Source organism: Ambystoma mexicanum, chromosome 10 (genome assembly GCF_040938575.1).
Source record: "Ambystoma mexicanum isolate Mex_15411 chromosome 10, UKY_AmexF1_1, whole genome shotgun sequence".
Lineage (NCBI taxonomy): Eukaryota > Metazoa > Chordata > Amphibia > Caudata > Ambystomatidae > Ambystoma > Ambystoma mexicanum.
The window spans coordinates 749,906,031-751,059,463 of NC_090932.1; the positions used below are offsets into that span (position 1 = coordinate 749,906,031).

The window sequence follows — 1,153,433 nt, forward strand, 5'->3', positions numbered from 1 at the left end:
TGAACTAGTTGCGTAGGAAAAGTGGGAGTGGCTTGCCTGCATAACAGGATTTTAAATGTTTCCACCAAGCAGAATTTATTTTACATGCAGATGATTGTTGTTCAGCAAAAGAGAATACATATATATGTATGTATGATTTATATATAACAACCAGGGTCATACATATATAGAGCTCCAGATATCTTTGTGGAATGAGTATTCATAGGTTCAAATCCTAGCAGAGTCTCTTCTCTAATTCACTCTATCTTGGCCGCAACCTCAGCTGCAGTGATTTCAAATTCTCCACCCACCCAACTCTTTCTACAACCCACTCACCCACCTCACTCTCAACCCCCTCTGATCCTTCATCTGACACTTGCTTTAGTTCTTACCCTTGCACTCTCAACCTCTCTTACTCACATTTTCTCTTGCTCATCATCGATGACACCCTCTCTTAATCATTTGCTCCCTTTCTCTATTCTCCTTCCTTCTCTTTTTCTCCCCCGCCTGCACCCCATATTGCATCATCCTTTGAAACTTTGCACTCTCCTCCTTGCAGCCTGGTTCCTATAAATTCAAAATGCAAATAACTGCAGTAAAAGCCAATACTATTGGCATTGCCAATGCTTGTTTAAAGCAGCCATTGGTAGTTCTTATTTTTCAAGCCTCTTTTGGTGCCACTTGAATGTAAGCTCTCTTTCCCTCATTAGTGTAAGTGATATTAATAATTTGAATGGTTGCACAGAGCAATGCCAGTGGCTATGAAATATTTGAACCCTTAACTGAGTTGGAAGGTTGAGGCCGGAAGGGGGTTCCGACATTGTTGTGTCTAGACTCCGAAACTACGCCTCACAAATGACACCTAATTAGGCTGAAAAATGTCAATGTTTCTTCATGGTCTTGTGCAGAGGGGATTTCTCCTAGCAGTTCAGGCTTAACTGCAGCTTTAGGTGCGCGGTAAAGCCTGATTTGCTACTTTTGTAATGGCTACAAAGGCTGAAGAATTAGCATTTCGAGGGTTGCTCATAGCTACACCAATGGTAATAATTAATTAAAACATGTCATACAACCGTGTTTGTTCTCGGTAGAGGGGCTCCCAGACCTTTTGTATAATAGTTTAGGGGCTTGGGGTTTCACCCTAAACTACCCAGGGTAATCCAGACATGGAGGCCTTGCTCACTGTGCTTAGAGAGATACAGCTTCACCTCACTGATGAGGCCCGACTAGGCCGAAACACGTGTCTGGGGTTGCTATTGGTACACTTGTTCAGAGGAGAATTACCATAGCATTCTGGTTCTGGACTGCCCAAGTGGGTGGGATCAGACTGTTATGCAAATGGTTAGTTCTCCTCTGTGTAAGGTACAGTGAACTAAAACGTGGTTGTAGACCCTCCCGAGAGGGATCCTTCCCAAAGAACAGGTTATTTGGCCGTGTTTGTTGTTGGTAGAGGGGCTCCCAGAACTTATTAATGCCCACCAACCCACCCTACCTAGGCTCTGTCTATCGAAACCCACTCTCAACCTTTCTCACTTCTATTTTCTCTTGCTCATCGTCAATGGCATCCCCTCTCAATTGTTTCCCCCCTTGCTCTATTCTACTTGCTTCTTATTGTCTTGAATACCCATACCCCTTATTACATCCTCCTTTGAAACTTTGCACTGTCCTCCTGCACCCTGATGCCTATAAATGCAAAATGCAGTGAACAGCAGTAAACACCAAAACTATTGGCGTTTCCAATACTTGTTATTCTTCATTTCCTGTAGGAAATATGGGTACATGCATTTCATCTGTAATGCTATGTGTGGCGCCAAGTCTACCTACGGGTCTCAAGAATTGTGACTTTTCAGAAAAAAAGTCTGTGAAAAGGAAATGGAAGTTGCGGGTTATGTCTTGGGCAGGACATATATGAAGAGGAAGTAGGAAAGAGCTTGGTTTACAAAGGTGCAGTGTCCGGATCATGCAAACACACAAAATAAACAATAATTTTACAAAAAACTCATCTTTACTTTTACTTTACTTTATTACATTCCTACCGCACACAATTGACCCAGAGGCATGATGGCGCATACAAACAAACAACACAAAAGTATAAAAAATAAAAGATAAAGGGGCAGCGCAATCGATATGTAAGAGGAAGCACAATCGCCCAAAACCAGGCAGGTCAGATAGAAAAACTGGTCAGTTCAAAACAATATTTAGCTTAGAGTGCGGTATAAAATGCTTCAGGTTGGTGATTCTGTTCAGGAACTAGGGTAAGCTGCTAGAGCCACATCCCACCACAATACAGTCGGTCTTATCAGAGCTGCACCAGTTATCAATCTGAGTTCTACGGAGAACCCTCAGGTCCTAAGTTCTGACACAGTTTGGACCCATTTTTAGGTTGAGCCAGGCTAAAATGTCGTTCTTAAGTGCCTCCTTTGATTCAAACTGTCTTGGTTTCTTAACGTTGGTGATGATTAAGTTTTTGGCCCACAACCTAGTTTTCTATCTTTGACTCTAATTGAACTCAAAACATCTGGCTTGATCTTAATTAGCAAAGTATCTGCTCACAGTGTTATTTTAATTTTATTTTCGTTGATAATTTCTGAAAGTAAAAAAAAATGCGATTATTCCAAAACACGAAACTAGTATTCTTTGGAGAGCTGTGAAAAAGATCACGTGGGTCCTCTTGTATACTTCAGTGGAAACTCTCTTGCAATAAAGCACTCATTACCTTTTTTTCATATCTTGCAGGTGTTTTACATGATTTCAACACTCAACCATTAAATGTACGGATTGTATTCTCACAGGCGGCTGCAAAGAAGGGCGACGTTACTGTTCTTTAAAGACTTCGTTTTAAACCTGTCATGCAAACTGATGTTTTCTAGAAATAATTAATGACTTTTGAGATCTGAGGCTAATGCTTCTTTGGAAAGCTTCATGCAATTCGTGCAGTACTTCAAGCTGCGGGCTCTTGATGCTGAAAGCTCCATTTCGGTTTTCTTTAAGAATTAATGTTGTAAACTAATTCAAAACAAGCACTAATGCCCACGGTGAATGAATAAAGTGTGTTCTTATATTAGTAAATAGCAAAAAGAATCACTGTCAACAGCACTTGGGAACTTAACATGTATTTGCCTGCTCTCCAAGATTTAAAATAGAACACAACAAAGGCAGTCTTTTGAGCATCATATACAGAATAATATTTGCACTGCGTTTTGTTGATATTTAAAACAGATGACGCACTCTCGGCTGTAAAAATCATGAGGCAATAACCTGGATGCTTAATAGAAGCACGTGACTGCACACAGTTTTACAGCATGCGGGCTCCTGAGAAACTGGGTATTTATACTCCCTCTTTCCTGTGTTCCTTGTCTTACTACAGGCATAAGACGAGCGTGAAGGTGCAGAAGGTTGACTTTGTGAACCTTTAATGTGACTTGTGGGGTACGAATATAATAAATGTGTTCTTGGGTCCTGAAGAAAGTGGACGAAAAGGAATCAACAACCCACTGAAACCGGTCGACCATAGATGAATAGAATGTCTAACCACTAATCAGACCTCATGGTGAAATTATTCTATTTTATTATTATATTAGTTGCACAGAGGTGCAAATAGGTAGGGAGAAGAAAATGTGGTTTGACTGCCTTCTGTGCCCTCTGTTCCGGCCGTTCCAGATTTTAGTGCATTTTGGTGTTCATTACCAGCACAGTCTGTGTACTTCTCTGAGACATTGGTCTGTAGTTATTTAGGGTCAGCCTCTTTGCCTATCGCCTAACCCTAGATAAGCGGCGCACCAGACATGACTAGGGCTAGCTTCCCCCACGAGGGACATCTAGTGTTGGTTGGAGGGCAATATTAGCTATTCGTACACCTCAGTAAAGTAATTGAAGCAAGGTGTAGACACCTGGACTTCTTTGGGTGTTCACTTACAGGGCCGTTTGTCCAGGTCACGCGGTCCGTGTGGTCCCATATTGGATTTTGGAAAACTATGTGCTAGATCATCAAAACATTCTTTGGTGCATTGCCTCCTTTGGGACAAAAAAAGATAGTTGTGTTCATATTCGATGTGCCAATTCAGATACACTTTTTTCACTACCTTTGTGCATTTGCACAAATATGGAGAGGTTTCGGCACATTTCGATGCTCAAATATATTCCCCTGCTTGGGTTAGGTGCAGGGGAAGGCGCAGAACATGAGCGATTTATTTCTGAATCTTTCAAGCATTTCCTTTGACGTGGTAGAGGAGTGGTCTGAAACACTGCTTTCCCACTTGCATTTATATCCAACAGTCACTTTCATGTTGCACCTCGAAACACATAGGGCCCGATTCATGTAAAAGGGCGCATTGATCCCGCAAATGCAGCGCACCGAAAACGACTATGTGTGGCCGGGCACACAGAAGAAAATCTGCATGCTCTGCTTATTCATGGAAATATCCACGCAGAACCACCCAATGCGCAGGCTGGCAAAGGAACACCCACGACAAGCCCACACGCAACACCATACCAGCCATGGAGAGGGACCTTTGCACACAATTCCAATGCTAAATCAATACACCCCGACAAGGCTGCCTGCAAACCCCCACAACCAAGCCAGCACCCGGGAGGGGGGGGGGCATGGGGTCCCCCAGAACCAAGAATAGACCCCATCAACATTCGGATCACTAAACGTAAAAATCAACATTTGCCAGTAAATATGCATGTGGACCCTCGCAAAACGCTCCTGCACCGTGACACAATGCTTACTCGCGCCCCTAAGTACGATTGGCACCCCAATATCCGACTGGCAATCTTACCTTCACGTGGTGAATCCCATGCACAAGTGCCTGTACGCCTACCTTTGTGTGGCGGATAGTATGATGGATTTGCATGGCCTTTTCCATGACGAGAGGTTGCGTGGTTGGGTCCACAAATAGGTGTCTTTCTGCGTAAATATGAGCATGCAATACACTGCCTACAGGCCATCCCTTGCAACGCCCACCTTTTCGCAAGTTCCTCCCCATTTCCTGAGTTCCGCCCCCGTCCCCAGCCCTCTGCGCAAGTCACGCCCACGGCCCTGCATGGTGTCTCGCACAAGGCACTCTGCAGCTCGCAGAGTCATGCCGGGCCGAAATCCACGCAAGTCCAGGGTAAGTCCTGTGCAGTCGATTCCATGAATCAAGAATGTGGATTTGCGCGCAGAATGGCACGCAAACCCTGATTTTCTGCAAAATAATTCCATAAATCAGGGCCATTGGGTATAGGCGTATTATAAATACTCAATAAATAAATAATGGCCTGTCTCTATGAAATGCATTTCCTGCACTCACGAGGGTGTTTGTGATCCTAATGCATACAAGGGGGCTCGCCAGTACATCTTTTGTGCTGCTGTATAGCTCTTGTGAAATGTGTAAGTCTCCTTTGAGATGACCTGCCCATTTCTAAATGGAATGGAAATGAAAAAAAAGTATTGTATTCTGACCTTTTTTTAAAATTTTAGTTCATTTTTGAGAATCTTGTGCTATATATTTTTACCATAGGCTGTAAGGGGGGCGGTGCTTATCTAAATGGGATGGACTTGACAGTGAAAAAGGGCCTGCCACTTTAAGAACATGACACTGTGAAAGGTGCTCCCAGCACTCGTGGGTGCTTGGCGCATGTAACATATTAATTTCGGGAGCAGGCTTTCGACACAAATGTATGCAGGGAGGTTGACCAGCATATCTTTTGCACTGCTTCCAAGCCTCCCTGAATAGTGCGGGCCCTGTTTTGAGAATAAGGTGACATATGCATTTCTGATTTGAACGCAAATGAAAAAAAGTGCATACTCTTTGCTTATTAATTTGCTTTGATTTTTGAGAATGTGTGCCCCTACATGTTTTTACACTACGCAATATAAAAAAGGCGGGCTTTGTAAATAGAATGGGCTAGACAGTGAGAAAAACACAATAACCACCCTGGTGCCTCAGTAGCTTCACAACTTGTGTTCCTTGGTCCATGTATTGGTAGTTGTCATCGAGCAGTCAAATCTTAGGGAAAAAAAGAATACAGAGTAACACAGTCTTATTTTTGAATAAATGAATGGCCACAAATTAGTATTATGAAAATGTACTTTATTTTTAAGGTTAAATAAAAATATTGGCGCTGGTCACAGGTATGTAATTCAGCCTCAGAATGTCTTGATGGGCATTAGATAGACATTATTCAAAATGCATTGGAGCTGGCATAGGCAATGAGACAGGGTCAGCACCATGACCCTGTTGAGGGAGAGGGACACTTCTTGGGAAGGAAAGGCCATAGTTAGGAAATATGGGAAATGTTCACTGCAACAGGTAATTGCTTCTTATAAGCAAAAAGTGTCCCCAGCCCTTTTATATGGAGGAGAATCCTGCCTAGGAATAAAACCCAAACTGTGGAACTTCCTAAAAGGTAATGTTTGGAAACATATTTTATGATTACTAACATCTATCCCAATGGCCATAATCCGACAAGAATTAGGACTGATATCGCATCATGTGCAAGCCATCTGGAATAAGCTAATGCTATACAGAAAGGCAACTTTAAAGGGCTGCCCTCCACAATTCGAAAGTCCCAGGACTGCATAAACCTGGAAACAAAGAACGGGTCCTAGATGAATGGAAAATAGAAAGTGATATTGTCCTGAATACTCTGGGAAACTCCACAGACATTTTGGCCAAAAATCCAATGTTAATAAAGAAAAATCTCTGGCCCAACGATTGGGGAAAAACGGAAGAAGCGCGATTAAAGTCCCGAACACATACTCTTCTGAAAATTGACTGGGAAGTGATGAATGTGATTCCAATGTATTTGAAGATTAAATGTATTGCAAAATAAAAACGCATTGCAACGATATGGGAAACATCAGAAAGACACAGATTGCCACCTCTGTAAATCTGAAAGTGAAACATAAAGACATTTGACTCTTTTCTGCCGAAATTGAAAGAATTGAGGAGTCTGATATGATATGATATGATATGGCATTTATAACGCGCCTATACAGAAGTGTTTCAAGGCGCGACGAGGCAAGGGAGGGGGAACAGAGGGAAGACAGACAACGATCCTACTAGGCCAGGTGTCCTTCAGATCGCGCAAGTGCATAGGGAGTTGAAGGAAGAGAGTGCAGGGGGAAAGGGAAGATGACAGTGCAGTACATGGGATAAGAAAATACATAACAATAAGTAAAAGTACAGCCAGCAGGTGGTGAATGCAAAGGTAAGTGCAGACATCAGGTGTCAAGTGCTGGCAGTGGGACTGTAGGGATACAGAAAACAGTCCCCAAGTGCAGGGGTTGCCAGGAAGGCAGTGCAGGAGTGCACCTGGTGGGCGAGGGGACCTGGGCCCAAGATCAGGGGGTGGCCAGGTAACCAGTGAGGTTTTAGTGTCAGCCAGGAAGTCTACATGACCAAATTAAAGAGATGGGAGAAATGTGGGTGGTTTGAATGCAATGATACTTCCATTACTCTGAAGCAGAGATTACCAGCAAATATTGCAAATGCCTACTTAATATTCCTGAAACCAAAATTCACTCACTGACCTACAAAAGTAGCATAGCCTACTCCCAATAGCCACCAACAAGTATGTAATGGTAAACGAAAAATGAGCTTCTGCCCTGTAAAACTGTAACAATTTAGAATACACCAACTGTACATCAGTTGTGCTGCTATACAGTTTTTTCCCCAATGACCCAATGATTATAGGCACAGAAACAACAACTGTGGAAAACACACATTAAGATTGTTTGACCCATAGTACTTAAACAGAGAGGTACTGAGTATGAGGTTCTACAAACTGTCCTGACTAACCTGTAAAACTGCCAACTGTTAGAATGAGCCAACGGCTGTCTAACTGTGCCCATACCACTGCAATGCATATGCAACTGCATCTAACTGTACCCATAATACTACAATGGCACTTGGCAATAGTGGAAAATGGAAATCCGCCAACAAGAATGAAGGTGCTTGAAAACATACCCTGCAAAACTGTGAAATTGTAAACAGTTAGAATACGCCAACTGGTATCTAACTGCAACCATAATACAGCAATAAAACTTCCAATTATTGCACAATTTAAAATCCACCAGCAAAAATGAAAGTTCTTCTGAGGAAGCCCTTCGAGACATATTAAGTATCAACAGCCATAATACGCCAACTGGATCCTCAGTAGACCCACAGTACTACAATGTTACTTCCAGCGGTCAAACTGCTAAAATACACCTTGACCAATCAAACTGCTACAAAACATACTCTCGAGAACTGTCAAACTAGCAACAGTTGAATATGCCAACACGTATCTAACTGTCCCCACAATACTGCAATATTATTTGTCAATAATACAGTACTTAGAAAACACCAACAGCAATCAAACTGCATAAAGGGCTACTGTTAAAAAGAGGAAACAGATAAACAATACGCCAACTGGTATCTAACTGCAAGCATAGCACCACCACTTCCGAAAAGCAAAACACATATACAATTTCTATTCCTCCTACTGCAACAGTGCTTATAACAGCAACACCACATAGATGTGCACCTTAAACATTCCTGTAAGTACTGCACACTTCAATGAAACATAGTGTGCCATGTAACATCAAATAAATGTACTAGTTTTTTTTTTAATCCTGCATGGATTTCTTTTTCCCACAGACCTAATGATTATACAACCAAACACAGGAACTGAACACATTGTACTATACACTTATTTAATGCACTAATTATGAGGGTCCACAAAGTACATGAATGCCTGCAATTGTGTACAATACTACATTATGAAGTACATTGCCTAACATGTTATGTTTCTTTTATCATAGACAATGAAACAAAGATTTCTTCTGCATTTCCATATGCAACAAAGAAAATGTGTGCCCACAGTGCCACAATATTCAAATGTGCTATTTCCACTTCAATGGTATTCTGTCACTGTGTTCCAAAAAGTTATGCAGCGCCTCAACAATATGTACAGTGAGTATTCGCTCATTGGTGTCATGCTTCTGTATAATGGGAACATTGCATTTCTATACACGTTTGTACAATGCTTATGCCAGTATGCACATTCTTGGGTGCATGGCCATATTATGCTGTGGTGTTTGTGCCCAGTCCCTAGACTCTTGGGTGCATGGCCAATGGCCTTCGGCCTCCGGCCCTGCACCCAAGAGTCTAGGGTCTGGCCGCAACCAGCACAGTAAAATACGGCCCGGCACCCAAGAATTTGGCCAGTGACCACAACCCACACACATAATCCAGAAACCTAAGACCCTATCCACTTCTATACACATACTATTACTCTTCTTACAACCCGTGGGCAGACTGTAACGCTCACCTGATTCCCGCAGAGGCGCCGGTCTTGACTGGGTGAATGCCGTATCTTCAAAGGTGATGTGTAACACACGGTTGGCTCTTTGGGCTGGACCTCTGTGCACTGTATGTCTGACTCGAAGAGTAAGATGTCTTAGGTAAGTGAACGCCGAGCTCTCCATCTGCCTCGGGGCAGGGTGCCGTAACCAGTTTCTTCACTGGATAAGGGTGCAGGCCTCTTGACCTCAGAGGACTGCTGTCCGTCGTTAACTGCACGAACGGTAAGTTCTGGGCACTTCAAATGTCTTAAAAGTCTTTTGTAATGATATCTCTTGTTTTGCAGGGTTCCGGCGATGGCGGATGGCGGGCTGATGAGAGTTGAGGATCGAACCCGGGTGAGGAATAGAAGCGCCTGGAAGCACGTAAGGAAGCGCTTGTAGCCTGCTTCACGATGCGCACTAACTGTCCCTTTTATCTTGCAGGTACAAGTTCGGAGCTTTAGAGAAGCTGAAGGGTCCTGGAATACCCACTGGATTCGGCGTGGGAAGGAGTAATGGCACGTGAGTAATAAAGTTGCCCAATGTCTTTAAACGCACCTTCTTTTGTCTTTCAGATGCGGGATGCAGCGCCGAAGGCCTCCGGAGCGTGCGAAGAGCTGGTAAGCTTTTGTCTTTCAGATGCCGGAATGCAGTGCGAAGATCTCCGGAGCATGCGAAGAGTAGGTAAGCCTTTGTCTTTCAGATGCCGGAATGCAGCGCGAGGCGTTGGTGACAGCCGATGGACCAGGTAAGAGATGCGCTGCCACTGAAGACCGTAGTGCTAACCTGTTCTTTCTTTGTCTTTACAGGTGCTGCTGAAGACTGGATTCCAGGATGGTAAGGCTTTGTTCCCTTAGGCCCAGGATCAGAAGCAGAAGACACAATGAGCGTTCTGCTGCAGAGAATGCAGAATAACGCAAAGCAAGATTCATCCATCGGGTGTGGTTTAAATAGCCTCCTGTAGTGCTTAGGTGTCTCCTTCCACAGCCACGCCTAGGTAAGAAAAGAGTTCCTGCTTTCCAGAAGAGTTCCAGTGTTCTGAACCTAGGGAGTGGCTCCTGCCCCACCCAACAGGAAAAGTAGTCCCAAACAGAAGAGGATCAGGGGTTCAACTGGCAGGTAAGTAAGCAGCATGGTCTGCTGCAGGTAAGTCCACCCAAGCATTATGAGCCCGGCGCTGGGACTGGGCATCTTTATGAGCCTGGTGCCACTGGCGCCAGGACAGGGTCCAAAAGGTCCCAATTGGGACTGGCTGGCACTCGGAACCGGGGTTATGGGTCTGCTTCCAAGGGAGTCGGGCAAGTCCTGATCTTTTGGAAGCAGAGATCATGACAGCACCCCCCCTCAAGGCCCCTCCCAAACCGGGCTTCTCCGGGGGTTTGGACTTGTTAGGAAATGTTCGATGAAATCTTTTGATTAGACGAGGCGCGTGGACATATTCTGCAGGTTCCCAGGATCTTTCTTGGGGACCGTAGCCTTTCCAGTCAATCAGGTAAAATAGTTTAGATTTGGAGATCTTGGAATCCAGGATGCTTTTGACTTCAAACTCGAGTTCTCCATCAACTAGAATAGGTTTTGGAGATGTAGTTAGTCGGGTTTGAGGTTGCACGGGTTTTAATAGAGAGACGTGGAAGACCGGATGTATCTTCATGTGAGGGGGCAAGTCCAACTTGACCGCTACTGGATTTACTATTGTAGTGATGGAATAGGGACCAAGGTATCTTGGGTTGAATGTGCGTGGTCCTTTTAGAGGTAGATATTTGGTGGATAACCAGACTTGATCTCCTACTTGATATTGGGGGGCTTCCTTCCGATGTTGGTCTGCTCCTTTCTTGTATTGTTCTTTAGCCCTTTGAAGGTGAGAAACGGCTTCCTTAAAGGCTTGGGTGATTGTAGAATGCAGGTGGTCTACTGCTGGTGTTCCAAGATCTTGAAGTGGATCCAACTCCGAGGTTCGAGGGTGACTACCGTATAAAAGAAAAAACAGGGTCTTCCCAGTTCCCGAGTGGACAGAGTTATTGTAGGCATATTCGGCTATCCAAAGGATATCTTTCCAAGTTTTTTCAGTTTGTTGTAGCATGCAGCGCAAATACTGTTCCAGAGTTTGATTGGTCCTCTCGGTTTGTCCGTCGGTTTGAGGGTGGTGGCTGGTCGAAAGTCTCACATCAATTTGAGCCGACCGACAGCAACTTCGCCAAAAATGAGAAATAAATTGACTACCTCGATCCGAAATTAGAACTGAAGGAAAACCGTGCAGTCGGACAATGTTTTCGAGAAATTCTCGGGCCAGAGTTGCTGCTGTTGGTAAGCCTTTGAGTGGAATGAAATGCGCCATCTTGGAGAATAGGTCCACGATTACTAGGATCGTATTGTATCCGGAGCATGGAGGTAGATCGGTGATGAAGTCCATAGAAAGCGTATGCCAAGGGCGAGGCGGGATGTCAATAGGGCGTAAGAGGCCGGCTGGTTTTTCCTTTTGACTCTTGTTTTGGGCGCATACTCCACAGGACATTATAAAGTCTCTGATATCTTTTTTCCAAGACGGCCACCAGAAGTAGCGCTTGATCTTTTCCGAGGTCTTGGTCATACCGGGATGTCCTTCCATTAAAGAATAGTGATAACAAGAGATTACCTTTTTCTGTAAATCTGTGCTGGGCAGGTATAACCGTTCTTGGAAATATAATAGGTTGTCCTTCACCGTAAAGTCATTTCCCTGCAGATGCCAATTCTGTATGTCTGCTGGAGTTACCAGTAACCTGGCTTTATCCTTAACTTCCTCTATGGATTGTGTGGCGATTACACCTAGAATTCTTTGTTCGGGAATGATAGGTACAGGTTTAGGATTGATCAAATGTTCTTCCACTCCCATCCGAGAAAGAGCATCAGCTTTACTGTTTTTTGTACCAGGTCGATAGGTAATTATGAAGTCAAACTCGGCAAAGAATAGTGCCCAACGGAGTTGCCTAGAGGATTGAGCTTTTGCGGTTTTCAAATATTGCAGGTTTCGGTGATCTGTAATCACAGTAACGGTGTGTCGGGCCCCCAGAAGATAATGCCGCCAAGCCTTAAAGGCGGACTTGATAGCTAGAAGTTCCTTTTCAGTAATAGTGTAATTGATTTCAGGAGGCGAGAATTTGCGGGACCAAAATGCCACGGGATGCAACTGATTGGTTACTGGGTCCTTTTGTGATAGAACTGCCCCCATGGCAAGGCTCGAAGCATCAGTTTCAACGATGTAGGGGAGTTCTGGGCGAGGATGTTTTAAGATCGGTGCAGAGATAAATCTAGTCTTCAAATTCTGGAAAGCTTGTTCCGCCTCGGTAGACCATTCAAAACGTTTGTTTTTCTTTAACAAGGCGGTGATGGGCTGGACTATTCGAGAGAATTCGGGGATAAACCTGCGGTAAAAGTTAGCGAAGCCTAACATGCTTTGAACACCTTTTACGGAGGATGGCGATGGCCATTTGAGAATTGCATCGACCTTCTTTGAATCCATACGCACTCCGCTAGGTGATAATATGAATCCCAAGAATTCAACTTCAGTCACGTTGAAAACACATTTTTCCAACTTAGCGAAAAGTTTGTGTTGACGCAATCTCTCGAGGACCATTTTCACGTGTTTCCGATGTTCAGTTTCCGATGAAGAATAAACGAGGATGTCGTCAATGTAAACAACAACACACACATCTATGAGCTCTCTGAGGACATTGTTCATAAAATATTGAAAGGCGGCCGGGGCATTGCAAAGTCTGAAGGGCATGACCTGATATTCAAATAGCCCATACTTGGTGCGGAAGGCCGTCTTCCATTCATCACCCTCTTTTACTCGTACCAAGTGGTAGGCTCCTCTAAGATCCAGCTTTGTATATATGCATGCTTTTCTGACTTGGTCCAGGAGTTCAGGGATCAAAGGTAACGGATATCTATTCTTAACGGTGATCTGGTTCAGGGCGCGATAATCTATACAAGTTCTAAGGTCCCCTTCTTTTTTTGGAACGAAGAACAAAGCTGAGGAAGCAGGGGACTTGGAAGGACGAATAAACCCATTCGCTAGGTATTGATCCAGGTATTGTCGGAGGTGAAGATTCTCAGGCTCGGTGAGGGCATAAATTCTACTACAAGGAGGAGTAGATCCAGGTATCAGGTCTATCTGGCAGTCATAAGACCTATGAGGAGGTAGAGAGTTAGCCTGATCCTTCCGGAAAACATCTTGGAATTCTAGGTATTCAGGAGGTAACTGGGGAGCCTCCGAGGAAATTGCTGCCAGTGCAACACCAGGTCGAGGGTGACAAGTAGAGACACATTCTGGAAACTGAACCGTTCTTGCTCGCCAATCGATCTGAGGATTGTGCTTCTCTAACCAAGGAATTCCTAGAATAATCTGGAACTGAGGGGCCTTGATCACATCGAACACGATCTTCTCATGGTGTCCATCTTGACTTACTAGCGTCACTTCTTGGGTGGTATGCGTTATTGGTCCGGAGGCTATCTCCGTACCATCCACCATAGTAATGACGTCCTTTACAGCCTTTGGACAAAGAGTCAGATTCATCCTCAAAACCATTTCATGATCCACATAATTGCCGATGGCACCGCTGTCGACGTAAGCTTCAATCGCATGTAATCGATCCGGATGTTCAGGGCTAATGAGGACCATAGGTATCACGAAATGCGAGGTCACGGAACTGGTTTTAACGCTCGGCAAGAGGACCTCTATTCTTGTCGGGCGAGGTCGTTTCCCTGCTCAGAGTTTGTGACCCTGGTAACTGCAGCTCCTACTGCCTTCTTGGCTGGTTTCACCGGACAGTCTCGAAGAAAGTGCCCTGAGTTTCCGCAATAGAGGCATAATTGCAGCTGTTTTCTCCTTTCCCGCTCCTTTTGTGTTAGTGGTCCTTTCAGGCCCCCTATTTGCATGGGTTCCCCGGAGTCTACTCCTTTGGTAGGAGTTGGTGGTTTGGAAAATACTCGAGCATCAAACTTGGAACGATCGGCCTTCCTGTTCTGCAGTCTGTGGTCAATTTGAACGACTAAGTCAATATAGTCCGAACAGTCTTGCGGGGGATTCACTACTTGGGCTAACACATCTTTGAGCTCTCCACGTAGACCTCTATAAAACAGCGTAATCCTTTTGTCCTCAGGCCATCGAGTTTCCACTATCAGTCTGTTGAAAGACGCAATATAAGCCAAAAGGTCTTGATTACCCTGTCGCAATGAAAGGAGCTCATTGTCCAAGGCCTGCCCCTGTGAATGTCTTGCAAACAGTTTTTCCATACTGAGCTGAAAAGCTTGAAAATCATGGCGAACCGGATCATCTTGATTAACTAGAGGGATCGACCAGTCTGCTGCATTGCCACTAAGGTACGAAAGCACGAAAGCTACCTTAGCTTGATCAGTTGGAAAGGCTCCTGGCCGGCATAAGAAGTGCAACCGGCACTGATTAATAAATACTGCAAACCTCTTTGGGTCACCAGAAAATCGTTCGGGCGGAGCCAGAGGTACATTCCCAGGTAGGTTGATCTGCACTGGGTTCGTAGAGGATGTTGAAGGAAGATTTGCCCCTGATGCGGGTAACGGAGTTTGTCCGGCTTGTGACTGTAGCAATTGTCTAGCGAGATTGTCTGTTCGCTCCTTGTAAATAATCAGTTCCCTTCTTAGAGCATTCGTTTCCTGACGGGCTGCATGCACTTCTGCTCTTAGTTCCCCAAGTAACTGGGCTAGCTGGTCGGTATCCGAGGTTTCCATAGCGCCTGGGTGGGAGTTTTGCGATAGGCTTTGCGTTCTGTAACGCTCACCTGATTCCCGCAGAGGCGCCGGTCTTGACTGGGTGAATGCCGTATCTTCAAAGGTGATGTGTAACACACGGTTGGCTCTTTGGGCTGGACCTCTGTGCACTGTATGTCTGACTCGAAGAGTAAGATGTCTTAGGTAAGTGAACGCCGAGCTCTCCATCTGCCTCGGGGCAGGTTGCCGTAACCAGTTTCTTCACTGGATAAGGGTGCAGGCCTCTTGACCTCAGAGGACTGCTGTCCGTCGTTAACTGCACGAACGGTAAGTTCTGGGCACTTCAAATGTCTTAAAAGTCTTTTATAATGATATCTCTTGTTTTGCAGGGTTCCGGCGATGGCGGATGGCGGGCTGATGAGAGTTGAGGATCGAACCCGCGTGAGGAATAGAAGCGCCTGGAAGCACGTAAGTAAGCGCTTGTAGCCTGCTTCACGATGCGCACTAACTGTCCCTTTTATCTTGCAGGTACAAGTTCGGAGCTTTAGAGAAGCTGAAGGGTGCTGGAATACCCACTGGATTCGGCGTGGGAAGGAGTAATGGCACGTGAGTAATAAAGTTGCCCAATGTCTTTAAACGCACCTTCTTTTGTCTTTCAGATGCGGGATGCAGCGCCGAAGGCCTCCGGAGCGTGCGAAGAGCTGGTAAGCTTTTGTCTTTCAGATGCCGGAATGCAGTGCGAAGATCTCCGGAGCATGCGAAGAGTAGGTAAGCCTTTGTCTTTCAGATGCCGGAATGCAGCGCGAGGCGTTGGTGACAGCCGATGGACCAGGTAAGAGATGCGCTGCCACTGAAGACCGTAGTGCTAACCTGTTCTTTCTTTGTCTTTACAGGTGCTGCTGAAGACTGGATTCCAGGATGGTAAGCCTTTGTTCCCTTAGGCCCAGGATCAGAAGCAGAAGACACGATGAGCGTTCTGCTGCAGAGAATGCAGAATAACGCAAAGCAAGATTCATCCATCGGGTGTGGTTTAAATAGCCTCCTGTAGTGCTTAGGTGTCTCCTTCCACAGCCACGCCTAGGTAAGAAAAGAGTTCCTGCTTTCCAGAAGAGTTCCAGTGTTCTGAACCTAGGGAGTGGCTCCTGCCCCACCCAACAGGAAAAGTAGTCCCAAACAGAAGAGGATCAGGGGTTCAACTGGCAGGTAAGTAAGCAGCATGGTCTGCTGCAGGTAAGTCCACCCAAGCATTATCAGCCCGGCGCTTCCAGCGCTGGGACTGGGCATCTTTATGAGCCTGGTGCCACTGGCGCCAGGACAGGGTCCAAAAGGTCCCAATTGGGACTGGCTGGCACTCGGAACCAGGGTTATGGGTCTGCTTCCAAGGGAGTCGGGCAAGTCCTGATCTTTTGGAAGCAGAGATCATGACACAGACTCTCATGCACCCAAAGGTCTATAAACAGCTCACAAGCATCACAGCATAATACAACCATGCACCTAAGATTCTAGTCAGTGCCCATAACCACACACATACGCCAGCCACCAGAGGTCCTGTCCAATTCTGTACACATACTATTACTCTCCTTACAACCAGCGGGCAGCCTCTCATGCACCCAAAAGTCTAGGAGCAGACCACAAGCATCACAGCATAATACAGCCATGCACCTAAGATTCTAGCCAGTGCCCACAACCAACACACATAAGCCAGCCTCCAGAGGCCCTGTCCACTTCTGTACACATACTATTAAAGTTCTTGCAACTAGTGGGAAGACACTCATGCACCCAAAAGCCTAGTAACAGGCCACAACCATCACAGCATGATACAGCCATGCACCCAACAATCTGGCCAGTGGCCACAACCCACACCCATAAGCCAGCCACCAGAGGCTGTGTCCACTTCAGTTCACATACTATTTCAGTACTTGCAACCAGTGAGCAGACTCTTGGGTGCATGCGATGCACCCAAGAGTCTAGTGGCTGGCCACAAACACCACAGCATAATACGGCCATGCACCCAAGAATCTGGCTACTGGCCAGAACCCACGCACATTAGCCAGCTGCTCAAGGGACTGTCCACTTCTGTACACATACTATTACAGTACTTGCAGCCAGTGGGCAGACTCTTATTCACCCAACAGCCTAGGAGCAAGTCACAACCATCACAGCATAATACATCAATGAACCCAAGAACCTGCCCAGTGCCCACACCCCACACACAAAAGGCAGCCACCAGAGGACCTGTCCACTTCTGTACACATACTCTTACAGTGCTTATACCCAGTCGGCAGACTCTCATGGACCCAACAGTCTAAGGGCAAGCCACAACCATCACATCATAATACAGCCATGCATCCAAGAACCTAGCCAGTGCCCACATTCCACACACATAAGCCAGCCGCCCGACGGCCTGTCTACATATGTCTGCATACTATTACAGTACTTGCAGCCAGTGGGCAGACGCACATGCACCCAAGAATCTAGTGGCTGACCACAAACACCACAGTATAATACAGCCATACACCCAAGAATCTGGCCAGTGACCACAACCCACACAAATAATCCAGGAACCTGAGGCCCTGTCCACTTCTGTACACATATTATTACAGTGCTTGCACCCAGTGGGCAGACTCTCATACACCCAACAGTCTAGGGGCAAGCCACAACCATCACATCATAATATTGCCATGCACCCGAGAACCTGGCAGTGCCCACACCCCACACACATAAGGCAGCCACCTGAGGCCCTGTCCGCTTCTGTACACATACTATTGCAGTACTTGCAACCAGTGGGCAGACTCTTGAACTCTAGGGGCAGGCCACAACCATCGCATGCACCCACGAATCTGGCCAGTGCCCACAACCGATACACATAATCCAGCCACCCGAGGGCATGTCCACTTCTGTACACATACTATTACAGTGCTTGCACCCAATGGGCAGACTCTAATGCACCCAAGAGTCTAGGACAGGCCACAACCGCCACAGCATAATGCAGCCATGCACCCATGAATCTGGCCAGTGGACCCAATTCACATACATAAGCCAGGCACCCGAGGCCCTGTCCACTTCTGTACATATACTATTACAATTCTTGCACCCAGTGGGCAGACTCTCCTACACCCCACCCAAGAATCTCGGGGAAGTCCAATAAGGCAGCTGCCAGAGGCCCTATCCAACAACCACAGCATACTATAGCCATGCACCCAAGATTTTGGCCAGTGGCCACAACCCACACACATAAACCAGCCACCCGAGGCCTTGTGCGCTTGTGTACACTTACTATTACAGTACTTGCAGCCAGTGGGAAGACTCTTGGGTGCATGGTCTCCAGCCATGCACCCAAGAGTCTAGAGGCTGGCCACAACCACCACAGCATAAAACAGCCATGCACCCAAGAATCTGGCCAGTGGCCATGACCCACACACAGGCCCTGTCCACTTCTGTACACATACTATTAATGTACTTGCAACCAGTGGCCAGACTCCAAGGGTCTAGGGGTTTGCCACCACCACCACAGCATAATACAGCCTATACAAAATTCATCATACCATCTACATTCCACTCCCCTACCCTAATGAAGCCTGCCTGCAGTCACCAGATAAGGTGCTCGCCTGAGGACCTACCCTCGAACTGCTGTGGGGTCCAGGAACTGCCCCGGACACAACACAATCTTCTTCCACCTAAACAAATACATCATATGAACCATCTTTCACTCCCCCACCCTTCCCAGCCCCTCTTCCCAACACCAAATGTCCCAAAACATGTTTCCCAGCCCTGTTCGCCGCTGCGCTATCCGCAGATATCTGAGGATACAACATTGCGGGCGTTTTGGAAAAATGTGACGCACATCAGCTTCCGTCCAGCCAATCAGCGAGCGTGTCATACGTCCACGGAAATCACGCAGCCCTCCGGACCAGAGTCCTGTTCGTGGATCAAACAGGGAAATGGGTCAGCGAAGCGGACCCAGCTATCACAATTTTTTGGGACCTAAACTTTTCCTGTTTTAAAAAAAACTACTGGACGGATTTACACCAATTTTATAAAAGCACACTTTCGGGACCAAGCCGCAGCTCCTGCTGCAAATTTGGTGAAAATCTGTCCAGCGGTTTCGGCTGTAGGCATGAGCAACATTTCTTTCCATTGCGTCCATGGAAAAGTTTTTATATTTGGGACCCCCCTATAACTTGCCCTCTCCCCCACCCCCTCCTGTTGATGAAACTTCACCAAACTAACCAAAAAAGTTTGGTAAGGATTCCTCGAGGGGAAGCGAAGTTATAAGCCATCCAAAAAGTGCTCTTTCTATGAGTTGAGCAACTTAACCATAACTACATGGCCGCTACCGCAGGCCGTGTAAATAGTCCAACATCTAAAGTCAGACTAGACACTGTAGAGAAACTATGATCTGGTACCGCTGGATGGGCAGGCTAATCAACAAAAGACATTCACACTGGTGGACAATGACTTCAATCTGCAGTTGGAACCCCTGGATTATGAGAGGATGAGGAAAGTGCCTGGGTGTTTCCACCTTTAGATGACCCGAAACCAAAGAGGGAACATATTCAAGCCACAGACATGCTTTGCACCCTGTATGATTTGGGTCTAAGGTCCTGTAATGGCCGCTTCAAGAAACATTAACCAGCCAAACTGACGTTTGTTGGTAACACTGGAAGCTCTACAATAGATTATATTTTTGTGTCAGAAAAGGACTGGAAAAGGGAACATCATTTCAAGGTCTTAAATAAAGCAGATAGTGATCACAAGCTGCTATGGGTATATTTTAGCCCAGATCCACACCTTACACAGTGCACCCCGATGAAGGTAAGGGTGGTACCCATAGTGGTAAACGGGCACGCCTGCAAATCAGTGAAGTGGGCTAGGATTCTGGATCAAGAAATGAAATGCCCAATGTACAATTCTAATCTGGGTAATATCATACAAATCTGCAGAGAAGAAGTCAGAGGAAAAGGACATAATGGAATATGGTTTCCTTATTGACAATCTTCTCCCCCATGCAACTAGCAAGCCCCACTAAGCCAAGAAACACACTTCAAATAAATCCAGATGGTATGATAAAGAGTGTTGACAAGCTAAAGGCCAGATAATGGCTACTTTATCAGTGGGAACCAGGGTGGAGAGGACACTTCTACGATCTCACAGATCACACTTCAAAAAGATAAAAAGGCGGCTTATGTCACTGCGAGATGGAAGTTGCTCAGTAAGGTGCACAACTAGGGTGGCCAAGCAGCTTTTTGGAAGCTGATTTTAGGGGAAGATGTCAATGGGGGAAGCCCTCTCCAATGCTGTATTCTGGCAGCCGCCTGCGAAAACCATGTGTACAATCTATATTGTATTCCCGAGGATGAGTACACCAATAGAAGTACCTTAACCACCATTAATTTGCATGGACTGAAGTGAAGAATGTACTTCCCATTAGTCTTGCAGAAGTTCTAAAAGCTATTTCAATGCAAACGTGTGGTAAGGCCTCAGGCCCGGACTGTGTCCCATCAGATTTGTATAATGATGAGGCTGCTATCTGGGGGCCTGCGTTGCCCAAACCTTTTAACGCAGTCATTAAGCTCAACATGCTACCTCCCTCCTGGCAGCAAGCAGTCATCATACCAGTTTACAAAGGGGGCAGAGACTTGCCAGCAAACTATAGACCTATCTCGCTCCTGGATTCTGCTCGGAAGATGTTTGCTCAGGTTATCTTGTACCATCTCCAATCATGGGCTGACGATAACAACATAATGAGCAACCTTCAGGCCGGCTTTCAGAAGCATAGAAGCGCAGTCGACCAAAGGAATTAACCTTTACGCAATTTTTGTAGACCAGAAGAGCGCTTTTGACGCAGTCTCTAGATACAAAATGTGGCAGGTCCTTCATAAAAGACAAGCTGTGCACATCTTAATAATAATAATTTTGCATTTATATAGCGCCCTCAGGTATCTGAGGGCTGCTTATTATTACCCACTGGTGTGTGGTGCTCATTCATCATCCTCGGAAGGATGAAAGGCTGAGTTTGGCCCTGCCGGGATTAGAACTTGCATTAGCAAGCTCTGCAAGATGTCGAAGCGAGCCCTCTCCTCGCTGTGCCACTTGACCGGCTGTATTTTATCACCGTAATCCAGGAGCTGCATAGTAACAACAAAGTGGTAGTAAGATATGGTGCCACAGGCAAGACCACAGCCTCCTTTCCCATTTAGAAAGGTGTGAGACAGGGCTGTGTCCTTGCACCTCTATTGTTCTGTACATACATGGAGGAAATTATAGCAGCACTGCAGGAGGACAGCGTGGGTTTCCCAAAGATGGGAAAGGATAGCTATTCCACTCTCTTCTATGGAGATTGTCCACCATACCACAAGGGTTGCAAAGCTGTCTTGCAGTCTTTCCGAAGAAATGTGGGGACTTTAATTCAAGTTTAAATTTTGATAAAACAAATGTGCTGGTGTTTAAGCCCTTCATTTGCTAAGCAGTAAAGATTAAATATTGAAGTGGAAGGCCATCATTTGAAGCAGGTCAAATTTTATGACTATTTGGGAACCTGCTTTAATGAAAATGGGTAATGGACTTCCCAGCTAGAGAAATCATGTACCACGCTGAGGAAATATGGTGGAACAACATTATCCTTTTTCAATAGACATGGGAGAGGTGCAATTCACCTGGCTACAGAGCTGTCTGGCAGACAGGCCATTCCTGCCACCCTCTATAGCTCAGAGTTATTGGGTAATTGAACCTCACTTAGCCTAGCCAGCGTAGAAAACAAACTTATGAAGCAACTGCTACAGCTCCCCAGCCCGACCTGCAATGTTCTCATACATCTGGAGTGCGATGGGTGCCCAATCAGTGACTTTCCTTCCCTCTCTCCGATGCTGTACTGGGTGAGGCTCTGGAGCTCAAAAGAATTGAGGATGTATTTAGATGCCTTGAAACATCTTTTGGGCCATGAGGGTGGCAAAATCCTTCCTTGGGTGGCACACTTGAAAAAAGTCTGCTTGAACTCAACAAGGCCAAACTGTGGGAGGAGCCGCAAAAGACAGACAATGTGGTCAATAGAAGAACCAAGAAGGCAGCCATTGTCATCTCAAGGAAAAGAATAATTGATAATGCACGCAGACTGCAATGTGGCTTGGGGTAACTCAGCTCCAAACCAAAATTTGGTCTACAAGGTTATCTTGATTATTAGTGCCCCCATATGCGAAATCAGTTTTATATAAGACTGCGGTTTGGGACCCTGCTGATTGCCGCTCTAACCAACTCTTGGACTTTTGTTGGCTCAAAGGTCTGCCCTGTTTGTGGTGTGGGGGACAAGACAGTGAATCACTTTCTCTTTTTGTGTGCGGTCACAAAACATTGAGGGTGAGATATCTACATCCCCTACTCAGGGAAGTTAGCATTAGTTCCACCATTGAAGTGTCAGAACTATGCAAAGGAGCCACAAATCCATATATTGTAAGCTATGTTGCCCAATATGTCCATAGAGCTTGGCTCTTAAGACAAAAATGGATGGGACTAGTGACAGAGGAGAAGTGTCTTTGAAATCATTTGTACACGAAAGATGGTTACTATCTCTATATGTGATGACTGGGTGTAGATGCCATTTATTGTTATTATCAAGTGCCAGTTGTGCTGCGATCATAATCTCTGCACTGTAAGAGAATTAGGGCCAGCTTGTGGCAAGTACAAAGGGTAAGTGCAGACAACAGGTGTCAAGTGCAGGTGGGGGACTGTAGGGATACAGAAAAACAGTCCCCAAGTGCGGGTGATGCCAGGGAGGCAGTGCAGGTGTGTAACTGGCAGGGGAGGGGACCTGGACCCGGGGTCAGAGGGTGGCCAGTACAGTTTCAGCCAGGAGTTCACAAGGGGAGAGGAGTAGAGAAAGCAGAAGCAAAGAGGGAAGTTTTTAGGTGTTTCCGGAACCGGAGATGGTTCTCCTCAAGTTTCAGGGAGGCAGGGAGGCTGTTACAGAGGGAGACCCCAGCTGAAGAAAGAGATCTGCCACCAACTTGTTGCTTGGAGAAGCGACTGGCCCTGAGGGAGTTGGAGACGGAAGAGCTCGAGAAGGAAGATATTTAGGAAGAGAGAGTTGAAGGTATTGAGGCCCCAGGCCCCAGAAGGCCTTGTGGTCAATGCAGAGGGTTTTGAACTTAATCCTCACAGCCACTGTGAGCCAGTGCAGAGATTTCAGTCCTGGAGAGATACGATCCCTGGGCTTGAGTCCAAGGACAAGTCTTGCAGTCCTGTTCTGAATGAGTTGCAGAGGACGGAGAGTAGAGGCAGGCAGATTTAGAAAGAAGCTGTTGCAGTAGTCCAGCCTATAGAGAACCAGAGCTCTGGAGACAGTGAGCTTCTGGGGGAAGGAGAGGAAAGGAAAAATACCTCTGAGGAGGTGCAGCTGGTATTGTGACTTCTTAGAGATGTCAGAGATGTGAGGAAAGAAGGAGAGTGTGGAGTCGAAGATGACCCCAAGGTTTTTTGTCTCGCAGGTGGGAGCAGGAAGAGGGCCAAGAGAGGGCAGCCAGAGAGTGAAAGGAAAGGAGGGAGCAGGTGTGCCGATGAGGAGAATCTCAGTCTTACTGGCATTAAGGCAGAGATCATTGGCGGCACACCACTCCTGGATAGCAGACAGACAGTCAGAGATGAGAGATGGAGAAGAGGTGGCCGAAGGTAGCCTGAAAATGAGCTGAGTGTCATCCGCATAGCACTGGAAGTTGGGGCACAGAGTGGCAATGTGGTGGGCAAGAAGTGCCAGGTATTGGTTGAAAAGCCAGGGAGAGAGGTTAGACCCCTGGGGGACACCACAGGTAGAGATAGAGATCGAGGAGAGGAAGGACCCAAGTTGGACCTGGGAAGGTCGATCAGAGAGGAAAGAGGTCAGCCATGCCAGGGCCTGACCGGTGATACCCAGGTTATCACAAAGACGGTTGAGCAGGATGGCATGGTTGACCGTGTCAAAGGAAGAAGAGAGGTCAAGTAAGATGAGGACACAGGGGGCGTTGGAATCATGGTTTGAGAGCAGGTCTTCACGGATGTTCAGGAGAGCAGTTTCCGTGCTTCTGGCAGCTCTGAAGCCAGATTGATGGTCATGAAGACAACCAACAGATTCAGTGTGAAGATTAAGCTGGGAGATGGCCAGCTTTTCCAGGAGTTTGCCCAGGAAGGGAGTGATGGAGATTAGGCGATAGTTAGCCGGGCAGGACGGGTCGGCAGAGGGTTTCTTAAGAAGAGGGTGCACAAGGGAGTACTTCCGGGGGGAAGGGAAGACTCCAGCGGCAAAGGAGTGGATGCAGAAGTCGGCCAGAGCAGGAGCCAGGGTGTCAATGTGGTCCTTGATGGCTTTGGAGGAACAGGGATGAAACTGTTTTGATGAGACTTTCATAGATCGGACTTGTCTAGAAACCTCACCTGGGGAGAACAGGGGTAGGGCAGAGAAGAGGGGAGGAGAGGTGGCCAAAGAAGGGACAGAGGAAGAGCAGGGAGTAGAGGAGTGAGGGGACGGGAAGAGAGGGAGGACAGGCTGTCCTGAGTTTTAGAGATGAAATGAGAAGCCAGAGCTGTGCAGAGGGCCTGGGAGGGGACAGGAGAAGTAGAGACTGCAGACGGATTGGCCAGTTCCTTGCAGATTTTAAAGAGTTCGGCGTGTTGTTAGATTCCGTAGATACGCGGGCTTGGATGTCAGCTCTCTTCTTGGTGCGGACAGAGAGCCGGTATTGCCTTCGGAGCAGGTGGCAGGCCAGTTTGTCAGAGCATGTACTAGAAGCACGCCATTTCCTCTCAGCCACTCTGCACTTGAGGGTGACGAGGTCAGAGTCGTACCAGGAATTGCATTTGGTTTTGGGCTTCAAGCAGATCCTCATTACAGGGCAAGAATATTGAGACTTTCAGATATAGCAGAGTGGAGCATGGAAAGGGCTGTGTCAGTGTGTGAGTCAGCCAAAGGGAGAGGGGGGGTGAGAAATTGGTGGTGAATACGCCTCAACTGACTCACGCTTCATGGGTCGGATAACCCAGAAGGTGGGTGGCAGTGCTGGAATTGGCTTCACCTGGGGGGGAAGAGAGTGTGAGCTGGGAGAAAAGGAGAAATTGATCACTCCAGGAGAGAGGAGTGGTGAGAGGGATAGAAAGGGGAAGGTCTGAGGAGATCAGAACATCCAGAGTGTGACCTGCAGAGTGAGTTGGGCTAGAGGGGAGAATAGAGAGTGAGAGAGAGTTGCAGAGGTAGCGAAAGAGTCCAGAGGAAGGACACGAAGCATCCAGGTGGATGTTAAAGTCTCCAAGAAGGAGGAGTTGAGTGGTCGAGACCAGAAGGAAAGAGGAAAGGTCCACCCATTCAGAGAGGAAGGAGGAGTTCTGACCAGGTGGCCGAATGATAGTAGCCACAGTAATGGGAATGGCTAGGAGAGAGAGAGAGCCTGCAGACGAGACATTCGAAAGAGGAGTAGGCCTTCGTAGGAATGACAGAGACAGGAATCCACTTGGGGAAAATCAGGGCTAGACCCCCTCCGGAGCAGTTGGACCTGGGCACGGAGAGGATCTTGTAGCCGTCAGGGAGAAGAGTGTCAAAGCTTGTGACAGAGCTGGCCGTGAACCATGTCTCAGTGAGACCGAAGACATTGAGGTCAAGTTCCTCCAGGAGGTGGCAGATGTCAGTTTGACAGCTGAGCGGGAGTTAAGAGTGGCAATATGGAGAAGGTTGCTGTCCTTGAAAGACTTCCGGGTAGGGGTAAAAATCAGAGGTACACCCTACGGAGGTGTAGAAGAGGAAGGAGGAGAGGGCAAGGCAGCCAAGTAGGAGACAGCAGGGGAAGGCGAGGAAGCCGTGGAGGGAAGAGAGGGGACAGCAGGTGAAGGAAAGAAATTGATGAGGCGCTGGAAACTTCTATCTAAGAGGATAAGATGTGTCTGAGGGCCTTGGACCAAGATGGTACCATTCAAGTAGGCATTAATGATGACCTTCGAGGAGTGGAAGGATGCCAGGAGGGCCTCCCACCAGCTGCCACCATTTATTGGGAGAAGAAGAGAAAGGAGAAAGCATAGAGACCATATGAAGAGTCCATAGGTCTGGCGGGGGAACGACAAAGAGGATGTCGGTGAAGGTTTGCCTAGATGCAGCACTGGTATAGGTGTCAGCGATAGGGAGGCCTGGGTTGGATACCAGGATATCCTTTTTAAAATTCTTTCTACCAGATTTAGTGAGGAGAGCAGGATAGTCAATGGAGTAGCAGTTAGAAAAGATAGGAGAGAGACAGAGAGCACCATAGAGTAGGTAGGGAGAGGATGAGAGAGGAAGGGAGAGGGAGGGGTAGGGGAGAACACTGGGGAAGGACACAGGGCAGGGTGCAAGCAGGCGAGAGAGAGACAAGACTAGTTGACAATTGGACAAGATGACAGGCACTCAGACAATGGTAGACATTTGCAAGATGAGTGCCTAGCTAAGAAGTCGACCACAGAATTGCACTACTATCACAGTGATATTTAGAGACTGGAGAAACACAACTAAGTCTGAGAGTCCTGTAAGGGGGGGAGGCCTAGGTGTCACAATGCAATTTTAAATACTTTCCCAATGCAATTTTGTTTGAACACACCTAGAAAACACACCTAAGTCTGAGAGTCCTGTAAGGGGGGGGGGGGGAAGGCCTAGGTTTCACAATGCAATTTTAAATAATTTCACAATGCATGTCTCAGAATCTGCTATGGGGCAGGGGTCAGAGTAAGGTGCAGGCTCTAACTCACCGGGCCGATCGTGCCTTGTGAAGTCGCTGCTGGTTGATGGCTGGCAACTGGCTTCCCCCGCTGACACCCTCAGAGACCAGCTGGAACCGCCCTAGTGGGAGCCATCCTTCGCTCTCGAACCGCAAATGTTTATTGTGAGTCACGCGCTGTTCCTTTTGGGTACACAGGGTGTCCGTTTTGGGTAAAAGAAGCACTTTGGTCGCACGGTGAATTGCAAGGCATCTGCATCAACTTGACACTTGACCACCGTACTTATTAGCACAGACGTGACACAATGTGAACAGAGAGAACACAACGTGGAAAGTACTCCACTATTTGCTTCCGAGGATGGTGCAATGGAGCATGTTCAGCTCTAAACGTAATGCGTCAGCTGAGGCAACAATTCAAGATGCACAATGTAATGATTTATTAGCGTTGAACCTGGGGGAAATGAGTGGTGGTCTACATGCGTGTCGATGCTGGACTGCCCATGTGCCCGGTAGAAAGACCAGCACACAAAGGTTGTACTTGCGTTTCATTGCAATATGCCACACAGAACGAACGAGTACAATGTAACCCAGCAATTACGGTCAGCTGTTGATATTTGGACTAGTTCTGGTATAAAATCGTCTACATTATATTCAGCATTTCCATTCTCTTGGCGTAATGCAGACCGTAACGCAGACTCTGTTTGTGTCAACGATTTTTCATAAACTGAACTTACATGTAACTAAGTCCAGTTTTGGAATGGACAACCTTTTCATATCTCACGTTATTACGCCCCTCCTTCAATTCAATCCCTTTCGGAATGGTCCCTGTCTCTCAAGGTAAAAAACAATAGAACCTTATAATGTGTGTGCGACCCGTGGGCTTCCTCAGCTCGCAAGCAAAAATTCAAAGCTGGTGACCTTCACTCACAATGAACATACATTCTTAGTTTGCAACATCTCGTGTCAACCCATCCATGAGAACTGGAATTGTGAAGCACGGGCCCTGGAGGAAACATTTGGGGGCTGTCACTGCTCGCTGTTCGTGGTGCTGCTGATGGGCAGGGGAAACTTGCCAATGACAGAATGCGCCCTACTCCAAAATTGTAGTCGAGGAAACACAAAAACGGAGTCAAAGTGTGTCTAGCAATAGCCCCACCTCTGCTTATCTGACGGCCTCCTATCCCATCGCATGTTTTCACAGTCAGTACTTCTTGTGTGCCTTATGTAGCCTAGGTCTCATCCCTTTTGTGTGACGAGCATTTATTCAGCGGCTTGGGGAACTGTATGGTAAGGCAACTGCCGAAACCCAAAGATTCTTGCACACTGTTATCCATCTGCCCCTACCACGATAAATGAAGGTCCCACAGTAGCTCGACGAAACTGTGGAATGTGAAAGCACAGTGTTACATTGTATGGCAATCATAAAAATTTAACTATTTTTAAAAAAAAGGACAAAGAGGATAGATTTCAAAAGAGAAATTTCATACTTTATTTGAACACTTCATAAAAACATTTTTGGCAAAAATAAAAACAGATGGTAATCATTTGTACCAGGATTTGAACTGTTCAACGAGCTCTGCTTTGGGTGGACGTGGCACTTTGGCAATGTTTTGTGGCAATGCATGTGTGCTCTGAACAAAATCGCGCGCAATTCCATGAGTATACATCTCTACGACATTAATAATAAGATATTTAACAAAATCGAATTCCATTTCCTCATATACTGGCTTGACCACCCATTTTTTGCTTCTTTTCATAAAGGCCATAGTATAGCAAAGCATCCCTAAATTTCCTGCAGTCCTAAATTGTTCACGGCCTACATTATCGTTATGCGCTAATACGGCTAGTAATGTCCTATATTTCATCCGTCCGATGCCGAAATGCAATCTCTTTGGACTGTACTTTAGGCACATATTGTGGAACACCTCCAAATATCCTGTGTGACAGAATTCTGTGAATCCCTTCAGATCTCTTGTAATCAACCACTTCTTCTTCCGTGCCTGCTCTGGGGACAAAGGGCCATGTTAACATTGGTGGAAATGTTGGTTTTCTGTCCAGTGGTGAACGTTGGAACAGTGGTGCATTAGTGACCGCCATTTTTCCAGTAGAATTTCCACAGACCCATCACATGTTTTGGAGCCCCACCAAAGATGGTTGCTGAAAGACTAGGACCACTGTGAAATACTTTACAAACTTTTTTTTTCCCTGCAGCCGAGATTTTTTTATTGATTGATTTGGCAACATGCCATACATCAAACTGATGTTTAATATTTGGAAACTGCTCTCTCATTGTCTTGGCTATTGAAACGTTTCTGTCCGTGGCATTCCCCTCGATTGTAGATATTCCAGTGATTTTATAAAATCAAGTTTCTCCATGGCCACTGAGGATTTACATTCGGACACCTGCACGACCACCGAACTCACAATTTTTTTTTATTTCCTATGTCCTGAAAGTGGTATGTGCAGTACTTAGCAGAAAATCCGGGGCTGTCACACTGTCCATCGCCGGCTAGCCTGAACTGTTTGTCGGAGAATGTACTTTGAATAGACAATTGTTCAATTTTCCAAGCTTCACTAATGGCAGGGAATAGATAATCACGTTGATATTTGTAGTACTGCGTTTTAGAAATGAAATGGAGTCCTACAAACTGACAGAAACTGGATAACTTCCTGAAACTAGAGCCACTGAAAAGTAAAGCTGCTGCACACAGTAGATTGCCAGCTGGCAGTTTCCGCAGCATCGTTTGAGGGACCATGAAAATGTTTTATGTAACATTTCAAAGGTGTCATTTATTTTGAGGTTACTGCCTTGTGTTAGACGAGTCACATTCACCAATGGCTTCCCACATACTTGCCCTCTCACTGAATGCACACATTTCAGCATATTTATAATGTCCATCAAGCAGCTGTCAAATACTTTGTATTTGGCCTTGTTTATTAGACTTTCATCCTGCATTAATGTTGTTTCAGACTGAACTGTTGTGGACAAATCAGCCAAACTGGACATACTATAGTTGAGATCTTTGTCTAGTTTGTCGGTCAATTGTGTTGATGCTTCAGTCTCTGTCATTTCAACATCTGTTACTTGACCGTGAATAGGAGAAAACATCAATGTCGACTGCATTTTGGGTGGCACTTTTTTGGTGGGTGTCGATTGTGTCAAGTTCTCTGCGACTAATTCAAAAGTATCTTTAATACATTCAGCTTCATCTTCATCTGGTGGAGCAGTCGGATTGTAGCAATGGTTCAAAAACACTTTGCTGGATTTGTCGGTCACATTAAATTCATTTTCTGGCCATTGGACAAAGGCATCTCGAGTCTTGAACACGCCGCGCCTCAATTAAAAGTTCCTCCATGGTGAAAACAGTTTGGCAAGCAGCATCTCTCATTTGTGTCGCTGTCTGTGTCTGCATAGTCCGTACACCATCGGGCAACTACAGGACAGATTGGAAAAAGGATGTTCAATGTAAATCCAACATACAGTATCAGACAATTTACATTAAAAAAAGCATATTATGAAGGCCTCAGCACAAAACAATTGCTAAAAATAGAAACTGTTTACAAATAACCTTATCTTTCTTTTTGTTGAAACCTTCTTTACTCTAACATCACCAACAGCAAGCTGGTGCACTGAGTTGGATCCACATGCCTCCCGTTCAATATACAGATCTTGTATACAGCCCTAGAAAAGAGTATCCATTTAAAATAAGTCATTTGTATTACAAATAAAATTAGACCGACTTTCTTTCATTCGAGGGCACTGTCAGTATGCATACCTCTGGCTCCGGATCGACTACAAGGGATGATGTAATTGTAGAGGACGCGCCAGCAAGTCCCTGAAACACAGTACTTGCATTAGTATGGATGAAAATATTGGAAATTGAACACACACTTTGGGACGACGACAAAGGTACAAATAAATAGCAAACCACAAATGAAACATTGTGTAAAAAAATTACATGATATGTAAATATGATCAGATTATCTCATTCGATGGAACTGTCAGTACGCATGCCTCTGGCTCCGGATCAACTACAAGGGATGTTGTAAGTGTAGAGGACGCTCCAGCATCTCCCTGAAACACAGTACTTGCATTAATAAGGATGAAAATATTGGAAATTGAACACACACATTGGGACGCGGACAAAGGTACATATAAATAGCAAACCACAAATGAAACATTGTGTAAAAGAATTACACGATATGTAAATATGATCAGATTATCTCATTCGATGGAACTGTCAGTACGCATACCTCTGGTTCCGGATCAACTACAAGGGATGATGTAATTGTAGTGGACGCTTCAGCATCTCCCTGAAACACAGTACTTTCATTAATAAGGATGAAAATATTGGAAATTGAACACACGCATTTGGACGCAGACAAAGGTACATATCAATAGCAAACCACAAATGAAACATTGTGTAAAGTAATGACACGATACGTAAATATGATCACATTATCTCAAATTCCGTGCATAAAACAAGTCGGGAACAGAATAGCTAAGTAAGTTTACCTGAAACGCGCTCGAAGTGGTTGATGACTCCAGGCAAGACATGGGTGTTGAATCTTGTTGCTTCACATTCGGTGCATAGTCATGGAGTTGTAAAGGGAAAGTATTATTTGATTTAGAAATGCTAATATTAAAAATTGGCATGTAAGGAGACTGAATACGAGAAAATTATGCTTATTTAAATGCATAATATAGCATAGTTGTCTGTGCCCATAAATCAATTTTCTATGAGGGTTCTAAAACCAATGACTAATGTTTAGCAAAATGGTCATTATTTAAAAAAGCTATACAATCATATAAATATCGAAAGTATTATAAGTGACATTTACACCTAAAATACCAATCAATCCATTTGGTTACCTGCACACTACCACAAGGCCTAAAGCTAAATCCGGAAGCGTGACTCACCTATGGCAGCATATGAACGAATAGAGTCGGAATAGCGTTTGGGAGCAATTTTCAAATCGTTCTCAGTTGATTCTTCTTTGTGTGCAAGGATGTGTCGTACATATTCGGGGTAAAGTACAGGCTGCAGGTGCGGTATCGATCACCCCTCTTGTCCTCCAAGACTTTTTTGACACTACTTTCAAGCTCTGCTGGTGCATATCCGCAATATCTGACCCATTCTCTATTTCGATCTACAGTCTTTGGGAATACATCCATTGTAGTGCCTTCAGATTTGTCATGGGTCTTAGAAGGGCAACCGAAAATCGAACATGCAGGCATTGTTGTAAATTCTGCCAAAAAAAGGTCAACATTATTCGAAAATTACTTTGCATAAAAATGTGAGAAAGAAGGAATTATACCATACATTCTTCAATGCAAGCTTTGTTTTGGTCACCACAGCAAAACCAGTGCAGCGTGGGCGGTTGTATTATAGGATAACTTTCATAAACAATTCATTGATGTGACGAAAATCAGAACTTGTTACTCGTCCCTTGAATGTACTATCATGCATCAAAAGGAAACATGCTTATATTATAATCACGGTCCGCGAAGGATGCAGTTCAATGCCAATTGACACTGATGAAAATAGATATATCGATAACATAACAAATGAAACTCAAGTCAATGGCAATGAGGTGAATGAACATAACACTACTGAGTATGTTATTTCAAAATAGATAGAAATTTACAGATGAAGGAGATATGATTAGGATACATGCCCTTACCTTGACCAACAGTTAGATTCAGCAAGCAGAGTAGTTAGTGGCAGGAGAACAGGGAGATGTTCACAGGTAGCACAGTGACAAGTTGACTCGCAGCGGTCACAGAAGTTCACAGATAGCACCACGGCGAGCAGATTAGCATCGGTCACCGGGGTTCTGAGGTAGCAGTTGACTTGCAGTGCTCAAAGATGTTCTCATGATTAATTTCAAGCGGTTTATAAAGAATTACAAAAAGGGGTGTGTATGCAAATGAATGACGTGTATATGTCGTGGTATTATGTGGATTGCAGGGGCATGGCCTGCTTCAAGGGGAGCCTCCCTGGAGACGCAGGGTCTGAGGCGAGCATGTGAACAATGACCCCTGCGCGTAAGATACCTTTGAAGTGTACATGGTGTTTGGCACCTTGGCCGTTCGTGCCCCTGACAGCACCCCTTGGCAGCGCACATCCACTGGTGTCAACTGCCTTTGATAATGGAGGGGGGATGGATGGGCCTGAGGTGTGCAGACAAGGCACTGGAACACTGCTGAATGGAGACACACTTATGTGGATTGCAGGGGCGCGGCCTGCTTCAAGGGGAGCCGGCCTGGAGACACAGGGTCTAAGAAGGGCATGTGAACAATGACCCCTGTGCGTAAGATACCTTTGAAGTGTACATGGTGTTTGGCACCTTGGCCGTTCGCGCCCCTAGCAGCACCCCTTGGCAGCGCACATCCACTGGTGCCAACTGTCTTTGATAATGGAGGGGGGATGGATGGGCCTGGGGCGTGCAGACAAGGCACTAGAACACTGCTGAATGGAGACAAACTTGATTCACTGCAAAACTGAAACAACCATTGATAAAAAATATGTTGTGTTTTATTTTGTTTCTTGTTTCGATGGCACAAAACTACTACACATTGTAAAGGTCTGGTTAGAGCACAGTTAGGGAAAATCCCCTGTACTGACCGCTGTCACTGGGGAAAGTTTCTCTAATGTCACCAACGACACAGGCGGATATTACTCGTTGAACGCGGTGTCCAAGCCTTCCATGAAGCCACCATGTGAAAGAACGATAGGCCACCAGCCTGTACCACCTGTGAAAGAGAAAGATACAAACTGTTTTTAAATGACCAAGGTAAGTGAATTAAACCTTAGTTGTCAATGACAATTCTTGTATCCAATGGCATTTTTGCCAGGACAAATGCTACCTAGACACTGCACAATATTGAACAACTTTTATACATACGACTATTACTAGAGAATTGCAAGACTAAATTGGTGTGACAATGATATATTGAACTTACGACAATATAGGAGACAACCATGAAATAGTAGTGGCCTAACTGACATCACAACCAGAGTATACTTACTCGTTACTTGGATTACGAGGGCGAACTGTTGCGTGAAGTTCGTGCATAAGCACCATCAAAATCCTCAACACGGACCATGTGAGGCAGGCTGCCCTGAAGTCTGGCACCTCGGTAACGCATTGCGGCCGTGGCTCGCCTTGCGATATGGGTGACAAGCATCCAGAGTTTTCTCTACAGCAGCAGTTCTCCACCTCGGTTGGCCTTAGCGTGCACTGATTGCAGGTACACCGGGTGGAGACTCCGTCCATGCGACTAGGCTCAGGCTCTTGATCTGTTGAATCGTCGTCCCAACTGTCGTCCGAAGCCCCATCATTTCTGCATCTTTCTCTTTCCAGTAAATCCACCTCAGAATACTCAGGCTCGTACTGGTAGGGCATTATTGTTGCCATTGTGTGGTAAACAAACAAAAATAATGTATAGCGATGGTACTGGTATCTGTTCGCACGGGCTACAAGCAACAAAGGTAGCTGACCAGAGCACAGAAACGAGTCACAGAATACTCAAGAAATACAGTGAAGGGAATGGAATAGAAAATCTGATGTTGTGTTTTGTGAAACGGTCTGTTTATACTTATTGAGAAAGAGGCGTCCTGCCGTTTCCATGGCGACACGTCATTAGCTGAAGTGCAGTGAATGTTGACACGAGACGTGCTTTGGCGTTTTGAAATGGGCTGTACGCGTCTAGTGATGTGAGGCTCAGGGTTGGGGGATATGATTTAGTGCCGCAAAAGCAGTCCACCCTGGGTGATGCGTCAACTGATAAGATTATCACAAGATGGCCGCACCCTGCGGCCTGATTTCGCTTGTATACAAAAAACGAAAACTTTGGTAAGGTGCATAGGAAATGTTTGTACGATCGATCAACGTATGGTTAAAAACACATGGCCGAACCATAGGGACAATAATATTTCTGACCGCGCCATTCCTTTAAGAGGCTCAATGGGCCAATGGGTGCTGGGCGGGAGGGAGGCAGGTGGAAGAGGGAAGCAGAGAGGCGAATGGAGGACAAAGAGGGAATGAAACACAAAGGAAAACAATACGGAAGCGGGTTGGGGGAGGGAGAAAGCTACGACACGGTAGTTAGGTGCCTGGGTGGACAAGGCACCAAGGAACAATCAGGCAGGAACCTTACCTGCACTACAAGTGCCGGGCCGTAGTGAGGTGCAGCAGCAATGAGGGACGCTGCACCTTGCTGAAGTATAATACAACACACGGGCCAATGGGAAGGTGCTGGGCGCGAGGGAGGCAGGTGGAGGAGGAAAGCGGTGTAGGGGGGACATACTCTTCACTGGGTTCAATCCCACCAGCTCCCTGTCCTCAACTTGATCGTAGACCCCTCTGTATGGTCTGACCATCATCTGCTGTCGGTTTTTGTCAGCACCCCTGCACCCCCTCCTAGATGGGAGGTTAACCCGAGACCAATCAAAACAACCAGAAATCTGAAAAACATCACTCCTCCCAAGCTGTCAGCGGTGATCTGACTGAAGCTTGGCCGCCTCAATGACTTTGGAAACACCCTGACTTAGCTCAACATCTTACAGGTACACTTGAAGGGGCATCAACTCCTTAGCCCCCCTTTTAAGCAGGTGCATGAAGACAAGAATTGGTTTAACAACACCATTCTATTCCTTAGGCACCAGAAGAGGACTGCTGAGCGAGAATGACATAATCACCCTTTGCCTGCCACGCTAGCCTCCTACAAACGCCTTATTAAAGAATTCAAGGCTGCCATCATACAGGCAAAATCTTCTGCCTACAGCACCAGGATTGCGGAGGCTAAATCTAGCTCCAAGGAGCTGTTCTCCATCTTGAAGGAATTTAGAGGGAAGGCCAGCTCTCTGGAAGCCCCCAGAAAAGACTCCAATTGGTGCCAAGAAATCCACAACTCCTTTGTCACCAAAGTGGCCGCTCATCAACAGGCCATTGATGACATCAGAAAATCCTCCAACTCTGCAGAGGACATAATTGCGAGGCCACCACAGCCCATCCCGTCACCATCATGGGGAAGATCCGTCTTCCAATTCACCCAAATCACTGAGACGGAAATCTCCCAAATTATCACCAGTCTGAAACCCACCTCATGCCTGGGTGATGTCTGCCCATCAAGATTGTTGATAGGCTGCCTAGACATCTTGAGTCCTTGGGTAACAAAGCTGGTTAACCTCTCTTTCTCTGAAGGGTCTGTCCCGTCCTTCCTCATGGAGGCATGGATCACCCACTTGCTGAAGAAGGATAATCTCAACCCCACGTATATTAAAAAATATTGCCCCATCACCAACGTGCCATTTATTCTCAAAATCCATGGCCGGGTGGCCCATCTCCAATTCCAGAAATGTATCGAGGACAACAACATTCTCCAAACACGTCCATCCGGCTTCATAGCTAGACATGGCACTGATACCGCCATGCTTGATCTTAAATCCAGCCTGTCCAATATTGTCGACCAAGGCCAGCCGGCCCTTCAGATATTACTCGACCTGTCTGCCGCATTCAATCTGGTTGATCATGCCTTACTGGTGGACAGGTTAGAATTCCTGGTGGGCTGCTCTAGGCTAGCCGCACAATGGGTGGCCTCCTTTCTTGGCCCGAAATAGAATTGTGGCCACTGATAATGAAAGTTCCACACCGGCACTCATCACTTGTGGTGTACTGCAGGGATCTTGCATCTCACCATCCTCGTTCAATATTTACATCCTCCCACTCTTGAGGCTTCTTGCCGACCTTACAAATTATTCTGATGACACCCAGGTGGTCATTAAGCTTTCAGGTACTCACTCACGGGATTGCATGGCCATCAACAATATCTATTCCACCATTCAGGCCTGGATGGTAGCCAACTCCTTGGCACTCAACACTGATAAGACCGAGCTGGTGATTGTTGCCTTGGGCCCCAGGCTAAAAAACATGTTCCTGAGTATAATAGCTTTACCATCGCCAACAGCATCCTCACAGTGGCTAAGAAGGTGAAGACGCTCAGCATCATGTCGCCCAGGTTCAGGCTGCTTGTGGTTTCATCAATAAACTGTTACACCATATTCGCACGTTTCTGTCCCATGAGAATGCCTCCCTCCTGGCCTCTGCTCTTGTAAACTCTCGCCAGGACTATTGTAACAGTCTCCTGAGTGGCTCCTCCCATACCAATAACTCTGCACTACAAGTTATCCAAAATGGAGCAGTACAAGCCACTCATGGCTCAGCCAGGCAAGCCAACATCACGTACGCAAGGAGAGAACTGTACTGGCTGCTTGTACAGCATTGTATCACTCATAAAATCCTCACATTGACTCATAAGTGTCTAAGTCTCAAGGCACCAAAATACCTAAGCGACCACCTGAAGGCATGTGCGCCAACACCTAATCTCAGATTTAAGGATCAATCCAGACTGGGGTAGACCAGATACAGGCTTGCCAAATTTGGAGGAACCTGCTTTGATGTTCTAGTACCCACACCTGGAATGCCCTCCCCCTTGATCTAAAAAGAACTGGCACGACAACAGAGTTAAAAAAAGGTTGAATACCTTTCTTTTCAACTCCCCTGTGAAGTAAGCTCCCTGGTTCCAACCCCCTGATTACCATCTTGTTGTCTGTCTTGTCCGTTCTCTGAGCTCTCTGGGGCCCGCGGGCATGCACCGCTATACAAAAATGTAAATAAATAAGGAAGGTGATTTAGGTGGGATGAGGAATGAGCAATGAAAGGGAGCACAGAAGATTTGAAGAGAAGACGAGAGCCAGTCAGAAAGGAAAGGCCTCAACCCAGGTGCTGACAGTTGAGAGGACTCTCCTGTTTAGTTCTATCACCCACTGGATGTCCAGAATCCCAACAGACCTATGATATCAAAGCTGAAGTTATAGGCCGGCTTGCTCCAAATATAGTTCTCCATCCTAGAGAAAATGCAGTGTACACTACCAGTCATGGACCAACCTGATTGGAGATGTTAACAGGATGCAGGCAGTTCTTAAGCCTGGGACCAAACTTTTATTTGTGTCTTACTTTTGGGCTTTAATTTGGTGCACCATTTGAACTAGGTACATGGGCCCATGGAAAACCTGCCAAGTTTCAGAGACTGGATTAACAGAATGCCTTAATGAGTCTACCCCAGAAGAATGTAACCTGGATGGTCAAATCCCAGGGCATAGGCTTTATTAAGATCTCATTCAACGCCTTTATTTATTTTGGCAAAGCCTGTGTTGATATCCCCGAATAAAACTGCACTTAAGTTGACAACCTGGTCTTAAAGGGGGCTTAAATTGTCGGTGCTATGTGTGAGAGGTTTCTGACCTTCAGATGTGATTTCATGTCCAAAGAATTTCATTTGGGTTCTGCACAGTTGGGTTTTCTGAAATGGTTATTTAGAACCTGTTCTCTGAAATTGTGTTAGGACATAGCACACCTTTTAAATGTGTTCTTCCACTGTCTTACCCTGTATCAACAGATCATACACATTTTCCACATTCCCTCTTGCTATTTGTTTAAATATTGTTTTATGAAGATAACAAATTGGTTCCGGCTGTTGAAATGCAAAAAGGCACACCTGTCCGTACATTCTATTGCCACCAATGGTAAACTCAACTTTTTACTGATGGGTATGAATCTCTGCCACGTCCCAAGAACTATTTGTTAAACTAAAATGTGATTAGGCTTTACAACCCTGTAATTGGATAAAACCCTTTTTAATATAAGACACAAAACACCTGGCATATTGACCCTTTTATTCAGTTCTCTTTTACTCTAAATGAAATCATATGATACAAAGGATACAATAAAGCTATAATGAAAGACAAATATGAAGATATAGAATATTTCAAAAACAGTCAAGAGTGCTGAACTAAATGATTTCATTAACAAAGAACAATTTATATCAAGATCCAGGATCACAGCTTTCAATAAAGTTTCCCTAAAATTAAAACACAAATGATATGGAAGTACTTTGCTATACACAAATCTATAAACCTTAACAAGCTTCCCCATTCTGATAAGCAGTACATGTATTCTGTAACTGCAAGCAGGAAGTGTGTTTTATGGATGGAACAGTAATTGCTTGGTTCTTCCCTTTACTGTATAGTCTTTTTTGGACAAAGTGTGCAGGGGGTGCAGCTTTAACTGAATTGCACTGTACCTTTCTGTTTGTAAACGTTGGGCAACTGAGAACAGGGGTTTTAGTCTACCCTTAGCATATATATCCCACCTGCCCTCAATATTGACAATACTGACTGGAGTTGCGGATGCTCTATGTACAACCTTTTGCCTCCCAAATACTCTAGACAACGTCCACCAACAAAGTCACTGTTAAGCCTTGAGGAACTTCCCTGAAAATGATCCACCGGCCCCTGGACCCTTTTTGGCAAGTTCAGCCTATAACGCGAGTAAAGGACAGGTTTTGACTTGTTCAAATTGAAGGTCAAACTTGTGACAGGAGGTTGAATCTCACGTTTATTCATCAGGTTTAGCCGGCCAATCAGAGCCGTCCTGGTCAGATTTGTTGAGCATGTTCAGCCAATAGGAACCCTCACATTTTGTAAAGGAAGTTTTACCCACTATAAACAGCCCAGCTCACTTAATGTTCCTTTCTTGGTGTTTCTAGTCTATAAGGCAGGGTGTACACAGGGCAGACGACACCTGGAGGATGTGTCAAGGTTTTCTTCCTAATTTGAGCTGCCTTGTAGTTCTTGTAGTGCTGTTTTTATCTCGAGTTTTTGGAGTATGGTGTGTTCATTGTCAATTTGGGTACCCTTTTGTTTTAGTGTCATTTGTATGGTCTTATTTACCCCATATAAAAACATACTTTTCTCTTTTACATTTTGTTTACCTTAGTAAAATAAACAAAATAAAAAAGGTTCCTTTCCCTATTCCATTCCAAAAAAGCACAACAAACAAAACATTTTTGCACTTTCCCACTTTCCCCTTTGTGTTTGTTATTGCTGCTGTGTTTTCTACCCATGTGCTGTTCTGTTGCTTTTGATGGTTTGTCATGTAGAGTTGTTTACCTGAGAGTTAGAGCAGCAGGAATTCTTGACTTGTTCTCAGGGTTGCTCTTCTTAGTTCTTGGGGCAGTTTCACACTCTTTGGATTTTGAGGTGTGTTTGTTTTCTCATGATTCTCTTGTTTGTGATTCCCTCATAGTGTGCCTGTGATTATTGGATGAGAATGCGAAAGAATATAGAAAGAGAGGAGGAGGCTCTACATTTATCCTCACAGAAGGAGGATTCGATCATGATAGATGAGGAGGGGCAACCTTTTTCTGTTCGGTGGTAACAGTTCATGAGTCCCATCCACACTGTAGTTTTAATCCAGTGATTCTGCAGGGACGCCTGAGGCATTGGTGGATGCCTTGAAGAAAGGGATGTGAGGGAGACAGGGGCATCAATGTAGTTCACATCTCAGTTTTGAGAAAAATGGGGAGGTCCATCAGGAAGTTCCTCAGGGGGAGGACTACCCAGTGGAGGTATAAAAGCAGTTGCTCGACCTACCTGAGGAAGAGAGGGAGGCAGAGGACGGAGAAGATGAGGAGATGGTAGAAGATGAGGTAGAGTGGGCAAATCATGTGCAGGTGCAGTGGGTGGGGTAGCAATGTAAAGATCAACACAGTCAAACATGATCCTTTGTGTGGGACTATTCTGCCCTGCCACTGGAGAAGGCCGACAGAGGGAGTCTGAGGTCTTCTTCACAATGGAGGTCTTTGGGAAGAGACTAAGTGGGGGCAGAAAGGAAAGGTCAATGACCAGATGAACACGAGATCAGACATTCAACAGTGGAGTACAAAATGTACACATGGACATGTCACTTGACACCACTGTGCTCACCAAAGACCCAGGTGCCAACAGCGCCACTCCCTATGTCAATTGTGAAAAGGGAGTGGGTCCTAGTATTTCCCAAGACCAGAGTGCAGCACACTAGTGACATCGGGCATGCTCTGCAAAAGCTCCCACACCCAGCTATCTGGCCCAATTACAGCTGATGACACTTGAAACTGTTTCCTTTGGCTCCTCCCCCCAGTGTGGGTGATGTGCCGCCGGGCACCCCTATCTTTGGGCAAGAACTCCTTGACTACGAAATGAGGCATGCTAGGATATATGACCTTTATTGAAGGCATTCTGGAAGCTGTTGAAGTTGGACCATACAGTGGTGGTGGCCACCATGAAGAAGTATATAGAGCTCCACCATACTTCCCTCTTGCAGATTGCTGTGCAGAGAGGAAGGTATGGGCAGACATTGGCGAGGGTCTGGCCACATAGGGATACTCCACACCCATGAGGGTGGTAGTAGTCTGTGGGAAAGCTGCAGAACGTGTGTGAAATGCTATGAAGTAGAGCTCGAGGACTTTATTGAGTGGTTGTGCTCTATGAGAGAGACCAAGAAATTTAGTATGTAGCTGCACCCCGTACAAAAACCCAAGAATGTGTGCAGGTGAGTTGGGCACTGTGACAGAACTCAAGAACTTTAGTGGATGGCTGCAACCAGTGAGAGAACACAAGAACATCAGTAGTTGTCAACACATTGTGAGAGAATCTGAGAACTTTAATGAGAGACTGTACCCCATGAGAGAACCTGCAAACTTTGGCAGGTGGCTCTATCCTCTGAGAGAACCTGTGAAATGTATTGGGCAGCTGCATCCTGTAAGAGAGTCAGACAATGTTATTGGTTCACTGAGCGCAATGGGAAAACATGATAAATGTAGTGGGAGCTATGCCCTGCAAGAGGGCCTAATCAATTTAGTGGGTGTTTACATCCTGTGATCGTGCGCACGATCTTTAGTGCTTACTGCACCTTTGGAAGAAGCTGTGAACCGGAATGGGTGCTACACTATATGGTAATGAAAGAAAACTTTGGAGGGAATCCCTGTGAGAGAGCCTGCAAACTTTAGTGGGTGGCCACACCCAGTAAGAGAATCCAAGAAATGTAGTGGGGTGATGAGCCCCTTTGGATAGCCAAAGAACATCATGTTACAGTCAATATTACAGCTATCTGTTTCTACTACACACCATGAAACAAATTCCCGGTGCCTGGCTTGTACTCGGTATGAAATCATTGCCATCATCCAAGCTCATGTGTTGGTTATGGGTACATGTCCTTCCATATTCAGTGACAGTGTTTTTTAATGTCAATTGTTCAACATACAGCCATGCAAGTCTTCTGCTGGGGTTAGAAACTCTAGACCTGGCAACACAGATACTCTCCCTGACTGCACACATTTGTACGGGCAACTCAGCAATTCAACAGCAACTTTCCCAATAGCTGCAGCCAAGGAAGACTGCTTGTTGTATCAATACTGTGTTGAGGCAGTATACATTATCATGGTTGAAGAGTCCAGTACTGTAGATAGCCACCAAGCATTAGTGAAGCTTTTGGTCTGCGGTCTGTTCCTGTGGATGACCTGTATTCAGTATGCCTGTGTCACTAAAGAGGGTGTCCCACAGGATCTTAACCATGTAGCCTGACCCTATACTGCTCAGAAAGCTTTCAGCAGGTGTCAGTGGTGTGCTTGCCATTGATACTGTCAGTCTTGAGCTTGACTTCCTTGTCAAGTTGGGAACTAAATGCTGTTTATTGTTCTTCCTGATGCCTGTGTCCTTTCTCAAATTGATGCTCTAAAAACTGCAGTAAAGCAACCTTGAAAATTTGCAAAAATTGAGATTGAGACGAAATGAGGGCTAGAAGTCATGTTTGAAGAGCAGTGAGATAGAGTTGGTGATCAGAGGAGTGCCTTGACCACTGTCAAGTGCGCAGTAGTTTCGCATTATTGTTTTCAGGGTGCAGATGAGAGATGTAATCCAGGGCCATGAAGGGGAGTATTTAGGAGTGAGTGTATGTTATGTTATGTTGTGTTGTGTTGTGTTGTGTTGTGCTATGTTATGTTAACGGATATTTATACCAAGCACTGTCACCACTGGAGTGGTCCCCTGGCACTCTGGCGGATCTGAAAAGCAAGAGGGTAGGGTAAGTTAGTAGGACTGAGCGGGAAAAAGCACATGAGAACTGTGATGTGCCGTTGGCAGCTTCAGTTCCGTTTACACCATTCACTGAGCGTAGGTGTTATTTTTCGGTCGGGAGTTTTCATGTACTATGGGGTGAGGCTATGTGTGGTTTGTTTCATTTTGCTGTGTAGTGAAGTGTGTGCGGTTTGTTGTGCAATATAGGTATGGCTGTGTTTTGTTTAGAGTTTGAGAGTTGTAAGCAGAGGGATGAGTTTTTTAGTGGGTTAATTAGTGGTGGCCTGCCATCATACCTCCTCTGCTTTAGCCACCTGTGGCACGCATCCCAGCCAGAGTCACATATTGTGATGAGCTGGGGTGTCTCCCTTCTATATGCTGTGCAGGGTTGTGGGTTGTCTGCTGCCCCCCTGGTGTTCAGACTAATGGATGTTTACACCTCTTTGTCCCCTAGTATATCCTGTTGTGCAGCTGCCATCACCTCCCTGGACCCCTAGAGGGGGGCCCCTTCCTGTACCTTTGAGCTACCTGGGCCCGGTGGTTTATCTGTTCGGTCACCACACTTTTCCCTTCAACTCTAATGCCCTGTCGGTGGTTCAACCTAGGACACTTCCATCTCTCTCATTGGCCTTTGGTAGGACCCTCCATGGCAATGATTGCACCCGTATCTCCCTCGCAGTCTGAGGTCTCTCCATCTCCCTGCACTTGTCGTGGTACGGACTAGTCCTCCACCTTCGGGGGCTATGCATAATCTTCCCATTTCACTTTAAGTGTGACGCATGGTTAATATTCACATTTCACTCTAAGTGTGACGCATGGCTAAACTTCACAATTCTATCTAAGTGTGGCGTATGGTTTAACTTCACAATTCTATCTAAGTGTGACGCATGGTTAATATTCACATTTCACTCTAAGTGTGATGCATGGTTAATCTTCACAATTCTATCTAAGTGTGATGTACGCATAATCTTCACATTTCACTCTAAGTGTGGCGTATGGTTAAACTTCACAATTCTATCTAAGTGGGACGCATGGTTAAACTTCATGATTGGTGAGGAAGGATAGCTCAGGGGCAACGCGCTTGTCTTGGAAGCAAGACAACGCAGCGCAACACAGGTTTGAATCCCGATCCTGTGCTTTAAAACCACACATTGGTATTAAGCGCGTTATAAAAGAACAATTATAACTCTATGTAAGGGTGACACATGGCTAATCTTCACAATTTTATCCAAGTGTGACACATGATTAATCTTCACAATTCTATATAACTGTGACGCATGGCTAAACTTCACAATTCTATCTAAGTGTGTTTGCATAATCTTCCAATTTCAGTCTAAGTGTGATGCATGGCTAAACTTCACAATTCTATATAAGTGGGATGGATGGTTAATCTTCAGAGTTTTTTCTGGTTGGGACGAGTGACTAAAAATCACAATTCACTCAAAATGTGACACATGGTTGAACTTCAACATATAATAGAAAACAGAGTAAGTGAAACGGGTGCTAGAGTCTAAACCTCTAAAAAGGAGAGGGAAGGACCAGACACTTCTAAAAAATTAGCATAATTTTTAATAATAAATCATAACAGTTAAAAAACATGATTAAATTCACAGGTCCACATGATTAAATTCACAGGTCCACAGTACAAAACTTAACAACAAATATCAAAACATAGGATTACGTAATAGGCAAAAAATGCTAGCTAAAACAAATTCAAGAAAAAACAGGGTACATCTAGGACCACCTGCTGTGTACCAAACTCCATTTGGATTAGTATATCTTATTTTCATGTCTCTGTTTTTGATCCAGAGAGCTGTCTCGACATGTTTCTGTTCTTAAACAGAAATAGCGAACATTCATCAGGAGAGAGTAATTACAACGAAAAACCTAGTTCAAATAGAATCACAGACTTGATCTGGGTCAGTCTCATAGCACCTGTAGAGTTAAAACATATAAAAACAAAGGATCAGCTGGTGAATAGCTTAAATACTTCAAAAAAGTTCTAAATTACTGAACTGGAGGACCAAAAAGGGTTCAATTACCTTATCTGGTGTTCGTGGGGGCTCTCAACTTCAAAGGATAAGTTGGAGTAGGAGGATGAATCAGTCCTACAAGGTATATAATACAAGAAAAGCTTCTAATATGGGCTTTTACACATAGCAATATCAGTGCTCACAACACACACACTAAATCAGTAGACAACCCCTGTGGGGCCAATTTACAAGTAGAAAAAATACTACAAGTAAAGCTGAGGGTGTAACGCTCACCTGCCTATATAGGTAGGGGGCAGGCAACCATGCCGTCACAAAACCGGTACGTGAAAATCTTCACTACACGATGCTGTAGTTCGTTACCACAGGACAAAGCAGAACCCCAAGCGGGGTCATCAAGAAACATTGGAGAATTTTCTATACGGCTACTAAACTGCTACCAATGCCGATTTTCGCCTATAAAAGAAGCACCTGTCACGCTCACCTGATTCCCACGGAGGCGCAGGTCTGGCTTCGAGTGCTGATGCTTCTTCAATGGTGAAGCGCAGGACTCTGAAGATGGACAGGTAGGGCCCCTCTACTCTGGCTTCTCTGGCTCGTAGGAATATTCCCCTGTGCGTGAAAAGGGAGTATTACCTACTGACGGAATAATGCTCAAGCCTCCCACTTCCTTCCAACCCTCCACGATACCCTTCCACGATTCACCTTAGGGTCTGGAAGGATGAGTTCTCCATCCTGCTTCTGATGCAGGGGCGCGTTGAAACCCAGTTACTTCACTGGATTGAGGTTTGATGGAAGTTCAAATAAGCTTGACTATTCAGGTAAGGCGCTGTAAGAGTTCTGTTGCAAGTTCAAAAGTTCAAGCTTAATAATAATGTTCATTGTCTTATTGCAGCAAGCGCTAACGCTTATGTCTTTTTCCCCTTAGGGGCCGGGGTTCGGAATGCCGGAGATATGGCGCTGACCCGAAGTGAAACGTGCAGTTCCAATAAATGACAGGTAAGTTCTGGATGAGCATTCGGGTAATGTCTTTGCATTCGCTCATTCAATGTCTTTGTCTTTTTTCCCCATAGGGGCCGGGGTCCGGAATGCCAGGAAGCGGCAGGACCCGCATGAAATGGGAATGACCCAACTGGTAAGTCTTAGAAGGAAACTGAGCTTTTCCTATTCCCTTCCTTCTCTCACCTTGTGTTCTTGTCTTTTTCTCTCTAGGCACTGGGAAGTGGCTGCGGATCCAGATGATCGCTGCTGAAGATGGAGGTGCCCAGGAAAGGTGAGTGAAATGCAGCGCTGCAGCGATCGAAACGAAATGCTTTTAAAAATGATGTCTTCCCTTTCAGGATCGTCGGTGTGATGTCTCTGTGATACTGCTTTAGCAGGTAAGGTCTTCTTTCTCTCCAATTCTCTCTTATCTCCCTTTGCAGGTGACCCAGGATGCTGACAGGCGTGGCTGAAGTCCAGATGCAGGAGCTGACACGGTGAGCGTCCAGCTGCGAGGATCAGAACAACATGAAGCAAGAGTTGCTGATCGGGCGTGGTTTAAATAGCTTTGAAAGAAGTTCCAGGTATGTATCCTTCCACCGATCATGTATGTATCCTTCCCCGACCACACCCAGGTGGAAAGTAGTCCCACAGGTAAAGTAGTTCCATTCAGGCCTCAAGAGGGCCTGGATGTAGCAGCATGGTCTGCATCAGGTAAGTGCACATTGAAACACTTGAACACATGTCTAGCTTTATGAGCCTGGCGCCTAAGGCGCCAGGACAGGGGTCCAACATGAGCCTTGCGCCTAAGGCGCCAGGACTGTGTCCAAAGGGCCCCAGCTTGGGCCCGCTGGCACTTCCCTGGGGGGAATGATGCTTGCCTCTGGGGTTGCCGGGTCGGACTCGGCTCCTTGGAGGTAGGCATCATGACAGTACCCCCCCTCAAGGCCCCTCCCAAGGTTGTTCCCTCCGGGGGTCTTGGCTTGTTCGGAAATCTCCGGCGGAACCTTTGTATTAATCGAGGTGCGTGAACATGGTTACTAGGCTCCCACGATCTCTCCTGAGGTCCATATCCCTTCCAGTCAACAAGATAGAAGAGTTTTGACTTTAACACCTTGGAGTCTAAAATATCTTTAACTTCGAATTCTAATTCCCCTCCAATTTGAACTGCGTCTGGAGGCTTGGACAGTTGGGTCCCTGGTTGTACTGGCTTCAAAAGTGATGCATGAAAAACTGGATGAATACGCATGTTGGACGGTAAATCCAGTTTAAAGGCCACGGGATTGATTATAGCCTTGATGGGATAAGGTCCTATGAATCTGGGATTGAAGGTTTGCGGGCCCTTGAGGGGTAAATGTTTCGTTGCTAGCCATACCTGGTCTCCTACTTGGTAAGGAGGAGTTTTACTTCAGTGCAAATCAGCGTTTTCTTTATACTTTATCTTGGCTTGTTGTAAATGAGTTGCAGCTTCTTTGAAGGCTCGGGTTATTGTGGAATGCAAATGATTTACTGCGGGCATTTCCAGGGTCAGAGGTGGATCTAGGTCAGAGGTCCGAGGATGGTGACCATACACAGTATAAAAAGGAGTTTGTCCGGTTCCAGAATGCACTGAATTGTTGTATGCATATTCTGCGATCCAAAGGATGTCTTTCCAATTTAACTCAGATTGGTGTAACATGCACCGAAGATATTGCTCGAGAGTCTGATTGGTTCTCTCGCTTTGTCCGTCGGTCTGGGGGTGGTGGCTGGTGGATAACCGCACATCTATTTGTGCTAGTTGGCAACACTTCTTCCAAAAATGGGAGATAAATTGACTTCCACGATCCGAGACTAATATGGAAGGGAAACCATGTATGCGAACTATATTCTCCAGAAATTCCTTGGCCAAGGTGGAAGCTGAAGGCAAATCTTTTAAAGGGATAAAGTGGGCCATTTTGGAGAATAGATCCACAATTACAAGAATAGTGTTGTAACCAGCACAAGGAGGCAGGTCAGTTATAAAGTCCATTGACAAGGTGTGCCATGGTGCTGGTGGAATATCCAAGGGTTGAAGTAGGCCGGCTGGCCTTTTCTTTTGACCCTTGTTTTGGGCGCAAATTCCGCAAGACAATACAAAAGACTTTATGTCTTTTCTCCAAGAAGGCCACCAGAAGTGGCGTTTGATTTTTTCCTCCGTTTTAGCGATACCAGGGTGTCCTTCCATTAATGATTCATAATGATGGGCAATAACAAGTTCTTGCAATTCTTTACTTGGCAGAAACAACCGCTCCTGGAAGTAGGGTAAATCATCCTTAACGGTGTAATGAGGACCCTTTTGACTCCATTCCAGTAAGGCTGAAGAGTCTAGAAGTTGTTTTACTTGCGTTTGGATGTCCTCAATAGTTTGCAATGAAGTTAGGCCTAAGATTCTTTGTTCAGGTATGATTGGCACAGGTTCTAAACTCGAATTGGGTTTTTCCATGCCAATCCGGGATAAGGCGTCCGCTTTACCATTCTTGCAGCCAGGGCGATAGGTAATTACAAAATCAAATTCCGCAAAGAATAGAGCCCATCGGAGTTGTCGTGAAGATTGAGCTTTGGCCGTCTTTAAATACTGTAAATTTCTGTGGTCCGTAATTACGGTGATGGTGTGTCTTGCCCCAAGAAGGTAGTGACGCCAAGCCTTGAAAGCAGATTTAATAGCCAGTAACTCTTTGTCGGTAATTGCGTAGTTGATTTCAGGAGGAGAAAATTTCCTGGACCAAAAGGCCACTGGGTGTAGTTGGTTAGTTTCTGGGTCTCTTTGCGACAGGACAGCTCCCATGGCCGAACTGGATGCCTCGGTTTCCACAATATAAGGGAGATCTGGGTGTGGGTGCTTTAATACAGGTGCAGAGGTGAATTTGGTTTTCAGGTCCTGAAAGGCTTGTTCGGCCTCAAGAGTCCATTCAAAGCGTTTGTTTTTCTTTAGGAGAGCTGTGATGGGTTGGACTGTTCGGGAAAATTCCGGGATGAATCTTCGATAGAAATTGGCGAAGCCGAGCATGCTCTGAACTCCCTTCACCGAGCTAGGAGATGGCCATTTGAGGATGGCGTCCACCTTTCGCGAGTCCATTCGGACTCCTTGTGGTGTCAGGATGAATCCGAGAAACTCAACTTCTGTGGTATGAAAAATACATTTTTCGAGCTTTGCAAATAGTCTGTGCTGGCGCAATTTCTCAAGAACTGCCCTAACATGTTTTCTGTGATCGGATTCTGAAGAAGAGTACACCAGGATGTCGTCAATATAAACAATGACACAGACATCGATAAGTTCCTGAAGAACATCATTCATAAAGTACTGAAAGGCGGCAGGTGCATTGCACAAACCGAAGGGCATCACCTGATATTCGAAGAGCCCAAATTTGGTGCGTAATGCAGTCTTCCATTCGTCGCCTTCTTTTATACGTACCAGATGATAAGCTCCTCCAAGATCTAACTTGGTGTACACACAAGCGTCTTTCACCTGGTCGATAAGCTCAGGGATCAGGGGCAGAGGATAACGATTCTTAATCGTTATTTGATTTAGGGCGCAATAGTCTATACATGTTCTAAGGTCGCCCTCTTTTTTCGGCACGAAGAACAAAGCTGAGGAGACAGGAGACTTGGACGGGCGAATAAAACCATTGGCTAGGTATTGATCTAAATACTGACGCAAATGCAGGTTCTCAGGTTCCGTAAGAGCATAAATCCTACTACAAGGTAGTTGAGCATTGGGTACCAGATCGATTTGGCAATCATAAGACCGATGGGGAGGTAACGTGTTAGCCTGTTCCTTCTGAAAAACGTCTGGGAATTCTTGGTATTCTGACGGTAGCTGTACAGGGGTGGAAGTTGCTGAGGCTAGACCCATAACTGGATTTCTTGGATAACAAGTTGGTTCACAATCAGGAAAACTTATCTTCTTTGCTCGCCAGTCAATTCTGGGATTATGTGTTTCTAACCAAGGAATTCCAAGAATTACTTGAAATTGTGGGGCCTTGATCACATCAAACACGATTGTTTCCCTATGTCCATCCTGACCCACCAGTGTCATTTCAACAGTGGAATGCGTTACAGGCCCTGAGGCTATTTCGGTTCCATCTACTGTAGTAATGACATCTTGGGTTACTTTCGGGCGGAGAGGGAGCTTAATCCTGGAAGCCAATTCACGGTCTATGTAATTTCCAATAGCTCCACTGTCGATGTATGCTTTTATAGCATGCAACTGCTGAGGCTGTTTTGGGTCCACGAGCACCATTGGCATGACAAAATGCGAGGTCAAAGAATCTGTTTTCAAGCTCGGCAAGTGGACCCCTACGCTTGTCGGGCTAGGTCGTTTCCCGAATCAGGTGTCAATAAATCGTTATCAGTGGCTCCAACCACCTTCTTAGGTGGTTTAACCAGACAATTTAGAAGAAAGTGACCGGAAGTCCCGCAATACAGACAAAGTTGCATTTGCTGTCTTCTCTCTCGTTCCTTCTGCGTTAATGGTCCTTTAACACCGCCGATTTGCATAGGTTCCGATACGTCGATACTCTTGAAGTTGGCGTGGGTTTTGATCGGTACTCGGGTTTCGTACTTGAACCGATCTGCTTTTCTATTTTGAAGTCTGTGATCAAGTTGAACCACCAAGTCTATGTAGTCTGCGCAGACCTGGGGTGGATCTAATATCTGAGCTAGAACATCCTTAAGCTCTCCGTGAAGGCCTCGATAAAACAATGTGATCCTTTTGTTTTCTGGCCATCCAGTTTCCACAACCAGTCTATTAAAGGTGGCAACGTAGGACAGGAGATCCTGATTACCTTGTCGTAAGGATAGCAGTTCGTTATCAAGGGCCTGTCCTTGAGAGTGTCGAGCAAACAATCTTTCCATGCTGGCCTGGAAACCCTGAAAATTCTGGAGAATGGGATCATCCTGATTTGCCAATGGAATAGACCAATCGGCAGCACTGCCACTGAGGTAAGATAGTATAAAGGCTACCTTGGTCTGGTCGTTAGGGAAGGCCCCAGGTCTGCATAGAAAGTGTAAACGACATTGGTTCATAAAGACGGCATATTTCTTGGGATCCCCCGCAAAACGTTCAGGCGGGGCCAAAGGCATGTGTCCAGGTAGATTGATTTGTACCAGGTTATTCAAACCCATTGATGTGGAAGTACCTCCGGAATTAGGTAAAGGAGTGTGCCCTGCCTGGGCCTGCAAAAACCTTTTGGCCAGGTCATCTGTTCTTTCCTTGGATAGGATCAGTTCTCTTTTGAGAGCGTTAGTCTCCTGGCGGGCTGAGTGCACTTCTGCCCGTAATTCTCCCAAAAGCTGGGCCAGCTGATCTGTCTCGGAAGTCTCCATAGCGCCCGGGTGGGAAATTGTGGGTAGGCTTCGCGTTCTGTCACGCTCACCTGATTCCCACAGAGGCGCAGGTCTGGCTTCGAGTGCTGATGCTTCTTCAATGGTGAAGCGCAGGACTCTGAAGATGGACAGGTAGGGCCCCTCTACTCTGGCTTCTCTGGCTCGTAGGAATATTCCCCTGTGCGTGAAAAGGGAGCATTACCTACTGACGGAATAATGCTCAAGCCTCCCACTTCCTTCCAACCCTCCACGATACCATTCCACGATTCACCTTAGGGTCTGGAAGGATGAGTTCTCCATCCTGCTTCTGATGCAGGGGCGCGTTGAAACCCAGTTACTTCACTGGATTGAGGTTTGATGGAAGTTCAAATAAGCTTGACTATTCAGGTAAGGCGCTGTAAGAGTTCTGTTGCAAGTTCAAAAGTTCAAGCTTAATAATAATGTTCATTGTCTTATTTTACAGCAAGCGCTAACGCTTATGTCTTTTTCCCCTTAGGGGCCGGGGTTCGGAATGCCGGAGATATGACGCCGACCCGAAGTGAAACGTGCAGTTCCTATAAATGACAGGTAAGTTCTGGATGAGCGTTCGGGTAATGTCTTTGCATTCGCTCATTCAATGTCTTTGTCTTTTTTCCCCATAGGGGCCGGGGTCCGGAATGCCAGGAAGCGGCAGGACCCGAAATGAAATGGGAATGACCCAACTGGTAAGTCTTAGAATGAAACTGAGCTTTTCGTATTCCCTTCCTTCTCTCACCTTGTGTTGTTGTCTTTTTCTCTCTAGGCACTGGGAAGTGGCTGCGGATCCGGATGATCGCTGCTGAAGATGGAGGTGCCCAGGAAAGGTGAGTGAAATGCAGCGCTGCAGCGATCGAAACGAAATGCTTTTAAAAATGATGTCTTCCCTTTCAGGATCGTCGGTGTGATGTCTCCGTGATACAGCTTTAGCAGGTAAGGTCTTCTTTCTCTCCAATTCTCTCTTATCTCCCTTTGCAGGTGACCCAGGATGCTGACAGGCGTGGCTGAAGTCCAGATGCAGGAGCTGACACGGTGAGCGTCCAGCTGCGAGGAGCAGAACAACGCGAAGCAAGAGTTGCTGATCGGGCGTGGTTTAAATAGCTTTGGAAGAAGTTCCAGGTATGTATCTTTCCACCGATCAGGTATGTATCCTTCCCCGACCACACCCAGGTGGAAAGTAGTCCCACAGGTAAAGTAGTTCCATTCAGGCCTCAAGAGGGCCTGGATGTAGCAGCATGGTCTGCATCAGGTAAGTGCACATTGAAACACTTGAACACATGCCTAGCTTTATGAGCCTGGCGCCTAAGGTGCCAGGACAGGGGTCCAACATGAGCCTGGCGCCTAAGGCGCCAGGACTGTGTCCAAAGGGCCCCAGCTTGGGCCCGCTGGCATTTCCCTGGGGGGAATGATGCCGGCCTCTGGGGTTGCCGGGTCGGACTCGGCTCCTTGGAGGTAGGCATCATGACAGCACCACTGTAGGTAACAGAGTGAGTAATAGCAAATTAAAAAGTTTAACCACACCGGCTCCCAAACTGACCACTCTATGGGGCCTGCCTGACGCCACTGGACACTACCCTCTGGATCCAAAAAAGCCTCACTAATTGTAATACTGAGTTTGTTGTCTATCTAATTACATGTAAATGTGGTTTATTATACGTGGGAAAGACTATTCGAAAAGTGAAGACCTGAATAATGGAGCACCGAAGTTGCATAAAAAACAAAACTGAGAATGCACCTCTAGTCAAGCACTTCAACCGCCAAAAGCATGATCATGATGACTTTACATGGACTGTTTTGATGTCTGTGAAAGGGGGTAATTATCAAGAACTTGAAAAAAAGCTGTTTAAAATTGAACAGAAAATGATTTACATGCTGCATAGTGATGTCACAGGCTTGAACAAGTCCGTTGAATGGCACAAGATTTAGTCCTACTATGATGTGAGTTTTTTTAACCACTCCTCTCGAGAGTTCACTCACTATGCTAGACACTGGTTATGTGCCTTTGTATACTGCTCTCGTGATAACTCTGATGCCTCTGGTCGGGTGCACCTTGTGATCTATGTCGGGCCTCACTGCTACACCTAACTCACATGGCACTTGCTCGCACTATCAGCCTATTTGTGCCCTATCCAGTTTATTTCCTTAATTTTCCTGCAACTTATGATGAGGCAAGTTTAGATAGATTTTTCTGCCCCTTGATTCTGCCCTGTGCCATCTGGTGCCATGTATGGGCGACACCTTGTCTACCCCTCTTGATGGGGTATCGTAGGGTTTAGATTGATTCTACTATTTTGGTACACTCCGTCTCCCCCTTGACCACTACATGGACGTTTGTGGCATCTGCCGTCGTCAGGTCGATGGCACTATCTTGGCTCTGGCAACATTTGCCAGGCCTCTGGATTCTAATTCTGTCTCCTGAGCATCAATCTTATTGGCCCGCCAGCTGCACAGTAGTACTGTGTGCTGATTACGCTGTACACATAGTCGGGTCTTTGAGTTGGTTTTCGATGTATCCCGAGTGATCCTTACAATCCTACGACTCTACACCTTAGTATCCCATACACGGGACCCATGTACGTTCTCCGTTGCACCTACCCCTTGGGAGGCTGTCTCACATGGAGCATTGCTTTTTAACTGTTCTAAGATGGCCGCGCTCTTATTGCGCATCTTCATTTTCCACTCTATAGGCATAGACATAGCTATAGGACTCAGGTCGTCTCCATGAAAACACCTATACTTTTATCCACTTCGTGCGGCCAGCCTCTCCCCAGAGCTATTAGCAGCGTGACGAGGCACATTCTGACGCGGACTACGACATTCAGGTATGCACCTTTTGTTGGTAGTCTGATCGCTGACTCACCTTGAGATCAGTACTACAGTCTGACTTGAGTTTCCTGTCTGTTTACAGTGTCGTATACGGGTTACATCCCGCTTTCTATGAACATGGGAGCAAGATCACATTGAAGTGTTTGGATTTTTTTGGCGATACATGCGTCCCACGTACTTCGGCTATTTCTAGCGGCAGGTATGTAACCTTGGAATCCTGCGCGTTCACTTCGCCTCATCTACCAGCGGGCGGATCTTTTTGGATACTGATTGCCACTTTTGTTAAAGGTGTTTCCTTCCTGACCTTTCTCACTACGCTTTACTAGCGCCTTTTTCCCTACCTCTCCTGTCCCCGCACCTATGGCTACTTTTCCATCCGACCTCGGGGCATCTACACCTCTCTGTGGCATTTGCCACGCTGGCCTGGTCTTATTTCACTTCATGCTAGCCCAGTATTGAGGTTTTGGGACTCTCTCTCCATCTTTCTTTCTTACTGGCTATTTACCAGGTCTCTTTAACTATCTTCTATGGTCCTCCCGCACATTGAGATTAGCTTCACTAATACTGATCTCCACTTTTTTGTGATCTTTTTCTTTGGCATTTGCCACTCGCTTCTGTTTTACAGGTTCCCGCTTGGGGTTCTGCTTTGTCCTGTGGTAACGAACTACAGCATAGTGTACCGGTTTTGTGACGGCATGGTTGCCTGCCCCCTACCTATATAGGCAGGTGAGCGTTACACCCTCAGCTTTACTTGTAGTATTTGTTCTACTTGTAAATTGGCCCCATAGGGGTTGTCTACTGATTTAGTGTGTGTGTTGTGAGCACTGAAATTGCTATATGTAAAAGCCCATATTAGAAGCTTTTCTTGTATTATATACCTTGTAGTACTGATTCATCCTCCTACTCCAACTTATCCTTTGAAGTTGAGAGCCCCCACGAGCACCAGATAAGGTAATTGAACCCTTTTTGGTCCTCCAGTTCAGTAATTTAGAACTTTTTTGAAGTATTTAAGCTATTCACCAGCTGATCCTTTGTTTTTATATGTTTTAACTCTACAGGTGCTATGAGACTGACCCAGATCAAGTCTGTGATTCTATGTGAACTAGGTTTTTCGTTGTAATTACTCTCTCCTGATGAATGTTCGCTATTTGTGTTTAAGAACAGAAACATGTCGAGACAGCTCTCTGGATTAAAAACAGAGACATGAAAATAAGATATACTAATCCAAATGGAGTTTGGTACACAGCAGGTGGTCCTAGATGTACCCTGTTTTTTCTTAAATTTGTTTTAGCTAGCATTTTTGCCTATTACGTAATCCTATGTTTTGATATTTGTTGTTAAGTTTTGTACTGTGGACCTGTGAATGTAATCATGTGTATTAACCATTATGATTTATTATTAAAAATGATGCTAATTTTGTAGAAGTTTCTGGTCCTTCCCTCTCCTTTTTAGAGGTTTAGACTCTAGCACCCGTTTCACTAGCTCTGTATTCTATTATATGTTGATATTGATCCACCCGGATATAGACAGAGTAGACACTGCCAACTAGTTTGAACAGTTGTCTACCGGGTTTCCTCTTTTGATAATAAGGCACAAGGTTAAACCTCACCTGGCCAGAGGGTCAACTCCTAAATTGGAGGCACAACAGTAAATGCAAAACACCTAGATTTGAGATATCTGCATATAGGGAGAACGTCCAAGTATGGGACACAACAGCAAAATAAAACTCCCTAATGGTTGGTACACAGCAGTGATAGAAATACTATTTACTAGCTGGCTAATGTTGGTATGCTATGTTGTGTAGGTAAGAAGAGTGGCATGGCTTTTTGGAATACAGTGATTGCTGTACTCCCCACCCAGATGACACTTACCTTGTCAGTCGCTGCTGGTTGACGGCTGGCTACTGGTGTCCCAGGCAAACACAGACTGGAGGTGCTTCTTCAGGAGATGCCCTTTGCCTTGGGGCCCTTAGCCTTAAAGCTGCCTAATCACAGGTGTGGCATGGACCAATAAGAATCAAATGGGCAAAAAGCCACCCGACTGTTTCAGACAATCGTAAGGGGTAGAGTGGGGAAATTAAACAAAAACCATGAACAAAGGACTACACCATGAACCTGCAGACCAGCTCAGAACACAAGGTGCGAGTCAACAAAAAACACTAAATAAACCCCACAGAAAACACACACTAGTCAGAAAACGGTTGCAAAATATAAAATATACACTAATCCCTTCATAAAGGCACCTAAAACAGGCCAAAACCAGATTGAAATCAATGTAAAACTACTCACTGAGCATAAACCAGCCAGTAAGACTGATTTTCAAGTGGTCGCCCTGCAGGATGCATCTGGATTACAGTCAGGATGGCAAGGGAAAATGGCTGCCAGTTACAGAGGCACAGAGATACCTGACTGTTTCAGCCAATTGCAAGGGGTAGGTTGGAGAAAGTAAAAAAAGCCATAACCAAATGACTACACCATGAGCCTGCATACTCTAGATGCAGACAGGCTCAGAAAATGGGGTGGGAGTCACAAAAAACACAAAATAAACCCCACAGAAAACCATACACTCGACAGGAAATGATTATAAAATACACACTAATGCCTCCACAAAGGCACCTAAAACAAAAAACGGATTGAAAACAATGAGCATCAACCAGCCCCTAAGACTGATTTGCAAGGTCTCCCTGCAGGATGCATCTGGATTAAAGTCAGGAAGGCAAGGGGAAATGGCTTTCAGGAACAGAGGCACTGAGACACATGTTTCAGCCCATTGCAAGCGGTAGGGTGGGGAAAGTAAAATAAAGCCAGAATCAAAGGTCTACACCACAAGCCTGCATACTCTAGATATAGACCAGCTATTGAAATCTATGTAAAACTACGCACTGAGAATCAACCAGCACCAAAGACTGCTTTTCAAGTGGTCTCCCTGCAGGATGCATCTGGATTACAGTCAGAAAGGCAATGGGAAATGGCTGCCAGCAACAGAGGCACAGAGACACCTGACTGTTTCAGCCAATTGAAAGGGGTAGGGTGAGGAAAGTACAAATAGCTAGACACAAATGAAGGACTATGCCATGGGCCTGCATACCTTAGATCCAGACCAGCTGAGAAAAGGGAATGGGAGTCAACAGAAAACACTAAATAAACCCCACAGAATACCCCACACTAGGCAGAAAATGATTGCAAAATACACTTTATTCCATCCACAAAGGCACCTTAAACAGGCCATAAACGGATTGAAATCAATGTAAAACTTTTCACTGAGAATCACCCACCCCAAGACTGCTTTTCAAGTTGTCTCCCAGAAGGATGCATCTGGATTAATGTCAGGAGGGCAAGGGGTAGGGTGGGGAACCTAAATAAAACGTCAGAAACAAAGGACTACACCATGAGCCTGCAAACCCTAGATAAAGACCAGCTGAAAGCACAGGGTGGGAGTCGACAAAAAACACTAAATAAACCCCAAAGAAAACCACACACTAGCAGAAAACGATTGCAAAATACACACTAATCCCTCCAAGAAGGCACCTAAAACAGGCCAAACCGGATTGAAATCATTGTTAAACTACTCACAGCAAATCAACCCCTGCTTTTCAAGTGGTCTTCCTGCAGGATGCATCTGGATTACAGTCAGGAAGGCCAGGGGAAATGGCTGTCAGTAAGAGAAGCACAGAGACCTGACTGTTACAGCCAATGGCAAAGGGTAGGTTGGGGAAAGTAAAGCAATCCAGAAACCAACAAAGGACTGCACCATGAGATCCAGAAAACGGGGTGGGAATCAACAAAAAACACTTAATAAACCCTGCAGAATACCCCACACTAGGTAGAAAACGATTGCAAATACACACTAATCCCTCCACAAAGGCACCTAAAACAGGCCAAAAAAGGATTGGAATCAATGAAAAACTACTCAATGAGCATCAACCAGCCCCCAACCTGCTTTTCAAGTGGTCTCCCTGCAGGATTCATCTGAATTACAGTCAGAAAGGCAAGGGGAAATGGCTGCCAGGAACAGAGGCACAGAGACACCTGACTGTTTCAGCCAATTGCAAGGGGTAGGGTGAGGAAAATAAAAACAGAAATAGAGAAAATAAGGAAAACACCATGAGCCTGCATACCCTAGATGCAGACCAGCTCAGAAAACGCGACTGGAGTCAACAAAAAAGACTGTGCATTCCAAAGCACAATAGAAAGAGAGTGAGATGTAGAAGCATAGCAATGCTGATTCGGAAAAATAGAGAGGTGCTAAGGGTAGATGTTAGAAGAGAAAGTGTAATGGCAGTTAGGGTTGAAGTAGGTTTTGGGAATAGAGAGAGTAGTGACGCTAGAAGAGAGGTGACAACTAGGAGAAGAAATTATAGGGATGGAAAGAGAGTTGAGAGGTTCAGAGTGGAGGAGAGTGAAGAGAGAAGTAGCAGGGAAAGGAAGAGATAGCATGAGAAGTGCATGGCAAGGCTGAAGCAGAGAAGAACGTAACAAAGCAAAGGCTCATAGGCAAAGAGGCAAAGAAGCTGGTCAATGGCTGTTTTTCAACCTACACCCTGGCTTTGACGCCCATAGGGAGTTCAGAAGGCATGATACACACTCTTGTCACCTGATGGCCTAGCCCATCATTGGTTTGTCTCTCTGATTTTGTCCCTGATCTTGCTGGGGTGAGGCAATTTCTTCCTCATTTGTGTTCCCAGAGGAGTCTCTTGTGGCCTTCAACTGGAGACTGGACTGATCCAAAATAGCCATAGGAAGTGATGTCACTGAACCAAAATGGCAGCAGGAAGTGATGTCACCAATCCAAGTTGGCCACTTGAAGTGATGTCACTAATCCAAGATGGCTGCTGGAAGTGTTGTTCCAAACAGAAAGTAAAGCCAAAAACCAGAAGGGTCGACATATGCTATCATCACCTGATCACCTTGTCCATCATTGGTTGGTCTCTCTGATTTTATCCCTGGTGTTGCTTGCATGAGGCAAATTTCTTCCTCATTAGTATTCCCAGAAGAGTCTCTTGTGGCATTCGGATGCTGTCATCACTCAAGAAAAATGATGTGCATTCCAACCTTTTGTTATTTTTTTATTTGTTTGGAGTATTATAGTGTTCTACTTGCATACAAATATCTTTCAAAGTGCCAGAGTGAAGTAGATGAGTGGGGGGCAGAGTGAGATGGGGGAACATATTAAAAATGGATAGGTGGAAATATTTTATAGCAAATCCGTGATGTTGCAATTCTTAACCCTAGTAATATTAACAGTAGCAAAATGGTTGTGCAAAGGTTGTGCACCTACTGAAGGTTTTTTAGAACAATCGCATTTTCAAAGTCTTTCTGAATTTCTGATGGTCCAATTCAAGTCTGAGTGCTTGGAGACATTTGCTCCATACTTCTGGGCCTCTTATGGGTAACATGTTACCCCTCCCCACCAAATTTCCCCTGGAACTCAATTGGACTAGTCTGTTACATTTATATACTTATTTATTATATTTGTTGACAGCACCCAAACCCGTGACTATCATGGCGCTGATACATAAGTAAGCAAACAAAAACACAATAAAAGGTACATAAGCATGGCAGTAAATACTGTGGTATAGTCAGGTTTTGGGGATATGCCAAATAAGGGAGATTGGCATGTTAGTAAATGCTGCAGAATAGTCAGGTAGTGAGGATATCCCAATTTCAGATTAGTCATATCTGTCAAACAGCCAAGTTTTTAGCAGTTTTCTGAAGATGAGGTAGGATGGCTGCTCTTGGATGTGAAGAGGTAGGGCATTCCACAGTGTGGCGGGCAATGACCGTGAAGCAGGAGACCCCAGCTCATATTTCTTGAAAATCTGGGAATGGCTAGTGATGGAGTGGATGAGGGCCGTAGGCAGGGGATGTTGGTTCTTTTGGAGATGCGTTGGATGAGGAAGGAGGATGCCGTATTGTGGATGCATCTGTGTGTTATAGAGCGGATCTTGAAATCAACCTGTGCTTTGATTGGCAACTAGTGGGCATCACGTCTGGCATGAGATATGTGGTCCGAGCGCTTGATGCCCCAGACAGCCCAGAAGGCAGTGTTTTGAATCAGTTGAAGTTTGACCAGATTTTTTGAGGAGGTGGCTGCAAGGATGGCCTTACAATAGTCAGCTGCGATTACAACTGCCAATGCTCATTCCCTTTGGGAAATAATAAACAAAGGAGATGACCTACAACCTGCATTAACCAACAACCAAGTATCTAAAGAAAACTGGGTAAATCACTACACTGCACTCTTTAAGGAGGAGATGATTATAACATCACCTAGCAAGAAGCCTAACTCGAAACCCTGCGCCATTTATATAGACAAAACTTATATATAATTAAGACTTGGCCCAGATGGAATATTGAATATGATGTTAAAAGAAAATAAGGAGGAGTGGGCGGATTTCATACTGATCCTTTTTCAACAGATCTTGCGAGAGAGAGTAATACCTGCATCTTGGAAAGAAGCACTGATAGTTACAATTTTCAAAAAGGGGGACCGTACTAACCCCAGGAACTACAGACCAATATCTCTGCTGGACTCTATTGGCAAAATCTTTTCATCTATCCTGTTAAGAGATCTAAATAAGTGGGCATTGAGTACTGGCATTTTGGATAAACGCCAGACGGCCTTCATGAAGGGGGTGGGCACCTCCCTTAATCTGTTCCTATTAAATCTACTGAAAGCCCGGGCCTTGGAATCAAAGGGGAACGTTTACCTAGACTTTATAGACCTCAAGCAAGCATTCAACGCAGTGAGCAGAGAGCGGTTGTGGACCAAATTAAAAAAAATGAATTGCCCGGAAGACCTAATAGAAGCAATCCAAGAGTTGTACACGAATACAACAATTCAGATAATTGTATCGAAAGGGGGAGACACCATAGAAAAGATTGCGACAACAAAGGGCATTAAACAGGGCTGTGCCTTAGCCCCCTTTTTATTTGTCCTATATAAGGCGGACATGCAAACCTCACGGAAAATATAAGAGCTTTTTCACCGAAATTAGAAGGAGCAGACCTTCCATTGGTCTTGTATGAGGATGATATCGTCTTTATCGATCAGACGGCAATAGGGCTTCAGAGGAGAATCAAAGAATTTAAAAACTACCTGGACAAAAAATAAAATGAAAATCAACATTGAAAAATCCATGATTCTTATAATGCAAAAAACAATAGGTAGAAGGAAGAAAATCCTTTTTACCTGGTCAATTGAAAATCAGGCCCTAAAAATTGTGGATACCACGATCTATCTGGGAGTAAAGTTAAACAAAAACAGCAACGAACAAGCTCAACTGAATTTCCTTAAGGAAAGACTTGTTAAACTAACAAATATGGGGAGAGCACTGCACCGGAGATATGGTGTATACTCTATGATACAGTTTATAACATTCTGGAAACAAAAAGTTACACCTATCCTTACACGCGGAGCTGAGACCCTCTTAAATTTACCATGGGAAGCATGGGGAAAATGCAAAGGGTATTTCTGGAGAAAAATCTTAAGACTACCGAACTGTCTGAAAATGGCAACAATCAGGCACGATTTGAGGTTGCAATCCATGGCCTCAATAGTACTCTGGAAAACAATCTCCCTATTCCGGAAATGCATCCTGGAAAAACCATCAATCCCATTTGAAATACTGGTAGCTTACCCGAACACCAACGAGGACAAGCTCCGCGGAGCATGGAATCAAACATTTCTTGACCAACTCCAGCATAATAACATCAACTTAAAAATGCTTAAAACAAATCCTGAAAAGGCAAAGAGATGCCTAAAAGACAGAGACTGGCTAGAAACAGACACACTAAAAGCAGATAATGGATACTGTCTCAACATTGTATGGGAAAGGAAAGCTCTGAATCATCTCCCTTCATATATTATAACATTTCCATCCCCCCACTACAGAGATCTGTTGATGCGATGTCGACTGAACCTATTACCATCAAAGGAAGTGAAATTTCTAAGGAAACAGATAAGTGAACAAGAGACTCTCTGCCGCTTTTGTAAAAATGGGGAAAGGATGGAATCAACAAGGCACTTGGTGTTATCATGTCCGAAACTACAAAATTTAAGAAGAAAATATTTGAAGATGGTACCCACACGAACGGAGCACAGTACAGAAGAGGAGTGGTGGGAACGCTTAATGACGGTCGATAAAATCGGCCAGACTCCAGATGTACTGATGCTAGTAGAACGGATATACACAGAAATAAGAAAAGATGACAAAGATGATGACCTGACCTCTAAAGTGGAGGAAGAAGGAGGAACTTGAAGGTCACTGAGAAAGGCTTTCTCCTGTACTGTACTGTACTGTTCTACGCCTTGGAGATGGAAAGGATTATTACATGTAACATTTGTTAAAGGTTGACAATTTGATTAACCAATAAAACAATTAAAAGAAAATAATAATAATAGTCCAGTTTGCAGCCTATAATTGCTGTGGTGAGTGTGAGGCAATTGTCAGTGGATAGGAATTTTCTTCTGAGCTTGATGAGTCTAGTGGTGTAGGCTGCTGAGGAGGCGAGGGCCTTGACGTGTTTGTGCATAGATAGTTCTGCATCCAGGTGAACACCCAGTGTTTTTACATGGCTTGAGATGCTGGTGGAGTTTCTGTCAATTCAGAAGGATGCAAAGGAGGCGTATAGCCATTTGAGACAGTACAGGGATACTACGATGAGGAGTTCGGTTTGTCATCATTCAGGCAGAGATGGTGTTCCGCCATCCATGTCTGAATGATGCTGTAGACTTGATTGATTTTGGCGGAGTCGTGGCATGGATACCAGTGAGAGTTAGCAAAATTTGGGTGTCATCTGCGAAGTTTGTTTAGAGGATCCCGATGTTGTTGAGGTGGTCAAAGAGGTGCTTAGTGTACATATTGTACAGGGTGGGTGAAATGCAGGAACCCTGAGTGACACCATAGGGTACAGGTAGTGGGTCGGCAGCTTCCAAGCCGGCAAAGACCCTTGAGGTTTGCTGGCAGAGAAAAGCTTTGATCCAGTTGGTAGCTTCTCTAGAGAAGTTACATTTGGTGTTGAGGTGTTGACAGAGAATGTCATGCTCGACAAGATCGAAGGCTGCAGAGAGGTCAAGGAGGAGGAGGATGGTTAGTTGGCCAACTTTGCAGATGCCGTCAAGATGGATTTTAAGGTTGAGGAGGGCAGCCTTTGTGCAGTGTCTGAAGCTGAATTGGCAGGTGCCAAATAGGTGGTTGGACTCAAGGTATGCCTGAAGTTGGATGTATGCAGAGCAGTCTAGGATTTTGAGTAGGTAGGGAACAGTGGTAATGGGACAGTAGTTGTTAAGGAGGGTGGGGTTGAGGGTGTTTTTTTTATGAGGGGGGTGACCCATTCTTCCTTGATAGAGACTGGGACGGAGCATGTTTGGAAGGAGGCATTGATGAAGTTAGAGATGATAGGTGCCAGCACACATTTTGATGATATGGGCGGGGCAGAGGTCACCCTTGATGTTAGAGGGTTTAAGGTGTTGGATGATGTGGAGGATATCGGAGAGCGAGACAGGGGAGAACTGGAATGGGGGTGAGCGGGGGTGGGGGTTCTTGTAGGAGGGGATGACTTTAGCAGTAAGAATTGTTTTCTTAAGGATGGTTTTGTTTCATAATTTGGTTGTTTTGTCAGATAGGGCTGTTTGGACGGTGGTGTACCAGGCTTTCTCCTTGGTAAAGTTGGTGATGGGGGCGGCAGGGTTTTCGACTTCTTTGAACATTTTGAAGAGCTCTTTAGTGTTTGAGATGGCCTCGCTAATTCTGGAATTATAAATTGATGATTTGGCAGAGATGATGACAGCTTTGTATGTTTTGGCTGTGGTGTGAAAGGCTACTTTGTTGTCGGTACAGGGGCTTTTTCTCCACAGGTGTTCTAGGGATTGTTTGTGTTTAAGTAGGGAGAGAAGTTTGTCAGAGAACCAATTGTGGGTGTGAGGTTTCTTTTGGATAGTAGTTTTGAAAGCTGCGTGAGAGTCAAGTGTTTGGAGTATCAGGGTGTTGTACGCAGTTAGGATGGATATGGTGATTTGGGCAGGTAAGGTGGTGAGGAATGATGAGATGGTAGGTTGAAGCAACTCAGCGGTGAGTTTGCATGTGTGTCGGGAGGTAATGGGGAGGCGCTTGGGGTTGTTGCAGGCATTGAAGTGCTCCAGAGGTAGGAGGAAGAGGATCAGGGAGTGGTCGGTCCAAGGCACAGGGTCAATGGCTGTGAGTGAGATGGGCAGGTTAAGGTTTAGTTTATTTTTAGTTTAGTTTATTTGTTTGTAAAGCGCCCCTAACCCTGGGGTAACTGGGCGCATTAACTTGATTCATGGTTACAAAGCAATCAGAAATTACATACAGGAAGAATACAATGGTAAACCAACTTGAACTTACAGGATAGGCAAAGTACAGATTAATACAGGTAAGTGCTGGAATTGCCAGTGGTTACAGTTAGTTGCCAATGCAGGAGTGGGAGGGGAGAGGCAGTTAATAAGTCTTGTCTGTAAGACAGTTCTTTACTTTGGCTTTGAAAGGCCAGAAAGTTTGCTCGGTTCTGATCGAGAGAGGGAGAGAGTTCCAGCATTTAGCGGCCAGAACAGGGAAGCTGGCTCCTCCAGCGGTTCTTAGGCTAAACCTTGGGATGCTGAGGCAATGTGAATAGAAGGATCTGGTGCGTCTGGCTGGTTGATTTCTAGTGAATTTGTCTGAGAAGTATTTCAGTGTAGTGTTGGAAAGACATTAGTGCGTGATAGCAAGCATGCTGAGCAGGATTCTGTCATGACTCGGGAGCCAGTGGGTGTCCTATCTGGGGCTTGATATATGGTGGGACCGAGGTATGTTCAGCACTGCCCTCAAGGCATTATTCTGAAGGACCTGTAGTCTATTAAAGTTTCGTTCTGAGAAGCCTAAGAATAGAGAGTTACAGTAATCTAACTTAGATAAGACCAGTGCTCTGGCTAGCGTGATTCAGCCGTTAGGTGACTGTTAAGATTTGAATGCATTGATAAGCCTATTAGTGTAGGCAGTTGTGGATGCAGTAGCGCTCACTTGTTTTGTGAGTGAGAGAGTGGAGTCTAGATAGACTCAGAGGGTCTTGACCTCCTTAGCGACCTTAATAGTATTACCTTCAATGTTGAAAGACGTGTAACGGGGGTCAAGTTTGTTTAGGCGAGCTTGTGTCCCAATTGTCGTCATTGAGACACAAACTGTGGGCAGCCACCCAAGCTTTTATTTCCTGGTAAATTTCACTTATCAGGTTCGAATCATTATCCTAGCAACCTGTGAGAGTAATGAGAACTTGGGTGTCATCGGCAAAGTTTGTGTAGGTGACACCCATGTTGTCAAGACAGTGAAAGAGAAGCTAAAGTGAATATGTTATAGAGTGTCGGGGAGACGCAAGAGCCCTGGGGAACTCCGCAGGTGATAGGGACTGGCTCAGCTGAAGCAGAGGGAGCGAAGACTCTAGTAGTTTGGTTTGATAGGAAAGATTGAATCCAATTTGACGCTATTGGGGACAAGGCAGCAGTTGTAGTTAGGTGTTCTGTAAGGATCTGATGATCGACAAAATCAAATGCTGCAGAGAGGTCTAGCAACAGGAGTATGGCCAGCTTGCCTTTATCTCTGGACTCATCCATTTGGATTTTTAAATCCAAGAGGGCCATTTCTCTGCCGTGTCTCGGTCTGAATACAGATTGGCAGAGACCGAGTAAATTGTTATCCTCCAAGTGTTTTTGGATTTTTATATGGGTCACTCTGTCCAGTATTTTTAGGAGGAATGGTACAGTCGTAATAGGCCTATAATTGGTTGGAATGTTGGGATCTAGGTTAGGTTTTTTGAGGAGGGGCATAACCCAAGCCTCTTTGAGGCTGTTTATGTCATGAACAGCCGATTACGTCCGTTCTGGACATCATGGTCCCTGACCCACAGAGGACTGAATTCAGTGATCCTTCCAACATGGCCGTTGGATATGAAACATAATTTACCAGCCTTTACGCGTTACGTTCAACTTCCTACAAAACAGTCACGCTTCCGTGGCTCTGCACGTCTCAACGCTACCGCTTAGTGTGTTCAGACGTGTTGTAACGCTCACCTGGCTCCCGCGGAGGCGCTGGTCTGGTCTGGGTTGCTGTGGCCTCTTCAAGCATGATGCGCAGAATTCGGACCACCGATTGAACAGGACCCCCAAATCTTGCTTGTTGGGCCCGTAGGATTATCCTTCTGCAGATGAGAAAGGGGATTAACTGTCTGCCGAATAGTGTGCTTCCTCCCTCATTCCCCCCTTCGTTCTTCTCTGATTCCTCCAAAACCCCCGGTTTAAGCTCACCTTATGGTTTGGAAGGATGAACTCTCCATCCTGCTTCTGGTGCAGGGGCGCGCATTCGTCCAGTTACTTCACTGGTTTTCAGAATGGCGCTGGCACATCCACTTGACTTTTCTGAGCGATACGCCGTAAGTATGAAGATGTAAAAGTTCAAGTCTGAGCCTCCTTTTATGTTGTCTTTTCTGTCCTTTATTTCAGGTGCAGAACAAAGGCGATGCGTTGAGGGGTTAAATTGCTGGTGGTAAAATCAGGTGAGTTAGTGATGAGGGCGACCCCTCTAAATGTCTTTATAATTCCCCAGTAATGTCTTTTGTCCTTTCCCCATAGGGGCCGGGGTGCGGTACCTGCCAAAGATGCGGCGCCGACCCGAGATGTGGAATGGTTCACCAAGAAAAGCCGGTAAGTAATATGGCTGAAAATTCGGCTTTCCTCTTGTGTTCCCTTGCTCACCTTTTGTCTCTTCTTCTCTCCCCTCGGTGCAGAGATGTGGCGACCGGTGCTGAGAGCCGCGATGGAGCCGGGCGACGTCTCGGGAACAGGTGAGTGAAGCGCGGCGCTGCAGCGAACAACACAGTGCTTTTAAATGGAAGTCTTCCTTCAGGAATGCTGGCGTGAAGATTCCGGATGCAGGTAAGAAGGTTGAATAAATTCTTGGTTTTCACCTTTCTCTTCTCTTATTCCCTTACAGGTGTTCCAGGTTCGAGGCGGGTGTGGCTGGAGTCCAGGTGCAGGAGCAGACACAGTGAGCGTTCAGCTGCTGGGATGCAGAACAACGCTAAGCACGTGTGGCTGTCCGGGTGTGGCTTAAATAGCTTTGGAAGAAGTTCCAGGTGAGTATTCTTCCACAGCCCCACCCAAGTAACAAAATAGTTCCTTCAGAAAAATAGTCCCTCCTAAACCTCATTTGGCTTGGTTCTTCATGCAGCATGGTCTGCATCTAGTGAGTGTGCAGCATGGTCTGCTTCAGGTAAGTGCACCAAACACTTCCCCTTATGAGCCTGGCGCCTATGGCGCCAGGACTGATTTCCAACATGAGCCTGGCGCCAACGGCCCCAGGACAGAGTCCAAAGAGCCCCTATAAAGGGCCGCTGGGCTTTTACCCGGGGGCGTGATGCCTGCTCCCGGGGGTGCTGGGCCTGGCCTGGTGCTCCGGGGGTAGGCATCATGATACGTGTGTTGTAGGAGTTCGCTCAGGTCTCCTTCTGAGTCCTGTTGTCCCATATCCTTGATTACCTCCTTTTCCCATTCCATCCCCTTTGCAACCCTCACGCTGGAATCTGAAGACCTGCACACAGGCTTGTACAAATCCCGTCCCGTGCGAAAGAACACGTCCAAGAAGGTTGCAAGCAAAGAGAAACAGGTGAGAAGGGGAGAGACTTGTGACAGATTGAGACGCCTTAAAACCGATACAAATACAGAGATGGAAGCCGCGGTGCAAGACCTCATGCGAGGTATGCAGGAACCAACCACTGAGGTCCAGGACCTTAACGCAGAGAACGCCGCATTGAAGCAGCTAGTCTTATCTCGTGACTCTGCAGCCAAAGAAAGTGTCTTATTGGGAGGAGTAGTGGACAAATATGATGGCTCTTCAAAAACCCTCCGTGCCTTCCTTGATTCATGTTTGGTACATTTACATTCAAGCCATACTACTTTTCTACCCCAAGAGCAAAGGTGGGATTCATGATATCACATCTCACGAGCAATGCCCTGACCTGGGCAACCCCCCTAGTCAATACAGGTGACGCCCTCCTGGATGATTACAATGGGTTTGTGAAAGCCTTAAAGGCCATGTTTGATCGCCCAGAACTAGTTTACAGTGCTCAAGAAAGACTGCTTGAATTTCACCAAGGGTCCCAGGATATGCTCACATATGTAACCCGCTTTAAACAATTGGTGAAAGAGGCCGATTGGTCCCAGGAAGCCAGCTTCACCCGCTTTTGAAGAGGCCTAAATGATGAGATAAAGGAGAGTTAGCCAGGGTAGCCCGCCCAAGCTCTTTCCAAGCTCTCATGGATCTCTCTCTACAAATCGATTACCGGATCCAGGCAAGAAAGGCAGAAAAAAGGAAGACTAAATCAACATCCCCAAAGGCTGCTATTGATCTTTCATACAAACAAGAAACCGCTGCATCTTCAGCCCCGGACCCAGAACCCATGCATCTAGGAGCCTTCCGAAGACCCATTACCCCACAAGAGAGATTGCGTCGGACTAACACCGGACTGTGCATGTATTGTGCCTTTGATAAACACCTTGTAAGAGAGTGCCCTATTGCATCACCTCGGCGTTCGGGAAACGCCAGCTCCCGATCCTAAGTGGAGCACAGTTTCGGGAGAAAGATGTCTGCTCCTCACCAATTCCTTCCTTGAACTCCCTAGGGCAGAACAATCTTGTGATTTTACAGGCATACCTGTCACCTTCCAAGAAAGAGTCATACCCCATCCTGGCTTTAGTGGATTGTGGCGCCATGGGCATATTCATAGACCATGATTGGGTCATCAGTCATCACATTCCCCGTGAAGCAAAAGAGACAAAGCAACCTGTTGAAGCCATCAATGGGAGACCCCTCTCTTCAGGACCCATAACCCACCAAACCAAAGTGATTCTTCTTTCGATAAACAACCACCAAGAGAGGATCAGATTCGACATCATAAGATCTGCCCACTATCCCATGGTTCTAGGTATGCCCTGCCTGCAAAAACACAATCCCTTCATCAATTGGGCAGCAGGTTCCTTATTTCTTGGTTCAGTACATTGTATGTCCCATTGTTTGTCTTCTACCACCTTACCAAGTCCCTTAGAAGACTTCCAAGAAACTCAACAACTTCCAGTAACTGTCTCCAACATTATCCGGATTCCGCAAGCTTACCAGTCATACTCAGATGTGTTCTCAACAGCCATTGTTCAGTCTCTTCCACCCCACAGACCAGAGGACTGTGCCATTGACACCAAGTCTTCAGCAGTGATTCCCTTCAGAAGAATGTTCATCCTATCCGAACCTGAAAAAAGAGCCCTCCGGGAGTATCTGGACACCAACTTGACAAATGGAACGATTCGACCATCCAAGTCCCCAGCGGGAGCTTCCCTCTTCTTCCTTCCTAAAAAAGACTCCAAGGAGCTTAGGCCATGTTTGGACTACCGTGGCCTTAACCAATGCACCCTCAAGGATTGTTACCCATTACCTCTTATTTAGGACATACTGGAAGCTGTGAGGGGTGCAGTCATCTTCACAAAACTTGATCTCAGGGGTGCCTACCATCTCATTCGTATAAAGGAAGGTGATGAATGGAAAACAGCCTTTAGAACACCCTTTGGTCACTTTGAGTATCTGTTTATGCCTTTTGGACTTGCTAATGCCCCCGCAATTTTCCAACGTTTCATGGATCGGGTCTTTTCTGACATGTTGTTCCTTTACGTCATTGTATACCTAGATGACATACTGATTTACTCCAAGGAACCTCAGAAACATGAAGAACATGTTAAGGCAGTTTTACAGCATCTACGAGAACATAAACTCCTGTCCAAACCTGAAAAATGCCTTTCCATGCACAAACTGTTCACTATCTTGGATTTGTTCTTTGCCCAAGGGGTATTGGAATGGATTCTTCCAAAGTTGATTCCATTTTATCTTGGCCTGTTCCTACAACTGTGAAACAAATCCAATCGTTCCTGGGGCTTGCTAACTTTTACAGGAAATTCATACCTGCATTTTCTGATATTGTGCATCCCATTGTCACGCTATTAAAGAAAGAAACCCCCTTCCAGTGGTCCTCGGCTCAAGACTCGGCATTTCAATTGTTAAAGACGGAGTTCACACAAGCCCCCATCCTGGCTCAACCTGACATACACCGTCCCTTCCTTGTTGAGACTGATGCATCCAACTACGCCATCGGAGCAGTTTTGAAACAAGAAATTGATGACAAGATAGAACACCCCATTGCCTATCTCTCCCGCACCTTGACTCCCAGTGAAACTCATTATTCCGTCCTGGAGAAGGAGTTGCTAGCCATTCAGCAAGCCTTCACTGACTGGCGACATCTCCTTCTGGGAGCCAAACACCCGGTAAAAGTCCATACGGACCATCGGAATCTTCAAGTCCTGCAATCCCTAGAGTGCAGAAACAGCCATCAGGCCCGCTGGGCCTTCTTTTTTGCCCAATATCAATTCCAAATCCATCACTTTCCTGGAGCACATAACATCATAGCCGACACCCTGTCCAGACGTCCTGATTATGAATCGCTTTAGGATCAGACCTTTCCCAAGATGTTTCCCAACACAATATTCGTAGCTCAAGGCATTACTCTCCTGTAGGATATTCGAGCCAAAACTCAGTCCTCCGAACTCTCGAAGGAGTTTAAAGGAAACAATCGATAGAACCTCAAGTTAAAAGACGGATATCTATTCAAGGACACACGGCTAGCCATTCCCACTCCAGGGCTGAGACATAAGATCACAAACCTATGCCATGATACCCTTCATTCTGAACACCGTGGAATCTCCAACACCCTTCGTCTTGTACAGAGACAATTCTGGTGGCCAAGGATGAAAGATGACATAAGAACCTATGTTCAAACCTGTGCAGTTTGTAATCAGAATAAGCACGATAACAGAAAACCAGCAGGTCTCCTACATCAACCAGCATTGCCAACTAAACCCTGGGAAATCATTGCCACAGATTTTATCGTGGAATTGCCTTCTTCCAGAGGATACACGACCATAATGGTTACCATTGATTTGTTCACGCATTTGGCTCTTTTCGCCGCCTTATACAAATTACCATCCTCATCTGAACTAGCTGGGATTTTTTTAGAACACATATTCCGGCTTCATGGTCTACCCTCCAAGATCATTTCCGACAGAGGACCCCAATACATATCCCAGTTTTGGAAGCAACTATGTCGGATATTGGGGATCCAACGTGCCCTGTCTTCGGGCTATCATCCACAAACCAATGGAGCTACAGAACGAGCAAACCAAACCCTGGAACAGTATCTTCACTGCTTTGCCACCAAAGTCCAGGATGATTGGTCACTTTTGATACCTGTGGCCGAATTCGCTTACAACAATTCGGATCATTCAGCCATCAACACCAGCCCTTTCTTCTGTAGCCAAGGATTTTACCCTTCAGTTCTACCATCCATTCTCCCTCATCCTACCCCAGTTCCTGCGGTCGATTGCTGGATTGAAACACTAATCAATGTACACAAAAAAGCAAAGGAACACCTAGAAAAGGCCCGGAAAGGTGTTAAACAATATGCAGACAACAAAAGAAGGCCTAGTCCTTCTTATTCAATAGGAGATAAAGTCTGGCTATCTTCGAAACTCCTTTCTCGTCACCTACGACTAAATAAATTGGCTCCCAGGTACTACAGACCTTTTTCCATAAAGGAAATTGTTAATCCAGTGGCCTTTCGACTCCAACTACCAGAGTCGTGAAAAAAGATTCATCCAGTCTTCCACACTTCTCTGTTAAAACCATATGTACAGTCTACTCGAACTGCCCCAAGATCTACTCCAGTGATTGTTGATAACCAACTTGAATACGAGGTCTCTAGGATTTGTGACTCCAGGTACCGATGAGGTCAACTTCAGTATTTGGTCGAATGGAAGGGCTATCCTCCCAGTGAGCACATCTGGGAACCCGTCTCTAACATGAATGCCCCCCGCTGATACGAAGATATCATCTTATCCACCCAGGCAAACCCAGAGGTGCAGGGCTTCAGAGGAGGCATACTGTCATGAACCGCCGATTACGTCCATTCTGGACATCATGGTCCGTGAACCATAGAGGACTGAATTCAGTGATCCTTCCAACATGGCCGTTGGATATGAAACGTAACTTACCAGCCTTTACGCGTTACGTTCAACTTCCTACAAAACAGTCACGCCCCCGCAGCTCTGCACGCTCAATGCTACCGCTTAGTGTGTTCAGACGTGTGTTGTAGGAGTTCGGTCAGGTCTCCTTCTGAGTCCCATTGCCCCATATCCTTGATTACCTCCTTTTCCCATTCCATCCCCTGAACTACCCCTTCCGTGCCTTTCTTCCTGGAGTCCTCCGGTGCTCGGGTCACGGCACTCTGTGCCTCCGACTGTGATACTGTTTCCTTCCTGGTTCCCGGTCCTGGATACTTGAACGCTACTTGACGTAGGAATTGCAACCCTCACGCTGGAATCCAAAGACCTGCAGGCTTGTACAAATCTCAGACCATGCAAAAGAACACGTCCAAGAAGGTTGCAAACAAAGAGAAACAGGTGAGAAGGGGAGAGACTTGTGACAGTTTAGGACTAAGCCAGTTTTGAAGGAAGCGTTGATCACAGAGGCAATGAACGGGACCAAATCTTTTATGCCATCCTTGATAACTGGGGAAGGGCAGATGTCACCCTGACACCTTGATTGTTTTAGGCTGCAGATAATGTCTTCCACTTCCTTTGGAGTGACTGGGGAAAAGAACAATGGAGGGCAGGTGGGGGTATGAGGATCCAGCGGGTGTTTATGTTAGAGCTGTTGGGCAGACTGTTTTATTTTTCTATTTTGGCTTTAAGCATCAAGATCTTATCAGAAAGGGCCTTCTGTATATTAGTGCACCACGCTGCGTCCTTGACACAAGCTTCTGTTGGTGGAGCTGGAGACTCTAGTTCCCTCAGGATGGAGAAGAGTTCCTTGGTGCTCGATTTAGCATTTAGGATTCTGCTGTTAAAGGTCTCCTTTTTGGTATTGAGGATGGTGAGTTTGTAAGCGGCGGCAGCCGAGGTGAAGCTAACCTTGTTACCAATGGTAGATGAGTTTCACCGGCTCTCTTGGCGTTGCAGAGGGTTTTTAGTTCAGCAGTGAACAATTTGTTGAGATGAGCTACTGGTTTAGCTTTTTGTAGTTTGATAGGAGTGACATCATTTATAGCAGATTTTAAGGTGACATTGTAAAGGTCGACCAGATTGTCCGGTCCTTGTAGTGGGGTGGATCAAGGATGGCGTGGAGTAACAGATGTAAGTTTTGTAGAGTAATGTTGCAGTTATTTCTGGCTAGTATTTTCTGGCTAGTATTGAGGGGCAATAGTGAGGCTGGTGTTGGTAGCCACAGACTGTTGAATGGAAAAGGAGATACAGTGATGGTCTGACCAAGCAGTAGGTTTGTTCTGGAAGATGGTGGTTGAGCAGTTAAGATCTGCCAGCCAGTCCAGCATTCTGCCTTTGTTGTGCGTAGGCCCCATGATACAGTGTTTAAAGCCCATTTGGGAGATGGCATTTTCCGGTAAGGTAGCGTTGGAGTAGTTGGGGTGTTCTGTCCTAAATTGAAATCACCAAGCAAGATGATTTGGGAAACCTGGCTTAGTATTATGTGTAAGCAGATCTGTGATATCTTCCTCTAAGGAAGAGATGGGGCCAGGAGGATGGTAGATTAGGTGGAATAGGAGCGTTTGGGCTGCAAAGATGGCGATTTTTATGACAGTAGTTCTGCCAATTGGAAGGGGACAGGGGACACAGCTCTGAAGCCAAGGTGTGCTTTGGCTATAAAAGCTACTCGTCCTCCTTTGCCTGTGTCTCTGTCTGACCTGATGATGGTGAATCCCTCTGGGAGACAAGGTCAGGGCCGGGCCGGCTGCCTGATGCAGCCAGGTTTCAGTGATGGCGCGTAAGTCAAGGCAGTTAGTTTAGATTAAGTCAGAAATGTCAAGTGATTGCGTGACCAGCGAGCATGCGTTGATGAGTGCTCCTTTGAGGGTAGGAGGTGGTGAGTTGTTGTTTTAATTAGGCTTTGTGGTCTCAGCCATGATGGGGTAGGTCCAATGAGAGTGGTCTTGGTTGTGGGGGTCTGTTTTAGGGGCTTAGTAATGGTATTGCGCTTTGGGAAGCGCAATCCTAGTCTCTCATTTCTGGAATTCAGTGGGCATGGTGTCAGCGGGGTAGGTGGCAGAGCGAAGCGACTGATTTATTCTGCTGAGTTAGTAATGGTATTGCGGTTTGAGAAGCGCGATCCTAGTCTCTCATTTCAGAAGCAGAAGCTGGGAGGTCAGCACACAGTGCCAGAGGGTTGCATAATCCCTAGGGGAGAGAAGTGCGTGGTGGATATCAGGTTATGTAGCGCTCAATGAACAGTTGGTGCGGATTTGTCGGGTCACAGTTTCGGACACAACGTGGAAGGGAGGTGGGTGGTGTGAGGCCAGATGCCAAGAGCAAGTTGAGAAGAGAAGGGCCGGCTTAAAGTGGCACTCACCTGTGCATGGGGCTTGAATGCTCATTGTGGCGAACAGGGGCAAACAGGGCCTTTTTCCTGGCTTTCGTGAGACCCAGCCCAGGGTCCGACCCTTTATATGGGTGTGAGAGCTAATTGCTTGATTAAGGTTCATCTCTTGTAGAGAGGTGGCGAGAGTAATGACTTTGGTGTCAGTTGGATCATGGAGGCTATGGTGGAAGTCTGCAAAGAGTAATAATTTGGTTTTGGGTTTGATAAGTGGAGTGAGGAGGAGGGGATGTCCGTGTCCAGGAAGGTAGTATGGTCAGGTTGACGATAGAGGAAGAGGAGGTTGATGGTAGTTTGTGGATGAGGTTCTAGTTTGGCAAGGAGGAGTTTGTAGCCTGAGAGGCTTTCAATGGGGGAGGATCTTATAGAAATGGAGGATTTGGCAACGATAGCGACTCCACTGCCAGGTTGGGTTGTTCTGTTGGATCTCATCAAAGTGAACATAGGGGGGATGGCTAGGGAGATGGAGGGCCATGCGGCTTTGTGAAGAAATGTTTCAGTGATGGCGAGTAAGTCAAGGTCATGTTCCAGTAGAAGATCAAAGATGTTTTGCACATATGCATAGAGTGAGCGTGCATTGATGAGGGCACAGGATAGGGTGTGTGTTTGAGGGAGTGCTGGGGAGGGCTTAGTGTGTAGTGGGTCATGTGGGGGGAGGGGGTTAGGGGGTGAGTGCTGTGTAAGGGTTGATGGTGGGGGACTTCTGCAAGGGCCTAGGCGTGCACATCTGTTAAGGCCAAAGCATGGTGGGTCGATGCTGGTGGGGATCCATGAGCGTAGACGCTCATGTCTTACAGGGCCTATGCAGGCTATGGTTGTGAGGGTGCCAGGAGGGCGTGAGCGATGTAGCTTGGCCGATGTGGAGGAGGTGAGGAAGGAGTAACATGGAGAGGGGTACATCTCTCACTATGTACGTGAACACTGGCAACTCCTTGGCTGCCCACACAGGTACCATGGAAGGAGAAGCAAGTTCCCCAAAAGCTGACTGTTTAGAAAGTAATGGCCCAAGTAATACACTACAGGGGGAAAATAAACCTATATATGGAAATCTTGTTCTCCTTCACAACCCTGGGCAAGTGCCCTGCATGGTGTCACACTGTGAATACTGAATTAAATAATTGCATCTCAGTAGGATACAGACAAAACATACCTAGCCTCACCTCTGACATTTACAAACCCTTCTTTGGTTAGGGAAGGTGCCACTCTGAGTGTTATGTAGGGTTAAGGGGACACCCTTTAATTTGGATACCCTGGGGAAATCAGGCGAGAGAATATGTGAGAAAACAAATATTCCATTGCTTGCATGAAAGACAGCCTCGTTATTGCCATCATAGAGAGTCTGATGGGATCTTGCCAGGGTGCAAACATGCTCTTGTGGACATCCCTTGAGGAAAGAAATGCAAAAAGTTATTTCTTCAATGCCGGGAATTAGTAAGTAGCATTTGCACGGCTAAGCACAAGCAGTACTATGTAAAGCTTGAGGAGCCTCACACTTTTACCTAACTTTGCACAGTTACCAAAGGTATCAATACCTAATGCAGGCAAATGTGTCGGGAGCCACCAGGTACATGAGGATGTCCAGGCTTGATAGGTCGCATTCAGGGACACAGTCCAATGTGGACACAGGGGGGACATGTTAGTATTTCAATTTGAACATTAATCACAGCACTCACTCACAGATCACAATTAGCTGAAGTTCCTTATGGCCTTGAGCAGTCCCTGAGAATTTAAAATGTAGTTGAGAGAAATAATAAGGGTGGGAGTGAGGAGTTCAGGTGAGGGGAGAAGACAGGTGTGCAATTTAGCAGCAATGTAGACATTCTAGAGGAGTTAGCGAAGCTGGAGGAGGACTGGAGCATTTTGGAGGAGATGTTAAGCTCACAATTAGAGAGATGAAAAGAGTCAGTGATAGAAATGAAGAGGAGATGTATTCTTGAGGAGGAGGCATGAACATAATTAAGGAGAATATGAAACGGGGTAAAGAGGTTGAAAATAATGTCTGAGTAGGGGAAATACCATCAGTGGAGATGGAGGAAAGGAGGTGGAAAAGCTGATGGGTGTAGATTGGAGAAGGAGGGCAGACCACCAGTAAACAGAGGAATGGAGGAAGGGGAGCAAAAGACCATAGAAACATTGAGAGTTAAGGAGGAGGAAAAGAGCATACCTTTCGGCAAAGTTAAAGAGGAAAGCATTACGGAAAGAGACTCAAATGAGGAGTTGGTGAAGGTCACTGAGGAGAATAGAGGGAACCACATGGAAGTGGACATGACCAGAGAGGATACCTAAGAGAGAGATGACAGGCTAATACCCACATTTTTGGGATGGCTACCAGATGAATGTGGGGTGAATGTCCAGGAATATCTCTGCCAGCCTGTTAAGTGGTCAAGCCTAACAACATCAAGTTGCACCCCAATCCTGAAAAGTATTATAAAGAATCTAACACCTGGCCCCAGTCCAGATGACCTAAGACTTCAGGGGTGGTGGTGTTGGGATGCGGTGGTGACGAGTTGCATCCTGACATCTATGAACACCAAGTCATGAGCTGCTGCTTCAAAGAACGAAGTGTGCGGCACTTAAACCCCAAATAATGTGAGTGTATTTTTATTTACAGCCATGAAGACAGAGCCTAAGGGAGAGAGGGAAGGACTAGGACCACATACCGCACAAATATAGAGAAGCCTTCCTTATTCATTTGTGTTGAAATCTCCTTTAATGGCCTCAGTAATAAAATGTGAACTCCTTTGTTTTCTGTTGCTATAATAAAAAGCTTTGAACCTTACAACATGGCTTCGTATCCTGCGTTGAGCCATAGTCGTGGCAAGAGGAAATCAATGTAAGATTTGTAAGCCCTAAAAGTTGTGATTCTATTAGTCCATGCACAGGATACGATAGGCAACTCTGGGATGTATCATAGTTCCAGAATGTCTTTTGTTCAGAGAACCCAGTATATGCTGTTACAGTAGTTCTTATGGCACAGATCTTCTTCTTTACAATTAGAAGTTTTACTTTGCAATTCCTATTCAGAGCATTCATGTGGTGGCCAAGTGAAAGCTGGAAGCAAACTGTGAGGGTTACCTCAAATTAAAATCTCTGTTTCTGATCTGTTTGGGCACATACAGCTGTCAATTATCCAACCATGTATATGATCAGGACAGTTCATAATCTTTGATTTGTAAAGGCGATCTTTCCTCCTGTGATTCATCAATTGTGCCTCCTCAGCATACAGCTGTAAAGGGACGTTGTAGCTCCCAATTAAAGTGGCTAAAGAACCCATATGTACATGTAAAAGTATATTTGAAAGTGAAGTGCTGTGCGGGAAACCACAACAATCAGTTAGGCGTGCCACCTTGAAGTTTACAACCTTTACCTTATTCATATGGTCGTTCAGGAAGGAAGATATCTAGGGGAGGGCAAGACTTTGAATGCTGTGATCCATTTGCAGCTAGAAAAGCATCAGGGCATGGTCAACATTTCAAATATGAGCGCGAAATCAAGTGATGTCACAATCATGGGCTTCTGGCCTTCCAGTGAAGCAACCATGCTTGCCTGTACAAAAGATTGGATTCAATGTGTCTAGAAGTTCTGATGCCAAATTATCTGGCACGATTAAGGTTGTGCAATTCAGTGTATCACTAAAGTTGCTGCCAAGCATTTCTTCTGTTAGCTTAGATTCACAGAGGAGATTAGGTCTGTACTTGTAGTTAGACAGTTCTATATTGTCTATGTTTGCTTTCATTGAAGTGGCATGATAGTTTCTGCTTTTAGAAAGGTTGGAAGACTTCCTCTTGCCAAGGAGGGACTGCATAGTGTGGTGAGGGTGGACACGAGTGTCAGAGTCACAGCCGTCATGAGGATGGCCGACCAATGGAAAGCGGGGCCTTCATTTGAGAACATTTTATATAATTAATCACTTTGGAGAGTTCCTCAGCAAACACTGGGATTAACTATGAGAACGCAGGTGAGACAATAGGTACCATTACTAGTTAAATGGGGTAAATAATTCATGGAATAATTTAGCTTTTGATGTTTATAACCGTGTCTCTAATAAATCACAGATCATTAGCAAATGTATGTAGTGAAATAAGGATGAAAGACGCTTTGTGAAGTATTGTTATTTCTTTGTAGATTTGGAAAATGTGAGCTGACCTGGTCCTTGCCTCAAGCAGGCTGTTGTGATATGCCATATTGCTAGTGCAAAGAGTATGTGGTGGGTGAGTGAGTCATGCCCCTCATCTATGGCACAAACAGATGCGCCATAATATCATTCTGGCTTGTTTCCACCAGTTGGTCTGAAACCATGCTGACCATTGTGGATTAGGCTGTGGTGCGCCAGATGTTCCTCTAATTGTCTATTTTTTCTCTTTCTGACTGTTCTTTGATGTGGGTTCAGAAGTATAAAAGGAAGATGGTCTGACTTGGCTTCTTCAGACGTGTACATGCCTCAAGCAGTTAGGGGCTGTGTCCTGTAGAAAGGCTATATATAATAGGCAGCGATTGCAGGCATTATGGTTGAAAGATATTCCATGAAGCTTGGCACTCTTCTCGGGGTATCTTGGGGCATTGATCTCGCTCCCTGGCTTCGCATCTTCATGCACATCTAATTGAAAAGCAGTGCATGACGCCTTTACAAGGTCGCATGAGGAAGCGTGGTGTGATGGTTCTCGGCTGGTCTCATAAATGTTCACTATTTCAGAGTAAACGACATATCTAGCAGTGTTTTTGTGTGGCACAAGGAGAGATTTGTACGTCCTCTGTCTTACTTCGTCAAACACTTACTGCCTCACACTGACTGATTCCCACATTAGCTTGACTGCTGGATAATCTTCTTTTCTCCCAGACAGCTTTGTAAATAGCCCCATGAAGTCTGCACTGACTCTTGCCTTTTTGGAATAAAAGCAACAACACTGCCATTTGTATTCACCGCCTGTCTTTTTAGTTTTGGCTACTAGGTGGTGCTCGTGCGACCTACACGCCAAAACTATTGCATTAGACTACAGATACAGAGAAATGGCATATGAGAAGGGACACACAGCTTGTAGGTGTTGTTTGGTTATTTGCTCGCCCATTGACTGCCCCCGGCCATGCTAATCCCTATGGCCATTCCCACCCAGCTCCTTCACCTCCCAGACAAAAAAAACCTCCTCATGGGAACGGTTTGATCTCGCTTTAACCAAGCCTTATCATCAAGGTCTGCTTTCAAGTGCCTTCCAGTGTTTTTTAACAGACTTCATCTGAGAGTTAATGACGTTATTGGAGCTGTAAATTTACTACTAGTGTACAAAAATGTCTTAACCAGGTCTGCCTTCAGCCACTCGATTTATAAGCACTATGGGCCTCATTAGGACCCAGGTGGTAAGGGGTTTACGGCGACGTAAACAGCGCCGACCCTTACCGCCTGATTCCGAGGTCCCTTAGCGCCATGGAGGTTTTGACACCTGTTTTTAGCAGGTGTTAAAATCCATGGCGCTAAGGGACCTTGTTGTTAATTACGCCACCGTAATTTATGGTGGCGTAATTAACGCCTTCCCCACTCCCATTATGCCCTATGGGGCAAAAATGGGAATGGGGAAGGGTAAATGGGTTAATGGGGATTTACCGCCCCACTCACCTCGGAATGGGGCGGTAAGCCCGCCAACCACCATGGCGTAAACATAGTTTACGCCATGGTGGTAAAGGTACGACCCAGGCGGTAACTTACCGCCTGGGTCGTAATGATGTGTCCTTCACTGAAGTCCTGTTAAAAACAAGCATAGGCAGAGGCAAAGGTTTTGGCTTGTGTATAAGTATTAGGCATTTGCCAGGCACTGCTATTAGATGCCCAGGCACTCACACCATTGTGCACTTGCTACCATCGATAGACAGTTAATACCACTGTGGCAGTGCCTGGCAAGTGCCTTTCCCATGCCTACACAAAAAACCAAACTGTTGGCATTTCGAATGCTTGTTTTCGATATGTTCGCAAAAGTTGTTATTTGTCTTACCCCTAAATACATATACATAATTCTTTCGATCTAGTTTAAGGCTGTATATTTGTATCTTGATCTGCAGAGCGAACCCTTGTAGCTTTTGCAGTTGTCAAATGCGATAAATACGTTTGCTGAAAAATGAAATGACATGGCTTAATTTGACAACATATGGCAACTGTACTTGCCTTATCAGCCTGTACTTGAATGCTCTACTGATTAACCTCTATACTGCTATACTGTCTGAGACCATAGGTCATCTTTTAACTGTCATAGACAAAAACCTAGCTTTTCTGTAATAGCTCTTCCTATGCAGATGTTGCATGCCGCTAAACCGGTACTGGTGGGTATGATACTATGTCAATGCCTGTTTGCATTCAACAAAATATTCTAGAATCGTACTCCCAGGTTGATGCATTTATTTTACAGAAAGAAGTGGTGCCGATTTCAAGGTTGCTCACTTCCTTTTTATACTTCCTGGCAACAATACGGCGACGTGTTGCTGAAATGTTTAGTTCCTTCTTTATACTTAAGGGATTTTGACAGAAAGCTATCCTATTTCTCAAACTCTGTTAAGCAAAGTTCACCTAATTTCTTCACTGCACTCTCATAGAAGTGTATTAGGTATTATTGCGAATGAATCCTTCCACCGTTCTCCAATGGCAACATAATTGTTAAAGGTCACACACGAATCTTGAGAGCCATTTTTATAGACGTTTCTTAAAACCAAGCCAATGGTGATATTTTGATGGTTGTATCTCCCTACCTGATGCGCTGCTGGCGCTGCTCCTTATTGGTTACCTGCTATTTATACAGCCAGTCAGTAAAGATGAGTTTATTTCAGAATAAAGATTCCATAAAAGCACAGTAAGAGCATTACAAAAAATAAAAGCCACAAATGTTTCTAAAAATACGCAATGAAAGGGACACAAAACAGTCAGTAATATTTCTTAAATCCCATTGTTAAACATTGCCAAGAAAACTAGCTTCTGCATTATAATCAGTGCTCTTCATAGGCAAATAACTTTTCCTGATACACATGGCATGTCTGATGAATGATAATAAGGCCCATCCAACCCGTAATGTTCCTGCTCTAAGTAAATAGCATAGGCCCGGACAACATTGTCTAAAACAACATGCAAAGGAAACAACATGCATAAAGCACGCAATGCACACCATTCCAACGTCGGTCAGCCACAATGAATGCTGTAATATTGGGAGCCATCGTAGTTGTACACAGAAGGAGGAGGAGGGTGCAGAGACCCTAGATTTTCCCAAGATGCACAACGCTGTTTGGGATGCCACACGACCAGATGTATGCAAGGTACCTGTTCCCACCTCATGGCATACTAGAACTAGTCAGGGAGTGTGAAGAAGACCTTGCATCCCCCACCATCTGTTTCCATGCTCTCACCCCCCTGGAAAAGGTGCTGACAGCACTCCATTTCATAGCCACAGGCTCCTTCCTGAAAACCACAGCTATTGTTGGTGGCATATCTCAAGCCACACAATCCTGCTGTCCCACCAGGTGTTGGACTGTATAATATCACATGCGAGCGTGCGTAGGAACATACACATGCTCCACACAGCAGGATAGGCAGACAATAATCCAGGAGTTCTATGCGGTAGCACACTACACACATGTACTTGGAGCCATTGATTGTACACATGTTGCGCTACACCCCCTCACCAACGATTGAGGGAGCACATTTACCGCAACCGGAAGCATTGGCATTCCATCAATGTGCAGGTTATCTGTGATGCAAAAGGAGTCATCATGCAAGTCAACGCCAATTCTCTTGGAAGCACACATGACAGTTGCATCTACCGACAGTCACCACTCTAGCGGGCCCTGGCATCGGGAAAGTTTGGCAACAGCTGGCTCCTAGGTGAGTATCAACTATCATGCACATGCATGCACTTGTATGACACAGTGAACAACTGACTATGACAATAAATGGCAATAACAACCATCAACACATTTGCAGGGGACAGTGTCTACCCGCTATCAAGATTCCTGCTCACGCCATTCAGGAATCAGGCAACACCAGCTGAGGTAGGATACAATGCAGCACATTTAGCCACTAGGAGCATAGGGAAGAGCACATTTGGGGTGCTCATATCATGTTTCCGCTCCCTTGACCACTCTGGTGGGGTATTGATATATGCCCCACCAGTAGTATGTAAAATCATCCTGGCAGCATGTGTCCTGCACAATGTTGCCACATGGTCTGCCATACCAGTCGATATGCAGGAGGGTCATTGCCCTGAGCCACTGGCACCACCCTTGCCCTTGGTTGGACAAAGGGCACAGGAAGAGGCTGCACATAATCAGCTTGTGCAAACATACTTCTCATGACAATCAGCCCCTTTTGGATCACATACAGTGAAGCCACATCCCTGATGCCATTCAATGATGACTTCAGGACAATCCTACATGCCCATAACAAAGTCAAAAGAATGTGTGGCTGGAAGAGGCAAACTGTGCGTGGCCATAGCCATAAAATCAATTGCAACAAAGACTGACATAGTCATAGCAACTGTAAACAACAGTGACCATGTTGCACACACCAAAACACACAACACAAGCAACAAAATCCCTGACCACAGTCACATGATCAACACCAACAATAGTGCACACAGACCCACAACAACACACAAGAGAACACAAGTAGGAAGGCACAGCACAAAATGAAGTCCACAACTAACACTTGTGTGGACCGCCCTAACCACCCTATGCATGACTCACAACAATATACAGCTTGAGTGGCCACCCAATTCCCTAACAACAATGATGGCCACAATACACAGCTACATCGAAATAGTCACACAGAATGCGAAAATAACAGGTTCACTACAAGAAAGATGCACATCTCACCTCACACCTTTCCCCTTGTGATCCTTCTGCAGCTTCACCCTGGAATGAATCCTTCCACTACTCGGTAGACTCACATACCAGCCTACTCTGCTGACATGTTACGTGCAGTCATCCGTCAGCACTGTACTCCACAATAGCAGCAAACATCTTCCTACACAGAATGCCTCAGTATACCAAAACAGCACAAGGTTGGAGCACATCTTTACACTACTAGGTACTACATTGACACAACATCGGAGACCAAATTGTCACGTGCAGAAGAGAACCAAGAAGAACACGACAACAGGCACCAGTATTTTTAGTGCTGCCCCTAGCCATGACGGGACCCAATCAAAGGCAAGCAATAGCCAATCCGTGTTCTGAACTCCACCTTCTTTCTTCATTTAAACAACTAGATTGTGCACTGCCTCGATGATGCGGGATAGTGATCTATTTTCAGCATCCTCCAGGGAAACAAAAGTACAGCAGCTGCTTCCCAACTTTTTACACACTCCTTCTTCTATGGCTGTTAACAGATGCAGCATATAGCAGTTCTGCTTCATGAGTGGCAGCGCACAGAGCTCTACATTGATGGCGTTGAACCCATTCTCTGTATCATTGGCGACCTAGACTAGCTCCGATCGGACTATTGGAACCCACTTGGCCTTAGCAACTGCTTGTACCCCAGGAGCCAAAAAAAATGAAAAGAAAGTCTCTCCTGAGCTAAAAAGTTGATACTAGTCAGGTATTACTCTAAGCAGTGAGGAAGAGTATTTTCAGATATAGTTTGATCTCTTCTTTCTTTTCAGCTGTTGAAATCGTTCTTTTTCTGGCAGCATACGGCAGGTGTTCTTCCGGGATTACTAGAAGTACTGAGTGCAGGGTGGCCAGTGAACACTTGCACCTTTTTATGCTCACCTGGTATACACAGGGACGCCACCCAGCAGGGTTACTTGCTGGTATGCTTCTCAGCTTTGCCCTGATGTGGTCTGCGGGGAAGGTTCTGCCTGAAAATACAGGAGGACTGTGTTCAAGACTGACCGGCTGGGGTAAGTATCCTCCCTCCACCCCCATATTCGTTCAGTCCCTCTGGTGCCCTCTCCTCACCTTGTTGTAGAATTAGGCGTGCTCTCCATCCTGCCTTCTCGCAGGGGCGTGTTGTCTTTCATGAGCGAGTGTGGTCCAGTTACTTCACTGACACTGGCCCTTTTGATATTGTTCAGGTAGGTCTTATTGCTGTTCTTTAGTTTTGTTGCTATCCTGCATGCCTTTCCTTGTTTAAAATGTCTCTTTTTCCTCCCTTAGGTATGCAGAGCTTCAGCGCGGCGAACTGGCTTGGTTGAGCCCCGCTGGTAAATGATGGCGCAGTAAGAGTGCTATGATGCGGTAAGTAAGCACTATGCGCAGCGCTGCGAAGTCTAGCCTTTGCTAACCTGTGTTTTCCTTACTTGTAGGTCGCAGTGTTCTTCAGCGTAAATGGAATGTCCGGAGTGGTGCCAGCCGAGTGGCGACCAGCCAGGTAAGCCTTTTGAGCAGTTCGTAATTTGTAAATGTATCTTACCTCTATCTTCCTCTTTCAGGTCGTTCTGTCCGGGAGGCGTGCAGATTCGAGGAAGCTGTTCTCAGTAGCTGCGAGTGTTTAAAGATGAAGACTGGAGGTAAGATGCTGCTGCTAATGATGTTCCTTTTGTCTGCTTGCAGGTTCTGCTTCTCTGAGGTTCGAGGGAGTAGCTGGACACGGTGAGTGTCACGTTGCAAGCTGCAAAGTAACACAAAACATGTTCTGCAGTCAGGGTGTGGTTTACATAGCCCAGGTAAAGTGGTACCAGGGAAAGTAGTTCCAGGCCTGCCACACCCAAAACACTAGACCTCATAGCTTGGTTCTTAGAAACCAAGCTATGTGGAAGCCTCCATGTTGGCTGACAATACAATAAAGTAGTTCCCAAGCACATTGTTGTTCATGGTGTATGAGCCTGGCGCCATAGGCGCCAGGACTGGCCCCATGAGGGCTTTTGAAGAGGATGCCAGGCTCTAGAGGCCCGAGTCCTGACTACACCTGGCCAATGGGTTTGCCAGAGGGAGTTTTGGGCGAAGGTCGTGACAGCACTCCCCCCTAAGGCCCCTCCCATGGTGTTCCTTCTGTCTGGCCCAGGTTTGGTTGGGAAGTTCCGATGGAATTTCCTGATTAGACGTGGTACGTGGATATTCTCACTGGGCTCCCAGGACCTATCTTGTGGTCCAAATCCTTTCCAATTGACAAGATAATATAGCTTCGTCCTAGAGTATTTAGAGTCTAAGATATCTTTGACTTCGAATTCTGGTTCTCCGTCAACAAGTATGGGCTTAGGTGGTGTCCCAATCCATGTGCCGGGTTGCATTGGTTTCAAGAGGGACACATGGAATACCGGGTGGATGTGTAGATTAGGTGGTAAATCCATTTTCACGGCTGCTGGGTTGATAATTGCCTTAATGGTAAAGTGTCCTAAGAATCTGGGATGAAAGGTCTGGGTGCCCTTGATGGGTACAAATTTAGTGGCTAACCAAACTTTGTCTCCTACTTGATAATCAGGGGCCTTTTTCCGGTGTTGGTCGGCGAATCTCTTTTGTTTTTCTTTGGCATGAATAAGGTGTTCCTTTGCCCTTTTGAAAGCCTGAGTAATGGTTGTGTAGAGGCTTTACCGCTGGCATTTCCAAGCTTGCTGGAAGGTCTAGTTCACAGGTACATGGATGTCTGCCATGAAGGGTATAGAAGGGCGTTTGTCCCGTGCTTGAATGCAAAGAATTGTTATATGCATATTCGGCTATCTATAGTAGGTCTTTCGAATTCCTGGCATGCACAGTAAACATTGCTCGAGTGTCTGATTTGTTCTCTCGGTTTGGCCGTCCGTTTGGAGATGGTGACTGGTAGATAGCCGAACGTCGATCTGCGCCATTGCACAGAATTTTTTCCAGAAGTTTGAAACAAACTGGCTGCCTCGATCAGAGACCAGAACCGAAGGGAAGCCATGTAGCTTAACCACGCCCTCCAGGAACACTTTTGCTAAAGTGGCTGCGTCTGGGAGGCCTTTGAGAGGAATAAAATGGGCCATCTTCGAGAATAAGTCCACAACTACAAGGATGGTGTTGAACCGTTGGCTTGGAGGTAGATCAGTGATGAGGTCAAGGGAAAGAGTGTGCCATGGAACTGGAGGAATGTCCAATGGTTGTAGGAGACCCGATGGTTTTTGTTTCTGTGATTTATTTTGTGCGCAGACACCGCAGGACTGAATATACTGAATGAAGTCCTTACGCCAGGTAGGCCACCAAAAGTTCTCTTTCACCTTAGCTAGGGTTTTGGCGATCCCAGGATGCCCTTCGATCAGTGAATCGTGATAGTTTGAAATAATATGCTGTTGTAATTCCTTCTTGGGTACATATAGGCGATCCCTAAAAAAGGGAAGGTGGTCCTTGATGGTATATTGTTCTCCTTGAGTTTGCCATGCGAGGTAGGCATCAGGATTCATTGTCTGTTGGATTTCTTTTCGTAGTTCTTCTTGTGTTAAGGCTGTTGTGATACCCAAGTGTTTGTCTTCAGGTATAATAGGTACTGGGTCTGGAGTTATATATACTATTTCATCTATGCCCAATGCGAGATAAGGCATCCGCCTTTCCGTTTCTGACTCCTGGTCGAAATGTGATTACATAATCATATTTGGCGAAGAAAAGGGCCCACCATAATTGGCCCGAGGACTGGGCATTGGCTGTTTTGAGATATTACAGGTTTCGGTGGTCTGTGATGACTGTAATGGTGTGTCTGGCCCCAGAAGGTAGTGCCTCCAGGCTTTAAATGCTGATTTGATAGCCAGGAGTTCCTTGTCCGTGATGGCATAATTAATCTCTGGAGGTGAGAACTTTTTCGACCAGAAGGCCACAGGATGTAGCTGCCCGGTTTCCGGGTCTCTCTGTGAAAGGACAGCCCCCATTGCGAGACTGAACGCATCCGTTTCAACGACATAAGGGAGGTCTGGACGAGGATGTTGCAGGATTGGAGCGGCGGTAAACCTTCGTTTCAGTTCCTGAAAGGCTCCTTCTGCTTCTTAGGTCCAAGCAAACTTTTTGTTGTTTTTTCGTAATAGTACTGTGATTGGGTGCACAACCTGAGAGAAGTCTGGGATGAACCGGCGGTAGAAGTTTGCAAAGCCCAGCATGCTTTGTACCCCTTTCAGAGACGTCGGTGAAGGCCATTTCAGAATGGCATCTACCTTGTGCACGTCCATTCTGATGCCTCCTGGAGTAAGGATAAAACCAAGAAATTCTACTTCGGTGATGTGAAAAAAGCATTTTTAAAGCTTTGCAAACAAGCGATGTTGACGGAGCTTGGTGAAGACTGAACGAACGTGCCTGACATGATCTTGTTCCGAGGCTGAGTATAATGAGATGGTGTCTATGTACAATAAGGCTCACACATCAATTAACTCCCTTAAGACGTCATTCATGAAATATTGGAATGCCGCAGGAGCATTGCATAACCCGAAGGGCATGACTTGATATTCAAACCAGCCATACTTAGTACGGAAGGCGGTTTTCCATTCATCTCCTTTTCTGACTCGGACTAGGTGGTAGGCTCCTCGAAGGTCCAATTTGGTAAAAATCTCAGCATCTTCAACTTGGTCTAGCATCTCAGGGATAAGTGGCAAGGGGTAGCGGTTCTTCACGATGATCTGGTTCAATGCGCAGTAGTCAATACAGGTTCTCAAGTCTCCTTCCTTTTTCGGTACGAAGACCAAAGGACTGGCTGCGGGGGACTTCGAAGGACGGATAAATCCGTTTGCAAGGTACTGGTCTAAATAGGATTTCAAATGAAGGTTTTCTGGTTCTGTGAGAGCGTAGATCCTGCCGCAAGGGATTTGTGCACCAGGAACAAGGCCGATCTGACAGTCATAGGGCCTGTGCGGCGGCAATGTATTGGCTTGGTCCTTTCGGAAAACATCCTGGAAATCATGGTATTCACTTGGCAAGGTATTAGTTGCTCCCACGGTTGATACTGTCGCTCCGGGAGTCATGGGGATACAGACGTCGGGTTTCTCCTCTTGGTAATAGCAGGCAGGGGAGCAGTCACCGGGGAAGGATAATTTTCGTGCCCGCCAGTCTATCAAAGGGTTGTGAGCAACCAACCATGGCATCCCTAGTATTAGCCTGAACTGAGGTGCCTTGATGAGATCGAATGAAATAGACTCCCGATGTCCATCCTGACACAGCAAGGTTACCCTGGCTGTGCACTGGGTTACTGATCCGGAAGCGATTTCTATCCCATCCACGGTGGTTACCTTGTCCATAGTTGGCTTAGAACAAAAAGGAAGCCCCATCTCTGCTGCCAGTTCTTGATCAATATAATTTCCAACTGCTCCGCTATAGATGTATGCTTCAACGGCATGCATTCTTGATGACTGTTGGCGGTTAATTAAGATCACTGGTATTGCAAAGTGCGAGGTCAGCAACTCTTTCTTCTCACTCGACAAACTGACCTCTATGTTTGTGGAGCTTGGTAGTTTCCCGATTCCTTAGCTTCATCATTCTCTGTGGCCCCGACTGTTCTTCTTGGGGATTTTACTGGACAGTCCTTCAGGAAATGTCCTGGTTTCCTACAATACAAAGAAAGCTTTCGTTGTCTTCTTTTGTCCCGCTCTTGTTTTGTTAATGGAGGCTGTATCCCTCCAATCTGCATGGGTTCTACAGCATTTTCAGGTACACGGGTGTGTTTTCCCTTGGTCAAACATACACGGTCCGAGGGTCCGTCTTAGACCGGTCTGCCTTTCGGTCCTGCAACCAGTGGTCTAGCTGCACGACCAGATTAATGAATTCTGTACAGTCTCTGGGTGGATCAACCACCTGGACTAAGACGTCCTTTAATTCGCCTTGTAAGCCTCGATGGAATAACGTGGTTCTTTTGTTTTCTGGCCACCTAGCTTCGGCAACCAGTCTGTTGAAGGTAGCAATGTACGTTAACAAGTCCTGATTCCCCTGTCGGAGGGACAAGAGTTAATTGTCTACTGCTTGTTCCTGGGTATGGCCAGCAAAAAGTTTTTCCATTTCTCTCTGGAACCCCCCAAAGTCATGTAATAGAGGATCGTCATGGGTTACCAACGGCACCGACCAATCTGCTGCACTACCACTCAGGTATGATAAGACAAAAGCTACAAAATGCTCCAGGCCTACAAAGAAAATGAAGGCGGCACTGATTGATGAATGCCGCATACTTCCGTGGGTCACCTGAGAACCTTTCTGGTGGTGCCAGGGGCACTGTTCCAGGTAACGTGATCTGTACCGGAGTGGGTGGTATGGCGGGGTTTTGCATTGTTGCATTGCTTCCAGGTAGGGGTGTCTGTCCTGCCTGTGATTGCAAGTATTGCTTGCTAATCTCTTCAGTGTGTTCTTTGGTCACTATTAGGTCTCTCCGGAGGGCATTAGTCTCTTGTCGGGCAGAATGAACCTCAGCACGAAGCTCTCCTAGTAATTGGGCCAATTGGTCCATTTCTGATGTCTCCATGGCGCCCAGGTGGATTTGTTATGGTAGGCTTCGTGTTCTGTTACGCTCACCTGGTATCCACAGGGACGCCACCCAGCTGGGTTACTCGCTGGTATGCTTCTCAGCTTTGCCCTGATGTGGTCTGCGGGGAAGGTTCTGCCTGAAAATACAGGAGGACTGTGTTCAAGACTGACCGGCTGGGGTAAGTATCCTCCCTCCACCCCCGTATGCTTTCAGTCCCTCTGGCGCCCACTCCTCACCTTGTGGTAGAATTAGGCGTGCTCTCCGCCCTGCCTTCTTCGCAGGGGCGCGTTGTCTTTCATGGGCGAGTGCGGTCCAGTTACTTCACTGACACTGGCCCTTTTGATATTGTTCAGGTAGGTCTTATTGCTGTTCTTTAGTTTTGTTGCTATCCTGCATGCCTTTCTTTGTTTAAAATGTCTCTTTTTCCTCCCTTAGGTATGCGGAGCTTCAGCGCGGCGAACTGGCTTGGTTGAGCCCTGCTGGTAAATGATGGCGCAGTAAGAGCGCTATGATGCGGTAAGTAAGCGCTACGTGCAGCGCTGCAAAGTCTTGCCTTTGCTAACCTGTGTTTTCCTTCCTTGTAGGTCGCAGTGTTCTTCAGCGCAAGTGAAATGTCCGGAGTGGTGCCAGCCGAGAGGCGACCAGCCAGGTAAGCCTTTTGAGCAGTTCGTAATTTGTAAATGTCTCTTGCCTCTATCTTCCTCTTTCAGATAGTTGTGTCCGGGAGGCGTGCAGATTCGAGGAAGCTGTTCTCAGTAGATGCGTGTTTAAAGAGGAAGACTGCAGGTAAGATGCTGCTGCTAATGATGTTCCTTTTGTCTCCTTGCAGGTTCTGCTTCTCCGAGGTTCGAGGGAATAGCTGGACACGGTGAGCGTCACGTTGCAAGCTGCAAAGTAACACGAAGCATGTTCTGCAGTCATGGTGTGGTTTATATAGCCCAGGTAAAGTAGTACCAGGGAAAGTAGTTCCAGGCCTGCCACACCCAAAACACTAGACCGCATAGCTTGGTTCTTAGGAACCAAGCTATGTGGATGCCACCATGTTGGCTGACAATAAAATAAAGTAGTTCCCAAGCACATTGTTGTTCATGGTGTATGAGGACTGGCCCCATGAGGGCTTTTGAAGAGGATGCCAGGCTCTAGAGGCCCGAGTCCTGACTCCACCTGGCCAATGGTTTTGCCAGAGGTGGTTTTGGGCGAGGGTCGTGACAACCTCCAGGGTGATGTGAGGTGCGTGTAGGCTTGTCGGCCACAAACCCAGTAGTAATCCATCACCGTTGCCGTACCTTTCGTCATGTCAGGGATCACAAGAGTGTGTTTGCACTGTGTGTTTGCGCCAATAGGAACTGTTCCTTCATTGCTAAAACAAAGTTCATAGTCCATATCTCTATGTATTCGCATTGGCTTCTCCATTGTTGCAATCCATGTCAGCTTTGTGATTTATTGGGACTATATTTGCGCACACATAGTCTCTACTTGGGCTATTATTTATTTGCTGTATTCGATCAGCCCATCTGCCGGGCACGTTACTGTGGTACCCTGCCATTTGTTGTTGACATGTGAGTGACCTCCCAAGGAAAAATATGGTGCTTGCTGTATTTTGTACTGCCATTGCATAGCGCTGGGTCTAGATCGATGCTCCTCAACTGCACGCTGTGTGCCTGGAATGTGTCTTTTATCCTACATAGTGCAAGATGTACCAGGCATTGTGCCTCTATAATTGGGACTGGTCGTGGAACTAAAACCTTAGGAGCCCCTGGTGCATGCAGGCTGAGTGCACACACGTAACATCTTTCTTTCATCACATTCCTTCCCACCGTACACATATCGGAATACAAACTATTAGATGACTCTGGATGCTGAATGTCAGAAATGGCGTCAACGCCCAACCCCTTATATAAATCGTATGTCATTCGTACTTCCCATTTTATTTGCCTAAGAAAATCAGTGGGGGTGGCCAGCAAAAAGTGAGACATTGTTTTATTCTTATTTATCATAGACATATTCATACTAGCATTATTTTCCTTTATATTTAACTGTCCACCCCCCCCTTTAAATGACCACTCCATATAACAGGAATACCTTCATACACTCCCACAACAACAACCAAGGTCACACAAACAATTTAATTATCGGTCTATCAAGCAAGCATAATGCAGTATTCCTAGAACAAATTACATTCAGTTTATCATTATCCCTACATAACGGAGAGGTTTGAACACGTCGGTCCGGCTTATCCCTGGAGAGGAGAAAAAAGGTTACCAAGAAAGAGAGAAAGAGGAAGAGAGAAAGAGAATATGAGATAGAGAGGGGAAAAGAGAGAGAGAGAGAGAGAGAGATAGAGAGAGAGAGAGAGAGAGAGAGAGAGAGAGAGAGAGAGAGAGAGAGAGGGAGAGAGAGGAAGAGAGAGAAGGAGGGAGAGAGAGAGAGAGAGACCCTTTTCCCACCATAGCCGACAAGGTTCCAGACCTTTAAAAATTGAAAAAAGATAAAAAAGAAAAGAACAAGAACAAATGAAAAAAGAAAAGAAAAAAGGAAAATCAGCGGTGTGTATGGATCCCTTACTAAACGTCTTTTTCATCAGTTATATCCTTGATCCGTCAACTGGCCTTTACAGGCTCTCAGTGCCTCAATGAGAGCGACAGGTTACGCTGCCTGACCTGAATAGTGCATAGGTAATCTTTTCATGATCAGAACTTCATGCTCCCCACCTTCACTGCACACCACTGCCACCCCTGTGTGCCTCTGTCCCATCTCTTGGTCAATTAATGATGATCCATCAACATATAATATATCTCCTTCTGTCAATGCCCTGTCTATAGCTTTAGATTTACCCTCCTCTTCACCTCGTATGTAGTACAGTCATGTGTTTTCAGGTCATTATCAGTGGATGCCTCTGTCAAAAATGTGGCGGGATTCACCGTCCTACACCTTACTATATGAATATGAGGTTTGGATATTATAATCTCAAATGCAGAGGATCTCTGAGTCGTCAAGGTCAATTTAGACCTTTCCAAAATGGCGAATAGTGAATTTTCCACAAACAAGGTAACAGAGCACCCCATGACAATCCTGGAACCTTTTCTCTATTGCAAATGCAGCCTCTGTGGCCCATTGTGCTCTTTTGAGTCAATACTGCAGTCATGAGCTGTCCATCAGACTGGAAAATTAAATAAAACTCCTGTGTTTAATCCAGAGTTGCTAAAACAGGGGCCGTGCAAATTGAGCTGTCCATCAGACTGGAAATTTAAATAAAACTCCTGTGTTTAATCCAGAGTTGCTAAAACAGGGGCCGTACAAATAGTTTCTTTCAAGTCCTCAAATTGTCTATTCATTTCTTCAGTCCATTAGAATGTACAGTTTTTTGTCTTCTGTCCTTCTCTGAGACTTTGTAACAGTAGCCTTGTGTAGGCTGCATAGTCTAGGATCCATGCCCTACAATAATTACATAAACCAAAAAACTGCTGCCGCCCTATCTGGTAGTATTTTTTCCCGTTTGCAGAGATAAGTTGCCCCAAATATAGTACCTCCTGTTGGCAGTGTTGCAGCTTGTTTTTATCTGCCTTGTACCCTTTGTGAGCCAGCAATTGCAATAATGCAAGAGAATCCCTACTGCACTGCTTTTCATTTTCACTACATACCAGCAGATCATCTACATACTGGATGATCGTGCTGGGCACTCGAATAATTCCAAAGTCGGCATGCAGCACTCTATTGAAAATACTTTAACTTTCACAGTACCCTTGAGGGAATCTTGTGTGCTCGAAGCGCCATTGTCCATGCGGAAACGCAGTGAGATACAAAAAACAGAAAAATAAACGTTTTGAAACCATGAATCAGGGTGGACTAGGATTGAGAAAAACGCATTCTTCAGATCCACCACTGTGAAGTACGTCGCTGTTTTAGGAATGCTACATAGGATCGTCGCAGGATTCGTAACTACCGGAAGCTCCTTCTGCACCACGTCATTAAGAGGATTTAGATCCTGGATAATCCTCCAAATACCCCCTGTTGCTTTCATGACTGGATATATGGATGTATTACATGGGACTTGGATGGCACAACAATCCCTTGCTATAATAGAGCCTGAATAGTGCCTTTTATCCCTTCCTCCGCTTCCCTTGACAAGAGGTACTGCCGCACCCTCGGGAGTACTGCTCCTGAGTTCAATGTAATCTGTACTGGGGTCACATCTCTCAATAACCCAACTTCATGCAGATTAACAGTCCATAATTGTGCTGGCACATGTCGCATGTCCTCCTAAAAAAATAAAGACGGGTCACCACTGCCATCAGGGGGCACTGTACCTTCCTATACTGCACCACGATATCACAGGGGATGCATATTTCCAAAATGATCTCCCCATTTTGCTCACTGGCCTCATCAGTCATTTCCTTCAATTGTACTGTCAGGTCTACATATAGTACTGTGCACCACTCGCCCTCGTCCTGATCTGTTCCAATCAGGACTACTCTTTTGTCTGACACTACTTGTCCTTGCAAATCTAATGACAATATTGTCCCTGCCACCACCTCGGTTGGGACGATGGGTCGAAAAGTAAATTCTGTGGGCACTCACCAACATTTTGTCACAATTTGAGGCATTTCTTTTGCTAGTACCTTAATGCCATAGACACATATGTCCAAGACCACAGGAATTCCACTGACCACTGACTCCCTTGCCATTGCATTGATTATTACCATTGCTCGAGTTACACACATCCCTGGAGTGGAACACACTACCCCTTGATCTGTGAATGATATAGTTACATTTAGTTTACTGAGCAGATCCCTACCCAACACGTTAACAGGGGAACTCTCTGAATATAACAAGGAGGATCGTACGACCTTCCCTCCCACTTGTATATCCAGCTCCTCAGTGTATGGAACCATAGATACAGGCCCAGAGAATCCCTGCGTGTCAAGAACTTTACCTGATAATGGAAAGTTTCCCCCCATAATGCATGATTTAGTTGCACCTGAATCTACTATGAATATAAATTGCTTGTTTCCTATTTCCGTCTCGACCAAGGGCTCCTCTTCAGGGTGTGTGGTTGTCAATAGGATTTGACATGCAAGTCCTCCCTGTGGGCTGTCCTAATCAGAATATGTATTTGTCCGAGGGAATAAAAAAGGGCCACCCCCTGCCATTGTAACTCCTTGGAACGGGGTGCCTGTTCCCCCTGCCATCCTGTTAAACTGTGTTCCCTCACCCTGCTGCGGTTGTTGCCATGTTGCCCTTGCCTGTCAGCCCCATAAGGGAACTGATTTTGACCCCATCGCCCAAATTGCTGGTGTCCCATTCCTTGAGGCCCTTAAAAACCCTGCCCTAGAGGTGATGCTCCATAATTAAATCCCATTGCAGGCCTGTTCCTGCATTCCCTTGCAAAATGCCCCCATCTCCAACAATACCAGCACTATGATGTTCCTAATCCTCTTCCCCGGGGCACTATCCCCCCAAAGCCTCCTGCGCTTGCTCCTCGAAATCCCCCTGCTCCCCTTTGTGCCCCGCCATACTGCCACTGTGGGTTGGGGTACTGTTCCACCCACCCCATTGTCCCTGTCCTTCTTCAGCCCATAGTGCCACAATTGTGGCATACACAATCTGTTGATTATCTCCTGTCCTTTCCCCCTGAGCCAGTGCTGTCACCGGGGCTTGGACGACAACCTTTTTTAGTTTCTTTTCCACTAGTTTTGCCTCGTCCGTTTGCCTCTTCTGGTCGGTCTCCCTGTCCTGCTCCTTGATTCTCTTACAATGGTGGACTATTATACTTTGTATCTCTGCTCACCCTTTGGCTTCAACTCCCACAATTTTAGCTAGTGCCTTTTGGACCTCTTTTGGTAATCCCCTCTTTACAATAAAGTAGAAAGATGGTACCGAATGGTCCTATTGCCCTCCTGTCTCAACTCTCCACATTTCCTGTAAATTAAGAATAAACCTAGCTGGGTCCTCATCATCATCCATTGTGCACTGCATTAAAGAATGTAAGTCAGGGGTATCTGGGTACATCTTTCGTAGGGGAATCCCATACCCTTGACCTTACTTCATTAAAGGCTGCTCCATCATGTTTGTTATTTGCAAGAATTATCCCAAGGTACCCATCCATTGCCCATGTGTCCCCAGCCTGGTCTCCAACTATGTCGACCAGTAAACTCTTAAGATCTACTAGTGCTCCGGCTACCGCTGCTGTTTGTTTCTCAAATTCAGAGATCCATTTACTGGCTCTGGCTGTAAACTGGGGGAAAGCACCAGAACCATCCAGACCTTTTCCCCATCATCTTTTTTGACACAAACATTTCTTATTAACCCAGGGTTGAATCTAACCAAAAAGTCTCCTGACTTCCAATCCCCTATTTTCTGCACCACTACCCTTATTTGTGGTGGTACTTCTCCAGGTTCTTTTAACTTGACCAACCTTTCCCGCAATGCTCTTAACTTGTTGCTCATATCTGCTTGTGAACCCCCTGGGTACACTGATGCTACGGGCATGTCAGCGCTTGTGGATGGATTATATGGAGGTGGAGACGCAGATGCTCTTGAGTTCCCCCTAGTTGCTGATCCTGATGATAGTGTTGTCGACAATTTCTCTACCACTGGAGGCTTATAGACTGGATTAGTATACCCTCCTGCAGGTTTAGGTGTTATGGGGTATATCCCCTTGCCTTGGATATCTTTTTTATCCTCCTGATCTTCCAGATCCTTGAATAACAGCCCGAGATTTAAAATCTCTTTTCTTTATTGTAACTTCTTTGCCTTATATTTTGCTGCTAAAAGGATGGACATTTTTTCTAGCGTGTTTCTGTTATGGGAGCCCTGCTCTCACCAGAAGCAGGACATCCCCCCTTCCTTTGTTTCCAACACCCATAGTCTATGATATTTTTCTATCCTGTCAATGTATAGTGACATGGCCCTATGCATGTGTCTTAGTGGGGTTTCTTCCCCCATACTAATATTGCGCATCCCTTATGCTTTACTTAGACCTTAGTGCTAAGCTGCGCACGCTGCAGCTTGTTACACAAAAATACAGAACAACCCACTTTTTTCCCACTTTGTTTTCACACACACACACACCGTGACTCATCCACCTTCCTTCTTTTTTTCCACAAAAGACAGCAAGAGCAAATATACTAACATAATTGACTAGAATCCAGACCCATTCCTTATACCGAGCCACTACTTATTTTTGCCTTATATCCTCATAGTATCACCTTCTCAGTTTTTTTACATGCTGAGGATCCCATTGCCTTTATCATCATCAAAGAATTCTGTGTGGCACTACCTTCTCAACCTATTATGTCTGAGGATCCCTTTCCTCCCAGTCTGTACACGCTGAGGCTCCCTTTTTCCATTATAAAAAGTAGAAAAACCGAAATACGTCACAATTCAATACATATCCAACTCCTATCAAATTTCTTCTGTCACACATCACCTGAAATCCTATCCAATCTATACCATAACACATCACCAAAGGTCCTATTCAATCTATAACTTAACACATCACCAAAAATCCTATCCGCTCCATGTCATTGACCTCATACTCCATCCATTCATACCTCACATACTGTCATACACATATGTCCGCTTCTTGTTATCTCTTACAACAGTTTACTTACATGTGCGTGATCACCTGAGTTTTCTCCGTTACGGAGACCAATACCGGCCTGTCCCTCTCTCTGGAGCCACGCACCACTTCAGAGAGCAGAGAGGATTTCTATTAAAATGGCTCCTTCTAAAACCACTAAGGAAAAACATGTTTTTTTATTTGGGGGCCTGTTCTCTGTAGGTGGGTGTGGCTCTTGTTCCTGGAGAAGTGTCCTGGAGCCTGTCACAAAGTACGGGGAAAACTGGGATCACGTCAGGATAGTCACCACTTGTAAGTGTTTCTCTAATTACACTCACACCAGAATCAATACACCCCTCTAGGGAAAGAAGGCAAAAAGGTGATCTTGTAAGGATAACAAGTTTAATTTACAAATGAGGATAGTAGCAAAGGACTCTGCTGCCTGAATGGTCTTCTCCTGTCCCTCTTCTGTTCCTTCCCTGCCAGAGTGGGCTCCGTCTGCAAGAAATCCAGTGTGGTTTCCTATTGTTCAAAGTATTATAAGTTCATAATGTTGTTGACTACATAAATATAAAAGATTAACCCTCTGACTCCTTGCGTCTTCCTGCTGCAGAGTTTTAAGTTTTCTGCGCATTTGGAAAGCACAAATAATTTTGTCCTCATAAAGCATACTTTCTATGCTTCTTCGTTTCTGACAAGCGAAGTGCAAAATTTTATCATTTAACATTTTTTATTAGGCAGGAATGTATTCTGTTCATGAATATAAAAATGTACTCTCTATCTGCCAGAATCTGGCTATTGCATAGATTCAAAGTGACTGAGATTTCTGATTTTTGCTTTCATTATCTCGCCTACTATTTCATTTTTCATGTTTTAAACAACGCACACATGTGCACTTTTATCCATAGCTCATATTTTCATCCCATTTTATCCCATTTATTGAACATTTAATTTCTGCCTCATTGCCAATTTCTGGTAAACGCCATAAAATACATTCTCTTAATTCCATAATATAAACAAATGTACCATACATAACATAGTTTGACAAACATTACAGAATGGCCGGCCACAAATATCTCACAGTCTTCTCTTTAAGACCTGTCTTGCCTTCTAAAAATATCCCGACATGGGATGTAAATCCACCTCTTCAAACTTGTCTTTAACCGAGTTCGTCCCCTACGTCACCCGTCCATAGGACTCTAGGTGCGATTTCTTTTGTTATGTTCTTTAAAACGCAGGTATGTAGGATGTACTCTTTATCGTGGCCTCTGCTCATGATACCTTTTAATTGCTTGACCTCTCCTCAAGTCAATTACTCAATAACTCAATTGCTTGGCCTCTCCTAAAGTCAATTTACTTAATATTTCACGCTCATCGATCTCAGTTATTTTACCCCACCTAGCCGTTACATCTAAGCTACTTATATTACACTCTAAAAACATTGATTTACCCAAAATAACTTTTCTGAGAGGGGTCTCCCAAAAGTGGTTAAAGTTTTTTTCCGAAAGATCGTCAAAGAAAGAACCCAAAATCATTTTTCTAAGAGGGATCTTACAAAAGTTGTTAAATAATTAATTAAATAGTTGGAAGATTTCCAAAAATAACTTTGAAATATTTTTTCTTGGACGACTGCCAAAAAATAGCCCCCCTCAAACCCGAGGTACCAAGGCACCCTCCCATGCTATCAGGTATGTGAGTCCCTTCTCTTCAGTGATGTGCGGGCAACTGAAGTTTGCCCCCATCACTCTCTCTCTCTGTGTCTTTCTCTCCCCCTCTCTCACACCTAATAGAATGTACCTGTTTTTTCCAGATTCATTGGTCCTGAAGAAATATCACCTTAAGACTCCTGGCTGCTGGCTCGCCATGTGAATAGAGGGTCCATCACCCTCTCACCGGGCTTTGGCACCTCGGGGTCAGGAAGGCACACTGAAGCACATCAGAACACTGAGACTGGACTTCAAATGACATCAGGCTTATTCTTCTAAGCAGGGCAAAACACAGCATACAGCACACCAAAGGCATCTCTGCAAACTTCCAACTTCCCTGGCCTATTAGACCCTTTTATACAATCTAAAAAGATAATGTAATGCAATAATCATCATAAGACATCCTTATTGGCTTTGGTAATTGAAGACAACCCCCTTTTCGAATCCCTGGGTGGTTGCCTTAGCTGTCACTCAGAACTAATCTAAACAGGTTTTACTTAGCTCATTCTACACCAGTGGACTTCCATGGAAAAAGTTATCCATTGATGTCATCATGATTTAGCAAAAATCCACAATCTTAGAAATCGCCTGACCATGCCTGGCTTATCACAACATGGTGGATCAATCTATTCCTGATCCGAATTTGATACCTGCTCCGATTTGAATCTAGTTTTTTTTGTAACTTATGATAAGCATGTACTATTTAGCATAGTTTCTATCGCACAAGACATTCTGAAACCATAAAATAGATCGCTCTTCAAAGCACTTTTCTGAAAGGCACTACATTTCACATTTTCACAACATTTAGAGTCACTGATCAACCTGACAAGTTATCAACATTCAGTTTGAGCGGGGGGGTCTAACTCCAATACATTCAGTTTGAGGGGGGTAGGACCACCTCCTGTACGGGGGGTGGCAGTTCTGATTGTTATGGCGCTCAGGAGATCAGCCTCGATCAGGGTGAGCAGGTCTGTAATTGTGGGACAGTCCAAACAATAGAGTGTTACTAATTGGTTGTCTGTCAGTCTCCAAGACGATGGGCAGACACGTGATATTTGTGCCCTCCACAGCACACATCTCCAGCATCTTTGTGGTGCCTGTCTCCTTCCCTGCTGGGTCTTGCACGTTGCTGTAGTCGGATGTATAGTAGCAGGTTCTGGATCCGTTAATCAACATCTGCTTGTGGCTGCATGATGATTGGATGTGTACTTGGGGATGTTGTGGGCCTAATGTACTCCTCCTCAGTGGAGTGGGTGCACCTGTTTTTGTCTGAGAATGGTGTGAGCCTTATATACTCCTCCTGAGTGGATTGGGTGCACCTATTTTTGTCTGAATTACCGGTCAATTTCAGTGGTGGAAATATAATTTGTGGTTCTGGCGGTAATTCCACCTGTAGAGATTCTGCCAGTGGAATAGTGACACATCCTTAATTCAGCATTGTGGTAAAAGTGGCAGTAATTCCGTTATCGAAACTTTTACCACTTATTTCCAAACCTTTAATGAGCACCAATCTATTTTCAGAGGAGTAGTTAACACTGGGCTGTGATAAGAAGACATTCAAAGCAGAGCCTAATTAAGATTTTTCTAGGTAATGTGTGTTCTGTGAAGGCCATACCTATTTAATAGAGAATGGAAAATGAGAACACATTGAATTATATCATTGTCTATAGAAGCAATCATGGCCCATTCAAGCCAAAACTCGAGTTGGCATTCTTTTCTTTAATCACTGTTTTCACAGTTACAGTCTAGGGAGCCCTCCTGGCTCCCTTTCAGCATATTTGTGTAATATCTCAGCATTTGTTGTGAAGAGCCAACACACAAGTGTTCTCAAGGTGTTAAACCCTACAGGTTTTCTGGTGAATAACTTTACACACTTGTTCTGTACAAGGACTTTCCATTTCCACTACATATGATCGTACGTGGGAGCATTTACTAGCTCTGCATTTACTTTGTGACGGGCACTGTGTCTTTTTGGTGTCTTTGTTGTTCTTCAAAGACTATGTTAGTTCTCATTATTGTATTTTCATATGTATTCTTTATTGAAATGTTTTTGCATTATGCCTTTGATACTTGTTTTTGTCTTTACTCAAGATGAAACATGATTATATGTTTCTTCACATTTTTTATATTTAGTGTTGCTCTTGGTAAATGAATTTTCCTTTAGGTGCAGCACATTTTTTTATATGTTATCCCCACTCGTTGTGTTGCGCTAACCTTTACCTGCAAAACACATATGCAATGCATAATAGCTTACATTGCAACAGTTCTCTGATTCCATAAACTGTTGGTGTTATTGGGGAAAATTTAGTTCCAGGTATCAATTGCGAATGTAACTGTATGTGTAATTTGGAGACATTTAGAAATAAAGAGTTTTGATACAGTGACTGACAAGCATTAGAAGTGCAGCTAGAATGCCTAGTATTATTCAGAAGTTACGATATATAAAGAGATTTAATTATGTAAAAGGATGCATGTGCATGATAAATGACAAGAGTTAAACAGGCAGGTTATTTTCATTTTTGTAGACAAGCTGCCTGTGATTGTGTTATATTGTGGCGGCTTCCCCTACATAAAGCTTGGGGACCACCTTGGATTCAATTGTTTAAATACATTTGAATTTTGTTCAAACCACCTGTTTCTTGCACAGAATTTTGGGCTGGGACTATATACTAGGTGGCATTAGATCGAGGTGTCCACTTGAAGTAGAAGCCATATATTAATCAAAATATATCATACATGAAAGAGCAAATACAGGCAGCCTTCTATTAGACAGATGGGTATTACAATCATTCCCCAGTAAACATCGTGAGGATTATTACCAGCTCAACTCCTCACGAGCCCCCGATCCAGATGGCATTTGCAGTGATGTAGTCAAAAAAGATACTAACAGTTGGGCCTCTGCACTAGACTGTTTATTCCGGTGGATTGGTGAATCCCAACTTATTACCTCCTCATGGAGAGACAGCATCATTGTACCCATCTGGAAAAGGGGCGATCGCTCAGTTCCTGGTAAGTTTCGCCTCCTCGCAATGCTCGATGTCTCCTCTAAAATATTTTCTTGCATGCTTCTTGATGATCTACAGACGCAGGCTACTGAGACTAAATGTATTCCACTCAACCAGACCAGTTTCCAACTTGGTCTGAGTATGACAACTAATTGCCTTTCACTCCAGACTGTCATTCAGCGCGCTTGGCTCATTCGCCAGTGTCCTGTATATCCAGCATTTATAGACTACAACCCAGCATTCAATACTGTCAACCATAATAAGCTTTAGCGGAAATTATCTGCTTGGAATGTCACTGCTGGACTTGTCTATGATTATCCTTTTACACTCTGAGACCGGGGTCACTGTCAGATTGGATTAATCTGGATCAACCTCTGCTTGGATCCTGACGGTATGGGGCCTAAAACAGGGTTGCGTTCTTGCTTTCCTTCTGTTTATTTTATATCTTGCAGATTTGGATCGCGCCCTGGCTAACCCTACCTTGGTTCCACCTAATCTGGGTGACTTCCCCAATCAATGGCTGGGATATTCGGATCATATCATCCTGCTTGGTCTCACTCCCGTGGGCTTACAAACATCCCTTGACTCCCTGAAAAGATTCTCTGACTCTTTGGATCTTGTGGTCAACATCCAGAAAACTAAGGTTATGGTATTTCATCCACCCAGCCGCCGCAGGATTACGGTGTCTTGGCATTTGAAGGGGGTTCATCATCACAAATTCCTAAACTAATAGTGATTAGAAACTGATACATCACCAGCTTTATGTTGAATGTATTTTGCACTTTATGTTAACCGACCATTCGATTGTAATTGACAAAATCCTTGTTTTTTATGTGATGATCTAAACAGATCTTTTTGTAATTTAGTTTAGGAATTTGTGATGATTGTTATTAATTGAGTGAGTCATTGATTCTTAATGTGTATTTAATTAAAGTTTATATACAGTTTTTTTGGAACCCATTTGGTTGTGCAACCTGTTTTTTTAGCTCTGTCTCTTATATATTTTGGTGAATAAGGATGAACAGACATCTTCTCGATCCTGACATGTGGGAATAGTGGTGATTCCGGCATCCAGTGCGATACAAAATGTGCCTGTGCGGCCAAAAAATAAAGTTCCATATCGGGCGCACAGATCCCACCTTGGGCATAAGGTCGAGTCATTGTTTCCCACTTAATCTTCGATGTTTCGGGTGCCAAGTGAGACCCACCGGTAGGGAACGCAGTTGTCTAAAGAAGTTGGCCCAGGTCAAAGGGAATATTCTGAAAAAAGTAAAGTAGCTTAGGGGCCACTACCGTTTTGGCTATGGCAATTCGACCATATGTGGAACTGGGGAGTGCTGTCCATCAAGCTAATTTCCTTTGCAGAAGTGTTAGATATGATTGTCCTTTAAGATGTATATATGATCCCTTCTGATAGTGATACCCAGATACTTCACTGATGACTGTTCCCACATATACAAGCCAACATCACATGGTTTTGGGGTCACATTGGTTAAAGAGAAAATCATTGATTTGGGCTAATTAATCTGTAACCCAGAGAAGCGTCCAAACATTTGTATTTCCAAGGTGGGGGGGTAGGAGGTTACATTTGGTGATCTTTAATATACAGGATAATGTCGTCAACATAGAGAGACATTAGTTTGCAAAGGTAGCGGGCGCCCCTCTCTCGACAGAACAAGGCCTGATAACCTGTTCAGTGGTTATTAACCACTTGAGAGTTCGCAGCCACTGCTTTTACTCACTGTGCCTTTCACAGATGGGAAATATCCATTTGCATATCAGTCTTTGTCCTGCCCAGGGGCAGTCCAGCACCGAAATGCAATGGCAATTCCAACCTGAATGAGAGTACCACCAGCAACCCCATACACGTGTTTCACCCTTGTTGGGGATCATCAGTGAGGTGAAGCTGATGCCTCTCTAAGCACAGTGAGAGGGAGACCACGTCTGGTTGCCCCCAGGAGACCTAGGGTTACCAATCCCAGGTTCCTTGAAATTTAGTTTGCAAAGGTAGCGGGCGCCCCTCTCTCGACAGAACAAGGCCTGATAACCTGTTCAGTGGTTATTAACCACTTGAGAGTTCGCAGCCACTGCTTTTACTCACTGTGCCTTTCACAGATGGGAAATATCCATTTGCATATCAGTCTTTGTCCTGCCCAGGGGCAGTCCAGCACCGAAATGCAATGGCAATTCCAACCTGAACGAGAGTACCACCAGCAACCCCATACACGTGTTTCACCCTTGTTGGGGATCATCAGTGAGGTGAAGCTGATGCCTCTCTAAGCACAGTGAGAGGGAGACCACGTCTGGTTGCCCCCAGGAGACCTAGGGTTACCAATCCCAGGTTCCTTGAAATTTAGTTTGCAAAGGTAGCGGGCGCCCCTCTCTCGACAGAACAAGGCCTGATAACCTGTTCAGTGGTTATTAACCACTTGAGAGTTCGCAGCCACTGCTTTTACTCACTGTGCCTTTCACAGATGGGAAATATCCATTTGCATATCAGTCTTTGTCCTGCCCAGGGGCAGTCCAGCACCGAAATGCAATGGCAATTCCTACCTGAACGAGAGTACCACCAGCAACCCCATACACGTGTTTCACCCTTGTTGGGGATCATCAGTGAGGTGAAGCTGATGCCTCTCTAAGCACAGTGAGAGGGAGACCACGTCTGGTTGCCCCCAGGAGACCTAGGGTTACCAATCCCAGGTTCCTTGAAATTTAGTTTGCAAAGGTAGCGGGCGCCCCTCTCTCGACAGAACAAGGCCTGATAACCTGTTCAGTGGTTATTAACCACTTGAGAGTTCGCAGCCACTGCTTTTACTCACTGTGCCTTTCACAGATGGGAAATATCCATTTGCATATCAGTCTTTGTCCTGCCCAGGGGCAGTCCAGCACCGAAATGCAATGGCAATTCCAACCTGAACGAGAGTACCACCAGCAACCCCATACACGTGTTTCACCCTTGTTGGGGATCATCAGTGAGAGACATTAGCTCACTCCCTCCTGCACCTGCCCATGCCCTCGGTGCAGAAAACACAGTTGCATGGCCAATGGTTTAATCGTTATAGCAAACAGTAAGAGTGACAATGGGAATGCCAACTGCGTCCCACGACCAAATCGAAAAGGGGAAGATTGCGTCCCCAGTAGAAGCTATCCTAGTGCTTAGTACACCAGGAAATGACTCCAGGACTCAGCGCCTAGTGCTTAACCCTGAGTATAGAAGCTTCACGCACTGCAAAAAATAACCTGAGATCACAGAATCAAATGCTTTTTTCGGCATCTAACAGAGCACCTGCTGCATGGACGCTCTGGTTAATTTGGGCTAGCATAGCGAATAAACACCTCATATTCAATGCTGTGGACTTCCCAGGTAGGAAGCCTGACTGAGGGACACTACCATCCCCTGCACACTATCCAAAGTTGGCAAACCGACAGAATATTCAAGGGAGCTTAACCAGTTCAATACCTTTAGATTAAGATGGTAATAAGATTGTAAGAAAAAAATTTAGAACAACAGAAATTGTAGAAAATTCCTTACAGTAACCATGTTTTAATATCAGACAAAAATCCTCATTTAGAGCTCAATGTGTTTCGGGAATTCATCCTTTCAGTTCTATGTAATTTCATCGACACCCGTTTTTACGATGGGTGTTTTGCCGCAAAGGTTTTACCGAAAAACGTTTCTTTTTTTTACAATTATTATTGGCGGGTTCCCTCACCCAACCACGCCGTCGTTTACCTATTTCCCAACCCCCCTACCCTTTATATGCCCTTGCCCACCCCAAGAATAATTTAGAAACATTTCTTGCAGCAAAAATGCTGCAGCAAAACACCTGTCGTAAAAACGGGTGTCGATGAAAGGATGCTATACCATCCCTTCATCAGGAGAATATTCATCAAATGTAACTTTGTATGTTCATAATTCTAAACCTACTTACATCAGACTATTCCTCAACACCCCTGTCATCATTATGCAGCAATGGCCTATGCAAATTCAGGCCTGCTGGACACATAGCAAGTCTCTAGTACTCATGCCATTTCCTGATCACCCCTCAGCACCCACCGACATGCCTGATCTTAGTGGGTTGTTTCTATCGGCGCCTGGCCAGCACTGCTAAGCCTTTTTGTGGCCAAATGTGCACACGCATGCTAATTCCTACTCTGTGATCTCCAACAATCTGGAATGTGGTCCACCAAGGGCGTTCCCACTGCCAGCACTTTGAGACTATAATAATGGTAAAAGGCACTATATGAATGACAAGTACAATACAATGCAAGTACAAGAATAATTCAATATACAATTAGAAAAATAAATAAGTAAATAGTTGCATTCAACAACAACAAAATGTGCCAACACATTTCTATTTCAGGTAAAAATTCCCTATATGTTTATCTTAATAAATTTACCTGAGTGTGCGAAAAATTGTATCACAAATCAAGAACAAAAGGAACTTAATAGAATCGTAAAGTGGAAAATATCCCAACTCCAACAACAGCTATGCGAAATTCCAGAAGCTTACCTCACAATTTAGGGTGTTATATAATGGTATATCCAAATAGCAGACTATATGTCAAGAATCTGAAATAGGTCAAAACAACAACAAAAATAGATGGGTATCACTGAAGAACTTTCCAAAATTCGTCAATTACTACCAAAATAAATCTCACCTGCCAAAATGGCGTTATCTCAATGTCCTTGGTAAGAGGGAAAACTTTCTGCAAGTAATCTACATAAAATCTTAGAGGATACCAACAGTAAACATAATTCTTGCCATTGTGATATTGAGCAGCGTAAGATCAAGAAAAGGAGGCGAGACACGTTAGACTTCTCACGGGACATTGTTTATTCCTGGCAGGAATGTTGTCAACAGAACATATCTAAACACCCAGGAACACCTCCAAATAGTGATGCTAGGAATACTGAACTTTCAGTGAATCATCTAGTAGCATGGGTGATTTATGTCCACCAAGGGATTCCACTACACAGGTAGAACCCATTCCCTCTGGTATCATTGAGAGAATGACAGAACCCATAATCCAGTCTACCACAGCGTCTAATCTTCCTTTTTTAGATAAAAGAAGACTAGAAGAGGAACAAAGAAATGTAAGGCAAAAGCAAGAACTAGTAGTCAACATTAAAATTTCTAGTGGACGTTTCACCGACCAACAACTTGATCTCCTTAATTTAGGTCTCTCGTTTGTTCCTATAAATAACATTACACTATTTGAATAACATATCAATCTATCTAAATTAGTGCGTAAGATGAAGCTCAAAATTTTCTTTGATTCACAGCCACTGACCAAGGAAAGATCAGTTACTTTTGACTCACTTGAGATTAAACCGAATAGTACCTTTACTCAATGAATCAATAATAATTAAGCCTGCCAACAAAGGCAGGGTCAAAGTGATCATAGATACTGATTTATATGTACGTAGTTGATACTGACACATGTGCCAACTAGATCAAGACCCAACCAAAATCTGTTAGATCTATCATACATACCATACTGGACAAATGTTTTGAGAATGGATGGATCATTAACAAAACGAAAACTTTCTTGACCAAATATTTCCCTATAATGCCAGTATGTTACGCACGGCCAAACATTCATAAGAACCATACCTACCCTCCCTTTAGACCTATTGTAGAGGGGACTGAGAGTATTTTCAACCCACTGGAAAAGTACCTTGACAAACTACTTCAACCAGTGGTGCAGAGCACTTGGACTAATTTAAGAGATACTTCAGATGTTCTGCATTAAGGTTCTATATGATATTGTGGGGAAAATCCTGTGGCCGAAAAGACTATTTTTAAAAACCTTTGCAATGCAATTATATGCAGGGGAGACCCCCCACAGCTCCTCAATACTCCCCTTACACTAAACAATTACCCCAACCCACCCCCCACATATAATTGCATTCAAAAGTGCCAATGAAATTTGTATTTTCGGGCACAGGACTCTTTCCCGCGACGATATCACTGTACACCCCTTTTAACAGTTTACATAACCTAAGCACTCATTATATCCTTTTCTCACTTGATGTTCAAATTCTATACACTTCCATCCCACATAGTGAGGGACTTAATGCCTTAGAATAGATACTACTCCAACAGGACACTTTTCGTTCCAACTAAGATTTTACCTTGGAGTTGATAAAAATGATCCTATATTTCGCTTTGACAAGACTTTCTGTCTTCAGATCTCAGGTACCTCCATGGGCTCAGCTATGGCCCCAGTCTATCTGAATCTATTCATGTACTATTTTGATACCTGTAATATCCTTACATACTCACTTTGGCCCCACATCTTGATGTATTGAGCACAATATATCAATGATATATTTGGAATCTGGAATGATAATCATACAGAATTGTTGGAATTTGTCAGCTTCCTAAACTCATGTCATCTGAGGATTAAGTTTACTCTGAAAGTGGAGCACCATTGCGCCACATTTTGGATGTTGAGATATCAATAAAAGACCAAGAACTTGTTACAACCATCTTCCGTAAAACTACAGATGTTAACAATATACTACACTACTCCAGTATCCAACCCCAACATCTAAAAAACAGTTTGCCCTTCAGTCAGTTTATAAGATTCAAAATAATTGTTTCTACTGAAGACATATATCTGAGTGAATCTTCCAAATTGTCTGAATGTTTCTCTATGAAAGTATATCCAGAACATATCCACACAAGAGCTTTTGAGAAAACCAATAGATATGCCAAAAATCAAGTGTTAATACCTAAACATGATGACTTTCCTTTTATCCACCTTATGAGATACTCCTTCCAGAGTTTTCAGATCTCATATATCTTCAAAAAAAAATGGGAACCTTTTATAGCTTGATCCACACTTATTGTGATTGTTCACAAGACCACCAATGCTAGCATTCAAACAAGGCAGGCATTTCAGGTACCACTTGATTAAAGCTGAAAGAAGAAGTACTACCAAACAAAAATTAATTCAAAGACCTAACTATGGTACATTCCCCTGCTTGACTTGCAGTCATTGAAAAAAATGTACTAAAGGAAGCCCCATTAGACATCCCAACACTGGACGTAAGATTAGATTCCAACATTATGCCACGTGTGACTTGATAAATGGCATTTATGGTCTGATTTGCCCTTGTGTCAAATTTTACATAGGTCAAACTATCAGATAAGTTAAGGACTTACTGAACACACATCCAGCATTCATAATAGGAATCAAAGGTCACCTGTTTTTCATCACTTTGATAAACATGCGCATTCGATTGCCCAATTGAGATATGGGGGTTCTAGAACTTATTCATACACCATCAAGAGCCAATCTTGCTCAAACAATGTCACAGAGAGAAATGGTTTGGATCCATACCCTGAATTCCCTTAATCCATCAGGAATTAATCAAAAATGTTGGCTTTTACTCTTTCTGTTAAAAGATTTGTTACAGTGGGTTTCCCTCTGTTCACATTGACTCTGCAACTTTTATAAAGATATATTTACTGATTAGGATGCATGCGTCCTTTTCAAAGTAGCTACAGGTAAAACGTCACATACTCTATTGAAATGTGCTTACTGCTGTCCTTACTGAACTTGCTCATTGCCTTGATGTCACAATCTATTAGCCCTAAACATTTTAAGGCAGGACCATACTGGTCCCCCATGTAATTGTATTTGACTGGAGTATTACTTAACCACTTTCATTGTTTCTGAAGTAGGATTCATTTGGTATTCCTTAACATTAGAGATTGATATATTTTAAGAGTATCCATCTGGATTTTAATTCATTTGAAGAATGTATTCCTTTAGATCCATGATTCATGTTGACCCCTAATGTTAGTATGCATCTTTACCTTTCAACAAACTATTACGAGACTAATATATACTAAGGGTATCCGTTATTCAGAAGCTAACATCCCAATTCGTCTGATGAACCTTTTTTGTAAGCAAGTTCCACTACTTTTCAAACAAATAACTTTGATATTGATTTACTGTAAGGAATATTTCTACTGTTTAAAAGGGACCTTAGACTGTAAATATGATTTATCTAAATCAAATTATAGCACTAAATTCTTTATTTGTTGAATAATATTACTTAAACTTGTGAAACTGAGATACCTACCATGAGCTGCTTTATTTACATTCACTTGAATATATACGCACTTAGTGTTGAAGTTTGGATTATCCTAATGTCCATCATATAAACCTAATTGATAAGTAACTTGAAAGACCCTCCTGTATATAAATGCACCACACTTAAAGTTCGATGATTCCAGAACTGCGGTTTATTGCCACACACAATTCTAGAGTATTTCTGACAGATTGCCCTTTATGGTAACACATGTTTCGGCAACTAAACAAGGCCTTTCTCAAAACAGGACTGTACATAGCAAAAACAAATTTGGATCAAATGGATATTAGCAACGTATGCAAAAACAAAAAACATTATCAAATACAGCAAGATAATATGTTACATTGAAACATAACTGTGACATGTGTTGGTGTGAGACAGAGGAAAGAGGGATGGGTAAAGGGGAAGGATGATAATGTAAAAGAAAATGGTCATGGCATAGCCAATGAAAGAAAAGAACAAAAATTTAATTAAATTAAGTATACATACCACCTAAATTGGTAAAGCGTCATTGTCTAAATGGAATATTGTTAACTTAAAGTGCCATGTAACATTTCAATTTACTCACCACTGTGATTATGGTAATTTAAAAATTGGTAATAAACTGATACTGATTTTGTCAAAATATATACATACATTTGATCTATTTCGTTACATTGGGCTCCAACATGCGCCTGCATTTCCTCCATTGAAAACATTCAGTTAGTATTGAACAACAAAGAATTAAATTGTTAATTTACCTGTATTGAGTGACAACCGTGTTTGTGTTATGTGGTCTGTAGAAGTAGTAATAACTAGGTTAAATCCCTAAATGAATCATAACTTTGATTAACTGATACCACTCTTTACTGTTGCGCTAAATGCACTATTGCATATATGCTGACTTATATGCATTCATAGGGTACATTAATGTTATATGTCCACTTGTTCTAACCTATGTTGATAAAATCGTAGGAAATGATAAAAACTTAATGCGTCCTGCGGTCATGGTTATGACAAATAAAACATGTCCGTACTATAGCGCTTTCAGATTGCTAACAAAAAGACTCATCAACTTTGTACATGCGCGGTTATGCACTTAAATCCAGTACATATATAGTATTGAATCAGGTATCCCGTACCTGTGTTAATGTTGCTTCTGCCCGAGCATTACTCGGGATAGCTAGGAAGACAGCATTCCCATAATGCGAGAGCTCGCAAGTAAGCTTCTCGCTTGTAACAAACATTTCAATGTATCCACTGTGAGACCCTTACCGTCTTGGCACTACTCTTCTGCCGCGACTGCTAGGCTGCTTCGTGAGCCGAATGCAGCCATTACATAAATGAGGTTGTATTGTCAGGTGGCGCCATGGCAACCGATTAGTCCTTCATTGGTTGCCATGAACCTGTCGGCCATATTTTGAAACAGAACTAATGTTATTGAGGCCAAAGACATAACAATGCCCTGACCGCATAGATTTGTGCTGTAGTATCTGTACTATGTAAATTATAAAAGCCACAATCCGATTGGAATATCTCAGTGCCCATCACAGATTGTGCCTTGCCCAAGTTAGATGGGAAAAAACAAGCCAAAATATGAGCGCACTGGTGCTAGACACTTCGTCTAGTGTTTAAATGACATTTTATCAACTGGAACTTGTGAACTACGAAAAAATGAAAAGATGTAACAAAGTGAATTACGTGATCTCGAAACCAGGGATCACACATTATGAATGAGTTTGATTATGTCTCGACTCAAACTATATATCATATGTAAAAATGTGCAGAACTGCAGTTTTTACCTATGCGTAAATGCATCTAATGGTGTAATAAATATTATGTGAAAGATTGACAAATGCAAATTGAAGGTCTTGTAATACTGTATGTGGCTCCTTACCAAGTGTATCGTTTTTGAGTTTTGCCTCAACCATATGTGTGCAAATTCATATTGCCCCAATGTATCAATATCATGATTTAATTGACATATTCATAAGAACCAATGCATTTCACTGTCTGTGTTAAGACCCTACTTGAGGGTTCTAAATTGGCAGATTAACCAAGCTTCTGACTGCCGTAATGAAACTTCAAGATTGGCGCCTCTTCGGCCAAGACTCACAATGAATCTGATGTCTTTTTTATCACCAAATTGGTGCTCCTGCTGCCAATGTGTAGCTAATGGCAAGGTAAGATTTGGGCTGCCAATCCCGGACAAGTGTTCACGGATACGTGTCCGGAGCTGGCGAATGGTACTTCCAATATACATTTTCTGACAAATACAGATTATGGCATACACCACATGTTTAGTTCTGCAATTAATATTCTGTCTGATCATTGTTGGATTTCCATAATTGTCTCGAAAGTTGGTTGATTTTGCGTATGCATACTGACACATGGAGCAAGTGCCACACTTCCTGAATCCAAAATGGTCCTGAATCAGCCAATTAGAAGGTTGCTTCTCGATAACATGTGGGAGAAGCGAAGGACTTAGATGGTTCCTTAATGTTGGTGCTCTTGTAAGAACGATTTGAGGTCCATGCTGTGTCAATTTAGTTAGATGTGGATCAAGCTGTAAAAGATGCCTATTTTGTTTTAAAATTCTTCTGATCTTAGAGTGATCATGGGAATATGTTGTGATGAATCGCACTTTTTCTGATTACTGATCAACTTTAGCTTGCTTTTGTACCAGAGTTTCTAATTGTGACATGGATGATGCATTCTCAGCTGTCTTTCAGATGTATTTGGTTTGATAGCCTCTCTGTTTGAATCTGGATGAAAGTAGCTCACGTTCTATTGAATACTGAATTGCTCTTTGCATTTTTGTCTTGCACGTATGAATTCTCCTGTCAGTGAGTACTTTGTCCGATAGGTTAATGAACAAATTGTTTACTTTCGATTCCTTGCAGCATCTCTCCGAGTGGTCCACCTATGATAGGAGCAGGGCCATCTTAAGCACTTTGGGGGCCCGGGGCACGGACACCTCTGGGAACCCCCTCCAACAGACCAAAGGAATTAAGGGATATATAATATCAAGTGCGCCGCACCGCGTGTCACGATAACAACCCATACCTTGATATGCTGCCTCGCAGAGATCAAAATAAGCATGGTAAACTTCCTTTCAGATACCTTACACTCTTCATTAATGTCTCAGAGTGATAAACAAGTAGCATTTCAAGAGCAACATTAGCATTCTACGCGAGGGTACTTGTGTAAAAGGATAGCCGCCACGTGGAAGCTATAATGGACATAGCATAACTGCAGGACACAGATTTTATGACACAGGTACACATAATCCAGAATAGTCTGAGATTAGCTGCCTCCGAGACAGCAAAGGTGCTCAAGCATGGATACAGACGACCAATGGGAAGCAAGGATAAAACTACACATACAATAGCATAGAAAGTAGATGTATCCAGACAGACTGAGATTAGAATCGGGACTTGGTTTTCAAGCAGTCTTGCCATTCTAGAGCAAAGAAAAAGGTGGCTGTGGTGTGTAATATATCAATGCTCACTATCATTATAGAGGAAGCAACACTATATATAGCCAGGGAAACCATGAGTGAGTCTTTCTTAAAGGTCATACCCTGAGAACGAAATCACTCCGAAAGGGTGACAATTTTGAAAGGTTTAGGGGCTTGCAATTTTGACAGGTGAAGAAATACAAGATTAAATGAGATACCCATGATCACACGTTGATTAAGAGGTGAAGCTGGGATTCGTACCCACAATTTCTGCTCTTTACCAATTTATTTTCTAGTTTTTACCTTGAACTAAAATAATCCCATTTTACAGAACTGACTTGGAATATAAGAAAATTACATAACCCAATATAAACATTTTAAAAAACAAAACGTTATAGAAACATATTATTAAAAATGGGAATGATTCTAGCTTCATTGGGCCTCATTTTTACACTGGCGGTAGCCGTGCCGCTAAATACCGGCACGGCTGCCACCGGAGTCATGATTTTACCAGCACCCGGGGGCATTCCAGCCCAGGCGGACCCAGTAATTGCCCATTGCCGGTGATTATTAGTCCCCATTCCCATTGAGCCCTTTAGGGGCTCAATGGAAATGGGGACTAATAATTATAAGCCTATTATATAAGCCTATAAATATGGAGACTAATAATTATAATCATAATTCCCATTGAGCCCTATAGGTCTCAATGGGAATGGGGAGGACGGTAGCACCGGCACCAATCAGAATGGTGCTGGTGCTACCGTCAGTGTATGCGAGCGGGTGACGGTCATCATCAAGGAAAGTATATAAATACCAGCATACTAAGGGATGTGATCTTAAAAGATTTCAGATAGGTTTCTCTTTTGTAAAGCTTTAAATACATCCCAAACACAGGCTTGTGCAATGGTATTTAAAAACATGCAAAAAAACCTTTGAATCGTACAAAAAAGCTAACCATTTTGTTGTCACATAAGCAGACCTTAACATATGCTGGTAAGAAGCCTGCAATATCTGGTCTGCTATCTTCTTTCTAGAACTCCTTACACTCAAATAGCCAACATGATAGGAAAGATCAGGTAATTGGCCAAACAGTGCCACCAGCATGTGAGAAGCAAACCTTTTCATAGACGGCAGTACAGTACTGTCAGTGATATAAGATTTGTCCAGGATCACTGTATCGTCTGCTGGCAAAGCCAGGATCCAAGCATGAACGCTTTGGATCCACAGTCTGGAATTTGGATACATAAACACCTATAACACTTTAATGTCATCATTGGAGGTGTCTGCCTAGGTTTTACAACTCCCCATCTAAACACACCAATTTCTAGACCATCATCATACTGACGCTATGTTACTTTCTATAGCAACCACTATCTAGTACAGGTACATTGGTGATAATGCCTGGAGTGCTATAGAGCAAAGTACATATGCATGCAGGCTTAACAACTTCATACATTGGAAATGCTGAGTCGGCCTAGCTGTAATTTCGTATTGTAATCTTGCACGTCAACGCATATCTCTGCAATGAGTGCTTAAAACATTGAGCTATCCTCTGCACCATGGAGACACTCAAATGTATCAATATGTATTTCAACTTTGGTTATTATTTCACATGATCAATATAATCTCCACAGAAAGGTGAGAATGCTACAGGTGTTGTGCCACGTGCACTATGTATACCACAGTGAACATAGCATTACAGGATGAAAAGATCAGAAAAAATGTACTTATCAAAAACAGACAGAAATTAGGATTAGCCTTAGCAGCACACCATGCAAAATCCTGATGCGTGATGTTTAATTTTGTTGATTTAGGGAAACTGACTTTTTTTAATAAGGCTCCTTCTTGGGGCCCCCTTCAAGGTGGGGGCCCGGGGAAAGTGCCCCTTTTGCCCTCACATAAAGACGTCTTTGGCATAGGAGAAGAGGAAGGAGGGAGCAGGTGAGACACAAGAAATCCCGCAACTCAAGACTCTTGGCTTAAACCAGCCCCCATTTTTCGACTAATTGATAAGTAGTACATTCTTTACCCTCACTACCCTGTGATTGAAACAAAATTGCTGTAAAATAAGTCTGTTATTTTGGGATGAGTCCTAACAAATTCATGTTGTGTTTAGACTTTTTCACATCATAACGACTAATGCAATGATATCACATGCATCTTGTGACATCACACATTGTGACGCACATGAACACTACTACATAAATGACAGCCATTTTGAAGCCTCTTGGCTTCTCCTACTTAAGTTGTTGTTATGAACTTCTGGTCGACAGACTGCCGAGTTAGCTCTTAGTGTCACTCTAACCTCTTCACTTGTTTTGCACCCTTTTTTGGACTGGATAAGTTTTCCTTGTCCTCTTGTAAATTGCTTGCAGGGCGTTTTCCCTCTTAACCCCTTAAGTGCTAAGGACGAGGTATCTCATCATCAGCACTACCTTTGGAGGGCAGAGGACAAGATACCTCATCCTTTTAAGAACTTCAGCTGCAGAGATCACACAAACTGTAAATTCTTCTATCTGAAGAGGAGATTCCTCCTTAGGGCCCGGGGTTGGATTTCATTCCATTTCATGTTAGCATGCATAATGCGCACTAACGTGACACACTGAATGGAATTTCATACACCACAGCCATTTTCGGCTGTGGCGCGGAAGAAGAAGGTACATTTCTCCTTAGATCCAGGGGCGCCCCCAAGGGGTGGCCAAGTGGGGCCATGGCCACCCTTATAAAAATGCTGGCCCCCCCACCGGCCACCCTGTGAAATTTGAAAAAAAAAACTGTTTTTTCTTTTTTCTTCGCACTGAACTGTGCATTGAAAATAGCATGCCCAGCAGTTCAGTGCGAACAAAAAAAGTATTTTATTTTTTTGCTTTTTCTTTTTTGCTGCGGTTTGCCGAAGCCCGCCGCCCACAGTGGACGAACATGGAAATAAATACAGCCTGAGCCTGGAGGCGCGCATTTCTGCTTTGGCAATTGGCTCGTGCTTCCCAGGCTGTATTTATTTCCAGGTTTCCAAAGTTCTGGTTGCATGTAGGTTGTTGTGCCGTCTGCGCAGCACATACTGTGTTGTTTCACACCATGACCAGGTTGGCAACCCGAAGCTGCATCTGGAAACTCACAGGGACTGTAACTAGCCAGGTGCTTTTCGATGCATAGACACATTGCTGTAATTCTCGAGGTCAAGCATAATGCAAACAGCCCTATTTTGGACAGCTGGAAGCTCGCCTTCTTGGAGATGTTTAGGAACATAGCAGAGCAGTATAAAACACAAGATAAAGGGACCGCCTGTAACTAGAACGTTCCATGCTGCCTACTTAAGATCTGACATGGTGTACAGACAGACAGTGGGAGGATTTCACCAATCTCTGTACCTATGGTTGCAATGGCAGAAGCGTATCAAGAAGTAACCCTCCATGGCTAACCTACTATACTGACTTGGGTGCGGTCACCAATGGAAGCAGAAAGAGAACTACTTAGCTGGCACCCTGATCTCTGTTCATAATAACAGTGCATCCAGGGCATTGCCGCCTCAATAATCCCCATCGCCCAGTCCAGGAGACTACTGTAAGTATGCCACTGTGTCAAATGCTAATTATGTTGCGGATGACGTCTACCCCTAAAACATACTCATGTCCTATGCACATCCATAATGACAGCTTCAGAACCATTACCTCTGAGACAATAACTGCAGCTGTGAAATGAAACATTGATATAAGCTTATAGTTTATGGGCCCTCAGGATGGATCTAAATTGTGTTTCTTTAATGATGGTAGGACTAGGCTTTCTTTCACAAGTTGTTGATAACTAAGCATTATTGCTCACAGCTACACAGGCTATTATGAGCCCAGAAGCCATGCAGGTCCATGGCAGTAAAGCTATTAGCAACTGGCCGCAGTGCCAGGTGCTAATCTGAAGTGCCAGTTTGGGGGCAAAGTTAACATGCTGCCAATATTTTTGGATTGGTGGCACTGCAAAAGGAGTTGGAGACCTGTGCTGCCCTGCGGCGCCGAGAGATTTATTTCCACCACACTTCACAGAGCTGAGGTAAGCAGAGTGTGTCTGTGTGGCACCCTGACCTTTTGTTACTTTATTGGATGATATATGTCCAACTGAGCCAGACTGCCGAGCCTTTTTTTCCCACAATAGAATCATAACTTAGTCAGTTGGGAATCTTTCCATTTATGGTTGTCAGCAGCCCTGTTTCTTGGCCCGGGCGCACAACAGACCATATGGCAACTCAATGTCACTTGGCACCTTGATTAGGAAAGTGGAGTTCATTGTGTGTCACCATGCAGACAGTAGTCCATGCCAAATCAATGCAGTGATGTGTGCAGCAATAATTTGTGTGCTGCACAAGTCACCACCCTGACCCTGTTGGTTAATGGTGTCAATGTGATGCTCCCTTATGCAACAGTACATATACCTGTTTTTGTCTGATGTGCCTAATGTCCATATAGGAGCACACCGGACTGTTTTGTGTATGTGACTCTGACAAGCATGCCATACTGTCCCCACACTTAAACAAGAAGCAAAAGAGCCCTTGTATGGTGTACCCCATTTGAGTGGCTGATGTTGCAGCCATTTTATACTCGCATCCAAACATGTAAGCTGTCCAAATGAGCATGTATGGTTCAAGGTACAAACATTTTAATGTTAGGGTGAGTATTGTGAACCCTGATGTGAGCAACAAGACATTCATCAGTTATGCATTTAGAGATTCACACATACAATCCTTTTATCACAGAGTTGTTTATCAAATGTAGAGATCTCTGATCACTGTTATAGTCCTGAAAGGCTCTGTGATTTAATGCAAAGTATACAGGAATCCTCATTGGTGCTATTTGTCCCCTTTCCCACTCTCAGAGAGGTATTTTGAAAGAGCACAATAAGAGTGTACCAGACTGTCCATCTTGGAGTTATAACCTTCTATCAGAAAATAATTCATATGGTTAGTCTAGTATTGCCTCTTGCGAAAAATACAAGTGAGGTGATACGAACACAACACCTGCAACACAGGGCCAGGTCATTGGGCCCTCAGACCCCTATAGGCTGTTCACACCGCAGTGTTCCAGTACGGACAGTTTAAAACTGCATTCAGGCAAGGCCTTCCCTAAGAGCAGGTGACAGAAAAACCATTTACTTGGGCAGCAACAGCTGTGTTTTCACATTAGAATTCTTCTGTAAAGTACTTGAATTACAATGTAATGAGACCAGCTTCATTTATATAGCATTATTTATTCATATTGAGGAGGGGTTTTGTCGCACAGCAGAGGTGTAGTTTGGGAGTGACATGTGCCAGTCAGTGGGGTGGGGGCGCATTCTGAGGTTTCACCTTGGGCACCAAGTTTGCTAGAAACTACCCTGGCTGTCAGGCGAGGTGTCTCTTGAATGTGCATATGAAACGTGGCTCCCATATAAATGACTAGGGTATTTTCTATAATTTTTGCAGCTAGGCTGTAGCAGTTCTGTTTTTTTTTTTCAAAATTACTTTTATTGATTGTTTTCAAAGCGTATGTAACTGCACCTCTCTTGAACAGTGCTCAAAAATTAATCTCGGCAAAAGTATCAGTTTGGGTAACATTTAAAATTTAACTTGATTTTAACTCCCACCTCCCTCCCTTATTCCCCCCTTGCCCCGCAATGGAGACGAGACAGGCCGTGAGTTTTGGTCCTTGGGTCACGGGCAAGTTGTTCAATGAGTGTACTTGGGGCTGGTGCTATTCATTCATTCCTTTGTAGGCTTCGAGGAAGGGAGCCCATTCCCTGTCCCTGCTAGGGGATATATTGTGCATGGCCCCCGTAATGTTTTCCATTGCGTAGAGTTCTCTGGCTTTTCTGGCCCATGTTTTCTCTGTCGGAAGGTCCTTCTCTTTCCAGCCTATGGTGATACAGACCCAGGCGGCCAGCAGGAGTCTGTATCACCAGTGAGTCATATGCAGAACTTTACCCTGCGCCCTTCTTGTTCCTCAAGTCTGAATAACACCAGCTTTGGGTCCCTGACCCTGGTAATCCCTTCTATGTTCCTTATCCAGGCCAGAACTTCACTCCAATATGTTTGGGATTTGAGACAAGCCCACCACATATGCCAGTAATCGGCAGGGCTTCCACACTCCCTCCAGCACAAGGGGCTAGCATGACTGAACATCTTTGAGAGTCTGAGGGGGTCGTACTGCCACCAGTGCCTTCAGACCATGCAGTTTATATTGCGTTGAGATAGATCTTTGTTGCACCATTTCACACATCTTTGACCACAGTTGGTCTGATAGTGGGGGACCTAGATCTTTTTCCCATCTCTTTTTTAGATTCTCCAGGTTGTTTTCCTGTTCCACTATCATGGATCTGAATAGACGGGAGGTGAGGCCTTTACTCGAGTGGGTGTCGCTAAGTATCCGTTCAAAATTGGTGAGGTCTCTTTGAAGCTCATCTTTCCACTCACTCTGATTTCGTGAGCATACCTTTCAGTTGCAGGTATTTGAACACATCAAAGGATCTCATATGCAGTCCTGCCTCCAGGTCCTGGATTGACATGCATCCATCTCGCTTTAGGATTTGCCCCACTCTTTCTTAGCCCGCTTCATACGATTCCTGATACCGGTACTGTTCATGAATTCTGTCTCTGATGGGTGGAGCCCAGATACAGCTCAATGGGACTAGGCCAGGTTGTAAGACGTTCGATCTCTTTTTTGTTCCACCATAGTTTCAAAAGGGGTCCCATCAGAAAGTGCTGCAATATACTATTAGGGAAAGACTTCTTAGGGGCCCATAGCCACTCACCCAGAGAAACCTGTCTAAGTGGGTAGTTCTCGATGGCCAGCCACTGCTTAGCAGTTCTGTTTTTAATATTAAGGACCCGTACTTGAGAGACCTGATGGGGTAGAAAGTATCATACTGTTACTCTTTTCTAACAGATTTGCAATTCTTAGTTTTTGACACATGGTGAAACTGTGACCAAAAAAAAAGGCCATGGAACCTGAAAAAAAGTGGACCACATTTGTCAATGACAGTTTGGGCCTTTTTTGCATCTATCTTAGATGCGTAATAGAGTACAGATGCTAGCGGTCAATGGTCGAAGTGTACCCAAAGAAGCCCCCACTGCCCACAAACATCATTACCACGCCCCCTCCTATGTGCAGTCATGTGTTTGTAGTTGTATTTTTTGATTTATAAAGCGCCTTACACCAAGGCACTGTACAGTGGAACAACTTAATACATAAAAACATAAACAATATAACGGTGGAAGCAAAATTACAATATGAATCATTCAACAAAACAGTGAAAAGAACAATTAACTGAAGGGGAAAGGGGGAATGGGGGAGTGGGACTGGGTTGAGGGGGAGGGGTGATGATGAGTTGGAGGAGGGAAAGGGAAGGGAGAGAGAGGGGAGGTGGGAGAGGGGAGAGAGATAGTCAAGGGGAAAGAATAAGGAGGGAGGGGATGCAGAGGGGGGAGGGGGTTTCAAGGAGGGGAATAGAGGAGGAGAGATTTAAGGAAAGTGCGGAATGAGGAGAAGGTCGAGGTGGAGCGGATTGCGAGAGGAAGGGAGTTCCAGTGCAGAGGCGCTAGGAGTTGGAAGGAGCGGAAACTGGAGGAGGCACAGGGGGATGGAGGTACAGTGAGAAGGAAAAGGTCAGCGGATCGAAGGGAACGGGAGGGGGTAGAAAGAGAGAAGGGAGGAGAGATAAGGAGAGATTTGTGTGCCACCCCAAGATTTCCTATGGCCTCACCAGGCCACCCCTATAAAAATATTCTGGGGGCGCCACTGCTTAGATCTCTGGCATTATTATGCCATTTTGATTCAGGGAGGTGTCGTTGGAAAGGGGAGACTCTCTCCTTTCCAACAACGCTTGCCTTGAAGCATTGCTAGGTGCGGATCATTCTATCGACACCCAGCAACACCACTAGTGCACCAAGGATGCTATATTTAAAGGAGGTGGGGGCTGCTAAGTTTATAAGCAGACTTCACCGTCCCCCGGCCCCAAAGGGATGGGGCAATGCATATTGCCCTTCTAGGGGCAGATGGGCAGTGTAATTTACTTTGGCAATTGAATGGATTTTACTGGGGGAAAATAGACCACCAGGGAAGTGTGTTCTGAAAGGGGGGAGTGGTCTTCTCCCCCTCCCACCCCAAATGGATGGGGCATACAATTTTGACCTCCCTGGAGGGAGATTGGCAGTGTAATCTGCCAATCTTCCCCTAGGAAGGGGGAACACATTTTTTTTTTATTTCTTTGCACCATAAAGTGTTTGGATTGGGGAGGATGCCACTAGAGCACCGGGGTGTGTTTTGGAAGGGGGGAATGACCTTCTTCCCCCTCAGCCCCCAAATGTGTTTTTTGGTAGTGGGTTATTTGCCGGTGCTTTCACTGGGGGTAGAGGGTGTTTTTTGGATTTTTTTTTTTCGTTATGGAACGAGTATGTGGGCAGCCAAAAAGGAATACTGGCTGAATGTGCATAAAAACAAAGCACATTTGCTGGCTACTAGACCATCAGGGATGACTTTTTTGAGGTGGGGGAGCGGACCGCTTAGTATAATAAGCATCCTTCACTCCCTCCAGACCCGAAAGGGATGGTGCAACAGATGTTGCCCTCACTGGATACAGATTGGCAGTATAATCTGCCTATCTGCTCCTAGGAAGGTGGACATCTTTTTTGTTTGTGTGTATGTACTTTGCAGGGTTTTTACTGGGGGTGGGGAGTGGGGTGATTTCTTTTTATTATACATGAGTGTAGGACTGTGTGTAAGGATGCTGGCTACTTTGCATAAAAAGAAAGTGCATTGCTGGCACAGATCGCTCAATCTGCGTGCAGTAATGCCATTTAATAAGCAGGGATGCCTTTTTTAGGGGGGGGGGGCGGCTAGGGCCCACTTAGTATAATAGGTAGCCCTCCCCCCCTCCGTTCTTGCTGGGCTGTCCAAAGATGATCAGGCCTTTTTGTTTGTTTCATTTATAGTTTTGGCAGTGTGGTTGCAGCTGAAGCTTTCACTGTCTTATGTAAGTAGTACAAAATGTGCTCCTTTCCTTATTATACATTATAAAGGGGGGCAAAATTGTCAGTAGGGTGGCCGGGACTGGGGCTGGAGTGTCAGTGGTGTGGGCGGGAATGGGTGGTGCAGAGGTAATTGTAGAATGATGTGCGTGCCCTGAAGGATGCTGACTGTTTAGCATAAAAACAAACTGCATTTTGGGAATATAATAACAACCACCACTTTGTAAAACATGTCTGTACTAGTAATCCAGATTTTTTTTTTTGCTGAACATGCAATGCACACTTTCCTTTTATCAGAATGGTGACCATTTGGGTCGACCAGCCCCAACCTCAGCGGTTGTCCCAGGGAACCCCAACAGGGTCCTAATCCCTCCCTGTAGGGACAAGCTGATGCGATGCATGGCCAGAGCTCCAGCACAGCCGTGGGTGCTGTTCTTAGGCTTGGGCGCCTGTCTCCCATATGGGTCGATCATCACCAAGCCCAGCAGCAGTCTCAGGGAGACCCAGCAAGGTCCCGATCCCTCCCCAGAGGGAACAGCTGTTACGAAGCCCAGCCAGAGCCCTAGGCTAGATGGGAGTGATGTCTTTGGAGGTGGGCACCTGTCTCCCATGTGGGTCAAACATTCTCAAGTCCAGTGGAGGTAGCAAGAAGCCCCCACAGGGTCCCCATCCCTACCTGGAGAGAAAAGCTGCAAGGCAGCCCAGCCAGAGCCCCAGGACATGGTCCCAGTCCCTCCCAGAGGGATAAGCTGTAACACAGCCGGCCAGAGCTCCAGGACGGTCGGGGGTGCTCAACCCGGCCTTGGGGGCACCTGTCTCTCATGTGGGTTGTCCATCCCCAAATACAGCAGCAGTCCCAGGGAGCCTGCGGTAGGGTCTCCATCCCTCCCTGGATGGAAAGCTATAACACAGCATGGCCAGTTGTCAGAATGGTCAAGGGTGATGTCCATGGCTTTGGGCACCTGTCTCCCTTGTGAGTTGACCATCCCCAACTCCAGCAGCGGTCCCAGGAACCTTGAAGTGTCCCCATCCCTCCCTAGAAGCAAAAGCTGTAATCAACGGTCTGGGGTGATGTCCCCAGATTGGGCGCCTGTCTCCTGTGTGGGTCGACCATCCCCAAGTCCATTGGTGGTTCCAGGGAGCACCGGCAGGGTCCCCATTCCTCCCCAGAGAGAAAAGCTGTAACGCAGCCCAGCCAAAGCTCTACGACAGCTGAGGGTGATTTCCTTGGTGATGGGTACCTATCTCCCATATGGGTCGACCATCCCCAAGTCCAGTGGTGGTCCAAGAGAGCCCCAGCAGGGTCCCCATCCCTCCCTGGAAGGAACAAGCTGTAGTGTGGCACGGTCAGAGCTCTAGGATGGCCGGGGGTGCTGCCCCCGGCCTTGGGCGCCTGTCTCCATCTGGGTCTACAGTCCCCAAGCTCAGCAGTGGTCCTAGTGAACCCCGGCAGGGTCCCAATCATTAATGGAGGGAAAAGCTGTAACGCAGCCCGGTCAGAGCTCTAGAACGGCTGGGTTGATGTCCCTGGAAATGAGCACCTGTCTCCTATGTGGGTCGACTGTCCCCAAGTGCAGAGGCGGTCCAAGGGAGACCCGGCAGGGTCCCCATTCCTACCCGGAAGGAAAAAGCTGTAGTGCTACACAGTCAGAGCTCCAGGATGGCTGAGGGGTGCTGCCCCCAGGGTTGGGTCTCTCATGTGGGTCGACCGTCCCCAAGTACAGCAGCGGTCCCAGGGAGCCCCAGCAGGATCCCTATCCCTCCATGGAGGAAAAAGCTGTAACCCAATCCAGCCAAAACTCCAGGACAGTCAAGGGTGATGTCCACAACCTTGGGCACCTGTCTCCCATGTGGGTCAACCATCCCCAAGTCCAGTGGCGGTCCCAGGGAACCCTGGCAGGATCCCCATCCCTCCCTGGAGAGAAAGGATGCAATGCAGCCCAGTCAGAGCTCCAGGATAGTCAGAGTGATGTCCCTAGCCTTGGGCATCTGTCTCCCATGTGACTTTGGCTTTTTCAGCAGTTTCCAGTCCCAATTAGTGCATCAGCATTTTGCACAACGTTATCAGTCAGGGTAGAGAGTTCTGGTTCTGTGAAGTGTGCCTGGCGGAGCCAGGACCTCTGGCAGCCTGGATGTGCTCCTCCCTGGCATATCTGCAGTATTGTATGGGGTGGATGGCAGCAGGAAATGGCTGATTTTAAATGGATTGTGTTTTTCAAAATGGCCACCAAAAAGATTCCTGTTCCAGCGATGATGCTGTTTCCGGCGGCAGTGATTCCGGATTCGGAATTACTGGTAACCGTAATTTTGGCAGTCTGGGTGCCACTATCAGTGTTTCTGGCAGAATGTTGCCAGAATCACTGGCATTTTGAGGTATTTGTCAGTAGTTCCGGTCATGACAGTAGTACTGTTTCTGGCAAGAATAGGCCAATAATGTTGGCGGTCAGGTTGCCAGAAACAGTACTACCTGTGCAACGGATTTACCAGCATTCAACCACATGACTCGTAATGAGGGCCTTCATCGTTATTCATATTTCTGTGCACTGATTGATACAGCTACCTGTTTTATTCCAGAAATGCCAACATTTACTTAACGTAGGCTTAAAATATAGAAACTGGGTGCCTAAATGGTTGTGTAATCATCTCATTGAGTCCCATGTTCCTACTGATAGTTCATAATGGGAGATAGAGAGTGGTATTGGATCAGTCACCCCCATAGGACTTTAGTAATATGAAATGTACTTCAATTGGAATGGTCTATTGCATACTGCTAAATTATATATTATGAATTATAAGTATCAAAAACATGTCTGTAAGAAAGAAAATAAATGGTCCTAATTATTGAAAGTTAATTGTCTGGCTTACCTTTCAAAAATTCCCATATCAACATTTGGAGGAGCACCTGATCCGATAGCACTCTCTAACATTATGAACCATGGGTAGGAATATTAGATTATTACACAGCCATGTACACACTTGGTTTCTATATAAGCTCACTTTTAGTAAAATGTTAGGTGTTCCTAGAAAAATACATGCAGCTGCATAAATCAGTGCACACATTAGGGACCACTGCTCTAACAATCAATTTAATAGACCACATAATTGACCATGTTCATGAAACATATTCGTTCTCATTTTCAGAAATATGAACAAAAAATGTCAAGGACTAATATATAGAAACGACAATCCAGGACATTATCAAGCTTCCATACAGTTAATTGCTAAATATACAGGTAAGCGTGCCATTTATTTTCAGGTAATGCTTACCAATTACTAATTATTAAGTAATACGATCCAGCACCTCCAAATCTCCATATAATATGAATATGGGTCTTTACAACAGTTGAGACACAAGAACGCTTGGCCAAATCGATCCAATAATAATTGATAAAAATTAAGAGCTAATTGCACATTAGCATAGAATCGGTCAGATATAAGATGTGAACATATTAGCACATTATATTTCCAGCATTTAGAAACGGAATAAGGAATCCTTTTAATTTCTTCTCTTTCTTCTCTCCCCTTGCCTGCGGCATAGCTTTATTTATATAACTGACGCTAAACATATGCCTTCATATTTTGAATGTCTAACTCATGATATTTTGGCAATTTTATGGGGGGATTCGGGTTCTGTTTCATTGAACATTATGCACTTAATATATTTTAAACACAACCACATGTGCCATATGTTTTTGGAATGTTTTTTAGTAAACTATGCATCATTTCTTTTTATTGTACCATACTTATACTGCAAATTATGATTTCACCATGTTATTCGATCTAACAAATTGTACGAAAGCCTTGATGTAGGCTGAGTAGGTTGACACAGTGTAAATATACAAGTCCAATGTCCTAAAGGGGTGCTCAAGTACAAGACAAGAACACTCTTTTAGCAAGGTATCAGACCCCTGGTAGTGACATAGGTGTCACAGGCTTTCTGTGGTGTGTCATTATATTTAGAGTAGATGGCGTTTTGCCACACTTCAGGGATATTTGAGGTTGCATAGTAAAACACACGTGTAGCAAACCACTTCTTTTATTCTTCTCACCACACCTGTATTATTAGATAAGGTTATGTATCTTGGATTTATGTTGTTTATGTAGATGGAACTCTAGTAAGAATAGTTGCTAGTTGATGTATTCAGCAAGAGGTCTGCGATGTTAAAAATAGCCATTGCTAAAGGCTGTAGATTTTGCCATTCTATTGTGCAAGGCCGTATTTCTGAGCTATAATCCTTTAATTGAAGGTTTATTTCTGCTGTTGGACAGAAAGCTCCAAGCAGCTACGGTCAGGATGCAAAGAGATGCAGAATGGTGTTCAGCTAATTGTTGCAAGGTAGAAAGTTCTAAGAGGCCTGAAATGAGACTTGAGACTGCAGTTGCCTTCCCAGACGATAGATGAATGAATACATAATTATTGTGAAGGACACAGTGACCTACGCAAGAAAGCCCAGACAGTAGCATTGCCAAATTGAAGAATGAGGATGTAAGCAAAGCACCCCAACGATAACAGGGCATTTGGTTTGGAGGTAAAAGTGCCTTGGTGAAACAAATAAGTAGAAGGAATTAATTTCCAGGAGCAGGGCCGCACACACGTTTTTCATACAGCTATTCATTGTAACAAGATAACTTGATGGGCAGATCTAGAGTTGGCAACATGTATCGCGATGGGAGTTGCAGAGTGAGCAGGTGAAAGGGGTGGAAAGCCAAAGGGTCAATTATGGGGAAGGGATCACAGTGTTCCATGGGATGCCACAAAGTTTTGACCTCACTGATTTGCACTCACTATATGATTGTTCTGTTTCGTTGGCATGCTGTAGCTCGTGCTGCCTCAGGAGTCACTGTCTAATTAGTATAGAGTTTTTTTTATCGATTGCACTACGAAGAGTGCCAACCAATGGCAATGTGGCATTTTGTGCTGACTGAAATGATGTCATGTTTGAGCGGTGGTATTTTTAATGGTTACGAGAATGGAAACTCCCAATCATATTGCATAATATATTGTGTTCTTTAGGGATTTGATGACGAGAAGCCAATTGGAATGTTCGAATTAGAACAAATGTTATATTAGGAGAGAGTGGAAATACTGTGGTTTTCCGCCTTAAATATTGTAGCCGGAATAGGCGTGCTGTGATGTTTTTTGGTTCAGTTCCACACAACTGTCTGCTTCTCCTAGCCGTGTTTGCAAATAAAAAGCATTTTTTCTGCAGGTTGTGCACTCCATTTTTGATTACTTTCGTGTTCTTTTTTGAATTACCTTCAGGGACTGCGCTTTTACATTTGGAGGCCTCCGTGAGATCCCCAGTACCCCGAAGAGTTGAGGGCTCCCCGCTGCACACCGTGGGGACACAGCGCAGGCCAAAGTGTAGGATGGGAGGCACAACTGTGTCAAAATATATATTTAGGTCATTAGGCTAGGGTATGGTCACAAGTCTCCACATGATTCATATAAGATTTCAGGTTCAGCAGGGAGAATCTCGAGGCCACTCGGAATTCTTAAAATAGAAGCACCAGACACACACCAGCCGTTACCAGCTGATAGCCATATGCTGCACTCCTTATGGGACACAGTCCCCGTTGTTATTTTTGGAACCTCGTAAGTCCAATCCCGCTCCCAACAGGAGAGGGTTTGGGTCACGAGAGTCAACTATGTGAGTATATCACGATACAATCAGCATTCACTGAGTTCACAATCTATTCACATAATCAACAACGTGTATTAAGACTGTGTCCATCTGTTTGTCTACAGACAGGCACCACAAGACTGAGACAAAACAGAGTTTAGGCAGATAAAATATTTTTATGTTTTACCAAAAAACGCTCAAGTTTACAACCACGCTATTACCTAATAGTGTGGGAAATCATTAACAACAAAAATAGTGTGGGAAATCATTAACAATAAAAATAGTGTATTCGCAGTTTCTGAGACAATGACAGTAATATAGTTGAGCTGAACAACAGTCCTCACAAACACTGAAATGTACTCAGAAGTTTATACACAATATAACATATTGAATTAAACAGGAATTCATTTGTGGCTGAACACAAAAACCACTTTAACTTGATTGTCCTTCTGGGCAGTATACTTCTTTCTGCTCAGAACTTCCTAAACACACTCATATCAAACCATGTGTGCCGACGCGTTTTGGATTAAACAAAAATCCATCTTCAGGGCAGGGTGTGTTACTGTTTCAAATGTGTTCATTAATAATTCCTAAAGAAGCGAAGGATAAACTAATTAGACCTCTATGGTAACAGAGAGATTTCTCAAGTAGCTCTCAAGTGAAGCGTAGCACTGACCTTAATTCCTGTACATGTAGAAAATACCAGAATCAACGTGTGTGGTAAATGTACAAGAGTGCATAGTAAGGGTTCATTTTAAAGCACGAGTCAACTTCTCGAATGATACAAATGAAAATCTAGTGTACTCACCCGGAAGGAAGACAAGTACCTCTCCCTGGGTGAAGTAATGGTGATAGGCTATGATTTCCAGTGACCAATGGCTAAAGGCAAGAAGAGATAAAGTGTGTGCCATTAGTGTGTTGTAAATATGTGTCCCTGCAGTTGTTACAACATTGGACTTAATGGAGTTAAGGAATAACTAAAATACTTCCATTGGGAATTCATGTCCTGATGTCGCGAGTCAAGTGTGCTACCTGCTTTGCACACATACATGAATAGTCTACTGCAGAACGACTCATAGGGCATACACCGTGATGCAGACCATGACACGCTCTAAATACTGCGCTCATACCGAGTTGCTAGGCCAAATTAATGTCCGTGACTAAAGCGGGATACGACACTCTTGCGAATTAAGAATTACATATTGATGTAAAAATAGCCCAGGCTCTCGTGTGTTGGAGCGCTGACTTGCTCTCTAATAATAAAGTTACACACTATGTTCAGTACCCATCTCAATGTGCACAAAGCTGTGGGTGCTTAGGGTATCTCCACAAAGACACTCACCATTAGAAACCACGCAACTCCAAGGAAGACCGAGCTGCACGTCGCCACGACGCGCTGCTCGATTGTGTCCTGTTTACATGGTCATCATGGAGGCGGTACACATCCGCGTCTCGGCTCCTGACTTCCATCTTAGTGTGGGACTGGGCGCCTGCAGCCTGAAGCTTGCAAAATGCCCTTCCAACAAATATCTGCTCATCACTATGCTTAAGTAATGCCCGGGCCTAAGCTCCAAGTAAATTAAATGTGGGAAATAAATCTAAATAACGTGATGTCGGAATCGATCTGACTGTTGCGCGTATGCGCGTTATAACTTATCTTTGGCAATTCATTGTGCGCGTGTCCATAAGTAAAAAAGGAAATAAGTATTGGATTGAGTTGTTCTAAAGGTAATACTGAAAGGTATTGTCATGGAGAGTGTACATTGAGAAGGTAGCGGTGTCACTGTAGCACAGGTAAATCTAGGTGAGGGTGTTCACACAGGAGCGGTGTCACTGTACTCACAGGTAAATCAAGATGAGGGATCTCACACAGGAAGATTAAGGGCAGGAGGGGCGACATCTAAGCAGTGAAAAACTGCGTAGTGCCCCCACCTACTGCTGTTGCTTCAGGTGCAGTAACCGAGGGTAAGATAATAAAGGGCGGGAGGAAGGGCGCCTGGCAGTAGAATCCCAGTCACCCCTAAACACCAAAGGTCCACCACATTAGTGGTGTGATGTAATAATCAATCATGACAAGATGTCTTATTCACTGACCTCAGTGAGGCCACTAGAAGTAAACCACCATTACATGCACATTATGTCAGTCCTGCGGTGTGGAAACCGCTCACATTCTAATCAGTCAGAAAGCTAGCTGCCTGTTACAAGACTCACATGATATTGACTCTACTGAGAACTCCCGGTGCCTACGCCGTTCACAATCTGGAGAATCACAGTGAACATCAGTGTTGAGTATATCGGTTTCCTTTCAAAACCCAAAATCACAGGTAACAAATAAACTCAATTTATAACCGGGACTCATGCTTCAGATCTGGCCTCAAGCAAGCTGCGCTAGGTGCTTAGAGGCACATTGTTTAAAAGCACTACCTTAACATTCTTTAATGACAGTCTACATGCAACATAACACAAATAACTAAAAGCACTAAAGAAAACACATAAGGTCGAATTCACAATTCATTCCTCTTGGGCTCAGACAATCCAAAAGATCAATCCAAGCAATCTCCCTCTGTAGTAGTTTCTTATGGACATCACCCCCTCTTGATCCCACCCTCACTTCTTCCAAGATCATACACTTCAGTTGGGCAATGCTATGTTTTGCTTCTAAGAAGTGCATTGACACTCGGGATCTGAGACTTTTTGTCCGAATATATCGCAGTTTTGCCTTTCTCATGGTAATCCCAACATAATAGAAACCACAGGGGCATTTAAGCGCATAAACCACATTCGAGGAATCATAGGTGCATGAATGTTTTAGTGTAATGGGCTTCCCTGTGTATGGGTGTGAAATTGTGTTGCCTGGAAGGATATTACTGCAATGCTGGCAGTTATGACAAGGTTGGGTCCCTTTGTGTTTAATCTGAGGCTCTTGAGGCAATGATAAATCTGCTCTGACCAAACTGTTTCTTAGGGCACTGCTGTTCCTGTAAGCAAAAATTGGCAACTGATGAAAGAGTGGTTGTGTTGAAGGGTCCATTTGCAGATTGGCCAATTTCTTTGAATGATGCTCCTGATTTTTTTGCTCTGAGATGAATATGTGGTAACATAGACCATTGAGTCATCTTTGTTCCGCTCTTTGGGTTTCAGTAGGGTGTCTCTCTCAATGGTTGCCACTTTCTCCTCGATCTGGGCTAAGGTAGTGGGGTTGTAGGCTCTTTCCAAAAACTTGTGACGTAGAGATGCCGATTGTCTCACAAACTCAGTATCTTCTGAGATGTTTCTACGATACTGTAAAAATTGGCTTAGGGGGACACTGTCGATTGTCCTACGAAGATGGAAACTTGTTGCCAGTAAAAGACAGTTTTTATCTTTGGCTTTAGTGAAGATCCGTGTCTCCAGGTTAACCCCCTTCACATATACTTCTACGTCCAAGTAATTGATCATGTTTTTGCTTGTGTCGGTTGTAAATGTAATCCTCGGGTGCATTTCATTAATCGTACCGAAGAATTCCTGAAACTCTTCATCCGGTCCTGACCAAATGCCGAACACATCATCAATGTATCTTACATCGTATCTTACAAAGAAGGTTAGATGACGTAGCCATCTTGCTGAGGTCAAGACGTGTTCTGTTTCCAAGTGATACATGTAGGTGTTCGCATAGGCTGGGGCCATGCAGGCCCCCATGCTGGTTCCTGAGACTTGTAGAAAGAATGTGTCTTGAAATCTGAAGAAATTGTTCATTAAAACCAATATGAGCAATGTTAACACAAATAGCTTGTCCCCCTGACAGTTGTTAGAATTTAGTAATAACCATTTTACGGCCTCAAGACCGGCCTCATGTGCGATATTGGTGTAAAGAGATGTTGCATCCATGGTAAACAGGGTATCTCTTCCTTTGATGAACACAATCTCTTGGAGTTTTTTCAGGAAGTGAGTGGTATCCTTGATGTATGTCAGGGTTTCCTGTATGAGGGGTTGTAAGATCTTATCCAGATATTTGGCCAATGGTTCCAAGATGCTGTCGGTTGCTGCTATAATGGGTCTCCCAGGAGGGTCTATGAGTCTCTTGTGAATTTTAGGGAGGCCGTATTTTGTGCTCACCACCGAGGAGGCGAGCAGATGCTGTGTTGCCTGAAGGTCTGCTTGATCCCTTAGACGGTCACTGACCAAAGTGGTACAGGCAGATGAGGGGGGGACTCAGCATCGAGGGGACTCAGAGTTCCTATATCATGTGAGTGTACTCTTGCATAAAAACGCATTATTGTTGATTTTTTTATGGGTTTTTTTGTTGGTTTCATTTGTTATTTAATTGATTTGTAGATTAAGTTGGAAGGGAACTCCTCCATTGTGGGGAAAGACAGAGCTGTGTAGTATTGCATGCCGTTTTTAATGAGATATTGAAGGGGACCTCCTCTATTGAGGGGAAAGATGACAATAGAAGAAGAGTAGAGTGTCTAGATCTCAGCTTCCAGAAAGGCTCCCTTGGAAGCAGATCCATAACCCAGGTTCCGAGTGCCAACCAGTCCCAATTGGGACCTTTTGGACCCAGTCCTGGCGCCAGTGGCACCAGGCTCATAAATATGCCCAGTCCCAGCGCTGGAAGCGCCGGGCTCATAATGCTTGGGTGGACTTACCTGCAGCAGACCATGCTGCTTACTTGCCTGCCAGTTGAGCCTCTGATCCTCTTCTGTTTGGAACTACTTTTCCTGTTGGGTGGGGCAGGAGCCACTCCCTAGGTTCAGAACACTGGAACTCTTCTGGAAAGCAGGAACTCTTTTCTTACCTAGGCGTGGCTGTGGAAGGAGACACCTAAGCACTACAGGAGGCTATTTAAACCACACCCGATGGATGAATCTTGCTTTGCATTATTCTGCATCCTCTGCAGCAGAACGCTCATCGTGTCTTCTGCATCTGATCCTGGGCCTAAGGAAAAAGGCTTACCATCCTGAATCCAGTCTTCAGCAACACCTATAAAGACAAGAAAGAACAGGTTAGCATTACGGTCTTCAGTGACAGCGCTTCACTTACCTGGTCCATCGGCTGTCACCAACGCCTCGCGCTGCATTCCGGCATCTGAAAGACAAAGGCTTACCTACTCTTCGTGCGCTCCGGAGGACTTCGCACTGCATTCCGGCATCTGAAAGACAAAAGCTTAACAGCTCTTTGCACGCTCCGGAGGCCTTCGGCGCTGCATCCCGCATCTGAAAGACAAAACAAGGTGCATTTAAAGACATTGGAGAACTTTAATACTCACGTGCCATTACTCCTTTCCACATCTAACCCAGTGGGTATTCCGGCACCGTGCAGCCGCTCCGAACTTGTACCTGCAAAATAAAAAGACAGTTAGAGCGCATCGTGAAGCAGGCAACAAGCGCTTACTTACGTGCTTCCAGGCGCTTCCATTCATCACACGGGCTCCATCTTCAACTCACTTCAGCCCGTCATCCGCCATCGCCGGAACCCTGCAAAAACAAGAGACATCATTACTAAAGACTTTTAAAGACATTAGAATTACTCAAAACTTACCGTTCGTGCAGTAAACGACGGACAGCAGTCCTCTGAAGTCAAGAGGCCTGCTCCCCTTAGCCAGTGAAGAAACTGGTTACAGCACCCTGCCCCGAGGCAGATGGAGAGCACGGCGTTCACTTACCTAAGGTGAGAGCGTTAACCTTTGGGGTTCTACAGGAGAAGAGAAAGGGAAGAAGAGAGAGACATTCAATAACCCAGTTCATTAATCCCATATTTACTATCTGCAGACATCTTACCCTTCGAGTCAGACATACAGTGCACAGAGGTCCAGCCCAAAGAGCCAGCCGTGTGTTACACATCACCTTTGAAGATACGGTATACGCCCAGTCAAGACCGGCGCCTCTACGGGAATCAGGTGAGCGTTACAGAATGCAAAGCCTACCGCAAAACTCCCGTCCAGGCGCTATGGAAACCTCGGATACCGACCAGCTAGCCCAGTTACTTGGGGAACTAAGGGCAGAAGTGCATGCAACCCGTCAGGAAACGAACGCTCTAAGAAGGGAACTGATTATTTCCAAGGAGCGAACAGATGATCTCGCTAGACAAGTGCTACAGTCACAAGCCGGACAGACCCCGTTACCCGCATCTGGGGGAAATCTTCCTTCTACATCCTCTATGAATCCAGTGCAGATCAACCTACCTGGGAATGTACCTCTGGCTCCGCCCGAACGATTTTCTGGTGACCCAAAGAGGTTTGCAGTATTTATCAATCAGTGCCGGTTGCATTTCTTATGCCGGCCAGCAGCCTTTCCAACTGATCAAGCTAAAGTAGCTTTCGTGCTTTCGTACCTTAGTGGCAATGCGGCAGACTGGTCGATCCCTCTAGTAAATCAAGATGATCCGGTCCTCCATGATTTTCAAGCTTTTCAGCTCAGTATGGAAAAACTGTTTGCAAGACATTCACAGGGGCAGGCCTTGGACAATGAGCTTCTTTCGTTGCGACAAGGTAATCAAGACCTTTTGGCTTATATCGCGTCTTTCAACAGACTGATAGTGGAAACTCAATGGCCTGAGGACAAAAGGATTACGCTGTTTTATAGAGGTCTACGTGGAGAGCTCAAAGATGTGTTAGCCCAAGTAGTGAATCCCCCACAAGATTGTTCGGACTATATAGACTTAGTTGTTCAAATAGATCACAGACTGCAGAACAGGAAGGCCGATTGTTCCAAGTTTGATGCTCGAGTATTTTCCAAACCGCCAACTCCTTCCAAAGGAGTAGACTGCGGGGAACCCATGCAAATAGGGGGCCTGAAAGGTCCTCTAACACAAAAGGAGCGGGAAAGGAGAAAACAGTTGCAATTATGCCTCTATTGCGGAAACTCAGGGCACTTTCTTCGAGACTGTCCGGTGAAACCTGCCAAGAAGGCCGTAGGAGCTGCAGTTACCAAAGTTACAAACTCTGAGCAGGGAAACGACCTCGCCCGACAAGAATAGAGGTCCTCTTACCGAGCGTGAAAACCAGTTCCGTGACCTCGCATTTCGTGATACCTATGGTCCTCATTAGCCCTGATAATCCGGATTGATTACATGCAATTGAAGCTTACGTCGACAGCGGTGCCATCGGCAATTATGTGGATCATGAAATGGTTTTGAGGATGAATCTAACTCTTTGTCCCAAGGCTGTAAAGGACGTCATTACTACGGTGGATGGAACGGAGATAGCCTCCGGGCCAGTAACGCATACCACTCAAGAAGTGACGCTAGTAAGTCAAGATGGACACCATGAGAAGATCGTGTTCGATGTGATCAAGGCTCCTCAGTTTCGGATTATTCTAGGAATACCTTGGTTAGAGAAACACAATCCTCTGATCGATTGGCGAGCAAGAACGGTCCAGTTTCCAGAATGTGTCTCTACTTGTCACCCTCCACCTGGTGTTGCACTGGCAGCAATTTCTTCAGAGACTCCCCAGTTACCTCCCGAATAACTAGAATACCAAGATGTTTTCCGGAAGGACCAGGCTAACTCTCTACCTCCTCATAGGTCTTATGACTGCCAGATAGACCTGATACCTGAATCTACTCCTCCTTGTAGTAGAATTTATGCCCTCACCGAGCCTGAGAACCTTCACCTTCGACAATACCTGGAGCAATACCTGGCAAATGGGTTTATTCGTCCTTCCAGGTCCCCTGCTTCTTCAGCTTTGTTCTTCGTTCCAAAAAAGGAAGGAGACCTTAGAACTTGTATAGATTATCGCTCCCTGAACCAGATCACCGTCAAGAATAGATATCCGTTACCTTTGATCCCTGAACTCCTGGACCAAGTCAGAAAAGCATGCATATATACAAAGCTGGATCTTAGAGGAGCCTACCACTTGGTACGAGTAAAAGAGGGCGATGAATGGAAGACGGCCTTCCGCACCAAATATGGGCTATTTGAATATCAGGTCATGCCCTTCGGACTTTGCAATGCCCCGGCCGCCTTTCAATATTTTATGAACGATGTCGTCAGAGAGCTCATAGATGTGTGTGTTGTGGTTTACATTGACGACATCCTCGTTTATTCTTCATCGGAATCTGAACATCGGAAACACGTGAAAATGGTCCTCGAAAGATTGCGTCAACACAAACTTTTCGCTAAGTTGGAAAAATGTGTTTTCAACGTGACTGAAGTTGAATTCTTGGGATTCATATTATCACCTGGCGGAGTGCGTATGGATTCAAAGAAGGTCGATGCAGTTCTCAAATGGCCATCACCATCCTCCGTAAAAGGTGTGCAAAGCATGTTAGGCTTCGCTAACTTTTACCGCAGGTTTATCCCCGAATTTTCTCGAATAGTCCAGCCCATCACTGCCTTGTTAAAGAAAAACAAACGTTTTGAATGGTCTACCGAGGCGGAACAAGCTTTCCAGTATTTGAAGACTAAATTTATCTCTGCACCAATCTTAAAACACCCTCGCCCCAAACTCCCCTACATCGTGGAAACTGATGCTTCAAGCCTTGCCATGGGGGCAGTTCTATCACAAAAGGACCCGGTAACCAATCAGTTGCATCCCGTGGCATTTTGGTCCCGCAAATTCTCGCCTCCTGAAATCAATTACACGATTACTGACAAGGAACTTCTGGCTATCAAGTCTGCCTTTAAGGCTTGGCGGCATTATCTGCTGGGGGCCCGACACACCGTTACTGTGATTACGGATCACCGAAACCTGCAATATTTGAAAACCGCAAAAGCCCAATCCTCTAGACAACTCCGTTGGGCATTATTCTTTGCCGAGTTTGACTTCATAATTACCTATCGACCTGGTACAAAAAACGGTAAAGCTGATGCCCTTTCTCGGATGGGAGTGGAAGAACACTTGATCAACCCTAAACCTGTACCAATCATTCCCGAACAAAGAATTCTGGGTGTAATCGCCACACAATCCATAGAGGAAGTTAAGGATAAAGCCAGGCAACTTGTAACTCCAGCAGACATACAGAATTGGCATCTGCAGGGAAAGGACTTTGCAGTAAAGGACAACTTATTGTATTTCCAAGAACGATTATACCTGCCCAGCACAGATTTACAGAAAAAAGTAATCTCTTGTTATCACGATTCTTTAATGGAAGGACATCCCGGTATGGCCAAGACCTCAGAAAAGATCAAGCGCTACTTCTGGTGGCCGTCTTGGAAAAAAGATATCAGAGACTTTATAATCTCCTGTGGAGTATGCGCCCAAAACAAGAGTCAAAAAGAAAGACCAGCAGGCCTCTTACGCCCTATTGACATCCCACCTCGCCCTTGGCATACGCTTTCTATGGACTTCATCACCGATCTACCTCCATGCTCCGGATATAATACGATTCTAGTAATCGTGGACTTATTCTCCAAGATGGCGCATTTTATTCCGCTCAAAGGCTTGCCAACAGCAGCAACTCTGGCCCGAGAATTTCTTGAAAACATCGTCCGACTGCACGGTTTTCCTTCGGTTCTAATTTCGGATCGAGGTAGTCAATTTATTTCTCATTTTTGGCGAAGTTGCTGTCGGTCGGCTCAAATTGATGTGAGACTATCGACCAGTCACCACCCTCAGACCGACGGACAAACCGAGAGGACCAATCAAACTCTGGAACAGTATTTACGCTGCATGCTGCAACAAACTGAAAAAACTTGGAAAGACATCCTTTGGATAGCCGAATATGCCTACAATAACTCTGTCCATTCGGGAACTGGGAAAACCCCATTTTTTCTTTTATACGGCAGTCACCCTCGAACCTCGGAGTTGGATCCCCTCCAAGATCTTGAAACACCAGCAGTAGACTACCTGCATTCTACAATCACCCAAGCCTTTAAGGAAGCTGTTTCTCACCTTCAAAGGGCTAAAGAACAATACAAGATAGGAGCAGATCAACATCGGAAGGAAGCCCCTCAATATCAAGTAGGGGATCAAGTCTGGTTATCCACCAAATATCTACCTCTAAAAGGGCCACGCACATTCAACCCAAGATACCTTGGTCCCTATTCCATCACTACCATAGTAAACCCAGTAGCGGTCAAGTTGGACTTGCCCCCGCACATGAAGATACATCCGGTCTTCCACGTCTCTCTATTAAAACCCGTGCAACCTCAAACCCGACTAACTAAATCTCCAAAACCCATCCTAGTTGATGGAGAACTCGAGTTTGAAGTCAAAAGCATTCTGGACTCCAAGATCTCCAAATCTAAACTATTTTACCTAATTGACTGGAAAGGCTACGGCCCCCAAGAGAGATCCTGGGAACCTGCTGAATATGTCCACGCTCCTCGCCTAATCAAAAGATTTCACCGAACATTTCCTGACAAGCCAAAACCCCCGGAGAAGCCCGGTTTGGGAGGGGCCTTGAGGGGGGGTACTGTCATGATCTCTGCTTCCAAAAGGTCAGGGTTTTCCCAACTCCCTTGGAAGCAGATCCATAACCCAGGTTCCGAGTGCCAACCAGTCCCAATTGGGACCTTTTGGACCCAGTCCTGGCGCCAGTGGCACCAGGCTCATAAATATGCCCAGTCCCAGCGCTGGAAGCGCCGGGCTCATAATGCTTGGGTGGACTTACCTGCAGCAGACCATGCTGCTTACTTGCCTGCCAGTTGAGCCTCTGATCCTCTTCTGTTTGGAACTACTTTTCCTGTTGGGTGGGGCAGGAGCCACTCCCTAGGTTCAGAACACTGGAACTCTTCTGGAAAGCAGGAACTCTTTTCTTACCTAGGCGTGGCTGTGGAAGGAGACACCTAAGCACTACAGGAGGCTATTTAAACCACACCCGATGGATGAATCTTGCTTTGCATTATTCTGCATCCTCTGCAGCAGAACGCTCATCGTGTCTTCTGCATCTGATCCTGGGCCTAAGGAAAAAGGCTTACCATCCTGAATCCAGTCTTCAGCAACACCTATAAAGACAAGAAAGAACAGGTTAGCATTACGGTCTTCAGTGACAGCGCTTCACTTACCTGGTCCATCGGCTGTCACCAACGCCTCGCGCTGCATTCCGGCATCTGAAAGACAAAGGCTTACCTACTCTTCGTGCGCTCCGGAGGTCTTCGCACTGCATTCCGGCATCTGAAAGACAAAAGCTTACCAGCTCTTTGCACGCTCCGGAGGCCTTCGGCGCTGCATCCCGCATCTGAAAGACAAAACAAGGTGCGTTTAAAGACATTGGAGAACTTTAATACTCACGTGCCATTACTCCTTTCCACATCTAACCCAGTGGGTATTCCGGCACCCTGCAGCCGCTCCGAACTTGTACCTGCAAAATAAAAAGACAGTTAGAGCGCATCGTGAAGCAGGCAACAAGCGCTTACTTACGTGCTTCCAGGCGCTTCCATTCATCACACGGGCTCCATCTTCAACTCACTTTAGCCCGTCATCCACCATCGCCGGAACCCTGCAAAAACAAGAGACATCATTACTAAAGACTTTTAAAGACATTAGAATTACTCAAAACTTACAGTTCGTGTAGTAAACGACGGACAGCAGTCCTCTGAAGTCAAGAGGCCTGCTCCCCTTATCCATTGAAGAAACTGGTTACAGCACCCTGCCCCGAGGCAGATGGAGAGCACGGCGTTCACTTACCTAAGGTGAGAGCGTTAATCTTTGGGGTTCTACAGGAGAAGAGAAAGGGAAGAAGAGAGAGACATTCAATAACCCAGTTCATTAATCCCATATTTTCTATCTGCAGACATCTTACCCTTCGAGTCAGACATACATTGCACAGAGGTCCAGCCCAAAGAGCCAGCCGTATGTTACACATCACCTTTGAAGATACGGTATACGCCCAGTCAAGACCGGCGCCTCTACGGGAATCAGGTGAGCGTTACATAGAGTTGCAAATTGATGTGGCATCTCCTCTTACAAGGGGAAAGACAGTGCTGTGTAGAAGTAGAAAGGGATCCCTCTGGCCCTCTATGGGAGGGGAGAGAGGAAGATATGGCTGTAAAATATTATTGGTTTTATTTTGTTGGAGTGGTATATTTAGAGGTTTTTGCATTGATATGTGGATGATTTAGTTGATATGAGGAATGTTCAGAACGAAAAACAAAACCGGTTTATAATTGTAATTTTTGCTAATTGGTTTATTGTTGGAAAAAACTATTGTTGGGAGAGGTTGGACATTTTGCAAATTGGGTTATTGTCGGGAAGCAAAGGTTTTTTAATATACAATGCTGCTGGAACAGTGTCTGCAAATACACTAGGAGGAATGGGACTTATTTGCATTATTTATTATAATTATCTATTGTTTGATTCAGTTTACAAAGTACAACTTTTGCGCACATATTACATAAGAAGGTTCAGCGCAATAAAACACAATAAAATACAATTTGCAACATACAAAATTCATTCAAAAACATAAATATAGTCATAAAAGAAAGAAACTATCTTAAATCAAGGAAATTTCATATATAGACAAAAGCAAATTTAGTAAATTCATCACATTGATTAACAGACAATCATTGGGATTAATTGATAGATTCCACTAAAGTAATTCCCAAGTTAGCAAAGGACGAGCAATAAAATAAGAATTAAAAACATCCTCACGTACATCCGTTGAGGCCCGACACTCTACAATTAGATGCTTCAATGTTCCGCTAGTGACTCCGCAACTGCGACATAAGCGATCGCTGGGTTGCGCCGAGGATAAGCTACCTAGAACATCATTAGTTGGCAGTAAATTTAATTCTATACGCAGCCAGAATTTTCTAAGGAATCTTGAGGCATGTTTTAGCACACATTTCTGGGGAGAATGGAAAGCTTTAATGTCCAGAGATAAGAGAATGGAAAGCGTCAATGTCCAGAGAAAAGTGATCACACAGCTTATAAGAGATCAGCAAATTTCCATTTTCCATCCAGTCATTTTCAAATAGTATCTTTTTAACCTTGTCTGTATTACGCTGTAAATCTGATCCCTCTTTCAGCATGATCAAGACAAAATTCATGCATGCCTTAAGTGGCAGACAATTACTGTGGTTATAAAGTGCAGTCAACTGTATGTATGGAGTCGACGGTGGAGGATCCAAAATAGATCTTAAAATCTAAATTCTTCTCCACAGAACCTTTGTATCTAAGGATGTGTGACACAAAATATGTTTGACCGCAGGAAATGGAGTGCCCCCCTCCCCAGAAAAGAAACAAATTATTTCCCGATAAATGACTCCATCCTGGCCCAATTTAAGCCAACCTCACGGACCTCTGCAACATAGATTACTTTTGGTACAAGCACCTGATTATACAATTTAAGTGCAGGCAATAGCAAGAAGCGACCATACTTTCTATGTACAGCCGCTTAGATGGCATCAAGCTTCAAGGCCTGGTTGGCAAGGAGATTGATTGATTGGTTTTGATCACAACACCAAGATATCTAAAGTCAGTGACCACCTCCAGCTTCTTTCCAGCAAAGTACCAGCCAAAGTTCACCCTACCCGACAAGATCTTTCTGTCATTAATAACCAAGATTTTAGACTTGGACACACTGATGTCCAACCCCAGGTCCCTAAAGAATTCCTGTGAATGCACTAGGAATTTATGTAGACCTATTGCAGTTTAGTCGAGTAAGACAAGATCATCAGCATAAAAAAGATATTGGATTTTCACATGTCCTAGCCTCGGGGGTTAACCCCAATACCTTCCAAAGCTGCCCTGATTCCAAAGATATATATATTGAACAGGAAAGGGGCTAGTTCACACCCCTGATGCAGGCCATGGTCCACAGGAATCCAACCCGAGGACATGCCCTTTTTGTCCAGTCTAACCGTGGGAAGCAATGAAACCAGTAATCAGGGACACCATAATCAGCACAACAACAGAATACCACCGATGCTCAAAGATCCAAGCAACAAGGATGGAGTCCAAAGTATCAGAGATAGAAAAACAACTCAAAATCCGACACACCAGAAAACTAGAAAGAGAGCTGAAGCAAGCCAGAATCGTGCTGGAAATGCACTGGGCAGACAGGTCAGCCAAAGCCCTCGCATACACCAAACAGTTTTATTACAGTAAAAGCAATAAAGCTAATCGTATCCTGGCCCACAAACTGCAAAGGATCCATAAAAAGAATAATATAATATGCATCTTGGAGGAAGACGGGTCCATCCATTACTCAGACAAAGGGAAAATGGACGCCCTCACAGCCCACCGCAAACGATAATGACGGGCCCGCCCACTAACCCCGAAACACCAAAACGATGCAAGCAATACCTGCAGCCATTTTTAATAACCCATGACAAACAACAACTCGAAGCCCTCGTATACCCGATAACATCTGAAGAAGTCGGAGAAGCCATCAAAACTGTGAAACACACCGCCCCCGGTCCCGATGGGCTAACAACGAAATTCTACAAATCATTCTCGCATATCCTCGCACCACAACTTTCCCAAGTGTTCAACTCATTCCTAGGCACACAGACCATCACCAACACCATGGGACAATCTCTCACAATCCTGATACACAAGCCGGGGACAGACCCAAAACAAGCAACAGCATACAGACCGATAACTCTCATGAACTTAGATGGAAAGATATATTCCAAAGTCCTAGCCGCCAGACTGGTACGCGTGCTCCCAAACTTAATAGACAGGGACCAAACTGGATTCATCTACGGGAGAAGCACGTTCGACAATATCAGGCGAACAATAGACCTAATAGAGAGTGCCAACCGGTGGCGAGAAGAACTAATGGTGATTTCCCTAGACGCCCACAAAGCTTTCGATCTAGTGGAATGGACATACATCAAACACACCCTCGAACACATGGGATTCGGACCCAAATTTACAACCTGGATAATGGCAAATTATCAACCACCAACAACCCAACTGAGAGTAAACGGCCACAGGTCCAGCAACATACACATCAACCGAGGTACCCGACAAGGATGCCCGCTCTCCCCCATGGTGTTCGCACTATCCGTGGAAGCCTTCGCTGGAAGAATCAAACAGAACCCAAACATACATGGCATTACTGTAGGCGGTAGGGAATACAAGGCAGCACTATACGTTGATGACGTCCTACTAACAATCACCCGCCCAACCACCTCTATCGATCCCATACGAGAAGAGATTAAAGCATTGGGCAAGGCATCAGGATTCAAGGTGAACTACGATAAATCAGCCGCACCAACAATCAATATTACAAAGATCCTAAATAAAGACCTATCTCCCAAAGTCCCCATCCCATGGGCCAAGGACACAATCCAGTACCTGGGAATAAGCATCCCTAAACACCCCACCCAGATATATCAAACCAACTTTCCACAGCTATTCAAGGAACTGAAAAAAGACCTAACACACTGGACTAAACAAGAAATATCATGGCTGGGGAGAGTAGCTGCCACAAAAATGAACCTAGTCCCGCGACTACTCTACCACTGTATGGCACTGCCAACCCATATCCCAGAAAAACAACTCAAAGAATTACAACAAGCGATAATGAAATTCATATGGGGGGGGGGAGAGCCCAGATAGCGAGACGCATAATGACTAGAGGTTACAAAATAGGAGGACTGGGAGTCCCAGAGGTCACCAGATACAAACAAGCGGCGCAATTAGCCCCGGCATTCACATGGTCACAAACTGCAGACCTCCCATACTGGACACAAATAGAAGAAGCGTGGTGCAAAGTCCCTCTGCACGACCTCGCGCACGTCCGGGCACCAAGAGGCCAAACAAACCTCCGACCCCTGCACGAAACATCAAACACAATAGTGAATTGGAAAGCCGCATCACGCAAATGGGGACACACAGGCATCATAGGCCCATTATCACCAATCTGGGGCAACCGAGACTTCTCCCCGGGCCTACATCCCCAGGCCTTTGCCAGATGGAAATCCGGGGGCCTTCGGACAATATCAGACTTCCTGGTGGAGGGCAGCCCTCTATCGTTCGAGGAATGCAAAGCCAAATTCAAGGTCCCAGAAGTGGAAAAATTAAGATACACTCAAATAAGACTTTGGCTATCGCAAAGGCTCCAGAGACCTAACACCGTAAGAACTCACAATGACAACCGATCCACCCAAAGGGAAGGTCGCCACGCTATACCGGCTGGTGGATAAACACGACATCGCAACCAAAGAAAAGTACATGACCGAATGGGAAAGAGACCTGGGGTGACCCATAGAAGAGGACATATGGACCAAGATCTGGACCAGGAATCAGAAAATTTCCCAATGCACCACCAACAAAGAATGCAATTACAAGATCTGCTACAGATATTACATCACACCCACCCGACTGCACAAAATCGACCCGAATATCCAGCCGGGCTGTTGGAGGGGATGCAAATCCGAAGGAACTCTGTTCCACTTGCTATGGACATGTCCACAAGCAGAAGCCTACTGGCGAGAAATTCTGAACCACATAAGAGCAATTACAGGTCTCACCATCCCCTGGGACACAGGGATAGTACTGATGGGCGACACGGGTGACGGCGATCTTCCCCTCACCGGACACTTGGCCCGCCTATGTACACATCTCCTAACAGCAGCGAAAATCGCGCTTGCACGCCTTTTGAAGAATCCAACAGGCCCATCAATCCCGTTATGGTGGGCCAAGTGTTGGGACACAGTAGTGGCAGAGAAGATCACGGCCCTACGTGCAGGGAACCTGAACAACTTCCAGAACACCTGGGCCCCGTTTATGGACTTCGCGGAACAATTCCCAACTCTATCCCGTAGACCTAATCTTACCTGCTGGCTAGGCTAAAGAAGGACTAAGAAGTGTCACAGCAAACGAACCTCTCCACCCCACCACATATCACCAGAAACTGAATTGAAGCAGAACCCAGCACCCAAACCCCGCCTACACTGGCGGAGGACTGACTAAACTAAGAACATAACGTGCGTTGAATTGCAGAAAAATCTTATGAAATGTCTGATGTACCTCTGTAATGTTAAATCTCAAATAAAATGTTATATTGAAAAAAAAAGAATACAACATAGCATCTGGACAAGGGCCTCAGGATATCATCCCCATAACCTGAGCATCCCTCACAGCCTAGCTCGATTCACACAGTCAAATGCCTTAGAGACATCAAGAAAGGAAAAGTACATAGTGTGTTTATATTGAAATGCCTGATTCTTCAAAAGTTGTAGTATAAAGCAATTCAGAGCTGTACTGGTTCCCTTGCGGAAAGCTGACTCATTAGTGTCCAACATGTTGCCACTGATAGCCCATGAACATGGGTGCTTTAGGGTGCCATTTCGAGCTTTTCTGATGTCCCCTCTCAACGGCTTCTTCCTGGCGCAAACCTCTGCACTGAACTTATGAGATAAGTCCATACGATTGCTGTTGGAAGACGGAACCAAAGCTACAAGAATATCCTGTAAGTGAGGCAAAAAAGAGAGGGGACACATATCAACAAAGAGACCCCCCAATAGATCATGATCTTTGTATTAAACCTAGAGGCATACTTGGGTCGCCAAATTACAGCATGGTTTTGAGGATTAATATCAACGGAATCCGAGATCTGATCCGGGAGATCCACTATAACAATACCTCCAAAGCATGCCCCAAGAAGCGTGTGATTGCTACCCCACTTGCAATCTACTCTAAATCATTTAATAATAGGAAAAATATGAGTCAAAATAAATATAAAGTCCAAGGTAGATTTGCTAGAGCCATCTGACCAAGTATAATTGGGCGGGACATCATCTAAAAGGTTCCCATTTAAGGGTACACGATTCAAGCTGTCAAGACACACTCGAAAAAGTATTCCTCATGTTCTTGCAGATTGTAAAAAGTGTCTGATTGGCCCGGGTCGATACCACTGGGCATCTAAGCATTCCGAATTGAAGGCACCCATCACCAAAAAACACACATTAGGTAACAAAGAATATAAATCAAATACATTGATTACAGATGTTAAAAAGTCTGTCAAGGAAGTCGATTCAGGATTAAAATAGATGTTTAAAACAATCAGCACCCTTAAAGGCATGGTCTAGTAAAAATGTTTATTGTCCCTACGGGTCGGCCATGTTTTTTTAAGCCTAAGTGGCTCGATTTTAGAAAACTTTCCTATGGACCTTACCCGAGTTTTCGTCCATTGAACGCACGCGAAAACAAGCACCAGGGAGCCACCATTTTCTGATAATCCTATCTTTTCCCCGATAGCCCTGGCTGACCTGCTTTTGCGGCACTAAATCAATTCCCCCGCCCCTGAGCCTGACATTATCAAAACATTCATATTCCCCGCCTCTCCCCGTGATGTTACTGTGCTGCGTAGGCAAACGCGCCCAGTCGTCTTCTGCGCGACTCCACACAGAACCCGGAAACCAACACAGATCAACTCACAACACAGCGCGCCACAATTCGGAATATGAAACTGTACTTTAAAATGAAACAGCAACACGGTACTTTTGGTAAAGTACATTTATTTGACATTAAATGTTTAGAGAACATTCAGCAATTGACATATGAACTCCGGAAGCCATTTATTTTCTTTTATCTGTATCCGCAATAACTGTTCCGTTTCATCTTGAGTCACGCGCTGTTCCTTTATGGTACACAGGGTGTTCATTTTCGTAAAAAGAATCACTTTGGAAGCACGGTGAACCGCAAGGCTGTTCCATCAAGTAGGCACTAGGCCAGCGTAAAGGTTGATATGTTGCTTCTAGCCACTAATACAGCGTAAGGGCATGTGGGCCCTTGGCGATCGTCCCATAATATGGTGATCGTGCTCCAGTTGATGACACGAAGCTGCAGGTGTCTGCTGAAGAATCCATCTGCCGGTGTCTCAAACAGGTGGCAGTGGCAGAAAGGGATCAAATACCTGTTATGAAAACAAAAAAATGATAATTAATCTCGCTAGCCGAACTTCATTAATATTACTCATTTTATTTATTACGGCCGATCAGAAACTATTTGCTTGCAAGGATAGTTCAATGGAGTATATTTGTCTCTAAAATCAATGCGAAATGTAACGAGATAAATCGAGGCCAACACACAATGATAAACGACAGTCTACATGCGTGAGGAATGATATGATATATGATATGGCATTTGTAATTCGCCTATACTCAAGTGTTTCTAGGCGTGACGAGGCAGGTGGGGAACAAGGGCAGACAGACAACGATCCTACTAGGCCAGGTGTCTTTCTGATCGCGCATGGGGAAGGGCTGTACATGGTTAGTTGAATACAAATTAAATAATAGGGCCAGCTGGTGGCAAGTGCAAGGTAAATGCCGGGAGAAGTGGCTGAAGGATACAGAGACAGTCCTGTAGTGCAGGGAAAAGTGGCTGGGCCAAGGACCGAGATCGGTGAGACCAGTGGACCTGGATGCCCATGTGCCCACTACGAACAGTTTTACTTGCTTTTCCTAGCTCTTCATTCATTCATTTATTCATGCATCCATTCATTAAATCTTCATTCCGGTATAAAAGCGTGTAAGATTTACTTACATTATATTTGAAATTTCCATTGTGTCTCTTCGTAATGCAGTCTGTAAAACGGACCGTGCTCTTGACAATGATTTTTCGTATACTGACCAAAAACTGAAACTCGGTCTAGTTTCTGAATTTTCTGCCTTATCGTCTCTTACGTTATTGCGCACTCCCTTCAAATGTAGTTCTTTCGGCATGGTCCCTGTCTCAAGGTCAAAAAACAATAGACCCTTATACTTCCAGTGCGACTTGTGGGCCTCATCTGGGCGCTGTCCTTCGCATTCTTTATTTGCAACATCACGTAGTATAGGCATCTGTGAGAACTTGAAGTTTAGAATCCGTCTATGTAGTGCGCCTCAATGTGCAAATGCGAACTGGCTTCTCTCCCAAATGCCACGGGCCGCTTGGCTGGCGCGTTCTAAGTGCCCCAATTTTGTCCCCGTTGTCTGCGAGCTTTGCAGCCCAAATTGAGACATTTAATTTTTGGCGGAAGGTCAGGGAAAGTATAAAGTACCACAGGAGTTGAGTTAAAAGTGAGATTGATTGTTTGTTTGTTTTATTATTTGCAATACGCAAGCCTCCACTCCGTTAACAGTGCGCAGCATTTACATTTACATGAGATGAGACATGAGAAAAATATATACATACACAAATATGAGGTGAATAGAGAGAATTCAAAGATGACACCCAGCTTGTTTGCCACCCATGATGGTGAAGGTAGGGGTTAGGGTTACAGGTACACTGTACAATAACATTTATTTACAAAAAGACAATCGTATTGCAATTATTTAAACCGGGATTTGTACTTCACAATCAGCTGTGCTTCGGGTGGGCATGGCACAGTCGCAATGTTCGGTGGCAATGGATCACTGCTCTGCACAGAAAGGTCCAAAATTCCATATCTGTGCTTCTCTAACACAGCAACAATAAGGCCTTTCACAAAGTCGAACTGCATTTCATCATAGACTGGTTTGATCACCCATTGCTTACTTTGTTTTGAAAACACCTTAGTGTAGCAAGGCATCCTTACTTTACCCCTAGTCCTACATTGTTCACGTCCGACATTGCTGTTATGGGCCAAGACCGCTAGTAGAGTGCGATGTTTCATGCCCCGAAAGCTAAAATGCAAGCGCTTTGGCCTGTACTTTAGGCACATATTGTGGAACACCTCCAAATCTCCTGTGTGGCAGAATTCTGTCAGTCCTTTCAAATCTCTTGATAGAGTTTTGTCGAAAACAATCTTCTCAATGGCTTTGTGTGTCGGTGAAGAAGGAATCAACAACTTCTTCTTCCGTGCCTCCTCTGGGGACAAAGGGCCATGTTCACATTGGTGGAAATGTTCATTTGCTGTCCAGCGGTGAACGTTGGTACTGTGGGATGTATTTACCCATGCATCCGAGCCCTACCTCAAAACTGTGCAGTACTGACATGGAAAACATCATGATGGCCAGAGCTTCCCAGAAAATGCACAGGGAAATGCATGAAGAATAGGCTGCCACTCATTTTTGCCGATGTTATGGGCACAGAAGGACACTGCCTAAAACCACCATTGGACTACCCATACAGTAGTCTGAAACCATTGGGAATGGCAATGCTGATTGCCAAAAGCAAACCCATAACTGTTGGGAATTCATTTTCTTAAATCCCAAAAAGGGGTGCATTACCAGTACTCACCACTATCCAAAAGCCGGCGTTTTAAAACCACCAGATTTTACTTTTTTGTAGAAAACTGAATAAATGAGCCCAAGGCAAGCCAAAGAAAGACTTACTGAGAGGTGGATCCAATGTAAAGTTATATTCTGAAGTGACTTGAAGGTTTATAACAAGACTGGCTGAGCTGTGGATTTCAGCAGTTTAAGTAAATGTGGACTGAAAGACACTAAAAAATCTAAGTGTTTAAATTGACTGAGTGACCTATTTCTGAGTGTCACATAGGTTGCAATTGTTTAAATGTCATAGTTTTGAACTTAGAATCAGCATTCCAGCTGCATATGTAAAACATTGTCTTGACTTAAACTGGGTAACAAAAAGTGACATTTTATCTGAAACCTGGCTTAAGGAACTGAATTCTGCCTAGCAACTACCCCCATCAGGAGGTAAACATGAGTCACAGCTGTGTTCCCAGGCCTATCTGCCTTTTGCTGGCCACACTAAGGATATGCCATCTCTCTGATAATTGAATTAAGGGGAGCCCCCACAGAATACAGGAGCTCTGAACAAAGCCCTGTCCTGACCCAGGCAGATGGTTTATTGCAGATGTCGTAAATGTAGCTTCCTCCTGGAAGGACAAAGGGGAGGGGCACTGCCTGTGAGAGCAAGCTGGCTTGGCAGAACTGGAAAAACCAGAAATTCAACCTTGTGCTGGAGGAAAACCACACCCCTTTGGGGCCAGAACATAACTCTAAAAAGATGAATAACTCATAGAGCGGACATGTGAAAATTTTATAAATGATACCATAATTCTTGTGATTTTTCTGCCCACATTTTAAGAGGTTTTTAGAACCGGTGGTAAGTTCAGGGGAGTTTTAGAGGAAAAGAGGATATTACTCAAAATGTGTGCATGTGAAAAATCTGACACTTCACCAACTAATGTCCATACTCCTTGCGCACATGTGTGTAAATTTGGGGTAATGTCCGGTATTGCAAACCAGTTAAAAAGTGCAAAATATTGCCATTTCTGAATGCAAGCCCCCAGGAAGAGCAGAGTTGGAACAGGGTATACCTCCTGTGATATGTGATGGGTGCGTGTAATTTTAAAACAATATGTACCTCTGCAAATATGTATTTGGTTCAAATCTAGATTTGTGTGCAAGTTGACAGGAGGAGTGGACTTTCTGCAGGCTGTAAAATGACATCACTCTGACACAACCTAGCTCCCCCAATCAGGGGAGAAATGAAAGCTTGGCCAATGATAAGTGGAAAGGGGTAGGGTCTAGTGATGCTGCATACACACCCATTTTAAAAACACATAAAAGCAGAGAGACAGGACAGATAGGGACCTTCAAATCCATTTGCTGCGGGACGCTCTGCTGGAAAATCCATACTTTACCCCCATCAATCTCTAGAGAAAGCTGTGCAGAAAGATCCAGACTTTAAATCCCTCAATCTTCAGAATCCAGAGAGAGAGCAGACCCAGATCACTGTGAAGTGCAGAGACCAGAGTCCAGTTTAAAACCTGACCAGATCCGTGGCGAGGTCCATTCCACTCAAGAATATAGTGTGAGTACCTAGAAAACTGTGCAGAACCAATCTCATAGTTAAAATAATATAATTCAATCTATTTTAATCTAAGTAGAACTGTCTCCTAACTGTCACCTGTCATTTGTAAAGCTGTCACCTGTGATTTGCTAGTTGCAAGCTGCACTTGTCTTTGTGAACTTTAAAATTTCAATCTGAAAAACGACCTTTATTCAATCGCTCATATCTCCGCGACCGTTTGTGCTAGAGACCTGCAGTAACTTTTATCTGGAAGCTGAGATCCTAGGCTTTCATAGGACCCAAAACGATATTGATAGCCCTTGTAGTTCCTCTGTAATCGCGCCAGACGCATTTGCGAATTTGCCGCGATTTGCAAATTTCTTCACGTGTAAAAATCTGCTGCTGCTTGCCTTCCATTTGCCAGAAATTCGTTTAACCTGCTAATTATCCCTGAATCATTGCTAGTGTGAGCCTGGACTAATATTAACTAGATACCACTCACCCTGAACCTCTAGAGGGAATTAAAAGCAATTTAGCATATTTTTCACTTAATTGCCAGCACATATAAAAGCATTTTGCCTGTGTTTCCAACTTCTGTAGTCTAAGTTGCTGGGTGAACTGAATTACATTTGAATTGCATTTCTGAGAATTGTGTGCCTTCCTTCCATTTCCTTGCATTGCATAAAAGGGGGGGGTGAATTGTCCAAGAAAGTGATTACATTGTCTTTTGCTGAAATCCTATCAAGTTATTTTCTTTACTGCATTTCATTCCACATTGCATCCATTTGAAACCATAAAAGTATTGTTGCTATCTTATCCATTTCATGTCAACTCCTTAGTGATTATCAAGAAGTGTGCTAGTGCCAGATTCTCCGTTGTTAATCTTTATCATCTCAGATTAAGTGTGATATTCAACTATTAATTTATTATAAAGTGTGATAGATATATATTGCTTTACTTCTCAAATAAACCTTTTAACTTGCAAAACAGAACTACTTCTTGGCTCAGTGGGGTCAGGGGGATTCTGAGAGAGGGGTGTTATATAGGGGTAGTCATCCAGAACGCATGAACTGGACATAAAGATATATCAATAAGGGTTTTCATTCAGTATTATAGACTAGGCGTTGACTTAGCTGTAGTGTTGAATTGAATCCTCTTACAATACAGTGGTGCATCAATGACCGCCATTTTTCAAGTAGTATTTCCACTGACCCCTCACAAGTTTTGAGCTCCACCAAAGACGGTTGGTGATAGAATGTGACCACTGCAAAATACTTTCAAAACTTTTTTTTTTCCCTGCAGCCGAGATTTTCTTATTGATTGATTTAGCAAGATGCCATACGTCAAATTGATGTTTAATATGTGGGAACTGCTCTCCCATTGTATTGGCAATTGAAATGTGTCTATCCGTGGCTATGAGGTCGATGTGCATTCCCCTCGATTGTAGATATTCCACTGATTTTATAAAACCTAGTTTCTCCATGGCCACTGAGGATGTACATTGTGTTACCTGCACGACCACCAAACTCACAATTTTCTTACTATCCATGTCCTGAAAGTGGTAGGTGCAGTACTTGGCAGAAAATCCAGGGCTGTCGCACTGTCCATCGCCGGCTAGCCTGAATCGTTGGCCTTCGAATGTACTTGCTAGAGACAATTGTTCAATTTTCCAAGCATCACTAATGGCCGGAAACAGATAATCACGTTGGTATGTGTAGTACAGCGCTTTAGAAATGAAATGGAGTCCCACAAACTGAAAGAAAGCCTCTAACTTTCTAAAACTAGAGCCACTAAAAAGTGATGCAGCTGCACACAGTAGATTGCCTGCTGGCAGTTTCCCCAGCATCAGTTGTGCAGACCATGAGAACCTATGATTTAATCTACAGGTGGCATTTATTTTGACGTTACTGCCTTTTATTTGATGAGTCACATTAATCAATGGCTTCCCACATACTTTCACCCTAATGGAATGCACACATTTCAGCATACTTATAATTTCCATCAAACAACTGTCGAATACAATGTATTTGCTCTCTTTCATTAGACTGTCATCCTGCGTCAACGTTGTTTCGGCCTTTGACGTTGTGGAGATTTCAACACATTGGTAAGTAATATCGCTGATATCAAGTTCTGATGCGTCTATGGATGCTGCGGCTGGTTCATTCTCTGTCATTTCAACATCTATTACTTCGACATTGATGGGAGAACACAACAATGTCGACAGGTTTTTTGGTGGCAAATTTTTGGCGGGTGTAGATTGTGTAAATTGATCTGCAACTACTTCAGAGCTAACTTCAATACATTCAATAACATCTTCTTGTGGTGGTGCGGTCGCACTGTAGCTATGGTTCAATGCAACTTTGCTGTAGTCTCCAAACACAATTAATTCATGTTCTGGCCATTGGACATGAGCATCTCGAGCCTGAACACGCCTCGCCTCAATTAATAGTTCCTCCATAGTGTACACGGTCTGGCAAGCCACATCTCTCATTCGCTTCACTGTCTGTGTGTGTATAGTTCTGACACCCACGGGTAACTGGAGGAGAGATTGGAAAAGGGATGTTCAGTTTAAACACAAGATGGAGTGTAGTAGAATTGACTGGAAAAAAACATAAAATAATCCCCAGCACAAACATTTTTTTTAAGTTATGAACTGTTTGTAACTAACCTTTTTTTGTTTTTTTTTCTTTGCAACTTTTTTGACTGGACCTTCAACATCTGCACGCTGTAGCTCCGATTCGTTTCCGCATGTCCTCCCTTCCTCTTGCGCTGCAACGACTATATTTTCTGTATCCGCATAGACAGCACGGAATGAGGCTCCATCGTCTCCCTGAAACATAGTACTTTCATTACTATGTATCAAAATATTGTTAGCATAAAACACACGTGAGGACGAACACACAGGTACATCTCAATAGCCAAATACGATTTAAACATTGTGTGCAACAATCAAACGACAAGTATTCGACCAGTGATGATCTATTTCGATGGAACTGTCAGTATCCATACCTCTGGCTCTGCATGGACTGCCATGAATGGTTGTATTGGAGAGGAGGCATCCGCATCTCCCTGAAACACAGTACATGCATTAGTATGCTTTTCAATATTGGAAACACAACACACACTTGGGGTCGACGGCACAGGTACATATAAATAAAGATATAACCGCAAATGATGCATTGTCCAAAAGAATCAAGGAAAATCCAAATATGATCACATTTCATCGACTTATTTCAATGATTCCTTTACATCTGCATCATCTAAATGAGATGTTGTGATTGTGGTGGAAGCTCTGTCGTCTCCCTGAAACACAGTACTTGGATTAGTATGGTTTTCAATATTGGAAACATAACACACACTTGGGGTCGAACGCACAGGTACATATAAAGAGATAACCGCGAAAGATGCATTGTCCAAAAGAATCAAGGAAAATCCAAATATGATCACATTTCATCGACTTATTTCAACGATTCCTTTACATCTGCATCATCTACTTGAGATGTTGTGATTGTGGTGGAAGTTTCGTCGTCTCCCTGAAACACAGCACTTGCGTTAATAGGGAAGAAAGTATAGCAAATGGAATCACGTTATATGATCACGCATGATGGAGCTGTCATTATCCATACCTCGTGCTGCTGAAGAATATCTATGGATGTTGCAAATGTAGTGCGCACTTCCGAAAGCTGTTGCGCCGATTCGTATACTTGAATGTCAGGCTCTGCATCAAGTGCAGGGGTTGACGCTCCATCAACTGCCTGAAACATAGTACTTGCATTAGTGAGGATTACAATTGTGAAAACATAACACACACCTGGGGTCGACAGCACAGGTACATATCAACGGCTAACCACGAATGAAACATTGTGTAGAACAATCAAACGACAAGAATTCCAGCTCTGATGATGACGCTCGATGGAGCTGTCAGTATCCATACCTCCTGATGTTGAAAAACATCTAGAAATGTTGTAGATGTGGCGGACGCTTCAGCATCTCCCTGAAAGACAGTACTTGCATTAGTATGGATAACACTAATTATAACTGAAACAAAACACCAGTGGACGATAACTAAGGTGTATATCAATTGGAAAGCAGTAACCAAACATTCGTAAAATAATTACACGATAGAATAAAACTATTACTTGACATGCATAAAACAAGTATGTAGCGGATTAGCCTAGTAAGATTACCTGATACGCGCTAGAAGTGGTTGAAAACTGCGACCACGTCAAGGATGTAGAATGTTCTTGCTTCAGATTCAAGGGATAGTCAAGAAGTTGTAAAGGTCAATTAATGATTGATAATGAAATGCCAATATTAAAAATAGCCATGTAAGCCGACGGAATACTTGAAAAATGCTCAATACAGCACAGTTCCCTGTCCCCATATATATATACATTGCGTTTGTGGGTTATGAAATCGAAAAAGAATATATTGATAAATGTAATTATTCAAAAAACTATACACTCATATCAATATCGAAATTATTACAAGGGATAGAACACCTACAATATCTATTAATCCATTCGGCTACACACTACCGCAAGGCCGAAAGCTAAATCCGGACACTTGACTCACCGGTGGCGGAATGTGGACGAATAGAGTGGGAATAGCGTTTTCGCGCAATATCCGTGTCGTTCGCCGTTTATTTTTCTTTGTTACCCAAGAAGTTGTGTACATGTCCAAGGAAAAGTGCCGGCTGCAGATGCGGTATCGATCACCCCTCTTGTCCTCTAAGACTTGTTGGACTCTACTTTCCAGCTCATCCAGTGGATATCCGCAATGTCTGACCCATTCTCTTATTCGATCAACAGTTTTCGGGAATACATGCATTGTAGTTCCTTCAGATTTCGCATGGGTCTTCGAAGGGCAACCGCTAATCGAACAGGCAGGCATTGTTGATAAATCTGAAAAGTAAATATCAACATTATTATACAATCTTCAAGAGTAAAGATATGATACAAAAGTAAATGAATCATACAATGATCAATGCAAGGTTTGTTTTGGTTGCAGGAGCTATACCAGTTCATTATGTGCTGCTTAGTATTTGCATAAGTTGCAGAAATGTATAATTGATGTGACTGAAATCTGAACATGTGACTCGTCCCTTGGATGTTCTGTCTTGCACGAGAAGGAAACATGCTAACATTATTGACTGGACCCCCAAAGGATGCAATTCAATCACAATAGTCACAGATGAAAATAAATAGATCTATTGATAGCATAGCAATGGAAACTCAAGTCAATACCAATGAGACCAATGAACATAGCACTATTGTGTACTCTACTTGAAAATAGATAGAAATTTAAAAATCTGCGAAATATAACCAGGATACATGGCCTTACCTTGACCAACAAACAGTTGGATTCAGCAAGCAGAGCAGTATGTTGCGGGAGAATAGGTGGATGGCCACAGGTAGCGCACTGATGTGTATGCTCGAAGCGGTCACAGAAGTTCACGGATATCATGACGACAAGCAGATTAGCATAGATCTCAGTGGTTCCCAGGTAGCACGTTCAAGAGTTGACTTGCAAAGCACAAAGATGTTCTCATGAGACATATCGAGTGGTTTTTAAAGTAATAGAAACTGGGGTGTGTTTGTGAATGAATGACGTATATATGTCGTGGTATTAGGGGGGCGGCCTGCTTGAAGGGGAGGCCTGCCTGGAGACACGGGGTCTGAGGAGGCCATGTGACCGATGGCCCCTTGGCGTGGGACACCTTTTGAAGTGTACATGTAGTTTTGCACCTTGGCCGTTCGCGCCCGTCACAGCCCCCCATGCCAGCGCGCATCAGTATATCGTTGCTTATCATTAACAAATGCCACATACCGGAGATTCTTGTGAGCACAGACCCACACTTCAACCGGTGTATTATAGTGGTCAAGACTGTATAATCCAATGGTAAATGTTAGTATAGATATATGTGTGACTTTTATAGAGACATAACCTACTGAAAGACTTTGAACAAGTGTGTTTTAGTGCATGCATTATCGAGAATATGTTATGTTAGCTTCGATAGATAGTGACCACCATGCTTCACAGCAACCAGACCTTCACCCATTTGGAGCACAGATGTCTGACGTCCATCCTTGAATGGAGACACACTTGATTCATTTAAAAAATCGAGACAACCGTTGTTAAAATATATGTGGTGTGTTATTTTGTATTATTTTCATGACACAAAAATACAAGACTTTATAGATTATACAGGTCAGGTTGCAGCACAGCGAGAGAAAATCCCCTGTACTGACCGCTGTCACTCGGGAACGTTTCTCTAATGGCACGAATGGCACAGGCGGGTATCACTCTTCGAACGCGGTGTCCAAGCCTCCCGTGAAGCCACCATTTAAAGGAACGATAGGCCACCAGCCTGTACCACCTGTGAAAAGGAATGAAACAAACTGTTTTTAAATTACCAAGATAAGCTTAATAAATGTTTGTTGTCAATGACAATTCTTGTAACTAATGGCATTTTACACGGACAAATGCTATCTAGACAATGCACACTATTCAACGACTGATATGTAGATGTAATTTTGGATATAGTAGAAGAACATGAAATAGGAGTAGCATGACAAGCAGAGTATACTTACTTGTTACTCGGATTACGAGGACGAACAGTTGCTCGAAGTTCGTGCATAAGAAGCATCATTATTCTCAACACGGCCCGTGTGAGGCAGGCTGCCCTGAAGTCTGGCAGCTCGGTGATGCATTGCGGTCGTGGCTCGACTTCCGAAATGTAGGCCAGGCATCTCGAGTTTTCTCGGCAGCAGCAGTTCTCGTCCTCGGTTGGCATTAGCTCGCACCGATTGCATGTGCACCAGGTGGAGACGCCGTCCATTCGACTAGGCCCAGGCTCTTCATCTGTTGATTTGTCCTGCCAACTGCCGTCCGAATCCCCATCGTTTTCGCGTGCTTCCCTTTCCAGTAGTTCCTCCTCGGTATACACGGGCTCGTACATGTAGGGCATTATTGTAGCCATTGTGTGTTAAACAAACTAAAATAATTTATAGCGGTGGTACTGGTATCTGTTCACACGGGCTACAAGCGGCGAAGGTAGCTGACCAGAGCACTGAAACGAGTCACAGAATACTCAAAGTAACACAGAGAGAGGAATGGAATCGAAAATCGGCTGCTGTGTGTTGTGAAACTGTCTCTTTATACTTATTGAGGAGAGAGGCGTCCTGCCATTTCCATGGCGACACGTCATTAGCTGACGCGCAGCGAATGTTGACACGAGACGTGCTTTGGCGTTGGGAAATGGGCGGTACGAGTCTGCTGATGACAGGCTCAGGGGCGGGGGAATTGATTTAGTGCCGCAAAAGCAGGTCAGCCAGGGCGATCGGGGAAAAGATAGGATTATCAGAAAATGGCGGCTCCTTGGTGCTTGTTTTCGCGTGCGTTCAATGAACGAAAACTCGGGTAAGGTCCATAGGAAAGTTTTCTAAAATCGAGCCACTTAGGCTTAAAAACACATGGCCGACCCGTAGGGACAATAAAAATGTTTACTAGACCATGCCTTTAAAGTTTCTTTAGTTGGATCAAACCATAATATTTTACAACGTAGGATGTCAGGATGGCCAATGCACAAACGTTCAATGTTAGAGCCAGGTGACACTCGCCACACATTTATTAAGCCACCAAAGGGAACCACCCTTTAACCCTTTTCTGGCAGGCTTATGCAGAACAGTAAAGCCCTCCATGAAAGGAGTATCACACATGAAAGATTCTTGTATTCAAATCAAGTCAGCCTCATTCCATAATTCCCTGTTAGAGCGAAGATGGCAGAACCCATGCATATTCCAGGAGACAATCTTAATTGGAGTAATTCAGCTTGTGCCCCTTTTCAATGGCTTCTGCAGTATAGGGATACAATATTGAAGTACCATGCAGAGTGGGTACAGGGGACAGCAGGAAAACTGTTTAAATAGTGGTCCGCAGAGGGCACGCAATAAAAAGCTGTTTTAGAACACATGACCACGAAGAGGCTGAAGAGGAGACAAAGCATATTATAATTGTGGAAAATGTTTGAGGAAGAAGAAGAGGCCCCTAATGATGAGATAATTGAAAGTACTGAGAAAGTTACAGTGCATTCCGCCGTGCCCCCATTTGGGTTCTTTTCTCTACAGGCGGCTGCAGCATATACCAATCCCTGTTATGCACCTGTAATGATGATAGAAAAGGGCTGACAAGGAAACCAGCAGGAGCTATTAGAAAATCATCAACAGACACTGTTAGGACTACAACATCAAACACTGTACTTTCCGAAATAGGGAAACACGCACAAAGGCAGACAGATTTTGTATTAAAAGGAGCAGAGGAGATGCTCATAAGAGCAGCGCAGGAGGAGGAACAGTACGCAGTAGCAGCAACAGATAAGTTGCAACAGGGCTGATTATGTTTAAACTTGACTGTAAACCTGTCACAGACCTCCCTACCGTAGAAGAAGTGGATAGTGACTCAACATGTGGTGACGCACAGGCAGAAAGTGATGATGGTGGGGGTTCAATGGAAGAGGCAGGGGACAGGGTCTTTTAGGAGGACAGAATTAGTATATCATGGCCCAGGGATGACAGAGATCAGATACCATCATGGTCCAGGCGGCTTAGGAGAAGGCCCACCAAAATAGCTGATAGTAAGCACCAAGAAGGAAAAGGAGACATCACAGCCCCATATGCAGGGGACACAGCTCCCCTTAATACAGAAAGGTTGAGGGGAACTCAGTGCGTACATTGGCCAAATATGGATGTCATCAATAACATTTGTGATGTCATCTTTGATGTCCTGGGTTTTAGTCTTAGCAGTGCACCGTGGTGGCACGAGTTATGGTTGCTTAGCTTACCATAACTGGCGAATTTCAGGGGGTTTTCGGTTTGACTTGGAACCATAACGTCCCTTTAACAAAGTTTTTTTACTGAATTTCATAGGTTTTTAGTAGCGCAACTTAACCATAACATCCCTTTAACAAAGTTTTTTACTGAATATTTAAATATATATATATATATATATATATATATATATATATATATATATATATATATATATATATATATATATATTACACAGCCACGATAGTGGCTGTGTAATATGTTTAAGTTGTGGTTTCCATATGATGAGCACTTTTTGGGCAGCCTATAAATCCGCTCACCCTGGACGAATCCTCCCAAATTTATCCGAGAAGTTGGGGACAGTTTTAAGATGACGAAGGATTTGATGATTAACTAAATCGAATGCTGCAGAGAGATCTAGTAAAAGTAAGAGGGCCATCTTTCCCTTGTCTTTGAGGTCTTCAATTTGGATTTTGAGGTCTAAAAGAGCGGTTTCTGTGCCATAGCGGGGGTGAAAGCCAGATTGCCTGAGACCTAGAAGGTTATTGGTTTCAAGATAATCTTGGATCTGCAAATATGCAGCTCGATCAAGAATTTTTAAAAGAAAAGGGACTGTGGTGATTGGTCTGTAATTAGTGGGTGTGTTAGCATCCAAGGTAGGTTTTTTCAGGAGAGGGATGACCCAGACGTCCTTGAGATTGTCAGGGACAATCCCCGAGCGGAAGGGTGAGTTTATGAGTGTAGTAATAAATGGCACCAAATTATGAGAGGCCTCTTTGATAATAGTAGCGGGGCAAGAGTCTCCCTGGCAGTTTGAGGGCTTAAGGTTGTTAATAATGTGTTCAACTTCCGTTGTGGAGAGGGGTAAAAACAGAATGGTTGTACAGACTTAGTCTTAGGTTTGTGGTTAGCCTGAGGGGCAAGCTGAGATATGAAGGAGTGTAGGCTATTTTTTTAATTCATTTTAGTTTGGAGTAGGGTGATTTTTCCCAAGAGTGCCTTTTGGATATTTGAACACCAAGTGCTGTATTTGGGGCACGTGTCTGGTGGAGGGGCAGGGGATTCCAGTTCCTTTAAGATTTTGAAAAGCTCCTTGGTATTGGATTGGGCCTGTTCAATGCGTTTATTGTAAGTTTCTTTTTTAGCAGAGAGTATGGCTTCCTTGTAGTTTAAGGTAGCTAGGACCATGTTAGCTTTGTTTATTTCAGTGGGGTGGCTTCTCCAGCGTGTTTCAAGGGTTCTTTTTTTCTTCCGTAAGGAACTTCAAGTACTTCAAATTCTGCTGTTTCTTTTCAGGAGAGTGGTCTTCACTGCAATTGTAAAGGAAAGACATTTGTAATTTTGTTTGTATATAGCACTGATTTTAATTTAGACATTGATTTTTATGTTTTTGTATAAGTATTGTTGTTTGATATTTGAGTTAGTGTGTGCATGCTATTTTGTTTGAGTATGTTAACTCTTTATATTGTACTTTAAATGTACTTTAAATATGTTAGTTCAATGATGTGTGTGTAAAAAGAAATTAAATAGCAGATAGGTTTGGAAGTGACAGTTGATTATAGGAGATGGGAAAAATGACAGTAAGTTTATTTTATAGGTTATACAAGCTAAAAGTCAGTTCATTTGTTTATATGAATCTATAAGAATTGTACATGTACTATACAGAAAATATGCATACCTGTAGTTTGTGTTCATGCATATGGATGTGCATGCAGCTGCAAGTAGACATCTTGGAGACTTGTACAGTATTTCTTGTAGAAGGTGCTTTCCAATGATATGACACTTGTACTCAGAGAGATTAACAGTACATTTGAAGTGCTGATCTGTGATGATGCAGTTAGATGTATAGGTCTTGGATGTGATTGGTGGATGGTCGGGTGACTGCTTAGCTATATCCAATGAGGGAATGGCACAGAAAGTGAAATGGAAATTGTAGAAGGACTGTCCATGTTATAATATGTCCGCGGACATGGCGGTAGTCCACGGACATGGCGTGTTACATCCCGGGATTTTGGGGTGGGGAGGCATGCAAATGAGAATGAGCAGAGCAAGGGATTGGTCAGTAAAGTTTAGTGGGTGTGTTCTGCCAGGACAGAGTTTCTCAGATACTGTTTTTGCTGAGAGAAGAACAGATAGCTATGGCTGTGTGTTTCAGAAAACAGATTGTTTGGATTTTGGGAGACTCGTGGGTACATTGGTTGAAGGTGTATGCAGAAAGCTGTGGAGTAGCTGTAGATCTTGGATTCCCATATGTGGAAGTGCACTGGCATGGAGTACGTGGAATGAAGTGGTTGGACTTGTTACCTCTCTGTGCTACTTTGGAAACAGAGCAACATCCAGACATAATTGTAATTCATTGTGGAGGGAACAGTTTAGGACATGTGTCTGGAATTTCTTTGCAATTTTCAATGAAAGAAGGACTTGGGAAGGTCATGGACATATTTCCAAATTCTCAAGTAATTTTTTCATGGATTGCGCAGAGACAAATGTGGCTTCGTTCTTCTTCATTTGGTCCACAAGTGGAGAAAGCAAGGCGCAATGTCAATAAGGCTGTTTGTGGTTTTCTAAGAGATGTTGGGATGTCCTCTTTTCACAATGAAAATATTATGTTTCGTAGCACATACATTTTTCAGAGAGATGGAGTCCATCTTACTTATGCTGGCAATCAGATTTTTCTGAGAAATGTACAAAATGCATTGCAACCTTTTTTGGAATTACAGCATCCATTTTGTAGTAGGTGTTGAGCATTTCACATTTTTCAAACACAAACAAACACCACCAAAAGGTTCTTTTCAGAGCCACCACTTCCTCCCAGACAAAACTGCAATGGTTATGATAGGGCAGCACCCCAAAATGTTAGATGTTCACGGACTGTGCGCGGACTTCTAAAAAATACAGAAGGCCCTGCTTCATTTATTTTCACTTGTATTTTTAAACTGTGAAAGGCGGCTCTGAAAAGAGCCTTATTTTTTTTTGATTTTTGTTGTTTTATATTCTTTTTGGTTTTTTATACACAACACACTTGGAGAGGAGGAAAAAGGAGGTTAAGGGGGACACCAACCACGGGGATAAGAAAGGGCGGGTGAAGAGAGGAAGATGTTTAGTGGACCTTACCAAGGTAGTGAGCAGGTCTTCTCATGCTCTGAGACCAGAGTCTCAAAAGCACTTTGAAGTCTCTCCCTCCTGCAGAGTACTGCGTCACAATACATACACACAACTGTGACCCTCAAAAGGTAAGGATCATCAGCATTGTGAATGGCCTGTGAGGCATCTTGAAGAATACGCTGTCCCACAGGAGTGTTTCTTGTGGTGACAGGATCGGAAACAGATGATGTAGTAGAGGAAGTCAACCTACTACGCTCTTCGCAATGTACTACCTTGCGAATGGCCCCAGAGTGGAACGACCTTAGGTGTCGCTTCATAGTAATCGTACCAAAGCTGTACAAACCAGGCCTCCCGCTACTGAGCACCATTTTGCACTCTTTGCAGGTGACTTGTTTCGCACGCGCCTTAGGTCCGTTACCATGAATGGTAAATAACCGCCACACCCAAGACTCATGGCGAGTGCTGGTAGTAGGGACTTCCACTACCTCATTCTCGTAATCCTCTTCATCCTCCTCTGCATTCTCACTCATGTTCCCGTCTTCAGGCCCTTGGGGAGGTGGTGGTGGTGGAGGGGGTGGGGGTGGTGCTGAGGCAAATGTAGCACCAGATGGCAGTACTGCAACCATGGATGCCATCAGGTTTCAGATGAAAATCTGGAAAGTTAGCAGCAAAATACACTGTGTTCTGTAAGATAGCCAGAAACACAATGAGAATGAGCTCTAGGGTGTGGCCTTTTATAGGGGTGCTTGTGCGCGGTTCGCGGAAACACGCGCTGTCCACGGACAGATCGAACACCAAAAAAAGGTTCAAAAAGTCCCAAAAAGTATGTAGAACTCAGGATTACTGTCTGGGACTTGTGCTAAGGTGATTTATTATTGAAAAATATTGTGGATTGCCTGAAAAGGTAGTTTTAAATTGTTTGGGGACACGAACATTGTCCGCAGTCAGAACACACGCTCAGCGTGGGCGCGGTCACATGATAGCTTTGTGAATATGTCCGCGAAGGGAACCGGTGTCCGCAGGACACTAAATGCACGGGAACTGTTTTGTGCTTGTGCGTTGGTGTTCTACGGACATTGTTCGGGTCCTGAAACAAATTAAAAGTGTGACACAAGCGAAACGAACAGTTATGAACAGGCGTTTGTTCTTAGAACAGTTTCAATCTGCTTGCGAGCAATACGGACAGGCATAGCGTCCTCGGGACAACCCCATTTTGTTTATTTATGAACATCTCAGGACACCGCATGTGTTCTTAGAATAGTTTCAACTCGCTTGCGAACAATACGGAGAGCGTCCTCAGGACACCCCCATTTTGATTATTTACGAAAATTTCAGGATATTGCTTGTGTTCTTAGAACAGTTTCAACTCGCCTGAGAACAATACGGACAGCGTCTTCAGGACACCCCCATTTTGTTTATTTACGAACATTTCAGGATATTGCCTATGTTCTTAGAACAGTTTCAACTCGCCTGCGAACAATACGGACAGCGTCCTCAGGACACCCCCATTTTGTTTATTTACAAACATTATGGAACACTTGATGTGTTCTTAGAACAGTTTCAATCTGCCTACGAACAGCACAGACAGGTCTAGCGTCCTCAGGACACCCCCATTTTGTTTATTTATGAACTTTTCAGGACACTGCATGTGTCACTTTGATTACGGACATCTCGGACACCAAATGTGTTCAAAGAACAGATTGGACTTGTTTGCAAACATTACAGACAGGCATAATGTTCTTACAACATCTCCATTTTGGTTAATTGCGGATATCCCGGACATCTCGTGTGTTCTTAGAACAGTTTCAACTTGCTAGCGAACAGTATGGACAGGTATAGTGTTCTTAGGACACCTCCAGTTTCGTTTCTTCACGGACATTCCGGACATCCGCGCTGTCCGCGGACATCTGAACATTTTTTTTTAAAAAAAACAACAAGAAATGAATTAGGACACAATATAATAATTTAACTTTATTATATATGGATGTTAAATTTATGACAGAGAAGGTGAAGCAGAAACTGAGACAAACACAGGAGAATTGGGGGTTTCAATAGGATTCATGTGAGGTGAAGAAGGTATGGAAGTCTCATCAAAATGTTTTGGTTCATGGAGAGGGTTTGGGGATAATTGATTGGGATATGGTGAGGCGGGACAGGTACATGTGGGACAATGTTATCTAGTTTTTTGGTTCAAGTGATCCTCCACAAGGTTTTTTAAATTGTTGAAATTTGCCATGAGTAGGTCCCTTTTTGCTTCCATGTGCTGGAGAGTCTTATCCAATATTTCTTTTTGTTTACTATTTTCAATGTTTGTATGGTCTGTACAAAAAAAAATGTATATGTTAAATGTATATAAAATAATATTTATTAATTGGTTTATATAGTAAAGTGTCTACCATTAGGTTCACTATCTTCAGACATTTCCTCACGTGGGAAAAGCTCATCTATCCACTCCAGAGTACTAGACATTTCTGTGAGAAAAAAAAATCACTTTTTTTGTATCTAATACAGAAAGTTTAGAAATATATGAGTAACATGCAGTACACTTACTAGCTTCTGGTAAGGTGTGTTCTTACTGGTCTGTAGATATGCTGGTGCTCTTAGTTGTGGAGTTTCTGTGAAGTAATCATGTTGGAAGCTTATCTTTCTTTTTTGGGATATTCCATTTTAGAACATATTGTATTTAAATGAATGGTTAATGTGTTATATATATGGGTTACACTTCTTATTTATTACTACATATACTGTGTATGTGTGCTGGTTTGTGAATTTGTACAATGTTCATATGTTATGATATAACAATTAAACATACCCCCCAGACTTTTTGGGTAGTTTTGCTGTTGTCCACATATTTCCGCGGACATTAGAAGAGTTCGCAGACATCAAATTCAGTAGAGGGGTTTCAGTATGTTCCATGTTACATGTACATAAAGTCAGAGGTATTATTGTTAAGTTGCGCTACTAAACTCTATGAAATTCAGTGAAAAAACTTTGTTAAAGGGAGGTTATGGTTAAGTTGCGCTACTAAAAACCTATGAAATTCAGTAAAAAAACTTTGTTAAAGGGATGTTATGGTTAAGTTGCGCTACTAAAAACCTATGAAATTCAGTAAAAAAACTTTGTTAAAGGGACGTTATGGTTCCAAGTAAAACCGAAAAACCCCTGAAATTCGCCATTTATGGTAAACTAAAATTAAGCAACCATAACTCGCGCCACCACGGTGCACTGCTAAGACTAACACCCAGGACATCAAAGATGACATCACAAATGTTATTGGTGACATCACTGTTGACATCACATGTGCATTTACATTTCATGAAAAGTCTATACATGGGATTCTTATTGCAATGTTAAAAGTAGTGTCATGGATCATTGGAATAAATATCATGAGGTACGTAGTGCATTAAGCAATGAATTAATCCAAATAGAATTGTATTATGATTTTGTTTACAATATACTAAGGTACACATGACGTAATATAGGCATAGTTTGCAGGAGATATGATGGAGATGCAATATTAATAATCTTGCGATGTTAAATACTAAAATTATAAATGCCTTCTTATTAGAGTTTTGCATACTGTGAAATATGTAAGTACCTAATAAAAATCACTAAGTACATTATTGCATTACTGCAAACAAAACACAAACAGACAACTACACATACAAATATGAGCATATATAGGTAAAGTGAAGTAACTTAACTGATTATCTTCATGTACAGAAATGATTGCTCTGCTTAAAACTTACTATTTCCCTATGTATAACTGTCACATATTGTGACTAGGCCCTAAGGAAAGTAGTGTACGTGCAATGTGTACAAATATAGCCATATCCAGGGAAAGTACAATAATAAAAAAAAAACAGAACTGTAAGACACTGTTGATAACCTTACTAATCATCTTCACACATAGAAAGTATTGCTTTCTTCCAAGTTTGTGTTTTCCCCTTTGTATATGTTTCATATGCTTTGAGTGGACCCTGAGTGAATTACTGTAAGAACATATTTGAAGTATAAGTGTACAAATATAGGACTTTTTGAATTTTTACTTCCTAAGTGTTACTGGGCTAGATATATCAGTAAAGGAAAAAAGAGTGAGCCAGACATGTGATGTCATCAGTGATGTCATCAATATCATTTGTGATGTCATCTTTGATGTCCTGGGTGTTGGATCGCTGTCACTCTACATTAACTCAGCGTAGGAAGATACGATTTGGGTACTTATCTAAACCCAGAAAATCTCCACACCACGGGACTTTCCCAGCGGTCTAGTGGTTGCATTATCCAACTAATGAAGTGGCACTGCACGTTAAGATATGACAGTAACACGAAATGCAGCATATTTTCGGATCCAGAGCCACACATTGGGCACAGCTCTGAATGGGACCCCTGCCACCTCCTAGTTAGACAAGCCACTCGAAGGGATCCAAGCCTTATAAAGAGAATAAAGCAGATATAAAGAGATTTCTCGACGGGCACAAGAGTGGAGGCAAGGGATTATTATTACTGACTCTGCCCCAAGGAAGGCGATTCTTTAACAGCAGTGGCCCTACAGGTGGCTCGCCGAAACGTAAATGTGGGATTTTTTCAGCTTGAACATCAACCCAGTTCAAAGCATTATTTCTCTGAATCCCTTTCTTTTCAAACATTGCGAAAAGTTTACGTTGGCAGACCTGTACAAGTGAATTTACACTTTTGTATAAACAAATGAAATTGAATGTTTTTTATTCTTTATACATATTTTTTGTCTTTATTTGAGGCAGACCTGTATAAGTGAATTTACACGTTTGTATAAACAAATTGAATTGAATATTTTTTACTCTTCATACATATTTTTGTCTTTATTTGAATGTTAAACCATGGCAAATTTGTTTATGTACACCCAGATTTATTTGTTTGGAATGTTTATTTCTTACTGTAAATTTCATGTCACTTCCAAGATCACAATTTCTCTTTTCCAATTTTTGTAAAATAAAAAAAACATGTTTTCGATAGAAAATGTTCATTTGATTATCTCAGTTTGCTACAAGGTAAAATAATTAGGATATCCCTGTTTGGATACCATGCAAATTAGGACTACGGTCTATTAATTTATTTTTTACAGCTTTTGAATTTCTTTGTGTGACTGGGTGTTAGTCTTAGCAGTGCACCGTGGTGGCGTGAGTTATGGTTGCTTAGCTTACCATAACTGGCGAATTTCAGGGGTTTTACAGTTTTACTTGGAACCATAACGTCCCTTTAAGAACGTTTTTTTACTCAATTTAATAGGTTTTTAGTAGTGCAACTTAACCATAACATCCCTTTAACAAAGTTTTTTTACTGAACATATATATATATAAAATTCAATGAAAAAACTTTGTTAAAGGGACGTTATGGTTAAGTTGCGCTACTAAAAACCTATGAAATTCAGTGAAAAAACCTTGTCAAAGGGACGTTATGGTTCCAAGTAAAACCGAAAAATCCTTGAAATTCGCCAGTTATGGTAAGCTAAGCAACCATAACTCGCGCCACCACCGTGCACTGCTAAGACTAACACCCAGGACATCAAAGATGACATCACAAATGTCATTGATGACATCACTGATGACATCACATGTCTGGCTCACTCTTTTTTCTTTTGCTGACATATCTAGGCCACATGGTTTTCTTCAGTAACAGTCAGAAACTAAAAATTTTATTTTATTTGTAGACGTATCCTTCAAGTAGGTTCTTACAGTAATTCCCTTAGAGTCCAGTCACATCATATGAAACCGCTGGACGGATTTTCACCAAATTTGTGGCAGGGGCAGGTGCTTGGTCCTGAAAGCGTGCTTTTGTAAATGTGGTGATAATCCGTCCAGTAGTTTCCTATAAAACGACCAAAACGTAGGTCTAAAAAAATGTGTGACATCTATGTCCGCTCTGCGGTCACACTTCCCTGTTCGCTCCGCGGACAAGATACCGATTGGCCAAGGGGCTGGCGTCATGACTGCAGACACGCGACGTCCCCGCCGATTGGCTGCAGTGAGCCGTGTTCTGCATCAGATTGTTTGGATGCGCCCAACATCTTGGATCCGCCGACAGCACGGCGGCGACCAGAGGCGAAATGCTATTTCAGAAAGTGTTTTGGTGTGTCAGAGAGCTTGAGGAGGTTCAGAGAGTAAGAGATGGGTGAAATACTGTATTTGTTTAGGCGGTAGGTGGTAATGATGTATTCCCTATGCCCGCCTTGTCCGGAATGTTTGTAAGTACTGAAAATGAGGGGTCTCATAAGGATAGTACTTCAGTCCGTGCTGCGCGATGGCAACTTGAAACTGTTCTAAACACACGCGTGGTGTTAGCGAACATTGAAATTGAGTACATGCCGTAGTTACATTTTTTGTTTCTATGGGTGTACTATTGATTTATACGCCGCCATGGGTGTGATATGCTGCGGTGGTTGTGGCCAGGGCCTAGAGTCTTGGGTGCATGGCCATAGGCCATGCACCCAAGATCAAATGTATACGTAGAGAAATTATACCTCTCTATGGGTACGATATGCTGTGGCAGTTGTGGCCAGTACGTAGAGTCTTGGGTGCATGGCCACAGGCCATGCACCCAAGAACAAAGTTATAAGCACTGGAGTTATAAGCCACTGCACACACATATATTCAAATATCTATGGCCTTACACCCAAGACTCTAGCCTCGTGCCACAACCACTGGAGCATATCACAGCTATAGGTATACCCGTAGTATCAAACATCAATCAGGTAGTTGTGGGGAGGGCCGAAACCAAATTTATACGTAGTGAAGTTCCACGCCACAATTGGTGCAATATGGTGTGGTGGTTCTGGGCAGGAGCTAGAGTCTTGGGTGCATGGCCAAAGGCCATGCACCCAAGAACAAAGTTACAAGCACTGACGTTATAAGCCAACATGGGTTTTATATAGTGCAGCAGTTGTGAGCAGGATGTAGACTTTTGGGTGCATGGCTGCAGGCCGTAGGCCATACACCCAAGAGTGTAGACCCTGCCCACAACCACTGCAGCATATCACATTCATACATCACACTCATACAATCGATTATGTATCTGGTAGGTGTGGGCAGGGGCTAGAATCCTGGGTGCAAATTGAGTACATGCTACAGTTAAAATGTGTCATTGTATAGGCGTGCTAATGATTTATAAGCGACCATGGGTGTAATATGCTGCGGTGGTTGTGGCCAGGGCCTAGAGTCTTGGCGGCATGGCCGTAGGCCGTTGGCCGTAGGCCATACTTCCAAGACTCTAGGCCCTGGCCACAACCACCGCAGCATATCACAGCAATGGATACACCTGTAGTATTGCTTATCGATCAGATGGTTGTGGGGAGCGTGTACAGTCTTGAATGCATGGCCGAAGGCCATGCACCCAAGAACAAAGTTATAAGCACTGGAGTTATAAGCCACTGCACACCCATACATTCAAATATCTATGGACATACACCTAAGACTCTAGGCCCTGGCCACAACAACTGCAGCATATCACAGCTATAGATACACACGTAGTATCGAACATCACTCAGGTGGTTGTGGGGAGGGCCTGCAGTCTTGGGTGGGACCAAATCTATACGTAGTGAAGTTAGAAGTCACAATGGGTGTGATATGCTGTGGTGGTTCTGGCCAGGACCGAGAGTCTTGGATGTATGGCCACGAACCATGCACCCAAGACTGAAGTCATAAGCAGTGAGGTTATAATTCAGCATGGGTGTGCTGTGGTGCGGTGGTTGTGTGCACGACCTAGAGTCTTAGGTGCATGGCCGCAGACCATGCATCCAAGAGTAAACTTATAAGTAGTGAAATTATAAGCACCATGGTTTTGATATGGTGCAATGGTTGTGGGTAGGACCTATAGACTTGGTTGCTTGACCGCAGGGTGTAGGTGGTAGGTTATACATCCAAGACGCTAGGCTCTGCCTACAGCCACTGCACCATATTACTGCCATAGATTAGACATATAGATTTGAATATGTATGACATGTGTGAAATTAAACTTACTGTTTACTTTGTTCCGATTCCATATATTACTTACATGACTTTAGTACTTGGCAGAAATATCCTTTTTTAATTTCTGTGATGAAAGAAAAGAGCATGTTAGTGTTTATATTTTATAAAGACTTACTACATTGTATAATAGACATTTTACCTTTTTTTTATCCTCATATTTAGTTTACAAACCAGTGTACTGTGCATTTTGCTCAGTTTCTGTGTTTGTTTTTCAAATCCCTGGGTCTGGAGGAAACAAATCCTTGTTGGATTTTTTTTAAAAAAAACCTCTCTTTACTATGCTACAAACTACTTCTTTGTTTCGTTTGATTGTTTACTTGTTGTTTCTGATTATTGTTATGTCTTTTGGCATGTTGCAGATTTTTTAAAACAGTTAGATACCTGTTGGCGTATTTTATCTGTGCATTTTATGTTACGGATCTGTGATATTCATTTATCTGTGTGGTTGTTATACACTCTTGGGCAGTTAGATACCTGTTGGCGTACTCTAAATGTTTATAGTCTTTTACTTGAATTTTTGTTAATGTTGAAGTACACATTAGTTATTAAATGTTGGCTTTAAGAAGATTAAATATGCATTTGTAAGATTAGCTGGCAAACTCTGCTTTAGAGTAATGGTGCTATCATTGCATTCAAACCTTCCACATTTCTTTTTAATGTATGCAGTGTAGTGACCTGCATTGGTTGTAGCGCCTGCATAGTAGATTATACCTATTGTTGTAGAGGTTTTCTTCCCAAGTGACACTTGACCGTGTGTGAATCCAGCCAGCTTGCAGTTGTTTTTGGTACCATCTGCATTGTACCGTAGAAGCATAAGTATTATGTACTTACTATGTGTTTGTGTCAGTAAGGTGGAGCGATTATCTGAATTGCACATAGTACATAATCAGCTACGGTTTGCATTCTGTAGAAGTTGTTGAAATGGAATGGATTCACAATTAGGAATGGATACATACACAAATCTCTCATTTGGGATTTGTTCCTGTATCACATTGTTACAGAGAGTGCATGTATGTTTCCACATGTATGAAATCTGGAAGATTTCGTTTATAAGTATGTTTTTGTTTTCCAGTAAGTACATTACAAATTCTTGTGGATCTTCTTCTGAGTTTATAGTGAATCGACCATTGCAGCACAGTAGTCCAATTCTTGTCTTATTCCGTGAACACTGTATGCGTTGTCAGGATTGTTTGTTGTGTTTCTATGAAGGACTAACTTTTGCAAGCACAATTGGTCTGTACTGTGTAAGTAAATATTGTTAACAATTGGTGGGAATTGAAATAGAATATTCATTGCTACATTTGCATAGCAACTTACACCAGTTACATTTGAAAATTTGAATGGACCAGCTAGTTCTGTCTCTGAGTGCTTTTTTCTGAGTTTCTGTTCCTTCTTTGAAGAAGTACCTGATTTACTTTCCCTAATAGGTTCTTCTTTGCTTGTGGTAATTGATGAAGTTTTAGCTTCTTTTGTTTTCTTTGAAGGATTTGCCGTCAGATTCTGTTGCATTTGTGTTTGAATTAGTTTTCTTTTACCACGTTTTACTTTTTCTGGAACAGGATATGATTTCAGATGGGGGGTGTACAGTGAACGCAGTCTATTGTATTGTAAAATGCAAGGAATATCAGCGTTCAGTTTACTTGCATCCAAGTTGATTAGAAATAGACCGTCAAGTGTACGTAAGCGTGATAGTGCTACGTAGCTCATGCCTTCTTTAAAGACTGTGTTTCCTCTATCTATCAATGCTTTGTCTAGGGTAAGACATTGGGATTTATGAATGGTGACTGCATATGCAAGAGTTAGAGAAAATTGTTCTCTATGTACATACATGTCTTTGAAGAGAAGGAATCGAGCAGTTGAGCGCCCTATCCTTTTCACTTCTGAAAGTTTGTCAAAGCGAATATTGACAAACTGAATGTTGTTGTCACGTGGGTATGTTTGAAAGCCAACAACTGTACCCAGTGCCACATTAACTAGCCCTTGCTCGACGTCAAGGTTACGTTTAAGCATTACTCTACAATTCAATGATAATTTTAATATTTTTTTCCAACCCAGCTGTGTTGGATATTTAATTTTCTAAGGTATTTAGTCTTGTTGTGGCTTGCTCACACATGGGTAGTGTCATACCATGTACGTCTAATTTGTCTGTGGCGCAAATTTCCATTATTGGTTGCATTTCTTTTTTTAACATTGTTTAATTGAATTTGAAACAGCTTGCAAGAGTTGGCATTAAGGCCATACAATTGACATTTGGGTGCGCTAATTGTTCCATAGCATCAGTAGCACATGTGTAATCACCATAAAGTGCATGAATGTGCCAGTTTTTCAATATTGCTTGTGCTTCTTGAGATAGTACACCAACTCTAATACATTTTAAAATGTTGGCGTAAGTGAGATCTGCAGATTGATGCATGTTTTCTATTAATTCTCTGTATTGGAAATGTTGCCAAAGGTTGACATTTCCTATGCTGCCAACAGTTTTACGGCAGAGTTTGTGTCCTAAGATTTCAAAAATATTCACCTTTCACTAGTGTTCATTGTAGATCTCCGAAAACGATAATGTGTTTCCCTGCAAAGAGTTCTTTGTAGTTTGTTTTAAGTACTTCTTGCAATCTGAGGTGAATCAAAGACAAAGGTTGGAGACCATGCTCACTTCATCTATTAGCAGCATTTTCATTTGTTTTAATACTCTGCGTAGTTCCATTGCAGCTTCTGCAGAAAGTTTGTAATAGTCTAATTTGTTTTGGTGTTCTACTGGAAGGAGTAGTAATCGGTGTAAAATGACACCGCCTATGTTGTAGGCAGCTAAACCTGTGGGGGCAGTTACAACAGCTGACAGTTTGTTGTTTGTCAATTGTTGAAGGAACTTGCTGATGATTTTGATTAAGAATGTTTTTCCTGACCCAGCTTCACCACTGACGTACAGCAGTATAGGTTTTGTCATTTTGGCAGGTACAGTCTTTATTTTCGTGTATTACACCATGTGCAATTTGTTTTGTTACTTCTTCAAAAATGGTGCGCGGATCTCTGTTAAGTTTTGCTTGTAGTACAGTTAATTCTTCTATATCTTCTTCATAGTAACACATGGTGTTTTCCACTTCTGTCATAGCTAATTCTGCCTCATTTGCTATTAGTGGCTGTCCTAGTAGTTCTTGGCTTCCTGTTACAGAAGGTTGACTACTGTCGGAAGTGTCCTTATCTAGTTGGGCCTGAAGTTCTTCTTCGTGTTGCTGTTCATTGTGCAACATTGTTTTGTACTGCGTAAAGTTCACATCAGTGATAGTGCTTTCATTTGCTTTGAGAGCATCTTCATCTAGTATCTCTTCCTCTTTTCTCCATGGTTTAAAAAGTTGTAGCAGAGACATGTAATATAGTTCTTTTTGTTGAGGAGTTTTTAATGACAATTTGACATGATTAATTAAGCTTCATTTGGTATGTTTCACTAAGCTGCCTTCACAATCTGTCACTCTATATCTACCTTTGCTTTCATCGGGTTTTATATTTTTTTGTATGCAAAGTTTTGAGCTATGTGGTATAGACACATGGTTTCCAAAGTGGTACTCCTATTCGGATAGTATGTGTCCAGTAAATAGTTTTTTTAAATGTCTTGGCTGTTGGGATCATTTCTGGCAATTGTTTCTATGTCCTCATATGATTTCAGAACTCTTTTCTAGATTTAGTAGGACCAAGACTTAGCCATACTATGTTGTCCGATTTTCCATACAAAGCAGTACCGATTAAATGATCTGCTGCTTCATAGGCTCCACATTCTCTATGAGAGAGCATTTTTATGCCTAGGCTGTACAATTTCTGAGATATTGTTTTGTCTGATGATAGGTCATTCCAGAGGTCTTGAAGCTCTGTTTTTTTCTGCTTTTGTTAAGTAGGCTGTAACATATTGTGCAACTGCAGTGGAATTGCTCACAATGTAATGCACATCTATGTTTGCATTCCATAAGAGGGCAATGATTGCATTGTAATCATTGATATGTTTTGATTCTTCTGTTCTTTTTATTTAATAAGTGTTCTTAGGTGATTTACCTCTAACACTATGTCGAACTGCAGACATGAAGTTGTTCACTTAACCTGTTTCTGTAACTGGTCTAGGGAAACCAAAGCGGCATTTGGTGTAGTATTTCCCTTTGCTTTTGAATTTGCGACAACAATATTTGCCACATTTGTGTCTTTGAAATTGTAAAATCGGTCATGCAGGTCACTATGTGTCCGTTGTGAAGGGATTTCACAAGTGACATATTTTTGAATGAACTGCAAAACAGTGGCATCACTGTCGTGACCAAATTTAGGTGCACCTTAGATCCATAAAAGCATGTGAATATGTGTTGCTCCTCTAGCTTGGTATTCTTTTCTCCAAAAGAAGTATTGCACTTCTCCGAGGGGAGGAACAGTTTTATTACAAATAAAGTGTAGCACAGCAATGAAACGATGATGGAAATATATTGACACATTAACTGGATCTAGAGAGCAAAGTTCTCCAGGTGTTAGTATATCTATGTTGGTTTTATTGTTGTTTGATATGCGTAGGAACTCATGTAAATCTCCCCATGCATACTCTGCACAAGTTAGTGTAACAAACCAAGTCGGTGGTCCAAGGTTTCTGATCATACAACGTACGTATCCATGCCATCGGAACCAGTATTCTTTTGTACCACGCATGTTAGCAAACAGATTTGTTATACTTGATTGTAAAACCTCATCTTTTTCCTGTACTTTTTGTATTAATTGCGTAGCTGACATATTTTGAAAGTGGGTTCCAGATTTCAAAATGTGTGCAACTCCGTAACATAGGGTTGCTAGTTTACTTTCAAAGAGTAGGTGGAATATGTATTCTACATTTTGTCTAAATCTGGGATCTTGAGAATACATTCGTAATGAGCGGTATTCTGATGCCGTAATCTGAGTGGGTCTATCATCGTATCTTCTGCCTTTGCCAGTAGGAAATATCAGTGGAAAAGCACGTGCTTCTATACTTTTTTCCCATATGCTCATTGGTGACCCTTTGGTTTGTTGCATTTGGTAAGTTTCTAGTGCATCATCTATGCTTTCATTGGAATGCAATGGATGAATTGTGTAATGGTCCAAAAGAATGGATACTGCAGCAGGATCCAGAAGTTCAAATTGACCAGTTTCTGATGACTCTTGAATTATTTCGGTTGTTTCCCTTAAGCTTTCTTCAATATTTATTTCTTTGTAGTATTCGTTATTGTCTTTCAGATATTGCAAGTCTTGTCTAACTTTAAGTAAGTCCACCAGTTGTTGCCAAATTTTTTTGTCTTTTGTTGGCACACCATTTACTAAGACAATTAAAGAATGCTCTATTGGACGTTGCACTCCTACAGTGTGTACATTTTCTGTCAGGTCTAATGGCAAAAAAACTACTTTGCCACGAATGCCTTTTACCATTTCAGAGGGAGGTAATTTTGCTTTTTTTGGTTGACGGAGTATTATTGCTTGAAATGGGTGAACTGTTTGAATTATGATGCTCTCATACAAATTGAGTTGTTGCAGGGGTTTTGGTAGTGGGAATAATTTCAAATTATTTGTGATAGCACGTGAAGGAGTTTGGTTGTTGTCCAGTTTTGTATTGCAGTAACTGCAACATATTAGGGGTTTGCTTCTTTGGTATTTGTTTTCTGCTAAAAGGTACAGAGCTCATTCAAACCATTCAGAATCTTCATTGTCTTCTATTTTGTATGTTACGTCTATAGTTTTTGTGTTCCTTTTGTAAAACGTTCTGCGGCAACATACACACACACATGGTTTGGTACTTCAGCCGATGCACTTTTAAATGTTAGTATTTATTTTTTGTATGTGTGTAATAGAAGGTTGCTATGTGCAGAATTGTTGCTAGTCTGTTCTAAAACTATTGCATTTTGTAAGTGGCTTTCACTTCCAAAATATTTTCTCTGGATACGGTTGATTTCTTCTTGTAGATATTTGGGTGTACCATGTAGAAGAGTGTTATTTAAATTCTCTAATTCTAAAGCTGGACTTTTAGCATAGTACAGTTTATACACTAGATTTCTTACATTTGAATGATGTATTGATATCCTTTTGATATCATGGAAGGTGCTTTTGCAAAAAGGTCCTGAAATGCAGGCTAATGAATGTCCTTGTAGTCCTGTGCATTTGCGCACTAGACAGATATCCATATTTTGCAGCAATTTCATTTTGATTTTGTCTTTACTATTCACATACTGATTGAGGAACTGACGTAAAGATTTGAAAGATTTGTTAGGAATGTCACACATTGATGTGCACGGCCATTTGTATGATGACATCACATGTGTAGCCCCTTTGTTTTTGTTCACTGCAATATCTAGGCCAGGTGGTTTTATTTACTGACAGTCAGAAACTTAACTTTCAAAAGGTATTACATTTATCGATATTGCTATTCTCACATGTTCTTACAAAACTTTCCATAGAATTTAATTGCATCTTATGATGTACATATGTAGGGGAAGAAGCAGGCCTGAAATACAGGAATCATTTTTGTGCGTGAATACAATCATGTAGATTATACACAGTTGCTAGTGATACTGCCTCTTGCATGCTTACTTTACTCTCCATATATAAGCCCCATCTTTGTATGCATTGTAGTCTATTTATGTTTTGTGTGTATTACTAGAAATATGTAGTAAGTGATGCATTATTAGCAACTTAGTACATGTTTCACAGACCCGAAAAGTGTGATACAGAAGCATTCACCTTTTTTCTTCTTCTTCTTCTTCTCAATTATCGGAGGCATTTTTATTATAGAACTTTGGAAAGTACAAACATAGCACCTTTGTGGAGTATGCTGCAGCCAATACCTACATTTCTGTATGAGTAGGTTCCTGTACTAGAAAGAACACTGCAATGGAATTTTCTTTAGAACACTACATTGCGTGATGAAGTATGTACTTTATTACACATGTCCCGATAATCCCTGATACTTTTTTGCTAAAATTACATTCACAACCCCTCGTTTAAAAAGTAAATGCACATGTGATGTCATCAGTGATGTCATCAATGACATTTGTGATGTCATCTTTGATGTCCTGGGTGTTAGTGTTAGCAGTGCACAGTGGTGCGGCCAGTTATGGTTGCTTAGCCTACCATAACTGGCGAATTTCAGGAGGGTTTCGGTTTTACTTTCAACCATAATGTCACGTTTATAAAGGTTTTTTTTGTGAATTTCACAGGTTTTTAGTAGTGCAACTTAACCATAACGTCCCCTTAACAAGATTTTTTTAGTGAATATATATATAAATAGATTGAAGTAATTACAATAATGAATAATTTTCCTGTCTTCCCTTTCTTCTCTTCCCTTGCCTGAGGCATATCATTATTTATATGACTGACGCTAACCATATGCATTCATATTTTGAATGTCGAACTTGTTGTCATTTTTTGTCTTGGACCTGAGCTCTGTTTCTTGAACATTATGCACCTGATATATTTTTACAACACCCATTTGTGCCAAATATGTTTCCGTTTAGTGTATCATACTTATAATTCATATGATGTTTTCATCACGTTATTCACAATTGTACCAAAGCCTTGATAAAGACAGAATAGGTTGAAACATGGTGTGTCATTTTTTAGGGGTTTCAGCAAAGAAATAAACCCACCAGCGTGGTACACATCTATTTAAGGAAACTGTTCTACGGTATTATTGTTGTTGTTGTAAGACCTTTATTCGACAACAAAAAGCCAAAAGGTCAGCAAATAAAAACACATCACAAGTCATCAATGAAGCTAGAAATACATGGCATAATACAAGATATCATCATGTTGAAATCCCAAACAGTCGCATATCTATACAATTCATTTGCAACAAGTAGCAAATAATCACAATCAATGTTTAAAGTAGTTAAAACATCATCACAAAGTGCAAGTACAGATGTGTTGTAAGTAAAATCAATGTATTACTCTAGGTTTGTCAATAGAGTGTTCCTCTTCAGCCATGACCGATGTACATACTTGGAAACGTAGTATACCACTTCCATATTTGTTGATAATTCGCAAAAATGTATGGCCTCTTGTGTAGTAGAAATACCATGCAACATGAACATTGGTTATAAACACCTAATTCTTAGGTATTTAAGTCTCTCCCAAATGAGCATGAAATGAAGAAGACTTTCTATCTCAGCCCCCACATAAAAGGCAGCTGGCTCCCGTGGGTCTGTACCAGCAGCAAGTAAAAGACTAAAATTGTAAACAACATATGCAAAGTTTAATCTATAGGGCTCGCACATAGGCCCGTGTAATTAAATCAAGATATTTCTCACATCCTGGTGTATTTTTGAATCTCAAATCTTCATGACCGTGGACCAATATAGAGCACACAAACTCCATCTTGCTCCTCTTGTAGATGGAGTAAATTGAATTTGCTCTTGATTTTGACTCAGTCACGCCTTGAAACACTTATGTATAGGCGTGTTATAAATGCCGTATCATATCATAGAGGATGGCTCTTCTCAATCTGTTTGCAACCCCAGTTCTATCAGACATTTTTAACATGTATAAATCAGGGGATTTTTGGGCCACCACCAATCGACAGCACATATGCCAGGGCTTCTTGGTATTTTATCAAGTATGGGCTGCCCCATATCCGTAGCCATAGATACACATGTCTCATGCTTGCGTCATCATCAACGGGACTTATATTGCATTCCATACGTATTGCTGCACTTGATGTACTCTGGGGCAGTAAACATTTTCTCTTTAGGAACTTATTTTCCACTACAAACAGAGAGCGCGCATTGGCATAGCCTCAAATGTCTGATCCATACTGGGCGGATGTCTTTGCCTGTATCTGATACATTTCTAAAACCGGCTTAATGGCACCCCCTCCGTGTTTGAAGTAAAATAAATTCCAGAGCTCCACTATTCTTTTCCAATGTGATCTTGGCCCTAAGTAGCTGGTGGGTCCAATCAAGGTTGCTTGCAAAGCGTATGACCAATTAGAATTTCTGGTGCTAAAAACCAAGGACGTGGTCTTGTTGACATTCATTTCCAGACTCAAGTCATCACATTTCTTAGCAAAGCATGACAGTGCTACACGCAGCCCTGCAGGGTTCGTGGACAACAATGCCTTGTCGACCGCGAAAAAGAGGCCGTTATTTTATCGTACTGCAGCTGCAGGAGCCCGGAAGCAGTCCTAAGTAGGTGTTTGATGATGGAATCAATATAATTGCAAAACAGAAGATGAGCCAGGACACAACCTTGCCTGACTCCCCTTGTTACTTCCAGCAGGCTGCGTGACATCCCGCCCCCAGGCTCCAACGAACAACTGCCCACACCTTGGTCTTTGTTAATATTGTGTGCTTCTGTATGATCAGTTGCAGCCGGAAACCCTGATCAAGGGTACTCATTCCAGTTTGGAAACCTGCTTGCAGATGGTTCAGTGGGCTCTCAGTGTCTACCCACTTCTGAAGATATTTCAACACTGCCTCTGCAAATCTCTTCCCTACAGCACCTAAATGTGAGATGGGATGCTAGTTGGATGGTATTCCCCACTCAAGGCCAAGATAGCAATAAAAAAAGTATTCAAATTGGTGACCATATTGTGGAATCTCTCTTAAACAAAACAATTGGCACTTTAACAGACTCTGCTGCTTTACATTCCCCTGATACCTAATGGCTTCCTCCACCTCCCCCAAAGTAAGTACAAGACTCCGACTCCTCACCCTTTCATTCCCATATGTCACTGGGGCAACTGGCCGCTCTATCCTCTCATTCTCGTGTTTTTTTTTTTTTACAAGGTCCTAAAATGTTCGAACCACATGTCAGGGATGATGCAGGCTTGGACAGTCATGTCACCCTTTAATTCCCTGTCGGTGACACAGTTTCATAACAGTGCCAAGTCTGCCTTTCTAGCGGCCACTAGCATGAATCAGGAACTCTCCCTTCTTTATCTTTACTTCTTAGCTCTCGCAGATGGTCTCTATCCAGTGCTGAGGTAGTCTTCAAATACTGTGTCAATGCCCTTTTGGCGTCTCTGCAATCTTTATCATACCCAGTCTCATTTCTCCTTGCACCTCTACGTAAAAGGGACCCTGGAGCAGTAACCATAGGCTGTATATGGTCCATCATTTTCCAAATTCTAAAAACACTTCCACATCCGAGCATTCCCAAGAGCATGCGAGTTCGATATGTTCGATAATGGAAGAGTAAATACTAGGGATCAAATCCTTCTGTACTAGTGATGCCCATTTAATGGAGCAACAGGCATGTCCAGTGACTATTAGATCAGTGATATTGGTGTCAGGATGGGGTTGGGGCATTACATTTCCTTTAAATGAGAGCGATATAGGCTTATGATCACTTTCAGAGCAATCAATAATATTAAAGCCATCCACTTTATCCAATTCTCCTGTGAAAACTAGGGCATCATCTATGCTGGAGCTATTGGGAGTTCCCAGATAGGTATCCCTGGCATCTTGGTCAGCGGGAAATCGTCCATTGCAGGCTCGGAATTCGAGATTATAAAGAATCCAGGTAGTTTCTACTGCAGTACCGTGGGTTCTCACAGGGCGACTAGCCGAAGGGTCTCAGTCACGCCCACTCATGTACTAAGGCGACAAATGTGCTCTTCAGATGGTAAATACATCAACGCCCCTTTACTTCCATTACCTGTAATTTATTTAGGTGCATTAGCATAAATATCCGCCAGGCAGTCGGACATGGGTATTTATATATATATACTTCTGAGTCTTGTGATATGGAAAGTATAGACTGGTGTAAGTACCTAATGAGGGTTATCTATCAATATGATCATGGCAACAGGCTCAGTCCCATTTCAATGCTTTAGTTTTAAATGTTCTTAACAGGGAACCCAATCCCTCAGACCAATCTGGGTACCAAGCCAGTTTGGAAAAAGGTCCTTGTTCCTGGCTCGAAACTCAGATAAAGATCTGCTAGAACCAATGATCAGTTCTAGCCTTGACAGACCTAATATAGACCAAGATTTATCACACATTATTTTTAGATATAAATTCCCACGATTTACGTTAATAATAGTGCTTAGACTAGAGATGCCCAACTCTATTCTTATAGCCTGAATGGGAGTTCCCTTTGGCGAGCCTAGAATATGGCAACAAATGCATCCCTCAAGATAACTAGCGCACATGTCATGATTCAAATAAGAGGTTTCCAGCGCATACGAAATACTCGTATTTAACGTTTGGCGATATAATGATACAATTCCAATCAAACTAAATCCTGCGCCTGGAAATTACACATTTCTTTATCGAAAGCATTATTGCAATTGCCATACTTTGGCGATTCCATAAAGCCATACGGTTATTTGGGTGCATTTCAACCCCATAATCTAGATATGTTATGTTATGTTATAGTGCATTTGTATAGCGCCTTATGTACCATTGGTATGATCTCAAAGCTCTATGGGTTGAACGCCCTTGGGCACTGTGGGCCATATCGGTTGAGAGAGTAGTGTAGCATATAGTGCTTGGGTGCACTTGGTATGTGAGGTGGCAGAGTGGTTGGCGCGACTTGACTGCATTCTAAAGCTATGTGTGCTGCAGTGGATGCGAGAGATCAGTGTTATGTGCGCAGCAGGGAAGGTGGTCTCTAAGTCTGCATTCTGGCTGCCGTGGGGTATGTGCAAAAGATGTGTGCCGCTAGGCAGATTTTTTTGTGGGGTATAGCTGCGTTGTACTAGGCTGTTGACGTGTTTTATGAGCGATGTAGGTAGGTGTGCAGCTAGGCCAAATTGATCGAGGGGAGAAGCTGCGTTCTATTGTTTGTTGATGTAAAGTTGAGAGTGAGCGTATTGGTAGGAATGAGTGTCTGTGGTTATCGGTTGGTGGCCCCCTTACTTGGGATGCCTTCGGAGCTCAGTGCGCCAGCCCTGTTTGCCCTGGGGGTTCGTGGTATTGGATTTCAGAGAGAGGTAAACTCTTTGCATGCGGCTTGCTGGTGTATAGGCCGGAAGTCCTTGGTCCATAGGCCGACCTCCGTGCCCTGACTATTCCTGCTTTTCCGGGGTGAGGTAATTAATTAATTGGTCAGTCGTCGTCCATGGCTCTCCTGTTGTGTTTCAGGTTAGTGCTGATTCTCACAGGACTTTCGTTGTTGAGGATGGATTTATGGCCTTGGGTGGACCCTTACACGAATTTGGGAAGAGCCATGTTTTTACCGCTTTATGGAAGGCCATGTAATCCCGGTTGTGTCGAATACGGGGAGGTAGCAAATTCCATACAGTTGGTGCCAAAGTCGAAAAGGCTGACTCTCCAAGTCTGGCTGAATTGGAGGCTGAGATCATTAGTAGGAGGGCCTTGATGGACCTTAGGTTGCGTGTTGGGAGGTAGCGCATAGTCTTATCTTGGAGGTAGGTTGGGCTGGCCTTGTGCACTGCTCGGTGGGTGGTGCACAGGATTTTGAAAGTGGCTCTTTGTCCAATGGGTAGCCAGTGGAGGGTGCAGAGAGCAGGCGAGATGTGGTCTCTTCGTCCCAGAGCAAGGAGGATTTTAGCAGCTGCGTTTTGGATTCTTTGGAGTTTGTTAAGTTGGTATGCCGGAGCAACCAGGTACATGGGGTTTGCATAGTCCAGTCTGGACATGACAATTGACATGATCTGTTGGGGAAGGGAGATCAGGGAAGATGCATCTCAGCAGCCTGAGCTGGTATTGACATGATTTGGATACATTATTGATGTGGTGGGACAAGGTTAGGCCAGAGTCCAAGGTTTTTAACTGTGTTAAAGATGGGAGGGGCGGGGGGAGTGCGAGGGAGGGAGGCCATGGGAGTGGTTGCAGGAGTAGAGCTGTGTTGCCATATAACATGATCTCTGTTTTCCCTGGGTTGAGAAGGAGGTGGTTTCCAGTCATCCATTGGTCTATATCACTGAGGCAAGCTGCTAGGACGGGGGATGATCAGAGCTCGTTTTGGGTATTCTCAGGATAATTTGGGTGTCATCAGCATAATTGTAGCAGGTGAGGTTGTGCGAGCGGATGATCCCTGGCAGCGGGGTCAGGTAGAGGATGAAAAGGAGCAAGGAGAGGCAAGCACGCTGGGGCACTCCGGTGTTCACTGGGCAGGCATAGGAGGTAAAAGTGGGAAGGATAGTGATTTGTTTCCTGTTGTTAAGGACCGAGGCAATCCAGTTAACTGCTAGGTCCCGGATTCCAAGGGAGTGGAGCTGGTCGAGGAGGATTGAGTGGTTAATGGTGTCAAAGGCCGCTGAGAGATCAAGGATAACCAGAGCGGCACATCCTTCAGAGTCTTCTGTGACTTTGAGGTTGTCCCAGATCGAGATCAGTGTGGTTTCAGTTCCATGGCAAGGTCGGAAACCAGACTGAGCAGGGTCTACTAGGTTGTTGGAGTCGGCAGAAAGGTTGAGTAGACAGTAGGCAGAGCAGTCGATGATTTTCACCAGGAATCTGGTTTTGAAGATGGGCCTGTAATTGTATGGCTGGAGGGGGTCGAGGCCTGCATTTTTCAGGAGGGGTTTGCGTGCGCTACTTTGAAGGGGTAAGGGGTCTGGGAAGGAGCCGGAGGTGAACGAGTCATTGAGTATGGACCTAGCCTGTTCTCCTGCAAAGGTGGAAAAGATTTCTTTGAGGAGGGGGGGTGGGGCAAGGGTCCAGGGGGGACCCAGAGAGTCTGCTGCTGGACAGTAGTTTGAGGAATTCCTCACTCGAGATCGGGTTGAAGAAGTTAAAAATCAGCGCTGCGGGGGGGGACTATATACACAAGTCAGGGCTGATGATAATTATACACAATATAGGGTACCACCTGATGTCCCAATACTTTCTGTCATTCCTAACCTCACCATAACACATACATTTAGATTTATCCAAATTAACGACAAGCTTATTCATTTTGGCATAGTCAATCACTGTGTTCACACTTCTGCGTAGTCTCATATAGGTGGAATGAAAGATCGCCAGGTCGTTAGCATATGCCAGATATTACATTCTTAAATTGCCCAATTTTGGTGGAAATCTATGTTTATTACAGATGTCTAGTGTCAATAACATAAGAACATATTTGGAATTTGAGATTTCTAATTTGAGGGTGAATTCTGTAAGTAAAGAGCTTGATTTTGGCTCATGGCTCGGTACATCATTTCCTAGATGCTGACTATGTTTAGACTGGCATTTGCTCCAGAGGGGCCTGGGCCCCTCCACATCCTCCCACCTTGGTGGAAAGTGAAACCAAGTTAGCTTTCCACCATTGTAGGCGAACCCTAAGGGAGATACCATCCCCTGTACAGGCACTGGAAATTTATCAAGAGAAGGCTCTACCTCAAACCCACACAAACACTCTAACACAACAATATGCTAACTCTTCCCTCTGCTCCAACAAACCCTAGAATGCAGCTATACCCCTCAATTAATTCAGCCTAGCTGCCATCATAATCCCTTTCATAATCTCCACCGCTGCTAGAATGCAGCTGCTCAAGTCGCACTGGCCTTGCTGCGCACATTCTACTGGTCTCACACAACCACTGCATCACGACTAGCACTAGAATGCAGCCACACACCACTTAATCTGTCATAGCTGTACACATAACGAGTGCACCCAAGCACTATACTACACTACTCTCTCCAGTGACCTGGACTAAGGCCCATGTGGGGGTTCAACCCATAGCACATTGGAATCATACCAATGGTAAAAGGCGCTATACAAATGCCCAATAACATAACATACCCCATACCTCATTCTGGTCCTCCCAAAAGCCTTCCAGTAATCTTAACTGCTCAAGCTGGAAGTTTAAGTTGCCCAAAGTGACAATCCCATAGTTCTTCCTGTTTTCCTGTTCCCACTTATGTACACAATCCTGGAGTACAACAATAGTACTAGGGGCTTTCTTGTCATTGGGTCTATTGTAAAAATGAAATAGTACAAAAATATTATCATCGAGCATCTGGATCTGGGGCAGGTCATGTGAGCCAGTATTGCTCTGCTCAACGGACCAATTTAGACAAGCATCGATCCACGTGAAAAGCCCCCACCAGGGTCCCCCACTTGGGCCTCTCGTGGCTCTAATGGCAAATGACAAATACACCAGGATGTACACCTCTTCCATAGCCTACATTTCCCACAGGCAAATAATGTTGAAATCCTCCAGAAGCTTCTTCCACTCGCTATCGGCAAGGTTCGTGTTTACCTCGGCTGTGTTCCTGGATAACAATTTGTAGGATGCGCTTGGGGTAACACAGGATCCCTCAGCAGCCAGTGGGAGTCAATTCACTCCTTCTAAGCCTTCACAGACGAATGATTTTCTATGTTCTTTTGGTGTGGACTGTTTAAAGGTCTAATCTGGGGTAAGCCCACAACCCCTTTCGTAGGCTCACCCAATACTGGACACAAAGCCACTGACCCAGCATCAGGCATGTTTGATCTAAGTGTAATATTGGAACCAGTGGGTGGTTAAGATCTATATTCAATCGCCAGCAATCCCTGGACTAACAAATCATCCCTTAGTAAGACTTGAATCAAATCGTTTTGACAATTAGGCAGGCTATATCTTTTACTGCTGACAAAGGCATCTCATATCAGCATGGCACAGCCCCTCCTGTGCCAAATCCAATGAATCGTTTTATTAATGAGTGCCTCTTGAGTCTCGTAGCCCCTGTTGGCTACTTTTGGAACATTATGCATAAGTACAAAATGCTCCTTCAATCCCTTGTTCCTTGCCCCCTTGGGGAGCCGAGGATGACACTCCCCTTCGCCCAGTCACGGTAAGAAGCATAAGTCTGACCTCCATTACGGACTGCCTGCATTATAGATTGTGATCCATTCATTCGGCATGGAGGACTGTTTAGACCCCTGGGTGCGTTTACTGCTTGCTTCCTAATCACATTTGTGATTGGTCTAACCCAGTTAAGAAGATCACTAGTTTGCCTAGTCCCTGGAATGTGGCCTTTAGCAGAACTGGATCCAGGGGTCTCCTTATTAGAACTTCTCTGTGGTACCCCCTGAGCCTTTAATGACTGTATAGATTTGCGGCTCCTTTCTCCCACCCCCAGTCCCATCTGATCAGAACCCCAAGATTGGTTGGAGTATAATGTGTCTACCATTGCTGTTAAAGAGCCTGACTGCTTCCTTGAGACTCTTGAGCTCTGCCACCAGATGGGTTGTGTTGCCCTCGTCATCCAAGTTGTTGGTGCTCTGGGCCTAGAGACCCAAGCTACTCCTCACTGATGAGCCCCAACAAGGGCGAAACATGTTTGGGGATGCTTGTGGTCTCGTGCAGAAGGGATGTGGCCTAGCAGTTCGGGCTGGACTGCCCCTTTTGGGGTGGGGCCAAGCCTGATTTGCATATGGTCTTTCCCTTCTGTAATGGCTTGGCAGGCGAAGAACGGTGGTCTGGAGGGTTGCCCAGAGCATTGCCAGTGGTTAAGATTAAGTCTAAACCTTCCAGCCATCACCTCTTTGTTTTTGCTATGTCACCCCGAGTGGGACGGGTATGCCCAGACGTGGGTCCCGTGCCTGCTGGGCCTAGAGACCCAAGCTACTCCTCACTGATGAGCCCCAACAAGGGCGAAACATGTTTGGCGATGCTTGTGGTCTGGTGCAGAAGGGATGTGGCCTAGCAGTTCGGGCTGGACTGCCCCTTTTGGGGTGGGGCCAAGCCTGATTTGCATATGGTCTTTCCCTTCTGTAATGGCTTGGCAGGCGAAGAACGGTGGTCTGGAGGGTTGCCCAGAGCATTGCCAGTGGTTAAGATTAAGTCTAAACCTTCCAGCCATCACCTCTTTGTTTTTGCTCTGAGTCTCTGGGCACTTAGGGTTGGTCTCCCTCTTCGTAACCAGAGGCTGTTTCCTTACTTTTTTGGATGCAACGCTCTCAGGGGCTATTTTGTCCCGGCCCCTATACCATTTACTTTTTTGCCTCCTTTACTCCCTACTCCTTTTACCTTCCTGCTTGACCCCCACTCTGCCGAATCTAAAGTATTATTGAAGCAGAACAATATCTCTATATCATGCTAAGGGACTTTGCACATGTGAACACAATTATTCATCAGTGATAACAGAAAAGAAATGATTCTTGTTAAAGTGTACTCCTGATGCCAAGTAAACTTTATTTGCTGAGTCCTTTTCAAGACCGCATCTGTGATCACATGGTTGCGTGACGCTTTAATACATCAAGAGATATTTCTCTATAAAATAAAATCTTCTACGCTAAACCTAAGCCTGTAGACAAAGTAGACCAATTAACCCAACCAAACATTCTTGTATCTATATCCAAGCTAGAAACAAATAGGGTCCAACATTCTAAAGTAATACCAATATATGTGCATTTTTTTTCTAATACCAACATTTGTCATTGTTTGAGAGAAATCAAAGTGAATTCTATTGTGTAAAGCGTATTCTTAAAATAGTTTTGTTTATTTAAGTGATATTCACTGGTAATTTGGAAGTTTATATTGGAGAGGGTTTTATTCTTTTTTTCTAGAGTAGTTATTCAGATTTTCTCTTATATGAATGGCGCTCTGTATGCAAAGTTTTTGTAAACATTAGTAAGGTAGTAGCAGGCTGAATGTGTTTGTTTTCTGTAGCAAGCTGCCTGCATTTATGGGGAATATGCTGGGTGACTTCCCCTGCAATCAAAGTTAGTGGAATACCTTTAATTTGTTGCTTCATTATTTTAAATAAAAATAATATTCAGATTAAAAACAGCCTGTTTCTTGTCCCAGTTTTTAGGGTGGGTTTGTTGTAGTGAGGCGTGTTAAGTTAGAGACACTCCTCAGTAAATGACTCTTATGTTTGAAAATCAGATATTTTCCATAGATTGAAGTAATTACAGACACTGTCCATTATAAATGAGATTTGGGGATAATAACAGTAAAAAAACAAAAAAAGGGAGATGGAACCATACATTGGCCATTAAAGAAGAAGTTAGCATGTTACCATTTGATACCGTCATAGTAAAACACCTGACAACTCAAGTGATATATTTCTCACCAAATGGTAGACCGGTATAGGCCTCCATTGGATCATTGTTGGAAGGTATCTTGAAATACATGGATCAGCAATTATTCCAGTGGCAATCCTTTTGAGGAATACGACAGATCTGTTGCTAATACTTGATAACCTCCCATGGCACAGAATTTCTATAGACATGTTGTCCCTCTATTTCAATATACAGCATATCGATGCAATAAGAGGCATTGAAAACTTCCTAAAGAACAAACCAATGAACATGCTTGACACTCTCCAATGCTGATCAAGATGTGGACTCTCTCTTTCAACAACAATAGCACCCTCTTTGGCATTGATATGTCCATGGACATCCACTGAACCACATAGGGAGCAAATTCACCCCTACCTATTGTGTCAGGGTCAGTAGCCTGAACCTGTCAAGAAGGGATGGGGACACCTCTCTACTTGGGTTGGGAGGCCTACAGCCTAGAAACGAGAACCAGTCCTACATCATAAAGGGAAGGTGGCAGTTTTGAGAGTCCAATTCCTTGTCCATTCCTTGTGTGCTTGATAATTGACGGTACAACCACTCCAAATCACCCCATACCTCTCTATAAAAATGCTGGCCCAAATATTTCTATATTCTGTTCAGAGAATTGCATGTACTAGCATTTATAGCTCATCAATAACAACAGAGCATCCCACCAGAGTCTCAATGTCAATGCCTCTCACCAGTGCTTGGAGGCGATTTCTAAAACAAAGTGAGGTATTGACTGGTTAGAGAAAGGGCTACTGTGTTGTGAATGTGTGTGCAAGTGAAATGAGTGAACAGGGTAGTCTGAAGGTAGGGAGTGAGTGAATCTGTGATTGAGGGAGCAAAAGGAGGGTGGCTGAGTAGTAGCATGTGGGAGGAGTGGTAGTAGTGTGAGGGAGAAGTCATAGTTGTATAGACGGAAGAATGGTTGCAGAGGACGCCGAAATTTTGCAGAGGGCATCATTGCAGTGGCAGCTGAGGGTGTACCAGGTTTCGGACAGAAACTCGGAATGGCAACAAAGATAACCCAGTAGCCCAAAAACAAAGCCTGTCAGCCACAGGACGATTCCCAGGCGCTTCTGAAGGCGGTTATTGTGCTGGGCACCGAGTAGGCTTCGGGAATGGATGATTCCTCTACTCCTAGTATCGTAGCACCTTCGCAGGCCTACTGGAGATCACGAGACAGACAGGGCTGCACCAGAACTGCAGCAGAAGTTGGTTGCCAGGCCCCCTTCAGACAGGTTACAGGTTTCTTTGTGGGCCTTCTCAGCTGGACGGATTCTCAGCTCCTTCAGGTTCTTCCAGGATCTCTGAGAAATGCATGCAGGGGCCCTCTTTTATCCTAAAAGCCAGGTAGGAGTCGAAACTCCCACTAGCCAATGGCATAACTAGCCCACACACACACCCCACAGTGGTCCAATCAGGACCGCTGGCGGGAACACTCATGCATACCACTCAGACACACAGAAACCAGGATGTGTATTAGGGTCAGACTGACCCAGCCCGCACCCTGCCGCGCAAACACACAAAGCCCTGCAGTAGCCTGCCAAAAGCTGCTGCTTTCCCGGGCACTGGAAGTCCTTATAAGGATCTTTCTGGCATCTGAGGCCAGGAAGAAGGCTAAACAACAAGATGCAAAAAGAATGGGCGAAAAACCTTGTGGCACGGCCATGTTTGACCAGTAGCCACTGTAAGTAGCCAACGCGGTAAACACGGTTAAGCTAAAACGAAATTCCCCAAAAGTCACTGCTGCCACCAGCCCATCTTTTAAGCACCTCTAGAGTAACCAAAAAATCCTTTCAGTGTTAGTCTAGGGCAAAACAAAAATTAACCCCATTGCACTGCAGTGTAAGCTGCTGTCAGCAATGATAAAAAATTACCACATGTGATACAAAAGTAACTACAAGTAGCAACATCGTCACAAGACTAGGGGAAGCACTGTTTCCCAGTACTGATAGCCTTTAAGGACATATCAGTTTCCCCATAACATATGAGCAAAGGCCAGTACAGTGAAGCTTAAGGCAAAGTACAGGTCAGATTGAAAAATAAAAGCAAAAAGTTTGGGGGTTCCATAAAGATGGAAGGAAAGGTGCAGTAAAGAGAATCTTTCCTAACATTTACCTCTCCCAAGAGATAGGCCTGGTGTCCCACTAATCCGTCCACTTTGTGAAGGATTTTTTTAACTTTTATTTTTGTCAGCAGAGGTTTACAACGAACAAACATGTCGAAGCTGGCAAAACATAATACAGCATCCGCAAGAGCAGATAGAACAGCCGGGACAGTAGCAAATCACAATGTATCCCAACGTTTAAGTACGTGGCTGAGAGACCCGGGACAAGCCACTCTCACATGCGCTCTCCGCCTGGCTATTAAGGTAACTATTAAAAGCTGACCACACGTTCTTTGGCGAGAATGAGGAGGGAGCATAGTAAGATACTCTTCTTCACAGTTTTGGGACCATGTAAGTACGTGTAGCCACTTCTTAAATTGTTGGTGGGTGTGACTCTTCCAACTGTGAAGAACAAAATTCTTGGCTACAATGCAGCTTATATTTAAAAATCTAGCCATGCATTTAGTGTCGCTGGTCTTCCACACCCCAAACAAGTCTCCAAGTGGGTCAGGTTCGATTACAGTTCCAGTGATCTCGGCGAGTGACACCAGGATTCTCTCCCAGAATTCCGCCAGTTTATGGCATGCCCAAAACATGTGCAGATGGTCCGCATTCTCCGCCTTGCGGCGGGGGCAGGAGTGTGTGGTGGTGTGGGCAAATTTAGAGATCCTGAGAGGAGTGTAGTACAGCCTGTTCAGTAATTTATACTGTATTCCTCGATGGTGGAAATTGAGAGATACTCTGTTAGTGTGTGAGCACATCTTTTCCCATAACTGGTCAGAGATCTCGAGGCCCAGCTCCGCTGCCCAATCATTGCGTGCCCTGGAGGGCTGGGCTGGGACGATCACCAACAACATCTTATATAATGAGGAGACCACGCCACGAGCACCGCCCGAATTGGCGATGTATGCAATCCCTGGAGTGTCCTGGGGCTCATTGGGAAAGGCAGACCACGCGGTCCGGAATGCAGCGCGTAGCCTGTAATATTGTAGGTTCTCCATCGTGGACCCAGAATGGCCCGGCTTCCATGTCTGTGGATCTATAAATCTACCATCTGGATAGAAGTCTGTTAGTGCCTGGTAACCTAGAGCCCCCCAGTACCGATCCAGTGCTGTGTCATGTGTGGGTTCCAGCCTGGGGAAACCCCATGCGGGGAGCCATTTATAGTAAGGGCAGGGTTCAGATGTTGCATTTAATAGTCGATCCCAGGCATGTAAAGTAGTTCCGACCGGGTCAATGGGCGAATCGGGTACATACTGCTGATGTAGTATGAGGGTCATTATGTTAACTCTGGATGCCGCAAGGGTTTCCAGCTTAACATGTGGACGGGTCGGGGAGCCAGAGTACCAGTGGGTGGCATGTTGGGCCTGTGCCACTATCCAGTATAGCGTTAGGAAATGGGCAGTGAATCCCCCCTTTCATACAGGAGTGTCATATCTGTCCATCTCTTGCGCATGGTGCCGAGTGCCACAGGAACCGCGCACAGGAGTTGTGTAGCCTCGAGAAATACTTCCTTCCGGGCCAGATGGGTATATTACTAAACATATATAGCAACTTGGGAAGCAAGACCATCTTGATGAGGAAAAGCCTCCCAGCGAATGACAGTTAGAGAGGACGCCACCGTGCCATTTTTCGACTCGGCCAGTTGTGCAACAGCCAGATAGTTGTCTGCTAGCAGGGTAGTCTTGGTTAAGGACACCCAAACTGCCATGTATCTGATCCCTCCAGGGGACCAGCGGTGTGGGTACTCAGTGGCTGGTTGTTGGGTGGAGTTAGTGAGCGGAAAGATCTCAGATTTTGAGTAATTAATTGTGAATCCCGAGAAGTGCCTATGCGTGTGATATCTCATAGTACGGGATCAAGATGAGTGGTGGGGTTCCTAATGTATAATAAGACATCATCTGCGTAAAGGGATGTAATCTCGCAAGTGTCTTTCAAGCGTATTCCCCTATGGAAGTGGCGTGCTCTGATGTAGTCTGCCATTGGCTCTATCACCAGTGCAAAAAGGATCAGGGAGAATGGGCAGCCCTGTCGGGTGCCTCTGAGAAGTAGGAACAGAGTTGACGTCAAGGAATTAACCCGAACCCTAGCCACTGAAGAGGTGTATAGTAGTTTAATATATCCAATCATATATCCAGTGTGACCGCAATAGCGTTCAAGTCCTGGTCAATTCGGGACATCACATTGAACAATCACCTGATATTATGGGAAGTGGACCTCCCTGGCACAAAGCCTGCTTGATCTTCATGGACCAGATGCGTCATAATCGGGAGGAAACGATTCGCTATCACTTTAGCGAAGATTTTGGTATCCAAGTTCATAAGGGAGAGGGGCCTATACGAACCACATTTGTCGCCAGGGTATAGGGCTTGAGCAGTACCATTATAATGGTTTCGTGCAATGAGGGGGGAAGGACGGACACACGGAGCGACTCCTCGCAGACCTCCAGTAGTTTAGGGGCTAATATGGCTATATGCTCCTGATAGAATTCGGTTGTGAGCCCATCGGGGCCTGGTGCTTTACCTTTAGGGAGATTTGAGATGGCACCCACTATCTCATCAAGCAGGATCGGAGAGTCTAGCTGGTCCCTGGTCGTAGAGGAAATACATGTTGTGGGTATCTGATCGAGGAGATCCCTCATATGCTGTTCAGTATGTTCAAGGGGTAAGGAGTATAGATTAGTGTAGAATTCGGTAAAGATAGCCAATATCAAGGACGTCATTTAGGGGTCACCAGAGGGGCAACTGCGACCTCTGAGGTCTCCCTTGCAACCTCTGTGGTCTCCCTTGCGACCTCTAAAAAAGAAAAAAACAAAAAACAAAAAAAATGGTGGGGGGGGTTTGTATTGCAAGCTCATGGGCTGGGGCCAGCACCATGTGGCTCTTTACTTCTGGAGTGGCTGGCTTTCTTGTTCAGGCCCCTTAAAAAAAGAAGAAAAATAAGAACAGGAGTGCCACAAGTCTAACACTTTCAGCACTGACCCTAAATAAGAAAGAATAGGAATACCAAATATTGTGTCTTTCTGGAATGCTATACAATAATTGCTAGACTCATTAAAGGTTTATTTCAGGCACACTTCAAGGGCTGAGTCACTGATTTAGTCTGTTCTTAAACGCCTCAACTCAGCCTTTCATCATTCTGAGGTTGATAAATGAGTACCAACACAGGTTGGGTGATATTGGGTGTATATTTGTTCTACATAAAGCGCTTAAGCGTAAGTGCTATATAATAACACATCATTATCATTTGGTCATGGACGTCTGCTTGCATTCACAGTAATTTGGTAATATGGGCCTATACACACTGATCTTAACGATACATATGGCGACCCATTCTTGTATGAAATGTACATCACATTATAGTGATATCGTGACCATATTTTTCGTAGTGTACAATGCTATGTGATGCCACTTCCTGTTTTGTCAATGGGTGAAAGGTTGTGTTCCATCGCTTCCCGCGATATCACTTCGGAGTGGGGTAAAATGACATCACTTCCTGTGATGTCATCAGGGGGGACAAGGGTCGTGTGATGTCACTTCCGCTACCCTTGGCATTTTGGTGTAATGACATCCCTGGCCAATATCTGCTGGTCTGACCATTGCGGGACACCCTGACTGTCTTTGATAGAGGTGATCTGAGCCTGACCCCATTACCCCCTTGTTAGTGTTGCTAGTGTTTTCCCAGGTCTATCACTCTCCCCATACCTTCGAGCAGCCTGTGGGGGGCTAAAATATTGAACTTCTCTGGTGGCATGCAAGTTCCTCGCTAACTAGAGCGAGTATGGCGGGGTCAGCCGCCGTCGTGCAGTCCTGTTCCAATTCACGCAGTCGAGATTCAGAGCAGCTGAGGTCTGCCCTTATTGCTTTCAGCACCCCCGCTTCTCTAGATATGGACATACCTCTAATATATGCTTTGAAGGCATCCCACCTGACCCCGATAGAAGTGGCTTGAGGGGTATTGCACTCGAAAAAGGACTCAATATCCGCCAATATGTCTGCCTTTAACACAATGTCTCTGAGGGCCGCGGACTTGAAGCGCCATGTGTTGAAAGTTACCATGGGTGTCCCCAGTTCTACCAACAGGGTTATTGGGGTGTGTTATTTAGCTCTTGTGCAGTATGAATCTTATGGATTTGTGGATCAGTGTCAGCACTCCTCTTACCTGTGAGGAATAGGAACTGTAGTATCTATTAGGTCCCCATGATGGTGCCATGTTCATTGCCAATCGACCCGTAGAGTGCTTTTCCTGCAGTAGCAATATCTTACTGCCGTGTCTATGGGCATAGGCAATAATTTTACAGGCCTTGGTGTGGTTGCTGAGTCCCCGGACATTCCAGGACATTATGGTGATGGGCATTCTACCTGTCTAAGGTACATCCCAGCTCACTTGTCGTGGCCTGTGTTCTGACGCTCTGACATAACGTGGTAGGTTGGTTCGCCTCTGCTATTTTCAATATAACCTCCCAGAACAATACCTTCCCCCTCCCTCGCCATCCCGCCGTGGCCGGCTGCACTCTTACCCTCCCCTCCCCACAGTCTACAGACCTTCCCCAACTCGGTCCTGCTGCTCCATGGGCCCAACAGGGGCCAACAATCAATAACCCTTCTGAATTAGCTATTGCAACTGCAGTGGGGTGCGCTGTTCCCGTGCAGCCAACAGATTAGAGGCAATAAAGTTACCAAAGTGATACATAATTCAGCAGTATACATAGCAGTCCAACACTTACATTTGCAAATGTGTGCAACAAGAAAAACGGTAAGTAGAGCATGTTTCATTTGGTCAGTTAGATCCGACCCAGTATAAGAGCGAGAGGCCAAGTCATAGGTACATACATAGATTTGTATCACATGAGACTCAATGGGTAATGATCAAAAGTGACAGAGAAGGAGTTGTCAGCAATTGCACCACAACCTGTAATATCCAAACAATTTGTCATATGAGAGCCAGTGCGGCAACAATACCATCATCTTGTCCGTGAACGAGTATCATAGAACCAATGTGGATAGTACGGTGACTGAACAATCCTATGCTCAGGGCTCAGTCGTTGTCCATGAGGTCTACAGCGGGATTATTGAGTGGAAGCTGTGCTTCTATGAACTTCACCGCCGCCTAGAAAATGTATACTTCTCCAGATAATTGAATAAACTATTAAGCCAATTTGTCGCATTGAGTTGCATTGAAATCAGCACATGCTTTCAAATAATGGGCCTTATTACGACCCGGGCGGTAAGGGATTACCGGTACCGGTAAGGGCACCGGTACTGGTAATCTCTTACCACCCTATTACGAGTTCCCTTTGCGGGTCCTCCCTTAACGCCTGGTTTTACCAGGCATTAAGGACGGGACCCGCAAAGGGACTTTGGTGCTAATAACGGTACTGCAATTTGCGGTACCGTTATTAGCGCCTTCCCCATTCCCATTGAGCCCTTTGGGGGCTCAAATGGGAATGGGGAAGGGCCCTGGTGAATGGGGAATTACTGCCCCCGCCATCCTTGGAATGGGGCGCTAATAGCTCCATTCACCTGGGCGGAGTCGGTGAGGTTTTGGAGGCAGCTAATAGAACCATGGTTACCTCGTAATGACCCTCAATGTTATGTTATGTTGCACCATCTTATAAGAACACCAATTAAGTGATTAAAGAAATAATATTTCAACAGAGATAAACACTTGCACTTAAGGGTTGAAGGTGACATTACAATTAGGTGCATGAACTTTAAGGATGTGCATTAGTAACATAATGCCAATCAAAAGGCCCATCAACAAGAACATTGCTGCATCAGATTGCACTTAGGTGGGAAGTGTAAGAGGAATACAAAGTCCAATCCAAATTGGCAAGGAAGAGATTATTTTATTCTTGCAAGTTGATAGCAAATATGATTATGCTCTGTTATTGATTAGTCATAGTGAGTGTTGGCAGTGTTGGGAACTCTGCTTTGCTGCCTGTCTACCTCGTTGTGAAAGGAAGTCGTTTTTACCTTCAAAGACCCAGCACAGGTCGCGGAGCGACGCGGAGTGACGCTGAGTGTTGGCAGTGTTGGGAACTCTGCTTTGCTGCCTGTCTACCTCGTTGTGAAAGGAAGTCGTTTTTACCTTCAAAGACCCAGCACAGGTCGCGGAGCGACGCGGAGTGACGCTGAGTGTTGGCAGTGTTGGGAACTCTGCTTTGCTGCCTGTCTACCTCGTTGTGAAAGGAAGTCGTTTTTACCTTCAAAGACCCAGCACAGGTCGCGGAGCGACGCAGAGTGACGCTGAGTGTTGGCAGTGTTGGGAACTCTGCTTTGCTGCCTGTCTACCTCGTTGTGAAAGGAAGTCGTTTTTACCTTCAAAGACTCAGCACAGGTCGCGGAGCGACGCGGAGTGACGCTGAGTGTTGGCAGTGTTGGGAACTCTGCTTTGCTGCCTGTCTACCTCGTTGTGAAAGGAAGTCGTTTTTACCTTCAAAGACCCAGCACAGGTCGCGGAGCGACGCGGAGTGACGCTGAGTGTTGGCAGTGTTGGGAACTCTGCTTTGCTGCCTGTCTACCTCGTTGTGAAAGGAAGTCGTTTTTACCTTCAAAGACCCAGCACAGGTCGCAGAGCGACGCGGAGTGACGCTGAGTGTTGGCAGTGTTGGGAACTCTGCTTTGCTGCCTGTCAACCTCAATTTGAAAGGAAGTCGTTTTTACCTTCAAAGACCCAGCACAGGTCGCGGAGCGACGCGGAGTGACGCTGAGTGTTGGCAGTGTTGCCTGGGGTGCCTGGAGCGCCTGGGGAGCTGGGAGCTGCCACGGCCCCCGCCCACGCCTCTGTGCCGAACTCCGCTCGCTTTTTCTTCCTTGCAGCTCCAACCGGGTTTTGCGCCTGAACGCGTTTCTCAGGGCATTTATTTCCCCTCTTTTTACTTTTCAACTTCTACGTGATCCCTACGACTTCTGTGATGAACACTTTAGACCCTGGTCCCTCGGGGATCAATTTGGACAATGTAGTGGTGTATCAAGGAGAGGAAGATGCCACTCATCCGCTCACACGGCGGCAACGCCGCTTCCTGGCTGCAGGCGGCTGCGATCCCACTGACCCGCGCTTGGAACTAATGGTAAGTCACTGCAAGTTCCGTAAAAAGAACTGTGCATCCTCTACCTCCATAGACTCTGAGAACTTTTTTGATTGTCAGGACAGCACCTTAGCTTCGTGTAGTACTGACCTACATCCACTAGCAACGCCAACTTCACCGTCTCTGACTACACTAAAAACATTACAAACAGAGCCCAATATAACCTACGCGGTGAAGGAGGGAGAGCCCGCTGTGGCTGATGATGCTCATGATGCTCATAGGGCTTCTTTAGACTCTGTAACAGCTAACTGTGCATCTACAAACACACGATTGGATAACACAATGGTTAACGCAGAGAAAGGTAATGAACTGCTGTTTACTAAATCTCTCTCAAGCATGGCCGGAACGGTAATTGATTTCGACAAAGACGTACAGCAGATGAATATCACCGTCGGTGATATCACCAGCGGAGGCATGACGAACTGTATAGACCCTACAGGTAGTGCTAGTGGCATGACTAGCGATGACTGTGAACTTAACGACAAACGACCTGCCGGATCTTTACACAACCCCAATAAAATCCTCCAGATGGTGGACAGAAAATCTGGCGAGATTGCGCTCCAGAAAAACACCACTGATGGATGCTGCTCCTGGGGAAATAGTTCTGATAACACGGTCTAGTCCTGGTTCTGCTTCGGACTATCTGCCATACGGCAAGAGGAACTGCGACCGATGTAGCTTGAGGGTCCTAGCAGACAGGAGCCGTTTAGACTGCAGAACGGAAATGTCATCGGCTGGATTCCGCAACCCCTTGGAACAAGCGAAACCATTGGAGGAATTCTCAACCTGTGAGGAGCATGTCTGCAGTCTCCCACCTGGCTCACTAAACCCTAATGAACTTCCTAAACCTTGGTTAAAACCAGTGACGAAAAGGAAACATACAGAATCCATCAATGACGATTTTAGTGACCTTATTATAACATCACAAAAAAGGCTCACCGATGAAAGAGAGCTAGCTGGCTCTCTTTTCACTGGATTGGAAATTTACGGTCCACCGTCTGTAATAGATATGCAGCCTGATACTCGATCTAAGAAAAAATCCAACTCACGTAAGAAAAAATCTAGATTCTCTCGAATAAGATCTCAGAAAAGTAACAAACAGAATAGCCAAATATTAAACATGGCAGAACTGATGGCTAAAGAAATTACGAGAGATCTAAATTCACTCATAATGGCTGCTCATACGATTTCGATGTCGCCATATATCAAACTGTACGAACAATTGAATGAGAATATTAAAGATCAAACCACTCTCATAGCCTTATTGAACTCGAAAATTATCAATGTGGATCAAGATCTAAATTGGATGAAACAAACTTGGACTGATGACCATCTAAGAGCTGATGCATATATTAAGACCATTGTGGATCAAACCAAAAATAGTGCGATGGATAAACGACTGTTCGCCGAAGTAGCTCGAGAAGCCATAACACTACTGCAACAACATAAATCAAATCCTGCTCTTAAATCAATGATACCTAAAGAGATTACAGACCAGAATGACGATAAAACACAGGATCCTACTGCGAACAATACAATAGACTATGAGACCCAAATTATGATCCTAGATACTAGCTTAAATGCAGAGATAATCACGCATGAGACGAGGTGTGAAAAAAGAGATGCTAATGCTCCTCCGAGGAAATGTACACAAAAATCAAAACGACCATGTGAAGCTGTCTTCTGCACAAATGAGAGAAAAAGAATCTGTAGCACCGAAAAAATGACTACGCTCACCAGACAACTAAAAGATGTTCCACAAAAGTGTGAAGTAAACAACAAATCATACCTATCCCAAATGCAGGACATTCCCTCTGACAGAGATGAGGATTTAATGTCAGCAAATCCTATAGACAAGTGTATAACGGACGTGGCTGTCTCAACTTCTCAATCAGAACAAGGCGTCAATGAACCCGAGACACAAGATCTCATGAACTCTATACTTGGGGTTGAAGGTTATGATGCGACAGTCTCTCCTGCAAAGCCAGATTCAATACAAAAAGAGATGTACCCAATATTTGAATTAAAAAAATCAGATGCAACACTAAATAATAAAGTCAGAGACAAGATGACTGAGAAAAAACCCATAAAGAAAAAACAAAGAAAAAACCAATGTAGATCGAGTGTACGATCATTCTTAAGGAACATCAAAGGGCTCTGCTCTACAATAAACACCAAACAACTAGATGAAAACGCCGCGAAGGCCAAGCCTTGTACAGTGAAAAATGCCATACCAGCTGAGCCACCAAATTTAAAAGACGCATCAAACGACCAACATGTTGGAATTGTGAGCATTTCTGAAGAACTTTTAGATCTTTCAACATATGAGCAAGATGATTGGATTGAAATTCCTGATTCAGGCATACCTGAAGATCGGCCCCCCTCAGACGCCTCAATCAACATCGACCTCAGTATAAGGGAAATAAACCAAGTTTTCCCTAAAACGAAGATTCTTACAAAGCAGCCGGCTAGTAGAACTACTCCTCCTTCCAAACCTGGCTGCCCAGATCACGAGATACATGCATTTCAACAAAAAGATACTAACAGTGATTCTCTCAAACCCTCTGGCACAATCATGTCCACTGTAGCGGTAATCTCCTCTGAATGTATGACAATTGAGGCTAAAAGAGCGCTAACTTTGGCCACCAAGAAACTCTTACAATCTGAGATAAAGCATAGCTCGAGTAACTTGGACCTGTGGAAATATGAGCAAAACCTTGAGATCTTGGAGGCTAAAATGGCGCTAATGGATAAAGGATTAACTGAACCCATTCTGATAAGAGAAGCTGATCTTAAAGAAGGATCTCACCATAATTTTAAACCTTCTTCGGAACATTCTTCAAAAGCTCCATCATCGCTACAAAAGAGCCATTGGATTCCGCTAAAACCGACATATCTGGAAGTACAGCATAACGTACGAGCAACCAACGCCGATGGCCCTGATTATAGCCTACAAGCTCGAAGATCTAGGAAAATGGGAAAACACCTGCTGCGCTTAGAACGTATAATGAGAGAAAAAGATGACCTCCTCTTGAATAGGAATAATGTGATGAAGTTATTTCATCATATTCCACAACTAAGAACTGTGGCTTCTGATGACATCCTAATAGTAGAATTCGAGGATGAGAAAAATAATGACTGCGTGATCCTGCATATAGCTTCTAAAATCATCTGTGACTCACTTTTAAATGCTGGAACCATTTTGAACTCTATGGGGTTCGATATACATGAAATTCAGAATCCACAGAAGGCAGATCAACCGACGAACAAAGGACTGGTACGAATCTATAATCTTGAAACTGAGAATAAAAGAGTGCAACGTGTTGAAGAACTATACTCAAAAAACAAAAATGTTCCTTCTAAATGTCACATCATTAATAAAACACAAACTGCAGAAACAGGGTTAGTTGAAGTATCGACTGAGCAGAGATACTCCAAAATTAAGAAAGCAATCAACTCACAAAGGGAAGACATGGACTGGTCATGGGTTGCTAAAATTATAAATAACACAAAACATAGCTAATGCTCAAAGATCAAGGAGACTGGTAATATATGTATCGCTTCATGGAACACACGAGGACATTCACATCTTTTTGAAAATACATCCAATGAACTGATGGACATAGACTTGCTCTGTTTACAAGAGACTTGGCTACTGGAATCTCCAGTAGCAGACGGCTTTGAGATAGCATTCAACAGAGCAATTAAAGGGGAAAAAGGACGACCCATGTCAGGAATGTTAACACTCGTCAAAGTAAAAAGCGGTATACGTATCCTATCTCACACTATTGTGTCACCATATATACAAGTGTGTAAAGTGAAACTACCGGAGAGATACGTGAACAAAAATAATGCACTAATACTGATTAATATATATTGGCAACACGCAACAACACCATTAGACAATTTCATGGAAACTATCTCAGAATTAATTTGTAATATCAAAAGGAACGAAAAAGATACAAACATCTTAGTATGTGGAGACCTAAACATAAATTGTCTGTCTATTATAAACGATTCCCTTCAAGAAAAAATAACTAAAGGTAAACAGGCAGCCAGGCGATGGATGCAGGAGATGGAAGTTTGGAACTTACACTTGCTGAACGGCAATACGCCAGGGGACATTCCCGCCCATCCGACCTGGAGAAGACTTTCACAAAGCTCGACAATTGACTACATGTTCGTAGACGGAATTCTAAGAAGCGAGGTCTTGTCCCTCAAAATCATCGAAATGAAGGTTAGCGACCATTGCCTAGTAAAGCTGTATTTGAAATCAAACGAATCTAGAAGACCAGTTGTCAAGGAAGTATTGACACTCGAAACAGGTCCTGGTCGTAATAGGCTAAGATTGAGTGAGAATAATGTCATCTCACTAAGGAAATCACTTGAAAATACAACAAAAATGGAACAAATCGAGTCTACAACTCTATAACAGATATACCGGGAGAAAAAACACACTAAGGCACGACCGGACTTCACACAGCTCCATGTATGGGATGCAGAAGTTAACGAAAAGAAAAAAAATCTGAAAAAAGCATTGAGAATGTTCAAAAACAAGTCCAATACAAATAACCAAAGCATGATAAGACATCTGAAACAAACCTATAAGAACTGGATAATCAGCCACAAACACATCATGTTACAGAGAGATGCCGAAAGTATGATGGAAGTACTTGCTAAAAGAAAGACTAGAGATTTTTGGGCCTTGCTGAATAATATATCAACACCCCAGGGAGCCATCATGAAATCTATGATCTCTGAAGCTCAATGGATCAGACACTACGCAGAAACATTCAATAACAATCAATCCAATATAAAAATCTTGCCATCCTCAGAGCATGAGTGGTCAATTGAAATAAAAAAAGAGGAAATCTACAGAAACATTCTAAAATTAAGCACATCGAGAGCACCAGGACCAGATGGTCTAACAAATCAACACTTAAAACAACACCAAGAACTATGGGCAGACATCTGCTACTTATTATTCCGAACCATCCTCCAGATGAAACAAATACCTTCTTCCTGGCGGTGTGCCATTGTAGTACCAATCTTTAAAAAAGGTGATCGAACCGACCCCAAAAATTACCGGCCGATAGCTCTGCTCGATGCGGTTGGAAACATTTTTGCCTCCCAACTCCAAAACCAACTATTACGTTGGATCCAGGATACCAAAAGATACGATCTTTGGCAAACTGGATTCGTGAAAGGAGTTGGTTGCGGGCTGAATCTAACAATACTGAACTTTCTGAAAATGGAAGCAATTCGACAAAATAGAAAGATCTACGTAGCATTCGTCGATTTATCTAGTGCTTTTGATACCATTGACCGAGGGATGCTCTGGGAAAAGATGAAGAAATGGAAGTGCCCAGATAATCTACTACAACCTATAAAAGAACTCCACACGGACACAGTCATTAAAATCCGACTTGATTCAAGTGGAATGTTAAGCAAACCAATCGAAATGAACCAAGGTGTGAAACAAGGCTGCCCGCTTGCAGCAACGCTGTTTGGTCTATTTATATCCGATATTGGCGATAGTCTAGCAGCTGTAAAATCCTTTCCACCAAAAATAAATGGGCAGGCAATAAGTTGGATGCTATATGCAGATGACATTGCATTATTGGACCTAACACCAATTGGACTAACTCGAAAACTAGCAGCTCTAGAGAAATATGTAGAACAAAATAAATTAAAAATCAATCCAACAAAATCTGAAATAATAATCCTGCAAGATTTAACACGAAACAATAAACGGAGTACAAAAAGTATCCCAAAATGGAGACTGAGAAATGAAATTTTAAGATGTGTTAAAAAGTCAAAGTATCTAGGTGTTTGGATTAATAGTAACATAAATGATGCTCCCTGGGCTGAGAATGCTAAACAAAAATGCAGACAATTAGCAAGTCAAGGAGTAGTAATAAATAAAAAGTTTGGGAAATTCTCGCTGTGATGCTGGAAATGCATCGGAGGGACAGGGCCTCCGTATCCTTGTCCTTTTTCTGTTCTTATCGTGTGTTCTGTCGTGTTTTCCGCGCAGAAGTCCATGCGGGACTCCTGGCGGTGCAGCTCTCTCTTTTGGTTTGGTGAACAGACCCATGGGATACCCTTATGGCACCCATGGGTAGGGGTGCAACCCTGTGCCCCTAGTGTATGTTTTTGGGCACCCGTGGGTGGCCCACAGAGCTGGGTATGGGCTGGTGGCAGCTACATGCTGAATGTGACAGGTGCGCTGGGTATCCGCCATTTTAGGGTACCCCGGCCCTGCCATTGGAATCAGTTGATTCCTGATAGGAAACAAGATGGCCCCGGTGGCCTCTTGCTTTCTATCGCCTGATACCTTGTTTTCCCAAAGTCCTGGGAAGCCCTGACTCTGTCCCTTCCCCCTGACTGGCTGTTGGGTGGAAGTTCCGTATATGGTGTTGTTGTGAAGGCCCAGCTAGACTTACTGGAGCCTTCCCGCTGACTGTATGTTGTGGGTACCGCCTGTGGGTGGGACCTGGGTGAATGGGGAGTGTGACCAATATGCACTCCGTGTTGTGGCTGTCTGGTTTCTGCCATGAGAGACAAAGACTGAGACAGCCCTGCCCGAAACTGGACTGAATGCAGTATGTAGAGTTGAATGGCTGAGTACTTGTCTCAATCCACATTCCTTGTTGTGAGTGTCTGAGCGGGAGAAGAGTGGCCTGAATGCCCTGCGTGCCTGATTGGCTGACCGACTGCATGAATGCCCTTCTGTACGATTGGCTGCTGAGTGTGTGCCAGCAGTGTGGATGAGAGACCAAATAGTATATCTGGGGACCTCTCACCACTGGAAATTGTTCAGAAGCTGAAGTCCACTACGACGAGTAACTGGAGTAACTGACGCTTGACCTTGAGGCCCTGCTGGAGGAGAAGGATTGCCGTGGCTCTCCTTCACGATCTAAAGGCTGCTGTGTCTCCAAGGACTGACCCAGAGAGGACCTGGTAAGGCGCCCTCTTCCCGAGCTACGAGGGACCATCGTGCACAGCTGACCTTTGCCAACGCTCCCTGGTAGACAGACCTACGACAGGCTGCCGACCCGATACGGGGACCGCTGAGGAATCCCAAAGCGAAGCGCCCGGACTGTTGTCCGCCACTGTCGACGACCGCCGTCGCCGACCGGAGCCGCCGTGCTCCCGTTTGCCTAAGAACTTTAACTTGATCAACGGACGCTCTCGTCTGCATCGCCGTGCCGTCTCCTGTGGGAGAAGGCCTGACCGTCGACGCGCCGAGGAGTATCCACCGGTGGGTTTCCCGCCACCCAAAGACCGCAGAGACGCCGACGACTCGACGCCCTTGCTGGGCCACAGTTCTTCTTCATCTCTTTGCGGTCCAGAACTATCGTCACCGAGGTGCCCCGCACGCCTCTTCCTTGCAGGACGCCAACGCTCTGTCGTCGACGAGCACCGCTCGGATCAAAGCCTGCTGCCTCATCGACGTCGTTCTACCCGGTTCACGGTCGGACGTTCGGCGCCCCGTGTCTCCCGCTTGAAAGGGGCGACATTCAAGAAGGGCCGCCGATTCCCCGACACCGAACCCCGAGTCCGCGACGCCTCTCGACGATCCGTGGCTCCTCCCTTAAAGGGAGTCACTCCAGAAGGATCGGTCGACGCCTCGCCGACGAACTCTACTCCACCAGGTACATTGGGGGGGTAAAACATTGTGGGAGAGAACGAGACTCTTGAACAATATATGGACTGGGCTTGTTTTATATATCGTTATTTTACAGGTTGCCCAGGTGGGGGGATCTCCACTCAGAGCTGTGTCCAGTAGCGAGGACCAGTCGTCTGCCTATTGTTTCATCCGTCTGCTTTCTCTCTTCTCTCTATTGCTGGTTTCATTGCTATTGATCCGTGTGGCATTTTCACAGCCTTGTTGAATGCACTCTAATCGAATATTAGTGGTACCACTGTAGAATTGTAGATATTTACCATTGTTGATTTTCCGGAGCACAAAGTGCGTTATTGTGATAAGTGTACATAACCTTTGAATATTAATTATATAAAGACTGTGTTTTCAGTAATACAGTGTGTGGACATTCGTTTGTGGGGGCTTGGGGATACACTGTACTTAAGAACCAGCCCGCATCACCTCCTGAGAAGCTAGGCCTTGATTGCTCGACCAGCGTTACCATACCAGAGAATCTCGGCTGGGGTCCTCTGTGCCTTTCCTCTGCCATATAGAGAGCGGAAGTACAGACCCCCCCCACCTCGTCCTGACAAGCTTGGTGGCAGCGGTGGGATGCTTATGGTTTTAAGAATCAGTGTATAACCGTGCCACTTACAAAATATCTGCACTTTATTGAATTAAGGTTTAGGTGTGTTCCAAATAACTGCATTACAAGCAATGGAGACCATTGCGAATGATAAATTGACTCGGATGAGCTTAGAGGCTCTCCAGAGTGCTTGTGAAGCCAGGGAGTTAGACTTTGTGGATAAGTCTAGGGCTGAGCTGATAGCTGCCCTGGTGGACTACCAGACTGATGGTGAAACTCTTGATGAAGGGGGGGATGCAACCAGTGAGGACTCTGCCCCTGGGGTTGTCGCTGAATCTGTTTCTGGGAATGCCGCCATTCCTGCTGCCTCTGTTCCGAACCCCAGCAATTCCATGGAACTTGAGTTATTAAGGATGAAGTTAGCCTTTGAATATCGCAAGTTGGAAATCGATGCTGAACTTAAGAAAGAGGAGCTGGCACAGCAAGTGGAACTCAAGAATAGGGATCTTGCGCTCAAAGATAAGGACACTGAATGTCAGAGAATCCAGTTAGAGAAAGCTCGAGTGGAGACTTCAGCTAGACCAATTGAGAGTGGCAGGTCCCCAGCCACCAAGTTTATGAAAGATTTGGTTGGTGTGTTTTTGGAGGGTTCAGATATCCTCCAATGGATTGAAGCGTTTGAAATGGCTTGTGCGATTCATGATGTTGATAAAAGAGATTGGGCTAAGTGTTTGTTAAGTAGAGTACCTCAAACTGGATATGACTGTATTCTGAAGCTGAGTGTGGAAGAAAGGGGTCAGTATGAGTGTATGAAGTCTGCTTTAATTGCCAAGTTTGGCAAGACACCTACCCAATATCTTAAAAGGTTCAGGGATTTTAAGAAGCGAGAGAATGTGTCTTGGGTTGACTGGGTGAGTGCTGCGCACATGAACATGATGGGGTGGATTGATGGGTACAAGGTGAAAACTTTTGCTGAATTATCCCACCTGTTGTTTTTTGAGCATTTTTCTGAAGCCTGTTCGCCAGAGCTGCGTCAGTATGTTGCTGACCAGAACATTTTGGATCCCTTTAAGCTGGCTAGGTTGGCTGACAAGTGGGTCTCCCACCGGGTGTCCCCTAAGGACTCCAGTGGGAAGGACAAGGATAAAGAGAAGGGGGCCTCTCAGAAAGCTGAGGAGTCCCCCAAGCAGTCACAGTCGAATAAAACAAAACCTTCCTCTCCTAAGAACCAAAAATCTAGTGGGGATAAGTCCTCTGTGGGTGGGAATAAGAGTAGTGGTCCACCTGCTGCAAATCAGGCTCCCAGTGGTTCCAGTACCGTACCTCGCACTCCTAGCACTTGTTGGGACTGTGGGGCTCTGGATCACCGAAGGGGTGACTCCAAGTGTAAAGGTAAGGCACTTGGAGTACAGGCTGTCAGCCTGACCTACCCTTACCCCGTGTCTGAGGTGGAGGCCACCGTCCTCCCCTCCTCTACCGGAATCACATTTGGTGCTCCAGTAGAGATTTCCTTAGTGTCCCTTGGGGCCTGGGACCAGTACGCAGAAGTACTGGCGACTATCCCGCAGAACACCCGTAGGTTTTTGAGAAGTGTCCTCTTGAATGGCCAGCCTTCTACTGGTTTGAGAGACACTGGGGCAAGCATGACAGTGGTGGACAGGACCCTGCTCAAGCCAGAGGACTATGTAAGTGCTCCTCTGAAAACCACCAGGTTAGCTGGTGGGCCTCCCAAATTATCGCCTGTAGCCTTAGTCACACTCATGATTGGAGACAAGACAGCAAAGCTTCCTGTCCTGGTTCAGGACAATGTCCCTGCTAACATTCTGTTAGGTAATGATCTAGTAGAGTTGGGGTTGATCTCGGATGGTCTTCCCATGACTGCTGCTGCGGTCACTAGGTCACAGGTGACACCGGGTCTGGCTGTGAGTCAGGTACCCGAGCCAAAGGCGAGGCCTAAGGCAAGAAGGCGGAAGACCAAGAAGGCCACCTCTGTGGAGGGAGCACCTTCTCTTCCTGCTGCACCCATTGGGATCCATGCTCCGGACGGGCTGGGTCCAGTGGAAAACCCAAACTCAACTCCTTTGGGAGAAGAGGCAGAAGACTCTCCTGTGGGAGAGGTTCTCAACCCGGAGGATCATCCTGACCTTCAATGCTTGTTAGCTGAAGGGGGACCCTCCCGGGCAGACTTCTGTAAGGGACAGAGAGAGTGCCACTCTCTCGAGGGTCTGAGGAAACAGGCCCTGTCCCAGGCACAAGGTGAAGTGCCTAGGACCTTCAAGATTTATTGGGAGGGTGAGCTCCTTGTTAGCGAGCCCACTAAGCCTGAACCTGGTGCCCGCAAGAGGTTGGTGGTACCCCAGGTTTACAGGCCCTTCCTTCTGCAGTTGGCGCATGAGGTGCCCTTGGCTGGTCATCTTGGGACCAAGAAGACTAAGCAGAGGCTCTCTGCCCATTTCTACTGGCCACGGATGGGAGTAGAGGTGGAGTCCCACTGCAGGACCTGCCCCACTTGTCAGTTGTCTGGCAAGACTGGAGGCAGGGTCATTGCCCCACTGCAGCCATTGCCAGTGGTTGGCACACCATTTGAGAGGGTGGGCATCGACATCGTCGGTCCCCTTGACCCTCCCACTTCAGGTGGACATCGGTTCATCCTGGTCTTGGTTGATCATGCCACCAGGTACCCTGAGGCTATACCCCTTCGGACTATTACTGCCAAGGTGGTTGCCCGGGCTCTCCTGGGCATTTTCACCCGTGTTGGATTCCCCAAGGAAGTTGTCTCCGACCGAGGATCCAACTTCATGTCGAGTTACATGAAGACCATGTGGAAAGAGTGCGGGGTAACCTACAAGTTCTCCACCTCTTACCACCCCCAGACCAATGGTCTGGTTGAGAGGTTTAACAAAACTCTCAAGGGCATGCTAGGTGCTTTGGAAGAGCCCCTACGGAGGAAATGGGATCTCCTCCTGCCATGCCTGCTGTTTGCTTACAGAGAGGTACCTCAAGAGGGTGTTGGTTTCAGCCCCTTTGAGTTACTCTTTGGACATCCCGTGAGGGGGCCCCTCGCCTTGATCCGAGAAGGCTTGGAAGCCACACCTCCAGGTCCCGCCAAGCAAGTGGGGGACTATGTGTTAGGCCTCAGACGGAGGATGACACAGATGATGGGTCAGGCAACAGCAAATCTCAAGGCCAGCCAGGAATTGAATAAGTATTGGCATGACCTTAAAGCTTCGCAGGTCGATTGGACTCCGGGACAGGAAGTCCTCGTGATGGAGCCTACCAAGCCTAGGGCTTTGGCAGACAAGTGGACTGGACCCTTCAGGATAATCTCCAAGATGGGCGAAGTCAATTATCTGGTTGACCTGGGTGCCTCCGGGGTAGCCCCTCAGGTATTCCATGTCAACAGGCTCAAGCCTTTCCACCGGCGAGCAGAAGTCTCATGTCTCTTGCTAGCTTCAGGGCAAGAAGAGGATGAGAGTGAGCCCCTTCCTGATTTGCTGCATAGCAACCCTCAGGACGGCTCAGTGGAGGGAGTACAGCTCTCTCCCAATTTGACAACAGAGCAGCAGAGGGCCTGCAGGGCTTTGCTCCAGCAGTATGCCTCTCTGTTTTCACTGACACCGGGCCTTACACCGTGGTGTAAGCACGAAATTGACACTGGTGACAGTGTACCTGTCAAAAGCAGGTGCTACCGTATGTCAGATACCGTTAAGAACCACATCCAGGCTGAGGTCACCAAGATGTTGGATCTGGGTGTAATTGAACCCTCAACCAGTCCATGGTCCAGTCCAGTGGTCCTTGTCCCCAAGGCAAGTTCCCAGGCGGGTACCAAAGATTGGAGGTTCTGTGTGGACTACCGAGGAGTCAATGCCGTCACCAAAACTGACGCGCACCCATTACCCAGGGCTGATGAGCTCGTGGACACCATAGGTGCTGCCAAGTTTGTGAGCACCTTTGACCTCACCTCAGGCTATTGGCAAATAGCTCTGACGGACCATGCCAAGGAAAAGACGGCATTCTCCACACCAGAGAGACTCTACCAGTTTAGGGTCATGCCTTTTGGATTGAAGAATGCCCCTGCCACTTTCCAGAGGTTGGTCAATCATGCGCTCAGTGGGCTGGAGGCCTTTTGTGTGGCCTATCTAGACGACATTGCCGTCTACAGTTCCACCTGGGAAGCGCATTTGACACACCTGGATAAAGTGTTGCAGGCCTTGAAAAGGGCTAACCTCACTATCAAGGCTACCAAGTGCCAGATAGCTCAGGGGAAAGTTACCTATCTTGGTCATGAGGTAGGAGGGGGTCAAATCCAGCCTCTTTCCAGTAAGGTACAGGACGTACAGAGCTGGGAGACTCCCACTACTCAAACCCAGGTGAGAGCCTTTTTGGGCCTCACTGGGTATTATCGCAATTTCATGGCGGACTATGGGACCATAGCCGCACCACTGACAGCTCTGACTTCACCCAAACAGCCTAGGAAGGTTAATTGGACCGAAGACTGTCAGAGGGCCTTTGATGGCTTGAAAGAAAGTCTGTGCAGGGCACCCGTGTTGTGTGCACCTGATTACAGCCGACCCTTTATCGTCCAGACGGATGCCTGCGACACCGGAATTGGAGCTGTCTTGTCCCAGTTAGATGACAAAGGGAGAGAACATCCTATCATATTCATCAGTAGACAACTCAAGGGTAGAGAACTTAGGTGGGCTACTGTTGAAAAGGAATGTTTTAGTATAGTTTGGAGCCTTAGGCGTTTTAGGCCCTACCTTATGGGGTCCACCTTCAAGGTCCAAACAGATCATAAGCCCCTGAAATGGCTTATGCAGATGAAGGGTGAAAATCCGAAACTGCTCAGGTGGTCCATTAGCCTGCAAGGGCTAGACTTCACCATAGAGCACAGACCAGGGAAGAGTCACGATAATGCAGATGGCCTTTCCAGAAGGTATGTTGACCGTCTGGATGAGGGTGTCTATCCCGTGGGAGATCAGGCACCCTAACCTCAGTCTGGGGGGGGCGACTGTGATGCTGGAAATGCATCGGAGGGACAGGGCCTCCGTATCCTTGTCCTTTTTCTGTTCTTATCGTGTGTTCTGTCGTGTTTTCCGCGCAGAAGTCCATGCGGGACTCCTGGCGGTGCAGCTCTCTCTTTTGGTTTGGTGAACAGACCCATGGGATACCCTTATGGCACCCATGGGTAGGGGTGCAACCCTGTGCCCCTAGTGTATGTTTTTGGGCACCCGTGGGTGGCCCACAGAGCTGGGTATGGGCTGGTGGCAGCTACATGCTGAATGTGACAGGTGCGCTGGGTATCCGCCATTTTAGGGTACCCCGGCCCTGCCATTGGAATCAGTTGATTCCTGATAGGAAACAAGATGGCCCCGGTGGCCTCTTGCTTTCTATCGCCTGATACCTTGTTTTCCCAAAGTCCTGGGAAGCCCTGACTCTGTCCCTTCCCCCTGACTGGCTGTTGGGTGGAAGTTCCGTATATGGTGTTGTTGTGAAGGCCCAGCTAGACTTACTGGAGCCTTCCCGCTGACTGTATGTTGTGGGTACCGCCTGTGGGTGGGACCTGGGTGAATGGGGAGGGTGACCAATATGCACTCCGTGTTGTGGCTGTCTGGTTTCTGCCATGAGAGACAAAGACTGAGACAGCCCTGCCCGAAACTGGACTGAATGCAGTATGTAGAGTTGAATGGCTGAGTACTTGTCTCAATCCACATTCCTTGTTGTGAGTGTCTGAGCGGGAGAAGAGTGGCCTGAATGCCCTGCGTGCCTGATTGGCTGACCGACTGCATGAATGCCCTTCTGTACGATTGGCTGCTGAGTGTGTGCCAGCAGTGTGGATGAGAGACCAAATAGTATATCTGGGGACCTCTCACCACTGGAAATTGTTCAGAAGCTGAAGTCCACTACGACGAGTAACTGGAGTAACTGACGCTTGACCTTGAGGCCCTGCTGGAGGAGAAGGATTGCCGTGGCTCTCCTTCACGATCTAAAGGCTGCTGTGTCTCCAAGGACTGACCCAGGGAGGACCTGGTAAGGCGCCCTCTTCCCGAGCTACGAGGGACCATCGTGCACAGCTGACCTTTGCCAACGCTCCCTGGTAGACAGACCTACGACAGGCTGCCGACCCGATACGGGGACCGCTGAGGAATCCCAAAGCGAAGCGCCCGGACTGTTGTCCGCCACTGTCGACGACCGCCGTCGCCGACCGGAGCCGCCGTGCTCCCGTTTGCCTAAGAACTTTAACTTGATCAACGGACGCTCTCGTCTGCATCGCCGTGCCGTCTCCTGTGGGAGAAGGCCTGACCGTCGACGCGCCGAGGAGTATCCACCGGTGGGTTTCCCGCCACCCAAAGACCGCAGAGACGCCGACGACTCGACGCCCTTGCTGGGCCACAGTTCTTCTTCATCTCTTTGCGGTCCAGAACTATCGTCACCGAGGTGCCCCGCACGCCTCTTCCTTGCAGGACGCCAACGCTCTGTCGTCGACGAGCACCGCTCGGATCAAAGCCTGCTGCCTCATCGACGTCGTTCTACCCGGTTCACGGTCGGACGTTCGGCGACCCCGTGTCTCCCGCTTGAAAGGGGCGACATTCAAGAAGGGCCGCCGATTCCCCGACACCGAACCCCGAGTCCGCGACGCCTCTCGACGATCCGTGGCTCCTGCCTTAAAGGGAGTCACTCCAGAAGGATCGGTCGACGCCTCGCCGACGAACTCTACTCCACCAGGTACATTGGGGGGGTAAAACATTGTGGGAGAGAACGAGACTCTTGAACAATATATGGACTGGGCTTGTTTTATATATCGTTATTTTACAGGTTGCCCAGGTGGGGGGATCTCCACTCAGAGCTGTGTCCAGTAGCGAGGACCAGTCGTCTGCCTATTGTTTCATCCGTCTGCTTTCTCTCTTCTCTCTATTGCTGGTTTCATTGCTATTGATCCGTGTGGCATTTTCACAGCCTTGTTGAATGCACTCTAATCGAATATTAGTGGTACCACTGTAGAATTGTAGATATTTACCATTGTTGATTTTCCGGAGCACAAAGTGCGTTATTGTGATAAGTGTACATAACCTTTGAATATTAATTATATAAAGACTGTGTTTTCAGTAATACAGTGTGTGGACATTCCTTTGTGGGGGCTTGGGGATACACTGTACTTAAGAACCAGCCCGCATCACCTCCTGAGAAGCTAGGCCTTGATTGCTCGACCAGCGTTACCATATCAGAGAATCTCGGCTGGGGTCCTCTGTGCCTTTCCTCTGCCATATAGAGAGCGGAAGTACAGACCCCCCCACCTCGTCCTGACACTCGCTACAACCAGTAATAGCCCACTACAACCAAAAAGTGATTCCATCACTGATTTATGGAGCAGAAAGCGCCCTAGGAGTGTCCGCCACTCTATGGCCAGAACTAGAAAATCAATACTGGAGGAGGTTTCTGCATTTACAGAAAGGAATCTCGAGTGCATGTGTGAGATATGAACTTAATCTAACATCCATGCATGCCCGAGTGTTATGGAACATGCTATCCATATATCGGAAAATCATCACAGTAGAATGTCTGCCTCAATTCAAGATCTTACAAAATGCTATGAAAGGCAACAAAGAAACTCTGCTATGTAAATGGGCAGCCGGGTGTAAAAAGCAATTAGAACTATTAGGAACTGATCAAGACACCCTGAGAAATAACCCGAATCATGTGAACAAAAAGCTATGGGAACAGGATTGGTGCTCGACAGTTGATGATCGCAATCGTCACAAAGTTATGGAAGATGCAGCTATAGAAGCCAAAGATCGAAAACAACTGCCTCAATACTTGATGAGATCAGCTAATGCAAGACATCGAATAAACTATATGAAATTTCGTATGAACCTAATAAACACCAGAGTAAGCCGAGCAATAAGAACGAGGAATCTGAAAGCATTACTCAGGTGTCGTTTCTGTAATAAACATCAAGAAACCCTTAAACACCTAACACTGTACTGTGAGGCCCTGAAAAATCAGAGATCTATACACCTAGGACATATAGTGCAAAAATATGCCACCTTAAGTGGAGAGGATCTATGGCGAAAATTTCACAACCCATGCGAAAAAGACACTTTCGGGTTGACATACTTCGTGGAAATACTTGAAAACCTCCCAAAAGAGAACTAAATTAGAGAAAGAATCTAAAAAGTAATGGGTGCTTCAGAAGTTTTGAGATGAGAAGAAGAGGCGAAGCAAAGCCAGATAAAGGATTGGTAATGGAATAACAAATCATTGTAGCGAATAGAGTAATGAAAAAAGAGAATAACCAGGTCGGGGAGAAGCAATAAGTTATGGAACGCTACACTCTGCTATGAAAAATGCATCGTAAAGACCCATCTCAGAAGCACCCTAGAGATAGATAGGGGAGGAACATTGTGTATAATTTTGCTTTTTCAAAAAGTTTGTATAAACTAAATGAAAAAATAAAAAAAAAAATATGATTTGACCAATGGAATTAATGCCAAATTTGCAGACAGGGATCTCAGGGACATCATTCCAGAGCAGAGGAGGATTCACCCACAAAGTCAGAAGGGGGGACAACTTTGGATACATAGTGATATGGATCCAAGCACTGACAAAGATAATCTGTTTACTGGTTGTCCAGATTAAGGTCACTCTAAATAGGACAGAAGAAGAACAGCACCAACCATAGAGTCGAGAGAGATTTATCTGTAAAACTCACTAGTATCCAAAGGTTTCTACTCAGCAATTGAGAATGTACGTTAACCAGTTAACCTTTTTGTGTTTAGATGCTTTAGAAATGAAAGATTAGGAAGTGAGGGTTATTTTTCTCTCCTTATAAAATATATATTTCAACATCTATGGCCCCTGATGCATAAAGAGTTACATATTTGACAATGGAATTGAATGTTGATGTGCCTGTAGCAACTTTAGTGAATGAATGTTCTAAATCAAGTCTATTTTTCTAGCATTTAGAACGTTGGTTGGAAGGCTTTGTTTGGGAAATAAGATGTTCTTTTACTGATCCTTGTTTAAATAAAGACATAATTTGGTGGATATTCTTTTAAGTTTGGTAGAATATTCACAGCTATGGTTTTGCAAGAATTTCTGCTAAATTATGCAATATGAACCTGAAAACTGAAAATGTTCCAATTCTGATTAACTTTTTTTTCAATGGAAAGTATTGGTGTGATTATGTTTCACTTATCAAGACCAAATATATGCAGGTTGGATTATGTGTATTATGATGCCATAATGTATTTGATGAAAAGCTGGATTTTATTTGTAGTAAATTGGTGAATTCCCGTTTCAAAATGGATCTGTCTTGCATTTAAATGCATTTCATTTTTTAAAATTTAAAACAAAAGATTTGAATCCAAAGCCGTCTGTTTCTTGTGCCAGATTGGAGAGTGAGATTGTCCCACTGGCATGTTTTTGTTGTTTTATGTTTATATGCTTATAGCGCACTGAAAGCCCACTGGCATCAGGGTGCTTGAACACAAAACACCCTAAGGACAAACAACACATAATTACTGCAGGTGCTAACAGAAGAATTGCTGGGCTAGGGTCAACTCATTTAAAGCGGTGAGTTTTCAGGAGTTTCCTAATGGTCGGGTAATTTTTTTCCAGCCGAATGGTAGTGGGCAATTTGTTCCAATGTTGCACTGCCTGCACAGGGAAGGCTTTACCCATGCCAGTTGCTCGACTAAAGCACAGCACATTCAGGCAGCCCTGATCTTCTGATCTTAAAGACCACGATGGAATGTATCTAGAAAATTGTTTCTTGAAATACATAGGGGCCGCACCATGTAAACACCTATGAGCTATAGTCATAGATTTGAATATATTTTTGTCCTCTATTCTCAACCAGTGCAATGATTTCCTTTCTTCCGTTATGGGCTCTCTGTTCTTGATCCCTTTAACGATACGAACAGTGTTATTCTCCATAACTTGACATTTCTCAATCTCTTTCTTTGTTGCCCCTAGCAGCAACGCGTTGCCATAGTCCAATCGCGATAGGATAATGGCCTTGGCAATAGTCGCCGTATTTTCCTCATTTAGGAAGGGTCGATTGGCTCTCAGTAGGCGCAGGTAGTAAGCATTCTTCTTCTGGAGGAACTTAACCTGTACCTCAGACCCCACCGATGCTTCCACCATCATCCCAAGCGTTTTGACCTGAGTCATTACTGGCATGTTTGCATCCTTAATGACAAAGGCTTTATATTCTGCGCCTAACTTTGCTCTGGCCTGGCGAGTACTGAAAATCATCAACTCGGTTTTGGTGTTGTTTAAACACATCCAATTGTATTTCATCCAATTGTCTATTATGTTATAAACTTCTGTTATTTTGGCACTGTCTCTAAAATGGTCACCCTCTAATTCAAAGACCAGCTGGGTGTCGTCGGCATAGTTCGTGAAAAACGTGCTGACGCTTTCCAAAAGATCACCGAGACATCTCATATATAAATTAAACAGCAGAGTAGATAAACTCGCTCACTGTGGGACTCGAATTTAATATGAGTAGCCTCAGAGAATTTGTCCCCCACATTGCACTCTTGCTTTCCTTTCTGCTAGGAATTATGTCAGCCATGCTAGGGCGGCCAGAGAACATCCTGCTATTTTATCCAATGCCTTTTGCAGCAGGGGAGTTGCTAGGTCTGGAAAAGACCTGGGGCTTAGCTGATGTCAGACCTGTTGGGACTGGGGGCTAGCTAGTCTTTTGGCTGTAGCTCCTGAGATTCTATCCGGGGCTACAACCAAAAGATCAGGGGCTATAGCCCCCTTAGCCCCCTAGCAACGCCCCTGTTTTGCAGTAATTGGTGATCCACCAAATCAAATGCGGCACTAAGATCTAGGAGCATCAGGATCCCCGCCTTGCCCTTATCCAGAAATTCAAGCATATGTGGTTGCAGATCTATCATAGCAGAACGGAACCCTGATTGTTGTTCATTAAGAATTCCCTGGGCTTCTATGTGTTTTTGAAATTGGTTGGTTGCTATCTTATCCAGGATTTTTAAAATGAAATTAGAGTTAGTATAGGGGCGTAGGTTGGCTGGATCTTTGGGATGCAGGCCAGCCTTTTTAACTAATGGCGTGATGGTCACCTCTTTAATACACCCGGGTACAATGCCCTCTTGGAAAGATGCATTTACTATTCTAGTAAGTACTGGCGAGAACAGATCCTGGTTATCTAAGATGACTTTGGTTGGCAAGATGTTTTCTGCGCATGACGTGGGTTTCATCTTTGCCAATACTGATGACAACTCTTTCTCAGAGACTGGGAGGAAACTGAAACTGTCCCCTTCACACGGTCTAGATTCAATGACATGTTGCAATATTGCAGCACTTGGGTCCTCTCTAGCTATAATAATATTATCTCTAGCCTTCTGTATCTTGGCAGAGAAAGCCCTATGTACTACCTCACAGTCCTCCTCAGTTGGAGCGAAAGGAGGAGTGAGAGCTTTGGGTTTATCTATGCTGCTGCTATCACTTTATTATAGTAATTTGTCTTGGCTTCTCTAATGCCTTTTCTGTATTTAGAATGTATGCATTTCCATTGAACATTGTTGGCTGGTGTAGGGTTTTGTAACCATTTCCTTTCCAAGCTTCACTTTTCAAGCTTTAATTTGTGAAGCTCACCATGAAACCATTTGTGTTTATTGTCAATCTTCCTGACTTGTTTAAATTTCAGGGATGCAAACTTCCACCATTTCTCGGATGTGTGTGGTGTATTGTTGTAATATGTTTTCACATGAATCTTTAACCTAGAAATTATCTAGGATCCTTTTTAAGCAAGTACGTATGAGCAAAAACCCAGAGAGGAGACTGCGCCCATTGTAGCAAGGTGATTTATTAAGTATAAAAAATAATTAAAAAGTGCCCTTTCAGATGACACGTGTTTCGGCCTTCCTTGAGGCCTTTCTCAAATCAGGGCTGTTTAGTTAGACTAACAAATGCATTGGATGTTACAAGACATATTCCAACATCAACAGCAAAGTGCCAACACAAACTGATATTCCCATTGTGCAAAAACATAATGAACATAAACATTAGTATGTACAGAATTACATAGTGGAACATTTAGAAAATGAAATCAAAAGCCAGATAAAAATGGGGTTGGGCGGTGGGAAAGATGCAAGGGAACAAGAGATAGACAAGAATAGTGTTTAGTTGGTTGTTTTGGTGCATCATAAATATCCGTATAAGAATTCCAAAAAATGGTTAAGTGGTTCCATGTTGCCTTATTTTCTTATTTGCCACTATTAGGTTAGAAAGTGTCTCTGTTCATCATTAATCGGGTTAGATCCCTTGAGAAAATAAATAATCAATCATCACTTTATATCTCGGAAATAATCTGGACATTTATGGTGAGTCAGGCATTGTTCCCTTGCATCCTTCCTACTGCCCAACCCCATTTTTATCTGGCTTTTGATTTCATTTTCTAACTAAACAGCCCTGATTTGAGAAAGGCCTCAAGGAAGGCCGAAACACGTGTCATCTGAAAGGGCACTTTTTCATTATTTTTTATACTTAATAAATCACCTTGCTACACTGGGCGCAGTCTCCTCTGGGTTTTTTTCTCATACGTACCAGTCTATGTGGTCTTCGTTTGGCTAAACCACAGACCCAGTGAGACGCAACCTTTTTTCACAAACGGATCTATCTAAAGGATACAGATAACATTGGAATGAACATGTCGCCATGTTAGACCAGACCTCGATAGCCAACTCCTTTTTAAGCAGGGTTTCAATTGTTCAGGACCTATTTTTTTAAAATTACGGCTACGCACCTTTACGTGGGGATCACTTATATGTTTAGATGGATTGTTAAAAAGGACGTCGAGAGTAACCAAAAGATTTTCTGAACAGATACAAGGTTCCGTAATAACATTCAGCGCATTCAGATTTTGGGTGATAAACCAGTCTAACTGGTTACCTTTTGGTATGGTAGGTTCATTATTTATCACTATATAGTCTAGATTATCCATAGTTTTTTTCCAGTAGAATAGAATAACTTCTTTGTCTAATTTGTTCCCTCTTCATCTATTAAAATCACCCACCAATAAAGTGGCTGTATTTGTGGATTTTTCGATTATTTAACTGGAGAGTTACCTCATTACAGAAGTCAGACACAAGTGATGGTGGTCTATATAAAACTATAAAGTTAATACAATTATTAGGGGTGTGTGTGAGTTTGAGGTGTAAAGTTTCACATCCACTAATCTAATGTCAAATTAGCTTTAACTAGCTTAATTGAATCTATTACTATGAGTGCCACTCCTCCACCTGCCCCACAATCTCTGTTTTTATTCTATAATATATATCCCTCTGTCACTGCTATATTGCATACTGGGCCAACCGGATCCTTTGCCATGTTTCAGTAATGCACATAAGAATCACTTTTTTCTACTGGATCAAATCGTCTATACTAAAGGCGTGCTTACTCAGAGAACGAGTGTTCAGCAGGCAAACTTTCAAAATTTTCGACGTTGAAGTAGGGATATTATACCCTTCTCCTACTGGATCCATTGCAGTTGGGGTACTGAGGTGTTCCGTCTATTTTCCCTGTTATGCTGGATCTCATCGAAACATCATTAAAGTGGTGGGGGTTTTTTGGTCCATGAAAGGACCTGGATTTAATAGTGATATGAACTAGATCTTGTGGTGGGTTGTCAAATTGTTTGCTGGATAATTAATATATTATCACCAATTATTTATTGTGATTTCTGATCAAATATCCAATCTAAAAATGTCTAAAGCAATGGCAATCAATACCAAGACAGCACAGGATCATGCATTGCCTTCCCATTGGAGCCCTCATTGATCACCTGGCATCTGTGGTAAATTCCTCAGGGGCTAGGTTCTTATTTTGATGACCATGTGTTAGGGAGAATTCTCATAAATGTGTTAATTCCCTTCTGCTTAGAGACCCCCCGCAACTTTGCTGGATTTTTGAGGACTTGATTTTCTTAGGTGGAAAGAGTGTGAGTCTTTTTTCCCTACTCTTTCATGTATTTTGATGTGTGTTGTACATTTGTGTTCTTTGATTATGGAGTTTTAGATAACTCCATAGGCATCATCTTTTCATGTGTGTCACACTGCAACCTCAGTGCAGTGACACAGGGGTGTCTTTTAGACTTCCCACAGGTTTAAATACCTTCTCTGGGATAAACTACTGTTTCCCAGAGAATGTAAGGTGCAATTGACTTTACTAGTCTTTCCAAATTCCTAGAACCAGCACACCCCATCTTACAATGAAGTGCTGGAGGGGTTACATAGTATCCCCTGTGCCTAAATACTCATGTAGCAGTCAAATGCTATCCTTTCCTATTGAAAGGACTCATGGCAGTGGTTTTACAACGAACTACCATGATTTTTCCCGACCGCGAACACTGGTAGCTAAAAATCACGCGAGCCATGTTTTTCAAGATGGCACCTTAAGCCCCTTTGTTTAAACAGGTCCCAGTCTTCTTTTTTTGCTGTTTCTTTTTGGAAAGGTCCTTCTAGTGTTTGTCTCTGCGCGCCAAACCAGGCTTGGTCCCTTTGTTCGTGTGCCTTTGGCGGGCTTCAGTACTAAAGACTGCCTCTGGCGTCCGAGTGTCTGGGGTGGGCAGGAAGTGAGGGAGGAGCCCAAAACTCCCTGTGCTTAGTCTCCTAGGAGACCCAAATGCACTCTGACATGATTGGCTGGCTGACTGTCCGGCACGGACAGCCACCCTGCTGGGTGAGTGACAGCTAGGCTGGAATGAAAGGGAGAAAACTGGTTAAAAGGTGTGTCTCTAGCACTGGAAATCCGAGTCGACCACTGGAACGAAAGAACCGAAGACGAGCAGGAAGAGGACGGCTGCTGCAACTCCTGGACTGTTGGTTTGCCTGGTGAAGCCCTGCTGCAGGCCCGAATTGCCAAACTCCATTCGACAGAGAAGCTCCTTCAAGGACGGCTTCTTCCTTTGAGTTGGTGGGACCAATCAACTCATAAGACCCCTGGATACCATTCTCAAGGCTGGTTAGGATTAACCAGGTAGAGGGACACCAGTTTGTGTTCTTGAATCTACCGCTACTGGAACTGAAGTGACACCATCTTGTTTGCTTTCTTCAACAATCCTGTGCAGTGCAGGAGTCCCCCGGCGTTCTCCCTCTTGTCCCCAAAGCTGAGGGTCAGGAACAGCGAGATCTGCAGGACCTGCCAGGAACCACGACTTCAGCAGCATTTATTTCTTCATACAAAGGTACTGTGCCAATCCAATTGAGAGAACGCCACTCTCGCGGTGACAGTTTGTAAAACTTTCCCAACTTGCAGGCCTAATCAGCGTGTGACCTGACACATGATTCTTTTTCACCTAAACTACTTCTAAGAACTTTCGCAAAGACTTTACCGTTTGATACCAGAACTGCTCTTTCCTATCCAGAACACTAGCCCATTGACTTTGGCCTGGCCTATTGACTTGAATTGCACTCTTCTGGTGAACTGAAACTATTTGCACTGCCTAAAAAGTATATATGATCTATTTCACTTACCTTGTGCCTTTTGCTCCTTTCTAAGTAACTGAACTGACATTTGGCTCCTATTTCAGGGGAGCTCAAACTGTCTCAAAACCTTAGAATTTGGTATTGAAGTGTATTAGTTCATAAAATTAAGTTGCCTTTTTCTAGTAAAATGTTTTCTAAATGATTGTGTAATACATTTCTAAGTGTTTTTACCAAGAAACCTTGAGTATAAGTGTCTACTTGAACCACTGTGATTGAAAGTCCTCTGTGTAACTACTTGTACAGCTCACATTCGCTCTTGAGATAAGCCTGGCTGCTCAGTTTGCTACCAAAAACTGTGTGGTACAGATTTATACCAAAGGTTGGTTTGGCTAACACCTGTAGTCCTAATTGTGTGTAGTGGTCCCAGAGGGTACTGCCTGAAATTCTGCCTAACACTGGTGTACAGCGGGGAGGATAAAGTATAGTTGTTACATTGGGAGTGCTGCTCTTATTTTTGTTCAAATAACCTTCACAAGGCTAAGCATCACTAGAAAAGCAATTGTTTTATAATGCCAGATATGGATAACTTCAAACAGGAAGCCCTGATCATTCTAACAGTACATAAACTGAAATATATGTGTAAAGTCAGGTGTCTCTCTGTTAAGGGCAAGACAAATGAATTGACTGAGAAATTGTTGAATCATCAAAGACTGGGAGGTAGAGCTATAACCCCTATCCCCCCAGCAAATGTGGATAATGCTGATGAGGATGATAATGTTTCAGAGTCAGACTCAGATGTTAGTGATGAGTTAGGAGAGTCAGTGAAGTCCTAGGATGTCAGCTCCACTGCACCTCTACTTGCTGTAGGTCCTCAAGCTATAACCACAGGGCCCCTACCAGGACCAGTACTGAGTCCAGAATTTGTCTCTCTTGAAAGGATGAGACATGAGTTTGAATTTAAAAGGCTCCAAATACAAACTGAAAGCAAACATCAAGAACTCAGGCTCAGAGAAATGGAATTGAATCATGAACGTGAAATGAAGAAATTGTCTCTTGAAAATGGTTCTCTCCCAGAGTCTTCTAGATCCTAAGAGGCCTTGCATGCTAAAGAAGCTGTTGTGTATGTATGAGGTGAGACTTGATTTTTTGAGATTGGTTGGCTGCTTTTGAATATAATTATAGGATTCAGGGTTTCGCAGGGAACCAGTTGATTCCTTGGCTTTTATCTAGGCTTTCCGAGGTTGCAACTGATGCTGTAATGGAGGTGGGGGAACTTGAAAGATTGGAGTATGAAAATGTAAAGCTAGCTTTGATACCTAGATTTGGGAAAACTCCTTCCCAGTACCTTAAGAGGTTTAGGGCCCTCTAAAAGCATGATGGTACCCCTGGGGCTACCTGGGTGTGTGAATGTTTGAAAAACTTAGATGGTTGGGTAAAGGGTTACAGAGTTAACACTTTTGAAGGAATGAGAAGTCTATTTTTGTTGGAGTCTATTTTTGATGCCTGCTCTCCTGAGCTGAGACAGCACTTGGCTGACACTAAGTAAATTGATCCAAAGAAGTTAGCAAAGGCTGCTGACTTGTGTGTTGCCAACAGGACCACTCACAAGGATTCTGGGGCAATTCAGAAGAAGGATGATGGGAAGCAGCAAAAGAGAGATGGCAAAGAGAATTCCAATACCTCCAATCCAAAGGAGGGCCCCAAACATAAGAAGGGTAAGCCACCAGGGAAACTGAATCAGGCGAGTGAATCCTATGGTGCCAAACCAGAGGGAGGTCAACAGAGACCCCCATTTGTCAAAACATTTGAAAAATGTTATGCTTGTGGGTCTACTGACCATGTGAAAGGGGATCCCAGATGCAAGGGTAAACCGTCAGGGGTCCACACTGTCTCCTTAGCCTTCTCCCCAGAGGAAGAAGTACATGTGACAAGTGGTTAACTTTCAAGTACTGGCTGAAGACCCCATTGGAGTGTCTGCAAGTGTTTCTTTTGTGTCCCTGGGTGTGTGGGAACAGCATAATTTAGATGTCTATAATTCGATTCCACATAATCCAAAAGAATATTACAAGGACGGTGTACTTGTAAATGGTCAGGAGACCCCTGTCATTAGAGACATTGGGGCCACCATTACTGTAGTGGATGAATCTTTTTTCAAGGCTGAGCATGTTGCTAAGGCACCCAAAAGCCTCACTAAGCTTGCTGGAGGCCCTGTCCAAATGCTTCCTATACTACCAGCTCTCATCCAGTGCAACAACATGACTGTCAAGATACCTGTTAGTGTACAGACTGAGGTGCCTGGGAGAGTCCTGTTGGGGAATGACTTAAAAACTCTTAGAGTTGTATCAAGCACCTCCAGGCCTCCCAGCAAAAGGAAACAGGAGCAGATAAGGAGGGCCAGGGAGAGTCCCTTAAATGGCTCTCCAGAGGATGTTACAGAAGAATCTATAACACCTAGCCCACAGGAGCTACTAAATGCTATTTCAAGGAAGAATGAGAAAAAAGGGAAACCCAAGCTCTCAAGGAAGAAGTCAGTAAGCACTCCTGTGCTACCAAGAAGGACATCCCCGAGAGCACTGTCCACCCACAGTCACACCTGTGGCTGCTCCACCAGCTGAGGCTGAGTGTGAGGAACAACCAGGAAAGGTTAAATGAGCTGCTGAAGATTCAGAGCTGGAAGAAGACCTGACCCCTGTTGGAAGATCTGGATCCTAAAGACCATCCTGAGCTGCAGTCTTTACTGGCAGAAGGTGGCCCCTGTAGGGCATATTTCAGCAGAGGCCAGAGAGAGTGTCCTACGCTTGAGGGTCTTCGCCAACAGGCAGCTTCCCAGATGGATGGGCAAGAGCCAGGGAAGCATAGGTTGTACTGGGAAGATGGCCTCTTCTACAGTGAACCAACTGAGTCTATCACGGGGGACTACAAAAGACTTATAGTGCCTCTAGAGACAAGACACAAGTTCCTACAGTTATCCCACAAGATTCCTTTGGCTGGTCACTTGAGCTTCAAGAGGACCAAGGAAAGGCTTTCTCTGTATTTCTACTGGCCTAATTTGGGGTCTGATTTAGATTCTGTAGGAGCTGTCACACTTGTCAGATCTCTGGCAAGAGTGGAGCCAAGAATGTGGCACCTTTGGTGCCCCTCCCAGTAGTGGGAGTTCCTTTTGAGAGGGTAGGAATCGACATTGTTGGTCCATTAGACCCTCCAACCTCATCAGGCAATCGATTTATATTGGTAGTATTAGACCATGCTACTAGGTATCCTGAAGCCATACCTATGAGGACTGTTACAGATAAGGCTGTTGCTAAGGACCTACTTGGTATTTTTACCAGGGTATGTTTTCCTAAGGAAGTCATCTCTGACAGGGGATCAAACTTTATATCCCACTACATGCAGGCCATGTGGAAAAACTGTGGAGTGACTTACAAGTTCTCAACTGCCTACCATCCACAGACAAATGGATTGGTGGAGAGGTGTAACCGTACTATGAAGAGCATTATTGGTGCTTTAGAGGAACCCCTTAGAAGAAAGTGGGACCTTCTACTGCCATGACTCCTATTTGCTTATAGAGAAGTCCCTCAGGATGGAGTTGGATTTAGTCCCTTTGAGCTTCTCTTTGGTCATCCAGTTAGAGGTCCATTGGCCCTAATAAAGGAGGGGTTGGAGAGTGCTCATTCTCCCAAGACAGTGAAAGTCACTGACTATGTGTTAGGTCTCCGGAGGAGAATGAGACACATAATGACAGAACCATCTGATAACTTAAAAGCAGGTCAGGCTCTGGTGAAACATTGGCCAACATGGTTGAGTTTACTCAAGACCAGTAAGTATTAGTTATGGTTTCCACAAGGCAGAGGGTCTTACAGGACAAATGGATAGGACCCTTCAAGGTTGTGGGAAAACTTGGAGAGGTCAACTATCTGGTGGATTTAGGAAATCCTAAGGAGGCCCCCAGAGTCTTTCACAACAACCGTCTAAAAGCTTATGTCACCAGACCAGAAGTGAGAGCTTTGCTTCTAGCTTCAGCTCAAGAGGAGGAAGAGAGTGAACCTCTACATGATCCCCTCAGGGGAAAACCTTTAGATGAGGAAATAGAGTTAATCTCTCTTCCAATCTGACACTGGAACAACAGGAGGAGTGCAAGTTTCTGTTAAATTAGTTTGCCTCCCTGTTTTCACTATCACCAGGCTTGAACCCTTGGGGCCAGCATGATATTCTCACTGGTGACTGTTTACCTTTTAAAAGCAGAGGTTACAGGATGTCAGATAATGTCAGAACCCACATAAAGGAAGAGGTCAACAAGATGCTTGATCTCGGGGTAATAGAACCCTCTACTAGCCCATGTTCTAGTCCAGTTGAACTAGTGCCAAAGGCAGGATCCAAGGAGTTGAGATTCTGTGTGGTCTATAGAGCTCTAAATGCCGTCACTAAGACTGATGCCCATCCTTTACCTAGAGCAGATGATCTGGTGGACAAACTTGGTTCAGCCAAGTACCTCAGTACATTTGACCTAACGTCAGGGTATTGGCAAATAGCCCTGATCGACCATGCCAAGGAGAAAACTGCATTTTCAACCCCAGCAGGCCTCTACCAGTTTAAGGTTAATGCCTTTTGGACTAAGGAATGCACCTGCAACATTCCAAAGGATGGTTAATCAAGTTCTGAATGGGATTGAGGACTTCTGCATGGCATAGTTGGATGACATTGCAGTGTTCAGACCTACTTGGAAATAACATGTTGACCACCTAGGATATGTTTTGCAGGCTCTTGAGAAGGCCCATCTGACCATAAAGGCATGTAAATGTCAAATTGGTCAGAGCAAAGTGGTCTACCTTGGACATGAGGTAGGAGGAGGTGAAATAAGGCCATTGCCTAGCAAAGTACAAGCTGTACAAGAATGGGCCACCCTTACTACTCATACCCAAGTGAGGGCCTTCTTAGGTCTCACTGGTTATTATAGGAACTTCATTGAGAACTATGGGTCCATAGGTTCTCCCTTAAATGTGGTCTCCTCACCCAAATTTCCTAAAAGGTCAGATGGAATGAGGAGTGCAACAAGGCATTTGAAGGAATTAAGAAAGCCCTTTATCAAGTTCCAGTCTTAAGAGCTCCTGACTACAGCCAAACCATCATTGTGCAAACAGATGCTTCCAATACAGGTATAGGTGCAGTTCTGAGTCAGCTGGATGAGATAGGTAGGGAGCACCCCATCTGCTTCATCAGCAGAAAGCTGTAGGAACCAGAAACAAGGTGGGCAACCATTGAACGAGAATGTTTTGCTATTGTGTGGTCACTGAAGAAGTTTAGACCATAGTTGTATGGATCTTCTCGTGTGATTCAGACTGACCACCAACCTTTGAGATGGTTAATGCAGCTGAAGGGGGAAAATCCTAAATTGGTAAAATGGTCAATCAGCCTACAGGGGTTTGATTTTAGCATTGAACACAGGTCAGGGTGTAATCACCAAAATGATGATGGTCTCTCCAGAATATTTGACCGACTGGAGTGAGGAGATTCATCCAGGGGTGGATTAAATCCTCCTGTCCATTAGTCTGGGGGGACAAGTATTAGGGAGAATTCTCATAAATGTGCTAATTCCCTTCACCTTAGAGACCCTCGGCAACTTTGCTGGATTTTTCAGGATTTGATTTTCCTACCTGGAAAGAGTGTGAACCTTTTTTTCCCACTCTTTCATTTATTTTGATGTGTGTTTTACATTTGTGTTCTTTGATTATGGAGTTTTACATAACTCCATAGGCATCATCTTTCCATGTGTGTCACACAGCACCATCAGTGCAGTGACACAAGGATGTCTTTTAGACTTCCCACAGGTTTAAATACATTCTCTGGGATAAACTACTGTTTCCCAGAGAATGTAAGGTGAAATTGACTTCACTAGTCTTTCCAAATTCCTAGACCCAGCACACCCCATCTTACAATGGAATGCTGGAGGGGTTACATATTATCCCCTGTGCGTAAATACTCATGTAGCAGTCGAATGCTATCCTTTCCTATTGAAAGGGCTCATGGCAGTGCTTTTACAATGAACTACCATGATTTTTCAAGATAGCACCTTAAGCCCCTTTGTTTAAACAGGTCCCGGTCTTCTTTTTTCGCTGTTTCTTTTTGGAAAGGTCCTTCTAGTGTTTCTCTCTGCATGCCAAACCAGGTTTGGTCCCTTCGTTCGAGTGCCTTTGGCGGGCTTCAGTACTGAAGACTGCCTCCGGAGTCCGAGTGTCTGGGGTGGGCAGGAAGTGAGGGAGGAGCCCGCAACTCCCTGTGCTTAGTCTCCTAGGAGACCCAAATGCAATCTGGCGTGTGTGGCTGGCTGACTGTCCAGCAAGGACAGCCACCCTGCTGGGTGAGTGACAGCTAGGCTGGAATGAAAGGGAGAAAACTGTTTAAAAGGTGAGTCTCTAGCACTGGAAAGCAGAGTCAACCACTGGAACGAAAGAACCGAAGACGATCGGGAAGAGGATAGCTGCTGCAACTCCTGGGCCGTTGGTTTGCCCGGTGAAGCCCTGCTGCAGGTCCGAATTGGCAAACTCCATTCAACAGATAAGCTCCTTCAAGGATGGCTACTCCCTTTGAGTTGGTGGGACCAATCAACTCATAAGACACCTGGATACCATTCTCAAGGCTGGTTGGGATGAACCAGGGAGAGGGACACCAGTTTGTGTTCTTGAATCCACATCTACTGGAACTGAAGTGACTCCATCTTGTTTGCTTTCTTCAACAATCCCGTGCAGTGCAGGAGTCCCCCAACATCCTCCCTCTTGTCCCCACGAATGAGGCTCAGGAACAGCGAGATCTGCAGGACCTGCCAGGAGCCACGTCTTCAGCAGCATTTGTTTCTTCATACAAAGGTACTGTGCCAACCCGATTGAGAGAACGACACTCTCGCAGTGAAAGTTCGTGAAACTTTCCCAACTTGCAGGCCTAATCAACTTGTGACCCGACATATGATTCTTTTTCGTCTAAACTACTTCTAAGAACTTTCGCAAAGACTTTACCATTTGATACCAGAACTGCTCTTTCCTATCCAGAACACTAGCCTATTGACTTTGGCCTGGCCTATTGACTTTAATTGAACTCTTCTGGTGAACTGAAACTATTTGCACTGTCTAAAAAGTATATATTATCTATTTTACTTACCTTGTGCCTTTGCTCCTTTCTAAGTAACTGAACTGCCATTTGGCTCCTATTTCAGGGGAGCTCAAACTGTCTCAAAACCTTAAAATTTGGTATTGAATTGTATTGATTTATAATATTAAGTTGCCTTCTTCTAGTGAAATGTTTTCTGAATGATTGTGCAATAAATTGCTGAGTGTTTTTACTAAGAAACCTTGAGTATGTGTCTACTTGAACCACTGTGATTGAAAGTCCTCTGTGTAACTACTTGTACTGCTCACATTCACTCTTGAGATAAGCCTTGCTGCTCAGCTCGTTACCAAAAACTGTGTGGTACAGACTTATACAAAAGGTTGGTTTGGCTAACAGCTGTAGTACTAATTGTGTGTAGTGGTCCCAGAGGGTACTGCCTGCAATTATGCCTAACACCTTGCACATCCGACAGACAACAGCATCACCTCCAGTTGCTGCTCCGAGAATCACACTGCAGGATCTTTAAGGGCAAAGCTGCAACATCCTTTCTTCAGCTGATGTTATCTTTCACTTTGTGGTCCATGGACATCCCTTGAGGTCCTGCTTCTGCTACATAATCTATGGAGTGTTTGTCTGCATTCCTGCCAATTCGGCAGACAACAGTGACATTTTTGGCTGCTCCATCCGGAATCACCATGCAAGCTTTTAGTATGCAGTACTATTAGCATTGTTCTACTGCTAGATCTGTTCTCTAGGATCCTATCTATTAGCAGGTGAGTCCTGTGTCTTCTTGCATGCCCTCACAGACCTCCCATCCATGTAAGTACTGAACAACAAAAGGTAACATTCAGCACAAAACACAAGCAAGAATGGTAGGTAGGAGTAATGACCAGAGACCTCTCCAGGTAGCTGCAAAGAATTAAACACTTGGTTAGATTAGAGTAGGGCAAAAGGTATCAATACTATAGATCAATAAAATACCCTAACATATCTGCCCAGATAGGCAATGAAACTGTAGAAGCTAACCAGCCGTGAAGGAAGACTAGAATGGCAATCAAATATCCAAATGACGTAGACTGGAGCAGCTGTACAAACGTACCAACAATTCTCTGAAAGGTAGCAGCGGAGAATGTTCCCAATCCAACTGCAGGAGGGTAAGGAAGTAGTAAAGTCACAGGTAATTCCAGGAAGGAATACACCAGTCACCTCCTGAGCATCCCCCAAATCCTAGGAGAGGACTAGGTCCATAGAGTTCCAGGAAGAGTGGGAATGTTTGAATGAGGCATCAATTCAAATAAGGGGCGACCAAAGGATTATCTGATGCAACACAAATGTTCCTTGCAACGAGAGGAACAGTGCAACATGAAGATCAATGGGACTGATTAGGATAATAGGAAGAGGGTCGGGACAGGATAGAAACAGAACAACTGGTGAGGCAAAGCAGGAGCAAAATCTGTGAAGTGTAGCAGCACTGACAAAAAAAGAAAGAGCTTAGTTGGGACCTGCCAGTGTTTCCTTGCTTCTTGGTAAAACAGAGCACTTAATGTTCACAGCATAAGGAGTACTCAGGAAAAAATTGTCCTCTTAGTGCCATGTACCCACACCTAATGGCTCAAACAGGATTACCACCAGCCTGAAAGAAAAGGATGCTCCCCATAGTGGCCGAGTCATGTTTCCATGTGCATTCTGGCTCTCCTGACAGTATCCTACCTACAGACCAGAGCAATGCACAGGAAATACAGATGGCAAGCATGAAGAAATATTACGAGGAAGAGTGCATGCACATTCATAGACGATTCCAATGACCTTTTGTGATGCTGGAAATGCATCGGAGGGACAGGGCCTCCGTGTCCTTGTCCTTTATTGCTTTTTATCGTGTGTTCTGTCGTGTTTTCCGCGCAGGAGTTCATGTGGGACTCCTGGTGGTGCAGCTCTCTCTTTTGGTTTGGTGTACAGACCCATGGGATACCCTTATGGCACCCATGGGTGGGGGTACAACCCTGTGCCCCTAGTGTATGTTTTTGGACACCTGTGTGTAGCCCACAGAGCAGGGTATGGGCTGGTGGCAGCTCCATGCTGAATTTGACAGGTGCTCTGAGAATCCTCCATTTTGGGATACCCAGGCCCTGCCATTGGAATCAGTTGATTCCTGATAGGAAACAAGATGGCCCCTGTGGCATCTTGCTTTCTATTGCCTGTTACTTTGTTTTCCCAAAGTCCTGGGAAGCCCTGACTCTGTCCCTTCCCCTTGACCGGCTGTTGGGTGGAAGTTCCATATATGGTGTTGTTTTGAAGTCCAGGCCAGACTGGCTGGAGCCTTTCCAGTGACTGTATGTTGTGGGTACACCCTGTGGGTGGCACCTGGGTGAATGGAGTGTGTGACGAATACACATTCTGTGTTGTGGTTGTCTAGTATCTGGTGTTTGACACAATGACTGACCGTTGGAACCCTTGTGCTAGGGATTATGGGTGAACAATAGAATCAAGAACAAACAGTTCGTGATACGCGATCTGTGATTATCCAAACTACATTAATATTCAGCCTCTCCACCTAAGAGTTTGGTTTCCATCCTTCGATATCTAGAATAGGAGGACATTCAAAAACATGTCCGTATTTACCATTCAGTGACATTATTGGTTGTGGATCATTACATGAAAGACAGGAGCACTTACATGTTGCTGACAACATTGCAGTGACAACTCATTTGGGGATTTTTTAGTTACCCCATTTAAGCTCCATCTCCCTTGGGGTCCTGACGAAGGCAGTGTAATTGATATTCTGCCGAAACGTCCCCTGCATAGCCCTGTGTTTTCCAGTTATGCTGTACGGTTTAACAACGTTACCAAGGACGTAGACCTGGGATGTGCTTTTGGTCATGAATAATGATTTTTAGAATGTAAAATAGGTGACATTGCGAATTGAGGATGTCTGTGATTTATTAGACAGACAGGGCCAGCAAGATAGTTTTTCTGCCAGTGTTTTCCTCAGAATTGATTACCATACTGTGTCTCCTAAGTTTTAATTGATTAATTCACAAAATGTTGACGTATACATGGATGCATTTTCTATATTGACATATGTATTTATGTTTTGATTTTTCTACATAATAATAAATAGACCCAATTGGTCTTTTTTAAGCTTGTAACCGTAGGACCAATGGCCTACGTAATAAATTATGAAACTTTTAGTATAACAAAAATACTACCCACTGTGTGTACTGTTCTTTGAGGTGATTTAATAACCCATGGAATAGGGCCCAGTTGTAGCAAAAACTGGGTCATTGAACTATTTGATAAATGGTTCATCTGGGGGACCCCCCTATGTGTGCTAGTGACACAATGACTGAGACAGCCCTGCCCGAAACTGGTCTGAATGCAGTGTGGAGTGTTGAGTCCCAATACACATAACTTGTTGTGAGTGCCCGGAGAGAAGTGAATGGCCTGAATGCTCTATGCACCTGATTGGATGCCTGCCTGCATGAATGCCCTTCTGACCGATTGGTTGCCTGAGTGTGACCCAGCAGAATGAATGGGAGATCAACTAGTATATCTGGGGGCCTCTCACTGCTAGAATTTGTGTTCAGAAGCTGAAGTCCACTACGAAGAGTAACTAGAGTAAAACCGAAGCTTAACCTTGAAGCCCTGCTGGATGAGAAGAATTGCTGTTGCTCTCCTTCACAATCTGAAAGCTGCTGTTGCTCCAAGGACTGACCCAGAGAGGACCTGGCAAGGTGCCCTCTTCCCGAGCTACAAGGGACCATCGTGCACCAGCTGATCTTTGCCAAAGCTCCCTGGTAGACAGAACTACGACAGGCTGCCGACCGGAGACGGGGACTGCCGCGGTATCCCAAGGAAAAGCGCCCGGACTGTTGTCCGCCACTGTTGGCGACCGCCATCTCTGACTGGAGCCGCCGTGTTCCTGTTTGCCTAAGAACTTCATTTGATCCAGGGATGCTCTCGTCTTCATCGCCGCCCGCTTTATCCCGCTGGAGAAGGCATGACCGTCGACGCGCCGAGCAGAATCCTGCGGTGGGTTTCCCACCACCTAAAGACCACAGAGACGCCGACGACTCGACGCCCTTGCTGGGCCACAATTCTACCTCATCTCTTTGCAGTCCAGAACTATCGTCACTGAGGTGTCCCGCACGCCTCTTCCTTGCAGGAGGCCAACGCTCCGTCATCAACGCGCACCGCTAGGAATGAAGCTGCCACTTCACCGCCATAGTTCACCCTGTTCTCCGTCGGACGTTCGACGACTCGTGACTCCTGCCTTAAAGGGAGGGCACTCAAGAAGGGCCGTCGATTTCACGTTGATGAACGCTACAATTCCAGGTACATTGGGGCTGTAGTACTATTGTAGAAGGAAATAAGACTCATAGAACAATATATGGACTGGGCTTGTGCTATATCTTTATCTTACAGGTTGCCCAGGTGGGGGGATCTCCACACAGAACTGTGTCTAGTGGTACGGGGCCAGCATTATTCCAATTGTTCAACCATCTTGCTTTCCTTCCTCTCTCTACTGCTGGTTTCCTCTTTATTGATCTGTGTGACATTTTGACAGTATAGTTGATGCACTTTAATGAGATCTGATAATATTTGTGGTACCACTGTAGAACTGTATATATTTACCATTGTTGATTTTCTGAGCACAAAGTCAGTTATTGTGATAGTGTACATAACCTTGAATATTAATTTGATAAAGACTGTGTTTTAACCAATACAGTGAGTGGACATTCCTTTGTGGGGGATTGGGGACTACACTGTACTTAAGAACCAGCCTACATCACCTCCTGAGAAGCTAGGCCTTGATTGCTCGACCATAATACCAATAATAGAGAATCTTGGCTGGGGTCCTCTGTGCCTCTCCTCTACCATATAGAGAGCAGAAGTACAGACACCCCCCTCCAGTCTTTACACTGGTGGCAGCGGTGGGATGCTTATGGTTTTAAGAATCAGTGTATTACCGTGCCACTTACAAAATATCTGCACTTTATTAAATTAAGGTTTATTTGTGTACAAAATAACTGCATTACAAGCAACGGAGTCTATTGCAAATGGTAAATTGACTAGGATGAGCTTAGAGGCTCTCCAGAGTGCTTGTGAAGCCAGGGAATTAGACTTTGTGGATAAGTCTAGGGCTGAGCTGATAGCTGCCCTGGTGGACTACCAGACTGATTGTGAAACTCTTGAAGGGGGAGATGCATTCAATGAGGACTCTGCCCCTGGGGCTTTTGCTGAATCTGTTTCTGGGAATGCCACCATTCCTGCTGCCTCTGTTCCAAACCCCAGCAATTCCTTGGAGCTTGAGTTATTAAGGATGAAATTGGCCTTTGAACCCTGCAAGTTGGAAATAGATGCTGAGCTTAAGAAAGAGGAGCTGACACAGCAAGTGGAACTCAAGAATAGGGATCTTGAACTGAAAGACAAGGACACTGAATGTCAGAGAATCCAACTTGAGGAAGCTAGAGTGGAGACTTCAGCTAAACACAGTGAGAGTGTCAGGTCCCCAGCCACCAAGTTTATGAAAGATTTGGTTGGTGTGTTTGTGGAGGGTTCCGATATCCTCTAATGGATTGAAGCCTTTGAAATGGCTTGCGCAATTCATGATGTTGATAAGAAAGATTGGGCTAAGTGTTAGTTAAGCAGAGTGCCTCAATGACTGTATTCTGAAACTGAGTGTGGAAGAAAGGGGTCAGTTTGAGTGCATGAAGTCTGCTTTGATTGCCAAGTTTGGCAAGACACCTACCCAATACCTTAAACGGTTCAGGGATTTTAAGAAAAGAGAGAATGTGTCTTGGGTTGACTGGGAGAGTGCTGCACACATGAACATGATGGGGTGGATTGATGGTTACAAAGTGAAAACGTTTGTTCAATTGTCTCACCTTTTGTTTTTTGAGCATTTTTCTGAAGCCTGTTCACCAGAGATGCGTCAGTATGTTGCTGACCAGAACATTTTGGACCCCTTTAAACTGGCTGGGTTGGCTAACAAGTGGGTCTCCCACCGGGTGTCCCCTAAGGACTCCAGTGGGAAGGACAAGGACAAAGAAAAGGGGACCTCTTAGAAAGCTGAGGAGTCCCAGAAGCAATCACAGTCAGGTAAACCAAAACCTTCCTCTCCTAAGACCCAAAAACCTAGTGGGGATACGTCTGTTGTGGGTGGGAGTAAGAGTAGTGGTCCGCCTGCTGCCAAGCAGGGTCCCAGTGGTTCCAGTACCGTACCGCGCACTCCCGGCACATGTTGGGATTGTGGGGCTCTGGATCACTGAAGGGGTGACCCCAAGTGTAAGGGTAAGGCACTTGGAGTCCAGGCTGTCAGCCTGACCAACCCCTACTCCGTACCTGAGGTGGAGGCCACTCTCCTCCACTTCTCTACTGGGATCACCTTTGATGCTCCTGTAGAGATTTCCTTAGTGTCCCTTGGGGCCTGGGACCAGTACGCAGAAGTACTGGCGACTATCCCACAGAACACTCGTAGGTTTTTGAGAAGTGTCCTCTTGAATGGCCAGCCTTCTACTGGTTTGAGAGACAATGGGGCAAGCATGACAGTGGTGGAGAGGACCCTGCTCAAGCCAGAGGACTATGTAGGTGCTCCTCTGAGAACCACCAGGTTAGCTGGTGGGTCCCCCAAATTATCGCCTGTAGCCTTAGTCAACATTAAGATTGGAGACAAGACAGCAAAGCTTCCGGTCCTGGTTCAGGACAACGTGTCTGCAAACATTTTGTTAGGTAACGATTTGGTCGAGCTACGGGTGGTCTACCCATGGGTGCTGTGGCGGTCACCCGATCGCTGACCACACAGGGTTCGGTTGTGAGCCCGGAACCCTCGCCAATGGGGAAACCCAAGGCACGAAGGAAACAGAAGAGTAAAAAGTCCACCTTTGTGGAGGGAGCCCCTGCTCTTCATGTTGTTCCGACAGCCCGTCAGCACCCATTGGGATCCATGCTCCGGACGGGCTGGGTCCAATGATACACCCTGTCTCAACTCCTGTGGGAGAAGAGCCAGATGATTTTCCTGTGGGAGATGTACTAAACCCGGAGGACCATCCCGACCTTCAATGCTTGTTAGCTGAAGGGGGACCCTCCTGGGCGGACTTCTGTAAGGGTCAGAGAGAGTGCCACTCTCTCGAGGGTCTGAGGAAACAGGCCCTGTCCCAGGCACAAGGAGAAGTGCCTCAGACGTTTTCGGATTTATTGGGAGGGTGAGCTCCTTGTTAGTGAGCCCACTAAGCCTGAACCCGGTGCCCTCAAGAGGTTGGTGGTACCCCAGGTTTACAAGCCCTTCCTGCTGCAGTTGGCGCAAGAGGTGCCCTTAGGTACCTTGGTACCAAGAAGACTAAGCAGAGGCTCTCTGCCCACTTCTACTGGCCCCGGATGGGAGTAGAAGTGGAATGCCACTGCAGGACCTGCCCAACTTGTCAGTTGTCTGGCAAGACTGGAGGCAGTGTCATTGCCCCACTGCAGCCATTGCCAGTGGTTGGCACCCCTTTTGAGAGGGTGGGCATCGACATCGTCGGTCCCTTTGACCCTCCCACGTCAGGTGGACATCGGTTCATCCTGGTCTTGGTAAATCATGCCACCAGGTACCCTGAGGCTATACCCCTTCGGACTGTAACTGCCAAGGTGGTTGCCATGGCTCTCCTGTGCATTTTCACCCGAGTTGGATTCCCCAAGGAGGTTGTCTCTGACAGAGGATCCAACTTTATGTCTAGTTACATGAATACCATGTGGAAAGAGTGCAGGTTAACCTACAAGTTCTCCACCTCTTACCATACCCAGACAAATAGTCTGGTTGAGAGATTTACCAAAATTCTCAAGGGCATGCTAGGCGCTTTGGAAGAGCCCCTAAGGAAGAAGTGGGATCTTCTCCTGCCATGCCTGCTGTTTGTTTACCGAGAGGTACCTGAAGAGGGTGTTGGTTTCAGCCCCTTTGAGTTACTCTTTGGACATACAGTGGGGGGGCTCCTTGCCTTAATCAGAGAATGTTTGGAGGCCACCCCTCCAGGTCCCACCAAGCAACTGGGGTACTTTGTGTTAGGCCTCAGACGGAGGATGACACAGATGATGGGTCAGGCAACGGCCAATCTCAAGGCCAGCCAGGAATTAAATAAGTACTGGCATGACCTTAAAGCCTCTCAAGTGGATTGGACTCCGAGACAGGAAATCCTAGTGATGGAGCCTACCAAGCCTAGAACTCTGGCAGACAAGTGGACTGGACATTTCAGGATAATCTCCAAGATGGGCAAAGTCAATTATCTGGTTGAAATGGAATCAAAGGGGTAGCCCCTCAGGTGTTCCATGTTACCAGGCTCAAGCCTTTCCAACGGCGAGCAGAAGTCTCATGTCTCTTGCTAGCTTCAGAGCAAGAAGAGGATGAGAGTGAGCCCCTTCCTGATTTGCTGCATAGCAACCCTCAGGATGGCTCAGTGGAGGGAGTACATCTCTCTCCCGATGTGACGACAGAGCAGCAGAAGGCCTGCAGGGCTTTGCTCTGGCAATATGCCTCTCTGTTTTCACTGACGCCAGGCCTTACACCGTGGTGTAGGCACAAGATTGACACTGGTGACAGTGTGCCTGTCAAAAGCAGGTGCTACCGTATGTCAGATACAGTTAAGAACCACATCCAGGCTGAGGTCGCCAAGAATTTGGATCTGGGTGTTATTGAACCCTCAACCAGTCCCTGGTCCAGTCCAGTGGTCCTTATCCCCAAGGCAAGTTCCCAGGCAGGTACCAAGGATTGGAGGTTCTGTGTGGACTACCGAGGAGTCAATGCCGTCACAAAAACTGACGCGCACCCATTGCCCAGGGCTGATGAGCTCGTGGACACCATAGGTGCTGCTAAATTTGTGAGCACCTTTGACCTTACCTCAGGCTTTTGGCAAATAGCTCTGATGGACCATGCCAAGGAAAAGACGACGTTCTCAACACCTGAGGTACTCTACCAGTTTAGGGTCATGCCTTTTGGGTTGAAGAATGCCCCTGCCACCTTCCAGAGATTGGTCAATCATGCCCTCAGTGGGCTGGAGGCCTTTTGTGTGGCCTACTTAGACGACATTGCCGTCTACAGTTCCACCTGGGAAGAGCATTTGACACATCTGGATAAGGCGTTGCAGGCCTTGAAAAGGGCTAACCTCATTATCAAGGGCACCAAGTGCCAGATAGCTCAGGGGAAAGTCACATATCTTGGTCATGAGGTAGGAGGGGGTCAAATCCAACCTCTCCCCAGTAAGTTACAGGATGTACATGACTGGGAGACTCCCACTACTCAAACCCAGGTGAGAGCCTTTTTGGGCCTCACTGGTTACTATCGCAATTTCATGGCAGACTATGGAACCATAGCTGCACCCCTAACAGCTCTGACTTCACCCAAACAACCTAGGAAGGTTCATTGGACTGAAGACTGTCAGAGGGCCTTTGATGGCTTGAAAGAAAGTCTGTTTAGGGCACCTGTGTTGTATGCGCCTGACTACAGCCGACCCTTTACCGTCCAGACGGATGCCTGCGACACCGGAATTGGAGCTGTCTTGTCCCAGTTAGATGACAAAGGGAGGGAACATCCTATCATATTCATCAGTAGACAACTCAAAGGTAGAGAACTTAGGTGGGCTACTGTTGAAAAGGAATGTTTTAGCATAGTTTGGAGCCTTAGGTGTTTTAGCCCTGCCTTACAGGGTCTACCTTCAAGGTCCAAACAGATCATAAGCCCCTGAAGTGGCTTATGCAGATGAAGGGTGAAACCCCGAAACTGCTCAGGTCGTCCATTAGCCTACAAGGGCTAGATTTCACCATAGAGCACAGACCAGGGAAGAGTCACGATAATGCAGATGGCCTTTCCAGAAGGTATGTTGACCGTCTGGATGAGGGCGTCTATCTCGTGGGAGATTAGGCACCCTAACCTCAGTCTGGGGGGGCGACTGTGATGCTGGAAATGCATCGGAGGGACAGAGCCTCCGTATCCGTGTCCTTTACTGCTTTTTATCATGTGTTCTGTCATGTTTTCCGCGCAGGAGTTCATGTGGGACTCCTGGTGGTGCAGCTCTGTCTTTTGGTTTGGTGTACAGACCCATGGGATACCCTTATGGCACCCACGGGTGGGTGTGCAACCCTGTGCCCCTAGTGTATGTTTTTGGGCACCTGTGTGTGGCCCACAGAACAGGGTATAGGCTGTTGGCAGCTCCACGCTGAATTTGACAGGTGCTCTGAGTATCCTCCATTTTGGGATACCCAGGCCTTGCCAATGGAATCAGTTGATTCCTGATAGGAAACAAGATGGCCCCTGTGGCCTCTTGCATTCTATTGCATGTTGCCTTGTTTTCCCAAAGTCCTGAGAAGCCCTGACTCTGTCCCTTCCCCCTTACTGGCTGTTGGATGGAAGTTCCATATATGGTGTTGTTGTGAAGCCCAGGCCAGACTGGCTGGAGCCTTCCTAGTGACTGTATGTTGTGGGTACACCCTGTGGGTAGGAGGTGGGTAAATGGAGTGTGTGACCAATATGCACTTCTTGTTGTGGATGTCTGGTTTCTGGTGTATGACACAATGACTGAGACAGCCCTGCCTAACACTGGTATGAATGCAGTGTGTAGTGTTGAATGGCTGGGTACTTGTCCCAATACACATTCCTTGTTGTGAGTGTCTGAGAGGGAGGAGTATGGTCTGAATGCACTGTATGCCTGATTGGCTGACTGACTGCATGAATGCCCTTCTGTATGATTGGCTGCTGAGTGTGACCCAGCAGTGTGGATGAGAGACAGAATAGTATATCTGGGGACCTCTCACCACTGGAAATTGTTCAGAAGCTGAATTGCCACTTGAAGAGTAACTGGAACTGCTTATCCTCGACGCCCAGCTGGAAGAAGAAGAACTGCTGCTGCATTTGCTTCAACCAGATCTGAAAGCTGTCGAGTTCGTCAAGGACTGATCCGAGAGAGGACCTGGTTAGGCGCCCTCTTCCTGTGCCCCGAGGGACCATCGAGCACCGCTAACCTTTGCCGAAGCTCCCTGGAAGTCAGACCTTCGAAAGGTTGCTGACCGGAGACGGGGACCGCCGAGAGAACGAAGTGAAGCACCTGGACATCGACGCCGTCGAAGTCCATTGCCATCGACCAGGGTTAGGAGTATCGTAGTAACTGCTGGAGGCCTGTCGAAGCCGTGTTGCCCAGAAGAGAGGGCCGCTTGACGCGTGCCACTGATGACCAGAGCCGCCCGCTCCTTTGCCTAAGACGGTTGAATTGAAGGACTCTCTTGTCCGCACCGTCGACCGCTTTATCCCGCCGGAGAAAGTCGAGGACGCCAACGCGCCGAGGAGAATCCGCCAGTGGGTTTCACTCCACCCAAAGACCAGAAAGACTTCAACGACTCAGCGCCCTTGTCGGGCCACAGTTCTTCAGAAACTCTTTGCGTTCCTGAACTATCAATCAACGAGGTGCCCCGCACACCTCATCCTCGCAGGATGTTGCTGACGAGCACCGCCTGGATCCACGTTGTGGTCTTGGCACCCTCAAACATTTCATCGACGCTGTCGACACCAGGTTCACCTTCTTCGACGCCTCTCAACAATCCGTGGCTCCTGCTTTAAAGGGAGTCACTCAAGAAGGATCCATCGATGCCTCTTCAAAGAACTCTGCTTCACCAGGTACATTGGGGGGGGGGGGTAGAAACATTGTAGAAAGAAATAAGACTTATAGAACACTATATGGACTGGGCTTGTATTATATCTTTATTTTACAGGTTGCCCAGGTGGGGGGATCTCCACACAGAACTGTGTCTAGTGGGTAGGGGCCAGTATTCTGCCAATTGTTCTAACCAACTGCTTTCCTCCATTGTCTATCATTGGTTGCCTTTATTAAGTGATCTGTGTGACATTTGACCACTTTAATGAGATCTGATAATAATTGTGGTACCACTTTAGAACTGTATATATTTGCAATTGTAGATTTTCTGAGCACAAAGTGAATTATTGTGATAGTGTACATAACCTTGAATATTAATTATATAAAGACTGTGTTTTAACTAATACAGTGTGTGGACATTCCTATGGGGGCTCAAATGGGAATGGGGAATGGCATTTGGAATGGGGACTTACCGGACCCACCTAGGGCGGAATGTCCCGGTAAGTCCCCACTCTACCAGACTGGACACGATTTTGGAGGCAGGCATGGCGCTAATAGCGCCATGGCTACCTCCAAAGTCGTAATGAGGCCCTTTATTGTGATATCAGCATTCACGATTTAGTGGCAGATTCACAGAGCGTTTACCTTTGGGATTGCACCATTATAAATCACTTCTATGAATCAGGCCCTAATTATTTAATCCATTGTTTGTATTGAATTAATTGATAGTGACGCCCTTTATGCTTGTATGCTGTCCAAGCTGTATTTGGATGTTAATAAAGCTGGGTTTTCACTTTGTCTATTTCCTTTCTTGAGTCTGGTTTATCTAGCTTCTGATCCTCTGTGTAATTTTGGGGCTTTCCAAGGCCGTGTTAACAAAGATATTTTCATGCTGGCGCAAATTCTGTGGATTGCTATTGAATCCATTTTAAATGCTGTATGCCATCAGTAAGAGGCAGCTAGAATTTACTCAATTTGCACCGTGGATTGCAAAATGGGGTTGCAAAGTGTGGTATCCCCTTTAAGTGGCGGTTCGAGGCGGAGTGATGTAACTCTGTCGTGTCCGGCTGCCAAATAAAAGGGGCAGATCATGTGGACTTAAGGAGAGCACGCATGGAGCCCGGACGAGATACAATGCCTACTGTGTATTTGTATGCCGGGGGTCTCACGCCATATAGGAAGTTACGACCCTGGGACTCACATATGACATAGGTGATTAGGTGGTTTAATAGCCTGAGACGGTCCCGCAGGGCCATGCGGTGGTGAGAGGGAGGTGACAATTTGCACACCGACACTATCTCTGGCCACCGAGCCAGCGCGTACGACGGTTTTCGGCCACCATTGTGCCACATGCGATGCAGGAGTTTGCAGCTCTGAAAAGAGTGCTTGTGCACCTCGCGCGCACAATTTTTGGATACCCCACAACCGCGTGGGACTGGATCATTACTGGGGGGGGTCAGAAGCCACCGGCCATAGAAAACAAAAAAGAAATGTTCGGATGGTGGAGCTAAAAAAAGAACAACACAATGCTGGTGTTCCCTCTGCCATGCTCCAGCATTTACTGACTTATTTCCCCTGTAACTGCCTCATCTGGGCTGGCGAAGTAGTGGTGTTAAGTGACTTTATATGCATCACTGGGTGCAGCTGTCGAGGACCTGCTCTCCTGGCTGTTTTCAATATATGATAGTCTTTCTGTTGTGTGGAAGGGCGGATGTGCAGAAGGAGATGAGGAAGAAAGGCACTAGTGGTTCTGGATTGTCCACTATTTCTGGTGTTGGTGTATCTGCCGCCGGCCACTACATTCCAAGGTGGGTTGCGGCCCTGATTACAGAGGGGTGCTCGTGCACCCATCAACATGGGGGATGAAGAAAAGGCAGATGGCGGGCCTGCGACAGGTCTGCCAGCCGTGCCAGGGGGCGCTTGAGTCCCGCGCCAACAGAGTGCGCTGGCACCCACGCCTGGGTTTGACATCTCAGGGGCACCATCGAGCCTGGGTCCTCGCTGGAAGTCTTGGATTAATCAGATGGACATCCGCTTCAGGGCCACAGGAGAGACTGATGAAGACAGTAAGGTAGCAACACTGCTATACTCGGCTGGTCCGGCGGTGCTCCAGCTATTTCAGTGGCCGGAGCCTGTGGATGCTTTGTAAGCTGCAGCGAAGGATGCACTGCGTGAACATTTTATATCCCTAGCAAATGCGGACTATGAGAGATTTGTGATGTGCAGTGCCAGGCAAAAGTAAGATGAATCTCTGGATGGGTTCTATGGATGCCTCCGGTGGATGGCGATTGCATGTGTGTGGGACATTGAGCAGGCCATGATCCGGAACCAACTCATCCAGGGTTGTGTGATGGGGAAAATCTGACATCAAGTCCTTCGAGAGCTAGGCCTCACATTGCCCCGCATTCTGGAGCTAGGGCGGTCACATGAGGTGGCGGAGATGCAGACGTCATGAATGGATGAAGAAATTCACCCTGTCAGGTGGGAAGAGGTGTGTGCAATTGGCTGTGGCCAAGGAGCGAGAGGGACTTGTCGACCGGCTATGCAGCAGAGAGACAGGATCACCCGGGGGCCCAAATGATGCTTGAAGTGCAGATATGATCTGCCGCATCAGCAGAATGCCTCACTAAGGGCAAGGTATGTGGGTGATGTGGCCCGATGGACCATTATGCCCGAATGTGCAGAGCCCCGCTGCCTGTGGTCGTTCAGAGGGGGCCGATCAGCAACGTCTGCCGAACATAGCACTGGTAGATCAGGAAGAGAATGGAAGCGTCCAGGACATGGTGGAGGAGGGGGACAATGAAAACATCTTCTTTATCTCTTTTTTTTCTTTTTTTGTAGAGAAGTCCTAGTTACCTTGCAATTGGAGTATACCAATATGACCCTTCCTTTTATAAAAGGATCTCACGCGTTTTGCTGTGGTTTTGACAAGTGTATTTTTATTGGAACATAGTCTAGACACATTGTCCGGAGGAGGTGGTCAGCCGACACGTGTTTCAACCCCGGAGGGTCTTTATTAAGGCAGGATGGTAAGGTTCATGGGATCAAAATCCTGTTGGTTCTCAAAGGCCATTGGCAGAAGTGTCTTCCAAGAAAAATAAGGTAATTAGGCTGTTGCCTGCACTTATTACCTGGCCGTCTGGTCCTACTTTATCTCAAGTGTGAGTGTCCAGATGGCGAGGGCCAGGAGGCAGCCAAATTGGATGGTTCAGGTGGATGGATCGTCAATCCCGGTGATGGTAGACACAGGTGCTCCGGTCAATGTCATGTTCAGGGTACACTACAAGTTACTGGGAGAACCCCCACCCTGCAGCATCGGAAGGCAAGAATATTCACATTTGGAGGCGAGAGGCCCATCCCGCTGGTAGGGGCTTTTGTGTCAAAGGCAAAGGTCGAGCATGGCAACATGTCTATCAAGGTACAGTTTTCTGTGATGGACATAAGCACTAATACCCTTCTGAGCTGTGCAGCGCCCGAAGCACTCGTCATTATCAGTTTTGGGGAGGTCTTCACGGGAATTGGACAGATGTTGGGCAAGCCTGTGAGGCTACACATCCATGAGTCCATTGAGCCAATAACCCTCAAGCACTGAAGGGTCCCATTTCAACTACAGGATCTGGTTGATAAGGAATTGGACAACCTCATGAACCTCAATATCATCGAGAAAGTTGAAGGCTTAACGCCATGGGTGTCGCCCATTGTGATCGCCCGCAAGCCCAAACAACCGGACTCCATCAGGATTTGGATCGACATGCGCCTCCCAAACAAGGCCATCAATAGGGAGAGGCACCTCACCCCTACCATTGATGACATCATTGAGGAGCTGCAGGGTCCGAGATTCTTCTCGAAGCTGGATCTACAGGTCGTGCTGCATCCAGAGTCTCGTTACATCACAACGTTTATGACACACCGGGGGATCTATAGACACAAGCGCCTCAGCTTCGGTGTGTCGTTAGCTGCTGAGGTTTTTCAGACTTGGAGAAGAGAGTGGAGGAGCCTATGTATGGTGCCAGGTGGAGTCCCCGACAGAGATGGACCTCCCAATTGAGTCAATGCCACGAGGAACACAGCCTTGGGAGGCAGTACATGCAGACTTTGGATGCACGGGTCAGGATGTCCACCTCGTGTTGGTGGTGGACCAGTGGTCTAGGTACCCAGAAGTGGAGTTCGTGGAGTCAGTGGCGTTTGAACGTGGCGATGGCATTTGACAAAATCTTCATGACCCATGGACTCCTGCTGAACTTTTGCTCATAAAATGGACTGCCCTTCCAAGCTGAGAGTTTCCTGAACGAGTATGGGGTTCACCACAGGAAAGTCACCCCGGTCTGGCTCTGTGCTAATGGCGAGGCAGAGCGATTTATGAGAACGCTCAACAAGGTGTTCCGAATCGGCGACGAGCAGGGTCAATGCCTTTGCAGAGCCCTATACCCGTTCCTTCCGGAGTAACAAGCGACTCCACACTGCTTGACTGGGGTGGCCCCCGCTGAGGCCATGTTTAGGAGATGCCTGGGGGGACTGCTGCCAAATGCAAATGAAAGGGAGCCCACTGTCATTGACGATGCTTAGGTTGAAGAAGAAAGGAGATGCCGGAATGAGAGCGAGAGTTTGAGACAGGGGCTTCAGCAATACCAGTTGGCACCAGGAGATAAGGTCATTGTAAAGAATCGAGGCTCCAGGGTAAACTGTAACTAACATATGAATCAAGCCCTATGGACGTGGTCGCTGTGAAGGGGTCAATGGTGACGGCCTCTGATGGAACAGCTACAGTGACCGAAACACCAGTTGTTTTTAGCGAGTAGGAGAAGGCACGCGACTAGCAGTGTCGCCAGGCTAAGACTGCACTGAAGAGCCGGATGAAGGTGGTGGGGCAGCCACCCCCCAGGTTCCCCAGAGTCGGTGGGACGCAAGTGTAATGCGTGTGTGAAAATGAGCTAAAACATGCTGCCTGTGTGTGTGGCCATTTTTGGACATTCACTTCCAAACCGCAATGAAAGTCTACGTTTCTGTGAGCTAAGTTAGAAGGCAGACATGAATTCTGCAACGGTTACAATATTATATTATGAAGCAGATGAGCTTACTATGAAGGATAGTTGTTGTATTGTTCACTCAAGGACGAACCGAGAGGGGAGTCACAGATGTGCAGGTGCATTGATAAGGGGTTCTGGGAGCGAGCGGCCAAGAGACGTGCTGGGTTTTTCCACTACTGTCTGGATTATTCTGCTCTTTCCCTCCCATGCTTGCTGTCTGTCCTTCGGCCGGGGACAGTTACCAACTTATGAGGGGTGGGGATTTGTCCCCCTTAAGAAGAGAGTTATCCCGATGAGGGGACAGAGAATTGGAACCCCTGGTGATGAAGTCTCGCTGAGAGGAAGGATGCTCCGCTCCAGAACACGTTAGTACGTGTGATCTCTCTGCCTACCTGCCTCAGGACTGGGTAGTGCTATCGTGGCTGAGATTAAGTTGTCTCCTGCAAACTGCACTTACAGTGAGGTATATTCTTTGAAGCTATTGTTGTTTGTGTGCTTATGTATAACCAATAGCATTTATCCCATAGTTATCTGTGTGCTTATGGATTATGACTAAAGAGGCCTGTAACAAGCCCATTGAGTGTGTTTTATTGCCTTCCTGAGTCCAATAACTTTTGGTCTGTGTAATAGGATGAGTACTTCTGAGGTTATTACACATGTCCGACAAGCAAAACATAGTGGCACTGTGAGCAGGGTTTTAGTGCTGCAATTGATGCCAGAGACCAAACGGATCTGAAGCTTGGACACAGAAAGGCAATTTCTTTACGTTTCTGAACTGCACGATTATGTTTGAGGTATTTTTGGGAGGTGACGTGAAACATCCATCGATACGATTAATTCCTTATTTCGGAAAAAGGGAAGCTCCGCAGGCGGAGATTGTCTCGAAGTGATGATCCCAGGGTGAACAAAGAGTCTGTATGACAATCTTGCACAGACTTGGGCATGTGGTGCAGGTTTGAATGAGACCTGGGACACAAGTATAGGAGAGGTGAGTCTGACCGAGGTAGCAGCTTGCTTGCAACAGGTGCTTGTGGAAAAGGGGAAGGAGTGCTCACCTTTGGGCAGACAAGTTTGGATTTAGTTGCATGTGTTCAGAAAGGTGCATCAGCAGAATGTAGAATTGCAGGCGAGTGTCTTGAAATTGGAAAAGGAGCTGGCTGCTGAGAAACAGATTGCGTTAATGCAGCAGCTTCAGATTAGATTGCTTTGTCATAAGGCCAATAATTATCAAGCAGTAGCCGAACGAGCTGCTGTGAGAGTTACCCAATACAAATATCGAAAGTGAGGTGGGAGAGTGAATACCAGCAAGGTGGCAACAGTGATTGCCTCCGCAGGGGTTGATTGGGACCCCGACCAATGGGACGCGGATGTATTCGACAGTACCAATTCAGACAGTGGTTCAGGCAGGGAAATACCATCCAAACCAGAGCCTGACAGGAAGGGGATGACCGCTAAACCAGTTATGCGTAGACGAGCTGGGCCACATCCGAATAAACATGGGGGTGGTTTAGTGGATTTAACAAATTTAATCAATTAAAACAGAGGATTGGTGAGCCTCTGTTAACATGGATGGTCAGATTATTTGACGGATGTGCGGCGGGTCTTTTGGTAGATTCAACCGATTCTCTGAGGTTCCTGCCATTGTCCCATGAAACCCATATTCAAGAAGTATTACGTGAGGGCCCCCTCCAGATGGTCAAAGGAGAGATCCACAAGTGTCTTTGTTACAGTTAGCCGCTCAAGGATGTAATTGCAAGTATCCAATTACATCGGACTGGCCTAGTGAGGAGAAAAGGCGATATACAATGATAGAGGTCATCCAAAGGCTCAGGGAGCATGCTATGAAAGAAGCCATCCATATCGATGATCCAGAACATATGGGAGATGTGGCATTGTCGGTCTCAGCATGAAATGCAATCATTCGAACTGCTCCACCAGCCTATAAAAATGTAATTATGACTTTACTTCTGGGGATGACAGGTAAATTAACAGATGAGGTAGTGGATTCTATTCGACAGTAAGCAGATTTAGGGGAATGGGACAAAGCGGAGGAAAGGCCCAGAGAAAGAGAGAGAGAGAGAGAGAGACAGAGAGAGAGAGAGAGAGAGAGAGAGAGAGAGAGAGAGAGAGAAAGAGAGAAAGAGAGAGAGAGAAAGAGGGGGGCAAAGTGATAAAAAGACCTTGGAAAGAGGCTTGATTGTAAACATTCATGTGTATCAAGAAAATACATGTTTTTGGCACTGCGAAAAGTTGGAGTGCTGTGTGGAGATACTGATGGAATTGAAACTCACAAAATGTATCAGCTGGAAAAGCGAGAAGTTGAAGGGAAAGAGCGGTATAAACAAGTGAAAAGGCAGGATGTGAACAAGAAACGTGGGGATAAGTCCCCTTCCGTGCCGCCTTAGGAGATGGATGAAGGCTCCATGGGATGCCTTCACCATATCATCCGACCTATGCTGATTTACGAAATATTGAGAGTGTGATGTTGGAGACAAAGTGCAAATACACACATTCAAAATACAAATAGGATTGTGGTCAAACTACTGTAGCGTCTGCCTGGATTAAGGTAGACAGACTTTCTCATGTGAATGTGAAATTATTCTGGCAATCAGGAAATAAGCAAGAGGTTCAAGCTTTGATTGATACCGTGGCAGAGGCCTCATTAATTCATGGGAATCCTTCAAGATTTAATGGCAGATATTTTACTATTACGGGACTGGGAGGGAAAGAGACCCCTGCAGTCCAAACGAGAGTTGACTTGAAAATCGGTAATTTAAAATGGAATAAATACCAAGTGTTGATTGTTCCCATCCCTGAATATATTATTGGCTTTGATATTCTGGAGGGATTTACTTTAGGATTAGGAGGTAAGACGTATCAGTTCGGGGTGAGTGCATTGATGTGCACCTGTGTCATTGTGGGAAAATTGGAGATGCCCCCCGTGCAGGTTCCTTTGGCCGCAAAACAAGTATCTATGAAACAGTATCGTATTCCTGGGGGCAGAAGGAGATCTCAGATAACATCAAGGGATATGTAGAAGTAGGTGTGCTACGTCCTGTAACTACGGCGTAGAACAATCCGATCTGGCCTGTTAAGAAACCAGACAGTTGTTATAGGATGACTGTGGATAACCGTGAGTTAAACAAGTACACTCCTCAGTTGATAACTGCAGTCCCAGATGCTGTTACCCTGATTGAGAATGTGCAAAAGTTTGAGGGAACTTGGTATGCAGTGATAGATTTGGCAAATGCATTCTTCAATATGCCAATTGCAGAAGAGTGTCAGGGGCAGTTTGCATTTTCCTGGAATGGGAGGCAGTATACGTTTCAACGCTTGCCCATGGAGTATGTGCATAGTCCGACCATTTCTCACCGGCTGGTGGTGGAACATTTGGATAAGATCCCGTGCAAACCTGATGTACAGATATCGCACTACATTGATGACATTCTGATACAGGGAAAAGATCATCAGAGTGTGCAAATGCACCTAGACACCATTATTGAGGGTTTGAGAAAAGAAGGATGGGAAAGTAATTAGACAAAGATCCAAGGTCCAGTGTAGACCATTAATTTTCTGGGAATTCAATAGCATAATGGGCATCGTGAAATGGTGCCAAAGGCCAAACAAAAGATTCTTGAATTCACTACACCCGTGAATAAGAAACAAGCCCACCAGTTTATAGGGTTATTTGGTTTCTGGAGACAGCATATACCACATTTGGGACAGATTTTAGCACCTGTTTACAAAGTGACACGAAAGAAATCTGCCTTTGAATGGGGCAGTAAGCAAGAGAAAGCATTTCAGCTAGCGAAAGATACCATCCAAAGAGTACTTGATTTAAGGCCATTAAGGGCAGGTGTGGTGGAATTAAATGTGTCTGTACTTGAAAATTATGCCAATTGGAGTTTTTGGCATAAACAGGACAGCAAGCGTGTTCCTCTGGGTTTTTTGGAGTTGTAAATTACCCGAAGCGGATGACAGATACACTCCCTTTGAGAAGCAGTTGTTGGCATGCTATTGGGCTTCGTGGATACAGAGCAAACGACTGGGGGTCATGATATATTAATCCACCAGAAATTCTGATCATGCAATGGTTACTGAGCTCTCCCAAACCACATTGAATAGGACATGCTCAGGAAGCTAGCATCATTAAGTGGAAATGGTACATTTTGTGCCAAAACAGGGAAGGGTGGAATTGCGAAATTACATGAACAAGTAGCTGGTGTTCCGCTGGTTGATTTAGAACCGTCGGAGGGGACTGAAATGTGCGAGTCTCCGGTAAAATGGGGAGTTCCTTATGGGGAGATAGCTAGTGAACAAACTGAACATTCCTGGTTTGCCGATGGTTCTGCTAAATATGTGGGGACTGAACGACACTGGAAGGCAGTGTCATATAATTCAAAAATTAAGAAAATCTTGACAACGTACGGTAAAGGGTAGAGTAGTCAGATTTCAGAGTTGCATAAAGTATATCAGGCTTTGAAGCAAGAAGCACCTGGTTGTTGTTATATATACACCGACTCTTGGTCTGTGGCGAATGAATTAGCTGTTTGGATGCTGACATGGCAGAAAAATAGATGGAGAACTCATGCAAAAGAATTATGGGGAAAATAATTGTGGCAAAATATTGCCAAAATGTTGATACATAGTGAGGTGACCGTATATCATGTGGATGCACATTGTGCTACAGACTCATTAGAACGATGTTTCAATTCTGTTGCAGATGAACATGCCAAGATTTTGGCTATGGACACGAGGTCTGTGGAAGATGATTTGTAAGGGATTGCTAAGCGGGCACACAAAAAAAGTGGGCATTGTGGAGAAAAGGCTACTATCAGGTGGGCATAAGATCTAGGAATTAGCTTTCCTTTAGGGATTGTGAAAACTGTGATTTTACAATGTCCGGTGTGCCAACATCAAAAACAGAGATCTATTCCACATGTAATTCAAGGCACCTTACAGTGAGGTAAATTACCTGGGCAAATTTGGCAAATTGATTACATCGGTCAAATGCTAGTCAGCAGAGGATGTCAATATGCGTGTACAATTGTGGACACGTATTCAGGATACTTGATGGTGTTACCATGCAGAAGAGCTCCGCAATTGAAAACAATTAAACTGTTGAATCAAGTGGCCGCATATTATGGGGTACCTCTACAAATTCAAAAGGACATTGGGGCTCATTTTAAAGGAAAACTGATTCAAGACTATTGTTAGGAGAAGGGTGTTGAATGGATTTTCCACGTTCCTTATCACCCAGAGGCTTTGGAATTGATTAGGAGAATGAATGGTTTGTTGAAAGAACATTTGCGAAAGACTGGTGATGGTAACCTGAAAGGGTGGCGTGAACGCATCCTAGATGCGGTGCAAGTGTTGAATTACCGGTGAATTGCTAACGGTGAAACCCCATTGATACGCATGTTAACGCCAGCTTCACAAATTAAATTGAATAGGGCATTTGAAACATTGATGTATTGGGAAATATTACCTGGAGCTTTAGCTCCTTCTTGAGAAAGACTGGAGTCTGCAAATCACTTTCATAAAATGATTTAGAAAAAATGTCAAGCCCTCATTTTCTTTGTTTTTCAATTTACATTTTTTATTTTTTTTATTTTTCTAGCCAAATTCATTTGATTTAGAACTACTCAATTGGAACTTAGCCCACTTCTGGCCATCCACAAATGATAAAATCATTTGATAAGATCATTTCTCCTGCGATTATCATGGACCCCACTTTCTTAATAGTTGACAGTCACAATGAGAGTTCCCCCAAAGGATGATCCCACTCATGAATTCTCAGAAACACACCGAACCCAGTCCTGGTGATCGGCCACTCAGATTAGTCTATTCCACTCTACGGCAATATTCATGCCGGTCTTCACAGAATCTAGGGCATAAATCCACTGTTGTTCCAATTTATGCAGCATCATGCTTACATCTCCTCCACGCGATGGAGCCCTAAGGGTCTGTAACACAAACCACCTCATGTCATTTTCCGTATGTTTGGCTCTCACAAAATGTTCCACCAATGGCTTATCCTTGACCTTGTTTTTCACATAGGATCTGTGTTCTGAGATTCTCATGCGCATTTGTCTCATAGTCTTACCTACGTAGATTTGGGAACATGGCCATAGGATAATGTATACTGCATTCTTAGTGAGGCAGTTCATATGGCCCCTTAGGGTCCATTTGATGTTCCCATGTTCGAATATATGTCTTATCTCAGTGTAAGGACAAGCTGCACAGTGGCAGCATTTATAATCTCCTGTCACATTTTTATCATTTGTGCATGGCCAGAAGTGGGCTAAGTTCCAATTGAGTAGTTCTAAATCAAATGATTTTGGCAAGAAAAATTAAAAAATCAAAAATCAAAAATTAAAAACAAAGAAAACGAGGCCTTGAAGTTTTTTCATAATCATTTTTGGAAGTATGAAAGAAAAAACGTGTGCAGTAATGTTATTGTAAAATACTGCAAACAGAGTGAGGAGAAGGGGTTGTAAACATACAACATCATGTAAAAATATATACTAGATCCCGTGTAGTTTCCAATATGTGGTCCTCTGCTGAAATACACAGTTTGATGAATGATACATTGTCATCCTGGTACTGCTTAGTCCCCTTTCCATGACGTTGATCAATGTTTGTAATCTCTGTGGAACATTGTCGGTTTTCTATTACGCGGACCAGAAACAGCCACGTCATAGAAGTAGCAGTGAGATTTCGAGCTGTTTGATTCTTGCCGGGCTGTATGCACGGCTCGGATTTCACACGGAGCAGACTCCCTGTAATTAATAGGTAAGTGTAGCCCGTGGTCCATCAAGGGAATGGGCACATAACAGCGGCCCGCGGATGGCATGCTGGGCCAGTGACCATACAGGGGAAAGGCAGCCGCCAGAGTTAAGTGCTGACAAAAAGTGGAGATCTAATAGCCATTATTATGCCGCGTGTGAAGTTTAAACTTGCGCGAGTGGCAGTTCTGAATGTAGCAGACATTAGGATTCTATTCTCCTATGAGTACCGAGGGACGACGCATGGTGAACCAGGTGTGGGACCATGTTGGAAATGTAGCATGCATTATATGTAGCTATGGTAATACGGTTTCACTACAATGCGTTCATTTTACTGATGCAGATGAAGGGAGGAGCCGGAATTACTGAAGTGTCTGTAGTGACAGCATTGTTTTCCGTGTGGAGCTCTACCAACCAATATTGGTGAGTGCTTTGATTTGGGTTAGGTGTGTTGAGTTGGAGGTTGTAATCAAAACCCATGGTAGAGGGCATCCAGACTGACGGGTTACATATTCCCTTTCAGATGGATTCTATCCTGTCTAAATCCACATGTTGGCACAGTTGAACAGTGATACACAAGTGATTGGGCAAGATATCTGCAGAGGATGAAGTAAGTCATTGTGTCCCATATAGAGTTATGGTTGGACAGGCTATCTATTGATATGGCAATAGAGGTTGATCCTGGGCTTTTGCTTTATAGGTTTCGACTTGACTGATCCTAATTACAAGGATTCAGTTTGTTTGAGCTGTGTGACCTGGTCCTCTCAAACACTTGGGATATGGTTCCCGACGCTTACACTACCCCCTTCACTGAGAAATTGGAGGTCAGTGTGAGTTTTTCAAAACAATGTATTTTTTGGTTGTGTTGCATAATTTGAGTATGCCTTGATAACAAAAATAAGCTGGATTAAAATATGTGTATATATGTTTGTTTTTAGATGATTTGGAACTGTAAACCAGTTGAAGACATCTTCAACCAAGATTGTGGGGGGAGCATAAATTGAACCGCTCTTTTGTGTGTTGTCCAGAAGAAGGTCGAAAGAATTGTGGGCAATAATGGGTTGCCCTCAACTGACTGAAACATATGTAGACAGAGTCCACAAAAAAACTGCACTGGCCTAGAAAGGCATACTTTGAAAAGAAAAATGGTGCCAAATGTCTAATAGAGAATAGGTTTAGAGGTGGCAAGAGAGACTGTATTGAAAATTGTTATTTTTTTTGCTTAGCCAGAAAATGTGATGAAAAGGTTGAATGTGAAGATATGTGTGTGTATGAAAGGTGGGGAAAATGAGGTGTTGTTGATAAAATTGACTTGTTATATAGTATCCATGTTGTTTTTGTGGAATTTGGTAAAAATACCTTTGGAATACATTTTGTGTGAATAACTGATATTAAAGTGTTTAATCCAACCTCACGGCCCCAGATCCATGTTTCTACATATAACTATATTGTTCACCTGAAGGATCGCTGGGAGTACAGGTACCCTTTTGTTTTTGTTTACATTAGGAACAAAGGGGCCGGTAACAGCCCATTATATTTCAACACTTGGTATGAGTGTGTTTTATTGCCTTCCTGAGTCCAGGAACTTTTGGTCCGTGTAATAGGGTGAGTACTTCTGAGGTTATTACATGTGTCCGAAAAGCAAAACAGCAGGTGAGGAGAGTCCGAGCTGGGAATGGGGCAGGCAGCATCCTCAACGAACTGGGAGGGTGAGGCCTGCCCACCTCAATGGCTATGTGCTGGACCCAATTCATGCACGTGGAGACTATGATACATGCCCTAGATGATGGGGTGTTTGAAGTTGTTTGCCAGATGTTTGAGTAGGTGGTGGTTACTTGTTAAACTATTATTTGTTTGTCATGAAAAAGGAGGAGTGTGGTGTCACCTTTAAGTTGCTCAAGCGGTGGTGTGTTGTAACTCTGTTGCGTGCGGCTGCCAAATAAAAGTGGCAGATCACGTGGGCTCAAGGAGAGCACGCGTGGAGTCGGGACGAGATACACTACCTACTGTGACTTTGTATCCTGGGGGCTCACGCCATATGGGAGGTTCCGACCCAGGGACACCCATGTCACACAAAGGCGATTTTGTCTGTAGTTTACACCGCCATTTTGCACTCTGTATAACAAATTACGAAAATATCATGGAGGGGACTTGTTTGCACATAAGTGCAAACGTAGGCGGTCCTCTCCACGCAAATTACCAGCACTTAAACGTGTTTCTAAAACATTTCCAAATGATTTGTAATCAGTGTGAAAGAATCGTAACCATAACTTTTGTGCTGTAGCTACTGTGGACGTTATTATTGTAACTATTCCATTGCATGTGGTTGGTTTAAATTAACATCTTAACATTTTTCTCATTTCATAGTGTGCCTTCTTGTAATGAAATGCAAGTTTTAATTATGTATCAGCGCGGATGTCTCTCGGAATGAGAACTCTGGCCGCAGTTCAGACTTCATACCCTTGCGGTTTAAGAGTAGACTAAAAAGCAGACGACTGAAAAAGTGTCAGACTACCGACATGGTCTATGCAAAAAATAAATTAAAAAATTGTGATAAATATGTCATTATGGTGGCAATAACAGCCCGAGTGCATGTAAAATCCATCCATTGCTGTGCGCGTTACGTATTTTACAAATCTCCATGAAGAGCAGAGCGCTGTCGTTAACTTCTTTGGCAAAATAATGTGTGTTTTGCCTGTGCATACAGTACAGAGCATATGAATGCCTCCCATTTGTTCTACAGCACAGCTCAGAGGTTATAATGTTGTGCATTGAAGCTGGGAGAAACCAACCACAGCTTTCAGGGGGTATTTTTTTTTTATAAAGCTGCCTTGAACACAGTAGCATTTTCTTGTGTTGGTAAAATGTAGGTTCTATACAGTGTTTAAATTAGCTCAATCCAGGCGCAGCCATCCTGACATAGAATAAACAACCCGGCGGCCACACTGAAACATTTTGTTTCTCCCCGTGCATTCTTGAGGCTCGACAAGTACGCCCAGTACTTCCTGGTAGGGTTTGCTGACTAGGGGGAGGGGCAGTGCAGGCATCAATGCGAACCAGACATCCGCGATAAGACAGCAGAGTGTATCCAACAGCTCTGCCACTGCAGCTGAGTGTTTGTGTCAGTCATAATGCTTCTGGGGCAGGGAAACTGACAATTTCATCTTGACATCTGTCTTGTATCGCTTCCAAGTGATTCAAAAATGCCTTGGGAAATGTGTCTACAACCTGGTTGCTTCTGAAAATCGTAAGGTAAGATTATTTTGACTGTTTTTTTAGAACGCTGTTGGCATTTGAAAATACGGAGGACTGTTTGGGGAAGTTACGGTTTAGCTGCCTGCATCTGAATGTTCTCGAAATGCCGGAAGTGGGGGTCACCACAGTGTACGGTTTCATATCACGCACCATCTTTAGCTGAAAGGAAAAGCAGAAGGCTGCAGCTGCAGTTCTGTTTTAAGCATCCTCTTCCTGTCTGTGCAGTCATAGCACACAGGCGTGTGTACCGTAGTGCCCAAAAAGATAAACAGGTGCACAGTTTGAGCCACTGCAGAACTTAACCATCGTGGGTGAGATAGTCTGTCAACAGAGCATACACGTCAAGAGCGCGGATCTGTCGGGATCACGTTGTTATCTCAGCTACTGATTTCCACGTGGCCCTCAAAATGTGCACTAATAGGTTAATTTTCTGAATGCTGCATACAAAATGACTTGCGACATGTTTAGCCTCGCAGCCTTATATGGAGAGTGCTGTATTTCAGCAAAGCCAGGCTCTTGCCAACTTTCAGAGCGGTAGACGCCCCTCGGTATTTTTTTGGTTCGTTATTTTATAGTGCGCCTCTCAAGAGTCCTTACAAAAGTAAGTAAACGGGGTTGTTTGGAAACTTAAACGAAGCGAAGTTATAGATCTCCCACGCCATTCAAATTCAAAGACAAACATTATTAGGCATAGTCCAAAAACGACATGTTTGTACTTTTGAAATCGGAAGACTTGAAAATGGAAGTTAAGTATGAATATCAGTCGCTTCATTCCAAGTGGCATTTTCTTTATTGGCGGGCATTGACGTGTTGGTCTAATGCTGTACCTATTAACGGGTAGGTGCCCTCGGGAGGGTCTTTTTAGAGCAAAGGAAGGAAAAGTCAGAGATGTAAAAAGATGAGAACTTTTGGTAAAAGGAAGTTGAACGTGTCTGCTACATAACGGGAGCAGACACGGTATGTCAACTCTGACCGTTACCCTTGAAAGGCCATAGATCACAGGTAGTCAACCTTTTTCATACCGAACCATCCCTTTAGTGAAAATGCTGTTTCTGCCCCCCTGCCTAGGGGTTGGCCCCTAAGGGGCCTAAAGGATGTCCAGGGGTGGCCCAGGTTCTTGAAAATATAAGCAGATTTACAACTGGTTATATTTTCTATTAAAAGCAGTCACCTTAATCCTTTTTTATGCAAAAAACAGTGATCTTAACCCCTTTTTAAAGAGTCGGCCTACCCCCATGCCCTTCCTGTTATCATCCGCCCCCCCCCCCCTAGTGGGGCCAGCCCCCCAGTTTGTAGACCACTACCTTAGACTGACAGGTCACAGCAGAACATTGTTGGCTAACATTGAGCGTGCCGGTCAGACATCACATGCTGTTCCACTGGGAGGCGAGCTGTAATGGACGGGTGACGTGTCCTGCCGTCTTATAAGTGTGCTTCTTCGGTCAGTAGAATCAAATAACAGCCTGCCTTCGTGTTGCCAGCCCTATTAAGAAGTAAAGACTCTTTCTATTAATCAAACCGTCAGAGGTCTCAGCCTTCAAGTTATATTGATGATGTTCTGGCACTAATGTACCGATCCAAATGGAGACATCCTCCAGAAGCTCTGGACCGCATTCATAGCTGAAAGGGGTATAGCAGGGGCGAGTACATTGCCCTACTGCAATCAAGGGCCCCGTGACTGTAGGTTCCACTAACACGAATTAAGCTATTCGCACCCAACTTGATGTGAAGCGGTATTACACGGGCGGTTACTGCGCACTTGAAACATGCATTTCAAACTACGCTGATGCCATTTGTTCAGAAATGCCATGTTTTTATTTTTTTTAAATAGCGATTAGGGGCGATTTATACAGATTATTTGCAATAATTGGCACTTTTATTTAGCATTGCTTGAAAAACAACTAGTGCTGCAAAGTAGTTATAACAGATCGCAAGCAGGGCGCTTAGTTGCAGCTACACATACAGTGGGGTGGGGGCATTGGACAACGGCTCATACAACAAGTCGGAAGAATGCATGCATTGGGGGCCCGATTCTCAAAGTGGTCAAGTTGGTGCGCACATGTGTTCTCCGCGTATGTTGCGCCCCATGCAACCTCTATATGAAGCGGCCGTGCCCTTGGTGTCGAAAGTGTATCACCGAGTGTCTCCCTAATTAATACATGTGTTCAAGGACGCGCTCCCTCCACAGCACAGTTCTCTTTCATCTAGTCGGTTCTGCCACACAGGAATTTTCTAACTAGACATCTATGACCATCGAACTGTCTGAACTAGAAACTTGTATGTGCAACATTGGTGTTTCTGTTCCCTTCCTGCAATTCATCCTATGAAATCGCGGCAGCGAGGGAAAAACTGCAATGCTTCTGTCAGGGCCTCCTACTTGCGTTGGTATCCCGCACCCAAAAGGGTTAAGGATGGGTATCCGCTTGGGAGCAGGGATCCAATTCATATCCAGGTGTTGGGCGCGCATCTGACGTTTGAATATGAACAGGGAGGGGCGGTAAGAACTGCAGCTCGCTGATTGGCCTTCATGTGCAGGTACGTAACGTCCTCAATCAAATGCGGGACTTAAGCGCAGACTCTCGTGGTCATCGGATGCAACAAGCACTTTGCTCTCTGCATCCGGAATGGTGCTTATTTGTCTTAACTGTGAAGTTTTGGCGCAATAGATTAATATGATATTTGCATGTATATTATACCTCTTGTCTGATTATAACATCTCTATTTTGGTAGCAATACGCCTGTTTTCCTCTGCATTTGAATAGAAGATGTCCACAATGTAGCTGTCAATATTCTTTCGGGAGCAATGCACTTCTATTGTGTGTGGTTTTGCTTGAACAAATACGCCTAATGTGGATGGGTTTAAGCTAAAATTAGTAAAACTATCATCCATTTCACATTGTATTTAAGCCAGTTTGCCATATACGTACACTTTGTGTAATTATTAAGGTATTATTCTAGTGCCGTGCATGTAACATGATATATATATTTGGAAGAATTTACAAGAGGCATAAGATCAGCAACATGTGAGATTTGACCTGGATTTCCCCCTCAAATGCACCTATTATTTGTTAGTTCGTAACTAAATGTGCAGATCAGAGGAAGTTAACAGGTGCACTTTTTTGCAAGTATATTCTTTACAGTGGCAGGCTCTGGCTGGCCTGTAGTTCAATGCGGCAGCGCCTATGACCCATCCCACCAGATCAGTGTTAGCAGGTATTTTGGCATATGGAGGCTAGTTTGATTGCTTACTTTACTGTGGAAATAGTAGTTTTGAAGAATGCCCCTGACACAGTTTATTTAAAAAATACAATTGTACACATTCATTTCCATAATCACGGACCCCAGCACTAGTAAAATAGTGATGTAAAGTCACAAATTGTGATTCACAAACATGAGACATTTTTATTTTGAAATCCAGTCTTACTTTTTTTGCCCCTCTCTGGCAGTAAACACCAGGACAGACTTAGCCTTTTTTCTGATATGATTTTGATGTCACGGGTGCATGAGAAAGGGTTGCAATCCCTTTCAAGTGCCACTTTTGAACAGTCAAGGACTTTCTGAGTGATGTCCCTGTGGCTTCCGGGTCTCAGATCACACACACACATTTCACGTTTTGTTGCATTTATCACTTATGTGTGGCAGAGGAAGTCGTTCATATAGTGATGGTCACTTGTAATGCTGGCATGTTGAAGGAGCTTCTTACTTTTTGCAAGGAAGCAGGGGCCGACATTGAGACTGGATAAGCAGGAGCTAAAACCAGCTCCTGGTTATCCAGCTTTAACCAGTGACCAGGAGCTACTACTGGAGAACCAGGAGCTAGTCTATAGAGTAGCTTTCCGCAAATCTAACTACCGCAGAAGATGAAACCGTATCATTTAGTCCCTTATTTATGACCCATCATGCTTTAAATGTTGTATACATGTGTCCTACTGTTTATAGCTTGTTCCAAATAAACAGACTTAAATTCATATGGGCGTGTTTGTTCCGCATTAGTTGGCCTGGGAAGTCAACAGCGACTCCTGGTAGGTGTCGGTGTGAAGCTAAGCAGCCTCTTCTAAGCTACATGCAGGAGCTAAGTAGTTCCCAGGTCCCCTCAATTTTCGAACCCTGAGGAAGTAACAGCACATAGGGTTCTGCACTATCTTCATGTTTGAAAGTATTGCACTGATAGAGTTTTCATTCAACCAGTACATTATTTTGACATCTCTGACATTCCTATGCAGAATTTTTGATGACTGAATTTTAGACAATCATGCATGAATTAACTTTATCCAAACAACCAATACTGGAAATTATGCCAGGTTCTACCAGAATGTATTTTCAAAGTATTATATAGTATACTATTGTGAAAAACCAGTGTCAAAAGCAAAATAGGCACTTTCAATGTGTGTTTGTGTCTTTAGTGTGCAGTTTAGACTTAAAATGTACTGAGCGGGGAGCAAAGACCAAAAAGACGTATATAATTTGGTGGGATGTGGTTAAGCACCTGTTAATTGACTAAACAGACTTTGATTACTACTTTTTTTGTTTGGTTTCTGAAGAGCATAGCCATTATTTTCCAGGGAGACATTAAGGCAAGGTGGCAATTCGTTTCAGAAATACTTCAGTTTATTATCTTTTAAAATGTGCTACAGGCTTTCATGAGATCTGCTACATGTATGCTTACCCCTTTTGCACAGTAGTGTTGTCTTTCCACAGTGAATGTCTTGGCTGCAACTGAAGGTATAATTTTTATATGAATTCTATGGCAAAGATCCATACTCCACATTACCACATTGTGTGATCTTGGCACAACAGAACTTTAAGGAATAGTTTCACTCTTGCTGTGTGGAGGCAGTCATAAGTGTAAATATTGGACCCACACCTCCACCTCTACATAGTAAATATCTGTAATAATGTTTTCCTATATAGAGGTGTTTGTGAGGAATCCAACCATCTGCATGGTGGGTGTGTGCTCAGCTGTGCTTTTTTACATTTTAAATGAAATTGAATGATGGTAGATCAACCTCTGGAAAATGTGTCACCGTACGCCAAATGCATAGACCTGTGCACTCTTGGTGGACACAGCCTACAGGCGCAGTGAACCCTGTCATATTTAGTTGGCATATGACAGCCAGGAGTACACCATGTCATCTCAGTAAGGGGGAGGGCCAACCTTCCCCCTGCAATGGCCAACCTAATTAACTAACAAAGGCTCCATGGATTCACAATGTCCTTTTGTTGTGCCCTGTAGCTGGTGGCAGCATTCACATACTAATCCGTTTAATTCAAACAGGCCCACATAGGGCCTGGCTGCAGAGGCTAACAAAGGAGACAGGAAACCCCAACAGCCTTTCATATGACCTGTGTCAACCTGCAGCCAGCTCCCACCCTCAGTATCGATTGACAGTGAAATGTTATGTCTTGGAATGCTGTACAGTAGTCATCCCCGCAGGGGACCCCATTCAGAAGGTATGAGAATGTGGTTTGGGGAAGCCAGAGAGTTTGGTCTCCCTGAAACTTCAAGGGAGACCTGCCGCTTTAATCAGGCACCACAGAGAGCTCCATTAACCAGAGAGACCCTTTGATCCAAAACAGACCGGAAGATGGGTGGGACTTAGTAGTACATGTTTTCACCACCCTTTACCTTTTCTGTTGCAAATCACTGTGGTTATGACCTCACGCATCCAGGAGATTAAAAGAGGGCGGAGCCCCTCTTTTGGAAAATCAGCTGAAGGCTTCACCAGAAGCAGAAGGAAGAACTCATCATAAGACACTGGCTGAAGGTGCAGTCTGCCTTACATCTTCCGCCAATGAAGGAAGGCCAGGACATCCAAGAGTGAAGCAAGATCCCTTCTCTAAACATCTCCCAGGAAACAGAGGGAGAAGCCAAATTCAGAGGACCCTCCAGCAGCTCCAACACCGGTATTCAGCCAGCACACAGCATGCCCTGCTAGGCTCTGCAGCAAGTTTCCTAGGTGGGAAGTGCCAGAGAGTCTCTGACCCAAACCAAGGACAAGGTAGCTGCCTACAACACTCCTCAGTTTTGGTCCGTCTGCCTTTAAGGACGACACAAGTCCAGTGAAGAAGCTAGGAGGAGTGCATCCACAAGCATCTACCGACATCTGCCTCAAAATACATTTTTGAGCCAGCCAAGCTCCTTGAGCTGCAACCGACTGCACCAATGACTGTTGTTATGCCAGCCGATAAAGCTGTCCGAGGTGTCTCGACCAGTGCTTCAGAACTGCCGACCGGCACTGAGACAACGATTCCTGACCCTGAGCCGCTGTGTAGACCAACCTGCAGCCATCCGTCCAGCTTGCCTCACCGAACTGCCTGCCGCCTGATACCCGCGGCTGTCTCCCGTCTTGAACTCTGTCGCAGAAGCTGTGAAGAGCCTTGAAACCATCTCAACCCTATTGAGCACCAAGAACTCCCACAGCATAAGCTACATTGTGGTTCTGTCCCCGTGGTCCTTCTCCGAAGGCCCCTAATAACATTTTATGACCCATTGCTCCCTTTGTGTTGAAACCAAGTATCTTTGAACTATTGCGATAATTTACTATACTGACTACCCTCCTGTCAGTATCCAGAGTGCATCCCTTTTCCTTCTTTGAAACTGTCTGTCCTCTGCATTCCTCCTCAGGGTGGGTTGTACTTTGTAGTGTACTAGAACTGTCTGTTGTGATAATAACAAAGTAGCATTTGTATACAACATTGACTGGAAAGTCCCTTTTATCATTGGGTAGTAGTTGTATTTTCGCTGTGTTGCAACTAGCCAATGATTCACAACTTTTTGTAGATAAGCCTGCCGTCCAGTCCACGTTACCAAAATTGGACAGGAGGTTTATCATTTGCTTGTGTTTCCAATCTGTTCGGATCCCTTCTGGCGTACTAGACGTGTGGGGCTGATGGTTTCAAAACCAATATTAATCCCTGGACCACCGGTGCCCCGGAAGTTGATTTGTCACAGTGTTATACAGTCATTCTACAACGCATGGCAGCTTGCAATATTGTAAAAAAGCCTGGAAATCATTTTCTTATTACAAGCTAGTTGTGACATCAAAACGGACCTGTAATATGAAAATCACATCACACCTGCTCTCCAATCAGTTAATACGCTTCAGTCGTGATATCACAGTGACTGCTGCTTGAGCTGTCAAAGGTCAGAATTCCAGCTGCCCCTTGCTAGTTAATTATTTTGTGACACTTTGCAGCGATTAATTACCTAGAATCTGTTTATGATGGAATGTTTAAAATGTGCACTACTGGAGATTAACATGTGAGCAAGAAGCTGTATGTTATTGATTATGAGTACACAATTAAACCGTTTTTTACAATGCATTTTGTGAAAACGTTTAAACTATTTTTGTGCAATCCATTCAAAGCTGCATATTCGTTTTTCTCAAAAATCCAAACAGATTCTACATTGATTGTATGAATCAGCCAGTGGAAGATCTCTTACATTAGATTAAGCAAGAGGCCAGGTATTAAAGGGGATGACAGTGTGTGGCCATGTATTATAAGTAATAAAGTATCCCATACTGTATGTTAAAATTATATTGCCATCACCTCGGAGTTCAGTCGCCTTATAAAGGAACTCCTCAGTGACTTGCAGTATCCTTACAGCGCACAGTAGGGGGTACCTTCCCATACCCACTCTATAAACAATCATCCCATAATATAGAATACAGTCGAACCCATGACATGGCTGGCGCAATCTGCGCTACGTGCAAACATTTTGCCCATACTACATGTCTCTTCCACGCAATTATGGCATATGTAATTTCAGTCATTCAGTTATTTAGCTACACTAATGGACCTTTTAGAAAGGTAACAGAACCTCCATCTGCAGAAACCCCGGTGGCACATTAAATCAGTATCCATATTTAATTTGATTTTATCTGTCTGGCTTAAAATTGTCCTTAGTCGCTTTTGCTGTTCAGTAGCGGTTTCGATGTTGTGTGGTATCTCAAGGCTACATGTAACATTTCCAGCCGTGTCCAGCTGTGAGTAGCAGCTGTAAAATGCATTAAATCCAGGGCACAACTTTCCAAACAGAGCCAATGGGCTCGATTTCCAAAAGCGTTTTTCAATGGTGCAATCCCATTGGAAGTTGCTTTGTAAATCAGGCCCCATAACTTCATTAAATTACATATTAACAAAGCTCTCACTCGTTCTAAAAATATGTGCTACTTTCTGTGTGCTCAGCCTTGTTCTAGTAGTTGGCCCAGAGTTGCCTGAACTCCCTCGAAAGGCCATCGAACAGTTAAATGTGAATTAAGACTTGCCCCCAGGTGCCACATTCTGCACCTAAACTCTTGTCAGCGTGCCAGGCATCGTCTCAAATGATGTGCTGCCTGGGGTGCTGGTAACACAACCTCACACTTTATAAATATAATAATAATGATAATAACTTAAATGAAGCAATTCTTGCCAAACAACAAAATAACATATGGTATGTGACTTCATAATTTAGTGAAAAAGAGAACATTTAGGATGAAAAAAAAGAATCTGGGGAGATATTTTTGGGAAACAACCTCTCAGAGTGTTTTCAAAGAAGCTATGTTCTCATTCTACGCTTAAGCTTTTTTAGCACAGTTTTCGAGTTACAACGATTTAGATGCTCTCTTTATACTAAACAAGCATTTACAGGGTTAAGAGCCATTCTGATTTGTACTTCTGTGAAATTCTCATGTTTTTCTGATATTTTTTAGGCAGTGTCATCAAAAACCAAAGTGCACTCAGCATTGCTATTTATTAACACCGGACATCCAGGTACCTGCAGCAATGACAGATATTGCAATAAAGTATAATTTCACTTAACGTAGTAGTCATTTATGCTGGGCCTGTTACCATGGCAGTGGTCCTCTGGGACTGTGGCGTTTCCAAATGGTTTGTGTGTGTTGTGCTCACAGCTGGGTCTTCAGATCTCATTCTACAACCTCAGTTACGCATAACATTTCTAGGTATTGCCATCAAAAGTACACATACTCATTTCATTGAAACCTACTGCACCTGAACGGAGGAGGGAACAGCTATGCTGCACTCATCCCTTATGTACCGCTATTGAACGATCCAACCAGGGTAGAGGTTTTCTGATTGGCCTCATCAACATGTCTGTCTGGGGAAGTGGAGCTAGATGGGCAGGCAGGGGCAGGATCATGAAACATGCGATCCTTGCGCTTCCACTGACTCACCCAACCTCTGTGCACTGATGTCAAAGAGGCTGTTAAAGGGTGTGGGGGCAGGGGGTAGTTTGAGTCCTAGTAGATAGCAGCGGCAGAGCAGGTACTCTGTAATTCCCTGCAGCTCTGCAGGGGAAGGCTCAGCAACCTTGCCCTTTGCATGCCTTTATGCCTGGTTGTACAAATGGATTCTCAGAGAATTTCTTCTACTAAGCAAAAGCCCTGTAATCGTGCACAATTCCCGCTTTCCCAATTTACTCAATCGGTGCTGATGCATCTCGTGAGTTGTAGTCCAAAACATTTGGAGAGCCGAAGCTTGCAGACCGCTGATTTACAGCAATAACTTGTCACTTCACTTTTGCAAAAACCAGCAAGGAGCCACACATGAAAAGTGCAGCATTTTTCAATGGCAGTCCCTTACTCGCCTCACATCTAGCTCATGTCTTCTCTGCAGAGAAAGTGTGGATGCTGCAGGTTGCGTTCTATCTGTAATGGTGCATGACAAATATCTACAGGCAGGTGCCACTTTCGCCATCCCCTATTCCCTGGGGGTCCAGATCCCTACCAATATCTTCATGGTTACACTCTTGCAACATCAATAGAAATAATTGTAAAAACGTGGGTTAGGTTAAGTGTAAATCAGAACTTGTAATACACATTCTTTGGTAAAATTGTAATTAAAATCCATGCACTATAACCATTTAATCTAAGTGAATGAAACAATGTGGATTAAACTTAAAGTACAATGAAAGCATAGAAAATATGCAATTTCAATGGCATTTCAGTGGATGTGAGTTCTTTCTAAAAGGAGGCCAGTGTCTGATGACTTCTCACACCAGATTTGATCAAATTAGTTGAAGTCATAGGAGTGTCATTGTCCGATGGCCTGCTGCGAGAAAGAGAGTTTACAGATCATAGTCAAGCTTGGACTGTCTCAGAGGTCACGAGTGCGTTGCTGAAGGGCTGACGTGACAGGACAGTATGGGACTGATTGTGGCCACAGCAGGCTAGTTTGAAAACCTGCACTGTGCGACTCGTTTTAAGCACTATAACTAAACTAGGGTACTTTAAAATAAATGCACCAAAAGCTTCTAAAAAATGTGAACCCAGGTACTTCTCAAAACAGGTTTTGTTGGTGACTGGGCTCAATTATTGTCCCAGTCCGCCTCTGCGTAGTTTGCCCAAATTAATGTCTATTTCAATGCATTTTGAAATGTGAAATTATTTGAAGTAATATTGGAACCTTTGTGACAGTCTGTGCATCCAGGGTGTACGATGACATTATGGAACACCAACTTCATGGATTAGTGCATGAGTGTGCCCTGTTAGTAAATTGAGAATACAATGTATTTGGGATGGTGGCTGTGATGGAAAGCGTACAGTAGAAGTAGGGAATTTTGCATCAGAGTATAGCCTTGGGAGAAGCATTTCCAGGTTTCTGAGGCCATGTAAAGCTTGTGTTTCAATTTCAAGGAAGGTAGGCCACGCCTTATTGTCTTTGGAAAAATAAATAAATACATAAAAACTACATGAGAAATGATCTCTTACATGGGCAGGTGTTGAACGTTTGTATTCACAGACAGGGCGCAATCTCTTCGAGGTGGAGAAAAATAGCATTTGTTCCTCTCCGATTAGCATGTCCTATTGGCCTCCTGACATTTTCCCCCTCTGAAACAGTTTTTTTTTTTAGCAGCATGGACATAAATTATAGTTGTACTGACCTTGTCCTACACACTTTTGATTGGAATCATTTCCGCACAGTGCATTCAATCCCCTCACACGCCTCTGCAGCCGTGTTGATATCAGGATACCTCAAAAACAGCATGGATGTACCTTTTCCAAGCGGGGGGCCCAAAATTACACCCAGCATATGCTGTTGGTAAGGGAAACACATCAGGTTTACAACTCATCCCTTCAATCAATGTTACATGTCCTCCTGAATGAATTGGCAGAAATGTGGATGAAAGTTAATACAATAAACACCAGGATGAACGAAACACATGAATATCTAAACCGTACCAGTGAAGATCTGAAGTTGCAGGCATGCCCGCATTTTGGCAATTGCCAAGTAGAAGACGGGCTTGAAGGAATATGTGAACAACAGTTCAAAGCAGCCAAACTGGCAGAAAGTCGACAGATGTTGGCGATCGAAGCAGTCGTGACAATGTTTGCTCCTTTGGGGGTCCATGATGGATATGAAGGTGACAAACCTGTTGAATGTACGGAATGTTTATTTGCGAAGCTCATTTACCAACGCATACATTTGTTTTCAACAATTGAGTAGCAAAGTTTTCTAATTACATTTTTCTTGCCCTGTCCTTAGATGTTGAAAATGGCATCGACTGGGTAGGGGGACATTTTTCAAAATCCTACAGACATTTGGGCCTGGTACATTTATGTTATTACAAAATACACTCATAAACAGTCCCCAATGTATTTTTAGTAGACTTATCTCTGAGTACATCTCGATCCGTAGGCACACTAGGTAGGTTTGTCTGTTTTCTACACTATTGATCCTACTGGCATTTATGTCTCTCTAATACCATTAGGTACAAAGAACACATCAAATGCATAGGAACAGTAGCATGTACAGCCAAAACAATCCTATAACTGGATGGCATCTTTTTAACTCTGGAAAAAGCAAAAAAACACCATAAGAGTACTGATGTAGACTGTAAAAAGTCTGTCCAAATTCTCCACCTGCATGATTAACTGCATCAAAAGTGAGGCTCTATGATGCAGCACTGTGATCACCACACCAGTACAGACAAATTAGACATTCCATGGCAATGGGTGCTGAAAGGGACTTGTATATCTTGGGGTACGAATCTCTGGGGGACTAGTAGTCATAGTTTTTGATAACTCAGGTACATTAGGGAAAACTGTTATACTTTAATTAGATAGATGACATGACATAACTATATCTGTCCCACAGGACCAGGGTCAAGTAGTTCAAATACCAATCATACCCCAGCTGAAATACACATTGGAATGCTGATCCAAAAGCCCACCATACCACATCTTAAAGACATAGACAAAACATGGAAGGTTTTTTGGTGGAGACACTAGCCTCAGACTTAGTCCTAAGAAGTTGTATGTCAGATCCCACTTTGGTGTCCTGAAACTCACCAGTGTAGGACTGTATTATCTAGTCTTTCAAGCCACCACATTGGTAAATAATATTCCCCTTTTCTGATTTCTTGCTGAAGGGGCAGAGGAAACAGAAGGACATAATACTCGGCTCCAACTTCACTGAGATAGAATATTGAGACAAGACCCAGACATCCAAACACTAAGTAGCCATTGCTCATGTCTTCTGCTATATACAGCAGTGCCGACGTGGTTGAGGGTTTACCATTATCTCTAGCTAGAGACCCCTTTCTGGGCTAATTGTAGATTGAAGATGTGTGGTAGCCCCTTCAGGTGTAGGGTCTGTGATGTCAGGGGAATATAATCAATAGGAGATGGATGGTTCTAGAATAGAGTGGTGTCCTTCAGAAAATTGTTGCAGCTGGTCCATCTATGTTCTTCTCATAAGTGGAGATACCTGCAACATAAACTGTGCCTGAAAAAGACCATGAGAAGAACACAGATTGACGGTTTGACTAGACTTATAGGGAGTGTGAGGAAGGCATGGTATCAATAGTAGACACAGACACAATATATACAAATTTCGAAAACCTTTATTTACACTTTTGATTGGCACGGTAGAATTCCTAACGGGCCCTAACTCTAATATGAGAGTAATCTCGACCATTAAACAATAAAAAATATGTCCAAGTCAATCTGGTCAAAATAAAAAGGCCTATACTAAGAAAACCTAACCTTGCCCTCCTTCTTAGAATAACAAATGTGTTAAGGGAATACAAAATGAAAATAGTGTCTCAAAAGGAAATGTCAGAATGGCTTCAGCACCAACTCCCTTCCCAGGTTTAACACCATAGGGTCTAGAGAGTCTCTTAAAAAACAAAGGATGGGTGGATGGCACTGTTCTGTCAGTCTTGCACACTTTGGCTTACTGGTACAATTCAACGGTTCAATTTTAGGCTTTCAACTTCTGGTAGTTCAATCACTTCTTTAGGCTTCGCCCGCCTTGCCTTCAATATTCAGTTCATTTATTCTCAATTTCTCACAGTTTCACTCAGGCTTCCCTCTGCCGGGCTCGAGCCTGTCTTGTTTCACTGTATCACACAATTCCTCACCGTTCTGCACAGGCTTCCCTCTGTTGGGCTCAATCCTATCTCTCCTTCATGGTGGTTGCCTTCCCCATGTTTTGTTTCGTATATCTTTTCTCTGTCGAAGACTTTCGAGACTGCAGATCATTTACATAGATCTCTGCATGACCACTTCGACCTCTCTTTCAACATTCCTTCAATTCACAATGTTCTCTTACGGTTCCAACGTCTCTTGGTACTTGTAGTTATAATTCTGTTTCACTTACCTTCTTGGCCTTTTCCCAAAGTTCTTATATTGTACTTTTGCCCTCTTGGCATATTTCACATTTCACAAATGTTCCAAAGTTTATAGGGGTAATCTGTATGCCTCTTGGTTGTCTCTTCTTCATCTCAGTACACGGGTGAAAGGCGGAGGAAATGTCAGGTAGGGGGTTGTTGGAAAAAGGGGAATTAAGTATAGGGAAATAGAACTTAAAAGGACAGGTCAGTGAATAAGTATTTTAACAATCAATAGTTTAATAATACAAAAACATTCATAAAACAAGTATTAAATCAAATGTAATCAGAATAGAATTTTCTGACACATAGCCATTCACAGGCTAGACCTCAATTTGGAGCATAGAAAAAAGGCAGGAGATGATAAATCATATTTCACAATCATTAATAGCTTGACAATTGATGTCCCTATTATCACTCTGTTATTTTACAGAGATAACTAGTCTCTAAGGGGAAGGGGAATACCATGTCTCGCCTTTCGGGCTCCTCCCCAATCCCTGAGAACTCTCCACCCAGGTGATCCTCCCTCGCTTGTCCACCCCCAGGTTCTGGATCCAACAGCGATGGCTGTCCCCTGGCCACCTGAGAAGAGGATACCCAGGGAGTCGATAGGGAAAAGCCTTTAGGTTTTTCACAGGAGTCAAGGTTAAAGGTTATTCAATGTAAGATACTAACTGGATAGGACTGGTTACTATATAAGCTTCACATGGCATGCTTGAGAGAAACCACTGACTGTCAGCATTGCACTCCCCCTGAAGCCAAGATCATACACCTATTATTTGGCATTTCCCCAACAGACTAATCTGGACTCAAACTCTCAATAACATAGACAATTAACGGGTGCCCATTTTTAGCCGAAGCCAAAATGAACTTGCTACTAACATTAATCTCATATGAAATTATAAAAATGCAGTGCCACACACGGATCCTAAGGGAACCTACTACTGCTAAATTATGTTTACTCACCCATTGGCACATGACACTCTGCCCACTTATTCTTCACTGGATGAGAAGATGGCCCACACAGCACTATACTAACATGTCACATACAGAGTGAGGATGAGTTATTTTACTTTCAAGACTGCAGAACAGAAGGAAAGCAGGCAGTTCACCACAGACCACACGTTAGATGCTCCCAGCTTCAAAATGCCTCTTCAGGATAAGTTCTACATATCCCCACATTAAAGGGGGAAGGGAGTAATTGCTTTACCATGCTGAGAAAAACTGTTGATTTAAATAGGTGCGCTTCTAGATTAAATTGTTATATTTTGTTGCAGTTTCAACTGCAGCATTATTAAGCAAAAGTGGGCATTTCTGAAAGTGATAATATGTGCATGCAATTGACATTCACATTGCACATCTGTTTCTACTAGAAGGTTAGGATACAGTGACATGTCTGTACGATTGTTCATATCTTTAGGTCGTGAAGTGATAACTCCAAATAACTATAATATTGAGACAGCACAATTCACGTACCATATCTCTATAATTGTTTCTGCCCTTTGTTACCAAAAAATTCAAAACGGTTAATGTTTTAAAAAAATGCGATGCAGATCAACTGTTTTCTTTTCTTTTTTAAATTTGATTTTCAAAGGTAAAATTACAGATGCAATTTTTGATCACAGGGTTACTCACTTAATTCAATTGAGATACCGCGCGACCCACATTGGTGTTAAAGGGGACAAACCGGAGAACTACTATTATTAATACTGCTTCTAATACAACTTCTACCAGAGGTAGTACCACTACTAACAGTAGCATTAATATTACGGATACTACCTGAAGTTGCACTTTTAGTAATAATACTATTACAATAAAAAATTACTATTACTATTATCAGTAGAACTACTACTACTAGCAACCGCATTCTCACCACTAGTAACAGCGACAGCATTAGAAGTATTGCTATCAGCAGTAGTTATAGTTCTACTACTGTAGGGTAGCAAAAATACTACTACAACTAACAGCACTAACACTACTAACAGCACTAATAAGTGTAATCAAAGTACTACTCGGACCAATATCACGAGAAGCAGTACTAGTATTTGTAATTATTGTAACTGTACTATGACTACTACCTGAAATAGCAGTCATAGCAACAGTACTAAAAGTATTACCAGTACTGGCACTATGATGATATGGATGATGATGATACATCTAGTAGTAGTAATAGTAATAGTACTGGTAGTAACTTTAGTACTACTGATACTATTGCAACATGCAGTATGACAACTAATGCTGACAGTGCTACGAGTACTAATACTAGTACTACTACATCGAACTGTTGTAGTGGAGGTAGTGGTAGCCATACAACTGTTACTACATTTATAATACTGGTAGTAGCAGTGATATTACCCCAACTGTTAGTAGTGCATCTACTGTTATTTGTAGTGGTAGTACTGATGATTGTTTGATTACTACTAATAGTCACACTACTAATACTAGTAGCACTACTACTTTAAGTAGTACTACTACTGTTTGTTGTGTGGGCTTAGTATGTAAGTGAACATCTCGGTGTAAAGTATGAGAACATGAAAGCCTTTTGCTGCTACAGTGGAGCTACAGACTGCACTTCTAGGACCTGATCCATGGAAAAGTGTGCGCGGTCCTAAATGTAAATATGTTATTGTTTGCCCACTTTCCATTAAAAAAACAATGTTCTCATTTATCTTATTTTGAATATTTGTACAAACATTTTTCTTGCTATTGCTGTCCTCAATTCTGTGAGGTGTTGACAGGAACGTAAGGGAGAGGTACGATCAGAGGAAGACTAGGGGGCTCTGTCATGGAATTTGTAGCCGGTGCAAAATCACTTTGCACTGGTGCAAAGTCACTTTGTACTGCCAACAAACACCCTGATTTACAGAGTGGTGCAAAGTGTACTTTTGCAGTGCAAAGTGACTACAGCTCATTTCTGTGCTCAAACAAGGTAGAAGACCGGCAACAAGTGCAGTTAAGCTCTCTGCCATGATTTCCTCCTCTGTCATGTGTGAACACTAACTTTTCCACTGGCATGAGATTTTCATGCAGGCATGTATCTAATGGATTAGCGTGAAATACAGTTAACACCTGCTAGAGGGCAGGGCGATTTGTTAGTAATACATTAATAAGAGCTGTAAAAAGCATAATTTGAAGGCAGTGGTTGCCTTTTTGCAAGACAGCATAAAACTGAACAGTAAAGTTGACTTTGCATTTTTCTACTCTTCAGATTTGCATTCTGCTTTGCACATTTTGAAAATGACATGCAAGGGATCCAAAAGTACCTCAGTGCAAACGTTGATGTTGAATTGAATGCAATTTTCATTTATTTTAAAATCAACCCCTAATTTTGTAAGATAAATAATGAAAATCTTTCAATGCTGACTTTTTGTTCAATTATTTTTTATGTGTTGTAAAGCGCTCACGTCCCTGAATTACATTTTGAGGATAATGTTTAGAGTAAGACAGTGCTGACTAGTTAGTGGAGAAGGCTGGGAAAACTGCTGTGGGAGGATGAATTACTGCAATCTATTTGCTCGGGGAACATTGACACATCTGATCCGAGAGAATGACCGATTGTACATCCTCTGACAATAAGAACGAGAGAAAATAACTACTGCCATTTCCTCTGATGTGTAGGCTCTCGTGTCTGGCTTCCCATTCTTCATGAAAATATCAAATTCATGAAATACCAGCTAGACTTTTATCAAGACGGTAATGGCGCATCTACTCAGTGTTGATGGAGGATGTGCTGGTACGCATCTCGGGCATTCACATCATACAACAAAGTCGAACTTTTAGGCAAGATGTGAGATGAACACAGAATATATTCTAGCACTCGCAAGCCTAGTAAAATACCAAGGCAAGTTAAGGTCACAGTTTTGCTCTCTGTGTTCAAACTACAGGAAAAGCCTGTCTCCTTTGGTCATCATTAAACTACGTGCCACTGAATTTGACAACAAACTACCTTTTTCAATGGTGGCGGGAGTCTGGCTTGAAAATATGATATTTTGCTTGTAATTGTTATAATAAGTGGCAGTTGTAGTATTATTTAATTATTCTTTTGTAAACATCTTTTGGAATGCAATACTAACGAGTTGACCTTTGGCAGGTGCTCAATTCGGAATATTGAACATATATCTATATACTAGTTGTTCCCGGCGTAACACGCGCCGTTCTAGCATATCTTAAAGGTCAATATTGGTCGGTAATTCATAGGGTCAATTCTGTCCCGCTTCTTAAATATCAGAATTAGCACTGATAGCTTCCAGGAAAGGAATGATAGGTCCCTGTGACTTATTAAAGGTAATTGACACAGAAACCGCAACTGGGGGTTAAAAGAATTAACTGCTAATCGTTTCATACATATAGATATTTTAATTGTGACTCAAATTGCCCTGAAAAAACGTTTCAATGGCCAACTGATGAAGGTTGACGTTATCTTTCTTAAAGAATTCCAAAATTAATCAAGACAGTCAAGAAAGGTGAATGTTAAGATAAAATGTGCAGATGTGACCTTTAATTAAGAGTTGCTGTGTATTGTCTCGTGTACTTTATTGGGATGTTTGGGGTAGAAGCTGGTAGCAAAACATAATGAAATATGTTTTGTTCTATTTCAGAAGTACCAATAGTTGTAAAAAGAAAACATTCAATGTCGGGTTTGATTTGTAAGCTTGACTTCCAGCCACACGAAAGCATTTGACTACAGTATAACATTTAATATTTAATTAATGAGTGAACGACATGTTACAATACATTTACAAATGAATGTCTCTATTTTCACACAAATTATTTTTAGGAAAGAGTTACAATTGCATGGGACATGCTACTTTAGTTAAAGTGAAGACATTTTGAAACGGAAGTAGGTAACCACATCCTGTTCAGTGTGTTTTCAAAATGAGCAATGACTATCAAGATTTCTTTAATGCACTGGAAAAAGTATTTTTACTAAATTGTGTATTTGCTGTTTAAGACTGTCAAGAAAATGAACTGTATGCAAGGGTTGATGAATCTTCCCTTTAATAACAATGATGCATGAGACAAAGTACCTTTTATTCCATATATAAAAAAAACTGGTCATCTGTAGGCTGCAGTTTCAAAACGTTCTTTGCCAAACCATATCCATGCATTCTTTCAACACTCTTAACCATAGAGATGCTGCAAGACAGTAACCAGATCCTGTGCAAAAACCCACACTAAATGTTGAGATGCTGCCATAGGGCTGCTTCAGCTTTAGTTTATTTCATGACCTTACTTTACAATTTACCTTAAAAAGATATATATAAATGCAAAAATGAAAGGCTGCATTGCATCATAGAAACACGCATCCCATAAAACCAAATAAACTAGAATGATACAGGATTTATAAAGAGTCTCCTTTAACATTCATCAAAATCTAAAAAACAAATCCTAGATACTGCTGCACTACAATCTTGTCCCATTAATTTTAGAATAAAACGTAGAAACCATTAGGAATAGAAAGCTGACTTTGCCGTAAACAATAGTTCCCGGTCAAAAATAGGATTGATAATGGCTTTCTCCTTGGCTATAAAACAATGAGAAGCCAACAGCACAATGCCATGTGAACAATGAATGACCTACAAAGAACGAAGCTGGCAACAATGTTTAAGTATATATATTTCCTAATTTCTTTCTGAGTAACTGACCTTCTATGTCCATCTTTATATAATGACATGGATCTGCTTTAACCTGTCTTGAAATTCAAACATCCCATGGAGAATAAATCAGAATACAGGCATTCCCAATCTCTGTTTGTTGGCTGGGGATTGGACTGCCTCTTCAGCTAAGGCTTACAACCTTCATAATGACCTTAAAAGAAATGTGACAAGCCACCTCTTCAGACTGTTACATTTTAAATATCTGCAAGTCTCCTATTCAGTGTTGTAAGAGTTGGTAATGTTACCAGATGGGCCATGCAACTATTACATGTATGTGTGATAGTGTGGATCGTTGCAGAAATAGTTATCAAGTAAGCGTTTGTGATTGGGGATGTGGTCCCGGAGAACACTGGACAAAGACATACAAAATTTAAGATGATAAACTAACATTTTTAATATATTGATGCAAAAGGGAAAGCAGCAATAGGGTCCTATAACACATGCCTTGTACCACCTTAGACTAAATTACCATCTTTACTCTTATCTACTCTCACCCCATCACCCCCACAAGCCTGGCAGAGGAGCTTTCCTTGTTTTGTGTTTATGAGTATGCGTAGTGCATTAACATATATTCGAATGATTGAACTGTAGAAGTTTGGAGAACCTCTATGTTGGTCAACCAAGAACTTCATTGTGATAAAGTACAAATTCTGCCCCAGATTTTAGTATGTATCTACTTGAGTTTGGCATTGTACATTTCATTTTTTGTACCATCAGAAAATGTCATTGTTTCAATAGTTGCTGCTGGAAAGAGCCATGATGCATCATCCACTGGTGAATAAGAGTTATCCTGTGGATGGTTTTCTGTATTTTTTATGACTATGGTAATAATCTGTTAATGTGTTCAACATTGTAATGCATTTGCAATGCTGAATATCTGGCTCCAGCTGTACAGGATGCCCAAATGGGCATCCATCAACAGCAAGTTGTTTAGAAATGTGCCACCTTAATCACCATTATTAGTCTCTTCTTGTGGTACGCTGTGTTTGGGCGCAGTACTTTCGGCGCTAGATGTTTTGGTATGGCAGCGTGGGTGCAGGTCCCTTTTAGGCACACCCTATTGGTCACGTCCTGCATGGTGAAGTGACCTGCGCACCATGATAGTGCTGTTTGTTTAAATATGTTGTCACCCGAAGCATCGGAAAAATTCAGCGCTTCGGATGACATATTTAAGCAAACGCCAGCAGCTCTTTACATTGAGTTGTACTTTAACTGCACGCTCCGTGTACAAATAGGTCACTGTGTCCCTGCAACCTATTTGTGCATGGAGCAGTACAGCTCCATATACTAAGCTGCTAGTGTTTGCTTAAATATAATGTCAGCAAAAGCACAAAATGTTTTGGTGCTTTGCATGTCAATATATCTAAGCAAACAGCACTATCCAGATGGGCAGGTCCCTAGACCCTACTGACCACAGCCAACATGGTGAGTCTAAAAGGAACCTGAGCCCAGGTGGCGCACCAAACAGCCAGCACCGAAAGCGCTGAAAAAGAATGGCCATGTTAGTCTTCTTGTGTCACCGACTGCAGGTTATCCAACATCATTAGAGGAACAGAACCCTGCCCCTTCCCCCGAGGGAAAGGGGAATTGGGTAAAATAACACATTCCAGATCTAGTTCCTCTAATGATGTCAGGACACCTGTAGAGGTAGACACAAGAACCGACTGGGTTAGTTTCCCACTATCTTCCTAACTCCCCACCTCTTCCAGAATGCACTCCCATAGTGAATTCTCAATAACTGGGTACCCCACTCCATCCCACAACAGTATGATGGTTGGTGAAACTATTCAGAAGGTATCTTACCAGAAACCTGTGGCTTCAAATACTCAGTTGTCCTGAGTGCCTGTAGGCTGTAGCTGTCTTTACTGCATTGAGTTCATCGTGTACTTTGGGAATACATCTGTTTGACACTAGCAGATTTGATTATTTTCCTACACCTCAGCTGTTTTAAAACTATTTCTTAATCTAACTGGTCACATCACTGTATCTCTTTGTTCTGCATTGTCCTTATCTGGCCAACACAGGAGTGCTTAGACATAGATAGAACACCAGTGTAATTTAATTTGCCACATTTAATTAAAGATTGTGGAGTGGAGGAAAAGGGTAGTCATTGCTGGCTCTAGAACCCGAAGAGCTAGTTTCCAATCTTTGCTCCCCATCTAAACAAAACTGTTTGAACTTGAGCAACGCACTGACCACCAGTATAAAGTGCAACATTACACCAAAATGAATGCTGAGGAGAAGTGTGGTCATAGACTTTGGAAACAGAGTTCTGGTTCATAATCAGTCAGTCAAACAACTTTATTCGACCAAAAATGCTATCAAAGTGCACCCTAACAAACAATACTAATACATAGTTATATTAAACATGGCAAAGAAAAGAAAAACAGCAAAGTCCCGAAGAATGCTGCACCATCCGAAAATACCCCCAAGCAAACATATAGTGCAAAGATCATGTACCACCGACCCCTTGCCTCCGGAAAGCCCTGTAGCACCTTGGTCCCAAGGCAGTCAAGTTTGCCCCAGAAAGGGGATTATTGCTGGGGAGATCTCCTATGGGACACACAAGGGCAGGGATAGGGAGTAAACTGGCCATAATATCACTTTTCCTTGTCCACCCGGGGCCATTACATTTTTCCGCAACAGCCCTTGCCGTAAGGGGGTCACCAAAGACCACTTTGACAACATCCGTAATGACTGAAAGTTTGGACAGTCTGGTACAATCAAGCAAAGAACCCCCGGACACAAACCACCATTCCCCAACAGACCGTAGCCAATGAAGGCTTTTGTTCCGGAGGGTATCCCTTGGTTCTCTAGAGGAAGTAGATAGTTTTGGGACTCTATGAAGAAACACAGTTGAGCGGCCACAGCCAACCGGGGAGTGACACGCCCCAACAAGAGCCTCCCCTGACCCAAGATTGGAGCAATTTCCCCCCTTCCCACTGAACACATATTTCCCTGGGCCCTCCCGATGGTGAGCCATGATGGTGAGAGAATGGCCCCCGGAGCTAGGGTCCCTTGGATCTCTCTTCGTGAATGTGGCACTGGGGGAAGAGACACCTCTGGTTGACTCCTCAAGGAAGGAGGGGCTGGACAAGAATGTGAGGGATGTGGCCCTTTGTCCGAGTCAGAATTCGGCTCACCTGGCCCAACCACTGCTGAGCTCCTTCCACCCCTCCCCACATCTCCCTTCCCCCTGACCTCCAGCAACCCATTAATCAAAACAAGTAGAAGGTTTTTTAGCTCGGCCATCTCAGAACAGAGGTAATGACAGGAGCAGCTTGGTGGGATGGCTGATATTGTGGATAATGGGGCTCCCAAGGGAGCATCAGACGTGGGCTCACTTCCAATACTAGATGGGAGACTGGACTTCACTCCTGTACCCAAACCCACTGGACCCGCACCCCCAGAGACCAAAGGCATAGGCACATGAGAAAGGGGGGAGCGATCCTCAGAGAGAACCAGTGACATCTGCGAGACTGATAAATCAGAATTTAGGTCAAAAGGGGAATGGAAAGGGGCTAACACCAGTAGAGAGTCAAAAGGTGGTGCCAACGGGACATGCGCTCCAGTCAGTTTTGAGATGTCCTTGGAGATCTTCTCGCAACCATTGGCCAGGGTGTCCAGAAGGACGGCTGTGGCTACTTAGTCAAGACCCCCTACTGGGGTTAACAAATTTACAGGAATCCTCGATTCGTCAAAAAAGGGGCTTGCCAGATCCGAGATACAGTGAGCAAAGGGAGCAATGCCACAGGTAGTCCCGGAGAGCCGTGTTGAGGCCCCCACCTGTAGTCCAGTCTTGTAGGGTAACTTGGGTGACTTGGGTGTGGGTGCCCCGGGATTTCCCTCTCTGACGCATGCCGCGGCCGGAGGCAGTTGGACAGGTGCTCCATCCGCGCATAGGCATGCAGTGCCTTCTACTTGCATAGCCACCGGAGCTTTGCTCAACAAGCCCCTCCTCCGTCTTCTGCCCATGATTGGCTTCCGGATCCCCGATGGGGCCGAGGGTCCCTGTAAGGTTGATAGAAGTGAGGATTGGAAAGGTAGAGGGGGGAAAAGGGAGATGAAATATCTCCTCCCTCCATGACTCTTGAGTCAATGCCTCGGGGAGGGCCAACCATTGGGCAAGCCGGATCAGGAGACGCCTTCCAGATTGGGTTATAGACAAAAGAAGACACAATTCGCCACCCTGCATGAGGATCTTGTTGTGGGACTGGGCTGCTGCAAAGGACCTCATGCGCTCAGGAGAATGGTTGGACCCCCCCCTTCCCAGGAATGGCAGGAATGGCAGAGGCTGGCTTTTGCTCACCTTAGAGACTCCAAGTACAGTTCAGGTCATTGTAGGCCAGTCTGGCTGCCCCCCCCCCACAGATCCGCTAACACCCCTAGCAGACCGCCAACACCCCACGCCCTTGACCCGCGGGCTTCACCCTGCCGGGCTTGGGTCTGGGGAGGAAGTAGGCAGGGGGGCGTGGCCACGGGTATGGTGTCCCTCCAGGGACAAACAGCAATTCAGTAAGGAGCGGGCCGCCACCACACCGCACCCTTGACCCGCCTTGACCCGCGGGCTTCACCCTGCCGGGTGTGGGTCTGGGGAGGAAGTAGGCAGGGGGGCGTGACCACAGGTATGGTGTCCCTCCAGGGACAAACAGCAATTCAGTAAGGAGCAGGCGGCCAACACCACACACCCTTGATCCGCGGACTTCACCCTGCCGGGCTTGGGTCTGGGGAGGAAGTAGGCAGGGGGGCATGGCCACGGGTATGGTGTCCCTCCAGGGAATAAACAGCAATTCAGTAAGGTGCCGGCTGCAAACACCCCGCGTGCTTGACCCGCGGGCTTCACCTTGCCGGGTTTGGGTCTGGGGAGGAAGTAGGCAGGGGGGCGTGGCCACGGGTATGGTGTCCCTCCAGGGACAAACAGCAATTCAGTAAGGAGCGGGCCGCCAACACACCGCACCCTTGACCCACGGGCTTCACCCTGCCGGGCTTGGGTCTGGGCAGGAAGTAGGCAGGGGGCGTGGCCACGGGTATGGTGTCCCTCCAGGGACAAACAGCAATTCAGTAAGGAGCGGGCTGCCAACACACCGCACCCTTGACCCGCGGGCTTCACCCTGCCGGGCTTCCGTCTGGGGAGGAAGTAGGCAGGGGGGCATGACCACAGGTATGGTGTCCCTCCATGGACAAACAGCAATTCAGTAAGGAGCAGGCCGCCAACACCACGCACCCTTGACCCGCGGGCTTCACCATCATAATCATTGGCACTATTTCAGGGTAGCAATGGATACTATTTTCTGCTTTCAATTTATGTGGACTGCTTTGCAGGCCCTTAATTTAACCAACCTCTTAGTTATCTGTTGATTGACCCTACGATATTGCGCTGGATCCCAATCAAACACAGAATATAATTAAAATCTCTCTATCACCCATAGTTCGTTCTATGTCACAGGGCTTAGAATCAATAAATAAGAAATTCATCCACTCCCAAAAAGAAGCTGCATAGAATGCATCAAGACTTCCATCCATGTAATCTAAGGGTAGATAAGCAAGAAATATTTCCCACACTTTTAGACATTTCCCCAAAACCTGTTCACTTGTTAAGGCACTTTTTGCACACCTGCTTATCAGTAAGCCCTGAGCAAAGAGACCTGGCTGAACAGTCGAGAACTCCTAAAGATGACAAAAAAATGGGCCTTTGAAGATTGAGAGATTTCTTTAGCAGTGTGACTGCTTTAGGTTTCACCTGTAGGCCGATAATAAGCCACCCCAAATTGGATTGCCATGGAGAAATATGTCTGTGTCTCTGTTTGGCTGGCGTGTGATTTTAAACCAGCTGCATTTTATCCAGCAGTTGTTAGTGATGACTATTACAATTAGAAATCCGTGACTGAGCCAATCCTTGTACACTCAAGGCCCTATGGACTGGGCTGAGAAGGAGACAAAGTTTGCTGATGAACCTAAGGTGGAAAAAAGCACTTTGCACGCAGCAGTGATTTGGGGCCCAAAAGACGGAGCATGATCAAAGTGGGTGAGCATGTTATGAATTTGCTTGGTGGAGACTGGTGCGAAGGCCAGGGAAAATACCTGATTGATGGAGTATACTCAAAGCCTGAACACAGGACCTTTGCCCTGCCTGCATTAAGGAAGAGCCAAGTATTCAGCATCTCGTTCTGAAGCTTGGCCATGCACCCTATCACCATAGTTGTGTCCACACAGCTGTATCAAGATTACCAGGAGTAATATCTGCATACCCTTGAAATTCCAGGCCACAAACCCCCTGATTACACCTGCTGAGGTCTCATGTAGGCACTGGAGAGGAATAAAGAGAGGGTCAGAGACTGTCAAACCCTGCAGGTCACTACAGTCATCTTTGACCCATACTCTCCAAGCCTAACCTGCTGTACTCTATCCATCAGAAAATGTGATACAAAATAAAACCAGACCTATCAGCCAAAGCCAGCTAGCAAGGATATGATATGATAAGTCATTTATAACGCGCATGTACACAAGACAGAGGGACAGAGGGAGGACAAGACAAACTATCTTACTAGCTAGGCCTTGTGTCATTCAGATGTTGCAAGTGCGAGAACAAGAAGTGCAAGGGGAAAGGGAGGGGGAAGTGCAAGGGAGAGGGGATGGGAAAACAGGGCAGAAATGCCCTGAGTAAGTGCAGCCGGGGCAGCACAGTTCTGGGTAGTGCAGGGAGAACAAGGGATTGTAGGGTTACAGTTACATCCCATAAGTTCCTGGTAGGCCAGGAGGCAGTGCAAGGGTGACTGATCAAGAAAGAGCCTGGAACCCAGTGAGACTCTGAGTGTAGCCAAGCAACCAGTCGGTACAGCAGACAGGTAGGTCAACAGGGTAGGGAGAGAAAGAAAGCAGAGGAGAAGAGGAACGTTTTAAGCTGCTTCCGGAACTTCAGGTGTTCAGGCTCAAGTTTGAGAGTGGCAGAGAGGCCATTTCAGAAAGAGGCACCTGCAGAGGAGAGATATCTACCCTCCACTCTCTGCCTGTAGAAGCGTCTAACCCATAGAGAGTTGGATGTTGCTGAGTGAAGGGCTTGAGAAGGAAGGTATTTTGGAAGAGAGCATTGCATGTAGTGCTGGCCCCAGCCCCAGAAAGCCGTGTGGACAATGCAAAGGGTCTTGATACTTGCAGCCACTGAGTGCCAGTGGAGAGATTTCAGGGCTGGAGAGATAGGGATCTTGGGCTTGAAACCAAGGATAAGTCTTGCAGTCCTGTTCTGGATTAGTTGCAGAGAGTGGAGAGTTTAGGAAGGCAGATTGAGTAATAGGCTTTTGCAGTAGTCCAGCCTAGAGAGGGTATCCGTACATATTATCCCCCCCAAAAATATCACCGTACATATGGTTGTTTGTCTCGCCATAGGTGGTATTTTTGGAGGAGATAATTTGTGGGAGCGGGGGTTGCGGGGGTGTTCACCGCAGGGTCCATGCTCAATATCTCCACAATAATATGGCGATATTTTGTATCGCGATATTTTGGCAGGGTTATTAACACATGGAACCCAAGAGAGATCCAGGATGCCTATGGTGTCAAAAGCAGAGAACAGATCAAGCAAGATCAGCAGTGTCTGCTTCTCTCAGGCACCCTGTTTAAGAAGTTCTTCTCTGATGTCCAGCATGGCAGTCTCACCTGCCTTTGCCTAACTCCTGATTGTAAAGCATGGAAAAGGCAGTGGCCTTCAAAATAATCTTGGAATCGTCATGCTACAATCTTTGCCTGGATAGGATCCACTGCAGGAAGCTGAGAGATGGGTCACTAGTTAGCTAGTTGAGTTGGGCTGACAGAAGCTTTTTTCAGTAGTGCCATTTTCACACCTTGTTTGAAGGAGATGGGGTGAATACCTGTATCTAGGGTTTTGTTGATGATAGATAGTAAGTCAGGCAGTACAGAAGGCAGTATTGCCTGAATATCTTTGTAGGGCATGGATTTAATATTGATGAAGAGTTCCTCAAGCCTGGGCGAACCTTATACAGAAAGGCAATTTAAAAGTTGAAAATTGGAAAAACGAACGTACGAGTAAAGGGTGCTGTCTGAGCTTCTGGTTTATACACTGGAGCATCGATTGGGCTAAGAGTGTGATGAAGGTTCTCACTAATCTTGTTCCTAATGGATATTTTAAAAATAAATAGGAGATCTGCGATCAAAACGCCTTGGGATCGACGTATGAGTAAGCTGTGATCATAGGTCTGGCAAATTTCTTACATATTTTGATATGTCACCAAGCGTGCCAGTCCACAGTCTCTATAACATTAGCACAATAGGGCTTTTTTAGCATTAAATATGGCCTCTTATAGATTTTTGTTATAAGCCAAACATGCTACCTTGGACAGATATGAGAGGGAAGAGCAACAGTGGTGCTCCAGGCACCTCCCTTTTTCTTTCAAATATGTAAGTCAATGGTGTGTGCACTTCAACACAAATTTCTACTTACACAGTACCATGTCACAAATTACATCAGGGGTTTTGGTGATGACAGAAAATAAACACGTTAAATTACTGTCAACATCCAATTTTGGATGATTTGCCACTTTAATGTTGATATCAGTATAGTCGTGGGTTTAAAATGTCTTAAATCGGAGTTCTAAATAGGGGGCTCATTACGAGGATGCTGGTAAGCCGCCGGTAGTACCAGTGGCTTACCTGCAACCTCGGCTTCCCGTTTCTGCCTCCCAATATACCGGTATTACTGGGATATTATGGACAGCGGAGTAACAATAATAACTACTGAAGTACCAGTGTTAAAACGGATTTATGAACTCTGTCCTGGCGGTGCAGAAGTTCAGAAGGCCAACCTAATTACTTGGAACAGGGTAACCTCTGGACAAGCCAGACCAATCAGGGTAGCGATTGCGGCGGTCAAGACTAGGTCTCAAGAGGGGTGAGGGTGACTGAAAGCCCGCAATGAGCACACAAAGCAAGGACACTTACAAACAACTCCAAACAGGTGTTATATTAAAAATATATACACATTTATTCCAAGGCCTTTAAAACAATGACCGTAGTGAGAAATCACAATACAACTCTAGTAAACCAACACATACCATACCAATACAATATATATACAAATACAAACAAATCTATAGCGTTAGATGCACGAAATGTGTAGTCCACCTAAAAGGGAAGGAAAACAGGCAGTGCGAAATAATGCTTAGACCCAGTCCGCCTTCAGAGGCACCTAACTAAACGGAAGTCCGAGCCCTACAAAGAGTGGAGCCTTGTGCTCAAAAGTACCTGCACACGCTGGTGCCAACGGGCAAAAAGGGGAGTCTCTTCGAGGGAATCAGGCAGTTCAGTTTAGTGCACAAATGAAGAAGAACAGAGTTCCGCGACTCAAGCGCAGCCTCCACTGTGGGCAGAAGCAGAGCGTGAGTACAGAAAGGCGTGCTGTTTTGACACAGCGGGGAAAAGCTATGGGCTCCTGCAGGAGGGCGACCAGTTCTTAGCTATGCTACTCACCGGTCCCCGATGCAAGCAGACCCAGGCTTCTCCGTGTCAGTTTCAGTCGCTGGTAGGTTCAGGAGAGCAGGGGACGCCTCGTCGTCGTGTTGAGTCTGCAGCAGCAGAGTTGAGTAAAAGACGTCCCAAACGAAGTGAACCCGCACAGTTTGTTACCACAGCAGGGCAATGGAGCGGCCGTGCGTATCTGAGCCAAATGTACACTACTCACTTCAGACCTGGGAACGCCAAGTGTACGAATCGTGTGAGAGTGACAAGGACTCGAAATACTACACAACCTGGCGGCGGTTACAGAGCAAGACTCCTGTGTAGGCTGGTCAGTCTGCTGGATGGCCCAGAGACGCTTTCGAAGGCTTACTAGCAGGAGATGGTGAAGATGCCGAGAATAGCTGTTCCCGCTATTCCAAGGGTCGAAGTACCAGTACAGGCCTTCTGGGTCGATCAAAGGTAAAAAGGGTTTCACAAGGCGACAGCAGTGCAGAGGAGCAGTCCTTCAGTGGGTCACCAGCGATTCCTCGGTTCAGCCTCTTGGTTGCAGGATACTTGGCTCCTGTATTCCTTCGTTCGTGAGAACTCAGGAGATCGACATGGTAGTGGTGTTTCCAGCCCCCTCTTATCCACGGTTCCCTTCGTGCCAAAACGGAGGGGAACCAATGGGAGATCCGCTCATCAACACTCACACCATACGTGGACCTATCACGGACCACGGTGGCCCCAGGCATTCACACCACCCTAGACTCTCTGGCACCCAGGATGTGTATTGGGACCAGACATCCCAGCCCACATCCTGGAGGCACACACAAGGCCTGTAGAAGCCCGCGAAAGCATCCGTGTTTCGCGGGAAAGTATATGCCCAAATAAGGAAGGCCCCGGGTCGGCTCGACCTGGGGAAGGTGAAGGGAGCAAGACGGTCAGCGGACAGGACAAAGGAGCCTCGTGGTCTGGCCATTTTGGGAGCCAGGCCACCATTTTGGGCTAAGCGCGAGAAACGCGCTAAAAACGCCAAAAGGAGCTCAAAACACAAGAAACGATCGCTGCCACCATTCCTGTCCGTGAATCACTTGCACCGATCAGTTACAATCCTAAACGAGTATCTAGGGCCTGTAGAAGGCTAGAGACCCAAGAGAGCAGTAACTTAGCTTAAAGTGCCCTCTTGTGTCATGTTGTACGAAAGCCGCAACATGATAAAAGAAACTACGGAAAACAGCGTTTCCCGGCATGTCAGTTTCCCCGTAAGAATGGAGCGAAAGCCCAGAGGAGTGCGGCAGAAGGCTGCACTTCTCTGGCAAAGTCGAGAACAAGGTGAAAAACAACAGCAAAAAGTTTAGGGGTTGCCACATGGAAGGAAAATTACCTACAATTACGAAATCTTTCCTAACAACCAGCACTGGTGCTTCAGTTAATTATCTGCCGGTAGGGGCCTGAACTACCGGCAGGCTAGGCCTGCCAATAGTTCACTGCCCCTACCGGCAGACTCAGAGTATGCCGGTTTGGAAAAGGTGCCGGTAATGAGGCCGAATGTGTCTGTCCATGACCAAACACAGTTTATCATTTCTGAAAAAGGAGGTCTAAATAGAAGATGGAGATCAACCTTTTTACTATCCTGCTACAAAGTCAGGGAGAATGAACCAAAGTATGATCCGTCCAGGCCAAGGGGGTAATTAATGCCCATGACAATGGCCTTCATTATGGGGTTGCTGGTAAAACCCGCCGGTAGGTGGCTGGTTAACGGCAACCTTGTAATACTGTTACCGCCGCCTAACATTCCTGTTCTATGCCAATAGGACTCGATGGGAATGGGAAATCCTAAGCACTGGCACTGTTAGTAATGATGCCGGTGCTTCAGTGAAAAGCCTGCCGGTAGTGGACCTGAACTCCTGGCAGGTCAGGCCTGCTGGGAGTACCATGCCCCAACCAGCAGACTCGTAGTTTGGGGTTCCAGAAAGGGTGCTGTAAGAGGATTCAATTCAACACTACAGCTAAGTCAAGGCCTAGTCTGGGATACTGAATGGAAACCCTTATTGATATATCTTTACGTCCAGTTCATGCGTTCTGGATGACTACCCCTATATAACACCCCTCTCTTGGAATCCCCCTGACCCCACTGAGCCACGAAGTTGTTCTGTTTTGCAAGTTTAAACGGTTTATTTGATAATTTAAACAATATATATATATATATCACACTTTATAATAAATTAATAATTGAATATCACACTTAATCTGAGCAGTAATCAATAATGGATAGTCCGGCACTAGCACACTTCTTTATAATCAATGATGAGTGGTTATAGGATGGATATGATAGCAACAATACTTTTATGGTTTCAAATGGATGCAATGTGGAATGAAATGCAGTACAGAAATTAACTTGATAGGATTTCAGCAAAAGACAATGTAATCACTTTCTTGGACAATTCACCCCCCCCCCCTCCCTTTTATGCACTGTAAGGAGATGAAGATGACACAGTTCTTAGGAATGCAATCAAATAGAATTCAGTTCGATTCCCCCCCAGCAGCTAATACAACAGATAGGAGTTTTGAAACACAGGCAAAATGCTTTGAATATGGTGACAATGCAGTGAGAAATATGCTGAAAATGGTTTTAATTCCCTTTAGGAGGTTCAGGGTGAGTGAAATATACTTGGGATGAGTTCAGGCTCACTTTAGCAAGGATCTAGGAGTAACTAGCAGGTTAAACAAATTTTTGGCAAAGGAAAGCAATGAAGCTGCTGTTTTCACACGTGGCTGGATTTTTAACCAAATCGCAAATCGCGGTAAAATTCGCGAGTGCGAGAATCGTGATTACGGCTAAAGTATACGGAGTAGCAAGTCGGTTCTAAGCTTGTTGAAAAGCTGAGATTCTAAGCTTTCAGAGGAAAACGTTCCTAGCCCAAACGGTTCCAGAGATACGGACGATTAAATAAAGGAAGTTTTTCGGATTTGACATTTTAAAAGTTCAAAGCGACAGGTTACAGCTTGCAGCTAGAAAATGACAAGTGACAGCTTTGCAAATCCCAGGTGACAACTTCTAGGAGGCAGTTCTGGTTAGATTAAAATAGATTGAATTATATTATTTTAACAAAGATATTGGTTCTGCACAGTTCTGCTAGGTACTCACAATATATTTAGAAATAGGCCTCGCCACGGATCTGGTCAGGTTTTCGGACTGGACTCCGGTTCTGGTCTCGGCACTTCACAGTGATCTGAGTCAGCTCTCTGGTTCTGCTAACAGCGGTCTGGGTCACTCTGGATCTCTGGCCTCTGGTTCTGGATACTGCTATGCTTTCTCTGGGTACAGCACTGCTTCTGGATCTTTCTGCACAGCTTTCTCTGGATACAACACTGCTTTCTGGCAAATGGCAAGAGTTCTTGCAAAGAATTCAAACAGCTCGCCTGGTTGTGAATAGTTTACAATGATTTGAGGCCTGCAAAAGAGGGATTTAGCTTGTAGTGACCTCTCTGCTACCAATTCTGAAGTAAAGTCTTGGTCTCTGAAGGTGGATAGATTGGAGTCTCTGTGCTGGCTCTCTGGAGGTTGATGGAGGTAAAGTATGGATTTTCCCGGCAGAGCGTCCCGCAGCAGGTGGAATAGAATGTCCCTATCTGTCCTGACTGTCTGCTTTTATGTGTTTTGAAAGTGGGTGGAGAGGCTAGCTTTCTAGGCCCTACCCCTCTCCACTTGTCATTGGCCACTTCCTCCTCTTCCCCTTGATTGGGGAAATGAAATGAAGTGTCATCATGATGAGGTCTGTTTATGATACAGAGAACCCACCCCTGTCAACTTTACACACAATCTATATTTGACCTAAAGACATATTTCATAGATACACAGTGGTTTGAAATTACATGCACCCATCACATATCACATGAGGTAGCCCCTGTTCCAATTCTGCTCTTCCTGGGGGCTTGCATTCAGAAATGGCAACCTTTGGTGCTTTTTAGTGGATTTTGCAACATTGGATTTTTCTCCAGATTTATACACATGTACACAGCCTGTCCATACATACTCCAGTAAATTACCATGTCTCTAGCTTAAACACAGAGTCTGTAGTATACATAAATAGCAGGGTTTTGCCCCAGAACATCACACAAATTGGAGTTTGGGCTTGAATCGAAGGTACATTTTTTAAATGAAGGCTCTCAAAGTTATACATTCCTGTCATTTGATTACAAAGAGTTATCAGTGTTTCTGTAAAATATATATTTTGCTTTCAATTCAGTTCTCAGAGTGTTGGAGTCCGCCTCCAAGACTTGGGTGGGTCAGTGATCACATGTGTCTTCTGGCAGGCAGGCCTTTGTTGACAGGAAACAGTCAAAATCAACATATTCTATTCAAGTGCAATAGCCTATTGTGTGGTCTCCAGGAGGTTGAGGTCAGCAGACCAGGGGGTCACTTTGCATTTGGTTATTATGACCATGTGATATCCTGGGCTGTGGTGTGAATCTCTTGAGGTGAGAGGGTTTCCCAGGCTTCTGGCCTCTGGGAACAGCCGGTGACTAATTTTTAATTAAAATGCAGCCTTTGAAGTCAGCTGAGTCAAATCCCTTTGTCAGCAACTGCACTTAGTTCTCCTGTCAGAGTTTAGATCGCTAGCGCCGCCTTGAGGATTTTGTTGGTACTGCATCCATTTTTGGGATCTTTCTTGGATTAATGCATTCCAAACAGGAATGGTTCTTACATGGTAGTAAATAATCCTTGCTTAACATTGTTTTGATGGGGCTCCTTACAGTAAAATGGTTATGTGGAACCCCACAAAAGGGTTGAATCTTTAAAGTGGTCCGGTGAGCCACGATTTCAGCAACTTTTTGACATCAGTAACAGTGGATTTTGTTAACAAAGATCTTTCTTTACACTGGTGGGTGGCAAGTGAGGTAACCATTTTGGTGCGCGCACAAACTGCGTGGTTCTCCTGGATTCTGGCGCACTTGTGGGCTTTTTGGCCATCTTGGATTTTCTAAGCCCACAGCACCAAATGTTGCAGCATGATAGCTCAAACGTGGTACAGGACACCCAACAGTGCCGCTATGTTGCTACCGGCACCTTCGTTTACGGACTGCCAAAAATGCAATGAGGGCCAATGTCTCTGTCCATGACCCAACACTCCTCAACAGGATTTCATTCCTGCAGAATGAAATCCAGTTGAGGAGAAAATCCTAATAGGTTTAGAGTAAAGAGAACACATTAGGTTGCCAAGTTGGTTTCATGATAACATGAACATTAAAGTTGCCTAAAAGTAAGAGTTCCGTGCGACTGAAGATCTTCGCAAAGAAGCTGTAATTCGCTGACAAAACTGGAATAGCTTTGAAGTGGACGGCACATGTATATTACCTCTGAAAAATAATCAGAGTTGCTTTGAGTTTTCAAAAAAATATGTTAAAAAAAGTTAAAATCAAGGGAAGGGCATTTATTAACTAGAAACTTTCCATTATAAAGAATGAGAAAACCCCCTACTCGTCCAACTCTGCAAGGCATACTAAGTATTGAGAAGTTGTCTGGAAGCCCTTTGTAACATGTCATCGCTGAAGATTCTGTCTTTTAAGCCTCTAAGACTGCCAGAATGTCTAGGGATCCTTTCAATATCAAATTGCAAACTTCCTAATCATGTTTGACTAAGGGGCACCTGTAATACAGGCACAGTTGGGGGATAGAACATGTAACACAACCATACCAGTGACTGCGTCACCATTTCAACCACAAGAGAATTATTTTTAAATGTTATCTCATAAAAATAAACAGAGGATGATCCTACTACGTGCCATTTCAGAGCAGGCTACTGTGTCAGCTGATCCTAGGTATAGACTATGTTTTTGGCAAGGAGTTTAGGACAGGGGAATCTGGTTGTCAAATTTCCCTTCCTGGAATGGAATTACCTGCATCCTTTTCTGAACTAATACAAATAAAAAAGCCAGGGTTTCTGCACCCTTGCCGGATGGGTTTTCCTCACACATCTGCATTTGAGGGTCTGTTGAAAGGCTTATGGTCGGGTTCATAGAAGGGTGTAGGAATAAAGATGGCGAAACAGCTTTTTTAAAATATTGCTGTAATTGATTCCCTCAAGCTATATTTGGTTCCCTAAAACACATGGCTTTGATAGCATGGAAAGTATATTCTGCCAATGTTAATTTTGTCACTGGAGGTAATTACTGCCAGCTGTATTTGCAGCTGGCAGTAATGCTATACCGTCACCTGAAATACACAGTTACATTACCTCTGAGATCGCTAGTAGGTGAAGTTGTATTTTCAGACGTGTTAATTTACCACCAACTGTGCTTCTTCCATAATGAGGCTGCTATTTACCCATATTCCATCTCCATTTGCTTATTTCTTCTCTCCCTGAATTGATCTTCCCTGCAATACTGCTATAGCAGGTATCCCCTTTGAATTTATCTAGAAACATGTGTCTGCATGCACCTCGTTTGCATTCAATTCTCCAGACATTTACTTTGTCATTCATTTACTTTGTCTTGGTTTTACTTCACCTGCATCTTCACTCTGTCAGGATGACAATGGATATGGTTAAGGTTAGCTTAAAGTTAAGTTTTGCGTCAAAGGACAGGCACGGGGAAGGATCTGGGGTAGAAAATAAGGGGGGGTATGTGAGATCTCCCCCTCTAATGATGAAGTGAATGATTGGAGAAGCGATAGATCGGAGAAGAAAAGATATGGAGAATTAAATGTGTCAAAGTGAACTGCCTTTTGCACGTGCAGATGCTGATCGCTCACACTCATTTTTTTATAATACCATTCCCATGTATCTAAATGCCTTGCTCCAAATATTTTTTACAATTAATTTCACTGGGCCTCATTACGACCCTGGCGGTAAGGGGTTTACGCTAGCGTTAGCTGCGCCGACCCCTTACCGCCAATTCCGAGTTCCCAGAGTGCCATGGTCATTTTTCCGCCCGCTTTTTGCGGGCGTAAAAATCCATGGCGCTATGGGACCTTGGTGTTAATTACGCCACCGTAATTTACGGTGGCGTAATTAACTCCTTCCCCACTCCCATTATACCCTATGGGGCCGAAATGGGAATGGGGAAGGGTAAATGGGTCAATGGAGACTTACCGCCCCGCCGACCTCGGAATGGGGCGGTAAGTCCACCATCCGCCATGGCGTAAACGGACTTTACGCCATGGCGGAAAAGTCCGCGGATGGCGGAAAAAATCCGCCAGGGTCGTAATGAGGCCCACTGTGTTTTCTGCCCTTCCCTTATCACCTCCAATTCTGTTTTCTTGTCAGTTTATTTTAAATATGTCAGTTGTCTTGCTCTCACATGTCTTGTCCTGGGAGGATAGCTCAGCGGCAATGTGCTTGCCTTGGAAACAAGACAACACAAAGCAACACAGGTACGATCCCCAGGTCCGCGCTTAGAAACCTCTGGGTTTAAGCGTGTTATAAATACGCAACTACGAGACATATTCCTGTAAGAGCACCTTAATACCGAGTGCTTTAAAAATGCAAAATAAAAAATTCCTTGTAAGAGGATTTTTCAATTTTGCTTCAGAATCTCAACTGGTAACACTCCTTTGGCTCTCAAAGATTGACTTGCTATTTTTAGCATTACAAAACTATATTTCCTTGTTCTTTTGCTCCATTGCTTGTATTTCACACCAATCTTAAGGCCAGCATTCTTCCTAATGTCTGTTCTGACCACCTAACATTACAACTGTTATCTGACCTTTTGTACAGTTGGATACTTAGGGCCTCATTACATTGGAAGTGTGGTAAAAAAGTGGCAGTACCACCGCTTTTTTGTCATTGAGGGAGTTACTGCCACTTCACCTGCACCTCTGAATTCTGGGTATGACCTTGATGAGAAAGATTTACCTTCGGCATGATGGATGGAGATTAGACCTCCACTTTAAAATCAGAACTTTGTGGATTTAATTTGCTTGCCATAAATCCCCATGGAGTCTCGTGGACTCCAAATATAGGGATTATCATTGCTCTACCACTGCTTGCAATGCAACTGGACTGAGTGACAGTACATGATTTTGGAGGTAAATCAGCAGATCTACTGGCAAACTCGTAATGAGGCCCTTAATCTAAATATAAATGCAAATAAATGCTATTATTTAAATCATTTGTATTAGATTCTTTCTGATGGACACATTTCAGATAATGCAATCCGGTAACATTGTATTCAAACTAAAAGTAGATTATTTTGGCTTCTTCAAGTATCATCTATTGGTTTGAACTTGTACTTTCAGCTAATGCCGAAATCAATCACCAAATATAACATTACAGTGTACCGATAACACTGAGGGAGATAATGAGAATGAATATGCTTTTATTCCGATATTTAAACGAGTACACATACAAGCAATGCTAATATTCACAAAAACCCAATTTCATCCAGAATGAAAATTATGGAACCAACAGGATAAAAGGTTTGTATCAACAATGAACAAATCAGTTAGATAAAAAACTCAATAGTTACAAAAGGCCGTAATCAAGGGCTATATGGCCTGTCTGTTGCGTAGCCTCTGGTGTCTTTGTCTAATATGTAGGGCCTTCCTGAACATTGTTGAAAGAGCCCAGAATACATCTGAATTCATTGACAATAATAATTATGCTGGGCAGACTTTTCGGTATTAGGTCAAAAGACTGTTTTTTTTAAAAACGAAAAAAAAACGATTTAGAAAAACCGCTCTGTGACTGCTAAATTGAACTATCAGCCCCAGTGACGCACACGAGTGCAAGCAGGGGCTGACAGGCATGGCAGGACGCAGAAGCAGCCAAGAGGGAGAACGGGTATGTTTATGTGTTTGTGGGTGTGTGTTAGGTTTACGTGTTTGCATGTGTGCTTGTGTGCGTTTTGGTCAGGGAGTGTTGGAAGGGGAGGGAGGTGGTGAGGGCTGATTGAGGAGTGTTTGGGGGGGGGTAAAACTCCCCGATTTGAAGTAGAACTGGGAACAGAGGGTGGGTGGGAGAGAGGGGCGAAGAAATGTAATTATTTTCCTTTTTGTAGGCCGCCTAAAATGGCCCAAAAATGTGGCCTTTTGGTTAAGCGAGCTACAAAAATCAAAATAATGACATAGAACCCTATTTTCTAGGGTTACGTTTCCTATAAATCGGATACCATAAAGCTTGTCTCAAAGAATTGTATTCTTGCCCAAAGAACAAAAGGTGAAATTAACTATGCAGTATAATGGGACAAAAGGAACCCAACCTCACCTGGGTCTAGTAGTAGCGCTAAGTAGCTTACTGAATCTTGAGTCTAAGTCCAGATAAATAAACGTTGGCCTTGTCACAGAAGCTCTATCTCTGAGGAAATTCAGCTATTCACATTGGTAAGATTCCCAGAGTCAATTCCTTACTGTAAAACCTGTCTTGGTGCAGCCACAGACAAATAATTGGTGATAAATGATGTACTATACCTGTCTTTGTTATACAAAGATAGGCATACCAGCAATTAAAAACTGGGAAATTAAAAACCACCAGGACACCAAATCAAATCCCTTTATTTAATTCTCTTTCAATTGCTCTTACTGAGCAAATGCATAGTCAAAAACAACATGCACGTATGCATGTATTTCAAGTACCCTACAGAAATACATTCACCATCTAAATAGAATATGACCCACAGTGTGACCTTGCAATCTTAGAAATAGGCTATAGAATTATTTAACAAATTGGCCATCCCAAGAGATGTCTGTAACCCACAGAAGGTTTATTAACAGAGCCCTCTAACTGGTCAGAAGAACAATGAATTAAGCAATATGCCCCTCGCGGCCGGGGGCCTTAACGAAGGCCCGGGGCATTACCACAGTCGGTAATGCCCCCGCCGTGAGGGGCATATAGCTATTAGTACCCCGACCCGCAAAAACTGCGTGATCGGGGCACTAAAATCTTTATTTTTTCCCGAAACGCTGCAGCGTTTTGGGGAGAAAAAAAAGACATCAAAGAAAATGGCCGCCATGGAAGGGGAAAACGGAGTCCGTTTTCCCTTTCCATGGCGGCCATCGGGAGCGGACGGGCTGGAAACAGAAGCATTTCCAGCACGTCCATTCCCGAAAAAAAAGAAGGGAAGTGGGGTTGGGAGGGCGGAGGGGACGGGAAAGGGAAAGGAAAAAAAAATGGAAAAAAACGAAAAAAAATAAACGTACCTGGGTCCCCAGCAGGGTACGATGGAAGTCTCCAGCCGTGTGGAGGCTCGGAGTGGGGAGGGCTCTGCTCCGAGTCTTCACACTGCTGGAGGCTTTCATCGTCCCCCGCTGGGGACCAAGGCATAGAAGGTAAGTGGGGTGGGGTGGGGAGGGCAGGGAGGATCGGAGCGGGATGGCCCTGATCATTCATGCTCTTAAACCTAGTTGTTAGTAATGCGCATTTCAAATAAGCCTATGTTAGACACCGTCCTTCCAGCACATTTTCGTCCCATTTCCCTTCTTATGTTTCTTATGAAAGTCCTGGAAGCTATAGTCACTCCTCAGTTACAGAATTTCGTAGAGGATGCTTCCATTTTGGATCCTTTCCAATCAGGCTTCCGCCTATCGATGGGCACTGAATCGAAGGCTAGTCTTAGTTATTGATGCCCTCGCCGTGATGTTCGACCAGGGTGGGGTGTTGTTTTTGATCCTGCTGTATTTATCCTCAGCTTTTGATAGCATCGACCACTCTATCCTGTGCCACCGTCTTGGAGAGGTTGGTGTTTCCAGCACAGTATTTCATTGGTTCAAGTCTTTTCTGTCGAAGCGATCTCAGATGCTCTCACTTCCCCATTTTAGGTCTGCCCCATCTGTTCTCACTTGTGGTGTCCCTCAAGTGTCTGCGATCTCTCCTTTACTTTTCAATACATCCATTGTCTAGTCTCAGTCATTCTCACGGGTGCCATTTAAATTATTATGCATACGACACCCAGTTGATTCTGCGAGTAGATCAGAACCAGAATGGAGCGGCTACTCATCTGAGGGGCTGTTTGGCATATATTGGGGAATGGATGAATAACAACTGGCTGAAACTGAATGGCGGCAAGACGGCACTTCTGGTGATTGGACGACCGACAGCCCAGTCACTCTGGTCCCGGCGTTTTGGTCACCATCTCTGGGCACTCTCCCGACCGTGTTGGATTCCGTAAAAAATCAGGGAATTAGAATCACTGCTATCTCTCCCCTGGGCCTCAAATTAGTGCTATATGTAGTGCGGGCCATTTTAACCTTAAAATATGTGAAAAGGTTATACCTTATATTCCCAATGCTCTTCGTGGTACAGTAGTCATTTGTTCTGTTCTGGGGATTATTGACCACTATAATGCGACTTTGATGGCTCAGTCAAAGTTCCATCTCAATAGGCTACAAGTTGAGCAAAATTCAGCTACCCGGCTGGGGGCTGGGCTACCTAAGTATGCCTATGTCTCACCTGTACTGGATAGACTACACTGGCTCCCAGCTGAGAGGCAGATTAAGTCTAAAGCTCTCTGCCTAATGCATTGACACTTTCGCCAACAGGGTGCTTCTTATCTTCGTGATAAGATTACCCTGTCCAGGCCTACCAGAAATCTTTGTTCCTCTAATCTTCACTCGCTTTGTATTTCTCTGCATCGGAAGGTGATTGTAGGTGTCAGTGCCTTCTCGGTGGCGACTCCTACTCTTTGGGCTACCCTTTCGTTATCTGTGGGGCCGATTGAAAACCATTCTAAGTTCCAGAAAGCATTAAAGACTTTCCTTTATCGTGAATAACTGACATTGGTTGGTTTTTGCCTTAAAATCGGCCCTTTTTTTCTGTTGGGATAAAAAAATAAATGAGCACCAGGATACCTACGGGTCGCAGTGCACTTTATAAGTACGAAATAAAATAACATAGCATGTCTCTGAAATTGGTGTATGTGGGCATGCTAGTCCTTTGTTCAAATGCATTGGCCCATTGATAAAATAATCCACAACTCAAAGAAGACGAAAGGTAGAGCAGAATATATCTTTACTGTTGCCACCCAGGAATGGGAGGTCATTGCCACACAGCGATATTCAAACGTTTTCATCCAGGTCTCTCTCGATTCTGCCCTCCTCTTCTCTTTGCTGCAGGTCCTGCTGAGAAATTGAAGCACCCTCCACCCCTCACACAACTCCTCTCAAATCTGTCAACTGCTGCAAAAGTCAGCTTTGCAATGTCTTGCAACAATGGCACTTATCAAGGACTGTGGTTAGTGGTAAAAGAGGTGATCTTCAGAATAGCAAACTTTACAAACAAAATGAGAAGAAGAAAACATTGTCTGCTTGGTAGCTGGGTAAATGCCCCATACACTGTAAGCAGTGATCATTTTCTGCATAGAGGTAAACCTACAAAAGGGAAAATGAGTAGCAGATTTGTTTTGAAATTATGTTATTGTATTGTGAGGGTGTAATAGTAAGAGTCGGAGAAAAGGGTGGCATTTTGATTGGCAAAGACTTCTTTTAATAACAAAAACTGGGGGGTGGGGGTTGGAAGAAATACGAACTAACCCTACCTCTAAGAGCAGTTAGCCTGCCTCAACAAAACTAGCTAATGAAGCAGTCTGTGTCAGAATGTCCAAAGTAAAGTTCATCATCCTGTGTCCAAATCCTAACCTATCCATCACAAGCTAAATTCAACATAGGTTGAACAAGGGAAATGTCTCTTTGACTGCCAACCTGCAGCCCCGCTTTGTAGTTAAAAACATAACTTCCAAAAAAGTGCAGAAAAAGCTAGCAAATGTGCCACAAGTCTCAAGGGCGTGATTCCCTTTCTTCTGAGTCTTTTACTTTATCCAATAATGTCTATGTATTTTTAATGGTGAAGACAAGACTTTATCTTTAGCTAGCAGGCATAGCTCCATGGCACTGCAACGAGAATATAATGGCCTGGACACCTTTTCCAAGCTATCTTGAGGCTCCCAGACCCTTGGTGGGCAGACTCGACTCCCAGGTACTGCAACGATAAAGAATAGACTGGTTCTTTCTCCCCAAGCTGTGCCCTGATTTTCCACTCGATTGCTACGGGTCCCAGACCCTACTCTCAGTACCCCTCTCAGGTATTAAGACAAGGAAGAATAGCCTTGTTCTCTCTCCCAAGCTGTGCTGAGGGTCCCCAACCCTTTCTCAGCACCCCTCCTCTTGGCCCTCTCTCCTGCCAAGTAGGGTACTCAACGTTCTTGGATTCACAGTTCTCACTCTCTGTTTTCACTTCCACCCACAGCCTTGGTTTAATCTCTTGTACTGGTTTCTGAGTGTCACTTGTCCATGCACGCTTCGTATTCTTCTCAATTACTGTTCTGGGTGTATGGCGCTACCATGGGTCCCAGACCCCCTTCACTTGGTTACTCTCATAGTTCTCTCTCCCAGTTCTCTCTTAAGTCCACAGACTTGGTTTACTCTCCTGCCAAGGTGTGTGAGTACCACTTGCAAAGTTTGTATTTCTCTTTATTACTGCTTGTGGTGTGTTTCCCCAGCGTGGGTCCTAGACCCCCTTCAATTGGTTATTCTCCCAGTTCTCATCTTCTGATCTTTCTTTAGGCTACAGCCTTAGTTTACTCCCCTGCCAAGGTCTGTGAATATCATCTGTATATGTAAAGACCAAATTCCCCTTTGTTATTGGTTGGGGTATGCCTTCCTGATGTGGTTCCCAGACCCCCTTCACTAGGTCACTCTGCCCCAGTGAATATTTCTTCTTTTCTCCGTTTTAGGCCTTCAGTACTCTCTGGGTCTCCCCAACCATGGGACCAGCCACCCTTGTATCTGTAGGGCCTTGGCTGTCACCATCCAGTTGTTTGCGGTCTCCCAGGAGCTTCGGTGGACTCTCTGGCTCACCAAGACATTCCCCGGTCTTTCGTGCGAATCCTCTGCAATTCGCCAATGGTTTCCTTGCACTCCAGCAGCCACGATCTCTGGCAGGTACGTTTCCTCTTCTCCTGTCTGCTTTCTGCATCAAACACTTTATGCTAGTGTGTCTCTCCCTCGGACACCGTCCGTCTCTCTGCTTTGCAGTTCTGCGTGTACCTCTGCACTTTCTCTTCCCTTACTGCCTTTGAATTACAGCTGATGAATAGGACTGTTCCAAATGCTAGAACAGGTGCATTTGTTCTTGTCTGTGATCTTCATTACTCATGGCCTCTTCCTCGTCCCAGTTATTGCCAGAGTTGTATTGCAAAACACATTAGGTAGTGTGGAATTGGAGGGGTTTTGGGGGAGGATGGGAGGTTCAAAGGGGTACTGCATTTTCCCAGAATCATCACTACTCTCAATGGGGTCCTCCCTCTCCATGAGATACTCCCACAGGGTACCACCCCCAGGGGGACTCTCTGGTAGCAGACTTACCTTCCTGGCCTCACGGAAAGGGGCTCCCCATCAAAATCAGTGACAATACTCCGAGTTTCGTCACACTATTCATTCAAAACTGTAATACGAGGTCACAAAATGTGGTGAACATTCTTTGATAATTAGCTGGCTGTTGTTGATGTGGCTTTGTCCATGTTTTCTGCAGATGGACCACGTGGAAGCCAATAATAGACTATATCTCTTTGCTGCTCTTAACTAATTCCATATGGTCCATATGGAGTGTTCAGCAGATACAATGATCCTATCAGTCGTTGATTTCCTATGTGCATTAAACAAAGAAAACGTGCATAATTCTATTAAATAGAAATGTTTGTGCACCCCCAATTTTACAGTGTGCACAATGTTTGTTTGACAGGTCAGAGTGCAGCCACTTTCAAAAAAGGCAGTAATTCTAATATTAAAAAAAAGCGTATGTCTTTGGTTTTATTTATAGATAACGCAAATAAAAATGTTTTAGTCAGCGCTCGATGTATGTGTGGATAGCTGCAGTTAACTCACGCACATACAGTGTTGCATCTTGTTTAAGTAGGGCTAAGCAACCCATTCATCTCCCCCAGTCCTGGAGCCAGGACCCTTTCAGAAATACACAATATAAGTATTCATTGAACTAACAATACGTAACAAATATAACATAGACTAGTATGGCCGTGTTGAGCCATTAGGTATCAGGAATCAGATAGACCAAAACATACCCTGCATTCTCGAATAATGACTGTCTGCTATGCCACTAGAATGTGAAAGGCAAAATAATTCTCGTGAACCCCGCTGAGAATGACTACATATGCTTCAAGAAACAATAGCAGGATTCATTTTAAAATCACATTTTTGTAGCGTTCCTACTTCTTTGACATGTGCCTTGCAAGGCAGGCCTCAAAATGTGCTCTCACCACTAGCAATTGGAAAGTGATAATTAACTCTTGGTCAGTAAGAAATGGTGTACTGGGTGCATGTGAATAACCTAGCTAGTAGCTTGAAACAGGAAATGTGTACCCCTCTTGTAAGGTTTAAATAATATAATTGCAACATAGGGTAATGGCTGGGTAATGGCTGAGACAATAGCAGCAGAAACTCACTAAATAAAACAAGAGCATTGATTTTCAACAGCTTTTTGCACAATAGCAACGCGGAGCAAATGGAAGTATTCAGAGAAAAGACATAAAGGCGATTTAGCAGCATTCCATGTACACTGACCTCAACAGTAGCCCATCCACAGTAACACAATATATTGTTAGTGCTGCAGAAGGTGGAGCACTTGGGTCTCAGTCGACTTGTAGTTGTCTTTATGGTACTGCTGCACTTACAGAATGCTCAACAAGAGATGGCTGCATAGTGTACAGTACCTGAAATAGTGATGTCAAACATCATCAACGACATACCTAGTAGACGTTTTACTGTGGCTCAGTAACCCACAAAACCTACAAGTGCTAGTTTATAATGATCCCTTATTGAAACCTCAGGTAAACACAGCCGTAAATAATGGATTCCACCATCTAGAGTTGCTCAGAGAGGGAGTACTCAATCTACCGACACATATTTTACATATACTCACAGTGATATTATGTCACCTATATTACTGCAATGATTTGTAAGCATAACTTCTAAAAAAAGTTATTATTGAAATGCCAGAAAGTACATCATATGCACATTCAACCTGAAGCACCATAGCCTCATTGTGCCAGCACTGAAGTCCTTACATCGTCCAGAAAATAAACAGAGACCAGTCGCTAAGAAAAATCCAGTGGGCAGAAGAAACACGTAAGGGGGGCAAAGGTTAGAGGAGCGACTAAAAATTCAATAATCACTCTGTACAGAATAGAGTCATTTTTCAAATATTTAATCTTGTGAGTTTATGCTCAAAGTCATATCAAAAATATTATATTTTACTAAATAAATTTGAAAAAACTAAGATACAAATAATAAACAAATATATCTGTATACTGTCGCACAGAACACGCCAATGAACATATACCAAATAATAAAATAAATAAAAATCATCATATTCAAAATTAATCAGTGGAGCATGAAACACCTTACATCATCCCAGAAGTAAAGAAAGATCTCACTTCAAGAGTCTGTAGCAGGCCCACAGTGTCTCCATTTCAAAGATGTTTAACCCTTCGAACCACCCAGAATTATTTGGTCAACCAAACTGAATGCACTCTTCATCACCCTTAAAAGATACAAATGATTTTGAGGCAGTACCCTTCAGATGCAGGGATCCATCCCCAGGAAGGTACCACTGCATCGACAAGAGGGGATACTGTCCTCCCTGTGTTCCAGAGAGGTCTGAGGACAGACGTGACCCTCTGACATAAACCTCTGCATCCAACATCTTTGTGGCTTTCCCATGCCATAGCATTCATGCACATTACCCTCCTTTAAGATGGGATGCAGAGCTTGCACAAGTGCTCCTATTGTCACCAAAGCCTAACTTTCACAGTTTTCTCCCAGAATTTGGGGCATAAGGGGCCCCAGCGGGAAGATGCGATGAACAGACTGAGCATTGCAGTGTGCAACCAGGCCACTCAAAATTTAGTTTATTTGCTTCTCACTGGGATACATGCGATATTGCAGTTCTGAGCTGTGGGACCGGCTTCTGTGCAACTTGGCTCTGTCATAAGCATTGAGTGTGCCTCTGACGGTGAGATATGTTTTTGCTCTTACCGGTCATTTGTATAGTGGAGTGAGGGCAGATATCTTTAATCACACACATCTCTACCAACTATTGTGGAGGCTGGGAGTTCATACAGGGGATATGCAGTTCCACCCCTATCATACAAATGTAAAATGCAAATCTATAGAGAAATGCTCAAAGTGACCATGCAATAAGGGGCCTGCTAAAGCAAATGTCTGACTTCCCTGTTCTGCACCAGGTCAAATTTTGCTTCCACTGTGAATGGTCAGATCAGGCGGAGGGGAAGCCTGCTATAGGAAAGGAGTGCATGCCGATATTAATTTTGGATTTTGGTTAGAGAAGCTCTGGTCATCAACCCTGCCCAGTTCACATATGTTTTGGTGTAATTTCCATCTCATGCATAATGCAGATTGGAATTATTTGCACCCACAAGCCCATATGCATGCATGAGAGATGCAATTTTGTGACTCTTTCCACCTTATGGCTGATAAAACAAACAGCATATACAATACAGAACAGTTCAAGCGACACATATTTTAATTTCCAGAAAAAGAATATGTACAAAATAACTTAAGATAGACAATTAGGGTGACTAGTCTATAAGGCTATAAGGTTCTGTTAAAAGGGCATTGACCTAAAGAATATAAGGATCCAGTGATGTTATTTTGTTGAGTGTACTCTGTGCATGTGAATAACCTAGGTTTAAAAAATCAGTGAGCTATAGATCACTCAAGAAGAGAATACCATTTGCATATCAGTCCTATATGGCCAGAGTATGTGACTCTGAGTATCTTCTCTCGTGTATTACAATGTATCCATCCAACTGTTACATTAATATGGTGGTGCACCCTTTTTGTTCCAATACAGCCTAGTGATACTCCAAATTGATAATCAGAATCAGCTTGATGGAGCATTGCTAGCATATTTTCAATGTGAAGAATCCCAAAAACAATAATTTTACTAAAAGGTTCATGAGAACGCTTTAACTACATTTTCAGCATCATAACTGTCTTTACTGAAAATATTTTGTGCATCAGGAGAAACCTTGGTGTCAGCAAGAAATTGCCTATTGAAAAAATAACGTTTGGTTCTAAACCCTCTTCTAGGTTAAGTATCTAAATGTGAACAATCTGATGCATTATTGATATGGATGTAATAGTTAAATGTTATCTATACTCAATTCCCTATGCATTGCAGTTGGGAAGCTGGAAACTGTAGTTTGACTAGCTTCCAAATAGAAAGAGCACAGTTACCTTTAAGTCATATTTATATGTGTAGCAGATATTAATCCTGAGTCATTCCTTACCACGTGTGCATTTCAGGAGTCTCATAATTTCTGCTGTTATTTACGAATTATGGACAACTTTAACACTATTGTAACTGCAGTATTCGTAGTTGTTAAACATTATGGTATGTATGTATAAATGGATGGATTGGTAGAAAGGTGGATACATGGATACATACTGTTACATTGGACTCAAATTTGACCATGCTAACATACATGCTGCAGATTGGCACAGTGGTATGTTGTCGTGGCAGCAATATTGCAAAACATTCATACACATAGTGACTTATCATCTGTCTGTAAATTAAAATATCTCTTCATTGCAGGGGAAAATAATGAGGTAAATCTGTATAGGGAGCAACCTGCCTAAAATATGTTTATTTAATGTTCATTTACAGCATAAGAAGATAAACATAACAATGACACAAACCCAAACAATATCATCTAAACAGATTGGTACAATTAAATACATAAGTAAATGCTCATCAGTTAACATTAAGGCCACCTCTGTTATTCCACATTTTCAAAACCACACAATGCTTAACGGTGCTTGAAGAACTTATCAATACAATTCAGTAGGTCTTGAGGGCTTAATGGGTTCCAAAGATTGATTTGTTTTTGTGTTCCCCTTACTTGTTTCCCCCCCTACACCCCCAGCACTATCTGAAATGTCATCAGGCCTAGTATGATAGTCGCTTGTTTTGTTCCTCCCCTCCTTTTCTGTACCACTCTCCCTCACCTTTTGTTTTCTCTGGCTCTACCGGAAATGCCTTCAGGCCTAGTACGGCAGTCGCCTGTCTGTTTCCATTTCCTTCCCACTCTCCCCCTCCCTTCCTTATCTAGGTCTAAGCTCTTGCACTATCTGAAATGTCATCAGGCCGAGTACGATAGTTAATTTCACTTCCTTACTGTTCATGGCCTGTAAGAATGTCATTGTATTTTCCCGTGTTCCCTCCCTTGCCTTGAAGCGCTTTGAAACACATTGTGTATAGGCGCTATATAAATAAATTATCATACCATATCCTATCATTGTGTGCTCCTTATGTGAAACATGCATGCATCTAATTCCCTTTAGATAACATATTTGCAAAAAGTGCTTTGAGTGCCACTGAACTGAAACACAGTTGTACTGGTAATTTGGAGGCTACCTGTCCTGTTTCTGTTTCAGGCAGCTTTTTTCTTTCATCCATTCATGTTATTTCACGGAGGGCCCTTGCCCAGCTGAACCCCGCTTGCTAAAAGAGGTTCACTTGTTGTCATACACCAGTCCTGCCTTGAGTTAACTGAGAGTAGAGAATTTCTGAACAAGTTTAATCCTCCATTTTAATTAAATAGGTGCCTACCGTAAACACTTAAAACGAAGGCCACTCTGACTATAAAATGTTTGAACTTATTAAAAAATATTTTGCTCCTTTTCCTCCCTTTAGGCATTAATAGCATGTAGTGTAGTAGCTATATTGTAAATATGTGTATATCAGATTGTGCCAGAGCTTTACGTTCTCCAACCTTTCCCCATTTGGCATTGTGCCAGTGCATTTCCTGTATTTATCATTGCTTCGGAATGGGTTATGTCTTGGGCCTATTAAAGCTAAGAAAAGAGACACATGTTCCACGAAGGAAGCTTATTTCACGTCTCTGCAAGTAACATGTTTGGAAAAGAACATTGCAGGTGCTCAGGTAGAGCATGTTAAGCCAATGATTTCTCTTTTCTTTCAGTGTCTTTTAACAACCTAATTGTTTAAATTGAATTCAGACAAATGCAGCAGATATGTGTGCAATCATTCTGAGCCTCCACGTGGTGGTTGGTGGTCATAAGAATTGTGTATGGTTTTAAGCATTATTTGGCCAGGAAGTGTAAACCGGTCATTGGTGTCAAGCCGGTCTGCAGGCCCTATCATCCCCAGATATGACTCAACCCTCTGTGTCTCGCGACTCACTGTAAGTCTGAATTGCAGGAGGCTGAACAATGGAGTTATAAATCATATTGATAGAACACATTCTTAGTCCTCTTACTATTTATGTCTGCCTTTTACATTAAGATTGGGGCCTCCCAAATCATTTACACATACAGTTACTAGGAAATCTTGCAAAGTATAATCAACCCTGCCATCCCACTACATTCCAAAAATGTCACACAATGCTTTTCTATAAAGCATAGATTTCGGATTGACCCCTGGATGTGTCCATATTGTTGGACATCTGACCCACCGATCACCAAATGGGACAATACACATATGTGCCCTTATGAGAAAGGACACAGTGCTCTGCTGGAATCAAAATAAGGATTTGATGGGCTTGAGCTAAAAGCAGCTCCTGGATACCTAGCATCTACCAGTAAGCAGGAGCTGTTTCTTGGGAACGAGGACCTACTATATAGCGTGCTGCAAATTTAACTCCCACACGAGAAGCAAGCTGTAACCATTTGTACATTAATCATGACCTCTTATCCCGAAAATGTATTTTAGATGCATTTCCCAACACACAGAGCTAATGTCACATATGTATGTTTGTATGGTGCTAGATGGAATGGGGAATCAGAAGTATCTGCTGGTAACTGTTGATTTCAAGCCAATTGGACTCTACTAGGCTATATCAAGGAGCTAATTAGCTCTAAGCCAGCAGCAATTTCAGACTCTTTCATGTGTTAGAGCTGTGAGGTTTAAGAAGTATTTTTTCAAATATGCACCTTACATTGATCTTTCATGGCTTGCTCTGGTAGCTCCCATGCCTCTCTTAATTATTGGACCACCAATGCCACTTGTTGCATGAAAAATAATTCTCCCTGAGGACTGGTGTAAAACCACCATAAAACTGCACCACCCTTATTTGAACAGCAAACGATGAACATTAGACCAGAGGTAGAGCTGTATTAAAAAAAGTAGTGGAACTGCGAGCCCTGCTGGGGTTAGAGTAGACAGGAAGGGAGCAAAGTGCAACACATGTGGCAGCCATGCTGGTTGACAGCCAATTGAGTTGAAACAGATTTCAGTTTAGACTAAGGTTGGCAGAGAAGGACAGCGAGGTTCAGCGCAAGGACCAATGACACTTGGAGTGGTGTTACAAGCGCTGCAGGTGAATGCAGGGGTGGAGACTGGCCGAGTATTCCACCAGGTAAGTAAAGCAAGAAAAGGTTGTTGTGCAAACACACTGCGCACAGAAACGAAAATGAAATACAGTTGATTTGGTATTTAATCAGAACTGGAGTAGCCTGACATGTGTTTCGAGCGACTTGCTCTTCTACTGAGGCTACACATTTTTGTACATTGAAAATAAAAAGGTACACGAGAAATAATAAAACATAGTACATATGACAGACCCAAACACCAAGGCAAAACAAATGAGTGGTCAAAACAGAAAATCAAGAAATGTCATTCAAGGCAATAATTGTAGACAAAATAAGTGTGTTGTGCCAAAGAAGAACAATATTCAAAAAACAAACAGATTAACCAACCAATATGGTAGGGATAAATCCAATTTAGTCATTGCCAGACGGAGATATAAAGAGAGAAATGGGGTAGGGGAGAACAAAAATTGAAAAATTTGAGCAATGTTAGCCATACAATTGGTTGATGTCATTCTACTGACATGAAGGAGTACCTGAAGTGAAAATGTCCTTGGTTTGAGCACTAGAAGGAAGAAATTGGGAGGACAAAGCTAATTAAAAATATATAGTCTTGCGATTCATGATTGTTTGTAGAGAAAGAGGGAGAGTATATTATCTGGCTTGCACTTACCCACAAGCATGGTAAGCGAATGTGGAAATGAAATTGTGGGCTCCACTGTAATTAAAGAGTGCTGTGTATTAAAGGTAAGGCAAGCAAAAATGTATTTAATTACGCAGCTCGATAAGCTGAAATAAAATTAGTGTTATTCAGCATGGAAGCTACCCACATACCTTTGATATGCAGTTGCACGGACAAATTGATAATGCGTATTAGCGTAGGTCACTGTGCTCGAGGATGAAGAAAGTACATACAACCAGTCAGGCGAGCCCGGCAGGGGAAAGAAAAGAGGAGACAGACATCCTAATTAGTCAATCTGCTGCGCGTCTAATTGTACAATTAAGAGATGCGTAGACCCTCAGATGCTCTAGGGATCCGCGCGCAAGTCGCGTGCTTACCAGCGTCTCTGCTGCATCTGTGGATTCAGAGCAAGCCGTACGCGGATCCTGCTGCCGAGGATAAACACGGGGTCGCGCGGCGGCTTGCACGCGAACACGCGTATGGCGAAAAATAGCCGCCATCTTGGGTGTGTGTACCCGAGATACCAGGTAAAATGCTACGGAGCTAAGAAGTGGGGGAAGAGTACAGTTAGGAGCGAGATAACAGAAAAGAAAATTAAATAGTAATCAATCTACTTTGGGCACGAATAAACTTGCATGCTATTAATACATTCGAGCGAGATGAGTTTGAAAATTGTAAGAATCTACCTCAAAGCTGAATTGAAACCCGGCACAATTACTGGCTGGTATAAAGAATTAGGCCTGCGGAATACAATGAGTAAAAATTGTGCACAGTGGCAAGAAAAGGAAAAATGTATATTTGTTAGGAGCAATTCAAGGCTAAGGGGAGCACCAAGGTGGTTTCACATTTGTAAACCAAAAGTGGGAGGTGTAAGCAATTAGCCAATTGGAGTCTGCCTCACGATTTTCAACCCATGTGGGCAAGCAATGCGAGTGATTATAATCAATTGGAGACCAAGTGTATGGCCAACATTTGGTCAAATTCAACATATAAGATACGTATACAATAAGTTGTGCTTGCTCATAGGAATACAGATAGTTCATGGTCCGTATTTAGGCCTTGTGTGACAGTGCGGTATTGGCAGATTAGGCCAGCTTCTAATTGCCTCAATTTTAGAACCAAATTCCCCCCACGTTGTGGCAGAGTCACTTTGGCCATCCCAGCAAATTGGATTTGTGCTTTATTGTCCATTTGGTGGACTTGTTGCCAATGTACAGACAGAGGATATTTTGAATCTACCTGGGAAATGGATGCCAAATGCTCCCTAATTCTGATTTTCAACGGTCGGATTGTACTGCCAATGTAGCGCTGTCCACATACACATAAAATACAATATACACAAAATGTAGTATTGCAATTAATGAAAGAATTAATTCTATGTGTGTCAAGTTGCCCGATTTCATTTTAGCTGTAACTGCTATTGGGTTGAACAGTGGAGCACTGTGCTTAGAACAGTTTCAGAATGGTGGAAATGGTTGCAAAAATTAGTGGAACTTTTAACAGATTGTTCCCGCTAACTTTGACCACTGCATTAGACCCACATTATGTGAAGAAACACTCCTCTGCAGCAGCGAAGCATCTGAGACAGGCCTAAGAGCCAATCATTTTTTAGCTCACCACCTTGAGTCATGCCACCAACTTATATCTTGTTGCATTAATACACAGGAGTTTTTCATCACAATAATCTACAGAATATGGACCGATTTAGCTTTGATGACAGCATCAGCAGCAGGTGGCCAAGCAGGAAAGCCTGTACCATTTAATTAGACGACACAAATGGTTCACTGAATACATGTTTTATGTCAAATGCCATCTATAACATTTATAGGGATATTAATGAGCACACATAGCACCCACTTGCTCCCACTGGTAAACCATCATACTCCAGCTGCTTTCAATCTGCTCACAACAGCTGGTTGTCATTGTTATCAGTTGCCAGAAATATTGTCCCTCCTCTAGAGCGACATACTTGTCTGAGATCACAACCAAAGAAGCAATGTTTCTGGTTTTCTATAACTCTCCCTGAAGAATGTTGTATACCCAAACTCATATAAATAGACCCTACCCAGGTAATGTTTGCCCACTATTCTACCATTAGCACGGCAACTCATTTGAAAGGTGATGGAGATACAAAAAAACAAACAGTGCAGGAAATGTAAAATTTGTGAAAAGTAAAAATACTTGCCTATGTAAATGGCAGCTTTGAAAATCCTCTATATACACAAAGCAACTGGAGCCGTTGTCATGGCATGGCATGTGTATCGCCAAGTAGATCTCATCATTTTTGACACAGCAAACACAACAAGAACAACAAAGCAATTAGGCCATAGGTTGTGTTGTGCCTCTGATAAAACCATTTCCATTGTGCTCCCCAAGAGTTCTACACCTATAAAGAATGTCACGGGTCAGGGTGGTGTGCCAGTCATTGGCATAATGGATGTTGGTTTAGTCGAGACACAACAGCAGAGTGCCTCGGTGAATGCAGACGTGAAAAGTGGAGACCCCCAAATAGTCAGTGTGACTGTGCGTGGACGGTATCTTTTTGTGCCTCAGAAAGTCGGCTTCAGCTGCAACGGATAATCTGAGTATCTTCCATTCAGTTGAGTTTAACAGCACTAATGTATTTACAGTACACTTCCCGCAGTGAAGTATTCTAGTAATAGACCAGTTAGTGTACTTTTTAATTCAAGCAGTTGCCACATGGAACATGGAGTTGGTGGATAGCCCGTGTTACGATCCCGGGAGGATAGCTCAGTGGCAACGTGCTCGCCCTGGAAGCAAGACGACACACAGCAAACAGGTTCTATCCCCGGGTCCGCGCTTAGAAACCTTTGCGTATTTAAGCACGTTATACATATGCAACTAAGACAACAAAAAAAAAATCTGAAACAGCGCCTGGATGCCCCAGGTTTGTGTGAACGCTTTAAAAATGCAAATAAAAAAAGTAAAAAAGAAGATGGCACTGAATAGCTTAAACGAGATTATAAACCAATCTAATACAGTCTTTTTCGTCCTACAATGAAACTTGGAGTCACAATACAATTTCGATAAGGTTGTACTAGAGATCCATTCGTTTGGAAATTATACATCGGTTTAACAATTCGTTGGATACAAAATATTGCACCATGATCACTATTTTTTTTTTTATTACATGGGGTTTTAATGTTCTCGATGAAAGATCTTGTGTTAGTAGTATAATCAAAAATAAACAATATTTCAAAACCTTCTGTGTTAAGGAACGAGCACAAATAGGTTTTGAGAAAAATGCATGCGAGCTCCTTTAAAATGCCTTGTCACTGCAGAGCAGTGGCACTTGTAACACAGAGGGCCCAAGACTAAGATAACTGCAACGTGTGCTCTTACTGGTCTCGCCTGATCTGCTATCTAAGGGAAGCAGCAGGCACTTCTTGGCTACTTTCCATCCGGCTAAATACTGCTCACTCTCAACCACCAGATGGGTGACTATGCTGCAGTGGCTCACACTGCGGCACACTCCACACATTTACCATTCTCCTTAATATCTCCTGAAATATAGAGAGAGTTCTTTCTGGTCTGAGCTACAAGATGCAAACACATGCCACACCAAAACACAGAGCTCTTATTTGGCCAATAATTGCATGCAAGTCATTTCGGCTAGTTATTCTAACACAAGTAGCATTGCTGAAAACCCCTAGCACAACTAGAAGAAATAATGAACTGGGGAAGCTGTAAGACTGGGGAATATTTTGTTAATTTAATGTAAATGGATGCAAACATTCATTAAGTATGGTACAGTAGGTGAATGCGCACTTGGGTCAAGTCTAATAATAGCTTCCTACCAATGAGACCAGCACATGGCTTGTAGGTGTGATTCAGTATGTTCCATATAAAAATAGTGCAAAAAGCAGTAAATCTTGGGGTGCACCATGCAAGGAAAGGTGCTCATTGCATAGGAGAGTGGGACATGCTATCTTCGTATACTGTGAACTGTTCACCAGCAAATCTGAAAGTGAACTACTAAGAGGAGTGAAACATTAGCTTTTCTGAGTTTGCCTCTTTCCTTTGGAGACAGAGCAAAAGTGCCGCAAATATTTGAATTTCGCTTCCTTTTCAGCTGACATAAGTACACAACCCTACAAATTTCAGGAAATACATTAAATAACGTACATTAGCTGTTTTTGTGCATGCCGTTGCACACCACACATACTGTCTCATTATGAGTCATGTGGGCTTTAACGCAAAAACATGTATTCTAAATAAAAAAAATGTTTTTATTACAATCTAATTTTAAGTTGCAATACCATCGGATTTTTATCATATACTAAATGGAAAACACTGGATATAATCCATATTTACTCCATGCAGTACATGATTATAGATCTTTTGTTTGAAAACTTGAAATATGAAAATGATTTTTTTTTAGAAAATATAATATACAATTTTCTTTAAACTTTGCATGCCATACCTTAAATGTTATAGTTAATTTTGAACATATGTCCATCTCATTTCTCTATGCTGTGTGCATGGTGGTTTTCCTTCTTTTTCCCTCCTGATAGGCCCCATACTATCATCCATCCTACACTGTAATGCATGTTATCCACCATGGAGTCATGCATTTTATTTTAACATCATAATGCAGAGATGCCCCACCCCTATTTTCCCTATGTTCCCCTCCTTCATCCTGCACCATAAATAACTTTGTACATGTCTGCCCTTTTTATGAAAGATTTATAGTTGAAGCTAGTTTGTATGCCATTGTTTCACTTGAGCTACTGCATGATCTCTACCTTCCAGTTAGTGCTAATTACTGTCATTGCTTCATTTTTTCCCACATTTTCTTTCTTCGGTTTTCATACAATTGTCTTCCAATAGTTGTTCAAAGTTAAATATTTAAAATCTTTGATTTTGAATTTAACACCAGATTCCTAGTAATATTAACGGAACCCCATACTGTAAACATCTCATGTGAAACATCTCCCCTTCTGCTTCCTTTTCTCACTTCCCCCCAAAAGCTCACTGTCTCCAGAGCTCTGGTCCTCTCTAGGATAGACTATTGCAACAGCCTCTTTCTAAATCTACCTGCCTCTACTCTTCGACCTTTACAACCTATCCCGAACAGATTGCAAGACTTGTCCTTGGCCGCAAGCCCAGAGATCTTATCTCTCCAGCTCTGAAATCTCTTTACTGGCTCCCTGTGGCTGCAAGGATCAAGATCAAGACCCTCTGCATCGTCCACAAGGCTTTCTGGGGCCTGAAGCCGCTCTAACTCCAACTTTCTCTTACAAAACATATTTTTCCCGAGCTCTCCACTCATCCACCTCCAACTCTCTGAGGGTCAGACACTTCTCTAAGCAGATAGTTGGGGGCACATCTATCTCCTCTGCTGGGGCCTTCCTCTGTAACAGCCTCCCTGCCTCTCTCAATATTGAACAGAACCACCTGCGGTTCCGGACGCAACCCAAGACCTTCCTTTTCGCTTCGGCTTTCTCTATTCCTCTCTCCTGCTGATGCATCTGACTGCTCCGCGCACTCGTCACCTGGTCACCCTCTGAACTCGGACCCTGGCTCCTGCATGTCCAGTTGCCCTTGCACTGCCTCTGGGCACCCCAGCACTTAAATAAGGATCTGTATCTGCAACCCTACAGCCCTTTGCACTTGTGAGTTAACTGCACTTCCCCTTCAACTCCCCCTGGCACTTCTCTCCTTTCCTCCTCCCCGCACTTGCACAATCTGAATGGCACAAGGCCTAGTAGGATCGTTATTTTGGCCTTCCTTTGTTCCCCCCTCTTTGTCTTGTCACGCCTAGAAACAGTTGTGTACAAGCGCGTTATAAATGCCCCATCATATCATATAATTCCCAGCTCATAATTATGCGGTATTATTGCTCTTCATCATTAACATTTATTCAAACATTTTCCAAAACCTAATACAATGCAGTTCATAGATAAAAGCATAACAAATATAACTGAAATAATGTCATTCATTTATATATCTTTAATCTTATAAAATATTGATAGGTCACAATAAAATATGAAGAAACATATATATTGTCATTTATCCAGAGCAACTTTCTAAATAAGCAGATTAGTGATTTGCCCTTCTAGTAAGCTCTAAGAAAAAGGAATAATCGATTAAACTAAATCGTATTGCTTTGCATTGTTATGATGCTAAAGTGTGTAGCTATTGCTACATGGCTGGAGAATTGCATCCTAAGATGCTGTGGTCAAGATGAGTGACTGCAGCCTAAAATGAAAATTAGTTAATAATTGAAGAAATAAAATACTTTAATATGTTCAAATGACCAACAAACAAACACGTAGGGCCATATTATACATAAAGACCAGGGTACTCGATAAGTGGTAACACATAGGAAACCTTTCCTTTATCATCAGTAATATAAGCATTTGAACACTGTGATGCTGTCTGTGATTTACATATGATGCATATGAGGTTCCACAGACATGTTGTAATGGATGTAGACTGGTAACCTGCCCAATATCTATAGAAACGCAGATTCTCAGTCATGCACATGTTATGTTATGTTATGTTGACATATCATGGACCACTACCACCCAGGGGCGGTCTCCAAGCGCTCAAGTGACTCTGCAAAAAAAAGAGTGCGTAGTGTGTTAGTGAAGGATAGGATAGGTTCAGAACCAGGAGGAACTGGCATCTGTTTGTGTTGTCTTGCATGCAAGTTGGTTGTGCGACCTGGCTTGCTGTAACTATTAGAGTAAGACTTGGTCATTTACTAGTGTTTATGTTGGGTGTGTGAGCCATGTGTGGTTAGGATAGTAGTGTAATCATGCACACTGGTTTGTTGTATCCATAAGGGGGGGGGTCCAGTGTTGTGGTTGTTTGTTGTATGCATGAGAATGTTATGTTGGTGTGTGTTTTCGTGCATTTTGTGTGTGGTTTAGCGGGTGTTGTTTTTATGGTTGTATGCACTGGTATGTTCCATATGTAGAGTAGGTCCAGTGTCTGGGATGTTCGTTTAGTGCAAATGTTAGTTAAGTTTTGGTGTGTGCATGTGTGGTTTGGCTAGCCCATAGGCATGCATGGTGGTTGTGAGGTATGTTGGAGGAGCAGGAGTAGGGTGGATTAGTTAGAACTTTGGTTACTCTCAGCAATTCCTCCAAGTATGTCCTAAGACTTCGTCCAGTTGCAACTCAGTGGTACCATCCAAATCTTCCGGCTGAGGTCCGCTGGCCACTTCTGTCACCTCTCCAAGCTCAGAATGCTACCTTCTACCACAGGGGTTCCTCTCAGTGCAAGACATTGACTGCTCCCAATTGGTCCCTATAAACTCAGCAAGAATGATTCAGTACAATTGTGCTTCAGCGGTTTGTAGGATTAGCAGCTAAAGTGGCGCATGGATGATCTTCACAAACCTTCACAAAGTGGTGCATGGCTGATCTACCCTGACATCTGGGGTGATGCATGGTTAGTCTACATAGTTCGATTTAATGCTGTGCATGACTGACCTTCCCAAGATTTGTCTAGATGTTGTGCGTGGGGTGTCTTCACAGATCTGTCTAATGTGATGCATGGCTACTATTCGTTAATCTCTCAAGGTGTGACGCGTGACTGGGAGATGGCTGGTGCAGAGGGTTATGGCATTTCTTTCGGTCTTCATTGGTTTAGCTGCCATTGTTCCTTTTCACTGCTTTTGTCCCTTTGTGCGTTTCCTTCGTTCCTCATAGGTTTTGCTTGTATTGTCCTATTGTGCTGGTCATTGGCAGTTCAATAGCCATGTCTTTAGAAATTTCCTGAAGTAGAGGTGGTATTCTGTGGTTCTAATTTCCTTTGGCATTGTGTTCCATAGGTTAGCAATTAGGTGTGAGAATGCAGTTCCTCCAAATTTCCTTTTTTCGTATTGTTTTGTACCTATTTGGAGGTTGTTGCTTGATCTTGGGTCTCTTCTTGATCGATAGCGGCTGAACTTGGCCTGGAGAAATTCCGCTCCTTGTCTGCGTAGGCATTTGTGGGTAATGCAGAGCATCTTGATTTCAGTGCGTTTTTTACTAGGAACCAACATAGGCTTCTCAGATCTGGGGTGGTGCGTTCTCTTCTCTTCACTCTCAGGAGTATACTTGCTGCAGTGTTCTGGACGCGTTGACATTTTTTGGTGAGCCTTTCAGGCATCCCGAGTTAGAGGCTGTTTGTATAGGCGATTCTTGATCATTTTACGGATATGATTGTAAGGGTTCTATGTGGAAAAGAGAGGTAGGGGACCATCAACCTGAGGACTCGCAGGAGCTAGGAGCACTTCTTTGGGATAGCGTTCACTTGTTGTTCCAGGGATAGTCTGTTGACCATGAGCATTCCAAAAATGATTATCACACCTGAAGCATCCCATGTTGGTTGCGTTGCTTTCGGGGGGTGAGTCTATTATTACTGTTTTGTCTGGATTCATTTTCAGGTTGTTCGTTGTCATTCATCTGTATATGTCTGTGAGACAATTATTAAAGGTATTGTTTGGTTATTGGGTTGTGGCGATCTTCACGATTGGTTGTGTGTCATCTGCGTAGATGTAGGTGGTCAGTCTGTGGGCTAGAATGATTTTCATCAAGGGGGACATGTAGATGTTGAAGAGGAGGGGGGATAGGCTGGATCCTTGTGGCACTCCACAGGAGATATTTTTGGCGTTTGAAGTGAAAGGCGGCATGTCATTTCTTTCAATTCAATTTGTGAGGAAGGAGAATGTCCATTTTAGGGCAGAGTCTTTTCCGCATTTCATCAGTATTTTTATTAGTGTTGTGTGGCTGATTGTGTTGAATGCCGCTAAGAGGTCCATTAGTATGAGGGCAGATTGAGTGCTGTTGTCTGCATTTATTTTTAGGTCGTCCCATATGGATAGGAGTGCCGATTCCTTTCCGAGTGATCGAGTATTTCATTAGTTTCTGCGTAGTTATATATATATATATTTTATATATGGTTCTCCACTATCTTTGTCTGGTATCAGTGGTTTGATGTATGGCGATTTGAAGGAGTTTGGTACTATTCTTATGTTTAAGGATAGCTCCTTAAGTGCCAGAAGTGTGGCGCTGTGGTGCTGTGTTTGAGGATTTCTTAGTAGATGTCCGGACGGCAAGGGCCGCATGGGGATCCTGCGAGGTTAGTGTCCTTTAAAAGTGTAGAGAAAGTTTCTTCATTTATTGGTTTCTGATGGCAGATACTTTTTACAGTTCACCCTGGCACATGATCTGCGTAGCACACATTACTGTGCAGGACTCGGTCAGATCTCTGAGCATATTACGGTATGGCAATGTTTTTCAGATCTGCCCTTATTATTTACCCACCATCTTTAAACACAAGGTTTGTTGATGGCACTCATGGTTTACATTCATTACCTATATTTTGTACATACTCTTTACAGGTTACTGCGACCTGTGCTTGGCACAAGGACAACCAGCACCTTGAATACCATTAGCGATGCATGTAGAACCGCTCTCAGGCTATCACGTAAACGGCTACTAATAACGTCACCAGTAATGCGCAAATCATAGATTATGAGTGTCATAGATAGAGCAACTCAGTACACCTGTTTTCGATTTATCAATGTGGCACAGAATATTAAATTAACCCAGCTCCATCTTCAGAGATACAGCGCGACACGAGCACTTCACCTCACTCTAATAGAAATTGCACATGATCACGGGGGTCAGTAGTATAGACTCAGACCAGGGCCTACTGCCTCCAAGTCTATCAGTTATTGTACTGTTAAGTACTATGGAATCAGATTAGATAGATACACTGATATGCCAGATATTCTACAATTGAATGTCATTTTGAATTGTTTCTTTTCTTTTCTCTTTATGTTGTTTATTTTTTTGTCTTGTGTTGTTTTGTGTTGTGGCTCAACATACATGATGATTTTTATATGATGTACTGTTCAATATGTTTTTGAATCACCCTGACTTGTTTGAATATGATTTTTTGGTATAATTTGTGCGATTTATAATCACTCACGTGATCTACTTCCTTGGATTGAATTTGTGTGACTAATAATGTTTTTTGAATTTCCCGAATGGGGAACCATGTTGTGATACAACTGTGGTCAATGAATTGGGTTTTTACATAATCATGGCTGAATTGATTGGCTACTGTGGTAATGATCAGATGATTGAATCATACCCTGATGAGGCACTGTATGTAGTCAGAAATGCATTGGCAATTTCTGCATCCACACTAATCATCTAATTAATAAATCAATAAGAATTATTTGGGAACAGCACAGCATTGAGAATTTTTTCGAAAGAAACTAAACACTTAAATATTACGAGATACTGTATGAAAGCATTCAATAAAACCACATGGATTTTAGGGAGTGCAGCCCACAGCGAAGGCTAGTTCATCTTGTTGCTTTCTCTCCATTATCAAGGATTTAGTGACATTGCTGATTTATCAATCTAACCTTGATAAGTTTTGGCTTCATAATTCCATGGGTCTATTCCGGGCTTTTATTAACCCTTGTTCCTTGGGATTTTGTCATTTGAGCAAAAGTAATGCTAATGACGCCTCAAAATACAATAATTCAACTAAATGTCCAGTAAAAACATATACCATAATGGCACTTTAGGACCTTTGGTTTGTTATTTAAAAATAGTGTTTGTGGAGGTTGAGGCTTGGATTGATTAGATTGATAGAGTGATGCTGTGACATGTAATATGCGTAATATCCTCTTCATCAAGACAGATGATGCTACAGAAGTCTTTGAATGGATTGTAATCTTTGAGGATAGTTTGGTGCACCCCTGTGTCTGATACTGTGTGCCAAACCACCAAGGGTTTAAACCCACGACTCAGTAATTTGACCAATTTACTAGCCTCATCAACAACAATGGAAATTATGACTTAAAGAAAACCACAGAAATGTATTTTTGCCAAATCTTTGTAATCTTGTCGATCATGTCTAAAGCAAAGAATTGGCAACATTGAATGTCTACATGTGTACTCCTGCCAAAGGTTTCTCATAATGGTATTGAGGAGCTAGTTGACCGGGCTGGAAGGACCAGAACGTCTAGTAATATGCTAGTCGTCAATATTGGAATGTGTGTAGAGACTAATCATTTAAAAGGTACTGTGGAATTTTGGTAAGGGTGACTTGTGTTCCTAGAAAACAGCTGAGACCACAGTCAAGTTATTATAATAAATCAAACATAAGTAAAAAAAGGCCTCTTTAATGCAGGGAATGCAACTTCAAGTATGTTGAATATATTTGTCAAGGAGAATGAGAGTATAAAGAAACCTGTTTTTGCTGTAAATAATAGGCATAGGAAGAATGTAACCCAACAGTCACACTCCATGTTGTTTTTTTAACACAGAATGAACAAAAACAAGTATGAAACTACTGACACCCTAAATAACAGAGCTATGCACTGGATAAATGCCAACATTGTGGGCCCACTGGTAACTCCTCAAAGCATAAAGATGACAAAAGAACACAATGGTTGATCGTTAATGTATAGTTCCTGAAGCGTGATTGTATCATTCTTTCCTTTACAAATGAGGGCAGTTTGTTTTGTCCGTTCTTAGCAATGGAAAATGACCAGGTCCGGATATATGTAGTCCCTCTTACGTTTTTTGTAAACATGCACTTTCTATTTTTGATGAAAGTGGAAAGAAGTTTGAGAACCAGAAGATTCATGCTATTTTTCTAACAACAAAGGTCCTGTGACCAGGTACTTGGAATTGCAAAATCATTTTGAGCCCCTATCAAATTGAGAAGATATTGTTTGACTGGGAACTCATTTGGAAGGTATGGACAACAACGTATTTAGGCTGGAATGTAACACTAGTAAACAAATAGAGCTCTAGATAATACAACCCCTAGTCAGTCTCTTTTACAATTATTGAAATATAGCTGGGTGGAAATACAGTTAGAGGACAAGAATGTGTGTGACATTATTAGTAAGCATAATGTTTATATATGCAAGAAACATGGTCCATAGTACACTTGCACATGGATGGTCATATGTCCTTTTGCAATGCAGCAACTCCAAATATAAGAGGGAGAAGAAAACTCTTGTGATTTTAGCACTTGGACCCCTCTGTCTAAGTTTAGTTACTGCACCTGTCTTGCAAGTACCCCTTAATTTCTGTTAGTGGATCTTCAAATGTCTAATAACTGTTGGCATATTAAAGCTAATTGCTATTTGGGTTCTTGGACCAAGAAAATTGACATTTTCTTCCGAAACTTAAAACTCAGAATTCAATATTCTTTATGAAATGTAACTATTTGGTAGAATTTACATGATTTTATATGGTGACTTTTAAATGTAAATATTGGAGTTGTGTTAATTCTGATCTTTTGGACCCTCAACAAGATCTAGACTATAGTGTACCTCTGTCCTTTCAAAAGGAAAATAGATATGATGTAGATGATCATACACTACTTACGTTTGCTTATCAATGGAATTTGAAGACCATTAACAGACTAATGCCTGAAAATTCATGAAATGTTATATTACTAAGCGCACATGGCTCATCTATCATTGACTATTGTTTTATTACTTTGGAGGAAAACAATCGATTTAACAGTGGCAGAGGAAACTGATGGTAACCATGCAGAAATAACCTTCACAGTGGAAATACCATCTAAGGACATTATGCAAAATGAGAACATATGGATCCTGCAAGCAGGCCTGTCATCTTGTAGACATACGCTCAAGTGGAAATATGATATGGAATGCGATCTAGTGAAACTATTTTGCCTAACAATGAATTGTTTATTGAATGTTGCATTAATAGTTTTGATTTTTAGAATCAGGCCCTAACTGTTTTTGAGGGGTGTGATCACCAATCCAGCCAGCTGACAACTGTATATGCACTGGTCTCACTTAGGTAAGCATTGGGTGCTGATAATGGGGCTTTCTATTAATAGCCTGCGTTTAAATGGACATATGGTAAAATGGCAGGGCTTTCGTACTCTGGCCTTTGGACATCATACATTGAATCCAGACATTGAATCCAATATGGAATCTTTTCTTCTGTTCACAATGCAACAAGCCTAGAAGGTCAACTTTGGTTCCTAGTCTTAAATAACTCAAATGTACCCAATGTCAGCCAGCTTTTTTTATTTTTGCTACTTGCCTCAGCCCCCAGTAATCCATAGACACATTTACAATATGTACGATATGTTCTTGAAATTCAAAATCAATTGAAATACAAACATGATTTGTGCTAATCTTCTATTGAAGATATGTATTTTGTACACATCTAGATATCTAAAGGAAATGTTTTATATTATTTTAAACTCTGTGCATGATTTAGCTTACTTTATTCTGTCAATGCTTTACTGGCTGTATTCAAAGCATAAAAATAAAGTTTGCTTGATTGATTGGCCGCTTCTTTTTATCCAGTTGTTCACCATACAAAAATATCCATGAAGCCTAGACCCATAGAATGTTTTAGCATGTGAAACCATTTACGCCTGCAATATACTGCAGTAGGCATTTTACTTGGCTATGGCATGTGGAAGGAAATGCAGTATAATTCCATGTTAGGCGGCTTGCTTGAGTTGGCTCAACATAAGGTTTGCATACAGCTTGCCTGTGTGGACCCTGGGCTTTGTTTGCCCAGTGATGGATGTTTGCCTTACTTTATTTATTTAGGACAGTCAAAATAATGCAAGGTTTCAGGGGACATATTTATGTAGAAGGAAGAATATAATAAACAGTTGTGCTGCATCCGCCTTGGAGGGTTTGTGAACATTATTTATGAGCTCCATCTATTTCCAGTGGGGTCAGAAGTTTGAAAAAAAACAGGGATCCATGTTTCCCAGAAAGCCAATCGTTATTTCCCTCTGGCTAATAATGCATCAAAAACAGGCAGTGGTCCCGTTTATTGTGAATATTGTCTGTTCAAGGAGAAGATATGGTTCTGTTGCTGCAAACCAAGGGGGGTGAAGGTCAAGGTTTGAGTGTGTAAGCTCTTACCAGATTTGGTGTATTTTTGTTTGTTCAGTTGAGAAGAGAAGTTGATCGAGGGAGTGTGATACGCAAAACGTGGCCTTCATATGTATTTTGTCCCATATTCTCATAGATGTCCAGTGTTCTGGAACTTCGTAATATGACAGCTGAGTACATGATTGAATCTTCTTTCAGTGCCATGTGTTGGCAATGCTTGGTATTCAATCACATCAGTTCTAAGCTCTTTACTGCCACACAGTGCTCGTCCACCAGCAGCCCTCCTCTTCTCTTACTCTTTCCCTCCCGCTCACTGTCATGAGTTGTACTACAAAACATAAAATAAGCAGTGCCGCTTAGCGAATTTGCTATGCAATTCATAGGTTTGCTAATAAAATTGGCACTTATGTAGCAAACTTAGCTATTTAAGTTACCCTGTTCAATGAAAGCACAGATCGCACATCAGCATTCATCTCTTGCCTTCAGGGCTCCCACAACCCCCCTTTTCTCTGTACACTGCAATTTCAAAAAGGCTAATGGAGAGAGAAGGCAGCAGTCTCCTCCACCCTTATATGCCAAAGGTCTGAATATGCAAGCAAGATTTTATTTTTATTTTTGCAAACCAGAAGTAATTGTGATAATACTTTTATTAAGCTAACCGTATCCTGTCTGCCAAAGACACGTATGTGTTAACTTAATTTTTTTTAAATGTAGTCATTATAATTCCATTTCTAAAAATGTAATTTGTTACATAATGCATAATTACAGTGTTGTCACTGTAAAACATTGCTTTGTCTCCATGCTTTACAGTAAAGTGTAGGTTAGTGTATCTAAACATCACAGTGTCAACTATAATTAATTTGTTTGGGAAGATGCATCGTATTGACAAGTGCACACTTTTCAAAATGTACATGATCAAATGCTTTTGATGGCAAACCTAGTTCTGTAACCTCTTGGTTACATGCAGCTTGCACTCAACTGAAGAGCTGATTCTGTACTCCTTGTCATTCTGCCTTACCACCCAGTTACTGTATACCAACTACCCAGAAAGGGAGATTTATTTATTTATAATTTTATATAGCGCAGAAACCACTGACCCTAAGGCTTAAGGGTGCTAACAAGCATGGAGCATACATATACATCAGGTGTACAAGAACATTTGCGAGGCCATCATGTGTTTAGTTAAACAAGTGTGTCTTCAGTCCTTTTCTGAAAACTCGATTAGAATTCACCTCTCTCAATTTCAAGGGAAGATTGTTCCAAGCCACGGGGGCTGCAGAAAAAAAGGCACAGGCCTTAGTCTGCGATAATCTACATGCCAGGACAATTAGCTGAGAGTGGTTGTTAGATCTGAGATTGTGTTTGCTCATTTTAGGCCTTAATTCCTCATTAAGATAGGTAGGGCCAGAGTTTTTCAAACAATTAAAGGAGATAGACAGGAGCTGAAAAAGAATGTGTTCCTTAATAGGGAGCCACTGAAGTTCCCTAATAGCCTATGATCTGACCTCTTCTTGTCCAGAACAACCCTAACAGAGTTGTTCTGCACCACCTGCAATATATTCAGTTCCCAGTTTGGAAGGCCAATCAGAAGGTTACTACAATAGTCTATCCTGGAGCTTACCAGTGCTCTTGCTAGCGTTTCCCTACTAGTTTGTGACAGAAAGAGGCGGGCATGCAAAAACAGTTTAATATTGTAGGAGGACGAAGCCACCAAACTACCAACCTGCACTTTCATGTTAAGATTACTGTCAAGATAAATACCCAGTCTTTACTTTTTTCTTGATCTTTATAACGCACTCATTAATTACCAATTTGGAGTATTGGTCTTCAAGTTTTAGAATCGTAGGATCAGTAATGATAATGATGTGTTATTTATATAGCGCCTTAATCCAAAGTGCTTTACAGAGCACATATTTACATACAATATCACCCAACCGAAATTGGAACTCATTTATCGACCTCGGAAGGATGAAAAACTGAGTTGCCTTGCTGGGATTCGAACCTGCGACCTGCAGATCACACTCAGATCGCAGCTCAACCCACTGAGCTATCTTACGGCTTATCAATACCCACACACATAAGTTCTGTCTTGCTTGTGTTAAGAGCCAGTCCATTACAACAAATCCAGCTTTGGATGAGCAGGTAAATCCTGTTGATGTTGATTTCATCATCCAAAAAGACACCAGTGATGGCTTTAATTCACTGGGTATCATCTGCATAGTTTGTAAACTCTGTTATTACTATCCAGGAAGTCCACAAAAGGCACCATAAAGATGTTATAAAGGATGGGAGAGAGACAGGCTCCCTGAGGGATGCCTTCAGTCAGCTCCTTGATGTTAGCATCTGCCAGATTCCTGCTCACTCTCCATTGGAGGTCTTTCAAAAAAGAGGTTACCCAATCAGCTACCGACGCGGAGAAACCCGCCACCTCCCTCAGTCTGGAAACCAGTACAGTATGGTCTACCAGGTCAAAGGTGGCAGATAGGTCCAACAGCATCAGCATGCTGGGTCGCCTTGATCCATATGTCGGGGGAGGCTACATCTCAAATCCAGCAAAGCGGACTCTGTGCCATGCTTTTCCCGAAAGCCAGACTGTCTCATATTCAAGATGTTACCATTTCTCAAATGAGCCAATAGTTGAATATATGCAACTGTGTCAAGAATCTTGTGGAGAAATGGGAATTAGAGATAGAGTTAAGTGGATCATCAGGGGGCAGATCTGTTTTTTTTAAATAATGGGGTCACCCAAGAGTGTTTGATACAAGTGGGCACTGCACAGTCCCTGAAAGAGGCATTGACAAACTTACAGAGAGTAGGGATGAGCGAGGTGGCACATGCTTTAATCGTTAGGGCAGGACAGACAGCTCCTTTACAATTAGATGGTTTAAGATTTTGAATTAGTACTGTAAGGTCCGCCTCAGTAATGGGTTTGAAAGAGAAAAGTTCATCTTCCTTCCAACATTTCGAGGGAATGATAGTGTCCTTGTGACCCTTACACGATAAAGATGCTCTAGCTTCTGCGATACCTTTATTGATTTTATTAAGCTTGGCATCCATAGCCTCCTGTACTTCGTTACACCACCTTGTATCTTTCGTAATGTGTCCTGCATAGTGTTCTTTTTTGTTTCCAATTCTTTGAACACTTTAAAGAGTTCCTTGGGAATGGACTGGGCTTTGCCAATACGATCATCAAGATACGCTCTTTTTGCAGCAATCACTGCTTTTTTCTAGACCCTGACAAGGCTATTATACATATCTTTGTCAGCTTCTGACTGAGTTTTTTTCCATTTATAGAGTGTCTTGGTTTTAGCACTTTTTAGTTCTTGAAGATCATGAGTGAACCATAGATTTGGTTCCCTGATTACATTTTTTTTGTTAGAGATAGGAGCTAGGGTATTGACTGCGTATGGAGGCTAACTACAATATTCCACCTAGTTTGCCCATTTCTCTTTCCTGCTACATCATCCACTCTGCTTAGTTTCTTACTTTCTTTCCCCTTACATAATGAATAGACAAATCTTACTAGATGTATACACGTAGCAGTGATCAATAGTTCCATCGGTATCAGGTAATATTATCCCCATATATATGGTCGCCGTAAATAATATAGCCGGGAAAAAGTTGTGGCGATATTATTTGGGTGACCATATAAATGGGGACAGGGGCAGTGGGAGTTGCGGGGGTGTCCCCCGCTCCCCATGAAGAAAAAACAAAGGTTTGGGAGTTGCGGGGGTGTCCCCCGCATGTTCCATGTAATAATGTCCCCACATAAAACTGCCATTTTTCTGCAATGTATTTGCATGGCAATATTTTTGCAGGGACATTATTACATGGAACCGTTCCATCCAGTCTGTACATCTATAGATGTACTGCACTATCATCACAAGTTAGCCTCCTGAGCTTGCTTTGCTCTAGGATTATAATTACATGATATATTAGCACCTGCAGAAGAGAGAGCTCGCCAAACTGTTTTCAGAGCCTTTTTATCATATCTATTTGTGTCTATTCATGCAGTTTACCTTTTGCAGACACGCGTCCAGGGATCGCAAAGTATTTTCGCCCACTCACAGATTTTAAGAAGGGCCAGTACCATTTGCAGGGGATATTTAAACTTTACTTTGTTTGCAGTAAATGTCAAATAAAAGTTTCACTGTTCAGGGTTCACCTCTGGGTGGCAGCAGTGTGGATTGTGGTGACGTGCACCATTTTGTAGAAAGCACATTTAAATTTGTTGTCATCCCTTGGCATGGGTCGAATGCATTTCTCTTCGGTCAAGTGGATAAACTAAGTTACTCGACCTGCAGGTCTAGTAGAATTTTAAAGAACTTGTAAGGTCTGACTTATCTCACTAATGTCAGCGGTACACAAAACTGCTGCATTGTTGTTCATTTTTGTTTGTATGGTATGAGTAACTTCTGGTGGCATTACAAATATTATTACAACATTGCTAATCAAATGGGTTTGTTTGGTAATCAAGAAAACTTTAATTAGCAAACTCTGCTAATCTATTTAGGAAAACGAATGTATGCCTTGTACTGTAGTCACCCTCAGTGTGCTCTGCCCCATGCACGAAGTTCTCCTCTGCCACAGGTTGAATCACAAAAGGGATGGTAACCTCTGGCCCCGATTTAGAAAACCCTCTTCAGTAGGAGCCGGGAAGGCAACATAGGGATGCATTGAAACGGAAGCGAGTGTGCTTGGCCTCAGTCATGAGCATCCATCAACTTCAGTGTCAGTTGGGCCTGGCTCTGGTTCATTCCTCATAAACATTACACATGTTTTCATAGGAATGTGGGTGAGGGTCGTGGCTTGAGACACTACATTAGTTCGCACAACTGTTTCATTACATTTGATCCGGAAAACATGGTCTGTTTCCCAGAGATGAGCACTTGAGCTTTCAGGTTATGTGGACATCCTGCAGGACTGCTAACATTGACCCACATTAAGTGGGTTTTATTTGAAAAACAACTGACGTTTACCAAATGTATTTGCCATTGTGCCCATTATCCCTATACTCATAATGAGCCCCGGAATCTTGAAAACATATAGGGCCTGATTCATGGAAGTGCACAATCTCATAGGAAAACGTTCCATGAATCAGGCCCATGGTTTTTCTTTTTGTTCTTTCTAATCTCAACGTGTCCTATTATCATGTCCCCTTGATTTCTTGAAGGATTCCCAAGATTGAAATGATTTACCCTTCTCAGGAAAGTAGCCTAAACACTCACTGTCATGTCGTTTCTCATCATTAAAGACTGATATCACCTGTTTATGTTTAGATGCTTAAGGCATATTAACAAATTAAATTAACATGTCTTTGTATATTGTACATAATGGGCGGTCACCAAATGATAATGAACACAATATCTAAATGTGCCTGGTATGCATTTAAAATGTGTTTGAACACGTTTTAAAATAATGAACATTTTTAATTTTGCGATATATAAAAATGTTACTCGATGCTCTAATATACTTGAATCATTTATACATTGTTTTGGATGATAATTCACAAAGCAAGACAAACGTATGATATATTGTGCAAATGTTATGTTACATGGACATATGTACAACACTCAAACCTCGAGTGTGTCATCGCCACGCTGGGTTTGGTCTTGTGAGCTGTTTTATTTTTGTGTCCGGGGTATGATAGACTTTGTAAAACTCGACGAGAAGTTAGTGGAGCGAGTAGCCAGATAGCAATGGTTTGCAGGACACCTCAGACAACACGTTGCAAATAATGGGCTCTGCCTTTCCCTGCTTAAGTAATTTAATGTAGATCATGTCAAGAAAGTTGTTAAAGCCCTACCTTGTTTAGGTCTGCAATATACAGTGCCATTGAGGTGCATTTTGGAGAGGAGCCGGAATGTGTATTTAAGAAGGTTGTTTTCCCGGGGATGCTAATTTTCCAAAATGAAAAATATAGGAGAATGGGAGAGCAAACTCATAACTCGCACTTTGTGGTTTTTGTGTGAAGTTAAAACTTGTATCCAGAAACAGACTTTTCAAAACAGTGTGTAAGATTATAAACATATTGTTGGCTTTCTTTATTAATATGTTGCTTTGATCTGGGAATTCAATATCCACCCTACACAATCAAACCTTTTGTGTCAACAGCGAGGCCTGCAGTTTTCACAAGCAGGATCTTGGAATTTTCTTGATGCGTTATATCTAACGGGATTGTCCAGCAAATGTTGTGGTTGTCCACTAAAGCCTACAATTGTAAGCATCCTGGGTGGCTGCTTCTTGTCAGAAGTCTGGTGGAGAGCTTTACAAGGAACAGTAAGATGTTGTGTCTGTTGTTCAAGTACAATGTAGAAAATTACCACTAAGGTGAAAGTCTTTTCTTAATAATAGATCTCTACATCGTTGAGGGTCAGCAGAGTTTACCCACCAGTCTTTAATTGAATACAGAGATATGTCATACAAGTTTGCTTAAAGAAATTGATATAGCAGCATATATATTAATCTGACACTTTGTTTATACGGATTATTCACAGGTTTGGCTTGGTTCTGTCTGTGTCTTTGTTTTGTTTAATTTTAATATTTCAGTTGTCAGTTTGCTTTTTTTTCCTTTTAAGGACTGGAAATCTTCCATTCCTGGTGTGTGACTGGATGCCTTATTTTCTAAGCTTTTAATTTAACTGCCCATTTTTTATTATTTTAATAGTGACTTTTGTTACTTTTTGTTTGAATTATTACATTACTTTCTTCGTAAGCTGACTTGTTGACAGAGGGTGCCTAGCCTCATCCACACGCCGGCAAGAACACCTGCGGCATCACTGTTCTCCCTGCCTGGCTCGCCTGACTCCCACGCTTGGATGTGGAGTCTTTCTTCTTTCTTTAGCCTTAGCTGAATACTGATTGGCTCAATGCGATACAATGTGTCCATACCTCCACTCAATGCCCAGGAAGCATAGCAGATAGGCGCAGGAGCAGCATGCCTCTCACACCAAAGTCACGCTTAAGTCTTGCCCAGCCGGGACGAACTGCATCATGGACCGATGCATTCGTTTTAACGCATGCTTTTAAGAAATATGATTGCAATACCCTGTTGGAGTATGCTCCTCTCAACTTGAAACTTCCAGCTGGTTTTTCCCGGTCCCGGCTATCGCCCCCAACTGTATGCAGCATACCTGCTAATAACCATGTTAATTGTTTTCTTTTCAATGCCCGTTCTCTTTTGGTTCACTCCTGCGTTGGCATGATCTTGTGAGTGACCACTCCCCAGATTTTTGTTGTGTCACGGAATCTTGGCTACAGGAGTCATCTGATTCGGCTCTGGTTCACGTGCATCCTCACTCCTACATTATTATCCATGCTGATTGTATCTCGGTGCACCCTGGAGGTGGGCTGTTCTCTTTGTTCGCTCCCTCATGATCACTAGATGGAGTCCATGCTTGTCAGGGTCTCCTTATCTGCATCCTTGACCTACTATGTTTTTATTGGTTATTGCCCACCTCCCCCAGATTGGTCTTACTTTTCCACATTTCTTCAGCTTACTGCCGATCAGAAGGTATGGTTCTCTAATTTGATCATTGCTGGTCATTTTAATTTGCATTCTTTTCACTTGTCTACTACCCTTGTCACTTCTTTCCATTTGGCTATGTCAGATCTTGAACTTTCGCAACTTATGCCTGAGTCTACAAACATACTTGGCAACACACTTCACCTCCTCTTTGCTCCTGACGTCTTGGTTATATTTTATCCATCCATTTGGGATCAACCATTTCATTTTTTCCCTTTTTCCATAGTTCGCCCTACCCCTGCTTTCACCATACCCCAACCTCGCCAGATGGGTTGACAGTGGGGGAATATTGTATGGTCAGAAGTCTTGACCTCTATTGAGACTGCCTGCGGTTACCTTCCCTCCAACTCTAATGTTGACTTTGAATTTCTGTCCTCAGAGTTTTTGAATGCTGCTAATCTTTCTGAACCCTTGAAGATACTTAAACCCTGTGCACATCCCTCTCAATCCTGGTTCACTCCCCAACTGGCTGACCTTCATCTTCTCTGCCATCAGGAGGAGAGGAAATGGCACCTGAACTATTGTCTGCTTGCCAAATCCTTGTATCAGACCACCACTTTTAAAGCCTTTCTGACTACTAAATTTGATTACTTTACCAATCGTATATTTGTGGCACTCAATAAATCTAAAGAGCTGTTCAAAGTGGTGCAATCTCTTTAATATTGCCCACCACCCTCCAGTTCCACCCCTCCCTTGCAAGCGTTATGCAACTCTCTGTCCTCCTTTTGTATTGAGAAAATCTCATTGATCCACGGCAGCATTGCTGGCCACCAGTCCGGCCTCCAATGCATCCAGGAATGTGCACAACCTCTCTCAGTATGGTCTATTTTTCCTGTCTTCAGCACTGCATGGTAGTCTTCTGTTAATCGCCTCACGTCTGCTTCACTGCTTGACCATATTCCTATCTCAGTCCTTAAATCCATATCCACTGGTCTGGCTTCGCTTCTGATATCAGCAGTCAATCAATCACGCTCCTCTGGTCTGACTTTTGATCATTTAAACACACTTTGGTGATTCCTCTGCTTAAAAAGCCCTCTCCTGATTCCTCCTCTCCTGCCAACTATCGACCGATTTTGTGCTTCCGTTTTCGATGCAAGTACTTGAGGGTCTTATCACACCTAACATTTCCTCCTTAATTGAACGTGTTTCTTTCTTTGACCCTATTAAATATGGTTTTCTCCTTGGTCATGCTACTGAGTCAGTGCTTGCCTCAGTGGTTGATGACCTGGCCAGGCTGGCCGACAGCGTAGGTGTGGGCACTCTGATTCTTTTAAATCTCTCAGCAGCATTTGATACCATCGGCCACGCCATCCTGCTCAGTGTCTGGCTGGGGTGGGCATCATCGGATGGGTCCTGTCTTGGATTCACTCTTTTCTTTCTAATCGCTTTCAGTCCCTTTCCCATCCTCATTTTCAGTCACCCCTTGTCTCAGTTACTTGTGGTTAACCCCAAGGTTTGGATCTTTCCCCCATTTTATTTAACATCTAAGTGCAGCCTCTTGGTTAATTGACTCACTCTCATGGTTTTCGGTGTAATACGTATGCAGACGACACACATATTGTGGTCCGTCTTGATCTCAAACAAGCAGAGGCTGCTACCATACTTCGTGTCTGCCTGAGTGGACAGCTGGATGTGCCTTATCTGGCTCAAGCTTAACGGTGAGAAAAATCAGATATTGGTGGTTGGGTCTTCTACTGTTTCCTCTCTTTGGACCACAGACCTCTGACCTCCCTCACTTGGTCCGTTTCCCTCCCTGTGACCACTGTGAAAGACATTAAAATCACAGCCTCTATGTCTTTGGAGGCTCACATTAGCTCAGTCTGTCACACAGGTCACTTCCAACTCAAGGTACTTCGTAAAGTCCTTCCTTTTCCGCCCACCCATCTACACACGCCTGTTGCAGCATCTGCAGTATTTGGTCATCTTGATTACTGCAACTCTCTTTATCTCACACAGCCATCACACTGGCTCCACTGGCTTCAAGTTCTCCAGAATTCTGCCGCTAGAGCAGTCTGTGGTGCATCATATCGTGCACATATTTCTCCCATTCTATGGGGCCTATACTGGCTCCCTGTGGCTTGTAGAATTTAATGTAAAATCCTCTGCATTGTCCACCATGCTTTTTATGGGCACTGTGCAGAATTTCTTTGTGATAAATTTCGACTTTGTGTCCCCGCTAGACTTCCCTGCTCGGCAAAGGCCCTATGCATTCAGTGCCTCGGTTCCATCGCACTAGAGTGGGGGAACACACGCTTTCCGTTGCAGCTTCCATCCTTTGGAATACTCTCCCAGTTTCTATTTGCGCCATTGAAGATCATCTTGTGTTTCGTCGTCGAGTCAAAAATTTTTGTTTTAGATCCCTTCTCTGACCGTCACCTGCCTTCTGTGTTTTTTATCCTTTCATCAGCGCCATGATGCCTTCGGGCGACCGATGCTCTGTATAAAAGTTGATAACACAACATAGTACTAGAAAGTGAAAAGGACAAATGTGGCTTGATTTTCGCAGACCTAATTAAAAAGAAGAAATACTCTAATATACAACATCACCACAAATCATACAAATACTTAATTATAAAACATCACCACAAAACTACACTTCAGTATCAAGCAGATGCAAGTTTGATACTACCTCTGCTGCTTTAGTAAGAATCTCCCAGGCAATGAGCAAAAGCATCCCTTTTATTAGAATTCACAAGTATAATAGGAAGCAGTTGTCTTGGAAACTCATGGCAGATGCAACAATAGATGCAAGGCCTCCGACTTGTTCAAAGCTAATAATAAAACATACAACACCTAAATCAATTGCAGAAATATCAGCAATCTGGCATACACCTTTGATTAGATTCATAGGTAAGATTGTGAGTTTCTTTTTCTAACTAAAATTGGAAGTTGAGGCTAAAAGAAATTTGAAGAGAGTACACAAGTAATTCTTATTTTTTAAAGGATATTTCTAGGCAAGTTAGCATTTGATTTAATTTTCAAAATACAGGTTTCCTTGCAGTTACTCATACTTTATTTGAACGTATCATAACTGAAAAGATGGTCTTTTAAGTGTGGTTAAATAGAGCTCTAGCTCTCTGGTAAAGCTCTTGCATCAGCATATTGTGCAGTAGCACCTGGGGCATTCCAAGTGCCAGATGGGATTACCACAATTTGATCTCAGGCCCAAATAACTGGACAGACTTAAAGAACATGGCAAAATACTACCTTATTATCAGCTAAATAATGTAGGGAAACAGGTGAACAAACAGATTGCATCTCACACACTCTCGAAACATTTCAATTACACAAAAGGCTTTACACCTCAATGTACATCAGCTATGACGCCATCCTACATGGCAAACAGTAAAGCCCTTTTGGGCGGAGGGTTGGTTAAGGGAACATAGAGCATTTAGATGTTAGTAACATCATTGGCTGCCCCTTATCTGATAGGCACACCTTAAACTACCTCTTAACTACGTATAATACAGATAATAGCAGAATAACAGCATCGGATTGGCTTCTGCAACAGTGTATAGTCCACCATTTCACAGGCCCTCATGATTGATTGGCACTCTTCTCCAACCTTGGACATTCCGCTCGTTAGCAGCACATACGCAAAACAAAACCCAACCCGGGTGCGGGGCCAACGTCAGACAACTGCCCACTTGGCCAACTAGCCTACTATCTCTCATCAGCTAGACCCTAAGCCGAGGCTTCCTCTTTGTAGTTGACCTTGCTGACTGTTCTCTTTTTCAGAACTTTAAAAGAAGTGAAGGTACATTGCTATCTTCCTCTAGAGCTTTATGAATAGGCCTTGTTTTCTAGTCTGGTACCACGTGTGAGAAGACCATGATTTTCTTCATCCTAATTATATCAGGTGCTATTACTCTGCTCGGTCTCTGGAGACTTGGTTGCTCTGTCTTACATGTGCTTTTCATGAATTTAATTGTATAATACTAGGCATTTAGAGCCGTTCACTCCTTTGCTTAATCTAAGAGCAATGTGTCCAGCGTACATGGCTTATACTCATTGACTCATTTCAAGCCTTGCAGTTTCCTCTTGCTGCGGCATTCTTGATTCCGAACCAAACAAATATTCTTTGTTCTTGCACTTATCTGTATTCCAGTGCCTGTCAGCTCTGCAGTCTTGGATTTTTTCCTTCAGGCTTCTCGCTTACTGGTATACGAAGCCGATGTCCATTTTCTCATCATGGCTGCTTTACCCATGTTCTATTTTCTTCGTTTAAGCAAGCTTCTATATATTTCATCTACCTTGCGTTTCTGCGTATATACATTTACTGCATCTCTTTCACTTATCTTCTCAGTGTATATAATTTCTTTGTATTCACATGCATGTTCACTTTGTCACTTTAGTCAAATCTTTATTCTTTAAGTGTTTCTATATCGTTTCAGTGCACCCTCTTGCCTTCTCTTCAGACTTCACTTACAGCTCTTCTATGTTCAGTGGTGTCTGCATGCTTCCTTCTACCACGTCAGTTTGAGGGTACATTCGATACGGTTGTCTGAGTGCATAGCGTCTCTCATACCTTCGATGTGGTTTTGGGATGATACCATACCTTCAATGTGGTTTTGGGATGATACCAGGTGTCATGCACAGTGTCTTCTTGATGTTCTCTTCAATATGACGCAGGTGAGGGAGCAGGCTCTATAGATGAGGTGTCCATTTGCCTCTCTACATTATGCAAGGGGCCGGTGTACATTAGCTGCTCTGCGGTGCAGTAACTTGAATCATGTTGGAAGCTCTGCTATTCTGGCAGTCATTTTTAAGAAGTGAATTAAACCTAATTAGGAAGAGAGTTTTTAATTTCTGCTTGTAAGAGTGTTTCCATGCTGAGACAAACGTTCATGCATTTTCCGCTTTCTTGTTGCAATGCATTGTTTTTGCTGTTATGGTTATTTATGTTGCATGGTAAACTAATTTTTTTGTTAATTTCTGTTACTGGTGCGTCTTCATTATTTGTCTATAGCTTCCATGGATAGTGTAGTTAAAGAACATAATAACAATGTTGTCACTAAATAGCAAACTGTGCTCGATGATGCATAGAGTGATCTTCATTGGGCCAGTGTATCTTAACTGAAACAGGGTATCCAAAGGTGCCATCATTGAAGACACAAATGGCAAAAAAACGTTTTTCGAACGTGGGGAGGCAACAGTTAGCTTCTCTTTTTTCCTCCTCGAATTAGAAAAACCCAATTCCCCTTTCTACCACCCCAACCTACCTGTGGGACCGGAGCCTTGCGGGACCGGAGCACTGCGCTCCAATCCCTGATGCGCCTCCCGTCCGGCCGCTGCCATTGAAAAAGAAAAGGGGCTTGGTCCCTTTTCAGATGATGGTGGCCATTTTTTAACATGTTTTCCATGGCCACCATCATCCGAAAAGAGACCTAGTCCCTTTTCCATTTCATTGGTGGAAGAATTTTTTTTTACATTTCATTACTCTGACGGGAGGTGGGCTTGTGCCAAGCTCATCTCCCATCGGAAAGGGAAAAAAAAACTATTTGCACCCCAGGAAATCCCAGGGTGTAAATAGCTTTGACGCCCCGGCTGGGGGTCGGACATGAGGTTTAATGGCCCGCAGCCCGAGATGAGGCACTCGCTTTGCTCGGGCCTACAAAAGTGTGGGCTAGCGGGCCGTTAAACCCCATGTCTGACCCCCAGCCGTGGCGTGAATGCCATAATATTATAGGGTGGTCACCTCCTATATTTAAGGTGAGTGGACTCCTATAGGAAACCTGAAAAAATGAATTGCTAATAACGTATGGCGCATGCACTGGATCTGGTCATAATTCTGAAGATAACTTGGTATGCCCGGGCCCCACCAGATTGCAAATATTGGCAATGATTCATTAAAAAATATAAAAGTTATTAAGAAAACCAAAAAAGGTCAATTTGTGCAGGACTTCACAGCCCAAACCGCTGGACATATTTGGACCAGGTGCAAAACAACATGGGCACAAAGCGGTTGCGGGGGCCTTTTTGTGGTTTGGGGTTATTACATCCAGTAGTTTTTATAATATTTGATGGAAAAGGGAGTGCCCCCTTCTTTGAAATAGATAGCTATATTTTGGGGAAATTGCCAAGAAAGGGGTGTTTATAAATGAAACAGCCAACATCTTTTTTTTCTCAATGCAAGGGATAGCCGCGGCTATAACTGAGGGTATCAGAAAATGGAACACAGAAAAAAAGGTGGGGGGTGAGGTAAGAGTACACCAAGTGAAATTTGGGAGTTGTGGGGGGGTCTTGGGAATGAGTTTGCAGCACAAAGCTTTTCTGTAACCTCAGCTATCAGACATAAAAGCCGCAAATAGCCAGCATTTCATAGCAAACTGTGTCACAGAAACAGAAAGATTTGGAATGGGAGAGGGCCGGGAAGGTCAGGAGGCCATTATGGGTGTGTGGGGAGCAGGCACACAGGAGGCGGCACTTGGTGAGGGCCTGTGGGGGCAAGAAGCATTTTTCATTTTTGCAGTTTTACCCGATAACCGCGGGTATAAGGACTACAAGATAATAGCCGAGAGTATACCCAAGGGCAGGGTTCGAAATTGAGGAAAGCTCTAAGCTATTTAGCTACTGGTTGTAGCCTAGAAGAGCCTGGTTAGCTTGACTCCAACAGCTACCAGAGGCTACTTTTCGCTCCCAAGGCCAACTGATGCTGAACAAACACAACTAAGTGAATTTAACTGTGCATTTGGGACAATCTATAAATAAACATTATGACACCCATATGTCATTTAAATCATAATGGGTAATACATAATTGACAAAAGTATAAGTTTGCATCTTATGTGGAAGTTAGATTTTTAGTACACTATGTACTAGCTCCTAGTTCCTCAGTGGTAGCACCTGGTTACTGTTTAATATTGGCTAGCCTGGAGCTGCTTTTAGCTCCTGCATATCCAATCTTAATTTCGATCCTTGAAGGGTATTTGTAGTTCATAGCCACAGATATTTTTACAGTGATGTTGGGGATGATAAATCACTCAAGCCATGTTGCCTAATAAATGAACACAAGTTACAAGACCACTTAGAGCAACATGGCCTAAGGGGACCAGCCCCTTCCTCGCTTTGAAGCTGAGCAGGGTAGGTCCCTATTACAGCATGGATGGGAGAACCAGATGCTTATCTTTATTTATTGAGCATTTGTTAGGTGCCTATACAGCAGGATGGTGTTTCATGGTGTGACAAGGCAATGTGGGAAGGGTACAAGTGGAGCAAACAGTAAGTATACAATCGTGGTCCTACTAGGCGTTGTGACATTCGGACATGCAAGTGCAGTGAGGAGAAGTGCAGGAGATAGGGTAGGGAAGGGGGGACAAGATATGGACAAGTGCTGGTGGGAGAACGAGTGGGAAGTGCCAAGGGGCACCATGGGAGGAGGAACCAGGCCAAGGGTGGGATGCACAGCCACCATGCAGGAGGCCCATGGGGGCAGTGCTGACGGGTTGGGAAGGGTGCTGGTGTCGACTGGGTAGAGAGCCTGATAAGAGAGATTCATGAGGGGCAAGGACACCAGTTTCAGCGGCATTGGGGTGATTAGCAAGGGAGGGAAAGAGGTAGAGAAAAGCAGAGTTTTGAGAAGTTTCCGAACCTTAATGACTTCTTGCTCAAGGCTCAGAGGGCAGGGAGGCTGTTCCAAAGGGAGGCACCAGCCAAAGAGAGAGACCTGCCCCCACTCTCTGCTTGGAGAAGCGTTTGACAAGCAGAGATTTGGAGTTAGAGGAGCGGAGGGCTCTGGCAGCACAATATTTAGGGAGGGAAAGTTGGAGAAAGTGTGGTCCCAGGCTACGTGTGGTATATTACCAAAATGGAGAACAAGAAAATAATTTCAAGGATCTCATTTCACCACAATTATTTGTGGGGTGGACGGGTTAGGGTAATAATATATATAAGGAGTATGGGGGGGTCATGAGCGGAAAAGAAAATCAACATTTTTGTATTCTCCATGTTCTTTTCTCAGTAATCACATAGATCCCTATGTTGTCATGGTCTTTGGCTTTTCACCCTGGTGTCACTGTAGCTTTCCAGGGACTATTTCACTACAGATTGCTGGGCTTAAAAGGTGAGCAAATGTTTTACTTTGGCAGCATATTTATTAGAACAGTTCCTCTCTAAGCTTATTTTGCTGGTGTTCTTTACTTTTTTTTTAAAGTTCAGTGCTATTTTGTCTTGCACACTTTACCTAAGGGGAAGGTAAATTGAACTACATTTGTATATTTCACTTAAAGATATATGTTCCCTTACTATGCATATATTCATGGGAGCCAGCTTTTGATTTTCACTATGTCAGAAAATGTACATGGTCATATGTTATTCTTGCAGCGGGTCATTTTTTCCCCTTTTCTGTGCTGCCTAAATGCAGTTAGTTGGGGGTCGTGCTATGTATCACAACAGCCAAAAGACTAGAAGACAAGGGGTTTGTACCACGCTGCTTAACCAAAGTGTGTGATCCTTGGCAAATAATGTAATCTCACTGCCCATTGCCTAAAGAAATTGTGAGTTCACAAAGCCTTCCATTTTTAATACATAACAATACCACTGCCAAAACAGGTCAAAATCAGTCTGTGTTTGATGAACGTCTTTGAGCGATGGGTTGCAAGTGCTTTAAAATATAGAGTGGGCACAGTCTTTGGCCGAAGCCATCCCCGGCTAGAGGTAGTCTATTAAAATGTACAGTGGCCATGCCCACTGCCCATGGACAAAGGCCATGGCTAGTGGTCCAGTAGAGTTCTACAATATACACTGGCCATGGCCAGTGTTGCAGAAAATAATCTATGGAATAACATAGCCCTTGAAATTCAAGGAAAAATCTTTTGTTGCAGGGACATTTAGGTGAGAACGTAATTCAACAAACCCCCTGAAATTCAGCTAAAGCCACCTCATGCCTCCTGTTGTGCAGCCTATGATCACAATGATGACATCACTAATTACATCATCTATTACATCACGCATGACATATCTGATGGAATCATGGGTTGCATCACTGTTTACATCGTATTTTACACCATTGATTACATCTGTGATGGCATCAGCCATAATTTAATTTATGACTTAGCTAATAAAAGCTTTGATTAACTAAATCATTTAGGCCGTGGCCTTTATCATGGCCAAGACTGTGCTCACTGTGCATGGCCGAAGGCCACGGCTAATGGCTGGTCAGTGTTGTACAATATACAGCTGGCACGGCCAAATGTGGTAGCCACTGGCCATGGCCAAAGGGGTTCCCTTCATGCGCTGCAATATACAGTGGGCACGGTCCAAATCTGGGACCACTGCCTATGGCCAAAGGCCATGTCTAGTGGCTGGTAAGTGGTGGCCGTGGGGGTTGTTAGTGTTTGAAAATATACAGTGAGCCAGGCTAAAGGCAGTGGACACTAGCCATGGCTGAAGGGTATGGCCCCTTAATGTGTTAGAATATATAGGGAGGAGGGAGGAAGGGATTGGCCACTGGACATGGCTGAAACCCATGGCTAGTGGCTGGATAGTTTAGTGAAATACACAGTGGGCACAGCCCAAAGGCTGATTCACCGCCTCCGAATATGGCAGCAAGGGCAGTACTGTATCCCCCGTTTGGCTCGCACGTGTCACCTTTTCTCTGTCAATTGCACTGGCTCCCCATTGAGAAACACATTCTACTCAAATCTCAATGCATCATTCACAAAGCTTTCTACAAAATTGATGCTGAATATCTTGAGGCTAAATTCCGCCCCTATGCTTCCCTCTAGAGTACTCTGTTCTCAAACATCCCTAGCCATAAAGGTATCGGCTGTTAAGCAGTCCCGGGTTGGGGGGCAGGCTTTCTCAGTGGTTGGCGCTAAAGCTTGGAACTCTCTTCCGCACACGTTATGAGCCATTTTCAACCACCTTTCATTCCGTCTGCTGCTGAAGACCTACCTGTTCTGATCCCCTCTTTCGGCCTTTGGTCCTTATCTGTTGTTTCCTTCGACTCCAAGATGCCTTTGGGTGGATGCTGCGCTTTACAAATTTGCCTAACATAAAATAACATAACATGAATGAAGGCCATGGGTAGTGGCCCCTTAATATGGTAACATATACAGTGGGCATGGTTGAAGGCTTTGGCTAGTGTTCCGGTTATTGCTGTAAAATATACAGTAGGCACAGCTGAAAGCTGTGGCCACTGGCTATGGCTGAAGGCCATGGCTAGTGGCCCCTTAATGTCTTAAATTATACAGTGGGCATGGCCAAAGGCCCTAGGCACTGGCCATAGCGGTTAGTGTTGTAATGTAATCAGAGATTCCATCCGTGATGTCATAGATGCTATAATTAGTGATGTCACCAGTGATGTTGTCATTAGTGATGCTATCAGGGATGGCATCTGTGATGTCATCATTGTGGTCTTGTGCTGCACAACAGGTGTGAGTTTAAGGTGGCTTTAGCTGAATATATATATATATATATATGTATATATATATATATATATAAATATATATATATATATACACACACACACACACACACACAGTACTTATTTGCTAATTTCACTTTACAGATTCCATATACTTTGCTATTTTAAGAAAATCTGACCTATTATGGCAAAATAAGTCCGATGTTTGGAATATTTATTAAATGAGAGAGAAAGAAATGTAATGTAGTAACTAGTTTAAACATATATACAGATTTTGCGGGGTAATCCCCCAGCAATTAATTGAAAAGTCTTCAGGTCTTGAGTACTGCACTTATTTTGTTGATGCAAAAATATTTGTGAATGAAATACTGTAACACAAATAGGGTTTTTCATGGATAGATCCAAAAATCAAAGTAGATGATGGCATTCCACAAGCAAAACAAGTACTGGATAATTTTTGTTCTCTTTTGAAAACAATAGTACCAATAGAGGCCTACATGATGCTTGCCCTTGGGGTACATCAGTTATAATCATCTGATGCCATTGCGGTATATCAATGTCTTTATATTCAATTTTTATTAGAAAATGCCACCTATAATGGTAGGTTTAAAAAAGCATGAAAAAACTTATATCTGAAATGTAAGAGTAGAAGACACACACACAGACATGCGTGCGCGAGAGCCGAATAGGCCAAAACAAACCACCCATGTCACAGCACCATTCAGTAGCCATCCCTAGAAGTTCACATGCAGTACAGAGCCATGCAACAATACCTCTATTGCATACATGCAAATTAGCTCAAATTCACAATGTTTGCTCCTGAAGCCTTTGTTTTACAGGCTGAACAATTTTTTACACAGTTTTAGCAATTGAAGACAGACAGCATTCAAGCAAGCAGATACACATATACACATGTTGCCCTCTTAAAGGATCAGCAGCGTAGTATAGTCTTAACAACCCTGTGATAGGAATATTGCATAAGTTTAGCAAACACCATGATTATTATGGTGGGTTTTCATTTTTAAAAAACATGGCCATTTTGTCGGAAAAGCCACATATGTCAAAGCAACCCCCTGTTAGCCATCCCCAGAAGTTTGTCTCCAGTCGAAAACACTGAGCAATGCTTTTTGGGAATGCATTTCTATATATATAAAAGTGAAAATATGTGGGTTTCTTGCTTCGCATATGTTCCCTATACAATTCCACACTGTTTCACTAATCTGCACCAAATTTTGCACAGTCACCTGTTATGACTCTCCGGACATTACTGGCTGCATGACATCTGGCCACCCCACCCCTTAACCCGGATTTCAGCAAAAGTGACAATTTGGGTGTGGCTTTGCATATGTTCTCATACAATTACACACTGTTTCACCAATATACACCACATTTTGCACAGTCACCTGTTAGGACCCACCGGATATTACTGACTACATGATATTTAGACACCCCACCCCTTTCCCTGGATTTCAGCAAAAGTGAAAATGTGTGGGTGAGTTTGTGGCTTTGCGTATGTATGTTCCCTAGACAATTCCACACCATTTCCCCTGTCTGCACCAAATTGTGCACAGTCACCTGTTAGGACCCTCCGGACATTACTGGCTACATGACATTTGGACACCCCACCCATTTCCCCGGATTTCCGCAAAAGTCACATTTTGTTTGTGCGTTTATGGCTTGGCAAAGTGTTATTCCTTATATAATTCCACACTGTTTCACCAATCTGCACCACATTGTGCAGAGTCACCTGTACTTATGAGGACATGCAAGCCGGGGAAATGCCGGGTATATCAGCTAGTTATTTATTCAAAGAGATTAATGGGGAGTAAAGGGTTGCAGTAACATGTATTCATCATTCTAAAAGAAAATATTTTTGAGGAATGAATTCTGGCTATAAAAATGAGTTATTGGAAAACAATTTTGGCCAACAAATTATAACAATACATGGACTCCTCAAACTTAAAGAAAATAATTTTCAGGCTTTTGCACATGCTGTGTTTTGCTCCTAGAAAGCCTTAAACATTAAACACATCAAGTAAGATTTAAACTCACTTAGTGCAAATAGAATGCTTCTATCTACACATATCAGTATTTGTTCTGCAATTCCTTATTTTACTTTCAGGATTAAGTGTGCAGTTAAAAATGAATAGAGAAACATGCTGCTGTTTCATTTCATGACAACAAATGTAGACTTCACATGTACAAATAATGCATTTTTTTAATTTCCAAACAAACATGGGAGTAAGGTCTCTTTCTGATGCAAAACAAAAACCAGTAGGGTTGCTGGTGTATGAAAACAACTGCAATGGTCTAGGAATTAGCATAATCACAGTGAATGGAGATTTGCAATACACTAAAATATGACTGAATATATCTCATAATTTTCAAGCAAACAGCTCCAGGTTAAAGTACAATGACTGGGAAAAAATGGTCCTCAAGGAAAACAACATTTTTTAATAATTGTTTGCATTGTTTTCTGGGCCCTAACAACACTAGTTTCATGTAAACCGCAGGTCCTTGTAGGCGTGCAAATGAGAACGGGCCAGTTTTTTGAGCAATCGTGATAGATTCTGTTCAGCGAAATTAAAACAAGAGCAAAGTGTGTGAGGCAAATGATGAGTTTGCAATCTGACAGAAATTATAAAGTGAAAGCAATAGGAATTATCCTTATTTTTTTTTTATTTGTTTAGTTGAATTAACGACCTTTCAAATATTTTGAATTCTCATTCACATGTTACAATCACATTTATACAAAACGTTATATAAATGCATAAATTCTAAAAACACAGATAAAAAGAAAACTAAAGGGACAACAACAAATGCAGAAGACCATCACACAACGAGAAAGACCAACCCACAATATTTAACATTCTTTACAAGAAGGTAGAATCATTTGTAAGTATTGCACTATGGCTATTTGGACAGCTGATTGTGGATTTGAAAATACAAATTGCCATATTTGGTCACTTCCCATGTAGCTATGCAAGGCAATCACCCTGTTAAAGCACTTCACTCGAGGCATTATTAATGCATTACACTCCACTACTAAATGCTGTAGAGTTTCACTTTGCTTTACATATAGACAATATCTGCAGTAATTTTGTTCAGGTAAAAACATTTCTCTTCTACATAGAACATCTTGCGTATCCCATAGGTTGAATCGAAACCTTAGATATTCATCACGTATGTTAGGAGAAGGACATTTCACCAGATAATTGGCCATAACGCCATATCTCTTGGTGCCAAAGAGGGAAGTGCTGAAATCTTTATATTGTGTGCAATTGGTTACATTATTAGCCCCGTCCAGTTGATGGATCTTCGTATTTGCTCAATATGGATTTGTCATCAATAACTCAATTGTTACATCTGCATCAGCTAGACTATTCAATACGTGATTATGCCAGGTGACTGGGAACTTGTTTTTGGACTTAGGTAAATTGTGGGCCATTACCTCTAGGATGTTGGCACTTTCTAATTCTAACAAACATTTACGAAGTAACGGACACTGTTTCCATGTCACTTGCGAGTAAATAGATAGAAGTCCAAATTCATGGCGTATCAACGCTATCGGAATGCTACTGGGTAGATGTAATGTTTGTTTCCAATAATTAGATTCAAGCAAATCTCAAAATGCCTGCTTCTTTGGTAAAGTTCCCTCTACACCATAGAGCATAATGGGCATAACCTTCATATTGTAAAACACAACAATTTGCTTCAACAAAAATTTCCCAAACTTACGAATTAACACTTTCGTTTCAGACGTTAAATTCTGGAGTCTGTTCCTAAAGTCCAAGGTTTCTTGCTACAAGGATTTTACATTTTGAATTGATACCCCCCAGATATATATATTGAGGAACTGTGAGTAGTTTGGAATCTTGCAAGTATGCATTTTCTGGTGCTACGATCATTACTACAGATGACAATTTGTGTTTCGTTGTATTGATGTCTAATTTATTCAACTGCACATAAGAGACCAGTCGGTTCAACATTCGTTGAAGCCCCTGCGGAGTTAGTGAAAAGAGTACCAAATCATCCGCATATAAAAGATAAGGCTATTTTTGGTTTTCTAATGTAGGTGGATCACCATTGCAGTTGGTAAACTCAGCACCCACGTCTAAAATGAAAAAGTTAAAGAGAAATGAGGCTAATGCACAGCCCTGTTTCAGGCTTCTTTGTGTAACAATTATAGGGGATAGTTTACCGTCCAACGTGATACGGACTTGCATAGTTGTACTCATGTGGAATAACTATCAGAGAGATTAGTGAGTGAGGGCATTCGTAATGATTTAACTTGTTGTATAACAGGACCCTGTCGACAGAATCGAATGCCGCTCTGAAGTCTATAAAGCCCAGATATAACGGATGACTCCTATCAGCGAAATGTGATTGAATCATCATCAAGGACAAAATGCTAGGAATGGTTCCCAAGCCTCTCACGAAACCTGATTGTAACGGATCAGTTCGTTTTTTTATCAGAGGCTCATGTTTGTAACTCCCTCAGGGTTAACTGGCAGAAAATCTTGCCCATCACATCTAAAAGGGATATGGGCCTGTAACTAGCTGGAGATTGCCTATCTCCTTTTTTGTAAATAGGTACCGTGATGGCTTGGGTCCATGTCCTAGGTAGAGTCTGTGTCAGATTTATTGCTGAGAAAATCTAATACAGTATGGAAGACCAAATTCCAGGAAGTGTTTTCAAGGCATGATTAGATAAACCGTCAGGTCCAACTGCTTTCGAGTTACTAGATGTCCTAATGAGATATAATACGTTGGATTGTTCAAATGCTAGATGGAAGTCTATTGGTATATTTAATTGCTCAAGGGTCTTACTGTCCTTAGGCGGTGCATATAACTGTGTGAAGTCTGTTACCCATGCATGCGTATTCACTGTGGTCGACTGCAATACTATTTGGGGTGCTGCTATTGAGTGATTTATTACAGCCCACATTTTCAAAATGTTTTTATTCGCTAAGATGTTAAGCATGTTCGCATTATCCTTAATGGAAAGTGTATAAATAGCATGACTTGGCAAAGCAATTGGTCTAGCTTTGCACATGTAGCGAATAAGACTTTTTTGTCCTCTGGGACGTGAAAATAATGTTTGCCCTCTACATTTACAAATCCTGGTCGGTTGGTATTGTCAATGCTTGTTTTATTTATATATTTGATATTTATAAGGCCCTTATACAACAACACAGTGTTTAAAAGCACCACAAGGCACAAGGGAAGGGAACAAGGGAGCAAATAAACAATGAAAAAGACAATGAATAAATTAAACGAACAGCGGTCTTACTATGCCTTGTGACATTTGGATTGTGCAAGTGCAGTGAAAAGAAAAAAGAGGGTGTGGGGTGTGGGAAAGTGCAATTAGGGTCCCCCAGTGGAAGAAGTGCCAGAGGTGCCCGTTAAGGAGGGCAGCAGGTTAGTGCATGGGTGGAGACGTCCCAGTCGAAGAGGGAGGTCTACCACCCAACAGGTAAGTGCAGAGCAGAGACAAAACCACCTGACAGGCGGTGTCAGCCCAGAGGGCAGTGCATGGGGGTCATTGGGGGTCATTGGGCAGAAGGCCAAGACCCTATTAGGCTCTTGAGGGACCAAACTACCAATCTCAGTGACAGAGGGGATGGTTAGCACGGGAGGGGGAGAGCGAAGGAGGAGGAGACGAGAAAGTTCTTGATTTGTTTGCGGAACTTGAGGTGGTCCGGTTCAAGAGCGAAAGACTGCAGGAGACTGTCCCAAATGAGGGAGCCGGCTGAGTGGATATGGAAGGAGAGTATTTAATACGAAAGAGTTGCAGGTAGCGTGGTCCCAGGCTCCAGACAGCCTTGTGAATGATGCAAAGGGTTTTGAATTTGATCATTACAGCAAACGGGGGGCAGTGTAGAGATTTTAGAGCTGGAGAGATACAGTGCCAGGGCTTCAGGCCAAGGATAAGTCTTGCAGCCCTATTCTGGATTAGTTGAAGAGGACAGAGCGAAGAAAGAAGCAGGTTGATGAAGAGACTGTTACAGTAATCTAGCCTGGAGAGGACCAGAGCCTTAGAGACATTGAGCTTCTGGGAAAAGGTGAGGAAATGGAGAATGCCTCTAAGGAGGTGAAGTTGAAAGTGTGCCTTTTTTGGCAAGGTCCAAGATGTGTGGAGTAAATGAGAGAGAGGAGTTGAAGATGAACCCAAGGTTTCTGACCTCAGTGGAAGGAGAGGGAGGTGAGCGCATAGAGGGCGGCCAGAATGCAGGAGGGAAATGGGAAGCAGGTGTCCGGATCTCGGTCGTACTGACATTAAGACAGAGATCATTGGAGGTGCACCAAGACTGAATAGCAGACAGGCAGTGAGGGATCATAGATGAGGAAAGGAGGAGAAAGAGGGGAGCTTGAGGAAGAGTTGTTTGTCATATATGTAACACTGGAAATGAGAAGAGAGGGCAGAGATCGGGTGAGCAAGAGGTGCCAGGCAGGTGTTGAAAAGCCAAGGCGAGAGGATAGAGCCCTGGGGAACACCACATGTAGAAAGAGTGATGGAGCAGGAGAAGGAGCACAGGCACATCTGTGAAGGGCGGTCAGTAAGAAAGGAGGTCAACCTTTCCAGTGCCCAGTCTGAGATACCAAGAGTATCTCAGAGCCTTTTTTTTGAGGATATGATAGAATGGTTGACCGTGTCAAAGGAAGAAGAGAGGTCAAGGAGAGAGAGAATAGCAGGAGAATTAGAGTCAAGATTTGCTAGCAGTTCTGCACGGTTATTCAGGAGAGCAGTTTCCGTGCCTCTGGATGCTCGGAATCCGGATCTGCGTGAAATTACCAAGTTGAAAAGTCCGACCACCAAAAGTCTTTTTTTCCCCTCCATTTCTTTGCATATATATATATGCGGGAGGAGACCCCCACAACCCCCCCACCTTACACCTTTGCATTTTATTAACTTTACCCCCCACATATACATATCCAAATAAATGGGGGTCGGACTTTTGATGGTGGGACTTTTCTACTTAAATAATTTCGTCCTAACCCCTGAATCCAGATTGATGGTCATGTAAACATCCAGCGAACTCAGTGTGTTGGGTCATTTGGGGGAAGACCAACTTCTCCAGGAGTTTCCCAAGGAAGGGTGTAGTAGGGATAGGGCAGTAGTTGGCTGGACATGAGGGGTCGGCAGAAAGCATTTTTAGGGGGGTGCACAAGGGTGTGCTTGAGAGAAGGAAAGAGCCAGATGCTAAGGGGTGGTTGCAGAAATCAGCAAGAGTCAGATCAAGGGAGGAGATGTTGTCATTAATGATTCTGGAAGAACAGGGAGATACCTGTTTGGAGGAGACCTTTATAGAGCGGACTACTCTGGAGATATCATCCATTGTAATAGGTGAGAAGGAGGAGAGAGTGGGTTGGGGTAGAGGAGAGGCTAAGGGAGGCAGGGGGGCAGGCAGAGGGAAGGAGGAAGGGGAGGAAGAGTGAGAAGTCAAAATGTCCTGGGTTTTAGAGGTGAAATGGGTGGCAAGTGCGGTACAGTGAGCCTGAGAAGGAAGAGTCTGCAGATGGATTGGCTAGTTCCTTGCAGATTTTGAAGAGTTCTGCCGTGTTGTTAGAGGCTCCAGAGATAGGGGCCTGGATGTGGGCCCTCTTCTTGGAGAGGATAGAGGGAGGCATTGCCTTCGGAGTAGGCGACAGGCCAGTTTGTCAGAGGATGCACCCGAGGTCTACCACTTCCATTCAGCAAATCTCTGCACTTGCGTTTCAGAGTGGCTAGATCAGAGCTGTACCAGCTGTTACACTTGGAGGCGGGTTTTAGGTGAATCCTCATGACAGGGACAAGAACGTCAAGAGTATTAGTGATAGCAAGATGAAGATTGGCAAGGACAGAATCTGTGGGAGAGTCAAGAGGAGGGGAATGGGAAGGGATGAAGGTGAAGGCAAACGCAGCAGCTGACACTCGTTTCATCTGTTGGATGATCGTGAAGGAAGCTGGCAGTGCTGGTGGAGGCTCAGTCAGGGGGCCGAGAGGGCCCAGATGAGAAGAGAGGAGAGAGTGGTCAGACCAGGACAGTGGGGTAGTGAGAGGGTTGGAGAGAGGGAAATCAGCGGGAGAGTGGGTAGGGCTGTAGAGGAGAATAGTGAGGGTGAGAGAGGTGCAGAGATTGCAGAAGAGTGAAGAGGCAGGAACAGTGGAGTCAAGGTGGATGTTGAAGTCTCCAAGGGGGAGGAGCTTAGAGGTAGAGGTCAGAAGAGAGGTGGTGAAGTCAGGCCTTTTGATAAGGAAGACAGACACAGGGCCAGGGGGCCTGTAGATAGTGGCATGGGTGAGAAAGAGAATCCGAGAGACACCAAGCTTGCAGACAAGGCTTTCAAAAGAGGGGTAGGGCTGGGTGGGTATGAGAGAGGTAGGGACTAACTCAGGGAAGGTCAGGGCTACTCCACCACCAGGCCGGTTGGGCCGAGGCTTGCAGAGGATCTTGTAGCTGTCAGGGAGAAAGGGGTCAAAAGCAGTGATTGAGCTGGTATTTACCCATGTCTTGGTGAGAGCGAGGTTGTCCAGATCAAATGAATGAGGTGAATGAGGTGAATGAGGTGCAGAGACAGAGGAAGGAGGAGTAGCAAGAGCGGGTATAAAGTTGATGAGGGCCGGAAGGTACCGGTCAAAGAGAAAAAGATTGGGTTGAGGACCCTGGGCCATGACAATGCCATTGTGATAGACATTAATGATGCACCCTGATGATGAGAAGTGCGCCAAGAGTACTTCCTATCTACTGCCACCATTAATGGGTGAAGAGGAGAAAGGGTAGAGGGTAGACATCAGATGTAAGGTCCATAGGTCTGGAGAGGGTATGGAGAAGAGGATATCAATGATAGACTTTTCTGGGAGTAGCACTGACATAGGTGTCAGCAATAGGTAGGCCAGGATTAGAGGCCAAGAGATCTTTTTTTTTAAACTTTTATTTATTCAGCTTGGTAACACAGGTACAGGTGAGTAACAATAAGGCATATGAAATCAAAACAGTTCAATCGGTACAAATACACATAGTTCGTATAAACGAAGCACATAAAGGAAAAAAGAATCAACATATGCACATGGGGGGACACATGGGAAGTCGGAACATAAACAGATGGAAAAAGAAATTCAAGGACCGCCTAGGGATGAACTAGGTGAGGGGGCTGGCGATACAGGATCCGAGTCGGAGTCAGTGGGAGACATAAATGAGCGAAACTTCAGCCAGATATCTCTGGGTCTGGAGTGGGCGGGCTGCTGTATCGCCCAGGACTCTTCTGTGTCGGAGGCCCACGTAACTGCCCTGAGCCACTGTGCATGAGTAGGGGTGGTAGGCCTAAGCCAGCAAAGCAGAATTGTGCGCGCAGCAAGTAACGTACAGAGGCCAGCAAGTTTTCTGGAGTCACGGTGGAGCTCGGGGAAATCATGAAACAGGCATTTCATTGGGGATAGGGGAATGGGGGATTCAAGGATAGACGACATAGTAGAGCATACTGAGGTCCAGAATTGAGCAAGTCGGGGACAAGACCATATCATGTGGATATAATCAGCATCATCATATCCACACCTAGGGCACCTAGGGGAGGAGTCGCCCGAGATGAGATGTAGCCTGGTCGGGGTGTAGTGGTACCTGTGAAGCACCTTAAATTGAATTAATTTGAATCGGGAGTTGAAGGAGACACCCTGGATACATGAACACATATGGGCCCAGCGCTCATCGGTCACCTCGAGGCCGAGATCAGTCTCCCAGGAGCGCCGTAGTTTGGAGAATGTAGGGGGCGATCTGGTTGAAGCAGAGTGTATAGTCTCGAGATTTTGCCCCTCAAGGGGACAGGTGAGGTTAGTTCGGCGATTGCAGGTTCATCGGGAGGCAGTGCTGGAAAGCACGTGTACTTGTGCTTGAGTACTCTACGGAGGGACGAATATTGGAGCCAAATGGAGGGTCTCCGTCTGAGGGAAGCCGGGAGGTCAGGCCACTCAATGAAGTTACCCTGAAGCAATTCATAACCCGCCTCGGCCCAAGAACGAACTACAAAGGGTGGGACTCGTGGGACTTCCGGGAGGAAATTCCAAATTGGGAGGTTACCGTGGAAGGGATGGGTGGTGCCCAGTATTTGCCAAGATTTGGATAAGGCCGGGGATGTGCATGCCGCTGGGTCCAGTGAGTCTGATATCACTGGCATAGGTGTGATCACAAGAGATCGAATGTCACGGTCACTGACTGATAGTCTTTCTAGTCTGACGTGGGGAGGGGGGTCCAAAGTATTGAACCAGTGTGCAGTATGTTGGAGTTGTGCCGCCAGCCAGTACCTAAGGAAGTCTGGTGCCCCAAAGTCGCCAGCTTCCATGGGGGCGGAGAGGGTCTTGAGTTTAAGGCGGACTGCGCCCGAGTGCCAGAGGAAGGTGTTTAGGGTGCGTGTCAGTGCCTGAAAAAAGTCAGCTCCCGGCCATTGCGGAATATTGGCAAATCTATACAGTAGTTGGGGAAGTACCACCATCTTCAGTACCCCTATCCTGCCCGCCAGTGAGATCGGAAGTTTGTTCCAGCCCTGTATTTTTATTGTAAGGTTTGCAAGGTATGACTGATAGTTTTCCTCCAGGACCCGTTCGGTGTGCCTGGACACCACTACGCCTAAATAAGTAAATTTAGATTGGGCCCATGCGAATCCCATGGTATCGGGAGGTGGGAGTGTACTGGGAGTGAGCGGAAAGAGGGTTGATTTAGAACAGTTCACCGTGAGACCAGAGATACGTCCAAATAGAGCAATATCTTCCAGTATTGGGGCCAGGTTAACTTCAGGGGAACGAATATAGAGGAGAGCATAGTCAGCATATAGAGAGACTATATCTGAGGAACCAGCTGTACGCAGACCCCTATGCGAATGGTTTTGGCGAAGCATGTCAGCAAACGGCTCCATTGCCACCGCGAAGATTAGGGGTGAGAAGGGGCAACCGTGTCTAGTGCCCCTGGCAATGTGAAAAAGGGGGGAACAACGGCCCTCGGTACGGACTCTGGCCACGGGGTTGGAGTACAGTAGCCTGACCCAGGAGACAAAGGTGGGGCCAAATTTGCATTTGTCAAGTACCCACCAGAGATAGCTCCACGAGACCGAATCAAAGGCCTTTTGCATATCAAGAGTCGCGGCCACCGCGTGTACACCTGGGCTTACTCTACTTATAATGTTGAAGAGGCGTCTCAAATTCAAGGAGGTGGAGCGGCTCGGGATGAATCCCGACTGGTCCGGATGAATGATATGTGGCATGAAGGGGATAAGACGTAGAGCGAGTGATTTGGCATAAATCTTGACATCACAGTTGATCAATGAAAGCGGACGGTAAGAGCCGCATTGAGTGGAGGATTTATTAGATTTTAGCAGGACTGTAATGGTGGCTTCGCGGAGTGAGGGGGGGAACTGACCTGCCTCCACCGACTCCTCCCAGAGTGCTGCCAGACGAGGGAGTAGGAGTGATTTAAAGTGCTTATAAAACTCGATTGGTATACCATCCGAGCCTGGGGATTTGCCCGAAGATAGGGAGTCTATGGCCTCCGAGAACTCCTCAAGGGTGAGTGGGTTCTCAAGGGACCCGATGGTATCGGGAGAGAGGGACGAGAGGGGGAGTTTATCAAGGTAAGCATCAATTTCCGCCGTAGTGGCGTTGTCTGAGTGTGCATATAGGGATTGATAGAAGGAAAGGAATTCGGTATTGACATCTCCAGGGGAGGTGGCCAGGGACCCGTCAGGTCTCTCAATTCCGGGAATAGGTGGGGCACCGAACTCACGGTGGAGAAGTCTAGCTAGGAGACGGCTAGGACGTTCACCCTCACCATATCTCCTTGCCCGACCGGGGTTATAAAAAAACCTCAGCTTGCGGTCTGCGAGTGAGCAAAAGGTGTCCAGTTCCGTGCCAATTAACGCAAGGATTTCCGGGGTTGGGTCTAGAGCGTACTGGGCCTCCAGCGCAGATAATGTGGCCTCGCTTCCGGCGATTTCCCTACGGATAGTTTTGAGGATACCATTTTCCTTGGAAAGGGCAATGCCTCTGATATAGACCTTAAAGGACTCCCATAGGGTGGCCTGTAAAGACACGGTGTTGGTGTTGATCTCGAAGAACTCCTCGATCGCCGACCCCATCTCCGAGCTAAAGACCGGATCAAGGAGAGAAAGTGGTTTCATTCTCCAGTGTCTGGTTTGGTCCCGGTCTAGACCCCAACATAGGGTGACAGTCACTGGGGAGTGATCCGATAGAGTCCTAGGAAGGATTGCCATACCAGACACGGTCTTCATCAGATCGTCGCATAACAACCATCTATCAATCCAGGAAAAGGAATCGTGAACCGAGGAATAAAAGGAATAAGAGCGGGAGTTGGGGTAGAGGAACCTCCAAGCGTCAAACAGGGCTAAGCGAGGAAGGGAGGAAAGTGTGGTGTATGCAGCTCTGGAGAGTTGACGGGGTCTGGAGCCAGATCTATCAAGATCCACGTCGAATATCGTATTGAAATCGCCTCCCCAGAGAATCGGTATCAGAGGGAAGCCATCCAGGAGAGTTATAAGATGTGTGTAAAAGTCGGGGTCGTCAATATTGGGACCATATACATTTAGCAGGATAACTTCCCTATTTTGTAGGGTACCATGGAGAAGCATGTACCTGCCCAGGGGATCAATTATCGTAGCAGTGGGGACAAATCTAAGGCTCCTGTGGATAAGGGTCATGACCCCGCGGCTCTGGGTAGAGTAGGTGGTGAAGTACCTTTGTGGGCCCCATGTTTTAGCGAATTTGTCACAATACTCTGTGCATGCATGCGTCTCCTGAAGGAACAGGATTTTAGTCCCGTGACGCTCGGCCTGAAGTTGTAATAGCCTCATTTTCTTGTAATTACCCAGCCTCCGTACGTTCCAGCTCATAAATGTCAAAGTTTCCTCACTCAACCCTCCAGGGGTAGCCATCGAGGAATACGGGTGGATGGAAATGTGCCCCCCATGGTCGGCGCCCAGTGCGGACAGATCTGTATCGCCGACGGGACCGTAGTGCTTCGGACTCAACCTTCTCTGCGAATACCAAGCTTTTTTTAACATATAACCCCATTCCCCCCTCCCCCTACCACATCCCTCCCCCAAACAGAGGGATGATCACCCTATAGCCCAACAACCAAAACCAGAACAGTGGCATCAACGCCTGGGGGGCCTGCGAGGTGGCCTGGCGGCGATGCTCCGAACCATGAGGCAATATTAGGATAACCATAATGCCCGACACTAATATCAATTCCCGTCCAAGGGAGGTCCCGTGGGGGAAGGGGCAGGCATGGTAAACATATAATGAACCAATTTAACGGGGTTAGCCCGGTCGCGTAGCGTTAGGACAATGAGCAGGGAGCAATAACAGTAGTGAAAAACATCAAAGATAACAATATTATTTGTTACAGGTGCGGACAGGTGGTCTCATGGGAACCACATTAGGTAATGTCAGAATGCCAGAAGAACAGGTAAGTACTGAGGCAGGATATAAGGGCATCCGTTGAACAAATGTCTTAAGCTGTGGTGAGCCAGTAGTGGCGTCTGCTGCAAGAACATTTCAGCCGGGAAAGCGTTCATCTTTGAACCTGGAGGCCTCCTCGGGCAGCGTGAAGAAGTAAACGCGGTTTGCATGTTTGATGCGCAGTTTAGCGGGGTATAACATGGAATATTTCACCTGGAGGTCGCGTAGTCTCCTCTTCACCGCCAGGAAGGCCTTGCGTTCCCGCTTAACAGCCACCGAAAAGTCCGGATATAGATGGATCCTGGCTGCGCCTAAGAGAAGGTCCCCCTTGGCCCTCGCCGCCCTGAGGAGGGCATCACGGTCGCGAAAGTTTAAGACCCTGGCTATGATCGGGCGTGGAGGTGCACCAGGTTTGGGTTTTGCCGTGAGTGAACGGTGGGCTCTCTCGATCGCAAACTGCGGGGAGAGTTTTGGGGAGTCAAGGAGCTGGAGCAACATACCCTCCACATAGTCTTCCATGGGTTCCTGTATACCGTCTTCTGGCACCCCGACAATGCGAAGGTTGTTGCGCCTCGAGCGAGATTCAAGGTCCTCGTTCTTCTTCTCCACCTCGGTGAAACGGGTGGATAGTATGGAGACCTCCGCACGGAGGGAACCTAGGCCGTCTTCGGCGGTGCTCACACGCTCCTCAATCTCGGTCACCCGACCATCAGTTCTCTCCATATGCGCTTTAATAGAGGATATCGTGCCATTCATATCATCCCGCTTGCTATGAATTGTGGTGAACCCCTCACGGATAAACTCCATCATCTTCTGGGAATCGGATGGTTCCGGCGCGGGTGAGGGGGAAGAGTCCTGTGTAGATGCCTCCGCCCCGGGGCCCACCGAGGGTTTAGTGAAAATATTGATGGAGGATTGCTTCTTGCCGGTTCGTGTCGACATGTCGCCGGAGGGGGGATAAACTTAAGTCCCGGAGACCAAACAGGAGAGTGGATATGGTGGGCAGAGCAGGTTCCAGGATCAAGCAGGCAGCGTATGAGCGGAGGCCGAGCCGAGCGCCAGGACGGAAGAAATATGGCGTCTCCGACGGAGGCACGCCGGGATAGTCAAACCATGCAGGAGCAAGTTCACCGGAGGAGGGCCCAGGAAGTTTTCAAGAAATTCCGCAGGGGGTCCGGACCCAAGAAACAATGAGCAGCCGGAGAGATACAAGGAGCCGGTGTCGTAGGTGTTGAAGTAGTGTAGGGGAGCAACCCTGTATGAGGCAGTAGAACGGGTGGCGCTCGGTGCAGGTCGTTGGAAGAAAGTGGAGGGAGCCGGGGCCCTGGACCAGTCGCAGTAGTAGGCCCAACAGCCGGGTGGATCTGTTGTCTCCATGACCGTAACGAAGGTGGTCAGACCGACTGCCAACCCCAGATGGCTGAAGGAAGGAAGGTGAAGCAAGCTTCCAAAATCCGGGAGGAAGAGGGCAGGGTCCGCTGCTGTGTAGTGGGCGCGGAGGATATTGGGCCAGGGCCACTCACCATCCGGGGTAGGATCGATGCACACTCGGGTCTCGGACAGCACACCGCCCAGGACGGGGCAGCGGAGCGGGTCGCTCTGGAATCCAGTGTGGTGAGGAGGAAGAGGCCGCTGTGCGGTACGGGCCACGCCGGAGCGAGCCACGCAATGCGAGTGGGGCGCCCCTCCCCCACACAGTAGGCCGCAGGCCGCGGAGCTCGGGCGGGAACTCCTGGAGCCAAGCACGGAGGCCGGAGGGCAACCGCCTCCGCACTTCCCACGGCGGGCTGTAACTCCGCAGCAGAGGCGGCTCGGCGGGCGAAACTCGCGTAGCAGACTCCCAGTCCGGTCAGTGACCCACGCCGGGGGTCGGCTATACGCTGTATCGGGGCAAACAGGAGATTTTACAGATAGAGAGTGCCACACGGGTCTGAGCAGTGAATCAGGCGGCCATCTTCGTCGAGCGCAACAGCGCCCCCCCCCAAGAGATCTTTTTAAAACCTTTTTTGTCCAGGCTTCATGAGAGAACAGAATAGATGGGGGAGATGGAGAGAGCCATAGAGGTGGAAGACGAGAAACAGAGGGAGAGGCTGCACGATGCACAAAACTCACCAGGTGGCTTAGCAGCCGAGGGAGGCAGGTGGAGGATCAGCAAGGTCTTAGGCCGGTGGTAGGCTGTCCCTTAAAATCACAGAAAGTTGCAACTTTTGTGAAGTCACACAGAGATTTAAAAGCACACCCAAATTCGAGAGTCAAGCAGGCACTAACATGCAGCAGAAATGGTGGATGCAAAGATTTTAAAAGCTCACCCAAATTTAAGATTCATGCAGGCACTACAATGCAGCAGAAATGATGGAAGCAACGATTTTAAAAGCACACGCAAATTCGAGGTTCAAGCAGGCACTGAAATTCAGCAGAAAAGATGAATGGAAAGATTTTAAAAGGATACCCATATTCGAGATTCAGGCAGGCTCCAAAATGCAGCAGAAAGGCACAAATACAATATTGATTTCAAGGCAGAGCATACATCAGATCATCAAGGCAGTACATGATTAGGAGCATGTAGATGTCAAAGCAAACACATCATGAAGCCTTTCTTCTGATCCAATACTATAAACGTATTGTTAGCATGTGGTGACTTAACACATCGACACAGCTGGGCAAGTTGCAACAAGTGACAGACACCCAACTCTCTGTTACTACCTTGATGTTTTCGCAAGTATTGCCTAATTTTAGGAAGTTAAGCAAATATTTATCGGGTGGTGGGAGTGCTCTATATACCTCTTTTAATGGAGAATTGTATTCAATGGCTGCTTTTGTCAGACTCTGCTTCAAATGTATTCTAAGGAACCTTCACTGAATATGAAAATATAAAAGCTTCACTTAAGAATAGTTTACCTTAGAAACACGTACTACCAAAAGCTCACAGTTACTGTCAAATATGAAATGCCTTTGGGGCTCTCTGCAAAGTTTGCCAAATGACAGTCTAAAATCCAAAAATATATTGACTAAATGTGGATGACTATTACCACCATAAATCACTCAGCTCTACCAATAATGTGTCTGCATATAGAATGAAAAATAAGCTTGGGTTTCAAAGTCCAAACAATATTCATTGTAGCACCTATAAGAGTGCTGAGATTATATGCAATGGCCCACAATAAAGACTTATGAACACTCATCAATCAAAAAGTCATCCAACTGAGTGAGCAGCTTTTCCTGTCTGAAAGACTCCATCAAAACTAAAACCAACAGTTCCTGCTGTACTCCACTAAAAAAATAATTTGCACACCCATATTGTTTTTGCTCCAGTTTAGTTCTAGCAGTTCCCTACCATCCTACAAACTGTACAAGTAATATGGGTTTGACATTGAGTGGACGCATTTATGTTCTGTTATGTTATATTGGTTATGTAAAACACAGCTCTTCCATTTACACAGTGTTATGTAGCTATTAACCCTCGTGTGGGATGATGACGTCCTGAACATTGATTGGGAGTGTGTAACAATATCGCAGTGGTCCACTGAAGAACACAATGCAGTTTGCCGGTACATAATAATGCAGCTATATTTTTCACTCTGCGAGGTAAAATTATTGACAGGTAACATGTATGTATTAAGACGCCTGGGAACATGCACACTAGCACACCCATTCCTCTGCAAGCCAGGTTGTAGCTGGCAAATCCAGAACATTCACTCTGGTTCCATACTCACCACCTTCTTCATGACATCACACTTTTTTGTCGCACAATACAACAAGACTACCAATGTCATTGTTCCTCTAAACTATCACTGTTTAATCTACATGCAAGACAAGTGGAGCATCGAAGAAGACAGATACTCCCCACTCATATCAGCTCTCAATATCATCCTAGCTCCTTTATAGGAGTGACACTGCATGATCCCTCCAGAAATGAATACCCATACAGCCTCCCCCATTTTCTTCCTGCACTTACCAGACCTACCCTGTCTGCTGCCTTAAACCTAGCACTTGCACATTTGTGGCTGCACTACCACTGTTTGTTGCCTTTATTATATATTTATTGTTATTTATCTGTTTCTCCTCTGCTTCGCACTTTCCCCTTCTCCCCCTTTGCATGCACTTTTCCCCTCCCCCTCTCCCATTCACTTGCACATTCTCAATGTCACTGGGCCTAGTAAGATTGCTGTTTTGTTCTCCCCTGTTCCCCTCCTTGCCTTGTCGCGCTCTGAAAAACTTGTGTAAGAGGGCGATAGAAATAAAATATCAATATCAGTATCAATAACACCCCAACCATTAGAAGGTCATGACAAAAGAATCCTTGCAAAACACAAGTTTGCAATTGATACACAAAGTGAGCGAGACGGCGAGTGTGAAGAAAGCAGTCTGCAGCTTTGTTTATTCTGGATCCCTGGTGTTGAAGCAGTGTTTCCCAGAGGACAGCTTTTGGAAGAGCACACCCTGCCTTGAAAAACATTTTCTAGTGTGGAGCGCTGCATGGAGTCAGGAGGCAAGTGTGAAGAAAGCAGTCTGTGGCTTTGTTTATTCTGGATCCCTGGTGTTGAAGCAGTGTTTCCCAGAGGACAGCTTTTGGAAGAGCACACCCTGCCTTGAAAAACATTTTCTAGTGTGGAGCGCTGCATGGAGTCAGGAGGCAAGTGTGAAGAAAGCAGTCTGTGGCTTTGTTTATTGTGGATCCCTGTTGTTGGAGCAGTGTTTCTCAGAGGACAGCATTGCAATGTGCACACCCTGCCTTGAAAAACACTTTCTAGCATGGAGCGCTACGTGGAGTGATGCAGCAAGTGTAAAGAAAGCAGTCTGTGGCAGTCCACAAAAGTATGTGAGAGCTACAGTATCCTCCCTTACGCGTTCAACTAACTTTGAGTCTTTGGAAGTGCATTGTCAGAGCAAGGCTTTGGTTTCTTGAAGTGCAGAAAAAAGTGCTAGTTGGCAGTTTTTGTTTAATCTGACTAATGTTTGGTAGCTTGCCAGTTAGTGGGCAGTGCGCTTTAGCTATGGACGATACAAACATTCTAGTAAAGTGTCTGCAGTCCCCCTTCGATTAACAGCATAAAAGGGATTAATCTGTCCTCTTCTCTGTGTCAGAAGGTCCGTATGACATTTTCACTCTATGTAGAGAGGACGTTATAACGGATGAGGACAGTGTTACACCTCTGGGTGTGAGGACGAAGAAAGTGGAAATGCTGGGGATGTCAGAGGAGGCACTGGTATTCGAATTGTGCACAAAATAGGAAGTTCTTCAGAATCTTGATACACAATTTCAGGGGTGTTCCGTACATTGTTCTGCAGCTGCAGGGTGGCCGACAGAGGACCATATCAACCCTACTTGTATTAGAACTCCATCTGCTCCTTTTACACCTATTGCTTGTGAAAGAATCACAGACTTTTTCCCCTGATCAGGGACAAGTAAGGAAGTACATACAACTAGGCCCACTCGGGTACTGACTGTTGGTGGGTTATCCCACATTAACGATCAGAGACTGGTCGAGCTAGCTGAAACTATGTCAGAGAGTTTGTATCTGAATGATGTTGAAGAGGGTAGGGGGGCTTTGACAACATAATGGACACCCCTGTTTTGCCCATTCAGAGTGGATCGGGCCCTGGGTCACTGACCGCATTAACTGAGCTATTGTCTATATCATCGAAGGAAGGGGTTGAAAGGAGAGAAAAGGTTACCCTACATCATACACTAAGAGAGGTGGATGAGAGCATTTGACTTACATCACTGACTATCTCGGCTCTAAATACAGCTTTGAGTTCATTTGTCGATTAGTATGATAATATTCGGGACGAAGTAAGGGCTCATACCCTCATACTCAGTGTTATGAATATAAATGTGGAAGCAGAGGCCAATGTGTTATCAGAGAAGGGTCTTATGAATACCTTTGACCACAGATATAAATCGTACTTGACCAAAGCAACCCAATATGTGAATACAGGGGTTGGAGATGAAATAACGCTGGGGGATTATGCTGTTCAGGTAAATAAGCCCAGCCGGTTAAAAGAGCTAGCCCCTGACTCTGTTATTGTTATCTCTGACGATGAACAAGGAAAGACAAATACGAAATAGGCCACTGATGCAAGTAAAACATTTAAACATTTACTTAGTGAGGACCCTATCGAAGGGCCTTTGGGGTGGGATTTCTCCTGAGTTGCCATGGTCCAGGTGTTAGGGCAGCGATCTCTGAGGAGAAACCAAGAGAACTTAAGGACATGGGAGATAATAATGGGAATACCTCAAGTAAAAAATGTATTAGAACACAAACGACCAGGCAGGGTGCTAGGGGGAAACAAACTATGAAAACCAAACAATGTAAACAGAAAAGGGGGGGGGAGAATTCTTCCAGAAAATGTTTGTGCAACCAGACCATTCAAGAGGCATTGCAGAAGCATGCCAATGGTTGGCAAGTGCAGACAAAGGGTGGTAATTACCCTTTATTGAGCCCTTGTGATGGGGCTAATGAACACATCTGTCTTTTGGGGTGGGAGATGTTGCCCCTATATTAGAAGTACCCCAACAGGTAAGAGAGTCTCCCTAAGGTCTCAGTTTGTGTTCAAACAGATGTACTGCTGTCCTTGGTTGGTGTGGGTACGGATGGCAGTACTGCAACAGTGACAGCAACACATTTTTTAAACTCAAAGATTGATCAGCATGTTGGATTTAAACAGTAGTCTGGTGGTAGTAACACAGAGAGGGCAGGTGACACAGTTTTTTAAGCACCTTGCTTGGGGATAAAACTGTTTGTGGCCAGATGGGAAAGCATTTGAAAATGTCGTGAGAGAGGTGAATAACTCATCAGAAGTTGGGCTGGAAGAACGAAATGGGGGTGTAAAGGGGAATTCAGGAATTGGGAGGCCCTGTGATGATGACACGAACCTGGCTATGAAAGGGGCTTTATAAGAAAAACTAATGAAAAACCAAAACACAACATTGAAAAATCAGCAAGTGAGCAGGTTTTTAAAATTAAATGGCCTGGTGGTCGGTAACCATGATATGAGGGAGAGAACGGTTACATTGCTGATAGTAGATCTGAGGCTTGGGTCGTAAATGGGACCAATGAGGGCTCAAGATCAACATATGATAAGACGAATGAATGGGATAAGGCCCCTTGGAAGTCTATACATTTAGAAGCAACATTACTAGAAAATCAGAGGAAATCATCCATAGTACATGACGGCAATAGGAATAGTGGTGCAAATAGACTTGTGATGTCTAGCCTATATTAGACTGATTAGAGGTTGTTTAAAAAAGAGTAATGTACTAGACTAGCAATCTTTGTAGAAATCTGAAGCCTAAGGCAGCTGTCATCGAAAGATATTCATCATGTAGAATTTGTAGATTATAGAATGACGGATAACTTTATTCTGCAGATTGGCTCAAACTTAGTGTATGATGAGATTGTTAATGAAATATTACCCCAGAGGCAGCTCGGCTTTGAAATCTTGGACTATGAAGAGCTTCATTGTGTGATGGGTATGAAGGATAAGATCTTTGTGGTGGGATTAAAGGAAAAACGCCTGTTTGCAATTGGTAAAAATGTGGGGGATTTAAAGGATTTGCTGGAACAAGTACAAACCACTAAGACTGGCGTGACACAGTAGCTAAAGTCCACAGTTATTCGTCATTAAAGCATCTGATTTTGTACCACAAAAAATAATAGGCACACTTGCATCTTATTTGCAGAGAAATCTGTTAGATGCGCAAGATCATTTCTGTAGATTTTGCAAGGATAAATCTGGACCTGAAACCCTTAAACATCTGATAATTTATTGCAATGAACCTTCTGTGAAACGATAAAAATACTTGGGAAAATTATGAATAGCTATCCCGTTTTTATACAGGCTAGAAATTGTTGCTGGCGTTTTTCTAATCATGCTGTTAAATTAGTTGAATGCATCCAGGGTTTGTTTTAGGGAGGCGGCCTTCACTCTTTATTCATTCATTGTACTGTTTTAAAAAGATTCTTGGTTAAGCTATGTAACAATGATTTTAATGATTTTAATGATGTTGATTTGATTTGTATACATTATATTGTATGTGTATTTATGCATGACATGACATTTTGTAAAGGTGTTCAAGTGAAAACCATAAACAAATACTATTTTTTTTTAAATACACAAATAAGGATACCTTGATGAGATAGGGTGACATAACATATTAAATATAGCCCTTGCAGTATCTGTGCAATAGACAGAAATATAGCTAGTGTGACCTGACATAAGAGTTCCTAAAAGATGACAAGGCCATAAGTGACATCCAACCCTATCCACTACATTACACATAAGAGCTAGCAGGAAATCTATGCAGGTGTAGAGCCATGGAATGATGCATACTGGCAGTGCTACAGATAATAAATTGAGGTAGGAGTATTTGACTATATATTTTTAAGCTTTGAGAATACATGTGATTTCAAGGGGTAAACATTCGTTTTTTCCATTACAAGAGAGTAAAATGTATCTGACATGCAGCCAACATGTGCAAAGAGTTGGAATCATTATCATATGGCAGCTTTATACATCGTGACATAAAAGCAAGTTTAACACACAATTAACAGATAAAGCACTTGGTGCAGTGGCACAAACACCCTTTCACAAATGGAACAGATGAGCACTGACACTCTGAGTTCCCCTTGCTTGTAAAGAAAGGGTATAAGAGCAGTATAAGATTTTTAATGCTTTGCTTACACAGAGCAGGTCAGCTTGAGTAGGAACTGTGCATGCTTCCCCCACACAAAACAGAAAAGGCGAATCAAGGCAACTTCAATGCAAGCTTTAATCATGTAGAACAGATGGAGCGGATCAGTGCAAGGTGTAAATCAAGGGTAGAAGCTTCCCACATAGAGAACAGATCAGGAATGTGTTTCCGCAGTAGAAGCTCCTCTCATCTAAACCATGTGTGCATAGCCTTCAGTAGTGCACACTCCACTCCTAATATAGAAAATATCTTTTTGAAATATGTGCTATAGTTTGACCTCCTCTTTTCATTTCTTACTTTTCTAAAAGTACTTTTGGGTTTCCTGCTAAAAGCTATACGCAGCTGGGAAGGGGGTGGGCGGTTTTAGCAGCTCAGACATGATATGTTGGGTGAATGAGGGAAGGGCAGGTTAAGCTTGAGCTAAACCATACTATTAAAAAAAGGGGTGGAACAGGTGTCCCTCGAGAAGGGTATTGCAGATTGTTTCTTTTTGTTTTGTATGCTTTAGATACCAACGCAGTATGCCCCACAGATTCGATATGTTCTGTAACAATAGGAGCGGATAGATAATAAAAAGAAATAATACATAAGTAAGTCTCTGCACATTCACCGGGTTCGAGTGAAAGAAGAATGAAGTTAGCAACACTAAAGCAATCCTTCAAAATCCTTGCTTCTCCAAGACATCTTTGGGGTATATGCCCAGAGTGCCTACAGTGACCTGATTCCAGTCATCTAAAACAGGCTTGTGGACACTGCCCGATAATTATTTGAAACCTTGAACCATACAATGTATGGTTGCCCCATCACGTTTAAGAATCACAAAATCATTCATAAGCAACAAATAATCACACCCATGGCATATGTTTGCTAGTCCAAATTATGTGTTTATAAAACGTGGTTTTGGCAATTCATGATTTATACCTGTAGTACATTTGTATGACAAAACTACACCTGTGAAAGGTGTACTGTGGCTACATTCATTCCATACAGCAGAGCTTTCCTTTTCAATTTACCAACAAAATGGCTTCTTCTGCCAAATTCCAATTGCCACGTGTCCTGTTTTCACATTGGCCTTTGGGCCTAGAGACAGAAACAGATTTTACAGTATCTGAATAAAAAAGGGCATTCCAGCATCAGTAGGCCAGCAGTAGGTGAGGCCAGCAACAAAGAGAGAGAGGAAGAGAGGGAGAGAGAGAGATAAAGAGAGAGGTAGTGCTGTTATTGTTACTGTCCGTTGGAGGAAAAAATAGCACAACCAGCAAAAAGCTTTGCATTCCAATAATGTAAAACAAAAGGGTGATTCTGATAAACATTGTGTATTTTTTATACACTAATCGTATACACCGTGCGCAGTTAACTATTAATACTGCAAAGGCAAACAATAAATTCACTATATTCAATATAGGCAGTTTGGTTGATGCTCCCAATTGAAACCGAAGTAAATTCTTCCATAATAACAAAATCTCTCCCATTCCTTGGACCTCCTAACCGGGCCCCTTTTTACACTGCTAGATGTCCCTAGAAGTACAAAGAATGGTTTCAAAACAACAGCGAACAGATCCACACTGGGGCCATGCCATCCATGCTGCGGCTACTGTACAAGCCCAGCCGTGTCATCATAACAAGTGATTGATGAGGGATGGTACCCCCTCACCTATGCCCTATTCAAAAACAAATACTTTCTAAAAGTAGTGTTTCACTTTTTCTGGTGTTGATAGTTGCTATTTTTAATCATTTGGTTCAGAAATTAGCCCTAGATAGTGTCAGAGGAACACACAGCTTGGTGGAGAAGATCATTGCCCAAGACCCTACCTCATTAGGGCATAACAACAATGTTCAAATGAAAAATGAAAAAAGTAAAACATATATTTTTTAAATGAACAGTTCTCCCAAATTAACTCAATAATGTTTCTCATATAGTTTTAAATACCCAAAGTATTTTTTGTCAGGGCACAGGGAGGAATTTTGATTAGAGAATAATACATGTTATGTTCACTAAATATTCCCAACCAGAAATGAGGTAGCAAAATTGTCATGTGTCATAAGACAGATTTACTCGTGTTTACATAGGGCTGCTCAAAAGGTTTAGCCCAATACATTCGAATGGCTGATCTGCTTAAAGAAAGGGTTCACCTATGTGTTAAATTCGACCAATCATAATGACATTGGTATCACATGGTTTGCAGATGTATTAACATTTTTATTTTCTAGGAGCATCACTTACATTTCTAAAAATGTATATTGACCGCCATATGCCATGTTGTGACAATGGAATTGGCTGTGCGATCGACCTATGGACGAGTGCGCTGGCGGAAATAAATCATAGCACACGCCCGACATCAGCTGCATACACTATGAGATGCCGTTTGTCATAGCGTTAGTGCACGATGGAGCTAAACATATTGTCTACGCATTCATGTGATCATATTTCTGAATGTAAAATGTGGAAGACACTCACTCAAGCAAAGCATACCCACTTTTTTTGTTCAGTCACTTCTCACAAATAAACACTTTTCCAATTGCATTATATTGTATGCACAATCAATCAAAGGAGTCGATGTGTTACCATTTATGGTTTGTATTAAAATGCACATTGTGAAATACATCGATGGGAGGCATACTAACAGTGGATAGTCATCACTATACAAAACACATAGCATCTCTGCAACAAGGTTTCTTTTTAGAGCCAAAAACCATCAAAGCTCCAAGAATGTATGTTTCAACTTCATGTTAATATCTTTCACGGATGATGATTGGCTCCGAAGGCGATACAGATTTTCCATTTATTATGCCAATCCAAGTTCCTAATTTAGCTATTTTACTTTATTAGGACATGAAGCTTTTAAAATATTTGATTGCAAATGCAATGCTCGATAAGATTGATGGCCAAATCCATATGTTGCAAAAGTGTGTGCTCACAGGGCAGGTGAAGGGTGGTTCGTGTAAAGTGCATGGTGTGTAAGTAATATGATTACATGACTGGTAAAACCCGTCCGCAGTGAGTTGAGATGTATGAAAAATCTTATTACATCAGGCTTTGGTTCAGCGTAATGCTTTTGATTTGGGGACAGCGAACAAGCAAACCTGGCATCCTTTGTCCTCCTAAATAATCGTAATGCTGTGACCATTAAGTATTACTACAATAACATGTTGGCTGTAAATTCTGTCCACTGGAACATATGTTCCATAGCAAAGACAGGTTATGTACCTGTTGGGCGATAAAGAAAACTTTAATATTCTGCCCTTATGAATAAATGTTACATCAGTATCTTTTTATATGTGTATACTAATGTGTTTTTAAATCCCTTTTTATTAGATACATTATATTCTATTTTGTAATTGTAATTAAGAACAAATTATGCACTCACACCACGCTAACTTGTTCCATGGTCATTGTGCTCGGCTGCCTGTCCTCAAATGAGTGTGGCATTTCATTTCTACTTTGTGGAGTATAGTCTTTTTAAAACACCAACACTTAATTGAAATAGATAGCTTGCAAAATTGTACACAGTGAATAGCATGCTCCCTTACATTTTCATGGCTACGTCTTGTAGAGATTTGTTTTGAAAAGAAAGATGAATGTCTGCACTGTATGTTCATTAATTGCAAAACATTTTCCTACAAACTCATGTTTTATAAGCAGGCATTCACAAGTACTTTCTTTGGTTGATACGTTTCCTTAGCTTTTATTTACCTTGTGTAAATTATTGTCATTGTTCTCGTAAGAGGCCTTACCAGGACCATATGAATACCATCTCCTATCCTAACAACCGACAATGTAATAAATCTACAGAATGAAAATAATTATTGCAAATATCAGATACGAGTAGGTTCTTATAAAAAAAAATAAACCCATCGTTTGGATGCAATGTTGATCATTACTGCTACATCCCTCTTCTTCGTCCGAGTACTTATTTTAGACATTACAAAATCACTTCCAAGAATCAATTGTGATCAATCATTGATCATATTTTTCAAAATATTATCCCCTTCATTATGTTTAATCTTTATATTTTTGTTACATTTTTTATTAAGTTTATTGCAGTTTACAAAAATCTTTTGCACAAAATCAACATAAAATCACAACAAAATATATATGTGCAAAATACAACAAAATATACACTAATACCATAGCACCACATCTTCATTCACAGCCAGCTTATCCAAAACAGGTGCCTCAAGGTTGAAATCTGTTATAGTACATTCTCCCGTAACAGAACTTTTCAATTAGTCCCAGACCTCCCTCCATGCAGCTTTCCCCTGTGACGTTCAGTTTTTTTAACTCCTGGAAGATTTCCTCTTAAAGCATTGTTAGGGCAATTGTCAATGCTTGATTAGAGGTGAGCATCAACCTGTCCCATAGACATTTAGTCAGTATCAAGGCTGTCGCATGCATGAACCCCCTTAAGAATAGAGTTCTATGATCCAGAAAAAAAGGGCACTCTTAGACCAGCTGGGCCAGAGATTCTAGTGGTGCCAACCCACACGTTCGTGATTCACACAATTCCCTTGGAATAATTCCCATGCTGTATCAACAAAATGTCTCCTGGACCCAACCAGTATGTTCATTTACTCAAACAAGCTTCTGCAAACACCTATTACTGTAAATGTAGCAGTAAAATGACTTAATCAATATGTCTGGACGGTACACAAGCTAAGACACCACCGAGCTAGAACACAGTGTACAACAACATATAAATCAGTTTAATAGGAATTATACAACATAAAAACACACAATGATTATATGAAATTGTAAAATAGATCCTATACATTCATAGATAAAATTCATACAAACATTTGTGCTTGTGATATGACGAACAACAATTAAAAACTTAAAAACCTCTATTTGTCAAATAATTGCATATACATGTCATAAAAACACACAATGGTAAATGATGCAATATTGATCAAGTTCACCACCGACCCATAGTCCACATCCATAGTATGGTAGACACCACTGTCTCTCAAATAAGATGTGCCCTAAACTATTGTCAGTGGTTGCAACTAAGCAGAAAATAATGAGACTAATTAGATGGCTAATACGTGCACAACTGTACAACTATTAGTACTGGCCTATTATTATAGTAGATACATGAGGCCACTAGGGCCAACACTAGTTCTAGTTTCGACTATTCAAAATAATCTTCCTCAGGGCCAAGGAAACTAGAGGCCGGAGTCTTCACTCTGCGACCAAGTCACCCTCCAACCTTGTGTTCTGTTCTATGCATGTACGCCCACTGTAAAAAAAACAAACACTAATCAGGCCACTAGGCCCAATAAGAAGTCACCAGCCCAGTGGCCATCACCACACTACAGTGAAACCAATCACCACCACTAAACTGTGTGTAATCGTTTTAGTGCACCTTCCACCAAAACATGCTTTTGTAATCATTTCCTTAAGCATCGCATATTCACTATGTTATGTGGACCATCACCAGTCCATGCCACTCAATCGCTACCTGCTAAAAGTAGACGCTGCGTCCTTCTCATGTGGTTGGAGAGTTAATCATGTCCAACCTTAGAGACAGCAAACGTGACCTATAATAGGAATAGATCAACCATGCACAAGGTTACTCCTATTTCAAAACAAAGAGATGTCTACACTTAAAACAATGTGCACAGAAAACCCTAGACAACGCAGAAATCTGCCATCTAATAGTAGTTTCAGTTATGCCACAGTACTCACGTGTGCTCAAGCAGATGTCAGCACCACAAATATATGTTACTGTACATGCGTATCGGCACACGTGCCATGATACAAAACAGGAAACCCATCAGCTTCTCACCAACTGCAAAGATAAAAATACACGGAGGTGCAGGACGTCACTACCCGAAGTTATCTAAACTCGTATTAGCCCACACATATATTAAAGTGTGCCACAGCTTCCCCTAGCAATACGCTGCGTACACCATTTACCCAGTGATTAATTTTGTTGGACTGGTGACCACGCCGAGGAATTTCCATACACCATAGAAAATAAATATATATTTTACTGTAATTTAACGGTTCCATTTTAAATTAGACTGCTTAATCTAGGTTTATAATCCCACTTTAGGACAGTATTGCATGATCTACATGAAACTCCATGCCATACTACAGTCTTGTAACACATGTTCATGCTTAGCTATCTATGAGTAAGTTATAACTCGTCTTCTGCAAAGATTTGTGTAGAGGGTGCTTTGACCCACTGTGGACACTTCAAATCCCAGGGATTGTACATAGATTGAAATTTCTATTTTATTTGCTGTCATATTTAATTGGAAAGTGTTATACCTTTTCCGGATCATGATGGTCTTAGTGGCAACTTTTCACAATGTAACCTGAATGGAGAAATTGAGGGGAGGGACAGGAGTCAAGCATCACATGTTCCCACCATATACTTTTGCTGCATCTGTTCCACCGGTATAATCATGGAGATGGGTATACTACAGGGCAGAGTAAGTGGAGTGCTGCTGTAAAAGTTCTCTTTCTTTTTAGAGATTTTATATTAACATTAGATTCACTAAGTGATTTGCACTTTTTACAAATATCATTTCCAAAGTTTTTGGTTAAAAAAAAACATCATATTCTCTCCCCTCTCCTGAAAGGAGTGAATGAGTACATCCAGTAGCACTCAGGTAGATTCTAGTTAATGTTAATTTAGCTTTGGAAAAATAACACCTTGATCCCAACAGAACAGGACATTACACAACATGTTTCTGCAGCCGAAAACATGACATGGTGTAGCATAACGTAACACAATGTAGCATGCAAAACTAACTGAGTGTAGCACTTCAAAACAGGACAGGGCATAGATACTATAGCTCAGTGCAGGCACATAGCAAAACATGCCATCGCTAGGCATTCCAAACAAATAGTGATTCAACCCCAGCACTGCAAAGGTAGCGTGTCACAGAAACACACTGCTCCAGACTTGCCGTTTCTAGGTTTCTAGGTTTGAAGTCACCTACTGCTTTGATTGACTTCAAGATTTAAATGTTCTATTGTAGACCAAAGCTTCGGGTCTTCAATGTCAAGGGCCTCCGGCCCTCACACCCTTCCTTCACTATGTCCTGGGGCAAATTGTTTGTTATGTGGGTCCTTTTTGGTGGGAGACTGATGGCTCATCATTTGAAACTACTGACAGATCTCATAAATGGAGTTTCTTTTCAGTTTTTGTATGTATTTATTTTACTTTACCAATCCCTAGGCTTGTGCTTCTGTGCAGAGTGCTTAGGGACACACGCATGTCATTGGCTCTGCATTGGCTAGACATTTGAGTCTTCAGTAGTGTCATGGTGAGTCTGAGCATGCTATATCCGTACCAAGCAGCCCCAGGCGACAAGGCCCTTCTACATACTTCCCTAGGGGCCTCAACAACAATTGGGAGAAGTAGTAGCTCTCTCAAATTCAAATTCTATCTTTTTCTTCTTTTTTGAAGGCCTACCCATAACACAATTTGTCTGCAGCACCGTAGTTTCTAGCCTGTTGCCTTCTAATGTTCTCGATAAGAGCAAGCACTGCGAGGCATGTATGGACCGCCATAACATCTATGCTGGAGTGCAACCGTTTGGGCCTGTATTTCAGACACATTTTGTGGCAAAACTCCAAATGCCAAGTGTGGCAAATTTCTGTGAGACCCTTCATATCTCTGGTGAGTCCTTTGAAGAAACACTATCATTACAAGGGCTGCATGGGGAGACAGCCCTGGCTTCAGCCCCCTTTTTCTCCACTCCACTTCCTGCCACTACTCTTCCTCACTGAGAGGTGAATGCTTGCACATGCATGATGATTTGGATTCTGCTGCGAAGGAGTACAAGGATGAGTAGGGGTAAAATGGCCCGCTCAGCCCTCACACTTCTACAAACTAAAACATTCCTCTTACGAGCCTTTTTCTCATTTTGGTCATTCGCTATTCTATTCTTATAACAACTGATCCATTTATCTGTGTCTATTGGCAACCAGCTCTATGATGCGTAGATTGAATAAATTATTCAGTTTTGTGTCCTTTCCAAACTCAGCTTCATGGGTATATTTTCGATCTTAATGAAATTCTTATATTCATTGGATCTATGGGTAATGTAAACATATTTTGTATAAGATACCATGTGGTTTCAATGCATGTTACCTTTTTTTATAAAAAGAAAATGCCCACATAAACAAATCCTGCTACCCCATACTTTATCATTAATTTCACAGTGTATGGTTATTCTTGATACTTCTACTCCCTTTTAATGCCATGGTGTGATTAGTTATATCTATCAGTGTGTTATGTGAGACCTGTCAGAGAATACACAGAGCACCCAGGTAGGTTTCGGGTGGCTATGTTGATATAAAGGGAAAGGCAAGCACATACAGCAAGGCATAAATTAAGCAGTGTCGCATAGCAGTTTCCTATGCAATTCTGTAGGTTTGCTAATTAAGTTGACACTTGTGTAGCAGCGTTAGCTGTTTAAATTTCCCTGTTTAGTGAAAGCACAGCACACCCTGTGTTCTTCTCTTGCCCCGGGGCTCTCTCTCCACTGTATTTTCTCTGTTGACTGAAAGTACAAAGGGGCTAATGGAGAAAGAGTGCAGTAATAATCCTTTCCTCCACTCTTCAAAGTGCTGAAGGTTTGTGTGTAAGGCAAGAAAATATTTTCTTTTTCAAATAATTGCAAACCAGATGTAATCGGATGATACTTTTATTAAGCTGACTATATCCTGTTTGGCAAAGACCCGTATGTATAACTTTATTTTTTGAAAGACAGTACTGCAATTCCATTACTAAAAATGTAAGTTGCTAGATAATGCATATTTACAGAATTGGTACTTTAAAACACTGTATTGTCTATGATTTTCAGTAAATGGTAGGTTAATGTATCTATAAATCATACTGTGAACTATATTTCATTTTGTTGGAAAGGTGCATCACATTGATGAGTGAACACTTTTGAAAATGTACAAGTTCACAGGGTTAAATGCCTTTAATGGCAAACCTAGTTCTGTCCTGCTGGTGACAAACATCTGTGCAACAGGTGCTCAACCCATGAGTTGATCCCAAAACTCTTTGACATTCTATCGTATCACCCTGTTGCTTTTTACCAGCTACGCTGAAAGTGAGAGGGAACAAGGGAAAATACAATGACATTCTTACAGGCCTTGAACAGTAAAGATGTGAAATTAACTACCGTACTAGGCCTGACGACATTTCTGGTAGAGCCAGAGGAAACAAAATGTGATGGAGAGGGGTGCATAAAGGCAGGGGAGGAACAAAACAAGCGACTATCGTACTAGGCCTGACAACATTTCAGATAGTACTGGGGTGGGGGAATTAAGGAGAGGGGGAGGAGACAGACGAGGTTGCTATCATACTAGTTCGAGGGAAAATTCTGATAGAGTAAGTGCATAGAAGAAAGTAAGGGGAGGAAGGGAGGAGATAGGAAAGGGGAGAAAAATGGAGAGGAGTAGAGAACAGAGTAAGCAGTCAAAAATACTGGAGAAGCAAGAGGGGAGAGCGAATACAATTACAGAAGTCAGTAGTAACACATAATGTTGCAAGCCTGGATACAAGATGAAGATGGGAACAGCATGATTCAGGGCCACCATGAGAAAGGTTGACGCACCGTGAATCAATGAAGTCCATAAAAGTCAAATCCAGCATTGGCCACAAGATGGTGATGGTGAAACCAGAATGTATCAGGACAGACTCCTGCAGAAGTAGGGTGGAGGGGGGTGAGGGGGAGCAGGGTAGGAGAATCAAGCAAAACAGGCAACACCTGTGTGCGAGAAGGGGGGGCACAAGGGAACATCACGGGAGGGGTGGGGATGGCCTAATGAATATATAAATATAAATAGATGTTTATGCAAAGTAGTGATCAATATTTCCATCCAGTCTGTACATCTGTAGATTTACTGCAATACCATGCACTGTAGTTGGCCACCAGAACTCGCTTTGCTACACAATTACTGCATTTTATATTGTCAGCTATGCTATCGGCAAGAAGCCGCCCCACATTTCATGCCAGGCCTCTGCCCAGTCTTCACCCTGTCCTTGGTGGTGGTGCCCCAGTGCCACACCTAGAACCTTCTACTCCCGCTACCCCCTTCTCTTCCCACTCACCTGTTCACCTCCTGGCTATCATCAAGGAACCAGAAACGTTTTTTTTTCGATTGCATACATATGTGTAATTTATTTTTAAGGGAAATATGAACTGCGCAAAAGCCAGGTTCCCTCAAAAATAAATGACAAATGTATCAGCACCTCAGATGGGGCTTGGAGTGTTAATAGTGATACATACCCCTTTCATAGGTGCACCAGGCTGTAATGCTGCGCGTGGGCCTACCTGGCTTGGGCATGATTACCTATAGAGGCCCTGCCCTCCCCCGAAAGTGATATTTAATGCTACATTGAAAACAGTTGATTTCAATTATGACAGACAAGGGCCATCTTTTCCACCTGCTGCAACACCATACTACATACTTATTTACAAAGCAGTGTGGGAGCCCCTCAACCTAGAACGAACATGGGTCAAATAACCTCTTCTATGCAATTTCTTCCACTCAGGAGGGTCTACAACCACGTTTTAGCTTACTGTACCCTTCACATAGGCGACATACCCATTTGTATATCAGTCTTTGTCCCATCCACAAGGGCCGCCCAGCACCGAAATGTTAGGCAATTCTCCTTTGAACAAGAGTACTATCAGCAACCCCAGAAACGTGTTTCAGCCTTTTTGGGCCTCCTCAGTGAGGTGAAGCTGAGCCTCTCTATGGCACAGTCAGCAAGGGGTCCGCATATGGATTATCCTGGTTTACTTAGGCTGAAACCCTAAGTTTTACAAATTTGCATACTTAGTCTTAGACTTTTGAACTTCTCCTTACACAGCGAATGATGGGTAAATCATGCAATATACAGAACAACAACTGCACCCAGCTGCACAGAGCCCTGCACTGAAAACTCTTTTCATAGCCTTTTTATCATATCTACGTATGTGTGTCCATTCATGCAGTTAACCATAATGTTTTGCAGAAATTCATCTCACCAATACCTAAAGTGGTAGATAAACACGCTGAGTTTTTGCTCATTTTATGTCTTGGCTACAAACCTCTGGTGACATAAAAAAATATCAGTACAAAATTACTAATCAAATAAGTTTGTTTGCTAACCAAGAACATGTTAATTAGAAAACCCTGCTGATCAATTTTGGAAAACGAATGTATGCCTTGTACAGCAGTAGGGTAAACAAAAAGGAAGAACAGAGAAGGTAAATCAGAACGACGGAACTGAAAGAAAGGGCAGAACTTGATAGTGAACAAGAAGGGAAGGAAACCATGTACCTGGACAAATGACGAGGAATCGCAAACGGGGTGTACACATAGGTTAGACTTGAGACTACCCACAGAAGTAAGGGAAGCTCAATGCCTCTGTGCAAGTTACTCTTACAGGTGCCACACCATGCAATCCCATGCAAGGGGCAAGAAAGTGTGGCTTCTGTTTCTGTACCCTAAGGCACAAACAAGGAGTGTACTTACACGAGACAAGCCAGCTGGAATAAACCGTGAATGCCTTCTGTGGGAACAGAACGCAACACATCGTTACATGAAATACACTATAGACTATGGGTAAAATGAGACAAGGGAAGGGGCAGAGATTGCTTCCTAGGATATAGGAACCAATCTCAATAGAAAGGACTACACAGAGGCACGGGTGCACACACCCTAAAGACTTACCAGGGATGAAGAGCCCCAAAAGGAAACAAGAGTTTGTTCAAAACAGGAAAGCAGGAACTAGGAATGCAAAGAATTGTAGTACGGAACAGGTACAATGTAAAACAGGAAAAGTACTGGCATAAGGTATCAGAGACAAGGAGTTGGTACAAGGTAACAGAAGCAAGGAACATTTACATAGTAAAAGAGAAAAGGTACAGGTACAAGGTAACAGACCCGGGTACTGATACATGGGAAAAAAAGATGGTACTGGTACAAGGTAATTGAATATAGGTAACAAAAGCAGGCTGGAAAACGGAACTGGAAACACAAAAATAATACAAGGTAAAACAGTGGAAAACAGGACTACAACAAAGGGGAAAGGTACAAACAGAAGTGAGATGAACAGAGAATGACTAAGGGGGTAAAGTTTGGAAGTAAATAGACCTGAAAGCAAGGGAAGGGCCAAGCCAGGAACCGAGGATACTGAATCTAAACAGCACAAGTAATAGAGGCTCAAAGCAGCAGGGACACAGTACAGGTGCGGGTGCTGGGGCTGGGCACTGCAGGGAATCAGGACAAGAAACAAGTTAATATCTGCAGGGCCACAGCACATAGAGAAGAAGAAAACACACTGGCAGGAGGCAGAGGGTGTAGGACAGAGCCTGCAAGGCAAGGCTTTAAGGTTTGGAGCAAGGCAGCAGAGGCGCAGGGAAGAGTCACAGGCAAAGAACAGGGCAAAATAGTCAGCAAGGCAGAGAGATTCCAAATGGGTCACAGCTGCACAGGGTTCAGAATATAATGCAAGAACAAGGAAGCTTGAGGGTCTGGCAGCTTATAAGCAGTGCAATCAGTGTGAAAAGGTGGTTGGAACTGCATGATTGGGCTGCACACAAGCAGTCACAGGTGTGGTTAATTGAAATCTCTGGCATGGACTTTGTTATAGGATCCAGTGGTGACAAACACCAGGAGATTTTGTATGGAAACAATAGCACACTAATTGCTGTGCCATTTTGAATGTTGCAGTCCATTGAAATTAGTCTGTTTGCTTGCAGTAACAATGAAACCAGTGTGCATGCAACTCCGATTCTAAAAGATTTTTCCGGATTTTGATGGTGGGATTTCCAGGTATCTTTAAGGTGCATTATGGGAATTGAAGTTCATGTTTTCGGAAATACAGATTTGATAAAGCAAATATTAAAGAATGATTCAGGGCTTCTCCGGTGATGACAATGCCCCACAGGTCTGTTGATAGCACCACCCAGAGGCAAAGATGCAGAGACGTGCGAAGAACTCTCCTTCTCTTCTCCATCACAGTCATCTCACTACCATTTCATCCTGGAACCTGCAGGTGGATTATTCCATTCTTGTTGCACTCAGATTCCAGGAATGTCAGATTAAGGGACCCTGAATAGGAGAAAGAATCACTATGATCCTGGAGCCCGTTGAACCCACTATCTATTGTGAAATGTATATCCCCTTGAAGATCCTGTCTATATGCCAGTGTGTCAAATGGAGTTACTACAGTGCATGTATGTAGCCTGCATTATAACTGGTAATGAGTAGGACAGGTCCTCAGACTATTCATTTGCACTGAACTGGCATACCACATCTAGAGACCCTGCCACACTCCACAAAATGAAAGTAGGTTGTGCACGGGTGACGAAAGGTTACATGTTGGGAGAGCTGTCTTATTTATTTTATTACTTGTATAGCACCAAGACAAAACACGCATGGGGGAATCCGATTGCTCACGAAGACAAACAGCAAATATACAATCATACAGTCACCTTGGATGTGTGCAACTGTCCCTGGGCCTGTATGCTGTGTTCTAAATCTAGTCGCGGAGGCGCAACATAACCAATCAGCGGGAGAGCTAGATGTCTCAGATTGTCCCTGAACTCCCACTCCCCCCCTCCCAGAAAAGTAGCATGAAGTGATCAAGAACACATACCCGTCAGGGAGTGTACACAACCAACATGACTCTCTTACCACACATCTTGGTTCATGTTTGTTTGTTTATTCATTTGTTATGCACGCCAGACCCGTAAGTAAAAGGGCGCAGCAGTATGAAGATGCAAAGCTTGCATAGTTACAAAATATACAACAGGTACAGAACTTACATAAATACAGAATATACAGAATGTGCAAATATATACAGAGATAAGATGGCCTATATAGTTACAGAAATAAGCCATGAACAGTGTGCAGAAATACAAATTGCAGAGTCATACCCTCCGTATACAACTAGGGCTTGCAAGTAAGCTAGTTTAACTGACATATCCTAAAGGGTAGGAGGCTAAGGGTCTGTAGCGATAATGTGTTTTATAAAAAATGTTCTGAAATGTAGGTAAGGTTGGTCAGCTCTCAGGTCTTGTAACAGAGAGTTCCAACATTTAGCAGCCTTTACAGGGAGCAGTGTAGAGTGCATGACAAGCACTGTTCACCCCCGAGAACCATTATCAATGTATCTCAGGACAAACACATGAGCTAGTGTGATAAGGATTATCTGGAAGTGGATTACCACGTCCTGAGGCCCTTGTTCGAAGCTTGCATCCCCTTTGAATCAAGGATTAGTCTAAGTCCCAGCAATGAGATAGAGGGAGGACCAAACCGCAGAAACATCCAAGCAGGAAAAAAGAGGATGGAGACTTAGGAAAGATGTACTGTCTGTGGCCTGTCACCAGGACTACCATAGTGTACTGTGTGCATAACAAACCTGGAACTGGTTTGCATTCTTGCTTTATATTGCATTGCTATCATATTACTTTGGTTGCTTTAATCAATTATTTTAGTATATCTGTTGTCTATATCCTACAATATCACTAAAGAACACATACTATGCCAGTGTCCATGCCCCATACTGTCATGTTTACAAACACACAGTCCACAGTAGAATGGTGTACTTGGAAGGAGGTTTTTCAAGATTATTTTTTAGCCATCCAGGTGCAAATATAGGAGAGCCCTCTTGATGTCCATGTTATTCTTTGAAGGTTGCAGGATAATAAAAAGCTACACCAGGAATGGTGGACAAATTTAGAAACTGAAGAAGAGGCACAAGGGGAAGTATTGAGCACTTATAATGACAAAAATAGATGTACCCTTGAGAAGATTGACTACACCATGGACCTCATTGCGAGTGTGGCGGTCCGGAAATAAGGGTGTCGGTCTCACCCTACCGGCATCCTTTCCGGACCACCACACTCAAACTCTGCCTCCCGAGGCCGTTGCACCTGGCCTGTCTGACCTGAAAAAGGGACTGTGATTAGGACGTTATCAATTACAAATTTCATTAATATCTTTTTTTTATTCATACAGTTAGTAAGGTCAAGATATAAAGGTTTAAAGATACCAATCCAAAAGAAAAGATAGCTTTCAGTTCTCTTTCATTCTCTTTACATCTTTTCCTTTCCTGAACAAACTTCAAATTGCCATTTTCTGTATGAACTTGTATATATGGATTGCTGTTTTCTTTATGGACTTCCATATATGTTTATATATATATATATATATATATATATATATATATATATATATGATCGATAATCACAACATAGGAATCTTGATCCTTGTGTGTCACTTATGCCACTTGGAATGTGAATCAAGATATTATATAAAATGGTTTGTTTTTTCCCTTATTGTATCATTCTCTGACAATATCTGTCTAACTCACACCTCCCATTCATCCAACATATATGTTCCCTTCAACTCAACAAACTTAAAGTTGCTGTTGAGCCGTATACTTGGATTAAGTAAAGATTGAGATTCCGATCACAAGCATCTCAATCTTCTGGTGGCCTGGTCCCAGAATAGTAAAAAGAATTAAGACCATTGATAGAATAGTGCATATGTCTCTCCCTCCTTACTCTTATCAGTTTCTAAAGTGACTTGGCTAATATCTCTCTTCATGCTACCTTGAGCCAATGCATTTTAAATTGTTGTATTATATGCATACAGCTGGGACAAAGTAACTGCTGCTCAGCAGGAGTACAGAGAGGGGTAGTGTGGTCAAACCACCTACGAAGCCCAACACTACTACTAAACTAGCAGTGATCCCAATCATAGAGGTGAAACAGGCACAGCCCAACAGGTATACTTCCTTTGCCCGTTTTGATAGTGTAGGCTGAAGGCAGGCTATATCTTCTGGAGGGGTGTGAGCTGACACAGTTGAAATGCAAACACCAGTGATACAGTGGTGATACAGTGGTGCCAAAGTCAGGTGCTTCCACAGTGGTGAGCCGGTGGTCGAGTCATATAGGCAATATGCTTTACTGGGTTGAGTCAACATTGAGAAGCAGGTAAGTGGTTCAAATTCATGAGTTAGGTGTGATCAAGCTGATTTGGAGATGTCTTACAGCGATAAACTGCGGTACAATCTGCTTCCTGACTTATGGGTTGCAAGGAGGCCCAATCCTGGTTCTCCAAAGGCAAGGTGTCGGACTTCAATTTACAGAAATATTGACTGCCATTTACAGAGGTCCGTCATCTGCAGTTCATAGGATTCTGTTCTGATTGGACATGCAGTTTTGGTCCACAGCTGTCTAACCCCAAATATTCCTTGGTGCTGGTTAGGGAAAAGAGCTTTGCTCTGCTTCGGAGCTCTCTGACTTCACATATTATGCAGAGGACTTTGGAATAAAATGTATCCCAAAAGAGATTTGATGAATCCTTCATGTCTTGAGGTTCAAAGACGAATCAAGGAAGTACAACAGTTCTGTCCTTATAGAGGTGAACAGCTAGCTTGCTGTCAGAGGACCAGTCAAGAATGCTATAACAAGTGTAATATGCCTTCGGAAGTCATGCACAGAGTGCTTCGTCTACATGAAGTAGAGAGGGCAGGAAGTTGCAGAGAGCCCTACCAAAAACCAAGATAGTGGAAACCCTCTCTCAGCCTACACCTCTCCTCAGGCGACTCTAACTCCACCACCTTACCATGTCAGCCTACTTCAAAAGGACTCCAGTGATCAGCACCCTGGTGCGAAAGTTGGTTTGTTATCTCAGGACTGACTTTGAAGCACCAGTGCCAGTCTACTCTGTGTCCTTCCCACCTATGTGTTTTCACCTCTCCACAAAGTCCTCAACTTTGCTGTCTGTACACTCTTCAACCATACACACATCACTGCCACCTCCCCAGCCCGTCGTGAGTTAGGCTGGTTTTCTATGAGACAGATGGCAAAGTATAAACTAATTCTCATCTTCTTCAAAACTATACACAGACTTGCCCCACCATACCTATTGGCCCATTTCACTCTCTCCCTACAATCATCCTCGGCTCACGTCCTTGTCACTTCTCATGCGCATTGTGCTCCCTCTCGTTTCTGCTTTCTTCCTTGCTTCCTTACTCTGGAATGCTGTTATTTTCCATCTCTGCACTACTCCCACTCAATCTCTATTGAAATCCAACCTTCCAGCTCTCCTTCTTTCTGAAGGACCACACATCATTTATCCCTCTCCCAATCCTAAACTCATCACTTCCTCCACTATACTGTTCCTATATTATGCCCTACTATCCTCGTCCCTGGTTCATGTTTGTACCTACCCTGCATCATTTGGTCTTATATCCACATTCTCTGGCCCATTGTTAAGGACACTGGTCCTCGGCTCTGTAAAACAATGTTAACATTTTTGTAAGCATTTTTATGCCAAACATGCATTGCTTTCTATGTAATTTCCATGAATAAATACTTATAAATGTGTTTTTTTCTGTATGTTGGTTTAAAACACCTTAAAATATACTGTACACAGAGCTTTTGGTATAGTGAGTTTTTGGAGATACACCAAAAAATAGGTGAAGAAGCTTGTTATATTAGACCCCATTGGGTTTCATTGTATGGTCAAGCTTCTTTCACAAAAGTGTGCCCAACATTTTCACAGTAAATATCATTTTTTATCAATTTCTTGTGACAGTAAATGTAATGCATTTCTTGGAACTAGAAGCTCCCACCATAATCAAGGTGGAAAGAGGACTAAAATCATATGCTTTGGAGGGTCTTTGATTTGTAATTGGAACTGGTTTAATTTGGATATCAGAGCAAATTATAAGGCATGAGGGCAAGATGAAAGGAGAGACTGTGTTATGGGTGGATTGGAAAGTGTGGCTAGACAGGCAGTTCCAGTATTTGTGGCAAGCAGGGATTCTGAAACATGAGCACTAAGGTTGTGCTCCATGAAGTACAGATAATCTTTTGAGATGTTAAATGGGACTCATGTGTACCATTATCTCAATATAACTCAGCAAGTCAAGTGCTTTATCCCGATTTCTGTGTTCAGCTTGCACGACACAGAATTGCATCCCGGAAAGACTGACTCGAGTGAGTCTCCCATCTGAGGTCATTAAACTGAATGCCATCAAATTAAGTCACAATAAAATCCTATTATAGCAGCAGGGAGAATTTGACAAGAAGCAATTTGAAGCAGAGGAAACGAAAGCTTGTGTTAGGAAAAAAAAGGTCCTATTAGAAGGGACGGTGATAATGTGTTAGGAGCTCGATACGTGTGCAGAAATGATCATGCAGATTGACATGCTAGGTTCGGCGAGAGGGGGGGCTGGGGGTGGGGTAACATCCATATAATTCCAAGTCACTAGAAATGGTAGCATGGGAGCAGATGGAAAAAGACAAGTGCGGATCGTTTTCACCAAGCCATTAAAAGCAGAAATGGGAATTTGATTCAATAACAAGATGGCTGTTCATACAAGCAATTCAACCATCTAATACTTTGCAGATCAATTAAAACCTTGCTTTTCACCTAGCCACCTTTGTCCAATCAATACTGAATTCGCCAGTCTGACTATTTTTATGTTTTTATGTATTTATTTATTTATTTTTATTTATATAGCGCGCAAGCAGCCCAGGGGCATTGAGGCGCTGTTACTTGCAATAACTTGGTTACAGGGTACAGGCATGATCGCGGTTGTTGACACATTATGAATACTACAAAACTTCATACTGTTGTTACCGATATAGCATTTGGTCATATATTACAACTAATATGATAGGTATTCGTGCTGGTGTGTCTGGCTTTATGTGAAGAGGATAGTATTCAGAGTTTTGCGGAAGGTGGTGAGGGATGCCTCACCTCTGATAGTGGCAGGTAAGGTGTTCCAGTGAGTGGGTGTGAGATAAGGGAAGCTGGATCCGCCTGCTCGGACTATTTTTACTAGTGGCACAGAGAGCATGTTGGTGTATGGTGATATGGTTGGCCTGGTAGTGGAGACGGGGTGGATCCTTTGAGAGAGGTATGCTGGAGCAGTGAGGAGAATGCACTTGTGGGTCAGTGTCAGGGCTTTGAATACGATCCTTTCCTTTATTGGGAGCCAGTGGGCTAGTTTTCTGGCCTCAGAAATGTGTTCTCTTTTAGCAATGCCTTGGGCTGCCCGGAGAGTGTTGTTCTGTATTACTTGTACCTCTCACTGGAACTGTATCATGCTCACTGTAACCAAGAGGCAAGTATCCCCATGTAACTAAAACAATTTTGTGTAACTAAGAAAATCTCATGCAACAGTGCCTCCATGCCCTTGGGCTGCCAGTGCGCTTTACAAATACAAATAAATAAATAAATAATGTAAGCTCACATTAACCAATTATTTGGGAGTTCTTCTCAGTTTCATACCTGCCAAGCGCTGCTTATATGCATTGTGTTCTTAATGCTTTACTTATGCTTAATTCAAATTCATTGTTTTGCTTGATGAATTTAGACCAGATATGTTTCAATTGTTTTTCTATTAAATGCATGCAAACTAGCTTCATAAAATCATGACTACTATGTGCATGTTGTATTCTTGTATCCTCTAAGCTCTTGTTGGATTATCGGTGATATGTCTTTTGCATTTCTCCAGATTAATGTTCTGTTAACCAAGCAGTGAAATTATTTATCTGAATTAGTGCTATTAGTCCGAAGGCAGGGTATTTTGTATGCATAAGATGCCGATTCTGCGCAGAAAGCTGTGAAGCAAATCACGGAGGGCTAAGCTGGCAGCGGGTTGGCATCAGCTGATGCCACCAGTTTTCCCAGATGAGTGACAAGCCGAAGTGCCCTGTGCTGCTCAAATAGAATTGCCTCCTTAATATTTAATGGCACTGTGTGACTCTTCCCCGAGGTTACCCTGCGTTGCGTAAGATAAGCAAACAACACTAATTCTTACAAGCCTGAGCGTAACCTGAGCTTCTCACTGAAAAAAGGGGCTGAACACAGGCAGCTTTTGTTTCAACGTAGCCAGTTTATGATATATTCCAAGTGTCTGCTGCCACGATTAAACAGCACTGCTGTATACACGATGGCTGCTTTCTGCAGAGAAGCTGAATTACTCACAGTTTAGTAGGAAGTGAATTGGGATAGGTCAGGAGAATGTACCATTTGTGAACACCCCTTCCTTTTACGTTCATGTGAGAGGAACAGCAGCAGAGACTGGTGGAAGTCGGCGCCAAAGGCAGGGCAGGCTGTGCATGAGTCAAGGCAGCTCGCAAAGCCGTCGCTTGCCTTTTCCTCCGCGATTCTGCCAAGCGTTTGCTCCTCCTGGGGGCTGTTACGAAAACTAACATGGTTTAATCCTCTAACTGCATGTTGGGTAATTTCAAAACCCACATGCCCGTCCCTTTTGTCAGTGAAATAAGTTACATCTGATGGACGTTTTCTGTGCTTTTATAGCTTAGCAATGAACGTCTGACAGGCGCGACCTTTCATAAAACAGCCCATACCACTGGCGTTCTGCCTAGAATGTTGCTGCGACACTATTTGTGATTGGTTATCTTTCTATCATGCATTGCTTCACAAGGCGAAACTGACTTTTTTTTTATAAATCTTCGATGGCTGGCTTCAATATTCTGCACTGTAAGTATTAATGTGCGAACGGGACGGGCAAGCTGTGATTCTGCGCTGTAGAATGGGACGCCCCTCTGCCAGTTGTTAATGTTGTAGAACATGACTGCTATGCTGCCTGGTAAAACTGTGCGTGTCTGTTTTCTCTACAGGTTGGTAATGAGAAGTGCCTTTTGCTGACATCTCAGCTGCTTGGACCCGCTGCTAGAGCCGCCTCTGCTTTTGCCTTGCTTGCTGCCAGCTGCACTGAGAAGACAGCGTACCCACCCCTGCACACGCACCTGGCATTCCCCTTTGCTGCTTTACCATACAAAGGAACCCTCTTAACAAGCTCAGAAATCTACTGCAAAGAGTTGCCCGGGGAGGAGAGAAAACGCCTGCTATCGAGCATTGCGCTGTTTCTGCCTTTGCCAAACTAATCAATACCGATTGCATCACCAAACCCAATTGCCAATCCTGCTGCACAGTGATTACCTTGTCGGGACAGTTTACATAGCGCAGTTTGGAAATTGTGTGTCAGCTAAGTGTCTGCCACGTTTTCATGGTTGCATTCTGGGCTCCGAGCTGGCACTGGGTTATTGAGTGCGAACTGCTACTTCGAGACCGTACTCATTATCTTGCATTTTAAAATCACACCTGCTCGATTTTACACTTTCTCGTCAAGCTAGCGCCTAGTTCCATGGAGTTCTACCCGGGCGGGCGCGCAAAGACACCGATGCCATAATTAATCAGCACTTTACAGATAGGAGAGAAGGAACGCAAGTGTTTTCGAGGTGGCGTGTTCATCGCTCACCCGTGCCAGCGCTTCACTGTACTTGACGTTTCACTGAACGTTTAGCTCCCTTTACACATTAAACATGGCTGTCAGCGTCGCACAGATGCGGGACACAAAGTGGCTAACACTGGAAGTGTGCAGGGAGTTCCAGAGGGGGACCTGCTCACGACCGGACTCGGAATGTAAATTTGCACATCCAGCCAAAAGCTGCCAGGTTGAAAATGGACGAGTGATCGCCTGCTTCGATTCGCTGAAAGTAAGTAACCTTTACTATCATTACGGAAAACGCTTTATACGAAAGAAACGCCGACTCGTGCAGGCATGATGGATTCCTAAACGTATGATGTGTTTCCCTTGCTTTAATGTTGGGGGAAGGATGTTGACAGATCATTTTTTTGGGGGTGGAGATGGAGTGACGGACTGTGTGGGAGGAGGGAATGACACGGCAAATAATTGCAAATGAAGTGAAGTGTGTGGCAAGGGCTCCCCAATTTTAAAACCCAAACACACGGGGATGAATTTTTGAGGAATAAAAATCGGTTAGCTTTTCAATCTAAGAGTCAAGTGTATGCACGATGTTTAAAATGAACTTCTTACAGTAGATGACACGAAGTTATAGTACTTAATTGCTTCTGGGCGCGGGTTACAAAGAGTTTACAGAACGCACGCCTTTTCTTTGCATTTGCTGTTGTCTGTAGTGCCATTTTTAATGTTCTATTTCGAGAATTGAATACATTGGTTTTCTCTGTGGGTTGTCAATGGAAATATATTATGGCTACTAAGAATGTTTAATATGTATGTGAGAGAAGTGCAAACAGAACCAAATCTCGGTTCGCATTAATGCTGTAGAATTCACTGCTTTTGCGAGTGTTAAAATGTAGGCAGCCACTTAAAGGGGCATTTTCGCACAATGTATTTACACCGTTGATTGTATTATGAAATAACCCGAATCTACCAAGTGAACCGATTAAAGGCACATTGAAGGATTCAGTCGTGTGTTGTGTGTGCCAAGTGACAGATGACAAATAAGTGTTATGCCTTCTTGCAAACATGCGCAGTCACACACAAAGAGGGCGTTGCCTTCTAGTTGCCTTTTGGTGTGGACCGCATAGAAATGATGACCCATTATAATAATAATTATTATAATTATTGTTACTTATTGCACCTGTCAAATTCTATGTCTATGTTATTATGTTATAATTGTTATTATTAATACCCATAGCACCTGTCAAATTCTATGGTTCTATAGTTTGAAAGGTTGTAGTCCAATAACCTCTATGTCATATTGAAACATGTACGTATTCAACTATTTATTTATTCAAGGTGTTATTTCGTTGTTTTTGCTGTCATATTCAGTAGTATTTTGGCTTTGCTGCTATTTCAAGACACTTCGGGCCTGATTTCTAAAAGCGTTTTACAATGGCGCAATCCCATTGAAAAATGCTTTATAAACCATGCCCTTTGTTGCACCTGTGTCTCACATTTGTGTGGTGGGTTAGTTCATTTGTGTAGATTTTGAATTTACCCTGGGTGGCACACCAGGAGGGGGGTGAGTCTGTATTTGATGGGGCTGCACTAGTTCTGGTACTTGGAGAGTACGGGCGAGGGAGGGTAAGCAGGTAATTCAGTGCCCTCCCTGTTTATATTCAATCAAGTTACAGTCTAGGCAGATATGCGAGGGGTCTACTCTATAGGTGTGGTTTGAAAAAAATAAATACATCTGTTTCTAATATTGCACCTCATGCCGGACTCCAGCCTCTAAGCTCAGTACTAGGACTGGGTACCAAACCCGTGTTGCTCAGTGCAGTTTTGTTTACAAGACCAGAGCCGTGCCCCACTCAGAGCAGTTTTGTTTACAAGACCAGAGCCGTGCACCTGAGTTATCATTCCCATCATTAAAGTCTTCTTTCAACAACTTCTTTTTCCAAAGTTTTGAGAAGGTTTGCTCGGTTCAGAGATAGCTTGAGTGTAAATCCAGTGTTGTGGGGCCTTTCCTCCAAGGCTCATGCCTTTATGTTTCTGACACTTGCACTTTTGTTCATGGTTTAAATTGCTGCAGTAGATCCCTGGATGGTACATCCAGAAGGACATCATTCTACATATACCATGGGTGTTTGCTCCAGTGGGACCAGTCTATGCTACAAAATTAGTTACATTTGATTTTATGCTCTGTTGGTAGTCAATAGAGGCCTCTTAATGCAAAAGCAATCAATTAATGTTCCCTTAGGGGCAATTTTGGCTAAATTATTTTGCCCCCTTTGGAGCCTGCAGGGAGTCCCTTTGAAAAGCCTCTCTGAATACTATTTCAGTAGTCCAAATAAGACATGACCGTCATTAACTTACAGTTCTTGGTAGCGGCTTCATAAGATTGATGAAATTGTTTGGATCATAGATAACTGAAAACGGTGGTCATTGCAACCTCTTTTATTTGTGGTAGGAGAGTGAGGCCTTCATCAAAGATTGATCCCCAGGATATTGACTTGTTACATCAGTACCAACGGGGTCACATAAACAGGATAGCTTTTTCATTGGTGAATCTCATCGTCACTTTTATCTCCGTATTGGTGCTCTTTGGACAGAAGTAGTTTGTTCTCCTTCATACTGTCCTGTAAAGACCAGACAGTCTGGATGGTCATCTTTGTTTGCCATTTTGTTTACCTGTAAAGATGGATCTGGAATTTCTAGATGTATTGTTTGAATACACAACCTTTTGGCACAAGTGGGTGTTAAAAAGCAACGGCAAGAATGACTATTCTCAAGAAACACACCATGCAAGGCATTTCTGAATGATTGAACTGCCCCAATTAATATTTCTTTGTAATTATTTTATGGGGCCAAGCAGATTCAATTTAAGGTGGTACAAGCTTGCTCCAGGAGTATTACTGCATCAAGGTAGTCTTTGGCCATGCATTTGGACAGTTGCTCTCTTCTGTCTACCACTGTAGATTGTATGCCTTTCAAAGAACACACCCACACACACACACACCTGTACTTTCAGTATCATTTTACATCTGTTTCAGGAGTTTCTGATATGCCAGTGAAAGGCTTATATCTTGGGTAGCATCTTTGTTAGTGAAATACATCTTCACTGTAATATGTGCACACTTATTGTTTTTACCTCATAGAAGATGATGGACGTTTATACCATTGTAGCGCTACTGTAAATTTGGCTTAAACGTTTTCCCACTAATATGGAGGTTTCAATGTGTGAAATAATTGAAGCGAATACATTTCTTTAGAACATACCGGGACACAGACACCTCGTCATTGCATAGATTTGAAAAAATAAGACATGTGCACATTCATGATTTGTCGTGCTGTGCCTCACGTCCAGTTGGTGGCACACAGATGTCAACCCGTCTGCAGAAGGACATTATTAGGATGGTCTTGAATTCAACAATTCTAAGGATTTCGAAACACAACCAGGTATTTATTTTGAGAACATTTTCGGGGGGACAAACCTGTCTTCAACAACTCGCGCCTTGAAACACTTATCTATAGGCGCTTGATATAAATGCAGTATCATATCATATCATATCATATACTAAGGGGGTCATATATGCCTCTACTTATTTGTCCCAATAACCATGAAACAATTGGGATTTTCCATAATGGGATACAAGATGTGAGGTTGTATATTAGTTTATCTTTAAATTGTGAAGAGAACAATTCCATCATTGCTCAAGACCACACATAGATCCACCACTTTGAAGTGTTCATTTCTGATATTGTACGAACAACGTGAAAAGGTTCACACAGGTTTTATGTCGGTTATATAGAGAGTTGGATATGTTCAGGGTGCAGGGGATAAAAGCAACCCCGGCTCAAGGTTACACATGCACCAGACAGACAGATAAGTGTCCCATAAGTAACGACACTCGCGTCCCCTGCACGCCTTATATACTGTATAACAGTCAGTTATTAGGAACGAGTTAAGAGTTTTTAAGTCTAACAGTTAATGAGAGGTATTCTGAAAGCAATTCAATTTTAGTGCAGTAAAGTATTTTTTAATCCAAATACAGAAGCAAAAAAATTAGAAAAAAAGTCATCACCTCAACACGTTTCTGGAATTCTCCCTTCCTCAGGAGCAATCAGCATACATGTCTCCTTATGTAATTCAACGTGGTAATCTACAGAACAAGTAGAACATTATTTGTTTTAGTTGCACATATTTTAATTAATTACAAAGTTTCTATGTGCAATATTGCGCATCATCTGTCATAACATATTCAGTAGTCATTCACCATTCACCTGGAGGGGGTCAGGGCCCGTGACCAAATAGTCCATAACATTCTCACTTAAGGTCAAATTCAAGAATGAACTTTTCCACAAATTGAAGATTTCCATCCTAGTAGGTAAAAAAGATGAAAGGAACGGTGTCAGTCTCTTCAATAAGACTCTATGGTTGGAAAGCCTCTGATGATTTTGCATAAGTAAGGGAATATATAGCCTTATCCTAGGTAAGGGCTAATGATGGGTCACAGTGTTAGGGTAAGATCTAGCACATTCAATACGTGCAGTGGCATTTAAAAAAAGCATCTGCACAGTTTAAATCTCAGGGGATTTATGTCCTAAAACGGACCAGTGGGAGATAGAGTAGAGTAGAAGTACTTGTTTAGGGGTCAAAGTTTTATCCCTACCTGTGAAACGTGCGAGATCCATTATAGAGAGGCAACATGGTGTGCCTACTTACCTACACAAGCTGCTGTTATGTCATTTAGAAAACCACATGGGGAATTGCCGTAATGTGATTCCAAAATGGGCACCTACTTAAATGTGTGGCAAGCCGCGCGTCATGACGTCACGACGTCACATCTATTGTATAGTAAACAATCGCTGCACGTTCATAATCATATGAAATGGTTATGATGTTCAGAAAACGGGTTATTTACCACTCGTGGTTGTATATAATGTGATAGTAACACAGAGGATGTCCGGGAGAAATAGCATATCTCAGATGGTATGTCTAACAATACCAATCAATACATTCGAATTAAATTATTTTTTAATAATTAGCCAATACTATAATGGGTACTAGAGGGTATGTGGGATTGTGGGATTGTTTCTCAAAAGCAGACATACATGACTTGAGTAGCCAATCCAAAAGAGCTAATTTCATGACTACCCGAGATTCTTGTTAAATTAAGGGGAGGCTCAGAGTTATTAGGAGGAGGCATCAGGGTATAAATAAGAGGTCAAGTCTAATGGGCGTCTCTATTGTGTAAATGGAAAAAACTGCTAGTCTCTGCTGGATAAGCCGGTTGAGGATACAAACCTCTTCGGATGAATGACCCAAATTTGCCATATTCACACTCTAATATCAGTTGTGTACCTTACCTTATTGTTGACAGGATTATAAATTGGACAACTTCTGAGCTTTCACATGTCATTTCCCTGTCACATATGTTCATGTTGTCAGACTAGTAAGACCCCCAGGTACAACTCCTCATTCATCCTATTTAGGGATAAGCAAGTCTAGTTTTTCAGTCCAGTAGAGTTCCCACTGGTCCAATTTCTTCCCATGGTTACTGCCTCTCTGGGATTTCGGAACTACTTCCAAAACAAGGTATCTTAACTGAGCAATAGTGTGCCTGTGTTCAGTGAAGTGCCTCGTGAATGGTGACTTGATATTTGTCGTACATATATTGCTCTTGTTTTCATTCCACCTTTCTTTGAATTTTCTTGATTTGAAAAGACTGGGGCTAAAATTAAGCTGAGTATCTTTGCCACAAGCGACACCAGTTTTGTAATTTATGTGCTTAGTTGCCGTGCAGGATTTTTTACGTGGGTCAAACGTCAAGAAAAGTCCAAGAAAGGTGACATTTCCAGCCTTCTGCTCTCAAAGGAAGGTGGGGTCAAAAGCACAATGGGTTAATGCACCTTCTGCAAATATCTGAGGCGGATTTACTAAACTCAAAAAATAGGACAAGACTAAAATAACTAAGCTAAAAGAACTAGCATGAGCACATTTTAAGCCAAGCCATTTTTGGCATAAGTTTTACTTACACTGTTTTTTTAGCTTAATAAATCAGTGCATAATATATATATGTATATATGCATGTATTTGACTTATTTACTAAGCTAAACAAATAGCGTAAGTAAAACTAAAATTACTAAGCTAAAAAAGTAGCATAAGTAAACCTTAAGCAATTAAGTTTTGCGTGAGTTTTACTAGTTAATCCATCTATGTGTGACCTGTCAGCAGCACATCCTATCACTGGTGCTCTGCTGATAGAGGTTTGCCTGCTGTGCTGGGGCATGCAGTCTCCTCACACCACCTCAGGAATTTGTCCTATTTGATTCTCAGTATAAGAAACGTATCAACACTGACCCCTCTGGTTCAATATTTTTCCAGAATTCTTCTCAGAACAGTTGTGAGCATATCGACAGCCAATGAATGCCATGGGTTACAAAGGCAAAAAAGCACAAAGCAAAGGCACAACTGATAGTTGTCATGCAGGCGCTTTAAGGGACATTCGATATTGTGTCACTGATTGTCCCACCAACGACCTGCTTTTTATAACTGTCTTTCAGCCCCCCAAATATTGAGGTTGTCTCCACCCCTGATGGTTTTTTAGCAGATAAACTTCCCTTTCAAATATACACTCTTGACATGCTCTCCCTCCTTACAGACACAGAACAAGTACATACATCAACTTAAAAAAAAATCTCTTCTTGCACACAAATCTAGTACTGTCGAGCAACAACAATATGCGCTTCTATCAGATGGAAACTAGTGCATCTGTGTAAGTCTCCCTAATGCATAGAGCACATTTGCATCATTGGGGCAGCGAGGGATCTGATTTTATTTCCTTCTCAAGTAATGCAGACGCCGTGCAAATAGCAGCAATGGAAGCACACACTGAAACATCACAGCCAACGCATTTCACACAGCAAAGTTGGGAGTGCAGACGTGGGAACATATTCGGAATGGGCAACAGCCACTGCGCAAGTTTCCCCCTTGTGCACAACAGGTACAAATCAAAACCAAAAGCAGCCATACACAATTCCCTCACACAGCAAAGTTTTCCCTCTCAGCCAGAGTACTCATCTTTCCGTCTAAGAAGGGAAGCATTAGTTCCAATGGCCACTAGAAAAGCATCTGGGCGCGGCAGCAGCAAGACATGCTCTTCACAAGCACAATAGCAACGGTAGCAGTTGTATACATGTCATTCCCAGCTGAGGCACTTAGAGAAGAGATATCGCATGTATCCAGGTTGAATAGAAGCTTTGCAACAAACACGCGCGCGCGTGCTCGCATGCAGGCCCTCTCTTTCACGCTCTCTCCCTCCCCTTGCACATAGAGCAGTTTTTTTAAATATGTATTGTCTCCTGTTCATCGTTAATGTAATTGACTTTTCAGTTACCCTTCAGTTTCCAAACCTTAAGTTAAAAACACAAGCAAAGGCACATTGGTTTTGTCAATGCATGTTTTAAAACCACAACTTGATGAAGCGACTTCCATACCAACTGAAATGTTATTTCCGGTTTAAATCTGTTTAGGGCCCACTAGTGCTTCCGGACTTCAAACTGGGTCTCTCTTCCCCCCTCCCCTTTGGTCGCTCGCTCTCTCGCCTGTTCTATTTCTTTCTCCACCTCTGCTAGTGCTGTACATTTGCCTAGCAGTAGAGCATGTAAAATATCCATTACAGGGTAGAGCCCTTACAGCCAGGGCCTGCAACCTTTGACTCCCCAGATGTTTCCGACTACAATTCCCATGATAGTTGGCTATTGGTTAGGGATGATGGGAGTTGTAGTCCAAAACATCTGGAGAAGCAAAGGCTGCAGACCCCTGCCTTACAGTGTACACTTGTGGTTTGTATTCGTGATTTTTCCTAAATCCATGTGCCACGTTCATGACGTCCCTGAAATTAGGTGCTCAGCTCTACGTTCTAAAAAGGTAGGCCGGCTTAGATAGCATCTCATATTTTGTGGGTAATAGCTCTGGAATTTCCCTATTTGTGAGTCTAATGTGCAAATACAGTTTGCAGTACTGAAAACATTATATTCCAGAAGGTGTTTCAGTCACCATCAAATGGTTGTATTCTCACTGCTTCCCTGATTCATAGCTTAAGTCAAAGTGCCTTGAGCTGCAAATGGTTCACAGGAGAGGTGCAGACACACAATGCCTATCGGTGAATAGGGGCATCGATCCCTCACAGAGAGAAAATGTCAGTCATCAGTAAATTGGCCTGTCACAGTGGAAGTGATTGACACGATTGCTTGAATGCTCTTTATAAAGTAACAGCTGCAGAAACAAAGCAGAACAGCCTCTCACGTGAAGTATCTTCTGATCTTGGATTTAAAGCACTGATGCACAATAATTTACCCGGATCATTGAATTCAGTATTTCTGGCATCCGGAGAAGCAGCGGGCGTCCAGGGGGGCATGATACAGAGGGTCGCCCAGGAAGCAGTTGCCCATGTTAGGTGTCACTCCATAAAGCATACTTGAAATTACAGTAAAACCACAGTGTCAATCTTGTGGCGGAAAGAGTACCGTGTTAAATGACCAACTCCTTCTAAAATATCGAAGACTGCTCAATGAATCTGGTTCCAGCCTTTTACTTAGGTTCTTAGAAATCAGTGACATTACTTCTAGCCCAGACATAACTTCTGTCACATTCTGAATAGCCTTATCTTAGATTTAAAATATACTACAGTCACTGTGAATACAGTGATAGGTACAATCCAGACAAATTGGGTTGCTCATAATGAGAAGGTTGTGTTCTAAAAATTGTGCTGCCCATTGTTGAACTGTGCTTTCAAGAAATAAGCCCTCTGATGTGCCAGTTCTCTACTGCACATATGGGAAGCAGGCGTCATGATGCAGCAGCACAGGCTTCCTGGCACCGTGTGTGAAAGAATGCACAGTGTGAGATCTGTGCCACCACAAGGCCAAAGAAGTCGAGACAAGCATCTCCCGCTATTGTTTTGAAGCAGGCCAAGGCGTTGGATAGCCTTGATATATGACTTATGGTTTTTCCTTCCGGAAATTATTTTTCCACTGGCCGATCATAGTGTAACCAGTGTCGGGAAACGGAAAAAAACAAAAATATTGAAATGCAGTATTATTTGTCTTATGTGTACTTTTAAGGATGTTCACTATACCAAATAAAAATGAAGCATTTGATATAATCCAAACTACAATGCAAATATAATATGTAATGTCTAAACATTTCTAACCATATGTATCTCGCCATGAAGATACAAATTTAGTTAAAGCGTTGTATGGCTACAGCAATACAATTGAATTAACATGGCATAAACAAGTAACTAGCAATCTGTAGTGCAGGCACTTTTAACTAACAAGCAATCTGAGGACATTGGCAAACAGCTCTAGGGATGTTAGATTGGGTGCACAGGGTTATTTTAACTCCAGTAGGAGATTGATACAGTCTGCGTGGTTTGCTAAATTTAGAACCGCCAAATGCAAACTAAATCGTTTAACAGGAGACCCCTTGAAATGGCAGCAGGACTCAGCTGTGCTGCTTCAGGCTTTGGACTGGTCCCAAGTGACACACGAAAAACAAAAACAGTTCCTGACTGCCGGAGATGAAAATGCAGTTCACTTGGATACATCACAGGGCGAAAATACAGCCATCGTTTCATAAAAACCTAGGGTATTTTTGGAATGAATGTCGATGTTCACGAGTTGGAGGGACGGTTGCATTTTGAATTCGGTATGAAAAATAAATATCTTGAAATGACAACCTTGAACAGAGCCGTAACCAAAAGTGTGGCCTATGGCATGGTAAGTGAATCGGGGTTACTGCCTGCTCGGTGCAGTGGTTCAGCTTGCAGTATTAAGCCATGCTTACACCTCTTATGTGTAGGCTTACTAATACAGAGCAGGATGTGTAATTAGAGCTTTACAAATTCTGGATGTGCATGACATGGCTTCCAAACTCTGAACGGGCTTCAAGGACTTGATCGCCGATGTCACGAAACATAATAAAACATTTAACAAATAATTAGGCCATCCTTACTCCCTTGATAGACCACACAGCTTTTGTGACACTACCACCTCGAACACCACACACCCCTTTTTTGTCTGAATGAACCTCTATGAGGGCACAGGTGTAGAGCAGTTGAGTCAGTGTTGGCAAAGAAGAATAGTGGTCCCACTTTCATATTTTCTCAGAATTTTAAATCCGCAAGATGTCCCTTCTATAGCTATCTACAAATTAGGGATTTTGTCATTCAAGGGGTTGCTCTCTGAGGAACTTCCCCCGCACAGTGTGGGATAACTGAGCATCTCATACTTTTATAGAAAGGTCAACAGAGCAAGTCTAGGAAATGACCCCGATTAATAAAGTGGAATGCACATAAAAGCAACGAGAATGTTATGGAGAGATTGTAAATCTCTCTGCAGATGGCCCAAACTCCGCAGATGGCCCAATGAACATGATTGCTGACCAAAGATAAGTTGAACCAAACTAAAGTCATCATTTTGTAGGATTGCTCGCCGCAAAACTAAACTACCAAACTAAATCCCCAAAACAGTGGAGTTTTGCGTGGAAGGAAGGATTTTTAGTCAGCAAGGACTGTTAAGACTATTGCCATTTGAGAATACATCATAAAGTTGGGAGGAGCACTGTTTCAGTTTTTTAAGAGTAAGATATAAATATCTAGCAATATGGCCCATCAATAATTTGTACTTACTACATGAGGTTAATTACCCCCTATTACCAGGAGAGATATGTATGGACTTGGGAAGGCCTGTCCTGAATGGGCCATTTCACACCACTGAACATGAATGTTTTGCCCAGATTATTCTTTCTGGTTATGATGCTGCTGGTCCGGCTCCCATCATAATTACTTATGTTAACTAGGGCCAATTCTTTTGTCATTTGTTTGGAGAAAAGAAATGCTAAGGATTCTCTATTGCCTAGTGTGCCCAAAGGGAAAATGGAGGGTGGGATTCCCAGATGTGTAGGGATACTACTTAGTAGCACAGTGGATGGTTATTTATGCGCATGTTTAGAACGTGCAGGACAGGCAATGGGTTGCGTTAGCGAATTGGCCTCTAAGGCCAGTAATATTGGGTGAATGGCTGAGGCGCCTTGGAAAAGCACAGCTAGATCAGTTTTGGCTCATCCTGCACCAGTCACCATATATGATTTGTTGAGAGATAGGTTCAGGGTGAGACAAGAAATAGGCTGGACACCCAAAAAAATAGTTGCCCACCCCTCGCCTCAAAAAAGGTGCCACCCCTCGCCTCACAACCCTTGACCTCTGATGATATCCCCAGAAATAATGTCATTTGAAACCACCCCAAAGTGACATCCCGGGAATCGATGAAACACAACCTTTCACCCCTTGACAAAACAGGAAGTGACATCAAATAGCATTGGTCCTAAGTACACTAAGAAAAAAATATGGTTATGATTTCACTAGTGTGACATACATTTCATACAAGAATGCATCACCATATGTATCATTAATATCTGTGTGTATAGATCCATATTGTCAAATGACTGTGAATGCAAGCAGATGTCCAAGGCCAAATGATAATATATTATTGTATAGCACTTACGCGTAAGCTCTTTTTTATAGAACAAATATGCATACAATATCACCCAACCTGTGTTGGTACTCATTTATCGACCTAAGAAGGATGAAATGCTGAGATGGCCTTGCTGGGATTCGAACCTGCAGATCACACACACATCGCAGCAGCATGTGCTCAACTTACTGAGCTATCAAATCTGCTATAGTAAAATGAGCTATTATTTTGTAGTGGATATGATTAAACTGGTAACTGAGATTTGACAGCAGACCATTTAAGTTAATCTGCAGGTCTGGTGCAAAGTTGGCCGCATGTCAAGCCTGCATGCATCTACTTTCAGGCTTCAGAGGTTGGCAAAATAGGGAAAGCAGCACACTCAGAGGACATCCCATACTGTGAGCACTCGTTACTTCATACATGCAAACAAACATCATGAACAGCATCCCATGGAGATGGGAAAGATAGACCCATTACAACAAAGCATTAATTATTGCACAATGAAGTCAATGGCCACTTGATGTGCTATGGTCAAATATTTCTACACTGTACAGAAGCTTTTAGGCACACAGATTTTGTGAAGTGACCGAGGACACGGAGATGGAATGTCTTGTGATGATCATAACAGAGACAACGGCAGAAAAAAAAACATGCTATTACTGCAGCTTGTGAAAGGCAAAATACATAGTCCGAAATGAATGCTTATTCTACTCTAAAATTGGTTGTTTATCACTAATATCACTAATATCACTAATACACATTATTGATCACTAATACAACAGCACAGCCACTCCAGGTTGCACCATGCCCCCTGGAGCAGCGGCACAGTGTCAGCCGCTGGCAAGCGGCGGCCCGGCCCCTCATCTTTGCATGCTGCAGCAGCATGTGAATGATGCATGCATCATAATTTATGCATCATGCATACAAATCAATCATCAATACAAGGTAACATGTGTTACCTTGCTTTGATGAATTATGCCATTGCAGGTGTTTTTTTTGTCTTCAAAAAATATATATATATTTTTTCAAAATGTTTGTTTTTCTTCCCCAAAACTCAGAAACCGGCCCTCACTTCCCAGAGATGATTTCGGCTCGGCCATGGGCCGAGAGGCCGAGGGGCCAATCCGACCCTGGATAGGTTCATTTTGGGAACAATCTCTACTTGCTCTTCACCTTTCATTTCTCTCTGGGCCCCCTCTTTCTTACAGGATATAAGTGAGGTATTTAGAATTCAATCTTGGTTTGAGTCAGAACCACAGGGGGCGGGTCAGTTCTGGAGAGAGGGAACATGTATTGATATCACGGTTCTGTAAGCAGAATTGCGGATAGAGAGATTGTTTGCTCTCCATTTTCAACTAAAAAGTTCACAACGACATTGAAATGTGCCTCGAGAGAGTTTGAAATGGAAAGCAGAGATATGAAGGTGTCTGACTCCATTTGAAAGATTCTAGATTTGTATTCAGTTGAGTTTCCACCAATTATAAAGCCATCACAGAGGTTAAGGCTAAGAATTGCAAATGTGAGAAAAACCATGGTTTTAAAATCTTGTAAGGTCTTTGGAATTTGTTACGTGAGAAATCCCACAGGACCTGTGTTAAATAACCAACACAAGCTTAATGATATTAAACTGCTTCAGAGGCTGCAGCTCCTACCTGTTAGATTGGCATATAAATGCCATGGGGTGGGAGACCGATGCTGGAGGGGCTGCAGTGAGTGAGGGAGGTCCTGGCATATATACAGTGGAGCTGTAATGCTGTACAAAGGTATTGGCAGGAGGCCCTCTCCTGGATTAAAGAGGCAGAGCGTGCTGATACATATTTAAATCATATGATGATCCTGTTTGGATTGCCCAATAGGGAAAGGGATGAAAGAAAACTTCCCCATATGATACATCACATGTTATTGCCATCTAGAGCATGTCTCACTAAAATGTGTATTACGAAAGTGCGGAAACTGTACATGCCGGGAGGATAGCTTAGGGGCAACGCATTTGTCTTGGAAGCAGGACAACGCCTAGCAACACAGGTTCAAATCCGTGGCTTGCACTTAGAAACTGGTCCCAGGTATTATGCCTGTGATAAAAGAACTATACTCAATGGAGGTGTTGGCTCAATGGCTCCATGGGAATCCTAATGACATTGCTAAGGAATACAGCATTGTTTGGGTATGCGTGCAGTTGCGTAATAGGTAGCAGACCAATCCCTGTTCTGTGAGAAGACACCGATCATAGAAGGCAGGACAGTCAGGGTCATTTAGTCCTCAGAAGGCTGTGACCATCAACTCAAACTTGCATGATCATGTATAGAATGATAGCAGGTTTTTGGCTCCGCATAATTATTGCTTTTGAAGTGATATGATATGGCATTTATAACATGCCTGTACACAAGTGTTTCTAGGCGCAAAGATTTAAGTCCAAGATCAGGGAACGAGGGAGGATTCAAGGGAAGAGGTTGCTTTAATTTTGTGAGCTGGGTAAAGGGTGGTTATTGGGTGCTTACAAATCAACAGATGTGTATCTGTATGAGATGGAAATTGGGTTGTCTTTAAATGAAAAAATATAAATTTCAATTAAAAAAATGTATACATCCTGAAATTTAGTATACGCTTTATTATTGCACTTTTGTTACTTTTTTTTCCTTTGGGCAATTAATATATTATTACATTTATAAACACGTGGACACATTGAACTGCTAGTAACTATTTATGTTACTGTTTATTTGTTCACAATTTTGCTATTGTTGTTTTTAATATGGAGCTTTTTTTTACAAATCAAGAAGAATGATGAAACTTAATGAATTGGATTGCTTGAATGACGTTTATCATATATTTTGCACTGAATATGTAACACAAAAGTGCTGGCAAGCATGAAGAAATATAGCAGTTTTCAGCTGTGTGCCACCTCTCCTACTCAACCCTATTACTTGCTTGCTAGGACCCCAACCTTAGTACCAAGACTCTTCAGAACCACCTCCATCATTAATGCTGCGTCCCCTATCAGTGGTAGCTTATAAGAGTAAATATGTCACACTTTATACAAAGGTTACACATGTCATTTTGTCATCATTGGTTTGATTGAAAAAGTAAAACCTGGCAAAAACTGAACACATACACATACCTCATACTGCCGGCATGGACCAGTCTCGTTCTTGCCGGATAGCAGATGGGAGCAAACAGCAATAAACACAGAAGGCGCCGATATTTAATTCAGCAAATCCACACAACTTTTCTGTGAACTGCTTTACAAGACATTCTAAGAGCTGAGTTACGGTTAATGATAGCTGGTACTATTTAACAATTGCTTTTCTACCTTAGCTATCAAGGCTTTTCAAACATGCTTTTTATTTGACTCATCTGAAAGCGACAACCAATAAATATGTGTTAAGGAAAGTTAAAACCTCTAATCTCTAATTAGGTACACATTTTTATTTTGCTCTCAATTCACTTTGTGTACACACATGAAATCAAGTTGTGAAGGCATCAAGAAACAGAGATATTGCAATCTTAGTTTCTCCAGCATTGGATCTTTCATAGAGTCACATGCTGTTGAGTACTACTCTTCGTCAGGCTGGGAATCCTCTGCAAAAATTAGCAGTTTCAATTAAATACAAGAAACAGCACTCATTTTAGTGTCCCATTAGTCTTCTTTTGGGTCATTTACCCGTTAGCAAATAAGGATTGCCTCCCTTTGCTCCACCCCTGGAGGCCTTCTTCAGATTCTTTACCGCCCATTTAGAGTTGGGAGTCCTCTCCAAAGTCCTCACTTTATTTGATGTTTTCTCTAAGAATCTTAATTTCTCAGCTTTAACTTTGACACTGTTTGAAAGCTATAGATAAGTAGTTTACAATTATGGGGTTTCAGAGTTCTTACTCTTATTCACTGCTTCCCATACGTTTGCTCTGTGCTCCTGCAGGGTTGAGCCCGGTGAAGTGTTCCTTCCTCTCCTCACCATGGCTGATACCAAAGCCAAGAAGAGCCTTTTCAAGATCGGCTATGCTGGAAATCATTTATGTAGAACAGGGATCGAAAAAAAAGGATTTGTTTACCTGGAGCTAGAAGCAGCTCCTGGGTGTCCGGCATAGCCTGGTAAGCAGTAACTACCTTTGCAGGAGTAGAACCTAATAGCCAACACGTTGCAAATATAACTTCCACATGAGAGGCAAACTAAATCCTTTTGCCCATTATATATGACCCATTATTGCTTAATTGTTTGATAGATGTGTCCTAATGCTACTTTAGACAGATTCCCCAAAACAAAGTTAAAGTCACATAGATATGCTTGTAAGCCATCAGTTGTCCTGGGGAATCAAAAATATATCATGGTTGTTGTTAGTGACAAGTTAAACAGGCTCTTGGAGGCTACACGCAGGAGCTAAGTAGCTTTCAGCACCTTTAAATTAGGAACCCTTTAGAAGATAGGCATCAGGAGTGCCTTTACTGCCTCTACCTAGATCACAGTCTTGCGTCCTCCTCAGGGCCCTCTTAAGCAATTTTGGGGCCCTGGACACGGACATCCATGGAGCCCCCCTCCACCAAACCAATGGAATTAAGTGATCAATAATATCTGCTCCGTCCCCCTGCTGCAATCACAACCCATAGGTTGATATGCTGCCTCACAGCTTAAAAATAAGCATGTTTACTCCCTTGAAGTTCCCTTACACTCTGTATTCGTGTTCTAATCAGAATGATAAACAAGTACCATTTGAAGGCCAACATTATCAGTCTACGAAGAGGTTACTTCTGTTGTAGCATAGATACAGGAGACTTTTAATCAATAGCATCCAGAAAGGTATGCAACCTGTAGTATTAATGCAGGACTGTATGTAAAAGGTACATGTAACCCAGAATAGACAGAGAACCCACATTTGCTGCCTTACATAACAATGTGCTGAAGCATGGGTAGAGGAGACCAATTGGGAGGAAGGAGAAAGCTACACATACCATAGCATGGATAGTGGATGCAGATTAGAAGCTACCAGGAAGGTGCCTGTATCCAGACAGACTGAGATTATAAGTGGCACATGGTTTTCAAATAGCGTTGCCATTAGAGATCAAAGGAATAAGTGCCTGTGCTGTGCAATATATCAATGCTCACTATTATAGTTAATGGAACACTATAGCCAGTGAAACCATGAGTGAGGCTGTTTTAAAGCTCATACCCTGATAGGAAATCACTCTGAAGGGCTGACAATTTAGAAAGGTTTAGGGACTTGCAATTTTGAGAGGCTAGGCAACACAAGATTAAATTAGATGCCCAGCATTACACACACTGGTTAAGGGGTGTCAACTCTGTTAGTTCTGCATTTGAACACTTTCATTACTAGTTCTTACCATGAATTAACATAATCTCATTTTATAAAACTGACTTGGAAAGTACACCAATCACATTACCAAACATGACACATTTCTAAAACAAAATAGTATAGAAGGGTATAAAACAGAATGATTCTAGCTTCATTCTCTCCATCATCAAGAGAAGTATATAAGTGCCAGCATACCAATCAATGCGATTTAACAGATTTAGTCTGGGTTTGTCTTTTGTATTTTAAAGCTTTACATACTTCCAAAACAATGGCTTGTAAAATCGTCAAACATGCAGAAAAACCTTTGACTTTTACAAAAATGCAAAGTTTTTTTTGTATCAAATGAGCAGACTTTAAAATATGCTTGCCCGAGTCCTGCACCATCTGGTCCACTCCCTTCTGTTTACCACCCATTCCATTCAAATGGCCTGCATAAGAAGAAATATCAAGTAATGGGCTAAACGATGCCACCAGCATGCGAGAAGGCAAATTTCACAGAAGACAGTAATGTATGAGATATTAGATGATTTGACCAGGATAACTGCATTGTCTGCGGGCAAATCAGAATACAAGGATGAATGCTTTGGTTCCAAATTTAGATGCTTATTCATCTCTAGGACTAACAGTTTATGCCCTTTGTTGGAGGTGATTGCATAGGTTTTACAACACCCCATCTGAACAAACCAATTTCTAGACCTTCACCATAAGGATGACATGTTCGTTTTTATTACAACCCCTATATGGTACAGTTAATAGCACCTGTTGTGCTGCAAGACTAAGTACATATGCAGGCAGGTTTATAAACTATAGACATAGGAAAGTCTCAGCCAGCCTTATAGGAATGTGCTATTCTAATTGTGCATAGGAACACATATCTCTGCAGTGTGTGCTTAACACAGTGAGCTAACTTCTGAAACATTGTGGCACTAAATTTACCAATATGCATTTCAAATTTGGCTATTGCACATGATCAACATAATTCCCAAAGGAAGGAAAGAATGCTACAGGAGTTGTGCCGCAAAGAACACACACACTATACATACCACAGCGAACACAAAAAGCATTGCATGATGAATTGATCGAGGCAGAATGTACTTGACAAAACAGACAGGCAATAGGTTTAGAGCCTCAGCACCATGCCATAAAATATCATGATGTGTGCTATTTAAGTCTTTTGAGCAAAGGAGTCTTACTTCTTTAGATCAGGTAGCCTTGTGGGGCCCCCTCCAAGGTGGGGGTCCTGGGCAAGTGCCCCTTTTGCCCTTCCATAAAAAAGTCTCTGGTCCTCCTCTATTTGCCAGTCTTTTTTTAACCAAGACATTCAACGATAGGGACAAAAGACAGGTGACCTGGCATGATGAAGGCACTGTGGCCTCACACCCAACCTCAGTGAGGAGCTGTGCTTCACTGTGGCCTACCAGGCTGTTACAGAGAGTTACCTCTTCTAAATGGATAGGTTTCCATTCCACCCACGCTCAGAAAGATCCTGATAGACCTGCCATGACTGAAAAGCCTCCTTCTGCTACATCCTTCTGCTTTCATCCTTCTGCTTTCATCGCAAAAACTGTCCACCTCATCACCGAAATCGTCAACGAGGATACTGTCTACGAAATCCTTCACAACAGTCCTATCCTTGAGCCACACCACTAATCATGCATCAATAAACATCATCCACGACCAAAATACCGTCTTCCATGAAGCACAAATTAATGACAACTCCATAAACCACTTCATTAATGATTAAATCTGTGAAAACTTCCAATTTTCCACTGTCGATTACATTGCCAGTGACCCTTTCGAATATCACCACATCCAAATCTTTGTTGACAACAAATTGGTGACCTTGCTACGATCATCATTCGACAATTGCTTCATCGATGGCCTTGTCAACACACTTTTCATTCACACACAGTTCTTTCTCTGCTTAGGTCACCTAAAAGACCTAAACAGCCATGATCCATGCTTTTGCTATGCCAACTCTGTTTGAGCCTTCCAATGATCCACCAGAGTACATCTTGAATGACACCATTGATACTTACTTTGAAGGTACAGAAGATGTGTTTTCTGAAGACGAGGAGGAGATATCTGGGTTGCCTCTGGTGCAACCCTTCCCTCCTCAAGTTCTCTCAAATTCTGTGCTTCATCCAGGGGGATCAACCAGACCCCAACAACCTGTGCCATGTCCCTATGCACACTGATATGTTGAACACCTTACAGACTCTGGTGTCTGAGCTCCAGACAAGGTTTTGACTATTCCTCCAAGGTTGGACCCAGCACCTGCAATGCCACCATAGCATTTGGCTCCACCCCACCACCATCTGCAACAACCTTCACCAGAGGAACAACCACTTCACCAACCCACAGATGTCTCTTCAGACTTTGATTCCCAGAATGATATGCAGCCGGGTACAACATCCACTCACTCCTGTGTGGCTGACAAATTCACTCATATGGTGCCTGCTGATGGTGAGCCGGAGGAGCTTCTGTCAAGAGATGTGCCCCTAGATGAGATCAGCGCTTTCCATACTACCATAACTAAAGTAGAATTTATTTTCAACCACCTCTCCACTGAACAGAAGAAAGAAGGTTTCCTTTACCAACAGAGGAAGAATTGACAAAGGACGGTGCTGTCCATTCCAATCTTGGATGACAGCTGGGAAGATGGGTCTAGTAGCCATGATAAATCCTTTCACTGTACTGCCAAAAAAGGGCTGATCTGATCAAAAATACAGGACATGGGATGAGGACCTGAAATGCCTGCACACACAACCTAGATTTGCCTCGATTGTATCTGCGGTGGCTAGAAAGATGTCTGCAAAGTCTTAAATTCCTGTGCAGTTACTCCAGACAAAGCAGGCAGGCCGCTTGATGCTTTCGGCAAGCAAGTTATCTCCACGGCGGCGACCACTATCAAAGCCGCCAACTCATTGAGCATCCAGGCGAGATATGATGGAGAAATCTGGATTAGAAGCGTTCCCATCCTGGAGTTTCTCCTTGATGACAACGGAACAGGTGGAACTTTTACTACTTCGAGAAGGTGACTCCACCTCTGGCCATGCCATCTTGGTGGTTGTTGATACTTGCAACATAGATTCCTTCAAATGAGAAACAGTGCAGTCCTGCACTTCCAAGGTTGGCTGAAAGCCACACATGTTAGACTAGATATGCAGGTGAAGATAGAGACATGCCATTTGATGGTAAAGACCTTTTTTGAAAGAAGTTCAATGATACTCTGCCATTAAAATGCATGACTCATCCAGGTCTCCTGGCACGCTCCAACAAAGGCTTCCCTTTCATGCTTTTCGTTCCAAGCAATACTGCTCCCAGTCATACAGAGGTGCCTCATACACTTCGGGTGAGCAGTACAACACCCGATCAGAGCCCTTCCAAGTTGCCCAGAGATGTTGAGTATCTTCTGAGCTCAAGGTCCAGTCCAATTATCATGCTTGACTGCTGTCCAGTGTCGCACTCCCATTTCAGCAACCCAGTGGGCGGGCACCTGTCTGCTTTCCTTCACCGATTGCAGCAGACAAATGGATCTTTTCAATGGTGTCTCAAGGCCATGCCCTTGAATTTGTCATAGGCCACCAAATCCTTCTTCTGGAAATCCAGAGAAACATCTTCATGCGCTTCAACAGGAGGTGGTCCCATTCCTGTCCAAAGATGCTGTAGAACGACTCCTAATTTTCAAATAAATCAGGGTCTCAACTCAAGCTATTTCCTGGTATGAAAGAAGTCGGGTGGGTGGAGACCCATCCATGATCTCAGATACCCCATCCACTTCTTCCACACACAACCATTCCAAATGGGAATGCTACAATAGATTCTCAGACAGCTTGCTAGGGCAGATTTTCTATCCTCCTTAGACATGGAGGATGCCTACTTCCCTGTCCCTGTTCACCACCATCCAAGCGTGTTCCGACGTTTTGTGATAGCTGGCCACAACGTTCAATTTAAGGTCTTCGCCTTCGGCCTCAAGTCTGCCCCATGGGTTTTTACAAATGCCTTGGGCAAGCCACAGCATATCTCAGGAAGTAAGAATCCTATCTCAGGAAGTAGTAATCCACATCTTTTGGATGACTTGCGGATCCGAGCACCATCCCTCCTAAATAGATTGCAAAACGAAACGACCATGGAAGTCTGTCTGATATCGTTGGGCTCCTCGCTCAAGTATGTGAAGTCTTCTATGCTTCTGTCTCAGTGCATGGTATTTCTAGGTTCACACCTAGACACCACAACCTTTACTACTAACCTATTCACTGTCATGCTCTGCAAAATACTTCCTAGGTTTGTTGATAAAACCGGTTTCCTCAGTATGAGGGCTCATTATCCCTTTTGGACATGGTGTCCTCCTTCATTCCGCTCATCAGCAATTGCAGGCTCTACATGCGTCCCCTGCAAGAATTCCTAGATGCCCATTGGAATTACGTCTCCAGACATTGGGATGACAAGCTTTATCTGACCAGTTTGTTTGTCGATGTCCTACATTGGTGGACAGACTGCGCCTACCTTTCCAGCAGGCACCTTTCACTATCCCATGTCATCCATGCCAGTGACAACAGATGCCTCCCTGGAGTGCTGGGGAGCCCACACTGCTATTCTTCATTCTACAGGCCTCTGGTCAACAAGGGAGAAGTGTGCATATTATCCAAGGGCCATAGGGGCCATATTTTGGGCTCTTATATCTTTGCTGCCCCTGGTACAGGGAAAAGTAGTGTGTGTGTTCATGGACAAATTGACCACCATGTTTACATCTGAAAACAAGGGGTACAAGATCTCACATCCTGTCATCCAAGGCTCAGTCCCTTTGGAAGAGAGTGGTGGTCCAGGGAAGGTTTCCTTCGCTCTTTCACCTTCTGGGCATAGACAACTCTGGCTGAATCCCTCAACAGGGAACTCTGCTCTTGACAAGAATGGAAGCTTCTGCAGAGCCAAGTGGGAGTCACCTTCCAAACATAGGGGAAACCAAAAGTGAACCTTTTTGCCACAAGGGACAACTCCCAGTGCAACTAGTTCAACAGCAGGTCACCTCAGGCAGCCAATCTATGAGACGCTTCCACATTTCCTTAGAACGGGAGGTTCCCATATGCACATTTGAAGAGTCCTTCACACAGCCAAACAGCAGCCGTGCAAACTGATCCTTGTTGGACCAGCATGGCCGAGGAAGTTATGGTTCTCAGAGCCCCTAACTCTCTCTTCAACCCCAGCCATCAGGCTCCCACCGGTGCACAATCCGCTTTCCATGAACAAAGGCTGGGTTGTTCCCTATGTCCCAGCCTCTCTCAACCTCACAGCTCAGCACCTGCGTACCTAGAATTTTACAACACCAACATGCCCCAGGAATGCAAAGGTGTTCTGTCAAGGCCTCAGGCCCCTTCCAGCATCCCCTGTTGTAGCACGAAGTGGAAAAGCTTCACCATCTAATGCTCTGGTCACAGGATGGATGCCCTTGATTTCCATCAACATCAAATCCTACCATACTTGCTCTCCTTGGATAACAGTGACTTTGCCTTTTCTTCCACCAATGTACATGTGGCAGCTGTTTCTCTGTATGCAGAAACAACAGTGACGCCTTTGCTGTGGTCACCCAGACCTGTGAAGGAATTAATTAAATGTATTTTTCATGCTTTTCCTTCTGTATGCAAGCTTGCCCCTTCTGGAGAACTGAACAGTGTTCTCCCTAGTCCAGACTAATAGGGCCGCAAGTCAACCTATGCATAAGGCCAGCATTACGTTCACCCCCTGGAAGACTGTATTTTTGGTTGCTATCACCTCAGCCAGACAAGTGGGTGAGATTCAGGTGCTCTCCTCGCAACCGCCTTTCCTCACTTTTGGCAAAGATAAGGCACTCCTGTGGACCAATACAAAACATATGCCACCCTCATTTCACCTGCATAAACCCTTTGTCATACCAGTTTTCTTCACCTCTCCAACAACACCAGCTGAATGCTCTCTCACTCTCTAGATGTCATGATGTGCCTGAAATTCTACATTGATCGTACCAAGGCTTTTTGGAAATCATTGCAACTGTTACTTGCATTTAGGGGTTACTGCTAATGGCAAGGTCTTTCCAAGACCTCGATCCCAGATGTCTCATAGCTTGCATCATTTTCTGCCATCAACATGCTAACTGGCCACTACCTGGTTGGCAACATACACATTCTATGAGAGCAGTCTAGTCTGCCAGTGCCTTGCACTGTGGCTACATGGCGGTCTCTGCATACCTTCACCAGGTTCTACTACATTGATAAGAACTCTGCCGAGGCATCCAGGGCTTGGCGGGCAGTGCTTTGCAGCCTGATTGCATAAATGAGCACATTTTCCCTCTTTTCTATATGTAAATGAAAGATCCAATGCTGGAAAAGGAATGAGTTACTTACCTGTAAATTGGTAAATTTCATAGATTCACATGCAACCCTTCTGCCTACCCCACATGAGGCTCACATTTGTACTATAATATAATGTGCACTCTACAAATCTAAAGATGGCCCCAGAGGTGGAGCTATGGGAGGCACTGCCTCTTGGGTAAAGGGTAAAAGACTTAAACAAGACTAATAGAACACTAAAGTGAGTGCAGTTTATTGTATTTATTGGAAACTGCTTATTGTTACAGAGGATTCCCTCTTGACAACGACGAATATTCAACATCATATGAATCTATGAAAGATACCTATGTTGGTATACAGGAGTTACAGTTAAGTAACAAATTCCTTCCAGAGTGAACGCAGGATTAATATATTTATTTGTTTATTTCTAGAGCGCTGGTAGCCCGCAAGCATCGGGGCACTAACACACACACACACACACACACCCACACACACACAAGGCAGATGAACATGAAAGACAGGACAGCAGGAAGGAACCCAGAGAGAAAGGGAAATACTTGAACAGGAAGGTTTTCAGAGATTTCCTGAAAGTCCTTAACTCAGGTTTGCCTCTCATGTCAGTAGGCAGGGAATTCCAAAACCTAGCAGTTTTTACTGGGAAGGATCTTTCAGGCTACCTGCACGTGTGTAGCCAGAGCAGAGGATATGTGTTTTGTTTGTTGATCTTGGATTTCTGGTTGGATGGTAACACAATATTGAAGCTTTAATGTAGGCTGGGGCAGAGCCTTAGATGCATCTGTGGGCCACTGTTCCGATTTTGAAGTTGATACGCTCCTTGATCGGGAGCCAATATATGTCCTTCTGTGGGTGGAGATGTTTTCCATTTTGTAGTTTTTTTGACAATGCACACTATGTTGTTTTGCAGCACTTGTAATTTTTTTATATTGCAAACTGAGGCTCCAATCAGGAGTGAGTTGCAATAGCCAAGTCTCGAGAAGATGGTGGCTCAAGTGATAATGGCACAGTTGTTGTCTGAAATGTAAGGGTGAATGTTCTTTATAAGACACAGATAGTAGGTGCAGCTTTTACTCGGTTGTTAAAATTGGCGTCAGAATTTAAAGAGGCCTCCAACTGAATCCCCAGGGTCTTAACTTTGTCCTGAACCGGGATGACGTTGGTTCCGATTCTAAATTTCGAAAAGCCCTGACTCAGTTTGGCTCGGGCAAGTTTAGGCCTAAAGATGAGAAGCTCTGTTTTACAATCATTAAGGCAGAGCCAATTGGTCAACATCCAGGATTCAATTTGATTATAGATGTTAGAAAGGGTTATGAAATCTGCAGCATGGTCCCCGTTATTGGTATGACCAGCTGTGTGTCATCAGCATAGTTTGTAAAGAAAATGCCTAGGGCCTCCAAAAGAGAGCATAGGGGACGAATGTAGGGATTGAATAGGATGGGTGATAGGCTTGCCCCTTGCAGGACTCCACAGTGAATCAGTGCAGTAGGTAAGCATGCTGACCCCCACTCAATCCTAGATTTGTGGTCAGAGAAAAAAAGAGTAGAACCAGTTAACCACCTTCTCAGAACAGTGCCCCATCTGATGTAGACCTTGGTGGAGGAGGTCGCGGTCCACCAGATCGAAGGCCGCTGACAAGTTGAGTAAGGCCAGAATTCCCACGTGTCCCTCAATGGCTTTAAGCATACGATATTGCAAATCCCCCAGTGCTGTCTTTGTACTACGAGCGGGCCGAAAGCCAATTTGTTGGCTGTGAAGGATGTTGTTTGCTTCGACAAAGGATTGAAATTGCAGATATGCGGTTTTGTAAAGGAATTTGAGGAGGTAATTGCAATTGGTGATGGGTCTATGATTATTAGGATCCCTTGGGGTCTGAATTTGGTGTTTAGGCAGTGGTGAGACCGATAGTATCTTAATGGATTTAGGAATCTTTCCTTCACTAAAGGATGCGTTCACTCATATGGTGAGGAATGAAGTGAGCAGTTATTTATGTTCTAGTATGAGTTTCGGAGGGATAATGTTTTCTGAACATGCAGTTGGCCGCATGAATGTGAGAATGTTCTCCATTTCCACTATAGTTAAAGCTGTGAACGAGAAAGAGAGATCATGTTTGGCTTTGCAGCTGATGTGCTGGAGGGAATCTATACTGGGTGTCTTTTTCAGGGCATCTTTTGGCTTCATATTCCATCTGTACTGCTTCGGCATATTGATTGGTGGGTAGAAAAGAGACTTGAAGGGCTTTGGGTTTTTCAAGGAGCCTATGGTTCTCAAAGAGCTTTCTGGTGCTGTTAGATGCATGGTTTATTTCTTAGTTATAGTAATACTTTTTGGTTTCCACAATTTTCTTTTTAAATGTCATGTCCGCCTCCTTCCACGATTTTCTGCTTTCATCTGTCCGGTATTTAAGGCAGCAAGACTCTAATCTGTGCTTTTCCTTTTTTAATATACTAAGGTCAGGGGTGAACCACTTTTGGTGATCAGGGTTATCTCTGACTATTCTTGTTCGAATAGGAGCTATTTTGTACAGCATCAATGTTATGTTATCTTTGAAGCTGGAAGCTAGCAGTTCTGCCAAGTCTAGTTCTGTGCTCTCTGTTATGATTGTATTGATGCATGATTCTATTTCCATAGAGTCAACCATTTTGAAGTTACGACTTGTGACTGCTTTGAATATATATTCAATATTGTTATTTACAGATTCTGTCAAAGGTTTTATAAATAGGGTAGGAAGGAATGAAACATGTTATTTTCAGGTAAAAGAAACGTATGATCTTAATATCTGAACCAATTAATCCAACCTTTACACTAAAGCACTCTGTATACATTACTAGCTGTTGCCTGTGGCTTCACTCCTGTGGATTTTGGGATTTGGTACAATAGTGGTTCTCCTTTTAGGTGCTTGGATTACCAGAGAGTTAGGTGAGCTCATTCTGGAACAGGCCATGTAAAATTGCCCATGCAAGAAGCAGTCCTCTCTTAGGTCCATCTCTGCTACCTTTAAAGTCTCCCCCTGAAATTTGTTGATGGTCAATAGCGAAACAAAACCTTTTAGGGGAAAGGAAGTCTTTTGAATTCAAACAGATATTCTGAAGGTATAAGAGGTATTAGTGTAATGAACACAGACTCCCCCTGCCCAGAACCTTTTAGCACCCTAGCCTCAATCACATTTCTCGCAATCTGGTGCCATTACAGTGTTTTGTGGGTTGAGGTTCTGAAATAATATCACAGGTGCTCCCACTTTGACAAGAATTTAAAGATTTCAAGATTCAATGTTGTATCCTGTGTCAGGGTTGTATACAATGTTGAAGCTGCTGTTAGGGTGAGCATAGTTGTTTAATTGTCTGGTTGTTAAAAACAATGGGAATGATTGTAGAAACCCTGATATCTGTCTCTTTGGAGGTTAAGAAAGCAACTTTGGAACATAGTTTGGAACTTTGTTTGGGACTTTGGAACTTTTTATGGAACTTCCAAAAATAATTTGGACATTTGGAACAACTTTGGAACTTTGCCGTGTTCTTTGCAGCAGTTTTGTAAAATAACGTTTATGTCGTTATTTTACAAAAGTGCTGCTGAGATTGTCGGCATTGCGCCCATTGTGGCCAAAAACAGGCGCAATGACATTGGTCCGCTGTCATGCACTACCAGGATGCCGAGGCCCACTTCAGAATAGTAGTGGAGCCTGGGTGTCCTGATTTGGTGCAGTGATTCGTGCTCTTTAGCACGCTCACTGCGCCAACTTGAGAATCGGACCTTGTATCAGATAAACATGTCTTATTTGTCATAGATATGGATATCTTTGTATCCTTGCATGACACCCACAGAATGACATAAGGGACACTGGTCCTACTAATTACATACATTCTTAAAAAATGCAATGTTTATTCTCTCTACAAATCATCAACCCATTTGTTGATCAGAAAGCCCCCTCGCTTATAGCTTCATAGAACATCCTGTATGCAGACGTGCTCAAGCCAGCTTTCACCAAGACAGATCTCAAAATAGCAGATCCTCTTGCCTTATCAATTTAAAATGAGAAAAGCCGTGCAAAGCCATGAGAAGTCCTTAAGAGTGAGATGCAATCTCTGCCTTGACTAGATTTATGCATTCCCTTATTTGCTGTTAATAAATATTTCAAGACAGTACTTGTAGGAAACTCAATAGGAGTCACATTTTTTTCTGCTAAGATTCCTGAATTCCTGACTCATGTTGGAACTATTTTGAAGAAACCTGATCTACATTGGATTAGTTAATAGATGTATTAATCAGTGAGCCTAAATTGAGGGAATGGAATAATGATACAGAGATATTCTGTGGTGATTCTAATACACCACAACTTTGTGCCTTAATGAGAGAAGGGTAATGGTGATGATTGCACTAGTCCAAGATTGCCTCGTGTGCTAATAGCAATATAGATATCCCTATATCTAGACATTTCCCCAATAGATTGGTAAGAGTGAAAGTGGAGTCTGAGGCACTCCTGGTTGGAAGCCATTGCAACATTTCGGTATAGTTTTCTATTTTTTACATAAACAAGTGTCTAATCCTAACCCCTTGCTGGGTATCTGTGTGTTTTTTATAGGAAGTAGAGGATTTAAGCACATTATTTTCCTTGCCTCCTTACTGAGAAAATGTGTTCCTGTGATGCTGTGTCATATGAGCCCACAAATACTAAAATACACTAACTGCATCACTACAGCAAATTTTGTGGTTGCTAGAACAATCAGGAACTGAGTAATTTCATGCTGCCTTTGAAGGGCAAACATGCATGAAAAGTTAGAGGTCCCAGAGATATGAGCTTTCTTCGTTAGAGAAGCACTGACAAAGCCAGTAGGCCTGTCTTTTTAAAGGTGTTATTGTTCAATAACAATTTATTTATTGCATTTGTTACACACCCAAACCCAAGGGTATCACAGTGTAATACCCTTGGGTATAGATGGAAGGTCTGATTCATAGGTTTGATTGTGATGAAAGGTCTGATTCATAGGTTTGATTATGCAGAGGGAGGATAATTGGATGGGTAAATGAGAATGCTTGTTTTGATAGATAATTGATGTCAATTTCTGAATGGATCTGTTTGGGTGATTGCATAGGGGTATTGAGCTGTACAAGACAGTGCCATCAGCCTTTACTCAGCGTTAGATAGGCCACACAGGGATGGGGCATGGAGAGAGGATAGGTGGTACTGGGACAAACCACAGAGTTCTTGAGTGGGGTATGGACTGTCCAACGTGGGTTGATGTGAGGAGGCTAGAGGAAAAGTAACACATGGTTTGCATGCATGAGGTGCAGTGGATATTGCCAAAGGAGGTTGGTGTTTTTGGGAACCAGCACCATCCTTTATCTTTATGAACAATAGTCATTTCAGCCCACAAATGTGGGAGCAATCCCACAGGACGCACACTACATAGACATGTGTCATCTTTCATAGTAATAATACTGTTTTCATTCCCAAAGGATCCAGCCGCTTGTCTCCCTTTTTCTATACCTAAATAATAAATAATCGCCCCCATCCTGGAACATATGAATACCTCAGGCCACACATGTTTTAACTACATGGCCCATAATCAAACGCTCTTCACTTTTACATAATATTATACACAAATTAGTCCAGTCATTAGCAAATGGCTTGCTCATATTGACTTATGGATGATGGCAAGTAGGCTGAATATGTACCCAACCAAAACCGAACTGATTTGCAGCACCATATCGTGCCCCAGACAAATCACTTTGCATCGAGAAATGGAAACTCACCAGATGCCTACAGAAACAGTCAAATCCACTGCCTACCGAAGAACAGCAACCTCACACATAAACCAAATAATAAATAGTTGAAGCTGCATCGTCGTTTAAAAAAAATAAAAAATTGTTATTCATAATTTCATAAACAATGTAACACATTGAAGTATAAATAAATTGTTCATTCAAAGGATTTCATATAACAAAGTATATTCGTGTGAGGGATCATGGGTACAGTGGACGTCACACTAGGGATAGTATTACTGGCACGCCCTGTGTTGACGCCCATTTTCGAGTTTCGAAAAACAAACTTTAATACTCCGCAGCTTCCACTAGATGTCGGCCTATGCACAGCATGTGAATCTAAGCAGATACAAGCATCAGAAATGCGATTACGGTGAGTAATGTATCCCATATTTGCTGAGCGGACATCATTAACAATAGGTGCAACTTCAAGCAAATGAATATATTCTAAATTGAAGCTATCCAAATTGACTAAATTAGATACATACATTAAGACTAACAGGTGAGAAGACAAACAAGACAAACTAGAAGACACAAGAGGGAAGAAGAGGAAGAGGAGAAAAGCAGCATTTGCACTGAAGTTAATACTATAGAATAAGAAGATGGTAAAAATATTCCATTTGTTGTTAGAATAAGAAGGTGGTAAAAATATTCCATTTGTTGTTAAATTTAGGTACATTTCTACAAAAGAAAGCGTAAAAAATGTCGATTCTATGAAATGAGCAATAGAAGTTACACCATAGAATGTACAACAGTTTTTGTGCGTATTTCCAGTTTGTAGCAATAAGATGGAAAGCAACGTAGATAAAAAAACAGAAGAAATCTGGAGTTTCTAAATGGGAGATGAAAGGGTTAACTAAAAGACTGATTATCCAATTGCATAAAGTTAGTGGTTCCTGAAGTGAAAACATACTTTGCAAACATTTCCAAATGTTTTCCCAAAAAGATTAGGCAAACTTACATTTAAATATGGAATGAGTAAAGTCTACAGAAGGGGATTGACAAGACCAGCATAAATTAGAAATAGTGTTGGACATTTTTGAAATTCTAAGTGGTGTTCGGCAGGCTCTGTGTAGTGTAAAATAGTGGCATTGTGTTAGATTAGCAGCATCAGAAGTGGAAAAACAATGGGCCTCATTACACGGACGGCGGTAAGGGTTAACGGTCACCGTTAATGGTACCGTGACCGTTCACCCTTACCGCCTTACTACGAGGTTCCTTTGCGGGTTGGAGACTTTAACGCCTGCTTTTTGCAGGCATTAAAAACCAACCCGCAAAGGGACCAGGGAGCTAATTACGGTACCGCAATTTGCGGTGCCGTAATTAGCACCTTCCCCATTCCCATTATGCCCTATGGGGCAAAAATGGGAATGGGGAAGGGCAATTGGGGAAGGGGGAATTACCGCCCCACCAACCTTGGAATAGGGCGGTAATTCCCCTTTCCTCCAAGGCGGTGCTAATAGCACCTTGGTCCACCGCCGTCCGTGTAATGAGTCCCAGTGTTCCCAAATTTTAACCCAGGTATGTGACGAGAGTTGTAAATTCCAATCCAATTTCCATTGTTTAGTCATTTTGGGATTTAGACATTCATTTTGTTTAAGCTGGCTGAGAATGAAATATAATTTATATGCTTTAGCAGACGGAGAGTGCATTAACAATCTATATAATTACAAGGTATATTTTGGTAGCAGATAGCAAGGGCTTTAGTAACAGAGTTCACAAGGGTAATATATCCCTTTTAGTCAGCATTATTAAGATTAAATTGAGTACAGAGTAGGGGAAAGGGAATAGCTATATTATTCAGGAATGCATGTTTAAGCAGAAACATTCCAGCGGAGTACCATCTATGCAGCATATCATGTTTGTGTCTAAGCAGAAAGAATGTATTGAACCATGAAAAGGTGTTGATTGGATCGTGAGCAACACAAGAGAAATGTAATAAGCTAGTCCAAGCACTTTTTAAAGAGTCCAGAAGAGGGAGTTTCGTAATGCCAGCCCAATATGAAATCTGGATTAAAATGGGTTATAGAGACTTTTTTTTTCTTGGGGGTTTTAACTCCAATTTATTGTATTTGTGCTCTCTTGAGTTGTATTGTTATTCCATACATTCATTGTAATTAAATCATCCATTCAGTAGTTTGATTGTCTCTCAACATGTGTTTCCCCACAGTGTTATCTGTGGGTCATCAGGCGAGACAATATATTAAATCTCGAAGATCTTATTAACCTACAGACTATGGGGTTCACATGGAGTCTGTAGGTTAGACAGCTTCTGCCTGACTTTACAATAGAGGCACACCATTTCCAGTCTTTGAACGCTTCCATTAACTAATCTACTATGGATCAACACTGTTTAGTCTATAAATAGCTCATAAATTGGATCTGCGAACCAAAGATGCTCACTTTTTAAAATTCTCAAAATAGATTATATTTAAGAGCTGTGTGCTGCAGGTCAAGAGTGCAACGAAACTCTAGTTTGTTGATTTGGCACATACATACACACAGACACACACATAGACACACATACACACCCGCAGACACACAGCGACTACCAACAATTCAATCAGAATATATTTATGCACATAAAATAAGCTAAGTATACCAGTAAGCACGTATGCACCAACAATATGCTTGTTCTGTAAACAGGCATTGAAAACTCTTTAAAAGACTGCTGTTCTGAAGGTTCAGAAACATTTTTATCTACTCTATCAAAGAGAAAATGCACTCTACCTATGAACTAAATGTGATATATTCCTTTTATTGAAAATAACTTGGTGGCACATCAAGAAATATGTTCCAGGGCTATGTTCCCAGATGTGCCCATCAGAAAGAATGTGGTCCTAGCAGATGAGGTGTTTGGTGATCTGGCTTGGACTGAGTGGGTCAACACACTGAATGTTGACAAATATGGGCCCTAAACACTGCCTCACATCACAGCACGGGCAAGTTTGGATCTTGCACAGATCCCTATTCCTGTGTCACAGCCAACATTTTCTGCATCTACAAACAATTCCAAGTGTGCCAACATTAATGGAATGTGCACACCATTTCAAATGTGCTTAAGAATCACTATAGGGTATTTTTTTTCAGAGATGCTATTATTCAAGGTCTCTGGCGCACCTCCTTTGATTGCTTGCAGATTACCTTTCTGCAAATGTACTATAGACCCAATTTGATACAAATGGAAAAGGCTGAAATAAATGTGCCTGCAAAATTCAGACACTAGATATTGCCAAATTAAGTTCAAATCATTTAATCCCTGCTCTATAAAATATGCAAGGTGCTGCCAATACAATTGTTTCTATGAAGAGTTCTGGTCGTAGAATTTCATAAAATATTTGCTGCAATGTTGGAAACGCCCAGCATATCATTCTGATATTAAACATGCTTTAAAATAAGTGTGACAGAAGAGTCCCACATGCAAGATCAGTGCCTCCTCAATCACACATACTCTACCTTGTGTTCGCTCCTGCTTATCCTCATGAGCAGGCTTCTTCCTATAAGTTAAATCACTTCTTTGCAGACGCTCTTACCTTGTCCTAAGTGTCTGGCTAAAGGGCAGAACCTGGAGGATTCTCAGGAATCTGGTATCCATGGGACCAATTTTGGTATGATTACTGCAAGTTTAACAATGGTGTTCTTTAGCGGGGACTAGTCTTCATTATGTATGAATGATCTGTTGCTCTGATGACAAGTCTAAATACCTTCTTCTCACCAGGACACTACTTTTCATGTCTTATTTAATAATACAGTGCTTGCTGGAAAATACAGGTTTGGTTCAATTTACTTTAAGTATTTGGAGTAACACACTTGATAATTCTTTGTTAAAAGGAAGTTCCGACCTAGAAAATTGTCTCTGGTTTCAAGGGGATCGTCTAGCCACCATCATTACAAGGGAAACCTCCCGCAGCATGCCATTTGAAGCAGTGCTTTTACAAAAACATGTCGAGTGTGGTGCAACCAGAGTTCTCATGATTTCCCATGGATTGCATGTGAATTGCATTTAGTCCTATTGTTTCTTAGTATTTTTGGATGTGTAGTCTTCATTATCCGATTTGAACAAAATGCAATGCATTATCAAAAACAGCACTCAGTGAGCTAATCAGGACATGGCTAGAAACAACATGTAAGCGCAGCGTAGCCAGCACTATAAGACATGCTGCTGAAAGGGTTCTGTGAAGTCTTATTCTATGGTGGAGCAGGGACTGCAAGGATATTCTGCTTCACGCTTCCGTATGGTGCTGTGCATCAAGAACTGCAGGGACATGCTGCTTCCATCAGCCATGTTATGCTTTGCAGGAAGGGGCATAGGAGTTGCGCTGCTGAAAGGTTTTTAAGCTACATACAAACTACACATGTATAGTAGTGCCCTGCCCTAATCAAACATCAAAGTGCATACAAAAGTAATGAAGACTGTCCAGTGACAACCTTGCTGTCAGTACTGTTACACCACCTGCCCCTGCTCTTCACAACCCAATCCCTGCTATCCTGCCAGTTTGCCCTAACTCCATTTTCTGAAGCTGACAGTTGTTTAATTACACATTCCTCCCCAAATGGCAAGAGCTCACAAAGGGGCCAGCAAATATTCACCAAGAAGCTTAGTAAGATATTTGTTAGCTATTCAGTGCCCCTCAATGTTGATCCCTGACATAGCTAACAACCAAACAACAAGGGGCTCCCACCCTTAATGCTGAGTACAATGACAATGGCACCCATAATGGGTAATTGCCAATGCTAGTGGTTGAGTGCACTTTGAGATGTCTGCTAAAGCAAAATGGACAGTATGCTGGGAAGACTATGATTGTGTATAGATAGCTCCACACACATCCCACAAAAACACCCAAAAAAATAGACACACACACATATTATCAATGCAATCATACAGTACACTTGGAATCTAAGTAAACACCAACAATATGCTTGGTATGTGCATCAATACAACAGATATGCTTGGAATGTCTCTGCATGCACACCTTTACAATCCCAATTATAGTTTGGATGGTATTAGTATGTGCAGGGAGGGGTAGACTAGCTGGTGTCATCTGCAGTGCGTGAGTGGCTAGTGGGTGTATTAGAAGTTGGAAAATAGAATGGTGTGCAGGTTACCGAGGCTGGAAAGTCATAAATGGCATATCAAAGCATTACACGCCACATCAAGGCATTAACAAAAGGAATAAGGCAAAACAAAACAATATAATTTCCGACCCACACTCATACCATTTCAAATTCTTCCCAATGGGACCTGCAGGTAATAAAGTGATTAGGGATGTACTGAACGACTGTTTATTTTCTTGAAATGCACAACTCTTACAGAATTCACACAGATGTCTTTCAGTATTTATAACTTGATATTTTCAGAAGTACAGATTAGTGAAGCTGGGAGATAAGGCTTTACTTGAATACCCTTTGCAAGACATACTAGGTATGATATAGTCCCACAATTGAGAATGATTCATGTCACCTAAAATTTAAAATGAGAATTAGCAAATTGCAGACACCATGCAATAATGGTCATTGACGATGAAGAACCAGATGTCCCAAAATAATTTAGGATTATACCACAGAGAGTGCCTTGTCGTAATTGGCTTGTCGCACTTACATTAGACTAGATTTCACCCACCTTGATACCCTACTAAAATCCCTTGGATTTAGGCAAGGCTTCAACCTGCAGCTCAATCTCCATACTTTCGGACTAAGAAACTAGTTGCATGAGCACAGTTCTGCCTACATGCTAAATAGAATGCACACGTTTGTAACAATAAATGCTTTCCACACAGTCATGCAGTCACTGCGTTTGTTTACACTGGACAATATAGATGAGAAGTTCATAGAAATGCAAGGCAACTTCAAGTAGTTGGACTACTGACTACTTTTTTACTTTCTCTGCTCTACCTTTTCATCTCCATCATCATTGTTGACATTCCAATATGGATTGCTACTTCAGATACTATTTTCTAAATAGCATGCATACGTCTATATGTTCAAATTTCTAAAACATGAGTTTTGCATGTGTTTAGCATACTTAACATTCTCTTCTGAGCTTAATGTGGACCCACAAATAACATATGTTATTGCATGCCCTTATCTCATGTGTTACAAAAAGGGAAAAATAAAACAAGTACATATCTTTTGTAGTATAATATTTATGTTATTCACTGGCCTTTAAAACCTCTTTTAAAAAGCGTACCTAAAGCAATTTGAATGAAAAGTCCTCACCCCTGGCTGTAAATTTCCAAACAAAATCAGAGATTAGTGTATATTTAATGTAGACACTTTTTGCAGTTTCTTTTAACTGCATCAGAGGTGGTAGCATTCAACAAATTATCTTTTTAGGGAAAGTCCAACATAACCATTAAAACAGATTGACTATCATTATACATATTGACACATTCCAGTTGGAACCATGAAAGTCTGCAATCCAGACAAAACCATGCAAAGCAGAATGTGATAATCATTTGCTAAATGACTTGTAATTGGGCTGCCACTTTATGACCCTCAATTTACAGGTCTACCAAAGGCAATTGACAAACCTTTATCCTCTCCTTTGGGAACCTGGGTATCAGAACAAATTGCTCCTGTGCAAAGCCACATGCATTCCTAGACAACTCATCACCAAAATGTCAATTGGAGTATTTGACAACAACGCTAAAACCATAGTGCCACAAACCTTACATTAGAACAAGTCCACTGATGCTCCATCCCTATTGGGAGAAAGAAAAAGATCTGTGGTATGGAATTAATAATAGATCTAGACAAAAGCACGAGAGCTAGACAGTAGTTAAGCAACAGTCATAGTAATACTCTATTTTCCTAATGGTGAACTCTGACTCCCCTGCTCTGGCATTTGAAATCATCAGCCTAGACAACTATGGCACAATGGCAAGACACTGAGTCAGGGCATAGGCGAGTGACACATTCACTGAATTTCCTAAAATGCTACAGTGGCTCCTGCAGCTTAATGTCTAACTTTTGTAGGATTAAAACAAGCTCATTTTCTGATGCCGCAAGGAGAGCAGTTGGAATTTGTGTGCACGCCGCGTCCACAAACACAATGCCAGATGACCTGATAAGTTACACCAACATATTTTGAGTGGCATTCCTGCAGACTTGAAAACACTGCATATTGCTTTCTGCCAATTTATTTTCAATGTTTTAAGTGATTGTTGGACTTCTTATTTGTGTTTTTGCAACGTTCAGCCTTGATTTATAGATATATATTTGAGGTTGGTTTATCATGTGCATGATAAGGCAGTGCATTTACTATTAACCACTTTCCCATGCAAAAAAACAATCTGGGTTTTCAGACGTATTTGCACTTGTTTTCAATCAGTTGTTCGAGACAAAATTGGAGCGTGCAGCATAATCACTTCGTACCTGCTCTCAGCAAAGTTACAGACATGTGTAACTTTAAAAACCTGTACAGAAAATGTGCTACTCATCACTCAGATTATGCATCCAAAATGCGAATTTATAGACATATGAATCAGGCCATGCTCTCTAGAGATTCTTTCTGAAAACATGATTGAAATACTAGGAGAGCATAAAGCAAAAGCAAGAATCAATACCTCAAGATCCACTGCATGACTTGCTTTGTCGTTATTAAAATGTCCGTCTTCATAAGACATTGCTGCCATTGTCACAATTCTAATAGGAATGAGTGTAAGACAATCTGAATAAATGTACATATCCCTGGAGTGTGCAACACACACTACACAGAACATGTATAATAATCATAAACATAAGGAATATACAAGTCTTTTTCTTCTTATTTTGGCAATATACTAGTGATTGAAGTATGATATTTAAGCTTAGTGCTAGGGTACATCGAATGCCATGTGAGGTTCTAAATGTAAGTATAATTAACATTATTGTAACATTTTAACAGTTTGTAACCACTCCTGCCTGAAAGATGTCCAGTATACGTTCATGGCTGAGCTGTTCCACCATATTATTTGCTCAACTCAACCTAATTAAACCAAAACCATCTTTATGGACTTTATTTTTCATCCTGTATTTTTAACAGGGATAAAATGTTAATGATACAGGTGATAATCTGTAATCTAGAAGTTATATTCAGTCACAATAATCACATTAATTTTGTATGTGGAGGAGTGGTCCTATTGCTATGTTGCTGATTCTTAGACCTGTAGGCCTGGTTGCTAACCTGGTCTTTGGAACATCATCAACACAACGTGTGATGCTGTGGAAGGAACTTCACTTACCTCTGCATACACTATAAATAAGCATTATTTATCCAGCATGGGGTCTGGCATGGATTCACATGCTCATGAAAATTCCCCGTTGTCAGACTGGGAATCCTCAGTAAAAGAAAAAACTGTTTCACTTAAAAACTGTATTTCTCCTTTAAACCAATCACTGTCCTCTGGGTCATACTGTCCCCCATCCAATGACAGTCCTCTCCCTAAGCCCCTCCTCTGGCAGCCATATTCAGATTTGGTAAGCACTAAAAGTGGCAGTATGACCAAGAAGAGCCGCAGAGCGGTCGCAGGGAGGGTTTGCATGTGAATCCATGCCAGACCCATGCTGGAGAACAATACTTACAGGTAAGTTACTTGTTCCTTCTCCATCATGGGGGTCTGGCCTGGATGTGCAGCCTCATGAATAACGAATACATAGCACTACAACATTACACAGCCATGGGAGGTGGCAAGGCTCAACAGAAGCAATCATCTCTGACCTCCGGAACAGACTCGCCTCAAGCTAACAAGTTGCGTAGCACTGCTTGGCCGATTCTGGACTCCTCCCGGGAATCCTTGTCGACACATTACACCTTTTTGAAGGTATGTGTGTACCTCCTTGTAGCAGCCCTGCAGATGTCCAGCAAGGAGACACAAGACAGGAACGCAGTCGTCGCAGCAATCACTCTGGTGGAGTGGGCTCTCGGACGGCTGGGCAGTGGTCGGTTCGCCAACCGATGACAGTCCGTGATGCAGCCGAGAGCCACCTTGAAATGGAAGCCTTTGACAAGGCCTTCCCATGCTTCACAGGACCAAAGTTCACAAACATTTGCAGTAGAGGCCATATTAATTCTTCCCCATACTCCCTGAGTCGACACCTAGATCATCATTTTCCGACAGTCTTAACAGTTTCTGCGGATGGGCCAAGGTGTTTTACTTTCAACCTGTTTTAGCCAATGAGACTAAGGCTATCCTTCCAATTGGCAGAGTGACCCTTGTTCAGACCAGGTCATTTACTAATGCACACGGATCAGTAAAATCATTACGTCCTCTTATAATTATGATGAAAGAAGCGTTAGTTATGCATTTTATTGAAAAAGACTTCTGCAGAGCCAAATAATTGTGTCAGGTAATGTCCCATCCCAAATGCTCTATTTATACTGAGAATCGGGGTCCAAGCTTCCTCTTTAAAACCGCAGCCCATCTTGAGTCGAACCAATTCCTGAGCGACCGCCAATCTGTCTTCTGGCCAGGCAGAGGTACTGAATGGTACTATTATATTTCAAGGATTTTCTCCTCTAAATTATGGATCAAGGATATGTAGGTCTACTGTTGCTTATTCTTTCTGTGGCGCTCGATATCGTGCAGCACACTCTGCTTTGTAAGTGCTTCAAGAAGTAGCCATGGCATCTTAGGACACTGTAAAATGGTATTCTCTATCCTGAGTAATCTTACCTCACCAGTAAAAGTAAGCAAACATGATTCTAACACTGAACTCATTACATTTGAAGAACAGCAAGCTTCCTGCATTTCTCCTATTCTTTTTAAAATATTTGTGAAAATACTGCATGACCTTTAAGAGGATATATGTGCAGTGTTCCAAAATCACGCCGATGACACTTAGGGCCTCATTACGTGTTTGGAGGCATGATAAGGGCATGGCTGCCTCCCAACTCGGGTCCGGGTTCCCTGAATGGGGAAATACCAGGCCATTCTGACTTTGGAGGGCCCGGTATTTCCCCATTCAGGGAACCCGGACCATCCCCATTGAGCCCCCATAGGGCTCAATGGGAATGGGGAGCATGCTAACAATGGCCCCGTTAATGACGGGCCCGTTGTTAGCATGCTGGCCCCCTCGTGGGACCCGCTAAGGACGTCTGGTAAAACCAGACGTCCAGAGCGTGACCCTCAAGGGGACCTCGTAATAGGGCGGTATGGGGTTAACGGCTCTGGCGCCTTCAACGGTGCCGTTAACCCGTTACCTCCCACCTTGTAATGAGGCCCTTAGTTTTGTTTTTGTCGTGATGGAGATTAGCATTCTAATGTTAGTCAAATACTTTTAATCATTACATGTGTAAAACAATGGATGGCCCAATATTGATTGGGGCTGAAAAAGTCAACTGGGTTTTTGCTTGTAGGTGTCCCGTCGTTACTTCCTGTATCCATGAAAACATACAGATAGAACACGCCATTAAAATTCAGACAAAGGCCAAAACAGTCAGTATAATCTTTGATTCCTCTCGCTCTATGTCTCCTCATTTAAATCAAGTGTAAAAAAACACTAATTATTATCTAATGCTATCTAATTGTTTTGCCATAATTGCTAGAGCCATCGCAGGGCCATGATTGAACTATTGTAACTTCTTCTTTACTGGAGTTTCAGAATTTTCCCTATTCTGTTTCTTGCCATTCTTCTTAAGCCTCCATCAACCTTTCAAGCTTCATAACAGTGACAAAATAGGTTAACTGACTAATTGTATTCTCAATCTAGACAGAAACATGTGCTTGGTAGACGAAGACAGAAACGGATATGATAGTCAAAATGTTATTTTTCAGACTCCTGGGAAGTTCATTGTGTGGAAAAGATTATAGCTTCTCCGTGCATCGTGGAAGACACATCATCAGGCAAGCCCTTGCTGGCTGACCCTGCTCAAGCATCTATGGAGCCTTTGCTCCATTGTAACATGGCCGACACGGCCTTCCCTATCTTTGCATGGACAAAGGTAATCCCGCCTCTGCAGTCTGCGGATTGGCCGGCGATTCCTTTATCTACCTTTGCCCAGCGTAGCCGGCAGGCGACACCGGCCCCCTCAAAGGGCAACCTTTAAGGGTGCTATTACTCCCCTCTCTGGGCCCCAGCATGACTACCAGAACAGGCTTATCGATTGTGCCCAGAAGACCTCTGTGCAACGTGGAAGACACACCATCAGGCAAGCCCTTGCTGGGCCTGCTCAAGCATCTGCACAGCCTTTGTTCCATTGTAACATGGCCGCCATGGCCTTCCCTATCTCTGCATGGACATGGACAAAGGGAATCCCACCCCTGCAGTCTGCGGATTGGCCGGGGATTCCTTTATCTACCTTTGCCCAGTGGAGCAGGCAGGCGAAGCCGGCCCCCTCAAAGGGCAACCTTTAAGGGCACTTTTACTCCTGTGTCTAGGCCCTAGCATGAGTACCAGCACAGGCACATTGATTGTGCTCAGAAGACCGCCTGCTCAAGCATCATACAGAGCTTTTGCTCCATTGTAACATGTTCGCCATGGCCTTCCCTATCTTTGCATGGACATGGACAAAGGAAATCCTGCCTCCACAGTTGACGGATTGGCCGGGGATTACTTCATCTACATTTGCCCAGCCGGCCCCCTCAAAGTGCAACCTTTAAGGGCACTAATACTCCTCTACATGTGCCTGTCAGGGACGGAAAGGCATCCTGCTGGTCCGCCCATCGAGTAATTGCCTCATGATATTCCCCAGGAACTCCGATCCATGCCTCATTATCGCAGTATTGTAACTCCACAATGCACGCCAAAGTTACTTGACTCTAAATGAACTAATACTGGTGATGTAGCCCCCAGTCGGCTTTGCCGACTGATGCCCCATATTACTATTCCTTTTTTTCACCCACTGTGTCACCACTTGTCAACCGTGCCGGAAACAGAAGGAAAGGGCTAGTCATGTCATAATATTGTTGACTTTACCTGATTTCATGACTCTTTATTTTATCCTTGTTTGGCTAAGGTGTAACTCGTAACCTAGTTTAGTCGAGCGTCTTGATGCCTGACCTTACAACACCACAGCTCCTTACATGTGCCTGTGGTGGCCCCAGTCGCCCACCTCACTTTCTCCTAGTCCAGCAGGCAAGCAATGTGTTATCCTATTTCCTATTAACGTAATCTGCATTGTCAATCACCCAAGCGTAGCATCGACTTTACTTTTGGTTCTAGGGACGAGTCATCTTATTTGTGTCTTGCAACATTGTTACTTCCTCTTAATCCTTTTCCCTATAACTAACTGTGGTGTCCCTTCCTGCCTTCCTTGCTCAATCTCATCCCAATAGGCAACGAATGTAAATGCCCTCACTTACGAACTGCTTATTCATATCTAAATTCTGCTTTTCTGAAAGTATCCTATTAAAGGCCTATCTGATTTGTTTTTTGTCTTACCTATTCTGCAACCTGCATGTCCTGCCACACACTATAGCGTGGTTTACATATGCCAATATGCTTACATCCTACCTTATCTGACCCGTAGTCTAACTGGACCGAAACTTACATGATTTGTCTCTGCATATTTTTATACCTGATGTAGCCCCTGTATCATGAGGCGTAGCTTTGCCAGTTTATGCACCCACCTGATTTCTCTCTGTATAGATCTATACCTGATGTAGCCCCCGCACCATGGGGTGCAGCTCTGCCAGCTTATGCACCTACATGATCTGTCTCTGTGTAGGTGTATACCTGATGTAGCCCCCGTACCATGGGGTGCAGCTGTGCTAGCTTATGCACCTACATGATCTGTCTCTGTATAGCTGTATTCCTGATGTAGCCCCCTGTACCATGTGGTGCGGCTTCGCCAGCAAATGCACCTACCTGATTTGTCTCTGTATAGCTGTACACCTGATGTACCTCTTGTACCATGAGGCGTGGCTTCACAAGCTTATGCTTTCCATGAACCACCTTATGATGTAACCTGTATGCGTGGTCCAGCACTTTGAAGATTGTCACTTCGCACTTACTGTAACTGGCACCCTGATGCCTGAGGGTTTGGTGCGCTGCTATAGATGTAAAAATAAATAAATATCCAGCCGAGGTTTACAACGTGAACATTGTGAAAGAATGCTTGCAGTTGCATGGCCAACTCTTGTCATTCACTCATCCCCTCCTTTTGGAGCATCCATGGTTGAATTATCTTCATGCTGGCAATTGTGGACTTCTTCCCTCTAGATTTCTTATGTTAGTATATAGTTATTTGACAGGCACTGCTTGTGTGGAGATTTACATTTCAAGTCTATTTCAACACACAATTTGCCCACTGTCATTTGGCTTTTCAACAAAAGGCACACACATAGTACATCTGTGCTCCAAGTAATATATGCAAGGAACAGGAGTGTAGGCACACAAATGGTAATATCTCAGGGGCAGTTCATCTCTTGCAGAGATACATCAATATGTTTTAGAGATAACATTTGGATGAAAAAAGTTAAGAATGTCTTTCCCTCAGAGCTGTGAGGGCTGAAGTGGGAAAGGAGGTATATAATGCTGCACAGGTCAATGTAAATTAAAGCCAAACAGAGGTATAGTAGAAAAATAAAAATAAAAACTATAGACTAAAACTTAAGGTGTAGTGGAATTTACCAGGTTTGTGGGGCATAAAAGACAAGGAAGAGTAAGCGTTGGGAATGTCAATAGTTTGGGCTTTTGTTTAGGCTTGGGAAAGGCATTTGCCAGGCACAGCCATAGTGGTATTAACTGGCCACTGGTGGTAGCAAGTGCAATATGGTATGAGTACCTGGGCATTTTATAGCAGTGCCTGGCAAATGCCTAATACTTATACGCAAGCCAAAGCGATGGCTTTGCCCATGCTGTTTGTAACAAGACTTCATTAAAGAGCAGGAATAGGGCTTTTAAATCGAGTAGCTGAGGTCAGATCAGAAAAAGTTACCAAGTTATGCACAGTATCTATTAAACAGACATTTTGAGTCATTAAGATGTGTACGGAATGGCCATAATCCAGTTTGTGAAGTTCTGGTTTCCCACAGTAGTCAAGACATGTCAGGGCTGTTTATCTTTAATTGGGTCTAACCAGCCGTCATATCTGCTGAGCACATATCTAAGATACTAGAGAGGCGGCTTTCTTCTCTTGTAAAAATTGAATATAATTTCCTGTGATATAGACTTTGATGTAGGACAAAACAACGATCTTACTAGGCCCAATGACATTGAGAACGTGCAAGTGCAGGGGAAAGGGAAGGGGAAACGTGCAAGGGGCAGGGGATACATGTTATCAATCGTTTAGTATCAATTATGTTTAATTTAATAATTTTTGTATTTATAGATTGGAGCTTTGAAAGTCATGCTTTGATGATGTTAAAGACATAAACTTCATATTTATTTGATTGAATTAGGGCTTCAATTTTATTAGAGGGAGGGAATAATATGTCAAGGCATGTGCCAAAATTGTGATTGAAAATTGGGCAGTAGATCAAATTGGAGTTCCTGCCAAAGGCTGGCGATATTAGAGAATTTATTTAGGCTGATCTAGCATTGCTTATTATAATCATGTTAGGTTTTTCACATCATGGGTTATTTTTTTGTCTTGGAGGTGAGTATTTTAGGACCGATGATTTGATTTTTTATGGTTATTTATTCTGAGGCAGTGGTCTTTCTTTGTCAGGTGAGTGTTTGATGGTTTATTGTAATATTATTTGCCTCTTGCTTAGAAGGCCCCTCTTGTGTCTGGGGAGTGGCTGCTTGAGTGCTCTCAAGTGATCATCGGATTTGCCCTGTTGTTATTGCTGTTGATGCAATTCATAGATAACATTGTGGGGAAAGTAGAGATTATTTCTTCTAATGTCATAGATTCTATTATAACAAGATCTTTGGTACTTCAGTCAAATTCTAGCCAACAATAGGAGGCTAGCATGCTTTCCTTTAACAGTAGATGTGTATGGTTCATCCTTTATCATTTGGTCTGGGCCCTGAGGACATCATCTTTGACCCCTGTTTATATTGGGCCTCGTTCATTCGTAGAAAACCTATGCTTTAAAAAGAGATGTTCTATTGTTTGGATAATATGCAATCATTAATATATGTCACTCATTCCTGTTGTGTTCTTTGGCCATTTTCATGAGATGTCAAAAACGTTTTTATGGTTGGAGTTTTTGCTTCCCAGCAGCTTGTTCTTTTGAATGTTTCTGTCAGATTTCCTGTTCCACTGACTAGGTTTTGCAATCTTTCAGCAGTTCCCATGCTGTGATATGTACTCTTCTAATGCTTTTCAGATCCTGCCACAGGACATGTCCTGGCCCTGTCTTTTCTTTCCTCCAGGCTAAGAGTGTATGGTTCATTTCCTCCTAGGGCTTGTGTATATTGTGATTACAATATTTACTATGGGCCTCATTACGACCCTTGCGGAAATCGAAAAACGATGGCAGAAATGCAATACCGCCATCGAATAGCGCTCGGTGCGACTATGACCCGTCATCGCAAAGTACGATGCCATTAGCGACACCGTAGTGAACGCCAACGCTAACTGCACCAAGTACACGCGCGCGCGCTATGCCAAACCGTAAATACCACCATGGCGCAAGGGTACGCGAATTCCGACCCTAGCGGACATGTACCTAACGCCATCAAGCATGGCGGAAAGTACCATTCCGCCATGGTGAGAAGTACGGCATCGCGAATCAACCGTAAACGGCCCCACTGAGTGCCTGTACACCGCTCCCTGCCCACAAAGTACAACTCCCCGTAGGTGCAATGAAGTCACAATGCAACCAGTGAAATGTACAAGTCACTCATGCATGCCAACGAACAAAAGATCCACAAGAGGGGCCAATGGGAGCTGCAGGGCACAGATGGCACGAATACAGAAGCCATTCCAATGGACATGACCACAGTCCCCCCCCCCCGAAACGCACGCAAACACAGGCACCTGTGACCAGCAATATTCCGAAAATCACATCATTCCACCAGTCCACCTGGCTGACCGGCATCTGTTACACAAAACCCAATCCCCCGCCCCTGAGCATGACAACATTCAAACTGTCATATTGGCAGCCCCCATCCCTGACCTCACTGGGCTTCGAAGGCAAACGCGCCCAGCACAGTACCACGCAACTAAACTCCGAAGCTCGAACCCAATGCAGATCTCCTCACAATACATCGCTCCCCAAATAGGAATATGCCACATCACTCGCAAAGAAGAACGCTACACGGCCCATATCAGAATAGGAATTTAATGCACAACAAAATCACCAAGCCCATACAGCCATTAGGCCATGAACTCCAAAACACATTTCACCATTGTGGGCTGCATCCGCAAGAAATGACCAGCTACTACTTGTGTGACGCCCTGTTCCATCATGGTACACAGAGCCACATTCACGTACGAAAAGGCAACATGGAAGCGCACAGAACCGCAGGGCCGTCCCAATGGGGAGGTACTAGTCCAGCTGAAAGGCCGAAATGTTGCTCCGAGCCACCAGTACTGCGTAAGGGCATGTGGCCCATTGGCGATCGTCCCATAAGATCGTAATGCTGCTCCACTGATTAACACGAAGCAGCAGGTGTCGGGAGTAAAAGCCATCTGCAGGAGTGGCATACAGATGGCAGTGGCAAAAGGGGAGGAGATACCTGTCAACCAAAAGAAAAGAAAAAGAACAGAATGGCCATCAGAACTACATCCGAACAACTCACTTCAATGATCACACTGAATCCACAGCCATATGCATGCTAGCCCACTCCAAAGGATCATCACCACCCCAAAACCACTTGCGACTCATAACCATCTATATCGAGGTGTAAACACCATCACAAACGAGTGTACCTGTGCATGCGTCTGTGAAAACAGAATCCATCTGATGGGATTGTTAACGTGCATGGACACAAGTGTCTGAAGGCGCGTCGAGAAAGGGAGGGCTCAACAAGGCCAGATAGACGATGGTCCCACTATGGCAGCCCTGCATCACATAGCGCAGGGGAGGCGGATAGATTCCAAGAAGCCCTGTACATGGCAAACTCTGTATCAAATCATCTGCCCATGCATCCATTCATCATTCCCTCATCCCGGTATAAAAACGCCTGAACATTTACTCACATAACATTAGAAATATCCATTGAGTCTGTGCGTTATGCAGCCTGCAAAATCCACAGTGCCCCAGCCCGTAATTCCAGTGTTGTGAAGTAACATGTATTTGGGAACGTCCGGCCTCATCGCCCACGTCGCTATTGCGCATCCCAAACTATTCATATCAATCATTGCTTCCTCGCCATGTCCCCTGTCTCAAGGACATTGAACAATAGAACGTTATATTTGCAGTCAGACCTGTGGGCATCTCCTCGCCGCGAGCTGAAAACCGAAAGCGCCGCCCTTCGAATTCCTCATTTGCAACATCACGTCGAAAAGGCATCTGTGGCCGTTTGAAATCACAAATTAATCCATCTAGTGCGGCTGTGTGTGAAAATGGCAACTGCCTTCACCCACAAATGGGACGCCCCGCCCGTCGGTGCAACTCGGTACAGTGATGCATGAGGGCCCACCGTTACTCGAGTACTACGTTCCACTGACCCTTCACAAGTCTGTTCGCGACGGCAAAGATTGTATGTTAAACAATGGGACCATAGCCGAATGTACATATCAACAAATGTTACACGGCCATCGGGTACAAATACATGATTGCAATAGCAAGATGCCATTACCGAATTGCAGCGTTGTGTGCGGGACGTGCTCGGCCAAAGGGGAGAGCAGCTTGCACAGGTGGAATGAATCACCACAGGTGGAGGCCATACAGCCTGAAAACACATAAATTGCACACCCAGTCTCCTCCCACAACCACACCCACTCCGAAATGCTACCGGCAGGACTCGCGATGTTGGCCCTGGGGGACCTGATAGCATCGCAAGTACTCCAACTCCAAGAAGAAGACGAACACCAACTACAACCGGCCGCACGGAGGAGACGCAGGAGGAGGAGGAGGCCAAGGCAGGGCCAGCAAGGGCCGCCAGCACAGCCACTACCACCACGCAGGCAGCCCGCAATCCCACGCCTCCGAGCACATCCGTTCAACCTCACTGATGAGCAGATCCACACCCTCTACCGTTTGGACCGGGACACCATAGCCGCCATTGTTGACATGACACAGGCTGACCTTGTCAGCATGATAGATAGCCCAACCGCCATCCCACCCCTACTGAAGGTGGTGTCTGTACTCCACTTCCTGGCCACAGGCACCTACCAGCACACAGTCGGACAGTTGCATGGCATTTCTCAGCCACTGTTCTCACGGACACTATTGCAAGTGCTCGATGCCCTCCTGCAGCACGCAGACGACTACATCTCCCTACCACGCTCGGAGCAGGAAATTACAAACACGAAAGTGGGATTCCATGCACTTGCCGGCATACCGGGTTGCATTGGTGCCATCGACTGCACCCATGTTGAATTGGTCGTCCCACATGCCATGGAGGCCCAGTACCGCAACCGAAAACAATTTCATTCCCTGAATGTACAAATGGTGTGTGACTCCAACAGGATCATTACACATTGTTGTGCCCGATTCCCTGGATCAACCCATGATTCTATGGTCTTGAGGAACTCTACAATACCACGCTACATGGAGCGACACGCAGGGAACAGATCCTGGCTACTCGGTGAGTCTCATTACATGCATGATAATGTGGGGTATGTGATTCGGCAATGACCTGGCAGGAAGGGGGGGGGGTGTGCGTACGTAGCAATGGCATTCCACATAATCCGTTTATCGTCCACATACAGGTGATGCTGGATATCCACTGAAGAGATGGCTCCTCACACCAGTCCGGAACCCACGGGACCAGAATGAGGAGGACTACAACCATGCCCACTCACGTACCCGTGTAGTCATTGAACAGGCATTCGGCCTACTGAAGACTCGTTTCCGCCGGTTGCAAAGATGGTGATGGCATGTGTCATGCTCCACAACATGTGCGTACGTAGAAATGTGCCCATGCCCCCTGACGCAGAACTGCAAGCACCTGATGATGGTCATGATGAGGGTGGGGATGTGGCAGCACCTCAAGGAGTCTGCGAGGCACCGGAGGGCCGTGACATTCGTCAGCAGCTCATTGATGCATGCTTCTAGCACTCACGCCTGGTGGCTGATACATGGACACGGTACTCGTGGCACTGTGTGTGTCTGGTACATGCACAATATGGACTGTACGCCTATGATGGCCTAGTACACAATGATCATTGTCCACACATCTCATTGGTTGATCGTGCACTGTTTATGGCATATGTGATATCATATTGAACACCCTATCGACCCGCCACCCAAGTGAGCCCAACACACCCCCTCCACCCTCCTACCTCCCCCCCGAACACCAGTGTCCAAAGATGCTCATTGTCAGTGGGCTGTCGCTATTGCAAGCCCCCTCTGCGGGTATCAGGGGCACCCCTGCCTGTGGAGCGCAGGTTCCTCCCAGATCTACGTTGGGGGCTGCCCTGGACGGAACTTGCAACGGATGATGTCTCTGCCTGCTCACGTCCATGCATGTCCCTAAGTGTTTGTGAGAGCTCAGTGAGCACACGGCGCACTGCGGCAAGTTCGGCACATACGTCTGTGGACGTTGCATGCAGTTCCCCCCTCAGGCTCTCGGTGCTTCTCTCCATTTGGACTCTCAGGCTCTCGGTGCCACTCTCCATTTGGACTCTCAGGCTCTCGGTGCTAGTCTCCATTTGGGCTCTCAGGCTCTCGGTGCTACTCTCCATTTGTGCCCTTAGTGTCTCTGTACTTCTCTCCATTTCTGCCCTAAGTGTCTCAGTTGCTGTTTCTATGTCTGCCTTAGTGCCCCCACATTCATCGGCATGGTCCTTGAGGAGCGTGGCCAGTTGCTGCTGTTGCACGATTAACTGGTCGAGGGACTGTTGCCTCTGCTGGGCCATGGCCATTTGCGGGGGTGTCACAGAGGGGCTGTTGACCTCATGTTGCCTTGCCACAGGGCTTGTGGGGCATGGCCAGTCGTCGTCTTGTGGGTGCCCCTGCATGGTATCCTCATGTTGTACGGGATGGGACAGACAGGGGGATTGGGACAGGTCATGGATGGATCTGACTTCGACATCCCCGTCTTCTGTGTCGGAGCATGCTGCCATCAATGGGGTGTCACCTATGGTGCTGCTGCCACCAGAGGCAGTGCCTTCTGTGGCATCCGTTGGGGGGACCTGTGGTGGTGGTGTTGTGGGCATGCTGGCTGCTGGGGTGCCTGTTGATGTTCCCTCCTCTGTGCTGCCACCTGATTTGTGCTGCTGCCGTGTCTTGATGCGTGCAGCTGAGGTGGAGGGTCTTTGGCCGTTGGTCTTGGCCCTCTTTGCAGGTGTGCTGGTAGGGGTGTCCTGATGCTCGTCGTTTGGATCGGACCCTGTGGTGGAGTAAAGGAAAGCGAGGGTTATTAATGGGTATGTGGGTATTGGAATGGCATTGTATCACATGCATTGGGGTGGTACCTGAGGGTGATTTGGGTCGGGGCCTTGGAGGTGCTTTCATTTGTGTGTGGAGTGAGGGTGCAGTTGTTTGGCAGCCTGCAGTTAGGGTGTGCCTGCTGCACGTGTAGTGGGTGTTTTAGGGGTTTTTAATTATTTATGTATTTATTGTGAGTTTTAAAGTGCGCTATCAGGCCGATGTGTGTGGACGTTCTCCTGGACATGTGTTTCGGTTGCACTATGTGGACACATGGTACTTCACATGATTGGACATTGTGGATTTAGCATTGTTTTATTTGGCCCACCTACCTGAATCTTCGGATGTCTGCACTCCTTTCTCCATCCCTCCGACTCCCTCTATGCTCTCCATTCCGATGGTGGAGGCACAGATTTCTTCCCAGGGGGTCAACTTGATGGGTGATTCAGGACCTCCCCCGGTGGCTGTGGCAATGTTGCGGTTGGCAGATAGTATGCTGCGGACGCGTATCCGCAGGTCGTCCCATCGCTTTCTGCATTGCTGTGGGTTGCGGGGTGCGGTCCCCACCGCACTTACACGCTGTGCCACCAGAGCCCATATGGCCTTCTTGTTCGCAAGTGCCGTCCTGGTCATTTGCGTGGAGAAGACGACGGCAGCATTCTCCTGGAGGGTCTCTGTTAGCACGGTGAGTTCCTCACGGGAGAAGTGGACCTGCCGCTTGCGGTCGCACGCTTTCTTCGCTGCTTTTCCCATTTTTCTTGGTTTCGCTAGGGTGGATGACGGGTTGGGGTGTGTCTCAGGGTAGTGTTTTTAGTGGTTGTGTGGATTTTGTGGTTTTATAGGTGTACGGCGGGATGTTTCCCGTTCCGGGCCCATGTTTTTACTTCCGTTTCCGTATATTTACGGTCACCGTACTTTCCGGTTGGCGCTCACTGCGGTGTCCGCTGTGATGGGTGGCGGTATTGCACCTAGGGCGCCGTACGGCGGCGGTGTGGGCCGTTTTGGGGTCATTTCCGCCATCGCGGACTTTGCACTTCCTCCATGGCGTGGTGCTCGTGCCCGATGGGTCGGAATGGGCCGCACTTTGCTCCATCGTGCAATGGCGGAAACACTATTTACGCTGTGGCGGTCCGGTCAGTCACTTTCCGCGAGGGTCGTAATGAGGGCCTATGTATTCGATCGTGGTCTGCATCTTCTTGACCTTCACCACCACCATGACATGTTGGATGTCATCATATTTGCTTTCCTTCTGGAATATGTACACCAGTGCATTCTGCATACTATATGATGGAACTTGTATTGGTCGGACTATTTGGGCTATTTAGGCTTAGTTCTGTGACAATGTCATTGTTAGTTAATGGAATAGTTTATGTTAGCAGGTGCTTTATGCCATTTTCTTGGTTGTCATTTAGAGTTGATGCTGGGTTTGCTGTGTCATTCTTTTAGTTTTTTCGTGTTCATGATTTGGACAGCTCCGTTTTGAGGATCAGTGTGGAACAGGCTAGGGTTTTGCACATTTGGCACCTGAGGTAAGTATGAAAATATGATCGGATTTTGGCACTTTCCCAGCAGTTGCTTTCTTTTTCTATATGGTCATGTAGGGTGACCTCTTCCGACATAAGGTCTCTGGGGAAATGCTTTGAGGAACTGCGTCTAGGACAAGAGGTTGAAGGCACTCGTAAAATAACTGCTAACCCCAGTAGTTCTGCTTCTACAGCCCCGCTAATGACATGCACATGACCACCCTGCCCAGTCAGCTTGCTCCACACTAGCTTGGCTTCTGGGTGTCCTTATCGGTTCAGCAGTCTCGGACATTCTCCCATTTATCCATGAATCCCACCATTGGTCACACACTGTGCAATGGCCCACCACTCTGCCACCTGCCATCACCTGCCACCTCAGTATCTTCCCTTCCAGCACGTTCTGCTTCTTTCCTACGATCGACATTGTTACAAATATGCCAACACAGCATAGGAAGAGGCTTAGCACCAAAGGTGAGTTGCAGAAGCGAGGTGGGTATGTAAGTGGAGGCATAGATGTGAGATGCACCACCTTCAGTCTAAAAGGTGAAATAAGTGGTACCTGTTGGTTTACAAACCCTCCACCAGTCGAAAAAACACCATAACACATTTTGTACTCCATGGGAACCAATTTTGGGTACAAGGTATAGTCTGGATAACATGACTACCGTGAATTCTGTGGTAAAAGCTGTTTAAAGACGGATACCGCAAACTCAGCTCAACATTATTAATGAAAACCTTATTCTGTAATCAGCTTCTCCTATAAACATGCTACATAACACTTGCATAGCACAAAAAGGGCATAAACAGTCATCATCTAAGAACATTATGGGGCTACATAATGGCAATTGGAGGATCTCCAAAACCTTCTCTTAACTATGTTATGGTCATTCTTTTTTTTTAAAGGTTTCCAGGATTCAGCTGAATATATTGATTTCTACAGCATGATGATTGGCAGGTTCATGTTCTCCTAAAGACATGTTTTAAGACTCTTGCCAGATCATCAGCTGCTGAAAATCATTTCATGGTCCATTAGCACCTGGCAGGTGTGTAACTGTTATGAGGTAATTTCCTACATTTTCGCTTTCTCCTGTTCTGTGTCCCACAACTTCTTTCTCCTTGTTCCGCTGTTCTGTCAGGAGTTTAGAACAAGGCAGGATTCCAGATGTGTTACGCATTGGTTGTTGGAATGTTTTACTGGCAGTAATTGTAGAGACTTTGAGAGAGGTGGCTGCAGCCATTCCATACACTACTTACCTTCAATAAACATACATTGTGGTGAAGATCTAACCCGTGTGGTGCCAATCATTTCAGTAAAAAACCATCAGGTTGCTCGGAACGTGCTCTGAAACAGCCAATTTACGCCCATGTTCCGAGCTGCCTGATGGCTGCTTCCCCCGCACTGCCATCTTCCCCCTAATGTCCCTTCCCTTATTTTTCAATCCCCCCTATAATCCCCATTTACCTGATTGCGGTGGCGGCTTCGGATCTGCCACTGCTGCTTCAGCTCCTGCTCTGTTGTGGCCACCATGGAAAAGGAAGAGGGGTTCTGTATGGAGCCCCGTTTTCTATCTCTTTGGTGGCTTCCTTGGTACAGTATTTTCATTGAATGAATGGTACGCCGCGCGGCATCCAGTTCATTCAATCAAGACACAATGCTCTCAGCACCCTGGGTTACCAGATTGGTAACCCGCGGTGCTAATAACATTACCACCCTAGCCGGCCCGCCGGAACGGCTATCGGCCTGGGGACCACTGTTAACAGCCATCACTTTGCTCAGGCCTGTAACTCGGGCCCCGGGCCGATAACAACCGCTCCGTCCCACCAGATTGGGTGTTAATGCTTAATTATTGGTCACCCAGCTGGGACAAACAATGATAATGACAACCGAAGAAGCTGTTTTTCTTGTTTGTTAGAACTCATCCCTCAAAACGTTATTCCACATGTTCAGATGTTCAGTCACAGTAACAGTTGAAATTTAGTTCACCAATCAGACACCCATGACGATCGAGTGAGAATTGTCATATACATCAACTCTAGCAAAGCGGATGTAACATGTTCGTGGTGTATTGCATTTTCAAATTCCAACAAGCAAAACATACAGTCGGAAATCATTGTGTGTATTGTTTTTGTTTTAGAGAAAAGGAACATAAACAGGTTAAATGTCAAATATTACAAATACAACCTTAAAAGAGGGGACACATAGAAAATATATGCCCTATTAGCAAGTAGAGATCTTTATTGACCTCTTGTTAGCCAATCAGAATGCTTAGAGTGCAGTCGATAACTACTGGTATTGATTGTGTTCTGAGCGTTCTGTCTTTAAAGACTGACAGGGAAACAACAATGCAATTTCCAGGCAAGATTACTTCCAACAAGGCACATCCTCTCTTAGAGGACTTTTTTTGCTGCAGCCTCCTACTTTACACACGAATGAGAAAGCTAAAACATGGGACATGCTTCCTCTTTGTTATAGAGAAACTGTTTGCTTTTTACATGACACTAAACGCTTACTCGTGTTAAACCTGCTTCAGTTCAACCAAGCTTACAATTAAAATGCTCAATTTATGAGGAGAAACACGTTATTTCAATACTACAAAATAAAACCACATTTAATTTACTAATTCAGTTGCCTATTTACTTTGCAGAGTATTAAAGTAACATTTTTTTATCTCACCACCAAAACTCCAAAACATGTATTGCTGATGTGCTAATATAATAGCCTCATAGACTTCAGGAGGGGTCATTTTTTGCTTGGGATAATGACCCTTCTCAATGTTTGTCCCTCTGCAATTTGGTGGCGGGTCATTATCCCGCCGTAATGACCGCACCCTAGATCTATAAGTCTATGTTAGTAACTGACTATAGCAGCAATGATCGGAAAGGCAGCAATGGCCACCTGTGTCCCAACGAAGATGCTTTCTCATTTGAGAAAGTCAATCTGGAGCCCGAGTCCCCTCTGGTCATGCTGTAGTTGTTAAGAGCACCTGCTTACATTTGAAAAGAGTGCATACAGAAATGTATGGTGTACGTACTATGTGGAGAATATTTTAAGATTTGTACAGGTTGTACTTCTGACTATTCTGTGGGACAATGAGCAGAGTCATTTTCATTTTAAATTATTATTTGCTTGTACTATTTCCATTCATGTAAGTATGTTCGAGTGTTGTGTGATGGAGATATAATACAGTCTCCAATGGAGGCAGATGGCATAGCTATAAAAAGCCAGGGGGACACAGTTTTAATCCTACGAAAATGGCATAACCTTTCATGCTTATGAGACAGATACACTGAGCAGCAATTGAAGTAGGTAGCAAGAAATCTGCGACTTGTTTATGAAGCACCTGACATCTTAAGTGCATGCACAGGTGCAATCGAAGGGCGTAATTCAATACCCCTCTCCCCCCCTGTTAGAACCCCTCTTGTAAACAGAGCCTAATTGGTTCGTTCTTCTTCATCTCCACTCCTTTTCCACTATTATTTCACGCAGCACTTTACTTTCGTCGCTTACGCTTGAGTTCTGCAATCTTGTTTCAAACACGTCTTTCTTTTCTCCCAGAAATGACTAATCTTCCTGTTATTCCTCTCTCGGCCTCACCCGTAATGCATTTTTTTTTCTTGTTAAGCTGTATTCATCTGCCAACAGCTTCCTTTGGAGTTTTCCAACAACACGCCTTGCTTGGAGCTTTCGCTACTGTTTCTGTTTCTCTAGAAATGTGTCATGATCCCACAGCTTTGCAGTCACTTTGTAATTAGATCCCCGCGATTTTCATACACAAAACACTCTCATTCTTTATCAGAATACCCAGCGTGGACAAGCTATCGCATAGCCGGGTTAGTTTCAGTCTTAAAGCAGCACACAGTCCATGACAGCCTACAGTGAAGAAACGTAGAAAGCAGAACTAACATGAGATGGGGGGACTTTCAGCAGAAGAACTAGGTCCCGATTCTCAACACAGTGTTAAGCACCGAAAATGGCGTAGAAAGCTTTTCCGACCAACCTAGCAACCTGGACTTACATAGTCGGCGAATTACCATGCCGATTCTCGTGGTACTCCTCCACTTTAGCGAATGCCAAAAAGTAGCGGCCATTTACTGGACTGGACCACTTATGTGGCGCTCGGTTTGCTGTTGTGGAGGAGTGCCACATATAGCAATGGTATATACTGGTATATCAGAATACTGTGACATGTGCATCTTGTACTTTCATTGAAAAAAGATACATTTGCAAAAATCAAAAAGGTTTCTTAAACTTGCAGTCACTAGTTTTCTTTGACATTTTTTTTTTGTCAGAGTAACAACAAAACCCTGTATTGTTTGTGCACCTAATATAAGTGATTGTGGTTCATTTTGAGTCTGAAGAGTCAGACTCACGTCTGGCATGATGTATTAAGAGGATACAATGTTCATTGTGCCGAAAGTTCAATGAGTCGTATTAGAACAAACAGGATAGGTGTAGGTTGAGTGGCATGGGCTGCAATGTGACTTGGGCAGAATATGAGGAAAACTGTGGTTGAATAATCCAAAAACGTGTGCAATTGTGAGATCACATGGGGCAGCAAGCGCTAGCAAACAATAGGTGCAAAGTTTTGGGACCCCAGATGTGCAGAATTTGCACATTTGCTCATAGGGTAGCAATTGTAAGCAAACATTAGATGCAAAGTGGTTTTGGGACCCCAGATGTGCAGATTCTGTTGGGTGTTTTCTAGCATGAAAATAATTAGGTTTGCCACTGGTGTTGGGCACTGTCCTTAGCCCAGTTTAGATTAGTTATTTTATGTTGACTTATACTGTGCACCACTACTAGCCAAGGGCAGTCTCCATTGGGAAGTGCAAACCATGCAGTAACGCGAGGCTTAAGGGGGAGACCTGATGGAGTCCAAGACTCCGAAATTATGCTCATTGAGGGGTAGAGAATAAGTCAAAACAGAGTCCCAACTAACAGGAATGAGCTAGGAAACGTGTTTTAAAACACTAGCATAAAGTGAGATTTTGCTTTCAAAGAGGCTGCAAGAAAGACTGCTGGGGGAGCACATCAGTGCTTTTGGGTTCTTCTATACTTGTACTGATAGGTCTTCAGGAGGATGCAATGTCCTACTGAAAACTGTATAGCAAAGTAATCGGGGGAGAGTTTTTGGACCCAATTTTGGAAGAGTCTCGTACAAGAAGGACTATCACTATCAAGTAGACTAGGTTGAATTTACCAAGAGTTAAACCTATTGCAGTTAAATAGGACTACCATCTATTGGACTGATTGTTTACCCTGAAAAATATCTATTGCATGAGGAATGTGCTATCTATTCCGAAATGTCCACCAAGCACCATTAATGCTATGTTTGAGAAGGTCTCTGGATGTCCTTTAACACTCCGATTGCTCCCGTTCCATGGTATTTATGTTGCTTCTCGGAGGAGAGTGCAGCTTTTTATTCTGGGGATCAGTTATCAGACCCAACAATGCCCACCATGTTCCTTAAATATTAGTTTAGGACAGTTTCCTGATTATATTCCCCTCATAGCAAATACCAGTAATCTCTTTCATCATGGCAAGTTTTTAGGCAATGGCAACTCAAAGTTTTCTGTTAGTCATGATCTGTTTACTGGTTATGTCTACAATGGTAAAATTATGGTATGGCACTCAATTCATATTTTTTGGTTTATACCTGTTGGAGTCATCCACTCAGACATGTACTGAAATAAACTGCATTTTGCATTAGGGGTGATTTGCAGAGTCAAAATTTCCCCAATACAAAATCTGTGTTGCAGATGTGTGCTTGTATGTTTTGGGAATAGAATATTACTGTACATAGGGACAGTGAAGACATCAACATTTATCAACCATGTAATGATGAAGTGCTGCATATAACTACATTTGATTTTTTGAATTTTTGATCACATTGGTGTGAGAAATGCAAATTTGAGCACCAATTAACAATTTACAGATTTCTAACATGATTGTTTTAGGAAAGCTCAAAATGGTAGCCTCGATTAAGAGACAGGTGTTCATATTCTACAGTAGAATAAATCAGCAATCATGTAAATGGTAGGCACATTTCCCACTTAAAGAACATGTTTTAGGAGTACAGCAAGTATCCCATATAGTCTGAAAGCGCATGTATCAAATGGAAACACATCTTTAGAGTGCATATATTTTATTGGTTTGTGTCTCAAAGCCAGGATGTTACACCAGTATGAGAACTTGAACAACTTCATTGCAAAGGTCAGCATGCCACGCAGCAATTAATGAAATGCACCCAATTGAATGATGACAAGGTATACATCCAACCCATACATTTATTATAATCATAGACCACATTATTGATAGTAGCTGACACATAATGTATATTCACGCTGCACAGTAGTACTTACATGCAGTTTCTCTACTGTTGTAATTTAAGAATCTTTGTTATTTAAGAAGGTGATCTCACTGAGAATATGTATTTATACTGTAATTTTAAGCCACCGTCTTAACAGCTGTGTTTAGCCTTCTGTAAAGGAACATGTTATTTTATTCAAGAGACCTAATGGTTTGTAATCAAATGAGCGGTTGTGTGTCAATAGAAAGAATATTTAATATATCTGGATTTTCAGTACAATGATACTGGAATAAAGTATTTTTTGCTGATGTCTATTTTGCTAGGTATAATCAACAACTGCTCAACATTTCTATTCTTGTGCTGCCAGTATCCCATGCTACTGTGCTAAAAACATAACAGAAAAAAACATAATTCAGCATCTTATTAATATCTACACGGAGATATGTTTGTAATTGCACCCAGATCCATTGTTCACCGTTTACTAAAAAGAAATCCCATTGAGCAATCAGTCTGTCTACTACTCTATCACTCTGTCTGTCTATCTACCTATCTATCTTTTTATCTATCTATCTATAGACCTACTATAAAGAATTTAATTTAAAATATGGCATGGTTACAATTTGAATTTAAAGTAGCTGAACAAATATAATAATATTATATTAATGATGGCATAGTTACAAAGAAAAGCCTTAAAATCGTTCTAATTTGAAGTTAAAGTAGCTGAACAGATATAATTCCGGAGGGCTTACAAAATCTACTAGCCCACTCGCATTGGCGAGGACATTTTATGAAGGACAAATACCAGTTGCTTAATACTCGACCTTGATGGTGGGTATGGGAATGTTCAAAACATTTATTTGACATTTACTGCAAACAAACTGTAGTAAACAGCAAATAAAAGTTTAAATGTCCAGTGGCATTGGGTGGCAACACTGCACCAAATATGCACCAAATATGATATGGTGCCAATCACCATTTTACCGAAAGCACTGGTAAATAGTTGTCACCATGGGTGTCATGATCTCTGCTTCCAAAAGGTCAGGGTTTTCCCAACTCCCTTGGAAGCAGATCCATAACCCAGGTTCCGAGTGCCAACCAGTGCCAATTGGGACCTTTTGGACCCAGTCCTGGCGCCAGTGGCACCAGGCTCATAAATATGCCCAGTCCCAGCGCTGGAAGCGCCGGGCTCATAATGCTTGGGTGGACTTACCTGCAGCAGACCATGCTGCTTACTTGCCTGCCAGTTGAGCCTCTGATCCTCTTCTGTTTGGAACTACTTTTCCTGTTGGGTGGGGCAGAAGCCACTCCCTAGATTCAGAACACTGGAACTCTTCTGGAAAGCAGGAACTCTTTTCTTACCTAGGCGTGGCTGTGGAAGGAGACGCCTAAGCACTACAGGAGGCTATTTAAACCACACCCGATGGATGAATCTTGCTTTGCGTTATTCTGCATCCTCTGCAGCAGAACGCTCATCGTGTCTTCTGCATCTGATCCTGGGCCTAAGGAAAAAGGCTTACCATCCTGAATCCAGTCTTCAGCAACACCTATAAAGACAAGAAAGAACAGGTTAGCATTACGGTCTTCAGTGACAGCTCTTCACTTACCTGGTCCATCGGCTGTCACCAACGCCTCGCGCTGCACTCCGGCATCTGAAAGACAAAGGCTTACCTACTCTTCGTGCGCTCCGGAGGTCTTCACACTGCATTCCGGCATCTGAAAGACAAAAGCTTACCAACTCTTCGCACGCTCCGGAGGCCTTCGGCGCTGCATCCCGCATCTGAAAGACAAAACAAGGTGCGTTTAAAGACATTGGGGAACTTTAATACTCACGTGCCATTACTCCTTTCCACATCTAACCCAGTGGGTATTCCGGCACCCTGCAGCCGCTCCGAACTTGTACCTGCAAAATAAAAAGACAGTTAGAGCGCATTGTGAAGCAGGCAACAAGCGCTTACTTACGTGCTTCCAGGCGCTTCTATTCATCACACGGGCTCCATCTTCAACTCACTTCAGCCCGGCATCCGCCATCGCCGGAACCCTGCAAAACAAGAAACATCATTACTAAAGACTTTAAAGACATTAGAATTACTCGAAACTTACCGTTCGTGCAGTAAACGACGGACAGCAGTCCTCTGAAGTCAAGAGGCCTGCTCCCCTTATCCAGTGAAGAAACTGGTTACAGCACCCTGCCCCGAGGCAGATGGAGAGCACGGCGTTCACTTACCTAAGGTGAGAGCGTTAACCTTTGGGGTTCTACAGGAGAAGAGAAAGGGAAGAAGAGAGAGACATTCAATAACCCAGTTCCTTAATCCCATATTTTCTATCTGCAGACATCTTACCCTTCAAGTCAGACATACAGTGCACAGAGGTCCAGCCCAAAGAGCCAGCCGTGTGTTACACATCACCTTTGCAGATACGGTATACGCCCAGTCAAGACCGGCGCCTCTACCGGAATCAGGTGAGCGTTACAGAACGCAAAGCCTACCACAAAACTCCCGTCCAGGCGCTATGGAAACCTCGGATACCGACCAGCTAGCCCAGTTACTTGGGGAACTAAGGGCAGAAGTGCATGCAGCCCGTCAGGAAACGAACGCTCTAAGAAGTGAACTGATTATTTCCAAGGAGCGAACAGATGATCTCGCTAGACAATTGCTACAGTCACAAGCCGGACAGACCCCGTTACCCGCATCTGGGGGAAATCTTCCTTCTACATCCTCTATGAATCCAGTGCAGATCAACCTACCTGGGAATGTACCTCTGGCTCCGCCCGAACGATTTTCTGGTGACCCAAAGAGGTTTGCAGTATTTATCAATCAGTGCCGGTTGCATTTCTTATGCCGGCCAGCAGCCTTTCCAACTGATCAAGCTAAAGTAGCTTTCGTGCTTTCGTACCTTAGTGGCAATGCGGCAGACTGGTCGATCCCTCTAGTAAATCAAGATGATCCGGTCCTCCATGATTTTCAAGCTTTTCAGCTCAGTATGGAAAAACTGTTCGCAAGACATTCACAGGGGCAGGCCTTGGACAATGAGCTTCTTTCGTTGCGACAAGATAATCAAGACCTTTTGGCTTATATTGCGTCTTTCAACAGACTGATAGTGGAAACTCAATGGCCTGAGGACAAAAGGATTACGCTGTTTTATAGAGGTCTACGTGGAGAGCTCAAAGATGTGTTAGCCCAAGTAGTGAATCCCCCACAAGATTGTTCGGACTATATAGACTTAGTCGTTCGAATAGATCACAGACTGCAGAACAGGAAGGCCGATCGTTCCAAGTTTGATGCTCGAGTATTTTCCAAACCGCCAACTCCTTCCAAAGGAGTAGACTCCGGGGAACCCATGCAAATAGGGGGTCTGAAAGGTCCTCTAACACAAAAGGAGCGGGAAAGGAGAAAACAGTTGCAATTATGCCTCTATTGCGGAAACTCAGGGCACTTTCTTCGAGACTGTCCGGTGAAACCTGCCAAGAAGGCAGTAGGAGCTGCAGTTACCAAAGTTACAAACTCTGAGCAGGGAAACGACCTCGCCCGACAAGAATAGAGGTCCTCCTGCCGAGCGTGAAAACCAGTTCCGTGACCTCGCATTTCGTGATACCTATGGTCCTCATTAGCCCTGATAATCCGGATCGATTACATGCAATTGAAGCTTACGTCGACAGCGGTGCCATCGGCAATTATGTGGATCATGAAATGGTTTTGAGGATGAATCTAACTCTTTGTCCCAAGGCTGTAAAGGACGTCATTACCACGGTGGATGGTACGGAGATAGCCTCCGTGCCAGTAACGCATACCACTCAAGAGTTGACGCTAGTAAGTCAAGATGGACACCATGAGAAGATCGTGTTCGATGTGATCAAGGCCCCTCAGTTTCAGATTATTCTAGGAATACCTTGGTTAGAGAAACACAATCCTCTGATCGATTGGCGAGCAAGAACGGTCCAGTTTTCAGAATATGTCTCTACTTGTCACCCTCCACCTGGTGTTGCACTGGCAGCAATTTCTTCAGAGACTCCCCAGTTACCTCCCGAATACCTAGAATACCAAGATGTTTTCCGGAAGGATCAGGCTAACTCTCTACCTCCTCATTGGTCTTATGACTGCCAGATAGACCTGATACCTGGATCTACTCCTCCTTGTAGTAGAATTTATGCCCTCACCGAGCCTGAGAACATTCACCTTCAACAATACCTGGATCAATACCTGGCAAATGGGTTTATTCGTCCTTCCAAGTCCCCTGCTTCTTCAGCTTTGTTCTTCGTTCCAAAAAAGCAAGGAGACCTTAGAACTTGTATAGATTATGGCTCCCTGAACCAGATCACCGTTAAGAATAGATATCCGTTACCTTTGATCCCTGAACTCCTGGACCAAGTCAGAAAAGCATGCATATATACAAAGCTGGATCTTAGAGGAGCTTACCACTTGGTACGAGTAAAAGAGGGCGATGAATGGAAGACGGCCTTCCGCACCAAGTATGGGCTATTTGAATATCAGGTCATGCCCTTCGGACTTTGCAATGCCCCGGCCGCCTTTCAATATTTTATGAACGATGTCCTCAGAGAGCTCATAGATGTGTGTGTTGTTGTTTACATTGACGACATCCTCGTTTATTCTTCATCGGAATCTGAACATCGGAAACACGTGAAAATGGTCCTCGAAAGATTGCGTCAACACAAACTTTTCGCTAAATTGGAAAAATGTGTTTTCAACGTGACTGAAGTTGAATTCTTGGGATTCATATTATCACCTGGCGGAGTGCGTATGGATTCAAAGAAGGTCGATGCAGTTCTCAAATGGCCATCACCATCCTCCGTAAAAGGTGTGCAAAGCATGTTAGGCTTCGCTAACTTTTACCGCAGGTTTATCCCCGAATTCTCTCGAATAGTCCAGCCCATCACTGCCTTGTTAAAGAAAAACAAACGTTTTGAATGGTCTACCGAGGCGGAACAAGCTTTCCAGGATTTGAAGACTAAATTTATCTCTGCACCAATCTTAAAACACCCTCGCCCCGAACTCCCCTACATTGTGGAAACTGATGCTTCAAGCCTTGCCATGGGGGCAGTTCTATCACAAAAGGACCCGGTAACCAATCAGTTGCATCCCGTGGCATTTTGGTCCCGCAAATTCTCGCCTCCTGAAATCAATTACACGATTACTGACAAGGAACTTCTGGCTATCAAGTCTGCCTTTAAGGCTTGGCGGCATTATCTGCTGGGGGCCCGACACACCGTTACTGTGATTACGGATCACCGAAACCTGCAATATTTGAAAACCGCAAAAGCCCAATCCTCTAGACAACTCCGTTGGGCATTATTCTTTGCCGAGTTTGACTTCATAATTACCTATCGACCTGGTACAAAGAACGGTAAAGCTGATGCCCTTTCTCGGATGGGAGTGGAAGAACACTTGATCAACCCTAAATCTGTACCAATCATTCCCGAACAAAGAATTCTGGGTGTAATCGCCACAGAATCCATAGAGGAAGTTAAGGATAAGGCCAGGCAACTTGTAACTCCAGCAGACATACAGAATTGGCATCTGCAGGGAAAGGACTTTTCAGTAAAAGACAACTTATTGTATTTCCAAGAACGATTATACCTACCCAGCACGAATTTCCAGAAAAAAGTAATCTCTTGTTATCACGATTCTTTAATGGAAGGACATCCCGGTATGGCCAAGACCTCAGAAAAGATCAAGCGCTACTTCTGGTGGCCGTCTTGGAAAAAAGATATCAGAGACTTTATAATGTCCTGTGGAGTATGCGCCCAAAACAAGAGTCAAAAGGAAAGACCAGCAGGCCTCTTACGCCCTATTGACATCCCACCTCGCCCTTGGCATACGCTTTCTATGGACTTCATCACCGATCTACCTCCATGCTCCGGATACAATACGATTCTAGTAATCGTGGACTTATTCTCCAAGATGGCGCATTTCATTCCGCTCAAAGGCTTGCCAACAGCAGCAACTCTGGCCCGAGAATTTCTCGAAAACATCGTCCGACTGCACGGTTTTCCTTCGGTTCTAATTTCGGATCGAGGTAGTCAATTTATTTCTCATTTTTGGCGAAGTTGCTGTCGGTCGGCTCAAATTGATGTGAGACTATCGACCAGTCACCACCCTCAGACCGACGGACAAACCGAGAGGACCAATCAAACTCTGGAACAGTATTTACGCTGCATGCTGCAACAAACTGAAAAAACTTGGAAAGACATCCTTTGGATAGCCGAATATGCCTACAATAACTCTGTCCATTCGGGATCTCGGAAAACCCCGTTTTTTCTTTTGTACGGCAGTCACCCTCGAACCTCGGAGTTGGATCCCCTCCAAGATCTTGAAACACCAGCAGTAGACTACCTGCATTCTACAATCACCCAAGCCTTTAAGGAAGCTGTTTCTCACCTTCAAAGGGCTAAAGAACAATACAAGAAAGGAGCAGATCAACATCGGAAGGAAGCCCCTCAATATCAAGTAGGGGATCAAGTCTGGTTATCCACCAAATATCTACCTCTAAAAGGGCCACGCACATTCAACCCAAGATACCTTGGTCCCTATTCCATCACTACCATAGTAAACCCAGTAGCGGTCAAGTTGGACTTGCCCCCGCACATGAAGATACATCCGGTCTTCCACGTCTCTCTATTAAAACCCGTGCAACCTCAAATCCGACTAACTAAATCTCCAAAACCTATCCTAGTTGATGGAGAACTCGAGTTTGAAGTCAAAAGCATTCTGGACTCCAAGATCTCCAAATCTAAACTATTTTACCTAGTTGACTGGAAAGGCTACGGCCCCCAAGAGAGATCCTGGGAACCTGCTGAATATGTCCACGCTCCTCGCCTAATCAAAAGATTTCACCGAACATTTCCTGACAAGCCAAAACCCCCGGAGAAGCCCGGTTTGGGAGGGGCCTTGAGGGGGGGTACTGTCATGATCTCTGCTTCCAAAAGGTCAGGGTTTTCCCAACTCCCTTGGAAGCAGATCCATAACCCAGGTTCCGAGTGCCAACCAGTCCCAATTGGGACCTTTTGGACCCAGTCCTGGCGCCAGTGGCACCAGGCTCATAAATATGCCCAGTCCCAGCGCTGGAAGCGCCGGGCTCATAATGCTTGGGTGGACTTACCTGCAGCAGACCATGCTGCTTACTTGCCTGCCAGTTGAGCCTCTGATCCTCTTCTGTTTGGAACTACTTTTCCTGTTGGGTGGGGCAGAAGCCACTCCCTAGATTCAGAACACTGGAACTCTTCTGGAAAGCAGGAACTCTTTTCTTACCTAGGCGTGGCTGTGGAAGGAGACACCTAAGCACTACAGGAGGCTATTTAAACCACACCCGATGGATGAATCTTGCTTTGCGTTATTCTGCATCCTCTGCAGCAGAACGCTCATCGTGTCTTCTGCATCTGATCCTGGGCCTAAGGAAAAAGGCTTACCATCCTGAATCCAGTCTTCAGCAACACCTATAAAGACAAGAAAGAACAGGTTAGCATTACGGTCTTCAGTGACAGCTCTTCACTTACCTGGTCCATCGGCTGTCACCAACGCCTCGCGCTGCACTCCGGCATCTGAAAGACAAAGGCTTACCTACTCTTCGTGCGCTCCGGAGGTCTTCACACTGCATTCCGGCATCTGAAAGACAAAAGCTTACCAACTCTTCGCACACTCCGGAGGCCTTCGGCGCTGCATCCCGCATCTGAAAGACAAAACAAGGTGCGTTTAAAGACATTGGGGAACTTTAATACTCACGTGCCATTACTCCTTTCCACATCTAACCCAGTGGGTATTCCGGCACCCTGCAGCCGCTCCGAACTTGTACCTGCAAAATAAAAAGACAGTTAGAGCGCATTGTGAAGCAGGCAACAAGCGCTTACTTACGTGCTTCCAGGTGCTTCTATTCATCACACGGGCTCCATCTTCAACTCACTTCAGCCCGGCATCCGCCATCGCCGGAACCCTGCAAAACAAGAAACATCATTACTAAAGACTTTAAAGACATTAGAATTACTCGAAACTTACCGTTCGTGCAGTAAACGACGGACAGCAGTCCTCTGAAGTCAAGAGGCCTGCTCCCCTTATCCAGTGAAGAAACTGGTTACAGCACCCTGCCCCGAGGCAGATGGAGAGCACGGCGTTCACTTACCTAAGGTGAGAGCGTTAACCTTTGGGGTTCTACAGGAGAAGAGAAAGGGAAGAAGAGAGAGACATTCAATAACCCAGTTCCTTAATCCCATATTTTCTATCTGCAGACATTTTACCCTTCAAGTCAGACATACAGTGCACAGAGGTCCAGCCCAAAGAGCCAGCCGTGTGTTACACATCACCTTTGCAGATACGGTATACGCCCAGTCAAGACCGGCGCCTCTACGGGAATCAGGTGAGCGTTACAATGGGGCAAGTGTATTTCTCTTAGGTCGAGTATGTAAACTTAACATTTCTTGCAGGTCTAGTGGGATTGCTAAGAAATTGCAAAGTCTGAACACATAAAGACCAGGCTAGAGGCAAAGTTCAACAAAAATGAAACAGCAAGAGATCTGGAGATATATAATAAGATTATAGGGTCAACATCTACCTGTCCCAATGATATGTCATATTCTAGTCCAAAAGCCATTAAATAAGATGGATGAAACATTAGGTAATTTTAAAGCAAGGAAATATGACTAGCATTATTGGCATTAATCAGCAATATTATTTGCCTGGAACAGAGCAATTTGTTTAGGCGTCCCCACATTGATAAGTAGAGATGAAAGTGGCTGTGTTACCGCTGGTACTTGAATCTCAGGAAATGGCAGATGGCAATAGCAAGATTAAGAGAAACAACACACTGCACACGAAGCCCCTGAGTTCTGGAGGGAACACAGCAAATTCTCCCCACCCTCTTCCAGTATATACTGAAGACAAAGGCGACTCTGTATTCCCAATCTTCACTAGATAGTGAAAGTAGAGCGAGCTAGTACAGATTCAATGATCATGAGTTAAAAGCAGCTCCTCGGTATTAGACATCACGAAGAAGCAAGGAGCTGGTTCATAGCATGCCACACATCTAACTTCAACATGAGATGCAAACTACTAATTTGTGTCTGTCATATATGACCCTCTGTGGTACAAACAGGAACAAACATTTCTCTCAGCAATTTGGAATCTTTATGAGTCAAGAGCACCAAACGTATTGTGACAGGTTGACAACAAATAAAACTACAAAAAAGAACCTCATCAATGCCCATAATCCTTGCATGGTTTCCTTCAGAACCTCCACAGGCTTTGGATAAAAGTGCTATTTAGGCATTAAATGCATAAATAAATAAAGAAGTGAAACAAAAAGGGCCATGGTGCACCTTGTTTTAGGATGGTAACATGAGGGAAAACTAGACCTATAGCCGGTACATAACATAATAGATACACAAAGATCCTAGGCACCATCAGGCTGTGTTAAGAGGAATAAGGTGTGGAAGGAGAGGGATAAGATATAGCTGATCTTCATGATGCAAAAGCTACAGCCCATGCAAACTAAATAGTAAAGAATTATCAGTCCATGGAATCCAAGATGGGAGAATTACAAAAACTGCTAGGGATCAGCTAAATACATTAATTGAAATGTAACTCATTCACTAAATTCGCTTTGAGAATCATGTCATGACAACAGAACAACATAAATAATATTTTTACTTCAACAGAAATGTATTTTAATTATTTATTTATTTATTTGCAATTTGTGTATAGCGCTACTCGTACATGGGCTTCAAAGCGCAAATTCAATAATGCAACGACATATTGCGTATTGTGAGCAGGAATCAGAACAAACTAGATACCTCTAAGGAAGGAATCACGTGTGGATCCTATGAGGTTAACGGCTCATGATTGAAACACCTTATGTCATGCAAGCAAACAGGTGATGGCTAAAGTAGCATGGGTCTGCACATGGAGTTTCAAAGTTCCCACCAAGATCAGGAATATGGGGCATACTATGGAAATAAACCAGTGAAGAGAATCTGGCCCTTTTTCAGGCATTAAAGAATTCCCAGAAATAACTGAAAAAATACAACAGATGGATGGGATTTCAGTAAGAAAGCTGGTATTGGAAAATGGTTATACATTGATGTTTCAGGAAGAAGACATTGGAAGTTGATTGTAGCAACATGTTACATTGAATGTTATGCACACATCCGGCACCATAATAGTTTTTGATCTCTGAATTCCAGAGATACTATGAAAATAGTACAATGTCAGAACAAAGAGGAACAACAGTAGGTCTGCAGATAAATAAATCATCAAACACATTGAACAACAAATCATGCAGAAAAACGAATAACTGATGTATAGGCAGGATGGGAGCACTGTGATGTGTTAAGGGAGGCGAGGAGAGTGAGCAAGAATAAGTATACAAGGATAGAGATGAGTATACATTTTGAAAGACTTAGCTGTTGGCACATACTGTTTAATATATCAGTGATATATATATATATAACAGTGAGACCAGAGTCTCATTGAACATGGGATGACTCTTAGCCATCACTGAAGCCAGCACATTTGTGTAGAAGCCACTTCCAAAGGTGTAGGGCACCACAGAGGTGAGTCTATATGGATAAAAGAGGTAGCAACAGGGAAGGGGGAAAAGAAGACAAGGCCCTCAGTATGTGTGAAAGAAGCAAAGCGAAAATAAAATCAGTTTCATGCAACATTAGTCCAAGTGCTATGGTGAGGGATAGGTTCTCACCACCCATGAGACGAGACCAGAACAGTTCCCTAGAGCAATCCATATTCAAACTTCTCGTATTCCCTATGGAAACAGATTGCTCTGATCAAACTCAGGGAATGACAGTCCAAAATCCAGCGCCCCAACGTTTCATTAGTGGTGGTTCTTTCACAAAAGCAACAAACTACTTGGTGGACCCTTTCTGTAGAAATAGTGGATCAATGCTTAGTTCCTTCCCTAGTGTGGAATTGGTTCAGCCTGCATCTTAAGAAAGCTTTACGAGCCTTGGGACAAGAAAAACATTTTAGATAAACAGCGTCTGGATTTCTCATTAAATCCGACTCTGTAGAACCAATACACTCAAGTAATTTAAGCATTTTATCGCTGAAGGAGGAGACTGAATGTACAGAGCATTGAACCATAATTTGATTCAAGTCAATATACAGAGATTTGGGCAGAGGGCTAAAGAAATTGAAATGAAATTGAAATTAGAGTAACTGCCTCCAATGTAACCTGGCCTGAAGGAAAGTTAAGTTCAGCTCATGGCAAATGACCATTTTCGGGACTGTTGGAGCAAGCCCCAACACCTTTTTCCATAGTGAACCTTGCATGGAATCCAAAAAAAGGACCACGATTTAAAGAGGCCATGTCGAATCCGTAGAGCAGAACAGGCTCAATCTTCCCCAAAAAATGTTTAAAAACTGGAAGAATTGAAATTCTGGATTGTTTCTTCATAATCCGCTTCACATGGGACAACAGTTGAGACATCTTAGCTATTAACGTTGTTGTCCACATAACAATCAACGCAGTGTTGGATAAATTATAGCCCAGCTATTGTATAGCAGACCCACTCAACCAATTCGGCCCCCATAAACCACTGCATCGCCTTTGTTTTTTTAACTTTGGAAAATATGACCTCCTTAGATTTAGCTGCTTTGGCCACCAAATTATTCTAACCGGTGTAATCATATAAAAAATGTTAAGTTTATGTTGGAGGCCTCGCAGAGTCCTGTCAAATAAAATGAGATCATCCGCAAAGGCCAACCAATGGATTTTTAGGTGGCCCAGTTTGACAGGTATCACATTTTGGGTACCCCACATGTCTTCGATGTCACTAAGATACAGGTTGAAAAGCGTGAGTGCCAATGTACACCCCTGTCGTAGCCCCAAGTGAACCTTAATAGATTGAGAGGGAGTCCCTTCGTTGTTTAAATACATTCTCAGTGTATAATGCTGGTGTATTGCAGCAATTATCTGCACCATCTTACGAGGCACCTCAAGCTTGAGAAGTTTGTCTCAAAGTCGTTGACACCCCACACAATCAAAAGCTGAGGTCAAATCCAGAGAGGCCATATAAATATAGCCACCCTCCAAGGCCTCATCACTAAGCAGCAAATCTTTAGCTATGGTAGCATTACATTAAGAGGCGTACCCATCTGGGGGCGGAATCCCTCCTGAAAGTGGGATAGCATATTGGCTTTGGCTAGGTAGATGTTCAGAACTCTAAGCAACAAGATAGAAAAAACCTTAGAGGATGAATCAAGCAGGGCAAATGGCCGATAGTTGGCCGGATCGTTTGGGTCGCCCTTCTTGTATATGGGGATAATAATGGACACATGGTTGGGACTATATGTGTTGAATATATGACATCAAAATGAGATTTGAGGAAATGGGCCCGAGGAAGACCGCCAGGACCCGGAGCCCAGGAAGGTTTCAATCTATTTATAGCCCAGATAATGTCCTCAATAGCCCATGGGCAAGGTCCATCTTCTAGGGGAATTCCCTGTCTATTGGTGGAGATTTTAGGCGAGAAAAGATGTTACATTTTTCCCCAAAAAATTGTCTATTGCCACTGTGAGGAAAAATAATAAACGTCTGAAATTAAGTAAATCAGAGGGCAAAAGCTTTGAAATTGTAAAGACAATTAGATTGGTCCGGTTGCCCTCAATAATATTGAAAAGGTGTCAGGGAAGGATTTAGAGTCTTCAATAGAGTCAGGTGGTAGTACATGTGGGGGAGCACATGTGGGAGGTGATGTGTATGGGGTTTAAGGGCATGTTTCTGTATTCAATTCTGGCATTAACTGTTCACACATTACTATTTCCTTCTAAACCATAAGACATTTAACTACACATATTGGGTCAGTACTCTAATAAGGGTGCCCTGTTTCCATGTAACTGCGAAAATGTCCTTACTAGGTAAACTATGGGTAACATGTTGAAATACAATCTCTGATCTACTAGCCAAGGTTTTTTTCTCAGCCTTATTTATTCCAAGATATTATTCACAGCCATTTGTTGGTTTGGTTAGAGGTCTACCGAGATTATATGTTTTTGCCTTGATTAAGAGGCTAAGCATTCAGAAACCTGTATTAAAGAGACTTGGCATATTCACTTAGTTGATTTCAGAATACCTTTTTTTATCTAAACCACTGTTAAATTGGTAAATTGACCTATCATCAAAATGCAGGAAACCAAGTTTGCTGTCCATGCTTTGTTGCACAAGCACATTTTGCAATACATTTTTAAGTATTCTGATCGTGTCTGATAACATGCAAATTCGAACCATTAAGTTAATACTTGATTTAACATCATGCCTCTGGTGCTATTTCATAGTTTTACACATTACAACTATGCATTTTGCTACCTTTTCTGATTGTATTCCTTATAATGTATTGAAAAACGCGTGTAGCAAATACAAGGGCGTCATTTCAGCAAAATGCCTTGGGTAGCGTAGGTGACATCACATGACCCTTGACCTCTGATAACATCACAGGAAGTGATGTCATTTGACCCCCAGCCAAAGTGACATCATAGGAAGCGATGGAACACAACCTTTCACCGTGTGACAAAACAGGAAGTGGCATCACATAGCAATTGTTCCTAAGTACACTACGAAAAGTATGGTTATGATATCACTACTGTTATATACATTTCATACAAGAAAGGATCACCATATGTATTGTTAATATTAGTGTGTATAGGCCCATATTGCCAAATTACTCTGAATGCAAGCAGATGTCCAGGGCCAAATGATAATGATGGATTATTATATATCACATACCCTTAAGTGCTTTATATAGATCAAATATACATACAATATCACCCAACCTGTGTTGGTACTCATTTATCAACCTCAGAAGGATGAAAGGCTGAGTTGGCATTGCCAGGATTTGAACCTGCAAACTGCAGATCACACACACAGATTGCAGCAGTGAGCACTCAACACACTGAGCTACCTTAGCGGCCATAGCTATCTTACCGGCTATAGTAAAATGAACAATTACATGTCTGAATGTTTTCAAAGTAAGAAAGCAATTTACCGGTAACTGAGATTTAACAGCAGGCTAGATCATCCGCAGGTCTGGTGCAAGGTTGGCCACATGTCAAGCCTTCGTGGATCTACTTTTTAGGGGTCAGAGGTTGGCAAAATACATCCATTCGTAGGGTTCATAACTTTATTACAGAATTTAGAGCAGCACAGGGAAAGCAGCGCACTCACATGGCATCCTGTACTCTGGGCACTCGTTAACTCATACATGCAAACAAACATCCTGAACAGCATGCCGGGGAGATAGGAAAGATAGACACATTACAACAAAGCATTAATTGTGGCACAATTAAATCAAGTGGCACTTTATGTGCTGTGGTCAAACATTTCAACACTACACAAGCTTTTAGGCACAAGGATTTTGTCAAGTGACCGAAGGACACCGATATGGAATGTCTTGTGATGATCGTAACAGAGACAAAGGCAGAAAAAAACATGCTATAACTGCAACTTACGAAAAGCAAAATACATAGTCCGATATGGATGCTTATTCTAATCTAAATGTTTTTTGGAAGTTTGTGTCTGCATTGTGAATTTGAGGTTTTTAAGAACAGACTAAAACAGTGACTCACCCCCTGAACTGTTACTGAAATAAACCTTTAATGAGTCTAGCAATTAGTGTATAGAATTCCAGAAAGACACATTTGTTAATCCTATTCTTTCTTATTTAGGGTCACTGCTTAAAGTGTTATACTTGTGGAACCCCCTGGTTTTTTTAAGAAGCCTGAACAAGAAAGCAGGGCACTACAAAGAGCCACATGGCACTGGCCACCACCCAAGAGCTTCAAGTTAAACCTTTCTTTTTTAGGGGTACCAAGGGAGACCACAGGGATAGCAACGAAGACCTCGGGGGTGTGCAGGTGTGACCCTTGGTGACTCCCAAATGACATCCCTGGGCAAATACACTTCTAAAGCAGATTCAAATTAGCCATGGCATTAACTCCTAATGTGTTTGAAAAGGATACATGCTGCAAGCAGAAACAAGGAGATAGTTAATCAACTGTAATTCCACACTGCAAAAACATGTTATAATAAGGTTCTACTATATGCCTCACAAAACCACTATAGACTACGTTTATCATGCCATATTTATAACCTTTTTCATAGAAACTATATATGTAGTTGTACACAGTCTTCTAGTAATCTTCAAACACTGAGTATACAAATTAACAAACGCCTCTGTAATTTTTAAGATAGCTCAAAAAGTTAAGTGTATGCTTCTGAGATCTGTTAGCAACGAGCAGCAGCCAATGTATGCCGTGTTTTTGATGCAGCTTGTTTTCACGTTTACACTTTCAATGTGCAGTTCTTGCCACAGCCATTTTCGTCGACTTAAAAAAATAATACACATGTGTTGTGTATTTGGGGTAGGTGGGTACCAGGGTGAGGTGTTGGGGTAGATGGGTGTTTCGGGGGGGCACCCCATGTTTTTGAAAACAAAAGTCGCCAAAAATGACCGCGGCAAAATCTGCGCGTTTAAGGTGCAAAAGTGTAAATTAACCTCAGCAAAAACACGTGATGCAGCAAAGCCACATGTTTAAAACCTTGGCTGTATCTTTTAGTCTTTTATTGTATTGTATTGTTTACTATTTATATTGCGCACCCCACCCTGAGGTATCTGGGCGCATTACAAGAATATGCATGTTCATGGTTACATAGTAGATAATATATACATTGGATAAAGATAGGGGCATGGTATCAGCAGAACACAGAGATTATATACAAGTGTATGGTATCATGCTCATGATGTTGATACGTTGGGTGCCGTTGTGTTATTATAGCACTTCCAAATAAGAATTATACTTCATGAAGTGCTAAGGGATAGCAGGATACTATTATGTTTATCTGAAAGTGTAAACGTTTCCACTGCTGGTTTAAAATGAATTCTTCATTGTATTCGACACTTTCACTCACCCGCTGCATTTGAGGACATCTCCATCACCAGTTTGACCTAACTGCTTCTGAACCTCTTATTCAGGTTTAAGCCTCAGGAATCTGTTCTGTTCAGGGTTTGTGCCGGTAGTGCAGTCACTTTTCAGCAGTGCAAAGTCACTTTGAACCGTGCAAATAATTACATGAATCAGGTCCTACATTTTCCACTATTAAGTGACAAAGAAATTATTTGGTTAAACACTGTTAATAAAGCCCTTCCACATGTTTAAAGTTTTACCCATTTAAAAGACTTCCTGTACTCTTCCTGTTCAAAAGGTTTTTTTCTTTCCTTTGCCGAGAATCCACATGCATGATGTGCAAACAAAGCCGGTTGCCTAGAAACACATCACCTTAGAAGAAGAGATAAGGAATATTTCTCATGTTGCAATATATGAACCACATTGTATCGGGCTCTTTGCTATAAAAGAGGCAAGCATGCGGATACGAAATCACTGATCATATTTCACAATGTGCATGGTGCCAGATTATCCTTGAGATTCTGTGTAAAGGAGATGTCCATGCGCCTGCTTGATTTCTGCTCAAGTAGACAGGCAGACGGCACAGCCACATGTTTATTCATGGCTCATTAGCTTGCAGATTGGCTGCTGAAAACAATGTGCTTAATGGCATACACGGGATAATGCGGGAAAGCATTTTCATGAATAATGAAACGTGCAAAAAAGCAATAGATTAGCAAAATGTTCCACTGCGTGGATTTCACTTTCTGAAAAGTATATTATTGCATTCAGCATGTCTCTTGTCCAACAAGTGAATGGTTTAAGCTACACAGTGGAGGTATAATTAGCAAGCCTGCTCTATAATGTTCACTTGCGTTCTGTTTCTTTGTAAATAGGGCAGATATGATCTGTCAGATGTAGTTGACATGAAGGAATAGGGAGGTCACAGGCAGAACACAAAGGTTAGCACAATACATATGGAACCTATATTTTTCTTGTGTATAAAAAGAACCAGTGGTAAAATATGTTGCCCTTCTAGGCGCTACTCCGACAGTAATGATTAATGGATCCTGCAGCATGCCTACAGTGTCATGCGTATTCATGGAATTGTTCGCGCAAAGTGACCGTATTCGCAAGTCATGGCTGGAACGCCCCCAACACACCCACACGCAAAGCAAAAATCTGCCAGATCAGCTACCTTTGCATGCTCCCCTGGGCACGAGTACAGGCACCCTTCAAACAGTGCGTGGGGCCCCCCGTAAGCAGGCCTGTGACTTGGGGACCCTCCGTGGAGTTCCCTGTAACTGTATCCGGGACCCCGGCAACATGCGTATACAAAATCGTAACTTGGCAGTGATTTAGTAAATCTGTGTGCGAACCCACGTAAAACGTACCTGCACCCTGCTACACTGCTTACGTGCACCCCTGTGTTACATCGGAACCCCCGATTGAGTACACGCACCCCAAAATCCTACATGTGACCCCACCTGCATGCTGAAAATCCTATGCGTAAGTGTACTTATGGCTGCCTTCAAATGGCAGATCGTATGAAGGACTTACGTGGCCATTTCCATGCCGAGACGTTACACAATCATCCACAAATATGTCTCGTGCCGCGCAGTTGTGAGCGTTGAGGTACTGCCTGCAGGCTGTCCCTCGGTATGCCCATTTTGTCGCAAGTTCTTCCCCATTTTTGGTGTTCCGTCCCCTTCCCAGCCCTCTGCACAAGCCACGCCCATGCTCAGATTGCAGTCTCGCGCAAGGCCCTTGACGGCTCGCACAGACGTGCCGAGCCAGCACAAACTCCACACAAGTGCAAGAATCGGCCCCACAGCATCTATTTTGGAAGGGCAAACTCCTGTCTTCTGGCAAAAGTTGCCCGAAATGTGGCAGATCTTTAGGGGGGGAGAACGGGATATGTTACATGAACCCAACATACTTAGGAAAAATATGCCCAGGAAATATACTGCAGATTTAATTGAGTATATAACATCCTGAAATTTCTTAAAATGGCATATTTCTATTATTCTTGAAAGTGGGAGCAAGGTAACAGTGTTTCCTGTTTAACAAGGACTGCTTCTCTATGCCATACCGGGCTATACTACCTGTAGCTCAGAAGAACCAACACACCACCACATTAATAAAGGCAATGCAGTTTTGGAAGATTCTAAAGGAAACCACTGATATGAAAGAGTACAAGAATGCAACTGCCCCTCATCAGGGATAGAGGAGGCTGATACGGTATCCCTACATATTATCCCCACCAAAAATATCACTGTATATATGATCGTCTGGAACGCCATAGGCAATATTTTTTGGGGGGGATCATTTGTGGGAGCGGGGATTGTGGGGGTGTCCCCCGCACATTTAAAAATAATAAAGGGGTTGCGGAGGTGTCCACCGCAGGGTCCATGCCTCAATATCGCTGCATAAATATGGTGACATTTTTGTATCCTAATATTTTTGCAGGAATATTAACACATGGAACCGCTGATACCAGTCCTGTGTATGCATGCTTGAATGTATAGGTTTTGTTATGTGCTACTCTCTGAATTGCAGGATAGATAGGACCAATCTGATGTGCATCAGTAACCTTTCCACTCAAAGAGGAACAATGAAATGATAAACCTGGAGACCAAATTGTGGACATTGTGTAAAGAATAGGCATTGTGCTCGCTCCATTTCATCTGTTTAGCATAGTTTCAAATCCAAAATGATGTTTCCAGAACCCTTCTGAGACAAGGCTTTCATACTACACCGGGTCTATTAATACCTTGACAATTAGCCGGTTCAAGTTCAACTGGCAAACACTGTAGCTGGGCTCATGGTGCAGGACACCAACGCTGCCCCATTTTGATGAATGAGCATAAAAGTGCCACCTACTTTGTATGAAATGCATAAAACAGCCCGTTCAGGCAATCCATTGACTTTGAAGCAGACCAAGGCAGACCACAAAGACCTACTGTCCAACTACCCCACCTGACAAAACCTATTAAAAACGTGTCTGTACGAATAATTGATCTGTTTGAATTGCATAACTGCCTCTGCGTGTCCACATTGGCACAATGCAGATTGTAGTTACCCTAAAATCACGTTTAGTGCTTTATACATAAAGTAGAAAATGTGTCCAATAGCCCTGAATCGGCAGGAAATCATATGGCTCGAGGCAGGAGTGCATCTGTCCAATAAACGCATGAACATTTCTGCCCAGAAAAGTTACATCAGGCACACTTTCTCATCACAGCATAAACCGGGTTTAATTATGCCTGAGATAATGCCAGGGAACACCTGCACTCTGTTAGTGCAATATGATCTAAGATAGGCAGAGGGCTGCAGCCTTTGGCTCTTCAGCCTCAGTTCACTTAGTCAATGGTGAGGTGTCATGGGTGCTGCAGTCCAAAGTATCTGGAGAGCCAAATATTGCCAAACCCCTGATACCGGGCAAGCTACGTGGGTAATGTGAATATCAGATGGGTTGATTTTAGTTTGAAGCAGAATGTTGGTGTTCGGCCACTGCATTGAAATTGGTGGAATCGGAATCAATACATCTGATGGGTCCTCCTTCTTGCAATATTTCCTCTGGCTTTTCTGGGTGCGTTGCTCCCACACCTTGGTGGATGCACAGCAGAAGTGTTGCTAGATCTGGAAAAGATCTGGGGCTTTGCTAATGTCACGACTCGGGGCTAGCTAGCCTTTTGGTTGTAGAACCTGAGCTTCTATCAGGGGCTACAACCAAAAGACCTGGGCTATGGCCCCCCCATCCCCCTCCCCCAGCAACGCCTCTGATGCACAGGATCTAAAAGAAATGTGTCTGATTGTGGAAACCTCCCGGTGTTGTCCTGCTTGATACTAGGGCCCTCCTGTCCATGGTACAGCCCCTTCCTGAGAGCCTCATAGCGGCAGTTAGCTTTTCCAGTCCCCCAAAGAGTGTGCTCCTTCATTCAGAAGAGTATGCTTTATATAATAACATTCGTCAACCTGAAAAAAGTATGATGGGAGCTCAAGGGCGTATTCTCTGATTTCATGGTAATGGCATCGTAATTCTATAAAATGCTGCAATAAGTGTCACTGGAAAATTACTGAGTTTCGATTGTTTTAATACGGTGATATCAATTGACACTTTCCGCCCGGGCATGAACATCGCTGCTCTTAAAATAAGGTGTTTAACGGAAGTAAACCGTTAGCAAATTGCCAGTTAATGGGTATGAGTCATTGGAGGGGAAATGTCGGGCAAAAAACAGAATTGTTGATAAAAAGGCTTCCACGGTACCTGCAGCTGGCTGGGCCTTGCACACTGCGTCTTTGTTTCACTTGTCTAGCTAGACTGCAGTGTGCACGTTCTCATCAGACACGTTCTGCGCATGCGCTTCCACTTAAACCACTAGCCGACGGTTACTTGTGACTTATTATGCGTTTAGGACAGGGATCTTTTTCTCGGAAAGTGATTCTTGTTAATGGCTGACAACATTATTTATTTGGCACTTGTTTATTTTCCTATTGGAGATTGTAAATGCGCTGTAAGGCAATTTCTTTGACATCAAAATGTTAGGCTTTGTCAACGCGGATGATGTCCAAACCGTCCATTAGTCGTTTACAAGCCTAGTGCGGTAGCAAAACCCCTTTGCATTCACTTTGAAGAACATAAGTGTGACAGGCAGGAGGAAAGCATATCCATATTTTTAAAGAAAATGTAAAGGATGTCTGTAGTGCAAGGAGTTACTCAGGTTGCACCAGATTCAAAAGAAAGTTTAAGTATTAAGAAATGATTTCATCCCTGAATCCCGAGTCTGGTCAACACGCTATGGCATGGCTTGTTTTAAAATTAATCAACTCACCAAGTCACTGTAGGGGAAAACAAAGTAATGGGCCACCCCCCAGAAAGCACACATTTATAACAACGTGACCTCTTCATTTCACTCCACAACGTGCAATGGCTTGCAGTGATATATATATATATATTTTTTTATTCGCCCCATAGTTTTCCCAAACAAATTTAAAAAATCCAGTGTAAATACAAAAATGAAATAACCAATACTATAATACACCACTTTCTATTGCACTACTGCTACAAATACTTGTAATGTGCCAGTGCGAGAATATTACGTGTAGGGAACTGCATGGGTGCTAATGGTGATGTGCCCCTTGTTGGTGGGCCAACATTGTAGTTAAAACTTCAGGAAGGATAGATTACAGGAATGAGACAGTTTGGAACAGTAGAGAGAGAGAGAGAGAGCGCAATTGGAGAACTTTACTAGTGAAATATTGAGCAAGATAAGAAGAGGAGAGAGAAGATGAAAGAGCAGGGTCAGGAGTAGGAGGAGAGAGCAGACTGTTTACTAGTTGTAAAAGTCGATGGCATGGGGTGGTAGAGTAAGATTGAATTAGATCAGAAAAGTAGAGTTGGCTAGTAGCTGCAAGAGCTGACGCACAGGAAGAGTGAATAGAAAAAATGAAGAATTATGCAAAGGGGAATGAGTTTCTCTCCACAGCTGTTTTGCTTGGTGGAGAGAGGGGCGCAAAGCACTAATCTGTGGAGTGAGCCAGTGCTGTGGTATTTTGCAGGTCTAAGTAAATGATCGAAGAATATAGGATGAGTCAAGAGTTGAAGTAAGAGAAGCATTTAAAAAGCAAGAGCATCATCATGAGATAAAAGTGAAAACTTAGGGAGAAAGGGTAGGCACGTAGTTAGAGTACAGCAAAGGAAGAAGAGTTATTGTTTAAGGTTACGGCAGGTTTGGGAGGCAAGGAGTGAGGAGAGGAGGGGATTAGAAGACAGAGTAACAGGAGAAAATTAGAAAGTTAGAGGGAAATGATCGAAGGAGTAGAAAGAGAAGGCAATACTAGGAAATGGCGATGAAATAGAAGAAAAACTTAAATATATCTAAAAGCCAGCGATGTGGAAGGGAAGAGAAGGAACAAATGTAAGATCATATGATTGGATAAGGGGAAAAAAAAGGGCAGGATTAATGCATTGTAGAAAGATGAAGGTGAAAGTCTCCAAGACAAAAGAATGGCACTGAAGATAGGAGAATAATTGAAACAAGAAGATTGAGATCATCACAGAAAGAGGACAGGTACCCAGGAAGTCGATAGATAAATAGAAAAGCAATGGGGTCAGGTCTAAAATGTATGTAATGATACTCAGCTGAAAAGAATGAAGCAAGCTGAGATGAAGGGGGGGAGAAATAGCCTGTTCTAGTGGTCAGTGGGGGTGAGTGAGAAAATAGTAAAGGGAGTGAAAGAAGAAGCTGGCATAACATTGTCAGTCAAAGAAAGCCAAGTTTCCATAATGCAAAACTGAACATTAAAACGAAAGAAAATACAGAAGTGAGAATGATTATTATTGTATTCTGATCTGGCATTGTTAAGACCAACAGGTACAGGCATAGAAGAGTTCGTTTTAGATCCACCGTCCAAGCACTGGTCCTATCCCACCTGGATGAGGACAATGTACTTCTCAGAGACCTTCCGTCATCTCTCCTTGTGCCCCTGAGAAGTCTCCTATACATGGCTGCACGCCTCATCAAGAGTCTACGAAGATATGACCACTTCACCCCAGCCTTCATTAACCTTCACTGGCTCGCACTGCATACACAAATCACCTTCAAGTCTCACTGCATCATCTAGAAGGCAGTCACCTTCAAGTCACCAATCTACCTTGCAGAGAAACTCAACATCTCTGGTGACCAGCGCACCCACCAGAAGCCAGGACACGTGCAGACTTGAAATCAACCGGTGCAAAAAGGAAGGGACCAGAAAACAAGCCTTCTTTGCCTATGCCCCAAGACTATGGAACCTCCTCCCCATCAGAATCAGACTCACCCCCATGCTCTCACAATTCTGAAAATAACTCAAAATCCACCTCTTCAAGGAGTTTGTCCTCCTCAACATCGCCCCTCGTGCCATCGGACTAGCTAGACACCATCTGCCCCTTTCCTCCTGCCAACAGGGACATCTGTACCCCTTCTCTGTGCCCCTCTGTGTCCTACCCCTGCTGTATATCTGTTCTGTTGTTACCTCTGAAAAGCGGTCCGTTATGTATCTGTATTTTATATGTATACATCTGTAAAGTGCTTTGTTGCTTCTCGAAGCTAGGTTAGCTTTCAATAAATACAATAATAATAATAATAATAATAATAATAATAATAATAATAATAATAATAATAAAGTAGGAAAAATTAAAATATGATTATATGAGGAGTAGCAGGGGAGGTGAGAACAGGGATAGAACAAGTCAGAGATAAGTGAGAAAAGACGGTAACAATGGTAAATATATTTGCATTTTTAGATCGAATGCTGCTGCTCCTTTACAAACAGATGAATTTGCTACTGTCATGAATATATGTCATGCTGCTGGCGTTTGGTTACTCCTGTGGCTGTGTGGATGACCATAGATGTATGTTTACCTAGACTTAAGATTCACTTTTACTATCAATACACAATAGATTTAGCAAAATGTTGTCACTCCTCTATGCTTGTAGCATTAGCCAGCGTTAGAGTTCATTAAAAAGTTTCACGTTTGCTATTTAAAAAATGAAATAAAAAACATGACTCTGTTTCAAGCTATTATTATTATTTGTATTCTTATAGTTCTTTTATAATGCACTTAGTACCAGCGATAGGTTTCTAAGCGGGGGATCAGGATTCAAATCTTTTGTTGAGCTGCGTTGTCTTGCTTCCAAGACAAACGCGTTGCACATGCCCTCCTTTTTCCATGTCCTGCATGTTATGGTAACTCTCTCCATAATCTAGTTCCTGCCATTTGATGCAATATTAAGTGTAGCACAAACAATCTGCACCCACTTTTGCAGCCTCTAAGTTGCTCGAAATATGTTAGAAAAGCCACAATACGCCACCACCTTCCTTACAGTCAGCTAAAAACCGCAATGGCTAATGGGTGAAATACAATCTTCCATATGCAGGAAGGACTGCAATAACAGTGCAATAAGGAGACAGAAAACTGGAGGGTGCCTCCCTACCATCTACACAGTGGCAGATTTTGGGTAAAGTTTATTGTTTACTGCAACTCTTTGAAAATACCACAAATCAGGCTAGCTTGTATGCTACGTTACTCAGTAAGATGCTGCAATTAGTGTAGCTCCTACAGTTATATATATATATATATATATCCAATTTAATAAGGCAACATAACATGCTTAGCAATGGAGGGCAACTGGCTATGAAACTGCCCTCAACCTGCTGACAAGATCCACACATTTGTTGCAGTGATTGCACATTTGTGACTTCTTCAGTCTTGTTAATACCAAAATTGGATTTTGGTCCTTCTATAATTTATTTGGCTCTGCTGACCAGTAAACCTACTCTCTGTGCCCTAATACCATCATTGCAACCTCTTTTACATAATGTTGCATTATATTTTTTCTTCAGTCCAGTTAATACCAACATTGGATTCAATGGCTATTTTCCTCTACCAACCAGCAGAGCCACTTTCTGAATCCTATTCCTACACTCAGAAACGGAAGGTGCTTCTTCAATTTACTTGTTTCTGCTGACCAGTCAAGTCACTTTCTATAACATAGTGCCAGTCTCACAGCATCTGCTTCATATTGCTACATGCTAAAAGCTGCAAATTGGAGTACGGCTGTGAGCCCCTCCTAAAGGTTCCCCCACCTGGAAAAACCAAGAAAGAGACAGTTTCACAGAATTATATAGTCACATAAATACATTTATTTAGCATCAATCAAAGCACTCGAGTGGAGCGAGGGCGACAACATATGTTTCGCTAATACTCTCTCACTTGCTTATAATCATTTGCTCTTTAAATACTGTTTTTTTCAGCAGCACTAGCATGTCATGTAAATAATACAGGTCCTTGGAATATAAATCACTGGCACGGTGAACCGAAAGCTCAGTGAGTAATCGCAATGAAGAACAAATAAAGACATGCAAGGTGAGTGTCAACCTCTGTTCCTTTCTATCCTTAGATTGAGGGGAGGGGGGCGGGTCACCACCATCTGGTATGTGTGCATGCTATTTTGACCACAAGCTATTTCCTAGCTGCCAGCCTTTGAAAGGGAAAGAGCAGGGCCTGCAGTTTGGCACACAAATATCTTTTGGGGCTTCACTGTTTGTGGACACGGTCAAAACTGTCATGTAACATTTTTAACAGAAAGAAAAGAACTTCTTTTGATTCAATGTTGTATATTCCCACATTCACATATGTCTTCATTCGAGTTAATTGCATTCAGTCGTACTTCTGCCTCAGCAATTTTGGCGCTATGAACCAGAAGAGCCACTCTCTAAATCTTAGTATCATGCTCACAAGCCAAAATCAATTTATTTGGCTCTCCGTACCGGCAGAGCTACTGTTGAACCCTCAATACTATGCTCAAACTGGATGCTCTGCCTCAAAACATTTGGCTCTAATGTCCAGAACAGGCACTGTCTACCACCCAGTACTGCACTCACAACACATAGGACCTCATTATAAGTGACCCAGTCCAGAAAAAAAGGGGCTGGGTTACCAGCATCTTTTCCGGACTTGGTCACTGTGAGGCTTCCAGTAGGGGCACTGAACTACAGGCAGGCCTGACCTGCTGGAGTTCAGGCCCCGACCGGCAGACTTTTCACTGAAGCACTGGCACTGATTACTCAGGTATGTTCTCCCACACACAGCTAAGCAGAGCTTTGAAAATCACACTTATTACTAACAACTGTAATGTATGTTGAAAGTATATCTACGTCAAAAAGTCCCAAGTAAGAAGCAAAATATGAAATGAACACACTACTCTGTTTTTGGTAGACCACTGTAGGGGGAAGGTAAAACCAGAGTGGTAGATATGCAATGATTTGATTGCCCCCGCTTTCCACCCCACTGTTTTTGGATTAGTCTCTCAGATAACATTGTACAATATTAGCATGTAGATTCACAATATATGAATTGTCCTTCTTACTCTACTCATTGGACTCATTGGAGTAGGGCAGCAGAGGTGAAGGGTTTCAGCGATTAATGTTTCCATTCTCAATGAACCGTACCCATAATTAAGTCCATTTGAAACTGCTTTTTGGATGAGATTTCTGCAGTACAGTATATGGATAGGACAGTAACATGTCACTATAGCTTATAATCTAAGTAATAATATATGAAACAATATTATCGGACAAGTAAGTCACTGGAAATGTTTTGCAATCCAGCTAAAGTCTATAAGGCTCTATGAAAAGAATCTAATTTTATAATGTCAGGATTTAGCAATTCAGACAGTGCAACACTGTTCATATTTTCCATGCGCATGAAAGCAAATGGAATTAATCTCGACATGTGAAAGAGGCTAATTTATTCTTGGTGTTTCTACACACACATACACTGTCTATTAATGGAAACCGGGGCAACGTGGCAGTTTTCGCATGCACGAAAGCTAAAGGTTTCGGAAGCTGTATGCCAACTGCTGTCGTGTGGATTTTACTATGCCAATTATCACCGTATATATTTCATAGTACATAGGCTTGTCCCAGGAGTGGCATATTGTGACCCCGTCTGGTGAACCCAGACCATAGTCTGCTGGGGTAAGGGAATAAGCAGCGACAGATTAGAGGATGGCAAAGCTGGAAAGAATGTTTTGTAGTAGCAAGGATACATGTCAATGATGGGCCATAATTATCGAGAGAGAGGGAGAGAGAGAGAAAGAGACAGAGAGAGAGAGAGAGAGAGAGAGGTAGAGAGAGAGAGAGAGAGAGAGAGGGGGAGAGAGAGAGAGAGAGAGAGAGATGGGGAGAGAGAGAGAGAGAGAGGGAGAGAGAGAGAGAGAGAGAGAGAGACAGAGCCAGCTGTGGACCCTTAGTTTAAAAGGCAAAGGGCACATTTAGAGAAAATGTATACTGTGTGAAGAAGGGCGCAGATGTCACATCCTGTTCCTCCTTTCTGGGTATGGATTTTGAATGGCCAGTAGTTTGAAAGCCACCATTATTTGCTATTGATCTGTAATTTGTGTATGTTAATTGGTAGCTGCCCAACTGGTAGTGCCGACTCATCGTGGCTGTTTTGCCACATTTTCTGTTGGCATTTCTTCAGTGCGTGCGGGTCGGGTATATATGTATTTTAATTTCTACGGGTAGTTGAGGCTTGGGGAGGTTGTGGAGACATAGAAGGTGGTATGGGGGCTTTCCCCCCATGAAAATGCAGTGGAAAATGAAATGCAGGGATACAACCAGCGATGATGAACCAGCCAAAATAATTGTAGGCAAAATGATGGGGTTGTGATAGCACACCCCCTCACTTTTGCCCACAAATAAATGCTTTCTGATTCATCCTCATATTCTCAGTTAAGCAGCTGCAGTCGACTGGGAAGTAAGAACCAGCCCCAAGATTGCTTATGTTATGCTAGAAAATGAGATTCAGATCCACCGGGCGTGGGCTTTTGAATTTTTGTATAATTATTTGAACAATTTAATCAAACTCTTCTGAAATGACCATTAAGTAAATATGGACATTTCACAGATCATCTCTTACTCATTATTGTTGCTTTATAGGCAACCGCATCCGCACGATACTAGGGTTCTCCTGTAACTTAATGGGATGCCACTTGCTCTTTCATGCCAGCTCATCTGAGCATTTTCTGATATCAGTGATATGAACCTCTCTGTCGATGAGTTTAAGGATCTACTTGCTACAGGTAGGTTGAACATTATAGAAACATTAGGCTTTTAATATATTAAAAGAGGTCCTTCGCATAACAGAGGCTTTGCACTGGATAGCCTTTTGGGAAAGTAAATGCCTACTTAAGAACTATAATTAAACACAATGGACTAGACAGATACCAGGCCGTTCATTGTATAATTTACTTAATTGTGAGAATCACGTTTCGATCCCCATGTCAATGAAACAGGGCACAGTGTGTAGCATTCTCAAAACATCCGTGATCAACCCCTTAATAAAACCGTTTTCTCTGTACACAAATTCTATGCCAGTTTCATGTTGGAGCACATTTTATTTTAAGTCTGTGTAATTCACATGGAGGGTCCTGTTACATTTACAATTTGGTGTAAGCAGGTCCTCTACATTTACTTTTCAACATGTTCATGTTGGAGTGCAATAGGGGAGTGTAAAATGATGGCGTACACCCCTTTATATCACCCTTCTGGAGTTCTGCTGTGCAAACTGAGGAAACGCCAGCTACCGTTTACCCCTGGATTCCTGTGGAATATGCCTGCTTCTTACTGGTGTAAAAAGCAGACAGGTTCCAATAAAATCCATTGCATTTACGCCAGCATGAACATTTCATGCTGGTGTACACGCTGGAGAATTTGTATGGCGGAGAGGTAGGGGTGTCTGAATTGTAAGTTATGGTCCACTCCTCCTCTACGCCATACTCATGATTGAAAATGTGGTGTAGTGTAAATTCAATGGGGGAAAATCTTTCCTATTACTTTTATGCATTATCTGTATGTTACCCTTCTTAAAAATAAACTCAGTTGAAACAAATGAACCCCTGAGATATTGACAATCGGGGTTCTAACCAGTACACAGTACCCAGACTTCTTGGGTTCATGTGCGAGAAATATTTTTTCAATACATAGATAATCAACAAAATACATTCCGGATCATGCTAGATCTTTAACAGATGTGGAATGTACATGCCATTTTTATACAGATGATGTCCTGTTATAGTTAAAACTGTCAGATGAATCCTATTTCTGATAATGCAAAGCTCTCATCCATACTTACTTCCATGATGCATGGGGGCGGGCGGGGGCCTTTAATTGTGCTGTGCCTGCGCTCTGAGGGATTTGCAATGGCAGAATTTGCTCCTGCCATCATAGCCTTCAGCGTGCAGAAGTGGGTATAATGCATAATGGCTTGTTTGTGCCTTTTTTCAGTGCCCATAATCCCTTTCAATCCCTTGGTGATGCGCGCGTTTTCTTTCTTTTTAAATATGCAGGACTGCGTTTGAACCTGTCCTGTTATGCAAGCAAAGAACGTAGTGCAGTGTGACATGAGATTTCACATGGGATGCTACATTTGTTTCCATTTGCTTCTCAGCGGAACTATATAGTGCAACACGCTACGTTTAAGCATGTACACTAACAGGACGGGTCAAAGTCCTAGACCGGATACGGTTTTTTAAATATATATTTAAGAAATCCAGATTGCGTTGTATGTACGGGACCCACCGAGATCCCCCCAAAAAACACCTTTTTGCACATTGATTTTGTGCTGCATCTTATAAAAACTCAAGAGCTGTGCAAAAAGAACGGCAAATGGTTGTCAAGGCTCGTTGGTAGGGAGATTTGATGGTGCAAAGCATATTTCTTTGTCTTACACTACTTTTAAAGACACTTGATCACTATCGCCAAAGTGTCTTTAAACTGGATAACATGATAGAGTGTAAAGTCTCTGAAAATCTGACCGTCAATATCAATAGTTCGAAAACAGATCTGGCTGTCATTCGCCCCTCGGCCAAAAACTGAAATCTTCTTTTGCAACCACTGTCATTCCAGGTCCAGTCACCGAACATTCCTAGTCTAGACTATGGGCTTCATCACGAGTTGGGCAGTAACGCCGGCGCTATTAGCGCCGGCGTTAATAGCCCTATCGCCAACCCCCGGCGCTAATAGTGTGGGATCACGGGTTTGGCGGACTGGTAATTGCCCATTTCCCATTGGGCTCAATGGGGAATTTTCGCGCTCTCACCGCCGGCGGATATCCCGCAGGCGGTAATAGCGTGAATTTTCGGCGGATTTCCGCCCAGCTCAGAGCTGGGGAGAAATCCGCCAAAGCCCTGATTTGGCGGGCCCTTAAATCCTGCGGTAATAGCACTACTGCCGGATTTAAGGGTTACCACCAAACTCGTGATGAGGCCCTATATGTGTTATTAACAACAACTTTAAAAAGACAATAATTATTATTGCGCTTTTATAAAGTGCCTCTATTCATCACATGCTCTCCTCACATACACCTTTCTTTGTTCTTTCAGTTACCAAATCCATCTTTATAAGCAACTACATCCTTTTCTCCTGCAAACAAAATTATCTAACCAACATAGCCAAATCTACATATGGTCATGTATTACATTAGATATGGATCCCCCCAACAAAAAGCACTCTCACCTACAAGTACTCCTAAATAACATGGCAGTTTGTGCAGAGGTACCCCTGTTTGAAAAGGTGGACTGGCTCCTTGGACCTTTTGGAATAGCCTCCAGCATGGCTACCTTGGCACATGTAGACCTAGAGGACAGAGCTAAACTGAAACCACAATGGAGTTCTTATCTTGAGCCCACAATACTTCTATTTCAGTATGTATGCTGCTAGTTCATACATTTAATCTCAAATCTCTGGGACGACAAACTCAATCAGTTTGGGAATAGTCTCCCTTTTAGTTCGTGACAGGAGCCCAAACTGACAAAACCTAGAAAATTGTGGACATTTCTTTTTCAATAGAATTGCACTATTGTAAAATGCGTTTGTAAGTCAGGCCCAATGTCTTTCTGTTTTCCGTAATGGTATGTTGGATTCTTTGTTCAATAGCCCTCTAATACCTCATTGTCGTTTGTACTGCATAAAATAATACATTACATTATTAGTGAATGTTAAGAAATGCGAGGCACTGTGGACAGACAGGCTCACGTGTTTTCTCTTCTCCAATGATATTATACTATGCAGCTTGACTGCGGCTCAAAATGAGTGTGTGCACGTGAATCAACAGTATGCAGCAACATTTAAAGGGAAGTAGGATAATGTCTGTTTATGTTTGTTGAGGTGATATATAATTCTTTCCCATTACGGTAAGATTTGATGGCTAATAACTGAGACCGTCCCGCCGCTCTTCGTAAACCTCATAAATGCAGCTCAGCCTAACTTAATACGGTTTGTGATCCACAACTTGACAAGACTTAATCTGGACTTAATCTGGATCTGTTTTCCAACTGACTGATTCTATAGCTTTCTTCTCCCGTAGGAAAATGGATGCCAATGTAGGCGCGAGAGAGGAGCCTGACAAAAAGAGCAGGTTCAGTTTATAGTTAAGAGTCAAATATTGTAGGGGCAACTACCAGATGGGGGAGGGGTTGGATATGTATGTTCACTTCTAATACTTGCATAACGGTGAATCAAGCAAACAAGTCCCACTGGCTCTTCTTATTGGCCTTATGTATTCACTCTTGAGTCAGCTTATAAGAAATGCTTTCAATTAGCATGTGTTTTATGGGTCCATGTTCTGCGTTTAAAAATGTGCCACGAATGTGTTAGTTCATTTTTTCTTCTCCTTTAAGAAAAAGGCGCCCATGAAGAATGTTTCAGTAGTTTCCACATGTCTTCTAAATAACATCTCACTCAAACACACAGGGGCTAAAACTTTGAAACTCTATGCCTGCAGATGTTTCCTTGCTTTTCCTCGATTTATGAAGTGAACCTGCTGGATGAAGGTGGGGGTAGATGTGTGCAAGGTACCTGCGCCCAGCTCCTCATTGCATATTCAAGCCGTGGTCATGAATTGAAATGTGATGCCTGCATTTGACCACATGAGAAGGGAGCTGGGGCCGTTGTACTACCCAATGCGCAGATTTGCAGCGTTGAGCCATAAACAATTGACCATCATCGAAGAGATAATTGTAAATGTGTACCTCCTATTTGAAAGGTGTAAGTGTAAAATAAATTAATAATATAAACACTTACTATAAAGCATGACTAATTCTATTTTGGGCACACTACTGCTGTCGGAGGTCTGCAAAGACCACTGGGTGCCTCTGATCAGCAGCAGAGGAAGTGAGGGACATCAGAATGAGTGCAGAATTTGACATTGTTACACGTGCACCCATATGTGAATAAGAGACACCTTTGAAACACACAAGTCCCTCTCCTACATGCCTCAATCCTAAAGTTTGTGTGCATACTGCATCACAGCAGTGAAACTACAGGGTTCGAACTTGACACCAGCTGGGAGCTATTCGCGCTTCCTTGTAGCCTAGAAGAGCATGGGTAGCATGAAACCAACAGCTACCTGGAGCTATGTTTGACTCCACATGTCAAACTGTGCCTTAGAAACATAACTATGTGACATTAACTATGGGTGTTTAGGAATGTGTCAAAGGAGCATTGGTTTACATCTATCAGACATCATTTAAACCATAATGGGCCATATATAAAGGACATGCGTTTATAGTTTGTCTCTCATGTGAAAGTTAACATTGCATCTCGCTACGTAGGAGCTGCTCGTTTCCCAGAGGTAGCTCCTGCTTGCGGGGGATGTTGGATACCTAGCAGCTGCTTTTACCTCCTGGTCAATAAAACCTTATTTTGATCTTTGATTTATATGTGCTTGCCAATATGTGCAAATCCAGTTGTGAGCCCAAAGAATGCAGTGGATTTCTCCAACAGGTCCACAACGTATCCTAAGAAATCAAGCACAGTCAGCACAGGCAGATGGTATTGACGCAGGTATGTTTCAATGTTGCTTCTCTGGCAGAAATTCGGTAATTGCCAAGAACATCCCTAAAAAGGAAAAGTTGAAAACAAGATGGTAATTTGCCAACACTTCAGCATTCGTCACCGGCTTCGTGAGCAGATGCTTTGCAAAAACTGTGTTCAGGTTTACTGGGCAGTGTCCACTTTCAGAAAGAATGTGTTTATGGCAATGAAACATATTAGACGTCTTTTACAGACATTTGTGTTAACACGAGGGCCCAATGCTGAGTTTATGATGTGGATTTAAGGCCTGTTCTTGCACGCACAGTAAACACGTAAAGATGTCACCACATTTTCATAATAAACACAGGAGGGGAAAAATAGTCCAAATGACAAAATAGCTATTTTTCAAACCCGGGGACGTGTTTTCTGATCCAGGCTTTGGAGGCAAATAGGTAAAGTTATTCAGTATGCTGTGTTGTCTGTTATTGTTAACACAGGCGCACACAGACATGCATATTGTTCTCTTTGCAATACATTAAGTTCCTGATGATCCCTTTTCAATACATGTTCTGTGTGTGATTGCTCTTCTGCACCTTACAGACAGGTCCATACTGTATGAAATACCTTTAAAAAACAATGAGCCTCATTATGAGTCCGGCGGTAACTGAGCCGAAAAAAACTGCAGGTTACCGCTGGACTCGTATTACCATTCCGCCTCCGAGATTCCCGGAATCACCGGGGCATTACAACCCTTGGTGACCCAGTAATTCCAGAGGCAGAATTCGGTAAATCCCCATCCCCAGGGAGTCCTACAGGACTCCCTGGGAATGGGGAAGTGGAAACACTGGCACCATGCTGTAATGGTGCCGGTGTTTCCACGTCCGCCTGCAGACGGGTGGTGTTAAACCTGCCAGGTCAGACCTGGCGGGAGTGACACCTCCCGCCTGCAGTACTCGAGATCAGCCGGTCCGGAAACAACGGTGGCGGCGGGTTTACCGCCACTGTTATTTCCGGACCGGCTGACTCATAATGAGGCCCAATGATGCCATATTCCATGGCCTCGTTATGCAGATAAAGGATCTAGATGTAACCATGAAATACGCAAACATCCGAACAAAGTTGATGCAATATAATCATGAGCTAGAGTAAAGTCTATCCTTAGCAGACTGACATAGACATGATTATTGCTTTTTCTTCTTCATAGAAAAGAAAGATTCACTCAGTGCAAACAAAACAGATGTTGTACAAGCAAGATCCTATGAAGACCGATATTTAGGGAAGTTGTGTATTGAATTCTGATACAATTGTAGCCAAAACACAGTACATTTCACCATACTAACTTGCATTGGTACATTTCTTTTTTCTCCACCAAAATATGGAAGGTATGACCTCATGAAATAGGTGGTTATGACAATATACTGTCATTCCAATTCCATTAACCATCCCACCCAGTCACATTACATTTTGTGAGAGGTTTTTTCTGCGGTTATGGTTACAGAGAGGAGAAAAAGAATAAAGTTAGAGTTATTGTTTCAATATAAAGTAACATGAAAATCAGGTGGTTTTTTGGAGTGAATGAAAATGAGAATCCACAAACTAAGTTTGCCAACTGTGGCAGGATTTATTTTTATTTTGATGTATTTATAGATCATTTGTTAGGCGCATATACAACAGAATTGTGTTTCAAGGCTCCACAGGGCTAAGAGGGTAGGGGACAAGGGGAATTAATAACAATGGCAAAACAGCAAATATACATTTGTGGTTCTACTAGGCATTGTGCCATTCGGATGTGCAAGTGCAGTGAAGAGAAGTGAAAGAGTTAGGGATGGGTGAGGGAAAGGACAAGTGCTGGTTGGTGCCTGGGAGGCAAGTGCCAAGGGGAGCCAAGGAGGAGGCAAGGCTCATGCTAAGTGCTAGGGCAGTTTAATCCCAAGGGTGGGGTGTACATCTGCCAAGCAGGGGACCGCAGGGGCAGTGCAGTGAGGGGGAGTTGGGCTGGTGTCCACAGGGTAGAGAGCTTGGTATCCTGTGAGATTCACGAGGACTAGGCCACTGGTCTCAGCAGCAGTGAGGTAGTTAGCAAGGAAGGGAAAGAGGCAAAGAGGTATAGAAGAGCAGAGTTTTGAGACGTTTCTGCAACTTAAGGAGCTCCGGCTCAAGTCTGAGAGGGACAAGGAGGCTGTTCCAAAGGGAGCTCCAGCCGAAGAGGGAGACCTGCCCCCCACTCTCTGCTTGGAGAAACGTTTGAAAATCAAACAGTTGGAATTAGAGGAGCAGAGGTCTGGCGCTAGCAGAGGAGTATTTAGGGAGGGAAAGTTGGAGATGGTGTGGTCCCAGGCCCGGGAAATCCTTGTGGGTGATGCAGATGGTCTTGAATTTGAACTTTGCGGCCAAAGGTAGCCAGTGGAGAGATTCTAGGGCTGCAGAGATACATACAATCCCTGGGCTTGAGGGCAAGGATAAGCCTTGTAGCCCTATTCTGGATTAGCTGAATGGGGTGTAGGGAGGCGATGGGGAGATTGAGGAAGAGGCTGTTGCAGTAATCCAACCTAGAGTGGACCAGCGCTCTGGAGACATTGAGCTTCTGGGCGAAGGTGAGTAAAGGGAGAATGCCTCTGTGGAGATGAAGCTGGAAGTGGGCCTTCTTGGCAAGGTCCAAGTTGTGAGGGGTGAAGGAGAGGACGGGGTCGAAGATGACCCCATGGTTTTTGGCTTTACAGAATGGTGAGGGTAGAGGGTTCAAGAAGGGCGGCCAGAAGGTAGAAGGAAAACAGGGCGTAGGTGTCCTGATGAGAAGGATCTCCGTCTTACTGGCATTAAGACAGATATCGTTAGCTGCACACCATGCCTGGATGGCGGTTAGACAGTCAGGGAGGATAGAGGAAGCAGAAGAGGTAGTAGAGCGAGGTTTGAAGGAGAGCTGTGTGTAATCAGCATAGCACTGGAAATGAGGAGAGAAGGAGGAGATCAGGTATGCAAGAGGGCAATATAGATATTAAAGAGCCACGGTGATAGGATAGAACCTTGGGGGATGCCATAGATCAAGAGTGAGTTGGTTGAGGAAAAAGAGACCAGTTGCAACTGGGAAGGGTGATTGGTGAGTAAAGAGGTCATCCATTCCAGTGCAGATTTGCGAGCATGTCTTCATGGGTGTTCAGGAGAGCAGTTTCTGTGCCTCTGGATGCCTGAAATCCAGATTGATGGTCATGAGGCAACCAACAAGTTCAGTGTGGAGGGTCAGTTGGTGGAGGACCAGCTTCTCCAAGAGTACCAAGGAAGGGGATAGTGGAGATCGGGCGATAGCTAGTCGGGCAAGAGAGGTCAGCAGACAGCTTTTTTAGGAGAGGGCGTGCAAGCAAGTGCTTGAGGGATAGAGGGAAAGAGCCAGTGGCAAAGAAGTGATTACAGAAGTCAGTAAGAGCCAGGGCGAGGCAGGAGATATTGTCCTTAATAGAGCAGGGGGCACCTGTTTGGAGGAGACCTTCATAGAGCGGACACCTTTAGAGAGCTCATCCGGTGCTATGGGCAGGAGGGAGGAGAGTGCGAGGTGGAAGGAGGGGAGCCAAGGGAGGCAGGGGAGCAGGAGTGGGAGTAGAGATGGGGGTGGAGGATGGGAAATGGGAGGCCAATACAGTGCAGAGAGCCTGGGGGGGAAGGACTGCACTTGGATTGGTGAGTTCCTGCAGATATTGAAAAGTTCAGCCGTGTTTTTAGTGGCTCCAGAAATATAGGCTTGCATGTGGGCCCTCATCTTGGGGCGGATAGAAAAACGATATTACCTTTGTAGCAGGCTGTAGGCCATTTTGTCAGAGGATAAGCCCAAGGTCTGCCACTTCCGTTTAGTAATTCTTCACTTGCGTTTCAGAGGTACTACATCAGAGTCATACCAGCCGTCACTCTTGGAGGTAGGGTTTAGTCGGTTCCTCATGACAGGGTCAAGAGAATGACAAACACATGAAAAAAGAAGTATAATTGTAATCTTACTTCATTCACAAATAGGAGGTTTTGGGGCACATACTTTTAAGAATTAGGGATTTCCATACCATGGGCGTGGATCAACAGACTGGACCAGATCGAGGTGGAGGTTTCTGGGTCTTTTTTTTCTACATTTCTCTAGTTCTGTCACTTCTCAAATCTCAATGGATTCAAACAAAGTGGATTTCGGTGGAACCCCATTGTAGGCCTGCCACCCCCATTTTCCCGTCCTGTTCTCTGTTGACTGGAAGGGAATTACCTGGTCAACGAAAACCTTTCTCAGACAGTCTGTAAGGAGACCCTCTTGCTTCACTAGTTCAGCAAAAAAGGACCTTTTCTGAAAGTGAATTGCCTGATCAAATCAGATGTTTCCCAAACTGTAAGTTGATGTACCATCTTGGTTGCCCAGTTTGCACAAGAAAGTTTAAATCAAATGTAGTTCAATCAAAGTATCTTCACAGTTAGATAATCTTAGCAAAAAGAAGTATCTTTAAATGTTAAACAGGCTTTGTTAAAATGTTGCTGCCCTGCCACTCACTGTCACCTTAGTGTTTGTTTCCCAACCAATTCTCCTGGTCGTCTCTCCTTCTAACTTAAGGAGGGCACTACCTCCAGGACCTAAAAATGTCACTGCACTTTGGCCATGAGGTGGAGCATTAGCTTGATGTACACGGGCACGGATGGACCCTGGCCTTCTGATCCAGCATCCTCAGATGGCTGTTGATGGTTGTATCACTTAGGTTGCCTAGGGTTCTAATGTCCACACTCTGCCCTGTTTCTCTGTTCCTGCTTTGTCCCGGTCATCATTGTCTCCCTGACAATTACTTATCCATCCTCCCACCATAAGCTCCTCACCAATATGTCTATGGCTTCAACCTTAAACCTAGTCTTGTGCAATGCATCCTGTCTTGTACTTTATCCTCTGACTATTTTTGTCCTCACTAGTCTTCACCTCCTCCTCTCTGGTTCAAACTGCTTCTGGCTGATTCCTTCTGGCCACTAACTGTGGTTCTCTTTCTTTCAATCTTTGCTGTTATGTTTTCACAACTTGCTGTCACCCACTATCCACCTTCTTCTGTTCTCCCCTTTCACCACCTGTTTTCTCTCCTTCCATCATATGCTGTTCTCCTTTCACCACCTGATGTTGCTCGCCATTGAACCTCTGCTGTTCTCTTCCTTTTACCAACTGGTTTTTCTGCTTTCCGATCTCTGCTGTTCTCCTTTCACTTTGTATTATCTCCCTCCTTCCAACTTCTTTTGTTCTCCTTGTTTCACCACCTGCTGTCCTCCTTCCACCAGTTGGTGTTTTCCTATTTTCATACTCTCTTGTTCTCCGCCTCTTGCTTCTGTTGTTCTCTTCCTTTGTCCTGCTTGTGTGTTTCCCCTTTTACCCCCTGTTGTTCTGTCCATTCAACCGTCTGTTTTTTCTTCTCTCCTCTCATCTTCAATCTCCACAACTCTTTCCTGTTTTTCACCACCATCCCACTTGCAGCCTTCTCTCCCAACACAAACTCTCGGGAAACGCTGCTCCCCTCATGCTCCATCTAACCACATTGGTTGCCCCCTATTCACCACCTTGATTCCAGGTTCATTCCTCCCCTAGGGTTGAGCTTGTGCCAAGGGTGTTCAGGTGTGCAATGTTATTTAAGTGTGTATGTCTTTGATTTGGTTGGAAGCCCTTGTTGGTCAGCTGTTTTGCAACCCAGTTTGGCAATAATGAGCAGAGACCGGACCACAACTATAAAAACCCTGAATGACATCTTGGGATGGACTAGCCCATCTCTCCGCGCATGCACAAGCTATCACTGCTGCAAGAGTGGAACTGTATTTGATTCCTTATTTGTGTAGTGGGGAATTGCTAATTATGTTTTCCTTCCTGTTAAATAAGATTTGGTGGTGGTGTGTGTGGGGTGACTGTACAACTCTAGGACTGATGAAGTATAATGGTGTTAAGGTTTTCCAAACTAGAACATGTTAGGGATCTTACTGTATTCTGAATTTTAACCATTCCAGGTTCTCGAATGCCCCCAAGGTCTCAAAAGTATGTCACCCTTTCTGTCCCTTACACTCATAGGGATATAGTGCCCCTCCAAATCTTTTCTCAGGTTAGGCATAGGGCCATCAATTCCAGTCACTAATTTTCCACACTTTCTCAACACAGAGATATAGAGCCCAGCTTGCTATTTGTACACCTCCTCGGAGGATACTTTCTGGCCCATCTCTTCCTGATCCAGGTTTTTAGTGCCCCAGGTCAGTCTAAAGGCATTGTTCTTCCAACTAACAATTAATTGTGTACCCTTCTTTTCTTGTGGGAAAGGGTGCCCTTCTCACTAATAGGGGTGTCATGCCTTTCTAACACTTAAGGCATATCCTGTCTATCTCACCTTTAATAGGCATAATGCCCTTCCCACTAACAAGGGGCATTATGTCATTCTTCTCTTAAGGTATTTCAAACCCGTTGTCAACTGCGAGTAGTTCTATTCCCTTCTAGATTTGGGTCCCGCCCCTGGGGCATTTCCTCAGCCCCAGCATTTGGCTAAGTTGGCCCAGGACATCCAAGACCTCTCCTCTTCTGGGTGCCAGGCCTTCCATCAGTCTGCACTTTAGAGCATATGATGTCTGGCCCGTCAAACCTTCTGCTCCTGGTTCCTAAAAGTCTGCCTCCCCTACTCTTGCTTCTGCCAATCAAGGCTCACTGCTCTTTCTGCATTGTCTCTTTCTCATTCTTTGCCCCTTATAGCTCCATTCCTTGGCCTTTTATAGGCACTCCTTTTTTTGTAGCCTTTCTATTCTCTTCGCAGATTTGTTTTGTTATGTTTCTGTTTTGTGTTTTCCATCAGTCTGTTCCTCAAATTATCTTCAATGCCTAACCATCTTCTTGTTTGTGCCTTCTGGAACTTTCACACACAAAAAGTGATATCCATAAATCCTCCTTTTATTATAATAAACAACGAACAATCATATTTTAGAATGTTTGGTTGGTCCAGAGTATTACAAGTAATTCACTGAAAAAAAAGTATTAGAGGGCTTGCAAGATCTACTGGCCGACTCGCATTGGTAAGGAGATTTTATGAAGGGCGTGGACCATTTCCATGGTACTCGACGTTGCTGGTGAATATGGATATGTTAGAAACTTGTACTTGATTTACTGCAAACAAACTTTGTTTGCAGTAAATGGCAAATAAAATTCCACTGCGCATGGCTGGCCTTTAGGTGGCAGCATTGCACCAAATATGAAGTGTGCTTATCATGCACATTCACCATTTTACATAAAGCACCAGTAAATATTTGCTATGCCTATTATTGACAGAGGTGTTCCGTTAACATTGATCCTGTACTACAGGTACAGTCTACCCATAATGCTTTTCGAAGTTGATGACTCTATCTTGTCAGCCATCAGTTCAGTAACGGAATGGAGGTGCGGAAGAAGGAACTGCACTGATTGTTATTTTGGGACTTCTGCATGGACGACTTGTGCACTCTTAGAGCCATTGTAGGTGACGGGTGTATGAGAATGCTTCATAATATATTTATCGACAAATGAACTCAAATCCCCAGTGTTTATAGGACTCTTGGAAAACCACCCATAAGCTTGACACTGATGCATTTAGTGTTTACGGAACACAAAAAACATGCTATAGAGGTTCTTTCATGAAAGATCTCAAAGATGCCACAGGATGGCAAATAATATAACACTGAAATACGACACCAATGCAGAAGGCACTGAAAAGCATGACACTGACCAACATGCTGCTGAGAGGCATGGCACAACAAACATCCCAATCAATACTCGAGGCTCTCCCACCCTTGTTCAGGTCCACCAATATTATGTATACACTTTCATAATATTTAATCATTATTTATGCATTTATATAACAACAGTTTAATAAAAAAAAGATATGAGTCACTGTAGGTTCCATAATACATGTTGCATCACAATAAATTCACATATCTACTAGGAGAAATCATTGACTCAGTGTGAAGCATTCTGGATACTCTTTCTGGATACCCTAATCCCCAAGGGCCTGAATGATCATAATGAGTTTCTTCAACATTTTTTGTAAGACCAGTTTCCTTTTTTGTTTTGAGAGTTATTTGGACTTGAGGATTATCAGGGTAAGAGTCATTTATTGAAAATGTGGATTCTAAAACATTTGGATAGTTAATTTTCTGTAATACAAACCATTACAGTGCACAGGAAAAGCTTTAGTTGAAGGGAAGTTGTGGCAATCCTTCTCATATTAAAACCGACATTCATGGAAAACATAAGTTCAAATGAAGTTATGTTTGCAATACACAACCTAAGAACCACTGATATGTGCCACTAATGGCTAGCAAAGCAACCATATCGAGTCCCCCAACATGCTTTGCTCATGATCAGACACATATGAAAAGTAACAAGCACATACCTTCAGTTCCCTGATTGGGTTTTAAAAATAAAACAGTTAAGGAAAAACTTTTATACCCCAAAGGAATTTTTTCCAGATTTTGTGTTGAGGGTCATTTGAAAACAATGCCTAAATTGACCAAACACATTATTTTCAAGGGTGATGATCAGTGCGCGGCGGGGGTCGTTTATGGTTGCTTTGCTAAACATAACTGCTGAAAAACAACCATGAACTGGACATTTTTGATAATCTACATTAATCACGCATATTTTCTTTTCAGGTGGCCCCTCAGTAGTGACTGGAGTACAATTTGAATTCCTCCTATAACTGTGACATAATGTTAATAACCCAATCTCACTGTGTAATTCTGTCTGAGCTAAACACTAACATCTTCATTAGTGTGATAACGGATTGTTCAAAGGTATCAGTGTTTCAATTAATTATAAAGAACGAAAGCTTTAAGGTTGCATATGAAATGATGCCGTCAGTTAAATGCCCGTGTCCCCTTTTTCAGTTAGCACCTACGTCGCACAGAAACGAATGTGAGGATACGGTCGAAAGTGTTTTAATGAAAATTGGAAATTGAAAGGCTAATTGTATTCATTAGAAAATTATAGTTATTCATCACGATTGTACGTTCTTAAAAAAATTGGCTCCCAGTTTCACAGTATCTGTTTTTGCTGTCAGGAATAATACAATTTTGTGTCAGATAAGTCAGCAGCTGCGCTCGTGGAGGCCATTTTAGGACAAACATTGAGCTTTGGAAAGGAAATAAAAAGTCCTTCCCTTATTAAAGTGGCTTCGCTTTTACATCCGCCTCTTCTTTCTATGCCTTATGAAACCCATATTCAAAGTACACATACCATCAATTCACATTATACATGTATGTTTTAGCAGATGTGTTAATAATGTTAATTAACATGTAAACTCAGTCGAGTTAATAGGCACCAACACATAAAAGGGTAGCTATTTTCAGTAATACACGTGGTTCTGCATCCAATTGTTCATCGTCACTTAGTCCTGTTAAGATTGCGATTGTTCTTCGTAGACGATAAATAAGCTCAGAAATTAAAACAGAGGCCTGCCTTGCCGCGCGACGTGCTGCTGATCACTCAATCATGACACTGCAGCATTGCATGCTGGATTTCCTTGCTGTGTGGCACTTTATCAGGTGGCAACACAGCAGACTCTTCAGCGCCCACGCTGATAGGTGCGTATTGGCAGCTCTGTCACACGCCGAGCACCAGTCAGCAAATAGTGCCAGTGAGTGGTCAAAGGAGGCTGCAAGCGGCCAAGTCACGGTTGTCAGGGGATTGCAATTGATCTGCCATTCACTCGGCGATTCCTATACAATTTGCTAAGCGAGGACTCAGCGTTTCATCTTTATGTGAACGTGGTGTTATAATTGCGCAGGGAGGCGAGGTCTTGAGAGGGCTGCATGTACTGCTTACTAGAGGGCGAGACGCTAATTGGCACTCCATCATCACTCACAGAGGCTGCTCGCGCGGGTCGTGCATCTTTTAACATGTCAAAAGGAATAGCTGTGCTGCATATCGGAGATAGTCAACTGGCTTCCATCGCCTTCAGTTGTCCAGCGTCAATTCCCTTTAAACATTAACCACTAAAGAGGAAGACAGACATTGAGAAGAGTAATGACAAGTTTCAAAGTTACAGCAATACACATTCAAGGTGTGTCTTTGTGTCTGGGTAGGGACAGGTCAGTGCATATTTCTATACGGAGATATATATATATATATATATATATATATATATATATATATTTTACATGGACGCGGTAGCGTCCATGCAGTTATGGTTAAGTTGGTGTTTCCATAGGAAGAGCATTTTTTGGGTGGCTTATAACTTCGCTCCCTCTGGACGAATCCTCACCAAACTTTGCAAAAAAAGTATATGGCCCACTCTGAATTCATTTGCAAAGTTTGGTGAGGATTCGTCCAGGGGGGGAAAAGTTATAGGGGGGGTCCCAAAACTTGTGTTTTTTCCTATAGACATAATGGGAAAAAACTTTGCGCACGGCCACAGGCCAAAACGCTGGACGGATTTACACCAAATTTGCGGCAGGAGCGGGGGCTTGGTCCCGAAAGCGTGCTTTTGCAAATTTGGTGTAAATCCGTCCAGTAGTTTTTTATAAAATGACCAAAACGTAAGGCAAAAAAATTAGTGATATCTGTGTTCGCTTCGCGGGCGGACTTCCCTGTTCGCTCCGCGGACAGCACCCCGATTGGCCCATGGCCTTGCGTCATGTCCGCAGACATGCAACGTGTTCGCTGATTGGACGGCGAGGGGCGTGGAGCGTGTCCGATTTTCTGTGGCACCCGCCATCTTGTATTCGCCGTCGACCGCGTACAACGCTGTGAAACGTGGATAAAAAATTGTATTTAGTGCCGTGTGTTGGTGTGTAAGAGTGTTTGGGGAGGGTGGGGGAGTATGAGATATCTTCAATGTTTTGTTTTTTTATATGCTAGACGTTTTTGTTGTGTTCGATTTGTCCGCGGAGAACACGGTTGTTCTGACATTTTGTAAATAAACTAAATGGTGGGGTGTTTAGAGGACGGAGTATGTGTCATTTTTGTTTGCAAGGAAGGTAAAAATGAGCTATCAACACTCGCGGTGTACTTAATTGTTCGTAAATACACAAACTGGAGGTGTCCTCAGGACGCTGTCCGTATTGTAATCTGTCTAGTTGAATGTGTTCTAAGAACACTCGCGGTGTCCCGAAATGGTTGCAATTACACAAAATGGGGGTGTTCTGAGAACGTTGTTTGTATTGTTCGTTGTCAGGGTGAAAGTGTTTTAAGACCACTCCTTTTGTCCGCTAATAGTACAATTTCCTATGGGCGTCAACCGACTTTTTGTCCACTAAAGAAACGATAAATCCGGCTGGTGTGCGCCGACATTATGTGATAATCCTATGACTGGCGCTATTGACCTGGCTGACTTGCTTTTGCGACACTAAATCATATCTCCCGCCCCTAAGCCTGATATTATCAAAGCATTCATATTCCCCGCCTCTATCCGTGACGTTACAGTGTGCGTTATCAAACGCGCCCAGTCCTCTCCAGTCCTAAGTGACTTTACACAGAACCCGGAAGACAACACATATTATGTCACAACACAGCGCGCCACAATTCGGAATATGAAACAGTGATTTAAAAGCAAACAGCAAGATTGTACATTTTGTAAAGTACATTTATTTGACATCAAATGTTTAGAGAATATTCAGCAATTTGCATTTGTCTTTGTTGTCGATCCGCAAAAGTTCATGTTGAGGCACGCGATGTTCCTTTGCGGTACAGAGGGTGTTAGATCAGCTTACAACTCAGTGCGCCACAATTCGGAATATGAAACTGTGGTTTAAAAGTAAAGAGCAGGATTGTACATTTGGTAAAGTACATTTATTTCACATGAAATGTTTAGTGAATATTCAGCGATTTGCTATTGTCTCTGCTGTCGATCAGCAAAAGTTTATTTTGAGCCACGCGTTGTTCCTTTGCGGTAGATAGGCTGTTGGTTTATGATAAAAGCAGTAAATGGTCGCTCTGATAATCGTAAGGTTGCTCCAACAACGAGCCATTAGACCACCCTATTGGTTGGTATGTTGTTTGTAGCCGCTAGTACTGCGTAAGGGCATATTGGTCCTTGGCGATTGTCCCATAAAATGGTGAGGGTCATGAAGTTGCATATTTAGACCTGCACCTGGCAGTTGAAGACCCCATCCGCTGGAGTCTGTAAATCGTGACATAGGCAAAATGGGGCGACATACCTGTTTTAAAAAACATAAATTAGTCTCACCAGCCGATCTTCATTAAAAATCATCATTTTATTTATTAGGGCGTGAAACTATTTGCTATCGAAGATAGTGCAACGGAGTATGTTAATAATAAAATAATAATATTTTCCCATTCATATAGCGCTAAGAACCGTGAGGTATCTTATTACCCACGGTGTGTGGTGCTCATTTATCGACCACGGAAGGATGAAAGGCTGAGTTTGGCCTTGCCGGGATTCAAACTTGCGTTAGCAAGCTGTGCACGGATGTCAAAGCGAGCGTTGTACTCGCTGTGCCACTTGACAGGCTAGAGTGAAGTGGCACAGCGAGTAGAGCGCTTGACTGCCTATAGACCGGTTAAATTATTTCTATTAACCCACCCTGTGTCGTCTGCCTTTTTCAGAGCCCTCTAAACGACAGGGGATCAATTTGGCGGTGATAGTGCGCGGTAGAAAACATTATGCCACTTTGAACGAACAAGTTCAACTTGAGCGGTCTTTAATGCTACGCTATTGTAATTATATTTGGTATAAAATAATCTAAAGGGTTACTTACAGTACAATTGCAATTTCCATTGTCTACGAGTAGTGCAGTCCCAAAATACGACTCTGCGTGTGCGAACGATCTTTCGCATAGTGATATAATATATAAAAGTGGTTTCGTTTCAGAAATGTCATCCTTATCTTCTCTAACGTTTTAGCAACACTCCTTCAAGAGAAGTCTTTCATCACAATCTCTGTCTGTCAAGGTCAAAACACAATACAACCTTATAGTCCGTTTCGTGAGCTTCTCCGGGGCCCGAGAAAAAAATGGAAGCAGCTGACCTTCACTGTGAACGAGCATAAATTCTTACTTTGCAACATTCTGTGTAAAGCCATCTGTGAGAAGTTGGTTTTTGCACGCCATGTTTGTATATTGTTTGCGTGATATTAAAAAAAGTTTGTTTAAGGGACGTTATGGTTCTAAGTACAGCCGAAAGACCCCTGAAAATCGCAAGTTATGGTAAGCTATGAAAAATAACTTGCGCCACCACCGTGCACTGCTAAGACTAACACCCAGGATATCAAAGATGACATCGCAAATGTCATTGATGAAATCACTGATGACATCACATGTGTATGTACTTTTCATGGAATTTGTGTACTAGGGATTTTTATTATAATGTTGCGAAAAAAGTGTCAAGGATATTGCAATACATATCATACTGTTATTAGTGCTTTGAACGATGCATTGATATAAATAGCATTGTATTATGGGATTCTATCTAGTATACTGAGCTACTAATGGAGAAACATAGCACTGTGTGCAGAGTACAAGATGAAAGTGTAATATTTGTAATGTTAATATGTTGAATAATGAAATGGTAATTGTCCTGAAATGTTCGAAAATTCACAAAATGGGGGTTTTCTGAGGACGTTATTCGTATTGTGTGATTGCTTAGCTGTATGCAATGAGGGAATGGCACAGAGAGTAAAGTGGACGCCGTCCGCGGACACCGCGGTTGTTCGTGGACAGGGCGTGCTACATCCGGGTTTTTCCAGGAAATCCAACATGGAAAGAAGACTGTACGGATCAGCCAATCAGATGTCGAGGTTGTGGATTTGTGTTGAAAGAGACTGTGTGTGGTGAAGATGGCAGAAGTAGAGAAAGTCAGGGAGTTGGTGCTTGGAGATATGTTTGTGCATGGTTTACAACAGTACGCTCAATGCAGGCATGTTGCAAAGAACTTTGATGTGAAAGGAGTGGAGGTGGTGTGGAGCACTGTGCCTGATTGCAATGTACAGGGAATTGTACAAGTTAGTGAGGATATGGCCACGATGAACAGTCCGCATGTGGTAGTTTTGCACTATGGTGCTTTCCATTTGGGCAACGTCAGTGCCCCTACTTTGTTGACTGATTTGGAACGCTTGGTTCAAGCCGTAATGAAGATCCTTCCAAATGCGAAAGTAATTTTTTCTGGATTACTACCTAGGGCAATATGGGACAATAGTTCAGTTTTTTGTCCTCAGCAAAACATTGCTAGGTGTGTCATCAACCGAGGCATGTGTGCCTTCATGCTTAGAGCTGGTATGTTCTTCTGTAATAATGAGAATATTGATGCCAGTAATGCTGTTAATTTTAAAGAAGATGGCATCTCTTTATCTTTTACGGGAAATGCCTTTCTATTTTGGAATGTAAGGGTTGCTTTGGAGAAGGTTATGTGAAGATTTTAGGAGTAAAGTAAGAAAAAAAAACAAGAAAAAAAATACAAAATAACAGGTGTCTGTCAAGCATCTGTAAAAAAAACAAAAAAAACAGCTCTTTTGAGAGCCAACTTCAAAGGGGAAATGGGGCATACTATTTAAATTTACATTCACCACGCTCAGATTTTCGATATGTCCACGGACATGGCGGTAGTCCGCGGACATGAAAATCATTACAAGGGGGTTAGTATCTTCTATGTTACATGTATATGAAGTCAGGGATATTATGGTTAAGTTGTGCTACTAAAAACCTATGAAATTCAGTGAAAACACTTTGTTAAAGGGACGTTATGGTTAAGTTGCGCTACTAAAAACCTATGAAATTCAGTGAAAAAACCTAGTTAAAGGGACATTATGGTTCAAAGTATAACCGGAAAACCCCTGAAATTCGGCAGTTATGGTAAGATAAGCAACCACAACTCGCGCCACCGTGCACTGTTAACACTAACACCCAGGACATCAAAGATGACATCACAAACAAGAGAGACACATGGGCATGAGCGAGGGGTGGGGGGAACAGGGGAGATACGTGGGCATGAGCGGGGGTAAGGGGGAACAGGGCACACACGGGCATGAGCAGGGGGTGGGCGGAACAGGGGAGACAAGGGGCCATGAGCGGAGGGTGGGGGGGAAAAGGAGGGAGACACAGGGCATGAGCAGGGGGTGGGGGGAACAAGAGAGAGACACGGGCCATGAGCGGGGGGTGAGGGGAACAGTAGGGAGAAACAGGGCATGAGCGGGGGTGGAGGGGAACAGGGGAGACACATGGGCATGAACGGGGGTGGGGCGGAACAGGGGAGACACGTGGGCATGAGCAGGGGGTGGGGGGAACAGGGGAGACACATGGGCATGAGCGGGGGTTGGAGGGGAAAAGGAGGGAGACACGGGGCATGAGCGGGGGTGGTGGGAACAGGGGAGACACGTGAGCATGAGCGGGGGGTGGGGGGGAACAGGGCACACATGGGGCATGAGCAGGGGGTGGGGGGAACAGGGGAGACAAGAGGGATGAGCGGGGGGTGGGGGGGAAAAGGAGGGAGACACAGGGCATGAGCAGGGGGTTGTTCAGAACAAGAGAGAGACACGGGCCATGAGCAGGCGGTGGGGGGAACAGTAGGGAGACACAGGGAATGAGCGGGGGGTGGAGAGGAACAGGGGAGACACGTGGGCATGAGCGGGGGTGGGGGGAACAGGGGAGACACGTGGGCATGAGCGGGGGTTGAGGGGAAAAGGAGGGAGACACGGGGCATGAGCGGGGGGTGGGGGAAACAGGGGAGACACATGAGCGGGGGGTTGGGGGAACGGAGGTAGACACGGGGCATGAGCAGGGGGTGGGGGGAAAAGGAAGGAAACACAGGGCATGAACGGGGGGGTGGGACAACAGGGGAGACACGGGGCATGAGCGGGGGGTGGGGGAACAGGGAAAACAGGGCACAGACGGGGCATGAGCAGGGGTGGGGGAGAATGGGAGGGAGACACGGGGCATGAGCGGGGGGTGGGGCAAAAGGAGGGAGACACGGGGCATGAGCAGGGGGTGGGGTGGAACAGGGGAGACACAGGGCATGAGCGGGGGGTGGGGGGAACAGGGAAAACACGGGGCATGAGCGGGGGAGTGGGGGGGAACAGGAGGGAGACACGGGGCATGAGCGGGGGGTGGGGGGAAAAGGAGGGAGACACGGGGCATGAGCAGGGGGTGGGGGGAACAGGGGTGACGCATGAGCGGGGGGGAACGGAGGTAGACACGGGGCATGAGCGGGGGCGGCAGGAAAAAGAAGGAAACACGGAGCATGAACGGGGGTGGGGGCAACAGGGGAGACACGGGGCATGAGCAGGGGGTGGGGGAACAGGGAAAACACAGGGCGCAGACGGGGCATGAGCGGGGGATGGGGGAACGGGAGTGAGACATGGGGCATGAACGGGGGGCGGGGGGAAAAGGAGGGAGGCAGGGGGCATCAGCAGGGGGTGGGGTGGAACAGGGGAGACACGGGGCATGAGCGGGGGGTGGGGAGAACAGGGAAAACACAGGGCATGAGCGGGGGGTGGGAGGGAATGGGAGGGAGACACGGGGCATGAGCGGGGGGTGGGGGGGGAAAGGGGAGACACATGGGCATGAGCAGGAGTTGGAGGGGAAAAGGAGGGAGACACGGGGCATGAGCCGGGGTGGGGGGGAACAGGGGAGACACATGGGCATGAGCGGGGGGGGAACAGGGCACACATAGGGAATGAGCAGGGGGTGGGGGGAACAGGGGAGACAAGGGGCATGAGCGGGGGGTGGAGGGGGAAAAGGAGGGAGACACAGGGCATGAGCAGGGGGTTGGGGGAACAGGGGAGGCACATGGGCATGAGCGGGGGTTGGAGGGGAAAAGGAGGGAGACACGGGGCATGAGCAGGGGGTGGGGGGAACAGGGGAGACAAGTGGCATGAGCGGGGGGTGGGGGGGAAAAGGAGGGAGACACAGGGCATGAGCAGGGGGTTGGGCGGAACTTTTTCCTAAAAAGTAATAGAATTACGGCATGTTGTCAATTGCAATGTTCGCAAACACCACGCGTGTCCGTGGTTGTGGGGAGTGTGTACCGTCTTGGGTGCAAAGTTATAAGCACTGGACGTCCAAGCACTGCACACCCGTCACGTGTAATATCTATGGACATACAGCAAGGAGTGCAGTCTCTGGCCAGAAGAGCGGCAACCAGTGGAAGCATGCTATATTTATAAAACTCTTTTGCTTTCTAATAGAGCATTGGGAAAGGTTCAGACAGTAAGACTTGGTTGATGAATACATTTGTTCTGGCGGTCAGTCTTCATGAAGTATTTTCTATGGCCACCTTGTACGCACAGAAAATGAGGGGTGTAATAGCGGTAGTATTTCAGTCTATGCAGTGCACAGGGAACTTGTAACTGTTGTACGGACACGCGTGGTGTTAGCGAACATTGAAATTGACAACATTCCGAAATTGCATTATGTTTTCCTACGGATATTGCATTCATTAGTACGCCATGATGTATTTTCTATGGCCACCATGTACGCACAGAATATGAGGGGTCTAATAACGGTAGTATTTCAGTCCATGCAGTGCACAGGGAACTTGTAACTGTTGTACGGACACGCGTGGTGTTTGTGAACATTGAAATTGACAACATGCCGTAATTGCATTACTTTTTTCTACGGATATTGAATTCATTAGTACGCCGCCATGGGTGTGACATGCTACGGTGGTTGTGGCCAGGGCCTAGAGTCTTGGATGCATGGCCGTCGGCCTAAGGCCAAAGGCCTTACTTCCAAGACTGTAGGCCCTGGCCACAACCACCGCAGCATGTCACACCCATGGATATACCCGTAGTATTGCGTATCGATTGGCTGGTTGTGGGGAGTGTGTACCGTCTTGGGTTCATGGCTGAAGGCCATGCACCCAAGAACAAAGTTATAAGCACTGGACGTCCAAGCCACTGCACACCCATCCCATGTAATATCTATAGACATACAGCTAGGAGTGCAACCTATGGCCAGAAGCACTGACGGATACCACACCTATAGAAAAACCCCAACTACCACACATCACAGAGGTGGTTGTGGGGAGACCCTGCACTCTTGGGTGCATGGCCAAAGGCCATGCACCCAACAACAAATTTATAACCTCTTCCTGATGTATTTTCTATGGCCACCTTGTACGCGCAGAAAATGAGGGGTGGCATAAGGTGTCATAAGGGTAGCATTTCAGTCCGTGCAGTGCACAGGGAACTTGTAAGTGTTGTAAGGAGAAATTGACAACATGCCATAATTGCATTACTTTTTCCTACGGGTATTGTATTCATTAGTATGCCGCCATGGGTGTGACATGCTACGGTGGTTGTGGCCAGGGCCTAGAGTGTTGGATGCATGGCTGTCGGCCGAAGGCCGAAGGCCTTACTTCCAAGACTGTAGGCCCTGGCCACAGCCACCGCAGCATGTCACACCCCTGGATACACCCGTAGTAATGTGTATCAAATGCCTGGTTGTGGGGAGTGTGTGCAGTCTTATGTGCATGGTCGAAGGCCATGCCCCCAAAAGCACATTTGTACGTAGTGTAGTTATATGCCCCAATGAATGTCATATGGTGTGGTAGTAGTGGTCAGGATGTAGAGTATTTGAACAAAACAATAAGCACTGCAGTTGTAAGCTACTATGGATTTTATATACTGTATAACCATACATTGGTAAATCTGTGGCCTCACACTCAGGCCTGTAGCCTGTGGCTACAAACTACTGCAGCATACTACAGCTATAGGTACACTTGTACTATGCAACATCATTAAGATGGTTGTGGGAGTTTTTATGTAGTGAAATTACAAGGCAGAATGGTTCCGATATGCTGTGGTGTTTCTGCCCAGGACCCAGAGTCTTGCCTGCATGCCCAAAGGCCATGCACCCAATACTGAAGTCATAAGCAGTGGGGTTATAAGTGAATATGGGTGTGGTGTAATGTGGTAGTTGTGTGCATGTCCTAGCGTCTTGGCTGCATGGCTGGGGACAATGGTCCCAAAAGTTAACTTATAAGTAGTTAATTTACAAGGACCATGGTTTTGATATGCAGCGATGGTTGTGGGTAGGAACTATACTGTTTGTACCTTGGTCGTAAGGCGTAGGTGGTAGGGTACACAACCAAGATGCAAGGGCCAGCATACAGCCACTGCAGCATATTAGTACCATAGATTAGACATGTAGGTTCACACATGTACAAAATGACGGCCAAAATACTTACTCCTTACTTTGTTCAGAATCCATATATGTGTTAAATTACTTTAGTACTTGGCGGAAGTATCATTTTTGTAATTTCTGTGATAAAAGAAAAAAAAGTATGTTAGTCTTTGCATTTTATGAAAACTTACTACATTGCATAATAGACAGTTTACCTTTTTTTTACCCTCATATTTAGTTTACAAACCAGTGTACTGTGCATTCTGCTCAGTTTCTGTGTTTGCTTTTCTAATCCTTGGGTCTGGGGAAAAGAAATCCATGTCGGATTAAAAAAAACCTTCATTTGCTATGATACTAACTACTTCCTTGTTTCCTTTGAGTGTTTCCTTCATCTTTCTGAATAATGTTATGTTTGTTGCCTTGCTGGCGATTTGTAACAACAGTTAGATACCTGTAGGTGTATTCTAACTAGCATTTGTTCTTACAGTTCTATGATATTTATTTGTGTCGTCGTTGTTATATACTCTTGGGCGGTTAGATACATGTTGGCGTATTCTGTTTGTAGTCTTTTCCATAATTCTTTGGTAGTCTTGAAGTATACATTATTTATTACATTTTGGCTTTAAGAAGATAAAATGCGCATTTGTAAGATTAGCTGGCAATCTCTGCTTTAGACTAAAGTGCTATCATTACATTCGAACCATCCACATTTCTTTTTAATGTATGCAGTGTAGTGACCTGCATTGGTTGTAGCTCCTGCATGGTAGATTATACCTACTGTTGTAAAGGTTTTCTTTCCAAGTAACACTTGACCGTTTGTGAATCCAGTCAGTTTGCAGTTGTTTTTGGTACCATCTGCATTATAACGTGGAAGCATAAGTATTATGTAGGCACTGTGCAATTGTATCAGTAAGGTGGAGCGATTGTCTGAATTGCAAATAGTACATAATCTGCCATGGTTTGCATTCTGTATACGTTGCTGAAATGGAATGGATTCACAATTAGGTATGGAAACATACACAAATCGCTCATTTGGGATTTGTTCCTGCATCACATTGTTACAGAGAGTGCATGTATGTTTCCACATGAACGCTATCTGGAAGATTTCATTTACAGATATGCTTTTGTTTTCCATTACTAGTAGTAAGTACATTAGAAATTCTTGTGGATCTTCTTGTGAGCTCATAGTGAATCTCAGCATTCCTTCACAGTAGTCCAATTCTTGCCTTATTCCATGAACACTGTATGTGTTGTCAGGATTGTTTGTTGCATTTCTATGAAGCACTAACATTTGCATACACAATTGGTCTGTACTGTGTAAGTAAATATTGTTAACAATTGGGGGCAATTGAAATAGAATATTCATTGCTACATTTGCATAGCAACTTACCCCAGTTTCATTTGCAAATTTGAATGGACCAGCTAGTTCTGTATCTGAGTGCATTTTTCGGAGTTTCTGTTACTTGTTTGAAGACGTACCTGGCTTACATTCCCTAATAGGTTCTTCTTTGTTTGTGGTAATTGATGTAGCTTTAGCTTCTTTTGTTTTCTTTGAGGGATTTGCTGTTGGAATCTGTTGCATTTCTGTTTGATTTAGTTTTCTTTTACTACGTTTCACTTTTGGAACAGGATATTGTTTCAGATGGGGGGTGTACAATGACCGCAGTATATTGTACTCTAGAATGCAAGGAATATCAGCTTTGACTTTACTTGCATCAAAGTTCATTAGCAATAGACCATCAAGTGTACGTAAGCGTGATAATGCTACATAGTTCCTGCCTTCTTTAAAGACTGTGTTTCCTATATCTATCAATGCTTTGTCTAGGGTAAGACCTTGGGATTTATCAATCTTAACTGCATTTGCAAGAGTTATAGAAAATTGCTCTCTATGTACATACATGTCTTTGAAGAGAAGGAATCGAACAATTGAGCATCCTATCCTTTTCACTTCTGAAAGTTTATCAAAGCTAATATTGACAAACTGAATGTTGCTGTCACGTGGGTATGATTGAAAGCCGACAACTGTATCCAGTGCTCCATTAACTAGTCCTTGCTCGACGTCAAGGTTACGTTTAAGCATTACTCTACAATTTAAGTATATTTTTTCCAATCCAGCTGTGTTGGAGATTGAATTTTCTAAAGTATTTAGTCTTGTTGTGGCTTGCTCACACATGGGTACTGTCATACCATGTACATCTAGTTTGTCTTTGGCGCTAATTTCAATCATTGGTTGCATTTCTTTATTTAACATTGTTTCATTAAATTTGAAACAGTTTGCAAGAGTTGGCATTAAGGCCATAAAATTGACATTTTTATGCACAATTTGTTCCATAACATCAGTTGCACATGCATTATCGCCACAAAGTTCATGAATGTGCTGGTTTTTCAATACTGCTTGTGCTTCTTCCGATAGTACACCAACTCTAATACTTTTTTAAGATGTTGGCATAAGTGAGATCTGCAGATTGCCGCATGTTCTCTGATAATTCTCTGTATTGGAAATGTTGCCAAAGGTTGACATTTCCTATGCTGCCAACAGTTTTAGAGCACAGTTTGTGGCCTAAGGTTTTAAAAATAGGTTCACCTTTCACTGGTGTTAATCGTAGAAGATCTCTGAAAACGATAATGTGTTTCCCTGCAAAGAGTTCTTCGTTGTTACTTTTAAGTACTTCTTGCAATCTGAGGTGAATCAAAGCCAATATTAGGTTGGAGACCATGCTCACTTCATCTATTAGTAGCATTTTCATTTGTTTTAATACTCTGCGTACTTCTATTGCAGCTTTTGCAGAAAGTTTGTAATAGTCTAATTTATTTTGATGCTCTACTGGAAGCAGTAGTAATCAGTGTAAAGTGACACCCCTTATGTTGTAGGCAGCTAAACCTTTGGGGGCCGTTACAACAGCTGACAGTTTATTGTTTGTCAATTGTTGAAGGAACTTGCTGATGATTTTGATTAAGAATGTTTTTCCTGATCCAGCTTCACCACTCACGTACAGCAGTATAGGTTTGTAATTTTTGCAGGTAGGTTCTTTATTCTCATGTTGAACACCATGTACAATTTCTTTTGTTACGTCTACAAAAATGGTGCGCTGATCTTTGTTAAGTTTTGCTTGTTGTACAGTTAAGTCTTCTGTATCTTCTTGATACTGATACATGGTGTTTTCTACTTCTGCCATTGCTACTTCTGCCTCATTTGCTATTAGTGGTTGTCCTAGTGGTTCTTGACTTCCTGTTACAGAAGGTTGACTACTGTCGGAAGAGTCCTTATTATTAGTTGGGCCTAAAGTTCCTCTTCCTGTTGCTGCTCATTGTGTAACATTCTTTTGTACTGCGTAAAGTTCACATCGGTGATAGCGCTTTCATTTGCTTTAAACGCATCTTCATAGCAGTCATAGTTATCTAGTATGTCTTCCTCTTTTCTCCATGGTTTAAAAAGTTGTAACAGAGAGATGTAATATAGTTCTTTCTGTTGAGGAGTTTTTAATGATAATTTTACATGATTAATTAAGCTTTGTTTGGTAAGTTTCACTAAGCTCCCTTCACAATCGGTCCATCTATATCTACCTTTGCTTTCATCGGGTTTTATATTATTTTTGTATGCAAAGTTTTGAGCTATGTGGTATAGGCACATGCTTTCCAAAGTGCTACTCCTGTTCGGATAGTATGTGTCCAGTAAATTGATTTTTAGAATGTCTTGGCTGTTGGGATCATTTCTGGCAATTATTTCTATGTCCTCATATGATTTCAGAACTCTTTTTCTAGATTTAGCAGGACCAAGACTTAGCCATACTATGTTGTCTGATTTTCCATACAAAGCAGTACCGGTTAAACAATCTGCTGCTTCATAGGCGCCACATTCTCTATGAGAGAGCATTTTTATGCCTAGGCTGTACAATTTCTGTGATAGTGTTTTGCCTGACATGTAGGTCATCCCAGAGATCTTGAAGCTGTTTTTTCTGCTTTTGTTAAGTAGGCTGTAACATATCATGCAACAGCAGTAGAATTGTCTGCAATGTACTCCACATCTATGTTTACATTCCATAAGAGGGCAATGATTGCATTGTAATCGTTGATATATTTTGATTCGTCTGTTATTTTTATGTAATATGTGTTCTTCGGTGATTTACCTTTAAAACTATGTCGAACTGAAGACATGAAGTTGTTTACTTCACCTGTTTCTGTAACTGGTCTAGGGAACGCAAAGTGACATTTGGTGTAGTATTTACCTTTGTTTTTGTATTTGCGGCAACAATATTTGCCAATTTATGTCTTTGAAAATGTAAAATCTGCCCATGCAGCTCACTATGTGTCTGTTGTGAAGGGATTTCACAAGTGACATATTTTTTGGATAAACTGTAAAAAACAGTGCTATCACTGTCGTGACCAAATTTAGGTGCACCTTTGATCCCTAACAGCATGTGAATATATGGTGCTCCTCTCCCTTGATATTCTTTTCTCCAAAAGAAGTGTTGCACTTCTCCAAGGGGAGGAACAGTTTTATTGCAAATAAAGTGTAGCATGGCAATGAAACGATGATGGAAATATCTTGACACATTAGCAAAGTTCTCCAGGTGTTAATATATCTATGTTGCTTTTGTTGCTGTTTGCTATGCGTAGGAACTTATGTAAATCTTCCCATGCATATTCTGCACAACTTAGTGTAACAAACCAAGTCAGTGGTCCAAGGTTTCTGATCATACAATGCACGTCTCCGTGCCGTCGGAACCAGTATTCCTTTGCACCACGCATGTTTGCAAACAAATTTGTTATACTTGATTGTAAAACCTCATCTTTTTCCTGTACTATTTGTATTAACTGCCTAGCTGACATATTTTGAAAGTGGGTTCCAGATTTCAAAATGTGTGCAACTCCATAACACAGTGTTGCTAATTCACTTTCATAGAGTAGGTGGAATATGTATTCCACATTTTGCCTAAATCTGGGATCTTGTGAATACATTCGTAATGAGCGGTATTCTGATGCCCCAATCTGAGTGGGTCTATCATCGTATCTTCCACCTTTGCCAGTAGGAAATAGCAGTGGAAAAGTACGTGCTCCTATACTTTTTTCCCATATAATCATTGGTGAACCTTTGGTTTGCCGCATATGGTACGTTTCTAGTGCATCATCTATGCTTTCATTGGAATGCAATGGATGAATTGTGTACTGGTCTAAAAGAGTGGATACTGTAGCAAGATCCAGAAGTTCGAATTGTTCAGTTTCTGATGCCTCTTGAATTATATCCGTTGTTTCCCTTAAACTTTTCTTCAATATTTATTTATTGTAGTACTCGTTATTGTCTTTTTGATATTGCAATGCTTGTCTAACTTTATGTAAGTCCACCAGTTGTTGCCACATTTTTTTGTCTTTTGTTGGTGCACCATTTACCAAGACTATTAAAGAATGCTCTATTGAACGTTGCACTCCTAGAGTGTGTACATTTTCAGTTAGATCGAATGGCAAATAAACTACTTTGCCACGAATGCCTTTCACCAATTCAGAGGGAGGTAATTTTGCTGTTTTTGGATGAAGGCGTATAATTGCTTGAAATGGGTGAACTGTTTGAATTATGATGCTCTCATACAAATTGAGTTGTTGCAGGATTTTTGGTAGTGGGAACTATTCCAAATTATTGGTAATAGCACGTGAAGGAGTGTGGTTGTTGTCTAATTTAGTAGTACAGTAACTGCAACATATTAGGCGTTCAGTTAGTTCATATTTGTTTTCTGCTAAAAGGTAGAGAGCTAATTCAAACCATTTGGAATCTTCATTGTCTTCTATTTTGTATGCTATGTCCACATTTTTTGTGTTCCCTTTGTAAAACGTTCTGCGGCAACGCACACACACATGGTTTGGTACTTCAGCTGTCATGATGCCTGCCCCCAGAAGACCAGACCAGGCCCAGCAGCCCCGGAAGCAGGCATCATGCCACTTGGAGCATGCCCAAAAGCCCCAGTTAGGGGCTGTTTGGGTACAGTCCTGGCACCAGGCTCATAAAGATAAAGTCAGTCCTGGCGCCATGGGCGCCAGGCTCATTATTGATAACTTACCTGAAGCAGACCATGCTGCATACTCACCTGAGGCAGACCATGCTGCTTGAAGACTCAAGCCAAATGAGGCTTAGGAGGGACTATTTTACTGAAGGGACTATTTTGTTACTTGGGTGGGGCTGTGGAAGAATACTTACCTGGATCTTCTTCCAAGGCTATTTAAACCACGCCCGGACAGCCACACGTGCTTCGCGTTATTCTGCTTGCTGCAGCGTAACGTTCACCGTGTTTTCAGCAGCTCCAGTCTTCAGCCACGCCCGCTTCAGTCCTGGGACTCCTGAAACAAGAAGACAAAAAGGATAAAGGTTAGAGCAGGATTTTTAACTTTAATCCTTACCTAGATCCTGATCCATTTCGCCACGGAACTGAAAGACAGAAGTCTTTAAAGCATTGCTTCGCATTCCTACGGCGCCGCGCTGAACTCACCTTCTTGGCGGTACTTCAGCATTCCATCACGCTCTCTCCATCTCGCAGCCGCCCTCCGACACCTAAGGAGACAAAGACAGCAAGATGAGCAAGGGGACTCTCTAAGGCCATACAAGCTACCCCCAAGGACTTACCTGATTTACCACGGGAGGTACTCACCTCATTTCGGGTCGGCGCAGTCAACTCTGCTTCATCGCCGTACCCCGGCCCCTAATGGGAGAAAGCAAGCACAATACCAGTTACCCCCCACAAAACTTACCTGATTTACCACGGGGGTCTCACCTAATCTCGGGTCGGCACAGTCAACTCTGCTTCATCGCCGTACCCCGGCCCCAAAGGGGAAAAACACAATAGACTTACCTGAATCTTACCGAGTGCCATTTGGGAATCTTCGAGTGGATTAATCGGCAACTTGCAAGGAATCGGACAGAGTGAAGAGCAGTCATTTGAACTCTTATGAACAATTGGACTTTAGAGTCAATACTGGAACTCACCAATTCCTCTACGCCAGTGAAGTAACTGGTCATCAACGCGCCCCTGCGGTCGACGCAGGATGGAGAGCTCATCCTTCCAAACCATCAGGTGTCACTAAGGAGGGGACATCAAGAGTGATCAGTGGGAAGACAACGGGAGTGGGGAAGGTGGGTTGACACTCAATTCCACGGGTGGTTAATTCCTCTTCTCCTTTGCAGAAGAATATTCTTGCGAGCCAGACAAACTAGGCTGAGCGGGCCAGTCCAGTCAGTCATCTCGGCGCTACACGTTACACTGGTGGAAGTAACAGCGGCCCAGTTCCAGTCGACGCCCCCGTGGGAACCAGGTGAGCGTAACACAGCTAATGCCCTTTTAAATTTTAGTATTTCTTTGCTGTATGTGTGTAATAGAAGGTTGCTATGTGCAGATTTGTTGCTACTATGCTGTAAAACTATTGCATTTTGTAAGTGGCTTTCACTTCCAAAATACTTTCTCTGAATACGGTCAATTTCTTCTTGTAAGTATTTGGGTGTACCATGCAGAAGAGTGTTATATAAATTGCCTAATTCTGAAGCTGGACTTTTTGCATAGTATATTTTATACACTAGATTTCCAACATTTGAATGATGTACTGATAGCCTTTTGATATCATGGAAGGTGCTTTTGCAAATAGGCCCAGAAATGCAGGCTAATGAATGTCCTTGTAGTCCTGTGTATTTGCGCACTGGACAAATATCCATATTTTGCAGCACTTTCATTTTACTTTTGTCTTTCCCTTTTACATACAGTTTGAGGAACTGACGTAAGGATTTGAAAGCTTTGTTTGGAATGGCAAACTTTGATGTGCACAGCCATTTGTATACTGGACGGTGTGGTTCTGTCGAATCGAGATGTAATTCTAAGTTTTCAGGGGATACTTTTGTAAGCAGTGTTTCTTGTTCCATGATGGTACTATTGATTTTCTCATACCCTCATCCACTGCTATGGATGGCAATGGTGCTTGTTTGATTTTGTTTGTATGCTTCCTCATTAAAATATGGTTCTGTGGTTGTTGTGTGACTCCATTCACCTCCACAAACATTTAAAAAATTATTTTTGTTCACATTCCGTTTATTGCTGAGTTTCTTTTGTAGTTTGGTACTTAGTTTTGTTAGTGCTTTCATCCTACTTAACACTAATATAAACAACTTCCTTTTGAGAAGGATTGCACTGTCCACGAGAGCTTGTAGGATTAACTTTCTGGGTGTTAGTGTTAGCAATGCACGTAGGTGGTGTGAGTTATGGTTGCTTAGCTTACCATAATTAGGGAATGTGCAGTGTTTTTTGGTTTCACTGTAATGTGTAACATCCCTTTAACAAAGTTGTTTTACTAAATGTACATATATGTAAATGGCAGTGAACGTAAACAAAGGGCCTAAACATGTGATTTCGTCAGTGATATCAGCAGTGACATTTGAGATGCCATCTTTCCTGTTGTGGGTGTTAGTGTTAGCAGTGCATAGTGGTGATGGCAGGTATGGCGGCTTACTCTACCATAACTGGTGAATTTCAGGGGTTTTTCAGTTTTACCTTGAAGCATAATGGGGAGGTTGAAAAGATTTTTGTAGTGAAGTGCACAGGTATTTGGTAGGGCAACTTAACCATAACGTCCACTTAACAAAGTTTTTTTTGTAGTGAATATATATATATCCAAACTCTCTATGCAAAAAACACTGTATATTGAGCAGCACTCACGTAACGGATCCAAGGATTAAAAGCCAAAAATCCGAAAAAGTTAAAATATATTTTAAACTTTATTGAAAAAATTAATGTTTTCATTAAAAAAATCATCCTCCCATTTAGGTGTGTGCCAGCAGATACAAGGCAGTTGACGCGTTTCGTCACGACCCTGTGGCTTGATCTTATCAAATATATATATATATATCAATGTTAATGATAGTGTGTAATCCTATATCGCTTTTGAAAATATATCAATATATCTCCAAAACTTGACATATCACCCAGCCCCACTCCACAGAGAGGGTGTTAAGACATCAGTCCCACTCAGGATCCCTCTCAGGACCAGAGAGCACATGAATGCACATTCCATGTGGCACATGAATTCCCCTTTTGCTTGATGCACCTTGTGTTTTCTGTGTTATTACTTAATTGACTTTCTTTCCTACAATCTGCAGCATACTGCAGTGCCTCAGAACACCAGGAAGCAAATGTAATGTAGGTTGTTAGCACTGTATAAAATACAAAACAAGTAAATAATTCCATATTATGGAACCCACAGTTTCTTTAAAATTATCGGTCATCTCTAAGTTGCCGCAAAGGCCCAAAATATGTGTTCCTGTGTGCAGCACCGCTTAGCGAAAGGAAAGAGCAATTTGCCTTAGGGTGGAATGAAGGAAAGGCCTGAAGGATGGCACACTCTTGCCTTTCATTTCAGGGCCTTGTCCACCACTACAGGTTGGAATTCCCATTTTGTAAGTGAACATCCAGAGGAGCAGACCTCAAATCTAAAAATGGTGGATTTGGAGCTTTGTGTCTGTGTGTTCCCCACTATAATAATTCATATGGGACATGCTAACTTTACTGTGCTGTTATGATGGGTTTGAAAAGATGTTGCTATGTTGCTGGGCTGTTACCCTCCGCTCCCTCCGCTATGCTCAGCACTGCTTTTAAAATGATACAGTCACTTAAGGTTCGGTTTATGTCCAAAACAGCAATGCTTTACATTTTAAAAGATATCTAACTATTGTTCAACCTTTGTTCGTAAGAGTTCTCCTTTCCATATTTCATCTTTCTACATTACCTTTAGTTGACTTTAATATTCATTAGCACCCGGGGTGGGGGAGCCAACCAATCAGGTTGCTCGGGTTGCAGGCTGAATCCCACGATCTCAGCTTGCATTCCGAGCAGGCTGCTTACCTGCCCTGCCATCTTCCTCTCACCCTCCCTTCCCCTCGGGTCCCTTCCCACCCACCTGCCCCACTTACCTGATTAATTTGGCCGTGGGGGCACAGCTGCTGCTGCCGCTCCGTGTCCCTGTCGGCCACCATGGAAATGGAAGAGGGGATCCGCATGGAGCCCCTCCTTCCAGCTTCACGGCAGCCATCTTAAGCAAGTATTTTGTTCAAATGAATGGGACACCTCACATCGAACCGTTTATTCAAACAAAATACATTTCTATTAGCACCCTGGGTTTCCAGATTTAAAACCTGGGGTGCTAATCGCAATAACACCCGATCCGTTGGGCCGAATTGGATAAGGCCCTCACCCTATAATTTGGGTCTTCGGCCATTACCATACGATCTGAACCTCTGGATCAGATATTATTGCTATGTTATATAGTCAATTCATTGTGTAAATTGTTTTTCCCATTCTAATGATTCTAGAGAAGTTGAGTTTTATTTGTTTGTCATTTGAGAAGATAAAGTGTATTTTACTGATCTTAAGATCTATGGAAGTAAGAACATGTAAAGAAGCCTTGGGTGTGATTTGCCAGCTATCATGTGATTTTATGTACTCTGTCTTAGTGTTTTTAAAACAGCATGGCCTTTACAAGAGAAATGTATGAAATTAAAACCTTGTCGCATGACAGTTTTATCCGAGGTGACGGTTGGTCTACTTGAGCATTAGTCACTTTATATATTATGGTTGCCAAGGGAAATACAATATGATTGTATTCTGGCACATTTATCTAAAGATTACCAGTATATCAGTCTTAAATTCGATAAAGGGCATGCTATATTTTTTATATTTGTATATATATGTAAAATACTTGTTTTGAGTTTGATGGAAAATGTTCAGAGTAACATTTATTGATTTATGAATTACTTAAAATAACTTGAAATTGTGCTCTTAAGGCACACCATATTTTTGCTTTTAGGTGGGTGTCCCACCACAAACCCCTGATTGACATCCTTTTCATCCATCAGTTCGACTAACCTCAACACTGCCCCACCTGGCTGTTTTTCCTTTTTTCATTCTCCTTTCCCATTTGCAGTTTTGTGAGCAAATATCATTGTTTTTGTTTTTAAGGGATTTTTACATATTGTTGTAATTTATGTTTTTATGTATCTCATTTATCTATTTACCCCTTCATTTTATTTGTTCGGACACAATGCTGGGTTTGTTTTAGAAGAATGTTAGGGCATATTATGCCAGGTTATATTATGTCGTGTGCTATTATGTTTTTCCACATAAAAAGCACATTTCAAGCACTTTGAGCAGCAATAAGGTGGCTGCTAGCACTCCTCAAAAGACCAAAATGAATAACTAATGCATGGAAGCTGCACACAATTCATTCATCAAAAGGGCCATAACCCCAAAGTAGACCTGCACATGTAAGCCTCTATGCAGACTCTACACCCCAGTCGTACCTAAGAGACACATGCTGATCTCTATTAACAAGAAAAGATAACTGCAGCCTAGGTTGTGAAATGTACACAAATCTTGATTATGCTGATAAAACCCCAGAAGAGCCCAACCTCAGCCCAAGACACTCCTGCCTTCCACACAATTATAACCATCTCATGATGTTCCTAATTAACTTGGAAAAGTCCTAGGATGCTCAGTCCAGGGCTTTGCCCCCAGATAAGACACAGTTAAAACCCCACTGTCATTTAAAAGTGCCATGGTTCCTCCTAGCGTTCATGCTATGGAATCTAGTGACCTGGTCCTAGCTGGGAAGTTGAATGGCATGTATGTTCGTGTCCCCTTCTGCATGACTTTAACACACCCTGGCTAGCCTGACTGCCCCTGATCCAAAAAATATTCTCAGATTGTTAGAACATTTATCACAAACGATTTCCTGAATGTCACTGCATACAGAGGCACAGACATCTGGCGCTTCTGTTGTTAACTACCCTGTTTTCCGTACAACCACATCCTTCCTTTCACACAGTTTAATGAACATATCTTGCAAAGGGTGCTTGTTTTTTGTCTCACTGTGGATGTGGATGATTACTATACATTGCTAGCCTATTACAATGTAAGGCACCACGTTGTCTTTTCTTGACTAGTCCACTCTTGCCTCAGGCCTGGCAGTTTCACAATTAACATTGTGGAGTTTGACCCTTGGTACAACATACTGAGATGCCTGGGCAAATACATCAGCACAATTCCAGGTATGCATGTGTATGCTCTTCCATCCTACATCACATTGTGTACTGGCTTACAATTCTGCAAATCTAGCTTGGAAACACACTGATGTATCACAACACTGAAGTAAATACACCCCAGTCTTTTTTGTTAAACTATGGTTCACTTGATATGACTCCTATAGTCCAAAGCTATCACAAAATATGTTCCCCCACTTCGTTCATTCCTTCTGTTGTTTGTAGCATTTATTTCCACATTCCCATCTTCTTATTTTCCTTTTGCTCATTTTCATTCCTACAGCAGACCAACGCATGTGTACCCCTGGTGTGGCAGCAGAGACCGCTCTATGGACTTGCCTAGGTGCTCTGAAACTACAATAATGGTGATTCGGAAGTGGATGTCAGTATATTAACATAACATAACATAACTTGTAGTTATGCATTAGCCTATGTTGACTATACAGGTCAAATCATGGCACTATGTTGACTTTTAAGGCTGCACTTGACATTTGGCAGCCAGAAAACGCATTGACTTTTCTAAATGCTTCTTTTGTTACATTTCGTTTAGAACAGCAAACATGTAGCCATTCCCTTCTTATTCAGTTTTCAGACCTTAAACATATCACTTCATATTAGTTAAACAATTACCTGCACAATTCTCATTACAAAATTAGACAGATGGACAACACTCTTAATACTTCTGCCATACTACAACTCCTATCCTAAATATCAGTTCCGGATTGTCCAGTGGTACATTTTCTAGTTCAACATTTACACTTCGGATGCACACACAAAGGGAAGAGGGTTGCAGGAAACAGGATTTTGCTTATTTTCATATAGTGTCATACATATAGTTCATAGCCAATGTGTTTTTAAACAAATGCTAAAACATAGGCACAACAAACACTGCGAGCTAAATACATGTGGCGAAGAGTATTTTGTGTAGATTGTGAATTTGCCAAATGTGATAATGGATGGCCCTGCTTGTTTATGAGGGGATGAATAGCCCAACAGTACATTTTGCTGTGGTAAAGATTTGATGGATTTGAGTGTGACTTTGCACTGTGGGTTATGCTAGGGAAAAAAGGGTGAGGTATTTAATGGAGCAAACATGTCCAATTATAGCTGGGTAGCTATCAACTACAGGGATATATTCCACTGAGGGTTTCTGAGTGACAGTTGTCAAATAACAAGAGGGAAGCTAACAGACAAAAAGACGGAAACTAGAGTTGTTTGTTTTTTATATCACTTGGAACTCTGAGATGGAGTTGAAAGGTACCACCTCTATGTTTAAGGTGTGTATGAAGCCACTGCGTCCCTTGACACCCCTTGCATTGCACCCTTGGATCAGCATTGCAGGGAGTGGATGAGGGTGGCATGATGGACCCATACAAAACATAAAAAGGCAAAGTTTCTGCTCACCTAAATAAATGGGCTCCTCCCTAACATCATTGATTATGGTTATATAAGCTTCTGCCATAATGTCACAGCAGGATATATCAATCAGAAAGGAAAATAGTTCCCTGGAAGCCATACACCGCAGTGTGCTAAGGCTCATTCGTTTGTATCGTATCGTTCACATTTTGGGGATTGTCCGGGTTACATTTGTTGCAGTAGTGCAGGAGATCTACAGAGCTTTACCCAATAGTTTATTTGTATGAAAGGCAGGATGTTTTCGTCATCGACATCATTATACATTTTTACATTGACCTATATGTACGATTGAGAGGGAGAGTGTTGAGTTTGACTAAAAGATCATGCCCAATGCCTTTGAGGCTGTCCCCACCTGTGTAGCTCAGCTAAACATTACTAACTTTTCTTTATCGCCCACACATCACCAGTTCCTCTGTCTTTGCATCTTTGAGACAGAGGTACTGTAGTTTCCCCTCATATTCTATTCTACTGTAATTGTAAGGTTTGGATTGAACCATAGAGGGTGGCTGGTTGTTCCAAACATGCTTGTAAACCCGTCCAGCAATATGTCTCAATCAACAGTGTCATAGGCTAAGTATTAGTCCTGAAAGGTATTTGTGGAATAGGTTTTTTTGATGTTGCACATATTCCGGTTATCTCACTTCGCAGGAATTTGCTGCACTACTTAAAATATGAAATAGGCTGAAATCTCTACTAGGCATCTTCAATAGAGTGGTTATAAATTTATATTTTTCAAGGATGGAGAATTCATACTTTAAAGGGGATATTTTCACATGTTCCATTCTATGATTTGAGGTGCAGGAAGGACTGTGCGATATGGACCAAAAGTAATGTCTTCATATTTCTGGGATGAATGGCGATATAGAATATATATATTGATATTGTTTGTGTGGTTTAAATGCTCAGTTATAAGCCTCCAACTACATTTGAGATGTCACAAACGCCTTTACTTATACGACATTGATCAAAATAAAGTGCAAACACAGGGTTCCTCTTCCTGTTTGAGAATACAAACAGCTGTGTAAATATCAAAAGGTAAATCAAAAATTGTTGGATGTGTAATAATCTACTGTGAGAAACCTCAGGGTAACCTCACTTCTACTCCCCCTAGATCCTCTGCTCAGGTGGCCAGGGACAGGCCATCGCTTTTGGATCCTGACCCTGGGGGTGGAGAAGCGAGGGAGAAGCGCATGGGTTGAGGGTTCTTGGGGATTGGGAATGGGTTGCCCAAAGGCGAGACATGGTATGCCCCTTTCCCCATTGAAGACCAACCTAACCCTCTACCAGCCTTTCTAGGCTATTGTAAAACTTCCCCACTTAATCCCCCACATTTTACCTCTGACAGTACTGGGACGAGGAAGAGGCGACTAGGAGTTATGAACACTAAAACTTAATTTCGCCACTCTAGTACTGGGACGGAGAAGATGTCTGTACATTGCTTTACAGGTCAGACATGTCCCTTTAATTATAGTCAGGCAAGCCCAATTGACAGTCCTCACCTGGAGCCTGTCAAGTGGTTGCAGGTATATAAAGAGAAACCAAGGAGATCAACAGGGCGGCCTGTGTGAGTGAGACTAACAGGGGACCCTTCTCATGAGGAGGCAGCCAATGCATGGCCTGAAAGGAAGCCAGGATGCCGGCCTCAGTCTCCGAGGACCTGTTGAGCCCAGGGCGAGCTGGGCCGTTAAGCTGCTGCCGGTGAGGGAACCTCTGTGTTGGAGAGGGAGCAGCTGGAGCTGCTAGTGAGCAAGAAAGAAGAAAGGATGCTGTTGTGCTAAGGAAGCGGAGCCCCGGTGTGTGGAGGACGGCATCTGGAGTGTGAGTGGGGCTCGCAGAGACTAGTCTGCTGACCTGAGAGGCAGAAAGGAAGAAGCAAAGCCACCGGAGTGGAACACCAAGGACCAATGAGCGTCGGGGAATGTCACTTAACACCTGGTTGCTCCTACAGGGCTAACCACAGGCAATTAAGTGCTGTATGAGCTATATTGAATACCGAACTGAATGAAACTTTGAAACAAAGCTGAATTACGCATATTGAATCCCGAACTGAATAAAAACTTGAAACCAAAACCAAGCTAAAATAAGCGTATTGAATACAGAACTGAATACAAGTTTATGGGCAAAGCTAATAGCGGATGAAAGCCAAAAGGGAACGTGCCCATTTTGAAAGCAACATACGGAAAAGAGCGCAAGTGTGAAAGAATGCAACAGAAAGGTGGAGCATGGAAAAGACCACCACAAAGTGAACTTTATGAATGTATACAGTGATGCAAGGCCAAAGACTGGCAAGAAGTGTGTGACACGTTATGGCAAAGCCAAGAAGCTAACCAAGAGAAGCCAGGCGAGTGTGAAACTGCACAAAGAGCCAGGAGGCCGACAACGAGAAGCTAAGTGAATGTGAATCTGTGCACAGGGACAAGTACAGAAGAACCTGTGGATGTTGGAGATTCTAGGGTTCCTGGTTGTGCTACCTGTGATGAATGGACAATGTGGTCTGATAACTGCGCTTAGACCAGTGAGCCCTAAATTGTGAAAGTCACAAACATTGTGAAATACACCAAGAAACACTGCGGGAACTGGTAAGGCGAACCAGAAGGATGGTCAAGTAGACCTAGATTTGTGCTGAACCTTGAAAGACTGAATCAAAGCAGTTGTGACGTTGAAATATTGCGGAAGGGAACCCTGAGATTTGATGAACTGCAAATACTATCTTGAGGACGGAGCTTCAAGACCCTTTTTCCTTTGAACTGTGTTGCCTGGAACTTCGGGAAGGGAACCATGAGGATTGTGTGGAACTGTATTGCCTTGAACTTGGGGAAGGGAACCTCAAGGATTTGTGGAACTGTTTTGAACTTGGGTAAAGTTATCCCATTACTTTTGCTGAATTTTCTTGAACTTGTGGAAGGGGAGCTGAAAAGGAAGCTAAGAGCTGGAAAAAGCTCAAAACTGTTTGTTGATCACCATTTATTTTATTATTGACATCCCTACACATTGTTCAGCCTTAGTTCTGAGGGCAGGATAGGTTTTGGACACAGACACACTTTTTTTTTTTAAAACTTTATTTTAAGGTTTTAACATAAGCATACAACAATAAAAAATAATAAAAAAACCCTGTGTCAACAGGTTTACTTATCACAAAAAAGGGGAAAGAAAAGCCAAACGTTACGTTCATAGCACACACAATACACATCGGATAATTTCGGATCACATGTTCATCGGGCTATTTGTTCTGTCGGAAAGTCCATTCTACAGGTACTCGTGTGAATAGTGGGACCAGGACCTTTATCTGGGTTGTGATTGTTGGGTTTGAGTTTGGGAATGTGCAACATCGGTGGTAGTGAGTTAGTATCGAATATAAGGACCCCAAATGTCAGGTGGTCGTGCATGTAGGGGAAGGGTCTGTGTGAACTCAGTGTCCATGTCTTGACAGTAAAGGATATCTTTCTTCCATGCGGTGAGCAAGGGAAGGGGGCCACGTCCCCAGGCCAGGGCTATCCTTCTACGGGCGAGCACTAGGAGCAGAGAAGCCAGCTTCCGCACCGGGGTGTGCAGGTGTCTTGTCATACCCAAGAGCGCGACTGTTGGGTCAGGGGCCAGCACTTCCCCCAATATGTCGCTCGCGTGTTGTAGAACTGAGGACCAGAATCGGGCTATACCTGGACAGTGCCATGCGAGGTGGACAAAGTCGGCAGAGGGGGTGCCACATCTTTCGCAGTGGTCTGAGGCCTCGGGGTGGTGATGTCGTTTCTTTTGGGGAGTGTAGTATGTTTGGTGCACGAAGTTAAAATGGGTCTGCTTGTAGCGGGTATTTAGCGCTACTTTTTGGGTCTGCCGGAGAATGTAAGTCCAGTCGTCCTCGGGTATCGTGGTATGAAGGGCTTCGCCTTAGCGGCGGTTACAGTTGAGTCAGCGAGCAAATATCTGTAAATTATGGACACCAATCTTCCCTCTCCCTTGGCCTGGATCACATTGTGCAGCAGGGTCCACGTTGGTGGTTGTTTAGGGAATGTTGGGAAGTGGGCCTGCAGGGTATGACGCAATCTGAAGTAAAGGAAAATGTCGAGTGAAGTTGTGCCGCCCTTCTCCCTGATCAATTGTGGGGTAATGAACACGCCGTCTGGGAACAGGTCCCCCATAGAGTTTATGCTGGTTTTATTTAGCCAGATCAGAAAAACATTTTCGTTGGTAAGGGGAATGCCGGGAATAAACTTGACAGGTAGTAGCGGGGAGTATCTTATCTGTATTCCGTAATTACGGGCGATTTTTTTCCAGATGGTGTATGAGGATAGGACTGTATTTAGCGTGCCATATGGGACCGGGAGATTGCTGAAGATAACAGCTGTTAAGAAGTATGGGGAGGCCAGGGCACGCTCAACCTGCACATGTGGACGGACATGCTCAGAGGCATACCAGTGGCTAAGAAATTGAGCCTGAGCGGCCCAGTAATACTTTTCAATGTCTGGAAGTGCAAGGCCACCGTGTGACACCGGTAACGTCAGTGTTGTGTAGGCGACTCTCGCTGGTTTGCCCGCCCAGATTAGTTCCAAAATGAGGCTTCTCATTTTCTGCAGGAATGAGCGTGGGAGTATTAGGGGTATATTCGTGAACAGATAGAGAAGTTTGGGGAGAATCATCATTTTAGTCAGTGAAACCCTCCCCCATAGTGTTAGGGGAAGCGACTTCCATCTCTGGACACGCTCACGGAGGGATTGGAGTACTAGGCCATAGTTATCTTTAAATATCTCGTCATGATTAAGTGACATGAGAATGCCGAGATAGCGAACCCCGGTACTTTCCCACTTAAATCCGTGGTCGTCTCGGAACTGAGGGGTAGCTGTTGTTAGTGGGAATATTACTGATTTGGAATGATTTATTTTGAGACCATAGATGCTGCTAAATCGGATCACCTCGCGCATGATCGGATTGAGATTTGTTTGGGGATCTTTGATGAACAGCATCACATCATCCGCGTAGAGAGAGACGATCAGTCTGTGTGGGCCCAGGGTGAGGCCTCTCTCTATTCGGTGCGTTCTTAGCCTGGAGGCGAGTGGTTCCATAATTAAGGCAAATATAAGGGCTGACAGGGGGCATCCCTGCCTAGTTTCCCGTTCCAATTTAACTCCGGAAGATCTGGTAGAGCCGAGGGTGATGTAGGAGCTGGGATTATTGTATAGTAATGAGACCATCCTGATAAAGGTTTTCCCCAGACCCATTTGTGTGAGTGTTGCGTAGAGATATGGCCATTCGACGGAGTCGAATGCCTTTTCGGCATCTAATAATACTGCGATGGCCTGCTGTGATGGGTCGAGTGCAGCGATGACTCCAAACAGTCGGCGAATGCCGTATGTCGTACTGCGTCCGGGAATAAAGGCGGCTTGGTCACCCAGGACCAGTGCGGGCATGAGGGGAAGGAGACGGTTTGCTAGGATCTTGGCTAGAATCTTGTTGTCGAGGTTGATCAATGAGATCGGCCTATAAGAGGCACAGTCGTCTCGGGGTTTGCCTGGTTTGTGAATGAGAGTAACATTGGCTTCGCGAAGGGTGGGCGGAAGAATCCCTCGCTCTAAGGCCTCTTCGTATACTTTAAGGAGTAGTGGGGCTAGCGTGAGTGCGTGAGCCTTATAGAATTCGCCGGTGAGACCATCGGGGCCAGGTGCTTTAGTATTTGGGAGAGATTTTATTGCCTCTGTGATTTCCCCCTGTGTGATGGGCGCGTTCAAAGGTTCACGAAGGTCATGGATAACCCAGTATAATTCAGTATCATTAAGGTAGTTCCGGAGCTCCTCCGGGTTACTAGTGATTTGAGAGCTGTACAGGTTTTGGTAAAATTTATGAAATGTGTTCACAATGTCTTCTTCACTGTATGTTAGGTTCCCGTTCGTGTCTCGGGTGCATTCCACCTGAGGGGGTGTCTGATCAAGTCTCAAAAGGCGGGCCAGGAGCGCCCCGGGTTTCTGCCCCTCGCCGTACTGTCTGATCTTATGTCTGCGGCCCAAGAATTTCATTTCGCGTTCGGCTGCTGCTTGGAATTTTACTAGTTCCATCTTTAGGTCGGCCCGGGTCCGCGCGTCTGGGGATGTTGTTTGCTTATTCTCTAAGTCTTTCAGACGTTGTTGACTTTCTGTTAACTCTCGCCTGATCAGCTTCAGGATGCCATTTTCTTTAGCCATGCATACGCCCCTCACGTAGCATTTTAATGTTTCCCATAGCGTGCCGGGTGTGTCGACTGAGCCTTGGTTTGTCTCGAGAAAGGTGGTGATGTCCTGCCGGAGTTCATCTGCGAAGATAGGGTCTAAAAGCGCACCCGATTTCAATCTCCAGTTCACGGGGGTTTTCGGGATCTCGGATACCGTAAATTCGAGTGTGACCATGGAGTGGTCGGATAGGGATCGTGATAGAATTTGGCAAGGGCCCCAGCTGAACGGACTATGGGATGATACCAGTAGATAGTCAATGCGGGAGCTGGTGTTATGGACTGCTGAGTGAAAGGTGTAGTCCTGGGAGTTTGGATGGGAGTGTCTCCAAATGTCGGCTAACTCAAAGGCCTGGCAGATCTCTGTAACTTGGCGACTGGCCTTGGAGATTCTGTTGCTCGGACCATGGGATTTGTCGATTTGGGGGTTTAGGGGGGGTATTGAGATCTGCTCCCCAAATGATAGTTGCTGAAGTATATGTTCCCAGGTTTGACATGATCCAATTGAAGTTATTCGGTCCGTCAACGTTGGGGGCGTAGGTGTTCACCAGAACTATTTCTTTCCCCACAAGTAGACCCCTTACCAGCAGGAACCTGCCCTCTTCATCCTTCCTAAAACCGATCACACTGAAGCTGGCCTTCTTGTCGATCAGTATTGCAACGCCTCTCGCGTACGAGGAATACAAAGACAAGTATCTATGGCAAGCCCATGAGCAGGCCCAGTGCTGCTCTGCCGATGGTGTAAGATGGGTCTCCTGCAGCATAGCGATAGTGATCTTGTGTCTCCGTAGGTATTGAAGAACTTTCCTGAGTTTGGAGGATTGGTTGCCACCTCTGATGTTCCAGGTAGCGGTTTTAATTAGACCCATCTTGCGACGACAAAAGGGAGGGGGCTGATGCCACCTCTGTCATGCGTATCCGATAGTACTTGAAGGTGCGGAGGGGCCTGTCACTCATTGCAGGTTCCGGGCTGATGATCTGTGGTTGTTGTTAGCTTGAACGCAATTGGTTGGACGAGAACAACTTGGTAACTTTTGGATCCCCCCCTTGTGCGGGCAACCCCCAACAGGCCAGCGGTATACCCACCCTCCCGTGCACGGGCAACTCCCAACTGGCCCATGGTGAACAGTCCCCGGTAAACCAAACAGTTAGCATTGCTGTGCTAGGGGTGCTAGTGGCCCTCCAAGAGGAGGCTGGCTCCCAGTCGCATTGTGAGTTTGTTCCATGGTGGTGATGTTGTTGCCTTTATGATAACAAGGTGTCTCCTATCTGTGACAGCTGCGAGGTGGGTCTTTATGGCGGCTCTCTTCTAGGTCTGTTTCCTCTTTGGGGGTTTGCATCGTTCGGAGCGGATCTGCACCCATTGCGGTCTAGGTATTCATTAATCTCCTCAGGCGTGTTGAAGAACTGAGTTTTGCCTCCGCATTGTATATGGAGTTTCGCAGGAAAGAGCATGGAATACTGGATTTGGTTCTCTTGCAATCTACGTTTCACTGCTGTGAATGAACGCCTTTGCGCCTGAACTGCTTGGGAGAAATCCAGGAAGAATTGGATCTTGTCTCCGTCGTGTTGGAGCACTCCCTTGTCCCTGGCGGCTCTCAGAATAGCGTCACGATCCCTGTAATTGAGCAGTTTTGCTATGATGGGTTGAGGATTTGCTCCTTGGACGGGTCTTGTATTGGGAACTCTATGGGCCCGCTCGACCACGAAGAGCTTCGATAGGATCTCTGTCCCGAACAAGTCCGTGCAGATCTTCTCTATGTATTCTTCCATTCTTTGGGTGGGCTGATGTTCCCTAATGCCGACAATCCTTAGGTTATTTCGCCGGGAGCGTCCTTCTAGATCTTCGTTCTTGGCACTCACCGCCTTCACCTGCGCCTCCAGTAAAGATACTCTGGTAGTTAAGGTCGATGTACCGCCATCAAGGTCGGAGACCCTCTGTTCAACGGTACCTAGTCTGTCGGCGTGCTTGTCTAGTCTATGCTGGAGTTGGTCGACTTTGGAAGAAAGGGAGTCTAGTTTGCTCCCTAGGCCTCCTATTCCAGCCTTGAGGTCCAGCAGGATTTCTCTAATATCAAGTTCTTGTGGCTCTCCGACTTCATGGGGCTGTTCTTGATCGGGTGATTGTGGTCTGCTGGTTGAGGCGGTTGTTTTGGCGGAGGCGCAGCTTTCAAAGTTTAGTTTCCTCTGTGACCTATCATTTTTCCCCATCTTTGAGGGGAATGTGAATGGCGGGATGCCAGGAGGGTGACGTGCGATGCGCCTGAAGGGTTCAGCTGTATGCACGCCGAGTGTTCTGGTCACTAGATGGCAGGGGGGGGGGCCTCTGGCCTGCGGCGCGGTTCACGGGTCACAGATTCGTTTTTGCACTGTTGTCTCAAGCTGGGGTGGAGGGGTAGTGAACGCCCGTAATTTCGGAGTTCATCTGTCGATTAGTTTACGCTTAGTCCGTCCTTAGATAGCGCCCTATTCTGGGCTAGGCCGCAGTTCGGTGTTGGGGGTGCGGCTGTACCAAATGTCTGATTTGGCCTTCCGATATTAGGCGCGAGATCTTAGATGTCTTGGGCCTGGTGAGATGACTACTTGCAGGTCCCTCGCTTTATAGATGTAACATCACCGGGTCTCTGCCGCGCTCCCCCAGTCTCCCCTCAGCCCCAGGGCCCGTAGGGCCTCGGAAGTCACCAGCCGGTGGTCACGGGGGCTCCGGATGCCAGACAGGCCTGTCGCGGGCTCTCGCAGCTGCGGTGGGGTCGCAGGGCGCTCGTACTTGGCTTTCTGCTGCACTTCCTCTGCGCTCTCCGCTGCGTCGACCACGCCGCCAGCGAGGCCCGCCGGCTTCCTCGACACTCGTCGGTCGCGGCTGCTCTCCCGCCGGCTCCCTCCGATTTACTGGGAGCTCCGGTGGCGTGTGATGGGTGGTTTGGCTGTCCTCGACGAGCGCCGCAGAGACACGATCATCCGCTCGAACCCGTGTTGCGGGGGTTCCGACGAGGCACGGGCAGCGGCTCGCGTGGGCGGATCAGCTTCTCCGTGCGTATCAGTACGCTGCGGCCCCAGTGAGCAGCCGAAGGGCGGAGGTGGGTGGAGGGCCTTACAGTCTGTCGCCCACGGGCGAAACCCCGGCGGTCAGAAGAAATAAAAGCAGGAGCTTAAGTAGAAACGCCACAGCTGTCGATAACTGAGGATTGAAAACTGTGTAGATGCCACGGAACACACGATTCTTCAGGATCTCTTAGGGCGTTCCACGGAGCTCACAGGGAGGCCGCCATCTTGGACGGCTCTCTAGCGCCCTCTCACAGACACACTTTTAAGTTGAACTCTTTATCTTAGACTTTCCTTATTTACGTTCAAGGCGGGAAATCCCACCTTAACATAGGGCAAGTTAGGCCTTCTACCATCCTGACACTTGATTTAATAAACCATTTTGTTTTGAACTTTTAATGATATTGTCTCATCCTCTATCAATTTTGAAAATATATCGATATATCTCCAAAACTCAATATTTCGCCCAGCCCTAGGTGCAATCATAGAAAATAAAATGCTTGATGCATGATTCTGTAGGCAACTCTGACTGCATGCTGCTAGCCTTCCAACCTTGTCTAAACACTTGAGCATATAGATTGATAAAGCTGACTGTAGCTGTTAGCCATGTGTATCATAAAATGTTAAATTATACCATCAGTGTATAACTATATAACAATTTACATTGCATTGTCTCTTCGGATTACGAAAGATGTGCAGTGCAATACAAAAGCAGCGGTTTGGAGGGTTGCCTAGAGCAAAGCATATGTTGGTGATTTATTCCATACTTTCCATTCATTACTCTTCAGTGTTGCATTTGTCACTGTATGCCCAGACGAGGGTCCAGAGACTGCTATACCTAGAGACCCAAGCTGATGATGTTCAGTGAGGGTGAAATATGTCTGGGGTTTCTTGTAGAAGGGTGGTGAACTAGCAGTTCTGGTTGGATGATTCCTTTTGTGGAGGGACCAAGCCTGATTATAGTCTTTTATTTTCTATAATGGCATGCCAGGTTAAAAAAGGTATGTTTTCCGAGGGTTCGCAACAGGAATTAGTCACACATATGAGTGTCCATTTAATGAGGAAAAACATGACTTAAATAGCCTATACTACCAGAAGGTGCCCACTCATCAGGGTCTCTATCCATATCACTATTTAGCCCAAGGAGCATTTCTAGAGAAGAAATACCAATTTGCATGCCAGTTTGACCCCACCCACCAGGACAGCCCAGAACCTAAATGCTCAGCAATTCTCCTCAGAATAACAATAACAAATGCAGCCCCAGGCACATGTTTCTGCCTTGTTGGTCATTATCACTGTGTCTCTTTAGGCACAGAGAGCAAGGGACACACATCTGGATTACCCTTCATAACCCCAAATCTTTGGAAATTAGCCATATATGTGAGAGACCCTTTACTCAGGACGAACACAATTCAAATAGGTATCCACTCAAGAGTGTCTACAGCAGGGGTTTGCAACCTTTGTCTCTCCAGATGTTGTGGACTACACCTTCCCTCCCCTACCATCAGCATAGTACATGGTGAAAGATAATGGAAGTTGTAGTCCAAAATATCGGAAGAACCATACGTTGCTGACCCCGGGTCTACAATCACCTTTTAAGGGTATACCAGACGTAGAGCCCCCTGATCTCTGCACCGAGAGAGTGGTTAGGGGTCACAGTTTTTATAAATGGAAACTGTATGTAGGTTGTCCTTATTGCAGGGTTCGAAATTGAGGGGAGATGGGAGCTATTTAGCTCCTGGTTCTAGCATAGTAGAGCCTGGTTAGCTTGAGACCAACAGCTACCACAGGCTGCTTTTGGCTCCTTGGGCCAACTGTTGGCTTCCAAACATGTAAATGTGACATTAACTTAAAGTATTTGAGAATGTTAATAAAGAAGAATTATAACACATCAAATACACATTTAAACACAAATAGTTCATAAAATGTTAAAGGAGCACCTCTGGTAGCTCCTGGTTCTTCTGCGGTAGCACCTGCCTACAGGGTGATGCCGGACACCTAGCAGCTAGTTTTAGCTACTGATCACAGAATCTCAATTTCAAACCCTGTTATTGACACACTTAAAACAACACACAAGGATCAAAATATATGCATATGATCTGAGCGCACAGATGATGAGTGACTCATTTAGGGTCATCATAAAATCTGTGAAGACAATATATTAGAACCTGTTTTATTTTGATTTACAGAGTAATCTTGTTCTTGAAATGCATATTTCATTTATATTTGATATTGCTTACAAAGGGCACTCTGACGTCAAAGGCCACCAGAGCATTGATCTGCTGTGAAGAGAGAAAAACGAGTCAAAAGCAGAGCATCAATGCAGGGCTAGTGTATTTGTCATGGACTCTAGGTTTGGAATCAAATGCATTTTAGTTGTTCTGTCTTCGAATAGTCAGTGGCAGGGGGTTCCACAAAGTTACTGCTTGAGAAGGACCTTTAGAACATTTTAATCTTGATACCTTTGACCACTGGTAGCCAATTCAATTGTTGCAGTGCATCTGAGATACCAGATTCCAGTTTTTAGCAAGACCTAGAGAATTACAGTTATCTATTCTGGTAGAGACAAAGGCATTTACAGTAATTTCTGTATTGAAAAGTACAAATAGTGGAGAATACTCCCCTGAATTTTCAGCTGGAAGAAGCAAGATTGAGATATTTTGGTGTTTTAAGGGGTGAAATCTACTTTGGTCTCTATTCAAATATGAATATTTGCTGAAGATATAGGTGGAGACCTATTGGTCTGCAGTTAATAATAAAAGCATGGGCCACGAGGACTAAAATGTATGACCTCAGTATTGGACCTATTGAGTTTCAGCTTGTTAATGTCCTTGCAGTGTCGTTGTGCTGTCCAGCATTGTGTGAAATGGTCATGCACGGGTAGGGTTAATGTCTACCAGAATTTGAGAGCCATATACATAGGCTTCCAAATGCTCGTTGTGCCTAAGCAGAAGCTTAGTCAACGGTTGGAGGTGCTGTTCAAAAGCAGTGGTGACAAGGCAGAGTCCTAGGATAGCCCACACGTTAAAGTGCTTGAGTGAGCTGTATCTATAGAAATGGATTGGGTTTTTCCACATCAGAAACTATCCAGTCCAGGGGAAAGCAACAACCGAGATTTCAAAATGCAGCAGAAGGTCGAGGAATATGTAATGTGTGAAAATTCCAAGGTCATGGGTAGATTGAGAACATCCTCACCCCTGTAGCAGCAGCAGGTGAATCCATTTATCTGTGGAAGTAGTCTGCCATGGCTAAAGTGACAGTGCTCGTAAAGGCCAGAACCAATGTTGGCTTTTGTGGTGTAGCATGTTATATTGCTCCACATGAGCCTACAGGTGCTTGTAGTTTTCTCAGAGAATTCAAGCATGATATAGGTCTGAACCTGCATGGCTCCAATTAGTCTGTTACTTTTTTGATTACGGGTAGAACCATAGCAACTTTCGGCTCCGGAGATCAATTTCTTGATTTGAACGATTTGTGGGATGTTCTGACCCACTAGTCTCTGCCCTGCGACATCACTCTGTGCTGGTGGCACCATAACCAATAGAATGGCCGCAAAAAGCCTGGTGCATGCTAAAACCTCAGAGAAGTGCGCAGTGAAACCGGAAAAATTGGATGCCAATCTACTTTGCCTGTGTCAGTGGTAGAACAGGAGACCACACTGCCAAAACCTGTCATTGGGCTGCCCACAGAGGGAAATGGAACTACCTGAAAAGGCAGTGCTTCATTGCAAGGAAACCCAGAAGTGCTCTAAAATCTGTTTTCCTTGGTTGTTGAAATTGCAAAATAATGGTTCCCAAACATCAGCAAAGATCCAACATCCTTGATGGGTGTTAACCATCAACTTATTTAAGGAATCCACATAAGCGCACTATGTCAGGAAAAGCAGAATCTATCAGAGAATATCGACATTAAAAAGTGTGCTTGCTTGTCAGAATATGGGCGCAGGAACGCTGGCCGCCTGTGTCAAGGCTGTCATTTAATTACACTGGCAGTTTAAAACTTGTGCATTAAAATCAAACTGTTGAAAAGAGTGACTTGTCTGAAAAGCAATATAGGTTGCCAGTATTTAATCTCTATGTTTTAAAAAGACTGGAATTAGAGATCTCTTTGTCTATTTTGAAATGTAAGTTTATTTTATCAAAGTCAAATTTAAACAAGTTGGGTCTTAAAGTGAACTGATACCAACCAGGGGACTTCAAAGCACATTCCACAGTTTGCTCCACCAAAGGCAGCTCTCCTGCTTCTCAGCAAAGCCAGGAACTCTCAGTATGATATTAATGGAGGGCGGAGGAGATTTTGCTCTGCTTCTCTGGGGAGAGACAATAGACTTCCTGGACTTAAAGGGTATGTAAATTCAAGTGTCAACAGAAACCCCTGCCAGCAGGAAGAGAGGCCTGGATTGCTCTTGGCCCAGCAAAACTTTGGGGGCGGACCAGACAGATTTGTGTATCTGTAAACCACAAGAAAATATCTTTTTGAAAAAGACTCACAGAGAACTGTGCAAAATTTGTAAAAATCTGTAAAATATAGGTTGTTCACATGAACATTCTGCTCACAGTTTGAAACTACTCTGAACTCTGTGCTATGTTCAGAGACAGGATTACCGAAATTGTGATTTTGTAGCAATTGTGATGATGCTAGAAATATGAAACTTCACAGGATTATGCCCAGATGTCATGCGCAGATATGTAGAAAAACATGGACAAATCTGACTTTGGGTACCCTACCAAAAGCACGAAAAACTGTGAAATCTGAACTAAAGCTCTCACTGAGATGGGACTCGGATGGATACTTGCTCTACTAAATCTGTGATGTAAATATGTATTGTTAGCAATTTGGTTATATTTTAAATATGCTTTATGTGAAAAATAGATTTACTGTACAGAAACAAAGGGGAGGTACTCCCTGTATTGTAAAATACCACATCAGAATGACACCATGTGTTCTTCTCAAATCAGAGGAGAGGACAGACCCTAACCAATAGGATTCCTAGAGGGTGTGCCTAGTATAATTCAGCCTACCCACCCCTTTGGGAAATACATAAATAGAGACAGCTTAGGACCTAGAGACACACCGATTCACCCATCAACTGATTTACTGGCGAAGCACTTTGCAGGAGAAACCCATATCCAAGACTCTAGAATTTTGAAAGCAGAGAGGCCCAATTCCAAAGCTGAACCCTTCTCAGCTGGCCTTTTAAAATCTTGAAACCTGATTTTACCCCCAGACTTCCAAGGGGAACCCCAAAAAGAACAGCCTGGCTGTGCTGTTTCTGCTTTCTCGCTAAGAACTCTTGCTACAATCCAGAAATCCAAACCAGTAGAGCAGAGCTGTACCCTGATAGCTGCAACCCAGAACCAACCCGTCAGATCCATTCGATAGTGCCGTGCAGTGTCCAGAGTGCTGTGCTGAATGCAGAACCGAGCGCCCTGAATCCTGTCCGGTGGGCTAGCAGACTTCCAGTCCAGAAATCTGACCATATCTATGACGGGCCTATTCCAAACAATAGTTGTGAGTATCTATAGCATAGAATTGTCCCTAGCCAATATCTTATCCTTAAGTAATCCTGCCCAACCCATTCTATCATATCCAGAACTGCATTTTAGAAAATCTCTTTGGTAATATAATTGCGGCAAAAATGTTGCGGGTAAAAATTATCGCGGCAAAAATGCTGCCGTTGGACCCGGTGTCCCCCGCTCCCCTTAAATGTTATAATGGGTCCAGGGTTTACATGGACTGCGGCGCAAAAACAGTGGAATTTTTGCCACAATATTTTGTTACGATGGCAATTTTTGCCGCGATTATATCACATGGAACCTATAGTCCTTTCATAATAGTAGTGATAATATCATCTTTGCGCTAATATAGTTGCTGAAGAAAGACAAGCGTCTCGGCAGGTACAACCATCCAGAGTCGTCGCTGGTTTGGTGGCTGTGCTGTCGTGTAGCTTGTGGCTTCATAGACTCCTTAGTGTAAAGAAAATCATGTTTGTAATTCAAAAGCACATCTTTCATTTGAAAATCTTGACTCTTTCTGAGAAAAACCGACCTCTACTAAAACCATCATAACTTCCGTACCGTGCAGGCTAGGAACGAAATGTAAGTGTCAAATTGAAGCTAACACCCTCAGCTTTCCGACTCCTTATAATTTTCCTGCCATTGCATTTCTCGCAAGCAGAAAAGAGTGGCGCATATTTTTCGTTTGGCTCAATTTCATCACGTGTAAAACAGCTATTCTTTGCATCCGTCCTCAGAATTCAGTTTTCGACCTGCTAGTTATTCAATCAATATTGCTAGTGTTTACCTCAAACTATACAAAGCAGCCCCCACTAGTTTTGAATCCAATTTACTGAATTAAATCCATTTTTCAGTATTTAAACATTCATTCAAAGCCACATTCAAAAGCATTTCACCTGTTTGCAATCATTCCTGTTTCTCTCTCTATGCTTTCTGGGGGGAATTGGGATCGAACGGTATTTGTTGAGTGTGCATTCCTGGAACCTGGGCTCTCGCCTTCCATCTCTTTATCTTGCATAGTGGGGGGGATTGAGTAGTGTGCAGGGGGAAAGAGTGACATTGCATTTGACTGAACCCGCACAAAGTTTGATTCTATGCTGCATTATTTTCCTATCAGTACTCCTTCTGATTAAAGAGATTGGTGATTGTGACATCACCCCAATGGTGATCCTTGTATAAATATTAAATAGTGTGATATATATATTGTAAAATCCAAAAATAAATCTTGTAACTTTGCAAAAAGCCTGCTTCCTGGTTCAGTGAGACCAGGGGGGATTCAAAGAGAGGGGCGTGATATAAGGGTACATTATTCAGAAATAAAAGAACTTATAGACACAAATATATAATTAAGGGTTCCAGCTGTGCATCACACGCTATGCATTTACTTAGGTGGAGTGCCGGGTTGAAATCACTTACAGATTGATTGATCAGATGCCTAATTGGGCCCTTGAGAAGGGGACATATGCTTTCCCTATCTTATCTGGGCAAGGATCAGTATTCTAGAGACCTGTAATTGTTCTCTTTGAGTGCTTTCACAACCATACCTTCTCTTCCACCCAAGACATTGTTCCCTGTGATTTGCATAGCTTTTCAGATCTTCCTCCCTCCCCTGTATAATATCTACTTACCTCCCCTGCGCTCTCACATTCAAAGTTAAAGCATCTCTTTCAAATTGTACATTGGGTTGTATTTAGAAGCATTTAACAAGGCATCCCAACAATCTCCCAGTGTGGATGGAATCGAGTTAGCTGTAGATAAACAGTGTAAAGCTAAAGTCCTCTCTCTTCTTCTAGTGTCTTCCTTAGTTTGTTAAAGGACCCTATACAACATAATCAGAATCAAAGTCTTTACAAGAACCCCAAATGTTCTCTCTGCCAAACTTACATTAATTAATGCCACATCAGATCAAACTTACATCCTACCGTCTTACACCAAACGTAGTGAAAAAAACATATTTTATAGTGTATGCCATTCCATTTATTGTCAGCAAGAGACAGCTGTTGTTTGGAGTATCCTAGAAAAAATCTGTATGACTGCTTATGCCCACCGAAAGAGGAACTATTTCTCATCCGCACACTGTTCCTCCCAATCTCTTTTATATTCATTCATGAGTAATTCTAGTTGCTCACCAATATAAAAAAAATTCAGCAAGTTACAATCTCTAAAAGTATCCAACACCATTTGACAAGGACTGTGGCAGTGCCTTCTCAGTAGTTATTGAGCCCACAACACGTTTGTTGTACCATAGACGGTGTGCTCTCAGAGATTTGGTGCCACACATGACGAATTGAATGAATTGAATGTGTCAATCCTAGAAAAAGGCTAACCCAATTGCTCAAATTCCTAAAAACCCACCTTTTCATCACTGAACCTACTCAGCCAAATTTAGACTGCAAATAACAAAGGTGGTTCATTCGGTTGCACGTGCTGAGTGACACACGCCATCTTCCACCCATTAATCGGCCCACTGGGAACACACACAATGCAAAACGCTGATGGCATTTAAAAAATATAATAAACACGAAAGCTTAGCTGAAATGTATTGGCAGGCAACGTCATATTGCAGCACATCTAAGGTGTGAGGTCTTTATCCTGAATCTTTAATTAAACAAATAAAAGGTAAATTTAATGGGGGTATTATAAAGTAATCCTTTTCTTTTTGTGCCCCTGACTGGGCATTCCTTCTATTGAGTATTAATCATGATGAATCTCAAAAACGTCTATATGTCTCGCGGGACTCAGCAATAACATTAGCCTATGATAAACACACATGACATTTAAACCTATCTCTTTAAGCAATCCATTTGCCCTCATCCAGCAGCCACACAGTGACCCTGTCTGATGCTTTTGCTCTGCTCATAAGTGCATAACGCGTGACCTTTTTGGCGAAATATGATGACGTGATTGCTGAGGCCAAAATATCTCAAACTGATTTTTTGTTAATAACCAAGTTTATAACCAAGCTCTCTTTTTGTCTAGGAATGACCCATTGTGATAACTTGGTGTTCCTGGCAAAAGGAAGGAACATCATGTTTAGGGAAAGAGGCTCTCAAACTGGGCTTATTTTAATGTTTCTTAAGCGTATGTATGTAATTGGATTTCATCTCATTTATTCGAAAGGACAGATTTTATTTGTTGTGCTAAATTTCTGGGCGACCACCCCACAACTGAGTATGGCCCCACCATGATCGACACAGTTTTCCTCAAATGAGGTCCCGCCGTGGATCATACAGACACCTCCTGAGGTGCATGCAATGTCTTCTAGGAATAACCACGATCATTTATATCGCAAACAAAGTAGAAATCCCACCTCGTTGTCACTAGGCTCTCTAAATCAGTTCCATTATATCTACAACAAAATAGCATTTGGTTTTCCCAAACCTCAGATGTCTGAAAGGGGCAGACATCCCTACTGGAATTGAAACCCGTGGCTTAAATGTCTTTTAGCGGGCATAGTGTCTATCGCGCTTTCTTAAGGGCAAGATGCGGTGTGTGATCTTCTGCACCAAATCATGTTTTTTGAAGGGGACGACCAGCTTTTGTCTCATTTACTGCAACAGGGATGCTTGGAGAAACATTACAGTCGCACACACGTTTTCCCTAGCACATGCAAAGATTGAAACAGTTTGAATATTGAATGTACTGTTAGGTTGGAAACAGAATTTTTGCATTCTCCGGCACATAAAACGGAAGTGATTGGTTTGATAAAAATGCCTTCAGGCCTTTATTCCAGAAAGGGTGTCAGCCGTACTGCAGCCTGTAGATCATCAATGCAGGCAATATGCATGTGCTTGCCTTTGCTGAAACCTAAGAGCTCATGTCACTTAAAATATTGAGGAACAGACTTTCCTGCTGTAGGTGAGACTTCCAAAGGGTTGTCGTTCTATATCACCAATTATACAAGAATGGTGGTGTCAGGCACACACATCCCGAGGGGAGAAATCTCCTCCTGATATCATCGGCAGAAAGTAATCAGGCAAGAACAGCTTACTACGGTGGGGTGTCTTTAGCCCTTTCACGCTAGTCTCTTCCAAGTCTGAATGCCCACAGGGTATTATTACCTAGCTGGTCTAAATTAAGGCTGTTTTTGAAGATTGCCTGTGTTGGTTTCTCTCTCTCTCTCCAAGTCTCGGCCATATAGGGGATGAGAGGAAGACATTTCCAACACGTACAGAGGGGTGCAAATTTGCCTATTCCAATATGAGATACGACACATTCTCTGTCCACCAGCCAGGGGCAATTCAGCCTAATTGGCCGATGTGCTGCTGGGTGGAAAAGGCCAGAAAGGACAGTGCGCTGGCTGCTTGGCTAATTTTCCCACTTGCCTTTGCAATGTAGGGTTGTTTTGTTTTAATAATCCCTTTCTTCTAAGTCTTTTTCACTCCTCGGAAATGTTGCTGTCTTCCTTGGTGGATGCTGAATATCGTGCAGTACGGGTAGATCAGCTGAAGCATACCAAATAATCTGCTGGTGGACAGTGGTAGGTAGTAACACCTTAAAATAAGGTCAGTACATTGCTGGCCTTAAACCTAGTCTTAAATACACACAGGAAGAACCTCCTGCATTTCATCTTGGGTGGCACAGCGAGCACCAAATACAGTGGACATACAAAACAATGGGCCTCATTACAACCTGCCAGTCCGGGACCGTGCAAAATCCGTGATGGCGGTAAAAACGTTTTCGTGTCCGCAAGGGTGCGGAAAAACCGTCCGATTACACGGTCGCGCGCACCACACGGACTCGGAAACGTTGTTACCGCCGTCACGGAATACCCCACGGAAATGGAAATAACGAAGCCACAAGTGGCGCAAAACCCGTTTCCGCCTCCGCCGCCACGGACACGGAACTGGAAATACCATGATCGCCAAAACAGGAAACAGAGAGGCGGCCATCATATAAAAGTACAATCCATTGCCATCCAGAGCCAGCACAAGCACAATCCTGACTCTGAGAAGCCAAAAGGGACCACCAGCATGTCTGCCAGGATTCCTGCTCAGAGGCAGCGCAAACAGCGCTTCAGCGAGGCGGAGCTAACCGTCTTGGTGGAGCACATTGTGGACAATGCTGAGATGCTGTTCAGCGCCGACCAACGGCGTGCCACACAGCAGCGGAGGAAGGAGGTGTGGGCCGAAGCTGCACGCAAGTGCACCGCCGTGGGCGTGGCAGTGAGGAGCGTGAAGGACTGCCACAAGCGTTGGGACGACCTGAGGCTGAGGGTACGCAACCTCATTTCCACGCACCGCCAACGCAGCAGTGGGACAGGCGGAGGACCCCCTTCCCCACTGAGGCTGCAAGCATGGGAGGAGCGTTGCAGCAGCGTCCTCCACCTAGAGGGAATCCATGGGATTGGGCAGGCTGAGGCAGGAGTGAGCCCACCTGCAGATGCCGGTAAGTGCCCAAACATGAATGCCACATGTAAATATGCAGTTGTGAGTACTGGGCCAAAGGACCCATTAACAATCCCCCCCCCCCCCAGGCAGTGCATGTGTGGGCCAAAGGACCCATTAACAATCCCCCCCCCCCAGGCAGTGTATGTGTGGGCCAAAGGACCCATTAACAATCCCCCCCCAGGCAGTGCATGTGTGGGCCAAAGGACCCATTAACAATCCCCCCCCCAGGCAGTGCATGTGTGGGCCAAAGTACCCATTAACAATCCCCCCCCCCCAGGCAGTGCATGTGTGGGCCAAAGGACCCATTAACAATCCCCCCCCCCCAGGCAGTGCATGTGTGGGCCAAAGGACCCATCAACAATCCCCCCCCCCAGGCAGTGCATGTGTGGGCCAAAGGACCCATTAACAACCCCCCCCCCCCAGGCAGTGCATGTGTGGGCCAAAGGACCCATTATGATCCGTATGGCAACCAATATCACTGAATGCAGACACCAGCAATCAGATGCATGTGACTAACAATATTCAATGTACAATCTTAATGACGCATGTGATGCACCCATCTGCCACCACAACAACACTAATTGCATGCCCTTTGTGTCCCCACAGCCGTTTCAAGTGACAGTGATACTGCACAACAGGCCAGCCAATCAGTATCGGCAAGTACACTAGCCACCGCCACCACACAGGAGGATGCTGCCGGCAGTTCTGCACCTCTGGCCACATTACCAGCCACTACAGATGTGCGGCACACCACCACCACCACCAACATCCCCACCGTCTCCACACTGGCTGAGTCCAGACAGGTGCCACGGGAACCTATCATGGCCACCCAACACAACACCGAAGGCAGCAGCACTGCAGGGGGGGCGGCCTGCAGTGATAACAGTGCCCCGCAAGAGCACTCCGAAACGGGGCCACAGGGGGAGATGCCCACATTGGAAGACCTGGGCTCCTTCCATGAGCTGGGGTTCAGCCCCACTTCACTGGGGAGTCCCATGAGGTCGCCCACCCCATCCATGGCCGAACTGAATGCCCGCATGCAGCGGATGGAGGACCAGCAGGCTACCCTCACCCAGCTGGTGGAGAGGCAGCTAGAGGAATCCAGGCTGCAGAGGGAGAGCTACAGCGCCTCAGTGCGTCGCATGTCGAGGTCCATTGGACGCTTTGTGAGCACCATAGTGACCCTTGCACGCCATGTGCGGGAGTGCAATGACCACACCTCCAGGCTTGTGGAGGCCATGTTGGTTGGCCAACAGGCAAATCTGGCACGGATGCCCTCAATCCCTGATTCTGGCCAATCAAACACTACCACCCCATCCAGCTCCACTACTGCCAGTCCGAGGAGGCGCTCGAGTAGGCTAACGGGTCCCTTGGGCAAGGTTGCACAGAAGCGCACACGGAAGTGATGGCATGTGTGTGGGGCAGTGCAGGACACATGTGGACTACAAGGGTGTGAGAGGGGTGGGCACGTTTGGGTGGTGGGGTAGGTAGTTTTGGGGGTTTGGACAATGGGCTCTGGGTGGGGGTGGGCACGTTTGGGTGGTGGGCCATCATGTGCACCCCCAGGGGGAGGCGGTGCCATCCCATCCCCATCTCCATCCCCATCCCCATCTCCATCCCCATCCCCATCCCCATCTCCATCCCCATCCCCATCCCCATCTTCCTCATCTGCGTCTGGTGGCATTGGGATGTTCCTGCGCAGGCATATATTGTGCAGCATGGCACATGCCAGCGTGGTTTTGCCCGTCTTCACTGGGCTGTACAGCAGTGATCCGCCAGATCTGCTCAGACAGCGGAAACGGGCCTTCAGCAGTCCAAATGTCCTCTCAATCATTCCACGTGTGCGGATATGTGCCCTATTGTATGCCTCTTCATGCCTGTTCCTTGGTCTCCGTACAGGTGTCATCATCCATGGCGTGAGTGCATATCCCGCATCACCTACATGGGATGTAGATGGGGGAACATGTCAGTGTTTGTGGCATCATGTCCTCATCTGCTGCTGTGCATTCTTGTATCATCATTCATTCATGCATATGTACCATGCAGTGTCTGGAGGTATGTTTTGGCCATCACGAGGAATGTCGCTGACTGCATATGGGCCTACACATTAACTTGCATGTTTGCTGTGCCCTGCGGGTGACATTTGATTGTGTGCATGTCATGGTGCAGTGCTGTCCACACATGGCAGAGTGACTCCACTGTACGGAAGTAGTAAATACACGTCGTATCATTTACACGCCTCTCGTGCTTTTTGGGGCAGTGTTTCAATTGAGGGTGGGTGTCTGCAGTGGCACAGGGTTCATGGGACAGTGACGGGATTGGCTGTGGCAGCGTGTGCACGGGCACATTGTGGTGCCCTGTCATGTCTTCCTTCATGATGTTTGGCATCCGCTGTGTATTTGGTAGATGGAAGGGGGGTGATGCATGTGCGGTCACAGCGGCACACTCACAATGCTCATTGGCCTGGACACACACACACCACTCCGACAGGGTTGTAGCATCGTCAGCTGTACTCACCCAATAGCCATGTGCTTTGTCCGGCATAGCGTTCCATGTACCGTGGCAACGTGGAATTCCGCAGTACCATTGAGTCATGTGATGAGCCTGGGAAACGTGCACAGCAGTGTGTAATCAGTTGCATGGCATCACAAACCATCTGGACATTCAAAGAGTGATACTGTTTCCTATTGCGGAACACCGCCTCAATTGCATGTGGTACTGTCAGCTCGACGTGGGTGCAGTCAACTGCGCCTATGCAATTTGGCATGCCTGCTATGGCATGGAAGGCCAACTTGGTGGCAATGACCTCGGGGAGGGTGCGGGGTAGGGCTATGTGTTCCGACACATGGCGCAACAGGGCATCCAGTACCTGTACCAGGATTTTTGAGAAACACGGTTGTGATATGCCGTGCAGCTCACCAACCGTGTGTTGATAGGTGCCAGTGCCAAGGAAATGCAGAACTGAGACAACCATCAAGAGGGGGGATGGCGGTGGGGGTGTCAATTAGGCTGCTGATGTTGTCCTCAATCATGGTGGTGATGTGCAGGATTGTTGCACGGTCCAGCCGGTATAGGGTGTGGATCTGTCCTGGGGTGAGGTTCCAGGGTGAGGCCCTGATGCGTGGTATTGGTGGCTGGCGGCGGGGTCGGGCTGGCTGGGCAATGGGGTTTGCCATAGCTGCAGGGTTGGCTGGTTGCCGCCTGCGCCTCCTCCGCCTACGCCTCCTCCTCTGCGCCATTACTGCCACCATGTGCAGTACTGCCTGTTGGTTGAGTAGGCCCAGTCCCAGTGCTACTAGCCCTGCTGCCTGCATGGTTCTGTGTTGTGTTGGGCTGGGTGTGGCCCTTTTGTAGGCTCCCAGTGGCCTGCTAGGTCCAGCTGGGCTGATTTGGTGCACCTGTGCCCTGATTCAGTTCAGCTGGCAGTGTATAACGCCATGTTCGCGGTGGCGGCGGTTCCGCCACCGTGATCACGGTATTTCCGCCATTTTTTTCCCGGTATTTCCGTGTCCGCGCTAGTTGTGATGCTCACGGTGTTTCGTGTTGCCGGTAATGGAGGGGTTTCCGTGCAGGCGGAATTAAGGGGAACCCTATTTCCGCGGTGGCGGTTTAGGGTGGTGGCGGAATTAAGGGGAACCCTATTTCCGCGGTGGCGGTTTAGGGTGGTGCTATTACCGGGGCCGCGGGTCATGATTGCGCGGACATGGAAACGGTGCCGGTATGGTTTTACCGGCAGTGTTAATTCCGGACCGGAGTACTTGTAATGAGGCCCAATGTGTCTATGTGCATGCATGTGACAGTGAAACCTAAGGTTTGTGTGTTTATGGTCAAATTGGACCTGTAGACTCGCTAAATAGCAAAATCCAATACGATTTTCAGAATATTTCATGAATACGTATGGGAAGCATATTTATATAATGTATTTCAGTTGAGATTTTATGCATACTTACTCATTTTTTGATACCCTCTGGTTCACTTTTCAGTGTATTGAAAAGTAATCTCTACTATTTTGCTGGTACTATGTGAGTGCATGTGGGAACTGCCATGACCTATCAATTATATTCAATGCAATACGATTGTCTAGAACATCAGACAAATATTCTATTTTTTACTTAGAGGCCTTTTTTTATTTTTCCTCAATGCTTCCTTGCTGTGGATGATAGTGTCATTTTATGGACCCCGTCCCAGCTAGCGGAACGGGTGCTAATCGCCTTAAGCACCCGTTCCAAGGGCTGGAACGGGTGTCATTCTGCTCTTAGAATCTGCAAAAAATATGTTTGTGTGCCTCTGCAAAACATTGCACTTTCTAGTTCCATGAATGGTGTGTTGATGTGACAACGCCCCTGAAGCGAAGCGTTTGTATTATTTCATTGCCTGTGTTTATTATTAACACTGCGCATAATGGTCTCCTTCTCTACATGTTATAAAGGTTTGAGGAGGCTACCATGACTTGTGAGGGGTGCTCACCAACTTAAGAAATGTTTGTGTTTGTTGCATCAATATTCCTGGTGATAATAAAACTGAGCATAGGCAAGTAGCTCTGGTGGACATAGATTGCTTCTGTGTTATCAGTGCTACTGCAGAAGGCAGGGTGTTGTTAGTCTGGACTGCCTATGAGCTGCACTCTTGATTGTGTGCCCACTGGGTACTCATGTACCGCTGAACTCCTTCTCGCCCTGGCCTGTTGTCCCAATCACAATTTCTTGTAAGCATCTGCCAAATGTAGAAAGTGCCGACTGGATCAACGCATCTTAAGAAACTTTGATGGTGCCAATCAGTACATTTCTACTTGCGGTACTTCCAAAGCCTCAAAGAAATGTGTGGTATTTAAGGTACTGCTGCTTGTTTCATAAAATAATCATTCACATGGTCTCACTTTGGAAGGCATACGATTTGTCACACTCATTGGGCCTCATTACGAGTTTGGCAGTGCAGCCAAAAATGGTGGCAATGCAGTGGTAACAAAGTTACCACTGCATTCCCGCACCGCCAAACTACGGGTTTGGAGTTAAGGCATGGAAAAAGCAGCCAAATCGGCAGAATTAACGCTGGTGGTAATTCTGCCAAAATCCCCATGGAGTCCTATGGATGCCAACAAATGGGCACTAGCGCTGCTTACCACCACCTTTAATCAGACCAAGTAGCAGGAACAGTAAATCCTCTGTGATATTTTGGTAAATTTACTGCTGAAATACCACCAAACTTGTACTGAAGCCGTTTGTTCATTGTCTTATGGGAGCAATCTGTTCTGGCCTGAATGTTTCCGTTTGTCGTTTTTATATTGGGGCACAACAGAAATGCCTGTGCCTTTCCAGAATGTCTGCTCCCTGTTTTTTCAGCCTGCATAAATGTGGTCCTTGCATCTTTTTAGGGCATTCTACTCTTACAATCTGCACTCTTGATTGTGAGTCTCCTGGGAACTCGTATACATCTGCACAACTTATCTCATAGACCTGTTGTTCCACGCACAATTGTCTGTAAGCACCTGCCAAATGTAAAAAAGTAACAGCTGGCATAACACATTTTAAGACACTGTGAAGGTGGCAGGCAGTCGTTTTCACATCTGTTGTTTCTGAATTAGATTCAACTTCAGTCCTAACATACTATGTCATATTTAAGTACTGCTAAAGGTATAATAAAATACTGATTCTGTCGGCCTCCTAACCATCATGGCAAAGCGTCAAAAGCCAGGAGAGTAATATAAATGTATCGGCGGTAAAATGTGTGAAACGTGGCCAATCGGTCTTTTCTCTAATGATTGAAGTTAAATATAAATGTCTTCACCAACAGTGTATGAATTGGGTTAGTAGGTGCACATGGAAGTTATGTTATTCCCAAAATGGTTCTAGAAAGATAAAAACCTATGAAATTCATTGAAAAAGAATGTGTTAAAGGTAAGTCATGGTTGCAAGGTAAAATCGAAAAACCAATGAAATTTGCCAGGTATGGTAAGCTATGCAACTATAACTCGGGCCACTGCGATGTACTGCTAAGACAAACACCCAGGACATCAAAGCTGAAATTACAAATGGCATCATTGATGACATCACGGATGACATCACATATTTGTGGCAGCTGTTTTTGTTCAGTGGCAGTAAGAATCTTAAGCAGAGGACTTGATTTGGTCATACTGCATTGAAAATATGATACACATACTCGAAAGGTATATATGTAGATCTTAACCTTGTGCTTTATTCTTAAGGTACTTTCTTTAGAGTTTGGCCTGAGCTCATTGTGCACATATATGGAACAATAAGCTGGCCCCAGACAGACAATACCATTTTTTGCATGATGATAAACTCTAATCTTAGTGTAATTTTTTGGTCATTTGTTTCCTCCTTACTAGAGTTTCCCTGTATGTACCTCAGATGTGTAGGCATGGACGCTCACCATATATATATATTTTGTACTAACCTATGCGTGTAGTAATTATTTTATTGTTAGCTGTTCATTCTAAATTGAATATTAGTCAAGATTCTGATAGACTTGGACTTATGATTCTACTGGCCAAATATACCAGATTAAAAATACTCTACTTTGATGGAGCATGCAGCTGCCATTGCCTATGTATTTTTATTATTAGATGGCTGTAACAACAACAAAACTTCAGTAGGACGTTTCAATAGGTACATTTTGTTTTTGTGATACATGGAGTAGTTCATTAGAGGGTCTCCCGATAACCATTGATATGTTGCTAGCAACACTCTAAACAGAACCCCTTGTAGGATCTTTCCATCAAAATTGATGTTATGTGTTGTCATCAGTGATGCTTTTTAAAAAACATATGTATATACAGCAGGAACAATACTCTTTTGATCACATAAAAATGTACAATAGATGAGAAATCAGATTTGAGGGGAGGCAGTGAGCTTCTTACAATGGGGTATGTTTGAGGGACATTCTGACCAGATTGTGGAGAAGAGTAAATGGAACAAAGAATTGGCGAGGCTCAAGGTCGGATTCAATCCAGGTCAGGGCTCGATTGCGAATCCCAAGAAGAAAAGAGAGTATTAAGGAGATCAGAGTGATCAACAGTGTCAAAGGCAGCAGACAGGTCAAGAAGTGGAGTGCTTAGCAGAGGCGATGAAATTGGACACATTCATGAGAACAGTTTACGTGGAGTGACAGCAGCGGAAACCTGCTTGAAGAGGGGTCTCGAAAGGTTGTGGATGTCTAAGAATTTGGTAAGACAGTTGAACACAACCCTTTTGAGCCCTGTAGATTAGTGCAGAAGGAGAGACACAGGGCTAAAGTTAGCTGGTAGGTTTGTGTCAGCTCCTTGCTTTTTCAGGAGAGAGATGACCGTGGCTGTTTTGAAAACAGAGGGAATGCAAGCAGAGTCGAAGAACAGGTTGAAGAGTTCAGCTGGGTGAGAGGCCACTAAAGGGACAAAAGGCTTGACTAGCTGAGGAGCAAGAGTGTTTGATGGGGCACAAGAGGGGTAAGCCTTCATTATTAGAGATAGCACTGTGTCAGTATTAATGTGACTAACGTAGGCGATAGAGACAGAGGATGATGCTAGAGTAGGGGGGTGTAGAATGTAGGAGGAGGAAGTGTGAGGAAGGTCAGGAGAGAGTCTCTAATTTTAGAAATGTTTGCAGTGATCTATTCAGGTGGGATATCTGTGAGAGTGGAGTTGATAGACATAGATTTAGGCGGAACGAGGAGTGAGTTTAGGGTGGCTGTAGCCAGCATGGATGGTTGGAATGAGTCATTGAGGGTTATGCAGAATTCCCTGTTTGCTCTATCAAGAGTGCACTTAAGAGAGTTCAGGGCAGAGAGGTAGAGTTGCAGGTCTTCATGCGAGTGGGTATGCCCATTTGTGCAGCAGTCGACACATATCTGGGTGGAGAGAGCGTATGAATAGGGTGACCCATGGTAGAGGATGCTGAGAGTTAGGGGGTGAAAGTAAGCCATGGGAAGTGAGAGGAGAATGAGTCCTACACTAACGATTGGAAGCTGGATAAGGCAGTGTGTGTTGGTGGAAGAGGCATCAGGGGTGAAGGAGGAGAGTGAGAACTGTAGGTTGGAGAGAAAGGGGGGAATGGCAGAAGGTTTACATTGCCATTTAGTAATAGGTGAAGCAAGTGCTGAGGAAAGGTCTGAGGATGGAAATGAGATGGTGGTGGAAAAAATGGAGTGATCAGATATGGATTGTGTGACAGTAGTAGTAGTTGGGAGAGAATTGGAGATGAATGAGCAATCTAAAGAGTTACCCCCTGTGTGGGTAGGTTATGGATAGAGTGGAGAGCGTGGTCACAAAAAAGTTCAGATTTCTGAGAAGTAGTTGGAGAGGGAAGGTTAACGTCCCCTAAGAGAATGCAGTGATGTTTAGTGGAAAGAGAAACACAGAGTTGCCTAAGATCATCATAGAATTGTCCAGTGGGACCAGTAGGGCGATAGATGGAGATGATGTGAACCGAGTGAGGCAGATCAATAGTAGAGATGGTGAATTCAAAAGAGGTAGGAGAAGACATGGCATTGGTGATTTGTGAGGCATTGAAGCGGGAAGAGAGTAGGTGTCCACCTCCTCTGCCAGTCAGTCGAGGAGAGTGAATGAAGGATAGGTATCTGAAAACTATGGAGAGTAACAGGTATTGGTGCGCTGATTTGTTGTGTCTTAATGGGTGCTCAGCTGCTGCAGAACAATATGGGCCCCACTAAAACTCCTCAAAAGGGTTCAAGTTATATGTTGTTAGTCTGCGCAAAGACCCCTTGTATAATTAGCAACTCCTAATAGTTGTACAACAAGTCCGTATATATCCAATCACAATGTCAATTTCATGAGATTTGATTTATTGGTAATGTCCATCCAATCTATAGCCGACACGTGTTTCTTCACACGGTCATCTTCAAGACGGCATCAAATAAAGTCTGAAATCCAATTCCCTCAAAAGGTGTGTGCTATTCAAAATAGAAAGTTGTGAGGGTTCAATGTAGTAACACGTAAACCACTATGTCCATAGACCCAATCCTTTACGCTTCTGTGGTGTCCCACTTCATGTGACATACAATGTAGAGTAATTCAAATTCAGTCCAGGCCTCACAATAGGCACACTGTTTCAGATCAATCAGTTTAAATACACCTGAGTAAATAGACTGCATGCAGGAAGACACAAGTGCTATGTCAACAACCCTGTACCACATAGTAAAGGTTTGATTATAGCCAATATGATCATACATATACATCCAGACCAATATGGTGCATAATACACCCAATTGTCTGCTCTGCTGTACAACAGTATGATCATTCAAAACTGTTAAAACTAGCCTACTTCATATACCCCACTGTATATAAGAATAGGTGCATATATCTATTTGATTAACACAGCAGAGCAGATGTAACGTTACTCATTACAATACAATTCATACATACAGCTCTCTGCAATTATGACCGTCTCATAAAAGATGAAGCTCATGTGAAAGCCATGATAAGCCGGTCAGGTGGCACAGCAAGTAGAGTGCTTGCTTTGACATCTGTGCAGAGCCTGTTAACGCAGGTTCGAATCCCGGCAGGGCCAAATTCAGCCTTTCATCCTTCCGAGGTCGATAAATGAGCACTAAATGAGCACCACACACCGTGGGTAATAATAATAAGCAGCGCTCAGATACCTGAGGGTTCGTAGCGCTATATAAATGCTAAATAATTATTATTAGACTCCCACAAAAGTGTACAAAACTTCATCAATTGTATGTCCATTTGGTGCTTTGTTGTTAATATATTTAGTTCTGCTGCTGAGAAATAAATAGCTAGTAAAATAATGTGTCTCTCAGATTGGCAAAGTTTTCATTTCCAATAACCTCCAAGTGGATGAGGAGACACATGTGCTATCCCAAAAAACGACATTTTGTTCCCATTACTAGCATGACATTCAAGGAAATGCTTGGCCAAAGGATAAGGGTGATCAACAGTCCCTATTGCACATATATGTTGAAGTATCCAGACCTTCAATTTACAGGTAGTACTCCCAACGTACCATTTCTTACATGGCCAACTCAAAGCATAAACCACATGATTAGTTTTACAAGTAGTAAAATGTGGTATGGTACGCACAGTGCCCAATACTGGATGGATATCATTCGCAGAAGTAACAGCATTGGTACATACTTTACATTTCATACATTTATGAAAGCTTTTCACCTGAGTGGATAACCATGAACTTGTGGTCAAATGCATATTAGTAGAAGATATAAAATGGATACCAATGTATTTTATGGAGGGGGAGACTTGGATGGAAGAAAGGTCCATTCTCAAAACATGACAGTGCCTCTGAATTATACCTCTGATTGTCTGAGAATTCCCAAAAGTCAAAATGAGGCGATCTTCCTCAGTAGACGTGCACCTATAAATATATGTAGAAAAATCAATTTTAGCCAAGTCACACATGCCACAACGTCGTCTAGTAACCATTGATGGAAGCTCACCTCTAGCTCAGAGCAGCATCAGCAAGGCATTATGGGTAGGCAAATTAGCTCAAATGCAAGCCTTTTGCTCCAGAAAGTTGCCTTTGTATTACAGAGCAGTGCTAATTTATACATGGCTGAATCAACCCAAGACTTAGATTTCTAAAGTTGGCAGACAACTACATACCTCATTTCAACCTTATTAGGAATCGTATAGTCTGACAGCCTTGTGGTTGGGGCAATGGGGCATGTTTAGCAAATACCAGCAAAGTTATGGTGAGGTTAAAAGGGCTTGAAAAAAATCATTGCACCTGAAATGTGAAAGTAGAATAATCAATTTGAGCCAAGTGACATATGGCATTGTGGCGTGTGTGACATTTCAAGTGAAAGGGTTTTTTCCAAGCCTTTTTTATCCCAACATAACGTTATGTGTATATACAAAATGAATCGGGACCAGGCAACATCTTAAAATAAAAAAAATTAAGCTAAAACGCACCCTCCCCGCACTGTATGTTGTAAATCAAGATCGTAACCTTTTCATTGAAGAGAAAATGTTTGTCTTCCATTAACAGGGAGTTTCCCTTGGACCATTGCCTAGGCTTGAATTCACAAGCATAATGGATGACTAACAATGAACGGGATGCATTCATCTAAGCCACGCCAAAATAATTAAAACTGATTCAGTTTTCCCTATTTTTTAAACTGCTCACTTTTGTTCCTAAAGTTTGCAAATGAATGGGAACATGTTTGGAGTCTGAATATGCCTTCAAGAATCGTAGGAGTATTATATGGTGCAAGGGAATTTATTATGTTATGTAGTACCCAGCACCACCGCCATTTCCATGTTCTGCGTGAAATGGCCATGCATCTATTCTATCAAAACACAAACTCTGGTAGTGCTCTGAGCCTAAACATCTGTGCAAAGAAGAGTGGGTGCTTTACCTTCTTAAGTTGAATGCTACTATTCTAAGGTGTTTATTATCCATTCTGTGTGTCACATGAATTAAGGGCTGTGCTAGTTAGAGGTACAGAGACTGCATGGAACAGTCATTCTTTTGTTTTAGTTTGAAAAGAAAATGCATTTACCTCTACAGGCGCACGCAATACTCTCAAGTGACCTCTTGTCAACATTAAGGTTAGCAGATCTGTCAAATTTCATTGATTTTTTTCTGATTTACTAAATGTGCAATATGTTCAGGTTACACCAAACGAGCTAGAAATAAAAGAAACAGCGGGGGAATATTTCGGGACTGTAATTAGGCATGTCAAATAGCGCATTGACTAAAGCCCTAGACATGGCTTGAAATATCAACACAATCCACCATTGATTGCTTCAGCATGGCGTGGCTGAGGTTAACTATTGTGCAGTTTGGAAAGAAAAATATTATCTAATTAAAGTGCTAAAGATGTTAAATCACTTGATGAAAACTCTATGTAGAAATATCAAGTCTTTAAAACGCAAGATAATCGTACTCAATCTCTAAGCATTGCACTCTCCTACCTTTGGATATGACAAAGTCTAACCCTGCAGTCGAACACATGCTAATAGGTTTATATGTATTTATGCATGGCATTTATAATGCAAAATCCTAAAGATATGCTGCAGAGAGACTCCCACCGTAAATGTTCTAGAACCATAGCGCCTCTCACAGAATGTGCGCCAAAAATTGAGGTATCGATACCCGCCAGTGTCAATATTTCTCAAACTCATCTGGCTATGGCAGCCACAACGACTACTTGAAAAGGCTTACTGCGCGCAATCAGCATCTGTGATATGCCGTGCGGCCTAACTGGCGCTGAATCTCGCTCATACTCTATAGTACACAGCGCCACACACAGCGTGGCATTATGCAGGAAGTACGGGTAGGATATGATTTCTGAATTTCCTTTGCTCGAATTGGTGATGTTAAAAACCACGCATCCGGATAGCAGACTTTCCTGTCAATCTCCAGTGCCCTGACATCGGACACTCGTCTTCACGATAATAGGGATAACAACATTGCAAGTTTCCCAGACAACTGTTTGCCTGACAAATGCTCGTTGCTTGCCCACCACGTGAACAAGTCCAGAACCTTGTTAACGTCCCATAATGAGGCGTATTTCGTAGAAAGTGGCTTAACCATTTTAACCCCTTTAAGTAGCCGTACTACCGCTGGGTTGATCGCCAACGAACACAATCCACAGGCTCGTGGCTGGCAGAGATGTCCGATCTATAAACGTCTATCGCCCGAAATGCTTTCCTGCTCTGTGATAAAGACGCTACAAAATGTAACACCTGCACTACAGGGGCCGAAATGGGATGAGCACTCTGCTGCCGGCACCACTTCTCCCACTGCTGTCATGCGGCACTGTAGCTCCTGAGTGTACAATGTGCCCAGGATTCTTTGATGAATAAGGCAGCTTGTTTCAAAATCCCTGGCATGTTCCATTGTTGCCGGAAACTCTACACGGCAGCAGCCGGAGGCCCTGTACTTGAATCAGAGGATGCGGACGCCCTTCTGGATCGGACAGCAGTTCCTCCTGTAATGCGATCCTTCTCGGGAAATCCAAGGAAAGCTCCATCAAAACGGGAAGCCACGCTTGCGTTTTCCACTGAGGTGCTATGACTACTACCTCCCCTCTACCCTGGTGAATCTTCGCCAGGGTCCTGGCTATCATGATAAATGGGAGAAAGGCATAGTGAGTATGCCCGGACCAGTTCTGGAGAAAAGTGCCTGTGGCTTCCGCTCCCGGGACTAGTCTCCAGTTGAAGTACCTGAGCAACTGCGCATTCAGACGGCATGCAAAGAGGTCCAGATGTAGAGGACACCAATGACCTGTTTTTCCTCATTAGTGCTTTGTTTCTAGTCTGTCAATGTCATAGCTTCGAGTAGTCATCTGGGATTTCGGAGATGGTCAGATTCTCAGCCAGGTAGAGTAGTGTTTTGGCTGTGGCTGTTTTGTAGGTGATAAAAATTGTCTTGCTCATGATGAGTACTTGAGGGGTTAGCTAGTTGCATACCTTGAGGATGGGGTTATGTGGTTGAATTTCCTTAATCCTTTGATGAGACATGCTGCTGTGGTATGGACCACTTTCAGGTGGCCCCTGGGATTCTGCAAAGTAGGGTTTTGCTGCTGTTAGGTAGGAGATTACCAAGTAATGGAAACTGTTATGAGACCCCGGGCCGAGATAAAGGGCTGTCTTTATGGAGGAGTTCAAGCTTGTCTGATGCTGCTAAGGTCTTCTTGACAATGTGTGTTTTAAATGATAGGTCAGTAATAAAGTTGAGGGTTTTTGCACTGGGGTAAGTTGAAGCAGTATTTCTTCGAGGTTCATCATGTCAGTCAGCCAATTCTGGCTTGGGCATGCTGGTTGGGGTTCCCTAGGAGAATGGATTCATTATTTCTCCTGTTGAAAGTTAGGTAGGCGCTTGAGTTTGGAGGAGGGACAGTGCACATACAGTGCTTGAGTCAATTGATATCATTGATGCAGTTGCTATTGAGGTAAAGCTATGTGTCATCTGCCTATTCGTACATCTTGATGTCAGTATTTGTGAGGGTTTCCCCTAGAAGTTCTATGCAAATGTTGAAGATAACAGGGGACAGGATGGAGCCTCCTAGAACTCTGCAAGTTAGTAGATAGTGGTAGTATACCATCTGGGTGATTTGGTCTCATTTGGAATGGTAGGAGGCGAACCACTGCAGTACTGTTCTAGTGAAGGACATGTCCATGGTGAGGATTTTGAGGAAGGCTTCATGCTCTATGTTATCAAAGGTGGCATAGAGGTCAATTTGGATGGATATGCAGGAATCACATTTTTGCAGGATGTATACATTGTCATAATAACATGGACGATACAGTCTTTGTGCTGCAACATGGTCAGATACCGGATTAGTAGGGCTTCAGGCGATTGTGATGAATGATCCTTTCCTGCAACTGGATGGCAACTGTCTTCTCAATAACTTTGCTGAGGAAGGGTACATGCTTGATTTGACAATAGTTGGCCAGCTCATCCCGGTTAATTGTGGATTTCTTCAGTAGGGAAAATTCCTATCCCCTTTTCAGTGCATCTGGGAAGATTCCCTGTGTGAGGGATATGTTGATGACATTGAGAAGTTGTGTGAGTGTTTTACTTTTTGTGACCTTCACCAGGATGCAAAATGTGCACTCAAAACTAGCTAGTAGCTTGCAACTTGCGAATGTGCACCCTACTTTCACAGTGGAGTGGGAAAGATGCCATATTTTTAGGCAGCTGGTGTCAGGGCTGCAAGAGTGTGGGTCAGGTAATCTGCGGTAACTGGCCTGAATTTGTGCAGACCTACTATGTTATGGGCTGCAATGGGTTGCTCATGTGAGGTGTATTTGTATCAGTCCATTTGTTGCCTTATCTTGTCTATTTCGACTGTGAAGAATACATGTTATTAAGTTTACAGGTCTTGGAATAAAGATAGGAACATCAGAGGTTAAAAGCGGCTCCTCAATATAAACCATCACACAGTAAACAGGTTCTGCTGCTGAGAAATAAATAGCTAGTAAATAGTGAACCGATAATCTTAACTTCCACATATAAGGCATACCTTAGATTTCTAAAATTGATTAGCAGAGAGTGCTAATTAAAATCTTCTTGATTAGCCAACAAGCTTATTTGATTACCAGCTTTGTACTAATATTTTTATTGGAACCAGAAGTTATCTGTACCCAGAAATGGGCAACAATATAGCATTTGTGTGTATTTCTGAAATAAGACATTATTGAAATGAAGGGCTGTAAAGGTTTACCTACATGAAAGGAACCTCCCCCCCAAAACAAATATGATTAAAAAAGGCTCTGAAAACAATCCGTTTTCAGTGCAATACTCTGTGCAGTTGGATGCAGTTTGTTTTGTACAGTACAGTGTCCCCGTATATTTGATGTTTGCCTCATTGTTTGCTATGTAAGGAGGAGTTCAGAAATTGTAATAAATGCAAATGTTAATAATGTTAGTGGGAGGTCAGAGCTAAGATCAAGTACAGAGTATGTTATTGTGGCATGCAGGTTAATTGGCAACCTTTTTGGGTTGGTCAGGAAGGGTCTCCATCTTTACGAGGTGTTCATGTTGCGCATGCCATATTGATGACTGGGGGTGTGGCGAACTGAGCGCGAGTGCTACTTTTCTTTCAGAACTGATACATATTAGCTTGCATTGGTACAGAAAGATAAAGTATTAAATCCACCAAATGTAAAAATATGCATGCACATTAATATAAATACATGTGGAATTGATGAATCTCAATATAGGTGGCCTTTTCACAATGAATCAGAACACAGTAGTTAGAGCTCTCTTGCAAAATGCACTTTAACTTCTTCACAGAGTTTCAGATGACAGAAAGCAGGTGAATGAATGAATTCGGCCTTTGCGGTCAGCAGCTGCAGAAAAAGCCTTCAAATTGTATGGTCTGATAAGTCTAATAGATAGTAGATATAATCCCTGCTGTTTGAGAGCGTGACCAAGGGAGTTTCGTTATTTATTTTGGTCAGTAGTAAAACATGGGGTAAGCTGCTGCTAAAGCTATTTAGGATTTTCAATTGTGAGATAAAGTGGGAGCTTTGTAGATTGGAAAGCGTCAATGGGACAGTGACCTGGGAAATGAGATAGCATCACGAACTAAGAGAAATCATTCACCCAGCCTCCTCATATTGTGGGAAATGTCCATACGAGCCATGTGCAAATCAAGAGTTAAGGTTTAAATGGCTCAGGCCAGTAATTACTAGTAATGAATTATGTTTTCAATACCAATGTTTAACCATTTGTTGTTGTCATGACCTACTATGGATTAATCATAAGAAGAGGTGTGTTATGAATATAATCTGAAGGTATTTATTGATGTAAACCTGGCCAAAGAAAACATAGGAATTGCGAAAAGATGGATTTCTTTGAAGAGGGTTATGTCCAATCATGATTGGGGGTGAATTGCAATAAAGTATTTTGGGAGTGTTTTACCTGTTGCAAAAATGTATTAAAAATGTGAACTGATGTGGTATTGTTGAGACTTCGGTTAGTTTGGTCCTGCAACACGGTATGACTGCTCCCCGTAACATTGTACAATAAACTTGCTTTTTTGTACAACCGTGTACTCATTTCTTAAGTGGTGGGCCTGTTTGGGTTAATGTGATTGAAGGCCCATCCACACAACCTCACATGGCCAGATGAACAAGATGCAACTGATTTCAATTTAGTGATAAATACACTTTCAGGGGCAGGCAAGGCCGCTAACGACCATCCAGCCTGATCTAGGTAGGCGTTGGCACAGCATTTCACCCCAGCTCCTCGTGAAAGTGGTATTTATCAGTATTATTACCCCAGGTGCTTATAAGTCATTTTGTTTTTAATGGCAGGCTTTGCACAATTCACATATGCCTGCTTGCCTTACATTTGGAAATAACTTCTTCCAGGGCCTTGTGGAGTTCCAACAGGTGCGTAGTTGAGGGGGGGGGGGGCTGGAGGATTTCGGTTGGTGGTCCAGGCATGGGAGGCCAGTAGTGGGTCAACCTGGGCCACTTGAATGAAGATGATGGCAATGGGAGAGACACAGAGGTCTGCAATAGAATGCAGGTTGTTAATTGCGGATTCAGGTGCTCATTTATAATACAGCCATAATCAAAGTGCAAAAGGGCTCTGGAATCTAAGTATAGTGCATGGTATTGTAGTAGGTCTGTGATGTACAGACTGAATGGAACTATTTATAGTTGATTTGCATACACATCTGGTTAGCTTTTTGTAGTCATTCTTTAAGAGGAAACGCAATGTTAGAGCCTAAGCAGAGGGTTGGTGTTGTAGTAAGCAGAGAACTGGACAAAAGAGGTGGAAAAGTTTAGTTTGCAGACATCCGTCACTTTCAGCATGGAATGTCAAGGAATTTGGGATAGGCTCATGGGTTGAGCACCAGCTGCACCAATCTATTTAAAACAGCACGTCACAGAACAAGGTGTTCCATTTGGCTTTTTGATCATATACATTTTCAAAAGTATTACCTTGTGTCTGTCAAATTTGATGCACCTTTCACCACACAATTAAATATAGTTCACATTGTGAGATTTAGAAACGTTAACCTAAACTGAATTTTACTAATAAATATGGAGACAATGCAGTGGTTTGGTAATAATTATGCGTAAAGTAACAATTTGTGTTTTTAGGAATGGAATTACAGGATTGTCCTTAACAAAAGAAAATAACTACATACTGATGCTCGCAAAACAGAATATAGCTTAATAAAAGTACCATCCTGATTACTGCTGGTTTGCAATTATTTGAAAACAAACAATTTTGCCTGGCTAACACTAGGGCCTTGTCACTTTTAAGAGAGGAGGAGATAATTATAGCTGCGCTTTCTTTTAGCCTCATTGAATTTTCGGTTAACAAATGTAAGGAGGGTGGGGTGAGCTGAAAGTCCAAGAAATGTGCAAATCTACAGAAAAACATGATATTCTGTCACCTTTTGTCCGTTATGTATGACACATTCTTTTTTAAATGTCTTCTAGATGTATCCTTATGCTCCCCTTTTATGCATCCCCAAACACTTATAGCCTGATTCATGGAATTATTTGCGTGAAAAATGCAGATTTGCGCGCCTTTCTGCCTGAAATCCCCATACTTCAAACAGGGATTTTCGGGCAGAAAGGTGCGCAAATCTGCGTTTTTCACGCAAATAATTCCATGAATCAGGGTGTTAGGGGTAATGTCAAATAGGTATTTTAATATTGCACAATTTGGCCTGGGGAGTTAAAAGTAGTTCCTGGGCTGTTGATGTCAAACAAAAATATTTTTATAATGTGCAGTTGTGCACATTGTAGCACTCAGTTGCTTCTCAATGCAATAATACCTTTTTTGAAATACTTCTTTTTTTAAAGTCTTCACTTTGTAGTTTTTGTCAAATGCGACCCATTACATATACATGTATGTGGTGGTAGGGAAGTAGAGGGGTTGAGGTCGGGGGTAGGGCGGATTCTGAGAGGGCCTCCATTAAAGAAAAACAAACTTGTTGATTTCACGTTTACCAAAACTGCACAAAGGGGAGACTTTAAAGAAGAAGGTTCTGAAAACACATAGTACCCAGGATGCGTGCAAGTAATCGACGACGAAACATTGCTGCAGAGGCTATAAGCATACTGTATGGTTTTATATAATTTCAAGATTAACAGTCCATGAGGTAATTTTAATTGTTTATTTGCAAAGCGCTTATACACAAGTGAAGTGCTGCAAAGCGGGAAGGGAACAAGGGAATGCAGAGTCTTTCTTAGGCCTTGAAGTTTCCAAATGATCTAGCAAAAAGACTAGCAAACTAAGCCTCACGGCATTACTACTAGTGCAAGTGCATGACAAGAAGGGAGGCAAGAAAGGGGAGGATAGGGAGAGGGGCATACAATCCTTAAACAGCCGTGCTAGGACAATGACGTTTCAGATAGTGCAAGTGTATGACAGAGAGTGAGGTGATAAGGGTGGGAGGAGAAGAACATACAGGTGATAAGGGGGGAAGGAGAAGACATACAGAAACAAAACCAAAAAACCCTAGCGTACTAGACCTGGCGAACTAGGCCTTATGCATTCTAAAGTAATGCAAGTGCGCAGACAGGAAGTGGGAGGGAGGGAGAGGGAACAAGTGTGCCCAGTCCAGAAGGGGCCTGGGATAAGTGCAGAGAGGTTACCCATCCCATGGAATGAGTTCAGAAGTGCAGTAGTGGTGAGCAGAGTACAGAGGCCTGGGGGCAAGTGCAAGGACTGGCGGGGAGCCTGAGACCTATGTGGCTCTGGAGGTGCATCAGGTGACCAGTCAGCAAACAAAGGGGTGGGAGTTAGGTAAGAACAGAGAGGAGGTTAACAGGGTAGAGGGAGAGAGCAAGAGGAAGGTCTTGAGGAGTTTCCGGAACTTTAGGAGATCATTCTCAAGACGGAGAGAGGCAGGGAGGTTGTTCCAGAGGGAAGCACCTGAAGAGGATAAAGATCTACCCCCAAATCTCTGTTTTGAAAATCGGCTCACCCGCAGAGAGTTGGAAGAGGACGAGCGGAGGGCTCTAGAAGGAGAGTATTTAGGGAGAGAGAGTTGTAGATAGTGCAAGCCCCCGGCCCCAGAAAGTCTTGTGGACTATGCAGAGGGTCTTGAACTTGATCCTTGCAGCCATGGGCAGCCAGTGGAGGGATTTCAGCGCCGGAGCGATGCGGTCCCTGTGCTTGAGGATAAGGCTTGTGGTTGGGGTCTTGATGAGTCGGAGAGAAAAAGGAAGATTGAGAAGAGACTGTTGCAGCAGTCCAATCTAGAAAGAACCATGGCTCTGGAGAAGGTGAGCCTGTGGGGGAAAGTGAGAAAAGGTCACATGGTTATTTGTTTATATATATCCAGACAAGGGGGGAATCTGGGTGAACGAAGCATGAGTCTCAGATAAGGTGGATTGCACTTATTTTTAGTTCAGATAAAAACTAATAATCTGCCTTCACTAAGCAACATCTCCTATTTGTTTTTGTATGAACTGAATAATAATACTTATTATAATATCAGCAACAAAAATAATAATAGTAATGAATGAAAGGCTGCAAACTCCCTGGCAACACCTGGTGTTTATGTTCTTATTACCAGAGTTGTGATGCAACATTGTACTAGTCATAGGAAAATAGCAGTTTGCAAAGCCAATGGTTTTGTCTTTTGTATAGACATCTTATTCAGATTGGTGAGTGTATGCACAGTCTGCAGTGTGCACAGTGTGAGGGCAATGTGCAGTGTGATCATGTATGTTTGTTATGGTGCCTGTACCTAATGATCCATTTGCTTCCGTTTGATAGGGTTAGGGGGTTGACCCTGTCACAGGGGACTATGGAAACCTCCTGACCTAAGGTAGGTGACCTATCAGGGTGTATGCCAGAGCGGACCCTGCCACATAGGTGGGTTGAGGGAGCTGGGGGTGTCCGAGTCCCTGACCTTCCTGAGTGTGCCTTGTTTGCTACTGTTCGTACCACTGTCAATAAGTAAATACATTCCAGCCCGTTTTCTGCTCAGATCCCGAACAAGGAGCTCTAGCCCACATCAACTTCCAGCTTACCAACACTAAGTGTAGCCTCCCAAGAAGGATGTAAGGTGAGACGCCCAGCAAACACAAACGGCTTGGATCGCCAAGACTGCACGAACACCCGCAAATAAAAAGGGGGCAGGCCCAAGGTTTCATTTTTTAAACTTAAACTGTAATGTGATAGTATAGCCCCTCGTAAATGAATAGGACTAGCAAGTCCTGAATGGTCAGGTAAGCTAAGGAACAAATGGAAAGTTGGGGAGGAGACAGAGAACTACGTAGTCACTAGTATAGAAGGCCCCAATTAACAAGAGAGAGTGAAAGGTGTTGGGGCGAGGCCTGCAGTTGTAGTGGTAAACAGAGAGCCATGTGTTCATTTAAGGAAGATATGTCAATTACTTTATTGAATGTGGCAGACACCAATCAAAGGACCTGTTATTCCACAATTCAGTGTGAGATGTTTAAATTTTAAAGTGATCCAAATTGCAGGAGATAAGCCTTAATATATTGATGCTACCTAGGGCTATAATTTTCTGAATTGAAAAGCACATATGCTTTGTACTATATTCCTACTAATGTATTCTTGGGACATTTATCTAAATACCCTGCAATTGTTATACTGACTTTTAAAGGCCAAGGGTGGGTAGGGACATCAGTCTGCATCAGGCAGCACCACCTGGTGCGCTGTCCACCTACTTCTAACATCTCTCTCAGGTAATGAGATTCTGTTTTGAGAAGGCCTCTGTATTCAGACTTATGTGTAAAAGACCTTCTTAAGGGGATTTTCTGTCAGCTACTTGCGGTTGGAGTCCCAGTCAACCGTTCTCCTGTTGGACTGGCACTCTTTCTTTTCTGCTTTCTGAAAACTCCTTCCTATGGGCACAAGATTGAATACACAGCAAACTCCACTGCTACAGCATTATTTGATGTGGCATTTTTGATCGGAGATAGTCTGTGATTGGTTGCCTTCAATGCCTCACACCCAATAGGGTCCTCATTCTTGCTTTCAATGTCCCAATGTACCATAAGGCAATGTATGAGCAGTTAGCTAGCCCTCCCCTCCATAATGAATTATCAAAATTGAGTTCGAATTTTACATTTTCTTATAGTTTTTGGTATGAACATGTGATATTGGCAAGGATTATATATTCAGGTTCACAAGAATATTCTGTACTCAGAGACATCTTTTATGTTCTTGTCACTGCACGCTTAACAGTTATCAATATATGCACATTTATGCATAATTCAAACCTTTTCATTCATCCTTTTTGTGTTTATGTCATTTGTGTTTTTCATTGAAAACAAATGAGTGTACCCTTGCTAGTGAACAATATCCAAGGCAATTGTTTAGTTGGACCGATACAGATGTTTACGCCGGTCCACAAATTTTAGTAAAAGTGGAGGTCTGCTGAGTGGCAGATCCACACAAGGGGTCAAAAATGTACAAACCGCTCACTGTGTTCAAGAATACAAAAATACGAAAGCAATAATTTATTTGCTAATACAAACAGATAAGTGTATACAATTTAAGACAATACTGAAGAATGCAACATACATATGCAAAAACAATAACAATTCACAATGACATTAAATAACAAAAGAAGAGTGTAGTATACATAACAAAGTGAACATAGAATACTATATGGTTGGTATACAGATGGATTTCAATAGTTTCATTATTATATGACAATATACATACTCATGTAAATGGGTGGGTATTTTGTGAATGAATCCAAAAGGAAAAAATAGAAACGGGAGGGGCTATAAAATCCCCCCAATTTCAAAAAGTGTCCTAATTCATAGGAAATTTCCTGTTTATTTTTCGTATTCCTTCTAATTGTGACAATAAATGTTCCAGGGTCATAGAGAAAACAAGATATCTTTTAGGCCAACATGGCAGAGACTGAATGTACAGAATCTGGTACAATTGGGAACCATACAAAACAGGTGTTCCCAGTTTGTATCACGTTTCGGCGGATTTGCATCAAATTGCGTCCGCCTTCATCAGGGCTCCATAGGGGCGACCCTGCAATGTATATAGAAAACTCCAGTGAGTATATTTATGGAATGCCAGTACTCATAGGTTAATAAAACACAAGTTCTCAAAACACCGTGCTGGCAGCTTACCTGCCGGTGCAATAAATCCAAGTTCTCGGTTCCGATTCACTAAGAGGCAAGGGGCTGAGCATGGGACTTCCTCAGGTTTGGTTCTGCTGAGAGTTGTGGATCCATACCGTAGTGGGTGTACTCTACACCAAGATGCTGTGTAGAGGACAAAAATAAAGTGGAGTGCTGCATGAGGCGCTGTTAACTGGACCGCACTGCTGGCGGTGACAAACCACTGGAGCAGTGCACAATCATGGTAAAAATTCACAGTGGTAGGTAAAGGAATTGTTAAAAAATGAGAGGGGTACCTGCTAAACGGGTAATAATTCAGTGCACGGAGGGTGGGTTGAGAATGCAATGTTATTTCTTCTGGTCAACCGGCTTTAAATGATTCCGGGATAGGTCAGGTTCACTGGGGGGAGAAAAAGAGAGAAACCAAGTGTGAACTGGACAACCAATGGTAGCCTTCAGTGTTGAAACTGCAGGACAGTATTACGAGTGATTTCAGGTAATGCAAAATGCAAGGAAATGCAAGAGGAAACATTGTTTGAATCTTGCGGGGGGTGCTGTTGTGAGCTGATGCGGACTTGTAAAAAGGCAAAAGTAGCGTTAGTATTTTGCACGAGATATAGAATAGTCGGCCATACCTAGTGCACTAGCCATGTGTATGCAAGCATTTTGTGCGTTACAAAATGCGTATTCACTTGTATAGAGGCCGGCACCCGATGTGTGTTAGTTTTCATCTGTGAATTCGGAAGAAAGAGGGGTACATTACCTATGCTAACGGCACAACCTTGTCCGTCTTAAAACCAGGGAACGCGCTGGCTGGCTGGCGTAGAACTCTGCTGAGCGTTCTCAGGAGTTGCGCGAATGCTGGAGACCGATACCTAAGTAAAAGCGTCCCTAGCGACCGCGTGTGCGTGGAGCAGGAAGCTTCATAACACGGGCCAATCCTGTTGAACCCGGAAGTGTAGTCGTGTGAGAGTGCGGCGCGCGCTCTCACAGACTTGTTGACTTATTAATTGCCATGACGACCCGTGACAGGCACGGGTCTGCAGCAGATGAAACGCTGCTCAAGGAAAGCCCAGTGCTCGTCCCTCATGTCAGGTAAGTGTCTGACAGAGTAAACCCGCACATGATGGTTTCAGGTCTGTGTGTGACCCGAATGGTGGGATGCATACGGAATTCTCTTTTGAAAAATAATTGGTGTGTAGGGCAACGATGGGTGCTGTAAGGTGATGACAGATTATATGACTTGTAGCAGCGGTGTATATAGTGCCGCGGTGCCTGTGTGTAGAGCTCATATCTCACAGCTACATAGAGGCTGTAGAGGCAATCAAAGATAAAGGGCACAAATAATGGTTTGATCTGTCAGGGTGCTTGGGAATAATGCCGTTAGGAGGGGTGCATCACTTGTGGTGGTCCGGGCAGCTTGTACCTCATAGTATGAAAAAGTTTAAATAAGAGGCTGAAAAATCTCATTCAGACCATGGTGGTATGTGTCTAGGCGGTGGATCCACTAGATTCTTTTTTCAAAAGGCTGTGTTGAGTATCAGGGCCGCCTTTAATTTTTGTGTTTTCAGATCTATCTTTTCTTTTCCAATTGGACAAACAATTCTGATGCTATCACCAAAAATGGATTTCCCACTGCCCATTTAAACCTTTCTCTTTTTTTGCTAACTTTAAAGCTGACATTGGGTCATCCTATTTGAATTGGTTCGTTTTTGTGTGTGGGCTCAAACAAATAATAAAGATCGAGGATGTAAGGGGTTCGCCAAAGGCTACCGGTGCGCTAGGAAAGCTGAGTAGAAGGGGCAGCCTGCTGCGTATGTACTTCCACTGGGCTCCCCCAAACAAAGCCCAGATCGAATAGAAGTGAATAGGATTGGTTTGGAAGTGACTTGAAATGCGCCGTGCCAAAGAAGATTAATTGGTGCAAAACAATCCTATGAACAGGTCATGTTATGGTCACAAATACACTAGTATAGTTTGCAAAAGAAGATTTAATCAGGTAATGGACAGCCAACACGTGTTTCGACCTGAACAGGTCGTTCTCAAGGGCATGTCAAATTAAGGAATAAATACCAAATAATGGTGTCGCCAGGAAAATGACTTTGAATAGCCTCTGTAAATAATTAGTTGAAGAAAGAGTTGGTCACATAAAGACCTGTCAGGATTTCCATTTTCTTTACAGCGGTCCCGCACAAGGCAAGCAGGATGCCACCATTTCCTTTGCTCATCAGATACTTTTTTGCATTTCGGACATGTACTCCTCTCAGAATCAGTTGTGTTAGCATTTCAGAGGCGTGTTCCCTGGAATTCCATTAGGGGCCTCCATGTGGTTATGTGGGTATCGACATCTGCATTTTATAAACATAATTACTCCTATGTCCCGTCCCCTTTACTCCATACTTATGGGACATCTCTCCGTCCTGTGGGACGGGACCGGAGCACTTTGTAAAAAGCATCCAAAATGTTTCCAAACATTTGTCCTTCCTATCTTTCTTGCGCAGGGCCCGGCACACGGCCATAACCCCGCCCACCTGGTCTCTGCCCCGCACATCGCCCATCAGCCCTTTTCCCTGCTCAATTGGGGCCGGACGCACTTGCATCCTCGGAAGATTTTCTTCCCTTTTTTCCTCTCTGGCTCTCTCTAGCGTTCGTTTACTAGTCTGTCTAAGTCTTTCAAATTAGACTTTCCAGATTGTTCATCGTGTCACCGTCGCTTCACGAGGGCGGATCCCCATCCTCTTTTGTTTAGAGTGTTTGGGTCCGGAACACCGTTCGGACTCCTGTTTTTACTGTGACTCCCTTTCAGTCCGGGCACTTCAACGTCGGTTGGAGCGGTGGGAGGAGGTGTTCTGACGAACTCCTCCTTCGCATTTTCAGGCGTTCATCGATGAGCAGAAAAAACGCCCGGTAAGTTCTTTACTTTTCAGAGCACCCCGACCGGGGGATACCTTCCCGGGTTCCTCTCAGTCTGGGAGGGGCGTTGATCGCTCTGTTACCAGGGTTCGCCCTGAGGTGTCCGGTGGGCCTAATAATTCTACCAGAGTTTTCTCCGAGGGTCTCCGTAAGGGGCCTGTGAACACCGGAGTACGCTCCAAGGCCCCTCCTGTGGGGTCTGTTTGTAGACCCAGTTCTACTGAGTCGTGGGGTACCAGAGTTCGCTCTGAGGCCTCTCTGTCGGCTTCCCTCAAAAACAAAACCGGGGTGCGCCCGAGGCCTTGGTTGGGCTTGTAGTTACCGAACGGATGTTCGAGGCCCGCGCAGAAAAGGCTGTTACCGGGCCCGGGTCCGAGGTCCCTCGTACAGAGGCTAAAGCTACCAACAGTTCTGAGAGGCTGGTCAAGGCTTTGTCAGTGAAAGCACACCGTTCCCGCTCTTGTGGTGACACCAGATCTGTTGAGGGGGCAAAGAAGCAAAGTTCTTCTTTTACCGGCAGTGCCGAGGTCCTTCCTTCGAAGGCTCAATTGGCAGTTGGTATGTCACAAAAACATTCCAGGCCTCATAGTACCGGCTCGACCAATGTTCCTTACGTTAAGGCTATGATTAAGACCCCTGATCCATCGACGGGGACCCCTGCCTCACTTCCTCACGTGCCGCAGTTCCCCTCAGATGAGGACAAAATGACGCCCGTTCCTGACACGACCACGGCAGCCATTTTAGGTGCTACCCCTACAACTACGCCATCGGCTTCTGGTGTAGGGCTCGGTCTCTTGGGTGAACCTAAGGTCCCTTGTGCGCATCCTTACCGGTCGGTTTATGATTGGAACGCCCGGATGCCTCTTCCGCACAATGTTTCGTTGCCCGCAGGGGGCGGCTTGTTTGATTTATGTGGATACGTCGGTGGAGGGGCCAGTGTGGCACCCTTCCCCGTTACGTCCCTGGATTTGTCCACCTCATGAGAGGCCTCCTCAGGTCCCGAAACAATCTGCTGAGGATGCCTTTTTCGGTAAATTTCAAGTGCTTATGTGCACCGACCCCATGAGGGAATATTTCAAAGGGCTTTTCAAGGAGATATGTCCACCGGCGCCTCCGGCTCCACCTGTTCCTCTGGTGGTTCCGCCGGTGCCTCCCTTGCCCGTGGTGCCCCCTCCTGCTCTCCCGCCTTTGCCTCCATTGTCCCCAATGGACAAGGCAGTGCCTGACACGGCTCAGCAGGATCCTGACCTGTCAGATGACCCCCAAGGCGATCAGGATAACGAGGACTTTCCCCGCTCTAGCAGAGCCTTTCATGAGTGGGTACTGGACGTGATGAGTTTCTTAGATGTTCCAGTGCCCGAGGCACCCGCTCCGCAGGAAGGTGTGCTCTCTGGGGCGTTCACCCTGTCTCCCTTGGAGCGTACCGGCCTGTTCCTGCAGAAGGACGTTCTGGCCGAGGTTCGAAGAGTATGGGAAAAGCCACACTCAGGACTTTTTGTCAATAAAAAGATTGAAGCGAGGTACACGCTGCATTCTTCGGAAGAGGTGGCCCTGTCGTCTTGTCCGCCTCCCTCCTCCACAGTGGTGGCTGCGGCCACTTTGCAGTCCAGGCCTGCAGCATCCTCTTCCACGACGGCTACTCAGGTTCTGGGAAAGGAGGAAAAGCTCCTCGACTCCCTCGGGAGGAAAATCTTTGCCAACTCAGCCTTGCAGCTCAGGCAGGCCAACGCCGAATGGATATTGGCGGGAGCTAACATGTGGATGTGTAAAGGTCTGTTGGAGTTTGAGGAGCACATCCCAATCGAGAAGCTGGAAGATTTCATTGGAGGCCTTTCCGATGCCAGGGTCTTGGCCCAGTATCTCCTGGAGGCTGCGGCTCATCACGTAGACACCTCGGCTCGGGGCCTGATGCTTGGTGTTGATACCTCAAAGCAGGTGTGGCTGCATGCCACTAAATTTTCTAAGGAAGTGCAAGACAAGGTGTTGGACCTTCCATTTGATGGTAGGGAGCTTTTTCATTCTTCTACTGATGTAGAGCTCACCAAAATCAAGGATAGCACTCACACTGCTAAATCATTGTCTGTTCTCGTTAAAGCTCCTTTCAAATCCCAGAGACCGTTGTCGCAAAGTCGACCTTCCTCTGGGTTTAGGGGCTTCCTCGGCTGCAAATCTCGCAGAGTGGATACTCCTGCGGGGAATAACCGCTGTAGACAACAGCGTACGTGGTTTTTCTCCCACTCCTCAGCCTCCTCATCAGGTTCAGGTGGCACCACCACCGATAAGCCTGCCAAATGAGGGTTTTCTACGCTTGCACAAGACCCCGGTGGGAGGACGCAGATGGGTCTTGTCAGTCGCTCGAGCAGGCTTCCGCTTACCTTTACCCCCTGCCCCACCCCTCAACCCTCCTGTAAGAGGATTCAATTCAACACTACAGCTAAGTCAATGCCTAGTCTGGGATACTGAATGGAAACCCTTATTGATATATCTTTATGTCCAGTTCATGCGTTCTGGATGACTACCCCTATATAACACCCCGCTCTTGGAATCCCCCTGACCCCACTGAGCCAAGAAGTAGTTCTGTTTTGCAAGTTAAAAGGTTTATTTGAGAATTTAAACAATATAGATATATATCACACTTTATAATAAATTAATAATTGGATATCACACTTAATCTGATATGATAAAGATTAACAACGGAGAATCTGGCACTAGCACACTTGTGAATAGGAACCGAAGAAGAAGGTGGTAGAGAATACTTTATATAAGTTCAGATGGATGTAATGTTGAATGAAAAATGCAATACAGAAAATACTCAATATGATTTCAACAAAGCAATGTAATCACTTTTCTCTGGCAATCCCCTCCCCCCTTTATGCAATGCAAGGAAATGGAAGGAAAGCACACAGTTCTCAGAAATGCAATCAACTGTAATTCAGTTCACCCCAGCAAGCTTACACTACAGAAGTTGGAAACACAGGCCCAAAATGCTTTTATATGTGCTGGCAATGAAGTGAAAAATATGCTAAAATGCTTTTAATTCCCTCTAGAGGTTTAGGGTGAGTGGTATATGCTTTGAATAAGTTCAGGATCACTTTAGCAATGCTCTATAATGGTTGTCAGGTTGCAAACGAATTTTTGCAATGGAAGGCAAGCAGCAGCAGATTTTTACACGTGGAGAAATTGGCAAATCGCGGTAAAATTCACGAGTGCGTTTTTCACGATTGCGGCAAAACTATAGGGACTAGCACTATCGTTTTGGGGTCCTAGGACAGCCTAGGATCTCAGCTTCCAGATGAAAGTTACTGCAAGTCTCAAATGGTCACAGAGATATGAGCGATTAAATAAAGGTCGTTTTTCAGATTTGAAATTTTAAAGTTCAAAAAGACAAGTGCAGCTTGCAACTAGAAAATGACAGGTGACAGCTTTACAAATGACAGGTGACAGTTAGGAGGCAGTTCTACTTAGATTAAAATAGATTGAATTATATTATTTTAACTAAGAGATTGGTTCTGCACAGTTTGCTAGGTACTCACACTATATTCTTGAATTAAATGGGCCTCGCCACGGATCTGGTCAGGTTTTCTTCACTCGCCCCGGACGGTCTCTGCGCACAGCGTCTGGGTCAGCTCTACTCTGCTGGTCTGGTCTGGGTCTCTGGTTCTGCTAACAGTGATTTGGGTCAGCTCTGCTCTCTCTCTGGTTCTGGAAATTTGATAGATTTGAAGTCTCTATGTCTGCTCTCTGAAGGTTGAGGGAGGTAAAGTATGGATTTTCCCGGCAGAGCTTCCAGCTGCAAATGGATTTGAAGCTCCCTATCTGTCCTGTCTGTCTGCTTTTATCTGTTTTTAAAATGGGTGTGTGTGCAGCATCACTAGCCCCTACCCCTCTCCACTTATCATTGGCCAAGCTTTCATTTCTCCCCTGATTGGGGGAGCTAAGTTGTGTCAGAGTGATGTCATTTTACAGCCTTGCAGAGAGGACACTCCCCTGTCAAATTGCACCCAATCTATATTTGATAAAAAAAAACATATTTGCACAGGTACACATTTGTTTAAAATTACATGCACCCCTCACATATCACAGGAGGTATACCCTTGTCCAAATCTGCTCTTCCTGGGAGCTTGCATTCAGAAATGGCACATATTTCACTTTTTAACTGATTTTGCAATTTCGGACATTAACCCAAATTTACACACATGTGCGCAAGGAGTATGGACATTAGTTGATGAAGTGTCAGATTTTTCACATGCACACATTTTGAGTAATATCCTCTTTTCCGCTAAAACCCCCCTGAACATACCACCGGGTCCTAACACGTCTTAAAATGTGGGCAGAAAAATCACAAGAATTATGGTATCATTTAAATAATTTTCACAAGTCCGCTCTATGAATGATCCATATTTTTAGAGTTAGGTTCTGGCCCCAAAGGGGTGTGGTTTCCCCCCAGCACAAGGTTGAATTTCTGGTTTTTCCAGTTCTGCCAAGCCAGCTTGCTCTCACAGGCAGTGCTCCTCCCCTGTTCTTCCAGGAGGAAGCTCCATTTACGACTCCCGCCAATAAAACATTTGCCTGAGTCAGGACAGGGCTTTGTTCAGAGCTCCTGTATTCTGTGGGGCTCCCCTTAATTCAATTATCAGAGAGATGGCATATCCTTAGTGTGGCCAGCAAAAGGCAGATAGGCCTGGGAACACAGCTGTGACTCAAGTTTCACTCCTGATGGGGGGTAGTTGCCAGGCAAAATTGGAATCTCTTTAAGCCAGTTTTTAGCTACATGTCATTTCTGTTCCCCAGTTTAAGTCAAGACATTTTTTTACATATGCAGCTAGGATGCTGATTCTAAGTTTAAAACTATGACATTTAAACAATTGCAACCTATGTGACACTCAAAAGTAGGTCACTCATTTCTTTTAAACATTTAGATTTTTAGTGTCTTTCAGTCCAAATTTACTTAAACTGCTGAAATCCACAGCTCAGCCAGTCTTGTTATAAACCTTCAAGTCACTTCAGAATATAACTTTACATTGTATCCACCTCTCAGTAAGTCTTTCTTTGGCATGTTTTGGGTTCATTTATTCAGTTTTCTACAAAAAAGTAAAATCTGGTGTTGTTTTAAAACGCCGGCTTTCTGATAGTGGTGAGTACTGGTACTGCACACCTTTTTGGGATTTAAGAAAATGAATTCCCAACAGTTATGGGTTTGCTTTTGGCAATCAGCATTGCCATTCCCAATGGTTTCAGACTACTGTGTGGGTAGTCCACTGGTGGTTTTAGGCAGTGTCCTTCTGTGCCCATAACATCGGCAAAATGGGTGGCAGCCTATTCTTCATGCACTTCCCTGTGCATTTTCTGGGAAGCTCTGGCCATCATGATGTTTTCCATGTCAGTACTGCACAGTTTTTGAGGTAGGGCTCGGATGCATGGGTAAAAACATCCCACACTCCTTTTCAGCTGTTGGGCTCACCCTCCCTCAAGGCCGAGGTTCAGAAACTTCTGGACCTCAGAGCTGTGGAACCCGTTCCCCTTGGGGAGCGCGGGGAGGGCTTCTACTCCCGGCTGTTTACGGTGCCCAAACTCAACCAGGCTGGCCTGCGCACCATCCTAGACCTTCCTATCTTCTTCTCGAGGGTATCCATGTGTTTCCTTATTTGGACGACTGGCTCTTACGCAGCCCTTGTCCGTTGGCAGCAGCGGGCAATCTCCAGTCTCTCCTTCAGCTCCTGTTCCATCTTGGGCTGTCAGTGAACTGGCGGAAATCCTCCATGACGTTCTCACAGGACCTGATCTTCCTGGGTTTTCGTTGGAACACGATTGACTGCAGAGTGTATCTGACTGGGGACAGAATGGCGGATCTGTTGGCCACGTGTCAGATGTTTGCACAGTCGGAGTGCATGTCGGCCTGGTGGTTCCAGAGGCTTCTGGGCCTCATGGCCTCGTGTGTACTGGCTCTTCCTCTTGCTCGTCTCAAAATGAGACGGACCCAGATGGCTCTTCAGAATTCATGGCGTCAGGCAGTGGATCCGGATTCCATGCGGATAATGATTCTGGATTCCATGAGAGTGGACCTGGATTGGTGGTCATCTCTCAGCAATCTGTCTGGGGGCGCGGGGTTTCAGGACCCGGTCCCCATAGTGACGATCTCAACGGACTCCTCCCCCCTCGGGTGGGGTGCGACGTTAGATCTTCTTCAGGTCTCGGACCTCTGGTCGCCTCAGGACAAGCTCCTGCACATAAATCATTTGGAGCTTCTGGCGATCTTCCTAGCGCTCAGGGTGTTCAGACCGCTCATTGTCAACACGGTGGTCCGCATAAGAACGGACGTGGTATCAATGTATTACATAAACAAGCAAGGGGGAACAAAGTCTCCCCCCCTCGTGGACCTGTCCGTCCAGATTTGGGAGTGGGACGTGCTTCATGGTGTCTGGCTGCTTGCAGTGCACATCCCGGGCCAGCTGAATGTCACAGCGGATGCCCTCAGCCGGCGGACAGTGGTCAGCTACGAGTGGGAGTTGAAGGCGGAGGTCCTCTCATGGGTTTTCTCGCGTTGGGGCACACCGGAGGTGGACCTCTTCGCTACGGCGGTAAACAAGAAGCTTCCTCAGTATGCCTCCAGAGGGGGGCTGCGAGCCTCCTCTCTGGGGGATGCTCTCGAGATTCCATGGCACAACATGAGAGCTTACGCCTTCCCGCCTCTGCCTCTAGTTCATCGAGCAATTTGGAAGTTGAAGAACTCTGTGAACTGTTCCCTTCTACTGATGGTGGCCGGCCAGGTTTTGGTTCTCAGAACTTCAACACCTGTCGGTGTATCAGCCGATCAGGTTACCAGTAACTCCCGATCTTCTTCACCAAGGGGAACAACAGAAGTGGCACCCCTCCCCACAATCGCTCAGCTTGGCGGCATGGTGCCTGAGTTCAAGTCTTTAGAGCATCTGAGTTTGTCTGCGGATAACATGCGCATTATCCAAGCAGCCAGGAAACCCTCGACCAGATCTCAATACAGGAGTAAATGGCTCAGGTTCTGTCATTGGTGTTTGGAGAAGAAGTTGGATCCGAGGGTGGCCACGATTGACACGGTGCTGTCCTTCGTGTCCTCCCTAGCAGAGTCAGGGGTTCATGTTCTGTCATGCAGGACTTATCTCTCAGCGGTTTCCGCTTACCTTTCTACAGACCTGTGTTCTTATTCTCTAACTAACCCAGTGGTGAAGAGGCATTTTGCTGGCTTGACACACCTCTACCCTCCGGTTCGTAATCCGCACCCGCCATGGGACCTAAATGTAGTCCTGACGGCGATGTGCCATAAACCCTTTGAACCAATGGCTATGGTAGACCTCAAGTACTTGTCTTGGAAAGTGTCCTTTCTGGTCGCCGTTACGTCAGCGAGGAGAGTGAGTGAGCTCCAGGCATTGTCGGTGGAGCATCCTTTCTTGGTCTTTCATAAGGACAAGGTAGACCTTCGGACAAACCCGGCTTTTCTACCGAAGGTAGTGACCGAATTCCATCTGAATCAGTCGATCTCCCTTCCGGTCTTTTTTCCGAACCCTGCCTCAGAGGCTGAAAGAGTTCTGCACTGTCTTGATGTCCGAAGAGCTCTTAAGCTCTACCTGGACAGGACTTCCGAGTTTAGGAGTTCGTCTCAACTTTTTGTGACCTTCGGTAACCCTCCGGGCAAGCCGGCGTCCAAGGCAATTATTTCCAGGTGGATTGCCGCCTGCATCACGGAGTCTTTCACCATCCAAGGGCTGTAACCTCCTAAGGTTATTCATGCACACCTGGTGCGGGGCCAAGCAGCCGCGGTTGCTTTTCAGAAATATGTTCCCTGGTAGTCCATCGCTAGGGTAGCTACTTGGGCTTCCCCATCTGCTTTCTGTAAGCATTATTGTCTCAACATGAGCTCAAGAGCTGACGCTCAGTTTGGTCAGGCTGTACTGAAAAACCTGTTTCAGTAAGGGGTATTTCCATCCACCCATAGTTCCTGTGGGGAGTGCTTGGGAATCTCCCATAAGTATGGAAGAAAGGGGACGGGACGTAGGAGTATTACCAGGTTACTCACCGTAGTGACCACCTTACTCCTAGTCCATAGTCCCCTTTCCTCCATACGCCCGCCTGACGTCCCCTCTAATAAGGTTCCTCTGTTATTGCTAATGGGTCTTTGACCTGGCGATAGAAAAGGACTGATGGGTGATGCGTGGGGCGGAGCCAAGGTGGGCGGGGTTACGGCCGCGTGCCGGGCCCCGCACAAGAAAGAGAGGAGGGACAAATTTTGGGAAAAATTTTGGATGCTTTTTACAAAGTGCTCCGGTTCCGTCCCACAGGACGGAGAGATGTCCCATAAGTATGGAGGAAAGGGGACTATGGACTAGGAGTAAGGTGGTCACTACGGTGAGTAACCTGGTAATTTATGGATGCCATCTGTCCGATTAAGTCCCAATTTGGCCAAGCAGTATTGTGAAAGCTTTTTGGATAGATCCATGGAGGTTCAACGATGTATAACCTTTTCAAGTTCAAGTTGCAATCTACTAGCCAGGCATAACATTATGCTTGCCCCTTCAGTTTTCCACATGCACAGAGCTGACAGCAAACCGTGTCTTACTTGTCAAGAGTCAATTGTCACTTACCAATGGCCAGTGGTGAGTGCAGATTGTGTGCTCTGGGTCCAATCACTCTCTTGGATATCTTGTTAATTTACCATGTTCTTAGTGGAAAGTGGTGTGGATGTAGAAATCGATTTACCCACTGTCGTGACTTCTGTACTCTTACCCAGAGACACCTTTACTCTCTATGCCCTCCTACCTTCTCCACTAAAACAGTGACATCAGTCAGGTGCAAACTAAGCAGGTGTAGAGGAACTGGCTGGGAAAGTTCAAGGGTGGTGCTCGGGGAGCATGGCCCCATGTATGCACGTGCACAGCTGCCTATTGTAACCAAATAAGAGAACATCTTGCTTGCTGAACAAAAATGTTTCTGGTCCTGTCCCCCCCTGGAAGCAACTCCCAAGAGTATGAAGGAAAGAGGTCTAGTTATAAGAATACAGAGGTCACTAATTTTACAAAACACTTTGTTACCTAATGTTTATAAGTAGAAACACATGTTTGCTTTTTTATTAAGGTGCAAACACATTATGTTCCTATCTCTTATTTCCCTTAATAGATTGACAGTCATGTTGTAGAAAATCGCTACAGTACCAGTTAAGAGTTCCCAATTAGACTATAATAAAGAAACAATATATCTTCCTGTGGCTGCTCATGTTGGTAGGCTGGCATCTGGTATTAATATATTGAGACATTGGACATCTCTAAATATCTAGAAATATTGACTTTAACATCATCGTTTGTTATAGCATTTTAAACATTACATGTAAGGCCATTTCTGACTCAGAAGCACATTAGGGTATCCCATAGATTTGGTAAAACATGCATCTCAATTCTAACAAGCATTGGCAATGCCAACAGTTTGGGTTTTTGTGTAGGAATGGGAAAGGCAATTGACAGGCACTGCCATAGTGGTTTTAACTGGCCATTGATGGTAGCAAGTGCAAAATGGGGCGAGTACCTGGGCATCTAATAGCAGTGCCTGGCAAATGCCTAATAGGTATACCCAAGCCAAAACTGTTGGCTTTGACAATGCTTGTTTTTAACAGCAGTTCAGTGAAGCACATGCAGAGTGCTTATAAATCGAGGGCCTAGGGGCAGACCTGGTATGAAGTTTTTATTACACCAGTAGCTGGTTTACAGCTCCAATTAAGTCATTAACCCTTAGAAGACTGCTTTGAATCAACACTGGAGGCACTTCGTGTCCAGGGCTTGTTGGTAAGGCTTGATTAATGTGAGCAAAGCGTTACCATGAGGGGGTGTTTTGGGCGTGGAGGGGCGGGAACTGGGTGGGAATGGCCATAGGGATTAGCATGGCCGTGGGCAGTTAATGGGTGGGCAAATAACCAAACAACACCCACAGGCTGTTGTCCGTCCTCATATGCCATTGCTCCCTGTTTGTTCTCTCATGCAATAGTTTCAGTTTAAAGGTCAGACAAAAAATGGCTGGTTTCCCAAATACCGTCCTTGCTGATTTCTCAACTTTATAATAACTGGGACACCATGGGCCTGAGAATTTCGACCAGAATTTGCAGCCCTCATGTTGTGCCTACGGCCACCTATATGTTGCAGCAATGTCGGAATTCACCAGGAAGCACAGAAGGACCTTCAATTATGTGTTAGCACATTTAGGGCCTAATTCATGGAACGTTTAGAGTGGAGCAAAGTGACTTTGCACTGCCAATAAACACGTTCCACAAAAAATCTCTCTGCACCGCTCTGCGATTTAGGCCCAGTGGAAGGGCAGTGCAAAGTCACTTCGCTCCTCTCTAAACGTTCCATGAATTAGGCCCTTTGTTCTCTAGACATCAGTCCAAAACTAAGAGCAAACAAGTGGAAAACAATGAATACTAATACTTGTCCTTGAAAGCAGTGTCATACCTCTGGGAAATTAACCAGTTTCAGAAAGAAATAAAACATGAACTTTGCTTTTAATGGTGTGCTCCATTCTAAATCCGACTTATGTCGGATTGGAATAGGGGCTACTTGCCACAGAAGCAAGTTATGTCTTTTTTAGTTTTGTGAATCTGTTTTGCCAAATCCCTAGCTTTGCCACCCCTAAACACACCGACTCTTCTAATGCAAATTGGGTGCATCTAGAGGGACAAACCAGGGCTATGGGTTTAGTTGCAGGCCATTTTTTTTATTTGACAGCCAGAAATGCCAATTTACATTTCTCTGTATCAGACGGAATTAATATGTTTTTTTTTCACGCTGCAAGGGCATTTGCAACTGCAAGAATACTTTGTGAATTGCGAACTTTACGTTGTGTCGAAGAAAAGTCAAAACATCTGACAGGGCTTTTGCCAACCAATACAGGGCATACAGTTTCACTTGCAAAGCCAGGTTTTGAGACCTGTCTTTTGTATGCTGCTGCATAGCATAGCTTAGGTTTGAAAGCATTAAACATGCTTTATTTAGTGTTGCACCCTTGTAACTCCAACTGTGTTCTTTTAAGAGCCTTCATGTGTTCAGAGTTGCATTGGTTGTAAAGAGGCAAACATATGCTTCATTCTTACCAATATTTTCGACTGTTTCAAAATGGTTGGAACAATGAGAGCTCCCAAAAACCAAAACCTTCTCATTACTCAGTCACACGGCTTGAAAGGGGGAAAGACGAGCCCAACCATGTTGTATTTTCGTTCATATAGATTTTTGATTTTTTTTAAAACCCTTGCAATTTATGAAATCCTACACCGAGTGTGTATGAAGGCAGGGCAGCAAACATGTGAAACTTCCCTGGGGCATAAAGAACGTGCGTAATATGAAAACGAACCCCCATCGTTGTGAATTCATGAAGCCAGTGGGGGCTTGTGTATCAGTGTAGGAGTATGTATTACTTTTTGCACAAAGAATATTGACACATCACCTTCTGGAAGTATACGAATATAATATTAATGCAAATGTATTTCTAGCCAATTAAATCATTAGAGGTCAGATGCACTGATAGAAGGGGAATGAGGGCAGGAGAGCACAGACAAGAAACAAGAAAAGATACACGAGGCAACAAAAAATAAGCACTGGCAAAAAGCAACACACCATGGGCACCAAGGCTGAACCCTCCGGAGAGCAGGCATCTTCTCCCAGCGGGGTGAAGCTCACCTCATATATGGGACTGCAATCCTTGAACCTACATGACGCAGAAGGGAGGGCAGGAAACGCCTAGCAGCAGCAACTGATTCTAGCCTGTCCCATTAGGCCTGTCCCAGAGAGAGAATCCCAGGGCCCACGAAGAGCAGTAGAGACGGAAGCTGTGCCAGCCTGAGCAGCCCCTGTCCAGCTTCATGCAAGCAGGCCTCTGTCTAGGCTACTTGTAAGAGCTGCATTTAAAAGTTTCACTGCACCACTGTTCAAAGCAGCTTTGTACAATTGCACTGCTGATATGCTCTGCTTCTAAAAGCCGAACTATATCCATTAATTTAAGCAAACATTGATATACTCATGACACGTATCTGCGTTTGCCATCGTAACTGATCCCCTTAATCAAATCAAATATATGCAAACGTCACACATGCACACTACACACTTAATCGAATCAAGCATCTACACAAATGAGTTCCACAAAGAATCTGCATTTAAAAACATAGCCTACCCATTCCATGAGGACACATCCACGGCAGAGGTGCCAGCACACCCCTTAAATCAGAGCAACTCGTTAATCCCCCAAACGTCTGGAAGTGAATGTTATGGCTTAGCTTTTTTTCCCCCTCAAACTCAATTGACATCGACAGGTAGGTGACGCCATTTTGTATTGGAAGATTCCACGAGCGATTTTATTTAAAGAACGACATTCAATAATTAATAATGAATAGCCCTTTCAAACTCTTCCAATAGGTATCGCGGTTAGTGATACATATCTGTGTTTACTATGCTTACTTGGAAAACACAAATGCACTGACATGTTTTATTAGAAAAGTTAAAAGGACTATTTTACTTTCCATCGCCGCTTTTGTTTACGTTATTGGTGACCCACAACAGCAATTCCTTTTTGTCCAAGAGACACCAACACAACATAGGATAATTTCTTGAAAGTCACTTGTTTGTCCACATTTAAAAAAAATAAAAAAATTCAAACACTGTGCTATTTTTCTGAATGAAAGGAATCTGTTTTCAAATGCCATGCACGTGTTAAACCGGCGATGTAATGCGAGTTGTACCTGTGAAAAATAAGAAAACAATTTAGATGCCTTTCTGAATGCTATAACAATGCAATTCAGTCAGGGCGTTGGGCCGTCATCTGCTCTCTCATGAACACTGCTCCCTTCCTTGGGGGCGGGGGGGTGTTCTGCTCACATAGAGACGCGAAGGCAAGCCTTTGCCCACGTTCATTTGTGATATGCACTGACAAGGCTTTTGCTCCAGTAGTGTGGGGTGTGTGGTAACATGTCAAGAGCACTGAAGCGCAGATGTTTATCAGTCTGCAAATTACAGTCTCCTCTGTCCTCACTGCAAGCCCTAGGCTTGCCTCAACAGGTGGTCCTCCACCGAAAGACTACTCAGCTGTAAATAGCTGACCCACATGTCTTGTGATATGGCAGTATCATCTGGCAGTTCCACCAACCATCATCACGCGTCTCGCGCTGATTTATGGTCAGAGGTCATGCTCTATGCTGAGAGTTTTCTGCGAATGTTTTTGCTGTTGACGGCACTGCAGGCCTTCAGCACTCTCTGTAGAAATGCAGCAGAGAGAAACAATGAGGAAGTAGAAAGAAAGCAAAACTGAAAATGATGGGAAGAGACAGGAATGAGGGGAAAAGGGAGTAGACTGCAACGGAAAAGACATTTTAACAGAATAAAGATTACTACAGAAAAAGTCAAAACTATGGCTCAATCACTAATTGGAGAAAAGTATGTGCAAAAATAAATGAATAGAGCTTCACTCGGGCCTATATCTTGGGTTGCCGGGCCGTTACCACCTCCAGTCCCGCGTTCCAGCCCTTGGAACGGGGTGCTAACGATGTAGTATTATTCACTGTTCACTGACTAACAGACTCACTGAATCAATGGCTTCTTCATACACTCTTAAGTTCACTCTTCACTTCACTCCCCACATAATCCTGGTACGAACACATCGCTATTTTTCACACTTTCAGCCAGATTCATGGAATATTTGCATGGTTCTAAGTGAATTTTCACTGTTGACAAAGTCACTTTGCACCGCGCACAATCAACACCGGAGTGGTCCCCTGGTGCTCTGGTAGATCTGAAAAGGAAGGGGTGGCGGAGGGGGTGGGTTAGTGGGAACAAGTGGGATAAGTGCAAGAGAGCAGTGATGTGCTGTTGGCAGCTTCAGTTCGGTTAACGCCGTTCGCTGAGGTTGGGGGTGCTTTCCGGTCGGTAGCCGTTGTATGCTGTTCTGCGAAACTATGTGTGGTTTGTTTAGTTGTTGTGTTGTATTGATGGTATGCAAAGAGTAATTCCCATGAACCGACCCTCGAAGCCCGTGCACTTGCCACACTGTCTTGAGGAGGAGGTGCTTCCTTGTTGTCTCGTTACCTGCAAATTGCCTGATGCTATTTGCCACATCTATAAACATAATACATTGTTCAGTTGCAATGCCAGCATGTTAATGGCTGCCAATGTTTTGTATCTTGCCTTTTGGTGTTTGTTACCACGGTAACCATATTTAATTGGGAAAGATATATAGCCATTGGAGCCGGTCACATTTACTTAGTTGCTAGTTAAATTCTGAGTCACAGCTCATGCAAGATGCATCTCTATTCAAGCATTAAATATATTTTTTTAAATACACCCAAAGAAGTATATCTACATACAATTTATGATTCTTTGCAATACAATTTTGGTACTCTTTGAAGACGTGCAGCCGAATAGCATTTTAAACAGCAGCTTAAATGGCTGCATAAGCTGCACAAGCAGATACTGTTTCAAAAAGCTCTGCATACTGCTTTCTTCTGCAATGTATCAGCTTTCAATCAGAGTCTCGTTGTTTTCTCTGCGGCTCATGGAAACTGAAATATGTTCCTTGACCTGGGATACTTTATCCTAGTCTCCGTGTAGCCCCGAGTTTCAAAATTCTCTCTCCCTTGAGTGTCAACGTGCTACCAAACACACAAGTCTTTACTAGTGTATTGAAACCTGGTTATTTTTCTTGAATGAGTAATTGAAATCTGCAAATTCTTCCAAGTCATTGCCGCACACGATCTAATGTTCACCTTCATTCAGTCAAAAAGTCAAATGCTTTGACCACTTTGGGATGTAATTTAATTGCACAGTTATTTTTTTTTACCAGCAAACCAACTTATGTCAACATATAGCCCATCTCTGTTGAGGCCTGGAAAATCTTGGAATTGAAGTGTAGACTTTTAAAAATAGCAAACTAAAAATAAATATAATCAGTTACAGTGAGTTTTTTATGTGAGAATATTTTCTAAGCAGTAAATGTTTCTGAATAATCTATGAATGTTGTGGTTGAGGCAGGAACAAGTAGCAGTAGGGGAATTTAGAAAGACGTTTTGGTATTTTGCAGTGTTTTTAATCATGTTTAGTACACTAGAAATCAGTTTGAAAACTGAAGCTCTTCCAACATTTTTATGATTGGAAATATCCAGAATGTTCAGGAATCGCTGCTTGCATAAAGAGTGGCAATTTATTCCAGGTCTACATGTTTTGTGATGTATCAAAATACAAGCATTGATGGCTGGAGGTTTGGTTAGGAATTAATCCTAACCTCTGGCATTGCTCTGGACAACCCTCCAGACCATCGTTCTTCGCCTGCCAAGCCACTACAAAATGGGAAAGAGCATATGAAAATCAGACTTGGGCCTACTCCAAAAGGGTCAGTCCAGCCGAACTGATTGGTCACATCCCTTCTGCACGAGACCACAAGCATTCCAAAACATGTTTCCAGGGGATTGGGTCCTCCAATGTATTCCATATCAATGACAGTAATCACCAGAGCTGTGCTGCTTCCGAAAATCTTTCGGCGTCTGCGTCCTGCGTCGATGATGTTGATACGCTGTCTTCGAGGGCCTCCATCGAACCGACATTACCGGATGTTATAAGTAGGACGCACGACGCCCGTAGCCTCAGTTCCATTTTTTCCGCAAACGTATTCGCTTCGAAGATCTCAGCGCGCCTCGATTCTACTGAATCCTGTTCTTCAGTTCTTCGAACCTGTTACTTCCTTGCAAATATTGTATGATGTCTTCGGCTTCTTCCACCCCGCGGTCCAGTTTTAAGAAGTGTCGGGTGTGTGGGTCCAAGATGTCGCTGACGGACATGCACAACGCTTGCCTCTGGTGCCTCGGGGAGGGCCACGACATGGATGACTGTGTCAATCGCTCACATCGAAGGCCTTGAGGGAGCGTAAGAAGAAGCTGTCGGTCGGTAAGGTGGCCAAGCCCCAGAAGTCGCGTTCCACTGGTCTTTCGACGGATGATTCGCGGGGCGATTCTCCGCATCACCATCGTGAGTCCGGGGGTTCTCGGTCTGGGAGTCAGTCCCGCCATTCTTCTGCCTCTTCAAGGCACTCCAGGAAGCGCCGTCACAGGTCGCCTTCCCCGTCCTCGTCTGAGGACTCCGCCCGTCAGCTGGTTGCTTGTTCCAACAAGCATTCCACTCCTGAGGAGTGGGATTCCTTTCGAAAAGGAGATTTTGGCAATTTTCCAATCGCAGGGCTCTGGTCCGTCCGCGCCGTCGAAAGACGGCGGCCGTAACCATTCTGGAGACGCTGCTTGTACGCCTTCGCGCTTAAGTGGTCGTCATGACCACCGGGTGCCATCGAGGTCCCGGTCGGACAAGGATGGTCACTCTAGACATGCCAGTTCCAGGTCCCGGTCCTCGACGCCCTCGAGACCGCGAGAACCTGTAAAGTCTTCAAAGAAGACATCGACGCCTGCGGCGCCAAGGTCATCGATGGACTCTCTTGAGGCTCTGCCTCTGAGGAAGTCGTCGACGCCATCGGCGCCCAGGCTGTTGAGAGACACGCTTGGGGTTCTGCCCTCGAGGCCTGTGTCGACACCGTCAAAGCTGTCGGTGCCGCGCTCGACGTCGACGCCTATTCCATCGACGCAGATTCCATCGACGCCCTCGACGCCTTTAGAGGCGGATTTGTCAGAGGTTCCCTGTGGCACTGTGGAACCTCCTCAGAAAGGCTCTGGCCAAGGCTAAACATGTCTTTGTTCCTTTTTCTGTACCTTCTTCCGGCCTCTGGATTATATTTCTGAGGTGGATGAGGGGTCTGGGGAAGGTGAGGTTCCTACAGAGGTTCCTGGTCATAGTCAACTTGAGGACCTGGGTCAGTCATTGCACAACGCCAGTGGTCTAGACACCTCTCTGGAGGTGGAGTTTGGTAGGCCTAAGCCTGGCACGCATGCTGAGTCCTCATACCGGTGCCTGATGTAGAGGGTCACGGATTACCTGGGGTGGTCTGCCCCCCCTGTGGATTTTCAGCAGGATGACCTGACTGATATCCTCGACCAAGGTCCACCACTGACCCGGTGCTGCCATTACATATGGCCTTGCAGAGAAGGGTGGCTGCGGCTTGGACTTCTCCGAAGAGTCTCCCAGCAGTGAGCAAGTCCTTGCCAAAGAAATATCGCCCAGTCAGTGGCGACCCCTGTTACTTGACCACGCACCCTACTCTGGAGAGTTTGCTGGTGCAGGCAGCTAAGGCCCCCGCAAAGCAGGCGTCTTACCCCACCATCCCTCCTGATAGGGACGACAAACATTTTGACGGCTAGGCGAAGAAGGTGTTTTCTTCTGTGGGTATGACGCTTCAGGCTGCCAACTCAGTTTGTGCCTTGTCTCGTTTCACGCACACTCTGTGGAACTGTATCTCCTTAGCGGCTGATCATATTCCCGAAGGGGAGGAACGGGATGGTTTTCTTGCTATCGTGCAGGATGGCAAGGATGCCATGTGTGAATCGTTCAGTAGGGTCTGGACATGGTTGATTGTGTCAGCCGGTACATGGCGGCGAGCACCGTAATACGCAGGTTTGCATGGTTGCGGAAGTCGGGGTTTGCTCCTGATGTGCAAGCCCGGCTCCTCAACATGCCCTTTGAAGGTGAACATCTTTTTGGTAGCAAGTTTGACGAGAGCCTTGAGAGGTTGCAGACCTCCAAAGCTGCAGCAAAGTCGCTGAACGCTGCAGTTCCCCAACCTCTGCCTTTTCGTCCTAGGGGACAGCAATGGAGGGGAGGTTCCTTTTGATATTAGTCATCCTTTTGTAAATCGAGAGGACCTGCAAGTTAAAGGGGCCACCGTAGGAGTGCCAGAGGTGGAAAACAGGGTACTCGAGATGCCAAGGCCGCTCGTGCAGTTGCCTCTTTGCCCTCAGGCACTGCCGCAGCTGCTTCAGTTCAGTCATGAGGCCAAGTCCCATGGTTCGCCGGTTGGGGGAAGGCTGGCGCAGCATCTTGTAGAGTGGCGTGCCATTACTTCAGATGTGTGGGTTCTGGAGATCATAGCCCACGGCTGCTGTCTTCCTTTCCGGCAGAGGCCTCGTGACAATCCACTAGGGAATCTCTCTTTGAAGAGTCCGGATCCGCTCCTTCCGCAGGAAAATCAATCCCTGCTGGAGAAAGGCGCCATAAAACTGGTGCCTCTAGCGGAAAGGAACAAGGGATGGTATTCCCCTTATTTTTTGATTTCGAAGGAAGACGGGGATTGAGACCCATCATGGACTTGCGCGGTTTGAACAAACTCCTCAGGAAGGACAAGTTCAAGATGGTTACTCTTTCTCAAGTCCACCAGGCCCTTCAGCTTCAGGACTGGTTGGTGTCTCTCGACCTCAAGGATGCCTATTTTCATGTGCCGATCCATCCAAAGCAGAAGAAGTACCTGAGGTTTGCGGTTGGCGACTCGCACTTTCAGTTTCGGGTCCTGCCGTTCGGATTGACCTTCGCCAAGCTCATGGTGGTGGTGGCAGCGTATCTCGGGAAAGGGGGGATTCACGTCTACCCCTACCTGGACGATTGGTTGATCATGGCGCGCTCTCCCGAGCAAGTCCTGGATCATCTGTCTGTCACCTGCCACTCCCTTCACAAGCTGGGCTTCTCCCTCAACTTAAAGAAGTCCCACTTGACGCCAACACAGCGGCTCCAGTACATCGGAGAAGTGCTCGACACATCCCTGGGGAAGTGTTTTCCTCCCTGGGTGAGGGCTCATCACATTCAGCAGATGGTGCACAAGTTTCAACACGCCCAGACTCTCCTGGCGTTCGAGTTCTTGAGGTTGCTCGGCCTCATGGCATCCTGCATTCTTTTGGTGCCGGAGGCCAGGTTGCGGATGAGATCTCTGCAGTGGGCCCTCAAGATGCAGTGGTCGCAACTCTCCGGCAAGATGTCGGACCCCTTTCAGGTGATGCCCTCGGTCGCCCAGGACCTTCTGTGGTGGGCCGTCGAAGGCAATCTGATGAAGGGGGGGCCATTTTGGCTACCCTGGCCGGAGGTGACGATCGTGACGGACGCATCCCTCACGGGATGGGGAGCTCATGCCAACAAGTTGACAGTCAGCGGTCGTTGGTCTCCATCAGAGTCCAGACTCCATATCAATCTGTTGGAGCTGAGGGCCGTCAGGCTTGCCCTGAAGGCTTTTATGCCGGCTGTGCGAGGGAAGAGTCTCCTGATTCTGACGGACAACACAGTGGCCGTGCACTACCTCAACAAAAGGGGGGGGCAGGATCACTTCCTCTGTGCAGGGAGGCGATGCAGCTCTGGTTCTGGCCCATCCAGCGGGAAATTTCGATCTCGGCAGTTCATCTGGCCGGAGACGAAAACGAGAAGGCGGACGCTCTGAGCAGGCAGAGCGCGATCTCTCACGAGTGGGAGCTAGCTCAGGAGATTCTCCTGGAGATCTTCGACCTCTGGGGGACCCTCAGGTGGACCTCTTCACCTCCAGTGTCAACCGGAAATACGAAAGGTTCTGCTTGCGGGAATTTCCTCCAAGAAGAGCCTTAGGAGACGCGTTCGTGGTGGAGTGGTGCTTCCCACTGCTGTACGCGTTTTCTCTAGTCCCTGTCATCCCGCAAGTCCTGCGGAGGTTACGGAGGTTCGGTTCCCGGATGATCCTCATTCTCCAGCATGGGGTCTGGCATGGATTCACATGCTCATGAATATTCCCCGTCGTCAGACTGGGAATCCTCGGTAAAGAAAAAATCAGTATCAGTTTCTGATCTGTCTTTCGTAGTAGTAACCAATCACTGATCTCTGCGTCATACTGACCACAGCCAATGACTGCCCTCTACCTAAGCCCCGCCTCTGGCAGCCATCTTCAGATTTTTACCGCACGTTCAAGTGTTGGGATCCTCGTGCTATTGCTCTTGAGCGTTAGTGCTATTTTTCACGTTTTTTCTCAGAAAAATGTCTCTTTTTTCGGTCAAAAGAGCCTCAAGCTCCACCGTTTCTTCATCCGATCAACGGGGACCCGTGTCGGATTCGTCTACGCCCCTCAAGGGTGAAGATTTCGTCGAGCCACGCTTTTGGAGGACTCCAGAAGTTTCTCAGGCCCATCTCGAACATGGCCCAGGAGAAGGGAAGCTTGACGCCCGGAAAGCTGTTCAGGGTCTGCCCTGAATGCCAGCTTCAGAATTCTTTAAGGAGGACGAACACTCCCTTTGCCTTTACTGACTACATGAGGACAAGACGCAGGTGGAGAAGGACTGTGGAATTTGCTGCAATATGTCGGAGCGGACCATGAAGGACCGCCATCAACGTCTCGCCAACTGGCTGGAAGGAAAGAGCCCGTCAGGCGAGAAGAAGAAGAAGAAGTCCGAGCGGTCTTCTAAGACCTTTGAGGACGCCCCGGCGACGGGGGTCCAACAGAAGGCCAAGCACCGCGAGTCCGCTGGCACCGGGAGCGCCGAACGGTCGGGCTCTACGGGCGCCAGGCAGGGCGCATGCTCCCCGGTGCCATCAACCACGAGCCAACGCTCTGGCTCGGGTAAGAGGAAGGCCGAGCACCCGGCGAAAATCCTGGAGAGACCCCGGTCGTGCCCTATGGCCCCATCGCAGGGCCCTCCCAAGGCGGTGAGCGCACCTAAGGTGGTGAAAGCCTTGATCCATCCGGCTAAGGCCTCTATCGAGACAGTCGCGGCGGCCCTGGCTCAGCCTGTGGAGGCTACACCAGTGGTGGGGACCCCGGGGACCAGAATCTCCCTGCCACTGCGGAGGGAGTCCTCTTTCGTGCCCATCGACAGGACCCCCGTGAAACCTCCGACGGAGAAGAAAAAGGGGGGGCAGGACGTCGTCGTGGACTCGGCCTCAGCCTCTGAGAAGGAGCTGATCGAAGTCTTAGGCCACGGCTCTGGCGTGGAAGAAGGCCATCCTGTCGGGAGGGACCCTGACGTGGAAGACGACAAGGGCGTCGAGGATGCCGACGGGGCTCCTGATCGCCCGTCGGATCTCCCTCAACCAGTGCCGCAAGACAACTCGGCGGCCATTTTGTTGGCTGTACAGTCCTTATGCTCGGAGATAAGGACGGGACTGCCGTTACCACCAACGGAGGAACCGCTCCCGACGGGGGACCCGGAGCCAGGCCCTTCTGGGAGCCCGCCCCCTAAGAGAAGAAGGATTCACCCTCCACCTCCTTTTCAGCCATCGCGCCCTGTTCAGCCCTCCTCCCCGTCCACGACACGTGGGGATGATACGGGGACTGACACGGCCGCGACGGGTACAGACGACGAGGTTTACGACGAGGATCTCCCGTCGTCACCTCCCACCCGGGCTTCCCCGCCCGACGAGATTGGATCGTTTTACTCCATGATCGCCAGGGCATCCGAGCTTTTCCAGCTCTGCCCGGAAGAGAAGAAGAAGGAAGGTTTCCTTTATCAACGGCGCAAGACCAAGAGGAAGACGGTCCTCGCTGTACCTCTACTAGACGATATTTGGGATGAGGGCCTCGCCCTCCTCAAGAACCCATCCACGACGCCGGCTAGAAGGGATCGGTACGAGAAGAAGTACCGGGTCTTGGATGCTGCCCCCTTGTGCCTTCGGGCACATCCGACCCCGGACTCGGTCGTCTCCGCGGCGGCCAGGAAGAAAGCGGGGGGGCGCGGCCTCTACATCAACCTCCCCGCCGGACGGGGAGGGAAAGAAATTAGACATGATGGGACGTAGAGTCATCTCGTCGGCAGCGACGACGATTAAGGCGGCCAACGCCTTGGCTAACGTAGCCCGCTACGACAGGGAGTTGTGGTACAAACTGGCCCCCTGCTGGACTTCCTTCCAGACTACAAGAGGGCGGAAGCCCTAGAGATCTTGCAGGAAGGAGAGGTGGCGTCGGACCATGCCATTACGATTGCGACGGACATCGCTGACACTGGATTTCGCCAGTTGGGCAACGGCGTGTGCCTTAGGCGGCGTGGATGGCTCAAGGCTACTGACTTCCGTCAGGACATGCAGACCAGAGTCTTGGACATGCCGTTCGACGGAAACAACCTGTTTGGGAAAACAATGGACGATTCCCATCAAGCCATTAAGACGGACACGGAGACGGCCCGGGCTCTTGGGGTTCTCCAGCAACGGCGGCCGCCCTTTCAGAGTGGCAGAGGCAAACAGGGTGCCTCCAACGGTTCCAGCGGCAGATTTTCCACCTACCGTCAAGCGGCCCGTTCGTCGTCACAGGAAGCTTACAGGGGACGAGGCAAGTCAGGCAGACCCCGCCGTCGTCGCCAAGGAGGACAAGGCGGCAACGCCTCATCGAAGAAGGACTGAACCGGCCGTGGGGTCGGGCCCCCACCGAAGCACCCCGGTGGGAGGCCGGCTGGCGAGCTTCGTCAGTGTGTGGGAGTCCATCTCCACCGACCGTTGGGTGCTGGACGCCCTAGCCCAGGGTCACGCGCTCGAGTTTCTACAGAGGTGACCGCGCGTCCCCCCTGTGGCCAGGAAAGAACATCACGTCCCTCAACTTCTCTTGGAGGTAAAGGCGATGCTCAAGAAGGGCGCCATCGAGCTCGTCCCAAAGAGGCTTCGGGCTCCGGAGTTTACTCAAGATACTTCCTCGTGAAGAAGAAGACGGGAGGATGGCGTCCCATCCTGGACCTACGACGACTGAACAAATTCATCAAGGCACAGAAGTTCCGGATGGTCACCCTCCAACACGTCCTGGGTCAACTGGAGGAGGGCGATTTCCTGTCGTCGTTGGATTTGGAGGATGCCTACTTCCATATTCCCTTCCTAAAGGGACAACGAAAGTTTCTCAGGTTCGTGGTCCAAGGGCGTCACTACCAGTTCAGAGCCCTTCCCTTCGGATTGAGGTCGGCACCCAGGGTGTTCACCAAGTCCCTCGCACCGGTGGCGGCGCAGCTGCGCCGAGAGGGGATCCACGTCTACCCCTACCTGGACGACTGGCTCATCCGAGCAAAGACGAAGGAGCTCGCCATGGAGCACACGGCAAGGACCGTCCAATTACTCACGGACCTGGGATTCTCCATAAACTACGCCAAGTCCCACCTGGTGCCCGCGCAAGACGCTCTGTTTCTGGGAGCGAAGCTCGACACAGTGTCGCTTCTGGCCTCTCCGTCGGAGGAAAGGACGAGGGCCATCTTGGGCAAGTTGCAGCGGATGCTGGTTGCGGACGCGGCCAGGTTGAGGTCCATCAAGTCCCTCCTCGGAATGATGTCTTCTTGCATTTATCTCATCCGCCTGTGCAGGCTCCGGATGCGCCCGTTGCAGGAATTCCTGGACGCACGCTGGATCCAGACGACGGGCAGCTTCGAGGAGAGGATCACACTCGACGAGAGTTTCCGACGAGCGATCCAGTGGTGGGGCACCCGCGCGCATCTGACGGCGGGCATGGACTTCCAAACCCCCAGCCACCAGGAGACAGTGACCACGGATGCCTCCCTGGAAGGGTGGGGAGCGCACACCGAAAATCTGCACGCGAGAGGCCTTTGGCTTCCGACGGAGAAGTCGCTCCATATCAACGTCCTGGAGCTCCGTGCAGTGTTTTGGGCCCTCAGGTCCTTTCTTCCGTCCCTCAAGGGCAAGGTGGTGAGGATCTTCACCGACAACAACACCACCATGTTCTACATCAGGAAGCAAGGCAGTACCAGATCCCCAGCCCTGTCCAAGGAGGCGCAGGATCTGTGGCATTGGGCCGTCGCCCAAGGGATGTTTCTGGTGCCGTTTCATCTGGCAGGGATAAAAAACACCATCGCCGACTCGCTCACCAGAGAGCTGCGCTCGTGCCACGAGTGGGAACTACGACAGGATCTAGTGGACCGCCTCTTCCGACGGTGGGGCACTCCCCAGATTGATCTGTTCGCGACGGCGACGAACTCCAAGTGCCGGAGGTTCGCCAGCAGGTTTCCCCAGCCGAGGAGAATGGGCGATGCTTTCTCGTTCCCCTGGGAGGGCCTGTTTCTATACGCGTTCCCTCCATTGCCATTGCTGATCCGGCTCATCACCCAGCTCAAGAGGTCACGGTGCAGGATGATCCTCGTCGCACCTGCGTGGCCGAGGCAGATATGGTTCCCGGACCTTCTGGACTTGTCAGCGTCCCCGTCAATCAAGCTGCCAGCGGACGTGGATCTTCTCTCCAGGGAAGGAGGCGCCATCCTCCATCATGACCCGAAGTCGCTGAACTTGCAGGCCTGGCTCCTGCAGCGTTAGAGTTTGGAGGATAGGACATACCGGCCGACTGCAGAGAGGTTCTTGCAAAGGCCAGGGCGTCCTCAACTCTTAAATGCTATGGACACAAATGGAAGAGGTTCTCTGTCTGGTGCCACGCACAGAAGATTAACCCTCTACGGATTACGGCTCCCCAGGTACTGCCGTACCTTCTGACGCTGGCCAAGGCTGGGCTGGCGCACGCGTCCATCAAGATTCATCTTGCTGCGATCTCCCGATACACCAGAACCACGGGGCGGACATCTTTGTGGTCTCATCGTCTGGTGAAAGAATTCATGAAGGGACTGTTCAGATCGTTCCCGCCGGTGAAGGCTCCGGCCCCGGCGTGGGAGCTCAACGTGGTGCTGACCAAGCTCATGGGACCTCCGTTCGAGCGTCTGCATTCGGCTCCGTTGAAGTTCTTGTCGTGGAAAACAGCGTTTCTTGTGGCCATCACCTCCGCACGAAGAGTGGGAGAGATCCAGGCCCTTTCCTGCAGGCCCCCGTACTTGACTTTTCACGACACGAGGGTAGTGCTCAGGAGGCACCCCTCCTTCATGCCCAAGGTGCCGTCGGACTTCCACCTCAACGAACCCTTCGTGTTGCCTGTTTTCTTCCCGTCGCCTTTGTCGCCGGCCGAAAGGACTTTGCACTCGCTGGATGTGGCTAGAGTTCTGAAGTTTTACGTGGACCGCACAAAGTGTTTTCGGAAGACGTCACAACTTTTTGTGAACTTTGGACCTGTCAATCAGGGGAAGGCTCTCTCAAAGGCCTCCATTTCCAGATGGCTCTCCGGCTGTATCATGTACTGTCATCGGTTGGCAAACCGACTGCTGCCTGGCCGTCCGAGAGCCCATTCCACCAGAGCGATCGCAGCTACCACGGCGTTCCTATCTGGTGTGCCCTTGCTGGACATCTGCAGTGCTGCTACGTGGAGGTCGACACACACCTTCACGAAATTCTACTGCGTCGATCGGGATTCCAGGGAGGAGTCCGGGGTCGGCCAAGCAGTGCTGCGCAATCTGTTCGCCTAAGGTGAGCCTGGTGAGGAGATAAGAATTGCTTAATGTTGAGTTTGATGTAATGCTTAATGTTGAGCCTTTGCCACCTCCCGTGGTTGTGCATGTGTGTACTGCTATGTATTCTTTATTCATGAGCATGTGAATCCATGCCAGACCACATGCTGGAGAAGGAACAAGTTACTTACCTGTAACTGTTGTTCTCCAGCATGGGTCTGGCATGGATTCACATGCGAACCCTCCCGCCTACCCCTCTGCGGCTCTTCACTTGGTCATACTGCCACTTCACGTGCTACCAAATCTGAAGATGGCTGCCAGAGGCGGGGCTTAGGTAGAGGGCAGTCATTGGCTGTGGTTAGTATGACGCAGAGATCAGTGATTGGTTACTACTACGAAAGACAGATCAGAAACGAAACTGATACTGATTTTTTCTTTACCGAGGATTCCCAGCCTGACGACGGGGAATATTCATGAGCATGCAAATCCATGCCAGACCCATGCTGGAGAACAACAGTTACAGGTAAGTAACTTGTTCCTTGCTCCGGTATGGGCCTGGAGGACATGGTACCCAGACATTCTCAACTTGTCCATCTGCCCTCCATGTTGTCTTCCCTACCATGACGATCTGCTCTCACGGGAGGGGGGTCAGGTTCTCCATCCAGAGGTCAGATCCCTCAACCTTCACGCTTGGCTTCTGAAAGGTTGTGGTATAAGGATTGGGAACTTTCTGAAGACGTGATGGAGGTGTTGCTTTCAGCCAGACAGCCGGCAACAAAGTCCCTGTACCATTGCCGTTGGAGAAAGTTCTGCGACTGGTGCAGGGTTAAGAATGTGGATCCTTTTTCATGTGACATTCCTGTGGTTCTGTCTTTTTTGCTTTTGTTGGCCCACAAGGGCCTGCAAGTGGGTACCATTAAAGGTTACCTGGCGGCGCTGTCTATATTTAAGAGCTCGTCTGAGGAGTGTTCTTATTTCAAAATTCCGTTAATTTCTCAGTTTCTCAAAGGACTTACTAATGTGTTTGCACCGTCACCTTTCCAGGTGCCTGGTTGGGATTTGAACCTTGTTCTGAAATTCCTTATGGGTGCTTCGTTTGAGCCTTTACATTCTTGTCCTTTGAGGCTGTTAACCCTTAAAACTGTGTTTTTAGTTGCGGCCACTTCCGCTCGGAGAGTAAGTGAGTTGCAGGCACTTTCAGTTAAGCCACCCTTCACTGTGTTTCATAAGGACAGGGTTGTCCTTAGAGTTCGTCCTTCCTTTCTTCCGAAGGTGGTGTCGGAATTTAATTTAAGCCAAAAGGTTGTTCTTCTGGTGTTTTATCCTCCTCCGCATCCTGGTAAGGAAGAGGAGAGGCTCCATAGGTTGGATCCTAGGAGAGCTTTAGGTTTCTACATTTCTTGCATGTCCTGGGTCAGAGTGGACGATCAGCTCTTTATTGGTTACGCTGGAAGGCGTTTGGGACAAGCTTTTACTAAGCAGACTTTGTCTAGATGGATTATCTTGGCAGTTTCTGAATGTTACCGTTTGACGGGTAATGACCCTCCGGTTGGCTTACGGTCCCATTCTACTAGGGGTATGGCTGCTTCTACTGCCCTGCAGAGGGGTGTTTCTATTCGTAACATCTGTGAAGCAGCCACTTGGGCTTCGGTCCATACTTTTGTACGACACTACTCCCTAGATTCTATCCATGAGCAGGATCCGGCCTTTGGCAAGGCGGTCCTTTACTCTGCAATTTGATTGGGCATTCTAAATTTCTATATTCTAAATTCTTTTTCCCTCCTCCATATGTTGGTACTGCTTTGGTAGTCTGTCATTGATATGGAATACGTCAGAGGACCCAATCCCCTCGAAGAACAAGTTACTCTCTTACCTCGTAACATTCTTTCGATGGGATGGTACGACGACGTATTCCATATCGCTCCCTCCCTACCTGCCCCGCTACAGAATTTCTTATGCGATTGCAGCTTACATTTCCGCAAGGCTTTCTGTGGTCATACTGGCAGAGATTGGTGCCACATGTTCTGGGGAAAAAACTACAACCTAGGCTACGGGCGTCATGCGTCCTACTTATAACATCCGTGATGTCGGCTCGACGGAGGCCCTCGAGGACAGCGTATCAATGTCATTGACGCAGGACGCAGACGCCGAAAGATTTTCCGAAGCAGCACAGCTGTGGTGATTACTGTCATTGATATGGAATACGTCGTCAGACCATCCCATCGAAAGAACGTTACCAGGTAAGAGAGTAACTTGTTCTTTGGCCTCGTTGGGCCTCGAGAAGTAGCTTGGGTCTCTAGGCCCAGCAGGCACAGGACCCATGTCTGGGCATACCCATTCCACTCGGGGTGACTATATGAAAACACAAGAGGTGATGGCTGGAAGGTTTAGAATTAATCTTAACCTCGGCATTGCTCTAGGCAACCCTCCAGACCATTGCTCTTCATTTGTCAAGCCATTAGTGAAGGGGAAAGACCATATGCAGATCAGCAAAACACAAGAGGTGATGGCTGGAAGATATTTGGGAATGCTTGTGGTCTCATGCAGAAGGGATGTGACCTAGCAAGCCTCACTTGGGACCATATGTTGACAAGCAGATGAATACAACATTCATACGTCATTCATAGCTACTGCCCTTCCCCCATCCCAATATTGCATAAGTCAGAAACGTTACTCACTAAGGCGACCATACCAGCCTTATACCAGGCAGGTACAGTAGGAAATGGACCTAATGTAACTAAAGATGGAGAGAGTAAGCAAACTCACTGCAAACTGACACACCTGCATGTGATAGACACAAAGCAAATATGCACTCACTGTGCCTTTACACACAAAGAATATCGATTGCATCCATTAGATATTAAGAATGCTAACATAAACAATGTATAAGCTGAGTGCAACACGAACAACATGCTAGTATAGCTCACTACATAGAAACGTGATTGTAATGGACAGCCATCTTTTCCAAAAAAGTTGCAGCATGCATTTAAGTGAATGAAAGGCCTTGAGACTACATGATTATTCAAACTGCTGAATTCACTGAAAAACAGACCCGTGCAGGGCATAGACAGCAGCTATGCAAACCAAGAGAAAGTTAATGAGCAATTAAGGAGGGGCTGGACAGCTTAGAGAGAACACAAGATAATAATTACCAAAGCATTAAGCCATATTTTTTAAGATTAGAGAACAAACAGTCTTTGTAAACCAGGTGCAGAATAATTATAAGTTAAAACCTTCATAGGGAATGGACCAAGCAAGTGCAAAGTGGTCGAGGAAGCAATAACACTTGCACTGATAGTAGCTGAATTTCCAATTAATGCAGGATGAAATCATTCAAAACACGGTCCTCTCACACGTGACCCATAATTCAAGAACACTGTCTATTCATTAGCCCCAGAAATAGATAGGACACCTGGCTCGACTGATTATATGTGATTTTACCAAAGGTTAAATCTGAGCGATACATTTCAACGAAGCCAAAATTCTGAAAAAATACAGAATTTATTTAGTTTATTTAATTTACTTTGGCCCTCCCCACAGGCCCCCTGTTTTCCTATTCGTTTAACTGCATCCCCACCCATTTAAACCCCTACTCCACTAACATATATATTTTTAATTAATATTTTCAGTATTTATTTCAGTAGTATGGTGCTTGTTACAACTTACCTCTCTGTTTTGTTTTCGGTAAAATGGCTGGATACCCCTTGACTCCTCACATATTCTCAGAAATGAGGTGCCTTACAAGGTTAAGTAAAAGGAAGTCACTCTGGCTCATGGCCTGGGAATAAAGAATAGTGTCCTTTGTAATGGAAAGGAAAACAGTTCCTGGGCCTCTCTTCCCTACTCCTGTCTGGCTCATGCGTTGACGACCTGTCAATTGGCCAAGGTTGATCAGGAAGATTCCAACCAATGAAAACCCCCAATCCTATGCCTTCCAGTACATGTTGCATTAACCAATCATATATTGTAGAGATGACATGTATTTACTATTGTCAGTTTGGATGTGATCCCAGGAGGAGCCAGTAGATGATTGTTACATAATTAGGTGGTTAACGCCTATAGAAATTAATATGTAGTTATCCTCTAACCAATCGCTTCACCCCATAGGTTTTTGTAACCTGGATTGTAGTTTGACATCAGTAATGACTAAAGTCAGACTTATAATCAGTTGTTTTGTATGAGATCCTTTAAGAGTTACGAGATTTTCAATGGTTGTATGCTGTCCCTGTTTTATGTTGGATTGTTAATAAAGCAGGTTTTGCCTTTCACTTTGACTATTTCCATTATCAAGAGCAGGATTTCCAGGCCTCTCATTTCTGCTTACACTGGGGTTTTCCAGACCATCTTAGCACAAGCCTGATTTGCATATGGTCTTTCCCCTTTTGGAATGGATTGGTAGGTGAAGAACGGTCTGGAGGGTTGCCTAGAGCAATGCCAGAGGTTAAGATTAATTCTAAACCTTCACCTCTTTCGATTTGGTTTGATGTATCAATCCACAAACACATATTTTGATCCATGTGTTTTATATGCAACCGGAATACAGTAAGATTTCAATATTTTCCGCAATAAAATTAGTAGTAAAAACACATATTTTCAATAATTACCATTCTGTTCATAGAAACTACAGAATAAATCAATGATCCTGCATACCATGAGTGCTCAGTCTATTTTTCGATGTGGTGCAATCATAATTCAGCAGCGTTAGTGCCGCCTTTCCCTTACTGACAGCATGGTTGCACTGTCATGCTCTACATCATGGACACTGTGCTGGTAATTCCACTCCCTCACACACACATACTGTGCCTAACTGATCACACAAACAGTGCAATCTATTTTTTTATGAGGATATATACATAAATATGATTAGCACCAAGAGCAGAACATTGAATACCTGTTCTGTTTAATTAATGTATGTGGAAAAAGTCCTTAAGTACACGTTAAATAAATATTCTTTTCTTTACAATTCTATCATCTCTTGCGAGGGATCCTGGATATTATAATGCATCCCAAGGTTATTGTTAACACTGATTAATTAAACATTACCACACATTTAAAAAGAACATTACAAGTAAGCATGAAACTTGTTATTATTTCATCCAATTTGTATTTCAATTGATATGAAGGTACAAATGAGCAATCTGCAAATAGCCTTTTGCAGATTTCTCATGTTAATATATCTATAAAACAATTTGTTGTTAATTTGCCAGTAAAAGAAAAACACCCTAGAATTTACTACAACCAGCTCACAATGCCATATTGGCAGCACTAAAACTAAGCTGGTGTTCATTTGCAGAGGACTCTTGAGGCAATTATAATGCTTTGTAGACTTGGCGCCCGAGTTAAAAAATTGCGTGGAAATACTGGATTTGCATGAGAAAATGCGTCTAGAATCCCGTCCGTTGATCCATGGAATCAACTGCGCAGGATTACGTGGATTACCAGCATGCTCTGCATGTCTCTGCGAGCAGCCGAGTGCCTTGCGCGAGAGACCACGAAGGTCATGGGAGAAGCCTACGCAGAGGCCGGATTTGTGGGTGGAAAATGGGGAACAGCGTGGCCAAAAGTGGGCGTTACGAGTGATGGCACACAGGCAGTCCATGGCACGCGACAAGTGCGCATGACAAAGCATATTCATGAATGTGACTATGCAACCTCTCCCATGCGAAATGCTGACGCAAAGCCCTCAATCTCACCCAGAAGCAGGCATACAGACTTGCGCAGAGGATTCGCAAATTTGGAGGTGATTTTGCATGTCAGTTTTAGGGTTTTGCGCACACAAATGGGGTTCTGATCATAGTTAGGGCTGCGCGTATGCAGCGTAGCGGGGTGCAGGAACGGTTTGCACGCAAATGTTCCCGAGTTATAACCTAGTTACAATAAATCTTAGGCATGTTGTCGGGGTGTCAGTTGCGAGGGGCCTTGTGCAGGGTCCCCGGCGTGCATATGTGCTTACTGGGGACCTCACGCACTGTTTACAGGGTGCATGTATGCGTGTCTGGGGCAAATGCAAATGTTCCTGGCTGTTTTTGCTTTGTGTGCGTGTTGTGGGCGTTCAAGCCGCGATGTGCGAATATGGTTTATTTGCACAAGGGATTCCATTAAATACGTTCTCGGCGCGCATTCTGGTGATAATGCATGGTAGTTCATGTGCCAATGGCTGTACAGAAAGAAATATGTATATAAATATATAATTTGATTTAAAAGCTTGACATAGAGTGAAAATTTGATGAATCCAAAACATGTAATACTTGAACGAGTTTACAGTTACAGTAATTCATGAGTTTCGTGTGAACAACATAACTTCAAAGTAAATAATAATTAGTGTTTTATCTTTTTCTTTCCCCCTTTGACCTTTGTTAGTTTTGAAATAGAATATTGATAGATATGAGGATAATAACTGACTTCTAATTCTTCCTGAAGAAACGCATGTTGGGGCAGATTTGTGACGAGTAAGCAAAGAAAACAATTGTTTTCCTGGGAAAGGAAACTATATGTAATTTGATAAGGTGTCCAGCTTTTGAAAATACTATCTGAATACTGTTTTAAGAAACTGTTTTTGTAACTTGGTGAAGTGCACACATTTGGAACAAATTCGAAATATATGTTTCTGATTGCTGATTTTATTAAACAGTTTGACTAAGGAACAGATTGACGTAAAAGTTTGTTTTTGATGTTGAAGGTGAGGTGTTGCACCTGTTTCCTTGCAGCGCAACCATCAAACATGTTCAACCAATAGTGATTAAAATAATTTCAGCATACTTTTCACCTGTTAATTGACGTCGCAATATTCGCCCGCAATGCCTGTACTGACAGTTCTTTTCGAATGCATTAACCAAAATATGTGTCAGATGCGTTGCCATATTTTGCTGCATTATGTGGTAGTACAATGCGTGTAAAATTGATTATATATTTCGTACCTCGGTGTGGTTTTAGTTAATTACAGGCATAATAAAATATTCATTTTTTTTGCTGACTCTCATCATATGTTTCATAATCTGACAGAATATAAACTTGTAAAGCAGACGAAACTACACCACTACCATCTCATGACATTCATCTCTCTCTTCATATACGTTTACATATAACCTGGCTTGGCGTCTTACACTCCCTAAAGGAACACTTTTGGGCGATTTCGCACGTGCTTTTTATTGCCCACATTTGAACATTGAAAAATAGCTGTATGCGTCCAATTAAGGCAGTTACTCTTCTTTCTCACTCCTCCTTTCTCCTACTGATGGCGGATCTCAGGAGTGAAGGGGAGGACACCTACGAAGGGGAGAGAAGGACGAGCAGCACCAGATCAATTGAACCCGGAGACAGCTAACCAGGCACAGTGGCGTCTCCAGGAATCAAATTTAGTAGGGGCACATAGGGGGCCACAGACAAAAGTAGGGTGGGCTATAAAAGGGCAATGTGTGACGTCAGAAGCTCTATTGCAGAGAATCTTTTGTGCACACCATCTACCACACCCCTTTTGTGCACCTCCCCTCCTATCAGAATGTAGGCACTAAACCATTAAGTCACTAATGACCCATCATTAGCTGTTTCGTGCGCTACATTCTGATTGGAGGGGCTGCTCTTGACTGCAGGGTGACTTAACAGCTCTTCAATGTTGTGCGGCAGCATTGATTGCGGCCCTGTGTGTGTGCCACTGCATTGCAGACAGTGCAGAAAAAGTAGCCCAGCTGAGGTAGGGGTGGCACGGGGAGGGGCAGGATTTCAGAGGAGGGGCCCGGTCCCTCCTACCCCTCTCTAGCGACACCACTGACCTGATAGGCGGTGCACACATCCATGCTGATGCCTGTTGTCATTGTTTCAGTTTTGTTTCATCCTCATCCTTCTCTGCAGGGATCTGAATTCCCTACCAATCGCACCCTTGACCAAGTTTCCCCCCATACAGCTGAAAGAGCAGTTCACTACAAGGGGAAGGAGTAGGCAGGGTGAAAGTGGAGCAACCATCCTTCCTGTAGGGGGGGACATTCTCCCCTGCACCTGGCACTATGACTTCTGAGCAGAACCCATCCTTTCCGGTTTTGCCCAACTGCAGCAAGGCATGATTTCTGGTGAGATGCTTTGTGCCCAGGACAGTGCACGACGTGCACTATTGCTTTTGGCAAGATGTCATGGCATTTTTAAGGAATCATGATTTATCACATAAGCCTTGGGAGTGGTTGTTAGCACTTTTGCTAATTTCCCTTCTACGGTTTCTGGACCTCATTTTCACTTTGGGACAGGCAATGATCCCCCGAAAATGGACCCTATTTACAGGAGCGTTTAACAATGGCGCAATCCAATTGAAAAACGTTTTGTGAATCGGCCCCAATGACCCTTTTTACTGTTAATTTGCAGTAATTCCCATAGTTTAAAGACCTTATCAAGTATGTCATGTTGCCTCTCTGAATCTGAAGTTGACTCATTATTTTATTTCTGAGATAGATTGGCCTTTTATTAAAAAAGAGACCATTTTTATGTTGGGATTTTAGATATTAGTTTAGTTCAGTTTAGTTTATTTGCATGTATAACGCACCGAACCAGGAGGTATTTGGGCGCTTACAAGTTAGCTTAAAAGTTGATTACAAGTTAGCTGGAAATAATTTTGCATTATGTATTTGCAGGTGTGTTTCTCATTATCTCTTTAGCATCTTACCTCTCTATATGGCCTTATGGTTTATAAAGAAGCAAAGAAATCAACAATTATATGCAGAGGTCCTCTCCTGAATGTAACTACGGTACATTGCCAATACTAGCTGCACACCATACTCTGCCTTGAGCATGTACCATGTCTCAACTGGCTTGCAATACATTACAATAAAATCAAAACGTCTACAGGGTGTGGTTAATGTTCACACAGTTTCTCAACCTCCTCTAGCAGTCCACCGAAAGCTGTTTGGCAAATTGGGCCTGCTATGAGGCTTGCGAAAGATGACCTTATTCCAATTTCAGTTCAGTGCTGAGCAGGCAGTTTTCAGGGAGCTGGTTGGTAATTAGATCAGGCACTTCCATACTTATGAGATCAGCATGTTCTGGTCTGGATCTTCAGGATATCGTTGTTTGCGGCTGATAGGCATCTCCTTTTGCTGATTAAGCCTCACTATGCACATACAGAGGATGTTAAGTGTCTCCTGTATTTTATTTATTAAAGAGTGCTTTTAGAGAAGAATGCTCTGACTCGCAGAGCGTTTAGTGATGTTAGAGATTTGGATCCAAAATGGGAGCACATGATATAGACACCTAGCAGCTGTGGCATTCCAAACTAGGTCCTGCTACCTCCCTACTGATGGAATGGGCAGAGTGGGCATCTGTATCTTGCCTGTTATCTCACTTTGTGAGATGGGCAGGTACTGTTAATGGACAGGGTCTTCTCCCATTCAGAGATGAGGTGGTTGTCAAGTTTTGATGTGCTACCAACCAAACCGTTGTCTAAAAATCATGTATTAAGGAATGTTCTACATCATTACTGGTTAATCTGTTCTCCCATATACAGGATGGGAGTGTTTAAAATTACTGACCCCTTTTTTCCTTGAGTACTTTGCTCTATGTGTGTTGCATAGTTGGACAATGTGTGCACATATGCAAAAATTTCAGGTGATTAAATAACAAGTGGACAGTCTTTGTAAGTAATTGCTGGCTGCTGGCCTCATTCACAGGGTCCTTTCACCTCACCCATTTAAATGAAATCCATTTGAATGCAACCCATCACAATGCAAATCCATTTATGTACAAGGCCATTTCATCAGAAATGCATCTATTTAGGCATAACTGAAGAAAAGTAAATATTGTAAAAAGAAATGCAAACTAGAAACATCTTAAACCTAGAAAGGATTTTTTCAAATAAGCTTGTTGACATATAAGTAAAGCTCAGAATATATTTGGTTTCATACGGTGGGCTGCCATCTGTCCCTGTCTCTGTTTACATCCATGCAGTCATCACATGGTGGTACTAGACATTATAATGATCTTCTAATGTATGTATTAAATCTTGCAATTCTCATTATGATGAAGATTCGAGATTGTGCCAATTGTATTCTCTGGAGCATCACTGGAACTGTTGTCACCTGAATTATGTATGGTATCCTATTTCATATTGTCCGGGATGCCTGAAAATATACACATTTGAAATGAAGCCTTAAGTCTTGATTATGTTTCTCCCAACCCGCAGGTGCTGTGGGGAGGCAGCATAGAACAAGTTCTGGTGTCCACTGCTTTCTGTTCTGAATTTACAAACTGAGCCTCACACCTCTGATAAGGTGCCATTTAGACTTGCAGATCCCATTTGATTTTCAAGTCTTAAAGAGGCCTAAGGCCTGATTTATGAAAATGTTTTAACATGGGAAAGTCCCATTGAACATTTCTTTGTAAATCAGGCCCTTAGCCTCCTAGACCACATCTGTGCATCTGTACAGGGCCCAGGAGTTGGCAAAGTAGCCTTTGTGTCTGAGAGTTATATCTGAGAGTGGCTACTTTTCTCTATGGTCCCACTTGTTTATAGCTTCATGAGGTAGACAGGAAATCTGTTGATTGTAGCAGAACAACAGAAGAGACAAGAATAAAAACTACCAGGACCACGCCGGCACAATCCACACACATCTCTTCCTGTATTTTTTCACACTTCCCTTGTTCAGAAATAAGAGAATGGCACATAGGCTTGAGGCGTGCTTAACACAAATGTGAGAATGTGGTGGGGTGGATAGTCTTTGTTAATCTTGGTTGACATTACACATTCTTTATTTTACTGGGAAAGAGGAGTAAGCGAGAAGGTTCAGGGCACATGTAAATAAGGCAGACAGCATCAATTTATTTGGGGTACATTTTAGTTAAGGTATCTCTCCTTGGAGTCTTTCTGGATCTGCAATCAACAACTATATGGCACGTTTGGCCTTAACATTGCATTTCAACTCACAAGAGAAAATCTAATATGAACCCTTTTGACAATTTTTAAGCCGGTTTACAGAGAATCCTCTATTTTCCAGCTGATTTCCACATGTAATAAATGAGTTTTGTACTCTGATTGCCACATCTACCAGAAATTAATGATATCACATCAGGTACCGGTAAAATGATTTCCTTGCCTCATTCATTCATTTTGTCATTTGTATCGCGCCTCTCACTATAATTATGGTCCCAACGGGCTGTTGGTTGAATGCCCTCGCAGGGAGCCGAGTTCCAATTTGGGACAAGTTGGAAGGTGCTATTATGCACGTGTGTGCATTTCAGCCATTCAAATTATGTGAGGGTGGCCAAGACCCTGCTAGTCACCCATGCCTGAGTGGCATGTGGATGGGCACAGCGGAGGGGGTTGTGTTTAAGGAGCTAGAGAAAGAAGACAATGCCTGTTTAGGACAACAAGCAACACATTTCTTTGAAACATTTTTCTCGGGTGGCAATCTCCTAAGAAGGCTCCCTGTAAGGCAGCCTGTGAAGAACATACTTCACAAAAGAGATGGGATTACTGTAACCCAGGTGGACTTCTCGCATTCATGCACTCTAAATGTCCTCCTGATTCACCTACTCAAGTGGGCAACCCAGGAGTACGCACCTCGGGCCAAGGACTATAGGCTTATTGAGTTGAAGACCACGCATCATTGACACCTTGTGAAGTTATTTCCATGTAATTTGGTATTAAAGCATTAGTATTAACAGGGGCTCTTCAGAATATATTCCACACTTCAAGAAGGAAATATAAACAAATTGCAGCAATTGCTGCCCACTGTCTTCTCTGTCTATCCCGTTTCAACACAAAGCACACATGGGGCCCGATTTCAAAAAAACGTGTTTTACAATGGCACAATCCCGTTGAAAAATGCTTTGAAAGTTAGGCCCCTGATGTAATGGCAATATTCACAAAATTACTGGTGGGGCTCAAAAGAGTCAGTTTACAAACACATTCATATGGATAAGGGAGACATGGATGGGAGAGGACACGACATTTAATACCTCTATATATGAATTAATAATGTATCTAAAAGGGCAGGTAACGCATTCATATTCATATTCAATGCAAAAGCTCAACATAATTAGTGGTTGCCCATGGGTACAAGATTTCACTGAAATGCATTCCCCCCACCCCCCATTGTGTATTGCTTTCTTCACAATGAGATATACATAAAGCAACGTCTGACATATTTGAGTGTGCTTTTCTGGACAGGAGCAAATAAGCGTCTCAGAGTAAGCAATGCTTTAAAGCGTGTCATTCCGAATCACATACCTTAATTTCTGTTATTTTCATGTTTCTAATACCAGTTTTCACTGAGAGCAGGAGTTCACCCCTTCTTTTAGGGCACAAAGGGAGGCTCTGTGGTCTGAAGGCTAGGCCATTGAGCTTGGAACCTAAATACCTGGCATCTAATATTGGCTCCAACACTCCCAGAAAATCTGTAATTCTGGACATAACACTTAACCTGTGTATGCCATAAGGTAAACATATTGCACCAGCTGTACATTATTATACTGGATGTGTTCCAGTTACATTTTATAAGCTCATGCTCCCCATCACATAATGTTTTAAGGCTCTCTCAACTTAGTTCCACACACCACATTTAACTAATTGCATACTTTAAATCATGATTGGGATGCACCTGTTGCATTATTATTGTCTGTGAACCCCTATTCAGCTTCCAGTGGCAAGGCCTGCATGCCATGAAATACCTTTGAAAACATGATATATATAGATTTCTTTAAAACAAAAACCTTGCCTGAATAATCCAGGAAGATGAAAAAGGATTAGAACTGTATATTTGTTTGTCCTTGCAGTGGAATGCATGCTATTTGTATCAAGAGACAAACTGAATCTCTTAAACATTTCTAAATGGCCTTTCCTATAGTCATGAAATTGGCACCATCACAAGTTATAAAACTGATTAAAGTACCTAATATAAAACAGACACACACTTCAAACACAAAAGTAGTAAAACACAAACACTGCCTATCAAGCATAGACATCTTTGACTCTTTACAATAAATGGATACAAGGGACAGCCAATTGCATTTAGGGTCCATTAAGTCATCCCTGCCTTGAGGAACGTGATGAGTAATGGGGTCTGTGTCAAGAAAGATGGCACTTGCACAAACATACAGTTTTGGTTGAACTGAAAATAACATCTTAATTTCACAGTATGTAAAAACTGCATGAGATTTATTTTGTCCCATGTAACAGAAAAGTGTTACATATATATTTTTTACTCAAAATAACAATGTGACAGTATGGATTGCTCCATTGATTTGTTTTAACATGCTGCATATCATTTCCTTATAGAATACTAAAGTTCATGCTGCACAGTTTATTATATTCCCCTTTCACATGGCAACAAACTTACAACCATATGTTGAAATTCACTTTCTTTTTCACAATACACGTACCACATAGCATATTCTTCTGAATATTCTATTTTGGATTTCAATATAATGGCATTCTGGGTTAGAATTATTTAATGGAGAGCCTTACATTTAATCAAATAATGCATACCGACATGATATTCAACATGTCTCTTTAAACAGATTGTCTAATGCTAATTGTAATGTTTGACTACTTTGTTGGGTACATTGATATACTGGATATCATCCAGAGAATAAAAGCTTGTGTAAAAATGATGTGTACATGTTTTTCGGGCCCCTTCACTCTGAACCTGTCATAACCATAGTTCAAAACCATGGCAACACAGGAGACCTCTTTCCAAAAGACACATTTTCCTCACACTTGAGACTCAGTCGAAGAGGAATTTGGGATGTAAGTGTGAAAAGAAAGACCAGTCCACTTCAATTGTATGCCGATGGAGAAAGACCCACTACAATGTCAGCCCCCTTTTTGGTAGATGGACTTTCTTTGGGGAGGTTACGTGTGCATTGTGACAATTTGGGATGGAGTGTGGATCGAGAGGGGGTATTTAGGTGTGGGGAGAATGGAGGTGGGTATGGAGAATGAGATAATGTGGTGGTCTAACAAAGGCCAAGAAGTGTTGGATTCAAGTTGAATATTTCAGTTAAAGTCAACAAGCCAATCTAGGGCACCGCATAGGATGTGGGTGGGTGTCGAGAAGAGTTGTGTGCCGCAGATGTGATGAAAATGTTAGCCAGGGAAGTGGCATTGGAGCCGTTTGGGTCATTGAAGCCAAGGTTAATGTCCCCAAGTAGTAGAAGTTAGGTGGTGGGCTTGAGACTGATAGTGATGAGATGAAGTTCAGCGGAGTGTCTGGTGGTGGAGGGATAGTATCTTTGTGGATGATTGCTGCTCCACTGCCTTTACCAGTTGGTCTATTGTTCTGCTGTATGGTGTATCCGATGGATAAGGCTTTGGATAAGGCTGGTCCAGTGGTGGCATGGAGCCAGGTTTCAGTAATGACTAAAATATCAAGGTCTTGGTGGACACCATGTAACAGATGTCAAGGGCATGTGCCGGGAATGATTGGGCGTTGATGTGCATTTGAGGGCCAAGCTAGTGTTAGGAGCTGCTGTATGCGTTGGGGCCATGGAGGAGCCCTCTGACAGTGTGTGCGTGGAGGGGTGAGAGTCATTGTTCCTGTGTGTGGTGTGTTCTGTGCGGGCACATAGCTGAGAGTTTTTGACTTGAGGTGGAGGGTGAGGAGAAAGGGGTATCTGGTGCGTGGGTACGGGAGGCTAGGTGACCGAGTGTTGACAGGGCTGTTGGTATTTGGTGGTGCCTTGGATGTGACGGAATGAGCATGTATACCTAGAGGGGGCAGGGTAGAGGTGTTGGTAGAGAGTGGGGAGACAAATTGCCTTAGAAGAGGGAGGAAGCTAGTGGGAGGAGGGGTATGAGTGCCATGCAGGTGGGAGTGAAGAGGGTTATGCGGCTGTGGAGAGTTGGCTTACCTGGGAGAGATAATGCAGAGTGCAGCAAGGAAGCATACATTGCTGGTAAGGATGAGATGGGGAGATCTTGAGCAAGGGGCAGGGCTGGTATAGCCCCTCCAAGCCCAGACAGGCCAAGAAAGGAGCTGGCATTTGCTGTGGGCCTTCAATGTTAATTGAATTTTTTGTAGGCAATTTAGATATTCTATGAACTGGAACGCTGTGGTAGTCATTTGATGAACGAAGATATAACCCCATATTGACTCTGTTAGATGTTCTTGTTCACCTCACAGGTCAGCTGATTTTTAAATAACGCATTCAGAAACAGGGTGATGGATAAAGGGAAAGAGATCACAGGAATGTGAGAGAGCCAATTTAAGCTAAACTAAATGTCGCCTTGCAGGAAACCTTGTAGCATTTTCTCCTTCTGTATATGCAGAATACAACATTCTAGTACAGATTTGACAGCGATTGATGAGACAGCCTGGGCTTCTATGGTAGTATTGTATTGAATTAGTCATTCTCCAGGCAACTATGAGGCAGTCAGGTTAAATATTAAGAGCCATGCAAGAACAAGCGAGTCTTTGACAACATTCTGAATTTCAGATCACTGTGTTTTTTTAGTTCATTAGAGAGTGCATTCCACAATTTCAAGGCCACTCTGTACAGTATCTGAACAGTGACTCATTGCTTTATGAATATGTCACATCTGATCAGACCCTTCACTATGGAGTGGAGAAGTCTGGCAGGTGTTTGGGTAGGTGCAATGGCCATATCATAGTTATGGCTGACATTGCAGAAGCCTCTTTAGCATGTGAAGTTGATATTTCACCTTCATAGTCACCATGTTGACCTGCAGCATAACACCCCGGCTTTTGTGGGTTTCAGTAGGAGTCTGGGGGCCCAGTGAAGGTGACATTGTGAAAGGAAGGATAATCTCTGTTTTTCCCATTGGGGCAACAGCTGCTGGCCGCCAGCCAATCCTAAATCATGTCTATATACAGAGAAATTAATTTGGCTGGTTGTTTTCGGTCTTGAGTCAGATTGTGATTTGGATATAATAATCTACATACATTTGGAATGTTTTGGCAAAGAATTACAGGAGGGCAGCCAAATACATTTATGCGTAAATTGAAAATCAAGGGAGTGCTCTTGGAAAGACCAACAGTTGTATATGAATTGACTTGAAACGTGTACGTTAGTAAGTTCTGTTAGAAAGAATTGATAAAAAAGCATTCGAGACATGCTCTACAAATCACATGATGAAGACACTTATTTTATTTGTTTTATTTCATTAGAATTTTTGTTCATCACTGGCCCTATCTAGTGACAGAGCACCTTACACAGTTCAACAGCAAAAGGTGAGAGGTGAAAGAGAAGTTACAAAAATGTTTTTAGGATAGTAAGATAAGGATAGGAAAGCAATGACAGGGAAGGTGGAATGGCTGGGTTAGGTGTGAGGAAATAAGCTTCTTCAAAAAGTGAAGATGCAGGGTGCAGTGTGGCTCTGATGTGGTAGGGTGTTCCATGCTCTAAGTGTCCACTGGGTCAATATTTCTTTTTCTGTGCAGGTAAGTTTATAGAATGGCATCTATAGAGTATGCTGGCTAGTGTGTCTGTTGTTTGTGTGCGGGATGGTTCACAGTTTGTTATGACGGAGAGATGGGGTTTTGTGGTGGATGACTTTGAATAGAATGCAGAGTCCTTAAAGACAATTCTGTTGGTTAAGGGGAGCCAGCAAACTGGGCAAAAGCTTGGGTGATGTGTGAGTATTTGGGAACGTGGTGGATGAGACTCATTGCAGTGTTTTATGTGGTGCAAACGGGAGCAAGGGTGCTGTTGGGGAGTCCTGAAGAGAGCATTACCATACTCCAGCTTTGAGAGAACCAGTGCATGTACTGAATTGCAGAAGTCATCAGAGGGTAGGATGTGACTTATTGTGCAGTGGAGGTGTAGTAGTAGTTTTAATGTTTTGGGGATGGCAGCTATGAAGTGTGTGAAGGAAAGGTGGGGGATCGGGATACTTAGCTTTGGCAGGTATAGATACGTATGTGTTCGGGTTGTCTGTCGTGAGTTCTTTGATACAAGCAGTGAAGTTGGGAAGCATATGAGTAGGCTTCCAATTTTTGAAGGGTGGAATTTGAGCAAGTGGTTGGCCATCCAGGTTGTGGTTGTGGAGATTGGAGAGTTGTGAGGGGGGTGAGATTTGGTAGTATATTTGTGTGTCGTCTGCATATTGGTGGAAGTTGACATTGTGATGATTAGGGGTCTGTCTGAGGGCTTGTAAACATAGATTGAAGAGGTCTGGAGACAGGGAGGATCTTTGTGAGACTCTATACTTGCCTGGGGTGGGGTTGGATTGATAGGGGGTAGGATTGAGGGAATGTTTATTTTGTTAGTGACGAAGGAGGCGAGCCAATCGAAGACAGTGCGTGTGAGTTTCAGCCTGTGTGATAGGTTTTTGAGGAGAATGGTGTGGTCGAAGTTAGAGAATGCTCAGAGCAGTCGATGGATACAAGTTCGGTTGTGTGTCCTTTGTCAGTGATGTTCTGGGGAGTCAATAAGGATGTGCACTGCAGCGGTCTTGGGGACCTGGTTGAAAGCCAGATTGTAAGGGGTTGAGGAGGTTATTTGTAGTGATGTGTTATTGAAGATGGGTTGTGATGAAGCATTCCATGAATCTTCCGAGATATGGTAGGATAGTGATGGGGCAGTTGTTTTTGGGGAGTGTGGGTTCAAGAGACCTGCTTTATTTGAAGAGGGAGGAGATTTGTCCAGTTTTGAGTGTGAAGGCCATAGTACAGTGTGAGAGACAGGGGTTGAAGAATTTGAGCCGGTCTGCAGCCAGGTTGGTGATGCAATTGGATGCAGCTTGAGGTGAGCATTGTCAAAATTCGAGATCTTTTGCACACATGCTTTCTTCTGCCCCTGCTATGCCTTGCTTGGAGGGTAACTGGAATGCATATTATGCTGAGTTGAAACAGACTTGTAAGGTTCAGCAGGATTGAGAATGTCCTAGAAACGTAGGCATGCTCCACAGCCGTGACCTATATTTCCTAAGGCAAAAATAGTGGGGTCGTTTTTTGAGTTGTTGATCTTGTTTTTGTATCAATGCACAGCTCTAGATATCTCTAGATCCCTAGATATCAAATAGTTGGAGATTTCAAAATGACTATGTTCATGAGTCACAAAACCGATTTTTATTCTTGTTCGATGATTTCATGAGTTCATGAAAAAAAGCCAAATAAACAGTCAATTTCAACCAGGTTGCATGGTTTCAGGTTAATTTATTTGGCAATTGTTACATTAAAATACATTTTTAAAAGTAATAGGTATTGATGTATTAATAGAGGGAGTTTAACTTAGAGTCATGAAATAGAATTTTGTACATATCTTTTGCAGAAAGGACTCCGGTGGTCAGTTCTCTCTTGTCCTCTAATTTGGACTGTGCAAACAGCATTTTTTGATGATTCATCAGCTGCGAGACCTTCTGAGACTACCAAGTACACATGCATGTCAATTCAACCATGTCCCTCTCTACCAGAGCCTGGCCAGCCCTGCTTTGCCTTATTTGGCCAAAAGCACACATACATTCTAATCTTACTCCATGACCTCCAACACTCTGGACTTCGGTCCGGAGGGCGTTCCCACCACCAGCGCATTGAGACTCTAATAATGGTAAAAGGCACTATGGAAATGACAGCTACAATACAATATCCTGGGTGAACTGTGATCTCCACACGGACTACCAGGTTCTTTGCAATTTAAATTCAAGTGCTCCATGTCAAAGACCACAGTCACATGGACCACACATTTCCAACCCCACATCCCCTCAAATGAAAAAAACGCAAAGCTGGAGACAGAGCCTTTTTGGCGTCAGTGGCAAGAATGTGGAATGATCTGGACCAAACTAGCTTCAAGACGGGCTTAAAAAGTGGCTTCTTTTCAAGCTGAAAGAACAATTCATAACCCTCTGAAACAAACCTTTATAAAAACTACAAAGGCAATCCAAATACAACACAATGCATGAATTGTATGGCTTAAAGGCATTTAATCTGTATGAAGCCCAAGCCCTGGTATAGTGTATACTTGTCATTTTTACTGATAACATGCCAATTTAAAAGCACAACAAGTGATCCATGTTCATGATCACAGTGCGCTTCCATTCTGCTGGTATCTTGCTGTACCTGCAGAATACACAAATAGCTAATGAAGTGTGAGCAAAGTAAATGACAGGCTTTGTTGGCACTGTATAATAATAGGGCTTCGAGATACTGGACAAGCTGTCTCTGCTTCTGGCGAGGCATATACTTTGCAGTCCTAATGTTAGAATACAGACATTTTCTCACCTTATCTAAACAGTAATGCTATTATTGTAAACGGCTCTTTGCTGCAGCAGTCCTTATAAATGACCACAATGTGGCAAAGGTAATTACTCACTGAAGATGTGTCATTAGTGTGAACATCTATTTTTGGTCCCGTAGCAGACATTCTGACTACAGCCTTCAGTTGGTTCCTTGGCTGGCTCTTGTTTTTCTTCGTTCACTTGTCTAATCCCCTTTAATGATGGCATCATTCCTAGCTGCTCAGCGGACAGCATGGTATTGCTTAGCAGCAACATACAGTTGTATACGCAAGAATCCATTTTGGTTTAATCTGTCTGTATCATTTGCTGTCTGACCTCTCCATAAAGATCAGTAAAGGTGCTTCCGTATTTAGCAACAAATCCACAATGGAATGTGCATTATAATGCTCAGGTGATTTAAAGAAGACATACTGATTGATTTTCCTGTGCAACGTACAGGTAAAACATGCACAGAGCGAAAACGTGTTTTCACTGCTTTTAACATTTGCATTAGCACTTGGTAAAGTGCTTTGGAACTTTTATGCAGTCTATATATATAAAACAGAACATCTGTTTGTGTGTCTGCTCCTCATACAATTCCACACTGTTCCACCAATCAGCACCGAATTTGACCTGTTAGGACCCTGCATATGTCACTGGCTACATTACAAGTGGACACCCCAGCCGATTCCCCAGATTTCAGCCCGTGCACACATGAGCTTGTTGCCTGGAAGTGGCCAAACATGAAGGTTGTTGTAGAACGACTGGCGAGGGCTAATTTCAAGCATCTGGAGGCGAGGAATAGAACTAGAAGGCCTCAAAAAACTAATTTCAAGGCCCTAGGACGCACTGTTTCCAGGATATCTGCACTGCAAAATACTGCACCGTGCCAGGGTGAGGCGGGGAGAGCGCACAGAAGGTGTCATCATGCTGCAGCATGCCAATTCGCACCTCTCCTCGACGTCAGCTCTGTGAGCATCAACAATTAATGAGTGTTATCATGTCTGTCTACAGAACCCGTACAATGTAGGGGCACTTTCTGGGAGTGGATTAATATTAAAGGCTAAATTGTTGGTTTTCTTAAATCCTTCGATTTCAGAATTCCATGTACTATGTATCAATGATCATTTTTAACTTCTTTAAGAAACTTAATATTTGAAGCGCATGCATTCTAATGAATTCTAAGAGTAGACCTACCAGTATATGCCCCTCTTTGATACAATATACTTACTCATCTAGGCAACACTTCTAAGTAATGTAGAATTCATTAATGAGCCGATACCTGATTCACAGCAATTTAACGACCCGGCCCAAATGTAACACTCAGAATTATTCATTTAAGGGTTTTTTACAAATCAGGTCCAATGGTTTTAACAATGACAGTCCCACACTCTGGTATAAGAAACTTGCTGGTTTGCAATAACAATTGATTTATTTAAAATATAGCATGATGACATTTACTGGTGATCCACACTCACATTGCAAGAGACTTACACCTGAAAAACTGTTGGCAATCCAAGCTCACCACCATGCACAAATCAATAATACAATCTGCAAGGTTTATCTTACCAATCAATAAATGCTATAACTGAAAGTATGTATTTTTTTTCCAAACAAGCACCAACATCCACAGGTGAATGAATGTTTAGAACAATACATTCAATTTGTCAAAAGGAAATAATCATAATCATAATGATGAGCAAGATGTATTGAGATTTACAAACTCAAATCGAATTAAAATATAAAAGAATAACGGGAATCACTAAAACCTGTGCCTGTGGAATATCATAAGATCGTACAATATGCTGATCACCAACTATTAGGTTGGGTTGTTGACCTAATGGCCACACCTTTATTTCTGGAATTTTTCAAAATACAAAACAGTCTGAGCACAGAGCTTTAAATGACAACTGTGTGTTTGCATTGCCTGACTGAGTGCTGCTTCTATATATTCACCATAAATGTTTAGCTGGTCAAATAAATTAATCATATTCTCAAAATCTATTCTAGTGATATCTGGGGACAGTGGACCTTATTCACGCTTTCTTCTCAGGGACTCAGTCGCTTTTTAACAGCAACAATACCCAGTTGGATTGTTTTGGCAGGGAAATAGGATTCAATTACCTTATTGGCTATGACATTCATTGCACATCAGATCTTTTTCAATGGACTCATCCCCATTCAGTACGACAGGGAGAAAGCATGGCTTTAGCATCCCAAATGATTGCATTCTGTAGCAGTTCAGCAGTCCGCAGGGTGCTCATTGATGTAATCACTCCTTTCGTGTTTCAGTGCCTTGCTGGAGTCAGAAGGCTAAAGATGGGCAGGTCCAAAAGGGACATTATAAAGTACAGGTAGATTGACCCAGTCTCCCTAACAGTGGTTGCATACATGCACACTCTACGTTTTGGGCTAGTCTTGAATACTTGGGCCCTTCCCAACAAGCAACACCTACGAATGTGTAAAAATGCAAACTTGGCCATTATTGAACAGTTTATTTTCTGATAATGTATTCCTTTCATGGTGCACACAAACATCTTCCATAGAAAACAAAGACTTAAAATGCAATAAAAAATGGATATACACATTTTAAAGTGTTTTTTAATTTACAAAGTGTTTTCATCAAAAAGGTAACAATTTGGCTACGTATTCGGCTGTGGCCGAATATTTGTCCAACTACTCGGTATTCAGCCGAATACTTAAATCTGCTATTCGGTACACCCCGAATTATTACATTCTCAAAGTTGGAGGATAAGAGGAAGTAGTTATACCCCTTAAAATAGCCTCCACACCATAAGGGTAGAGACAGAGGAGAACTTAATCTAAGGTTTGGCTCAGCTCCATTACGAGCATAATGAAATCCTTCATGGATTTTGACTGAATCTCTGCCAAGGAAGGAAAATAGACTTTACAGAGGAAACTAAACATTAAACAATTTAAAGGGATATCTACAGCAGTAATTTCTAGAGGACGAGGACGTAGAACAGGAGGGTAACTATACTGAGGAGGAGGTTATATTAGATCATAGGTATAAAACCTTTGGCTCTCCATATTTTTTGGACTACAAATTCCATCAGCCCTATCCAACATAGTCAATTGAGAGGCATCATGGAAGTTGTAGTCCAAAACATCTGGAGAGCCCCAGGTTGCAGACCCCTGTATTAGATGAATGCGATGAAATCGACTAAGATGTGTACACATACCTTCCCCAGATATTGTAGAACCACCAATAATGTCATCATCCACTGAAAATCAATGCCTTTACTCTGACCTTTAAAAGATAACCCTATTGAGGACTTCTGCTTATTTAGCAAATCAGTGGATGAGGCTCTTTAAAACGCAAAAATAGTAGCATGAAACGATCAAAAGCCTAGACCAAATAACAGGAACCACTTTTTGGCCAAGAGGGGCAAAAAAAATTCAGGTTGTCCACCATATATGGGGTCAGGAATAGTTAAAAGGGGGTGGGTGAAGGGGGGTTAAGGGGTGGACCCCCCTAAAAATTAAAAAGAATTTGATGAACGTTATCATTGTTCTTTCCACTTTGAAACAGCAGACGTTAGAAAGCCTGACGATGAAAGAACATGGAACCTTCATCACATTATTAAGAAGGGAGATCATATAGCAATATTGCAAATGGGAGGTGCATACCTTTGCATCAAAATAGATCAAAGAAATGTTCAGTTCAAAGGGCTACATTTTGGAATTGCATCAGCAACATGTGTATTTACCAAGGTGCTTGCAGTTGCTGCATAACATATGCAATGCAAGGCCAATCCAATTCATCCAAACAGTTTTTAGGAGCAGTTCTAGAAACTTAAAAGGCAATGGCATATCCATATCTCGAAAGAGTGCAAGCGTTGCAAGCACAAATACCATAATACTCAATGGGTCGTCAGCTCCCAGGGGAACACAATTCACTTGCAGACAGTTTGAGCAGGGTTCTAGTACACTTGTACATTCAAACATGTTTTTGCAACATGGGACCTCACACAAGTGGACCTGTTTGCAACAGTAGAAAACAAAAAAATGCCCACGCTTTGCATCCAGGTACCAAGAACAGAGGTCCCTAGGCAATGAACTATGGATGAACTGGTGAGTGGTATTTGCTTATGCTTTTCACCTGACAACACTGCTCCGAGAAATAGACCACAAACCACACCAAGGGGACCTAACAATGATATTAACTGCTCTAATGTCTGTGATACAGCCATGGTTCTCCCACTGACTAAACATGTTTCTATACCCACAAATCAAACTTCATATTTCCCCCAATATGCTCATCCAACAACCCTAGCAGATAAACCATCTGAACCCCAAAACCACCAACATAGCAGCCTTGCTCTTAGTCATAGAAAGTAGCCATGTACAGTAACCCAGATGTTGCATAGATATTTTGCATGAAACAAAAAATAAAACACCAAACATTGTTATTTCAATAAATCAAAATGGTTTGTAATCTGGTGACATTGGAATCAAATGACCCCATTAATTGTTCACCAGCAGATGGTGCTACCTACCTGCTTCATCTACTTGGCAAAGGTCTGGTATACAACTCTCTGAAACATTATTTGGTGGTGTTGGCAGCATGCACAACATCACAACATAAAATCATCCCAGGGAAACTCCCAGTAGTCAAAACATGAATAGAGGGAGTCAAGCTCGTATATCCACAGGTGGCACATCCTCTGGCAGGCTTGGAATCTAAATAACACACTATGTAAGTTGATGGGGCTACCTTGTGAGTCTATGCATAAAGCAAATAAAGTTACTTTTCTCATTGCTGTCATCTCATTTAGAAGGGTAATTGAACTACATGCATCTTCAGTTTGAGAACCTTTTGCCTTAATACAAAAAGTAGCATTAAAAAACGCATCAAAGCGTTTCACCAAAATACATATCTAAACTCCATGCCAATCAATCCATTGAATTGCCAGCTTTCTTCCAAAATCGACACTGCAGAGAAGGAAGGGGATTAGACATACTCGATGTTCATCAAGCAGTCATATAATACCTAAATACAAGCAATGAATTAAGGAAAACAGATGCATTCTTTGTGTCAATGGCTACAGCGAGAGAAGGAGATCTAGTTAAAAAAGCAGTGATTGCAAACTGGATCATTAGGTCATACAACTTAGTTACATTCTATCAAACAAGAGGCAACATTTTACCCCTAGAGCACATTAGACATACGGTACAGGAGCAACAACAGCTTGCATCGCTAATTTACAACATTTGTTACGTGGCAACTTGGACTTCTGTTCACAATTTCACACTGCACTATTGTGTAGACCGCCAAGAACAGATCCTCAGGGGGAAAAAGCAGTTTTAAAGCATTTATTCACAACATTGCCTTTGGCTTCAGCTCATGGCAGGATTTTTAAATAACATGCACCTCATAGTTTTAGTGTGTGGCCAAGCATTCTGAGATACATGGCCTGGCATAAGATGCTTACCAGTTGGCTGTCTTATAGCTGTGCATAAGAGCACCATTTGAGAGGTGTGTTCCCACCTCTTACTATTTGATGGAGTCCTTCTGGCCCCATTCCTAGGACTTTAGGAGTTGTTCCTGAATGTCACAGTACAAATGTTTGCAATGGGGAGTGAGACTGTATACTCGCTAAATATGTGCTACAGCTTTGCAGTATTTATGAACTGGAGGCCATTCATGTGTTTTGTTTTTGTTAGCATGGCCGTAAATGGTAATATGCATATCAAAAGAAAGTACATTTATTGTAATGAAATGTTAGCATAGTTTGGCTCATCAAACGATGGTTTAAAGAAAATGCCTAATTTATTTATTGCCTTTTTTGTAATTCATAAAAATACCGTAATGTGGCCACTTCCAAGACTATTTTATATTGTTCTGTGTGAGGAAATAATGTATGAGTCCTATTCTCACATGTCCTCTCATAAATGTCCCTATAATATAACAAGTCCAAACAAGAATGTGAAGATATCATTCCCACAAAGAAGAAATTGATAGAAAGGCAATCTGTATTAATATCTGCTGTTACTTTTGTATGACTGTTTAAACGATAGGCATTAGGAGTGAGAATACAGCTAGATTGCACAGAGGGAAATCAATATTTTAGTTGTCCAGCAGCCCTTATAGTGATCCTATAAGCCACTCATCCAATGTATTAGCCTCCTCCTAGCTGTCGAAAGTCTTTTGTAGTACAGTAGGTAATTTAAGCTCAATACCTCCTTCTAACAAAGGAATTCACTGTATATTCTGAAGTGTGAGGAAACATTATGTCCTGCAGTAGGATACCTGTCTAATAAATGTAAATATATGTCACTGCAAGAATTAGTTGCAGATCACTTTAGTGGTTGCTGGCCCAAGGAAGTCATGAACCACAACATGCATAAATATTTGCCACTTCCCATGTCTTTCACACATGTTGCGAACCTCAGCATGACAACGTTGAACTTAAATCTCATAAAAGTATACATTTTACTAATCGCCATCTCATTTTTCATGAATCTAGGGTCGGTCTGAACTGAATGTTGCAGTGAGAAATGCTGTATGTTCTTGAGATGTACTTGTTTTGACAGAGAGGAATCTGCCATTACATTCTTTGTCAGGTTAAACCACATTTTGACGAGTAAAGGCCTTAATTTTGAGTATAGTGGCAACAGGAATACCAATTATTTTCAGTTGGGTTTGGCATGCTTGGTGTATGTTGAATGTATTGCAAGGGACCCATAACCCATATTATCCCATACCATCCAAAAAGAAGACATGTTTTTACCATTGCCACAGTGCTCATATTGAGGCTGAGGTATCTTGTAAAAGGTAAGTTGATTTTAACCTCTCAAAAGTGACACACAAATATTTGTGGGTCACCACGTTCAGTGTTCTGTGGCCTGCAAATATTCATAAATCACTTTTGGAAAGACAAACCTAGCCAAACCCCCCTACAAAGCACCCACACAAAGGCACATGCGCGATGACAGAAGCCATTCCGCCCTTGTAAACTCTCATGGATCAAACATTTGTGAATCTCAAATCTTTTGAGATGGATTTCCAGAAATGTGGGAAGTTCACGGGACCTTAAACAAGCCAAAATGCATGCTGTTCGATGACCTAGACACTCACGGGTCTTTTCCTGAACCAGATATTGCAATTTAACTGGACGACTATAAGACCTTTCCAACTCCACCAGAGTAATACTAAAGGATGCTAAGTATCACTTTCAGACCAACAAGCATTGTCATATGTGTATATTGTCATTTTGTAATATCTTTTTCCAAGTAAAATAAACACAAATGCATCTAAAGTAAAAACACAATTTGACAATATATATCTACAATATCTCAATAGGCGTGTATTCAAGATGCTATGATGCCTTGGTGATAAATGGAAAGATCAAAGTTAGTACTGCCCTCTGTACCCAAGAGAGTAGACAATATTAGTATCAGGGATAGGTCATAGTATTGTATTATTGTCATTATCATCTTGCTATTTAATCCTAGTGGGAATGCAATTTATGAAGACAGCATGGCACATATCTGCTGCTTCGGGTAGCCCTCAAGAGTTTGGCTATGAGTTAATGAGCAAGTGTCTTTTTTGATTTTGCTCACAACAGGATTCCACAATTATATATTTTTCCATTGTTTACTGTGCAATGAAGAAATAAAGTGCTCATCCTTTTCGATATTTTTATAGAAAAACAAGGCATCATTGTTGTCAAGAAAATGCAAATACAATGTTTAAGTATATGTACCATGGTGAAGTGCCTACACATCCCTGAAAATCCTACAGCACCTGCATCTCACTTCTTTGGTCATTGGTAGATAAACCAGTGAGAAGTCTTTGGCTGGTGGTGTCATTATCATTCCAGAGTCCTGTTATCTATCCGAGCATTCAGAGAGTAGAACTGGCAGTGGAGAGGTGAATATGTGCAATGCTTGGCCCTGACCAATAGAGAGGCACTTAGCCTGGACATTAATGAGATGTGGAGTCATGTGGTACACTGCTGAAGGAGAGGCAGACGCAAGAGGTGTGCCACTGTGACTAGAATGCCGAGTGTACACTTTGGAGAGAGATGACTTCAGTCAGAGAAGTGGGGAAATGAGCTTGTGACAATAATGGCACACCTAATAGTGTGAATACAAAGACAATCCGTAGGGAGAAAATGAACTGGTGTGAGGCTTGGGAAACAAGGACATTATTTGGGACCACTGCAATGGATGAAATATAGCAGTAAGAAGAAAAGAGATGAGAGCGAATTAAACTGAGTCCACATGTTGAGAAATGGTGATTCCAGGAGTCAGATCGAGGGACAATTTCAGCACCTGAAAGTTTGAGTTGAGAAATGTCCCACTAAGTGACTAGAAGTCTAAATTCACAGATTCATATGAGAAACAGGTTGTGTGGAGAATCACTTAGTGGAGAAACATTGCACAATGGGGATGGTAGCCTGAATTCCTGAATCCCTTGGATTAAGAGAATATGTTGGATCATTGAGTGGAGAAAGACTTACTTATGGGAATTGAAGTGCACATTAGATAGAAACCTCCAAGGACGAGGCTGTTTTGAGAAACTATGAATTATGTTTCATACTAGGAGCCTAAGGATGAGTTCCCAGAAATCCCCCAGATATCTGAGATCTCAGCATCTCATGGTATGCATACTCAGTGGAATGGCATTCTATATTAGTAATGGAAGTCCCAGTTCCCTGAATCCTTCTTTAAAGGATATCCCATATTGGGAATGAGTGGAACAATATTACATCATGGACCTTAATGTCTTAGTCCCAAGAATTGACAGAGAAAGAGTTTGAGCATATTACCAATTGGACATTTAAATCAAAATTCCCAGAAATCTCTATCAAGAATACTGAGTGTAACAACAAAGCAAACTTGAAATTAAAGTCCAAATTCCCCAAAAATCTCAGAGTGACATAGTGGCTGGAAGTACAAGTCCCCAGAATAAGCCAAGAAACGTACTGCATGGAGAAACATTGCATATTCGGGTTTGAAGTCCCAAGTTCCCAGAATATGCTGGGGATGATAAAGAGTGGAGCAACTTTGCATATTGAGAACTGAAGTTTCAGTTCCTTCTATCCTCTGATAGAGAGGTCTGAGTTCCCAGAATCCTCTGAGAAAGAGACTGAATTAGAAAACAATGAGGATTGAAGCTCAAGTTCCCAGAATCCTCTGAGAAAGAAACTGAGCGGAAGACCGTTGCACACGGCAAGCACACAGAATCATATGAAAATGAGACTGAGTTGGAAAACCTGCTGGGAATTGAAATCGGAGTTCGAAATATCCTCTGGGACAGGACTGTGTGGGAGTGTATTGCACATTGTGAAACATTCAAGTTCCCGTAGCCTTCCTAGAAAGAAATCAATAAAAAGTATGCTTAATAAATGAGGACAGGTGTCCAAGCTTCTAGATAAAGGAGAGAAAGAGACTTTTAGAAATGTGCTCAAAGACAAGACAAAGCTTTATGTTCCAGATGACCAGACAAAGCTTCTTTCAATACCATTTTTAAAATATATGTCTGGTCTACTAACAATGTCATTTGTGAAATTGTCACATTTATATAATTACAGTTGCATGCCATTTCCACTAAATCAATAATTTTGTGGAATTTACTTAGATTTTTTTAATGGGATTTCCCCCTCAACTCCCTTCCCCCTTCCCTACCAATCTGACCCCAAGCCCCACTCTGCTCCCCTTTTACTCCTTAACCAATATATATATATATACATATTTCTGAAGCTTATGGATAGATCACATACTATGCATAGGCCGACATCTAATGGAAGCTGCAGAGTATTGCAGTTGTTGTTTTTGAAACTCAAAAAGGGACGTCGACAGGGCGTGCCAGTAATACTATCCCTAGTGTGACGTCCACTGTACCCATGGTCCTTCACACCTCGAGATCCCACAGATAGTTTTTTCCGCCATTGTGAGCGGACACTTATTGCAGAGTTCAATTTCGGCATAACACCATTTGCTTATGACAGGTTTAAAAATAGTTTACTCTTTCTGTCCTTTGCTTCATGACACTGCTCACTAATCTATGCATAGCATGGGATCTAAACAAATTCCACAAGCCTCAGGAGGGATACATTACTGACCGTAATCGTATTTCTGATGCTTGTATCTGCTTAGATTCACATGCGCCGACCCTTCAGCCCCTGAGAGAAGGTGCATAGATTTTTATGAGCTTTTCTGATATTTATCTGCCTTGATACACCTGTACTCACGATACACTTCATGCTACCTCATGTCAGAAACAAAACAATCTGAGGGACTTCGACGCATGAAGGACCATGGGTACAGTGGACGTTACACTAGGTATAGTATTTCTGGCACACCCTGTCGACATTGCTTTTTGAGTTTCGAAAACAACAACTGTAATACTCTGCAGCTTCCACTAGATGTTGGCCTATGCATAGCATGTGATATAAGCAGATACAAGCATCAGAAATACCATTACAGTGAGTAATGTATCATATATATATATGTGTGTTTGTGTGTGTGTAAACATATGTATATATATTTTTTCAAAGTAATTTTGAAGTAATTTCCACTAAGTAAATTACCATGTAGTAATTTACTTTGTGGAAACAATGAGAGACCATAATTACTACACAATAGCTTGTATAAGGTGTTTGTTTTTATACTGGCCATATTTGTTTGATGGTAAGGTTCAGTTAGTTCCAGTTAAAGTCAATTCTTTTTGCAGAAACATTCTTGACACTCTAAGGTGAGTCTTCATCTTCAACAAAAATGTCAGTCACTTCGTCTCCTCTTTCAAAAGTGAAAATTCGAGTAGACAGAGGAGACTAGATTTAAACAACAACCGCTGTTGTGTGGGATCTCCCCATGTTACAACTGCCATTGAACATGTTTCGGCCAGGGGACATTTTACAAAATTTTACCACAGTAGGTTTATAGTGGAACAGGGTTGTGACAGAATGCTAGCATATGACAGGCTGGACCCCATTAAAAACTGCAGTAAAATGCAGTGAAATGTGCTGAGTGGAGAGATGACGTAGATCCGAGCGTTTGTCATTTTGGTATCACTTTAAACCTGCCGTGGAAAGGAAGGGTAGGGGTGGACAGAAAATCAGGCGCAAGAAAGTACAGCCCTGATGAAGGGCTTGCAGCAAGGACACAAAGTGCATCAAGAGTCATGGAGTGAATCTCACCATGATCCAGAAAAGCAGTCTTCTATACTGAGGACAGTGATCTCAATGGAAATCTTTTAGCTGACGCGGCTCACAAGCTACGTCCAAACGGGATCTAACCCGGTTATTACTTCCAGTACAGACCACAGTATATTAATACATTTGTTCAAGGAATACAGCCCTGGTTTGAGAAAGGCATTTCATATTTGCCGAAACACGTGTTACCATAAAGGGCAACAAGATAAGGCTAATTCAGAACTACATGTGAGAATTAAACTATGGTTCTTGAATCACCAAACTTCCAATGTGGCGCATTTGTGTGTGGGAGAGTGTGTACTGTTTTATAATGATTTTCAGAGGTTGGGTTCTGTACCTCTATCTCTCCAGCTAAGCGCGACACAATCATCACAGCCAAGATTCATTTCTAGGTCGCAGAGTGTTACATGTTGGCAAAAAGCAACCCTATTTTTCATTATTTGTGATCTTAATGGACTGTGCATCCTGAGCAAGTGGCCCAAGTTTCACTGATTCTGTTTTCAGAACCAGCTCAGTCAGCATCAGTCCAATGGAGCGAAGAGGCGACAGTCTCCAATTTAAGTGTGGGCCTATGGAGCCGAGCAACACAGCAGTGTTTCATGCTTGGCTGATATTACTTCCTATCATCCCATCGCTGTTTGTTTTGTGCTGCATACATTATTTGCACATCTGCATCTCAAAGCCAACACTTGCAACACTTCCTGCAACTGGCTGCTTCAAATTTGCCTGCATTCAAGAAAATAGAGATACAATAAAATAACTAAGCTGTTCTCATCTTTTTATTCCATTTCCAAGATGAATGCTTGTTTGACATGCAAAACAAGTATTTGTTTGTGGATTTACTCTCATCCAAGCATAATAGCAAGCTGGATAACTATGCCAAAGAATGACTTTAAGCAGCGACTCTCATTTTGGTTTCTTTGGGGTATGTCTTTAAATAATTGAATTAGGCCTGAAGTAAGGGTGAAGGATTAAGGAGTTATGTTCGGTAGTAAAAGTAGCCAGTAGTTAGCCACCATTACCATTTTATCCTCAAGAGTTACTTTCGATGCTGATAGCTTATATGAGATAGAAATGTGCTACTGCCAAGCAAGTGAATATATATCATGGGGCTGGTAGTCCCCTGTGTACTAAATGAGACTGGCCCTACTTTGTGTGGTCATTTTTCACTTCCTGTAATGTTGTGCTTTCTGAACCTTCATTATTGTTCCGACTTATCTTTTAAGCGTGCTCTGAGCCTAAAGGATGTCCCAGCAGAAGATGCGTATAACCTGGGAAGATGCAGCTTATTTGACGTGCTGCTTGCGGCAACCAGATGGCCTTGTTTTGGGTGGGGAAGTCCTGGTTTTTAAAACAATATCCCTTTTGCCCACCAAGCTTCTGCAAATACAAGTTTTAGGATAGTCTTTGAAGCAGTAGTCTAATAAATAAAAAATGCCCGAGAAAGGGCCAATGCAGATCAGTTTCCATCTTCAATGATGATCCTGGAGCGATGGAGAGTCTTTGTATGTGTTACGGGAAGGGGTGGGATAGAATAAAAGGTAAGTACTGTTTACAGAAGAGACAAGGGGAAAGAAGTGGAGTGCAAGGAAATAAGTCTTCAAAGAAGAACAAGGTATGGATGAGACAGAAAATGAGTGTACACCTTTGACCTGATGCTGTACCAAACGTGGCACGTTTAGACTGTATCATCATTAGTGCACTGAATAACTGCAGGAAAATACTGGAAACCTCACCAAAATCAGTAGTGGTGCAGACCAAACACACACACGCACACACACACTAGATGCAATATAAAAAGGTCTGTGAGTTTGGCCATTCTAAACTCTGGTCTCAGTGGAGCCTCTGCCGGGGAAACAGCAGTTGTCGACAAAGGACAGCAATGCAGGTACGCTTAAATCACAAATAGTGGTAACCCCTTACGGTCACAGAGTGACCACAGCAGCACCATTGCCTTTTGTAGCTTGACCCAAAATGAAAATACGGTATCCAGGTTTCCATACAGCTATTGGTGACTAAATTGATCTTGACGTTCTTCGGGCTGTTTCCTTTTTCATAACTTGAGGCATTATTTACCAGAACAAAATAATGAAGGTTGAGCTATTGTTTTGTTCAGAACATGTTGCTTTGGTCACCATCTACTTTTCCCAAATCGTAAATGCAGATGAGAAAAATGAGAGAACATCCATAGCACGTGTTCCTTGCAGAACACTCGTCCTGGGGGGTTATGAAATGCCTCTGACCAGCGATCCTATGTTAATACCTACTCGTTGCTGGTGATGGAAACTGAATGTCATGAAAGCCACTTGAAAGCTAACCAGATGCTTCACATTCATGCCACTGATACGTTGGCCCAGTAGCTCCACGCTCCTTCACCACAACTAGAAAACAACTCGGCCGATACAGTTTAAGTTCTCAGTCCGCCAAAGGAAATAGCAGTTCAGACCGGCCTTTGCGTACGTATATCAAGACTAGACTGTTTAAAAATTTGAAAAAAAGCATAACTCTGCCCTATTTTAAGGACACTCGGGCGGGTGGCGGAGCAAAGTCTGGGCTTTCAGCCTAAATGTTTCTAATGTGATTGCAGAAGGGAAACATCATATGATAGCCGTCTGCTCCCCCCCTCTCACTTTCACGTTCCTGCTTATTAAGGCACAGCTTTACCACGGCGGCCATTTTCATGACACATGCTATGTGGGTGTGTAATTCCCAGCTCCCTTCATTACATACCCATTTGGTTCGACAGCCCAGCAAATAATGTATGCTCAGAGGAAAAAGCATTTTCAAATGGAAATCAAAGCAGGGTTTTTTGTTTATATTTTTTAAAAAGGCCATTTACTAATTCTGTGTTCATACCTTGGACTAAATGAGGAAGAGGGTCTATCATTTTGTAAAGGTGAACATTCAGATAAAGGGTAAACAATTTCGAAGATATTGAAAGAAGGCACTGTTTATAACTGGACATTGTGAATGCTGCTGTTAATATTTTTAGGAATCTTTGATCCGACATCCATTGTCGAGCCAGTTCAAATTCATTTGTTGGCCCTTTCATGCACTTGAATATCCACTAATAACAAGTTTATATTTACCGAGTCATTGGAAACATGCTGCGTTAAATGGATTTAACAATGCCATGTAAATAAAACCATTTAACAAATGTACCGGCAGTCATGATAAATCTCACCTGCCAGTGTCAGATACCTGTGCCTCAGTGCCACAGCTAAAAGTTCCTAGAGTCAAGGGAAGCAGATGCGATGTCGCACACTTCTCTAATCATGCATCAATGCTCTGGAACTTACTTCCGCTCAGAATGAATATAGCGTTAAGCTGCACATTCTGGTGTAGGCTTGCGTGGTAATGGACGGATATTCCGAGCAAAGGTAGGCCAGAGTGAAGCAAGTGCCTCAGTGAGCACTTAGGGGCTCATTCAGTGGTGATCTGCTGAAATACCACCAAACGGAATTACCGTTACCACCACTTGGCCCCACAGATTTACCACCGGATTCGAGTGGCGGTAGGTGGTGTAAGTCCCCACAGGACTCCATGGGGATTTTGGCAGAGTTACCACTGGCTTTAATTCTGCCAATTTGGGCAGTTAGGTGGAGGATTACCTCAAGCATTTTGCCACAGGTCCTCTGACCACCAAAGTTGTAGTATGGTGGTGTGGTAATGCAGCATTAATGCAGTGGTAATGGAGTTATCACTGCATTACCACTGTTTTTTCCTGCATCACTGTACTCATAAGGAGCCCCTTAGTCTGTTAAGGCCCACACCTGCCCCATAACTCAGGGCTTATTGCTATTCACACACATTTTATTTTTCTGGGTGGCTAAAGTTTTTGTGGAGCAAAAAAAAGATCATCCTCTTCATGGATGAGTGTGCTGTGGTGCCAGACCAAGGTAATATTGCTGTCATGGAGACACAACAGGAGCTCGAGAGAGAGAAAACTTTATCACTACCCTTGGCAGCCTCTTGGGGAAAGGGAAAGAAGTGTAGCTACTGGCCAGCATGTAAGGAAGTGTAGGAAGGGGGGGTGAAGGAGTGTGTCGGCACACAGTGAGCAGCAATCACATGTCCTGGAATATAGGCTTCTACCAGGTGATTTAGCCTAGCATTCTGAGATGCTCATTGGCTGGCACCCCTGATGAAACTATTCCTACCTATATATTTACCATTTTGCATTATGAACCATGATTCTATTGGGCAAACATAAATTTAATCAATTCCCAAAAATATGTCATACGATTATTTACATAATCTTAAACAGGTATTGAAGGTTTTGGGATGCAAGTGCAATATTCCAGGTATGCAAAGAGATTTTGGCTGCGCAAAGCATATTAGCAGGTGGTCTAGTGCTGGCAGTTTTCTTTGGGCGCGGCAGAATGCGCTTGTATCCAGTTGTAGTTTGCTTTGACACATATTAGAAGGGCCATATAGCAATACAGAAAGAACAACAATGTATTCATTTTGCGGTGGCATAGGTTAAAGACGGGGCGATACAATGTTATGGTTCAAGAAATGTGCTAGCAGGTAGCTGACGGAGATAGGTAGGTGTGATAGATTGCCGTAAAGGCGAGGTCTATTTAGCAATAGTTCCACCATGTTGGATTTTAGGGCATGTTACAGGATGCAATTGTGAAAGTACGAGAAACAGGCCTAACGTGGAGCTGCGGCTTTGTCCAGTTGATCCAGAGATGAGACCCCCTTGCATCCCCCAGAGAGAAGTTATGCTGCCAAGACCAAAGGCAGACACGCTGTGCCGATAATAGTTGAGTGCAGCTGCAGAGCTCGGAGGAGCTGGGAAAGGAATGTTAGGTCCAGGGAGGAAGGGTGGGGATGCCCCTTTTGAAGGTTGAATTCATGTGAGCAGGGCATGGGGTTCTATTTTTACAAGCTCTTTTCTCCAGTTCACGGATGGTGACTTGTGTTTGAGGCCTTAAACACAGAATCCACTTACCCTCGGTCCCAGAAATGGTCACCTATTTGCACAACCTTTAAAGGGTACCTTTCGTGCGTTTAACAAAGTGGAAGGGCTGAACAGTATGACTCATTGTATAACTAACCTCTGCTTACTGCAGTCAGTCTTTACATAGCAGATAGTTAAGAAAATGGAACCATATTGGAATAGCCTTTCTTACTTCACGGAATGGGAGGACCTGTCCTTAATGTTATTTAACCTATTTTTGTTGGTGAAGCCAGGCGCTAAAACATGCCCTCTGCATGATCCAGTTTTTTTTTTAATGACTGACAGAGGAAGCCATGAACACATATCCGTTTTGTTTTTACTCGATGACTGACAAATGCGACCCAATTTTGAATATTACTAAAATAACAGGATTTGGAATGCAAAAAGGAATTAGCTTTGGGCTAAGAAAGATGCATATTATTATTATTTTCTAACAGAAGAGCATTCATCCTATTTGAACTACAGGCGCTGCACTCTAGGGATCAATAAATACGTGAAATTTAACCATAAGAGTGGTCCCCGGATAACATAATTTATGGGCACCGTTCCAAGAGAGATAAAGGGAAGATGTACTTGGACACTACCATGATTTGGGACATGAGGAGCAGAGGTGATTCCAATACCTTTATCCACAAGGGCAGGGAGCTGTCTGTGCATGCCACTGTGTCTGGTATAATGAGGACGCCCATTGTATTATCCAAGCAGAGTTGACCTTGCTGTTCACATTTTGATCATGCTCCAAGGGACGTTTGCACATCACGTGATGGTTCGGAATATTTACTCGGTAAAGAAATGTATTATGCCAACAATGTACCTGGTTGTCAATCAACTCCTGAGTTTTGTAGTGATGATGTAGTAGGTCATGCATGTAGGTGAATGTGTTTTAGATAATGTGTGTCCAATAGGGTAATGGACAATAGGGGCAATTAGATTTGTATATAGGCATTAGCCAATGGGGAGTGTGGGATCATGTTGCAATCTTTATTATGCATAGTTTTGTTAATGTGTGGTTTTCCACTTTCAAAGATGGAACTCCTTTGGGTGGTGCGAGCTCTGTCTTAGTTTGGTTCTACGGGACGTCTGATACTATTTGTAATTGTTTTTTTTTTTTTCGTTCAGGTTTTGGGTCATTCACCTACAAAGGTATTGCTAAACTCAGCCAGATTCCTCTCTGGCCCCAGCTGACCACTTTTGAAAATGAACACGAACATATCTACTGCCCATTTTATCCCTTTAGGGTCGCTTCTTTCCTCCAATTACATAGGGTAATATAGCCATGCATTGACATCCTTGCAGCATGAAAATACTCTGTACTGCCCATGCTGCATACTTCAAGAGGTGCTCTTAAAAACGGTATCCTTCAAAGTAGGGGTGCAAAGATATGCCAAGTGTAGGTTTTGTAGTGTGTTGAAATGGCAAATACAAACACTCTCCACTCACGGAAATGATGAAATCAGGCTTTTTTATATGGTGCTTCATGCCTTCTTCTTCACGCTTTTAAGCATTGAAATAATAGCGGTTCCTAATACAGACCTTGTTGAACACAGACGGATAAAAGGTGTATTAGCCAAACCTCAGACTGGATCTTACAAACTGTAGGCTGGTTCCAGCTTAGTGACCAAAGCTTAACCCTATGTCCACTGCAGAGCTAACTTTTTTTTTATTTGTGTGTTTTTATTCTCGGAAGCCATACTTTAAAATAGTATACATTGCAGTGTTATGTATGCATTGGAGTGCACTTTTCATTACCATTGACTAAAATAATGATGTACACATGAGGATTGTCAAAGAAAATGGAAGGATATGTATCACCTGCATTTTGCGCCTTAGATTATTCATACTTTTATCAACTGATCAATAGCGCTCGCCACAAAAGTGCATGTGTGATTTGCAAGCATTGATTTGAACAAAATGAGTTCAAATAAACCCAATTTTGAGAGTTTATCAGTTATTCACGTCATCCTTCTTTCTCATGAGATATTTTTATTTCATTTGTTTAAAATATCTTCCAATTCTGCTTTTATAAATGAGCAAACGATACCACTTATCACACAGACCCATTCCAACAAAGAGTACCAATGACATCAGTGAACATATTTTTCAATCTCATCCTAAACTCGATATACACAAAATGTGCTTTGCATGTTATTTTCCTTGGGGCCCAATTTGGGATGTCATTATTTTATTTATTTATGTATTGTGCACTTGTAAGGCACTTATACATCTAGTAAATAGTGTGTTTTCATTTAAGCTGATCTAAATGTTTAGCACAAAGACCTAGAGGATTGCCCTGTAGTCTGCATTAGGATTAACTTGATACATTTTATAAAACGCCTCCAAGGAACCCTTACCCCATATTCTCCACCAGGTGAATTTAGTGAGGACAGCAGCCTTCTCAAGTCTTACTAGACAGTGGAGGTCATTACGACCCAGGCGGTAAGTACACCAACTTTACCACCATGGTGTAAACTACGTTTACACCATGGTGGATGGTGGATTTACCGCCCCATTCCAAGGTGAGTGGGGCGGTAAATCCCCATTTCCCATTTACCCTTCCCCATTCCCATTTTTGCCCCATAGGGCATAATGGGAGTGGGGAAGTCGCTAATTACAGCACCGTAAATTACGGTGCCGTAATTAGCACCAAGGCGGTTTAGCGCCATGGATTTTAACACCTGCTAAAAGCAGCCGTTAAAATTGGAATCAGGCGTTAAGGGTTAACGACGGCGTTAACCCTTAACGCCTGGGTCGTAATGACCTCCAGTGTCTTGCCTCAGTACAAGGGTGCCCGTGTTGCCAGTCAGCTTCCCACAGAAGCAGAAGCAGTGCATAAAGGTAAAAACTGTTCTGTAGTGTAACTGTTAGTATATATATATGGAAAACAGGCTACCCCTCCCTTTCACACATGCAGGTATGCTGAACAACACTTCAACAGATTGCTAAATTATTCTGTATTTCTCATGTAGCAGATCACCACTTTTATTTAGGTAGTTTTCGGAATGATTTGACAAGGAGTTTGGACGCCGTGTACTGCTTCCCGAGTCCCGCAAATGCACACTGTGATACATAGAGATTTGCACAATAACCATCCTGTTTGTTGCTGGTTACCAGTCACTTGTACACAGCAGACACTCCTGTGGTGTACACTATAGCTGGTTATTAGTGTCCAAATAAGCTTTCCGCTTAGCTCCCACCAGCTAGCCGTCCATATTTCTGGGGCTTTCCCACTAGCTCCCACCAGCTAGCCGTCCATATGTTTGGGGCATAACTCATAACTTGTTCTCAGGTATTAATCTTCCCTGCTAAGGTCAATGCCAGCGCTGCACTACTGGAAATGCTTCTTTTGACACAGTATCAATGTATTGATCTGCTGATAAGACAGATATCTCTAGATATCCCATTTGAGGTGTGTATATCCCGTTCAGTACTGCAGGTTTCCTTTGCATTCTGACACGTGCACCTTTGATTTTCCAATTATATATGCAGGACTACAAGTCCCAGAATGCAAAGATAAAACTAAGGAATCGACAGCAAACACTTTCCTCTCACGGGACAGATTGAGATCTCTGCTTTATTAGCACTGTGATCTTAATATTGCAAAATTATAGAACTCAGCCTGCATTTAACCATTGTACAAAGGGAGACAACACTTTTCCTAAAAGTATATGATTTGTTCCAATGTAATCATTGCCATCAACGTGCCTTGTGTAATGTGGGAGAGGCTCCTCTAATTCTGTATTTCTGTGGAATGTGTGACTTGCAGTTCTATGTTAATATAAAAAAAAGTAACACAATAAGTGCCTGAGTACAAGTTAAAACCAAGCTGCATACAACTATCACAAATGGCACTGCACATGTTGGCTTGTGTTTGCCAAAAGCAGCCCCTGTCCCAACCACCCCTGAGTTGTTTAGCTAATAAAGAAGCAACATTGGCAAAGTCTGGCTATGCAAATTTAGGGGAAAATAATATCTTTTTATAACAAACACTAGACCATGCAACTCGCATCATGTACCTGGAGTGGGCTGTTCCCTGGCACAGTCAGTAAAGGATCATAGAGTATTAGTTGATTCAGACCTCTCCTTCACCTCATCAATTTATGGCATTTTCATAAGTACACACTTCTAAACTTCCTAAAAGTCTTAAAAATAACCTGATTTCCAGGAATTAACCAGGTTGGTGTTAAAATAAGTGGGTTTCTGTTTCTACATGAGCTAGTTTAAAAAAAAAAATGTCTGCATGTCTTATTTTCATTTTTTTGCAATATTTTCCACCATCATACTGTGAATGTGGACAGGAACAGATCAAAATACTTCGCTACTATTTTTAACGATGCACGAAAAGGGCATATTCAACCCTTTCCTGCATTACATTGTAAAAGGGCTGAGAAGGTGGGCAAAAGACATGCCCACTTTTTAACACTGCTTCGGCCTCTACATTGTGGCAACAATACTACTGCTCTGTCGGAAGGGCAGGGATGAATAGCGACTAAAGTGCCTAATCAGCCCCACACTTCTACTACACAACAGTGATCTCAATCATAAATATGAAACAAGGCGTAACATGAATAGTATACCTCCATCGCCTCTTAGGATAGCACCGTGTTCTGTAAGAGTCCAATACTTACTGATGTAACAAGAGTCCTTCTCCTTGGGATATCATCCCCACAGTGCTTTGTCTGCAGGGATTGAGGAGGGGCACAGACAGGAAGTTTGGAAGCCCCAGCTGTGGGTAAACCCATGTAGATTGATTTGGATGTAGCTCTGTTCAATGCAGTGAATACACAGGGGCCCTCACCAGGAAGATCGCAAGTAACCAAGCTGATAATACAATTACATCAGTTGCTTGTGGCTGCATAATTTTATAATCCCAGCAGTCATAACCAGACATGGTTTAACTTAAGATATTAACCTGACGTATGGGCTCATACAATTATATACATGTAAAACTGCTTGCTCACTTTCAACGTTATTCTCATTTGTATTACTCTGAAGCAACTGCAGGAATCTCAATAACTTGACTTCTAGACATGACAGCTAGAACTTCTTTGGTGAGCATCATGGACTTGAATGTTCCTTTCAATTTGTAGACTTCTACCACTTTGACACTTTCTAAAAGTGAAGCCCCATTTCAGCGAGACATGCTGCTGGCATGCACATTACTCACTCACAGTAGTAGATATAAAGGCGGTGTCTAGTATATGGTTGTTGGTAAGTTCAATAATGCACCTGATGGTTGGCAGGCACATCTTGGCACAGCCCCAATAAGGGCAGCTTGTCTGAAAGTCCGACTGGTTAGAAGATCTGACTTTCATGGCAGAATCCATTACTGGAGCTCCCAAAATGTTGTAAATCTGTCACAACCATGCATACATTTTCTTCCCTGCCTCGTGTTTAAGATCCTGTAAAGAGGGTTTACAATTTTTCCATCAATACATTCAGGGGGAAGAACTGGAGAATTTATTTGGAGGAATTCAACCTTATAAGGAGACGGACATTATGATATGTGGTAATCCTCAGGCATGCCATACGGCATGAATCTAAACGCCTCTAAATGCATAGTTGGGTGGACAGTGAAAACAGCCTAGTTCTATTGTTATACATACAATAACTAGAAAAGGTAGCTGTAATTGGAGATCAAGTGCGCTAAGGTCATATATGCAGCTCCTATACTGAAACATTTTACATAGGCTGCAAAACACTGTCCAAACAAAAAACATAACCAACATATTCTTAGTCACAAATTCACATTCTGAAAAATGGAATTCCAGAGACAGAGGAACATGCGCCTGTTACTTTAATAGTCAAAAGACTTCAAAAAAAATAATCAATGAACAATAATTCAACTCAGTCACTACCTCCCCGAAGATAAAATGTATCCAAGCGTTGCATGCCTATGGTAATATAACTAATGCAGAGGTCAAAACAATATCTCAAGAACCTAACTTTGTTAGCAAATGTTGTTACATTAACAGGTTATACCTTAACAAAGCATAATCTCCCAGTTTGTAAACTTAAACAGTACATCACCATTCATTATTTCACAATCAATTACTGGCTTGGAAAAATCTCCTATTCCGATTTGTAAACTCAACAAAAACTAACCAGCCTACACGTGTTTCACACCACTGCTAATCTGTAGTGAAGATTATAGGTGTGAGCTTCATGTGGGCTTAACTTTTTATACACAACATTTTACGTATTTAGTCTCCTTCTATATTGTATGATGGACAGCTATTCAAAACCGCTTTTATGTTGTACTTCCTCCACTTAGTATCTTATACACTAAATATGAGTGTATACATAGTAAATATGAATACATGTTTTTTGATTCTCACATATCTTTAAATGACATTATCCACTGAGAATTACACATTGTTTTCAAAAACGTTCCCTTCCCTTTTCTCTTATTTAAGCTCAAAATCTCCTTATTGCAAATCAATACACCATTTGTTGAAATGTTTAAACCATTGCTGCATGTTGCATTTTGCAATTATCCCATCGTAATCTTTCACTGTGAGCCACAGTAGTGGTGCACAGCTCTATATGTTATACTGTTATTGATTGGGTACTCCTAATAAAAGGAAACTAAATTCATACTGCTCTTAATTGCATTGCATTATATTTTCCTGAATTCCTACATATGGCCAATATTCATGTTGCCCTAACCTATTCTTATCATAATACTACATGTTTGTACATTAAATGTATGTAAAGGATGAAATCCCTGAAATTGCTTTAATGCAATACAATAGAAATGTGTGCCTTTACAATATGAGATGATGAGATGGCTTTATAAAAGTCCTTGAAAATGAGATACAATCCAAATGAGATGGTACTAGTGTGAATTGTGCAGGTTTAACTGTTAATAAAAAATGGTAACCACCTTGAGTGTCCACTTTTCTGGCAGTCCGGAAAGCCGGACCAACAACTAAGATTTGTGTGAGTATCACTGCAACTTGGAGGACCCACGTCCCCCACCACCCTCCGCCCCCGCAACCCCATGTCATCATGCAAGGTAAATGCATCCACCTCAACCTCTGTCAAAGGGAGCCCATGTATATATGACAATAGTAAAACGAAAACTCTAGTATTAGAACACACTGTGAAATTCAATCTGATTGGTTCTCAAATAATCAAGCCGTTTTTGTGCTTTTGTCTCAAATTTGCTTATATTCATACTTTTGCTCTGTTTAGGTTTTGCCTTTCAGATAGCTGAATTTGTTTCACTGCTATCAACAACATTTTATTTTGCTAATAAAAAAATAAAAATAATGTTCATTGTCAACCTGATGAGGTGGGACAGCTCAGGGGCAACACGTTTGTCTTGGAAGCAAGACAATGCAGCTCAGCACAGGTTTGAATACTGATTCTGTGCTTAGAAGCCGATCTCTGGTATTAAGCGCGTTATAGTATAATCTGTGTCAAGTCATAAAGAGTGTTTGCAATGAGATTATTTTAACATTGCCTATTATCATTCATTCAGGGTCGCTGCTCAAGGGAAAACTGCAAATATCTTCATCCACCGCCACACTTAAAAACGCAGCTGGAGATAAATGGACGGAATAACTTGATTCAGCAGAAGAACATGGCCATGCTGGCACAACAAATGCAGTTAGCAAATGCTATAATGCCTGGTACACAACTACAGCCTATGGTAAGCATGATACATTCACTTTTCTACAATAAGGTTGTGCAATACTGGTAGAAAACCTCCATTGAATAGATCACTGTCAAGCTGACTTCAAAAATCACTTAAACGTGATCACAAAAGCATAAAACACTATGTTATGGATGTTTCAATAGCTGTGTCTTCCAGTATAACTAAAATAATGCCTCCGTGCAAAACCAAATTGTAAAGAGGTTTTCTTTAAAAAGGTTTGAACTTGTAAACACATGATTTATAGTGTTCAAAATAATCAGCCTAAGTGTTTTTTATTTGTTTAAAACTGCATTTTTTTTGCTTCAGTTTTCACTTGTCTTATATTAAAATTACTTGATGACTGTTTGCTGAGAGCACTAAAAAACCCGTCCAAACTTCTGGCTGACTCTAAAGGTTCCTTGCCACTCCCCACTACGTTTTAAGAATCAGATTATCAAAACTGTTATTTTCAGGGAAAATGGCAATATTGTAATGGATCTATGTGTTTTTATTCAAAGGTATGTTTGCCATACCAGTTCTCATTGACATTAACGTGTCTAATTGTACACAAACCCTGTCTCATTGAAATTGTTGGTGTGTGTGGGAGGGGGGTTGTGTCAAGCATACACTATGAGAACATTCTCCCCAATCTTCACATAATCGTGTGTGCACACTGAATATTTTAATATTAAGGGAGTTTTGCTCCATTTTGGATCCTGTTTATTATTGGTGTATGTATATAAATCACATTTTTGACACCTTGCCGTACTGTGTAGTTTTGACCTCGGTGTCCGGACATTTCGTCGACGGAATTTGGTCGAAAACCAAATGGTCGAATTTTTTTTTTATTTATATACATATTTTTTTAGGGTTTACTTTAGGGAAAATAACAACAAAAAAAAAATGTGCCCATTTGTCTTTCGACCAAATGGTTTCGACGAAATGTCCTGTCGACCATTTTATTTCGACGAAATGTCCGGTAACCTTGACCTCCACTTAATATGCCGCTCCAAGTCTGACATAGCAGACTGTTGTGATCTGTGGACTTATTTGCAAGGGTATTGTATCGGTCAAAGGGGGACCATTTTCCTCTTCTAGTAATTCTTTAATTGGCTATTATCAAAAATGGGATAAGTATAAACATATTGCAAGTAAATGGATTAAAATATGTCATTGCCTTCACTCTATATATATATATTCTAAAATACAGTTACCATTTGTCATTTGCATGGAAATGTAACACTCTAGAATATTGACGATAACAGTACCTTAAAATGTAATGATTGTTGAAAGGATTGTAACACACCTACCTTTGAACTGCTCGGTCAAATAAAAATAACCAGAATAAGATTAAATAGGACATGTGCAACTATTTGATAACATTCCAACACTTCCGCTATGTTTCTTTTGCCCACCTGCAGAGTATGACTCCTCCACATCTGACCATTGCCACTTTTGTTGTATCATTCATCTCCATAAAAATGTATCTAAAATCCATGACCTTTGAATATTATTGTGTTAGATAACTTATATTGCTTTTCCTCACCTAGTCTCTTTTTTTAAACTGATAAATTAACACAAACGTTATCATCTTTCTTTCATCCTGGTTTTCTTTTCCTCTCCAATGTTCCTCAGATCTACATAACACCACTCTATTCATCTTACCATCTCCAACCAACCTGGACACACTCATTGGTTTGTCCTCCTGCTCCCTTTTCACTAAATTGGTTCCAAGACTGCATCACAGCAGATTTTGACGCATTCAATTGCAAAAATAGAACACATTTTCTCAATCATCCCTTTTCTCCATATTTTACTGTTCACATTAGATCACCTGAAACACCATTATGTTGTGAAGATTATTCTGTTACACCAAGGATGACTTATAGATTACTTTTTCTGACTTACTCTTTTGTTATTCAGAAAGGTCTCTGTTTTACAGACAGTGCTCCAGATTAGATTTGGAAGTGGGAGTATTTTACCCCTAATTTTTCAAGGTTGGGAGTAAAATGATTCTTTAGGAAGTTAAAATGTAGGTCCAATTCCCAATGAGAGTAAACATGTTTTAACTGAAAAACATTAATGTATTTCTTTGCACTTAGTTATTCATGCACATTAAAAGATATATGTTTACTTCTTCCAATCAGGCAGTTATAATAGTAGTTTATTCCTGTGGCACTACATGCACTGCCGGTTTAAACATATGCATGGAACTGTGAGGGTGAAAACAGGGGTGCACGATTCGACATGTCTTTTCCCTATTTTTTGTTGGGAGTATTTCTACTCCCTATATTTATTTTTTGGGAGTATATGACAATTTCTATGGAGTAAAAGTGGTCGATACACTCCTTATCTGTAGGGCTGCTTACAGAAATTGTGTTGCATGCTGTTAACTGGTAGTAACTTGCTGCCAAAACGTTCTGAAAAATGAATTAAGCCTGTTAGGATCAGCACAGATTTACCACACTACTCACTATCACATACTGAACATAATATACCAAAATACACTTACTTCCAAGAGATCTTTGTCAAGTCCAAAGGTTGCATTGTGTGAGTATGCACCTTGAGGAATGCATGGATTGCTGAACATTGTTTGCCACTGTTTCACCATCACTTCAACCTCCAGTTATATGCCTGGTGAACAGAAATGGAAACATACACTTTCCTTACGTTTTTGCATGCACTCATTACAGAAATGTAAAATAATGTCCCTTACACATAACAAAAGTTTGTTTTTCCCCACTTGTGCAAGGTATTCTCCTCAAATGCCAGTTATTTTTTAAACTTTGAACAAAGGTCTTATCTCACTCTTCATGGCACCTCCACCAGTCAGGTAAAAACATATTAACAGCTTATTTTGAAACACTATCCTGTCCTGCTGCTTGATTCCATTTTACTACCTACACCATTACTAATTTCTTATATATGCTTTTTATCCTCTTCTTCAACATCTTGTTCGTCATCAGTCGGCTTTCTTGCCAAAATATCAGCCACAACATTACGTTTACTCAGTATATATTGTACTCCATAGTCAGGTTCTTGCATGCTGGTGACCGATTGCATGATAAATAATGACACCCTATTTATTAATTCCTTCTTTTAAACATTAGAGGCCTTTGGCCTTCTATGATGACAAATATACCCCTACAGGAATATCTGAAATGCTTTAAATGCTCAAACAAACCTGTTGCTTCCTTTACAATAACATAGTTCCATCTCCATTGCAACCCCTGAAGTCTGGAAGGCTTGTAAGGATCCTTTGTCATTCAAATGGCATACAGAGTAGCAATATGTTTTTTCTTTCCTCCTTAAAGTTTGGCCCACAAGCATTGACTTCCACTTTGTCCCTCTTCCTCGTCCCAGTTATGAGGCATTCTGCATCACTAAATGCACCTCAATAAAAAAGGAAAATAAACTAGATGGCCTTTAGGCCTCTCCTCTCTGGGAAGACGTATAAGGGTAGGCCAACCCACCAATACCTGGAAAAATATTTTTCCTGTCCTGATTCAAGGTGGGTACCCTGTTGGTAAGTATTCTAGCAGTTTCTTTTTTCTTTCCCCTCTCTGTCGGTCCATACCTGTTTGCATAGTTGCTTGCATTGGCTAAACCTGTTCTCTGACATTCAGATTGTGCAGAAGCTCTGTGATTAAACTTGACCTAGCCCTGCTCAGAAAATGGTGGGCTGCAGGAACCATGTGGCCTGCTTTCTGATGGTTCTGCTAAGGGAGCCCAGTGACCTATTTTGTGTTAGTCTATCCCCACACCTCTGCTGAATACAGGCTGTTTCACTTCCCATGGACACTTACATTTGTGGAGCACCTGCTGGCTCCACCTATCAAGAGGGGATCTACTGCTTCCCTCTGGAACAGCCTTCCTGCCTCCCTGAAACTTGAGGAGAACCATCTCCGGTTCCGGAAGCAGCTCAAAACCTTCCTCTTCGCTTCTGCCTTCTCTCTCCCTCTCCCCTGCTAAACCTGCTTAACTCCCCACTGAAATTCTGCACTAAACCTGCATCTTGGCCACTCTCAGCGACCTCGGTCCAGGGCCCAGCCACTCTCCACTTGCACTGCCTCCCTGGCTCCCCCTGCACTTTGGGACTGTCACTGTATCCCTACAGCCCCCTTCCTAGCACTTGCTCTGCACTTACCTCGCACTTGCCACCAGCTGGCCCTTTTATTTATTATTTATTATTTTATTACGCTACTTACCGTGTACTGCACTTTCCCCCCCACCTCCCCCCCTGCACTTTCTCCTTTTCCCCTTACCTCTGCACTTGCCCGATCTGAATGACACCTGGCCTAGTAGGATCGTTTGTCTGTCTTCCCCTTGGTTCCCTCCCTCCCTGCCTCGTCGCGCCTTGAAACACTTGTGTATAGGCGCGTTACAAATACCATATCATATCATATATCATATCATAACAAAGATAATGATTGGTTTTCAATGGTGGTGGCTCCAGCACATGAAGTGGTTGACTGCTTATCTCTCGTTCCTGGCCTGAATTATAAGCTCTTTTCAGGGTAATGAATAGGTAGAAGCTGGCATTCCAGTTTCTGCTCCAGAAGAGGGCACAAGAGTAGGGATTGTAGGAGAACAAGGAGAAGGGCCCGCCAGATGAAGAGTCCAATTCCTCCTTTCAGTGCCCATGGAGTTCCCTATTTCCTCAGTGTCTCCAATGCCCTCTTCTTCCCTACTGCACACGCTTCAGTCTCTATTGACCTATCTACCAGGTAGTTAAAGGCACATATTTCCACGATAGTAAATCCAGATTTTAATGCCAGACATGCTCTTCTTTAACCACTCCCACTGCTGCTGCCCCTTTTCCCACAGATGTAAAGCCACAAGTGCTCTTGGGGCCCCCAAGTGGGATATGATGAGCGTGTTTCTTAAAATGGAGATTGTGGACAAAGTCACTTCTCATCTAATGATGTTGCTACCCTGCGATTAGGGGAGGTAGAGCAGGAAGCCTTCAGTCATTACTTCACCACTCCCCATACAGGTTGGCTCTTCTTGCAGAGCATGGGGAACATCATTAACAGGGCGTTTAAGAAGCCTGAAGAGGAAGGCATCTTTTGGGCTATTCCCGGTACAGGGTTTTGGTGCCAAATTTTCCAATACTTTCAAAATGTGTTCCCTGACTCTGTGTTTTGTAGGACATATTTCTGTGGCCACTAAGGGTGCTGCTCACTCGTGTGAACAAGAGAATCATTGGTCCCGTCAAAGTAGGCTACTGTGCTGACAGTTTTGCTCGTAGATCAACCACATAATTGGGGTTCACAACCCAATCCCTCTTGGTGGAGGGAGGGATCAGACTCGGAAGGATCAGACTCTGCTGGCATTTTGGATATCTGGCAAGATCTCTTCTGGCTCATCAATCTCAAGAATGTTTCAGAGGTCACTGCAAGATGATACTTCAGGTTGAAAGTTTGGAAGAGTCCCAAGATTTGGGAAGTGGTTAAAGAGGCGAAGGATGGGAACAAGCTGTCCACTGCCATCAGACATAAGCCCTCACCCCCTGTAGAGGTGTCGACAGCTACTAGTCCATATGTTCAATGCAACCATCCAGAAGCCTCAATGCCAGGGGAGAAATGCCTTCAAGTGGCTGGTAGCCAGGAAGAAAACCACCTCGGCACTTATGCTTTTCTTAATTCTGGAAGCACCTGCTTCTTCCACATGCAAATATCTGGAAATTGAGGTTTGGGGCGGGGCATGTACAAGACTTCTACACCCATCTGGAACAAGGCGGTATCTGACGCCTACATCTGGGATATAGCATTGGCTGTTTAATTCATACAGGTTTCCTCCGCAACCACAGTTTAATGCTGGGTTGTTAACCCTTAGATTAGAGATCCAAAGAAGTGAACAGCCGTGCAGGAAGGAACCCAGGAGTGGAATTCCAAGGGAGCTGTAGTCCCAGTTCCCCAGCAGCAACAGGAGATGGGTATTATTCTATTCTCTTACTGGTAAGGAAGCCATCAGGAGCATGGAGACCCATAATAGATGTAAAGAGAGTGAATGTGTTTGTGAAGATTCTCAGGCCCATCATCCTGATGGTTTGTTTAATTTAATTTAGATTATTTTGAATGCACATACACACATTCATAAAAAACTTACAATTAGCAATCACATAAAAAAATACAATGGATCTATTATTTCACTACTAAATAGAGGAAAATAAGATGAAAGGAGACAATCAAGCAATGATTAAAATGTACAAAGAGATGGTTTATTCTTATCATTAGTATCTTTGCTATGAAATATCTTCATGATCATCGTTCTCAGCACATTTTAATAATGTATTTCTTATATGCAAGGCCATTCTTAAATATGCTTTGAGTGCCCATGATATTGTATTTCCTTTAATAGGAGGTGCATAAAAGCTGGTAAACAATTTACTATATTCCTTTCTTTTAAACTAGGTATGTATAGTGTAGTAAGCTGGGAAGAAAATTAATATATGCATTTGTTTCTCTATTTCATGAGAGCGTAGTGGATAAATAACATTCTCTGGTCCCAGCTTTGCAATATCCCTCCTACAGAATGTATATGTAAAATATGAAATCATTGGGCCTCATTATAACTGTGGTGGTAAGGCAACAACGACGCCGGTAGTGCTACCGGCGCCATTGTTACCTTGCCGCCACATTACGAGTTCTGCTCGCGTTTGCCGCTCTGCACGCCTGGTCAAACAAGGCGTGCAGAGCGGCACCCGCGAGCAGAACAGGATGGTAGCAACGGTACCGTTATGAACGGTAGCACTGCTACCACCCTTCCTCATTTCCATTGAGCCCTATGGGGGCTCAAATGGGAAAGGGGACATACCAGCACCGGGTCCGCGCAAGGGAAATTACCGGGCCCGCAAAGGTTGGAATGGCCCAGTTATTCCCCTTTCGCGGGACCCGGTATCGGACCCGAGTTTGGCAGTAGCCATGCCCATTTTAAGGACATGGCTACCTCCAAATTCGTAATGACGCCCATTGTCTAGTTAACTGATATCACTCATTAAAAGATAAACACCAGGATAGATAAGCTGTGGGAGTATCAGGAAGGGTATCTTTGAGTGTGTCAGTATTGCCTGTTTCAGGGATGCCTTTGTATTTACCCATGTGTCAAACTGCTGGTGTTCAAATAATTCTATCTTCTAGATGTGGCATACCGAATTTCCTATGAGCTGGAAAATGTGGGGCACTACCTATTAAAACAAGAACGTGATGACATTTCTTGACATTTATTTTGTAGGGAATTTACACAGTATGGGAGCCTCTCTACTGAGGATGAACGTGGTTTACAGAATCTGTTCTATGTGGTGTACCCCATTCAGGATGGTTTACAACCACTTTTTAACTTACTGCACAGGGTGAGACTGTTGACTGCACATAGCTCCTTTTCCATTGAGCACACCAGAGTTACTTAAAATTGGGCGTGTAATACCCCAAGCCTGATCTTCATGGTCATCAATCCATTAGTCCAAGAGGTCTCCATATAGTTTCACTGGTCAGTTTGGATATTAGAAATGTATGAAATACAACAGATTCTGGGTAGCTGTGAGAGTACACATGGATAGACTATTTTAGGAATCTAGATTGAACAATTCCCAGTCAATATTAAGGGATGTAGAAATATATGTTTCTACTCTTCCAGAATGTCTTCCCCTTTTGTTGTAGTGGCTTTAATTTAATATCATGTCGTATATAAAGCACCCTTCAAGAGAGGGAGCCTGTAATGCCCATGTCTCCTGAAACAACAATAGGTCAAACTCAAAGATAAAGTCTACAATCTTTATTGTTATTTTTGGTTTTAATCCCACCACATTCAATGAAAGACATTTCAATTAATTGGGATTTTGAGATGTTTCTTCCTCCTAAATATAATCTAAATTGGTTTTATTAAAATCTTGGGTATTTTCCTTAGGCATACGCTGCCTCAAAATTTGATTTTCAGTGACCTGTTCTCATATTCTGTGTGGGAGTTTAACCTCCAATCTCTGTAGTTGTGAGCCGTTACCACATGCATCATTCTTCCCCGTCTTCAATAGATATTACATTTTTACCTGCACCCATCTCTATGTTTAATGTTTGTAAGGGAGGCATGGTATCACAAGAATGATACTGACACAAGAGTTACAAGTCTCAAAACCTTTATTAAATTCTTGGGGTTTGGAAAATCTCCTACTTTGCCCTAGAGCTATGATGGGAGTAGTCTCTACCATCAGGAAATAACCAAAACGCAGTCCTAGTCAGTCTTTGTCAAATCAAAATGGCCTATACTAACAAAACCTAATGCCTGCCCTATCTCCTATACAGAATGTGTGAAAAGGAGAATGTGTATGCAAAGGAAAGTCAGTGTTACAACATAATGGATCATGGTAACTGAGTGTCATGGGGCCAGTCCTTCATCATTTCCAGGGTCCCATTGGACCCAGTCCTGGTGCCTCTGGCGCCAGGCTCATGTTAAAGTGTGCTCTGCACACTCTAGGCCTAGGGCGTGTGCAACTGGGCCGGGCGTGGCCCAAGGAACAGAACTGGAAGGCATGTGCTACAGGCCCAAAGAAGGACAAGGTGGAGTTTGCAAGGCGGAGCTATGGGAGGGGCCTGAACCATCCTATTTAAGGCTAGCTCATCCACGTGCCCTCACTTCGCGTTATTCTGTTTCCAAGCAGCGTAACGCTCTCTGCTGTGCCTACCTGTGCCTCGCTGGATTACAGCCTCATCTTCGAGATTTCCTGGGAACGCTTCTTACCAGCAGTCTTACGCCACATCTCAGCAAGCGGCTTCTCTCCGGCTACTCCATCGCTGCGGACACATCTTACCTGCTGCCATTTGTCCCATCGCTACCAGCCTCTACATCACTGAGCACGCATCTTATCTGCTACCAGCCTCCACATCGCTCAGCACGCCTCTTACCTGTAGCCAGCCGCTACATCGCTGAGCACGCATCTTACCAGTCGCCAGCTGCTGCATCGCTGAGCACGCATCTTACCTGTCGTCAGCCGCTACATCGCTGAGCACGCATCTTACCTGTCGTCAGCCGCCACATCGCTAGCGCTTCAGCTGCTGCTTCGCTGAAAGTGCCTCTTACCTGCAACTCGTTCATGTCTGTGCTGAACTCTTCTTCTTACCTCCATTCCATTACAGCCTGAGTCGAGTCTTCTTCTGAGTCAACATTCCACCACGATCGGAGCCGGAGACGCCCTCTTGCCATCACAAATCTTCATTGAAGGCCCAGACACTATTCTTCATCGTCAGCCTGCACCTACGAGGGAAAAGAACAAACACGTTAGAACTTATACGCCCTTACACGGCCGTATATATACATGAGACATTGCAAGAATTACCGCTAGACGGAATACAGTCATTCCGACCGAACTATTATCATACTAAAGACTTACCTTTAGTCGCAGCCGGTCTGGATCAACCTTCCCACGGGCCAGTGAAGTTAACTCGGTCCGTTCTACGCGCCCCTGCTAGGAAAGGCAGGACGGCTAGCTCAACATTACAAAACTACAGGTGACCGTCTACAGGAAAGTGCTTGCCCACCATATTCTGGCACGAAAGGGCTGGGGGAAGTCACAGGGTCCCCACTCCGTTCTCATTGCCTCTCCTCTTCACACAGGGGCAACATCCAACTCCTGAGCCACAGGTCCAACCACTCTTGGTGGGGGAAGGTGATTTTGAGGAGCCAGACCAAAGGAGGGCTCCACCGTGCCCCAATGCCCCCGCGGAAACCAGATGAGTGTTACACTGAGTCAGCTCTCCTCCCCATGCTAGACAGCATGCAGTAAGGCGGCCCCCGTAAAAAGGATGACACACATTGTCTAAAAAATAAAGGCAGTTCAAAACATTGGTCGAGCCCTGCTTGGCCTTCCATGTAAAAATCACTTATTCAAGCTTTTCAAAGGCTCTTTCACAGTTCAACAAAAGTTCAAGCAGGTCTCCATTGGTCGGGCTCGGACCTCTCAAGGCATCAATAGTTCCCGTAGGTCTCTCTCAGCCGGGCTCAGACCTTTCAACCAAAAAGTACCTGATTCAACATAGATCTCCCTCAGCAGGGCTCGCACCTTGCAGTCACAGCCCTTCCAGTGGGTTCCTTTCCCCAAGCTTTATTCACATTTGTTAGAGGTTCCCTTCCCCTAACTTATTTCATATTCCAGGTCTCCCTCAGTCGGGCTTAGACCTTTCTCTGATGTCAAAGACTTTTGAATGTGCAAGGCTTTTACTATAGACATCAACAGGACCACTTCGACTTGGTCTTGGTAGTTCCATACCACAAGCACAAAAGTTCACTTCCCCTTTCGCCGGGGTTAATCTTGACCATTGCGCATTTCAGAGTTTGTTCACTTTGCAGCTTTATAACAAGACATTAAACATTTTGCAGAGATATTCAAGTGGCTACTTCCTTTCGACGGACCACTCTGTATCACTGCTTTCACAGTTATCGGCAACTTAAAAGTTCATCACTGATTTGCTTTCTTTCACGTCTCATCAGCATGTGAGCAACCTTCAATTGTGAGATACATTGTTGCAGCTTAAATCTTTCCTTGACAAAAACCAGCCTTTCATTTCCTTCACTAACTACCGGTTATGTGCGTTCCATTCTTGACTCTGCAGCTTTGATTCACGAGTCAACGTTGATACCACAGGGTTGGACTCGCCTCCCCGACTCTGTTGTTCACCCGGGAGGGTCGCTGGCATCCTTGAAACACAATGCAGTCTTTTTCTTGTCTGCGATTTGGCTTTCGCCACTTCTCCTTCATAGCTTCTCGGAGGCAACAACCTCTTGCACGGAACTTCAAGGTTTCTCTACCCTTTGTTCTAGGCCCTCGATTGGTCGTCCTGCTACAGTGGGTTCGCCTTCGCCCAGGAATATCTGCTCCTTCTCGTCTTTCACCTTGCTCAAAGTGTGTCTCTATGTTCCACCTTTTATCCGTGTGTGGGGAGCTAATGGTTATCAGATGTATGTGATTAAAGTCAAGTGCCTGAATTTGCCTGACCTGATTAGCGGGACATGTCCAATGAGATATGTAAGTGTTAGCCTTTTTACCATCAGTCGCCCTATTCCTCGGCCCAGTGTTTGTATAGAAAGGTGGTAGAAGTTGGGACATTAGAGAATCCTAAAAAATAGGATGGGGTATGGGCACAGGAAAAGGGGGAATACTGTGTCTCACCATCAGTTGCCTCACCCCACTCCCTGAAGCCCCCCCCCCCACCCAGGTGATCCTCCCACACTGGTCCACTACCAGGGCCTGGATGCAAAGGCAACGGGTTGTTCCATGGCCTCCTCAGAGAGAGATCCCTGTGGTCTGGTAAGTTAGACACCCTTTGGTTTCTCACAGGTTATAGAATCTTAGTTTGATGTTGAATTGGTGTTACTGTCTATGTTACTGCCGTACATCTAATCAATTGATTTCTTCAACATGTAAAGTAGTTCACACCAATTAGAGGCTATGAGTGAAGACTTCCAAATGCATTTCTCTTTTTGGCCTAGCCTTTGCTTGGCTCTTTCCATGGTTCCCTTGATCCATTTGTAGAGTAATCATGGGGATTTCCCATGCCTTGTTGGACATGCATTTTGATATGATGATTGAGGATAGTTTCCTGAGTAGGGTGATAAAAAAAGAAGAGGCTGAAAAGTTATTCCATTGGCTTTATCCCAGATGAGGTTTGAAATTAAAAGTCGGATAAACAACCCTCACTATACAAATGTCAATTTGACACAACCGTTGCTGATGCTTATGTTTAACACAGCACACCCAACAGGCCTTCAAAACCAGGATTTATCAGAGACCTTATTAATCTTGTTGATATAAAAGTTCCATTTATTTATTAATTTTAAAGTACTTTCCATATCCCTTAATTTTATTGGCAGAACTGCTGTGAGGACTAAAATTAGGGGTAATATCTGGTTGGGGCAGGGGGCAAATGTAGTACATGAGATGCCTGATTCAGGTTTTGTTCAGGTGAAATCTCCTGTTGGTCCAGTTCAGTTAACAGAACTCTGTGATATAGATTGTTATCAGTTTGGAGACCTATGTTATTCCCTTTCATTTCCCCTTTGGGATTGCCTTTGCTTCTCCATTAATTCCTGATTGTCTGGATCAGATTTTTCTGATGGCTATGATCTCTGTAGGATAACCCTCCCTGCCACCTGTCCGATATTTGTCCTAGGCAGCTTTCTCACATTAGTCAAATTGGAGGATGCGTATTTCTGTGTCCCTGATGATTCAGTTCACTGACAAATTCTCTGTTTTACAGTGGAATGAATCCAGTTCTTGTTTCAGGTGCTCTAGTTTGTGCTGAATTTGGCTCCCAGGGTCTTCTTCAAGGTCTTGCCCTCTCTTATGGGAATTTGCCAAAAGAAAGGAATAGGTTTATAACTTCACCTGGATGATTGGCTTGTTCCATCCAAACATCAGTCCACACCGGACTCTGCTTTGGTCTCTTCCACTCTTCCATAATTTGGCTGGATCCTGAACATCCATACACCTTCCTTTATTCCAAGCCAGATACTGTAGTTTGTGGGAGGTCTTTTCAACACAGACAAGGGTACAGTGTAATTCTCGCCTGCCAAAACATGCAATCTGAGAATGACACTCTCCTTACTCCGGTGCACCAAAGGAGCTCCTGAAATCCATTGACTGACTGTTCAGAAGGATCTGGGTGCTGATTTTTCTGTTGTTCTCTGGCTGAGGTCCCACTTCAAGCTCTTGATATGCCATATCCTATCTCAGTTTGAAGCCTTCTCCCACAACTTCACCCAATGGGCTCCCATGAGAGTGAACCTCTGCATAAGGATGGAATGGTGGATGCTAACTTCAGTCTTATTTCAGACTTCCTTCTGGCTCCTCTGATCAACTCATCCTCATGATCGTCACCAGCCCAGATGGTTGGGAGCCAGAGCCACCCTGGATCACTACTCAATACCAGCTTCAGCCATCACCAGTCAACTGAAGAGTGCTATTGGTGAGTTTGGTCGGCTGTCCATGCTCTTTCCCCTTACCAACAGGGGAGTCCGGTACTTGTTTGCACAAACAATAAGGTTGCCAAGCATCCACTAGCAAGGACGGATGTGCTCCTCCTCCTTTATGGAGGGGGTTTCACTCATGATGCAGTGGACAGAAGATCATTTTATTTTCAGTGCATATTGAGGGGATCCTGAAAACCAGGGTTGATGCTCTCTGCTGCCACTTCCCTTCGTTGGTGGAGTACTCCCTGCACTTCTAACTTGTCTGCACTCATGTAGGCTCCCCTTTGGAGGACATCATCACCTCTCAGATGGACATTCTCCTTCCTCAGTTTTTCTCAATTTCCCCTGCAGCTCTGTGAATGGAGGTCTTCTTTTCAGCCTGACCCCTTTGCCTATCTCTATGTCTTCTCTCTCTTTCCCTTCATTTAAAAACTTCTTCTCTAAGTCAGGTGGGAGAAGCCATTGATCATTATCATTGCCCCCTGTGCCCCTCCGGTTGCAGAGGAAGGCCCTCTGGTGGTCAGTGCTCCCTCTGCCAACACCAAGGTGTCTGCATCTGAGAGCCTGCCACTTGAGAGGCTAGGACGGGAAAATAATGATGTCTCTCTGCAGCCGCCATTCAGGGCTCCAATAGGCCCTCCTCAGTTGCCTTTTACGGCCACAACTGGAGGTTCTTCTTTATAAGGTGCAGGTGGCCATCTTGTAATCATATTCAGGATGTGAGTTTTTGTTTCAGGGTGTTTCCCTCAACCCCACTGTTTCTTCCCTAAGAGCACAGTTGGAAACCATTTGCTTCATCCCCTCTTTTTGACATTATTCCTCCTTAAGGGGTTTGAAATTTCCTGGCAGCATATCAGATCCACCTTCCCATCTGGGACCTCCCCCTCGCTCTTATACCCTTGACCTCTGAGCCCTTCCAGATTCTAGAATCCATTCCCATTGCCATCCACACATACAATTGGCTCTTCCTGGTGGCTATAGCATTGTCCACAAAGTTTGACCAACTGGGAGCTGCTATTTGTAATTCTCCCAACTTGAGGTTCAACCATGAGGGGTAAATGCTCCAGCCCTTCACCACTGTTCAACTCTAGTAGTGTCTGGCTTCTTCCTACACTAGGATCTGGTATAATCGCTGGTATAAACATCAAAGGTGACACAATACTATTTCTAAAGGCACGAAACACCCTTCCAAACTTACTTTATGATGGGTACAATTATATGAACAAACTCCAGTCCTAGAATATTTGGAGAAAGCGTTGGATAGTGCCTTTAAAAACATATAGAGGCACACTCAATGTTTTTTTCCAGTGATTATATCACTGGATACTATCTCGACCAGCCTGGGGGCAGACTCCAATTTGTACACTCTCTTTGCAAACCCTTGGATGTCGGTAGTGTTTCGGGTCTTTTGATACTCCACTGAACCTATGTGCAGAGAGATTATTTTTTGTTTGTTTGTTGGTCTGGTATGGAAACCCCCCCACCATGACCTTAAGCTAGTGGATAAGGACCACAATTGGCATACCATACTAGTGGCTGAGGGTTCCCCTTCAGTTATGGCCCTAGGTCGTTCCACTTGTAGGATAGCGACATGTACATCACTGGCTACAAACTGTATTTTGGTCCAACTCATCCATTCTTTTGGTTTGCAGTCATAGCTTGTATTAATGATTAAGTACTTTACTGCCATAAAGGTGTAAATTGTGCACCAAAATGTTGCCGCTCTTTTCTTGGAAATATCCGGTTACGCTTCCGATCTCTCATAATGTTAGGACGGGGACAAAGAAGACGGACAACAGAGGTAATGCCTAGATTATTTACCGGTGATCCCATTGCATCAGTCCAACTCTTCCTTGTCCCATTCCTTGAACCCTCCCTCCTTGTGCAGGGTAGATATTGCTATGTATTACTGCTTGGAATGGCAGGTAGTGTTAGTGTGTTGGCCTAGTCTTATACTCCTGACATGAGGGGAGGGGCCTGAAGGTGAATTAGTTTCTTTTAGTTTTGCAATTTTTATCAAAAGGATTCTATCCTTTAGACAGGTTGCCTCATAAAGTTAGCTCTGGGATGAGGAACAGTACGTAATAGGATTAAAAGTAAGCAATCAAGTCATTGCATAATGCAAAAGCTCCACGTAAGTATGATCATACCTAGATTAGGAAGAAACAATGCCAGTGCAGGGCCATTCTGAATGTTTAAAAACAAAAACATATGATAAAAATTAATCTAAGCCCAACTATGCCTCACACCCATTTACATGACTAAATTATACACAGCATTAGCCGGAAAGAAAATTTAAAAATATTCTTACTTATCTCTAGTGCCTGATGCAGCACAAAAAACCTGTATAAGACACAAACATAAAGAGGGAAACAAAATGTAGCTTATACCTCTAAGAGATCAAAGACTTTCGGTTAAGCACACATCACCATAGCACATCATGTTCTGAGCAGACCATTGTGTTAAAGCTCCTTGTGATTGCTGTTTTCTCCAGTGTATGCTGCCGCCAGCTCTCACACAGCCTTCCTGAAGGCAATGGAATGTACTGTATTTATGTTCTGGCTACAGCAGCAAAATTGCAGGAGAACAAGGGTAACATGCTTGTAAAAGCTATCAGGTTGCCCATCGCCCATCACCCTTTGACATGATCATTTCAGCCTTTTTTAGTGATTGCATCTCTGTGGGGCGTCTGCTGTGCCTGCTACAGAAACACAGAATTTGCCACACTTGCCATGAAATGTATCTATGCCATTTACTTTTATTTAAGGAGGGAACACACTGGTTCACCAGGAAACTAATACATGAGTGCAAATAGTAGCCAGGACAGTCGGTCGATCAGATGTCTTTAAAAGGAAGTTGTGAAACCGAGAATGCAACATGTTGATGTGGGTGAGTTAGAACATAAATATATGATATTTCAGCCAGACAAGGGGCAAGACAGGGCAAATATACAGGAATTGCCAGTTCAGTTACAATAATGGCAAGGGAGATGGGTTGACTGGTGAATGTGCTGGTATACAGTGGTAGTGCTTTTAGCATGAAGGAGACCCGGCTTGAGTTCAAATTTACTGCATTGATATTGGCTAGTTAGTTAGGAGTTTCAGTGATTGAGGTGAGAAGGTGTCAAAATAAGTGGACATTTAGTGAGGCCAGGGGACAATAAGATTAAAGTGTGGGGAGTGGCAGACAGTAGATATAGTCATGTAGGAGGTGGATATAGACCCTGAATAGATTTGATGACTAGAAGTAGACATTTGTGCAGTGACTGGTTGTTGGTAGAGAACCAGCCAGAATGGAAGCGGTAGGTAAAGGTGGGTGAAGATTGAGGAGTTTGTAGCAGAGGAGAGTAGAGAATTTGACAATTGTGCAGGGGTGTACAAGAGTAGATGGCAATGCTTTGTAGGAGACAAAAGCAATTGATATGGCAATATTTGCTTTTTTTGTAGATGGTAGTTCTTCTTACAGCAGTAGCAGTAGAGGTGATGCATTGTTAGTGAGGAGGGCCACAACATTATCAGACTTATTCGAGGGGTTGAGGAGGACAGGGAGTGAAAGATATTGGTTGTGAGGTATTCTGAGCAGGGAGGTACATGATTTAATTCGTATCAGAGTTCAGCATCAGACATTAAATTGCCATCCATGGTGATGGATTGCAGAGGGACAGTAAGAGCTCTTTCGGCAGAATTTAGAGGTGAATGCAGGGACATAAAAGAAGATCTATATACTGCCTTTAAATGTTTGGTGGGAAAACCCAATCGGAAGTTGACTTTACCAAGAAAGGAAGGCCAGGAGAAATGGTTCAATGACTGTACATTTGACAATCTCACCAGGAGGGGTGGTGAGAATTGAGCTTTCAATATTGCAGAAGATTAGGAAAATGTGTCAAAAGAGGCAGGAAGCAATCTAGACGAGTGCAGTGCTATTGATGCCAAAATTAGAGAGGGTTAGTAAGAGAAAGGAGTGATCCAGAGGGTTTTAGGTTACAAAGAGGTCACAGAGAGCTTAAGTTGATTGATAGTGGTAAAGAAAATGGAGACATGGGTCAGGCCATTTCAGTATCATGCCAGCTGAAAACGCCAGAGGGCCATGCGGGGTCTGTTTGAGTTATCTGGTAATTTCATTGAAAAACACATATTTCAGGATTTTACAGTAGAAAGGGACACAGACAAGTAGTTTGCTGGATTGTTGGCATCTGAATTCAAATCAGAAAACCTTACCAGTTATGCAGGACATTTCAGTTGCCATTGACACATTGGTTCACCACACTATTTTTTATAGACTGAGCTCGGTGGTTGCTATGTTGGACATCACCCTACCTTGCTTTTAATCATGGCTATCTGTGCACAGAACTATGTGCAGTACCACAAGGCTCAGTGTTGTATTGTTCTGCTTACTTTTGAACATAGATACCAAACCCATTCACTGGTTAAATCTCTTCTTTAAACTTGAAACTAATCAGACCACTGACAATATATGGCTTTCTGACATTCTAGATCATAGTTATCAACGGATGGATGACAAGTGGCTTACCTGAAATGGTACTAAAACTGGACAAAGTAATGTTAGTACCGCAACCAAACATCACAAACTCCATGTTCATCAGCACCTCTTCTAATGGTGCTATGTGATAATTCCCTCGTTTGAAGTCCAAACACAAAAAAGACCAATTGATTTCATGCAGCCTTCAAAATGCCAAATTATCACATTTGTTTTCTCACTGTGCAGATCGGTCTTGTACTAGGATGAGGAGTGGGTGCAGGCTCAATGTAGAATTGGGGGGCACAGATGTGTAATATCTCTTGCCCTTCCTTGCCGCCTCCTTTCCCCATCCAAAGCATTCCCCCTCAATCCCTTCACGGCATGCACTCACAGACACTCATAGAGACACGCAAACAAACTCACATGTACCAGCTCTCCTGCCCCTCCCTTCCCCACTACAAACAGTCCCTTTCCTTGCACATAAAGACACAGAATAAGACAGTTAGACACACACAAACAAACTAACACACTTACCTGAGCCGGCCGGGACTGCCCTCTTTTTATTTTGTTTAAATTAAAATTGAACATTCAATCCACACTCTTCTAATTTATGCCACAGAGTATTCCCATTTTACCTAAGCTGAAAACAGTGGGTGTATTCGTTGACTCATATCTTAGAAGAGCACTCGCACTAAGTATATTAAGGTCGGTAGTATACACGACATTTCAGCAAATACAGCCAATCCTACAAAGAAATAATTTGACTACTGTTGATAGAACCATTACTGTTTGTAAACTAGATGATTGCAATTCTCTCTATGTGGGTACCCCAAGACCATTATGTCATAGCTGCAAACACTCCATAGTAGCAAAGCACACACTGCAGGTAATGTTACCACCATTCAAGGGCAATTCCTATTTTGGCAAAGATGTATTTGCTCCATTCTATTATTATTATTAGTAGTATTATTATTTTTGTATTTATTGAGTGCGGACCTACCTTTGAGAATTAACGGAACACTTTACAGAGGTATACAATAATACAGATGCATAACGGATCGCTTTTCAGAGGTAACAACAGAACAGATATACAGTGGGGGGTAGGATACAAAGAGGGGCACGGAGGAGGGGTAGAGCTGTAGCAAGTGGCTGGGAGAAGAGGAGCGGGGCGCGTTTAGCAAGCCATGGCCTAGGTGTTGAGGAGGAGAGACTTATTGAAGCACTAGGTCTTGAGTTCTTTTCTGATTTGTAGGAGCGTGGGGGGCAAATCTGATGTTGACGGGGAGGAGGTTCAATAGTCGTGGGGCATAAGCAGAGAAGGCTCGTTTTCTGGTCCTTTCCTTTTTGCAGTGGCAGAGTTCAAGACTGCAGCAATGACTGTCTTTAAAGTGACCAAAAGTCTCTATAGCACGTGCCTTGCTTACATGAAGTCACTGTCTAATATCTGAACGTTTCATATTTTATAGACATTTCATTCCTCTGCTATGTCTTAGCTGTGGTCGAAGTCTGCCATAACAATAGCAATAGGGGTATTTTTAGGCAGGGAGTCAAGAAGGAGGTCAAGGGTGGAGGAGGCAATGGGCTTGAAGATCAGGAGAATAGTGAGGAGGTCTGGTGAAGAGAGTTGGGTGACAGTATATCCAAAAGAGCATGGGAGAACGTTTGATGATACATTGGGAGCTAAGGTGTTAACCCACCCTGTCTCCCGTTTTGGCGATTTAGAGAGAGTGGCAGAAGGTATTGGAGTCAATGTGAAGGTTGTTATGTATGGATGTTGCATTGTAGGTAAGCAGAGTTATTTTAAGATACGCGTGTTTGCAAAGTTGAAGGTTGTGGTAGTCAAAGTGTTCAGAGAGAAATTAAGTGTTATTTACATGGGACTGAATGTTTCTTAGGCTCTGCATAAAGGTGGTTTGGGAAAAGGAAGAAGGGCTGAGATTGGGAGGATAGATAATGTGGCTAGATGTGGTTGGAGCATCATTGTAGACAGAGTGCCTTTCATGGTTGCTAATATGGACAGGGATAGGATTTGAGGGGCTATGGTTTGTGACTTTCTTTGATTGAGAAATTGTAGAAGTGTAGTTCGGTCAGCGAGGAACATTAGACTCCAGGAATAAGGTAACAACAACATTATGTAAAAGGGAAATAGGGAGTGAAGATGCAATATCAATGTGGATACAGGGCCACTAGCAAACAGGGTACAGTTACCAGTGTCACTTGTGTTCAAAGTACAGAGATAAGCCTTAGTTTTCTGCACCTACAACACTCACACATTAGCCAATTAATGGATTGTATCAGGCCTTTGGAAAGTTTCAGATGTTTACATAAAAAACATACTAACTTAATTGGGATTTGCTTGTGTAAATATGCATATTTGCTCATGGAAGTTAGATATAAGCTGCTCTGAACCTGCTATGTTTTCCCCTCTGCAAACAGCTCTAACAGAAGAACTAATTCCACTAATGTATACCTGTTGAACAAAGGATTTTGGTGCAGAGAAATATTCCTGCATAAGATTATTTTCTGAAATAATTTCTGGCAAACTAATTACTTCCTGGTCAAAAGAATGCTAGAGAAGAGGATCCCCAGGTACTGTGTACAGGGGTAATGAGGGGAAAGACAAAGTCCTCAGGGGCCTGAAAGGCATTTACTCATCAAGATGGTGAAGCGCTTACCAGGTCTAAGAAGCAATTTGAGCTGGAGGGCTCCATTGATGCAATACGAATGCTTTCCATGTTCGGTTACATGACTGCTCCATTTGCCAATCAGAGGACTGTAAGAGAGGGGACTGGTAAAGAGGCCACAGGTATTTGGTGCAGGAGTCAGAAGGTAAATAGCAAAGTCCTCAGGTATCTGGAAGGCCTTTGCTCAGCATGATGGTGAAGGCCTTTACTCAGCAAGATGTTGAAGTGCTTATTAGGTCTCACCAGTAATGGGAGCTTGAGGGCTCTGTAAGGAGTTCATGGTGGCAACAGTAAAGACATACACAATTGATCACAGTTCAAGGGTGTTTATTAAACTGTATAGGTAGGTTGGAAAAATGCCTAATCTAAACCTAAATCTAAGATGGGAGCAAGCTTCGACCATCAAACAAAAATAAGGCAGTCCTAGTGGCGTCTTGTCAAATAAAAGGGCCTATACTAAGAAAAACCTATTGCCAATCCTTACGCTAAATACAAAAGAAGTGTGGGTTAATGTTCATAAGAAAGACGGAAGTGTTTACTAATAATAAGTCAGGGTGCGGTAGTCAGGGTCTCCCTTCCCCACTTTTTAAACACGAGGCAAGGTAGAATTCTGTAGCACAGCCCACGCTTCAGTTTTCCCAGCATGAGCCAACAGTTCCGCCCTCATCAATCAGGGCCTTAAGTGGTTAAGTCTCTTTCATACAAAAAGTCTCTTGCCTCCGGGGACCTGATGTGGTTCAGAATAATAAACAAAAGTTCCTTTCTGCTTGTACAGTGGGTGATGCCTTTTCACCCCTGCATACCCCTCTTCTGGTCTGAGATCCACAAAAAGTTCTTAATATCAGCACCTTCGGTAGTTAAGTTTTCTTGCTTCTGAGGGCCTGACAGGTTCAAAGTACAAAACTTAAGTTCAACAAATTATTTTCTGGTTGCACTCTGGGTGATGATTTCTCACCCTTGGGTGCCACTCTTCTGGGCTCAGACCCCTCTTGAATATCAGCCTCCCTCTGTCAGATTCAATCTGGCTTGTATTCAATAACTTGATCTGTTACCTTCACGTGTCGGCAGGTGTCGAGCTCAGTACGGCTGTCCCTCATATGCTTTTTCCTATTGCTTTTTCCTATGTCAAATCTTTGGATGCCAGGTGTTCATCCCTTGGATCCCCCTCTTCTGAGCTCTGTCAGTTCCTGAATGTTTTGTCTCCCTCTGCCGGGTTCACTACGGCTTTCAACAAAGTTTCATCTGTGACATTCACAAATCTTAATGTCCTTTTAAACAGTTCACTGTAGACATCCCTCTGCCGGGTGCAGCCTTGTCAACACACTGTATTTCGAGACTTTAGACTTTGCACCCTGTTTACCAGCATCCCTCCTTCGGGTTCACTCTTGCCAACTTTGTCAATCGCACAGTTTCTGTATCAATTCTTACCATGCAGGATTCACTTCCCTCAGCTTCACAATCATCTGTTGGTCAAAAACTTTTCATTGTACAGAGGATTTTACTAGATCCCTGTATGACCACTTTGACCCCATTTCCTCCTTTCCCAAGGGCTTCTGTTAACAGTAGTCTCAACAATAGAGTAATCTCCCAGAGTGTGTAAGAACCCATGCGGTGCCTGACTCCTTTGTCTCTGTTTTTTCCCATTTCGGTAGCAACAGTTCTTTGTACTTTCTCATTTCAATTAGCCATTTCTACTTTCGTACAACACAGTTCGGTTTCTTATTGGCTCTCCCCTCGACTCACCGGCTGTGATGAACCACTTGCCTTTTTTCTCTCTGGAGTCAAGGTGGGTACCACAGAGACACGCATCTCTCCCCTGCTTGGTTATCAGTGGAGGAGGGCCCTGTGTACTCTTGACATCTGCTGCAACACACGGTGGCTATTGCTCGCCATCTTATGATTCCTTTCACTGAGGTTTCACAGGCTTTGATCAGAAAGGGCAAGGTCGCTTCTCTCCTTGTCACCCTTTCGGTTTGAGCTGTCTTTCTCCTCCTCTTGAACTGGCATGCTGAGTTACCTCTCTCCTCGTGCGGTCTGCCTTCCTCGTCTTGTGCTCGCGTGCTCCACCTTTTATCCCTGTGGGGAAGGGAAAGGGCCATCAGGTGTGTGTGATTGTGACAACTGCCTGACTTTGCTTGTCCCTATTATAGAGACATGTCAGGTAAATCGCTCGGGTGTTAGTCCGTCGTCCTTCGTGATATGCGAAAGTGTTCACGTCGGACAAGGGGGGATAGAGAGGTTGTGTACCCTATGCAGTAGGATAGGGAAGTGGGGCTATGAGAAGGGGTATACCGTCTCTCACCCGTCGGTGTTCCCGCTACACTCCCCAATGACCCCCCCATCCAGGTGATCCTCCCGCACTGGTCCTCCCCCAGGAACTGGATCGATAGCGATGGCCATGTCCTGGCCACCTGGTGGGACACACCTTCAGGTTTCTCACAGCGCTGTTGGTGCAATTTGAAAGCGTTCCATGTTCGGTACCATGACTGCTTCAATGACCAATCAGGTGGCAGGAGAGTGGGAACAGTGGGGACCAGGAAGGAGGGTGCAGGTATTGGTTGCAGGGTTTAGGAGTGGGAAAAACAAAGTCCTCAGGTGCCTGGAAGCCCTCTACACACCAAGATGGTGAAACAGTTACCGGGTCTCAGCAACACTGGGAGCTGAAGGGTTCAGTTTCATCTGGGGTGCTCTGTCTGTGAAATAAGAAGGATTTCATGTTCAGTCACATGACCGTTTTATTTGCCAATCAAGGTATTTCCATGTTAGTGAGTCAGGCTTCCTCTACAGGTGGTACAATTTCACAATCGCAATATCAAAAACAAACCAGCATCAAGACTCTTTCCACAAAGTCTAGAAAGTACAACAGAAATCATCCTTTGTGTGTTTTTACAAACTATTGGCAGTTCGTCTCCTGCCCTTTCTCTAATGGGCACTGAGGGATTACAGGAATTTGTTGCTCAAAATATAAGGTAGTCAGCTGCTCATATTTTTTCCAAAATTGCATTGCCTAAATATTGCAGATCATTTTTAGTGACAATATGAACATGACTGCCAAAAGACATGTGGACCAGTGGACAGTCAACAGACAACATGTGTATCACTGAACATTGGGTTTCATTTACAGAACTCCACACTGATCAGGCAACCGCTGCTATCTTAACTGCAACACCACATACAAATCTCCAGCAAGGAACTTTGTCAATGTTTGCCCTGAAGTAGGCACACACAGCAGCAAACAGCCTGGCAATATTCAATGCCATGATGTTGGGATGTCTGTGACCAAATGGATTGGTTGTTGACTTTTTATCAATGCCAATGTTTGCTACTTTGCGAATGCAATGGTTGTTGGCAATTACTATTATGCAGCCATTTTTGTGTAGACCTTCACCCTCATTATACTGGAGTTATTGGAAAAAGACACTGATGATTTCAATATACTGAATATGTCGCAAGATGGTTGACCATATCAGCCATTCTCTCAAAGCCCAGAAGATGCTTAGAAGATTGCAGACCAGAAATGGCTTTCCCTAGCTCAGTCTCACAGAGTAGTTTTCCATTCAATGGAATTGGACCCTTCACATGCTTCAAAACCTCTTTATAAAGAACAAATGAATAAACGATCACGTGATACAAAATGGTGAAGCTGGTTCATCCTTGTCATTATCTCCTTCTGCAATGTGGTCTTGTGAAACTGCTCAAGCATCTTCTTGCACCTTATGAATGTGCTACACTAGATTTCAACAATTATAACACTAGCTTCAGTAATGTAATCCTCCTAAACCCTAAAAAGGCTATAATGCTTCTGGTTCATAAGCTTATAGACAAGAACATAGCGAAGAAGCAGGAAGTTATGGGAGATCATTTTGAAACTTTCACTAAGTGCAACGGCATACGCCAGCACTTAGAAAGAAATTCCAGGTTCAACACGGACATAGTTTATTCCAAAGGGTTCATTTGTGCCACACTTTTAAACGGATGCTACAGATCTCATTAGTCTGCTTTTTTCCAAGATTCAGAAGGTCTTATGGGAAAGCACAAGGCATGGATTTTGGACTCAATTGTGGCAGCACATGAGAGGGAGAAAGCTGACTTGTAACTTCCTAGGAAAGGAAATGGCAAAATGCTCTCTTCTTTCATGTGCACACAGAACAATCCGTTTGTACAACTGCCACTGCCACCACAATCGAAGGACAGTACTATTCAGTAGCTTCTACATGATCTCCATTTATTACCATTGTGCAAAGTGACAATCTTGAATCTTGATCCAGTTTTGGATGTCCAGTGCATACATGAAGTTCAACCTTCCAAGACCAAATTCCTACTCCTCACCAGTAACACCGAACATCCAGACATACAGACCTGGCTATTAACCATTAACCCTGAGGGCTTCACACCCGAGCTCACCTCCTGCGCCAAGTCCCTAGGTTTCTACATCAACAAACACCTTTCCTTCAAGACACACATACCTAAGCATACACAGACCGCTTTTGATCAACTGTTAAAGCACTGATCCTATCCCACCTTTATGGGTGCATTGCCCTCCTCGAATGCCTCCCATCGTCCTCCCTTGTGCCCCTGCAATGTGTCCTACATGCAGCTGCATGCCTCATTAAATGTCTACGCAGATACGACAACATCACCCTGGCCCTCATCCACCTTCACTGGCTCCCACTGCATGCACAAATCACCTTCAAGTCCTGCTGCATCATCTATAAGGCAGTTGCCTTCAAGTCACCCAGCTACCTCACAGAGAAACTCAGCATCTCCAGCGGACAGCACACCACCACAAGCCAGGACATGTGCATACATGAATTCCGCTGCTGAAAAAAGGAAAGGACCAGAAAACAAGCCTTCCTTTCCTATGTCCCAAGACTATGGAACCTCCGCCCCATCAGCATCAGTCTTGCCCTCGGCTCCTACAATTCAGAAAATAACTCAAGACCCACGTCTTCAAGAAGTCTCTCCTCAACACCTTGGCCACCTTGACTTGAAAGACGTGGCTCGCCTCTCTCCTCCCCGCCACCAGGGACAGCTGTACTCCTCCTCAGTGCCCCTCTCTGTATCCTTCACCCCACTGAATATCTGTACTTTTGCATACCTCTGTAAAGCACTCTGTTGTGTATATGTATTGTTGCATACTTCTGTAAAGGGCTCCGTTGCTTCTCAAAGCTAGGTCCGCGATCAATAAATACCTTGATAATAATGATAAAAGGAAGCAAATACATATTTTTAATGATAGGAATTGCCCTTGAATGGTGATAAGAATGCCTACATTGTGTGCTATGTTATTTTGGAGCATTTGCAGGTATGACATAAGGATCTTGTGGTACCCACATAGATAGAATTGTAATAATCTAATTTACAGCCAGTAATGGTTCTATCAACAGTAGTCAAATTATTTCTTTGTAGGAATGGTTGTATTTGCTGAAATGTCATGTATACTACCAAACCTAATAATATACTTAGGTCAGGTACTCTTGTAAGATATGAGTCAAATAATACACCCACTGTTTTCAGATTGGGTAAAATGGGAATACTCTGTGACATATATTAGAAGGGGGTGGAGTGAGTTTTGTCATGTCGCCCCCTGTGCCACCTGTCTCGCTAGATGCTGTCCGCCCATCTCTGCCACCCTGTACAGCTGCCTCCTCTGCACCCCTCTGTATCTTACCCGACTGTATATTTGTTCAGTTACCTCTGAAAAGCGCTCTGTTATGCATCTGTACTATTGTATACCTTTGTAAAGCGCTTTGTTGTGTATCTGTATTGTTGTTTACCTCTGTAAAGTTCTCCGTTGCTTCTCAAAGCTAGGTCCGTGCTCAATAAATATCATAATATTTATAATAATTATAATAACATTCATGTATTTCTGGGAGCTTCATAGGTTCAATCAAAATCACAGAAAACAGTGAGGCAAAAAAGGGCAAAATGTGCAACTTTTAATAGCTGCAAATTCGTGAGCTTTTCAAAATCATGCCACCAGAAAAAACTTTGCACAACCCTACAGCAAGCATGTTTAACTTTAAGTTTCTGGCAGTATAACAAAACATCACGTGGCAATACTTCCAAAGCTAAGTCAAAATGAATGGCCATCAAAATTAACACACATTAGTACCCGGCAAGGGGGGGGGTTGTCAACCTTCCAGCCAATTATGAGTCTAAAAACGGAGGCCTTACCTCATGGTAATCCGGCCGTGATAGTGGGAGGCTGCCATCTTCCCCCATCGGGTGCTCAGGTAAGTGCTGCCCCGCATCCCCTTTTCCACATATTTTCCTCCCTCCCATCCTCACCCCACCTTGCGTTGCCTGGTCCCTTACGACAATGCGAACCACAGTGTTCCTAGTACGTCCCCGCAGCCTTGCAAATAATCCTTATGGTAAGGGAGAAGGGACTGCACAGTCCCTTCTCTGGATCCATGGCAGCTTTATTTATTTTTTGTCGGATACTAATAGCAATATCACCCTTGCAGGGGGGGGTATTACCAGGCGCCCTCTGCTCTGGTAATGTTGCTTAATTGATCCTCAAAATCCTCTCTTTAATATTTTTCTTCACTTATATTATTCATGGGGAATGAGCTTCACATTATCGTCTCTTTTGTATGGATGGCAAGGACAAATATAAATTCCTTAAAGTACTTTGTTATTTAGCCAACATGAAAAACAGGTACTGGGCCTCATTACGAGGTTGGAGGTAAGCCGGCAAGGCTAACTCCAAACTCGCATCCGGGTCCGGCACCCGCAAATGGGCAATTACCGGGCTATTTCGGCCCAGCCGTACACAGTAATTGCCCTTTAGCGGGTGCCGGGCCCGGTACATCCCCATTTGAGCCCGATAGGGCTCAATGGGAATGGGGAGGGTGGTAGCCCCGGTACCATTAATAACAGTACCGGTGCTACCATCATGTTCAGCTCGCAGGTGCCGGTATGGCCACCAGGTCAGATCTGGTGGCTGCAAGGGCACCCGCGAGCAGAACTTGTAGTATGGCGGTACGGTAGCAATGGTGCCAGTAGCAATACCGGCGCCGTTGTTGCCTTACCGCCATACTTGTAATGAGGCCTAAAGACAAGAAGTAATTGGCCTCCACCATCCTAGTGCCTTCTCAAACTGTAATTATTTGTTCACGGCTAGAACATTCTAATAAAGTAGATTTTACAATACAGTCACTGAAAACATGCAGATCGAACACAATAAAATATTAAAGATAGTGGTAAATATAAAATGATTGCAGGATGTTAATCAAATTGCAACACAAGGCCTGCACAGATGATCTTGAAATGAGGTGACGCACCATCACACCAAATTCAAATGTATTGAAATCCCCACATTGGTGAAATTGACAACCCAACCCTTAACCTTTCTTTGCTTTATGAATTTGTCCTATATGAAGAAATCGTCTACATGCATTCCACTAGAGGGGCACATGAGGATGTCTATTTTATGGCATGTAAAGGATGATTGTGTCTGATCCTCAATCGACTGATGTGGGCATCAGAATATAATATATAGAGGGTCTTCAAAAGACACTCTTTTGCCAGTTTAAAAATAGATAGTGATTGGCAGCTGTTGGCTCTGTAAACACTATAACTTGATGACAGAAAATCCATGTGAACACGTTTAAGTCAACTGTTATGTCTTAAAATGAATTAAAGGGAGATGGTTCCTCAATAAATGTGTGTCCTCTCGGGCAGTGCACAGTGAATTGGATATATAAGTATGCAAATTATTCTTGTGCTACGGAATCCGAGGCTAAAATGGGCCTTTTACATTCTCTAAAACTAGATCCCAGAGTATTTTTAAAGCCATTGCTAAACTCTTAAAGCATTTTCAGAATTTTGCTGAATTAAAGATCAGCACTGAATCAAACCAAAACTATGCTACCCCTTCCTTTATTATCACCTTGGATATAGTTCAAGTAATTCAAATGGCGCACATTCCCACACTTGAGGGAAAGGAGTGTAGAAGTTGCACAGTTGAAAACATAAGTGCTTTTTTCATAGGGCTCATCCACTTAGCCATTCAGTTCAATTTCACGTCTCATACAGAGTTCCACAAAATCAGGTGTGTGTCCAAAAACCAGCATGCTCATGTTTTCCAGAAAGAAATGTTATGCACAGAGTGGAGCCTGAAAATGTGTCTGTATGTATCATTCTCCAATTATGGTCCCTTGCACGCTGAAGGCCTGTCAATTTCATTAATTAAAAAGCGACTGTCTGATCAATGTCAAATTAAACATGAAGATGTTAAAGCTGCCCCACGAACGAGGGTAAGTTCACTACTGTCTGAGAGAAGCTTAACTACTAGACACATCAAATACTGTGATCACAACACACAGATTGTTTTAGTAAAGTACTTGAATGGACAAATTAAGACTCTATTAAAACTCCTAAAGTCCGTTGTAGCTAAACATCAATGTGAATGGATTTGAAATGTCTTTTTTTTTCACATCCAATCAAATTGTTTCAACTGCAAACGTAATGCATCTCCAAATAATATAATTAGGAAAGCAAATCTACTAAGGAAGGAAGAGGGATATGGGCCATCGACTCAAATCCTTAAGGTGAGTTCAGACTGGATGAGTAATTCTCTCCTTACAAATTTAGATATTCCATGAGAAAGTTTGACTTATTGTAGTGCAACTTTAGGTAATGAGGTGGGTGTTATAACGTAAAACAACCACCCCTATTACCAACAAGCACAAGAGTCACTCAAGTATTCTACTTGAGGAATTAATGGCCCTAAAGAGTGTACGAGGTCTAATGGCCCCCAGTCATACCCAACAGTTCATAATGTCACCCCACAGATGACCTATTTCACTGCAGTAACAGTAAATGTGTCAGTGTCCTTCACAGTAAGAGAGCAGAGAAAGGGATTTCTCAAGTCATACATAGTTTTATCTCGCAAGGAGATCTTAAGTGTATTGCATTCCCTGAAATGTATCACATGATGAGATGTGGTTGGTTCAGAGGTATGCTCAAATGGGAGACTGTTTTGGCATCACCCCACCCACCAACCCCTTCCCCCTCTCTTCACCCCCTCTTTCTCTCAGCACCCTCTATGGTGCTCTCTATCTCACTGATCTTCCCTAACTGCTTTTTTATCGGCTATCCTATCCTTCTCAGTAGGTCTGGTGGGAAGAAGTTCAAAAGGGACGTCCTGGTCTCCAACCCAGGCCTCCCTATCGCTGATACCTACACCAGTGCTTCATCCAGAAAGACCCTCACCGAAATCCTCTTTGTTGTTTCCTCTCCAGGTCTATGGACCCCCCATACGGTCTCTATTCTCTCTCCTTTTTTCTCATCTCCCATTAATGGTGGCACCTGGTGGGAGGCCCTCCTGGTCGGTCCCCTTCCATTCCTCCAAGACCATCATTAATGTCTACCTAAACTGCACCATCTTGGTCCAAGGCCCTCAGGCCAACCTCCTCCTTTTTGATAGATGCTTCACACACTTTATCAACTTCCTTTTCTCTCCTGCTATCCCCTCTTTCCCCTCTCTGGCTCCTCTGCCGCCTCCATCCTCTGCCACCTCTGCAACATCCTCTGATGCTTCTTTGGCCACCTTGTTGCCTCCTTCCTCTGCCACCACTCTGGCACCCTCTTCCTCTTCTCAGGCTACCTTGCCTTCTCTTTCATCCTCCTGTGCCCCCCCTCTCAGGCACCTCCAACACTTCTGCAGGGCATACCTCTGGCCTGTATCCCTCCACAGCAGTCTTTCAAAGGGAGCAACCTGCTCCACATTGCTACTCTCAACTCTCGCTCAGCTGTCAAACACTCCTCTGATATCTTCCGTCTCCTGGAAGAGCTTGATCTGGATGTACTCGGTCTCACTGAGACGTGGTTCATGGCCAGCTCTGTCACAAGCTTTGACACTCTCCTTCTGGATGCCTACAAGATCCTCTCTGCACCAAGAACCAGCTGCCCCAGTGGGGGTGTAGCCTTGATGTACCCCAAGTGGATCCCTGATTCTATCATTCCTATACAGGACTACTCCTCCTTTGAATGCCTGGTCTGCAGGCTCTCTATCTCCCCTGAACTTTCTCTTACTGTTGCCGCTATCTACAGGCTGCCTGGCCAGGCCACCCTGTTGGGCTAATCTTGCCTCCTCACTCCTCGTCTCTACCTCTCGGTTCTCCAACTCACAGACCTGAACATCCACCTGGATGCTACTGCCCTTCTTTGGGACTCTTTCACGACCTCTGCATCTCTCTCTCTCTCTCTCTCTCTCTCTCTCTCTCTCTCTCTCTCTCTCGTCTCTCTCTCTCTCTCTCTCTCTCTCTCTCTCTCTCTTTCTCTCCCTCTCTCTCTTTCTCTCTCTCTCTTTCTATTCTTCCTTCTGGCGCGGCTCACTCTGCAGGACACACCCTGGATGTTCTGACCTCCTCAGACCTCCCCCTCTCTAACCGTCTCACAACTCCTCTCTCGTGGACTGATCATTTCCCCCTTTCCTCCCACCTCTTTCTCTCTACCCCTCAGGCCAAGCTGACCCCAGCACTGCCACCTACCTTCTCGGTAATCCGACCCTTGAAGCTTGTGTCAGTTGAGGCTTTGGCTAATACTTTCTCTCCTCCTTCTGCACCTTTGGCTGACTCACACCCTGACACGGCCCTATCTAACCTTCATATTTCTATCTCTAACACTCTGGATGTCCTTGCCCCTGATATGAGGATCCGCTTTAAGCCCAAATCCAAGTGCAGCTCTTGGCATGACTCCAACCTCGTCACCCTTAAATGCAAATGTAGGGTGGCTGAAAGGAAGTGGAGGGCATCACGTGCACCCTCTGACAAAGTGGCCTGCAGACTGCTCTAAAGGCAATACAGACTCTCTGTCCTTGGCAAAAAGAGAGCCCACATCCAAGCTTGTGTTGCTGCAGTACCTAACAATTCGGCCAAAATCTGCAAGGATCTGGCCAAACTTGTTGCAGTCTCTACCTCTCCTGTTCCCTCCCAGGCCTTCTGCACGGCCTTGGCTTATCATTTCATCACTAAAGCTCAGGACATCCTGTCCACCCTCTCTTCTTCTACCTCCTCCTCGACCACTCCTGGCCTCCTCCTCCCTTCTCTTCCTTTCCCTTGTTCACCCCAGATAATGTTTCTAGACAAGTACGATCTGTGAAAGTCTTGTTGAAACAGGTTCTCCCCTGCTTATCCAGAACCATCAAGGACCACATTGAAACCCTTGCTCCAGCCTTGGACAAATTCTGCAATCACTCCTTTACCACTGGAACCTTCCCCTCCCCCATCAAGCAACCCCTTCTTAAGAAGCCCTCTGCAGATCCTTCCTCTATGGCTAACTATTGCCAGATCTCCATCACACCTTTCCTGGGCAAACTCTAGGAAAAGCTTGCCATCTCCCAGCTTAATCTTCACACAGAATCTGCTGGTTGTCTCCACGACCACCAGTCTTGCTTCAGAGCTGCCAGAAGCACAGAAACTGCTCTTCTGAATACCCGTGAAGACCTGCTCTCGAATCTTGATTCTAACCTTGCTTCTGTCCTCATTTTTCTTGATCTTTCTTCTGCCTTTGATATGGTCAACCATGCCATCCTGCTCAAGGGCCTGCGTGATTACTTGGGTATCACTGAGCAGGACCTTACCTGGCTGACCTGCTTTCTCACTGATCAACCCTCTAAGGTCCTACTGACGTCTTTCCTCTCTTCTATCTCTCTCTCTACTTGTGGTGTCCCTCAGGGGTCTAACCTTTATCCCTGCCACTACAACCAATACACAGCACCTCATGGCCAGTGCAGTGCCACTTTCTACTCCAACTTTCAGTGTTATGCAGATGACATCCAGCTCTCTTTCAGGCTCCCCTCAGCCGCTTCTTCTCCTTCTCTCATACCTGACTGTCTGTCACAATTCAGGAATGGTGCACCGCCAATGAGCTCTGCCTTAATGCCAGTAAGACTGAGATCCTCCTCATCAGAACACCAGCTCCCTCCTTTCCTCTCTCTCTCTCTGGCCGCCGACTTTGGGCCATCTTCCTGCTCCTATCTGTGAGGCTAAGAACCTTGGGGTCATCTTTGACTCCGCCCTCTCCTTCTGTCCTCACATCTCTGACGTCTATAAGAAGTCAAACTATCATCTGCACCTCCAAACCCCAATTCCTAGTGTATCCATGTCCACTGTTGTTTTGCTGTTTTATGTCTTTCTGCCTTTGTTCATATGTCACATTGGTTCGCTGAACGCTATCCTATATGTAAACTAACTTGTTGCCTCTTCCCCATTTCTAGGGCATGGATTTATAATTTGAACAACCATACATTTGTCCTATAGTGGCATGCTTTTTGTATTCTCTGTATAGTTTCTCAAATAGTTAAATGTGTAGAAGGAACATATTTCAGTAAAGATCTCTTTTGTAGTGCTTTAATTAAATTCAATGTTAGATAATAATATGTCTATGGGTTGTTTTTATTTTGGTATTTCATAAGTGTGGGCAGACATCACCTGTTTTCATCCTTGTTAGCCGGTATGTGGACATTATATTACTCTCCAGCTGGGATCTATATTCCCAAATGTGTTGTCTAAACCCTATATTGAGTCTAGAAAATAGCCTCTAATGTTAGAAGGACTACCTTTTATGGATATTCACTGTATACTGGTTTGGTGTTCTACAGACTATATTCTGCCTAGATGTGTTAATATATATATATATATATATATATATATTGCTGAGGCTTGTGGAATCTGCTTAGATCACATGCTGTGCATAGGCCGACATCTAGTGGAAGCTGCGGAGTATTACAGTTTGTTTTTCGAAGTCGAAAAATGGGCTTCGACACAGGGCGTGCCAGTAATACTATCCCTAGTGTGACGTCCCCTGTACCCATGATCCCTCACGCGTCTAGGATCCCCAGATTGTTTTTTTCCGCCATTCTGGTCGGAAGCACTTCATCGGAGTTCCCTGGCTTTGCCATAGTTTCACTCTAAACTAATTCTAATTTGCCCCGTTTGACCAACCTTTCGTCGATCAACATCTCGACGCCGAACCGGGGAGGAGATCAACGTCGAATACCCGACGGATTGGGCCTTGAGGCTTCCGCCTCGGCTCGGGCCTGGGCCGCTGGCCTCGGCCCTACAAGTAGGGAGAGTGGGGGTGGTACACTTCCACACTCGACACCTTATTACCTACACACACTTGCCCGCTGCCCACAGGCGCGTATGGAGGGTACGCCCTTTCAGTTTTGCCCCAAGTGTAATAAAAAATACCCTTGGGTAGATAAGCACGCTACGTGCAACCTTTGCCTACCCAGAGACCACCCCGAGACGGGTTGCAGGGCCTGTAGCAGGTTTAAGGCAAAAACTCTTAAGGACCGCTCCACCAAGCGTTGGGCCCACCACGCCAAGCTAGCAGCTATGGAGGCGGAGGGTACCTTCAGCGACGGCAGCGACGCCGAACTTTCGGACGGCGAGGGCACCAAGGCGTCGAAGGACAGCCGAACGCACGTCCCCGGCCTCGGAAGGTCGTCCGTCCCGGCGACTATGGGGAAGTCCCCCGGCGACAAAAGCGTTACACATACACACGCTAAACACAAAAAATCCACCCGAGATTCGACGTCGTCGAAACCTCGGAAAGAGGCACAGAAGGAGCGGTCCGAAAGGACGTCCTCTGGGCGGTCCCGGTCGAGGTCGCCGCACGACGTCAGGCAAGCCTCCACACTTGCACAGAGTGCCTCGACCATTAATATCCCGGAAGATCAATCGTCCGAAGACGAACACGACTTCCACCCCCAGCCTGCACCCCAGGAAAAGGGTACATCACTTGGGAGTAAAGAGGGGCCAGTTTCGAAGGCTAGTTCGAAAGACAGGGATTCCACCTCCGATCCTCGACGCCAGGCGTCGAAAGATAAGGGAAAGGGGAAACACACTTCCACCCACGGGGAAGGGGGTAAACAGCAAAGGAAACAACCCTTGCAGTCCTCCACTACAAAGGAACTGACCAAGTCTTCTCAGGGCCAATCCATAGAAAGTCCCAGCAAGGTCACCCCAAGCTCAAAACTCTGGTCATGCGAGGACATTGACAGAGTAATGTCAAGGATGTCTTCCTTGGCGAATTTTTTCGAAAGACACCCTGAACAACTCCTAGCTTTAAACCCTCAGGAAGATTCTCCCTCAGGGTCTAGGGACCCTATCCCCTCAAATAAAAGACCCCGGGTCGAGACACCATCTAGGCCTTTAGACCCCATCGAGGTCCAACCCTATTCTTACCTCTTCCCTACAGACCAAGGAAACTCTTCCCTTATAGAAGGTCAGGAAATTGACACGCCAGAAGATCCTGCAGGATCAGATTATTACGGCGAAGACGAAGACGAGGATGAGCCAGAAAATAGCCCAGATATTTTCAGAATGGACTCACCAGTCGAAAGGGAAGCCCCAGTGTCTGACTCCCCAATAGATAATCAGCCCCTCCTGAATGAACTGCTCTTTCGGGCAGCTAACCACTTCCACATAGACACACAAGGTGTCCAGGAAGAAAGGGACTTTGCGGAAGAACTAATAGGGGAAAGGAAGCCAGTAGCCCAGACCATTCCCATCCTAAAATCTGTTCAACGCAGAATAGCACCATCCCTTGTCAACCCAAACCTGACAAGACCTGTAAATCCGAGAGTGGAGAAGCTGTTTAAAGCAGCCCAGTCGGACCCCCTATATATTAGAGGTCAACTTAAGCCAGACTCTCTAGTAGTAACCAACACCCGCAAAAGAGCTGGTACACCATTATCTTCCTCTGAGGCTCCCCCCGACAAAGAAAGTAAAAAACTTTATGGTTTTGGCAGGAAAGTAGCTTCCACGGCAGCCTACCAAGCCAGAATCGCGAATTCCACCACACTGTTGGCTAGCTACAACTGTCACCAGTGGGAAGAAGTGGCAGCACTAATAGACTCTGCTCCCGAACCCCTTAAAAGCCAGCTAGCTCGCATTTGTGCGGAAGGAAGGAACGTGTCAGGCTGCACTGTTAAAGCAACTCTGGACGCCGCTGACAATGCGGGTAGACTTATAGCAGAGGGGACTGTCATCAAAAGGCATGCTTGGTTGAGGCAGTCGGGATTCAAAGCAGAAACACAAGCTGCGCTCTTAGACAAACCAGTGGAAAGTGATCTCCTGTTTGGGAAGGCAGTCGAGGACGCTCTAAAAAACGCTAAGGAAGAATTCGACACCCTCAAATCCCTTGGCCAGTTAACTACCAAACCACCTAACCAAAGAGGGAATGGCAATTTTCGTCGCCCCCGCGGCCAAAATTCCAATAGAGGAAATAGCTACTCCCACACCCAGGGTACACAGTGGAACACCAGCTCACAACAGTCTACCCAGGTGTATGGTAGGGGTAGTAAAAGAGGACGGGGTAGAGGCAGAGGCAGCCCCAGTAAAGGAGGAGGCACGCCTCCACCAAAGCAGTGACGCTCAGTTCAGGGTCCCTTCCCATGCAACCCCAGTAGGGGGACGAATATCAAGTTTCACCCAGGCATGGGAAGGGATAACATCCGACAGATGGGTGCTGTCAACAGTATCCAATGGGTACTGCATAGAACTACTGCAACGTCCCCTAAACCATCCTCCAAGACAAAAAGTCCACTCTTTACAACATCAGAAGATCCTCCTCGAGGAGATCGCCATTCTGCTAGAAAAGGACGCGATAGAACTCGTCCCGGGACACCAGGTAAACAAGGGTATCTATTCAACTTACTTCCTTGTGCCAAAGAAAGATTTAACAATGCGCCCAGTTTTAGACTTACGGCCTGCCAACAAGTATGTCAAGCCCCAAAAATTCCGTATGACCACACTACAAGAGGTAATCCCACTCCTAAAAAAGGGGGATTACATGGCAACCTTGGATATGAAAGATGCCTATTTTCATATTTCCATGCTCCCGGCGCACAGAAAATACTTGCGCTTCAAGGTGGACAGTTGCCACTACCAATTCAAGGTACTGCCCTTCGGGATAGCTTCTGCACCAAGGGTATTCACCAAGGTACTGGCGGTGGCAGCTGCACACCTACGCAGGGAGGCAATCCCAGTGTACCCTTATCTGGACGACTGGCTCATAACGGGGGAAACCCCAGGAATCTGCAGGTCAAACATTCAGAGGACCATCGACCTCCTCCACGAATTAGGCTTCTCCATCAACGAGAAAAAGTCAAGTCTGGTGCCAAGCACCTCAAAACAGTTTCTAGGAGCTATCCTAGATACTCAGAAAGGATTGACCTTCCCTTCGGAAGAAAGAATTCGGAACATACTTCTGCAAATTCCGCATTATCAGTCAGGTCAACAGATAACAGTACGCAAAGCTATGCGGTTACTCGGCATGATGGCGTCATGCATTTACCTGGTCCCCCACGCGCGTCTGCGCATGCGTCCCATGCAGGAATGGTTGGCGAAACAGTGGTCTCAGGCAAGTGGTCAGTGGGACGATCTAGTGGTCGTTTCGCCAACACTCGTACAGAACCTACACTGGTGGACAAGAGAGAATCTCGCAAAGGGGAAACCCTTTTACGATCCCGAAGTACAGGCAGTGGTGACTACAGATGCATGCCTGACGGGGTGGGGAGCTCACCATCTCCACCACACAGCTCAGGGTCTCTGGTCTCACTCAGTAGCCAAGAACCACATCAATCTGCTAGAGCTTCTGGCAGTATTCCGAGCGCTGCAGGCGTTCGAGCCCCATCTACTAAACTTGTCGGTGCAGATCAGGACGGACAGCACGACAGCCATGTTCTATCTGAACAAGCAAGGAGGGACTCGTTCGCCAAATCTGTCCAAGCTTGCCCAGAAAATATGGATATGGGCACTCAGACGGAACATCTTCCTGTCATCGCAACATGTTCCAGGGGAGCTCAATTCCCTAGCGGATGCTCTAAGCAGAGACTCCCTCCCAGAAGAACACGAGTGGGTCCTTCACAAAGACGTAGTAGAAGATCTCTTCTCTCAGTGGGGTTTCCCCACTATAGACCTATTCGCCACAAGCGAAAACAAACAATGCCCAGGATTTGCATCCAGGTTCCCACAACCGGACTCCCAGGGGAATGCCCTGTGGATAAACTGGTCAGGGATGTTTGCGTACGCTTTCCCACCAACTCCCCTCATCAGGAAGGTGGTGTACAAGATGAACAAGGAATCGATGACGCTCATCCTAGTTGCTCCCATGTGGGCGAGACAACCATGGTTTCCACACCTACGCAGGATGGCGGTATGCGAGCCCATCAGACTCCCAGCCTGGTACAACCTTCTGTCCCAGCAACAAGGTCAAACAGTGCATCAGGAACCCAACTCTATGAACCTAGCAGCATGGCTCCTGAAGTCATAGAGTTTGGAAATCTCAAATTACCACAGAGGTGTATGGACATTCTAAAAGAGTCTAGGAAACCAAATACAAGGCACTGTTACTTTGACAAGTGGAAAAGATTCGTTATCTGGTGCCAGAGTAAACAAATCAACCCGGTTGATTGCACTCCTTCCAACGTTGTAACATACATGCTTCACCTGCTGGATGCAGGGTTGGTTTTTAACTCTCTGAAAGTACACCTGGCAGCCCTCTCAGCCTACACCACATCCCATAACAAGGTTTCGTGGTGGAAAGTACCAGTGGTTAAAGCCTTCATGGAAGGAGTAAAGAGACTTCACCCTCCTATCTCGAACCCACCGCCAGGATGGGATCTCAATGTGGTGCTATCTAAGCTCATGAGGCCCCCCTTCGAACCCATGCATAAAAGTAGTCTCAAACACCTGACTTATAAAACGGCCTTCTTAGTAGCCATTACCTCCATAAGAAGGGTCAGTGAAATTCAGGCTCTGTCAGTGCAAGATCCTTTCTTTACTATCCACAAGGACAAACTGGTTTTACGCACACACCCTAGATTCTCACCAAAATTCATATCCAAGTTCCATGTAAACCAGTCCATCGAGCTTCCGGCTTTCTTCCAAAACCCACAGAGCTCAGCTGAGGTGAAACTACACACCCTAGATGTGCGTAGGGCGGTCTTATACTATGTAAATAAAACCAGACCGCTAAGGAAAACAGATCAACTGTTTGTCTCCGTAGCTACAGGCAGAGAGGGGGATCGCGTCTCTAAGGGCGCTATCTCAAAGTGGATTATCAACTGTATACAGCTGTGTTACTCTCTTTCTGAAAAAACTCTGCCTTTTACGCCAAGGGCCCACTCTACCAGAGGCATTGGGGCCACTCTGGCTTTCATTGCAAATGTTCCCCTTGACACCATTTGCAAAGCAGCTACTTGGAGCTCTATTCACACTTTTACTCAGCATTACTGCATTGACACTCATTCCAAGGCAGATACACAAGTGGGACAAGCGGTTCTAAGACACCTGTTTGCTCATGACCCTTCTCACATCCCACCTCCTTCTTCTGGTACTGCTCGCTAATCTATGCACAGCATGTGATCTAAGCAGATTCCACAAGCCTCAGAAGGGATACATTACTCACCGTAATCGTATTTCTGATGCTTGTATCTGCTTAGATTCACATGCGACCCACCCTTCCTCCCCTCCGAGAGAAGGCGCATGGTTGCTTGTAGTCTTACCTTTCTGTCTATCTGCTTGGACTATCTGTACTCACGCTACTCCTCATGCTACCTCATGTCAGGAAAAACACAATCTGGGGATCCTAGACGCGTGAGGGATCATGGGTACAGGGGACGTCACACTAGGGATAGTATTACTGGCACGCCCTGTGTCGACGCCCATTTTTCGACTTCGAAAAACAAACTGTAATACTCCGCAGCTTCCACTAGATGTCGGCCTATGCACAGCATGTGAATCTAAGCAGATACAAGCATCAGAAATACGATTACGGTGAGTAATGTATCCCATATATATATATATATATATATATATATATATATATATATATATATATATATATATATATATATATAGTTTATTTATTTATTTATTTCTTTGTGTTTAGCCAATTTAGGCTTTTACAAAAGATGATGATAAAGATTGTGGAAAAATATGAATGTAAAAGCCTAAATTGGCTAAACACAAATAAATAAATAAAAATATATAGTTTATTTGTATTCTTTATTGTCTCTTTCTAAATTAGGAATATTGCATCTCTGCTTGAAATTGCCTTTGCCGTTGATTTATTCTGAAATGTCTTTCTGCGATTCTATGCTTTCCCGAATTTCTTTTGCAAACCTACACTTTTGCCCATTTTTTTTTTTAACGATTTGTTCCACTTGTTTTACTACAAAATGCAGGGGGTGGGCCACCTCAAACCCATATATATACCTTACTCCAATTTACCACATGCATTTTGCAGCAAAAAAAGTGGGGGAAAACATTGTAAAAAATGCCTTTGGCGAAGCTGTAGATCGGCAAAAGTGGGCTAGACTGTTTCTGCCAATGTGAATGTGTTATATTGTCCACCTGGACCTTACACATACTTTGCTTGTGAATAAGGTCCATTTGCTTTTGTGGCAGGCTATTTTTTCCAAGACGATGATTTGAGAATATTTTAAAAGTAATGTATGTTTACCAGACATGTGGAAAACATGCAAAAACCACCGAATATGACAATGTTGTCTCTTTTGCAGCCAATGTTTTCAGTTGGTCCAAGCCTAGCCACCAATGCAACAGCAGCCTTCAACCCTTATCTAGGACCTGTCTCTCCAGGCTTGGTCCAAACAGAAATCCTTCCAACAGCACCAATGCTGGTAACAGGGAACCATGGTATGCCAGTCTCTGCAGCTGCTGCCGCCCAGAAATTAATGAGGACAGACAGACTCGAGGTATGGATGAAATCAACACTTTGATGCAATCTGTTTGAAACAAATCAAATATAAAACTGTTTGTGATTAACATATTTAAAGTGAGCTGTGCATTTGCTTATACGTTTTGATACATTTTAATATAAAGCCTTTGCTTTTGACTTGATCAATCTCAATGTCTTATAGAAGTAGCTTCATAGATAGAAAAGTAATCAAGCTCACAACCAAAACTACACACCTGTTTCAATGGCAAACTGATACTAAACCCATGATCAAATGGCGCTAGCTGATGATTAGAAATAGTAGATGGTATATTAAAAATGGTCCATTAGTCGTCCACATTACTATTACCGTAATGGACAGTAATGAGGGAGTTTCAGAAATGCAAGTAGCCTTATCATAGAAGACAAACTATTTTGCAATATTAGACCAATTCTTTGACATTAATATTTCATTTGTACCATACATTGGGTGCTACTTCACAAAATAGTTTATCTCTCAAAGGCCACTATTGCAAAAGAAAGATCACTGACAAAAATAGGTTCTTCCGCTTTCAGATCTCACTGTCAAAAGAGTTTTCTTAAGTGATCAGAGGTAAATCATCAATCGCTAATAGGTTTGTGCAGGCTATTTATGATTACAGTTTTTTCTGATGCTGAAGTTGTTCAGAACGTAGGATGAATTTGGAAATGCGTAGTGTAATTTTTACCATGTACAATGTGATAATTAACACAATATATCTCTTTGCTAGATGATAAATACCCCAATCTGTGAACATCTTTCCAGGTTTCTTGCTGTCTCCAATTATTGGGAGAACCCTATATCAGTGTACAATTGCTTGTGGGTCGCTTGCAACATAGCTCAACTTCACGATCTATCCAGCTCATTTGTTCTTGGTTACTGTTCTGTCTCCCTTGCACTGTATGCTCACACGCTCCTCTCTATATTGATTGCTCCTCATATATCGATTAGCTAGTCCATGGATTATTTTCTTCTTTAGCCACTCTATGGTAGTCCTTTGTCCTCTTTTCAAAACATCCTGTGCTCATGTCTTTGCACTGTTTTTACAGGACTGCTTTTCCAGGCCCTTTGCTGTCTGCCTTTGAGTCTACTCACTCTGGTCCTCCAAACAATTATACATGCTGCCTGCAAACATTTGCTAACAGTAGGCCCTCATTAAAAGCTTGGCAGATTTTGGAACTGGATTTATCAATGCATTAATTACCATTAACCCATGAGTAAATCTTAGGGTATTTGCATACATTTGAATATACTGGCATTTGGTAAGTACACCTACAAGAAATATTTAGATTTATTGTAAAACAACTTTTTTAACATTATCACCCAACTTTTCATGAGGGCCAAAGTCTGATGCAGTAAAGCTAAAATAGTAGTGCACTTTTAGATGTTTTATTTGATTTCTAATGTCATTGTTGCTTTCCAAACACTGTAAATAAAGCACTAGAGTAGAGATTACTCTTGCATGGCATGATATAACTTTCCCTGGCTGTGTTATTTCTACAAGCTTTGCCTTAAATACAGTTTTTCGTTTGCTATTTTGAACTTTCTTGTTTAACAATTAACAAGTTGTGTTAGGTGATGTGGTTACTTTCATCGGTTCCCAATATATTTAGCATTGTTAAGCTTGCCTTAACACCTTTAAACATATCACGGCTTGACAGGCTGCCGATATTGCTGTTCTCCCATATTGCCGCCTAGTTCTCTGCTGTTGCTATACATGTTCTCGAGCTTGGTTTTCTCACTATACGTTTTTAATCTTGCTGCGGGTACTACATTTTACACATTTCACACTTGACTAGTGGCTCTTCATGGGTACATGGGATACGGGTAAATTAAGTGCTAGTCAGACCTTTCCTTCTTTTTACAGAGATCAATTCCAAAGAATAAATAGAAAAATTAGCATACATCTATTCTGAAAATGTTTTGGTTAATGTTTATCCTTCCCGAAAACAAAGATATCTGGAGGTTGCTTGGATATTTGAAGGAGGCATGGAAAGAAGTTGAAATTATTCGAAGGATAATGTTTGAAAATATTTATCATGCACAACGTATTTCTCTATCCTATCAATTACATTTTCTAAATTACTTCTGAGGCCAATTGCCAGATTCTAATTCTATTGACCTTTGGTTGACTCGCATTCTTTCCTCACCTACTCCAGTTTCACCCTATTCATTTGTACATGTACCTGTAGTAAAACATGTAATCAGAGTTTCGTTATCTCATTTACCCTTTCACTCTTTAATTTGTTTTCTTTTAACAGTATTTTCTCCTGTCAGAAGCCTATATTGTTTTATATTCCTGTTATTCTCTTATAATTTGCTTTGATTTCATCTCCATAACCACCCCATTTTTAACAAAAATGTAATACAAACAATAACTGACTGTTTATGCTGGTGATGGTGAAGGGACTGGCAGGAAAAGAAACTGAAGTCCTCTTTTTATCCACAGGCCAGCTACAATCAGGCAGCTGCAATGAGAGCTTCCCCACGTTGTCCCACCAATGACCTCAACCCTGACCTGGAGGGAGCACCCTCTTTGTGGGCGAGAGGTAGTTCAGTCTCCATGCCAGCTCAGTTCTGGGCCTCTCCTGAGCAGAGACTGCCAGTTGTGCCAAATTATATGTGGTGGTTTTGTGATGTGGACTCCTGCCCCCTGGGGACCGAGCTGAGACCACCAAACTCATTTCACTTTGGACCTCAAACTGGACTTGATCCCCGTTCCCAGAAGAGAAAGGCGAGTGATTCATCCACTAGGCCAAGTAGACAGTATTTATGAAGTTATCTTTGGTTTATTTTATTTAATTATTTTTTGCTTTTCTAATTGCTGTTTATCTGACCCACATTTTGCGTTGATTCTTAGCTTGTGGTAATATCCGCCTCCTATTTTCAGTTCAATATGGCCAAAAGTGTGTTTGCTTACACTTTCCCTGCAAATTTCCTGCTGGCTTTGTTCGTTTGCTTCTTGCTACTGGCTGCCACAAAGCTGCTTTTTTGCCTTTTTGAATTAATATTTTGTGAGCATAAACCCTTTACATTCTCCCAGCATCAAGAATGACAAACATGATGTAACAGGGCCTAAAAATTATCACAACAACACACAAGCAAGGAAGCTTGCAAAATGCACAATTACATTTCCTACTATTGGATTTCTTCAAGGTTTGACATTCGTTACAGATGAAACAGGAGCAGAACTACTGAATTTAGAAACTAATTCAGAATTCCATTCTTGCCTTAAAGAATGCTAAGAGATTTAAAGAATGATTTGATTAATTCTCACTTGAAATTGATTCAAGTTAGACCTTATGTACTTAATTATTTTTCAAACTTTGAGAGCAAATGCATGGCACAAGAGCCTTGTTGGTTTAACTTCAAGAACTTCAAGAATTGGTAGGACTTGTCAAGAATTGTGTTAGTGTTGCATGTTAGTCTTGTCTGGGATTATTAGAAATGTTCCTGTGATTTAGTGGAAGGATGCCGGGAAGTGGCTATGAGCCCAGAACCTTGTACTTTCTTCACTACTCCTCTATTAATGATGGTTCATTTTATTTCTAATTTGTGTCTTTTGCACATTGTGGCCATAACTCCATGATCCCTCTTTGTGAGGGAGCACTTTAGAAATATATAGCAATGAAGTAATAGGTACCTTGGAAGGTGTTAAGAGAGCTTAAGAGTTGCATATCATTGTTGTAGGGGAGTCGAATATTTGTCATAGACATGCTTGTTTTTGATGCAAAAGTGAGGTGGAATAGGATGTTCTGGAAACGTAGGAAGAGTAAGATAATAAAAAGGTTTATCTATTTTATGTTGATGGGGCAGAAGTTGAGGTATCGAAATTCATGATGTCACCAGTGGTTGCAGTGATTATGTTGGAAGGTGATGGCAATCAGTATGAAATCCTCAAAGATGAGGGATTGGAAACTTGATTTCACTGGCGGGACCTGTACCCAAATCCCCACTTAGTAATGCCTTCCAAATGATTTAAAATATCTTGCAAAACACCTGTGCCAATTTTGACAACTTTTAAAAAAATTGACCTTGTGGGGAACTGTGTTTAATTTCACATGTGTATTTATTTTCTCAGGTCTGCTTCCTTAGACAGGAGGTGGCACTGTAGTCTTCATTTAACACGCCCACAGGAATTTGAACATACTTCAGCAAACAGATACCTAAACTAGTAGCAGACACAAGAGTATTTTATAAAGGAACTAACGTCCTGTTTGTGAATCAAAATGTGCTTCCGTTGGTGGAAAACCGCTGTCTACCCACTAAATGTCTGCAATTATGCTACAATATTCAGAACGGACCGGACTGACAATAAGTCCCCAGAGAGATGGTGTGCTGTGATATTTAGGCTCCCAAATGGATGGTTTGTGATCAAGTTGAAGTCCCCACAAAAGTGGTGTGTGTTGATATGGATGTTTTCACTGTGTGGGTGTGATGATTCTAAAGTCTCCACAGATTGAATGGAATTATACATGTTGCCATATGCTTAGAAGGCCTTATGTGTGATGATACTGAATTGCACCCAGATGTAGTGGGATTATAGTGAGAGTACTGCAAGATGATGTTTAATGAAGAACGCACATTGTTGTGTCCTGGTATTGAAGCCCCCACAATGATGGTGCATGATGATACTGAAGTCCATGCAGTGATGCTGTGTGAGGATATTTAAGATGCCAGGTGTGTGGTGATATTGAAGCACCATACAGGGAAACTGTGTGATAACACTGATATTTCCACAGTGAAGTTGTGTGAAGATATTGAAGTCCCCATGGGCATGGTGTATAGTGGTGTTGTACAAGTCCCCACAGGGAACATGTATGAAGATATTGTAGTACCCAATGGACAGGTCTGATGATACTGAACGTCTGATAACACTGACGTTGTGATGATGTTGATACAACATTTCCTTTATAATGATGATTGTATTAAAAGTCTGTCTGAGAGGAAATGTAATTATATTGCCTTTTTCATTGAGATTGTGTGTTATAATATTAAAACGAAAAAGGGTTGGTCTTCATTTATTTGCAATTTCCAACATGGGTTCTGGGATTATGTTGCAGACACCACATGGTTTGTGATTATGTGATGCCCCAAAAGGTATGATTTGTGAGGGTGCTCAAGGCCCTATAAGGTTGGTGTGTGACGATAGTTAAGAACCTACATTGGGATTGTGTTGGCATTTAAAGTCTCACATGTAAACTGTATAATAAAAATGAAGTCCCTATGGTATGGAGTAATATTAAAACTCATATGAGGATGGCGGGTTATGATATAGAAGTCACCACAGTGATGGTATTAGATGAAAATTAAGTCCCCAAAGGGATGCTGAGTGACAATGCTGACGTCTGCGAAAAATGGTGAATGATAGTATTGTAATTCCTGCAGTGTATGTGTGAGGATATTGAAGTCCTTACAGGAATGGTGTGTGATCCTAGCGAATTAAATGGATGGATGCTTTTAAAAATGCTCCAGGAGAGTGTGTGATCATTTTTTAGTGTTCTCAGGGATGCTGTACAAGGATATTGACATCCCTGCTGCGATGGTGTGTAATGATTCTGATGTTCCGATGAGGCAGTAGTTTATGATACTTGTTTTCCAAGGAAATGTTTGTGATGATACCAAAGGAAGGCGGCAGAAGATCAAATCCACCTAGGCTCATGGGCATTTATACTTTTATTGTCACCCACCTTCCATGGGAGAATATTAAGGTTATCACACATGGTTCATGATCATTGAAGCAAAGGGATATGTAATGATATTGGAGACCTCACATGGATGATGTCAGATGATTTGAAGTCCATGAAGAGATGATGCGAGATGATGCATTCATCCACAAAATTGTGGTGTGTGATAATATTGAAGTCAGCACCGTGATTTTGTGATTTGTTGGAGTCCCCACAGGGAAGTTGTGTGATGATATTGAAGTCCCCAAAAGGAAGTTTTGTGATAATGTAGAAGTCTGTCCAGGGATGGTATGTGATAATGCTGTAATCCATGAGGGGAATGCAGATTAACAAATTACTGGCAGGGTTACCACCGGACATGTGATGAGGCCCAGGGTCTCTTGACAGAACCTTTAACTATTCTCTGTGGTGCTCAGCTAGATCCTTTAGCTGCAGTCCAACCGATGTCGAGACCTTTGAGTCGATGCAGGCCAACTGCCAGTTAGCATTGAGTTGTTTAAAAGGTACAGGCACTCGTTGGCTTTGGCATTAGGGACAGTCGAGCCAATGGCTTGCAACAGTTTGGGGGTGGTGATCGAGTCGTTTGCAAGATGTTGACTATGCTGTGTCGAGTTGGCATTCGAAACAGGCGAGTTGATGACTTCTAGCAGTCAAGTCAGCTCTTGAGTCACTTGCTTTCATGATGTTGAGCCTACAATCGGGCAGAGATGAGTCAGTCTGCTTCAATGGATTGATCTGGCTTCACGATGGCTCAGAGTGCAGCAAGTGATTCAAAGTTGTGTAGAATGCCCAAAGCAGCAGTGTGTATCCTGTGGAGGATCGAAGTGCATCAAGTGTACGCAATCCACTAGATGATGTATTGTGGAAATCAAACAGGGCCTAAGGCCGCTTCTGGACTTCTTGGTTGCTGGGAGGTCGAATCCAATTTCTCCAGGACAAGGTGAGTCCTTCAGTTCTGTGCTTACTCTGCAGGAAGTGGGCTGGCACCTAACGGGATCCTTCATCTCAGATTAATAGGGTACTGGTTCCAGTGCATCCAGCAGAGCGGCCGTGGTTCACAGCAGATAACCCCCACTTATGCATTGACGGTTAAGGGACAGAGCTGGCCTCTGCCTTGGATACCTTCTGAATCTAACTATTCGGCAGAGGACTTTGGAGTAGACTGTACTCCCTACAGAGGTCCACTAAATCCATTTTATGGTATTGCAAGTCCAATGATGAATCAAAGAAGGAGGGGTTACCCTCCTCCTTAAAAAGGAAAGGTGTCACAGGGATTGGTTCAAAGCAAGCCTACTCTAAGGGACCCAATCCATGCTGTTGTAACAAGTGCCCTTTGCCTTCTGACATGACACCCAGAGTGCCTTGTCCAGCAGGAAATGGGGAAGACAGGATGTTTTAGAGAGCCCTAACAGAAAACAAGATGGTGGAACCCATCGCTCAGCCTCCCTCTCTCTTCTGCCCTACCTCTGTCCTTGTTGGGCACAAGCGTCCCAGATGAACGGATTGGCCTTCTTACCAATCTATCAGCCAGGGAGAAAAGCATCTAACTTCACCAACTGTCGGATTGTCCAAAAAGACATTAAGGAGGTGTTCCGCCCGCCTCTCTCCAAACTGTAAAGGAAACAAAATTAATGGTAAATCATGAAGCATGAAATAGCACTCCCCTTATTACTCTACTTCCCCAGTCCCCTTATCAAATACCTGGAGAATTGAAGGAGCAGGTCCGGGCCAGTAGAAGAAATCTGACAGATTACGATGAATGTTGGGAGTGAAGAAAATGATAAAAGAAACAACAAATGGAAAGTGCAGGTTCTATAATGATGGGGTGATCAAAGGTTAGGCTCATCCAGGCACCCCGTTGTATAGATGACTCTTCAGAAAAATCATTGACCTTTTGGGCCTCTGTGGACATTCTCTGTGGACTTAAATACAGGCGCTGGCTGGGTGCCTTCTAACTTTCTCGGTTCTGGTTAACAGGCAACTAATTCCCCCTGTTTGCATGGGCTCAGTGGGTGTTTCAGGAGGGTTTGGTCTCCTGCGACTTGCCAAAAACAGGGGATGATTGTACTTCCCCCTTCCTCTCAGTATGACTGTCATCGACTTGGAGGACCAATCCTCCAAATCAGCATATTAAGAAAAGTGTGAAACTTTCTTGTATCACCCAAAAAACGTTTGGGAGCATCCAGTGGAAACGGAGTAGGGACATAGATAGGCAGTTCTGGCCCAGCGGCTTGGACAACTAGTGGACCCGCAGGGGGTTAGAACTTAGCATCAGAGGGTAAGGGATGCTGGACACATTGGATAGCTTCTAAACACTGGCGAATGGCAGCATTGGCTCCAGTAATATCTGCTCTGAGCAACGTTATGGCTTGAAAAAGGGGCGTTATAGGGTCATCTGCAGCCTCCATTATCAGGTCATATTGTAAAGGCTCAATCGTCTTTTAGGCACTAAGGTCCTAGATTAAGTGATTGGCTTTCTTCCCAATCTGTTAGCCAGGGAGAAATGCAACTAACTCTTCTAGCAGGCTGACTGTGCAAAACAAAGTTAAGGAAGTGCACCGCCTGGCTTATTCCAAGTTGTAAAGGAAACAAAATATATGGTGAATCATAAAGCATGAAATAGCAGTCCCCTTATTACTCTAATTCCCTGGTTTCCTTATCAAATATCTGGAGTAGGTGAGGAATAGGTCTGGCCAGTATAAGAACAGTCTGCTCGGTGACCAAGGATGTTGGGAGTGAAGAAAACGAGAAGAGAATAAAAGAAAATGTAGGGACCTAAGCCCGGATGGCACAAGGATGCACTACACTGGGGGTGGAGGCGGAGGGGTCAAGAAACAGTCACTATGAAGGGTTTCAGGGATTTAATTTGGAAGGCATTCTCAAGATACAAAGGAACCCACAGATAGTTCCATATGAAAAAACAATCAAAGGCACCAAATCTAGAAGAGGGTGTACTAAAGTTCAGTCTGTTTTGCAGAAATCTGTGTTCATCCATTTATATCCAATTCCTTTCACCTTATGAGAGCCTATGATCCAAACTAGTTGAAGAAGCAGAAAACAGGTTCCAGAGCAATGGGTCAGCAGCTACATGATACTTCTTAGCACAGTAGAGAAGCGCAGAGACGTGGAAATCCCAGCATTCTGAACACATCCCCCGCTTCCCGAGGGAGACGTAGCTCATCAGCTGATGCGTGTGCGGCCTGCTTGGGAAGCCGGGAAACGTAGTCCGATGTGTTCGCTCAGCTAGGTGCCCTGACAACCGCTATATGCGGCAGTGGAGACTGTGGTGCCTGACAGCACCCTTCCTATGTCTGCTGACTTCAGTGGGACTCAGAGGTAAACATCCTGGGAGTGTGGCTTTGTTATGTCATTGCTGCATTTGAAGAAGCACCTACTACCATGAGGGTTCATGTACCTTGGAGAAAGGTATTACCCTTTCAGTAACAGAGTCAAAAGGTACAGCTGTGGAGACAGTCAGGCCAGACAGCTAATACCTTGTTCTGTCATAGTTGTGCCCTGCTTATAGAACTGACTATTTCATATCAAATTGCTGTGAATGTATTCATGTGTGATCATAGCAGTTCCATGCCACAACTAGGGATGGATTATATTTACAGTGTAATTATGGGTAATCAGGCTGCGTAGGTTATAATATGATTATAATTGCTATACAAAAAACTGAGGTGTGAATCCATCAAGGTGCATTTCAATCAGCCACCCTTGGATGGCCTTTTAGCTAGATGGATAGGACAAATTTAGTTTTGGTGGGACTGAGTTTGAGGAAGGTGCTTGTTATTAATGTGTAGGTGGTGTTGAGGCAATCCTGAGCTGTGACATCTCTTGAGTACAATTAGAGTGTTCCATACAGAAACTGAAGAGCACTGGGGAAACTGTTGATCACTGTAGGGCTTCTCAGGTGACTGGGTGACGTTTGGAACTATAGTCACGCACCTGCATTACTATGTATCTGCCCAGGAGATGGGAAACAAACCAGTTGCGGACTGTACCTATGAACCACATTCTATCTGCAAGTAGGCTTGCATGTGTGCAATGGTCAACCATGTTCAACGTGGCAGAGAGGTTAAGGAAAACCAAGAGGCAGGAGTCATATTTATTTATGCAGGGGTCGAAATTGAGAGGAGCTCGGAGCTATGTAGCTCCTGCTTATAACCTAGAAGAGCCTGGTTTCCTCAAACCCAACAGTTACCAGGAGCTACTTTTGACTTACCTAAGCCAACGGATGCCGAAACAACATAACTGTGAATTTAGCTCTGTAAATTTGGAACAATTTATAAATAAACATTATGATATCTATATGACACATAACACATACAGGTTCCTAAATAATGGATACAATTATATCATTGCATTTTATTTGAAAGTTACATTTGTGTAACGCTATTTACTAGCTCCTTGTTTGCCAGTGGTAGCTCCTGGTGACTGGTTACTGCTGGATACCCAGGTGCTGTTTGTAGCTCTGCTTATCCAATCTTAATTTTTGAACCCTGTTTATGATTTGGAGAGCATCATCTATGACCTGGATGTGGCAGTTTCCATGCTGTAACTGGGTCTACATCCACATTGGCAGTCATTGAGCAGGCCATATTGAGTTACATTCATATAGGTTTGCATGTTTGTTTCGGCATCAGTTGGTTTATGGAGCCAAAAGTAGCTCCTGCTAGCTCTTGGTCTCAAGCTAACCAAGCTCTTCTATGCCCTACGGAGGATCTAATTAGCTCCCAGCTCCTCTCAATTTCGAACCCTGATTTCGAGCCATACTTTGCCAAACCCGTTTAGAAGACTCCTGTGAGCCTGCTCTCTCTGTTTCTGTGCAATCTGTCCTGGAGCCTTGCCTGGACTATGCTGCCTGTACTCTTTACTGTGCCCCACTGCTCTCGAACCAGGTCTGCGCTTTAAACAATAAAATACAAATAAAATAAAATAGTTGAAAAGCATGTTTGCAAACATGCCTTTTAGAGTTGAATAAGATTCTTACTTTTTCACACTTTAAACTCAGTTTAGCAAAGGCGACTAAAAAAGCTAATCTATATGAGGAGCCTAGTTTATGTATCGAAATCAATGTATTCCCTCTACATGAGTCTGACATTAAATAATTATTTGGGATGTTATTAAATATGGGATAAAAAATGTAACTAATCAAATAGAGACACCGTTAGAAGGTTTGTCAAACCACCTGGACCTGGGAAGTTTGACAATGTTAGTCCTACTGCTTCTGTGGATAAACTGGAGCATTTATTTACATGTATATTGCCTGTTCCTAAATATGCTGCATCCAATGCGGTTCAAAGTCATACAATGCCCGTAATCACAGCATGGGGACATGACTAGTATTTTGTGGCTTCCTAGAAATAGAGAAAAGAGGGGCATATTCATGACAGGAGCCAGAGTGGACATTCCCCATGCCTGTCCCCATGCTGGTCTAAGCTGGTTTTATTAGCCTGGTGGGTGAGATAACAAACAGTTTTAAGATCCGGAGTTTCTGTTGGTGGCAAGAATTACAAATGCCCGAGCCTGGAAGGCCCCAGAGGCCCACTTATTTTCCAGTAGTGAACTAAATTCTGGGAAATCCTTGTAGTGGAAAATGTTACAGCAGCAAAGGAGCAGGTTCTACGCCGATTCAGTGAGATTTGGACTCCGATTTCGGAAAATGGCCTGGATTTCCCCAAACAGGGACACAAACCACAGTAAGTGGCTCACTTTTTACTAGATAATGAATGACTTGGGGGCTGACTTACGTTTCAGGAGGCAGGGAGGCGGGCGAGGTGGCAGAACAAGTAGGGGGGATTCCTATGAAACATTATTTGGCGTTCTCCGAGTACCTAAAGCTTAAGCGCTGCTTCTATGTTTTCTTTTATGTGCAACTGAACTTAAATACAGTTGTTAACGAAAGCAACATCTGGGTTCTATGGTTAGAATGCCTCAGAGAGATTGTGGAGTAGTCTTGGAGATGCAGTGTTACCCTCATTTACACTATAGAAGATACTAGCAGTGGTTCACTAGATTGGACTGTAGTAGCATTACCCTCTCCCATGCAAGGGAGACTGCTGTCTGAATGAGGAATTGCCTTGAGCACGATTGCAGCTGCAGTGGTAAGCATTGTTGATCGTTGCTGGATGATCTTTGTCGTGTTTGTGTGCTGGGGCTACTCACAGGAGATTATGGTGATTGATGGAGCTCAGATGCACTACTACCACGGTGGGTGCCAGGATCCACTATAATTCCTAGAAAAGCTATGACTAATCACACAAGTAAGTTGGCAGCCTGTCATTTGTGTACCTTAGGTGCTGGGCCTCAGCTCCAAAAAACTGATATCTGCTGTGAGGCTTAGCTTCAGCAGATTCCCTTTTATTGGTCACTGAAGCATCACAAGCCACCTGATTGCTGTACTTGCCTAAAGATTTTTTTTAGCAACATCAGACCCACCATTGTACTACTTGAAAATAAGTTATACATCCATTGACTGTTCAATTTGAGAGCTCCAGCATTGGCCACATTGATAAAGAAAAGTCCAAAGATTCATGAAGATGATGTCCCCTGTACTTCGAATGACATTGAAAGCACTCAATTAATCTAGAAGTAAGACCATGACCCTCATTACAATTTTGCTGGTGTGGAAAAAAGTGGCAGTAGCAACAGTTACCAGCACCTTTTCCTCCTCTTTCGGTGCGTCATGGTTTCCATTCCCGTGGAGTACAATGGGACTCCACTGGAATGGGAATTTACCATTCCTCCGCCTCCTGTAATATCCCGATATTACCGGAATATCAGGCAGCGGAAACGGTAAGGCGATTCTGCAGGTAGGGGCAGTGAACTACCGGCAGGGCTGACCTGCCAGTAGTTCTGGCTCCTACCACCAGAGTTTTCACTGAAGCACCGACACCATTACTAACGGTGACAGTGCTTAATGGTTTCCATTCCCGTGGAGTTAAATGGCACTCCACCGTAATGGGAACTTACTGTTCCTCCGCTGCCTGTAATATCCTGGTATTACCGGGATATCAGGTGGTGGAAACGCTAAGGCAAGTCTGCCGGTAACCAGCCGGTGCTACTGGCGGATTACCAGGAGACTCGTATTGAGGGCCCAAACCTGCAGGACTGCAGAGCATCAGGTGCCGTCTCCAACTTATCCAAATGAAATCTAGTCTGTCTCTTCCACTATTTCATAAGGGATACTATTACTTTACTAGCAAACACAGGTCCTAAGATTCCCATTGGGGTACACGCTGTCAGACGTGATACCCTTAGGACCTGGCATGCCTTTTAGGTTGCAGATGACCCTAACAAATATTGTCAAGGCCAAACAAAATGTTTCTTGTTGTTTTCTGAAACCAAACGACACATTTGTAACCTGCATCAACACCTTACTCACCTTTAATTAAATATAAAGTATATGTTCATAATACCTTTGTGTGGGAAATTCTTAATTCTTCGTAATAAATACTTGCCCAAAATTCTTGTCTACCCTACTCCCCTTCTAAGAGTTTGCTATGATTGCACAACCACCATTGTTATTATGTTATGTTATGTTATGTTATGTTGATTTATACTGTGCACCGCTACCATATGCATGGTCTCCAGGCACTCACATGGCTCTGTAAGATAACGTGTGGGGTAGGTTAGTGAGGAAAGAGGAATAGGATAGAGGTTGTGCTCTTCAGTTTGTGCTTGCAGAACCAGGAGAAATTGGTGTCTGTGTGTGTGGGCTTTCTGAGTGTGCTTGGGTTGTTTGCACTGGGGTTATTGAGTCCAGATGGGCAACGCCCAGTATCTGGGGAGTTTATTGTTTGCAGCAGTTTGTTGAGTATGGATGGAAATAGATATTAGTGTGTGGTTGTTTGATTGTTGGTTCCAAGATCTATGCTGCCCATTATTGCCTTAGTTCCGTGTTAAGAGTTACTGGAGATGCCTGTTTTTGTGCTTCTATCAGCAAGTTGCATAGCCAGGATTTTAGCCATTTTCTGAAGGTAAGGTGATCTTATGTCATCCTTATTAGCTACAGTAGCTAGTTCCACAGGTTGGCTATCAAACGGGAGACTGTGGTTCCTTCGAATTTCCTTTTCTCGTAGTATTCCGTTTTTATTTGGAGATCATTGCTCGATCTTAGGTTTCTTCCTGGTTGTGAATGGTTGATTTTGGCTTGGAGGAATTCAACTCCTTGTCCGTGTAGTGATTTATGAGCAATGCAGAATGCTTTGAAATTAAATCTTTTTTTACTGGAACCCAATGTAGGATTCTCAGGGCTGGTGTGATGTGGTCTCTTCTGTTTAGTGCAATATTTTTTCATGCCCTTCAGTTTTTTTGTGATCTGTTCTGGCATTATAAGGTAGAGGCTAGTCTTCATAATACCAAGGAGTGGATTGTGAGGGTTCATTGTCAGAAGGTGAGGTTGGGGAGTATCCCTCTAATTAGTCGCAGTAGGTAGAAGCATTTCTTTGCTATTGCGTTGACTTGTGGTTCTAGTGAGAGTCTGTTGTCCATGAGTATTCCCAGGTTTTTTTATCACAACGGATGCCTCCAGTTTGGTTCCCATTCATGGTGGCCAGCTCAGGTGAGTGTGTGTTGAGTTATCCTCTGGGGGAGAAATCATTATTTCAGTTTTGGTTGGGTTTATTTTGAAATTGTTGATTGTCATCCAGGTGGATATGTCTGTGAGGCATTTGTTGAGGGTTTTGTTTGGGTCTTGGGTTGAGGTCATCTTGAAGATGAGTTGGGTATCGTCTGCATACCACCTCAGCCAGTGTCTGTGCAGCCTGCACCTCCTCCACTGGTACTTCCAGTTGCAGTTCTTAAACCTCCTGTTCCAGAGCCTGGGCCTTCTTCAGCGGCAAAACTAACGCCTGCAGACCCAGGCCCTTCTTACACAGATGACCAACAAGACACTGATGAGGAGGAGCAGGACACCCCTTCTTTGGTGAGGGAATTCCATGATAGGATTGCTGGTCTAGCTGATTACCTGGGCATAACTCAGCCCAAGAAGGAGCTACTTGAGTCAGGGGTACTGGCGAAAGTGCTCACCATCAAAGCAGAATCCACATCTGGCATCTCGTTGCAGAAGGACACAGAGGCTCTCGGGAATAAGGGATGGCTAAAGCCCCACTCCACTCAGCCAAAAAATAAAAGGCTGGATGCAACATTTAGGCAGGTGGAGGACGACTCGCTGCTACTCAGTGCACCCCCAGCCACTGTCGACATCTATGAATGCCAAGCCCCTGACCTCTACTACGAGAACCTCAACCTCAGCACTGCTGGGCAATGAAGAATGCTCGAGGCCTATGGGAAGAAGGTGTACTTGAATGCATGACTTCACCTCAGGCTGGCTAACACCGATCCCATCCTGGCAGCGGCTAACCAACCGCTGTGGAGGGAGATCGCAGACTTCCTCCCGGATATTGCAGCTGACAAACCAGCCTCATTCAAGACAGGACTCGCAGAAGCAAAACTTGTGACACAGGACATCATGGAAGCCACTGTGGCGCACATAGATACTGCTAGCAGGGCAATCTGCATGGAGACTGATAAGAGAAGGACGGCATGGCTCAAGGCGACTAGATTCAACCCCGATGTTCAGGACAGAATCCTAGACCTACCTTTCAATGGTGGCGACTTGTTTCACTCCACCACGGAAAAGGAGCTTGATAAGAAGAGCAGCTCACAGACGGCCAAATCCCTGGCCAAACTCACCAAGCGTGCAGCCAAAACTTTGACACAGTGCCACTCTTATTCAAACAGAGGTCGATCCTTTGCCGTTTCCTGTGGTTTACAGGAAGGCCAGGCAACCTGACAGGTCATCCAGCCAACAACATAGGCGAAAACACCAGAAGTCTTTGCATAAGGGCTCTTTTCAGTCCCCCTCCCAAGCATCTGCCTCTGACTCAAAAAAGCAATGACAGCTCTTCTCAGGTCTAGAGCACCCCAGTCGGGGGCAGGCTGGCCCTGCGCAGTCAAGCTTGGCACTCACGTTTTAAGGACTCATGGATGATTTCAGTAGTCTCCTCAGGCTTCCGCCTTCCCCTGAAATCCCCTCTCCCTGTTGCCTCCCCCACCCCCCCAAACAGAACGGGACACCTTCAATCTTGGCAGAGATACGTTCCCTTGTGGAGAGCAAAGCGTTGGAGGAGGTTCCTCTCCCTCAGCAGGGGCACGGCTTCTACTCCTGTGTCTTTGCCATTCAAAAGAAACACCTAGATCTTTTGTCCCTGAATCTGTACCGATCTCTGCAGTAGTTCAAAATGGTGACTCCAGTGCTTATAGCGGACATGCTGTATGGGGATTGGACGTGCTCCATGGATCTGAAAGACGCAAATTTACACGTCCCCATTATGCAGTCTCATTGGTCCTTCCTCAAGTTCCGGGTCATGGGCTTGCATTTTCAATAAAAGGTGCTGCCGTTCAACCTGAATTCAGCACCAAGGGTATTTACAAGACTGATGAAGTGGTGGCGGCCCTGCTCAGGTCCGAGGGCATCCATGTATATCCTTACCTCAACAACTGGTTAGTCCGAGGGGGGTCCCCAGAGCAGGTCAGGTACTCAGCGGCCAGACTCATAACTACACTCTATGAACTGGGTTTCTCAATCAACTACCAGAAGTCATAGCTCTACCCTACACAAACCGTGGTGTTTATGGGGGCTGCTATGTGATACACAGAAGCAGAAGGTGTTTTCCACGGGGGAGAAGGTGGCAGCGATCAAATCTTCCATTGCTCCCTTCCACAGCAGAACAGTAACTACGGCCTGGTAGTACCATCACCTGCTGGGAGTACTGTCAGCATGCCTCTTGGCTATCCCTTACACCAGGCTGCGAATGAGGAGGCTCCAGCTGCATTTTTCAGCCTCCTGGGACCAGGAGTCGGGTGATCAAGGAGCCCCGGTCACTATACACGCGCACCTACAGCAGGACCTCACGTGGTGGGAGCAGGATGCAAACCTCATGCTGTGCAGACCATTTAGACCGCCTCCTGCAGATCACCTATGACTACGGACTCCTCACTCCAAGGGTGGGTCTCTACCATGGGGTCACATTCAGTACACATTCTGTGGTTCAAGACGGACCAACAAAACCACATCAACTGGCTGGAAATGATGGCCATTTGGCTGGCACTCAAGGCTTTCCTCCCATTAATCAGTAACAGTGCTGTTTGCATTCAGAATGACAACTCTACCTGCATGTATTCAGGCTGGCCCTCAGCATCTGGGAGTGGGCGACAGCACAGGAAATTCAGTTTTCAGTGGTGCATCTGCCGGGAAAATCAAACCTTGAGGCGGACAGACGCAGTCGGATTGGCTCCGACAACTACGAGTGGCAAATGAATGTCACAGTCCTTCAAGAGATTTTCAGCAGGTGGGGTCACCCAGTCACAGACCTGTTCGCAATGGAGAGCAACCAGACTTGTCAGCAGTTTGCGCCCTTGAGGGGGAACGGGATGCAGCTCCCTCGGGGATGCGCTCCAGATCCCCTGGGTTGGGATATGGGCGTATGCATTTCCACCTACCCCACTCCTCCACAAAGTTGTTTGCAAGATCAGACAGTCCCGGCGGCTGAATCTCATCCTTATAACGCTGCAGTGGCCGCCAGGGCCTCAGTTCTCAGACCTTCGGCAGCTGTCAGTCCAGCCAGAAGTCCCTCTCACGCTCCTGAAGGGCCTGCTCCTGGTGCAGCAGGGGGTGGGGGTTTGTACTTCACCCTTGCCCGGAGAGGCTAGCCCTAGCAGCCTGGTACCTGAGCAGGTGAATCTCCAACATCTCTGGCTGTCTCAAGACAACCTAGAAATCATCCAGGGAGCCAGCAGTCGGGCTACTCGAAAGCAATACAAGAGCAAATGGACCAGGTTCTGCGCCTGGTCCAAGGAAAACATAGTGGACCCGCTATCCTGAATGCTGCACCAGGTTTTGTCTTTTTCAGCGTGTTTAGCCAGATCAGGGGTTCAGGATGACACCTGCAGAACATACCTAGCAGCCATTGGCACATACAGGAACGTGGACAGGTTTTCCTTCTCCTCAGCCAGTCCAGTAGCAAAGAGGCATCTAGCGGGTTTAACCAGGCTGTACCCTTCTGTCAGACGCTCGCACCCAGTTTGGGATCTCAACGTTGTTCTGAGCGCCGTCGCACACAAACCATTCATGCCCATGGCCACAGTGGACATCAAATTAGTCATGGTTGCTTCAGAGCCCCACAGTATTTTTCTTCGGGACAAGGTCGTGCTCCACACTCACCCCAGATTCCTACCAAAGGTGGTCTCTTCTATCCACATTAATGAAGAGATTGTGCTCCCCACTTTCTTTCCAAACCCCAGGGAAGACGCAGAGAAGGCTCTCCACTGTTTAGACATCAGACGAACCTTAAAATTCTTTCTTAACAGAGCCAAGGAATTTTGCAAAACAAACACCTTATTTGTCACATTTGGAGGCTCAGGGCCTAGGCAGCAAGCATCTAGAGCTTCAATAGCCAGATGATGACTTCTGCCATCTAGAAGGCATACAAGGATCAGCGCAAAGAATCACCAAGGGGCATGCACGCCACTCCATCAGCCTTCCGCAAACACTACTGTCTTAATACCAGTGCCTGAGCTGACGCAGCAATTGGCCAGGCTGTCCTCCGTGATCTGTTTGCCTACAGTGTCCAGCTCTCCTCCCCAGGGAGGTTGTATCAGTTGTAGTCACCCATACAGGATGGAGGAAAGGGGACGGGGCCTAGTAGTAAGTAAGTGTTACTTGCCAGAGTGACTAACGTACTCCTAGTCCATAGTCCCCTTTCCACCATATGTCCCACCATCACCCTAATAAAGAAGCAGCGAGGTTGAACAGTTCAATACAGCCGACGTATCAAATGGGACTGAGGTGTGGGACCGGTGAGCGAGGTTAGGGAGCACACACTCCCAGGCACACGCCCCCACGAGCGTATACATTTAAAGGGAAAGTGTTATTTTTCTGGTTTAAAAAGGTTCTGTTCCCGTCCCTTGCGAGGGACGCCCGTACAGGATGGAGGAAAGGGGACTATGGACTAGGAGTATGTTAGTCACTCCAGTGAGTAACACTTAATTTCAATATAGGTTTCTAGTTGATGTGGTCTTTCACACTTCCTGTTTCATTTTATAGGAGGGGTTTGATGGATACTGATTTGAAGATTTCAGGTACCATTCCTGTGTTTAGGGATAGGTTCATCAGTAGTTCAAAGAATGATGCTTGTGTTTTGTGGTTGAGGATTTCTTTGAAGATGCCTGTTGGGCATGGGTCGCTCTGGGATCCGGCGAGGTTGGTGTCATTTATTAGTTTGTTAAAGGTGTCTTTGTCTATAAGTTCAAATCGGTCGAGGGTTGTGGTGATTGGTGTTGAGCTGGTTTCTGGTGGTTGTGGATCGGTGTTTATTGTTGTGCGGCTTGCATCGATGGCTAATGCAATTGCTTCTATTTTTGTTCTCAGATGATTTGTGATGTTGTCTCACATGGATTGCGATGCTATGACGCATTTCTTGCATGATGTTGGATTTTTAATTTCCTTGAATAGTTCTTTGTGGGTTTGTTTCTGATTGGATTCTTGTGGTGTAGTATGCTTTCTTTGCTTTAAGGATTGCTGATTTGTACAATTTGAGTTGTTGGTATTTGTTTTTGTCCGATTGGTTCTAATAGTTTCTCAATAGTTTTTCACAGTTTGCAGTTTGTTTTTTCTGAGTTCCATCAGTTCTTCTGTAATCTATCTTGCTGCAATTTTTTTCACCATGGCGATGTTGAAAAGTTCAATACAGCCGACGTGTCAAAGGGGACTGAGGTGTGGCACCGGTGAGCGAGGTTAGGGGAGCACACGCTCCCAGCCACGTGCCCCCACTAGCGTATACATTTCTTAGATGATTTGTGATGTTGTCTCATATGGATTGCGATGGTATGATGCATTTCTTGCATGATGTTGGATTTTTAATTTCCTTGAATAGTTCTTTTTGTGGGTTTGTTTCTGATTGGATTCTTGTGGCGTAGTATGCTTTCTTTGCGTTAAGGATTGCTGATTTGTACAATTTGAGTTGTTGGTATTTGTTTTTGTCCGATTGGTTCTAATAGTTTCTCAATAGTTTTTCCCAGTTTGCGTTTTTTTTTTTCTGAGTTCCATCAGTTCTTCTGGAAACTATCTTGCTGCAATTTTTTTCACCATGGCTTTGAAGAGTTTTGCTGGTGCTAACTGGTATACTGCCTCTGTGATTCAGGTGTCACGTTTTTCTTCCACTGAGTCTGGGGTCATTCTGTTTAGCTGAGAGATGTTTGGTTTGGTTGATTCCATTAATTCAGTTAGGTTTTCCACTGCCAGGTCAAGACTGTTCAGTTTCTTTTGTTAGTAGAATGTAGTATTGAGTTTCAGTGCAATATGCGGTTTGGGGGTTTCACAGTCAATGGGATCAGTTGATGATCACGCCATATGATTGGTACTGATTGTTAAAGACTCCAATCAAGCAGTCCCACTAAGTCAGTGCCTTGTCTGGGATTGCTCAAGGAAAGCCCTTATTTATATATTTTTATGTCCAGTTTGTGTACTCTGGATGACAACCCTTATATAACACCCCTCTCTTAGAATCCCCCTGACCCCACTGAGCCAAGAAGTAAGTTTGTCTTGCAAATTTAAAAGGTTTATTTGAGATTTAAAAAAAAAATATCTATATATATATATATATATATTTCTGAGGCTTGTGGAATCTGCTTAGATCACATGCTGTGCATAGGCCGACATCTAGTGGAAGCTGCGGAGTATTACAGTTTGTTTTTCGAAACTCGAAAATGGGCGTCGACACAGGCGTGCCAGTAATACTATCCCTAGTGTGACGTCCACTGTACCCAAGATCCCTCACGCGTCTAGGATCCTCAGATTGTTTTTTTCCGCCATACTGGTCGGAAGCATCTTGCGGAGTCCCCTGGCCTTAGCCATACTTTTGCTAATAATTGAAATTTATAATTCTTTATTGACATCCTTCCCCACCCCAACGTCGACCCTCGACACTCGACGACGGCTGGAGAAGACATCGACCGTCGGCTGCCGCACGACGGATCTGGGCCTCGGAAGGCCGCTGGCCTCGGCCCGGGCCTGGTAGGCCGCTGGCCTCGGCCCTGCAAGTAGGGAGAGTGGGGGGTGGTACATACTCTTCACTCTTGGTATATAGGTACACCTTATCTTATATATTTCCTACACTTACCAGCCCGCTGCCTTTATGTGCGTATGGAGGGTACCCCTTTCCAATTCTGCCCCAAGTGCAACCGCAAATACCCTTGGGTCGACAGGCACACCTCGTGCAATCTCTGCTTGCCGAGGGACCACCCCGAAGCGAACTGCAGAGCGTGCAGTAGGTTTAAACCTAAGACACTTAAGGACCAATCGACTAAGCGTTGGGCCCACCACGCCAGGCAGGCGGCCATGGCAGCGGAGGGCGCCTTCAGCGATGGCAGCGACGCCGTACTTTCGGACGGCGAGGGCATTACGGCGGCGAAAGACAGCCGAGCGCAGGTCCCCGACCTCGGAAGGTCTTCCGGCAGGGCGGCTATGGGGAAGACCCCCGGCGACGCAAGCGCTACACACCCTACACACACTAAGCACACTAAGTCCAACCGAACCTCGACGACGTCGACTTCTCGGAAAGAGGCACAGATAGAACGGTCCGACTCGGTGTCCTCTGGGCGCTCTCGATCGAGATCGCCTCATGACGCAAGGCAATCATCCACTCTTGCCAAGAGTGCCTCGCTCCCTAGACTAACGGAAGTTCGATCGTCGGAGGACGAAGACGACTTCCACCCCCAGGCCGCGCTCCAAGAGACGGAGCCCGCAGTTGACACCAGCGAGGCCCCACGCTCGAAAAACACAGATACCTCTCCCGATCCTCGACGCCAGGCGTCGAAGGTCTCCGGGGCCACCAAGGGACAGGGAAAACATTTTTCCACGCACGGGGAGGGGGGAAACAGCGGAAAGCACAATCTTCCACTCCTGTACGACCATCCTTCCCCCCTAAGCAGACAGACAAATACAAGTCTACTGAGAGATCAACATCCAGCAAGGGTACCCTTGATAAGTCCCCTAAATTGCCTACTAAAGTCATCCCCTGTTCCAAAGAATGGTTCAGTGAAGACATAGACAGGGTCATGTCAAGGATGTCTTCCTTGGCTGATTTCTACGACAAGAATCCAGAGCATTTCCTCTCGTATGACCCTCAGGGGGCCACACCCTCAGGTTCCACTGATCCTATCCCCCTAAGTAAAAAGGCCCGGTTCGAAAGACCTGAACCTTTCGAGGTGCAGCCGTACTCTACTCCATACTCTACTCCACACCCCAGATACCAAGGAGAGCCTTTCCCTGAGGGGGACCAGGAGTTTGAAAATATGGAGGAACAAACCGGGACGGAATACTATGCGGATGATGAGGATCAGGAGGAGGGAGAAGATGAGCAGGAAATTTACAGAGTAGATTCCCCGGTAGAGAACGAAGCCCCAGTTACCGACTCGCCAGTCGATAACCAGCCCCTCCTGAATGAGGTTCTCGCTCGCGCGGCAGAACATTTTCACATCGACACCCACGGTGTACAGGAGGAAAGGGACTTCGCAGAAGAGTTGGTGGGAGAGAGGAGGCCGGTCGCTCAGACCATCCCTATCCTTAAATCCATCCAACGAAGAATAGATCCGTCCCTGGTGAACCCAAACCTCACCAGAGCAGTCAACCCCAGGGTCGAAAAACTTTTCCGGGCAGCCCAGTCTGACCCCCTCTATATAAGAGGACATCTTAAACCAGACTCCCTAGTTGTTACCAACACTCGGAAGAGGGCTGGAACACCCTTATCTTCATCAGAAGCTCCTCCCGACAAGGAGAGCAAGAAACTTTACGGGTTTGGCAAGAAGGTAGCCTCAACGTCCGCCTACCAAGCAAGGATTGCTAACTCCACCACCCTGTTGGCCAGCTACAACTGCCATCAATGGGAAGAGGTCGCAGCGCTCATAGCCTCTGCTCCTGAACCGTTAAAGGGCCAATTGGCTCGGATCTCGGCAGAAGGGAGAGCCGTGTCTGGTTGCATATTAAAAGCAACTTTCGACGCCGCGGACAACGCAGGAAGATTGATAGCAGAAGGTACTGTTATCAAAAGACATGCGTGGTAACGGCAGTCGGGGTTCAAAACAGAAACTCAGGCTTCATTAATAGACAAGCCGGTGGAACCCAATCTATTGTTTGGGAAAGCGGTCGAAGACGCACTGAAAAACGCCAAGGACGAATACGAGACACTGAAATCCCTTGGCCAGCTAACCAACAAACCCCCTAACCAGAGGGGGAATAGTAATTTTCGTCGCCCACGCGGCCAAAATTCACAAAGAGGCAACTATGCCCAGGGACAGGGTACACAGTGGAACAACAGCCAGCAGTCTACCCAAAGTTACGGCAGGGGTAACAAAAGAGGGCGTGGAAGAGGCAGAGGCAGCCCCAACAAGGGAGGTGGCACGCCTCCACCAAAGCAGTGACGCTCAGTTCAGGGTCCCTTCTCACGCAACCCCAGTAGGGGGACGCATTTCCAACTTCACCCAGGCTTGGGAAGGGATCACCTCAGACAGATGGGTGCTGTCAACAGTGTCCACAGGATATTGTATAGAATTACTGCAGCGTCCCCGGAACCATCCTCCACGACAAAGAGTACACTCCTTAGAACATCAGAAGATCCTTCTCGAGGAGATTGCCATTCTGCTAGAAAAGGACGCGATAGAACTCGTCCCAGGACACCAGGTAAACAAGGGTATCTATTCAACTTACTTCCTTGTGCCAAAGAAAGATTTGACAATGCGCCCAGTACTGGACTTACGGCCTGCCAACAAGTATGTCAAGCCCCAAAAATTCCGTATGACCACGCTACAAGAGGTCATCCCCCTCCTAAAAAAGGGGGATTACATGGCAACCTTGGATATGAAAGATGCTTATTTTCATATTTCCATGCTCCCGGCGCACAGAAAGTACTTGCGCTTCAAGGTGGACAGTCGCCACTACCAATTCAAGGTACTGCCCTTCGGGATAGCTTCAGCACCAAGGGTATTCACCAAGGTACTGGCGGTGGCAGCTGCACACCTACGCAGGGAGGCAATCCCAGTGTACCCTTATCTGGACGACTGGCTCATAACGGGGGAAACCCCAGGAATTTGCAGGACAAACATTCAAAGGACTATCGACCTCCTCCACGAATTAGGCTTCTCAATCAACGAGAAGAAGTCAAGCCTAGTGCCAAGCACCTCAAAACAGTTCCTAGGAGCAATCCTAGATACTCAGAAAGGGTTGACCTTCCCTTCGGAAGAGAGAATTCGCAATATACTACTGCAAATTCCACATTATCAGTCCGGTCAACAAATAACGGTACGCAAAGCAATGCGGTTACTGGGCATGATGGCGTCATGCATTTACCTGGTCCCCCACGCGCGACTGCGCATGCGTCCTATGCAGGAATGGTTGGCGAAACAGTGGTCTCAGGCAAGTGGTCAGTGGGACGATCTAGTGGTCGTTTCGCCAACACTTGTACAGAGCCTACACTGGTGGACAAGAGAGAATCTCGCAAGGGGAAAACCCTTTTACGATCCCGAAGTACAGGCAGTGGTGACTACAGATGCATGCCTGACTGGGTGGGGAGCTCACCATCTCCACCACAGAGCTCAGGGTCTCTGGTCTCACTCAGTAGCCAAGAACCACATCAACCTGCTAGAGCTTCTGGCAGTATTCAGAGCGCTTCGGGCGTTCGAGCCCCATCTATTAAACTTGTCGGTGCAGATCCGGACGGACAGCACGACAGCCATGTTCTATCTGAACAAACAAGGAGGGACTCGTTCGCCAAATCTGTCCAAGCTTGCCCAGAAAATCTGGATATGGGCACTCAGACGGAACATCTTCCTGTCATCGCAACATGTTCCAGGGGAGCTCAATTCCCTAGCGGATGCTCTAAGCAGAGACTCCCTCCCAGAAGAACACGAATGGGTCCTTCACAGAGATATCGTAGAAGATCTCTTCTCTCAGTGGGGTTTCCCCACTATAGACTTATTCGCCACAAGCGAAAACAAACAATGCCCAGGATTTGCATCCAGGTTCCCCCAGCCAGACTCCCAAGGGTACGCCCTGTGGATGAACTGGTCAGGGATGTTTGCGTACGCTTTTCCACCAACTCCTCTCATCAGGAAGGTGGTGTACAAGATGAACAAGGAATCGATGACGCTCATCCTAGTTGCTCCCATGTGGGCGAGACAACCATGGTTTCCACACCTACGCAGGATGGCGGTGTGCGAGCCCATCAAACTTCCAGCCTGGTACAACCTACTGTCCCAGCAACACGGTCAAACAGTGCACCAGCAACCCAACTCAATGAACCTGGCAGCATGGCTACTGAGGTCATAGAGTTTGGACATCTCAATTTACCACAGAGGTGTATGGACATCCTAAAAGAATCCAGGAAACCAAACACAAGGCGCTGTTACTTTGACAAGTGGAAGAGATTCGTTATTTGGTGCCAGAATAAACAAATCAACCCGGTTGATTGCACTCCTTCCAACATTGTGACATACATGCTCCACCTGCTGGATGCAGGATTGGTTTTTAACTCTCTGAAAGTACACCTGGCTGCCCTCTCGGCTTACACCACATCCCATAACAAGGTGTCGTGGTGGAAAGTACCAGTAGTTAAAGCCTTCATGGAAGGAGTAAAGAGACTTCACCCTCCTATTTCTAACCCACCGCCAGGATGGGACCTTAATGTGGTGCTAGCTAAGCTCATGGGCCCCCCTTTCGAACCCATGCATAAAAGTAGTCTCAAACACCTGACTTATAAAACGGCCTTCTTAGTAGCCATTACCTCTATAAGAAGGGTCAGTGAAATTCAGGCTCTGTCAGTGCAGGATCCTTTCTTTACTATCCACAAAGACAAACTGGTTTTACGCACACACCCTAGGTTCTCACCTAAATTTATATCTAAATTCCATGTAAACCAGTCCATCGAGCTTCCGGCTTTCTTCCAGAACCCGCAAAGCTCGGCTGAAGTGAAACTACACACCCTAGATGTGCGTAGGGCTGTCCTCTACTATGTAAATAAAACCAGACCGCTAAGGAAAACAGATCAACTGTTTGTCTCCGTAGCTACAGGCAGAGAGGGAGATCGTGTCTCTAAAGGCGCTATCTCGAAGTGGATTATCAACTGTATACAGCTGTGTTACTCTCTTTCTGAAAAAACTCTGCCTTTTACGCCAAGAGCCCACTCTACTAGAGGCATTGGGGCCACTCTGGCTTTCATTGCAAATGTTCCCCTCGACACCATTTGCAAAGCAGCTACTTGGAGCTCTATTCACACTTTTACTCAGCATTACTGCATTGACACTCATTCCAAGACAGATACACAAGTGGGACAAGCGGTTCTAAGACACCTGTTTGATCATGACCCTTCTCACATCCCACCTGCTTCTTCTGGTACTGCTCGCTAATCTATGCACAGCATGTGATCTAAGCAGATTCCACAAGCCTCAGAAGGGATACATTACTCACCGTAATCGTATTTCTGATGCTTGTATCTGCTTAGATTCACATGCGACCCACCCTTCCTCCCCTCCGAGAGAAGGCGCATGATTGCTTGTAGTCTTACCTTTCTGTCTATCTGCTTGGATTATCTGTACTCACGCTACTCCTCATGCTTCCTCATGTCAGAAAAAATACAATCTGAGGATCCTAGACGCGTGAGGGATCTTGGGTACAGTGGACGTCACACTAGGGATAGTATTACTGGCACGCCTGTGTCGACGCCCATTTTCGAGTTTCGAAAAACAAACTGTAATACTCCGCAGCTTCCACTAGATGTCGGCCTATGCACAGCATGTGAATCTAAGCAGATACAAGCATCAGAAATACGATTACGGTGAGTAATGTATCCCATATCACACTTTCATAATAAATTAATAATTTTTTTTTTTTTGAAAAATCTTTATTGGTTTTTCGAAACATATAGCAAACAGTGCATTGGCGGAGCGGTGTAGTATGTGTAATAACAAAACATCAACTTTAACATTCCCTCCCCACCCATTCCACCCCCCTCCCCTCGAGACCACAGTTTAAGCCTCAGTCCTCAATAGGCTTGCATGCCGAGCAGGGACTGCCAGGACTGTTTGGTGTGCTGTCAGGTGTTGCTGAACGGAGAAGCGGCTCCGTCAGCTCTACCCAGCGGAGAAGATCTGCACTGGAGTCTAGTTTTTGTACCAGGATAGCCACTTCCCAAGCCGCCGTCTCCGCGGCGACCCATCTCTTGAGGTCGTACCACCAAAGGGCCTCGCTAGGCCCCCCTGCGCTCTTCCAGCCCATGGCTATGCGCCTTTTTGCTGTTATATAAATCAAGTCCAGGAGTCTATTTAGGGGCTTGTTCTTGGTGCTTCGCCTGTATGTCCCCAGTATGCAAGCTGCAGGTTCATGAATTTCAACTTCAATCCCAGCCAGCACCTGGATGTGGCAGTTTCCATGCTGTAACTGGGTCTACATCCACATTGGCAGTCATTGAGCAGGCCATATTGAGTTACATTCATATAGGTTTGCATGTTTGTTTCGGCATCAGTTGGTTTATGGAGCCAAAAGTAGCTCCTGCTAGCTCTTGGTCTCAAGCTAACCAAGCTCTTCTATGCCCTACGGAGGATCTAATTAGCTCCCAGCTCCTCTCAATTTCGAATCCTGATTTCGAGCCATACTTTGCCAAACCAGTTTAGAAGACTCCTGTGAGCCTGCTCTCTCTGTTTCTGTGCAATCTGTCCTGGAGCCTTGCCTGGACTATGCTGCCTGTACTCTTTACTGTGCCCCACTGCTCTCGAACCAGGTCTGCGCTTTAAACAATAAAATACAAATAAAATAAAATAGTTGAAAAGCATGTTTGCAAACATGCCTTTTAGAGTTGAATAAGATTCTTACTTTTTCACACTTTAAACTCAGTTTAGCAAAGGCGACTAAAAAAGCTAATCTATATGAGGAGCCTAGTTTATGTATCGAAATCAATGTATTCCCTCTACATGAGTCTGACATTAAATAATTATTTGGGATGTTATTAAATATGGGATAAAAAATGTAACTAATCAAATAGAGACACCGTTAGAAGGTTTGTCAAACCACCTGGACCTGGGAAGTTTGACAATGTTAGTCCTACTGCTTCTGTGGATAAACTGGAGCATTTATTTACATGTATATTGCCTGTTCCTAAATATGCTGCATCCAATGCGGTTCAAAGTCATACAATGCCCGTAATCACAGCATGGGGACATGACTAGTATTTTGTGGCTTCCTAGAAATAGAGAAAAGAGGGGCATATTCATGACAGGAGCCAGAGTGGACATTCCCCATGCCTGTCCCCATGCTGGTCTAAGCTGGTTTTATTAGCCTGGTGGGTGAGATAACAAACAGTTTTAAGATCCGGAGTTTCTGTTGGTGGCAAGAATTACAAATGCCCGAGCCTGGAAGGCCCCAGAGGCCCACTTATTTTCCAGTAGTGAACTAAATTCTGGGAAATCCTTGTAGTGGAAAATGTTACAGCAGCAAAGGAGCAGGTTCTACGCCGATTCAGTGAGATTTGGACTCCGATTTCGGAAAATGGCCTGGATTTCCCCAAACAGGGACACAAACCACAGTAAGTGGCTCACTTTTTACTAGATAATGAATGACTTGGGGGCTGACTTACGTTTCAGGAGGCAGGGAGGCGGGCGAGGTGGCAGAACAAGTAGGGGGGATTCCTATGAAACATTATTTGGCGTTCTCCGAGTACCTAAAGCTTAAGCGCTGCTTCTATGTTTTCTTTTATGTGCAACTGAACTTAAATACAGTTGTTAACGAAAGCAACATCTGGGTTCTATGGTTAGAATGCCTCAGAGAGATTGTGGAGTAGTCTTGGAGATGCAGTGTTACCCTCATTTACACTATAGAAGATACTAGCAGTGGTTCACTAGATTGGACTGTAGTAGCATTACCCTCTCCCATGCAAGGGAGACTGCTGTCTGAATGAGGAATTGCCTTGAGCACGATTGCAGCTGCAGTGGTAAGCATTGTTGATCGTTGCTGGATGATCTTTGTCGTGTTTGTGTGCTGGGGCTACTCACAGGAGATTATGGTGATTGATGGAGCTCAGATGCACTACTACCACGGTGGGTGCCAGGATCCACTATAATTCCTAGAAAAGCTATGACTAATCACACAAGTAAGTTGGCAGCCTGTCATTTGTGTACCTTAGGTGCTGGGCCTCAGCTCCAAAAAACTGATATCTGCTGTGAGGCTTAGCTTCAGCAGATTCCCTTTTATTGGTCACTGAAGCATCACAAGCCACCTGATTGCTGTACTTGCCTAAAGATTTTTTTTAGCAACATCAGACCCACCATTGTACTACTTGAAAATAAGTTATACATCCATTGACTGTTCAATTTGAGAGCTCCAGCATTGGCCACATTGATAAAGAAAAGTCCAAAGATTCATGAAGATGATGTCCCCTGTACTTCGAATGACATTGAAAGCACTCAATTAATCTAGAAGTAAGACCATGACCCTCATTACAATTTTGCTGGTGTGGAAAAAAGTGGCAGTAGCAACAGTTACCAGCACCTTTTCCTCCTCTTTCGGTGCGTCATGGTTTCCATTCCCGTGGAGTACAATGGGACTCCACTGGAATGGGAATTTACCATTCCTCCGCCTCCTGTAATATCCCGATATTACCGGAATATCAGGCAGCGGAAACGGTAAGGCGATTCTGCAGGTAGGGGCAGTGAACTACCGGCAGGGCTGACCTGCCAGTAGTTCTGGCTCCTACCACCAGAGTTTTCACTGAAGCACCGACACCATTACTAACGGTGACAGTGCTTAATGGTTTCCATTCCCGTGGAGTTAAATGGCACTCCACCGTAATGGGAACTTACTGTTCCTCCGCTGCCTGTAATATCCTGGTATTACCGGGATATCAGGTGGTGGAAACGCTAAGGCAAGTCTGCCGGTAACCAGCCGGTGCTACTGGCGGATTACCAGGAGACTCGTATTGAGGGCCCAAACCTGCAGGACTGCAGAGCATCAGGTGCCGTCTCCAACTTATCCAAATGAAATCTAGTCTGTCTCTTCCACTATTTCATAAGGGATACTATTACTTTACTAGCAAACACAGGTCCTAAGATTCCCATTGGGGTACACGCTGTCAGACGTGATACCCTTAGGACCTGGCATGCCTTTTAGGTTGCAGATGACCCTAACAAATATTGTCAAGGCCAAACAAAATGTTTCTTGTTGTTTTCTGAAACCAAACGACACATTTGTAACCTGCATCAACACCTTACTCACCTTTAATTAAATATAAAGTATATGTTCATAATACCTTTGTGTGGGAAATTCTTAATTCTTCGTAATAAATACTTGCCCCAAATTCTTGTCTACCCTACTCCCCTTCTAAGAGTTTGCTATGATTGCACAACCACCATTGTTATTATGTTATGTTATGTTATGTTATGTTGATTTATACTGTGCACCGCTACCATATGCATGGTCTCCAGGCACTCACATGGCTCTGTAAGATAACGTGTGGGGTAGGTTAGTGAGGAAAGAGGAATAGGATAGAGGTTGTGCTCTTCAGTTTGTGCTTGCAGAACCAGGAGAAATTGGTGTCTGTGTGTGTGGGCTTTCTGAGTGTGCTTGGGTTGTTTGCACTGGGGTTATTGAGTCCAGATGGGCAACGCCCAGTATCTGGGGAGTTTATTGTTTGCAGCAGTTTGTTGAGTATGGATGGAAATAGATATTAGTGTGTGGTTGTTTGATTGTTGGTTCCAAGATCTATGCTGCCCATTATTGCCTTAGTTCCGTGTTAAGAGTTACTGGAGATGCCTGTTTTTGTGCTTCTATCAGCAAGTTGCATAGCCAGGATTTTAGCCATTTTCTGAAGGTAAGGTGATCTTATGTCATCCTTATTAGCTACAGTAGCTAGTTCCACAGGTTGGCTATCAAACGGGAGACTGTGGTTCCTTCGAATTTCCTTTTCTCGTAGTATTCCGTTTTTATTTGGAGATCATTGCTCGATCTTAGGTTTCTTCCTGGTTGTGAATGGTTGATTTTGGCTTGGAGGAATTCAACTCCTTGTCCGTGTAGTGATTTATGAGCAATGCAGAATGCTTTGAAATTAAATCTTTTTTTACTGGAACCCAATGTAGGATTCTCAGGGCTGGTGTGATGTGGTCTCTTCTGTTTAGTGCAATATTTTTTCATGCCCTTCAGTTTTTTTGTGATCTGTTCTGGCATTATAAGGTAGAGGCTAGTCTTCATAATACCAAGGAGTGGATTGTGAGGGTTCATTGTCAGAAGGTGAGGTTGGGGAGTATCCCTCTAATTAGTCGCTGTTGGTAGAAGCATATCTTTGCTATTGCGTTGACTTGTGGTTCTAGTGAGAGTCTGTTGTCCATGAGTATTCCCAGGTTTTTTTATCACAACGGATGCCTCCAGTTTGGTTCCCATTCATGGTGGCCAGCTCAGGTGAGTGTGTGTTGAGTTATCCTCTGGGGGAGAAATCATTATTTCAGTTTTGGTTGGGTTTATTTTGAAATTGTTGATTGTCATCCAGGTGTATATGTCTGTGAGGCATTTGTTGAGGGTTTTGTTTGGGTCTTGGGTTGAGGTCATCTTGAAGATGAGTTGGGTATCGTCTGCATACCACCTCAGCCAGTGTCTGTGCAGCCTGCACCTCCTCCACTGGTACTTCCAGTTGCAGTTCTTAAACCTCCTGTTCCAGAGCCTGGGCCTTCTTCAGCGGCAAAACTAACGCCTGCAGACCCAGGCCCTTCTTACACAGATGACCAACAAGACACTGATGAGGAGGAGCAGGACACCCCTTCTTTGGTGAGGGAATTCCATGATAGGATTGCTGGTCTAGCTGATTACCTGGGCATAACTCAGCCCAAGAAGGAGCTACTTGAGTCAGGGGTACTGGCGAAAGTGCTCACCATCAAAGCAGAATCCACATCTGGCATCTCGTTGCAGAAGGACACAGAGGCTCTCGGGAATAAGGGATGGCTAAAGCCCCACTCCACTCAGCCAAAAAATAAAAGGCTGGATGCAACATTTAGGCAGGTGGAGGACGACTCGCTGCTACTCAGTGCACCCCCAGCCACTGTCGACATCTATGAATGCCAAGCCCCTGACCTCTACTACGAGAACCTCAACCTCAGCACTGCTGGGCAATGAAGAATGCTCGAGGCCTATGGGAAGAAGGTGTACTTGAATGCATGACTTCACCTCAGGCTGGCTAACACCGATCCCATCCTGGCAGCGGCTAACCAACCGCTGTGGAGGGAGATCGCAGACTTCCTCCCGGATATTGCAGCTGACAAACCAGCCTCATTCAAGACAGGACTCGCAGAAGCAAAACTTGTGACACAGGACATCATGGAAGCCACTGTGGCGCACATAGATACTGCTAGCAGGGCAATCTGCATGGAGACTGATAAGAGAAGGACGGCATGGCTCAAGGCGACTAGATTCAACCCCGATGTTCAGGACAGAATCCTAGACCTACCTTTCAATGGTGGCGACTTGTTTCACTCCACCACGGAAAAGGAGCTTGATAAGAAGAGCAGCTCACAGACGGCCAAATCCCTGGCCAAACTCACCAAGCGTGCAGCCAAAACTTTGACACAGTGCCACTCTTATTCAAACAGAGGTCGATCCTTTGCCGTTTCCTGTGGTTTACAGGAAGGCCAGGCAACCTGACAGGTCATCCAGCCAACAACATAGGCGAAAACACCAGAAGTCTTTGCATAAGGGCTCTTTTCAGTCCCCCTCCCAAGCATCTGCCTCTGACTCAAAAAAGCAATGACAGCTCTTCTCAGGTCTAGAGCACCCCAGTCGGGGGCAGGCTGGCCCTGCGCAGTCAAGCTTGGCACTCACGTTTTAAGGACTCATGGATGATTTCAGTAGTCTCCTCAGGCTTCCGCCTTCCCCTGAAATCCCCTCTCCCTGTTGCCTCCCCCACCCCCCCAAACAGAACGGGACACCTTCAATCTTGGCAGAGATACGTTCCCTTGTGGAGAGCAAAGCGTTGGAGGAGGTTCCTCTCCCTCAGCAGGGGCACGGCTTCTACTCCTGTGTCTTTGCCATTCAAAAGAAACACCTAGATCTTTTGTCCCTGAATCTGTACCGATCTCTGCAGTAGTTCAAAATGGTGACTCCAGTGCTTATAGCGGACATGCTGTATGGGGATTGGACGTGCTCCATGGATCTGAAAGACGCAAATTTACACGTCCCCATTATGCAGTCTCATTGGTCCTTCCTCAAGTTCCGGGTCATGGGCTTGCATTTTCAATAAAAGGTGCTGCCGTTCAACCTGAATTCAGCACCAAGGGTATTTACAAGACTGATGAAGTGGTGGCGGCCCTGCTCAGGTCCGAGGGCATCCATGTATATCCTTACCTCAACAACTGGTTAGTCCGAGGGGGGTCCCCAGAGCAGGTCAGGTACTCAGCGGCCAGACTCATAACTACACTCTATGAACTGGGTTTCTCAATCAACTACCAGAAGTCATAGCTCTACCCTACACAAACCGTGGTGTTTATGGGGGCTGCTATGTGATACACAGAAGCAGAAGGTGTTTCCCACGGGGGAGAAGGTGGCAGCGATCAAATCTTCCATTGCTCCCTTCCACAGCAGAACAGTAACTACGGCCTGGTAGTACCATCACCTGCTGGGAGTACTGTCAGCATGCCTCTTGGCTATCCCTTACACCAGGCTGCGAATGAGGAGGCTCCAGCTGCATTTTTCAGCCTCCTGGGACCAGGAGTCGGGTGATCAAGGAGCCCCGGTCACTATACACGCGCACCTACAGCAGGACCTCACGTGGTGGGAGCAGGATGCAAACCTCATGCTGTGCAGACCATTTAGACCGCCTCCTGCAGATCACCTATGACTACGGACTCCTCACTCCAAGGGTGGGTCTCTACCATGGGGTCACATTCAGTACACATTCTGTGGTTCAAGACGGACCAACAAAACCACATCAACTGGCTGGAAATGATGGCCATTTGGCTGGCACTCAAGGCTTTCCTCCCATTAATCAGTAACAGTGCTGTTTGCATTCAGAATGACAACTCTACCTGCATGTATTCAGGCTGGCCCTCAGCATCTGGGAGTGGGCGACAGCACAGGAAATTCAGTTTTCAGTGGTGCATCTGCCGGGAAAATCAAACCTTGAGGCGGACAGACGCAGTCGGATTGGCTCCGACAACTACGAGTGGCAAATGAATGTCACAGTCCTTCAAGAGATTTTCAGCAGGTGGGGTCACCCAGTCACAGACCTGTTCGCAATGGAGAGCAACCAGACTTGTCAGCAGTTTGCGCCCTTGAGGGGGAACGGGGTGCAGCTCCCTCGGGGATGCGCTCCAGATCCCCTGGGTTGGGATATGGGCGTATGCATTTCCACCTACCCCACTCCTCCACAAAGTTGTTTGCAAGATCAGACAGTCCCGGCGGCTGAATCTCATCCTTATAACGCTGCAGTGGCCGCCAGGGCCTCAGTTCTCAGACCTTCGGCAGCTGTCAGTCCAGCCAGAAGTCCCTCTCACGCTCCTGAAGGGCCTGCTCCTGGTGCAGCAGGGGGTGGGGGTTTGTACTTCACCCTTGCCCGGAGAGGCTAGCCCTAGCAGCCTGGTACCTGAGCAGGTGAATCTCCAACATCTCTGGCTGTCTCAAGACAACCTAGAAATCATCCAGGGAGCCAGCAGTCGGGCTACTCGAAAGCAATACAAGAGCAAATGGACCAGGTTCTGCGCCTGGTCCAAGGAAAACATAGTGGACCCGCTATCCTGAATGCTGCACCAGGTTTTGTCTTTTTCAGCGTGTTTAGCCAGATCAGGGGTTCAGGATGACACCTGCAGAACATACCTAGCAGCCATTGGCACATACAGGAACGTGGACAGGTTTTCCTTCTCCTCAGCCAGTCCAGTAGCAAAGAGGCATCTAGCGGGTTTAACCAGGCTGTACCCTTCTGTCAGACGCTCGCACCCAGTTTGGGATCTCAACGTTGTTCTGAGCGCCGTCGCACACAAACCATTCATGCCCATGGCCACAGTGGACATCAAATTAGTCATGGTTGCTTCAGAGCCCCACAGTATTTTTCTTCGGGACAAGGTCGTGCTCCACACTCACCCCAGATTCCTACCAAAGGTGGTCTCTTCTATCCACATTAATGAAGAGATTGTGCTCCCCACTTTCTTTCCAAACCCCAGGGAAGACGCAGAGAAGGCTCTCCACTGTTTAGACATCAGACGAACCTTAAAATTCTTTCTTAACAGAGCCAAGGAATTTTGCAAAACAAACACCTTATTTGTCACATTTGGAGGCTCAGGGCCTAGGCAGCAAGCATCTAGAGCTTCAATAGCCAGATGATGACTTCTGCCATCTAGAAGGCATACAAGGATCAGCGCAAAGAATCACCAAGGGGCATGCACGCCACTCCATCAGCCTTCCGCAAACACTACTGTCTTAATACCAGTGCCTGAGCTGACGCAGCAATTGGCCAGGCTGTCCTCCGTGATCTGTTTGCCTACAGTGTCCAGCTCTCCTCCCCAGGGAGGTTGTATCAGTTGTAGTCACCCATACAGGATGGAGGAAAGGGGACGGGGCCTAGTAGTAAGTAAGTGTTACTTGCCAGAGTGACTAACGTACTCCTAGTCCATAGTCCCCTTTCCACCATATGTCCCACCATCACCCTAATAAAGAAGCAGCGAGGTTGAACAGTTCAATACAGCCGACGTATCAAATGGGACTGAGGTGTGGGACCGGTGAGCGAGGTTAGGGAGCACACACTCCCAGGCACACGCCCCCACGAGCGTATACATTTAAAGGGAAAGTGTTATTTTTCTGGTTTAAAAAGGTTCTGTTCCCGTCCCTTGCGAGGGACGCCCGTACAGGATGGAGGAAAGGGGACTATGGACTAGGAGTATGTTAGTCACTCCAGTGAGTAACACTTAATTTCAATATAGGTTTCTAGTTGATGTGGTCTTTCACACTTCCTGTTTCATTTTATAGGAGGGGTTTGATGGATACTGATTTGAAGATTTCAGGTACCATTCCTGTGTTTAGGGATAGGTTCATCAGTAGTTCAAAGAATGATGCTTGTGTTTTGTGGTTGAGGATTTCTTTGAAGATGCCTGTTGGGCATGGGTCGCTCTGGGATCCGGCGAGGTTGGTGTCATTTATTAGTTTGTTAAAGGTGTCTTTGTCTATAAGTTCAAATCGGTCGAGGGTTGTGGTGATTGGTGTTGAGCTGGTTTCTGGTGGTTGTGGATCGGTGTTTATTGTTGTGCGGCTTGCATCGATGGCTAATGCAATTGCTTCTATTTTTGTTCTCAGATGATTTGTGATGTTGTCTCACATGGATTGCGATGCTATGACGCATTTCTTGCATGATGTTGGATTTTTAATTTCCTTGAATAGTTCTTTGTGGGTTTGTTTCTGATTGGATTCTTGTGGTGTAGTATGCTTTCTTTGCTTTAAGGATTGCTGATTTGTACAATTTGAGTTGTTGGTATTTGTTTTTGTCCGATTGGTTCTAATAGTTTCTCAATAGTTTTTCACAGTTTGCAGTTTGTTTTTTCTGAGTTCCATCAGTTCTTCTGTAATCTATCTTGCTGCAATTTTTTTCACCATGGCGATGTTGAAAAGTTCAATACAGCCGACGTGTCAAAGGGGACTGAGGTGTGGCACCGGTGAGCGAGGTTAGGGGAGCACACGCTCCCAGCCACGTGCCCCCACTAGCGTATACATTTCTTAGATGATTTGTGATGTTGTCTCATATGGATTGCGATGGTATGATGCATTTCTTGCATGATGTTGGATTTTTAATTTCCTTGAATAGTTCTTTTTGTGGGTTTGTTTCTGATTGGATTCTTGTGGCGTAGTATGCTTTCTTTGCGTTAAGGATTGCTGATTTGTACAATTTGAGTTGTTGGTATTTGTTTTTGTCCGATTGGTTCTAATAGTTTCTCAATAGTTTTTCCCAGTTTGCGGTTTTTTTTTTCTGAGTTCCATCAGTTCTTCTGGAAACTATCTTGCTGCAATTTTTTTCACCATGGCTTTGAAGAGTTTTGCTGGTGCTAACTGGTATACTGCCTCTGTGATTCAGGTGTCACGTTTTTCTTCCACTGAGTCTGGGGTCATTCTGTTTAGCTGAGAGATGTTTGGTTTGGTTGATTCCATTAATTCAGTTAGGTTTTCCACTGCCAGGTCAAGACTGTTCAGTTTCTTTTGTTAGTAGAATGTAGTATTGAGTTTCAGTGCAATATGCGGTTTGGGGGTTTCACAGTCAATGGGATCAGTTGATGATCACGCCATATGATTGGTACTGATTGTTAAAGACTCCAATCAAGCAGTCCCACTAAGTCAGTGCCTTGTCTGGGATTGCTCAAGGAAAGCCCTTATTTATATATTTTTATGTCCAGTTTGTGTACTCTGGATGACAACCCTTATATAACACCCCTCTCTTAGAATCCCCCTGACCCCACTGAGCCAAGAAGTAAGTTTGTCTTGCAAATTTAAAAGGTTTATTTGAGATTTAAAAAAAAAATATCTATATATATATATATATATATTTCTGAGGCTTGTGGAATCTGCTTAGATCACATGCTGTGCATAGGCCGACATCTAGTGGAAGCTGCGGAGTATTACAGTTTGTTTTTCGAAACTCGAAAATGGGCGTCGACACAGGCGTGCCAGTAATACTATCCCTAGTGTGACGTCCACTGTACCCAAGATCCCTCACGCGTCTAGGATCCTCAGATTGTTTTTTTCCGCCATACTGGTCGGAAGCATCTTGCGGAGTCCCCTGGCCTTAGCCATACTTTTGCTAATAATTGAAATTTATAATTCTTTATTGACATCCTTCCCCACCCCAACGTCGACCCTCGACACTCGACGACGGCTGGAGAAGACATCGACCGTCGGCTGCCGCACGACGGATCTGGGCCTCGGAAGGCCGCTGGCCTCGGCCCGGGCCTGGTAGGCCGCTGGCCTCGGCCCTGCAAGTAGGGAGAGTGGGGGGTGGTACATACTCTTCACTCTTGGTATATAGGTACACCTTATCTTATATATTTCCTACACTTACCAGCCCGCTGCCTTTATGTGCGTATGGAGGGTACCCCTTTCCAATTCTGCCCCAAGTGCAACCGCAAATACCCTTGGGTCGACAGGCACACCTCGTGCAATCTCTGCTTGCCGAGGGACCACCCCGAAGCGAACTGCAGAGCGTGCAGTAGGTTTAAACCTAAGACACTTAAGGACCAATCGACTAAGCGTTGGGCCCACCACGCCAGGCAGGCGGCCATGGCAGCGGAGGGCGCCTTCAGCGATGGCAGCGACGCCGTACTTTCGGACGGCGAGGGCATTACGGCGGCGAAAGACAGCCGAGCGCAGGTCCCCGACCTCGGAAGGTCTTCCGGCAGGGCGGCTATGGGGAAGACCCCCGGCGACGCAAGCGCTACACACCCTACACACACTAAGCACACTAAGTCCAACCGAACCTCGACGACGTCGACTTCTCGGAAAGAGGCACAGATAGAACGGTCCGACTCGGTGTCCTCTGGGCGCTCTCGATCGAGATCGCCTCATGACGCAAGGCAATCATCCACTCTTGCCAAGAGTGCCTCGCTCCCTAGACTAACGGAAGTTCGATCGTCGGAGGACGAAGACGACTTCCACCCCCAGGCCGCGCTCCAAGAGACGGAGCCCGCAGTTGACACCAGCGAGGCCCCACGCTCGAAAAACACAGATACCTCTCCCGATCCTCGACGCCAGGCGTCGAAGGTCTCCGGGGCCACCAAGGGACAGGGAAAACATTTTTCCACGCACGGGGAGGGGGGAAACAGCGGAAAGCACAATCTTCCACTCCTGTACGACCATCCTTCCCCCCTAAGCAGACAGACAAATACAAGTCTACTGAGAGATCAACATCCAGCAAGGGTACCCTTGATAAGTCCCCTAAATTGCCTACTAAAGTCATCCCCTGTTCCAAAGAATGGTTCAGTGAAGACATAGACAGGGTCATGTCAAGGATGTCTTCCTTGGCTGATTTCTACGACAAGAATCCAGAGCATTTCCTCTCGTATGACCCTCAGGGGGCCACACCCTCAGGTTCCACTGATCCTATCCCCCTAAGTAAAAAGGCCCGGTTCGAAAGACCTGAACCTTTCGAGGTGCAGCCGTACTCTACTCCATACTCTACTCCACACCCCAGATACCAAGGAGAGCCTTTCCCTGAGGGGGACCAGGAGTTTGAAAATATGGAGGAACAAACCGGGACGGAATACTATGCGGATGATGAGGATCAGGAGGAGGGAGAAGATGAGCAGGAAATTTACAGAGTAGATTCCCCGGTAGAGAACGAAGCCCCAGTTACCGACTCGCCAGTCGATAACCAGCCCCTCCTGAATGAGGTTCTCGCTCGCGCGGCAGAACATTTTCACATCGACACCCACGGTGTACAGGAGGAAAGGGACTTCGCAGAAGAGTTGGTGGGAGAGAGGAGGCCGGTCGCTCAGACCATCCCTATCCTTAAATCCATCCAACGAAGAATAGATCCGTCCCTGGTGAACCCAAACCTCACCAGAGCAGTCAACCCCAGGGTCGAAAAACTTTTCCGGGCAGCCCAGTCTGACCCCCTCTATATAAGAGGACATCTTAAACCAGACTCCCTAGTTGTTACCAACACTCGGAAGAGGGCTGGAACACCCTTATCTTCATCAGAAGCTCCTCCCGACAAGGAGAGCAAGAAACTTTACGGGTTTGGCAAGAAGGTAGCCTCAACGTCCGCCTACCAAGCAAGGATTGCTAACTCCACCACCCTGTTGGCCAGCTACAACTGCCATCAATGGGAAGAGGTCGCAGCGCTCATAGCCTCTGCTCCTGAACCGTTAAAGGGCCAATTGGCTCGGATCTCGGCAGAAGGGAGAGCCGTGTCTGGTTGCATATTAAAAGCAACTTTCGACGCCGCGGACAACGCAGGAAGATTGATAGCAGAAGGTACTGTTATCAAAAGACATGCGTGGTAACGGCAGTCGGGGTTCAAAACAGAAACTCAGGCTTCATTAATAGACAAGCCGGTGGAACCCAATCTATTGTTTGGGAAAGCGGTCGAAGACGCACTGAAAAACGCCAAGGACGAATACGAGACACTGAAATCCCTTGGCCAGCTAACCAACAAACCCCCTAACCAGAGGGGGAATAGTAATTTTCGTCGCCCACGCGGCCAAAATTCACAAAGAGGCAACTATGCCCAGGGACAGGGTACACAGTGGAACAACAGCCAGCAGTCTACCCAAAGTTACGGCAGGGGTAACAAAAGAGGGCGTGGAAGAGGCAGAGGCAGCCCCAACAAGGGAGGTGGCACGCCTCCACCAAAGCAGTGACGCTCAGTTCAGGGTCCCTTCTCACGCAACCCCAGTAGGGGGACGCATTTCCAACTTCACCCAGGCTTGGGAAGGGATCACCTCAGACAGATGGGTGCTGTCAACAGTGTCCACAGGATATTGTATAGAATTACTGCAGCGTCCCCGGAACCATCCTCCACGACAAAGAGTACACTCCTTAGAACATCAGAAGATCCTTCTCGAGGAGATTGCCATTCTGCTAGAAAAGGACGCGATAGAACTCGTCCCAGGACACCAGGTAAACAAGGGTATCTATTCAACTTACTTCCTTGTGCCAAAGAAAGATTTGACAATGCGCCCAGTACTGGACTTACGGCCTGCCAACAAGTATGTCAAGCCCCAAAAATTCCGTATGACCACGCTACAAGAGGTCATCCCCCTCCTAAAAAAGGGGGATTACATGGCAACCTTGGATATGAAAGATGCTTATTTTCATATTTCCATGCTCCCGGCGCACAGAAAGTACTTGCGCTTCAAGGTGGACAGTCGCCACTACCAATTCAAGGTACTGCCCTTCGGGATAGCTTCAGCACCAAGGGTATTCACCAAGGTACTGGCGGTGGCAGCTGCACACCTACGCAGGGAGGCAATCCCAGTGTACCCTTATCTGGACGACTGGCTCATAACGGGGGAAACCCCAGGAATTTGCAGGACAAACATTCAAAGGACTATCGACCTCCTCCACGAATTAGGCTTCTCAATCAACGAGAAGAAGTCAAGCCTAGTGCCAAGCACCTCAAAACAGTTCCTAGGAGCAATCCTAGATACTCAGAAAGGGTTGACCTTCCCTTCGGAAGAGAGAATTCGGAATATACTACTGCAAATTCCACATTATCAGTCCGGTCAACAAATAACGGTACGCAAAGCAATGCGGTTACTGGGCATGATGGCGTCATGCATTTACCTGGTCCCCCACGCGCGACTGCGCATGCGTCCTATGCAGGAATGGTTGGCGAAACAGTGGTCTCAGGCAAGTGGTCAGTGGGACGATCTAGTGGTCGTTTCGCCAACACTTGTACAGAGCCTACACTGGTGGACAAGAGAGAATCTCGCAAGGGGAAAACCCTTTTACGATCCCGAAGTACAGGCAGTGGTGACTACAGATGCATGCCTGACTGGGTGGGGAGCTCACCATCTCCACCACAGAGCTCAGGGTCTCTGGTCTCACTCAGTAGCCAAGAACCACATCAACCTGCTAGAGCTTCTGGCAGTATTCAGAGCGCTTCGGGCGTTCGAGCCCCATCTATTAAACTTGTCGGTGCAGATCCGGACGGACAGCACGACAGCCATGTTCTATCTGAACAAGCAAGGAGGGACTCGTTCGCCAAATCTGTCCAAGCTTGCCCAGAAAATCTGGATATGGGCACTCAGACGGAACATCTTCCTGTCATCGCAACATGTTCCAGGGGAGCTCAATTCCCTAGCGGATGCTCTAAGCAGAGACTCCCTCCCAGAAGAACACGAATGGGTCCTTCACAGAGATATCGTAGAAGATCTCTTCTCTCAGTGGGGTTTCCCCACTATAGACTTATTCGCCACAAGCGAAAACAAACAATGCCCAGGATTTGCATCCAGGTTCCCCCAGCCAGACTCCCAAGGGTACGCCCTGTGGATGAACTGGTCAGGGATGTTTGCGTACGCTTTTCCACCAACTCCTCTCATCAGGAAGGTGGTGTACAAGATGAACAAGGAATCGATGACGCTCATCCTAGTTGCTCCCATGTGGGCGAGACAACCATGGTTTCCACACCTACGCAGGATGGCGGTGTGCGAGCCCATCAAACTTCCAGCCTGGTACAACCTACTGTCCCAGCAACACGGTCAAACAGTGCACCAGCAACCCAACTCAATGAACCTGGCAGCATGGCTACTGAGGTCATAGAGTTTGGACATCTCAATTTACCACAGAGGTGTATGGACATCCTAAAAGAATCCAGGAAACCAAACACAAGGCGCTGTTACTTTGACAAGTGGAAGAGATTCGTTATTTGGTGCCAGAATAAACAAATCAACCCGGTTGATTGCACTCCTTCCAACATTGTGACATACATGCTCCACCTGCTGGATGCAGGATTGGTTTTTAACTCTCTGAAAGTACACCTGGCTGCCCTCTCGGCTTACACCACATCCCATAACAAGGTGTCGTGGTGGAAAGTACCAGTAGTTAAAGCCTTCATGGAAGGAGTAAAGAGACTTCACCCTCCTATTTCTAACCCACCGCCAGGATGGGACCTTAATGTGGTGCTAGCTAAGCTCATGGGCCCCCCTTTCGAACCCATGCATAAAAGTAGTCTCAAACACCTGACTTATAAAACGGCCTTCTTAGTAGCCATTACCTCTATAAGAAGGGTCAGTGAAATTCAGGCTCTGTCAGTGCAGGATCCTTTCTTTACTATCCACAAAGACAAACTGGTTTTACGCACACACCCTAGGTTCTCACCTAAATTTATATCTAAATTCCATGTAAACCAGTCCATCGAGCTTCCGGCTTTCTTCCAGAACCCGCAAAGCTCGGCTGAAGTGAAACTACACACCCTAGATGTGCGTAGGGCGGTCCTCTACTATGTAAATAAAACCAGACCGCTAAGGAAAACAGATCAACTGTTTGTCTCCGTAGCTACAGGCAGAGAGGGAGATCGCGTCTCTAAAGGCGCTATCTCGAAGTGGATTATCAACTGTATACAGCTGTGTTACTCTCTTTCTGAAAAAACTCTGCCTTTTACGCCAAGAGCCCACTCTACTAGAGGCATTGGGGCCACTCTGGCTTTCATTGCAAATGTTCCCCTCGACACCATTTGCAAAGCAGCTACTTGGAGCTCTATTCACACTTTTACTCAGCATTACTGCATTGACACTCATTCCAAGACAGATACACAAGTGGGACAAGCGGTTCTAAGACACCTGTTTGATCATGACCCTTCTCACATCCCACCTGCTTCTTCTGGTACTGCTCGCTAATCTATGCACAGCATGTGATCTAAGCAGATTCCACAAGCCTCAGAAGGGATACATTACTCACCGTAATCGTATTTCTGATGCTTGTATCTGCTTAGATTCACATGCGACCCACCCTTCCTCCCCTCCGAGAGAAGGCGCATGATTGCTTGTAGTCTTACCTTTCTGTCTATCTGCTTGGATTATCTGTACTCACGCTACTCCTCATGCTTCCTCATGTCAGAAAAAATACAATCTGAGGATCCTAGACGCGTGAGGGATCTTGGGTACAGTGGACGTCACACTAGGGATAGTATTACTGGCACGCCTGTGTCGACGCCCATTTTCGAGTTTCGAAAAACAAACTGTAATACTCCGCAGCTTCCACTAGATGTCGGCCTATGCACAGCATGTGAATCTAAGCAGATACAAGCATCAGAAATACGATTACGGTGAGTAATGTATCCCATATCACACTTTCATAATAAATTAATAATTTTTTTTTTTTTTAAAAATCTTTATTGGTTTTTCGAAACATATAGCAAACAGTGCATTGGCGGAGCGGTGTAGTATGTGTAATAACAAAACATCAACTTTAACATTCCCTCCCCACCCATTCCACCCCCCTCCCCTCGAGACCACAGTTTAAGCCTCAGTCCTCAATAGGCTTGCATGCCGAGCAGGGACTGCCAGGACTGTTTGGTGTGCTGTCAGGTGTTGCTGAACGGAGAAGCGGCTCCGTCAGCTCTACCCAGCGGAGAAGATCTGCACTGGAGTCTAGTTTTTGTACCAGGATAGCCACTTCCCAAGCCGCCGTCTCCGCGGCGACCCATCTCTTGAGGTCGTACCACCAAAGGGCCTCGCTAGGCCCCCCTGCGCTCTTCCAGCCCATGGCTATGCGCCTTTTTGCTGTTATATAAATCAAGTCCAGGAGTCTATTTAGGGGCTTGTTCTTGGTGCTTCGCCTGTATGTCCCCAGTATGCAAGCTGCAGGTTCATGAATTTCAACTTCAATCCCAGCCAGCGCCACCCTATCTTTCACCCGGGTCCAAAACCTCAGGACCACGGGGCAGCTCCAGAACATGTGGGTCATTCCTGCTTGCGGCGCATGGCACTTGGGGCATGTCTGTGGCGAGGCCCCTTTGAACTTTGATATGGCGTCAGGTGTAAGGTAGGCTCTGTTTGTGATGTATAGCTGTATTAATTGGAGGCGAGCGTTCCTGGAGGTCTTTTTATGGTAGTGGGTAATCCTCTCCCATGTGTTGTCCTCGAATACAAGGCCCATTTCGCTCTCCCATCTCTTTTTGCATTTTAGTTCTTTCGTTGTCGTTGCTAGTAATAGGGCCTCGTATATTCTGGAGGTTTCGTGGCCTCCCTCGGCAGTGTCTAGCAGTGTTTCGATGGTTTCGTTCTCGGTAAATTGATTGTCTACCTCAGGCCATCTCTTCTTTAAGGCCAGTGTTACTGCCCCGTGGAGCAAGAACTGCCCGATGGGCAGGCCCGTCGACTCGCAGAGGTCGGGAAATGTCAAAAGTTCGTGTTCTTGCATGAGGTCGCCCAGTGTTGCCGCTCCATAAGGTTCACATACCGAGCGAGTTTCGGTGTGCCCCCAAGAGGGTGTCGCCATGACTGCAGCGATGGGGATCTGTGGGGAGTAAGGGTCTCTTAGTCCTACAGCCTTGCAGGCCCGCTTCCAGAGCTGAGTTCCCAGCTTGGCTAGGTATGGGAGACGTTGTGGCGCTCCCTTCTCGACCCATAACAAGTCTCTAAGTAGCAGTAGCGGCAGAGCCGGCTGGAGAAGTCTGGTGTCAGTGGTGGTTTCATCTGCCATCCAGTGCGTTACGTGTTTCAATTGGCTGGCCAGGTAATATAGTTCGAAATTAGGGACTTTCAGTCCGCCTCTCTCGTAGGGCCTCTGGAGGATGTCAAGCCCCACCCTGTGCCTGCCTCCCTGCCATAGGAATCCTCTGCAGAGATTGTTCAGGCCTCGGAAAAAGGCTGAGGGGATGTTGTAGGGGACGTTGGTAAAGCAATGCAGTAGGCGTGGGAGCGCTACCATTTTGAGGAGACCTGCCCTCCCTGCCACAGAGAGAGGGAGTTTCCCCCAGAAAGCCATGGAGTTAGCAAGTGCGTCCATTGTTCTGACTGTGTTGAGAATGTGTTCAGTGTTCGGGCTACGGTGTATGGTAATACCCAAGTATTTGAAGGACGTCACCTGCCACTGGAGAGCTAGTGGGGGCAGGGATCCACCCTTATTGCTATATAATGCTGCGAGGGGGTAGAGACACGACTTGTCTTTGTTTATCTGGATGCCTGTGTGTTTTTGGAAGCAGTCAAGTGTCTCCAAGATGTAGGGCAGGAGGTGCTCGGGGTTATTTAGGTAGAGGAGAGTGTCGTCCGCGTACATGGAGATAAGGTGTGTCACTCCATCTAGTATGATGCCTCCCCCGCCGTATTCCTGCCGGATGTACGCGGCCACTGGTTCTGCGGCAATGATGTAAAGCATGGGGGATAAGGGACATCCCTGTCGTGTACCTCTATGGAGGGGCCATTTGTCGGAGTACGTCTTATTGGTACGCACTCTGGCCACGGGGTGGGTGTAAAGCAATTGGGTCCATTTAAGGAAGGCGGGTCCATTGCCCATCCTGACCATGGTGGCGTACAACCATTCCCAATTAACCGAATCAAAGGCCTTGGTGGCGTCTAATGATGCCACCGCGTATTTCTGGGTGTCTTGCTCAGTGCAGTATATGATGTGGTGTAGCCTGCGTAAGTTTTCAGTGATAGAGCGCCCGGGTACATAACCAGTTTGGTCGTGGTGAATCAGCAGGGGGATCACCTTGCGTAGCCTATTGGCGAGGAGTGCCGACAGTATTTTGCAGTCGACATTTAGCATAGAGAGAGGTCTATATGAACCGCAATCTGTTCCTTCTTTGCCGGGCTTCAGCAAGGGGATGATTATTGCTTCCCTCATGGAGTCAGGGAGTAAGCCGCGTTCAAAGGCCTCATTGTATACTTGTGCTAGCAGAGGGGCAAGGGTCTCCTCGTATGTCTTATAGAATTCCCCGGGGAGGCCGTCCATGCCTGGAGCCTTCCCAGAGGGTAATGATCTAATGGTTGCCTTGACTTCGTCTGGGGTGATCGGGTCTTCCAAGGCTACGGCCAACTGCGGGTCTAGCTTGGGTAACTCTATGCAGTCTAGGGCGTCCTCGATCCCGGTATCCAGCGAGGGCGGGGCCTGGGAGTATAGGTCCCGGTAGTACTCAGAGAAGACCATGTTAATTTCTGCCTGGGTGTGCACCGAAGTGCCATCTGGTCTGAGGATGTGGCAGATGGGGGTCCTAGGGGTTTCCCTTTTGTACAGCCAGGCCAAGAGTTTGCCGGGCTTGTCTCCCAGAGCGTGTGTCCTTTCAGTGTGTTTGGCGTAGCTTAGTTTCCCCAGGGACTCCCAGTGCGACAGGCAGGCCTGTCTCTGCGTTATTATTTCCCGTACCTGCTCAGGAGTCGGATTTGCCTTGTTCTCCAGCTCCCCCAACACACTTTCTGCTTTCGCCAGGGCATTCGTAATGGCCCTTTGAGCCCCCCCTACTGCCGCTAGCATGTCCCCTCTCATAACCACCTTATACGCCTCCCACGCGGTGCTGATGCGTTCTACACTGCCTAGGTTGTTTAGCCAGTATTCGTCTGTGCTGTCTTGTACATGGTCCCTGAAGGCCGCGTCTAGCAGTGCTTCTGCTCGCAGTCTCCATGTAGGGACCGGGGGTCTGGGCGGGTACACCTCCCAGGTGACTGACAGGGGTGAGTGGTCTGATAATACTCTGGGTAAGTATTGTGCCTCGCTGAAAGTGGCTTGCTGCTCCTGGCTGACCAGCATGTAGTCCAACCTAGTGTGGACGTTATGTGGCGGGGAGAAGAAGGAGTACTCCCGTCTCTCCGGGCTCAGTTCCCTCCACAGATCGCAAAGTGACAGGTGGGAAATCAGTTTGGATAGTATCTTGGCAGGGGGGGACGGGCGGGAGTGTTTGGTGTCTGACCTATCTTTGAGAGGGTCTAAAGTGCAGTTGTGGTCCCCACCCCATATCATGGTGCTATTTACGTAGGGGCATAATCTAGAGCTCAGGGAGTGGAAGAAAGCCGTGGCGTCATGGTTAGGTGCGTAAGTGCTAATCAGGCATAGGTCTCTTCCCTCCATGGTACCCTGCACCAATGCCATCCTGCCCTCGTTATCTGTCTTGGTGTCCGTGACTTTAAAAGGGACTGTCGGGTTAATCCACACCAGGACCCCCCTGGCATATGAGGAGTAGGAGGATCCCACCAAGGTCCCCCGCCAGGTTTTGGCGAGCGCGGTCAGTTTTGCCTCTGTTAGGTGTGTCTCTTGAAGCATGGCGATCCCTACCTTGCATCGTCGCAGGTATGCTTGAATCCTTCGTTGTTTCACGTAGCTATTCATGCCTCTGACGTTCCATGTCATCACTTTTACTCTCTCAGCCATAGTCATGGTGGTGTTCTCTCTCCTGTCCTGGTCTTGGTCGAGATCTTGTTAGAGGTGCTGTAGTATTGAGGTAGTCCTGTGGTCTCGGTATTTCAACTTTAGGGTTCCCAACTAGGGTGCGGATTTCCGGCTCCTCTTTCCCTAAGAAAAAACTTCCCCAACAAATAACTGGTCTGACAAGGTACTCCTCGTCGTGACTGTCCCGTTTCCGCTCCTTAGGACCTGGCATGGTCTTCGGGTGCCCTACGGGCGGGTAAACGTACCCTGAAAAAAACAGAAAGAAACAAGCTCCTGGGGGGTTGTGGGAGCTAAAACTTCGGTGTTCCGCGTGACAGGATCCTTTCAGCTGCTTTTGGGGTTAGATTGCTATGATCTTATGGTGCGATGCGATACGGCAGTCTCAGGTAGGTGTATCAGTGCGGTTTGCGCCTCTTGCCTTCGATGTCTGGTAGTTGCTGCTCATCCATCCAGTCCCGGGCTTGTTCCGGTGTGTCGAATAGGTGGGCTCTGTTCTTGTGTATTACTTTCAGCCTTGCAGGGTATAAGAGCATGTATTTCAAGCCAGCGACCTTCAACCTGGCTTTGGTGTAGCTGAACTGAGCTCTGTTCATCTGCACTTGGAAAGTGTAGTCGGGGTAAATAGCGATCATGGCCGAATTTCTCAGTATCTGGCCCCCCGACCGAGAGTACGCCAGGACGACCTCGCGGTCTCTGTAGTTTAATACTTTTGCTATGATAGGCCTGGGAGGGCCTCCCGGCGGGGGCCTCCTGGCAAGCGACCTATGGGCCCTTTCGATGGAGAACCCCTGCGATAGTTTCTCCGCGCCGATCTCCTGCAGCAGGAGGTTTTCCACGTAGTTAGTGGGGTCCGAGCCTTCGATGCCCTCCGGTAGTCCGAGCAGCCGGATGTTATTCCGGCGGGCCCTTCCTTCGGCCTCCTCCACCTTGTCCTCCAGATTCTTGACCGTTTGCTGGAGGCCTTCCATGTCATGCAGAAGCTGGGTGTTCGCTTCAGAGTTCTCACGTACTTGGGTCTCGAGCGCGTCAGTTCTGCCGGCCAGGGAGCGGACGTCTTGGCGAAGGAGTCCCAGATCTATGGCCACAGCGTCGATTTTGTTCACCATAGTTGTTTGGATTAGCGTGATGGCCTCGAAGAGTTGTGAGCTGGTGGGTTCAGACGTCACTGGTGTAGAGCTCATGTCTCTAGCGGCAGTCGCCATGGTTGGACACTCCGGGCTGGGGGGCTCAGGGGCTGTGTAAGCGTCCAGGGTGGTCTGCCGCTGTTTAGACCTGGCCCCCCTCCCCGTAGACTTGTCTAGGCCGGACATCCTCTCAACTCAGCAAGTATAAAGTACTGCAGCCGGGTGCCTGGGCCGGGGTACTTCGGAAGTGCCCTCTGTAGAAATTGCCCACTTACGGTTCCTCCGGCACTCGTAGGATTATGGTCCGCACTTTGGGCCCTCCAGTGGGGTGTCAAGCGCTCCGGCGCCGGTCCCCCAGGGCCTCCAGGCTCCGCGAGGTGCAATGAGTTCGAGATAGGCCCCGTATGGTGGCGCGGTCGTGGGCCCCCTCACACTCCACTTGGCAGGGGCCGCTCTCCAGCCTGTGGTTGCTGCTGCTCTCGGTACTCGGTGGGGGGGGGGCTCCTCTCGTTAGCCCGCCCGCCCCGAGCGTCGCGGTCCCAGCGACCCGCCTCTAGGGCGCAGGGGGCCCGGGCCGTGGCGTAATTCGGGCGGATGGCGCACGCAGCCTCCGTGGTAGCGCCAACCTGGGGCAGCGCAGGGTGGCCAGCGCTCGCACTCGATGTAGTGCGCGATCTTCAGGCCCCGGTTCCGGCCGGTCCTCAATCCCCTACGATTCCAGCAACGGGGCCGGCAGGCACCATCGGCCGCCCCGGTCGCCTCCTCGTCTTCGAGCCCGGAACTCCCAAGTTTACCGTAGGGGTGGCCTCCGAGGGGTCAGCAGGGGCACCACCCTCACCCGTTCCACTTGGCGACGTAGGGCGGCCTTCTCCCGGGAGACGGGCTGACGCCGGGCTCTCCGGGCTCAGCAAATGGAGGCCGCCATCTTGGCCGTCCGCTTCGTGGGATACGCGGTCTTCTTAACTTGGCTCCCGGGCTTCTACCTTCGCATGTGGGGAGTCCAGGAGGCTCCCGTCGCAGCCGGCAGCTCTCGGGGTGGTTTGTAGGCTTCAAGGCCGACTAAAATGCAGGAAAAAGCAGCTTATCGATGGCTCATCGTGCGGAGCTTGCCGGAGTCGCGTCCGCTCTACATGGCGGTTGGCCACGCCCCTAATAAATTAATAATTGATATCACACTTAGACATATGACAGTGAGTGATCAACAATGGATGATGTGATACTAGCACACTGGGTAATTACTTAGGAGTAGTATAGAGGATAAGGTAGCTGAGAATGCTTTATATGGTACAAGGAAATGCAAGGTGGAAAAGAAGCAACACAGGAATAAACTTGATATGATTTCAGCAAAACATAATATAATCCCTTTTCCCCTTTTGGCAGTTCACCCCCCCTCTATGCAATGTAAGGAGGTGGAAGTGACACACAAAGTCTTCAAGAATACAATCACAGTACAATCCCAATTCAGTTCCCCCCTAGCAAGCTTAGATCACAAGGCTGATTTTAAACACAGGCAAAGTACTTTAAAGGGGGTATGCAATGAAGTGAAAAATATACTAAAATGATTTTTATTCCCTCTAGAGGTTCAGGGTGAGTGATGGCTACTTTAAATTAGTTCAGGATCAGTTTAGCAATACTCTATGAATGATTGTCAGGTTGCAAACGAATTTCAGCAAAGGAAAGCAAGGAGCTGCTATTTTGACACGTGAAGTAATTGAGCCAAATCGCAAATCGCAGCAATTATTCCGAGTGCGTCGAGCGCCATTACGGAAAAAGTATAATGAATAGAAAGTCGGTTCTGAGTTCGTTGGAAAGCCCAGAATCTTAGCTTTAAAATGACAGTTAAATTTTGTTCCTAGCACCAACGGTTCAAGAAAAATGGACGATTTAGTGGAGGCAGATTTTCAGAAATTATATTTTAAAGTTTCAGAATGACAGATGACAGTTTTGCAGCTTTCAAGTCACAGAAGGACACACAATGCTATGGTGTAATTCTAGATAGGTTAAAATAGTTTGAATTAGATTATTTTAAACTAAGAGATTGGTTTAGCACAGTTCTGGCTGGGTACTCACACTATATGTTGGACAGGAATGCGACTTCGTCATGGGTCGGGTCAGGATTGGCTGCGGTTCTCTCGCCACGGACGGTCTTTAGTACCGGTTCTCTGGTTACAGCGGTCTGGGTCAGCTCTGCTCTGCTGGTCTGGTCTGGCACTCGGCGCTTCACAAAGGTCTGATCTCTGGTTTCGGGTACAGCTCTGCTTTCTGGGTGTTTCTGGCACAGGGTTTTAGGCCAGAATCAAACAGCTCAGCCTGGCTGTTTTACTCTGATGTGCCCCTTGGAAGTCTGGGGTGAATCAGTTTGCAAAAGATTTTGAGGCCTGCTGACAAATTCTGAAGTCTGAATTCAAAGTTCTGGTCTCTGTCTGGATTTGAAGTCTAAGTGCTGGATCTGGTGTCTTCTGGCAAAACGCTCCGCAAGAAATCAGCTTGAAGTGGGAAGTGAATCTCCCTACCTGTCCTGCACAGTCTCCTTTTATGTGTTTAGAAAGTGGGAGGGTCGGCTCATCTTCTATGCCCAACCCTCTCAACTTATCATTGGCCAGTTCCTCCTCTCTCCCTTGATTGGGGGAACTGGATTGTGAGTCAGAGTGATGAGGTAGGTTTATGGTCAGAGGATCCTCCCCTTGTCAAATTGCACACAAATCTATTTCTGATCCAAATACAAATTTATCTATGTACCATTTTTCTAATATTATATGTCCAGTTAACATATTTTCTGTAGCACCAAACCACCAAACCATCCAATCCCTGTCTTTGTAAGATGTCGTGTCCACTTATGACAGAATTCTCCCCTTTTCATCCAGATAACGACCTCTAAAGCTTTCCAGATTTTACACAGATGTGCACCAAGGATATGGGTTTCAGATGATAAAGTGTCAGATTTTTAACATGCATACATTTGGAGTAACAACCTTTTTTCCGCTACTATCCCCAAGAACATACCACATCTCTTAAAATGTGCACAGAAAAATCACAAGAATGATGATGTTATTTATATAATTTTTACAAGTCCGCACTATGAATTATCCATCTTTTTAAAATTATGCTCTGGCCCCGAGGGGTGTGGTTTTCCAAAGCACAAGGTGGAATTTCTGGTTTATCGACTTCCCCCAAGCTCAGCTTGCTCACATGCAGTGCCCCTCCCCATTTCCTTCCAAGAGGAAGCCATTTACGACCCCCCTAATTTAACATTTGCCTGGGCCAAGGACAGTGCTTTGTTTGGTTTCCTGAAGTCCCCAGGTGCTCCTCCCCTGATTCAATCAGGGAGGTGTCATCTCCTTTTGGTGGGGGCAGCAGAATGCAGCCAGGCCTGGGAAGAGTGGCTGAGCAAGTTTCACTCCTGTCTGGGGTAGTTGTCGGGCAGAATTCACTCTCTTCAATCCAGGCTTCAGCTAAATTTCACTTTAGTTCCCAGTTTTCTACATTCAAACCAAACTGACAATTTTTACACATGCAGCTAGAACGCTGATTCTAAGTTCAAAACTATGACATTTCAACAGTTGCAAACTATGTGACACTGAACAGTAGGTCACTCATTTATTTTAAACATTTAGATTTTAGTGTCTTTCAGTCCAATTTCACTTCAGCTGCTGACATCCACAGCTCAGCCAGTTTTGTTATAAACATTGTTTTGGGCTCTTTCTCTTTCCAGATTTTGTATGCACACAAGTCTACCTTCTGCCAAATGTCTGCTGGTGTTCATTGAGATTTTTGAATATCTTGTACTGTTTAAAATAGGCATTTTTAGCTTGCATTTCAGAGAAACAAAGGTGATTTCAAAGCGCTTTTTTTTTTTTAGCCACCGGTACTGCTGTTTTTCCTTTAGCACACATTTCACTCATGGCACTCCTGGCCTATCACGCTCGCACTGGTGGGTAGCAGGTCAGGGGAACATTTGGGTGTGCGCCAAAACTGCGCGGTTCTCCTGGTTCTGGGATAGAATGATGGGCGGCGACAGCTCATCCCCACATCTACCCAGTCTATTGATTTAGTTTTGTTCTGGGATAGAATGATGGGAGGCGACAGCTCATCCCCACATCTACCCAGTCTAATAATTCAACATGGGTCAAAACCCTTGACATGATGGACGGTGGTCGAGAGTCCATCTGTGCAGAATATTGCATTTAAGGTCTGTCCAACACAGTGGGTGGGTCAGTTCCCTATTTGTTTGAAGTGGAGGGTTTCCATAGGGTGCTGAGAGACTTTGCTGTGCTTTCGTTTTTTCTTAAAAACCAGATGTTTATGTCCCCCAGAACAATTATGTTATCATGATAGGTGGAGAGGTTGGCGATGGCGTCAGTGAGCTTTGTTGCAAAATTATTGATGGCGATCTGTATATCAGGAGGAACAGTAGGTTGGCTTGGTAAGCCAAGGGGAAACAAAAGATTGCCAGTTTGTCTAGGATTAAAAGGTATTTGTATTTATTATTCTTATATAGCGCTTTACTCCAAAGCTCTTTACAGTTAACAACATGAATATATAGAACATGATAACGGTAGAAGCTATTTTCAAAATTTGAATCAAACCAGTAAAACAGTATGTAGAACAATTAGCCTATGAGGTAAAAGGGAGGGGCAGGGGAAGGAAATGAAGAAGGAGAGAGAAGGGGAATAGAGTGAGGAAGCAAGAGGAGGGGAGGACGTAGGAGAGAAATGGGCAGGTAAAGGGAAGTGTGACGGGGTACTAGAGGAAGGAGAGAGAAAGGGGAAGAGGTGATAAGAGTATCACAGTGGGGAGTGGAGAAGGAGTGATTTCAAGGAGGCATGGAAGGAGGAATAGGTGGGGATGGAGCGGATAGAAAGAGGTAGGGAGTTCCAGTGTAGGGTGCACAGATCTTAAGGGAGCAGAAATGAGACGAGGCGCATGGGGGTGGGGAACAGAAAGTAGGAAGAGATCGGAAGAAAGGTAAACACATACCCTGAACACAGAGCTGGGAGATTCCTTGTAACACCCACTATTTCTTGTTCATGGAAATCCAAGCCCCTAACATATGGCAGACTGTGAAGCATGCCAAATTACCCAAAGCAGACAGGGTCTCAGGCACAGATCTCTCCTTGCTACTCACAAACCTCATTCTAATTGAATTTGTGAAAATAACAAATAAAGTGGATAGGGTCCACTTTTTGTAATCCATTTAAAAGTTTGATGATTGAGGCACAGGACAAAGGGGCTCCATGAGCAGCCAGACCTGAAACAATGTAAGTATGGAAATGTCTGATGCTCAGGGGTTTCAGCCACCAAAGAAAATAAGAAATGAAGAATATTTGAACACATTCATGGAACATTCAATCACAGTCAGAGTATGTGACATCATTTTCATGCAACTTTGGAAATTATTCACAAGCAATCCTTTTGTTATTTTTGGATTTACCAAGGGCTATTGATATCACCTCTCTGTTTTCATCGTTTTCCCGGTAAACTCTGTACTCCAAGCTGATGGAGGCCATTTTGACCCTGACCGTTATGGTGAAAGCTGTACTACTTAAAAGTACTCTCCCTTTTCAATGTACAAAAAGATAGGGGTGAACCTGGCTCCACCAAGGGCACTGTCTGACAGCAGTGGGAAGCCAGAAGAAGGACTTGGACCAGATGACATATTGTCAAGAAACTTTATTTAATTTAAAAAGAAAACAAAACGCCTTTCTGAGCCTATTACTGAAGAGGAGTTCCGTTCCTATCAAAACTATAACTAAGGTCCTTGTCAATGGTACAAAGAAAAAAGTCCTCATCCCAAACCTATCTACTAAACTGGCCCCACCACTCTAAAAATATAAAAGAAAAATTGGGCACAGTGCCCTACACTCAGTGTGTTTTCACCCACTCTGTCAGTCTTCCAAAGAATCCCTCCTGGTCTGGATCCAATAAGTACTTATAGAAAAGTAATTCTCCCTACTTTTTTAGCAGTTGTTGACAATCCTTCAAAGCTCTAAAGTTTTACCAAATTCTTCAAAGAAAAGTCTCAAGTCCCCAAAAACACAAAGAGCCTGATTCACAGAAGTGTTTTATAATGGTGCAATCCCATTGGAAAACACTCTGTGAATCAGGCCCACAATCACCAGACTCCTTAGGTGGAGGGATATTTCCCTGATACCTCTCCACAACTAGTGTGTTGACCTCTCTCAACTTGCTTCATGTCTTGCGGTTCTCTCTGCTCCCCTTGTATCTGTTCTTCACTGGGTTTATTGGGCGTCTCTAGCCCCCTTGGGTTCCTCTTTCCCAATGTCTCACTTATCTCTCTATGGGTAACTCCTGTTGTTATGTGGCTTTCTTAGCTGTTAGGAGTTTCTCTGAGCCATTTGATGGATTACAATCCTCAGGTTTCTTGGGCTCCCATAATCCCGCTCATTTTGTTTTTCCTTTTCTCTTTCCGAGCCTCTGTGATCCTGGTAGGCCCTTAGGACAAGCCTTCCTTCCTCTGCTTTCTCTCTTCTTACCACCTCCCTCTGCCCTGGGCATCCCAGATAACCTCCGTTTCATTGTTGGGCTCTTGTTAGGCGGCGTCTCTTCAATAGCAGTGACGCTCCCCACAGCATGCAGGTTTTCCAATCCTCATACGAGCGGGTTTGTGTTCAACTCATTTTGGCATCTCTCCATTCTGGGGCTCTTCCATTGAGAACGGAGGATTCAATCCTCCCTCGATTCCTTGTTTAGCAGTAATTTGGGGTACCGAGCCCACCACGTCCTCCTCATGGTCGTGTCTCCAGGTAAGGATTGCTTGGAGCTACCTTTGCCTCTATGACTCTTTACTACCCAGTGTCGAGTTGGGTGTGTCTTCCTTCCACATCAGTCCCTCCCCACGCCACAGCCGGCTCTGCTATGCAGTACAGCTCTTCCTCTAATGACATTCTCGGTATTGGCCTATTTGACTGAAAAAAAATTACTTAACAACCAATTTGGTCGAATTTGAAATGGGTGATTTGGCCTTCGAGCCAATTTGACTGCATATATTGCTAGATAGCAACCCTGGAGAGAGGGGTTGCGGGGGTGTCCCCTGCTATCCAGGGTTGCTATTTAGCAATTTTGGAGGTGCGGGGGTGTCCCCCATTTCCTTAAAATTGGAGGCGGGGGACAAAAAAAACGCATTTGCATTTACATTCGTTCTTGTGTGCAATTATTTTGCCACAGGCAATTTGCACACTGAAACATACCCAATCCACATTCTCACATCGTAGGCTCGGCTCTCTCCATTCAGGGGCGGTCAGCCCTTTATTCTCGTTCCCCGTCTGGGGTGTTTTGTTTATCGTCAGCTGTTGGACTCCTGGAGAGTTCAGCATTGTCTTGAGCCAAACACATAGAGGTAAGATCACTGTAAGGTTAATGTTATTTTGAGTCCTAAATACAGGCAACTTCAGCTTCTCTTATTCCCATGTATGCAGATGATACCTTGGGTATAGGGAGTTCCCCATCGGAATGGGAGTCCTATTTCCCCTTGAGGCGAGTCACTCCCAGTGAGGTCCCTCTTTCTCTAACCCCTAGGGAGGGAGGGTCTTGCTGTGCGTGCTCCCCTCCCTAGCCTCAAAGGGGGTGGCTCTCCTAAGGGAAGAAGGGACGAAACCTCCAGATTCGTCACACAGCATGAAGATGCATGTTGTGTGACAAGCTCAGAAATCTGAACTTGTCACAAGGGGATAGGAACCCCTCTCAGCCTGAGGTGGGAGGCCTACCAGGATGAAAGCCGGAGCTCGTCCTACCCTAGAGGTTGCACAGTGGCAGTTGAGAGGGCTATCATTCCTGTCCGCTACACAAGTGGCAGTATATACAAATCGCGGTACAAATTGCATTACTCCATGCCTCTTGACAAAAATGCTGGCCAAGTTGTCTCTTTCTTTCCAAGAAGCAAAAAAAATGCTGCAGCAGCATGGACCAGCAGCAGGGAGAGACTACCTGAGGGAACACAACCCATCAGCGCCCCATGCTATCTGTCAACAATTGTATGAATTCCCAAACTGGTAAACAGGGAGAGAGCCAGCGGATGAAGGAGCAAAGAGTTTACATGGCTGCCTGACATTACACACTCCCCACACCGCCAGGCACAACATCCAAATAGCTTTGCCAAATAATACACCAGACACTTGACATGGAGTACCGTTTGCATAGACATACATTGAAGAGTTCGCCACTGTGGCACCCTAACACGAAATGCGACACTACAACGCAGGCCACCATTGTTACAGTACAGCAGCCTCATGTGCTGAAAAGGAGTGTGGTTTAATTCACTATTTGTCACTTCTCATGATTGTAACACCTCTCAGGAGAGGAAAGAATAACAATGGCAGCAAGTGGGGGAGGATCAAATGAACAACAAGAATGAGAAAGTTATGTGTAGTTCAGGTGAGTATGAGAAGATGGTAGACCAAGAGACCAGCAGGAGGTAGGATGGTGGACTGGAGTGTGGAGGTGAATTAAAGACACGCAGTCAGGTATGTGTTGGTGAGAGCAAGTGGTACTGTTTGGTTTCTGTGCGCGCAAAGTCAAGAGTGAGAGTGTTTGCGGGAGTATAGAAAGTGCATGAAAAATGCTTTTGAGAGTGAAAGAAGGGTGATTGATTAGGAGGTGGGGTGGAGTAGTAGTAGTGTGAAAGAGGTAGTAGTGTGGAGAAAGGAGTATGTGTGTGGAGGATAGTAATAGTAATAAGAAGAAGAGAGTTATAACATTGAAGGGTGGAAGCAAGGAGTAGAAGGAGTGTGAGACATCAGAGGGACAGAGGAAGAAGATGTAGCGAGGAGAGAAGGTGGGTGGAGTTGGAAACATGAAGGTAAAGAGAGGAGAGTAAGAATCAGAGCCAGGGAGAGGAGCATCAGGACGGGAGAGGAAGGGGGCTGAGTCAGCTAGAGTACCTGGAAGGCACATTTCCTCCCTCTTTTAGATACTCCTAAAAATATGGCCTTTAGGTGATCATTTATAGCCATTTAGAGGCTAGACAGTAGGGGCCAATAGTCTCCATCTACTAACCATTGGACTAGTGATGCCTTGGTTATGGTGGAAAAGCTGTATCTAAACGAGATAGTAATGGACAGCCCTAGTGCCCTTCTGAAGAAATCAATAAAAACCCTTGAACCTTCTTTCAGAGTTGTAGTGTTGTTTGAATCATCTGTGACACATGGTACCATTGTGGGGAGCAATAGACCCCAATACAGAGGTCCCCTACTGCCATCCAGAATGTTGCAGGTAGTCGGCCTAGCCAATACAACCTGAGTCCCCACTAGGAAAAGCCCCAGTGCTGCAGGATGCAATTTGTACGGGGACAAAGAAGTTAGTGAACAGTTACCTTCTAGTATCACCTCACCTCCCAAAATGATTTTTAAATGGAAAAGCAATTAAGGAAGCAAATTATGATCTGGATTAGAGGTGTTTCTTCATGAGGAAGGCTTATTATTCCTTTCTAAAACGAAAACCCACTTGGTTAAAGATGTATTAAGTACACAAGTAAGACATTTGCAGTTGGTGACTTGAACCCTTTTGATCCACCTGAGCCAGGATACATCCAGCATTCACCATTTTGCCAAGTATCTGTATAATATTTAAAATAACTGATATTGTGATTATAGAGGCTAAGAGAGGTTCCGGTCGTCAAGAAGATCGACAGGTATTTCTTTTTGGCCTCACTAATGCAAATGGATGTACATCAGAGAACTGCTGAACTGAAGCTTATAGTGCTTTTGCTTGAAACCCAAGACCCCTGTGGGCTGTTTCCAAATCTTCCAACCGCTGAGGCAAGGCAGGGTCAATGATGATACACAGCTCATCATTAATGACAGGAAAACATTTTGTTGCCTTTTTGCCATCCTGAACCCCTGGAATGCTGTGGTCCACCTAGGTTTCAGTGCTTGACGTTTCACACTAAAGACATAGAGGAGTGGGCATACACAGCATGCATGTCAAGTGCCCAGAAACATCAGGAAATCATCTGAGAAGGAACCGGTTATGATAGTCTTTGAAAGTGGGAATCTTAGGTGTGATCTAATGGCCTGAGTGATGCAATCACAAACCACATAAATATCTCACTTTGGTGAATAGCAATGTGAGAGAAGAACAAGTTACTTAACAACTGTAACGTTCTTACGACTGGATTTTCCTCCCACGTATTCCTCATCTTGTGATATTCGTTACTGCCAGCTTTGCTGCTTCACAATTTTTTTTTCGGCAGAGGGCGCTGTGCTTGAGGTCGTGGCGTCGGATGTACCTCGACGGGCTCCGTTCCGCGTCGACTTCACTGCTGGTATAAATAGATCGAGCCGCACCCGTTGGCTTCAGTTTTGTTTTTTCGAGGAAATACTCGTTGAACACCCAGGCGTGTCCTGTGACTGATAGGCCCATTGTGAGAGGAAAGTGTAAGAAAACATAAACTGTACTGCGGGGTAGGCTGGGAGGGTTGATGAGGAATACTTGGGAGGAGTATCCAGTCAAAAGAACATTACAGTTGGTAAGTAACTTGTTCTTCGAATGGATTGTGTCCTCCTAGGTATTCCTCATCTTGTGATAGATTCCCATAGCAGTGATCAATTTGGAGGTGGGTGAACTAGTTATTGTTTTCATGGATGGAATGAAGTACCGCCCTGGCAAATAAACCCTCATTGGAGGAGGAAGCATTTAAGCAGTAATGCTTGATGAAGGTATGCATTGATGCCCGTGTTTCAGCTGAGCTAATGTCTTTTGCAGGGACACTCCTCTTCAAAGCTGCAGAAGTATCCATTCCCCTAGCGGAATGGGCCCGTAGCCTATCTGGTGGTTTTTTTCCTGCTAACCTGTAACTTTCCAATGTAGCTAGAACTATCCAGCGGGTTATAGTTTGTTTTGTCACCGCCAATCCCAATTTACGAGCTGTGTAACCCACAAAGAGTCGGTCATCTTAATGTAATTTTGAAATTCTTGAAATGTAAAAACTGAGGGCCCTTTTGGGGTCCAGTCTATGCAATCTCTCCTCTTCTTTACCCAAATGAGGAGGAGGATAGAATGTTGGTAAAATAATTTTTGTGACAAATGGAAGTCAGAAACTACTTTCGGTAAGAAAGAAGGTTTAACCTTAAGAACTACCTTGTTCTTGTAAAATGTTCTATATGGAGGTTTACATGAGAGAGCCTGTAGTTCACAAACCCTGCAGGTTGATGTTAATGCCACAAGAAGGACAGTTTTTAGTGTTAGAAGCCTCAATGGACAGGAGTGCAGAGGCTCAAATGGTATACAAGTTAGAAATGTAAGAAATAAGTTTAAATCCCAAGTTGGGACATGAAACGGTACTGGTGGATATACATTGATAAGTCCTTTCAGGAACTGAATGATAAATGGAATTTTGAAGTAAGAAACCTCTTCCGAGGAGCGCTTGAAAATGGACAGCGCAGCAAGATATCCTTTAATTGTTACGATCTAGAGCCCCAGATTGGCTAGATGCAATAGGAAAGAAAGCACCATTGGGGTGCCACATTGAAAAGGGTCCACATCCTTATCTTTGCACCAACGACATCGGTACAAGGATTTCATTGCTGGCCTTCTGGCCATAACGTCATCCGGAAGATCCCAATCCTTGTATCTCAACCTCTCAGAAACCATGTGTGAAGGTTGAGTGTCTTGACCTCTGGATGGAGAACCCAACCTTCCTCTTGCGAGAGAAGATCCTCTCTTTGCGGAATACCTATTGGAGTGCAGATGGACATGTCCAGAAGGTCCGGGTACCACGTCCTCCTGGCCCAATCCGGGGCAATAAGGATCATGGTTTTCCTGAACTTTTTCAAGCTCCTGATTACTTGAGGAATCACGGGGACTGGAGAAAATGCGTACAGTAGGGGGAAATCCCAGTCCACCACGAACGCGTCTCCTAGAGCTCCTCTCAGGGGAAATTCCCTTGAGCAATACTGTTCGCACTTCCGTTTACCTCGGTCGCGAACAGATCTACTTCAGGGGTTCCCCAAAGGGTGAAGATCTGCAGAAGGACTTCCTGAGCTAACTCCCACGTGTGGGAGACTGGGTTCTGCCTGCTCAGAGCGTCTGCCGCTGTCTTCTGTACAAGGACATTCTTTCCTTTTACAGAGGGCAGGAAGGCCTTCAGCGCTAGTCTAATTGCCCTCAGCTCCAACAGGTTGATGTGTAGTTTGGACTCTGATGGAGACCAATGACCGCTGATTGTCAGATAGTTGGTATGAGCTCCCCACCCCATGAGTGAGGCGTCCGTTACTACTGTTATCTCCGACCATAGTGGCCAAAAAGATTCCCGTTTGAGGATATTGTCGTTGCAAGCCCACCATAGTAGATCCTGAGCAACTGTGCTCGGGACTTGCAGAAGATCCGACATATTCCCAGAGAACTGGGACCACTGAGTCCTGAGGGCCCATTGATGCCAGGAGGCCGAGCAACCTCAGAAAATGGAAGGCTGGCAGATGCTGGGCTTTCTGGAATTTTGTTACCATCTGCAGAATGTGGAGAGCTCTCATCTCAGGAGGCGAGGCTTTGCCCGAGGAAGTGTCCAAGACTGCCCCGATGAACTGGAGTCTTTGGGATGATATCATGTGTGACTTCTTGAATTTGAGGGAGAAGCCCAGATTGTGAAGGAAGTGACAGGTGATCAACAGATGTTTTTGAGCTTGTTCGGGAGAGCGTGCTCTGATCAACCAGTTGTCCAGGTAGGGGCACGGGAATCCCCCCTCTCCTGAGACTCACTGCCACTACCGCCACCAGCTTGGTGAAAACTCTCAGGGCGGAGGTCAGCCCGAATGGCAGAACTCGAAACTGATAGTGAGAACCGCTAACTGTAAACCTCAGGTACTTTCTCTGCTCGGGATAGATTGGCACATGAAAGTAAGCATCATGAAGGTCCAATGATACCAACCGGTCTTGGAGTTGAAGAGCCTGAAGGATCTGAGAAAGGGTTACCATCTTGAACTTGTCCTTTCTGAGGAACTTGTTCAAGTTTCTTAAGTCCAAGATGGGTCTCAATCCTCCGTCCTTCTTTGGGATTAGAAAATAAGGGGAGTACCAACCCTTGTTCTTTTCCGCCAGAGGTACATGTTCTATTGCACCTTTCTCTAGCAGGGTTAAAATTTCCTGCAAAAGGAGCGGGTCTGGAATTTTGGTCGTGTTGGCTCCTGGTGGATGATCGTGAGGCCCTTTTAGGAAGCGAAGGCAGTAACCTTGAGCTACTGTCTCCAGTGCCCAAGCATCTGAAGTAATGCCTTGCTATTCTTTCAGATGCTGAGAGATTTTGCCTCCCACTGGTGTATTGTATGATAATGCTTCAGAGTGATTCGGCGGGGCGGCTGCAGGAGCGGCTGAGGGTAAAGATGCCATTCCCAAAGATGGCTTTGTGGTCTTTCCTCGTCCACCACGACTGACATTTCTTTTGCCCCTTTGAAAAGAATTTCCTCTTCCTCTACCAAAGGAAGAGTAGTACCGAAAAGGACGACCCCTCCAGGAAGATGAGCCCAAATAGGGTTTTTGAGGTTGTCGCATGGAGGCACTAAGGGATTTATCTGACGCTTTTGAGGTCTGTAGTTTTTCTAGGCTCTCATCAGCCTTACTACCAAACAGCCTCGAGCCATCAAAAGGCATGTTGAGAAGCCTGGCCTGCACATCTGGTGCAAAACCCGACTTTCTCAACCACGCAAATCTGCGTAGCACTGTGCTTGATGCCATGGATCTGCTAATACTTTCAGCAGTATCCAGTCCAGACTGGAGACATTCCCCCATTGCCTCCTTCCCGTCTTTGACAATATTCAGGAAGCCTTCCCTTTCCTTGCCTTCCAGAATATGTTCATCCGCCGCCGAAATGCATTCCCACAGGGTATGTGTGAACCTGGCCAGGGTACATGTGACATTGGTTGACTTTAAGGCCATGCTACCCGAAGTAAAAATCTTACGGGCCCAAGCGTCAACATTCTTATCCTCCCTATCCGGAGGTATGGTTGGATATGCAGTTTGTCTCGAAGTAGTTGCAGCCTGAAAACCAGACTTTCTGGAGTGGGATGTCTATTCGGATACTCAGGATCAGAAGTAGAAGTTCTATACTTCTTCCGAAAATTGCTGTTTACCGCAGCAATGTTATCAGGGGTTTCACAGTTCTTTTCCACTGTTCTCTGAAGCGCCCTATGGAAGGGGAGAACTGGATTTTTCTGGGGGCCCTGAACTATTATGTCTGTCATATCGTCCTGTTCAAAAGTGGGTGGGCTCTACCCCAGCCCATATATTCTACCACTCTTTTAATTAAACTCCTGTACCCTGAATCTACATGTTCTGCAGGGTCAGTTCTAGCAAACTCCAATTCAGGTGACGTGTCAATGCCACTAGCAGAATGCAGAGTCTCGCACAGGTCTCTCATCTTAGATTCAGGGTCTATAAGTTCCTCTGGAACCTGTCTAGTGCCATATTGCACTCCAAAAGGAGAGATTTCCTCATCATCCGAGCCAGTTTCTTCAAAAATTGAAGACATAGGGCCTCATTACAACCTTGGTGCTAAGTGCACCAACTTTACCACCATGGTGTAAACTCTGTTTACACCATGGTGGATGGCGGATTTACCACCCCATTCCAAGGTGAGTGGGGCGGTAAATCCCCATTTCCCATTTTCCCTTCCCCATTCCCATTTTTGTCCCATAGGGCATAATGGGAGTGGGGAAGGCGCTAATTACGCCGCCCTAAATTACGGCGGCGTAATTAGCACCATGGCAGGTTAGCGCCATGGATTTTAACGCCTGCTAAAAGCAGGCGTTAAAATCAGAATCAGGCGTTAAGGGTTAACGGTGGCGTTAACCCTTAATGCCTGAGTTGTAATGAGGCCCATAGACTTAAAAAAGTCTGATTTTGGTAAAGGCGTAAATCTCCTCTCTTCCTCCTGATTTTTCGTAGAAGGAATGGAGGGTTTCTTCGAAGATGTCGAAGGAATCTTCGACGAACCCGATGAAGTCTTCGACAAAGGCGTCAAAGACATTTTAGGCTTCGATGTCGAAGTTGTTGGCGCCAATGGCGTTGACGAAATTGCGGATGTTTTTTGTCAACTTCTGCTTTTTATGAGGTATCGGTGAAACACTCGACTCGAGTCTTACGGGTTTCACCCATACTACTCGGTTTTACCGCAGTAGCTCCTGACTTCCCTGTGTCGTCCAATGGAGCGACCGGGGTCTGGCTCTTTTGGGGTTTTTTTGAGGGGGTCGAGGCCGCATTCTCAAAGACCTCCATCATTTTTCTTCTAAAATCCTCCCATTTTCTTGGGGAATCCGATTTTGTAGGACATCGAACCAATTCAGTCGATGTATCGGATGATGATGAAGGAGATCTATGTCTCTTTTTAACTATTTTAGAAGATGACAATGAAGATCGCCTCGATCTACTATGAGATCGGGATCTCTTTGAGTGTTTTTTGTGACGTTCCGATTCTTTTGAATCGGATGATTTCTTATATCTTTTTGACAAGGCCTTCGAAGTGGCCTTCGATGCCTCCCACCCCACCGCTAGATTACCATTCCTCTCACGGAGGGCCTTCTCCGTCATAGACTGACAGGTGCCACAGTCGCCGGTTCGATGATCTGAACCCAGGCACCAAAGACAGATGTGGTGAGGATCGGTGATTGACATCTTCGAACCGCAGTCGATAGACTTCTTAAACCCTGTCTTAGGTGTAGAAGCAGTAGATGATGATGACATTTTCTGACCGAAAAACTCGAAGCGTGCCGTTCACGAGAGCGAAGCAATCGGAAAAACGGAACTAAAGCCAACGGGTGCAGCTCGAGCTATTTATACCAGCAGTGACGTTGACGCGGAACGGAGCCCGTCGAGGGACAATCGACGCGAACATTCCGAAGCACCAAAGCTGGCGATAGCGAATATCACAAGATGAGGAATACGTGGGAGGACACAATCCATTCGAAACACAGGTACTAGTGGACTCACCTATCATTGGTTATTTATTCTTTCCTTGTATTGTCACCTGCCTGTTTATTTATTATAGCTTTAGTCTGGTCAGAAATTACCACTGTTTCATCCACCATCCACAATGTTGCCGTGATAAATCATACATTTAGCCCAATGCTGCAGTAAGGCATACATTCTGCCTTATATCAGCAATGCTTCGGTAATGCACTTATTATGCCAAGTGCATAGAATGCTTAGAAATTCTGTTATTTGGCAAGAATTTAAAATGCACAGTAACAGAATGTTAGTTTAAATGAAAACACATTGGCGTCCCAAAAATATATTTTCAAATATAGAGGCACATAGGAGAAAATGGAGAGGCACTAGCAGGCACCACACTACTCTTATTGACAAAACTCACAGTAATGACAATGGGCCTCATTACACGGTAGGCGGTAAGGGTTTACCGGTACCGGTAAGGGCACCGGTACCGGTAAACCCTTACCGCCTTACTACGAGTTCCCTTTGCGGGACCCGACCTTAACGGCTGGTTTTGCCAGCCGTTAAAGTAGGGTGCCGCAAAGGGACCTTGATGCTAATTACGGTACCGCAATTTGCGGTACCGTAATTAGCACCTTCCCCATTCCCATTATGCCCTATGGGGTCAAAAATGGGAATGGGGAAGTGCCTTGGTGAATGGGGAATTACCGCCCCCGCTCACCTTGGAGTAGGGCCGTAATTCCGCCATCCACCAAGGCGGACACGGTAAAATACCGGCGGGAACCATGGCGCTAATAGCGCCATGGTTACCCCCTACCGTGTAATGAGGCCCAATAACTTTACGGGAGCTGCGGACAGCTGTTATAGGCAAGGCAGTATCTCTAAAAGCCTAGAGAAGAGATGTCCCAAAGTGCTGCAAAATAATTTGGTGAGGATGGACCAAGTTGGAGGACAGTACTAGAGCATCCATGTTGTTGGGGAGGTTCAAAGGCCTGAAGATCATGAGGGAAAGATGGCAAGGTCCAGGAGAGAATGCTGCAAAAGGCATACGAGACACTGTCCACCCCAAACACTGGAGCTGGAATATCTTCTTAGAGAGCTGGAAATATATTATCAACAACTGTAAAGTAGAGTGGTATGCTGAAAGAAGACAGAAGGCATACCAAAGTAAATGCTGTAATTGAGGTTTTATCAAGTGATGGATTATGGTGTGGTGTGAGGGCTGTATTTGTTGATGTGCTTGGTTTTCCTTTCAGGGATGTGGGCGGATTGTGTCTAACTGTTGAGAGTGGAAGGTAGGATTGTTTGTTGCATGGCATTATATGAGGTCGAGGAATGTGAGGTGTGGGTGAAATGGAAGGGACCAGCCAAGGGAGAGGGCATAGATGTTTTGTGAGTTGAAGGGTCCCTTCTACTTGTTGGTAAGTGATGCTAGTGCCAGGCAGTAGACCCAAACCATTACCAAAACCTGACCTTGTCAGGTGGAAGCTCTATCTGATTACCCAAGCAGATGAGAAGTTGGGCATGCCATTTGCAAAAAAGGCACATACTCTTACGTCCCGTCCCCTTTCCTCCATGCTGCATGGGCGTCCCTTCCTAGGGACGGGAGACGGAACCTTTTTCACCAGAAAAACCCTTCTTCCCCTTTAAATTTAGAGGTGCACGGGGGTGCGGCCCTGGGAGAGTGCGCTGCCCTGATTCCGCCCTCTGGCGCCACACCTCAGTCCCCATTTCTGCATTGACAGGAATGGGCTGAATTCAGCAGCGCGCCTGGGTTTGGCTTCGGCCATGTAATTACACGCGCCGATACTTCTTCTCTTCTGTCTTTTTGTCTTTTTATCATTCAGGTACTCGGTCCTCAGGCGTCACGCTTCTCCCCGGCACATGCCGACTTCTACAGGGTTCAGCAGGTTTCCATCCTGCAACGGGCTCTTTCCAACTTCAGACCCCCACACCGTCTGCCTATGTTGTCTTGGCCCAGACCATGGCTGGCAAGCTTGTACCGCGTGCAACACTCTTTCCTCAAGGTCTCTGAAGAACAGATTAGCCAGGTGGAGGGAGCTCTTCCATAGATCGCCTCCAGAGGACCTGCAAGACTTCATCAATCATCGATCCAGGCCCAAGGTAGGGCCACTCTTTTCCAGCACACCCTGCAAGGGAGACTCCTTTCCAAGGACTCGCCAGCACGGAAGGAACCACTCAGGTTCTGATACCAGCACATGTACCGAGGCTAATTCAGCTACTGGCCAGCAGGCCGAGGGGTCAGTGGATCCGCCCGGTGACAGTGCTGAGGGACTGGAAGGTTCATTTACCAGGTATCTTCACACGAGGGGCCCGCCCCAGTACTGGCAACATATCCGAGGGGGCGCCTGTACGCAGTACTGCTGACAGATCTGCCGAGGGCAAACCACCTACCAGGTCTCGGACTGAAGAGCAGGGTAGGCCTCATAATCAACAATCAAGAGTCCTGGATGAGGCTGGGCCCAGTGAGCCATGCAAGGCGATGCAGGAACGTGGAAGGCAGCTCAACAAGATGGCCGCCGTGCCAGACATTATGGGCACCCTCCCGATACCACACCAAGGAAGGGAGCAGGTGGAGGAAGGAGTGTCAAGGTTGGACTGGTGTCAACCAGGTATGTGACCTACAGCCTATCCTTCATTTACGCAGGGCAGGTTCCCACTGCGTCTGTATGGGCAGGGCACGCAACGGCTCCAGCAGCCGCCTGCTACCCCGTCAATACCACCTACCACCCTTCCGGCCTCTGAGGACAGATTTTTTGAAAGGTTCCCTGTACTCATGAAATCTCCTCGGATGGGGGTCATCCTCAGGGACACCATTACGGACGTGCTCCCATCAATGGCTCTGGCGATGCAGGCCCCAGTACAAGCACCCCTGGCCCCTGTGCAGCCTCCGCTGCAGCCTCTGGCTCTGGTCTCCACACCTCAGCCCTCGGCTCCCAGCACACCTCCACCAGTGTCGGACCAACCGGACCCCCAGGTGGACACATATGAGACGGAGGACCCCGATTCACCGTCGTCAGCCAAGGCCTTCCACAAATGTCTTGCAGGGTTGGCAGAGTACTTGTGCCTTCCTCAACCCGAGGTCGAGCAACCATCAGAGGGAGTCTTCGCCAAAGTCCTCACGCTACGTCCCGCAGCGAGAACGGGGATCCCGATGCAGAAGGACGTCGTCGCCTTTGGCAAAAAGGGCTGGCTCAAGCCCCACTCGGTCCAACCAGTCATTCGAAGACTGGACGGCAAGTACAGGCAGATGGAGGGTATACACTCTTGCTATCGCCCCACCCTCAGCCGTGCTCCTCAGTGATCGCTGCGGCATCACTATACTCCAAACCTCAGTCGTTCTCGGCCTCCTCAGGCTAGGCAAGGAGGAGAGTATGGAAAGAAGCTGTATTCCAACGCATCCCTGCATCTTCGTCAAGCCAACGCAGATGCCATGCTGGCAGCCGTTAACCAGAGGCTATGACGGGAAATTGCGGATTTCCTCCCAGATCTTCCGGCGAAGAGCCAATTACGATTTAACGCGGGACTGGCAGAGGCCAAGATGGGGGCACAAGACATCATGGAGTCCACCGTGGCCCACATATACACCTTTGGCCTGGCCATCTGCATCACCACAGACATGAGAAGAACGGCCTGGCTCTGTGCTATGAAATTCAACCCAGTTGTCCAGGAACACATCTTAGACCTGCCGTTCGAAGGGAGTGACCGCTTCCACTCCACTGCGGACAAGGAGCTGGATAAAAAGAAAAACAGCTCACAAACCGCAAAGTCTTTATCCATCTTTACAAAGACCACGCCCAAAACGTATAGCCAGTCATAGCAGCGCTCGGCAAAGGGGTGTACATACGGAGGGTTCCGCGGCTTTCAAGAGCGGAGGTCCAGGCAACCGGACCGCTCGCCGACCCAACATCGTCGAATGCAAAAAAATGGGGGGCTAAGGGCTTTTTCCTGTCCAACTCGTCCGCAACAGCCTCAGAGGGAAAGAAGGCATGACACGCCCCACCGGGCCCACATGTCTCCAGTGGGGGGCTGGCTTGCTCTCCATGCACACTTCTGGCGGCAGAATTTCACAGACCCATGGATCCTCTCCGTAGTATCCACTGGGTATCGCCTACCCATCCTAGCCTCTCCTCCCTCTTCCCCTGCACTCCCACAGATTGGGACAGCAACTCTTTTGGCAGAGGTCCGGTCGCTCATCGAGAGCCAAGCAGTGGAGGAAGTCCCAGCCTCCCAGCGAGGCTTGGGTTTCTACTCCAGGATTTTCGCCATTCAGAAAAAGAACCAGGCGGGCCTGAGAGTTGTGCTGGACCTTTCCAGCCTCAACCTCTTCCTACCTCTACAAAAATTCAAGATGGTTACGCCAGCTTTAATAGCAGAGACATTGTGCAGGGGAGACTGGATGTGCTCCCTGAATCTGAAGGATGCGTACTTACATGTCCCGATTTGGCAGCCTCATCATTCTTTTCTACGAGTCAGGATCATGGGCTACCATTTCCAATACAAGGTGCTTCCCTTCGGCCTCAACTCGACCCCTAGGGTCTTTGCCAGGCTGATGAATACAGTGGCGGCCCTCCTCAGGATTACCAAATATACCCGTACCTCGGTGACTGGCTCGTCAGGGCTTCATTTCCAGAAGCGGTGCACTGCACTTCCCACGCTCTTATGAACACACTATACGATCTGGGCTTTTCTCTCAACCTCAAAAAGTCGCAGCTGCAGCCCACACAGAGTCTGACCTTCTTGGGGCTCATCTGGGACATGTGCTCCAAGAGAGTTTTTCCTTGGGAGGACAAGATCACGGTCATCAAGAGGGCCACTGTGCTCTTCCTCAGCAAAAAAGTGACATTGGGCTTGTGGTACCAACACCTATTGGGTCTCATGGCAGCGGTCCTACTGCCGTGCCCCACACAAGAATCAGGATGAGGAGGATACAGCTGCACTTCGCAGCATCATGCAACCAGGAGCGGGGCTCTCAGGCGGAGATGATCAACATCCCTCCTTCTCTTCATCCAGACCTCACATGGTGGTCTAGGGACTGCAACCTGCAGACAGGCAAGCCTTTCCGGCAACTTACCCCACAGGCCACCATAACTACGGACTCCTCTCTCGAGGGATGGGGGGCCACTTGGACAACCACCTCATCCATGGCACTTGGACCAGGCAGGAGCAGGAGTACTGCATCAATTGGCTGGAACTGAAGGCCATCTGGCTAGCGCTCAGAGCCTTCCTTGCGGTTATCGAGAGCAAGGTCATCCTCATTCAGACAGACAGCTCAACCATCATGTTCTATGTCAACAAGCAGGGAGGTACCAGATCCCCTCCACTGTGCAGGCTGGCTGTCAGCATGTGGGAATGGGCCCTGGAGAACAACATCTACCTCACGGCCGTCCACCTTCTGAGTGAATCCACCCTGGAGGCGGACAGGCTCAGCAGACTGGGAGCGGACAATTACGAGTGGCAATTGAATGACCTTGTGTTGCAGGAGATCTGCACAAGATGGGGACACCCCCAGGTGCACCTCTTTGACACACGGGCCAACAGGAATTGCCAACAGGTTGCCTCCTGGCTCCCTGGGCGACGCATTTCAGATTCAGTGGAACGGCATGACAGCATATGCCTTCCCTCCCACACCGTTGATACACAGGGTGATAAGCAAGATCAAGGAGTCTTGCCACCTCTACGTCATTCTAATAGCTCCATGGTGGCCAGCCAAGCCATTGTTCTCAGAGCGGCTCATCCTCTCGGAGAGTCCTCCCATTCACCTTCCGATGTGCCCAGCACATCTTCCGGCGCAGCATGGGGACAGGGTCATCCAACCCGCGCCACAGATACTAGCCCTCACAGTGTGGTTCCTGAGCTGATAACGCTAGGGCACCTCAGCCTTTCTCAGGCTAATCTAGAGATCATACAGGGGGCTAGGAGCAAAGCTACCAGAACCCAGTGTAAGAGCAAGTGGACCAGGTTTTGTCACTGTGCAGACTCTAAGGCTATCAACCCCCTTGCATGTTCATTGGACGATGTGCTCTCCTTCTCGGTGCACCTCGCCCACTCGAGCGTACAGGTAGACACTTGCTGCACATACCTGGCGGCCAGTGGGGCCTACAGAAACTGGGAGGAAGAGGTGTTCTCCTCCGTCAAGAGGCAACACCCTGTGTGGGACCTAAACATAGTTTTGGAGGCCCGGGCGCACAAACCATTTGAGCCAATGGCATCCGCGGACATCAGGCTGGTCACCATTAAGACGGCCTTGTTAGTCGGCCTCACCTCGGCTCGCAGAGTCAGCGAAAATCAGGTGCTAGTCGCCTCAGAGCCCTATACTACGTTTCACAAGGATAAAGTAGTCCTGCGGACACACCCAGCATTCCTACCCAAGGTGCCTTCCACATTCCATCTGAATGCTGCCTATGTTTTTTACTGAGCCTAAGGATGAGGCACAGAGAGTTCTGCAATGCCTCAATGTCAGGCGTGCCCTGAAATTCTACTTGGATAGGAACAAGGGCTTCTGCAAGTCGGACGCATTGTTTGTGAACTTCGGTGGATCAAGACCGGGGTATCAGGCCTCCAAGGCCTCCATAGCCCGTTGGATGGTCTCGGCCATCAAAGAAGCTTACGATGGACAGCATAAGCCACTGCCAGCCAACATGCACGCCCACATGGTCAGAGCCAAGGCGACGGCCATCGCATTCCACCGGCATGTCCCCTAGCAAGTCATAAGTAGGGTGGCCACATGGGCCACCCCTTCGGCTTTCTGCAAGCACTACTGTTTGGACGCTGGCTCTAGATCAGACACAGATTTTTGACAGGCAGTTCTTAGAAACCTATTTGCTTAAGGAGGGTCTCCTCTCCATCCTAGGGCTACACTCAGTTGTAATCGCCCATGCAGTGTGGAGGAAAGGGGACGGGAGGTAAGAGTAATTATAAGTTACTCACTGTAGTGACTAACGTACTCTTAGTCCTTAGTCCCCTTTCCTCCATACGTCCCACCATCCTCCTCCCTAATAAAACTGGTGTCATTAGGTAATGTTATTCTATTGTCGACGCATCTATGGGGCCTAGGTGTGGCGCCGGAGGGCAGAGTCAGGGCAGCCCTGCGCGCCTCTAAATTTAAAGGGGAAGAATTTTTTTCTGGGGAAAAAGGTTCCGTCTCCCGTCCCTAGGAAGGGACGCCCATGCAGTATGGGGAAAAGGGGACTAGTCACTACCGTGAGTAACTTATCATTTCTTAACCATGGATACCAAATCAATTTTATAGAAATGACAGAAACTGGGCACTAACCACTCATAAAGTAGTCCTATCTTTATTCTTCTTCCTAGGTAGTTGCTAATCTTATATGTTTTACAGTCCAGCAAGTAACAATGTCCAGGCAAGTATATAATTAAAGCAAGCATGGTTTGTGAGAAGCATTGGCACAGGTCTAAACCTGTTTCTAATCAATTTGCTGAAAATGAGGGCTAAGGCCAAGAAAACGAGTAAAATGTATTTGGCAACGATCGATCTAGCCCAAGCATTTGAGTCAGTGGACAGAGGCATCTTGTGGTCTAAGCTGGTGCATTGGGAATGCCCTATGAATATAGTAGCACTGATAAAAGTATTACACACTGAGACTTCCATCTCAGTTAGACTGGAAAACTTAGGAAATCTGTCTGAACCCATTTATACAGAAAATGGACTTAAGCAGGGGTGCAGGCTGGCACCTTCAGTCTTCAACATGTTCATCTCTGACATCAATATGGCGTTCTCAAATATAAGATGCTTTCCACCAACTTTGGCAGGTGAACCTTTGAATAGACTGCTTTATGCAGATGACTTGATCATGATGGACCAGACCCAGGTTGGCTTGCAGCGCCAACTTAATTCGTTAGAACTATACATCAAAGCCAATGGCCTAAAGATCAACGTGAATAAATCCAGAATTTTGACCTTGGGTGGTAGGTCTGGAAGGAATAACAACCACAACGCCTAGTTTTTGAGATGTGAAAACATTTCAGAGGTTGCATCCTTGACATACCTTGGCATGAGCCTCAGTAACAGCGAAACTGATGTGTTCCAAGAGAAAGGCCTGTATAGTAAGACGAAGAATTTGGTGGCACAGGCTAGATGGATACTGAGTCGATATTGCACATCCACAATGCTACCTGTGATTGACTTTTATTGTAAAAAGGTAATGCCAATTCTGACCTACGGATCGGAAGCGTTGCTAGCGTTATCTTACAACCTTTGGCCACAGCTTGAAGGGTTATTTTGGAGGCAAGTTCTATCTCTACTTAAATCTACACCGGTAAAGGCTATAAGAGTAGAACTCGACCTTAACTTGCTTTACATGGTTGTAGTTTGGAAGTCCCTGGCTTTTCACAGCAAGTGCCTTTTTGCAGAAGGAAAAGGAGGCTTTCTTGTGCTGAAAAAAGCCCTTGCTGGAATAACTGAGCCTCTATTAGATCAATGGAGTAAGGTCTGCACTACTCACTTATTGAGCATAAATGCCAGCCAAGACGACTTGCAAAAAAATCCATCACTAGTGAAGCGCAAACTGAGGGACTTTGATTGGATCACCTCCTTGGAGGCGGAGAATAAATGCAAAACCTATGGTAAGCCTATTCCAGCAGTAAGGGCGAGGGGCAGTCTTCCAGTCTTCCAGCCAACATGATCAAATTTCCAAGTGCCAAGCTCCATTGCCAGTTCATGCGCGTACGATTGAATCTACTTCCAATAAAGGAAATTACGGATGTCAGGAAGCCGCGAGCAGACCGAACTTCGCGTGCAGGCTGTGTGGCCATTATTTCACCTAGTTCTACAGTGTCAAGCCCTTAGGGACGACCACACCCGTACATTGGGAAAATTCCTTTTGGAACTCTGAACATTGGACACTGATGCTTGGTGGATCTTGTTGACATCGGGCGAAAAATTATCTTTGACACTGGCACTTCTAGCTTTTCTAAAAATTGGAATCGAAATCTTGGAGGGTCGAAAAGACTGATTCGGCCTCCGAGGGAGAGTAAGTTAATGTTGGGCAGAAGGAATGGTGTGTTGGAGTCAGGTGAAGTAGGCAAGCAGCCATGACAAGGCCTGTGTTCTGAAATAAAGTGAAATCCCTGGCAGAGATAACATTGTTTTTGTTTTCTTTACTCTTTAGAGTTACTTTTGTGACATAGTGACTAGTGATGTTAAAAAAAGGTTTGATTGTTAAACCAAGTACCTTAGTAAAAATAAATAAAAATTAAAGCATTAACCATCAGTGGTAATAGTTACCTCTCAACTAGACATTGGTTTCTGGGTTTATGTTTTTATTTTTTTATTGTAGTTTTCAGTGCATAATCGATTACGCAAACAAATCAGAACATAAGAGGCTCCACTACAAATATACACAAGATTTCACAATTTTGGATGTCTTAGGAGCTCTCTGGCTGTCCTCAGCATCATATTCGTGTGGGAGTGAGGGTACATTTCCAATAGGTCTGAAGAGAGAAGAATCTTTCTAAATCATGCATCAGGCATAACATTACATATATATTATCAAACAAATTGCAGGTCCATACCATCGATCAACCAACAGTATAGAATAACACCATCACTAACATCAGCAGATCAGGAAATAGATATCAAAAGTCTAGTCCTGTTTATTAGAAATGGAAAATACTGTACGATCCCTGGTGTGCGAGAATAGCCTCAGTGTACAAGAAGATGTGTTTCCATCACAGGCTTCAGTAACATTCATTAGAAACAAACTGGTAAATGTGTCCTTGTGAGGGCTAATTATCTCGTAAAACCTTTTACACTACAATAAGTAGGCTAACTATCTCACGCTTAACTTTTCATAGAATCCATTCAAAACGTACACTAGTATCATGGATCAAAATCTTTCCTGCCAAATATAAGCATTTTAATAATGTATCTAACAATAGTTTTATTATTGTTCAGAACCACGGGACTAGACTTTCACAAACAAACAAGAAATCATCCACACACATTTTGGAAACTGTCAATTTTTATCTCTTATCCGTTTCCACATTGGCACCCTCAGATATCAACTTTAAGAGTTCTTATGGACTGTCCTGTCCCAAAAAATATACTCCCTTCCATTCCACATAACACACAATTTAGCTAGAAGTAGCTCTCCCTTAATTCTGTTAGTGAGGAAGGATTTCTTAAGCAAATTCAGTCTTTTTCTGCTTTATGCAGTGACCGGCACAATCTCTGGGAAAAGCAGCACGTTATGTTGTGTATAGTCGAAGGTTCCTTTCATATTTGCTGTTGTTAATATTCTTTCTCTGGCTTGGGCATTCGATACTTTAATGATATGTGACAGCTCTGTGTCTTTCTTACATCTTGCTGGGTACTTGCTGAGAATTTTGATGCTGTCATCCTTGTCTATGACTATATGATCTTCCTCTCATTCAGGGCCATCATTTATGTAAGCCAATTGGAGGCAAAGGCTATCATATCTTCTCCTTCTGCACCTGTAGGGAGGTGAATAACTCACACTATGTTTGGCTCGCACAGTGTGTTCTATATATTCAATCCTGTTTTCCATAGTTCTATTCCCCTTAAACACTGTGCCTGTGACTTTGCTTATTAATTTCACTATCGGAGGCAACTGGGCACACTGGAGCTCTACCTTTCGGTCTTCTGCTCCAAGGTAGAAGTTATTAATTCAAGTTGGACCACCTTTTCATTCAGTTAATCAGTTAATCAAATTTACTCTCCAGGCATGACACACATTTTTCAATACTCTCCAGTGCAGCAAGCACTGGGTCTCGTAAGTTAAAGGATGGCCTGGAGGACTCACAGCTCGTCGAACCTTTGGGATTTTGTGCCACGTGGTGTGAAGAAGCCTGACTCAGTCAACCTTTCCTTTTTTTAAACTTTTTGCAGATGCCATTATTATATTTATTTCAGGGTTCCAAATAAATAAGTGTTGGTTATTCAGAACTTCAAACTTCAGATGGCAGACTCAACATGTAGACTTACTCATATGTCCTGTCCCCCATCTGTGTGGGTATTCCCCAACATGGAGTCAGTATCAGAACCCATGGCAGTGAAAATTTGAGCTTCCCCTTTAAATTTAGTATAGCTTGCAGGGGCACGGCTTCAGGAGTTGGAACGCGCCGCCGAGTTGCCGCCATTCCGGCACCTCACCTCAGTTCCTTTTTCCGCACAATCGGTGTCATACCTGGCAGCCAGTCCTGAGACATTTTTAGCTTTCCGCTTGCTCCCTGTTTTTGATTTTTCAATCTTATTTAACTTTCCTTCTGTGCTTCGCCTCCCCGGCGCATGTCGGCTGCAAGAGGATTCACGAGACGTGCCTCATGCGACTGCTCGTTCCCAGCATCGGGCCCCCATGCACTTGGCTTGAGCGTTTGCAGCCCAACCACTGCTGCAACGCATGTTCAGCTTGCAGCGCTCTCGGTCACAGGACATTGAAGAATCGGTTGTCGCGGTGGAGGGAGATCTTCCACACTTATTTGCTGCCCCACCTTAAGAACATTGTCTCCAGGACATCTCGTCAGGACAAGGTTGTCCCTCTGTTCAGCATGGCTCCACAGTGCAGCAACTCCTTCTCCCGGGTTCCCACAGATCAGGGTTCATCGAAGTCAGGTTCTGGCAGGCCAGAGACCTCTAAGGCTACCGGCTCCTAAGCCGAGGGCCCTGGGGCTCTTCTGGGTGCTCCGGGGACAGACCTGAGGCTGCCCTGGCTACTGGCTCCCAAGCTCACAGGCCCTACCGGGCTGTCCTTGGAAGGGGCAATCAATTTAGTCTTCTTCTTCAACCCAGGGGGGTAAGGGATTGTCGAGTGCCACGTCCAAGAGTCTGTCCTCTGTACGATCCAGCACGGCTAGTGGCACAGGTGCCAAGGGCGTGCAGCCTAGCGGAGCTCACTCTTAAATCCTGAGTCAGGGCGTTACAACTACAGGTCAACTACTTGGGACTACATTGTCTGAGGTCAATGCTTCTGCTTCGGGTGCAAGACCCAAGCTGTATCCTCCCATGTCTGAGGCCTCCCCTGGCTTGGCCTTCACACCATACCTCCCAGGGCGTGGTGCCAGGCTTAAAAATGGTGGAGAGGCACATGGCATAGCCTACCGGGTCAGCGGCCATCTAGAATCCAACTCAGGGCCCTACCGTGCTTTCGCCCATTGAATGGGCTTTGCAAGATGATCCTAGTCCCCTTCCCTCTGGAAGCGGCAGCAGATTGTACAGTACAGGCATCTGGTCTCCTCCGGGATGCATCTACCCATCACAGCCTTATGGCTACACGTCCAGACGCCACATCGCTTTGGCCAGGAGCAGAGGCCCAGCGCCTTGGATGGCCAGGGCCCTAGGGACCTGGTGGTTTGCGAGGACCCCATCTTCGAGTGCTTCCTCTTCCTTATGCATTGCCCTCAGATGAAGGGGCTCCTGAAGGATATTGTGAAGGAGGTCATCCCGCAGGTGGTGCCTCCCATGTTCCCTCCAGAGCTGCTGGTTCAAGTGCCGGTCCCTCCCCCAGTCCAGGCCCTACCGGTTGTTCAGACCCCTCCACCTCCTCCTGTTCCACCAACGTCTCCCCCTCAACAGCCATTGGACCTGTCTTCGGTGCCACAATTAGGGGGACCCCGTTGGCACCTGTGTCGCAGGGCTCGGACTCCCATCGGTCTGTGAAAAGGGGGGTGGCGTGATCAGGACCATGACGCCCAGGACGATGAACCTGGGACATCTGTTAATGCCTTTCATGACAGCCTTCAGAAGGATGTCCTGCAGGAGGCACGAAAAGCCTGGGAGAAGCCCGGGGCCAATGCCCAGATGATCAAGAAGTTGGACAGCAGGTTAAGGCTGCCGGACGAGGAGCCAATCCTCCTGGCCTCCCACCCACAGGCACATTCTTCAGTGGTGGGGGCGGCCTCGTATTCTAAACCATCGTCTTTGTCGTCTTCCTCCACAGGAGCCACCTCCAGTTATCTTTCCGAGGACAAGGTCCTCTAGTCTTTGGGAAAGCGCTGTTATTCCATGTCAGGACTGCCTCTGCAGCAAGGCAACGCAGACGCCCTCTTGGCTGAGTCTAACCAGTAGCTATGTCGGGAGCTTGTGGAACTTCTGCCCGACCTCCCTTTGGGCAAGCAAGTCTCCTTCAAGGCTGGTCTGGCAGATACACCGGCCATTGCATATGACCTCAGGGAGTCTTCAGTTTCACACATCAACACAGCCAGCAGAGGGCTGTGTCTTGGTGTTGAGATGAGAAGGACGGCATGAACGCACAACACTATGTTTTCATTTGATGCGCAGGAACGGATCCTGGATCTGCCCTTCAAAGGCGTGACGTTTTTCATTTGTCAACCGATGACAAGTTGACAAAGAAGAAAACCTCCACTCAGACCACCAAGTCCTTTGCCATCCTGACAAAACCTGGACAGAAATCCTTCCATCAGTCCAAGGGCAGGACCGGGTTCAAACTCTGCGCTTTCTCCGGCTTCAAGGGGTTCTGGACTGCGGTACACAGAAGCCTGACAGGTCACCCAGCGACAAAAGGAGGAAGCAGCAGAGAATTTTGCATGGGTTTTTCCGCTCCTCCTCCTCTGGCCCCGCCTCTGATGCCAAGAAGCAGTGACGTCAAGGTCGGGGAACACAGTTCTTCCTCTTACTTTGCCTCTACCATCCTCTCCTCTTTGTCACATCAGGTCACTCACTCTTTTACAGGAGGTCCTTTCGCTCTTGGAGATGCAGGCGATAGAACTGGTGCCTTTTACAGACAGAGTCTCCGGGTACTAGTCCAGGATTTTTGCGGTACCCAAAAACAACAAGGCTGGCCTGAGGGTTGTCCTGGATCTGTCATTAACGTTTCAAGATGATTAGTCCTGCGCACATAGCCGTGTCTCTGTGTGCAAGGGGCTGATTGTGTTCCCTGGACTTCAAAGATGCGTACCTGTATGTACCTATCTACCAACCGCATCAGAGGTTTCTGCGGTTCATGAATATGTCATACCACTTTCAGTACAAGGTGCTGCCCTTCGGCGCCTTGTGTCTTCACGAAGTTGATGAACGCAGTGGTGGGACTTCTCCGATTGGAGTGTATCATCTCTACCCTTATTTGGATGACTGGCTGGTGAGGGTGGGGTCACCCGAGGGGGTGTTGCACTCCTGCCATAGATTGGCAGATATCCTTCATCAGCTGGGGTTCTCCCTCAACCAGATGAAATCACAGTACTCCTACGTCCCGTACTTTTGGGGCATTCCGTCCATCGGGACAGATCTGGAGCACTTTTGAAGCATCAAAAAGAAATTGTTGTCCTTCTTTTATTTTTACATGGCGCCACCACACGTGACCATTGCCCCGTCTTCCTAAACTCCACCTCGCGCACCACCCTCCAGTCATTTTCTCTGCGCTGTCGGGGTTGGATGCATTTGCATCGTAGGGAATTTTTCTTTTTTGTTCCCTTGTCCTTCATCTTCCTGTTCCACCTCTTCTTTACTCTGTCTATGCCAGAGCGTCTGGAATTCATGTCCTGTTCTTCGTGAAAACATCGTTTTGCGAGGGTGGATCCCCATTCTCTCTGTCTGGAGTGCTTGGGCCCAGAACAGGGGTGGGACTCTTGCTTCTGCTGCAACAACCTCTCCGTCCGGGCGTCGCCTCGTCAGGTGGGAGGAGGTGTGCCAACGGATTCCTCCTCCACACTTACAGCAGTTCATCAACGAAAAAAGGAAACATCCAGTAAGTTCCTTCCTTTTTAGGGCAACGTGGCCAGGGGACTCCTTCGCACGGTCTTCTGGTTACGGGAGGGGCCCAAGTGGCTCTGGTACCAGGGTTCTCCCTGAGGTGTCCCGAAAGGGATCTTACCGGGATTCCAGACTTTGGTCCGAGGCCCCCTGTTAAGGGGCTGTCAAGACCGGATATTCATCCGAAGTTCCCCATCGGGTGGCTAATGTTAAGCTCAATATTTCTGGGGCTGTTTTGACCAGAGTTATTCCTGAGATTTCCCAGTCTGCAAAACAGAGGGCATTCAACCAGACAGCACTTTGGGGCCATAATTATGGTGAAAGGTGCTATATAAATGTCAAAAAAATGAATGAATCAGCGCGAGTTACCGATCATAGGAAGATCATAGGAAGAGAGCATTAAGTAATGTAGGAGCAGTCCTGGGACATCTCCCGCCAAGGAATATTTGGAATATGTATAACAGGGGAGTCTCCCTGTTGCCTCCCCACAATCAAGATGGCGGCACCCATGGAGGGGTATCTGGTACCTGGAAACAGAGGGCAGTACATAGGGTATTCTCGCCCACTGTTCCAGCCACCTGATTGGCTGAGCGCCATTCACTGGGTGCGAATATAGGAATTGCTCCAACAAAATAGGGATGTATCTCAGTATATCAGTGCAGATGTTGAAGGGAAATACATTCAAGAGAGGTAGAGAGAGATACACAAACCCTACTCTAATATAGAACCATGGTCTTGCATCCAGGTTCCCTAGTCTGTAGCACCTCATATATCAGACGTACATGTTCCTGAATGGGTCACATACAGTGACTCACAGTTCCTAAATTCAAAGGGTTCCACTGCTATTTGTTTGCAGTCTTGCCAAAGGATAAATGGAGACCCTCCTGGGCTAAAGGTGTTCTTTACTGAATACCATTGAATCATCTTTGGCCATATTAGTGTGGGCCTCTGTGATTCATTAGCTGACTTTCTTCCCCCATCTTTCCAATACGTGTGCTGTACAGCGATTATTGCTTTTCACTTTTCCACAGTTCCACGTTCGGACAGTTAAAAAATTGTGTTCGCTTTTTTGAGGTCTGGCACAACTACTTCTCTCCGTACCTGACTTCACCATTCCTTCTTTAATTAGAAATGGCATTTCTGCTGCACTAGTTTAACAAGAGATAGATAGCTTAGGATAACACAACAGTTATAAGCATTAAACATCAACTGCTATTTATGACACATTTAATATTTTAATAAAGACATAAAAAGTAATTTTACAAATTTGTTGTAGATCACTAAATAAAACACTCTAAAACAGTGACAATATCGTACCCTAATGGGTAGGATTGACATCAATGTTAATCTGATCAATAATAGTACAGAGTATATAGCGTGTTAGTTCTCTGGTGTAGTCCTTATTTCGACATTTCTCTTATTACTATGGTCAAAAAGTTACCATTGTATAATCTCGACATGTTTCTGTTCGATGTCAATTAATACAGAACTTTCATGAGGAGTATAGTCACTAAGTTTAAAAAAACCACAATCTGAACTTTGAATCTGTTAAGCCGAAGGATCTTCTGGCTGGATGTGGAAAGTGTATACGACAAATCTGACGTATTTTCAAATAGTTGTAACTGTTGGTAAAATGCATAGGAAAAAGAGAGAAGCTATTAGTGCTATTATCTCGAATGAGAGAGAAATCTCAAGAAGAGGCATGGGATATAAATTACCGTGTCCCTTCTGTGGAGTTAATGCAGAAGCTGGCTTGGTTAAGGCATATTTAAGGCTTCTGTAGATGAAGAGACCCTTAGTAAGGGGTAAACATCCTGCAAAAATAAAGGTTGCAACAAATTTAGAAACGTCCTGCGAGGTCGTATAAAAGGGAACACAGTGAAGGAAGCACCCCTAAGGCGTTAAAACTAGTAATGCATTCATTAGCAAACTGTCCCCCGGAATATTTACCCGGAGGTTTTGGGTGGTAGTAGCTCTATAATCCTAAAAGAGCAGTCAGTTGGAAAAACTTTTTCTACAGCCCTCAGAATAGTTTTAGTTCGGCTGGGATAAACCGTTAAAGAAAACGAATGAAGTACCTCATTCGGGTCTTTAAAGATTGAGTTGTATAAATAAAATATCAGATAGGTTAACCACCAATGGGTATCGAATCTTACCGTGGCTCGTTATAATAAGGCGCCGTATTCTTTAGTGGACGCTGAAGTAGAGCTGTATTGACTACAATCGGTTTCTGTGTAGTATAGCGTCTTGTAGATACCTGCCAAAACAGAGATGGGGATGTTTATATGACCGGAATCTAATTATTAGTGAATTATCCGTGTTAGTCGCGAATCCTCAATCTTATTGTGGTTCTGATCTGTCGGGGGACAAAAGTCACCCCGGTCTAGAGAGTAAGAAGAAAGGTTTTACCTGAAGTAGGAATCTCAGTCGCGGGAGTCCTTTAAGGGGACTTCTCAGTGGCCGGCTGAGTTCGGCCTCTTTCCTTCAGAGTTAGACAGCCGCCATCTTGAGTGGGGATATATATAGGGATTGTAGTCCCTTGTTTGTGTCGGCTCCGCGTAAGTGTCAAATACAAAAATGTAACTAATCCAGTGGCGCTAACTAAATGCTCAAGGTGCCTTTTAACTCTAAACCAAGCCTCGTTGCTTTTTCTCGGATAGTCAAGACGTTAAAATGTTAAAACGCCCCTAGTGCGAAAACGATATCCGTGGTCAAGATGATATGCACAGGTTGGGAATATTAATACTAGAGCTCCTTACAAAGAGGGGCTAGAAAATGTTCCTCAATCTACTCCATCAGTGAAAAGAATGATGCATGCGGGTTAATGTATATGGCTATATAAGTAACGCAATTGAGTCAATACATTTTACCCCATTCCACTGCGTCGTTTAACCCTTCCTTGTCACTCTGTGTTAAGAAAATTAGTCTTTGTTCCTTTGTGATTAAGGCTTGTTTCTTTTTGTTGATATCAGTGCCTGTCATAGTAAAGAGAACTGTCCAGCGGAGATCTTCACCAGTATGGTTATTATTTATAAAATGAGTAACCATAGGGGCTGTAAGCACCTTTTTGTTAATACAGCTTCGATGTTCGATAATCCGGGTTTTAACTTTCCTATTCGTTTTGCCTATGTATCTTTTACCACATGGGCATGTGATCATATAGATCACATATTCTGTGTTGCAGTTGGAAAATTTTGTCTGTTGCCATTTTATATTCAGACCTATCTCTACTTCGTTGGATTTAGAGGTATATTTACACACGCTGCAGTGTCCGCATGGATGGTGTCCTGTAATTGGGGTTAAGCCCCAGCTTTGAGTGAGAGTTTCACTTTTTTTAGGGTTAACTCTAAACTTACTGCTGCTAATGTGGTTTCCAATTGTCGTAGATTTTCTGTAGGCGAATAGTGGACAGGTTAACTGGGCTGGAGATTTTTTGAATATCTTCCAGTGTTTCCGGACTATGTTCGTAATGGTCAGGCTTAGATTTGAAAAAGTGTTTACACTTACAATTCTGTCGTCTCTCAGTTTTTTAGCTTTGTCCTCTAATAATGATTGCCGATTATTATTATGGGCTCTTTTTGCTGCTTGGCGTACCAGTTTTTTAGGATAAGCCCTTTCTATAAGTTTATCTGTCAAGATATCTGCTTCCTTTTCATAGGCCTCCTTTTGACTGCTGTTCCTTTTAAGCCTAAGAAACTGGCCAAACGGTAAATTGTCTTTAAGGTGTTTTACGTGGTGGCTGTGGTAATGAAGTAGTGAATTTCTTTCGGTACTCTTATGATAAGGTTGCACCAGAAGGGTGCCTGCCTCATGAAAAATAGTGACGTTTAGGAAATTAATCCTATTTTGATTGATAGTCATAGTGAATTGCAGATGACGATTCTTCTGATTTAACCATATGAGGAACTCTTCTGCCTCTTGGCTAGTGCCTTTCCATATCACTATGACGTCATCAATGTACCGTGCCCAGGACATAGGATTGGCCGTATAGGGATGGACAGTATAAATATGCATTTTCTCAAAGCATTCCACATAAAGGTTCGCCACACTGGGGGCCATAGTGGCCCCCATTGCGGTTCCTTCTATCTGTTGGTAATATACTCCTTGAAATTCAAAAACGTTTTGAGTAAGGGCCATTTCAAGGCACCACATTATGAAAGAAGTAGGGACTGGGTCGTTATCTATATGAGTAAGGAGTACCTCTTCGATTGTTTCAAGGGTAGCTGTTTGTGGTATATTGGTGTATAAAGAGATTATATCAAGAGTGATCAAATATTGAGTAGTATTATCAAAGGGAAGATATTCAAACCTCTTTATAGCGTCTTTAGTGTCCTTTAGGTAAGATTTCATTAACACAACGTAGTTTTTCAGATAGTGATCCACAAATTTTGATAGGGGTTCTAAGATGGAATTAATCCCCGCCACTATTGGTCGACCTGGGGGGTTCAGAAGAGTTTTATGAATTTTGGGGAGGCAGTAGAAGGTGGGTGTGGATGCTACTTTGTTCACCAGAAAATCACTCTCTTGTTTACTAATCCAGTTTCTTTCAACTGCTTTAGTAACTTTTCTGTCAATCGCTTCTAGAAGTTTAACACTCGGGTTCTCGTTCAGAATTTTATAATACTGAGTATTATTCAGTTGACTGAGACATTCCTTGACATAGTTTTGGGTATCTTGAATCACTATGCTCCCTCCTTTGTCGGCTCTTTTTATTATTATTTTTTCATTTTTGGCCAGGGCTTTAAGCGCTTCCATTTCAGTTTTATTTAGGTTGTGAAAAATGCGCGGGTTCTTTTGTTCGAGAGCTTCTATTTCAGAGAGAACTCTTTTTTCAAAAATTCTGGATTCGGCTGAAAAGGAAGAGCTAGGTGGACAGAACAGGGATGGATTACGAAGTCCTGTATGATTCATGGTTTGAGTCGAACCTGCTAGGTTGGTATCATCAGCAAAATATTCTTTAAGATGAATTTTGCGCATCAGTTTTTGAAAGTCTACCCGAAACTCGAACGTGTCATGTTGTTTAGAGATCACATATCCTAAGCCTTTGTTAAGGACTTGTTCTTCGAGGACTGTGAGTGTATATTGTGATAAATTCACTACGAGCGATTCCCGCTCCGTAGTAGCCGTTGGTGGTTGTTTTTTTGGCCCTGTGTTGGGCCTTGGTATAAAAAATTCCTAGATCTGTTGCTCTGATTGTAGGGGCCCCGTCTGGGGTTTCCTCTGCCTCACCCCAGGTATTTAGGTCCCCAACTCTCATTGATGGGGCGAGCCAATGTCCATGAATTCAGGCCGCAAACCGCTTTCAGAATATCTCAATTGCATACAGTGATCATCTCACTGTTCTGACTTGTGGTTCACCCAACAATTTCACCATTCACCGCCTCTAGGTATTGCAATGCTTAATGGGGATTGCAAAGCTTAATGGGGATTGCAATGCTTAATGGGTCCATCAGACGCTCTGTATGCTCGATCTCTCTCGAATTACTCAATAGGAGTCCAAATCTAGCACACTGTTGCTACAACCAAATTATATGCAAGCATTGCAATTGTAAAACACTTTCATGCTGCCAGTGTGGCCGAAATGTTGCTCCGGCATTGAAAGCAATACAATATTGAGAAAAAAGAAAGATAAAAAGAAAAATATATGCCGGGTACAATTGTGTAAATATGTTATGTTTTTCTCCAAGTACCCTGCACTAAGGGGATCCCTTATGTTACATAGCCAATATAGCTACCAGGCAGAAATCTCAAAATCAGGTTGTTTTACTGTTAGGTGTCATGTCTGGGAGCTCATGGTTTACAGTTGGGTGTTTATAGCTTGCCATATTGTACTTGACATTATTATTGCATATGTCATATTTTGCAATGTGAGTCCTATGAAAGAGATTGCTATACTGTGTCAGGATCCTCCCAGATGAAAAGTCTGGTCATGACTAAATGTGCAAGATAATCAATGTAATACACAATGCCAAGAGCACTGCCATTCTCATTAGTCACCATTGTTGTCACCACCTATGCATTAGGAGAAAGTGTGGGGGTGGCGCTGCATATGAGGAGTAACAATGCTTTATCCCTTGCACCCAGAGTAGCACTGTCAGCACCACAACCACATGGTCTTTAAATGTGCCCCCATTTTCAAGCCAGGACTTACACCCTAATGTTAAGAGTGGTGGGCGGATGTGTATGGTCATGGCATGTTATAGAAGCACCTGGACTTGTGAGTCTATGCCATTGGATGTTTTCTTAGGCCTGAGAAGGAAGAACTAAGGCATTTCAGACCTTGTACAGAAACCATATGTACATGTGCCGTTACATCGCTCGTATGAGGCTTTACTTGGCATGTGTGTCAGTAGTGGACTATTTTAGGCTGAACCTGGCATATGATGAACTGCATATGGGAATGTGGGTGAACCTTGAATTGGAGGATGTACTTGGAGTACAATGACAGTAATAGGGCATTGTTGTCTGCACTTTGCATTTAATGTAAGAAACTGAGCATGTGCGGTTGTATCACTCATTGGAGACTTCACTGTGCAAAACATGGCAGCACAGAGCTGTTTCTTTCATGTACAGGAATGCCCAAGGCTGTGCTTGAGATACAGTGCCAGAATCTGGATATATGAGGTTATGTCTGGCATTGGAAGCTTTACTTGCCATTATGTGAAAGTACTGGGACATTTGTGAATGTACTTGCCATACGATGCCATGATACAGGGATATGACTCTATACATTTCTTAGGAGGCTTATATTGGCATTAGATGGTAGTGCTGTGACATTAGGAGCTGCACCCATTGGTCATAATTTCTGATGGGGGCAGTGACTTTCCATTAGAGAAGTGGTGGCACTGCTTTCATGCAGGGTTTTCCCCACTCAATCTGAAGGGGTTATGCTCCACATGACAGGGCCATCTTCTGCCCGCAGGGAAAGTGGGCATCGAGAGCTACTTGGGACAGCAGTGAGTTATTGCGTATCAAATGGGCCAGAACTTGGGCGGTTAGTGCCACATGCCCAAAACTGGTGCCGTGAACATCTTATAGAGCAGAGCATCCGAATCGACCACAGAGCAAACGTGCACAAAGGGCACACCAGTGGCACGTCAAAAGCAAGCCTACCTGCGCATATCCAGGGGCACAGAGCTCTGCTCAGCTGGACAACCTAAACAAGTTTATGAGCTTAAGTTGCTTAACTTATACAGAATGTGACCCTCAGAAGCTTTAGTCCTTCGCAGTTGTTCCCTCATACATTCTGATCCATATAATCACCAAGGCAGACATTCTTACATTTACAATCTGGAGCAGATTGCTGAAGCCATTTCCTAGATTGTTTTCACATCCAATACATGTTTATAAATCAATGTATTATTAAAACTGCCAGTTCTGGAGAGAAAAACCCTACAATACGGTTAAAATGTGCTTTGATCAATTGTACCTCAGCCAGTAAAGCAATGCACTGATGTTCTGGAAGTTCTAGACATACAAAAATGCCTACGCATTTCAACTGAAACTTGGAAACCATAGGACTATTTTTCTTTGTTGCATGAACTAGTCCCCCGAAGTGCATGATATTAATACTAACTAGATGACAGGGTAGGGGCGGAGGTTCAGCAATGATCTGTTCTGATTAATGAAAAGTGGGTAAACTCAGTTGAACTGCGCTTAGAAATATCAATACTGGTGGGACTGCTGCTACGGTAGGTGCATGCAGGCTTCCCCGCAGCCCACAAACATGAAAGAGATAGTTACTGCATAAGGTCCAGTGCGCATGTCCCTAGTAGTTATGGACACATTGGTTCTGAGCTTGCGGTTACAGAAAGATCAGAATTAGCAGTCCGGTTGGTTGAATTTTCCCATCAATAAGGGTATATCACAGTTGAGATTGCTAATAATCCAATTGTATTCCATTTGTCATAAATCGTGTATGTGCTCTAACCAGTACAAGTGCCGTAGTGCTAACACATGTTTTGACGGATTACTGGTCTTTCTCAAGGCTGGTATTCCTTATAGTGCAAAAAAGGGGGTTCCCCAATAGATAGGCAATAAATGGAAACAGTTTCCTCGTATTCAGAGCTGCAAATCACTCACATTCAATGTAATGCCTATGTGTCACTTGTTTGGTGTTGTAAATATTTCACACAGACCGTTTCAAGTTAATAGTGGGCCAAAATAAAGAGTTCTCCTTGTTAGGGAGCAGCCTCTCCCGCAGTGGGTTCCCGCATGTAAGTCTCTTTCCTCAGTCAGTCAGGGTACAATGTGCCTTCTGTCCCTACATTCCCAAGTGTGATTAAATGTTTGTTCCTGCAACCATCTTTCAAACTAATACTCTATTCCTGCTTCATCACCCTCCCCAGACCTGACTATTCATTTGAAAACAACTTAGCTGATGTTGCAACTCAACTTCCTGTGGACCAAAAACATCAGATCCTTTTGGCAGACCTGAGTTTTTTGTTTAGAGCAGGACACAAAGGATAGGGCACATTGTCTTCTTGCAAAACTGGAGAGTATCCCCATTTTACAATTTGTAAAGTGACCTAAACAAATTGCCTGGCATATTTAAGATGCTTTTTGGCATGGATCACTGTTTGATAGTACACAGACAATGCCCACTAAACGTGCTCAGTCCCTCTACCATGTTGTTTAAAGATGTCATAGAAATGCACATCACCCCGACTCAATCGAGATGTATTAAACAAACCTGTATCTGGGCTAAACTGCAGCGTATAAGGGAAACGATTAGTTGGATCACTGATCTGCCTCTGAAAGAATTTCAAACACCTGAATCAGCTCAGAATTCTCAATGGTTTACTGCCAAGCTTGTGAAAGCTGAAGCCTGGAGAACTGAAAAGAAGATAGTGCCAATTTTACCAAGAGGAAGATACGTTGAACCTTATTATTGTTAATAAATCCTATCAAAAAGAAATTTTAAAGGCTAATTAAAGACAATACCAGGACCATCTTATCAATGCATCTTCTCCTCCGAAAGAGACCTTCCATTTCCGATCCTGTGATAAGAACTATGAAGCACTCTGTGATGGTATCATCACATTATTTTCACATACAAGATCGCAAAAGTTGAAACGGAATCTCAGGAGGGTAACGCAGTCAGAGGCCGTATCTGGCTGCCTCTATCCTTAAAGAAAAAAAGTCTGGAACGCTGACCCTAACAATGTTTGAGTTATTCGAGCGAGAAGAACTGCATCATCTGATAAACACTAGTATATGTTCTGGCTCACTGAAGGAAGGATCCCTGTCTGTCATTTAGGTGAAAGCAATGACCTTACAAAACCTGCTTGCAATGTTCTACTGATCTATACTCTCAGGTACTGTACCAACGGCATTTAAGGCAGCGTTCCTTGCCCACGCCTTTGGAGAAACCTCAAGCAGAACCAGAATAATTGCCTATTTTAGGCATATTTCTTTCCTCCATTGCCCAGCTCCTCCCTCTCACCAATATTGTTTAACATCAATATACCCCCCTAATTTGTCAGCTGCAGGCCATATGCATCTCAACCTGCAACTATACTGATGATACACTTTCCTTTTAAAAATCCATCCAGACACAGATACTCTGTTCCAAGGTTAACACGGAACCATATCTTCGTAAGTGACTTGATATAAATAAATTCATGCTTTCACACAGGAACTGATGATTTATTTCACAAACAGCTTCGATCAACTTTATTCCATCAACCACCAGCATTGTCGTTATCCATCACAACGATAGGGTCCTCCAAATAACTTGTTTTTGGTCCTGAGGAAGACGGAACAATTTGCTCACTACTGCTGAAACGCACTCAGCCCAGTGTGCACATCTTAGGCGCACAGTTTACAGGCTTCTCATATTCGAACCTTTAGAATCTAATCTTTACGTAGACCGCTGTGCCCATAAATTGTAATTTGGGCAGGCATTTTCGCAGGTCAAGACGTGTCTGAGTTCAATTTCTTCAGCTGATCAGCTCACACTATACCTGTATTTGTTTATAACAAGTGATTGTTTTTTGTTCTTCTATATTTGATGTGCTTTTTGTAATTTTTACAAATGTGTGCCTACCTAATGAATAATACATTTTGAGATATAATGAAAAATGTCTCAATGTTGCCTACAATGTGAGTGACAATTGGAGGTCACAGGCTTTTTTGGTAGATTAGGCGTGGCATTTTGAGCATGCTTGATATTCTCACACCATTGAAACAGTAGAAATTGAATTTCTTATTAAATGACTTACCTGACGGGACAACTCCCTTTGTGTTATAAATTCAATCAACAACAGCCAGTTATTGCTATCAAATACTAACATTGATAGCAAGGAATACTGAAGCTGGGGTAATATTAAACAAATATCTTAACAGCGGCTGCTTTTCTGCATCTTCTATGCTGCTTACCGTATATCTCGGGGAGTAGTTTGTGCTTTGTGAAATATTTTCAGCAGTGTTCCTGGGCAGATCCTAAATTTTGCTGATTGGCAGGAAAGTTCTACCATGAAGATTGTCATGTATGAGTCTGGATATTTGGGAGCTCAAATAGATTGATTAGCGTGTATAAAATGGAGTTTTTTGGTAGGCCCAGATACATGGCATTACAGTTGTAGAGCCTCAGTGATACTAGTCCACTCATGACCGTGATTTGGACACTTCAAGAAAAAGATTTCATTATCCTGTGGAGAAAGCACATATGATTACATTATATGTTTGCAGTATGTGAGATCTGTTTGAATTGTGTCAAGGCAGAATCAGCTTTTAAATAACTTTTTTAATACAGCACTGGAGTTGACCACAGCTCCATGCTCAGAAATCCAGATACCAAACTTTCACATTGCACCGCGTCAGTAATATCTTTGTTTTCCCCCCATTCAAATGTTTCAGACACATCTACTTTTCAGCAAAATTTAGACAGGCTTGAAGATAACTGGATATGATGTTGAAATCCCCGTCACGCCTAACCATAATGAGCATGTCATTAGCACGTAGAACCCTAAGCTATAGGAGTCATTGATTTTTGTGCTGGGGAAGCCAGCTGCAGATTTAAAGGAAAAGGTGTCAGTACAGAAAATGAAGGGACCCCACACTCATAAAAGCAATATCCATGATTCATACGCAGGTATAGCTATTTGATGTTGATGCGCTAAAAAGTAAGAGTTTAGCCACTTATGGACCTATCCCCCGAACACCAAGGTGGTACATTTATCAAGGAAAAACTGATGGTCTATGGTGTCAAATAGAGAAGAAAGAACAGACAATCAGGTAGCGGTAATGTGGAGATGAGTACTCTGCCTGGAACAGTCTCTGCTGCCATTGCTGGCCAAAACTGTACATGATACTCCTCAATGCCCTAAAGAGTGGTCTATGAGCGATTTTACGGAAACCATGGGGCCTCATTACAAGTTTTCTTATATCCCGCTGTTAACTCCAGCAGGAAACCAGCAAACGCGAATACTATTTTTTGCCAGTCATGGTCAGGTTTACCTCCAGCTGTTAGCTGGAGATAAATCCTCCATCCCTACCAGCAAAGCTGTAGTTGAGTAGTCCAGTAACTGCTGATAAATGTTATTACCAACACTTTTACTGGGTACCAGACAACTTATAATGAGGCCTCATATCTCAGATGGTCTCCTTTATGGAACAACATGAGAAAACTAGCAAGAGGCAAGCTGAGCTACCCTATCGAGAACCAGCTAAAATGAAAGCCAAGAATGAGGAATAGCCCAACATTCAGGATGACTCATACTCAACTCACAAGTATAAAGATGATATGGATCCTGACAATTTCTGCTACAGATAATTCTTTTCAGTATATTGATTTGTTTTGCAGAATGGCCCAGTGTTTTGTAATCCTCACTGAGGATCCCAATGAAAATGTAGTCTTCGTAGATGACATTTTAGAGAAAAGGGAGCAAATATCTCAGTCCATAACTCTATTGGCTTCAATTAAAAAAAAGAATAACCCCCTCTTTAATTAACGTGTTACTACAAAGCCAGTGAACACAAGTGTGCAACAAAGTATAAACCATCTATTTCTAATCCCATTTCAATCAGGGGCCAGTTATCTATCGACTCACTAGTGGTGGCCACTGCCCATAAAAGGGATAATTTATCCATGGCAGTCACCACATACCCACCAGACAAAAAGAGCAGATGCATATATGCTTTCCACAGGAAGGCAGCAACTTCAGAAGCATATAGTGCAAGAATTGCCAGAGCAATAGCTCTCATGGTCAGATAAAAAAAAGGTCACAATGAGATGCCATAGATGAATTGGGTAAACAAATCCCAAATGATCTTCAGGGTGCCTTCTGTAAAATATGACAGGAAGCGAAACAAACAGCCAACGCCATAATTAAAAATAATCTGAATGTATCAGAGGTGTCTTGGTGCCAAATAGCAAGGCCAGCTTTCATCAAGCGTAATGCCTGGTTAAAAGAGGCTGGGTTCAAGGCAGAAATTCAGGCCACAATCTTCGACAAACCAGTGGAAGATTCACAGTTATTTGGCCAGGCAGCTGATGATACTCTAGAAAGAGCCAATAAAGATCATGACACAGTAAAATATCTAGGGCAAAATCAGTCAGAGGTTTTCAAACAAGAGATTTCCCAGGAAACCAGCAATCCTTTCGAGGCACACCCAAAAGGCAGAATCAGCCAGCCACCCATCGACCCAGACAGGTTCTAGTTGGTACTCAGGGTAGTCCCCATAATTTGAACATTTGTTTGAGTGTGTTTTTCTTGATCTCCCACTTGTGGCTTTGTTAAAGCACTCAGCTGTGTGTGCAGTGTGTTGGGAGAAAGCAGTGTGAGCAGGTCTGACTGGTTCTGCTAGAGTCTGACTACCCTGTCTTCTACTGGAAGGAGACGCCAGCAGAGAAAACCTTCCATCCAGATTACAGCATGAGCGGTGTGCACAGTGTGTTGGGAGAAAACAGTGTGAGCAGGTCTGACTCTTTCTGCTAGAGTCTGACTTCCCTGTACACTACTGAAAGGAGGCGCCAGCAGAGAAAATCTTCCATCCAGCACGAAGCACGCATGGTGAGCGCAATGCGTTGGGAGTGTTTGGAGTTGACGGAGGACGGAGAGACCACTCAGCATTTTCCCCACACTTGCAACTAAAAACAATTGGGCAGCGAGTGTTGCACTAATTCAATCTCCTCTCGTGCTGGCCAATTGCGGCAGAGAAATCATGTACGATCTGCGGAGTGGATGTTCCACCCTAACAATGCCTGTCAAACCACTAACTGATGCTGAACTGCTTGCGGTGGCAAGTCTCCCCCTACTGACCTCTCCTTGTGACCAGGCCAGTGATCGGGCTCGAGAACTTCCAGGACGCAAAGGCCCACCCCGCTGAAGATCAGCCCTGTAGATCTAATCTAATTACCTCCTTCTTTAAGCCTGTCAGAGAGATGGAGGTCTATTCAGGAACTTTGTTGGAGCCCTTGACGGCCGTGGGGTAGGGGGTTTGGAGACGGTCAAGTAGAGCAGCACTTCGCAACCTGATGATGTGGATCTGCCATACCACAGTCTCGCACCCAAACTTCCATTACAAGTGGTAACCATTTTTTGGTAACAGATGTATTTGAATCGTCACCAGCACCCTCTCCAACTCCACTCCCACCTAGAAGACTTTCTGCTGTAATGCACAAGATGGAGGAGGGTACTAAAGAAGATCGAGAGAGATGTCTAACTGAGATAAATCAAGTACTCTGTATTTTGGTGTCCCTATATGAGGGACTGCAAAGAGGAACCAAGGCAAACACAGCACTCTTGGAATCCATCCTCTTTAAATTTGAACATGCAAAGTTACATCTAGCTGCAAAAGAATTTGTTTGGCCATAACCTTGCCCAGACAGTGAGGCCGACAACAGGTGAGCCCACTGAGGGCAGCTCTACCTTAAGGGGGGGGGGGGTTGAAGAACAAAATACAAGAACATCTTACTGCGTGCCTCTTATACAGTACGCCATGGAACTAGTTCCTAAACAACAACTTGAGAATCATGCACCCAAGCTTCAGGCACTAACTGTGATTGATAAGAGCCAAGGGATGCACGCGAAACAGAATATGTGTGTTGAGGGAATGGTACGCCCCCTACAAGACTCTTGTCATATTACTGCTGTGCCATTGAGCTTGAGTAAGCAACAGGAGATTACATTAAATCCCCCGATAATAGAACTATCTGGAGAAGACTCAATTATAATAGTGGGCTCTCAGCCCAAGGAACCTATAAAAGAAATAAAGAACCATCCACTACGTTATTTCAAAAAATTTGGCCTGCAACTGAAGAAGACAAAAAACAGCACTCAGAGGTCAGTAAAAAAAAAAAAACAGGGCAACAGTTTATGCATACATTACTTTATCAGCCAACGGTGCAGGCAGCAATACTACAAGCCAATAAAGCCGTAGCTCCGCCGCACCCAGCAAACAGTTCTCTCATGGACTTGCTAATAGTGAACAAAGATGCAAAGATACAAAGAGAATGAGCCAAGCAAAGACCATAAATCTGACCTCAGAACAATTAGGGAAAGCATCATTTCAATAGAAGGGGATTGGATCCATAAAGCAAACATTGCAAAGTCAGCAACAAGCATCACTCAGTGACAAAAAGGCACAGAGTGTGATTGTCTCGTCTAGACATTCCACAAACTTTGATACCTCTACCTCAAAACAAATGGCTCCTTCAGACCAGTTAGGAGATCAGCATCAACAGCTTTCGACAAGACTACTGACTTAGGGCCTGCGGCCCGCACACCATGACAGGAATTTTGGTCTTGGGGAGAACGCAGCACAACAAGGTAGACAATACGAGCGCTATCCTGTGGGTCCAGCTCCTCTGGCCGCTAATATGCAGAATCGGTAATTCACCCACGTTGGGAAAGATAAAGAACAATCTCTCTTAATTGAAAGTGTGATTCCAGAAACATGCCAGATTACAATAAACAGGACCAACATTCCACACTTGTTATGATAAAACCCTGCGCTCTCCAGTATCAACTGCACAGACTTAGCAAGGGTCTTTCTATATGATCAACAGCGTTTGGATCGAGCTGTGATCACTCTAAATTCAAAGATAGTGAGGAACATCCTTTTGAGTGAAAAGGACTCCCTGCAAAGAATGGGTTTTGATCTGACAACATGCAGTAACCACATTTTTGGGAATGGAAATTCTGCCCTGAATAAAAACGCTGTTGTCACAGAATAAACACTTATGCCAGAAAGGAAATCATGAAACAATGGAGGAGCAGATTTTGAAGTTAAAAACAAAAATCCTTCCCTCTGAAGAAACCCAAGACTGGTCTTGGCTCCAGAGTATGGCATCAGCCTATATCCCGGGGCAATGGTCCCAGGGGTATTCACCAGTGTATCATAACTACCTCTCACTTCTATCTTTCAACTGTAGAGGCAACTATCATCTGCTCAATAACAACAATCTATGTGGGCGACTTAGGCAACATTGCCTCATTTTCTTGCAGGAAACTTGGCTTAAATCACAACCTTCATTTCATGGCTACTTAACGCTCTCGCAATCAACTCTCCAAGGAGATTGCAGACACCCATACCAAGGTCTGTTGACAATAATAAGATCAGACTCAAACATATCAATGATATGCAATTCAACAATCTTTTTCGCAGCAATGCTGACTCACGTTAGAGTGAGTACCCAGGGGGGCTTAAACATCCTACTTGTAAACATCTACTGGCATCAGGGTACGTTTCGCTCATTGAGGCTTTAGATTTAATATCAGCGTTTATAATTAATTGGCATGACCATGATCCCATTTTTCACATTCTAATTGTGCCTGGGAGTTCCCACCACCACGTCCAGACATAAACAAAAGTGTGGACAATTGTGGAACGAACGCCTGTTGGGCGTGGGGTTACGTATAGTCAACAGCACAGTTAGAGGAGATATCTCCCCCATGCTTCACCTGGTCCAATGGAACCTCCAGGTCAACACTGTATTATGTTTATTTGGGCAAATGGTCACATGACCATTGTACCCGGTTTACAGTGGAGGGATCGACCGAAAGTGATCATGCAATTCTCAAAGCATATTTTGACATTTTAATATGCGTCAGTAATTCGGTGGCAAAAATACCCAGAGGCACCCTAGCATCCAATATACAGGGCAATCGTATTGTCTGGACTTACAATCGGGCAAGGTGAGTCAACAACTACATCGCTAGCTCCCTGCCAGAAAAATCCATGGAAGACGGGTATTACCTCCTTACATCAGGCAACTTTAACTGCTTCATTAATGAGGCAATTGATGTCACCGCTCATACAGACAAACTATGCATTGCTCCTAGGATCCATCCACATGCATATAACAACACCCTTGTCATACGGAGAAAAGAACTCAGAACCCAAGTATGGAAGATCACGTGTGATTACAACTTAACTCCAAGTGAGAAGATCAGTCTTGAGAAAAGAGCACGATAGTCCTATAAAAACTAGTGCCGAGCCTCAAGAGCTCACATAACACAACTGAATGCCGAATCAATGTTGGCTGCCCTAATTAACAAAAATGCTAAATCGTTTTGGGTGCTGATTAATGGGCAAACCGAATTGCAGATGGGGAGACTAGTAAATGCTGTCCCTGAAGCAGAATAGGTTTCCCATTTTGAAGACCTGTATGCATCAGTGGAAACCTCTTCAGAAGTCCTGACCTCGGTGAACACCATCTTCAAATCCAACTCAAACCTCTGGTCTGAAGTGTTAACAAAATAATTTACATACATAATAAATGGAGCCAGGCACTGGTAAATCCCCATACATAAAAAGGGTGCTAGAGCCCTCGCTTGTAACTACCGCCCAATTGCCCTGATGGATACAGATTCCGAAAGGAATTTGCATCACTTCTGCTTGATCATCTAGAGCGATGGGCCACAAGTAAGGGAATTATTAACAACTGGAATACAGGATTACGCAAAGGGAGGGGAAGCCCTCTAAACGGCATCCTTGTAAAATGTATTCAACATCAGGCTTGGGCTAAGGGTGGCAATCCAGTCTATGTAGCCTCGGAGGATCTGACGGCAGCGTTTGACGCAGTCAATCGCTCCCTACTTTGGATAAAACTGTCGTTGTGGGGCATTCCAGAGGGTTTGTTGAGGCTTGTGATTGACTTGCATGTATATTCATCGATTCAGGTGTACCTGGATCAGCAGGGACGTTTATCTTGGCGAATGAGTGTGGCCAGCGGAGTCCGCCAGAGGTCCATACTTGCACAGTGTCCTTACAATCTACATGGCAAACGTTGTACTCTCTTTACAATCTCATGCCTTGGCCACCCCAAAAGTACAACATATCTGTGCCTCCTGGCTAGCTTATGCCGATGACATTTTGTTATTTTATAGCACACCAATTGGCCTCCTATGACTATTGGATGGCTTCCTTGAGTTTGTGGATGCGCACTCAATGACTATTAACCCGGCCATGACAAAAGTAATTCAATTCTCCCATGTAAGGAAAATATCAACGTTCCACTGGCATGTGCGAGGGGAGATGAATCAAAGGGTGGATGCCCTTCTTCACTTGGGATTCCTGATTAATTGGAACAAATAGGGTGTGACAACTCAGAAATGGCTCAAAGCTGAAGCAGTTAACTTGACAAATCAACTACTAATAATTGACTCTAAATTCAGGAAATGTTCACGAAAACCCTGTATACGTTTTGTATGAGTCAAAAATAGTTCCCAAAATACTGTATGGTATTGAGGTTTACAAGCATTTGGTCCTTAGCCATTTGCCCATTTCGGAGTCCTGTGTTTAGAGGGGTGCCCTCCACCTCCCGTCCTCACTTCCCAGGGTCGCAGTTAGGTATGAATTGGGCCTGACCTCGATCTTGGCCAGAGCTCAGTGGAAACTCTTGACCCAATCCAGAAAGATCCATGTCTCAGAGGGAGCTTAACTGTATTCCGATCTCAAAATGATCCCCCAGGCGAAAGGATCAAAGACATTGACAGAGCTAGATGCCTACTGTGCTCACTTCTTACTAGAAATGGGCCGCTCTAATTTGGAGTTGGTCGGTAATCCATGCAGGTCCAAGAAATTATTATTCGACAGAAACTGGGCCTTAACTGTTGATGAATTTCACAAATATCCCTCTCTGGCACATCTTCGTGAATATCACAAGAGACAGGGTATTTTGGCACCCTAATTAACAATATATCTTGGGAGGGGCGTGCAGAATACATACTTCAGAATTCGGATGAGCACGTTGCACACCAAGAAAATACTATCACGCTATGGCAGTGTGAACTCTGACCAAACATGTTGTAGGTTCTGCCAAGTTCAGACCCAGAGAGAGATGTTAAAACATCTGCTTATTGACAGTCCCTCGTTGCTGGAAAAAAGGGGGCCGGCCTTTATTAAACAACGAGAGTGTCTGCAAGTCACGGATCTTGACACCATATGGGAAATATGTTTGGCTGGCCAAATAACCATTGTTGTGTTAGTAGTAGTGAACTTTGTACATTTTTTTTATCTGGGCCACATTGTTGAGGATTGAACTTTGATTGTTTCTCATTTCCTCTGCTGATGAATAGACAGAGTTTGATTTAATTTAAATAGAAAATCATGTATGTTGATCACAAATCATTTTAAGTGTTAGAGTTGGATTTGTACTTATTTGAAGTATTCTTTGTTAAAGGTTATAATTTGAACAATTAAAATTAAAAAAATAAAGCACTCTGCTTAGAATGTCTGCTAGCAAGTTGCAATCTCCTGGAACATGTTGTACTGTTATGTAATTCCCTCTCTTGATGCACCAGCGCCTTATGTTCTGTGCTAGGAGAGGTAGTGTTATAGAATGTGTTGCGCCCTGATTGTGTATGTAAAACATTGCAGTAGTGGTGTCTGTGTTTACCAGCATGCCGATGTTGTTTAATCTCATTTGAAAAGATTGTAGTACCATTTCTATGGCCAGGAGTTCCTACACGTGTATGTGTTCTTTTGATTCCTTTTTTTGTCAATGCTCCTTGTGCAGTGAGCTCTTAGCAATATGTCCCTCAGCCCAGCACTGAGGCGTCTGTAGTAGGTGTTACTTGTACTGGTTATTTGAATGGTCTTCCCTTTAAGAGGATTATATTACTTACCCAGTAATCATCTTTTTAAGGCTTGTATCTGTATAGATTCACATGCGCCTGCCCACAAGGGAGCAAGAGGACACTACAAAATATCAGCTATATTCGCAGCTCCATGTACAACAATAATAGTAAGGGCAGAAAAAACAAACAATCTGAGGATATCAGCATGTGAAGGATTGTGGATCATGCACATGTAGGATAGGGATAGTTTGACAAGGATGTCCATGTTGATGCCTTTCAATAAATAAAAGATTACATATTTTCAATGAATAAAATAGTATTTTTCAACTAAGTGCGTGCTAGCTAATAAGGAACATGTCAAAGTAACCAATGGCTCTGTATTATACTGCTGGGGGAATGGTGAGGATGCATAGCTTCACTCAGCCTGGGCCATTGCTGCATGCTCAGTTATGTCGAAATGATAGGCAGCGATGGAAATCACAAATTCCCACTAAGCATTAACAGTGATGAGACTGATTTTCCAAACACAAATTCAGCCGTCCCACGGCTAGCATGCATTAGGCATGTAGTAGAACAAACGTTTAGTGTGTTGTACACCACATTTGTACAGTTGACACATTATCTCACGAGCAATGGGTGAAAGGGGCAGAACAGCTTTCCTTGTGCACTATTATAAAATATCTTACTGCTATTTACTTTCACGTTACATGTTACCTCTTTGTGTGCTTTCCTGTACACTATACATGTGTAATTCTTTGCTGCTACTTATCTTTATACTTTCAAGCCAGCAATATAAGTTATTCTGCTGTGCTCAAATGTCTAAATTGCTATTGTTTAAAGAAAACATATTTTTCCTCAATGATATTCAGAAAGAAATGTCGAAAATATTCACACTCTCTGCATACTTCAAATTGCTTGTACAATTTCCGTAATATAATGCTAGATTTATTTTGCTTTGGTGCTCTTTTTTATTACATATGAATACATACACATTGCTAACATAATCGTATGCATATTTGCAGTATACTGGCACTTGCATTGCAACTGTGAAGTGTGCCTGACCTTACTTTTTAATGTGGATCTTTCATCCAATAATCTTGCAGGTATGCCGAGAGTATCAACGTGGTAATTGCAATAGAGGAGAAAATGACTGCAGGTTTGCGCATCCCTCTGACAGTACAATGATCGATACCAATGACAACACAGTGACTGTGTGCATGGATTACATAAAAGGAAGGTGCTCAAGGGAAAAGTGCAAATATTTTCACCCCCCTGCACATCTGCAGGCCAAGATCAAAGCTGCCCAATACCAAGTCAACCAAGCTGCAGCTGCACAGGCAGCAGCTACGGCAGCAGCCATGGTGAGTCAGTACCTACCGTTACGCAGGCACCCAGAAAAGGGATTCATTGTTATGATTTTTCAGCACTATTAATATTGAGTCAAAATTGTGAATTAATTCTTGCTAAAGTACATTGTTTAGTGATTCACATGTTCACATTATTTTCTTAAAGATGTGGTCCTGTATGCATAGTAGGTGCATGTGGGCTTTATTCATTGGGGGTCCCTGCCTGCCATTGGCGTCCACCAAGGTTGAGCATGCCATCTGAGGTGACTTGTTGGAGGGTGTGAGGGTTCTATATCATGCCATTGCAAGGTTTATTTTTGCAGTTTTTTGCCGAAGATCTTTGTCTGATAAAACTCATCGAAATATGATTCCCCTCAATTCCCCTTCCCAGTTTGTTACTACTCATTCCCCACCCCTCCACCACTTATATCCCTTTAGCCCCCCCTCCATATTTTTTAATGAGTTTTTTTGTCAAAAAAGGGCGGCAAATAAATCAGCAAAAACATCTTGCCGATGAATAAACGTCTCATGTATAGTCATTGGTTGACATTGTATGTAAAGCTTTTTTTTAAAAATACTTTCTTCTTCCCTTGGCTCTTGATATTTGAAGACAAGAGCTTTAGTAGATATACATCCAGCACACTTTCACACACAAGAGTGGAGAATTAGGAGCAGTTATTTCACCTATAGTATTACCACTTCAGAACTATTTTTCAGTATTAATACAGCTTTGGATGTCCTGAACTTCATCTGTTCAAACATAATTGAAGACATCTGGGATAATAGTATCTGTTTTGGAAAATGTGTTCTGAATGTAATCACCCCTTTTAAGTTCTTCACTTTAAAGGAACACTGTTAATGGCCTTATCGTTCTTAGATCCATCGTTTGTTGTGAGAGTTAGGTGTAAACATCCTAAATATCTCTTGCCCATAAAGTAGTCTTTGTAAACCACATCATGCTTTAAAATACAAGAATAAAATAATATTGTATTAGTTACAAATGCATTGTAACTGTGGAGTGTATGACTATTTAGTGTGAAACAATTCCTAGTGACATTTTCGAAATGCCATTTTATCGACATCAAAATGCAGATTTATTTTTTTCTTGAATGTTTTTTTTTTAATTTTATTTTTTTAAATGGGGGGTTCCCCCACCTCCCCTTTTTATAGACACTTTTTTTTACTCGCGAAACAAAAAAAACATAAAATTAAAAAAAACATTCGGAATGTTTTTTTCGGCAATTTCTTTCGACAAAATGGCATGTCGAAAATATTTTTTCGATAATTTAACTGGATACCGCGTGAAACATCCTCTCAAATAAATAGGCAGGGAATTAATGGACTTCTAAATCTTACTTTAATTTCATTCAGATTCTGCGATATGAAGCATGTCTGTTGCAACTTCTTTGTGGACTAGAATTCTTCGTGTTCAAGGAGTGTTAATCTTTTGGAAGTGTCTTTTTTAAAATATTTGTAGTGCAACCCTTTCCTGCCATTTACAAAATAGGCATTCAATTGTTTACTTCTTTAACAAGATGAGTCAACAGTTGGACATGGACCTAGTCCACAAATAAGAGGATTACCAATGATATCCTTATTATTAATGAAGTCCACTGACATTCGCTGATATATGTATTTTAGTTCTAATGTGCCATACTTGGAATTGCTTTGCAAAAGTCACAAAAACACGTCACAATATCATCTTAATAACACAGAAAAAAGAATTGGCTGAGATACCTAGGACATATATTAACCTCATGTACAAACACAAACTCCCACCATTAAAATACAATGAACAGCAAAGTGAAACATGGGCTTTTGTAACATTATGTACAGTACAAATACCTTCCCCCAAAGAGTCCAATTGCTCATGCCAGATATACTTTTATAAACCTTTAATTCCACGCTGCATTTGACAATAGCAAGTCGTTTCATGTAATGGATTCATGCTTTGTTAATTTGCTTAGCTCTTGTTAATGTTGTCATATTGTGTCTTGTAATATTAATGACTGTTCTTTAAAATAATAGTGCTTTTTCATGTGAAACATTGTTTCATGATATCTCAGTCTAATGATTACAAGAGATGTCTTTTTCTGTGTTTGTTTTTCAAAGTATAAGCAAAACTACAGAAAACAGACTCTCCATATATCTCTCTTTCTTTGTCTTTATATCCCTTTTCTGTACAAATATTGTTTGTAATTAACTACACAGAGGTTTTGTCCTCACAATAACAACTCAGTGGAGCCTTTATTGTGCATGCTTAGTCTTGTTATTCGTTGTTTATGGCATTCCGATGATTTGTTTTTTTATTTGTTTTTTTCTCACCTACCCAAATATGCACTGCTGCCCCCATGATGCACCTCTGCTTGCTGTTTATGTTAATGCGCTTGAACCCCATTGGCCCATTGCCATCATGTGCTCGCTGCCTGCTAATTAAGACTCAGTCGGCTGTCAAATCACTGAAGCGACCCCTCGACGCAACCTTTGACCTGGTACTATGACCTTTCACCTTTTAGCTTGGCATGTAGCTTTATTGTAGAGAGAAGATGTAATATTAATATTCATAACTATTCCATTTCAATGAAATATAGTGTTGACTCAATGGAAAACTGAGTGTGGTTTTCTGGTAGAAAAAGGGAGAACCCACTAACAAATAAATTCAAACATCTTTCAGACACACAGCATCCCACATTCAGTTTGCCCACATACCACTGTACAATGCAAATGCAATTCTGTAGGGACGTGAATGTATAGCGTAATTTGTATAGTTGTGTGTCTGTGTGGTTGGCATGGCATTGCAATATACTAGCATAAAGTACTCTTAATGTTAACATGTCGAAGTCAGTGTCAAAGTACCTGCATGTTGTGGTACACAGGTTGCATGTGCAGATAGATTTTGGGAAGTGTGGGTGTAAAGAAATATGAAAATAACTAAATCACAAACTTAGTAATAATTCTATTAACATTGCTTTGGTTGTTGATCCTCATGGAGCTAGCAGTGCAGCTTTCTTTATTATCCAATGTGATTGATTCTTATTCAAAGTTAATTACAACGTATCTAGATAAGAAGAGCACAACCTACCTTGCAGCTCCAATATATGTTTTAGAATTGAGATTAAATTAACACTTCCCTAAATGCAAGCTCTTGCTCTACCTTGCCTTTTCATTTGTTAGTTAAGTCTGCTGCTTGTTTGCTGATGATGTATGTATATTTTCAAATTGGTTGACATGAGTTGTGCTACAGCAGTTTTCATGTCTGTCTTTTTCTTCTTTTCTTCTGAATGTAACACTTTCAACATACAGGGATTTCCCCAAGCCGTTCTTCCCCCCTTACCAAAGAGGCCTGCACTTGAGAAAACCAATGGTGCCACAGCAGTTTTCAATACTGGTATGTTCCAGTACCAACAGGCTCTTGCCAACATGCAGTTACAACAACAAGCAGCCTTCTTCCCACCAGGTAGGTATTTCATATTGCTGTGCATGTAAAGCTATCTATCTGTTTATCTATCTCCCTATCTACACTCTCTACCCCCTCAATCTATACTTCAACAATGAATTCATTAAATAAAAGCACACACAAGCATACATAAAATGTATGTGTTTGTGTGCGAGATTGTTCACTGGATGTTCGTACAATTCTAGATATTCTTTGAAAAATGTCACCAATTAATTGTTCTTACTGTATATGAAACTCGATTTAGGTTGTTTAAGTGCTATGCATATGAAGCAATGCTGGGTGATGCGGACAGGTACTTTGTTTTTCCTTTTTATTAGCATGACTGCTTTTATAGGCTTACAATTTAGTAACCTCAGGAATAGCAGAGAAGAGGATTATTATGTTAATGTGTTTATTAAACGTTTCAACATTAAAACTGTTGAATTGGTATATGTGTTTATCAATAGTATCATATATGTTTTCTAAACATGAACAGGCTATTGTTTGCTTGTTCTTGTCTTTTTAAGTGTATACCTCAGTTACACTGATTCCGTCTCAGCTAGCCTGCCTTCTAGGCTGATAACTAGTGGTGTGCAATCCACCTCCTTAGACAGGAAGAGCATGCTTATCATGGAATACTGCCGAATGCACATCAGTTGTGGCATGCAAACGCCCCAGAAATGGACCCACCAAATGTTATGATCACTCTTGTGGGAGCAAACCAGCAGCCCTAATCTCCACACTACTCCCCTTGGCCTGCCTCCCCCAACACCCAGCACCCTAAGAAATGATAACTACATTTTAAACCTTTTTCTAATTCCAGCACAGGAGTGTTTTGCACATGTAGGTGCCATGCAGGGACCAGTACCCAGGACGGTAGTGGGGCATGTGACATGGCCATTTGGGGGATGGCAGAAGCCTGCGCTCTGTCTTTCAGGACTCTAGTGTTTGACCTCTGGATGGCCTCGAACTTTCCCATATAAATCTGTGGAAAGGTTGCAAACGTTCTCAGGGTCCAAAAATGTCCCACATGGGTGTGGTTTGAGTTTTTACCAATATTACCTTACCCACAAATATGTGGGAGCCTTAATTTAACAAAAGTATTTGTAGAGCTTTGATATGTTAAAGGGCATACCACCAGATTCACAAAAGAAAATAAGGGCTTTACAGGGAAATAGAAGTGCAATTTATTAATTTCATCAAGCATCTTTGTGAATTGTCCTTACACGCAAATAATACATTTTTCTCTTGTTATCCTCTTGTGAATTTGCTTTATATGAGTGAACATGTGCTTTGAAGGATATGTACAGGAGGACAACATATCAAAATAATTGTTCTGCACCTTTTTTAACCAGATTTTGGGGGTGCATATGAATTTAGCAGTAGTGGTAAAACATCTGTCAAATTCTGAGTTTCAGTCTTGAAACTCTTCCAATCTGCCTGCTTTTGTGTAGCTTTATGTTTCCTTCTATTCTTTTCTTTAGGTCCTTACTGCTCACCATGAAGTGATGAATCCCATTTCATGTTTCTTAACTCTTAGGTTTTTCCTTTATTTTGGATTGCTGTTTTGCTCATTTTCAATTGATTGTTTCCCAGTGGCGATGGCATGTTTATGTGCTAGAGAGGGTGAATGGCTCTTCATGGGGCAACTGCCAATATTGTTTCACTACTTTGCGGGAAGTGTGGAACTCACCTAGGTCTGAAAGGGATGGGGCACGCATTCCCTGACCATTCCCTATCCATGGCATAAAGATTGATCATTCCCCAAGTCTCTTTTACTAGAGATTATTGCATATGACTAGTACAAGAGTTTCCGTTTTAATTCAACCTGGACGTCACAAGATTGAATCCCGACATGGCAGAGCCTATCTTTTATCATTCTGAGAGTGAAGAACTAAATAGCATTTACCTGAGCATTAGTACCCGGCGCTCACGTCCACGGGATTACACTGAAAGGCGATTGGCTAATTTCCGAGCCATACCTGGATTCTAAATGTAGGGGTGATAAAATGAGCCTATTACCTTTTATGGCATGTTATAAATAAGGTCGTATTGTAGTAATGATTTTGGCATCTCGTTTATAGCAGCCACTTTTATGCAGTGTGAATTCTCTTTTCCTTACCATCAAATCCATCAGGGGTTAATTATGTCTTTACATAGATTAAGCAAGATATTTTCTCTACCTGGTGAGTAAAACAGATGTTGACCCTCATTCTGTTCTTTAACCGACACATTATCCTCAGCTGTGCCTCCTGTTTTTCCTTGTTTCTTGTTGGGATCCAATTATTCATGTGGCAGTTTTTATCCACATGCTAATATTTTTTGAGATGCATCAAAATATACAATCCTTTTGAGTACTCTGCTAGTCTCGCTCCATGAAACAGCATGATTGAAGATGTAACCTTGCCTTTCTTCTAAGTAAAATAACGGAACGCTTTAAGTTTCATGATACATTTTAGGATGAGTAAAATACACAGATATAATTAGTACTTCCCTTCTGACATAACCATATCCTTCAAAGTCATCTGTATCTAGTTTGCCATATTTTGGATAACAATACCATTGTGGCATTGTTCGTTTTGACATCTCAATTAAACATCAGTGTTTTAATATTTGGGATTCAATTATTTTGTCAATTACCTCAATTGATGAAGAGAATGGCTTGAATTGATTTGTTCATCTCGAATTAGAGCCACAAACACTGGGATTCTAATTTCACTTGACATTTCTAAGATATTGATTCTTATTATATTATATGATAAGTCATTTATAATGCGCCTGTACACAAGTGTTTCTATTCACGACAAGACAAGGAAGGAAAGACAGAAGGAGGACAAAACAATATTCTTACGGGGCCTTGTGTCATTGAGATCGCGCAGGCGTGGAGGGAGGGAGTGGCTAGAATTGCCGAGGGGGAGGGGAGAATGCAAAGGAACTCGTACGTGCTGACAGTGTGGCGGCTCATAAGTGCAGAGAGTCAGGGGACTGCAGGGTTGCAGATACAGCCCCTAAGTGGTTGGGATGCCCGAAGGTAGTGCAAGGGCAACTGGTCGTGCAGGAGCCTGGTCCTGTAGGTTCACAGGGTGGCCAGGTAACCAATATGCACAGCAGACAGGTACATCAGCAAAGGAGAGGGAGAGAGAATGCAGAAGCGAAAAGGAAGGTCTTATTCTTATAATACCATCACTGATTCCCATGGTGTGTCTTTGTAGACTATCATACTTATCGGAAGCTCTGCTCACAAAACACAAGGTTTTGTTTCTGAGCATCTGAAAATGATAGTGCATTAAAAAAAGTCACAAACATGTAATACAACGAGGGAACATGTAAGTGTTCTCACAGTCTTATATAATCTATCCAGCAGAATATTGCACACCATTTGTCTTCTAGAAATTATTGATACTTTGAAAATGTCACTTTGTGGCTATGGATGAGATATATAGTAAAGGCTTATAGATGTTATAGTTCAGCTTTCACAATACCCACATTCAGCTAGGATCAAGCATACTGTACGGGATGTCATGCTAAATGGCACTACATGTAGATATATTTTGTTTTAGGAAGCAAAGTTCTCTGGTTGGTCCAGCTCATTTACATGGTATCTTCAAGTAGGTCCCTTAAGAGTCACAGCACAACACCTCAATGAGTTTTTTAAAAGTACATATAGTTAAGTCCATTATTAAGGCTGGTATAAACCGAAAGAGACTTGTTACTAGAATTACTGGGGGAAATTACAGATACCATAATTTCAGTTGGCTATTCAGGACATCCGTTGTGTGGATTCTTGAACCACTAGTTAAAAAGTACATCAGAAGTTTTAAACTCCTTTGGCAACCGAGTCAGATAAATACAATGTTATTGTTACTCATAATGATTATTTTTACAGAGAATAGTACATGGGAGGCCAAGTGTGTCCCCACAATATCAAGAGTGGTCTTTTTTTTATTATGTGTATTTATTAAGGATATTTAAGCACGTAATAGGCATGACAAGGCCACAACTGTTCATGCCTAGCATAAACACATTCACAAAAAGACACACACACACTAAAGGTAAACATGAAATCCATAGCCAGCGTAGTCCATTAGGAAACAGTCCCCAGCATCCAAGAACCTTGGTGTCAATTTGTATACACAAAATGGGTTTTTAAATCAGACTAGAGTCCTTTCAGTTCATCTCTTTATGCAATACAATCTCAGTACATATCTTTTTTTTTTTTAATTGTATTTGGTTCACAAAAAGAAAAGAACATTTTTCATTTCATTAGAACCTTTACAAATTATTGATCAACTAATACAATTTAACATTCCCAAAGATAGGGAAAATAGACCAAATAAAAATAATTCAAAAAGAATTAATAAACATTTACACAAATTGATTTCAATAAAATAAGTCCATTCTCCCCACTTCTTGAAACTCAACGTGGGGTAATTACCCCCCATCTCCTTTAGTTTGCAAATTACTTTCCAAACAATAAAAGCATACATTTGACCTTCTCTTTTACTCAACATTCCACAATAGTATACACATGATCTAGTTTTCCTTGATGTGTGTCAAGCTACCTCCCAACCCCTCAGCCCTTAACCAAGTCATTTCCCAACATGATTAATTTAGCAGATTCAGATTTCCCAATATTTCAACCACTGTTACCGTTAGCTGCATTTCTTTGCCTGCAATCATTCGTTCCCAAAGATGCTCCGAGACAAGGCCCACCTCCTTATGTGTGAATCTTCTTAACTTCGCTAGCCTCAAGGGCCAAGTCCCTTCACACTCCATTAGGATATGTCGAAGTTATTGGAGTCTTGGATCGGAGCATAATTTACATAGTTTGACCGCAAGATCTTCCTGCTTTCTTATAGCCAAGTCCTCCCCAGTGGGGACCAAGTTCAATCTCACCCGTAAAAAGTTGGATCTTAGTCTGGGGTCAGGGTATTTTACTAGGTAACGTGGCAAATGGCCTATGTTTTTTTCTGCCGTCAGAAATGCATTACGCGGCTTAGAGCTTCTCATCAAAGAGATAGTTTTAATCCAGTCTAACTTCTCCAAGTCCCGTTTTACCATGAGAGGGTTGGTTATCAGAGTTTCAAGATCTGCATTTACTCTGTCCAGTATGTTTTTTGTTTTTAAATCCAGCCCTCTCAAGAGTCTGGATTTTGAGCCATTCAAGTGACCTCTAACATTTTCATACAGTCTGGTTTAGGACACGAGGCAGGAGGTAGCCATGGTGCTATTAGCACCATGGCTACCCCCTTACCGCATTCTGGGTCCGGGTTCCCGAAATAGGGATTTACTGGGTCATTCCAACTGTGGAGGACCTGGTAAATCCCCATTCCGGGAACCATTCCCCATTCCCATTCGAGCCCCCATAGGGCTCAATGGGAATGGGGATGGAGCTAATAACGGTACCGCAATTTGCGTTATTAGCTCTAAAGTCCCTTAACGAGTCCCATCCTTAACACCTGGTCAGACCAGGCATTAAGGAAGGGACCCGCTAAGGGACCTCAGAATAGAGTGGTAAGAGATTACAATGGTGTCCTTATTGGTGCCGGTAATCCCTTACCACCTACCTTGTAATGAGGCCCATTATCTCTCTATGTAATGCGATTAACTTCCATTCTGCACAGCATTCTAAAGAGACCAGGCCTAGTTCAAACCACAAGTTCCAACCAGGTGTACTCATAGGGAGGTTAAGAGAAACCTTCCAAAATCTACCTTCTATTCTGTCCCAATTTGCACTCCAGAGTAAGGGTTTCGCTTCTATTCCATACAAAATAACCAGAATTATTTTGGCTACATAATATTTGATCAATGGCAAGATGGAAAATGTGCAATATTTGGCTTTGATTTTTTTCATTTGGGCTATCAGTTCATAAGCCTTGGAAAATATATCATATTCCTGATTTCTCGGGCTGGCATAGATCTTGTAGCCAAGATAGATTAGCTCATCCACTCGTGGTATAATCTGCCCGTTCAAAGACCAATTATCGAAGCTGATTTTCTTTCTTGGATGTTTAAACACAAGAATCTTCGATTTTGACGGGTTTATTACTATCCCGTTTTTCTCTGCATAACTCCCCAGTTTCGTCAAAAGTCTTTGGAGACCTATTGCTGTTCTGTCCAAAAGGACCATGTCATCCGCATAAGCAAGCCAAAAGATCTTACTCCCATTAAAGAATGGACTGGCCAATGCGGTCAGTACATATCTTCAATCTCACTGCAATATTTTAGGTTGACTGATCAATGATTGTGGTTTTGTGCTGTATTTCTCTTATCTGAGAGACCCAGGACCAAACACCGGGGATGAATAGTATGCAAATGCATATCATGTACATTATCACTTTACTTACACCAACAAAGAATTAAATAAATGGGGGCATTGCTCTTCATTATGAAGATAGCTTGAGTCTACTGTTTGACATTCAGGGATCGGTTTCTGTAGTAAAGATCAATTTTTTAATAGGCTTGGAAAAACAATATAAAGGGTTTGGTAACAAAAACAAAACCCTTATTCAATTGGAGGGGACACTTTGAAAAATACTAAGGTGCTTTCATCTTGATTTTGGAGATTAGATCTTTCAGGGAAATGGAAACAGTGACTCATTACTGGATTACATGACTACGTGATTTCAATTAGTTGGTACTGTACCATCTCTCAGAGTCATCAGATGTTTCTATACCAATATATGTGATCGGATATCTATGCCATATAATGCCTAAAAACTATAAACCTCACTTGTGAAGTACTTGAGAGGGCACAGCTCAGAATTATCCTGACTGAATCTAGTCCAGAATGTATTTCCATCTATCTGGTTTATTTGTTGTGAGTGTGTTTCACAAGTATGCACATGAGTATAACTTTATCTATGGTGTTTTCTCTTAGTAAACTAACTACAGGTTGAATAGTCATAACACATGATATTTCAAAAGCAGATCCCCCTGTATAGGCCCCTTACTTACTGTGGGTGACAATGGTGCGCAAGGGACTATGTGTACAAAACCTAGCAAGAGTACAGTGCTGTAATCCATATAAGATGTAAATCCCTGACTTTCTATATGTAATACCAGGCAGAGGAGTGCCTATAGCATATGCTGCAAGTCAGTGTGTGATTGCTATATGCTCAGGCCTGCCTTTACATCATGAATGTTATTTTGTGTATGGGAACAGATATCAAACCCAATTCAACAGTGGTAAAGTAATCATGTGACTGCTGAACCCTAGACTGCCACAGAGGACAGTGTCACGAAGTGACAGAGTGGGAATGTGAGTGCAAAAGAGAGCGAGAGAGAAAAGTATGAGGAAGTGTAGAGAGTCCAAAATCTTCAATCCAAACTGCTCGGTCACAGTCAGAAAACAGTGGTTTGTGGAAGTGGTCCAAGAATGACAGCAATGGCAGAGTGTTTAAGTAATCCCAGTTTAGCTGGCATGTGAAGAAAGGAATATTTTTTTTTAAAATTTATTTTACATTTTGAAAGCGCTCACACAGCCCGCGGGCATCGAGGCGCTGTTACAGGAATTGTTTTTGTATATTTAGTTGCGTAATCTTTTTTTTTTTGTCTTAGTTGCGTATTTACGCGCTATGTCAACCTAACTTGGCCAAAAATAAGTTAGACGTTTTTTAATCTATCACAGGAGAAATTCTAAAAAGTAAACTAGAAAATGATTCCAAAGCTTTAATCATCAAGTTCTCAGTGCCTTTTCAATTAGATAAGTCGCATTGCATGCAACTGGGAGAAAAGTACCACACAGCTGATGTCCTTCAAAAGTCTGCCAAACACCAGCAAGTTCCAGTATGTGAATCATTAAATATGTCAGTGGGTCCAGAATATTCATTTGCTCTGATTTTGCAAATGAGATTCGAAAAAAGAAATACATGCCTGGGGCTTTGTCAGCTCGGTTAGGCATTTCAACGGAATGACCCATCCATCACGAGGATAACATACAATAAGGTTATGAATTTATTCAGCAATAATTCTACCTTTTCCATGAATCTCCCCCGAGCAAATGGAGGTTCCAATGCACATTATGTTTGTTGTTACTTTTCTCTTATAGCTTATCAAACATCCTTAGCTTTATGATTTTGGCCAGGTTTAATCTGACATTTCTGTGAGATTTTAGTTCTTTCCTGAGCCTTGCTTACAAGGCTCATCATCCCCCATTTTACTGCTGCATTTTTCTTACCTCTCAGACGGGATTGCTGTTGTTCTGCTGCAATAGCTGCCCTTGAAATCTGAAAGTCACATCTCTTCTAAGTGAGCTCCAAGGGTAGGTAGATGAAGAAGCCATAAGCTGCAATCTGGTGTTGTCTCAGCATTTTCAAAAGAGAATGCTTGTTATAACTCGTAATAGCTTGTTTGGTCTTTCTTCTTTTATTTTATTATTTTGTGTATTTTTTAAATTAATTATTTCATCATTATAAAACGGTTAGAAAGTGTGATTAGTCCACACTGTCGAGGGCATGTGGGCATCTATTTTGCTCCACTGCTGCAGGATATTGGGGCAGAAATGAGAAGGTAAAATGTAAGATGGGACTCACTCTGCTGGAAGAATATTGGTAGGTTGCCTCAAAGGGAAAAGCAGTATGTTTGAGTGATGAAAGAATGACTGTTGGCAAGGATGGCCTTCTGGAAGAATTTCAGTAGTTTTATTGTGAACTGTACACTCAATATGTCTTTCCTAGTGTAGAACTAATAACAGTCCTTTCTTGAGCAATGTGACACATCATGACCACTTGAATTATTCTTCACTCAACAAGAAATCATTATATCAATATGGTCAAAGAAGCTGGGCAAGGCCACTGGGCCAGAAATACTAGTTGTCACATTTTCTAAAACATTTCAGGATGTTAGTACAAAATATGCAGATGTGACGCCATTGAGAGACACACTTGTTCTGAAAATGAACTACAGGTTTTTAATGATAAAATATAAGTTGGGGGGCACATGTTAACCAACTAGGGACCATTATCATGGACCTCCACTCAGTCCGTAAACGCCTTCTCCACTTTGAGAGAGATAGCCGCTGCAGGCGTCTTGATATTGACAGTAGTATGCAGGATATCTCCAACAATTGAACTACATTCTCTCACCCACAAAGCCAGCCTGTTACAGGGATACAAGACCGGTAAGCCACTTATCAATCCAAGTGGCTATGATCATAGCATATATTATATTTTACATTCAAAATGTACTAGGAAATGGGTGTTTGGTTTTTTAACCTAAGTAGGGAAATGCCCTGTCTTGGGAAAGACTACTGTATTTGCCTGAGAAAAGGTGCCCTGTTTGGACCCACTCTCAAGGGGGGAGTTTTAGAAGTCTAAATGGTTTGTTTTTAACCAGAAGGTCATTGCAAAAGTATACCATCTTTATGATCATATTGTTCTCTGTGAGTTTTCTCTTTGTCAAAATCTGAGCTTTTTGTGGATGCATTGTGTTTTGCCTCTAGGTATCCAGAATGATAACTATCCTTTTTATTATCGTCACAGTGGTGTTTGGATATTTTATTTAGTAAATGTGGTGTGGTTTGTTGTCTGAATAGGGAATTTAAATTAAACACATCTGGATCAAGTGCAGAGAATGTGGATGATTTGCTGAATGCTTCATAACAAGGAGGAATTGTCAGTTTCATAAACTGTATTACAGTTTTCATAAAAATATGACTACATGATTTGATGAAATTCTCCTTTTTAGGGTAATAGATGTGAACCCATGCTGTGTTTCAGGAGACTATTTTCAGTTTCATCATGATCCATCTATCTTCACAATCTTTGCCTTGCTATATTTCAATCAATGCCTTTTAATGAAAAGAATATTCTGTAAAACCAACATATAAGTGACATAAATAAATATTTAAAATCATACTTCATCACAACTATTAACAATGTAATAAAAACCTAATAATAAACAGGTCAAGAATCGATTAACGACATAGCAGATTTGCAATTAGGGCATACACAATAACTTCAACTTCCTCAATCTAATTTCAATAGTAGTGAAGTCTATTAAAGACCAAGTATAGTATATAAAGGGAGCCCTTAAGAGACATAAACATGTTTTAAACCAGATTTGTTTTCCTTAAAGATATATATATATATATATATATATATATATATATATATATATATATATATATATATATATATTTCTGAGGCTTGTGGAATCTGCTTAGCCCACATGCTGTGCATAGGCCGACATCTAGTGGAAGCTGCGGAGTATTACAGTTTGTTTTTCGAAACTCGAAAATGGGCGTCGACACAGGGTGTGCCAGTAATACTATCCCTAGTGTGACGTCCACTGTACCCATGATCCCTCACGCGTGTAGGACCCTCAGATTGTTTTTTTCCGCCATACTGGTCGGAAGCATTTCGCGGAGTTCCCTGGCCTTAGCCATAATTTTGCAAAATATCGTTATATTTTCCCCATTATCCACCCCAACGTCGAGTCACCGAACTTCCACACTCGACGCCCGCCCGGAGAAGAAATCGACCGTCGACAGCTGCATGACGGATTTGGGCTTCGGAAGGCCTCTGGCCTCGGCCCGGGCCCCGGAAGGCCTCTGGCCTCGGCCCTGCAAGTAGGGAGAGTGGGGGGTGGACATACTCTACACTCTTTTGGTATATACATACATTCTTATATATTCCTACACTTAACAGCCCGCTGCCACAAGGTGTGTATGGAGGGTACCCCTTTCGAATTCTGCCCCAAGTGCAACCGCAAGTACCCTTGGGTTGACAGACATGCCACGTGCAATCTCTGCTTGCCGAGGGTCCACCCCGAGGCGAACTGCAGAGCGTGTAGTAGGTTTAAACCGAAAACACTTAAGGACCGTTCGATCAAGCGTTGGGCCCACCACGCCAGGCATCTGGAGGCCATGGCAGCGGAGGGCGCCTTCAGCGATGGCAGCGGCACCGTGCTTTCAGACGGCGAGGGCAACGTGGCGTCAAGAGATAGCCGAGCGCAAGTCCCTGACCTCGGAAGGTCCTCCGGCATGGGGAAGACCCCCGGCGACACAAGCGCTACCCACAGCACTTCCACAAAGCACATGAAGTCCAACCGAGACTCGACGCGCATGTCGAGTTATCGGAAAGAGGCGCATAAAGAACGGTCCGAATCGGTGTCCTCTGGGCCTTCTCGATCTAGATCGCTGCATGACTCCAGGCAATCATCCACTGTTGCCAAGAGTGCCTCGCTCCCCAAGGTAACGGAAGTTCGATCGTCGGAAGACGAAGCCGACTTCCATCCCTAGACCGCACTCCAGGAGTCGGCGCCCGCAGACTGCGTAACGGCGGATCCCGAGTCCCTACCTCCACGTTCTAAAGATAGGGACACTACCCCCGAACCTCGACGCCAGGCATCGGAAGGCTCCGAAGGGGTGAAAAGGCAGGGAAAACACTCTTCCGCCCACGGGGAGGGGGGAAACAACAAAGGAAGCAGTCTCAGCCTCCTTACACACCTCTAAAACTTTCCACTCCACATAAACAGACAGACAAGTCCCAGTCTTCTGTTATCCCAAGGACCCTGGCTAAAACCAGTAAGTCTAGTGAGGATAAGGGGGAGAAAGTCCCAGAAAGGGTCATTCCCAGTTCTAGAGAATGGTCTAGTGATGACATAGACAAGGTTATGTCAAGGATGTGATCATTGGCAGATTTTTACGTCAAAAACCCTGAACACTTTCTCTCCTATAATCCCGACGGGTCATCACCCTCAGGCTCTAAGGATCCAATACCCCCAAGTAAGAAGTCCCGGTTTGAAGCCCCAACATGGTCTTCGGACCCCTTCTATATACAGCCCTACTCTCAATATCAAGGGGATACATCCTTTTGTGAGGATCCAGATTTGGGCATGTTGGAAGAGTGGTGCTCAGGAAGAGAGAGACTTCGCTGAGGAGTTAGTAGGAGAAAGGAGGCCTGTTGCGAGGCCATCCCTATCCTTAACTCTATTCAGAGAAGAATAGACCCTTCACTCGTAAATCCCAACCTCACAGGGCAGTGAACCCAAGGATTGAAAAACTTTTCAGGGCAGCCCAATCAGACCCACTATACATAAGGGGGCATCTGAAGCCGGACTCCCTGGTAGTTACAAACACCCGTAAGAGGGCGGGAACACCCTTGTCATCGTCCGAAGCTCCTCCCGACAAGGAGAGCTAAAAACTATATGGGTTGGGCCGGAAGGTAGCCTCCACTTCCGCCTACCAGGCAAGGATTGCCAACTCCACCACCCTGTTGGGCAGTTACAACTACCACCAGTGGGAAGAAGTCACGGAACTCATAGACTCCGCCCCAGAACCCTTAAAGAGACAATTGGCACGAGTTTCCGCGGAGGGAAGAGCCGTGTCCGGTTGAATTTTAAAAGCAACCTTTGATGCCGCGGATAACGCCGGAAGATTGATAGCAGAAGGGACTGTTATCAAGAGACACGATTGGTTACGGCAGTCTGGATTTAAGGCTGAAACCCAAGCATCATTGTTAGATAAACCGGTGGAGCCGGATCTGTTGTTTGGTAAGGCGGTCGAGGACGCTCTGAAAAATGCCAAGGATGAGTATGAGACACTCAAATCCCTAGGCCAACTAACCAATAAACCCCCTACTCAAAGAGGGAATGGCAATTTTCGTCGCCCACGCAGACAAAATTCCCAGAGAGGATCTAACTATTCCCAGGGACAGGGTACACTATGGAACAATAACAACCAGCAGTCTACCCAGGGTTATGGCAGGGGTAATAAAAGAGGACGTGGTAAAGGTAGAGGCAGCCCCAGTAGAGGCGGCGGCACGCCTCCACCAAAACAGTGACGCTCCGTTCAGGGTCCCTTCTCACGCAACCCCAGTAGGGGGACGCATTTCCAACTTCACCCAAGCTTGGGAAGGGATCACATCAGACAGATGGGTGCTGTCCACAGTATCCACAGGCTACTGCATAGAACTGTTAAAGCGTCCCCGGAACCATCCTCCACTACAAAGAATACATTCTTTGGACCACCAGAAGATCCTCCTCGAGGAGATCGTCACTTTGCTAGCAAAGGACGCGATAGAACTCGTCCCGGGACACCAGGTAAACAAGGGTATTTATTCAACTTACTTCCTTGTGCCAAAAAAAGATTTGACAATGCGCCCAGTATTGTACTTACGGCCTGCAAACAAGTATGTCAAGCCCCAAAAATGTTGCATGACTACTCTCCAAGAGGTAATCCCCCTCCTAAAAAAGGGGGATTACATGGCAACATTGGACATGAAAGATGCCTATTTTCATATTTCCATGTTCCCAGCGCACAGAAAGTACTTGCGCTTCAAGGTGGACAGTCGGCACTACCAGTTCAAGGTTCTGCCCTTCTGGATAGCTTCGGCTCCAAGGGTATTCACCAAGGTACTGGCGGTGGCGGCAGCACACCTACGCAGGGAGGCAATCCCGGTGTACCCTTACTTGAACGACTGGCTCATCACGGGGGTGACCCCAGTAATTTGCAGAACAAACATTCAAAGGACTATCAACCTCCTCTTCGAATTGGGTTTCTCAATAAACGAGAAGAAGTCAAGTCTGGTGCCAAGCACCTCCAAACAATTCCTAGGAGCTATCCTAGACACCCAAGAGGGGTTGACCTTTCCATCCGAGGAAAGAATTCGGAATATACTACTGCAAATTCCGCATTATCAGACCGGTCGCCAGATAACGGTACGCAAAGCAATGCATTTTCTGGGCATGATGGCGTCATGTATTAACCTGGTCCCCCACGCGCGCCTGCGCATGTGTCCCATGCAGGAATGGTTGACAAAACAGTGGTCTCAGGCAAGTGGTCAGTGGGACGATCTAGTGGTCGTTTCGCCAACACTTGTACAAAACCTTCACTGGTGGACAAGAGAAAATCTGTCCAAGGGGAAACCCTTTTACGATCCCGAGATACAGGCGGTAGTCACAACCGATGCATACCTGACAGGGTGGGGAGCTCACTATCTCCACCACACAGCTCAGGGTCTCTGGTCTCACTCAGTGGCCAGGAATCATATCAACCTACTAGAGCTTCTGGCGGTATTCAGAGCGCTTCAAGCGTTCGAGCCCTACCTGCAGAATCTGTCAGTGCAGATCCGGACAGACAGCACTACAGCCATGTTCTACCTGAACAAGCAAGGGGGGACACGTTCGCCAAATCTGTCCAAGCTTGCCCAGAAAATGTGGATATGGGCACTCAGACGGAACATCTTCCTGTCATCTCAACATGTTCCAGGGGACCTCAATTCTCTGGCGGATGCTTTGAGCAGAGACTCCCTTCCACAGGAACACGAATGGTGTCTACACAGAGAAATCGTAGAAGATATCTTCTCTCAGTGGGGTTCCCCCACTATAGACCTATTTGCCACAAGCAAAAACAGACAATGCCCAGGATTTGCATCCAGGTTCCCCCAACCAGACTCCCAGGGGAATGCCCTGTGGATGAACTGGTCAGGGATGTTTGCGTATGCTTTTCCACCAACTCCCCTCATCAGGAAGGTGGTCAACAAGATGAACAGAGAATCGATAACGCTCATCCTAGTTGCTCCCATGTGGGCCAGACAACCGTGGTTCCCAAACCTACACAAACTAGCAGTGTGTGAACCCATCAGGAGCCCAGGCTGGTACAACCTACTGTCCCATCACCAAGGGCACAAGGTACATCCTCAACCCAACTCATTGAACCTGGCAGCATGGCTCCTGAGGTCATAGAGTTTGGACATCTCAATTTACCACAGAGATGTATGGGCATCCTAAAAGTATCTAGGAAGCCAAACACGAGGCACTGCTACTTTGACAAATGGAAAAGATTCATTATCTGGTGCCAAAATAAGCAAATCAACCCAGTTGATTGCACTCCTTCAACTATTGTCACATACATGCTCCACCTGCTGGATGCAGGACTGGTTTTTAACTCACTAAAGGTACACCTGGCAGCTCCACCTCCCATAACAAGGTGTTGTGGTGGAAAGTACCAGTAGTTAAAGCCTTCATGGAAGGAGTAAAGAGACTTCACCCTCCTATTTCAAACCCACCACCAGGATGGGACCTTATTGTGGTGCTATCTAAGCTCATGGGCCCCCCTTTCGAGCCCATGCATAAAAGCAGTCTCAAACACCTGACTTATAAAATGGCCTTCTTAGTAGCTATTAAATGTATAAGAAGGGTCAGTGAAGGGGTCAGTGAAATTCAGGCTCTGTCAGTGCAAGATCCTTTCTTTACAGTTCATAAAGATAAACTGGTTTTACGCACACACCCTAGGTTCTCACCTAAGTGTATTTCTAAATTCCACGTGAAGCAGTCCATCGAGCTTCCGGCTTTCTTCCAAGACCCATAGAGCTCGGCTGAGGTGAAACTACAGTAAAAGTACAGTACATTCACATGTGCGTAGGGCGGTCCTCTACTATGTAAACAAGACCAGACCGCTAAGGAAAACACACCAACTGTTTGTCTCTGTAGCTACAGGCAGAGAGGGGGATTGCGTCTCTAAAGGTGCCATCTCTAAGTGGATTATTAACTGCATCCAGCTGTGTTACTCCGCCTTTCAACACTCTGCCTTTCACGCCAAGATCTCACTCTACAAGAAGCATTGGGGCCACTCTGGCTTTCATTGCAAATGTCCCCCTTGACACCATTTGCAAAGCAGCTACTTGGAGCTCTATTCACACTTTTACTCAGCACTACTGCATTGACACCCATTCCAAGACAGAATCCCAAGTGGGACAAGGAGTTCTAAGACATTTATTTGCTCATGACCCTTCTCACATCCCACCTCCTTCTTCAGGTACTGCTCGCTAATCTATGCACAGCATGTGATCTAAGCAGATTCCACAAGCCTCAGAAGGGATACATTTCTCACCGTAATCGTATTTCTGATGCTTGTATCTGCTTAGATTCACCCACCCTTCCTCCCCTCTGAGAGAAGGCGCATGGATGCTTGTAGTCTTACCTTTCTTTCTATCTGCTTGGATTATCTGTACTCACGCTTCTCCTCATGCTACCTCATGTCAGAAAAAATACAATCTGAGGGTCCTACACACGTGAGGGATCATGGGTACAGTGGACATCACACTAGGGATAGTATTACTGGCACGCCCTCTGTTGACGCCCATTTTCGACTTTCGAAAAACAAACTGTAATACTCTGCAGCTTCCACTAGATGTCAGCCTGTGCACAGCATGTGAATCTAAGCAGATACAAGCATCAGAAATACGATTACGGTGAGTAATGTATCTCATATATCTGCTGTGGATGTTTCTGTCCAACAGCTTGACAAATTAAGTTTTTTTAACAATACAAATTTGTAATTCATTATGATTTGAGTTGGAGGTTTTCTTTTACTGACTCATTAATGTGGAGATCTCTTCTCGCCTGGAGTGTGGTTTGTTTTTCCTTCCTTTTCTTATATATATAATGAAAAAATAGAAAGTGCATTTATGTTTCATAAAGATTCCTGCAAAATGGACAAAAACATTTTCTAGCATTTCACCATTAGTATTGAACTTGATAGCGTTCAGATCCAGAAAGTTAAATAGAATTCTGGAGATATTTCTGTATTTACACAACGAAGACCAATCAATGATTCCCGAACGATCTATTAGAGGTTTTCACCAGCTCCAAATTCTTTCGGTCAGATTATCTCAATAACTTTAGGGCACCTGTGATCGTATTTGTATAATTAATTCCAAAGGTTCTCAGTTAATGGTAAAAGCTACTTAATTGTCAGAAGGACACCACATTTACATTTTTTTTATCTCCCCTTTAAAATTGGCAATGCAAGGATTGAGTTTCCCTAATTCCACTCACAAATGGAAGAAATTATCAACAATGAAAGATCAGCTTTTCATTACCTAATGTCCCTAAGAATAGTTCCAATGTATCCATGTCCAATTTGAAGCTGCGAATGGGCGGTACAACATTCTTTTTCAAAACCACTTTTGATTCTGTTGCAGAATCTGGTCATTTCTAAATCCCAAGTTGCCTGACCCATGCAATCAAACAGCAGATACCTTAGATGTTTATAATGTTAGCATATGTTTTACTGATTTTTTTTATTTTTTATTGCCTAGGACATTTAAATACACCACCCACGTATCGCCTGTTTCATATATTGATTTTGTTTCTCAACATGACCCAAATTAGAGAGGGCAGCCATGAACCACATCCCTTAAAAACATATTCCTTTACTGTAGATAGATAGAAATCCTTTATGAACATAGAACCTCAGAATGTTAATCCTTGCATTATTTAATATAACCCTTCCAGCACACATTTTATAGTTAACTTTAATTCAACATACTTTCACATAATCCAAATCAAATTCAACAACCACTCGAGTGATCTCGGAATTTCCGGCACGCAAGACACTCACTTGCATAGGTGAGAACTGAGATCTTAATTCTTACTATAATGGGAGAGTTGGGCCCTGCTTGCACATGTCATCATAAAGTGAATTAGTAAATACATTTAAAAGGAGGAGTGCCAAAAGACATCCCTGATTAATTCTTTGCTTAATGTTAAAAGGAGTAGTAAGTGCGCCTTTAATACTTTAATGGACCACAGAAGTGTTGTTCATTTACCAAAAGAATATTATTTTTTAGTCAAGTTGAGCATCTACTCAGATCTCTCAGAGTTTTACAAAGAATTCCCCATCTTACATTATCGAATGCTGCAGCCAAGTCTATGCATGCCACATACAAAGGTTCCATTTTATTATACAGAAACTTGGCTGCCAATACATACAAGTGTATTGCCTGGTGTGGAGTTCCCACACCTGCTCAAAAGCCCAATTGTGTGGGGGATACTATTTGATTCAAAGTAACGCATTCCTTAAGCTTTCCCAGAATGGCCTGGACATACACCTTAGAAGAAAAGTCAAGCAAAGAGATAGTTCGGTAACAGGGCAGAGCCATTCAACACCCTTTTAAAAAAAATGAGAAATATTATGGCAGTTTTCCAAAAGCCAGGAATTTGTACTGATTGCTTGCACAGAAATAAATGCATTACAAAACAATAGTATCTGCATGTCTGGGAACAATGTATTTTTCAACCCACCAGACCGTATCTTATGAGGGCCAGGACATTTGTTAGATCTTAAGGTTTCGACTGCAGTTGCTATTTCTTCCAAACTAAGGAACATTGGCCAACAGATAGTTCTGCAAGGCATTGTCCCCAAAATGATGGAAAGGTCAAATAAAGGCAGAGGTGTTTTCATGACCAGCATACATTTTGCTAAAATACACTATGCAATCTGCAGCTCAAATGTTAAATTCTAGATTAATGTTGTTATGGGTGGTGCTGTGCACCAGTAACTCAATACATTTATTAAAATAATCATCACTTTCACATAGGAAAATTTACCATTTCCCTGCAGAGAAATATAGCAATTTATAATCTCAATAGATGCATTGGTCCTGCCCATCAACTTAAGTTTCACAATTTCTAAAAAAACAAGAAAAATGATCGCTGTAGGCCAATGTACAAAGCCGGCTAGAGTTTCTGCCTTTAGGGTTGGGTCTAGCTGGAGAATGAATAGTGCAGTACCCATCCATGTGAGAGGGTACAAGTGAACATATTTCTTAGTTGCAGATAGCACATTTGCACATGGGGAAGTGCGATCAGCCAATCAGGTGGATGGAAACGTTGGCGAGAACTTTCAGTGTAATGCTCCCATTCTACCAGTCACCCAAGGTCCTTCCCCAAGTGCTGTCATTTATTTTTGGCACTGCCTGCCCCTCCTCCAGGTCCCTGCCCTTTCCCGTTCCCGAAACCTTTCTGGAATATCCAGTCAATAATTGTCATCTTAACCCATCTGCATCATGAAATGGTTAAAAAAGAGAAAGCTGCTCATTTTCAAAGGCGCACTAACATAATCTGAAATAGTCACATGCATTTGAACCTTTTCTCTTGCTGCTTCATAAAATGTTTAGAATTTAAAAAACTGGCAACTTAAAAACATAAAGTGCAGGAAATAACACCATGGTTTGTGAAGGATAGAATGAGCTAAACCCCCTCATAACATTTAACTGAAGGCCCTAAGTAAGCCATGTAAGCAAATAGTGGGTTAATATGTGGACCTGTTACCATAGTATTAATCGGGTGTGTAGATTTGTTGATAAGGACCTGCGTCAATTCCTAAAATGAGTTTTGATATAAAGCATAAAGGGACATTACTAGGAACTACCAGCAGAGTATCTGCGGCAGACGGAGGACCCCACCTTTGGAAAATCTTCTTCAGAGTAGGTGCAGTGTCCTAGACACCATAAGGTCTATGAAATTAGGTATGTCTGGCATAGCTCTACTTCCTTGTCCTTTGTTGCAACAATTTGTTCATAGTCACTCCCTGTTTATGGCTCATTATTATGCACAGAAGAAATATGTCTCAGGACCATTACAAGCAGATTTGAATGATTAACTTTAGAACCCACATCCTTAGATAGTTTAACTGGGGACTGGGCAATAGATGCAATAGTGTCTTAAAGTGGAATTAGCATTAGCATCACAAGATCTAGTGACTTGATTTGGGTATGCTTGATTGGAAGCCACCATCAATCCCAAAAGGGGATTAGAACGACCCTCCTGCATTTCTGAACATGGATCATTTGGTTTGAACCTTTACACTGACCACTCACTGTCTAGATTGTTTGTTAGCAGGGCCTGCTTTTGTTACAGACCTTTTATCTTTCTTGTGATTTATTGGTTTAATAATGCACTATTACCCAAAGTGGATTATAGGGTTGGCCTTTTTATCCTTAGCTCAAATAGCTGAGGTCTGGTTATCTCTCAATCAAAAGTGTTGGAGAACTACTAATGTCCAAAGTAGCTTTCAGTTCTGCAGCCAACGTCAAATGGGGCGTTATGTGTGCTGCCTTTATCCCTTACTGTTGGTGCCCTCATGTGGGGGGGAGTTACTCCTGCCAAAGATAGCTCAAGTTTGCTGCTTTTGTTCCCTGCTAGTGACACCCCAACACCATTTTCTACAGCACTAATATACACTTCCAATTCCCCAACAACCTCCTTAGGGAAGCAGTCCAGGGTGCCAGGGCTGCTGGGGTGTTTTGAAACATAACCTCTGGAGGAGAGAGGTGCTGCTGCCTCCCTTTTACCCTTAGTAAGATTACTAGGCTACAAGGAGGCAAGTACAAATCAGTAGCATCAAGACAGTGAACAACACAAAAGTAGGGCAGCAAAACCTTGGGAATAAAAAAAAGCTGGCTTGGTCAACTTCAAAGTCATGACCTCCGGGTGATAGATTAGAATGTTTACTTAGTAGTGAGACAAGTTCCCAGTGGGTTTCTCCACCATTCTCAGAGCTTTTACATGAATTTCCTCAGTATCTAGCACTATAATATTACCATCTTGGAATCCTTCCTGGAGACCACCAATCTCCTTCCAGAAGTGAACCGCAAACTGCCAGCTGTCTCACTTAACTGCACTTCACTGCACTTGAGAGTCCTTCTCCGTAGCTCTGTGTATAGCTCCTACTCACGGCATAACACCCTACTTTCTCCACTGCAGACTGCTTGACATAGCTGCATCTTGCTAATGCTTTGCCTGAGAGGGAGGGCTAAAGGCTCTTCTTCTTAGCTCAGAGGATAATTCCTCTGCATGGTGTCACACTCTGAGGTGTGCCTTACCTAGACTGCCTTATTAGCCACAATATTTCTTGCTCAATCCGAGAGACTGACATTTTAATTGACCAACATGTCTAAATCATTCTTTTTCCCAATGCCGGCCTGAAAAGAGATAACAATATCCAATAGGCATTGCAATTTAGAAGTGTCATTTACATCTAAGTACATTTCGTCAATAAGTGCAATGTTGCATTTTTGCTTCAGAAGGCGAGCAAACACATTTGGGGTACTTCACAGGACCAGAGAGGCATTTAGTATTCTAGGTAATTGATTTAAGAAACCCCACTGCCTAATAGCTGAATCATTGGTGTGTAACCAAGCAGTTTGCAAAGGGCCCTGCACAGGTAGGGATGTGGAAAAGATTACACGATTGACTTTGCTACTTGACAGTGAAACCAATTGGAAAATTGTACTGATTCAAAGTACCATGTGAATATACAGTGTGGGTTGGTGGTCAGCCTAAAGAATTTGATTGGGTCTAAAGAAAGCACTAAGATACTATGGTAAATGTGAGATAAATCCAGAGACTTCGGGGAAGAGTTACAATTCGCACCCTTTTGCCTTTATTTATTTAATTGTTTTTTTATAACACACCTAATACCATACCTGAGTCCGGTTTCTAAGCACGGATCTGGAGTTCAAACCTCTGTTGCTTTGCTTGGTCTTGCTTCCAAGACCAGCGCATTGCCCCTGTGCTATCCTCTGTTCTCTACCTCAACCTCCTATAAAATAGATAAACCAACACAGAATCTGCTCTTGGCTGTTACAATGAGCACACAATTAACAATAGTCAAGGCCTTAAAAGTTACTAAGTAAAATTCCCAGATATCTAGAGTGCTTTATACCAATTATGAAACCATTCTAGTAACAGTAACTCTAAAGCCCAGAGGACCATATCTTAATCGGTCAACTAGTAGCTAATGAAATCATCTCATCCTTGATCATCAGCGAGGTGAGTGGCACAGATGTAGTTTATTTAAATCTTATGGGCAAGCTTGCATAGTTTTTTGTCCAGGGAGCCCTGTGCCCTGCTGAATTCTGCGCTCCTTATTGCTCCCTAAGCCCCACTTCCTGATTGGTTGGGCCCAGGCCTTCCCTCCCTCCATCCCGCCTCCCATCCCACCCACCCCCCCTCTGATTGGTTACCTGGCTCGTGGCCTCCCAACCTAGGTAGCTGCACTACTCGTCCTCGGTTCTTTACATCGCAAGCGAGGTGATGGCGCAGCTGTACTTTATTTAAATCTTCTGGGGAAGCTTGTGTAGTTTTTTGTCCAGGGAGCCCCTGGACTGAATTCCGCACTCCTTATTGCTCCCTGAGCCCCACTTCCTGATTGGGACTGGGCCTTCCCTCCCTCCATCCCGCCTCCCATACCGCCCACCCACCTTCTGATTGGTCCAGACGAGAGGGTTCCCCTTTCATTGCCTGTTCGCCCAGGGCAGCCCTCTGCCCTGCAGCCCATCAGCTAAGTACCCGAGGCAAAGAACGGCTCCTACAGAGGGGGCTCCAGGTCGTATCTGCAGGTATCCGAAGGATAAGCAAGAATCCAACAATAAGTAAGTGTGGCAAGGGCAGGGTCAGAAGCAATTACTTCACGCCATACTACCCTACCACTCAACCCCAGAAGCTAAACTGTTGTAAACTCTTCCACCTGTGGAGTAATTACATTTAGAAAGTCTGCCTAATAGCCTATCTGTGGTATAGTTGCATCTAGAAAGTGTGCCAAATAGCTTATCTGTGGTGTTGTTGCATATAGAAAGCACGCCTAATAGAACATCTGTGGTCTAGTTTACATTTAGAAAGTCTGCCTAATTGCATTTCTGTGATGCATTTCCAGTTAGAAAGTCTGCCTAATAGCATATCTGTGGTCTAGTTGCGTTTCGAAAATATGCCTAATAGCCTATCTGTGGTCTAGTTTACATTTAGAAAGTCTGCCTGATAGCTTATCTGTGGTGTTGTTGCATTTAGAAAGTCTGCCTAATAGAATATCTGGGGTATAGTTGCATCTAGAAAGTCTGCCTAATAGCTTATCTGTGGTGTTGTTGCATTTAGAAAGTCCGCCTTATAGAATATCTGTGGTCTAGTTTACATTTAGAAAGTCTGCCTAATTGCATTTCTGTGGTGTAGTTCCAAGAGAAAGTCTGCCTAATAGCATATCTGTGGTCTAGTTGCGTTTGAAAGTATGCCTAAGAGCCTATCTTTGGAATAGTTGCATCTAAAAAGTCTGCCTAATAGCCTATCTGTGGTATAGTTGCATCTAGAAAGTCTGCCTAATAGCTTATCTGTGGTCTTATTGCATTTAGAAAGTCTGCCTAATAGAATATCTTTGGTATAGTTGCATCTAGAAAGTCTGCCTAATAGCTTATATGTGGTGTTGTTGCATTTAGAAAGTCTGCCTAATAGAATATCTGTGGTCTAGTTTACATTTGAAAGTCTGCCTAATTGCATTTCTGTGGTGTAGTTCCAGTTAGAAAGTCTGCCTAATAGCATATCTGTGGTCTAGTTGCGTTCAAAAGTATGCCTAATAGCCTATCTATAGTATAGTCGCATCTAGAAAGTCTGCCTAAGAGCCTATCTGTGATATAGTTGCATCTATAAAGTCTGCCTAATAGCCTATCTGTGGTATAGTTGCATCTAGAAAGTCTGCCTAATAGCTTATCTGTGGTTTTATTGCATTTACAAAGTCTGCCTAATAGAATATCTTTGGTATAGTTGCATCTAGAAAGTCTGCCTAATAGCTTATATGTGGTGTTGTTGCATTTAGAAAGTCTGCCTAATAGAATATCTGTGGTCTAGTTTACATTTGAAAGTCTGCCTAATTGCATTTCTGTGGTGTAGTTCCAGTTAGAAAGTCTGCCTAATAGCATATCTGTGGTCTAGTTGCGTTCAAAAGTATGCCTAATAGCCTATCTATAGTATAGTCGCATCTAGAAAGTCTGCCTAAGAGCCTATCTGTGATATAGTTGCATCTATAAAGTCTGCCTAATAGCCTATCTGTGGTATAGTTGCATCTAGAAAGTCTGCCTAATAGCTTATCTGTAGTGTTTTTGCATTTAGAAAGTCTGCCAAATAGAATATCTGTGGTCTATTTTACATTAAGAAAGTCTGCCTAATTGCATTTCTATGTTACATTAAGAAAGTCTGCCTAATTGCATTTCTGTTCCAGTTAGAAAGTCTGCCTAATAGCATACCTTTGGTCTAGTTTACATTTAGAAAGTCCGCCCAATAACATACATGTGGCAGTTACATTAGAAATTCTGCCTAACAGACTATCTGTGGTCTAGTTTGCATTTAGAAGTCTGCCTAATAGCATATCTGTGGCAGTTGCATTTAGAAAGTCTGCCCAATAGCATATCTGTGTGGTAGCTACATTTAGAAGTCCGCCTAATAGCATATCTGTGGCAGTTGCATTTAGAAAGTCTGCCCAGTAATCAAAATCAATCACAAAATTCTTTGTCACCACCTCAAATCAGCTGCACACTTCTCAGACAAAGCTTCAACCTGGATCAGTTCCTTCCTAGACAATAGACCAATGCGCGTGTTCTCTCCACTAGCAGCCGCCCCACCTGCTCCCGTCTCTTGTGGCGTGCCTCAAAGGTCCTGTGTCTCACCCACGTTGTATAACGTGTTCACTAAACCCCTTTTTATATTCTGGACCATCTGGGTATCACGTATACCAATTACGCTGACGACACCCAGATACTAATCCCTATCACAGGTGACTACACTACTGACTGCCTCGCCATCAATGCCATCTACCAGGTCATCCAAGCATGGATGGCTCAACATGGACTCTGTCTAAATGATGAAAAGACAGAGCTCCTCATTCTTGGCTCACCACAAAAACTTACTAAACTTGACCCTGCTTTTAAGTCCTTCACCATCGATGGGAATACTATTCCAACTGCCAAGTACACAAAAACCTTAGGGATCTACATTGACTCGACCTTATCCTTGACTAGACAAACCAACTCAGTCTCATCAGCAGCGGCTTATACTTGTAAGCTTATTACTGCCTGTCGCCCGTTCCTCTCTACAGCTAATTGTGTGACCTTGGCTAGGACCCTCGTACTTTCTAAGGTTGATTACTGCAACGCCCTTTACCTAGGCACTAATCGCTGTAACTTAAACAAGTTACAAATTGTCCAAAACAATGCGATCAGAGCAGCCCTCAACATTCCTAGGCGCCAACACATAGCTGATACTAGACGTAACCTTCACTGGCTCTCTATCCCTCACCGAATTTCCTTGAAATCTCTGGCTCTTACCCATAAATGCCTTCACAACCAAGCTCCCTGTTATTTGGCAAACAGATTTGCCCTCCACAGCTCTACTAGACCTCGCAGATTGGCCCAAGCCAACTGCCTCGTCATCCCACGATTCAATCTCCAAAGATCAGGTGGAACCAGATTCCCCATCATGGCAGCTAAATTATGGAACTCACTCCCTAATGAGCTAAGAGCAGAACCCTCCTTTCTGAGATTCAAACACCTTACCAAAGTCTGGCTGTCCTCCCAAGACATCTAACACTGGTTCACTGCTTAACTTGTACTTTTGACGTACCCTTGTATATACATTCTGTTTGTCTTCTTATTGTTATTATTCTGCTTGTAAATTTTGTAACTCACCTGTAAACATTGTAATTAATGCCATGATCTGCTTTCATCATGTTGTATCTAAGTGATGTGCCCGGTTCCCCCTGGGCCTGGTGCGCTATAGAAATAAATAAATAAAATAAATAAATAAATAAAATATCTGTGTGGTAGCTACATTTAGAAAGTCTGCCTAATAGCCTATGTGTGGTATAGTTGCATCTAGAAAGTCTGCCTAATAGCTTATCTGTGGTGGTGTTGCCTATAAAAAGTCTGCCTAATAGAATATCTGTGGTCTAGTTTACATTTAGAAAGTCTGCTTAATTGCATTTCTGTGATGTAGTTCCAGTTAGAAAGTCTGCCTAATAGCATATCTGTGGTCTAGTTGCGTTTGAATGTATGCCTAATAGCCTTTCTGTGGTCTAGTTTACATTTAGAAAGTCTGCCTAATAGCTTATCTGTGGTGTTGTTGCATTTAGAAAGTCTGCCTAATAGAATATCTGTGGTCTAGTTTACATCTAGAAAGTCTGCCTAATTGCATTTCTGTGGTATAGTTGCATCTAGAAAGTCTGCCTAATAGCCTATCTGTGTTATAGTTACATCTAGAAAGTCTGCATAATAGCTTATCTGTAGTGTTGTTGCATTTAGAAAGTCTGCCTAATAGAATGTCTGTGGTCTAGTTTGCATTTAGAAAGTCTGCCTAGTAGCCTATCTGTGGTCTACTTTACATTTAGAAAGTCTGCCTAATTGCATTTCTGTGGTGTAGTTCCATTTAGAAATTCTGCCTAATAGCATATCTGTGGTCTAGTTGTGCTTAAAAGTATGCCTAATAGCCTATCTGTGGTCTAGTTTGCATTTAGAAAGTCTGCCTAATAGCCTATCTGTGGTCTAGTTTACATTTAGAAAGTCTGCCTAATTGCATTTCTGTGGTGTAGTTCCATCTAGAAAGTCTGCTAAATAGCATATCTGTGGTCTAGTTGTGCTTAAAAGTATGCCTAATAGCTTATCTGTGGTGTTGTTGCATTTAGAAAGTCTGCCAAATAGAATATCTGTGGTGTAGTTCCAGTTAGAAAGTCTGCCTAATAGCATACCTTTGGTCTAGTTTACATTTAGAAAGTCCGCCCAATAACATATATGTGGCAGTTACATTAGAAATTCTGCCTAACAGACTATCTGTGGTCTAGTTTGCATTTAGAAGTCTGCCTAATAGCATATCTGTGGCAGTTGCATTTAGAAAGTCTGCCCAATAGCATATCTGTGTGGTAGCTACATTTAGAAAGTCTGCCTAATAGCCTATCTGTGGTATAGTTGCATCTAGAAAGTCTGCCTTATAGCTTATCTGTGGTGGTGTTGCCTATAGAAAGTCTGCCTAATAGAATATCTGTGGTCTAGTTTACATTTAGAAAGTCTGCCAAATAGCTTATCTGTGGTGTTGTTGCATTTAGAAAGTCTGCCTAATAGAATATCTGTGGTGTTGTTGCATTTAGAAAGTCTGCCTAATAGAATATCTGTGGTCTAGTTTACATCTAGAAAGTCTACCTAATTGCATTTCTGTGGTAATTGCATGTTAGTTGCATCTAGAAAGTCTGCCTAATAGCCTATCTGTGGTATACTTGCATCTAGAAAGTCTGCATAATAGCTTATCTGTAGTGTTGTTGCATTTAGAAAGTCTGCCTAATAGAATGTCTGTGGTCTAGTTTGCATTTAGAAAGTCTGCCTAATAGCCTATCTGTGGTCTAGTTTACATTTAGAAAGTCTGCCTAATTGCATTTCTGTGGTGTAGTTCCATTTAGAAAGTCTGCCTAATAGCCTATCTGTGGTATAGTTGCATCTAGAAAGTCTGCCTTATAGCTTATCTGTGGTGGTGTTGCCTATAGAAAGTCTGCCTAATAGAATATCTGTGGTCTAGTTTACATTTAGAAAGTCTGCCAAATAGCTTATCTGTGGTGTTGTTGCATTTAGAAAGTCTGCCTAATAGAATATCTGTGGTGTTGTTGCATTTAGAAAGTCTGCCTAATAGAATATCTGTGGTCTAGTTTACATCTAGAAAGTCTACCTAATTGCATTTCTGAGGTATAGTTGCATCTAGAAAGTCTGCCTAATAGCCTATCTGTGGTATACTTGCATCTAGAAAGTCTGCATAATAGCTTATCTGTAGTGTTGTTGCATTTAGAAAGTCTGCCTAATAGAATGTCTGTGGTCTAGTTTGCATTTAGAAAGTCTGCCTAATAGCCTATCTGTGGTATAGTTGCATCTAGAAAGTCTGCCTTATAGCTTATCTGTGGTGGTGTTGCCTATAGAAAGTCTGCCTAATAGAATATCTGTGGTCTAGTTTACATTTAGAAAGTCTGCCAAATAGCTTATCTGTGGTGTTGTTGCATTTAGAAAGTCTGCCTAATAGAATATCTGTGGTCTAGTTTACATCTAGAAAGTTTGCCTAATTGCATTTATGTGGTATAGTTGCATCTAGAAAGTCTGCCTAATAGCCTATCTGTGGTATACTTGCATCCAGAAAGTCTGCATAATAGCTTATCTGTAGTGTTGTTGCATTTAGAAAGTCTGCCTAATAGAATATCTGTGGTCTAGTTTACATCTAGAAAGTCTGCCTAATTGCATTTATGTGGTATAGTTGCATCTAGAAAGTCTGCCTAATAGCCTATCTGTGGTATACTTGCATCCAGAAAGTCTGCATAATAGCTTATCTGTAGTGTTGTTGCATTTAGAAAGTCTGCCTAATAGAATATCAGTGGTGTTGTTGCATTTAGAAAGTCTGCCTAATAGAATATCTGTGGTCTAGTTTACATCTAGAAAGTCTGCCTAATTGCATTTATGTGGTATAGTTGCATCTAGAAATTCTGCCTAATAGCCTATCTGTGGTATACTTGCATCCAGAAAGTCTGCATAATAGCTTATCTGTAGTGTTGTTGCATTTAGAAAGTCTGCCTAATAGCCTATCTGTGGTCTAGTTTACATTTAGAAAGTCTGCCTAATTGCATTTCTGTGGTGTAGTTCCATTTAGAAAGTCTGCCTAATAGCATATCTGTGGTCTGGTTGTGCTTAAAAGTATTCCTAATAGCCTATCTGTGGTCTAGTTTGCATTTAGAAAGTCTGCCTAGTAGCATATATGTGGTCTAGTTTACATTTAGAAAGTCAGCCTAATTGCATTTCTGTGGTGTAGTTCCATTTAGAAAGCCTGCCTAATTGCATTTCTGTGGTGCTGTTGCATTTAGAAAGTCTGCCTAATAGCATACCTTTGGTCTAGTTTACATTTAGAAAGTCTGCCTAATACCATATCTGTGGTGTAATTACATTTAGAAAGTCTGCCTAATGACATATATGTGGTGTAATTACATGTGGAAAGTCCGCTCAATAGCATATCTGTTGAATAGTTGCATCTAGAAAGTCTGCCTAATAGCTCATCTGTGCTGTTGTTGCCTATAGAAAGTCTGCCTAATAGAATATCTGTGGTCTAGTTCACATTTAGAAAGTTTGCTTAATTGCATTTCTGTGATGTAGTTCCAGTTAGAAAGTCTGCCTAATAGCATATCTGTGGTCTAGTTACGTTTGAAAGTATGCCTAATAGCCTTTCTGTGGTCTAGTTTACATTTAGAAAGTCTGCCTAATAGAATATCTTTGGTATAGTTGCACCTAGAAAGTCTGCATAATAGCTTATATGTAGTGTTGTTGCATTTATAAAGTCTGCCTAATAGAATATCTGTGGTCTATTTTACATTTAGAATGTCTGCATAATTGCATTTCTGTGGTTTAGTTCCAGTTAGAAAGTCTGCCTAATAGCATATCTATGGTCTAGTTGCATTTGAAAGTCTGCCTAATAGCCTATATGTGGTCTAGTTTGCAGTTAGGTAGTCTACCTAATAGCCTATCTGTGGTCTAGTTTACATTTAGAAAGTCTGCCTAATTGCATTTCTGTGGTGTGGTTCCATTTAGAAAGTCTGCCTAATTGCATTTCTGTGGTGTTGTTGCATTTAGAAATTCTGCCTGATAGCATACCTTTGGTCTAGTTTACATTTAGAAAGTCCGCCCAATAACATATATGTGGTAGTTACATTAGAAAGTCTGCCTAATAGACTATCCATGGTCTAGTTTGCATTAAGAAAGTCCGCCTAATAGCATATCTGTGGTGTAATTACATTTAGAAAGTCTGCCTAATAACATATATGTGGTGTAATTACATTTAGAAAGTCTGCCCAATAGCATATCTGTGTGGTAGCTACATTTAGAAAGTCTGCCTAATAGCCTATCTGTGGTATAGTTACATCTAGAAAGTCTGCCTAATAGCTTATCTGTGGTGTTGTTGCATTTAGAAAGTCTGCCTAATAGAATATCTGTGGTCTAGTTTACATCTAGAAAGTCTGCCTAATTGCATTTCTGTGGAATATTTGCATTTAGAAAGCCTACCTAATAGCTTATCTGTGGTGTTGCATTTAGAAAGTCTGCCTAATAGCCTATCTGTGGTATAGTTGCATTTAGAAAGCCTGCCTAATAGCTTATCTGTGGTGTTGCATTTAGAAAGTCTGCCTAATAGAAATTCTTTGGTATAGTTACATCTAGAAAGTCTGCATAATAGCTTATCTGTAGTGTTGTTGCATTTAGAAAGTCTGCCTAATAGAATATCTGTGGTCAATTTTACATTTAGAAAGTCTGCATAATTGCATTTCTGTGATTTAGTTCCAGTTAGAAAGTCTGCCTAATAGCATATCTATGGTCTAGTTGAATTTGAAAGTCTGCCTAATAGCCTATCTGTGGTCTAGTTTGCATTTAGAAAGTCTGCCTAATAGCCTATCTGGGGTCTAGTTTACATTTAGAAAGTCTGCCTAATTACATTTCTGTGGTGTAGTTCCATTTAGAAAGTCTGCCTAATTGCATTTCTGTGGTGTTGTTGCATTTAGAAAGTCTGCCTAATAGCATACCTTTGGTCTAGTTTACTTTTTGAAAGTCCGCTCAATAACATATATGAGGTAGTTACATTAGAAAGTCTGCCTAATAGAATATCTGTGGTCTAGTTTGCATTTAGAAAGTCCACCTAATAGCATATCTGTGGTGTAATTACATTTAGAAAGTCCTCCTAATAACATATTCTGTGGTAGTTGCATTTAGAAAGTGTGCCAAATAGCATATCTGTAGTATAATTGCATTTAGAACGTCCACCTAATAGCATATCTGTGGTATAACTGCATTTAGAAAGTCTGCCTAATTGCATTTCTGTGGTATAATTGCATCTAGAAAGTGTCCAAATAGCTTATCTATGGTGTTGTTGCATTTAGAAAGTGTGCCGAATAACACATCTGTAGTGTAATTACATTTAGAAAGTCTGCCTAATAGCATATCTGTGGTCTAATTTGCATTTAGAATGTCCAACTAATAACATATTTGTGGTGTAGTTGCATTTAGAAAGTCTGCATAATAGCATATCTGTGGTCTAGTTGCATACATAAAATCTGCCTAACAACATATCTGTGATGTAGTTGCATTTTGAAAGTCCACCTAATACATAACTGTTGCTTAGTAGAATTCAGAAACTCCACCCAATAGCATATCAGTGGTTAGTTGCATTTAGAATGTCTGCCTAATATCTTATCATCAGTTTAGTTGCATTTAGAAAGTCTGCCCAGTAGTCTACCCGTGGTCTAGTTGCATTTAGAAAGTCTGCTAATAGCATATCGGTGGTATAGTTGAATTTAGAAATATGAATAATATTTGTATTTGTATTTTATTGAATTTATATAGCGCTTTAATCCATGTTATAGTTACATTTAGCAACTGAATAATCTCACCCGGTGGTATAGTTGAACTTAGAAAGTGTGAATTATCACTGTCGTACAGCAGTAGTATAGTTAATCATAGACAGTTTGTACAACTAACATCCAGTGGTATAGCTGAAGTGTGAAGGTGTGAATCGAAATCATCCAATGCCAACTATAACACAGCTCAAACTAACCCAAACCATGAGTCCTCCCAACCCACCAAAGTCCATAGAAAATGACCTCCTCGCGCCCGCATCCCTTCCCGCCCGACCTACCTCCCACACCCTTCCCCAAACCATCCTGCCCTTCACCACACCCCATACTCATCCCCTATCCAAACACCAAGCAAGAGGGGCGCGATGGCGAGCCAACCATCCTAAGACCACTCCTTCTCCCATCCCCTCCTCCCACCCACCTACTATCATCATACCCGCTCCAACCACTCTCCCAAATAATGGCCAGCCTAACATCCCAATCACACCCATCCCCGCTATCATCCACCCCCTACTCCCCTCATCAACTACCACCATCTTCCCCCGACCCACTCCTTCCCCTCCCTAAAAAGTGCATGCCTCGCCCTGACAAGAACAGTAGCCGCTTCCCTCTCCCCCTCTGACCCCTCTACCCTCTCTCACACACCAACCACAACAAAAACACTGAAGAGAAAACATACTTGGTCTCCCTCAATCTCTCAGTAGTCATCACCACTCCTGTCTCGACCCACCTCCTCATCCTCCCAATCTCGAACATCACCACCCTCCCCCCGCCTCACCCTACCTGAAACCCCTCCACCTCAAATTCTCACCGACCACATCTCCTAACCCTCCACACCCCACCTTCAAATCCTCTGACCCAAATCCAATCAACCCGTCACACCAGTCCAACCCCTCCCCCGCAAACCCACCAACTCAACTGCCCGCCTACTCTTCCCATCGACTAGCAATCACCCCCCCTATCTCACCTTTTTCCGCCCTCTCCCCTCCCACCCCCCACCTCCGCAACTCCCTGATCATCCACCTGTACCGAAATAAACTGCATCCTTTTTAATGCCTGATCTGTAGCAAAAAACAGACACAGCATCTTTGACCTCCTCACCTCTGACAAACCGGACCTGGTCTTTATCACGGAAACCTGGTTCTCTGATGACTTTGCCCCTATCACCAATGAAGCCTTCCCCCAAGACTACTTACCTCATCCCACTGAACCGTCCCTCTAGAGGAGGAGGAATACCAATCGCCTTCAAGTCTCACTTCTACGTCTCAATCATCAACAACCAGCCATCCATTCCTTCCTGCGAATCACTCCTCGTAAAACTATCCCTTCCCCCTTTGTTCTCCCACAGCTTCCTAATCATCTACAGACCCCCTGGCTAAGATAGACAATTCTCAAACAACCTTTGCGACTCTATTGCCACCATCCAACTAAACCATCCCACCTTCACTCTTCTAGGAGACTTCAACATATGGCTTGACATCTCCACCAACCCTATGACTCACTCTCTGGTTGACGGCCTAGACGCAATTAACCTCCATACCCACATAAACGGGCCGACTCACTATAAAGGACATTCACTGGATGCCATCTTCAGCTCCCACAACCTGATACATCTAAACCCACCCACCCCTATCATCTAGTCCGATCACTTCATTGTTTCTTTCATCATCCGTTCACCCAACCCGCTCCCATTACCTGAATCAGAACCTCCGAATCTATGCAAATGCTGGAAGAAACTAAGAATCCTTCCTGACCTAGCCAATGCACTCCTTCAGTCTGCACCCCCTACCTACCTAGCCAACGAACCCCTAACCTCTGACGCCTTTGACTCATAGCTCAGCACCTCACTAATCGCCCTCACCCCCTCCTGCAAACCATCAGCTCGCCATGGCCTTTTTCCTAGATGGTTCACACCAGAACTGAAGACCACTAAACAGCCATATAAATCCCTAGAATGCAAATGTCGGAAAGACAAAACTGCCCTGAGCAGATCCTCCCTGGCCCGGCACCATCGCCACTACAAGGCCGAAATCCATAAGCTAAAAAAGCACATTACAACTCCCAAATCCTAAACTGTAAAAACCCCAGCAAAGAACTTCACAAAATCCTCGCTGAATTCACCAAACTATCATGTACCACCACCCTTCACACTCCCTCACAATCACTGTGTGACTCACTCTCTCTACACTTTTACACCACATCTCTCGAAAGAACAAACTCTCTAACCAACAAACTAGCTCTCTTACACCCACCCTACCTGCCATCTCATTGCCTGCAACCGCTACCCAACTGACTTTCGACTCCTTCACTCCAATTTCAACTGACCAGTTTCTCAAACTTCTCTCTGCCCGCAAACCATCCGGCACCCCGCTCGATCGCTGCCCAGCCACAACCCTCAAAGAAATTTCCGAATCTACCTGCGCAGGAGAGCACGCAAGAACCATCATAAACTAATCTCTCTCCTCAGGAATTTTTCCCGCTGCATCAAGCCTCATGTCAAGCCTCTTCTAAAAAAAACCTTCCCTCGATCCTCTCGAGCCCAAAAACTACTGCCCCATCTCAAACACCAGGTTCCTTGCCAAACTCATTGACCAAACCGCCTACTCCCAACTAAATGCCTTTGTCGAAGCCAACAATCTCCTAAACCCCGCACAATCAGGTTTCAGAGCCCGCCACGGAACCAAAACCACCCTAACCGCAATCTGGGATGACCTTAAAAACACTGCTGATTCTGCGGGATGCGCCGCACTAATCCTTCTTGACCTATCTGCCGCCTTCGACACAATCAACCACTCAATCCTCCTTGACCACCTCCACTCCCTGGGAATCCATGGAAACGCTCTCAAATGGATGGTATCCTTCCTCGACAATAGGAACCAAATAACCCTTCTCTCCACCTATGCTTCCACACCCGCCCAGTCAACACTGGAGTTCCATAAGGACATGCCTATCAGCCCTCCTATTTAACCTCTATATGTCCACCTTCCCACGAATAATCCGCTCGCACAATATCCTGTGCTATAACTACGCCGATGACACACAACTAATTCTAAAGCTCCTGAATTCAGAACCCAACTGCCAGCCCGACCTCGCCTCCTGCCTCCTCGACATAGTTCACTGGATGACCACAAACCACCTCTTGCTAAACCCCTCCAAAACTGAAATCATGGTATGTGGCAACACCAAACTCCTTCCGCACCCGCTACCCTGGCCATCTGCCATGGGCAATTCGCTGGTACCCTCAAATTCAGACAAAACCTTGGATGCACCCTAGACTCAGACCTAACCCTCTCGCTCCAAGTCAACAATGTCTCCAAGTCCTGCCACTACCACCTTAAAACTCTTAAGTGCATTTTTCCATACCTCTCCTTTCCCAAAAGACTCTTCAAGGTCCAATCAATTGTTATGTCAAGACTGGACTATGCTAACCCCCCTCTACCTCGGAGTCCACACTTACCAATTGACTAAACTACAAAGAGCACAAAACGCTGCAGCCAAACTGCTACTAGCACTTGGCCCAAGAGATCACATCTCCCCAGCCCTCAAAACTCTGCACTGGCTTCCGGTTGCCCGAAGGGTGACCTTCAAAACCTTATGCATCTCTCACCAAGCAATGCATAAAACCGGACCTCAATATCTTCAAGACAAACTAAAACTCTACCATCCTCCACGCACTCTAAGATCAAGCTCTGTCAGCCTCCTAGTCATACCAAAAACCAACTCAGTCAGGTTAGGTGGATCATGATTCTCAGCCATGGCCCCCACTCTGTGGAACATCTGACTCACCTAGGACCTCATGTCGTTCCGCAAATTACTGAAAACTTGTCTCTTCCCCTGAAATCCGACTCTTAACTCAAACTGGATAACAGCAATCAATGACCTTAGCCCAAAGCAATCATAAATAACAATCCAGCATCATGATCCGAGCGAGAAATCGAAAACTAATAACCACCAATGTAAATTTAAAATGGATAAACTGAATAGAACGAGTGAAGTGGATGAAATTAGTAAAGTGGATGAAAGGTATAAACTGGATGAAAGCAGTCAAGTGGATGAAATTAAGGAAATGGATGAAATCAGTGAAATGGAAGAGAGGAACGAGGTGTACGGGAGGAATAAAGTGGACGAGAGGATGGAAAGGATGAGTACATGATACGGATGGTGTGCATGGAATTGATAAGAGTGCATGGAACGGATAGATGGCATGGAATGACAGAGTGCATGGAATGAATGGAACAAATCAAATAGATGAATCAAGTGCATGACATGGATGGAGTGCATGGGACGTATGGAGTGCAAAGAACGGATGTAGTGCATGGGACGGATGTAGTGCATGGGACGGATGGAGTGCATGGGACGGATAGAGTGCATGGGACGGATAGAGTGCGTGGAATGGATGGAGTGCATGGGACGGTTGGAGTGCATGGGACGGATGGAATGCGTATGCCGGATGACATGGGTAGAATGGGTGAAGAGGGTAGAATGGATAAAGAGTGTGGAACGGATGAAGGGTGTGGATCGGATGAAGGGTGTGGAGGGGATGGAGAGTGCGGAGCGGATGGAGAGTGTGGAGCGGATAGAGAGGGCGGAGTGGACGACGTGTGTGTGACCGATAGAATGCGTGGATCGGACAAAATTCATGGATCAGAAGGAATGCAAAGAACCGATTGAACAGATGGAGTTTTAGATGGCATGGAATGACAGAGTGCATGGAATGAATGGAACAAATCAAATAGATGAATCAAGTGCATGACATGGATGGAGTGCATGGGACGGATGGAGTGCATGGGACGTATGGAGTGCAAAGAACGGATGTAGTGCATGGGACGGATGTAGTGCATGGGACGGATGGAGTGCATGGGACGGATAGAGTGAATGGGACGGATAGAGTGCGTGGAATGGATGGAGTGCATGGGACGGTTGGAGTGCATGGGACGGATGGAATGCGTATGCCGGATGACGTGGGTAGAATGGGTGAAGAGGGTAGAACGGATAAAGAGTGTGGAACGGATGAAGGGTGTGGAGCGGATGAAGGGTGTGGAGCGGATGGAGAGTGCGGAGCGGATGGAGAGTGTGGAGCAGATGGAGAGGGCGGAGTGGACGACGTGTGTGTAACCGATAGAATGCGTGGATCGGACAAAATTCATGGATCAGAAGGAATGCATGGAACCGATTGAACAGATGGAGTGCATAGATCTGAGGGAGTACATGCGACAGATGGAATGATTGGAACAGTTAGGGGGCATAGAATGGACAATGTACAAGAATGGTAGGAGTGCATGGAACGGTTGTGTACATGTAACGGTTGGAGTCATGGAACGGTTGGAGTGCATGGAACTGGTTGGAGTGCATCAAATGGTTAGAGTGCATGGAACGGTTGGAGTGCATGGAACGGTTGAAGTGCATGGAACGGTTGGAGTGCATGGAACGGTTGGAGTGCGTGAAACGGCTGGAGTGCGTGTAACGGCTGGGGTGCATGGAGCGGTTGGAGTGCATGGAACGGTTGAAGTGCATGAAACGGATGAAGTGCATGGAACATGAATGCTCTCGATCTCAAGCACCTACTGAAAACCATCATATCACATCACCATGCTTACTCTCTTCTATACACCACCAATCAACTAGAACACAACAACACTATGACACATTTGGTATAGCTGTTCTCATACCAACACCTGCCACATACTCCCCATCATCCTAACTAAACACAGCTGGCTGCACACCCACCAGCCAAGGTGTTCTCCTCAGGCCTAACGCAGCCAGAATCAGTCTGGTATCACCCTGCCAGAACGAACACATATTCCTGATCTCCCAACCACCACACCTACCGCTAAGAAGCAGCTATCATATGAGTGCCACACCTGCTGCACACATAACCGGTGGACACATGCACCCTTTGACTCTCTCTCTCTCTCTACTGACTTGAACTACGGTTCCCGAGGGCGTTCAACCTACCAGCGCCTTGAGATCATACCAATGGTACATAAGGCGCTATATAAATGCAAAGTAACATAACATACCATAATAAAGTACACCCATTTTGAGCAGGTGAGGGGCGACCAAGGTCGCATGGTTCTTGATCTGGTTGTCGATCAGCATGTTTGTGTATACTTGCCGATCCTATGGGTCTCCAGAGAATGAAGATGTGTCATTCACTGTGAAACTCAACTTTGCGGGAATGCAAAGGCCATATGAAATGTTTGAAGAGTTGAGAAAAGGTTGCATTGCTGGAAATAGCATCCTAACTTTGGTAGTCATTGTTGAGATGCCTTAGTTTATGAAGGCACTCTGGCTTGCCCACATCAGAGGTCCAATCAATGTAGCTGCTTGTAGAGTCTTTAGCACTTGGATCAATTTCAATATGTAGAAATTATGGGTATTGGTTTGGAAGCCTCTTTGTTTTCCTGGTCTGGTCCAGATCATTGTGCTCTTGCAACATCTGAGGTAATTGTGGAGAGGATCTTGTTTATTAGAATTTGTCATTGGCACCAATGAATTGGCCCATAATAACTTCTGCCAGCAAATTTAATACAGCTGGATAATCCTGCAGAAAGATCATCAACCACAGAGTAATTTTCCTGCTCCAATTACATTCTGTGATAGAATAACAGCAAACATGGTATAGAGTCCAAAAGATAACAGAGGAACTCATGTTCCATAGCGTTGTATTGTGATTGAAAGGCGTAAAAGCTTTGAGTAAGTCTTTAACGCCTTTCAATCACACCATGCCACATATTCAATCATCATCATCATTAAACTTTATTCCGCACAAGCCTTAAAAGTACATCAAGTTTAAAAAGATAACATATACAAATAGGATAAAATAAAGTAAAAATACAATACCACACAGAATAATTAAAAAGTAATTAAAAATAATTAAGATAGAGCCAGTGGCCTATCTATATATAGCAACTTCTCAGCCTTAGTGAAATGCTATTGTAACTTTGTAGTGCTGCACAAACTCCCAAGTATTGACAGCTAATAAATATTGCAAAGCCATTCCAATCTTTCTGATACCCGTACGCCTAAACACGGGAAAAAGTGTTGTCTGCCTAATCTTCAGATATAGCTTGCGAAGCAGCATGAAGTGCTTTGTGTCTTCCTCTGTAGGAGGGTAATGAGGGCAGGTAGACCTTAGGAGCAGAGAATGAGTTCTCCAGGTGAATACCTTGCTAATCGGCAAGAGGCCGAACCTGATGCACGTTACAAGAGACCTGCTGCTGCATGAAGCAATCTAGTCCAAATAATCCATCCTTTGGCCTGGGATAGAAATACTGGCATGCTTCCTATTGGACAGTTTAAGCAATTTGTGTTCATGCCTCTGGGTCCCATATAAGTTTTAGTTTCCTGCTAATCAACCCGACATCTTTTTTGGAGATGATTCCCTGGTTCGTAAAAATATCCCCTGTGTTCACTTTAAGTAAGGCCTTAAACACATAATTCAACCAGGGGATCCTAAATATGTTCTCTCTCGCAATGAGGTTCCTAAGAGATTTTGGGGAAATAAACTGCTTCCGGATTAGTCCATAGGGTTAACCACATGCCAGCAGGCCTTAACCTGAGCTAATCACTAATAAACAGGTGGTTCAATTCAGAACGCATGGCAAAAATCGGGGCAGAGCGCGGGAGATTGAGGAGACATCTACTAAAGGCATCCTTTTTAGGTTGAATTAAATGGGTGTCCTCGAATCCCCAAAGCTCAGTGCCATAAAGTGCTAATGCACACAGTTTTGCTTTGTATATTTTCAGGCTTGTTGCAATGGACTGATATCCTAGAAAATTTTCAGAGACAGGGGTCAAAATTGGGATTTGTTAACAAGGAGCAATAAGCAGCTCCAGGGTATCAGGCAATCAGTTAGGCCGGAGCAACCTGTGGGGAACCAGGAGCTAGTACATAGCGCACCGCAAATCTCCCTTTGAACAAGATGCAAACTCTTTTTGTCCATTTTATATTATCCAATATGCTACAAGTATCCCTTGGGTGAGTTCTTTATTCTCCTTGATATACATTCCCAAACATACACAGTTAATATTGTATAGCTAGGTTTGCATGACACCACTTGTCACAATAGCCAAAAGCAGCTCCTGGTAGTTGTTGGCTTCAAGCTAAGCAGGCTCTGCATGGCTATAACCAGGATCTAAATAGCTACCAGCTCTTGGCAATTATAAACCCTGAGAAATGTTGATGGCTCACATATTCGGGCTATAGACTGAGATTGTTTCTGTAAGTGTAAGTGATCCATCCCTTTCCAATTATTTGAGAATACCACTCCTAGATAGCTAAAACGATCCACCTGTTCCAATTTGAAATTATTTTGCATGAAGCAAGAGGACGAATCATTTTTCCCCAGATCGTCATCACCTTGGATTTAATAGCGTTAACCTTTAGATATCTTGCTCCAGTAAAATGGGTATGTTTATTAATAAGAGCCTGAAGAGCTCTGTGCACCCTAAAAACCACGTCGGCTGCGTAATTCAGTACTGGAATATGTACGCACCCGATCATAGGGACGACGGTGAGTGTAGCCTTCAGCTCAGACTCTAACGAGTTATTGTCGAGATTAAACAGGAGTGGTGCCAGGATACACCCCTGTTTCACACCCCTACCTCTGTAGAAGTAATCCGTACACTCTCTGACAGGTCCAAAGTGAATAGTGGCCTATGTTTCATGATGCATAAGCTTTATTGTTGATAAAAGGTGTCATGGTATTTTTAATTCTTCTAGGACCGCCCTGGGCCTGGCCATATCAACCATATCTAGGGCAGTGGAGCGATCCGTAAATGGAAAATATATTGGTGCTTTGTACAGGTAATAATATTTGGCCTCTAAAAGATATAAATTAAGGATTTGCTCTGTCGCGCCCAACCTGGAACTGAATCAGCCCTGTGATTCAGCTAAAACCCCCCTGCTGAGACCCACTCATTTAAACTTGTGCAAACAAGTTGCCAAAAAGCTTGCTCACTGTGCCCAGTAGAGGGCGGTATGATTGTGCAACCTCCCGGTTGCCATTTTTATAAATTAGCACAATAAGGGCCTTTCTCCAGCTCCCGGGAACCTGTCTTGAAGCCCAAATGGCATGAAAAACATCTAATAAGGGAGCACAGAGGTCTAAATTAGCTGGAATCGCATCAGGGCCAGCCAGGGCCTTTAAAAGCTGCTTGTGCAGTAATGACTCAGATAGGTTCCTAATGAGAGCCCTGGATGAAAGACTGTGCATCAGTTACAGCTGAATTCACAGTTTATTCCTTCCATATAATAAACCTCCTGAAAATATTCTGTCCAATCCTGAGAACTAACATTGAGCTCACTTTATATTTCAGATGGCTTTTTCAGTGAGCAGGACAAAAGTAACCCAAAATTTGCAAGAATTATTCAAAGATGCATCCTCTTCTATTTCCAATGCTTTTTCTACCCACATCTTTTTTTGCAGCTTTGGAATGTTTTTGTACACAAGTCTCCTTACTCTCACATCATTCGGATTGTAAGTAATTCCTTTGAGGGTAGTTATTAGATCCCATTTTGATAACCTGCATTCACGTGAGAACTAGATATAGATCTTAGGTGATGGCCGTCAACCACCACACATTTCTGAAAGTTTGTTCTTTATACATTGCCTAAAATGCCTAAAACTCCATATTGCGTTGAGCAACTTTATACCTGCAATTCCTATCAAAATATCTGTTATTGGTTCTCATCCCATGTATCACATTTTTAATCGCTTTATATATTCTCCCTCTTTCTGAGAATGCAACATTGTTTATGTCAGCTGCCCTTCCCTAAACCCTACTTCATACTCACATCTGGCACAAACCTCATGTTTGCATGTTAACCATGACTTCACTTCTCATCACAACCAAAACACATTCATGCACACCTGCCTGCGTACATTCCTTTTCTAAGCCACAACTTTTCCTTAACCAGCAGTTTTAACCAGTTCCAGAACTCTTTAACAAAAGAACCACAATACTTGTAGAAGATTCCTCGACTCACTAAAGTATGTGCTTTATAACACACATTTCACATAACCTCTCTTATGACTTAGGTTCATCTGTGTGGTTAAATGAATACAAGTTCAGTAGTCCATCTGTGTGAGTAGAAAAAAAAGATAGGAATGTTCTTCTCCACAATCACAACTATCACTCTTTCCAACTACTCTGCTATAAGATATTTACTGCTTCCTGAGAAAAGGTGCCTGCTTACCCACAATGTGTCCTTTAAACATTACACAAATGTATCTGCATTACTTTCCTGCCTAATCAGGAGTCAGTGTTAATGAGTTACTTTATGTCACCCCTCTATGTTCAGTGTATTTGCATCTTTCCTTCTTCTTTTGCCTCACAGACAGTGATCTTAATGATCTTTTAATTCCCAGACTTACAGAACAGTTGGTAAGTCCCACATTCTATGCAGCTAGCTCCTTTAATATAAAGCTCCAACCTGATGCGGTCCCGACGTCATCGATTCTGTCGAACTGCTGAGGTAAGCAGATCTCACCCAGGACACCCATCCCTTTTTACAAGTAGCTCACCATTCAGCTGGTGCTGAAGCGCAATGGCCTAATTCGTTCATTAGTGCACCCTGAAGGTTGCATCCCCCCTTAGGAGCCATGCTTTAATCACACTCTGACTGTAGTATTATGCGTTGTCTTTTGGGGTAGTTTGTCTATTCCTCAAACTACGTGAAACTTTGGCATTGTCTTGCATTTCTCCTTGATTGTGCAGTTCCCTTCTTTTTGTATAATGGTTACTTCATATTTTGCACCAAACAAATGCTGCTCACCAATTTGCTTTCAAGTTGCACTCCCGGGTGGTGGGTGTTCCCTTGGGGGTAGTGGTTCCCCCACCACAGCTCACTTGGGTTCCTTTCCTTTCCAGAGGACCAACTAGTCACCATGTGTTGTAAAATACACTCTACCATTGCTCTACCATTGCTCATGTATATCTTCTTAAGTTCTTTTATTAAGTTGTGAAGTTGCATCAGCAAGTCCATAGGTTTTTAAGGTAAGGACCCACCGCTGCCCAACACCCAGGTCTCATCTCTCCAAATGAGTGGCATTGGAACACTGAGTAGGGATTCTAATGTTCATACCAGTGCACATTCTCCAAGTGACATCACACAGACTCAGGCTGATACTCCCTCACATTTACCTGCAAAAGGCAGAAATATATAATACAGATACAACAGTATTCTTATCAGTTGGTTTGCAAAACCTCCCATCTATCTTTTCTATATTGACTACCAAAAATTGAATCTTTACGTTAAAATGCACCATGGGGAACTTCACATATGGATCGCAGTTGTTCAGCCACATACAGAATATATTTAGATCTTCTAGCTCACCTTTCCATATCATGAAGATATCATCAATATATCTTTTCCATTTCGAAATGTGGAAACTGAATATATTATTGGGGTTATAAATATGTTTCTTCTCAAAATCATCCATACATTAGTTTGCTTTGTCTGGTGTGAAATAAAAATATATTTTCAGTTAAGGCAATCCTGGCTCACACACTACAATGAAACAAGTTGGCACTGTTTTGTCAGCCCTTAGATCTAAGTATTTCTCCATCACTTTCAGGCTCTCTATCTGTGGGAAATTTGTGTAGAGAGACTTGACATCAAAAGTCACCAATATGTCCTTCTCCTGTATACATATTTGGTCCACTATTTTAAGCATCTTAGTTGTATCTTTCACATACCATTTCATATTCAGTATGAACATGTTGTTTATGATCACACTTCAAACATTTCTCAGGCAGCTTGCCAAAGGAGATTTCCTTTTGTCTCTCAACATGAAGGACGCCTATTTCTATGTCCCCATTCACAATGACTGTGTTGTGTGGTATCAGGAACCACTTTCTTTTCAAGGTCCTCCTCTTTGGCCTCAAGTCCACTCCCAGGATGTTTACGAAATGTATTGCCCCAGAAACTGCAAACTCAGGACTTCGGGCATCCAGGTCTACCCTTATTTGGATGACTAGCTGATCACAGCACCACCCCTCGAACAGGTCAGCCACAGAAGCATGTCTAACATTTTTAGGTGTCTCTCTCAATTACCAGACGTCTATGATGCCGTCGCTGCAGATGCTGTTTCGAGGGGGAAACCTGTGCACCACATGCTACTCTGTCCCTGTTCACCTTCCACTTTCCCTATTGACCAAGGGGATCAACAAAGCCCTATCCAGGATTCAAGCGTCATCTCAACAACGTGTTTTCTCAGTACAAACTCTTGAATCCCTTTGAGGCATGATGTCCTCATGCATCCCACTCATCAAAAGCTTCAGGCTTCACATGAGCCCCCTACAAGCATTCCTAGATACCCACTTGAATCAGAACTCCAGATATTGGGACAACAAGCTCTTCCACATGGGACCCTTTCGCAAAGCGATATGTTGGTGGAAGGATGTCACCAACCGTACCTACGGTGCTCCTTTCACACTGTCAGGCCATAAAGTAAATGGGATGACAGATGCCTCTGCCTAGGGCTGGGTATCCCACAATGTCTTTCTTCACAACAGATGTCTCTGGTCAGCAGAGGAGCAATCTCTCCATGTCAATGTCTTGGAGCTTAGGTGGTGTAATGGGCCGTCAGGTCTTTCATGCCCTATCTGCATAGGAAAGTGGTGCATGTGCTCACGGATAACTCAACCACAATATTCTGCCTCCAAAAACAAGAAGGCACCAGATCTTTGATGCTCTCCCCTAAGGCTCAGTCACTGTGTCCCAGGGACTGTTTCTTTCCCCCTTTCACCTTCCGAGCAGACATAAATCTGTGGCATATTCCCTCAACCGGGACCTCCCATCCTGCCACAAATGGGAGCCTCTGCAAAGTCAAGTGGAAGTCATCTTCCAGACATGGGTACAGTGTCGACCTGTTTTCCATAAATTACAATTTCAAATGCAAGCTCGGAGACACTTTCACGCTTCCGTGGAAGTCCTCCATGCAGCCAAACAGCAGCCTTGCAGACAGATCCTTGTGGTGCGAGTGTGGCTGAGGTTTCCGGCATCTCAGAACTTCTAGCTCTCTCATCAGTCCCGCCCATCAAGCGTCCATCAGTGTACAACCTGCTTTGCGGGGGTAAGGTTCTCCACCATGGCCCGTCCTCGCTCTACCTCACAGCTTGCCTGCGTTTCTCTAATTCAACCTCGTCATCAACATGCCCCAGAACTGCAGGGATGTCCTCTCCAAGGCTCAGGCTCCTTCGAACATGTCGTGCTACAATAAAAAGTGAAAAGGGTTCACCATTTGATGTTAGAGGCACGGGTAGGTGCCCTTAATTTCCAGCCACAGCAAACCCATCCATACTTGCTCTCTTTGGCTACCAGTGGCCTTGCTCATTCTTCCATCAAGGTTAACTTAGTTGTCATTTCTATCTTCACATGAAATTTTGTGGTGCTTTTGCTGTGGTTGCATAGGTTAATAAAGGAATTTATGAGGAGACATTTCCCCCTGTACGCCATCTTGCCTCTTCTTGGAACCTGAATGTCATTCTCTCTAGATTTTTGTCCCCTATTCAAGCCGATGCATTAAGCCAATAGTAGGTTTGTCTCCTGGAAGACAACGTTTCTTGTGGTTATCACCACAGCCAGGAGAGTAGGTGAAATCCAGGTGCTCTCTTCAGTACTGCATTACCAATTTTTCCACATAGACAAAGGGGGTCATCCCAAGTTGGCCGGATCTACAAAAATGCGGCAGTTCTTTCACTGGGTTGTTATATTTGCTCTTTTCCTCGCTAACTATCATGTTGTAAATGATTAGATTTGGAAGAGTGTTTGCTTACAATGGTCTTTTTTTTCGGATTATTTTCAGAACCTGTAAATATTTATACCCCTCATGAAGAGAAATGCTTCTCGGAATGCATTGGGTTTGGCTGTTTTTGTCTGTAAAAATGTAAAAACATATTTGTTAATACTGATTTGAATATCAAAGAAGTATTGTTTTCTAACACCACATGTCTATTTATTATATTAGAATAATGAAAACTACTTCTTAAATTCAGCATATAATTTTTTCATTTCATTTGTGCACATGGAAAATATTTTCACACAAAAGCAAAGCATTTCTGCACTTAGAGCAAAATAATTAGAGTGAAAATTGACAATTTCCCTCTCTGGCTCCAGTGCTTTAATTCAAGGTGAATCCTTTATTGCATCCCCCACCTGTGACTGTTTTAGAAAGACTATTTTTGAACTCCCCAAATTTCTCTTTTTGTTGGAATGTTGTGGATTGGGAAATGCTCAACTGTAGGAACATGGTCTGTCAATGTCCCGGGCAGAATAGTGTTTGAGTCACTTGGTGAACCCACAACACAGATCAACTAATTTCTAGCAGAGGCATTATTCACCTCTGGAATTTAGTTTATAGTGTTGGTAAATATCAGCCAAGCCGTTGAAATCAATCAAGTCTGTCATTGTTGGCACTGTCTTTGATGGGTGTTGGTTAGATTGATTCCCATCTATCTAAATCCACCAACCAAGAAGTTGTGATATTTATACTGGTCAACGACTGAGGAGACTAAAGTGCATCGGGCTACTCGTATTCAAATATGATCAGTTTATCAGAAAGCAAAGCCGCCAGGGGTAAGCGATGGACTTTCATCCTTTATGGAAAGTGATTAAAGAAGTTATAATGCAGATGCACAGGGAGTGCGTAACATAGGTGAACCATATGTCTCTGTTCTTGCATCTGAAAAGTTGAATGACCAAAAAGTAGCTGTTTTTGGAACTTAGTGGCATAGGCAGTGGTATAGATGGATCATATCGACTAAGTACGATGGGGTAAGTCTATTTAAACACTTACAATCAAAATCAGGCCTAGAAACTTAAACTGAATTCTTTGCCGAACAGGAGCCAATCTAGTGTTTGCCAGATGGTAGAACATGGGAAGATGTGCGTAATCTAAAAATTAGTTAAACGGCAGCATGTTGAACGGTCTGAAAATGGGAAGAATGGTGTTCAGGTATCACTGAATAAAGTGGTGGCAGGGTCAAGCTTGGAATGGTTAAGCCAATGGCTTGTTGGCCTTTTTTGGGAAGGTAAGGAAGAGTGTGACACAAAGCCAAGGTCTTAAAAGCATATCTCACAACCTCACTCACTCGGTAATCAATACTTATATCAATGTGCTAAACAACACCTAAATCCTTGATTTTCTTGATGAAAGCATTAAGAAAGTCTAATGAATGCAGGGGGATAGGGAGAACAACACATATCTTTACGCAGATGTTTCAGCCCCAGGAAGGCTACACCTGTCTTTGTAGGTTTTAACTAGGGTCCATTAAAGAGAATCTAGTCCCTCGTCTCTCTGAGACAAGAGGAGACCTCCAAAGAAAATCTTCAAAGGAACTGAAGGCCCTAACATGCACCTTAGTGCCAATGTCATATGAGTGGTATTTAAGCTAGAACCTGTGCAAAATAGACATAAGGGTCTAGATATATTAAACATAGGAGGTGACAAGTAGGTCCCCTGAGGAAATCCACAAAAAGCAGGCCTGTAAGCAGACAAAAAACGTCCTAAATTAACTGCTTGATCTCCAATACAGGAAGGAATTTACACTGTCAATTTACACTGTCAATGGCCTGCTTTGAGATCGCAACTGTGGCAGTGAGATGAGATAGCAGATTAGCATGATCAACTGTATTAAATGCCAAGGTGCGGTCCAGCATGGCAGCAGTGATAATTGCCCCTTCTTCTGTGATAGCAATGATATTGCCCCATACAGCAGTTATAGTTGTTTTTCGGTTCCCTGCTTAGGCAGAACTGAGTCTGCAGGGTATCCAACATCTGAGCGTTCTCCAGGTAATTCTGAAACTGTTTCTAGCTACCCATTGTAGCCCAGCAATATGGTGGTAGTACCACAAGACTATAGGATTCAACAAGGATTTTCTCTTGAGTGGGTTAACAAGGGATCATTTAAGTGAGCATGGGTCTACATCCTGACTGAGGGACAGATTTATGTTGAAAACAAGGTTGCATTTTGGTGGACCACATGTGCAGGTGAAACATTGGGATTGTCAGAGGTAGGTTTTTTAATGCCTGTAAAAAAGAAAAAAGTGTAACCGAGGCTCCAACAGACATTAATTATTCCCTTGGCTAATTATAGACTTTGGGTGTCATTTGGGTTTGGGTGTTATTGGTCAATTTAAAGATGTTTGTCAAATGCTGCAGATGTTTCCATCCGCACAGTTCAGAGTTTGATCAAATACTACTGTCGCTATGTCATTGGAAAACCGCTAGTAATATTTTGGGCTGACTTTCTGGAGATAGAGGAAATAATACCAAATTGGCCCCAATTTTATAAAAAACATTGTTTTACTGTGCAGAAGGGAATCACAAGCACTTCCCTTCAAAAGAGTGACAACTGTTTTTAAAAGGCTCATGATAAGAGGGTTAAAAGGTGGGATTCTCTGGTGTACCCCTCTCACCACCTTACCCCTGTAATGCATAAAGTGATAGAAATGACTATTGTTTGCATACAAACATGTACAGTAGTGGTATGAATCTAGTTTAAGGGCCATAAGCAGATGTACTGTATCACAGGGAACACAGTTGAAATCTGTACGTTTCTTCTTAACACAGCAGCTCAGGTCTTTAATTTAGGTTTGTCCCCAAATTACTGAAGCAACTTTCAAGATCACAATTTGGAAATATTGACAAAGTGGCAAGTTTAGGCCCATAGACAAAACTAGTGCCATGGCCCACACATTGAATTAGCTGCTTGCTTTCTGTAACCCAGGCAGTCCAGCTTGTAAATCAGCTGGGACCTGCAAACTCTTCCCCGATCTGGCTTCTTCAGCTCTGGCTGCTTCACCTCTGTGCCACTACAGGTTTGAGCAGCTTGTTATATAGGCTGTAATCCCACCCCTCAGTCTCATCTGAAACACTCTTGTTTTATTGCTAGTCATTCCTCGCTAGTAGGTATAATTCATTTATCACCAGTTTCAAACAGCTGGACTTCATAGTGTGGTTCATGTCCTGTTGGAATAATGTCATATTTGCAAAATGTTTACATGTCAAACATACTTCATCTAGGAAACACCCCCCAAGAACAGTGTCATACCATTTACAGCCTTATTTTCTAATAGGTCACAATATCATAGCTTCTTTGACTTGAATATTGACCTTGAAATCAGTTACTTAAATATAACTACACATTATAGAGTCTTATTCCTAAACCAGCTGCCTTAATTCAGCATGCATTGCTGCCTCAATGAGTTCTAGACAAGGAACAAGAAGGCAACATTTCATAGGATTTACTGTTCAATGAAAGCTGATTTGAGAATAAAAAAATGTTTTGATATATGCAGTGATGCTCTAGAGAGTTCTTCTTTTTACCTGTATATAATATTGGTGTTTATATAGATATTTCTTGACAGATTAGCTCCAAATGGCCTCAATATTTATAAATGCTGCAGATTGGTGGATCAAAAATGCTTCTCTGCATCCATTACTGGAATCTAGAAATGCAGAAATATAGTAAGACAGGAATACAGATCAAATCAGAAAGTCCGAATTATTTTGAGATAATGAACTGCTTGAATGGTGCTAGAAGGAGCGATCACAGGCCTTTGTTTTCATATATTTCTTTCCAGTGTTTAGAATTTGTAGCTCTTTGTGAAGCACAGATGTGGTAGCATCATATATTTGGGACACTAAGAGACTTGTAAGTCTTGGTGCTAAAGATTAAGGGCCTGATTCATTGAACGTTTTCCTATGGGACTGTGCCATTATAAAACACTTCCATGAATCGGGACTTAAAAGTCTCTGATACTCATTGAAGACGACCTGGTTCAAACATTCTCACTGCAATGACTGAAGAAAGGGACTGTATTATGTTTTGTATGTCTGATAAGTATTTTTCTACTGTATGAATGCTCTTTGCCATTACGATCAAAAATATAATTTCATAAGGCATACTTATTCCCTTAAGACACATTTCTGTTTTCCTTTTTGGTTTGCTCCTGTTGCTCGTAGGTCTTATGCAATGTTTAGAGGTTAATTCAAACTGATTTAAAAACTACTTTCAAGGCTGTAACTTATTCATATTTATCCCATCTGAGATTTGCTGCAAGGAATACATTGAGATGTCAACTGTAACTCATCTGAATAATTATTCTACTTAAAATTATACAATTTAATAATTTCCCCCTTATTTTGATGTTTTAGGGACTTCTCTTGGTGTTATTGTACTTGATGAACTACTGAAATGCTACCTAGATCAGCCCCATATCATACTGTCATGCTGTAGTATTTTATCTTCTTATGAAATGCTTTCCTCTGGAAAACAAGGACCTTAATGTATCTACTATCAAACTCCATGACTCACATGCTTCAACTGATTTAAGGAAAACTCAAAACACCCACATTTCGTTGCAACTCATTTTGACAATTCAACTGGAACGTTTTGAGGGCTTAAGGAGACTGAAAAGGAGGGCAGGCAGTCCCCTACCATGCCAACAAACATGCTTCGCTCAGCAGGTACCTTGGAATGTTTCCTGCTACTCCGCAACACGCTGTGCTGGAAATTAAAAAAAAATGTTTCTCTTTAATGCTCAAATACCAGCTTTTCTATTTCTAGCATGAGGGATCCAAAAGCTTTGCAATTTGGGGAGACCGCTCAGGCTAGAAATAGAAAATAAATGTCCTTGTGGTAGCATGAGTGTGCCTGTAATTGCTGAAAATAGAAAAAAAGTGTGTATATTTCCAAGTGCATCCTAGAAAGGCAGACCAATATCACAGGGGTGGTGAGATGGCCACTTGCAGTCTTTCTTCCTGCACTGAACTCATTGTTATGTTTGAGAAAAGGTCATCAGATTAGAGGATGGTGCAGGGAACAATGCTACCCTACATGCAAACTGATAGTAAAACAAATGGAATCCATTGGTAGACAGGCACTAATAACCACAAAACATATTCACCAACCGTGATTTCAATTACAACTAGAATGGAAGAAAAATAATTCTAAAAAGATTGTAACAATGTTCAAACCACTGTGTTCATGATTTTACAAATGACTGACAACTATTCAGAGCTTGGAAGAAAAACATCCCGTAGAGCACTTAATCTTGTGTATAATCCTCTTGTGTTGGCTATATCGTGGGCAATTTTGGAGCTATAATAGCTTCCTGTCAAACTTTTTTCACTTTCTGTATCATGTGCTTTACACTTCTTAAAAAGTAAACAGTGACAGCAATGAAAGTAGTTTAAATATGCTCCCAAAAGTCTAATTTACCAGACTTTTACAAAAAAAGTTATATTTGGCAAAAGATAAACAGTGATGGCAATTCGGATTCAAGGCAATACATGCTGTGCAAGAGAAAGCATATTATGATGACTGACCTTCTCTTGAAAAACCCACATGCTTTTAGCTGTACGGCTATATAAGCATGGTCCTTTTTGTTTGCATAATATTTCCATTTACAAATACTGTAGAAACTATTTTTATTGCTGTCTCATGTTCATTCACTGCAAATCACTTTGACCCTGTGTAATGGTTGCAAAATGAATGTCCATAATTCATATAGAAAGCACTCAAACCATTCATAATTGCCAAGTTCTCGCTTGGCAGGGCTAAATAGTGTTCAGGGATTTAGATAGTCAACATTGGTGATAGGGTTCTAAACTTTGCATTTCATCATGACAAACCTATTCTCTATTACCAGGCCCTCCCTTGGCAAAAAGGCCTTGGCATGTCTTAGCAAAGCCCAGCCTCATTCAAATATATTTTACCTTCTTTTGTAGAGTATATTACATTATTCATAGTGATATGCAGAATTCTGAACAGCATATCGCCGGTTAGGTTTTGTTTTCAGTAAAGCCGATTTTTTTGACCCATAATGACAATTTAACCATTTTTGGAATTTGTAATAATTTTCAATAATGACATTTTCCATTTGTATCATGCATGCACATAAGTAAAACATAAATATACCTACACCATTTTAATGAAGAACGGCACAGCCTTTAAGCTAAAACACAGCACTACTGTCATAGAGAATATGTTCTAAATGTGTTACAAGAATATTACAATATTCATACAATGCCATCATAGGTGATTTGTCTACAAATTATTATCAAAGGAGCTGAAGAAGTTTCTAATGATCTTACTGCACCCAATAACATGTTTTAGATATTTTTTGGAAATAAAAAAATCAGTGGAATGCTGTCATTCTATTGAATTTTGGGTAAAGAGTTAAAGATATAGTAGTATTTTCATCCATCCAGGATTGTGAGACATCTGATGCATTGCAATCTTAACCATCATCTCAGTTAGTTTATGGAAGAACGTGGACAAATCAGTTCTGGAACATGTTCATTAAAACTCGTAACATTTTGCAACAGGCTCTGAGCACTGAAGTCGTTTTTATTTTGGAGGTTGTCCCCTTAGCCTGTTGGTGGTATTCAAAAGTGAAGAAGCGTACCATGAGATTTCCAAAATGTAATGTATACTGACAAGTCAAAATTGTCACAACATTCTTTCTAAATGTATCCGTCCATCAGTTCTCAGAATACTAGCTTACACTATCAAGATGAGACTAGCTCAATCTCCAATATGAACACACACCTCTTCCATCTCAGGATCGCTAGATAAAGACTATTTCAAACCTTGACTGATATAATCCTTTGATTAGAGTTATCTAAGTACGTACTTTAACATAGGGCATCATTTTTGTAAGCTGTGCCACAAGAAACACTGTCTAGCATTTAACTACATACAGCTCTATGGCTCAGTGTCCCTAAATTCCTTAATGGTCACATGTTGTGGACATTCAGACCTAGCCAAACTATTGTACTATTCAGGTCATAATCACATATGATTATCTGCGTATTCCAAAGATCTTGGCCTATACTTCCTACTTGTATTGAAGCATACTAATGAAACCTCCCACATCAATTGTGATAGGCCCAGTCTACAACTAACTTACCAGGAATGCATAAGGGATCCCATTTTAAGTGATTTCTGACCGAACAGATACTTTTCTACATGTAGGTATTCTTAATAAGTTGGACTTTCCAAGATCTCTCTTAAAGACTCTTAATTGAAAGGTTTAGACTGAAGAACACCTGATCTTGATTCAGCATCTGTGTATAATGTAGAAAGCACTCTCAAGGTTCACCCCGCATACTGAGCCTTTACACTTAACACCCTTGATTCTGTCATTCTTTCTGGACTTCAACAGAATGTGCACCCGCTATCCCAAAATCTTCATCGGAAATACAAACAGGTGTTTCTTCTCCTACTTCATTAGAGGAACAACTGTATGGGATCAAAATAATTACTCTAGGTACTCTTATTCTAGCAATACTTAATCCTGTAGGTGCTACCAAGCACCATGCTGTCCACCCAGTATTCCCCGTAAAGCCCACCCACTCATGGAATTTCTCCATCAGTCATACTAAAAACCTTAGTTATCTCCAAATATGAACGACTCAAATGGGTGGCCACCCCACAGAAATTTTAATATAGAATAACTGCACCCAATTTCCCAAACACAGCACCAAGTACCAAAGTCAATTACTGAATGTATGTCATCTAAACCTGTATCATTTTAATTGTTTATTTAGTAGTTACTACATTTGGGAATATTAGATTTGCAAAACTATGGCTGACTATCTCTGTTCCTAATTTAACAAATGTATATCCCACTTTAGGTTTACAGCATCCAAAATAATTTAATAAATAAATAATGAAAGGGAGAATGCATCATCTTTCCTGTTGATCTTTGAATCCTTTCCTTCATGGAGCTCTCCTGCATGGATACGATTTACCCTATTCCTAAGAGGGGACACACTTCACTAATATAGGCCAAACCCAAAAACACTGTCACTAACATCTCCTTGAATTTAACAAAATGCACTAAAACACTTATTTTAATTCAAACTATGAAGTTCTGCCACTTTGCAAGAAAATGTTGTAGCAGAGACGATTGCCTGGTTTTGATACAGGCATGTATATTTGACACTGCTAATTTAAAGGGACAGGTTATTTTTTTAATCAGTTAGGCTTGTTAAAAAAAGAGTGTGTATAGATCAATTCTAGCTTCAGTTATTGTTAAATCCCACAGGATAATCAAGCATTAAAAATATCTATTGAGCACATGTTGGTGTGGGTAATATCTTTTGGAGAGCATATTATTCTATACCATTACACAGTTAAATCAGCTTTCACTTTGCCTATGGCTTTTTCTAATTGATCACTGTGCATTTGTATGATTGAATTCTGCTTACAGTTACATTCCACTGTTGCTATAATAACAGTTTTTCTTTCTTGTGCATATGAAGTTCTTAATTACACGTGTGATGGGTTGTTTTAATTCTTTTCCCTTTTCAAATCCACCTTCCTGTTGCAATGCATGATGGGCAGGCTCAATATTGTGCATGACACCCGCTACAAGTGTTGGTAGGTGCCAGCTTTGTTTCTTGATTTTTTGACACCTGTAGAATTGCTCGCAGACCATCAACATCCATTCTTGAGATTTACACTGTTAATGAGGGTATCTAAATCAGAAGCAGTTACAAAAGAATATCAATTAATATTGATCACAATTTATCTGACACAGGTCTATAATAATTGCTTCTATTTATGTTCACTGGGCTTTAGTCTTTCTGATTACATGCTGTCTCACTCCCTGACATCATATGTGGATTTTGATTGGGCTGGGAATTTACTTTTAAGAAAATACACTCTTCTTGGAAAATTAATTTTTATAAATATATATTAAGTTTGGATAACTTTTCTGAATCTTCTGTGGAATCACTACTCGATAATAATACATAATCGATCTTGAATACATGTAGACTATACATGTTAAGCCAGTAAGATGGCTCAGTGGGTTAAACGTTCATTGTTGTGATCTGTGTTTGATCTAGAGGCACAGGTTCAACTCCCGGCAAGGCCAACTCAGCCTTTCATCCTTCTGAGGTTGTTAAATGAGTACCAATTTCAATTGGGTAATAATAGTAATGTATGTGAATATGTCCTATGTAAAGCATTTAGATTAAAACCCTTACTAAAAAAAAAAATTATTATATTTATTATTTTAATGTAATCAGGGTTGTTTGTGATGATTTATTTGATTGTAATCAGTATTTTCCCATGTTTTTTCTATTTCAACCATCTTCCTGTACACCCTGGGATGTTGTCCTGCTTTGCACTGTGATTGCATGTCGCTCGCTGCTGCTGATGATGATGCCTCCTCGTGTGGTGCACTACTCCTACAACCTCGATGCTCAATGATTCTGACATATGTTGCTGTGGCTCCATAAATGCTCCACTCTTCTGTTTGTCTGCTTATGTGATTGACCCTACGAAAAGTTCCCATGATGCACAATGCTACCCCAGCCAGTGTGTCTGCAGCTGCAACGTCTGCCACGAGTGTACCATTCGCTGCAACAGCCACATCAAACCAGGTTTGCAAACTTAAAGATTTGTTTCAGAAAGAGAACAACTCTAAATTCGTGTTTTAGTTAGCATATTGGTTTCAATTTTGAGACTTGTTGACCTTCACATACATTCTAAGATCAGCTTCATTGAATTTTTTTGTTTTATCCTGTTGTAATACACACATTGTCCTATTCTCCTGTGATTGAGTGAAATGTTCTAGTATATTGTTATGGGAAACTGAAAATAGGTTTAATTGACAAATGTGCCTTTAATCAAAAGATGCAGTGTCAAACCATATTCAATGAAAAGTATATCCAACATGGAACAATAGAATGTTTTATATGATTCATATATCGATGCAGTATGTACTGCAAACAGATTTGAATATTATCAACTTAAATCCTGATTGCTGTGATACACATTAAGGAAATCTCAAGTCACATGTGCAGCATCATGGGTAGGCGGTGAAGAATGTAAGGAGCACACAGGGTTTATACAGGCATATATATTTGGTGCTTTCTTCTTTAGTGACCATCGAATACAAAAACATTACAGAATTACCCACAGTCATTTCTCTTGGGTTTCCATGTAAAATATTGGGAAGATAACAAAAATAATTAGATTTTGTGTGTGTGCATGTGCGCATGCTTATGTGTGTTTGTGTGGGAGAAAGAGAGATTCTGTGACTGTGCCTCTGTAGATCTGTCTGTATCTGTTTGTCTGTGTTTGTGAGTATTGTTATTCTTTCTGCATAGCTGAGGATACCTGCTAACAGCAGGATAGAGGCACTGGTCCTCTTCAATCTCTTGGCCTCTTGGCCACATAACATACAGTGGAAGAGCTTTTAATTGGACGTACTACAGGTTGGTTTGGTTCTGGTGCTACTGAAAATAGATAGTAATCATTTTCACCCAAAAACTATTTCCGGTCAGTGATCCTATACTATGATCAATTAAACATACATCATCTCAATTACACAGACTCTAATGCTCAATTGCATACATACTACTTTTTAACTGTTACTCATATGTCTATTGATCTCATTATGAGTGTGGCGGTAATGGTAAAACTGGTGTTATTTGCTTCAACACCCTGTCTGATTATGGATTTGGAAACCCATAGGAGAAGGAAAACATTCTTATTCTAGGTGAAGGTATTACCTCCAATCCAAAAGGTAGTAATGGTGCAGGTAGTATTAAAGTCATACATCACATCAAAATCCTTTCCTGTAGATTATTATGCTTACAAAAGTCATAATATAACACTTCCAGATGAAAATTCTGAAAACCTGTAAATATGTGTATAGATTTTATAAATGAAATACATCACACTTGGTGTGTATCCTTAAAAAAATATACATGTACAATACAAAAAAATATATATTTTGGAGAACTTTGTTATTACACACAGGAATGTACACATGTAGTGTTTCCTGTATACATCTCTTGAGAGAATAGCCAAAACAAAGGATCTGAATCTGTAAATCAAATTACGACAGACATAACAACACTAAACCTTCATCCTGTGACTTGTGTGCAGAAACGCAAAAACTGACATTCACATAGATCCCACATGTAACACAAATGAAAAACACAATCCTATCACAACACCCTTGAAGAACTTGATGAAAAATATGAGACACTGCATCTATACATTCATGAGTGTAATAAATTGTCCTCCAAAAATCTTTTCTGCATAAAATAATAAAAACATTTTTGTACTATACATATATTTTTTTTATGGAAACAAACCAAGTCTGATGTATACATATATTTACATTTTTGCCGAATCTTTGTCAATTTTCACAATGACTCATAGTTGTCACTTTTAACTTTAACATGTGTTTCAGATGGTGCTTTCAATCATTCAACCATGGCTAGGTGGGCCCCCATTATACAGACTGTCTTTTGTCATATAGCGTATGTGCCAGCAGCTCAGATGTTTTGTCTTCCTTGCTACATGCTATTTATTCCATACATCTTTGCAATACAAGATCTATTGGGTGGGAATCAGCCAAATAGGTCAATCACTTTGCGTCATCGAATGACCATTTCCACTTATTGGACCTCTGGCTACACATCGTCCAGGCTCCCCAGGTCCAAACCTTCTAATCTGCTTACCTCATCAGATTGTGAGGTTTGCAGATTGTACTTCTGATGCTACAACGCCAAGAATTACTTAAGGCTTAACAAGGCTTTAGTGCACCAAAATTGTGGTTCCTTATTGGCCAGCATGGACTCTTTGGGGCTACCTTTTGCATACTTCTGGTTCAAATATTTGTACACAACCTTTCTCTGTGCCTATGGCCCCATTGTTTGAGGAAAAAGTAGATTTAGACAGCATCATGTATATCAGACCTAACCCCTTCTCTCCACCTTGTTGCGGAGAATATCATTAAAGTAATCTGAAAGCTTGTTCATATACAGTGCTGACCTACAGCTGGGAGTTGCATAAAATAGGGAAAGCATGGCAAATATCTTATTATGGGGGGCAACAGAGGATACACTATATAGTCCCTTTTTATTAAGCATGGTTATCAATAGGTTTGTTAGATCCCCACTCTCAATCAAAGACATTATGCACGCTCAGCCCCAAAAGGCTTTGGTATGGAATTCAAGATGCCATCCTCTTCTTTGACCCCTGTCGCAGTTCTTATAGCTGAATATACCACCTCACATGCAGAGGTTTCCTCATGACTTTCAGATACATTCCAAGACACAGTCTCTCTCTCTCTCTGAAATGGCTACATTGATAACAATTGATGACATATCCTCACCTCAAACTCTTGTATAGTGACATTGTGTTGAAGCTAATTAGACAAGAGGACCACTGGTTATTATTCATAACTGTGTCATCTTGATCATGTAGCTGAACACAGAGCTAGCCTCTTCCAAATGCTCTACCACTCTGACTTCAACTACTTACACATTGTTTTCAATTTCTTCTGCAGCCAAGGAAATGCTGGGTCAGCTCAAAATATCTGCAATACTGGACTTTTGCTTTCAAGGCTTTGTCAGCAGGTCCTGCTCAGGAGTTTATGGCAGATGCAAATTTCTTAGGGGCTTAGATATGGGTGATTTTGTCCCACCTTTGCAAGAGCTCGTAGGTATGTACTTCACTGTTAATCTCCTCATAATTAGGGATGGACATGTTTCCATGGGTGGAATGCAAGAAAAAAAAGAAACCGACCGATGCAGTAGATAACCGGTAGTATAACGGGAATTCACAGCTATAATCATCTCCATATGATCATCAGTAAACATATTCCAAACAAAATATCAACATCTTTTAATCTTAACACAGTTGTCAACATTCCTTATTCTGAGTTCACAAAATTACTGATTCATACATCAATTTATAAATTTAGTGTAAGCAATAGACATTTGGTATATACATTGCATTGACAAAACATAGGTTCAGTATTGAACCAAACTTTATCTTAATGTCAACTCTCGTATGTTTTTCTGTTTTTGTTTGAACCTCAACCATTCATCAAACCCAGTCACATCTAGTCCTCACTTAGTCACAACTAATCCTCACAACTAAGTAAGATGGCCCACAATGGCATAGGTGACCTAATCAGATCTTGACCACCTAGTTAGCCTACACGTGTTTCAACGTATAATGGGGGTGCTTTACTTATAGGTGCGAGTATGTTAGTCAAAGATGTTTAGAGATTCATCACTCCTGATGGATGTCAAACTGAGAAGTAATTCAGATGACATCTTCTTGAGGGAAATAATGTATACATATTTATTTATTTATTTATTTTTGCATTTGTAAAGCGCCTAAACCCATGGGCACCACAGCACTGTTGCAAACTAGTTACACAGTACAAGTATTTGAAGAAAAAACATTTTCTCAATCAGGTAAGTGTAGAGCAAAAGTCACATACACACAGCTCATAATTAGAGTGATCAGTGTTTATTGGAAGAGCTAGGTTTTTAGGGCTTTTCTAAATGCCCATTGAGATTCTTCTCTTAGTGAGAGAGGAAGGAGGTTTCAGTGAATAGCAGCTTCTGAGGGGAAGCTGGCGCACCCTCCTCTGGCTCTTTTGAATTTCAGTGGTGCGATGCGGTGACCGTGGCCTAGCCTTACTGGGCTGAAATGTTGGACCTGACACATTTTTCCAGCAGGTACTCTGGCACTGCATTCGAGAAGCATTTGTGAGTAATAGTAAGGAATTTGAAGATAATCCTTTCCTGGATAGGTAACCAGTGCACCTCCTTTCTTGCTTCTGAGATATGATCTCTTCTCGAGATATTGAGTGACTCTAAAATGAAAAAGATATGGAGTAATTAAAACTCAAGGCACAGATCAAATGGAATATATGAAACTCGATTCATAGTCACAAATAAAGGAAAGAAGACTGATGACCACAGAGGAACAAATAAGAGGGTGATGGCGAAAGGAATATGAGTGCTGTGAGAAAGTAGACAGATGATCAAAATAATGCAATACATGGCCCAAAGGCACCCACTATACCCGAACCTGTAAAGCAATGACAAAATGAAAATAAAGTGTTTACTGTGTGCATAATCGAGACTAGCCATATATTGTACAAAATCCAGCAAAACACATGGATGACCAACTCACATACTAAGAATAAAGGGGCGAATATACCGGGGTGTACCTGTTTATAAATCTAAACGTGCGTTTTCTACCTCTTCCCGGAATAGAACCATGATATTAAGCATAGAGGTAGAGAGTTAATGCAGCCTATGATGTAGTGCAGTAAATCATTAAGCTCAATTTAGCAAAAATAAACGTTATTTTTAGAAGTAAAATCATAAGCAAAAAAAAGTGCATACAATTTCTCAGCAGATGAATATCAAAACAGGGCACAACAACATGCAGTGTACTAAGAATATGCTAGTAGTAGAATAGTGACTATTACCCTAATAGAGTCACTATGGATAGGGAGGGAATACTTAGCTTACATGCTCCTAGTTATTTAACATTAGTATTGAATATAGCACTAATAGGTATTCTGTTTTGTTTTTATTGACAGCCTATGATGTGGTGGCATTGATATCTATGGAATGACACTTTAAAAGCTGATTTAACAGCGACTGGATGGACTCGTAACCTGAGAGCCCCGGCACTATTAGTGACCCCAACTACCTAACTCCTGATGAATGTTCACCGTTTACTGGAATACAAATAGAAACATGTTGAGATAAAGCCCATGCCCAAAAGCGCAGGTTATCTGTATTTAATTTCTCACCACATATAGTTACTGGTATCCCTAGGAGAATGTAAGGTAAATATTCGCTATCTATCCATAGTGACCCTATTCAAAAGAGATCTTCAACCCTAAGAAGGTAATAGTCATTATTCTACTACTAGCATATGTTGTATGCACTCCATATTGTTGTGCCCTGTTTAGATATTCGCCTATTGAGCAATTGTATGCACTTATTTTTACCTAGTTGTTAACTTATAACAATAAAGTTTCTTTTTGCTAAATTGAGTTTAATGATTTACTGCACTACATCATAGGCTGCATTAACTCTCTGCCTCTATGTTTAATTTCATGGACCAACTCACATTACATGACAGGTTCTGCTGTGTAGAATATGCTTGGAGGTAAATGCACTGAAGAGTTCACTAAATTATGTCATCACAATCTGTAAAGGGGAGCACGGAATATATATGTTAACACCTTGAATATATTGCCAAGAAGTCTCTCTGCCAGATCATTCCCAAATGTAATGTGACATGGCTATATACCTGTTCAAATCCATTGAGGTGTGCAATTAATGCAGACATTAACCAATTTCAAGCCAGCATCCAACTGAAATCAATGCACGTGCACAGACTCGTCAGTTTCTGGAGCCTGTGAAAATAATAGCGCAAAAGTAAATGGGCACTCCATACCATTATACGATCTAGAATGGTGAGTGCCAGAAAAGGGAAACACAACCTGACTTTCCAGCTACGAGGGCTGGTGCAACATTCAACTAGCAAGACCTCCACCAGATATGTGCTCGATGGGAGCCAAACTAAAGGCTCTGTTTATATTCAGCATTCTAGAAATAGCGCAACAATCTCATGTACACAAAGTTCATCTAAAAATGTAGTTAGATGGACAAACTACAGCTTAAAACTGGTATGCGTTTTATTATAATTCACTCTATGTGTTGGATTTAACTATTGATTTGTTGGTCTAGACGTATCTATTCATTGCATTTACTTTATGATTTTTATTTTTGATATTATGTTTATTGATTTTTGGTGATTGTTTTTAGACTGATTGTTCTATTTGTAATGATGTCATTTTTACAAGGAATGGAAAATAATTAGATTAATTGATGAATTTATGTCAATAACTTGGTGACTTATGTTGAAATGTTTATGTTTTTATGTAAGACCAATTAGTTTGGTCAATTCATAATAAAAAAATAATAAAAATAGTCATCCCATTAATCAAGTAAGTTCAGCCAAAATAAATGCCATGGTGTGGCCAAACAGGATAATTGTAAATGTTATCAAGAACAAACATAATATCATCATGAACACAGACTAATAGGCAGAGTGCAGAAATCAAAGAACTGCACAGGACCAAATATGGACTCATGTTGTTAGTGTATCAACTAAGAATAGGGCAATAGATCCTACAGACCAATTGCTTCAAGAAGTGAACATCCGATCACTAACAGGACAACCAACAAAAATATCAGGCCAGCCGCTAGTTTGTCAACACCAATGCCTCATCCCTTTCTTTCAGACCATTCTTGTTGGAGTTTGTGAGTCTAATCCAATAAACCTCCCTGCTTATCAGAAGTTTCACAGGATCTTGCTTCCTACGAGTCTAACGTAACTCATCAGCTGTGTGGCCTGCCTGGTTTAAGTGTTGAGAAATTCTGTTAGAGGCTGGGTTATTCCTAATGCATAGGCAGTGCTCGGCCAGTCCAATGGAAACTTTTCTGGTTATGTGTCCTTTGTACATTTTATTGCATGTACAGTATAGAGCATAAACAACGTTACTTGTTTTACAATTGGAGTGAAATGTTAAACTACCACTTGATGAATTCATGTTAAAAAAACGTATTCATGGGAGTGGACTCACAAGCAACACAATTCCTGCATGGATAATGTCCCCAGATTGGTGGAAGACCCCACATCTCTGAAGAGTTGGCTCATGAGGCTCCGAATAGGTCTTGACCAATTTGTGTTCCAGGTTACTCCCTCTTTTGAAGGCAAACAGATTTTTTTTACTAGTTAAGGTATCTTTAATGGTAGACCAGTTCTTCCTAACCACTCGTCTTGATGGGTCACTGTGAGGGCAAAATGGTTGTGATGCATGTGATGGAACCAATCTGTGTGGGCTTATACCGGTTCTGTAGGAGTCTGTCTCTATGTGCACTGTTGGCCTTCTTGCGTGCATTTCTAATGATTTTATTGAGATAACCTCTTTCAGAACGTTTTCCTTGTAATTTATCGACCTCAATGACATAGTCCTGGGCATTAGTACAATTTTGCCTATGCCTGAGAAACTGTCCGTAAATTAATGAGTATCAGAGATTAAAAGGATTAAAAGGATTAAAGCTCTCCCAAAGCAGTAACGTATTTCTGTCAGTTGGTTTGTGAAGGTTCCCATCTTAAAATGGTCATTCTTGTTCCAAAGAATTAGTTCCAAAGAATTAGGTTAAGAAAGGCAATGCTTTGTTTGTCATGTTGTAAGAAAAACCAAATGTGTGGTGTGCAATATAAACAGTTCTTCCACAGAACCATCCCATATCATTATGACATTGTCAATGTACCTTATCCATGGCACAATGTTCTGTGTGTTAGGAGTCCATGAATAGATTTGCTATACTGGGAGCACAAGTGGACCCCGTGCTTGTTCCCTTAATCTGGAGAAATAAATAATTCTTAAAGTTGAAAAGAAATTTAAGCAAAGCTACTTCCATAAGATCCAAAAGAAATTCCATTGGTGTTCTGTCCGGTTCTTCTCTTTGATTAAGCACATAGTCAATGATCATTTGGGCTTCACTCTGGGGTATATTAGTCTATAAACTCTAGAAATTGAGGGTTACCAGCAATTGTGTCATGGGCTTGAAAGATATAATTTCTAGCATATAGATAATGTGTGTGCTATCCTATCCTTGATGTAGGTGGGGATCAATGGAATGAATAGTTTAAGAAAGAAGTCAACAAAGCTCGACAGGCTCTGCTTCACCTCAATGAGGAGGCTCAACAAAGCCAAAACATGTGTCTGTGGTTGCTGATGGTACTCTTGTTCAGAGGAGAATTGCTTAGTATTTCGGTGCTGGACTGCCCTTGTGGGTGGGGCCAGACTGATATGCAAATAGATATTTCTTCTATGTGGAAAGTGTAGTGAGCTAAATCATGGTTGAAGACCCTCCTGGGTGGAAGAAATTCCCTAGAAGAGGGTATTGGACTGATGTTCATTCTCAGTAGAGGGGTTCCCACACTCTTGTTTAATTTGTTAAAGTTAGAGAGTGGTTCAGAAATGGAGTGGACCACTGCCACAATGTGTTTTCCTGGGGGATTGAAAGAATCTTTGTGTATGTTTGGTAGTATATATATATATGGTAGGAATGGCATGGTCTTCTTATATGAGATACTCTGATTCATTTTTCAGTAATCCAATCATCTTCCCTAGATTTATTGATGAGGGAACAGATCTCTACTTGTAGTTCTGATGTGGGATCTCGCTGTAAGGGTCTATAGAAAGCAGTGTTATTCACTTGTCTTAAGAGTTCACCTTCATATTTAGAGGTATCCAAAATTACTATCCCACCCCCTTCGTCTAAAGGTTTTATGGTGACAGATCGATCTTTCATTTTTTGTTCTATTAGGGTAAATATTGATCTTATGATTTTCAATTCTGTCAATTTTAGGCCAGATTCGATTTTCAAGGGTTAAAGTCTTGGGGCACATTGAGTCTGCCAGGGGATAGAAAGTAGAAGAAGGTCTAAATGCACTGTTTTTCTATTCTTTCTAATAGTCATGACATTTGAAGAAATAATCCAGTCTGATTTTTCTAAGAAAATTGCACATCTGCATTCTGATATTGGTAAAATTGGTGTGGTATATTGGGACAAACGATAAACCCTTTTTATTTAGACTCTCTTCATGGGAAGTTAGTTCCCTAGGGGATATATTGTCTTGTTGCAGCCCCTTCCTGTTTGCATCTGTGTTGGAGGTAAGACTGATAGCATCTTCTTCTTCTGCTGCCTCTTCTGGAAAAAAAATGCAGATTCCCACTCGCTAATTCCAATATATCCTGCTTATTCGAAGGTCCAGGTCTACTTTCAATCTCTCCATTCCGCGGAATGGAAATCGGAATCCAGAGCATACTTTCCACTTGGGTAGCTTGCACTGATTAATTTAACTTTTGCAACATGTGTTGCCACAGCGATTTCTGTAATCTTTGCATGTCCTTTCTACGGCTCATCACCCAATTTCTCACGCGGATCTGTTAGCGTATAGATTTTCACTTTCTAATACACATACACTCATCGTGAATTCACAAAATCAGTGCTTTGCATGGGTCTTTGAGGAAATTTGTGCACATTCCTGATTAAGTCTAGGGCCATTACGTGCTTTGCCAGGCCCTAGGTTAAAATGCTGAGGTTGAAAAGATCGAGGCATAATACAGCAAAGTTGAAAGCTTTGCATTACAAAAATGTTGAATCCTGCTTCCCGTACCCGCGACCCCGCTCCCTACTTAACTTCGATTGTTGCTACTTGCCTTCTCTCCCATTTGATCATCCTCTCGTCCTGCCCCCTGCAACGTTGCAACGTTTGTCTCCTACCACTAAAGTGGGTAGGGAATTCTGTTGCATGGTTCTTTTTTTGTGGTAAACTTTATTATTCCTCACCGCTTTCCTTTCTTTGGAAGCAGGGGACACCCCTGCAGTGCCAGATTCCCATTAAATCGAACATGGGGAGTAGGGGAATCCCCTGTTCGGTATAATGGGAGTCAGAATTTTCTTTCGACCCAAATGCACATTTACTGCTCATTCAGCATTTTCTAGTCAACTTTTTCAGCCATTACCACTCTGCAAAGCCAGTAAGGCTCAGAGAGTTTTGCAAAGCACAGCAGCCTGGTCCTGTCACTTGTAGCCGGTCACTTTAGAGTTGACAATAAGGGCCGGTTCTCGGTACTATGAATGTGGGTGGTAGGTCTAGCACTGTAAATCACTTCTGTGACACACATGTGGCAGATTTTATTTTGAGTTTGTGGCTAACCTGGTATGACTTCCACACATCATATGTCTTCCACTCTTGGTCTTGCAAACATCCTCGGCACAGGTGCCACAGCTATGGAAACCAGCAAGTGCTGCATGAGAATGAACGTGTTGGAACCAGAGTCCTGTGATCCAAGCCCACCATCAAATTGAATGAGGTCCTCCCTGCCACCAGCCTCACCAAGACGGCATCAGACAGAGGAGGCAAGCAGACTTTCAGCTATGACAAACGTGTCTCCTTGGACAATTCTTCGAGCAAGTAACCCATGGAAGAACCTGAGCTAGATCCACTGCCCCTTCCCCCATCCATAGCTCCACTGACCATCCTTCAGCTTGCCCAACATAGACCACATGCTGTTTATGGCTTCTTTGCGAAGAATAATTCCTCAAACACAAATCTCCACCGCTACCCTGAAGCTGGGTCCTAACAGTCAGCAGCCAGTAGTCACCCATCAGCAAAGTCAGATGTCTAGGATTACTTTCCCTGCCATGAGACCAAGACCAACATTGCAGTTTATGCCATTTGAAAGAAGGAGGTCAGCAGAGTAAAAGCAGGCTCCCATTTGGGTAATGCAGGTCCACCACAAATCTGAGTGGGACTCAGTCGCTGGCAACACACTCTGGGGCAACTCCAGCATGTACAAGCACAAAGTGCCTTGTGCCAGACAATGCTTGTAGAGGCCTTGGAGAAGCTGACATTTTGTGACCGTAAACATCCTTTTGCAGGACCGGTTGAGGCTGTGACAGCTTAGATGCTTGATCTGGACCTAGTGCCCTTTTTGTTTGCGGAGAATCCTGCATTTCATAGACTCCTGGCATGTTTTTCATCAGGATGGAAAATCCCAAATCAGCATTACTTCTCTCGAATTGCTGTCCCGAGCTGTACCGCCAAGTCATTGTTCAGCTTAATGGCATGCTTGAGGATTCTAAGGCTGAGAGGGTGCACCTCCCTATGGACATATGGACATGGCTGCAAGTGACAGGCTATATGACAGTGTTAGCCCACTGCTTTTCATTTGTGGAAGGACACAGCCCGTCACACTGGCAGGTGACACTGTACTTCAGAGCTTCACCCAATGACACACAAAGCTCTGGGTTTGCAAATGTAACTCATGGGTGTCATCAAAGACTGGTTTTCCTCCAGAGCTTTTAATGTAGGTTTTGTTACAGCAGTCAATGGCAGCAATGTTGTGGCTACTGTTAACCAGGCAGGAATACCCATATCCCCTGTTTCGCCCATGTGCTTAACATGGTTGTTGCTAATTTACTCAAGGATAGTTACCTAGCTGGCATTTTGCTGGTGCATGGAAGATGTGCAGCGCTATTAGCGCCATGGTTGCCGCCGGTATTTTACCGTGTCCGTCTAGGTGGATGGCGGAATTACCGTAAAACCAGCTGTTAAAGTCGGGTCCCGCAAAGGGAACTCGCAGTAAGGCGGTAAGGGTTAACCGGTGACCGTTAACCCTTACCGCCTTCCGTGTAATGAGGCCCAGTGACATCTACCTGCTGGCAACATTTCTGGACCCCCATTTGCGGGACAGCGCAGGGGTTTTGTGTTACGAGAAGGACCTTCAAAGGAAAATCAGCAAATTGATAAAAAAGTTAATAACCAAAGTACATCTGTTGCACACCAGGTGGTTCTCCTCCTAGGCACAGTGAGTCATAGCAAGGATCCGGCTCAGCTAGGATGTTATGCCCCACTGGCAACTACAGACTCTTTTTTTGATTGCCAGCTTTCAAACCCCAGACTCTCTGCAATGGGCAGTGTGGTGCACATGAATGATACACCTGTCTCCGAGATAGTGGAGACATACATGCAGGACGAATGTAACATGGTGCACAATGTGAGTCCCTGCATTGCTGGTGCAAAGAAATAGCAGTGTGGCCAGTGCTGACGCATGTTGAGAGAGAGGAAGAGAGTGAGGATAGTGCCTCCCTGGCCATAATGAGCAATAAGCACACCTACCTCTCCACAAAAAATGTGTAGAGGTTCACTTTCCTGAAGATGAAGATGAATTTCCTTCTAATCCCTAAGGCCTGCCCGATCATAGAACAAACATTTTACAGATGACAATGACGATTATGCTCGGCGGCCGTAGGTACTAGTCCTGTGAAACTTTCAGCTTTGCCTCATCTTATATGAAAGATTACATTTTCCCAAAGAATGTATTGTGTGAACATCCCTTTGTTGTATACTGGAGGGCAGTGGGACAGAGAGTGGGACTGGTGAGTGAGTGAGCATACTTACTTTCATTTTCTTCAAAGATGTGGCTTGCCCAAAGTTGTGTCTTCCTGCCCTACTCCTCCTTCTGTGCTGGATGTTTGTCCCTCTTTTTCCTCCATGCATCCCCTTTGCGACTCCAGCAAAACATTTCTCCTGAAAAACAAAAGACAAGGGGAAACAAAGTTTGGTCAGTCATGTTTGCTCTCAGAACAGGCCAGTGGGGCTTATGGACAGGGAATGAGGTTGGTGCAGTGTGTGATTGAGCATACTTATCTGTTTTCAAAGGTGTGGCTTAAACAACGTTGTTCTCTTGTCCTCCTCACTCTGTGTTGTTTGGTTTACCCACTCTTTCCTCCATCCATCCTCTTCTAGACTCCAGCCCAACACATCTCATTAAAATCACAAGACAAGGAAAAAAGGTGTGGTCAGTCATTAAATGTTTGTGCTAAGAAAAGGCAGTGTGACATATGAACCATATGAACAGAGAGTGGAGCTGGTGCACAGAGTGCGAGCAGCTTATCTTTTTTTCAAAGGTGTGGCATAGTCAAAGTTGCGTCCCATAACTTTTCGTCTGTTGATTGTTTGTCTCACTCCTTCCTCAGTCCACCATTGTATACATGTCCTCCATCTACTGATTCCCCGCTGTGTATTCTTTACTGTGCCACAGTGCTTTGATGCTCTTCTCCACTGATTGTACAGATCTGTACTCAGTCAGTTGGTGGCACATTAGGTGTTCGTGGGTAACCCTCATGAGGGCTTATAGCAGTGTCTAGCCACATCCAACAGAAACCCAAAGTACTGGAATGAGTTTGTCAAGTAACCAAGCGCTGTCTCGCTTGCTACAGTGGATGGAACTGGGACACCACAACCTCGTAGGGCAGGCCTCGGTGTGAGCCAGTCTCAGCAGGCTACTGGTCACCATTTGTGACCAACGATCACCTGTTGGGCCATTGTCAGCGCTGCTTGAAGTGGCTGTTGCAACCATCATTGCTTTCATTGCTACTGCCCCCATCATTGGTGCTGTTGCTGCCACTGCTTCCATGGCTGCCGTCATTGCTTGCAAGCCAAAGGCCTCCATCGATCAGACATTGCCAACATGCCAAATGAAACTCAATACTTCGAATCCCTTTCCGGTGGCCTTCCCACGCAAACCGCAGGTGACAACAAAAGCCTTCCTTGGAGAAACACCTTTGGGTAAGGAGTAGTATTCCCTGGTCCATGACAACAAGAAAGGAGGCAGTGGCTTCAATCCTCAGGGCCGTGGTGGTGCTGGCACTGGTGCTCCTTGTCTGCGCTGAACTGATGGCCGTGCTGGCACCTGTGCTCCCTCTGGTCTGGGTTGGGCTGATGGTGGTGGCAGTGCTATTCTATTCAATTGATTATTTGTATTGCACCACAAACCCGAAGGCCTCAGAGCGCTGGAGCTCCCAATGCTCTGGGCTATGCTGGTGCTGATGAAGCTGCCTTCGCTCTTGGTGCTTGCTTTCCTCTGTGTCTTGTGTGCTTTGCTATATCATCTCCATCTGAGTCACTGTCATCGTCTGCAGTCGTGACAAGGTGATGTCCAGCCCTAAGTGCCTGATTTGTTGGTTTCTTCTCTACCCCCTTTGCAACAGGTGTGACGATTCACGGGATCTCGCCACTTCTTCCCCTAATGGGAGCCCTTCCCTGTGAGCCTCGGGAGGTGAGCCCGCTATGCAACATTCCCCCTAGGTGTAATTGTTGTTTTGTATTCCTTTCCCTTTATCTTTCCTCCTTCCACTGACAAAAGGTAATCATTAAACCATTTGTAAAAACTCTTTTGAGAGCCTTTAGGATTTCATCGTGCCTACCTCAGCCAACCCCACTGGCATGTTTGTAATTTGCCGACATGCTGGCACTTAGCATGGGTGGTTCTCCTCCCCAGTCACTGTCAAGAAATGTCATGTGCATGTTTGTCAAGAAAGGTGGTCTCTGACTTCCTTGTACTTCCTATTACTAATAACCACAAGAATATGTAATGTATGTTGCACACTTTATTATAACCACTGAAAGCAATCAGCTGCCTTCAACCAACCTGTGATTTTCTCTTCACTAGTATTGTCACTATTTACTAAAAGATTGGACACTCAGTTACAGTCACTCAATTTAGTCTTGTCTTCGGCCCAACTAATATTGTGAATTTTCAACTCCCTAGTCACCAACAAGAATGTGTGTTAATGCCCCCCTCCCCCAATACTAGTGGAAACAAGAACATTGCACACATGTTGCATGTTTCGTTTTAGCAACTGAATGTACTCTCCCCACCTCCCTCCAACCACTTCTGTATCTATAATGTATTCCGCCATAATCAGTAATAAGACATGGCATGGGGCATGTATGTCATGCAATGTGGTTAATGGAATTCTCTCTCTAATCTACTATTCACAAGAAGTTGCCATTTCCCATTTTGATTTTCTACATTTCACCAATCTCATCCTAGGTAACTTTTCCACTTCTTTCTTCCTCAACTAAATCTATTTCAGTGTTCTCCCTACATCTCTCACAGCTACAATCAATGCCAATGTTATAGTTTTTTTTTCTGAAATACTCCAGCAACATTTTGAATCTGCCTACAAGCTTTATATAACATCTGAGGCCAAACTGACCAAAACCACCCCAACCCAACCACAAGGAATGTTTGGGAAAGATTGGGGTTACCTACCAAATTGCATTTTCATGATCCTGCATTTGCTCGAATAAATGTGCAATTAGTTGTCATGTGCTGGGTTTATATCTTGGGCTTCTGATTATGAGTAGCATAAACAGTTGAGCGCATGATACAAAACATTATTGTAGGCCAACAGAAGCAACTCTCATGACATCAGTCTGTTCAGCTACGCAGTTTACAAAAACATCAAACTTACAGCATTTTCAAATTATTGCTATAGCTGCACCGTCAATGGAAGTGCTGCCTTAATTTGTTTGAATGTTAACCTGGGCTGTGTTCTTCGGTAAAAAAAAATCAAATATGAAGATATGCAAGATCAAATTTCTTTTGCTTAAAACAATTGATATCCTTTTTGATCGTATGCTAGTTCAGTGAAGTCATCAGTACAATTTTAACTCAGTTGGCTTTTTGATTTTCATTCACCCCCTTTGAACAAACCAAATGCAAAAATAGGTCCGTAGTCTTTTGCAGGGTTTGAAATGAAGTCTTTATGAGCAGCAGCTAACTGCACCTCCTGAGTATGAGGCATCACAGAGTAAGCAGTAAGTTTAATCTAGTGTCCATTATGTATTATTTATCAGATGTATATCTATTGTCCGAAAAAAATAAACTGCTCACATTATTTTGCTCGATTTTATTTTACCCCCCACAGCCCTCCCATTACTCCCCAAAGAGCCCTCCCATTACTCCCCCACATCTAAATGTTGGTGTTAAAATTCGATCAAACAAAATTGAGCAAAAAAAAAATCGAGAAGCTGCGTATTCTAGATGTGTCCTAAGTCTACTTTAGTCATTCCAAGCACACACACATAATGCTGCATAGATGTGTTTGTGTGGCACAAGGTTTTCTTCGGAACGAAAAGTAGCTCCCGGTATCTGTTGGTGTCAAGCTGCCCAACTACCTTTAGGATACATGCTGGACCTAAATCACAGCACTTTTAATGCCTGTTTTGTATTTACAGTTAGTCCAAGCTTACTGCTGCATTTGCAGGGTTGGCTAAGCACATGGGCTCTGTCAGTCTTTTCAGTCATCACAAGGAACATTTCGCAGTTTTGAGGCAGTTCTGAATTGACAATTAAATGCCTTTGATTGACATTACAACTAAGTAGTAATACGTACGGGGTGGGGCATAATCAGAGTTAAAAATGGCAAAAGGGGAATAATATGTATTCCCGTAGCTTTAGATGGGCTATGTTGCATCGCATAAGGAGTGTTTCGAGAGGCACCGCCAGCAACAATGCCTGTGGCACAGTTTACGGCATGTCATTCACAGAAACACAGGCACCAGAAACAACAGCACTGGAAACAACATCACCACCGGAACTGAAAGTTCGCTGGTGGCCATTTTGAAAAACACAATCAATTGAAAATCACCCTGTTCCTGTTGCTATCTGGACAGGCCGACACCTGCATCTCACTAGCAGGCATGGCATCTCGGATCCCTGAAAGACGGCAGTGAAAGCCACGCTTTTCCAAGCAGGAACTAACCCTCCTGACAAACATCATTTTAAAACATACTGGTGAACATGCTGGTGAGCTGTTTGCGACGGACAACCTGCACAGTACCCAACTCAGAAGAAATGCCATCTGGGAGGAGGTGGTGCAGAAGGCGTCAGCTGTGGGACCGGTACCTCGCACAGTACGCAACTGCCGTAAGCGGTGAGATGGCCTCTGCCTGATTGTCCACAACCTGCTGTCTGCCCACCATAAAAAATGCCTGGCCACTGGTGGCGGGACCACCTCAACAATTAAACTAATGCCATGGGAGGAGAAATGCAGCAGTGTGTTGCACCTTGAAGGGATCGAGGGAGTGGGAGTGGCAGAGGCTGGTGCAGGGACACCTGGAGAGGGGGTGAGTAAAATGTGCCACACCAAAACAATCACAGCGGGCATGCAAATGCAGCACACAACACACAAAGACATGCCCAACTGCATGACACCGGACTAAATCCAACCCATACAGTGTCCAACAAACCATGGCCGTTGGGCAAGGGTTCACAAACATTGCCCCCCCAAACATCCAAACACACATGAGTACTAGTCATGAGCAGGCATTGATGACATGAGAAGCAACACATTCAGAAGGCACACACCCTCAAAGGCAGTATGCATGCACCACGAGCAATCTGCCCCATGACACACTCACATATATGCACGCATCAAATGGGCCCTGACAGGCCTGGCCCTGGAATGGGTGACCACCTACCCCCAAGTGCAATAGTACCCTTCCCTCACCTCCACCATACTACCCACCTGTGGGGTCCCACAGGGCACCATTTAATCACCATGGCTCCCCCACAGCTACCTGGCCCACTCAATCTCCACCATTGCACCCCACTCCCAGTGTTATGCTGATGACACACCACTCACCATCAATCGGCAATCCTCTAATTCCTCTCCATCTTCGCTCTTACATGAGTGCCTGACTGCTAATCATACTATATGCTCTGCTAGACGTGATGCCTGTGCCCTGTTACCCACGCATTCCCATGCCACCCTCCATTGGCCCCCTCCCCTCACCCCCCTGAGAGGCCACAGACCTTGGTGTCACCTTTGACTCATCCCACACCTCGCCTGCACACATCACGGACCATGGCAAGAGGTCAAACTTACAGCACCACCACCTCAGAGGCACCCTCCGTACCTCACCTATGCCCAGAAGCCCAATGCCTCCATAGCTCTGGTTCCCACTAGGCTTGACAACAGCAACATCCTCTCCCTCAATCCACCTCTTACCCCCCCCCCTTAACCCACTCAAACAAATCTAGAATAGTGCTGCGTGATCCAACCTAGGCCTTAAACCCTGGTCCTGCTTCCGTCCATCCCAGGAATCACTCCACTGGCTCCCTGTGACCACAAGGACCAATTGCAGGATACTCTGCCTCATACACAAGGCTGTCGGTGGCCTGGCCCCTCATGAGTTCCTTTGGTGCCAGCCCATCCCGTCCAGTCACCCCTAGCATCCCTTACTAGCATTGGCCCACGGACACCCTTCGATTGGACTAGCCTGAATCTGGAACACCCCATCCTTCGCACTGTACTCCCCTCCTCCTTTCACCTGCCCCTGTGGTCCCATCAACATGTGCCCAGCCCCTTGTGGCCCCTTCCCCCTGCACTATACCCCCTCCCATCGCGGTGCCCTCACTCCTCCCTCCCCTGCAGAACATTGTTCCCTGTTCTTGCACGGTAACAATGACACAAGGCCCAGTACGGCCAAATCTCCTAATTTGTCCACCCATGTCCACCACCATCTTGCTAGTGACACCTACAAACACTTGTGTGTATGGGCCATACATTCTTGCAAGGGATGAACTGTAAACAACATGCATAGGCATCATGTCACACTCTGTTTGAACTGCATGTTCCAAGTCCATAGGATGGCACAGAGGTGTCTAACGGCATGCCCAGCTCACCCCCACAGGCACATCATCTGACAGCTACCGAGGTCGACCAAGCACCTCACGGACACCCACACAGAGGAGGAGAGCCACGCAAAACCGCTGCAAAGGCAACACCAGCACCGGACACGCAAGGTACAGGTCAAATGAGCATGCCGCCTGCCCCTGCTACAACTGCTGCCCCTTCAGAGGCACAACCAGTAGCCCCAGATGCATAACATTGTGGGCCAACAGGGCGGCTATTCCCTCCCCCACACCAGCCTCTAATTTACATAGGTGCATCTACAGACAACAATGCCAGGCAGGAGACCAGGGTCAAAACCGAGCGGACACCAAAACGCACACCCTCCACAGCCCACCTCCGTCACCGATCCCCAGCATAAGAGATGTGGATGCACGCATACGGTGCATTGAGGAATGGCATGAGCAGATGGCAGGACTCGAACTCCAGAACCTGGAGGAGACAGGTTGATGCGAGAGGAGACCGGGTTGTTGTGGGAGAGCATGCAGGCCACTGGCCAGTGCTGTTCACATGCACTGGCACGCTCATCATCTGCAACAGTCCTGCTCACACATAGGGTTTGGGAGGGAAACGAGGAGATCTCAGCACTTGCTGAGTCCCTCACCCTTTCCCTGCAGACGGTACTGCAGCGCAGGGACATGGCATTTCCGACCCATCCTCAACCATCACCACAACAGAGCAGCCCGAGGCGCCGATCCCTGTGCCTGTCAGAATGGCAGATCCGGTGTTGAGAAGCCACAGAAGTGAGCCAGTTCCAGACATCAAGTGTTACTGATGCCACATAGGGTGTGTTTTTGGGGTGGTGTGTTTGGGAGTCTTAGTCAGGGAGGGTTAGTTGGGGAGGGTTAGTTGGTGTGGGTTATGTGGAGGGGTTAGTGGGTGGGGTTGTTTGGGGGGCTAGTTAGGGAGGGTATGGTGGGCCACACGTTTCTTCTTGTTTGTTCATGCATATGAATTCACGTCTGGACATACACTTTGTGTACTGCAGTGCTTTATTTTTGTGCTGGATCACATGCAGTGTGTGCCATGGGTGGTGTGCAGGTGCTGTGTGCTCAGAAGTAGTTGTGTATGAGTTTGTGAAAGGCTGCACATCCATCCCTGTCATCACTGTGATAGTGTATTTGCATGTCTGCAGCTGCATCCACGTCACTGTCATCATCATCATCCGCCAGAGGCATGTCCATGCTGGGTGCCGGGGAATGTTCTGCTGGATGCACATATTGTGCAACATGGCACAGACCAGGTCTTTCTTCCACACTTTCACTGGCCTGTACATAAGTGCCCCACCAGAGCGGTGTAGGCAACAAAACCGTGCCTTCAACAGTCCAACGGTCTGCTCTACTGTTGCTCTTGTTCTGATGTGAGCACGATTGTACGCTGTTTCCTGGTTGCCCTGTGGATGTCTCACAGGGGTCAGCAGCTATGGAAGCAAGGGGTAGCCAGAGGCACCTGCATGGAAATGGACACAGTGAGGGCCATATTATTGAGGTGACTGTGCAGTGCATGCATGTTGGAATGTGGATTTGTGACACATGGATCTGGGTCTGTGCGCTTGCGGGCCACCAGTCACCTTGCTGCACCCTGTGATAGATAATGCTGGGTAGGACATGTGTAGGATCTGACTCCCAAGGATGGGTTGGTAGTGGTGAGTGGGGCATATTGAGGCTATGCTGTGCTTTGTGACATGAGAGTGATGCATTCGGGTAACTGTGGTGCATTACATGTGCCTGTCTGTCCGTGCCCAGATTGTACTTTTGTGTCCTTTCGTTGACTCATGTGGTGCATTCCAGTCGTGGTCACCCATTCCTGCCTGCAGAATGTTTCCTTGCATTTGCATAGTGCCTGTGGGCCATGCAATGGTGACAGTGAAAACCCTCCCATGCCCTTTGCACATGCAATGTGGTGTGTTTGTTGATCCTTTGACTCACGCAATAGCCAGGTCCGCTGTCCACCATAACACGTCATGTACCCAGGCAGCATGCTATTGCGCAGGACCATGGAGTCATGTGTTGATCCCGGGAAGCACGCGCAGCAGTGTTTGATGGTCAGGTCCGCATCACAGACAAACTGCACATTCATGGAGTGGTACAGCTTTCTGTTCCGAAACACCTCCTTTGTGGTGTGGGCAGCCACTAGCTCTATGTGTGTGCAGTCCAATGCTCCCAATACATTACGCATGCTCGCAAGGGCATTGAAGCGGATCTTGGGGGCATTCACCTGTGCCTGTGTCGTTGGTAGGGCGATGTGCTGGGACACATGACGAAGGAGGGCATCCAGGACCTGGCTGGGGGATGCCATGCAGCTCCTCGCCTGTGTTTTGGAATGTGCCCGTGGCAAGAAAATGCACCACAGACAACACCTTCCACAGGGAGGGTATGGCAGCCTGGATACCAATGACACTCTGGATGTCCTCCTGGATGTGGTCCACTATTACAAGGATGGTCTTCCTGTTCAGGCAGTTAAGAGTGTGAATCGGCCTGTCAGTCATGGACCAGGGTGTAGCCCTTTTGCGGGGTATAGGTGCACACCTCTGGGGAACAACTTGCTGCCCATTGTTCCTCTGCATTCTCCTTCTCACACTCCTCCACTGCCTGTCGGCACTGTTGCACCTCCTGCGTATAGAGCTGCACTCCTGCATGCAGCACCTCCATATTCATGACTGCTGCTACGAGTGGCAGCATGGTTGTGTTGGAAGGTGTGTGTGTGGTCTTTTTCAGAAGTCCCTGTGCGCACTGTGTGCAGCTGGATAAATTGGGTGCACCTGTGACCTGTTCCTCCACACATGGGCCTGGTTACCGCCTGCGGTGCTGGTGTTTCTGTCACGGTTTTCCCGGTGGCACCAGAATTTGTGTGCCAGTGTTTCCGGGAAATCTGCTGTTGTAATGCTGCCTTCTTTCCGTGGTGCCAGAGTTTCCGCCATTGATTCACGAGGGTCCCACAGGTTCAGTTAGTTACCAGTGCTACTGGCAACGGTAGCACAGTGTATGCTGTTGATGGCACCGTTGTTACCGGCATTCCCTCTCGTCGTAGTGCTGCAGTCTGGAATGAGTGCAAGTAATCAGAAATTACCAGCATATTGTTTCCAGATCGCCACACTTGTAATGAGGGCCTGTGTCTCTGAGGCACATTTCCCTCTATAAGACCCTAACCTCAGTTCATATTTAAGGAAGACACATAAGTAATTGCTTTGACTTTAACATTCTTATCTTCCCTATTGCTTTATTTGGAAAGCAAATGTGATGTGCCCAAAAACAATTGAAAAGTATTTGGTGAAATGAAAATCGTAATGATGTGAAGGTCAACAAGTGGGGACTCCTTTAATTTTCATCTTTGTCATGAACTATTGTAATTCATGGCTTTTTCAACTGTTAAAGAGCTTACAGCAAATTTTAAGAATTATTTACTGTAAATCATGTTTAAGCTAAGCACCATGTTGACTTATGCTGATTTCCATTTTAATATGCTTAATTTCATAAACATAAAAAGCTTGACATCTTTCAGCTGGTCGATGTGCATGTCTGTGTTCTCATTTCCATCTTTTTCTTCATTATAGATGTCCATAATATCTGCAGATCACCTGACTAATCACAAGTATGTTACACAGATGTAGAGAACTTTCACCACAAAACAGTAAGTTTCAGATTGCCTGGGCATCTGATGTATTTGCATACTACTCATTTTATAACGGTTCTTATCTAATTTACGCTGTATTGTAATTGTACACAGTGTCAAGTTTTGCTGCAAGGGTGTTGGTAACCCTAGGAAAGTTGTGTGAATGATGTTAGCAAATACTGTAATCTACAAAATGTTTGCATCAATTATTTCCAGTCAAATGTAATTCTGAGGACACTGATATAGAATCTTGAACTCAACAAAGAGGTGGTATATTTTAAAGCCCAGCTGGTGGACGTCTTTGCTGCAATGAAACTGGGGAGACATTTTAAAAGCCCTGGTTGAAGAGTACCACCTACAGTTTGTTGAGTAGGTAAGGCGTTCTGCTATATGCAAGCATCGACACACAGTCATGGCATGTCATCTTCACCTGATTGTACTCAAGCACAGTGAGGGCCAGGTTGAAGTTGATCTTAATCCCGTTGTAGATTTGAGACATTCGCTTGGCCATAGGGACAGCAGAGTAGTTGGTGAACAGCTTATTTGAGTATAGCATACTCAAGCGTGACAAAGGCTATGCCAATAGTGAGGCCCCGGTTCCAGTACATAGTACTTCAATTTGGCAGTGTCAAGTTGTGCCTTTGCATAACCGGTAGCATACTATTTTGTGGAAGCATGGCGCTAATGCTAGCAAACCCCTGTATCGTAGGGTCATCATTTGTAAATGATGTGTGGCTTCTTGTGTTGAGAGAGATGCTCTCCTGATTAGACTGTGTCTAACTTGATCGAGAACATGTTAAAATGCATTACAATATTAACTGACCAACAAATACATAATTGCTGAGGACTTCCCCTTATTTTCAGTGACCGCTGAAAGGTATTTATTTGGTATTGTCTCGGGAGGATAGCTCAGGATAGCTCAGGGGCAACGTGCTCGCATTGGAAGCAAGACGACACAGAGCACCAAAGGTTCGCTCCCCGGGTCCGTGCATAAAAACCTCTGGGTATTAAGCGCGTTATAAATAATCTATCATATCATATCATAATTTACCTTTTCAAAAACCATGTTACCATCAAATGAAGAAACAAGCACCTTCATCATTTACTAATAGAGTAATTCCATGTTACAGTTCAAGAATGTAATCTGATTTGATGGTGATATGTGGCACTCCGACCCATAGGTATCTAAGCACTGTACCAACCAGAAGAGAGGACAAATAAGAGTACAAGTTTTAGATTTTGAAAACAATAGAAGTAAAACAAAATTTTTTTTTCAGTTATAGACTGCCAAGGGAGAGAATTGGAGAGAATGTTATTGTTTAATGGCATGGGCGGTGCAAGGCCCTCCCAAACCACATGAACAGTTATAGTGTAGGGCATAGAAAATAAAGGATTCCTTGGATATCGAATCACAGGCATGATGATACTTTTTCATTTGTTTATATATATATATATGAAGGGCGAATCCTCCGGAAAGGGCTTTTTTAGCCAGCATGTGAAGCTTGAAGGCAATTCTTGCCCTGATTGGAAGCCAATGGTGTTTTTGCATGCAGAGGAAATGTGTTGGTAGTGAGCAGTATTGGTGACTGTACAAACAGCTTTGTTTTGAAGAACCTGTAATGATTTGATGGCATACTTAGGAGATCCAGCATACAACATATTACAGTAATCCATTTTGAAGCCTAAATGACTCCAGCAATGGTGGCAAAATGAGATTCTGACAATAAAGGTCAAAGCTGACACGATAACATCAGATGGGAATTAGTGCAACTAATCACTGAGTATATCAAGAAAGCCATAGAAAGACATGAATCAAACATGACTCCTATAAAAATGATGGCAAGATGGTCATACTGTGATAGATTCATAAGTATCGGGATTTTCAGGAACAATAATTTTTAAAGTACCCAGTCAATAGTCCTGCATTTATTGTGAGTAGTCTTGGTGGAAACAAATGCAAGGCCATTGTAGGGAATACATCTTTCATGCGATAGGCAATCTAAAAATGTATTAGACAATTAACAACCAGAATATCACATTGAGGGGTATCTGAAATATACACGGAGTGATTAATGGTAAAAGCACCCCTAATCAGCAGTGCCACCCTACTGCCCCTACCTTCTGACCTATTAAACGTTTACATGGTGTAACCTTCTGGGAGAGAGGCTGCAATAGATGGCCCAGAGTAATCTTTTAGCCACGTCTCAGTGATGGCCAAAAAGTCTAGGTTGTGGTCCAACATGAAGTCCTGCATGTCAAAGGCATGACATGGAAGGGACAGATAATATGTACATGTTATCATATAGATGGCCAGTGGCAGCAAGTATTTGTGTCCAAAATACAGTTCTCCAGATCACCATTGTTCAATGCCAAGTATAGCATGATGGTGTCTGTTATACTCTAGGATTACAGTGGGCACATGTCCTTACATGTATCAAAGTCAAGTAAAGGAATCAAGAGTAATATAGCCGTACATGTTTAGGAGTTCTGGTGGCAAAGTAAAACATTTTACTTTAATACCGGGTGAAGTAAATAGGCAACAGAGTTAGTAAATGTAAATGCTTTATTTTGTAATCTTGAAATAACATAGTTATCCTAATAAACTAAGCATTTCAATGTCAAACGTGGGTTACCTAAACAAGTTTACCATGAGCATGCATTTAGTGTCATATAAAAGTAAACTGTTTCTTTATAGGAAAACAAAAACATGTTCCCATTTTTTGGCTTTCTTTTTCATTTGCAGATAGGATGTTGCAGCAAAAAACAAGGTCTTATAAGACAGGAAGTATATTGTTGCTAACAAAATAACCTTGCCTGGAAATCACATTTGTGTCTTCCTGTCTGCTATTAAAGACAGAATGTTCAGAGCAGAGTCAATACCAGCAGATATTGACTGCACGCTAAACATTCAGATTGGCTAAGAGGAGGTCAATAATGATCCCCTTGTGCTAATAAACTATAACTCACACTTGGCGTATCATGGGGATGAGAGGAAGTAAAGACCCCATAATGAAGCCAACAGCTGAGCATGCAGCCAGCAGTCTGAGCAGAACAGCTAAAAGAGGCTTTGCGTCAGTGCATGTGAGGACAGAGAGCTGGTATGCCTAAAGACCAAAAGGTCTCTTAATTAAAAAAAGACATACAGAGTAGAACAATCAGTCGGCTGAAAACATTTTAAAAAAATCATCTAATGTAAAACAACAGTTTAAATAGCAAATATAAAGTCATGCAATACACACCAGTCTAAAGTTGAATGGCATTGGCACAGTCCTGTTACGCCTAATAGGCACCCACGAAAAATATTATCACAGGCCTGCTCGATGCCAATGTATGCTGGGAAGTGTAATTCATGAAGCTACACTGAGCCTGTAGACCAAATATCATATAACCAAAGTTAACTAATTCATATAGATTTTTCCTATATGTTGCAAATATCATTAATTCCACAATAGAAGAAACTGATGAACGACTGCAAAGTCCTAACAGGGCATTGGCTTATTTGAGGAGTCAGAAATGAAAGTCAGACAGAAAGTAGCTGTGATGTTAACTGGTGCAGATTACTTGGGAAATCCTTCTCAATGGTTCCATATGATAATCCAGTTCTATGTCAAGGGGAATTAGAACTGGAAAAAGTATTGGTGGAGCTTTTACTTTTTAGACCAGGGATTGAAATATGGCCTAAAGGGTTTTGGGAAAAAGTTTCCCTATTTTCCCTAAAGGGGGGAATAGATTCATGGCAGTAAGCCATTAGGTTATTGGGTATCATGGGGTATTCTTCATGGGCAAATGGGGAATACCATGTCTCATCCAATGAAGCTATGACATCTCCCCAGTGGCTGGCTCCTCCCATGTGATCCTCCCTTATATCGGCGCCCAAAGGATCAGGTAGCCGTCCCCTGGCCACATGGGAGGAGGTTACCGCTGGGGAATCTGTGATGACGCCATTGGATTCATCACACTTATATCTAACATAATAACCAGGCACATTCAGGACTATATGGAACACCATGTTCTCCTGCATGACTGTAATTTAGGCTTTGACTCATTCAGAGGGAAAGAAACAATATTCCTGAACTCAAGACAGGAGAACCATGCAGTATGAACCCTTCTTGAACTCTTCTGTCTATGACATGGTAATCCCAAGAATGTTTCTAAAAAGAAGAAAAGGGTAGATGGCAATGTATGGTGTTGATGTAGAATAGGTGGAATCTATTCTTAAACGCAACAGGCAAAACCATCAATTTTGTTCAGCTGAATCCTGCAGGTTTAAGGTTTCATACATGTGTGCGTTTTGCATCAACATGACGGATCGGACTATGAGGGATCGTCGGACCCGACTCGCCAACTGGCTGGAAAGAAAGAGCCCAGCAGGTAAGAAGAAGAAGAAGTCCGAGCAGTCTTCTAAGTCCTGTGAGGGCGCTCCTGCGACGGGGGCCCAACAAAAGGAAAAGCACCGCAAGTCTGCGGGCACCGGGAGCACCGAACGGTCGGGCTCCTCGGCTGCCAGTCAGGGCGCACCTTCACCAGTGCCATGAACCATGAGCCAACAATCTGGCTCGGGGAAGAGAAAATCCGAGAACCCGGCTAAGCTTCTGGAGAGGCCCCGGTCGATCTCGAAGGAACCAGCCAAGGGAGAGCGAGGCGGTGACCCTCTTCCGAAGGTGAAGGCCTCAAGCGCGCACAAGGTGGCGAAGGCCTTGATTCACCCGGCTAAGGACTCTATCGAGGTAGTCGCGACGGCCTTGGTGAAGCCTGTGGAGGCTACCCCAGTGGAGGCGACCTCAGGGCCCAGAGTTTCCCTGCCACCGTGGAGGGAATCCTCTTTTCAGCCCATTGAGAAGACCCCTGTGAAGACCCCGGTGGAAAAAGAGGGGGGGCGGTGGCCGTTACAGACATGGATACAGCCTCTGAGGAGGAGCTGGTTGAAGTCATGGAGGGCCTCAACAAGAAGTTTGAGGAGGTCCGGTCCCACGGGAGGAATCCCAACGAGGAGGACGAAGAGTGCGATGGTGGCACCGACAAGGTTCCCGTGGAGGAGGAGCAACCATCGCGCCCGTCACAACCCGAGCCACAGGACAGCTCAGTGGCCATTTCAATGGCAATCCAAACCTTATGCACGGAGATAAGGACAAGATTGCCCCTACCCCCAATGGACGACCCAGCAGAACCGGGCCCGTCGGGAAGTCCACCAAACGAGAGGAGGAGAGTTCATCCACCCCCCGCCCTTCCAGCCCTTACGGCCCTCTCAGCCTTAATCTCCTTCCCCTGTCCCTGGGGATGACACGGGAACAGATACGGCCACGACGGGGACGGATGACGACGGTGGTGACGACGGGATGGGCCTCCCATCACCACCTTCTCGGGCCTCCCCGCCTGACGAAATTGGCTCCTTCCACGCCATGATTGCCAGAGCATCCAAGCTTTTCCAGCTCTGCCCCGAAGAGCAGAAGAAGGAAGGCTTCCTCTACCAACGGTGTGAGGCCAAGAAGAAGACGGTCCTCGCGGTGCCGTTGCTGGATGACATCTTGCTCTTCTAAAGAACCCGTCCATGACGCCTGCCAAGAGGGACCGGTAAGAGAAGAAGTACCGGGTCCCTGATGCCGCCCCTTTGTGCCTTGGGGCACAGCAGACCCCGGATTCGGTCGTCTCGGCGGCGGCCAGGAAGAAAGAGGCGCGGGCGTTGGCTTCAACTTCGACTTCCTCACCGGACGGTGAGGGAAAGAAACTAGATGCCATGGGACGACGAGTCATCTCATCTGTGGTGACGACCATTAGGGCAGCCAACCCCCTACCGATTGTGGCCCGCTATGCAAGATCGCCCCCCTGTTTGACTTCCTTCCGGACGACAAGAGGGCAGAGGCCCTAGCGATCCTACAGGAAGGTGAGGTGGCGTCGGACCACGCCATAACGGTGGCCACGGACATTGCCGACACTGGTTTCCGCCAGTTGGGCAACAGCGTTTGCCTTCGGCGGCAGGGATGGCTCAAGGCAACAGATTTCCGCCAGGACGTGCAAACCAGAGTTTTGGACATGCCCTTCGACGGGATTAACCTGTTTGGAAAAATAGTGGATGAGTCACTTCAGGCCATCAAGACCGACACAGAGATGGCTCAGGCCTTGGGAGTTTTACAACGACGGCCGCCCTTTCGGAACTCTGGAGGCAAGCAAGGTGCCTCCAAAGGATTCAGCGGTGGCTCCTCGATGTACCGGCAGGCAGCCAGCTCCTCGTCGCAAGAGGCCTACAGAGGACGAGACAAGTCAGGTGGATCTCACCGTCGTCGCCAAGGAGGTCAAGGCGGCAAGGCCGCTGCCAAGCAAGATTGAACCGGCCGTAGCGTCGGACCCCCACCTGAGCACCCCAGTGGGAGGCCAGCTGGCGAAGTTCGTCGGCTTGTGGGAGTCCATCTTCACCGAGCGTTGGGTGCTGGATGCCCTGGCCCGCGGGCACACTCTCAAATTTCTAAAAAAGTGCCCCCGCATTCCTCCCGTGGCCAGGAAGGAAAACCACGTCCCTCAACTGCTATTAGAAGTAAGGGCGATGCTCAAGAAAGGAGCCATCGAGCTCGTCCCAAAGAGGCTCCGGGGCTCCGGAGTGTACTCAAGATACTTCCTCGTCAGGAAGAAGACAGGAGGATGGCGTCCCATCCTGGACCTGCGTCGATTAAACAAATACAAAAAGGCACATGCACATAGTCACCCTCCAGCACGTGCTGGGCCAGCTGAAGGAGGGCGACTTCCTATCGTCGTTGGATTTGGAGGATGCGTACTTTCACATCCCTATTCTAAAAGGACAACGGAAGTTTCTCAGGGTCGTGGTCCAAGGATGACACTACCAATTCAAGGCCCTCCCATTCAGATTGAAGTCGGCGCCCAGGGTATTCACCAAGAGCCTGGTACCAGTGGCGGCACGGTTGCACCTGCAAGGGATCCACGTCTACCCCTACCTGGACGATTGGCTCATCCGAGCAAGAACAAGGGAACTCGCAAAACGAGCACACAGCAAAGACCGTCCAGCTGCTCACAGACCTGGGATTCTCCATCAACTTCCCCAAATCCCACCTTGTTCTGTCGCAGGTCGCACTGTTTCTGGGAGCCAGGCTCGATACAGTAGCGCGATTGGCCTCGTCGTCGGAGGAAATGACGAAGGCCATCCTGGGCAAGGTGCAGCATCTGCTGACCATGGACGTGGCCAGGGTGAGGTCCATCAAGTCCCTTCTCGGGATGATGTCCTCATGCATCTACCTGGTGCGCCTATGCAGGCTTCGGATGCATCCTCTACAGGAGTTCCTAGACGCCCGTTGGATGCAAGCGGCGGGCAGTTTCGAGGACAAGATCCCGCTCAACGAAGTTTTCCACCAAGCAATTCGGTGGTGGGGCACCAGCGCGCATCTTGCGGCAGGCATAGACTTTCAGACCCCAGCACACCAGGTGACGGTGACGATGGTTGCCTCCCTGGAAGGGTGGGGAGCGCACACCGGAGATCTTTACGCGAGAGACCTCTGGCTCCCGGAGGAGAGACCACTCCACATCAACATCCTGGAACTCCGAGCAGTGTTCTGGGCCCTCAGGTCGTTTCTCCCGTCCCTCAGGGGCAAGGTGGTGAGGATCTTCACCGACAACACCACCACAATGTTCTACATCCGGAAGCAGGGAGGGACCAGATCCCCAGCCCTATCCAAGGAAGCCCAAGATCTGTGGCATTGGGCCGTTGCCCAGGGGATGTTTCTGGAACCCTTTCATCTAACAGGGATAAAGAACACCATCGCCGACTCACTCAGCGGGGAGCTGCGCTCGTGCCACGAGTGGGAACTACGTCAGGACCAAGTGGATTGACTCTTTCAACGATGGGGCAAACCCCAGATCGACCTGTTCGCGATGGCGATGAACCCCAAGTGCCAGAGGTTCACCAGCAGGTTTCCCCAGCCGAGGGGCATGGGCGATGCTTTCTCGTTCCCCTGGGACGCCTGTTCCTGTATGCGTTCCCTCCGTTGCCGTTGCTACTGCGACTCGTCAACCAACTCAAGAGGTCCCGTTGCAGGATGATCCTCGTCGCACCGGCGTTGCCGAGACAGATATGGTTCCCGGACCTTCTGGACTTGTCAGCGCCCCCACCAGTCAAACTGTCGATGGACGCAGATTTTCTCTCCAGAGAAGGAGGTGCCATCCTTCATCACGACCCAGAGTCGCTGAACTTCCAGGCCTGGCTCCTGCAGCACTAGAGTTTGGAGGGTATGATATCCCGGCAGACTGCAGAGAGGTTCTTTGAAAGGCCAGGGCATCCTCAACTCTCAAGTTCTATGGACACAAGTGGAAGAGGTTCTCTGTCTGGTGCCGTGCAAAGAAGATTAACCCTCTACGGATTACGGCCCCTCAAGTGCTACCGTACCTACTGTCGCTGGCCAAAGCTGGACTGGCTCACGCCTCCATCAAGATACATCTGGCAGCTATTTCCCGATACACCAGGACTGCAGGACGGTCATCCCTGTGGTCTCATCGCCTGGTGAAGGAATTTATGAAAGGACTGTTCCGATCGTTCCCGCCGGTGAAGGCTCCAGCCCCGGCGTGGGAGCTCAACGTGGTGCTGACCAGGCTCATGGGGCCTCCATTCGAGCCTCTGCATTCAGCACTGTTGAAGTTCCTGTTGTGGAAAACAGCATTTATGGTGGCCATCACCTCCGCACGACAGGTGGGAGAGATCCAGGCCCTATCCTGCAAGCCTCCATACTTGACTTTCCACGAGACGAGGGTGGTGCTGAGGACGCACCCCTCCTTCATGCCCAAGGTGCCGTTGGACTTCCACCTCAACAAGCCCTTGGTGTTGGCAGTTTTCTTCCCGTCGTCTTCGTCGCCGGCCGAGAGGACTTTGCACTCACTGGATGTAGCTAGAGCGCTGAAGTTCTACGTGGACCGCACGAAGAGTTTTCGGAAGACATCACAGCTTTTTGTGAACTTTGGACCTGTGAACCAAGGGAAGGCCCTGACGGAGGCTTCGATTTCCAGATGGCTCTCCGGCTGCATCATACACTGTCACCGGTTGGCAAACCGACCGTTGCCCGGCCGTCCGAGAGCCCATTTGACCAGAGCTATCGCTGCTACCACAGCGTTCTTGTCTGGTGTGCCTCTGCTGGATATATGCAGGGCTGCTACGTGGAGGTCGACGCACACCTTCACGAGATTCTACTGCGTCAACCGGGATTCCAGGGAGGAGTCCAGGGTCGGCCAAGCAGTGCTGCGCAACCTGTTCGCCTGAAGGTGGGCCTGGTGAGGAGGTAAGAGTTGCTTAATGTTGAGTTTATATAATGCTTAATGTTGAGCCTTTGCCACCTCCCGTGGTTGTGCATGTGTTTACTGCTATGTATTCTTATCTTTATGAGCATGTGAATCCATGCCAGACATCATGCTGGAGAAGGAACAAGTTACTTACCTGTAACTGCTGTTCTCCAGCATGGGTCAGGCATGGATTCACATGCGAACCCTCCCTCCTACCCCTCTGTAGCTCTTCACTTGGTCATACTGCCACTTTACGTGCTACCAAATCTGAGGATGGCTGCCAGGGGCGGGGCTTAGGGAGAGGGCAGTCATTGGCTCGGGGCAGTATGACCCAGAGACCAGTGATTGGTTACTACTAAGAAAGACAGATCAGAAACGAAACTGATACTGAATTCTTCTTTACCGAGGATTCCCAGCCTGACGACGGGGAATATTCATGAGCATGTGAATCCATGCCAGACCCATGCTGGAGAACAACAGTTACAGGTAAGTAACTTGTTCCATACGTGGTTACTATTACCATACCTCAGCACAGTGCATAGGAGCATGCGACATCTTTCATAGAGTGATATTTAAAAGTGTGCTGCTATTCATTCTGATGTTTCTCTATCTCTTGCCATTGAGGCACATGATGCTGTGGGTTATGCAAATTAGTAATGTTTGTATGTATTGGAGGATGCAGTGCAAGCATGTTTCATTTACGGAATCTACAGAGTCATTTGTGGCAAACATTATCATATAATTGTCACATCGATGTGTCCTTTACTGCTAAAACCAAACGTTTATAGAAATATTGTTAATATTGAATCTTTATCAACCAAAATCAATTTCTTGCTTCCTTTTTTCCCCAGAAAACTGGAGATAAGCAACCTACATTCACTACCCAGCTATGAAAATAAACCATTTCAGAAAGAAATGATTAAATAAAAAAAGAGCTTTTTTCAAAGAGCAAATGGCTGTCTGCAGACAGCTCCTCTACCGCAGGCAATTGTTTCCATGCTGATGGAAATCTAAATATTGTACAATGTCTACTAAAGCAACAGCCCTGCACTGCTTTGCCCTTACAGTCACACACTGTCCCTTATATTATACATGCCACCAGTCAAGTCCAATGATTTAGGCAGGTGGTTTATGATTTTCTTGAGTTATTTCCTTCAACGTTGGCTTGTGCCCCTCCGCCTACACCCAGTCTCTTACCAACACACCTCTGCTCACAATAAGGGCTCTGTGAACAAGGACATTGACAATGCTAAAGAATGTTTATTCTGGGGCTAGAGCAGAAGCAGAGCGATAGTGTATAAAGGCTGCAAGCATTGCCATTTAAGATCCGAGATCAGTGCTGAACATGGCAGGTCCCCATGCTGTAAGACAATGCTGGCAGATGCCATTTCACAGAAGGTCCCAGATTGCACGGGGCACTCAGACTAATGGGCATCAGGAACTGAGAGTCTCTAGATATTATGATTGTTGGAGGCTTTGGTGGGAGCTAGTAAAACCTGCTATCGATGATGGAGACACCACAGAGAGTAGGCCAGTAAAGCTGCAGGTCCAAAGTGTGACAGTGATATATGTCCAGAGCTGTAGATTTAGCTGCATAAACAATAATGATGCCTTGTGTCTTGTTTAGGCATGGGGTGCTAGATGAAACAGAAGTGAACGAGATTTGAGAGTAAAATAATAGAAGACCTTCCGGTAAACTGATTGCCTGAAAGCTATCCACATAGACAGGGTGGTTTGCATTGCACTTTTTAAGAAAAGAAAAATTCACAAGTATTCAGAAATGCAATGATGGGTGAGCATCAGCATAAGATGTTCCTGGGGTTGGGCATTAACACTGGTGACTGGAGATGTTTTTAATTTGAGGGGTTTAAATGTTCCCATGAAAATGTGTTAGTGACCAAGTCTAGTAAGGGAGTCCGAACCTGCCAACCGGTCTCAGGGGGGTTTTCTATGGTGAACATTTTTTAAAATAATGGGTTAAAACAATGCATTTTACAGCATACTTTTTGTGAAAAATTAGGTCAAAAGCCATGCAGTTTGCATTCGGCTGTTTAGGGTAACACTGGAAAAATAAAATAGATGAAACTCAGCAATAGCGCCTAGTAGCATTTTCCAACTCATTTTCCTGATGAATTTGCCCACAATATATGCCATTGATATTATATGATAGTTTATTTATATAGCGCCTATACACAATGTGTTTCAAAGTGCCTCAAGGCAAGGGAGGGAACAAGGAAAAAAACAATGACATTCTTACAGGCCATGAACAATAATGATGTGAAATTAACTATCGTACTCGACCTGATGACATTTCAGATAGTGCAAGAGCTACGACATAGATAAGGAAGGGAGGGGGAGAGTGGGAAGGAAATGGAAACAGACAGGCGACTACCGTACTAGGCCTGACGCCATTTCTGGAAGAGCCGGAAAAAAAAACAAGAGGTGAGGGAGAGGGGAGCAGAAAGGTAGGGGAGGAACAAAACAAGTGACTATCATACTAGGCCTGACAACATTTCAGATAGTGCTGGAGGTGGGGTGGGGAGGAAAAAACCAGTAAGGGGAGTGAGGAGGAGACAGACGAGGTTGCTATCATACTAGGTCCAGGGACAATTCTGATAGAGTAAGTGCATAGAAGAAAGTAAGGGGAGGAGATAGGAAAAGGGAGAAGGGAAAGGAGGGGAGAATAGAGAGTTAGCAGTCAAAATGAGTGGAGAAGCACGAGGGGAGAGTGAATACAATTGCAGAAGTCAGTAGTAACACATAATGTTGCAAGCCAGTATACAAGATGAAGATGGGAACAGCATGATTCAGGGCCACCATGAGCACAAGATGCAAAGGAATCCAGCATGAGAGTTGAGAAAGGGTGACGCACCGTGAATTAATGAAGTCCATAAAAGTCAAATCCAGCATTGGCCACAAGACAGTGATTGTGAAACCAGAATGTATCAGGACAGACTCCATTATAACAAACAATGTCATGCTGACTGTTCCTACGCATTTCCATGCAGGCTGCACCAATAAATGCCAGTATTACCATTAAGGAAAATGCTCCTGTTGGCTATGCCAGTGAAAGATGCCATGTTGCAGTAGTGTGGGCCAATCTAGTCACATAAAATAGTTGAATGTGTTTGCTTTAACCTTGATGTCTATTAAATAATGTCATGCCAAAATTGTAACAAATTGACTTCTGCCCTGCAGGAGTACAAGGGTGTGCACAGGCTAAAGTGCCCACTCAGCCCTCATACGAACCAAGAGCCAACACAGTCATAAAGGTAAAACAGGCACAGTTAAAAGATATACCCCCTTTGTCTTTTGAGCTAACATGGGCTGAGGGAAGGCTATACCCTCAAGAGTGGTATGAATGTGATTTAAAAGAAACCCAGGCACCGAATTATAACAGTCCAAAATAATGTCCAATCAATGTACTTTAAAAATATATACTTTAAATTAACACTCCGTATGCAATAATAACTACATAGAAAAGTACCACACAAACACACCCCTGAGGAAATAACACAGAATAAGCAATTAAGCAAATATTGCAAAATGCAGATCTGTCGGTAATGAAACAGGGGTGAAAGGCAAGTAAAAATCACAGGGCCTCATTACGACTTCGGCGGTAGCCATGCCGCTATTGGCGGCATGGCAGCCGCCGAAATCGGGTCCGGGTTCCCAGAATTCCCAGAATGGGGAATTACTGGGCCATTCCGAGTTCGGAGGGCCCGGTAATTCCTCCTGCCAGGAACCCGGCCGGACCTTCCCCATTCCCATTCAGCCCCTATAGGGCTGAATGGGAATGGGGGAGGGAGCTAACAATGGGCCGATTACGAGCGGCCTGTTGTTAGCTCCCTCTTGACATCGCGGGACCCGGTAACGACACGTGGTTTTACCAGGCGTCCTTACCGGGTCCCGCAAGGGGACCTCATAATGTGGCGGAACAGGTTTAACGGGTCCGCCTCCTTGAGCGGAGCCCGTTAACCTGTTCCGCCAGGGTCGTAAAGAGGCCCACAGTGTTCTTTTAAAGGATATGCTCTTTAGTGCAAAAGTGAACAGAGAAACGTAAGCAGTCCCTATGGCTTAGAAATGGAGCAAGGGAGCAGTTAGCAGTCAATAGTACCTTTCTGCAATTCTTGGCGGTTGAACAGAGTCAGATTTCCAGTCGTTGTGTGAGCGGTTGAAGCCATGTTTTGGTGCAGTGAGTCACTTTGATCTAAGCTACATCCTAGCATCTAGTCAGTTTGAATGCATTGGTGTAGAGCAGTTTGAAGGCAGCTTTCGAGCAATGCAGGTTTGAGCGCTCACCAGGATCAGTTCGGGTCGAGCCAGTTTGGGACAGGCAGTACCTGCTGGGTAGGTAAAGGAAGTGATGCTCCTGTGCTTAGAATCGAATGTCAGCGACAGCTTGAAAGTGACGATCCTGATGCTGAGGTATGCGGTTTGACAAAGCAGCAGTTCGAGGTCGAGTCTGGTCGAGACACAGAGCAACTGCTGAGTAAGAGTAGGGTTCAGCAACAACCAATTTATTCGAGCTGAGCAGATTACGGGCTCTGCGAGGTACAATGGGGTTTCCAGCTTGTTTGAGATGTAATATGCTGGTGCCAAGAGTCCGATTGAGTGCCAAAGGCAGCACCAATGTGGTTCAGAATGTGGCAAACCTGGTTCAAAAGCAGTTTGACTGGTTTGAGGCAATGAAAACAGGGATCCTGGCTGTCTTGCTCACAGGATTATGTGAATCTCAATCCCTGGATTCAAGGAACAGATTAGTCTTTGTTCTTGGGTGCCTAGACACGCAGCAGGCTGGCACACAATTGGTAAAGTGAGGTCCTGGCTACCATTGTGGCTGACCGAGAGGCATATCCTATGCCAGCAGCAGTTCACCCCCCCCCCCCCCCCGGTCCCTGGGAATGGTTAGGAGGAAACATCAACTCTCCAATGAGAGGTTCAAAGAATTCTTCCTGATGTTTTTGTCCATAAGTGAACAAAAAAAGGAGAGGGAGAAGCCTTTTAAAGGTAAATATCCACAGGTGATTGGACTAAAACAAGCCTGCTTAACAAGCCTGCTTAACGGGTTCAATCACTGTCCTTGGAATAAGTGGACTTTGCATGCTGACATCACACCCAAAGTGCTTTGAGCTTCAGGAAGTGAGGGTGACATAAAGGAAAAATAGGGGCAGAGAGAAACAAAATGATGGAACCTTCGACAAGGTGTAATGAGCTCCTCCTGGTTACAATAGCCCTGCCCCTTTCAGTTGTCAAAATTATTAAAGGCTCCTTTTGGATGCAACACCCTGGTGTGAGTATTCTTTTTAGACAGCTTCTGTGGAGTGGCTGTCTCTCTGGGGAGGGCATTACCTGCCATCACAAAGGAACAAAGAGAGGCAACCTCCAGGGCTTCCGTCTTAATAGAAGCAGCAAGGACAGGCTGACTGGGGGGGGGGGGGAATACACATAATACTTTCGCGGCTGAGCTGGGATCAGACAATTTACAAATGTGTGATGTCAAATTGCTGTGGCTTGGATTATTATGAGAGATGTTGGCCACCATACCCTAAACTCAGGTATGGCTTATATTTAAAGTTTAACGCGCCACCAGGACCGTATTCTCATAGTTATTTAGTTTTAAGATCAGAGGTGCATATCTTAACTGCAGCCCCTGCACTGCAGAGAGTTAGCCTCCACGGAAGAGCAAGCTGCAGATCAGGATACTGATGCAGCAGGGCACAGGTGTACACTATGCATTTGGCATGGAGCTTATGAAAGGGGACTCTGATTAGCAGAGTACCCTTTTAGAGATGGAATTACCTGCTTCATTTCATTAATTCATAAAAATAAAAAAGCAGGCCTTCTAACCCTTGCCAGATGGCAGTTCCTCACAACAATACATAACTGAACCAGTTTGGCTAATGAAACATTTGCCAGTCTACTGACACAACATCACTAACCATGTTTCCTTTAACTTTGATTCCCAGTTAAAAAGATGCCATGCCAGATTCAGAAAACATACCAAACTGGCTGCAGCAATGTAGGCCAGTCTAACCACGTCATAGCACTTGTCATGTTTGTTTAACCGTGATGACCAGTAAAAAATGCCTTGGTAATGTCAGATGCAACCAGACTAGCTGCAGCAATATAGGCCAGTGTAGCAACATATCTACACTTATCATGTTTGCTTTGACCTTGATAAAGAAAATGCCATGCATAACAACTACTAACCTCTGAACCTCAGATAACCCTCCCACAGCACACATGCACCAATCTTGCAGACTCATTCTTAGACCCATACACGTTCACAGCATTTATAACTCTTTCACTCGCCGAATGGTAACAGTAGCTCTCTCATTCACACATGTACCCAGACAACATACACTCTTTCATTCTCACACAAAACAACATACACTCATTCCTCACATGTGTCCACACACACATATAAAAATGTTTCCCTTTACCAGAAGCCCTGTCCCAGAATCTGCACTGCCTCAGCACAGTCTCCCAAGACAGCTCACCGGCTCCCACACAACACGAACAGGAAGCAGGCAGAACACATGTGCAGAGAAGCCGTTAGCCTCCCTGGGGATTTCGGGGAATTACCGTCAACTACAATTACACTGTGGTAATGACACCATTTTTTGGCAGCACGGAACAGGTTTACCTCCAACATTTATTTTGAAGTAATCCTACCTCTCTACCGCCAAATGTATAGTGCGGCAGTGCAGTAATGCGTTGCTAATGTAGCAGCAATGGAATTATTGCTGCATTACTGTTGTTTTTACTGAACCACTGTACTCGTAATAAGGCCCATTAATTGTCCCATAGATAAAAAGTTTACATTTCTACACAGGGAAAAAACGGGAAAGTACTGACTTGCTTTCTGGGAGAGGTCTGGGGTTATTCCACCCAGTAGTATTTAAAATATCCGATGGGGAAAGGTTCTATATCCCCTGGGGTGCATTGCAGCAGAGAGGCTTTTCAGAAATGAAAAGCAGTATTTTCTTTTTTTGCTCGATGCAAGAAATATTTGGGGAGGGGGTAGAACACCATGATAAATTGGAGAGTTGGGGGCGGTCTAGGGACCAAGGAACAGAAAAAAGAGTACAGCTTATTGAGAGAGTACCGTGGCCATCTTGCGGGATAACCACGGTTACAACGGAAGACACACTCAGAAACGTACATGATGTAACATTAGCCCTCGAAACAGAACAGGGACCACTCACTGAATATGACCTGAAACAGATTTTCAGACCAAGGGCCTCGTAACAAGTTTGGAGGCAGCCATGCCCTTTACCGGCGCTGTTAAACCCATTCCGCCAGGGTCATAATGAGGCCCCAAGTGTACTAATTTTACGTGCCCACTGAATGTCCAATTAAAAACGTGAGTTGCATGAAAACTTTTGAAATGGACGCCATTTTGTATTCATAAACAGTGGCAGTAGTCCCCGAACCTCGCAGTAAAAACATATGAAAAAACACAACATTACACTTGTCAAACTAATGAAACAATATCTGGGGAGCTGAGGGATGATGAGGATGGGATGGGATATGACCATGGACAGACATAAAACAGTTTTTTCCCCTAAGAAGTCTGCGGACATCTCAGATTTCAGGGACATTTCCGGGATGTTCGGTCGTGAACTTGACAAAAGTTCGAGGACATTCATGCATATTTCTGCATTGTAGGGTCGATCAAAAGTAGTTTCTGGATGGCTTATAACTTTGGCGCCATTCAATGAAACTACATGGAACTGTGCAATATCATTCTTTTATTTATTTATTTATCAATTTATAAGGCGTTCCTGGTACCCAAGGGCTTAAGGGCGCAGGCATAAAACAGAGACATGACGGAAAATATAATTTCTAGAGCAGTGGGATTGTGAAGGCAACAGATAACTAGCAGAGATTAAGAAAAAAGAAAGGTCTTTAATTTCTTCTTGAAATCTTCTGTCAAAACAGTGTTTCTAAGAGCAGGAGCCAATGCATTCCATGGTAGTGGGGCAGCTATGCTGAAGGCTCCATTACGTGCTTTGTTAGAATTACAACGCAACGTTTTCAGCAAATTTGGATTGTTCGATCTCAAAAGACGAGTGCTCGGTGTCTTCACAATGGCTTCCATTAAGTAGGATGGCATCTGACCCTTCATACATTTGTGTGTTATAAGCAGCAACCTAAAGCGCACCCTCGCCTGAATAGGAAGCCAACGCATGCTCCGTCTTGCATCTGACACATGCTCTCTACGGTGGAGTCCTTTAATGATCCTCACTGCCCCATTCTGGACAACCTGAAGGCGGTGGAAATCTGTCATGGTGATGGCCACCAGGAGGCTACCACAATAATCCAATTTGGAGCCAATAATAGCTCTCTTCAGAGTCTGAGTGTTTTTCCCGGAGATCAGAGGCCAAAGATGAGGAAGATTCTAGACCCGACTTCGAATGCTTCTGCAAGGTTTTGTGCTGTTTGGCCTAGAGGGGGCAACATTAGAGGGGGGTTCCCACAATGTTTTAATGGCGTAAAAATGTGGTGCTGCTTGACTAATCTGTGTAAAAGTTTCAATGTTTTAGCAATGTTTTGTGGGATTTTGTGAAGAAGGGCCAAAATTAGAGGGCGGTTTCAACATTTTTAAATGGCATATAACTTTGGTGCCATTTGATGAGTCTACAAAAAACATTTGCAAAAAGATTATAGACTCAACCTTGAATTTATTTGTACAATTGTAATGGATTTTGTGGAGTGTGAGCTAAGTTATATCACTATTTCTTTTTGTAGGTACATTTTGACACTTTTCAAAAAAATAAAACATGGATGGATTTGCAGCAAACTTGCACAAGGATAATTGGCAAGGACCCGAAAGCATGGTTCACAAATGTGACCATGTTTTGTTTTTTGAAAAGTGTCATAATGTAGGTACAAAAAATAGTGTTATACCTTTGATGACTGGTTATGACCCGGAGAATCGGGCCATAGGTCATGGCTACGAGGGACTGGTAATGGGTTTAATGTGGACATGGCCACCAAGGACCGGCAATGTGGTTACGTTTTTTGAAATCGGGATAGGTTTGAATGGGAAAATAAATCCACTGGCCATGGCCATGAGGGACCGGTAATGGGGTTAAAGGTGGGTATGGCCGCCAGGGACCGCCTAAGTGGTAAGGTTTTTGGAAATCTGGATACGTTTGAATGAGAAATAAAACTCTGCTCAATGCTACAGCTTGAAGTGCTGGATGGGATTTTAGAAAACCTGCTCCTGGAGCTTCAGCAAGGACCTGAAAGCATGCTTTTGCAAATCTGTCCTGCATTTAATTTTTTCTAGTGTAAGTACAAATGATGTAACTTTGGGGTCTAGGCAGGACAACTGTCTACTCAAATTTGTTTGTTGGGGTATTTGTTATGTCCAAAGCCGTAGGTTTGAATGGGAAAATAAATTCTGTTTCGGCCACAACCCAAAGTGCTGTACGGGATTGCAGCAAACCTGCACGAGGAGCATCAGGAAAGTCCTGAATGCATGCTTTTGCAAATCTGGTCTGCGTTTTGTTTTGCAAAGTGTCATAATGTAAATAATTGTAATGGGTTATTTATAACGTGCTTAATAACCAGAGGTTTTCTAAGCGTGTTCCCGGGAATCGAACCTATGTTGCTCTGCGTCGTCTTGCTTCTAAGATGAGTGGGTTACCCCTGATCTGTCCTCCTGAGAAAATAGTGATTTGGTGATTACTTTGGTGCCTGGGCAGTGGGCCTGGCCTTCAGCAAGGACAAATGTCTACTCTGATTTACTTATTCGGGCATGCCTCATGGACTTTGGAGACGGGTCATGGCTGCAAGCCATGAACACTGGCTATTGGTAATATTATGAGGGAATGATGGACAGTGATCTAGGATGTGTAGGTGCAGTGGATAACGGGGTGGTTTGTTGGGTGGGGTCATGGTCGAGCCTCAAGCGTAGGCAATTCAGCCATGACTTGCACCTACAGCATGTGCTGCTGATAACGATACACATTAGTATGTGTTGCAAAAAAATATGTTTGTTAAAGAAGGTATATAGGCCACAGTGGTAGCCAACATTCAAACAACAGGTGATAGAATATGTCATTCTCCAGCATGGGGTCTGGCATGGATTCACATGCTCATGAATATTCCCCGTCGTCAGGCTGGGAATCCTCTGTAAAAGAAAAAACAGTTTCACTTTCACTTTAAAACTGTATTTCACCTCTAAACCAATCACTGTCCTCTTGGTCATATTGCTCCCATCCAATGACAGTCCTCTCCCTAAGCTCCACCACTGGTGGCCAACTTCAGATTTTTACTGCATGCTCCAGTGTTGGGAGTTCTCTTACTGCTCTCTAATATTTCGATTTTTTGGATAAAATGTGAACGTTTTTGACAGATTTATAAGATTATCGTTTGACCAAGCCCGAGTAGAGGAGATGCCTCTTCAAACTCTGCGCGAAATGTGGACTAAAACATTTTTGTGGAGGATCAACACCAAAAATGTCTTTACTGCCTGCATCCGGACCATGATGAGAAGGGATGATGCGAGGTCTGCTGTGGTTTTTTCAAAAAAAGACCAAGAAGGACTGCTACAGCAGGTTGACAGCATGGTTAAAATTGGGTAAGCCCTCTGACTCAACCTCTGGGCATGAGCATGCTTCCCCCAGCACTGGGCACTCCCATGATCGAACTCCCTCGGATAAGAGGTCAAGGTTATTTGAGGATGGCCCGCCCGCGGGGGTCCAAAAGAAGGGAAGACCGCAGGCTACGGATCCCACTGAGTTTGCTGATGTTGCGGGTCCCGGCTCGGGAAGGGCGAGGTTGCCATCAATGCACTCCATGGTGAGCCTACCGGCAAGAGTCACGCACTCGAGAGAATATCCTTGACCCCTTCAAAATTCTATGTACCATCGGCGGATTAGGTGATGAAGGAGAAGTCCAAGGTGGCCCCTTCTCCGGCTCCCTTGACGTCTCAACCAGCCAATACAACATCATCAACGGCCACCTCAACCATGACTGCTGTTGCCATGTTGACGGCCCCGTCGATTACCTCATCAATGTCCACTACTTCTTCGAAGTGATGACAGGCCACAGCTGCGGCTAGTCCATGGATATCCTTGCCGGGCACATCAGGAGGTTACTGCCACGGTTGCGGCAAAGCCATCCAGAAAGGGGACAGCAACCTCTTCCCTCCAGAAGATTCAGTAAAAGGGAGGGAGTCAGGCTCTGATGACCCCTAGGAGGGGTATGGAACTAGGAGCTGAACCAAGTGTGCTAGGACAATGACCTACCTGAGGACTACTATTCAGCTCACGAAGAGGGCCAGGGACCCTTGTTGGAAAGTGTGTCGCCGTGGGGTGAAAACTATCTCTTACCTTTGCAGAAGAGGCGTACCAGCCCAGAACCTCCACCTCCCATTCTTTCTATACCTCAACCCAGGAACGTTTCGTTGGACATTCTTACAATGCTGTACACACTGGTAATAGAAATGCAGCAAAGACTGCCTCCTTCAGCGGGCCCCGCACCATCTGGGAGTACTCCAAGACCGCCTCCAGGAAGTCCCTCTATGCACAAGCATAACTCAAAGGGCCGTGCTGGTCCAAGGTGCCAACCAATGCCACTGCCACCACCGCCCCACCTTGAGCTTTGACCCCAACAGGGCATCGTGCTACGCACACGGACACAGGCACGAATAAGGCGGCTACACCGATAGACAAAGACAAGGCTTATGACTTTGTGCCAGTGGACAGAGAACCAGCAGGCACGGATGACACACACAGGGCCACTACTGGACCTCCTTCCATTCAATGATGTCCAGGGGCTCCTTGAGGAGACGAAAAAGGAAGGGTTCCTTTATCAAAGGTGTCCGTTCTTTTTTTGGATGAAATCTGTGATGAGTGCCTAGCGCTGTTGAAGAATCTAAGCACTGTCCTGCCTACCGGGTTAGACTCGAGAAGAAATACAGAGTTCAAGACTTTGCCCACAAGTGCCTGAGTTCCCAGCTTTCCCCTGACTCATCGGTCTCAGCCACAGCCAGGAAATGCTCTGCGAATCTGCAACCTCATCCATGGTGCCCCAGGACCAGGATGGGAAGAAACTGGACATTATGGGGAAAATAATTATTTATACGGCTGCCAGCACCATTAAAGCTGCTAATCCTCTGGCCATTTTGTAACGCTACAACCAGGAGCTCTGGTATAAGCTGGGCCCGATTCTTGACTTCCTACCTGATGACAAGAAGGAAGAAGCTCTTCAGTTGTTCCAGGAGGGGGAAGTGGCTTCGGGCCATGCCATCACAGTGGTGGTGGACATCGCAGACACTGGATTTCATCATATGGGAAATGGAGTGTCTCTTCGTCGGCAAGGATGGTTGAAAGCCACCCATTTCAGCCCGGACATTCAGTCTAAGGTGTTGGACATGACATTTGACTGGGAGAACCTGTTTGCAAAGGCGTTCGACAAGTCTCTTCAACTCATCAAGACTGACACAGAGACGGCACGTTCGATGGGCACCCTGCAGCAACATCGGTCCTCATCCTTTCGTTCCTCAATGGGAAAATCTAGCAGGTCCTCCAAGTGCTACACAGCCCCTTATGTGCAGCCTTCCAGTTCCACGATGGAGAAAGGGTATAAAGGTTGCTCACAGACATACAGCTGAAGAGGACAGCTCCAGCACCACCTACATGGCAGGACCCCAGTGCCGAAGCAGGACATAACTGGCCGTGGACTCAGGTCCCCACTTGTGCACCCCGGTGGGAGGCCGGCTGACAAAGTTCGTCAGCATGTGGAAGGCCATCACCACCAACAGATGGGTGGTGGATGCTCTCGGACAGTGGCACATTTTGGAGTTCCAATGCAGGTCTGCCCATATGCCCCCCTGTAGCTCGACAAGAGCAGCAAGGGGTGCAGCTGCTTAAGGTAGTCCAAGCCATGCTAAAAAGGGGGCAATAGAATATGTCCCCAAGCACTTCCGCAGCTTCAGAGTGTACTCCAGATACTTTCTGGTCTGAAAGAAGACAGGAAGGTGGAGGCCAAACCTGGACCTGTGACGCCTCAACAAATATCTGAATTCCCAGAGGTTCAGGATGGCCACGTTGCAGCACATGCTCCGCCAACTAGAGGAAGGCGACTTTCTGGCGTCTCTGAACCTGGAGAACGCATACTTCCACATCCCCATCCATCAGAAGTACTGAAAGTTCCTGCGGTTTGTGGCCTAGGGGCGGCACTATCAATTCAATGCACTTCCCCTCGGCCTGAAATCGGACCCCAGGGTCTTCACAAAGTGTTTGGCTCTGGTGGCAGCACATCCTTGTCTTGAGGGCATCCACGTATACCCATACCTGGACGATTGGTTGGTTGAGATCCCCTTCATGTGTTCTGGCGAGCCAGCACACAGCAGGGACCGTGCATCTGCTGATGGATCTGGGGTTCTCCATAAATTATCCAAAGTCCTGCTTGGAGCCAAGCAGACTCATATGGCAGGGATGCAAACGGAATTTCATCTTGCCATTCGTGCCTTGGAGAGAAAACAAATCTTTGTAATCAAACAACAGTCAAGTGATAGTGTACAGAAAACAATTCTACAAAACACAGGGAGGGAGAAGCCCCCCAGCCCTTAACCTTACACTCATAACAATCGCGTCACATTCACACCCATCATACTCAACATACACAAAAAGAATGCAATGTAATGACACAACAAACACACAATTGTGAGCAAATGAACAAGGTGGCAACTAATCATAAGTGATGTAAACAAATAATTTACTTCTCTAGCATGGGGTCTGGCATGGATTCACATGCTCATGAATATTCCCCGTCGTCAGGCTGGGAATCCTCGGTAAAGAAAAAATCATTATCAGTTTTGTTTCCGATCTGTCTTTCTTAGTAGTAACCAATCACTGAACTCTGGGTCATACTGCCCCCAGCCAATGACTGCCCTCTCCCTAAGCCCCGCCTCTGGCAGACATCCTCAGATTTTTACCTCACGCTCAAGTGTTGGGAGTCCTCGTGCTTTAGCTCTCGAGTTTTTGCTGCGTTTTTGCGCTTTTTCAGTAGATTTTCTCATTTTTTTGGTTTAATGGAGCCTCAAGTTCCACCGTTTCTACTTCCGATAACGGGGACCCGTTTCGGAATTCTTCTACGCCCCTCAAGCGTGAAGTTTTCGTCGAGTTTACGCTTCTTGGAGGATTCCGGAAGATCTGCGGCCTACCTCAACGGACATGGCCCAGGACAAGGGAAGCTCGACGCCCGGATCCAAGCTGTTCAGGTGCTGCCCTGGATGCGGATTACAAAATGTTTTCAAGGACGAGCATTCGCGATGCCTCTACTGCCTTCATGAGGACAAGACGCATGTGGAGAAGGACTGTGCGTTCTGCAAGAACCTTTCGGAACGGACCAAACAAGATCGTCGTTCCCGCCTCGCCGCCTGGCTGGAGAAGGGCACAGCATGTGAGAAGGCGAAGAAAAAGTCTGAGCGGGCTTCTAAGTCCTGTGAGGGCGCCCCGGCGACGGGGGCCCAGCAGAAGGCCAAGCACCGCGAGTCCGCGGGCACCGGGAGCGCCGAAAGGTCGGGGTCTTCGGCTGCCAAACACGGCGCGACTTCCCCGGCACGTTCCACCACGAGCCAGCGCTCTGGTTCGGGGAAGAGGAAGTCCGAGAACCCGGGTAAACTGCTGGAGCGGCCCCGGTCAATCTCGAAAGGGGAGCGAGGCGCTGACCCTCCCCCCAAGGCGAAGGCCCAGGACGCACCTAAGGTGGTGAGGGCCTTGATCCAGCCGGCAAAGGCCTCTATCAAAGAGGTCGCTGCGACCCTGGCGAAGTCGGCTGAGACTATGCCAGTGGAAACGGCCTCTGGGCCCAGAGTATCCCTGCCACCTCGGAGGGAACCCTCTTTCCAGCCCATCGTTAAGACCCCCGTGAAGTCCCCGGCGGAAAAAGAGGGGGGGGCTGGTGGCCATTACAGACTCAGAATCAGCCTCTGAGGAGGAGCTGGTGGAAACCGAGAAGGGCCTCAATGAGAGGTTCATAGGCCTCAACGAGAGGTTCGAGAAGGTTCGTTCCGAGGGGGCGGTCCCCGCTGACGTGATTGAAGATAGCAACGATGGCGACGAAGAGGGCCCAGTGGAGCGGCCGTCCCGTCCGTCGCAGCCATTAACCGAGCCCCAGGATAGCTCGTGGCCATTTTGTTGGCGATCCAATCCTTATGTACCTAGATAAGGACGAGATTACCACAAACCCAGATGGAGGATCCAGAACCAGGCCCGTCGGGAAACCCTCCGAACAAGCGGAGGAGGGTCCACCCCTATCCGCCCTTCATGCCCGCGAGGCCTGTGGACCCCTCATCCCCCTCGCCGGACCCTAGAGAGGATATGGCGACGGATACAGCGACGGGGACGGACGACGACGGCGGCGATGACACAGCGGACATCCCGTCATCACCCCCCCGCGGGCTTCCCTAGCCGACGAAATTGGCTCCTTCCACGCCATGATAACTAAGGGCATCCAAGCTCTTCCAGCTCTGCCCTGAAGAACAAAAAAAGGAAGGGTTTCTTTACCAACGATGAGAGGCCAAGAGGAAGACATCCTCGCGGTGCCTTTGCTCGACGACATCTGGGACGAGGGGCTTGCTGTCCTCAAGAACCCTTCCACGACACCCGCCAAGAGGGACAGGTATGAGAAGAAGTACCGAGTCCCCGATGCCGCCCGCTTGTGCCTCAGGGCCCAGCGCACGCCGGACTCTGTCGTCTCGGCAGCGGCTAGGAAGAAAGCAGCGGGTGCAGTGGCTTCAACTTCCACTTCCCCGCCGGACAGCGAGGGCAAGATGTTGGACTCCATGGGACGACGAGTCATCTCGTCGGCGGTGACGACGATTAAGGCGGCCAATGCCTTAGCGATCGTGGCCCGCTACGACAGGGAGCTCTGGTTCAAGATAGCTCCCCTGCTAGACTTCCTACCTGACGACAAGAGGGCAGAGGCCCTAGAAATTCTGCAGGAAGGCGAGGTGGCGTCGGATCACGCCATAACGGTGGCAACGGACATTGCCGATACCGGATTTCGCCAACTGGGCAACGGAGTTTGTCTCCGACGACGAGGATGGCTCAAGGCGACAGACTTTCGCCCGGACGTCCAGACCAGAGTGTTGGACATGCCGTTTGACGGCAACAACCTTTTTGGTAAGGCGGTGGACGAGTCTCTACAGACCATCAAGACCGACTCGGAGACGGCCCGGGCCCTAGGGGTGCTTCAACAGCGACGTCCCTTTCAGAGCTCTGGAGGCAGACAGGGTGCCTCCAAAGGATCCAGCGGTGGCTGCCCCACTTACCGCCAGGCGGCCCGCTTCTTTTCCCAGGAGGCCTACAGAGGTCGCGGCAAGCAAGGGGGATCTCGCCGTCGTCGCCAAGGAAAGGAGGCCAAGGCGGCAAGGCCGCCTCCAAGCAAGACTGACCTGGCCGTGTCGTCGGGCCCCCACCGAAGCACCCCGGTGGGAGGCCAGCTGACAAAGTTCATCAGCGTGTGGGAGTCCATCTCCACCGACCGTTGGGTGTTGGACACCCTGGCCAACGGGCACTCGCTGGAATTCCAAAAGAAGTGCCCTTGCATTCCTCCCGTGGCCCTACTCCTCTTCCCAGGAGGCCTACAGAGGTCGCGGCAAGCAAGGGGGATCTCGCCGTCGTCGCCAAGGAAAGGAGGCCAAGGTGGCAAGGCCGCCGCCGAGCAAGACTGACCTGGCCGTGTCGTCGGGCCCCCACCAAAGCACCCCGGTGGGAGGCCAGCTGACGAAGTTCATCAGCGTGTGGGAGTCCATCTCCACCGACCGTTGGGTGTTGGACACCCTGGCCAACGGGCACTCGCTGGAATTCCAAAAGAAGTGCCCTTGCATTCCTCCCGTGGCCAGGAAGGAGAATCACGTCCCTCAACTGCTGTTGGAGGTAAGGGCGATGCTCAAGAAAGGTGCCATCGAGCTCGTCCCCAGGAGGCTCCAGGGCTCCGGAGTGTACTCAAGGTACTTCCTAGTCAAAGAAGTCAGGCGGTTGGCACCCCATCCTGGACCTACGTCGGTTAAACAAATACATCAAGGCACAGAAATTCAGGATGGTCCCCTCCACCACGTGCTGGGACAGCTGGAGGAAGGCGACTTCCTATCGTCGTTGGACCTGGAGGGTGCTTACTTCCACATCTCCATTCTAAAAGGGCACGGGAAGTTTCTCAGGTTCGTGGTTCAGGGACGCCACTACCAATTCAGAGCCCTACCGTTCGGATTAATGTTGGCACCCAGGGTATTCAACAAGTGCCTGGCACCAGTGGTGGCGCGGCTGCGCCTGCAGGGGATCCACGTCTACCCCTACCTGGACGACTGGCTAATCCGGGCAAGGACTGTCATGATCTCTGCTTCCAAAAGGTCAGGGTTTTCCCAACTCCCTTGGAAGCAGATCCATAACCCAGGTTCCGAGTGCCAACCAGTCCCAATTGGGACCTTTTGGACCCAGTCCTGGCGCCAGTGGCACCAGGCTCATAAATATGCCCAGTCCCAGCGCTGGAAGCGCCAGGCTCATAATGCTTGGGTGGACTTACCTGCAGCAGACCATGCTGCTTACTTGCCTTCCAGTTGAGTCTCTGATCCTCTTCTGTTTGGAACTACTTTTCCTGTTGGGTGGGGCAGGAGCCACTCCCTAGATTCAGAACACTGGAACTCTTCTGGAAAGCAGGAACTCTTTTCTTACCTAGGCGTGGCTGTGGAAGGAGACACCTAAGCACTACAGGAGGCTATTTAAACCACACCCGATGGATGAATCTTGCTTTGCGTTATTCTGCATCCTCAGCAGCAGAACGCTCATCGTGTCTTCTGCATCTGATCCTGGGCCTAAGGAAAAAGGCTTACCATTCTGAATCCAGACTTCAGCGACACCTATAAAGACAAGAAAGAACAGGTTAGCATTACGGTCTTCAGTGACAGCTCTTCACTTACCTGGTCCATCGGCTGTCACCAACACCTCGCGCTGCATTCCGGCATCTGAAAGACAAAGGCTTACCTACTCTTCGTGCGCTCCGGAGGTCTTCACACTGCATTCCGGCATCTGAAAGACAAAAGCTTACCAACTCTTCGCACGCTCCGGAGGCCTTCGGCGCTGCATCCCGCATCTGAAAGACAAAACAAGGTGCGTTTAAAGACATTGGGGAACTTTAATACTCACGTGCCATTACTCCTTTCCACATCTAACCCAGTGGGTATTCCGGCACCCTGCAGCCGCCCCGAACTTGTACCTGCAAAATAAAAAGACAGTTGGAGCGCATCGTGAAGCAGGCAACAAGCGCTTACTTACGTGCTTCCAGGCGCTTCTATTCATCACACGGGCTCCATCTTCAACTCACTTCAGCCCGCCATCCGCCATCGCCGGAACTCTGCAAAACAAGAGACATCATTACTAAAGACTTTAAAGACATTAGAATTACTCGAAACTTACCGTTCGTGCAGTAAACGACGGACAGCAGTCCTCTGAAGTCAAGAGGCCTGCTCCCCTTATCCAGTGAAGAAACTGGTTACAGCACCCTGCCTCGAGGCAGATGGAGAGCACGGCGTTCACTTACCTAAGGTGAGAGCGTTAACCTTTGGGGTTCTACAGGAGAAGAGAAAGGGAAGAAGAGAGAGACATTCAATAACCCAGTTCATTAATCCCACATTTTCTATCTGCAGACATCTTACCCTTCGAGCCAGACATACAGTGCACAGAGGTCCAGCCCAAAGAGCCAGCCGTGTGTTACACATCACCTTTGAAGATACGGTATACGCCCAGTCAAGACCGGCGCCTCTACGGGAATCAGGTGAGCGTTACAAGGACAAGGGAACTCGCCGTCAAACACACAGCGAGGACCGTCCGGTTGCTCACGGAACTGGGGTTCGCCATCAACTACCCCAAATCCCACCTGGTTCCATTGCAAGTAGCACTGTTTCTGGGAGCGAAGCCCGATACAGTGGGGCAATTGGCCTCCCCGTCGGAGGAGAGGACCAAGACCATCCTAGGCAAGGTGCAGCACCTGTTAGCCACGGACGTGGCCAGGGTGAGGTCCATCAAGTCCCTTCTCGGGATGATGTCCTCATGCATCTATCTTGTACCCCTTTGCAGACTTCGGATGCGTCCGCTACAGGAGTTCCTCGATGCCCGCTGGTTTCAGGCGACGGGCTGCTTCGAGGACAGGATCCCTCTCGACGAGGAGTTCCGTCAGGCGATCCTGTGGTGGGGTACCCGTGCTCACCTCACTACAGGCACGGACTTTCAAACCCCGGCGTTTCAGGAGACGGTGACGACAGACGCCTCTCTGGAGGGTTGGGGGGCCTACACCGGAGATCTCCACGCAAGAGGCCTTTGGCTCCTGGAGGAGAGGTCTCTACACATCAACATTCTGGAGCTCCGAGCAGTGTTCTGGGCGCTCAAGTCGTTCCTTCCGTCCCTCAAGGACAAAATGGTGAGGATCTTCACCGACAACACCACCATGATGTTCTACATATGGAAGCAAGGGGGCACCAGATCCCCAGCCCTATCCAAGGAGGCCCAGGATCTGTGGCACTGGGCTGTCGCCCAGGGGATGTTTCTGGTTCCTTTCCACTTGGCAGGAATAAAAAACACCATCGCCGACTCACTCAGCAGGGAGCTGCGCTCGTGCCACGAGTGGGAACTATGCCAGGATCAAGTGGATCGGCTCTTCCAACGATGGGGCAAACCCGAGATCGACCTGGTCGCGACGGCGATGAACTCCAAGTGCCAGAGATTCGCCAGCAGGTTCCCGCAGCCGAGGAGCATGGGCGATGCTTTCTCGTTCCCCTTGGAGGGCTTGTTTCTATACGCATTCCCTCCGTTGCCATTGCTGCTCCGCCTCATCAACCAGCTCAAGAAGTCCAGGTGCAGAATGATCCTCGTCGCACCGGCGTGGCAGAGGCAGATCTGGTTCCCAGACCTTCTGGACTTGTCAACGTCACCATCAGTCAAGCTGCCGGCGGACGCGTATCTTCTCTCCAGAGAAGGAGGCGCCATTCTCCATCATGACACACAGTCGCTGAACTTGCAGGCCTGGCTCCTGCAGCACTAGAGTTTGGAGGGTACGATATCCCGGCTGACTGCAGAGAGGTTCTTGCAAAAGCCAGGGCGTCCTCAACTCTCAAGTGTTACGGTCATAAGTGGAAAAGGTTCTCTGTCTGGTGCCGTGCACAGAAGATTAACCCTCTGCGGATTACGGCCCCTCAAGTACTGCCATACCTACTGTCGCTGGCCAAAGCTGGACTGGCTCACACCTCCATCAAAATACATCTGGCTCCCATCTCCCGATATACCAGGACTACGGACGGGCGTCCTTGTGGTCTCATCGCCTGGTGAAGGAATTTATGAAGGGACTATTCCGATCGTTCCCGCCGGTGAAGGCTCCTGCCCCGGCGTGGGAGCTTAATGTGGTGCTGACCAGGCTCATGGGGGCCCCATTCGAGCCTATGCATTCGGCGCCTTTGAAGTTCCTGTCATGGAAGACAGCGTTCCTCGTGGCCATCACCTCCGCACGACGAGTGGGAGAGATCCAGGCCCTATCTTGCAAGCCTCCTTACTTGACTTTTCATGACACGAGGGTGGTGCTGAGGACGCACCCCTCCTTCATGCCCAAGGTGCTGTGGGACTTCTACCTCAACGAGCCCTTGGTGTTACCAGTTTTCTTCCCGTCGCCTTCGACGCCGGCCGAGAGGACTTTGCACTTACTGGATGTAGCTAGAGCGCTGAAGTTCTACATGGACTGCACGAAGAGTTTTCGGAAGACGTCACAACTGTTTTTCGAACTTTGGTTCTGTAAATCAAGTGAAGGCTCTCTCAAAGACTTCCATCTCCAGATGGCTCTCCGGCTGCATCATGCACTGTCACCGGTTTGCAAACCGACTGCTGCCCGGCCGTCCGAGAGCCCATTCGACCCGAGCGATCGCTGCTACCACGGCGTTCCTGTCTGGTGTGCCCCTGCTGGACATCTGCAGGGCTGCTACGTGGAGGTCGACGCACACATTCACTAGATTCGACTGCATCAATCGGGACTCCAGGGAGGAGTCCAGGGTCGGCCAAGCAGTGCTGCGCAACCTGTTCGCCTAAGGTGAGCCTGGTGAGGAGGTAAGAATTGCTTACTGTTGAGTTTTGGATGTAATGCTTAATGTTGAGCCTTTGCCACCTCCCGTGGTTGTGCATGTGTATACTGCTATGTATTCTCTTTTTCATGAGTATGTGAATCCATGCCAGACCCCATGCTGGAGAAGGAACAAGTTACTTACCTCTAACTGTTGTTCTCCAGCATGGGTCTGGTATGGATTCACATGCAAACCCTCCCACCTACCCCTCTGCGGCTCTTCACTTGGTCATACTGCCACTTTGCGTGCTACCAAATCTGAGGATGGCTGCCAGAGGTGAGGCTTAGGGAGAGGGCAGTTATTGGCTGGGGGCAGTATGACCCAGAGTTCAGTGATTGGTTACTACTAAGAAAGACAGATCAGAAACGAAACTGATACTGATTTTTTCTTTACCGAGGATTCCCAGCCTGACGACGGGGAATATTCATGAGCATGTGAATCCATGCCAGACCCATGCTGGAGAACAACAGTTACAAAGGTGAATATATAGGTCTCGCTGGTGGGACTGAACAATTGAAGACATTTCAAATGAGAGAAATAAAAGCAACACAATAGTAACTTCATGGCTCCCAGATTGATGAACTGTGAACTCGAGTTTCGGGCTACACCGGTCTCCAGCAAAAGCCGCGACCGACCCTCTTCAAAACAGTATGGGCCTCATTACGACCCAGGCGGTAAGTTACCGCCTGGGCCGTGACTTTACCACCATGGTGGTTGGCGGACTTACCACCCCATTCCGAGTTTGGCGGGGCGGTAAGTCCCCAATCCCCATTTACCCTTCCCCATTCCCATTTTTGCCCCATAGGGCATAATGGGAGTGGGGAAGGCGTTAATTACGCCACCGTAAATTACTGTGGCGTAATTAACTCCATGGTCCCTTAGCACCATGGATTTTAACACCTGCCAAAAGCAGGTGTTAAATCCGCCATGGCGCTAAGGGACCTCGTACTCAGGCGGTAAGGGTCGGCGCTGTTTACGGCGCCGTAAACCCCTTACCGCCTGAGTTGTAATGAGGCCCTATGTGTGGACGTTGGGGGATTCTTGTTTCCAATAGTTAGATGCTATCTATAAGGGGATTCAATGACACATAAACGCTGGTTTAGTGCCCATTTGCTGTTCACACCCACAAAGATGTTCAACCACAATCACTAACAAAGGCGTCAATCACTAATGTACCGTGAAACAGTTCAGCAAGAGAAGAACTTGTGCTACCTCGAGGGGCCTGTCCTGGGGTGAAAGTAAGAGCAGTTGGTGAGAGGTCAATGATGAGTGAAGACCTGATCATGGGAAAGACTGGATAAAAACCATGCACACAGTGACAAATGAAAAGAGGTCATACAGTGAGGTAACGGAGTGAACGTGTGCATGCTCATACGGTGGTATGGGTATGAGAAGAAAACTCACAAAATCTATGAGCCGAACAGCCAGGACACTTCCTTAGTCTACTAATCCGGGCTCCAATTGATGGAACCGTTTGCAGGGTGCATCGGGTCCACTGCAGCATGTTGTTGTCCAAACAGTGTTAATCCCTATGTAAAACTGGCCTGAAATAATGGATAATAAAGTGACCAGCATTATTCATGGGCCACCTGCGTCTGAGCCACTCGCATATGCCCAGCCAGGCCTACCTTCATTGAAGCGAGAACGAGTTTATAGCTGGCTGCTCCAGTGCGGCAGTAAATTTCTGCTTTTCCTTGGATGTGGAGAAAGGCTGGGTGAAAACAGTCATGCTAAAAGCGCCGGGAAAAGCTTGCAAAACAGAGGCCTCGACCGCGTTCCCTGTTAACAAGTGTGGGACCATTTCTGCGGCCATCTTGGGTGAGTATCGTGGGTGGAATTAGCTTTTTGTCGATATACTGGAGACTATCCCTTTGGTAAGACAGGATTTAGATAGTAGGGGTTGCTGCTCACTAGTGACCGTCCTGTTGAGGGACACCTGGAATTAGAGAGGAACAATCAGACTCTAGATTAGATAGAGAGGGACAGCCTTTAGAGAGCCCCTTGACTACTAAGCAAATAAAAACCGTTGACCTATCTTTGAAAGTTGGCGTGTTCTTGGACCATCTGTGATAACTGTCTGTGTCCACATTTTTTTTGGCAGTGTGTGTGCTCTAGCTGTGAGGTTGAAGTTTGCCAGTGATGGGTGTGTATTTCTTTTCTAGTTGATCTAGTAGAGTTTGTTGGTTGGGTAAGTTGGCGTAGGATAAGGGTGTGTGCCGAACTAGCTTTGAATGAGGCCAATATCCTGATGTGGCATCTGTGATTGGCCAGTAAATAGGCTGTAATTTTGATCTATATCCAGAGGCTTATAAGCATTGTTAAACCCCAATTAAGGTGATCTTTTGGTGTTCCATTGAAATGTAGTCTGATTTTAGCCTGGGTTGCTTGTTTCACATTAGAGCAAGTTCTTCGGATGAACAGTGTCATGTGGCATCCACTGGGCATTCCCTGTGGGAAACAGTCAGGGGTGCTGTGAAACATGGATTTTGTGTACAACTGTTGGCAAGATGTTGTTTGATTTATATTTGAGTTGGGACGAATGGGGTAGTTCTGTTTGGTGAGATATTCTGTGGTTCAAGAGGTAGTGATATTGGGGGTCATTACAAGTGAGGCGGTAAGGGGTTAACGGCACTGGTAAAGGTGCCGGAGCTGTCAACCCCTTACCGCCCCATTACGAGTTCTGCTTGCGGGACCCGCTAAGGCCGCCTGGTTTTACCAGGCGGCCTTAGCGGGTCCCGCGAGCAGCCCAGCAGTTATTAACGGGCCCATTGTTAGCATGCTCCCCATTCCCATTGAGCCCTATGGGGCTCAAATGGGAATGGGGATGTACCGGGTCCGGGTTCGTTGAATGAGGAATTACCGGGCCCTTCAAGGTTGGAATGGCCCGGTAATTCCTCATTCAAGGAACCTGGACCCGGTACCCGGTAATGGGGTAGCCATGCCGCTAGTAGCGGCATGGCTACCTCCAAACTTGTAATGACCCCATTATCTCTTTTGGCAAATGTGTTATGTGCAGTGTGCGGGTGGACAGGATTTCTGGCTTGGTTGGTGATGTGTGCGGGTGTGAGGTGCTGATAGTGTCAGAGAGGCCAGTGTGAGGTGAGGGAAAGTGGAAGCTGGGTCCATGCAGGGTCGTTGCAAATAGGTTTTGTCCCAGCGTATTTGCAGTTGGCTCCAATATCTAAACTGTGGCTTTTCAGAACAGTTATATTTATGCTGTATGTATGTGTAATGATTAGTATAGTATAGGGTGATGTGATGAGCTTTGAGAATTTCTTGTAGGTGCAAATGTTTGTTGTCTGAGATGGGTCGGTGGAAGGTGATGCTAGATTCATAGCAGTCACATAAAGTGTCTGTTGCTGAGAGTTACATGCTGAGTTGTTTTGTAATTGAAGATCAAACCTTGCTGGAATGGGCGAGTTGACCGCATGTTGCCTTAGCTAGGAAGGCTCAATTGTGAAGCTGCCCTGGTGTCAGGATTTCTCCATGGCAGTGTGGTGATTGTTGGGTTGTTGACATGGTGATGTGTGAACCCAGAGGTAGAGGGGTGCCACTCATGTTTTCTATGCTGTATGTGTATGTCATGTTACTGAGGTGGAGAGTTTTTGATCTTGGCTGTCCAGGCCTACAAAGTGTTTGAAAGAGAATTAACAGGGAGGTAGGTGATATCCCAGCTTGGTGGTTGAATTGTAAGAAGATGTAGGAAAGTAATGATAATCTGTGTGTAGTATTCGGGGATGAATTGGGTGGTGGGTGAGGGATTAGTCGGTAAGCTGGTATGGGAGTGGGCATGTACATGTAGATGCGCAAGTTTCAGGAGTGGACACTGAGAGTAGAAGTTGTGCTGTGGAAGTGGGGTATCAGGTAAGATTGGTGGGTGAGGCATGTACATGTTGGGTTTTGGTCTATGAGGAAATAGGCAAGGTGTATGTAGGGTTAGGTAGTTGATCAGTGTAGATTTTGCTGAGTTAGTTGGATGTGGTGTAGTCAGGGTAGGGTGTAGTCTATAAAGTAAGTAATAAAGTTTTGAGGGAGAATGGAGGTAGATGGGGGTTGGGTAAGGGTAGGGCTACATAAGTGAGGTGTGTGAGTATGTAGCGGTTAGAAGTAGATGTGACTGAATTGGTTTGTGATTGATGTATGTGAAAAGTGGGGCGGTGGTTAGTGGCTAGGGTATAGGTGGGGGGTTTGGGTGAATGTAATTGAAGAGAAAGGGATATGCTGAAAATGCTGTATTTCTTTACAACAAACTCCCTGCACCACACCTTCCACCCCACCCCAATATATACCTTTGCCCAATTTACCATCTACTGGTTTGTGATTTTAAAAAAAGCAAGAGAATGCTGCAAAAACGTATTCATTAAAGTTGACATTCGGCAAAAGTGATGTATTCCCACATGGCAATTGAAGCCACCTCCCAATAGACATCATCCATGAGCACACTACACTGCTACAATCAACATAGATACCATACCCTGAGCAAATGCATCCCAACACCACAGGCCCACAAGGCTCCTCTTTGGACACCTTTGTTTTTATTCTATCTACACAGAGCACATAGTGCCTCATTATAAGGCTGGCGCTCCCAGGAATGAAGGGGGCCGGTACAGCACCGGCCCCCTTCATTCCGGGAGCGCTGATTACAAGCTTCCCATCGCAGGACCCGGATCGCATGCCTGGTAAAACCAGGCGTGCTTTCCGGGTCCCGCGAGGGGAAGAGGGAGGCAATAACGGGCCAGATGTAATCTGCCCGTTATTACCTCCCTCCCCATTCCAATTGAGCCCCATGGGGGCTCAAATGGGAATGGGGATGGGTTCCTGCAAGGAGGAATTACCGGGTTCTCCTATGTCGGAGTAACCCGGTAATCCCCATTGCAGGAACCCGGTAATGGAGCCCGGAACGGAGGCAGCCATGGAGCTAATGGCTCCATGGCTACCTCCATTCTCGTAATGAGACCCATAGAAACGGATTCGCTCAAGGGGTTCTATGAAGGATTGCTGCATTTATTTTGCAGAATTTTCTGTTTAATTTTTTTACCACAAACTGTGGGGGAGACCCCCCTGCACTTCCCCTTCCACCTCCTATCCACCCCAATCCACTTGCCATCGACCAGTTTGTGGTAAAATAAATGGCAAAAGAAAATGTGGCAAAAATGTTTTCCTCAAAGATGCCATTCAGAAAAAAAGTGATGTATACCGTTTAAGGAACTTCTAGTCTATATGCATCAACTGTTAGCATATATTTTAGTACATATTACATGACTACTTGGACCGCAACTACTTTCACCATGGTTTTGTTGAATCTTGTACGATATATATATATATATATATATATATGTATATATATATATATATATATAAATTCAGTGAAAAAACTTTGTCAAAGGGACATTATGGTTCCAAGTAAAACCGAAAAACCCTTGAAATTCGCAAGTTATGGTAAACTAAGCAACCATAACTCGCGCCACCACCGTGCACTGCTAAGACTAATACCCAGGACATCAAAGATGACATCACAAATCTGCTTATATCACATGCTAGGCATAGGCCGACATCTAGTGGGTGGTAGTCGTGTCAGTATTGCATGACTTGTTTTCAAAAATACATGTTGCGGATATTCCTGGCTATACGCCTTTATTATTACAAAGTTTAAAGCTATAATTGCTGTTCCATTCTTTAATCACCCATCAATATTTAAGCAACCTTCTGCGACGTTCGACGGATGGCTCCAATTACCATCGCCGAAGAGATATCCTATTTTCGATAACCGTTAACTTCAGCCTTCAAAGGCCTTCACCGGCTTCGGCACTTCACATTAGACAGAGTGGGGGGAGGACATTTACTCTTATTCTCATAGAATGCCTATTAACTTTACACCACTTGCCATTTTTTGTCATGCTCCTTTCAATTTAATCATGGCGAACACACCATTTACATTTTGCCCCTCTTGCAATCACAAATACCCCTGGAAAGACACGCACAGGTTGTGCAATCACTGTCTTCCACGAGACCACGCAGAAAAGCACTGCAAGTCTTGCAAACTCTTCAAGCATAAAACGTTAAATGATTGCTGGACAAAGTGTTGGGCCGCCCACGCCATGCAGGCCGAGATGTCCTTCCACGTAGCAGGCACCAGAGAGTCTGAAGAAGGCAGCTATGGTGCACACAGTGACACTGAAGACGATCTAGGTTCTGCGGATCCCCATGTATTGTCCCTCGGATCAGGTAAGCAGATCGGCGGGCCTGTGATGGAGGCGACTCTGGCAGCAAAAGCACCCATAGCTGTCACCACACTAAGCACACAACCCTGAACCGTACGCTGACCACATCGTTGGTAAAACACGGCATAGCGTGTTGAAGGAGAAAGAAAAGTCCAAATGCCCATTGTCCTCTGGGTCCTCACACTCACGATCGCTGCAAGACAAAACTCCCAAACAAGCTCCTATTAGGCCCTTTATCGACACTGTTCCTAAAAGGGCCCTTCTTTCACGCGCGAAGAACACACTTCGAAACATAAAAGTTTGACGCACAGTTCAGGCCTGTCGAAAATATAACAGTTAAGACTAAAACATGTCCCGAAAACACTTCTTAAAGGTAAAACATCAAAATCCCTACAGAAGCACTACACCATGCAAATATGCCTATCACCCAGAGCCCTCACCCTCAGGTTCACATCCATTCCCAAGATCCACAGAATCGAACACAGAAACATTTGAAAAAGTAATGAAAAGAATGTCATGCTTTGTAGATTTTATGGACAGGCATCCAGAGGAATTCCTAAACGCACAGTATAGTGGAAAACCACAGGGTAGTGGGGAAGCTAGTAGGGAACCACTTTTTAAGGTACAAAGGCTAGACGTCTGGTTCAGCGCGGGGTGTTCATTACCCACTACTGTTTTTACAGGCAGGGTTACCCATACACTTTGGCATACAGTCAAGGACATTCCTCTTCCTGGGGAAATACACAGGGTCAGTCCACCAGCTACCAACCCACTTTTCAAAGAGAATACAAAAGATCAAGAGGTAGAGGTAGAGCCTCCACTACTAAAGTCTCCCCTGCCTCTAAGCAATGGCATCCACGTGAAGGGATCTCATCAGATCAGTGGGTGTTATCCACATTAACAGGGGGATACTGCATTAAATGTTTACAAAGGCCCCAGCACCATCCTCCAAAACACAGAAGATGTCGCCACAACACAAGAAAATTCTACTAGAGGGGGCCAAGCCTCTGCTCCAAAAAAGGCGCAATCGAGCTAGTCTCTGCTCACCAGGTAAACAAGGGTATCTAGTGTAAAGAAGGCATGGTATCAAGAATAGACAGACACAAGTGATCACAGTTCAAGGTCGTTTATTAAACTGTATAGGTACAGTGGAAACATACCTAAATCTAAGATGGGAGCAAGCTACGACCATCAAATCAAAATAAGGCAATCTTAGTGGGGTCTTGTCAAAATAAAAGGGCCCATACTAAAAAAAACTATTGCCAATCCTTGAAAATAAATACCAGAAGGAGTGTGGGATAGGATTCACAAGAAAGAAAAAAGTGTTCACAAATGATAAGTCAGGATGAGGTAGCCGAGGGTCTTCCTTCCCCATGTTTTGAGCACATGGCAAGGTGGGCCTTCTGAGCACAGTACACGCTTGACCTTTCTCAGCACGAGACAACAGTTCCAGCTTTGGTTATCAGGACCGTTGGTGGCGAAGTGTCTTTTCAGCAAAAAGTCTCTTGGTTCCGAGGAGCTGATAGCCTCCAAAAATAACAAACGTTCCTTGTTGGGTGATGGTTTTTCACCCTCAGATCTCACTCTTCCAGGCTTTGACCCACAAACAGTTCTGATCACTATCAGGACCTTCGGTGGTTGACTTTCCTGCTTCCGAGGGTCTGATAGGTTCAATTATAACAAAATGTTACTTTCGGATTTACACTTGAGATGATGATTCTTCACCCCTGGGTCCCCCTCTTCTGGGCGAAGACCCATCTCGAATATCAGCCTCCCTCCTGGTGGGTTCACTCCGGTTTATATTCAAAATAACTTCTTAGTTGCATTCACATGTCATTGGGTGATGACGTCTGACCTCAGTATCTCCCTCTTCTGGGCTCAGATCCTTTTTGGACGTTTGCCACCCTTCGCCGGGTTCACTCTGACTTTTGCAAAGATATTTTCGCCTTGGTATTCACAAATCTTAATGTCTTTTTTAAACACTTCCCCATGAACCACCCTTTGCTGGATTCACTTTTGTCAACACACTGTTTCTTGAGACTTTAGACCGCGCCCCTCTTTATTGGCATCCCTCCATCGGGTTTACTCTTGGTACTTTACATTTTCTTTTGCTTTCTCTTGATGCAGGATTCAGTTCCCTTGCGTTCCCAAAGGTTTGTCGGTCAAAGACTTATGACTGTACAGGGATGTTGCTAGACCCTTGCATGACCACTTTGACCTTTCTTAGCGGCTCTACTACAGCCTTCTGGTATCAGTCCTTTCAATTAACACAGGCTCAACCAGAGTCTCTCGAGTGAGCACCCACATGGTGCCGATCCCTTTGCAGCTGGTCTTCCCTTAACAATTTTCTAGTTCTAACTATTTACAGTTCTTTGAACTTTCCTCACTGTGCCACTTTCCGAATTTCATTCAACACAATCTGGTTTCTTATTGGTTCTTCCCTTGACTCACTGACTGTGATGAACCACGTGGCTTTCCTTGTATCTGGAGTCCAGGCCAGAACCACGGTAGCAGGCGTCTCCCTTGGTCCTGCTTATCAGCATAGGCACACTCTGTGTACCGTTGACACCTGATGCAACACACTTGAGCAATTTTTGCGGTCTTACAATTCCTTCCACGGAGGTCTCGTAGGTCTGGGTCAAAAAAAGGGCAAGGTTGCTTCTCTCCTTGTCAGCCTTTCGGTTCTCACCGCCTTTCTCCTCCTCTCGAACCTCCGTGCCTGGATAGCTGTCTCGTTGTGCAATCTGCCTTGCTCGTATTGTGTTCTCGTGCTCCACCTTTTATCCCAGCGGGGAAGGGAAAGAGCTGTCAGGTGTGTGTGATCCCAGTCAATTGCCTGACTTTGCCTGACCCGGGTTTTGGGACATGTCAGGTAAACGGCTTTGGGGTTTGTCCGTCGTCTTTCGTGGTGTGCGAAAGTGTTAGTGTAGGAAAGTGGCGGATAGAGTGTTTGAGTATCCTGCGTGGTAGATTGTGAAAAAGGTGTTACAAGAAGGGGGATACTGCGTCTAACCCGTCAGTGTCCCACTTCCACTCCACAAGGGCACCCCATCCAGGTGATCCTCCTTCACTAGTCCACCTCCAAGAACTGGATCCAGTAGCAATGGCCTTGTCCTGGCCACCTGGATGACAGACCCCGGGGACTGGTCAGGGAGACACCTTCAGGTTTCTCACACTATTCAGTGTACTTCTTTGTGCTTCCTTGTGCCAAAGAAAGACTTAACTATGCGCCCTGACTTAGAACTGTGTGCACCGAACACATATATGTGAAACCACAAAGGTTTTGCATGACAACGCTACAAGAGGTTATTCTGCTCTTAAACAGGGGCATTACATGGCAACATTGGACATGAAAGATGCATACTTTCAAATTTCAATGTTGCCAGTGCACTGAAAAATACCTGCACTTCCAAATATCAAACAAACACTACCAATTCAAAGTACACCCCTTTGGCATTTCATCAGCGCCAATGGTGTTCACAAAAGTACTAGCAGTGGTAGCAGCGCACCTCCGCAGAGTCCCTCCCAGTGTACCTTTATCTCGACAACTGTCTCATAACAGGGGAAACATCACACATTTGCAAAATCAACACCCAGGCAACAATCTGTTGTTCCAATTGAGATTTTCCATCAACGAGAAAAAGTCAAGTCTTGTCCCCAGTCAAGAGAAACAATGGCTGGGAGCAATTATAAAAACATAAGAAGAGTTAGTTTTCCCCAGAAATGAGAGCGTTCACAACATGCTATTCCAGGTACCTCACTACATAGCCGGTCATCATATAACCTCATATAACCATATGCAAGGCAATGCGCCTGCTCTGGATGATGGCTTCAAGCATTCATCTTGTGCCACACACATGACTGGTTATGCGTCCAATTCAAGAATATCTATCAAAACAATGGTCTCAGGCAATCGGTCAGTGGGACAATCTAGTGATTGTTTCGCAAACCTTATTATAAACTCTACAAAGGTGGACAAAAGACAACGGGGGTCATTATGACCTTGGCGGTAAGAGGTTAACGGCGCCGTTAATGGTGCCGGAGCCGTCAACTCCTTACCGCCACATTACGAGTCTGCTCGCGGGACCCGCAAAGGGCGCCTGGTAAAATCAGGTGCCCTTAGCAGGTCCCGCTCGCAGACCAGGGAGCCATTCCAACAAGCAAGGTGGGACAGACTCTCAAAGTCTGTCAAGGTTAGCACAGAACATATGGAAATGGTCTCTCAGACAAAACATTTTCTTAGTGTCACAACACATTCCACAGGAACAAAATGTACCAGCAGACACTCTAAGCAGAAGTCTACAACTATCCGCCGTAGTACAAAGGTGGCAAATTCACAAAGATATTTTAAACAATGGGGGTAATTCTGAGTATGGCGGTAGGGGGTTAACGGCACCGGTAAGGATGCCGGTGCTGTTAACCCACTACTGCTGCATTCCGAGGTCTCTTAGCGGGTCCCACTAGGGCCAGCTGGTTTATACCAGCCGCCCTTAGCGGGACCCGTTAAGGGACCATGGAGCTAATAACGAGCCCACAATTTGCGGACCTGTTATTAGCTCCTTCCCCATTCCCATTGAGCTGTTTGGGGGCTCAAATGGGAATGGGGAATGGTTTTCGAAATGGGGACTTACCGGGTCCGCATAGGTCGGAATGTCCCGGTAAGTCCCCATTCTGACAACCCGGACCCGAGTTTGGAGGCAGCCATGGTGCTAATAACACCATGGCTGCCTCCAAACTCGGAACGACCCCCAATATCTTTTCCCAATTGGGACATCTACCTTTATACTTATTCACAAAAAAGCAAAACGCACAATGCCAAGACTTTGCATCCAGGTTTTCCCAACCAAAATTCAAGGGAAATGTGCTTACACTTTTCCATCGACACCTCTTCTCAGCAAAATAGTGTGCAAGATGCACCAAGAACAAATCAGTCTAATCCTAAGAGCCCCGATGTCCGCTCAGCACTACGGTTTCCACACCACTCAAATTAGCAATGTGCAAACCGATCAAGCTTCCTTGCCCATACAACATGCTTTCCCAGCACAAAGGGATGGCATTCTAGCCATACACATGAACTCTGAACTTGGCAGCTTGGCTCCTGAAGTCATAGAGTTTGGACATTTAAACCTTCCACAAAGGTATATGGATATTCAAAAAAGCACAAAAACCTTTAACAAGTGGAAGGGATTTTTCATTTGGTGCAGGTCACGGAACATCAATCCAATTCACTGTTCTTCATCGCCCATACTTCACTATATTCTTCACCTCCTAGGCTCAAGTCTAGGCTTTAATTCACTTGGCAGCTCTGTCTGCCTAGACTACATCTCAAAACAAAATATCATGGTGGAGAGTACCAGTTATCAAAGCATTCATGGGTCTTACTACGAGTATGGTGGTAAGTGGTAAAATTGGAGATAACTGAGATACCTCCAATTTTACCACTACGACAAATTATGAATTTTGGCTTTGAGTGGAAGATTTACCTCCAGCAAAACCCTGGAGGTAAATCTTGCCACTCAACACCAAAGAATCGGCAGAATTGTCGTAATTACCACAGCGGTAATTCCGCCACGGTAATTCTGCAAAAAAAAGCCCATGAATGGGGATTTACACTGCTACCATCACTTGTAATGAGGCTTAAATTCCACCTGGTCAAGTAGCGGTAACGGTAAATCCGTCTGTTGGTATTCCAGAGGATTTTCCTCTGAAATACCTCCAAACTCATAATGAGGCCCATCCTCCCATTTCAAATCTACCACCTGTTTGGGACCTCAATGTTGTACTCACAAAACTCATGTGTCCACCCTTTGAACCAATGTACAAAGCCAGTCTAACGCATTTAACTTGCAAGATTGCTTTTCTAGTGGCTATCACTTCTATAAGACGAATCAGTGAACTGCAAGCACTTTCAGTCCAGATCCTATTCATTATCATTCACAAAGAAAAGGCAGTTCTTAGAACACATCCTAGATTTTCACCAAAGTTCATTGTTAATCTATTGAACTTCCTACTTTTTTCCACCATCCTACAATTTCAGCAGGAAAGAACCTCCATACCCTAGATGTAAGGAGGGCGGTCTTGTAAAATATAAACAAAACTAAGCCCCTAAGGAAAACCGATCAACTCTTTGTTACCATAACAATTGGCAGTGAAGGCGATGGGGCCTCATTATGAGTGTGGCGGTCTGGAAACAAGGGTGCTGGTAAGCTTACCGACACCTTTGTTTCCGGACCACCACACTAAGAGATTGCCTGTCGGGGCCGCTGCGCCAAACAGGTCTGACCCTGCCGGGTGCAGCAGCCCCTGTAGACACACTCATCATGGAACCATCAGCTCCGTTAGTAATGATGCTGATGTTTCCGTGAACCCATTCACATGGAGTCCTAGAGGACTCCATGGGAATGGGGATTTACATTTACCGGCACCCAGCTTCCTGGTCCACTAGTACTTGTAATGTCCCAGTGGCACCTGGAAGCTAGGTAAAATGTTACGAGTCTGGCGGCAACCCACCATTAGCACCAGCAGGGTTACCGCCGGACTCGTAATGAGGCCACGTCTCAAAAAGCACAATCTCAAAATGGATAGTCAAATGCATCCAGCTTTGCTATTCACTGTCAAAGCAAATGTTACTGTTTACACCAAGAGGCGACTCTAGCCGAGGCACATGGGCTAGTTGAGCATTTATTGCAAAAGTTCCCTTAGATGCAATTTGCAAAGCTGCCACTTGGAGCTCCATTCATATCTTTACTCAGCATTACTGCCTAGACACACACTCTAAAGCAGATTCACAGGTGGGACAAGCGGTATTGAAACATCTATTTGCCGCTGTACCTTCACACAACCCCCTCCTTCTCCAGGTACTGCTCGCTAATCTATGCATAGCATGTGATTTAAGCTGATCCCCAAGCCTCAGAAGGCATTCATTATGCAACGTAATAATTTTTCTGATAAATGTATCTGCTTACATTCACATGTGGCCAGCCTTCCTCCCCTCCTGGAGTTGAAGGTGCATAGATGTTTTTCACCTTACTTTTCTACATAGTCTTTCTTGTACTCATGCAAACTTGAAGCACCCTCATGTCAGAAACGAAACAATCTGAGGGTCCTCGATGCGTGAAGGACCATGGGTACAGTGGACATCACGCAAGGGATTGTATTACAACATTACAAAGACATCCCTTTTTTGAATTTCTGAAACAAGTCATGCAATACTCCATGACTACCACTAGATGTCAATCTATGCATAGCACGTGAATCTAAGCAGATACACGCATCAGAAATACAATTGTGGTGAGTAATGTATGCCATATATGTATATTCCCTAAAAAAAACATTAGTTAAGTTGTGCAGCATTAACGCAAGAACTTGAAATACAGCAGATGTGGGAAGTCATGACCAGCTTAACTCGGCGTAGACCTGTTGATGTCCTCATAATGCCATTTTGTATGTCATTTTGAATCCCTTCTCTTATAATATGTATGTGTTCATGGGTTTTAACAACAGGAACGCTCTGAGTTAAGCGGGTCATGACTTCCTGCATCCGTTGAATTTCCAGGGTTTTGTTGTGTTAAATCAGTGCAACTTAACTGCACCTTAACTACAAATTTGTTTGCGAATTTCAATGGTTATGTTAGACCACAGTTGGTTTACTAGCCAATTCACTTGATCTTCGGTTCCCTCAATATGTTACTTTTGGCTCCACTTTATGGCCACGACTTTTGCCCGTGGCCACTAAATATGTCTTTCATGCCCACTAGCTGGGGCCTTTGGCTCAGGCCAGTGAGCATGGCTAAACACTAACTTTCTTTGCCGCTGACTAGCCATGGCTTACCCATGACCATTGGGCCAGGCCTTTGTCCATGGACACTGTACATGTTCCACCAATAACTTTCTTTGGGGCCCACTAGCCATGGCCTCTGGCCATGACTACCCCACTAGGTTTCTTTGAAGCCCACTGGCTTTGGGGAGCACTCCATAGCCATCAGCCGTGGCCACACCACTAGCTTTCTTTGGGCCTCACTAGCCACGACCATCGGCAGTGGCCCTTTTAAATGTTGCCCCAATAGGTGTCTTGCGGTCCCACTAGCCATGGCCTTTGGCCATGGCCAGTGCCCATAGGCATTCGGCCATGGCCACTCTACATATTGCTCCAATAGGTTTCCTAACAGGACCCACTAGCCATGGCCTTTCAGCTGTGGCCACAGCACTAGGTTTCTTTTGGGCACACTAGCCATGGCCTTCGGTCATGGCCAGTGGCCAAAGCCTTTTGCCGTGGTCCCTTGACATGCTTCCACAATTAGTTTTGTTGGGGCCCACTATCCATGGCCATCGCCCATGCCAGTGGCCAATGCCTTCAGACTTGTCCACTTTCCATATTGCAGCTTTCGGTTCCTTAAAGTAACCCACTAGTCATTGCCATCGGCCACACCCCTTACCCTCCTCCGCACTGTAGCTGTAAAAGTCTCATTTTTTTATTGATCTTCTTTTATAAACCTTTTTTCCCATAACCACGGTTATGGGATTAGCAATGTACTACAGAAAACCACAGTTATCTGTAAACTCCCGCAAATAACTGCGGTTATTCCCAAAAAATGTGCAAAATCCCAAACTCTTCCCTGCCCTCACAGGCACTCACCAAACGACCCCCTGCTCTTGCCTTGCTCCCCCCACTCACCTGTGATTCACTTTCATTCCTGATCACATCACCTCTTCTTTTATAACCGCATTTTCTGTACATCTATTGTTGGATGGATCTATTATTGTAAGGAAATTGGATGGTTAAGAGAGCCCAGAGTGCAGTATCATCACTTTTGTGGGAGCAATTGAACTTCCTGTGAGTGCAGAGCCATTTGGAGATTTTTCTCCCTTTTCCAAGTTGTTATATATTTAGTAAGCATTTTGTACTTAATGCCGTGGGCGGGCACTAAACACTTTACTACATATTTTTCCAATATATGGAGTATGCCATGTAGATTCCAACATGCAGATTCAATTCTTTTGAAACCTGGGTGGGTCAGGTAGCGGCATCCGTACCAAGTAAATGCATGATGCGATTAATAATACAGCGCCTACAATACAGGAATAATTTACATCACCAGCCATATTAGCAGAACACCCCTGTTGTAGTCTTGCACTAATCACTTTATCCAATACTGCTCTATATAGGCACTTTAATACTGCAGGATTGCACTAAGCATTTGTATTGCTTCTAAATAAGAAGGATGCACTATGCACTTTAGCACTGAAGGCTTGCACTTAGCACTTTATTTTACAATGCTCTAATACATGGAGTGGTTAATGTAGACTGACAGACTTACATTTTAAAAAAAAGTTTGGGGGTCAGTTAATATGAGCAGCATTGTGTATAAATAATCAAACATTTAATCCGACTAACAAGACAGTGCCTGCAACATAGTAAAAAACTGTATCATCAGTCACACTTTTAGAATATTACTTTAAGATTGCGCGATAAAACACGTTGACCTGGTGAAAGGCATGTATGCCTGGACATTAGAAAACAGAGTGTAGAGCTGCGGTAGACATACTATATTTAAGTTGAACTCTAATGTTTGTTTATCAACTCTGATGGGGACTTTTTGGTGCAACGCATTAGTTGGGACACTGTTTATTTCATTTTTTTGTATACTGTGAAATAAATATGCACTTTTTTTTGTAGCAAAAAGGACCGGATGCCGTGTGAGTTTTTGGGTTAATAAGTGGGCCTATGGGTTGAGGGTGGAGGGAAACAGGTGTAGTTAGGGAACTTCTTCATTAAAAAAAAGATACTTCAATGTTCACCAAATCCGAGGTCAAAGTAACTGTGGTTAAATTAAACAAATAGAACCATTTTAGTATAGTCGGGTAGACCCTTTGAAACCAAAAACATATGACTAGTAGTACTAAAATATATAACATATGGCAGCCTACCCTCATTGTTGAAGTATTCCTATCTTGGGGTTCACCAGATAATTATCAAGCACACACCATCTGTCCTACTCAGCACTCTCACGTTTCCCCTTGTTCCTTTGAACATACCGCTGTCCAGCTCCTTGACCCCCATCCCCTCCATCTGATTATCCACCTCATCTATTGCCCAACTGTGTTAACTTATCTCTCCTGCCCTGACCTTGACCTAATACCCAGCTGGCATACCACATGGCCATAATCGGTGACCTAAATTTTCCAATCATATTGAAGATCCATCAAATTAAACTTGATTCTACCCTTTCTGACCACACTCTGGAACTCCACAACATACTAACTCACACCCACAGAAACTTCATGTATTTCATCTTCTTAGCTTCCATCCTCCACTAATATGCCCTCTCTTTTGACCCTTCTTCCTTGGATCACTCACTCACTCATTTACTTAACCATCTCTATATCATCTTCTATTACATGCACCCTCCCTCGCTTATGACCATGAGGAAGGTAGAGCTTGACTCCAAAGCTCCTAGATAAGTCGTTCTCCCTCTAATCCCTCTCTCCTCCTCTTGTCTACTCCATTGAGTGGACAGTTGCAGTCTTTAACATACTTGCTCCACCTTTGACTATCATCCTCCACAACCTTCACACCTCTCGCCATCAAGCATAGATCTTCTCTGCTTTCCAGCTACTGAGCGCATCAATGTATCGCCACCTGTGCAGCTGGCATGAAGACCATTTTCCCATTTTGCTTGCTGCCTACATACACTAATCACAAATATTTGAGGCACTCTATCGCTACCCCCATCCCTCTCCTTTTAACAATCTCTTATTACCCATTGCCCCTCTTCTCTATCCCACTTTACCCCCACCAGCAATGCTTAACTCATCCAAATTCCCTGCTAAGCTAGTTCATTTTAAACATCTATTGACCGCTTTGCACCTCAGCCATTTTTATGCCCATCATGTCCTCTCACCTATCCTGACTTTTCAACCTCTCATTCTCCACTGGAAAAGTCCATGTCTGCAATGAATAGCACCTTTCATCCTGATTACAAAACAAAAACATTGCCAACCTCGCACAATCTCTCCTTTTACAGACAAGTCTATATTCCCCCCCATCACTCCAAAATCCTTCAGAAAGTTGTCTTCAGCTGCATTGTGAGCTACCTCGAGGACCACTTACTCTGTGATCCTGTTCAGTCTGGCTTTAGAAGTAAAAACTTTACTCGCTCAGCACTGAGTCATATCTCCAACTTCCTGACCACAACCAACCACTCTCATCTCTCCTCCATTCTACGTTTCCTGATTTCTATGCAGCCTTCCCCTCCATCCTGTCATAGCTTTAAAGACATTGCACTTAGATGGGTGGCCATTTAGCTCTCTAACCACTTCTCTATCTCTTAGAACTCAACACCTGCTTCTCTTCATTCATCCATTGGGTGTCCCTCAAGGATCTGACCTTGGTCCCCACTCCCTCTTCACAATCTACACCAGATCACAGGGTAAGCTCACCTCTCCCTTTAGCTTTCAATACCAACTCTTTGTTGATGACACCCAGATAGTCTTCTCCCTTCTATCCTTGACCCGTGTCATCTCTCAAAGTGCCACAATCTGCTTTGCTTTAATGCATCACTGGATGGCACTTCTTTCTCCTGCCTTATGCTAATCTCTTCCAAACCAGAGATGATATTTATACCAGCCTCAAATTTTATTACAACTCTCCTATTTTCAATTGTATTGCCTCACCCACAGCCAATGACTGCAATTTCCTCATTAACAGTGTCCAAGGGCATTAAATATTCAATGCAACCACTGCCTCTCCTGCATGAGTCAACTCCTTCAATATCACAAAAATACACTGCAAGCTCACTCACCTGCAACACTAATCACCATCCTTGTACTCAGTAAACTCAAATACTACCGAAGCGTACTCCTTGTTTGGCCATTCTACTCCTTCTCTCCCCTTAGCAAAGTCCTCAAATGTGCTACTCACAACCTATACAACTTACACTGATATCTTCCCTCTTCTGCCCATTTCCACCATGGTGGTTGATTGCAAAATCTATCTCCATACATGGCAGGACCCCACTACCTTGCTGAGTCCATCGCCCTGTGCTGTCCCTCTTTCACACTACTCCCCTCTTCCCTTCCTAACCTCTCTGTCCCTCACCATACCAATAACCCTCCTACTTCCACTTCTTGTGCCTACTTGTCTCTTTCCATTGGAAAGCCCTCCTGCCAAAAATCAAAACATTTATCTATGGAATGGTTCTAGACCAGTCTGAAGCTCCATCTATCTAATGACCTTTTCCCACTCTCCCCAACTGACTTTCGTCCACCATTTCCCTCATCTACCAACTGCTGTGTTTGAGTTGTACATTTGTGAACATGTGAAGCTATAGTATACTAAAGTTTGTGGAAATACGCCTGGTAAACATGTGTTTGTTATGACGTTTCCCTAGTCCATGTTCCTTGTCTTTTTTTGTTGTCCCATTATCTGACCTCTTCAACTGGTTATTAATTATCATATATCCTCTAACTGTTGCAAAGGCAGCCTAAACCGGATCCACCTCTTCATGGTATTTTATTGTTAGACAATCGATGCAATGCGCTATTAGGGGGGGCTACAATAATTACAAACAAACGGTGTACCCACATTGACAAAAACGTTCTGATAAATTCATAAAGCAGACACAAGATAATAACAATCGTGAATTGGGTCAATATAGTATCAATAATCTGTACATCACTGTTTAACACTGAGGTATTGTAAATGGCATACTATGCTGTTAGAAGTAGGTGGAGAAAACTGTCAAACTGTAGTAGTGAATCAGTCTCAACCCATTTATACTGAAAATCTATGTTCCATAATATTATCTTTACAAAACTGCACTCTTTGCAGAAATTAGAAAGTACTTGCTACATGATTTTATAATTACATAGAAAATAGTATTTCTCAGTAACTGGATTTGATTTTTTATTTATAGATCAAAACAATGAAAAAGGAAGATTGTGTGTGGTTACTCTACAGGACAAGGTCATTAGCCATATTGTGTATACCGTCAATCAACATTAAACTCCCTCAGCAGTAAGATATCTACGTATTGCATGCCATCAGGAAAGAAAACAACATGGATATCGACTGGACACTGTTGACTACAGTATATACGTTACATATTTAAATGTTATTTGTGCAGAAGTGAACTTCTCATTTAAATGTACCGTATGGTCTACCTTTTCTACAAATGAAGCATGAACAGCAGGAAAAAAATACTTCATGCATATCGACACATGCATAAGTACTACATGAGACGCACACTGTATTCATGTAAAACCTTGAAAAGACAGACTATGCTGCAAACATTGAATTATTTTGTGTGGGTACGTCTGTAGACCAAGGTTTCATTTCTAAGTGATTTTATTTCTTTCAAGGTTTACATATAAGAAAGGTGCACCTTCTATTTAAATTTGCCATTTTTGATGAGAGCGTGCATGACCAATATATTTTGTCTAAAGAAAATACTTTTAATTTGATAGATTTTAAAAGGTGGTAATAGCAGTATCTGACAGAGATGAATGTGCCAAGCAAGCCACAACTCTGTGACTTTAAAGCATGTCAAAGCTTTAAGTACAAAGTTGTTAAACATATTCATTAAGTGCCATAGATTCTACATGAACTAGTGTTATTCCTGCAGTGTTATTATTTTCAGAGCCAAATCTTTTGTTGCATATTGCTACTGATAATCAGTGTAACGATGCCGCTGTGCTTTCAGTGATTACACTGTCTCAGAAATGGTAATGTTACATGAATGTAACAGAAGGGAGCACAAGAGTACTTATTGCACAATAAATCAGGTCACACCTCCTGGACACACACATATTTAAACAAAACTTTACTTTAGGTAATGCTGCGTTATGTCAGGTATAAAAAACTACAGTCCATTTCTGAGACATTGTCATTTGGAAAGGTTGAGGGAACTTAGCTTGCTTCTATTTATGGCATTTGTCGAAAGTAATATGAATTTAATGCTTTGCAGAGATAAAGTGTATGTTTGCTTAAATGTTTCGGCAAAGTCACACTTTAAGAGAGTGACTCTAAACAGAGAAAGAAAGTTTCCTCACCAGTTGCATGATGAACCAAAACACATAAAATATACATGTGATGATATTCAAGTATTATTGAGGTTGGTTACATTCTGGTGTGACATTTATGTTTTTATTGTTATAATTCACTTCTTACAGCCTTAGAAAGCCTTTTAAAAAACAAACAAGAGATGTGTATTGATGTACAATAATGGGTTTGTTCAAACACATTTCTTATCCTGGTTTTGATGCTGCAGACAATACATTATACTTCAGCTCTGTCCAGATATTGTTGAAGTAGCTGACATGGGGGCCAGGTAATTATGAGTGTAACTTGAAATAGAAGACATACAAATTCAGTTATAGACTTCCAAGCTTTAAAGCTTGTATAAGATTACATTGCCTGGAATATATATTTTTAATTTACTGATTGTACTGTGCATCCATTAAAGCCTTACATTACAATATGGGTAAGAATTTCAAATGTGCTATGAAAGTATAGGTAACTTTACATGTAACTCTAGTTACTTTATTATAGAACATTACCTGTTTTTTCTTGTTAGAATATAGATTTTATTACATTTATTAGAATGTTTTTATTTTCTATTACAGGTTGAATACTGTTTAAGTTTGTAACGTTTTGTTTAAGTAGATTTTACTGATGAATTTTTCAAAATATAAAAAATGTAACAAAAATGTGTTTTTCTTTATAGCATACTCAGTATTGAATTTACATGTAGTGTCATATGAGTATCGTATTGTTGTTAACTAAATGATTTATATTTTACTGATTAATATTACAGTGTAAGGATGTCAGTCATTGTTTGTTCTTGTCTGGTTTTCTTTAGAAGAACAACAATCTTTTATATGGATATCTTATAGTTATATAATCATTGAGAAGAAAGATGTTTAGTTGTTGCCAAGGCAACAATCCTGGCAAACAATTGAGTCATATTTTGATGAACTATTCTGTTTGTAAGTAGTAATTATAAGGTAATCTAGATCGTAGATATTAGAATAAAATTTATTTTCTACTGTATCCATTTCATATGTTAAAATATTGTTTTAATGTGTTGAAAGATCCCTGAATATCAGGCCTTGTTATAAATAAGCTGCATAATAAATACATCAAGAGATTTTTGTTGATAATCCAAATACTCAAAGTTTACGTGAAACAATTTAAAGAGAAGTGTGCAAACTCTTGGGAGTTAATTATGCTGCAGTTTAGCACATGGGGAAGTATAGGGAGCAGGTTGACTTTTTGCACTTCTGTATATAGTCAGAAATTAGAGAAACCTGTATAATAGTAAGATCTTATTTTGAATAAAAATGTCTATAATTAAAAGGAGTTTTGTTAAGGCTAAACAATTACTGGCTGGGGAAAAAAAGCTTGCAAAAATGGCACCGAGTTAGCACTCCATACCTTTTAAAAGACTGCTTTGCTTTTTGCGAACAGCTTGTAGTTTGCCAGGATTTATTTCAGCTGGAAAGATATACCATCATTCCAAGATTTATTGATTGACGAAAGAAGCCACTGGTTCAAATCTGCCTGAAACAACTTTAAAAAGACATGTACAGTAATTTGTTCGACGTTAAGTTGAACCCATGGATCAATTATTCCTTACATTTTTCAAAATTAATGCATGCTTCAAATATTAAAACATAGATCATGGTTACATACAATAGTAAATTACAGATTCAGTGCTTTATTGTACACAATACAAAGTATAATAAGTATTACATTTCAAAACAAAAAAATAAGTTAATGAACAGACAAACTAAGCACTGCACTGTACTTGTAGATGCATAATAATTTTTTTATTACTATTGTGATTCTTTGTTCTTTTAGCAGATGGAAGAAACTATTGAAATCAGATCCGTACTTAAACAAATACCAGGAAAGACATACATTTCTTTAAAAACCAAAGCTATCAATGATCAAATATTACTAGGACACTATTAATCAAAACAATTATATGAAAGAGAGAATGAGAAAACAGTGGTGCTTTGCTACACTATTGTATTCAGTTTTTTTTCATCTGCATAAAGAAGACGCAATTAATTTTACAACTGTGTAATAATAGACTTACTTTTTGCTTGTAGTTGCTTCAAATTATGTACTCTGTCCTGGGCTGCAATTTGTTTTCTTGCCTATTTTATTATTACTGCTATATTTGACATCAATGTATCGCAAATTAAATAAAGTGACATTTCCCTAATATGACAAGTTTATGTTTCCTAATTGTTCTCTTTCTAATTTGACTGATGCTTTCACTTTGTCAGAATGTGATTGTCTTTCATAGCAGAAGCAATTAATAAACACCAGGTTTTTGATGCATGACATGTTAATGCCCATGTGCTTTGGCTAGCACAAGAATACTGCAATCCTTTACATCACACTGTCAAAAAATGGTGCCATTCCGATTGATTCTCGGAAACAAAAAAGTAGCGCAGTCAGCTGTTAAGAGATCCATCGTTCCCTGATCTATCTGTCTGTCTCTCCAACCCATTCTTAATATTCTGTGCATACAAGTATGCTCTTGCTCATTTTAAGCTAGAAATTAAAAACAGAAATGGAGGAAGGAAGACAAGAGAGTTAAAAAAAGGACTTATTTTTGTCTGTTGTGAAAATACTTTCTACTTTAGCTGCGCATTTTGGAATTGACAATGCTAACAGTTATGGTAAAAACTAATGGTAGGGTAGTGTCATTACCAGGCTGTAGTAGTGTGCTCTCCTTTCTCAGCAAGAATGTTTAAATAACAGTTTATAGTATTATTAAGAGTAAATCACTCATGAATCCACATCACTCCCTGGCTTTTCTGCCAACCTTGATAGGCTTGCATTCTTTTAATTTTTTACATCCTTCTCCTTTAGAATGGGGTTTGAGGATTCTAGAATACACAATTGATGCAGCAAGTAGCCTGGAAAAGGCACTATCCCGCCCTAGAAAAATATCTACCTGTTATAAATTTAACAGTCAGTCACTAAAGGAATTTTATTTCAGTTAAGAAAAAAATGCATCAAAGTGCATACATCACCAGCAATACATTATTCGAAAGATTGCTGTACAACAATCACATGCAAATGTAAGGAAAGACGCTTCCCAATAAGGCATCACAGTTCTAAAATCGATTTCATTAACGACTTTCGCAGCTTTAGTGCACAATGAAGATAAGACTACTGTGCGATGCTACTAATCGAGAGTTATCTCAATGCATGAAATGCAGGTCAGATCTACATTGCTTAAAGGGCATTTTGCTCTGTGATAATTGAATTTTTCTTTTCCTAATGTGAGTGAACACAGGGCAAAAAATTATAAATGCATCATATCTTCTAGTACCCCATTGCATAATGCACAACTGATTACTCCTAATACTATCAATTATTAAATTACCCTAATAGCTTATTTTGATTGTTTTATAGTTCACTTTTGATAGCTTTGGATTGGTAGATCATCAGGCCAGATTAAATCAGGCAGACATACTCATATGACACAAACCTTCTCAAAAGTCTGAACAATTCGAAAATTAACAGTTTAATCCAGGCATCACATATGAATGTCTAGCAGCAACCACTGCCTAATATACAAGTCTTTATTACGTTTACAAAGCATTCTTTTTTGAATTAAGCAGGAGGATAAACACTTCCTGATCTCTGACATCACTACAAAGTAGTGAAAATCATGAGAATTTTTCTTGTGTTTGTGGGTAAAGGTATCACTCAGGAACACATTTTACTGTAGACTTTTATTAGTTTTGCCTGTGCTTCTGGGAAATGTAGGGAGTGTAAATGTAAATCAACCACCCCTTCCCTACATGGCAGAAAAGGTTGGCACAAGACCCATTTTATGTTTACATGCCATACATTTTTCAAAGGCACAGGTTTAAAATTAATTAACGTCTACCATAAAGTTTTGTGGAAAATAAGAAAACAGAATGCAGCTACTGGGTTAAATGGATACACTCATATTTGAAACAGCATAGAACCTCTAAGCAGCAGGTTGTACTGCAGGTTGTGGGCCAAATTCCCTAATATAGCCAGTACTCCTAATAATAACCACTGACACACAAGAGCTGAAATGCAGCTTCCTAACAATCAGTAAATAAATCCCTCTGAAAAACTCTGACTGCCATTCCAAATCCCCAGAACACATTGTCAGTGTCCTCTTATTTTTTATTGAGTTAGCTGATGTTACTCAACATATTAAATTATTAATATCACCATTTTAAATAAACAATCACATTAATGTCAACACATTTCAAATCAAATTATTTGTACAATAGTCAATATATCATATGTATATATTTTCACACATAATTGGTAAAAGAAAATAGGCATCTGTATTCACTGTCCTGCTTGGATTGAATTCATAATAATGTAGAAAAATAAAATAAAATTAATTATGCCTACCCACTCATAACAATGTACCAGCGTACAATACAATTTCATCTCAGATCAAATAACATACTAATTGTTTTCCCTTCATTAATTATTCATAATCTCAAAATACAAGAACTGCTGGTTCTGCGTTCATTGCAACTACTTATTCAGATATTCAGTCTGGTCTATCAAATTCAAAGCATTCATAAAATGACCTGTCGCTACGCGAATACTCATAACCTTAGTAGCCACAATCGCTATCCACCTGTTTTCAGGATTCATAATACCAAAATAAGCCATGTGTTTAACAAAGTGTATTTTCCTTATCACCATGAGGGACTGACACTCTACTATTAGATGTTCTAATGTTTTCTTAGTTAACAGGTCACAACAAAAACAACAATAATTGTCTTCAGGTTTAATGATCTTCCTTCAGGCTAATATGACTCGGGTTGGCCACAAATTAAAATGCAGACATAATATTGCACTTCTCATATGCAGTGCTTGAGCCCTACATAGATATGATTCTATATCTCAACATTTTTGGGACCAAACCAGAGGTTATTAACATCTTTATATGTGAGGCATCATGTTCTTGTTTCGATCCAGTCCATCATATAAATCTTAATCATGGCTCTGTCCGGGTTCAAAATAAGAGTGTCAATTGTTATGTCTTTCATTTGCCAGAACTCCGAAAATATGTTTAGCCCAGTTTTGTACAACTTCATGTGATGATGTCTGCATGTAATTTGACAAGATTGACAGAATAGAGCTATTCTTTGCAGAAAGTAAGCATTTGAGAAATCGGGCACACAAACACCAATTATACATGGCCACTAGAGAAGTGAGCCCCAACTCATAACGCAGCCATGGTCCTGGAGTGCATTGCGGAAGCTGAAGAACAAGTCTCCAAAATGTAGCTTCTAATTTATTAAAATATGTCATTGAGATTATATTTTTAGTCTCCAAACCATATAGGATTGTAGGCATTACATTCTGAATCCAATACGTTATGGCAGATTTAATGGAGAATTTGCCATATTTATAAAGAATTAACCTTGTCTGCGATATGGCTGTGGATGATTCTTGCTCAATTATTCTCAATTGAGAGTTGCCAGATGGCATCCCATCAAAGATCAGACCCATGTAAACATAATTTGGCACAACCTCTATGCTGGTATTCTCAATCTTCCAGCCCATTTTACTTCTGTTTGTATTTCTCGGTGCATAAAGCACAATTTTTTTTTTTTTCTTCAGATTAACAACCAATTCATTCTGGTCAAAATAGACACTAACAGGGTAATTCATAGAATTTCGCAGAAAAGTGTCGCAAGCGGCTGGCGCAGAGTGTCCGCGTGCGATTGACTGCGCCAGGCACGTGCGCTAAAACCGATTTCCGCGCACAGCGTATTCATGGATTTCATGCTCCCAAACCAGCCGTGGCGCAGAGTATCGCAGCGACCCTGCAGCAGCGCCAGTAACGCCCCCAAGAACGCCCTCGCGCAAGGAAAAGCCAGCAAAATCGCTAAATCATCGCAAAGGGCTGCGCTAACCCTGGACCAGTTTACAGGGCAGCCAAACAAGGAACGCAAAGCGGGTAACGTGCATATCAGGGGTACACGTGAAGTCATACACGCGATTAGCCAGGGTAAGTGTATTACAGGGGTACACGTGAAGTCATACACGCGATTAGCCAGGGTACGTGTATTACAGGGGTACGCGGGAAGTTTAACACGCGATTGGCCAGGGTACGTGTATTACAGGGGTACGCGGGAAGTTTAACACGCGATTGGCCAGGGTACGTGTATTACAGGGGTACGCGGGAAGTTTAACACGCGATTAGCCAGGGTAAGTGTATTACAGGGGTACACGTGAAGTCATACACGCGATTAGCCAGGGTACGTGTATTACAGGGGTACGCGGGAAGTTTAACACGCGATTGGCCAGGGTACGTGTATTACAGGGGTACGCGGGAAGTTAAACACGCGAATAGCCAGTGTAAGTGTATTACAGGGGTACACGTGAAGTCATACACGCGATTAGCCAGGGTACGTGTATTACAGGGGTACGCGGGAAGTTTAACATGCGATTGGCCAGGGTACGTGTATTACAGGGGTACGCGGGAAGTTTAACACGCGATTAGCCAGGGTAAGTGTATTACAGGGGTACGCGGGAAGTTTAACACGCGATTAGCCAGGGTACGTGTATTACAGGGGTACGCGGGAAGTTTAACACGCGATTGGCCAGGGTACGTGTATTACAGGGGTACGCGGGAAGTTTAACACGCGATTGGCCAGGGTACGTGTATTACAGGGGTACGCGTGAAGTTATACACGCGATTAGCCAGGGTACGTGTATTACAGGGGTACGCGGGAAGTTAAACACGCGATTGGCCAGGGTACGTGTATTACAGGGGTACGCGGGAAGTTCAACACGCGATTGGCCAGGGTACGTGTATTACAGGGGTACGCGGGAAGTTTCACATGCGATTTGGCCAGGTACGTGTATTACAGGGGTGCGTGGGAATTATCACACGCGATTTGGCTTGGTACGTGTATTACAGGGGTGTGCGGGAATTATCACACGCAATTAGGCTGGGTGGGTCCTCACAGGTGTTCCCTGTACACCCTCCACAGCCCCTGCAGGCAGCCCACAAAACAGGGGACTACCCTGCACACCTGCTCATGTCCCCCTGCACCCCCACCCCCCAGCAGTGCAGGGGCACCCTCCACCAGGCCCCCACTCATGTCTCCCACCACCCCCACCCCCCAGCCACCAGGGTCACCCTCCACCAGGCCCCCACTCATGTCTCCCACCACCCCCACCCCCCAGCAGTGCAGGGGCACCCTCCACCAGGCCCCCACTCATGTCTCCCACCACCCCCACCCCCCAGCCACCAGGGGCACCCTCCACCAGGCCCCCACTCATGTCTCCCACCACCCCCACCCCCCAGCAGTGCAGGGGCAGCCTCCACCAGGCCCCCACTCATTTCTCCCACCACCCCCACCCCCCAGCAGTGCAGGGGCACCCTCCACCAGGCCCCCACTCATGTCTCCCACCACCCCCCAGCAGTGCAGGGGCACCCTCCACCAGGCCCCCACTCATGTCTCCCACCACCCCCACCCCCCAGCCACCAGGGGCACCCTCCACCAGGCCCCCACTCATGTCTCCCACCACCCCCACCCCCCAGCAGTGCAGGGGCAGCCTCCACCAGGCCCCCACTCATGTCTCCCACCACCCCCACCCCCCAGCAGTGCAGGGGCAGCCTCCACCAGGCCCCCACTCATGTCCCCTATCACCCCCACCCCCCCGCCACCAGGGGCACCCTCCACCAGGCCCCCACTCATGTCTCCCACCACCCCCACCCCCCAGCAGTGCAGGGGCAGCCTCCACCAGGCCCCCACTCATGTCTCCCACCACCCCCACCCCCCAGCAGTGCAGGGGCAGCCTCCACCAGGCCCCCACTCATGTCCCCTATCACCCCCACCCCCCCGCCACCAGGGGCACCCTCCACCAGGCCCCCACTCATGTCTCCCACCACCCCCACCCCCCAGCAGTGCAGGGGCAGCCTCCACCAGGCCCCCACTCATGTCTCCCACCACCCCACCCCCCAGCAGTGCAGGGGCAGCCTCCACCAGGCCCCCACTCATGTCCCCTATCACCCCCACCCCCCCGCCACCAGGGGCACCCTCCACCAGGCCCCCACTCATGTCTCCCACCACCCCCACCCCCCAGCAGTGCAGGGGCAGCCTCCACCAGGCCCCCACTCATGTCTCCCACCACCCCCACCCCCCAGCCACCAGGGGCACCCTCCACCAGGCCCCCACTCATGTCTCCCACCACCCCCACCCCCCAGCAGTGCAGGGGCACCCTCCACCAGGCCCCCACTCATGTCTCCCACCACCCCCACCCCCCAGCAGTGCAGGGGCAGCCTCCACCAGGCCCCCACTCATGTCCCCTATCACCCCCACCCCCCCGCCACCAGGGGCACCCTCCACCAGGCCCCCACTCATGTCTCCCACCACCCCCACCCCCCAGCAGTGCAGGGGCACCCTCCACCAGGCCCCCACTCATGTCTCCCACCACCCCCAGCCACCAGGGGCACCCTCCACCAGGCCCCCACTCATGTCTCCCACCACCCCCACCCCCCAGCCACCAGGGGCACCCTCCACCAGGCCCCCACTCATGTCCCCTATCACCCCCACCCCCCCGCCACCAGGGGCACCCTCCACCAGGCCCCCACTCATGTCTCCCACCACCCCCACCCCCCAGCAGTGCAGGGGCAGCCTCCACCAGGCCCCCACTCATGTCCCCTATCACCCCCACCCCCCCGCCACCAGGGGCACCCTCCACCAGGCCCCCACTCATGTCTCCCACCACCCCCACCACCCTGCCACCATGTGCAGCCCCCACCAGGTCCTCACAATGTGCGTAATGGTCAGCCTCCACAGCCAAAAAGCCCTACCAAGTAACCCATTCACCCACATGGAAATGGAAATCACATGTTACACCCCCAATGTTCATGAAGCAAATGAACCCATGTCCGTCACACACATATTTTCCAATTGAATGGGAAAACACACAACATGACATGCATGAAACCAATGAGATGAAACCACACAGTGAACAATGGAAAAAAAAATGTATTAGAAAAAAATACGAATGCTAAAGAAAGAAAACTAACTACAATGTAAATGTGAAAAAAGAAGCTGCATGTCCGCATAAAAACACAAAACTAGAAAATCTAATCCAAAAAATGTTGTCCAAAGTGAAATGTCAAAACTCTCCGTGCAACAAAGAACTATGTACAAAAATAACAAGGGTCCATCATCACAACAGAACTAATGAAACCTCCTAAAAAACCTACCTAAATATCAACTATATACAAAAAGTGGAGCAGTGTCCGTCGACTCCAAATCATAAGAAAAAACAAAGGAAACCTAAAACTAAAGAACTATATACAAAGGCGGCGGGCAAGTCCAGCGGCTCACTCTGTGGTGTTCCGGGCCAGGGCATCATCGAACTCCTGTTCGATGTCCCGGAGGCGGTCCAGTTCCATGGCCCCGAGGGTCCGCAGGGACGACGCCGTGTCCTCCTCCAACCCCCTGCGGATTGCCTCGAGGCACTCGGCCCGCCTCAGGGCCCTCCGCATGGAGTTCTCCGCCCTGACCATTGTGAGCCGCGCCTCTTCCGCCCGCCGCCGCTCCGCACCTATGGCGTGGCCCAACCGCTGCCACACGGAAGACACTCTCTGTCCTGGGTCCTCCTGCCCTCCGGCCGTTGCCTGCCCCTCCGATGTCGAAGGCCCCGAGCCTTCATGGCTCCCACCATCTTGCTGCTGCTGCTGCTCTGCCTCTGCCCGTGCACTGCCTCCTGCTGCCTGCACATCCTCCGCCGGCTGGGGTGCAGTTGTTGATGTGGCCACCCCTGCTGGACGTCCGACTCCCGACTGTGGCAGGGATGCCTCCTCCACCAGCCTGGCCGCACTGTCAGAGGCAGCTCCACAGGGCACCCAGGTGACTGATGGGTGGGAAGATGGCACAGAGGACGACTGGCGCGTAGGGGGTCCAGTTGAGGAGGGGGTCGGAACAAGCCCCATCAGACGGAGGAATCCGGTCTGGGTGACCTGTCCCAGCAGGCTGACGTGGTCAACGAGCCATTCGAGATGACGTGCAGTCTCTCCATGAAAAGACTGCAGGTCACCTCGCATGGCCCGTTGACACAACGCCACACCAGCCAGGACAGGCTCAACCCGGACCTGGATAGCCACGTCCGCAGGCAGAGGAAGGCCAGTTGACGTCAGCTCATCCCCTGCCTGAAAACGGGTCTGGACGTAGGCATCCCTGCTGGTGCAAGATGATGCAGGGACAGGATCGGGGACAGGATTGCACACAGGCACCTCCGCGGCCGCCTGTGCTGCCTCCTGTCCCTGGTCCTGGACTGCACCACTAGCACCAGTGGGATCCCCACCTCCAGACCCCGTCTCTGGTGCTTGCACGGCCTCCTCCTCCACCAGACCCCCCACCAACCTGGATGACTCTGTGCCATCTTCCCCTGTTGGGCCCTGTGGGGTCCCAGCTGCCCCTTCTGCTGCCGAGGAGTCCAACTGCAACCTCCGCCTCTTGGACCTCCCCCCGGCAGCTGCGGCCTGGGACGCGGCACCGGACTCCTCACTCCCCGACGAGATGACAACACGGGAGGGGAGCCGGGCCTTGCGTCTCCGGCTGGCGGTCGGATCCCCGCCGCTGTGCTCCACAGCACCTTCTCCGCCCTCTTCATCAGTTGACGCTGCAGACAGGGAGAAACAAAACACAGGCATCAGGGCACTGTACAATGGACACATACACGCATGACAGTTGCACATGAGTGGCATTGGCAAACCTCAGACATGTCATCACAATCCCCAACACACATGTCATTGCAACTGGCACACATGAGCCATACCACAGCCATATCGCAACTGCCACCACCATCCCTACACATACAACAGCATCAGCAGCCAAAGGGGAGCCATACATCACATGCAACACAGGAAGTGCACCACACATGTACACACACCACCACACTTGCATGCATGTCTACACCTCTGCCAAGTGTCGAACTGTTCAGACGGGCATCCATGTCACATCTGCCAATCAGGCTTCCACATACCGCTGTCACATGCATCCATGTAGCATCACTGTTGCACCTTTGACAAATACACACACATGCACATGTACACAGTGCTCATACATGCAGCCGAAAACAACATACATGCCTGACATCACGGACATGTCTACTTACATACACATTCATCCAAACATGTGTGCACGCACAACTGCATTTGCCATGCAAGCCCACACACACAAGCACCATCCATGTCTCACACATTACAGCCCTCGCATGTGTCAGCCCCACGGCCCTGTACACCCCCACCCATACTCCACCCCATACAAACAGATGTGCAACCGGCACAATGGGGAATGATCACCACACGCCCTGCTCACAACCAGGATGCATGTACACTCACCGCTCGACTCCAGACGGCTCTGCTTCTCTAGGACCTGGACGTGGAGCGCTGGGGATATGCGTTCCAGGACCCCCATCTGTTCTTCCGACAAGTGGCCCCGGCGCCCCTTGGCATCCGCTGCCTTCAAGAGGCGCCGGGCCTTGTTCAGGGTCCTGGACCTGAAGTCCTCCCAGCGCTTCCTGACATGTTGTAAGTCCCGGACTGCCACCCCCTCCGCGTTGATGGCAGTCACGATGTCTGTCCAGATCCGAGTCCGTCCTTCCTTGTCGGCGCGGGAACTTCCAAAGAGGGCATCATACTGCCCCAGGACTTGCTCCACCAGGACACCAACTTCGGTGGCACTGAAGCTGGTGCCCCTCTGCCTCTCTGGCCGGGGGTTGTCAGTGGTCACAGATGGTGTTAGCCCCGACATGACAACCCCAGAGGCAGGAGTGGGTGGGCAACTGGGTCCTGGGGCTGGGCTGTGGAGCGATGGAATTCCAGTGGGGAGTCTTCTGTTCCAGCAGGGGTGGTCACAGCAACAGCACCCCTGGCTGATGTGCAGGCAGCAAATGGCAGTGCACGTGGGCAGCAGGCAGTCAGGCAGCAGCAGATAGCAGGTGGGAGCGTGCTCGGGGCTCTGGGGGGCAGTAATTCGGCCTTCTGGGCAGGAGCGTGGTCTCCCGTGTGCTCACGCATGGCCAGCTTGGTACGGAGTGAATTGGCACGTGAAAATCCTGCACGTCAGCGTGAAAACCGAGGAAAGGCCCTTAGCGCGTAAGCGCGTCAGCACGCATACGCGATTCCATTGGACCAAAGGCCCTCAGCGCGTAAGCGCGTCTGTGACGTGACCCGCACGGGTGTTTCCCACACAGCACGTGATGACAGAGCACACGTGGAAAGACTGCACGTCAGAGTCTCATCGCGTGTAATTGGACAAAAGTGCGTGTACACGCGATTGGCCTATGTACGTGTATATGAGGTGTGCGCGGACACTTACACACGCAAGTACGTCAGCGCACCTGTATCCCGGTGTACGGCCATTTCCACCAATCACACGCAATGAGACTCTGACGTGCAGTCTTTCCACGTGTGCTCTGTCATCACGTGCTGTGTGGGAAACACCCGTGCGGGTCACGTCACAGACGCGCTTACGCGCTGAGGGCCTTTGGTCCAATGGAATCGCGTATGCGTGCTGACGCGCTTACGCGCTAAGGGCCTTTCCTCGGTTTTCACGCTGACGTGCAGGATTTTCACGTGCCAATTCACTCCGTACCAAGCTGGCCACGCGTGAGCACACGGGAGACCACGCTCCTGCCCAGAAGGCCGAATTACTGCCCCCCAGAGCCCCGAGCACGCTCCCACCTGCTATCTGCTGCTGCCTGACTGCCTGCTGCCCACGTGCACTGCCATTTGCTGCCTGCACATCAGCCAGGGGTGCTGTTGCTGTGACCACCCCTGCTGGAACAGAAGACTCCCGACTGGAATTCCATCGCTCCACAGCCCAGCCCCAGGACCCAGTTGCCCACCCACTCCTGCCTCTGGGGTTGTCATGTCGGGGCTAACACCATCTGTGACCACTGACAACCCCCGGCCAGAGAGGCAGAGGGGCACCAGCTTCAGTGCCACCGAAGTTGGTGTCCTGGTGGAGCAAGTCCTGGGGCAGTATGATGCCCTCTTTGGAAGTTCCCGCGCCGACAAGGAAGGACGGACTCGGATCTGGACTGACATCGTGACTGCCATCAACGCGGAGGGGGTGGCAGTCCGGGACTTACAACATGTCAGGAAGCGCTGGGAGGACTTCAGGTCCAGGACCCTGAACAAGGCCCGGCGCCTCTTGAAGGCAGCGGATGCCAAGGGGCGCCGGGGCCACTTGTCGGAAGAACAGATGGGGGTCCTGGAACGCATATCCCCAGCGCTCCACGTCCAGGTCCTAGAGAAGCAGAGCCGTCTGGAGTCGAGCGGTGAGTGTACATGCATCCTGGTTGTGAGCAGGGCGTGTGGTGATCATTCCCCATTGTGCCGGTTGCACATCTGTTTGTATGGGGTGGAGTATGGGTGGGGGTGTACAGGGCCGTGGGGCTGACACATGCGAGGGCTGTAATGTGTGAGACATGGATGGTGCTTGTGTGTGTGGGCTTGCATGGCAAATGCAGTTGTGCGTGCACACATGTTTGGATGAATGTGTATGTAAGTAGACATGTCCGTGATGTCAGGCATGTATGTTGTTTTCGGCTGCATGTATGAGCACTGTGTACATGTGCATGTGTGTGTATTTGTCAAAGGTGCAACAGTGATGCTACATGGATGCATGTGACAGCGGTATGTGGAAGCCTGATTGGCAGATGTGACATGGATGCCCGTCTGAACAGTGCGACACTTGGCAGAGGTGTAGACATGCATGCAAGTGTGGTGGTGTGTGTACATGTGTGGTGCACTTCCTGTGTTGCATGTGATGTATGGCTCCCCTTTGGCTGCTGATGCTGTTGTATGTGTAGGGATGGTGGTGGCAGTTGCGATATGGCTGTGGTATGGCTCATGTGTGCCAGTTGCAATGACATGTGTGTTGGGGATTGTGATGACATGTCTGAGGTTTGCCAATGCCACTCATGTGCAACTGTCATGCGTGTATGTGTCCATTGTACAGTGCCCTGATGCCTGTGTTTTGTTTCTCCCTGTCTGCAGCGTCAACTGATGAAGAGGGCGGAGAAGGTGCTGTGGAGCACAGCGGCGGGGATCCGACCGCCACCCGGAGACGCAAGGCCCGGCTCCCCTCCCGTGTTGTCATCTCGTCGGGGAGTGAGGAGTCCGGTGCCGCGTCCCAGGCCGCAGCTGCCGGGGGGAGGTCCAAGAGGCGGAGGTTGCAGTTGGACTCCTCGGCAGCAGAAGGGGCAGCTGGGACCCCACAGGGCCCAACAGGGGAAGATGGCACAGAGTCATCCAGGTTGGTGGGGGGTTTGGTGGAGGAGGGGGCCGCGCAAGCACCAGAGACAGGGTCTGGAGGTGGGGATCCCACTGGTGCTAGTGGTGCAGTGCAGGACCAGGGACAGGAGGCAGCACAGGCAGCCGCGGAGGTGCCTGTGTGCAATCCTGTCCCCGATCCTGTCCCTGCATCATCTTGCACCAGCAGGGATGCCTACGTCCAGACCCGTTTTCAGGCAGGGGATGAGCTGACGTCAACTGGCCTTCCTCTGCCTGCGGACGTGGCCATCCAGGACCGGGTTGAGCCTGTCCTGGCTGGTGTGGCGTTGCGTCAACGGGCCATGCGAGGTGACCTGCAGTCTTTTCATGGAGAGACTGCACGTCATCTCGAATGGCTCGTTGACCACGTCAGCCTGCTGGGACAGGTCACCCAGGCCGGATTCCGCTGTCTGATGGGGCTTGCTCCGACCCCCTCCTCAACTGGACCCCCTACGCGCCAGTCGTCCTCTGTGCCATCTTCCCACCCATCAGTCACCTGGGTGCCCTGTGGAGCTGCCTCTGACAGTGCGGCCAGGCTGGTGGAGGAGGCATCCCTGCCACAGTCGGGAGTCGGACGTCCAGCAGGGGTGGCCACATCAACAGGTGCACCCCAGCCGGCGGAGGATGTGCAGGCAGCAGGAGGCAGTGCACGGGCAGAGGCAGAGCAGCAGCAGCAGCAAGATGGTGGGAGCCATGAAGGCTCGGGGCCTTCGACATCGGAGGGGCAGGCATCGGCCGGAGGGCAGGAGGACCCAGGACAGAGAGTGTCTTCCGTGTGGCAGCGGTTGGGCCACGCCATAGGTGCGGAGCGGCGGCGGGCGGAAGAGGCGCGGCTCACAATGGTCAGGGCGGAGAACTCCATGCGGAGGGCCCTGAGGCGGGCCGAGTGCCTCGAGGCAATCCGCAGGGGGTTGGAGGAGGACACGACGTCGTCCCTGCGGACCCTCGGGGCCATGGAACTGGACCGCCTCCGGGACATCGAACAGGAGTTCGATGATGCCCTGGCCCGGAACACCACAGAGTGAGCCGCTGGACTTGCCCGCCGCCTTTGTATATAGTTCTTTAGTTTTAGGTTTCCTTTCATTCTTATTATTATTTGGAGTCGACGGACACTGCTCCACTTTTTGTATATAGTTGATATTTAGGTAGGTTTTTTAGGAGGTTTCCTTAGTTCAGTTGTGATGATGGACCCTTGTTATTTTTGTACATAGTTCTTTGTTGCATGGAGAGTTTTTACATTTCACTTTGGACATAATTTTTTTGATTTGATTTTCTAGTTTTGTGTTTTTATGCGGACATGCAGCTTATTTTTTCACATTTAAATTGTAGTTAGTTTTCTTTCTTTGGCATTTGTATTTTTTTCAATACATTTTTTTTCCATTGTTCACTGTGTGGTTTCATCTCATTGGTTTCATGCATGTCATGTTGTGTGTTTTCCCATTCAATTTGAAAATATGTGTGTGACGGACATGGGTTCATTTGCTTCATGTACATTGGGGGTGTAACATGTGATTTCCATTTCCATGTGGGTGAATGGGTTACTTGGTAGGTCTTTTTGGCTGTGGAGGCTGACCATTACGCACATGATTGGGGATTGTGAGGACCTGGTGGGGGCTGCACATGGTGGCAGGGGGGTGGGGGTGCAGGGGGACATGAGTGGGGGCCTGGTGGAGGTTGAGCCTGCACTGCTGGGGGGTGGGGGTGGTGGGAGACATGAGTGGGGGCCTGGTGGAGGGTGACCCTGCACTGCTGGGGTGTGGGGGTGATGGGAGACATGAGTGGGGGCCTGGTGGAGGGTGACCCTGGTGGCTGGGGGGTGGGGGTGATAGGGGACATGAGTGGGGGCCTGGTGGAGGGTGACCCTGGTGGCTGGGGGGTGGGGGTGGTGGTAGACATGAGTGGGGGCCTGGTGGAGGGTGACCCTGCACTGCTGGGGTGTGGGGGTGGTGGGAGACATGAGTTGGACATGGGTGGGGGCCTACTGGCAGGTGCCCCACAGTGCTGGGGGGTGGGGGTGGTGGGGGACATGAGTTGGACATGGGTGGGGGACTGCTGGCAGGTGCCCCACAGTGCTGGGGGGAGGGGGTGGTGGGAGACATGAGTTGGACATGGGTGGGGGCCTGCTGGCAGGTGCCCCACAGTGCTGGGGGGTGGGGGTGGTGGGAGACATGAGTTGGACATGGGTGGGGGCCTACTGGCAGGTGCCCCACAGTGCTGGGGGGTGGGGGTGGTGGGAGACATGAGTTGAACATGGGTGGGGGCCTGCTGGCAGGTGCCCCACAGTGCTGGGGTGTGGGGGTGGTGGGAGACATGAGTTGGACATGGGTGGGGGCCTGCTGGCAGGTGCCCCACAGTGCTGGGGGGTGGGGGTGGTGGGAGACATGAGTGGGGCCCTGGTGGAGGGTGACCCTGCACTGCTGGGGGGTGGGGGTGGTGGGAGACATGAGTGGGGCCCTGGTGGAGGGTGACCCTGGTGGCTGGGGGGTGGGGGTGGTGGGAGACATGAGTTGGACATGGGTGGGGGCCTGCTGGCAGGTGCCCCACAGTGCTGGGGTGTGGGGGTGGTGGGAGACATGAGTTGGACATGGGTGGGGGCCTGCTGGCAGGTGCCCCACAGTGCTGGGGGGTGGGGGTGGTGGGAGACATGAGTTGGACATGGGTGGGGGCCTACTGGCAGGTGCCCCACAGTGCTGGGGGGTGGGGGTGGTGGGAGACATGAGTTGGACATGGGTGGGGGCCTGCTGGCAGGTGCCCCACAGTGCTGGGGGGTGGGGGTGGTGGGAGACATGAGTGGGGCCCTGGTGGAGGGTGACCCTGGTGGCTGGGGGGTGGGGGTGGTGGGAGACATGAGTTGGACATGGGTGGGGGCCTACTGGCAGGTGCCCCACAGTGCTGGGGGGTGGGGGTGGTGGGGGACATGAGTTGGACATGGGTGGGGGACTGCTGGCATGTGCCCCACAGTGCTGGGGGGTGGGGGTGCAAGGGGACATGTGTTGGGGTTCATTAGTTCAAGGAGACATGTGCCTTTGCTGGGGGGCATGCCCATGTTGGGTGGGCTGCCTGCGGGACATGACCAGGGATGCAGGGTAGTCCCCTGTGGTGTGGGCTGCCTGCAGGGGCCGTGGAGGGTGTACAGGGTACACCTGGGAGGACCCACACTGTCAAATCACATGTGGGACTCCCCGGCACCCCTGAAATACATGTACCGTGCAGAAATCGCGTGTAAAACTTCCCGCGCACCCCTGAAATACACGCGCCCAGGCTATTCGCGTGTGGAACTTCCCGCGAACCCCTGAAATACACGCGCCCAGGCTATTCGCGTGTGGAACTTCCCGCGCACCCCTGAAATACACGCGCCCAGCCTATTCGCGTGTGGAACTTCCCGCGCACCCCTGAAATACACGCGCCCAGGCTATTCGCGTGTGGAACTTCCCGCGAACCCCTGAAATACACGCGCCCAGGCTATTCGCGTGTGGAACTTCCCGCGAACCCCTGTAATACACGTAGCCCGCTCCCCCAGGCCCGATCGCGTGAGGAACTTCCCGCGCACCCCTCAAATTCACGCGCCCAGGCTATTCGCGTGTGAAACTTCACGCGAACCCCTGAAATACACGTAGCCCGCTCCCCCAGGCCCGATCGCGTGAGGAACTTCACGCGAACCCCTGTAATACACGTAGCCCGCTCCCCCAGGCCCGATCACGTGTGGAACTTCCCGCGCACCCCTCAAATTCACGCGCCCAGGCTATTCGCGTGTGAAACTTCACGCGAACCCCTGAAATACACGTAGCACGCTCCCCCAGGCCCGATCGCGTGAGGAACTTCACGCGAACCCCTGTAATACACGTAGCCCGCTCCCCCAGGCCCGATCGCGTGTGGAACTTCACGCGAACCCCTGTAATACACGTAGCCCGCTCCCCCAGGCCCGATCGCGTGTGGAACTTCACGCGAACCCCTGTAATACACGTAGCCCGCTCCCCCAGGCCCGATCGCGTGTGGAACTTCACGCGAACCCCTGTAATACACGTAGCCCGCTCCCCCAGGCCCGATCGCGTGAGGAACTTCACGCGAACCCCTGTAATACACGTAGCCCGCTCCCCCAGGCCCGATCGCGTGAGGAACTTCACGCGAACCCCTGTAATACACGTAGCCCGCTCCCCCAGGCCCGATCGCGTGAGGAACTTCACACGATCACTTCACGCGAACCCCTGTGATGCACGTACCCTGCAAATCGCGTGTGACACTTCCCGCGCACCCCGGTATACATGCACACGTATTTTTTGTCAGCGGGTGTCCGTGTTTGTGGGTACCCCTTTGCACGTCATTTTTCCTGGAGGGCCACAGTATGGGACATTCATCATGGCAGTATATAGGTGCTATTTGTTGGCGCACCTTTTGGCGCACATTTCTTACAGCCGCAGAGACGCTACTGCCTCCTTTCTTGTGGCGGTCGTGTTTGTGCCTGTGCGCTGGTTTGAGCGTGCGCTTTTTTCCCCTATTCTATTCCATGAATACGTGTTGTAGGCGAGCGTGTGGGCGTTCCGCGCACTTGTGCCCTGTACTTCCCCCGTGACGCCCACGTTTTGGCAAGTTGTTCCCCATTCCGAGTGTTACGCCCGTGTTCCGCCTACTTTTATTGCGTGCGCCGCGCTATGTGCGAATTTCGCTGTGGCCTGTGCGATTTTCGCTGTGACCTGGCGCACGCTGTTAGATGGCCTGTGCGCCAACGTGCGCCAACGTGCGCCGCGCACTTTTTTTTCGCACATCCGCTGGTTTTCTCGCGCACGGCCTTCCATGAATCGACGTGCGCTGCTTTTCGTGCGATTTTCGCACGTTCACTGCGATTTTCGCTATTCCACTGCGAATCGCACGTTTTTGCCCACTTGCGCCGCGCTAATTATTCCATGAATCGGCCTCTTAGTGCTGTTTGTAAATTTTGTAATCCTATTGGAGTCTTGGAGACCAGCACCAGATCATCCGCATACCACAATGCCTTAATTGCAATTAAATTCATTCTTGGCGAATCTGCCCACACGCCTGCAAAAGCCTGTTTTACATCATGAATGAAAAAGTTGAAGAGGGCTGAAGCAAGGATACATCCCTGCTTCAGCCCTCTTGCTGTTGAAATAGCGGTTGACAGCAAACCCATCATTGACCACCTTATCTGAATTGATGTGTCCGAGTGTAGGGCATATATGATGTCACATAACGATGCTGGACACTTCGTCTTTGTCAATTTTGTCATCAGTTTTATTCTTGAAACTCAATCAAAAGTGGATTGTAAATCAACAAACGGAAAATAAATTGGTTATTTTGATGTGTGGGCCTGCGCTTTAAGTGCATTAAGGACAAGAGGGTTTACTGCGGTTCCCATTCCCGTAACAAACCCAGTCTGATTTGGATCTTGTTAAAGTCTCTTAATACTAAACATGAGAAGATTTTTCCTGGAGCATTGAGCAATGCAATTGGACGGTAACTAGTAGCCTCTCCGCAATCTCCCTTTTCAAAAATCAGTGCGATCAGCGACGTGCGCCAAGACATTGGAAGATTGCAAGTATATAGGATTTTTTGGAAGACATTATTGAGAATGGTTGTCCAGTATTTTGGGTTCTGTTTGAACATGTAATTATTCAACCTGTCGGGCCCTGCTGTCCTCGACGAGGAGGACTTGTGTATAAACTCGTCCACTATTTCCTCGGAGCACTCTAGATCCCAGAATGAAGCTGTTTCACTTTCATATTTATACTGTACAATGTTCTCATCAGCATAAAGTCGCGAGAAGTGTGCCAACCATTGTGATTCTGATACACCATTTACTTGGGTGACTCTCTGAAGTGCATTTACTAAGCAATTTCCAATCTTGTGCAGAATTTTTGTTAAGCATAGCAGACATAAAAGACTCATTATCTGCCATAAACATCCTAGCTTTCCTTGCCTGTGTCTAATTCAATACCTGCATTTGGCAGATCTAATGGCTTGTTCTCATTCTTCAGCAGGCAATTTATGAATAGCTCTAATTTCCCTCCTGTGAGCTGCTCTTGTCCGCTGGAGAAGAAGATCAAAGCCATGAGTGTAGTTAGTCCCTTGTGTACCGTTATTGACATCAATGTTTTTAAATGTGGCTAAGGTATCTACATAAGACTTAAAGTTACTCACCAATTGCTGTTTCTTAAGGTTGTCATTCAATATTGCTAGTTTGCAGTCCGACCACCTAAATCGCGTTCTGTCTTTGGTAATGGTTAGCACCTGACGTGACCATGCTTGTTCATTACCCACGTTATGATCAACCTAGGGGTAGAATGGAGTTAGGAGGTGGTGATTGCTTAATGTCTGCTCCACCACCTCACATTTTTTTGCAATAGTAAATAAAGTCTCACTCATGTAGATATAATTAATAGTGGACTTTGATCCACCTCTCTCCCAGGTATGGTGAGATGGAATATCTCCCGGGATTGACCCATTTGCCATTCTTAGGTTTCTGTCTCCCGTACACTTAATCCACCTCAGTGTGTCTTGGGATTGTCTTCTTTTTTCAAGTCGACACAGTTGAGATTTAAATCTCCTACCAAGAATGTTGCTGTTAGGTCATTAGCTTTAGCTATCAGTTCCAGAACGCTAGACAGATCATTATAAAAGGCATCATCTGAAATACCTGCAGGATTTCGATATAAATTGATTATAGCTAAAGATTGATTTGAGTAGGAGATCCTAACCAGTTGGACAAAATTATTAGGAGACGCCCATGGGTAGATTTTCAGCCCCTTGCTGATTTTTACAGCAACCAGTAAACCGGATGTCAGGCACCCTTTTGATGCAGGCATGGCTGATAACAGAACAACTTCATGGTCATCCCACACCGGCACGCTCATCATCCAGGTTTCCTGTAGGCCACATGTCAAAATGATTTATATAATTATTTTTCTCCGATTGCTAAATGCGTATGGCCCCTTGTATTCCCACTTGCCAAGGAGACTTCCTTTATATTTTCTGTGATTGGTGGTTATGCTTGCCTGGTTGCTTTGTTCTCACTATTTAGTTTAGGTAACATATCACAATAAGGGCATTGGCAAATCTGGTTAAACTGTTTGTCAGTACTTGATTGCTCTATAGCTGTTTTCACCACCTCAGTTTCTTGTACCAGTCGTTCTGGATGTTGCGCTATCAGGATCCCCATTCTAAATAATTCCATCTTGGCTTTCCATATTGTGTTTAGCACCAACCGTAATTTAATCCAGAGACGTACAATTGACAGATTTTGATCACACAAAAATTCAACTTCGTCAAAATCGCTTGAATATAAATCTTCCAGCGCACACACATCTCCAAAAATATTCAGTATGCTTGATGGACATAGATCATACTTTTCAAATGGGGCATCGCGACATTTTATGATAAGTGTGATAAGACTGGAAATTGTTTTTATTTTTGTACTCCCGACCTCTAACTAATTCTTCATTTAGGCTCTTCGTCGTAGTCACATTGGTATCTGCAGCTTGTGATCTGTTTATATTCTGCAATCGCCAACCTTTATTTGGTTGTTTATCCGGTCATGCATTACTATCTCTTTCTGTATGGGATGTCTCTTTAACATTCAACTGGGTTTGGACTGTGTGTTTCATGGCTTCTGTCTGACGTGAGAGTGGTGCGGCTACAGTTATGTGTTGTAATAAATAAGCATCAACTGTAGCTTTTATTGCTGTTATTCTATCCTCCCGCCCGGGATCTTGTGTTAAATCAGTTACATTGTTCTTTGTTAAATTCACTGTTGCCAATTGTGCTTGTTTAGCCAGAATTGGATCACTTATTGTTACTCTTCCAGCCTTCTCACTAGTTTTTGAATTTTCTTCTATGAGTTGAACTAGCTCATCTAGCGGAGAGTGATTTGTAGGCGAGGATTGCATAATTTGGTCCAGTATAATCACCGGGCCACTTTGATTTGCCATCACTAGGCTCTCGCCATCAGGAGCTTTTGCTTCTGTTGCTGGCTTTGCTACTTTTGTAACGTTCACCAAATGAGGAGTCTCTCTTTGAGAACTCATGGCTCCAGCTGTTTGCTGATTGACCATATTATTTGTCTTGTGTACCCCTGATTTTAGTTTTCTTACTGGGGGTTTTGGTCCGGTTTTTAGTGTGTAGCTGTTGTGAGAAAGCGTCAAAGTGGGCAGGACATGCCGCAAAGTGTAGATTGTCAGAGTTTTATTCCACGCTAACCCAAGAATCGTTTAACTTCACGATTTCCGCCTCGCCACACACTATTGGCCGTATTACCTCTGTAAACAATGGTAAGACCGATATCGTAGGGCATGCTGTACTTGTGTCTATAGTATCCAGATGTCGCTCAATGTTAGCAAGTCTCTCAGAGGCATGCTTGTTGACCTCTCAGGTCGCTAAATCATGGGGTAACTTTTCAATCCTTTCAGATATTTGTGGAATTTGTGTGGATTGCTGGGTAATTTTCATATCCAGTCCTTCAAATACTTTGAAGAGACTTGCTATAGCTGTATTAACAGCCCCAAGCGTGATTTCAATAAGGGCAAGATTTTCTGATGAATTGCCAAAGTTCCTAATTGGTAAACAACATCGTGGCGTAGGTTGTATGTTTGAATCAGCTGTAGATTGTCTAGTTGTATCCATTGAGCATGGTGCATTGTAATCAGTCACATCTGTACACTTGGAGATATCGAATTCTCCAATACTGGCATGCAATGAAATATCAGTAGATGAAATACTCCTTTCTGACTCTTCTTCTACTACAGATACATTCCCTTTGTGTCAGACCCCTTTAATAGGTGTCTGAGGTATGGTTAAGATTGTTTGGTCAGAGACCACAAGTGGGTGCACCCCCTTATCAACATTAGAGTCACTCATACTTTCTGTAAATCGCTTAGTGTTACAGGATTGAGGGGGTATCACAGAGTCTGTTGTTTGAGTGTCTGTGATAACCTCAATTTTTTTAGCACAAAACGTATGAATATCCCCATTCACTGACAGAGTCGGTATGACTGGTGTCAGCATGATTACTTTCCGGGACGTACGAGATGTACGCTTTGTTTTTTCAGTGATCTTATCAGGTGTGCATGACTGCGGACCTAAGTCATTAGGCATATTGGTTTTTAAAGAATATAAATGATATGACATGCCTCTTGGCACAGACCGAAGTGCTTACACCAAATGGCACAATGGCACACATTTTAGTTTAACAAAAATCAATCTTCACTTTACCAAGGGCTTCTGTAATAACCAACAATTAAGCAATAAGCTTTCACTTACACCAACTATTTCCTGCAACCGTCGTTTCAACCAGAAAATTCCACATGGCCACAGCGTCTCCGCGGGTAAGCGGTACTTGTAGGTACTTGCTAAGGTGCGTGCGGGCTGGTACGCGCATGCACACAATAAATAGTTAGGCCTCAAAAAGGGGCGTGTTGTTCAACGTGAGCTGCAGCAAAGCCTAAAACAACAAAATAGGCTGTAAGTATATAATGTTCATCAGTATATTTGAGGTAAATATAGACCAGTGATTTGTCCAAGTTCACCTTCTGGTAGTAGTAGTCCACAGCGTATATAATCCTCACTGGAATCAGGTAATCCTTTTTTACAGCAGCAGAGAGTCTCGCGGCTAAGCAGTACTTGTAGGTACTTGCTAAGGTGTCCTCATAATATGGCATTCGGTCACAATATATCTAAGAGTGTAACGTCTGGGCACATAAAAATACATTAACAAATAAGTAGCAAGGATAAATTGCATAGCTGCACAACAACTGTAAATCAAAAAACATCTAAGTGAGCATATGAATAATGCCAGTTACTTAGCAGAATTATCATTCAATACTTGATTTTATGCATTTCTTTAAGAACATACTTTAATCGCCACTGAAGAGGTGAATACTATTGTCATTCATTTCTGAATTAACATCTTCAGAGCCTAAGGGCCTTAGAGTTTGAGAGTTTTGGGGCCAGTGCACCCTCTTCTCCATCCGTGTTTCGTAAAAGATACTACTGGATCGAGTTACACCAAAACTAAAAAAAGAAATAAGTATGAAGCTTTGTGCCCAACTTAATTTTCTTTTGGCACGAAACTGTCCCGCAGTGTTCACAGTATGCCTGTTCAATGGAAGCATCAAATGAATTGGAGTAGGATGGAAATCGCTTATACTGTTTGGAAGGGTCTATGGTGACCAATTAGTTTGGAAAATTTCAGCCAGATCTGTCCAGTAAGACAAAAGGTATTAGCAATAGAATTTTGAGAAAAGTCAGTGCAAATTGTTTTTATCTTAAATATTAGGCACACAGTAATGATAATGATGAACTGGGAGTCTGTTGGTTACTGTGATGTTACTATGATAATGTGATGTTAAGCACCCATTCCAGGGCTTGGAATGGATGTTAATGGCCCGTTGGCCCAAGTTTAAATCCTGAGCAAAATGAGGGCTTTTAACGAGGGACCTGAGATGTTAACACCTGCTCCAGACCAGCATCCCGGGTTACCAAAGCGGTAACCTGGGGTGCTAAAAAAACAAAAAAGGGAATTTAATTTATTGAATGGGATGTGCAAGGCATCTCGTTCAATGAATGAAATCCTTTTCCAAGACGGCCACCATGGAAAGGGATGGTGGGGTTCTTCTGTGCCCCTCTTCCCTTTCCATTGCGGCCAGAGAAGCGGGAAAGCAGCTCTGGCGGCGGCCTTCGCCGCTAAACCAACAGACAGGTAAGTGGGGCTGAGAAAAGGGCAAAACAACATTTTAAAAAGTGATCAGAGGTTTGTGGAAGATGGTGGCGGGGAGACGGCATTCAGGTGGAATGGAACGTGGGCTTTCACTGGCGTTTCAAGCCTGCATTCCTAGCCACCTGATTGGCTGGCTCCCCCCACGAGGGTGCTAATGAGGATCGGCATGAGGATTCATGTGGAAAAGGTCATAAGGGACTTTGACGAGGATGTGAATTGGCTGAGTGATGAGGGGGCAATGACAGTCTGTGACAAGGGTGAAGGTTATGACCCAACTGAGTGAGTGTGATGAGGATGGCTGCTCCTGGGGTAATGTTAGAATATGAAGAGGATTAGATTTGCAGCATTAGGGGACATGAGGGACTGTAATGAGGACGATAGTTGCAGGCATAATGATGGTCTGTAACAGGAATGAGGGTTCCAGATCTACAGGCTGACTGTGACAAGGATAACAGTTGTAGGGGTAATGGGGTGATGAGGATGAAGGATGTGGGGCTAATCGAAGATTGTGACAAGAATAAGGTATAGGCATAAATGAAGAACTGTAATGAGGATGATGAATGCAAGGGTAATGAGGGACTCTGACAAGGATGAGGTATTCTGGGGTAAGCATAACGAGGCATTGTGATGAAGATGAGGGATCCCAAAGTAAGGCTGATGAGGGACTGTGACAAGGATAAGTTATGCCTCGATAAGGATAATGAGTAACAGTGACATGGATGAGGGTTGTTGGGATAACCTTCATGTGGGACTGTAACATGCATTATGGGTAATTAGGGTTACTGGGAGTAATGAGAGGCTGATGAGGTGTATGGATAACGGAGTAATGAGGGGCTCTGATGAGGATGAGAGATCCTAGGCTCATGGTAATGAGTGACTGTGATAAGGATGAGGTATGCCTGGGTAGAGGTAATTCAGGACCATGTCAAGGAAGATGGTTGCCGAGGTAACTTGAACAAGAGACTGAGCAGGATTAGGGATACCAGGAACACTCATTAGAGGTAATGAGAGATATGGGGAGTAATAACATACTGTCATGAGGATGGTGGCTGACAGATGTAATGCAGGACTGTGGCAAGGATAGGCGGTCCAGGGGTAAAGTTAAAAAGTCACTGTGACTAGGATGTTAGTGTAAGGGTGATGAGGTACTATGATGAGGATCAGGGTTGCGAGGCTAATGAGTGACAGTGATGAGGAGGGGGGATGTTGGGTAAGTGAAATAAGGGGCTGTGAAGAAATGGGTGATGCTGGGGTAATAAGCATGTGACAAGGTGTGGTGATGCAGGGGTAGTGAGGCACTGCAACAAGGATGTAGGTGTGACTGTTATAAGTATGAGAGATGCCAGATTAAGGATAATAGGAGACTGTGAATGAGGGATGCTTGGATAAGGGTAATGAGTGGCTGTGAAGATGGTGAAGGATGCAGGGGGAAGGGCAATGAATCACTGTTATGTGGATGAGGGATTCTTTGGTAGGAGTAATGAGGAATTTTGACAAGGACAATAGATGGCAAGGTAATGTTAATGAGGAACTGTGCCAAGGATGAGGTATGCCAGGGTTATGAGAGACTGTAACAAGGATGAAGGATGCTGAAGTAATGAGGGCCTGTGACATGGCTGAGGGATCCTGGGGTAGGCTTGATGAGGGGACGTAACAGAGATGAAGGATGCTGGCTTACGTTTAATCAGGTACTGTTTTAAGGATGAGGGATGGGGTAATGAGTTACTGGGATGATTTGATAGTGGTATTTAGTCAGCCTCATTACGACCCTGGCACTAATGGTTTAACGGCGCCGTAAAGAGCGTCGGCGCCGTTAAGCCATTAGCGCCTGATTACAAGATCCCATAGCGGGTTGGAGGCTTTAACGCCTGCTTTTTGCAGGCGTTAAAATCCAACCCGCTAAGGGACCTTGGAGCTAATTAAGGCAACCGTAATTACCACCCCTGCCAGCCTTGTGATGGGGGCGGTAATTCCGCCATCCACCATGCCAGAGACCGGCATGGACCATGGTGCTAATAGCACCATGGTCCAGCGCCTGGGTCGTAATGAGGCCATGTGGGAAGAGTTGATAATGAGGGACAGTAAAAAGGGTGAGAGATGCAGGTGTAATAAGGAAATATGATGAGGATGAGTGTTAAGAGTCATAAGGGACTGACAACTCAGAATTTGTGGTTTATGACGGAGGGTAACAAGGATGAAAGCTATGGGATAAGAGACTGTGATGATATTGGAGGATGTAGGGGTAATAAAGCACTGTGATGAGGGATGTGTGGGTAATGAGAGACTGACAAGGATATGCTATGATATGATATTTATAACACGCTTAATACCCAGAGGTTTCTAAGTGCGGACCTGGGGATTGAACCTGTGGTTCTCTGTGTCATCTTGCTTCCAATGCGATCATGTTGCCCCTGAGATATCCTCCTGAGACCTGTAGATATAATGAGTTACTTATGAGGATGATGATGAGAAGACAATGAGGGTCTGTCGCGAGGATGTGGAATGAGGAGAAAGGGATTGCTGGGGATGAGAGATCCCATGTATAATGATGGACTTCGGTGCATAATGATGAATAGGGATGCTGGGGTAAGTCTAATGAAGGACTGTGATGAGGATGAGGGATGCCTCAGTAAGGATGCTTGACAGTGAATAGAATGAGGGATGGTGGGGTAATGTTAATGAGGTTCTGTGACATGGATGATGGGGTAAGGGTAATGAGGGACCGTGACAAAGGTGATGGATCTCGGGATAATCTTAATGAGGGACGCTGACAATGATTCGGGATAATTATGGATACCTGGTGTAGAGGAGGTGCTAAGCTCGATTCACACTCCAACCACCCTTTTTGAAGTACCAGGAACGTTCATGCCAAAATATGTGACGTATGATGAGCAAATAAACCAGCAGAGAGCCACAGTTGGGCTCTGTCCAGTACCTATCAGAAGAACAGCACCTGTTGAAGTTCCAAAACCTAGGAAAACCTGGACAGTAAGGTACCCATTGGGAAAACCATATCAAAAAATGAGACAGAATGAAGATTGTCAAAATGCAATACCTGAAGAAGCTAAAAAAAAAATACTAAAGGAAGACGAATGGTGACATCAGAAGAACCTGGACTGACTCACATATAGAAGATATAACGACCTGAGAATGATGAAAAGAGACGAAACACCACGGATAAGTGATATCCTGAGCCTAAAGTGAAATAATCGATGTTTAAGATGTCAGAAATTATGCCACATGCACGATGGAGATATTCAGTTAGTTTAAACGTGTACATATGCAAGGAACTGCAAGAAGCACAGAAATTGTGAGGCTTGCTTATGCTTAGTAGTAAGATAGATTGTGGCAAGCGCGATCTATACATATCTACCTCAAAAGGAGCACTTTATATAAGTATACTTCCACTATGCACAAGAGCAGAATCAACCAAAGGTTACTAAAGGTCTCAAGAGGAGAGCTTTGCAGTGAACAAATCGAGAATTAAAGACAGAGAAACTCAGACGAAGGCAAATCGTGCCAAGAAGCCAGGGTCTTATCGGTTGAAATAGACCAACAGTGGATACAATTTATGAAAAGAAGAACAGAGTATCCTGTTCAGAAAGGTCAAGATAAGCCATAGATGGCAGATGGCTGGCAGAATTAAATCAAATACACAAATTGTATGAAGAATAAGACAATTTCACGGTGTCGGAATCACATGACCAGACGAGCGAGAAGGGATGAAACTTTCACACCTACGCATGGACTTGTGCCATGCACAGATGTCTTAACTTTTCCAGACCAAGAAGCAGTCTCGAGGCCAACCACAAAGAAATAATTGACACATGACCACTGAGGTGATGAGTGATTGTAGCAATAATTGGAGGGAAGCTGGGAGTGCAGACGAACTCCCTGCACCTAGCCGGCTATTCTGCACGCTGCTAAGCATGTGGAAAAGTATGAGTGGGGTTGTTGCCAACCCAATCATAGTGGACCAAGCAATCTAGGGTCCTATAGTTAGTAGGATCAATGAGATGTCGTACATTTAGTGATGTTTACAGTAACCATTTTGAAGGAAGGGCTTAGATGCCCCACCTGACAGTGTTTATCCAATCCCCAGTCCCTGTTAGCATATACAGATATATCACCTATATTAAAGTTACCTTCCTAGAACCAATAGCGCTGCATGCCAAAGTTTTTGAGAGTTACACGTCAGTGATGATGATTTTTTTGTATAAATGATGTGTTTTTTCTGAAATTAATTGGAGTTGAAGCGAGAAGGAAGATCGAGCGATTGCTGATGTTCATGAACTCCCCGTTTTTTGTACTTGTCATTAAACGGACTCCCTTTGCCAAACTATCGAGTTGTCATTATTGATTTGATGCGAGAGTATTAATCTGCATCCCCATCCATCTCAAGGGTGCTGCTGCTCATCTTAAAGTGCTGTTGGGAAACCCCCAGCTCTATGGGCCGGCTGGGGTCCTACTGCACACTGGAGTAATTTTAGACTGTGACAAGGTTGATGGATGTCTGAGGAAATGAGGGACAATGACAAGGAAGAAGGATTCTGCAGTATAATTAATGATGGAATGTGAGAAGGATGTGGATGGGAGGGTAATAATGGACTGTGATTAGGATGGGGATTCCAGGGCTAATGAGACATTTTAATGATGCTGAGTGTAATGGGGGAATTGCAGGACGGTGGCGAGGAGGAGGATTGCAGGTGAAAAGTGAGACTGTGATGAAGATGAGTGTTCCTGGGGAAATTGGGGAATATGAAGATTGTGAATGTTGAGTGATTTAGGGACTTGATGAGGATGAGAGTTGCATGTGTATTGATTGTGACAATTACGACGGTTGCAGAAGTAATTAGGGACTGTTACGAGGATAATGGTATTGAGGATTAGGCAGGACTTTGATGAGAATGAAGGTTGTAGGTGAAATGAGCTGAGATGAGGAAATATGATGTGAGCTAATGAAGGACTGATGAATTTGAGGGATGTTGGGGTAAATAGCAACAGTGACAAAAAAGAGGAATGCAGGAGTAAGGAGAGGGACTTGGGTGCAAGGATAATGAGGGACTGTGATGAGGGATTGTGATGAGGATGAAGGATGCTGGAGTAAGGATAATGAGGGACTGTGACAAGGATGTGGGAACCCTGGTAAATACAACAAGGGGCAGGGAAGAAGATGTTGGATGCCAGGGTAAGTGTAAAGAGGTGATGGGACGAGGATGAGGGGTGATGAGGTGAGGGCAGTGAGTGACTGTGATGAGGATGATAGATGTCTGGATAAAATACATAAGGGACTGTTTCAAGGGTTATGGCTACTGGGAGTAATGAGAGGAGAGTGTGTGATGGTAATTGAGGATCTACGGGTAAATGTAATGAGACTGTGATGAAGATGAGGAATGTGTGGGTAAGGGTAATAAAGCACTGTGAAGAGCATGAGGAATGCCTGTGTAGGAGTAATCATGGACTGTGATGAGGATGATGGATGCCAATGCAACATTACTGAGGAACTGTAACAAGGATAAGGTGTGCCGCGCTTATGTAGAGACAGTGACAAGGATAAAGGGTGCTATGAGTAATGAGGGTCTCTGTCGAGGATAAGGGATCCTGAAGCAGGGGTGATGAAGGGGTATGAAATGAATTAGTTATTTTGGCTTAAGGGTAATCAGGTCAATTTTTAAGGATGTGGGTTTGAGGGGTAGTGAGTGGCAGTAGGATAAGGTGTGCCTGGGCTTATAAGAGACGGCAAAAGTAATGGATGCTATGAGTAATGAAGGTCTGTGTCGAAGATAAGGGATCCTAGAGCAGGGGTAATGAAGGGCCATGAAGTGAATTAGTTATTGTAGGCTAAAGGTAATCATGTACATTTTTAGGGATGAAGATTTGTGGGGTAATGAGTGGCTGTATCAAGGATGGGGGAGTATTGAGGGACTGTAACAAGAGGGTGGGATGTGGTGTTAATGAGGGACAGTAAAAAGGTTGAGGGATGTGGGGTTAATGAGATACTATAAGGAGGAGGAGATTTGCATTAGTAATGAGGAACAGTAGCACGGATGTGAATTGTGGGACTAATGAAGTACTGTGCCAAGGATGAAGGTTGTGTGTTAATAAGACACTGTGATAAGGATGAGGAATGCAGGAGTAAAAAGGGACTGTGACCAGGTTGAAGGATGAGAGGTTAAATAGAGAAAGTAACAAGGATGAAGGATGGTAGTAATGACAGACCGTGATGACAATGAGGAATAAAAGGGTACTACAGGACTGTGAAAAAGATAAGGGATGCCAGGGGTAATACGAGAGTGTGATGAGGCTGAGAGTTATAGGGGTAATGTGGGACAGTGATAAAGATGTGGGTTGCAGTTAAAATGAGGGATTGTGATGAGATGAGTATTCCTTGGGTAATGCGGGATTATGATGAGGATGAGTGTTGAGGAATTGTTGAGGGACTATGATGAGGATGAGAGTGTCTTGTCTAAAGACAGACTGTGACAAGGATGAGGGTTGCAGAAATAATGAAGGACTGTGATAATAATAACCTTTTCAGGAGTTATGAGCAACTGTGATCACAATTAGGGTTGAATGGGTAATGCAGGACTGTGATGAGGCTGAAGGTTGCAGGAATAATGATAGACTCTGATAAGGATTAGGAATGCGGTCTAATGAGGGACTGTGATGAATTTCAGGGCTGTGGGGGGTAATGAGGGAGAGTGATGAAGAGGAAGGCAGGTGTAATGAGGGACTACAACTAGGATGAGGGATGCCATGGGTTATGAGAAACTGTGATGAGAATGAAGGATTCAGGTTAAGGGGAAATAGAGGCAATTATGAGGATGAGGGATGCCAGGGGAAGGCTCATGTTCAATTGGGATGAAGATTAGTGATTCCAAGGTAAGGCATTATGATGAGGAATGCTTGGAAGGGGCAATTAGTGACTTTAATGAGTATGTAGAAATCCATGGTAAGGTTACTGAGGGACAAAGACGAAGTTGAGGGATGACAGGGTAAGGGAAATGTGGCACTGTAATGAGGATAAGGGATGCTGGGGTGAGGGTAATGAAGGAACTGTGAGGAAAATGATGTATGTCAATATAACGTAAATGAGGGACTGTGGAAAGGATTTAGGATACTGGGACTAATGTGATTCTGTGATGAGGATGATGAATACCCACGTAAATGTAATGAGGGACTGTGATCTGGGACGTCATCTCACCAAAATTCCAGAAGTGGCGGAAGTGACATCACATGACCCTTGACATCTGATGACATCACAGGAAGTGATGTAATTTGATTTCACCCTACAAGTGACATCACAGGAAGTGATTGCACACAACCTTTCACTCCTTGACAAAACTGGAAGTGGCATCACAGTATTTTTCCTCAGTACACTAGGACAAAATATGGCTATGATATCACTGTGATATATGAATTCCATACAAGAATGTATCACACACCATATGTAGCATTATTATCAGTGTTTATGGGCCCATTATACCAAATTACTGTGAATGTAAGCAGACATCCGAGGCCAAATGATGCCATGAAATGGAAAGAAAATACATGCGGCTGTTGCATGAAATGAAAGAAAGTGTGTCAACAAAAACCCTTAGAAACTGAGCCAGAGCAAAAGGGTGATCGCAACCAGGGATGCATGCAGTGTTAATTGCAGGGCCCAAATATTTTCAAGCACGCCTGTGAAGCATTGGGCGGGCAGCTTCTACCCTGTTGCCACCACACACCCCACAGTGTCAACATATTTGGGATTAAGCAGGAATAGGATGTATAGGTGCAGAACTATTTAGGGTGCGCTATAGACGACTCTTATTTTGTAGGTAGTTAGGCAGCGTTCACCCTTCCACAAAGCTCACCCAAAAAGGCTAAGAAAGTTTGATCCAAGAAGTACATTTGGAATATGGTGAATTGCGCAGACTTCCTTAATTGCACAACAGTTGTGGAATGTAAAGACTTGTAGTTGAGTCATTCATAAGTGATTTATTCATGTGGAAATCAGTCTTTTTTTCCATTTTGTATTTCATTCATAAGTGGAATTCATGTGGAAATCAGCCGACACGTGTAAAAAATGGCTGATTTCCATATTAATAAATCACATATGAATGATTCAACTACAAGTCTTTACATTCCACAACTGTTGTACAATTAAGGAAGATTGTGCGCGATTCACCATATTCCAAATTTACTTCTCTAAACATATTTGGGATTAAAGCTGCAACTTGCACTGGCTCATTGGGGATGATAGATGCCTGACTACAGCAGATAAGTGATTTACAAATACCAATCAACATAACATAAAACAACATAAAATACTAGTTGTGTCCTGAGACCAAACACTTGCTTATATAATGGCTTAAACACATGATCATTGTTAACATTTTGCTATGATTCTATAAGTATCACTTCTAGATATCCACTTAAAATAAGGCAAACATGCCATTCTCCTATGGTGAATTCATGGCCTAATGCAAGCTAAATCATCAAACTGGTGAACTTTCCTAGCAAATACTGCAGCACAATTCTCTTGTGCAGATTGCCACTCAGAACAGGCACTCTTTGGCGATGGCCGTATCCCTAGGATTACCCCTGTGTTGGTGCTGCTGGCTATTCCTGTTGTTGTTAATCCACCCTGCTTTGGAACTGCTGATAGTTATTCCAGTATTGGAGCTTCACCAATGTCATGAAGGCTGACTTGATCAGTGTCCTGGGATGACCAACAAAAGCGACCAGCATTGTCACGATCCTACTTATTATTATTCATTCAAATGGATAACTAGTACTGCCTGCCCAACGTGGGTCATCGGCATCATGAATTACAAAGAGCTGGTCCAGGATGCAGAGATCGTGGACAGTGCACACTGTGTTTTGTTATATGACTATAACGGACTGGTAGTTAAAAAATAAAGTTGCCAAAGCTCCACATCAAAATCGAACTAAGTCTGAAACAAGTGCTGGCGCTCAAAAATAAGTGGCTGGCTGAGCCCTGGCAACACCCCTGTCTCCTCCACACACAAATTAAGCACTGGATGCATGAAAGAATTCGATATCTTCTGGGATTTGAGAATAATCACAGAACGGAGAAACAAAGTGCAAAGATAACACAGTGTGTCCTTTTTTGCTCGAGCCATATAGGTATCGCCTATCTGAATGGAGGGCAAAGATGCTTAGTACAGTAGTTTTCAGCACACTATGGACACCGATATGCATGGTGCAAAGAAGCACAAAGTGACTACATACATTGACAATAAAAGCTTGCATCCATATAGGTCCAGACTATTAGGTGCAAATATTGCAAACTTATGACCATGGATTCCACAATCACACACATAGCCCCATCAATAGGGTGCTAAGTAAATGCTGTGCTTCACTCTGCATCAGTGCTCCGTAATTCATGTACATCCCTTCTACACGGCAATAAAAAGCTATACACATGCTACAATATATTGACTTCCAGGGCCCCATAGATCACAACAATACGAAAGCAAAAACATGAATAAGCGACAGATTGGAAATTGTGTATAACCCTGAGGTTAACCACTTCGAGGAGCTGCACATGTACAATGGTCCTATAGTGCATTTGCTTTGTTTACAGAAATAATACTCTTGGATATGTCAACGTGTTTCAAATGCATCTAACATCTGTGTTTCCACACGCGCATTTTAGCCAGATATAAGAAATCGAGGCACAGAGGGAGGTGTGAATTGTCCACAATCACACATTTGGGGAAAGCAAAAATTAGAAATGCTCTCATGGTCCCATGCCCGTGTACCTTAACCACTGGGTTTGGTCTATCTTTCTTGAAGCCTCCTACCCCCTTTTCAGCTGAACTGCACATGTGGTAAAAAGCTGTTATTGTGCGAATTACATATTTTCTAGTTAAAAAAATTAGTCACATATTCCTTTTAAAAACTTCAGCCTAGCTTGGTTGGTTGGGCGCCCAAATTGAGTTCAAACGCACCCTCCTACTAAACCTACTCCCAACCATCCTCCCTACCCGCAGCAGCCTCATGCAAAGACAACCAGGTGAAAAAAAAAAAACAGGGCGGGTAGAGCCATTCAAAGACTCACCTAGATACCGCCAGCCGCCTTTCTGCACTTTTAGGCTGAGATAAACATCCTTTCAGTAATCTTAATGCCCCTCTGCCAGCTGCTGCATATCCTGCCTGGGGAACGGACAGCTGTGCCCGGAGGCTGAGGGCTGCAGTGTGATGCTGCCTCTTTAAGGGCTGCACGCACACGGTGGAGTGACGTTGCACTCCGCCGCGTGCAGTATAAATAAAGGTGTTTCCCGGCCGCACAGAGCGACCGGGGAGCCCGAACAGTGAAGATGGACGGCGGTGGACCTGCAGCATAACCAGATCAAGGTCAGCCTCATCCCCTTGCCCAACCTCAAGTGCAGCCTCCAGTGGCAGCTGTCCAACCTTCTGTGCAGCCTGCAGTAGCACTGGTCCAGCCTCCAGCACAGCTCCCTGCAATGGCGGCTCCACAGCTACCAGGTGCAAGACCTCATGGTGCATTACCACCAATGCCTGAGTTGGATATCTCAGGGGCACCTTCGAGCCTAGGGCCATTCTGGAAGATGTGGATGGACAGGCTGGAGATGTATTTACGTGCGACAATGGAGACTAATGATGACAGCAAGTTAGCCACCTTGCTGTATTTTTCTGGTCCAGCTGTGCACGAGGTATTCCTGTCGCTTCAGCCACGTGACGTCACCTATGCTGCAGCCAAAAACGCTCTCCATGATTATTTCTTACCCCTTGCCAACACGGACTATGAAAGAGTCCTCCTGGGAGCAGCATGCCAGAAGGATGACGAGACACTTGACATGTTCTATGGCAGGCTGAGAAGGCTCGCAGTGCCATGCACATGGGTGGATCCTGACACAATGATCAGAAATCAGCTGATCCAGGGCTGCATGTCTGGCAAACTAAGAAGACAAGTCCTGAGGGAGCCTGGCGTCAACTTGCCACGCATTTTGGAACTTTGGAGGTGCCAAGAGGTCTCCGATTTGCGTGCATCCTGAATGGAGGCAGGGTTGCGCCCCAGCAAGACTGAAGAGATTTGTGCAGTCAGACGTGACAGAGGAGCCAGACATGGGGGAATGACCCAACGAGCGAGAGGGTCAGCCTCCACCAACTTGTGTCTAAAGTGTGGTTATGATATTCCCCATCCAGCAGAATGCCCCACTATTGGAAAGACCTGTGGCAGGTGTGGTGGACCTGATCACTATGCAAGAATGTGCAGGGCCACTGCTCCAGTGGTGGTCTCCAGAGGCCCAGTGCGAGCTGGCTTCTTCCGGCAACAGCGAACTTCGATCGTCGCCCAACTAAATCAGGCGGAGGACAATGCAGCGATTGATGACGAATAGGAGGATGAAGAAGAAAATGTGTCCTTCGTATCCAGCATTGGCGTATCGAAGGCAAAAACAAGGAGGCAGCCTCGATGTCTGGTGAGGGTGAATGAGTCATCAGTCCCTGTATTGGTGGATACAGGGGCCTCAGTCAACGTGATGGCTCACAAACACTATGACGCCATGACATGCCCCCCTGCCCTGAACAAGCCGAATGCATGCATCTTTACCTTTGGGGAGCAGCCCCAATACAGCTGGACGCTGCGTTCATTGCTGATGTTGAGCATGGTGGGTCAGTTATAAGCCCGATTCTATGTGACACCAGTCAGCAGCAACACACCGCCGAGTTGCGCGGCGGCAGAGGCACCGGGCATAGTGACATTTGCATACTCCGTATACGTGGAGGATATTCAGACCCTTCTGGAGAAACACACAGCCCTGTTTGAAGGCATTGGACAAATGATTGGGGAACCGATCAAACTGCACATAGACGACTCAGTGCAGCCCATTGCCTTGAAGCATAGACAGGTCCCTTTCCACCTAAGAGATCTGGTGGACAAAGAGCTCAACAATCTGGTTAAGTTGGACATCATAGACCCCACGATCAATGATATCATCACTGAACTGCAGGGTGCCCAGTTCTTTTCAAAGCTAGACCTTAGGGCCGGATACCATCAGGTGGTACTTCACCCCGAATCAAGATACATTACAACATTTACCATGCACTAGGGCCTCTACAGGTACAAGAGGCTGAGCTTCGGGGTGTCCTCCACAGAAGAGGTATTCCAGAACTTCATTCGGGGGTGCTGGGATACCTGGAGGGAGTTTTGAATATTAGTGATGACATTCTGGTGTTCGCCAAATCCGAGTCTGACCATCTGGTGAAGATGGCAAGACATTTGAGCGCCTACGATCTCTGGGCCTGGCATTGCACTGAGAGTGAATTCCTCCGTACGACCATCGAATTCTTTGGCTTTGTATTCCGGGCGGGTGGGGTGTCGCCCGACCCACGCAAGGTAAAGGACATTGTGGAGGCCAGGGCCCCTGAAAACATCACGGAGGTGAGAAGCTTCTTGGGGATGGTCACATATTGTGGCTGTTTCATCTGCAATCTGGCAGCAAGATCTGAGCCACTCAGAGCCCTCATAAAGAAAGACATGGCCTGGCAATGGGGCCCTCTCAAGCAGGCGGCTTTCAAGGACATCAATGGTGCCCTCACAGCTGAAGACATCATGGCCTTCTTTGACCCCTCACTCAAGTCAGAAATTGTTGTAGACGCAACCCGTTTGACCTGGGGGCAGTGCTGACACAGATAGGGGCCAACCAGGAAGTCCGTCCCATCGCCTATGACAGAAAGGCGCTCTCGGAGACGGACAAAGATACTCCCAGATCGAACGGGGGCCCTTGCCATCCTGTGGGGTTGCCGCCATTTTCGATTGTACATTCTGAGACGACCCGTGACAGTGGTCGCAGACTACAAACCTCTGCTACCCATCCTGGTGGGGTCGTCGTCAAAGCCACCAGCCAGAACAGAAAGGTGGATTCTGGCCCTGTTAGAGTATGGCGTATCACTAATCTATTGCCCCCCTGGGGGGGCATCCACGTGCGCAGAGGAGGCAGATGAGCATCTACGGCTCGTGGTGTAGGCCGCGACCCCCAACTCGGTGCCCATACAGGTCCTGGACAAGCTTCTGGCGAGGACGACTTTTTCAGAATTCTCAAGTCCACCATTCAACAGGACTCATGGCGCTTGGTAATTGATGCGCTGGCAGCCAGGACGCAGGAGGCCAAGTCCACCCTGGAACAGTTGTGGAGAGTCAGTGGAGAGCTGACATTCTCTGATAACGGACTCCTGCTGAGGGGTGACCTTGTCGTCATTCTTCTAAGTCAGACACAGCAAATGATAGTGCTGGCACATCAAGGCCATCAAGGTGCGGCCAAAACAAAGGCCCGTTTACACCAGAAGGTCTGGTTCCCTGACCTGGAAAGAAGGCTGGAGGAATTTGTGGCATCCTGTGTGTGGTGCCAGGTAGCATCCCCTGCCCAGAGAGAACCGGAGATCGAAACCGTGCCAAGGGGGACCAAACCGTGGGAGGTCGTCCATGCAGACTTTGGCTCCATGTCGAGGGGCACCCACTTCTTGGTGGTGGTTGATGAGTGGTCCCGCTACCCAGAGGTGGAGTTCGTCAAATTGGTGGCCTTCGACAAGGTGGCTGTAGCCATTGAAAAGATCTTTGCCACTCATGGTCTACCCACAGTGCTCTGCTCCGATAATGGATCACCTTTTCAAGGGGACAGTTTTGCAGGCCTAATGGAGGAATACGGCATACATCATCACAAGGTAACACCGCTGTGGCCCAGGGCTAATGGAGAGGCTGAAAGAATGATGTGAACACCCAATAAAGTCTTTTACATTGCCCAAGGGGAAGGGAAGTGCCTCGAAAGGGCACTGTACACGTTCTTTAGAGGATATTGCAACACTCCACATACATCCATGGGGGTGGCCCCTAGCCGAGGCCATGTTCCAGCTGTGTCCCCAAGACTTACTAGCAGAGCTAGGTGAGTGAGAGCCCGCCATAATCAACAACGAAGAGGTGGAGTGGGAGCGCCGTGAACGGACAGCAACGAGAACATTTGGAGAGGACTGAACCCGCAGAGACTGGTGCCCGGAGACGAGGTACTGGTACGGACCGTCATCCCCAAGGAAATCTATCACTGACTTATAAGCCGGCACCGCTGGATGTGGTGGCGGTAAAGGGGTCGATGGTGACCGCCTATGATGGAAGCTCCTCGGTGACATGCAATGCAAGCTTCTTTAAGCGCTTGGGAGAGCCAAGGACTGAGGCAAGGACTTATCCTGCGCCCAGCGGGCCCGCCATTGGGGTTCCTGATGAAGGGGGTGGTTCGCCTGGATTTCCTGGATCTCCGACACGGGAGCCGGGTGGAGAAGGAACTCCGAGCGGGGACAGTGGCAGGAGGTACCCCCAGAGGACTTGGGGAGGGAAACCTGCCCGTTTAACAGACCTTGTGTTGGAGTGACATTGTGGGTGGGAGTCCTGAATATTTCCGGGGACCCGGGTGGCTGCTATTAAAGGGGATCCGTGTTTGTTGTGTGCAGTGATTGTAGTTATTAGAATGTTTAAGTATCATCTGTTCATTGTTTGTTTTCATATGAAAAAAGAGGAGTGTGATGCTGCCCCATTAAGGGCTGCATGCACGCGGCGGAGTGACGTTGCACTCCGCTGCGTTCCGTATCAATAAAGAGGGTGTTTCCCGGCCGTGCAGAGAGACCGGGGAGCCCGAACTGTGAAGACGTGTCCTGTGGCAATCTATAGCGGGAGGGGGCTCAAGGGCAGCGGTGTGCACTCTGAGTGCACCACAACATGCAGGATCCCTTCTGCGGGTGAGTGACGGGAGAACAGTGCTGTGCTTCAGCCAGTCTATTCCCAGGCCCTAGAACAAGTCAGGCTGGGTGAAAGTACAGACGTGTGCTTTCAAGAGTTCTGTAACTTTTCGTGATTGCTAAGCAAACCACTGAAAAGTTACAGAACTCTTGAAAGCACACAACCCAGTGACGCCCGCATCGCAGTGCAGCCATGGAGCTTCTTTATAAAAAAACAATGTATTTATATACATTTAGCCAAACACCAGCTTTGTATACATTCATACAATATTGCACCAGAATTCTCAAATCCAATTCTCACATTCAATAAAAAATAAATACACTATATAAAAAAAAAAATCAATAGGGGTCGCAAAGGCCATGTCAGGGGTTGCAAGGGAGACAACAGGGTTCACAGCTGTGAGCCCGTAACATCCCCAAATGATGTCCCTGACTGATGAGGAAGAGGGATGCTGGCATAAGGGTAATGAGGTATTGTGATGAGAATAAGGATTCTAGTCTAATCAGTGACTGATGAGGAGGATGGATGCCTGGTAAGGGTAATGAGGGACTGTGAAGACATGGGGATGGTGTGCTGGTAATAAGAGATTATGGGCCTCATTGGGACCCTGGCACTCCCGGAATGAAGGGGGCCGGTACGGGACCGGCCCCCTTCATTACGGGAGCGCCGATTATGAGCTTCCCTTTGCGGGACCCGGATCGGCGCCTGGTAAACCAGGCGTCCTTTCCGGGTCCCGCGAGGGGAAGAGGGAGGTAACAACAGGACACATGTAATGTGTTACCATTGTTACCTCCATCCCCATTCCCATTGAGCCTGATGGGGGCTCAAATGGGAATGGGGAATGGTTCCTGCAAGGAGGAATTACCGGGTCCTCCTATGTCGGAATGACCTGGTTATTCCTCATTGCAGGAACCCGGTAAGGGAGCCCGGTTTGGTGGCAGCCATGGAGCTAATAGCTCCATGGCTACCGCCAAATTCGTAATGAGGGCCTATGACATGGAATGATGATGAAGGGCTAATGAGGGGCTGTGAAAAGGGTGTACATGAGGGACTGTGACAAGGATCTGGGATGGCAGTGTAAGGTTAATAAGGCACTGTGAAAAGGATGAGAAATGCTAGAGTAAAGGAAATGAGAGTCGGTAAAGAGGTGGAGGGATGTTGTGGTATGTCTAATTATGTAATTGTTGAGGGACACCTATGGAGGGGCAATTAGGGATTGTGATGGGGATGATGAATGTCAAGAAAACACTAAAGAGGGACTGTGATGAGGATGAGGTATGCTGGTGATTAAAAACGTCTGTTACAAGATTGAGAGATGACAAGAGTAATGATGGACTGTGACAACGATGAGGGATCCTAGGGTAATTGTAATGAGGCCTTATGATGAAGATGAGGGATGGAACCTTAAGTCTAATCAAGTACTGTGAGTAGAATGATGGCTGCTGGGTGAAGATTGACTCTGACTAGAATGAGAGATGCTCAGGTAAGGATAATGGGAGACTGTGACGAGGATGACGGATGGCTCAGAAAGTTTAATAAGTGACTGTGAACAGGATGAGGAATGCCAAGGTAAGAGTAATGAGAGACTGGGAAGGGCAATGGGGTACTGGGACAAGGCTGAGTAATGATGGATGTCTGGATAAGCTTAACAAGAACTGTTGCAAGGATTAGTGAATCTGGGAGTAATGAGAGACTGTGAAGAGGTTGATGGATACAAGAGTAATGAGGAACTGTGATGAAGATGATGGATCCTGGGATTAACTTCATGAGGTACTGTGTGACGAGAATGAAGGATGCTGTAGTACAGTAATTAAGGACTATGAAGAGGATGAGGGATGATGGGGTAAGAGTTATTAGGGACTGTGACAAGGATGATGGATGCTGGTCATGACCTAGATGAGGGACTCTGACAAGGATTAGGGATAATCAGGTATACCAGGAATAATGAGAGAATGTGACAAGGTTCATGGAGGCCGGAGTAATGAGGGACTATGACAAGGAGGAAGTATGCTGCATTAAGGGCAATATCAGACTACTATGAGGTCAGGGATGCCAGGGCTAATGAGAAATTGTGATGAGGCTAAGGGCTGCAGGGATAATGCGGGAGAGTGACGACGATGAGGATTGTGGGTGAAAAGAGGGACTGTGAAGAGAATGAATGTTCCTGGTCTAATGATTGAATATGAAGAAGATGATTGCTGAGGAAGTTATGAGGGACTGTGATGAGTATAATGGATATGGGGGTAATAAGAGACAGTGACAAAGAAGAGGGGGGCAGGCATAATGAAGGAATGTAACACAGATGAGGGATGCCAGGGGTTATGAGGGGTTGTGACGAGGATGAAGGATTAACATTAAGTGTAAGGAGTGGTGTGATTAACTGACTTCTGCCCTGCAGGAGTACAAGGGTGAGTAGATGCTAAAACACTGATTCAGCCCTCACACTTCTACAAACCAAGCGCCAACACAATAATAAAGGTAAAACAGAGATGGTTAAGAGATATGCATAAACAAGGCGGGTTCTGGGAGTTTCTCTACTACCGGCCTATATCCCAGGATAGAGTCTCGACCAGAGCCTTTAGCTCACCATCCTTTCACAGAAGAGACATGTCCACTACATATCAGTCTTTGTCCTGCCCAAGGGCAGTCCAGCACTGAAATGCCTCGCAATTCTCTTCTGAACAAGAGTACCAACAGCAAACCCAGACACGTGTTTCGGCCTGGTTGGGCCTCGTCAGTGAGGTGGAGCTGTGCCTCTCTAAGAACTGTGAGCAAGGGTTCCACGTCTGGATTACCCTAGTAACTTAGGGTGAAAACCCAAAGCTACTATATCCCGGGTTAGAGTCTAAAGCAGAGACTTTAGCTCACCATTCTTTCACAGAAGAGAAATATCCCCTTTGGGAGTGGGGCCAAGCATGATTTGCATATAGTCTTTCCCCTTTTGTAATGGCTTGGCAGGCGAAGAACGATGGTCTGGAGGGTTGCCCAGAGCAATTCCAGAGGTTAAGATTTATTCTAAAACTTCCAGCCATCAACTCTTTTGTTTTGCTATGGTCAAGAGATATACCACCTTCGGGAAGGCTATACCCCTTAAGAGGGGTGTGAATGTGGTTCAGTAGCAAGTCAAACAGTGAAATATAACAGTTCAAATAAAAGAAATGTCCTATTAAGGTTCTATACAAATGTATACTTTAAAAAATAAACACAGCATGTACAATAGTAACTAACTAGAAAACACTGTAATAACCCACCCCAGTAGATGCACAAAATATGCAAAGATAGAAAAGATGCAGCACTCAGGGTAATGAGACAGGTGTAGAAAAGGCAATAAAAAACCACAGTATGCAAAGGATATGTTCTAAGCTAGTCTCTAGGGCCCAATGATGTACCAGGTGGACCAATGCTAGTCAATAATCCCTTTGTAAAGGTCTTGATGGTTCAGCGTCGTCGAACCAGATTTCTCTGCATCGACTGCAGTGTTGGCTCGCAGATGCAGCAGCCGCGATCGTCCAACAGCAAGCTGGTGTTGAGTCAAGGTCAAGCAGAAGAGAGCTGCATTCTCAAAGCATCTACTTGAGCTGTGCAGATTGGGCGGTTACCAGGATCGTTTCAGGAGTTGATGTTCAACAGCAGTCGAGCTGGTACCAAGATACGACGGCATGTCATTTTGATGCAGAGGCTTGCAGGTCACTGTTCGAGGAACACCAGGGTCGTGTTGATCGACTCACAGGAGCAGCAACAAAGATGGTGTTTTGGATGTTGACTCAAGCAAAGCAATGCAGGAGTACTTTGTGGTATGAGCCGAGGCAACAACGCACTTCAGCTGGTGTGGTGAGGCAGCAAATGGGGTAGAACAACTGATGGCGGTTCGCAGAAAAATGGAAGCCAAAGGGCTGTGTTAAATGGTACTGCTGGATGGCTAAGCATCAAGCGCATTGAAATCACGGATCAGAGAGTGTCATTATCTACAACAGGGACCTTGGTTGTTCTGGCGTCCAGGTGCTGTGAGTCCCACTCCAGGGTCTTAGGGGCTGATGTCAATCTTTTTCTCAGGCTCCCAAACACAGGGAGGCTGGCACATACCTAGGCAACAGGGTGGCTGGCAGAGAGGCATGTATATTGTCTAGCAGCAGAGTTCACCCTCAATGGTCCCTGGGGATGGTTATGGGACAGAGCTCACCTTTGCCTTGGAACACCTGCCTTCACCTCACACTGGAGGACTTTAGAGAGGACTGCTCTCCCAGCATGGCCGAATGAGAATTCTTTGAAGATGGAAGTCACAAGGATGGTTCAAAGGAGTGGTGGGAAACCCTTCTTCTACAGGCAAATGTCTCCAGGTGATTGGACTAAAGCTAGCCTGATTTAGGGGTTCAATCAATGCTCTTACAATGTGTGGACTTTGCCCTTCTGATATCACACCCAAAGTGCTTTGCTCCAGAGGAAGTGGAGGGGACAGGAAAGAGAAAGAACGCCAGAGTGATTGAAGATGGTGGAAGTCTGCCCTTGAACAGAGTTCGCCTGACTACTTTAACCCTGCCCCTTTCCTTCTCTATGAGAACAAAGGCCTTTAGAAATGCAGCCTGGCTCTCTGTGAATGGGTGTGCCCCTTGTTTTATGTTCCCAGGCCAGCTTCCTGTGGAGTGGCTGTCCATGGGGAAATGATGTTATCTGCCCTTACAAAGGAACAAAGAGAAGCCATCCCCCAAGCCTACAGTGTGGGCCTTGTCTGGGAGTAACACAAATAATGCTTACGGCAAAGACCAGAAGCTGTTTGTCGCTGCTATTGCTACTCCCCCCTTCCCGGTCCCTCTGCTGATACCGGGAGTTTACCAGTATTCAGATATACCATTAAGAGGGGGAGGAGTAGCTTGCATTTACATTTAAAGGTCCTGACTTGACCCTTATGGGGAAGCCTGCCTGGCCAAGACCAGAAGATGTTTGTTGCTGCTATTGCTATTCCCCCTTCCCGGTCCCTCTGCTGATACTGGGAGTTTACCAGTATGCAGCTATACCTTTAAGGGGTAGAGGTGGAGCTTGCATTTACTTCAAAAGGGCACAACCCTTGCGGCAAAGCCCACCAGGCAAAGACCAGAAGCTGTTTGTTGCTGCTATTAAGTGAGAAAGCTGCATCATCTTGCATGAGGAGTTTGTGCACAACTGCCTGTTTGTGAGCACACTTGAAATCACGTGAGTTGCCAACGCTGTGTGTCCATGGTCATTGATGTGTATACCTGCACAGATTCCTAGGCCTCATTTATCACTTTGAACTTGAGGGCCCTGCTCCCCATCTTCCATCAAACACCAGACATCTATGAACACTCCTCAGAGAGAGACAAGAGAAAATCAGACGCTTGGGAGCTTTTTCATCAAAGCCTTTATTGTTGGAAAACCAGGACACACTCAAAGACATGTTGCCTTTAACCTGCTTTTATAGTATTTTTCAATGATGCAATATGTTGCTGCAAATGACTAGTTGTGCATGGTATAGGTCTGATAGTTCCCCTTACTCAGAGAAAAAGCATTCCTTCAGTATCATTGGCTAGTTTATCTTGCGAGTACAGCAAGCCCACATTAGCATAGCTGGCATCCACAATTTTCTCTCACGCATGAAACTGATATGCTTATATTTAGATTTGGCTGGACACAACCATGACAGTGCTCAACTTCTGGCAAGAACATTTTGACGCACCAATATCTAATCTTTATCTGATTGCTGAGGTCCTGTCAAGTTAGTTAGTGCTTTGTACTACATTAGAGCAGATTTTATGGCTACCAAAATAATACAGCTCATCTCTCAGAATAGTCTGCATGACACACGTTGTGATCTCTTCAATAAGAACACAGATAAATGTATCTAAGCTTCCTTACTTATCTGGCTTCATCACAATCTTGACTGGCTTTCCTACCAATTTTCATTTTTAACCTAACAAACCTAATTACCTCACTGGGAGATGCTGCCAAAGACTATCTCTAATGTATCAGCCTCTGTAGCTTGTCTGAAACCTCTTGGCATTATTCATAGTACCTCACACCTAGCTTGGACCTGGAAACCATTGTGTACTTGAGTATACATTTTGAAATATATTTTTGTCTAACACTGTATTTATTCTTCAGGGAGCTATTATATATTTAATTAAAAATCTCTCACTTTGGATACTTTATTCATAATATATCTTTATACACTTATGGTATGTGTGTGATATTTAAAGCACCCTTCAATTCCTGGGTCATTCGAACCCAAATATGAGTGGTGCCATGCACACTTTTTATCTTTAATAAAAGCACTGTAATCCTGATTTCTGCAATAATGGATGGGAGAGTGAACTTATTTGATCTGCCTATCATGTTATCTATATTCAGTGAGGGGGAGGGGTTGGCACCCCTATACAACTTAGCACCAACCTGTTAAGGGCTTCTTTTTTTATTTGTTTATTAGTGTTTTGGTTCAGACACCAAATGTATAAACCTTTCACTATTGTGCAAAAAGATAAGAAGATAAGAGTACAGGAAAAAAAAACATTCTCATACATATTTACGGTAACATTTCCAGAAATAGTTTTCCAAACGTAACATTACATTGACATTGATAAGAAAAGAAAATGCATGTTAAGAGTCATCGGAGAATGAGCATTCTATTAGTTACTGCCTGGCCCCTGACTGCCATTTTTTTCATGCTCAGGGTGAATAAACCGCATAATGCAAGTATCATACTCTGCCGTTGACCTCACATCAAACCAGGCCACATGAAATCATTAACGGTTTCCGTCCCTAATTATCTTTTTATTTTGGACAGTTTGCTACTAGATGTTTAATAGTTTCTTTAGCAGCCGGATTGGTACAAAATCTACAAGTCTGGTCACCCAGACCCGACTCCCACTTCGGTTCCCTGGACCAAATTGAGATAATCCCCCAAATCCATCTGGGAAAGGTCCAGACCATAAAGCAATAATGCCTCCACACTAGACAGACACTACTGGAGCAGAGACTTAAGCAAAAAGTAACATAGTTGGGAATAGACCCTCTTCATTTTTGCTAACAAAGGCGGACATCCCCCTGATCAGGAGCTTCCAACTTTCCCTGGAGTTCATATTCCAACTTTCCCTCGAGTTCATATTAGTGATGTGGTAACCCAGGTATCTGAGGGATTCCACCCTTTCTAAAGGGTTGCCTCCCATTCACCACATCATAGATGTGGGACATCTTTTATTGGAAAACACACTAACTTTTGACCTGTGTCCTTTAATTTTAAGATTTAATCATGGCTGCATAGTAAAAAAAAAAGTCAAAAAAAGGGTCAACGTCCTCTGCAGCCCAATCGGTGTCAAGTCAAACAGAACAATATTGTCCACAAATGCAATGAAATCCAGGGACACTGAGCCCATCTTAGCACAATTGGTAGTACCTACCTTCCAATCTTTTTAAGGTCTGCAAGATACAGATTGAACTGGGTGGGAGCCACGACGCACCTCTGCCGCAAGCCCATGTGCAAAGCTATAGGGTACATCATGGCTCCCTCCCTTTTCTCCGTCACCCTGAGTGTTGTGTCAGTGTGCAGCAAAGCCAATACCTGCACCAGCCTGATTGGGAGGTTCATGTCCAGAATTCTCCTCCAAAGCCTCGCTCTGCTCACTGTGTCGAAGGAATTGGACATGTCTATTGATGCCATGTAGACTGTACCCACTGTTTGATTTTTTTACAACTGCTAAGGTCTTAATTACCCAAGGCACAGCCGAATGTCACCTACAATTTTTTCCTTCAGCATGTGTTGCATTTGAACTCAAACACCAGCGTTTTAAAGTCTATTGGTTTTCTGCTGCTTTCTGTTGATGTGTTCTCTACACAACTTCTGCTTCATTGCCCCAAACACGCAGAGCAGGGGACAGAAGGGTGTCAGACTTTGGTTGCCGCCCAAGCTGGTTGGCCGTGCCATCACTGGCTGCGTCCAGCTGATCATTTGGACGATTGTTTCCAGTCAATGCTTTCATCTTTTTCGCAAGTCTACGTATGCAACACGTTTCTTCCCGGGCATCATACTTTTCTTAAATGACTCCTTGACGCAGGCACCTTGGCAAAAATAGCTGGACTTTTGATGTGAAGCCCACGATTCTAACAAAGACATTTTAAATAATGGTTGCTATTATTTACAATTGTACCTTTTAGCGCAAACCATTATATCAACTTCCACCAGCTCCTTTTTATATTTTGCACTTTGCCTTTCCAATATCATTCTAGTTATTCCTAATACGGTGTCACCCTAGGTGAGATATTCTAGGGGTAGCTGCAAGTCCTATAGGACTCTATGGGAATGGGGACCTACAATTTCCACCGCCTGAGATCCCGGGCCACCAGGACTTGTAATGTCCCGGTGGCACCGGGATCTCAGGCGGCGGAAACAGTGTTTCAGTCCAGCGGCAACCCGCTGGACTTGTAATGAGGCCCATAGTCTCAAACAGTTCCACTACTGAGTGTGCAAGACCATTAGTGAAAAGAGCCTAACCCATTCGGCAAGGAATTGTGTATTATTGGATAATGCAACCCTAGATAGTATTGGTGTCGAGATACTCCCTGCTAATAAAAAGTCTGCTCCCCGCACCCACTCTGTATTAAACCATTAACCCATGTTGAGATGCGGGAAAAAGAGAATAATGTTCTTAGTGCATTGAATGTCTCCCTACCCGAGCTTTTGGAAGTAGGCACCATTTTACCAGGTTATGAGGTGCCGAACCCATGGCGCAATGCGTTGGAAATAGCTACGTTATTCCGGTTGAGCACAACACCCTTTGGTGTTGATATATCAGCACCCTTTAACTTAAAATGTAGGAGTTCCTAGTCAGTCTTCTCAATGTGACAGCCATAATAGGGATCTGCCAGTGTAATCCTCCATCCTGCTTACCAACAGGTTTGCCCCTTTTAATGAAAAGGGAGACAGGATGGGGGAGCTAACTGGGGCCCAGAAGGCCAAAGCAGGGAAAGCCAAGGTGAAGGGAGGAGCACTGGTTTGAAGGATGTTACTGACTCAGAAAAATTCCCCTGGCCAAGGTTCTTCACTGTGCCCTAAGCCGGTACCTTGGAGCAGGGAAGGACCCTCGGGGGTGCCTGTTATTAATGAGGTGTCCTCAAGATCGGTTGGAACTCAGGTAGATAATATGGCCTGGTCCATGATTTGGCCAACTCAGGGGACAGTCCCCGTAAATAGAGAGGATCTGAAGTCCAATTAAGGGCTTAGTAAAACCATTCAACTGAGGCAGTACAAGACTCCAATCTTATTATAGGGCTGTACCACCTGAGTATATGGTAGCGTAGACAGAGCAGCCAGGCTTATCTTAGGAGGGAGAGAGGGCTGTAGAATCAGTACAAGTGAAATTGTCATACAAATGATCCAAAGAAACACTGAAACACTATGTATGTAAAAATAAAGGATTTATTTAAATACAAGTAGGCTCAGATAAATCTGGGGGTAAGTAAGCACTAACACATTATAGGAAATCACAATATAAAAACAGAACACTATACTTGAAAGTGCACAGACCCAAATAAAGACCTTATTTGGAGCACCTAACAGTAGTTCTAGGGAAGTCAAAACCTTTTCATACACATTTAGTATAGGTCAAGCCTATTCTTGAGGAGTAAATACCAATGGTTACTTTTTACAATTACATTCAGTAATGCAAGGGCAGTATACCCTTCCAGTTGTATAATAATTTTGAGCACTTTTGATGAATAGTGAAGCACTTATTCAAGGTGCAGTAAAAACCCACAACTGCTTTTGTCGTAACACACAGTTATACTACGTGAGTAACACCTAAGGATGCAATATACAATTACATGTGCTTTTGAAATCAGGGAACCCCAGATTGAGGTGAGCAGTAACTTTTTAAACTTATTTTGGATGGCACACAGCTACCACGACGTAAGTAAAACCCACATACTTTTTTAACCTCACAAGGAAGGGGAAAGTAAAACCCTTTACTGAATGACTCAAAGTTATTCTAGGTAGGCAACAACCTAATACAGACTTATTAAGGACAGGCTAGCAGCAAGTCAGGGGAAGCAAGACCCAGTTGGGGGACACTCATACAATTATCCTCAAAGGACTAATATGGTGATAACAACACTTTACTTTTGGAAAGAGGCACAACCTAATCACAGGAGAGTAAAATACCTTCACATATACTTTCTATTAGACTGGCAAACAGGGGCTAAGGAAGAAAATATGTTAACCATACTTTTAAGAATAGTGCATCACACATTCAAGATCAGTAAGAACGTTTGTAATTGTTCACTCTTAGAATTACAGTTACCGACCAACTCTTTCCAAGTAAGTAACTTGTAAACACTTATTTTCTTTTCTAGGCAGAAGTCCCAATCCCTTGATAGTCTTCCCCTTATACTTGGAGCATGACTGTTCTCAGTGGCAGAAGGGGGGTCACTAGGACTAGTGACCAACAGGCAGTGTCAGAATAGGTTCTTTAGTAGCAAAAGTCAGAGTTCCTTAGGAAAACTGGGCAAACAGGTAAGTACTGTACTTTAGAGTTAGAAGAGGGTCCAGTGGCTTTGCAGAAGACACCGTAGCAGGATTCTAGCAGTGGGACTGGGTGTACTGGATAAGGGACCTCCCAATCACAGAAAACACCACATAGTTACACAGAAATCCTAACAGGCTCAAGATAAGTACATACCCAAGCAAACACAGTACCTCAGCATTGAAGAAGATTTTACAGCAGGAGAACTTTAGGGTCTGCAGCCAAATACCCGGTCAGTGGATTCCTTGTCGTGGAGCCTTAAAACTAGACATCAGAAGGGACTTTGCAGCAGGGATCGATGAAGAATGCTCTAGGCAAGGTTTCCCTTGTGGCTGAATGTAGTTCTGTAGATTTATCGCCTTTTCAAGGAGCACAGAAGGAGACAACATTTTTTGATTGAATTCCCGTCATTTCAAAGGTCCAGCAGTCTGGTGAGGGGACCTTTCAGACTTGATTTGTGTCTCTTGAGATCTACCAGGATGCCCACAAAGTTTCAGTGAGATTCGGAATTCGGAGATCCATGCACCACACAATGGCTCGAGGTCCCAGGGTATTGGGTATTGCAACAACGCAAGGTTGCAGCAACGCGTGGGATGGCTCAAAATGCAGGTCTTCTTGAGTCTAGTGGGTCTCACCAGGCTCTGGGTCAGGGTTGTTGTTTTTGGAGATCCAGGTTGATTGGCAGGAAGGGCTACAGCAGGCTTCAGTTACACAGCAGGCTCTCAGGTCGCTGGAAATCGCCTCAGCCGCTTTTCCTTCATCTTCATCTTCGGTTTAAGTTCCAGTGGTCTACATATCTTCAGCTTCCAGGTTCACAGTATTTATCAGGAATTACAACACAACCTCTGCATTCTCTGTCCGCATTTTTCAAGAAGGGGCGGTCTGGTTGTCCAATCAGGACAGCCAGCTGCCCACTGGGACTTGTCCTAGGCATAAGACAAAGGGCTGGGGAGTTTTGGACTCCTCCCTCACTTTCTGCTCTCACAGACAGACTGGAGCCTGGGCGTGGAGTCCAGGGGACTCCCGCCGAAGATACAAACAGACAAAGGAATTTCCCGCCCTGGAGGTCAGGGGAAGGAAGAAGAAACAACAAGAAACCCTAAAATGGTGAACAAGGAAGTTCTGGGACCATTTTAGCAAAGATGGCTCGATGCCATTTTGAAAAAGATGGCTCCCGCGGTTAGCGTTACCGTAGCTGTGAACAGCAGCGGTAGATGCAAACCATGGTAGTTCATTATGAAACCACTGCCACCAGCCAAGTAAGGTAAACTTGTCACTGTAACAGAATTGTTACAGTTCTAATGTGAAAGGGGATACATTGTATCTCCCCAGCACTCCACATAAGGTGGGGTGTGCTGGTTTCACTAAATAAAATGTAAAAGCGATCCAAAAATAATTTCTACCCTTGGGAACTGTAGTTCACTAAAGGTTAGCACAAGAAAGTTACATGGGGAGCCCCTAGGGGCATTTATTGCCAATAATTAGTTAAAAATGTTAACTTTAAAAAGACACTATGGAGAGTCTTAACAATGACACTCTTACTACCAGATATCAAACACCCGGACCAAACCGGATTCATCCCTGGCCGTAGTACCCACGACAATATAAGGAGAACCATAAATACTATCGAATCGGCCAGCAGGAAGGTCTTGGAAATGATGGTCCTATCGCTCGACGCTCATAAAGCTTTTGATATGCTAGATTGGGGCTATATCCAAAAAACGTTAAGGCACTATGGATTTGGTCCTAATTTCATAAAATGGACTCTAGCCAATTACCAGCACCCATCCACCAGACTTAGAATGAGTGGGACCAGGTCTGACATAATTAACATATCAAGAGGCACAAGGCAAGGATGCCCCCTTTCCCTCCTTATCTTTGCCCTCTCCATGGAGCCGTTTGCGAACAGGGTTCGTAATAACACAGCTATCCAAGGCCTGGTAATCAAAGACCAAATATATAAAGCCGCCCTTTATGCCGACGATGTCCTCTTAACAATGACCAAGCCCAAGGAATCCATGAAAGCTCTTTGGATGGAACTGAAGGAATTTGGGGAGGCACCAGGATTCAAGGTCAACCTTTCCAAGTCGACAGCCCTGAGCATCAACCTGCCTCGATCTCTAACAACAGATTTGGAAAACGACTATCTTATACCCTGGGCGAAAAGGCAATTGCCTTATTTAGGGGTCCAGCTGCCAGGCATACCCAATAGACTATACAAAGCAAACTTCCCGCCACTTCTCAAAGAACTCAAAAGTGATCTGCTATGCTGGCAGAAACAGGAAATCTCTTGGTTCGGTAGAATTACAGCCCTAAAAATGAACCTAATTCCTAGACAACTTTATCACTGCTCAGCCTTGCCAACTACCATCCCGAAACAAGTGGTACAGAAACTGCAAAGGAGCATTATGAAATACATTTGGGAAGGAAAACAGCCATGAATTCTGAGGAGACTCATGCTCCGAGGACGGGCGGTGGGAGGACTGGGAGCACCTGATGTTGCCAGGTATATCCTAGCTGCGCAGCTCTCACATACGTTCGCCTGGTCACCCACCACTCTGAAACCCCGCTGGCTGGAGCTAAAGGAGGAGGCTTGGAGTCCAGTTTCGATAAACTCACTGCCACACATGAAATGTCCCAGGGACCGTGCGGGCATGGGGCCTCTGTCGGCGACCGAAAACACAGTGGCGAGCTGGAGGAGGGCGGCGGGACCATGGAAAATCCGTAGTATAACAGGCCCACTCACCCCTCTGGATGAACCCGCAATTTTCGACGGGCAACAGCCCCAAGAACTTCCTGAGGTGGAAAGAAGGAGGATTGGAGAAGGTGCAAGACTTTTTTGAAGGGGAAAACCCCCTGGACTTCGAGGCCTGCAAAGTGAAATTCAAAGTTCCGGAAACTGAGAGGTTCAGATATATGCAGCTAAGGCACTGGCTCTCAAGCAGGGTGATAAAAAATTTCAGGAGCAGAGACTTTACAGGCCTGGAGCAAACCCTCACAGCGACACCCCCAAAGGGCAGGATTTCAACCCTCGACAAGATTCTCGACAGAACTGACCCTACCCGCAAGGAGCCATACATGCACAAATCGGAGAAAGACATTGGGAGGCCCATTGAACCGGAGGAGTGGGACCACATCTGGACAGGAGCACATAGAAGCTCTAAATTCATATCCAACAAGGAGGGGGCATTCAAGGTATGCTACAGGTGGTATCGAACCCCAGAGACACTCAATAAATGCAACCCTCCAATTCCCCCTTCGTGCTGGAGAGGATGCCCAGACAAAGGCACACTATACCATCTGTTATGGACATGCCCCAAGGCCACCCAATTTTGGAAAGCTGCGTTAGATCAAGTCACCACGATCACAGGCCTGAAAATCCCATGGGATCCGGGTATTGTCCTGCTGGGAACGAGCGGCGAGGGCCAATTCCCCCTGTCAGGTCACGGAGCAGAACTTTGCACCCACGTGTTGACGACCGCTAAAATCTCGGTAGCAAGGCTTTGGAAAAACCCATAGGGACCGGCAGTCCAAATGTGGTGGGCTAAATGTTGGGACATAATAGCGGGCGAAAAAATAACAGCCCTCCGGTTTGGAAACAGAGACACATTTTTCCAGACTTGGGCCCCATTCCTGGACTACACACAGAAATACCCAGACCTGGCCCGACAGCCTCCCTCTCTACGATGGATGGACAAACAAGACTGAAGAGGAGGGTGGAAGAGCAGGACAGAGGTATCGACCTGGGGAGATCCTCTCCCGCTCGCAAGAGCATACACAAACTAATGAAGACCTTGGACTATGCAGATCCATTCCACCCACCCCCAATACAAACTTGAAGCATGAACAGCCTCCCTGGGCTCTTACCCCAACTGTATATTCTATCTGCTCACCCCCCGCCCCCACGCCCTTCCTCCCCTGCCTTCCCCATTTACACTTTTCTGACCTGTTGTTGTTGTTTATGTTTATTATCACCTGTATTAACAAGCATCGTAACGCTGTTCGCAGCGCTTGCAACCTAATGCCACAATGTCTAACTCGCTTGTATAAAATCAATAAAAAGATGTTTGGAAAAAAAAATGACACCCATAAAAAGAGTTAAAGATTATGCGAAAAAGGTTCCCACTCACTGAGGTATTAATTAAAAAATATCCCACTAATAAAGCAAAATGTTCTGGGGTTGAACCAGGAAAGGAAGATTTACCAGTTCTGGGAAAATCTTACCTAACACCTGCTCACGCCCCCTCATTTTATATTGCTTCGCGCTTCCTGCGCGAAGTGCCGTTTCCAGCAGTACTTGCTGTGCTCTGCCCACTGGGGGAGCGGGCTGGTATGTGAGGTGTTTTCACCTCAAGGGTGATGGCCGCTACCCTGCTGGCCACCGCAGTTAGAAGGTCCCTGCAGAAGATAAAGCCCCAAGGGGATCCTCACCGGGAGCCAGCTCATGGAGATCTGTGAGGGAGAGAGAGTTCCGGAGATCTCAGTGGGCAGCCAGGCCCTCTGTTGTGACGGGACATCCCCTGAGGCTGTCCACTTTTCCGGGCCAGCATTTCTCTTCTCTGCTACCCAGGGTTGAGAGAGTGTGCTCGGGTCAGATTCTGTAAGAGAAATTCGGCGGGTGCTGGACTAAGCACTGGCACCTCTCATTGAGGGACAGAGCAGCGCCAATCGATTTGTACTGTTTTATAGCTGACAGGTAGAAGTTGGAAAGAATGAGAAAAAGGCACAGCATATCGCGTGTGCAAAATACAACGAACATGCAGGTCCTGTCAGGCCTGCATGTAAGTTGTAACCGGCTTGTCGCAGAGAACTCAGGGAGGCCTGACGTTGCGAGTTAGCCCCACGGAGTGTGTTACTGAAGTATCTTACCTTAAACAAGCATTGGGTGCTCATTCAGGGTACCAGGTAGAAGGCCACGATGGTATCTAGAGGGTGCAACTCATCCTGCTTGTGGAGGTGTGCCATTGTTTCTATGCAGGCCGCACACGCTGTGCGTGGTACGTTAGAGGGTCTGTTTTCTGTTTGGGCAATACCGGGCCTGTGTGGCCTTTCCCGGCAATGCATGTATCTAGTGAAACAGTCTGGGGAGGGGACACTGTTGTGGGAGAAAGACGGTTAACCCAAGCAGCACTGGTTTTCGGGGTGGAACAGGACCTTAGCTGCCTCGCCCAGGTTATAGCAGCTCAAGGGACAGTTATATACTCATTCCGGACTGTACCACTTAGGCAGCCCGGCAGTAGATTTGCAACTCCCTTTAAGACATATCAGGGGGATCGCCGGTCTACGTGTGGTGGTTGGTTACAGGACAGTGCTTTGGCGGGTCAATCTGTGAATTTGTGTTCTAGAGGGTGTGCGTTCAGGTGGTAGTCTGCAGCTACCAAGAGTATAGAATTTCTAAAGTTGGGCTCAGGTTACCACTCGTGTACCGGGAGGCTGCACCCAGGCTCCCAGAGTATGGAATTAATTTTATTGAATTGTTTATTTACCATATGTGGATCCACTTGTTCCCAGGTCACCCTGTGAATGTTATTTAATGATTTATTTACCAAATGTGAATCCACTTGCTTCTAGGTGTCCCCAACAAGGCTATTTAAATATTTATTTACCAAATGAGAATCAACTTGCTCCCAGGAGACCCCCATGAATGTTATTAATGTTATTTAATTCTTTTTTTTACCAAAAGCGAATGAACGGCTTGCAAGTGGCCGACTGAGGTTATGTAATTATTGAATACCTGTGATCTGGTTTTTCACATTCTGTTTATAAAGAAGGCTGTCAAGCAGAGTTGCGGAGAGTTGCAGTCCAGCAGGCAACTCTATTCCTTTTGCTTCGTTTGCCTGTGCAGTCTGTCTACTGCCTTTATCAATTGAGTGGGAGGACCCATTCAAAAGGACATCTCGGCTGCGGAACGGCCGTGGAGTTGCGGAGAGTTGCAGTCTTGCAGGCAACTCTATTCCTTTTGCTTCTTTTGCCTGTGCAGTCTGTCTACTGCCTCTTTGAATTGAGTGGGAGGACCAATTCAAAAGGACATCTCAGCCGCGCAGCGGGCGCAGAGTTGCGGAGAGTTGCAGTCTGGCAAGCAACTCTATTCCTTTCGCTTCGTTTGCCTGTGCAGTCTGTCTACTGCCTCTATCAATTGAGTGGGAGGACCCATTCAAAAGGGCATCTCAGCTACAGAGCGACTGCGGAGTTGCGCAGAGTTGCAGTCTTGCAGTCTGGGCAGTCCGGGTAGCCCGGGTGGACTAGCAAACAACATGGAAGAAGGTCCGCTCCTCCGGACAACCAAGTGGCGCGAAGAGGATAAAGAACGGCTTGTCATAACGCCGGTTTCAGCACGCCTCCTACAAGAGCAGCAAGAGGCAGGAGAACCCTGGGAACCAAGTGACACAGCAAGTGTGAAGCCGACAGTGGATGGAAAGTAAGGCAGTATCAGCGAATGACGTGCTGGCTGAAACCCTGCCACATATGTCCACACATACAAACCTCTGCTTATACCCCCAGAACCTACGAACACTGTAATGAACATTATAACATTTACCAGGCCCGCCCCTATGATTGACATTTCACGAGGAGCGGTTGACACAAATAATGAGGGTCTGGGCTCCGACTTTATTGATATGCACAAGAAGCCAGCTAAAGAAGGTCTGGGTATGCGGATGTTGGGACCGATACGTGATATTGTTCAAGAAGCTACTCATACGCAAAATGGTTTAAGGGCAAAGTGCGACCCTGCCCGATTACTTGCCCTGTCACTTGTGAATAAAAAAAGCTCTGACACTTAGGGGTATTATTTAATCACAATGAAATTGAAACAAACTCAAACGTACGTGTCATGGCACAAATCCATACTGCTTTGAATAAGCATAATAAAACACTCACCTCAATCGAATCACAGAATGACAGTCGAGATGATAGGGAATTTGAAAATGATACTCATTGTATGACCATTTGTGCACGAGCAGAAAAAGAAGACAGTTTTGTGCTGGAAATAGATGTACAGCCTAGCCGTAACGGGGAGATAGACTATCCAATTGATAACAAAATTAAAAGCAATGATGAAACTATTATTCCCCCATTAAAACATGTACTAACAAGGAACGGGAAGAGGAATTTAGCATTCAATAAGAAAAAAATGTCTGCTTGCCTTAAACTAAAGACATAGTCCCAAGGGAAACAGGGAAAGGTGAAAACAAAAACTAACGGACAGGCTGTCACAGCATTAAAGATTGAGGCAAAGAGGAAAGGTCAATTAAACCCTAACCCATTATGAGAAAAAAAAGGAGAAATAAAGCAAAACCAAAGAATTTACAGGAAAATCACACCCAAGGGACCCCTCTTCTCTGTGAATCTGGCGAATTATTCCTTGAAACAAAGAAAACCCACCTCTGACGAATTGGTTAAAGACTCTACATGAAATATCAGATGCGGAACTCATAGAGGCAACGATGGACCACTTGGATACTATGAATCAAATTTCACCTCAACCACCAGCTATTGCCAGAAATTGGCAAGAAACCCTAATGGAAACCCCAACAATAGAGACCAGCTGGGGGGGGAACAGGTATAGCACAAAGCTCAATACAAAGCAAACTCATGCAATCCAGACCAGAGAAGAGCGACAGAGAACTTCGAACAAAATCCACATTAAAGGTAAACTGCCCCAGATACGTTAGCAGGTCGCAGAAGACCAGCAGACAAGACAATTTGCTGAAGTTACCAACGAGGAAAGTGATCACAATTAACCACTTAAATATTGTGTCCATGGCCACAAAACTAATGGAATATAATTTAGGAGTACGGGCTGATGGGGACACGGGTGAATGGATGGAAGACGACTGCCAGAACACATTATTCAACAACGGGCGAATAAACCAGCCACATTGAGATTTTCCAATAACAGTGGTCAAAATATGACTGGGGCTTCGGGGGAATGGCTCTGAATCCACATCTACCTCCACTCTTTCAGAGGAAGACCTAGAGGTTCGAGCTAATAAGACACAAGACACCCACATTGCTGCACCAGAAGTAACACAAATTATTAACATGGAGATTAGTCAGCAACCAAAGACTGGAGCTAATTCGGAGACTAACGAGACAGCTATGAATGATGCATTAGAAGGGAAAAGAAGATACAATGAATTCTCAGATCCAAAAAACAACAAATCAACAAGAAAATCGGATTTACTATCTATAATGTCCACAGTCATAATAGCACTGGCCCCATTTTTCGAAACTGTGAATCGATAAGCGAAACTATGAAAGACTGCACCACTATAATTGCCATGATGCATGCAAAACTGTTTTTGCTGGAAGGATACATAACAGCTATGGAAAAAACGCATCATTCAGAGATCCAACAACATAACCGAGCGGATAAGGGAGGCCAGACTGCGGAGACAGAAACCTTCATAGGTAAACAAATATGTGAGGTTGGCAGTAACAAAAGAACGGACCAAATTGATCTTACAAGTGTCCCAAAAAAGGGTTCAACGTTATTAATTCCTCCACCAAAAATACAATGGGAGAGAAACAGGAGTGAAAATACTGAAGACAAAGGTGAAGAGTACGAACCAACATTAACTCCCTGCTTAAATATGGAAAGACCATCTGGGAGAAATAATGGGCACTCTGGACTAATAACGGGAATAACATCACTCTCAAAAGCAAATACTCTGACGACAACTTCTCAGGATCGGATTATCAAAGATTATTTGATGTTTGATAAAATAAAAAACCTGAGTACACAGGAAGAACCGAGCAAAATATTAAATCAAAAGGAGGTGAAACTCTGTGACAGACAAGTGAACGAAGAAAAAAGAAAGGTGCTTGAAAACCTCCACACCGGCACCAAGAAAAGCAAAAATGGGAAATGAAGAATCAGAAAAATCCCTACTAAAAAAGATGGAGAAATCAGACTCGGCTAAGTCAATAACCCTGACAATTATAGACAAAATAGACAAATCACTAGATCATATGGAGTTATCTCAGTAGTCCTTTGAGAACTCTGAATCTGACCTGCCCCAATGAGAGGCAGAGGGACCTGGTTTCTACATGAAGAACCAAAGAGTGAGGAATGAGCATGCTGCCAAGTTGGAGGCCGGTCCATCGACTCCCCCTTTCTGACTTGTCAGAAAAAAAGGAAAAGATTAGTAAATGGTGGATTAATCTGTTCCCCATGGTCCAAAAAGACATCATTAAGTTATGTGACCCTGGCCCTCATTCTGAGTTTGGAGGTAAGTACCGTCCCTTACCGGCATGGTGCAAATAGCGTATCTGAGCAGGCAGTAGGCCACTAAAAGCGCACTATTATGAGTTCACGGGCACAAGTTTTGCGCCATGCCGGTAAGGTACCTAGCACCATGCCGCAAAAGGGCCTGAAAAACCCCTACCAGCATGAATCGCACCGTAGACAACACTACCGCCATAGACCAATGCGGCATTAGCGGTGACCGTAAATAGCGGTCACCATTATTTACGGTCACTGTTAAATTGCGGAACCGGAAATAACGTCATCGCACAGGAACGGGAAGGAGCACAGCGGCCATCTTCAAAAAACAATCCATTGCCATCCTCACCACACAGGACACCTGGCACACTGGTGACCGACCGGAGAGTTCCTACAACCACCCAGGAATGCCCAAAGCACCAAAGAAGGGAGCTGCATGCCTCCGAAAGGAGTGGTTCAGCCCAGATGAGCTGCAAATGCTCGTAGATACCCTACACAAGCATGCTGGGACTGTTTTTAGCAGCAACATGTGGAGGGAGGTGGTGCAGAAAAAATAAAGTAATCTGGGCACTAGTATGCCAGAAGGTGACCGCAGTGGGCAACACCCCCCGCACCGTAAAGGATTGCCGCAAAAGGTGGGATGACCTGCGACTGAGGGTGCGGAGCATCCTTTCTGTGAACGGAAACCAGGCCTTGGAGACCGGAGGAGGACCAAGTTTGCCAATAAAACTGATGCCGTGGGAGGAGACATGTGCGGGCATGATAGGGGCCGAATCAATTGAAGGGGTCGGAGAAATGGAGTGTGGCGCCACGTCATCAGCTGATGGAGGTGAGTGTCCAAAGCAAATACTGCTAAGGCAAATGTGAAGAAAGTCACTGCTAACGTCTGGCCAAAGAGTCACGCCATGGTCGGACACACACACCCCCCTGTAAATCATGCCGAAGCAAGTGAGTCCCAAGTCAGTGCCAGGTGCAAGGCCATAACGTACATGACACATACCACACAAAGTTGCTAATTCCATGAGGCACACAGGGTAGTTGATGTAAACAGTGTGCATGTTAGACAGCACAGTACCTGGCCAACATGAGTGACACCGACATATGCATACATTTACCACCCATGTATGGAATGAGGTGCTGTTCCCTACACAAATGCCAATTACCCACAATTGTCTGAATGTGCTATCGTAGCTATGTATGAATGCTGGCTATCCAAACTTCACTCATGCTGTCCCTCTCTTCCACCCCCACAGGCAGTGAGCCTGACAGTGAGGAGCAGGACAGCGACCGTCCCAGCACATCCAGGGGCCAAGGCAGGGGCCACCGCGTCCAAGCGACAAAGACAACACTGGGATATACATCACCAGCACCAGCAAGGCCCATGGAGGGTGTACCACCCCCACCCCTCCCTACACTGCCTGCAGACACCTGCACAATGCCACGGTCCGAGGAGTCCAGTGTGGCTGGGGAGGTGGCAGCCATGGCCCCCCTCGAAGTTGAGGACAGCCCCAATGACATCTGGGGAACAACTGAGGACGACACTGTGGAAGCCATGCACACCCTTGAAGATTTCTCAAACCCCCAGGTATCCTTCAGTGACTCTGGTGAGAACGACACACTGGAGCAGTATGGCCAAGGACAGACACAGGAACATGGCAGTCCCTTGTACAGTCCCGTTGAGGAAGCAACGGCAGGACATGTCAGCCCGATCCCCAGCAGGGCCACTGCTTCATCCCCCGGCGCACAGCGGGCTGACCAGCTCTCTGCCCTGATAACGGAATTCATGCAGGACAATCGCCAGGCCAGGGAGGAGTGGCGTGCTGATTTGAGGGCACTGGGCCAGTCCATAATGGAAAACACTAACCGCCTCTGCGAGGTGCTCGGTCGCATAGCCGATGTTTTGGAGGCTGCTCATCCTGGCCAACAGCCTCAGCATGAGGACACACACCATCCACGAGCAACTCCACCCAGACCAGCCCACTCCGTCAGTCGCTATGTGCACAGCGCCGACGGGACATGCCTCCCCCTGGCTCTGGGAGTGCAGAGTGACTATACTGGCAGCCACATGTGGGCTACGTGGACCCTATGGGACTAGTGTGGGATTGTTGTGGTGGGAGGGGGAGGGGGGTGAGGGTGTGTGGGGGAGTTGTGGGGGAAGGTGGAGGGGGGTGATGGTGTGTGGGGGAGTTGTGGGGGGAGTGGGGGAGGGGTGAGGGTGTGTGGGGGAGTTGTGGGGGGAGGGGGAAGGGGGTGAGGGTGGTGGAGGGTTTGTTTTTCACGTTGATATTTTCACTATTAATACACCTGTTGTGTTACAAAAAAATAACCAGAGTTGACATTCATCATTGCGCATGTGTCATTTAATCTTGCACAGTGCATAGTGTACATGTATCCCCATACCCAGTGCCCTATGTCTTAACATTATGTCACCCTCTGCTGACTTGTGTGTCAGAAATATTGTGCAATCAATGACTGCGGCACGGCACGTCCCTCCTGTGCATCGGCACCGTGATGATGTCCTGCCACATCTTCCTCCTCCCCTTCATCATCATCAGGTGGTTGCAGTTCCATGTCAGGGGGCAGGGGCATGTTCCGACGGATGCACATATTGTGCAGCATTACACGTGCCATGGTGATCTTGGCCACCTTCTCATGCTGTAGAGGAGTGCCCCAACCGACCGGCTGAGGCAGCAAAATCGTGCCTTCAACAGGCCAAAGGTCTGCTCTATCACCACACGTGTACCAGTATGGGAACAATTGTAGGTCTCCCCGTGCCTGTTTTGTGGGTTTCGGACAGGGGTTCATGAGCCACGGCTTCAAGGGATAGCCACCATCACCTGCATGAGAGTGGAATGAAGATAAGTGTTCGCACATTCATGTAGGACAACTGTACTAGTCTCACATGGAAGCAGGTAATTTGTGCCCACACGCACATGTCCCTGGATGCATTGACCACATTTCTGGCCCCGCTATGTGTCCTGTGCAATGGACTAATGGTGTGGGTTGCATCTTGAAGATGGGTCGTGGTGTGCACTGACATCTTGTTGCACATGCATCATATATGAATACAGCAGTGTTGGTGTAAAATCAGTGATGAGTAGTGTTCTGTGGAATTTGGTAGTAGGGAGCATTGGCTATAGTCAGTTCTATATTGGGCATTCTGCACTGATCAGTTCCATGGTGACTGCGGCACTACTATGGGTGTGCCGAACCAGTGACACACTGTGATATCCCTGGTTGACTCAGTTCAATGCACGGCCATGGATGACTGTCCTTTGTGGTGATATGCTGGAGACAGCAACATAGTGCATATGCAGTGCATAGTGCAGGATGACCTTACGGTGTGTGAGGGCCGCTGATGAGTGGTGTATGTGTTGTGGGATGTGGGCTGTTTACCTGTTAGTCATGTACTGATAGGTGTCGGCCTTACTTCATCACTATGGGATTTGGTTGTCATGTACCATTTCATTTGATTTGGGGCAGTGTTCGTTGATGTGCACATCGTGCACTGATGTCAACATTCCCACTCAGGTGGTTCATGCATCCCCCCCATTCCCACCCATGTGGAGTATGCATCCCCCCATTCCCACCCAGGTGGATATGCATCCCCCCCATTCACACACAGTTGGAGTATGCAGCCACCCACCTCACAACCCCGATGCACTGCCATGGGCCAGTCAGGCAACTCACCAAGCAGCCAGGCACGTCGTCCAGCATGTCGCTCCATGTAGCGTGGTAGTGTGGAGTTCTGCAGTACCAAAGAGTCATGAGTTGATCCTGGATATTGGGCACAGCAATGTGTGATGATCTTGCTGGCATTGCATACCATCTGCACATTGATGGAGTGGTATTGCTTGCGGTTGCGATACACCACCTCCATGGCATGCAGGACCACCAACTCCACGTGGATGCAGTCGAGGGCACCTACACAATTTGGCATGCCTGCCAGTGCATGCAAGGCAACTTTTGTATCGAATATCTCCTGGGGTGTCCATGGTAGGGATATGTAGTCCCTTGTGTGCTTGAGGAGGGCATCCAGCACTTGGTTCAGTATCTGGGAAAATAAGGGTTGTGATATGCCATGCATGTGCCCCACTGTGTGCTGGTAGGAGCCTGTGGAAAGGAAGTGGAGCACAGACACTACCTTCTGTAGTGGGGGGATGACGGTGCATATTTCCATGAGGCGCACTATGTCGTTGTGTATCAGGTCCACTATGGTGGTGATGGTTTCACGGTCAAGCCGGTACAGGGTGTGGATCTGCTCTGGTGTTAAAGTGAAGGGGTGGCTCTGATGGGAGGGATTGGGGGCTGCCGGCGTGGTAATGGTGGCTGCACTGGTGGGGCAAGCTGGGCCTGCCTCACCCTCCTTCTCCTCCTGCGTCTCCTCTGTGGTGGCGGTCGTTGTTGTTGTTGTTGTTGAGGCATTGCAAGCAGGGCCTCCAGCTCCAGTAATGCTACTACTATTGGTATGGGAGGGGGTGTGGTGTGTGGGCGTGCTCCTTTTGTACTGGCCCTGACTCCATTGCCTCCACCTGTGCTGATTGTGTGCACCTGTGGCTCTTGGAAACACTGCTCAGGGTTCTTAACGCCTGGTCGGCGATGCCGGTATTTACACCATGCCGGTATGCACTTTTTCGGCCTTCAGGAGGCCGTTATTTGCATGTCCGCATCACTTGTGATCTTCTCCGGTTTACGGCATGCCGCTATTTCGGAATGGTGTGTCGCGTGTGTGCGCCCTGACTGCTATTGATGGCATTGTACTTTACAGTGCCGTAAATAGCGGTCTGGTTGGTCAGAATAGCCCATAGCAGTAAGCGATGCCGGCAATCCTTTACCAGCATCATTTTTCCCTTACCTCCAACCTAGGAATGACCCCCCCTGTCAGATAAGAATCAAAACAGTGAAAAATCTTTAAGCACAAGAAACAATAAATATTTGCATACCCGAGGACATGCAGCTAGTAATCGGAAAGATGATGACTCGTCCCCCATATGTGAAAGAGTAAAGAATACGCAAAATACAACTGAAGGGGTCGATCATAGAAAAACACGAGACAAAGCCCCCTCTAAAGACATACGAGATTCTGTCCATGGAAGAAGGCATCCCTTACCGCAAATGAAACAAGCAAGTGAACGAATATTCAAGTTAGAAAGATTTTCAGATAAAGGGGACAAACTCATCCTTTATAGGAAGACCGTGATGCAACTACTCCATTGCATCCCTAATCTACTTCAAATCGTCTCAGAATATCTGAAGATTGTGGAATTCGGAACCGATAGTATATATCTACATATTCTGTCGATAGTAGTGAAAGGAATGTTGATAGAAGCAACAGACAGCCTTCGTATTCTCGGTTTTGACTTGACTCTTGTAAAACCGCAGGAACCCACACGGTCAAACCGGAAAGAAAACAGTAGCACAGAACAAGATTATGAGCCTCACCAATTTGTAAAGACGATGATAACGCCAGAGGAAGAAATTATATCAAATAAACAACAATCATCTAAACAATATGCAGATCCCCTGGGTGTGGGCCGGATACCAAGGGTTCCAGGAGCAACCCTAACGGTTACGTTTAAACCAAATAACAAAAGAACAAAAAATCCAAACAAACCTAAAGAGACATTGGGCCTCTTTACGACCCTGGCGGAGTGGGTTTACGCCAGCGTTATTCGCGGCGGACCCGTCCGCCCCACTACGAGTTCCCGTAGCGCCATGGAGCGTTTTCCGCCTGGTTTTTCCGGGCGGAGAAATCCATGGCGCTACGGGACCTTGTTGTTAATTACGCCACCGTATTTTACGGTGGCGCAATTAACGCCTTCCCCACTCCCATTATACCCTATGGGGCAAAAATGGGAATGGGGAAGGGTAAAATGGGGAATGGGGATTTACCGCCCCGCCAAGGTCGGAATGGGGCGGTAAATCCGCCAACCCCCATGGCGCTATCGGGAGCTTTCCGCCGTGCTCCATGGTGCATTTGGCGCCACGATTTCCGCCAGGGTCGTAATGAGGCCCATTGTCACAACTTGAGATGGAGGCTGAAGAAAACTGGTCATGGCTCCCGGTAGCCCTAGAAAGACAGCAACATGCATTACCATCCAAGATAAAAGAACAAGAAGATGAATTAGAGACATTGGCATCACAGTTGTCCAATAAGCAACCAGACATGAAAATGGCTTCTTGGAACCCAGAGACAAAGGAGGTTTCCCAAAAACAAGCTACCTATTGATGTCACACATATAGGCTGGAAATTTAGACTGACATGAGGCAACTATGGGTCAAAATCTTGTGTGGAAACATATGTCACAAGATATACGCAAAGGCCGGTATTACAAAAGATATATATTCAATTTTATTTTTCTGGTGCATGCTAAAAAGCTAGGACAACAACGGTCCATATTTTTAAAAAAAGACAGCATATAATAACATATGACAACAATGAGTTAGACACTGTATTCAAAAGCATACACATGTATCTGTTGCCAATTGTCAAAATTCAATAAAGCCCATTGCTAATTTCAAGTGATGTTAGTATAACAAGGTGACTTCCAATCATAGGCATTTATCAATAATTTTGCAGAGAAGCCCCTATAGAAGATGTGTCTCCACAACACCAAGCAGTTTAGACATCTAACCTCACCTAGTGGTGTAAATCTGGGACACTATGATATAATATGTCTCCAAGAAACCTGGTTGATGGGTCAACCTTACTTGCATGGCTATGATCTGATTGCCACTCCGGCTACGAGAGGACTGAAAGGTCGCCCAACATCGGGACTACTGACAGCATTTAAATCAGGATCGGGTATGAATTTTTTGAAAACTCTCTTCCCTGGTCTTCTCTGTCTTGCACTTTTAGTGAGTTGGACAAATGCGCCATCCACGACAAACGGGAAGACGGTAAATGTGGCTATGATAAACTGCTACTGGTATCCCCAGGTGATCACGAATGTAAGTTTTATTGACACTGTTACTACCATAATTGACAACGCACTTACAAACAATAATGTGACATGTATGCTTGTCTGTGTAGATTTGAACGCTATATGCCTTACAAACTCAGCAAATAAGAGGGACCAAAAAGTAAATTATCCATCAGAAATTAGAGGGCAGTTATGGTCGACACTGATGAATTCACAAGACCTACACCCGTTAAAAATGAAGGATTACGATGGGAAGACACTGGTACCAACTTGGGAAAGAGGGGACCAGTCGACTGACCTTGATCATATTTATGTATCAAGAGAACTGTTACAATACATTAAAAGATATGTGGTTGTTAGGAAGTCAATGGCGACCATAATCTTTTAATCACAGAATGAATGACTGACCTAAACTCAGCTGATCAATTATTTATGAATTGGAAGTAACAACAGTGGGAATCGACTCAGACTAAATAGCAAAGACATTAGAGTCTGAAACTAATGAATACACGTCAGCCACCTGCAATGAAGGAGAAGGTAGGGTGAATAGGTTTGTAGATTACAGGCCTCTATTGGACTGCTTTAGCATAAAAAAACTGGGTGGTGTCAAAATTAAAAAACTAGGCCCCCACACCTATGAAACTATCTTAGTGGAAAAACAAAGACCTTAAAGTACAAGCAATAAATGTATGCCAGGTATATAAAACCTGGATAGTTGCTCGAAGACCCAAAATTCTGCAACAAGATTCAGAGCAAATGCTACAGGTACTAAGTGGAAGAAAGTCCAAAGACGTCTAGTCTCTAATCAAGCAAGCCTCACCTGATCTCCTTGACCCTCAACAAAATTATGTCAGTGGATCAGTTTGGAAGGAACACTTCTCAACTCTTTTTCATGGATTAACATTCACCGTTCCACCAATAACATCAAACGAAAGCAAGGAATGGTTGTTTCATCACGATGTCGAAACATTTTCGTAAACATACAAAAACTGAATCCATCAAGAGCTCCAAGTCCTGATGGACTAACTAACATAGTGCTGAAGGAACATCCTGAAGAATGGGCCTACTTCGTACATACAGTAATTAAGAATGTGTCACATCAATGTTTAATACCGGAGTCATGGAGGACAGTGACGATAGTACCCACCTTCAAGAAAGGAAAAAAAGATGATCCTAAAAACTATCATCCTATTGCGTTATTAGACGTGATAGAGAAACCTTTTGGATCACTCCTATTGACCAAATTTCTAGATTGGACAAAAGCTTTTGGCTGGTTCGATCCATTGCAAACGGGATTTGTTAAAAATGTTGGAACAACAGCTAACATCATGATCCTGAGTATTTTAAAGGGAACTACTCAACAAGGCAGATCGAAGCTCTTGATTGCATTTGTTGACATGGTCCAGGCTTTTCACAGGGTCAACCGAAATCTTTTGTGGAAAAAACTGGCAGAGAGAAACTGCACAGGTGACTTAATGGAGCCCTTGATCGTGCTACACTCAGACACTACATTAAGATTGCTTTAAAACCGTGCAGGTTTACTATCAACCACACTTTCGAAATCCCAAGGAGTAAAGCAAGAATGTCCTCTGGTGCCTGTGATCTATCATTTTTTATATCTCAGACATCCAGAAATTTGAACCACAATTGAGATCTTTTCCCCCGACCATCGCTGACACGAAAGTGACAAGTCTGATATACGCAGACGATCTCATATTGATCGATCAAACAGAAATTGGCCTACAAGGTCAGCTGGACAGTCTGCAGAGATATGTTAATTTAAACTCCCTGGAGATAAACCAGGGTAAGACAAAAATAATGTGTCTGCAAAAAGGAAATCCTCAGCGAAAGTCCTTTAAATGGTTTTTGGTGTCTAACAGGATTGACCAGGTTGAAAGGTTCAAGTATTTGGGAGTTACATTTAATAACAGCTCGACCGAGACTCCCTTACAAGAAGCCTTACTGGGAAAAGTGAAAAAATTGTCTACTCAAGCCAAGTTAATGGATAAGAGATATGGTTGCTTCTCTATGGTTGCAGCAATACATTTCTTTAAGGGCAAGTAAGTTCCTGCCTTAACCTATGGTGCAGAGGCAATGCCGGATATTCCTCCCAGTCTCTGGCCAAGATTGGAAGGCATGTTTTGGAGGAAAATAATTAACCTTCCAAACTCAACAGCAATTTCAATAATCCATAGATAAATGAGTGTCTCTTCGCTCTATGCAACTGTAGAATGGAATGGTTTGGTGCTATTCCGAAAGATCACACTCCCGACAAGTGCAACGATCTTTAAAATAATAAATACAGAGTTGACGAATGGATCAAGTAGACTACTTACAGAATGGGCAAGTTAAAACAGGAAAACATTGAGAATTTTGGTTGCACTGAATTGAACTTGAGATAGAATCCCATGAGAGTGAAGAGGAAGCTGATGGATTCGGACTGTATATGTACCTTGGATAAGGAAGCTGCTTGTAAACCTACCAGGGAATTACCAGCAAACAACAAAAAGTTAATTCATCTCTGAGCCTACTTGCTAAAGTTCCTGGATAGAACATACAGAGAAACCTTCCCGAGAATGCGATTAAACCTGATCCACACTAATGAGATTAACACAATCCACTGCAAATCAAAAAGGAACACTTTCAGATTTTGATCATCCTAGGACCAAGTGGAGACCATTAAACACTTACAGGTTCATTGCCCTGGGTTGATTAAGGAGCAAGAAAAGCATTCAAAACCATTAATGGAAAAGTTCAGAATGATTGACGAAAGACTCTTGTTGGGGAGCACTGATTACCAGAGAAAAGACAGCTTGGGTTATCATTGCAGTCTCCTTTATACGTAATATCTTCCCTCCAGAAGGGATTCACCCTTATGTACTATCAACCAACAATGAAACAAGAAATAAAAGGAAATAAGACGTAAAGTTGTGCGGAACCTTAAACTGACTTAATCTGGGAAACAGCCCAGATCTCCATCTCTTTGTGATTGTACTGAAAGTAAGATGATGATGAACATACCTGCTGGATTATTATTTTTATTATTATCATTATTTGTGAGATTTTAATGCTAGACCGTGTAACAAATCATGGAAAGAAAATCTAATTTGGTGAACTAGATTTGTAAAAATTATAAATCAATGAAATCAAATAAAAAATAAATAAGACTATGGGCCTCATTACATGGATGGCGGTGAACCATGGCGCTATTAGCACCATGGTTCATGCCGGTAAAATACCGGCACCGCCTTGGTGGAAAGGGGAATTACCGCCCTATTTCAAGGTTGGCGGGGCGGTAATTCCCCCTTCCACCATTGCCCTTCCCCATTCCCATTTTTGCCCCATAGGGCTCTATGGGAATGGGGAAGGCGCTAATTACGGTACCGCAAATTGCGGTACCGTAATTAGCTCCACTGGTCCCTTTGCGGGTTGGTTTTTAACGCCTGCAAAAAGCAGGCATTAAATTCCCCAACCCGCAAAGGGACTTCGTAGTAAGGCGGTAAGGATTTACCGGTACCGGTAAAATACCGGTACCGGTAAACCCTTACCGCCATCCGTGTAATGAGGCCCCATGACTGTTATTAAACCAGGTGCGCCCTTATTATGGTTGGCCACCAGGGCTGAGCTGGCAATAGGAGAGAGCCAACCCTCCCATAGGGCAACCTGCCCATGCCAAGGTCAGTCATAGGCCCTCATATGTGGTCCCAGCTATCCTCCCCCTGGGTTGTCATTCGCACATGTGTGCGGTAAGGTGTAAGTATCCCAGGCTCAGGCCTCCTACAAGCTGCTGCTGACCCCTTCTTATCTGAAACATATGGAGTTACACCTTACACAGGCAAAAAAGTACATTTCTATATGTTTGAACCATAGTCCCTACTTGTAGCAGCAAACACATCTAAAATATTGTATATGCTTTGAATTGTGTTATTTTGAAAGCCAAACTACCAACAGTTTGCAGTTACATTGAAATTAAAGGTTTTATCATTCAAATATGCCAGATTGCCCTATAGCGACTGGAAGTAAATGCACGATAAAGCATTTCAAATTTTCCACCACATTAAAGTGTCTCTAATGGTGGGTGGGCACACTTGTCAATCCATCCACATGTTTGGAATGAGAAAGTCTAAAGGTGTGCAAGACCCAAATGAGGCTTGTACAACTGGTGTGAATGCTGCATTATTTTCTCCTTTGCAGTGGACAAACATGCACTGTTTCTGTAAAATTTTGATTTGAACAGCGAGAGTTAATGATTTGCCAATATCACATACTTTGGTGAAGTGTTGAGCCCAGGATGTGTGCCCAGTCTTTCATTGAGTCACTTTATCACATTTTTCCGAGCAATAGATAGTATATAAATTGGCAACATATTCCATTCCATGGTTAGCCGGCCCTTTTTCTGGCACGGCTCGCGTTATCCATAAGGTTCAGACCAGACCCACTGGCAGGGCCCTGGCTCTCCCTTCTCGTGAATTCCATGGCTCCCCCAGCTCTATGATAGAGCAGGCTGCCTTCTACAGCCGAACCATGAATTGCATTCTGCTGTCTGAAAGTTCTGTTCCACAGAGAATAAAGTCCCCTCCCTCTGTGAAGGCTTTAGGATGGCAATAGTCCAGATGCATCGATGTCAGAGAACATCGTCATTTCGTGGATGTATGCAAAAGCGCCCAGATGTTTCAGGGTTAGGGTTAGGGTGTTACACAAATGGCAAAATACATAAATAAATAAATAAATAAATAAATAAATAAATAAATAAATACTATAGGCCCAAGCTCCCACACAATCCACCCCACACCAATGTTTCAATCCTGGATAATGACCTTCTGGGACACTGCCCGATCATTTTCATCAAAACATATTTTCTATTTCCGTAAAATTGTTTTGATTAGAGCATGATCAACTCCTGTTTTTTTCCTTTCTGAGTTTTGTGGGGTTGCTGAAATTGCTGTGTTTATTTTGTTTTGTATTCTTTATTTTTGAATTACTTTTTGCTGTATCTTTGTCTGATTTAAGCATTTGCTGTGCACCTGGAAATCTGGATGTTGTACGTTGAAAAGTAAGTAACTATGTTGCAAGAATATTTATCATTCACCAAAGGGGACTTTCCTTTGCTTCATAAGGATAGCCGTTCATACTAAAAAGAATGATTTTTATAAAAACAAGAACTCTGATAGTTTCATAACCAGCAATTTGAGGTATTGTGCAAACACAATATTACGTGCTGCTCTTTGCCACGTTTAAGAAGACTAGTGACGCCTGAATATCTATCTCTACATGAAGCTTTGCTTTTAAAATAGTTAAGCAACATTAACAATAGCAGATGTAGATGAAAACAATATGTTCCATGATAGTTGTTTCACTGTAAAATACGAACTAACGTGAATTTTAAAGCAAGTCTTCTCTCTAGTGGTCAAAAAGAAAAGTTCAGGCTGACAATAAATCCTAAAGCAGTTAATTGAAAATACAAAGGGACTGATTCTTGGAAGTGTTTGATAATGGTGCAATCCCATAGGAAAACGTTCCATGAATCAGGGCCAAAAAAATGGGAGCTCGGAAGATTTTACTGAAGTCGACGTTCATTCATTGGCAGAAACTAGGGATGAGCTGGAGTAACCCAATGTAAGCAGATAAAAACTCATATGGACATGTCTCAACGTAAGGTGTTTGGACATACAACCAGTAACCAACGCACCTGAACACCGGAAAGTGAAATGAGACACATGACGAACGGGAGGTGGGTGTGGGACGCTAATCGGGCCATGGTTTTGGAAAGGAGGCCAGTGAGTGCAAAGTACACTGGCATCAGCATTAATATCCTCAATTTGATGGAGCTTTAAAATGGCAAGAATAGTAAAAACACCTAGTTAAACGCTTTTCCCCAAAAATGTTGTTATTTTCATTATTTTTAAATTGAAGTGTATTTATTGAATTGAATATAGGACGTCCGTTTGGAGATAAATTACGCACGCAAGTCCTTATACAAGAAAAGGAGGGAGTCCCGTGGATAGGGTACCTAAACAATAGCATTAAGATATTTGAACGAGAGATGGCGTTTGGTGATAGCGTAGGCTGTCGATACATAAACCAGGATATTAGTGATTCGGCGTGAAGACAACCAACAATAAGGCCCTAATATCATGCCAGCTGATAGCAGACAGACTTTAAAAAAAAAAAAAAACATATTTACAACTGGATGGTAAGAGTGGGGTCAGGAAGGGATGATGGACAGGTGTAAGTTGGAATGAAGGATGGAGAACCCCTTTAACTCAGAAAGAGGTGTTTACATCGGGATTTAAACCGTGCAATAGAGGAGCTGGCTTTGATGTGAAGAAACCCGCAACACATCACCAAAAAATCCCATAGTGAGACAGGCAACCAAGACTGACATCTGGTTTACTTCCTTGCAGTTGTATAGAGAAGGTTTGGGAAACCGGCACAGTACCGCTGTCTCAAAATGGAGGCCCCTGAGCACAGAACCCTCGGCATTTGTATGCAATATTATACAATGAGGTTCATACAGGGGAACTAAGGTGATACATTTAGGCAGTTAGATTGACAATGGGCTTCCTAATGGCGCCACTTTCTGATCTTGGGGTGCATGGCTTTACAGCACAATCTGACCTTGGTACAATTCTGCTAGGAACCCCCAGGCAACACAGACCACGTCTGCTTGAGGAGTTTTCTATTATACCCAGCACAAATTACCTACGTCTTGGACAGTGGCTTAGATCAGGGTTGCATGGCATTATGGGCACCCATGTGCTTGCCAACCAATCATCTGTCACTCTGCACCACCACCCCGGGCATGGCACAATAATAGCTGCAGTTCTGCTCTGTCTAATACTCATGTGCATCCACTAACCTAAAATACAAAATGCTAATCGCTACCCCAGATGCCTGCGAGAGGGCATACCAGTGGGGGTTGCCAGTATGCATAAGGAGCAGAAGGTGGTGGGAAAAGAGGGCGGTGGAGGATGGAGAAGTTGCATAGTGGATGAGTGGAGAGTATGAGAGGGGGAGTTTTGACTAATGCAGTCAGTGAGATGAGGATGGACGAAGATGTGGACGACTTTGAATACGAGAAGTTGCAATTTGAAGTCAGAAAAGTACTGCATAGAAAGCAGACCCGTGTGATGGCAGGATGTAGAGTTGGAGGAGGACTGAGATATACAGGTGGGTATCCAGTCATAATTTCGAATACAATATATTCGAAAGTAAAAATGTCGAAAATATTTAGTCGAAAAACAAAAATGTCGAAAAACAAAAATGTCGACTTTTTTTTCGACTTTTTTCGATTTTATGTGTTAATAATAAATATTTTATTAAACTTTTTTTAAAAAATAATTAAAGGTATTTCCATGGGGGGTGGGGGTGATGGGGAGGATGGGGGGGGGGGGTTGGGGATAGGGGTTTGGGATGGTTTTTTAAATAATTAATTAATTATTTAATATTATATTAAAGATTTTTTTAAAATAATTAAAGGTATATCTATGGGGGGTGGGGGGATGGGGAGAGGAGGGGGGGATTGGGGTAGGGGTTTGGGATGGGGGGGTTGGGGGGGGACCCCCCCCATAATAAATGTTACTATCTGGGTAAAAAAAAAAAAAAAAAGTGTTTTGGGTTTTCGATTTTTTTCGACATTTTTTTTTCGAAATTATGACTTTTCCTATTATATGTATGTTTTTTCGACTTTTTTACATTCGACATTTTTTTTCGACATTTTTGCTATTCGACATTATGTTTTCGACTTTTTGACTATAAACCATACAGGTGCCCAAGTCAATTATAAGTCCGTCTCAGGATGGGGCTCCTTCTACCCCTTCTCTATCTCTGGGCCCCCCTTTCTCTTCTGTTATTGAGGGTCATCCTGTCAACACCGAGCCAACAATGAGGGACTGTGGTATGGGAGCTCGATCAGTGGGGGCTCCTTTTGCTCCTATCTCTCTTAACTCAGCTCATTCAAGTATGCCTAGTGTTGGCCCTATTATGGGCTGTGGAGGTGTCCCCTCTGGGCCCGATTCTGTCCATTATAGTAATTCTTTCAAATCAAGTGAAAGATTTCCTGTGGGTCCAAACGCAATTCAAAATAGGACTATAGTAAGAGGTGCAAGGGGCACAGACTTGAAGGCTGACTCTTTAACTCAGTTCACTAAAAAGATCACTGATTCTCTACCTTATTTATCAGAAGCGAAAGTTCCTCGTGATATTCTACAGCTCACCAGTCTCTGGGGTCAAGACATGCCAATTTGTCTTAATCGTGGTAATATCCTAAAGCTTTTCCATCAACTTCCTTCGCTCTCACTCATCTCTAGTTATGACATGGATAGTATTCTTTTCCCTATTCAGGGTCGAGTAGATGTGAGCAATATCATTCTTAAATCAAGAGTGGTCCTGGAATTGATCATGGGGCATAGGGAAGGGTTAAAGCAACTTGGTTTCGAAGTAAACCTACTAGAATCCACTCAGTTCTCCAGTAATAACGGAGCGGGTGCAGAATATAGGGGCAATCTCACTATGGTATATCATCCGGAAAGATCTCCACAGTCCCAACGGTGGCAATTTACGCCCAGATCAAATGGAAACTTCTGAAACTGGGCACAGGTTACCGCAGGTCTGTGGAAATGAGTACCTTTCGTTTCATTCGGATCTCTCTCCCAAGGCTCTTTCCATGAATAGCTTTGTGTTTCTATCTTGGAATTCCAGAGGTAATTCTCATCCCTTCACGAATCTGTATACTGTAACTCTGATTAGGGCTTCACACTGTTTTTTTCTGCAAGAAACCTGGATGCTCTCAACTCCCGTTTTAGATGGGTTTGATATTTTTTCTCAAAATGCTAAACCCAGTCTGGGAGGGAGGCCTTCTGGGGGTCTTCTCATAGGAATTAGAACCTCTTTTGGTTTTAGGACTAAGGTCCTTTTGGATATGCCTTTTGGCATCTTGGCCCTGGAGGTGTCCTCCCCTGATCTAACGGTCACTCTACTCTTGATTAATGTATATTGGCACAAGGGAATCTCTGCTCTTGAGCCGTTTCTGCGAAGGTTAATGGACATGCTTCTTTCCTGGAGATCTCTGTACCCTAGGGGTAAATTGATTTTGGTAGGTGATCTCAACTCTGATTGCTCTATTTCTTCCGAATCCAAATACGATGACTTGGGACTGGCTATGGAGGATGATTTTCGCCTAGGCCTGAAATACGCACGGGGTCGTCGTTGGAATTTCGCTTTGGATTTGGTTGGTGTAACTTGTCTTAACGGCTACTATGACACCATTAACTTACCTTGTCCCACATGGCGCAGATCTTCATCAACATCTACCTTAGACTATGTCTTTGTAGATCATTCCCTTACTCCTTTCTCGTCCAATGTCGAGGTCTCTTTTAATCTATGGAGTGACCATGGTATCCTCCGGGTTTCATTTCTCTGTCCTTTTCCCATTAAGTTTTTTCCCGCGGGGGGTCCTAGCCATCTCCAAACTGTGGGACAAGGGAAAGGGGTACGTTGGTCACCTCTTAATATCAGTGTATTTAACCGTAAACTGATTTCTTCCTTTAACCATACCTCTTTTTCTGGAAATTAGCAGTTTTCAATACAGCTCATTTCGATAGTTTTCTTAATGCTCTTCACTGTAGTATTCATGGCCAGTTTAGGAAGTGTGTTTTTAAAATATCTCATCCTCATAGATTTGATCAAGAATTGGCTCATGTAAAGGGTCTCACTCGGAAACTTATTAGAGGTGTGCAAGCCCTAGATATTGAATGGGTTGATAAAAAAACAAAAATTAAAACTAGACGCCAAAAATATAAAAACTACTGTAAGTCAAGAAAAGCTACTATGCTACAAAATGACGCAGACCATATGCTTGCAGTGCTAATAAAACAAGATCTGAGGGCATTCTGGGTTACCTTGTCTAGCCTAGACGATGTGGCGGAGGCTGACCACCTGAATGCCATCCCAGAGGTTCAATGGGTAGAGCATTATACTGAATTATTTGATCAGGGGGTGAGGGATTAGATTATTGTCTTTTGGGGAACAACCCCTCTAAGGACTTTTGGAAGCCTGTAATTGATTCTAATATAGTTCTAGGACTTATCTCTAAAGCCAAAAAATCTAGGGCTCCGGGGCCTAATGGCCTTACTAATAATACATTTAAAGCTGAGCCAGATCTCTGGGCCAACCTCCTCTCCTTGCTTTTTCAAGACGTCGTTAATTCTGGGAAAGTACCTATTAGTTGGCAAACCGCTCATATTGTTCCAATTTTTAAAAGAGGCCTGCGTACTTTGGTCAAAAATTATAGACCTATTTCGCTTATTGATGCGGACTGTAAGCTTTTTGCCTCTATGCTTCTTTCCCACCTTAACGTTTGGATTAAGGAAAAGCATATTCTCCCCAAACAACAAACAGGTTTCAGGGCAGGCCATTCAACCAATCTTAATGGTCTTATTATTAGTGCCCTGCAAAGTTCTTCCTGGGGTAAATATGACGGTTCCCTTTACGTTGCATCTATCGACCTGTCAAATGCCTTCGATTTGGTTATCAGGTCAAGATTATTGGAAAAACTAACCAAATGGGGCATTCCGGCAGGTCTTTTAACTCTTATTATGGCAATGTGTGAAAACTCGGGGGTCCATATCAGGCTTGATTTGGCAGGAACTCTTTCTAGAAGGATAAGGACCCGTATTGGGGTGAGACAGGGTTGCTCATTAGCTCCCTGTCTTTTTATTCGCTATATGGCTGATGTGGATGACTTTCTGGGAAATACAGGCATGGTGAGTGCTAAACTGGGGGACTTGAGGCTCTCATGGTTGGCCTAGGCTGCTGATTTTCTTCTTTTTGATCACACTAAAGTTGGCCTGCAGAGGCTCATTTGCAAATTTGAAGAATACGCCATCCTCAATGGGCTGAAGATTAACCAGAGCAAAACCCGTACTATGGTCTTCTCAAAGGGGAGAACGGGGAACAACAAAGTATGGAAAATAGGTGGTGAAAATATCATCAGAGCACACAAAATCGTCCCTTTTTGATTCTTGCCCAACCCTCGGCAATTGAACTTAGACGATTTCTTAGACATAAACTGCTCCACTCATCTCCCAATCCGTTAGACTAGACAATAAATACTGCATGTTCTCCCTCAAGCCTGGAGTAGACTTTTTTAAGGGTAAGGTTACTCCAAAGCTTGTTTTGGAATGGAACTTCACTATTCGGCACTTTTGACTTTCTGGGACTCTCTTGAGGGTATCTACTGGAGGAACATTTTGAAACTGCCGAATTCTATTCCAATAGTGGCCATTAGGTACGAACTAGGGCTAGTCTCACTGCGAACCAGGATTCTCTGGAGGGTCCTATCTTTTTTCTCAGCTCTGCTCTCTCCTAAACCCGATACCCTCTATCTGATGTGGGTCACACGATATTTTCTCAAGGACCTCGGGTCCGTAATTTATATCTTAACGCATTCAGTGATCTCTGTGACAAGACCCTGTCGGATAGTTCCACTGACTGATAGGGACACTCTATTAACGAATCCCAACAAGGTTAAGGAGTGTCTTTTCAGTCATGATTGGAGTAACACCATTGAAAAATTGCATTCTTATCCCTCTCTGAGAGACCTACAATTCGACCATAAGAAAAGAGGTCTGTTGCCTTTTATTCTGACTCAATTTCCAAATAGATATTATCGTTCTTTTCTCAGCAAACTCAGATGGAATCTCCTTCCCACCCGTGAAGTTCTATATAAAAGGAAGGAGATTTCTGATTTAGACCCTATCTGTCGCTTTTGTAAAACTGCGGGGGTGAGTGAAACCTCTCGGCATCTCTTTTTAGATTGTACTGCTCTGACATCTTTAAGGGACAAATATTTAGCTAGATTCAATGTAATGGGCCAAATGGGGGCGGACAATCTAAACTGGTCACAGTGTCTCGCTATTACTAATATTAAGGATGGAGTTGCTGTGGCGGGTTTTATTAAAGCTCTCGATCTATACGCCCCTCTCCTATAATTATGCTCGACTATATGAAATGTTCAATTCCTGAAGGCTTATTGTCTATTGTCTATTTTAAAACTTCAAATTTTAAATGTCGGAAATGTAATGTCGAAATTTAATGTCGAACTGTATTTTGCACTGAATCCTTTAAATTTGTCCCTTATTATCTGGAAATTGGATCTATGTTTTTTAATGTATGTATGTATATTTTAAATTTAGATGTTATGAATGCTTTCTTTCTTTTTAACTTTTTTGTAAAGGTTTTTCTGTAAACCATATACAATAAAAAGAAAATACAGGTTGGGAGTAGAAATGTTTAGGACTAGTTAAGGGGGGTGAAATAGTAGAGGGGGTAGGCCAAGGAGTAAACTAGTGAAGTAGCATGTTTTGCTGAGAACAAATGTAGCAATTAGAGTGATTAGATTGTTGGCTGAGTTGTGGGTGAGGGAGGGGAGATTTTCTTGATATTGAGAACTTTTCTTTTAATTATTATTAGTGTGATTCAGCTAATTAAATCTTTACCAACAAAATTAAATAATATGCATTTATGTAACAACCATGCCTTCCAACATGAAACATAAAAATCCAATTTATATATATATATCAATCCTAATAAAAATAAATAACATAGCATCACAGCATACATGCTCGTTTTAGGGCAATAGAAGGACAAAGGGTCCTTCGAAATAAACAACATATATTTTCTTTAAATTGCCCTTACATACCATTAGCTACATTACATAATTGGTGGTAATTAAAGTCATTTTTCCTCGACTGTCTTCCAAACTCTAGTAATTGATAGTAGCATAGACTGAAACCTGAGATACTTCGTAACCATAAGGATTCACTCTGTGTCTCCAGTATGTCCCAGAAATGTACACCATTATATAATGCATACGTACTTTGTAGCGATGCAAAACCTGTCATAGCCGACTCTACGTTATCTTGGTCACAACATAATCTACAGGGACGTTTTTCATTTTTGAGACTGACGTTTTTCTTTTTTGACACCTAACCCTGCCCCTCTAACATCTAGCACTGGCAGCTTGTTCACTCTCATTAACATGACTTTTCATCTGAGCATAGGGTGCGGGAACAGAAATATATAACATTGAGGCCTCATATAAAAAAAGAATCACCTTGTAAGGCTACCCAATGATCTCAGGGACCCAACCAATCCATGGTTCCAGTGCCAATCATATCATTCACCTTGAGATTTGAAAGATTTCAATAGCACACCCAACCCTTCTTGCCATCTCGGGGTGAATGCAATTTGATAGAAACACCGCTCATTCAGTCCTTTTCATTTTTGCAATGCACAGCTTGATCTTGTGCTGTCTAAATCATTTTTATCAAGGTGTTCTTTCCAGCCATCATGATCTTTATATGCAGGATATCACTTCTAATGTTAATAAGAGTGGACACAGACGTCAATCACAACTCCAACCTAATTGCTTTGATCCGTGTGTTGTTGGAGAGGTCCAAGATTGTATGCCAGACCACACCTTTGAGAGTTTTTGCCCAGTCGTTTACATCTACACATGATGTCTCTACTGCGTGTATCTGACCAGTCATAACTTCTGTCTATAGAATCGGATTACTCCCAATAAGAGTATATCCTGAAGTCTATGGGCAAATTGCATACTCATCTGCATGACTGTGATTGCCTTTATTTTCCTGTTACGCAATCATTTTCCTTCCTTCTTACCTACATCAATAACGAAACCCATGTATAGTTAAGGACTTTTTCAAAATCTTTTTTTTTCCGGAGTACCAATCACTCTCCTGGTGTTATTACTCCTCCCGAAAGCGATGTATTTCATTTTCTGCACGTTTACCTGCAGCATGTTTCTTTTAGCATAATCTAATATTGCCAGAGCACACCTTCGAACACCCACATACGTGCGATCCAAGGTTACTACGTTGCATGTATATGTTAACCTAATCTGTGGGGAGACGCTCTTACATCATTAAAGGCATGATCTAAATCCGATAGGAAGAGATTGATTAGAAGAGGGCCCAGAACACACCCCTGTCTGACCCCTCTTCTTAGCAGACAATTCACCCGCACAGCTCAACCTAAACTGTGCTTTGTTCTCATGATGTAATAACCTGCACCGATAAAGCGGACCTTCAGGGACATTCATGGATCTACACTTTTCCTACATGAATTCCCTTCATGCTGATATCAAATGCAGATGACAAAATCCACAAATAATGTATACAGGGGAGGCACATCTCTAGTCCTAGCCTGTTGTATCATGCTGTTTAAGACCAAGATATTATGGGTCATCGACATGCCTTTTCTGAACACTGCCTAGAAGGGTGACAATATCTTACTGCCCAATACCCAGGAGTTAAGCACTTTCAAGATAAAGGCGGAGAATACATTCTTTGCTCAGACCATCTAATACAGGAAGCAGTTGGAAATTCTCTGGTTCCGTCGCTTCTCTTTTTTATGGAGGGGAGCTACATGTGCCATTCGCCAGACTGCAGGAACAGGCCCCTGGTTAATAACCATGTCAAACAGATGCAGCATGATGGGAGCCCAAACCTCAAGGCTTGATTTTAATAATGTCAACAATGCTGCCATGGTCATTATTCATCATAATAGAACCACTCAAAGGAAGGGAGGTTTTATCACCTTTCCATTTTTAAGTCAGGAATCCACACCATTTATCTTCACTAATTACATTTAACAACAGAGCATTATTACTACATGTCATATTCTTGAACATTTGCCACATTTTCTTAGTGTTCCCTGAATTAAGGGCCGAATAACTGCCATGCCACATTACTACTGGACATACTATATCATTTTATCCAGTTATTATACTTGTCTTTCTCAAACCTGATCTTTGCGTTCTTCAAATCTCCCAAACTATCCCCATTACATATTTTTCACAAAAAGATTGCCTCAGATTATCTTTCCAACCTTGATAACAATATCATAAGGCTTATTCTCGTTTCCGGGATAAGCAACATATTTACTAGCTCTTATCAGTAGAAAGTCGGCCATAATTCACGCAACACATTTCACGAGGCTATCTAGATTATCCCCTTCAACTTTATCAATCTTTACTGATTTCACATACCGGGTAATGGCACTAATGTTCTCATCTGTCAACGCAACTCTATTTTTGCACCATGCTAGCCATAACCATCCCAGGCTGGCCCAGAGCTACACAAGGGCCACTATCAATCTTTATAGTGACTGCAAGAATAGAATGGTCACTATAATCATTGGGAACTATGTCCATAGTCGTTTGAGTATTAAATACAGTCTATAATTGGGCATGCATTACCAGCCCTCCATGTTATAACTGCAGGTGTATCTCCATTCACCTGTCTCAAACGGCATAAACCATGTACTGGGGGATCATACACTTCTTACCACATGGATAATTTATATATTCTACAAAAAGAAAGTATGCTAACAGGTGTCTAAAACCCGACAAATTACTCTGACAATGGTTATATCTGTTACCCCAAAATTCACATATGAACGTTTAAAACATTTTTTATTAAACATATAAATGCTAGTACTCATAAAATGATCACATTACATAAAACACCATAATAACATGTAAAACATAATATATTACACTGAGACACAAGAAAGTACAAACAATGTGGGTTAAATTTCGATCGCTAGATCAACGCCATGTGATACTTCACAGTGGAATTGTTTTCCTCTTTTACAGTAATCTTATTCTTGTTTTCTAGAACCAACTTGCGCATGTTTCTGTCCCTAAAACACAGACAAATGTAGGAAATGATCAGGGGTATTATGTCCTTGTGTTGTATGATGCTGATAAGGTCTTCTTTCCTATCACTCCTTCTTTGTCAAGTACGTTCAATAAGTTACGAACCCTTATAGATTGTAGTAGAAGTCGTCCACAAGCTGTGTTGCACCACCAAATGGTAAAGGGGAGAAGAATTTCCTTTTCTTGGGGAATATCTCTCCAAATATATTCTATTCTGTGGGGAATAGAGGTAAATACTGTGCTCCCTCCAATGTTAAACACTACACCATTAGTGCAGTAGATTGGTCAATGGGCAAATATAAAACTGCTCATATGTGCATGTCTCTTGTATGAGCCTTCAGTAAGTATGAGAGCTTGTTCTCATTTGGTGCAGGAATGTACCTGTCTTGGTGTTTCATAATTGATGCATCTCATCTTGAAATCACCACCCATCACTGCCCATTCTTCTTGTGGCAGATGTCTCTGTGTCATTGATATATCCTGTATGTGTAACTGCATACCATCATTGTGGCCTCCACCAGGAGGATCGTATGTATTCAATACTAACAGTGTAATTTAGTCATTCAATTCAACACCACAAGAACAGAATCACATTCTTAGCTACCTGCCCCCTCAAATGAACCTAAGCGATGAGCACACAATGTTAACATGCCTCCGTACGGGCGGCCTGTGCTCCCTTTTTTGCTTTCTTTTGATAGCAAGCAAACCCATCAGATGGCACCTCTCTGGTTAACCAGCTTTCTTGCAATAGCACTATCTCTGTTTTACCCAAAAGCCCAAATGAACTATTATCGGGAGCAACAGCCTGTATATGCCGCCTGCTGTTCCAAACCTTTACCACCACAAATGAGGATTCATTTTGGGCTGGTAACAATAGAGAAAACAACCAAACCCAATGTTCTTCCACCAGCCACTGAAGTGAGTCCTGCTACTCGAGACATAGCCTGACCTACAGTGTAACAGCCCTGCAATTTCAAGATGGATTCCTTCGTCTTCACTGGCAAGTCTAAGTGATATCCCCACTTTAATAATGAGGTTGCATTAGATCTTACTATCGTGGGGATCTCTGAGGAGTAACAATGAATCCTAGACATCGGGGAAGACTGATGTTATGTTATGTTTGTTATGTTAGAACATTTCTAAAGCCCACGTTCACCCGGAGGTATCTTGGCGCTAAGGTAGACAGAGAGGTGCAGCAGCAGGAACTACAACAGATAGGTCTTGAGAGCACGACGGAAAGCCAAGTGGTTTTTGCTGGCACAGCGTTCAAAGGGGAGGCTGTTCCAGGTTATAGCGGCCCTCACAGAGAAGGCACGTCTTGACATACTCAAAGTCATTGGCACGTAGCTTGACATACTTAAAGTCTGTAATTCTCAACATTCGCAAAGAAGGCATTAGACCACACAGTTGCAGTAACCTTTCCTGATTGATAAACGTTCGATCTGATGCAAAGAGGCTTGTAATAGTAAACAGCATAACAGGCAATGACTCTAGTGGCTTCTGCTCAACACCGTCACTATTAATATCTGAACTTTCTTAGTTCACCAGATGCTACCCAGGGACTTTAACAGTGAGACTAGCTTGTTCTTCCACTCGCTCCTCCACTCCTAACTTCGGTGCTACTAGAAATGTCATTTTCCAAGCTTCTTTCCTCTGCCTATTTCACTGGTTTATTTTGTGGTTGATTTGTCTTAAGTAGCCATGTTGTAAGATTCCCTGTTTTGCCTCTAAGCCTCTTTTGCTGCCAATCTGCCTTTATACAATATTTTTTTTAGATGGAGCAAAGACATCAATTAAAGATGGTATGCTGACATTAGATTCTTCTTGTACCAAAGATGCAAAAGAGGGGCGTTTTCCCTTGTGATTATTCTGTTTTCTGTTCTCTTTTCTAGTAAGCATTGTGTCATAAATAAGTCCCTCTTGAACAGGCGACATGGGAACCACTACGTGATCAACCTGAGTGGACTCCAAAACCTCCTCCATCAAAATGAGCTCAATTATTTCAGGATTTCTCTCTACCAATGGCTGAACCTGGACTTTAGGGGACACATCATTTACTTTCTTTTTAGGACAGGACCAATTTACAATTTCACTTTCCATGACTTCTAGCATACTCGTGTCGTTGAACTTCACCATGTATGATGTGACACAATTTTAAGAGAATCATTAAAGCAAAGTTCACTGCTTTGTTATGTATGGACGCATCCGCCACCTCCATTCACAAAGAACCCTCTTCTTGACTATCCTCCTGATTTAAGCTCATCAATCTTGAAGAGCTAGATAACCTAACTGATGGACTGGGAGGACGCTGAGCATCGAGCCTGGGGTTTTCCGCCACTAATAAGCTCATTCTTTTAATGAAAGGAGCTTCAGCTAATGCTTCATTTTTGGAGCGAATAACATAGGTTGAGCAATGAGTTATTATTGTCAATTGCTATAATAGTCCTATATTTTGCTGAACCCTGCCAGCCTCGTTGGTGACCCATGAAAATATGTGGTTATTTTTCCTTTGTCGGCTGGATTTACTTTGCCAAGTGTTAGGGAGAATTCTCGAGAATGTGCTAATTTCCCTTACCTTTTGAGACCCCCAGCAACTTTGCTGGATTTCTCTGATTTGATGTTTCTACCAGGGAAGAGTGTGAGCCTTTTTTCCCACTCTTCCATGTATTTTGATGTGTGTTTTACTTTTGTGTTCTCTGGTTATGGAGTCTTAAAACAACTCCATAGGCATCATCTTTTTTCCGTGCAGTGCAGACTTCCCAAGGTTTAAATACCTTCTCTTAGACTGTCTACCGTCTCCCAGAGCATTTAAAGTTAAATTGACTTTACTAGTCTCTTTAAATGTACAGACCCAGCGCACACTATCTTAGGATAGAGTGCTCGGGGGGTTGCCTAGCTTCCCCTGAGTCAAAACACTCATGTAACATTCAAATGTTACCTTTTCCTACTTGAAACGGCTGGTGGCAGTGGTTTAGATCAAACTACCGTGATTTTTCCCGACCGCTAACACCGGTAGCTAAAATTCGGGTCAGCCATGTTTTTCAATATGGCGCCCCAGACCTATCTGTTGAAACAGACTCTGGTCGACTTTTTTCGCCATTTCTTTTAGGAAAGGTCCTTCTTGTGTTTGTCTCTGCGCGCCAAACCAGGTTTGGTCCCTTTGTTCGTTGGCCTTTGGCGGGCATCAGTGCTGAAGCCCTCCTCTGGCACCTGAGTGTCCAGGGTGGACAGGATGTGAGGGAGGTGCCCGAAACTCCCTGTCCTTAGTCTCCTAGGAGACCTGAATGCACTCTGGCGTGATTGTCTGGCTGACCGTCCGGCAAGGACAACCAGCCTGCTGTGTGAGTGACAGCTAGGCTGGAATGAATGGGGGAAAACTGTTTAAAAGCAGGTCTCTGGGACTTTGAAAGAAGAGTTGACCACAGGAACGAAAGAACCGAAGACGAGTTGAAGGAAGAGGACTGCTGCAATTCCTGGACAACTGGTGAAGCCCTGCTGCAGGTCCGAATTGCCTGAAACTCCATCGACAGAGAAGCCCTTCAAGCTTCACTTCTTCCCTTGAGTTTGGTGGGAACAACCAACTCGCAAGCCACCTGGACACAGTCCCCATCTGGTCGAATTTTCGGCAGAGTGCTGTTGAAAACCAGATAGCTAGAGGGAAGTAAACCAGCTTGAGTACTTTAAGGCACTAACACCTAAAACCGACATCTTTCTAAGCTTTTGGCCTCATCCCTGGGCAGTTTAGGAACCTCCCGATGTCCTCCTTCTTGTCCCCACGACTGAAGCTCAGGAACAGCAAGATCTGCTCGAACTGCCAGGAACAACTGCCTCAGCTATAGCGCTTCAATTTCAAGGTACTGTGCAAACACGGTCCGGAAATCTTTTCGCCCATTGCAAAAGTTTGTGGAACTTTCCCAACTTTGAAGTCTTGTCCTTCCCTAAACATTCGCCAAACTTTTCGCCTAGTCAAATTCTTCTAAAAACCGTGGCAAAGACTTAACCGTTTTCTACCAGAACTGTGCTATTGAATACAAAGACTCTGAACCATTGACTTTGGCCCAGTCCTATGAACTGAATTGCTGGTTGTAGTTTACTGAAACCCTTTGCCCAGCCTATGCAAGTATTTGTGCTATTAATTCTTATAACCTTGTCTTTTTACCCCTTTTGAAAGTATATGAAGTGCCATTTTGCTCCCACTTCAGGGGAGCTAAACTTGTTCATTTACTTATATTTGTGGTTTATTAGTGTGTGATATTGAGCTGCTCTTGCTAGTGTAATGTTTTCAAACTGACTGTGCAAATAAACATATATTCTTTTACCAAGAAACCTTGAGTAAGTGTTTGTTTGAATCACTGTAATTGTTGGTCCTTTGTGTAACTTGTTCTACTGCTCACTTTACTCTTGAGATAAGTCTGGCTGCTCAGCCATCGCTGCCACTTTACTGTGCAGTACAGGCTTGTACCAAAGGTGAAATTGTACTTACACTTTAATTGTCCGACGGCCAGCCGATTGTAGACACGCCTCACTGCCTTCTTTGGCATTAGTGCCGGTGGCACTTATAATGCTATCTTCCAAATAGGGATATATTGTCTATTATGCTCTTCCTTGAAAGCAGGGTTTGTACAGACAGAGGAGTTACAACCTTCAACTCGTCAAAAGAGAAGCTGGTGGATTTGAGTTATACAACTCACTCTAATCACGATATAAAGTAATGGGAGTGATGTTCTTTCGGTCGATGGAAAAAAATCTGCAGATCAGGCACAGATTGAGCAATAGCAATTCACAAGTCTTTATGCATGCATAAGGAGTGGTCTTCCCACTCACACAATCCAAGGTTGCTGGGAGGTTTTATAAAGTCTTACCAGCACAACATAACTCATGGTCTCACTTCCGCGAACTGCAGCAAACTGCTCATGCCATCTGCTCTTCACGCTTACCATGCTCCCCCTGGTCTGTGTGAATTTATACAAGATGTTGAAGGACTGCCCACAGCATCAACCACTAGACCGTCACTTCACACTAAAGGCAAACTGCTCTTGTCATCCCGCTTGTTGCGCTCACAGCACTCTGTGTGGTCTGTGTGAATGTGTCCAAGATGTTGAAGGATTGCCCACAGCTTCAACCACTACACCGCCACTCCACACTAATGACAAACTGCTCTTGCTGTTCTGCTCTTCACGCTCATTACATTCCGTGTGTTCTGTGTGAATTTATCCAAGATGTTGAAGGACTGCCCACAGCTTCAACAACAAGACCGCACCTCCACACTTATGGAAAACTGATCTTGCAGTCCCGCTCTTCGAGCTATTTTATTGATATTGTGAACTTTAATTTGAGCAGCCAAGGCAGTAGCCACGATGGACTGTTGGAGGTTTAATTTGCTGTCAAAGATGACAACAAGGTTGTCAGACTTGGGTGAGGAAGAGGGGGCGGTCTGGTTGCTAGGAGATAGTTATCAGCGCTCAGATATCTGAGGGTTCATAGCGCTATGTAAATGCCAAATTATTATAGTAGAAGGGAAAATTTAGTGTTGGATTTACATTAAAAGCATGTATTATAATATCTGTCAGACATCAGGCAATGTAGAGCCATTTGATCAAAGATGCAGTGGGCGATGCAAGGGTAAGTTCTGCAAGGGGTTGTTTGTGGAATCTGTAGAAGGTGGTGTAAGTCATAAATAGAAGTGGGCCAAGGACCAATTCTTACCTGGCAACACCGACCGGTAGGAGTGCCGGAGGGAAGGCATAGAGTTTAAGGAGATAGAGAGGGAACAATCAGACAGATAGGAGGCCACCCTGATAAGTGCAGTGTTTTTGACGCTAAGGCTTTAGTGTGTTTTGATGTAGAAGCAGTGCTCCAGAGTACCAAATGCTGCAGAAAGGGGAACATTTACCCACTCCATGAGAAGAACTGACAGTTTCTGCCTTCTGTTGAGTCTGGCAGGGCCAGCCACTACAGAGGAGGGTGTGCCAAAGGGAAGGACAGGCCCCAAGTATTTCCAGTTGCATGGCATAATTGGTAGTATTATTGGCTGCAAGACAGTAAGCATTGAGGTCATAGAGGATATGCACACAACCTGGATGCTTGGATGGGAGGAGAGACCATATTAGTATATGGGTGTTCCAATCAGGTACGTGCAGAAGTAATTCACAGTGGCAAGCTGGAGATAATTTGAGATCAGAGTGCAGTTGCAGAGAAAATTGTATTTACAATAAGAATCAAGCCAATGTGTGAGGGAGAGGAGATTGCTATAAAGATATTCAGATAAGAGACTATGGGGGATCCCTATCCCGATTCTTGGATTAGAGAAAGTGTGATTCCTTTCACAGACTGGCCTAGCAGAGGAGTAGCATAAGATCTAGATATGGAGTAGAATCCACCAGTAACATATATCAGAAAAGATATAGGCCAAGGCACCACACCCCAGAAGAGGGTCCAGATACAAAAGGATGTTACATAACAAATGAAAGAGGATCAGTGATTTTGGTCCAAATATGGGAAATCATTGACTTCACTGTTGAAAACACAGAAAAGGACAGGAGTATTGCTTAAGCAGGTATGATGCTGGAAGAGAGATACATCACAGATTGCATTGGATTCAACCCTGCTTCCTCCTCTAGCGTCATAATAAACAACTGCTGATTGATTATCTCAGGAGAAACCATCCTTCTCAGTGGGTTGTTGACAATGATTTTTCTTATCAATGGAGTAAGATGAGTATGGACCCTTGTACATGCTGTATTGTGCAGAAGGCATACAAGGTAATATTCATGGATATCACTACTCCATAAGGAGGTAGCTCCACACCAGTGGAAAGGAACAAGGCAGATGATTTAGCATGGTTGAGCATCATACAAGGACCCCTGGCCATTGTTCTGGTACTGAGGGGATAATGTGGTTAGGGCTTCTAATCCACAATATTCCTTGTCCCAAAGACATTAGCAGGATTTTGTATAACATTGATCCTCAAACAGCTGAATAACCTCTGGGTCTATGCTTTGTTATTGAAGGGAGAGTTCACGACTTTCATCGCTCTCCACAGTGCTTGCCTCCATGTCCTAGTAAATCAGAAACACTGGCAGTTTTTCTTTTTTTTCGGATTCAACTATTCATATGAGCTGTACAAATTCTTAATACTAACCTTTGGCCTAAAGAATGCCCCATTGTCATCCAGACCACTCTGTACCGGAACAACTGGTTTATCCATGCATTCCTGGAGAAGACCAGCCAGAATACATCCAGGATATGTCAGCTACTAAAATAACTGGGATTACTGGTCAACCTACACATTTGAGCTGGAGCGTGGAGGAAATATATGATTGAGGGGGGAGACAAAGTGATGAGGGGGAGAGTTTTGTGTTGCAGGAGGGATTGTGACGGTTTCATAGGAATTTCAGCAATGGATATGTCCCCATCCTATGATATCATGCCCTTCACGCTCGCAGTTAATTTGTTTGTTACATGACTTTTATTAGTTTTCCTATTCCCTAACTTGTTGAAGCTAATGTTTGTTGCTGGGCATGCACAGATATGAAAGACAGATATGCTCCATTCCCTTTGGATTTATTGGAGCAAGGCTGAAGGCCCACATCCAGCGGATCCATCCAACTTGTTCTGGTGTGAATAATGTACAGTTGCTGAGTGACATAAGTCGTAATAGGGGTGAATGACCTACACACCTTAGCTGAGGATGTAAAACCAGAAGGACTCCCCTTGGATATGATTTCTACCCCCTGAATGGTTACGCTGTACTGCAAGTATGATTGGTAAATGTCACTTCCATTCATGAACATAGGGGCAGGACTCAGTTTTAAATGAATTAACTCATTGTTTGGCAGGGGGTGGGAAAAGTGTGCCCGAAGGCATAGGCAGAGGTTTTCTTGACCCTTCTAAGTTCAGGCGGCCTGAGGTCTATTAAGGTGGTGGACCTGGAAGAAGGAGTTAGGTTAGATAGGTTTGGTTTGGGTAGTGAGGTTACACTCTTTGTTTTGCATGCCACCGAAGACATTGCAGCTGTTTGCCATCAATTTTGGTCAAAGTGTGAACCTGATTTTTATCCGACATTTGGTCACTGTGACTCGGACATGTTGTGCAACGTGGGTGCACCACCAAGCATGCAGACAGCCTCCTCTTGAATGCCCCACATGCACAATCGAAAGGAGGTAAGGACTCCTAGTTAAAAACTCAAAGGGCTAGCCGGGAAGAGACCGGTCTTAAATGATGCACTTGTGTGGCTGGTCAGGGGAGCTGAGACGTTTTTATTATGGCTAAACAGGATGTTGATTTGTTTCAGGGGTATTTGAACATGGGATGGATATTCTTGATTGGGTAGCTGTTTTTACTGTTTTTCTTTGCCTGGCTTATTATCATGATTTTGGGAGTAATATCTTTGTTATGTCCTGATATAGACTTGGCAAAGTATTTGCAGTTTTAGGATAGTTAGGGCTGGTCTGGTCAGAGGTTGGAGGCATGCTGGTGGTCTCAGGCCTGGTAAATGTTTGTGGATCCCAAACTGTCTCTGGTATTGTGGTGTAATTAGTTAGTGCACAGAGGTAAGTTAATGCCTGAATTAAATACGGAAAGTTGCGGCAAATACAGGTGAGTGCCTTATAAACTCTTCCTGTAAAGCTCCATGGAGTCTGAGTAAATTCCTCTCTGTTCTCAGGACCACGCATGAGTGAAGTCAAAGTGTGAATGGAACTGGGGTGAATGTAGCTGTTTGACCTGTACTAAAATAAGGGACAAAAAATGGGCTGAGAGCCAAGTAAAAAGCTGTAAACCCCAACCAAGCGCACACTGCTCAGTTTCTGTACATTACCACAGTGCCATGTGTGAGTTCCTCCAGGTTTGGCACCTACTGAACCAAGATAATTGTCATGCTCCATTCCTGTTAGAAGGCACTTTCAATCTGGATAAGCTGTTAGCACTAAGACACGCTCCAGAAGCACATAAAGGAACAGTGGGCTTGAGACAGTCAGGGGAGAGGGGGGTGTATGCAGTGTGGCTAGAAGAAGTGAGAATGAGACAAAACACTGCAAAGATAAGTGGACTGAGAACAGGCCAACAAGTGACATAAAGGTCAGATTAGATTTCTTCAGGGAAAGGGGGCTGGCGGATCGTTCACCTTGTTGTGCCCCCATATTAAAGACAGATGATAAACAATATGAAGAATCCACAGTGGACATTATTGAGCATTTCTCTTGTGTCCGTACAGTGTCAACTGGAGGGCAGATGGCTGCTCCGAGCATCTCAATGCCGGGTGTTGCATAGGTGTAGCAAAGCGCCCTACATCTCAGGTGCCCCTGGAACCCCATTCATGCCAAGTGCACCTCCCTCTTTTACCCTATTGGTGTTGAGGTGAGGTACACCACATGAGGTCGATTCTAGTCCCTTTCAAGGACCATTAGAGCAGATGTTGGGAGCAACAGCGACTGAAGTGAGAGATCCTCATTGACTCACCTTTCATGATCTGTGGGTGTTCTGCGCAACTTAGCTAAGGAATTCACCAATATTACAGAGGAAACACAGTTTCATTGCAGAGATCCTCACAGTAATTCAGTGTTATAACCTTGCTTGGGCTGATATGAACCAACTTATGAGAATAGTGATGCCTCCTGAGGTTAGATAAATGCTGACCAACACTCAAATTGGCACATAGCAGATGTGGGTATAGGGGAAACCCTTGAATAAGCCAGAAATGTGCTAATAACTGTCACCCCTGAAATCTGCAGCTGGAAATCAGATTGGGAAAACATTGGAAACTTAATCCAGAGTAAGGGTCAATCTCCTGCCAACTATTTACATCTATTAAATAAGTGTTTGCAAAACACTAGAGTATTACCAAGCCAGACAAGACTGCACTTTGATAGCTAATTTCTTTGTTTCTGGTCTGCTGCCTAAGATATAAGCACTCAGAAAATAGTTGATAACGACACAATTCAGTGAGATATGTCTGGGCCATTAGGATAATGGCCATACATTTGATAACTCATTGAAAACAAGTGTAAATAACAGTGTATCATAACATGAAAAAATTCAATTAATGGGTATTGATTAGCTCAGATATCTCAATAGGAATATATTATTGGTCTGTGAAGAGATGATGTGTCTCTATATATCGCCCGCCTGTTGGTTATGACGCATTTCGGGCCAAGGAGAGCACTTCCTCAGGTAAGGCTATCTGGGGATATAGTGTGTTTTACTAAAAATAAAGATTATACTGTGTAAGTGTTCTAGGATACTATTAGAAGCTTTCCTTTTAGCATCTTTGTTTTCAGATATTTATCCTGTGCTACCATGTCACTAACCTTGAGGTAGGCGTCACAACAGGTTGGGGTACACTTCATTGGCGTGGAAGAAAATTTGCCGTCTCGTGGGTGGAATAATCGGAACATAAGTGGTGTCCTCAAATTCTTGGTTGGTTTCCCGTGGGATCAGTCGCTCGTGGTGAAGCGTTTGGGTCCCGTGCAGAGACCGAATGTATCTAAAATGGCATGTGTCCATGTTACTGATTTAGAAGTGAGCGACACTCACCATATGGGGAATGATGTCAATGCATGTGCTAGTCACTTGATATTTCAATCATTTGTGGTTCACAACCACAACATCCTCGCTGTCGTTCAGCAAACTGGATCCTCGTGTCTGTAGGACAAGGGATTGATTAGTCTGACAGATACAAAATGGAGGGAACGAGCTGTCAGGTGCGGAAACCCATTGCCTTGGATCGGCGGCTGAGAATGCAGTAGACATGACGCGCACATGTACATATGTTTTGAATTAACTGACAATTATACTGTCTTTGTGTGCCCCAAGCCCTGTCTTCTGATGTTTTCGAGGTACCTCTTGTTTGTACAATTATTGTAAACAGCCTGGACAATAGGAAAATGAGTGTTCCTATCACCATCATGGTAGTGTGGTTCCGAACCCCAGGATCAAAGTCTCAAGGAAATCCTGTAGTGAGAGGCCCAGGTACTTTTTCTCACCATAGTGGAATGTGCCACAATCCTTCCCAAATCCTAATGCTACAAAAATGCCCACCTTGCCAATTTTAGCCATCACTGACAGATCCTGATCCAGTCTATCTCAAAGTGAAAGAGGAACCTGATGTTAACCCTTTGTTACTAGTGGACAAAGAGGGGCTATATGAACAATGCAAAGTTGAAGTGAAGAAAATACCTTGATTAGTTGATACTGGTTCTAGTCTTTCCCGAATGTTTCCTTATCAACAGAAACAGTGAATGCAGTGGGAATTTCTAATATCGCAGTAGTACATCAGATAACTGAGCTCCTAATAGTCACACTAGATTCTACAACAGATACGCATGCCTTTCTCCTTAGCCTCTCTTCGCCTGTTGATCAATGAGGTAGAGATTTGTAGTGTAGGCTTATATGTACCATTCCCTGCACACCGGACAGAGCATTTCTAAGTGTCCCTGACCATTATACTGAAACCGTTCTTGCAGTACAGTACAGGGTAATGAGGTTGGGCACATCAATAATCTTGAACCAGTAAAGATGATGGTGGACCTTTCCAGAGGTTGCCCTGCAGACCCCAATATGCCTTGAACCCAGAAGTGGAGGATGGTATGCCCACTACCAGTGTGTGGTTCCATGTGTCAATATCCCCGCAAAAATATCGGCATACAAATATATCACCATATTTTTGCAATGATATTAAATCATGGAACCTGCGGGGGACACCCCTGCAATCTCTGCATTATTTTTAAAGGAGCGGGGGACACCCCCGCAACCCTTGCTCCACAAAACCCAAAAATGATCCCTATGGCCATTCCAAACGACCATATATACGGTGATATTTTTGGTGGGGATAATATTACCTGATACCCAGTGTGTGTATGTGTAATAGAGGGGCTAAGAGCAGTTCATTCAGTGGTTATTCATCTACCCCATTGCTCCAAACCCTGCAACTGCCCTTGCTTGTATACCACCTACTGCTACTACATTATTGTAGAAAATATGTGTGCTGAGTTCTTCTCTGTTCCTTTACATGTTGACAGCCAATATTTATTTACATTTTCCCGTAAAGGAATTTAGTGCACCTGGACCTGGCTACATCAAAACTACAAAGAGTACCATACCCTGTTTTCCTAACAGCTAAAGAAAGATCTAGAGGATATCCGATTCCCAGGAAAGTCCATGTTAGTGCAGTACATCAAGGACCTCTTTTGGCCCCTCCTTCATATGAGCTTTCAAGGAGGCAACCAGGGTGCTGCTGACTGCCTTGATTAATAAATGCCTCAAAGCTTCACGGAAGAATTTACAGACGTGTAGAGAAATAGTTCACTATTTGATTGTATTGTGATGGATTGGGTTATAGCTGCCCCCCATAAAAGAGGCTGTATGCAAAGTTCCAAAGTATACTAGAGTTAATACCCCCACACATTTGCAATGGTCACTAGAGGCTGAAGTAAAGTGGTTGAAGCACCTGGTTTGGGTTTACCAGATTATAAGAAAAGCTGCACTTTATATTGTCATGGGAAGAATGATTTTGCCCTTGTGGTGCTAACACAAACATATTACTTCCATCAAAAGCCTATTTCATACTATAGCATGGAATTTGATCCATCAGGAGCAGGCATGCAGACTTACCTGTGAAGAGTAGCAGCAGCTGCAATAAGAGTACAACCGTGCAAATACACTGCAAAGGCTTATTTTAGGGAGAATTCTCAGAAATTTTCTAATTCCACTCTACCTTAGAGACCCCCAGCAATTTTGCTGAGGACTTGAATTTTTAACCTGGAGAAAGTGAGACAATTTTTCCTACTCGGTCATGTATTTTAATGTGATTTTGAACACTGTGTTTCTTTTGGTTGTGGAGTCTGACAAACTCCATAGGCATCATCTTTTACATTGTGTCACACAGCACCTTCAGTGCAGTGGCATAGGAAAGTCTTTCAGATTTCCCCATGGTTTAAATACCTTCTCTTGGATAAACTACTGTTTCCAAGAGCAGTGAAGTCAAATTGACTTTACTTACATTTGTAACTTTCTAGACCCAGCACACACTATCTTACAATAGGGTGCTGGAGGGGTTACTTAGTATCCCCTTTGTTTAGCTTATCATGTAACAATTTTATGTTACCCTTTCCTTGATGAATGGCTGGTGGTAGTGGTTTACTTTTAACTAACGTGGTGTTCATTTACCGTGGGCGGCAATCGTAGCCGCAGTAAAGCAACCAAGGGTGGCATTTTTGTCAAAATGTCCCCGGTCTTTTTTTTTGCCATTTCTTTGTGGAAAGGTCCTTCTTGAGATTTACTAGGTGCCCCAAACCAGGTTTGGTCCCTTTGTTCATTTTGTCTTTGGCAGGATTCACAAGTGAAGCCTGCCTCTGGCTCTGGGGTGTCTGGCAGGGGTAGGTAGCGAGGGAGGTGCCCGAAACTTCCTGTGCTTAGTCTCCTAGGAGACAGGAATGCACTCTTAGGTGATTGGCCAGCTAGCTGTCCGGCAAGGACAGCCACACTGCTGGGCGACTGACAGCTAGGCTGGAATGAATGGGAGAAACCTGCATAAAAGGCAAGACTTTGTGGCTTGGAATGCAGAGTCGACCACTGGACAAAGGAATCCGAAGAAGAACTTGAAGAAGACACCTGCTGCAACTCCTGGACCGTTGGTTTGCCCGGTGAAGACTTGCCGCTGTGCTGAAACTCCATTTTCATTTCAACTAGAGAAGCCCTGCAAGGACGACTTCTCCCCTTGAGTTAGTGGGACCAATCAACTCCAAAGTAAGCCACTTGGACATCCTTGTGGAGCTGGTTGAATTTCCACTGCAGTCGCTGCTGGAACCGAATAGCCAGGGAGAGGAACACCAGATAGTGTGTGCTGCTTTTAAGCTGGCCAAGAGTTCCAGGAAGATCCTCCGGACTCCCAGGAAGCAGGACTGACCGAGCCTGAGCCACCTCAACAGAGTGTTGGAACCCAGATGCAAGGAAAGCCCATCTCGACAGCCAGGAATAGCAGTGTTGCTATTTGCGGTAGATGTGAGGAGCTGAAACACCCAAGTGCCACTTGTTTGAAGATTGACCGCCCATTGCAGTGCAGGAGTCCCCAGATGTCCTCCCTCTTGTCCCCACGACTGAGGCCCAGGAACACCAGGATCTGCAGAGTTGCAGAGGAACAGAAGCCATCTGCTGCACTTTTCTTCAACCTAAAGGTACTGTACAGTCTAAGAGAACCTCTTGTTGTGTAACCTCACTTGTCCTTTTTGGAGACTTGTCTTGGTTGCTCTATAGAGTTGCTGCCAGCTTCTTTACCTCACAAGCCTAATCAGCTTGTGGCCCTACTTTGATTTCTTCTTATTCTACAAAGACGTCTAAAACATTATGCAAGACTTTTACTTACCTGCAAGAAGTGCTTCAGTTCACCTTAACTTTTGCTAACTTAACATTGGCTGGCCTGGCTCCCTGTATGACCCGTATCTCCTCTGCTTATGTGTTCTGTCTTCCCTTCCAGGAAGGGGTTAACTAACTTTTTCTTTGACATACTCCCAAATTGCAAATGTCCCCATCACCCTAACCATTGAAGTCACCTGAGGGTGTAGGTAGTGTCGGTGGGCCATCCCAAATGGGTACTTGCTGATTTGGAAATATTAAGAGTGTGTATTTTTGGAGTGTATTTGTGTGTTACTGTTATATTGCCCCTTCTGGAGAAGGCTTATTCAACTGACTGTTAAATAAATTAATAATTGTTTAATCAAGAAACCTTGTGTGTAAGAGTTTATTTGAATACTTGTCACTGTGCATCTCTGTGTAACTCCCATACAGCTCACATTGACCCCTCTTGAGATAAGCCTGGCTGCTCAACACATTACCAACCTGTGTAGTACAGACTTATATCAAAGGTTGGGTTCCTATTGGCAGGAGGTCAGGGTTGTTATAGTGCACCCAAAGGGTACTGCATACAATCTTGCCTAACAGGTTCTTATCTAGAAGTGGTAGTGCCCCTCTCTGTGGTGTCTGCTGAAAACAAAAACACAACACCTCTATGTCCTGAGCTAACAAATATGAGGGTTTGTTATTGACCTCTTCTAATATCACTCCAACCCGGTGCCTTATTGTGTAGCCTGCATCCCTGCTATTCACTTGTCAGGGCGAAGAACCACATTCGATGACTCTGTTGCTATTACAGATTTCCTTTTAACATATGGAAGTAATTGGACTGACACTCCCATGAACATTAAAGAGTTTATCTACTTTGTGGAAAGGTCATGGTATTGAGATCCAAATGGTGTATTAGTGGCTGGGTACACAGTGTGTAGTGGCAAGTGGTAATAAAAAAGCAACAGCAAGTAAATATTTACACTGATTCCTGGCATGCCTGCATGGTAGCCCATGCTTTCGGACAATTATGGAAGCAACACCGTTTTCTTACCTCTCCAGTCTCTCCTTCAGTGAATCACAGAAATGTTAAAGGCCATTTAGATGCCCTAATGCTCCACAAACAGATAGCTATACTAAAGTGCACAATCCATCAGTCAGTGGATGATGAAGTGAGCTGTGCAAATAACTTTGCTGATTCCAGGGCAAAGCTAGCTACTGTAACTGACTCCGAAGGCGAATACTCCCCATGAACCACCTCCTTTTAAGACTCTCGAAGAGCTAGTCCTGAGGCAGGAACATGCCCTTTCCAGCAAAAGAGGCTTCTGAAAATATAAAGGGTGGTGGGATCAAGGTCAGACACAAATAAAATGAATAGAATTGTAGCCAGCAACTAACCCTGCTTAACCGCTTTATTGGGTGAAAAAAGGGTATGTTGGTCAACTAGATAGGTCTATGTTCTGATATGTTATTGTAAGTGCATCACTAGGTATGATGATTTTCTCAATCACTTATTCTGTATTTCAGGTCACAACACAGCTTGCCAATTGCACTGTGGGAGTGGAGATACAATTACAACAGCAGTTCAAAGAGTTGCTTGCTAGAAGGGGTAAAAGGGAAGGGAATTGGGCAAATACAGCCTTTGCAGCTTGGGGAATATAGTAGAGCCATGGGTTAAATGGCAATTGAGGTCAATTAGAATGTGCAGCAGTACTTATCACTGGGACACAGTTGGCCAAAACCGAAACTACTATGCGAGTTGCCTGTGTTCGGTACACTAAGCATATGTATAGTATTTTCAGGAAAAAGGATTTAATGTTAAGTCCAATGCCCCTCACCATCAAAGAAGATGTGTTGCCCAACATCTGGCCAAGAATCCTCAGTAATGATTACAGAATTCCAGTAGACCTGTGGCCTCGGCGGCACCTACTTGTGGATGTTCAGTGGACGGAGTTATGAACACAGAGCTTGCACATGCAAGGCAAAGGGCTTTGTGAAAGGCATCTGGGCTCCGACCAGCACAATAGCCCCTACCCCGATATCAGGCTGCAGCTAGGATGATGTCACTCTCAGAGGTGTGCAGGAAGTCCAACCTCCTGAGAATCCCACAAGGTATCTAACATCTGCCCCAGAGACAACCCCTGAATTTTGGCTAGGCATTGATTCCAGTTAGAAATTATGGTCTTTGCAACCGCCCCAGCTGCAAAGTCTTAGAAAGTTATTAGCAGTGGAGTAACTTTCCTGAAAATGTTGGCAGGACCATCCGAAGAAAAGGTGCCCCAGCCAAATGAATGGGGGCAAAATGGTGTGCCATGAAAGCTGGGGGGGGGCAAACACCCCTGTCCCTCCCCTAAAATTACGCCTATGGCTAATAGGTGGACAGGTGTTATTAGTAGGAATTAGAGCAATTTGGGATGGGTTAGCCTTTGGAGTCACCATACATGGTAAGCGGAAAAATCATTTCTGTATAGAGGCAGTGTATCTGTGACCTCTGTGGTTATCCTTTTTTTATTTTGTAGACCCAAGGCCGATGGTTTGATGCTTTATGGCTTGCTTAAGAGAACAGGTTGGTAATCCTACATATAGAGCATCAGTCGAGATGGTCGAAGGTCTTGTAGCTACCTTGTGTACTCCCTATGATGGCATTTGTTCAATTGGTAATGACATCACTGTATATCCTTACCTCACTGCTACTCTGTGTGCCTGATACTTTTCTTTGTTTTTTTAATAGGGATAATATTTTGCTGCCGCAGATGTTGTCACAATGAGAATAGTGTTACAATCTTGAATAGCCCTTCCCGGTCCCGCCTGAAAAATAAAGCATGAGAATGTGTGCCCATTTATCTTGATGAAACAGCTACGAGAAGAATCTATCCAATTGCAAATGGAAATGGAAGACTTCATGTCAACTGGAGTTGAATAAAATGTGTTTATAAATGAAGGACTATGCCGTACTTTGATTGGGACTGAGGAAGTATACACAATTCTCACACAAAATATCGCCCCAACCAGAAAGTTATTTTTGCATGGAACTTAATCACTATTATTCCAGCAAAGGCATGGTCGTATTGGAAGTTTAAATCTAGTTTGACCCAATGTCTTGTCGGTTTTTGATCCAGAAAATTACAAAGCGTACATTATTTCTGACGACCAAAGAAAAAATGTCTGAACCTAAAGCTTGTTGCTGGACATGTGCAGATATGAAAGACAGTTGTACTCCAATCCCTCTGGGGTTACTGGAGCAAGACCGTAGGCTTGTGTGTCTTGTATTTGATTTAGTGACCTCACAACTGTCCATCAGAATGGTCTCCTTGAGACTGAACTTTTCCGTAAATCTACAGAACGCAGCACACCACTTACTTTTTCCAGTCAGCACCCAAAGAGTCTACTGAAAACCATTCTGTATTCTATGTTTTTGTACCTACGTGCAATTGTACCACATTGATGAATGCTAACAAACATGCAGGGATTCTGCAGAGTAGGTTTATTCACTGGATGCAGACCGCCATTTTAAACTTCATGGATGTAATTTTTTGCCATCCCGCTTGAAGCAACTCCTTAGTAGGATGCACAATGTATTGTGGTTCCATTTGTCTCTGGATATTTATTTCCTGTGTTTCTGTGATATCCATTTGCTAGCTAGCACACTGCTTCTTTATTTTCTCGATGCACTGTGACTGTCACGTGACATGTGCTGACCTTATCTCAGGTGGAATGCTCTTTCCTCCATCTTTTGTTTAGACTTTGAATGCAGTTTTGAGTGCAACTTCTGACTAGTGCAGCTCTCTGCAACAGCCCACAGGCTGTGCGTTTGTGGAAGCGCTTTTGGAACCGATTTCCTTTTGGAACGGTGGGTAGTCGTTTCACGTACTGATTGGAGTGCATCTCTTTTTCAGATTTTTAATTTTCAGTTTTACTTTTGTCACTAATGTTTGGGTGTTCATTCTGTTTCTGCCAATGGGTGTGGTACTGTGCTGGCCTTATCTATTATTAACTGGCTGATTACTTTTGGTCATTCGTCACCCTTGGGTGTCTTTGTGGTGATTTGGGTTGGTGGTCTGCCTCCCCCAATTCATTTACTTCAGCAGTTCTCGCACTGGTGAGTGCACTTTTGTTAAGTGGCCTCATGGTGAATCAGGGTTCCTAATAAATGTTGGTCTCCTGATTATTTATAGGCCCCTTTAAATTGTGCTGCTGAAATTGATTTGTAAATATGTTTTCAATGACTTTGTTTTGAGTTTTTGCAATGTATGCATTCCCAATATGTGTCATGAACCATCGGACACGCCCCTTCTGGGCCTCCTGGTCCCTGACATGTCGGGGCTTACGCTCTGTTATACTACCAACATGGCCGCAAGCACAGAACGCTGCCTACCAGCCTTCACATTCAATGCAGCACGTTCTATAAAGTAGCCACACACCCGTGGCCCCACGCGTCTCAACGCTACTGTTAGCTGTGGCTAGACGTGCGCTCCGTAGTTCGCCTTCGCAGAACTCTGTTGTTTCCTGGTTCCCAGACCTTCTGCTTTCCTACTATTCTCACTCCTTATTTTTCAGCCTTCTCCCGGATTCCGTGCACCCACCTCTGAGTGCTCTTTTCCCTTTTCCTGGACTTCCTGGAGTTTCCTAGCGATCCCGGACTTGAAGCTGAACGAACACTGGAAGCCGAAGACGGCCGAGCGGGCTTGTACAAGACCCGAATCATACGAAAGAAAACTCCTCCTAAGGATTCCATCAAGCAGTGAAAACAGGTGAGAAAAGGGGAAACCTGTGACAATATGTCCTTTCAGGATTTCTTCTTCACCTGATGAAGACATTCCCAATTAAATCTATTACGTCGAAACCGGTCTGTGCTTTGGGTGTAGCCGGAAGATGTATATAATATTGTATTCATTACTTTCTCCCATTGGCTACATGCATTCACATCAATGTATCATTTACATATTTGGGGAATTACGCCTGTGATTTCTTACGCAGTGCCTGGTCTGTTTTAGCATGTCCATACGTGCTGTATGTTTTTGAGTGGTTTGTGTGCATATGGTATGCTGAGATGTGATATTGCATGACTTCCCATAGAATTTTCATATTTATTGTGTTTCTGTTGTATGCACCATTGAAATGTGTTCATTGAACGCATTGTAAATACTTTTTTTGTATTTTTGATTCAATATCTAACTGGATTGAATGTAGTGTCCCAGATTTAATTTTCAGTTTATCTTTACCTTTGTTTCCCAAATCTGGAAAACAGGGACCCCCTGCCTTTCTGTTTACTCTTTTACTGTCCCTGCCAGCAGAATATTCAAAATCTGGTAAAATGAGCCCGCTAGAAGCCCTTATGAATATGGTAGTATCGAAAAACAAAGGTAGTCTTTTAAATACGGTGGCCCTCATTACGACCCTGGCGGAGTGGGTTTACGCCAGCGTTATTCGCGGCGGACCCGTCCGCCCTACTACGAGTTCCCGTAGCGCCATGGAACGTTTTCCGCCTGGTTTTTCCGGGCGGAGAAATCCATGGCGCTACGGGACCTTGATGTTAATTACGCCACCGTATTTTGCGGTGGCGCAATTAACGCCTTCCCCACTCCCATTATACCCTATGGGGCGAAAATGGGAATGGGGAAGGGTAAAATGGGGAATGGGGATTTACCGCCCCGCCAAGGTCGGCATGGGGCGGAAAATCCGCCAACCTCCATGGCGCTATCGGCAGCTTTCCGCCGTGCTCCGCGGTGCATTTAGCACCGCGATTTCCGCCAGGGTCGTAATGAGGGCCGGTATATTTTCAATTATCATTCTCATTAAGAGCCTTGGGTATTTCCATCATGAAGTATGTGGAAATACGCCATGAGGTAACCAATATTTACAATTCACAGGTGTTATCCCATCATTTTAAATCCACATAAGAAGATTAAGGGCCTAATTCACAGAAGCGTTTTATAATGGCAACACCCCCATTGGAAAACGTTCTGTGAATTAGACCCTAAGTATTTAATTTTCCAGTCAATGCTTAAAACATTGTTGTCCCTATGTTGCTATCACTTCACTTGGGTGTAGAAAGGTTGTGTGGGCATTGCAAAGGGGTGATGGTCCCAGACGTTCACGTTCTAATCCACTTTGTGCTCATAGACGTACATTGCAAAGAATTTAGTGACCCATCCGTGCATTGTTTACTACATGAGGCAACTATAGTTTGAAACACTTCATTCTCATCATAGCTAAAAGTTACCAAAGTGTACACGACCCTATTGTTGAGAAGCACTTGCCCTCACTGGGTTTAGTCTTTTGTGTGCAACAAACACCTCTCGTCGAAGTTAATACCTTCTTCTTATCTCTACATTTCACCTCTCTTCAGAAAGTGCAGGTACGCTGTGTCCCAAATTAAAATTACAGGAATAAAACACAAAAAAACACAAGATCGTGCAGAGACGTTGCTTTGGAATATGAACTCCCAGACAAATACCAAATGTGTGTGTGTGGATACACAGTAACTTCTAACACAACCTGTGAGGTCAGTCTAATATCTCACAACAATATGCAATTTATTAGAATAATGCAGTGAGGTTGTTTCCTGATTGGTTTAAAAACATATGCTAATCGGAGAAATATCTGATTGGATGCTCTTTAGCACCGACCACTTCATGTAGGGTAAGTAGGGTAACATCTCAATAATACATAAGGAGTTTTAAAAGCGTCGGTCCACGTGAACGAATGTCTGCAATGGTGCAAGTGCAATTGTGAACTGCATTTAGCACTAGAGTATAAGATGCCTCAGTGCAAAAACAATTCTTTCATTGCATTTTGCACCAGGGCATTGTTTTCTCTACTGTTAAAAGGAAATGGTATCAGTACTAAGGCAAATGTTGAGATGATATGATATGATAGTTTATTTATATAGCGCCTATAAACAATGTGTTTCAAAGCGCTTCACGGCAAGGGAGGGAACAAGGGAAAATATAATGCCATTTTACAGGCCACGAACAACACAAATGTGAAATTAACTATTGTACTGGGCCTGACGACATTTCAGATAGTGCAAGAGCTAAAGCACATATAGTAAGGAAATGGGAAACAGACAGGCGACTACTGTACTAGGCCCGATGACATTTCTGGTAGAGCCGGAGATTAACAAGAGGTGAGGGAGGGGGGGAGGAGAATGGAGGGAGAGGAACAAAACAAGCAACTGTCGCATTAGGCCTGACGATATTTCAGATGGTGCTGGAGTGGGGGTGGAGGGGGAAGTAAAGGGAGGTGGGGAGGAGATGAACATTTGTTGCCATCATACTAGGTCCAGGGACAATTCTGATAGAGTAAGTGCATAGAAAAAAGTAAAGGAGGGCGGGAAGAGAGGGAGAAGGGAGAGGAGGAGAAAACAGAGAATAAAACAGTAAGAACAAATATGTATTTATACATAAATGTATAAAACCCAGATGCTGCACAAATCCATTGAAGAAAGGTATAATGGGTTGCAAACAGTGCTGGCATTCCACAAAATGTCACAGTCTTCATTTTTGATTCTCAATTGTAAGCCATGTCAATTCTTTTCCATCATACACTAATGATGCCAGAACGATGCAAGTTAAATATTTATTGAATGGCCAGATTCTTCAGAGGTTGCAATACTAGAGCTGAGAGTGTGCCAGACCATGGGTGAGCATGACAAGAGGAACAGTCCTAGAGTGGACAGGAATGGGCAGATTCTGGCAATAAGAATTATTGGTTAAAACTCTTATCCTGACTTGGCATTCAAATGATTATTATTATGATTGTAATTATTGGGGCAGAGCACTGCAATGCGGTGGGCAAGAAGTGCCAGGTATTGGTTGAACAGCCAGGGGGAGAGGTTAGACCCCTGGGGAACACCACAGGTCGAGATAGAGGAGAGGAAGGACCCAAGCTGAACCTGGGAGGGTCGGTTAGAAAGGTAAGAAGTCAGCTACGCCAGGGCCTGGCCAGTGATCCCCAGGTTATCACAGAGACAGTTGAGCAGGATAGCATGATTGGCTGAGTCAAAGGCAGAGGAGAGATCAAGTAAGATGAGGACACAGGGGGTGTTGGAATGAAGGTTGGAGAGCAGGTCTTCACGGATGTTCAGGAGAGCAGTTTCCGTGCTTCTGGCAGCTCTGAAGCCAGACTGATGGTCATGGAGACAACCAACACATTCAGTGTGAAGACTGAGCTGGGAGATGGCCAGCTTTTTGAAGAGTTTGCCCAGGAAAGGAGTGATGGAGATTTGGCCGGGCAGGATGGGTCAGCATAGGGTTTCTTAAGAAGACGGTGCACAAAGGAGTGCTTCAGGGTGAAGGGAAGTCTCCAGTGGCAAAGGAGTGGTTGCAGAAGTCGGCCAGAGCAGGAGCCAGGGAGTCAATGTGGTCCTTGATGGTTTTGGAGGAACAGGGGTGAACCTAATTTGACGAGACTTTCATGGATCGGACTTGTCTAGAAACCTCATCCGGGGAGAACAGGGGAAAGGCAGAGAAGGAGGGAGGAGAGGTGGCTGCAGAAGGGCCAGAGGAAGAACAGGGAGTAGAGGGAGGAAGGGGAGAGGAGGGGAGGGAGGACAGGATGTCCTGAGTTTTAGAGATGAAATGAGAAGCCAGTGCTTTGCAGATGGCCTGGGAATTGACGGGAGAGGTAGCGACTGCAGCAGGATTGGCCAGTTCCTTGCAGATTTTAAAGAGTTCAGCCGAGTTGTGAGATGCCGCAGAGACGCAGGCATGGATGTGAGCTCTCTTCTGGTGAGGACAGGGAGCCGGTATTGCCTTTGGAGCAGGCGGCAGTCCAGTTTATCAGAGGATGTACATGATTGTAGTATCGGGAATGGTAAGAAGACATCTGGGTTCAGGTAAGGCACAGGAGACCAGTATATATAAAAGGAGTGAGTTTATTTATAAGTTACAGAGTTACAGGGCTAGTTATATAGAAAGGGGCAGAGAGCTAAACAGATGACATCCTTTCAGTCAGGTTCTCCCATCCTGTGTTCTCAACTGTAGTTCCTGGAACCCTCAGGTCCCATCACATTCCATATGACATAGCTGTATTCTACTAGCAGCACTGTGTGCACCCAGTGCAAATAGATAGGTACAATACTACACATCTCCCTCTCTTCAATTGAACACCAAACAAAGTATCACAAACCAAGCATTGAAAAAGGCTTTCAAAATTACACACTCCTGCACATCCGTAAAACCTATACAACATTCACAACCAAGAAAGCGTATCCACATTCACGTAACTAACAATCAAAACAATCAAATACACAAATCACCACCTGCCCGGGACTGCCACTCCCGGGCCTCACAACTGCCACTTGCGAGCACATACGTTCCTTACCACACTCTCAACCATCAAAGCGTATCTCCTCCCACTCCACCTGCCACATGGAGACAAGGGTCTGCCACACCCAGCACAACCACGTACTCACGCAACCATCAGGAACTATCTAACATTCATATGAACCTCTTATATTTTATCCTTATCAACATTACATTTGCCTCACAACCATAACTGCATAACTACATACACCACCATTCCTCTCCGAAACACCTGTGGTTTGCGCCATCACATGTTCACATACACACCCTGCCATAAGAAACAATGAAAAGTGGGAAAATGCAGAAAAGAAAACTCACAAAACAAAGATCACATTAAAACAACGCAGCTGGAAAAGAACAGCGCGAGAAGAGAATACACCGCGACAGAGACTGATCAGATCTGAGTCCAAGTGCAAAAGATCTTTGAAAACAAAATTGTTTTGAATGCAGCCAAAAAAATGAAAGCATCCAAGGTTTAAAAAACATGTTAGGCCAAGGATCTAAACCGGTAAAATATTCATATGCATGCCATAAGTAATATGCCCAAAAAATTGTATACATACCACGCAACATCTGTGTCACATTTAACCATAGGGCTCTCTCATTTAACATGAAAATCACTCATTATTTTCACTCATGTATTACATGACATCAGAACGATGCTGTGCCAAAATATTATACTATAACATGGCATCAGAACGATGCTGTGCCACTTCAATTATATTTATTACAATCCACATCATGGATAATATATCATTAATGAACATATTTCCCCTTTGGATTGATAACACATTTAAAATATCAATATGCATTGCAAATATATATGAAATGCAGCATTTGAAGACCTGTAAATCCTATAATATTGTTAAACACTACACGCAAGAAAAAAACTTTTTTTTCTTTGTGTTGTTTGTTGGTTAGATATAGTGTTATGCATAAATACACCCACTCATCCTCATATAGTAAATTCAATCACACCCAGTCACCCTTCAAAATATTGGCATATGCATCAATACAAAGTAACATATTACCGTGGCACATACCCTAAACATTCTGATTATGGCAACACTGACTGGTTCCTATTAGTTGCAAGCATTATAAAATTTCATTACTATTAAACATTTAAATAGATTGAAGTGCATAAAATACACATGAAACATCAGCCAGAAACATTTCTGTACTTAAAAGTAAAATGTCCATGAATTACACGTGGAATAAACACTGCTTTCATTAGTGTGGAAGGCATTGCTAATGCCCCCTTCATTTTGTATCATAAATAATTTCTGGCAGGTTAATGGCGAAGTAAATCATTAACCTTTAACCTTGTCTCGGCAGCGGTGCGGTTTATAAAAACACAGTACCTGTCAATTCGTCACTTTCTCCATGAAGTACTGCCAACACACTAACTACAGCAGCAAACGGATCGGCATTCATTTTATAAATATCCTTCATGACAATGACGGTCACGGCACTGCAACATCCAAAATCCATTAAAAATGTGCTGTCGGCTGGTTAAACACACGCAGCCACAACTAAAAGACACGTTGAAACAGGTAACAACGTTGTTAATTTTTTTCCCAGGATCATGTATTGCTCACTTAGCTTCCAACGGATCATGTTTTCCTTCCTGTATATGTCATCACGCACAACGCGCTGTAAGGACCTTCCCTCGATTTTTTTCTGATGCATTTCAAAGCTCTGTGAACCTCACACAGCTTTGAAAACGAACAATTCCAATCGTGACGTTCAACTGCCTCTGTCCTCAGGATCATAATACGGAAAACAATGTCATGCCTGGAACACTCGCACAGTAGAATTCGGGGCTTCGCCAACACCCTTTCAGCATTCTTTAACGTCATCATTTCTTTGCAGCTGGCCATCAACACGGGGCTGCGTATGGCATCACAACAGTCGTGCTGTGCTCGCTCTATACAGCGGTCCAATCTCACAGCTCACAATCAGGTTCCAAGTAAACAACATTGCTTATACTAGCACAGCGTTGTCTCCATAAAACGTTTTCATAGTATTTGGCACAGTCTCAGAAATAAAATGCCACGCACAACGGCAATGATAACCGAGTATTCATAGTACTTTGGTGCAGAGAATAGCACATTTCCCATCAGCGCTGCACATAAACGCACAGTACTTTATTAGCAGCAGCATACAAAGGGGAATCTCAATCCTTCCATAGCCCTGTAACTCGGCAGCCACAAAGGGCACCCTAGCCCTTAATTAAACGCTGCTGCAACTCCCCAGGCATGCCGCACAGTACCTTAATTGATACGGATGCTCCTCAATTGATTGTGTGCCGGCTGCCTGCCATATAGATACAAAAATAGCAGGACTTATACCTTGTGTAGGCTGATGTATGAAGTCATCTCACTGGAATCAGGCGCTGGGCTGTGCCACTGCTGGGCTCATCATGGACCTCTGCCAAAAGCATTTTTATGATGCCAGGAGTCATCAGAATTTCCATCAGTGGGTCCTTTTATCTTGGGATCAACAGGCAAACTTATATCAGTCCAACTGGAACCAGCAACCGCCTGTTAATCCCATCCTCGTCGCCATTTGTAGTATCGGGAATGGTAAGAAGACATCTGGGTTCAGGTAAGGCACAGGAGACCAGTATATATAAAAGGAGTGAGTTTATTTATAAGTTACAGAGTTACAGGGCTAGTTATATAGAAAGGGGCAGAGAGCTAAACAGATGACATCCTTTCAGTCAGGTTCTCCCATCCTGTGTTCTCAACTGTAGTTCCTGGAACCCTCAGGTCCCATCACATTCCATATGACATAGCTGTATTCTACTAGCAGCACTGTGTGCACCCAGTGCAAATAGATAGGTACAATGTCCTGAGTTTTAGAGATGAAATGAGAAGCCAGTGCTTTGCAGATGGCCTGGGAATTGACGGGAGAGGTAGCGACTGCAGCAGGATTGGCCAGTTCCTTGCAGATTTTAAAGAGTTCAGCCGAGTTGTGAGATGCCGCAGAGACGCAGGCATGGATGTGAGCTCTCTTCTGGTGAGGACAGGGAGCCGGTATTGCCTTTGGAGCAGGCGGCAGTCCAGTTTATCAGAGGATGTACATGATGCACGCCATTTCCTCTCAGCCACCCTGCACTTGCGTTTAAGGGTGACGAGGTCTGAGTCGTACCAGGAGTTTCACTTGGCTTTGGGCTTCAGGCGGATCCTCATGAAAGGGGCAAGATTATCAAGAGTATCAGATGTAGCAGAGTGGAGCATGGAAAGGGCTGTGTCAGGGTGAGAGTCAGCCAAGAGGATGAGGGGGGGTGAGAAAGTGGCGGCGAAAGCCTCAACTGACACACGCTTCATGGGTCAGATGACCGAGAAGGTGGGTGGCAGTGATGGAGTTGGCTTGGCCTGAGGGGTAGAGCGGGTGAGCTGGGAGGAAAGGAGAAAGTGATCACTCCAGGAGAGAGGAGTGGTGAGAGGGACAGAAAGGGGAAGGTCTGAGGAAATCAGAACATCCAGAGTGTGCCCTGCAAAGTGCATCGTGCTAGGGGGGAGAATAGAGAGTGAGAGAGAGTCACACAGGTCGAGAAAGAGTCCAGAGGAAGGACAGGAGGCATCCAGGTGGATGTTGAAGTCTCCAAGAAGGAGTAGGCGAGTGGTCGAGACCAGGAGTGAAGAGGAGAGGTCCGCCAACTCAGAGAAGACGGAGGAGATCTGACCAGGTGGCTGATAGATAGGAGCCACAGTAAGGGAATGGCTAGGAGAGAGAGAGAGAGCCTGCAGACGAGGCATTCGAAAGAGGAGTAGGCCTGCGTGGGAATGACAGAGGCAGGAAAGTGAAGAGGAGAGGTCCGCCCACTTAGAGAGGAAGGAGGAGATCTGACCAGGTGGCCAATAGTAGCCACAGTAAGGCAATGGCTAGGAGAAAGAGCGAGCCTGCAGATGTGGCAACTGATTAACATACAGATGGTTGTACCAGAAATTTAGGAAAAAGCGATTGGAGTGCATTACGGAGACAGAAATATATAAATGTATCTAGGGCAGAGTTGGCTCCTCTTTCTCGCGTTTGTTGGGGTGTTAGAAAGGTCCCATCTATGAATAGGTTGTTTACTGTGTCAATTCGTAGCTTGCTGGCCCACTGGAGGTGCACCCTTTCTGCAGTTAGCGGGATCTCTGGGATGAACCTCGCCTGGAGAAGGGGGGTGTACCTGACCTGAACATTGCACTTTTGCGTCATTTTCTTCCATATCACGCAAGTGGAGTGTACTACATTCAGGGTTGTAGGTTGTACCTGGATAGTGCCTATGATGGACGTGCGCAGTAAGTTAGGGGTTATTAGGGCCCCTTCCGTTTGGACATGGGGTCGAATGAAATGAGTGGCATACCAGTTTCCCAAGAACTGTGCCTGGGCAGCCTAGTACTAGCGTTCCAGGTCAGTTAGTGCTAGGCCTCCTTTTGCAATTGCTGAGTGAGTGTTTCATGGTCTACTCTCGCAGGTTTGCCAGCCCAGATTAGCTCGAGAATTTGGCTCTGCAGCAGTAGGAGAAACTTCTGTGACAACAGCAGGGGATATTCACAAACAGGTAGAGGAGCTAGGGCAGAATTACAATTTTTACTATGGAGACCCGGCCCCACAGTGTGAGCGGAAGGTGTTTCCATCTGGATATTTTGTTGTGCAGGGTTTTGACTACCCTCCCGTAATTGTCTTGAAAAAGGTCTTGGTGATCTCTGGACATTAGAATCTGTACCTATCTAACTCCTGTGTGTTCCCACCTGAACCCGTAGTCGTCTTTGTATTCTTTGGTTTCAGGGGTTAGAGGAAATATGACAGATTTGGTGTGCTTAACTTTTAAATCGGACAGGGGCCGAATTTGACAACTTCTCGCATGACTGGGTTTAGGTTCTCTGCTGGGTCGCTGATAAATAGGGCTACATCATTGGCATATAGAGACAGCATTAATTTATGGGGACCCAAGGAAATACCTCTCTCTATCTTTCGAGCTCTGAGGCCGGCAGCCAAGGGTTCCTTCGCCAGTGCAAACAATAGGGCAGACAGGGGGCATCCCTGCCTGGTCCCTTTTTGTAGTACTATACATGCCGATTTTGCTTTCCCAAGGACGATGCTGGACAGGGGGTGTTTGGCGAGAAGGGAGATCATGTCCAGAAAATGTTAGCATAGGCCCATCTTCCTCAGAACCGCAAAGAGATATGGCCATTCGACAGAGTTGAAGGCTTTTTGCGCATCAACCAGACCGGCCACGGCTTAAGATGATGGGTTAAGTGCTTTGATGACATTGGGCCTCATTACGACCCTGGCGCTAAGTGAAAAACGATGGCGGTAAATGGTTACCGCCATCGTTTTCCGCCAGGTCCGATCATGACCCGTGACCGTTAACTACGATGCCATTAGCGGCATCGTAGTTAACGCTGCCGCTAACTGCGCTAAGGGTGCGTGCACGCGACCGCCCACACCATACTTAGCGCCATGGCGGAAAGGTACGCAAATGCCGACCCAAGCGGACATGCACCTAACGCCATCACCCAGCCCGTTAAGTACCTTACCGCCATGGTGCAAATAACGCCATCGCGAACCAACCGTAAAGGGCCATGTTAAGTGAATGCAGCTGCCACAGGTGCACAGAAAACAGCACAGGTGAAGGCAATACAGACTCAGGGAAGTACAAAAAGAGCACACCCCACCCCTTCCCACACCCAGTCACAATCCACAATGATACCAATACGACTAGCAATGTTGGGGCTGGAGGACCTGATAGCAATGCATGTGCTACAACAGCAACAACAACAACAGGCAGCACAGAGGAGACGCAGGAGGAGAAGGAGGGCAAGGCAGGCCCAGCAAGCCCCACCAGCACAGCCAGTGCCACCACGCAGGCAGCCCCCAATCCCATGCATCAGAGCCAATCCATTCAACCTCACTGCTGAGCAGATCCACACCCTGTACCGTTTGGACCGGGACACCATCACCGCCATCGTAGACATGACACACAACGACATCGTCAGCATGATAGAAAGTCCAACCGCCATCCCCCCCTACTGAAGGTAGTGTCTGTACTCCACTTCCTGGCCACAGGCACCTACCAGCACACAGTGGGGCACCTGCATGGCATTTCACAACCATTATTCTCACGAACACTCATCCAAGTGCACGATGCCCTCCTCAAGCACACAGACGACCACATCTCATTACCACGGACTGCCCAGGAGATTGCAAACACCAAAGTGGGTTTCCATGCACTAGCCGGCATACCCGGTTGCATTGGTGCCATCGACTGCACCCATGTGGAATTGGTGGTTCCACGTGCCATGGAGGTACCGTTCCGCAACCGGAAACAGTTCCACTCAATCAACGTGCAAATGGTCTGTGACTCCAACAAGATCATCACACATTGTTGTGCCCGATTCCCCGGATCAACCCATGATTCTATGGTCCTGAGGAACTCCACAATACCACGCTACTCGGTGAGTCCAATGTCATGGAAGTGGGCAGGTGAATGACGTACCGATGCATACTCCACCTGGCAGAAAGGGGGGGGGATGATGCATACTCCACCTGGCTGAAAGGGGGGGGGATGATGCATACTCCACCTGGCTGAAAGGGGGGGGTGATGCATACTCCACCTGGCTGAGAGGGGGGGTGATGCATACTCCACCTGGCTGTGAGTAACACAGAGAACGGAGACAGAGGATGGGCACTCACAATGCACACAACCCCTCTGCATACATTGGGTGATGGCATGCAAAACAGGCCATGGGAGCCATGAGCATATACTGGTTGCATTGTGTGAATCAATTAGTGCATGTAGAAGTGAGCCAAAGTAACAGTTGGATGCGAGCCATGGTGGAACATCATGTTCCTGATCAGACAACATGACTGACACATACATTCTCGCCTACATACAGGTGATGCAGGCTATCCCCTGAAGAGGTGGCTCCTTACACCAGTCCGGAACCCGCAGAACCAGCACGAGGAGGACTTCAACCGTGCACATACACGTACTCGTGTGGTCATAGAGCAGACATTCGGCCTATTGAAGGCACGGTTCCGAAGCCTCAGCAGGTCTGGTGGGGCACTCCTGTATGGCCATGAGAAGGTGGCAAAGATCGTCATGGCATGTGTCATGTTACACAATATGTGCGTCAGACGGAATGTGCCCCTGCCCCCTGACGCAGAACTGCAACCACCTGACGATGAGGATGAGGAGGGTGCAGATGGGGCGGCACCCCATGGAGGAGGCGATGCACAGGAGGGGCGTGCAATGCGCCAAAGTATCATCGACCACTGCTTCTAGCACACACGGCTGGTGTTTATCACATGGAGACTGCACTTGGGGCACTGTGTGTCTCTGGGACATGCACACTGTGGACTGTACACCAATAAACTACACATACGCAATGAAAATGTCCACACATTACTTTTTTTGAAAGAAAAAAGTGTATTGAAACTATGAAATGTCGTGTCACACCCCCTCCCACCTCCCCCCTGCACACCCCAACACACCCCCTCCCACCTCCCCCCTGCACACCCCAACACACCCCCTCCCACCTCCCCCCTGCACACCCCAACACACCCCCTCCCACCTCCCCCCTGCACACCCCAACACACCCCCTCCCACCTCCCCCCTGCACACCCCAACACACCCCCTCCCACCTCCCCCCTGCACACCCCAACACACCCCCTCCCACCTCCCCCCTGCACACCCCAACACACCCCATGTAGGTGTCAACAGATGCCTGTGACAGTGGCCACAGGCTGTTACAAGCCCCCTCTCCCGGCCCCCGGGGCACCCCTGGCTGTGGAGCGCAGGTTACGTCCGGAACGTCGCACGGGGCTGCTCTGTGCAGAACTGGCAGTGGAGGATGTCCCTGGCTTCCCCTGTACATGCACGTCCTGTAGGGTGTGGGTGAGCTCAGTGAGCGCACGACGCAAGCCGGCAAGTTCAGCACAGATGTCCCTGGACATGGCCTGCATGGCATCCCTCAGGGTGGCAGTGCTCTGCGCTACTTCGGCCCTTAGGGTCTCCGTGGCCTGTTCAATGGTAGACCTAGCCCCCACACATTCCGCGGCATGCTCATTCAGCATCGTGGACAGTTGATGCTGCCGTTCTGTGATGTCCTCGAGGGACTGCTGGCCCTGCTGGGCCATGGCCAGTGCTGGTGGAGTGATGGAGGGGCTGCTCCCCTCCTGTGGAGTGTGGACAGGGCATGGGGTGGAAGGCCACTCCTCTACCTCTGTGTGCCCCTGTGTGTGATCCTCATGGGGGCTGGCGTCTGAGAAACAGGGGGAATGTAGTAGGTCAGTGGGGCTTCTGACCTCGTGCTCCATGTCTGAGTCTGAACATGCAGCTGTTGCAGCTGTCTCACCGATGTTGCTGCTGGCCGCTGACCCCGTGCCTTCTGTGGCAGGCAATGTCGGTGGAGGTGGAGCAGCTGCTGCTGGCCTGCTGCCTACAGGGGTGCTTGCCGGTGGGACGTCCGGTATTTTTGCAGTGGGACCTGCTTGTTGTGGGGTCTGCCTCACTGCAGCTGAGGTTGAGGGTGCAGGGACGTTATTGATGGCCTTCTTGGCTCTCTTCGGCGCAGGGGTGTCCTGGTCCTCTGGGTGTGAATCTGTGCCTGTGGTGGAGCAAAGGAGGGAGGGCGTTATTGATGGGTCTGCGGACTTTGGAATGACAATGATTGACATTATTCTGGTCAGTAGATGAGGCAGATTTCAGGCAGTGCCATGCAGGTTGTCTCCTTTTAGTGGGGAATGTGGATACAGGTATGCGGGTGCCAGCAGTGTATACAGGGTGGTGCTCGCATGTGGCTATGGGTAGTGTTGATATGTGTTGCATTTACACTCTAGGGCAACCTTGTGCTACACATGATTGGACTGCAGTGACTATGGCATGTCTTGTTTGAGGCACCTACCTTCATCGCCTGATGTCGGAGCTCCCCTTTCCATCCCTCCGACGCCTTCAATGGATTCCATGCCAATCGTGGTTGCACAGATCTCCTCCCACGGTTGGAGTTTTAGGGGGGATTCCGACCCTCCACCGGTACCCAGGGCAAGGTTGCGGTTTGCAGAGATGACGGCTCTGACCCGTATGCGTAGGTCATCCCAGCGCTTCCTGCACTGCTGTGGGGTGCGGGGTACGGTCCCCACCGCACTGACACGCTCAGCCACCAGGGCCCAGATGGCCTTCTTTTTCCCTATCGCTGTCCTGGTCATTTCCGGGGAGAAAACGACACCTGCGTTGTCTTGCAGGGTCTCCGCAAGCATGCAGAGTTCCTCCCGGCTGAATCTCTCCTGGCGCTGGTGGTCACATGCCTTTTTCACAGCTTTAGGCATTTTCGGGTACTTGGATGGGTGGGTGATTGGTTGGGACAGGTGTCAGGGTTGGGTCTGGTGTTGTTCAGTAGGATGGCAATGGATTGTGTTTTTAAAGATGGACGATGGGCTGTTTCCCGTTCCGGCGCGATGACGCTATTTCCGGTTCTGCTTTTTACGGCCGCCGCAAATTACTGTGGCCGCTACTTACGGTGGCCGCTACTTACGGTGGCCGCTACTTACGGTGGGGGAAGTGCACCTTGCTCGCTTTACGATGCCGGTAGGGGGCTTTTCCGCCATGGCGTTAATTGCATTACCGCCATGGCGTAATGCTCATGCGCGATGGGTCGTAATGTGGCGCTCTTTACGCCATCGGCCCACGGCGTAAACGCTCATTACGCCATGGCGGTAATGACGGACGATTACCGCCTGGGTCGTAATGAGGCCCATTGAATAGGCGTTTGATGCCGAATGTTGTATTGCGGCCGGGGATGAAACCCGCCTGGTCGGCGATTACCAGACCTGGCATCAGGGGGAGTAATCTAGTGGTAAGGATCTTTGCAAGGTTTTTGTTATCAATGTTAATTAATGAAATTGGTCTGTATGAGGCACATTCTTTGGGGGGTTTCCCTGTTTTATTGAGAAGGATCACGTTTGCTTCTCGGAGCGTTGGGGGCAAGCAACCTTTCTCTAACGCCTCCTCGAATATATTGCAATAGGATTGGTGCTAGCAGCGGGGAGAACGGCTTGTAAAACCCCCCTGTTAACCCATCGGGGCCAGGGGCTTTGGTGCTTGGAAGTTCTTTTATCGCTCCTAAAATTTCCTTGAGCGTTAGTGATTTGTTTAGGGGATCTCTCAGCGCGTCACTGACCCAATATAGTTCTGTGTCCTCTAGGTATTTCTGGTGGGTTTCTGGGCTACTTGTGTTTTTTGAGCTGTAAAGGTCATGGTAGAAGGCGCAGAAGGACTCCGCTATGTTGTCCTCTGTATAGACTAGCGTACAGTGGTGGTTCCAAAATGATTCAACATGCAGGGGTTTTCTGTCTGCTGTCAACAGTCGTGCAAGAAGGGCCCCCAGTTTTTGGCCTTCCCCGTACTGGCGGACGCAATGTCCTTGTGTTAGGAATCCGGTTTCGTGGTCAGCGGCGAACCTGAACGTATCCAATTCTTCTCTAAGGTGGGCAAGGGAGTGGGGAGTGTTTAGGGCGGTGTATGTGTGTTCAAGTTCTTTCAACCATGTCTCACTGGCGGCTAGTTTTCTCCTGATCAATTTCAGTATCCCGTTCTCTTTGGCCTTGCATATCTCTCTATCATAGCACTTTAGTGTTTCCCAGAGGGTCCCACCTGATGTTACAGAGTCCTGATTGATGGCTAAGAAGGATGTGATCTCAGACCAGAGTTCCTGGGCGAAAACCTGGTCCTAGTGTGCCCCGGATTTGAATCTCCAGTGGGGTCTACCTTGCTTTTAATCTGTGGGGGTGCATTCAAGGGTGAAAGGGGAGTGGTCGGAGAGTTTTCTTGGGAGTGTCTGGCAGGTTCCCCATTGGAATCGTCTGTTTTTAGACAACAACAGGTAGTCTAGCCATAAGCTGGTATTGTGAACCCAGGAGTGGAAAGTGTAATCACGTGAGTCTCTCTGACTGAGTCTCCATGCGTCAACCAGGTCGTAGGCCCTGCGGATCTCGCAGATCTGGAGACTTGCCTTGGAGGGAGTGTTGGTGGTCGTATGCGATTTGTCAAGTTCGGGGTCTAGAGTAGTGTTCAGATCACCACCCCATATGATTGTGGCTGAGTCTGTCGCCACCAGGTGTGTCATTACACTCAAAGGTGTTCCCCGCTTCTATGTTTGGGCCACAGGAGTTCACCAGGACAATTTCACTACCTTCTAAGACCCCCCGGACCAGGAGCGATCTCGTAGGCGATGTTTTACTCCAGAGAAGGATCTCCTTGATGCCTGGACCACTGGTGAGAAGTCAGGATAGATTTGAATATTGTCTCCATCGAATTGTAGTTTGCCCTTTTCTCTGGCAAGTCGCAGAGCGTATCTCGGTCTTTGAAGATGAGCAACCTCGCAATGATAGGGCGTGGGACAGCCCCAGGGATCGGTTGGTTGGAAGGTACGCGGTAGGCTCTTTTGACGGCGAATAGCTGGTACAGTGCGGGTGCACTGAACAGTTCTTTATACAAATTTTCTACAAAGTCTTCCATTTTAAGTGGAATTTGTCGCCTCTCTCACCCGACCAGCCTAATATTATTACGGCGTGCTCTTCCTTCTAGGTCTTCATTCTTAGCGGCCACCACTTTCATTTGGACTTCTAACGTTGTCACTCTGGTCATCTGTGTTGCATTGCTATCGTCCAAGTCTGAGACTCTCTGCTCTACCAAGTCTAGTCTGTCCCCATGTTTGTCAGGCCGGTTTTGCAGTAAATTGACCTTTGACGATAGAGCGTCAAGTTTGGAGTCGAGGTTACCTATACCGGCTTTGAGGTCGAGTAGGATTTCTCTAATATCGATGGCCGGGGCTTGAGTCGGCTCTTCGTCTTTCTCCATTGCTGGTGGGGGGATCTTGAATGGGTGTGCAGCTTGGGGGTCTTGACTATGCCTCCAGGCTCGAAATTCATCTTACTCTGAGATTTATCTGATTTGCCCATGCTAGGTTACTTGAAATTGCAGAGAGGATGTGGAGGAGTGGTCAAGATGGGCCTTTGCAATGCAGTTGGTGGAGCCGAGGTCTCATTGAGATTGGAGGCTATCCTGTTAGCAGTGTTCAGGGAATGGCTGTTTGGCGTTAGGGCCTGTTGACCTCAACGAGGGACCAGGGTGTCTCGTGATTATTACCCGGGGTTTGTTATAGGCCCTGAGAGTGGGCGCTGGGTGATGGTTTTGCTGCAGTTTGGGAGAGGTGGAGGTGGCTTCTGTCAGTCGATGTTGGCAGTTGCTGGAGCCTGTGTGTAGTGCACCTCACCTCGCTACCTTGGCCCTCATTACAACACCGGCGCTAAACCATGGCGCTATTAGCACCATGGTTGTTGCCGGTGTTGTAACGGGTCCGCCATGGTTCAATGGGGAATTACCACCCCATTCCAAGGTTGGCGCGGCAGTAATTCCCCATTGAACCATGGCCCTTCCCCATTCCCATTTTCGCCCCATAGGGCTCTATGGGAATGGGGAAGTTGCTAAGTACGGTACCGCAAATTGCGGTACCGTACTTAGCACCAAGGTCCCTTTGCGGGTCCATACTTTAACGGCTGGTGTAGACCAGCCGTTAAGGTCGGGTCTCGCAAAGGGACCTCATAATCAGGCGCTAATGGGTTAACGGCGCCGCAGCCTTTTACGGCGCCGTTAACCCATTAGCGCCAGGGTCGTAATGAGGCCCCTTGACTTTGAGCTCCCATTGGGTAGCGTTCTGGATACTCGAGTGTCGTTTCGCTGCGAAGGAGAGGTGCTGTCTCTTGATATGGGTCGAGCAGGTGCTGCGAATTATGGCTGTCGTCGGGGCAGCTGGTAGTTGCTATGGTCTTGGTCAACAGGAAGAGCTGTTGACTGAATCCGGTGTGGTTGTTAGATGGAGTGTTCTAGAACCCTGCAGTGAATCGTTGTTTTGTTTTATTTTAGACCGCTGGGCTGGCGTAAATGTTTTCTGGTTGATGAACACGTTGCAGGAAGACTATAGTTTGTGCTAGTGAGCCACCCTCTGTTGCTACCGCTCTTTGGTCAAGGCTGTATGATTTCTATGAATGAGGTCAAGACCCTGTCCGGCAATGTTCTGGTGGCGGGAATACCTGGCACCGTTATGAGGGGGCCAGGGCTCTCCTTGGATGGTTTGTGTCTCGGCCTGGTCTCCTAGGTGTGTGCAGGCGGGCTGCAGCTCCTTCTGCTTTATTTGAGGATGTGTTAGTGTCCTTGTCCGTTGGTAGTGTATTGCTTATCAATGTTCTGGTGGCGGTGTTTGGGTGGTGGTATTTTGAGGGCGTTAAAGTGCATGTCAGGGGTCAGAGGTGCCACCCATCTCTCCCACGGGGGCACGGCCTCTTGAAGTGGCTCAGGGTTGGATATCAGGACGTGCAGGGTGACCCGATGTAGGGGGGTTGCACCACGTCGGGAACTTTGGGGAAGGTGCCTTTGGGCAGGCCCCGGGGTGTCCCCTGCTTCCTAGCCTCGTTGTTGGTGTTGTCACCCCCAGTGGGAGCTGTTGGGCATGTCCAGTTGTCCGGAGGGCTCTGCCCGGGAGCTTATTTCTGGGTGTGGAGAAGGGGCTGGCTGGACCCAGGCGTGGTAGTTCACCGGGACTTGTTCTCTTTACAAGAAGGTGGAGACGAGGGTTGGGCCCGGTGGTCTGGGGGTGCGGATCGAAGTAGGGGTCCCTTCTTACATGCCCTGCTGCCTGTCCGTGATGGTCTGGTGCTCTCCCTTGAGGGTAGTCTGGCTGCAATGCAAGCACCAGGTTGTTCGTTGTAGTGATGCCCTCGAAGCCCGCTCCCCTGCCGGGTACCACAGTTTGCCATCAGGGGCCACGTGTAGTTGCCCACTGGAATGCTGACTTGGCTACGGTAGTGGTGCTGTTTGGCGTACCTGCTGCTGGTGGTCCTCCAGGGCGGCGTGTTCAGATGGTCAGCAGTACTCGAAAGGGTCAGGGGGGATGCCCCAGTCTCACATATGCAGCATATCTCCCGTGTTTATTGATCACTATACCTCTGGATGCTCTCTGGGTGTGCTCCGGCCCAGCCCGGATCCAGGCGTTGTTGGCGGGTGCGCCCAGGGGGGGAGGGTGCGATGAACGTTGAGAGGATGTGTGAAGCTGTCCAGGGGCCCGAGTGCCCAGCAGTACCACATGCTGTGATGCCCACTGGGTATGGCTTGATCAGGGTCAGCACAGCTGGTTCACTCCACCCAAAACTCCATCCATGCTCGCACTTGGGGAGGCTGCAATAGTGCTCACTGGGGTGCCGCCAGAGGGGGACTGTCATTATTTCAGTCTCTGCGCCCTGCGGATGCCCCTTGACGGCAGTCTGGGGTCCTGCCACCTCGTTTGGAGTGGAGGATTGTTCATTTGATCAGGGCCGGAGTAGGCTCCTTACTGCCTCAGCACTGGTTGCGACTGTGTAGCGGGTGTTGGCTTGGCAGCCAGTCTCAATGCACTTTTTGTGTAGAGTCCTGGCTCTTGCTGGTGTTACGGCTGGGGGGACCTGAGTCGGGTCGGATGCCAGTGTCGGTCGCGTGGAACGCTGCGGTCTTTGTCCGCACCCAGCAGCGAGAGGCTTGTGGCATGATTGTTGGCAATGGTTGTGTGTCTTGCTGAGTATGTGGATGTGTCAGGGCTACCCGGATGAGATCTGCCCCGCGTGCCCACTGTTCAGCTGTGGGTATTAGCCAGATGTCCCTTACAAGTTTGCTAGCCGACTGATGATGTTCTGTTAGGGTCCGGGCCTTTTTTCTCTGCCTGGCGTTAGCGCTGCAGTTTCCCTGCTGGGCAGTCCCACTGCCACTCCGTGGACAGCTCTTCGGGATCGATGGAGTTTAATCAGTAACATCAGGGAGTTGTATTTCCCACCTCAGGCTTCCGACTTTGCAGGATTTATGAGAGCTCTGCACGGAGCTCACAGGGGAGCCGCCATCTTGGTTGGGCTCTCTAGTGCACTCTCGTCCTATAACTAAGGATGTACTTGGTCATTCAGTTCTCTCTTTATCGTGTCTCTCTTTGTCCATCAGGACTTTAGAGATTAGGTTTCTCTCAGTATTTTTCTCTGGGCCCTCATCGCTGCTTTGCACAGGCCACTCATATGCCAGGTTACTATAACCTGTTGCTGTCTTAAGCTCTCTCAATGGGTACAGCCCATCATCTTTCGTGATATTGCCGTAATATTGCTGTCTGCTTCAGGCGCGGCAGGTGGAGCAGAAGGCTCCTCACGCCCTCTCTGCATACATTAAGTATCCTTACTTTTCTTAGCCCAGCTCTGCTATAGTCCGTAGTGGAAACATCCAATATTTACCCACTTAATTCATATATGTATATGTTGGTGCATGCCGCAATCTATTCACTATAAAGCTAGCCTCAAGAATACTTTGTCTGCTTGCGTTTCTCTGCATCTGTACACTTGTAAACTGGCTTGATATCTTCATCAGTTCTGTTTCATAAGCTTCTTCGCCTTGGTCCCAATATGTCACTTATCCTTCATACTTTTCTTGATGTCTTATGGAATATCTGCATCCTCTTGCCTCTGCATCTCTTCTATGTACGTCAGCTCGACTCTGTATGACGTCACCATTCGTCTTGGCTATTCACTTGCACTGCTTCTTCCGGGATTTCATTAAAATGGCCATCATACTTTCTGGTATGCAAATATGGTTTTCTTAATGGGAACCTTGCTTCTGTGATTCTCTTTGGTATCAGCATTCTTAGTGGTACCGCACGTGTCTCACACTGGCTCCCAACATATAGGCAATATGGGCGAAGAGGTTGAGGTGGGGTACTTGTCTCCTTCTCTACACTTCTGTACAGTTGTACCTCCTGTTTGGGTGTCTATTGTAGGGCACCTGGTCCTGTCTATAAACATTACTCACAAAAGATCTTTCTATACTGGTGACTGGGCATGCTCAGACTGAGACCCAGCTCAACCTCATCTGCAATTCTCCTGAAACAAGGAGCAACAGATCCCTTATACCCCATGTGAGTGGCTGATGTTGCTGGCTTTTCATTCCATAATCCAATTAATTTAGATGCCTGGATAAGCATGTATGTTTGATGTGTACAGACATTTCAATGTTAGGGTGAGTGTTGTGAACAGTGATGTGAGCACCAAGCCATGCGTCTGTCATGTATTCACAGATTCACACGTACAACCGTTTCATCACAGACGTGTGAATATTATATAGAGTTCTCTGATCATTGTTTCAATTCACAAATGCATGTTGATTCAATACAAAGCAGAAAGGAACACTCATTAGTTTTCTTCATCCCCTTTCTCATAGAGTTATCTTGAGACCGTGCAATAGGAGTGTACCATACTGTCCACCTTGGAATAATAATGATCTATCAACAAATTATGTCTATGGTTGGACTAGTGTGACCCCTTGCAATATTCAAGTGAGGTCCTTTGAACATAATGCATGCAACAAAGGGCAGTGGTCCATGGGCACACACACCCGGGCAGGCTGGTCGCACCACCGTGGTTCAGTACGTGCAGCTTGAAAATGCTTTCAGAGAAGGTCTTCCCTAAGAGCAGGTGACAGAAGATCAATGCAATTGAGCAGCAACAGCTGAGTTTCCACATCAGATATCATTTGTTCAGTACTTGATGTACAGTGAAAAGAGACTGGCCCCGTTAGTGTTACATTGATTCATTGATATTGAAGATGCTTTTTTGTGTGACACAGGTGTGGCTTGGGAGTGATGTTTGCCAGTTAGGGGGCACTCTCTAGGGTTTTGTACTGGGCACCAAATTGGCTAGGAATTGCACTGTATACAAGTACTGGCACAGCTGTGAAGGCCAGCAGACGGTGATGTGTACTGTGACACCAACTGTTAGGGATAATTCTCTTCTAAGGCTAATTTCCCTTACCTATAGAGTCCCCCAGCAGCTGTGCTGGATTTGAAGGATTTTTTTTTTCTCCTGCTAAGAGTGAGGCCCTTTTTTCCCACTCTTAGACAGATTGCTAGTGTATGTTTTAGGCTATCTTGTGTGCTTATGGTCTATGGGGTTTTTCTCACCCTCATCGGAATCATCTTTTTAACATGTGTGGTACACAGCACCCTCTGTGCCGTACCACAGGGGTGTCGTAGCGACCCCCAAACATAGACACTGATTTATGGAATTATTTGTGCCCAAAAACGGGGATTTGTGCGCCAGTTTGCCAGCAAATCCATGTTTAACAAATGGGGATTTGCGGGCAGAATGGCGCACACATCGCTGTTTTTCAGCGCAAATAATTCCATGAATCAGCCCCATACACTCCATACCCTGGGACTGACTACTGTTTCCCAGGACTTGTAAAGTCCCCATTGACTTTACTAGTCAATAATTATGAACTAAACCAGTACTAGAAAGGGTTAATAGTTTTTCCCTAACGTTCATTTTCGAGGGGGTACCGTACAGTCCCTCTCTCAAAAGTTTCTGGCTGGTGGCAGTGGTTACTACCGTAAATATTAGACCGCAAATATTTTCCTATGGGGTTTTCCCATTGTTCGACGCTACCACTTTTACTGACAGCCTCTAATATACCGCCAGTTTATTTTAATATTAACTTTACTCCAGTAGGTTTTTATTGCCAAACTTTAATAATATTTCTTTCTCGTGTCTCTCTCTGTAATGCTAACCAAGGTCCGGGATCCTTTGTTTGTCCTTTTAGCGGGCTTCTGCACAGAAGCCCTCCTTTCGACGCCACTGAGTCTGGGGTAGACAGGATGTGTGGGAGGGGGAATAGGCACCCTGGACAGGGTTGCCTATGCAACCCGAGTCGCACTCTGCCCTGATAGGCTGGGGGGTTCTCCCGCCAGGAGAGCCACCCCACTGTGTGAGTAACAGCTAGGCTGTATGAATGGGGGTCTTGCTGCATAAAAGTAGGGTCGTGAGGATTGGAGGGCAAGACGTCACCACTGGAACTAAGAAACTGATAAGGAGAGAAGCTGAAGACATCTGCAATGACTGAACCACCGGTGAAGCCCTGCTGCAGATCCTCAACACTTTTCTCCAACGACTTGAGAAGATCTTCCTCTGAAAGAGTCTTCTTCGCTTGAGCTGCTGGGGCCAACCAGTTTGCCAATCGCCTTCCAGGACCTGCCTCGGTTGAATCACCAGTGCCCTGTACTCGGAGACCGGATAGCCAGGCACCCGTCCACCAGGACCGCGATTTAAAGGAGTGTACCTTTTATACGTTTTGGCAGCACCGCGGCTGGTTTCATCCCTGGGCAGTGCAGTAACTCGAACCTTCCTCCACAACGAGAGTCTCTCTTCCTCTGCTGGATCTCCCGAACTGCAGGAACTGCCAGGAACTACCACCACCGCAGGAGCCTCTTCCACTTTAAAGGTACATTGTTCCACCAGGCCTCCCGTTTCGTTGGGTATCGCTAAAGGTTGCCTACTGGGTTGGCCGCCCCTATCATCTAACATCGTCTTTCACCTTCTGCTACCGCCTTTTCAATATGTTAAACAAAGACTTGACTGCAGCTACTAGAACAGTTTGATCCTGGGCACATTGCCTCGTACCATTGACTCTGGCACACGCCTATTGACTCTGGCTAAATCTGTTACGACTGCCTTCTCTAGATTGCTTCTCACCTAGAAATGTGTTGGTGCACCTAACTCTTATAACCACCTTTTTCCTTCCCCTTTTTAAACTTGTGAAGTGCCATTTTGCTCGGGTTTCACCTCAGTATTGCATATGCTAAAGTATTACCTTGCCAAACTTGTTCACAATCTACTGGGGAAGTGTTGCGGGTGTGTTAAAGAGTCTAAACCTGTATAACTTGTCCTTTCCCTCCCTTCTGAGAAATCGTTAAGAGTGCCATTTCTGCTTGATTTACACTGTGCCGTTTTGCTCAGTTTTCTCTCTTGCTCAAACTTGTCTACAATTTAATTAGGGAGTTGTGTATACTTTTCTCGACTGATTTAACTTGCTATAATAATAGTGATTTGTGTGAGAACATCAGCGTGTGTAAAATAAATATATATATTCTTTTTGATACCAAGCTTTGGTCAGTGTTTCCTTGTTCCATATTGCTGAGGCCATAATGTTTAAACCCTGAATACTGCTCATCTCCCTCTTGAGATAAGTCTGATTGCTTAGCCACAGCTACCAACTAAATCTTTGTGGCACAGACTGATACGAAAGGGGATTTATTGAATATACCTGTAGTCTTAATCTTCTGTAGTGCTCCCTAAGGGAACTGCACAGGATTCTGCCTTACACTGGTGTACAGCGGTGAGGATAAAAGTATTGGCTTTACATTTTAGTGTGATGCTAGTACCTTGGTTCAATCAACCACAAGGCTTAACAATCACTAAAAGTTAATTTAAAAAAAGTCAAATATGGAAAGCTATAGCCAGGAGACCCTCCTTGTAAATACTGCTGATTATTTAAGGGATCTGTGCAGACAGAAAAGTCTTCCTGTCAAAGGCAAGAAATCAGAAATGATTGAAATATTGTTAGAACACCAAAGAATTGAGAGTGGGGCTGTAGTGCCCACCCCTCCAGCAAATGGAGCAAACATTGAGGATGATAATGTTGATAATGTTGTTGTTGAAACAGATGAGGAAGAGGAGGCTGACAATATAACCCACTCTTGTCCTCTACCTGCTCACAGGCCTCAAGCCTTGTCTACTGGACCTTTGTGAGGTCCCACATTAAGTCCTGAATTTAACACTGCAGAAAGAATTAGACTTGAACTTGAATTCAAAAGAATTAGTGCCCAAACTGAACAGAAACATCAATAACTAAGGCTCAAAGAAATGGAGCTCTATCATGAGCTACAGATGAAGAAATTGTCTTTGGAAAATGCTTCTCTCCCCGAATCCTCTAGATCCTCCAGTCCAAAAAGACCCCAGATGCCTAAAGAGATTGTGGGTATGTATGAACCTAAGTTGGATGTGTTAGATTGGTTAGCTATGTTTGAAAACAATCAAGGGCTCCAGGATATCACAGGGAATCAGTTGATCCCCTGGTTATTCTCTAGGCTCCCCCCTGTTGCATCTGATGTGGTAATGGAGCTGGGGGAGGTGGATAGGATGGATTTTGAATGTGCGAAACTAGCTCTGATAGCTAGATTTGAGAAGACCCCTTCCCAGTACCTTAAGAGGTTTAGGACCCTCAAAAACCATGATAGTACCCCTTGGGCTACTTGGGTGAATGAGTGTTTGAAAAACATAGAGGGATGGATTAAGGGTTACAGAGTGAACACTTATGAAGGAATGAGACATCTTGTCATGTTGGAGTCTATCTATGATGCCTGCTCTCCTGAGCTCAGACAGCACTTGGCTGATTCAAAAGAACTAGATTCCAAGAAGCTAGCTAAGGCTGCTGACTTGTGGGTTGCCAACAGGGCTACTCACAAGGATTCATGGGTCACTCAGAAAAAGAATGAGGGAAAGCAGCCTAAGAAAGACAACAAAGAGAATTCAAATATTTCCAATTCCAAAGAGGGCCACAAACAAAATTATAAGGGTAGGCCACAAGGGAAACTGAATCAGGCTAGTGTACCTTCTGGCCCCAGACCAGCAGGGGGTCAGAACAAGCCACCATTAATAAAGACATTTGGGAAATGTTATGTTTGTGGTTCAACTGACCATGTGAAAAGGGATCCCAGATGTAAGGGTAAACCTTCAGGGATCCACACAGTCTCCCTAGCCTTCACTCCAGATGAGGAAGTACCAATGACCAGTGGAAACTTTCAACTACTAGCTGAAGACCGCATCCAAGTCTCAGCTAGTGTATCTTTAGTATCCTTGGGGTTGTGGGAACAACCGAATTTAGATGTGTATAATACTATCCCAAATAATACTAAAGAGTATTATAAGGACAGTGTCCTAGTGAATAGTCAGCAGACCCCTGCCATTAGGGACACTGGGTCCAGCATAACTGTGGTGGATGAATCTTTTTTCAAGGTAGAGGATGTTGCTAAGTCACCCAAATGCCTCACCAAGTTAGCTGGAGGGTCTGTGCAGATGCTTCCCCAGTTGCCAGCTCTCATCCAGTGCAATGACATGACTGTCAGAATACCTGTTAGTATCCAATCTGAAGTACCTGGAAGGGTGTTATTGGGCAATGATCTCAAAGATCTCAGAGTAGTGTGAAGTACTCTCAGACCTCCTAGTAAGAGATTACAGGAGCTCACCAGACCTGCAAGAGAGAGGACCTTGAGAGACTCTCCTGAGGAGATGATAGAAAAATAAATCACTCCTACTCCACTGGAGTTACTAACTGCAATTTCTAAGCAACCAGAATCAAAGGGGAAACCCAAGACTTCCAAAAAGAAACCAGCAGAAAGCCCTCCGGTGCTTCCAACCAGGAGATCTCCTAGGTTATCCAAAATCACGCCTGTGATTCCTCCTCCAGCTGAGGCTGAGAGGGAGGTACCACCCTGTGTGGTTGAACTACAGCCTGAGGATTCAGATTTAGTAGAAGGCCAGGATCTGGAGATCTGGACCCTTTGGACCATCCTGAGCTGCAGTCTTTACTGGCAGAAGGTGGCCCCAACAGGGCAGACTTCAGTAGGGGACAAAGAGAATGTCCAACTCTGGAAGGTTTTCGCCACCAGGCAGCTTCTCAGCTTGAAGGGCAAGAGCCTGGGAAGTATAGGTTACACTGGGAAGATGTCCTCTTCTATAGTGAACCGACTGAGTCCACCTCTGGAGATTACAAAAGACTTGTAGTGCCCCAAGAGAACACACTCCAATTCTTGCAACTAGCCCATGAGATACCTTTGGCTGGTCACTTGAGTTTCAAGAAGACCAAGGAAAGGCTCTCTCTCTACTTTTATTTGCCTAAAAATGGGGGCTGAGGTAGATAAGTATTGCAAGAGTTGCCACACCTGCCAAACTTCTGGTAAGAGTGGATCCAAGAATGTGGCACCTTTAGTGCCTCGCCCTGTGGTGGGAGTACCATTTGAGAGGGTGGGAATCGACATTGTCAGTCCTCTTGACCCTCCAACCTCTTCAGGCAACAGGTTCATCCTTGTAGGACTCCGGAGGAGAATGTCACACATGATGGCTGAGGCAAGTGATAACTTGAAAGTAGGTCAGGCTCTGGTTAAGCATTGCCATGACCAGAAGGCCAACATGGTTGAGTTCACTCAACACCAGCTAGTTCTTGTTATGGTACCCACAAGGCAAAAGGCCTTGCAGGACAAGTGGATAAGACCATTCAAGATTGTGGGAAAACTTGGAGAGGTGAACTATCTGGTGGACATAGGCAATCCAACCGTCTAAAAGCTTATGTCTCAAGGCCAGAACTGGGAGCTTTGCTTCTAGCTTCAGCTCAAGAGGAGGAGGAGAGATGAGCAAATAGAAGGAGTCAATCTCTCTTCTAACTTGACTTCTGAACAACAGGAGGAGTGCAAAGTTTTGTTAAATCAATTTGACCCCTTGTTTTCACTTTCGCCAGGCTTGACCCATTGGGCACAGCATGACATAAACACTGGTGACTGTTTACCTGTCAAAACCAGGGGTTACAGAATGTCAGAAACTGTAAGAACCCACATAAAAGGAGAGGTCAACAAGATGCTTGATCTCGGGGTAATAGAACCCTCTACTAGTCCATGGTCTAGCCCAGTTGTGTTAGTACCAAAGGCAGGATCCAAGGAGTTTAGATTCTGTGTGGACTATAGACCTCTAAATCCAGTCGCTAAGACTGATGCCCATCCTTTGCCAAGGACAGATGAGCTGGTGTATAGACTTGGTTCAGCCAAGTTCCTCAGCTCATTTGACCTCACGTCTGGCTATTGGCAAATAGCCCTGACAGACCATACCAAGGAGAAAAGTGCATTCTCCACCCCAGTTGGCTTATACCAGTTTAAGGTTATGCCTTTTGGCTTAAAGAATGCACCTGCTACATTCCAAAGGATGGTTAACCAGGTTCTGAATGGGATGGAGGACTTCTGCATGGCATACTTGGATGACATTGCAGTGTTCAGCCCTACTTGGAAAGAACATGTTGACCATCTAGGATATGTTTTGCCGGCTCTTGAGCAGGCCCAGCTGACCATAAAGGCAAGCAAATGTCAAATTGGTCAGATTAAAGTGCTCTTCCTTGGACATGAGGTAGGAGGTGGTGAAATAAGGCCTTTACTCAGCAAGATAGAAGCTGTGCAAAATTGGACAACACCTACCAATCAAACCCAGGTGAGAGCCTTCTTAGGTCTCACTGGGTATTACAGGAATTTCATTGAGAACTATGGGACCATAGGTTCTCCACTGAATGTGATCCCCTCTCCTAAATTCCCTAAAAAGGTCAAATGGAATGAGGAGTGCAATCAGGCCTTTGAAAGCCTAAACAGAGCCCTTTGTCAAGCTCCAGTTCTAAGAGCTCCTGACTACCACCAACCCTTCATTGTGCAAACAGATGCTTCCAATATAGGTATAGGTGCAGTCCTTAGTCAACTGGATGAGAAAGGTAGGGAACACCCCATTTGCTTCATCAGTAGGAAACGGAAGGAACCTGAGACAAGGTGGGCGACTATTGAGAGAGCATGTTTTGCCATTGTGTTGTCTCTGAAGAAGTTTAGGCCATACTTGTATGGTTCTACTTTCACCATTCAGACTGACCACCAACCCTTGAGATGGTTAATGCAAAAGAAAGGGGAGAACACAAAATTGTTGAGATGGTCAATCTGCCTCCAAGGGTTTGATTTTACCATTGAGCACAGGTCAAGACGTCACCACCAAAATGCTGATGGTCTCTCTAGGATGTTTTTAACTGACTAGAGGTAAGAGACTCATCCAAGAGTGGATTAGATCCTCCTGTCCCTTAGTCTTGGGGGTGGGGGGGGGGTCGAGTGTTAGGCAGAATTCTCTTCTAAGGCTAATTTCCCTTACCTATAGAGTCCCCACCAGCTTTGCTGGATTTGAAGGATTTCTTTTTTTCTCCTGCTAAGAGTGAGACCCTTTTTTCCCACTATTAGACAGATTGCTAGTGTATGTTTTAGGCTATCTTGTGTGCTTATGGTCTGTGGGGTTTTTCTCACCCTCATATGAATCATCTTTTTAACATGTGTGGTACACAGCACCCCCCGTGCCGTACCACAGGGGTGTTGTAGCGACCCCCAAACATAGACTCCATACCCTGGGACTGACTACTGTCTCCCAGGGCATGTAAAGTCCCCATTGACTTTACTAGTCAATAATTATGAACTAAACCAGTACAACCCATCTTACTATGGAAGTACTAGGAAGGGTTAATATTTTTTCCCTAATGTTCATTTTTGAGGGGGTACCGTACAGTCCCTCTCTCAAAAGTTTCTGGCTGGTGGCAGTGGTTACTACCGTAAATATTCGACCGCAAATATTTTCCTATGGGATGTTCCCATTGCTCAAGGCTACCACTTTTACTGACAGCCTCTAACATACCACCAGTTTATTTTAATATTAACTTTACTCTGGTAGGTTTTTATTGTCAGACCTTCAATAATATTTCTTTCTCGTGTCTTTCTCTGTAATCCTAAACCATGTCGGGGATCCTTTGTTCATCCTTTTGGCAGGCTTCTGCACAGAAGCCCTCCTTTCGGCGCCACTGAGTCTGGGGTATTCAGGGTGTGTGGGAGGGGGAATGGGCACCCTGGACAGGGTTCCCTACGCAACCCAAGTCACACTCTGCCCTGATAGGCTGGGGGGTTCTCCCGCCAGGAGAGCCACCCCACTGTGTGAGTGACAGCTAGGCTGTATGAATGGGGGTCTTGCTGCATAAAAGCAGGGTCCTGAGGACTGGAGGACAAGACGTCGCCACTGGAACTAAGAAACCGAAGAGGAGAGAAGCTGAAGACATCTGCAACGACTGACCCACCGGTGAAGCGCTGCTGCAGATCCTCACCACTTTTCTCCAACGACTTGAGAAAATCTTCCTCTGAAAGAGTCATCTTCCCTTGAGCTGGTGCGGCCATCCAGTTTGCCAATCGCCTTCCAGGGCCTGCCTTGGTTGAATCGCCAGTGCCCTGCACTCGGAGACTGGATAGCCAGGCACTCGTCCACCAGGACCGCGATTTAAAGGAGCGTACCTTTTATTCATTTTGGGAGCACCGCGGCTGCTTTCATCCCTGGGCAGTGCAGTAACTCGAACCTTCCTCCACGATGAGAGTCTCTCTTCCTCTGCTGGATCTCCCGAACTGCAGGAACTGCCAGGAACTACCACCAACGCAGGAGCCTCTTCCGCTTTAAAGGTACATTGTTCCGCCAGGCCTCCCGTTTCATTGGGTATCGCTAAAGGTGTTTTAAATCCTTTACTTACCTACTGGGTTGGCCGCCCCTATCATCTAAAATTGTCTTTCACCTTCTGCAACTGCCTTTTCAAATCGTTAAACAAAGACTTGACTGCAGCTACTAGAACAGTTTGATCCTGGGCACATTGCCTCGTACCATTGACTCTGGCAAAGGCCTATTGACTCTGGCTAAATCTGTTACAACTGCCTTCTCTAGATTGCTTCTCACCTAGAAATGTGTTGGTGCACCTAACTCTTATAACCACCCTTTTCCTTCCCCTTTTTAAAGTTGTGAAGTGCCATTTTGCTCGGTTTTCACCTCAGTATTGCATATGCTAAAGTATTACCTTGCCTAACATGTTCACAATCTACTTGGGAAATGTTGCTGGTGTGTTAAAGAGTCAAAACCTGCATAACTTGTCCTTGTCCTCCCTTCTGAGAAATTGTTAGAGTGCCATTTCTGCTTGGCTTACACTGTGCCGTTTTGCTCAGTTTTCACTGTTGCTAAAACTTGTCTACAATTTAATTAGGGAGTTGTGTATACTTTTTTCGACTGATTTAACTTGCTTTAATAATAGAGATTTGTGTGTGAATATCCGAGTGCTGTAAACTAAATATATATATATTCTTTTTGATACCAAGCTTTGGTCAGTGTTTCCTTTTTCCATAGTGCCGAGGCCCTAATGTGTAAACCCGGAATACTGCTCATCTCCCTCTTGAGATAAGTCTGACTGCTTAGCCACAGCTACCAACTAAATGTTTGTGGTACAGACCCATACCAAAGGGGATTTATTACATATACCTGTAGTCTTAATCTTCTGTAGTGCTCCCTAAGGGAACTGCACAGGATTCTGCCTAACACCAACATGTACCATGCATGGAACCCTCCCAACCACCTCCCGGATTGAAGTTCATGTGACAGAAGTGCACACGGTAGCACATATGCATTGGCCATGGGTGGCTGCCAATAGCAGCCAAGTATACTACAACACATATATGAGTATGTCATCCATAATTGTCTAGAAACAAAAAAGGTTGAAGGAGGGCACTACGTCATGTAGCTTATATACTGATTAAACTAAGTTGGCTTGTGTTCATTAATAAAGTTTTGGCCTGGGGCTACCAGTCAGTAAAGGTCCACTGGCATGAGGATCAGATAATCATAAGCAAAGAAAAATAGAGTGAAATTACTCTATTATGACTGGTGCTCTCAGTTGGCCCTACGGTGAGGGCTGTAAGCTTTAGCTATATTGATTCTAAATGTCCACTGCAGTTCAATTTAAATCATCCAATGCTTGTTCATTTTCTCAAAAAATATATATTTATTGGCTGTGCTTCTTTGAAAGAATATTCTATTTCATATTCCATGAGGACAAGCACAAAATACTGGCCGTAATTGTATGTACATAGTGCCAATGCATTTCGGTAATTAAACCTTCGTCAGGGCTGTACAACAACTTAAATGTGCCCAATATGTTACTCTGTTACATTTATAAATCAACATTCGAAGAAACATAATTTTTCACAGTGTTGTAATACATAAATGTAAATGTAAATGCACATACCGGTTCCACAATGCATCAAAATGATCCCGCAATTGCAGTGGTAGAAATGTTGAAAAAACAGAAAAGAAACAAAAATGGAAACCATTGTTCGTTTTTTTTGGCAATGAAACCAATATTACCATCAACATATAAACGTCAACCAAATAGGTCAAATGTACCTTCAAATCCAATGGATTATAAATTCACGACTGAAGTCTCCAATCTGAATAAGCATTCCTGTAAGTATTGCGTAAAATCTCATTACTAAACAGTAAAGGTTTCAACCACTAATCACTGTAAGCGTGTGCTAATTACCTACCATTACTCAGCAGAACATCGCTCTGCAGGACATCGCTCCGTGGAAGTCCAACGCATTTGTGAAGCCGCGAGCGCGCCTTTGAGAAGAAAGGGAGTATTTATCTGTTGTCATGGAAACCCAACGGCATCACGTGGAGACTCGTACGCCTTGGGTCCCGCCTCCGTGCGAGCACGGGAGGCGGGAATGTTACCATGGCAACTCTGAATGCTAAATGGTCAGGTAAAACGAAAGTGCGAGATAAACAAAAACAATTATTTTTTAATACAAAGTCGTTGGAACACGGCAATGTGGAAGTAATTGTCAATGGGACCCAGGAACGTTGTGTGTGAACACGTACGTGTTCGGTCTCATTGCTGCAGGGGTGCAGGACACGGGGATGTCTAAAAATGACAACCCCGAGTGCGAAGGAAGGTGGGACTTTGCGTGTTAGTAAACAAAAGTCATATTAAGGAATCGGCACCTAAATAGGTGTGATTTACCATTATGAAATGTTGAAGCATGTTAACCTTGGCAAATACCACTGGGTTATAACTCCTAAATGTCTATGTAACACAGGAACTATATAGGGATGTTCAAATCATTATTCATGATATGTGATCAAAGTTATATTATGAAATAACCATACATTAATGTAAAATAAGGAAAAAAGAAGAAGAAAAGAAAAAAAGAGAAGAAAAAATATTTTTACATTGCTTCACAAAGAACACTCGTGAATTAAAAGGAACACTTGTCAAAACGACAATAATTCGCAAGCAAACACAATGGTTATGCTCATATGTCACCAGGGTAGATACAAATGGTGGAGCTTGATCCAGGATGGGCAAACAGTGGGGTCACATTTCTACACCATCAGTTGGTTATGTAAAACTTCACAGATAGCACATATAGTTTATTTCTTCATTCAGCCCCTTGAGTATCAGCGAGCTTAATCGATCTATCCAGAATGTTTCCCGTTGGTCGAGTCTTTTCTGGAGATTCTCATATTTGTTGGATTTGCGAACCACTTCTAAAATGACAAATCTTATTTGTGCCAGATTATGTTTTTTCTCTTGCCAGTGTCTGGCCACTGCTGAAGTTACTGTGTGATTCCTTATACATGAGCGATGTTCATTCCATCGAATTTTTGCAGTGTGTTGTGTTTGTCCTACATAGAACAGCCCACAGGGGCATTTTATTCCATAAACAATGTTCTGTGTATCACAGGTTGCATAGTCTTTCAGCTTAATCTTGACTCCGGAATGTGGATGATTGATAGTTGAACCTTTGATGAGATAATTGCAATTACTGCAATTCAGGCACAGAAATGTGCCTGTTCGATCTGTTAACTTCTTTTTGCGTGAAGGTTTTGTGTTAACTAATTTGTCTTTCAGATTCTGACTGCGTTGATACGCAAAAGTTGGTAGATCCTTAAAGAGATGCTCTATTCTTTCGTCACACGTTATGGTGTTCCAATTTTTCTTCACATATCATGAATAATGATTTGAACATCCCTATATAGTTCCTGTGTTACATAGACATTTAGGAGTTATAACCCAGCGGTATTTTCCAAGGTTAACATGCTTCAACATTTCATAATGGTAAATCACACCTATTTAGGTGCCGGTTCCTTAATATGACTTTTGTTTACTAACACGCAAAGTCCCACCTTCCTTCGCACTCGGGGTTGTCATTTTTAGACATCCCCGTGTCCTGCACCCCTGCAGCAATGAGACCGAACACGTACGTGTTCACACACGACGTTCCTGGGTCCCATTGACAATTACTTCCACATTGCCGTGTTCCAATGACTTTGTATTCAAAAATAATTGTTTTAGTTTATCTCGCACTCCCGTTTTACCTGACCATTTAGCATTCAGAGTTCCCATGGTAACATTCCCGCCTCCCGTGCTTGCACGGAGGCGGGACCCAAGGCGAACGTGTCTCCACGTGATGCCGTTGGGTTTCCATGACAACAGATAAATACTCCCTTTCTTCTCAAAGTCGCGCTCACGGCTTCACAAATGTGTTGGACTTCCACGGAGCGATGTCCTGCAGAGCGCTGTTCTGCTGAGTATTGGTAGGTAATTAGCACACGCTTACAGTGATTAGTGGTTGAAACCTTTACTGCTTAGTAATGATATTTTACGCAATACTTACAGGAATGCTTACTCAGATTGGAGACTTCAGTCGTGAATTTATAATCCATTGGATTTGAAGGTACATTTGACCTATTTGGTTGACGTTTACATGTTGATGGTAATATTGGTTTCATTGACAAAAAAAACGAACAATGGTTTCCATTTTTGTTTCTTTTCTGTTTTTTCAACATTTTTACCACTGCAATTGCGGGATCATTTTGATGCATTGTGGAACCGGTATGTGCATTTACATTTACATTTATGTATTACACCACTGTGAAAAATTATGTTTCTTCGAATGTTGATTTATAAATGTAACAGAGTAACATATTGGGCACATTTAAGTTGTTGTACGGCCCTGACGAAGGTTTAATTACCGAAATGCATTGGCACTATGTACATACAATTACGGCCAGTATTTTGTGCTTGTCCTCATGGAATATGAAATAGAATATTCTTTCAAAGAAGCACAGCCAATAAATATATATTTTTTGAGAAAATGAACAAGCATTGGATGGTTTAAATTGAACTGCAGTGGACATTTAGAATCAATATAGCTAAAGCTTACAGCCCTCACCGTAGGGCCAACTGAGAGCACCAGTCATAAAAGAGTAATTTCACTCTATTTTTCTTCGCTTATCCATAATTGTCTACACATACGCTACACGCAAATGCCACTCACCAGATGTGTCCACATAGGTGTCCGTACCCCTCATGCCTTGCACCTGCTCACTTATGATGAGTCCACTTGTGGCCTCTTCGAATGGAGTCAGGTCCTCCTCCTATGGTGGTCCTCCTCCAGTGGCCTGGGTAGAGGCCATGTTGCCACTCAGCTTCAGCTTAGTACTTCGAAGGGAGTCGCCCATCTTCGTGTGAACCTCTTTAGCAGTGCGCCTCTCTATACTACAGGTGTTAATTTGATTGTGACTTCCTGCCACTTTTCCATTTGCTTGGGTGGGAATATGGCTGCTGCCCGCCAAGGGCTAGATATCAACACAGTGTTCCATCACATAAGTCGTGAGGATTTCAGGCTCCTCATCAGTGAAGCGCTTCTTCCTCGGCAGACCTTTATCCTTTGCCTGTGCCTGATCTTGGGGTGGAGCCTCTTCCTGCTCTGTATGGGGTACCTTCTTGACCCTAGTGGCCCTTAGCAGTGCTGGGCTATCTGTAGGCCTCCCACCATGTCCACATCCAGGTGCCAGGTCACCTGTGGGCCTCCCACAATGTCCATGTCCAGGTGCTGGGTCACCTGTGGGCTAGGCTCACCACGTCCTCCTGCGGCTGTGGCACATGTGTCCTCACCACGGCACCATCTTCTCCCTTTCAATAAAGCATAACATGAATTAACTATGCAGAACAATGTTAAATGCTACTTTTGGTGGAAGACCTTGGTGATGATGTTCTTTAATCCATTAAGGAAAAAGGCATATATTTTTGTCCTGAGGTACAAAAGAGATCATTGTGCACACTGCTTAATCCGGCCCTTAAGTATAGGAGAATAAGCAGATATTTAGTTAACGATAAATATATGCCTGGGATTATCCCAGAATGAAAAAAAACTCATTCTTGTTGCTGCACTTTAGTGGACACACTAAGACATGCAATTGCAATCATAACTGTTTGTCTTGCTGCCTTAGATGTGATGGACTAGTTGCCAGCGAAGTGCAAGTTTGCAACAGATAATTAACTCTTTTGCTGGAAATGGTCCATGGATGAATTCATTCTGAGCACAGTTTACACATATGGGGGCTATTCAGCAGACACTCGATTTCTCTCAGATGTACATCAGGTGATAGTTATTAAGAAAGCAAATGCGTGTCTGATCTCGAGTGTAAACTGGAAGAATTAAAGTTCATCAGATGTTAGCATTTGGGGAAATCAATTGCCAATTAGCTTAAACAGGTAATGCACCGCTGAGATTTGGAAACAGATGCTGAAAAGGATGATGTCAATCATTCCTTTAATTTATACAGGGGCTATGAGTGTTCATTGTTTAAACAAAACAAAAAACAGATGTGCATTGTTTTGCTTTGTTGAACCCCTCTGCCTGCTGAATGCATAGTGATAATATTCTTGCAAAATAGTTGCTATCAAAAGAAACTCCTGTGCTGCCTATAGTGTTTGCTGCATACATTTATTTTTTGTTTTTAATTATAGTGTACACCCGTGCAATAACAAAATAAAAAAATAAATGTGAGATGAAAGGCACTGGCTAAAAAGGAGGCCCTGACATCGCACCATTCTCTGTAGAATATCTGTATAAGCCAATTAAAACATGGAGAGAACGACAGTCATGCATTATATGCTACTACTGATATATGCAACTATGTCTGTCACAAGAATCGATTAGTTACTTCTTTGATTATTGGAGCATGATATTTAAAATGTGGTACACCATATAAACACAAAAGGCAAGGCATGGCATTAAAGACACTTTTCAATGCTGTAAGTACAATTAGCATCAGGGGAATATTTGCCTTAGTGCAAAAAAACATCATATTCTTTCAATGCACGGTGCATTAAAATAATATGGGCCTGATTTACCAACCGAGTAGCACTGTGCAAAATGACATTGTTCCCAATGAGCATTAGCTGCATGTGGTGCAAGAACATTAGTGATTCACAAAGAGCACTTTGCAGTAACCAAGGGCTCTTAGCACCCTGGGCTAACACTCTGCGCTTACACGTCAGTGCCACATGAGTGCATAGGCAGAAGGAGAATGGGGCAGAACTTGCATGAAGGATCATTATATCGCCACAAAGAGGAGTTTCATGGGAGTGGCCTGGGAGTCAACAGGGAAAGCAACATCCACTCCCACCAAAGTGCAAACATACATTAATTCACAAAAAACAATAGTGTCATCACGCAAAGTGGAAAGGGCCTAAAGCTTCGCAGCTATCCAGAGCCGGGGTAAAGTACAAATGGAGTATGCAAGTAAAGGCAACGATTCCCAGAATGTGATCCAAGCTACTAGCACACAGTGCCCGATAGAGAAGGAGGAGGAGCCGACAACCATAATCAGAATGCCAGATGAGCAGGTGTATGCCAGATTCAGAGTCCCACCACACGTCATATTGGACATGGCAAGAGAGTGGGAAGGAGATTTAACATCAAACACCATGCACTCTCATGCCACACCCTCCATATGAAAGCGTTATCTGCCTTGCCTCTCTTTGGTACTGGCTCATTCCCGTGCACCACAATCACCACACAGGTCATGTCACAACCCACACAATCCTGATGCCATCATGTGCTGCAATGCATCATGGCTCACTTGCATACACACATATCAATGCCCCATGTCATTCAGGCAAGGCAACAGAGTACCACAGGCCATCAATGCCATTTCACACTTTCCAATGCTCCTTTGAGCCACCAACTGCACACACATTTCTTCCTTATAGTTTACTGGGTAGCTCTGGTATTTCTGAAAGCATTTCTTGTGTTCCCTTTGGGAGCAAATAGTGCAATATTATCCGCATCCCTGCTTAGTAAGTATTCAGCAATTATTAAGATGCAACCCCTTGGCTGTGGCATATTCTGACCAAATTGATAAACAGGAAAACTGTACATGTGGGCAGAATCTGGCAGAGTGTGTTGCGCCTAGGTAGAAATTGTTCTGGTGACTTGCTGTGTGTGCATAAGCATAGAAGGTTAGACCCAGAACCTTAACATCGATAGTGTGTGAAATTGTTCACACTATGCCCCCACGTGCAGGTCATTCAATAATGTTGCCCTCTTCTTGGTTGTCAGAAATATTGTCATTATTAACTCAGATAAAATGCTAATCATAACTTATGTCAATTACATTTTCATCCAAATAATTACGCTAGCATCCCAATTACACCACTATGTGACGCTTGAGTTCTTACAAATTGCATCTAAAACTTTGCCCTAGTAAGTATATATCATTGCTCTAGCCAATACATGTTTCGAAACATCAAGGTCCTCTTCAAGGCAATATTAATCCTAGAACATGCCTGTGTAACACAAGATATCCTTAGTATATTATCCTTTTCATCACACACAAACCATTTTTTTTTGATTTTATAGATTCGTTTTGCTATTAAAAGACATGACCCAAGTGAGTCCGCTCTCTGATCAACTCTGCATCTCCAGTGTTTAGACATCCTATATGTTGGGTCAGTCCCAAACTGATGAGTAGAATTAAGATCTTCAAAGATAAATTAAGACTGGTCAATTCCTGTGGGTTTATGCAGCATTTACGGTCAAAGTCTTCAAGATTAACATATTAAGGGTGTAATTGATAGAATTCTGCGCACAAGTGGAGCACGCGGCTGGCGCACAGAGTGCACGTGCGGCAGTCTACTCCAGCTGCGTGCACCAAAGCCCATTTCGGCGCACATCGTATTCATGGATTTATACATCCATAAGCAGGCGTTGTGCACAGTGGCGCAGCGACCTTGCAGCAGGACCAGTTATGCCCCCAACCCGCCCTGTGCGCCAAAAACATCGCACAAATCCAGTGCATGGTGCAAAGGTCAGTGGACCAGCATACAGCCCCTCAACCACGAAAACGCGTGTAAAACTCCCCGTGCACCCCTCAGAATACACGTACCCCGCTCGCACCAGGCCAATCGCATGTAAAACTCCCCGTGCACCCCTCGGGATACACGTAACCCGCTTGCGCCAGGCCAATCATGTGTAAAACTCCCCACGCACCCCTCTGAATACATGTACCCGCTCGCGCTTTACAAGCGATAGGCCTGGCGTGAGAAGGGTACGTGCTTTCAGTGGAGACCGACGCGTGTGTTTTCCCTACTTTAGGTTCACACGCAATTACTTCACAGCAGTTGCAGTGCCTACACGTATTTCTTTTACACACACACGGTAAGTCATGCACGCTATTTCTATTGCACGCTATTTTCCCCACTGAGGTTGCCCCTGTTTGTTGCGTACCCCATTTATTGGGGTCATTGTAACGCACGTGTTGATCGCATACGCTTTTTTGTGTTCCTGGATGCCACAGCTTACTGTGTGAGGTTTTTTTACATGCACGTGAGCTACAGGGGTTGCGTATACATTTTTCTTGTATTTTGGGGTGCCTGAGCATTGCGTGACACGTCATTTCTCCTAAGGGGCCACAGAATGGGACATTCATCGTAGCTGTATATACGTGTTTGTTGTTTGTGCGCACTTTTATGCTGCGCCGGGACGCTTCCGCCTGCCTTCGTGTGGCAGACGCGTTTAGGCCTGTGCGTGTCTTTTGGCGTGCACATGTTTCCCCTATTCGATTCCATGAATACGTGTAGTTTGCTTGCGTGTGGGCGTTCCGTGTATTTCCCAGCAGTACTTCCCCAGTTACGCCATCATTTTCACGCGTTGTTCCCCATTCCGCATGTTCTGCCCCATGTTCCGTCCCCTTTTGGTGTGTGCGCTATACGTTGTGCGCTTTAGCTGTGCGCATCCGCGCACAGCGTTCGGGATGTTGCTGTGATGTCTGCGGCCATGTGCGCCACGCTCGGATTTGGCGCACATCCCAGAGTAAACACGTGCAGGCCCTTCCATGAATGGCACGCTTGCTTTTTCACGCTTGCGCCAGCTTGCACCAAGATTTTCGGTGCACATTTGTTCCATGAATTGGCCCCTAAGTCTCAACTCTTTTATGTTATTTGTGCTCAGTATATATATCTTTAATCTATAAATGTTGGGGTATACAATGTGACCCTGAGTTCGGCTCTGGCTATGAGCGAAACACGCAGGCCTTTATCTTTACTCCACTGGCCTTTGATAATTTTGTTATGGGAAAACTGATCAGTCCTTTAGATTATCAGTATCGGGAAACTATGTTTCAGTTTTGACTTTTACACTTTTGTAACTTTCTAACATTGTACACAGCATCTTACAATGCACTGCAATGGGGATATTTTTGTATCACGTGTGTCTTTTACACTTGGGATATTTGGCTACTTTTATATGGGCCTAAAGACCAGCTGGTGGCAGAAAATGTATTTTTAACCATTTGTGTGTTATTCCTAGTGTGCACTTTCGCATTTACAGCATATTGCTACTAAATTTGGCTATGTAAGCGATATTCAATCAACACTACAGCCAAGTCAATGCCTAGTCTGGGATGCTGAGGAAAACCCTTATTAATGTATTTTTATGTCTAGTTCAGTACCCTGGATGACCACCCTTGTATAACACCCCCCTCTTAGAATCCCCCTGACCCCACTGAGCCAAGAAGTAGGTTTGTTTTGCAAATTAAAAGGTTTATTTGAGAATTTAAACAATATATTTATATCACACTTTATAATAAATTAATATCTGATAGTACACTTAGACATATGATGTTGATCAACAATGGGTAATCTGGCACTAGCACACATTGTAAAGCTCACCTGATTCCCGTAGAGGCGCCGGTCTTGACTGGGCGTATACCGTATCTTCAAAGGTGATGTGTAACACATGGCTGGCTCTTTGGGCTGGATCTCTGTGCACTGTATGTCTGACTCGAAGGGTAAGATGTCTGCAGATAGAAAATATCGGATTAAGGAACTGGGTTATTGAATGTCTCTCTCTTCTTCCCTTTCTCTTCTCCTGTAGAACCCCAAAGGTTAACGCTCTCACCTTAGGTAAGTGAACGCCGTGCTCTCCATCTGCCTCGGGGCAGGGTGCTGTAACCAGTTTCTTCACTGGATAAGGGGAGCAGGCCTCTTGACTTCAGAGGACTGCTGTCCGTCGTTTACTGCACGAACGGTAAGTTTCGAGTAATTCTAATGTCTTTAAAGTCTTTAGTAATGATGTTTCTTGTTTTGCAGGGTTCCGGCGATGGCGGATGACGGGCTGAAGTGAGTTGAAGATGGAGCCCGTGTGATGAATAGAAGCGCCTGGAAGCACGTAAGTAAGCGCTTGTTGCCTGCTTCACGATGCGCTCTAACTGTCTTTTTATTTTGCAGGTACAAGTTCAGAGCGGCTGCAGGGTGCCGGAATACCCACTGGGTTAGATGTGGAAAGGAGTAATGGCACGTGAGTATTAAAGTTCCCCAATGTCTTTAAACGCACCTTGTTTTGTCTTTCAGATGCGGGATGCAGCGTAGAAGGCCTCCGGAGCGTGCGAAGAGTTGGTAAGCTTTTGTCTTTCAGATGCCGGAATGCAGTGTGAAGACCTCCGGAGCGCACGAAGAGTAGGTAAGCCTTTGTCTTTCAGATGCCGGAATGCAGCGCGAGGCGTTGGTGACAGCCGATGGACCAGGTAAGTGAAGAGCTGTCACTGAAGACCGTAATGCTAACCTGTTCTTTCTTGTCTTTATAGGTGTTGCTGAAGACTGGATTCAGGATGGTAAGCCTTTTTCCTTAGGCCCAGGATCAGATGCAGAAGACACGATGAGCGTTCTGCTGCAGAGGATGCAGAATAACGCAAAGCAAGATTCATCCATCGGGTGTGGTTTAAATAGCCTCCTGTAGTGCTTAGGTGTCTCCTTCCACAGCCACGCCTAGGTAAGAAAAGAGTTCCTGCTTTCCAGAAGAGTTCCAGTGTTCTGAATCTAGGGAGTGGCTCCTGCCCCACCCAACAGGAAAAGTAGTTCCAAACAGAAGAGGATCAGAGGCTCAACTGGCAGGCAAGTAAGCAGCATGGTCTGCTGCAGGTAAGTCCACCCATGCATTATGAGCCCGGCACTTCCAGCGCTGGGACTGGGCATATTTATGAGCCTGGTGCCACTGGCGCCAGGACTGGGTCCAAAAGGTCCCAATTGGGACTGGTTGGCACTCGGAACCTGGGTTATGGATCTGCTTCCAAGGGAGTTGGGAAAACCCTGACCTTTTGGAAGCAGAGACATACAATCAATGAGGAGTTAGTATAGGATGGATAAAGTAGCAAAAATACTTTTATGATTTCAAGGGAAAAGCAATGAGGAATAAATGCAGTACAGAAATACTTGATATGATTTTGGCAAAAGATAAGATAATCACTTTTTCTCTGGCAAGTCACCCCCCTCCCCTATGCAATGTAAGAAATGGAAGGAGATGGAAAGAGGAGCACACAGTTCTCAGGAATGCAATCAAATACAATACGAAATTCAGTTCCCCCCCAGCAAGCTTAGAGGAAACAGGTAGGAGTTTGAAACATAGGCCCAAAATGCTTTTTAAATGTGATGACAATGGATGGGAAAATGTGCCAACTGATTTTAATTCCCTCTAGAGATTCAGGGTGAGTGGGAGAGGCGTGTTGGTATTAGTTCAGGCTCACTTTAGCAATGCTCTATGAGTTATTACCAGGTTGCAAACGGATTTTAACAAAAGAAAGAATGGAGCTGCTATTTTGACAAGTGGAGAAATTGAGCCAAAATCGCAAATCGCGGTAAATTTTGCAAGTGTGTGTCTCGCGATTGCAGTAAAAGTATAAGGAGTGGGAAGTCGGTTCTAGGCTTGTTGGAAAGCTCAGATTCTCAGCTTTCAGAGGAAAGTTGAACCACGTTCCTAGCACAAACCGTTCCAGAGATAGGGACAATTTAATAAAGGTAGATTTTCAGATTTAAAGTAAAACTCAAAATGACAGGTGACAGCTTGCAGCTGCAGAATTGACGGGTGACAGTTGTGCAGCTTTAAAAATGACAGCTGACACGATTTCTAGGAGGCAGTTCTACTTAGGTTAAAATAGTTTGGATTAGATTATATTAACTAAGAGATTGGTTCTGCACAGTTCTGCTAGGTACTCACAATATAAATTTGAAATAGGCCTCGCCACGGATCTGGTCAGGTTTTGGACTGGACTCCGGTTCTGGTCTCGGCACTCAACAGTGATCTGGGTCAGCTCTGCTCTGCTGGTCCAGCCTCTCTTGATTCTGGATGTAACACTGCTTTCTGGGTACTGCTACAGGTTCTGGAGATTGATGGATTTGAAGTCTGGATCTCTGGATGTGAAGTCGTCGGTCAGCATGCTCCGCAGCAAATGGAATTGAATGTCTCTACCTGTCTCAGCAGTCTTTTTTTATGTGTTTTGGAAAGTGGGTGTGTGCGTTGGTCATAACTAAACCCGCCCCTCTCTACTTGTCATTGGCCCAATTCTCCCCTCTCCCATGATTGGGGGAACTGAGTTGTGAGTCAGAGTGATGCTGTAGGCTTTATGGTCAGAGGAACCTCCCCTTGTCAGATTGCACACAAATCTATATTTGATCCAAATACATATTTTCCCAAATGCACAGTTGTTTTTACATCACCTACACACATCATATATCACATGAGGTAGGCACTGTTCCGAATTTGGCGTTTCTAGGAGCTTGGGTAAAGAAATGGAAACTTATTTTCGATTTTAGTGGGTTATGCAACATTGGTTTTTCATTAAAAATTATACACATATACACGGCCTGTCCATACATACTCCAGTAAATTCCCATGTCTCTAGCTTAAACACAGAGTCTGTAGTATCAATAAATAGCGGGGTTTTGCCCCAGAACATCACACAAATTGGAGTTTGGGCTTGAATTGTGGGCAAAGTTTTCATTTTAAGGATCCCCAAATTTCACATTTCTGTCATCTGGTTACCGAGAGTTATCAGTGTTTTTGTAAAATATATATTTGCTTTCAATTCAAAGTACTGCAGTGTTTGAGTCCGCCCCCAAAGTTTGGGGATGACAGTGGTCACATGTCTCTCCTGGCTGGCAGATCTTTGTTGACAGGAAACAGTCAAAATCACCATATCCTTTTCAAGGGAAAAGGTCTTTTGTGTGGGCTCCAGCAAGCTGAGGTCAACAGACCAGGGGGCCACTTTGCATTTGGTTAGCATGACCATGTGATATCCTGGGCTTTCTGAGGTGAGAAGGTTTCCCAGCCTTTTGGCCTGTTAATCAAATCAGATTGTCTCTGGGAACAGCAGGTGGTTAGATTTTCAATTAACCCACAGTCTTTTGAAGTCCCAATTGTCACAGAAGGCTGATTAGCTTCTGAAGTAGCAGTTCAGAGTTTAGACCGCTAGCGCCGCCTTGAGTCCAAAGCGGGTACTGCATGCATTTTTTTTGGATCAGTCTTGAATTAATGCATTTCAAACAAGAGATTTTACATGGAAGTATATTATCCAGGTTCAGCACATGGCACTGGTGTGGTTCTGCAGTAAAATAATTTTGTGCCCATAATTTAGCCATATTTGACCTGAAGAAAATGAATTCCCAATAGTTATGGGTTGCTTTTGGCAATCAGCATTGCCCCTTTTGCAATGGTTTCAGGCTACTGTGTGTAGCCCAATGGTGGTTTTAGGCAGTGCCCTTCTGTGCCCACAACATAGGCAAAAATGGGTGGCAGCCTATTCTTCATGCATTTCCCTGTGCATTTTCTGGGAAGTTCTGGCCATCATGATGTTTTCAATGCCAGTAAGGCACAGTTTTTGTGGTAGGGCTCGGATGCATGGGTAAAAACATCCCACAAGCCAGTGCCCTAAAATGGCCAAACCACAAGATTTGTGCTTGTTCTTTGGTCATATTGTTGTTTTGCCTTCTTCCTGCCTTGCCATGTCAAGAAATTCCATGTAAGGCCATGCACTTGCCTGGGAAAGCTGCTGCTTTCACATGTTAGTGATGCCTTTGCCTGTGTGGGTCAGGGAGGGGGTGGGACTGTCTGGACCCACTCCACATCCATGGTGCCTGAACATGTGCATGTGGGACTTGAGTGACACCAACAGTGGTCCCCTATTAGACCACTGCTGGGTGGTGTTTGAATGGTGCAGGTTCTTACCATTGTTGGACCTGGACATTCTCTCATCCAGGATTTTGGATAAGAAGAGGACTTCTGTAGCCATTTCTTCAGATCAGTGTTGGAGCCAAGAATCACGCGTAGAAGAGCAGCTGACTGAAGATCCAAACAAGACTGCTGAAGAGGCCCAGCATCTGTTCCTGCGTCTGGCCCATCATCATCCACACTCACTCCAATAGACTCAGGAACAGCAATTGTTATGCACAAAACCAGCCTATGGTGAAAAGAGGAATCTCTAAAAGGATCTCACACGTTTCACTAAATTTAAACAGAAATGCTTATAGAGGTGACCCTTTTCAGTTTTCACGCCCCTACTGTGGAACTCTCTTCACTTACAACCAAGGCCATTAGCTACCATTTGCTATCTAGTAAAGGAACCAAAGACCTTCCTTTCCCTTATTAGTTGACTATATAAAGAGTTGGGAGAGAGGGTTGGCCAATGCTATGAGGCTGTTTTGATAGCAACAGCTCACTTTACAAAACCTGCTAACATTCCACAGCATAACATCAAAAGGTGGTTTTAAAGTGAAAGATACATAGAACATTTGCATTCTAAAGTCATCACATACATTTGTGCCACATTTTCATGGTAGGCAACTCCCACGTTGTATGTTAAGGGTACAGAGCTTGAGCTTAAATAATTCTATGTATTTTACTTAATGTCTCTAGGATGTATCCCATGCACAAGTAGAATGTTCATGGTCTCTAGGAGCTCTGGTAAATTTGAAATATAGTGGGATGGAATAGGTTAGTGGAGAGAGAAGGGACAAGCAAGATAGTTATGCTATTGTGTTAATCGCCCTACCCTATTCATGTGGGTTTGTTTATAGGAGTCAGCGGGGTAGAGACATTTTTGACCAGAGAGAACCCTTGTGTGCTTATTGTGCTAAAACACATTGGCTAGGACTGTGCAATGCCATTTCGTTATAGATATGTTGTTTGGTGTCTGATGAGAAAAACATGTAATGACCATGTGTTAGTGGAAACATGGGTCTTTTTACAGTGCGTTTTGCACAGAAGTTGAAAACATTAATTTGCAGAGGTGAGTGGAGGGATCAGTGAGAAGCTTGGGCTATCAGCTTGGGGTGTCAGCAAATGTGTCTCGGTCCTGGTGCCCTTGAGGCAAGGATCTTGTGAGGAAACGTCAGATGCAACTTTGTGTGGGCTGGTCTCTGTCAGTGGCCTGTGTGTAGTGGATGGACCAAGGTGAAAGTGGGGGAACAGGTCAGCTGGGAATAGCAGAGGGATCATGCAGCAGTGGGATAGAATATAGCCCATGGAGAATTTTAAGGAATAGATTTCACAGAGTGCAACATCCTTGTGGGGTCCTTAGAAACCACTGGCAACTGAGAGTGGGCCACCAGGTAGTTACATTTCTCTATAGGAACCTATAGGAAACATGATGGATGGACACTGGTAAGCAGCATCACAGTAGGGCACAAGGTACAGTGGGCAAGGAGGGAGCAGAAATTATAGCGGGGCCAGTGATAGAAAAATTGCAATGAGATACATGGGTGAAGAATGACTGCATTGGACACATTGCTGTGGGATGGCAGGGAGCAAAAATGAGAATACAACACAGATTACTGCGGGAACCGGGCAGCAAAATTATAGTATAGAACAAAAATCTACCATGGAACAGAGGGAGCAAAACATTACAGTATGTCCAAATTGCTGTAGTGCACAAATCACTGTGAGACATCAGGGAGAGAAAATGCTGGACATTACCAATAGCGATGGGGCACCATGAAACAAAATCACGGTGTGGCACTGGGAAGCAAATTCAGAGCACGGCACACATTTCTGAGGGACATAAGCAAACAAAATCACAGTAGGGCACAAATTACAGAGGCACACTATGGAAGTAAAATCACAACAGGGCACACATTACAGTGGGCTACCTTGGAGCACAATTAAAGTGAGCAACATTATAGCATGTTGTTAAGGAGCATATTCACAGTATAGCACACATTACAGTGCAAACCATGGGGCAAAACCACAGTGGAGCACATGTTACAATAGGACAACCTGAAACAAAATTACAGTAGGGCACACATTATGGTGGGACAGCATGGAGCAAAACTATAATGGGACAATAAAGGGAAAGATTACACTAGGGCACAAGTAAAGGTGGTATACAACGGAGCAATATAATAGTAGGACACCAATGAGAAAGATTGTACTACAACATCAGCGAACAAAGACTTCCACCGTTGACTCTGAGGTGAGGCTGGGAGCAGCTAAGGCTGCCTACACTTATAATTGCTTTCCTCATGTTTGCTTATCTGTTTAGAATCCTTTCTTGTCCCTGCCTTGTGCGTTCGTTCGTGCCTGCAATGTTTCTTCCCTGGTTGCTTTCACCTCCCTTTTTTCCCGCCTTGTTTCCTCATTGCCCATCTGTTTTTGTGTGTGAACAAGGACCTAGTCCTGCTTTGTTCACAGAGCCACTTCCTCTGTTGGCTCTGAGGTGAGGCTGGTAGCAGCTTGTGCTGCCTACACTTATAATATTGCTTTCCTCATGTTTGCTTGACTATTTTGAATCCTTTCTTGTGCCTGCATTGTGTTTGTTTTTCGTGCCCACATGTTTCTTCCCTGGCTGCTCCCCTCTCCCTTTGTCCCGCCTTGTTTCCTCATTGGTCATCTGTTTTTGTGTATGGACGAGGACCTAGTCCTACGTTCATTCAGCAAACCACTTCCTCCATTGGCTGTCTAGCCCTAATAAGGACCCTGAGGCAAAGGACAGCTCTGTGAAGCAGCTCAATTGGTGTCTGCCAATGTCAGCCGGGGAACGTGAAACTTACAGCTGTCAACCTGCTGCAACTGAACAGGAAAGTCACATTCTTTGCAATGCCTTTTTTCCTGCTTTTAAGGAAATCTGAATCTGTGTGTTTTGCATTGCTTGTGTGTTTTAAAGTTAGGCCTTTTCCCCCTTTTTTAAGGAAAGCTGAATCTGTGTGTTTTGCATTGCTGTTGTGTTTATAAACTAGGCATTTTTCCCTCTTTTAAGGAAAGCTGAATCTGTGTCTTTTGCATTCCTGCTGTGCTTAAAGACAAGGACTATTTACCTTTTAAGGAAAGTTGAATCTGGCTTGCACTAGGGTAACTTGGTACTGCTAACTTGTCTCATTGACCCTCTCCCACTCCCAAGGTCCCCACTCAGCTGGGAGTACCTCTGTAGTTGAATGTACCTGTATGCCCCCTATGTGTGTTCCCACTGTTAGCCCCCCCTCACATTCTGTGCTGTGTGGCACTGAGCTATGCATCTCTCTACTCTCTTTTGCTCCCTCCCACCTCCTACTTCTCCCCTCCTCCTACTCCGCCCTTGCAGCCTACTCTCTGACCCCCCTGCGCAGCCTGCATCTGTTCGCTTGTGCCCCCTCAGCCTCCTACTGTCCTTCTTGTACCCTCTATGGTGCTTTCCGTCTCTCCTATCTTCTCTAACTGCTACTCTCTCTCCTACACTATCCCTCTCACTAAGTCTGCAAGAAAGAAGTTCAAATGGAACATCCTGGTCTCCAACCCAGACCTTCCTATCACCCCACCAGTACTTCCTCTAGACTGACTCTTATCGACATCCTCTTTGGCGTTCCCTCTCCAGACCTATAGACCCCTCATTTGGTCTCTGTTCTCTCTCGTTTTTACTACTCAACCATTAATGGTGGCACTAGGTGAGAGGTCCTCTTGGCCTCCTTCCACTCCTCCAACACCATCATTAATGTCTATCTGAAGCACCACCTTGATCCAGGGCCTTCAGCCCAATCTTCTCCTCTTTGAAAGCCGTTTCCTGTGTCTTATCAACTTCCTCCCTTCTCCTGCTACTCCTTCCAGCACCTCTTTGGCTCCTCCGCTACCTCCATATTCGGTCACCTCTCTGGCTCCCTCCTCTTCCTCTCTGGCTACTCTGCCATCTCCTCCTCCCTCCTCTGCCCACCCTTGGGCCGCTCTGCAGGGTGCACCTCATGCCTCTTCCCCTCCACAGACATATTCCAAATGTGGAAACCTGCTCCGCTTCGCTACTCTCAACTCTCGCTCTGCTGTCAAACACTCCTCTGACATTTGCCACCTCCTTGAAGAATTGGACCTGGATGTCCTTACTCTCACTGAGACATGGTTCACAGCCAGTTCTGTCACGAGTTTAGACACTTTCCTCCCTGATGGCTACAAGTTCTTCTCCAAAGCCAGAACCAACTGTCCTGGAGGTGGAGAAGCCCTGATCTTTCATGAGTGGGTCCCTGCTTCTGTTATTCCTACACAGGCTTACTCCTCCTTTTAATGCCTGGTTTGCAGGCTCTGTATCTCTCCTGACCTCTCTCTGACTGTGGCCACTATTTACAGGCCACCTGGCCAGGTTGCCCTCTGCCTCTCAGAGTGGGCTGACCTCTCCTCTTCTCTCCTTGCTTCTAATCCGTCCTCTGGGCTCTTCCTCAATCTCTGCAATACCCTCTCTCTTTCTATTCTACTCTCCCGCCAGACACACTCTGCTGGTCACACCTTGGATGTTCTCATCTCTTCTGACACCCCCCTCTCTAACCCTCTCACTACTCTTCTCTCTTGGTCTGACCACTTTCTGCTCTCCTCCCATCTGAAGCTCTCTGTCCCCCAGGTGAAGCCAGTGCAGCACTGCCACCTACCTTCTCGGTTATCCGGCCCATGAAGCGTGTGCCAGTGGAGGCCTTTGCTGCTACTTTCTCTCCTCTTCTTACTCCTACGGCTGACTCACACTCCAACACAGCCCTTTCTAGCCTGCATCTTTATATCACTAACACTCTGGATGTCCTTGCCCCAGTCATGACAATCCACCTAAAGCCCACCTCCATGTGCAACTCTTGGTATGACTCCGACCTCGCCAGTGTAAAACGTGAGTGCAGGGTGGCTGAGAGGAAGTGGAGGCCTTCTGGCACATCCTCTGACAAACTGGCCTGTCGCCTGCTCCAAAGGCAATACAGACTCTCCGTCCTGTACAAAAACGGAGTCTACACACAAGCCTCTGTGGTCTCTAACAACACAGCCAAACTCATCAAAATCTGCAAGGACCTGGCCAATCCTGCTGCAGTCTCCACCTCTCCTTTTCCCTCACAGGCCCTTTGCATGGCCCAGCTTCTCACTTCATCACTAAAGCCTCAGGCATACTGTCCTCTCTCTCCTCCTCTCTTTCCTCTTCCTCTCCCTCTACCGCTGTTGGACCCCTTCTGACTGCCTCCCTCCCTCCGCCACTTTCTTTGTGATCACTCCTGATGAAGTCTCTACACAAGTCTGATCTATGAAAGTGTCATCTAAGCAGATGCTCCCTGCTCCTCCAGAACCATCAAAGGACCACATTGACACCCTCGCTCCAGTCTTAGACAATTTCTGCAATCACTCTTTTGCACGTGGAACTTTCCCCTCCCCTCTAAAGCACTCCCTTGTGCACCCCCTCCTGAAGAAGCCTTCTGCCGATCCTTCATGTCTGGCAAACTACAGCCCGATCTCTATCACTCCTTTCCTGGGCAAATGCCAGGAACATCTGGTCATCTCCCAGCTTACTCTCCACAATGAATCTGTTGGTTGTTTTGTCTTATGAATGTACAGTTGTTTTGTAAATAATATATTGAAAAGTTGATTTATTTCAGATAAGACGAATAAAAAAAAAATGAATCTGTTGGTTGTCTCCATAACCATCAGTCTAGCTTCAGAGCAGCCAGAGGCACATAAACTGCTCTCCTGAACACCCATAAAGATCTGCTCACTAATCTCGACTCCAACCTTCCAGCTGTCGGCATCCTCCTTCATCTTTTCTCTGCTTTTGACATGGTCAATCATGCAATCCTGATCAACTGTCTCTGTGCGAACCTGGGCATCATGCATCAGGTCCATGCTTGGCTGACCTCCTTCCTCCTGGACTATCCCTCTCAGATCCAACTAGGGCCCTTTCTCTCCACCACCCCTCTCTCTTAATGTGGTGTGCCCCAGGGCTCCAACCTCTCGCCTTTCCATTTCAACCTCTACTTGGCCCCTTTGGCCCACCACACCTCTACCTTCTCTAACTTTCAGTGTTATGCGGGTGATACTCAACTCTCCTTCAGGCTCCCCTCAGCCCCCTCTCCTCTCTCACTGATTCCTGTCTATCCACGAGTCAGGAATGGTGCGCCTCCAACAATCTCTGCCTCAATGCCAGAAAGACAGTCATCCTTCTCATTAGGACCCCTGCTCTCACTTTCCCTTTTTCAATCTGGCCACCCTCCTTGGGTGCTCTCCCTGCGCCTTCATGTGAGGCAAAATAATGTTGGCGTCATCTTCGACTCCACCCTCTCCTTCTCTGCGCACATCACAGACCTTGCTAAGAAGCCCACTACCAGCTGCACCTCCTCAGTGGCATTTTCCCTTTTTTCACCTTCCTCCAGAAGCTTACTGTCTCCAGAGCCCTGGTTCTCTCTAGGCTGGAATACTGAAACAGCCTCTTTCTTAATCTGCCTTCTTCTACTCTCCGCCCTCTGCAACCAAGCCAGAACCGGACTGCAAGACTTGTCTTTGGCCTCAAGCCCAGGTATCATATCTCTCTAGTCCTGAAATCTCTCCACTGGCTCCTGGTGGCTGCAATGATCATGTTCAAGATACTCTGCATTGTCCACAAGGCTTTCTGGGGCTGGAGCCCACACTACATCTAACGCTCTCTTCCAAAATACCTTCCTTCTCGATCCCTTTGTCAGCTACCTCCTAGTATCTGATTGTCAGCCGCTTCTCCAGGCAGAGAGTGGGGGTAGATCTCTCTCCTCTGCAGGTGCCTCCCTCTGGAATGGCCTCCCTGCTGCTCTCAGTCACAAACAGGACCACCTCAGGTTCCGGAATCAGTTCAAGACCTTCCCTTTTGTTTCTGCTTTCTCTCTCTCTCCTTTGCTGACCTACCTGCCTGCTTCATTGACTGACTGTCTGGCTACCCTCAGAACCTGAATGGGCACCAGGCTGCTCTACGACCAGTAATACATGCACTGCCTCCGGGCCTACCATGCCAGTAGGGGTTGTATCTGTAACCCGATAGACCCCTGCCTCCTTGCACTTACCCTGAGCCAGCTTCCCTGGCTGCACTTACTCAGAGCAATGCTGCCCTGTTTGCACTTCCCCTTTTCCGCCCTTTTCCACCCCCTGGCACTTCTCCTCTCCCTCCACCCCCTGCACTTGCTCAATCTGAATGACACAAGGCATAGTACGATTTTGTTTGTTGTCCTCCTTCTGCCCCCCCCCTTGTCTTGTCACGCCTCAAAACACGTATATACAGGCACATTAAATATGACTCATCATATCAAAATTCATATATATAGTGTGAAAAGTATGGTGTGCCACCAGGGAGCAAAATCACAGAAAGGCACAAACGTATCACGAGGCAACAGAGCAAAATCATAGCTGGTGACGAATTACACTGGGGTAGCAGTGAACTAAATCTAACTAGTACATACAGGATGGTGTTCCAACAAGGAGGAAAATCAAACGCGGTTTCACATTTAGGTGGGGCACCAGGGAGAAACATTACAGTGGGGCACAAATAATGGTGTAACACCAGGGACCTACATCAAAATAGAGCACACAATTATGGTGGGATACTATGAAGTAAAACTAAAGCCAGACATCAAGGATCAAAAATCAAAATCACATTAGGGCACACATTACAGTGAGACACAAGGGAGCACAATCACTGTAGGGCACAAACTATAGTGGAACACTGGAAAGGAAAATCAAAGGAGGGGAAACCATTATGGCTGGACACCAGGAGCAAAATCAGAGTTGGCTGCAGTTTGTGGTTGAACACCACAAAGCAAAATCACAATAGAGCACAAACTGTAGTGGGAGATTAGGAAACCAAATATCAATAGTGTACAATTCACAGTGATAACTATGGAAAAAATCTAAAGCCAGACATCAGCAAGCAAAATAAGATTAGGTCACAAATTACGATGAGACACCAGGGAGCAAATTGAAGTAGCGTGCAAATTAAAGTGGGGCCCGGAGGGAAATCAGACTAAGATGCAAATTATGTCAGGATACCTTGGAGCAAGATCACAGTAGAGCACACCATGTGTGAGACCCAAAAGAGGAAAAACAAAGTAGGCCACAAATTATGGTGGTAGACCAGGAAGCTAAATCAGAGTACGTCAGAAGTAATGGTGGGATACCATGGAACAAGATCATAAAAGGGCACACACCATTGTGGGAAACCAGGCAGCTAAATCACTGAAGGGTACAAATTATGATGGAACAGCAGAGAACAAGACAGTGTAGCACACAAGTTACAGTGCATATCAGAGAGTAAAATTACAATAGGCTCAAATTGCAGTGGTACAACATGGAATCAAATAACAGTAGGGAAATATTACAGTTGGGCAATAGGGAGCAAGATTACAGTAAAGCACAAATTATATGTGAACTGAGGATAGCACAGGGGCATCGTGCTGGTCTTGGAAGCATGACCACACAAAGCAACAGAGGTTTGAATCCGTGATCCATGCTTAGAAACCGAACTCGGGTATTAAGTGGGGCATTGTGGTGCAACATCACAGCAGGGCAATCATTTTGGTGGGATTCCAGGGGAGTAAGATCATAATAAAGCGCAATGTATGGATTGGCACTTTGCACAATATCTAAGTAGGTCCCTTACCTGGTGTAGAACAGTCTTGGAGATCTGGGTCCTTAGCATAATTCATTTAAAAATGTCATTGTTTCCTTTTTTAATGTGTTTAAAGTCAAACATCCATTATTAACGAATATGATAACTTGCCTAATAAGGAAGGAAGCATCAGAACGTTCACATATCAATGAACTTTCAACTCGATTCACAACTTCCTTAGCTAAGCTGACAGATACCAAATGAACACATTGGGCATGATAATGCTACATGTAGCTTTAAGGTGACTGATTCATAATTGGATTCATGCATTCTCCCATGAACAAGGCTTAGCGAATTGTTGGACACTGAAATAGACTGCATATATGTCAGATTAGCAGAGAGGTCTTTTACAAGCTTACCAGAGTGTGAACCAGAATCCTATAGTGCAAAAACTGAACTATGAAATCTTCCCTGTTAGTTGTCACAATCCTAGTTGGGTGACACCACTTGCTGACCTGATTATGTTATTGCAATAATCCAAGTGTCCTAGCAGTAGGACCGGGCCCGGGATGTGCAGATTTGCACAAAGAAATGACAATGCAGTAATCTGCATATACATGACAAAACCACATTTAGTGATTTGAATACAGTGAGTACTGTCTAGACAATATTTATAGTAAATTCAAAGTTTGTGTTTTAAAAGTGTAGGCCAAAAAACCCTTCATAAAATAGTGTTTTACCTAACTTTCTATTTAGGACTGTTTGTGAATGCTTGAAAGTAGTGCAATGATAGTAAACATTACGGTTCAAATTACGATGATGTATAGTAGTATCTGAAAAAACATGAGATTATAGATGTGATTTAGACCTTAGCTAGGGAAAATAGTGTTCAAGATTGTTTCGAGCTTCATATACCACTACCGGTTTATAGTCATTAAATCGAAAGCGATAATGTCGAAAGTAAAAAAATAGAAAAAATAATGTCGAAAAAAAAGTCGAATTTCTTTTTTATTACGTTTTTTATTCGAAATCGGGGGTTTCACCCAACCCCCCTTTTTTGTATTTTTTTTATTTTCCCCCTTTTTTTTACTTACTAAACCCTAAACCCTAAACCCAAAAAATACATATAAATAAAAAAATAAAACATTCTACTTTTTTTTTCCGACATTTTGTTTTCGACATTTTTGACATTCAACTTTATTGTTTCGACTTTTTGACTGCACACTGGTGTACCATTACACCGCAGCAGTGAGGTGTGGTGTTTCCTCTGCTAGCCATTTTTTCGATCCTTTTTGAGTTCCGAGGCGAGAAGGGATCGTATGACTCTCCTTTCAACCCCATGGGGGGGTGCAGTTGGGGAGTGGTTGAACGTGGCTACACAACATACAATTATACAATTATAGCTATACTCCAATTCCAAGATCAATGTGTCATCATAGAGAAGTTAAGCAGCTCTCTCTTCGTCAATCAGATGTCACTCTGAAACCATAGAGGAACAGATCCCCACAGCTGATCACCGCCAAAAATAATTCTACGTGTATCTGCAACTTATGCCTTTGGCTTGTCCCTTGGCTTTAGGTCGCATCATTGGATTTGCTCACTACACTGCTGTTTTTTGAAAATGCAGATATGTTTCTGCGGAGACCCGCATCAGCAAGTTGGCACCCAGCAACTGTACAATTCACAGTGATAACTATGGAAAAAATCTAAAGCCAGACATCAGCAAGCAAAATAAGATTAGGTCACAAATTACGATGAGACACCAGGGAGCAAATTGAAGTAGCGTGCAAATTAAAGTGGGGCCCGGAGGGAAATCAGACTAAGATGCAAATTATGTCAGGATACCTTGGAGCAAGATCACAGTAGAGCACACCATGTGTGAGACCCAAAAGAGGAAAAACAAAGTAGGCCACAAATTATGGTGGTAGACCAGGAAGCTAAATCAGAGTACGTCAGAAGTAATGGTGGGATACCATGGAACAAGATCATAAAAGGGCACACACCATTGTGGGAAACCAGGCAGCTAAATCACTGAAGGGTACAAATTATGATGGAACAGCAGAGAACAAGACAGTGTAGCACACAAGTTACAGTGCATATCAGAGAGTAAAATTACAATAGGCTCAAATTGCAGTGGTACACCATGGAATCAAATAACAGTAGGGAAATATTACAGTTGGGCAATAGGGAGCAAGATTACAGCAAAGCACAAATTATATGTGAACTGAGGATAGCACAGGGGCATCGTGCTGGTCTTGGAAGCATGACCACACAAAGCAACAGAGGTTTGAATCCGTGATCCATGCTTAGAAACCGAACTCGGGTATTAAGTGGGGCATTGTGGTGCAACATCACAGCAGGGCAATCATTTTGGTGGGATTCCAGGGGAGTAAGATCATAATAAAGCGCAATGTATGGATTGGCACTTTGCACAATATCTAAGTAGGTCCCTTACCTGGTGTAGAACAGTCTTGGAGATCTGGGTCCTTAGCATAATTCATTTAAAAATGTCATTGTTTCCTTTTTTAATGTGTTTAAAGTCAAACATCCATTATTAACGAATATGATAACTTGCCTAATAAGGAAGGAAGCATCAGAACGTTCACATATCAATGAACTTTCAACTCGATTCACAACTTCCTTAGCTAAGCTGACAGATACCAAATGAACACATTGGGCATGATAATGCTACATGTAGCTTTAAGGGGACTGATTCATAATTGGATTCATGCATTCTCCCATGAACAAGGCTTAGCGAATTGTTGGACACTGAAATAGACTGCATATATGTCAGATTAGCAGAGAGGTCTTTTACAAGCTTACCAGAGTGTGAACCAGAATCCTATAGTGCAAAAACTGAACTATGAAATCTTCCCTGTTAGTTGTCACAATCCTAGTTGGGTGACACCACTTGCTGACCTGATTATGTTATTGCAATAATCCAAGTGTCCTAGCAGTAGGACCGGGCCCGGGATGTGCAGATTTGCACAAAGAAATGACAATGCAGTAATCTGCATATACATGACAAAACCACATTTAGTGATTTGAATACAGTGAGTACTGTCTAGACAATATTTATAGTAAATTCAAAGTTTGTGTTTTAAAAGTGTAGGCCAAAAAACCCTTCATAAAATAGTGTTTTACCTAACTTTCTATTTAGGACTGTTTGTGAATGCTTGAAAGTAGTGCAATGATAGTAAACATTACGGTTCAAATTACGATGATGTATAGTAGTATCTGAAAAAACATGAGATTATAGATGTGATTTAGACCTTAGCTAGGGAAAATAGTGTTCAAGATTGTTTCGAGCTTCATATACCACTACCGGTTTATAGTCATTAAATCGAAAGCGATAATGTCGAAAGTAAAAAAATAGAAAAAATAATGTCGAAAAAAAAGTCGAATTTCTTTTTTATTACGTTTTTTATTCGAAATCGGGGGTTTCACCCAACCCCCCTTTTTTGTATTTTTTTTATTTTCCCCCTTTTTTTTACTTACTAAACCCTAAACCCTAAACCCAAAAAATACATATAAATAAAAAAATAAAACATTCTACTTTTTTTTTCCGACATTTTGTTTTCGACATTTTTGACATTCAACTTTATTGTTTCGACTTTTTGACTGCACACTGGTGTACCATTACACCGCAGCAGTGAGGTGTGGTGTTTCCTCTGCTAGCCATTTTTTCGATCCTTTTTGAGTTCCGAGGCGAGAAGGGATCGTATGACTCTCCTTTCAACCCCATGGGGGGGTGCAGTTGGGGAGTGGTTGAACGTGGCTACACAACATACAATTATACAATTATAGCTATACTCCAATTCCAAGATCAATGTGTCATCATAGAGAAGTTAAGCAGCTCTCTCTTCGTCAATCAGATGTCACTCTGAAACCATAGAGGAACAGATCCCCACAGCTGATCACCGCCAAAAATAATTCTACGTGTATCTGCAACTTATGCCTTTGGCTTGTCCCTTGGCTTTAGGTCGCATCATTGGATTTGCTCACTACACTGCTGTTTTTTGAAAATGCAGATATGTTTCTGCGGAGACCCGCATCAGCAAGTTGGCACCCAGCAACTGTACGATCAGCCTCCCAGCAGCCGCCATGAGTTGCTCATCGAACCTCTTTTGATTACTTATAATGCATCCAAATGATTTCTTTGAGCTCCAGGATTTGTGCACATATCAATTTCTCTGCAATGGGTATTGCCTTGTTTACATACAAGTAGCTTCAGGGGTGCTGCAAGACAAATGGAAATTCTTGATTCCAAGTTTCCACTCGTTACTGAAAATAAGTGCAACAAGCCCTGTCCTGGTTAGTTTCTGTAGTCCTGTCAAAGCAAATTTGGAGTCTTTCATGCAGAATGATGTGTCTACAAAGGTCTTCTGAGTAGCAGGGTTAGCAGGTAGACGGTTCCCAAGATTATTGTTCAATCACAAAAGATACTTCTGTCTTAGTGGAACAGTGTCAAGTGTCTTATCCTCAAATAGGCAGGTTGCAATAATAATAATAATAATAATAATAATAATTTAGCATTTATATAGCGCTACGAACCCTCAGGCACCTGAGTGCTGCTTATTATTACCCACGGTGTGTGGTGCTCATTTATCGACGTAGGAAGGATGAAAGGCTGAGGTTGGCCCTGCTGGGATTTGAACCTGCGTCAGCAGGCTCTGCACAGATCTCTACTCGCTGTGCTACCGGACCGGCAAATCAAATCATAAATGATTATGATTTGCAAACTCAGCAATGATTTCTGAATAATATGGACTCCATTTAAGCCTGTTCCCTTTTCAAGAAACTACATGTTTGCACAACTACCACAACATGCATCATTAACTGAAGAAGGTAGAGTTTTTTTTGTATGGTAACATAACAATGCATTAAAGAAGCAAACTCTCGGAACATAGTCAAATAAGGAAATTAATCAGACCTAACAGTTTTATCTGACACTTAACAGTGTAATTCTTTGGCCCGGTGGATGAGTGATTGTGGCAGTTTGAAACAAAATATAGTGTTTCAAACTATGTTTTCTTGTAGTGTGTAATGATATTGTCATAGCTACAGCCGGTGGTTCGCCCACGCAGTGGTTAAGATTTACTCACAATTCGCCAGCTGTCATCCATCTTGGAAATTTAGAAAACAACAGGGCATCCACTAGATCTCACCCACACACAACAATGTGTTCCTAGGATTTATGTGCTGCAGTAATCCACATCTAGCTGTCGTTGTTAAAGCAGAAGGTATCTTCCCTGCAAATTTGTTTGGTAACCAGCAGCATGAATGATTGATTCATAAGATTGAAATGGTTCTGTTAGGTTTAGCAAGTAGTGTCCTACAACATGCCATCAGTGCGCTGTGTCACTCTTAGGTCACTGATACACTTTTAATAACATGTTAAAGATCACAGTCACAGTGATAGAAAAGCAGTGGCACTCGTGGGGTGATTGCTTGCAAATGGAAAACTGAAAGAAATTGGTAAATGTTGGTATGGGCCATTTATTTAATTAAGGATTATATTTAATTGATTATCAGATAAATAAATAGGTAATGTAAGTGTGATTACTTCGGCTTTATTTATCTCAATGTATTTGCAAATTGAGTGTTCTTTCTGAATTCCCATGAATAAAGGGGTTCGAAGCTATTATACCATCTATGACACCCTATCTTTTTCAATGGCAAATATGTATGCTCCCAGGCACCATTTTGCATTCCTTTTTTCAAATTATATGTTATAGCTGATAAGGGCTACTTCTCTGAGAGAAGAAACTCCACCATGTCTCTGACCAAAAAAACAAACATAACATTTTACCAAACAAATGGAAATAGATTGCTTTTTTTATGCTTGGGTTGTGAGCTTATCAATCCCAATGTTGGTGATATGTTATCTGGCTCAGGCCTTGGCTAGGACCCTGTTTATTCACCTGCTACCCAACGCTATGTTTCAATTTGGTGCAGCCTGCTTTTCCCCATGAAAATAACTCTGACAAATATTTTCTCTTCTTCAAGATATAACCCTGCAGTGCACGATGGTGTTAGAACACTACCGAAGTCTTATGAACAGGCAGTTGAATTAAAGCACCTGACTCGTGCACACCTTCGTGTTATATAATCTATGTGCACATACATTAAGTTCAATTACTGTTTTAGTTTGCCCATATGGCCTAAAATGCATTTTTCCCCATGGAATCACTTTCTTAATTTACCCAAGGAATTCTGCTCAGATCCTAACTCTCATGAACACCTCCCGTCATGCAAAACTCAATTTGGGACACGGTTTTCTATTTAGGGTTCAGACACCTGCTGCTGAGATACTCATATTAATACCCTAACAATCATCAACAATCCCAGTCATGCTGCAGTAAACATGGGTCACGGTTTTTCTGTTCAGTGTTCATGCACCAGCTGCTGAGAACTCCTTTTTGTTCACTTTTTCCTAACTGTTTACGGCTTTGGGAGACATATGGGGATGTGGAAATACAGAGATATTGTTGGATCTCCTATTTGGACCAAGAAGAAGAGCATGCATGCATTTGATTAGTGTGTACCTCTGGAGAGGTAGCAAAATGCAGAGAGCTTCTGCCAGCTCTGTGGGTCAGCAATGCAATCACAAGAGCATGTGTTTTTTGCATATACCATACTCAATGAGTAGTAAAGGTCTACTATGCTTTCAAAACGTAGTTCATTCCATCAGTACTTGGTTAGAGAGGCAAATGCCTGTCTCTAACCAGGCCATATTAATAATTGTACCAATAATAGGATGTTAAAGCTTTTTTTTTTAATAAACATCTGCGTAATGATAATGCAAATGTATCACCAGAAATTCAGAATGCAATGGGGATTAACTACAATTTGATGAGAAAGCATGTTTTGTACATGTGTATGTATCATCTGTACATTACTGAAAGAGGTTATGGCGTGTTTATGGAACTGGTACATTTAACAATATGGACCAATACACCCATATTACATAGCTTTGTCGTACCTGATGTGTTGCTGAGGAGGAGGATGCCACTGCTTAAGTGACATGATCAGCCAAAGGATAATTCATCTCTCCTGTATTGCCAGCTCTCTTGAGTGATTCCCCACTGGCGCAGTGCATCCTGCAAGGATAGCACATTTAGCTTAAAATGTGAGGATTTAAGAATTGCATGAGGGAAAACAAGGACAACCTGCCATCCCTGAGATATTTACACCAGGGCCTCACAAACCTGCTGCTTACCTTATCTTTTGAACAGACTCCTTAGTTGAGGGGGATCTGTTACAATAACCTAGTCTGCAGCGAAGGTATGCTTACTGGAGTTGCATTAATATTGAAGCACACTATCATGTATTACCAGGTGTTTTGTCTGAATTTGTGGCAGAATACCTGTGTTAAGTCATTAATCGAAGATGAAACAAAAATAAAATGGACCTCAGCAAGTGAGATTGGAGACTCTCTTATACGCACAACTTCAATATGACTAATATCACAACATATATTTATTTAAACTCCACTTGACAGTGTTTGTTTTATTTGATGCTTATTCAACATCCCCACGACTGTTCCACAATTCATACCACTATTCATTAATACACTCATAAATATACATCTTACCACTATATGGGTTATTCAAGAACCCTACAAAACTCATATAATACACCAATTCCTAGCACCTATATCCACACTAAATAGGTGTTCAAAAGCAAATTCAAATAGCGGTCTGCTTATTTAATGGCATTGACATATGTTTCGGTCGGCTGTTAATGGCTACTCATTGAGCCACAGAAGTTGGCGACCTTCTTCAGGATTGGGGTAGGTAATGAATGGGACCTGACCCCAACGTGTCATCTGGTGGGAGATGTCATCTAGCATATATCTAAAAACAAACTAAATGTCGCAATCATATGATGGCTCCAATCTCTAATTTTGTAAGCACAATTTACTAGTGTGTATATGTTCATAAATGCATATACCCGCTGGCACTCACCACCGATACAAATAGTGGGGGTGTAGTCAATGTTGGAATGTATCCCCAGTCCTCCCGGACAAAAATTACAGGGGTCTGAAAAAAGAAGAAATTGAGGCACAGAATGAGCCGCACTATACATATCTCATACGTGGCTTATTGGATGTATCAGCGGGTTCCCTTACCTGATCTTGCGGGCAGGTGGGGCCCTGGAAGTCACAGTTATGCCATTTGTGTAGACTGTCACCACTTGTCTAAGAGAAGGACAGGGTGGTGAGTTAAAGCGTGTTCTTCCCCCTAACATCACTCAACCATCTAACTCATGCATCACAAAATATGGCATCTTATTCACCAACTTGCGTGTCTGTTTGTTGAAGTCCTGATGGTCATTAGTTGTACACTGATATCATCATTTATAGATGATTCCTTCAACAAAGAATGAAGTTTGGAACATACAATGATGTCTGAGGGGAGTAGAAAAAAACCCCATTAGTGGGTATGTTTTGGCATGGCGTCAACCCCCTTGCGGGGATCTGAGCAATTGCTAGAATGTACTGATGTTATGCCGAGGTCCATTTTATTTTTGTTTCCTGTTACTCACCTGGAGGGCTGGCAGCATTACAGGTACCCTTATTTTTTAAACATTAATCCATAGTGGCCACCGCTATGGATACTAATTTCATTTTTGAGCTGTTACTGCTTGTAGGCTGGTTCTATGAAAAATGTGCTAAGTAGGTTTTTTGTTAAACATGATCAAAGGAATCGAACATTTCATATAAGGAATTCTTTGCTATCTTTTACCATTTCTGAGATACAGCCTCATAAATTATTGCTACTTCATTACAAAACTTCGACTGTATTCTCACTAAATTAGAACATTTGAAATCATGTGCAACTTTTCTCATTGACATATAGCATTTATTAAAACTACAATAGCTATTTACATTTGAAGAGAGAAATTAAGGTTTACTGATCATCTTCTGAGTCCCAGAGTTCATTATCAACATCTGCAAAATCGATATCACAGAGCTCTTTGTCGCAACTACACTTACACAGTTCTGTGCACCTTAGTGACTGAACTCGGCAATTGCAATGCACAGCACACCTTCCTTTGATGCATGCATACTCTACCAGTTGTATTATTGATTGTGGTGCACATGGAAGCATACACGTAGTAGGAGAACAATGATTATTTGCCTTCTCCCACCTGAACTGAGATGGCTCTGGGCGATTCAGGTGTTTTTGATCAGCACGTCGTCAATCCATCACCTGGTAATGAGTCTTTAAGATGTATGGTATTGGAGAGGATCTTGGTGTCAGATTTTCTCTTTGCATCTCTTCTTTTGTGAACATCTACCAACGCAGTTGACCAATGTCCAAAATCTTTGTTCCTTGCGAGTAGATGACAACTGAATCACTCTATCAATCATTCATCTTCATTCTTAAATTCTTCTAGTCATTCAAGTCTTCCCAAAGCTTCAAGGATTTATTTTTCTGAAGTCTTGAAATCTTTCCAGAAATATATATTTCCTTTCTTCCTAGAGCACCCGGTAACATCAATCCCTGAAAGTGCATGAATGCCGAGTAATGCCTGCACATTTGTAGGACCTAAGCAGGAGCACATACATTTCAGATCTATACGTCTTCTATTAATTCAAACTCTTGTGACAATCATACTGTGAGATGGGAAAAACAGTGGATGGACAACATTTGGAGGGTAGAAGCATGACGGCATGGTACATAAAGGGAGTGAAGAATAATTTTTGTGTCTGCATCCTCATGTAGCTTTTGATGTCTCCAACATCATTTCCATCTGATGACTTGGCTTCATTTCTCCAACTGGCTACCAAGCTTCTTTTAATCCTGTATGCATGCAGAATTGCTTTATTTGAGAGGTAATCTATTAACTCATCTTTAGTTTTAGAATGCAATAGGAGAGTTCGCATGGAACAAATTTCAGAATTTGTACAATCTGTGATTTTGTACTTAACAGGTGTTGCTTTTTCTGCTCTTTTTCTTCGCATGGATTTATTGGGTGAATTTTCTCATCAGGTGTCAAATACTAAATTAGTTTAATTGTACTTCAGCAAATAAGATTCAAATGTCTTGTATTTAATTGTAAGGTTATGGCATGTCTTCACATATGATGGTTTCTGTAGTGCTTGCAATTCTGTCAAGGACAGCTGCTGAATAAGTTTGCTCTGGTACAGATAATCTTCCATCAGTAACAAATGAAGAGACCTCTGTCATGTTGTTAGAAACCTCTATATGTTGTTCCTCTACCAGTATCTTCATCAGCTTGCTTTTGTTTGCAGCTAAAATCATGGTGCCATCGAAGTTGAACATTGAAGAAGGTACTGCAGAGAATTCATAATTACTCAAGCATTCCTGTAGGTCAATGTCAGTTTGACTTTGTGAAGCAATCAGCAAACATTTGAACAAAGAACGATCTGCCTTCAACTGCCCTAAGGTGTCTGATACTTTTGTTTTAACAACTTTGCATGCACTTTTATAAAGCTGAAGGTTCTCTTTGTTCATTGGTGCTACAGGCTACAACTGTGTGATTCAATCCGGTCTTCTTTAAGCTGTTGTACATTTGGCAACCTTTTTCTGTCATTCTTGATGTGTCCTTCTGAATATTTTCATCAAAAACTGCCTTTGTCGAGATTATGATGAGTTATTTTCCATCATAATTCACAGGATTAGTCAATGTCATGATTGAGTTGTAGATCTGTTGAACATGTTCCTTTTGGTGTGTTGCTTTACATGCTGTTAGGTGGTGATGTTTTGACTGTTACTAATCTGTGATTCGTCCAATTTGTTTTTTCTTCTGTAGACAGCCTTGACAGCTCAGGCGGGAGCCAATTTCTTTTGAGTAATATTAACCACACCACCAAGTACTTTCATAGGCTTGTTTTAATGTTCCAGAGCTTCATGTGAACCTAAAGCACAAAAGGGTATATTTGTCTTGCTTACTACCCAATTGACTTTCTGACACTCACTCCACAAGTCCATGTGTTTGCTTTAAAGCTGTTTACGTAGTTTATCAAATCATTGGCGAAAAGGTACTTCACAAAGTTTTCAAGTGATGCAAGGTGTAAATCCCGGTTTGCAGTTTGGATGGATCTGATAAATAAAAGCATTGTGTCCACCATATTAATGTACTGAAGAGCAACTCTGACCATTGGTCTTTCTTGAGATTCTTTTGCCTCAAATGCTTCCATTTGCTTATCACATTCAAATTTGTCAGAACTGTCACAACATAATTATGGACTGATTTTGTTTCTTGGGAATCACCCACTTGCAAACCTTTAAGTAACTTCTTAAGCTCAGGTTCCATACTTTCCATGATTTCAACATGCTCTTTGTAAAATATATCAATGATGCATTTGAAAAGTGCAAGCTTTAGTGATGTGTGTGCTTCACCTGCTCTCCTTACGCACTTCCCTGATAGAATCTTCAACACAACATTTGTATTATAAAGTACAGTTAAGGTGGCCTCAATGTCTGTATCATCCAAGAAAAAATCAATAGCTCAAAGCATCACCATTATTATATGTAGTTCATCTGGTCTAAGCATCCAGTTCTTTGACAAGTCATTATTAGCCATAGCTAAATTTAAAACAGGATTGTAAAAGCCACAATCCAATGGTACAACTGTTTTTGACGCTGGGGTGACAACAGATGTTATTTTTTCCAACTTCTTCATGAATGTGAGATATATTTGGTGTTGTTTGGGCTGGCATCTATGAGTCAGAGTTCACAGACTCTAGTTTATTTAGCTTGAGCGTCACTTATAATGGAATTGGAAGATGCCCAAGTCAGAACTGTACTGAGCGGTTCATCGGACTTGGTTTGTTCTGAGAGATTACAATGTGTATCCTACAACTCTTCATCAAAATGTTCTTGAAAATTACTCAATGACAAGACTTCCGTTATCATCCAAAGTAGGTCCTCAAGCCTGTTGGAATCTAAAATAACCGTATTCCTCTCTGTATAATCAGTGATTTGCCTGCTTACAGGATTCTGTGGTTTACACCCTTTGGGAATTTTGCAAGACATGACCTCAGACCGGGACTGAGGAATCTTCTGCAGTGATCAATGCGATGATGGTCCTAATATTTCAATTGGGTTAGAACATCCGAATCCTTCTTCTCCTGATAGACCACAATAACTGTACCATGTTCCTTTACCATACGGAGTATCCTTTAGGAAGCAATGTAGACAGCAGCACAATAGATAAATATGTCTCTGACCAACTCTGAGGGCACATACGATCCTCCACACTCACCAATGTGTTGTATTACCTCTGTGGCTATCTGTGTCTCAAACTCTCAAACTGAAGGACTCTGAGGTAACGAATAGAAGCTCCCATGCTATGCCGAAATTGAATGTTGAATTTGCTGTGGTTAGCTTTGTGCATTATGAGCCCAACTGCCACTTCCAAGGGCATTTTGCGGGTATGTCATCTGTTAGAAGTGCTCGCGTAGAAAGCTTGTTGTTCTGATAGCATTTCATAGATAAACATCTGTGATAATTTATGTTCATTACAGTGGTATCCCACTTTTCTGAATTAATTTTCATATCCATCTCTCCTTGACAGCAACAAATAGAACAACTTCCTTTGGAACAACGTCTGCCAAATTAATTTCTTCAAAATTTCCAGCCAATTTCCCTTATTCACAGGTTAGTACAGCGCTCTGTAAAATCGTATCTGCTTCAAGAAGGGTTCTCATATTTTTCTCAATATCCTCAAATTCTTCTTCTGCATGAGACATGCAACATCTGCTGTTTCTTTCAGTGAGACTCGTTGTGGTTAATTTACCCTTTTGGGATTAATAAAAATAATGCAAATGCATTCAAGCTCTTCTATGAAACCTTTGATGTGTTTTCTTATTTTCATCTGTCCTTCTTCTAAATCATTGTTAGCTGCAATTTTCCTGTAAAGCTTTTCAAGTTCCTCTGTTGTTGTTACGTTGCCTTCAAGGAGAAAATCACAGCTTAAAGATATAAATGCAACATTTGCGGTTTCTTAAGATAGTGAATTTGGCTGCATCTTTCAGTTTAATGTAGGCTTGCATTGTAAGACATTCACTACTTGTGTGTGCCATCTTAACTCTTGATATGCAATGTCCATTCCTCAAGGCTCTCCAGGATATGTTCAATCACTAAGACAAATCTTCATTGTGTCATTGTTAGACAGCTCTACTGATGTCTTCAAACGAATGCCTGCTGAATCAGTTGCTATCAAATATGACTGATTTCTTCTTTTTACTTCTTTATTGCAAAATAAGCATTTATTTCTATTGTACATAGGTATTTTTGATCTTGTTTTGTAGCTTTGTTTTACTTCTTTCACTTCTTAATGGCTGGAGATAGATGGATTTGGCTCACATAACTCCTCGCCATACAAACTTTTGCTTCAATCCATGTTTACCTAATGAGTACAATGCTTGTAGCGTTTAGAATGCCATGATGTTTTTTTTTTCAGTTCTTCAGGCGTTAAGTTGCCTAATTGTAGACTTATGTTCAAGTATTCATTATTGTTCCACTCGGATCTCTTTTTAATACACTCTAAAATCTTTTCATTACATTTTGGATTAACCATGGTAGATTTCTTTGTTTGTTGACATAAGATACATGATAAAAAGTCTGTTATATGTTTTCTTTTTTGGCTGATGGTGGAAGTTCTACTTTTAAATGACTTTCGATATCTGAAGGTAACAACAATTTGAAAAAACATTATTTTACTGGAAAATAGAATCAAATTATATGCTTAAACTTCTCTTAAACCATTTTCTAATTTTCTTGTCAATTACCAGAATTTGCAGCAAAATCAAGGAATGTCTTTTATAGAAATCATGAAAAAACAAACTGTGAACAGTAACTTCTAAACAATAAGATCTGAAACCTTCTTTATTCAGTTTTTATGGTAAACAAAAATGGTCCTTCCAAAATATATGATAGGGTCACTCTGAAAGGAGTTGTAGACTCCTTTCAGAGTGACCCTATCACTCTGATTCATAATATGTAGCAGCGGCCATCTTGGATTAATGAAGTCACAAAGGCCCTTTGCCACAAATTCAGACAAAACACCTGGTAATACATGAGTATATCCTTCATTTGCAATGCACCCCCAGCATTCATAACTACACTTTATTCAAAATCCTATGGAATTACCTATGCCCCTCAACTACCTAGCAAAAATGTGGAATTAGATTGTAGACATTGCACAGTGATAGTGCAGCAAGGATACCATAAACCTTATCATGTTTATGGTGGCAATGTTAAAACATGTGCTATTTTAAATACCTCATATTTTTTAAATGCCAGACAATAATGAGTTTGATGCTCATTCGCAAAAAGAGGACCTAAGTGTATTGTAGACGATTGAGAGTATAAACGCTCATGAAAGATTTGGCACACCAGGAATTTTATTGTTAATTGAGTGTGTGTTAAGTGTATTGCACAGTAGCGAATATAGACTAATAATACCTAATCAGAGGAAATCCTGCCCTTATTTTTACTAAATACTATTCTCTGGGGCTGAGCAACCATTTGGTCTGACTCATATGCACTGGCATAAATCAAACATGCATGCACATAGACTGCCTCAAATGTAAAACAGAGCAACTTAGATATGGGATAGCTCCAGATCAGGGAAGGCATTACAAGTTAAGTACATCAATCTCACCACACCTGTTTGATTTTGCATGCTCAATAATATCTGTCCCTACACATTCTTTAGTATTAGTACCACAGGTGGAGGGTCGGAGGTGTGGCCACCTCTCAGCCATTGAGGAGGCTTGGAATGGGGGAATTACCAGGCGGTAACCCCCCTGCTCCAAGTCAGCTCACGGCTGGAGCCTGCCATCTTCCCCCTCCGGGCAATGAGGTAATTGCTCCACCCACTTCCCCCAGCCCCTCCACAGATCTCCCTTCCCTCCCCCTTCCCTCCACTTACCTGTTTTTTTGCTCCGCTTTGGGAGTGGATGTGCTGGAAACACTTCTGTCTCCAGCGTGTCCGCTCCCTATCTGCGAAACGCCACCATGGAAAGGATGAAGGGACTACACGTATTCCTTTCCATGGTGGCCATTTTTATTGTTTACATGTTTTCCTTTTTTTTTTGAATGGCCACCATGGAAAGCAAGAAAGGACTATGTTTAGTCCCTTCTCCCTTGCCATCGCGGCCATTTTGCTCATTTACTTTTTTGTATTGTTTTCAATGGCTGCCATGGAAAGGAAAAACCGAGTTTGTTTTCCTTTCCCCAGTGGCCATTTTTTTGTACTTTTTTGTTCTGCTCCGAAACACCTGATCATTTCAGAACAGAAACAAATGCTTTTAGTACCCTGGTCTTACAGGCTGGGGTACTACTAGCAATAAGCCCTTTGCAGGGGCGCATTACTAGTTCAGGTAATGCCCCATGGCCTTCGTTAAGGCCTTCGCTTTGTTTGAGCCTGTAACTCTGCCCCAGGGCATTACTTGAAGTGGTAATGCCCCCCCCTGTGAGTGGCTTATTGCTTAATTTGTTTGGTGCAATAACTGCCACACAGTGTCAAGACACAATATCATCATTTATTGTGCAAGGCAATTTAGTGTAGGTTTTGGATTAGAAACATACTGTGTTGACACACCTAAAGTAGATGAGAGTTTTTCTGTTCTTATAGTTCATTAAAGAAATATATCTTTTGTCTGGCGAAATAAGCTGCATATAGAGTTGGTGGTGTGAGCTATGTGTTGCACTTGGAATGCTGTACAACTGAAACAGAAACTTTCCCGCATTCTTTTTCTGATTTTCATAAGGTTTGAGTCACTCTATCTTTCTGATCACTTTGGTTTCACTTGTAGTACATGGCCATTAATGTGCAGATTTAGCTATGATCTTCTAATAATCTCTAATCTGAGTACCCTGCATATAGTGGTGTTGATTTCAATTTTGTGCAGCAAAGAAAAGGTGCTGTTTGTCACAAATCTGCAAATTGTTTGATATTTACGACCTGATTCACAGAAGCATTTTATAATGGCGCAATCGCATAGGAAAACCTTCTGTGAATCATGCCCTGAGGAGTAATAAGATTAGTAAGAGGTTGCTAACAACCATATATTGTTTCCTTGTGGATATCCTTATCTTGACTCCTTAAAACAGCCATTTACAGATCTGGTCCTTCAGCGCGCTGGCCGTTTCAGCATTGGATATCCGAGATTGCCATTGACTTTTTCTTCAGACTTCTTAAAATGAGTGACAGATGGGTAACATACCAACTTGTGCCCCTTTATAGCGATCTTTCAGAAGTCATGTGGTACAGTTGAAAATTACATATTTTTCTGCTCAGTGAAAAATGACCATAATCTGAAATGTTAGTGTAACAAGAATGAATCATTGACCTGGACATGCTTTTACTCTGTTCCTGGTAGAGATGATTCGTTTCCAATAATCCAAATCATGTCATATATGGCATGGAATCGCGATTGAATTTCCAGTGTAATTATCTGGCTTAGTGTCAAGGCAATCTCAATACTTAGACGCTACAAACGTTGCCATAATACAGACATTTAAGCTTGAGAAGTAGACTGCCACTAACATAGGAGGGTTTTCACGATAATTGACCTAAAACAAAACCGTCACCTTGATTATAGGTTTCTGGTCTGTTTCATATAATGTGTCTGCTACTCCCTACATCCTTGTGCTTTGACTGTGTAGTATTCAGAAGACTCACACATAACTCCCTGCCAGTGTTAGAAATTGAACACATTTACTGGGGGAACCCTCTCATATTTGGAGGGGCAGGGCCCTGGAGAGGAGGGCGTGGGGCCAAAGGGCGTGGCCCCAGGTCAGGTCACGCAATACAGTATCTCTTTATAGAACCCAATCCTGGCAATTTGCTTAACAGCAAGGAGCATTATGGGAACATAAGAATGTCCACAATTTTAAATTTGAAACATGTCTTATAGTGATTCAGTAAGAAACCTTTCTGCGTGAATAATGGAAGTTGGGCTCTGCAGGTTTTATTAGTCACCCTACTCACCCTAAGAAAAAAATGTCTGTACATTGCAGGACATGTATATCAGTTTCGACAGCTGCAACAAGCATGTGAGGTTTTGGCTAAAAGCGTCTGCTTGTTGAAACGGGGTGCATGTGAGAACTTGGCTTCAGGACAGATCTTGCAAGGAGTATCCTGTTCTGAAGCTGAGTTATCACATGCACAAGTAACCTGCACTTTAATTAGCAGACTGCTTTCAGAAGACTTGACAGCCCTGCAGAGTCTTCTGAAAGCCTCCTGCTAGTTAAAGTGCAGACTGCTTCAGATCAGATCTGTGAGTGTTGTGCAGAAAGGGCAGAAATTCCCACACCTAGCGAAGCAAGGGAGTTGTACCCATCCCGTGCTGCGTTAGGATTCATTACTCCTCCCAAATCTGCAAATAGCTTGGGCCTGTCCCCTCCTCACCCCATAAATGAAGACTGAAGTGGTCCATTGTTGAAGTGGCCTTTCTACTTTGACGTGAGCACTGCTTGCTAATTTTGCAAGATGCTTGCTAACCCTTCACCAAGCCTGCGCCCAGCTAAGAGGAGCCAGAAGCCCTGCCTCGCCCATTGATTTAGAAGAGCATTGCATGAACCCAATCCTGATTTCTTTCTTTTCGTGTTTGACTGCAGAATCGACATGTGGCAAAATGACACCCCTGCCCTCGTTTTTTAAGGAAAACGGGGGTACCTGCCCTCTCTTCCCCCATGTCTCCAGCCCCTGTACTGCGTAGTGAGAAATATGTCAAAGGGGACCAATGCAAACAACAAATCCAATGTCTGTATAAGCAATAAGCCCAGAGCCGCGGGGGCATTTATTTACTATCAAATTCAATGGCAGACTCCTCCAGCTTCTAGGCACGGGGATCGAACCCTTATAACACAGCATTGTCTTGTTTCTGAGGGCATCCCGTTACAAGGTCTTCTGTGTTAAATGACCGCATGATGGCTTGTTGATTTGTGTTCTGGAGTGAACACGCTTGAGTTAGACGCTGCATCAAGAGGAAATCCCCCAATTTCCTTCGATGTTTACCTACACCCAAAATATGGACCTAAAAATGTTAAAACACCCCAGCATGAAAATAAATATTTTGCAATTTCAGTGCACAGTTGTGCTAGCATACCCCTTCAAATGAAGGGACAAACATCTGCTGGGGGACCCAAAGAGGGAGGTGGGATGTGGGAATCTCAGATGACCACCTTTTCTTCTCCTTTTACCTTGTAATAAAAATGGCACTACTAATCCTTCCATGATTTACTATCTATGATAGAGTAGCAGTATGATATGATATGATATGTTATTTATAACGCACTTAATACCCAGAGGTTTCTAAGCACGGACCATAGATCGAACCTGTGTTTCTCTGTGTCAGTGCTTCCAAGGTGAGCACATTGCCCCTGCGCTTTCCTCCCGAGACAGTGTGACCGGATTCTGAACTCATCCATGTCCACTCCCACACAGGTATTGGAAATGATTTTTTTAAAGTTTAAACACATTACATGCTAATTTGCAGAACATGTGAATGCTTTTCTGCCAGAAGGGTGAAAAAGCATTAATACCCCAAAGACCATCACCTTTCGGCATATCTGAACACTTATGCAGAAAGTATATCAAAATATGTGTAATACTCATAAAAGGGGCCTTTGAGTATGCATTTAGCCCTGGATCTAGGCCAGCTGTGGTCTCCATGAAGTAATGCTAACCTAATTCCAAGATCTGGACTATAAGAGCTCCCCAATGTCCAGTATTTGAAAGCAGCGTAAGAGAAGGGACAGATCACAATTCATAACAAGTGTTCTATGGATAGAAACTGATTGCAGCAAGGAAGCTGGGAGAGAGGGCGAGGGGCAGAGGCATGAATGCATTACACCTGTCAATGTGTTTGCATATGTATGTATGCGCCTGACAAAAATGTTGCCGTTTTGAACATGTGGTGGACACCCCCGCAACCCCTGAATTTTTTAAATTTTTTAAAAGGGGAGCAGGGGACATCCCCGCAACCCATCCCCATACATAATGTCACCATATATAATGTCGCCAATGGCTTTTCCCGGTGCCATTGTGTCTGAGGGATATTTTGCATTCACAATACTGTAGTTCAGTTTGCCTCAATGGCGTCTCAACCTGGGCAAAACGGATCAGGGCTTGTGCAACTGGACGGTAATCCTGGCACTGTTGTGCAGTGTGCACATAGAATGAAATGACATGGCGACTCATGGTGCAGGGGCCCTCTTCAAACCATATTAAGCCAGGAGCTATGTAACGTGATGGTGTTCCTTTAATGTTTAGGTCAACGGAGCTTTGCGTTATTTATCCTCATTTGCCCATGCTGGTGTTATTTAGGTGATCCAAATAAAATGCACTGTCAGAGCATTTGCACGAATCTCCTGCTTGCTATTGAAAAATATCTTGCATGAGCCATTCCAAAGCTTTCGAAACCGCCCTAGTGTTAACACGTTTTATTTTCTTCCTGTGTTGTTTGTATGCGGCTTTAAAAACGTTGCCCTGAAAAAAATCACCCAGGATTAACTGTCACACAGTGGCAATTTCCCAACATAGCTTCTTGTTTTACCCTGGAGGAAAATGCTCACACAGGTGCACGGCTCTTGAGCAGACCTCTGCGTGCATTGGCTGTGCTTTGATACCTAGTTTGTGAGGCTCTGCCAACAAGTGAGGAGGATACCCTTCGCCTGCTAACAGCGTTTGCAGATTGTGTTATTACTGACAAACATGCACTAACAGTGTACTCTTAAATGAAGACAGATCGCAAGCTGCATATGTGGACGCTCTTTTCCCCCAGCGGGGAAAACCCTGCCAATGTTCCGTTCGCACCGGTGGTTAATATCCTGCAGGAAACAGGCCAAGAGTACACAGTGCAGCACTGAACAGAATGTGCGATTCACACCCTAAGCATTTCGTGAGTTTATTTAAGAGCTACGAAGTATTCAGAGTGAATGGATGTGTTTTTGAATAGATTAGCACAAGCTTTTTTCAGTTCAAATCTTGGTGGTTCGAGACGGTGCAGGAGGTAACTTATTGTATGGAATACAGCAACATTTAATGAAAGTAGAAGTGAAGCAAATACAAGTGTAAACAGTTGTTTTGTGTATTTGTCCATATAGCCTTTTCACTTTTAAAATTAAGCAATAATGACACTTCTGAGGACATTACCAGATGGTAACGGGCCTCGGCCCAAATTATGGGCATGAGAGAAGCAGAGGTATTTAGGTAGGGCCAAGGGATATTATTACCTGGTAATGGCCTGAGGTTGGGGCATGTTTGCTATTGGATCATTCTGCCCAATGAAGCTAGAGTCTTCTGTTTAAAACTACAAGAGACAAAATTAAAACATTGGATAGTTGGCACAAAGGACTTATACTATGGCAATAACTGCCAAGCTGGTGGCTCATTACTGCCTCAGGTAATGCCCCCGGGGCCTGGAGTTACAGTGACCATTAGTGTTCCGGGGTTTGCAGCCCAGGAATACTAATGTGCTGACAAAACCTTTTCAAGTGGCATTTCTTTTGCCGTTTGAAAAGGTGTCGTAGCAGTACGGGTTAGTTCTAGGAACACGAGAACACGCATACTGCTTCATTAGTATGGAGCAACAGGGTGCCAGTTCGGGACAACTTGCTCCGTACGAATGAATGGGAGGAAAATAAACATTAAAAATGGCCACCTTGGAAAAGGGAGAAGGGACTATGTGTGGTCCCTTCTCCCTTTCCATGGTCGCCTGAAAAAAAAAAAGAGTGTACCCGGTGCGCGATGCACGCAAGTGCGTCCACGGGATTACACTGTGATATGGCTCGGAAACGAGCCAATCCACGTTAAGTGTAATCCATGGATTCTCGCCACCAGGTACTAATACTCATAGTTAAACTCTGTCAATGCAGTGTTTGCATGGAGCTGCCAACATTCCAATGTTCTAATTAATCAATTATCCCAGAGCTTGGGGTCCATTACTGTGTCAGGTAACAAAGGCCTGAGACATTCCTGGACATAGTAATGGGCCCCCATCAAGAGGCTTTATGCTATTAGTATGCCGGGACATTGTACTTTGATACTAATAGTTTGTAAGGTGCGAAACACAATTTACAGAAAAAATCAAAAAGATGGCTGCCATGGCTTGTTGAAAGAAGGGGTTGGAGTCCATTGACTGCTACTTATCCGAGTGTAGTGTCTATAGTTTAACATTTTTAACAGCTTTCATGCAACAATCGAATTTTTGATGGAATTTGACAAACACCAATAACCTTTTCTGGACTTGAAAATCCAGGCTAAGGATGGCCATTTGAACGGTTCACTACATAAGAAAAATACAGATAGGAATAACCCATTGCACTTCTCAGGTTTCCATTCTAGATCATTGAAAGAGAACTTACTGTACAGTCAGTTCCTATGTCTTAGACGTAACTGTACCTCAATAACAGATTACTATGAGCATGCTAATAATGTTAAGAGTAACTTGAAAGATAGAGGTTATTCGCATAAACTAGTGTCACACGCTCTGAAGAGAGCTAGATTTACACCAAGGGAAACTCTCTTAGAGCCTAAGGAGAGATACAATATTGTGGATAAACTCGTATGTGTTTACAGGTATAACACACATTCCTATCTGATCAAAAAGATGGTAAAAAAATATTGGCCAATTGTGAGCCCATTTTTAGCAAATGCACAACTACCCCTTTTTACGTTCAAATGCTCCAAAAATGTAAAGGACAAACTGGCCATTCGAGACCTCAACATATAAGGAATGCAATCAGGAACTGGGAACTGCAACCCTTGAAGGGACATTTCCTGTGCGGGATGTGCAAGGAGTGTAGTTATACAAAATAAATGTACATTTATGATTGAAGACAAGGCATGGGAACTACGTTTCATGTCAAACTGTAAGACATCACATGTAGTTTACAGCAGGAAGAGCAGTCAAAATCAGAATCAATTAACATAGCTCGAGAAATATTACAGCCCCACTTGTCTCACACTTTCTTGAATACCAGCATACAGCGGAAAACCTCAGATGGTTGATACTGGATGTGATACAGAACCAGGACAATCCAATTAGAAGGCTTCTGAGAAAAGAGGCAATTTTGATTTGTCCTTTGAAAACAATGGAAAGGGGGGTGAATGAGGACATGCCAGCCCTATAGATACCACTGTTGCACCTCAACTATCAGCCTCAGTGACGGTTAGTCATGTTATCCTAAATTGATATATATTATACAAACAATAGCGGTGCCCCTGTGTGCAAACGTGGGATGGGCAAACTATACTCAATATCCAAACAGAAAAGTACCCATGTTAGTGACAAACCTCTCTTTTCATTAATTTTGATTATTTTCAAAGAAAGAGTCACATACAACCAAAGAGGGAAGTCTGTAGAGTGCACGTTTAATTTAATACAAAGAAAAAGTGTTTTTGTTTAAATTCTTTGAGATTACAAATCTTTTTTTAAACATAAATTCGATAACAATGTTGAAAAGGGAGAAGACATAAGACATAACAGTCACAGTATATACATGAACCAGAAAAGAACAAAGGTAAACCATTCTTATAAAACAATTGAAGTGATTCTTGCCAAGTTAATTGGGTAATGCTGCAGGAGACAAATTGCTGCTGCTGAGACGGCTACCAGGGTGTATTCAGAATTACTCTGGTAGGTTGGTAAAGGGTATCAAGCATGAATGATTAGTATGCATGATTTTTGTTATCTCCCTACTTGTAAGAGAAATCAAAAAGCAGTTAGCAGTGCTGTTCCTTAACAAAAGGAACCAGGCATAGAAACACGTTTCAGCATGCCTGGGTTCACTATACGAGAGTGTAGATACCGGGCAAGATCTATTCTACTCCAAGCTGACGGTTCGTACAAACTGCTGCTCGACGTTATAAACTGGGTAATTGAGCTGTCTAGTTGATGCTAGCCGGCTCCAGAGGACGAATACACTTCTGGACGCTTGGATGCGGATCAGTTTGAGGACACCACACTGGCCCATGGAATCGCTATTATATTTCCATTTACATTTTATTATACATGGTTAACATGTATTTATACACACCGTGACACATTTACTTACGCGTTCACACCCACACATATCCTCTAAAATGATGTCCCGACTTTTATTTTTCCCTTTTCCGGTAGTGGATGTGACAGGGACATCTACCACATTCAGTCTAAGAGCAATAGCGAACTCCATATATTTTCAATCAGATCTCGGATGTGGTGCTGATACGGACCTGGTGCACACCGCACACGTACCAATTTGCCATTTTATATGCATGTTTGCAAATCTTGCCCAGATGGTATTCACTAAGGAATACTCTCACACCTAGATGCATTATCTAATAACTAATGAGCTCAATCTGTGTACATATACACATATGATGTTTAAACTGGCCTCGCTTTCTATACCTCATATTGAGGGAGCCAGTGTGACGTGTATTGTAACCATGGTGTTTAATGAAGTACGAGTACCTTGGACTTTAAGCAGTCATAAACAACATGTAGGAAACAATGTGGAAGCTGGCCTGGCAAATGGCACGCATGCAAGGCTGCTAGAGTTAACATGTATACATGCATACTGTGGCACCTGGGAAAGACTTATGATTGTTCTCTCAACCTAGATTATTCCTTAAGTAGTTAGTGAGAGCAACCTTTGTTTCTTTCATTATATAGCCAATAGGGGATGACATAACTCAGCTAGGAACATGCAAAGTGATGTCAAGTCCTCTGTGATGCTGCGGATTGCACAATATACCAATATTCTTATTTTGCAAACAACTAATGGAAGAAGCACGTGACTTATTACAGACTTATTACATTCATGTGACCCATGTATATAATGTTTTGGTCGCATATATGTGAGACATTACCATCAATGTACAGGAAATGAGAGAGATGCTCCAGGCTAATTTAACTGCAATTGGTTTCAATTGCCCTCCATGTGGGGGTAAGCATAGCATGGGTGTTTTTGACATGGCAAACGCCTGGTGAAGGACACATTTTAAGCTTCCACAGTGGTTTGAGTATTATGTTGATTGCACAGTGTGTTTTTTTTTGCTGAATGTTTCCAGTCTTTTTAGACCCCATGGTAACAAGGTTCTTTTTATATTTCTTTTATGTTTTTATCTATAGGCCTTAAATGGCTGAATTTAATCATTGTTACCTATAATGGGTTATATTTATGTTTTTTCTTATCTTACTACTATTCCTCAGTGGTCGGTTAAAGACAGTCCATTTTTTGTTGGTCCTGAGGAAGGCAAAGTTACATCGACATATCGCCGAAATGTATAGCCCTCAGTGTATAAATTATAAACATTGGAAAAGAGGCAGCACAGTCCCAATGCTGGAAAGTGTGCGTTATATCATACGTAGAGCCCAGAATCTATAAACCATTGATTTAGGTGTATTTACAACAATTAGTTAGAGAGGCATGTACCACGAGTAGACCACAGTAGGAAAGAAGATTGATACATAACCACTCCCTGTAAGTCACTTTAGCCTCTGTTGCCAACTTTGCTGTTTAGAGATATTTTTATTTCTTTGAATGTATGTATATATGAGATTGTCTATTTGTTTTGTATATTTATGAACATGTTTTAATTTATTGTACCATAGTGATGAAAAAATAAATACCTTGTCAGGCACAAGGATGCAAATAATATTGACACATTCATGTGTTTGATTTTTTCTATTGAGGTCAAGAAATACTGGAACAGAAATTAGACTGCAAGGACGAACTCCAAAATAGAAATTTCAGTTCGTACTAGTGACACTGTGGAAAAACAGAGGAATTAGGTTCCATTGTCATACAGGTTTCCTGTCAGGACACTTTATGTTTCTATATTTGAAACACTTTGTCACAATATACTTTTGTCAAATATTTCATTCAGCAATTATCAAAAACAATGCCCCTGCACCTGGCCAAGAATGTAAAGAAATCCGGTGGCTACCACAACAACAAAAGCCTGTAAAGCAATTTTGCAAACCAGGAGCTCCAAGAAAGAAAATAAGAGGAAAAGGCCTTTTGCTATGCACCTAGATTGGCTTTCTAACATTCATCAGACTATCTCCCTACCTCCTACACACACAGAAGCAACTGGACATCCTGCTGTCCGAACAACACCTCCCCTAACACTGACCTCCCTGCATCCTCAGTCCTCCCTAACCTTTTTACTTTACCACTGCACTGTAGAAGGATTAATTGCTCATTGGCTAGGCTCACGCTCTATAAATCAATGTCATACATGTACATACATGCATACATACACGTTTCTGATATATCAAATACACCATTTTAAAGGAAATAGAAGAAAGACATGGTCTAATGTCTTTACCATTCCTGGACTTCTCTGATGTAACCAATCAATTTAGTTGGCGGTGGGCATCTGAATTCCTGGCAAAATATGTGTCTATACTTACTTGCTTTCTAAGTATTGCATCCATTAGGTAAAATGCTCTGATCCCGAGTGGTCAAATCACAGCCCTTGCTTCTGTGGCAATTAAGCTCTCTTTGAAGTATGTCAGTTGCAGCAATAGTGGCATTGAAGCTCAACAAATATTTCTGAATGATCTAGAAACCTGAGTGGCCAATAGTTCTCAAATACACTTAGTGTATAAATAAACCAGCTTCATAAAAGATAGAGCACACCATTTTAATTGTTGTAAGAAGACATAACATATTGAAACCTGTACATCTGCCAGACTGCACAGGTGTTGCTCTTTATAACTGTGTGTCACGAAAGTCCTAGTTGCTGTGGACTTGGTGGATGTGGGGTAGATGTGGTATGAAACAAAACATAGATGATTAAAATAGCCCAGACCTTGAATCCAACAGCTTTCTTTTAACAACTATTTTTGAGGTCGGGCTAATGATAGGAGCAGAGTGACAATACAGAGGATGTCCAAGCACTGACCCATTACACACATTAGGTTCCACATATAGCCACTCTGTTGTGTTTGAAAAATATACTGAAATGAGGGTAATACTCGTGAGATGTTGCCCCATAACAACAAATGTTTGATGATTTGATGATGAACTTCCAGGATCAAATGTCTGCACTGGAAGTTATTTTAGTGGAAGCAACATTATCCCAAAGGATTTCTGAACATCGTCTCCATATTGCCACATTTGCGCCAACTTTTCTTTCCTATGTAACTTAATAAAAGATTCCAAATGTCATAAAGCAGCTCAAAAAGCCCAGCAACTACATGGGTGCTTGCATTGCAAAACCTTTACATTTAAACTAATGTCATTAATCAGTTTTTCTGAAAGATTATAAATACTTCTCTGCTGTACACAGAGGTTATGTGTGTTCTAAAGTTGGCACAAATAACAGCAGGACAACCACCATACAGGCCGCAGAACCCTGGAATATCTCTTGCCTCCTTTGATTAGCTCACATCTTGCATACCTCTGTCACCATACGACACTTCACATTCCTTGAGGCCAACAGCCTCCTCAGCAATTACTATTGCAGGTACTGATCCCGTAGTAGTAGTACAACTATTTATTGAGTGCAAACATATTACCGGTACAATGGGCCTCATTATGACTCTGGCAGTAGCCGTGCTGGTAAGTACCGGCACGGTTGCCAGCGGAGTCATGAATTTTACGGCACCCGGCAATGGGCAATTACCGGCCCATTACAGCCCCGGCGGACCCAGTAATTGCCCATTGCCGGGCACCGGAAAAAATGACTACATATTCCTATTTGAGTCCCATTGGACTCAATGGGAATGGGGAGGATGGATGCACCGGTACCATTCATGAATGATGCCGGTGCATCCGTCGAGGTCTGCGGGCGGGTGCCGTTCCGCCCGCCAGGTCAGACATGGCGGGCTGAAAGGCACCCACTCGCAGAACTCATAGTTTGCCGGTCTGGAAAAAAACCTACCGGCAAGCTTACCTGTACCGCTGTTTCCAGACCGGCAAACTCGTAATGAGGCCCTAAAAGCGCTATACAAACTATTGACAAACAATAAACAGAAAACCAACAGAGTACATAAAACAATATATATAAAAGAACAAAAATGGCGAACAAACATGTACCCTGTACATTAAGGCACAAATAAAGGAACACTGATACTTCTTCAGTCAACATATAAAATGTTGTACCGTAGGGCTGTTTCTGCTGGGCAATGTCAGACAGCTCCACAGATGACAGCCTAATGTCTGCGCCATTTGTCCCCAGTAAGGCGTCATAAAATAGAAACGAGAAATTGACCATAGTAGCACATCTGTATATATCCACCTTAACCTATCTATGGCTTTTTATATGGCGGATCACAATACTCTTTAAAAGGAACTTGAAGAAACTTGCAGAATCAAGGCACATTCCTGAAATGGCTTAAGTCCTTTTTGCCAACCTGAACTCAAAAGGTTACTTTCAGATCTTTGATCTCCAAACCCTTTGAGATCACTTGTAGGTTCCTCCAAGGCTCTTCAAGTCTGGTTTGCATATAAAATGCAGAAATTAGGGTGCACGTTTGGACGTAAAGACGCCATCGCGTAAGGAAGGCAATGATGTAATTCCACCCATCCAGATTCAATATTGTAAACATACGACAACATATGGCAACATATGACAGTAAAAGAAATTGTCACAAGTAAAGCGACATTGGAACGATGAAACAATATGAACAAAATTACTTACATCAGTAAATTAATTCCATTTACATTCTTATTACAATGGTGTACCATGACCCATATGTACTCACATTTATTTAGTAAACATGATTCAATCTTGAATTAAAAGAAAGAAGTCTAAATGTATCAAGCAACTATATATAACTATACAAAACTTTTAAATTGTAAATAGAAAATAGTACAACTGAAACAAAGAAAAAAATAATTCAGATATTATCATACAGGTGTTTACAGAACTTAACCGGCACATAACATTCAGAAAAATCGTAGAAATTCTGGAAACAACCTGATATGGGATATGGTCATAGTGCCATTATGTGACAAAAACACACAGAGTAATACTGAGTTAAACATTGAAGATTAAAAGACACTGATGATAGAAAGACATTCCCAAATCATGAACACTTCAGACAAAACAGTGTAAACACAGTTCCTCATTCATCCCCTGGGGAACACAGAATCCAATCTGCTGATAGAATAAGCATATTGCTGCTCCAAATTAGTTCAGTAGGTATGTTGGTACTTTTTAGGTCAATCACCTGCAAAATTTTAATCCTCATTTGTGCCACTTGATGCTTCTACTCATGAAAATTTCTATCAACGGGGAATTCATATTCTTGGTCCGTACATTAGACCTGTGCTCATTCCACCGTACTTTTGCATTCCTGCTTGTTTGCCCCACGTAGTATAAAGTGCAGGGGCATGTAATACTATCGCTCACACGTGTGCTATCACGTGTACCAACATGTCTTAGTTGTATCTTCTCTCCTGTCAATTGATGGTATACAGTATCCCCTTTGATGGTGTTATTACAATTGGTGCAATGTAAACTGGAATATACTCCCTTCTTTTAAGGTTCACTTCTCAATTGTTTACTTTTCTTTGTGTTTACCAGTAAGTTCCTACAGTTGTTACTCCCTTTATATGAAAATACTGGGAATGTACATACAATATCCCTCATACCTGGATCTAGCTGTAAAATATTCCAATGCTTCCTTATCACTCTCTTTATTACTGGCTTTGAAAACTGTACTTACTAACACAAACAAGTTCCGGTCGTGGTTTCTTGATTTATGTTTTCAAATGTTTTTCCTTAGTCACATTCTCTGCTCTGTCACTAGTCTCAGCTAGTTCAGTGTGTCAACCCTCTCTCTGTGAATTTAGTAAGCATCTTGGTCAATGAATGTGTGTATTCCAGTTCTGCACTATTTATACATTTAGGGCCTGATTCATGGAATATTTGCCCGGTTCAAATTGAAGTTGCACTGCTGAAAAATGAATTTGCACTCCCGACACAAACACTGATATATGGAACTGTGCAAAGTGTATTTTTGCTGTGCAAAGTCCGGGCAAAGTCATTTTGAACTGCATAAATGACTATGCACTGACTTTGCCTGGATTTTGCACAGCAAAAATACACTTTGCACAGGTCCATATATCAGGGTTTGTGTCGACAGTGCAAAGTCACTTTTCAGCAGTGCAAATTCACTTTGAACCGGGCAAATATTCCATGAATCTGGCCCTTAATATGTAGCATCTGTCCATACGGTAGTCCCCGCAGGGTACTCTGGGGGTGAACACTCAACTGATGCAGTAGGTTGTTTCTCTTAGTTGGTTTATGAAATGTGGTAGTGCACATTTTGTTGCCATCCAAGGGCTTACTCTGACGTCAAGAAAATGTATATCTGGGTCATCAATGTCAAATGTGAACAGCATCCGTTTGTTAATTGCATTCAAATATACCAAAACATTTTGTAACGTTGTGAAAGGTCCTCACCACACCCCAAAAACATCATCTATATGTCTTCCTCCATACCAGATATTTGGTTATATAGTCTTTTTTGAACTTATGCATGTACCAATTAGCATCAGCCAGTGCCATAGTGGTTCCAACGGCCGTTGCTGACGTTAGTAAACACTTATTTATCCTTAAATTTGAAATAAGCATTTTTGGAGATAAAGTTTAGTAGTGTCATTATAAACTCCTTGGGTGCCCCAATGTCGTCTGCATTCATTAACATCCACTCTACCACTTCTTGTCCCTCATGGTGTGGTATTGATGTGTATAAACTTTGAGATCCGCAGAAAATGTGTTGTATCTTCAATGTAAGTTTTGGTCTTTTGTACCAATGGTTTGAGAAAATAATCTATGTATGCACCAAGTGGTTGATGCAACCCATTGGTGGCAGCTACAATTGGTCTTCATGGTGGTCTAGTAGGGTACTTATGAATCTTAGGCAAAGGGTAAAAGCATGGTACTTTTGTATTTATTTATTGAACATTTGTATGGTGCTGATACAGCAGAAAGTGTTTCCAGGTGCCACAAGATTAAGGGGGAGCGGGAACAGAGGATAAAAACAATATACGGTCCAACTAGGTCTTGTGTCATTCGGATTGTGCAAGTGCAGCAACATGAAGTGCAGGGGGGAGGGGCAGGTCAAGCTGAAGGGAAGGTAAGGGGAGGGCAGCCCAGGGGCTGGGTAAGTGCTAAGAGGAGACAGGAGAGCATGTACACTGGGGGAACGGGATAAGGGTCAGCTAGAGGGAAGGTGGACCAGACTCAGTAGTCTAATCAGGGAAGGGTGCCCAAAGGCAAGTGTTAGTAAGGAGATGCTGAGGCATACCGGCCCATGTATGACTCAGAAGGGACCAGATAGCCAGTCGCAACAGCAGAGGGGGCATTAGCAAGGAAGGGGGACAGGAAATGAGGAAGAGAAGCGGAAGGTCTTGAGAAGTTTCCAGAACTTACAGAGATCCGGCTCAAATCTGAGAGGGGTGGGAAGTCCATTCTAGAGGGAGGCTCTTGCCTAAGAAAGAGATCTACCCCCACTCTCTGCTTGGAGAAACCAACCTGTAGAGAGTATGAGCTAGAGGACTGAAGGGCTCTAGCAGGGAGGTATTTAGGGGGAGAATGTTGGATTTAGCGTGGTCCCAGGCCGCAGAAAGCCTTGTGGACAATGCAGAGGGTCTTGAATTTGATTCTTGCAGCCACCGGGAGCCAGGGGGGAGATTTTAGGGCTGGAGAGATGCAGTCCCTGGGATTTAGGCCAAGGATACATTTCTCAGTCCTATTCTGGATTAGTTGAAAAGGGTGGAGGGAGGAAAGAGGCAGATTGAGGAAGAGGATGTTGCATTAGTCCAGCCTGAAGAGAATTAGGTCTCTGTAGACATTGAGTTTTTGGGGGAAGGTGAGGAAAGGGAGAATGCCTCTGAGGAGGTTAAGCTGAAATTGAGCCTTCTTGGCAAGGTGATCGATATGAGGTCAGAAGTACAGAGATGTGTCAAAGATTACAACAAGGCTTTTTGCTTCACATGAGGGTGAGGGGTGGGGCCCCAATGCAGGCAGGCAGATAGTAGGGGCGAAGGAGGAGTGGGGAGTTCCAATGAGAAGGATCTCTGTCTTACTGGCATTAAGACAGAGATCGTTAGCTGCACACAATGCCTGAATATCAGTCAGACAATCAGGAATGAGAGAAGAAGGAGAGAAGGGAGAGGAGGGAAGCTTAAAGGAGAGCTGAGAGTCATCTGCATAACACTGGAAGTGAGGAGAGAAGGTGAAACCAGGTGGGCAAGAGGGGCAAGGTAAATGTTAAACAGCCACAGTGAAAGGATAGAGCCCTGAGGTAGGCCGCAAGTGGAGAGTGAGGAAGAGGAGAGAAAAGGGCACATTTGAACCTGGGAGGGTCTATTCGAAAGGAAAGAGGTCAACCACGCCAGTGCCCAGTCCATGACAACCAGAGTATCACAGAGTCTATTTAAGGGGGTGCCATGATTGAATGTGGTGAAGACAGATGACAGATCAAGGAGGATGAGAACAGATGGAGAATTGGAGTCGAGGTTTGAGAGCAAGTCTTTATGGGTGTTCAGGAGAGCAGTTTCCGTGCCTCTGTTCGCTCTGAAGCCAGATTGGTGTTCGTGGAGACAGCCAACATATTCAATGTGATGGATTAATTGGGAGATGACAAACTTCTTCAAAAGTTTGCCCGAGATGGGGGAAGGGGAGATAGAAAGGAAGGGTCCGCAGATGGCTTTTTCAGTAGGGGTGCATGAGGGAGTGCTTGAGAGGTGTTGGGACGGAGCCGGTTGCAAAAGAGTGATTGCAGAAGTCAGCCAAAGAAGCTGCAAAAGGCAGCAATATTGTCCTTTATTGTTCTAGAAGAGCAGGGAAGCACCTGTTTGGAGGAGACTTTCAAAGAGCAAACAGTCTTGGTGACCTCATCCGGTGCTATGGGTTAGAAGAAGGAGGGGGAGTAGAGGAGAGTGAGGTACAGGATGTCTTGAGTTTTGGTTGTGAAGAGGGAAGTAGAGACTGCAGTAGGATTGGCAAGTTCCTTACAAGTTTTGAAAAGTTTAGCCATGTTGTTGGTGGCCCCAGAGATGCAGGTTTGAATATGGGCCCACCGAATGGAGAGACTGTAATGCCTTTGGAGCTGGCGACAGGCCAGTTTGTCAGAGGATGTGCGAGAAGGCAACTACTTCCGTTCCCCATCTCTGCACTTGCTTTTCAGCGTGGCTAGGTCGGAATCATACCAACTGTTGCACTTGGAGGTGGGCTTAATGCAGATCCTCATGGCAGGGGCAAGGATGTCAAGTGTGTTTTAAATGGAAAGATGGACGTTAGCAAAGAAAACGTCAGAGTGAGAGTCAATATTAAGAGTTGAGGGGGGAATAAAAGAGTCGGCAAAGGTGGCAAATGACACTCGCTTCGTCGGTCGGATGACAGAGAAGGAGGCTGGCAGTGCGGGCCGAGGCTTAGCTGGGGAGCCGAGGAGCTCCAGGTGAGAGGGAGAATGATCATATCAAGAGAGAGTGGTAGAGAGTGTGGTACTGAAAGGGTTAGAGAGAGAGAGGCCAGCTGAGATGAGTGCATCAAGAGTGTGCCCTGCTGAATGAGTCAGACCAGAGGGAAGAATGGTGAGGGAGAAGGAGTCACAGAGGTTGCATAAGGGTAAGGCTGCAACAGGAGAGTCAAGATGTATATTGAAGTCTCTGAGGAGGAGGGGTTTAGAGGCAGAAGTCAGGAGACAAGAGGTGAGGTCAGCCCAATCCGATAGGAAGAGGGCGATCGGCCCAGGGGTCCTGTTGATGGTAGCAAGAGTGATGGACAGGGTAGGAGAGATGCCAAGCTTGCAGACAAGACATTCAAAGACAAGGGCCACTCCACCTGCAGCCTGGTTGGGCCTGACTTGGAGAGGATCTTGTAGCCCTCAAGAAGAAAAGTGTCAAAGCAGTGACAGAGCTGGCAATGAACCACATCTCAGTGAGCGTGATGATGTTAAGGTCAAAGTCTTGAAGGAGGTGACAGATATCAGAGGAGTGTTTGACATCAGAGTGATAATTGAGGCTAGCTAAGTGAAGCTGGGTGCCACCTTTAAAGGTTTTCTGAGGAGCGGTACATGTACGAGGTACCACCGCCAGAGAAGGCAAGGAGGAAGGGGGTGGGAGACGGAGGAGTGGCAGGGGGAGGGAAGAAGTTAATGAGAGACGGAAGATGCCTATCAAGTAGGAGGAGGTTGGACTGAGATACCTGGACCATGATAGTGCCATTCAAGTAGACATTGAGGATGCACCTGCTTAATGGGAAGTGTGCCAAGAGCACTTCACATCTGGTACCACCATTAATGGATAAAGAGCAGAAAGGGGAGAGGACAGAAGCCATATGGGGAGTCCACAGGTCAGGGGAGGGACTGACATAAAGAATGTCAGTAATAGTCTGCCTGGAGCATTGACATAGGTGTTGGCAATGGGCAGACTTGAGTTAGAGACCAGGAGACCGTTCGTAAAAGGTTTCCTTCCAGGCTTCGAAAGAGAGGGAAGATAGGTAATAGAGTAGCAGTTCAAATACATAGGGGAGATAGAGAGCACCATGGGGAAAGGGGGAATGAGAGATGCCCAGGGGTGGGAGACAGACAGAGAGCCACAACGGTAGAGAAAATAACTCACTAGGCGGTCTAGCAGCCAAGCAGGCACAGATGAAGCAGGTACTTTAAACAAGATTCAAACCAGGGAAGCAGATTTTAAAATAACCAGATTTGAGTTCAAACATACATGTGAAATTCCAGCCTTTAAACAGGGCAAGAGGTTTTAAATTCCCAGGTTTGGAGTACAAGAAGCATGGAAAGCAACAATACAGCACGGGCAACAGATATTTCAATACACCCAGATTTGAAACTTACACAGACGTGAAAAATGGCAGCAATTTAGCAGGGAAATAGGTTTTAAGCCAGCATAGCATTTGGCACAGGCAGAGTATTTTGAGCAGCATGATTTGATATTCAGGAGTACAGACAACATTTAAATATCAAAAGCAGCACAGGGATGCACCAGTCAGGGTTGGCATGAAGGATAGGCAAGGAATACAGCAATGGCAGAAGGCAAAGATATTAATGGGAGAGTGGGATTGGGAGATGGGATAGAGAGAGAAAGAGGGATGGGGGAGACAAGGAGCTAAACAGCCACAGCGAATTCTACAAGTGCACAGATTGGCTATCCTACAGGAGAGGAAGGAACATACTTTCAATAAAAACAGAAATATGAAAGAAGGCAGGTTCAAATTACTAACAAGTAAGTTAAAGCACACTGTTCAATGCAGCAGCACTAAGCAGGGTAGGAAGCGTGGGTTTCAAAACCAGTGGGAAAAACACACACTTTCTAAATGTACAGAGCAATATGCAAGTAGGCAGATTCGAAATTCCAAATAAGTAAGTAAAACACACACTTTCTAAATGAAAGCTGCAATATACAGGTAGGCAGATTCGAAATTCCTAATAAGTGTGTAAAACACACACTTTCTAAATCCAAACACCAGTATGCCTAGGCAGATTTGAAATTCCGTATAAGTGACTAAAACACAAAAACTAACTCAACCACACCCGCATTCACATTCACGACCATAATTTTTTTTCTTGTATGTATCTGTCTTCATTTTTCCTTGCCCCCCTCCTACCTGACTTTCCCCGCCATTCTAATGTTTGATCTGTAATATGAATGTATAAATTGTATAAATTGTATAACTGACTTTCCCTTCCATTCTTATGCTTCACCTCTAATATGTATGCATAAATTGTATCAACTGCATAAACAGTATAACTGCATCATGTAACCATTACATTAACCGATGCACCCAGATACCCCTGGGTCAGGCACACTCTATAAATAAAATAAACAAACAAACAAGGAAATTGCAAGGTTCATACAGTACATGGTGAAAAGTAAAAAGCAATGCCTCAGTGAGGAAAGAGAAAGGCACTGTAAGAAAAGGCATCAAGCAAAAATACTTTAGGGTATAATACCCCTAAAAACCTTTTTGTTTTTTCACTTATTCATCCCATCTCTGCATGATCTAATAGTCCCTTCAAACAATATTGGATTTCATTGGTAGGATTCCCAGCCAGTAAACTTTATGTATCAGTATCATTCATTTGTCTCCAACACTCATTGTCATAGTCTCCCCCCTTTATCAGCATGACAAATTGTGATGTCGGTGTCCATATACAATGTCTTAACAAGAAACATCCATCTCCTACTGAGATTACCATATTTGGGTTGTCTATATGACATTTGATTCAGATCCCCCTAATATAGCTTCTTGAAAAATGTCTATATTGGGATAGGAACCTGGTGGTATAAATATAGTTTTGAGTTTTAATTCAACATATCCATGTTCTTCTAAATCCCCATATCTTCTGGTGAAGTTTCCTTGTCAGAAAATATTTTTTTCATTTTTAGTTCACATGTAAATCTGAATAATTCAACTTGTGTGTCTAAATATGTGGTACTGTATGTCAGAACGAAATTCAAACCCTTTTGTAACATTTGGGCACTCATCACTGAATGTTCCTTCTGACCAATTGACAACTAAACTTTCCTTTTCTGTGGTCGTGTTTGTGCCCTCGCAGCGATTGTTCTTCCTCCTCCCCACCTTGTTCTTGTCTTCTAATGTCCCTTTCTAAAAAAAGGCAAATAACGTCTCTTGTCTACTCAATTGTTCTCCACTGCTATTCACTTCAATGTCAGATTGTTCTGTCATTTCCCTGCCTGTGCTCTCTTAGGTTATATCTGAATTAGAGCTTGAAAAATCAGTAGAACTACCCTATTTCTTGGATTTCTCTTTAGTTTTATATTTGTCCATCCATGTGTAGAATTCAGCATGTAAGTAATCAAATGTATCCATTTTAAATGTCCTACTTTTCTTCTATTACAACTCATTTTGATATCCTAGTAGATTATTCGGTATGTCCTTTGAGATAATATCAAAATCTTCCTTCCCAATTTGTTGACTCAACTCTATCTGAATCTGTGATATCTCCTTGATGAGACTAACCACTTGTGTAGAAATATATTTTTATAGTTAATAATATAAGATCTCAATAACATTTGTTCTATATGCTTTCCCACTTATTAGCAAATTCTTTATTCTCTTTACACAATGTCGGTTTCAGTGGTATTTCGTAAGCCACAAGGTATTCAGTGTTCCTTATTATACCATCTCACGGTTGTAGCATGTAATCTCCTACTGATCTGTTTCCTAATCAAATGTTTAAGTTGTTTAATATTCGGAGAGAGGTTACTTTTCCGTCATTGTGTCTGGCTAGTCTCTATGAGCAAGTTAAGGTTAGCGCTTGCCTCATTGGCTGAGAACCTAAGTCTGGATGGTGGATCGTGAGGAGGCATCGAGACGGGTTGGTCCCACCAGTCCAAAGGGTCGAACCCCAGCAAGAGTATTCTGAGATCAGGTAGTCCAGCAGGGCTTCACCAGCACAGCAGCAAGAATGGACATCAGGCCTCTTCAGGATTCGTCTTCGGGTCTTTTGTCATCTGCGGAGCTACACAGGATACTTGGCTCCTCTTCTTAACCTAAATTCAGGTGAGTGATCAAACTCAGCTATCCAATAGCAAGGATCTGCAACACTCAAGCACACCAGCAGTGGTCCAAACAGCACCACTTTGGAGCAGACTCATGCATGCACACTATAGACACTGGCACCAGTTTTTGGATGGGGACCAGACAGTCCCAGGCTACTTCCTGGGCCCATACACAAATGACACACACTAGCCTGTGAAAACAGCAACTTTCCCCAGGCAAATGGATGACCATAAAAAGGAATTCCTGAAGAAGGCCAAAAAACAAAAAGGCCAAAAAACAAGTGAAGGATCTTTTGGCACAGTCTTCTTGGGCCATTAGTCACTGTTAGTAGCCAAACGTGGTAAACACGAATATGCAAAATAAAAAGAAAAAAATGTGTAAAACTGTAGCTGCTGCCACCAGCTCATTTTTAGGCACATTTAAAAGTAACCAAAAATCCCGTTGGCATAAGTATAGGTTGATACACACATATCTCCATTGTACTGCATTGGAAAATGCTGTGTTCAAAATGATAAATTTACCTAAACAGGCAACATGTCAAAAGACAAAGGAAACATAATTCCTCAGTACTGACAGTCTGAAGGAGTAGTCAGTTTTCCCATAACAAATTAGCAAAAAGGCCAGTGAAGTGAAGCTGAAGGCATCACTTTGCTGCAAAACGTCAGGTCAAGGTGTAAATGAACTCATGATCAGGGTTTTTGACAATAAGTATGATATTAGAATGGTGCACTGTCTTCTCTGGGGCTCCCTAATGGTTTCCATCAAAATTTAGAGAATACCCAGGAATCTCTCACTCGGACCAACTGATTTTGGGGGGCAGTTGAGTGGCCAATTATAAGCCACCTCATCTTCCTTTCACATGCTCTGGCTATAACTGAACTTAAAGATGCTTCCTGAGTCAGTCACAACTTCATCAGAGGAGCTACCTCTGGACAAAATGTCTAGTAAAGCTTTAATGACTGACTTGGCAGTCATTATCTGATGTAGGTTGGTGTGAGGATACTTTGTGGTGTGATCAGAAACCACTAAGTTATTCCTATTTCATGAGGATATACAAAGAGTCAAAGGTCCAACAAAGTTAGGCCTTGCCTCTTCAAATGATGGATTCGCTACTGGAGATTCTGAATTCCTGTTCCACGCCTGTCAGATGTATGTATTTATGTATGTATGTATGTATGTATGTATGTATGTATGTATGTATGTATGTATGTATGTATATATGTGTGTATGTATGTATGTATGTATTTAAATGTATTAAGCGTAGGAGGAACCAGGCCCGAAGGCATCTGGGCACTAGAGAAGAAGCATAATGAAAGACGGGAAGAAGGCAGCAAAAAGGAGTACCTACAAAAGGAAGGTTTTTAGAGCTTTACAGGGGTGCAGGTGTTCAGGTATCTCACGTGGGAAAGAGAAAGAGGAAGAGACAACAGAGAAAGAACATCCTCTGAGTATTGCTCTGTGAAAACGTGGAACCACCAAAAGGCTTTTACTTGTGGAACGAAGTGTGCGAGCCGGTACGTACATGGTAAGTTTGGAACAGAGAAAAGCCGGCGCTATACTTTGGATTGAGCGATGCACAACACACAGAATCTTAAACTTAATCCAGCTTCTAACCGGAAGCCATTGAAGCTTGGTTACCTGTGTTTTGGAATGTGAAAGTCTAGGGGCCCCCAAAGCCAGGCGTGCCGCCACATTTTGAAGGGCCTGGAGACTCTGGATCAGAAAATCCTCAGTTGTAGGTAGGGCAGGGGGAATATTGTCTTTCCCTTTACCTCTGTTTTCTTTCTCCTCTAGCCTTAGGTTTCCCTTTAGGTTTAGGCTTCCCCTTAGACTTGACTAAGACAGGCTGATTTTGAGACCTAGTACCTGAAGGGTCTACAGATTGTCTCTCAGGATGTAAGTCTTGTAGTCTAATCTCTGACAGAACTTTTCTAGGAACGTGTCTCTTCATGCTGACAGATGCCCTATACATTTCAATATTGACAGCTTCAATGACAGGCAGTACTGTGAAGATGAGAGAGGGTCTTACAGTCAACTGAGTAGTCCCCCAAAAGAAGCTCTGGAAAGAGTCTCTGGGTTTACCACAATTGAATCTTCCACAGTTGGACTGGGTCCAGTGTTCCTAACAGTAGAGGCACTCAAATTTGCTACCAGTAAATTATCCTCAGGAAAATAGTTTTGGGAATTAATAGGTATGGGAGCAGAGGCTCCAGCATTGAAATGTTCCAAGGAATCTAAATCTACTTCAGATCCTTCACCATAGGGAAAGCTATCTAAAAAGAGGTACACCCCTGAGATAATCTCTTCCTTGTCATGGGAAAGGGCCAGATTCATATAGTGACCCCCGAGGCCATACCCTCAAATCTGAGGTCTCCCTTCATGTGGTCACTTGCTCTACATGCTACACAAGAACTTCTGGACCTTTGTATGTTGGGAGGCTTAGAGTGGCCATGCTTGGGATAATTAGTCCCACTAACCTTTCCAGAATCTTGTGACTTACCTTTAAAAAAATGTGTGGGCCTTCTGTGAAGAGGTTTATTTTAGTAGTCCCACCCTCTTTCCCTTGTTGCTTCTTCCCCTACTCCAGCTTAACAGAAGCATGTTTGTCCTTATGGGACACTACATGGGATACCCAAAGGCAGTAGAAGTTGGCAGTTTCTTAGGATCTAATCCCTTACAATCTACCAAATGCTGTTTCAGCTCAGGGAAACATGAGGCAAAAATGTGTTACAGCATGACAAAACTGATCATGCCTTCAAAGGTGATTTACCTTATAGCCATCTACCCGGCCACTGAGATTTTTTGAGAATCAGTAACAAAAGAAACCCCAGTATTATTTCTTTTCTTTCTGTAATCTATAAACATTGTTAAGTATTGGGCAGGAGTTTTCTCAGAGTTTAAGAGTATAGCCTCCTTCAATTTAGAAAAGTATTTTCTATCAACCCTGGGCATTTCCATACTGGCACTGCAGCCAGAATGGGCTAGCTCGCTGATTAGCCATGCAATGTTATCCAATTTTATCATACTCACACACCTCTTGCACTTCACAAGCATCCTCAAATGTGGTTAGCCAATCAATTATATTATTCTTATCATCATATACACTGAACAGATCCTTTCGAAATCTGGGATGAGAAGAGGATCCAGACCCACTTCCAGAACCTCTTGAGGAGCCTTGTGATACTGCAGCCTTGCAAGTTCCAACTGGTGATCCCCCTCCTTCTGCTTTTCAATTCTATCAAATTCTAGCTTGGCCATATGAAATTCAAACTCTTTTGCCCAAGCTTCTCCTTCTTGAATTCCCACATGAATTCAGCCTCAGAATTTGTCAAAGAAACATTAGTAAAACCTCCTCTTCCCTCTTAACAGTGGCAGTAACAACAAGTCCATTCTTGCTGCTATAGGCAGTTCCACCACCTGCTGCATCACCATTGACTGCTAAAAGAGCTAACCTACTTTCTTCATGATCCAGAATTCTCTGTATTAGATCAGACTTGTTTCCAGAGGATGGCAGTCCTCTGTACACACACAATTTCAAAGCACTAAGAGAGGACATTGCGACTGTTTCCATACTTTAAACAAGAGTATGTGACGGTTCTTTTACTAGTAGGTTCAATTCACAGTGTTCTGTGTATGTGCAATCAGGCTACTCCACCACTGGACAAATCTTATTTCATTTCTAGTAAAAAGTGAGGCTTACAGTATTTGGCCAATGCATTTCGGACATATTGTCCATCTACAGGAAATCAAGATGAAATAAGTATGATATGCAAAATCAAGCTGTGATTTAAGAAACTATCATAGTCAACTTCAAAAAAATGTATGGTGTATGTTTACCCCCGTTCTTTCAATCTCATACCTGTCAATCAGCTGTAATGGAGTAGGACATGCTCAGAAAAACATAAAACATAATCTGCAAAATGACAGAAAGATGTATATAATTGTAAATATTCTAAAGTCACTTACTTCTACAGTACACCTAGTAAACACATTGCATCGTAAATATGTTTATATCACTACATATCTTATCTCAACAGACCATTATGGTAAACACTGTGTAAAGTAGTACTACAGAAGTGTATAATCTGTAGAAAAAATGAACAAATAATGAAATGTGAAGACACCAATAATGTTATTTTTTATGATTAGGAAGAAGAGGAGTGAAGAATCTTTTCAATTGCATTGAATTTTCCAAGAAACGTGTTGTACATTGTATTCTACAGGGGCACAGCCTGTACTTTGGGAAGTTCCCATGGTTCATTGGAAAGTTTAGTTTGTTTGCCTAAGTGCGAGGTGAATCTGGTATGTGCCCAAACAATGTGATTATGTACTAGGGAATTTACAAGTTGTTCAAAAGTATACATAAGCTACTGTAGAGTGGTGCCCACCATTTGTTTAATGTAAGTGCCACATTCATGCCTTTTCTATATAAAACTATTTCCCTTATCTCTACATGTTCTTTCTTTAATGGTCGTTTATTCCACACACATCAATCGAAACCAGTCCTCAAGCACTGTGAGTGCAACACAGTAAATTATTGAAACAAAAATATACATTTACTTCTATTAATGCTATTTCCATTTGTAGAGCACAGATCTCAGCTGTAGGTATCTTGTCACTGAGAATACACAACCAAAAGATGACCACAGATTCAAATTGTAAGTGAGGGAGAGAAAAAGCAGGGCAATTAAGTTACTTGAAATACATGTAGGTCATCAAAATGCCTCAGGGGAAAGGGGGACCTGCTCTAAAGTGATTGTCCAACAACCTGTTGCCACATGACGGAGGACACACCCAATAGCCCTTTGCCTTTATTCCAAAAATATTGGCCTGTCATGTATTGAAACTATGAAAGGCACAATTTGAAAAGTGCTGCAGACAAATAAAATCAATACAGTGAACCACATTGAGCCAAGGTAAATGTCTGTGAATGTGTGGGACCTTGGCACTTTTGCTCTTTGATCAAGGAAAACATTATTTCAGACAGCTGCATCTTGAATCCGAGGCAGCAACATGGTCTATTTCTTAGGAAGTACTAACTAAATTGTAGTACAGCAATCTACTTAAGAGCATATACAAGCATTCATTAACATCATTCTATGTTCCAAGGAGCACAATTTTAGAACTCGATAGAACTGCTGAAAATGGCGAAAGCACACTTTGACTGTGGATTTAATGTGTGGAGCAACATGCAGGTTGGCTCCAGTGTCAAGCCAAGATTAAGGACTAGTTTAGCTGGATGCAAGGGCTGAGACCCTGATTAAAGCCCACAGGAAACATTTGAAAGGTAAGTAGAGGATCCAAAACAAATAATATATATCTTTCATGAAATTAATAAATATCAAATGAATCCTAGGCATCCTGAACACTATCTTCTGTAGACATATAGTGAATTTGGGTATTGCTTCTCCCGGATGTTCCCCAAAATTGAGGTGAAACTCAGTGTCATCTGCTTACTTAGAAAAAGTCAAATCAAAATAGTGTCTTAATTAGGCGAGTCGCTTTGATACGCATCAAAATGAAAGGGGGAGGGTGATGACCACTGAAGGATCATACATAGTTCAACTTCCATATTAGATTAATTCGAAGAAAGATTAATGGGTTGGTATGGGTTGGGGAGGAAGGAAGGTTAGCTCAGGGGCAAAGCGTTTGTCTTGGAAGCAAAACAAAGCAACACAGCACAGGTTTGAATCCAGATTACATGCTTAGAAACCACTCATTATAAAAGAGTAATTACAATTAATTATCTATTTTCCCAAAAAGCAGATGACAAACTCTATTAGAAGATCGTGCATGGGGATGGCATGATAAGCAGAACTTTCTCTGTCATCTGTGTCTGCTATCCCTCTGGGCTTGTCCACACCTGATGACATTGTCACCTCTCTCTCACAGATCAAAACGCTCCCTGGTAGTGACAGAGAAGGTTAGGATGTTCTGTTTGTTCAATCAAGAAATTCAATGCAGTGACAGTGTTACAGGGTTTGTCATTAAGAATGGTACCCACAATTCCCATATAATTTTTAAATGTTCTTTAATCTTTATTTATTTTTTATTTATTTGTATTAATCAAAGGAAAAATGATTTTTACAAAGGATCAATTTGAGTCAATTCTGAACTCTTTGTTGTCCGTTGTAACAATAAGAAAAAAGAAAGTCTTTCAAGTTTGTAGGTATCATTGGTCATCTCGAAGACAACCAGGCCTATTGAGTAGGATTGGAGAGGTTAGTCAGAGTTCCTATTACATGTTGCAAGATTCTGAATGTTGCGGTTTGCCAAGATGCCTAATATTTATTATGCCTATGTGATGGATAAAGCAAATAAAGATTTTTTTTAAACTTGTTTGCAATACTGTTTGCACATTTTGGCATGTAACACATACACCATTTTTACTCAATTTGCTTTACTGTTAGTATAAGCTCACCTGGTTCTTTGGTGAACCATGGTTGAATACGTTTTTTGGTCAGATGTACATGTATTTGTTTTATTCGTTCTATAGAATGCTGAGCTTTAGTAATTATAATCTGATATCAATCAAGGGCTTCATTTGGTTTGAAATTGAGGGCATGGATGGAATGGCGATGGGTACAGGTCAATTTTGGTTCCCCCCACCAAGTCTCTTTATGAAGATGCTTCCTTTGTCCTTCAGGCTGGCACTAATTACTATTTGAATAACCTGAAAACTGTTAGTTCAAAAGTTGTTTTGGGGGCCGATTGCTCAGAAGAGGTTCTCATTCAAAATCCTATGAAGGCAAAGGTGTGCTTGAAAACGGTGGACTGGATTAGGACAATAGCTGCCATGCTGCTTACAAGAGACTCCCCGTCCTTAACTTTTACTGACAAACCTAGATCCTACCGTCCCACTTATTTGAGGACATTTCCGGACCCTTCTGTCAGATCTGAGTTCTTGAGATTCCATCTGAATCGTTTTCCCACACGTGAGATCCAATATATTAGGCATAGTGATGAAACAGTGAATGATATTTGTAAACTGTGCCAGGAAAGTGTAACACAATCGCTGAAACATCTGCTTGTTAATTGTCCGGGTACCTTGGAAATGAGAACCCAAAGGCTCGCTAGATTTGTCACCCATGATTGGTTATTGCACACAGATGTTTTTGGGAAAGGTTAGCCTCAGGTAATGAAACTCTCTTATCTAGTGAAATTGTAAACTTGTTGAAACAACTGAACTTGGTTAGTCTGCATTTGAGTCAAAGTGCTGGGAGCTATATAGAGGGTCTCGATGCGCAGGATAATGGTGCCTCAATATAGGTGCTGAGTCCTCTTATCTGCTTAAAGTAAATGTTGCATGATTGAAGAAGCTTTTCTAAATTTTTTGGATAGCATTTGTTTAATATTTCTACTATTTATTTTTTATAAATTGCGTTATTTTCCTTTTCTTTTTTCTTTTTTCCTCTGCTTCTCTATTTCAATTTTAGTCGCTATTTCTTTTAATGTATATACTATAGCAATTGATCAATGTATGTTATAAAATGCAGACTGCACCTTTTTTACTTTGTCTCTTTGTATTTTCTTGTATGATGTTGAGTTGTTGGGCCTAATTACGACTCTTGCACTGACAGAATGAAGGGGGCCGGTACGGGACCTTCCGTCAGGGCTGATTACGAGGTCCCTTTGCAGGACCCGGATCAGATGTCTGGTAAAACCAGACATCTTTTCCGGGTCCCGCGAGGGGAAGAGGGAGGTAACAACGGGACACTTGTAATGTGCCCGTTGTTACCTCCCTCCCCGTTCCTATAGAGCTCTATGGGGGATCAAATGGGAATGGGGAATGGTTCCTGCAAGAAGGATTTACCAGATCCTCCTATGTCGGAATGACCTGGTAAGTCCCCATTGCAGCAACCCGGTAATGGAGCCCAGTTTAGAGGCAAACTCGTAATGAGGCCCGTTGTCTTTTTGTGAAAAGTAATTTTTTTTTAACTAAATCACTATAAATAAAAGAAAGAAAAAAGAAATTGTGTCATAGTTGATCAGGAAATCCTCTACGCTACCCAACAGCACTAAAGAGGCAGGATATATCCATTTACTGCTAGGCAACTTATTTTTATGTTGAAGATAAAATGGAGTTTAGTTTACTAGCTAAGCATAAAGGCACACTTGGATGGACAATCTTACTAACTGGACATAGTGGAAGCAGTTCAGGTTGTCACTCATGGTGGCTTACACTCAGATGGATTCATATCAAAATGTGCATATCCTCTACCATCCTCCACACTGGGACTTCCAATTAATCTGGAACAACATGACAGAGGATATTCTAGATGAAAGCCGTTAATATAGTATTAGCTGAAACTGGTGTATTTGAATATTTGACTATTCTAATTAGTCTGATGCCTACTGATCACGTCAGCAACGATGATCCCTACCAAGATAAAGCACTATATGTGGAACCTGCATCTCAGGCTTTAATTATGTTTGGTTTATAATTGTTTTGCTTTGTTTTGGATTTATCAGGTTCAAGTTTCTATTAGTTTCAACATGTTCGTAGGGCAGGGGTCCAGACAGTCTGTAGAGCTACAGGATGCAGACCTGTGCTCTGGGTAGGAAGAGGAGCCTCCTTTTTGTAATAGATCATGGGAGCAATTTCAGTGGTTCTTTAAGTTTTAGATAGTCATTACATTATCATGGGAGCAGGGTCAGGTCACTTCTGAGCAACATCAGTGAGCAACATCAGTGCATTCCCACACAGGGGTCCAAGAATAAGGAGCATCATTCAGTTTAAGTATATTCATGCTGTTTAGTCACTATTGATTGGAATGTTTAATGTCCATGTTTTATTCAGGTCCCTTATATATAGTGTAACAGTCTACAATTACCAGGGTATCATGGTACATACCTTGCAAACACTTTGGGCCTCATCACGACTTGGGCGTTACCGCTGGCGGTATTAGCCCTACCGTCGAACTCCCCGGCGCCAATAGTGCTGGATCACGAGTTCGGCGGTAATGTTAATCCATTGGGCGGTAAGCGCGAATTTTCAGCAGATTTCCCCCCAGCTCACAGCTGGGGCGAAATCCGCCAAAGCCATGATTTGGCGGACCCTTAATTCCGGCGGTAATAGTGCGGCCGCCGGATTTAAGGGTTACCGCCAAAGTTGGGCGGTAACGCCAGCGCTATTAGCGGCGGCGCTAATAGCACTACCGCCAAACCCCCCGGCGCTATTAGCGCCGGATCACGGGTTTGGCAGAAGGGTTATTGCCCATTCCCCATTGGGCCCATTCGGGAATTCCTCATTCCCCATTGGGCCCAATGGGGAAAATGTGCACTATTACCGCCAGCAGATTTCCCGCCGGCGGTAATCACGCCAAAAATCGGCAATTTTGCCACGGGTTTCCCTCCAGCTCAGAGCTGGGGGGAAATCTGCCAAAGCCATGATCTGGCAGACCCTTAACTGCGGCGGTAATAGCGCTACTGCCACATTTAAGGGTTACCGCCAGACTCGTGATGAAGCCCTTTGTGTTTTGATATAGATGAGAGGTAATCAGAGGTCTTGTCTTTCCTATTTGGTTTATGTAATTGACCATAAACAAATTGTTAATGTTTAATAGTAGAACCGAGTTGTTTAGCTCGCCATTTTCCAAGCAGTGTACTGTGAAGGCATGACCTATTAGCTCCAGAGCATAGGAGAGCAGTTCATGTTAATGTGGGATCCGTATACCTTTGAGTAACACAACGCGCAAGCACATACTCATCCAAGACAAAATGCTCCAGATGTAGAATCCACCATGCAGCACACCTAGAGCTTTATGGTGTCCAATCTTAGAGACGTTGTCATCAGTTCCTATATACTTGTGAATGAAGCGGACATAAAGGACAAAACACATGTACCCTACCAAAATATGGTCTGAGGTTGTTGGCAAAATTCTTAAATGAAGAAATTAATGGAAAGGAGTGGGCACTCCACTCACCAGCACTTGGTCCAATGACAAATTAAATTTGAGAGGCTGTAGTTTATAGGCAATAAACTGCAAAGCATTGCAGACAGTGGGGGTCATCCCGAGTTTGCCGGTGTCCTGGTGGATTTCTTGTGGAGTTATATACACTTTGCAATTTATTATGTAATGAGCTTGCACACAAAGAAAACCTTCTTCTACTTATTCTCTCTACTTGCTCCTCTCCACGGAAGTGCACGCTCCCCTGACATTAACGTGATCTGGGTTTGGAGCAGTCTGGGAAGTCCCTCAGCCCATGTAAATGCTAAGAATATTCTAAGGACATTATTTGGGTAATTAATGTGGATAAAACAAAAATGATCAAATTTGCAAACCAACTATCCATGTACCCGAAGCTGACCTCCCCCGAGAGTCCATTGGAGTATGTTGAAAGTTACATGTACCTTGGGTTGGAAATTGGCTTGAGTAAGGGTTATGATGAGATGATCGGAACCAGTAAAATGAAAGAAATAAATCTCACTGTGTTGGTAACTAACAGGGTAATTCATGAAAATAATGTGTGCCGAAAAGGGGATTGCAAGTGTGAAAAACGCAGCGCACGCGTGCTAAAGCCGCGCATGCGGCCGTTCATCGATTCATGGAATGCGCTGTGCGTGTAAACCCTGGGATGTGTGCCAAATCCGTGGATGGCGCACGCGGGTGCACACGTCACCAAATGCTGTGCGCGATGCGCACAGGGAAAGCGCACAATGTGTAGCGTACACAAGAGAAGTGGGCGGAACACGTGGCGTAACACACGGAAAGGGGAACAACGCGTGAAAATGTGGGCATTACGGGGGAAGTACGGGAGGTAAATGATCACAACGCCCACACGCGCGCTAACAACACGTATTCATGCAACAAACAGGGGAAACCTGTGCACCAAAAAAGACGCGCTAATCTGGAAACATGTACGCCAGCAGGAAGCAGGCGTAAGCGGCCCTGCGCAGCAGAAAAGTGCATTCAAACAACAAACAAGCTCATACGCTACAATGAATATACCGTTCCTTGCAGCCGTGGTCGTGGGACACCACAGGAGGAGGAGGATAGCCAGGCACTGCATTTTCTCACCCAGGACCAGCCTTTTTGGGATGCCTGATGACCAGGTATATGGGAGGCACAGGTTTCCACCACTAATAATCCTAGAACTAGTCAGGGAGTGGGAGGATGACCTCACATCACCCACCCTGTGCTCCCAAGCACTGAGCCCCTTCAAAAAGGTGCTCAATGTACTGCACTTATTGGCTACTGGGTCATTTCAGCGGACAAGTGCCATAGTTGGGGGTGTCTCACAGGCCACGCAGTCACGCTGCCTACACAGGTGTTGGCAATCATGACTGCACGCCCCTCAGTCCGCAGGCACATATACATCCCCAGAAAACCTGCAGAAAGGCAGGCCATCGTCCAGGACTTTTACGGGGTGGCACACTTCCCCAAAGTGCTAGGTGCCATTGATTGACCCATGTGGCTCTACATCTCCCAGGGCCACTGAGCACATCTATCGAAACCGCAAGCACTGGCATTCCATCAACGTGCAGGTGGTATGTGATGCCAAGGGAATCATCACCTCAGTATATGCCAACTATCCGGGGTCCAGCCATGATAGTTTCATATTCCGAGTGTCACCCCTAAACCGGGACCTGGAATCTGGGAGGCATGGAGACACATGGCTAATTGGTGAGTATAAATGCCTCTGCACATGCATGCATGTCAGACACTGAGAAATGTGAAAATGGCACTAATGACAACCATTATCACCTCCCCAGGGGACAGTGCCTACCCTCTGAACACCTACATGATGACGCCAATACGGAACCCCACCACACCACCCAAGGTAAGATGCAACACAGCCCATATTGCAACCTGGGGCATAGTGGAGCGCACATTTAGAGTACTGAAGTCACGCTTTCACTCCCTTGACCGCTCTGGTGGGCAACTGCTATATGCGCCCCCAGTAGTGTGCAGGATCATAGTGGCAGCATGTGTCCTGCACAATGTTGCAACCCGGCGGGGCATGCCGGGGGACATGCTGGTACCCCCACATCCCCAAATACATGTACGGCTGCTGCACATGGGAGGTGAAAGGGCATGTGCTGAGTCAGCCCGTACCCAGCTTGTGGCAAATTTCTTCATCTAAAATCCCACCCCTGTGGAGCGCACATGGGCCTGGCACATACCAGCTGACAATTTATGATGATGACAAAAGGGACAGTCAACTGTCACAACCATACCACCCTGAGATTGTTCACCTGGAAGTGCTACATTGTGTGCATCCCTAGCTACTTAAACACACCCAATGCTGTGTCAGTAAAAGGCACACATTCATTCAGCATGAATGACTACCCCCGTGCAAAATACTACATCCAAATAGTGGTAGGTCACCCAACCCCTCCCTAACCCCATCTCAGCTACCCAACACACCATGGCATGGCATGCAATGTGAAAGCAACCAAATGAATGCACAATACATGACACAAGTGTCACAAAGTGCACCGCCCCAAATGGAAACAGGCCAGGGACAATTTCCTCTCACTAATGAAAAAAAACAGCACACATGAACAAATACTTACCAGCAAGACAAAACATCAGTACATGATCCAACAGTGGCAACATATGACAGTAAAAATGAAAGTAGTGCAAGTGTCACAACCTGACAAAGGCAGTTCATCGACCCCTTCCAACTGCAGTGTGTTGCTGGTAGCCAAATGTGGCAGTGTACTGCATACAACATGAACTGCATCTGCAATGGAGATGGGCTCGTTAAGACATGAATAAGTTACATGCATATATGCAAAATGTCCTGTATGTATAACCATATACAAATTCACCATGCAATGGAGAAATGAACACCAATCCCCACCAGGGATGTATACACAGTTTGGACTACAGACTGCCCACACAATTTATGGGAGCCCAATGCCTCTCTGTAAATTACTGTCACTTGGTCACACCCTTTGCGAGCCCATGGAAAGGGGAAGCAGGAGGGGCAAGTGTGTCAGGAACCCAAGTTTCTAACCCAAAGACAGGACAAGCCTGCATGTGCCCAGCTGGAATACACAGTGGATGCCTACGGGAGCCACACAAAGCAGCACACTAACATGAATTCACAATTTGAAAGAAAATGGTTATGAACAAAAAAGTAAAAGCAAATTAAATAACGGAAAAGAAAAAGAAAATGTAAAGTAAACCAAATAAATGAAATAATAAACAAAACATCTGAATACAATTTAACTTAAAAAAATTTATGAAAATTAAAATAACGAACTATAAATAAAAATAAATTGAAAATAATAGATAGAAAAAAGAAGATTAAAAAACATAATAACTGAATTAAATACTAATTTCATTTTGCAATTTGGAATGAAATTTGAAAAAAAATCAAAAGAATTTCTTTTTTTTTAAATCAAAAATGGCCATGCGTCGACCAGGGAGAGTGGGGTAGGCCACCCAGGAAGGAGGAGGTACAGGCCGCACCCCAACACCCACATGCGTGGATGTTGAGAAAAGAAACACCCTCCATGGGCTCATGGCCTGCACGGCTACCCTACAGTGGGAGAACTGCCGTCACTGTCATCACCCTCTGGTGGTACATCAGAAGGTGCACGTGATATGAGAGGCAGACCATACAAAGCCCTGGCATGCTCCACCATGACAGCAAGCATGCAGGTCTGAAAGGTTTGGTTCTGCAGGATGATGGTACGGAAATCCCCATGCAGCACCTCACGGGTAGCAAGCATTTCTGCCTGCAAGGCCGCGCGTGATGCCCGGATCTCCTCACAGGTTGTCTGGAGCCCAGCTGAGAGTGTTCGTGTTAGCTGCTCCAGCTGCTGTTCTGACCTTGTACTCTGGGACACCTCAAGTGCACCCAGAGTTTCTCTGGGGTACCTGTGTTCTAACCTCAGGGCATCGCTGTGGGCCTGTGACTCTGCAGAAATGGCTGTGCGCAGAGTCTCCAGTCCAGACCGTCGGTCCCTGTTGGATACCAACATGTCCTCCCTTTGTGAGCGCCACATGGACTCTGTTGCCTGCTGCTGGAGCTCCACCTGCCTTTCAGGGGGGAGAATGGAAGTGGCCACCCTATCCATGGCCTGAGCCATCATCTCACATGATGCCCCCTGTTGTGCTGCAATAGTATATGTGGAGTTCTCCCACACAGTATTGCCTGGTGGCACATGGCCAGAATGTTGGTGTTCACCACGCCTGTTTGGGGGGAAGGTGATATGCACCTTGCAGTGCTGGCACTGCCTGAGGCTGCAGGACTGCATTCCTCCTTTGATCTGCTGGCCCAGGAACAGGAGCAAATATAGTGGAGTGTGACCCTGCATCCGTAACCGCCACAGGCGGACCTTCCAAAACTGAATGGCCCATAGCGGGGTCTACCCCCAGTGCAGGTGGGTTGGACAGAACACCATCCCTGCCAGAAACACTGACCTGCAACGGGACATTTGTCTCAATGTTAGATTCAGCACCTGAGCTGTAGAGGTCTGCGGAGGTGTACCCAGTGACACCCGTGGACAAGATGGTCTGTAGGTGTAATGGATTTTCACCCACCACCCCCCCACGTCCTCCACTGGTGCCTGGTTGTGTCTGTGAGTACTCCTGTCTCTGCGCCATCTCCTCCTCCTCAACAGCATCTAGTGCCTCATCAGCTGCAAAAACATAAAAGAAAAGTAATGAAGACAGGCATTAGCAGCATAGCCCACACACATAGGCATCACGAGGTACACATCGAATACATAAATGACACATGTCACACATGACAATAACTCTGGCATGCATGCACTGGCAATGAAGTGGAAGAGGAGCCTAAAAGCAGCCACTGAGGACTCCAAGATCGGAAAGCAACACATGTGCTGCATACTGCATAGCACCGGAACCACACATTAGCCTGTGAGTGGCATGGGCAATCCACATACATGACACATGCCAGCACACAGATGGGATGTAGCATCGCCATAGCAGATTTGACAAGCACACACAGATGGTAGCAAATCAGTACTGTCACCCATCCATGTGAGATGGACATCATAAAATAAAATATGCAAAAGAGTGTGACAAAACACGCATGTGCCACTCGCTGCAACAAAGCCAGTGTTCACTAATGCAGTGATGGGAGGCACATGGATACATCAATGGTTGTTCACTTGGACATGACAGAACACAATTGTCATGTTGAACATTCATACAGGGCCCCAAAGTGATTGTGTGCAGGGCATGTGTAGGTGCACAATACTCAATCAACCTGATTGATTAAATCATTCCCATAATCAGTAAAGAAATGTGGGCCTTTGTGGGGTGTAATCTATGTCTGAAGTATGTTACATTTGGGGCAGAACAGCATGAAAATGTGTGGTAAATATGCAAAGGATTTCATCAATCAGGCAGAATGAACAGGATAACAGTTTGAACAATGTTGTGGCATGATGGCAGTTGAAGGGAAAGTGCTGTAATCAGATGCAAATTGTCACCTGCGGTCAGAAGGGATACTGTAAAACCCAAGGAGGATGGTTTGGAGGCACCACATGGGTGACCCATAGCAGTCATGACTACACAGCCTCACCTGGCACTCAATCAGAACACATCACCCAAGCAACATACACATGGTTAGCACACACATGCATGGCCACTCACCGGACATTGCCTCAAGATCTGGTAGGTCTCCCACGCCTTGGGTCTGATCCTCTCTGATGAAGCCTCCAGTGATAGACTCATGTTCTGTGAGTACTTCCTCCTCTGGTGTCGACCCACTGCCAGTCACCAGAGTAGAGTCATGATTGGAAGCCAGCTTGTTCTTTGCTCTACGTTTGAGGTCATTCCACCGCTTAGAGCAATCATAAGCTGTGCGCCTTACAAATCCAAGGGAACTAATCTGGTCAGCGATGCACTGCCAGTGGGCCCTACGTTGAGCAGTCGTAGTCTTGCACCCTGCAGTCATCAGCATTCGCGGCCATGGGCCGACACATAGCCCACAAGTGCATCTAGTCCCACATCATTGAAACTACGCTTCCTTGACTTGTCGGAGGGGGGAGCCGTGTCTGGGGTCCCATCCTGTACCCCAAGAGCACCCTTCTTCCTCTTGAGAGGTGGTGTGGACCCTGAGTGGCTTAAGCCGCTCTGGTTGGTAGGGGCTGAAGGCAGGTGGACTGGGCACTGGGAGTAGCCAAAGGCACAATGACCAAAGGTCTCACTGTAGGCATTGGCTGCTGGGTGATGTTGGCAGGACCAACCCTGGTGTGATGGATTTGGACCAACACTGTTCCGGCTGGGTGACTCAGAGCTGGGGTGGACTGAGCTGCAGCTGCCCCTGCAGCATCCTCACCCTGGCTACTTGGGGTAGCAGATGACATTGCTGCCCCAGATCCACGTGGCCTGGTGACAGCAACTTTCACCGCCACAAGTGGCTTTGACTTGGTGACATGGAAGTTAGCCTGGGAGTCATCCTGTGCCGGTTCGGTTGACAATATGGGCTGGGTTAACAAGGCCTGAGCAAGGAAGGTGTCAGCTGCATCTCCCCGACCCAGGATTTCATCAATCAGGCAGAATGATCAGGATAACAGTTTGAACAATGTTATGGCATGATGGCAGTTGAAGGGCAAGTGCTGTAATCAGATGCAAATTGTCATCTGCGGTCAGAAGGGATACTGTAAAACCCAAGGAGGATGGTTTGGAGGCACCACATGGGTGACCCATAGCAGTCATGACTACACAGCCTCACCTGGCACTCAATCAGAACACATCACCCAAGCAACATACACATGGTTAGCGCACACATGCATGGCCACTCACCGGACATTGCCTCAAGATCTGGTAGGTCTCCCACGCCTTGGATCTGATCCTCTCTGATGAAGCCTCCAGTGATAGACTCATGTTCTGTGAGTACTCCCTCCTCTGGTGGAGACCCACTGCCAGTCACCAGAGTAGAGGCATGATTGGAAGCCAGCTTGTTCTTTGCTCTACGTTTGAGGTCATTCCACCGCTTAGAGCAATCATAAGCTGTGCGCCTCACAAATCCAAGGGAACTAATCTGGTCAGCGATACACTGCCAGTGGGCCCTACGTTGAGCAGTCATAGTCTTGCACCCTGCAGTCATCAGCATTCGCGGCCATGGGCCGACACGTAGCCCACAAGTGCATCTAGTTCCACATCATTGAAACTATGCTTCCTTGACTTGCCGGAGGGGGGAGCCGTGTCTGGGGTCCCATCCTGTACCGCAAGAGCACCCTTCTTCCTCTTGAGAGGTGGTGCGGACCTTGAGTGGCTTAAGTCGCTCTGGTTGGTAGGGGCTGAAGGCAGGTGGACTAGGCACTGGGAGTAGCCAAAGGCACGATGACCAAAGGTCTCACTGCAGGCATTGGCTGCTGGGTGATGTTGGCAGGACCAACCCCGGTGTGATGGACTTGGACCAACACTGTTCCGGCTGGGTGACTCAGAGCTGGGGTGGACTGAGCTGCAGCTGCCCCTGCAGCCTCCTCACCCTGGCTACTTGGGGTAGCAGAGGACATTGCTGCCCCAGATCCACGTGGCCTGGTGACAGCAACTCTCACCGCCACACGTGGCTTTGACTTGGTGACATGGAAGTCAGCCTGGGAGTCATCCTGTGCCGGTTCGGTTGACAATATGGGCTGGGTTAACAAGGCCTGAGCTGGGATGGTGTCAGCTGCATCTCCCCGACCCATTGGGGGTGGGGGTCATAGGTGTCCCTGATTCGTCCTGCACACACTGGCCTCCTGGGCCACCCTGCACATCCTGGCCACGTCCCCTACCACGGCCACCTCTTGGAGGTCGGCCACCTTTGCCTCCCTTACCACTTGGTCACCTTCCAACCATGGCACTGATGTTCTTGTGTGAATGGGAGTTGCAGTAAACAATTGTCCTGGGCAATTGGGGTTAAAGGGGCAGGGTACTAGATGGAATACGTACCCTAGTGCTCTAGCAAGGCTGTCTGTGACCCCTGGGGGAAGATGATGGGTCATGCAATGCTCAGGCACCTCAAAAACAAAATTTAAGGTGCACGCGAACCCTGGTAGCCCACGTGCATGGAATAAAGAACCTGCACTACGCTGTGGCACCCAGAAACACTAAAATAAGCTTACGCGTGGTACACGCAGGCTACAATGACCTCTGAATGGGTACGCGACACATGGGGGAAACCACAGTTGAAAAATACGTGCGCCACTCACCGTCTGCCTGGTAAAAGAACGTGAAAAAGACATGCGTGTGCGTGTTGGCAACACCCTCGCCAAAAGAAGAATTGAACGCTGTCTGAGTATACAAGGAGTACGAACTGGAACCGTTGTGAAGTAATCGTGTGTGAACCAACAAGAAGTACAAGAATCACCCGCTCGCTCTCAACAAAAAGCACGCACAAGCAAATGGCGTCCTACGCATACCTTTTAACCCAGCCCACATGTGCGACGTCACTTACGTGTGTACGCGCTAAGGGCCTTTCCTCCAATTACACGCAGTGACACCCGGATGTGCAGTTTTTGCACATGTACAATCAACATGCACCCGTATGGAGGGAAACGCCTGTGCATGTTACGTCACAGATACGCTTACGCACTAAGGGCCTTTCCTCGAATTACATGCTGACGTGCAGTTTTTTCATGTGCCAAATCACTCCGTATCAAGCTGGCCACGTGACAACACACGGAAGACCATGCTCCTGCCCAGAAGGCCATTTTCCTGCCCCCCAGATCCCCGAGCCCGCTCCCACCTGCCATCTGCTTCTTCCTGCCTGCCTGCTGGGCACGTGCCCTGCTGTTTGGTGCCTGCATGTCAGCCATCTGCAGGGGTCCAGTTGCTGCGACCACCCCTGCTGGAACAGAAGGCTCCCGACTGAAGTTCCATCACTCCACAGCCCAGCCCCAGGACCCAGTTGCCCACCCACACCAGCCTCAGGGGTTGCCATCTCGGGGGAAACACCATCGGAGACCACTGGCAACCCCCAGCCAGAGAGGCAGAGGGCTGCCAGCTTCACTGCCAATGAAGTTGGCATCCTGGTGGAGCAAGTCCTGGGGCATTATGATGTCCTCTTTGGAAGTTCATGCGCAACAATGAAGGACAGAAGAGGATCTGGAAGGACATCGTGACTGCCATCAACATGGAAGGAGTTGCAGCCCGCGACATGCAACATGTCCGGAAGCGCTGGGAGGACTTCAGGTCCAGGACCCTCAGCAAGGCCCGGTGCCTCTTGAAGGCAAAGCATGCAGAGGGGTGCTGGGTCCGCCTTACCAACATCCAAGTGAGGGTCCTGGAACGCACACACCCAGCGTTCCACCTCCAGATCCTTCAGAGGCAGACCCATCCGGAGCCGAGCGGTAAGTGTCCATGCATACTGACTGGACGCTGTGCATGTCGAGGTGTGGCAGGAGTGTGCAGGTTGCACATATGTCTTGGAAGGCCCATGTATGGATGTGTATGTACAGGGACATGAGTCTGCTGCATGTGAGTCCAATCATGTGTGAGGCACATCAATGGTGTATGTGTTCAAATGCATGGTACCCAAATGTATGTGTAGGTGCACACATGTATACATTTCTGTTTATGTACTGTGGCATGGTTGTGGTGAGACACATGGATGCTGGTTCCACCTTCATGTATGTGCACAATGTACGTGTGTGTGTGTGTATTTGACATGTGTGCCACTGTGTAACACCATGGATGCATGTGACACTGACATGTAGGAGGCTGATTGGCAGATGTGACATGGATGCCGATGATTTCACTGCGACAGGTGGTGGAGAAGTACAGATGCATGTATGTCTGGTGGCATGTGTGCATGTGTTCGGCACTCCCTGTGTTGCATGTGACGTCAGGCTAACCTTCGGATGCTCATGCTGTTGTATGTGTATGGATGGTGCTGCCTGCTGCAACATTCCTGTTAATTTGCGCATGTGTGTGGGTTCATATGATATGTGTGTTGGGGAATGTGATGCCATGTGTGAAGTTTGAGGCTGCCACTCTGTGTTCTGTCTCTCCCTGTCTGCAGCGTCAACTGATGAGGTTGGTGGGGGGTTTGGTTGAGGAGGAGGCCTTGGAAGGGCCACACATGGGGTCTGGAGGGGGTATTCCACTGGTGCTAGTGGTGCAGTCCAGGGACAGGAGGCATCACAGGCGGCCGCGGAGGTGTCTGTGTGTAATCCTGTCCCCGATCCTGTAACTGCATCATCCCGCACCAGCAGGGATGCCTTCGTCCAGACCCGTTTTCAGCGAGGGGATCCACTAACAACAACTGGCCTTCCTCTCCCTGCGGACGTGGCAATCCACGACCGTGTTGAGCCTGTCCTGGGTGGAGTGGCATTGCGTCAACTTGGCATCCGGGATGATGTGCAGGGTTCTCGTGTGGATGCTGCACGTTATTTCAGATGCCTCATGGACCACGTCGGCCTACTAGGACAGGTCACCGGTGCTGGGTTCCTCCGTGTGCTGAACCTTCTACCGACCCCCTCCTCAACTGAACCCCCTATGCGCCAGTCGTCCTCTGTGCCATCTTCGTGCCCAAGTGTCACCTGGGCACCCTGTGGAGCTGCCTCTGATTCGGCGGCCAGGCTGGTGGAGGACACATCCATGCCACAGTCGGGAGTCAGAGGTCCAGCAGGGGTGGCCACCCCAACAACTGGACCCCAGCAGGAGGAGGACGTGCAGGCATCAACAGGCAGGGCACATGCACGGCAGCAGCAGGCTCAAGGTGGGAGCGATGATGGCTCGGAGCCATCAACATCAGAGGGGCAGGCATTGGCCGGAGGGCAGGAAGACCCTGGATTGGGAGTGTCTTCCGTGTGGCAGCGGTTGGGCCGGCAAATAGATGCGGAGCGGCGGCAGGCAGAAGAAGCACGGCTCACTATGGTCAGGGTGGAGAACTCCATGCGCAGGGCATTGAGGCGGGCTGAGTGCTGCGAGGAAATTTGCAGGGAGTTGGAGGTGGACATGGCTTTATGCCTGTGAGACCTTGGGCCAGGGAACAGGCCCGCCTCCAGGACGTTGAAGAGGAGTTCAATGATGCCCTGGCCTGGGACATCAACAAGTGAGCCGTTGGACTTGCCCGCCGCCTTTGTAAATAGTTCTGTAGGTGTAAGTTTCCTTTCTATTTCTTTTTCCTTTGGGGCGCATGGACTATGCCCCGCCTTTTTGTTTAGAGTTATTTATTAGGTAGCCTTTTTGGTAGGTTTCCTTTGGATTGTTGGCTCATGGACCCTGGATTTTTACATTGTATATAGTTCTGGACTGGATTTGACTTCTTTGAATTTTTTTTTACCATGGAGCATTGGTTTTCTTGATTTTTTAAACTTTGGATTTGGTTTAATGGACGAACGCTTTGGAGCCATTTTTATTTGGATTTAATTGGATTCAGCATTCACATTTTTTCATTCATTTTGGACATCCAGGCTTTTGTTTATTATTTCTTTTCTTGTGTGATTTTCTTTAATTCCTTCTATTTTGTATATAATACATTTTTGTTTCATACTTCATTTGTGTGGTATACTCTCATTGGTTTTGTGCATGTCACAATGTGGGTTTTTTCATTCACGTGCCCCCATTGTGTGTGTCTGACGGACATGTATTGATGTGCATACTTATCATTTGGGATCTATCATGACATGGGGATTACAATTTGGAGAGGATGGAATGCTTGGTTGGGTGTTTGGACTGGGGTGGCGTGGGGTGGAATTTGGGTGGCCATAAGGGCCATGAGTGTGGATCGTGATGACGTGTGGGAGTGGGGCGACATGAGTGGGGGCCTGCTGGCAGGTGCCCGTCAATGGTGGATGGGTGGGTGGATCGGGGACTTGAGTCGGGGCCTGCTGGCAGGTGTCCATCACAGGGGGTGGGGAAGGGGGCATGAGTCGGGGCCTGCTGGCAGGTGCCTGTCACTGGGGGTAGGGTGGGGGGACATGAGTTGGGGCCTGCTGGCAGGTGCCCATCACTGGGGGTGACATGGGGGGACATGAGTCGGGGCCTGCTGGCAGGTGCCCGTCAATCGGGTGGGGGGACATGAGTCGGGGCCTGCTGGCAGGTGCCCGTCAATGGTGGGTGGGTTGGTGGGGGGACATGAGTCGGGGCCTGCTGGCAGGTGCCCGTCAATGGTGGGTTGGGACATGATTCGGGGCCTGCTGGCAGGTGCCCGTCGATGGTGGGTGCGTGGGGGACATCGGGGCTCACAAGTGCGCTCACAAGGGCATGGTGCCATGTGGGCTGCCTGCAGGGCATGGTGAGTGTTATAGGGTAGTCCCCTGTGGTGTGGGCTGCCTGCAGGGCATGGGGAGCGGGGAAACGGCACACCCGGGAGAGCCCACGATGCCAAATCGTGTGTAAAACTTCCTGCGCACCCCCCAAATACATGTACTCCGCTCGCACAAGGCCTATCGTGTTTGAAACTTCCCGCGCACCCGCCAAATACACGTATCCCGCTCGCACAAGGCCTATCACGTGTGAAATATCCCACGCACCCCTCAAATACACGTACCCCGCTCGCACAAGGCCTATCGTGTGTGAAACTTCCTACTCACCCCCCAAATACACGTACCCCGCTCGCACAAGGCCTATCGCGTGTGAAACTCCCCACGTACCTCCCAAATACACGCACCCCGCTCTCACTTGGAGTGTCGAGTGTGAAACTTCCTGCGCACCCCAGAAATACATGTACCCCGCTCGCATAAGGCCTACCGCGTGTTAAACTCCCCGCGTACCACCCAAATACACATACCCCGCTAGCAAAAGGCCTATCGCGTGTGAAACTTCCTGCGCACCCCCCAAATACACATACCCCGCTCACACAATGCCTATCGTGTGTCAAACTTCCCGCGCACCCCCAAATACATGTACCCCGCTCGCACAAGGCCTATCGCGTGTGAAACTTCCCGCGCACCCCCAAAATACACATACCCCGCTCGCACAAGGCCTATCACGTGTGAAACATCCCGCGCACCCCTCAAATACACGTACCCCGTTCACACAAGGCCTATCGTGTGTGAAACTTCCTACTCACCCCCCAAATACACGTACCCCGCTCGCACAAGGCCTATCGCATGTGAAACTCCCCACGTACCTCCCAAATACACGTACCCCGCTCTCACTTGGAGTGTCGAGTGTGAAACTTCCTCCGCACCCCAGAAATACATGTACCCCGCTCGCACAAGGCCTACCGCGTGTGAAACTCCCCGCGTACCCCCCAAATACATGTACCCCACTCACAAAAGGCCTATCGTGTGTGAAACTTCCCGCGCACCCCCCAAATACACATACCCCACTCACACAATGCCTATCGCGTGTCAAACTTCCCGCGCACCCCCCAAATACATGTACCCCGCTCGCACAAGGCCTATCGCGTGTGAAACTTCCAGCGCACCCCAGAAATACACATATCCTGCTCGCACAAGGCCGATCGTGTGTGAAGCTCCCCGCGTACCCCCCAAATACATGTACCCTGCTCACAAGGCCTATTGTGTGTGAAACTCCCTGCGTACCCCCCAAATACACGTACCCCGCGTGCACAAGGCCTATCATGTGTGAAACTCCCCACGTACCCCCCAAATACATGTACCCCGCTCTCGCCTGGAGTATCGCATGTGAAACTTCCCGTGTACTACCCAAATACACATACCCCGCTCGCACAAGGCCTATCACGTGTGAAACTCCCCGCGTACCCCCAAATATACGTACCCCACTCTCGCCTGGAGTATCACGTGCAAAACTTCCCACGCACCGCAGAAATACACATAACCTACTCGCACAAGGCCTATCGCGTGTGAAACTCCCTGCATACCTCCCAAATACATGTACCCCACTCTCGCCTGGAGTATTGCGTGTGAAACTTCCCGCGCACCCCCAAAATACACGCAGGCACCCCATCCACCCTGGGCATGCCCCACAGGCAGCCCACTCACCCTCCCCATGCCCCGCAGGCAGCCCATCCACCCTGGGCATGCCCCACAGGCAGCCCACGCCACAGGGGGGTGCTTTTTCTACGCAATTTACCTGGCACGGGCAGGGAATGCCTATTCCGAGGGGTGCGCCCATACATTTTCACGCTTTTATTTGCCGTGAGTGGGGTACGAATAGTATTTTCACGCGATTACAGTGTACCTGCCCTGTAAGCTGGTGCAGGGTTAGCACAGCCCTTTGCGCTGCATTGGGGATTTCAATGCCTTTTCCTTGCGCAAGGGGTGTTCTTGGGGCTTAACTGGTGCTGTGGGATGTTCTCTGGCCGGCACTCAAAATGGCTTGGAAATTCCATGAATACGCGGTGAACCAGAATGCTGTTTAGCGCACATGGCTGGCGCACGCTGGCGCACACTCCCTCTCTGCACTGCTTGCGTGCGCTGCCTCTGCGCTGAAATCTATGGATTACCCCCTAAATGTGTTAAACAAATGGCAGGCTATTCCTTTGATGTATAATTAAGCTGTACAAGCAATGCTTCTGTGCTTCAATACTATATGGGATTGAGGCTTTGACTTTAAACAATTTAAATTGGTTCAAAGTTTTGGAGGGCACATTTTGGAGAAAGATCCTGGGGCTACCTCAAGCAGTGCTTGTTGAAATATTGAGGTTGGAATTTGGGCTAATATCTATGCCTGCTCTGGTTTTTAAAAAAAACACGGGATTCTCCATGTTAGAGCAAAGACTAATCCAAAATTCCTGTTGCTTGATTTATGGGGCAGGTTTATGTCACAAACAGCTGTGGATAAATACAGGGATTCCTTAGTGAGATGGTTCAATACAATCGGTTGGAAGCCTGATTGGGATGGCAATTTATTGAATGAACAGAAATGTTTGTTAAAAAACCTGAATTGTGGTACTGGAATGGTAACTATGAACAGTTAGCTACTAAGAAATGCAGGGATAACATGTTTGTTACTCATGATTACAAGGTCGCTCAGCCTTATTTATTGCAATGCCCATCCCCAATGGTACGTGGGTTTTTACTATTGATACGCACTGACCAAATTCCTGTAATGGTAAACATTGGATCCCATTTGAAAGTCTTTGAGACCAAAAGATACTGAAGACTCTGTAAAGTAGAAAGTATAATGGAAACAGCTATGAACATCCTCACCGAACGTAAAGTTATAGGGACGATATACATGTGCCTGCTGGGACATTTTGTCTGTCTTTGACACAAAAAGAAGTAAAGAATGTTGGCAGCTTTGTTTAAATACTTAAAATAAGTCACTGAACTTGCCTTTGTACAGGATCTCTGTTGTGAAGTGCTTTATGTGTGTATGTAGTGTCTCCATAAGGGAGATATGTTGTAGTGTGCGTGTGAAAGTAGGTATGTCTGTGATGTCATCCAGAATGTTATTGTGCGGATTAGAGAATGTTGGTGATGAGAGTTCCTAGCCCAGGCAGTTAAAGAGAGCCCTGCCTGGGTGATGGGAGCCAGTGTCTGTCCGTTATGTCTCAATGAACTGTAATTAAATAAGATGTTAATAAAGATAAGACAAAAGCAGTAAATAAGAAGACCGGAAGGCTACCTTATTTCATTGGCGAAGAGGATTTCCTTAAGGAAGTGAAAGAACCTACATTAATAAGAAGTGACATAACAAGAAGATTAAACAACAAGGCTGCTGCAGGGTATGCAGCAAAAAGAAGAAGGAAGAGGACACTGCCCCCAAACAAGTAAGAGACCCATCACCCATGGCAAAAGAGTGAGGATTTCATTCCCCATGTATTTGGAAGGATAAGAGGGAGAAGTTTGACCTCGTCATAGTGAGAAGTGAGTGGAGAGGCCGGAAGAAAGAAGGCGCCCCAGGATAGCACTATAATAAAAGGGACTGTTCCTCGGTTCATAGAGACTCTGCGCGTGACAAAAGAGAGTTTTGTGAGGGGAGGTGAAGCTCAGCTTTCCAATTACCAAGGGAGTTGATTGTCCAATTATCTAAAGCTTCCGTGTAGCGGTGTGCAGCTCACGCACAGAGCAGGGTGAGACAGGAGTGTTCTCATGTGAAACAGATACATATGCAGCTGGAGGTCCGTTGTAGTAATTGAGACCGTTGGAGCTGGGAGCTCTGTCCTGTGCCACAGTTCACTGGCAATGGTGACGTCACAGTGGGTCCCTGCGGTGATGGTGATCGTCTTGATAAGGTGACGGCGTCACTGTTCTGAGCACTCGCTCAAACAGAACTTGATGAGGAAGTAAAGAAAATAACCCTGCAACATTACAGCATAACTGAACGTGTGTCTGTTTATCCTAAGGTTATTTCTTCAGAGTCTGCAGTAAGGATGGCGCTGCGAGAGGAAAAGTGCCAAAGTATTGAGTGAGGTGACGTTGCACAATCCCGTTGCAGTACCAAGCAATCATAATGAAAAGGAGGTTGGGGCGAAAAGGGTGACATGTCTGAGAGAAAGATAACCCGACCAATGAAGAGAGGAGGCCAGGAGTTTGAATATAATACAGGTGAGTACTTAGCCAAGAGGGCTAAGTGTGCTGAGAAGAAAGTGGATCACTACCGGAGCAAGAGGGACAATGAGGGAGTTCGACAATGTCCCCAAGAGGTAGTGTGCAAGGCTATGTGAAAACTGCTCTGGGTCATTCCCGGAGGAAGAGAGGAAGGAGGAGGTGCATTTAATTTCAAGTTTTTGCTTAAAGCGTGATGCTGTTTTGGAATTGCTGGGAAATAGTTATCTTGCGTTAGTGCAGGAATTAGATCTGGATCTATTGATGTACTTTACATTACTTTTGTTTGAGCAAAGAGAGGCATAATTGCACTATTTATGTTGGCTATTTCACTTGTAGTTGTGTTGTTTATAGAACATAAGCAATAGTTGAGATGTGACGATTGTAAAATGTTTCGGAATAGGAATACACGAAGGAAATACACTTTTGTGTTGATAGTGAGAAGGGAAGTGCAAGATGTGTGCCTGGAGTGGCGAGAAGGGAGTGCCAGTGAGTGGGCTAGAGATAGCTTTTTGAGGACTTGCAGGGATAAATTGCAAGAAGCAACATGGACTTATAGCAGCGTCATTATTTACAGTATTTATTCTGTGTTGAGTGGAAAGAGTGTCTTATGTTATGATATGTTAAGCATACCAAAGATTTGAGGATTTGCAGGATTCAGATGCTGATGTTAAATACTGTTTGAAGTTCACAGTAAGAAAAATGTGATGAAAATTTCACTTTGTTAGTGAGTGAGTAGACCCTGGTACATTGAAGTGAGGTCATGCCTTTTGCCAGCAGTAGAGGAAGGATAATCCTCCACTAGAGATGAGAGGATGGGTTTGTTAGTTTCCATAGTGACCACTGGAGATCCCATAGAAGAATATAGGGGTGGTCATGCCTCCCGCATGTGGTACTGGGGAGGTCATGACTGCCAACATTCATGAGAAGCAGGAATAATATTTTCCCGTGGGAATAGTATTTTCCCATAGAGGCATGTTATGTACAAAGGGAGGCTTTCACATAACCAGTAGTTTAAAGGTAAAGAACCTTTTATTTGCAAGTTGATGACATAAGACGACCCCCAGCAGGAGGAGTACAATCTTCCCACTAAGGCCCTGCTTCTTCACTGGCTCTCCTTGGAACCCTGCTACATAAGATGCAGTTCTATGTTCTATAGTATCTAAGTGACAATAGACATAGTGAAGGAAATATTATACACTCATGGTTTAACAGGTAAACATTGGAAACACTGCACATCCTAACACCTCTCCTCCTTAAACATAACAAGTAACTGTGTGGGTGAGGACCCACTAAAATTGAAACCTGTAAAACACATATTGAACAACTGAAATTGAAACCTGTAAAATAAATATTATACACTCGTGGTTTAACAGGTAAAACATTGGATGCGCTGCAAGTCCTGGCACAAATCAAGAGCATAGATATATGACATCTAGTGGTTGATTAGGTAGAGTCACAAGAAAGTCCCTGTCTCCAACTAACTGAAGACAAATTAACATTGAAACGGAAAAGCCACCCTTTCCTTATTCCAAATAGCTCCTCCTTTGACCAACACTGACGAACCCAAGTCTTTCACAACTTGCTTGGGTTCAGAAAACAACGAGGCTCCTTTGCGAACTTTGGTGGGGAGCTTGACTTTAATCCAATCACCCTCTTTGACCTTGAGTTCCCTACAACAATTCTTCTGATCATACCTCTCCTTGGATCTAACTCCAGCTTCAAAAATTCTCCTTTTTACACTCTCTAGATCCACATCCACCATTTTTGATTTGCCCATCCAACCTGGACATAAATGAGTATTTGGTTTTCTTCCTCTCAAGATCTCAAATGGACTCACGCCTGTGACACTATGGGTAGTTAGCCTATACTGGAACGTGCGTTCCATCACTGTTCTCACCCAATCTCCTCCAGTAGCCACCGCTATCCTAATAGCCTCCATCAGAGTCCTATTAAATCGTTCCACACACCCATTACTCTGGGGATGATATAAAGAAGTATTCACCTGCTCAATCCCATGATTCTCTAAGAATTCTTTAAACTCTCTGGAAACAAGTTGGGTCCCATTGTCAGACAAACACTTTCTTGGAAACCCTTCTCTCCAAAACAGTTGTTCCAAAAATCTGATTATACTACTACTGGATATGTCCTTGAGTACACATACCTCCGGCCATTTTGATAATAAATCTATGACTACTAATAGGTAGCTATCTCTGCCACCACCAATATTAAATGGACCGAGGAGATCCAACGCAATTTCGTCCCAAGGGACACGCGGGGACTCCCTCACTACCATGGGAACTTTTTGCACTTTCAAGCCTTTGTTTCCCTCAATACATTCCACACAGTCTTTGACTTGTTCCTCTATGTCCTTGTCGATACCAGGCCACCAAAATTCAGACCTCACAAGTCCCTTCGTCCTGGCCAGACCTAAATGCCCAACATGGGCCAACTCCAAGACAGACTTCCTCATACCGACTGGCACAACCATCTGGTGACCCTTGTATAAATAACCATCCTGAATCCATAGCTCCTCCCTCACTTTGGCAAAACCATTCATCTCGCCCCTGTGGCTCTTAATTTTACCTTCTGCAACCAGAGCAAGTACTCCTTGATATACAACATCCTCCGTGCAAGACACATCCCACTCACTTTTCTTTAATGTTTCATGCACCTGGAATATTTCTGCACTCTCCTCTGAACTTGTAAAGTCACTATCGTCAGAAATTTCCCTCTGGACAGATCTAGACAAGGCGTCTGCAACCACATTAACCTCCCCCTTTACGTGGAGCATGGTATACTGTAACCCTTGCAATGCCGTGACCCATTTCATAATGCGTCTTGACACTCCCTCCAAACCACCTTTTGTAAAAATTCCAACCAAGGGTTTATGGTCAGTGCAAATGGTGAAACTCCTCCCCCACAAGAATCTTTTAAATTTCTCGACACCCCAAACGCATGCTAGAGCCTCCTTCTCAATAACTGAATATCTAGATTCTGGGCCCTTCAAAGACCTGGACGCAAAAGCCACAGTCTGTAAACCTGTCTGATCCTCCTGCATCAGAACAGCCCCAACACCATAATCACTGGCATCAACAAAAAGCAATGTGGGTTTACTTTCCTCAAATATTTTCAAAATGGGAGCATTGACAATAGCCTCTTTTATCATCAAAAATTCTTTCTTGCACCGGTCACACCATTTAAAAACGACTCCCTTGCAAGTGAGAAATCTCATATTCCTCGACATTTCTGCTAACCCCTTGACAAATTTGCCGTAAAACTCCACCAGTCCCAAAAATGATAGTATGTCCCCTTTAGACTTAGGCTCCTCCATTCTTTTTATGGCCTCAATAGCCTCCTCCTTGGGTCTAACCCCTTCCCCAGTGATCTCATGACCCAGGTACACCACTTTGTTGGCTTTAAAAGTACATTTTTCCAAGGCAACGGTGAGGCCTGCCTCCTTCAAAATATCCAAAACTCTTTTCAAACGAACATCATGCTCCTTCTCATCGCTCCCACATACAAGAACATCATCCTGATAACACATCACCCCTTTTTCACCCCCAAGTAATTTATGCATAATACTCTGAAACACACTTGCGGCTGAGACCAAACCAAATGGCATGCGAACACACCTGAACAATCCAATCGGGGTGATGAAGGCGGTGAGATCCCTGGAATTAGGGTGCAATTCAACCTGATGGTAGGCCGATTTAAGATCTAGTATGGAGAACACTTTTGACCCAGCTACTCCCACCATCAGATCATCTATTCGGGGAAGGGGAAACCTGTCTGCCACAACCATGCTGTTTAGATGTCTAAGATCTATACAGAGCCTCAAAGACCCATTGCCTTTTCTGACTACAACTATAGGACTGACCCATTCAGATGCTTCTATCTTTTCAATGACACCATCTCTTTCCATTCTCTTGAGTTCTTCCTCTACATCTCCTCTAAGAGCAAGAGGAATAGTTCGCAGTTTTGCAATCTTAGGGACAGCTCCTTTCTTTAGGCGAATTACATGTACAAAGCCCTTGAGACACCCCAATTTCCCAGATAACGTGGTTTGTATCTCTGTGGGCTCTCCTCCCGCAACAGACATTACCTGCTCGGGATGACTTGCCTCAAGCCTTATCTTCAATTCAGCTTGATCACTCCATGACAACAATTCACCCCCTCTGTTGGTAACATACACACAACCTTTGGCCTTCCTGTCCTTAAACTGTAATTCAGCATCAAAGCAACCTATAATATCTATGGGAACATCTCCATAAGCATTTGCTTTAACAGTATTTTCCCACAGAGTACAACTATCGAATTTGTTCCTCCACACTTCCGCACTTATCAAGGTGTAGTCAGCACCACTATCCATTAGCATGCGTACGGGTACACCTCGAATTACAACCTCAGCATAAGGTTTCTGCATTTTCACTCTGCCATTGACAGCATTCACTGTAAATACCACTTCTCTGCCATCCTCACAATATGACTCATCTTCATAACTTGCACTTATTTCATGCACTTGATTTGACCCAGCATTAAAATTTCTACAACATCGGGCAATGTGCCCTCTCACACCACACTCATTGCATATGATATGAATAGCAAAGCAATCCTTATCAGAGGCTATATGCGACAAGCTTCCACATCTAAAGCATCTTCTCCCTGGAAAACCTCTGGATTGTCCTGAATCCCTAACCATCTTGAAAGAATTCATGTCTTTGGGAATCCCTCTGCTATCTTTTGCAGGAACCCATTGACGCCATCCTCTGCCAGTTGCCGGTCTGTTCTCTTCGCTCCTTTTAGCATTCTGCGAGGCGCGTCTTGGATTCCACGTACTCTGCCTCTGAACAACCTTTGACACCTTCAGCACTGAACCCTGACTCTCATCCAACTTGGCTTTACCATTGTTCACAGTATCCGATTGAAGAACTTCAATGCACTTATCTGTGTGTTCCACCATTTTCGCTATCTCAATTGCTCGATCCAAAGTGGGGTTCCTCTCTTTCCATAGTTCTTTCCTAATACTGTCATTGGAACATTTAATCATTAGCTGGTCTCTCAAGTGCTCATCCTGACAGTGAGTGAATTTGCATTTCACTGCTAAGCCCCTTAAAGCCGTGACAAAATCCTCGATACTTTCCCCATTCTTCTGCTCTCTCGTGGCAAATTTATATCTTTCCAATATAATGTTCTCCTCCACTCTAAAATGCCTGTCCAGTTTGGCTAATGTCCTTTCATATGGACCAGCATCCAAAATGTCAGAAGGCTCCGGCAATCTCTTTAAGACCTCTTGGCCTGCAGTTCCCAAACAGTGAAATAGCAATGCCTCCTTGCGCTCATTGGAGTAGTTGGCACCAAACACTGCTAAGGCATATTTGCTGAATCCTTCCTTCCAGTCTTCCCATCTAACCCTGGGTTCACCTGGGACTGCCAGAAAAAACACAGGAGCAGGCACATTTGCCATGTCTCAAAGTTGCAGAATAGAATAACAAGCTTGCAATTCTGGTTTAACCAATAGAGCTCCCACCCAATCAGGTAGGTGACACTAATTAAAAGATAGCTGCTTGGTTATGTACTCACCCTGGAGCGCCTCACCAGGGTCATCGGCGGCGACTCCTTTCTCAACCTTGCTCAGTGTGGGGCCAGGGTGTCCAATGGCCGCTCAGAAAACACACAACCCAAAATCCAATTATAAAAGTGCCAAAGCCGTGTCTTTGCCAGCCCAGTCTCCACAAGTTCAACAAAATTGCAGGGGTCCAATTCCAGCTCCCACAGACCGCGGAGCCTCCAGGGGTTTTCCTCTGGCGCTAGCAATGCCCCTCCGGTGGATGCCACACACTGGATGTCAGGCCGTCAATAATCCACTGAAAAAGGCCCTCCCTCAGGCAAGTCAGGCTGGCTCCGCTCCACAGCCAGCACACTAGATCTGTAGAAAAGGCGCTGGGGGTCGTCCTCCGGGTCCCAGTCAAAATCCTCGTCGCCAAATGTTATGTACAAAGGGAGGCTTTCACATAACCAGTAGTTTAAAGGTAAAGAACCTTTTATTTGCAAGTTGATGACATAAGACGACCCCCAGCAGGAGGAGTACAATCTTCCCACTAAGGCCCTGCTTCTTCACTGGCTCTCCTTGGAACCCTGCTACATAAGATGCAGTTCTATGTTCTATAGTATCTAAGTGACAATAGACATAGTGAAGGAAATATTATACACTCATGGTTTAACAGGTAAACATTGGAAACACTGCACATCCTAACAAGGCATAATGGAATTGGTAGATCCCATAGAAGCATATAGGAATGGTAATGCCTCGCAGCAATGGGGAGGCCATGCCTGCCACCATTGATGAGATGTGGGAATAGTATTTTCCAGTGGGAATAGTATGATCCCATAGAAGCATATAGGGATGGTGATGCCTCCCGGCAATGGGGAGGTAGGCCTGCCACCACTGATGAAATGTGGGAATAATATTTTCCTGTGGGAAGAGTATTTTCCCATAGAGGCATGAGTGCCTGCCACCATTGATGAGTAGTGGGGAAAAGCATATTTCCATAGAGGTAAATGGGAATTGGTAGATTCCATCGAAACGTATAGGGATTGTCATGCCTCCCGCAAATGGTAATGGAGAGGTTGTGCCTGCCAACATTCATGATAAGTGAGATTCATATTTTCCCAAGTGATTAAGGGGGGCAACCCCACAGTTGTTTTACACAGTAGGACATCTCTTCAAAGGTGCACTGTTGTGGTGAGTATGTGTATGTGGTCTCTACAAAATAAAGGGTGATATGTTGTAATGTGCTGCTGTGTGTGTGTGTTTGTGTGTGTGTGGTTGTTGTAAGGGAAGGATATGTGTTGTGAAGTGCTTTATGTGTGTATGAAGTGTCTCCATATGAAAGCGAGATATGTTGTAGTGTGCGTGTGAAAGTAGATATGAATCTGTGATGTCATACCGAATGTTGTTGTGTGGATTAGAGAATGTTGGTGATGAGAGTTCCTAGCCCAGACAGTTAGAGAGAGCCCTGCCTGGGTGATGGCAGCCAGTGTCCGTCCTTTATGTCTTAATGAACTGTAATTGAATAAGATGTTTATAAAGCTAAGAGAAAAACACTAAGAAGACCGGAAGGCTATCTTATTTCAGTGTGGTTGGTGGTTTCTAAAGATTTTTTACTTTGACTCTGAAGTTTTAAAGCTTTACATTGAATTAATTGCATGTTGATAGATTACACGTGTTTACATATATGTGATTTTATGTTTGTATTTATTGAATATAGTTAATTTATGAAATGTATTGAATGTTCCTGATGTTATAGAATATATGTGAAACTTTATTTTAAACTGAACACATTATATTAAATAAAATATCTACTATTTAAGCCTACTCATTGCTGTCCCTCTCTACTGCTTCCCTCCCATAAAAATCTAATAATTTCTACTGGTACCCTCTAAAACCTACCCAGTTCCTTCTCCATATCTACAAGTCTTCCCATTAGCTTGTCCCCTATACTCTCCCTGTCAAACTCTGCCCAGCTTCTAGGTCCCGGTTTGGGGTTGACATTCTGTAGATGAAACTGTCGTGGGTGGACCCTGGATAGTTGGCATATACTGAGGTGATGATTCCCTTGGCATCACATACTACCTGCACGTTGATGGAATGCCAGTGCTTGCGGTTTCTATAGATGTGCTCAGATGCCCTTGGAGGACGTACAGCCACATGGGTGCAATCAAGGGCACCTAGCACTTTGGGGAATTGTGCCACCCCATAGAAATCCTGGACAGCAGCCTTCCTTTCTGCACGTGTTCTGGGCAGGTATATGTGCCTGCGGACTGATGGGCATGCAGTCATGATGGCCAACACATGGTGTAGGCAGCGTGACTGCGTGGCCGGTGACACCCCCCCCACTATAGCACTTGTCCGCTGAAATGATCCAGTGGCCAAGAAGTGCAGTACATTGACGACCTTCTCCAGGGGGCTGAGTGCTTGGGAGCACAGGGTGGGTGATGTGAGGTCATCCTCCCACTCACTCACCAGGTCGAGTATTATGTGAGGTGGAAACCTGTACCTCCCATACACCTGGACATCAGGCATCCCAAAAAGGCTGGTTCTGTGTGTAAAAATTCTGGGCCTGACTATCCTCCTCTTCCTCCTGCGGTATCCCATGTCCACTGCTGCTAGGAACGGTATATTCATCTTGGCGTCTGGGCTTGTTTGTTGTTTGCGCGCACGTTTATGCTGCACGGGTCCAGGTACGACTGCTTCCTGCTGGCGTACGTGTTTCCGGATTAGCGCGTCTTTTTTGGCGCACGCATTAGCCCCATTCAATTCCATGAATACGTGTTGTAGACGCGCGTGTGGGCGTTCCGCGCATTTGCCTCCTGTACTTCCCCCGTGACGCCCACATTTTTATGCGTTGTTCCCCATTCCGCGTGTTATGCCCCCTGTTCCGCCAACTTTTGTTGTGTGCGCTGCGCTATGTGCGCTTTCGCTGTGCGCTTAGCGCACGCTATTTGGAGATGTGTGCGCCAGTGTGTGCCACGCAGAATTTTAGTGCACATCCAGGGATTTACACGCGCACGGACTTCCATGAATCGCTGTGCGTGCGTTTTGCTGCGATTTTCGCACTTGCACTGCGATTTGCACGCTTTTGCACGCTTGCGCCGAAAATTTCAGCTCACATTAATTCCATGAATCGGCCTCTGAGTATTTTCTTATTTAAATTTTTTCAATTTTTTTTTTATTGAAACATTGTATTAGTTAACTTTTTCAATATTATCTTACATTAACATAAAGTATTATAATACATTAACCCAACAATTTCACTGTCAAAACACATCCTCAGTAACATATTAAAATTAATAAACACACATTTATCAGTACGAATCGTAATCTATGACATAAAAACAAAGTATAAGCATCAGACATAACAATGGGTTAAAATTCAGTGATTATAGTAACAAAAGCACTAATTGATCATAAATTCAATTTTATAATAAAATTCACAGTTGCAATTACTAGAGAGACTGAGGAAGCATTAAAAATCTCGTGCCACAGTTGTTCTTTTGTTAGCAAGGGGCTTTCTTTAAAAAACTTTAAAAAAATAATTCTTTCTCAGATCCACTAAACCAGTACATTCCGAGATTAAATGGGCAGTAGTCTCAGGACAGTTATCGAGTTTATAGAATCTACATACCGTCGACAAAGTCGAGTTCTTAACATAGAGTGCCTTTTGGGAATTAGTAGGTAACAAATTAAAACGAAAACGTAGGAATGTTTCTGCATAGGATCTGTCTGGAAATTGTTGGATATATAAGGGGATCACATTCAGTGCTTTACATGAGAAAGATCCAGCCTTGTATGCTTTATAATCTAAGCATCTATTTCCAGTAGTGATCCAATCGGTCCTATAAAGTTTTAGTTTTGTTTTATCTGGAAATTGAATTAAAAACTCAAGTTTAATATCAGCTGCTATTAGAAGAGCTTCACAGTATATTTCCCATTTTGACAGAGGATTATTCACAGTGGATTTGAATACGTTTTTTAGAACTGGGAACACATTTTTAGAGAGGTGAGAGGATAGGTGGATTTTCCTGTACAGAGATAGCATTGCCCACTGCACGGCAACCTCTAGGGATATCAGTCCCATTTCGTAGCGGATAAGAGCAATTGGTGTGCTTGTCGGAACAGGTAAAATCATTTTCCAGTAAATTCCTTCTAAAACATCCCACCGCGTTTCTTTGTCTACTAATTTAGACTGGGCACCATAAGTAATAATGGGGACAGCTTTTTGTAGGTAATAGATTCGAGCAGGTAACAAGGATAATTTACCATACTTCCTCTGTATAGATTTTGCTTGAATATCCACCATTCTCATTCTGAGATATAATTCCTCTTTATAAGGTTTCTCAGACAGATGAGAGTTAACATTTACTCCCAAATATTTATATGAAGTGACATGCACCAATTGGTGCTTAGCCAGACACCAAGTAAATTTAATTTTGGATCTTTTGTTAGCATGATTAAATATTAGGACATTTGACTTTTTGGCATTTATCTCCAGCTTATTTTGTTCAGCAAATGTAGATGAGGCTCATAGCTTCCTTTGCAGCCCTATTGGAGTTAGATAAAAGAGAACTAAATCATCTGTGTAGAGTAGATATTGAATATATGAGCCCAGTTTAGGAGAGAAAGTCTGAGTATTTTTAACAGCATTGTAAAAGTCACTAATATAAAAGTTAAATAAAATCGCCGCAAATGGGCACCCTTGTTTCAAACCTATGTTTGTCTCAATAGATTCTGATAAAAGACCTTTTGTTGAAAGTTTAATTTTGATCGAAGTGTTAGAGTAAAATTGATGTGTTAAAAATATAATATCCAACTGACATTTAGCAGATCAAAGTTTATTCCATAAAATATTTTTCTGTACTGAATCAAACGCTTGTTTAAAATCCACAAAAGCTACGTAAACTGGTTGTCTGGCTTTAATTGCTTGTTCTTTAATTGCTGCAATTAGAATTAAATTTAAAGCTGTACCAATGCAGTGACAAAACCCGATTGATGGGGGTCCATTAGATTTTCCTTAGTCAGCCATTTAGTAAAGTCGTTGATTAAGAGTCTTGCTAGTATCTTGCCAGGGGCATCTAAAAGCGCAATAGGGCGGTAATTCCAGGGATTTGTTCTATCTCCCTGTTTAAAAATTGGTAATACAATGGCAGTCTGCCAGGATGGTGGGATTGTCTTGGTCTTAAGTATAATCTTAAATATTTGATTTAAGACCTCCGCCCAGGCTTCCGGATGCACTTTAAAAATGAAATTCGTCAGCATATCGGGTCCCGGAGCTCTTAACGAACTGAGCTTTTTCATTATTAGTAAAATATCTGTGGAGTCAAACATAAATTGAGTAAGATCTGAAAGGTCACGGTCAATAGATAGGGGCTCTAGATCTTGTTTAAACAAAATCGATTGATAGTGGGCTTTCCACGTTCTCTCATCAATACCATTTAATTGTGTAGATTTAAAGCCATTCCCAGAAACAGAATTAATATTCTTCCAGATCTCAGAGGCAGATTTTAAGAGCAAGGATTCGAGCATAGTTTCAGCTTCTTTCAGTTTCACAATGAGAATTACCTGTTTGATTTTATTTCGGTACCCCGTTTTCAGGACCGTTTTTTGTGAACTACTACATATTGCCATGTTTTGAAATGTACACATAGTCCAGGACAGATTGGGAGTTGGCTCTAGACCAAGTTGGGTGAGGGGGAATAGCTTTTATGTAAGATCCATTCAGATATATGAATTGTCTCATTTTCATTAGCCGAGACCACTTGTCAGCTCTGGACCCTGATAAAGGGGAAATATTTAACAGATTCGTATTCCCCAGCAATAATGGTAAATGCATTGTTCAAGTCTAACAGAGTTTGATCTAAAAGAGCTTCAGTTTTACTTATGAACAGTGGTTCTGTCAGAGACATTGGATTGCAATATATATTTAAGACCGTCACCAACGTTTTTTGTTTTGAGTGCCTATGATAACTGGTTGAATCCCATGATCAGTAGAGGCCAGAGGGTCGATAGATAGCTCGGAATCAATTCGGACTAACATTAAAAGACCTGCTGCTGGTCTACCTCTGGCCGCCTTTGAGGCTGGAACCAGGGTAATCAAATGGTCAGGCCAAACTGGAGATTGAATCAGCCAGGTTTTTCTTGTAATAGTATTAAATCATATTTATTAAGTAGCTTAGCATTAGATGACAGTAGATGTGAAAAACCACGAGTATTCCAAGAGACCATAGAGCACTCACGAAATAAAGCAGGGGCAGAGAGCTAATGATTGGAAGAAGCAGCCCCCACATTCTTGTTTAACCATTCCCATTTTGAAGGGACCGATTGAACAGGAATGGGTGGGACAGAGTTACATGTGCAACATTTTTAGGTCTCTTCTCTGCCAGAGTTGGAAGGGATATTACAATCAGCCCTCGCACGTTGCGGGTTTATAGGAGGAGGAGTATATTGGGACTCAACAATTTCTAAGGCTAATCCTTTCTCTAGGAGAAGATGTCTCTGCTGCCATACATAGTTTTTAATTATTACTGATGGAATATTTAAGTCGACAGTGTCTTGGTAAGCAGGCTTAGGATAAGATACTCTGCTTGTATCATCAGAATTGATGTGTTGTAAGGCTGGGATAAGATGGAACACAGCCAGAAGGGTAGCTCTGCATGGGAAAGGGTCAGAATAAACTCTATCTATCATAGTAATTCTAATTACTTCATCTTGTAAATTCTCCAGACCAACACTTCTGCCTTTGTCTGTGCAAGGTGGGGGTTCAGGCCTGGATGCACACAGGGCAGATCCAGCGGCATTAGACTGCGAGATCTCTAGCGAACTAATTCCACCAGACTTTGCAATAGATTTTATAAACGGTAATCTAGTGATTAAGTCATTACGTTTTTGTTCAAGTGTTCTGAAGGCCAGCCCATTATAATCCAAGTTAACACAAAACTTGGGGCTTGAAAGTTGGGTGTTATCAGTGTTTTCATGTAAACTTTTTTGAATTGCCTCTTATAAATCTGAATTGTTGTGAGAATAGACAGATAGATTAATCAACTCCTCTCTAGAGGGAGACGCCTCAACTGGATCAGGTACATCAATTACAGGGTTTACATTACCCATCAGACCGCCAACCTTGTCCAGTGATCTCTCGTCCGACCATGAAGGTTTTGGTGATAGGGGCAAATCTTCATGACTAGTAAAGGGCAAATTCTTGTCTGTAGGAACTTTTTGACTTGAGTCATGAGGAAAATTTAAATCAGAAAGATTAGCAACAAATGCTTTGGTTTTTGATTTCGTTTGTTTATTTTTTGTAGGTATCGGGAGATTTTTTTTTTTTTTTTCTTTTAGAATGCTCCGGAGAGGAATTAGAATCCACTCCTCTATTGGAAGTTCTTTTCATGTTTCTTTTCCTTCTTCTAAGATTTTGTGAAGGGCGACAAAACACTTCGTATAATTGAATCTCAGGTCCAGGTAAATCAGCGGATAACTCATCAGGGGGAGTCTTAGAAGACACTTCCAGCTGTTCAAGGTCATTTACCTCAACTACAATCAACTGTTTAGCTGTTGAGGAGGGTGAAAGCATAATAACCTGCTCGGCCCGAGGAGGAGAGATCACTGGGGACATATTTAGTGCAGCCGCATGACATGGGCCGCGATTTACATTGTCCAGCATCTGAGGAAGATTCAGCGCTAACCAATCCATTTTATTCATCAATAGAGTAATTGCTTTTTCCTGAGCCGATGCTCTAGATTCAATTATTTCAAATAATTTTGTGAGTGTAAAAATAGAAGTATTAATTGCAGTAGGAGCCGAATCCAGAGCAAGATTGTTAACAGCAGGAAAACCAAAAGAGGGCTGAGTCACAGGTTTGGCAAATGAGGAGATAGAAGACCCATTTGAGGCAGTAGGAGAAATGATATTGTCGGGGCCATCCGTAGGATACAATTCAGGTGAGATCGAAAGTCTCGGTTCGTTAACCGGCAGGCAGGAATCCTCCACCAAAAGGATAGGTGGAGGGCCAGGTTTTTGAGTCGAGTGGGCTACGGGAAAATTAACATTGGAGTAAGCTCGTTGTTGTAAAGATTCACGCACAACAGAACTAAGCCCCAAAGAAGGAGCCGACATTTGCCCAGATAGAACCTGTGAATATAGAGGTTCAGGAATTGATGGTAAAGACACATTCACAAACCCAGACTCCTTTTCATCAGTAGATACAGAAGCAGCCTCCGCGGTACAGATACCTGCATCTAAAAAGGCGTTGGAAGCATACTGGTGCATAGTAACATCCGAAAGGAAATGAGCTTGTGAAACAACATTTGAGGAGCCTGAAGAAAGAGTGTTAGGCAGCCGTTGATTCCACATACAAGGCATACCATGCGTTGGACCACGGGATAAGAATTCTCTGGAACCCGCTATGTGTAGACCCGGTCTTACAATAACAGGCATGCGATATGGATGGCTTGAGGGCATGCCAGCTGTGAGTCTCATCATTTATTTATTTTTTATTTATTTTTTTCCCTTTTTCTCCGCCTCTCTCATCCCCTTTTTACTCTAATTCCTTAGACCTTCGTCCTATTAGTACTCGTCTACTCTTTTTATTTGCAGCAATTTATAAATATATTAAGCTGCTTATAAGACAGTGATGAAAATCGATTATGGACACCACACAGTTCACCAATGGGAGTCAATCAACAGTGTAGTTAAGAGGCAGAGTTTGAATAAAGGAGAGGGACAACGGATTTGGCACAGCTAATACAGGGCTCGGGGAAAGCCAACCAACAATGTGAGCCTATGTCTTAGAGCATATATGTACAGCAATTAAGTCGCTTTATTTTGAGGCAAGCAGGACGGAAAACAAAATTAAAGTTGTCGTAATGAAACATAAAAGGACTAGAGACTTTTAGATATGCTCTGACAGAGATATGATCGCCAATTGGTTTCATGATAAACAAAAAGGAAGGCCACGCTCACGGCTCCTCCGATCACCCAAACACCTCAACACCTAACACTTGTCCACACTTGATGCGCGCGCTGATGCGCGTGCACAGGAGAAGATAAGGGTTGCTGGGTAGAGCGAGGGCGGGGCGAGGCGACGCAAAGGATCTAGGTGCAAAAGAAAAAAAAAACACTGATATTACGTTCCGTAGATTATGTGAGCTCTGACGAGATCCAAGGCCGTAGAGTCACGCCCAGTCAATAACCCAGCCCACAGCTCAGCCCACAACAGGGAGCCAGCCCACAGCCCACAGCTAGCGGCAGAAAAGGTACTCATAAATTACTTGAGTAGAAAAACAAACACAATAATTACTCTGGTTAAGGAAGTCCTCCACACAGCGTTTCACCGCTTCTTTCTGCTAGTGCTTCTTCTTGTGCATACATCCGTCCGGGGATGTCAGCAAGAGGTCTGGATGTAAAGACATGGCGGAAGCTTCAAAAAAGGTGTAAGGCTTCACTCAACCTCAACACCTAACACTTGTCCACACTTGATGCGCGTGCTGATGCGCGTGCACAGGAGAAGATAAGGGTTGCTGGGTAGAGCGAGGGCAGGGCGAGGCGACGGAAAGGATTTTGGTTAAGGAAGACCTCCACACAGCGTTTCGCCGCTTCTTTCTGCTAGTGCTTCTTCTTGTGCATACATCCGTCCGGGGATGTCAGCAAGAGGTCTGGATGTAAAGACATGGCGGAAGCTTCAAAAAAGGTGTAAGGCTTCACTCAACCTCAACACCTAACACTTGTCCACGCTTGATGCGCGTGCTGATGCGCGTGCACAGGAGAAGATAAGGGTTGCTGGGTAGAGCGAGGGCAGGGCGAGGCGACACAAAGGATTTTGGTTAAGGAAGACCTCCACACAGCGTTTCGCCGCTTCTTTCTGCTAGTGCTTCTTCTTGTGCATACATCCGTCCGGGGATGTCAGCAAGAGGTCTGGATGTAAAGACATGGCGGAAGCTTCAAAAAAGGTGTAAGGCTTCACTCAACCTCAACACCTAACACTTGTCCACACTTAATGCGCGTGCTGATGCGCGTGCACAGGAGAAGATAAGGGTTGCTGGGTAGAGCGAGGGCAGGGCGAGGCGACACAAAGGATTTTGGTTAAGGAAGACCTCCACACAGCGTTTCGCCGCTTCTTTCTGCTAGTGCTTCTTCTTGTGCATACATCCGTCCGGGGATGTCAGCAAGAGGTCTGGATGTAAAGACATGGCGGAAGCTTCAAAAAAGGTGTAAGGCTTCACTCAACCTCAACACCTAACACTTGTCCACACTTGATGCGCGTGCTGATGCGCGTGCACAGGAGAAGATAAGGGTTGCTGGGTAGAGCGAGGGCAGGGCGAGGCGACACAAAGGATTTTGGTTAAGGAAGACCTCCACACAGCGTTTCGCCGCTTCTTTCTGCTAGTGCTTCTTCTTGTGCATACATCCGTCCGGGGATGTCAGCAAGAGGTCTGGATGTAAAGACAGGGCGGCAGCTTCAAAAAAGGTGTAAGGCTTCACTCAACCTCAACACCTAACACTTGTCCACACTTGATGTAATTTATAGGGAACTAAGTTTGAGGAATAATAAGTTAAATGAATTGCTCTGTCTATGATGTGTTAACACTATGACGGGTTAAGACAGAACGTGCTAACCCTTAGACTTTATTTGTGATTATTAATATTAGAAGGAGACATAATCATATAAATGAGAACGCAATGACTTGGGTAAAGCCAAATGAAGAAGAGTGCGATCAGGATGAAGAGATGGGGTGAGGAGTGGTGTGAATGTGAAGGTCGGAAATGAAGCAGAGGCACTGGGCTGAAGAAGAAGGAAAATGAAAGGGACACAGACAGGGAGATGGAATGTGACAAAGGAAAAGCCTTGCGATGAAGGAGAACCTTAGGTAGGTAGTAGTGCTGGGTTAAATGATAAGTAGAAGTACCTGGATTAAGGAGGGAACTAGAATGAAGAAGAAGGATTAAGACTGTGTGGATGATGCAAATAACTGGGATGAATTCAGAGGACTAGGATAAAATAGAATGGACAAGGACTGGGACAAAAGAATGACAGAAGGACTGGGATGAAGGACATTAATAGGGTTGGGACTAATGAGAAGTACTGGCATGAAGGATAGATACTGGGAAGAAAGAAATGTGGGGGCAAAGGAGAAGAGCATCTGAGAGGAAGAGGAAGGAGGGAATGAGTGGGATGATGGAGAAAGCAAGTAAAGGGACTCGGGTGACATAGAATGGCTTAGACAAAGGTTAAGGAGGACTTAAACGAAGGATAATATCTGGTGCAAAAGGGAAGAGGGCCTGGGATGATTGAAAGGGGGATGAACTGGGACATAGGTATAAGGATAAGGGTGGACATGAAATGGACAGTGAATCACTTGGAAGAAGAAACAAAAGGACAAGGACTAAGAAACAGAATTACTGCAGTGAAAGAGAAGTATTAGGATGAAGCAAAGTTACTTGACTGAAGCAATAGGGTAAGAGCTGTGATGTAGGAGAAGGATCTGGAGGAATGAGAGGAACCAGGATGAAAGATAAGGACTAGATGTGGAAGGACACAAAAATAAAATCTGTGATGCAGCCTTTGGAAACCATTTGTTTTGCTTCTGACCACACTCTCCTCGCTGTAGAGATGTGTTGGTCCTAAAGTAGCCTGTAAATGGCACCTTACGTGCCAAAAGCAAATAATCCGAAATTGCCCTTCAGAGCGCCAACTAGTTGCTAAATTGATTTGTTTCAAAGGGTAATTTTCCTTTTAGGGTTGTTCAAATATCACAATTCCACAGATATTTCTTTATAAATTAGTTGTTTATTTAGTTGGTTTTGTTTTCTTCAGTTGTCACTGGATTCCATTTATTTTAAATCATTACTCTCATTTTTTCTACACGTGTTACCCCAATGTTCTATAGTGGATCATCAGGAGAGAATCCTGTTTCTAGTGCTTGTTCTAGCGCAAACATTTTTTTGCTTTTAATACTAAACATTCAACTTTTATAACAAAAAAGTGTGTGTAGTTCAGTTTGCAAAGATGAGAGGTGATCCGCTTGTCCCTCTGCACATACCGCAGGTCCGTGATATAGTGAATGAAACCAAACCGACTAAATAAACAACTTATTTCGGAGTATTCCAAACAAAATGTGTATATCATGACAGGATAACGAATCAATGCTGTATGTCTCTTGCCAGTAGATGGCGCCCATTCTCTATGTATGCACTGCTCCACTTTGCAATTTAGAAGCCATGTTAGTTAAGAAGTGTTTTTCTTTTTATGAACTGTCTGCACCTTTTGCGTTTACCTTGAAGAGCATTGTATTGCCTCCGATGGATCTAATTCTGGGAGCAGTTTTAAAATCTGTATCCTCGAGCTGTGCACTGTGTGGTGCATTGCAGTGCAGTGCCTCGTTAATTTGAGTTTCATGGCTACAAGAGCAAATGCACCATGTATTCGACGATTGTGTTTTTTGCAATGGTTTATCTTTCATATACCTGTACTATAGCACAATGAGAAAAGGCATCTATGTGCCTTATTATGGGTCCCGCGGTAACCCTGCTGGTGCTACTGGTGGGTTGCTGACAGACCGGTAAAAAATTACCAGCGCCTGACTTCCCGGTGCCACCGGGCTATTCCAAGCCCGGCGGCCGGGAAGTCAGAACTCCATGGGAATGGGGACACGGGAGCACCGGCACCGGTTGCTAACAGTGCCGGTGCTCCCGTGAAAACTCTGCGAGCCGGTGCTGTCCCTCCCCGCAGGTCTGACCCTGGTGGGCGGAACGGCACCAGCCACAGAGTTGTAGCTTGCCGGTGTGAAAACAATGGTGCGGTAAGCTTACCGACACCTTTGTTTCCGGACCGGTACCATTATAATGAGGCAATGGGCCTCATTCCGAGTCCAGCGGTAACTCTGCTGGTGCTACCCGCGGGTTGCATCCACACTCGGAATGAATTACCGGCGCCTGACTTCCCGGTGCCACCGGGCTATTCCAAGTCCGGCGGCCGGGAAGTCAGGCGCCGGCAATCTCGTTAATCCCCATTCCAATAGAGTCCTATGGGACTCGGAATGGGGACACAGGAGCACCGGCACTGTTAACAATGGTGCTGGTGCTCCCCGGACTGGTAAACTTATAATGAGGCCCAATGGCTGCGCTCCTATACTCCACTTCTGAAGTGGTGTTAGTCTACCATTTTAAAATCAGGATCGAAGTAGGAGGCATTTGTAAACCTTTTGAGATATCTATAAAAAGACTGGTCTGGTAAGTGTTTTTTTCAGTCCCTATATTCATGTCAGTTTGTTCCAGGACCGCTTTTGCATTTGTTGCAGCCTATTTTCTGTTCTTCATTTTTCATGTTTCTTTGATTAAAAAAATCCAATAAAATGTATGAAAAAGTATAAAGTATGAGTTAAAAGACATCTATACACATTACTTTTAAGATAGTCATTGAAACGTCAACGAGACACATACACAACGCAGAACTTCCAAGATTAACAACGGAAAATAAACGAGCTGTTCACGGATACACCGTGCGACCTGTTTGCACAACATGCAGCTCCTAATTCTTTACTCTAGGGGTCTTCTGTTTCTGGGATTGGCTGGCGGAAGTGGACATGGAGCGCACCGTCGGTTCTTCCCAAGAGTCCAACACTTGCCAACGCATGGGCTCCCAACAAAAATATGCCTCATTTTGAACAAGGCTGGGCGTTAAATGGAGTTGTAAATGCAAGGCGTAATGCTTTTACGCCTCCATTTAATGCTCTGGCCCATTTCGAAGCAGTGACAAGAGAGAGGAGCGGTGTCGCGGAGACATGAGTTCTCCTCCGTCTTCTCAATGCATTTCCTTTCACGCCTGCATGCCATTTTCATGCAGGTGTAAAGTGAATGGATTCCTACGGAATCTACCTAGGTGCTAATGTAATAGTCCCCTGCATGCAATTGCAATTTACATTTCTTTAGAAATTGCATGTGTAGCCACTGCTTTTCTGGACCTGATCCTGGAAAAGGGTACACATTCTTTACCCCAGACTAGGAATGAACTACACAGACCAGCTGGACAGGAAGGGATGCCAAACAACCTGTAATTTAAAAGATGTTAAAAAAGGAAATGCACCCTGAGTTCTTACCTTGTTCCTTCAAATGTGACACAGAAACCGAGGTGGATTTTTAAGGGATCCCAATGGGGGCCCCTGTTTATTTTAACAAAATATCATGCAGTAACTCTGTAAATGCTATCTACGCTGAAACTCGTGTAACATTCCTATTTCTTCATTCCCCCTGGCATGATCGCTGAGGGATCTGCCCGGCCAGCACACCCTCTCTGGGAGGGGTCAAAGAAAGACCCTTGGGGATGGAACTGACAGAACAGACTCCTCATGCCCGTCTGGCACCATCACTGTGCAGGAGTGTCAGGCGATGGCTCCCGTGGGTGGTTCCACCTCTAGGCAGCCTTTGGCAGGCCGCCAACGCTCCTTCCCATCTCATGTAATGGTACTCCCTAATACCCCTCCTTTTTCAACCCCAGCACTTCCCTAAAATCCAAACCAACACTAAAACAACTTGCACATACATACCTCTAAAGAACTATAGACATCTACCACATCTTAAAAAAATACCTTCCCCTTTATATACAGCTAATCACCCATTCATATGTATATACACTATATACACTTAATTTCACACTCTAATAATAATAATAATAATCATTTTAATAATAATAATAACAATAATAATAATAATAATAATAGCTTTATTTGGCACTGGGCCATGAAAGCATCCACATTCGTAAAACATCTTAAAAAACAATTGCAAACAACCAAACAATTTCTACTTCATGTGTAAATGTTAAAACCATTTTGACCATAATGTATGACAATTTAGATACTAAAGTGCAATTTGGTGCACTATTCCAGAAAGCTTGCTTCCATCCATCAGTCAGAATGTATACCAGCTAAGGTGCTAAACAAGTAAACCTCATACACAGATATTAATACCACTTTAAACAATCTGATAGCAGAATAGTTACTGTGCTCCCATTGACCCCTTCTCCATCCAGAATTTGTATCAATTAAAATGCTAATACAGTTAAACTTCATACACAAATATTAAAAAATGAAAACCATTTTGACATCAAATTACAGCATAGTTCCTAAGGTACGGTTCAGCCAGGTGTTTCCATTCACCCCGCCTTCATCAGTCAATCAGTCAAACTTTATAGCAGTGTTGCTGGGCCCAAGAGAAAGAACACACGAAGACAAATATGTGATATTATCACAATATCCTAGACCTTGTTATGCATAACAATGGTAACACTTTAGAAATAAAAATAACTACACTGAGATATAAAATCGTGCCCACGAGTCGAAATCAAACTGCTCCTGAAAGTTATCAAGCTGTCTTCACCAAGGACAGGCACAATTCAGTGAGACAGAGCAAACGCCCTTCTGGACAAAGCTTGCTTTATGAACTGCGCACAATAAATACAATTCACAAAAGCAATCTCCTATACCATATTTGTGTGTCAACAATAGTGGTTTGTTTCAATTTAACGTCACTCAAGGTGATTTGATTCAACATTTTGGATTTTATTGGTATTATGCACAATTAGTAAAACAATAAACCAAAGAAGTGCAATATTTAGTGACAACATTGGTCGTGCAAAGATTAATAAAATTGACAATCCTGTCCTACATATACAAACATGTTCAATCGCACCTAATTACATATACTCACTCATTCTCATAACCTACCGGACGCACAAACCACATACACAATTAATTTCACACTAGGCAAATATGTGCAAAATAGCTAGACATGTGCAAACAACACAGTTCCAATATCTACTGTCAGGATGACTGCTGCTATTACAGTCTGGAAACATTGATAGTTTTAGCCCTGGTTGCAGCTCTCAACTGCATCACTAGGGCTTGAAAATGTATTTAGCAGTTCTCTGGGTGAACAGATGTCATTTCATACTGGCCTACTCGAGTTTCGGCAAGGGAATGGCCCCTTCAGGCGGTGTCCCGTTCACCACGTGGGGGGCCACCTCGCCAGAGTCATCTCTGCGCAGCTGAAAAATCTCCATTGGCATCCCGGCCCGCCACCTGGGGCAGCTAAGTCACCACCTCAACCAACAGCTTTCTATTGTTTTTCAGGCTGGCCTGTCTGTAACATGAGGCTGCCTTGTTCACCGCCATGGAGCCAGCAGTGTACTTTTTCCTCATCCTGGTAGCCCGATGCCCTGGGGGGGTGCTGCAGTCTGCACTGCACTCTCATTGGCTCACAGATGTTCTTTGGAGGAGCAAAGCCATGCAGGGGTCGCCAGCATTACCACCACACCCATGGCACTTTGTTTCTTTGGATGGCATCCCCGTTGCCCTGGGTATGGAGCAAACATTCACCGTTGCAATATGGCGCACAACTGCCGTGGCCAACAACCTCTCTTCCCTTCTCCTGTGCAGTGCAGTAGTCTATCCCGCCTATTTTCTTGGAGCTCTGGACGGCATGCAAGAGCTCCGCTCTTCACTTAGGCTGCAAAGATGTGAAAGCCCAGAACCTTTGCTTCACCTGCCCTCCGGGTAGGGTGGACTTAGGCCACCTCCCCAACTTCACTTCTGAGGTCACTTTCATGGTGTCTTTATTTCTTTATGTCCCTCAGTGGAAATACATGTAGCTCTCCCTAGCAGGGCCCACATTGGGTCAGAGGTTCCATATTGATCTTCCATTCCTGCCGTGTAGGAGTGTTGCCGAAGATAGCATTACAAACACGACCAATGAAATTCTGAACGCGATAATGGCTTCTGATAGACGCCGTTTCCAGAGAGAAATATTTCATGCTGAATGAGTATGTGGAGGGGCCAGATTATAAATAAAGCATACCACACAAACACGAGTAGGATGAGAGTGTTGATGCTGTAGTGCAGTGCATCGTGGTTTGTTGATCGCTATTAGCATTTCATATCGCGCTTAATGACTGACTCTTCCAGCATCTAAGCACTTGACCCGGATCGAACAGCATCATCTTGGTACCATGGCGAGTGTGTTGCCCCTGAGCTATCCTCCCAGCCTTATTGATATTGAGGTCCATAACAATAGGGAGCTAACTAGTTTATCTGTGCACTGTCTCGTTGCAATGATTAGACACTCACAATAGGAAACAAGATTTTGGGCCTCATTACGAGTAAACCTTGCCGCCACTGTTGTTTCCGGACCAGGCGGATTACGAGTTGTGCAGGCGGGTGATGTCACTCCCGACAGATCTGACCTGGCGGGAGTAACACCACCCGCCTGCAGGCAGAAATGGAAACACCGGCTCCGTCATAGATGGAACTGGTGTTACCATGGTCCCCATTCCCAAAGAATCCTATGGGACTCTATGGGAAAGGGGAACAACACAGTTACCGCCTCTGGAATTACCGGTACCCAGGGTTGTAATACCCCAGTTTTACCGGTTGTCCGGAGGTGGTAACTGTTTATGGGTCCAGCGACTACCTGCCGGTTATTCCTGCACGGTTACCGCCGGACTCGTAATGAGGCCCTTTCTCTGCCAACATCCAATGAGGAGTTACTATTTGTAGTCCACGCACCTCAGGAACTTCATAGGATGCGAACTCCTGGAAAAGGTAGTTATTAAGGGACTGATTTTGAGGGTGCCTTTGTGCAATGCGTGTTGGCATTGCTCTGGTTAGCGTATGGAAATCTGTCTATTCTGCCCCAGCCTTCACAAACACTCATACATGTGCACATTCATATATTGAATTAAATCAAATTTAACAAAAACACACTGAATGACAGACAATTGATGATGGAATTTATATATGTGGGCAATGTTTTTCTGTTTGTTGAAATAGATGTGAGCTGTATGTTAGTTATTAAACTGATGGATGTTCGGTTTGCCAGTTCTTGCCTTTAGGTGACTATGGGATTCCATTTTGCTTAACCCCTTTAGTGCCAAGGACGAGTATGCTTGTCCTTTTTGCATAGACTTGCATAATAGCCTGGCAGTTTAGTAATGGTTTGAGATATCAAAGGCCTACACTAACACAGATCCCTCTCCAAGCAGACTTCCGGGCAAGTGATACTGCAGAAATGTTCCGAATGATTGCTTCATGTACCACTGATGGATTGTCTGCAAGGATGCCCGTTCCAGCGCTGATTGGTGCAGCTTCAGACGAGACAGAGACAGCTGATTGGCAGACACAGTGTGCATGCAGACATCATTAAAAGACAGTGACACATGTTTAACTCAACCTGGACTGTGGAGAATGTGATATTAGACTCCTTTAGTGTGACTTTGATTGCACAGCTTAATCTAAAAATGTATAGGGAAAGCCGTCCGAGCAAAATAAATGTATGCATATGCTCTGCATAGAATATATGAAAACTAAAGACAAAGAAACACGCTGCGCGGTACATTTAGTGCAGGCTTTGCGCACCATAAAAGTGAAGTGGTGACATTACATGCATTGAGTAACATGTGGGAGTAAAAAGAGTGTGGGGTTGAGTTCATATGATTACATTTAATGAAATGTCTCATTCCCTGAAAGAACAGTAAATGTAAAAGGGTTCTGCATTTAGCATAATATTGACATCAAGAGAACTATTACTCTACATTATCAGAAATAGACATCTGTTTAATGAAAAAGGAGAACAACTTGTCACCTAGCTATATGTTAAATCCTTTTTATCCCAGACTTTACATAGGTTACACGCATAAACAGAAATAAAACGATGTATGAAGATTTGGCTTCAGCATAATTTTATAAGTAGGGTTGTTGCAAAACAAATTGGAACTGATTTTCTTTTATGTCATGGTAAAATAGGCCTTTCAAAAAGTATGCTAGCAAATAACATGACTGACTGACGCCTTTTCTTCCAATACAATTTTAGATAGCATTAACATTTACATTTACCATGGCTAGGTGCCATGGAGCAACTTTGCTGAAAATGTTGTGGGGGTGGTGGTGGGGCATTACATCTAAGTGAAAGGGGCCCGGGCCAAATGAGTGGGACAAAATGGTGTTCCACAAAAGTTTGGTGGAACAAACACCCTTCCCCCCCTAAAATTACGCGCATGTCTAGGTGATATCATATGATATGATTGTTTATTTGTATAGCACCTATACACAGCGTGTTTCAAAGCGCTTCGAGGCAGGGAAGGGAGCAAGGGAAGATACAATGACATTCTTCAAGACCTTGAGACATTAAGAATGGGCAAATTAACTATCGTTCTAGGCCTGACGACATTTCAGATAGTGTAAGAGAATTGAACACAAAAAGGGAGCAAGGGGGAGGAGGGCAAGCTATAAACTACAGTACTAGGCCTGAAAACATTTCTGATAGTACAAGAGCAATGATCACAAAGAGGGGAGCAAAAGGGGCGGAACAAGCTATAGGCTAACGCACTAGGCCTGACGACATTTCTGATAGTACAAGAGAAATTCTCACAAGAGGGGAGCAAAAGGGGGGTTATGGAACAAGCTATAGACTATCGTACTAAGCCTGACAACATTTCTGATAGTACAAGAGCAATGATCACAAAGAGGGGAGACAAAACGGGGAGGGCTGGGGCGGGAACAAGCAAGCTATAGACTATCATACTAGGCTTGACGACATTTCTGATGGTGCGAGAGCAATGATCACAAAGATTAAGAGACCAAGGAGGGGGGAGAGGAACACACATGGACTATCGTACTAGGCCAATCCGCAATTCTGATAGTGTAAGAGCATTGACTAAGGTGGCGTAAGGGGAGAAAGTAGGCAGGGTAAGAGAGGGGTAGGGATAGCCTGAGAATCAGAAGAGTAAGGGGAGCAGATGTTAGGGCGACATGATTGAGATACGGGAAGGACAGGGTACGCAGTGGAGGCACACAAGGCATACCCTATGAACTGAGTCATGGGCAGGTGAAAACAATGGCTGCTGGGCACATCTAGATTCGAATTTAGCCATGACAGGTATAATGGTGCAGCAAACTAGGCATGGCCAGTTAGTTGGAGTCCAGAAGTAAGGGAAAAGAGGTATAGTGTCCAGAGAAAGTTAGAAGCGGGAATCTGACCTTCAGCTGGTGTTTGGGGGTCCAAGAAGGATGCAACACTGAATTGATAACTGCATACATGCATGATTGATAGGCTCAGAAGAGAGGTCAAGGATGTTGCTGGCAGAGCTTTTAACCTCTTGGATCTTTTCACGGCTTTCAACACCGTTGAGCATAATATTCTGCTGGATTGATAGAGATCTGTAGGAATAGTTAAAATTGTAATACAGTGGTTCTCATTTTTCTTGTCAGACATAACTCAAATAGTGAAAATGGACAAGTTGTTTTCAGAACCTGGGACTCTACCTTGTGATTTTGCCTGGGCATTTTCAATGTCCCCAATTTATATATGTATAAAACGTTTAGATATGTTTCCATACACAGCTGATGCAATTTATCAGTGTTAAGTTGCCCTCTACTGTCCAAATGGCAAAGTACACCTCTGTGTGCCCTTCCAATTCAACAACAGCTATCATTTTAACAAACAGAATGAGCATGGTTCTATGTGGTCACCTTCACCTTCCACTACCACAAACATTCAGAATCATTTCAAGTTACTTCTTTCCACCCCACCTCTCTTCACAGAGGGCACAGCGATTCCAGTGTCAATGAACAATAAATTAGTGGCTCAATGTTTCAGTCTCTAAAGAGTGAAACGCTGTAGGACTAATGTCTCCTCACAAGCTAAAAATTAGATTAGGTGCTTTAATTATGCTACTATGCAACCTTATGCCATCACGGGGACTCTGCAATGGAACAAGGTTGACAATTACCCCTTTACAAAGACACATAATAGAGGCTTGTGTAATCGATGACTGTTTTCATACCGCGCATACCTCTCATTCCAACTGGTAAAAATATGCCTTTCAAATTCAAAAGAAGACAGTTCCCTATATGTTTAGCCTATTCAATGACCATTGATAAGTCACAGGGACCTACCAGCCCTCAAGCAATCAGTGGTGACCGATAATAACTCACAGGGTCCTATGCCACCTTCCTGGAAGTGATCAGTGGTGATTCAGATATTTAAGAAGGGGGACAGAAGTGACCCTATGATTTAGCGACCGATAATGACCTTCAAGATATGCTAGAATGGTGTATGTTACGCCGGGAATGGCCAGTTCAATCTAATATTCAACCTCTTATATCATCATTCAGACACACACATTTCAAGTCTTAAACTATGCAATATACAATGGGCCTCATTGCGAGGTTGGAGGTAGCCATGCCCTTAATAAGGGCATGGCTACCCCCAAATTCGGGTCCGGCTCTGGGTCCCATGAAAGGGGAATTACCAGGCCATTCCGACCTTGGAGGACCCGGTAATTTCCCTTTCGTGGGACCCGGAGCCGGTATGTCCCCATTCCCATTTGAGCCCCCATAGGGCTCAATGGGAATGGGGCGGATGGTAGCAACGGTACCGTTCCTAACGGTACCGTTGCTAACATCCTGTTCTGCTTGCGGGTGCCGCTCTGCACGCCTGGTCTGACCAGGCTTCCAGAGCAGCACCCGCGAGGAAACTCGTAATGTTGCGGTAAGGCAACAACGGCGCCGGTAGCACTACCGGCGCCATGGCTGCCTGACCGCAACAGTCGAATGAGGCCCAATGTGTGCCAGAACATATAGTTGTTGACAAACATAAAAAATACTGAACATTTTGAAATGGGAATCAACTATTTTTATGTAAAAGATTTTGCAGAGAAATACGTGTCAATTTGTATTTTGAGTATCTACAAAGGCAACAATGTTTAATAACTGTACATATGTAGCAGATATAAGTGTGACCAGTTTGCCAGATGAGGTGGCAATTGCTGCAAGGCTGAAGAACACATTTTCAATTGTGAAAATTGGGATGGCTGGTGAAGCAAGTGTGGTAATGTGAAGGAAACCTATTTCATTTGGCAATGCATACATTGTTAACATAATATTTAAATAATGTGTCAGGCATCAGTGGCCATTGATGTGGTGGGGCACACATGCATTGCTTGAAAAGCAGATTTTATAAACAATGCTTTTTATGCTATTTGAAATAATTACTTTGAGAAACATTCTGGAGAGAATCATCTCTGGGAGTGTAAATGGAACATCACTGAAGAATTTTTGTAGGGCATAATGTGTCATGTCCAGCTGGTTATGAGGGAGTTTTCATGAAAACAGAGTATGTACCCTTTTAAAGTGGAAAGCGTAGGCTGGCCCATAGAGATGTGGGCTGAAAGAGTTATAGAATTAGTTTCACTTGGTAAATCATTGGAGAAAAGTGCAATAATAAGGTAAGACTAAAGTAAGTGATGGCTTATAAAACAGGGGTGAAATGGAAGGGCAGGCAGAGGTTGCACAGTGAGACTCTCACTGAGCTAGGAGACGCCTGATGCGTAGTCAAAAATACTTTGTAGTTAAGTCATTAATTATCAATAATATGATATCCTTTTGTTGAACCTAATGAGGTTGGAAATAATAATCTTCACGTATATCCTAACTTCCAGGTACTCAAAATAATGTTATTCAAAATTCATCAGCAGTTGCACAAGCCAATGCATTTGGGACTCTCTGTCCTTCTTCAGGGCAGGCTCTAAAACACATTAGTAGCCGGCTTAATCAGAATGAAACAAGCATTCTGATTGTCCCTCGCCGGGCACTACCTGGCTGGGAATCCCTCAGCTGGGATTCCACATCCATTGTTCCCGGCGGGAGCATGGCAGCCCCTCAGCCAATGAGAAGGCTCGAAGCGGGGCTATCCCCGCTCCGAAACTCCATATGGCTGAGAAGCTGCCTTCGCCCACCGCCGGGGACTCAGGTATGTGTTATTTTTTTTATTTCATTTTTTCCCTTTTCCCTTTTCTCCCACCTCCCTTCCCTCCCCACCCCACTTACCTTCTGCCTCCTTTGTCCACGGTGGGTGGTGTGGCAGCCTCCAGCTGTGTAGAGGCTGGGAGCAGGGCCATCCCCGCTCCGAGCCTCCACACAGTTCGAGGCTACCTTTGTCCCCCACCGGGGATTCAGGTACGTCTATTTTTATTTTTTTATTTTCCCTCCCCTCCTTCTCCCCCGCCCTCCCAACCCCACTTACCTTCTACTCTGTTATCTTTTGGGAGCGATCATGCTGGGAACGTCCCAGCGCGTCCGCTCCCGATGGCTGCCATCGAAAGGGAAAACGGACTCGATTTTCCCTTTCATGGTGGCCATTTCCTTGGTCTTTTTTTTTTCCTGTCCCGAAACGCTGCAGCATTTTAGGACAAAAAAACCTGCTTTTAGTACCCCGGTCACGCAGATCTTGCAGGCCGGGGTACTAATAGCAATATGGCCCTCGCAGCGGGGGCATTACCAAGTCAGGTAATGCCCCATGGCCTTCGTATAACTATGGGCCCCGGGGCATTACCAGATTCGGTAATGTCCCAGGTGCTCGGGGCATATTGTTTAGTTATGAGATATGAGGCTATTAAAACCTCTATTCTTCATAACCTCAATGTTGTATTTTGCATTAAAAAGAAAATATTTTTTTTTTACATCAAACAAAACATACCTGTCAATTAATCATCTACACTTGCAAGTGTGGTAATGTCCACTTTCCTTGTGGCAGTGTTTTTACTGCTTGGTCAGGTTTTCTTGCATACGGTCTGTGTACTACAAACAAGACAGAATACCAAAACTGTATTGTTCACCAATTTGCATGTTGTTCTTAGCAGTGTTATGTCTTAAAAACATCTATCTTCTACTGTATGACTGTTACCTTGCTCGCTCTCCAGGCTGCATTACATGCGCTTTGATGTGTTGAGTCTGGGGCAGTTAAAATTGTTGCTGTGGGGCTGGATGACTTGGCTCTTCGATTAGCTACTAAAAAATACAAAATGCCGGGCTCTGGAGAATATCTGCTGTTGTGGCATCGATTCTTGGTACTTTTGCTTAGTGAAATGGCAACAGTGTGCTCATGCGGCACATGGAAGTGCAGCCATGTCTGCCAGCTAAAGGGCCATGGATCAATGAAAGGCTATAATGAAAAGCAAGGAGCAAAGGGCGGGAACAGCCTGCAGGTAACTTTGGAATGAGGGTAATGTCATTGGGAAGGGCAGCAGCTGTTGAGGGCTGGAGTTCTGGTGTGGACGTGAGATCAGGCGGGATCAGGAAAGCTGATGAGGCTTCTGATGGGTTAGGGAATGGAGTTGCGCTGGGGTGGTGCTTCATTGCCAGTGATGCTAAGGGAACAAGATTTCATAGGGCCACAAAGGTCCACACTGTTCAGCGGGATTCTGATGAGTCTCTATGAGGGTGATGAGTGGAATGTCTGTTTTATGCTTGTATGAACAAAGCAGCAGGGCTTTAAGTGGGCCGGGGTCTGCCGGGGCTGAGCCCCGGCAGTCTCCGAAATTTCGTTTTGAGGCGGGGCCCTGCCGGGGCCCAGTAATCTCCCCTGACAGCCCCGGCCACTACACGAAAAGGCATTTTTTTCTACAGCCTGAAGCTCTCGCTCGTGTGCGAGAGCTTCAGGCTACAGAAAAAAATGCCTTTCAGCCATAATGGTGGCGCCGCACCTGCGAGGCATCCCTTTAATCAAGAGATTCCCGTCGGCCCGCGCCACCATTATGGAGAAACGTGAGGCCGCTGGAAGCAGAGACCTTGCTTTCTAAATACTGGAGCTCCCGCGGATTCGCGGGAGTTTCAGGATTTAGGAAAAAGGCCTCTGCTTCCAGTGGCCTCACCCTTTCAGCCTTAATGGTGACGCTGCCCCTCCCGAGCTGGCGAGGGGCAGCGCCACCATTAAGGCTGAATAGGCGAGGCACTGACCCCTGCCAGGCAAGCCTATACAAAATAAATGCGGAGATCAGCACCCTCTTCCCCATAGGGGAGAGGGTGCTAATCTCTACAAAAGGCTGCCTGGCAGGGGTGCCAGTAGCCCATTGAGCCGGGGCTCGTCAAGGGGGCGTGGCCTAACGGGCCATCAAGACCCCCGCTGTTAGGCCACGCCCCCTCAATGAGCCCCGGCTCGATTTGAAGTGCCAATTAAGGCACTGCAAAGCAGCATACATAAACAAATTAGATGCAAAGTGCATGCAGTGGCTATTAACATGACATCTTAGACAGGCCATCATGGAAGTAGAAGGGGGTAGTGCAAATGCAATAGTGTACTGTTGTATCAGTGCACACCTACAATAGGTAAATCTTCAGGAAAAATATGTTGAGTTTTACAAAGACATTTGGATGCAGGGGAGGAATACCGACCCTGGCACAAAGTCGTATCATAACAAACAACAACGTGTCCAAACCTTAGACACTCCCCTCCCCTGCACACCACACATGCTGAATAACAGCCAAATAATTTACTGGTAATGCAAAATGTAATATGTAAAAAAAACGTTGTCAATTACAGAAACAAAAACATGTTCTGCCCATACAACAATCTTGTAGGCTCTTTTTACAATGATAAAATTCTTTCAGAATTAGTCCTTCATTCTCAGCGCGTTTTGGGGTGCTGAACCTCTTCTTCAGGAGTGGACATCTGTAGGTGTACAAAACAAACAGGTCCAGATTTCATATACTTTAACTCTTCATTTCCACAGTAATCAACTCAATGTTATGTCATCAGTTACAGGGCAACTTTCACTACAGGTTTGTTTATATATATATATATATATATATATATATATATATATATGTATATATATATATATATATATATATATATATATATATATATATACATACACATACATTTTGAAAAACCCCTGAAATTCGCCAGTTATGGTAGGCTAAGCAACCATAACTCACCCACCACTGTGCACAGGTTTTTAGTAGGGCAACTTAACCATAACATCCCTTTAACAAAGATTTCTTTACTGAATATACACTTTCATCATGTGAATTTGGGAGATATTTACTATGATTCCCTTACTTTATATACATGTAACATAGAACATACTGAACCCCCTCGTTAATGATATTTGAAGGGCACGGACTGAGCGCCTGTCCGCGGACGGGCGTGGACGAGATCAACACTACCCAAATAGTCAGGGGTTATCTGAAATTCTTCTATCATGCCATATAAAAAATGCACAAGTTTAAAAAGCAGCACATAAACACATTATAAGTAGTAATAAATAACCATTCGAACCTACACGTCTCACACATAACCCATCCATTTAATTACCATGTAGAATGGAATGGATTATACCATAACAAAAAAAGATATGCTCCAACGTAATTACCTCACAGAAACTGCACAGCTAGGAGCGGCAGTAGACGAACACAACACAACGAAGACAAATTACAGGAAAGTAGTAAGTGAACTTAATTTTTCTTATATGTTTGTATACTTTTTGTATGAGGTGCAGAACAAATAATGTATTTCTGTTGTTTTCACACAGAAATGTGCAGTACTTTGGAGTGGCTGGAGGAGAATTCTCCGCATGGCGAAATGTCGGAAGATAGCGATAATAATGGTACACACTTCTCTGCATAAGCAAATTAATAGTCAGTACTTTATGGGTACTTAACATATATATATTTATTTTTAACAGACCAGGTAAAAATTGAAGAAAGTCCACCAAAAGACACAGTGCAAGACACCTTGAAACGTATAGAAGACAAAGTGGACGGAGACCACCAGGGGGCGCAGAGGCAATGGCTGCCTAGTGCCAAGCTCCCGCCAGGACTGGGCCTTTTAGTGGGATTGAGCCCCCCCCGGACCTCCCAGGCAGAATAGCTGAGTGGTCATCGATCGGTGACCCTCCCGAGAGACGCCGGCATGAAGGAGCGGATCTCGCCGCCTCCCGGGAACCGGAGTTCGGGCCGCATCGGAGCCGCGGCCGAGCGACCGAGGATGGGGAGAGGCCTGTGGACGGGCAGAGCCCAGCTAGTGAGCCCGGCTGCCAGCCGGATTGCAGCGCCCCGCCGACCCAGACGGGGCCGGCGAATGGAGTCAGCCGCCAACGCCAGACAGAGGAGGTAGGGAGGCTGCAGCAGCGAGGCAGCTCGCTGATCGGGCCCCCCCCGGACAGACCCCGGCAGACGCCACAAAGAAGCGGCCTGCGCCCTCCCTGCTAGACCCCGGCGGTCGCGATAGGGAAGCGGCCCGAAAAGGCGAAGCACCTGACGGGCGGGAACAGCCCCTCCCGCCGCCACCAGTTCTCCCCGCCGGGCCCACCCCGAGCAATACCCCCCGAGAGGGGAGCCGGGCCCTCAGCTCTTGCTCTCCGCCTCCGGGGTCTGGGCCTCCCCCCGACTGCACCGGGCCGGGAGGAACTTATCAGCGGCCCGAGCCCAGCACCCGGGGCCTGGAAATGACGACGTCGCTCCCTTACACCCCCAGGAAACAGCCGCAGGAAAGGGGAGCACACCTGGGAACAGCAGCCGCCGTGGCCACCCCCGCAGCACGCGCCGCCCGGGCGTGGTCGCGGCACACCGCACCCCCAGCAACACAGGCCCACTAGGGCCCCGGCCTTGCCGCCAAGCCCAGCGCAAACACACTGGGGAGAAGAGATTGCACCCACCCACCCAACGAGGAACCCAGTGAGAGCCGGAGGCACAGATAACAAGCCAGCTTTAGCCCGCTCCTGCTCAATCAGGTGGTGGCCCCCGGTAACATCCCCGGGGCGTGTGCCCGCCTGACTCCCCCCCCCGGGTGGAGAACTCTGACAGCAAACAGAGGCTGGAACACGACGTCGGCAGGCCCCCCCTCCCCAGGGGACCGCACCAAGACGAGGAAGCTCTTGGCCTGCGGCGGACCCCGAGGGGGGCACAGAGGGGGATCGCATGAACTGGCTAGAGTCTCTACAAGCGTTTAGGTACAGGGAGACGGGGGATCGCAACAACAGCTACACGGGCTCCAGTGACCCGACCCACCCGGGAAACATGACGGAATCCTCGATGGCGATGGAGAGGGGCTTTGCCTCCATCCTTCAGGAAATTAGGGAAATGTGATCAGACATCGCCCAGAAGTTCGAAAAAATGGACCAGAGGGTGGACAAAGTGGAGGAGAGGCTCCTAAGGGTAGAAACCAACCAGTCCTCGTCAACGGCACAGGAAGTCCAATTTGACATGAGGCTCTCGGCCTTGGAGAAAAGGGATGAGGAGAAGGCCAGACAGTTCGACGACTTTGAAAACAGGGAAAGGAGGAATAACTTAAGATTTTTTGGGATTCCGGAAACTGAGGGGGAGACAGAGAGAGACCTAACTCGAGCTGTGAAAGACATTATTACCCTTCTTTTCACGGAGGAGATGACCACGGAACCCACGTTCGACAGGGTGCGCAGAGCAGGGGGCAGGGCGGGGAACCCCCGATCTGTCCTAACCCGATTCCACTACTATATGGAAAAGACCAAGGTTTTGGAAGAAGCGCGGAAGGCAGGGGTGATCACGTACAACAATGCCCAGATCACTATTTTTCAGGACCTCTCCGCCTACACCTTGGCGAAGCGCAGAATGTGCCGTCCCCTGAGGCAGCTACTCAAGGAGAAGGGGGTGCGCTACAGGTGGGGGTATCCTTTCTCCCTGTCCTTCGAATACATGGGCCAACGCACTACGTTGGTCACAGAAGAGGATATTAGAGGAGCCATACGCGACTACGTGGTGGACCCAACCCCCCGAAGAAGCCCGATCGGCCCGGAGGCACTGGCCAGGGGTGGTCCAGGTCAGTCGGGACCTAGGAGAAGGAAGACAGCCTCACGAAAATACAAAAAATTGAACACTCCGCCTCCCGCCCAGGAAGGAGAGCAAATGGACTCGGAGGGCTGACGGCGGGAGAGCCCTGACAAGTTGCGGGACAGGTATGGAAGTTCGTGAGGTCTTAGTGATGACTCTGGCCCCTGGAACAGCAAGTATACAGTGGGCAACTGACGGGAAGAGGCCGGGGGGGGGAAAGGAGGGCTCAAGGAGATGAGCATTGTACTGTGGGCCTGGCCAGGGGAGGTCAGGCTGGTGGTCCGGCCACATGCCAGCGATGGCGGAACTTACTGGCTGGATGTCGGGTAGGGGGCTGGGGGGTTCTTTCAAGTTGGCAGGGGTAGTTCTTTCAGGGAGGGGGGAGGAGGGGACGCTTGGGGTCAGTTTTAGGGCCCCTGGGGAGGGAGGATGGGAGAATCCAAGCAATCTAGAAGTGAGACAACTGAAGCGAGACAGGATTTTTGACATGATGTGGGTGGCCAGCCGGGAGAGTTGCATAGATAATGGCTGATGGCTTGCCGGCCCTGGGGGTGGGCACCTTGAATGTGCGAGGTCTGAATACCCCCACAAAGAGATCCCTGGGAAACCAGGGAGTTTAGAAGAGCTAAGCTAGACCTGCTTTTCTTGCAGGAGACTCATTGGGCCCAGGGGAAGGAACCCAAGATGAGGGGAGGAGGAATCGGCGAGATTTTCTGCGCATCACACAGGTCTAAGAAGAGGGGAGTGGCTATTTTGCTAGCAAGGAGCGTAGGCTTTGAGCAGGAAGCAACCCTGAAGGACCCCGAGGGCTGCTACCTAATGGTAAGGGGCTCACTACAGGGGGCCCCCTTAACCCTCGCAGTTGTATATGGTCCAAATGAAGGCCAAGCCCAGTTCTGGGAGGAAGTAAGGGACAGGCTTAAACTCTTTGTTCATGGTAAAATAGTGGTAGGGGGAGATTTTAACATGGTCCTAGATCCGTCCTTAGATAGGAAGCGACTTGGCCTTCCAAACGTTAGACCTGCGGACGAGGCCACGGCATGCAGCTTCCGAAGGGTCAACACCGAGCTGGGCCTGGTTGATACGATTCCGTCCCCCACGTCTGACATCCCCTCGTTCACGTACTACTCGGCCATTCACACCTCATTCTTCAGAATCGATTATATTCTGGTGGACGAGACGCTTCGCCCACACGTCTCGGGCTACAGTGTTGACTCGATCCCTTGGACGGACCATGACATGGCCCGCATCACTATAGCTGAGGGCTGGCACGCGGAACGCAGAGGCCGCTGGAAATGCAATGACTCCCTTCTCAAAGACGACGTCATTGCACAGGAAGTGCTAGATGCCATAACGGAGTTCTTCGATTTGAATGATAATGGGGAAGTCGGCATACACACACTGTGGGATGCCTTCAAGGCGACCCTACGAGGCGTGCTCATCAAAATAGGAGCCCAGAAGAAAAGGGAAAGGGAGGCCCGGGAAAAGACCCTAAGGGATAAGATAGCCCAGCTCCAGCCTGGTGGCCCTCCGGAACGGCCGCTCGAGCGTGACCAGGTCACTGCCCTGGAGGACTATAGACTCCAATTAAAAGACCTCCTCCTGCACAAAACAGAGAGGAGCCTCCAGATGTTGAAACAAAAATATTACGACAAAGGGGAAAAGGCAGATAGTATCCTAGCCTGGAAACTGAGGGAAGTCCAACGTAGCAGAATGGTCAAAGCGGTGAAGGACGCCCAGGGGACGATAGGCTATGACTCTCCCCACATAGGGGAGGCCTTCCGCCACTACTATGAGAAACTATATACCTCAGAAATATGACGAGGGCGAGGCCCAGATAGAGGGCTTCCTGGAATCTATTCAAGTCCCGGCCTTAACAAATGAGATGTCAGAGGGGTTAGAGGGTCCGGTCACCGAGGAGGAGATAGACAAAGTGATTAGCGGGATGAAGGTGGGAACCTCCCCGGGGGAGGATGGTTTTACAGTGTTCTTTTACAAGAGGTTCCGCTCCAGCTTGGCCCCGCATCTGGCGAAGGTCTTCAATTCTGTCCTCGAAGGAGGTATTCTCCCCGACTCCATGATGGGAGCCATTATAGCAGTACTGCCCAAGGAGGGTAAAGATCCCTCAGAGTGCTTCTCATACCGCCCAATATCATTATTGAACACGGATGTCATGATCTTGGCCAAGGTGGTGGGGAGGCGGATGGAGGGGATAATGCCGAGGTTGGTTCATGGGGATCAGGTGGGCTTCATAAGAGGGAGACAGGGGTCGGACAATATCCGTAAAACAATAGATCTGTTCCACTTTGCGCAGGAATCTGACCTGGACGCATGTGTCCTCTCCCTAGATTCCGAAAAAGCTTTCGACAGGGTGGAGTGGAGATACATGGAACTCCTTCTCCAGAAAATGGGCTTCGGGTCGCACATTAGGAGCTGGGTATCGGCACTCTATAGAGCCCCCACAGCGAGGGTCCAGGTGAACGGGAGGTTGTCTAAGTCCTTCGCACTTTCACGAGGGACCAGGCAGGGTTGTCCCCTCTCCCCTTTGATATACGTCCTCACGATAGAACCGTTAGCTATAGCGATCAGAGCGCATGCGGGCATCAGGGGGATTAACAGAGGCGATGTGGAATTTAAGCTATCCCTGTTTGCGGACGACATCCTTGCCTATGTGGTGGACCCGGCCGCCTCGCTCCCCCCATTTTTGTCCCTGGTGTCCACATTTGGCCGCTTCTCCGGACTGAGAATCAACACAACCAAATCAGTCCTGCTCCCAATGAAAGTACGAGTCCCCGAGCTGGACCCTCTGGACAGGTTCGAGGGAATCGCGGTGGGAAAGACCTTCATCCGATACCTGGGAGTCCTGCTAACTAGGGATCTATCTAAACTAGCCTCCACCAACTATGACCCTATAATTGCAGGGATCAGGTCAGATTTGAGGAGATGGGACAAGATGATCCTGTCCTGGTACGGCCGGATGACAGCGGTCAAGATGAATGTCTTACCGAGGCTTCTGTACCTGTTCACAGCGCTCCCCACCATCATCCCAGAGCAGACCTTCAGGGTCCTACAAAACGCAGTCCAAGAATTCATATGGCAGGGGAAAACCCCGAGGACCGGGAGAGCGACCCTGACATTGCCGAGGGAGGAGAGGGGGTTTGGGCTCCCTGATTTCCGCCTGTACTTTCGGGCTGCACAGTTGAGGGTCCTCTTGGAACACATGAAAGAAGGGATGGGGACATATTGGTCTTACTTAGAGGACATGGATGCCCACCCCCTGAAGGTCAGGGACCTCCTGTGGGCCCCACGCAAATCTATCCCAGGGAAGTTAAGAGGTCTCCCGACCCTGGGAGTTCTTTGGGAAATTTGGAAGGAGGGTCCACAGACAGCCTACCTTACTTCATGGCCGTCCCCGATGTCATCCCTTTGGGGACTCCCCCTTGACCTGGGCAGGAGGGGGTTTTGAAATTCCCAGATCTGGTCTGACTTGGGGATGGAATGGGCTAGGCAGATGTTCAGGGAGGGAGAGTTCCTCTCATACGAGGAGCTGAGGGAGGCACTCAGCCCGGGGTCCCTAACCATTTTTGAATACCTCTGTCTCAAGGGCATACTGTGTGACCAATCCTGGGGCCAAAATTTGAGGAGGCAGCTGACTCCCTTTGAAAAATTCTTAGATACAGCGACCTCGAGAAAGGGCGCGGTGTCGAACATGTATAAAATCTTGAACACTTTCAACCTCCCCGGGAGAAGGGGCTTCCGCTCATTCTGGGATGATTTGGTGGGGGAGGTCATTTCAGAAGACACCTGGCCAAGAATTTTCAAAATCGCTTTCCATGGGAACTTGTTCACCGCAGATATGGAGCATAACTTCAAGATATTGCAGGGGTGGCATAGGGACCCAGTGAAACTGTCTAAAATGTTCCCAGGTGTTACTCCGATGTGCCCGAGGGGGTGTGGCCAGGGGGGATCCAGGAAGCACATGTGGTGGCTTTGTCCGAAAGTTCAGGTCTTCTGGGGAAGAGTACGGGCCTGGATTGCGGAGGTGTCGGATGAGCCTCTCCCCCAGGACCCTTTGCCGATGTTGTTGGGCGTACCCCCAGAAGAAATGGAAATATATAGATATCCAAGGATGATGGAAACAATGCTACGGGCGGGGAGAGTGGCCCTGGCACAGAAGTGGAAGAGCCCGGAACCCCCCTCCAAGGAGGAATGGCTGAAGAAAGTAAAGAATATGTTCTTGATGGACAAACTCACAGCTATGGTGAACAATGACTCGGGGCTTTTCATGGCTAATTGGTATGGGGTGCAACAATCTTGGGGATGGGACGTCCACTGACTTGAGACACTGGCCCGCACCGAGGGGGGGGAGGAGGGCCCACAGTCCAGCTGGGTTCGCTTTGAATGCCTACGACCGGGGGAACGGCAACTTCGACCTCAGCCGGCAAAAATGGTCACCTACCACATCGTCTCCTGAGTACAGGAGAGGACAAGTCCGCTCATTGTCTCTCACGTTTGAAGTTATATCAGGATTGCGGGGGGGGGGTATTGTTGGGGAGGGGGGAGGAGAGAAGGGGGGGTTAAGGGTTGAACGGGACAGTCAATCGCTTTGTGTGCCTTATGGGTTACTCAGCCCGGTTTGTAAAATTAAGAAAATGCCAATAAAACCAAAGTTTAAAAAAAAAAAAAAGAAGACAAAGAATTTTAATGGGTTAAGGCAATTTGTGGAGGACCATGTGAAAGGAAAATCTTTCGGTTGTTTACCGTTTTTGGCAATGTACCAAAAGAACGTGCGAACCAGGTCACCTGTAAACATTGCAAGTTGGTGCTGAGTCGTGAGAGACCTGGTGCATACAGCTTTGGTATGACAACCATGAAGTGACACCTAACTTTGTTCCACGGTGCAGACATTCGCAAGGTGGTACCATGTAAAGAATATAGTAGGTTGAGTTACTCCGCAGCATCCTCCGTGTCCGATCCTCTCACCACAAGAGACACTCCTGTGGGAGAGCGCATCCCTCCAGCAGCCTCACAGGCCATTTGCGATGCTGTTGACCCTTACCTTTTAAGGGTCACAATATTGTGTATGTACTGCGATGCAGTACTCTTCAGGGGGGTGAGTCTTCTAAGTGCTTTAGAGACTACGGTCACAGAGCACCAGAAGAACTGCTACCTTCCTAAATAAGGCCCACCCTACATCTTTCTCTCTCCACCTGCCCTTTCTTATCCCCGTGCTTGGTGTCCCTTCCTTACCCTCCTTTCCCCTCCTCTTCTAGTGTGTCGTATGTAAAAAATCCCAAAAAATATAAAACAACATTTTTTTTAAAAGGCTCTTTTCAGAGCCACCTTTCTCAATTTAAAAATGGAACTATCAAGTAAACGGTGTACGCCCCGCGCATTTTTCAAAAAGTCTGCAGACAGTCCTAGGACACAGAAAATGTTAGGGTGCAACCATTGCAAAACCAATGCACTTTTCTCTGGGAGTAAATGGTGGCTCTGACAAGAGCCTTTTGGTGGTGTTTTGTGTGGTTGAAAAACTTGGAATCATCAAAATGTAATGCAAAATAGGTGACTAGAAATCCAAAAAAGCTTGCAATGCATTTTGTACATTTTGAAGAAAAATCTGATTGCCAGCATATGTAAGATGGACTCCATCTCTGCGAAAAATCAATGTGCTACGAAACATTATATTTTGATTGTGGAAAGAGGACATGCCAACATCTCTTAGAAAGGCACAAACAGCCTTATAGACATTACGCCTCGCTTTCTCTATCTGTGGACCAAATAAAGCTGAACGCAGCCACATTTGTCTTTGTGCAATACGAGAATAAATTACTTGGCAATTTGGTAACATGTCCATGACCTTCTCAAGTCCATCCTTCATTGCAAATTGCAAAGAAATTCCAGAGACATGCCCTAAACTGTTTCCTCCACAAAGAATGATAATTATGTCAGGATGACGCTCTGTCTGTAAAGTAGTGCAGAGAGGTACCAAGTCCAGCCACTTCATTCCACGCACTGCATGCCAGTGCACTTCCACATGAGGGAATCCAAGATCCGCAGATATACCGCAACGTTCTGAAGGCACCTTCAACCAATGTATAAATGAGTCTCCCAAAATCCATATAATCTGTTTTCGAGCACACACAGCCATAGCTCTCTGTTCTCCTCTCAGGAAAAAGACTTTCTCACTAAATCTCACTGTTCACAACACACCCACTGAACTTTACTGACCAATCCCTAGCTCTGCTCATTCTCATTTGCATGCCTCTCCACCCCAGAATCCCTGTAATACGCGCTGCCTGCAGACTACCTCCATGTCCGCGGACATGTAGAGGATCTGAGCATGACAACTGAATATTTAAATAGTATTCCTCTTTTCCCCTTTAAGGTGGGCTCTGAAAAGAGTCATTTTTTTTGTTTTTTTGCAGATGCCTGACAGACACCTGTTATTTTGTATTTTTTTAATTTTTTTCCTTCTTAGTTTACTCCTACAATCATCACATAACCTTCTCCAAAGCAAGCCATACATTCAAAAAGAACATGGCATTTCCCAAAAAAGATAAATAAACACCATCTGCTTCAAAATAAGCCACATTACTGGAAAAAATGTTCCTGTGGCTGCAGAAAAACATACCAGCTCTTAACATGAAAGCAAGCATGCCGCGATTGATGGCACACCTACCAATACTTTGATCAGGACAAAAAAATAGAATGGTTGTCCCATTTTGCTTTAGGGAGTAAGCCAGAAAAAAATACTTTCGCAGTTGGAAAGATGTTAATGACTGCTTGAACCAACTGTTCCAAATCTCCCAACAAAGTAGGTGAACTCACATAGCCCAAATGGCAAGCACCATAGTGCAAAACTACCACATGGGGACTGGTCATCCCACGCATATCTCTCCAAACTTGCAGAATTGCTTCTACAGTGCAATCAGTCACAGCGCTCCACACTACCTCCAATCCTCTTACATCGGAATTGGTTGCCACATGCCTACATTCTGAATAGTGCTGTAAACCATGGACAAAAATATCTCCGAGCACTAACACCCTGACTGTCTCCACCTCTGCCATCTTCACTTCACACACTCTCTTTCTACACATATCAACAATGTCAACATCTGATTGGCTGATGCCTACAGTCCCCTTTCCATGCTGGATTTGCTGTAAATCCCTGTATGTGGCACGCCCTACCCGCGGACAAGCGTGGTGTCCGTGGGCTCGTAACTCTTAGCCCGCCCTTCTACCCTGTTCACATCACTCGCGAATCCATTCCCTCATTGGACACACCTGAGCAGTCACACAACCATCCACCAATCACATCCAAGACCTCTACATCTAACTCCGTCATCAGAGTTCCGCACTTCAAATGTACTGTTGATCACTTTGAATACAATTGTCATATCATTGCAAAGCACATACTACAAAAAACTACTGTGCAAGTGTTGAGGATTTCTACTTACAGCTCCATGCATACCCACATGCATGAATACAAAGTACAGGTATGCATATTTTATTCAGAGTACATGTGCAACTCTTATGATTCCATTTAAACAAATGAATGCCACTAAATCTGCATAGCCAATACATACATACCAATGCTCCCACTTTAATCGCGAGACTTCCGATTTTTCTTTGAAAAATCGCACTACTTCTTACTATCTCCCGCATAACCTATACATACGTACCAACCCTCCCGATTTACGCACAAAACTCGATTTTCCAATAAAAAATGTAACCATTTTTGACTGTCTTCCACCTAAATTAATGCTACTTCCGATGCGATCGTATGAGAAAAATAAACGTTCCCGATTGCTGTTGTGACTTCTCCCTCTGAGGTGCTCCCGTTTTTTCGCATTCCTACTTATAATATGAAAGTATTCAAATTTTTCCCATCTAATATAATGACCTATCACTTCCAAACCTCTCTGCCATGTACAATAGAGCTGCAAAAAAACAAGGGAATTTTCTGAACTTAAAATTGTACTCATTTGCGAAGCAGGTTCAACTAACATACTGCAAATAACATATAAAGGCTGCACATAGTCAAATGAAATGCACACATACACTGTGTTGAGATATCAAACGAGAATACTCCCACGAAAGCTGAAAAATGAACGTGTACATTAACATCACTGCTTCAAACACCCAAAATTACGAACTTCTTCCTTTTACAATTGCAGTGAAGACCACTCTCCTGAAAATCAACAGCATCTACACTACAAACAACATATCTGAAGAAACCTGGTTGTTTCAACAAAAAAAGTAAGTACAGTACTACCTTTATATTCTTACTGTTCCTCAAAGAGACTGTGTGGGTTATTTAGGTAATTTGCGCACCAAAAAAAAACATCGATTTCTGAACCATTCTGCCCACAAACCCCATTTATTAAACAAAGATTAACAGGCAGAATGGCACACAAATTCCTGTGTTTTTGGAACTCTAATAACATACAAAAGCCTTAGAATGTTAGTACTACAAAACTAATAGCTGTTTTAATTTTATACCATTACGTTTACTATTAATGCTTCTCCTCACCACTAGCTTACTTTCTACTCTCATCTGAAGCACAGTGTAGTAACATATAAACAGAAAAATAGCCTTCCCAACTCATTGTAACTGCCTAATGCACATTCACACACCACCACAAACATCTTCCCCATCAAACTCATACACGCATGCACACACCACACATACATTGTAAAACAGACCAACCCATACCTTCTTTCTTTTCAACAGACCCCAAAGAATGACTACCAAAAAGCAAGTCTGTGGAAAGGAACGCAGAAATAGAGCAAATGAAAATAAAAGTGTCCAAATTAAGCATCCATCTCTACCAGAGTTTGTACAAAACGTTGAAACAAAACAGCTAATGCAGTCATTTAGCAAAACAAAGGAAGCTTCAACCACAGAAACTTTGCCTCCTCTATCAAAATGTGGAACGAAACAGAAACATCTTTCCAAGAATTCGGCTACCACTACTGCTAACACTGCTCCTATAAATCCTGATATACTAGCAAAAAACCATAGTAAAAAAAAGTATTTTAGCAAAAATGTTCCGCCACCGAGTCCTTCAGAATCTAATAAGAAGAGGAACGGAATCATCCTCAACCCTTAAGACCTACCGTAGAAAATTGATCCTAGAAGCTCTCGTAGACAGTGCAATCCTTCTGAAAGGAAGTTATTTATTTTAGTGTTAAACAGGATGAAACCACTAACAAAACTAAGTACTAAACTACAAAAGAAAAATCTCAATAAACGAAATGTCAACAAAAATAACTTCTTAAATATTTGTGGAGGTGAATGGAGTCACACAACGACCATAGAATCATATTTTAATGAAGATGCATACAAACAAACTCAAACAAACACAATTACCATCCATAGCAGTGGACGAGGATATGAAAAAAACAATAATACCATCATGGAACAAGAAACACTGCTTACAAAAGTATACCCAGAAAACTCAGAATTACCTCTCCATTTGACTGAACCAGACCGTCCAGGGTACAATAGGCAGTGCACGTCAATGTGTAACATTCCTAACATATCTTTCAAATCTTTATGCCAGTTCCTCAATCAGTATGTGAAAGGCAAAGACAAAATGAAAATGAAAGTGCTGCAAAATATGGAAACCTGTCCAGTGCGCAAATACACAGGACTACAAGGACATTCATTAGCCTGGATTTCAGGACCTATTTGCAAAAGCACCTTCCATGATATCAAAATGATATCAACACATCATTCAACTGTAAGAAATCTAGTGCATAAACTGTACTATGCTAAAAGTCCAGTTTTAGAACTAGCCAATTTAAATAACACTCTTCTGCATAGTACACCCAAATACCTACAAGAAGAAATTGACCGTATCCAGAGAAGATATTTTGGAAGTGAAAGCCACTTACAAAATGCAATAGTTTTAGAACAGACTAGCAACAATTCTGCACATGGCAACCTTCTATTACACACATACAAAAAAGAAATACTAAAATTTAAAAGTACATCCGCTGAAGTACCAAGCCATGTGTGTGTGTTTTGCCGCAGAACTTTTTACAAAAGTAACACAAAAACTATAGACGTAACATACAAATTTGAAGACAATGAAGATTCCAAATGGTTTGAATAAGCTCTCTACCTTTTAGCAGAAAACAAATACCAAATAAGTGAACCCCTAATATGTTGCAGTTACTGCACTACAAAACTTAACAACAACCAAACTCCTTCACGTGCCATCACAAATAAATTATTCCCACTACCAAAACCCCTGCAACAACTCAATTTGTATGAGAGCATCATAATTCAAACAGTACACCCATTTAAAGCAATAATACGCCTTCAACCAAAAACGGCAAAATTACCTTCCTCTGAATTGGTGAAAGGCATTTGTGGAAAAGTAGTTTATTTGCCATTAGAACTGACGGAAAATGTGCACACTGTAGGAGTGCAACATCCAATAGAGCATTCTTTAATTGTCTTAGTAAATGGTGTACCAAAAAAAGACAAAATAATTTGGCAACAACTCGTGGACTTACATAAAGTTAGACAAGCCTTGCAATATCTGAAAGACAATAATGAATACTACAAAGAAATAAATATTGAAGAAAGCTTAAGGGAAATAACTGAAATAATTCAAGAGTCACCAGAAACTGGTCAATTTGAACTTCTGGAAACAGCTGCAGTATCCACTCTTTTGGGCCATTATACAATTCATCCATTGCACTCTAATGAGAGCATAGATGATGCCCTAGAAACTTACCAAATGCGACAAACCAAAGGGTCACCAATGAGCATATTGGAAAAAAGTATAGAACCATGTGCTTTTCCACTTGTTGTAAGTTGCCACTGCTATTTCCTACTGGCAAAGGAGGAAGATACGATGATAGACCCACTCAGATAACAGCATCAGAATGCCGCTCATTACGAATGTATTCTGAAGGTCCCAGATTTAGACAAAATGCGGAATACATATTCCATCTACACTTTGAAAGTGAACTAGCAACCCTATGTTACGGAGTTGCACACATATTGAAATCTGGAACCCACTTTCAAAATATGTCAGCTACACAATTAATACAAAAAGTGCAAGAAAAAGATGAGGTTTTACAATCAAGCATAACAAATCTTTTTGCAAAAATGCGTGGCACGAAGGAATACTGGTTCCGACGGCACAGTTGTATGATCTTTGTATGATCAGAAAACTTGGACCACACTCTTGGTTTGGTACATTAAGTTGTGCAGAATATGCATGGGAAGATTTGCATGAATTCCTACGCATATCAAACAACAACAAAACCAACATAGATATAATTAACACCTGGAGAACTTTGCTCTCTAAATCCTGTTAATATTTCAAGATATTTCCACCATCGTTTCATTGCTATGCTCCACTTTATTTGTAATAAAACTGTTCCTCCCCTCGGAGAAGTGCAACACTTCTTTTGGAGAAAAGAATACCAAGCCAGATGAGCACCACATATCCACATGATTTTATGGATTAAAGGTGCACCTAAATTTGGTCAGGACATTGATGCCACTGTTTTACAGTTCATCCAAAAATATATCACTTATGAAATCCCTTCACAAAGGACACATAGTGACCTTCATGGACAAATTGTATAATTTCAAAGACACAAATGTGGCAAATATTGTCGTTGCAAATACACAAGTAAAGGGAAATACTACACCAAATGCCACTTTGGTTTCCCTAGACCAGTTACAGAAACAGGTGAAGTGAACAACTTCATGTCTTCAGTTCGACATAGTGTTAAAGGTAAATCACCTAAGAACACGTATTATATAAAAAGAGCAGAAGAATCAAAATATGTTAATGATTACAATGCAATCACTGCCCTCTTGTGGAATGCAAACATAGATGTGCAGTACATTGCAGACAATTCCACTGCAGTTGCACAATTTGTTACAGCCTACTTAGCAAAAGCAGAAAAAACAGAGCTGCAAGACCTCTGGAATGACCTATCATCAGACAAAACACTATCTCAGAAATTGTACAGCCTAAGCATAAAAATGCTCTCTCATAGAGAATGTGGCGCCTATGAAACTGCAGATCGTTTAACCATTACTGCTTTGTATGGAAAATCTGAAAATATAGTATGGCTAAGTCTTGGTCCTGCTAAATCTAGAAAAAGAGTTCTAAAATCATATGAGGACATAGAAACAATAGCCAAAAAAAACAGCCAAGACATTTTAAAAAACAATTTATTAGACACATACTACCCGAACAGGCGTACCACTTTGGAAACCATGTGTCTATACCACATAGCCCAAAACGTTGCATACAAAAATAATATAAAACCCGATGAAAGCAAAGGTAGATATAGAGGGACAGATTGTGAAGACAGCTTAGTGAAACTTACCAAACAAAGCTTAATTAATCATGTCAAATTGTCATTAAAAACTCCTCAACAGAAAGAACTATATTACATGTCCCCGCTACAACTTTTTAAATCATGGAGAAAAGAGGTAGAGATACTAGATAACTATGCTGCTATTAAGACGCTTTCAAAGCAAATGAAAGCGCTATCACCGATGTGACCTTTACGCAGTACAAAACAATGTTGCACAATGAACAGCAACACGAAGAAGAATTCCAGGCCCAATTAGATAAGGACACTTCCGACAGTAGTCAACCTTCTGTAACAGGAAGTCAAGTACCACTAGGAGAGCCACTAATAGCAAATGAGGCAGAATTAGCTATGACAGAAGTGGAAAACACCATATGTCACTATGAAGAAGATACAGAAGACTTAACTGTACTACAATCAAAACTTAACAAAGACCAGCGCACCATTTTTGAAGAAGTAACAAAAGAAATTGCACATGGTGTACAACACAAAAATAAAGAATGTACCTGCCAAAATTACAAACCTATACTGCTGTACGTCAGTGGTGAAGCTGGTTCATGCAAAACACTCTTAATTAAAATCATCAGCAAGTTCCTTCAACAATCGACAAACAACAAACTGTCAGCTGTTGTAACTGCCCCCACAGGTTTAGCTGCCTACAACATAGGCGGTGTCACTTTACACCGATTACTACTCCTTCCAGTAGAACACCAAAAGAAATTAGACTATTACAAACTTTCTACAGAAGCTGCAATGGAACTACGCAGAGTATTAAAACAAATGAAAATGCTACTAATAGATGAAGTGAGCATGGTCTCCAACCTGATGTTGGCTCTGATTCACCTCAGATTGCGAGAAGTACTTAAAACAAACTACGAAGAACTCTTCGCAGGAAAACACATTATCGTTTTTGGAGATCTTCTACAATTGACACCAGTGAAAGGTTAACCTACGTTTAAAACCTTAGGACACAAACTCTGCCGTAAAACTCTTGGCAGCATTGGAAATGTCAACCTTTGGCAACATTTCCAACACAGAGAATTAACAGAAAACATGCGTCAATCTGCAGACCTCACTTACGCCAACATTTTAAAAAGTATTAGAATTGGTGTACTATCTCAAGAAGCACAAGCAATATTGAAAGACCGGCACATCCATGCACTTTATGGTGATAACGCATGTGCTACTGATGTTATGGAACAATTAGCGCACAAAAATGTCAATTGTATCGCCTTAATGCCAACTCTTGCAAGCTGTTCCAAATTCAATGAAACAATGTTAAAAAAAGAAATGCAGCCAATAATTGAAATTTGCTCCACAGACAAACTGGACGTACATGGTATGACACTACCCATATGTCAGCAAGCCACAACAAGACTAAAAACCTTAAAAAATTCAATCTCCAACACAGCTGGGTTGGAAAAAATATTAAAATGATCCTTAAATTGTAGAGTAATGCTTAAAAGTAACCTTGACGTGGGGCAAGGACTAGTAAATGGTGCACTGGGTACAGTTGTTGGCTTTCAAGCATACCCACGTGACAACAACATTCAGTTTGTCAATATTCTCTTTGACAAACTTTCAGAAGTAAAAAGGATAGGACGCTCAACAGCTCAATTCCTTCTCTTCAAAGACATGTATGTACGTAGGGAAAGTCACCATTCATAAATCCCAAGGTCTTACCCTAGACAAAGCATTGATAGATATTGGAAACACAGTCTTTAAAGAAGGCATGAGCTGCGTAGCACTATCACGCTTACTAACACTTGACAGTTATTTCTAATCAACTTTGATGCAAGTAAAGTGAACGCTGATATTCCTTGCATTTTGAATACAATAGACTGCGTTCACTGTACACCCCCCATCTGAAATCATATCCTGGTCCAGAAAAAGGAAAATGTTGTAAAAGAAAACTAATTCAAACAGAAATGCAACAGGATCTGACTGCAAATCCTTCAAAGAAAGCAAACAAAGCTAATACTTCATCAATTACCACAAGCAAAGAAGACCCTATCACTCGGACACAGAACTACCTGGTCCATTCAAATTTTCAAATAAAACTGGTGTAAGTTGCTACGCAAATGTAGCAATGGATATTCTATTTCAATTGCCACCAATTGTTAACAAAATTTACTTACACAGTACAGACCAATTGTGTTTGCAAATGTTAGTCCTTCATAGAAAAACAACAAACAATCCTGACAACACGTATAGTGTTCACGGAATAAGACAAGAATTGGACTACTGTGCTGGAATGGTGAGATTGACTATAAACTTACAAGAATGTACTTACTACAAGTACTCGAAAACAAAAACATACCTATAAATGATATCTTCCAGATTTCATACATGTGGAAACCTACAAGCACTCTCTGTAATAATGTGACACAGGAACAAATCCCTAATGAGCGATTTGTGTATGCATCCATACCTAATTGTGAATCCATTCAATTTCAGCAACTTCTACAAAATGCAAACCTAATGTACTATCTGCAATTCAGATAATTGCTCCACCTTACTGATACAAACACATAGTAACTACATAATACTAATGCTTCTACGTTACAATGCAAATGGTACCAAAAACAACTGCAAGCTGACTGCATTCACACACGGTCAAGTGTCACTTGGTAAGAAAACCTTCACAACAATAGGTATAATCTACCACGCAGGAGCCACAACCAATGCAGGTCACTACACTGCATATATTAAAAAGAAATGTGGATGGTTTGAATGTAATGATAGTAGCATTACTCTAAAGCAGGGATTAGCAGCAAATCTTACAAACGTGTATTTAATCTTCTTAAAGCCAAAATTATATAACTAATGTGTACGTCAAAATTAACAAAAATTCAATTAAAAGACTATAAACAGTTAGAATACGCCAACAGGTATCTAACTGCCCAAGATTGTATAACAACCAC

General features: G+C 44.5%; 1 protein-coding gene across 9 annotated transcripts; it reads left to right on the top strand.

Annotated features, from left to right (window-relative positions):
• The first annotated feature begins 254,965 nt into the window (after positions 1 to 254,965).
• On the top strand, positions 254,966 to 889,008 carry MBNL1 (muscleblind like splicing regulator 1). 9 transcript variants are annotated; one of them, XM_069618396.1, is made up of 12 exons: positions 254,967 to 255,205; positions 380,465 to 381,343; positions 616,527 to 616,697; positions 656,352 to 656,546; positions 658,996 to 659,280; positions 755,974 to 756,231; positions 758,655 to 758,708; positions 759,520 to 759,673; positions 812,976 to 813,011; positions 813,927 to 814,021; positions 836,106 to 836,182; positions 885,694 to 889,008. In XM_069618396.1, the coding sequence occupies exons 2-11, from the start codon at positions 381,170 to 381,172 to the stop codon at positions 836,160 to 836,162; spliced, it is 1,479 nt and encodes a 492-aa protein (XP_069474497.1). In that variant the 5' UTR covers positions 254,967 to 255,205; positions 380,465 to 381,169; the 3' UTR covers positions 836,163 to 836,182; positions 885,694 to 889,008. The 9 variants fall into 9 exon arrangements, with proteins under 9 accessions (XP_069474499.1, XP_069474502.1, XP_069474501.1 ...); XM_069618397.1 differs by lacking the exon at positions 254,967 to 255,205 and adding an exon at positions 379,949 to 380,324; XM_069618398.1 differs by lacking the exon at positions 812,976 to 813,011 and having other exon boundaries at positions 254,966 to 255,205.
• Positions 889,009 to 1,153,433: the final 264,425 nt, after the last annotated feature.

Coding starts and splice junctions, on each gene's coding strand:
- MBNL1 (XM_069618396.1), top strand. CDS start 381,170: ATGGCTGTCAGCGTCGCACAGATGCGGGACACAAAGTGGCTAACACTG. Junction 756,232..758,654: donor CAGCTACGGCAGCAGCCATG/GTGAGTCAGTAC, acceptor CTGCTAATTAAG/ACTCAGTCGGCTGTCAAATC. Junction 759,674..812,975: donor AGCAGCCTTCTTCCCACCAG/GTAGGTATTTCA, acceptor CATGATGGGCAG/GCTCAATATTGTGCATGACA.